Source organism: Equus caballus, chromosome X (assembly GCF_041296265.1).
Source record: "Equus caballus isolate H_3958 breed thoroughbred chromosome X, TB-T2T, whole genome shotgun sequence".
Taxonomy (NCBI): Eukaryota; Metazoa; Chordata; class Mammalia; order Perissodactyla; family Equidae; genus Equus; species Equus caballus.
The window spans coordinates 8,303,216-9,456,648 of NC_091715.1; the positions used below are offsets into that span (position 1 = coordinate 8,303,216).

General features: G+C 40.7%; 6 protein-coding genes, 1 long non-coding RNA gene and 1 other non-coding gene across 30 annotated transcripts; 6 read left to right on the plus strand and 2 right to left on the minus strand.

Annotated features, from left to right (window-relative positions):
- Positions 1-81,735: 81,735 nt before the first annotated feature.
- Positions 81,736-97,124, plus strand: MSL3 (MSL complex subunit 3). Of its 3 annotated transcripts, none has more exons than XM_023634415.2 (13): positions 81,736-82,115; positions 83,418-83,500; positions 83,889-83,984; positions 84,311-84,411; positions 84,980-85,065; positions 85,597-85,719; positions 86,307-86,467; positions 87,247-87,405; positions 89,242-89,504; positions 90,348-90,457; positions 93,747-93,846; positions 94,211-94,295; positions 96,316-97,124. In XM_023634415.2, exons 1-13 carry the CDS (start codon positions 82,014-82,016, stop codon positions 96,413-96,415), a joined length of 1,569 nt encoding a protein of 522 aa, XP_023490183.1. In that variant the 5' UTR covers positions 81,736-82,013; the 3' UTR covers positions 96,416-97,124. The 3 variants fall into 3 exon arrangements, with proteins under 3 accessions (XP_023490183.1, XP_023490185.1, XP_014584245.1); XM_023634417.2 differs by having other exon boundaries at positions 81,802-82,115; positions 89,242-89,321; XM_014728759.2 differs by lacking the exon at positions 81,736-82,115 and adding an exon at positions 82,279-82,501.
- A 4,809-nt stretch (positions 97,125-101,933) lies between these two features.
- Positions 101,934-900,255, plus strand: FRMPD4 (FERM and PDZ domain containing 4). Of its 10 annotated transcripts, none has more exons than XM_070257124.1 (19): positions 101,934-102,161; positions 162,318-162,440; positions 180,897-181,020; positions 714,955-715,071; positions 810,143-810,303; positions 814,569-814,671; positions 856,603-856,648; positions 864,033-864,137; positions 866,759-866,866; positions 870,861-870,992; positions 874,917-875,036; positions 880,929-881,065; positions 883,898-884,024; positions 886,324-886,413; positions 886,977-887,159; positions 889,187-889,325; positions 894,058-895,122; positions 895,480-896,766; positions 898,381-900,255. In XM_070257124.1, exons 2-19 carry the CDS (start codon positions 162,380-162,382, stop codon positions 898,383-898,385), a joined length of 4,110 nt encoding a protein of 1,369 aa, XP_070113225.1. In that variant the 5' UTR covers positions 101,934-102,161; positions 162,318-162,379; the 3' UTR covers positions 898,386-900,255. The 10 variants fall into 10 exon arrangements, with proteins under 10 accessions (XP_070113225.1, XP_070113222.1, XP_070113224.1 ...); XM_070257121.1 differs by having other exon boundaries at positions 101,962-102,161; positions 898,386-900,255; XM_070257123.1 differs by lacking the exon at positions 101,934-102,161 and adding an exon at positions 132,404-132,531.
- LOC111771679 (U6 spliceosomal RNA) lies at positions 366,642-366,746 on the minus strand. Its single transcript, XR_002805607.1, has one exon. It is a non-coding gene; the product is annotated as a U6 spliceosomal RNA (small nuclear RNA).
- A 15,498-nt stretch (positions 900,256-915,753) lies between the features above and the next one.
- Positions 915,754-930,640, minus strand: LOC138921775 (uncharacterized). Its single transcript, XR_011434661.1, has 2 exons — positions 922,166-930,640; positions 915,754-918,161 (listed from the first exon to the last, which is right to left on the minus strand). It is a non-coding gene; the product is annotated as an uncharacterized lncRNA (long non-coding RNA).
- Positions 930,641-967,395: 36,755 nt separating this feature from the next.
- PRPS2 (phosphoribosyl pyrophosphate synthetase 2) lies at positions 967,396-998,160 on the plus strand. The gene is made up of 7 exons (XM_023634465.2): positions 967,396-967,660; positions 973,934-974,117; positions 982,230-982,328; positions 983,025-983,149; positions 992,386-992,559; positions 993,717-993,876; positions 995,615-998,160. The coding sequence occupies exons 1-7, from the start codon at positions 967,539-967,541 to the stop codon at positions 995,705-995,707; spliced, it is 957 nt and encodes a 318-aa protein (XP_023490233.1). The 5' UTR covers positions 967,396-967,538; the 3' UTR covers positions 995,708-998,160.
- A 23,553-nt stretch (positions 998,161-1,021,713) lies between these two features.
- TLR7 (toll like receptor 7) lies at positions 1,021,714-1,046,073 on the plus strand. Of its 3 annotated transcripts, NM_001081771.2 has the most exon segments (3): positions 1,021,813-1,021,842; positions 1,022,173-1,022,273; positions 1,041,889-1,045,505. In NM_001081771.2, coding segments are annotated over 2 exon segments (3,153 nt in total). In that variant the 5' UTR covers positions 1,021,813-1,021,842; positions 1,022,173-1,022,270; the 3' UTR covers positions 1,045,039-1,045,505.
- Positions 1,046,074-1,064,972: 18,899 nt separating this feature from the next.
- On the plus strand, positions 1,064,973-1,087,184 carry TLR8 (toll like receptor 8). Of its 8 annotated transcripts, none has more exons than XM_070256627.1 (5): positions 1,064,973-1,065,091; positions 1,074,656-1,074,685; positions 1,075,401-1,075,467; positions 1,076,194-1,076,250; positions 1,082,094-1,087,184. In XM_070256627.1, exons 4-5 carry the CDS (start codon positions 1,076,227-1,076,229, stop codon positions 1,085,214-1,085,216), a joined length of 3,147 nt encoding a protein of 1,048 aa, XP_070112728.1. In that variant the 5' UTR covers positions 1,064,973-1,065,091; positions 1,074,656-1,074,685; positions 1,075,401-1,075,467; positions 1,076,194-1,076,226; the 3' UTR covers positions 1,085,217-1,087,184.
- A 14,968-nt stretch (positions 1,087,185-1,102,152) lies between these two features.
- Positions 1,102,153-1,119,690, plus strand: TMSB4X (thymosin beta 4 X-linked). Of its 3 annotated transcripts, XM_070256574.1 has the most exons (6): positions 1,102,153-1,102,270; positions 1,102,576-1,102,704; positions 1,109,467-1,109,587; positions 1,117,517-1,117,611; positions 1,118,693-1,118,806; positions 1,119,250-1,119,690. In XM_070256574.1, exons 3-6 carry the CDS (start codon positions 1,109,535-1,109,537, stop codon positions 1,119,282-1,119,284), a joined length of 297 nt encoding a protein of 98 aa, XP_070112675.1. In that variant the 5' UTR covers positions 1,102,153-1,102,270; positions 1,102,576-1,102,704; positions 1,109,467-1,109,534; the 3' UTR covers positions 1,119,285-1,119,690. The 3 variants fall into 3 exon arrangements, with proteins under 3 accessions (XP_070112675.1, XP_070112676.1, NP_001157420.1); XM_070256575.1 differs by lacking the exons at positions 1,102,153-1,102,270; positions 1,102,576-1,102,704; positions 1,109,467-1,109,587 and adding an exon at positions 1,116,832-1,117,346; NM_001163948.1 differs by lacking the exons at positions 1,102,153-1,102,270; positions 1,102,576-1,102,704; positions 1,109,467-1,109,587 and having other exon boundaries at positions 1,117,556-1,117,611.
- Positions 1,119,691-1,153,433: the final 33,743 nt, after the last annotated feature.

Below are 1,153,433 nucleotides of genomic sequence, written 5' to 3' on the forward strand. Positions count from 1 at the left end.
GCCAGAGGCTGCGGAGATTGGCGCTCACAAAGCGATCGGTCTCCGGGTTCGGCTCTGGGACGCCTCTGGGCGCATCGCGCTGCGGCCACATTCTTGGGAAACTGGAAAATGCTGGCGATGTCAATGTTCCCTGCTTGGAAACGAGTCTGGGAGCAGCTTCTCCGGCTACTGTCCTACCCCTGGAACCTATAAAGCGCAAAGCCTCGCCGCCGCGGAGGGCGTTTTGACGTAATGTTTAAGTTTTGCAAGGCATCTTACAACCGTCTCAGCAGGGGAGCAAAGAGAATGTTGGAAATGCCTGTGTACTTTATTTAATTGTGTTCGTGTGTCCTCTTTTACCACTTCAGGGTGAAGAGAATTTTATATGAATGTAAAGGTGACTTTCCTTTACTGTTTCTTTTATTAAAGAAAAAAAAACTTACAATGAACTTATAAATACAAATGTTTGACACAAACATTTGCCTTGTGTATATAGCAGAATTATCCAACTTTGATTTTGGAAGACTTCTTTTATTCCCTATAAAGTTTTCAGGAGAAAATTAATTTTTTTGTCTTTTTAAAAACTGTTCTGTGTTCCTAGATATTTGACTATCTAGGAGGAGGCACGTCATGGATTCTAATTAACAGAAGTATTCGATGTCTCCACAAGGGACTTCATTCGGACCCTAGGATCACTGATGTACAGTTTTTGTAAATGCAGTGGGACCGACTGCACCCAGGGAGCTCCTTCCGGTAACTTGATGACCTTTCTGCAGCCCGAAGACAGAATGAGATACAAATTTCCCAGCACTCTCACCGCTGTCATTCTCTTCCCACACTGAAACTTAAGATCTTATTTTCAGTGGCTGACGATTAGGTGTGCTGTGGAGAGGCACAGCATTTAAAATCGCTTCCTGCCGTGCTTCACTGCACGTGCCAAATAGCATTTGGGGGACTGTTGACATTTGCTTTCTTCCCTCCTCAAGCAAGTCATGTTAGAAGCAAAAGAGGGTGGGTCTTGCCTGCCTTTTCCTTGGTTAACAATACCTTGTAACTTGTCACTAGCAATGAAAACATTTAATGCCTACCATTTGGATACCATTGCATGGAACTGGTTATGCCTCATTGGATTTTGGCATTTGGAGTAGATGGTTAACCAAGTCACACTTCATTGGACCACTTATAACTCAAGGTGGTTGAGCAAATGTAATTCATGATTCATATCCGTTTTATCTCTGTAAGCCTATATGATGACCATGGGGTTGAAAATGCAACCCTGCCACTATTATGTAGGGCTAATAAGAATGCTTTCTAGGCAGGAAGTCATACATTCTTGGTCATGGATGTTGTAAAGCCAACGAGCAGAGGGACTCTTCTATTGGCACCTGGGGCTTGGAGCAGACACATCCAGCTAATTCATCATCTTATTTTCCAATGGGTCCTGATGCTCCATTAGCTGGAGCTTGCCTCACTTTTTGGGACAATGAATAAATTTTTTAATAATTCCTAAAATTAAGCACAAGCTCCCTTTCTAAAACCCAGTGTAAGTATGTATGCTTTTAAAACACAGAGGAAAAAATGTAATAGCTTGCCTGGAAAAAAAGACTTTTAAGAAAATTATTTGGATGTTTTAATGATATCTTTAAAACTCTTTTGATTTCCAGCCTGACTCCTATTAGGTTTATTTTACAGTCATTGGTGACTTATGGTGTATTCATTCATTCCTACTTAGGGCATCCTGTTTTACTCTTGCTTGTTATATAATCCCTTTGCTTATATAGACCAACTCACACTGGCCTTTCTGATTGCCATTTTATGCCAAATTTGGTTAAGGAAGATCTGGGTTTTGTTTACCAATTTCAAAAGCGGCTGGTTTTGTTACATTGATCTCCAGAATCTCTCTTACAATTCATCAGTCTGTTTCAGAAGCAATATAACTGGTAGTCTAGAAATAAATGATTTTGAATATATATACTTCAAAAATCAAGTCTCTAAGACTTTGCTCCTTTATTAGGGCATTTGCTATTGAAAAGTAGTGTTCATATTTAGGGTTTTTCCCCCTCAGAGCCAAAGTTAATCAAAGCCTTAGATACATTTTAATAAAGGACAGAACAGTCTGTTCACTATTCATTCCCCATTATAATTATCATAGAAATTTAGGATAAAAAATATATTTAGTCCATCTGGTCATGGCACAAGTATATTCTAATGAAAGTTCTAGAGTTCTTGGTCTGACATCAAGGTAGACTCTTATCAAAGATCCTAGAAAACTCATCAGTTTTCTTTCCATTCCCTTGAAATACCGTTCTCTAAACACATACGTCTAACTACCAAAGGATATATTCTGTTAAACCTAAATTTCCCTTTTCTTAACTTTATCCCTTGAAATTTTTCTTATCTCCAGCCAAAATTCCTCTTTCCCCTTGGTGTTTAGACCCTTGAGCTATTTGTAGATTTAATCATGCCCCTTGGGTCTGACTTTGTGGTTTGGCTACACTATAAAGTTCATATTTTGCTTTAAAACCATCATTGTAGATGATCTCCTCTGGATTCCCTCCAGTTGCTTACTTCTTTTCAGTCCTGAGGTCCAATATTCCAGGTTAGGGCATCCTATGTGCCCCTGCTTGTTATATAATCCCATTGCTTACATAGTCCCAAATCACATTGAACTTCCTGATTGGCTGCCATATAATATTTTAGACTTCTATCTGATTGGCTCCTAACTCTTAGCATCACTGATATTTGTTTCATCCTGCCAATGTCTCTCCAACTGATTATGATCCCTCTGATATCACTTCTACATTTTTAATGGTATCTGGGTTGAACAGTTCACAGCATCTCACTCTCCCATAGAAGAAGTCAAGGGTTCTGTCTCCAAGCTCCTGAAACATGAAAAGGGGGACATGATTTTAATCTTCGTGATGTGGAATATCTGCGAAATGTGTGGAGAACTTTTACAGGACATAAGAATGCTAATTACGTTAAATAGCCAGACTGTCCCATTCCAACTACTTCTCAGTTGTAAGCTAGGAATTTTTTGCAGCTGAACTAAGAATGTTTCTTTAGATTCCCATTCTAGGATCTCCCTGAATGGATACAATTGCTGAGGCATTTAAACTACAATTGATGGATGTCAGTGGAGGTAAATCTAGAGCCGCAGGCTAATTCCGTATGGGTAAGATTAGCAAAAACTCACCTTCTTAACCTCTAACCCAGCATTGAGGAACAGTGATCATTTTCCAAAGATGGAAATGTTGTCATAGCTATTCTCTAGAAGGTGAATATAACGATTTGCAAGATATAAGGGTATTTGCGAGCTTGAATCCTAACTGGTACTATGATGTGAGAAGACTAAGATATAAGTTCCACTGTCCACCTTAGAGAAAATTTAATATTATAATACCAAAAGAGATATTCAGAAAAAAATCTTTATGCCAACACTAAATGGAAAAAGTGCTGAATATGTCTATACCATTTGCTAACTTGAATTTAGTATTGTACTCAAGACCATCTACTCAAACAGCCAGTCCTGATCTCTTAATCATAACAATGTAATAACTAACAATTGTTGAAACTTCCTATACGGCAGGCACTGGGCTGAAATCATGCATGCACTATCCAGATCAACAGTCACACACACACAAAGCTAGAATATTTCACCCCTAATTTTATAGATGAAGACAACCCAGACCTAGAATAGTCCCACAGATCACTCCCTGGTTTAGTGGTAGAGTGAGTATTCAGATCCATATGATCTAACCTCAACCTCTAACTCTTGCAGGACTAGAATTGCAGGTTAAGAAGCTGTTCATTCCACAACTAGAAGAACCTGCAACTAAGATGTACAACTATGTACCGGGGAGGGTTTGGGGAGATAAAGCAGAAAAAAAGAAAAAAAAGAAGATGTTCAATTTGGGGGAGCTTTGGGGCCATTTCTGGATGGATTTCAACTTGTTGATTTCTTATCTAGCATGTGACCTTGGGCACATCATTTCACAACTCTCATTCTCAGTTGCCCATCTGCAAAATCATGTCCACGTCAGAAGGCTGTTGAGATGAGTCAAGGACCTAATGTATGTAGCACGCTTAGCACAGAGAATTCTGGAGAGAACAAGCACAGTGATGGGAGTTAATACTATAATTTATACAAAATCCATAATTTTTAAATTACCTTATGAGTCCAGATATATTGAATGACCATCCCTAATGAGAGTTCACCTGGTCTTACATCCAAAAGACCCTTTTAAATCTTTCTAATTTGCTAATGAATCATTTGTTTAAAATTATTTGAAAAAGACCCTTGGTCGACTCAGTGAATAGTCATAGTGGGGATTTTCACTAAAACTCTGCCAGTTTTAGTGAGGTGTTTGTCAATATCAACTAAATAGTACCAACACAGTCTTTCAAGACAGGGGGCCTTTTTGAGTTAAATGAAAGATAATTTGGGATTCTCTGCATTCAGAGCAGAGTGTAGGGAATTTTTTGCCTTCTATCACACTTATATACCGACAGGCTAGTTTTTTGGCTCAATATTTTGGATCAATTTCACATTGCCCAGAATGGGAACCATGAACCCTCTCTTTAAAACAGGCACACAGTCAAGGTTTTCACATCCATCTAGTTAGTATCAGGATCTATGACAATTTCTTCTGACATTATATTCAGAAATCTAAATGACTATTCTCATTTGTCTTTCTCATTTTTTCCCCACTCTGTGTATCTCATTTCACCATTCCTTACCAGTCATGACCTTAAAAAGAATCAAAATCAATGAAGAGAAAAAAATTCGTTTCTGTATCAGCATCCACATTGAACACAAAAAAGCCACGTGTAACACTGTCCATTCTCTCATTTCCTGTGTAAATATTAGCAACTTGTTCTTTGTTTTCTAGTGTTTCATCTTTATCTTCTCTTAGACTTTAAAAAGTGGTTTTGCATAGGCACATTGTTCGACCCTTTCACTTACATGTTTATTTCTCGAGTGTTTCTAAACATCAAGACTTCTGTTTTCAGAGTACTAATTAGTGAGGCAGGTGAAAAGCAAAGTTGTATAAAAATCTGGAGCCAAGTTGCAGTATGGATGTACTTAGCAGAGTCCCAGGGGTTACGCATGAAACAAACAATTGTTGTTTACCTGCAGCCAGCAGTTGAAAGAATCTTCCGATATCAAATCCTAAATGCATGACTGACCATCGGCACTTTTGTTTCTGGCTATGAAACTTGATCTTAAGAGACTTTCAATAATAATACAAGTTGGCTGACAACCAAATTCAATTTCAGTTTATAAACATTTTGAACATGCACTTTGCGCCAATGGCATTCCTTCTTTGTTAGTTTTACTTTCTTCCGTCTTTGTGGGTAAAGGTGTGCTTGGCCTCTCAAAGTAAATTAACTTTATGTGAACCTGGGATAAGGTTCAGCTGTACTTAGTTACTTAAAGTAGTTTTTAACATCTTCCCATAATATATGTTTTAAAACTACTTTTGAGGATGAGGAATTACATAATAATGTAAACAATTATGAATATTTTCTTAATTACTCTAAAATTTTCATAATCTAAGCATTTTTCAATATTTCTAATTTTTAAAAGTAACTAATGTGGAATTTTTTCCTCTGAAATTTTCATTTTTTTTCCCCAGAAACTTCATTTCTCTATATTGAATGGAAACAGGAGAACCTATTTGACCAACATGTTTTCTAGTGACAAGATAGGGTGGGGTATGGAAGGGAGAGGGGAAAAGAAAAACAACTGGTACTGTCCCTGGGGTATATATTCTTTTTTCTCATCCGCTTTACTGAGGAACAACCTACATACGATAAACTGTACCAATGAGTTTTGACAGCTGTACACCTATGAAACCACCAGCACAATCAAAGTTCAGCACATTCCCATCACCCCCTGAGCCTACTTTTATTCACGTTCCATGAACACTGACAACTACACTTTGCACCTTGTAAGGGTTGAATTGTGCCTTCAGTCAATATAGGGAGGGAGGGAGGACTAAAGAGAGAGCAGAGCTTTTTACTTCTTATAGTGGGTTAAATTGGGTCCCCCCAAAAGATATGTCCAAGTCCTAACCTCTGCTACCAGTGAATGTGACCTTATTTGGAAATAGGGTCCTTGCAGATGTAATCAAGTTATAGTTAGGTCAGACTGGATTAGGGTGGGTCCTAAATTCAGTGACTGGTGTCTTTATAAAAGAAGGGAGAGGGCAATTTGGATACAGACACACACACATACACAAGAAGGCCGTGTGAAGACGCAGGCAGAGATTGGGATGTCTACAAACCAGGGAACATCAAGGATTGCTGGCAAACACCAGAAGCTAGGACAGAGGCGTGAAACGGATTCTCCCTTAAAGCCTCCGGAAGGAACCAATCCTCCTGACTGATTCGGGACTTCCGGCCTCCTTAACTGTGAGAATAAATTTCTGTTGTTTCAAGCCCCCCAGTTTGTGGTAATTTGTTATACTTCTTAAGCGTAGCTTGGATCTCCTTTCTAACAATTTAATAAAACCCAGAGCCAAGGATTTCATTGAGCAAAAAGCAATCTCAAAGAATTTTAAAACAAGGTGAGAGAATGACTAATGAATGCTTGTCAGAGTTTCATTTTAAAAGAAAGGAGAACAATCAATGGGACACCCTGCCTAGGTGCTAAGCATGGTGACATCATTGTCATGGCAGCAGCCAAGCTGCAACTGGGTCCTACTTTGAGTTCACTTTTCCCCTTGGGAAACTTCTGCCCTTTCATACATTTGGTTCTCAAAAGGTGTTTGGGGCTTGGTTTTGAAAGTGATTAGCAACACACAGAAGTGTATCATTGGCTCAAGCCAGAAAGAGACACTCAAATTCAGAGGGCTGTGATACTTTCGCATACCTTTCCTGATGTTTAATTCACTGCATTGAAGCGGCTGAGTGTACACCTGATATGCAAATGAATTTAAGTACCAGAACAGGCCCCAGAGGAATGACTTTAAAAGGACAGATGGGATCTGATCAAACTCCTCAACAGGCGTGGAGAACCAAAGCCCGGCAAGATTTTCTCCAGAGAGAACCTCTGGGGAGCCAGTTGAAAAAGCAGAGCTGCTCAAGCTCATAGCTGCATGCCCTTCATTTGCCTCCTGTACGATTTATTGAGAATTCCTGGGGTATTTTTCACAGTTCACTGCTTTGTGGCGTGACACAGATTAGAGACATACCAAAGAACTCCCACCCGCCTTTAAAGATATAGGAATGAAAATAAGACACTCACAAGACTGTAATAAGCAGGTTGTGGATCAGGGAGCCAAACTTTTTTCTCCCTTTTTAAATAGAAATGGCTTCAAAAAGCAGTGTCACGGAGTTGGCAAATGCAAACTGTCGGAAGTTGTTGAAGGTTTACAGAGCAGTGGAGAAAACTGAGGAATGAGAATCACAGATCTAACTTTTAATACAGGCTCGGGTACTAACCTTGTGCAAAATAAATTCCTACTCACCTCTAGGTCTTGGCTTAAACGTCACTCTTCTGAGAAGATCTCCCGGACTTCTCCTTTTACCTTGGCTAAATTAGGTATATGTCATATGCTCTTATTTTCAGACCTTTCCTCCATCATAGCACTTATCAAAAGGGTAACTACATGGTATTCATTAGTGCAGTTACGTATGTTCAAGCTCTAATATCCTGAAGATCATAAGTTTCATGAAGCAAGAGCTATCACTAATTGGTTTCCTCTTGCATTCCTAGTGCCGGAACAATTCATATCACATAAGAATAAGGACCCAATCAATAATCATAAACCAACCTCCAAGCCCATCTCCTCATCTGGAATTTGGCTCTTCAGGTCCCTGCTGGTTCTCACCTTCTGTATCTCAGAAAACTTGGAATTATCCTCAGGCATCAGTGGAAAGGATCTTTGTTGATTTGACTTGTGGAAGAACTGAAATAAGCAATAATGATGTAGTCATCTGCTTATCAAAACTGTTGCTATTTCATTAAATGCGTCGCCCTTGAGTTGGACATCACCAAGTTTGAGTCCTAGACGTGTGAGTGTGTGTGTGTGTGTGAGAGAGACGGAGAGAGACAGAGACAGAGAGAGAAAGAGAGACAGATAAACAGACCAACCAATCTTGGGTCAAGTTGTTCTTCAAATTCTTCAATTCTCTAATCTCTGAGACATGAAGTTAATAGCTATAAGATATAAAGCATTAGTACATTTTCTGACATAGAATAAATACATAATAACATCTTAAGTTGTGAAGCCCCAAACTAGATACAGTGCTCTTATAGGGGACATTTATGCAAGCTGTGTTTAGTTTGATTCACGTGTATTGAATAAGAAGTTGACTAGAAGGCGTTTGTTTGCCTTTTATGATTTGCTTGATGTCCTTAGGCTGGTGGTAAGTACATCAAATTCTTGTTACCTGTAAAGTGAAGGGAGTCTAATCCTAACAAATTGGGTTTTAAGGTTATGAGAAGTTACTGTTACCAAATTCCCGTTTATTGCTTAGAACAGCTCCTTTTGCCTAAATGAGTTCCTCATCAATGGAAAGTCAGCGTACTTGAGCCAGATGATCCTTAGGGCATTTCCAAATTGCACGCTGGAGCAAACAGTGTCTTCCAAATTGGAGATTGATCTGATAAAGCAAGGGCCAAGAAAGGATTTATTTGGCTCAACCATGTGACACAATGTGGACCATTAAGATATCAAAAAGAATGTTTATACTGCTTGAGAGCCTCATTTGATGAAATGATCAACTTTTATTTGATTGCATACATCTTTTATTTAAAAGTCCTCATAGCACAACCAGAAGGACCTACAACTAGAATATACAAGTATGTACTGGGGGGGCTTTGGGAGAAGAAGAAGAAAAAAAGAAGATTGGCAACAGATGTCAGCTCAAGTGCGAGTCTTTAAAAAAAAAAAAGTCCTGAATTAAAAACAATATTCTTTATTGATAGTAAGCACTTATATCTCAGCAACTGCCGAGGTAATCTTCTATGCATTCAGTATGTCCTCGAATCTATGCCTCTCTGACCCAGCTGTTGGCACTTCCACCAGCAATGAGCCTCATCCAAGTAGGAGAAGCACAGCATCTAGTCCATTTGCTTTAGAAATGGAGAATCTGTGGCACAGAAATGGCAAGTGATGTGCCCTTCACGTGAAAGACTGTTCCATTCATTTTTTTATCCCAGAATATTCCACAATATCTGATACAAGATAGGCACTCATTAAAATGAAAAGAAATGAGTGAGTGAATGAATGAGAGATTACTGAAGCTGGAATTCTTGCTAGCTGACCCACTGAGGTTAACCCTCCATAACGTTATTCTAAATTGCATCTGTGATATTAATTCACTCAGCTCAGTTTATTTTCTTAAACATCTTTATTGAGATGTAAGTCACATAAAATTCTCTGATTTTCAGCTCAGTTCATTTTAACTCAATTTAGCCAAACAGTGCTAAGTTATATATATTTATTTAAAGTATGCGTCAAGATTTTTTGGGAGACGGGGTGAATATGCACAGTTTAAACTAGTTTTGGAATCCATCTCGACTTATTTGTTAAAGCATCCCTTGAGACAACCAACTGAGAAATTAGTATATTTTCCAAAATATATATTGGCTATAACTAAAAGAGGGATTTGTGTGCATTTTTAACTTAGTGGAGAAATCTCTACAATAATGAGGAGATTCCTTTTAGGAGTCAGAATCTTGCTAGAAAAAAGAGCTTCCAAAGAAGAGTCATGGGATTTTCAGATGATTGACCAGATCCATGAGGCTAAGACTTCTAAGGAGAAGCCAGATGGATTTACTATTACTGATTTCCAGCAAGATAAAGTATTTGTTTTCACAGATTGCTTCAGTGTCCTGGTTTGACATTTACTGTTGTTTTAAAAGGCAAATTAAAAACACTGGAAATGAGAGGGCCAGATAAAACATAATCCCAAACTACCCTGGAGGGACAGAGTAATTGATAAAGGTGACCTGAAGCCCCCTTCTGCAGTCCCTGAGAGCCCAGAGCCTGAAGGACTATTTGGTTGGTGCCTCTCTTTGTTTGAAAAGATTTAATCCATGACCAACCAGTTTCTTTTTCTTCGAAGAGCACAAATTATTAGTCAGTGCAGAACATCATCAACGTTTTAAAGGAAGGCATTGAACTCGATGAGATTTTCATTTGACGAGATTGAAAATCAAATGGAAGTAACCTGCTGGTGAGAAAGACTTTTTCTCTTCCTTTTCTTTTCCTTCTTTTTTTTGCCAGCTTTTATCTTCTGTTGCCAAAGGAAATGAAATGTCTCCCAATACGTAGCCCCTTTTGTGTGGCAACCACAGGACACCTTGGAAATACTGATTTTCACACATGACCCTCCTAGAGAAAGCGGCTTTGGCGCAGACCTCTTGACCCACATGACTCAAATTAGATACTTTTCAGTAGGTGGGTTTGAACCTCCAAAATCTAGTCAAAGCATCTCTCGAGATATCTCACCCCAAAAGGGTGATCATGGCTTTATACCCCTAGTCAGTCAACAAATATTTCTTGAGCAACCACTTATGCACCAGAAATTCTCCTTTTTGCTGGATATAGCAGTAAACAGGAAAGAAAGTGTCCCTGCCTTCAAAAAGCTTACCAAATTGTGAACGGAGACACATGCCGAATACACAAACAAGTTAATATATAATTTCAAGAACTAATATGTGCTATATAAAGAGAGGGAAACAGGGACTGGTGGGCTGCTTTAGCCACAGAGATGAAAAAAGACCTTTCTGCAGGGGTGGTAGCCAATTTGATTTCTATTTGCCTATAGAAAACTCAGACTAAGACAATAATCCAAAAGGCAAATGGTGGTGACCCTAAATACCCTGAACAACCAAGGCAAATGTAAAGAGTGAGCCTTAATGACCCTAAAGCTTTCCCAAAGGCTTCACTGTCCTTGTGAGAAAAGCAAAGTCTGGCTTCCCTTAAGAGACCTGTTACAGGTTTTAAATAACCACTTGCCTTGGGGTTAAGCCAGTGGCTGTTACCTTTAGAAGGCCAGGTGTTCCAGTTCAACCCACAGATCTATAATCTCTCGGAAAAGACAGTATTTCTGTGATTAAAAAAATTTTCTTTGTAAAAATACTTCACTTACACTCGAAATACAGTTTCTAGAACTAAATATAGTTTTGGCACGTATGCCATTGGCTGACTTCCCTGAATTGCATTTGCCTTTAAGGGTGTGTTCGCTTTCTAGTTCTCATGCCTTCAGACACTGCTGTCAGTTGGGTTCACAGCCCTGCAGGGGCAGTGTTTCAATGACCTCCCATGTTTTCATTAATTCTTAAAAAACTTTAGACAAACATTTCTGTTCATATTAGGTTTTGCAAACCTTTGCCCTTGTGCTCTTTTTCTTTCACAAAATCCTAAATTTGGTGCTTAGACTAATTTGACCTCAAAATATATCATCTTTTAAATAAATACAAGACTTGACAAGATCCAGAAACTGATGCTGAAATGGAAGTCAGGATCCTCTCCAGTTTTCTGAGACCAGGTCAATAGAGCCACAATTATCCCAATAACTCAAGGGGAAAATAAAACACTCTATTCTTGGGAAGAAAAATAAACATTCAAAGGGAGTATCTATTTTGCGGGGCAGCCATGACAGAGATCTCAAAAAGCGTTACCTGAATTCTTCATCTGCCCATATCTTTTGAGATATTTTCTAGAGTCTGTTTCACCTTGGGTTATGAAGATCAGCCCCAATGTCACGATTTCTTGGTCACAAACAGCCAAAAGAACTCAAATGATCAGCAGTAAATGAACTAATTAAACGTGACTCCAAGATTCAAGGAACTACTCCTGACTCCAAGAAAGCATGTTACTTTGGTCAAATCTCTAAACAACTGCAGCCCCTTTAACTTGCTAGTCTGATGGTGAGGATGGTGATCAAAGTCCACTCACATGTCAGGCACCTGTGTTCACTCACTCATCCACAATGAGTGAGCACTATGTAAATATCAAATGCCAATATTGAAGTAGTCGAATCAGTTTTTAAAAGAAAATAAACATAAGTCTTACAGAGCAAAGTTTAAACATATAACTTTCATTACTTGTTCGGCTTTGAAGGAAAATTTGGAGAACACAATTTCTAAGCTGTTTGCCTCATTATTTCCACAGAAACCACAAGGGGAATTAAATAGGAGAGCTGAGCAGTTATACGAATAACTCACATGGAAAAATAGCAGCTTTTTAATGAATTTCCTGAGTATTGCAGCACTGTAGAGATGATGGAAGAATGTTTTTTAAAAGTGAGGCTGAACCAAGCAAGATTAATTAAGATGCTGGCTCTTGGAACATATAAAGTTTATGTGTATCAGTGGATTCGTCCTAGGGCCAGGTTCTTTAGTCCAATTATCTATGAGACTCAGAGATAAATTCATAGTTCCTGGAATGATAATTGTTTAGAATAAAGGCTGGGAACTGAGAGGAGGGTGGGTGGGGGGAAGAAATTTCATCAGCCCAGATTGTTTCCTCTCTACCCAACAGGGCTTTTAGGAATAAAAACATGTGAAGGGAGAGAAATTAAAAGGGTAGTGGGTCAGAAATTACAGGCTGACAAGTTGCAAAGGGGTTTGCACCCTCTCAGGAAGGGTGTGAAGGGATGCAATGAGAGATGATAAATGAGAAAGCTCGCTTGGTTCCCCTGTTACAAGCATCATTGGCTGTCAAATACTGCAATGCTGCACAGTTTGCACTGTTCTCTTCTTCTAGGGCCACCATCCAGCAAATCATACAAATGGCAAAGGTATATCGAAGAGGCAATAGAGTAAAGGGTGAACAGCATGGATCCTGGAATCAGAGCTGGGTTTAAACTCCGGCTTTGCTCCCTACCAGCTCTGTGCCTCCATTTCCTCTACTGAAAAATGGGACAATAGCCCTCTTTGCTTCTAGGCTATTATGAGAATTCGATGAGTTAATACTTGTAAAATGCTTAGAACTGTGCCTGACACCAGTGAACACTCAATGAGCGTTTTTTAAATTAATAAGTACAATTATATCTAGCACTCTTTATTCTGTGTTTTGGTAAGTTTATCAGCTGATAGAAAACAGGAAGTATTTTTGATTGCTCGTAATTTATACTTCAATTTCTTTCCAAGTGTTTCTGTTTATAACGAGCAACTCGTTATAATATTTCCATTTATTTTTACAGTTTTTACAATCCTGGAAAACTTCTCTAATAAAAGTTTTCACCAAAATTTTTTTTTCTGAAATGAAACTGGTCTTCAGAGAGTTGATTAATCCCATGATGGCCACCCAATATTTTTTTCCTGCATAGCATGTACACACAATGTCTTATAGGTACTGAGGATTTTTTCTCCTCTGTGAACCGCCTTGACTTTCTTTCACACTGGGGCTTTCAAAGAATCCATTTGTGATTCTATGGAAACTCCTTTAATGAATAGTGCTGCTTTTGAAGTTGAATACATTCATACTGTGGAAAATATAAGTAACCCTTGGCATGGAGAAGAGCAGGAAAATTCTGAGAAATAAACCAAAATATTTATATATTGGTCCACAAAAGATGTGCACCAGTGATCTTAGGATATATAGGAAAATGAGCTTTGCCCTTGATGCTGAGACCTACATCCATTTGTAACAACAACATAAAAGATGCCATAAGCTTTTCCTTTGTTACTGGGTTGCCACAAAAATGCGAGTTGGGTGAACTGAGAGTTGTCTTAACACTATCTTTAGCTTCTAGTCTGGTGGTCCTTGTTGGAGCCAGACTTCTCTTATTAACTCAAAATTGTTTGGGCAATATGTAAAATAGTTACTTTATTATTCTTCATATTTTGGAAAAGATAATTTCAAGTTACTACTACTCTTTGAATTTATTCTGTTTCTTACACTACTTTGCTTCTGTCTAGTTGCCTGGCACTCTTGCACCTTCAATTTGAATATTCTGTAAATGATTTACATTTGATGAATTTTATTTCCTCAAACATATTTTAATGCCAGTTTTTCCCCAAAGAAAGTACTTTGAATGGAATCATGCTAAATTTCAGCAAAGGAACTGAACAAAATAATTGTTTCATTACAATAATTTCTTACAGATTTAATTTTAGGCTACTAGCTTAATTTAAAGGAAAAAATAAGAATAGATTTCTCTTCTAAATAATAATCTACAATATGTCCTAATTATTTTTCTGAATATATATACACATATATATGTATAGACACATACATGTCGACATGTAGACATATATACACACATGTATATACATAGATGTTATAAATATGCTTACCTAGCTTTCTTCTGTATGTAACGGTTTATAAGGTAAAGTAACTTCTCTTCAGTGAATGATGTCAGGGAACTTGAACATAAGCACTTTAAAAGTTCACCCTCAGCTCTCAACAAGAAAGGTAAATACCAGGTGATTACGTCCAAAGGCCATAAGACACTGTAGCAGGTTTCAAATAAAATTGCTCATTTAACTACAATTTCCCCATCAAGCAGGTCATGCCTTGGCATATTTAGTTACCAAAAAGATAAAGTCTGCTCGGAAAGCTGGTATAAATAGTGCCGAAGAAAAAAGCTAAGGTGTATCCACTAGCCAAATGCCCTTCCTCCAAAGTGCACATTTGTCCAGGCAATTATATTCCTATCTTGTGCCCATGGCCAAGAAGCTGATGCATGCAATGTAAGAAATAAGTCACATGGGCCCTTGACACCAAGCTCACCGGGAATGTTATTCCAAGGACGTGATGAGCAGCCTTCACTGGCTCACGGGAGCTCGCACTCACGCAGATCAACACCAACCTGCTCCTTACAGAGCTCACCATTCTCTTTACATTTTTCTTTGTAGATTTCATTCCAATAGTACTGTCTTAGTCAATTTGGGCTGCTATAACAAAGTACCACATACTGGGTAGCTTATAAACAACAGAAATTTATTTCTCACAGTTCTAGAGGCTGGAAATCCCACATCATGGTGCCAGCATGGTCGGGTTCTGGTGAGAGCCCTCTGCAGATTGGCCCTCTGGTGAGAGCCAATCGTCTGGATTGCTGCTGGCTGTCTTCTTGTTGTATCCTCACATGGCAGAAAGAGGGTGAGGGAGCATTCTGGGGTCTCTTTTATAAGGGCATTTATAATCCCATTCATGAAGGTCTTCCTAATACCATCACATTGGGAGCTAAGATTTCAACATATGAATTTGGGAGGAATGCAAACATTCAGTCCGTTGCAATTCCAAACTGCATGTTCAGGGTGCAAGTGGACCGATTTGGACCTTGAATTTTGACTGGCCATGTTCTATTGTTTCTATTTTCAGGAGGCCCTTTGAACATCCATCAGTGCATATAACCAGACTTGCATTCTAGGGAATTTAACTACTAATGGGAATTACAGATGTTAAATAAAAATATATTTTCTTTCTAGCACTGGCTAGAAAAGTACAAGCAAATACTTTTCCTCTACAATTATTTTTTTTAATTTTAGAAAATAAAAATAGTATCTATTTTGCCCATCTCACTTGTGGAACAGTGAAAAAAGAAAAGCTTCATAATAAAAGTTATTTTGAGGGCAACCTCAAGTACACAATTGTGAAAAAAGCAGTAGCCCCAAAGGACTGGAGGTGAAGTAAGGGGTCAGCCTAGAGAAGGTGCTTAGGAATTCCAGGATTGTCATAGAGGAATGCGAGTCATTTAAAATGGAACTGAGGGGGAGGTACGCTCTTTATTCTAGAACTTACAAGGCCCTGGTCAGAACAGGGAGACATGGCTCCGCTGGCACAAGGAGGACTAAATCCCCTCCAGCTATGGTGAAGTGAATAACTTAAACCAATTTGAAGTTTTAAAAAATGCAGTATTTCCTTTTTTGTGGTTGCACAAAACATTTGCACTGATTGAACATTTGCGGTGTTAAGCAGGCACATTCTCCCATTTAAGTGAAATAAAAGCATCAAAAAGGGAATGAGAAGGAAAACACCAAGAGAACACATTTGACACTAGTGTCAATATGGTGGACCAGAACAAAACTCTGAAAACCATTTGCAAGATTTATCATGTTAGCACTTAAAGCAGCCAAACAACCAGGTTAGTTTAGAATAACAATTTTAGAGCCAGAAGTTATTTTGGACCCAATATAACCCATCTTCCCTCAGTCACTGAGGAAACTGGGGGCACACAGAGTCACTCCGAGCTGGGTTTAGAGTCCTCATATCTAGGGTTCTGATCTAAAGTGTTTGGTTTCCTCTTACCTGGAGTGTCCAAGTCTTCTGAACTGGTGGGTTCCCTCGAGTATCCGGATGAAGTAGCTTGAGTCTAGGGTCTCTCCCACTTCACCACCCCCGATGCTGCTCCAGTACTTTTAAGGTTTTCCGGCTGTATCTATGTAGTGGTGGACACCTGTTACTCCTCACCTGAACTCCTCATCCCCACCATCCTCAGTTACCTCTCCAGGCTTCTTGCTACCTTTGTCCTCAAACTACTTTGCCCTAGGTTGGGTGTACAGAGTCCCCCCTTCTTCATTGCCAAGATGCAACTCAAAGAAATGCTGTGTTATATAGCAAAGTCTACCAAAGATCGAAGAAAGTGGAGAGGAATTGCCACATAGGCCCAGAAATCACTTAAAATTGGACATCAACACTCTTCTGGATTTCCCCAGCTATAACTGTTATGGAGAAAGCTCTCTTTTTTTTTTTTTAAGATTGACACCTGAGCTAACATCCGTTGCCAATCTTCTTCCTTTTTTTTTCCTCTTCTCCCCAAAGCCCCCAGTACATAGTTGTAAATTCTACTTGTAAGTGCCTCTGGTTGTGCTATGTGGGATGTCGCCTCAGCATGGCTTGATGAGCAGTGCCATGTCCACACCCAGGATCCGAACTGGCGAAATCCTAGGCCACTGAAGCGGAGCACACTAACTTAACCACTCGGCCACGGGGCCAGCCCCGAGAAACTTCTTATTGAGTCTCTTTCCACAGGCCTTAGCCTAGCTCCTCCGCCCCTAGTTCTAAGACCTCAAATCCATTTCTCCCAAAGCACAAAGCAGGTAGCTCCATCTTCCTCAAACTCCTGATCTGTGACTAGGTCCAGGGACAGACCTTTGCAGAGCCCAAAGGCCCATTAAGTGTTCTCCTAAACCAAAGAGCAGTTATTTTCTCAAGTTCTATCCCCTAGCATACATACATGACTGCAGTTTTAAAACACAGCACCATTTTTTCCCAGGTCATGGCCCTGTTAAACAAAATGAAAATCAGACCAATCAAAATCATCAATCCAGAGGCCTTCTAGTCAACTTTCAGATCCATTTGTGGTTTGCAAATTAATTTTGCTCTGTGGATACCTCTCCAACCCATCCCCTTCTCTGCATCATCACTGCTATTGCCGTGGGCTAGAGGCCCTCACCGTTTCACCCTTGACTCCTACCATCGCCTCCTAAACTTTTCTCCCTGACATCAGCCTCTTCCTCTCCCAGTTGCATTCACCTGGCCACCAAAGTTTTGTTTCAAAAATTCAAACTTTATCAGGACACTCTCCCAGTTAAGCACCACGATGACCACCACCAGCTCTCGGAAGCATGTGTTGTCTTAACCAGTCATAACCTACCCCTAACTTAGTCTTCCATCCTCACACCCTTCCATTTTCCTAAGGAGGTGGCCTGTCTGCTATTAAAACACAACTTCTCTTTTCACACCTTGGTATCTTAAAGAGGCCTTTCCCTCTTTGTGGAACGTGACCTATAACATCCTTAAAAATGTCTAGCACTTACACCTACTTTAAGAATCAAGGCCCAGCTTGAACATCACTCCCATGAAGTTCTCTTGGTTCTCATAACCTTCAGTACGTACCTTCGTTATTGCATTTTCACATTATGTTGTTCATGGAAGTGTCTCCCCTATGAGGCTATAAAGCAAAAAGGAACATTGGCTTTAACTCATCTTGGTTTCCTAGTACTCAGTGTGATACTTAGCTCTGAGTAGTTGCTCGAGACAAATTCATTTAATTGAATTGAATAGACTTAGTTTTGGTGAGCCATATCAAGAAATAAAGCAAGATATTTAAGGTACTGTGTTAAGCATTTTAAATTAATTTCAACTTAAACCTCTTTAAAATAAGGAAAGAGAAAAAACCCTGATGTATTTCCTTCAAAACCAATGACAATAATGTTTCTTGGATAATGTTGGGAAAATTGGCTCTATTTATGAAGAAAAATAATTTGTATTGATATCTCAAACCATAGTGCAAAAGTGACCTCAAAATGAATTAAAAGCCCCAAAATGAAAGCCACCCAATGATCAGAAGTAATGAACTAAAAGTACCTTAAAATGGATAGATCTTAAAAACACAGAGTTAAGTAAAATCATGAGAAACAGAATTAGATCTAGAATACAACAGCATTTATATAAATAAAAATCATAAATATAACAATACAAAACAATGAATATTTTCCCAGAATACATTCTTATCCAAAGACATATATTAACCATGTTAGGGTGCTTGCCTCAGGCAGGGTACAGAATGAAGAAGAAAATTGACAAAATAAAACAAGAAAGAAACATTGCCTGGACTGATGATAATAGTGGGCTATGAAAGAGGATTTTTCAAGGGTATACTTATACATAAAGACATATATTGAACCTGTTCGGGCGGTGTAGTGTGAGAGGAAAATAAAATTTTTTAAATGGGCAACATAGGGGATAGTATATTATGCACTGTCGAATATAAGTTACTCAGTTGTGGGTCTAAGGTCTAAATAATGAAATTAAAAGCTTAAACAAATGCAAGAGAATATTCAAAGTCTAGTCTTATAAAACGTTGAGTGTTTAAGGCAGCAGAGGGTCTGCCTTCATGATATGATGTTGCATTCTGATATCTGAAGATCAGCTGGTGGCACCTTTCTGAAGGCAGTGATGCAGAACAGGCTGGGAACGGAGAGGAGATTCAAGCTCCTGCTCTATCTGGGACTTGCTGGGTGATTCCAACAGGCCACTCCACTCCCCTGGGCCTGCTTCCTTATCGGAATGTCACAGATAACAATACCAATGTCTCACCACAGAGGGCTGTGAGAGAGCAAGCAGAAGGCACTGCACCTTAAGAATGCTTTCTTTCCCTCCATATATTAAATACACTAAACAAGCAGAGGGAACTCCAGCTCCAGGTGGACAGTGGTGCCCGCCACCCATTGTCAGAAGCCTACAGTCACTGTATTGGAATCAGGGAGGGAGAGAGAGTCCTAAGGAAGAGAAATGGCCCATCCATTGAGCCCACCTAACTGTTGTCTCTTAGCTTTTCTCTTTGGATCTGTTGAAGCTCACTTAGCTGTCTGTGTGTCTTTGGGGAATTATCCAGATTCTGGGGATCTATGGTCAATATAATGCAGACCCTCTCAATTACTGGACTCCCTTGGCCCCCGTTTCATCTCCAGAGAATGGAGTCAGATGGAGGTCATGTGATAACAGCCTGAGTCCTACATTTCAAGGGGCTAAGAAGACAGTCCTCATATGGAAGGGTCGCCCTCGAAACTTCCTTCCTGGTTTTTTAGTTTTTTCTGAGTAAGGTTAGCCCTGAGCTAACATCTGTGCCAATCTTCCTCTACTTTATATGTGGGTCGCTGCCACAGCATGGGTGTGAAGTAGTGTAGGTCCACGCCCTGGATCTGAACCCGTGAACCTGGGCAGCCAAAGCCGAGAACCCTGAACTTAATCACCCTGAACTTAATCACTAGGCCACCGGGCCGGCACCTCCTTCCTGTTTTGATGGAAGACAAATTGTTAACTGCTTTTGTGGGACCAAATGGAAGCTTCACCTGTTTTGCTCATCTGCCAACATAAATAAGGAAAATCCTCATTCTTTTATGTGGAACAGTGCATCTGGATTTATTAAATATTATTGCTATTTTGACATAATTTATAGTATGCCCTACAATTTAGACTGAAGGCAAATATTTATAAAATGTGGGAAATTAGTTTTTAAATGAACTCCAAAATTAGTTGTATTCAGCCAAAAAGGACAATAACTTTTTTAACCATTAGCAGTTTGACCTGCTGTGCTAAAAACCTGAACTCTTCCAGAAGTACACTGAAGAAGACTTACACTGATAACGCCTTAATCATTAGCTTTCTCTCTGGGAACTTGGCACTGTTTTCATGCCATTTTGTACACAGCTGTATAACATGCCCTGGGAACAGGTGAGTGACCAATGGAAAAAGTCATGAAGGAAAGAGAACATTGACTGTTGAAATTCCTTATAAGATTTATATTCTAAGAGCTGGGCCTAGAACTCAAGCCTCTGACTTGATCTTGGAAACCTGGGTTGATCTTGTTGCTTTATGATACCAGTTATTCTTTCTATGCAGGAACAAAAAAAGGCACATTTTTCTTGATGCAAAACTTCCTGACTTTGAGCTAAAAATGAAAAAGTAGTGCTCTCCATATTGGCAGATGGACGGACAGCTTGCAAAGGGCTCGCTCATATTTTGTCCTTGAGTGTGAGTGTTGTGATGCAGTTCTACACTGTCCACACAGAGGTAAAGCAAGCAAGGAACAGGAGGCCAGCAAGAGAAGAGAACTTTATCTGTGACCTATTGAGCATTTTTTTGAAACCTGAATTATCACTTTGGGGTTGGCGCATGGGAAAGGGCCAGGAAGTGACAAACAAAATAAATGATGGAATCCAAATGGAAAAGCACTGCTCTGTGAGCTACTGGCTGCATAAAGAGGAAGATGGATACAACTGTTTATCCTACCAATGTGCGTACAGTACTTGGACAAATCAACTTCTAGACTGAAGTACAGTCATGTGATGTTCTGTTCATTCTTTCTGTGCACGAGCCTCATGATGCCATAACCTTAAAGTGATTAATAAACCTGCTACTTTCCATTAAATTGACACAGCCACGTTCTGACAGCAGAAAAGATTTTTATACTGTAAAGCATCAGGAAAGAATAGCGGTGACATAAATTGAACTAGATAAATCTGGTGGCTCTAGTGCCACTGATGTTATTCCTTGCTTACAGCATAGGAAAACAAAACCCCTAGTTCCCAGCTAACTCAATTCAACTCATCAGCAAGATGTTACCCTAATCTTGGGAGACAAGCACAGAAATAAGCTTATAATAAAGAAGAGAGGGATCAATCATCTTATTGGATGTGAAGAATCTTCTATGACTATTACAGGTGTGCACAATTTCTTTAAATATCACTCAGATACTAAAGCTTAAATAATAAACTAAAGATAATAGTGTACACCCCAGTCTAGTGCTGTTTTTGTTTAATGGATCATCGAGAAATAGACTCTATAGAGTAGGAACCATATGTTTTCTTTAACACATAATATATATTAAAGATATTAAACATTGATAAAATAACTGCCACTTATTGAGCACCTATGAAATATTAAGTGGGTTTATTAATCTGTTTCCTGAATCCAACAAACATCAAATGAGCAATTATCATGAGTGAGGTAACTCAATTTTCTTTTTAAAAATCTGTCAGCTGAGTGCGTTCTCCAATATAACCACCAATGGAGGTAATGGATATTATGTTGTTATTGCTTAAAATATGTGAAAACCCTTTATACAAAGGACCTCCAATGTCAGTTTAGAATCAAATAATGCTTGTTTCTTTACTTTAAAATTACATATTACTTTGGTTCAAAATATATGTTTTTCACCTTCACTCATCTTTCTTATCAGGGTTGATCCAAAGTGGCTTTTATCTGAGTCAAAAAATTAAATACGTTCTCATACACTCACCACTATTGTGCTAAGCATGATTTCAAAAGAGGGGTTGCCCGAATGCTCTGGGCAAAGGCGTCATCGCCGCTAAGTTTAATGCCTCCCAAGTCTTCGTCAAGGAGAATGCCTGTACTTCTTTTACAGGAGCAAATTCTGATGAGAATGCACAAAAAAGATCGGTCACAGTGGTTTGCAGGATAGTTAAGGAGCTGTAGTCTCTATCTGCCCTCTTCATTCTCTTCTGAGGTCCCTGTCTCTTATTTCACTGAGAAAATCAGACTTCCTCCTTTTTGTCTCAGCATTAAATCTAGGCCATGTACTCTTCCTTCCAAACTCTCCTGCGGAAGAGCTGTCCACGCTCTAATCCAGGGGTTCTCCTTAGCTTTTAAATCTCTGTGGCAACTATAATCAGCCCTCTTTATATTTCTAATAGTGGGATTTTTAAATTTGCCTTCTCTATTTTATGAATTTTGTCAGTTGCTTGTCACTACTGTTAGTCTTTTAAAACAAACAACTTGGCTTCTATTTTAATCTACTTTATTACATCTTTCTTTTAATTTATGTTATCTTTATTATTCTAATTCTTCTACATTCCTTGATCGTATTCTGTGTTTCTTTTCTAACTTCTTAGTTTGGAGGTTTCATTTATTTTTAGTCTTTTTTTCTAATATAAACATCCCGGTCTATAAACTTCCCATTAAATATCACTTTCACTGCATCCCCCAAATTTTGTGTGTAGTATTTTTAATATCTTTAAATTATAAGTATTTTCAAATTTCCAATATGATTTCTTTTTTGAACTGTGTATATATTTTTAATGTTTCTTAATTTCTAAAAGTGTGGGGTATGTTTTTGTTTTGTTTGTTCTTGATTTCTAATGCAGTTGTGATCAGAAAAGATGAGATGTATGATAACGGTTTTTTGAAATTTGTTGGGATTATTTCATGTTCCAGTCTGCAGTTAGATTCTGTAAAGTTCCATGTGTGCTGGAAAAGAATATGTATTGTCCAGTCGTTTGTATAGTGTCTCTCTCTCTCTATATATATATATATGACCAAGCTTGCTTATGATAGCTTCCATATCATTACAGTTTTCTTCATCTATGAATTACTAAGAAAGAAAGGTGAAAATGATCCCTATGATTGTAAGTTTCCTATTTTTCCTTAAAATTCCACCAAAATCTGTCTTACAGATTTTGAAGCTATGTTATTAGATAATATATTTTAAATTGTCAAAATTTCTGATGCATTACACCTTTTATTAATATTTAATGGCCCTCAGTAATAAATTTTGCTGTAAAGTCTATTTTGTCTGATATTACCATGGATATACCAACTTTCTTTTGATTAATATTTGTCTGATATAATCTTTCCAATCATCTTACTTTCAACATTTCTGTGCTCTTTTGTTTTAGATATGTTTCTTGTAAACAATATAACTTAGAAAAAGATTTTAAAAAATTCAGGCTACTGATCATTGCATTTTAAATCGAGGATTACTTACAATTATTGTGATTACAAACTATTTGGGTTCATTTTCCCATCTTATTGTTTGCTTTACCTTTACCCCAATTTTTCTCTTTCTCTTTTCTCTATTCCTGCTATCCTTTGGATTAAGCTTTCTCTCTATTTTATTTTTGCCCTCTCCTAGGGTCTGATGTCTGGTCCTGCTAGATTGCTGTGCACTGCCCTAGAGACCTGCACACTGGCCACTGCTTCTCTTTCCTTGAGTTTTCACCCAGTAAACAGAGCTCCAGCAGGCCTGGGGTACGTCTGCTTGGACAGTTGCTCACGTTTGCATAACAGCAATTCCAGGTAGTTGGAGAAATATTTGACTTCATTTTCATTCACATGGATAAATAGACCCAATCTAATCTCTCTTTTGAGGATATTTCAACTGCCATGAATGGTATCAGCTAGAATATTCTCTAGACTTCTCAGCAGATGAAGCCTACTTGAGCTTAGTAGTTTACTAAGCTGATGAAGCAAAAGTATTTGCTAGTTATATTGCTTAGCAAATGTCAGTTGCTTTCTTGGGGTACAGAGTGTAAGTCCATACCCCCGCTCTTGGCAAATGGAAACTCCATTTGGGAAGAACATTCCATGCTGAAAACAACAGCAAACAAGAGAAAGGTCTATGATTAAGGACTAAGCTGGGTGGTAGAAGGCTGTACTACTAGAAAGCAGGCATTCAGAAAAAGGAATTGTGAGCTGGAGTGGGTGGGAATGGCTTCATGGAAGACGTAGCTGAGCCCAATGAGTAGCACTTGAATTGTACATTCATCTATTGCATAATGTACCATTCTTTGTCAGATATTTACCTGTCTATCATTGCTTACTCTGAAGTGCTTCTCAGAATACGAATCACCTGGGAGTCTTGTTAAAGGGCAAATTCTGATTCACTAAGTCTGGGGTGGGACCTGAGATTCTGCATTTCTATAAGGTGATGGGAATGTTGACACTGCTGGTCCAAAGATCACACTTTGAGTAGCAAGGTGATGGATTATTAGTTCTCTGAGGCAGAGACTATATTACATTCACCTTCACATTCCCAAAACCTAGCATACTGCCCAGCACATACTAGGCTCGATAAATGTTGAATGAACTCATGAACAAATGAGGATTAAAAAGAAGGAGCATCATTCCAGTGAAGGATTATTCAGAAGGGCAATGGGAAAGGGCAATGTTGATACAAGGAAGACAAAGTGTTAGTTTAACAGGTGTAGACAACTGGGTCAGTTAGGAGTAAATTATGACACTACATGAAAACAAAGCCTAGAATTTTATCTTTGAAAAGTCTTAAAAGGTGGAATCAGTAAGGACTTTGGACACAGGACAAGGATGATGAGAGGATTTTAAAGGTGAATCTTTCATTAAAGCATAAAACTGAGAAATTTCTTCTACCAATAACTGCCATAACTGCACATCAAATACTAACATATTCATGTTACTCAGTTACAGGATTTCTGTAAGATGGGTGCTGACCAACTCATATCTTTTTATACACAACCAAGTCTTCACCACCAGGGCTGGACTAAATATGCTCTCTTACTTTTGGAGTCTCCATTCTACATTATATAAAACATATTAAAACAAACCCACATCCCACAGGAAGCATAATTTATTGCTGTAAAAAAAGTTAAGGATTTTATAATTATGTTTTATGATATTTGGCTACAAGTAACTTTTGATTTATGAATTGGCTATAATTTCTCAGCAGTGATCATGCATACACACCAACTCTCACAGAGTGAGAAAATGTAACTTACAGATGGTTTTCAATGTAATGAAGTGTTTATGGATACTAAATTTATTAATTATTGAAGTTGACACAACGTTAGGTTTTGTGGATGTTTAATCAAACATTTATTCATTTCTATTTTACAGTTCTCACTTTGTATTTTTGAGCCCATAAATTTGATTTCTTGTCTTGAATATTTTTAAATCCCTGGAAAGCCCCAAAGCCTTAATCATATGCTCATAGGATATAATGAATAAATTGGCCCTACCTCTATCCCCTGCCAGCTTTAATCCTGCATCAAGAATATGATCAATCATTTTTATGACCTTAGAAACAATTGGCAATGCCAATCCCTGTATCATAAAAGAAGAAACCAGCCTATGTGATATTGCTATAATGGCGAATGGGCCAGTTTTTTTTTCTTTTTAAGATTGGCACCTGAGCTAACATCTGTTGCCAATCTTTCTTCTTCTCCTTCTCCTCCTTCTCCTCCTTCTCCTTCTCCTTCTTCTTCCTAAAGCCCCCCAGTACATACTTGTATATTCTAGTTGTAGGTCCTTCTGGTTCTGCTATGTGGGATGCCGCCTCAGCATGGCTTGATGAGCAGTGCTAGGTCTGCGCCCAGGATCCAAACTGGTGAAACCCTGGGCCACTGAAGCAGAGCACGTGAACTTAACCACTTGGCCACGGGGCTGGCCCCAGAATGTGCCAGTTTTACTTCAAAACATCAAGTAGGAAGTTACTTCTCATTTCTGCAGTGTTGGTACACTCACTTTCTTTAGACATGATCTTTGCTGCCCAAGTTCTCTCTGCTATAAGACTTCTTAAGTTCAGACATTAACTGACATGAATTTTTAAAAAGACGTTACTTAAAGTATGAAGCAAAAGAAGCTGTCCTTGAGCCTAATCTAGTCTATGGAATTCATCAGCTCTTAATTATGTACTGTATGGCAAAGTTTGCTAAAGGTTGAGACTTCCAAATGACGAAAGAGCAGAGAATTGTAAAATCATTTACATTTTCTTTTAGATGTTATTTTAGTCTTTATCTCAGATGTCCTAGGGACTTCCAATACTTTAAAATAATGGAATCATTGTAGTAGGATCTCATGGTCTTCCCTACTATGCTTCCCCCCAAAGCACCTTTCTGATATTCTAACAACAGAAAACCAAGCAACAGAAAGCAGAATGAGTGTTCTCTGAAAGGTACAGAGAAGGAAAGAAGAACGCTTTTGAGGGCCTACTGCATGCTTGTCACCTTACCTACATCCTCTCGTTTAACCCTGAGGACAATCCTATGTGGTCAACATTGGAAATAAGTGTGGAAATAGTCTGGGGTCAGCCAGCTGAAGAAGGTGGCAGATGCAGGTTTTAAACCCAAAGCTGGATCTAAAGCCAAAGCCATGTCTTTGCACATCATCTCTGGAAATGGACTTTTTTTGGGGGATTCATGCCACCCTAAGACACAGAGGTAATTATGTAGACTTAAACTTTTAGTTTCCAGCATCTACTAGACTATTTAATGATCCAATGTGTATTGACTGACTGATTCATTAAGTAAAGTTGGTGAAAATGTCAATATAGTCTTGAATAATTGAAATCTGATTTTATTGATATTTAATATTAAAATTAATTTAATATTGATGGGAATTTTGTTTCTGTCTCCCATTTCCAAAGAGTTTGTTCAACTTTCTTACAAAGTAAATCTGCTTGTCTTTTTCATGTTAAGAATTATTTTTTACGCAATTTTATTAGGCATCCACTAATTTATTTGCCACTAGTTAAATATATTACTGTAACATGTATTATTTCTTAAAATAGGACCTGGAGTTATTTTGACTAAAGTAATTCCTCCTTAGAAGTCCCATTTGCAGAGTCTATTTCAGACGTGCCTTTTGAACTTAGTTTTGATCTGTGTTTACCGTGTATCACTAGTCTTCTATTTATAGCTAGGGGATTAACATTCCCATGTTCCCTTTGACCTATTATTCCCAACATCTAATTCCTTCACTGAGACCTAATTAAATGTAAATTAAAGTATTTGAGAGTCCAAATTACTTAAGTGAAGTGATGTGGTCTGTGTTCAGGAAGAATTTGAACATTTTCTTAAAGAACTGAAAGCTGATTTTATTTACCCACAATTATATTTTGTGTAATATTGAAGATCATATTAGTCTCGTTTGATATAAGAACTGTAAAAAACAATTGATCCATTGGAGCAGCTAAGTAAATCTTTAGTGTTACAGGCTTAGAGCTTTTAGGCTCCTGTTACAGAATACCCTAGCCTGGGTGGCTTACAAACAACAGAAATTTATTTCTCACAGTTCTGAAACCTGGGAAGTCCAAGATCAAGACACCAGCACACTCTGCGTCCGGTGAGGGCTTGCTTTCTGGTCCACAAATGGCCATCTTCTTGTCATGTCCTCACATAGAACATGTGCAAGGAACAAGCAAGCTCTCTGGGGTTTCTTTTATAGGGGCACTAATCTAATTCATAAGGGCTCCTCCCTCATGATCTAATCACCTCCCAAAGGCCCCACTTCCAAATACTATCGCATTGGGGATTAGGTTTCAATTTACGAATTTTGGAGGGACACAAACATTCAGTCTATAGCAGTTCCTAAGTATCTTTTAAGTATATATTTAGAGGTTAGGTATCAGAGAAAAGCTACATAGAAGTTCTTTAACAAAAGTAGGATGAACCTAGATAGAACAGTTCCTGCTAGTTGCCTACTCAATACCCATTCTCTCCTTCTTCCCAGAAGACTCATTTTCCCAAACTGTCTCGGAGCAAGGGTTGGCCATGTGACACCAAGATGATATGTGTAACACAAGACAAAGCTTTCAGAGGGTTCTGAAAAAGCTTCTGCTCTTGTGATTAAAGAAAACAGCTGGCATGGGCCTTCTCTATTCTTACTGCCTTGAATGTGATTATCAAGTGTGAAATTGCAGCATTCATCTTGTGGTCATTCACCAACAAGCATGAGGGAAAAGCAAGAGAATCACAGCCATGCTGGACTTGATATCATGGAGCCACAAAACCAATGCTAGTAGCCATCTGCCACCTCTAGATTCCTTGATACGTGAGAATAAATCCTGATAAGACGCTTTCAGTTGTTGTGTTACGTGCAACTGAATGCATTCCTACCACTACACTTGTGAACTTTCCTTCTAAGACTTTGCCACTCAAAGCATGTAGTGCGTGAACCAGCAGCCTCACCGTCACCTGGGAGCTTGTTAGAAATGCAGAATCTCAGGCTCACCTGAGACTCTCTGAATCAGAAACTGCATTTTAACAAGATTCCTCAAGTGATTTGTATGCACATTAAAGTTGGAAAATCACAGTTCTAGGACCTTATGGAAACAGGGAAAAAATATACTCTGTATACACACATAGAATAACAGTAATTTTTCCAAACAAGGAATAATAAAGAAAAAAAGAGGATCAGAAGGTTTAGTTTCAACTATTTGTCTGGGTATTTGTCTGTATATCACCTTTTATGTATCAGGCATTTTATATGTATATATATACATATACACGTACATATATATACACATACATACATACTACAGTTTATATTCATTATATTATATAAACCTCAGCTATAGTAAGCATTTAGTCATTGATCCATGTGGTATAGATGAGAAAATGAGGCTTAAAAAGTGAAATAATCTCCTGAGCCATCAAGACAGAGCTGTTTTTTGAACCTGGGTCTTTCTGACTTCAAAGTCCACCTCTTTCTGCTATACTACACTGACTTTCTGGCTACAGGTTGAAAAGAGGTGGAAAATGAATAAAAACTTTTGAAGGGAGGGAAGATGTGCTTTAATGGTGAGGGCCCAATAGAACAGACTGCTAGGGTCTGCATCTCTGGGCATAATTTGGGAGATTAGGGAGATCAAAGGCTCCTGGAGGAAAAGAGAACAAGATGGGGAAATATAGGGGAGAAAGGAGTTGACATTGTGAATGGCAAATTACAGGCACACACAATTCAGACAAACTAAAGCTGTTAAGAATAAAGAAGCAACCAACGTTATGAAATGGACTTGTTTCAGAAATCCTCAGCCAGAATTCTAAACTCACGCAGTTGTTTTCTGGCATGATGTCCAGGAGATCACTTCTTATCTGAAACACTCATTTTTGCTCATATTCATAGGCAATTCTGCTGACTATGCTGTTGGCTTAGCATTGCACATCTGGTCAGGGGGCCTCATATGGCAAATCTGAACTGCCTAAAATGGTGTTGATTCACATAACCTGTGAAAACACAGACTGAAATCAACAAGCATTAGGACATATTTATTTTTCCTTAAGAACCATAATGTTCAGTGGAAATGACTATGAAGGAATGTGGACAGTCACTGACATTGTATGGATCAAGGGGAGGCCCATTTTCCAAAAAGTATTGGCTCCTTCAGCAACAATCATGAAGAAAAACCAAAAGAGAAACTTCCTGTTGACCAACACTGGGAGGGCGATAACTTGCCTTGACTTCTCACTTTTGTACTTGGATCAAAATCTCTATCATTAGAGATCCTCTTAATTAACTTAGAAAACAAAGGTGAAGAGTTGTCCCCAAAAAAGCTCCACTTAGTAAATGTTTTATAAAATGTTTTATAAAACTCAGAAGAGGAGAGGAGGCCAGGATACTCCTCTTTCCCATTGGTGTCTGACTATTTATTAAGCCAAGATAAATGGAACTTCCTAAGACATTGTTTTGATAGCGTTATTTCTTTGCTTTAAAAAAATATGATCCAGAGGCCGGCCCAGGGGAACAGTGGCTAAGTTCATGTACTCTGCTTCAGCAGCCCAGGGTTCACAGGTTCAGATCCCAGGCGCAGACCTGCAGACTGCTCATCAAGCCATGCTGAGGTGGCATCCCACATACAAAATACAGGAAGATTGGCAACAGATGTTAGCTCAGGGAGAATCTTCCTCAGCAAAAGTAAATAAATAAATAAATCCTCTTGCTTACACTAATGGAATACTATGCAACAGTAAATCCAAGGGTCAGAAAATTCTCTATGTTCTGATGTGGGAAGGTGCCCAGGTTACATTGTTGAGTGAAAAATGCAAGGCATACAACACTGTATATAGAACAATACCTTTTGCAAAGAAAAAGTGGGAAATAAGAATAAATATTTATAGGAGTAAAACTTCTCAAGAAATAGAGTTTCATGTATTTTGCCTTTTAAATCGAGTAAATCTATGAGCTATTCAAAAATAGCAATAAAATGAAATAAAACCTATTAAAAATCAAGTGAAACAGGTTTCTGATCTGGTTAACAAACCATAAAGTGACAATTAAACCGTGAGCTAAAACTACTATTCAAATATCTTTAAGTGTACAATTCAGTGGCTTTTAGTATATTTACAAATTGTGCGGCCATCATACTAATTCCAGAACACTTTCGTCGTTCCAAAAAGAAAGCTGGTGCATTAGCAGTCACTCCCCATTCCCCATTCCCCTAGTCCACTATTAAGTTTTTGAACTATAAAACATTTAAGCACAACATGAATTCCAAACAACACTCAAAGCTGGTTTTTAAATAGCACTCGTTATAGTGGCACTCGTGATCAATATCTACAACATGATTTCTAGCAGATTTAAGTGTACTATTGAGCTCAGTATCTCCATCATCATCTCCCCCTCCGCCTCCTCCTTCTTATTATTATTATCTTGAGGCCAATTTGCGTCCTGTAGAAGCACAATGCTCACACTCACACAGTGTTGCCAGACCTACCCCCCCCCCCCTTTAAGTCTTCATCACTAAATTCTCGTCATCTTGTCTTCTGCTATAGGCATACTTGGGAATTTACACATCATTATAATAAACACCTAAAACTTTGCTGTCTATTTGGTTTGGGGTTTTACATTTTAATTAGAATGTCAAAGTGAATTTCCAAAAAGGGAGAAAGAGGAAAGAAGAGGAAAATAAAAAGAATGCTTCCTATTCCTGACATATTATTTTCACGTGTTACAAATTGTCCATATCTACTATAGAAATTCAAATGTTATAAATAAAACCAAAGTTAAAAAACTTTTCTCTGTAAGATAGAGTTGTGAGAATGGCAACTGAAGAAGGTTAGCCTAATTAAGGAAGTCATTCAACAAATATTTATTGAGTACCTAACATGTGCAAGGCGTGGTAAGAAAGTGATAGGAAGAGTGTCACTGGCAGACAAGAGAGAAGGTGAAATTGCCCCCACCCACTATGTCTATATTTCTCATTTTGTAAAGGATCTTTTATTCGGTTGTCATTTCTTACTTCTCCCCAGCTTCTGGGTGTTCACTAAGCTTTTTTATTATAATGCTGAACCTCTTGGCATCTCCTTTTCTTTGCCTCCACAGCCATCACATTGGTTCATGGTCTTACCTTCTCCCACCTGGATAAAGAGATGGCTCCTCACGTGGGTCTCACACAGCCTCAAATGCCCTTCTCCTCCAATTCACCCTCTTCATGGCTACCAGAAGCATTTATCTAAAGCACAGACCTATTCATGTCAATTCCCTCATTAAAATCATCCAGTGGCTTCCCCTAGGCTGCAGGATAAATTCTACTCCTTAGCATGGCATATAAGGCCTCCAAACCTAGCCATAGCCCACGTCTCTAGCATGAGCAATCACCTAGATTGCCCTCCCGACTCTGGGGCTGCTCACACAACTAATTCCCTTCATAGCATTCCCCAAGACAGGTCATACAGTTCCCCACATCCAAACATCTAGTCTCCTCTTTACGCTGTTCCCCATGTCAACGGTTCCTCCCCATCGCTGCCCACTTAGAACACTTCCTCTCACCCCCTAAGATCCAACTCAAGTGACACCTTGTCTCTGATGCCTTCTTTGGTGGAAACGTACCACCATCACAGACGCAATCCTTTTAGAAGGATTCAAGACTCTCACAGGATTTATTTAGTACCTCCTTCCAAATTCTTGATGTTCAGGAGCAGAGTTGGGTTATACTCTGAGGATAATGAGTTTTCATTTTGTGTCTGGTTGCTCTAGATAATAGGGAAGAGTGGTTGGGCACCCAGTGATGTAAGCTAAAATAATTATGGCAGCCCATCCTTTATGAACCTTAGGGAGTGTTTGATAAGTCTGAAGGGAACTGGAGAATGTCACCAAAAACAGTCCAATGGTTTGGACTGTCCAAAGGAAGATTGTCCCAAGGTTTTCACAGGTGAAACAGAATGTAATTCCATATATTTGCCATTATTTTCAGTCAGCCTAAAGAAACCAGGTATAAAATAGCAGACTGTAAACAACAATACCTGTAGCTTCATCCGTTTTCTGGTAGTTTTTAAAAAAATAAAGTTTAAGCAGGGTTAAAAATTATGTTTTTCATACTTCTTCATATTTCAGATGAGGGTAAACATCTGTACTGTGGTAATCTTTTGTAAAAAGTTAACTTTTCAATCAGGGTCCAGTCAGGAAAAGGAAAATCACACCAGCTATTTTATCAGAAAGAATTTGACATAAGGAATTGGTTGAACAGGTATGGAAGTACTGAAGGGACATAAAGGGCCCACTGAGGTAAGATGTAGTAACTGCAAGAACCCTAGGGCTGAGGGAATGAAGGGAAGAGTTTGGGGTTATCAGAGCCTAGAAGATTAGAGGAGGAGCTGCATAGCACTGGGACCCAGGCCTTTGAAGAGGGGCACCGGTTGGCTGGTGCTGGTATCTCTGAGGCAGTGCAATGAGGCTGGTTCTGGGAATATGAAAAACAAACCTGGAAACTTAAAACAACTGCCACTGCCAGGTGAAGAGCCATTGCCAGGGTGGTACTGACAGGAACAAGAAGCAAATAGTAAAGAGCAAACCCCTCCAGCCTCATGATCTCCCTGCAGCCCCCAACTCTTTTGTCTAACCACAACAGGGAAGCAACTGGAAAAGAGAAATGAAGCTTGCAGACTCTCAGTCCCACCATCTGAGAGAAGAGTGTAGAAGACTGAGTTTGGGCTGAGAGACAATAGCTTAGTGATTGGTGCATTTCCTAATTTAGTAATGTTTAGGTCCATGTTTAAATATAAGAAAAATTCCCATGTAGGAGCAAATGTACGCAAATTTAAATTCTAAAAATCTATCAGCTTTATAATTATAAGTTAATTATAAGTTATGTGGGGGCCTGGAATTGGCCACCCCAAGATATGTCTCTTTGGCATGATTATTTGAGGCTGGTTACTTTGCAGACAGGAAAGTAACTTAAGAGTAGAATTTACTTACCCTTTGTAAGAGACATTTACATTGTAAAGGAACTCTCCATCTGTAAAGATATCTCCCTCTCTACCAGGAAGAAGCGGGGATGACCTTATCTCTAGAAACTCTTAATCAATGGGGAAGGCAAGGACTTAAATCTGCATTTGTTTATTGTGCTTGTCTGGTAACCTCCTGTAAGTGACTCCCCCCACCCCTAACATCCTCCTTTGTCTTTAGCTGGATATGATATTTAAGTGAGGACTTCAGCCATTTTGGTGAGTTGTTCAGCTTGCCTGAGCCTCTCCCATGTATACATGTTATAAAGCTTTGTTTAATTTTCTCCTGCTATTCTGTCTCACGTGAATTTAATTCATCCTCCGGCCAGATGAACCCACACTGTGTAGAGGAAATGTCTTCCTCCCCTACAGTTACATAGTTTGTGTGTTAATGTCTTGGATTCATGGTTTCAGGGCTCCCGTCAGCTCTCAGTAACAGATGCCTTAAAAGTTCTAAATCCGACTTGGAAATAGGATCAATGTCAATGAGATGTGTACCCAACTGAACACACATTTCAAGGTTAGCATCCCTGGCCGCTACCCACAAGATGCCAGTAGTGCCCTTACCCCTAAGTTGTGACAACCAAAAAACATCTCCAGGCATGGCCAAATGTCCCCTGGGGGCCAAAATCACCCTGATTGAGAACCACTGGTTTACCACCACATGAGTACAATGTTGGTTAAGTGTTTTTGATAATCATAAAGAGAAATGAGAAATAATCTTATTTTTACCATCCCTAACTGAAATAGCCTCTCTGCTAACTCAGTGTGAAATTTGTATCTGTTTTTCAAAATCCTGTCAGCTTTATTTTGGAAAAAATTATTTCTCATCTTTGGGGAGACCATTCCTATGTTTGGATCAGAGTCTTTTCATGAGTGCTTGTAACTGAACAGAGAAGATTCCTGAATCTGAGTGTGCTTTGTTGCATTCCCAAGGACAAAGCTCAAAATACTGAGTTATGTTTTTTAAATGCTGCATACTATTTATCCTAGGCTTTTGTGGTCGGAAGCCAGAGTTCTAAGATGTCTGAGTCGTGAAAACTCTCAAACTGGAATTTTTAAAAAAAAGAGGTGAAAGCAGAAAATAATTTCTCTCAACAATCAGTTTTTAGATTCATTAGTCAAGGAACCATTAAATACAAATAATAAAAATGGAAGAAATTTGTCTCTGTTTAGCCAAATACCTAAGAATGTTTGAAATAATTGTCACTGATATTTGAAATGTTTGTTTCTCTTTTTCATATACTTTCAAGAGAAAACCCAACAGAAATAAATACAACACAAAGAAAATGTAGGCTTCCAAAGCACATTTGGTTAGGTGCACTAATAACTAATTTTGCTTAAATTTCCTTAAATATGGAAAGAGGGTCATTTATCCCACCAGAGCTATTCCATACAATTAATGAATATTCCATACAATTAATTAATTCCATACAATTAATGAAGCCAATATTAATAGTCATAAATAGTTCAATCAAAAGCATGTCTCTCTATTCACTGATGTTATTAAAATAGTTTCTGTCCAAGGAGATTTGGTCTCTCCCTTTTCTTTTTCTCCCCTTCCTCTTTGTAATGCATAATACACACTCAATGTGGAAATTTACAAAACACCAAAATAAAGAAGAAACTACTCTCAAAAACCAGACAATATTTTAGTGTATTTCATTCATCATAGCATTTTTTTCTCTCCACTAATTTTGTCGATGCATTCATTTATCAAAAAGGCATAGCTGTTAATTGGGATCATACTTTCTTTAAGTTTTATAGCTGAATTTTTTATTGAAAATTATATCATGAACATTCTCATAAGGCTAAATATTCTTCAAAAAGATAAAGTATTTTCAACTTGTTCATGTTGGAGTAACATACTTAATTGTGTTTAGTTTTTTCTAAAAGTATTAGAACTCATGGAATTAAGCTTCTTTGATGATTTATTCAGTGTCTCTATGACTTTTAAATCAAGTTCTAAATTTACTGTAAAAAAAAATCTCTAATTTTCTGTTGCCTAGGTTCTCGTCTTTATTTTCTGCATCCAAAACAAAGCTGAGATTTGGGAATTTGTAAATCACTTCTTGCTATATATCACCGATGTAAATCACTCCTGCTTATGTACAGTAGTTATCACAGTGCTTGGCACATAGTCAGATTTCAATGAAAGTTAGTCAGTACTATTCTTAGAATTCTCATGATTATTCTACTTGAAACTTCAGCTTTGAGAATGAAGTAAACTCCATAAAAGGAGTACCTAAATACGAATTCACACATGTTAATCTAGGTCAGGGTTTCTCAGTCTCAGCATGACTGAAATTTAGAACTGGATAATACTTTGTTGGGGGATTGACCTGTACATTGTAGGCTATTTAGCCGTATCCCGGGTCTCTACCTACTAAATGCCAGTGGCACTCCCCCACACACAGTTGTCACAACCAAACATGTCCCCAGACATTGCCAACTCCCCCTTGGGAGGCAGAATTGCCCCAGGTGAAGAACCTCTGCTCTAGGTAAATCTGTCTGAAGCATAAAAATATCCCTTTATAAAGACCTTTTGCCATCTCCCAGCCTTTGGCATGAGTGTTTTATTCTAAAATCTCTATACAGGGTAAGGTTGCCTTTTTTCCTGAGACATCTCTTAAGCTTCCTCATGTTCTTCTTGAGATACCAAAATGTGGATGGTGCCAGAACTAGTCACCAGAGATGTCTGAGCCAATAGAATTGAACAAAGAGGCACACAATGAAGATATCTGGCTGAAAGTCTGTGCACTTGGAAACCAGAACATCCTTCCATTCTCCTCTAAAACCATACAGGACCGCATGATGTTGGAATGATGAATGAAAAGAAAATACCCATGAAGAACACACTGCCTCCTCCATATTCTTAATCTTCTCCTTATTTGTGCAGTATAAAGACTGCAAGTTACTTCACTGTTAATAGCAATGTAAAAGTAAGCAAAAAATTAGTTTTAAACTTAAATTACTAATATAACTAACATATCTGGAATACATAAGGCATTTTTACTTTGGAGGAAATACAGTATATAGTATCTATCCCTATAGTTTGCCCAAAGTTGGGATAATATATATATATTTTTGCTTTCTTTCCATCATTAGCTTAAAATCATATTGGAATTTAAAGGTTTATTTAGCAGAATATCAACTTCCATGAGAATATAAGGAAAGGAAAACCAATCATGACTTTTGAGCATATTAGAGTGATGCTAGCTGTTGTAACAAATAAACCACTTAAATTTAATGGCTAAACTAAACAGGACAGAACTTTAGTTCTCACTCATAGTAGACCAATTTGGATATTTCCAGTCCCTGGGCAGGTAGTTTTCCTCCATGGAGATCTGCCATTCCCTAAGGCCTCAGGTCCTCTGTCTCAGGAAAAGAGAATACTAGAGGTACCAGTGTTTTTGAAGACCCAATCTGAACGGAGAAACTCAATTTGATGCACATTTCATTGGTGAGAGCTAGTGGCATGGTCATATCTGAATCAAGAGCAGCTGGAAAACAGTGCCAGGCTGGGCAGCTGCCTTGCAGTAGTCACAACTCATGATGAAAGGGGAACACAATTGTTGGTGGACAGTGAGCATCCTGCCATAATGAATAAACTTCTTTAACTCAAAGCAATTTGAAAAAAAAAGATTTAGTAATTGCTATGGGTTGAATTTTGTCCCCCCAAAAGATATGCTAAAGTTCTAACCCCCAGTACCTCAGAATGTAACCTTATTTGGAAATAGAGTCATTGCAGATATAATTAGTTAAGATGAGTTCATACTGGGGTAGAGTGGACCCTTAATTCAATATAACTGGTGTCCTTATGAAAAAAGGGAGAGACATACAGGAAGAAGATAGTTACATGATGACAGAGGCAGAGATTGGAGTCATATGTCTACCAGCCAAGGAATGCCAAGGATTTCTGGCAAGCACCAGAAGCTAGAAGAGGCATGGAAGGACACTCACCTAGAAGCTTCAGAGGGAGCATGACCCTGATGATATCTTGATTTCAGACTTTTGGCCTCCAGAACTGTGAGAAAATTAATTTCTGTTGCTTCAAGCTATCCAGTTAGTGGAACTTTGTTACGGCCACGCTTGGAAAGTAATACAGCAATCAAACACCAACATGTAATATGAAACAGTCATGTGAACACTCCATGGGCCTGCATATTCTGTCTACCTTTGACTTTTAAGTATCTCTACTTTATTTTTGCTGAAGGAAATCTGGCTGATGGCGGAAGAAAGTGGAGGGGAGCTCGTTGGAGAAACAGAGCTCTTTGGTTATGATTTTATTGGCCTCATCCATACTCCCTCAGAGAGGCAGTTACATCTCAGTACACATCTTTCTCCATTGCTGTTCCTTGAATTTCTTGAAAATGATCCTCTGTATTTTGCCTCTTGGGGTTCTAAGAGGGCCTCCTTTGGAAAAGGAGTTATTATAAGAGGCAATAAACAATATTGGGACAGGAGCTGTTCATCCACGCAGATTCCCTTGGTGCTTTCAGAACGTGCTTCTGTCTCCCCATAACTCCTATGCCATCTCCCTCATGGCACCTCTGCTTCCTTCTGTCTGCTCTGTTTTTCTTCACGTCCTGCCCAGCCAATGCTCATTGTATTTTCCCATCCAGATTTCACCTGGAGCTAATCTCATTGGCTTAACTAGTTCCTCCTGCCTTATTAGGCAAAGCCTTTACACCAGGTCATCTCAGGGGACTCCCCACCCTGTAGAGACTCCGCCCTTTGTTCTTGGGCCACCTTGGCTCCAACCAGATGGCCTCTCCTGTGCTAAGAACAGGCCATCACCAATTCCCCATCAGGATGATGTGTATGAGGTGTGGTCAGCTAGGAGGAGACTGCACTTTGCTGGTTAGTACATCTGACATGTCCAACACAGACCCAATATATGCTGCTAGTCTCTCCACTATCTTAATTGCTTATTCTTGATGCATGTCATTTTATCTTTTGAGGTGATGCAGTTACTCAACACAAGTAAAGGCACAAAAGCAGAGCCCAGGCTAGTTCAGAGGCTAAGCGATGGGAGCAATAATGGCTCCTACTAATAGCTAACTCTTATAGAGAACTTTCTAAGAAGCAAAGAAGCAGGAAGTCTCCTAAACCCTTCACATGTATTAACTCATTTAATGTTCACAACAACCCTCCAATTGGGTACCATAGTACCCCCATTTTATAGGAAAGGAAACTGAGGTAAAGAGAGATCAAGTAACTTGCTCACACGTGTGCATTAATAAATAGCTAAGAAGGTATATATAAGGTAAAAAATGACAAAAGGCCTTGAAAAACCAAAGACATCTGAACTGAATTTGGTAAGACACAGACACTGAGGTTTTTGAAGCCAGAATGATCAACAAGGGTAGATGAAACAGAGACTTTTGAGGCTAGGGGCAGAGGGCTCAGTCAGGAAGCTCCTGCAGAAATCCAGCTTCTGGGCTGGCCCAGTGGCATAGTGGTTAAGTTTGTGTGCTCCACTCCAGTGGCACGGGGTTTGCAGGTTTGGATCCCGGGCCTGAACCTACATACCACTCATCAAGCCATGTTGTGGCAGTGTCCCACATACAAAATAGAGGAAGATTGACACAGATGTTAGCTCAGGGACAGTCTTCCTCACCACAAAAAAGAAATAAAGAAAAAGAGAAATCAGGTTCAGGGGACAGGTTCTGAACTGAGTGATGGCAAGGCAGTTGAGATAAGAAGCAGGTAGTCAGAATCTCAGTCCTGTAGGACTCCCAGAGTAATGAGAGCAGCTGTTAACAGTCAGGAATCAATAAGAGAAAGGGAAGTGCTAGGAGAACAATATGAATTGAGTTGTATCCATCCCCCCCCCGCAAATTCATATGTTGAAGCCCTAACCCCCAAGGTGGTGATATTTGGAGACAGGCATTTGGGAGATAATTGGGTTCAGATGAGGTCACAAGGGTGGGGTTCTCATGATGTGGTTAGAGCTCTTATCAGAAGAGACTCCAGAGAGCATACTTGCCCTCTTTCTGCCCATGTCTCTCTCTGTCTTTCTCTATCATATGAACACACAGCCAGAGGTGGCTGTCTGCAAGCCAAGAAGAGGGTCCTCACTAGAACCTGACCATGCCAGCACCTTGACCTTGGACTTCCAGCCTCTAGAACCGTGAGAAATAAATTTCTATTGTTTAAGCCACTCACTCTATGGTATTTTGTTATGGCAGCCCAATATGACGAAGAGAGAGAGACAGAGAGTAAGGGATGACTTACGGAGGATAAGCCTCATGCAGTCGTGGGAGCTGCTGGAGCAGTCCACACAGACCAGCTATGTGGAAAGAAAACTCACTGCTGTTGGTGAAGCCAATACCCTTCACAAGAGAGCCAGGTGTCTGCACACTTTGGCCCAGGCTTTGAGGAAGCTGAGAGGAGCAGTGGCAGGAACTGAAGGAGCTATGGTCTGAGTGCTGCCCCCATGCCAGCAGATTGGTGACCACGTGTTTGGGTTGCCCCAGGGCCTGTATCCTTGCAGAAATCTTCAGAGTGAAGCAAGATAAGACTCTTGCTTCAATTCCAATTTCCAAATTGCACACAAAACATCCTGCATGGCCAAGTCTACCCAGAAGCAAATGAGGAAGGGAATGCTGGGAAACCTGGTCCTATCTAAATTGACACAGTACGAAGCCAACATGGCACTGGATGACAAAGAGGGGAGAAGAGAAGCTTACTCCAAGTTTTTGTGTGTGATTGACTAGAAAAATGATGCTGATCCTAGGAGAATAGGATTTGGAGGAAGAAGATGGCGAGTTTAGTTTTGCTGACTTTAGTTCTTGGCATGTATGTGCAAACAGCCAGCAGGCAACTGGAGATTTAAAGAGAGGACAAGCCTGGAAATAAAGACATATGAATCATCAACGAAGAAGTGAGCAGTGAAGTCATACACACTTCTCTATTCCCTACGGTCTTGAAGGAAATGATGTGAAAAGAAAGAGGATGGAGACAAGAAAAAAATGGGATTTTATTCCTTTTAAAATCAAACTTTAGAGCCAGCACTGATGGCCTAGTGGTTAAAGTTTGGCATGCTCCACTTCGGTGATCCAGGTTCAGTTCCCAGGCTCAGAACCACACCACTCGTCTGTCAGTAGTCGTGCTGTGATGGCAGCTCATGTAGAAGAACTAGAAGGACTTACAACTAGAATGTACAACTATGTTCTGGGGCTTTGGGAAGGGAAAAAAAAGAGAGGGAGAGAGAGGAAGATTGGCAACAGATGTTAACTCAGGGTGAATCTTTCCCAGCAAAAAAAAAAATCAAACTTTATTTTTTCTTTTAATGACCATTTGTTGAGCACCTGTATGAGTTCCTCATAGTGGTTCTAAGGTAGAAAATCTAGGGTCCTGCAAACAAAAATCATTTTAAAATGTCTCAGATCAGGTGGTTAAAGGGTCTATCTATGTTTTGGAAGCTTCTTTGAAAATTACACTTGGAAAAGAAAGGAGAAGGCACTTTAGAGGATCGATATACATGAGATGTACAAATTTCTGCATTTATTCTTTATAACAAGATGTTACATAGTTTTTGGAATGGATGTATTGTTTTGAGTCAGTGAATTGAGAGAACAGACCCACTAGAATATCGCAAGAGAAAAATGCCTACCAGGAAGTTTCTTTCCTGCCTCTCACAACCCGAAGAGTTAAAGGAACTTTGACATTCAGGCTGTGGGCTCAGCCTGGCCCACTCCTACCTAGGCCAGTCCTAACTTAGTCTGGCATCATGTAGTTCAGGATGGCTCTTGATGCCCCTTCACACAGAGGTCATCAGTCCCTCTAGCTTCTCCCCAAGTTACGTCCCAGCCATACTTACCCCCTGGGAGCCCTGTCTAAGCACCACTCCATTTGGATGGGGACTTGGCAATCCTTTCAGTCCCTCTCTCTGGGCACTGAAACATGAGAGGACTCCTTCTCCACTCCTGCCCACTAAGTGGGCCCCAAGGTCCTTGCTCCCCATTGGACTTTGTAATTTTGACAATCATCCATTCTTCTAGCCAGGCCTTCTTAGAGATAAGACATCTGAAATCAATATCTTTAAATCTGTGGTCCTCAGACCACCTGCATCAGAATCAAATGTAGTGCTGGTAAAAAATACAGGGTCCTCAAATTGCTGAGGCAAACTCGCTAACAACGTGGCTTGGGGGTAAAAATACCTTTTAGCAAGTATTCTAGGTGATTCTTTGTACGTTACAGTTTGTGACCACTGCCTTAGATCAAGCATAGATTACTTACTCCTGAGGCGCTCTCACCTCCCCAAAAGCTAAGATTTAGGCCTCAGCCTGTTTTGCCACAGAGGCTATTCTGAGTTTGGCATGATTTACCTGATATCTAAATTCAGCCTGTTCACAAAGTGTTCTCTTTAAATAATGCATAAGGTATCTCTATAAGTAAATGTTGATGAATCTTTGAAGCATCATTGGAGTCGTCATCTGGTGGTCATAGTAGGGAATAGCATATTTTCCTGAGAGGAAGAGATAAGGGACTTTGTAAAACTGTGTGAGTTTTAAACATTTACTTGGTATCTTAAGGGGTTGGCAATCGCAGTCTTTGTTTTTTATCTTATGTGCTCTGAGTTTTTCTTTTTATTAGCAGAGAATTTTGACACAGAGCTGTGGAGTGTACTTTCACTTTCAAACAGGAATGATTTCAATTAGATGATCTAGCCCCACAAACTTTTTCTGTAAAGAGCCAGACAATACATATTTTAGGTTTTGTGGGCCATATGGTCTCTGCTGCAATTACTCAACTCTGTCTTTGTAGGATGAAAGCAGCCACAGACAATATGTACACAAAGGGGTGTGGTGGGTTCCAATAAATCTTTGTTTATGGACGCTGAAATTGAATTTCGTGTAATTTTCACATCATGAAGTGTTATTCGTATTTTGTTCACAGTTAATACCACAACCATTCTTAGCTCACAGGCCTTGCAAACACAGGCAGCAGGCAGGATTTGGCCCATGGGCCATAGTTTGCTGACTCCTGGTCTAGCCTACAAACTGCCCTATTGATTGCCTTACTTCAGGATTATTGTGAAGGATACCTACTGCACGTTTGCACTGGGGGGGTCTTTTGTTTGTGTCTCCACATATTAAAGAAATGTGGCCTGTGAGATTAATGTTCCATCTGCTCTAGAAACTTCGAACCCTGTAGAGCCCTGACAATGACAACCATGAAAAGCACATAATAGGCTAAGTAAAGGATCCCTATAGTTCATTTCTTCCAAAGATGAGCTCACAGAAAAATTTACAAAACATGTGAGGAAATCAAGTGCCACAAGAAATAACAAGGATAGATAGGTAACAGACGAATCTGATTTCATCATTAAAATAAAGGATTCAGAAAATTAGTTGAAGAGTAGGGTAGACACGGGTGAATAAAGACCTGTGAATTAGAAGAGAGATCTAAAGAGAAGACCAAATCACAGTGCAGAGGGTTAAAAACATGAAAATTGCTAAATAGGTGCTAAGAAACGAGACAAATGAAATGGTGAGCTCCTCCATACAATTAATAAGAGTTACAGCTAGAAGGATGGCGAGAAGGGGAGAGAGGCAATAAATTGAAGGGATAGTGGCTGAGATATTTCCAGGAAGCATTCTTGCAGGCATGTATAAATTTTAGTATAGTGGGGGGTTTGAAAATGTGGACTTTGAAACCAAACAGATTTTGGGTTGATTGTGGCACCGTCATTTGCAATCTGAGCTCTTGTGCAAAACACTTAAGCCTTGATTTTCTCATCTATCAATCTACCTTCCATAGGAAGATTATGACAACTAACGTAGGGGAGACTTACCAGGGGCTGGCTCTTGTTAGCCATTACTATTATTGTAACTGGGAAGCACATGAAAGATCTCAGTTAAAGGGTGGAATTGATTCTGGAACTAAGGTGGCACCTTGGATTTCCTCACTTCAATTCTTGAAGTGTTCTTCTCTCCCACAATGTTCCTGCATAAATCATTTTTATTTGTCTTAATTTCTCTCTCTCTCTCTTGAGGGAGAGTATTTTGTTTTCTTTTTACCCTCCCTGTCGTCTCACTCTGAGTCCTCATCATGGCCAAATGTCCTGGTGAGAACTGTCACGGTATCATTATTGAGGTATTCCATTTGGATCCTCCAGTGCCACTTGGATATCTGGTGGTTCATTTGTACACAGAGTTCTTTTTATTTGTTATCCTCTTGTCTCCAAGTTAGAGCCTCCTGGGGCCTTTAAGAAATGAGAAGTCCATGTCACTTAGCCATCTCTGGGACAGCAATTAAAAATTAATAGATTTCTTGGAACACCAAGTGGTTTCTGATTCTTAAGTGACTTTCCAGTTTCATTTATTTTCTTTTTATGGATCTTGAGGTAATACTACTCTATCTTGTTCTCACAGATTGCAGCAGGAAAGGATGCTTGACTCACAGGGAGGAACTGGCTGCCCTCACTGTGCCATTGTCCCAGGATTAGCACCTCTGCTTTGATTCTTTACATCCATCCCCACCCCACCCCCAATGTCTTCTATAAAACGAGGTTATTCTTTTGCAAAAAATAATCAACTAAAGTGTTGCAGAATAATTAGGAAAAAAAATCATGCCATAATACCCCAATTTTAGCTGATAATGGGGACATCAGTTTGGGTAAAATTGAAACTAGTAAAAACCTTTGTTCATTATTGAGAATCAAACTAACAATTAATGGCTTTGGTAAACTTGGGCCACAATTCTTGTCTTCACTTCTTTGGTACTTCACCTCATACAGAGTTAAAAGTGGAGAATACCTGAAAATCATACCATCCTTTGTTCTTGCTTTGAAAATCAAACAGTAGAAGCCCAGAGAGATAAACTGAGCAGCACCTCCCACCTCCTCCTCTCTGCACTTCTGCTGCTGTTCCTCTGCTCCTGTCTTCTCCAAAGGCAGCACATTCAATTTCATTAGTCAAGGGTATGATTTGGGATGACAAAATATTGATTTAATCTCACCTTCCCCCTTTGACAGCTGTGCATTTTGGGGTCCACTGAAATGAGGTAGATTATAATAGCAAGTGCATTTGCTTCCTATGGCTGGTGTAAAATATTACCAGAAACTCAGTGGCTTAAAACAACACAAGTTTATTATCCTACAATTGTGGAGGTCAGAAGTTCAAAATGGGTCAACAGGACTGCCTTCCTTCTGGCAGATCTAGGGCAGAATTTGTTTCTTTGCCTCTTCCAGGTTCTAGAGGCCGCCCTAGTTCCTTGGTTCATGGCTCTGCCTTACTCTGATTGGCTCCCCTCCTCACATCTCCTTCTCTGCATCTGAACCTCCTGCCTCCATCTTAGAAAAACACTTGTGATACCATTGGGCCCACACAGGTAACCAAAATAATCTCTCCATCTCAAGAGCCTTAATTTAATCACACCTGCCAAGTGTGATTTTCCATGCAGGGTACCATATTAACAGGTTCTGAGGACTAGGATGCAGACATCTTTGAGGGGGCATTATTCTACTTAGCACACAATTATTGGCTGTACTTGTCACTGATGACATGACTTCCGTTAATGTTTTGGTGCATAAGTAAAACATTGCCATCTTTTTCAAGTGTATGTCTTCTTGCCACCATTATTAATGTAGTTTCCTTAAGGGTAGAGACTCTTCCTTAGGTGCCTTTTGTCTCCTCCAAGGTCAGAACTTCACACATGGCAGTTGCTTGGTAATACTGATGCATCCAATTTGATTTTGTCTAAGAGTACACCACATTAGAGGATTATTCAGATGTAGGTCCCTGATCTTATCCTCCATAGAACATATGCATCAACTTCAAAAAAATTTATAAGGGTTAGTGGCAACAGCACATTTACAAAATGACTATTGTAGATAAAGAACAAGGCACAAAATAAGTATTTAATCTTCCTTATTAAGCTGCTTCAAATTTGTAATTCTTCATTCTTGTGTGTTTTCTCTACATTCATCTACATTTCCTTTGGCTGGTTGACTCTAAGTCATGAGTCAATCCCTCACATGTGAAAAGTTAATTATTGTCTTCACACACTGAAACTTAAGTGATGCTTTACGGAGATGGTGATGTATGACCAAAATGTAATATGACAGTCAACATATGCAAACTGAGCAGATTCTATTTGTGAAGTTTCCTCACTATCAATGCTACTCATTACCTCCTTAAACATTCTGAAGTAAATGGAAAAAATGGAGTCTTAGAGGTGATCAAAAATGTCTCCAAAGCTTGTACATATGAAAGTGGATTTCTAAACAGACCAGCAGTATTTGGAGAGTGAGTGAGGAACTGTCTCTATACATAGGACATCCTAATATCTCACTTCTACCATTTTGATAAAATTACATTCAGCATTTTCAAGACAGACTAGCACCTAGATAGATTCCTGGCTGCTAAGTGTCAGTGGCTGGTAGAAACTCACACTGACCATCTATCTCCTTTGAGAACCATTTTTTGTATATTAAATATATATAAGATGTCCTCCCCTTTGTGTACAGAGATGCTTTTACTGACCCCAGACACCAAGGGGTCAGTTGAGGATAAGTAGTGGTACTGATTCACCATTGTCTTCTTGCTCCTTCCCATTTGTAAACAAAGACATGGAGTTTTCAATGATGAGCTGGGATCCACAGGTAAAGAATAAAGGGGAGTGTACCTGACCCTACCTGATGTCAAATATGGACCTTTAAATTCACTAACACCCTAAGAAACTGTAAAATAGAATATGAACAAAGGGATGAAAATAATGCTCATATTCATCTGTTAAGGTATATAATGTGTACGTGCATGTGTGTGTTCACACACCTCACAAACCAATTCAAAAATAAATTGATTAATTTACAGAGTTCTATCAATTAATGTTTATGAATAATCCAACCAAGAATGATGACGATGGTGCTGAAACTCAACACATACCATCTGTGTGAATATCTGTGCTTATAAATGGCCTTAGTTGTAGAGTTCTCTTCAAGTTGCTTCAAGGGTCCTCAGTTCTGGCATGACATTATTCAAAAATAATTCACCCCTTTCCTGATGATCCCTTTCATTTTAGGACACAAGACAAGGTTCCTGGGTTGTATGTTACAATCTCCTAAGTGGACTCAGTCAGAGGTCAATAAGCATCATTTTTGCTAGCTAAGAACTTATCACAGGTATGTTTTGCTTTTCACTGAATTGAATTAGAGGGAATTCTGAATAATTCAGGGTTCTGCCTTCTTACAAATAAGTCTTAATTTAGAGGAAAATGCAAATTAAGGCAGCTTTCCCTGCTCTGTATTCTCAGCCATATTTCTTTTCTCCCACTTCTCTTCAACTCCCTAGCTGTGTTCCATTCTGGTTCATCTTCTATGTTAACTAATAAATAGCGTTAGCTGAGTAAGTTGCTTAAGGAGGAATCTCAAATAGAATGTTTGTGTCATGGTAGGAGGCAAAATTTCTGAAGAAGATGGATATTATTATGAAATTACAAGAGGTAGGGTGGACAACAGGGTCTGGGGTCCTCTCCAGAACCCCTGAAACCATACCATGTGCATGTCATGGTAGCTGCCTTCTCCACTGGTCCTAGAATGCAGTTATTGAAAGCTGGACTGTTTTTATTTTTAAGGTACCTCTAGGAAAATCCAGTTAGAAGAATTACTTTCTTCTCTAATATATTTCACAAAGTAAAGGAAAATAAACAATTTCATACATTTTTTAATGTTTTGGAATCTCTCTTTTTCCCAGCTATCTCCCTCATTCTCTCGTTGGACCTACTTTTTTCTCTAAAAGAAAATGATTGTAGGACTGACTAGCTGGCATATACAGACTAAAACATCTGGGTGCCAGACTGGAACAGATGCTTTTTATGGATCCTGTTCTGTAGCAAACTCCACAGCAATTCATTTGAAGTGAATTGAGCAGAAGACCTGCAAGAAAAGGGGGGTGAGGGACACGAAAGTTCAAAGTAGAGGTTAAATGTCTTTGTCCTCTGTTCTTGCCTGTTCTCTCTTGCTCTTCAAAGTTCTGTTGTTCTGCCTCTCCTCCTTGCTCCTGTTTCTAGTTTTAGATCACTGCATTACAGCTTAGTAATAATGAATAATGTGTATACAAATGAGCTATTTTTTCAGAGAAATTCTTTGTGTAGATCATTCTTATCCTATGAATTTTTCCCTCCTGTGCACTCTGAAGGTTTAGAACAGGTTTAGTACAAAGGTTTAGAACAGGTTTTCTCAACCTAGGCGCTGTTGACATTTGGGGCTGCAGTTGACATTTGGGGCTGCAAAACTCTGTTAGGGGGCTGTCCTGTGCACTGTAGAATGTTTAACAGCATCCTTGGCCTCTTATTAGATGCCAGTTGCACCTCCCCCCAAGATGTGACAACCAAAAATGTCTCCAGATATCACCAAATCTCCCCTGGGGTGCAAAATTTCCCCTAGTTGAGAACCACCGATTTAAAGGGACATGTATTTCTTATTTCCCCCGGGTTACAATAAATACAATTAATTAAAAATATAAATTTTCTACTAAAAGTCTTGTGCTGCAGCTGGATATTATTATTCTTAAAATCAGAAGTGGTTTTATATAATTCCAAGTGTCCTTAACAGTCTTTCTAGTCTAATACATAGCCCTTATAACGTCAATAGACTGTCAAATACAGTTCATGTTGCAAGTTTGACACTCCTGTGTGGTGAAGCCACAGTCCTAATCACCATTTCTCCTGTATGCTCACGCTTGCACACCAACCTATGTCTCAGTCACGGTGACAACATCTGGACTTCCTCCCCTGCCTTTTTAATGTAACTACATCTTCTATTTTCCATTCTGTCTCATTCTAAACTTTTTGTTTTGTTCTCTAGCCAGTTTCTCCTTTTTTCCCAGGGTTCCATCAAGAATTCCCGCTGTCTTGGGTTTAAGCAGCCCATTAGATGGAACAGTATCAAAGGCTTTCTGAAAATTGAGATTATCCATGTTGCATGCATTACTGTTTTCCAATGTGTCTGTAAGCTGCTCCAAAGTATACAAAAGAGCCAGTGAAGTTAGATAGATAAAATTTTTCTACATAAAACCTCCTCACTCTGTCTTCTTGAAGCCAAAACACCCATCTGAAAGGGAGAAAGATGCTTGTCTAATATCTTTTGAATGTAGTCCAAATATTTGGATGCTTGGCATCATGTTGACAGCCATCTGGAAGGCTGATAAAACTTTTCTTCTAGATACTTTGGTGGTACGTAGCCAGAGTTTCTGAGTCTTCTTGGAATACTAGTGCCTGTGGCTAGTTCAGAGTTAACTAACATTTATTGAGCCCTTACCAAATATCACACATCCAATAACTATTTGATCCTCATGAGCATTCTATAAGGTATGCGTTTTTGTTCCTATTTCACCAACTTGAGAAATGGGTCTCAAAGATCGAGGTTACAAAATAAGTGGCAGACTCAAATTTGAACTTGATTGTTCTGACTCCTACTCCAGTCTCTCTCCTCTACAACACAGAGGAAGAGCACAGAGTCCTGTGCCCAACAGATGAGTTTTAATTTTCATTAACTCTCCATTGCCACTACTCAAAATGTGATCCTTGGACCAACAATGTCAGCAACATCTATGAGCTTGTTAGAAATGCAGAATCAGGGGTCCACTGCAGATCTACCTACAGAACCAGAATCTGCATTTCAACAAGATCTCAAGCTAATTTCTATGTACATTAAATTTTGAGAAGTACTGCTCTTCAGCTCTAGGAATATGGAAAGATAATCACCTAGTTAGTCACTATGCTGTGTCCCTTTGCAATACCAGGTTGACCAGCTACTCAGACTCTTCCTGTTGCCCCTGCCTGCCTTCCTCCACTGTGGTACTCTTACATCCTCCTGGTCATGGCATTCTGTCTCACATTCTAGGCCAGAAAAGACCAAGAGGTTTCAACTCGTTTGCCAACACCAATGAATCTGCAGTGGTTTCCTAGAGCTTTGTGTTGAGGATTCTGAGGCTCTATCTGGTTTAGGCTGGCAAGAGTCTGATGTTTACCAAGGGTGTGGGAAGTGGAAGAGGAGAGCATGCATACGTTAGATTTGCCATTCTTGTTCCAGACATTCCTTTCCTTCTTCTCACTATCAATACTTATGCATTTATTACCTCATTGCCTCAATACAATTCTAAGTAACTGCATAGAAAATCTGATGAGCCAATTCTAGATAAAAATTGATCAGTGATAATAAATTACTTATAATTCTCAAATAACTATGTGCATTTTGAATAACTATGTGATTTTTTATATAAAAGCATAATTATGGCAGAATTGGGACTCATTGGGCTTTTCATCATCTTTCAATTCAAAAAACTTAGGATCACAATATGCTGGGCACCTCAGCTTCCCCATAGTCTTATAAATGGGCAGCAGTAGTGAGGAAGGGTAGCTTGTGAGGGAATAAGGACCAGTTCACATCCATCAACACCACTAAGGAGAATGAAGCAGGACCTGCTTGACAGGAACAGAATGAAAGGTTGTGTGGGACAACTGATTCAGCTACAGAGACTGGCCCTACCAAGGGCAGTTCAGGAACTCAGGCCCAGCGATGAAGAACACTAGCAAGTCATACGAAGCTGAATGATGGTAATTACAGGTCACATCTTCATAGACTGCCACCATGTCCAAAATACTTTCTCATTTTCTCTGATTGATCTTCTGACTTTTTTGCTAAACCTTACTTTGTAATAAATATATTTTTTAGATTTTCTATAAATGTTTTACTAGGGCTAGAGTCAGGATAACTGAATGTGATTCTTTTAAGGTGTATTTTCATGAGAGAAACAAAAGGATTCACTGAGAACCCTGATTCTACCCTAGGAAGTGAATGAACAAATAGTATGCAAATAATAGACATACAGGGGCCACAATGACTATAAAACCTCAAGCAGTATTTATACATCCCTTCTGTGTTAGTCAGGGTTCTCCAGAGAAACAGAACCAATAGGGGAGACATATTTTACATATTTATGTAATATATAAAATATATCTATATCTCATATACAATAAATCTCATTCTAGATAGATACATTTATATCTATACATAGAGAGAAAGAGAGAGATCTAGAATGAGACTTATTATAAGGCTGATGTGACAGTGGAGACTGAGAAGTCCCATGATCTGCCATCTGCAAGCTGGAGACCCAGGAAATCTAGGGTGTAAATTCCAGTCTGAGTCCAAAGGTCTGGGAAGCAGGAGTACCTATGGTGCAAGTCCTAGTCCAAGGGCAGGAGAAGACCAATGTCTCAGCTTAAGCAATCAGGTGGAGAAAGAAAATTCAACCTTCCTTCACCCTTTTGTTCTCTTCAGACCCTCAAGTGATTGTATGATGCACACCCATATTGAGGAGTGCAACCTGCTTTACTCAGCTCACCAATGGAAATACTAATCTCTTCCAGAAACCTCCTCAAAGACACACCTAGAAATAATGTTTTACCAGATATATGGGTATCCTGTGTCACAGTCAGGTTGTCACATAAAATTAACCATCACAAGCCCACTCCTTGTAAACTTGGTACTCATAAGCACTTCATTAAACCACATTTAATCTCCAAATATAATAACAAGGTCATAACTCCACCTAATGTGATACATCTGTCCTGTGGACAACCAAAAACGTACCAACCCCTTCCCCAAAAGAGGAGTCCTTGAGCGATGTTTACTCTTCTCCTTGATATCCAATAACTTAAATACCATGTTGTAAAACTAATAATATTTAAGTACAATGGTGTAGAGTCAATATATCATATGTTACATGAAAATGAAATGAGAGAAAATAAAACAAAGATATTTGCTCAATGTGGGTATGTGTGTGTGTGTGTGCGTGTGGGTGTGTGCCTGTGAGCATGCACCACTACAAGGAACTATGCTAGAACCAGAGGAACAAAGATGAATAACAGAGTGTCTTCTCTCTGAAAATTCATGATCTACCCTGATTCTGCTCCAGATTCTTCTTTCCTCATCTTGCTATTTAATGTTTCTCTTGCCCTTGCTAATCCACATCCAGGCTGATCATGTAGGCGTTTGCTTGTAAAGGCATTCGCTTCCTTTTATGTGGGTTGATTTATGAATATTCCCAGTTCTCAGTGTTTTGGTCTTCAGTTCATCAACATTCAGCTTTTGAAGTATAGACACTTTCTTTGAAAATTTATCTTTAATTACATGATGGCTACATTCTCATTTGTAAGATGGTCGACCATATGGCTCCATTCAAAGTCACCTTTGGTATTCCTGCCACCTGTGCCCAGAGTCTGAGACTCTTCCACAGAGGTGATGACTGTCCTCAGTCATTCCAGACTCTTCAACATCACTTTAGCAAGGTCCGTTCTTATTTGCATGTCACCAAATGCTAAAATACACCTGGCTTAGCTAATGTTGTCTGTCAATGCCTTCTACAAAAGGCTTTCCCTGACTGTGCTTAGAGAATGACAGAACTCTCTGCCTTGAAAGAGCAGAGGATTGGGGGTAAGGGGAGATATCTTCAAAACTAAGTGTTACCTGAAGTTTCCCCTTTCCTATAGCCTTTAAAGAGTTTTCATTTTCACCTCTGCAGATTCCCCTGAGCAGCTATAGGCTAGAGTTACAGCTGACCCTGGTTGCAGAGTTCTGCCTTGCTGGAGTCTGGCTGCCTGATCATATTGCCAAGGTAAGTATATTGTGTGTTTTCTTTCTTTTTTTACTTTATAAAACTTTATATAAATGTATCCCATTAAGATAGACTTGTATATTGTATTGTCTGGACCTGTGATACCAACGGTTATGACACCAGCAAATTTGTTAAATTCCCGGAGCTACGTTGTTGCTGCCTTCTCTATGGTATACTACGTATTAGTTTCCTATTGCTATTATAACAAATTACCAAAAACTTAGTGGCTTAAAATAAAGCAAATGTATTTTCCTAGAGTTCTGGAGGTCAAACGTCCTAAATGAGTCTTAAGGGGCTAAAATCAAAACCTCTTTGGTGAGGCTGATTCCTTCTGGAGGCTCCAGGGGAGAATCTATTTCCTTGCCTTTTCCAGTTTCTAGAGGAAGTCTGTATTCCTCGGCTCCTGGCCCCTTCCTCCATCTTCAAAGTGCATCACTCCAACCTCTGCTTCTGTCATTCCATCTCCTTCTTCTTTCACCTCTTGCCTCTCTCTTATAAGGACCCTTATGATTACATTGGGCCCATTCACTTTGGTATTCCCAAGTCTGGAGGTCAAGAGAGGGATCCAACTGGACACTCGGGAGTAATAAAGATACAGAAAGCAATGGAAGCCATAATGGGTGATGGGACATTGCGTGGAACAATAGTCCTTAATCTTTTTGGAGAATCTAATGGATCCTACAGATCTTTACTTCAGAAAAATAAAAATTCATACCCAACTTCACATGCAATTTAGGGGGTTTAAGTGCTTTCTAGGCATTCATGAAAGCCAAGTTAAGAACTCTTGATCTATAGTCATCTAGGATAACTATTCAGTTTGGATTCTCACCTCACACTTCTCACCAAAATACATTATGATGGGTCAAAGATTTGATCATCACAAAAGAAAGCATGAGGGAGTTTTTAAAATAATCTCAAGGTGATAAAGGTCTTTGTAAACATAAGACAAAAATCTCCAACCCATGAAAGAAAACAGTAGCAAATTCAACCACATAGGAATACATGCGTGTGTATTTGTGTGGAAATTAAACCATAAACAAAACCAAAAGGCAAATGACGAAATGGGGGAAATATTTGCAACTCATATCAAAGACAAAGGGCTAATTTTTGTAACATTAAATGCATTCTTCAGTTGATAAGACAAAGACCCATAATTCAATAGATGTGAAAAGTTCACAGATATTAACATAAAATCATTTTATCTAACAGCTGAAAAGATGTTCACTTTAATTCATAATAAAAGAAACGCTGTTTTCAAATACTAATTTGAAAAATATCAAGAAGATTGAGCACAGTCTTGGTGAAGGCACAGGGAAAATATCAAACATATATTGCTCCTGGGAATGCAATATGTACAACCTCTAGCCCAGTGCTTATCAAACTGAAAAGTGCACACAAATCACTTGAAGATCTTGTGAAAATGCAGATTCTGATTCAGCGGGTTGGGGGTGAGGCCTGAGATTTTACATTTCTAACCAGCTCCCAGATGAGGCCAACACTGCTGGTCCACAGACCACATTCTGTGTTATAAACTCTAGCAATTAGGCAATGCTTAATAAAAGTTCAATGCACATATCTCTTAAACCAACAATACAATTTCTAGGAATTTATCCTACTTTTATTCTTGCATATTTGGAAAATAGTGTGTGCACAAAGATATTCCTCAGGAGATTGGGTGTAATAACAAAAGATAGTTAGCAACATAAATGTCCATCATCAAAAGGGTGCTAGCACAGAATTTTCTCACCCTCTTCTTTGTTCCTACTTTGTATCTACAGGGGTTTAGAAGACTAAAAACTATATTTACCAGACTCTTATGCAGCTAGGATTTGTGACATAATTTAGATTTCATCAATGTGTATGTGTATTAAATTTAAAATAAAAATGAGACGTCTTCCTGATGCTTTGGAGTCTGAAAAGGAAAGTGAGGCAGACATGAGCATTTGCAGCATCTGGACTCTACATTCCAGGGTCTGCTCACTAGCTCCATGCGTAAGAGGCTCAACTGTGGTGACAATAGTGACAGTAGCAGTAGCAGCTTCCCGACTTTGTATTCACAGCGATTATAGTGTGAGCTTTGAAACTTTAGCCCCTGAATTCAGCTCCTGACTTGCTTCCAGTGAGTTTTCAAGCACTTAATTTTCTATAGTAAATCCCTTTCTACCTGAAATACCTAGAGTGATTTTGTTTTTTGTTTTCTGTATGTAACTCTGACTAAAACAGCATTTGGCACCAAGATGGAGAACTGGAATTAGATATCTAAACTGTTTTGTTTTCACGGCAGTGATAACTTCATCACCATACTGGCTTATATCATCCCACCATATAAGTAACCCTAACAAGCTGAAATATTATTCAAAGGCAAAAGGAACATGGAATGCTAAATGAAGAAAGAAATTTGTAAACACCAAGTACAACCTCATGAGTAGTTGTCAAATTGAGGAATATAATAGGTACATATTTTTTTCCTTGCCATTTTATGTATATACATTTATATATTAACCAAATTCCTTTTCTTCCTCCTCCTTTCTACTATTATTTTATGCCAAGATGTGTAAATAGGGGTTATTTGTATCATTTAGTCCTTGAGTTATAGGACATAAAAGTTCAATTGTGAATAATTTAAAAAGAGTGTTAAAATCACCCAGAGATGAATTCCACAACTGATAGAATTGGTTCTCTCTTTTATGGGGAAAGAGTGAATATATTTTCACTTACATAAGATATAATTACACTATATTAGGCATGATGACCATATTGCTGTTGCACTTTAAGGACAGGTGGAAGACTGGGTATTCACGCTGAATAGCCAAAGGGTTGGACAGTGTTGGGCAATCAGCCCTTAGTATTCATTTCAACTCCTCTTTCTATTTTATTTAAAGTCTGCCATGAGTTGCTCTAATACAACAAGAAAGTGAGTCCAAGCTGGAAAGTGTGCAAGCTGAAAGTGAGACAAGGGCCATCTCTCTGGCATTGCTCAGGCTGCAAACAGTTAGACAGGCACGTGTGTGTGGCTGCTGGCCTCCATCTTCCAGGGTCTATTCTCCAGCTTCATGGGTGTGAGACAGCAGTTGCACTTGTGTCTATGGCAACAGCAGCTTCTGGAACTCTGGATCATGGCTATGGCTGTGTAACTTTGAAATCATCAGTCCAGTGGCAACTCCATGACTTTCACTCTTTTGTCCCTTTTAATTACTTCATTGTCACCTAAATTCCTTCAATAAATCTTTTTATGCTAGAAATAGAGTGAATTTCTACTTCCTGCATTAAACTCTGACTGATACAAGAGGGCCAGTTAAATAAATTATGACACATCCATATGTAGGCATACTTTACATCCACCAAAAAAAAAAAAAGATGCAGCTTTGTATGTTCATATATGAAACAAGCTACATGATACATTATTAAACAATTGCTTTAGTCCATTCAGGCTGTATAACAAAACACCATAAACTGGGTAACTTAAAAACAACAGAAATTTGTTTCTTATAGTTCTGGAGGCTGGAAGTTGAGATCAGGACACCAGCATGGTTGGGTGAGGGCCCTCTTCTGAGTCAGAGACTTCTCATTGTAACCTCACATGGTAGAAGGCGAGAGGGATCTCTGTGGGATCTCTTTCAGAAAGGCATGCCTCCCATTCACGAGGGCTCTTATACCAAAAAAAAAGTTTATGGAAGAAAGAAATGATAAAGAACTTCTGGTGCAGGGTGAGAAGAAAAGAAGGCCTAGAACAAAACTCTAAGGAATATCAACAGATAAGGGAAGAGAAGCAGACAAAGGAAACTGAGAAAGAGTGCCAGAAAGCTTGGAGAAAGAATGATGAAACAGAAGAAAGAGAGCAGGGCATCTCAGAAAGGCAAGAGGCATTAACTGGGTCAAAGGCTGTGAGAAGGCCAATAAGATCAAGACTTATAACTGAACCGTCCCTTGGTGTAGCAACAAGCTCATTGGAGGTCTTGGTGAAAGAAATTTTAATAGAACGCACACTCCATCACTCTGAGAAATAAAAAGAGGTTGTTCAACTGAAAGAAGAGATACCAGTGTACTTTTTGCCAAGGTTGTATTGCTGGTTTAAATGCTCAGAGTCAGTTCAAATGGACTCCAAAGATTCAAATCATTTTGGAGACTCTTCTATACTATTAATACATACATACTAATAAACTGCTGTGGTTGAAATCCCTATATATTGCTTGCTAAATGAAATTAAGCCACTTAGGCAGAGCAGTCATTGAGTGAAATTTAGAACTAAATTTATGCTAACTTCCTAGGAAATAGCTTGGTTATCCAGTAGGATCTGGCCTTCCATCTCTAAATTATAATCCTAGCCCTTTACTACTGTCTATAAAGTCTTTATGAGGTTGGTGATTGCTAGTAATATCAAGGTAATATGCATGGCTACCTTCAGTTTGTATAATGAGATTCAAAGGATTAAAGTGTTCTTAAGGCTAAAGAACAGGTTGTTAGGAGGAAACAGTGATGTCATGGGTTCTAGATTTATTTTATTTTGATTTCTTCTGCTAAATTCATATTAAAGCCTGCCATCTCCATTTGTCTTACAGAATAATTAGATAACTCAGAGTAATTTATCAGCTACAAATTTTGCCCCTTGGAACTTAAAATATAGTATAAACAACATTGTTATGTATATTCAGTGATGCAAACAGCATAAAGTTTAAATTCTATGTAAGTTGAAAAAGTATATATATAATGTATGTAATAATATACTTATATGTATATATTTCATTCCATAAGCTTTATCATCCTCACTCATGAAAGAACTTAAAAATCAGAACACTATACATTTTGCTGTTTTCATGCTCCTTTTGGAAGGTCTATTCGTCTCAAGTCTGTAAGAGACCTATCTGCAAAATAACCAGTCCTCATTTTTGAATCGCCTGGAAAATGTTATTAAGCTAATAAAAGTGAATTAGTATTTAGGTCTACTTGAAATGACACAGTTTAAACAACGAGTAAAGAATGCATGACTTGTCCCAAGTGCTATTTTATAACATCAGTTTATTATAATCCTAAAAACTGTTTTTTAAACATGGTTGGATGAAAATTTTAAAAGATTTCCAAAAAAGGGAAGTTTGATAGCACAAATCTATCTGGCCAGAGACACTGTCTTTATAGGGAATCTAGGCACTTTCTGTTTATAAAATGAATCCAGTATTATTTGTATTTTTTTCCTTTGGGATATAAACAAGGAAAACTATGATAGAAAAGATTCAATACAGTAAACTATAAAGTTACCACGTTTAATCTATCGATCTCAGTGAGAAGACCCAAAGATGTTTATAAGATAGGTGACTTACGTCAGCTACAGTCCAATGTAAGGATTTAGGAAACAGCAAGCTGACGTGACATTCTTGACCACATTTTTCCATTGCTAACTGTGGTCAAAAAGGCCAACCTGGGCATTAAGCAACTCCTGAAGCTCTTTCTGATGTCTAGACTTCAGGAAAAGCAGGCTTTGCTCACATCTTCTAAATTTTTCACACACTTTTCCCGTTTAGCTCCACAACCAACGTTTCCTCTCCAATTCCTTCTTCTCTTTCAGCACAATTGTCTCCTCCAGAAAACCCTTCTGTGACCTCGGACTTGAAATTCCTTGCGCATCTATGTGCTCCTCTAGCACTCTGTACTTCCTTTATCCTTAACGTTTTTTTTCTTCACTGGGTTTGTAGATTCATCTGTTTATCCAACTAGTCTCTAGTTTCATGAGGTCAGGAACATGCACTTGTGCTGTCGTCTACTCAGGCTGTCCTCTAGTATCTAGTGCCTACTAAATACTTTTTGGATGAATTAATGATCAACATGACCACACTGCATAATCCTCTCCTTCCTATTTTCATCGTCTCTCAGTCACTGTGTTTCTCCTCCTAGGACACATATCTCTTTCAAAATGCAGAATCTACATTACAGATTCATTGCAACACCACCTTTTCTCCTTGGTATAAAAGTACTGCTAGGTAGAAAAGGTGTGCAGTTGTCTTGAGCACTCTCAAGTTCTAAATTGTACCCACCATAAACTTTTATGTGTTCATTTCAGTATTAGATCAGGAAAGTTTACACGAGCCTTGTTTTACACAGTTTTTGTGTTTGCTTGCCCATACATTCCTGCAGAAAAGGAAAGTCTTGAAAATAGTGTTCATGTCTATTTGTAGGGCTTACATTTGACAAAGCTCATAAGGGATCTAAGGAGTAGAATAAAGTGATAGATGATGATGATGATGACAACAGTGAACAATTACATGTGCCAGGCTCTGTACCAAGTACTTTACAGTATATCATCATTGAATCTTCCCAGCAATCCTATGAAGTAGATATGAATATCTTAATCAACAGATGAGGAAATTGAAGTATATGTACATGTACACAACTTACATGGAATATGGAGCCAAACAACCTGGGTTGGAATACAGACTCTACCACCTGCTCTTTGTGTGTGCCTCTTGGAACGGAACTTGGCATATCGGGGTTTTCCAGGTGCTGACAATGCTCTGTTTCTTGACCTCAGTTTCAATTACATAAGCATTCACTTCACGATAATTTGTTTAGCTATATGTTTAGGTTGTATGCAGTTTTTGTATGAATGTAGTATTTTACAATTAAAAAACTGTTGAAACAGAAAAAGAAGAGAGAGGGGGAGGGAGGAAAGAGAGGAGGAAGGGTAGGGAGAGGGAGAAAAAAAGAGCAATAGGGAGAGGGTGGGAAAGGAAGAGCCTGACATTAAGTAAGCATTATATAACCTTCAGCTATTATTGTCTGAAAACAATCCCCTGAGCTTTTGGATGCATTTCTGACTGTAAGAACGAGATATTGATCAGTAAGATATCTCAGGTGGAGTGTCATCGGCACACACACATAACTAGCTCTTTTTTTGAGGGAGGTTTACTTTTACTGCCAACAGCCCAGTGTTTCACCTCTTATTCCTGTTAACTCTTTGTTCTGAAATATGACAAACATACAGAAAGTTAGAAAGAATAATATAATAAACACCTGCATACTTACCACACAGCTTTATCAATTCTTTATATTGTCCTTTTTCAGTTATTTTTAAGTAAAAAATGATTAGTTATACAATTATGCAATTGGAAGCCCCCTCCCCAATATGTGCCCCTTCTCTTATCCTGTATATCTCCTTTCTTGGAGGCAACTGTCATTATGAATTTATTGTTTATTGTTGCCATGCATTTTTATACAAATATCATATGTCATATACATTATTGTTTTGCTTGTTTTTAAAATTGTGTTTTCCTCATTATTATGGTTTTGATACAATGGCTGTATGCTATTTATTTTATTTGCTGTACAGTATTCTATTGTACACACATATGATAAATATTTTATCCATTCTCCATTTATTTCTATTTAGATCATTTTCATAATAACAAACAATACTAGAAAGAACATTCCTGTACTTGTCTCCTGTTACATAAAGTTAAGAATTTTTCTAGATATCTCTCTAAAAATGGAATTGGTGAATCAAAGGATAGTGTGTCTTCAACTTTACCACCTATGGCCAAATTGTTTTCCAGAGTAGTTTTTCCTATTTGCACTCCCACTAGCAGCATATAAGAATTCTCATCTCTTAGTATCTTTACGAGAACTTTGTAATATCTAGGCTTTACATTTTTGCCAATTTGAGAATGCGAATTTAATATTGTTGTTTGAAGATGTATTTCCCTAAACGCTAACAAGTTTATACATATTTTCAAATTCTTCTGCCATTATAATTTTCTCCCATGTTAATTGCCTATTTATTGCTTTGCCTATTTTTCTTTTAGGTCATTAATCTTTTACTTATTGATTCCTAAGCATTCTCTAAAAATTCTTCTCTGACATCTTATTTTTCCTTTCTGGTAAGCAAATTCTCTAGGTAAATTTTTTAACTGATATATAACATACAGACAGAAAAGTACAAAAATCATAAGTGTACAGCTCAGTACATTACCAGAATATCCTCTTTTGTCTGCTTCCCAAGGGTAAACACTATCCCAACTCCTAACACTATGAATTATTTTTCTGTTTTTGAACTTCATATAAATGGAATTACCCGCTACATGCTGCCTAGTGTGTAGCTTCTTTCATTCAATAATATTCTTGAGAGATTCATCTATGTTGTTTGTTCTCTTAGATATATTGTATTCCATTGCACTAATATATTACAATTTATGTATCCAGTCTACAGCTGATGGATATTTAGATAGCTGACAGTCTAGGGGCTAGTACAAAGAGTACTACTATGAACATTCTTGTACATGTCTTTTGGTAAACTTATGTATGCATTTCTGCAGGAATACAATAGCTGGGTCATAGGGTATTATATGTTCAACTTTAGTAAAGCCTTCCAAACAATTTTCAAAAGTAGTTGTTTCAGGGGGCCAGTCCCAGTGGCCTTTACGTTAAGTTCAGCACAGTCTGCTCTGGCGGCCTGGGTTCGGTTCCCAGGTGCAGACCTACGCTGTTCTGTTAGCAGCCATGCTGTGCTGGTGGCCCACATACTAAAAAATAGAGGAAGATTGGAATGGATGTTAGCTCAGGGCAAATCTTCCTCAGCAAACAACAACAACAAAAAGACAGTATTTGTTTCAATTTATACTCCCACTTGCAAGATATGAGAGTTACACTTGCTCCACAGCCTAGCCCAAACTGGCATTATCTGTCTTTTCCATTTAAGGCATTCTGGTGGGCATGTAGCAATATCTTGGTAATATGCATCTCCCTGCTAACATTCATCACTTTTCAAATATCCTCTCCCACACTGTGACTTGCTTTTTCACTATTTTTATGCTGCCCTTTGATGAACAGAATTTCTTAATTTTAATAAAGTATACTTTTATTCTTTTTAATTAGTGTTTTTCTGTTAAAAAATATTATTTTGCTACCTCCAAGGTCACGAAAACACCTCCTATGCTTTCTTCTAAATGTTTTATTGTGGGGCCAGCCTGGTGGCACAGCAGTTAAGTTCGAATGTTCCGCTGTGGGGGCCCGGTGTTTGCTGGTTCAGATCCCAGGTGTGGATATGGCACTGCTTGTCAAGCCATCCTGTGGCAGGCATCCCACATATAAAGTAGAGGAGGGTGGGCACAGATGTTAGCTCAGGACCAGGCTTCCTCAGCAAAAAGAGGAGGATTGGCAGCAAATGTTAGCTCAGGGCTAATCTTCCTCAAAAGAAAAAGTGTTTTATTGTTTTTACCTTTTACATGTACATCTACAATCCATCTGAGATTGATTTTTGTGTATGGTTGAGTTAGGGGGTCAAGATCTCTTTTTCATACGGGCATGCAGTTGACTCAGCATCATTTATCACAAAGACTATTCTTGTCCCACTACACTGAAGCAACCCCTTTCTCATAATTCAAGTGACATGTGTGGGTCTATTTCTGGACTCTCTGTTCAATTTATCTGTTTATCTATTCTTATGTTAATACCACAGCATCTTAAATGTCACAGTATGTGATGACACCTTATAAGTTCTCTAGGTTTGTTCTTGTTCTTCGAATTATTCTTGACTATTTCTGGCCCTTTTCAGTTCCACACAAATTTTGGAATCTGCTTGTCAATTTTTTAAAAACTGCTAGGATTGCACTGTACTTATGAATCTATAAATCAAATTGGGGAGAACTGGCATCTTTACAATATTGAATCTCCCAATTCATAAACATGATACATCTCTCATATAGGTTTTTAAAATTTCCCTCAATAATGGTGTGTCTTCTGAATCTTTTATTAGATTTATTCCAGGTGTTTGATGTTTTTGATGCCATCATAAATGGTATTTTAAATTTCATTTTCTACTTGCTTATTGCTGGAATATAGAAATACAATTGACTTTGTATGCAGCAACCTTACTAAATGTATGTATTAATTTATTCTTATAGTTTATCTACAAATAGAACTTTTGGACTTTTTCTTTTTTGAGGGAGATTAGCCCTGTGCTAACATCTGCCACCAATTCTCCTCTTTTTGCTGAGGAAGACTGGTCCTGAGCTAATATCTGTGTCCATCCTACTCTACTTTATATGTGGGATGCCTGCCACAGCGTGGCTTGCCAAGCAGTGCGTAGATCTGCACCCAGGATCTGAACCAGCAAACCCCAGGTTGCTGAACATGTGAACTTAAACACCATGCCACTGGGCTGGCCTCTGGATTTTTTTTTTTTTTACATAGACAATGGTGTCATTTGAGAATAATGATAGTTTTATTTTTTCCTTTTCGATCTTTTGCCTTTCACTTCTTTACTTGCCTTATTGCTTTGGCTAGGACCTCAATATTGACTAGGATTGTGGTATAATGGGCATTATTGTCTCATTCCTCATCTCAGAGGAAAAGCTTTCCATAATTCACTGCTGAGTGCAATGTCCTTCAATGACTTTTTTCTGCAATGATTTTTTATCCTTAGATCTGTAATATTCATTACATGAGTAGTTTGCTTCATTTAAGAATCTCTCTTTTATAAAAGGGACCATTGAACTTTTTTATAGAGAATATTCAGTACTTGATAAATTTCTGGCAGGTGATTTCCATTTTGAACATCAATGTAACTTTTACTAAAATCTGTTTTGTTAAGGGGTTTATCTCTATTTGTTGTTTGGATCTTGCCTTTTTATTGCATTTTGAGAAATAAAAGGAAAACAAAAATACATAGATTTAAGTTTATATCAAAGCTATTCAGGTCACTTATCCATATTTTTAATTCAAACTAAAATGAGATCAAGATGACTTTTGAAGGCTAAAGATCCCTTGATTCATTCTTTTCATTCAACAAGCAATTCTGGAGCAATTACCATGTACCAAGAATGATTCTAGGCTCCGGGAACTTTGAAGGGTGAACATTCACTAATTAAGTAACTAATTCATATACTTAACAAGCATTTTTTGAGAAATTATGGTATGCCTGGAACTTTGCGAGGCCCTGGAGATACAGAGGCGTTCTCAAGGAGGTCCTATTGCACAAGGAGAGACTGACACACAGATACTCATCCTGCAGCATGGGAAGCTCACTGACAGACATATGCACATGATGATACTCAGAGGGGCAGCTGGCATCTGTGAAGACTTTGCACAAAAGGGGATGCCTGAATTGAAGCTTAAAAGATAAATATAAGTTAATTAGGCAAATGGGGAGTAGAGGTAGAAATATTACATCATGAGTAAAGGGTCAAAAGTAAGCAAACAAAACAGCATCATTAATTCATTCATCAAATACATATTGAGTGCTTCCTATGTCACAGACGTTGTATTAGGCACAAGGTACCTTATAAGTAAAAAGAGATATAGTCCCTGCTCTCCTGAGTAACTCTAACATGAAGGATAAGAGGCATTTATAAAATGATATATAAGACTTTTTGCCTAGGGGCCGGCCCAATAGCCGAGTGGTTAAGTTTGCATGCTCTGCTTGGGCGGCCCAGGATTTCTCTGGTTCGGATCCTGAGCGCGAACACGGCACTGCTCATCAGGCCACATTGAGGTGGCGTCCACATGCCACAACTAGGAGGACCCACAACTAGAGTGTACAACTATGTACTGGGGAGAAAAGCAAAAAAAAAAAAAAAAGATTGGCAATAGTTGTTAGCTCAGGTGTCAGTCTTAAAAGAAAAAAAAAAGAAAGAAAAAGACTTTTTGCCTAAACATTCATTAACCTCCAAACACGTACTCATAATATTGTAAGTGGTGGTTAGGTTTATCCACCAGCCCTCAAAGCCTATTTAATGCATAATACACATGATGTAAAGTATTAATAGTCCTATTTCAAACATACTGAATCACCATTATGTCACGTGTATGGAAAAACATAAGGTCCTGGGAATACATTGTAAAAAAAGACATAGACCTGGGTCTTATAGAAGTTACAATTTAGAAGAAGAGATAAATAACTTAACAACTACATAAGTGAATGTGTAATTACAATCTGAGATGAGTGCTCAGATAAAATGAAGGGACCAGTGGAGATATAACGAAGCACCTGACCCTACCCCTGAGGTCTGGGAAGACCAACCTGGCAACCAGGCTCGGTGTGGGTGGTATAGGAAAAGAGAGGAGGAAAGTAGCATGAGAAGGCCATGTCCAAACTACACAATGCCTTGTGAGCCATGTCATTTTTTTTCTAAGAGCAAAGGGAAGCCCCTGAGAGATTGAAAGCAATGGAATATCATGGCAGATTTACATATTAAACAACTCATCCTGTCTGCACTGTGGAGAAAAGATCATACAAAGTCCAGATTGGATGCAAGGCATCCAGTTAGGAGGTTACTGTGATGATCCAGGAGAGAGATGACAGTGGCTTAGACCAGTGTGGCAGCAGCAGAGATGGAATAAAGTAAAAACAGATATAGTCCCTGCTCTCCTGAGTAACTCTGAGTAAAATGCGTCTAAAATAACAAGGCTCACTGGACAGCTATTTAGGTGCTGGGCTTTAGTGCAGGATTACTGAGAGGGCTAAGAGAAAGGGAGTGTCGAGAATGACTCCAAATTTTAAGAGCTCCTTAGGAAGTAGAATTGATTGAATGCTAAGGGTGAGGAAGAAAAGCGAATGGGTGGTATCAAGATATATGGTTTGAATAATAGGGTGGATGGTGATTTAGCCACTAGATTCACTGAGCAGGAAGTTTAGGAAGAAAGGTGATGAGTTCCATTTTGGACATTTGAGATGCTTTGGGCATTCCATGGGTACAAGGCAAGCAGGCAGTTTAGAGACAGGAGTCTGATACTTGGGAATAGAGCATCTAGAGTAGAGACAAAAGTATAGGAGTCATGAGTTTGCAGGTTACAGTTGGCCCCATTGGTGGGGTTGAGATGGGACTCTGGGGAAGTACCACCATTAAGAACTAGGCTTGCAGGTCTGACCAACTCTTGCATTAACTAGAGTCCAACCTTTTTGCAGTCATATGTTTATATAGCCCCCAAATAATTCATATCTTGTCTGTGCCACCTCCCCAGATTTAATTACAGCCCTTCCTAGGTGGGCGCATAATGATTGAGAATCAGATTCACTAGTTATTACTTTCCTCCAATGGAAACCAAGTATTGAATAAAGAGGAAGAAAAGAATTATTTTCATATTTTAGCCTCTTTTGCAATCTTTCTCTTCCTATATGAGAACTGGTCTTCCACTATCTTTTCTAGTCTCCTACTGCAACATATCAACATTTATGGAATAATATGCACAAGCCAGGCTTGTGTGTACCACTCTCAGAAAACCATTTACAAACCCAGGATGGGAATAGAACACTCAATATAGCTAATACTTATTTTTCTTATTAAACTTTAATTGGATGTCAATAAAGTGGAAAAATTAAATTTGGTACAAGGCTTGTACAATAAACCCTTTATATTTCAAACCTCGTTAAAAATGTGTCTAAAATAACAAGGCTCACCTTCCTGCTTTTGCTATATACATAATAGTGGCCACATCAGCAGGTACTCAGTATTTGACTATTATATTCGTTAGGACTCTTGGTCACAAGCGACAAAAACCCATCTGAAAGCAACTTAAAGAAAAAAGAATTTATTGCTGTTGATAACTAGGCAGATCATTGAGTCTAAGAAAAAGCTGCAGAATCTGAGAATTCAGGGACCACCACCAACAGGACACTTTACCCACTGGGATTTCAGCTTGTTTCTGTTTCTTTTTATGAGTCAGTTTCATACCTTGTTATTACAGATCATCGTCTCCATGAGGTGGGGAAGATGTCAGCCCAATCCCAGTTTAGCTGCTTCCTTTCCTCTTGAGTAACTTTCTCCCCACGTCCAAGAAGCAAGAGCAGGGAATGATTCTGTTTGGCCCTGCACCCCACCAAGACGGCTGCCTTTTTGTTCAATCACCTTGGTGGGGAGATGAGATATTTCACTGGGTCAAGCCTGGGCCATGTGCCCATCCTGTGGCCAGAAGGAGAGATCTGCTACCAGAATAAGGAATATGGCAAATCTTGCAACTAAATACGATCACTACCATACACTCCGCACAACAGTGATGCCAAGAATCCAATCTTTCGGGTGGCAATGAAAAAAGATGTGGGGCCGGCCCCATGGCTGAGTGGTTAAGTTCGTGTGCTCTTCTTCGGCGGCCCAGGGTTTCACCAGTTCAGATCCTGGGCGCGGACATGGCACCACTCATTAGGCCATGCTGAGGCGGCATCCCACATGCCACAACTAGAAGGACCCACAACTAGAAAAATATACAACTATGTACTGAGGGGATTTGGGGAGAAAAAGTAGAAAAAAAAAAGAAAAAGAAAAAAGATGTGACAATACCTCAGAATCATCATTGTGAATGATAATTCTCATTGGGGAGTATTGTGTATGTAGACAGAATAACATTGGGGGCTGAATCCTATATGTCACTAAATAGCCTTAGAAGTTTGAATGTTTTTTAAAATATCATATTTGTAGCAAACTATTAATCATTGAAAGAAAGAATATGAAAATCATTTTCAGTTATTTTTGAGTTCACATTTGCTATTTTTAGTCCAGATTTTACTACATGAAATACACATATAATAAAAGATAACCTGGGTCAATAACTTTTAACTTGGTGATTGAGCTAATTTTTTTTTATGATCCATTAATCACATACTCATATGGTGTTCTCTTTATGAGATTCTGTTTTAAAAACAATGTCAACATGACATCTTATAAACATGAAGTATAGATTTGAGTAAAGAGGAAGCACACCTATAACCATGACTCCTGGGAGAGCTGAAAGCTAATAATAAACATTTACTGTAGCTCAATTATCTTTACCATTCCTTCTTCAAAAACTTAAAAAACAAATTAATTACAGGGACCAAAAAGCCACTTTTCAAACATGATAAAACCAAAGAACGCTGTTTGATTTCAAGATTCATTGACTGCAATGTGAACACTTAAATGATCAAGAAACTAATACATTTCAGAATATACTTAACAGCAAAATTTACAGTTTATGTGAATTTTGTTCCTCAGTCAAGGTTCACCAATAATTCACAATATACAATTAACAGAAGTAGTTTTATTATTCACAATACAAAGTCATTTTTACGTGAAATTAGCTGAGGATATAATCATTTTACTCAGAAACACCATCTGAGTCTTAAGTAAAGCAAATTTGACACAAATAAGACAGTTGACGCTCCCTTTAAAATTCTTACACTCAAACTTGAATTAGGCTTTAACATTTCAGAGGCCTTGGCATTTGGAGACTCTCACTATTATTTAAGTTAAATTTTTAAAATATTGATTTGCTGTTTTGGACCTTCTATAAAACTATTTTGTGGAAATCTAGCTGTAAGGAGACTCTTCTAATCTGGCTATTGTAGCTGATATGACTTCATATCATGAAGACTGAAATGATTCTCTGACTGTAAACTCAGTGTCCTTTTGTCATGCAAATGATATTCTCTGTGCTAGCACTAATGTGATATGTCACAGGTGCAGAGAGCATAGCAGTATAAAGACGTAGACATTTGAAACCTCTTTAGACTTTCGCATGCGTTTTTCAAAGCTTGTAAAACTCGTTAGGATGTTAACAAGTAAACTGAGAAAGTAGCAGGACATGGGAATGGGAATCGGAGTGGAAGATATATTTATTGACGCACCACCTGGGGCAAGTCCCTTAACGTCCCTGAGCCTTCGTTTTCTTGTTTTTAAGCAGAGACAATACCTACCTTGTAGGATTTTTTATGGGACTAAATAAAATGACAAATGAAAAACTTGGCATGTCGCCACTTCATAAATAGCTGCTATTGTTATTTAGTTCTATTACATGGAGTAAGCCTCCACTTTGAACATTTATTCTTAACTAAGAAGGTTGAGAACCAAAAGTTATTTTTTGGAACTGTCACTAGGGACAAATCTAATGCCAATAGTGGCTTTACTCAAAGTTGCCAATGGATGTAAATAATCACTCGCACCGTCTTCAAAAGCACCAACTGACCCTCATTAAGTATAACATCCAGAGAAAATGTCATATAGCCATGTCCCACAGCTCTGAATTCATCAGAACCCAATTGTATGCTCGGTGTTGGCCAGTAACATTCTTGATCATACAACAGGAAAGCCTGACAAGTACCCGCCTCAGTTTACCGCTCAAAACACTAGGCTCAGCCTGTATAATAAAAGTTCGAGTTCTTGGGTGCACAAATGCTGGAGTCTCACCGTCAATATTTTGTCTCAGTGCATCTAAACAAAGCTTCTCAGGTGAGCAGAAATACAAATTCTCTTTTGTAATGCTTTTTGTCATTACTATTTAACAGTTTTTCACGTCAATAATTATTTTCTACAATATAATTTTTAATGGCTTCATAACATAGGTGTGCTGCTATAATTTGTTTCAGACTTGTGATTGTCTTCTAGTTCAAGCTAGACGTCACCTATATTAATACCCTTGCTATTTATAAAGCGACTTTGACTTGAGTCTTACAGCCCAAGCACAGCCTTATGGTTTTTTGAGAGGAGTGGTTAAGATCATCCCGGGATCTGGTGTCAGCCTGAACTCACATCCCAATCTTGAGTAAATCGGTTAGCAATTCAGGTCCCAGTTTCTACATCTGTTAAATAAGGATGATCACAATACCACCTCATAAGGCTGTGGGGATGACTCAATCCAAATAAGTAAAGTGCTTAGCACAGTGCCTATCACAGTGTAAACACTCAATAAACCTTAACTATTGATAAAAAAAGAAGAAAAAAGCAGCCTCTAATATCCAGGAGCTGGCCGGGGCTTCACAGCTGGGCCTGGCTGTTCTCCTACTGACCATAAACAATGTCACCGAATATCAGACAAGATCACTTTAGTGACCATGGTCACTAGGTGACCCACTCTGTAATCATGCTTGAACACAGACAAAACACGAATACTGTCCAAACCTCAAAGCATGGAACAGTCTCTGCCCCAGAAAATGAGTGACAGCTGCTGCTTTGCCAATTACAGCTTCAGCCTGAGTCTACTCTCCTCCTAGGTAAGATGCACTCAAATACCCAATCATAGAATCCCCTCTTCCTGACACTGTGCAATCCAGAGCAAAACCCTTCTTTCTTAACCCCTCCCCAAATCACCTAACACAAGCCCAAGTTCTCTAATAAGTCCTTTCTGCCTCTATCACTGAGACTCCCCACAGCTCTCCATGGTACACCTTCTCCCTGGCTGCAGTGAGCAATAAACCCAACTTGCTCCCCTCAAGCTGAACAAGTGTGTTCCTGGTGGTCTTTGGCTGGAGGGCATTGACAATATTACTCTGAAACCTTTTCTTTGTAACGGAACCACAATGTAGAGAGCTTGGCTTCACCTTGGAACTACATTCCTGTATCATTTGAAAAACTAGGGGTGGAGACCAAGAAGGTCATCCCCACTTGACTTGAGAAGCACCAACACAGATTCAGGATTAAGAAGCATTGCAGGGGCCAGCCCTGTGGCCGAGTGATTAAGTTTACATGCTCCACTTCAGCAGCCCAGGATTTCACTGGTTTGGATCCTGGGCGCGGACCTAGCACTGCTCATCAAGCCATGCTGAGGTGGTACGCCACATAGCACAATTAGAAGGACCTACAACTAGAATATACATGTGGGGAGGAAGACATTTCCTCTACCCGCTCTGGGTCCTTCTGGCTGGACATCAAATTAAATTCACATGAGACAGAATAACAGGAGAAAATTAAACAAAGCTTTATAACATGTATACATGGGAGAGGCTCAGGCAAACTGAGCAAATCCCCAAAATGGTGGAAGTTCTCACCTTAAATACCACCCTCAGATAAAGACAAAGGAGGATGTTGGGCATGGGGGGAGTCAATCATGGGAGGTTAGCAAAAAAGCACAGTAAACAAGAGTAAGGTTATAATGCAGATTTAAGTCCTTGCCTTCTGCATTGATTAAGAGTTTCCAGGGGCCGGCCTGGTGGCTCAGCAGTTAAGTTTGCAAGTCCTGCTTCTGAGGCGTGGGGTTCACTGGTTCAGATCCTGGGCATGGACCTATGCACTGCTTGTCAAGCCATGCTGTGGCAGGCGTCCCACATATAAAAAAGTAGAGGAAGATGGGCAGGGATGTTAGCTCAGGGCCAGTCTTCCTCAGCAAAAAGAGGAGGATTGGCAGCAGATGTTAGCTCAGGGCTAATCTTCCTCAAAAAAACCAAAAGTTTCTAGAGATCAGATCATCCCTCCTTCTTCCTGGTACAGAGAGGGAGACACCTTTACAGATGGAGATTTCCTTTACAAATGTAAATGTCTCTTAACAAAGGGTAAGTAAATTCTACTTTTCAGAGTTTCTTTCCTGTCTGCAGTTTTTTAAAAGTAACCAGCCCAAAATAATCCTCATGCCAAAGAGACATATCTTGGGGTGGCCAATTCCAGTCCCCCACATACAACTATGTACTGGGGGGCTTTGGGGAAAAAGGAAAAAAAAGATTAGCAACAGATGTTAGCTCAGGTGCCAATCTTTAAAAAAAAAAAGCATTGCAACTTTTGTAAAAAGATCACTACAAGTTTTTTTATCAGAATATTCGTTAACCACAAGACACATTCTTAGAATGTAGATCTGTATATTACCCAAGACCAAAATAAGACAAAAAAAGTATGTAGTTATAAGGTCAAATTTGTAAGGCCATAGGTTGTTCCAATTTATAAATGGATTGCTCTAGAAATTCATTTAAAGTTTTTTTCTAACATAAAATAGAGATTCCAATTGAAACTGTATTATAAACAGTCGTTAGATTTACCCTTTATCCCTAAAGTCTATTTAATCCTGAATATATGTGAAGTGCTGTTTCAAATGCACCATCACTTACATCTTGATATCCAGGTAAAAGTGCATTCTCACTGTGGGAGATCCATCTCACCAATATCACCAAGATTAGCAGCACAGATCATGCCAGATGCCAGTAACTTTCTACAACTGCAGAAGAAGGGTGATGAGAGCATAGTTTTGGCTGCACCAAGGTTTATTATACTGCATAGCAAGAAGCCTGGAGTTAGCCAACAGGGATGGTTAATTCAGTGAGTCAGAGCCACAACAGTGCTTCAAGGACCCAGGTGAGTGAGCCCACCCTAACTTTTTGCCCTCGTCCTCAGAGCAGCAGGGATGGCTGGCTCCATGCTGCCAAGATGGCTGCAGCACTTACCCACATTCCCACACAGGAAATTAGGCCCAGTGAAGAAGAGGAGAGTTTATACCATATTGATCTCTTTTTTGTGGAGAGAGGGGAATGTTCTTTTCCAGAAGTGCCCTCCTCACCACTTTCCCTTACTATGGAAACTTCTCTCATTGGCAAGGAGTATATCACATGGTCATGCCAAAACCAATCACTGCAAAAGCAATGGTTTGCAGGCCTACCTGCACACTGGAATCACCTGGCAGCTTTGGAAACAAAATTCTAATACTCCACACCAGTAGGTTTTAAAAGTTCCCCAGCTGTTCCAAATGTATACTCAGAAGCTGGCCCTACTGCATCAGCCTAATCAAGTTTTACCCCTGCCTGAGCTCTGGTGGGAGGTCTACTCTGAGAACTTGGGAGGGCAAACACCTGAGCAAAACTGGGGCTCTGTCAGCTCTGATGGCCAGGAACAGCCCAAGGCCAACCGTGAGCAATTAACTCCATCTGCCACATGGACGCACCTTGCTATAGCTAAGAGAAGGGATCATTGCAGGTCCATCACCCACTAGATGACGAATAATGAGGAATAAAAAAAGATTTCTGTTAGAAGAGATTTCATTTCTATTTTAATCCTCTAATTCCCCGTAAAAACTGGAAAATACCTTATAAACTTCAGCTCGAGTGCTAAATTAGTTAAACAAGGAGACCATTAGACTGAGGTGGCTCTAACGTCATGGTGGCTTATGTAAGCAAACCAAAATCTAAGCCTTTAAATGCCTCAAAGTTATGAAACCAAAACACTAAGAACCACCAATCACAAACAGCCAACTAGGCTTGGAGCTATCACCAATCAATAATTTCCTTACCTTGCTCCCACCTTTTCTCTCTAAAACATCTCCCTGAGCTTCTGTCCGCGGAGCATGCCTTACCACTTCTGGTTCGGCGTTGCCCGATTGCAATCAATTTTTGCTCAAATAAACTCTTAAAATGTTTAATATGCCTCAATTATATCTTTTAACAGTTCTCCTGTCAGAAGAGGGAACCAAAGGAGACCCCCGACAGCCCCAGGAACAACAGCAATGGAGCATAGGTACCTGTTGAGCCCTTTGAGCTCACTGCTGTTTTGCTGCCTCTGGAGGTGGTGGGCAAGTCCCTCTCAGGTCCTGGATCCCAGCCCCGCAGCTTTTGTGTTATGAGCTTCTAGACTTGACTTGAGCATTTCTTTTTCCAGACTGGGTCCAGAAACTGGCCTGAGTTGGACTGGTTCCAACTTAGAAACCAGACTGGGTCCAGGGTCAGATTGGGCCCACTTGGAAACCAGACTGGGTCTGGGCATGGGACTGAGTCTGACTTAGAAACTGGATGGGTCCGGAGACAGACTGAGTGCGACTTAAAAACCTTACTGGTTCCAGGACAGACTGGGTCTGACTTAGAAACCAGACTGGGTCCAGTGTGAGGCCTCAGGTGAATAATATTTCAAGACTGAACAAGTAGGTTAACCTTACCAAAGATAATCTTGAATTACCGCCTATCTTTAATTATGTGACAGTGGCCACAGTGGAGAAATTGTAACCATCTTTGATAAACTTATCTGTTTATGAGGTGTCCTAGAGAAAAAGGGATCTCAGCCAGGCACTTACTAGAAAGGGTAGAGGGAAAATTATTTTTCCTCCTCTACAGTTCTTTTAAAAATTTTTATTCAAGTTATTTAAACTAAAAAAAGCCCACTTTACTCATTTCTCCCACCCCCTACCCCTGCCTCTTGCAACCACCAATCTGTTCTCTGCATCTATGAGCTTGGTGGTGGTGTTTGTGTTTCTTAGATTCCACATATAAGAGGGACCATATGGTATTTTTCTTTCTCTGTCTGACTTATTCCACTTAGTATAATGCCCTCAAGGTCCATCCATGTTGTCGCAAATGGCATGATTTCATATTTTTATGGCTTAATAACATCCCATTATATACCACAATTTCTTTATCCATTTGTCCATCGATGAACACTTAGGTTGCCTCCATATCTTCGCTATTGTAAATAATGCTGCAGTGAACATAGGGGTGTAAATATCTTTTCAAATTAGTCTTTATGTTTCCTTTGGATAAATACCCAGAAGTGGAATTAGTGGATCATATGATATTGCTGGATCTATTTTTAATTTTTTGAGGAAACTCCATACTGTTTTCCATAGTGGTTGCACCAATTTACATTCCCACCAACAGTGCATTAGGGTTCCCTCTTCTCCACATCCTTGCCAACACTTGTTATTCTTGGTTTTCTTTTTTGATTATAGCCATTCTAACAGGTGTGAGATGGTTTCTCATTGTGATTTTGGTTTGCATTTCCCTGATGATTAATGATGCTGAGCATCTTCTCATGAACCTGTTGGCCATCTGTATGTCTTCTTTGGAAAAAAGTTTATTCAGATCTTCTGCCCTTTTTCAATCAGAGTGGTTTTTTTTTTTTTTTGCTATTGAGTTCGAGTTCTTTGTGTATTTTGGATATTAGCCCTTTATCAGATATGTGATTTGCAATTATTTTCTCCCATTCAGTAGGTTGCCTTTTCTTTCTTTTTTTTTTTTTGAGGAAGATTAGCCCTGAGCTAACATCTGCTGCCAATCCTCCTCTTTTTGCTGAGGAAGACTGGCCCTGAGCTAACATCCATGCCCATCTTCCTCTACTTTTATATGTGGGATGCCTACCACAGCATGGCTTGCCAAGCGGTGCCATGTCTGTACCCGGGATCCAAACTACTGAACCCTGGGCCGCCGAAGCAGAATGTGTGCACTTAACCACTGTGCCACTGGGCTGGCCCCTGCCTTTTCATTTTGTTGATGGTTTCATTTGCTGTGCAGAAGATTTTTAGTTTGATGTAGTCCCACTTGTTTACTTTTGCCTTCACTGTTTTTGCTTTTGGTGTTAGATTACAAAATCATTGCCAAGACCTATGTCAAAGAGCTTACTGCCTATGTTTTCTTCCAGGAGTTTTATAGTTTCAGGTCTTAAGTTCAAGTGTTTGATCCATTTTGAGTTAATTTTTGTGTATGGTGTAAGATAGTGGCCCAGTTTCATTCTTTTGCATGTGGCTGTCCAATTTTCCCAACACCATTTATTGAAGAGACTGTCCTTTCCCCATTGTATATTCTTGGCTCCTTTGACATTAATTAATTGACCATATATACATGGGTTTATTTCTGGCCTCTCTATTCTGTTTCAGTGATCTCTGTGTCTGCCTTTATGCCAATACCATGCTGTTTTAATTACTATAGCTTTGTAATATCGTTTGAAATCAGGGAGGACGATGCCTCCAGCTTTGTTCTCCTTTCTCAAGATTGCTTTGGCTGTTCGGGGTCTTTTGCGGTTTCATACAAAATTTAGGACTGTTTGTTCTATTTCTCTGAAAAATGTCGTTGGAACTTTGATAGAGATTGCATTGAATCTGTATAATTGCTTTGGGTAGTATGGACATTTTAACAATATTAATTCTTCCAATCCACGAGCATGGAATATCTTTCCATTTATTTGTGTCTTCTTCAATTTCTTTCATTAATTTCTTGTAATTTTTAATATACAGGTCTCTGACCTCCTTGGTTAAATTTATTCTTAGGCATTTTATTCTTTTTGATGCAATTGTAAATGGGATTTTCTTAATTTCTGTTTCAGATAGTTCATTATTAATGTAACACAAAAGATTTTTGTGTATTGATTTTGTATCCTTCAACTTCACTGAATTTGCTTATTAGTTCTAACATTTTTTAATGGAGTCTTTAGTGTTTTCTATATATAGTATCATGTCATTTGAAGATAGTGACAGTTTTACATCTTCCTTTCCAGCTTGGATGCCTTTTATTTCTTTGTCTTGCCTAATTGCTCAGCTAGGACTTCCAATACTATGTTGAATAAAAGTGGCAAGGATGGACATCCTTGTCCTGTTCCTTATCTTAGAGGAAAAGCTTTCAGCTTTCCACCATTGAGTATGATGTTAGCTGTCCTTTGTTATATTGCGGTACATTCCCTCTATACCCACTTTATTGAAAGTTATCATAGGTGGATGTTTCTGGTGACCAGGATGAGACCTGCTGGGACACCCCACTCACTCCAGAGCCTGCAGACACCATCCTGGAAAAACTCGCAGAAGTCAGCAAAGGGTAAGAATTCTTACCAAAGCCAGTTCTCCCAGATCACTATCTGTGGTGCCTGGTCAAGACAGGAAGGTAAAATTTCATGTTGTCCTTTCCTCTCCAAATTAAATTGGCAGGAAAAAATATTAGTTGTTGATCCTTGCTCCCTCAAGTATAGCTATTGCCTTCTTATTTGTCTCATTTCGTGTCCCAAGAACTTGGTTTGGCAATTGTCAGGTTGGGGGATGCCAAAATATAACCAGAGAGAAATGTGGGTGGCATCTCATTTGTGGCCAGATATGGCTGGACAGAAATGTGGGTGCACTCCATTTGTGGCAGGGGTCCTACCGACTGTTGCCAGCTCTCAGGAGAATTGCCTAAGTCTTTCTTTTCGTTATCTTTGCGAGTGGCTCTGGATCTTGGGAGGGTAGTATCTTTTGCACCCTCTTTGAGGATGACCACTCTTGTATCCGTGGGATTGCTCAATACTGCCAGGAATATTTACTGTTTGTCCCGGCTGAAACCTGATAAGATATTCAAAAGGATAGGGCTTTTTTTCTTAAGTAGCTCTATGGTCAGAAGTTGGCCAGATTGGAAACTGATGTTCAAAGCGTGATAGAAACTCTTCTTTTAAGTCTTCTCCCCTAAGCTAAAATGAAACTACGGGCCCAAAGGGAAAGAAAAACATTCTGAAGCCACTGTGGAAGGACTTACTAAAACATTCCAAAGAAACACAGCTATAAATCTAGAATATAGGAATCTTTTGATTTCCATCTTAGCTGAAGATCTTCTCCCTGATGTGAAGAAGCAAATTGAGGATAATGTAGTTGGATGGCTGGGTCAGTGTGTAGATATCATTCAGATTGCAACCCAATTCTCTGAGGAATTAAAAACAATTGGGGGCCGGCCCTGTGGCCAAGTGGTTACGTTTGGGCACTCCGCTTCAGTGGCCTAGGGTTTTGCCGGTTTGGATCCTGGGTGCGGACATGGCACCACTCATCAGGCCATGCTGAGGTGGTATCCCCCCTGCCACAACTAGAAGGACCTACAACTAAAATATACAACTATGTACTGGGGGGACTTGGGGAGAAAAAGCAAAAAAAAACTGCTCTTGTCTTACAAATTGAGTCTTTACAAAAACAGAAATGCAGCTCTAGAAACAATTCAAAGCCCTTCTTTTTTTTGACCAATCTGAAACCTCTGCTCTTCATCTCAAAAGGCTTGCAGATATTGTAAAAGATCTGGATTTAGAAAGCAAACGCCCTTCTTGAAGAAACTTGCATCCTTTCTCTGTGCGTTTGAGATGTAAATGTTCTACCTGATCTTCTTTAGGAACCCAGAGCCATCTCTTGAAATGCAAATTTCAGGGAGGTAATTCTTAGCAGAAAAAAAGAAGCAGCAATTCGGAAATTGAGTGAATGAAAAATCTGAAAAGTTTTCCCACAAATATTAGTAAAATCTTTAGCCATCTGAGCAGGTAACCTTAACTTATCCTATCTGCCAGAAGCACAATTTGGATCCAACCATTCTTTTATAAACTAGTGAGTTTTGCATTGTCATACCTTTCTCATAGCTAAAATTTTAAAAGCTATAAGCTCTTTGTCTGTCTGTATGTTTATGTATAGCTATAGATGTATGTTATAGATGTGTGTGGGGGGGACTGGTCTTGGCCACACCAAGATATGTCTCTTTGGCATGAGGATTATTTGAGGCTGGTTTCTTTGCAGACAGGAAAGCAACTTAAAAGTAGAATTTACTTAACCTTTGTAAGAGACATTTACATTGTAAAGGAACTCTCCATCTGTAAAGATATCTCCCTCTCTACCAGGAAGAAGGGGAGATGACCTTATCTCTAGAAACTCTTAATCAATGGGGAAGGCAAGGACTTAAATCTGCATTTGTTTATTGTGCTTGTCTGGTAACCTCCTGTAACTGACTCCCCTCACCCCCAGCGTCCTCCTTAGTCTTTAGCTGGATGTGATGGTTGGGGGGATGGTTTCGGCCATTTTGGCGGGTTGCTCGGCTTACCTGGGCCTCTCCCATGTGTGCATTGACGGGTAAAGATGGCAAGCAGTGAGATATATTGGAGTACATGAGGAAGCCATTTGGTGTAAACCTAATTCCGCCTGACCTTGTCTTTCCAAAAGGGCCTGACCGAGGAGGCCGTTGAGCGTGCATTGTATATCTACTTTAGATATTCCCTATGGGAAGAACAAAGGCCCTTGAGATAAAGGTGCAACTTCCCTCCCCCTCCCAACTTTGGCATTTCTTTAAGGATTAAGCATCTTTCCTTAGGCTAGGAACTGATTGCTGGGCTCACCTGTGACCACCCAGCTCGAGACAATAGACTTGCCTCCTGCTACACCCTCCAAGACAGCAGACCCACTACCTGCTATGTCCATCAAGCGCTGTGCCGACAGGGCAATCTTGTGACTATTGTGGGAGGGACATTTCAATCACATGTGAAACATCCTGTTTGGGGGTATATAACCACTCTGTGCACCCCACTTCGGTGTCCTTTCTTCCTTTGGGAGGAAAGGCCCCGGGCCATGGTCCTTATAAAGCTTTGTTTAATTTTCTCCTGCTATTCTGTCTCCTGAATTTAATTCGTTCTCCAGCCAGACGAATCCAGAAAGGGTAGAGGAAATGTCTTCCTCCCCTACATGTGATATTTTTCTGCCTCCAGATGGTATTGCCAAAATGAATTTGTAAAGAGCTCTCTTTAATAGGCTTAAAGACAAACAAGCATTTATATAAATCAAGTATATGCTCAGAAATACAGAAAGTAACCCAAATGTTTTTCAAGTTCATGTGATCTAGGATAATCTTTGGTAAATAAAAGCTAGTTTAAGTTTGTTGGCTTAATTAAAACAGGCATGCCTTTAGAGTTGTCAGCATTAAATGTAATACTTCTATTCTACCTAGGTTTACTAAAAGTTGAATAAGCTCATGCTATCTCTGTTACAGAATTTGTCAGCAAGAAAGTTAACTTAAGATGATGGTTAGCCATTTAATGTCTCATGAAATTTTCATGGCTAACTCAACATAATTTTTAAGAACAAGTAAATTAAATAGATGTAAGTAAAAGTTTATATGAACTTTTCAACAATAATTATGCTTTATGATATGTCTACTTAAAAATAGTTTCCAAAATCTTTTTTGGTAACTTGAAGGCTTAAAGTTATACTGAGATAAGTTAAATGACAAAATATTGAAATATCAATTACTGAATATGAGTTTATTCACTTTTGGCTTTCATTTACAGAACTAAAGATATTTGGATCTATTAGTAAACATGTTTTTTGCCACATTGTAAAACTTACTGTGAGGAAGAACATAGGGCTAGAAGTTGTGAAACGTACTTACAAATTTGCCAATCCACAGAGTGCTGGTGCAACAGTCCACTTCACTTACTTCTTAGTTTTCACTGAAAATAAACGATTCTAAGGGTTAAGAATTTTAATTAATATATGTAATTAAATCTTCTTAGAAATAATAACCATGAAAGGAAACAACTGTGTATCTGTAAACTGAACTGGATCCTGAATTCTCCTGGTTTCCTCAAATATCTGTCTGCTAGTGTCCAAACCAATGTTTCCAATTTTCTCCCACTTTTCTGATGCAGAATCACTAAGGACGAAGACTGCTCTTGAACTTCCTTGGAAGGGACCACACAAGGTCCTCCTCACTACCCAGACGGCAGCCAACCTTCAGGGTCTTAAACCTTAGGTTCACATCCCTCAATTAAAAAGGGCTCCTCCAGACTCTTGGAAGCGCACACCAGCTGGAGACCTAAAATTAAAATTGACTAGAGAGGTTCCTCCCCAGAAGCAGACGGCGTCTTGAGGTGGACAGCTCTCCCAAGATCATGGATCAAGACCTTCATCTTCAATATGAAACCTTTATTCCTTTTGCCTTTCTGCTATTTGTTTTTTTCTGTTAACGCATGGGAAGACAGTGCTCCTTAACTCTGGCAACTATCACTGAATGTACTGCTAAAGGCCATAGTTACATAACAAAAGTCCCTCGACTTTCTTGCTAAGGTAGTTTTAGATAATAGAATTGCTTTAATTACTTCTAGCTGAACATGGAGTCTGTGCCATAGCAAATAGCTCCTGCTGTACCTGGATCAACACCTCTAGTATTGTAGCAAATACAGGAAATTAACAAAAAAGCCACTTGGCTAAAACAGGTTGATGCCTCTTCAGGTACATTCTTTGATTTATTTGATACCAATTGGCTTGGTTCCTGGGGGCCCTAAGTCTGTTGGTGTTATCCTCCTAATAGTTGTCATTGTAATCTCCCTTGTGCACTATGTTCTCTCAGAGATCTTAAATGCATGTTCACAGCCATCAGCAGTACATCAGGTGGGCTCATCGTGCCTGGACAAACAGAAACGAGATGAACGGCAAAAAACAATTCTTCCATGGCTCTGACATCATAACCTATGAGTTTCACAATGAGACAAGAGCAACTTAACTCTGATGGTGACTGAGATTGGCACTAACATCAAATTTTTGGTCAATCTCTCATGTATGAAATGATGACCAAAAGAGGGGAATTGTTAATTAAGCAAGGAGGCCATTAGACTGAGGTGGCTCTAATGCTGTGGTGGCCTATGTAAACAAACCAAAATCTAAGCCTCTAAATGCCTCGAGGTTACAAAATCAAAACTCTAAGGACCACCAATCACAAACAGCCAACCAGACTTGAAGCTATAGTCAATCAATAATTTCCTTACTTCTGCCTCTTCTCTATAAAAGTCTGCCTGAGCTCCTGACAGTGAAGCACTCCTAGCCACCTCGTTTGGCACTGCCAGATTCCAACAGATGTTTGCTCAAATAAACTCAAAAATTTTAATACACTTTAGTTTATTGTTTAACAAGTGACTTCCTCTCTGGAGCTTTTTATGACACTCTCCCTCCTCCTCGGGGGATGTAAGCACTTGTGTCTGCTCTCTTCTAAACCGGCTTTATCAGAGCACGTATGAGGCTTGCACTTGCTTGCATGCTCCTCTGCCCCTCCTGAAATGTGTCCTCTTTGAGGCCGGGGACAATATCTGTATTCTATTCTGTGTGTTTAGCATCTAGCACACAGGAGGCTCAATAAATATTTGTTGAATGAATGAATGGGGGAGGAGAAATGATCCAGAAATGCCTAATATTAATAACAAGCATTTACCCAGGACTAATTATACGGCAGGCATTACACAAAGGCATGTATGCTGAATGGACTGATTTATTCCTAAGACAGCCCTATGAAGTAGGAGCCACTATTATCTTCACTTTAAATTTAAGAAAAGTACATCACAGTGAGGCTAATCACTTGTCTAAGGTCACAAACTAGGAAGTGACAAGTGTGGCACTGGATCCCAGAGCCCATCATGTTCTTTGCCTTTACACAGAGAGGGAAAAGGATGCTCCACCCGCCTTAGAGGTGGAGACCTCTCTAGAGGGCCCTAATCCAGGGGAGAGCTGCAAGGGGTGCTGCCATTGGTGGGATTTGTAGCTTTTAGGATCCTGAAGGCTTTTGCATTCTTGGACATTTTACGGGGACAGGGAAAAAAGCATTTCTCAAGGACTTAAGAAGGGATGGCAATGGAGAGAAACAAAAGAAAGCATCTAAGGTTTTGCTCTAAAAGGTTAGAATCTGGAGAGAAAACCTCCATTCACTGGTAAGAAAAATAAAAACACTAACGCTGGGGCTGGCCCCCTGGCCGAGTGGTTAAGTTTGTGCTCTCTGCTTCACAGCCCAGGGTTGTTGGTTCGGATCCTGGGTGCAGACCTGCACACCACTCCTGAAGCCATGCTGTGACAGCATCCCACATAGAAGAACTAGAACGACTTACAACTAGTATATGCAACTATGTACTGGGGCTTTGGGGAGAAAAGAAAAAAGAGGAAGATTGGCAACAGATGTTAGCTCAGGGGCAATCTTCCTCACCAAAAAGCATTTTTAAAAAAACGCCACTTAAAAACCGCAAAAAACCCCACTAATGCTTCAGTTATGGTTTAGCCATGACATGCAATACTTGCGCCCCAGAGTTCCTCCTAGGAACCCAGTGAAGAAGGAGGCAAGTGCAAATTTCTGGAGGCAAGAACAGAGAACAGTGTGTGGAGAACTGGCAGTTAGTTCACTATGACCTCAGAGCCTCAAAGCTGGTCTCCAGCCCCGTCTTAATCCAGTAACTACGCTACCCAAAGACTTTCCATTTCTCAAGGAAAAAAAAAAAACGAGCACGTTTGCCCTTCAAGAAGTCTCCCAGCACTTGTCATTCGTTCGTCAAATATCTCCTGAGCACTCTCTCTGCGCAGGTACCTCCTGCCTTTAGGGAGTTTTCAATGCATTGGAGAAGAAAGACCTGGAGGGAGCAACTCTTGAGAGTACTGAGGCTGGGAAATGAGGCCGGAAGACGAGACTTAAGATGTTAACGGCCTGAGAAGGACCCAGCAGCCTCCCCGCCCACTGCTCACCCGCTGTCACCGGGGGAACTCCAAGCCTGCCACCTGCTTGTCCTTGCCCAGGGGTGCCCCGCTGCCTTATTCATGCCTCCGCCCAAGGCCACTGCCCATCTAGACCCGACTCCAGCCCGGGGTCCTCCCTGCTGAGCCACGCAGCACGGCCCCGGAGCTCCCCGCGAGCAGTCGCCCCAGCGCAGCCAGGCAGGCTCTCTGCTAAGCGCCTCCCACGTCCCGGCCGCACAGCGCACGCCCGGCGCGGAGCCCACGTCAGCCGCCTTTCCCACGAGGACGGGAGGCGCCGCTCTGCGGGAAGCCCGCCTTCCCCAAAACCTGGCGGGGACCCGCGGAGGCGCGCTCGAGCGGGAGTGCGCGCGCCCGGTGGCTCCCAGGTCCGGCAGCGGCGCGGGGCGGGCAGAGGCGGGACCGAGGGCGGGGCGGCCGCAGCCTCCGCCATTCCCGGCTCCCTCCCCCATCCCCGTCGCTGCGCGCCACCTACCCGCCCCCACCCCTCTGCCCCACCGCGCGCGCTCCGCCCGCCCCGGAGCCTCGCCCTCCGCCACGATGAGCAAATGAGCGCGAGCGAGGGCATGAAATTTAAATTCCACTCAGGGGAGAAAGTGCTGTGCTTCGAGCCTGACCCCACCAAGGCGCGAGTGCTGTACGATGCCAAGGTGCCGCCGCGGAGGGCCAGAGGGAGGCGCGGGCCGGGGGCCCCCGGGACGGAGGCGGATGCGGGTGCGCGGAGCTGGGGAAGCGGCGGGGCCCGGGCGCTCCCTGCCGGCGGCTCCTCGGCCTGCGCGGCGCCGCGCGCGCGGCAGGGGGCGCTCGCGGGGCAGTCGGGGCCAGGGCGCTTCCGCTTCCGCCCGGCGCGCGGGGCTATGCGTGCGGTGTCGCGAGGCTGGGGCCGCGGCGTCGGTTTGCGCGCGCGACGCCAGCGAGCGCCGCGCGTCGAGGAGGCTGCTCGCCGACGCCTCTGCCTTGGCGTTAAATCTCTCCTCATCCTGCGCGGTCCAGCGCCGTGTAGGCTCCCGTGCGACGCCCTGACCGACCGAGCCAGGTCCTAATCCATAGCGTCACAGCGCTGGCCGTCGATTCGCGATATCGTTGCCCTGGGGCCCTAGTCGTGTCTAGGGCCTACCCCTCCCGCAGGCCACGACTCCCCCTCCACCTCGAGGGCAAGGTTGACCCGGTGCCTCGTCCTTCGGGCCTTGCAGCATTTAGGTTTCCAATCCCCGAGTCGCGCCCCTTGCCTGTCCCCGTAAGTCTCGGGGGCGGCGGGGTCGCGGTATGAGTCACATCCGCAGCTCCTCAGGTCCGGATGGCGAGAGGGTGTGGGCATCGCGGTCCGGGGGTGGGGGCTGGCGCCGGTCCCCAGGGCCCCAGGTGCGTCTGGGCGGTGCTGCCCTTTGGGGGACTTCCCCAGGCCTCCGGGCTCTGCGGGTTCTACTCTCGGGCTCCGCCCCCGCAGCTCCTGTCTCTGTTTTCTGTCCCTCCTCCCTCCCTGCCTTTAGTCTCCCCAGGGGTGCCACGCCCCATCATTTGCCCCAGATGTTCCCTGAGGGGACACCGCTGGGAGGGATGGCGTAATCTCCTGCCAGCCTTCCCAGGCCCTGGACGCTGCGGAGCCGGGGAGACTACAACTCCCAGAGGTCTCAGGGCTGTGGCTCTCTTGTCTGGCATGGACTCTCTCATTAGTGACAAATCGGCCGGCCAGTGGCTTCAGACGCTGCATCCTCTTCTCACGATCAGAGACCAATCACGGGGTGGTTGGAGGGATGTTTCCTATTTTGAGGCATCCACTCAGGGGAAAAAAATGGAATTGAAAGGAAAAATGTTTCAACCCAGTTCTCGGTCTAAAAAAGGAGAGAATACTTTCTTTTCTTTTAGAAAAAGGTCTATGATCTAGTTTTTCTGATCTAGCTTCTAATATTCTGCATGTTCTGTCATTTGTGGGCAATATTTTCTGGTTTCAGATTGTCGATGTTATTGTTGGGAAAGACGAAAAGGGCAGAAAGATCCCAGAATATCTAATCCATTTTAATGGTTGGAACAGAAGGTGAGTGTATTTGTTAAACCAGACTGAAAATTGATAACCTCTGCAGCACAGGAACGTTGCAAACTTCTTTAAGTTTTACAGACACTTGTAGAAAAGCTTCATTTCCTGTTTTTGCTTTTTCATCAAACTTTGCTATTCTGAAGAATGATTACTTTTAAGTAGATTATATTTGGATTCTCTATGGGTAATTCTAGAAACGCCAGTCGCTTCTGTGTCTGAATGAGTTCCTTTTTCAGTTTGTTTGCATCTTTTTTGTATGATTTAAAAATATTTAGTTTTCTAAAATGTAATTATGGGACACTTCTGTTCCTCTGAGGTGCTTTTAGCATTTGTTTCATATCAAACTGAAATACTGAATTTACATCCTTTTCCTTTTTTGTTTGATTAGCTGGGATAGATGGGCAGCTGAAGATCATGTCCTTCGTGACACCGATGAAAATCGGAGATTACAGCGTAAATTGGCAAGAAAAGCTGTAGCTCGCCTGTAAGAATACAAAAATCATGATATAAATGTTATTCAATGTGTTTTCTCTTAGTGTTTAGAATTTTTATGATTTAAAGGTAAAAATATGGCAAACATGGTTTATTAATTTTACATATTTAAAGTGTGTTAGTGTTTCTATTGTAGTCTAAATAACTGCTGTGTTTTCAGAGAGGTTATTGTATAATATTCTGAAATGAAGAGTGCCGTTTATGTTCTAAAGTTTAGTTTTTAGGTACTTAAGAATCATGTTGTTATATGTGGTTTTTCCCTCCAGACCCATATCAGTCAAGGTGAAAATTTATTTCAGCCTTGTTGACGTTTTTCAGGAGAAGCACAGGAAGAAAGAGGAAGCGACGCAGATTGCCTGGCGTTGACTCTGTCTTAAAAAGCCTCCCCGTTGAAGAAAAAGATGAAAATGATGAAAACTGTGAGTGGCTTCACTTCATTTTCTCTGGCTAAAAGAAGTGTTACCTAGTTCTTTTATATCACAGGATTGAGGAGGAGGATTCATTGAAATTTTAGACAGGGAAACATTTGAAGCTCATTACATGTAACATTTACCCTTTTGTTTTTGACAATTAAAGTAGCAGTCAGTAAGTTCGTAATTTGACCTCATCAGTCATGCTCATGACCACTGCCTTCTTGGCCAGTGTGTTTATACTAACCCCTTAGGGTCAGTTAGTAGAACCCCTTGTGTTTTCTCCTTAGCACCTCCCGGGCCTCGGCCGCACTTAATGAATGCAACAGAGAACCATAGGATCCTAGGTGACTAAACACTTTTAGATCATTAATGTTGTGGTTTTTGCAGCCACTGAAATTGGTGTTATATTTCTCAAATTTTTATTCTGAAAGGTACAGTATTTTCAGCATTTAAAACACATGCAGGACTGTAGTTTATTATTGCCAGCAGTAGGACACACACTCCACCTTAAAGAAGTGTAAGGGTCAAGGAAGTATATAATGCAGGTTTGCCTGATATTTTCTGTTTTACCTAGCAATAAGCAGTTCCTCTGGTGACAGTAGTGAAGAAAAGGATGAAGAAATAAGTGAAGAAAGTGATATTGAAGAAAAGACTGAAGTGGTATGAAGTTTTTATTGTAAAAAAAACTTTGTCTCTGGTATTTTTGTAAAAATACTTTTTTTAACCAAATATTATAAAGCTATACTTGATGCTTCAGGGACCATACCCTTATTTATAGTCGCCATATGAACCTCTTCGTGGCTCATTATGCTCATAATGTGTTTTCATAAATCATAGTTACCTCTTTCCAATGAAATTGTGAACTTTACTTTTATAATGGTGATTAATTTTTAAATGTTGTGTATCAGAATTTGGCATCTTCTGCCTGCCTTTAGAGTTAATGTAAATCCCACTGGTAAACTTAAATGGGGAAGAAACAAAATAAGCATTTGCATTGTGGTTAGTGCCCTAAAACGAGTTAACTTTTGACCTTTAATGTACTTTTCATTAGAGCATGTGACATCATTACTGGTGTAAACATTGAGGATTAACTGAGTTTGTTTCATAGTAGGCTCTCATGTGTTAGTCTTTCTTTGGATATAAGCTCTCCTACTATTTTAAGTAGTTAAAAATGGAATTGTGATATTGCAGAAGGAGGAACCAGAGCTGCACAGAAAAAGGGAAATGGAAGAAAGAACAATAACTATAGAAATCCCTGAAGTTCTGAAGAAGAAGCTTGAGGACGATTGTTACTATATCAACAGGAGGAAACGGGTATACAGGGGGAACACACAAAACATGGATTTGTAATGGAGCTTTCATTTAGCCATATTTTGCAATCACAGACTCAAACAATTGAGAATCCTGGAGGAATGAAATTCATATTCTATGTTTTGTGTTGAGTTGGGTTTTAAAGTTCTCTGTCTGTAGTGATCTCCTGCTAATTAAATTAAGGCGTGCACAGTCTTTCCCACCCCTGGCTGTCCTTTAGAATTCTCTAGGGAGCTTTGCAAAATCCTGATGCCTGGGCAATTAAGAGGTTAAGGTGTAATTGATCTGTGGTTGAGGCCGGCTGTGGACGTATTCTTAGAGGCTTTCCAGGTGGCTCTAATGGGTCACTAAGATAAGAACCACTGCTTATGTTTATTTTAAAAATTAATACTATAATCCACATGGGGATATGATAAGTAGAAGAAAAAAATCAAAGAGCTTCAAAGCATATTTGTTTAAAAGATTCTCTTCAAACAGCATTGGCTTTAATTTTGACTTAAAAAAGTGATATAGACAAGATCACTGTTTCTTGGAATATATGGTTTATATAACGAGATGCATACATCAGATGTCTATATTTTTTATGACAGTTAGTGAAACTTCCGTGCCAGACCAACATCATAACTATTTTGGAATCCTACGTGAAGCACTTTGCTATCAATGCAGCCTTTTCAGCCAATGAGAGACCCCGTCACCATCATGCTATGCCACATGCTAACATGAATGTGCATTATGTTCCAGCAGAAAAGAAGTGAGTTGGGGAGGGGAAATTGCTGTCTCATGGTTTTTTGTGTATTAGAGAAGTGACTTCCATTTAGAACAGGTAGCACTGTCTCCGTTTTTATAATTTGGAGTTCATTTAATATATCACTTAATAATAATTCATTTAATAACCAATTTAATATCAAAATATTGTCCCTTTTTCAGAATGTTCAATAACTTCAGGTATCTGGTCGGGATGCATTGGGTGTATGTTCTGCTTCAACACCCAGACCAGTTGTTTTTCAGTGATGTAATTTAGGGAGAGAACTTTTCCTCGAGAAGCACCAGAGTGGGTGATAAGAATTGTATTAAAGCTTGTTTACAAGCAAGTCTTTATTCCAGTCAGAGTAATCGTCCTCATTGTCTGCCTTGTGCATGTGACCCAGCTGGAGTAGAGTCAGAGGTAGATTGGTTGAGTTGAAACAAGTGTTAGGAGTAGTTCATCAGGTCCACCCCCTTCACCTCCCAGTGATTGGGGTCTGTCCGCCTGCAGGACAGGCTGCTTGGGCTCCCTTTTGTGGCACTGACCATGTTCACTTGTGTTCAGTGTGGTTAGTTAACATTACTAGTGTACTTTCTGCACTTTATATTATAGATCTATTCTCACATTTAGTTCTTTATTGTTAGCATCTACAAATTCATTCTTTGGGTAGGTGTAACATATAGTGTTAAGTTTAAAACTCTGCCTTATTAAAAATGTGCAACTTCATTATGACACTTTGGAAAGTATTTATTGCATCTCTAATCTCTTCTTTTTAATCCTCGCAGCGTTGACCTTTGTAAGGAGATGGTGGATGGATTAAGAATAACCTTTGATTATACTCTCCCATTGGTTTTGCTCTATCCATATGAACAAGTTCAGTATAAAAAGGTGACATCATCCAAATTTTTTCTTCCAATTAAAGAAAGTGCCACAAATACTAATAGGTAAGTTAAACAGCTTGCAGGTTGACCATTAGATGTCAGCAGTCAAACAGTTGGATCTGTTTTTGAAGATTGCCATTTGATGCTGTGGGGCCAACATCTTTGGAGGAGAGAGAACATTGAAAACTACTTATACTGGTGGGTTTTATTCCTGGGTCAGCGAGGTCATCATTCGCTTTCAGATGGCTCTGGAAGATTTTACCAAGTGAAGATTCCAGTGTGAGAACTTGGTTAGATTTGAGCAGCTTTCCCCATCTTTCCAAAGACAGTGGGGTGAAGAGGGCACTGGGTGAGAACGGTAGAAGATGTGGGTTTGAATTTAGCTTCCTCACTTATTGGTTGTATGACTTGGGGACGTACCTTCTGAGTCTCTTGCTTCTGCCTCTGTCCAGTGGAAAGAAAATCTGCCTCCTTGGGTAGTTATTATTAAATGAGAAAGTTTGTGAAGGGCTGGCCACCTTTGGCCTTCAGGTAAAGGTTAGTTCCCTTCTCATTCTGCTGCATCACCACTTTATTCCCGCAGTGACCAAGCATGCCCAAATCTGTTCTTTGAGGGGAAAAAAAAAATCCCCTCACCTAACGTCTATACCTTTATCTGTATAAGCTACTTCCCTATCTCCCTCATGCCTCTCTTCCTGAGAGGGTGGTCTGTTTTTGTGAATTCCACTCATCCATCTCCTTTTTTTTTTTTTGAGGAAGATTAACCCTGAGCTAACTACTGCTAATCCTCCTCTCTTTGCTAAGGAGGACTGGCCCTGAGCTAACATCCATGCCCATCTTCCTTTGCTTTATACGTGGGACGCCTGCCACAGCATGGCTTTTGCCAAGTGGTGCTGTGTCCACACCCGGGATCCGAACCTGTGAACCCCGGGCTGCCGAGAAGCAGAACGTGCGAACTTAACCGCTGCACCACCGGTCTGGCCCTGTCATCAATCCCGTCTTGCCTCCTTATCACCTGCCTGTGTCTACTACCACCCATTCTCACTCTGCTCCCTGAGGGAGAGCACTAACAACTTGCCACTTGCCATATACCATGCTCTGTATCGGACACTTTTCCCCTCTGTCCCCTTCTCCCTTCCCTTTGTGGCTCCTGTCTCCTGGTTCTGTCTGCCTCATGATCATCTCTTCTCAGCCTGCCTTTTTTTTCTACATTGGTTTCACCCCAGGTGAGAGGCCTGTGCGACTCACTGGGGACCTGTGTCAGTGTCCCCATGCCCTACTCCAGACTTCAAGCTTCCCAGGGTCCGAGGTGGACTGTGTCCCACAAAGCTCAGCTGATGCTTCTGGCTTTTCTAGTCCTGTGAATCGTTACATTGTGATGAGATAATGTGCTATTCTTATTGTCTTGACCAGGGTTTCCTCAATCTTGGCCCTCTTGACTTTTTGAATGGTATCAGTCTCTGTGGTGGTGCTGTCCTGTGCACTGTAGGGTGTTGAGAAGTGTCCCTGGCCTCTACCCACTAGATGCTGGTAGTACTTTCCTAGTTGTGACCACCAAAACTGTCTTCAGACAATGCCAGTGTCCCCTGGCGGGACAAAATCACTCCCAATTGAGAAGCACTGCTCTAAGACAAATATAAGAGGGCCATCATGATCTGTAATCCCAGCATGCCTCATGGAGTTAGTGAGAGGATTAAAATGATTTCATATGTCTAGTTACTCTTTAAGAAAACATTTGTTTTGGCACATTTGGAAGTGAAAGCTTATAACCCTCCTGGAGTGGAGTTGAGAGTGTGTTGTCTGTTCTTTCTGAAGGAGGACATTTGTGAACCACTCCAGGTTTTGCAGAGATTATCTGCAGGCCAAGCGTGTGTGATGCTCTCCCCTCTTTCTTCACAGGAACCAGGAGGAGCTCTCTCCGAGCCCACCTTTGTTGAATCCATCCACACCACAGTCCACGGAGAGTCAGCCAGCTACAGGTGAGCCAGCCACCCCCAAAAGGCGCAAAGCCGAGCCGGAAGCCTTGCAGTCTCTGAGGCGGTCCACACGCCACTCTACCAACTGTGACAGGCTGTCTGAGAGCAGCGCCTCACCTCAGCCCAAGCGCCGGCAGCAGGACACATCCTCCAGCATGCCCAAGCTGTTCCTGCACCTGGAGAAGAGTAGGTCCATTCCTGGGTATGGGAAGGCCATTTCCTTTGTGTTTGGTCTGGGCTGGAAATTGAGCTCCTAAAAGAAGTCCAGCCGGCAGGTGGGCTGGGGAAAGAATGGAGGTGAGTGCACAGTCACACGCAGTTTTGTCCACTCGGCTGTGGGAATTCAAGTCAGGAGTTTACCCTCCACCGAGGCTCGTGAGGCATTTTCCCTAGCCTGCAAGCTGGAGCAACTGGCAGGAGAGAGGACCCACCACACCTTCAGCTCTGCAGTTGGATGCTTGGCGCCTGCTGGTTTAGCTCTTTTTTTTTTTTAAGATTTTAGTTTTCCTTTTTCTCCCCAAAGTCCCCCCCCCCCCCCCGGTACATAGTTGTATATTTTTAGTTGTGGGTCCTTCTGGTTGTGGCATGTAGGACCCCGCCTCAGCATGGCTTGATGAGTGGTGCTATGTCTGCACCCAGGATCCAAACTGGCGAAACCCTGGGCCACTGAAGCAGAGCACGCGAACTTAACCACTCAGCCACGGGGCCGGCTCCTAGCTCTGCCTTAAGAGTCCCTTAGCAGTTGCTCCCCACTTCCCCTCCCAGCCCTAATCTACCATACTAGGCAACCACTAATTTCTTCCTGTCCCTATGGACTTGCCTTTTCTGGGCATGAATTTGTATCAAGGGAATCATACAATAAGTGGTCTTTTTTTTGCCAAATAATATTCCTGGTACTGTCTTTTATAATAGAAAACTGTTATTGTTGAAGATGAATAACTTCTCTGATTTTGTAGCCGTCTTCCAGCAGTCTTTCATTCGGTACCTGTGTGATTTACAAGCGAACAGTTAACGTCTTTTTCTTTGAAGAGACACCTGTGCATAGCAGATCGTCCTCTCCTGCTCCTCTGACCCCCAGTAAGGAAGGGAGCACGGTGTTTGCCACCTTTGAAGGCAGAAGAACAAATGAAATAAACGAGGTAAAGCCTTAGTATTTGCTGTCATCCCCAGCGTGTCCTTCCTTCTGTGGTTGCTTAAGTCCTGTGGGAGGAAATTGGGTTTCCTTAGAAGCATTATGTTGCTCTTGCTGTGAATATTAACAAAATTGTTCATGTGATGATGTTTAACATTGTGTTTTTGATTTTTAAAATGAGAAAATTGTTAGCGTTCCAGCCCTACAATTAGTCATATTTTATCTTAAATAAGTGCAAGTATTGAAATATGAATATTTTCATTTTATAGAACAGGTGTCAGCACACTTTTCCGCAAAGGCCAGAGTGTAAATATTTTAGGCTTTATGGGCCACACAGTCTCTGTCAAGACTACGCAACTCCAAAAGCAGCTATAGACACTGTGTAAATGAATGGGCATGCTGTGTTCCAATAAAATTTTATGGACACTGAAATTTGAATATCAGATGGTTTTCGCATGTTATGAGATATTGTTCTTTTGGTGTTTTTCCAACCATTTAAAAATATAAAATCCATCCTTAACACTAATTAATAGCCATCCCTTTGAGGGCGTGCTGTATGCCCAGCATTGTGCCAGGCATTTGAGCTAAATTACCTCAAATTCCCAAGAACCACCTTGCCATCAAGTTTCCATTTTACAGACAAGGAAACTTCATTTAAAAACTCTATTTTTAAGGCCTGTTAACTGATGTTTAGGTAGTGAGTGTTTCAGGGGTTCAGGAGATGTCTTAGTCCCTGGGATATTTTGTTAATCTCACCTAGGAGGTGGGATTTCCTTGTTTCTGTGCACGTGGGAGATGGCTTTACTAGGCAGGGAGAACATTTGATGATGAAGGTTGGCAGACTTTCTGTAAAGGGTCAGATGGTAATTATTTTCAGGGCTGCGCACCATACAGCCTTCTTTCAAGACTACCCAACTCTGCTGTTACAGCATGAAAGTGGTGTGGACAGCTCATAAATGAATGGGGGTGGCTGTGTGCCCCCAGAATTCATTCGTGCACACTGGTAATTGAATTTCATATGATTTTCATGTCATGAAATATTATTCATTTGATTTTTTTAACCGTTTAAAAATATAACAACCATTTTTAGCACAAGGGGGTCAGACTGGATTTGGCCTAAGGGCTATAGCTGGCTGATCTCTGATAGAGAAACTAGAAAACCCAATTTGTTTTACAGTGATGTGTTGAGGGAAGGTTAGGACATTCCTAGTACTAGCAGTCCCTAATGTCCCGGTTTTTTTTCTTCAGAGAAGGAAGCCCTGCGGGTGTTATTGTTTAAGGGGAATCTCCTTTCTTTTAAAAATCTGGATGTTCAGGCGGGGGAGGGGGGGGGCATTCCCACTCTGGTCAGTGGTGCAAGCCCACCATCTAGTGGTTATAGGTACAGCTGCAAGCTCTGGTGAAAAGGCAGGGTTTCTGGTAAATGGTGGGGGAGTGCAGCCGGCTCTCGCGGTGACTCATGAGACCTTAGTGAATTCCCACCTTCGGAAGAATCTCTATAGCAGTGTGTTCTAACTGGGGCTGTGCACCCAAATCACCTGAGACTTTCTCCCAAGGCTGTTCGCTGACCCATGGCATCAGGGGAGGGTCTGGACGCACACATTTCTCCTTAAGATGCACAAGTGGTTTCTGTGCACACTCCAGTTGAAAATCCCTTCGGTGGAAACCTGTTGGTTTCCGCCATGAAATGTACCTTTGATAGATAGATGTTACACTACTTTGAAATGTAGAGTTGAGTGAGTGAGGTCAACTGGCTTGCTAACTGGCTAAATGACCTGCTTTTGCATGTGTGCTTCGTGCTTCCAATGATTGCAAATTCCCAAATGTTCACTTCGGGTATCACTGTCAAAATAGTTCCCGAGCTTCAGCTGTGTGCACCACAGGGTTAGGTGCTGGGGATGGCATAAAGATACTGAAACCATATCCCTGCCGTCAGTCTACAGCACAGAAGGGTGGGGTCAGCAAGGCAAGAGCTGAAGCCAGGGCCTTCAGCATGGAGTCATCAGAACCATGGTGGTACTTGTTAGCTTCTACAATTTCATTTTGTTAAATTGACTACTTCAGCTTCCGGGGTGGTTTTGGCATTCTTCTGCTTTGTCTTGTAGAGGGTTTCCTTCGGCCCTACTATTTCCAGATTAAACTTGACAGATCCCGGAAGGTGAAGCAGCAACTCAATAGAATAGGTCTGTAATTTGCTGAAGTGTTTCTACAGAAGCTCAGCAGAGAGTTTTGAAATATAACTTACTTTAACAAAAGTCCAAAATCCACCTGTTCTGAAATTCAGAGTGAAGGAAAAGAAATCAGTTACGAGAGTTGAAGTCTGTTTTCACTTGATTCAACGTGTCAAATTAGTTTCCAAAGTGAATCTAACATAGCAGGAAATTAGGGAATCTTGCAACAATGGTAATATTACTGAAAACATCTTTGGATTGTGTTTTACTGCTTCGTTCTCTAATACAGCAAGATTTCCAATAAAGGAGGAGGGACAAAGTGACCAAATCAATTATAGCTAATTTATAGGTAGTAGCTGTTGAGAATTAGGAAATCAAATATTTCCTTAATCTAATTTTGAGTCTTCCCCCCTCATTTTTATTTGCTTTCATAGGCTTTTGCTTATTTTGATGTAGTGGCATTTTTTTGCTTTACATACAATTTATTGTCATAGTTTTTAGGTGATTAGAAGTGTCTCCATGTTACCAAGGAAGATGGATCCTCCTGTGATTGATTTAAAAGGCAAAACATGTTTTGAAAATACTATAGTAAAAAGGATGTAATATACATGCTAATATGTAATCTATGTGGGAAAGACACACCTCTATCCCCCGTGCCCCATAAATCATAATTCCACCACTGAGAAATGAACACTTAACATCTTGGTATTTTTCCATGTATTTATATGATAATTATACACATTATAGTGTGTATTTACTTTTTTGCAAGTGTATTGAACTTAATTATTTTGTAGCTTCATCCTCTTCACCATAATACATTATACTCTCCTATATCCTGAGATCATACCCCGAACGAGCTTCATGGGAAGTCAGAGGGGCTGCTTTAGAAGTTCCACATCCGTTTATTGTCACCATTTACTCCCATTTTCTGGTCCAGCTTGGAAGCAACTCCTGAGGTGCCAGAGGGACAGGAAGCTTGGGGGTGAGAATGTGACGCTGACGTCTGTCTGTCTGCTGGCCTGATAATGTCAAAGTATGCGTAGTGCTGCCAGGATTCCAAATGTTAGTGTCTGTTGATAATGGAGTGTTAAGATAAATAAAGCGTTTAATTCATGCTTTTCCCAGGTCCTCTCTTGGAAACTGGTACCTGACAGTTACCCCCCAGGTGACCAGCCACCTCCACCCTCTTACATTTACGGGGCACAACACTTGCTGCGATTGTTTGGTAAGGAATCCTGGTCCCTGCTTTCTTCTCCTCCCCCCCTTTTTTTTTGCTTTGGTTTTAACACTCTTGTTAGCTTATGTACATCTTTTGGTAATTTGGGGGTCTAAGAAAAATCATTGAAAGGTAACCTCTTCCAAAAAAAGGACACTGAATAAATCTTAAATTTCATTAAAAGTGTGTTTGTAATATTTGTACTACTACTCCACCTTTATCTTCAGTAATAGTTTTTGGTTTTGTTTGATAAGATAGATGTTAATTTCAGGTCGAATAAGGATAAACAGGGACCCAGACAATCCCTGAGTGTGTCCTGCCCATTGCCAGATTCTGCCAATTATAAATGGTTTTGCTTTTATTTTTAATGCAGTGAAACTTCCAGAAATCCTTGGAAAGATGTCCTTTTCTGAGAAGAATCTGAAGGCTTTACTGAAGCACTTTGATCTCTTTCTGAGGTATTTTTATTCCTTTGTCAAAACTTAGCTCTGCCACCTTATATATGACTTCTCTGAACTCTTTAACAAATGTGAAAGCTAGCTCTGGTATTTTAAATAGTAGCAGTATTACCTAAGTATGGTTGGTTCTAACTGTAATTGTAACATAGGGGATTTTTTCCCTATTTCTTTTTTCCATAATTTATCTGGTTTCTGAGTCAAGGGTATTCATTGTACAGAGATAAAATTTTTTGTGTCACTAGAACAATCTAGTTGGATAACCATGTGAATAGAAAATTAATTCTTTACAGTAGGAATGGTTGATAATTTAGTTTTAGATTTTTTATTCAGGAGTATCTTAAATGTTAGACTTTCCTTCATTGTACATATTATAAACTAACTTAAATATTAGCAATTACAGGTTGGATTTTGGTGTTTCCTTTAGAGTTAAGATAAATGACCATTAGTCTTTGCTGACAGTTTGTGAATTCAGAGAAAGGTATTGTTTTCTGTACCTGACAGAGCCTGTCATTTTATTATATCATAGGATCATTTGCCCCGAGTCTCTTCGCCGCCCCCCCCCACTCGCCCCACCATGCTGTAGGCCCCAGCTTCATTTATGCCTGTGGCCCAGCTCTCTCCCACCCAGATATCTATTGACCAGTTCCTCTCCTTGGGTTTCAAGGCTGGTCATCACCCTGCCTCACCCGGCTCATCCTATCTTCCTGACCTTGTTTCTTCCTTCTCTTTAAAGGGGTCCCTTTTCCTTGTAGTCAGGCCCCAACCTACAAGCACTAATCAAGTAGGATTTACCACATAGTGGAGAGCATTCCAGTCAGAGAAATCGATCTTGGAGTTTTTTAAAGATGCTTTTATGCAGGCATTTTGAATAAAGTGTTTGTGAATGAAATTAGACTTTATAGCATTTTATTAGAAATAACTTTCAAAAAGACCTTTTTCCCTTTTAGCCTCCCCCTCAAACAAACCCACAACTCTGTTTAGCATAAAAATTTTATAAGCTGAAATCAAATATTGCCAATAAAATGTGAAGAGATAGCTTCAAGTTAGCATAAGAAAGCCTGCTAATTTTGAGGTATGCCCAATACAAAATAGAAACTAGGGTTTTAGGAAGTAACTTAGAAAGATTCACAAGTAAATATAGTAATTGGTTTTGAAAATGTATCCAAAGGTATCAGCTAGAGAATCAGTGGACTCAGTAATTGCCATAAAAAGGGTACAATCAAAGAAGAAAAAGAGTTAGCTCTTGAATGAATTTTGACTCAGTTTTTACTAAAGAAGGTATTGTAGAGGTTTATCCTTACATTTTTAGGAATTTGGACAGATGGGAGGAGGCTGGGGAAACAAACATGAAGCTAATTAGGTTACTAGTTAATATGGCTCATGTGAGAATGTTTTAGCCCTCTATGGTGAAATCTTTCACACTTCAGAGTCAAGACGGTATCTGTGTATTGCAGACTCTTGAATGACTGGCCACATTTTAACATTCAAATGTGTCAGACGTCAGTCAGTCTCGTTTACAAGTTTTGGTACTGCTGGACCTGTAACACCTTTTGGCATGGCAAATTAGGACACAAAACGCTCTTTATTAGTTATACCATTCAATTGTGGTTTAACTTAGCCCATATAAGCATTGCAGATTTCTCAAGTGACCTTTGTTGAGTTTATAATTTATTTTTTATAGTTTGTTTTTGAAGCAGGAAAATGTAAAAATAGTCACTGAAGCCTTTTTTGCACAGAAGTGTTTATATAATCAAGACTGCCACCTAGCGGAATTTGGGTTCTATTCTATTTCTATTGTACACTTCATAGTGAAAGGATTCTGATGAAATAGTAATTAACATAGAAGCTGGATGTGTGCAATGAAAGTAATCAGTATATAGACATCAGGATTATATTCATTTTTTCTCTTCCCAATACCAAATAAGAGTGAAAAGTTAGAGTGGTTGGAAGTTAAGATTTTGCATGCTGGTATTTAGTCCTTACTGTGATGATCATCAGGGCCATTTTTTTCTTTTTCCAGGTTTTTAGCAGAATACCATGATGACTTCTTCCCAGAGTCTGCCTATGTCGCTGCCTGTGAGGCACACTACAGCACCAAGAACCCCAGGGCTATTTATTAAGGCTTTTAATGGTTCTGGAAGAAGAGCTTCTCTGTCGAGCTTTGTGTTCTCGGTTCCCAGTGAAGAGCTAGGGAGATGGTGGGCCTTCAGACAGAGTACACGCAGTGCCCTCCCTGGGGAGCTCTGACAGGCAGGCCCATTAATTTGAGTTGCTTACCTACTGTAGTTATTTCTGTTAAGGATTACTTCTTAGGTACCTGAACGGCCTCCAACATCTGACCCTTGCCACTGTACACGTGATCTGTGATGGTGAGAAAAGAGCAGCTGTGTTCACAGTGAAACGTTGATGAAAGTGTGTCTAGGTTAGGCTGTTTCAGTAGACGTTGGAGTTATTTGTTGGCAATAACCACACTTTTTAGTTATTTGTTAGCATTAAGCGAAATTGTTTTCCAAACTGTTTTCATTCTATGATGAGGCCGAGCAACTCTGTCCAACAGATTTTAGTTTTGCTTGGAAACCGCAAGGTAGTCCCAGAATATTTTAGAGGAATTGATATTGATGGCAAAAGAAAATTTGCAGCTATACATTTGCTTGTTACAGTTCATTTTCTCTAAAACCTTATTTTTGGTGATCTAAATAAAGCATTTCCTGTCTTGTTTGAGATTTTACAGCTGTACTTTGTTGTGTAATGTTATGGTTCCCTTTCTGTAAAACCTTATTTTTGGTGATCTAAATAAAGAATTGCCCATCTCGTTGGAAAGAACCAGGAGAGAGTTTGCACTCTGGCTTTGTCTTCTTTCTTTGTTGCAGAGGAACAGTAAGGTGACCTTTTGACTCATAACTTTTTGTTTTGTTTTGCTTTTGTGCCTTTTTTGTTAAGGCTTTTTGTTTTCCTTTCCTTCTTTGATTTTGCCTCACTTGGCGGCTTGACTAGGAGGTGGTTACTAGAAGTTGGTGCAGCTCTTTGCTGTCTTGTTGCTGTACTCGTGGCTGGTCTGGGACCAACACATTTATCCTCCTCCATCGTTACCAGCTGTTGGTCTCCGAAGTCACCCTTCTACTCATCCTTGTTTCTTACATGCCTCCCCCAAGCTCGCTCTCCCGGGATGTTTTAGAAAGTTCTAACACAATTGAAGGGATACTAGTACCACACAAGCCTTGAATAGAGCCCCTGCCTTTTCTTATAGGTCAGTTCACTTGACCTTAACTTCCAAGATCACTGATCATGAATGACAAGGGCCACGGGAAGTTTTTTTTAAAGCTATAAATGGTTCCATCAGAGAGACTTATGCATGCACTGATCAGTGAGAATCATAACCTCTAAATCAGAGTAGACATCATCTCAGTGCACTTAGTTGCTAAGTAAGACTTGGGTTTTTGGTGTCTAATCTGGAGTAGCATTTGGATTCATCCTAGGTTTCATCTCCATTTGGTTTATGCAATGCATGTTTAAATCTGGTGCACTTGCAGCATGCTCTGAATTATTGAAAAAATTTAATCACTAATTATTCATGGCCCAGAAAAGAAGAAAAAAAAAATTCCCTTACAAGAATCTACTTGTTAAATGTCCCCAATGAAATGAACACAGACTGTCTCTTGGAGCATTCATATAGTTATATACCTTGAGTTTACAGTTAATTCAATTTTTTTTTGGTGAGGCAGATTGGCCCTGAGCTAACATTTTTTTTTTACCCAAGGAAGATTGTTGCTGAGCTAACATTTGTGCCAGTCTTCCTCTATTTTTTGTGTGTGGAACACCACCACAGCATGGCTTGATGAGTGCTGTTGTAGGTCCACGCCCAGGATCCAAACCCGCAAACCCCAGGCCACACAAGCGGAGTGCATGAACTTAACCACTATGCTACCAGGCTGACCCCCTCGTTTTAATAATGAAAAATTTTCTTCCCTCAAAGACGTTTCTTTTTTTTTTTTTTTTTAAGATTTTATTTTTTCCTTTTTCTCCCCAAAGCCCCCTGGTACATAGTTGTGTATTCTTCGTTGTGGGTTCTTCTAGTTGTGGCATGTGGGACGCCGCCTCAGCGTGGTCCGATGAGCAGTGCCATGTCCGCGCCCAGGATTCGAACTAACGAAACACTGGGCCGCCTGCAGCGGAGTGTGCGAACTTAACCACTGGGCCACGGGGCCAGCCCCTCAAAGACGTTTCTTAATAACAACTTCCTTTAAGCTGATTATTTGCAGCTTAGGTTGATTTAAATAACTTCAAAATATTATGCCTTTATTGTATATTACTAATAAGTTTTCAAATAATTCATCATTAAAAATATGATTTAAATGTCTAGATTATCCTTATAAAAGTTATACATTATTCTCCTTTTGTCAATTTTTAAATTGTTACTTTCCTAAACTGCCAAACCTTGCAGTTCAGTTATCACATTTATGGTGTTAATGTTTTAAGTCATTTAAAGGTGTATTCAAAATAATATTTCAATAACTCGTGTATCAGATCCTTGTATTAGGACTTTGAAAAAAACGTGAGGGCAAAACACTTCTGAACAGAAGTAGATTATAAATCCATAGTACAGTGTACACAAAAAAATTTATGAGTTGACATTTGTCATTAGATTATGTTATCAACTCTAAACGTGAGGAAGTACAATTACCCTGTTTTGCCATTATTTTTTTAATAACTCAGTGGCCTCTGCCCTTTAATATTTAGTTTATCAATGGTAAGTTTATCTGAACATTTATTGACAACCACCTACTGTGGTGCCAAAAACTGCTAGGTATCGGAAAGATGAGGAGGAGTAAGGCATGGTCCTTGGTGAGAGAATACACTGAAGAGAATTTCTACAGCCGTTGACCATCATATTTTTTTTTAATCAGGTTCTATATTAAGGAAATGTGTTACTTTAACCAGTTCTGAATTTTAAAAGGTATAATGTAACCTTAAATGGCAACATTTTCCAAAATTAGTCTTCCCATTGTCCAAGAAAGAATGGATAATTCTACTCTTTAACTGATGTGTGGATGTCAGTTTAGGTAGGTTTGATTATTAATTTTTCACCAGTTGTAAAATCTGGCAAGGTGGTGGTAAGGGATCTGATACCCATTGGGAAAGGAAGTTTCAACAGATTAAAATTAAAAGTAGTAACTTGGGGAAGTCATGTTTGCATCCCAGTGAGAGAAGATTCCTCAATAAACCAGTTAAATCTTTTTTTTTTTTTTTTTTTTTTAAGCAATGCAGTTGGAGAGACACCTTTTTATTCTAGCTTCTGCTTGTCTTATGCTTGAGCCAAATTCTTCCAGATGTTCACTTGGGACAAATCCTTAGATAGTGCATATTTAAGCTAATTGAATTGTATTTTCACCTACTTCCAATAAAAGGAGAATGCTATTCTCTGCCTCTCTCCTCCCTAGAATACATCTAAACTCAAAGTGAATTTGTAAATGGCCATTTCGTTGCTTCAGCTTTCTCTCTGATTGGTGTAAATAGTGGGACCAACGAGCAGAATGTTAAGTCCCCAGTGAATGTCTGCAAGGCCTGAGATGATGTGCTTAGCCAGCTTCGTGCTCTCAACTAGGAGGCCAGCCCAGATCATCTTATCAAGATTTTACACATTGCCAATGTATCTCACGCATTGAAAGCATATGTATTACATCTGTCCTCACACAGCAAGGAATACAATTACTATAAATGGGTGAATAAGCAAGTGTTCATGTGTTGTTGAAGTTGAGTTGTAAACTCAAGGGGATGGCACAGATTTCTGAGGACAAAAGGAAAAGAAAAGCAATGAAGGATCTGCTTCAGAAAAAGAAGGATTGGGGGCATTTTTGCTGGGTGACTTGCAGTGTAAGCCTTCCCTTCTTCTAAGAGACCTCTGCCAAAATGTCAAGCATTCCCTTAATGCTTCAGGAGATGGATTTGTACATTTGACCTTTTGTTGGATGGGTTGCCAGGCTGGGACTGACCTCCAGGGAGGCAGGGAAAGAGCAAGGGCACCCCAACAGTTGGTAACATCAGGTTCATAAGTTCTTTCGCTCATCAGATGGGTTCTAGGGAAAGGGTTCCCTCCACGAAAGGCTGTGTATTGTATGATTCCATTTATGTGAACTGTCCAGAATAGGCAAATCCATAGGGACAGAAAGTAGATTAGTGGTTGTCACAGCATGGGGAGAGGAGGGGATTGGAACTGACTGCTAATGGGTCTGAGGTCTCTTTTTGGGGTGATGGAAATTTCTGGAATTAGACAGTAGTGTTTGTTATACCACTCTGAATTTACTAAAAACCACTGAATTGTACACTTTTAAAAGGTGAATTTTATGGTATGTGAATTATATCTCAGTTAAAACAGGGAGATGTAGGGATTGGGTTATGCTTAAACTCAAGAGAAATACACCATGAAAATCAGTTTTTGAGAACTGAAAGATTATTTGATCCAATACTCTAGCATGGCTTCTTTCATGCATCATTGCCTAGGGCAGACCAAGGTTCATTTTCTCACTCCACTGAGTTCACACTTCACCTGAAGGTCAGAAAACCTAGGGCAAACCTCCAGGGCAACTGTTAATGACATTATGGAAAGGAGTTGATTGGTCACCCAAGGAATATTTCAAATATGGTGTTGAATGAGGCAAACACACTACACTAATTTCTCAGGGGCCTCGTGTTCATTATTCAGTGAGGCAAATTCCTTCTTTAGGTTTTCTCAACTGGGAGGTCAAGTTTAAAAACCTGCATTTTACTACGCCAAGACATGGCTTGGTAAACATGCCAGGGTATGATCAAGGTTAGGTCAAACAACATTCTCTCTGTCAACAGGAGAAAATCACTGTTGTTGCTGGAGCAGTAGGTAGCTAAGTGTTCTTGGATTTTATACATCCCCTATCAAAAGTGAATTAGTACACAAGAAGCCTGTCCTCATAATAAATGTTCTTCTCAACAAATTGTGTGTACCCTTTGGCCTTTGGGTTCTGTCCAGACCAGCTGGTCATGATAGGATGATGTCAACATCACCCTATTGCTTTCACATGTAAGCATATCCGTGTGCTGCCGGAGGTTTGTCGATTTATGTCAGGTTACATTATAGATGCTCTGTAATGCAGCTGCTCTTAGTTTAAAATTCTTACAACTGGTGAGAAGAATTGCTGGTTTGTAGACGTAATACTCTATTATGCATTTTGTATAGAAAAGTGAGGAGAAATAAAACTATTGGAAAACTACGTCCTTGTCCTCAAAACTTCCAAGCCAGACTGATCACAAAACCATGATTAAAATGAGTAGTAAAATAATAATGTTAACGAAATAAACTCTTGCTTGCTCCCAGAAATCACTCTCAAAGGAACGTCTGATGCTAGTTTTTTAGTTCTATCCTTTAAGATTTTTGGAATCGAGGCTCTGTTTTGGAAATGTCCAGTGTATTTTGTACACCTGAGGGAAGTATTCTAAAGGGGTTTCAGGTGTTGCCAGTTTTTCAGTGATTATCTGGCCGCTCCAAATCCACTACTCTCTGCTGTGCTCCGTTTTTCTGAAAACGGGAGTCTGCAAACCACGTTTTCCTATGCCCGCTTGCTTCCTGTTTCTGCCAGCAGAGGGCACTGGAGAGGGAAGACAGAGGGTGGGAGAAGGCTTCGTCCTGACCGGCCTAGCTTTTCCTGTCCCGGATGCAATGGCACCTCGCCCTGGCGGCGGCAGCTGGTTGCAGCCTACGCCTTCTATCAGCACTTCCAGAAGCAGCCTCCCGCGAGGCGCCCCTTTCCTCAAAGGCCACAGCCTTGGCTCTCAAAGCCCCTCCTCTAGAACCCTGGTCCTAGCAGCAGCCCGGTAGCAGCGCTCCCTCCTCCACAGGTACCAACTGTATAGACATTTTTAAAGTTCTTGATACATTTGCCAAATTGCTTTCCGGACGAATTACTGTGATTTACACTCTCATGGGTTATGTGTGAAAATGCTTCTAGAAAGCCCTCTTCCGTACAATTGTTAGTTAATTCGTCCTTGGCTTTTAGTGCTTTTTACATTTAACTCTCAAATTCAGCGGTTCGCAAATGCTAGTGGAGACCGAGCGGTTGCGACAGAGACTGTGTGACCCACAAAGCCTAAAGCATGTATCATCCAGTCCTTTACGGATAAAGTTCCAAAACTGATCTTGATTTTGAAACATATAACTATTATGCTTGCCTATTTTTTACATTTTCAGAGGGATTTTTCAGTAGCTGTTGTTAAGGTCTATTTTAACACTCATGATTTATTTAGGAGCCGTTTTCCTCCTTTTTTATTGATTATATTTGTCAAAGGTGATCACATTTATCATTTTTCCCAAGAAATTTACTCTTGGATTTATAAATAATGCTATATTTTTCTGTTTTCTAATATATTTATTTTTATGCTTTAACTATTTTCTTCAAACTACTTAAAAAATCATTTTCTAAAAATGTTAAGGTAATTATTATTAAGCCAACCAACCCCCATTTCTTTTAAAGTCACATAATACTAACATTTTCAGCCCCCCAAAATAAAACCAAGTTAAAAACTAAAAGGCACAGATGCATCAAAGCTCAATTATAAAGAATGGAAAAAAATCGTCCCTCCTCCCACCGCCACAGCTAGTTGCCATAATCATTTTGGAGTTTTTTCTTTTAGTCTCCTCTCTGAGGCACGTGTGTCTCAATGGTTAGCTGAAGTCTCTCTGTTCTTTGAGGTTTAAATTAAATTTGCCTGAGCCCTCTTTTCCAGGCGCCATCGAAAGGCGAATCCCCTGCTCCACGTTTCTGCGACGCCAAGGGAACTTTTATTCTCATGTCTGTATCAAATTTTTCTTTCATTGCCTTCCTCTCCTTAAGCGTTTTCTGTTTTTTTCTGGAAGTAGTTATCAACTCTGATCCTTTTATCACTAGTCAAATTGCAAGTTACCTCTCATCAGCAGATTTAAATTCAACTACTATGTTTTTGGTTTCCGTGAAGTCTTTTTTTCTTCTGACCTGTTTTCTGTTTAATAAGATAAGTTAGAATGGGAAAAAATGCTTTCTTCAAAGATGAGATTCGGAAACCCCTGACACTGAGACGGTGGATTTAAAAAAAATCTTTCTAGAGTTTAGAGTGTGCTTATATTTTGTGTCTTATTGCTGTTGCTAGATGATTCTGCTCTCTTAGTCTGATTCTCCACGTCTTGCCTGTAGTTTGAGAGGCATTTTTCATCCAACCTGCTCACACTGCCATCTGAACAGAATGATGTTTCTTGCTTTTAAGATATGAGAAGATGATGGAATTGGCTTGTTTTAGAACTACTTTTAAATATCTTAAGGAAAGTTTCGAAATACTAAATGAAATATCAAAAACCTTAAGTTGAGCTCATTTATTGCTATGTAATGACAAAGGTTGGTGGTTTAAAACAACAATGATTCCTTCTCACCGCCCTGTCAGTTGCCTAGACGGAGCTAGGCACTTCACCACGTGGTGTTGGCTGTGGCCACTCCTGTGGCTGCATTCAGCTGGGAGCTTAGCTGGGTCAGGGACGTCCAAGATGGCTTCACTCAAGACTGGCACCACAGCTGGAGTGCCTGCTATGTCTGGGGACTGGTGGGACCTCTCTCTCCAGCAGAGGAGACAGACTTGCCACCTGGTGACTCTGGGTGCCAAGAGCAAAGCAGAAGCCACCAGGCATCTTCTGCCATATTCTGCTGTCAGAACAGGTCACACGGCCACCCCAGATTCAGGGGAGAGAAAACAAACTCCATGTCTTTATGGAGAGAGCAGAATGCAACACAGCGAGGGGAGGACTCTTCGGCAGCCACATTTGTAGAGACAATCTACCCAAACTTAATGTAAATCCCATTAATTACATTCAGAAAAATAACACACTAGATGTTAAAATTTTACATATCTGGTATTTATTGTGCTATAGGGACAGTGAGGATAAATAATTAAATGTCTAGTGCATCGTTGGTAAAGGACCAGATAATAATTTAGGCTTTGTGGGCCATTCGGTCTCTGTGCAACTACTCACCTTCTGCTATTATAGGGTGAAAGCAGCCACAGACTATATGTAAATGAATAGATAGGGTTTGGTTCCAATACAACTTTTTTTACAAAAATGATTTGGTGGGCAGGATATGTCCTGTGGGCTGTATTTAGCTGTTCTCTGGTCAAGAGAAATAGTGCTTTCCCTGCATTCTAAAGGGATTTACAATTATGTAGGAAGGAGATTTTAGATTCTAATAATACCCTCGTAGACTATCTGAAACTAAACTTAGTATAATAATGATCACATAGTGAGCTTCTACTTCCTATTTTTGAATCATTAACATCGCCCCATGCTAATAGCATCAAGCAACATGTGTGGAATCTGTTTATTACTTGAGAGTGATGCATGGCAGCGCATCCTTTCTCTTTTCTTGATTTCCATTGCCTTTTAGAGTCTGTAAAATCACTTAATGACCTCAGAGAAGGGATATTTGATAATGTGAAATCCTATTTGGTAAGCAAAAGGCAAACAGTGGGATAGCTGCTATTTTCCAAATTCATTTACCAGCTTTTTGTTTGCATGATTCCAAATATTTAAGTTCTTGTGTTCTTAATAATGAAGCAAAAGCAAAGTTATGACTTCAAAACCCTCTTGACTACTTTTTGTAGTGACTGATTTTTTTTTTTGACCTCTGCGCTTTTCTATAAAGCCTCAACATCTCATATTTCATCCGTGATACATTAGTGCTTTGTGAAGTCAGTTTGTTGGATTTTTTTCACATCCACACATGTCCATATGGTGTGGAAATTGTGGAGAGTTTTTCATCAGTATGCATACCATTTAAAAATACAAGAGATCCCAGGGAAAATAATTTCCATCCTCAGCACCAAAGATACTTCTTTTCATCTATTTATGTATGTGCCTCATATAAATCAAATATGCCATTCTTCTCATTGCTATAATATGGCTTATATTAAACCCAAAGAGAAGTATTTCTTTTTAAATTAAAATAGGCAAGCTAAACAATATGCAATCTATTAAAAAGTAAATATTTTAAATGTTTTTCAAAATTGTATTCATATTATTGCCCTTTACAACTCTCAGATATTACACTGCAGTTTCATTCTTAATTAACATCCTTCGTTTTCTACCTGCAAATGACACACCAGAATAGAAAAGCTCTTGCTGCTAGCTGGGCTTCCTTTTCTCAGGTACTAACTGACAGGTACTACCAGTCTAGAAGAGCTAATGTCAAAATGCTGTCTTTTGTTGTCCTGTTGTCACATTTTCCGGCTTGTCACTTGATTCAGGCTGTCACCCCATTTCTACCCCCCCCCGCCACCAGCTGCAGAGGGAGGGGCTTCAGGCATAGTTCCAGGTTGCTGTCCCCTGGGAAGTACAGCAGAGGTTTGGAGAGAGGTGTGTGCCTAATGTGTGCACGGAGGGGGTTGAGAGACCCAGGCATCTCTGGAGAGTTGCTTTTCCTAAGTGCCTGTTTTGTAAGTGTGAAGGGGTTTGTTTAGCTTCTCTTGTGTATCCTTGTCTGTATAGCTCATGTTTGATTCAAATAGCATTGGGTATTCAGTGGCTTCACGCAGACAACGCGTGAAGTGCTTTAGATTGAAAATTTAGACATCACTAGAATAGCAGGTATTGCCTGAGCTCCTCCCACTCCTGCCACAGAAAGCGCCTCTTCTCAGCTTGTGTGTTCACCATAAGTCTCTCCAGGAACTGTCTCAAAAATAAAAATAAATGGAATCCATTTCTAACCTTTGTTTGGAAGTGGGTTTTGCCTTCCTCCTGAGACCTTTCAAATTGATGTTTCCTTTGTATTATCTTTTCATTTCATGATTTTTCTCTTCAACTCTGAGTACTCAGCCTGACGTTTGGCTCCTCTCCTCCAACTGGACAGGATCAGTCCTCTAGAACCCTGCACAGAGCCTGGGTCTCTGAGAAGGACTATTTTTCTTTTATGCTTCCTTGAGGAAAATCAATCCACAGCGACGCACAGACCTTATTCTATTTCATTCACCAGCCAGCTGACTGGCACTTTTTTTATACATACGAAATTACCATGCATTGGGTTAGTTTCTCTAAGCTTCCTTTCAGAGCTATCTCCTTTGATTCTTGTCTTATTTCCTTTTCTGCCATCTGTTGAAATATCTTCTTTAGAGATACTGAAATTGAGTCGTTAAATATGCTTGTGAGACTGATGGCTGATGTGGGTGACTCAAGGCTTGAGAGAACAGTCAAGGATCCACTATGAAACAAAATACAGTAGTCCCCCCTTATCTGCAGTTTTGCTTTCCAGGGTTTCAGTTACCCACGGTCAATCACGATCCAAAAATATTAAATGGAACATTCCAGAAATAATTCCTGAGTTTTCAATTGTGCGCCGTTCTGAGTAGCGTGATGAAATCTCGGGGCCATCCTACTCCGTCCTGCCTGAAACATAAACCATCCCTTTGTCCAGCAGATCCACACTGTACATACTACTCACCCCTTAGTCACTTAGTAGCCATCTCAGATATCAGATCAACTGTTGCAGTGTTGCCCGTGATTTTGTTCAAGTAACCCTTATTTTAGTTAATAATGGCCCCAAAGCACAAGAGTAGTGATGCTGGCAGTTGGGATATGCCAAAGAGAAGCCATAAAGTGCTTCCTTTAAGAGAAAAGGTGAAAGTTCTCCACTTAATGAGGAAAGAAAAAAAATCTTATCTGAGGCTGCTAAGATCTATGGTGACTTTTATTACATTATATTGTTATAATTCTATTTTATTATTAGTTATCATTGTTAATCTCTTCCTGTGCCTAATTTATAAATTAAACTTTATCATAGATCTGTATGTATACAAAAAAACATAGTGTATGTAGAGTTCAGGACTATCTGAGGTTTCAGGCATCCACTGGGGTCTTGGAACTTTTCCCCCATGGCTAAGGGGAGACTACTGTACCTCTTTTCTTCTATTTTCTAGAAGGCACAGAGTAGTTTGAAAGTGCCAGTAATGAGTTTTTTGAAGACGTAGCAATGGTAATTATTTCATTTCGATTTCCTAGATGACTGTGTAAATTGCTACCTCATAAGGATCTGGGCCTTGGCAGGTGGAAAATGAATACTGTACAACGTGCCATTCACTTTTCAGCCTAGTTTACTTCATAGAAACGTCTATATGCTTTCCGTGGACACGTCACAATATATATTTTTGAGAAATTATTCTTCCAATAGACCGTTCAATACTTGTAAACTGATTGTTTTATCTTTAATGTCTCATTGTAAACAATAATTTTAAGGATATTCTTTCCCCAAGGATACTTTCCTGTTTCCCTGATTTTCTATATTCAAGTGAACCAAATCTAATCTTTTCCTGTGAGGCACCACAAAATTACTGAAAGAGTTAAACACAGATTACCATATGACCCAGCAATTCCACTTCTAGGTATATCCCCAAGAGAATTAAAAATATGTGTCCATACAAAAACTTGGGCACAAATGTTCATAGCGTTATTCACAATAACCAAAAATTGGAAACAATGCAAATGTTCATCAATTGAAGAAGAGTGAACAAATGTGGTGTATCCATACAATGGACTATTACTCGGCCACAAAAAGGAATGAAGTACTGATATGTGCTACAACATGGATAAATCTTGAAAACGTTATTCTATATGAAAGAAGCCAGACACTAAAGAACATACAGATTATATGACTTCACTTATGTGAAGTATCCAGAATAGGCAAATCCATAGAAACAGAAAATAGGTTAATGGTTGCCTAGGGTGAGGAGAAGGCCATAGGTGGGGGGTGGGGCGGGTTGGGCTCTGGGGAGGGAGTGCTAATGGGGACAGGATTTCTTTATAGGGGTGATGAAATTGTTCTACAATTAGATAGTGGTGATAGTTGCACAACTTTGTGCATATACTAAAAACTGCTGAATTGTACACTTTAAACGGATGAATTTTATGATATGTGAATCATATCTCAGTCTAAAACATGCCATGGAAATAAGAATATCTAATCATACCAAAAGAAAGTAGATATATCTGCTTTGCCACTAAAAGCTTGAAGAGTTAGGGCAGGCATGTTGATCATTAAGGTAAAATGGTGAAATGTTTTAAAAACATCTGTTATAAAATTAAGCAATGAGGGGCTGGCCCTGTGGCCGAGTGATTAAATTCGCGCACTCTGCTTCAGCAGCCCAGGGTTTTGCAGGTTCGGATCCTGGGCGCAGAAATGGCACCGCTCATCAGGTCACGCTGAGGCGGCGTCGCACATAGCACAACCAGAGGCACTCACAACTAGAATATACAACTATGTACTGGGAGGGCTTTGGGGAGAAGAAGAAGAAAAAAAAAGATTGGCCACAGTTGTTAGTTCAGGTGCCAATCTTTTTTTAAAAATATTAAGCAATGAGAAGAAGATATGAGAATTTATTTGCTATCTTCTGCCCAAGTCAAATTTAAGATTATCAGGCTGAATCATTTTTATACCAGTTTTCAAAGATGCAGCTTGCATTTTGCTGCCTTGAACACCGGGTATCAAGCATAAGATAACCTTTTCTATTTTGGTCCAGGATAATTACTGCATGCCTTGGTCATATTAGGTATCAATAAGCATTTGTTAACTGCATGGATAAATCAATGTTTGTTCTTACTATAATGTTTTCTTAAGACGCTGGATGTGTAGGATTATCCTCCCCCTTAAAATGAATGATTTAAGAATATTGTATTTGTCTACTTTAAAGTTTCTCCTTTATTTATATGTATATGCTTAGTCTTCTTTTTCGCAATTTATCTTTTCAGATCAGGATTGAAATAATGTTCAAACATTGTAATTGTTGATTAGTCTCATTTTAATCTGTAGGTTTTCTCCCTCCCTCTCTTTTTTCACCCTCTTGCCATTTACTTTTTGAAGATATTAGTTCTTTGTCTTGTAAAATTGCTCACAGTCTGGATTTTGCCAAAGGCATTTCCGTGGTATTGTTTAACATGTTCTTTTGTACCCTCTAGTTCCTGTACATTAGTAGATAGAACTGGAGGCTTAATCAGATTCAAGTTCAAATTTTTTGACAAGACTATTTCATAGCTGCTGTTGTTACTTTAGTGGTATTTCATGTCTGGTTGTCTGTGTTGTTGTGATGTCAGCTGCTGTTGATGATTATAGAATAGATCTATTAATTCACTGGGGTTTGAAAAATGGTGTTCCTGGTAGCCAGTCTCTAAGATGGCCCCCAATGCTCCCTGCTGCCTCATATTCATGCCTTTGTGTGGTCCTTCTGCATTGTGTCTGGGTTGGTGTCCTGACCAATAGAATACGGGAGAAGTGATGGTATGTCACTTGAGAGTGTAGCTTCTGACTCTCTCTCTCTCAGGCCACTTGCTCTGAGCAAAGCCAGCAGCCATGTCATGAGGACCACTTGGAGAGGAACTAAGGTCATCGGCTAACAGTCCCATGAGGGAGCTTAGAAGTCAAGCCTTCAATGGCTGTAGCCCCAACTGGCATCTTGGTTGCACCTCCTGAAAGATCCTGAGCCCTAGCTCCACCACTCCTAAATTCTTGACCCGTAGAAACTGTTGTCTTAAGCCTCTATGTTCCAGGGTAATTTGTTACTCAGCAAAGATAACAAATTCAGTGTTATTCTTATCCTTTCATTCAACCTTCATTTATTAGCTGGAGTATTTCTATAAAGAGAAACTTTCCTTCAACAACAATTTGATTACTCGGTGGTACTGTTGGTCTAGTTACTCTTTTAATTCTTTTAATTCTGAATTATAATCATACCATATATATGTTTTTGTATAGATGTATATACATATTGTGTAGATGATGGGTGGATGGATAGATAAATAGATTGATAGATAAATTTAAAGAATTTAGAGCATTTTCTTATATTTTTATAGGTTGTCCTGAACATCATATGTTACCGGTGGTATGACATTCCACTGAGTTTATTTAACCATTCCTCTTTGTTTGAAATTTGATTCGTTTCCAGTGTTACTGCTAAAAGCCTATCAGTTAGAAATATTTTTGCGTGAGGCTTTTTATGACTTTAAGATTATTTTATTAGATCAGACTCCTGAAGATATAATTGCTGAATCCAAAATTATGGGCCTTTTTCAGGCCTGATACATTTTTCTAAATTACTTGCCAAAAAGAAAATACAGTTTCTACTGGCACCAACAAAATCTGTGTGGCCATTTCACTGCATTCCTGTCAGGCATCTGTGTTATTTATCCATTCAATATTCATACAACAAACATTTGTAAAGTGCCTACTATGTGCTGTTCATAAAAAAACTCAATTTCTTTACTTGTCTGGTCCAATAGTATCTCACAGATTTTGTTTGAAATATTTTATATATCCTTTTCAAATATCTCAGTACCTCTTCTTTTTTACCCTCTGAGTCAGGCAGGTATTTATTTGTGTCTGCTCACCGCCGCCAGCCTTGCAGTCTACTCCCCTGAACCTTTTCTCTCCATCTCTCTCCTACTTCATTTATTTTATTTCATACAGCCTGGGAAGCCAGATCACCATCCTTGTTAGGACAATGAATTAAAATGAGGTGACTTTGACTCATCTACTGCCACTATTCATTCTTGTAAATGGAAGTGTAAATCCTTTGTTAGGCCATATTTTATTTAGCTTGATTTATTATTTTTCACAAGAATAGCTTTCCCTGAAAGTCCTGAAGAGAGAGTAACTTTGTAAAGATGCAACAAGACATTTTCTAAGAAAGAATCTTTTGTAACATAGACTGTCATCCCCTAAGCTAAAGAGACATGGACTAGTTTCTCTTTTAGCAACATCTCGGGTGATAAATTGAGAGCAAAGATTAGATTCCTTTAAAATCAGTATCTCATCGATTACATCTTTAAAGGAACCAGCAGTTAATTCAAGACCAAATCACCAAGTAGATTTGTTTCTTTTGAGGGGCTGCCATTTGGGTGGTTTCAAGTTCATTTTAGATAATAACTATCCCCTCCTCCATTCTAAGGGAAAGGTAGAAAATTCGTAAAGTCAGAAGAGTAGAAAGAGGAAAATAGCCATTGCCTACAGCCCCACCACCCAAACATAATCACCACCAATATTACAACTTACATCTGTCATGCGGGTGGTTTCTCCGGCTGCCTACGAGTCATGTATCAAGATTTGGGATTAACCGTATGTTACACAGTATGGGATAAGGCATAGGTCCCATAGGGAAAGGGTAGACTTATATAAGACCAGGGTTGGCAAGAGACAAGAGGCATGGGCACCCCATCCTCCCAATATTCCACAGAAAGGAGTGCAGAAGTCAGGGTTTTTTGCTGTATATGCACTGGAGATCCATGTCCTAGTGGAGTCACTCTGTCCCTCGTGAATTTTCATTTTCATAGGAGAACATGACAGTGACCATGTCAAGGGTTGAATAATCCAAAAGTTGGCGCTGGGAAGTCTAGATTTGGGTGAAGCATGTTTGCAGGGCTTGTCTGGAAATGCCAGCAACCCAGGACCCAAGGCCTTTGGAGTCCATGGGAACTTATGGCCCCTTCTGTCTCAGCAAGGGAGCTGATGGGCCGATGGAAAGCTAAGTTCAGGTGAGGCCCCTCTCACTGGGAGAAGGGATGGAAGCATCTTTCTTTCATAAAGCATGATCCCAGCTGGGGGTGGGTGGTAGGCTCCTGGGTTACTCTTGTACCCTAATTTCCTTTTAACTGGTTGTGTGCGTTTGCCTATTTATCTGTCTCTCTATACACACACACAAATACACATACACACATATTCTGCACAGTTTCCAAAGTGAATTCTAGTTCACTTTCAGGCACAGAGTTCTTCAGACTACTTCCATAGTTGTAAGCATCCTATCAATTCTGCTTTTAGCATGCTCTTAACTTATAATAGTTTTTGCTAATGTTATAGTCTTATTTTTTAATTAAAATAGCAAATAATCATCTTTAGGTGTAAAAGTTTTTGTGTGTTTCTGAAAGGTAAGCACAATCCAATATATGAAAACTTGATTTATTCGTACCTTTCCAGGGACAGATCTTTTATGTCAATCAAGCCATACATTCTGTCAGTTTCTATTTCTATCATCATATCTGGCTACTTCTCAGCTCTTGGGGATAAAATGAGAAGGAGTGAGGTCCAGGCTGTGGCTTCTTCATTTACCTCAGTTTATTTCATTCAAAATTGGGATTTTTCCGTGGGGAAGCAGGAGGTAATTATAAGATCATTATATGATTTCTATTTAATCCCTCACACAGAGAGAACAAAGCATGGCTGAATTATCTGGCAGGAGATTTTAGAAATTTAGAGGCAAGGTCAAGGAGCAAACCTTGGCTAAGTGCCCCCTAAAATGTCTGCTCGTGCAATCTGGCTAGGGGCTTGTGCCAAGAGGAGGGGAAGAGAGGAGAACCACCATTAGTTTAGCACCTGCTGGGCCAGAGCTTCATACACGTGCTCATTTAAGCCCCCAACAGCTCCTGAAGGGGCCTGTGTCCCCGTTTAGCTGACAAAGAGACCAAGACACAGAAAGAACATGTAGCTAATAAGGGAAAAGCAGGAATCTGAACCCAGATCTGTCTCCCAAAGACCATGTATTTCCCACTCCCAGGGCCCGTGGTACCGAATCATGGGCTCCATCCTCCACAAAAAATTACTAAAAATTTTATTTCACTACTGTTTGGGCATAAAGACAAATATAATCCAGACTGGAGTCGTTGTTATATATATGTTTTTATTTTATTCTTTTTTTCTTCTGATTCTAAAAGAAATTAAAATGAAAATACTTTTTGTGGGCCTTTAAACATCTTGCAGGCTGTGGGCCCTGGGCTTATTGTGCCTAATGGAGAAGTTGGCCCTATCCACGCTAACACAATTCTTCTTACCATTTCTTTGTTTTATAGGAGAAGGGAAAGTAAAGGGAAGCTAGAGCTTTGAGGTCAAAAGAAGTGGAATGAGTCATAGAAACAGAATATCTAGTACTAAGCAGAGTTTTAAAGGCATTGTGATCAGTCGTTTTTCAAAATCTTTCTTTAGTGTTGGCACCCTTTATTGTATAAAGATGAAACCTTTTTACAATGCTATGTCAGTATATAAAATTGGTCAAAGTGGGCAGATGCTAGAGCTCTCATTCCCAGCCGCCCTCCCATTCTGAGGGGCTCTTGAGGGACCTTCGCTGACCCTTAAGGTGCAGTGGAACATAATCTGAAACCTCACCTCTTTCCCAGGGAGTTCAGTGAGATCCAGAGAAGCTGAGCTGCTCGCAGTTGCTCAGCGGTTCGGTAATAACACTTGGACCCAGGCCTGGGTATCCGGACCCTGGGCCGGGGCTATTTCCACTAGCCGCCTCCTCCGCTTACGCCTACCTGGGTCCAAAAGGTCACAGCCAAATCCAGTTGTGAATCCTCTAAACATGATTCAACTGAAAATATGTGAAAATAATGGTAAGTCGGCAACCTTCCCTTCATCTACAGATGACTTTTGAAACTTTAGTTTCCTGTTCACTTAACATGTTGCTTTGGGACCAGGCAGCTGTGCCGAGTCAGGCGCAGGAATCGCAACCGCCCCTGTCCGTACTGTGTGGAGGCTTTCTGAGGGCTCCCTACTGCCCGAGCCCTGACCATCTGATGTGGAGGAGGTCTCCAACACACTCTTGTGCAGTGGGGTCTCATAGACAGAAGCTAGTCCCAACTCTGCTGCCAACCCTCCCCTCTGATCTTTAGGTGCCACGGCCACCTGGCAGGTTTCCCTGAGGATAATGTATGTGGTGGCTCAGAAAGCAGTCCAAGCAGGGTGCTCTCTGGTTGTGATGTGGGAGTCGCAGATAGGGTCACAATCCCTTGAATGATAGGTTTTGCTTGACAAGTGTGCTACACATAGTAGCTGATTAATTAATATTGAAAATGAAGGAAAGAATGAAAGGTGAAGACATTCAAACACCAGGAGAGGTTTCGAGTTTTTTGGGAGGTCTCCTTTGGGCTTGAAGCTCAGGCCATCAGGTCTTCCTCATCCTCCCTGTGATGGTTCCAGCTGCCCCTGTAAGATTTGTTTCTGAAGATCTTGGGAATAACGAAAAGCTGGAGAGGAAGATACCTCATCTAGGGAAGGGCAGAAGATTCTAGAATGTGAGTACAGACTCACACAAGTTCCTCCATGTTACCCTTCTGTCAGTGCCAGTTCTGCTCTGGGCTTCATTGTCTTCTGCATCTGGAGGCTTCTAAGGAGTTAATGAGGTGTGAGCTTCAGAAAGTATAGACATTCAAATCCAACTCTGCTGGGTGACCTTGGGCAATTTCTGTGATCCCTTGAAGCTTCAGTTTCCCCTTCTCTACTATGGAAAACAATGATGCCTATCTCACATCATTGCTGTGAAGATCAGTTGTGATAATATGTAAAATAATACTGAGTAATCTTTCTCCTGGATATTTCTCAGGGAAATTCTCACACAGATACATAAGTTACATTTTTGAAGATGTTCATCATGACGTTTATAGTAGCAGAGTGTTGGAAACGCCACCACTGGTGGCAGTGGGGGAGGTTATTAGTAAACTGTGAAGAAAGCATACTCTGGGATCTCTCTTACCAATTAGAAGGAGCATACTGGATTTGCACACAGCAACATGGGTAGATCTTAAAAACGGTGCTGTGTGGGGAAAAAAGAAAGAGACTGATATGGGTTTAGAGCCCAATGCCATACATGTAACATAAAATACAGGTATCCAAACACACCCCTAAATGCTATACAATGTCATGTACAAATAAAGGGATACATATCAAATATATTAGAATGGTGGAGTAGGGGAATGAGGATGGAAAATAAATAAGTAAAACAAAATCAGATCTTGTAGAGTCTAATGATGAAAATGTACCGTAAACCAGGGAGTCTGATTGCTTCAACCCTCTGCATCTGAAACCCCAAAATAAAATTGCTTAGTAGTGAGCCAGTCACACAGTAGGCCTAGTTATATCTAACTAGTTATACCTGACTAGTTATACCTAACTCTGGAGCAGGATTTCTCAATCTCAGCACGATTCACATTTTAGACTGGATCGTTCTTTGTCATGGGGAGCTAGCCTAGGCATTGTAGCAAATTTAGCAGCATCCCTAGTCTCCAACAACTAGATGCCAGCAGCATCCCTTCTCCAGTTGTGTCAATCCAAAATATCTCCAGACATTGCCAAATGTCCCTAGCAGGGCAGAGTCACTGCTGTTTGAGAACCACTGACTTAGAGAGTGGTGATAGAGAAACTGAAGATGGGGTACCAGAAAAAGTCTTACTGCTATGTGCTGGGTGAAGGTGTAGCTCAAAAATCTGTATTTGTTATGAAAAAGGTATGTCCAGGCAGAGAAGCAAAGAAAGAAAGAAATAGGAAGAACAAAGTATCAAAAACAGTCAGAGCTCCGTACCACTGACAAACCAGTTTTCCTTTGAGGGTATTCGCCATTGGAAGACACAAGCATATTTCATTTGTAACAAAGTTAAGAAAAAGCACTTCCTCATTATTAAGGTGTGTGTACATACATGTGTATACACATACACATATATGATTCCTCCTTCACTTAGTCATTCATAAGAAGATAGTATCCTGAACGTTCTTGTTTCTTCCCCTGTTGGTTCTGGGTATGGTGAAATATTATACGTTTCTTCTTGAGTCATCTTCTGAACAGATAGTCCGTAATTTGGTAGAGTGAAAGATGATTAATTCTTCAGGAGAAATTTAGGAACTTTCTATCCTATAGTGAGTGTTCAATAGATACCAACTAGACAACATCTGTGACTTTGTCTGCTCTGTGGTATATATTTTAATGCATTCTTGTGTCCCTTGTAGTCTGTCAGTTGTAATTTATGTCCCTTTGGAAAGGTAAATCTTACATTTAAATATATTATTAGCATCTCTTGAAAACATCTGTTTTGTAAATATCCCATCAAGTCTGTTTCCACAACATGTTTACGATCAAATTGGAAGATGTTAGAAGAGGTAAGGAAAAGGGGAATAAGGACGTTACAGGTTTCTAAAACTCTGGCTTGTGTTAATTGAAAATGAAGGTGCTTTGATTCCCCTTGTCATTTTGATGTATCTCTGAATTTTTGTGAGCGGATTTTCTTTTAAGCTTCAGAGATTACAAGCTATGCAATATTCCACCTCAGCTGCTGTAATTGAGTAGCCACATCTTCCATTTTAACAGTGCAGTGACTAGGGTGAAAAATAATAGATTGAACTTCAGTCTGTTGCATTTCAGCCTGAGACAAAAGAGTTTCCTTTGAGTGTCTATGTTTCTCTTTGACATCAGTGTTTTCAAGTGTGATGCATACTTAATTTTGCAGAAACTATTCTTTTTGTTTCAGTCTATGAAGACGTGCTACTTGGGTTTTGCTGTAAACTAAGGTTAGGTCCTCCACTCAGATAGATGGGTAGAAGACCAAAACAAGACCTCTTTATTTTTAGACAATAAGTTAGCTCAGGGTCAATAAATGTATCTGAAAGAAAATACTTTTCTCAGTTAACAGAAAAACATGTCATTTTCCTGATCCAGTCCTTTATTTACGAAAATCCATTATTATCCCATGAGTATGTCTGTAGAACTACAACATTTTAAAGAAAATTTCCCTTCAGATATATACCTAAAAAAACACCAAATTGAGGAAAAAAGATTTCAATGTATCAAAATTCCAGTGTGAGCTGCCTGCCTAAAGTGTTGTATAAGGTGGGGATTTTCCTAACTACATTTACAAAATATGAAGAATTGATTTACAAATTTGGGATAATGTAAACCTGCTAATCTTTGACTTCTTTAAACTTTTCTCAGATATTAAGCTTTCTCATCAACATATTCCTACTTGTTAAACATCATTTCTCAACCTTCATCAGGAGCACATCCAGAGTGATCAGTGATAGTGGAGTGATGGCCCCGTACCTGGATGAGTGATGGCCCCGTACCTGGATTGGGGTTTGTAATCTGCAGGATGGAATGTGGGATGCTCAGAGCCAGGTGGTCTATTAAGGTCCAAGCCAAGGTGGCAGCTGAGGTTCAAACTCCTTGGCATTTCCTTCAAACAGCAGGGCCAAAGGGTTAGAGATGAAGTAGGCAGAGGTCAAGACTTCACAGTTCAGAACCCAGTAAGGATAAGATTAGAGGTTTGGGAGAATGAAGAAACCACTGTAAGCATCCCTCCTTGCATGTTCTCGAGTTGTCCTCCAATCCCGGTTCATGGATATATGCCACAGTCTAGGGAGAGGGGACTGAAATCTGTCTTTTTTCAACTGATGGAGAGCCCCCATGCGCTGCTGAAAATCCGGGAGGCCTGTTAGGATTGTCTGAGGGGGTTACTGTAGAGGCCTAGGGGGCCACAGCCGCCTGGACACACAGCCCCATAGCAGACTACTAAGAGCTGCACGGTTGTCATGATACAACGCAGGCATAAGCTGTCACGGTGTGTGAGGCCAGTGAAACTACATTGTTGAGTATAGGTGAGCTGCGAAGAATGCTGTTTGTTCTTTTTCACATGACCTCGCGCCTGCATGCTCTCCATGCTGTTACAGCCCACAGAAATGTGCAAAACATTAACTTATTTTCATTACATTCTGCCTCTTTTATAGAAGGCAAACATTAGTAAAACAGTGTTAGAACAGTTGCCATAATTTCTTAAGATGTTGCTCTATTTGGAGCCTTTGAAAGAAATCTAGCTTACATTCTAAAATCTAGACTGTCCTATAAAGATTCTGGAAAATTTCCTATGAATGGGGAAAACACAAACAATGTATGTTATCCATGAGGAAGAAATTTCTATTGAGGCATAATGTACAGGCAGTAAAATGCAAAGATCTTAAGTGCACAGTTGAGTGAATTTTGACAAAGGAAAATATCTGTGTACTCATCATCTCAATATGGAACATTTCTATCGTCCCAGAAAGTTCCTTCATGGCCCTTTCCAGTTAAATCTACCTCCAGTTTTTCCATCCCCAACCCCAGGCCACCACTAGTTGATTTCTTCAATATAGAAGTTTTGTTTGTTCTAGAAATTGATATAAATAAAACCATACAATATGTACTCTTTCACATCTGGCTTCGTTCACTCAACATACAGATTTTGAGATTCATTCATGTTGTTGCATGTATCAGTAGTTTGTTCCTTTTTATTGCTGAGTAATATAACATTGTATGAATATACCACAATTTGATTATCCACTTGCTGGTGGAAATCTGTTTCCAGTTTTTAGCCACCATGAATAAAATTCCTATGAACATCTACCTATAAGGAATACCTAGGAGTAAGAGTATGGAAACTTTATAAGGATGTGTCAAACTCTTCTCCAAATATGTTACATACCATTTTACACCTCCACCAACAATGACTGAGAATTCCTGTAGCTCCACACCCTAGCTACCACTTATTAATTCTAATCTTTTCATTTAAACCATCTTACTGGGTTTGTAGTAGTCTCTCCTTGTAATTTAATTTGCATTTCCTGATGACTAATAATGCTGAGTATCTTTGCATGTGCTCATTGGCCATCTATCATCTTCTCTTGTGAAGTGTGTTTTCGAGTCCCATTAAAAATATTAAGTTGTTTGTCTTTTTACTATTGATTTATAGTACTTCTTTTTATCACCTGGATTCATATACTTTGTCATGGATTATGTATTACAAATCTGATCATAGTCTGTGGCTTGCTTTTTCATTTTCTTAATGGTGTCTTTTGGTGAGCAGAAGTTTCTGATTTTGATGATGTGCAATTTATCACTTTTTATTTTATGGTTAATGCTTTTTGGGTCCTGTTCAAAGAAATCTGCTTACTACAAAGTCAGGAAGATATTTTTCTCAAAAAATTGTACATTTTTTGCTTTTACATTTAGGCCTATGGTCCTATGAAGGTATTTCTTATTTATATACAAATCTGTGTGGGACATGAAAAACAATTTATATGACAAAACAGCTCTTTGTGAAAATAATTGCATGCAAAACATATGTCCTAAAAATAAGTTATTCATAGTGGCCTATTAAATTGCAATCATGTATTAGTAAGCAAGTGATTTAGAAAATCAGCTGTCTTTCATTCTGCTGGGAGAGCTTGCTAATTAATGTAAAACTCGATTTGTAATAATATGGGAAAGATTATCTAGTTGAATTCGGTTTTGCTGACAAAAGAATGTGCAGGTTTCTACATGCATTTCTTTTACACAGATGCATTTCGCAATTTGAAATAATTTCTTATCAATGGCATATTGTCTCTAGAAATAGTTACGGTTTTGGAAAACCTCTTTCCTCAGCTTTCATGCAGAACTCATCAGCCCTTTTCTTCTATGAGAGGCGCGTGGTGAACCCTCCAAGAGGTGCTGAGGATGGTCTTTATCAGCAGCAAGGCCAGCTGTTATAGGTGACCTCCGTCTCTATTTCCAAGCAGAAACTCCGGAAAACTTCAGTTTGCAGATTCCTCCCTCCCTTCCTCCTTCCATTTATCAAAGATTTATGAAGCACCTCTGATGTACCAGGGTTAGTAGACATAATTAGAGGAACACCAAGGATGCTTCTTGATCATTAAATGCAATTTTCTTCTTATTTTTTACCTATATGAAATATTTGAATAAATGTCAGTCAAGGTTCTCTAGAAAAATAGAACTAGTAGGATATATGTGTATGTACATGTTTATGTGTATGTATGTCTGTGTGTGTGTGTATATATATGTACATACATTAAAGAGATTTATTTTTAGGAGTTGGCCCACATGATTCTTGGGCTTGGCAAGTTTGAAACCTGTAGGGCAGCCTGGAAGGCTGGAAGCTCAGACAGAAGTTGATGTTGTAGTCTTAAGTTCTAAATGTGTAGGGTCGGTCAGCAGCAGGCTAGAAACTCAGGCAAGACTTCTCTGTTATAGTCTTAAGGCAGGATTTCTTCTTCTCTGGGAAACCTAAGTTTTTGCTCTTAAGGCTTTCAACTGATTAAATAAGGCCCACCTGCATTATGGAGCGTGCTCTCCTTTACTTGAAGACAACTGATGGTAGATGTTAATCACATCTACAGAATACCTTCACTAAACTAGTGTTTGACCAACCAACCAACCGTTACCTAGACACATTGACATAAAATTTAACCATCATAATAATATTTAGCAGATTCTTGAATATGAGGTTATTTGGAACCAAAATATTTTATAATAAAGTCCAGTTTTTCAAAAAGCAATACAATTTATCACAAATCTTGTGATAGAGGACTGCATACATTCAAAGCTTTGTATAATAAAAATATCTATTTCTACTTACTTGAAGGTAAACAATGTCTGCCATAGGCATAAAGTTGTGGCTTAATTTCTATAGAAATGATAAAGGGGGGGTAGGGTTCTTTCTCTTAGATCCAGGCAGCAAATATACCTACCCGTGGATAACCCAAGCCTTATCTTTTCTTCTGGAAGTAAAGCTGAAGTGTTGACCTGTCTGATGAAAAACAAGACTCCTGAATTCCGTCTTGGTGCTTGAGCTCATTCTCCCTCACCTCTCTCCCCTAGCCCCAGGGATCATCAAACTCCATCTTGTCTGTGAAACCAATGCTTCATCTTAGAAAATTTTTTTCTCCAGAGATAATGCCACCCCATGGGCTAGCTGGAGATCACCAGGGCTCCCTCCTGGGCTCCTTTCTCTACTCTTAGTCCCTAGGGGACTTTATCCAATCTCATAGTTTCTGCTACTGATGATGATGTTGATGACTTGCAAATTTACAACTCTAGCCCAGACTTTTCTCCAGCCTCGCAGGCTCAAATTTGTAATGTGATACTGCCCTGTGATTGTCTAAAGAGCATCTAATGATTCTGGTACCCAATTCCAGTGTGTGTGTGGAGGGATTTTCCCCACACCACCAAGCAATTCTCTGACACCAGCTGGATGTCCTGTGATTCAACTCAATTCTGACACTACGTACCTGGAGATAGCATCAGACTCCACAGGTTAAGGGCTCAGTCCTACAAGACTGCCCCCTCCTCCCACTTCAGATGCCAGTCACAGTCCAAGTTGTCACCTGGGCTTCTGACCAACCCACTTGACTGACACGCTATCGACCAGAGGTTTCAACCACCCCCTCCTCGGACTCAATTAATTTGTTTGAGTGGCTAACAGAACTCAGATAAACATTTTACTTACTAGAGCACTGGTTTATTATAAAAGGATGTGAGTCAGGAACAGCCAGATGAAAGAGATGCACAGGGCAAGGTATGTGGGAAGGGGCTCGGAACTTCCATGCGCTCTTCCTGCATGCCATTCTCCCCGAATTTCCAAGTGTTCACCAACTTGGAAGCTCTCCAAACCTTGTCCCTTTGGGTTTTTATGGAGGCTTCGTGGCTTAGATATGATTGATTAAGTCATTGGCCATTGGCGATTGATTCAATCTCCAGCCCCTCTCCCCTCCCTGGAAGTCAGAGGTGGAACTGAAAGTTCCAACCCTCTAATCACATGGTTGATTCTCCTGGCAACCAGCCCCCATCCTTAGCTGTAGTCCAAAAGTTACCTTATTAACATAACAAAAGACATCTTTATTACTCTCATCTCTTAGGAAATTTCAAGGGTTTTAGGAGCTCTGTGCCAGAAACAGGTATGAAGACCAAATATACATATTTCTTATTATAAATCACAGTATCACAGCATCTCAACCTTCACATATCTAAGAGAAAATTACGGAAGTTTTTCTTCAAATATCCTCCCACTCAAGTTTTCCTTAGCTTGGTAAACAGTAACAAACCACCTGGTTGCTCAGGCAAATATCCAGGCATTATCCCTGATTCCTTTCTTCCCTTCCAAGAGTTACAATCCATCACTAAGTCCTGCCAGTGTTACTTTTGGAATATATCCTGATCTGTCTAGGTTTGTCCATCTCCACTAATATCACCCTGGTCCTGGCCACTATCATGTCTCGCCTAGACCACCAAATACTTTCCTAACTCTTCGTCCTGCTTCTGTTTGTGCCCCGACTCCATTCTCCAGTTGCCTGTTATTTTAATAACTATGGTACTGTGATTTTACTAGATAGTAAGGATATGAAAAGACTACAGGGTTCACTCAAATCTTTAGAAGTAGAGGAGAAGGTATTCAGTATCTTCATGAGCTGAATATATTGAAAACCTGATCATTTAGATTTGGGGAAGGGCTTTCAGTAGCAGACTCAAGAATCAGATTACATGGAGTCGAGCTGTGAGACCACCCGTGTAGAGAGCATTAACTTGTCAGCTATAAAGACAGTTCAGTGTGGCCCTTGAGGGTTGTGTGTGAGAATCTCATAGAGGCTGAGGGATGGGCCTCTTTTCAGGGAACTAGATAACAAGCCCAAACATCAGCTAGGGAGGTGACGCAGCATTCTCAGGGGATGCCACGCTGCTTGAATGAAAACATTAGGATGCTCAATGCTTAAGGAAACAGTTGCGTGTCCTTAGTGGATAAACATCTTTTAATCCTAGGAAAAGTTAAAATTTAGAAAAAAATTTAAGAGACTCAAAACTATAGCATTATTGTGTTTAAGAATAACCTATACATATTTGGTATTTTAGCTGTTTTTAATGTTTAAGAGGATTTGCCTATTAAAATAACCAGTCAGCTTTGTGATACCAATTCAAAAATGCATATTTGAGTTATTGATTTTAACTTGTGATTTTAACTTGAAATCTTATGAAGTTTATAAGCAATATTAGAAAAGTCAGGAAAACTTAAGTTTATCAACATATTCACAAATTTAATCTGTTAGATTTATAAATATTACTTTAGTACTTGGGAAGGTTTGTTACACAATTGAAGCATGTAAAAAAGGAATAGAATATATTAGAATTTTAAATGCTGTTTAATATTACTAAAGGAAGTCTAATCAACTATATTGGTAGTGGGAACAAACATTAATTAAAGATCCCCCAAGAGTGATTATTAAAATTTGGTAGATTTATAAATACAATAATATGATTAGTAAATTGAATGTAAAAGCTGAGAAGAACTAGTTTTTGAGTCGGAAACTTTACTAAATTGATTACTTTTTAATCTCAAAGGTAATTTTAAATACTATTTTTTGTGTGTGTAAAAACTGAAATGAGAAAAAGCCAAAAATATTTATTGACATTTAATAATTAACCTTACTGCTTTCGAGTAGTCAGGAGCTATCCAAGGATTATGACTCAGCTCTTAACATATGTATGTGAACCAGAAGGCTCGCTAAAATGGCCCCTCCTTCCAACAGAGTCATTTGGAAGGACAAATACCTGCAGTAATTAAGGAAGCAGATTTCTAGAAGTTTGCTTACTGCTTCTAATCAGCAAATAGTCAGAAATGTTGAGGTTGAGTCTTGGAGTGTCTTGCCATACTATTAACAAGTGTTTTTTTTTTTAATGATGAGAAAATAATAACTTGTTTAGCCCACCCAGTAATTTATAAAGTAAGCACTATTATTCTCCTCATTGTCCAAATGAGGATGGAGAGATGCATCCTCAAGTTTACGTGGCTTGCTAAAGTACACCGCAAAGAGTGGAACTGAGATTCACCCTCAGGGCTCCAGAGAATGAGATATTACCTGTCTGGCTTAAAATTTCTTATTGTATTGAGTACGAAGCAAAAATACAGAAGTAGCTGATTAATCATTGAACAACTGGAAACCCCACCTGTGCAGAGTTGTGGGGTCATTAAGTTCCAGTCCTCCTACTTCTCAGCTTAACCTTTCTGTGCCCTTTTTCCTAATTCTTTAGAATCTGTCATCATTTCCTTGCATGAGAAGGTTAAGTCTGTGATCTGAGTCCCCCCACCTATTGGCTGGTGAACTTTTCCATTTTGGGATGTATCAGTGTTTATTTCCATTGTCATTTTCATTTGTTGTCTCTTATCTCCAGTTGTGACTTTCGCCTCAATATTAAAATAATTCCAGCCTTCAGGATGCAGGTGGATAGATATTGGTGAAGCAAAATTGTTCGTAAAATCTCAGATAATCCCTTGTTTCCTGCCAGAGGCTCTTCTAGCCGGTTCCAAAGGCCTGTTTCTGGACCTCTTGGCAGTTGTCAAAGGGTGGAAGGTCTGTGTTACTTGTCAGCTTCTTACAGGAAATGGAGTTTGTCTTAGGTCTACCAGCAAGCCCGCTCTGGTCTTTGCCTCTTCTCTCTTGCTTTATGTGATGATTTAAAATATGTCCACAAATTCTTTGACACATTCTTCAAAAAGTAGAGCCTAATTTCTCTCCCCTTGAATGTGGCCTTGACTAAATGTCTTGCTTCTAATAAATAAGGTGGAAGTGATAATACATGACTTCTGAGACTGCATCATAGCAGGCATTGTGACTTCCTCCTTGCTCACTCTTGGATCATTCACTCTGGAGAAAGCAAGCCATCCTGCTGTAAGGGCACTCAAGTAGCCCTATGAAGAGGTCAATGTGGCAAGGAACTGAGGCCTCCTGCCAGTAGCCACCATCAACTTGTTCACCATATGAGCTATTTTGGAAACAAATGCTTCAATCTCAGTCAAGCCTTCAGATGACTGTAGCCCAACCAGTCCCATGACTGCAATCTCATAAGAGACCCTGAACCAGAACTGGTCTCCTAAGTTGCTCCCAAGTTCTTACCCACAGAAACTGTAAGATAATAAATGTTTGTTGTTTTAAACCACTGATGTTTAAGGTAATTTGTTATGTAGCAATAGGTACCTAATATACTTTCCTTGGTTGGACCCCAATCCAGGCATCTCCACATACTCACTCCTAAATTACTCCTCCTCACAGGGACTTACTCAAGGCTCCTAAGAACATATCTGTTCTTTCCCATCACCTTTGAACATCTCACATTTAAGATAGTATTTGTATCACAAACTCCCTTATGTTATTTCTTAGACTGATTCTTACATGATCAATGCTATATTTTCTTCTGGTATTAAAGCTTTAAACAATGTAGCATGTTGTTGGAAATCTTTCTCATTCTTCAGAGGGGAATTCCTATAATTTTTGGGTAGTTTTAATGTATTATGTCTATTCCATATTCTCCTTCTGCACGTTAAGAGTTGACGGACATGACTTCACTCTGATAAGGCCACTTGGACCTGAAGGAGACACATCCTCCTACTTTGTGGTCTGTGGTTAAGAAAGATGAGTAGATACGTCATATGCTGTATGCTACAATTTTAGATCAGTAGTATTCAACCCTGGGTATACATTAGAATCACCTGGAGAGCTTCATAAAAATTTAAATCAGCACCTCTGTTGGAGTGGGGGCCAGGAATTTATATGTTTTAAAAGGCTTCCATATGCCTCTATTAGGCAGCCGAGGTTGGGGACCACTGGTTTGGGTCATACCCAGTGTAGATTTCAGTCCTACAGTACTAGTTCTAAAGAAAGCACAGTGCTGGTGGTTCTGCTACTAGTTAACTATGCCATCTGAGGAAAGTCACTTTACCTCTCTGAACATCCATTTTCTGGAATAGAGTAGTGGTTCTAAACCTTCACTACAAAACAGGAGAGCTTTAAAAACACCGATTTCTTGAGTTCTACCCCCGGAGATTCTAATGCAACTGTTTTGGGGTGTGCTCTGGATATCAGAATTTTAAAAAGTTCCCCCTGGTGATTTCAAATGTGCAGTCAAGATTGAGAACTAATAAAGAGAGAATTGCTAAGATCCTTTCCAGGTCTGTTTTTATTCTCAATGCCTGTGATTTGGATTGACACAATCCATAATATTAAAATATTTTATACTCATGGTGAGAAGGAATTCTCAAGCTACATAGCTGACTCTTAACATATATGTAGCATTATTCATGAGCTATTTGAAGTTATTCAATAAACAGGTTGGAACTAGAGAGGGTTAATCTTGGCACACTTTCAGAGGAGTTGAGTTTTTAGCAAAAGTGGGAAATCAGGGAGAACTATGGAACAACTAAGAGGACTAGCTCTTCTGACACCACATTTCATGGATTGTGCATGAACACAGACAAAAGGCCAACTTACTCGATTTTTCTGAAATTAGACATTGACTATGATTTTTCCCTGGCTGTCCCCTTAACTACCTTATTGTCTTGATACTGCACCATGGCAACGAATAAAGTACACATCATCTTTTATTTTTTTCCTTAAATGGTATGACAAAGGAATCGTTGTTGTGCTTCCATTTCTAGAAGCAGGAATGGAAGCAGTTCTGTGGTCACTTCACAAAATTTCTAGTGCAAGCTGGCTTGAAATCAGTGATCTCAGTAAAATATGCTTGTGGTGTCTAAGATGGCCCCAAAGATCTCCACATCCTGGTATTCATGCTTTTGTGTAATCTCCTCTCCTTGAGTGTAGGCTTGGCCTAGTGATATGCTTCTAACCAACAGAATATATCAAGAGTGATTGGATGATGCTTTTGAGGTTAGGTTAGAAAAGACTGTTACTTACAAAATATTTAGACTCTCTCTCTCTCTGACTCATCTCATGCATTGGCTGTGATGAAGCAAACTGGAGAGGCCAACATGGCAAGGAACTGAGGATGGCCTCTGGTCAACTCCAAGCAAGGACCTGAGGCTCTCAGTCCAACAACTCTTGAGGAAGTGAATCTTGCCAATAACCACCTGAGTGAGTTTGGAAGTGGATTCTTCCCCGTCAAGCCTTCCAATGAGTCTTATATCTTGATTGCAGCCCTGTGAAAGACTCTGAAACCGAGGACTCAGTTAAGCTGTGCCCAGATCCCTCACCAATGAATGTGTGGTGTTTCAAGTTGCTAAGTTTTAGGGTAATTTGTTAGGCAGCAACAGATAACTAATACAAGGAAATCTGAAAATGTTCAGAAGGAAAAGCAAAAACAGTAGCAATGCAATAGACCTCAATGTGCTAGCCCAGTATTTATTAGGCTGAAATTTAGCAAATCTTCCTCATATTTTGCCCCTATCAGCCACCACTCTTTTGCCTACAAAAGATTGTAGAAATAATATGCCAACATAAAAGGTTTGGAAAATAGAATAGAAAATATTCACCCATTATTCACCCCTCTAACATTTTACATTTTAATATATTTTCTCCATCTGTTGAAAACCGTATGTGATAGGAAGAATAATGACCCCTCAAAGATGTCCATGTCCTCATCCCCTGAACCTGGTAATTTGGTTACATGAAAAATTGGAAATTAAAGTTGCAGATGGAATGAAGATTGCTTATCTCTGACCTTAAATAAAGAGATTAACCTGGATTATCTGGATGGGCCCAATGTAATCACAGGGTCCTTAAACATGGAAGAGGAAGGCAGAAGACTCAGGGGGAAATGTGACTATGCAAGGAAGTCAGTGATGCCATGTGAAAAGGACTCAACTGGCTGGCCTTTGCTGTCTTTGAGGATGGAGGAAGGGGCCGAGAGCCAAAGAATGTGGGTGCCCTCTAGACGTTGCAAAAGGCCACAAGACAGATTCTCTCCTAGAACCTCCAGAAAGGAATGCAGCTCTGCTGACACCTTAAAACCTGTGTCGAACTTCTAACTTCCAGAATTGTAAGATCATACATGTGCGTTATTTTAAGCAGCTAAGCTTGTGGTAACCTGTTAAACAGCAATAGAAAAGTAATGCACCATATTTTTCATAGTTATATCATGCCTAAATATTTTTTTAATGTTGCTATGGTTTTTATAATTATTTGAATGGCCACACATTATTCCATGGAGCTGAAGGACTGTCATTTCCTTAACCATACTCTTTAATGGAACATTAGATGTGTGAATAGCTTTCTGCATTTTTCTTTTTTCATAAGCTTCATTATTTCCTAGGATATTCTACCAGAAATTAAATTTGAGCTTTTTCTGGGCTACTGATTCTCATCTATTAGTTGGCTTCTGTCTGTTCTTGAGCCAGGATTGCCCTGTTGGAATTCTTGTTGCTTTGTAAGACATGTACCTTCTTGTGAGGACAGCTCTTCTCTCTTATCACATTTTAGTTTAATTTTTTAATTGATTTTTTTAGATGGATCTTAATTTATTGTTTCTAGCTCCTAGAAAAGTCCCACTGAGAGTGTCTGATGTCCATTGCCTGGGCAAACACTTTCAAAGACCTTAGGCTTGTGGTCAAAGCCCTCAATGATGTGACTCCACTTTTCCTATTTCTGTTTTCGCAAACTGCACTTATGGTTAGGCCATTTCTTTCGTGTCTTCCCTGTTGATTGTTTTCCATTTTATGAGTCTGTGTGTATTCTAGTCCCAGTCCTGATTGTATGCCTCACCGTGAGATGATCTGTGATTTGTCTCACAAGCTCTTCCTCAGCAGCTCAGTATATGAGGAGTGTGAACATTGCAATCAGACAGCCCTGGATTTGAATCCCACCTCTGTTTCTTACTAGCTCTATGGCCTTGAATGAGTCACTCATCCTCCTTGAGCACTGGTTTCCTCTTTAAAATAAGGTCAGCATGTTTTCTTTGCAGAGTTGTCAACTGGATTATAGCTAATCATTACAAAGATTCTAGCAAGATCCTTGGTACTTAGCAGACAACCAGTGAGTATCACTGTTCATCTCATGACCTTATTATCCACCCTCATTAAACATAAATTCTTTAAAAGTAAGGACAGTTTATTATTCTTACATGTATACCCCATGGAGCCTAGGATATAATAGATGCTTAATAAATATTTACTATTTAAGTTTTCTCTCCCTTCTCCCTGTCTTATTAAAATCCCATCCATTTTCCAAGGCTACCACTGCAGCCCCATCTCCTTTATGACTCATCCTTGTCACCTTCACCACATTTGACCTAGTGGGTGAGTGCAGCTGAAGGATGCAAAATAGAGTGTAAGGGAGAAAAATACAGATTCATGGAGAGGATATATTAGATCTCTTCTAGCTTTAACTTTTATATAATTTTGGGATTTTATGGGGAAAGAGTTATTACTGAGCTCTTGTTAATATGCCCAAATGTTCCACATATGCTAGGGCTTCTCATCAAGCCACTTAAAACTCATCCCAGAATGAGAAGACAAGCCATACACTGGGAGAAATTATTTGCAAAAGACATATCTGATGAAGAACTGTTACCCAAAATTTACAAAGAACTCTTAAAACTCAATGGTAAGAAAATAAAAAACCCAATTAAAAAATAGGCCAAAGACTTTAACAGACACCTTATCAAAGAAGATATGCAATGGCAAATAAGCATATGAAAAGATGCTCCACATCATATATCATCAGAAAAATACAAATTAAAACAACAGTGAGATGACACTACATACCTCTTAGAATGGCCAAAATCTGGAACACTGATAACACCAAATGCTGGCAAGGATGTGGAGCAACAGGAATTCTCATTCATTGCTGGTGGGAATGCAAAATGATACAGCCCCTTTGGAAGGCAGTTTGGCAGTTTCTTAAAAAATGAAACATTCTCTTACCATATTATCCAATAACTGCATCCCTTGGCATTTATCCAAAGGAGTTGTAAACTTATATCCACACAAAAACTTCACATGATGTTTACAGCAGCTTTATTCATAATTACTAAAACTTGGATGCAATTAAGGTGTCCTTTGGTAGGTGAATGGATAAATAAACAGTGGTGCATCCAGACAATGTAATGTTATTCAGCACTAAAAAATGAACTATCAAGCCAAAGAAGCCATGGAGGAAGCTTAAATACGTATTACTAAGTGATAGAAGCCAATCTGAAAAGGCTACATACTGTAGGATTCCAATGGTATGACATTCTGGAAAAGGCAAAGCTATGGAGACAGGAAAAAGGTCATCAGTTTCCAGGGATTAGGGAGGAGGGAGAGAGGAATAGGCAGAGCACAGAGGATTTTTAGGACAGTGAAAATGCTCTATATGATACTTTAATGGTGGGTATGTGTTATTATACATTTGTCAAAACCCATAGAACATACAACATCAAGAGTGAACCATAAGGTAAACTATGTACTGTGGATGATAATGATGTGTCAGTGTAGGTTCATCAGTTGTGACAAATGTCTCACTCTGGTAGGGGATATTGATAATGGGGGAGGCTATGCATGTGTCGGGGCAGAGGGTATATGGGAAATCTCTGTACTTTCCCCTTAGTTTTGCTGTCAACCTTAAACTGCTCTAAAAACATAAAGCCTTCAAAAAAAACTCAAACTCAGCCAAACCCTTACCATGTTATACTCATTTTTTAGAAAAGTAAGTGAAGAGACAGAGAAGTTAAGTAGGAGAGCCTGGACTTTTATCCCAACTTTTTTGCCTCCAAAGTCTATGGTTTTTCTACTCTATCACACTGGAGAGACACTGGCAGTGCTCTGCCCATGGCCTCTCAGTTCTTACTCTTTGCTTCCAGGCCTATATCTTCCTACCAGGGACTCCTGTGCTTCTTCACCTTCTTGGACTGCAGAAATGTACTTGGCCCATGTGCCAGGCCAGAAGGACCAGAGTCAATGTCCTGCGGAGCAGCCCTTGATAACGATGGACAGGTATCAGTGGATAACTGTCCCAGCCTCCTCACCTGGTGAGGGGGACAAGAGGGCAGTGAACTGTGGTCCGACCTGTCTGTGGCTGAGATTAAGGGCCCGACCTGTCTGTGATCAATTAGGTGAAGAGCTGCAGAGTAAGCATTTAGAAACTTTTATAGCAATTGAACACAGACATTGTGTGTCTTTTGATTCTAATAATTTTTAAAAAGACTTGCTTTTGTATGTCTTTTTTAAATTTCATTTTTCTAATGATTCATTTTTGTTGTATTTACAAAAGTCTTGTTTTGCAATGGGTTGGACATTTTTTTAAAATTGATTTTTCACCACAAGAGTTTGAGAAACCCTATTCTATAGCAGCAGACTGACAAACTATAGCCCTTATGCTGGCTGTCTGGTTTTGTAAATAATGTTTCATTGGAACACAGCTGTACCTATTAATTTACGTTCTATCTATGGCTGCTTTTTCTCTGTGATGGCGAATTGAGTCATTGTAACAGACATCGTGTCCCCCAAAGCCTAAAGTATTCACCATCTGACCCTTTACAGGAAAAGTTGGCTGACCCCTGTTCTACTCTGTCTCCCCCATTCCCCAGCTGGATTGAGCTCTGAGGCCCACAGTGCTAACTTGCTTGCTAACATACCTTTTATTGCCTTCTTTCCCTTCCCTGTCTCATTTTCTCATTCTTCACCAGGGTTTCCTAGATCTCCTCTGAAATATTATTCTCCCCCCCACCCTTTTTTGGGGTGAGGAAGATTGGCCCTGAGCCAACACCTGTTACCAATCTTCCTCTTTTTTTGTTTCCTTCCCAAAGCCCCAGTACCTAGTTGTATATCCTAGTTGTAAGTCATTCTAGGTCTTCTATGTGGGATGCCACCACAGCATGACTTGATGAGCAGTGTGTAGGTCTGCACCCAGGATCTGAACTGGTGAGCCCGGGTTGCTGAAGCAGAATGTGCGAACTTAACCACTTGGCCATGGGGCCGGCCCTCGTACTCACATTCTTGACTCAAGGTTGACTTCTGGGGGAACTCAACCAGTGCACCCAACATGTCCTTGTTTGTCCTAATCCTAGGCCAAACTTACTAGCGGAGTAGGGACAACTTACTAGCAGTGACAACCTCAGCACATCAATTAAGCTATCACACTGCCCCCACCTCCACCAGCCTGTCTCTTCTGAAGCACCATGTGAAAATTCAACTTTGTGGGCATGAATTTTTCTGATTCATTTACTCTATCTTATCAAGTGCCACCTCTGCACCAGGGATGGTGGAGGAGAGGGTAAAGAAGGGGAGGAGAAAAGAAAATCCCATCTTGCCCTACATAGGATGCTCCCTTTTTATAACAGCAGCCTGCTTAGAGCCGAGCCCAAGGTGTCCATGCACCTGAGTTGCAGCTAGTTGTTTTCAACCTCACAGGACATGGCCAAGTCATTACCCACCCCCACTTTATTGCTGCTGCTTTCATTTGTCTCTGTCTGCCCCTCCTAATTACTTAGGTCACTTCAGACTTTAATTCTGTCTTCTAAAGTGTAACACAGCCATAATTAGGCCATATGTTAATTAGCAAGATGACGTCTTGTCACTCGTGAGAAATGTGGATCATCCCAGAATGTACCATAGAAAGGGGAGTTCAGTGAGAAGGGGAAGTCTAAGGAGGCTGGAAGTGACTCTCTGCTCAGCCAAAACTGCCTTAGAGAGCAGGAGAAAATGGCGGGATGCAAGAGGGGGAAAGGATGGGGTCACACAAAGAAAAAGAGCTAGAGTTGACCATTTCTCCACTCCAGCAATGAGATGTAAGCCAGGAGGCAAACCTGAGGCCACAAAGCCACCAGGGATGGCAGAATCTCCTGAAGGACTGGAGGTGGCCAGGGCTGAGGTCAAGGCCCCGATGGAGGCAAGGTGAGTGTCAGGCATGTCCTCATCTCTTATCCCTAGAAGGCTGTAGGGATGCCGTTCAAAAATCAAGGCCAATCTCTGTCTCTATGGCCACTCTAAGTGCCCTCCAGGAAATCTGAAAGAGTGGGGTTCTGGGAACTTGGGGACTATTTCTACATGCTATTTTACTAACATAATGTTAGTTCCCCCATTTTCTGTTAACTTATTTTCTGACATTCTTGGGATAAGAAAATGGAAAGAGGATTGGGCAGGTCATGATGATTTCCTGTTTCAGATAGTGTCACCTTTATCACTCAGGAAACAATTTTCCAGGAAACTAATTACTCAGGGAATTCATGATTAGGTTCGATGACATGTGAATTATAGAGATGTTAACCTCCCTCCAGTTTGCTGTCAAAACATGACGTGATGGGAACTTGTTCTGTCATCACCCAACCTATAGGTGAAAGGGACTGGGACAGGATTCTAAGTTGTGTATTTGTCTGGATTTCAGAAAAAGGCATTTGACACAGGAACTCTCAAAGCATACCAAAGGGGAAATTTTGAGGGATAAAGCTTGTGCTAAAAATAATATTCATAAATATTATTATTGCTAATATTTGTTGAGTTCCTACTATATTCCAAACCTTTACAGATAAACTTCAAATACTCCTAACAATCCTTCAAGTAAAGTATTATTATCCCCATTTAATTAGAAGCTTACAGACATTGGATCTTACTCAAAGATCACACTGCCAGCTGAGACAAAGCTGAAATCCATGTTTTTTTAACTCTAAAATTTGAGCTCTTGTCAGTATACTGGAGTGAGCAAACTTTTTCTGTAAAGGGCCAGATAGTAAATATTTTCAGTTTTGCTGGCCGGACGGTATGTGTTGCAAATACTCGATTCTGTTGTTGTAGTACATAGGCAGCCATAGACAATACATAAATGAATGAGTGTGGCTATGTTCCAATAAATCTTTATTTGCAGACACAAACATTTATTTTTAATATAATTTTCACATCATGAATTATTGTTCTTTGGAATTTTTCCGAACTGTTCAAAAATGGTAAAGTCATTCTGCTCACGGGCCATACAAAAACAGGTGGTAGCCCAGGTTTGGCCCACAGACTGTAGTTTGCTGACCCCTGTGCTATACAGAGCTGCCTGTCTAACAATGACTTATGAAAATAATGAAGTGACAGCAACTGGGCTACATATTTTACCCAAGGGAGGCAAGTCAACTACAGAAAAGCTTATTGGACCTGAAGCTGTAGGAAACAAAAGTTCTCATTCTGGCTCTTCCATCACATTAAATGTGTAGATTTAGATACATCTCAAAAACGTCTGGTTCTTGGCTCCTCATCTCCCAAATGAGACGGATCCCTAACAGCTCCACAGTTCTTTGATTTAATCACAGTATGCCTCCACCAAATGATTTCCATAAAATTGGAATTTGAATCTAAGATGGTTACTTGGATGGTGCCATCATTGAAGACTAGGGGAGAAGCAGGTTTGTGGATGACAGCAAAAGCGTGGTTGTGAACAAGTTACATTTGAGGCATCTAGTAGACATAAGCGGAGACAGCTGCATATAAGAACCTGGAGTTGAGGGAGAAGGCAGGACTAGAGACTGAAATTTTCATCAGCATGCAGACTGAATCTGGGTATATCATGGCATTGAATAAGGTCTTTTAGGGCAAGATTTCATAGCCTTGGCACTATTGATGTTTCGGGTGGGATAATTCTTTGTTGTGGGGGCTGTCCTGTCCTACAATGTACATTGCAGGGTGTTTAGTAGCATCCCTGGCCCTACCCACTAGATGCCATTAGAACACCTCCCCCGCCACCCCCGCTGTGACAACCAAAATTGTCTCCAGACATTGCCAAATGTCCCCAAGGGTAAAAATCACCCTTGGTAGAGAATCACTGTTTTATGAAAAAGACTGAGGATGGTCCCCAAGAACTCCAACTTTGGTGATCAGAAAGAGGAGGAGGAAATGGGAGAAGAGACTGAGAAGGAGTGCCCAGTGAAGTAAGAGGAAATCTCATGTGTGAGGTCGCAACTGTTTAGTGTGAACTTGGTTTAATAGTTGGTGAAAGGCAGAGGTGGAGGAACAAGAAGTAATGGTCCATAGCTCAGGGCTGAGCCCCGGCGGGCTCCACCGTATTTCCTTTTTGAGACCCCCAGTGGTAGTAGAAGGGACAGAGGCACATGAAGCATTAAGGTCATTCATTTTCTAACTGCCTGGAGCCTGAAGATAGTGCAATGGATGGAGTGTTTTCTAGTAGGGAATTAAACTAAATAGGAGGTTAAGAGTAACATTTAGAAACCAAAGATAGAGACCTTTACATGTTTCTTCTTTCTCATTTTATTTTTAGAAATAATTCCCGAAGGATAAAAATGTTGTTGTCTGAGTGCAGGAGAAAAACAAGAGCAGAAATAGAGTTGCTATGGTTTTGAGGAAAAGCAAAAGGGACTTAAGACCTGGAAGTTTTGCCTTCCTGAGCTGCGGGATGGACCCTCTTTGTTTTGTGGTCTCTTCACTCACTTCATGCCTAATAGTAGTAAAAAAAAAAAAAAAAGTGAACAGATTGTGTGAACTTTATACGTTTGAAAATGGAACAGCTATGACTTAGTAAAGTCCCAATATAAAGATTTTAAAAAATCAGTCCCTCATATTGAAATTAATGTCATTAGACAAGTGTGCCTCTTAGCCGCAGGCTTGATATTAAAGGACCAAAAGAAGGAGAAATATCTGCTTTGTCATCTTTATGTAAGTCTTCTCACTCCAAAATGGACATAATAAATTTACCTCATAAGGTTATTATGTAAAAAATGCCTAAAAGTGTGTAGTGCATAGTTGGGCTTCCATAAATGTTTAAAAGTAATGGCAGTGTGTGTCCTGGTTGTGGTGGTGATTACGCATGTCTAAACATGCAATGAAATTCCATAGAACGAGACACTCCACCTCTACCCCCCAAAAAGTGCAGCAAAAGAGTGAAACCCAAATAAGATTATTAGTTGAGTTAATAGTATTGCATCAGTGTCAATTTCCTGACTTTGGCCATGTGCTGTGGTTATGTAAGATGTTCTCATTTGGGCAAGCTGGGCGTAGGGGACAGAGAACTCTATAGTAGTTTACAACTTCTTGTGAGTCTTAAACTATTTTAAATAAAATTATTGAAAAGAAGCAAATAATTAGATGTTGAAATAGACTGAAAAGACCTTCTGTTTATGATTATTGTATTCCTCAGGATCATTGTGTTTTATGGTCAACTTTACCTTGTAGATTCATTTTTATTTTAAAGAGACTTGTATCATGAGTAAGCCAAATTATCAGGTTTTACTTATAAATGACAAAATAGAATGTGATCAATATATGTTCAGGCTAATGCAATAGGTTATAATCCAGAGCACGAACCTAAATTGATCTTAATAAACATGCAGTGACAAAGCCCAGTGATAGGTGAAAGTCTGAAATTAAACAGGATTACCATTTAGTCTTTAGTTGTGGCATATTTTATTTTTGGATAGTCCAAGACTCATCTAAGTTTGCCAAAGATTGAAATTTTCACACTACACATCCTTAAATTCCTTGAGAAGTAGAAAGTAGAGGTGGCTTGCCTACTGTTTTAGGTGAGAATTTCTACTTCAGCAGACTTTGGGGAGGGCAAACCTCCTCTATCTTGCTGATATGCCCAAGATGTGATCTATTTATATTACAAACCATATGCAGAGCCTGGCAAGTCTTTCTGTAAATGAGCTCATCCGCTCTGCCCTAAAATAGAGGCTGGGAGAGGGGCGCCAAAGACATTAGGGACCTTTCACAACCATTACGCCTCTTGGTGCTGATTGAACAGGAAGCATGAACAAAATCTATGAGTTCTGATAGGAAGGATAAATAATAAATACCTGTCAAGGGGAACAAGATGTCCTTGGTCTTCTTTGCGGGTCGTCAAAGTCAAGTTCTTAAAGACTTGAGTACTTTTTAATGGGTTTTCTTTTTTTGTGTATTGTAAAAATTGCAAGTACAGATAATTTAAGATTTGTCTTACTGATGGGCCTCCTTCAAAGTGGGATGAGTTTTATCTAGAGCTTCATTCAAACCAGCCAGTATTTATAGAACATTTATCCAGTGTTAAGTAATTAGATTTATCTGTAAGGAAATAGAGAAGAGCAGTTGCTGACCTCAAAAGGCTCCTAGACAAGTAGGAAAGAGATGAGAAAACAAAGTCTCTTACAAAATGACAGGCACAGCAAGAGAGGCACGTGCAAGTTTCAGAGAAAGGTGTAAGGGAGAAGTGATTAACTGTTTAGGATAACGTGGCTTAAACTGGGCCTGCAAAAGGATGTGTTCTTGGCGTATGTCGAGTTTGCTACAGTAATTTCAAAATTTTGTGTTTTCATTTAGATGGAAATTATATGTTTACATATATATATATACCTACAAACATTTTTCCAGTTATCTGGATGAGTCTGTAACTTTTTAAAAATTTTTTTATTGTATTAAGAACAGTTAACATGAGATCTACCCTCTTAACAAATTCTTGTGTCCAATACAGTATTGTTAACTTATAGGCACAGAGCTGTACATCAGATCTCTAGAGCTTATTCATCTTGCATAATTGAAACTTTAAACCTGTTTTCCCCTCCACTCAGACCCTGACAGCCATTATTGTACCCTCTGCTTCTATGAGTTTGACTACTCTGAGTTCCTCATATAAGTGGAATCATAGTATTTGTCCTTCTGTGACTGGCTTATTTCACTTGGCATAATCCAGGTATATTCATGTTGTCAGATATTGCAGGATTTCCCTTTTTTTAAAGGCTGAATAATATTACATTGTATGTATATGCCAATTTTCTTTATCCATTCTTCCGTCTATGGACATTTAGGTTGTTTCCTCATCTTAGTTATTGTGAATTGGGTGAGCCTGTATCTTATTGAATACTCATGGCCACGTGGTTTTAGTGTATTTGCATCTACGTACTCTTGAAATGAGTATTTTGCTTTAGTTTGAGTAGAGGGAAGTGGATAAGAAAACTGAGTCATTCTGCAGCATGTCGTAGTTGGGAATGTGGGTTTCAAAGAACCTGGACTAGAGCATCGGTGGCATATTCCAAGTTCAGTGGATGGCTTACAGAGATGCCATCTTTATTTGTCCCAGCTAGCAAAACTTCCTTAAAAGGAAATGTAGTAGTACATATTCAATGAAGAATTTGTGTGCTCCTAATTATGACAACTAGTTAAGATATCTGTTTAGTGCCTGAATAATGCCCCACTGCTTACTCTGTCTTTAAGTGAACAAGAAAGCTGTGCCTGTGACAGACCCTTTCCCCCTTTCCCATATTCTTGTCATGAACAAGGCAGCAGCGGTTTTAATACTTTAGTGAAAAGACCAAGAGAGCTATAGATACATTGGCAATGTATCAATCAGAAGTTACATTCAGCTGCCAGTGATAAAAACTCAGGAAAGGGTGGCTTAAATTAAGGCTTCATTAAGTCCAGAATGGGTAGTCCAAGGCTGTTATGGTAGCTACATGATATAACCAGTGACCCATGCTCCTTTTGACTTTGTGCTTTGTCATCCTAATCCTCCTGTTCTCAAAATGGATGTCAGAGCTCTAGCCATCATATTTTCATTTTGGGCATAAAGAAGAGGCAGAGCGAAGAGAGAAGAAGGCATATGCTAACTGTGTTAAAATTCCCTTAAAATTGCCTTCCTGGAAGTCCCCTTCAGTGACTTTTACTTACATCATACTGACCAGGACTATCTCAAATACTCCTAGTTGTAAGGGAGACAGGAAATTTCATTTTTAGCTTGTCACATTGTCTCTTCAAATAATCTCAGGGTTCAAGTAATACAGAGAAAACAGATCTTTGGTAGACAGCTAGTAGCCTCTGCAACACTGGGATCTTATTATCATTGAGTTCTTGATCCAAATTCTGCAACTACCCAGTTATAGACATCTTGATATATGAGAGAAAGAAACCCCTGTTTATTAAAGGTACTGTTATTTAGGTGTTTATTATTTGCAGCTAAACATATTCCTAACTGAAACAAATATAAACACTGATTGTTGATGTTTAACTTTTAGAATTGACTCATTTATCTGGAATCACAAATTCAAATATATTCAGAACTAGATAGTGTGAGTGAGTGGCTTTCATACAGGATTGCCAGCCCACGGTTACAAGATAAAAATTTCAAGAGAACCAGAAAGCTGGATCTTTATGCATATTGCAAGGTCAGAAAATTTTTTTCATACCGCATTATAGATATGAAGAAAAGAACCTCATTTCTTTATTTAGCTTGTAATTGTGGCCTCTCCTAATCTCCCTTCTCCTGATTAGAGGAAAAACACAAGAAAACACCAACAGTGCCTAAAAGTCAATCTTGTTTAAGTGTTAGTCCACTCTGAAAATTTAGGAAATTTAAGATATAATTCAAATACCATAAAATTCGTCTTTGAAAGGTTTAAAATTCAGTAGTTTTTAGTATATTCACAATGTTGTGCAACAATTGCCACTATCTAATTCCAGAACATTGCATCACCCTAGAAAGAAAACTCATCCCCATTAGTAGTCAGTCCTCTCTCTGTCCATATGTGTTTGCCTACTCCAGACATTTCATATAATTGGAATCATATACTATGTGGCTCTTTGTGACTAGCTTCTTTCACTTAGTATAATGTTTTCACGGTTTATCCATGTATAACATGTATCACTACTTCAGTCCTTTTTATATATGAATAATATTCCGTTGTATGGATAACCCACATTTTGTTTATCCGTTAGTTTGATGGATGTTTGAGTTATTTCCACTTTTTGGCTATTACGAATAATGCTGCTATGAACATTTGTGCACAAGTCTTTGTGTGGACGTATGTTTTCACTTCTCTTAGGCATATACCTAGGAGTGAAATTGCTGGGTCACATGGGAAGTTTGTGCTGAACTTTTTGAGGAACTACCAAACTGTTTTCCAAAGTGGCTGCACCAATTTACATTCCTATCAGCAGTGTATGAGGGTTCCAATTTCTCTGCTTCCCTGCCAACTTTTGTTACTGTTTGTCTTTTTGGTTATAGCCATCCTACCAGGTATGAAGTAGTATCTCATTGGGTTTCAATTTTTATTTCCTTAATGAGTAATAATGTTGAGCATCTCTTTATGTGTTTATTGGCCATTTGTATACCTACTTTGGAGAAATGTCTATTTAAATCCTTTGCCTATTCTGAATATTGGGTTATTTGTCTTTTTATTACTGCATTGTATGCTTTTTATATAGTTTGAAATATGTTATTGTCACATTTTCAGGTCACAAATGGTTGAAAATTGGCAACTAATATGGTTCAAACTAATAAAAATACCCAGTCTCCTCTGCTTTTCTCTCTAGAAGAGCATTGAGATGTGTGGGCTAGGGTTATAGCTCTTGTAACCTCCTTATAGGAAGGCTCTTTGGATTGTCTTCGTGGCTCCTAAAGCAATGTTACTTGTCCACTTGGGTGCTGCTAGCTTGGCTGACATTTGTGGCTCACATCTTTGATGGGGGAACTGATAATCTGGCCACTCTTGGCTTTGTGAGGGTCTTGTGTTGTTCTGGCTGCTTTGGCCTCAGCTCTGCCTCTTTAATCATTTCAGACACCCCCCCCCCCCCCGAGTTCTGACCCTGACTTCCGTTTGATCCTGTCCTAGTCCATTCGGGCTCTTATAACAAAATATCACAGACTGGGTGACTTATAACAACAGAAATTTATTTCTCATAGTCCTTGATGCTGGAAGTCCAAAATCAGGGTGCCAGCATGGTCAGGTGAGGGCCCTCTTCTGGGTTACAGACTTCTTGTTGTACCTTCACATGGTGGAAGGGCCTGGGGAGCTCTGTGGGATCTCTTATAAGAGCACTAATCCCATTCATGAGGTCTCCACCTTCATGATATAATCAGCTCCCCAAGGCCCCCACCAACCAGTACCATCACCTTTGGGGGTTAGGATTTCAACATATGATTTTAGGGGGGAACACAAATATTCACACCATAGCAACCCTGACTCAAGTGGTCTTCCACAGAATCTTCAGTGGATGCCACCTTACCCCCACTATGGCCATTCCATTTAGCAAACTCCACCTCTAGAAACTCAGCTACTTTCCATAGTGGAACCCAGGGCAACTTGAGCAAGCTGAATTTCAGGGTCTCCTTTTGCATGACTTGCTTGCTGGGCAAAGTGATATGATTGCACTGCAGAGTGGTATATGGAAGCTCCATCACCGAGTCCCAGATCCTCTATATTCTCCTCAATTTGTCCATTTTGTCTCTCCTTTGCCAAGCACGGGCTAAAAAGAAAAAATCGGGAGACCCAACTGCCCACTTTGCTCTCCTGCTTTTTTCCTTCTCCTTCTCACAATTCCTCAGATCAGAAGTTAGGAGGGTATATTAGTCAGGGTTCTTCAAAGAAACAGAACCAATAGGATGTGTGTGTGTGTATGTATAAAGATATTTACTATAAGGAATTGGCTCACGCAATTATGGAGGCTGACAAATCCCAAGGTCTGTAGGTGAGTTGGCAAGCTGGAGACCCAGGAGAACCAGTGGTTTAGTTTCAGTCTGAGTCCAAAGCCCTGAGAACCAGGAGAGCTGATGGTGTAGTTCCGTTCTGAAGGCCAGCAGGCTCAAAAACCAGGAAGAGCCTATGTTTCAGTTCAAATCCTAAGGCAGGAAAAAGCCAACGTACCAATTTGAAAACCATCAGGTTGGAGGAGCTCTCTCTTACTCGAGATAACATTTTTGTTCTACTCAGTCCTTCAACTGATTGGATGAGGCCCAACCACATTTGGGAAGACAATCAGCTTTACTTGGACTACCAATTTAAATGTTATTCTCGCCCCAAAACACCCTCACAGAAACATGGAGAATGTTTGACCAAATATCTGGGTACCCTGTGGGCTAGTCAAGTTGACACACAAAATTAACCATCACAGAGGGCTGTCCCTTAACTTCCTTTATAACTAGGATGGCCCATAAAATGTATCATCTTATCTGGAACACATTTGTGTGAAAGAAGACATAACTGGGTGGGGTGCATCAACAAGTGTAAACTGGTATTGTACAAGTCAAAGCAGCTTGTATAGTGACTCGACTTATAACATGTCCTCTTCACTGCCAAAGGATGTGTCCAGCTGGCACATATGGAAGATTGCCTATTATCTATGAGGCTGGGTCCTCCAAAATTGTCCCTAGGAAAACTTAAGAGGGACAGAAAGTAAGCTAGAAAATCCTCTCTCAAGAAAAAAGCTAGTTTTGGAAGATTAGTGTCCTGCTTCATAAGCCTGTTTTTGAAGATCAGAAGATGAGCATTCCCTTGGACTTTCTCTTCAAATTTCCTCTGTAATGAATTCTGGTCTCTCTCCAGGCAGCTGAATGACTGAGCATTCTAGGGTGAAGGTCATGAAATTGATAAAGCAAAAGAGTAAAAAACAAAAGGAATATTAAGAAGATAGTACTTTGGTTACAGGTGAACTCTCTCAGTTTAAAATACTGGGAAACTAATTTAATTTATAAATTTCTGTTTAAACCAAACAAAACATCTATGTCATTTTTTACTCAGGGGCCAACAGTTTGTGACCCTTGCTGGACAAATCACAGATGAATTTTGTTAAAGAATTAGGTTGGTGGGAATGGGAAAGGAGCAGCGGAGGGAAAGGAGAGAACATTACTGCTTCCCCTTCCATAATTAATAGCCAAGAGACACTGCCTATGGTGGAGAGAACATGAAACAGAGAAGGAGAAGTGTACTTACTTACTAGCAGCATTGACCAATGGAGGTCTTGATCTGGAGATATAGCTAGAATATATGCCCAAATATAAGTCGACCCTGAATGTAAGTGAAACTGTCATTTCCCTAAATGAGAAACTTTAAAGCAACTTCTCTTTTATCAACTTGAATATACAATACTTAGGGACAGAGTTGAAATGGCCAGACGTCTATGTATATATTTTAAAACTCATGTTATATATTGTTAAACAAAATTGCTCTTTTTCACTCTCACATCTCATGATACAATTTTTTTAAAACTCTATACATGCACATTGACATTCATTTCTCCTTCATCTAGAGCCACTTGAAAATAGGGTCATATTCGCATCCACTAAGTTGTTGATTGCAGCACTTTTTGAATCTGAGCATATTGCTGCCATTAGGACTTTTATCATGATTCACATATGCCCATTAATTCATAGTGAGCTCCACATCATAAGCATTTAATGTATTGTAATAAACTGATTTTTTTAAAAAGGCTTGGACACAATGGCACCCAGAGCTACAGTTTGAAGTCATTTCTCCAGAAATGATGACTCAATCTGTGTTAAATTTATTTACCTTCCCCCATCGTGTCAAGTGACCTCTATAAGCATCCAAACTGAGTTTGATTGAGGTCGTTTCAGGTTAATGTATCTTCCCCAAATAGTACTTTGTTGTTCAAAATTAAGTAATTGAGAGACTGCCTGTAATATGAAAGTCTTAATAAGGACTTTAGTTTTGATGGGATAATTTTGAGGAAAAATCTTACCTTCTAGTTGGGTATATACAGAATCTTGGGAAGAAGGGCTACTTGAAATTTGTGTGAGAGAGAAGAAGGTTAAATCTTCAGCTATAGTAGCAGAAAATTAATAGAAATTTGATTTTAATAAACCAAGAAATTGTGACATAAAGCATACTATCTACAGATCTTGATGCAAATACTAGATAACCAAACACCAATAATAGTTTCAGTTAGTGGCTTGTGGGGAGCTAGACGGGGACAAGGTAAGACCAAGTCAAGAAACTTGGCGTTCATTATAAAGGCACCTAAACTATAATATATTATAATGAAAAATGTAAAAGTGAAAGCAGAATATTACAATAGTCCAAATGAGAGATGACGACCCGTGTCATTGATGATGAGGAGGGAAGAGGCAGATTTTAGAGCTGCTTGGAGGTAGAATTGATGGGACTTCATGCCTGGATTATGGGAATACATGGAGAGGTAAGAATGCAAGGTGCTTCTGGTTTCCCAGCTTTGGAGACTGGGTAAATATGGTACCAAGTTGGAAATCCATGAACAAGGGAGTGAACGACAGTGGGATCCATTGTGAGCACACATACTCTTAGTATCTGTGGCCTGTTCAGTAGAGATGAGTCAGGAGTGCAGGACAGAAGCTCTTGGAGAGATACACATTTGGGATTCATCAACGTATGAGTGTAGATAGAGCTTCCGGAGTGGCTAGATTGCCTGGCAAATGTTTTATGTAATATAACAAAGCTGGGGATGGGGCTTTGGAAAAACTATCACTATTAGAAGGCAGGGGAAAGAATCCAATGAAGGAAGCTGAGAGAAAATGGGCCAGAGATAGAGGTCAAGACAGAAAGGGGCAAGTGTCAACGAAAGAGTATTTAGTCGTGTTGGATTTCAAAGGAATATCAAATGAAATAAGGAATGAGAAGTATCTACTTGATTTGGAAAAATTCTTTTGTATTTTCTAAATAAGGAAGTGATCTCAGAAAATAGATCTTTCTGTCTGCAAACAGTTTAGAAGAACCTTTTGGGGAAGGTACGATTTAGGAATAGTTAGTTGTGAAATAAATTCAGTATTCGTCAAGAGGATGATGACACTGGTAAAAACAAATGAATGTGTCCTTTGCCCAAATTTGCCTGTGGCCTTGCACAGCAATAACCTCACAAACACCTAAACTGAGCCTCTGCCTTTGTCCTACAGGACCTCAAGGTCACTCTGAGTCTAGCTTGCTGTCTGTTTTGGTTCTGTCTGATTGCCCCAGATCCCTGCCTCACTTTCTTCCAATGTCTACTTCTATGGCAAGGGATTCACATTTGTTGGTGGAATTTCTGTTGAATAGATATCAGATTTGTCTCCAGATACCCACTACTGTCTTTCTGATTCCCATGGATATCTCTAAAGGGTGGAACGATGGGAGACAGATTGTCTCAATGCAAGGATGACTCTCAGACAAAGTGATTCAAGGAGGTATTGAAAGAGTTAATCAAAGAGGCACCAAATTTCCATTCTCTGAAGATCTTCCAGCACAGACTAGATGACCTTTCAGCAGTCATGCCGCAGAGAAAAGAATTCATCCATTGGATGACCTTTAAAATCCCTTCCTGTCCTAAGAATCAGTGTATCCCGACACCAAACAGAGCATAGAAATCAAGGAACCTCAGGGTTGGAAGGGACTTTAAGAGGTCATCTGATCCTTCTTACCAAATAAAAACATCCTTTCTACTGCCTTACTGAAGAGGAGCATTCCCAGCTTTTCTTTTAATTAATAAACTTTATTTTTTAGAGTCATTTTAGATTTACAGCAAGATCGAGCAGAAAGCACAGAGAATTCCTATATACCCCCGATCCCCACACAGGCACAGTTGATCTCCCCGCTATCAACATCCTGCACTAGAGTGACAGTACATTTGTGACAATCATCAACCTATGTTGACACCTCTTTACCACCCAAAGTCCATAGTTTTCATTAAAGTTCACTCTTGGCCTTGCACACTCCACAGGTTTTGACAAATAATGACATGTGTCTACATTATAGTATTTACAGAACACTTTCACTGCCCTAAAAATTCTCTGTCTTCTTCCTATTCATCCCTTCCTCCCCCCAACCCCCGGAAACCATAATCTTTTTATTGCCTCCATAGTTTTGCCTTTTCCATAATGTCATATAGTTTGAATCATACAGTATGTAACCATATCAGATTGGTTTCTTTCACTTAGTGATAAGCACTTAAGGTTCCTCCATGGCTTTGCATGGCTTGATAGCTCATTTCTTTTCAGTGCAAAATAATATTCCATTGTTTGGGTGTACCACTGTTTATTTATCCATTTACCTACTGAGGGACATCTTGGTTACTTCCAAGTTTTGGCAATTATAAATAAAGCTGCTATAAACATCTGTGTGTAGGTTTTTGGGTACACGTTAAGTTTTCAGCTCATTTGGGTAAATAACAAGGAGCATAATTGCTGGTTCATGTGGTAAGAGTGTCTTTACTTTTGTAAGAAACTGTCAAACTGTCTTCCAAAATGGTTGTATCATTTTGCCTTCCCACCAGCAATGAATGAGAGTTCCTGTTGCTCCATATCCTTGTCAGCATTTGGTATTGCCAGTGTTTTGGATTTTGGCCATTCCTTGGCTTTTCTTTGAATGCTCATACAATGATAATTCACCGTGTCAGAAATTCAGAATGTATTTAATGGCCAGGCAAGGAAGGCCTTATAGCAGAGTAAGCTGAGATAAAAAATGTGGCACCTCCACCTGGACACAGAGTTCTATCTGGGCTTGGAGCAGTGCACCTTTCTGCAACAGAGAGCTCACCAAATGTCCATTTTCTCCCCTACATTTCCTAGCCTCCCTTGTAGTTAGGTTGGGGCATGTGACTGAGCTTTGGCCAATGGGAATGTCTGAAGAGGTGAAGCCTCACTGTAGGTCTGAGTCACTTAAAAGTCTCTGTGTTCCTGCCTTTTCCTGTTTCTTATATTCAGAGACCTTGGAGCCTCTGTGATCTAGATGAAGCAGCTGTAAGGCACCAGACCTCTGTGAGCCTGGGCCCTAGAATGACTGTGTGGAACAGAGCTCCCTACCTACCTGCCTTGGAAAATGTATTTTGAGCAATAAACTTTGTTGTATTAAGCCACGGAGATTCCAGGGTTAAGTTGTTACCTCCACATAGTCTGACCTAACCTGACTAGTATACCTCTCTTTGCTGACCCTTAAGGTCTCTCTTGAATCCCAGTCCCTTTCTCTCTATTCAGCTGGAATTCCGTTCTATGTCTGTGCTAAACTTTAACTTCAGACCTCTTTAGTTATATTTGGCAATGTGACCCACTTCAACAAAGCTTTTGGAATCTGTCCCATGTCAATAAGGTTTCCCAGACTCTCAATTCACTCCTGGTAGCCCATCTTTGTCTTTGGACTCTGTGGGAATCCCTCTGTTCACTCTTCCATCCAGTCATTTCATAGGCTCTCCACCGATTCCTCAGAGTCTCACTAATACGAGGTCTCCAGTCATGAGCTCCCTCAGTGACAATGCCTCTCACTTGACAATTACCAAATAAGGCAGCCCATTCTATTTTTAGAATGGTCTAAGTGACATTAAGTTTTTCCTTTAGAGATTTTAATGTGCCTGATGAAAGTTGTCTTGTATTTGTTCAACCTGCATTGTCTGGAGTTGTGAAAATATCTTCCTCCTTCTTCTTTGTGTTAGACTTCTAGGTAACTGAAGATAGAAAGCTATCATGGTCCTCCTAATTTCTTCTCTCATCTAGGGTGTCTGTTTTTATCCAGGGGGATATATATGTATTTTTACAGAAGTGAAACCTTCCTGATAATAAGAAAAGGGAATGATAAAAGGATATATATTTCAGTACATAAATATAATAATAACTAATATTATACATTTAACACAAGAGAGATGAACTTGTTTAAAAAACCATAACACATGTGTAGGCTGTATGATTATACCTATAATCCATCTGCTTTTTATACATCTTTCAGTTTTCTTGTTAAGATTTCACTTGGGGTTGAGACTTGGCAAAGCCTCAGTCTGACAGCAATTTTTAAAATACAAAATGTGAGAAAAGGAGAAAAGGATCCATCATATTTTTCAATTACAAAAGCACTAAGGCAAGGAATAGTTCCTTTATCTTCTTTTTCTTTTTATGAACTCAGAAGTCAAAAAAGGGAGAGTTAGAAGAATAAAACCCTAGAACCTTTCAACTTTTCAAAAAAAAACTTGCTCTAGATATTTAAATGAAAGAAGTAACCAATGACCCATCAGAAGTCAAGGAGGCCACTGTAATTTAAAAGTATACTCAGAAGAGCTCATTCTGCCATGACGTTTTCCCAGTGTTTCTTGTCTTCTAAAGCCAGAAGGACTACATCTTTCTTTCAAGGTTCAGAGGGATTCTGGAACCCTATTATTGCCATCTTGTTCTATTTAGCTCAAATGCCTTTTCCTATTTAATCTCATCTCATCATTATTGGGCTTTCTCACCCTCATCCTTCTCGCTCCTTATCAGAGCAGCCAGATTATACCAAGGCAGCAGGACTAAGGGAACAGATGTGTATATAAACAGAGGGGATGAAAAGTGGGCATGTACGATGTGGCATCATAGAAAGTGGAGTGTGAGGTAGGGTGTTGGGAAGAGCAGCACTGAGCAAGGGTTCTAGAGGGTCAGGTGGCAGATATCAGAGGCCAGGTGGGGTCAGCCAGGTGAACACTTTCTTTTCCTTTCTCTTATCTTCTTTCCTTGCTTTCCTCCCCTTATTTCATTTTCTCTCTTCCTTTCAACCATTTTGTCCTTTCTCCGATTTCCCCAATTCTTATTACTTTTCTTCCCTGTAACTTTTGCCCTCTTCTCCCAGTTTATCACTTGCCATGTGTGCAGGGAAGAGTTAACATAGCAGGCCTGAGGCTGCTGTCTTTAAATGGCGTTCTTATGGCTGGCATCTGGGAACTGCGCCTTTGAAACATTCTCTGAGTGATAGATCGTTTTGCCCATCTGGTGCACTGGACACCTGCTTCCTTCTGGGAATCTGGAAATTTGGCAGTTGTGGAAGATCATTATTCCTAAGTGAGAAACCCCCAATAAAAACCCTGGACTCTGAGTCTCAAGCAGGCCTCACCAGGCAGAACACTGCATACATGTTGCTGCATCTCCTTGCTAGAGGAAAAAACGTATTCCTTCCTGGTGCTAGGGAGAGAACAGAGGAAATCTGGGCACGGATTCCTCTAGACTCCTCCTGATGGGTCTTTTCCCCTTGGTGATTACTGTAATGTGCTATAACCGTGAGTCCAACTGCTGCTGAATCCTGTGAGTCCTTCTAACAAGTCACTAAATGTATGAGAGGGCTTGGGACTCCTGAAACACATACCAAGACCTATGTTTTTCCTGGCCCATCTTTGCGACCTTCGAAGTGGCATTTAAAAGCCAGATAAAGGACTGCTGATTTTTTTTACCTTGTGAAAATTATTACTGTTTGCAATTGGAAAGAGACTTATTTTAAAAGAAGAGATGAGAGTGAATGGAGACTACTACATTCCAGGCACTGTGCTAAGTGGTTTATATACATTGTGTTATTTAATCAACCAATCTGTGAGGTAGTTATTATCACTCACTACTTTGAATGTAGAAAGCTGATTTATCAAAGATTACAAAGATGGGAGTTGGAGGAGGCAGAGCTTCAGTGGTTTAATTCAGTTTAATGAACATTTATTGAACAAATAATGTATATCAGGCAACGTACTATGCACAAGAGAAAAAATGATAAATAAGACCAAGAGCCAACTATAGAGTTGCTCACTATTTAGAGAGGAGAAAGATTAGCCTAATCATTATGCTCTGGTGAAAGTTTAAGACAAATATATGCCTGGGGTACTGTGAAATTTGAATCTAAATAATTTTGTTGGCAAAGTTTAGGCTTTTTCTTTTTAAATTCATTATTGCTAAAGCCCCTCCCCCTTTCTTTCAAGGGAAATGCATATGAGGAAGTGAAAAAGCTTTATTTTGTTCTTTGATAATTTTTATTAGGTTTTGAAATGTAAAGGAAGTAAATGTTCATGACAAAAATGTCTGACAGTTGAACAAAGTAAAGTGAAACACATCCATTTTTCAATAATTTCCTCCAGTCCATTCCCTAAAGAGAATCACTTCTCCATTTTCCCGTGTTCCACTCACTCCTTAATACCAGGAAATATCAAATAAAAAGATATGAGCCCAACAATACCTAAATTTAATCCTTAAAATAATAAATCACTTTCCTCACAGCCTTTCTGGGTAGAGTTTAAGCATCCAGACTGCCCATGGCCGTGTTTGACTGAATTTGTGTTTCTGACTACAAATTATATTTCTGACTATAAATTATATTATGGACTATGAATTATACTTTAGTTTACATTTCAGTTCCTTTTTAAACTGACAAAAGAGATTTGTATTTCAATACATTTCCTTTTCATTTTTCAAAAAATCCTACTGGTCAATCTTTAATTTAGCAATCTTTAATATTTATGTTGATGTTGGATTTTGAGGAAATTATTTTGAAATGTTCCTGGATTCAGTTTTTCTAAAAGCTGAGATTTTGTTTCTTCTATCCTGGGTCTGAAACAAATCTTACTTTCAGGGTATGGTAAAAGTGTGACAAAGATAGATTCATGCTTAACTACTTCAGAAATAGATAATAGTGAGCAGAGATAAATAATAGGAATAATCAGGGGTCGTGGTTTATGTGAGAACTGGAGGGAATCTCAGAGCTCACCCAGCGTGTCCCCTCATCTTACATATAGGACTCTCCATACTGCTAATGATGAAAAACAGAAATAAATATTAATTCACAATGAGAGTACAGTTTGTGGTTTGTTTTTTTGTTTTTAATCCTAGAGGCTATTTTCTGTTTGCCCTGGATATGAGTATTCTGTCTATGTTTGGGGAATTTGCAGCAGTACAAGCTGAGTAATTAAGGAGTGGAAAAGCCACTATGTTAGATCCGATTCAGGAGAATGGCTCAGTCTCACCAAGCTTATTCCTATGAATTTAAATCAAGCAAGTTCAGTTCAAATTAACTTATCAAGAATCCAGCACAAATTCTTGCCCTATATTCTATGGTGCTCTTAATCCCATGGGAAATAGAATCTTCAACATGAAAAATTAGGAAGTAATATCAGAATTCAAATATGAAACACAGACAAAAGGTACTGGAAGGGTATTCAAGGATATTTTTATGGGCTGAAGTAGGCAATTTTCTTATTTGTAAAATAAAGATTTTACATTAAATTGACCCAAAGTTTTTTTTAATTTTTAGTTACAGAGTATGTGTAACCATCATCACAATCTTGTTTTAGAGTTTTCACTTGAGCCCATTTCTAATCCATTCCCAGACCTGTACCCCGACCCCCACAGGGCTCAGGCAAACACTGATCTTCTTCCTATATCTGTGGATTTGCCTTTCTGAAACTTCATATACATGAAATTTCATGGTCTTTTGCATCTGACTTTTTAAATTTAGAATAATTTTTTGAGGTTCATCCATGTTGTAACATGTATCAGTAGTTTGTTTCTTTTTATTGCTGAGCAGTATTCCATTCCATGGATATACCACATCGTGTTTATAGAGTTACCAGCTGATGGACATTTAGGTTATTTTCACTTTTGGACTATTATGAATAATGCTGCTGTGAACATTCACATACAAATCTTTGTGTGGACATATGTTCTCATTTCTCTTGGGTAGATTCCCGGGAGTAGAATTGCTGGTTTGTATGATAAGTTTATTTTATATTATTTTTTATTTTTATTTTTTTTTACTGAGGAAGATTTGCCCTGAGCTAACATCCACAGCCAGTCTTCCTCTTTTGTTTGTATGTGAGCCACCACCACAGCATGGCCACTGATGCACGAGTGGTATAGGTCCACACCCAGGGACCAAACCTGGGCTACCAAAGTGGAGTGTGCTGAACTTAACCACTAGGCCACTGAGGCTGGCCCAATAAGTTTAATTTTTAAAGAAACTGCCAAACTGTTTTGCAGAGTGGCAGTACCATTTTACATCCCTACCAACAGTATATAAGGGTTCCAGTTTCTCTGAACAATGATATACACATCCTTTCATATGCTTATTATTTATTTGTGTCTGTTTTTTGGTGAAATATCTATTTAAATCTTTTATTCATTTTTAAGGTATTGAGTTACAAGAGTTCTTTATGTATTCTGAATACAAAGAATTAAGAAATGAACTTTTAATTTTTTTTTTAAAGATTGGCACCTGAGCTAAACATCTGTTGCCAGTCTTTTTTTTTCTTCTCCCCAAAGCCCCCCAGTACATAGCTATATATGCTAGTTATAGGTTCTTCTAGTTGTGCCATATGGGATGCTACCTCAGCATAGCTTGATGAGTGGTGCTAGGTCCGTGCTTAGGATCCAAACTGGGGAAACCCTGGGCTGCTGAAGCTGGAGTGCATGAACTTAACCACTCAGCCATGGGGCTGGCACCTGAACTTTTAGTTTTTGAACTCATCTTATGGATTTTGTTAATAAAGGGTTTTAGGAAGTATTTGACTTTAGCTTTTGTATGATGACAATAGAAATTTTCAGAATGGCTAAACTCACACTCTGGAATGTGAATTATATGCAGTTTACCTACAATGACTTAGGTATAAATATACAGGAAAAAAAACCTCTAACAGATATACAGTGAGGTTCTGTTATCTTCTAGTTCTTTTTTAAAAATTTATTTTACTGAGGTCACATTAGTTTATAACATTATGTAAATTTCAGATGTACATCATTATATTTCAGCTTCTGTATAGACTGCATTGTGTTCACCACCAAAAGCTGTCACCATACATATGTGCCCTTTTACCTGTTCTGCCCTCCCCCACCCCCTCTGGTAACCACCAATCTGTTCTCCTTATCTCTGTGTTTATTTTCCATATATGAGTGAAATCATATGGTGTTTGTCTTTCTCTGTCTGGCTTATTTCACTTAGCATAATACCCTCAAGGTCCATCCATGTTGTCACAAATGACATGATTTCATCTTTTTTTATGGCTGAGTAGTATTCCGTTGTATATATATATAGCACATCTTCTTTATCCACTCATCTGTTGATGGGGACTTAGGTAGCTTCCAAGTCTTGGCTATGGTGAATAATGCTGCAATGAACATAGGAGTGCATATGTTTTATTGAATTAGTGTTTTCCTGTTCATTGAATAAATACCCAGAAGTAGAATAGCTGGATCATATGATATTTCTATTTTTAATTTTTTGAGAAATCTCCATACTGTTTTCCATAGTGGTTACACCATTTTGCATTCCCACTAGCAGTGTGTGAGGGTTCCCTTCTCTCCACATCCACTCCATTTGTTATTTCTTGTCTTTTTAATAATAGCCATTCTGACAGGTGTGAGGTGATATCTCAGTGTAGTTTTGATTTGCATTTACCTAATGATTAATGACGTTGAACATCTTTTCGTGTGCCTGTTGGCCATCTGTATATCTTCTTTGGAAAAATATCTGTTTAGATCGTCTGCCCATTTTTTGATCATGTTGTTCATTTTTTTGTTGTTGAGTTGTATGAGTTCTTTATATATTTTGGATATTAACTCCTTATCAGATATATGATTTGCAAATATTTTCTCCTAGAAAACCTGGTGGATTGGCTTTTCATTTTGTTGATAGTTTCCTTTGCTGTGCATGTAGTCCATTTGTTTATTTTTTCTTTTGTTTTCCTTGCCTGAGGAGACATGATATTCAAAAAGATACTGCCAAGACTGATGTCAAAGAGTGCACTGTCTATATTTTCTTCTAGGAGTTGTATGGTTTCAGCTCTTACATTCAAATCTTTAATCCATTTTGAGTTAATTTTTGTGTGTGGTATAAGATAATGATCTACTTTGATTCTTTTGCACACTGCTGTCCAGTTTTCCCAGCACCGTTTATTGAAGAGACTTTCCTTTCTCCATTGTATGTTCTTGGCTCCCTTGTCAAATTAGCTGTCCATAGATGTGTGGGTTAATTTCTGGGCTCTCAATTCTGTTCCATTGATCTGTGTGTCTGTTTTTCTGCCAGTACCATGCTGTCTTGATTGCTATAGCTTTGTAGTATATTTTGAAGTCAGGGACTATGATACCTCCAGCTATGTCTTTTTCCTCAGGGGTGCTTTGGCTATTTGTGGTCTTGGTTGTTCCATATAAATTTTTAGGATTCTTTGTTCTACTTCTGTGAAAAATATCCTTGGGATTCTGATTGGGATTGCATTGAATCTGTAGATTGCTTTAGGTAGTATGGGCATTTTAGCTGTGTTTATTCTTCCAATCTGTGAGCATGGAATATCTTTCCATTTCTTTATGTCTTCTTCAATTTCTTTCAATAATGGTTTGTAGTTTTCAGCATATTGGTCTTTCACCTCCTTGCTTAAATTTATTCCTAGATATTTTATTCTTTTTGTTGTGATTGTAAATGGGATTGTATTCCTCATTTCTCTTTCTGCTAGTTTGTTGTTAGTCTATAGAAATGCAACTGATTTTTGTATGTTGACTTTGTACCCTACAATTTTACTGTATTTGTTAATTACTTCTGATAGTTTTTGGTGAATTCTGTAGGGTTTTCTGTATATGTAATCATGTCGTCAGCAAATAGTCACAGTTTTGCTTCTTCCTTTCCAATTTGGATACATTTTACTTCTTTTTCCTGTCTAAATGCTCTAGCTGGGACTTCTAATACTGTTTTGAATAGGAGTGGTGAGAGTGGGCACCCTTGTCTTGTTCCTGTTCTCAGAGGGATGACTTTCAGTTTTTCACTGTTGAGTATGATGTTGGCTGTGGGTTTGTTATATATGGCCTTTATTATGTTGAGGTACTTTCCTTCTATTCTCATTTTATTGAGCGTTTTTATCATATCCCTGCATCCCTGGAATAAATCCCAATGATTGTGGTGTATGATCCTTTTCATGTATTCTTGTATTCAATTTGTTAATATTTTGTTGAAGTTTTTACATCCGTGTTCATCAGTATTATTGTCCCGTAATTTTCCTTTTTTGAGTTGTCCTTGTCTTGTTTTAGTATCAGGTAATGTTGACCTTGTAAAACGGGTTGGGAAGTATCCTCTCCTCTTCAGTTTTTTGGAAAAGTTTAAGAAGGATAGGTATTAAATCTTTTTGAATGTCTGGTAGAATTCACCAGAGAAACTAGTCCTGGACTTTTGTTTTGGGGAGGTTTTTGATTACTGTTTCAATCTCTTTACTTGTGATTGATCTATTCAGATTCTGTTTCTTCTTGATTCAGTTTTGGGAGGTTGTATGAGTCTAAGCATTTATCCATTTCTTATAAGTTATCCAATTTGTTGGCATATAGCTTCTCATAGTATTCTCTTATAATCCTTTTATTTCTGTGATATCTGTTGTAATTTCTCTTCTTGCACTTCTCTTTTTATTTATTTGAGCCTTCTTTCTTTTTTTCTTAGTGAATGTGGCTAAGGGTTTGTCAATTTTGTTTATCTTCTCAAAAAACCAGCTCTTAGTTTCATTGATCTTTTCTATTGTCATATTAGTCTCTATTTCATTTATTTACACTCTGATTTTTATTATTTCCTTCATTCTATTGACTTTGGGCTTTGTTCTTTTTATAGTTCTTTTAGGTATTGTATTAGATTGTTTATTTGAGATTTTTCTTGTTTCTTAAGGTAGACCAGTATTACTATGTACTTCCCTCTTAGTATTGTTTTTGCTGCATCCCATAAGTTTTGATACGTTGTGTTTCATTCCCATTTATCTCCAGGTATTTTTTGATTTCTCCATTGATTTCTTCATTGATCCAATAGTTGTTCAGTAGCATGTTGTTTAGTCTCCATGTATTTGTGACTTTTCCAGCTTTCTTCTTGTAGCTGATTTCTAGTTTCATACCATTATGTTCAGAAAAGATGTGTGATATGATTTCGATCTTCTTAAATTTATTAAGGGTTGTTTTATTTCCCTGCACATGGTCTATCTTTGCAAATGTTCCATGTGCACTTCAGAAGAATGTGTATTCTGCTGCTTTTGGATGGAATGTTCTATATGTATCTATTAAGTCCATCTGGTCTGTTTTTTCATTTAGGGACAATATTTCATCGTTAACTTTCTGTCTAGGTGTTCTATCTAGTGATGTAAGTGGTGTGGTAAGGTCCCTTACTATTATTGTGTTGCTGTCAATTTCTCCCTTTAGGTCTGTGAATAGTTGCTATGTATACTTTGGTGCTCCTATGTTAAGTGTGTATATATATTAATAAGTGTTATGTTTTCTTAGTGGAATGTCCTTCTTATCATTATATAATGTCCATCTTTGTCTCTTGTTATCTTTTTTGGCTTGAAGTCTATTTTGTCTGATATAAGTATGGTTACACCCACTTTTTTTTGGTTGCCATTTGCTCAGAGTATCATCTTCCATACCTTCACTCTGAGCCTATGTTTATCTTCAGAACTGGGATGGGTCTCCTGGAGGCAGCATATTGTTGGATCTTGTTTTTCAATCCATCCAGCCACTCTGAGTCTTTTGATTGGTAAATTCAATCCATTTACATTTAGAGTGATTATTGATATATGAGGGCTTAATACTGCCATTTTATCTTTTGTTTTCTGGTTGTTCTATCTTTCCATTGTTTCTTTTTCCTTGTATTTCTGTCTGCCATTTCAGTTTGCTGTTTTTTTGTGATGGTTTTCTCAGTTGCCTCTTTGTTTATGTTTTGTGACTCTGCTCTGATTCTTTGTTTAGTGGTTACCCTGAGGTTTGTATAAAAGATCGCATAGATGAGATAGTCCTTTTTCTGTTGCTAGCATCTTATCTTCATTATCCTATGCAGGTTCTGTCTTTTTCTTTTTCCCCTTTATGTTTTTGTTGTCACAAATTATCCTTTTTTGTGTTATGAGTTTGTTACCCAGTTGAAGTTGTTGTAGTTATTTTTGATGCTTTCTTCCCTTTAGGCTTTACATTGTAATTGTTTACTAACCTGTTCTGATATACAGTTGCAATTTTCTGCTTCTGTCTCTCACCTTGCTCAAAGCTTTGTAAATCTTTGCCCTTTTGTTTTGGGTATGAGGGCTCCTTTCAGCATTTCTTGTAAGGCAGATCTAGTGGTGATGGACTCCCTCAGCTTTTGTTTGTCTAGGAAAGCTATTATTTCTCCTTCATATCAGAAGGATAACTTTGCCGGATAGGGTATTCATGGCTGGTAGTTGTTGTCTAACTTCTTAATTCTTTATCACCAGGAAGTTAATGAAATCCCTTCATCTAGTATGACTAACGTCCTTATTTTGATCCAGTGACAAAACTTCCCTCCTCATTGGATATTATCTGAAAATAAGAGTCCAGCCTATTGGGCTGAAAAGTGGATGATGGATGAGGAGGAGGTTGGGATATTCCCATTTAGCCATTTCATGCCATTTGAGCCACACAATCATTCTTTCTATTTAGGAATTACTTGTGTGTCAGTAGGAGGAAGCACCAGGCTTCATTAGTAAAGTGGGCCACACTCCACTTTCTCAGAGTCTATGGTGGGAACACACTTTATATGATTTCCACCTTTTCAAATTTATTGTGACTTGTTTTGTGGCCCAGTCTATACTCTATCCTGTAGGATGTTTCATCTGTACTTTAAAAGAATGCTTACTGTGAAAACTCTTATAGAAGAAAAGAAGTTGATTCTGACTATAAAGTATCCTGTGAAATGTACTTGGAATCAGTTTATGATACTCTTGTGTAAATGAGGCTTCTTCCTATTCTCCTAAGGTAAATTTACAAGAAGATACATATTTATGGTGCACGTTATTAAGAAAGCAAATATTATACTTGCAGAAATCCTTTAAAATGTAGCTGTCAAAATAATTTATTTTTTCCTATCCCTGGTTCTAATAAACAGTTGAAGGTGTGAAAATATTATTTCTTTCCTCACCATGCTCTTCAACACTTGTGTACATAATATAGGCTTATTAAGGCCATTCCTATACTTGAACTGAACTATTTGACATTTATTTAATTAAAAAATTATTCATTTGCTGCACATGGGAAGAACCTCGCTTTCAGACAAGGACAAAATTATCAAGGATATCAATTTTTATTCTCTGCAATATGAAGTTGATAATAGCTAAAAGCAGGAAGCACAAACCAGCAAAGCACAGCATTATGCAGTGTTTTGAGGTTTTGTCATGCAGTGTTAAAAAAGAATTTCAGGTTTTCACGTGATGAAATTTTGAAAAATATATTTACTTCTGTTCTTTCAAACTTGGAATTGATCATTTTGAGACAGATTCTTGAGATGAGGTGGACATTTTCTAAAGTAGTTAAAAAAAATAAAAACCATATTAGAATCGTAGATTTCCTCCATTTTGTGTAAAGTGAGGAAGGCCTCTTTCTAAGACTTTGAGTTTCTGCCTTTTCATGTTTTAGAAGCTAAGTAGTTAAGATTGCTTTGTTATTCAGTTTATCACTATTTTAGAAATAATTATGAGGTTCAAGGTCACAGGGGAATTACTGAAATTGCTTTTTCCACGTATTTTAAGAGTTTTGCTTTTGGGGTTATCTTTTCTACCACCCTGCCTCCGTCCCTTGTTACATTAAGTGGTTTCCCATAGAGTGTAGACGAGCTGCTGCTGCCACTTCAAATGAAAAGCTTTCTGTTTCCTGATGTTTTCACTTTGCCTATGTCCTTCTCCTTCTTTGGGGACATATTCATATTGTGAGGTATGCTTTTCCTGGTCTTTATACTTAAGCATTTGGACTGTCACAACTTTGCTTAACTTCTGCCTTTGTGTTGCAAACTTCCAAGAATTATTGTTGACTTCAATGAGTCAAATTAGCAATTAAATGCAGCAAGGATACTCTCAGGACAATATAAAATTAAGAACACATTTGCCAGACCACTTGAAATCTACAATAGGCATATATTTTGGAAAGAATAGTTTCTCAATTTGTTTTCTCTTTAAGAATGGGTTGCTGTGTTTCTTGGCTGTCTATTTTATTCTAAGGAAACATTACATGTGGTTACTATCTCTCAAGTTAATCAACTTTCTGAGATTGAGGTGTAAGGAGAAGAACTTGGTTGAGGCTTTTCTGAAGGTCAGCTTCCAGTGTATATCTAGACTGTGTGGTTGAAGCCACCCCATGACTCAGGTGGCATTGACAATCCTGATTCTTCCATTACCAAGCGGTATATTTATGCCAGAGAATGTCTCCTGATTATCATCAAGGGTCCCTCTGCTCAGATACACTTGGTTTTTCCAGGAAAGGGAGTTGGCAACTTAGAGCCAGTTGGCACCTGACTAGCTATTAGTAATGTGTTCTTCTGTCTCTGGGTGTCAGCTCCCCAAGGGTTCTGCGCCAATCACACTTTAATGATATTTAAAAGAGATTAATTGTCTTGGAGAGAATGTTTCTGCCTTGGAAGCATCTTATGAGGTTCTTGAAACCTGATTTTAAATGAACCTATGAAAGAGATAAAAGTTTTATAAGTCAGTTGGATTTTTCCTAAACCAAGTTAGGAATAGATTATCCCTTCGTTGCTTCAGGTGAGGTGGGAGGAGCTTTAAAGGTTTTCTATAAAGCTCAAATTCCTGGTTATCCTCAGAGATGAAGATTGATTAATCTTCATTTACTACTGATTGTTCTTTTACTGAAGAGTTTACAAGGTTCTCTGTTCACTAAGAGTAGAATCAACCTGGAGATTTTCTTTTTAGTCGAAGACTCTTGAATTCAATTGAAATTTTTCCCAAAGTATTTAATTTTTTTAATAAAGAAGAAGTTAAATCTCTGCTGTGGAACTCTTAAGCAACTTCAAGGCATTTAATGATTTTATTTCTTTATATTAATTGTGAATATATTTGGTACAAAAGTGATCAAGAGCCAAAAGCTCCGATAGGAGGTTGACACTGAGATCTGAGACAAGTGATATCTGATGAAAAGGAGATAGATAGCTGAAGAGGTATTATTAGGATTGTTAAAAGATAAACTGAGGCATATTAAAATTTTTAAGAGTTTATTTGAGCAAAAGTTTATTTGAATCAGGCAGTGCCAAACCAGAAGTGGTTAGGAACACTCCACCAACAGGAGCTTGGGGAAATATTTTGGAGAGAAATGGCAGAAGGATAGCGCTAAGCCTAGTTGGCTGTTTGTGATTGGTTGTCCTTCGTGTTTTGGTTTCATAACCTTGAGATATTTACAAGCTTAGATTTTGGTTTGCTTACTCATTAGAGCCGCCTCAGTCTAATAGCCTCCTTGTTTAACTTAATAGGATCTTATATTTAAATCTCTCACAAAATAGTCATTTATTGGGTTGATTTCTTATGTCAGCTAATTATACTGTGTGGATTTCTCCATGACTGAAGCAGTGATGATGTCCCGTCCCAGGCCTATGGGGGTTTTTGCCTTGAATGTTAGAATCAATATTACTTTGGGTTTGATAATTCCTGTTTATCTTATAAAATTTTTAAAAATCACAAACATGAAAATAAGAAATAAAGGTCTTTTAGCTTTATTTTTAGTCTGGGGTCAGTAGCTATACACCAGACCAGAATTTATCTTTCATTAATTCATTCATTTATTCAATTTACTGTTTGCACAATATTATAGGAATAGAAACTTGAAATGTGTACAATCCTTCCTGGGGTTTGCTATGGAGATAAAACTTATAACAACTAAAATGAGTAGAAAGTGCTTAATACTCTCAATGCCCATCTCCAAGTTGGTGAAGTCCCGTGGAAGTTCTGAGGCAGGAGAGAACCTTCGTACTAGGGTAAGGGTTGGTCAGATAGGGTAGGGGAAGAGTTTTGAGGACAGTCTCAGTGTTGCATTGGCATTGCAGATGGACCTTATAGAGTAGGTAGGATCTTGAAAAGAGGGTTTTAGGTGAGGAAAGTATTAGAGGGAGGAGACAGCATGCGAGAAAGATTTTTGATCATCTGTGGGGCTCATATGGGGACCAAGGGGGTACTTAGACTAGTGTAAAGGTGTCAAAAAAGGAAGTCCTAGCAATTAAGGTTTGCATGTAGGTTAGGTGGACATCAGAGAAATTTTGGATGCCAGGCTCAAGATTTATTGTACAGCTGTAAACTTTTGAATTTCTATTTATGAGTAGTGTGTTGGACCTGAGAATGCACCTCTCAGACCTCCTACATAGGGAGCAGTTGTCCCAGGGCCCCAGCTTTTGTACTCTGGAATCCGTTGTGGATCTTGCCTCCCATGGGCTGCTCCCCAACAATGACTGGGTGGAATGGGGATACTAAGGCATACTGTTCCAGGAGACAGACACTTTGTGATTTGGGCTCAAGAACTCCCAGACAGCTTTGCTGAACCTTCCTTAGACAGTAAAGGGGTCTAGGATGCTTCCACCCAAATGAAGGTGGATCTGTCAGCTCTCTTAACCTTGCCTGGCTCCATCCATATTTCCTTTCGCACAGGCATTTCTGCTAATAAAATCCTTGTACGTTTAATCTCATCTTGACTTCTGCATCTTAGAGGAAGGACCAGGAATAACTCACGGTGTTTAGAGGTAGTAACCTGGTTGGAGGTGTATGTCTGCAGAAATTGTCATGAAGATGTGTTTGTATGGCAAGCACACTGCTTTTATTTAGGTTGTGTGGATATTTGAGGAGATTTTGGTGGAACTAGTGGATATTGCGAAGGTCTGTAGCACCCTCTAGACTACCCTGGGTGTCGGTAGTGGGGAGTCACTTAAAGTTTTTGACTTATTACAATAATGATGACACAGATTATTTCATAGTTCACTCATAAGCTATGACTGAAGTCATATATATTGTGTATGACTAAAGAAAACATTATTTCAACTCTAGTTAATTCAATGTGAACTAAAAGTAATGAGTAATAATAATTTCTGCCTCTAGTTCAGTGCTTCTGACTTAGAAAGAACTGATATCGTGTTTGACAAAGACAGCTTAGAAATTCTTTTCTCAGTTATTTTTTTCCTCTCAGTATCCTTTTAATACATTTTATCAGGAATTTGGCATGGCCATACAATTTCTTAATTTACAGTGCTCCTACTTTGTATAATTTGTGAAAGAACTCTTATGACAGCCAGAAATTACTTTGACTCAATTTAATACTAATAAAGACATATATTAAAGCATCTGCCTTGTTCGCCTCTTACTTAGCTTTGTGTTACGCTTTGTCTTGCATTGAAATAATTCTATGTTTAGGACCATGCTCTTGGTTGCCTTGGATATCATGGTACTGTCACAACTTTAGGCTGTGAGTTTGCTGCAGGTGCTAATGGGAGGAGACAATAGGCTGCCAGGCAGAGACAGAGGAAGGGAAAACTGGTTTCCTACACATGCTGTGGCCTTGGCAAGTCACACATGTTGCATGACTATGTGAAAATAACTTCTACCGGGAATATGTGCCATAAATAAACAAAGACTGCTCAGAAAGTTAACAAGAGTGAAGGAATGAGGGAGGAAGCAGGAAGGAGCCTGGGTGCAGACTGAGGGCACTTGAAGGACATTGCGTTGGCAGTGCTGAAAGGGTGATCAGACACACCAGAGGGGAAAAAGATAGAGGAGGCCACTTAGGAGGTGCCAGAGCCCACGAGCGTAAGCCACGACTTGGAAAAGGGTAAGTAGAAAAGATGAGGAAAATGGCCAGTAGTTTGGATTTGCATGCACAATTGGAGAATAGATTTTGGTATCCTTTAGGGAAAGGTGTGCTTCCTCCTGAGTGACTGACGGGTTAGTCAGCAAACGCAAACGCAGTCAGGCCTCTTGTCTTTATATGCACAAATAAAACAGCCTCCTCTGTCATTCTTTTGTTGTTCTGGGAACATCCTAGAGAGCTGATGCCTCCTTTATCCATGAAGACTTCACCCATCTGCTAATCCCCTAAGAACAAAGATGCATTCCAGCATTGAAAGGAGTTTAGTGGACACTTTCCATTGACCTTATTGCTCTTTGATTTTATTGGCATTCTTGACTCCTGTTTATAGTAAAATGGGTTTCCCTCTATAGTAAAATGGGTTTTTCTCGAGTAAACGTTTTTTCTCGTGCAGAAAAATGTGAAAGAAGCCTTATAATTCATTGTTATCATAGTTTAATCATATTTAAATCATTTAATCATTATTTAAATTGAGGATGGTAGAGGTAGAAAAGTTAGAAGAACGTCCTTTTGTGACATTCCCAGGAGAATTCTTGCAGTGAGTAAAACTGAGTGAATTATGCTGTTCTTTAAAAATGCATAACACATTTTGTGCAAAGAAGGTAGTCAAAACCAGATATCATTTACCTTATAGGAGGATGGAAGAGAGACCAAGAGAACAAATGAGTGACTTAATAACCTCACTTTACCCAGAGAATGGAAAATAAAATGCAAGATTCCAAACCCTGCCGTTTCATTTCATCTATGAAAAATACAGGTGAGTGCTTATGTTCATTTTGAAAGTTGACCTAGTGGCTATGGAAACAGAAAGTGGCCAAGACAGCCGTGCCGATCTAACTTGAGGATTGTTTTAGTTTTCTTGCAAATATAAATAGGATGGTATTGTTTTCTTATTCATGAATTTAAAAATGTGTGACTTGATTTTTTTTTCTCTTGACAACAAAGAAGAATGGCTGGGGTGTGGAGAGGTGGGCCCAGGCTGCCAGGCCAGTCTGGATTTTGCCAACAATAAATGACTAATGCCTCCTGTATTTGAACACTTCTGGGAGTTTCTTCCCAGTCCTTGCACCTTCCCAGCCACCCACAGTGAACCTCTGGCCATCTGAAGGTTGCCTAGACTGGACACTGTATTAAACCACCTTAGCAAGCTATGATGTTCCCGCCCTCATGGTAAGTGGCATTGGGAACAAACTGTTTGCTGCATTATTCTGGAGGATGGGACACTGACAGTGTCCAAATTTGTGTGCTGGGGAGGGATGGGGCTACACCCCTAATCAGAGGTGACCAGTAAGCCCCTCTGGCTCTCTCTTACTACTCCACAAGCCTCTGGTAGAGAGTAGATGGGAGCTATGTATCCCAGCAATCGTCTCCTCTAACCTGCCACGTCTTCCCTTTCTCCTCTAGGCTTCTAGGCTGCCACACTTGTCTGGTCTTCCTCCCACCCTGCTCCTCTACTCACTGCTCCTTCTCTACCTCATTGCTGCTTTTCCCTGTACCAGAGTGCCAGAGGCTGAACTCTCCCAGGTGTCTGGGCTGAGTCACTCACTCTCAGGACTCAGGATTTTGAATTTTATGTGTATATGTGTGTGTGTGTATATTAATATTCAAAGCCATGTATATATAAACATAAACACATACATGTATTATTTAAATTCATGCATGTATGTATACATGTATATGAATGCATATATGTTTTTCCCTTTATAATTGTTTTCAATTTATTGCCCTTGGTCCATCCATATTATCATAAATAGCAAGATTTTTTCTTTTTATGGCTTAATAATATTCCATTGTATATGTATACCACATCCTCTTTATCCGTTCATCCATCAATGTATGCTTAGGTTGTTTCCATATCTTGGCTATTGTAAATAATGCTGTAATGACCATGGGGATGCAGATATCTTTTCAAGTTAGTGTTTCCATTTTCTTTGGATAAATACTCAGAAATGGAATTACTGGATCATATGGTAGTTCTATTTTTAGTTTTTTGAGGACCCTGCACACTGTTTTCCATAGTGGCTGCACCAATTTACATTTCTACCAGCAATGTACAAGGGTTACCATTTCTTCGTATTATCTCCAACACTTGTAATTTCTTGTCTTTTTGATTATAGCCATTCTAACAGGTGTGAGGTGATACCTCTTTGTGGTTTTGATTTGCATTTCCCTGATGATTGATGATGTTGAGCATCTTTTCATGTACCTATTGGCTATCTGTATGTTGTCTTTGGAAAAATGTCTATTCAGATCTTCTGCCTATGTTTTAATCAGATTGTTTGTTTTTTTGCTATTGAGTTATATGAGTTCTTTATATATTTTGGATATTAACCCCTTGTCAGATACATGATTTGCAATTATTTTCTCCCATTCAGTAGGTTGCCTTTTCATTTTGTTGGTGGTTTCCTTTGCTGTGTAGAAGTTTTTAGTTTGATGTAGTCCTGCTTTTTTATTTTTGTTTTTGGTCTTTGATTCAAAAAATCATCGCCGAGACCTATGTCAAGGAGATTACCACCTGTGTTTTCTTCTAGAAGTTTCATGGTTTCAGGTCTTACGTTCAAGTCTTTAATCCATTTTAAGTTAATTTTTGTGTATGGTGTAAGATAGTGGTCGAGTTTCCTTCTTCTGCATGTTGCTGTCCAGTTTTCCCAACATAATTTATTGAAGAGACACTGTATATTCTTGTCTCCTTTGTCATAAACTACTTGACCCCATATGCGTAGGTTTATTTTTGGGCTCTCTGTTTTGTTCCATTGATCTCTGTTTTTATGCCAATGCCATACTGTTTTGATTACTATAGCTTTGCAATATAGTTTGAAATCAGAAAGTATAATGCCTCCAGCTTTGTTCCTCTTTCTCAAGATTGCTTTTGCTTTTTGGGGTCTTTTGTGGTTCCATACAAATTTTAGGATTTTTTTTACTTCTGTGAAAAATGCCATTTGAATTTTGATAGAGATTTCATTGAATCTGTATATTGCTTTGAGTAGTATGGACATTTTAACAATATTAATTCTTCCAATCCATGAGCATGGACTATCTTTCCATTTATTTGTCTTCTTCAGTTTCTTTCATTAATGTCTTGTAGTTTTCAATATTCAAGTCTTTCACCTCCTTGGTTAAATTTATTCCTAAGTATTTTATTATTTTTGATACAATTATAAATGAGATCATTTTCTTAATTTCTCTTTCTGATATTTTGTTATTAGTTTATAGAAACACAACAGATTTTTGTGTATTGTTTTTGTATTCTGCAACTTTACTGAATTTGTTTATCCTAACAGTTTTTTTAATGGAGTCTTTAGGCTTTTCTCTACAGACGTACCTCATTTTGTCATGTTTTGCTTTGTTGCAGTTCACAGGTACTGCATTTTTTTTTTTTTTTACAAGATCCTCCACCAGCAAAATGATTACAACTTGCTGAAGGCTCAGATGATGGTTGGCACTTTTTTGGCAATAAAGTATTTTTTAATTAAGGTATGTGCATTGGTTTTTTTAGACATAATGCTATTGCACATTTAATAGATTACAGTATAGTGTAAAAATAACTTCAAAAAAAATTTTTATGACAATATTATTTTTTTAAAGATTGGCTCCTGAGCTAACATCTGTTGCCAATCTTCTCTTTCTTCTTCTCCCCCTCCCCCTCCCCCTAAAGCCCCCAAGTACATAGTTGTATATTCTAGTTGTGAGTGCCTCTGGCTGTGCTATGTGGGACTCTGCCTCAGCTTGGCTTGATGAGTCGTGCCGTGTCCATGCCCAGGATCTAAACCACTGAGACCCTGGGCTGCCAAAGCAGAGCGCATGAACTTAACTACTTGGCCATGGGGCTGGCTGCTAAACATGACTTTTATATGCACTAGGAAACCAAAAAATTTGTGTGACTCACTTTATTGTGTTATTCACTTTATTGCTGTGGTCTGGAACTGAACCCGAAATATCTCCAGGGTATGCCTGTATATTATATCACGTCATCTGCAAATAGTGACAGTTTTACTTCTTCCTTTCCAATTCTTTTTCTTGCCTAATTGCTCTGGCTAGGACTTTCAGTACTATGTTGAATAAAAGTGGTGAGAGTACGCATCCTTTTCTTGTTCCTGATCTTAGAGGAAAAGCTTTCAACTTTTTACCATTGAATATGATTTTTTAAAGCACATCTATGTGAATTATATACAGCATATGAAGATGTGCTACACAGAACTAAATCTCCACAGGAAAGACAGCTATGACAGCAGCCGCAACTAATGGAGTACTCATTCTATGCTGAGAAGTGTGCTAAAGTGCATCCCCTAGATTTTCTAATTAATCCCTATAATAGGATTACATATAAGTGTGTATTTTCAGCATTTTATGAATATGAAAACTGAGGTAAAGAGAGGCTAAGACATTGGCTGAGGTTCATGTATCTAATATGACTAGTCCAGGTTTGTTTATCTCTCTCTAAATCTCCAGTGCGGATTATCTAACTGGTAAACTGAGTAATGATTGAGACATACCAGATTCTTTCACATATTTGATTTTTCTAAAGAATAGCCAGATTGTGGAGTAAGTAGAATCAAAATGCACCGATTCGTACAAGGCTTGTGCATGGGAATAACTATGATGTGACCTGGTCTTATGATGTCTTATGTCCATCAATCATTTGCTTTGGGGAGAAGGACTTCACAAAGTAGGTACAGTTTCCAGGCTGGTCGTTCAGGTAATAAAGGACTGTGAACATTGAGTTTAGACAATAGCAGGAGAAACAAGGTGGAAAAGCACAGTAGTCAGTTCTAGGGTCCTGGAAATCCACTGACGGATAATGAAGGTACAGGGTAGACAAATTCTGTGAGCTATAATTGTGGTCTCCAAACTTATTTGTTCATACATCACCTCAGCAAAGAAATGGTAAGACTGTCCATATATGCCTGTGCCTGTGTATATATATATATGTTTACAGATTATATACATATACTACTGAATTAATAAGAGATCTTAAAAGAAACTTTTAAATATGCATCAAGTTTAGTAAAATTTTGTAAAGTAGTGAATTTAGTGTTGTCTATTGGTTTTTAATATTACTGAAAAATATGGTAGTGGTTTGTTTTCGTGGTCTGGATACTTAGTTTTTTAAATATTTTGCAAATTGTGATGACTTCATGCTACCATTAGCCAATTTCTAAGGGGAAAAATATGCTCTTGTGGTGAGATTGATGGTTAACAGTAATGGATGTTAATCTATATTTAGGTAGTCTTCTTAATTTTAATTTTGTGTGGCTGATTTCTCCTTGGATCTGATTGTATAGGTATTTTTCAAACTGCATATCACAACTTACTGATGAATTATAATATTAATAATTAATATCATTTTTAATAGAAGAGAAAATGTCAGAGTACATTGTTAATAAACATTGTTTTGAAAGACTTATTTCAATTTTATATGTTTATATCTGTATATATTTACATGTATATGTATACATATCTAAATACTGAATCACGATGTGGAACACTTTTTTCAAACACTTTTGAAAGTATTGAATTAGATCATTATTGTTTTTACCCAGGTCGTGTTGCTGTTCAAGAGCTTATACTAGGGGAAGAAGAAACATAAACTCTACTGTTTTCTTTCTTTTCTCTTGTGCTTGCATTATTTGCATTACTTTCAATCCTTGATTTGTTTGCATAGAGCTTTTTGAGCCATTCATGTGTTGTGTGAGAGTTCATTTAGTTACAACTAGAGAACATAATCTGTAAATTCACTTAACAAGGCACATATCAACTGCAACAGAACAAAAGTATTGCGGATGCCCTACAGACCCTTTGGTAACTCTTTTCCCTCAGTAAATTTCCAGTAAGATACTTGGTTCATGACCTCCAGACATCCTGACTAAGAGAGAGCACCAGTGGCAATCTTTATATAACCTATTAACACAGCTTAATTTTTCTATTGTTTTAGACAAAAAATACATTTAAATAAAAGTGCTGATATTTTTATCCTGCACCCCAGTTGGTCATCTAGGGTCATACCCTGTGGAGCACATATCCTGCTTTGTAGATATTGACCCATAGGCACAATGGCCAGGGGTTGCAGCCACCTCTGCTTTCCATTTTGACCTCATCTCACACCATTATTTTGCTTATATACCTGCACTAGTCTAACCACACTGAACACACCAAACAAATTCCTGTCTCAGGACATTTGAACCTGTGGTTCTTATTATCATGATCCCTACAAGGCTGGCTCTTTGTCATCATGCAGGACTTATCCCAAAAGACACCCTCTTGAAGAGGCCTTCCCTGATCACTGTATTTTACATAACCCCCTTCTCTCTCTACACAGCCCCAGTCACTCTCTATTCCATTACTCTCTTTTATTTATTTATTTTCACAGAACTTATCACTAATGCCTCCCCCAACTCTACTTTTAGCCCCTCTATAATGGGATCTTGTCTCTAGACTTCACCCATATATCCCCAGAATGTTCTTGGGGCTGGTAAATATTTGTGGAAAGATTCAATAAATGACTCAATGTTTCTCCTGTCCCTCTGCTTCACTTGAGCTGGTCTCTTTGGATCTAGTCTTCCCATTGGTCTCTGAAACCAGCTCCTCCCATGATATCATGTGGCAGAGACACTATATTAGAAAGGATTAAGTGGTTGTCGGGTGAGCCAAATGCTGTGAGAACTCCCTGAAAAAAACACTCATGACCCAGGGGTGGGGTAGGGATGCTGATCCTGGAAATCCTGATGACTCATTTCTGGTAATAAAATTATCAGGCCACCTATGCATTTGGGAACAGAGACCTACAACTGCAGATGTATAAAGGACCTCAAATTTGTGTGTCCCATAGACAATATCTATGATCAGAAATTTGATCTCCAATTAAAGATGTTTTCTTGAGGCATAACCAGTGGAGACTGCTAAATTTTATCCCTGTAGACAAAATATTACAGTCTGACCTTGGAGTTAATCAACTGTGCCAGAACGCCCTGCCATCCTGCCTCGTATCTGACACTCAGTAGACTCTTTTTTTTTTTTTTCAAAGATTGGCACCTGAGCTAACAACTGTTGCCAATCGTCTCTTTTGTTTTTTTTTCTGCTTTTTCTCCCCAAATTCCCCCAGTACATAGTTGTATATTTTTTAGTAGTGGGTCCTTCCAGTTGTGGCATGTGGGACGCCGCCTCAGCATGGCTTGATGAGCAGTGCCATGTCCACGCCCAGGATCCGAACCAGTGAAACCCTGGCCCGCCAAAGCAGAGCACTCGAACTGAACCACTCAGCCATGGGGCCGGCCCCCAAGTAGACTTTTTTTTTTTTTAAAGATTTTATTTTTTCCTTTTTCTCCCCAAAGCCCCCCGGGTACATAGTTGTGTCTTCTTCGTTGTGGGTTCTTCTAGTTGTGGCATGTGGGACGCCCGCCTCAGCGTGGTCTGATGAGCAGTGCCATGTCCGCGCCCAGGATTCGAACTAACGAAACACTGGGCCGCCTGCTGCGGAGTGCGCGAACTTAACCACTCGGCCACGGGGCCAGCCCCCCCAAGTAGACTCTTAATAGGTATTAGTTACATGAATAAATAAATGAACATAGCCAGTCATGGAAGCTGGGTCTGGCCTGGCTATGACAATATTCAGCTGTGCAATCTAGATCAGGGTTTGGCAAACTACGGACCACAGGCCAAGTCCAGGCCACCACCAGTTTTTGTAAATAAAGTTTTACTGTAACACAGCCACTCTTATTTGTTGAAGTATTGCCTTTCACACTATAGTGGCAGAGCTGTGTAGTTGTGACAGAGACTGTAGGGCCCTCAAAGCCTAAAATATTTACTATCTGACCCTTTACAAGAAAAGTTTGCTGACCCCTAGCCTAGAGAAAAGCACTTATCTTCTTCGGGCATTGATGTTGTCATTTGTAAAATGAGTTGAGTGGACTCAGTGGTGTCCAAGATCCTTTTCAAAGCTCATATCTGAATTGCCTGGACTCTAAGACACTATGTCAATAAAGAAACGCAAAGTGATATGGAGTTAAGGTTACATTCATTATCTTCCTATAAAACGTACGATTTCAAGAAGTTATGTTCTCACTAAATGACCTAAAGATTTTACCACATATATCTTGAAGACATATCGAATATTCCAGGTTGAGTTCATTTCTGTGGTTTAATGTTTAAGGGCTTGGAGCAATAGATTCATTATGCTGTTTAGAACTTATCCCCTGCTTTCCCCAAGGGCTTTACTAATTGTAAAGTAACTCTGATAAATGGGTTTGCTTACAATGTGTAATTCTTTAAGTGTGGGTCTGGCCTATTAAGAAGTGAAAAATAATGTTAAATATGACATTAAAATCCCAGTTGAATTTCTTTTCCTTATTGTGAGGTCATTTATGAGCCAGATAAGAAAAGTATTAGTTGCTACATATTGCAGAGAAAAAATTCTGATTTGGGAGGAAAAATTTGGCTTTATTAAGTTAGAATCAATTTCATTTCTTGATTGGTTTTCTTGTTTTGGTTTAAATTATAAATGCTTAAGTAAGTAAAAGCCTCATGGATACCTTTCAAAGATCATTAGATCAGCACAAATTTTTTTCACATCATAAAGTTTGCATTGGGTATTTCTTTCCATACTTCCAGTCCTCTTCCTTAGCCACTCCTATTACAGTTGACTGCACCCTATATCAGAGGCCACAGAATGTGAACATCACCGTCAAATCGTGTGGTCAAGTGTTTCTAACAAACTGAGCAAAAAGAAGTAGAATACATTGATTTTCATGTGAGGATAAGCAATAAGTTGCAATTTACGGACTCTGTTCCTCACTCGTTAAACATTATTGAGCATTTACTATGTGGTAGTTCTGTGCCAGGAGCTGGAATATCTTAGTTTTATTATATCTTTTTTTTTAAAAAAATTATTGAGGTCATATTAGCTTATAACATTGTGTAAATTTCAGGTGTACATTATCATATATCAGTTTCTGTATAAATTGCACTGTGTTCACAGCCAATAGTCCAGTTCTTATCTGTCATTGTACATGAGTACCCCTTTAGCCTTCCCCTCACCCCCTTCTCCTCTGGTAATCAATAATCTGTTCTCCTTATCTGTGTGTTTATTTTCCACATATGAGTGAAATCATATGGTGTTTGTCTTTCTCTGTCTGGCTTATTTCACTTAGCATAATACCCTCAAGGTCCATCTATGTTGTCACAAATGGCACAATTTTGTCTTTTTTGTGCCTGAGTAGTATTCCATTGTGTATATATATCTATATATACACCACATCTTTTTTATCCATTTATCCATTGATGAACACTTGGCTTGTTTCCGTGTCTTGGTTATTGTGAATAATGCTGCAATGAACATAGGGGTGCATAAATCTCTTTGAATTGTTGATTTCATGTTCTTTGGATTTATACCCAGTAGTGGGATAGCTGGATTCTATGGTATTTCTATTTTTAATTTTTTGAGAAATCTCCGTACTGTTTTCCATAATGGCTATGTCAGTTTGCATTCCCACCAGTAGTGCATGAAGGTTCCCTTTTCTCCACATCCTTTCCAACATTTGTTATTTCTTGTCTTGTTAATTATAGCCATTCTGATGTGTGTAAGGTGAAATCTTATTGTAGTTTTGATTTGCATTTCCCTAATGATTAGTGATGTTGAACATCTTTTCCTGTGTGTGTTGCCCATGTGTATATCTTCTTTGGAAAAATATCTGTTCATATCCTCTGCCCATTTTTTGATCAGGTTGTTTGTATTTTTGTTGTTGAGTTGTATGAGTTTTTCATATATTTTGGATATTAACTCCTTATCAGATATATGATTTGCAAATATTTTCTCCCAGTTGGTGGGTTGTCTTTTCATTTGGTTCATGGTTTCCTTTGCTGTGGAGAAGCTTTTTAGTCTGATGTAGTACCATTTGTTTATTTTTTCTTTTGTTTCCCTTGCCTGAGTAGACATGGTATTCAAAAAGATACTGCTAAGACCAATGTCAAAAAGTGTACTGACTATCTTTTCTTCTAGGAGTTTCATGGTTTCAGCTCTTACATTCAACTCTTTAATCCATTTTGAGTTGATTTTTGTGCATGGTGTAAGATAATGGTCTACTTTCATTCTTTTGCATGTGGCTGTCCAGTTTTCCCAGCACAATTTATTGAAGAGACTCTCCTTTCTCCATTGTATGTTCTTGGCTCCTTTGTCAAAGATTAGCTGTCCATAGATGTGTGGGTTAATTTCTGGACTCTCAGTTCTGTTGCATTGCTCTGTGTGTCTGTTTTTCTGCTAGTGCCGTGCTGTTTTGATTCCTATAGCTTTGTAGTACATTTTGAAGTCAGGGATTGTGATGCTCCAGCTTTGTTCTTTTTTCTCAGGATTGCTTTGGCTATTCAGGGTCTTTTGTTGTTCCTTATGTTATCTTTTATAGATTGTAAGTTTATAGAAATTTAGAGGTTTCACACCATGATCCCACTTGATTTTCACCCAAAATTTGGGAGGGAATCAGAGCAAGAATTCTGTCCACCTCTAAGGTTTGTGTGAGACCCCTCTGGAGGAATACCAGAGTGATAGAGTGGAAAGGTGAGGCAAGGGCTGGCACTGTCTGGAGAAGCTCCATCCTCCCCTAGGCAAATTTCTTTATATGAAATCTAACCATAGACTGTGGAAGGCGGGGCACCTTGATGACGTGAGGATGGGGAACAGAAAAAAGACAGAGACATGTCTCTGGGGCAGGGCGACCTCTGCATAGAAGAGGCCTGATTCCTAATTCACATCCTACTTTGCCTCCTTGACTCAAGCAGGAGGCCAAGTTTTCAGCTTATGGTGACAGGGGCCCTTCTGAGTCTGCATAATGCCCAGATAACTCTGGTTCTTGCCCAATACCCCACTCCTAACCAAACTCAAAGTGCTGCTTCTCCCTTGGGTGTGAAAATGTGAAAATTCTTTGCAAAGCATCCATCACTGTTTGATGGATGACCTGACAACAATAGAAACAGTATCTTGGACCTGCCAATAGGTAACTCTTTGCCTTTGGATAAGAAACTCTCTCTGAGACATAATGTCCTGATCTGTGAAATAAGGGAGTTGGATGAGATATCTTTGAGGTCTTTCCAAATTCTTACTTGCCATGATTTTTGGACTTACACTTGACTCCCAAATTAAGTCAGTTTATAGGGGCTCATGATGCAGAGAAATCACTGTAGCAGATGCTGTCACAGCAGTGCCTGTTCATATTTCCTCGGCACTCACCATTTCTGCTGGCTTTGCTGCAAGCACCTATCACTCTCTGCCAGAGGCTTTCCTCTGGCTGCTGAGACATGCTTGGCTGGAAATGCCAAAGACTTAAAATCCCCAGGAGTGATCCTCAACTGATGCCAAATGTGAATTGAAGGAAGATTTCGCAGCATTCTTGTCCCTTGGAGGAGACGTCTCTGAAGTGGGTTCTCACTTATCCACAGCAGTAACTTTTTGGTTAATGTACACCGTATTGGCTTCCTTCCCTTCCCTTTTTTGTGTCACTTCCCAAATAAACCACTTGCACTCATATTCTTATCTCAGGGTCTGCTTCTGGGGGAATTCAACCTAAGACCAGCCCCAAACAAATTCTGCTGTGATTCGCCTAGTATTTTCCCTGACTAGGGTTACCAGATTTAGCAAATAAAAATGTAAGGTTCCAAGTTATATCTGAATTTCAAATAATATCAAATAATTATTTAATATAAGTACGTCCCATCCCAAATATTGTGTGGAATATACTTATACTAAAAATTTATTGTTTATTTGAAATTCAGATGTAATGGGAGTCCTGAGTTTTTTTTTTTCCAAAGATTGGCACCTGAGTTAATAACTGTTGCCAATCTTCTTTTTTTCCCTGCTTTTTCTCCCCAAATCCCCCAAGTACATAGTTGTATATTTTAGTTGTGGGTCCTTCTAGTTGTGGCATGTGGGACGCCACCTCAGCGTGGCCTGGCGAGCAGTGCCATGTCCATGCCAGGATCCAAACCAGTGAAACCCTGGGCCACTGAAGCAGAGCGCAGGAACCCAACCACTGGGCCACAGGGCTGGCTGGGAGTCCTGTATTTTATCTGTCATCTTTAATCCCAACTCTCTTTGGGAGCATTGGTCATTGCAACTAGACCAAATTCCAGAGCTGAGGGATAGGGGTGGTGTGATTGGGACTGGTTTAGAAGATGTAGAGTGTGGAGGGAGTGAGGCAGACCTAAATAGCAATGCCCAGGGATAAAGCCAGGTCAGGAACCAAATAGTAAATGGGTGTGGGTTGGTGGATAAGGAATTATTAATTCAAAGGGCTTGGACAGGGAGGCAAAGACTGGATACAACAAAAGTGCAACCACCAGTCTCAAACATTGTGGGGAGGGAGATGCTGAATTCACTGAACTTGCACAGACATTATTCATTTCTCTAGCCCTACTGCCTAGCACAATGCCTGGGTCACTCTTGGTGCTCAGTAAACATTGAATGAATGGTAGGGAAGGAAGATTGATGGAAATATGAAATTCTACCTTTGTGAGTTTTACGGAAAATGGTACCCACGGGAAAATGCACAGGGCCTTTTTGAGCAATGACTTGCATGTGATTATAGATGCATGGGAAATATGAATTGCTATGTGAATTCTAAGTAATGAGCTTTTCTAATCCTTTTCTCATTTTTCATTGCAGGTAAAATTCAACTTAAATCTTTCATGGCTAGACAGGTTTTTTAAGTGCCACTTGTATGTTCAAAGCTAATTTACTTAATAGCCAACTTATCTGAACCTTGAACACTATTACTGGAGCATTTAAATTGAGAGAAAGAGTTTGGGAGGAAAAGTCCCCATTCCATTTCAAAAGACTGTAATCAATTTATGTTTTTAATGACATTTCCTTTTCTTTCTGCAGGAAGGGTAAAATCTCATTCTGTGTTTATTATTTCTTGCTATGAGTTCAAAGTTGAAAAAGATTGGTCTTATTCTCAGCAAGCCATGTGGTATTTTCCTTACTCTTTTACAGAGAAAACAAAGGAAAATAGAAAAATAAATGACAGCATGTAGATAACAGAAAAGTAGTGCCAACATTTCCTCAATTTTCATTAAAGTCAGCTTTTATTGTTAGTAGAGAAAAACATTTTTACAAAACACCAAGCAGGCTGCTCTCCAAGGAGTGATTTTAACTTAAAATAGTTCATTCTGCAGCTGATGTGTTTTTTTGGAGTTAACATGTTCATTCTGTTAACACTGTGTCAGCCATTTGAGAAGGGCAGAAATCTGTATATGGAGAAGTACTAAAAATGAACCTAGGAATTCAAAATAATATATATTTTGATGTAAATTTAAAGATGTACTTGTTCTGAGCATTCTCTCAAAAATAAAAGTTTCCCCGAATGCCGCAGAGTCACTGATACTACCTTGAGGCTTATTGTACCAACTCTGTGTGGTACTATCATGGAAATTTGTAAAAAAATAAATAAAAGGAAGTCCTGTTTCTGGGAGTGGCAGGGCTAGTTATTTAGATTAATTCTCTGGATAAAATATTTTTTAAGAAGCTTAAAATTACTGAAGAGCTGACAAAAGTACAAAAGTGAAGGAAAATGTTAAATAACTGTTGGCGAGGATATACAGAATTGGAACCCTTGTGCTCTGCTGGTGGGAATGAAAAATGGAGTAGCACTGCGGAAAATAGTTCGGCAGTTCCTCAAAAAGTTAAACATAGAAATACCATATGATCCAGCAATTCCACTCCTAGGTATATATTTGAAAGAATTGAAAGCAAGGACTCAAACAGTTGCTTGTACACCAATGTTCACAGCAGCATTAGTCACAATATCCAAAAGGCGGAAACAACCCAAGTGTCCATCAGCAGATGGATGGATAAACAAAATGTGGTATATCCATACAATGGGATACTATTCATCTGTAAAAAGGAATGAAATTCTCATACATCTTACAACATGGCTGAACTTTGAAAACATTGTGTTAAGTGAAATAAGCCAAACAGAAAAGAACGAATTATGTATGATTTCACTTATATGAGTACCTAGAATAGGCAAATTCATGGAGACAGAAAGTAGGATAGAGGTTTCCAGGGGCTGAGGGATAGGGTGATTGGGAGTTATTGTTTAATGGGTACGGAGTTTCTTTTTGGAATGATGAAAAAGTTCTGGAAATGGACAGTGGTGATGGTGGCACAACAACATTGTGAATGCACTTCATGCCACTGAATTGTATACTTAAAAATGGTTAAAATGGTAAATTTTGTTATGTATATTTTACCACAATAAAAAAAAGAAAAAAAAATGAAGGAAAAAATGAGAAACCTGACAGGAAAATGAGCACGGAAGCTGCTTTTGGCCCGAGGGAATGTACCATTTCTCAGAAAATTAGGACCTTTTCTTTACAGCCTCCGCAGCAAGAGAGACAGAAATGAAAGCCCAGTGTCTTTTTGTTGGCTTTTTAACATTCATCTTCATTAATTTTATCCTGAATGTGTCCATGAGGTTTTCTGAATCAGAGACAGACTATCATTAGTGTTATTTACATAATAATCACTGCCTTGGCCCCCTTGCCCCAGACTTTACCCTTGGGGCATCACAAAGAAAGCCAGATGGGAAAATCTCTTGTGTGAGGGCCCAGATAATCCGTAGATGAGGAATGGAGAAAAATGGATTTTCTCTGCCTGTATACAGGAGAAAGAGACAGCTGCCTCCCCATCTTCTCTCAAAAAGAGGGAATAAAACTTGTGCTCCTTGGAGATGGGATGAAAGGATCCTGGCTTCTTACTCTAACCTTTTGGAATGTAATTAAATCTTTTTAAAGACTAGATAAGCCTGAATGTCTCTGACTCTCCATGGCCCTGAGCCTCATTTTCTTGTGAAATATAAACACATACCTCCAGAGTTAGATAAATCTCTCTGGAGTTCTCTCAGTATCTATACAGCTATACACTCTATACAGCATAGAGACAGTATCTATACAGTTCTTCCCAGAGGTTGCTCTCAGCTCAGGATCCCAAGTTTTCAGCAAAATTTATTCAGAAATCCTCAACTCTGCAGAAATACAGAAATATTTTCTCTATATCACACACTGTTGAAGACTACACTTTTAGAATTTTGATCTGTATATGTTCAGTTTATCAACTCTTTGTACTACTTAAGGATGCTTTCCCCATGAGATCAGGAACGAGGCAAGGATTTCCATTCTTACCACTTCTGTTCAACATTGTACTGGAGGTTCTAACCAGTACGCTAAGGCAAGGGATGGGGCGTGGGAGGAGAGAGATTGGAAAGAGAGGAAGTAAAACTTATTTCATTTGCAGATTACATGATCATCTATGTAGAAAATCCTAAAGTATCTATCAAAAGCCTACTAGAATGATAAGTGAGTTTAGCAAAACTGAACACAAGTACGTGCAATGTAAGGCAGAGTGTGATAGCTGCTTTTACAGAGGTACCATGTCCTTTAGAAGTACTGAGGTGGGGAGATTAATTCTCTTGGAGAAAATGGAAGGCATCATAGGAGGTAGGCTGTGAACCAGGTGTTCGAAGAAGGATTGATTTGGGCCAGGAAGAAGGGAATTTGTGTTCTAATGGGAAGGAAGAGAAAAAAACCCAAATGTTTGGTGGTAGAAAATCATGGGGGAGCTCATTGCATTTTTTAATACACAGTCATCTCTCGGTATCCGCAAGAGATTGGTTCCAGGACACCCACAAATACCAAATCCATGGATGCTCAAGTCTGTTATGTAAAATGGCATAGTGTCCTATGCACATCCTCCCATATAGTTTAAATCATTTCTAGATTACTTATAATACCTAATACAAGGTAAATGCTATGTAAATAGTTGTTGTAGTATATTGTTTGGGGAATAATGATAAGAAAAAAGTCCATACATGTTCAGTACGGAAGCAACCATCATAGGCCTTTCCATCTGTGGTTGGTAGAATCTGCGGATGTAGAACCCGCAAATATGGAGGGCTGACTGTAATTGGCACTGGAAGTATGAGAGAAAGCAGAAGGAAAGGAGGGCCACAAAGGAAGGTTAGAAAGAGGTGGCAGAGGCCTCAAAAATCAGACCCCAAATTAAGTACTTTATCTGAACAACTTAATACTCAATACCTTCCGTAGAGGGGAATAAAATTATTTTCTCAACTATAAAAATAGTAGTCTTCTTTTTCTATTGGCTGGTCAAGAAAGATGATTATGTTCATAAGTAATTTTAAAGTCGCTCAATTAAACTGTACCTTTAGTTTTGTAAACTAGGCAAAACAATCCAGTTTTATGTGAAAATATAAAATGAAAACATGAAATGAAATCTTTCAAATCTGCCGCTCTTAGTTATCATCTCTCTATATAGTCCTAGACTATAAACTCTTGGAGGGTAGCAACCTGCGATCTAAGTCTTTCATATGCGCCATTGTGCAGGCCATTTTGTAGGTGTTTAATAAATCCTTGGTATCCAGCTATGATGTAAAAATGCAGTAATCCCATTGGTAGTTCTTGACATTATTAAGAAATGAGTGTATCTAAGTTAAAAGGAAAGAAAAGAAAAATCTACAGCATAGAGCCAAGGAATAAATGTGAGAAATAGGCTAGAAATAAAGAGATTTTATTTCTTGAAGACCCTGCCTCTGGGACCCAGCACTCAAGTGGAAGGTCCTTCCCCCATCCAGGCCACATTGAGCACCCTGGGCATTTCCCAAGCAGACAGCTCCCTCCTAGAATCCAGTCCATAGAAGGGATATAGTTTACTCCTCTCAGAACACCATTCTGCTTTATTAAAAACGCTTTTTCTCCTTACCCCAGAGGAAATGGGGCAGAGCCCCTCTCATTCCCTGCCCACTCAATACCCTTTCCCATAGGAACCTCGAAGCACAAACCTTAGCCCTTCAAAGACTGACCCCGCCACAGTAATTTCCAAAACAAGTCTTGCAGTAACAGACAGCCATGCTGACACAATTTACCACGTGAGGAATTCGCCTTCTTTTGATCACATCCGCTCGTACTCAAAAAGGAAATTCTGAGGCTTGGAAGGCTATTCCTTCTCCCAAGACAATTTCCCCTCTGCATGGTTTCTCCCTTAGGCACGCCATTCTTCGTAATGAAAAGATGTCCACTATCACCTGTGAACTTGCTGAATTGCGCTTTTGCTTTTGAAACCATCTGCCTAATTTTCTCAGTGTGGAATTTAAATAGACTGCTGTTATTGTATTTAATTGAATAATTTTTCACTAATTTAAGGCTCATAAGGAAACTTCCCAACTGGAGTTGTTTACACGACTAGGCAGGCAATCTATATCCCCATTATCTCTGCCTTGATTTGTTTTGCTGTCAAAGATCAGCTCAGAATAGTTTGCCAGAACAAACTCTACTTGCAATGGGGTGACAGAAACCAAGGTAAAATAAAAAAGATGTAACTAAGGAGAAATTAGCATATTCTGAACAGCAGGTTTCGGAGACTTGGAAACTATAGTAGTGTATTAATTAGGATTCTCCAGAGAAACAGAGCCAATAGAATATATATACACACATACACACATACATACAGAGATATATGTATGTATAAGTATAGAGAGAGAACAAGATTTCTTATAAAGAGTTGGCACACATTATTAATGGAGGTTGAGAAGTCCCATAATCTGCCTTCTGCAAGCTGGAGACCCAGGAGAGCCAGTGGTGTAGTTCCAGTCCTGAGAACCAGGAGAGCCAATGGGATAAGTCCCGGTCTGAGTGCAGAAGACACATGTCCCAGCTTGAAAATAGGCAGAGAGAGGGAATTCTCCCTTACACCACCTTTTGTTCTCTTCAGACTTCCAATGGATTGGGTGAGACCCACCCAAATTGGAGAGGGCAATTTGCTTTATTCAGTCTGCTGATTCAAATGTTGGTCTCATCCAGAAGCACCCTCACAGACACACCCAGAATAATGGTTAACTAAATATCTGGGCACCCCGTGGCCCAGTCAAGTTGTCACATAAAATTAACCATCACAGGTAATGAGCAGTTTGGCACATGTTATTGGAGAGTTGGTATTCCCCACTTTAAATGTCTCCACTTTTACAAATGGAATTGACCATTTGCGTATGAGTCCTATGGTTCACCCAAAGCCTTGACTACTTACCTACCACCTGTCTTTGGCATAAGCCTACCTCAGATGTAAATGACATTCCTCCTTTTTTGAAAAATTTCACTAAAGAAATGGATCTAGAGCGGTCATTTCAACCAAGTGTGATTCTGCCTCCCAGGAGAGATTTGGCAATGTCTGGAGAGATTTTTGGTGGTCAGAACTGGGGAGATGCTACTGGCATCTAGTGGGTAGAGGCCAGGGATGCTGTTCAACATCCCCCAGTGTACAGCCCAACGACGAAGAAATATCCAGCCCAAAATGTCAATAATGCTGAAGTTGAGGAATCCTGGTCTAGAGAAAAGGAGACATTCCATACCACTCAACACAGTGTGCCCCAAATGTCCCCTGTCTATGGCATAGGAAGCCAATGCTTTCTAAAAGCTTTCTGGATCAGCATTTTCCCACTGAGTTTAAATTACCGGGTAGGATCTAGCATTAAAACTGGCAACTTTGGAATAGCTTTAAGGGAGATGTGTTAAAACTCTAATTTAGATGAAACACAAGAAAGCCATGAGAGAAGTTAGCAGCACTCTGAAATCTAGGAGAGCTGTGAGAATCGCGTGCAGGTGGCTTTATTCCAGCTCACAGCACCAAATATCCCATAGTGAGTTCTCAGATGGGGAGGAGCAAATATTCATTTTTGTCAGAGGCAAATGCTGAAACTGCAGTAATGGCCTCTTCAGGCCTTCAGAAGGTGCCACTTCATTCCCGGTGTAATATCACTTCGATTCTAACTGTACTGGGTTGTCCTAATTCATAGGGGTCAGTGACGGAACATCAGAAATCTTGTTTCTTGACTTGTCAATTTATATGCTCCGTGACAAACCTGATTGCTGTTTTCTTAAATGAGTAACCTATGCATCTTTGCTTATGGTCAGGAAAAAAGTCCCTGTTAATAATTTACGAAAGACAGAGCTACTCCTCTTTTGCATCCTCAAATCTCTCAAAGCACGTGATTGTCTAAGCATATCTGGTTTCCAAGTAGCTGAGTGATGAAATATGATTGGCCCCTTAGCATCGATTCCTCCTCTCCTTCCTCTCTCACTCTTCTTGTCTGGCAGTTGTTTGTTATGTTGCAATCATTCTTATTATAAAAGAATAAAGAACAGAGTTCTTTCTTTCCATCCTTAGGAAAAGGTGGGCTGTTTTGGCTTCCTACCATGGATGAGGATCTTGAAGGAGAAACTTGGCAGAGCTTCTCTATTCCCTGGGGCTTCAGCAAGGCGGTAGAGGATGAAGAAGAGCATATATGCCAGTGAGTAACAGTCATTAAGTAAAAATAGCAGGGGTCTTCTCACTGCTTTCTGAGATTAGCTCATGTTTTTGGGTAGGATCAATCTGGACAAGGGTTGAAAGCCATGTCTCAGAATTATATAAGAATGATGCCTTTGCTAGGAAAGTGATGAGATCCTTCTGAGTTTTGTCCAGGTAATTCTAATATTTAAAAAGAATATTGGATGTGAGGCAAGAATATCCTGTAAAAGAAAAGTACAAAACCATACGCTACTTTGGTTGTTTATTTCCTTAAGACTAAATGTCCAGAGGTACTTTTGGGAAAAGAGAAAGTGATTCTAGCTGCTTGTCCTTATACATGGTATTAAAATAGGCTATCATTCACAGGAAACTTTTGACTGCACTTTTTGCAAGGGGAATTGGACTGTGCTGTGTCTATTTTCTTTGAAAAATGGTCTCTTCTCAGTGACAAATGTATCTTTCAGGATGAAAAGTTTTGATTTTTAAATAGAAAATGCTATGTTGGCTATGCAAGTTGGTTTGTGTTTAATTGCTTCTTTACGTTCAATGGTCTTGATAAATAAGTTTTTCTCCTTTGAGAAAAACCATAATTTTATAGAAAGCTCAGATTATTGCTGAGTGGCTTATGGTTTATATAAATATGTAATTCTTTCTTGTGGTTGTCTAAATTTCAAATATGAGAAATCTGTCAGTAATGCCTACATTTTGGTATGCTGATTGGGAAGTTTTCAGTCCTTCTGCTATTTAATGCTTTCTCATTAATCACTGACACTGTGTATTATAAGCCACTTACGAGTTTATTTAAATGCTATTCTTTCAGTGGATTCTGATTATTGAATGTTTAGGCATTGCAATAAGAGCATTATGTGGAGGCCCAAGTATAAAGGAGCTGCCACAGGTTAAGAGAAGCTCTTCAAATGGATAAAACTCATTACTCTTCACTTTGACTACTTGGGACTTTGAGCCAAATATTTTTTAGAGTTGCCATAATTTTTAATAACAGTAATCACTTGGTAGCACTATTTGTTTGAAAAGTTTTGAGAGTTTGCATGAGTGCAAATGAAACCTCTTTCTGTTATGTAGTTCACTGTAAGGAAAATTTAGGAGTTAATGTTGTCATTCTATGAAACCAAAACACACAGAACAGTCTGACATTTTGGAACTAGCAGCTATGATCTCCCAAAACTACTGTTTGCTTGTGACGTAACTTCACTGGATAACTTTTCTTTTTAGTGCACACATTTTCCTCTTGATTTCATACTTGAAGGATGAAATGATTGAATATTAGGGCTAAGGAAAGTGACCGCTGAAGACATACGATCCTGGGATTTGTGTCTCTTGCTTGCCTAGTCAATAACATGAGAAGAAATAGATTCAACTTCAAGCTCATTGAAGCATATTGTTTATGGGTTTAGGAGAAAGTAGGTAATAAAAGACATAAGAAATATTTTAAATCAAAATACTAAAGGCAAACCACTGAATTCCAGTTCAATAGTTTGTTGGTCATAGTTTTAACTTCATAGATCCAGTGAAAAGTTTAGTGTGTCTTGTTTGACTTGTATTAGTGCTAGATATGTCTCTAAAGATTGAAGTTCTATCTTATCCCTGGATGTGCTTTGTCATTATATGATTTAGGTTAGTATATTAATTTTATTCTTTATATATAAAATACTATTTTATTTTTATGACTCAACATAAAAAGTAACCATTATTGTAACTTCAGCTCATGTCTCCAGTGGAGGATGCTCTCAAGTATAGAACTCTGCAAATATGGTTCAAGATTCATTGGATGGGGATAATTTTCACAGAGCAACAAGTGATGCTGGTCCAGTTTGCTCAGCTGAGTCCCGCTCCTGCTGCTGGCTTCACAGCAACAAGATCTAAATTCCTTAGCCTGTCTTCCATTCAGGCAGTGCAGGCTCCCCAGACTGGGGGTCCTGCATCCCCCATACATATGCCTCATTGCTTATCTGAAGGAGCCATCATAAGACTGATGTGAAGAGGAGAATGGTTCCCTTTCCTGAAGTTTTATAACTCTTTGAAATTAAGGTGACTTGAGATTGTTTTGGTTATTTTTGTTTTTGATTGAAGAGCAACTGGTTCCTTTGCCCGACAGAGCAGCCACATGGAATGGTTAAAACTATGGTTTCCTGACCCAGCCTGACCTGGGTGTGCACCCTAGTGCCTTCACTAACTGGCTGTATGACTTTGGGCAAGTTTGTTAGCTTCGTTATACCTCAGTACCCACATCTGTAAAATGAGGATAATACCCACCTCATGGGGTTTCAGGGGCTAAGTGAGTTACTATGGGAACGGCTCCTAGCTCATCCAATTATCTAATTACTGATGGTGATTCTTGTTGTTAGTACTAGTAGCAGTGATACTAGAGCCTTTCAAAAGCAATTTCGTTTGCAAGCCTTCAAGTTCAGTTTGAGTGAATATATATTATGTTGCTATATCAATCTTCTAGTAGGAAGAATGATTCATGTAGGACTTGAGAGAAGTGAGTACAGGAAGGTAGGAGGGAGTTTAATACTTCTATGCAGTTTCTTTGATTTTTAAACACAAAGCTTGGTAGAAAGTATAATGAAAACATTAGTGAATTTTAAAACACGAATTAAAAAACAGGATTATTTTATTTCAGTTCAACAAATATTTATTGAGAACCTACCAATGTGCTAAGTGCTGGGGTACAAAGAGAAAAGTCAAGGCTACAATGAGATACTACACCACACCTACTAGAATGGTGAGAATGAAAGATGCTGGCAACGCCAACTGCCAGCAACTGGAACTTTCATACATTGCCAGTACCATGTACCAGCAAAATGGTATAGTTGCTTTGGAGACCATTTGGTAGTTTCTCATAAAGCTAAATATACATCTGCCATAAAACCCATATAATCCCATTCCTGGGTATTTACCCTAGAGAAATGAAAACTTGTGTTCACAGAAAAAGCCTTCACAAATGTTTATAGCAGCTGTATTCAAAATTGCCCCAAACTGGAAACAACCCAAATATCCTTTAATGGATGAATGGATAAACAAACTATGTTAAATCCTGACAATGAAATACTCCTCAGCAATAAAAAGGAACAAATTATTGATACACACAATTTGGATGAATGTCAAAGGCATTATACTGTGTGCAAGAAGCCGATTTTAAAAGGTTACGTGCTGTATGATTCCATTTATATGCCATTCTCAAAAAGACAAAGCTATAGTGACAGAGAACAGGTCAATGGGTGCCAGGGGTTGGGGTCGGGGGAGGGTGTGATAGCTCCTCATGTGATGGAACTATTCTGTATCCTGATTGCAATCATACTTACAGGGATCTATACATGTGATAGCATTTCTAAAACAATTCTAGAACAGTTTCTCACAATTCTAAAGTTGGCATTAAAAAAGTCAATTTTATTGTGTGATAATCTAAAACATGGAAAATAAGAATACAAGGTTCTTGCCCTTGGAGAGTTCACAGGTGCAATGAGGGACAAACACAAACACAAGTAATTATAATACACTGGGGTGAATATAGTGATTGTGACATGCTGAATGTAGTGACTGTGACATACTGGTATGCTATGACTGGGTTACAAGTGTACCCAGATGTTGTTGCACAAAGACTGTGGTGGCCTGAGACCCAGGCCACTTGCTTATGGCCATGCATAGCCTTGTCCATTTACCCTCAACCATTTTCTGTGTATACCATGGTGTGGAAGAGCTTGGGAAGTCCTGGCTTTGGATATTATGAAAGCGCAGAGGAAGGACACTTCGCCTGGTTGCCTGGGAGGTGGGGGTACCCGGAAAAGCATCCTAGGGGGTAACACCTGCAGTGGGGATTAAAGGAGAAGGATGAGATAGCTAGACAAAAGAGGGCTTCTCCAGGGGAGTGAGAGGCCGTTCCAAACAAGCCACCCCTCACTTAAGAAAGGCACCAGGAGAGAAAGAGTGAAGTGGGAGTTGGGAGCTCTAGGGTATTCCAGATTATAGGAATACGAAGTATGAGACACAGCTGGAGAAGCGAGACTGTGAATAGATTTATAGATAGTCTTGTACAATAAAGAAACATTTTGTTTTGATAGTAGATTTCGAGCAAATTTAGAGGCAGATGGGGATTAGGCAGCGGAGAGGGCGATTTGATAAAAGAGAGGAGACTGGAGAGATGAGATAATGGGAAAAGAAATAGGGTTCGATCTTAACTGTCACATGTTGGAGAACACTCTTGTAACGTGTAGCATCAATGGAAAACTCTCTCTCCTGATCTATTCATTTATTCATCATCAATTTATTCAACAAATCTTTATTGAATACCCACCTGCATGCTAAGCACTATTTTAGGTCTTGGGCATCCAACAGTGAACAAAACAAAGTCTGAGCTCTTAAGGAGCTGATATTTTAGGGGCTAAATGAGCTCAGCTTTGGACAATTTTGAAGTATGAAGGGTCTCTGAGGTAATAACACCTAGTAGATGGGAGCTGCAAAGAGCGGTCTGGACTGAAAATACAAATTGTGAGTCACTGGCACAAAGAAATTAGAGCCCTAGAAATTGGTTGAATAATCTATTTTTTTATACCTCTATAAAAACTAGGGGAAAAATCTAGTTTTTTCACCAAAATTCTCAATGATTTGCCATCAAGATTAGTCCTTCTGTGAGAAAAGGAGAGATGTATCTCGCTTATGCCATAATCTCAAGGGTGCTCATCCACCCATATTCCTTTTTTGTGACATCCTGATAAACCGTTCTCTAATCTTTTTGGAAGAGACGGTCTTAAAATTAACAAATTTCTCTGACATGCAGAGCATTATACTAAGCTTTGTGAGGGGGTGGGACAGGAAAGAAAGGATAGACATGGTCTCTATTGTAAAAACACTTAGAATCTACAAGGAGAGATAGTCTGTGTACTCTTTGTAAATGTTCCTGGTGCTTGAGAACAGCCATAAGCAAACAAGCAGAAATTCCAGGTTGCTAAGGGGACTGAATCTTCCAGTATGTACACACAAGCAGTGTTGTAAAGCAATCATAAGGACTCTTTCAAAAGGAGTAGGTGCTGAAGCCAATTATCAATGACCTGAATCTGCAGCAGCTTAGGATGACATAGGCCAAGTTCTTGGGCTTGACTTTGGATAATGTAGATGGGCACATGTGTTTTGAAGAGATTATTATTATTATTATTATTATTATTATTATTATTTGGTGATGAAGATTGGCCCTAAGCTAACATCTGTTGTCAGTCTTCCTCTTTTTGCTTGAGGAAGATTGTTCCTGAGTTAAACATCTGTGCCAGTCTTCCTCTGTTTTGTATATGGGATGCCACCACAGTGTGGCTTGACAGCGTGCGTAGGTCCACGCTTGGGATCTGTACCCACAAGCCCCAGGCCACCAAAGTGGAGCACGTGAACTTAAACACTATGCCACCAGGCCAGCCCCGGAAGAGATTATTTTAATGAAACAATTTTGACCCAGCTGTGTTGTTAGAGCTATTGTGACTCAGGTACCTATTGATGCCACCATGTTGACATGGCCCCAAAACCAAATCATTAAAATTCCAGCTGTTCTGATAACCAGGAAATAAACAAATGGTCGTCCTTTCTCCCTCCTAGGGCCTCGTCTCCCCTGTGGTGGCCTTAGGACAAGGTGGGAGTCGGAAGTGGGGAGTTGAAGGGGGAGGTTCAGACATCATCTGGCAGGCAAACTACCCATGACAGGGAGTCATGTGCTAACCATTGTCCTTGGCTCATAAAGGACTTTTCGTTATTCTAAGCTGAGTGACTGCTCATTCTTGGAACTCTCCTGGACATCTTGAATGGTCTACATCTCATGTTAATTCATTTCACCCTGGAAATTTCAATGGCTCTCCTTATTTATATTCAACAAAGAATTATACTTATTCAACTAAAAATTTAACTTATTTCATTTTCCATTTGATAATTCAGGGCATAGACACCTCTGGTATTTTGATGGCTTCTTGAGTACGTTCACTTTTATTGATCAGTTTTATTTGTTACTTCGATTCACTGAAATAACACTGTGCCAGGGCTGGCTTAGCGGTTAAGTTCAGCATGCTGTACTTCAGTGGCCAGGCTTCAGTTCCTGGGTGTGGACCTACACTGCTCTGTTAGTGGCCATGCTGTTCTGGCAGCCCACATACTAAAAGATAGAGGAAGATTTGCAGGGATGTTAACTCAGGAAGAATCTTCCTCAGCAAAAAAAAAAGAAAAAACAAAACAAACACTGTACTAAAAGCATGTTGCTATAGCTTGTTAGAAAAATCTATATATAAGTTGTTTTTGAACACTTCACTACAAGCATTTCAGAGTGTGTATCCTTTCCATTCACCGAAATAACACTGGCGTTATGTTGGGCACTAAGGGGAAAGAGGAGGAGGTATTTATGTGTCCTTATTCTCAGCTCCATACTGCACAGAAGGTCTTCAAATTTCTAACAGATCTTCTAATATATATATTCATTTACCAACATTCATGTTATAAATTTCCTTTGAATCAGTGGTCTTAAGAGATAGTCGAGACACTCTTACATATTTAGTTCTAACAGACTTTAAAAGAGCTTTATTGCCTTTTTATTATAAAATTAATGCATACTTGTAAAAATTCAAAAAAGACTGAAATGAATAAAGTAGAAAGTGAAATTCACATAATTGAGGAAGGGTTAAGTATAGAATAAGGGTTAGGGAAGTCTGTCACATGCATGACTTGGTAATGATACACCAATTTCATATTTTGGAGAGGACCTTTTGACAAGGGACCTGACTCAGGATTGCTGAGTTGTAGTGTTCCTTGCATCCAAAGGGCCCATCAAAATGGCTGCATCAAAACCATTGTGTCATTCCACTTTTGTGTACGTATCTAAAAGAATTGAAAGCAAGAGCTTGAAGAGATATCTATACACTCATGTTTTTAGCAAAATTATTCACAATAGCCAAGAGGTGGAAGCAACCCAGTTTTCCATTGACAGATGAATGGATAAGCAAATGTGTTCTATCCATACAATGGAATATTATTCAGCCTTTAAAATGAAGGAAAATCTAATTCATGTTATGACATGGATGGATCTTTAGGATATCATGCTAAGTGCAATAAGCCAGACACAAAAAGACAAATACTGTGTGATTCCACTTATATGAGGTACCTAGAATAGTCAAATTCATAGAAACAGAAAGTAGAATGGTAGTTGCCAAGGAGTGGGGGCTGAGGGAAATGGAGAGTTGTTGTTTAATGGATATAGAGTTTCAATTTTGCAAAATGAAAAGAGTTCTGGAGATTGATTGCACATCAATGTGAATAGACTTAACACGACTAAACTGTACACTAAAAAAATGGTTGAGGTGGTAAATTTTATGTTATTGTATTTTATCACAATTTAAAGAAATTTTTTTTTTGAGGAAGACTGGCCCTGAGCTAACATCCGTGCCCATCTTCCTGTACTTTCTATGTGGGATGCCTGCCACAGCATGGCTTACCAAGCGGTGCCATGTCCGCACCAGGGATCCGAACTGGCGAACCCTGGGCCCCCGAAGCAGAACATGCAAATTTAACCAGTGCACCACCAGGCCGGCCCCCTAAAGAAATTTTTTTAATGTTTCGAAAAAGGCTGTATGCCAACACAGCCTGCTTGAGTGTACACTTCACCTATGAAATTAAAACTCTTCTAGTGCCATGCAGATCTGAGATGTTACTATTGTCAGGTTCTTTGTCTTCCAGTGTCTCTAAGGCAGGGGCTGTAACAGTAGACCCAGGGGATCCATGAACTCCTCCATGCTTAATGCAAATTCTTACCTATTCAAACATTTGTCTGGGTAAGAGAGCCCATCACTTTCTTCAGTTTCTCGAAGAAGTGTATGTCTCCCTCCCCTCAAAAAAAGGCTTAGAAGTGCTGCCCAATAAGTTGCTCTATTCAATAAAGTTTATTAAATTAACTTTGCACAAAAGCTATTATTTCACAGCTTTGTGTTGAATATATACTCAAAGAAAAATCTTATTAAGGCTCATTTAAGCGATTGATTATTCCCTCTATGCTTTCAGTGGCTGGGCTGAATTTGTGGCCAAATACTTGTAAAACCAAGGTGCCCCTGTGAGATGCCCAGCTTAGAGAGTGCTTTATTCCGCAGGGATGCAGACGCTCTTGACGGATCGTATTTGTTATTTCTCAGCACTTCCCACACAAATCAAGGTGTATCCAGTAGTCATGCTTCAAACCCCACCAAATTGTCCTCCCCATTCATGATTTTCCTCTGATATGCACCCCTATTTTCTGAAGATTTTTAAGATGACAGGGAGTCTTTTACTGTCTCAATGAAGTGGATTTCTAGAAGGAAACATGTTGGAATTACAGAGAGAAGATTGACTTAGACAAACCATTTTTTTTCTGATAACAAAGCACAGACAAACTCAGTACTTTGAAAAGCAAATAGAGATGTCAGAAGGTCTTTCCCCAGGCAATTCAACGTGCGCTTGAAGGACCCTTCTCGGACAAGGACTGTGCTTTGCCCTTTCAAAGCCAACTCGCAGGTAAAGATGGTTATCCTGTATTACAGATAATTGCTGACGGGATTGAACACAATCCTCCCAGGGGAGTGTAGCTAATGGGTTGGAAGTTCTGTGTCTTTAATATATTTGCCAGGGGAATACCATCTTCCCTTCCCAATACAGAACTCACACCCCTAAAGCAGGGAATATGCACACACATTCACACAGAAGCCAGCTCCAGTAATCACATCTTTTATTTTTTGTTCTTTCTTTCTTTCTTTTGCTTATTCTGTTTCTCTATTTTTTAATAGTATTTTTGCTGTTATCTGATAACCATATCTCAATACCAACTCTCCTTTCTGACTCAGGATTTTTGTGCTAATTGTTCCCTTTCTCTGGAATGTTCTATCACTCATTTCTCTGCTCAAATATCTCCTCCTCGGAGAGACTTTTCCTGAATACTTTACCTAAAAATTGTTCCTGCTCACTCCTCTCCTCCTCTTGATGCAGTTTGAATTTTCTTCAGAGTACTTGCAGTCACCTAGCATTCTTATATGTTTAGTAGGTTGTTTATTGTCTGTTTTTCCCCACCAAAGTGCAGGTACTCAACAAATATCTCTTTACTCTGATTTTAAGTTACTGTAACTTTTTCAATACTGGCCTTTTAACTTCATCGTTAAATGGATAAGTGAAGGAATGTTCAAAGGAAGATTTAACTACAAGAGGTTGTCCAAAAAAGCCCTATACTTTCTTACTTTCTCTATCATTGACATTTGTTCATTTAACAACTCTATTTGACATTTAATGACTCTGTCAAGTGCTAGCTATGTACCTGGCTCTGGTCTATATGTTAGTGGGAGGGTAGCATTATACCGTTACTAAGCCAGTATTTTATCTCTTTGTGAATACTCGAACACTCTACTAGGATGTGGGGTTGGAACTTTCCTCTAAACTGGGTACTATTCTGAAGTCTCACGTTACTAGTATATCAGGATTGTATTCTTTCCCCTTGGGTTTCCATGGTGAAAGAAGTAGAAAAATGATATCATTGATAAATGGAGTTTTGAAAAGGTGCCTACAAGATTAATTTCCTTTTCTAAAAGAATGAATTGGTTTATTTTCCAGTACAGTTAAAACATGATTTATAAGTGCATAATTTCCTTACAGAAAATGCTCGTAAAGAATGTGATAAAAATAAGTATAATTTTATTTTTCGTACGTCTTATTCTTAAACACTGAACTCATTTTATTGGAAATTTTTAATTCTGAGGTTTCACATTACCAATAGCAAGCACTTGAAATAGAAAATGTTTTCCAAAATGAAGCACATTATAACTGGGATGTGGATGAGAGGGCTAAAGATGATCAATACATGCATTAAATCCTGTATATTTATTTCCCAATTCTATTTTGTGTACACTTTTCCCCTTCAAAGTTCTATGTCGTCATCTTTTGGCTTTCACACTAAACCTTCACAATTTTTACCTGCGTTACATCTCTGAAATTCTACTATTTCTATTTATGTAGCATATGCTCTATAATATTCTTGAATCCTCTCAATTTACTAATTCGGTGAAATTATGTGTACGATGTGCCATAGCAAATAATAATTTTAAAGGTCTATTTAAAGTTGTTGTTCCCTGTATAAAGGACTTTGAGAACTTTCTAGAATGTATTTGTCAATAGGTCTGACTTTTTAATTTTTGTATAGCAAATTTTAACACCATTACTCAATTGTTACACACTTCTTTTTCCTCCTTCATTTATCCAGGTTTAAGTTACACGTTTTCAAGTGAACTGTTCTCTGATAACTCCAGAATACACTGACTGAACTCCTTCTAGGTGACCATAGAATTTTATTGTTGATGTTAAAATATTTTGATTCTCAAATATATGTTCAGTGCACTATCATTAATTAATGCATGCTTTCTAATTGTTTTCTTTGTAACATACAGGCATACCTTGTTTTATTGCACCTCGCTTTATTGTGCTTCACAGATATTTGCATTTTTTATGAGACCTCCAACCAGGAAAAAGATTATGACTTGCTGAAGTCTCAGATGATGGTTAGCATCTTTTAGCAATAAACTATTTTCTTTTAATTAAGGTCTATGCATTGTTTTTAGACATAATGCTATTGCACACTTAATAGACTACCATATAGTAAAAACATAACTTTTACATGCATTGGGAAACCAAAGAATTCATGTGACTTGCTTTATTGCGATATTTGCTTTATTGTGGTGGTCTGAAACCAGACCCACAATATCTTTGAGCTCTGCCTGTACTAGTATTTCCAAATATATTGCAAGTTTCTTGGAATTATGTCTCCAACTTTTCTCACAGTAGCGCTCAATACTTATTAAATTGAATTGAATACAGAAGAGAGATCCTCATTAAGAACTCTCTAAGTGTAAAGGTCAGCTCTTGGCGTATATTCTGCCCTCCGGTTGGTAGGCATGTTTCTTTATGGTTCTTCAAGCATTCTGGCCTTGGGAATTCCTATTATTTTTGTTATCTCCTATGTGAGTAGAACATGTGTATCAGCTATTAATTGCTATGTAACAAGCCACCCCAAATCATAAGGGCTTAAAACAACAGAGATTTGTTATTTCTCATAATTCTGTGGATGGGGCTCAGCACAGTGGTTCATCTGCTGCATGAGATCTCAGCCGGGGTCACTTGTGTAGCTGCATAAAGCTAGGAGGTCACCTGGTGCTGGAATGTGTGGGACGGCTGTGCTCACGTGTCTGGCCCCTCGGCTGCTGTGCCTAGAGCTAGGCCTCCTTCTCATTCGGCAGTCTAGCCCGAGCCTCTTTACACGGCAGCTGGGTCCTAAGAAGGCAAAAAGGAAAGCTGCTAGGCTTCCTCAGGCCTAGACCTGGAAGTCACACAGCTTTACTTCTGCCACATTCTCCTGGTCCAAACAAGTCTCAGTACAAGGCAGATTCAGGAGAAGGTCTCCACCTCTCAACAGGAGGAACAGCAAAGTCATTGCAGAAGAGCAGGTGGGATGGGAGGGACTGTTGGCAGCCATTTTTGCAGATAATCTATCACAATGTGATAGCATGAAAGGAATGTGAAATTATCTAGATAAACTTAAAATTTTACATCTGAGAAAGCCGAAGCCTAAAGAAGTGAGATGGCTTGCCCAAGGTACCACGGCTGTTTTCCCAGACCCTCGCTACACAAAGTGTGGTCCCTGGACCAGCGACATCAACATCACTGGGAATTCATCAGAAATGCAGACTCTCAGGCCCCACTCCAGACCTGCTGAACCAGAATCTGTCTTTTCCCAAGATTCCCAGGGGCTCTGAATGCACATCAAAGTGTGGTGAGAAGCTCCGTTGCTCTTTTTACTTCCAAAACTGAGACGGAAGACCTACTACCTATGAAAGAAGAATGTTTTATAGTCAGAGACTTGACTCAGCATGGAAAAGCCTGTGTTTTACTTAATACCTGTTATTTTTTTAAAGCACTGCCCTTAGCTCCTAACAATTATTATTAAATTTCATCCTCACAACAACCTTGAGGGGTAATTATTATAATTTCCGTTTTACAAAAAAGGAAACTGATACTCAGAGACCCATACTTATACGTGGACAAAAATTCAAACCTAGGATTTTCTGACTCCGAACTCCATGCTCTTAATTACGGGACTGTATACACTGGCAACTGCCATGTGGCAGCAGTGAAGGAGTCTAAATGTTTAGAAGAAGAGCTTGTTAGAAGGGAGCCACGGCATGTGGCTGGCTTGGTGAGCTGTTGTTTCTCTCCTGACGCCTCCCACTCCCACCTTGCCTGAAATGAAGAGGCTGGCATGGGCGTGTGACAGATGGCTCAGCCCCGCTCTGCCGTATGTGTGCTGCTCCCTGTTCCTGGGCACACAGCTGCCTGACACAGGCCTTGCCAGTTGGGCAGCTGCCTCTTGAGGTATCTCCAAGGGCTGTTGCTCAGAGAGTGCAGTCCAGCATTTTCTCTGCTTTCCATTTTAGACATGTCTTCCCTCCGCTCCTCGGGTCTCCACCTGGAGCAGAGAGCACTATTTGGGCTCTGACTGGGAGCCATGCCAGACCTTGAACTGCACATAACAGGTGGCATGAGGATGAAGCTCGTCCAATAGTGGGCGAGCCAAGGCATGGAGCAGGGAACAGCTTCTCCTGGATTCCCGCTTCTGGGACAGCTCAGTGCTTGCCAGAGCTTCTCTCCAACAGCTGTGCGTGGGATGGAAAGGCAATTTCCTCCTTGCTGTTCCCTTTCCAGGAATGAGAGAGGAAGGAATGAGGAATGAGGAGCAAGTGCAAGCAAGGGCACTCCTCTTCCTAGCCCTAGAAGCCATGGGGAGATGGAGCCAAGAAAGAAAGCTCCAGAATCCTTCCATATTAGAGTAGAGAGAGCAAGATTTATGTTTGCTTTGGTCCCATCAGCACTTTATGCCACCCCCGGATAGGGTAGTAGTTCATATCTAACACTGAATGTGCAGTATTAGCTAGCTCAGGTGCTGCGATTATCCTCTCTGGATTAAAATCCATGGGCTATCACTTTCCTTGGGTAAGTTACTTGATCTTGATAAGCCTCAGGGTTCTCATCTGGAAACTGAGAGTAATAATTTTATTTCCTCATATGGTTGCTGTGAGGAATAAATGGGAAAATACATGTAAAGGGATTACATAGCCCAATAGCTGGCGTTTAATACGTATTTGATAAATGTTATTTAGCAATGTTAAAGTTTTTGTGAGGGTAAAATGTTTGTCTCGTCCACTGTTGTATTCCCAGCTCTCAAAACAGTTCTGGCACATAGTAGATACTCATTATGTGATGAATGAATGAATGATTTGGTGAATGAGTTAATGAACAAATTCTATAATACTCTAACCGTTATTTTTGTGTTTGATCAGAGGACTCAATAGCTTTAGGTATAGAGAGTTGAGCACTTATGTGTGTGTGTGTGTAGGTATGTATGGGAGGCATACAAATGTACGTATATATGGGGATAGACAGAGATTTTTCAGATGCTGCTCAGTTGGTCAGAAATGACACTACCTTTTCTTTTCCTGGAACTAGCTAGCTTCCCTCCTTCCTTTCTGCCTGCCCTCTTTCTTTCTTTGTTTCTTTTCTTTCTTTATATCTTTCTTCCTTTTCCTTTTCCTCTTCCTGTTTCTCTATTGTTCTCAGTTTGGCTTTGGTGTTAAAATTCTGCCTCGGACCATATCTAAATGGATTGCTTTCATGCTCACAGTAGAGCAGAAAAGAGTAACCTGGATAGAAGCCCAAGGTCTTTGCCCAGTGAAATAGTACAGTCTTTCTGCTCTAAAGATAGTCTTTCAACAATGCACTTGCTTTTGTTGTAGTTCAAACCAAGTGCCAGGAGAGTCATCCCACAGTCCTCCTTGGGTGAGTGAGAGGTTGGCGAGTGTGGAACTCCTTTTAGCCTATTGGAGGCCAAGAGGCTCTGACAACCAACCACCTGCTCCTTCACTCCCACATGTGTTGGAAGGAAGACAGGATGAACTAAAAGACATGTGCACTAGACTACAACCAGAGGCATAAGAATTAGCACATAAAAATCTGCTGCTCACAGAATGGAATTACTCTGTTCAATAATTAAGTTCTGAGATGGTGAGACTGAGGGGACTTTTCACAGTTAAAGAAGGGGCATAGAATGAAAGAAGATTCATCTTTCATTTCCTAGGATTTTGCTGCTTTTGGTCGGAGATTGAGGGAACCCAACAAGGATCCTGGGCATAGGTTGCTCTCTCATCCCTCAGGCATCCTGTGTTTCCTGAAGGGATGATTTTATAACAAGAATTGGGAATAGAATATGTTATTTTAGAAATGAAGCTTGGGATGGGTCCCAATCCTGGGGTTTACTTCAGAATCAATGAGAACCTTCTCAATATGCACACATCTGGACCTCAGAATTATTTATTTATTTATTTTTTGCTGAGGAAGATTCACCGTGAGCTAACATCTGTTGCCAGTCTTCCTCTATTTTATTTGTGGGTTACTGCCACAGCATGGCTGACGAGTGGTGTAGGTCCACGCCCAGGATCCAAACCCACAAACCTGGGCCACTGAAGCAGAGTGTGCCAAACTTAAAAGCTGTACATTGGGGCCAGCCCCTGGACCTCAGAATTTTGGTCAAAATTCATGGAGGTTCATCCAGGTTTGTTTTTTTATTTTATTAAATAACCCTTTTTATTTTAGATTTACAAAAAATTGCAGATAGCCCAGATAGTTCCCATGTAGCCCTCACCCAATTCCTCCCATTGTTAACAGCTTAGATTCCCATGGTACATTGGTGTATGTCTATTAATTAAACTCCAGACTTTATTTAGTGTTCACCAGTTTTTATACTACTCCTTTTTCTGTTCAAGGGTCCCATCTAGGATACCGCATTGCATTTAGTTGTCATATCCCCCCAGTCTTCTCTGGTCTATGACAGTTTCTCTGTCTTTCCTTGTTTCCCAGGACCTTGATAGCCTTGAGGAATCCTGGCCAGGAGTATGTTTACTTTTTAAAAGTTTCAACTTGATTCTGATTCTGAAGGGCACCTCTGTTAGGAATTCCTTCCTGTATAGGTGCTTGAGCTTGCATTTCATTTCTGTATATATTTTTTCCTGAATTCTTATAGATTTTATTAAGATTTCATACTGCCTGTCAAGTATCTATGATATTTTGGTGACAAATAACCTATTTTTGGTTAGGGGTGAAAATATATTTTGGCTATAATATAAGCCAACGTAGAGTTGAAATTGAGACTTGACTATTATATACATTATATGCACAAGCACTTTGGTATAAGAATCTGGCTAAATAAACTTTTACGTCTTTGATAAGGACAATAATCACTTACTGAGTGCTAACTATGAGTGAGGTACAGTCCTCAGTGAGTTAGGCATGGTAGGGCATTTAACTCGGTGATGGCTTGGATGTTTCGACTTGGCTAAGCTCAACTACATTCCAAGGGTTCCCTTCTAGGGAATTCCCTTTCTGGTTAGGGCAGGCTACAAGGGATATTCTCTAGAGAATCAGAGGAGGAAAGGGAGCCAGTAACTATTTTGTAACACACACACACACACACACACACACACACACACACACACACACACACACGTATACGTATACGTACACGTATCTTATCCCAGTTATTCAGTCAAACACTAATCTAGATGCTGCCATGAAGAGATTTTCCAGATGTGGTTGAGAACCATAATCAGTTGACTTTAAGTTAATCAAAAGGGCAATTATCCTGGGCGGGCCTGACCTAATCACCTGGAAGCCCTTTCAAAGAGAGCATAGGCCTCCCTGAGTTAAGAGACATTTATAGACAACAAGCTGAAACTTGTGCCTGTGGGGCTGCAGTCTGCTTGTGAGCTTCCCTTCTTGACTGCCTGCACTGTGGACATCAAACTTGATAAGCAGCCCCCCAATTACATAAGCCAATTCATTGTTATACACACATGTACACACACACACACAAAATCTACTGGTTCTGCTTCTCTGATTGAACCCTGACTGATGGAAGCACTCATCATATGAGGTAGTTATTCCTGTTTACATCTGGAGAAGTTAAAGCACAGAGAGATTAAATACCTTTCCCAAGATCATATGATTAGTAAGCGACAGTTAGAATTCAAACCCAGGGAGTTTAGTCCCAAAGCCAGGCTCTTCACTGCTATATATACTGGCTCTTCTGTAGGCATTAGAATGTACAAATGAAAGAAGCCAGTTTCAACCATAACGAGAATGATTATCCAGAGTAGTGGTTCTCAACCTCAGCCACACATTAAAATCTCGTGGGAAGCTGTAGAAATCCCAAGGCCCAGGGTGAACCCCAGACCAATTCCATCAGGCCCTCTGGGGGTGAAGCCCAGGCATTGGTGTTTTCAAAGCTCTCCATGAGATTCCACTGCACAGCCAAATTCAAGAATCACTGCTCTAGACTAGAACAACATGTCTCAGACTTTGATGTGTATGAGACTTACCTGGGCATGGTGTTAAAATGTGGATTCTAACTCAGTAGGCCTGGGGTGGGGCAGAGATTCTGCATCTGTAAGGAGTTCCTCCAAGGCAATGCTGATGCTGTCAGTGTAGGGACCACACTTGGGTAACAAGCCTCTTGAGTGTGCTTCAAAGTGAAGGATATCTTAGAGGAGGGGAGAGACTGAAAAAGAGGAAGGTATCCTTGGCTGTGAATAATAGGATATGGAGCAGTCTACATGCAGCCTGTGAGAGAAGGCATTGGGGACAGACCGAGCAAGTGGAGGCACCTACCTGATGGGTAGACTCAGGCTGGGTGCAGGAGCTGGGGGCTCAAGGAGAGTCATTGGTAAAAGGTCTTAGAGCCTGCTCTCAGAAAAGTGAACTCAAAGGACCAGAAAGATTCCCAAATGGTTGGTTTGTACAAGATGATTCTTGCTCTTGTACAACAGATTATAGTAGAGCATGGTTTCCTAACAGCAGCACTAATTGAAATTTAGGGTCAAATGATTCTTTGTTGTGGAGCTGGCCTGTGTATTGTAGGATGTTGAGCAGCGTCGTTGGCCTCCTCTCACTACGTGCCAACAGTACCCCCAAGTTGTAACAACCAAAAATGTCTCCAGACAGTGCCAAATATGCCCTGGAGGACAAAATCACGCCCAATTGAGATCCACTGGAACAGACTGAAGGTTAGCACAGGGCTATTGCACTAGGTTCCAAGACAAATATTTACAGCATTAATGAAAACTGTTAGCAAGAAAGAATGAATGACAGATCCAGTCACCACCCTGGGGGACAAGGAGCACCTGGTCCAGGGGGAGAAGGAAAGAAGGACAAAAGGCCTTGAGTTCATCTAGGCGATTTAAGGATACCAAAACAAGGGAGTAGCCTGCTGCTGCTGGTACCATTGCAGAGGCCAGTGGATGGGAAGATAAACTGTTGCAGTGTGTAGGTTCATTTTACTGTGTGTTAAGATAAGGAATGTCTTCTGCCTTTTAGTCTTCCGTTAATGCCTGTCCAGGAGCCGTGTGCCTTGTTGTTCTAGAAACCTCTCAACCATGTAATGGGGAGAGCTCTACCTCACACAGGTTGTTTTCTTCCTGCAGCTGGGTCAATGTTTATGGTTCTGACAGAGCTGTGTAAGCAACCCTGAGATTTGATAGCCATTTTAAAAGTCACTATTTATATTTGCTCCTGCGTTCTTTTTCCAATATTTTTTTATCCCCTCTAATCAAGCTACACTTCTGCTTTAGATGATTATGTAAGAGCTCAAGTGTTCTTTTCTTTAAAGGAACTGTCCCTTATCGATGCTCTTCAATGTGATTTCTCAATTTCAGGCTTCCAGTTATTGAGTTCTGAATGATTTCCCCTGTGTAATTGCATACAAACCCTTCTTGAGCTCTTTAGGCTATCATAGTTTAGATAATACAATTAGCTTTCCCAAATCTCAGAGGCATATGTATTTTTAAGAAAGAAATTCAAACTTAACTACATGCATTGCTTTCTCCTGCAGTTTTCCTTTCTTTTCTTTCCGCCCCCTAGAGCCAAACTGGGGTTTGTAAAGAGGCTGAGGTGATACTAGGAGTCTTTGCTTAGTTCATGTCAAGTGACCAGCAGTAGAGAAATGTGCTCCGGCTGAGCCTTGACACAACAGTCAGCATGTGGCATGAGGCCTGGGCTACTGAGCTGCTCCTCAAAGAGTATTTAAACAGGTGCTTCTTGAACCAGAAGGTGCCCCCCATATCGCCTGGGCATCTTGTTAAAATGCAGATGCTGATTCAGTAGGTCTGGGACAGGGCCTAGGATTCTGCATTTCTATCAAGCTCCTAGAGGATGTTGATGCTGCTGGTGCCCAGAACAGACCACAGTTTGTGATTGGAGGTTTGGAAGCTGCTAAATTCAGTATCTAAGTTAACCTGGGTGTAAGTTACTTATTCATTTCACCTTGCTTTCCTCAAAAACCTTGATAATTACCATTCCAGTTTTCTACTTTTTTTTGTTTTTGCTGAGGAAGATTGGCCCTGAGCCAACGTCTATGCCAGTCTTCCTCTACTTTTTCTATGTGGGATGCTGCCACAGCATGGCTTGATAAGCCATGTGTTGGTTCATCCCGAGATACGAACCCATGAACCCTGGGCCACTGAAGCAGAGCACACGAACTTAACCACTATGCCACTAGGCTGGCCCTCAGTTTTCTACTTTAAAATGTGGTATGAAACATGGATGAGTTTCGAAAGCATTATGCTGAGCAGAAGAAGCCAGACACAAAAGAGTACATACAGTATGATTCCATTTACGTGAAATTCAAGAACAGGCGAAACTAAAGTGAAAGAATTTAGATCAGCGGTTTCCTGGGACTTGGGCTGGTCATGATGGTGGAGTTGTCCAAATTTGTTAGGGGTGATAATGGTCCTTATATTTTAGAGCTAGTACTCATACATTTACAAATAAACGATACGATTCCTAGGAGTAGCTTCAAAATAATCTGCTGGGGGAAATGAGTGGAAGTATAGCTAAAACAAGAGTGGCCATGTGTTGATAGCTGTTGAAGCTGCGTGTTGGGTACATGGCCCTCATTGTACTATTTTCTACTTTTGTATATATATGAATATTACCAGGACACAAACTTAAAAAAGAAATGATTTTCTGTTGGGGTGTTACTTGTCATGATAAGCTTTTTATGAATGTACGACATGTTACCACCAAAGACTACGTACATTCATTTATCCAGCATACTTTCATTGTGCACCTTCTATGTACCATGCACTGTGCTAGGTAATGGGGATACATCAATGAATGAAGCTGAAAAAAAAAAGTGCCTATTGTCACAGCATTTGCATTCTGGTGCAGAAGACAGTCAGTAACTGATTAACATAATAAATAAGTAAATAGACTGTAGAGTATGTAAGACATACATGCCATGGGAAAACTAGAACAAGATAAGAGGCTCAGAAGTGGTAGAAAGATGAGAGGGTGAGAGGGACAGGTGAGGGCTCATTGAGGAGTTGGGTGCTCAGGGTAGGCCTTCCTGAGATGACATTTGCTTCAAGTCCTAAAGGAAGTGAAGGATTTAGCCCGTGCAAATAATGGGACAGAACATTCTAGGCAAAAACAGCCAGTGAGAAGGCCTCAGGCAGGAGCAACCTGAGGCTCTAGCAAAAAAGAAGAGGCCCTTGTGACTGTGTGTGGGACGGGAGGGGGCAGTGAGAGAGGGGTATCAGGGAGGTGACAGGTCCAGATCAGTCATTATAATGACCAGTTTTTACTCTGAGTTGGAGGCCACCCGAGTTTTGAGCAGAGGGTGGCATGATCTGACTTCTCTGTTGAGAACAGACTCTAGGGGGCAAGAGTGGAAGTAAGGGGGGGCAGGCAAGCAGGCAGGTGACTCCACTTGATTGGACTGTCCGCAGTGCCTTCTCTCACATGCCGCATCCTATTATTCTGTATCCTAGACTTCTCTGTATCCTATTCTTCACAGCCTCTTTTCCAGTCGTTCCCTTCCTCTCAAATATCCTTCAAATTGAAACACCTTCTAGAGCCTTGCTTCCCATGTGTGGTCCCTGCACCGGCAGCAACAGCCTCACCTGGGGGGAGTCCCAGAGATGCCCCATCACTAATCCAGGTAAGAGACAATGGGAGAGTCAGACAAGATGGAAGCTCTGGAGGAATAAAAAGTTGGATTCTGGAAATAATTTGAAAGTAGACCCGGGATTTCCTGAACAATTGGATGTGGGCTGTGAGACTCCCCGTGAGTGAAGGATGTCTCCAAGGTTGGAGCCTGAGTAAATGGGAAGATGAAGTTGCCTTTGAGACGGGAAAACTACTTTGGGTGTCTACGTAAGGGTTTAAAGTTTGTTTGACTAAACCTTCCACTCTGCAGTGAACGTGACATCTAACTTCCTTAAAGACAGACTAATGTTTGTGCAATAGCTTCATAAAAACTACAAAATGGCTTTTCCATCAAAGCAAATTTGAGAGGTATTGAGGAATGCAGGAAGTGTGAACTATAAATTTGTTGGGCATTTTGTGTGATGTAGCAGCTAATGGCAATATGCTCTACATTCTTCTCTGTGGCATCCTAATTTTTCATGCCTGAAATGCACCTGGGTGATTGAGCATGTATTTGCTTCCTTTCAGGAAGTGGCTAGTGACTGTAGCAAGAGGAATGTTGCAGAATAATTTGTTAGTACAGAAAAATGGCTGAAGAATTCATCGTAGACTAAAACCTGACATCAATCCTAATGTTATTTTCACTTGCTGTGACTCAGGAGTGATGTTGACTTTTTTTGTAGCTGACACTTTGTGCTGCCAACCTCTCCTTTTATTTCTTTGTTTTTGCTTTTTATTGTCACCCCATTGACATCTTTCTCATTCTTCTCATGAGAGCTAAGGATTAAGGTTTAAATGATAGATAATATAATATGTTAATGATTATTTCACCATGGTCACTGAATTACCCAATAATACTTCCATTTTTATAAGGAGTTTTGAATACAGGTACAGTTCACTTAAATGGAGTATTATGTGAAAGAATTTTTATGGGTCATTTTGTACCAACAATAGAGAGCACAATTCCAAATTGACAGTATTCCTACCTTTCCATCAATTTGTTATATGCTATCAGTAGAGCATAATACTTCCCTGAATCCTTTTTTGCTATTACAACTCCACAATAATACAAAAGCATTGGTTACCAAAGAATTATCCAAATACTTGGTCTTTGGAAAAATATTCTGTTAGTGATTTAGAGGTCCAGGCTTCTGAACAATTTTCTTTAGGTCAGTTTCTTTCAAGTCTGTCAGGAGACAAGTTCCTTGTTTCTCTTTTGCTTTTTCATACAATTGTAAGCAATCCTACATGAAAGATATAATAATTTGACAGGTTATTAAGTTGCCTTTCAGTGAGATTTCTTATATAACTCTCATCTCAGAAAAATTGAATTACTGGGAAGCTGCTCTGTGGCTGCTCACACTTGGCATAGGAGACCATCTCCTAGAATGGAATGGAAATGGCGATGGCCGCTTACCTCCCTCTCACACCCACTGTCGGGTAGAATACCCAGAAGGAAAATGAATGGCTGAGCAGAGAGCAAAGGGGAGGGCCAGGAGACTGGTTGAGAGGTTATTGCCACAGTCCAGGGGAGTGATGAGGGAGGCTGGCCCCACTGGGCTGGCTGTGGAGCTTGTGGGAGAGAGGTAGATTCTGGATATGTTTTAAATATAGGGCTAACAGGATTTGCTGATGGGATAAATAGATGATATAGTTAAAGATGCCTCTCAGGGCTTTGGGTCTGAGTAACTGGAAGAAGATAGGCAATAGGCAAGGTATTCTCGGAGGCAAAAAGAAGGGAAATCAAGGCAGGCAGGATTTGGAAGAATGAAGTGGCATTGAGCAGGAGACAGTTGCCATTTTTCATTTTGCTTACAGTCCTTAAGTGTGATTACTAGTCTAATTCACCACTGGACGTTTTCCAAAGCTTTCTAGTCAATGAAAAATGCTGGGAAAGATAAGAGAAATGGAATATATTGCCCTAGTTTTCTAAACTATATTTTCAATTTTAATATTTGTCATAATATAATAGTCCTATTGAAGAAAATTGAATCAAACTTTAGTTGAAGAGCGAATTAAATCAAATCACACTTAGATATAGTTTAAATTCTTTGAGCCAGAGCATCAAAACATTCAGTGTAGCTATCAAATAATGAGGCTGATTAATAAAACACACAGAAACCCATTTTTAATTCTTTATAGCCCTACTTCCTTTTTGCTTTAAACCCAAATCACAATTCCATTTTGTTCAAGTTCCACCTTTTAAATGCCATGCTTTCTTGTTTTGAGTCAAGACATTTTTAAATAGCAAATTTAAAAGTCATTAAATTATATCAGAAACCCAATACTTGAATCATAGTTGTAAATTTAGATTCTATGTTCTCCAGCGAAAATTCCATAGAAATTTCTCTTTGTAGCCCTCCTGCTTGTCTTTTTTTAATTATTGTTATTTTAAATCCTGTGCTGTTTGAGTTTTAATGTGTCCTGATGTTTTGAGTCTAATTTTGAGAATATTAAGTGAAACACCAGGATATTGCAGAAGCATTATCAATTTATTTTGAAATGGTCACATTTATCCCCTCTATCTTTCTCTTTCAAATAGGTAGGTACAAATAGTCATCATTTGGTTTAAAGCATTGTCATTTTTGTTTTTTACAATGTCTATTTCAAGAAAAAACAGCCAGAACCCTCTATCATGAAAGGTAGACTTCATAAAGTGCTGCCTTACTCACTGAATTCAAATAATTAAGGTGAGACTTTGCCACTAAACTCCAGGCTAAGGAGGGTATTCATCTCTTTCATCAAATCCTGTTGATTATTGACCTTTTTAGTTGAAGGGCAAGGGACGCTGTTAAAATGTTGGCTTCAAGGAAGGCAAGAGCTTGATTTGGGTTTTAAATTTAGCATTCAATTTTGTCCTACCAACATTGAGTCAAGTGGTTTCACACAATTAGCTGAAACCAATATCAAATTTCCTGTCTTGGCCCTCACTTTCACCCTTCTCAGGAAGCAAGTCGGAATTGACTGTGCATCAGCCTTGACCTCAAAGACCCATGGGAAGTCAATACTCCTCAGCCACCTTTTAGGAATACCAACAATGACCCTACTAGGACAGTCATCATTGATCCTTTGATTGCTGTTCTCACTTAATGTTAGGACTCCGAGTCTTGACCTTGTCCACATAGTTCTTGAGCTTTTATAACATGATTATTTTTAAAGATACAATAGAATTATTGACATGTAAAGAATACATCTATTTTTGGTGATAATGGAAGTAGATCCTCAAATAGCAAGACTGTGTTTTTTCTATTACCTTCTGTGGCAAACAAAGTTGGTTGTATCCCTGGTAACATTTCCCCTTTTCCTTGCCACCAGGATCTCAATTTTGTTTAGGTGGCAGTGTACGCAAGGGGATGAATCCGAACCAGTAGCCTTAACTGGTGGTCTAAATAAGTGCATGGTAATTCCACTTCCCTTGGACAAATACTCCCTTTTCCAGCCCCTCTTGCAAACTAGGTGGCCATGTGGCTTTTGGCCACTGAGACATAAGGGTAAGATTGCTGAGGGATATCCAGGAGAGATTTTACTGCCTGACAAAAGAGAGAGTTTGGAAGGACACCTCCTCTGTACTGCACTTTCCCCCTTCTTCCTGCCTTGAATGTGGTTATAAGATTTGATGCCTGGATTTACAGCATCTATCTTGCAACCATGAGGTTACAAACTAAAGTAAAATGCTGAGTATGGTAAAGTGGAAAGATAAAAGTGATCCAGGGATCTTGGTGATTTCGTTGATCTAAGGCATCAAACCAAGAACTCCCTACCTTCTTTTATTTTGAGGTAATAAAATATATTGATTATTCACATTGTTAATAATTCTATTCCTTAGTAAGACACACTCCTTATTTATTCAGCTTCTTTTGTATTCTTCAGGCGAATCATCCACATACTTCACTGTTTGGAAGCAAGCATAGTCTACTAGGAAGAGCTCTGAATTAACCCGGACTTGGACACTAGTCTTAGACCACTTATATTTGAATGCCTACTATTCATCAGATTCTGTGCTACATATTGGGGGTATTAAGACTGATAATATGTGCTCTTAACCCAAAGGATCTTAGAAAGAAGTGGAAGAGATTGGCTTTAAATAGGTAATTTTGATACAACAAGTCAAGCATAATAACAGATATGTTGACTAAAAGTTATGGAAGCAAAAACTGGGGTTATGGACGCATGTTGTGAGGCACAGAGAAAGCTTCTGAACAGAAGATAATCTTTTTTTTAGATGAGGAAGATTGCCCCTGACTGACGTCTGTTGCCAGTCTTCCTCTTTTTGCTTGAGGAAGATTATCCCTGAGCTAAAATCTCTGCCAATCTTCCTCCATTTTGTATGTGGGATGCCACCACAGCATGGCTTGATGTGTAGGTCCATGCCTGGGATCCAAACCCGTGGACCCAGGGCCACCAAAGCAGAGCACGGGAACTTGACCATTACACCACCAGGCCGGCCCCAATAATCTTTTTTTAATGTTTTATTGAGGTAAAATTTGTAAACAATAAAATTCACTAAATTTAAATTTAAATTTCATGTACAATTGTGAAACAGCCACCAAAATCAAGATATATTTACATCACTCCAAAAAGTTCCCTTTGCAGTTAGTCCTCTCTCCAAATCCCCTGATTCTGGCAAACACTGACTTTCATTCTGTCCCTTTAGTCCTGCCTTTTCTAGATTGTGAAATCAATATCTTTAGTTCTCCCTCATTTTCAAGATTAGTTTTGCTGGATTCTTGGTTGACAGTTTTCTTTTTGCACTTTGAATATATCGTCTCACTGCCTTCTGGCCTTCATTATTTCTGATAAGAAGTCAGCTTCTTTTTTTTTTTTTTTTGAGGAAGATTAGCCCTGAGCTAACATCTGCCGCCAATCCTCCTCTTTTTGCTGAGGAAGACTGGCCCTGAGCTAACATCCATGCCCATCTTCCTCTACTTTCTGTGTGGGACGCCTGCCACAGCATGGCTTGCCAAGCAGTGCCATGTCCACACCAGGGATCCGAACTGGCAAACCCCAGGCTGCCAAAGTGGAACGTGCGAACTTAACTGCTGTGCCACCTGGCTGGCCCCTAAGAAGTCAACTTTTTTTTTTTTCCTTTTTCTCCCCAAAGCCCCCCAGTACATAGTTGTATATTCTTCGTTGTGGGTCCTTCTAGTTGTGGCATGTGGGATGCTGCCTCAGCGTGGTTTGATGAGCAGTGCCATGTCTGCGCCCAGGATTCGAACCAACGAAACACTGGGCCGCTTGCAGCGGAGCGCGCGAACTTAACCACTCGGCCACGGGGCCAGCCCCAGAAGTCAACTTTTTATTATATATATTTTTATACTTTGTATAATGAGCTGTTTTTCTCTTGCTGCTTTCAAGATTTTTCTTTCTCTCTGACTTTTAACAGTTTGCCTATGCTGTGTCTAGGTACAGATCTCTTTGTGAGAATCCTACCTTGGGTTTGTTGGAGTCTGTAGATTAATGTGTATTATCAAATTTGGAAAGGTTGCAACAATTATTGCTTCAAATATTCTTTCTATTTCTCTCTTTCCTCTCCTTCTGGCACTCTAATTACATGTAGGTTGGTACACTTAATATTGTTCCACAAGTCTCCAAGTCTCTGCTAATTTTTCTTCCATTTTTTCCCTTTCTATGGTCAGATTGGATAATTCTGTTGATCTATTTTCAAGTTCACTGACGCTTTCTTCTGCCATCTCGAGTCTGCTGCTAAGCCCATCTAGTGAATTTATCATTTCAATTATTGTACTTTTCAACTCCAGAAGTTTTATTTGGTTATTTTTAATATAGTTTCTATTGCTATATTGTTATTTTCAGTTTCTTGAGTCGTTGTCATGACATTTTTCTTTAATTCTTAAATAAACATGCTTTGAAGTCTTTGTCAGCTGAATCCAACATCCATATCCACTCAGAGTCCTTTTTTTTTTAACTCCTTCCATTTTCCTGTGTGTGAGTTCCACTGTCCTATTTCTTGGTATGTCTCATTTTTGATGTTGTTGAAAATGGGGTTTGAAAGCTAGATGTTGTAGACAATACATTGTAGAAACTGTGAGTTCTACATATTTTTCTCTTACGGTTATTGTTTTCGCTGATTTTTCTCTTTTGTTTTTTGTTTGTTTGCTTAGTAACTTGCTTTGCTTTGATCTGTGGAATCTTTTCTACCTCTCCCTTACTCCCCATGTTTATGGCTGTGATGTCTCTGCTGTTTATTTTTTTTCTTCTTATTTAAAAAAATTTTTGACCTGGCTTCCTATGGGTCACTCTTTTGTCTGTATAGCTTAGTTTTCAGTCAGTGATTGAATAGAAGTTGTGGTTGAACATGTTATGCCAGTAAGGATTCTACTTTCTGCTGATGGATCTGTGTGTGTGTGTGTGTGTGTATGTGTGTATGTGTGTATGTGTATGTATAAGCACATTCAGAGTTTAAGCAGTTTCAGTCTTCCTTAATTTTTTTTGCTGGGTCCTCTTATAGAGTGTTTCTAGCCCCTATGTGGCTCTCTAACTTTTGGAATCTCCCTGTTAAATTTCTGGCTTTCCAGGTGGTCTGCCACTCACCCCCAGTGGGACTACAACCACAGGCTAACAGAACTGTGGACTTTCCTTTTTTGTTCCTTACTGAATTTGCAATTTTTACTGACAGTACCACTGGTCATGGGTTTTTCACCCTCTGCTCCAAATCAAGGCAGCTCCATCTAGCAGCAAATGTTCTGTTTTACACTACCAGCCCCACCTGACACTACTACAAAGTATCACTACTTTGCTGGTTAATCTGTGTGAATGGATGGGGATGTTTGTGATCAATTCCAGGCAAGAATGCCACAGACTCACACTATTTTACTCAAAGTTCACCAGTTTTTCATGAATAAATACATCTCAATTTGTTGTCTGCCTTTGGTCTATTTTGAGAGCCTTGAAATGGTTGTTTTTGGCAATTATCCAGTTTTATAATTGTGCTTTGGGAAGAGATTTGCTGACTGCTTTACTCTGCTGTCACTAAAAGCCTTGCTTTCACATTGATTAGTTTTTTTAATGTTAGATCTTGTGTTCTTAGAACAAACCCTACTTGATCATGACATATTATACTTTTTCTGTATGGCTATATTTGATTTACTAACATTTCACTAAGAATTTCCCTGTCTATGTTCATAAATGATATTTGTTTTTACTTTTGTCTGGTTTTGGTATCAAAGTAATGTTAGCTTTAAAAAATGAGTTGGAAATACTCCCCCATCTTCTAGTTTCTGGATAAGCTTGTGTATAATTGGCTTTATTTCTTCTTTAAATATTAGGTAGAATTCACCAATGAAGCCATCTGGGTCTGGAGTTTCTTTTGGGGGAAGGTTTTTAATTGCAAGTTCAATTACTTTAATAGATATGGGTTATTCTGTTTCTTCTTGAATGAGCTTTGGTAGTTTGTGTCTTTCAAGGAATTTGTCCATTTCACCTAAGTTTTGAAATTTATTGCCATAAATTAGTCATAATATTCCCTTAACACCCTTCAATGTCTGTAGGATCTATGGTGATGTCTCCTTTTTCGTTCCTGATATTGTTAATGTGTATATTCCCTTATTTTCTTGATCAGTCTGGCTAATTTTTTTCAACTTTATTTATGTTCTTCATAATGGTTTCATTGAATTTATTTATTGTCTTTCTATTGTGTGTTTCATTAACTTCTGCTCTTTATTCATTCTTTCCTTCTGCTTATTTTGGGCTTCATTGCTTTTCTTTTTCAGGTTTCCTTGTGGAAGATTATAACACTGATTTGAGATCCTTCTCTTTTTTATAACATATTCATTCAATGCTATAATTCTCCCTCTAATCACTGCTTTAGCTTCATTCCACAAATTTTGACATGTTGTGTCTTCATTTTCAAAATTCTGTTTAAAATATTTTCTAATATCCCTTGTGATTTTTTCTTCAACCTATGATTTATTTAGAATTGTGTTACCTAATTTCTAAATATGTGACATTTTCCCAGTATCTTTCTCTTATTGATTTCTGGTTTAGTTTTGTTATAGTCAGAGAACATACTTTTAATCAATCATCTGAAATGTATTGAGACTGATTTTATGTCCCAGAGTATGCTCTATCTTGGTGAATGTTCTATACATACTTTGAAAGTATGTGTATTCTTTTATTGTTGGATGGATTGTTCTGTTGAAGACAATGATATCAAGTTGGTTGATAATGTTTGTCAAGTCTTTTATGTCTCTACTGATTTTCTGCTTACCTGTTCTATCAACTTCTGAGAAAGGAATTTTGAAAGTTCCAACTATAATTTTTGATTTTTCACTTTAAGAAATCTTAATATTAAAGATGTGAAGCTTTTCTACTCACTAGCCACATGATTGTAAGCAAACCTCTTAAGCTTCTTCCTGGTTAAAATGCTGATAGTCTCTCTTCTCACCTCAGATTGTTGTTGTGTTCACCAAAATAGATAAATCAGGAAGAGGCATTATATTGGGGCTGGCCCGGTGGTGCAGTGGTTAAGTGCGCATGTTCCACTTTGGCGGCCTGGGGTCCACGGGTTCGGATCCCAGGTGCAGACATGGCACTGCTCATCAAGCCATGCTGTGGTAGGCATCCCACATATAAAGTAGAGGAAGAGGGGCACGGATGTTAGCTCGGGGCTAGTCTTCCTCGGCAAAAAGAGTAGGATTGGCAGATGTTAGCTCAGGGCTGATCTTCCTCAAAAAAAAAAAAAAAAAAGAGGCATTATAAACCATATGCCACTATGTAAATATATTATCTCATTAATGCCAACATTATACAACAATGCATAAACATAGACACAATAATTTATAGAAGTATAGGACTAGAATGTATGACTTTACATTTGTAATGTGGCACTCCTACCAAAGTATCAAGTCTTCTTCATAGGTCTGTGACATGTCAACACAGGATGATGCCTGGTAGGACTTAAACATTTGTCTTTTGTGATTAATATTAAGCATCCGTAATAAACCTTCAGAATCATCTTTTTCATCATTATTTCTCAAGACACGTAGTTGTTTTTGCTGTTACAAAGAATTGAAAATGTAAGCCACGAATAAAATCTGCCAAGAATCACTATAGAGGTACTGTCTATTCTACTTAAGTGTTGTAACAGCATATTTTTTGGCTTGCTGTTGTTAGTCTAGCACAAGGGTCAGCAAACATTTTCTGTAAAGAGACAGATAGTAAATGTGTTAGGCTTTACAGTCTCTATCTTAACTAGTCAGATCTGCTGTTATAGTGCAAAAGCAGCCATAGACAATATGTGAAGAACTAAGCATGGCTGTGTTCCAATAAAACTTTATTTATAAAAACAGATGGTAGGCCTGATTTAGCCTGTGGGCCGTAGTTTGCCAACCCCTGGCATAATAACCTCTGCTTTGCCCTCCTACAATTCAAATGCTGAATTTGTTTATCTCTATACATAGATTTGGTAACTGAGAGAGGTGTGAAGATATTCAGGGAGGGTGACAGATAGAAAGGACAGAAGGATGAAAGAGGTTATAATGGCCATTTGGATTAGTTTTGAACTTCCTACAGTAACAGAATCATTCAAGAACTTTAGGAGACCCTGGGCACAATTACAGAAGCTTTGGGAGACTGACTGCCAAAGAGTGGCACTGTGTTATGGCAAATGGCTGCTCTGTCCTTCTGGATAGATTCCAAATCCATTCTGGCACCTTGAAGAGCAGCCACAGAGAGGCTCTTGGCATAATTTTTGTGGGGCCTGGCTGCAGGGAGGCTTCTCCTGGAGACTGAGTGGACAGGGAATTGAGACCAGGTCAGCAAGAGCAAGAAGGGAGAACAGGGTAGACATCTTGGGTGGACTGCACCTGGCAGGTATTTTTGAGGACACATGGGAAACATCCTCTTGAGAACTGAGAGATACTGTGCTGATAACGATAGGAGAGAGTTGGGGGCTTCAGTCCAGTTGCTTCACAAGTGAATGATACTTATCCAGAAGATATTTAAGCAGCAAGAGGAAATAGCTGAGATGAGCCAAAGTGGTGCCACAGCCAGATTTGGCCAGAGCATAGAAGATGGGCAGGCAAGACCCATACACCTTCTTTCCAGGTGCTTTGATGGTAGCATCCTGGCTCTGTTTGTGGGTTTAACTGACTGGCTGGTTATCAGGAAGAGATTATAAGTGCAGAGAAAGGGGAAGGCTTTCATGGGCTACTTCAACTGCAGAGGCTGGCTCCATCTGCTCAGAAGCCACCAAAGAAGAGGAAGAAAATGCCCCTTGGTTCTCTCAATTGAAGCTGGCAGTTGAGGGGAAGAGTTTCTGTAAGCCACTCCCAGCCTTTTTTCTTACTCTTTGCCTCTTAGTTGGAAAGTTGTAGTATAACCAGGTTGGCCTCACATCATTATATTTAGCTCAGCCTTAGAATGTAACTCTTAGAAATGGAAACTCATGCTTAACACAGGAGAAATTGTATTTTCCTCTTCTCAAAGATCAAAAAGATCATTTACCAGGAAGATGTTTTCCTCCCAGTCTTCCATCTAAATGATTGACACAATGAACAGACAGTTTTAATTTACTACTGCTCTTGTAGGTTAGATAGCAAATGGCTTGTTGGGATAATAACACATAAAAGAAATATAAAGGCTTCAATTCCTCCAAGGACAAAAATGCCACTTGACAGATGAGTCCGCTGGCCTGACAGGCTAGTGAACTCATCTTGACCTATGGAGAAAAAAATATCCGAGGTATACATGATGACAAAACAAGATTGTGGGACTCTGCCTGTGGATTTCCCTTTGGTCATAAAGACATCTTTAAAAAGCACCATCAGTTCTTGTAATTTTTTTTTTACATATGGAAGCGTTCTGTTGTCCAATCACAATTGTAGGGCATGACAACAAATTGCTTGTTTTCCAATATTGATAGCAGAATAAATGAGATTACAAAAAAGGAGACTGCTTCTAGACAATAGCAAAATGGGGGAGGGAATTTCTGGATCACCAGCTCTGCCCCAGCGTGGGACTGGGTGCCGTAGTTTTATTACTTCATGTTATTTCATTTAATTCTGAGGTGGTTACCATTACCCTATTTTAGAGATAAAGAAACTAATGCTAAAAGAGCTTAAGAAACTGACCTTTAAATGGAGTCTTAGCTTAAGTGGCCCAGTTGAGATTCATACTCATATCTGCCTCCAAAGCCAATAGTCCTTGTAGTTTTCTACTTTTGTCTATCCTGTGCTTCACAGTCTTTATTGGGCCTACATATTTCAGAGAGAGTTGGGAATATGCAGATTCCTGGACCCTGGCCCCAGAGATCCTAATTCTGTTGCTTTTTTGTGAATGCAATCAGAAATTCCTATTTTTCCAGGCATGCCCTGTGATTGTGATGCTGACCGTCTGAAGACAATACTTGGAGGAATGCTAGTCCGGACCTGAGGTTCTCTATATTGTCTGCACGTTGAATCACCTAGAAGGTTTACAGAATAACAATGTTGCTGTCTCATCTTAGATTCTCCGGAGCGGGGCCCAGGCATCAATATGTAAAAGTAAAGTCCCATCCCCTCTGGGTCATGGTCATTCTGATGGACAGTGAAGGTTGTGAATCTCTGGTCCAGCTGGTTCTGGTTTCGCTTTCATCATTGAGTAACTGCATGATCACTGATAGTCCTTGCTCTTCCATAAGGTATTTGACTGTTATGGTTAATTTTGTGTGTCAACTTAACTGGGCTAAGGGATGCCCAGAAAGCTGGTAAAATTTTATTTCTGGGTGTGTCTGTGAGAGTGTTTATGGAAGAGATTAACATTTGAATCGGTAGACTGAATAGAGTGCCCTCACCAATGTGGGTGGGCATCACCCGGTCTAATTCTACTAGAATTCTGTGACTTGAAGAACACACAACTCTGTATTCCATAAATATTTATTGGATGAATTGATTCCTCCAGATTTATAGATGGTTCATAGATGCAGAAAGTGAATATGTCCTTTTTGTTTAAAGGATTAATACATCTAGCATGGTGAACTGATGGTGTGTTGCATCTGAACAGCGCATTTCACAGTGTCCTTCAATTATGATGTCATTTGAATAATAACTAAGTAGGGGTATGACTTTTTTGGAAAGCATGTAAGTGCTCTGAATAAGAAGCGGAGTACTGCCTGCCTAACCAGAGATTGCAAACTCAAATGCCTACAGGGGGCCAGGCAGGTAAACTAGGTAGGAGTACTGAGCAGATGTAAAACAAGAAGGGATGATGGGAACAATGGGAAGACTGAGCACGTAAGTCCTATCTGAAAGTGTTCAAATACACATTTCTAAAAAAATGCATAGGTGGAATAAAAGACATCTAAAGGACGCCACTTTGCAACGCCTGGTCCAAACAAAGCCAATTAGTATCCTGTTGCAGGCTTGTATTGGATAGCTTTAAAGCCATAATCCTTTGAATTATTTTTAAATTCTTTACAATTTTTGCCATGCCACTTTGTTGCCAGGCTCTTTTCTCTCCCTTAGAAAGAAAACAAAACTCAAAACACACAAATAACCCTGTGTGTTCTTTAAACTGTAGCAGCTGGTGGCTAAACATGGTAAAATTATTTCTATGGCTATTATTATTTGTGTACTGTGCTGAATGGGGGAGAAAAATTAACTTTTTTTCATGTATACGTTAAATAACATGGTGTAGACACAACATATGCTGCCTTTGTCACTTACATATTTTCACATTGAGTAGTGAATAATGTTCAGAAATTTAAATTAATGTAACTTCTTGATACAGATATCTGCCAAAGTTTCTAAGTATAAATATCCATCGGATGTATATTTTTTAGGGATAGAAGAAAAAAAGAGCTTTCTAGCAACACAAAACTAATAGCTTTCAAGATGTGCTTGTCTTTACTGTAGTTTACTTTTATTTCCTATTCCTTGGCACAATGTACTGACCTTATAAATGTTATTAGATGTTGATCCTGTAAATATAAATAAGAATCGTCAACAAGTGGAATTGTATTTCTGAACACAGGGGTCAGATTCTCCTCTAAGCTACGTAAGGTTGCTTCGTGAGCTTGTAGTATCAAAAAGTAATAAAACATGTTTTTGAGAAGCGTTTTCAATTAGAGTAGCTAACCAAATTTTCTAATAATAGAGATTATTCAGCATATGCTGCAAAATGGGAACTCAGCAAAATAGTCTTGTCCCTCAGTTGTAGGGGTAGAAAATCTGTCCTACATTTTTATGTCAGAAAAGGAAATAGGCCTATTTCAATCTAACAAACATCAAAGCTGGGTCCTGTGGTCATTTGGTAATGCACAAGCCATAGTCTCTGCTCTCACATGGAGAGGAATATGGTACAAAGCCATATTGTCCAATATGGTAGCCACTAGTCACATGTGGCTGTTTAAATTTTGCATTAAATTAATTAAAAGTAAGTTAAATTAAAAATCCAGGGGCCAGCCCCGTGGCCAAGCGGTTAAGTTTGCGTGCTCCGCTGCAGGCGGCCCAGTGTTCCGTCGGTTCGAATCCTGGGCGCGGACATGGCACCACTCATCGAGCCGCGCTGAGGTGGTATGCCACATGCTACAACTAGAAAGACCCACAACTAAGAGTATACAACTATGTACCGGGGGGCTTTGGGGAGAAAAAGGAAAGAAAAATCCAGTTCCTTAGTCACACTGGCCACATTACAAGTCTTCAGTAGCCACTTGTGATTAGTAGTTAGTGGCTACCATATTTGACAGCAGAGTTATAGAAGTGTCCATCATCACAGAAAGTTCCATTGGACAATGCTTGGTGTAGGGATCGTGAACTCATTTCTGAAGTCCGATTGACTGAGTTTGAAACCAAGAAGCGTTCCTTGAGATCACTGTGTGCAGGTTTCCCCATCTGTAAAATGAGGATGATACTAATAAGAGGGCTGCAGTGAGGATTAAATGAGTTTATCATATGAAATACTTTTATAAGTACCTGGCCCATAGAAAGTGTACACTAGATACAGTGGGGGCATTTCTCAGTAGAGGTTCAGCAGAACTTTCTGGACATTCAGAAAAGGCCACAAATTAATTCTGACACAGAGAGATTGAGGAAGCATCATGGAAATGATGACATTTAAGTTGGACCTAGAATGATGAATTTTAACAAGTAAAGAAGGGAAGTGGATGGGGAGGAAGGGTACTCAGCCTATGCAAAGGCCTGGAGCATGAAATTCTGTGGCACACAATTTGTGGAAAAGGGGAAAGGCGGAAGGTGAGGCTAGAAAGGCAGGTGAAGAAAGACTGTGCAGTGGCTTGCATGCCACACTAAGAAGGCCATATTTTCTTTTATAAAAAAGTAAGGAGCCAAGAAGGGATTTTGACATGACTACATCTAAGTTTTAGAAAGGTAGCTATGGTAATATTGTGGAAGTTGGATTGAAGTTGGGGTCCAGAAATCAGGAAGGGACAAGGGGAGAGATGAGGTCTTGAACTAAGTTTGTGATCTTGAGCTAAGGCTGAGAAAGTATGGAGGTAGAAGAGAAGAGGAGTGTTGATAAGTCTTGGAGGTGAATCACATGTGGAGAGATGGACAAAGGGGATTCAAAGACAATTCCTTGGGCTTCTGACTTGGGTAGAGATGCTCTTACTGAAACAGGGATTTCAAGAGAAGGATCAAGCATCACATATCCCATGAAGACTTCCTTAACCTCTCCAGACAGTGCTGACAGCTCCTGTTTTGGGCCATGCGTTCTAGCTCTGGATGGCAGCAGCTACCAGCCACCAGCAGTGCCTAGTGCTAATTTGATTCTCCCTGCTATAGGCTGTGAGTTCCAGTGAGGAGAGGACCAGGCAGTGTTTACACTATGGGGAGAGGACCAGACGGTGTCTACCCTGTCATGTGCCTTCTTGTGGAACCTCTCACATCCTCTTTCTTTCCAGCAGACACCCCCTTCCACTAAAATGCCTGATACCTGTGTTCCCAGCCTCCCTTGCAACTAAGGCACGGGCATGTGATTCAGTCCTGGCCAATGTGAACTGAGAGAACTATTGGGGCTGGGGCTAGGCAAAAACTTTCTTCCTTGAAAGAGAAGCAAGTTGAAATGGGAAGCTTCTCTCCTCTTCCTGCTTTAAGACATTGTTCTGTGAAAATGTAACAATTAGAGCTGTGGCTGCCATATTTTCATGCTGAGGCAAAGGTGAATACATCATAGAAGCTGACTCTGAACCCTGATATTTTTGAGGCCCTGGACCAAACATGGAACTGCCCTTCTCCTCACACTTCCCCCAACTCTTTATATCCCCTTTAAATAGGTGTCCTCTTACTCATGTCCCCTGGAAGGCAACCTCACTCCTAGTTGAGAGCTACTGTTTAAGGCAAATGCTTCAGTTATATGTCAAAATCCAAAGAGCAAACAATAGGAACTATACAAATGTCTGTTATGATCACTAGTGAGTCCATGAGGATCCATCGAACAGCCTACCAGATTGGATGGTGGGGAGGACAGGGTCCCTGGGGAATGGGAGGCTGTGCACAGGGGCCGGGGGGCCAGGTGAGACCATGGGTGCTGTGGAGGGAAGACTGGTCTGGCTGGAATGTTTCAGGGAACGCCTATGGAGTCAGAGTCAACAGCGGGCCCTAAGAAATGGAGCTTGCAATTATCATTGGAGGGGTACAATGACATCTCCTCCCTACTTCGAATTGAATTCAGAGATGAGAGTGGAAAATGCTGCCCAAATCAGGAGTTCCACCATGAAAACTAGTTTATGTTTCCAATTCAAGGCTATTAATTTTAGCAGGCTCATTATATTTAATTCTCTAGGTTTTAAAGCTTGAACAGAGTAGAGCATCTTTAAAAAAAAAAAAAAAGAAGCCTCCCCTCCTCCTTCTTGCTCTTCAGATATTGTCATTTTGTACATGGTACAGGGTTTAGCATCTGTGACAGCACTGCATGCTATCTGCTGGGTAACTATTAAGCTATTCTGGAATTAATACTGAATTACTGAAGGACAATATGGCAGTGAAGGATATGGAAATGGATATTTATTAGTCAGTAAATCTCTTTTTAGTTCTGTAATTCCTGAATTAAAAACAACACAGCTGGCATCCTTTTATGAAACGTTACACAAACGCCCCAAACTCTCCTCCCTCCCACCATCTAAATTCCTGATATGATTTCCAAAAAGCACCCCTCCTCGATTTTGTTTCTAATAAAAATAGAGAATTTTTCTTCTGGGCTTGATTGAGATTCTGCATTGCTAAGGCCAGAGGGAAAATAAGGGAGAAAAAGAAGCCAAGCCTGTTTTCAGCTTTTGCAGGAAGTGGGCTTTAATCACAATTGATGATGAATGCTACCATCTTTATTTAAATGGCAGCATTGCTCTGACAAGTAAAGTCCAGTCAGCTGCACAGCGGCCTGTTAAACACATGCCTGAACCTCTCTTCTCGCCTGCAGCTTGGCTCCAACTGCCTCCATTCTTCCTTTCCCATCTCCACACTCTCCAGTCCCCAAACGATTAATCACCCTATCTTCTATACAGTAATTAGTCCTGTAAGATGAGCTCTGATTTGAAATAGTGATTTACGGAACAAAGGAAAATGTCTCTTTTGGTAAGACTGGTACGTGCTAAACTTTAAATTCCCCTCAGGATGAATTTCTTTAGTTCCTAAGAAGAATTTAGGAAGAGAGCAAAATAACATTTGATGAAAACCCACTGTGTGCTAGGATTTTCTCTCATTTACTTCTCACAGCAACCCTGGGAAGCAGTTAGTGGTATTCTTATTTGACAGACAAACAAAGTAAAATTCAAAGAGTTAATGGAATTTGCCCAAGGCCACAGCACTAGTCAATGTTGAAATCAGGTTCCAGGGACAAAGTGCTATAGTTTTGACACTTGTCTCTTCCGCTGGGGCCAGCTGCTGCTCACTCTGTGAAGTCTAGGTACAGAGTCAGCCCTGGACAAATGGAGAAGTAAAGGACGTTCTCTCTTTGGTGTCCCCCAAACTGCCTTTGTGCATGTGTCTGGCTAGGCCCTCCTGATGCATCTGAAAAGTTAGGGTAATACTGGCCAATGACCAACTGCTTTAACAAACATCCCCCAACTTCAGTGGCATAATGTGGTAGATGGGTTAATAGTGGGACTGTTGTTTGGTGAATTGTTTAGTCTCCTACTATGTAAGAAGACTAGCATCCTCATCCATTGCTGTGTAACTTGAAATGCCTCTTTGTGGGAGTGGATTAGTCTGCTAGGGCAGCCATAACAAAATACCGCAGACCGGGTGGCTTAAACAGCACAAATTTATTTTCTCACAGTTCTGGAGGCTCGAAGTCCAAAGGTGCTGTCACATTTGGTTTCTCCCGAGGCATCTCTCCTTGGTTTATAGAAGGCCACCTTTTCATTGTGTCCTCAATGGCCTCCTCTCCCTGTCTCTTCCTCTTCTTATAAGGACACCAGTCTTGTTGGATTAGGTCCCTACCCTTATGACCTCATTTATCCTTAATTATCTCTTTAAAGGCCTTATCTCCAAATATAGTCACATTACTGGTTATGGCTTCAACCTATGAATTTTGGGGGGAGATAATTCAGTCCATAACAAGGGATAAGCAGAGTTTCCACCCTGCTAACTGAGGCTTGGCCATATGATAGGCTTTGGCCAATGGAATGAGCAAATGTGATAGATGCCACATCTGAGCAGAAGCTTTGAGAGCCTTGCATAGTGGCTCTGTTGTTGGTTCATTTTCCCCTTTGCCATGAAAACAGCATGTCCCAAATACCGGCTGATCCTCCAGCCTGGATGGAGTAAAGAAAACATAAGGAGCATAACCACAACCAACCAGAGTTATCATGAAATATGAACCATAAATAAACCTTTGTTGTCATAAGCTATCAAGGTTTTTGGAGTTGTTTGTTACCACAGCATAACCTAACAAAAACTGACTGATACATGTAACAACATAAAAATTTATTTCTTGCTCAGTTACAGTCTAATGCAGGTTGGATATCTCTCCTTTATGTTTCTCTTTCCAAACAGTGACTCAGGAACCTGAGCTCCTTGCATCATAGGGTTCTGTCATCTTGAAGTCCTCATTTCCATCCACACAAATGGAAACAAGAGAAAGCCAATGATCTCTTGGGAGATTTTAGTAAACAGACCTATAAATGGAGTATATCACTCTGCCTTCATTTCTTTGATGAGAATTAATCTCATGGTCTAAACTTAAATGCAAAGGAGGCTTAGAAATATAGTTTTCCAGAATGCCCACGAAAAGGAAATATTGATGAGCATTTTGTCACCCTCTGCTTGAACACCTATCCTCAGTGTTTAATTTCTGAATGGAGTCTTCTCCTCTAGCTGCTAATAACACCCCAAGGGTGTTAACTGGCTATGGCATAAAGTGTTGGATACGCATCTCTTTTAACAAAGGGTGTTTAAAGGTTAGAAAGCCTCATGAACGCCAAAGGGATAAAATGCCAGTAATGTATCTGATAGAGGGGGTTAGAACCTATATGCATCCATTCCTAAGCCAAGCTGGACCCAGACTGTTCAGCGAGTATTTATTAAGCACTTAGCTGTGAGTGAGACGCTGGACAATGTGCTGTGGGAAGTGGGAAGTGACTAATTTTGCCTGTGAGGTATTAAGAAGGCTGTATGGAAGAGGGGACATTTGAACTGGCCCCAAAGACTTTATTCCACCAGAGAAGGTAGCAAATGGCATTCTAGTGAGAAGGGCACTGTCATGTGATCACCATCATATAGAAACATGAAAGAGCAAAGTGTATCATGGGAAATGCAAGTGCAAAGAGTATCCAGATCACAACATGCATTGGGCCAGGAACAAAGAGGAGAAAGAGATGACATGGAGAAGTTAGGTGTAAGGGGTTGAATGCTGGCTCCTAAAAGATATGTCCACCTGAAACCTGTGGATATGACCTTATTTGGAAAAGGGGTCTTTGCAGATACAAATAAATTAAGGATTTCCAAATGAGATTATCTTGGATTACCCAGGTGGTCCTAAATCCAATAACAAGTGTCCTTATAAGACGAAGGGAACATGCACACACAGAGAAGGCCATGTGGAGACAGAGGCAGGGATTGGAATGATGCAGCCACAAGCCAAGGGATGCCTGGAACAACCAGAAACTGAAGGAAGCAAGGAAGGATTCTCCACTAGAGGCTTCAGCAGGAGTGCCGCCCTGCAGACACCTTGATTTCAGACTTCTGGCCTCCAAAACTGAGAGAGAATAAATTTCTGTTGTTTTCAGCCATAAAATTTATGGTAATTTGTTATGACAACCACAGGAAACTAATACATGAGGCTATGAAGAATCTGTTCTGTGTCTTACTGAGGAGTTTGGACATCATCCTGGGAGCAGGGTTTGGGCAGAGGTGGCGATATTGGTAATCTTTAAGTTGGAACTGATATGATCTGCTTTGTACATCAGAAAGGCAACCCTGGTTGGCTCTGAGAGGTATCGGACAATTATTATTAGTCTGCTTGTGCTTGGGGAGTGGGACCATGATGAGCTGTGGGTGAGCCCTCAAATACAGTGGAGCTGAAGCTGGGGCATCTGCCTCTGGAGACACTGGTTGTGCCTTGGCCGTGAGGTTCCATAGTCTCTTCCCAACCAGTGAATTAACCCAACACCCTTTCAGGGGATACTTAATGGGCTGCATTTACCTGGCTTCCAGAATAACCAGTTCATTACCAGAGGGAGGGGAATGATTCCCTTTCAGTGATTCCCTTCTGAAAAAGACAGAAATTTTGTAATCATCTGGCTATACATTGCCTCTTCTGGAATACGACCTCAGGAATATTCTGAACGCAACATATGTGTGGGAGTACGCCACTAGTGAGCCCCCAAATTCCATTGAGGCTTGTTTATTTATTTATTACTGTATGACAAACCATCCCAAAATATAGTGGCTTAAAACAATAGCCCTTTTATTCTCTCTCATAGTTCTGTGGGTGGCCCAGCCTCAGCTTTCTGCTGGCTTTCCTTGGGGCCTCTCATAGTTATAGTCAGATAATGGCTGGGTCTAGAGTCATCTAGAGGCCCACCTGGGACACGGGATGGCTGGGCCTCTCTCCCTCTCCACATATTCTCTCCAGAATGGAGTGGGACTTCTTACATGGTGGTTTGGGGTTCTAAATGTAAGAGTTCCCAGAGGGAGGAAATGGAAACTGTTAGTACTCTTAAAAGCAAGGTCTGAAATTGGGACAGCCTGACTTCTGCTGCGTGTTTTTGGTTAAAGCAGTCACAATAAAGCAGATTCAAGAAAGGAGAAATGACCTCCATTTCTTGATGGGAAAGACAAAGAATTGGCAGCCATCTTTAATCTATCTCAAGGCTATTTTCAAAAAGTTGCACTTTTGTCATTGTCTTTAAGCAGAACAAATGGGAGTGGAAGTGGCACAGTGTAGGTATTCAATGAGTATTTGATGAGTAGACCGAATGAATACGTGAATGCACACATGCAAACAGTCAGCTATGTTTTGGAATTTCTAAGTCACTTTAAAAAGAGGATTTGATAATAGCAAGGATGGTACTGAAATTACCCAGAGATATTGTATAAGCATTAGATTAGATAAAAGAGAAAATCTTATCTGGTTATGAGTATAATGTCGGTATGGAGTGGTGTTAGTAATTAAATCATGTTGTTAATTGCAGGGTGGATATATATCTACCACACTGCTGAGCCCAGAGAAGACACTGTGTTTGCCCCTTGCCATTTGGACAGGAGACTTGTTACAAAGAAATATTAATGAAATTTAGCTTCTTTTTTTTAATAAATTCTGATCCAACAGATAAAACTGCTGCACGCATGAATTAAGAAAGCTATTCACTTAAAAACTTCATAAAATTAAAAAGGTTTAAAATCAATATATGCATTTCATCTTTACTGAATAATTCTACATTCATAAATCATATTATTTCCTTTACTTAACTTTTTCTAATCTTTACCTTTCTCTCTTTCCTATAATAGGAATCTTGAAAGTCATAAATTTTCTAACTTAAGATACCACAATTGTTTTAATATTATAAATTAAATACTACCAGTTATATTAATGACTCAGGCAGCATATAAAAAGTATATCAAAATCCTGGGGGAAAATATCAATAACTATTTTGGAAAATGTTATTCAAATTAAGAGATTGGTTAACTGTCCAAATGGCCATGTCATTTTATTTTTTTTCATTTTCTTTTTTTTTTTTTTTTTTTAAGATTTTATTTTTTCCTTTCTCTCCCCAAAGCTCCCCGGTACATAGTTGTGTATTCTTCGTTGTGGGTTCTTCTAGTTGTGGCATGTGGGACGCCGCCTCAGCGTGGTCCGATGAGCAGTGCCATGTCCGCGCCCAGGATTCGAACTGACGAAACACTGGCCCGCCTGCAGCGGAGCGCACGAACTTAACCACTCGGCCACGGGGCCAGCCCCTGGCCATGTCATTTTAAAGCAGGAATCTCCAGCTGAATAATGTGTGGTAAAATTCTTCAACATTTACCCTTTGAGTTGGGTGTCTCTAACCATGTACCAGGTATTAAATACCCAAAGAAAGTACTGTTCTCCTGTTTGAACAAAGGTAGGTCTTCAAGAGGACCAAAGAATAAAACAGGAAACATTAAAAAATGCCTTGAACTCTACAAACATGTTCCTGGATGCCTTTGCCCAGCCTGCTCTTTTCCCATATCCTCTTCTGCCTGGAACTCACATCTTTGGCAGGACTTGCCCCCTGATTCCATTCAGAGGCCTGCTCAAATTCCTCCTCACTCACCAGAGTTGCCTTTCCTGACCACCCTTTCTAAAATAGCATCCTCGTTATTCTGTTTCTTCATGGCACGTATATTGAGTGGTTGGTTTCCTGTTTGTAATTTGTCTCTCTCCATTGAGAGCAGGGGCATTGCTTTCTCACTGCCACCATACAGTGCCTGACACATAGCAGTTGCTCAGTAAATACTTGTGTATTATTCATAAGACTAAGTCCCAAAATGATGGCTTAATGTAATGCACAGGAGTCGAGGTCTCAGACACTCCAAACTCAGGTACACGTTTCCACAAAAGAGAAAGATAAACACCGCCAATATAAGTTCCAACCCTAAATTCCAATGTGGAGATACCTGCACCAGTTGTGGGAAAAGCTGCAGTTCCAGATTGGCCTCATTATTCGTGGATCATAAAAAAGAATTGTTTCTTCCTCTTGGAGGATGGCTCATCATTAGTATTTATCATTTGGTACTAATCATGCCCTTGCAATGCTCTTCGGGAAGGCGGGCTTCCTTCCTTTCATGGCACTCCCCCTCTCCCACCACTGGCTGTTCCTTTTTGTATTTAAGCTATGAGCTATCTCAGCATCCTCAAATGATTGGTTGGAAATATCCTTCATTTGGATCATTGAAAGTTTTCCGGATTTGTGGAGTTGCAGTAAACCAGGAAAAAGTCAGCAGAAAATCAAACATTTTATTTTATTGCTGCAAATGATTTTCAATTCTTCCGACACCCAAATCAGTGCCCAGAAATTCCAAAGGATCAAAAACGTCGTTGTTTCTCAGTGGCTCCACCATCAATTCTATTTCAGGAACCAATTGAACCCACCCACTCTCAACTGGGGAGAATAATTCTATGCATTTGTAGGATTGAAACTGAGTTTCCAAAATATTTGGTGATGCTATTGAGGTTAGCTTTGTTTCTTTAGGGACGATCAATATCTCACTAGAATAAATGTAGCATCAAATTGCATTATTTCAGTGGCAGAGCTTCTAATTATGATTCAGTTGATAAGTCTGGTGCTAAGCGTGCAATAACCTCGCCCCTTCGTTTATGTTTGCCTCTGTGCTAATTTTCTTTTTAAATTAAACTCTTTAGAAGAGAGCTTAAGGTGTAGAATGTTTATTTCAGTTAAATAGTCCTGCCTCATTCATAGCATATACCTAGCTCTCCTGGCCCATTGCTTGTCATACTTAAAGAGTGGTTGAGCTTATTGAGATGGTTTGATAATGCCAGGAAACTACTCTATTACCTGATAATTCTCAATTTCAAAGAATTCAAGCAAGAGGTGTGGATTTAGTCTACTGTGCTGGCTAGGTGGGAGGACCACTGCATGCTTACTGGGTCACTGCATTGGGTCCTAAGACTTGAAGTTGTTGGGCTTTTGTCTGTTTGCTTGCCTTACTTGTATCTCCATAACTTTTGAAATAGGAGTGTGTCCTTTAGTTCTCACATAAGCATGGTTCTGCCAGCCAGCATGGCAGTCAGTCTACATAGAAACAGGAAGTTGAGAGCTGGAAGGAACATCTTGACTCCCAATCTTGACTTGTGTTCCCCAAGCACAAGACCCATACAAAGCTTATCAAGAAAGGGAGTGCATCCCTCTAGCTGCTTGGGACAGTGGTTTCCAGGCTATAGCCACTCCCAGGAAAGTCCTCGTAGTAAAGGTGGTTTACTTAACTCATATGAGAGACTGGCCTTCATTATAGCAGTTGGGGGAACATTTACTGTTCCTCCATGAAGAAGTAATGTGTTCTTGCCAACTATAATTGGGTGGTGTTTAGTATTTTGAGAAGATAACTTGATAAAGGAAGCCTTTGTCTTTTCTAAAACAATTACTTGTTTGTAATGACTTACATATCTGTATTCGTGCAAGATTGTAAACTCTTTGAAGTTATGAACAATGTCTATCTCTCTGACTGCTGTATCCCCAACCTAGAACAGGGTCTGATACATGGCAGAGTGTCAATAAATATTTATAGATTGAATGATGGAGGGATGAATGACATCTTTGAAGTTAATAACAATTTACTACCCAAGATCATTTTTGTTGTTGTTGTTTAAGTTAATTTGCAGAGGAAGACGAACCTGCACCATATTACATGAATGACAAAACATGGGCAAGACAAATTACGTGTAATTGGTCTTCCTTGTGAATGTTGAAGATCATATATACCAGTTTGCCAATAAACTTTGGCCTTTTGTGACACTAGATTTCTAGTAGTACAATAAACTATTGGTGATTTTTTTATAGCACTGCCAGGAGGTTTTAAGAGATGATTATTATGAGAAATGCCATATCTTTATCTGTAGGCCATTCTGGTATTTGCTGGTAACTGCATTCCGCACAGCCCCCAGCACTTAGTGAAATATAGAAGTATTCTTCCCTCCCACCCCCACAGTTAGCCATATGCCACTTCACATCCATAGGTAATTCTTACACATTACTCCCTCTTGGGAAAGAAAAAATAGCTCCCATATATGAGGGCTCACTCCAAAATGAGAAGGAGGTAGAGTGTTTAATTTGTTTAAGAAATACTTCAGCCTCAAGTATTTAGAAGCTTAAAGGGAGCAGTACCTTTGTTGGAATAAATCCAGTGTTCAAAGTTTGAAGAAATCCAGTCGACTTCGAGCAAGCCTCTAGATTTATCCCCTAGTTGAAAAGACTTAGGCAAGGGAGACAGAAGGCATGGAAGTTATTTTTAGCACTATTGAAGTCGTGGAGGGACACCTTTATCGCTCTGCAAGTTGAGAAGGTTTTTCTGCTCTGCTGAAAACATCAGGTCTTCTTCCTCCTTCCTCAGGCAGTGCTGGCTTCTAAGCCAGTGTGCATGAGGCTAATAGGAGCCCTGTTAGTCATCAGTCCTCAGTTGTCAGTTGTGACCAGGGGCTTCCAGGAAGGTCTTGTGCAGTGGAGAGGTGAAGAAAACACACCACCCAGAGGCATATGAATGCTAAAGCTTTGAAGATGGACAAAGGCTAACGATCATTGCAAACTGGCTTCTGGTTTTGATGTGTATAAAATAGCAAGGTAAAGGCCTCTACTGATCCCTCCCAGTGTAAAACCTATCTTTGAAAGAATTGTACTTTGGTGGAAAGGTATGATAGATTTTGCATTTTAGTAGTAACTTTACTTCAAACTCTTACCCTACGGAAATTTTCTGGGCAATTATGTTGATTATTATTATAATTGTAAGATGCATTTTTAAATTTATCATTTCTTAAATAAAAGCATTTAATTTAAAAAGTATTAAATAAAAATTAAGGCACAGAGGAAGCAGAAGTAGAATTCTGGCTGTAGTAGAATTAAGGGAAAAGTAGTAACCTCCTACCCCGTGAAATCAACTGGAAATGAGAAAGCGGAGGTTTCCCCAAATATAGTGGCATTTATTATCCATTTAGGACCAAATTTTGTGTCTGACAAAGCGGTGTTAAGGATTAGCTTGTCTTCCATAATACTGGTCTCTTATTTTTAGAATAAGTGAAAAGAAAGCACATGGGATCATTTTTTTTATTGTAGTAAAATACACATAAAATTCCATTTTAACCATTTTAAAGTGTAAAATTCAGGGGCATTTAGTATATTTACCATGCTGTGCAACCATCAGAACTAGCTAGTTCTGGAACATTTTCATCACCCGCTAAGGAAACCCTGTACCCGTTAAACAGTCACCTCCTTTGCCCTCTCCTCTCAGCCCCTGCAGCCAAGTACCGGACTTAGACAACCAGTGAAATATCCTGTCTCTTTGGAGTTACCTGTTCTGAATGTATCATATAAATGGAATCAATTTGTTCAAAGGGGAAAATCCAAACCAGCAATAACCATCATTTGATAAGTGGAGTTGAAGCAAATGGTTGGATTTTGCAATCTGGTACCCTCCCTTCTGCCAGCTGGGTACACAAGAAGTAAAGGACAAGCTGGAGAATCTTTATAATTGAGCAGAAACCAATGCTGGAATACCTAGGTACTGTGTAGATGAAAGTCTAGAATTTCAGGTGAATTCCTACATCCTAAAACCGGAAAATTGGGCAAAATTCCATAGTGGAACCTCAAATCATTATATTGACCTAAGTCTGGAACTTGAAATTACCCATGCTGAGCTGTGAGAATTCGACTTTCTCCAACTCTCCTACCCTTTCTTCCTTCTTATCTGTTTTTATTTTTTTTCTTCTTTTCCCGAAAGCCCCCCAGTACATAGTCGTATATTCTAGTTGTAGGTCCCTCTAGTTCTGCTGTGTGGGACGCCGCCTCGGCATGGCGAAACGCTGGGCCGCCGAAGCAGAGGGCGTGAACTTAACCACTCGGCCACAGGGCCGGCTGCTCTTTTCTTTTTTTTAAACAAGCTTTATTGAGTAGATAGTATGGTTAGCACTATGGAAACAGTGGTGTATAAAGCAGGCATTATCTCTGCCCTCACTGAGTCCTACACTTGTGTGGAGACAGACAATAAAATAAGTAGCAACACTTGTGCTATAAGTGTGGCGAAGGGAGAGAACACTGTACTGTGAGAGAGAATAATTGAAGTGGGAAGCTCCTTTAGACGAAGTGTTCAGGAACAGCCTTTCTGAGGATGTCCTATTCAAGCTAGGATCTGAAGGATGTAAAGGAGGCAGCCGTGTGAAAAGTGGTGTATGAGAGTTCCTTCTGAGTAGAAGAAACACCGCGTGCGCTGGCACCGTGGCAAGAAGGAGCATAGCACATTTTACCAAGACAAGACCAGAAACCTAGTGAGTGAGATGAAGCTGGAGAAGTAGCCAAGGGCCCAGTCATGCAGGACTTTATAGTCCATGGTACAGAATTTATTATAAAAGCAATGGCCAGTCATTGGATGGTATCAAGTAGGAGATTGACTTGATCTGATTTTTTAAAATAAATTCACTTGCTGTCGTGAGGAGATAGGATTAATGAGGCAAGAGTAGAGTCAGGGAGACCAGTTAGGAGGGTAATGAAAAGGTCCAGCTGAGAGATAATATATCTCACCTGATAGTGGTGGCCTGGACGAGTTGGAGATACATCTCTTCATACAATGGTCGTCTATGGAATCCTACAGCTGTGTTAGGCAAAATGGAATAAGCATGGGTATTCGTATTATTGGGATATTTTGTCCATATAACATCCCTGTGGGGGACTTGGAAACAAAGAAAATACGAATCAGGAATCAAATTGGTAATTTGTTGCAGTTTAATAAACATTTATTGAACACCTCTCTGTGCCAAGCAGAAGATGGCACCATTTTCCTTCAGAATTCTGAAGGCATTGCTCCCATGTATGTCTTCTGGGTCCCAGTACTGCTGTTAAGAAGACCTACACTGTTCTGATTCTTGGTCCCTTGCATTGACTTAGTTTTTCTCTCCAGAAGCTGGAAGGATCTTCTCTGTTCTGCTCTTTCATGATGATGGGCCTTAGTTTGGGTCTCTGGTCATCCATTTTACTGGGCACTCACTGGGCCAATTCAGTTTCAACATTCATGCTTTTTAGTACCTGAAATTTTAAAAATTATTTCATCAATGATTTGCTGTCTGCCATTTTCTTTTTGCTTTCTGGATATCTTATTACATTCAGATATTAGACTACTAAACTGATCCTTTGTCTTTTTTTTTTTCTACTTTTGGGACATTTACTCAATTTTATCGTCTAACTCATCTGTTGAGCTACTTATTTTTAATTTATACGAACCCCCTCCTTTTTTAATTTAATCTCTGGATGTTCCTTTTGTACAGGATCTTGGAAACTGGAAATCTAATTGCTTCTTAAACATACTTTTAACCAACCCTGCCCCCCACCTCTGTTTTATAACTTCGCCTTCTCCCCAATTCCCTGAGGTACTGGATACTGCCAGTACCTGAGCCTTTGGAATAATCTGTGGCAGGGATCAGCAAACTTCTTCTCTAAAGAACCAAATATAGTAAATATTTTAGGCTTTGCAGACCATACAACTGCTTGTAACTGCTCAACTCCATTGGTGTATCACAAAAGCAGCCATAGACAATACCTAAATGAATGGGCATGACTGTGTTCCAATCAAACTTCGTTTACTGACTCCTGGTCTGTGATGTAAACTGGACTGTGGCCTGGCTTTCCCCATTGCTATTTTAGGGTTCAGCTTCTTTTGATCTAACTTACCAGCTTCTTATCCATCTGCTTTCCAGCTTCCAAAATTTTGTTGCTGTCATTTGTCCCCTCTTCAATTCTTGTTATTTTGAGATTATATGTTTTTAATGCTTTTACAGTGATTTTACTGGAGTTTCAGGAGTGAAAGTAAATAAACATCTTGTCTCTTCCATCATCTTTACCTGGACACCCGTAGCTAGGCGTTAATAAAAGGTGGCGTGAGGTGTTTCCGTTACTTATTTCTGTAATTTGACCCAGACACTATAGGTCATTTTAATGATTTTACTTGTTTCACCCTTTTGTAGAGTCCACGAATTCAGGTCTTTTAATCTTTGTCTTCCTTCCTTGTGACACAAATTTTACTCTCATTTCAGCCTTTATCTAGAAATCTGTTTCCAGCAATTGGTGAGATCTTAGCATTTGTAATTTCATGTAAAATTAATAGAACATAGATTTTTTTCGGCAGTGCAGTCAATGTATGAGACCAACTTACAAATGGCAGGTGAGAAAAACAGCTCTTCCAAGGAGATGCCAGCACTAGCCACATAGGCTCAGAGAATGTGGAGGCTGTTGCTTCCATGACCACCCACCAGAGGTAGAATTAAGGCCACCAAGAGCAGTTTCTAGTCCTTGCACTCTGAACCTTGAGCCCTGGTGGCAAATAAGACAGGAAGCCACTCTCTGAATCAACACCTCCCAAGAAACTGGGAGTAGCAGCACGTATGTCCTCAAACCGTGATTACCCTCCAAAATTCCCTCCCTTCCTCTCCTAGAGCAAAACACAAAAGTTTTCAGTGTGCTATTGCTGAGGAAAGAGAGCTGAAAAATAAATTCACTGTTTTTCCAACTAGAGAATACTGGTTCAATGTTTCAGGAAATGCCATAGGAGCAGCGGCTTTCTAATATGACTGCACATTCGTATCACCTGGGGAACTTCGAAAACTCCTGATGCCCAGGCCCCACCCCAGATTATTTACATCAGACTCTCAGGGGGCAGGGCCCAAGTATTAGCATTTTAAAGCTCCCTGTGTGAGTTCCTTATATATTTTTTATATTAACCCTTTATCAGATATAGGGTTTGCTAATATTTTCTCCCATTCTGTAGGCTGTCTTTTCATTTTGTTGATAATTTTCTTTGCTGTGCAGAAAGCTTTTTGTTTGATGCAGTCCCACATGTCTACTTTGCTTTTGTTGCCTGAGCTTTTGGTGTAATATCCAAGAAATCATTACCAATGTCAAGAAGCTGTTCCCATAAGTTTTCTTCTAGAAGTTTTACAGTTTCAGGTCTTACATTTAAGTCTTTATTCAATTTTGAGTGGATTTTTGTGTATGGTACAAGATAAGGTCCACATTCTTTTGCATGTAGGTGTCCAGTTTTCCCACCACTATTCGTTGAAGAGACGATCCTTTCCCCATTGTGTATTTTTGGCTCCTTTGTCAAAAATCAGTTGACTGTATATGCTTGGGTTTATTTCTAGACTCTCTATTCTGTTCCGTGAGCCTATGTGTCTGCGTTTACACCAGTACCTTGCAGCCAGGCAAAGGATTTGAACGGATATTTCTCCAAAGGGGGCATACAAATGGCCACCAAGAATGGTATATGAAAAGGTGCTCCACATCACTAATCATCAGGGAAATGCAAATCAAACTACAATGAGATATCACCTCACACTTGTTAGGGTGGCTATTATCAAAAAAATAAAAGATAAGTGTTGGAAAAGATGTGGAGAAATCAGAACCCTTGTACACTGTTGGTGGGAATGTCAAATGGTGCAGCTACTGTGGAAAACAGTATGGAAGTTCCTCAAAAAATTAAAAATAGAACTACCATATGATTCAGCAATCCCAGTTTGGTATATATCCAAAGGAAATGAAATCAGGATCCCAAAGAGATGCTTGCACTTCCATGTTAATTGCAGCATTATTCATAATAGCCAAGATACAGAAACAATCTAAATATCCATCGATGGATGAATGTATAAAAAGCATATGAAATATACATACACAATGGAATCTTATTTAGCCCTTAAGAAAATCCTGCCATATGCAACAACATGGATGAACCTGGAGGACGCTAAGTGAAATCACGTAGTTACAGGACAGATACTGCATGATTCCGCTTATATGAGGAATCTAAAATAGTCAAACTCATAGAAGCAGAGAGTAGAATGGTTGTTGCTAGGGGTTGAGGGAAGGGGGAATAGGGAGACGTTCAATGGCTATAAAATTTCAGTTAGGCAAGACAAATAAGTTCTAGAGATCTGCTGTACAACATTGTGCCTATAGATAATGTATTGTACACTTAAAAATTTAAGAAGGTAGATCTCATGTTAAATGTTCTTAGCACAATAAAACAAAAACAAAGAAATAACAAGTGAAAAAGAAGATTCCCCAGGGTGATTCCAGTGTACAGCCAGGTTGAAACCTTGTGTTTTAAAGCACAACCTTATTTGGGAAGTCTTTCTGCTTGAGTTTGTCTCCCTATAAGGCTGCTGTTTTACCTGTAATCCCAAACATTCCTTTAGAGCAGTGGTTCTCAAAGTGTGACCACCTGGCCAGAAGCATCAATGTCACCTTGGAACATGTTAGGCAGAAGCTTAGACCCCACCCAGATCTGCTGAATCAGAAACAGGTGGGGCCCAGATCTTTGAGTTTTAATAAGCTCTCCAGGTAATTTGGATACAAACTCAAGTTTGAGAACCACTGCACCCTATTTAAAAGTGAAAATGTCATGGGGTATGGGTGGGGGGCATGGATTTGCTTATCAACTCACATTCCTCAGCAATAGTAAATTGACACTAGGATGTGACACAAAGCAAAAGGATGTTTTGACTTGGGAAAGGAAGTGAGGAAACTGTAGAGTATAATTTTGGATGATGTCTTTATGGAAAAGATTCAAATTAAAATAAATAGAAAACAGCAAAAATATAAATCTCTGAGCACAGCACATGTCCACAATCCTTTATTTTAATTATAAAATGCCCAAAGCTTAAAAAACAGTTTTATAAGTTTGGCCGCAACACTCATTTGTCTCCAAGACCTGAACCAATGTGAGGTCATGCATAATCTCTTTTTACTCCCATTAGTCTAAATATTCACATTTTTTGTGGCACAGTGACTGGGTTTTACTGCTCCTTGCTGTGGTAGACTCGGCTGGGGCTGTTACATAATATATGGCTGTGGGACTCCAAAGGGCTGTGTGCTAAATATTTCTGGCTCTCCACTCTCCTGGCACATTGTAGGGTTGCACTTCCTTTCCCCTTTGAAGTTATGTATGACCATGTGACTTGATTTGGCCAATGAAACGTGAGCAGATGTGATATATGTCACTTCTGAACAGAAGATTTAGGAGGCAGTTTGTAATTAGCTTTAGCTCTCTTACCCTCTGGAACTCAGACAAGCAATGCTCCTGACAATGCTTGCTCTGACAACCTGAGACCTGGGAGTGATGGAGAGCAGGGACCCCAGCAACTTGGATTTTGGAGATATTTGTTACTGAAGCATAATCTAGCTATCCTGACAGATACAATGGTATAAGTACCACCTTACCTTCTCAGATCTGAAAGACTCTGAATTATGAAACAGATCTGGCACCAAGGGCTTCAGATAAGAGGTTATGGATCTTTACTTGAATATTTGAAATCAGGATTTTTTCCCAAGAAAATTTGAACTGTGCCATTGCTTTGAGCACTGCTATTTCCTGAAAAGAGTAAACTAGCATCTGACTTGCATCTGAGCGATGTCCTCTGGACTGAGCTCTTGGAAATGAGGGATTGTCTCACTTATCCTGGTAGCCTCAATGCCTGATGTGGAGGGAACACTTGGTAAATAGGTGCTGAAAAAAATTGATGACACAAAGACAGATAATATGGAGCTTGAGGCTCCAGGGAAAAGAGCAAAAGAATATATAAGTGGTGAAAGCAAAAGTTATCTATTTCATCTAGTTCACAATTTTGCCTTGGACGATATAGTGACTCTGAGTAAATGCTCATGGCTAGATGTCAAGATTAACAGAGGGTTCGTGTCTACTCAGGGATGCCGCCGCTCCCCCCCCACCCCCTGCCAAAAAAAAAGATTAACTGAGGTAATTTGAATGAGTAAGGCTCTTAGCACAGAATTGATGTATAGTTAACTTGTAGTAATCTTAACTATTATTAATATTAATTTAAAAAATAGGTAGCAATTCTCATGAAACTCTGTATAAGAGAGGGGAATTTGGCTTACACTATGGTTTTCAAAATGTGTGTTACTGTGTTCTATGGATTCTGAAGCACCTCTTTAATACCCCGAGGATGGGAAATCTCAGAGCCCTGGGGAAGGCAAGGGGCATCTGAGTGGATAGGTCCTAAACCATCAATGCCTGCTCCAACCTCAACAGCTCTGCTTTGCAGCCATGGTGTATTAGCTTCCACATCAGATTTTCTTTGAAGAAAGAGTTCTGTGGGGGAAAAAAAATCTTGAAAGCCATTAAAATAATATATTTTAGAGAGACCTTTAGCAGCAAGTGTTGAAAACCAAGGTTTTTTTGATAAATTTCATTTATAAATAAATGAATTAATAAGTTATTCATAGTGTCCTGGTATTCTGGCTAATTAAGGTTTTGATGAAGCATCTTGACATAACATTTTAAAAAATATTTAATGCTCTAGCAATCATGAGCACATGGATCCTTACAACATTTTCTCTGCCTCTTCAAAAACCAAATGATAGATTTGGAAATTTGTAGGTTAATCACATGAGATCTTTGCTAAGCTAGAATTTAATAAGATGTTACTTAAAGCGACTAGAATCTCCCCCTGCCTCATGAATTAGTGGCTTTGAAGGGCATACTATTAGTTTTCTGATTTAAGGTAAAACTAGAGACTTCGAGAAAAGGCCATTGCGTGGGTTCCATTTTTGAGGTCCCATTAATGTGATAAATGTGATGTCACTGAGTAATACTAACTGAGTCTGGCTTTCGAATTGTGTGGGGTGTGGGGAGGGTGTGTGTACCAGATGGGGTCTCCTCATGAGCTGACTGACCCATAAGTTCTCACAAGAAGATGCTTTTTCTACTCACCCTTCTTCTGCATTCATGCTTCAGGGATTCCTGTCCTGGGAGCGCTTGTGGGGAAAACAAAAATGAGACTAAAAACCTTCAGAGTATTTGTTCAGAAGTGGAAGAGGAAGGGGAGGGCTGCTTAGCACGCCTACTCAAAGTTAGAGACTTTTAGGAGGTGGCAAGTTTCCCAAGACAAATCTGATGGTTTCAAAATTTTGTCTAGAGCAAACCCTGGAGGAGTATCTATGTATATGTTGGTGAGGGGTAGCTGGAGAGGGCATGGAATCTTGCCTTTTTCTTCTTTTCTCCTATCCAGAATGCCTCTGATTTCCAGGATTCTCAAGTGTGACCAATATCATTAGAAGTCTGCTCCAGGTCAAGTACAGGCTCAGCAAGGGCCGTGGTTGTCCTAGGACCATGGTCACCATGAGCAGCGTTATCATAGGATGGGGAAAAGTGCAACCTGAGCCCAACCTGGCTTAAAATGGACTTTTGGAACAAGCACTGAGTTCCATGAAGGAAGGAATCAGTGACAGGAATTTTCACATCTCATCTTAGTCTCTTTGGTGGTAATTATTAATATTTCCATTTAATATGAAGTTGAAGAAACACATTTTGAGAGTCTAAATGACAAAACTTAAGTTTAAACTCAAAATGTCTGATGCCAAGTTCTGCCATTTTCCTCTCACTTATGGGAAAACCATTCCTATGTTTCAAACACAACTGAAAATATTCCCTATTCAATTGTATTAATTCTGTTGGTGATGCGTACAGTGCCTGATAACACCGAAATCACGAAGCCTCAGAGTGTAGATCTAATAAAATCAAGCAGACTTTTCATAGGCTTGATTGGTTTTGGCACACCATTTTTGGCCACTACTTCTAGTGTGAGTTTTGTCTGCTATCCCACTTCAGTATTGACTGCTAAGAGAAGTGGGTTTTTAAGAGGCTTCCATCTGGTGCTCGTTTGAGAAGGAATAGGAACTAACTTTTAAGACATAAGTATAGCTACCAGTTAGGCTGTTTCTAAATGGCTGGAGACCGGTTGCTTGAAGAAGCATTCACACTCACACTGACCCAGAGGTCCGAGTGGGGCACGTGGGCTGTGGCTGGGCAGAATCTGCAGACTCTCCACTTGCCTATGAGTTTCTTGTTGGCTAAGACTGTGTCAGATTCAACCTTAAGACTTCCAGAAGGTGCTCGGTTGTTTTTGGTTTTGTTTTTTTAGATGAGTAACTATTATAGGCAATTCCATTTCTTTTTTCAAATTGAGATATAATTCACATACCATAAAATGTACCCCCTTTTTTTTTTTGAGGAAGATTAGCCCTGAGCTAACATCTGCCACCAATCCTCCTCTTTTTACTGAGGAAGACTGGCCCTGAGCTAACATCCATGCCCATCTTCCTCTACTTTATATGTGGGACGCTTACCACAGCATGGCGTGCCAAGCAGTGCCATGTCCGCACCCGGGGTCTGAACCAGCGAACCCCAGGCCGCAGAAGTGGAATGTGTGCACTTAACCGCTGCGCCACCGGGTCCGGCCCCCAAAATGTACCCTTTTAAAGTGTCCAATTCAGTGGTGCTTAGTATGTTCACAAGATTTTGCCCGAGGCACTAAGCCTCCTGTGCCTAGTGGGTGAGTCATCCTTCCTTTCATGAAGACTCTAGTCACTAGTCAGTGATATGGGTGGGCCCAGGGCCCATGGGAGCTTTATCTCTCTAAGGGGAGCTTTAAGGGAATAACAGGATGCAGGTCCCTTCCAAGTCCAGCTAAGCTTGGCACTTTCGTTTCTTGAAGGTCCAAAATCAACACTTCTTTGGACATCAGGATAGGAGTGTTAAATCACAGGGCAACCTCATCCTTAAGTTTATCTCACATGCTACAGTTTGCATCCCAGGGAAGCAAAACCTAATTTGCTTTCCCCAGAGCCCAATTATAATCTTTGAAAGGCAGTGGGAACTGGCAGCTGTCCAGCCAGTGCCTCCCTTCTCTTTCCATCACAGGAGGTGAATGCTTCAGATTGAAGCAGTTACTCAAAACTCAAAAAGTGCATTTGAAGGGCCCTGATTTCTTGCATTTCCTCCTGTCCTAGAGACTAGGAGGGGAAAAGCTAGCCCTAGGGACATATTTGCAGCCATTACCCTACCCACATCCTATAGCATCCTACCCTGAGACCAGTACCTTCCTTGGGGATGACTGCCCTGGCCATGGGACTGGGGACTCCTTGTTCAAGGATGGCAGAATAATGAATAGACCAGTGCCACTCAAGGTGGGGACCATCAGCAGTGTCAGCATTGCCCTGAAGCTCGTTAGAAATGCAAAATTTCAAGCTCCACCAAAGTCAGAAACTGAGGGTGATGTCCAGCAAGCTGTGTTTTAACAAGCCCTCCAGGAGATTCTTTTGCACGTTAAAATTTGAAATGCACTGAGAAGACCTTTGATCAGGTGGGACTCAGAGTGCTAGACATAACGAGATGGCTCTGAAAGCTAGTGCAAAACCAACAAAAAGAAATCAGCTGACCAACTCCAAACTTCTGAAGCTTGTATATACATGGCCACAAATACCCACACATTGTACCATTTTCATGTAGGCTAAAAATGGATGAGACTTCCCCTCTCCTATCTGTGTCTGTTGATTTATCATTTGGTCATATTCTTCTTCCTTCAAGAAGCTCTTTATTATTAACTTTATTGCAAATAGATTAAATTCAGAAAAGAAAGAAATATTGGGGAGGGACTGAAAAGAAGGGAAATTTTTTTTAACCCTGGGATTTAGGAGTCTAAGATTCCTAACCATGGTACTATTTAAAATAGGGGGAGAGGACTTGGCAGTACGAACAGTCTGGCCATAAGAACTGCAGGCATCTCGAAGGCCAGGCAGAAAGGAATTTCCTTTCATAAAGAGGAGTAAACAAGGCTAGAAAGGACCAGCTATGGTAGAGTGGGATGAGCGGGTGGGATGATCCAACAGTTGAGCAGGAAATGTCTTTCCTTGGGCTCAGCTGATTCTCACGAGGGGCCAGTAAAGAGGGATTGGTTGGTTGGTATTCTGATGCTGTTAGCAGGTATTTTGTCCAGACTTCTCAGGGGGTACAACCAGTTCAACTAATCATTTGTGGCAATGAACGGGAATGTGGAGAGTCTGTGTCTGGCCTTGTCCTAGGTAAATTCAGAAGTCTTATCTAAGTCATATGGGGAAGGTGGTTCTCTGTAATAAGTAAACTATTTCCCCAGAAGACAAAAGGATGGAGGGATTTCTTAACCTTTGCTATTTTCCAGGCCCCCAGGGCTCAGGTAAAGTTTAACATCGTTACTGTACTGTATATCATAGAAACATTTTAAAACACAAACCTCTTAGCATTTATCCAATAAAGCAAATTCTCTTTAATATAAAACACATTTGTTGACTTCATTTTGGTTAACTTACATTAACTCTTTAATTAAAATTTGCTTTATTGGATAAATGCTAACCTTCTCTTTTAGGAGAGGAACCAGTAACCAAACTTAGCATTAAACACATGCAAATACATAGCATAGATTTTTAAAAAGTACTTTGAAGATAGAATTGAGTGAATTATTTAAAGCTGCATTCAAGAGTTGCAACTGAGAAGGATACTACATATATTTTCCCCTGTCAGTAAATCTGGTATACACAATATGTGACTTTGGTGAACAAAGAAACGCCAAGAAGTCATTAATTACAGTAAAGACAGAACAATGAGACTGTGAGGGTTTTCACAGGTTGTCCCATTAGCAGCTCCTAAAAATAATCATCATGGCTGAAGTGCTTTTTTCATGTGGAAAACGTTAAAACAAAACAATTAAGAGCAGGGGAATCTTTAAGTAGAGGTGAGGGAGGAAAAAAGGTTAATTTTTTTAACATCACATTTTTTCAGTGTTGTGGCCCCCTATGACTATCAGCTGACTACAACTTCTATAAAATAATGTAATTTTTTTTCTAATATCGTCCTGGAGTCTTGCCATAGTGTTCTATAGTTTTGGTCTGTTGTTCTCTATCGTTCTATCTTCCATTGTAGGATAATAAATTGATTGTAAGAACTGTTAATTCCTCACTGAGGATTTGTTCTTGACCTTGTTGGTGACCTTGAGGGCTTCTTAGCAGAATAGGAAAGTCTTATCACAAGGGACAAGTCTAAAACTCCTCCAAAACAATGATAATAACAACAATAACAAGAAAACCATGTATTAAGAATCAGCCAGACACTGTCTTAGGCAGTGATAAGTTAATTAATTTATTGGAACCCACAAAATGGAGGCCGTCCTGTGGCCCAGCCCTTGTCACTAATGTAAACCTAATTCAGCCCACACTTACAGGAAACACCTGTTAAGGAAACCTAATACTGATCACAGTCCTCCAACTCAGCTTTAACTAGCTCACCTGACCCTAGACAACAGGACCTGCTGGCCTCATAAGGAAATCCCCGACCTCCCAGCCAATCGTGTCCTGTTTCCACATTGCCTGTTCTAACGCTCAATAAAACTCACCCTTTCCCCAAATCCCTCAGGAAGAGGGCTCCACAATCTATGGATTGTGTTCCCTTGAATAAAGAACATCAAATTCTTTACTAACTTGTTTTAATTTTGTCACTTGACAGCATTTTTTATTTTATTTTATTTAAACCTCACAACTTGTTAAGTGAGTGTTGTTTCACCTCAGGTATGGCAAAATTGAACTTCAAAAAGATTAGTCAGTCTTTATACTATAGGAAAGTTTTAAAATGCATGGCAAAGAAAGGGGTTCCACTTTGAGCCCAGATTTCTGAAGGACAAGTAAGGGGCCATGGAGGGAGTGGAGGTAAGACTGGTCTTTCCAGCTTCTTTCAGCTGTGGGCCTCAGTGGCTTCACATGTTAGGTTCATTTTTGCCAAGTTGCGGAATTAATTCTGACACAGGTAGGCAGTATGTTAATGGTTATGGGGTTCAGGATACACTACCCTGAAATATAGCACCTTGGCCTATTGAATATTTTAAGCTGAAGGAACTTGAGAAATGGCAGGTGCAGGAAAGACTCTCAGACCTTCCACTGAAGCAGGTCATAAGACCCTCGTGTGAGAGGTGCCCTCCCCATACCCAGAAGAAAGGAGTGTCCTTACCTCTGAGGATGGAGGGATGCCAAAAGGAATCTGAATGAACAGCCCTTGCTAAGTTTCTCCCAGTTTACTACCCTTAGCTCATACCCTTTTGTCCAGTCACATTTTCCCATGACTTTCCACTCTCAATCAAAACGAGTATAAAAACACTCAGGTATAATCACTTCTTCAGGTCTTCGTTTCCTTATGAAGGCTCCCGTGTCAAATAAAACTTGTAATAGATTTGGTTGCTTTTCTCTTGTTAATCTGTCTTGTTATAGGGGTCCCAGCTGAAAACCTGGAAGGGTAGAAGGAAAAGAGATTTTCCCTTCCTTACAAGGGCTCACACCCTTTGGAAGATGAGCTCTAGAGTTCTTACTGTCTGCTGTGTGCTTGATCACTGGTGGCTCCAGCAAACCAAGAGCCTTCCCCAACTCTACCCAGCTCTCCGTGGACGTAGAACTTATAGCCAAGTTCTGCTCATGTCATTTTCCCCACTGGGACTGGAGCTACCCTGACTCTAATCTATTTCTTGCATTCCAAAAAGTGGTATTATAACAAATTCAATTAAAGATGTATGTGAGGTTTGGAGAGAGGAGGACTGTTTTAGAGTACATTAGCTACTCAAATATAAGGTTAAGCCGTTACATTAGAAGACGCTGAATATAGTAACGAGGAGCTCACTTCACTGTTAGTATACAGTTATATTAACCCTTAGTGGAATTCAGGGATGCTGTGGTCCCATGATAAATGTAGGCACTTTTTAAATTATCCTCTAGTGTAACGAAGCTCTTCCTTGCTTGTGGACAATTCCTCTTTTATCAATATGCTTTCTTTTGCGTAGAAAACTCTCTGAAACATTCTTCTGTACCAGTTTTAAATAGCATCTTTGTTCTTTCTCTTTTTCATCCTTGGCCTTTCAGAAAATAAACTTAGAACGTTTCAAGAGCTTTAGAATATTTTTTTCTGTGTTGAAGTTAGAGCACTGAGATAGAATTGTCACCAAAGGAGGCAGGCTGCTACTAACATATGTTCCAGGATCTGGCCCACAGGTTTGGAGTTTCAGAAAAGGGAATTGTGTGATGCTCAGAGTCCATCAGTCTTAAACATAGGCTAATCATACTCACAAGAACCTGGTTCATCATCGGACTCACAGTTTATGTGCTTACACTGGGAAAAACACTTGTTGTATCTGGGCATCACATTTTCTCCCTTATAGAAAATCTGTTGTTTTTGGTAAACCAGAGAAATAGAACAAGGAGAAGCCAGATGAATTCACTGGTTGGTGTCATCTCTCTCTAGATCCCTTGAATATTAACAACTTCCTGGGAAGAATGTGTTAAAGGATCATTTTTAACAAAAGGCAAAATCATGACTCTCATACAAATATAAAGTGAACACACAAAATATTTTGTTACTTATTAATTAAATGAGGGCCCCAGCAAGATACTACAACCAATTTAAAGTAGAATTAATGAACCACTGATTCGTATGAAGTAAAGAAATGTTGAAATGAACTTACAAATGGACATAAAACTGGCTTTTTCCCCAGGGGTGTGGTTGAGGGAGTCAGTTGAATTGCCACCAGATAATTTATTTGCATGTCTATAAGCAAGAATTATTTTACATTTTTATTAGTTACCTATGACTTATAGAGTTGTAAAATAGCTCAAGGAAAATGAAAGGCTTGAATCAGATAGCCCAGAAGGTTGTGCTCTACACAATGCATAGTTTTCCCATTGGAGAAACCCAGTAATCTTTTTGCTTATTCCAAATTGTTATCAACTTGTCTGATCTCTTCTTTTGACTGACAGTCATTATCTTGAAGGTCAGTTGTAGAACTGATTTCTCCTGGCCTTAGGACACTTTTCTTGCCTCCCTTCTCATTCACTTGCCAACAACTAAGCTTCCTTAACAATATACCTTAAGGAAGTAGCTTATATATTTTAAAGGATCCCTCAATTGGTCCTTTGTGCACTTAAAATTAAGCACTTAATACATTGATTCCCAAACCTGGTTGATCAGAATTATCTAGCTAGGTTTTTAGAAATATAGACACCCGGGCCCATCTCTGGATTTTCTGATCCAGGCTCTTGAGGATTGGAGCCTTGAGACATATATGTCTTTAACAAAAATTCATGTTAGGAGTCCGTGGGTATACTCTGGGTTAGAAACAAAGGGACCTGAAAGGAGGAAATGTCAGTGTTGATGGAGAGGAGGGTTGGGCTAGAGGAATATATGAGGTGAAATTGGTGGGACCTAGTAACAAATTAAATAATATAATGGATGGTGGGGGAGGAGGAGTTTTCATGAATTGAGGATAACCTCCCTTCATTGAGCAACTTGTTGGATTGTGGTAAGGCCCATTATCTTCTTTATAATATTTGAGTCATTAAGACAGTCACATTAGTACAGCTTTTCCCTCCACCACCAATCTGGAATTAATTTCAATGTTTACCATCACTTTAGAAAGATGCATTTTGTGATAGAATGTAATCCTCTATATTGCCCATACAGTAGTTCCCCCTTATCACTGGTTTTACTTTCCGTGATTTCAGTTACCCTCAGTCAACCACAGTCTGAAAGCAGATGATCCTCATTCTGACATATCTCTTCATCTGGCTGTTAGAGTCCTTGGATATCCTTTGGAATAAGCCGGTCATCTAATAAAACTGGTTTCCTGTTCTGTGAGAGCACTGCTCTAGCAAATTAATTGAACCCAAGGAAGGAGTTGTGGAAACCTCCAATAAGCCAGAAGCACAGGTAGCAACGTGGACTTCCTATTCGTGTCTGAAGTGAGTGAGTGAGTGTGTTTTGCGGGGTTGGAAGCAAGGAGGGAGTGGTGATCTTGCAGGACTGAGGCCCTAACCTATGGGATCTGATGCTACCTCAAGGAAGATAGTGTCAGAATTGAGTTAAATTGTAGGACACCCAGCTGGTGTCATTGAATTATTGGATGTGTGGAAAATCCACACATCTGGTGTCAGAAGTGAAACAGTATTGTTGTAGAGTAGTGAGAGTAAAGGAGACACAGGAGTGTCAACACAAATAATAACCATTCTATAGATGAGAGATAAGGTGAATTTCACTTGAGCCAAGCTGAGGATTATAACCCAGGAGAGCCACCTTCAGAAAGGAAGAAAGTGCTCCAGGGAAGCATGGTTTTCAGTATAGTTTTATACCTTTTTAGGACAGAGAACATACATCAAACATGCCCGGGATACATATTCATCAAAGTTTCAAAGAGGTATTCAGTTGCAGACTAGCAGATCAACATGACCCTGATGTCTGGGGAAGGAAATTTATCTTCAAGGGAGTACTGACACTGGCATTGTACAAAAGAAAGTATGCATCCTTATCTTAAGATTGCATTCTTTTACTTTGAGATAATGTTTAATGCATTCTTTACTTTAATGGTTAAAGAAGATATACAATATAAATTTGATAGGCCATAAGTCAGGCTTCTTTAGGTCGAATCAGAATTGAACTTTGTTCAAGTGCTACCATCTCAAGAAATAAACCAGAATAGCTACCCCATAACCTCAATATGTAAACATTTCTTATTTTTCCCTTTTGATCAATAATCTTTTGATAGAAATCATTGAAGATCAAAATAGCGTCCCTTGGAGACAGGGTGGTTGCTGCCTGCCCTGGGTCCATCATGTCCTCAGTGCTAGGCTTTTATTTCATTGATTTGCCCAGTTATCCACACTAGAGGGAAGTAGTCAGATATAGTGGAAAAGCATAGAGGTATCTATTGACAGGGGAAGCATTTCATAGATTATGTAATTTGTCAATTATTTACATTGTCACAAAAACATTGTACATGTGCTTTTACCTGACTTCTTATGATTACATTATTTATAACAATTATAGAACAGATATAGTAATAATGGTAATAGATTTAATACTTGAAATGATTAGTTTAGAAGAATGAGTTTTAGGCATAGTGTTTATCAGGAAAAGAAATTTATCCAGAGATGTAAGATCAGTTGACCATCTTAAGTCATTGAGCAGTCATCACTCTAGCCTGCGTGCCAGTCTTACAACAAAGGTTTTAAGTGAGGAGATATAACCTTGGAAAGACAGGCCTGGTCCAGAGTCTTGGGACAGCTGTCTACAACAGATGCCATCTCCTTCTCAACCTGGTTTGGAGGTATTTGTCTTGGTCAGTTGAAGTCAGGTGTCAGAAACAGGAGTTGAAATCCATTCAGGCAGAGGGGCCATTTTAAAATGAGAAATGTGAATCCATGAGTCTATGCCCTTTAATTTTGCAGCACATGGATTGGTTAAAAGTACCTGATATAGTCCTTTCCAATGGGGTTGCAAAGAGTCTTTAATTTGCTGTCTCTTCCAATAAACAAAAATCTCCAAGTTATAGTCTATGATCCTTCAGGTCTTCATCTCCTAGGAGTTCACTGTGAAAGGAATCAGCTACCAACCTTTCATTTCTTTTAAGTGCCTCAATGGGACCCTGACAATAATGTAATATATCTCCCTTGAGCAAAGTTGGTTCATACACTCCCTCCTCTAATTGCATAGGCTGTGCTGTTGTTATTTCAAAAGGAGACACTCGATGTTTACCAAAAGGTGTAAATCTAAGATTGAGAAGTACTAGCAGAGGACCTTTTGGACATGAGAGATTAAATGTGTCTGAAAGTTTTGCCAATTGAGTTTTGATAGTGCCACAGGTTCCTTCCAGTAATCCCAAGGACTGAGGATGACAAGCATGGTGAAAATGCTGCATTATTAGCCAAATGTCACAGATAGATTTAATTACATGTCAAATGAAATGAGTTCCCTGGTCACTGTGTAACTTGGTAGGAATTCCCCAAACAGGAATTATCCTTTCCAAAAACAATTTACATACTGTTAAAGCCACTGCTTTTCTGCAAGGAAATGCCTCAACCCAATGTGAAAACATACAAATCATTAGTAAGATATATCTATTTCTTGAGATGGTAGCATTTGAACGAAGTCCAATTGCCATACCTCAAAGGGTCCCTTAGGAAGAGAAAGGTGACCTTGTGACCCATGAAGTATTTCCCCGGGCTTATATTTAGGACATATAGTACAATGAGCATGTGCTTTATGAGCTACAGAGGGAGGAAGGTTCCAAAAGTATTGTTTACCCCATAATCATCATTTCAGGTGCCCAGTGAGTTGAATGATGTGCATGCTGGAGTAATGGCAGTTGTGTTCCAACAGGTACTATAGGTTTTTTTTTTTTTTAAATCAGATCTAAACCACATTTGTGTGGCAGGGTCAAAAATTCTCCCTTTTTGGATTTATGCACCCCTATGTCTATTGCAGCATTATTCACAATAGCCAAGATGTGGAGGCAACCCAAGTGCCCATCCACAGATGAATGGATAAAGAAGATGTGGTATATATATACAAGTGAATACTGCTCAGCCATAAAAAAAAGACAAAATCATGCCATTTGCAATAATGTGGATAGACCTTGAGCATATTATGCTAAGCAAAATAAGTGAGACAGAGAAAGACAGCAACTGTATGAATTCACTCATGTGTGGAAGATAAACAAATACAGAAATAAAGAGAACAGATTGGTGGTTACCAGAGGGGAAGGGAGTGGGTGGGTGGGTGGGTGAAAGGGGTAAAGGGGCACATATGTATGGTGACAGATAAAAGCTAGAATATTGGTGGTGAACAAGATGCAGTCTATACAGAAATTGAAATATAATAATGTGCACCTGAAATTTATACAACGTCATAAGTCAATATGACCTCAATGAAATATTTTTTTTTAAAAATTCCCCCTTTTTGTTGCCATATTTGTTTCTCTTATTCCCTGGAAATTTATTAAGCCTGTAGGAGGAAATATTTCACTGGGTTAGCAGGGTTAACAGAGAGCAATGGGCATTCTTGAGGCTGGATGGGATAAGTATTTAAAGCTGCCTGCTTGGCAGCAATTTGATCAGATTTGGAATGTCCTGGTATTTTAATAATTGCTAATGGTTTTGGCATTTGTATAGCATTTAACAATTCTGCAACCTGTTTTTAATTTTTTTATAAGTTGTACTGAAGAGATTAAGAACACTCATTGTTTCCACAGCATTCCAAGTTGTGTGCAACTCCAGAGACATAACAATTATCAGTATAAACATTAAATATCTGATCCTTAGCTAGTTGACAAACTTGGGTTAAGGCAATTAATTTGGCCTGCTGTGCTGATTTTATTCCTGGTAAATAAGAGCTTTTAATATGTCTACTGTGGATGTTATTACATATCTAGCCCAGTAATGTCCCTGCTCATCTTTTAAATAGGACCCATCTGTAAACCAAATTTACAGCATTAACAGCATTATCAATAGGAGTCTCTTATATGTCATTCCTAGGAGTAAGAAGATAATCTATTAATAAAATGCAGTTATGGTCATTTTCCTCCTGTGGTGTTGGAAGTCAGGTCTATTCAATTAAATCAGACTGATCAGACTTAAGTAACATATATAAAGGTTGAACAATGAGTGAAAAGTTAGGTACCCAATTCCTGCAGTATCCAGTCAGTTCTGGAAATCCCCTCAATTGTTCTTTTGTTAGCAGTTTTATGAAACTATCAGTTTATCTGTTAGAAACGGTTTCTCTTACCCAGTTCAGTTTTAGGATCTGAAAGTTCATCAGAAACCTGTATTCTGGAGTAAATGTCAGAGTCCTTGCCATGAATCTCTCTGAAGAGGAAACATTTGTGAAAGCATGAGAGTAAAACAATAATTATCTGTAAATGACAAAAGACTTAACATCATGATGCAATTGACAAGGAAATTTGGTTATAACATTTTAAGATAATAACTAGAATTATACAAGGACATATCAGATTTTTAGGAATTTTATATAATTTTTAGAACATTTTTATCAATAACATTTACCTGCACAATATAACCTAAGAAGGTTTATCATCATTTATTTGACATTGCTTCCCATGCAGTGTAGTATATCAAGTTAACCTAACTGACAAATAAACCAACCTAATTTGTTTAATATCTCCCTCTTTATAGGAAGAGAACAAATTCTTCGAGGACCCCCAGGGAACTGCTGGAAATTCTCAAAGTTACTTTCAGGTCAAAAGAAAGGCTTTATATAGGATTTGAATTTGGGGGAAGGTTGTCAAAAATATTAAAAGGTTTTAAAACACTTGGCCAAACAGGATCATGGGTCACTGTGAAACAATGCTTACTTATCCATTTAACCATGGTGACAAAGATTTTCAGGCAGATACAGAAATTTAAATAGCTGTAAGAAAAACCTTCGCTCCTGTGATTAAAGACCTGATTAAAAACAAGACAGGAAATTTATTTTGATAGAACATGAAATCCCTGCCCTTCTGGTAGACTACTCAAAGGTACAGAAAAAAAGCTTTCATAATCTCTTTATCAAGAGCAGATTAAAAGCCAAGGAAAGTTATCCTTTTAAGAGAAAGAAAACCAAATTCTAATTTTTCTACCAGCTTACTTTTGATATTAAAGCTTATTTACTTAATTAAATTCATTTTACTCCTAGCCACTGACCATGCACAAGACTCTTTCCTCAGGGTTCTTCTTCCACAGACCTTCTATAACTTTCTTTTTATATTCAGAATTTATCCCATGTCTTCCCTCCTTCCTAATACTTTAGGACAAATTTACCTTTCTTAGCAAAACAAACAAAACATCTCCATTTCTTATACCTTCTTTACTAAAAACATACATTTCACTTTTCTTGCATACAGAGATGTTTCTCTTATTCTCTTACATTAGCATCCTGTGGATTGGCAAACCCACAAATACGGTCTAGAAACATGCTTCCTCATAGAAAATTTCTCAGCATGGCACGAAACATTTAATACTGAATATTTTCCTAGATCACATATTCTGAAATTCATTTGGGTTAATTTCTTAAATTATATTTATAAATAATTTATGTAAGTGCTTACTTTAAGCTGATTGAATAGAGCTCTCTTATAAACTAGTCTTAATACCATCCAGAGGTAGAAATATCACATATTTATAATATATGTATATAAACACACAGACAGATGCAAAGATTTTAAAGCCTCCATTTTAAAAATTTTCCTTAGATTTTTGGGCAAGGGTGCTTCTGTAGCCATCTACACCTCCAAAAGCCTCTTTCTCCCTTCTTTTCTTCAGTCTTAGGAATCTGGGATGGTCTAGATAATAGCTCCTGGAGAGGTTACAAGTTTTTGAGATAAACAAGGGAAGTTAGTTCCTTACCAAAGGACTGACATGCCCATCCAATTACCTTATCTTTTATTTGCTTCTTTCCCTCTGGGTACCTAGTTTTATCATAACTCAGGGAAGAAGGCCTAAAAACATTCCTATTAGGCTTTGAATATCAGCTTCCAATTTGGCAAATTTTTGTATCATAAGTTGCTAAATCCTTTCAAATATTTTGTCAGGTTTCATCTGGGAAAAACAATAACTATTCCTGGCAGCATTGAACAACTCCATTAATTTTTTATTTTAGTTTCCCCTTGACTGTTTAAGGGAATAACATAGGAGTTTCCCAGAAAATCTCTGAGAGTCTCATTAACTCTGGGAGGGGCTCATATTGGGCCCTCTTTCAAAAGTAGATTATGGGGTGTCTGTAAAGCCATAGCTTAATAGACTTTTCTTTTAGGTACCTCTTATAGGAATTATTTTATTAGCTTTTTGCAACAAAACTTTCAATAAAGCTATTTTGGAATTTCAAAGCCTTTGCTTTTAAGTGTACTTCTTAAATGATCTTATCTAATTGGGACATTCCTTCTAATGGCCAATGTAACTCCCTTGAGGCTGGTGGCAGTTTGGTAGGACCCTAGACACAAATGGAGTGCAACCCACACTTCTGTCCAACCATATCTGACCAAATGGAGTTCAAATGAATTTTTGCCCAACTGTATTTTGGGGCCCCCAACTTGAATATTATCAAGCCAAGCTCTCAGGACATGAAACAAGCTTAGTAAGATTTTGCTGTTCTTTGTAAATCTTTATAGCTTCTGGAAACTTTAGTTTTGAGCAGTTGTGCAGGAAAGTGGCTCACTTGACTTTTTGGGGATTAAAGATTGCATTTACTCTGTCCCACAGATCTTAAATCTAGTGTGCCAAAAGGCAAGTTTTGGAAACTCAAAGGAGCCCCAAAATAGCCACTGTAATTTTAAATTATCCCAGGTTATCTTGATCCAAAGATCCAGCCATTTACAGTTTTCCCCATTTTGTTAAGCTCTTGCAAGTGTCAACTCCATACGTATTGTACATGAAGCCAGCCAGATTCTAGGGGAGGCTGCCCATTTGGGTCTGGTCAGCTTTAGAAACATGATTTCCCATTTTCTTTTAGTTTCATTTTACTGTAAAGTCTAAACAATTTCTAAGGACATTGTAGTGGGTCAGAAGTGTGCTGCTTGCGAGTGCCACTTCCTAAAAGGCTGTGAACACTCTTACATGGTTTGGTTTCTCCCACTGATAGTCTAAAACTACTATGGGGGCTCAGAGCACTGGACAACAAATATTTATGTGTTCATCACCAGACAAGTTGTCAATTACTTCAAGTGAATGATCATGATACAATTCCCTATGGGACTGCTGCTCGTCATGAGGATCAACCTCAGACACTCCCAACTAGGTTCTCAGTTGCCTGAGAACGCCTTACAGCCAGAAAGAGCTAGTGTCTCTTCTCTTCAGAGCTGAATGAGTTCAGTCTCTCATTTTATTTATTTGTTTGTTTGTTTATTTATTTATTTTGAGGAAGATTAGCCCTGAGCTAACTGCTGCCAATCTTCCTCTTTTTGCTGAGGAAGGCTGGCCCTGAGCTCACATCCGTGCCCATCTTCCTCTACTTTATATGTGGGATACCTACCACAGCATGGCGTGCCAAGTGGTGCCATGTCTGCACCCGGGATCCGAACTGGCGAACCCTGGGCCGCCGAAGCAGAACATGCACACTTAACCACTGCACCATTGGGCCGGTCCCCAGTCTCTCATTTTACTATCGAACAATTTGTTCAGACTTTATAGACACAATTCTTTCCAATTTAAAGCCAAATTAAAAAGGCCAGTCTGCCTCATTCACTCCAAAGTTCCCCCTAGGCTCCCCTGGCCTAGGAAATTCCCCCTAGGCTCCCTTGGCCTAGGAAATTCTACCTAGGCCCCCTGGCCTAGGATATGTACCAGTACCCCCTTAAAACACTTAGCCTTAAGACTTGAAGCAGCTCAAGTAAAAGTCAGGACCTAAAACTTAAATAAGGAGGTCCAGATTTCAGGAGAACTCACCAAGGTACCTGAAGAGTACAGTGAAGCTGGAGGGGATCAATGGGCCTGTGCTGATAAAAAGCACCAATTCAAAGTAGATTCCAGGTAGTCTCAGATGGGTTTCTCTGAAATCCTGCCAATCCTACACCAAGAAATGTCAATGCAAACAACCAATAATGATTCTATAGGTAAGAGAGAGAAGGTGAATTTTATTTGAGCTAAGCTGAGGATTATAACCTGGGAGAACAGCCTTCACAAAAGAAGAAAGCTCTCTGGAGAAGCATGGTTCTCAGTATAGTTTTATACCTTTTAGAAAAAAGAACATACAGCAAACACGCCCAGGATACATACTCATCAAAGTTTCAAAGAGGTATTCAGTTGCAGATTAGCAGGTCAACATGAACGCGATGTCTGGGAAAAGAAACTTATCTTCAAGAGACTACTAATATTGGCATTACCATACTGGAAAGATACGTAGCAAAGAAAGTATGCGTCCTTATCTTAAGAGTGCATTCTTTTACTTTGAGATAATGTTTAATGCATTCTTTACTTTAGTAGTTAAAGCAGATGTACAATGTATATTTGATAGGCCCTAAGTCAGGCTTCTTTAGTTTAGGTCGAGTCAGATTTAAACCAGAATAGCTACCCTATAAACCTCAATATGTGAAAATTTCTTATCAGGAGTGTTCCTCTTTAGAGTATTTTTTAAAACAGTTTCCATAAATAAAGCATACATGCCTTGTTCCCTACAACTACTTTCTGTGAAGGATATAAAAGCCCTTAAGTGACATATGCTCTTATCTCATAGGGGGAAAAAAATAACCTCATCAAACTGTAATCAATGATGCCAAAGACAGCTCTGTTGGACGTTCAAGTTTCTCAAATAATGGGGCATCACTAAACAAATTCAAGAAACCGTAGTCCATCAGTGTTGAAAAGGAATAGCATGCACAGAAAGAAGCAGGTGTGTTAGCCTTTCCAGCAGATGGGGTATGCATCCCAGAAAAAGTCCAGCATATTGCATCACTGATTATTACATTGTTGGGAAATAACATGTCAATACCAAGCAGCTTCCTTGTGGAGCATTTAGGACTTCCTGTGTTTCCCCTCCTCTCTCCTCCCTTCACCTTTCCTCTCCAGCTCACATGCATGTTGCCAGGGACCATTTGGATTTTAAAGGCTTAAAAGTAAGTCAAGTTCTTTCTCACTTGGGGTTGACCAGTTACCAGCAGCTGCTTCCTTCTTCTGGGTGTCAATGCATTCAGTCTGTCATTGGGAAGGCCACATGTTGTCATCAAAGAGTACCTGAGAAGCAGTCTGAAACTCAGACACACTGATCCACATCAAGGGATTTTTTTTAAAAACAATTATCAGTATGTTTTCTGGCACAATGTTTTAGGGATTCTTTTGTCTTTAAACATGGTTAAGAGTTTTGATGTCCACATAGATATTTGAAGATTTAAATTCCTATAATACAGAGATGGATGTTCCTTATATGATTTCACTCTTATTTTGCCTTTATTCTCTAGTCTAATCCTGCAATTTACTCTTTATAAAACTCTGCCTTGTGCGTGTCATCTACTCGGCAATGGATGCACATCTTGACATAGCATTCATCACAGCGTATTGAGGCATATTGAATTTGTATATATATATATATACGTCTGCTACCTCTGTATAAGAGACTTCTTCTATTTATTTTTATATCCTCACTATCCAGGACTATGCTCAATACATTTGAATCAAATTTAATTTATTCCCTATTGCCTTAAGGAATGAAGTCCAAACTCCTTAGCCTGGTAATCAAAGCCTTATTTAGCTTCTCTTCCTTATTGTCTTTGATTACCTGATTATAACCAATATGTGGAACAAGAAAGACTTAGGGGATAGAATCATAAGGCAACTTTAGTTTTGCTTCCTTTCTACCTTTAAATCTGCTCTGCGGAGTTTTTACTCTTGTCCTTGGAGTTGTCTAGCCACTCTTTGATAATACAAATTCCTATAGTCACTTTGGGTTGCACAATACAGTCTCAATCCAGTAATTCAAATGTCTGGTGCCATCAGACTTCCTGCTAGAACTTAGGCCCACTGCAGGCAGGAAGTCTGTAGCTAGAGAATGTGCTTGATTAGCTTTTCCTCTTTCCTCCTCTGGCGTTTCTCCTCCCTGCTAACCATGGTTTATGATTCCTCCAGAGTGGAAAGGGAAAAAGAAAAGGGGTAAGCAAGACACTTTTTGTGTGGCAGCAACCTATTTATTAGGAGTGTAATACTGTCTACTTCCTTTTGTAAGACTTGAAAAAGATCAAAATGGGATAAATGTAAGGTTAATACTAAAGATGATTCAAATGCTTAGGCAGCATTTCCCTCTTAACTCTTTCACAGGTGTAAAAAAAGTCAAAATTGATGAATAGCATAAATTCAAAAGAAAGAATTTTTTTCTGCTGAAAAAGGAGGACACCCACCTCGCACAAATGATGGTCTGGTCTACAGCAAGGCATTCCTGGTCTTCGTCTAGACCTGGGGCAGATCATTAACTTCCCTAAATTACAACTGAGTTGCTATTTCTAGGTTTTTTGACACATCTTTAAGTGCCCCCACTAAGTCCTGTAATTGTTCCATGTTGCAACTAAAACTAATCTGAATGGGATTGGGAATCAGCGTTCTCTACATTTAAGGTCACCAAATACGCAGGTCTGTACCTCTTATGAAGTTGATTGGTCTTTATCTGATATTCTCAGTGCCAAGAAATATCAGTTATATGAGGGAGTGGTCTATCTATGCTGAAAGATATAATAATTTTGTACATAACATCTATAGAGAAACGTTCAGTATTTCATGAAAATTCTTACTTGACTGATGCTTCCAGAGAGGTCTAGCCTTGGTATCCTCACTTGGTGGGGATATCAAGTTGATTTTTTTATATCTTGGGCATTTTCATCTGTCCTTGTCATTGATTTATTTCTCAGCCCCAATGAATCTGGAAATACCTCCAGCTTTTCTCTGCTGTCTATTTGCCCCTCACAGTTGTCCTCTTATATAGGATTAAAGCAGTGCCATGCCAGCTCTCCCTCGTACCATACTTGACATCTAGTCCCTGGCCAGCACTTCTGCGTTATCCTTCCTAACAGATGCCAAGAGTTCGGGTCCACCCCAGTGATCCCCTCCACCATGCAGTGGCTTCAGAGAAATTAGCCAGCTCGCCTTTCACCCTTCAGATTTTTCAAGTGTGAGTCAAACGCTCCAGCTGTAGGGCATTCATCTTAATCTCCCTGAGTACTCCTTAGGTGATCTTTTCCCCAGGCATCCCTCCACATTCTACTCCTGATCAGCTTGGTCCAGTCAGGAGAAAGAAACCACACGAGCAATTTGAACAGGGTATTAATATGAAACATTTAACATAACTTTTTATCTACCTAACAATTTAACTACTGAAGAGATAAAAGGAGGACACTAGGAGGTGGCAGAGCTAGCCATTGCTAAAAGCTCCCACCATCTCTACAGCTGAGGGATAAAAGAGAAGAGGTTGGAATTATTAGAACTTAGAAACTAAGGGAAGGAACCTCATAAAGCTAGTGTCTCTGGGACTAATACTTCTGGGGAGGGGCACTGCTCAGCCACAGGAGCAAACTCCTGCTGCTGCAGTGATGAAACGCTACTGAGGTACCACTCACAGGAACTGCATGCCAACGGCTGGCCCTCAGGAGAGCAAACCTGTCTTCCTCCTCCAGGCTTCCGGTCTCCCTCTAGTGCCCCTATTGAAAAAGCCTATCAGGGAGAGGCTGTCAAAGCAGAAATATACACAGAGACCCTCATGACAGAGCAGAGTGTGGAAGGGTTGGTTTTCAGCTAAATGACAATAACTTCCCTGGCAGAGCAACTTTTGGGGCAGGGCTTGACTCACAGCCCGTCAACAGGATAATCTCTTCAACAATCCTTGAAGCCCCTCTCATGAGGCTTGTGGTCCCTCCACCATTCCCCCTTGATGGGCTGGGGCTCTCAGCAGAATTATAGTCAATGTGGGTGGGGGATTTAAGAGCCAGGTAACTGGTTTTTGGACACCGCTTTTATAAATTTCTCTTACGGTCGAACACTGCCTTTTTAAATGTGATCTTTATTGTCTCTTGTTGCCCTGTTACGTACCTTAACTACCTCCAGCTACCTCGATTTCTTCATTATCTCCCTCCTAGTAGGCCCTTCTGCCTAATAAGGACCACTAATAAGCAAAGTTTGTGCCATTGCTCCTTTTGGCAATATCTTTCTTATTTTTTATTTATCTAGTTTCTGTCAATACCCATGCTGGGGTGAGCAAGTGAGATACCACAAAGGATAGAATTGTCAAGTCAGACATGAATCAGAGATCTTAATTTCCAAGATACAAATAATCGTGAGGCACAGGTGACACACGGAGAGGGCTGGAGCAACTCACTCATCACATGTCTTCTTGTGCGGGATGCACTGTTAGAGACTCAATATGTGAGGCCCAAAATCATATATGCTGCCTCATTGATTGCACAGTAAGGAGCTGCTTTGGACACAGATCATTTCCATTTTATATTTAGTTACATGGCTTAGATGACATTTCCATGCCCTATAAATCAGTAGATTCCAGGCCTGTTTACCATAAGTAATCCTAGACAGATCAGATATAACTTGCTGAAAGATATATAGAGATATAAGATAAAGATATATATATAGATAAGGAATCTCACCAGCCACTAATTTGCCTGGAAATCTGTCATTAGCATGCTTTCAAAGGGATTTATCCAAGTAACCTTTGTTTTAAGAAAGACAATGGACTGCAGGCCTACTGGCTGACCATTTCTTTCTCAACAAGTGAGATGGACCTGACAAGAATTAATGCTAAACATGTTGATTGAAGACAAGTGGAGCAGAAAGCGGAGAGCCTAGATACATGGGCAAGCTAATTTGTGCTGGATCTGACAGGTATTTTCTTTAAGAAGGTAGGGAGAGTCTAGGCCAAAATTGGTAAACCTCAGGCAAGGAATTGGAGCAAAGCCAGTGACTCTCAACAAGAGTAAGCAGATAGGGGCCGGCCCGTGGCCGAGTGGTTAAGTTCGTGTGCTCCTCTTCAGTGGCCCAGGGTTTTGCCAGTTCGGATCCTGGGTGCAGACATGGCACCGCTCATCAGGCCATGTTGAGGTGGCATTGCACGTGCCACAACTAGAAGAACCCACAACTAAAAAAATACAACTATGTACCAGGGGTCTTTAGGAGAAAAAGGAAAAAATAAAATCTTAAAAAAGAAAAAGAGCAGATAGATTGTAAGGGAGGTTTGGAGGTGGGGTGGGGGATGATAGGAGCCAGAGCCAAGTTCAAACTCGGACTGCAGAGATTTAAAAAGTGTCCAGAGATCATATAGGCCAAGCACTTCGTTTTAAAGATGAATAAACTACATTGATTTGCTCCTGAGTTGCTCCAAGTTGGTTACATGTGCCACAAAAGGTCTCTTAGATGTCTCCCGAACTCGGCTGGTCCTAAGATTCACCTGGGAGGTGGGGCAAATTTTTTAAAAACGCAAAATCCTGGCTCCCACCTCACACCTACTTGGGTCAGAATCTGGGGGTGGGGCTGGAATTTAGTGTTTTTAAGATACTCCCCAAGAGTATCTTCTACTAAGATCTTTGTGGCTTTGGCACCTCGTCCCTCTACCGCAGATCAAACGTGATAGGACTTCCCATGTTGTCCTGACTGGGAACTGCAACATCCGGTCTGTAGGACTCCAGGCCCTTTGGGAGAGTAAACCTTTCCCTCAGAGTGCTAATACCTTGTGAAACATGCAGTCTGTACCTTTTGGTGCTAGGGAATTACTACTGCAAATAGTTATTTTTCTATTTACGATTATATCTGTGTTAGTTTTCCGTTGTTGCTGTGATAAATTACCATAAACTTAGCAATTTGCACAATACAAATTTGTCATCTTACAGTTCTGGAGATCAGAAGTCCGAAATGGTTCTCACTAGGGTAAAATCAAGGTGTTTTAGGGCTTCATTCCGTTCTAGAGGCTCTAGGAGAGAATCTACTTCCTTGTCCTTTCCAGCTTCTAATGGTGTCAACACAAATAATCCATAATCAATCTATAAATCAAAATTGGGGGGACTTTATTATGAGCCAGGTTTGAGGACAATAGCCCAAGGCCTTCCTTCCCAAAGAAGGAAGGGCGCCAGAGAAGTGGGGCGTAGAAAAACAAGTCCAGGCCAAATTAGTTTTAAACCTAACGGCTTCCTCATATACTCCACTATATCCTATTGCTTTTCATTTATTTGTCAATGGGCAACCATATTCCTTGGCTTGGGGCTGCCTTCCTCCATCTTCAAAGCCAGCAACAGCAGACTGAGTCCTTCTCACACTACCATTTCTTCAGTTCTTCTCTGCCTCGCTCTTCCAATTTTAAGGACTATTGTGATTATATTGGGCCCACTTGGGTAACCCAGGCTACTCTCCCTATTGTAAGGTAAACTAGGAAATTTAATCCATCTGCAACGTTAATTTCCTTTGCCAAGTAATGTAACATATTCACAGGTTCTGAGGATTAAGGCATGGACATCTTTGGGGGGCATTATTCTGCTTACTTCATGTCCTGTTTTCTAAATTAGATTCCCAAGAGGACAGGACCACATGTTATTCTTTTAAATAGAAGGTTGTTTTGCCAAAGTAATCATTTAGTAGTTAATTGTGGAATGGTTGGATGAATTTGAGCTAAATGCTGAATAAAAGTGCCTTCATTTTCGACTTTTATTCCTCTGAAAAGGATTTCTTCATGTTACTTAGTTCATACTCCAGAATAATTTTATTTATTAAGTACATTTAATCAGGAATAAGACTCATCAATTCTCTATAACTCATCTCTGTCCAAAAATTTATTATTTCTGCTTATTTAGATCAATACACATGCTACCAAAGCTGTTGTCATTTCTCCAGGACCATGCTCTTCTCATTGTCTGATTCTGTAAATGTTTCACTCCTTCACGAGTCCCTGGAATGTCTGGCAGGATAAGAGTCCAGCAAAATCATCTTCCTGTTTAATCGTTGTTGGGAAGAAAAATCAGTATTCTTTTGCCAGTAGTACATAGTTCCTGTCTGTTGCTTTCCACTCTCTCAGCACCTTAAATTTTAAAAAAATGAAACAACACATGAATACAAAAGAAAATGGTATTAGCTATTTTTTACCTCAGTATGTAACTTCAATAGTGTCTTGATTTGACTGTTATTTAGAAGCAACCTGATTATGTTCTGTAGTCTTGCAAGGCAAGAAGTTCTTTCCTCTCTAACAAGGCAGAGATAATAGTTTCCTTCTATTATCTCTCTCATACTTCCTGAACTCCATATTGTAATATTTAGTGAATCAGTTCAGGAATACTTTTTAAGCACTGTGCTTGATAAAAGACATCTAAGACACAGACCCCACCTAAAAGAGGCTTAAAATCTAGTATAAATATATACAAAGTTGGAAGGAAAGAAGCTTCTATACAAAGAGTAGAATTAATTAGACCTTTTCTATGCCATGGAAACATATTTGCATGTAATAATCATAATAATGTTATTATTTTAGCCTTAATTTGCCTCAATTTGCCATGGCAATGGGTTGAAAAGATAGCATAGATATGTAAAAATCACCTATGATATTGAAATGTTTCAAGAAAGACAATTTTCTCACAAATCTGGTATTTTTCTAAAGCAAAATCAATAATTAAAACCAACTAAGTTGAATTTCACTTTCTCCCATTTAGCCTTTCAGTAATGTTTTCGAGTAACTATTCCTTTGATTCACACAGACTGTTGCTTCCATCCCAAATCCTCCTGAATGCTTCATTCTTTAAATCTCCAGTTTCATTTATTTTTAAGAGACTAACTTGTATGAAGGCAGTTGATTTTCTTCAAATGGGATAGATTAAATATTATAGGTGGCCACACTTATTTGGATTACACTGGAGGATTCTCTGCTAATCATGCTCATTTCAGCCCCCACTTCCCCTGCCATCAGCAGGTAAGTGTCTTGGGTGTGAGTTTTAATCACTTATCTGGGATGCTTTTCATGCTTTTCATGGCAAGAGGTAACAGCAATTTAAAAAAATGCTATTGCCATCCTGGAGTTTGAACTGTACAAAGACTTTAGATGTAAATATATCTTATCCATGTTCAGGCTTTTTCCCATTTCATTATGTAGGGGAGGAAGAAATTTTACTCTACCCTTCTAGGTTCTTCTGGCTGGTCTAAGAGTTAAATTGACAGGAGGCATTAACAGGAGAAAAATCAAACAAAATTTAATAACATGTATACATGGGAGGGACCCAGGAAAACTGAGTAACTCCCCAAAATGGCCGAAGCCCTTACCTTAAATACCATCTTAAATACCAGCTAAAGACAAAAGAGGATGTTGGGGATAGTGGTTTGGGACATCAAATGGAAGGAAGGCAATTCAGATGGAGATGAAAAGCAAATGTTTGGTAAACAAAAATTTGTTGGGCCATCTAGAGACAATGGGACAAAGAGGACTTTGATCAAAGGGTCTTGCTAGCTTCCTCCCTTTCTACCACACTTAGTTCATATACTATGGTTATCTATGGTGATAGCTCCCTCCTGAAATAGACCTTCTATCTTAAATTCTTTTAGGCAGTTAAGGGGAGGGTCAAAGTTTCTTCCTGAGTCTTGTTTCTTGAAAATAATCAGCCCCAAATAATCCTCAAGCCAAAGAGACACATTTTGGGGCAAATTCTGCTCCCCTACAGTTGTCTTCAGAAATTGGAGATAACACCTTTCCTAACTGTAACTACTGAAAATGTATAAAGTAATGAACTATTTTTCCTGGATAGTGCTGTTATATGCTGGTGTGTTGTGAGCCCCTGACAGATGCATTTTTGTTGAGTTTAGCTTTAGAGTCACTATTTATGGATTCAATTTAGAACTGTGCCTCCCAAGTCCCTGAATGACTTTTATTTGCACAATACATTCATAGCAATAAGCTTTTGAATTTGTAAATTTCCAGTGCCTTGAGCTCTTACTGTAGGACCTGAGCATTTGCATTTTTACAATGAGTACCTGGTCTTGCAGTTCCTCAGCAAGGACCAGATCCTGGTCTTACAGACTCAGGAATGGACAGGAAGCTCACCAGCTTCCTTTAGCATAGACCTGGACTGACAGGAGGCTGGGATACACTGAGAAGTGAATGATTCCTCAGCAATTGCAGTTTTTTTAAAGAAGCTGACCAGCAGCAGCTGGAGTAGGTTTGTTCATTGCAGATGCTACTGTCACTGTCCTCTTGGTTTTTTCTGAGAAGCAGAAGTGGAAGATTGGCAGGAATCTTCAGGGAGTGATGTGGCCAACATCTAAAATTCTGTGTCCCCTTTTTTGTCTATTTGACCACATAGCTCCACCAAGTTTTCCATTCCATCTTCTCTTGCATTTCCTTTTCCTGTGATCAGTTGGGGTCCCCTTCGCCTCTTCCCTCTCCCCCCATTGTTTTAGCCTTGGGTCTAGTTCATGATAAAATCTGCTATTTTATGCCAGGCACTGTGCTAATATTTGCAACAGCCCAATGAGGAGATGCTAGTGTTTTCTCCTCTCCCCTCTTTTTTCTGAGATTTGGCAACTTAGGCACAGTAATTTACCCAAAGTTACACAAGGGTAATGGGTGGCAGAGAGAATTTAAATACATGCAAACTGGCTCCAGCACCCATGTTCTAAGCCAACAAGCTAGATTGTCACTCACTTATGCTACTACATGCCACCTCTGCCCCATCCTTCCCAGTTATGTGGGACAATAAAGCTATTTATTTCTCCCACTTGAAACCTCATGAAGCTTGATAAATAGACCAACCAAAATCCCATTTGCTTTCATTTCAACCCCTTTCTTATTCTCTTGTCAGAAAAAATAAGGAACCAGTGGGGGATTTACCTTCAAATATTTAGGCTGAATAAAGTTTCAGCCTTCTCTTTGGTCTATATAATATTCATTGCAATCGAGATGTTTTCAACTGATATATGCTACCTTCATAAGTATTACTATAAATGAGAGTTTCGTGGAGGTGCTATTAGCTATTGTTTAGTTGTTATAGGGAAATATTTTTTAAAGGTGACAGGTAGTCCTGAGGAAGACAAGACAACCATAAGTTTGTTGGAAGGGAGGAGAAGGATGCCTGTTGGGACATAGGAAGCTCATATATTGTTCCATGAAGAAATTTAGAACTGTTGAAATGAGTTTTCCCTGAAAATTTTGGTGATTACCTAAATCACCTGCTAGTTTTGAACTCACTGTGCTTTGGTCAAAGATGCCTATCATTTATCTCATACTACAACAATTGAAGCAGAGAAATATATCCCCAACCAAGAGTCCCCTAGAAGTTGGATCACATTTTGGGGCAATTCGTGGCCTTGGAGTTGTAAAGAAACTTAACAGGATGCTGGGGTGGGAAGACAGTGTATAAGACCACTTCAGGCAACTTTATTATCAAAACAAAGCTTACCACCAGGCAGGCCATCATTAGGTGTGAGAACAGTAAATGTTGTCTTGAACAGTCTGAATCATTGGATCTTATCTCCGGGTGTATTGTGTCAGTGGAGACTTGACTTAAAACAAGCTATTTCTGATCAACATTTCTTCTCTGCAACAAGACTTCTAAGAGGGAACCCTCGTAGATCTCTCGGTATGGCAAAGTGCCTTGAAAGTCTTCTTGTACCTCTAGCACAGCCCCTAATCCATTTACTGAAACCAGGCCGAGTTATGGAACTTTCTCATCAATATTGATGTATTCAGCTATGGAGAAACATGCCCCCAGAACCACCAGAAAACAAGTGATAAAATGGCAGCATTAAACCATCATATATCAATAATCACTCTAAGTATAAATGGATTGAATTCTCCAATCAAAATACACAGAGTGACTAGATGGATTAAAAAACAAGACCCAAAATACACTGCCTCCAGGAAACACATCTCAGCTCTAAAGACAAACATAGGCTCAGAGTGAAGGGATGGAAGACAATACTCCAAGCAAATGGCAAACAAAAAAAGCAGGTGTTGCCATACTTATATGAGACAAAGTAGACTTCAAGATAAAAAAGGCAATTAGAGACAAAGAGGGGCAGTGTATAATGATAAAAGGGACACTCCAAGAGGGCATAACACTTGTGAAAATATATGCATCCCACACAGGAGCACCAAATTACATAAGCAACTATTAACAGACCTAAAGGGAGGAATTAACAGCAACACAATAACAGTAGAGGACCTGAACACTCACTCACACCAGTGGGTAGATCATCCAGACAAAAATTCACCAATGAAATAGTGGAATTAAATGAAAAACAAGATCAGATGGACTTCATAAATATATATAGGACACTGCATCCAAAAACAGCAAAATACACGTTCTTCTCAAGTGCACTTGGAACATTCTCAAAGATAGACCATATGTTAGGAAACAAGGCAAGCCTCAATAAATTTAAGATTGAAATCATATCAGGCATCTTTTCTGACCATAATGCTATGAAACCAGAAATCAACTACAAGAAAAAAGCTGGGAAAGTGAAAAATACGTGGAGACTAAACAACATGCTGCTGAACAACCAATGGATCAAAGAAGAAATTAAAGGAGAAATCAAAAAATATCTGAAGACAAATGAACATGAGACTACATCATACCAACTCATATGGGATGCAGCAAGAGAGATCCTTAGAGGGAAATTCATAGCAATACAGGCCCACCTTAACAAGCTAGAAAAATCTTAAATAAGTAATCTTTTTTTCTTTTAAAGATTTTATTTTTCCTTTTCCTCCCAAAGCCTTCCAGGTACATAGTTGTGTATTTTTAGTTGTGGGTCCTTCTAGTTGTGGCATGTGGGATGCCACCTCAGTGTGGCTTGATGAGTGGTGCCATATCTGTGCCCAGGATTCGAACTGGCAAAACCCTGGGCCACCAAAGCAGAGCACATGAACTTAACCACTAAGTAAGTAATCTTAAACTACTCCTAACAGAACTAGAAAAAGAACAAAAAATGCCCAGAGTCAGCAGATGGAGGGAAATAATAAAAATTAGAGCAGAAATAAATGAAATAGACCAAAAAAAAAAAAAAAAAACCAGTAGAAAGGATCAATAAAACTAAAAGCTGGTTCTTTAAGAAGATTAACAAAATTGACAAACCCTTAGCCAGACGCACTAAGAAAAAAAGAAGGCTCAAATAAATAAAATTAGAAATTAAAGAGGAGAAATTATGATGGATACCACAGAAACACAAAGGATTATAAGAGAATGCTATGAAAAACTATATGCCAACAAATTGGACAATATAGAAGAAGTGGATAAATTCCTAGACTCATACAACCTCCCAAGTAAAGAAGTTGAAATAGCAATCAAAAACCTCCACAAGAATAGAAGTCCAGGGCCAGATGGCTTCTCTGGAGAATTCTACCAAACATTCAAGGAAGATTTAATACCTGTCCTTCCCAAACTGTTTCAAAAAATTGTGGAAGATGGAACTTTCCTAACTCGTTCTATGAGGCCAACATTACCTTGATACCAAAACCAGACAAGGACAACACAAAGAAGGAAAATTACAGGCCAGTATCACTGGTGAACATGGATGCAAAAAACCTCAATAAAATATTGGCAAACTGAATACAGCAATATATTAAAAGGATCATATAACATGATCAAGTGGGATTTATACCAGGGATGCAGGGATGGTTCAACATCCACAAATCAATCAGTGTGATACACCACATTAACAAAATGAGGAATGAAAACCACATGATGATCTCAATAGATGCAGAGAAAGCATTTGACAAGATCTAACATCCATTTATGATTAAAAACTCCCAATAAAATGGGTATAGAAGGAAAGTACCTCAACGTAATAAAGGCCATATATGACAAACACACAGCCAACATCATACTCAATGGTGAAAAACTGAAAGCCATCCCTCTGAGAACAGGAACAAGACAAGGGGGCCCACTCTCACCACTCTTATTCTGCAGAGTACTGGAGGTTTTGGCCTGAGCAGTCAGGCAAGAAAAAGAAATAAGAGGAATCCAAGTTGGCAAGGAAGAAGTGAAACTCTTGCTGTTTTCAGATAACATAATTCTATGTATAGAAAACTCTAAATAATCCACCAGAAAGCTTTAGAAATAACAACTACATCAAAGTTGCAGGGTACAAAATCAACTTACAAAAATCAGTTGCATTTCTATACGCTAATAATGAGCCAACGGAAAGAGAATTCAAGAATATACTCCCATTTACGATTGCAACAAAAAGAATAAAATATCTAGGAATAAATTTGACCAAGGAGGTGAGAGACCTCTACAATGAAAGCTATAAGACATTATTGAAAGAGATCGATGATGACATAAAGAAATGGAAAGATATTCCATGCACATGAATTGGAAAAATAAACATAGTTAAGATATCCATACTACCTAAAGCAATCTAGAGATTCAGTGCAATCCCAATCAGAATCCCAATGACTTTCTTCACAGAAATAGAACCAAGAATCCTAAAATTCATATGGGGCAACAAAAGACCCCATATAGCCAAAGCAATCCTGAGAAAAAAGAACAAAGTTGGAGGCATCACAATCCCTGACTTCAAAATATACTACAAAGCTATAGTAATCAAAAGAGCATGGTACTGGTACAAAAATAGACACACAGATCAATGGAACAGAACTGAAAGCCCAGAAATAAAACCACACATCTACGTACAGCTACTCTTTGACAAAGGAGCCAAGACCATACAATGGAGAAAGGAAAGTCTCTTCCATAAAATGTGCTGGGAAAACTGGACAGCCACATGCAAAAGAATGGAAGAAGACCATTACCTTACACTGTACACAAAAATTAACTCAAAATGGATTAAAGACTTGAAGGTAAGACCTGAAACCATAAAACTCCTAGAAGAAACTATAGGCAGTATACTCATTGACATTGGTCTTAGAAGCATTTTTTCAAATACCATATCTTCTCAGGCAAGGGAAACAAAAGAAAAAATTAACAAATGGGACTTGATCAGACTAAAAGGTTTCTGCAAGGCAAAGGAAACTAGAAACAAAATGAAAAGACAACACACCAACTGGGAGAAAATATTTGCAAATCATATATCTGACAAGAGGTTAATCTCCAAAATATGTGAAGAACTCATACAACTCAACAACAAAAAGAACCCAATCAAAAAACGGGCAGAGGATATGAACAGACATTTTTCCAGAGAAGACATACTGATGGCCAACAGGCACATGAAAAGATGTTCAACGTCACTAGTTACTAGGGAAATGCAAATCAAAACTACAATGAGATATCAACTTACACCTTGGAATGGCTATAATTATCAAGACAAAACATAATAAATGTTGGAGAGGATATGGAGAAAAGGGAACCCTCATACACTGCTGGTGGGAATGCAAATTTGTGCAGCCACTATGGAAAACAGTATGGAGATTTCTCAAAAAATTAAAAATAGAAATGCCATATGACCCAGCTATCCCACTACTGGATATTTATCCAAAGAACTTGAAATCAACAGTTCAAAGAGACTTATGCACCCCTATGTTCATTGCAGCATTATTTGCAATAGCCAGGACGTGGAAGCAACCCAAGTGCCCATCAGCTGATGAATGAATAAAGAAGATGTGGTATATATTTATATCTATACATATATATATAATGAAATACTACTCAGCCGTAAAAAAGACAAAATCATCCCATTTCAGCCAACATGGACGGACCTTGAGGGTATTATGCTAAGTGAAATATGCCAGACAAAGACAAACACCACATGATTTCACTCACATGTGGAAGATAAACAAACACATGGAGAAAGAGAACAGATTAGTGGTTACCAGAGAAGAAGGGGGTGGGGGAGTGGGCATAAGGGGTAAAGGGGCATGTGTGTAAAGTGACTGACAAATAATGATGCACAACTGAAATTTCACAATGTTACCAACTATTATGACCTCAATAACATTTTTTTAAAAAGTCAAAGTTCCCAGCCACCCCCAAAAATACCCAATTGTAGGGAGTTGTCCTGCAGCTTGGAAATTGGGTCCAAGTCTAATGTTGCCTTGATAAATGCTGGTGATTATCAGAATCAAACAGGAGCCCAAGGCCATCTTGATATAGACCTACTAATAAATTTAAGTGTGAAATGCTATGGTCTGTGAAAGGCTGGCTAAGTTTGGGATTAGGGAGATGCAGAAGATTGGAATCTATATGATGTAGTAAAGCATTATCTTTGTTATTTAAAAATAGGTAACAAACATGTCAATTCAGTCTTACTTATGTCTTTCAAAGTAATTAGTCTAATAGAATAAAAGGGTTACTTTACTTCCCTCCCAGTCCTGCCTCTCTCCCCTCCCACCAACCCTCATTGGAATATCCAAAATATAGGTTGTCTCATTATGGAGTTACAGTAATAAACTGTTACTGGTACATTCCTCCTCTATCGTCAGATCCAGTAGCTATGATACTTTGGAGGTTTCTAGGATACAGTAGCAAAATCAGAGACAGATATAGTTTAGTGTATTTTTGGAAACTTTACTAATTTTGCGATGCCTGATGGCACGAACAGAGTAGGGAATTTGGGTCTCCTGCCCAGACCAAAGAGATATAGTTTTCCTAAGGTCTCTATCGTTACAGCTCTTCTTCATTTCCCTTTTATCTCAGTAACCTTCACCCCTCCTGTGAGCATAACAACCTTTATCCAGTAATAAGCAGTGGTTATCAAGAGAGGGTAAAGAGGAAAGCTTTTCCCGGTATCTTTTGCTTCTCTTCCTGGGGTCCATCTGGTGATCTGATCTTCTTGCAGGCCCTTTGCACTTTGTAATAGATGATTGCAGCCATTAAGCTTGCGTTCCCAGATGGAGTCTGATGCTGCCACATTGTGTGCAAGCTTTTCGATCACTCTTTTGTCTCTCCATTGTCCAGAGACAACATATTATGGTCAGGGTAAATGCTTAATCACACCGACTACCTAGAAAATGGGGGAGAAGGTCTTGGTCCCAGCACTAACTATGTCCCAATCACAAAAATTAACTAATACTGTTCTAAGCAAATGAACTGCGGGATGTCACTGCTCTTCCTGGATCTGAGCTTTACAAAAACCACCAGGGGGACAGAAAGAGTAGATGTTCAAGCCATGTCAGGAGTAAAATTTCTGCTGACTGCAGATCTCTGCCACTTTAGCTGGGTGAAATGATTTTTCCCGGAAGGTTTCGGTGATTGCCTACAGCACTTGCTAGCTTTGCTAATGTGGTTTGACCTCACTGGGGCTCTCATCACAAATGCCTGTCATTTATCTCATACTACACATAGCTGAGGCAGAGAACTTATTCCCAACCAAGAATCTCATAGAAATTGGATACTCACCCTTTGGTTCAACCCAATTTCTTTCGATTGTCCTCTGGTTTAAACCTCCCCTACACGTAAATATAGTATTGATCTGGTGGCCAGTATGTGTAATTGGCAGGTGTTCTTCCCCTCTTCCAGATCATTTGTGTATCTTGCATGGTTTACAATGGCTGAATTTGTCCGGGGTTTTTTCACTGGGCTTCCTAAATTTCTGCGGGCCATGATCTGCTCCCCAGGGTTTCTTTATTTCCTGCCTTTCTGGAATCGATGAGTCACTGAATGTGTCTTAGCCATACGCTGGTCTGCCATTCTTACTCCAAAATTGGAATCTGAGTTGCTGCTTTACATGCACCAGATTTTGTTAGGGCCAAGGAAGTATGTTTCCTTTCACTTGCAGCAAAGCTTTTTTAGTATAACATTCCACATAACACATTATCTATGGCCTTGCCATTTCCTGTATTTGATTATTATTTGGTAATTATTCATAGAACATAACAGGAATTATTACAATATTATAATTTTATTGCTTATGAAGAAATATATATATATGATTTAACAATGTAAATAAGTAGTATAGAGTGTGAGCTGGTCAATGGCAGGGTCTGTATCTCATTAATCATTTCTATCCCAGCACCTTGGAGAGTACCAGCTCATAGTTAGAATTCAGTAAATGCTTTCATTTTAATGAATAAATGAGTGAGTGAATAAAAGAATGAATGACTTTGCACTATTAGATTTTTCCCTATTGGTATGTGGCTAGTAACTTAAAGAACATTTCAATTGTCTTCCCAACATTCCTTCCACCCTCCCCCATGGGAAATAGCAGTAATGTATTTGGTGCAGGGATTGGGGACTCTCCAGTTCTACGGATAATTCCTGACTGGTCTAGGCCTAATGTCCCAGTGTTAGATACCAAAAAGGGTTTTTAGGTACCATTAAGGAAAAATGAGGGAAAACCCTCGCATAACTATACATCAACTATAAGATGTATTTTATTTCAGAGATGTTACAATATGAAAAATATGCATCTTACAATGGATGAAATATGATGAGTTGGTTAAGAGTGAAGCTCAGGACTTTTGTTTGATGGTTTGGGGAAAAGATGCCCCTGTGCTCAAGTGCACAGGAGGAAGCAAGTAGCCCTGAAAGTCCCTGGCCATCAACATCCTATGACTCTGAAGGGGGCTGGCCCTAGATGTGGCCAAGAGTTTCTATGGCAATGTGGAATGCTGAAAAGAAAATGGATTCTTCACACTGTCCTGTCTCAGGAGTTCTTCGGTTATGTGGTTTAATACATGCCCTTTATCATTTAAGCCAGTTCCAGTTTTATTTTCTAAATTTAGAACCTAAAGCATCCTGAGTCAACTAGGATTTTTAATAAAGGATAGTGGGCTCAGAGAGAACAGGCCATACACTGAGCAGCAATTAGAACTGTAGGGAAAGAAATCTAAACAATAATTCAGTATAGAATGTGAATGAAAGAATGACATGTAAATGGAATAAAGTATCCCTTCTATGTTCTCACTTTAGCTGGATTCTCAGATCATGACTAGTTCCTGCTTTTGAATCCACTTGGAGGACTTTTCATTAGAATTCTGGAGGAATCTTCCAGAGAAGGTTTATAAGAAAATAAATTGGAATTGTCCAGTTTGGAAGAAAACAAAAGTAGTAATAGAGAGGCAGGATAGTCCAGCTTCAGGCTAGAGTCAGATGCCTGAGTTCACATCCTGGCTCTGTTGCCCACTGCTAAGACCTCAGGCACCTTGCTTACTTCTTCCTTTCCTCTTTCCTCATCTGCCAAATGGGTCTAATGGCGTGCCTACCCTTTTCTTCATTAAGAGAATTAAATGAGATTGATTCATGTAAAGCACATAATGAATGCCTTACAAATTCTGGTCATTAATATTGGGAAAAATTTAGAAATCATTTTCCATTATGCTGTATCCAGAAGAGATAGTAATCAGGCGCCTTAGCCTCATAAGTATGTAAGAATAAATTAGTTTATATTAAAGCTCAAAGATTTAGGTTGATAAAAACTGTAAAACTTTTCAGCCAGTAAAAGCTGCTAGACCTCAAGATAGATAATAGACAAGTAAGATTCTTATTCGTCTAGATTCAGTAAAGTCCTCTCTGGAGTTGGCACAGCACAACATTCTGCAGTAGAAGGCTTGACTTGCCTCCCTGTCCCATGGAGTCATGTCTTTTGGGCTCTTTCATTCTTTCAGCGGCAGAATTCAGTAACTTTAATTTTGCCTGGATGCCTAGTAACCTCTACTTCAATGCCTCTTTCTAATTCACACTTTCTTAGTCCTTTCTCCTCCTTTTGTTGAAAGAAAAACCTTCTGTGTTTATTAATTCAGGCTCCCGTCCATAGCTATGAATAAAGATTTGATTTTGCTTAAATGTATTATAAAATGTGATGTTTCAAGGAAAAGGGCTATGGTTTGAACTGGAGAGCAGGGCTAGCTAATCTTGTATGTACTGCTTAAGAAAGTATAAATCCATCTCCTGGTATTGGTAGATCTAGGACTTTGCTGCTCAAAGTGTGGGCCTTGATGTAGCCAGGGCATCACGTGGGAGCCTGTTAGAAATGCACCCTTCTTCCCATCTACTCAACCACAGTCTGCACTTTAACAGGTACGTCAAATGACTGTGAAAGTTAGAGAAGCACTGCTCTCGGGAGCATCTCTGTACAAAGGTGGGGAATTGGCTGTAAAGCTCGTCTTCAGATTGGAAGAAGGCCTTTGTATGATTTAGTGCTGACAGGTGTTCATTCTGTTTTCTCTGTCTTTTGTATTATTCTCCTTTGTCATTAAGAGAAAAAGCTAACCATTTATTAAGAAAGAAACTAGAATGGTAGAGACACCTGGTGCTAAGGAACGCTATATAACATGAGGGAATAGGCAGTAAAACATGTCTTCTGCCAAAGAAAGCTCAAAGGCTATAAGGATGGCAGTTAATTTGTTCTACTCAAGTCTTGAGGAGAATCAGGATTCAATCCAGCAGTGATTGGCAATGATTGAAGGTTCCTGTGCACCCTGAGATGAAAAGGAATCAGGCCCTTGGCACAGCTCAAAGGAGTGGCCATTGTCATGTCCCAGGAGGGGCTGGAAGCCAGGAGTCAGACTTGAACTAGAGATCTGGAGTGAGTGGTTTGGAATGGAACTCTGGACAGCACAGAGTTGAAGAATTTGCAGAGAGAAAATGTCAAAGTCAAGAGGCAGCGATATGCAAGTGGTGTAGGAAAGAGTAAAGAAAAAGGTTGAAAGTCCAAAGCAATAATCAGAAACCAGAAGATCCCTGGGAGTTGAAGAGGTAGGAAAAGTAAGGTAGGAGATCTGGGGCATCGGCACTCTGAAGAGCTTTGCTAATGAGAATCTCTCTCAGTCAGCAATATGCTGCTGATGAGTGCAGGACATTGAGCCTTGCTTGTGGTTCACCAGGAATCTAAAGTTATTATTAAATGCGAGCTCCAGGCTAGAACAAGGAGAAAGGGTCACAAAGAGAGGCTGCTACTGACCGGGAACTGTTGACCCATGAAGACCTCTGTGGTGTGGGTGGCAGTGGGGCAAGGCTGGGGCAGAAAAGATGAAGTCCACGAGGTCAAAGAAGCTGCAGTGAGAAAGGTTAATGGAGGAGCCCTGCTCTCCCCAGTGTGCCAGGTTGAGGAGCAAAGAGGGCCTGAAGGATTGTTGGGTGGCAGGAAAACAACAGAAGGAGGTCAGGTCAGGTCAAAAGGTGAGAGGAGTCAGGCAAATGAGGCTGTTGGACTGGGATGCTGAGATTTGACTGTTGGTTCTCTGTGCTCTTTCACAGAGCCTGATGGGCATAGATGACTCTGAGCACAAACCACACCACAAAGGAGGGCAGAGGCTTGCAGAGAAAGAAGAGCAAGATACCTCAAGTCAGTGAAGCCTGTACATCGGCTTAGTATTTTCAGTTAAGTCTTAATACAAAGAAGATGATGCCATTTTGAATATAGGACAAAGCATGCTATCAAGAAAATTTGCAAGCATTGCAATCAGACATACTGGGGCTTTGGAAAATTATCTTTGAGCTTTAGTTTCTGTTTCCATAAAATTGAGAAAACACTACCTTCTTTGTAGGGTTGTTGGAAAGGTTTAAAGCATGTAGGACATCTATCTTAGTAACACCAGCACATAGCAGGGGCTCAATAAGATCCAACAAAATAATTATGAGGAGGAGAAAGCATTCATACTTGCTGCCTGACACTCCTACCTACTATTGTCTCATTATGGACCTTTCATTAGTCTTTTTGCATTTGGGGATACTAAATTTTTTTTTTCATTTACTGCATGAAGAAGATGATAATTCTATTTCTGGTGGGTAATGGATGAGGATAAATGTAATTCCTGGTTAAAAATATAATTGATAGAGGGAAAGTTGAATTCCGCCTAGAAGCTGCACACAGCACAGCCCTTGGAACAACTCTCATTTACTGCCCGCTTCCCTGTTGGTGGGCAGAGATCCTCAAGAAAAATAACAGCTTCTTAAGTGCTAGTCCTGAGAAATCCACGTCTATAAAATGAGGGCCAAATCTCAGCTTACATCAGTCAGAGAGCTGCTATTTATTTGGTGAATTATGTGTAAGGCCAGCTGCTATTGAAGTTAGTGAGTAGGTATAGGAAAGTACCCTACCCCTTCCAGACAAGATATTTGCATTTTAACAGGGATCTCCAGAGAAAAATGCCACCATGCAAAGTGCAGTGACTCCTAAACTGGGAATTTTTGATGCTGTGACAGATCCATGGGAGAGCAGTTTGGGGACGGGGAAACTTGATGATATTCCTATCCTCAGCGCTCCTGAACGTTCCCTCTCTAGATGAGCCTCTCTTCTGCCAAGTTAATCCTAAACTTCCCTGATGTTGAGGAAGGGAATGGATTCTCCCCAGACTGTTTTTTGGCCTGAGATTTTAGGTTCTGCTGGAGAGGTATCTGAATAATCTGTAGCTTATCACACACAAAAATTTAAAGACAAATTCTCTATGAAAAAGTAAGGAACAAAAGAAGATGGGCCTACTGGCCTTTTGATAGTGAATACCACAGAAGATAAAAGAATTTCATCTAAAAGCTATTTTTTCTTTAAAAGAAATCATGCAGCTTTGATGCTCTGGTGCTGTCTTCCTTTAAGAGCAAAAAAACCTTTAAAACACAACACTTCTGACTACACGTCCATTTTCAGGTAAGCTGTGGCCTTGACCAATAAATCGATTTTTATTTAAATGGGAAGGAAAACCTACTTTTCTAAGAAGGGCATCAATCTGATTGACCCACTGAATGTGTTAATTACAATTGTCAAAGGAATTGGAAGCCATAGCTTTAAATATTAGATCAATTGATCAATTATAATGTGATTCCTCAGATCACACACTTCTGTTTTGTACCAAACAAGCCCGATGCTATTCAAGTTGTTGCCTTATGAGAGTTCATGCCAGACAAATTACCAATGATTAGCCAATTTAAGAGATTAACCTTGCTCTAAAAGAGCCCTTGAATGACTGTGATTCAGCAGTCTTCATTAGACCCAGTTCTTTCCTCCTTATTTACTATGACTCAGCTTTGATGGGACCGGTTCTGATTATTTTCACTTTATTTTGTCCTTTCTTTTGAATTGCGTCAGATTTTTATTTTAATTTTCCATTGCAAAGGATCATATTTATTGCAGATGGGCTTTTTCTTGTAAACAAACAAACATCAGTATAAATTCTGGCTCGTGGAAACAGGGACAAATTGTACTTGACTGCTATGCAAATAGTGTTTTTCTCGTGTATAATGAGTAAAAAAATGTAAAGACATTTAAGTTGATAAATTTTGCTGCTTCTTATTAAAAAGTAGCTGGAATAGTGGAAAAACAAACTGAGCCAATGGCTGCATTTGTGTAAATTTGCTTTTTACAATTTTTCCATTGTGGTCCTGGGTCTCAGAAATGGAATCTGTGTACAGAGTGGAATCAAGGGCATCTGTCAGCCCACGTGTTTTTATTCTCTGGTGCTCTGATGGATACTCAGGACAATCTGGTGTCATTGGGGCTTCCCACTGGTTCTTCCTTCCGGAAAACCTCTGCAAGGCTGAGGTCCTTCCCTATGATTCAAAAGGGGGTGGCTACCTCTTTCAAAAGGGTAAAATATGTTAAATGGTGTTAAGTGGAGATATGAGTAGAGAGCTATATCCAAGAAGACTGCTGCATATCTACCTTAGCAAGATTGAGATATCCAGGGCATTTTGTCTATTTAAAAAAAATAAAAGCAAAATACATTTGGAATTGAAAACCGATCCAAAGCATATATGCTGTCCATCTTAGAGAGGAAGGAAAAGAATTCCTTCTGGTAATTACTTCAGGAGAAATCTAAACTGAATCACTGAAGTAATGAAAAGGTTATTATGAGCACTATAAGTCAGGACTGCCAGAAAAAATGGAGTCTTAATGAGTAGAGTGTGTTTGTAGAGAATAAGTCACACCCCACAAACACAAACATTTATTCTGAAGCAATTAGAAAATTAAAGGACAAAAGAAAAGAACATCTAAGATTTTAAAATTATTATTCTTTACTTTTTTCCGCTTTATTGTGGTATAACTGACAAATAAAAATTGTATATATTTAAGGTGTACAACATGATGTTTTGATATACGTATACACTGTGAAAAGATTACCACAATCAAGCCAATTAATATATCCATTACCTCACACTACCTCACCATTTTGTGTGTGTGTCATGAGAACATTCAAGATTTACTCTCTTAGAAGATTTCAAGTGTACAATACGGTATTGTTAACTATAGTCAGCATGCTATATATTCGATCTCCAGAACTTACTCATCCTGCCTAACTGAAACTTTGTACCCTTTGACCAACATCTTCCCGTTTCCCCCACCCCCCAGCCTCTGGTAATTACCGTTCTCCTCGCTGCTTTTATGAGTTCAGCTTTTTTAGATTACACATGTAACTGAGATCATGCAGTATTTGTCTTTCTGTGTCTGGCTTATTTCACTTAGCATAATTTCCTCCAGGTTCATCTATGTTGTCACAAATGGCAGGATTTCTTTCTTTTTTAAGGCTGAATAATATTCCATTGCGTGTGTGTGTGTGTGTGTGTGTGTGTGTATCACATTTTCTTTATCCACTCATCCATTGACAAGTACTTAGATTGTTTCCATATCTTGGCATCTTAAAGGTTTTAATTCATGTTAGAGTCAGTGCTTTTTCTTGAAACTCAATGTATATAGAACTGTAATGTTTCCTGTCTTCTCCCCTCACCATACCAGCCGCCGCCAACAACTCACCCTAGAATAAGTCCCTCTTTATTCCCATAGTACCTTATTCTTTGCAGCCCAAAACACTTTTGTAGTTATTGCTATCTTTGAAAATTAATTATGGTGAAATATGTCAACACCAGGACTTGGCACTCACTGGGGGTCACCTTAGGCTCTATTTGCTACAGAGTCTAATCCTTATCAGCAGTCCAAAATGAGGTCCAATGTTTCAGGCATAAACACTTCCAAGTTATGACTCCATGAACTTACCATGCAAAACAAGGATCCAGCCTTTTATCCTTGCCTGTAAAGATCTCATACCTTTGAATCTATTTTATCTTTTTCTGGAAACACAGAAAAAAAATGATAAGATGCCTCAATAAAAGACCATGTAGGATCACACTGTTGCAGGATATCTCACTTGGTACCTCTCTTCCAACAACAGACAGGGATTTAAATTTAGACGCTAATTGTAGTTGAATAGACTTTTAAATTCAAGCTTAAGGATAGAGATTGCTTCTAAAAGTCCCACCCTTCTTACATCCTCTTAAATCTGAAGTATTTCTTCTGTGCTTTGAGCAATAGGAAAAATTATTTCCTTTAAATTTCAGTCATTTGCCTTCTAGTCACCTGAAAATATTTAGAAATTTGCTCCTCTAAACACAATAGGAGACACTACCCTTGATGTTGATAAGGTATGTATTTCAGTTGAAATGCCTTATAAGAACTCAGAAGAGTTGAGTTGATTTTAGGTTGCTTGCCCTAATTGCAAAGAGTGGCAATTGAAATCACATTGAAGTTTTATTGCAAGTGCACTCACATCCAGATCACAGGGAACCCTTGTATTTTTATATCTAGACTACTATCCAATGATTTGGAAGATAGATCTGCTCTATTTTTATTCAGTGTGTTCTTTCTGAGTGCTATAATAGGCTTTTGTTTGTACGCAGGCACCTAATTAAAAGAGGGAAAAAAATTCCCTTGTTAAAATCAGCTGGGAATAATCAGAATGATCATTCTGTGGTTCATAAATATCACATGAGCAATATGGGTGCATCAGTGATATTTAACTATTTTCCAGTTCCACTTAAAACTTTTTGTTCTAAAAGTCTCCAAGCCCAGGAGAAGATTGGTGCTTCAAATTCTTAATCACAAAGAAGAGCTCGCAGGATTTCTATTTGGAGTGATTTGGCTCATTTATACACTTTCAAGGATTATTACAAAAGCCAACATGTTATTGCTGTGGCCACGTGTTTAGTCTCTCAGGGAATCTAGTGTGGCTTACTCAGGGTCCCAAGGGTAAGATGCTACATTTCCTGGGCTATTTCACCACCACCCGTGTTTTGTACCTTAATATTTTGACTTTTATTTTAATAAAATTTTATTTTTATCTTAAATAAAATACTTAACGTCTTGAACTTTTTTGTTATTTGAATTCCACTGCATTTAGAGAACTTGGAGTAATGGGATATGGTTACATAAATCTTCAAAAGAAAATTAAGTCAAATCAGAGCTCTCGTTCAAAAATGTTACCTGGAATTCCAGAAAAGAGATACAAAGAGAAAATAAATAGATGGTGAAAAGATTTACTTAAAGGGGGAGGAAGATTCAAGCCCCACTGGAGTTCTCTTCATTGCCCACTGTTTGCTGTCACCCTCTAGCCTGGTGGCCTCTTTGTGCCCTCAGAAGGCCCTTCAGCATTATTGCCCCTCAGGTTGCTGCCTCCTGATGGAGGACAAGCTGGTAGAGGTAGCCATTGAGGGTGAGGAAAAGAGCCTCGAGCTCCCCCTGGAGGTTCCAATGCGTAACCAACAAATACTCGTCCAACATAATCAATGATTTATGACTTTCATGGTCCTTGTTTTTTGCAAAATGTTCTAATTCATTTAAAAGTAGGATTTTATTCTAACCATACTTTAATGTTTTTGTTTACCAAGAATTTTTTAACCAAAAAGAATAAAGTTATTTCTTTGTCTTCTCCTTCCAAAGAATCAGATTTTTCAGGTAGCAGTTACATGGGGTACCTGCAGTGGATATAGCCCTATACTTAGCATCATGGTCATCAAACAAGTGGAGAAGATGCGAGTACCATCCTTTTCCCATAGATTGTAACCAAATCAGGGGCTGTGAGTGGGAATTCTAATTATGTGTCCAGACAGGGATTTCTCGGCCTTGGCGCTATTGATTTTGGGGCCAGATAATTCTTTGTGGTGAGGGCTGTCCCGTGCATTGTAGGACGTTTAGCAACATATTAGTTGCATTCCTCCTCTCCCCCTCCCTCCCAGTTGTGACAACCAGAACTGTCTCCAAACATTGACAAATGCCCCCTGTTGGGGCAAAATTGACCCCAGTTGAGAACCACTGGTCTCAGGAAACCACAGGGGATAGAGAAGGGGAGTACAAAAAAAATAAGCAAAAATAAACATCCATTTTAAAATCAGTATGTTCTATAGATTGCTATATCTAACTTGAGCTAGAGACGTGCATTGTACAAGTCAGGGACCTAATGTTAGCATTTTTGTAAAAGCAAAGCTCTGACCCTTCAGGTGTTCTTAAAAGTTATTTTTCATTTGAACAGTTTTTGTGATGCAGTAAATTCAAAGGCTACAGTGAGTCCAGAGGAATATAGTCAGCTGTTTGCCCTTTAATGCATTTTCAAGTAGATATTTGTAAATAAGTCTGAGGGCAAAGAATGTGACAATGTATTGAGTCTTGGCTTAAAAATATTATTCCTGTGTAAATTTTTCTTCAGTGAAGCAAGAACAAAAGCTCTTGACTGGAGTCCCATTCTGCTAATTATTTTGTGACGAACAGGTTTCCTGTTTTGTTTTGTTTTTTCCAAAGACTGATTTAGGTACTAATAGCAACTGTATAAGAATAAAAAACAAAATCTGAGGCAATGAATTTCAGATTATTGGTGGGTGTTTGCAAGGAAGGCCCGTCTTCACATAGACCAGCAGTTCTCACTTGGGTGATTTTGCCCCCCAGGAGGCTTTTGGCAATGGCTGAGGGTTTTTGATTTTCACAACTCAGTAAAGCGATGCTATTGGCATCTAGTGAGTAGGGGCCAGGAATGCTACTATACATCCTACAATACACAGAACAGTCCTCCATGGCAAAGAATTCTCCAGCCCCAAACTTCAGTAACACCTTGGTTGAGAAACCCTGGTATAGAGATAATGGGAAAGGAGGGCTTCATCACACACGTGACTTGAGGGTCAGAAGAAAGTTATGTCTTCCAAAAAATTCCTCCCCTGTTGGCCTATAGGGGTTCATTCCTTTGAGTCTAGCATAGACTTCTCTCTTGTTTTAAAAGGCAGATAGTCTTGGGGGAGGTAAGATATTGAGTTACTAAAATACAGTCAGAACCTTCCAGATGATTTGCTCTTATGGTAAGAATCTGGTAGGATAGGGCAAGTATAACAACTCTGTTTGCAGAGTGCATTGGGAGTGGCAGAAGTCTTTGAAATGAGGGAGAAGCTACTGAAAGGGGCTATGTAGTCTGTAAGGTTGAACTCCATTATTTGCTTCATTTCCTTATGGTTGGTTGTTTTCTGGAGCATCCTTAAATTCATGAACATACAAAATGGCAAACTGTGTTCGGAGGCATGTGTGTGTATAGGATTTGCATCTTAGATTAAATTTAAAAGATTATTCCTGTAAATGAACTTTCCATGCTTTCTAATAATGGGTGATAATGGAGCCTATTCATCCCAATAACTCGAGCACCCCAAAGTCTATGTTTAGCTCATAGACTTCTAGAAGACATCAATTCTGTTGGAAGCTCTATGCTTAGTCCTTCATTCCAGCTCTGCTTCTATGTTCTTTCTGTTCATTGTTGCATATTTAATGACATACGTCTGCTCTGAAGTAGGCCCAGAATAATTTGAAATACTGGTATCACTTTAAAAGAAAATCCTTTTTCCCCAGTCACTTTTCCACTTGAGACTCTAAAATACTTGCAACAGCTCTTTCCTTTTTCTCTTAGAACATCTTGAATATGTGGTCTTTGGACCTTTGCTTTTCCCCCAGATTATATATTTTTTCTGTGTAGTGAAATGTTTCTCCTTGCTAAATTGTAGTTCTTTACAATGAAAGGCGGGTTTAACTAAGAGTTTGGTAGGAACTTTCAAAAGTGATTTGAAGATCAAAGACAATCATCAAGAATGTCACACTACAGTGTGCTACTTTGAGGCACAGCTTCCCCTAAAATTTGGGTTTCCTGACATCTGTTTCTTACAGTGGCATACTGTAGCACTTTAATTTTTTTTCAGTCACAGATCAGCCTGGAAGAGATCTCAGAGAAATTTAATTTTGTCATCTCAATCTTTCCCACTCTTACTTGGGTCCTGCTATCTTTATTTTTTTTAGGTTTCCCATTTTAGTTGCCAGTGAGCTGTAAATAGAGTTGAATCCTCAACATTTCAGACTTCTTTCCCCCACCAACAGGTGCAAGGGAAAACTCTACTGTCCTTGGAAAACACTCCGTAAAATTGAAAGATTGAGAATTGAGGATACTGAATTTTTTGATGCTCTTTCACCAGTTAGACTTTTAAACATGCAGTTATTTAAAGTATTAAGAAAACTTATTTAGGGGCCAGCCCCTTGACCGAATGGTTAAGTTCGCACGCTCCGCTGCAGCGGCCCAGGGTTTCACTGGTTCGGATCCTGGGCGCGGACATGGCACCGCTCATCAGGCCACGTTGAGGCAGCATCCCACATGCCACAACTAGAAGGACCTGCAACTAAGATATACACCTATGTACCAGGGGGGATTTCAGGAGATAAAGCAGAAAAAAAAAAAAGAAAACATTTAAATTGTTAAAATCTCACTGTGCTTGTCACTGTAATTGTTAATGTTGTTATCCTTCTTGGTCATTTGAAGGCTTTTACCCAATAGGGATATCAACTCCTCTTATTTGGCATACCTGAGGACCATGGTGGACTTGGACTAAAAGTGTGGGCAAAATTGTTCACTTACATAGTTAAACATCCATTCCCATAATTAGTATCAAATTGCATTTGAAATATACACCACACCAACTCTTATGTTCATTAATAGGTGGTTGCAATATTGGAGGCTGAAAGTGGTCTTCAATTAAATTTTACTTTTCATAAATGCATCAATGCTATTTTTCAGAATCTTTTGGCAATGTTACTTTAAAATTCTGTTATTGAGTTCTATTTCATAACCAACAATAGGACTTTAAATTTTCCCCAAAATGTACTGGTATGAAGATTCAGTTATTTAGATAGACTCTCCATTTATAAAGAGAAAAAAAAAAGCAGTCTACCTAGAAAATGCAATTCCATTAGTTAGTGCATTGATTTTGTAACATAATACACTGCCTCTTTGATAAATTATGGAAGTTGCTACATTTCTGTCAGATGACAAGGGGAAAATTAAGAAAACACATTTAAATATTTGTTTCTGGTAAACTGGAAAACTGCAGTGTGCTTTAGCAGAAGATCTCCCCAGATGCCCGTTTGGCCCTCCCTCACTGCCTTTGTAAAGAAAATAAATAAAGATTGACAATCATGTTCCCAGAGTGGTGGCAATTAGGTTAAGAAAATTCTTTGGGTAAGACATGATTGTGAGTTCAGGAAATGCATCTGTTGTGCTCCTCTTCCATCTTTTTAGTCTGGCAATAGATATAAACATTCAAAATATATGCAGCAAATAGAATGAAATTCCTTCAGAGGAAAACAATAATGTTTCCTTTTGTATATTTATTTGTTATTGCTGTAAATTGTAAAGCTCTTGAGGCCATAGGTGATGGTTGATTTCTTATTTTTCAGCCATTAATATCACATAGTCTGGCACATAGTAGGTGCTTAATCAATATGTATTGAACAAGTGAAAGTTTATTTTAGAGTATCAAATATCCATTGTCTCTTGTGTCCAGCCATTCTGCAAAGAACTTTTGGAGGAGGGGCAAGAGAATGTAGTAAAATTGGATGTAGTTTTAGCTTTCAAGGAGATTTCAAGGTAGTTGGGAAGATAAGATATATATATATATATATATATACACACTCATACATATATACAAAGTCAGTGCTTAACTAGATGCTCCTGGGATGTAAACTAAAAATGTCATAGGAATGTACTTGCAGCTCTAAGAAGTACAGGATGGGTGATTACTACATGAAAGAAAGGTGGCTTAAAATGAAACTTTGTAGATGGGGTAAAAAGAAGAAGTGATATTCTAAATGGGGTTCAGGGGGAGAGGTTCTTCTGTCTGAACAAAGATATGCCATAAATAAGTAGTCTGAGATGCAAACAGTGCAGACATTAACTATTTGGTGGTGTTTGGAAATAAGGCAGAATTTGAATCTGAAATGCTATATAATGGGATTGTGAGATGAGATAGGACATATCTCATATATATTAGTCAGCTATTGCTGCAGTAATGCTGTGTAACAAATCATTCCAAAACTTAGTAATTTATAATAGTAAGCATTTACTTGTCTTGTTCATAAGTCTTTGAGCTGGCTAAAGTGGCTCTTTTTCAGGTTGCAACTTGGTAAGGCTTGGATCCAAGTTTTGGAATCCATGGACCAGGCTTTGAACTCCAGGCTTCACATCTACAGCATGGATCTCATTATGGGGCCCAGGCTGAAGGGACAGAGGCTCCCTAGAACGTGTTCTTCTCATAGTCATCATAGGAGGGCAAAGTGTACATAATGCTTCTGTTAGAGTTATATTCCTTTGGTCAAAGTAAGTCACATGATAAAGCCCAGGTCAGTGAGGCAAGGATGTATATATTCCACCACAAGGAGAAAGAAGGTTAGGTGAATATTTTTTCGGCAGTAATCCAAACTTTCAAAACTGGTATAATTTTTTTAAAAATGCATCTAGACAAGTCATTCAAGTGGCTCCCTACTTGAGTAAAGGTCAGACTTAGTAAATAGAGTTCCTCGTGATCTGCTCACATTCCCATCCCTTTTCTGCTACATTCTCTCATCTATCTTTCACTCTGATTACACTGACCTATTTGCAATTCACATGAAATTTTATGCCTTCTCTTCACACACTGTTCCTTTCTGCCTAGAATGCTCCTCCTCTCCTTTCAACCCTTCAGGTCTCAACCTAAGTGTTGTCTTCTCTTAAAGGATTTTCTGACCCCTTTGGGAGGCTGTGATTGATCCCACTTATCTTTATTCCCAGATATTTTATGCATAACTCTGTCACAACACCTACCACATTTTAATGCTGTGCCCTGGAGGTTGGACATGTGGCTTGTCTATCTGTATCTCCCTTGCATGTATTGATTGAATGAGGCTAGGATAATAGTGGTACCTTTAGAAGGAATTAGGAACTTGGGAAGCAGAACCAAAGGTTTTCTTTGTTTTGTTTCTGTTGTTGCTGTTGTGTGAGTGGATCAGGGGTAGGAAAATTAAGAGCTTTCCCTTTGGGCCTTTTTAGGTTTGAGGTGAGGGCAAGACATCCAAGTGGCTCTCTATAGCTGAAAGTCTGGGACTTAAGCAAAGGTGAGAGGTCTGGGATAGAAAGCCCAGTTTGGCAACCATCTGCATTAAACCTCTACTGAAATCTTGATTGTGGTGATACAGTCTTTCCTGCCTAATTTTCACCTAAAATTCTGTTTTTGAAAGTTCTGCCATAAAAGAGGATTTTTTTAAAGACTTTATAGTCAATTCATAAATCATAGCTAAATCATAGGAAATGTGTGATTGCTCATACTCGGAGAAGAAACGATTGTTTTATCAACTTGACATAGCCTACCTCCAAAACTTTTATTTTTTAGTGTTGATGAAAAGTTATGGAAACTTCGAATGCTTCTTTAGGAAAGAACTTGTTCTTCCCAAACAGCTTGCATCAGAAACAGCTGCGCAGTCGCTTAAAAGAACTAGTTGACTAAGTGCTTTTCAGTTTGAATGGGAAGATGTTTTTCCTTTGCTTAATAAAAGAGAAGAAATCTGCTTTGGTTTTTTAAAGCGAGGATAGCTCAGGATCCCTATCTAAATGAGCTATTAGTCTTTGCATAATTTCGTATATCTAAGGGACACACAGTAAATAGCAGTTATCATCGGACTGCTGGTGTATAAGGATCTCATCTAGAAAGCCCTTCCACATGCTACTTCCTGGAGAGGGCTCCAGTGATAGATGGTCACCTGTGGAACTACCCCACCTACCACATCACTTTATCCTGGGTGCCAACATCCTGCCTCTACCCATGTCCACAGGGCCCCCTTGAGGTTTGCCATATTTGTCCATGACCTCCACTCAATCCAAACGCAATAAAGACCTTGCTAGCTATACCAGACGAAAACTGAATAGTTCAGCTTGCTACTTCTCTATGATAAGAGTTCTAAAGAAACTCAAGGAAGAAAGAGATCTAGAAATGGCCCAACTCCATAAATTAACATAGAGTTTTAATAAGGAAACAATAAAATTAACAATTGAATCAAAAAACTTTCAAGTTGAATAAACGTTTTTTTAGCAACTCTGACAAAAGAACATACACTAATACATACTACAAATAACATTGGGCATGTTGCAGCTGTTCTCTCAAGATGTCATTAAGACATATTTGAAACTTGATGAGGAAAGTTATAGACGTTACTGACAAATTCACCACGGCAAGATGAGTTAGCACATGCGAAGTGACACGTACACCTGTAACAATCACCGGGGAACTGGGCCTGCATCTCCTGCTGCTGAGCACATCAGAGACTCTCAAAAGGCAGACAGCAAGTGTGAATGGGAGATTACAGAGAAACAGGCAGAGGAAGCAATTAGCAAATGGAGCACAGCTCTCCCAACTAAAAACCTCTTCTTAAAATGATTATGAGCATCTGTGAATGCCATTGATGGCTATGTCTGTCTTTGGAGCCCATCAGTGATATTCAAAAAGTGGTAAAGATGAGTCTTTCCTTGTTAACACACTGAGCACATCCTGAGAAGATGTTCTATGCTTTGAATTCTCTTCCTCTTTTTGAGGAAAACAACTCTACTTACTGACATTTAAAAGGCCCATGTTTGAGAATTAAGCTCGAAGTGATAAAATGATATGCCTTCTCAGATTTATTATTTTTGAATTATACCAAATCGCGTGTTCCAATGATAGTTTTAAAAACCCACTTTACTGTATCTTACCTACTTGAGTTATTTTACCATCTCTGCTATACCCACTCTCTGCTCCTACCACATGAAATCTTTTCTGTGGGTTTTGATACAAGTTTGGATTATTTTTTCCCAATTAATTTGGCATAGAGTAGAGCTGTGAAATCTGTAAAGGTTTTGAGTTACATTGAGGTGAGGTGGTACGTAAGCCAAAGATTTGCTTATTTGAGTTTCAATTCTTATTTTACAGTATCCTCAGAACAGTGATTGGAATTATGCAGGAGAAACAAAGGTAAGGTCCGTTAAGGTGTAGTAAAAGGCCACTTTGACATAAATATGCAGCAATGTTTAACAGAAGAAGTGTAGTATCATAATAGAAAATAGGTGGTTTGCTTGTAGAGAAATTGTCGAACATGGTGCTGAGTTCAGCTTATTCTGAGCATCCTCTACTCAGTCCTTCCTGATCACAGTAGCTACCTTGGAAGATATTTTCCTTGCCTAGAACATTCTTCCCTCTCTCTTCCCTTCTTCAGATTACATTCAGACTATTCAAGGCTGAGCCCAGGCATCGCTCTCCCCTGGAAAGTCTTCCCAAACATCCAAACTAGATTTGGCATCTTTTCTCTCTGCAACTTTACCACCCTCTGGCTAGCTCCTTTATCACACACTTTACGCATTTGTGAGCTCCTTCCCTATAAAACTGTGTCTTTCCTTTCTTGAACCCCTGGCACCATAAAAGTTTGTTGGAAGAATGGTTCTTTTATCTGTAAATTTTACTTTCCTACTTGAAACAATTTGTAACTCATTGGATGCATTTAAAAAACAGACGTGAATCTATTTATAGTCTTTATTTATCTTGCCAAGTGTGAATATTGGTGCACTTATCTGCAGAAATATAAATGTGCTTAAGCATAACATGCTGTTCTGGACTCTACTGATGGCTTATGTGATAAATGGTATATGCACTGCTCACCTTTCTAAAATGAGAAGAAAAAGGATGAATTCAGGTATGCATATGACCTAAGAGTTTCAGATAGAGGCTGGTGGATCTCTCCACATACACACAGCTCCCTGGCACAGTACCTATACTTAGTGAGTGGGCATTTGTGTTAGTTGAGGTTAGTTGTGCTAGCTGCTGTAACAGAGACTGAGACAACCATATCCGTTATATGATGCCTCATATTCCTTTAAGGTGGACTACATGAAATTGAACTGAGCTGGAAGTGCAGGAGTTTCAGTTAGCTGCCTTTTCTGATGATTTACTTGACAATCACACAGAAGCGTAATTGAAAATGTAGGAACGTGATAGGTGATAGATAGTTTACATTAAGAAAGAAGGCAACCTGGAGAAAGAAGGGACTATATAAATGACCATATACTTCTCAGCTATTTTATGAGTGTGGACAAATATTGATTTAGGAAAACAATGTTGCTGAACCATCTCTTCCAACCCAGAGTGCCTGAATCACAAAGAAACCAACATTGTTAGAAAACAAACGAACACACAAAGCAATCAAGCTATTAAAGAGGAGGGGGGGAGTCATCCTATCTGGTACACTCAGAACACCAATTTTCAATTTTGAATTTTTCCTCTGAATTAGAGGCTTGCCGGAATGACTTGACTTGCAAAATTGATGCATTTTTATCTTTGTAATTAAACGAGACTTCTGGAATTCCTCCCTGTAAATGAATTCTTCAGAATGGCCATTGAATTAATCATCTCCCCATTGGCTTTTCCCAAAGATTATTGGTTTTGAATAAAGATTGACTTGCCATCATTAACAGACTAGACCCAATGCCTAGGCTTTCAGAAAATATGATCTAGAGTGGGCCATGAATGTAATGTCTGTGTGTAACCAGAATCTAGGAAGTAAATGATAATAATTGTGGCTCTCAGTCTTCCCAGGGACCAGCAGAGCATCCATTGACACACAAAGCTCTGTGTTAAACACAGGATTAGGCGGATCCTTGGAGGCCCATTATCATAATGCTGGAGAGGAAGATGCAAAATGTGACCACAGAGCATTGGACTGACTTCTCCGTGTATTCTGCAGAGCATTTATTACCCAAATTCTGGACATGAAGGATGTGTTTTAATTAACTTTCTCTCTCTCCAGTGAGTTCTGGGACCCCTCACTCCCTTTTATATGGCTCAAATGATATACAGGAGCAATAGCCTGCCTGCTTCTGCTCATGTGGGTCTGAGAATCCATTATTTTCCTAGGCTTGTTCATGGGCAGGCTTTGACTGTGTGTCAAGTCAGCAATCCCAAGAAACTCAATAGTATTACTTCTAGAATTGTATTTCTAATCACAGGACAATGCCATGGACTGATTTAAAGCAAGTATGTAACAGAAAAGCCAAGTAAAATTAAGTAATGTTCGAAGTTAAAAGCTGTCATACTACATTCTTATTCCTCTCTACCTTATGCCCAATTTTTAAGCCCTTAATCTGAGTGCAATAGTGTTCACAACTGAGAGCCTTTGTTTGTGTGCATTGCTATATCCCCACTTCCTGGAATTGTGCATGGTACATAGTAGGCGCTCAATAAATGTTTGTTGAATGAATGAAAAAAATCTCTTGGAAACTGGAGAAGGAATCCCCTGAGGGGTCAGCTCTGTATTTATTCATTCATTCATTTGTTCATTCATTCAACAGACCATTATTAAGAAGTTATTATGTGTCTTATAGTGTTAGGCATTGGGGACGCAAGGCTGAATCCTGCATGTTTGAGTTTCTCAAGCCTAGAGAGGTAGGATTCAGAACACGTAGACATGTTGACATAACATATTTACTAAAGTTGCTGCAGTAAACATGCATTCCAGTAGTCCCACTTACAGAGGACGGAATGGGAGTTTCTCTCCCAAAGACCCAGGCCCTGAGACTCCTACTGAGTGGAGTTTTAGTAAAAGAAGCAAGGACTCAGTAGGTATCTACCAACTATTCTAGAAGCTGCTTTGGCATTAAGCTACTCTTATCAAGTCCCCACCCATTCCAGGAACTCAAACTCAAAAACTGCAACAACCCAGGAGCAGCAGCAGCAGCACTGAGCTGGGTTTCCCCTGGTGTTCCTACCTGTAGCAACCCGAGATAGTGGAAGAAGGTCAGAGATCCGAGAGGGTTGATTTGGAATGCTAGCTCTGCAAATTGCTTTACCTTATGTAAGACTTGATTTCTTCATCTGTAAAATAGGGATATAATAGGATTCACAGGGACGGTCACAGGACTGAGGAAAGAGATCTATAGTACCTTACTTAGAGCGTGGTACATATACACCCATCAGTTTCATTCAGTTCAACAGCTGTTAGTCACCTTCCCCATTTGTCACCTGGTTCCTTTCACTGGTTCTTCTTACTGTGCCTTTTTTATCTGCCCACCATCACCCAAACACATCATTAATATTATGAAATACATATTTTTTTTCATTATACTTTATCTCAGATTGCAGACAACTGATTGAGTCTGGGTGTTTCAGGCACATGGGTTCCTAACATAACTGGCACAATTGAGGTTCCAGTTACGAATCTGTCCCCTCTCTCCCTCCAACTCCATTCCCTAAGGCGTGCTGGGCCAGGACTGGCTTTTACTCCCCTCCCTTCCCCTCCCCTTGGTTCTCAATGCTGGCTGCATAATAGAATGACTCGGTGAGCCTTCTAAAAATACTCCTGGGTCCCATCTTCAGCTACACAATTGAAATTTATCTGAGCCTGGACGTCATTATGTATTAAAAATTCCAGAGACTGAGAGCCACTGCTCTAAAGCAGAGCTCTATTTAGGTAAGATAGAGGACATCTACCTGGGCCAAGGTCTGCCAGTCTGATTCAGGTGAATCCTGCTTCCAACCTAAAGCAGTAGAATTCTGATTCAACTGGCACTTGTCATTGCTCATCTGTCATTGTGGAACACTTGAATGGCAGTTTCCTTGCTTTGGACACACAAACAGTATACTTAACAATTTTGAACATGATCTCTGATTTACATTGCCTTGTTTAATTGCCACACAGCCCACATAGTACTTGTCTGGTTATATTCACCATCAGGCCTGGCCCACACCACACTATGAGCCAGCACTTATTAAAGTTAGGCCCCCAGCCCTTATATTGTTTATCGCCTTGGTGTTGAGCCACTTAAAAATGGGAACAAATTGGAACAGGTTAGATTTTAAGCTTCTAATTGTGTGTTTCTGCTTGCTGTCCATGATCTTCGATTGTATCTATGTGAACTGTCTGGTCCTGCTGCCTCTCACTGCCAGGGGAACAGGTTCTGTCCAACCCAACCCAGCGTCTTGGCCTCTGTACTAGGGCCAGGCGCTCCGCCATCCCAGGAGTAGGAACCATGCTCTGCTGGCCCTTCCCAGGAGTAGGAACCAGCACTCTGCCTGACTTCTTCCTCACATTGTTTAGATCCTTAGCACCCCATGCATAATCTTTGTCACCATTTCCTGATGTGTGGAGTACACCATCAGTAATTTGGGGACAAATGATTTTTGTAACTGATCTGTGAACTTGTCAAGTTTCATTGATTAGCATTTATTCAGCTCCTGTCAAACTTTAGGCAATTTCCTAAATACCTAAATGACGATGAATTACACCTCACTTTATTATGCATTCTTTAGAGTTAAGCCAGAGTAAACCAAATGTCTCTTTTATTATTTTTCCTCTATCCACAGTCTGAATTGGGCTCCTCACACTGTAGCATGATTAAGAATCATATGGAGGGCTGGTAAAACACAGATTGCTGGACTCCACCCACAGAGATTCTAATTCAGTAGGTCTGGGGTGTGGCCCAAGAATTTGCATTTCTAACATGCCAGGTGATGCTGATGCTGCTGGTGCGCGGACCACACTTTGAGTAATACTCGCTTAAATCACAGCTATCCCATCCCAGGTTGACAGTTTATATTTGAACTTAAGCTTGACCATTATTGAGAATCCCCAGCATAAGGAACTTGTGGCAAGATAATCATTTGCTTGATTCTCTTAATTTTACTTCATTTTTATCATATTTTTTTCCAGTCTAGACAGAGTCTATTTTATTTCCGGTGTTTCCTTTAATCCCTAAGTACCTGGAGATACAGAACCATTCTATAGAAATTTATTGTCCTAGTTTTTACCTCGATGAATCATCCTTTAACAGATATGTGAGCCTTCACCAAATGCATTATGTCATCCTTCTGAGCTCTGCGAAGAGAACTGATATGCCTTTGGGTCTGATGTGAAATGATGGCTTCAGCGAGCCCATCATGATTTGGGAGGGTTCCCAAAGTATGACAGAAAACCCTGTGACTGGTGCCAAGTGGGGAAGGGGTGGCTTGTGACTCTGTTACTCAAGCATCCTAACTTCATGCTTATGTGAGCAGTTCTGTCTCCTCCCAGGCTGCCACATTCAAAAGTGGGATTTATTTTTAGAGAAGAAATCATTAGTCATTAGCCTCTGAAGCTTCTTTTTTTCCCTTTGGGTAAATTTTAAGATCCTGATCTTTATAAGAAAATTTTCAGGCTGTTAGAAGAAATGGTAAAATGATTATAGCCTTGGTACAATGAACCCATTTGCCTCTCTTCCAGACAAAGGCAGACTTCCCACAGGAGTCACTGCTTTCGGTCCCTACATCTAAATCAGCTTTATCTTTCACACATTATTAGAGAGTCCTCTGACTCTTTTGATTTTCTGGCCCACTCAAACCTACGATTTCAAAAACTAATTTTATCTCACACTGAACATTTGCTCTTTAAGCCCATTATAAAATCTCACAATGGAAGTTGATTGTTAGCAAAATAGCCCTCGGGCTTAGTTATGTACAAATTTTCACTTAAGAACAGAAGGATTTAATAGATATAATCTATACTGAAGCAGAAATAACTGAAAACAAGATTTCTCTGATATCTTTAAATTCAGGGTTGTGTTACAAGAATTTTTTACATGCCTCAATTGCCTTGGGCTAAATAAATGTAATGTTAATGGTTTTACTACCAGAAAAACCACCAAAATAGCCAATTTTTGTTTTTAGTTGAATTGTGTCTGTAAATGTGTAGTTGGGGAATGTCATCATTTTGAAGCATACCAAAAATTCATAATCACCTGGTGGCTGATAAAGTCCAGCCATCCCCTGGAAGAAAGAGACACAGCACATTTCTTTGCATCTCTCTCTCCCTCCCCACAGCTGTAACATTTTGGTTTTACAATTTAATCTTACTCAGAGAGACAGAGACCATCAATTTTAGGAAAGCAGGAGGTAGATTTTTCAAAGGGATACCAGAAACTCGAAGTGAAAGGATCCCAAAATATGACAACCTGAAGTCCAAAGGGTTTCTGTGGTCTTGAGGCTAGAGGAAGGGTTCCATCATTATGAGGTAGCCAATCGCAGCTCCCCTGCTTTGCTGAGGTGATGGAGAAGTAGGAGAGAGAGGTTATGAGTTCCAGTTAGTCTTCTCCTCTTCTACTTAAGACAATTGAGTGTGGCAAGCTAAGATGGCCACAAATTCTTTGGCATGCCTCTTGTTGGAAGAAGATTCTATGTCCCCTCTACTTGAATCTGAGTGGGCTTTGTGATGGCTTGAATAATAACACACAGTGGGATGTTGCTGTGCCAGTTTCTGGGCCTGGACCTTAAGAGACATGAAGTTTCTGTTTCCTGCCTCTTGGAACACCCATTCTTGGAACCTAGACTTCATGCTGTGAGGAAGCCTAAGAAGCTCTGTGGAACGGCCCACATGGAGAGAACTGAGGCCGGATTATAGCTAACACCAACTTGGTAGCCGTATGAGTAAGCCATGTTGGAACTGGATCCTCCAGCGTCAGTAGAACTGCCCCAGCTGCCACCATGTGGCACAGAGAGAAGCCTTCCTGCTAAGCCCTGCCCACCTTGCCGATTCAGGAGCAACATAAATTTTTGTTATTATTTTAAACTGCTGAGTTTTGAAGTCATTCTTTATATAGCAATAGATACCAGAACAGTTAGCATCCCCTTTTTCTACTCCTTCCCATAGCTGCCCCAAGAGGTACTGCCAAGATGAGGCAAATAGCTCTAATGCCAGAGCCTTTCAGACAGGGTTCTGCCGGAATTTCTAAAACCCAGGATGCCCTTGGATGTGTCCTCCAGGATCTTTTCCCTGGCAAATGCTGCAGTCCAAATGCATCCTGTACCTCCCCCTAGCTCCTCTAGCTGCATACTGGTGCCTTCTCCAATTCAGCGCCCACTGATTAACCAAGAAATGTGTGTGGGGTCAAGAGCAAGAAGTAGCCTGCGGGGGCCGGCCCCAGGGCCAAGCGGTTAAGTTTGCACGCTCAGCTTCGCTAGCCCAGGGTTTTGCCGGTTCGGATCCTGGGCGTGGACATGGCACCGCTCATCAGGCCATGTTGAGGTGGCATCCCACATGCCACAATTAGAAGGACCCACAACTAAAAATATACAGCTATGTACCAGGGGGCTTTGGGGAGAAAAAAGGAAAACGAAATCTTAAAAAAAAAAAAAAGAAAAAGAAAGTAGCCTGAAATTTCCAACCTGCTGCTAGTAATCATACCAACAGAAAGCTTTTATCAAGATTAAAAGCTTTTCAGTCTTCTGTATCTGTGTCACTTAGGTGACATAAATATGCTTTAAGGGTGTAGCTATAAAATGTATGATGTTAAATTCTGAGCAGGGATTGATGACAATCAGCTAAGAGTAAGGATTGGTCTGTTGGTAGCCACAGGATGGGACCTTCGCCCTGAAGAGTGCTAGGAGGGTAAGGACACTCACCATTAAGAGGAGGAAGGAGAGATACACTGAGAAGGAAACAGGAAATGGGGAGGGCATCAAAAACACACTTAGGTGGTTTACACTGACCAAGGGAGACTGTACTCCTGAGTCACTACTTGCCAGGCAGAAACATTACTATGATTAGTACTAATACCCCTTCTACTTGCTGATAGAGTGGGGCTTTCTTTGTGCCAGGTACCGTTCCAACACCTTGTGTGAATTAAGGTGGGTACATTTAATATCCCTGACTTATGCCTGAGGAAACTGAGGTGTTGAGAGGAGAGGACACTTGGCCAAGGTCACATGGCATGGTAGTGCATATTCAAATTCAGAACCAGGATTCGATCCCAGGGGATCTGGCTCTATCATCTGTCACCAGCTTTGCCTGACATCAGAACTCTAGGCACAGAGGCTGTGGGAGGACCAATTTGAGTTCACAATACACTTTTAGTCTTTGGCTCACATCACGCATCATGTCACAGTAATGTCATGTGGGCTAAGAGATGCTTCTTTTTTTTTAAATTTTAAGCTCATTTTAATCTCAAACGTATTATATGTGCCTTTGCATTGTTTGAAGTCATTCTCAGAAGGCAGAGTATAAATAAATACACCAAGATAGATTACAAAAGCAAATGTAAAAGACAACAGGGTAGCCCCATGTAATAAGAATTAAGATTTTGGGGTCCAGCCCATGGCCCCACTAGCCCAAAGGCCTTTACTGTGATGAACCAGGAAACTAGGTCACATCTGCATTAAGCATATGTTCCTGAGTTTATAGACATTCTAATAACCCTTATCACAGTGGCTTTAAAAAATATTAATTTTTGCTTTAAAAAAATAGACATAGTTTTTTCGTCTATAAACATTTATTGGTTGCCCACAGGGAGTTGAATGCATACTTCATGATATGTATTTTGCCAGTAGGATCGCCTCTAGCTCAGAGAACCACCTGCTTATAGTGAAACCTTTCATTTGTATTAAGTTGCGTGCATAATTTAAACTGACTGTAACACCTCAAAGAGGCTCAAAAATGAATCCATTCTTTCTCACTAGAGAGAAATAAGTAGACTTTCCATAACTGTAAAGAATGTGACCCATTTCAGAGAAAGGGGCATTTAAAAAAATCCTATTTGTGTATCAAAACCAATGTAGTTATCTAATATAAATGCAAAGACATTACAAATATTGTTTAAAAATTCATGAGTCTACTGTTTCATATATTTAGAATAAAGTCAGAAGGTTTTTACAGGAAGAAATAAAACAAATGTCCTGTATTCTTACCACTCTGCTTTTTCCCCATTTTTCATATAAGCTGTGTAAACAATCGATACTGAAGGGTAAAGGAGTGTTGCTGAACAGATAATGGACTTGAATTAGATAAACTTGGCCTGGGCAGACTGAACATACCATTGTGGCATATTATTCTTACTTATGGTTTAATCTGATAGCTACTAACTTGAAGTCAATAGCTTTAAGATGTTGAATGAAAGAGAGCACAGCTGCCTTTGTCAGGAGGACAAACGGGGCAGGGAGAATCAGTGTGACCAGCGTGGGAAATGTACATTTTCTGTATTTTTTGAAGTTTTGAAAAAAAATTCCCTCCATTTTTGAGGGGAAACTTAGTTTTTGCAAAGCTTTTTACATCTTAAATTTTTTAATTTTATTTTAAAATTATTTTTTAATCTAAAAACATAAAAATATTTTAAAATGACTAGTTCCCATAAAAATAGGTGCATTTCTATTAAAAATAAGCTTGGCTTATGTGGGCCATGATTATTAATTTACTAGCTAGATAAATATATACGTTTTTATTTTGGGTTTTGTCGGCATCTTAGTTCAATTTAAGGGAAAGCAGATAAGCACTGAGAGGCAGAATGAGGAAGGTCAGAACCAGAAATCAGAAGATCTGGATTTATGACCCAGTTTTCCAGCTCCTTACTAGCTCTGTGACCATAGGCAAGCCTCTCTTTGTGTCATAATTTCTCACGGTGTACAATACAGATAATGAGACCTACTTTCTCTGTGTCGGGAAGTTATCTTGAGTAAGTGGGAAATTGGTTGGGATAATGTTTGCAAATAGAAAATTGATATACATAAGCAGACATTACTATTAATTCCTTATAAACAAAAAATTCATTTAAAATATTTATGACTTTACTGCTATGTGTAGAGCAATACTCTAGATTTTGTGAAGATTAAAAAAATAAATCAGATATAATTCCAATAGCCCATTCCAGAAGCTTATAGTAATACAAGATCAGCAAACTTTCTGTGAAGAGCCAGATAAGAAATATACTAGGCTTTCAGGCCAGATTGTCTCTGTTGCAACTACTCAACTCTGCCAATGTAGGGCAAAAGCAGCTATAGACAATATGTAAAATAATATGTATGGCTGTGTTCCAATAAAACTTTATTTACAAAAACACGCAATGGGCAGATTTAGTTCATGAGTTGTAGTTTGCTTACCCTGGGTCTAATCAGAAATGTGATATGCACATAAAACTCTAATATGTGGTCAGAATACTAGATGTTACAAATGAGATTGATGAAGAAATGCCATCCAGCTTAGGCAAGAAAGCCTTCCCGGACATTGTAGATTGGAGTTAGGGCTTTAAAGATGTGGTCATGTTTGTATTTGTGGAAATGGAGGAAGACATTCTCAGAAGAAAAGACGGCCCAAGACAAAGTATAAAGGTGGAAACATGAAGGAAGTATTTAAAAAAGAGCAAGCAATTTGCCAAATCTGTAGGGGTAGAGTTAGAAGCAAGAATTCACTGAAGTAGCTTAAGAGAGGAAAAATATATATAGTCACTTTGGCTGTATTATTTCTGACCTCACTCCTTAATAAATGCTAAGCTATAGCTGTTAGGAAAGCATTTTTTATATGTTTGGTTGGTTAGAACACTCTTACATGTTTCTATGTTGCAGAATCATAGGTATTTCTAAGGATGTACTGCAACTTGTGATCATTCTCATGGGTGGGTTGTCTGTCTGTATGCTACTACACACATTACTCATCAATCAATGAAGCATCGCACATAGGTTTTCCACTCTGAGGATAGAACCCTGAGGAGGAATGTCTGATTCAGAGCAAGGACTAAGTCTCTAGAGCTACATTGTCCAACGTGGTGGCCACTAGCCTCATGTGGCTATTTAAATTTAATTTTAAATACAATTAAAAATTCAATTTTTCAGTTGTCCTAGTCAGATTTCAAGTATGCAGTAGCCATTCATGTCTAGTGGCCACTGTACTAAACAATGCAGATATAGAGCATTTTCACCATTGCAGGAACCTCTATTGGACCATGATGCTCTTAAGAGATAAGAAACCAAGCAACCATTAAGCACTGACTTAGAGTCCTAGGGCTGGAAATTTGGGTGATAGTTATAACATTTAGTAACTGGCTAACAAATACATCACTTTCTAAGTATTGATTTTGTCATCTGTGGTATGAGACAATAATAATACTTACCTTACAGATGGTTATGAAGATAAAATGATGCATAGCTCTTCGGAAGCTGTAAAACACTACATAAATATAAGACATTGCTGTTATTTCAGTGATATCATCTCTGTGCTTTGGGCAATTCCCATTATTTCCATGTTTGCTTCTATGTACAAAATCATGTCAATTACTAATAGAGATAGTTTTGCTTTTTCCTTTTCAATCTGGGTGCCTTTTATTTATTTTCTTGCCTAGTTGCTCTGGCTAGAATCTCCAGCACAATGTTGAATAGAAGTGGTTAGAGCAGACATTCATGTCTTGTTCCTGATCTTAAGAGGAAAGTTTTCTCTCACCATTAAGTATGATGCTATCTGTGGGTTATTTGTAAATGCCCTTTATCAGGTTGAGGAAATTCCCTTCTTTTCCAAATCTGTTGAGGTTTGTTTTGTTTTGTTTTATCATGAAGATGTGTTGGTCCTGGCTCCTTTCTGCTTGTTCAATTTGTGTATCACCTTTTCTTAGATCCTTCACTTATTCTTTTCCCTCTTAGCTCCTTCTGAAGCGAAGCAGCTATGTGACTGATTATATCTGCATCCCCTAGAGAATCTTCTTTCTTCTACAATCGGGAAGCCCAGATAAGAGTATATGGATGGACTAGACAAATCCATGGCATATATGTTAAGACTACTGCTAAAGAATCCATGCAGAATTCGTGTCCTACCACAGTGAGAAACATAATATCTTTTGGCAGAAGAACCATATACCATTAGTGTTTCTAATTTATTATTTTGAGATGAAAAACAATGGAGTTTGCTTATTTATGTGGTGGCCTGCTATAGGGGAGAAGAGGACAGAAGAGGAAGACAAAAGAAAATGAGATGAAGCATGGGAAAGGAAGGGACTCCAAGTTGGCAAAACTGCATGAGCAAAGACATGGAAGTGGAAATGATCATGGAATATTCAAGAACTAGTGAGTGATGAGACTGAACTGATGTATATGGGTTCAGGTGTTTTTGCAGCATAAGTAGGTAGTGTGTGAGTCCTAGAGGTCCTCCCATAAAACTTCAATTTGTGGATAGATCTAATGAACCCACATCTGGAATCCCATTGTTCACAGTGGCCTCGTGGTTGAGATGGAACCATTAAACAGTCTCTGCAATTCTAAGGAAATTGTCTCTCAATAGAACCAAAAGATAACTCTAGTTCTTGATAATCACCATTTGAGTAGTATATTCCAGTGTTTCAAAGCCTTCTCTTTCTCCAGGAAAGGTAAACAAGTTTTATTGTGCTTTCCTTCTTCCAATATATGACCAACCTTCCCTTATTTTCTGCATGTTAATCTGAGGAGTCATCAAGCCCTTTATATCCATGGTCAAGGACAGATTTTATAGTCTCCCAAAGATCTCACCATTGTGGAGTCATGGTAAGCATCATTTGCAGGGCCCTTATGTATTATATTCCTCTTTATCCAGCTCAGCATCAAACTTACTTTGTTTTAGTGGCAGTGCCAATTTACTGACTCATATTTAATTTATTTCACTCCAGACTATTTTCTTAAGCTCTGGTGATGTCTTAACTGCTGTATCAGTGGAAGGCTAGAATCAGATTCTTCATTGCTCATCTTCCCTGTCTGAGATATTTACCATTTTTACAACTCCCCTGCCATCCTGTGTATCCAGCCTTGACCTGCCTTCCTCTTGATTCCAAGAAACCTTATATGTTTACACTAAGGTATGAAGAGCTTCATATGTTATCTGACCCCCAAGTGAAAACATTTTAAAACAGGATATCAAGGAGTTATGGTATGGTAGGCAGCTTTTGACACGGCCCCTGATGAACTTTGTTTCCTGGTATTCACTGACTTGTGTGATTCCCTCTTCTTGAGTATAGGATGGATTTAGTGACTTGCTTCTAATGAATAGAATTCAACAAAAGTGATAGGATGTCACTTCTTTGATTAGGTTACAAATGATTGTAACTTCTGTCTTGGTGGACACTCTCTCTATTGCCTTTTTGACTTGAATGCTTTGGTGAAGCAGGCTGCTGTGTTGGGGAGACCCACATGGCAAGGAACTGAGGGCAGCCTCTGAACAAGAGCCAGTGAGTAAGCCAGGATCTTAATTTAACAGCATGCAAGGAACTGAATCGTGCCAACAACCACATGAGCTTGGAAGTGGATCCTTCCCCAGTTGAACCTTCAGATGAATCCCCAGACCCTGAGCTCATACCTTGATTTCAGCCTCATTAGAGACCAGGAAGCAGAGAACTCAGCCAGATCACATCCAGATCCATGACTCACAGAAACTGTGAGATAATAAATGTGTGTTGTTTTAAGCCACTACATTTGGGAGTAATTTGTTATGTAGCAATAGATAATTAATACAAGCAGATAATACCTAATTGAAAGTAATGACTTCTAAATGGTGAACATCCAGGCATCTAGAAGCAACAAGGGCAATATTTTCAAGCAAAGGCTGTCCCTGGCTCTGCCCCATGGAGACTACTGCTCATTCTTTTTAAACATAAGGTCATCTTTACTGGTAGTAGCTAAGAACCTTACAATCCTTAATAATCAACTCTTCAGGATTTACTTCACTTAATTTATGATTACCGTTAGTATGTATACCTGACATAGGCTAATTTCTGAGGTTGTTCATTTTTCTTCCTTTATAATTTAACTCAGACATGTTGTCATTGACCTACACCAGGTTTGTACTCATACAATTCTCCAACTTGTGAGAATTATTTCAACTGCTTCTCTTCAGCTGTCAGCCACATTCTCTAACATGGCATTGTTAGGAAAATATTATGTAAGTGTATTCTTTAAGCTCATTACCCAAATCACAAAGCAACTTTATGGAACCTACTTAATACAGATTATATGTTAGTACTTTGAAAGTGATCCTCAAATCAAGTATATTCTTTAAATGCATATTCTTAGTTCTTCTGAAAAGCATGAAATGTGCTTATCGAAAGCCTCACTGGACCTAGGTCTCATTTTCCTCTGACATGTCCAGCAAGTCAAGAATGAAAAGGTGTCTGCTCAGCTTTCCTCCACACCTTCATCCAGAGGACACCGTACTCAGCTTGGGTACTATGGCTGTCAACAATGCCTCAGTGTATCCCTGGTAGGAAACAGCTACAAGAAACAGGGGGCAGGAGCTTCTTAAGGTTTATCGCTCTGTCTCTGCTCAAACAAGAGAGAGCACAACTGCTGCCCATAAAGGACCAATCTGCTATCCCTCTAACTCATGGCATTCATCATTCTGTTACACGAGTGTATAGTAAATGACCTGTTTTTATGCTATTTAGCTTTTACAACGCCAAATGCGTGCCACCTGACTTAATAGTTATACGTTGTTATTTTTAAAGCTACATTCTTGTTTTGTGAGTCTGGAAGCTCACTTCTGAAAGCTTAAACATTTGACCGGGTCTGACTTGTTTGACTAGGTCTGACTTGCATGACAGGACATAGGCATCCCTGTCAGCTTGGTGCCTGTTTTGCAGAGAATTAAGTCCGGTATTGTGGGAAGTAGGAAAAAAAGCAAAACACAGTATTCTTCCATCAGACTTTTCAGTGCTTCGAAGAGGAAAGAACAGAACAAAAAAAGTCTATGGATACAAAAAAATAGAAATATATACATACTTGATTGTGTGCATGTGTGGTGTGTGTGGGGGTGTGTGTGTATGTTTAAGGAATTCTAGAGAGAGAGCTGTGCCTGAATAGCTGCTGAAAATATGCAGCATCGAGTGCTCTGTGGTTTTATTGAGTGGAAGCTTCAGTAGAAGCAATAACTGTATAAGGACTGCAGGCTGTGACAGAAAAGTGAGATGGAAGGATCTAAAGGTGCAGTTATGATGATTAAATTGCATATCTCCCTCCATTTCCCAATAGATAACAGTATAAAATAACATTCTAGATGGTAAAAGGACAAATAAGTCAGGTGGTTGGACCCAAAGATATATAAAGAAGAGCACGAGTGGGTGAGTTTTCTTTGCTGCATTTCTGTAACTGGCAACACTATGCTGGATTTTGAGAAAAGAAAAAAAATCTTGCATTTTTTTGTTCAATTCCAAGAGTGTGGTCAGACAAAGGGATTGATCTTCATGTAGATTAGCTTTGGTAAGATTGTGATCTCCAAGTTCAGAAAACTTAAAAATAGCACCCCTCACCATGTTGTAGTTCACTTCATAGTAAATTTTAAAAGCTTGAGTTCCCAATTGTGGCTGTTTGGCCATTTCCTCGGTTTGAAGGTAGCAAGGAGAGAACACAGTGCCCCCTCGTCTAGTTAATTCCTATTTATTTCTCAGGTTTCACTTATCAGTAATTTTTCTGTGATCATCTCATCTTCCCTATGTTTAGATCACATTGTGTCATTATTTGGTCTCATATCAACCTGTACTTTTTCATTTTACCATTTATCAAGGCTTGTCATCCTATATTTTTGTAATTATTTCCTTTATACCTATCACCAGATAGTTGATATTTATTGTGCCCCCTTTTTATTGAGATATAATTGATATATAACATTGTATAAGTTCAAGGTGTACAACGTGTTGATTTGATACATTTATGTATTGCAGTATGATTGCCACCCTAACCTTAGCTAACACCTCCATCACATCAGTATCATCTATTTTTTGTGGTGAGAACATTTAAGGTCTAGTCTCTTAGCAACTTTGAAGTATATAAAATAGTATTGTTAACCAGAATCACAACGCTGTGCGTTAGATCCCCAGAACTTATTCATCTACTAATTGCAAGTTTACACCTTTCACCAAGATTTCCCCATTTCCCCTACTCCCCAGCCCCTGATAACCACCATTCTACTCCCTGTTTTTACAAGTTTAGTTTTTTTAGATTCCACATATAAGTGAGATCATACATATTTATCGTTCTCTGTCTGACTTACCTCGCTTAATATAATGCCCTCAAGGTCCACCATGTTGTCACAAATAGCAGGATTTCCTTCTTTCTCATGGCTCAACAATGTTCCACTGTGTGTGTGTGTGCGTGTGTGTGTGTATCACACCTTCTTTATCCATTCATCCACTGATGGACACTTAGGCTGTTTCCATATCTTGTCTATTGTGAATAATGCTGCCATAAACGTGGGAGTGCAGATATCTTTTTGATATCCTATTTTCATTTCCTTTGGATATATACCCACAAGTGGGATAGCTAGATCATATGATAGTTCTAGTTTTAATTTTTTGAGGAACTGCCATACTGTTTTCCACAGTGGTTACACCAATTTACTTTCCCACCAAGTGGGAAGATTAAAAAAGATTAAAAAATGGGCAGAGGATCTGAATAGACGTTTTTCCAAAGAAGACACACAGATAGCCACAGGTACAAAGATGCTCAACATCGCTAATCATCAGGGAAATGCGAATCAAAACCACAATGAGATAGCACAAGATTAGCAGACATTTGGTCCATAAGACAAAAGCTCCTTGACATTTGGTCCTGTCCAAAGTGTCCATTAGACATTTGGTCCGTGCCAAAATGTCCTTGATATTTTCTCCTGTCCATAACCATTTGGCATGGACCGAATATGCTCATGGATGTTTTGGACAGGATCAAATGTCCTGCAAGGGTGCACAAGGGTTCCCTTTTCTCCACATCCTTACCAATACTTTTTCTCTCTTGTCTTTTTGATGATAGCCATTCTAACAGGTGTGAGGTGGTATCTCATTGTGGTTTTGATTCGCATTTCCCTGATGATTAGTGATGTTGAGCATCTTTGTACCCTGTGGCTATCTGTATGTCTTCTTTGGAAAAATGTCTATTCAGATCCTCTGCCCATTTGTTAATCAGATTGTTTGTTTTTTTGTTATTGAGTTGTATGAGTTCTTTATGTATTTTGGATATTAACCCCTTATCAACTATACGGTTTGCAATTTTTTTCTCTCATTCCATAGATTGCCATTTCATGTTGTTGATTGTTTCTTTTTGCTGTGCAGAAGCTTTTAAGTTTGATGTAGTCCCACTTGTTCATTTTTGCTTTTGTTGGTTATGTTATTGCCCCTTTATCTAAAAATAACTCTATTGTGTTTAGAGTGGAAATTTTCCTATCTAAAATCTACATTTCCTAGGCTCTTATGCATATATAGCTGGCCTTGTTACATAATGCAGACCACTAAGACGTGGGTAAAATTATACAGTGAAGCGTCAAGGAATGCTCTTTAAAATGGCACAGACCCGGGGCTGGCCCCGTGGCCGAGTGGTTAAGTCTGTGCGCTCCGCTGCAGGCGGCCCAGTGTTTCGTTGGTTTGAATCCTGGGCATGGACATGGCACTGCTCATCAAACCACGCTGAGGCAGCGTCCCACATGCTTCAACTAGAAGGACCCACAACGAAGAATATACAACTATGTACCAGGGGGCTTTGGGGAGAAAAAGGAAAAAATAAAATCTTTAAAAAAAAAAAATGGCACAGACCCAGCTAATTTGGGTGGCTTTTGCCTATAACACTCCCTCTTTTCCTGCTTAGTGCACAGTCACAATACTGGAAGAGAAGCAGCCACATTGCAACCATGAGGCAACAAGCATTAGATGAAAGTCACACACTATGAGGCTGAGTAAAAAGATTAATGCAGAATGGATTCTCCAATGGTGTCGTAGAGCCACCATACTCCTTGGGACTTAATTTTAACACAAGAAAAATAACCACTTTGCTGATTCTCATTGCTATTTTTTTTTTTTTTGCAGTTTCTTTTTCAGTAGTACAGGAGGATAAGCAAAGAAGCAATGATATTGACTATTTTGCCTAGAGAAGGTAGTTGAGTTTCATTAGACTGGGGAGTAGTATGAGGGAAAGTTATATCCCCTTCCTAGGAACTCATGACTGAAGAAGTCAGTAGAAGAGAAGAAAGTGGAGGCTGAGGCCAAGACAATACTAGAGAGAAATGGGAAAAGTACTCATTGAATGAGTTAAGTCAAAGGAAATAGAAAGGAAATTATGAGAGTCTGTGGGATATCTAATGTTTCTGTTATTAAGTGTGGTTGAGTTGGAGGAGAGAGGCTCAATGTGGTTAGTATACTTATAATGTGCATTAAGCAGACCAGAGTGCATTAAATGTGGAGTGAATTGATTTTACACAACTATCCTCTGCTATCTTTTTAGAAAAATAATGACTAATGCAACCCTGCAAATGTGTTTCTCCGGAAAAGCTTTTGGGGAAGGGAGATTTATTTTACCTAATCCCTTTTATCTATGTTATAGATTACTTAGTATTTTTATTTGACCTTGAGAATTATACTTCTGGCCATTAGGCAAAGGAACGCTAGCCTAAGAAGAAAAATTATATTGAGCACTATCCTTACAAAGTCAGCTATTTAGGTCAATTTTTTTCCCATATGTAAATATGTAGAGTACACTGCCAGTAAACAGAAAACTGCTTTTGGAAGGTAGGTTCTACAAGTCAAAGGCCATGTTAGGCAGCTCAGCACATGACTCTCTCTACTCCTCCCTGCCCCCCCATTCCTTCCTCCAGAGAGATTTTCCCAAATGACTCCTGCCATGGGCCTCAGACTGTCCGAAGTAGGGAAAGGCCCAGCCTTCCCACGAAGCAGGCCAAAGCCTCTCATTGGAGGCAGACTCTATTCTCACTTCTCCAGAGCTTGCATCTGACCTCCTGAGTTTTACACTGTTCCTCTATTTTCTCCATTCACTAGGCTATGGTTCGCCTTAGAATAGTGCTTGCCCCATATACCAGTACTATTTATATCCTCCTGCTTCTTGCTGATTGACCTAGCTTTGGAATCCTTACTTGCCCTGATCTTGGATAGTTGTGTGTGCTTCCTTACTGGCTTGCATTGTGTCTTCCGATCCATTTCCTGCTCTGACTTCCAGTGCTTGCTCAATCAGTAACATCCTGCCTCTGCTTCCTTGCTTCCTTGGCTTGGGCCTTGCAAATTGTTGAGTACTTTACAGGGTTAACTGCAGAGAAGCAGAAAGAGACAGACTGTTTGGTAGGAAATTTGTATGAACACATAACCTGCATATATCCCTGCCAGACTTCCTGCCTGTGGTTGTGTTTATAGCATCCCTTTCTCAGCCAGCTAGGAACAAGTTAATTCCTGGAATCTGATTTTATGAGTAGGCTTAATTTCAGATGTCCACATTTCAAGCCCTTAGCAATCAATTCCTTTCCTTTTTTTTTTTTTTTAACACTTTTATCTCAAAGGACCATCAAACTCAGCCCTTCATACATGAATTTGTTCAGGCCAAATAAATGGTCAACAAAGGATCAAGAGTCTATTGTCCAAAAATAAGGGAGAGGTTTATGGCACAAAACTATTACTTTTCCTATATGTTCTTTTATTAAGACTTTATTTTTTCTAGAGCAATTTTAGTTTCACAGCAAAACTGAGTGGAAAGTACAGAGGTTTCCCATATACCCCAACCCCACACATGCAGAACCTCCCCCATTATCAACATCCTTCCCCAGAGTGGTACATTTGTTACAATTGATGAACCTACATTGACACATCATTATCACCCCAAATCAATAACTAGTTTACATTACAGTTCTCTCTTGGTGTTGTACATTCTATGGGTTTGGATAAATGTATAATGGCATGTGCTTTGGCTATTCATTCCTTTCCTCCTAACCCCTAGCAACCACTCTTCTTTTTTTCTGTCTCCATAGTTTTGCCTTTTCCAGAATGTCATATACAGTCATGTGTCACTTAATGACAGGGATACGTGCTGAGACATGCATTGTTAGGCAATTTCGTTGTTGTGAAAACATCATAGAGCGTACTTTACAAACCTAAATGGTATAGCCCACTACGCACCTGGGCTATATGGTACTAATCTTATGGGACCACCATCGTGTATGTGGTTAGTTGTTGACCAAAACGTTGTTATGTGCTGCATGACTGTAGTTGGAATCATACAGTGTGTAGCCTTTTCAGATTGGCTTCTTTCACTTAGTAATATGCATTTAAAGTTCCTCCATGTCTTTTCATGGCTTCATAGTTCATTCCTTTTTAGTGCTGAATAACATTCCATTTTCTTGATGTACCACAATTTATTCATTCACCTGCTGAAGAACATCTTGGTGGATTTCACATTTTGGCACTTTATGAATAAAGCTGCTATAAACGTCTATCTACAGTTGTTCTGTGAACATAACTTTTTAACTCCTTTGGGTAAATACCAAGGAGTGTGATTATTGGATCATATGATAAGAGTATGTTTCATTTTATAAGAAACTGCCAAACTGTCTTCCAAAGTGGCTGTACTGTTTTACATTCTCACCAGCAATAAAGGAGAGTTCCTATCGCTCCACATCCTTGTCAGGATTTGGTGGTGTTACTGTCCTGGATTTTGGCCATTCTAATAGGTGTGTAGTGTCCTATACATTTTTTTGGTTTGTTTTGCAATTTATTTCCTGTTGACAATGCTTTTATTGTTTCTAGGGAACAGAAAGAGGATTATGTGGTTCTCTGTTTCTAGTTCAAATTCAGGTCTGTGGGTCCTAATCTTCTCTCAAGTGTTTCAATGAAAAAAATCAATGAATCAATACATGTGAAGCACTTTGGAAAGGGTCTGGTGTAATACAAGCACTGTGCCGTTTGTTGCTGTTATTTTAACTAAACATCCATCTGCATTCATGAGAACTGCTGGCAGCATGCACTCCATGAGCCCATTTGGTGGCACAGGAAAGTTGCTGAATTGAACCTTTGTTGGTAGGCAAACCTCACTCATTCCTTGCTGAAAGATACTCATCAAAGATTTTCAATACTGGGATTTCTCTCAGAAATGGACCTGAAGATGAAAGACTTCTAGATTTACTCAGCACCGTCTCTTCCCCCCTTACCAAGAGCAGCTCACTCATGGGTCATTTTATGTTACTGAATCAACATGGAGCTCGGCTGGGCCACAGTGCCCCGGGCCTTCTCAGTCATGGTCAAGACATCATCAGCATCATTATGTCTCTGAAAGCACAGGTCTGTATGTCTCCTTGGTAATCTCCCTTGAGACTCAGGCTCTCTCCTATGCTGATGCCTTTAATCACAGCATCCTTTATAGTTTTTCCCAACTCAGCAAGAGTCAGGCACTAACAACATATTTCTTCTTCTATCAGTTCAGTCTTAGCTTTCAGTAGGTTATTCAGCTCAAACTCCTTATAAGAACAAATCAGAGTCGAGAAGGAGCCCTTGGGCTTTGTGTGCAGCTGGCTGGGTCACTCTGCTTCCCTCCCATTTTCCCTCCCTCCCCACCCACACTCACAGCCTTGATGCCATTATCGATGTGCCTTGACACCATCAGATCAAATCTCGTCTTGTCCTTTATCCCTGTTTGAACTGGGAGTCACAAGAAATTCAGATGCCCCAAGGCATCCCTCATCTCCTGGACTCTCATCTCCACACACGTCACACGTCACCTTATCAGTGAGTGTGTCCCTGCTCACTGGATTTTTAACTTCCAACCCTTCCCCCTAGTGCTCATCTGCTTATTTTTCTAAATTACCACTGCTTATAGTGTTTTTCATTGTTACATGTCTCCTCCCACTGGAATATAACTTTCACGAAGGAATGGACTTTGTCTTGTTCGCCATGTCTCCCTAGTGCTAAGAACAGTGCCTTTCCACATGGTAGGAACTTGAAAGACAATTGTCCAGTGACTCTCTGCTGGTAATGGACGCATGGCACTTGGGAAAAGATTTGCAGGACTTTATGCTCCCTCATCTGCCTTCAAAAATTCTGCTCCATTCCTTCTTTTCAGGACCAACTCCCTTTGAAGGGAGGAATTTAAATTCCTCTTCAGGGTCTCTGAGCTTAGTTTCCTTTTCTCATCCTAGTCATAAGTATAATAAACGATCCTCTTTAGGCTCTGCCTCAGCCTGTCTTTTCTTGGTTAAGCAGTTACTGAAGAGATGCCCATTCTTTTTGTTTCCTTTATGCTTTTTGGGGGGAGGGCAGTGGTGGAAAGAGTGGAGCTGGAAGACTACTCTCTTTTGAAAGTCACATAACTACAATCAAGACACAAAGTTTGGCCAGCTTCTGAAGATCTTTTTTCTTTTAGTTTCTCTGTACTAAAAAGGAGATCTGAACACTATTTGGCAGTTTTCCCTGCCATTTTCTTTCCTCTTTCATTTTCATCTCTTTTTTTTTTTTTTTTTTTTGTAATCTACATGCTAGCTAAGCTCTGAAAGATTGTCCTTTTTCAGCCCTCACTGTACAGGATGAATTATAGTTATTTATTTATGGCCTGCAATACATTCATCTATGCCTGTATATGTGTGTGATCATATTGCTGCCCAATATACTAATGATTTCTCAAGAAATTAATATTGAGGATCATTCTTGATCAGAGATGCTTCCCAACTCATCTGTTTGAGAATTTTCCAGCATGGTGCAGAAATTATTGGTTGATTAAGTTATGCATGTGTCATTATATTCCATCATCTGACTAATTATTCTCTTTTCTTCTTTAATTACCCTCTTCATATGTGAATCTCTAGGGATGGGGCCTTAAATGCCAGAAACTCTGGCTCGGTATTCTTCCCCACTTCACCATCAAAGGGTTTTGGCAAATTGTCAAGATTGCATTATACTTAGCGGAAAAAGGCATAAAATTGTTCATGTAGTATATACTGAATGGTATATATATCATGTTATAAATCATGTCCCAATACAAGCATGTAATGATGTAGGATATCTCTTTAAATTATTACATCTATTTTTCTCTAGAATGATAAAAACTCTTAGAATCGAAATGGAGACTTTTACTGGTCACTGGGTTCATTCTCCCATGTAGTGTGGGGATTTGCCCTATAGCCTTCATAACCAGTGATCTTACAACCTCTGCATAATCGTTTCTAGTAATTAGCAACTCGTACCACAGAAGGCAGCTCATTTAATTGTTACAAAGATGAAATTGTTGTAACTTCTTATATTGATTAGAATTGTACTTCCTTTTGACTTATGTCTGTTGGGCCTGTTTACTTCTAGCAAAACCGATTAATTCTAACCTAAGGTCCACTGCTGCTCTGTAAATTCATATCAAAGGCTTAAATCCCTCATGACTAGGGATTTTTATTAGCACCACACTCTAACCAACAGAGCTAACTGGCCTTCTGAATAAAGCTTTTTAGGTAGCTTATTACTTTTATGTCCTCAACCTTTACTCAGTTTGTTCTCACATCAGTCCAATGGATTCTTTCTAGCAAGAGACAATCTTCAGATCTTAAATTGTGAGAAACTATAATTTCCTCAATCAGATAGATGTTTGATGCTATCATCTAATGTGAGCAAGCAATCCATGTGAGGACAACTAGAATCGGCCTGAAACAATTCCCTCCTGTTCCATGGAGTGTGACAGAGTGATCAGCAAAAACTGTTCATGGAAGTCAACACTCATTCCTCAGTCCTTGCTTTCTGAAAACACAGTTGCTGAGGTATAAATAAGACAAGCAGTAAATAAGTAAGAAAGAGAGTCGCAATGCCAAAAAAAGTCAAACAGAAACATCTCAGGCCTTGCTTCTTGTAAATTGGACTTTGTGATGCATTTATAGATATCTAATGTAATATTTTGAACTAAATTGTGCCTTCTTTTTCTAGTCAAATTAAATATTAGTAAAACTAATATCCCGGATGTTACCTGTGCAGATAAAATTATTCCTGATAAATGGTCAGTGTAGTCTTAAATGTATAGGAACCATTTGCTTATAAACTATATAGTCTTTTTCTCTTGTTGGTGTTTAAATATTACCCACTTCGTTGAGGTTCCTATAAGATGGAATAAGCAAGTTTATTAAATAGGTCACTGGTCTCCTTCTGTTGCCAACCATGGAATTTTTATATCAAAACATTAAGGATGCATTAGTTTTCAATTGCTGCATAATAAATTGCCACAAACTTAGTGGCTTAAAAAGCATACAGCTTATATGAGCCAGGAGTCCATGCATGGCTTAGCTGGGTTCTGTGCTCAATATCTCACAAGGTTGAAAGCATGATGTTGACTGGGCCGCATTCCTTTCTAGAGCTCAGGGTCCACTTCCAAGCTCATGTGTTTGTTGACAGAATTCAGTTCCTTGCAGTTGTATGACTGATATCCCCACTTTCTTCTTGGCTGTGAGGCAAGGGCTGCTCTCAGCTCCAAAGCCCCTGTGGTTCCTTGCGACTTGACTTTCTCCTAACATGTCAGCTTACATCTTCAAAGTCACCAGAAAAATCTCTCTGATCTCTAGACCCTCTTTTAAAGGGATTACCTCTTTAGGTCAGGCCCACCCAGGACAATCTCTTTTTTGATTAATTTAACACCAACTGATTAGGGGCCTTAATTATATCTGCAAAATCGTTTTATCCTTGACATATAATGTAACCTAATCATGGGAGTGACTCTCCCATCATATTCACAGTCCACATCTAAGAGGAGGGGATTGCATAGGGCATGTACACCAGGGCAGTGGGAATCTTGGGGAACATTTTAGAATTTAGCCTACTGCATTCCATTTGCTCATTTCTGGTCCTAACATCTTTGAGCCTCACTTTTACCATCTGTCAAATGAAAATTGTTGCAGATCAAATGAGAATTGTTATAGATATTAGGACCCCACTCCCAGCAGCAACTCTTTCTCTTTATGCTATTATGATAAGGATAGAAACCAATCTGGCTTATAGAATCATAAGAAATTTTCCAGACTTCTTGAGGCACGCTGGCATCCTAGAAGGAGAATATTATGTCTTCTAGATCATCTCAAAGGACCAGCCTTTCCAGAAAACTTAGTATCTACATTGTAGCATCTTTCACAGTCCTCTTCTGGTTCAGTGCCACTGCCATTAACACAATACTCCACAATAAATAGAAGGGACACCCACAGACAGGATGATGGAGTAAGCCTCTAAATGAAACCTTCTCCCCCAGGTAAATATGTTAGTGTTTGGGTTCCTTTGTAACTGTTTTGGGGTCTCTTGATTATGGCCATCAACATGGAAAGCCTCATCTTGAGCTATTCAGCGAGACCTTATTTCTTGGCAGTTGAAATGTCTTCAAATCCAGCATCAATTGATAAGACAGACAATGAAAACAGCATATATTCTCTATGGTAAATCTGGGAATGGCAACAAACAACAGGCATCTAACCATTCCTTAGTTACAAAAGGAATCTGAACCACTGTAAGACAAATGGGCAGGAAAGTTGTTAGAGAAGGCACTATCCGTTAGCACTAGTAAGGAGAAAAAAGAAAATGAAACCAAAAATGAAGTTGGAGCTAGCCATTGACTTACTGTAGATAAGGAAAGACAGAATGTTAGTTGAAACAAAGCAAAAGGGCGAGAAATGAAGGCTATGTTTTGATAGTAGACAATTTTCTCTTAAGCTAAGTGCCTAGTATTACTCACCCCAAATCCAAGTGAGCATCCCCTTTTCTAGGATACCCTAACAGATGCCAATCATGCCTCTATAAATGAGTTTGGGCAAGGAATACTGATAATGTTTGTAAAATGCCTACCATACTGCCTGGCAGATAACGAATGCACATTAAAAATGCTAATCTGTAGTAGTTGGAGACGAAATAATATGAGTGGTCTACAGTGCAACCTCCCTAGAGGGAAAAACTATAAAGTAACAACACCAATGTTCACAGTAATTTATGGAAGGACTGGGGAGAGGAGTGAATACAGAAAGCATGTTTCAACATACTTGGTCAATTTTCAGTATCAGGAGTGGTTGTGCTTTCCCCCAGGAGGTCAGTCTTCTGGTAGAAACTGTAGCGAATAGATGTCTGTATCATCTGTGTCCATATGAGGAAAGCCATTCAGAGCAAAGAATTATTTATAAAAATCTTCTGAAATTAAATCTGCAAGGGATATTTGTCAGGTTAAGAAGAAATATGGAGGGATAGAGGAATGTCAAGAACAAAAGCTTAAAATGTTGAAGGAGAAATGTCCACGGGCGTGAATTTCCCACAAGGCCAGTTGCAAGGTGGAAATGATCAGTGTAGATGATGACCTGGGAGGGTGAAAGCTGAGGAGTCATTTGCTTTCAATTACTCTAGGTCACTGGTTCTCAGACAGGGGTGAATTTGCCCTTCAGGTGGCATTTAGCAATGTTTGGAGATGTTTTCAGTTGTCACACCTTGGGGGAGGAAAGGCAGTACTACTAGTATCTAGTGGGTAGAGGTCAGGGATGCTGCTCAACATCCCACAATGCACAGGACAGCCCCTACAACAAAGAATTATCCAGCCCTAAAGGTCAATAGTGCCAAGGTGTGAAACCCTGCTCTAGGTATTTTAATTCTATTATTGGATCAAGTTGAACCAGCAAATGCTACATCCATGGACTGTGTTAGTTTGGCCCCCGTAGAATCACAGAGTTGCAGTTTGATGTTTTGCCTTTTACCTTTGGCAAAATCCACCACTACAAATAAACATACAAAATTTAACATGGCATTTTTAACTTTTAAAAAAAAGATATTGTTCATGCCCTACACGAAACATTTAACGTTAATTTCATTGCTGGTAAAAAAGAATACCCTTTGCTGAGGAATTTTCATGCATTTCCTGTTGAATAAGATCCATGTAATAGATCTTCTTTCCATTTTTGCCTTAGTAGCCAGGAAATTCAGGGTTAAACTTGAAGCTCAGTCATGATTTTTGAGCATTTGAACATGATAGCTAGAATAGTTTGCATCTTTCTTTTCTTCAGTTGTGATTTTTTTTCTTACATTTCCTTTGAATTAATATTCATAGAGATGAATGTTATATGAATATTCTATATTCATATATATGATTTTCTTATAATCAGACAGAACCTCCCCTTGCTTTATAGAGTTTCTAATCATTCTTAACATGAACTACCTGGATTATTTATACATAAGTTGTTATTGTGAGTCCCTTCTAAGCAGTGTACATTCAGCAATTTTATGCATTAAATACATTACTGGAATGTCAGACATAGCACTTACATCTGGCAATTGCTGTAGGAATTGGAAGAGAGGTATGATCAGAGAAATAGAAAGGATTACCAGTCAAAGGAGTTCTGAGGCCCAGTTAAGGCTGGTTACCTTCAAGGTGGTGCCAAAATCCATTCTGGTTTGGATTCCCTATAGCAGTTGTCAGCATCTTGGTGAAGCCGGTGTCAGTGTAGAGAGTTGGGTTTATTAGGGCTAAGGTTTGCCAAGTGGATTGGAGAGAAGGGGAGTAAAGGAGAAGTATTGTGGAATAAATTTCCATAAAACTAAATTAAATGGGGAAGGAAGTGAAGACAGAATGGAGGATGATGGATAAGGAGAAAATAGTAGAATCATCAAGGAAATAGAGGATCCCTCTGGGTCAAAGAATAGCTAACTGAAAGAACTGGAGGCAGAGGAAGTTGTACAAGAAGAGCTATTCGAGTTTAAGATGTCAAACATGGAGGCATTCTAGGTGAAGACTATATAAAAAGGTAGCCATGGGTGAAGGCAGAACTGAAGCAAAGGTAGAGGTAAGTGCAATTGCAGGTGAGGAAGCCAAGGACTTGAGAGACAACGTTGTTGAATGCAATGTTCAAATGAACGTGAACTAGAGAAGTAGTCATTGTGGACTATTAAAGAAGAAATACCTTCATGGAATAAGGAGAGAGATTTAAATAGCAAGGAGGACAGGAGAGGAAGGTGGTGCTGGGTGTCAACCACAGAGGAGGTATTTTAAACCAAGGGTGCAGGATTGACGGTCTACAGAAGTGGCCTTGCAGAGTGAGGAGGTCATAGATCTTTTTCTCAACCACACTATGAGATGTGGAGACTCCACAGATTTCACTTGTAAGACTTCAAGGGAACACATGGGAGAGAAGAAGAAAAAGTCAGCCATTATTTCACCGTCCTGAGCAATCACAGTTAACACATTTAATAAGATTGCACTAGAGACGGTGTAAGAATTGGTCAGAGTGGGGAGACGCAACTCGGACACAAAGACAATGAAGTCTTGTGTCTAGGGCTATGGTGGTGTGGCTAGAGATGGAAATGGATACAAGCAAGATCAGCATTCAGATGGTCAGTTAATTTTCCTACCTGCTAATACCAATTTCTGAACGTTATCTGTGTTCAGAAGGCCTGCAACTTCTTGCAGTATTCCTCTTCCTTATCCTTCATTCTGAGCCCCAGTCCATCTAGCTCTTGCCACCTGCTGCTTCCTTCCCTTGGGAGTTGATTTAGCTGGAAACATTTTCATCTGGTACCTAATCCTGTTTTACCTGGAGCTTCAGGTGAAGCCGCTAGTTTTACCAATGCTTATTTTAGCACTTGCGAATAGAGCACCAATTGCAATACAGCCGAACCATTTGCCTCCACTCTTTCTGGTTCTTTCACTGGGAAGGTACACTCAGCCACCATCCTGGTAGTCTAACTCTTCAAGAATTGCATTAGATGAACTCAAAAAACAGCACGTAGGCATTACTTGAAGGGAGCTACGCTTTGGTTTGTTCTGATTTGTTCCTTTTTCCCAGAACTATTGTGTGTATGCGTACACATGCATTTGTGGACGTGTATACACACGACTGATAAAAGCAGCCAGTGTTTGAGTGTTTCTTATAGTCCTGTGTATAGGCAGCTCCAGCATTAGTGGACTGACAACCCAAGTTAGCAGCTGTTCCTCCTAAAACGGTACTTCGCTCCGTGAAGTCAGCATGGAAAGCAGCCTGGTTCTTAGTATCATTAAAATTCTGTTCTATTCAGTTTCATTTGTACAATCAGGATGTTCCATTTTCAGACATTCAAAGCATTGAAAATTCTTTAATAAATAGATTTTTGTTTGGCATCCAATCCAAGTTGAATGATTTTTCATGTGGGAAATAACAATATAATTTTATTTTGGAGGGCATTTTCCTCTTTTTGGCTAACATTTCTAAGTGCCTTATGGCTGCCAAAGCTCTTTAATGCACGATATATTTTCTTGCTTATACAACCTCCCAGAGTTGGTACTGTGAGCTCCAATTTAAGGATGAGTAAATGAATTTTCAGAAAGGAAAAGTGAATTACAAAAGACTAGGTTTGAGTGATAGAGTTACAATAAAAACACTGGTTGTCTTAAACTCTAGGGTTCTTTCATTATTATAACACGCTAACTTTGAGCAAGTGGGGTTTCTAGTGTGTTACCGATATGTATTGTAATAAACTATGTTCAACTTGGTCTCAAACTGTATTTCAAGATTAACATTTTATGCATGGAACTAAGTCATTAGAGCTTAGGCCAGGGGCTAGGAGTTTATCGATCCAGTCTGGCCTCTTGGGTTTCTGGATATTTGGTGAGATGGTGCATTTGTCAGTACATTGGAAAAGCATTTTGTTTCCTCCCGAATGAAGAGGACTGCTTTTGAATTTTAAACAGAAGAAATGACGATCCAACAGAGCTCATGAGCACAGAGCATAAACAACAAGCCTCTTGCTGGTACAGGAAGAAGATAGGCAATTTCTGTAGAGCCCTTCTATCAACATCTACTTAAATCTATGCCTTAAAAATAATAGGAATATATGATAGCCTCTGAAAATCTGCATAGTAAGTAGCTTTATTACCGTAGCTTTATTACCAAAACTATATCTAATGAGGTTATTAGTGGTTAAATGTGTTTATTTTCAAAGATATACTTTACAATGTCATATTTTAATGTTAGAATATATGTAATGAAACTAAATTATGAACTGTCAAAGCATTTCTACATGGATTACTTATTATTACAAAGGGTAAAGGATCCCTTTACCATGGAGAAATCGGATGAACACCACCTGTACCAAATGATCCAAGATAACACCTCGAATACTAGGCGAATGAACATCCTGAACAGCATGAAGGACAAAACATCACGTCTGTGAGATACCTGCCTAAAATGCTTAACCACAATTGAATCAATAGAAACATCAGACAAATGCAGATTGAGGGACATTTTACAACAAAACTGGCCCATACTCTTCATAATGGAAATGTCATGAGAGACAGAAGAGCTGTTACAGATGGAAGGAGTCTGAAGAGACATGACAACTAGATGCAGTGAGTTACATCTGAATCAGAAAAAAGTGCTGTAAAGGGTATTATTAGGAAAATTTGCAAAATAAAAAGTTGAGCAAGACAAAAGTGATATCTTTACAAATAATTGAGAACATTTTGACATTTCTTTAGAAATAACGTGAATTGATTTGAATGTTATTTTGAAAACAGTCTAGAGCTCAGGAATGAACAGCTTGCGAGAAGCCTTTGAGTTCACTTCATTATTTCAAAATGCAATAAACATAAGAAATTCTGCCTATTTCAAGTGAAACAAACTTATTACAGAACCTTATTTCGGCTCCAGCATTACCTAACTTTCACAGATCAATTTTACTTGCATAGAATTTTAAGATTTGTGTAGAGTTTCTTTATTTTGATTTCTCTCTTTTAATCTTTAAGTGTGTCATTTGAAAGACATTTTGTTCTTTATACAAGGCCCCTTTTTAAAAGTGTTTATCTGTTTACTGATGTGACAGTACGATTATGTACAAGGATTATAAAATGGCCATCCCCGCACCATTGACACAGTAGTGTGAGGGATTAGGTTAATTTATAGACTCCTCTGTTTTCATATTTTACCATTTAATATTACACCTGGCAAAGTATCTGAGTTTGGCTAAGTATCTTTGTTAGAAACCTCCTCACACAGGCAATGCACTGACTTGTGGAACTTCTAGGTAGTTCTCCAATGTTCTCAGCTGGGTTATAGGTAAATAGGTAAAGTTTTTAGTGTGAGAGGATGAGGAGACCTACTTCTAAACCTGTTTTCTCATGAGGATTATATTTGTCAATAATCTTTTTTCCACTTTTGTGCCTATTTATTTATTTAAGATGAATTTTGACAAATGTATATAGTCACGTAACTACCATCACAATCAAGATATAGAGCATTTCCATCATGCCAAAAAGTTCCCTGGCACTCCACACGTATCTTGTCTCCCTCTCACCCCTGGCCCCTGATCTGATATCTGTCCTTAATATTTTGCATTTTCCAGTGTGTGATGTAAGTGGAATCATATAGTGTGTGACTATTTGGGGCTGGCTTAATTTAGCAAAGGACTTTTGAGATTCATCCATGTTTTTGTATGCATCAGTAGTTTGTTCCTCTTTATTGCTGAATAGTATCTCATTGTATGAATGTACTACAATTTTGTTGTCCATTTACCAATTTATCGTGTACTTGTGTTTCCAGTTTTTGACCAATTATAAGTTTATTATAACCATTAATATGCCAGTCTTTTTTGACATATTTCATCTTTCTTGGGTAATTATCTAAGAGTGGGATTTCTGGGATGCATACTAAATGTGTAAGTCTTTAATACATGTTAAATTGTTCTCCAAGGTGGTTGCACCACCTGGCATCCCCACTAACAATGTGTGAGATTTCCAGTTGTTCCATATCCACACTAGCTTTGATATTCTCAGTCTTTTTCATTTTAGCCATTCCAGGACATGTATAGAGGTGGAACATTGTGATCTTAATTTTCCATCCAAATGTCCTTTTGTTGGCTCATTTATTTGAGTTGTAGTAGGTCTTTATGCATTCTAGATATAAACTTTTTAATAGCTATGTGTTTTGGAAATATTTTCTCCCAGCTCTATGGAGTGCCTGTTCATTTTCTTAACAGTATCTTTTGTAGAGCACATATTTGACAAAGTCCACTTTACCAGTTTTTTTTATAGTCTGTGCTTTTTATGTCTACATTTAATAAATCATTGTGTAACTTCACAAAGGTACCCTCCTATGTTTTCTTCTAGAAGATTTAGTTTCAGTTCTTACATTTAGGTCTATCATCAAAATGTCTCCTTAAGAATTTGTCTATTTCAGCTAATTTACATAATATGTTAGTATAAATTTGTTCTTAATATTTTCTTGTAATCCATTTAACTTCCCTAGAGTTGGCAGTGATAGCCAATATTTCATTCCTGGATTTAGTTATTTGTTTCTTCTTTTTTTGGTCAGGCTGACTAGAAATTTATCAATTTTAATGATTTATTTTCTTTATTGTTTTTCTGTTTTCCATTTGATTGACTTCCCTTATGACCTTTATGACTTCTTTTCTGCTGGCTTTGGGTCTAATTTCTCCCTTTTTCTAATTTCTTTAAGTGGAAACAGATTATTGGTTTGAGACCTTTCTTTTTTTCTAATATAGGTCTCTAGAGCTATAAATTATCCCTAAGTACTAACTTAGCTACGTCTAATAAATTTTTAATGTATGTGATTTTGTCTTAATTTACTTCAAATACTTTCTAATTTTCTTTGTGATTTATTTACCTTTATAGTATTTAGAAAAGTATTGTTTAATTTCCAAATATTTGGTGATTTCCTAAATTTGTTATTGTCGTTTTCTAACTTAATTCCATTGTGGTTGGAGAACATACTTTAAATCGTTCAATACTTTTAAATGTATTGAGACTTCTTTTGTGGACAAGGATATGGTCTAGTCTGAGGAATGTTTCATGTATACTTGAAGAAAAATGTGTATTATGCTGCTTTTGAGTGGAGTGTTCTATAAATGTTAATTAGGTGTATGTGATTGCTCCCCTCTCTGCTCATTTTTTTTCCTAATTTTAATTTTTATCCTGGATATATAGATGCCACTGCTCTGTCTGCATAACTTAACACAGGCAGTGATTGGGCAGAGGTTGTACTCAGACACTTCAAGCTGTTTGCCTGCCACGGTCTGCCAATGAATTTGTGTGTGAATCAGGAGCACATTCAAAGTTCAGGCAATTTTAAAGTCTGTCTCACCTTTTACTTTCCACTGGGCCCTCTCGGCTCTCCCTGCGCAAACACATAATTTTCCCAGTCAGTCAGAGGTGTGTGGAGAGCTTTGCTTGCACTTCTAAGGCCATCTCACTTTCAGGACTACCTCCTTGTTAAATTTCTGCCTGCTTCCTGTTTGCCCTGGAACCTGAGGCTGGCAGGGCTGTGGGTTTTCCCCTTTTGTTTCCTACTGAGTTTGCTACTGTTTCTGACAACACTGCTGGGAATGAGTTTTGAGCTCTGCCCCAGATCAAGTCAACCCTCTCCTGCAAAGCTATTGGTTTTCAGTCTGGACCCAAACAACTACCATTCTTCTCTACTGAACCAGGCAGTGGCAGTGGGAGCAGCCCCAGGCAAGCAAGTGCACACAACCGTGGTTGGTGCCTGGGAGCTTTTCATGACTCGGTGCTTCTCTATTTGTTGTTAGCCTTGGTCAAATTTTGGAGCTCTGAAATGGTTGTTTGTGACCATTTTGTACGGCTTTATATGCGTTTCTTGAGGAGAGGATTTGTCAAAATCTTCGCTGTTGTAGATGGAAGTTCTGCCAATTATAAGAGTTTTAAAAGAAAAATGTATGACTTTGTTTTGGTGAGAGAAATGATGTATGGCCAATTTCGTGAGCTAATGATGAAAGCCTGTAAATCAAATAAGATAATTGAAATTGATAAAGATGTAAATTAGAAAGTAAATTCAATATCAAGTTTAAGAAAAAAGTTAAAAGCCTCTGAAAGAATAGTCTTTGGTGATCTGTTATGAGGCTTGCTATAAAGGGAAGAGGCATTTAATATATAATGTTTCAGAGAAATAATTTAATTATGGTAAAAAATCAGAGTTGAAAGAGACCTTGGATCCTCTCTAATCCAGCAGACCCCAAACAGTGGGCTATGGATTATCAGGGCCTTTGGGACCTGTGGAATTTTTTTCTCCAATCTGTAGCACAATGTTAAAACTAGTAACAATTTAACATGCTTTTCATAAAGCTAAATCTATTTAATTTAAAGGACTACATTTAACCAGCATAGCATTATTTTCCTACATTTCGGTATTAAAATGTCCTTTCTCTTCTGTGAAATGATAGCAATAGAGGAATATACCTATCATGTTCTTATTTATAAAAATTAAAAATTTTCCACCGCCTGTTGTTCTGTAGCATTGTGAAAATTTACTGCATGTCCTGAGAAGTTGAATGCTTTTCTCAATTTCACTCAGTTTTTTTAAGAGGAGAAAATATCATCTTATGATATTAGAATATAGTTTGTTCTTTATAAGAAAGGCTTTTTATATAACTGACAGGAAAAATGAATTACTACCTTCCTTTCTGTGTAATTTAGCTATTTTAGTTAATTTTTACCAATTTTCCGAATGATGAAATCTTATTTGGGCCTAGGGAAAAAAATCACCCATAGTTCTTAAATCTCTCTTTTAAAAATCAATTTGGCATTGATTAGATGACTTTATAATAGGCAATCCAGAATCATAGTCATATGATTTTGTTATGCTCTCATCACAATACTTGTATTTTAAAGATCCTGAGCTTTGTATGAGTATGCAAGGGATTTCTATATCATATCATTCTTCTTGTATTGTATGATAAGCGACCAGTTCATTCTTATTCTGTCAGTTGCTCCTGTCTGCTGGAAATACATGAGCTTGGGCTCTATGGAGGCCACATTCATTCATTTAATAATCTTTAAATGAGCCATTTCCAGATGTTGGCTTCATTGGTCTAGATATGAGAGATAGGAAGGTGAATAAGGAACACTCAAGTGAGAGAGAAAAGCAAAAATTTGCAGGGCACTGATAAGTGCTACAGGGAGTACATGCAAAGAATAAAGTGAGTTCAGATGACAGAAGCATTAATATTGGACAGTTCAGGGAAGGAGTCTGAGAGGAGGACCAATTTGAGCTGGACTTTGAATGATGAGTAAGGTTTTCTATGCCACTCTCCTAGTGTCAGACACTAATCAAGTCACTTAAACATTTCGGGTCTCAATGATATAAGTTCTAGTTCTAAAGTTCTGCTTTCCCAGATCAGTGAGGACCTAATCCTCTTATTAGATCAGTAAATAGGAAGCTGTGATCTCACATACTCTGAGCTCTCTGACTTTGCCCTAAGTGGTATAGTAAGAAGCTTTCCTTGGCCAGTTTGTCTGCTGGGAAAATTGCTATGGAAACAAAAGTATGCTTTTTAAATTAGTGATTATTAATGCTGCTTAGTCTGTTGATAATAGCAAAAACAGACATTGCTTTCTACATATTAGAAAATATTCTAAACCAGAGGTTGGCAAACTTTTGCCTGTGGGCCCAATCTGGCTCCCTGTTTTCAGCCTGAGAGCTAAGAATTTTTTGTTTTTACATTTTTAAATGTTGAGAAAGAAATAAGAATATTTATTGACATTTGGAAATTATACAAAATTCAGATCTCAGTGTCCAGTAATAAACTGTTATTGGAATGCAACCGTACTCATTCATTTATGAGTATGAGTCCATGATGCTTTCATGTTAAAATGGCAGAACTGAGTAGTTGCAATGGAGATCATATGACCTGCAAAGCCTAAATACTTAATACCTGATCCTTTATAGAAAAGTTTTGCCAGCCTCTATTCTAAACGTATAATAAGGAATCTTTTTGAGGCCTTAGCTGAAGATATTTCTCTCCAAATATATTTTGTGTTTATTCCCAGGATTACTATCCTTCAGAAACTATCTTTTAAAATTATTTCCTTCTTGGGTTGGGATTTCCAAGGATTTTTTTTCTTTACTTCTAGGGACATTATGAATAGGGAACCATTTTTAATTATTTATTCTTTCCCTCGCTTGGAGGGTCCTAGATCACATCAGTATTGAACATCTGAAGCCCAAACTCATGTGAGGGCTGGTCTGTGGTTTCAAATTCCAGAGGAAGACTTCTTTTTTCCCTGCAGGAGCCCATGTTGAGATGGACACATTTCCCTGTTTCCATTGACCAGTGTGGGAATTATTTTCTAGTCTATCTTTTTGCTCAGGTCTATAGACTTTCAAGGATCCTTGGCAAGACGGAAATTAAACTCAAAATAGAGATCCAAGAAGGAAAAATGAGAGAAAAATATCACTAAACAGGTGGGTAAATCGAAAATATTATGACTATATGAGACAATGTTAATGTCCAGATTTTAGGGACAAAAAAAGCAAAGAGACAATAAATTAATGGGTTACAGTGACATATTAAATGGATGGGGGTATTTTTTTAAAGATTTTGTTTTTCCTTTTTCTCCCAAAGCCCCCTGGTACATAGTTGTGTATTTTTAGTTGTGGGTCCTTCTGGTTGTGCTGTGTGGGATGCTGCCTCAGCATGGCTTGATGAGTGGTGCCATGTCCACGTCCAGGATTCGAACTGGCAAAACCCTGGGCCACCAAAACAGATCACGCGAACTTAAACACTTGGCCACAGAGCCGCCCCAAGATGGGGATATTTTGAGAGTCAGATTGCTCTAAGGTTTCTGTACACTTGGGAAGAGAGAGACGTGTTGATTGATTTGTGGCAAAATATGCTTTAAGTCAAAAATCACTATTAGGGATAAACAGAGTCATGACACAATGGAAAAAGAGTACATGTCAACCTAAAGATATACACATTCTAAACTTTGATAAAGTAAGAACATAATCTTAAATATATAAAAAGCAACTATTTATAGAATTATAAGGAGAAACTAACATTCATAGTGGGAGGTTTTAATACGCCATTCTCAGTAAGTGGAACATTTACAAAAATTGACCAAGAAATAAGCCTCAGCAAATTTCCAAATATTAGTGTCACGCAGACCTAATTTTTCAACAATGATGTAATAAAGTTAAAAATCAATAACAGAAATATAGCCAAAAAGTGCCTGTACACTTGGAAATTTAAAAGCACATTTTTAATTAACCCATGGATCAAAGAAGAAATCGTAATGGAATTAGAAAACATTTGTAATTAAACAATGATAAAATAATACTATATCCCAGAACTTGTGGGATGTAGCTAAAGTGGTTCTTAGAGGGGAAATTAATAAACCTAAATTCTTAGATCAATAAAAAGAAGAAACCTAAGAATTAAAGAGCTAAGCATTTCAGTTAAGATGTTAGAATAAACCCAAAGAAAGTAGAAAGAACTAATAAAGAGTTGAAATGCAATAGAAAACAAAAATAAAATAGAAAAAATCAACAAAGCCAAAATTTTTTTCTATGAAAAGGTTATATATATACACACGTGTATACATATGTGTGCGTGTGTGTATATACGTATATAAACACTTATGCAAGATTGTTCAAGAGAAAGCAAATATTATTTAGAATTAAATACTTTCTACAATGTGAAAAGCAAAAATTTTAAATTTTAAACTTCTATATTTTAAAGAAAATACAGGAGCCTAATTTGAGACTTTAGGGAAAGATTTCTTAAGACACAAAAAGCACAAACTATAAAGGAATAGATAGATACATTAGCTATATTAAATGTTAAAAGCCTCTATGCATCAAAATACATTGTAAAAAAGAGAAAAGATAAGCCACAAACTTGGAGAAGATGTTTATTATACAGGCAGACCTTGGAGATACTGCAGGTTCGGTTCCAGACCACCACAATAAAGCAAATCACATGAATTTTTTGGTTTCCTAGTGCATATAAAAGTTATGTTTACACTATATTGTAGTCTATTAAGTGTGCGATAGCATCATATCTAAAAAATATGTATACATACCTTAAATAAAAAACATTGTATTGCTAAAAAATGCTAAGCATCATCGGAGCCTTCAGTGAGTCCTAATCTTTTTGCAGCTGGAGGGTCTCGTAAAAAATGCAGTATCTGTGAAGCACAATAAAGCGAAGCACAAATGAGGTATGCCTGTGTATAACACTGACAATAAATTATTTAGAATATATTAATATAAATAGGAGAAAAAGCCACAAATAACCCAAATCAATATAACCAAAGAGTATAAACAGTAAGTTCACAAAAGAAGCCTAAAAAGGCAGCAGACATGCTTATCCTTATTAGTAATCAGATAACTGCAAATTAAAATAAGATACCAGTACATACCATTGAGATTAGCAAAAATTAAAAGTTGATAATGTTAAGTCTTGGTGAAGATGTGAAATGATCAGAACTTTCACATCTTGCTGGTGGGCATACGAATTGGTACAGTCACTTTGGAGAGCAGTGTGGCGATACCTAGTAAAGTCAAAGACACTCATATCCTATGACCTGATAGTTCCAACCCTACTTGAAAATGATTCACACTTGTGCAAAGTACAAGAAGACTTGTATAAGATGTTCATATTAACATTGTTAGAGCCAAATATTGTAAACAATATAAATATCCATCAAGAGGAGAATGGATAAATAAATTGTGGTATATTACTACAATGGAATACCACACAGCAGGAAATATGAATGAGCTAGAGCTGTATGTATTAACATGGATAAATCTCATGTTGACAGACAAAAAGCATGTTGCATAAAGATACACATGGTATAATACCATCTATATGAAGTTTAAAATCATGCAAAACAGTACTATCTATAGTTTCAGCATTCATGCCTATGTAGTAAAAAGTGTAAAACTGGGGATGAACAACACATTCAGAATAATGTGAACTTTGGGAGATGTAGGGAGAAGTGTACATGTAAAACTTTAAATATATTTGTAATATGTTATTCAGATGGGTGATGGGTACACAAGTAACTTTTATAATAGATGTCATACTTTTTTACGTAGACTGGGTAGCAAAGGAAACTTTACTATAGAAGGTGTGTGCTAATTTAGAAGGGAAGCTGTTGGATAAAACCTAACATGGTGTTGGTGGTGGTAGTGGTTAAATGTTATAGATATCACAACCATATAACCATCTATCCCTCCAGCCATGCATCCATCTGTCCATCATCCATCCATCTGTCTATGAATCCAATAAATGCCTAATATTGTCCCAATCACTGGGGTGGTTAAAGTGATGAAAATGAAATAAACCGTGCTCCCTTTCCTCCAAGTCTAGCAGAAAGGAATGTAGGAAAGTAAATAGTTACATCATCATGTAAGTAGAGATATATTCCAAATGCTCCAGAAGCGCAAAAGAGGGACGTTATAACTTGGTCAGTGGAGGCAGTTTTCAGCTGTGTTGAGTATAGAGAATATAAAACAATTCTTTTCATTAAATGGAGCCAGCGATTTTGTTCATTAATCATTTAGACATATTTTATGGTGTACCTCAAAGATATTTTTGATTTTTTGAACAATATAAGATTTGTCGAATAAACACAGCAACAAGGTCTAATGGCATTCGGCCATTTTGATGTCTTGTGCTAAATAAGGACATCAAAATTTTACCAGGCTCCGTATTCTTGAGATTATTTCTGCTAGTCGGAGGTAGATTCAAATGAGTCCTTTGTAAATCACTGTATCAGATTTATAGAGAAGAGAAGCTTGTAAAAGTGTTTCTTGTGGTCATTAAGTGCCCTTTGTCTCCTGCCTGGAGCTTGCTATATTGATGGTCTAACCAAGACATCAAAGAAATTTATGGAGTTATAGCTTTGATCTCACTCAGTGAGAGAATCAGAAGGGAGTGGGGAGAAGAGGACGTCTGAGTACTCAAATAATGTCTTTACAATATTTCTACAAATACAATGCTTTGTGTGTCTTTGGGTGGGTAAAGGAATGTATACTTTGACTCCCATAGTAAATGGGCATAGTAGAAAAGCCCTGAAATGAAAACCAAGGAACACGAATTCTCTCGTCTTGTTAGTTCTGTCACTCTGTGACTCTGGGCACATCAATCAGCCATTCCAAAGTAATCACTGAGTATCTAGGTCTCTTTATCTGCTTTATCCCACAACCGCTCAATTACCGTGGAGGCAGGATTTCCCCCAATATGTGGAGTTCTTTCCAAGTCTCTCACTTAGGCATTCTCTCAATTACTTTATTTTAAACAACCAACAACAAAAAGGCACCTATTATAAATTAACAATAATTTCCTAACATTAATATTAATACACCCTAAATCGCACTATTTAGGGCCAAGAACCAAGATATCAAGGAATGTAGAGGAGTGTTTATGGGAAATGAAAAGTTTAGTCTAAGAGAGTAGTCAACATAAAGATATTTTTAAACTTGAACCATGTTTTCTCTGGCTAAATGTGTGACATATTGCAGGATTCTGGATTCTTGTAAAACACTCTGTTAAGAATTGAACTTAAGCTGAAGATTCAGGTGGGAAACAGTTTCATATGGGGGCAAGCTCAATCAAGGCCTACACGTCACATATGTAAAAGGTGAGAAGAGAATGTTTAGGTGAACAACCTAACTGTGGTCAGTCCTTAATTGTAAGCCTCTCTAAACTCTCTCTTGATGATGATGACATTTGCGAAACAGAGACTAATTGCCACTCCATTCTAGTTATGGGCTCCGAGTGAGGGACCTGACTGTCTGCTCTTGCAGAGCCACAGACAATGGTTTAAAGGACAAGCAGGTAGGAATGGGGGGCAGAAAGACATTTCCCCTCCCACAGGCCAGTGTCCCCCCTCTGCAACTCGGACCTGTCCTCAGTATTATGGTTGGCCCTTGATTTGTTCTGGTTCCTCACAACTTTGTTTAGTTTCTTAAAAGTCTAATTGACACATGCACCCTTCCCCATTCTCATTACCCTGTTCTTCTCTTCCTATTCCCCCTCTGCACAATTTACTGATTTATTATGTCTGCTGCTTAAACGTTTGCCTTGTCTCCCTGGAGTATAATCTTCATGAGAGTACCCGTGTTCATCTGGTCACCATCTTCATTTTGGTCACCAACTGGTCGGGAAATATTTGTTGAATTAAGCTTAATTAACTCTGATCAGCTGAAAATGGAAAGGTTTTAAGTGGAACAGATCTTACTCCCAAGAAGCAAATGGAAAAAAAAGTATAAGTCAAAAAAAAGTTAACCTAACTAAAACATGATTGATACTAAAAAAAAGTATAGAAGTATTATGTGACAAATCATCATTGATTAATGTATAACTGTTTCCAGTCTCCCCGCCTGAGCTTATTCAAAGAAGAAAGGAATTTGCCTCCTTTGGCAGAGAGTTTCTTAGAGCTTTTTGGAGTGAACTGGAGAATGAGTAGAGAAGATGAGGCATAACGGCTTGAGGCATAGGGGCAGGGAAAGATGTAGAATAAACTACATCTGTCTCAGCCTGGTTGCCTTTAGTTCATAAAAGGCCACAGAGCAAGAAGGGTAGCGGACTAGGAGATGATGGGGGGGCGAATATGATTCATGTTTCTGGGGGTTCGGACTTGAATCTGATTTGACGTTTGCAAGATGTGTAATTAGACAGACTAGAAATGAGACGTTTTAAATAGTTATTATTCTGTTTGTATGGGCCTTGTAGGGTCAGAATACATAGGGGTTGTAGTGAATAAAAGAGAAATTTCCCAGGTTCCTCCTTCTCCTCATTCCTTATTTCCAAGTTTATCTTCTCTTAGCAGTTTGGTTTTTTGAATCTTTGCTGTTTTATTCTCACAAACCTTATATTTTAAACATTTTCCTGTGCACAAAATATAAATATGGACATAGTATTTTTTAAATAAAAATGTCATCAAACTATATCGTATTGCAACTTTTTTCATTCAATAAAATATTATGGATATGTCCATGTCAATACATTCTGACAAGCTTATTCTTTTTAATAGCCACATAACATTCCATGATATGAATATACCCAAATTTATTTGACAGTCCCTGTATTGATGAGTATATGGGGTGTTTCTGTTTTATTATAACAAATAATGTTGTAATGATCATCTTTATTTATTTTAGCAATTATGCAATTATATCTATTCGAATGACTCCTACAAAGTATGGTTTAAAATAGTAAAAAGCTTATTTGAGAATAAATTATGTTTTCTTCCTCTTTTTTTGCTACTATATGTTTAATTTTTTAAAAAAATATTTTGATACTATAAAATTCTTTGAAGCAAAGAATACAAACACCGTGCAGTAGTTGTATGACAAATTTAATGTGTACGTAATGAAGATAGGCATTTATTTTAATTACCCAAATTTTGGCAGATGTCCCTTCTGCTTTCATTTGTCGATTAGTTACATTACTTATAATGGTGTTTTTGAACAGTGCATAATTTAGTCTCATCAGGATCACTGAAAAGAGTCAAAATCAGAGTTACTATTTTTAGTTATTTCTCTTGTGTCATTTCTTATCTTTGTCATAAATGGAATATATTTAAATATTTAGATTTCGGTGTACTGCCCTATGTTATGTATTAATAATATATTGTAAGAGGTGGTAAAATACAGAAAACTGTCCCCTTCTCACCAAGCCTTGTTGGGGTCTGAGATATTAGAAGAAAATGAATTTCTAGATATAATAATTGAAGTTTCCTTTTTCAAGGGCTCAAAGAGTTTAACCATTTTAATGGAAGTTATCCTAAATCGATATTAGTCACCTCCTACCATATTAGTTTTCTATTGATACACTTACTATCTCATTAGTTTCTGTGGGTCAGGAGTCCAGGCGTGGCTTTGCTGCATCCTCTGCTCAGGGCCTCTCTGGGCTGCAGTGAAAAGGGTGGAGATCATGGAAGCCACTTTAGAATTCTGCTTTCTCAAACAGACCATATTGCATTTCATTTAACAATAGTATGAATATCCACTCCTGTACTTTGCTATTCCACAGATATTAGAGTTATGCAAGAGCATGATTCGATATTAGCTTTGAGTTAGGATGACAATCAGCTCTTCTGCCTCTGCCTTTGTATCTTTGCTTTAGGGTTTGTTTCCCAAGGCTTGAATTTACTGGACTATCACTAGATAAGTAAGAAATTCTTGTTCTGGGCTGGTAGGAAAGAATACCCACTTCTTCTCACAGTATTTCTATAAATCCTTTACGTTGTTTCCTCTCACCATTTCAAATTTTCCTAGCAATGGGTTCAGGACCAGTAAATTAAAATGACACAGGGAGCACAGAGGGTGTCACGTATCATTCACAAGTAGAAATTACTTCAAGAAATATTGTCATAAAACAGAAGGATTTTATGTCATATAAGACTCTGTCATCTAATAAAATGACTTTAAGTTCGTTGAAGGGTAAGTAGGAAAAGCTAATAAGTAAAAATGATACACCGTGATGTGGTATATCATTTTTCATGCATTGGTTTCGTAAATAGTTTTAGTAAAGTAAAATACACGGGGTTGCTTAGTATTGGTAGTGTTAAAACACACTTGCCCTACAAATGAGTGTGTCTTTTGCTTCAACATTTCTGGGGAGTGGGTCACAGATTCATTTAAAAAATATTCATGAGGCTGGCCTGGTGGTGCAGTGGTAAAGTTCACATGCTCCTTTTCGGCAGCCCAAGGTACACAGGTTTGAATCCCAGGCATGGACCTAAACACCGCTCATCAAGCCATGCTGTGGTGGTGTCCTACATACAAAATAGAGGAAGGCTGGCACAGATGTTAGCTCAGGGAGAATCTTCTTCAAGCAAAAAGAGGAAGACTGGCAACAGTGTTAACTCAGGGCCAATCTTCCTCCAAAAAAAAAAGAGAAAATGTTCATACCCTTTGATTGAATAATTCAACCTAGAAGTTCGTCCTAAGGAAATCATCAGTTTTCCAACCAAAGACTTTTGTACAAGTGTTTCTTATGTATCATGAAACAAATTAAAAGGTGATGAAACTAAAATGCCCTATTATATATAATGATTAAATTAAATTATTATATGTTGTACTATTTTAAAATCATTAAAAGATGCATTTGGAGAATTTCATGACAAAGGAGAATGTTCATCATTTTGCTAAGTCAGTGATTTTTCAAACTAGGGGGGCAATTTTGCACACACTCTCCCACGACCAGGAGGCATTTAGCAATGTCTGGAGACATTTTTGGTTCTCATAACTAGGGGACAGGGGTGATCCTGGCACCTAGTGTGTAGAGGCCAAGGACACTGCTAAACATCCTACAATGCACAGGACAGCCCCCCACAACAAAGAGTTATCCAGCCCAATAGTCAATAGTGCCAGTCAGTAGTGCTGAGGTTGAGAAACTTTGCACTAGGTGAAAGTAGTCCACAAACCTATATTAAGTGTGAGTCCAATACAGTGAAAAAAGTCCTAACTATATATTTCCCAGGCTATCGCTATAATATATCTTTAAAGGATGCAACTGTTTCCCCCACATCTATAAGTTTAAGCAGAGAACATTGTTTTACATAGAAGTTGGTGCTGAATGGATCGCTGGCCTGGAATGAAAGAGTAAATCCAAGAAGCTTCTCCTTCCTCACCCCCTTCACCTGCTGTGTGACTCCTTCTTCCCCTCTCCTGTTCATCTAAAATCTGTTTAACAATAGTATATTTTGTAGTCATGACTCTCCTATGGAGTTATGATATGTGTTTTGTATTTACATGTAATGAGTCAAAATTATCTATGTAATTTAATGTGCTGTCTATCCAAATTGGCTCCTGCACATTTTTCTCTGACTCCTTGCTGTTTGGGAATAATAGGCATTTACATATTTTGGTGCAAAATTTTTACTGTGTGCCTCACTTAATCTTCCTGTGTGGTGGGGAAGATTATTATACCCATTTTAGAGATGAGGAAAGTAAGACATAGAGAGATGAAGTTCACCAATTAGGAAGTAATGGAAACTGGAATGGCCAAATGGGGTCCTAAAATTAGGAGAAGGGACACAAAGAAGCAAACAAATAAAAACATAAAAATATTAAATCATGTTTAGTTTATGTTCACCACATGCCAAAAGCAGGTGGCATTTTTTTTTTGAAACTTGAAAATGAAGATTTCACATTTTTATAGTAACAATAAATGTGATGATAGGGATGTTTGCTTTGAAAATTCCATTTTAAAAAATAGTTTTCATCCACCTCTCTGTTCCATTGTATTGAGGAACATTTTTGTTCCCCCAAAAGCTCAAAGTCTAACATATATTTATTATAAGTCAAGGTGTGTTGATAGATTAGGGAGATTTCATTAAAATCTCTTTTGACCTAATTTGAGGACACTAATGTTCTTATACTCAGAAAGATGAGAAACACACAATTCGTATCTGAAAGCATTTAGAAGAAGCTAATAAACAATTCTTTATTAAGTCGTTAATATCCTTAAAGTTTTTAATTAGAAAAATAAAACTTGTTGTAAAAATACGAAGAGTGCGGTCATAGGAATGAAATACACTTCTACTTCCCTGCCCTCATCCTAGCCCTTGTGTTCTCCATGATATTACTGTTTACATACGGCCTCTGGGTCTATGCACAAACACACACGCTCCAAGTTTTTTCTTTTTTTTTTGGCATTAATGGAATCATTCTGAGAAACTTACTTTGTTCCACTGGACAATGTATCATGGTTGTTTGTCTTTGTCAGTACTTATAAATCTACTTCACTTTTTATAGCTTTATAGTACTCTAAAATATGTACATAACCAACAACCATTAAGATAGATTATCTTGATGAGAAATAACTATTCTTTTCAATATTGAGTCTTCTCTTCCAGGAATATGGTCAGTGTCCCCTTTAATTACGATCTTTTTGGAAGCACTTCAATGATATTTTGTACTTTTATTCATATAGGTCTTCCACATTTCTTAAGTTTATTCTTAGTTTTCTAGTATTCATTTCTTCACATAAGTGGCTGGATGAGTGGATGGATAGATGTGCAGAACAGAGGTTGTTTGTGCTATTGTGAGAAAGTCCTGCCTATTTTTCTTAATTATGTTTCCTAGTTGGTTATTGGTGGTATATAGGAGCACTTTGGTTTTGTAAGGTTTTCTATCTCACTATGTTACTGATATTTATTGTTAGTTTTACTGGTTTTTCTATTGAGCCAGTAAAATTTTCTAGGTAGAAAATTGTGTCAGAGGATGATGACAAAAATATTCATAATAGCTTTTTCTGTAATTTCTCAATATTTATGTTTCTTATATTCTTTATATATTGCATTAGATAGGACTTCCAGTCCAATGTTCATTAGTCCAGATGAAAAAGTTGATGAAAGATGAAAAGTACTGCCTTGCTCATAGCTTTATGAGAATGCTTCTAATATTTTACCACCGAGAATGAAGTTTACTGTAGTTTTTTGGTAGACATCTTTATTTAAATTACGAAGATTTCCCACCATTCCCATATTATTTAGTTTTTTTAAGGAAAGATATGGAAATTTATCAAATTATTTTTATTATCTATTGAAAAGATAGTATGCTTTTCTGCTTTAACAGAGTAATGTAGTGAAATTCATTCACACATTTCCTAATATTGATTGCATGGTATTGGGATAACCAAATCTACAGAATGAAATTGACTAATATTTTGCTTCATAACTTTGTATATGCAGTGACAAGTGACAGGGATCTGTAGTACTTCTTATTTTGTGCTGTCCATTTTCAGAGATGTTTGGCCTGGTAAAAAGAGAAAAGAAATTTTCATTTTTGTTTATATTCTGGACTACTTTAAATAATAGAAATATATGATCTTTGCATATTTGTTAGAGTTTGTCTATAAAACTATCTATGCCTTTGTGGGGGTTGATTTTTACTACATTTTCAAATTCTTCTGTGGTTATTAGGCAATTCCTGTTATCTGTATCTCCTTGACTTAATTTTAAAAATTTAGATTTTCATAGAAAACTATTCAATTCTTCTAGATTTTCTCATTTATCAGTGATGTGTATAATGAAAAGCTAAATGGATTTACTTTTGTTTTAATAAAGACATCTGAGGGGCCGACCCGGTGGTGCAGCGGTTAAGTGCACACGTTCTGCTTCGGTGGCCCGGGCTTTGCCAGTTCGGATCCCGTGTGTAGACATGGCACTGCTTGGCAAGCCATGCTGTGGCAGGTGTCCCACATATAAAGGGGAGGAAGATGGGTGCAGATGTTAGCTCAGGGCTAATCTTCCTCAAAATAAATAAATAAAGACATCTGAATTCCACCCAGACTGTTACCTATGGTGTTTTCGCTGTTGTTTTTGATGGTGACTGTTTATATCATAGTGCTATTTTAGGAAGCACAACAAGCTATTGAGTCTCATATATTTAGGTAGGGGCTGACTGAAGATCAAGATGAATGATTAGTTTAGCTCTCCCCTAATGTTATACCCATCTGGCAGACCATATTGGTATTCAAACATTCATTTATTCCAAGCATTTTTCTAGATGCTTTATGTGTATAATCTCATTTAATCCTCTAAACAACCTGATTAAGTAGATATTAACACTAACATTGTGCAGATGATTAAATGCAGACTTAAGAGAGTATTGTATTTATTCAACATTCCAGTGCTGTTTAATAAGGTTTGTTATGCAGATTTAAGTGGAGTCTTTTCCCTTGATAGAAGTTGTGAAGAGTCCTCTTCCTGGTAAGAGAGAGGGAAACATCTCTATAAATGGAAATTTCCTTTACAAAAAGAATACTTGTGCCCTGTTTTTGGAGCTTTGGCTGGTTCTCAGTGGCCTTTAGCTTGAAATAATCCATACATCAAAGAGGCATATTTTGAGGTAGCATAATCAGGTACCCCTCAGTACCATGTCCCCAGCACAGATTTGAATTCTGACTTTTCAGGGATCTAGATAAATCAGTATATTCCCAGAATATGTCTCCCTGGCCTATTTCAAGCCTGACAGAAACCTGGCCAAGAAATGTGTCTGAAATGTGAATTACTGGTCAGGTATCTTTTTCTAGAGTTGAATCAAGGTATGTTTTAAGTCTATCACAGAAAATACTTGAATGTGGAAGTTTGGAATTGTTGATAATCAAAGTGAGGTGCAGAAGAATGAAAAGTGAGGAACACTGAGGTTAATCTATGTAGGAATAAGAAATCCATCATCCACTTTATTAGGTGATTTCTCCAGAGCTTTTTTTTTTTCAATGTGTGTTTTATTTTATTTTCCCTTTTTCTCCTCAAATCCCCCCCAGGACATAGTTGTATATTTTAGTTGTGAGTCCCTCTAGTTGTCGCATGTGGGATGCCACCTCAGCATGTCCTGATGAGCAGTGCCATGTCCGTGCCCAGGATTCGAACCAGCGAAACCCTGGGCCGCCAATGTGGAGGGTGCAAACTTAACTACTCGGCCACGGGGCCGGCCCCTCTCCAGAGCTGTTTTAAAAAAATGGAAATATATCATAGGAATCCCTGACAATATATTCTAAGAGAAAACTTATTCTAGGGCTTGATATAGTAATTAAATGAGCCCTAAGAAAATTGAGAAAATGTTCATTTCAGTGGATTAATGTAAGTATTTTTAATATAGATTACTAAAAATTTTCTGTCTGGATTAACAAAAATAAGCTAATTTGTGGAGGAAGTTACATGATTTGAACACTTCAAGCTAGTAATAAGCACACAGAATTCATATGGTTTTAAATGTCAGTATGCATAATTAATAATCTTCATTTACTAAATGAAGAGGAGGCAGTTAACATGGAAATAGAGTAATTAGATTTCCGTAGATTGTAAAAGGACGTAAAGATTCCTATTTGCAAATACTATTGAATTTTAAATCATTCTCAATTGGCAAACTGAGTAAGTGTTGTGACTTTTAAGAAGCTAGTGAATACTAGAAGGAAATAAATCATTAAACCTTTAAAAGGATTTCTGTATGAGCTCCAGGTATTCTGGTTTATCCCTTTCAAACAGAGCTGTTCCTGGCCAGGCTCAGGTATGAGCCACTGTGAGGAAGCCGGAAATGCATAGCGACTCATGGTGGCAGAAGGCAAGAAAAGGAAAGTGTGTCTTCAGCCAACGCCAAACAGTGGTGACAATTTCCTATTGTCATCAAGGGAACCAAGGCTTATTCAAATGCGTATTTCAGAACCTAGGACAGTTCCATTCAAAAGGAGCAGGCAGGCAGGCAGGCTGGCAGGCTGGCTAGGTGGATCAGGTGTGGCTGCCTGATGGCTATATGCCTCCTTCCTTCCTCTCTACTTCCATATCAACCCTTGAGGCTGCATATTGAATGTGAGTATCTCTTCTCGCTTTGTACACATATTGCTGCAGCAATATACCTACTACGACTGCTCTCATTTCTGCTTTTGGCTTTGTGGTTCAAGGCTACCTTTTATGATTATTTTAAACAAAATATTCCCTGAATACTAATATTACTGCAGGAGATGGGGACATAGACACACCTTATCATTTGCTCTTGGTTCTTATACCTTGAGGGATGGCTCTCTTTGTATCAAAGTAATTTTAATGTTTATAAGTTTAGTAATCCAAATTTGTACGTTGGGGCTATATGGGAGATTATTCTTTTTTTCAGTCTATATAAATCTTATTTATGCTGTATTTCTAGTCTTATTCATTGTTAAGTTTCAGAAATTAGCCACAATGTTCAAATATATAAATCTAACTGTATTCCTCTCATGGGAGCTATATTATGTCACAGCCATTGGCTTAAACTATGAGATATTTCATGTGTTTCAGAAATTTAAATCGTTTGGTTGGGGCCCAAGATTAACCTGCTAGATAACAATATCCTGCAGTGAATTAAGTTTCAGCAGGTTTCCTAATTTTGTTTCTTTCTCCTGCTATTTTTATTAACTTAAATAAATTAAATTTCCTTTCAGAGAATAACATCCACCCCAGATCCTTCTTTCAGGATGTCTGCTCAAGTCATTTTCTGTCCCTGAAATTTACACTGAAATTTATGTAGTTTCAGGATCTTCATCCATGTGTAGGAGCAAAATGATGAGGCACGGATACCAGATTTGAAGGAGTGTTACCTAGGAAACAAATCAAATTCTAAACTGTGTTTTCTATAATCGTCCATGATTGGAGATGAACCCTTGAAATTTAACTTCCCAGGAATGAGTCTTTTTGTGAGCATGGTGTGCACAGAAACAATTGAAAGGATCAATTAAGCAAATATGTTTGATGAGATATTCAGCATTTCTTTTCTGCTGTTTGCCCTTTAAACAACTTGAGTTCTGTTTGCCCTTTACCAAATATAACTACATTGGGCTTGTTCATAGGGAAAGAAAAATTTAATTACTGGACGTTTAGGGTTTTGAATATTTGGGATGCTTGAAGAGCAATAAAAGCTATGGGATTCATATATTATACACCATCTTAATTCATGAAATAATGTTTTTTTATAATTTTTTTAAATTCTGGATAATTTTTTATAGAAACAGTATAAAGTAAGCATTATCTGAGGGGAAAGCACTATCGTAAAACTCAAACTCTAGTTCCTATATTTTATAACTCCAGCTACCTTAAAAACAGAGCAAAACAAAATGAAACACAAACATAGCATCAGCTCCAAGATTTTAAAGAAGCACTGAACTCCATGGCAAGTTTCTGGCACAGTGAACTTCTTTCTTATGAGAAGATGGCCCCTCACCCCTGGCCTCCCCTCCTCCACTGGCTTGCAGACACTGTCCAGGTCTCAGAAATGCCCATGGCCAGTCAGAGCCACCAGTGCTCACCGTTTCTGACCTTGGTCACTCAAAACCAAGCACCAAGTGGAGTATTTTTTCATGTAAATAATTTGTATATTCTCAAGTTCTGCTGCAGTTCTGACAAGCCTAAATTACTGATCTGATGACTCAAAATAGTGTTATCTTTTCCTCTCGTTCTCATAGTGAATGGCTATTGTAGGTAGCGTAATGCCATCCCCGCAAAGATGTCCATGTCCTAATCCTGAGTATGTTACCTCACATGCTGAAGGGACTCTGCAGATGTGATCAAGTTAAGGATCTGGATATAGGAAGATTATCCTGGATTATCTGGGTGGGCCCAGTGTAATCACAAGGGTCCTTACAAGAGGGAGGCCAGAAGATCAGAGTCAGAGGAAGAAATGTGATCACAGAAGCAAGAGAGAGAGAAAGGGATTTGAAGATGCTACTCTGCTGGCTTTGAAGATGGTAGAAGGGAGCATGAGCCAGGGGATGCAGGCAGCCTCTAGAAGCTGGAAGAGGTAAGGGAACAAAACCTCCCCTAGAGCTTCTAGAAGGAACACAACGCTGCTGACGTTTGATGGTAGCCCAGGGAGACCCATTTTGGACTCTGGCCTCCAGAACTGTAAGAGAATAAATTTGTGTTGCTTTAAGCCACTAAGTTTGTAGTACTTTGTTACACGAGCAAGAGGAAACTAATACAATGACAACTTTATGTGTTTCAAAATAGACAACTTTTTTTCTAATTATAATAACAAGCTCAGATTTTTCAAAAATATTTTCTCTTCAAAAAAGTATAAAGGGAGGAAGGAAACCATCACTTGGAGAACATAGCAGTCCTGGTGAAGAGGGATCTGTGAGCCTCAAGCCCCTCCTGCCACTTTCTTATATCTTGAAGTCTAATGAATACTATTTACATATGCCATAATATATATGCATTTTAGTTAAACCATGGAACTATACTGCTTATTTTTCTAACTTTCCCCTTGACTATGAGCTCTTGGAGCTCAGTTTCCTTTTGTTTCATTCCTGGCTTTTAGCAAAATTCCGAACACTCAGTAGGTCCACAACCAACAATTGCTGAGCTCATTGATTAGTTGATTAATTGATGGAATGCTATTAAAACATAGTACTCTATAAATATTCATTAAGCATCAAAGGAAATATTTAGTATTTGTTGATTATCTATTGTGTATCAGACACAATCCTAGGCACTGTATAAAAAAGAAGCCCCTTCCCCTCAGGTGCTTACATCTGGAGGGGATGCACAGACAAGAAAGAACAGGTAAAACCAAAAGAATAACGTATTTCCAGGGGCTGGCCCCGTGGCCGAGTGGTTAAGTTCGCGTGCTTCGCTGCAGGCGGCCCAGTGTTTCGTCAGTTCGAATCCTGGGCGCGGACATGGCACTGCTCATCAGACCACGCTGAGGCAGCGTCCCACATGCCACAACTAGAAGGACCCACAACGAAGAATATACAACTATGTACCGGGGGGCTTTGGGGAGAAAAAGGAAAAAATAAAATCTTAAAAAAAAAAAAAAAAGAATAACGTATTTCCAGCAGTGATCAGAGCTTTGAAGAAAAATAAATGGTATGTGGGATGGAGAGTGTTGGGTTGCTGCTATTTGTATAGGGAAGCAGGAAGGCCACTTCAATAAGGTGACATTTGAGTAGAACCTGAAGAAAATGAAGTGAGCAATGTCACCATCTCAGCTAAGAGCAAGGGCCCTGAGCCAGGAGGATGCTTCGCATATTCAATGAGATACAAAGAGATGCCTGTGGATAGAGCCCAGTGAACAAGGGCAGAGTGGTGGCAGCGAGATCAGAGAGGTAAATGGGGCCGGTCATGAAGGCCATGGTTAGGACTTTGCCTTTTACCCTGAGTGTGATGGGAAGCTTCAGGAGACATCATGATCTGGCAGTCTAAAAGTATCACTCTGGCTGCCATATGGAGATTAGACTGCAGGTAGCAAGGTCGGAAGCAGAGAGAACAGGAATCTAGGCAAGAGGTAGTGGTGGTTTAGATCACAGTTGCTGTGGCAAAGGTGATGAGAAGTCTCCATATTGTGGATATATTTCCAAGGAAGCATCAATAGGATTTTCTCATGGATTGGATGTAGGATGTGGGATATGAATCTGGAGTTCTGAGAAGTCCAGACTGAAGACATAAATTTTGGGAAGTTCCGTGGATAGATGGTGTTTCAATCCAGGTGGCTTGATGAGTGCACCTAAGGAGTCAGCGTGCAGCGTGAAGAGGTCTGGGCCCAGAGCATCTCAATGTTTAGAGGTAGAGGAAATGAGGAAACTGAGAGGGATTTGACAGTCAAGAAGGAAGAGAACCAAGAGTGGAGTCCAAATAGTTTTGAGGAGCAGGGAGGGATCTGCATGTCAAGTATGCAGATCAGATGACAGAGATGGGAGGAAAGTGTTGATTGTGGGCACTGACCTCAGGGAAGTTATTGATGACCTTGAATGAGCAGTCCAGGTATAGTAATGGAGACAAAAACTTGATTGCAGTGGGTCCAGAGAAAAGGGGTAGATAAGAAGTGGAGACAGTGAGTGTAGGCAAACCTTTCTAGGAATTTAGCTGCAAATGCAAACAAGGAATTTAGGCAGCAGTTGAAGGACAATGAGGGACCATGCAGAGGCTTTTTTATTTTTAATATTGGAGATATTACAGGCTGTTTGAGTACAGATAACAATGATCAAATAGAAAGGGGGGAACTGAAGAGGCAAGAGAGATGGGAGATGATTGCTAAAGTGATGCACTTGAGTGATCCAAAAGAAGGATGGAGTCCAAGGGTCCTGTGAAAAACTTGGCTTCACAAGTGGTAAATGGACAGGTCACATATTTTCTGAACAATTGTTTGGGACATATAGTTTAACAAAGGATTTTTGTGCCACTTTTTACTGTGAGAGGCATTTCAAAATATGTGGTTTTGATGCAAAAAAGATAAAGATAGAAAATTCTGGAAATTTTCATGGTTTAGAGGGGCCAACAGGACAGAACATTTTTTTAAACCCTGGCTTTCACAGAAAACCCATATATACAGACAACTATCAGACTGAGTGGTAGTTATTATATCTGGTTTGTTTAACTCGTTCTGTTAGGACGTTAAGTCAAGGCCATGGTTCAGGACTCCTACCCAACGTAGTTCTGCCGGCTTTAAACAGAAAAATAGTTGTTCTGTAGCTGTGGACTGCACCACTAAAGTGAGCCATATAAATAAAGCTTGGGGGGGCATGAGCACACAGGGCTGATTCATTGCAGGAGCCTCCTCACTACTGGAAAAAACCAGCTCCAACGACAGCATGTCAGCATCATTATCTCATATAAAAGATGACCCGTTGGGCCAAAAAATAGATAACGTATTGTGGAACTGATACTGTCAATGTAATGGAACAGCCTTTTCAAAGATGAGGTACAACTGAATTAAATCATTTAAAGTGCAATCCTTAGAGCTTCTTGAACATTTGTGTTGCACACGACTCTTTCCTCACAGCACTAGGCTGCTTTGGTCATTAAAACCTTCAGGGGAGTGTGTGCTCTGGATTTACTTTGGAGAGTCAACTTTTTGTCTTAGAAAATTACTTTGCAGTATTTTTGAGATACTGGTTAAATTATCTACACATTGCGCTGACAATAATAAGACAGTTGACTTACCTGCCCCGAGCCAATAAAGGGTCTCTGAGTATTGATGAGACCTGCTCAAAATTTTCCTCTGGGGTGGTAGACAGGCTTCACTTTTCCGTTCCTCCTCCCTCCTTCCCTCCTATCTTACCTCTCTCCCTCCCCCTTTCTCTCCCTTCCTTCAACCTCCTTCCCCCTCCATCCTCTATCCTCCCACCTCCATCCTCCCTCCTTATCCTCTCTCCTTCTTCCCTCCTGGCCTTTTTCTGCCTCCCTCCCTCTTTCCCCATTTTCCTCCGCTTTGTAAATCCCGGGAAGCGTGGCATATACCGCACAGATCAGTGGAAATGGTCTCACTAACTTGCACATTACACGAATCAAAGCATCTGGTAGAACAGCTAATATCTTTACAGAGCTTAACTTTTTAAAAGCATTTTTGGCAGAAGTGTTCCTTTAAAACATTCCACAATCCTGTCAGATAGATATTTACCCTTAGTAGCTTACAATTTCATTCATTTGGCCTTGGAGAGGACAAAATGCTTACCCAGGATTGCACAAACAGCAAGTGACAATGCTGATAAGGAAATCCAGGTTGCATGGCTGCAAGACTCTTGCGCTGATGCTGCATAATCTCTGCTCCTCCTTGCCTCCTGGTTAGTGAAGGCAAACAGGCACAATTGGGAGGCTGAGATAGCTTGACAAAACACCGTGTCTGCAGCTTTCCCTTTCTCCATAAATTTTTCCTTACAAGGTGGTGAAAACTTTCCCAGTGCTCCACCTCCACCCTTACCAGCAGAAGGAAGAACCCATCAGGCAGGGTTTGACCCAGCAACGAGTGATTATACAAGGACCCTAGTCTCCATGAACACTCTGGCCCCAGCGAAGAACCTCAAACTCCCCAGCATTAAGATAGACAGTGTAAGTTTCCCACCTCATCTGACATCATTCTCATTAGTATTTAATCGTGCCTCATAGCAATATCCCTCTCGACTTATAGCCGGGAACAGCACATTTCTATTTCTTTTCCTGACACTGCTGTCGGAAACGAAGCTGTTTTTCATTCAGCGTGTCTGGGAAATGCACACTCTTTATTAACAGAGGGGTGATTGAGAGATGGCTCATTCCTCATGAAATATATTGCTACTGAATTCTTTTCTATCTCTGTTCCAATATTCATAAAGCATTTGTCTGGGGTTACAGCAATTATTTTGTCACCTATACCCTATAGAGTCATGGTAATTAGGTGGGTAGTCAAAGAACACGGCTTTATGGACTATGTAATTAATCATGCCAGCTGGTGTGCATTTCTTAGCGCACAACAATGCAGGGCTGACACTAACCAAACCTCCTGCCTGACTTCTTTCCCCAAGTGTTATGTAATTCAAAGGGCATTTGCAGAAGAGGTTGTGGTCAGCTGAAAATGTGGACAATAGAAATAACAGCGAATGGAGTAGTTTTGTAATTCAGAAATAATATTTTAAATTATGACAACATTTCATACATTTCAAAGATATAGAGAACATTGCAATAAACACACATTATACCCATAGTAAGCACATTGTTTCTTTTTTATTTGCTACTGATATTTCTTCTTAAAGCAATAAAGCATTATAGATGCAGATGAAAGGCTCCATCTCATTTCCCTCTCTCCTCCTCTGCAGAATTTTCCTATCCATATTTTTATACTTTTATTCTCTTTCTTAATGTATATCTCCATATACTTCATATTGTATCATTTAGGGTATTTTTTAGAAAGTATATAAGTGATTTTATACTGTATCCTTTGCAACATTTTTTTTTTTCATTTAACATTCAGTATTTAAGGTTTATCCAAGTTGATACATGTCGGTCTACTTTTTAAAAACTATTAGAATTCATGGTGTAAATATACTAAGATTTATTTATGCAATCACTTCTTTTTTTTTTTTTTTTTTTTTGAGGCAGATTAGCCCTGAGTTAACTGCTGCCAATCCTCCTCTTTTTGCTGAGGAATACTGGCCCTGAGCTAATATCCATGCCTATCTTCCTCTACTTTATAAGTGGGACGCCTACCACAGCATAGCTTGCCAAGCGGTGCCATGTCTGCACCCAGGATCTGAACTGGCGAACCCCAGGCCGCCGAAGCGGAACGTGTGCGCTTAACTGCTGTGCTACCAAGCTGGCCCTCAATCACTTCCTAATGGGCGTTCATGTTGCTTCCAGTTTCTTTCTAATACAAACAACACTCCAGGGAACACTCTCACACATCCTCCTTGCACACATGTATGAGAGTTTCTCTAGGGCCAAGGTCTGCAAATTTTTTCTGTAAAGGACCAGATAGTAAATATTTTCAGCTTTGCAAGCCAGATGGCCTCTGTCACAACTACTGAATGGAAAGCAGCCATAGACAATACATAAACAAGCAGGCATGGCTGTGTGCCAATGAAACTGTATTTACAAACGCTGACGTGAATTTCACATCATTTCCACGTGTCATTATTATTCTTTTGATTTTTTTCCTCGACCATTTGTAAATGTTAAAACATATCTTGAGTTTGTGGGCCATACAAAAACAGACATTGGGCCTGATTTGACTGACATTATGATTTGATGTCCCTTGCTCTAGGAACTATACCTAGAAGTGGCATTACTGTACCAAATGGTATGTGCAACCCCATCTTGACAAGATAGGGCCAGATTACTCCTCAAAATGGATGTATTAATTTATCTTTATATTCCTGCCCACATTTTCCAATAGCCTCACCTACGCTTGGTATTATCAAACTTTTTATGTATTCCCAATCTGATGTTTCTGAAATGGCTTGCCATTTTTGTTTTAATAGGCATTTTTCTATGAACTGGCATTTTCATCTTTTCATTCATGCAGGATTAGTACATAATATTTCATATGTTCATCAGCTGCTTGGTTTCTCTTTTTGATTGATTTGCCTGTCTCCTTTTCAAGTTTTCTATTGGATTTTTTGCCTTTTTTCTTACTAATTTTTAGGATTCTTTATATATTCTGAATACTAATCCTTTGACAGATATAGACACTACATTGCAGATGTCTTAGGTTTGTGTCAAGTCTTTGTTGTACTAGAATAGTTAATGTAAAATTCATCAATATTTTATTGATGGGTAGTCTTTTTTGTAGAAGACATTTCCAGATTAATTTACTTGCTCTAAAATCATTGATAAATGTTAAAAAGACCACCACCACTACCACAGGTTCCACTCCAAAATTGAGAAGGAGCTGACGCTTGTCTTAGGTGAGCCCATTCTTTTGACTTTTCACCCGTGTCTTCCCTCCAGCTCCAGCTCCATCTCCCAGAACTGCTTGTTCCACTCATTCTTCTGTGCCCCTTCTCTGGTGTGTCCTATTAAATCCTGCTTCCAGGTCCCCATTTAGATACAAATTCCTGATACCTGCTTAGAGATTTTTCCAGACAGAGAGATCAATGTCTTAATCTAAAGGGATAATTGACTGATGTAAAACTTTAAGCATCAGTCAATAAAAAAAAGGATTTTCTTGACTCCCTGAAATCAAGCCAGTTAGACTGCAGTAGACCTGCCTTACCATTGCAAGATGAATTAGCTTATTCCTTTAACACAGCATATTATTGATTCAACATATGGTTCTTATATTCTATTAATGAAATTTGAGATAATAAGAATGTGAAAGTGTTCCAAAAATGTATTACATGTTTTGCTAGCTTTTCTCCAGTGATAAGAGATTGAAACTACATTTGCTCTGCATGGGTCTTGCACCATGTTGAGTGACATAATTAAGATAATCTCTTTTATCCTATAATTCTTATAACAATGTTCAGAGATATTCTTCCCCAAATGCTTTAAATTATGGTCTTTCAAAGGAGAAGTGCAGTGTTTGTAAAGGAAAGAAGGATCTTGCAGCCTGTGTGGGAAGAGAGTTGTAACCAGTTATAAAGACACTGAAGAGTGATAAGCTTGCAGGCAGCAGAAGACAATTTACTTAGCTAGATCATGTCAAACATTGGGGATTGAGTTTATCTGATGCCTCTGCAGTCTATGATTGGAATCCACCCTCCAGATCAGTGACAGAATGTCTGCAAGCTGGAGGCAGTCCATGGCTTTGCCTGGGCATAGAACGAACCAGTTGATGCTTTTCTTTGCTCTGTCTTTCATATTTTAAATTGAAAATTATTATTTTTATATGCCTGTGTTCATTGAGCATGTGAGAGGTAGTCAAAGATCAAAACATAGGGAATTCTAGAGAGGAGGAACTTTGGGCCAACTCTACTGTCAATGCTATTGAAGTTTGGGAGGGCATGGGCTGCCCTCAGAAGGCAACTCTGAGCCATCTCAGAGGCTGTGACCTGGAGGTTTCTAAAAAGAGAACAGGAATGGTGATGGTGAGATGTGGGAAGAAACCAAATGTACCTTGTAGAGAATCTGGAAATGACTTTCTTCCTGCCTACAAGGAAGGAACAATGGTACAACTCAGGACCACAGAGTGGAGAGAAGAAAGAACGGAAGTCTGAAAAAAACTGATCTAAACAGATTTCTCCTCTTCTTGTGAGTGAAGGATGTTCTGGATGCCACCAGGCAACCTCAGGGAATGAGTGCACCAAGACTCTCCAGCCTGAGTCCTAGAAGGAAAGGAGAGAAGCACAGTGGATGTTACAAGTCAGAGGGATGGAAATGGAAGCTCTTAGCCTTCTCTAGATTTAATGTCTAATCAGTATCACAGTGGTGGTGGTGGTGATGATGGTGATGGTGATGGTAAATGATGATTCCCAAGGGAGGATGGGCAAGACCTTACTGCTATACAGAAAATATATACTAGCAGTACTGAAAGTTAAATAAAGGGCAGTTGTGCTTCGAAAGATACAACCTGTGTCAGTGGCCTGGGAATTTCATAAAAGGGATGGTCAGCACAAGTGTTATTATTAGATGTGATTTTGAAATGGAGACTTGACACTTCTTCACCAAATTTATGCTTTCTTTCCATTCAATCCATCGAAGTAGCCATTGTTAAGAAACTAGGAGAGAAAGACAGAATACCTGCCCTCCCTGAGCTCACGGTCTAGAAGAGAAGATAGACGAGGAAACACATGGCAGTGCAGTGGGACAGGTGCTGTGACAGGAGCTTTCTGTTCGGCTTTATTCCTAGAATTTGCCTTGCCACTCTCTTCAAACTCTCCCCATCCCCACCATACACACCCAAATATAAAGTGGCTCTTTCCTCATATACCCTGCCATTGGCCCAAATACCCAGCCTAGGAAGATATATTCAAAGCTCTGGCGATCTTCTTTTTAAAAACTCAATCTCATTGTCAATATAAGCCATTAAGTCTGTAAGGAAATAGCAATATTAAAATATAATAAAGTACTTATAACCTGCCAAACACTGTGTTAAGCACTGTACTTAAAGTATGTCATTTACTCCTAAAAATGTTTTAAAGCAGGTGCAATGGTACCTTGTACTGTCTCTAAGAGCTAAGCTGTCATCTAACTGCACTAAACTGCAACAGTGCCTGTCATGTGTTTTGGGGGTCTTAAAAAATAATTCTTTGGGCCTTGCGACTAGGTGTGGGTTGTTGTAGGGACCTCACAACCTAGTCTGCAGCACTACAATCAGCACGATGGTGCTGCCGCAGGTGCCTGGGTCTCCTGCTGCCAGCCCACCGGTATTGTGGGAAAGTTAGCTTTCTTGGCCAGAATTAAATTATAATTACACAGCAGCAAGTTACTTTCCAGACTATTTAAAATAGCAAATTAGCAGCGAAACGGCGAATGACCGCAGTGGTTGCTGAATTAGTTTGCCTGGACTGCACTAGCTTTGCATGGATCTTGGTTGCAAAGAGCACTGAGAGAATGAATCTGGAATTGCAGAATAAGACATTTCTCATTTGGCAAGTCCTCTCCTTTCCCTACCCTGTTGTTAATAGTGCTTTAACTCAAAATTCTGGCCTCTGCTATAGTAAATATTTCAGAAAATGATTCTATGTATTCTTTTCGAAACTGTTGCTTGCCTTTTGCTTTTGTTTTTTGGGTTTTTTTTTTTTTTGAAACATAGCTGTAAGGAATGATTTTCATTGCTTTCTTCCCTGTACTATATTAGGAATAGACATGGGGTAGAGAATTAAGAACATTTCTTGGTTCTATAGGAGGTTGGCTAAAGCATGTCAAATGCATGAATAAAGCATTTGATCCCTCATCCTTGACTCTTACCCTCTACAGAGTAGCACCAACTAGTGTTCCATTGGCACGCTAGCAGTCCTGAAATTGAATAAGACTGGGGAAATCATCAACTGCAGCTTCAACCCTTTCCTGAAAAAGAGAGAGAGAATCCTGACCTGTCGCCAGGGTTCATAAGACAGCTTACTGTCTTGAGACAGAAATCTTATCTAAAAGACTCTAAAACTTACCTTCAAATCAAAGTCCATTTGTCAGAAGCAAGTATATTTGGGAAAGAACTCCTCTTAGCAATCTAAGAGTCCTATTTGAAAACTACAGATGATCAAATAGACACTTCCTATTCCCACTTTCATCTGGAAATTTCAGATTTCCCCTTGGCAGCTCATGGAGATCAAGAACCTTCGATGAACCACAATTGAAGGCTCTCTGATTGTCCTTCCTCTGAAGAGAGAAGGTTTACCCCCACTTTGTCTACTCATTGATGGTCTTTCCTTAGCACTTGCCCTTGACTGCCCTTGCTTCGAGAAACTCCTTGTTCGAATTCCACAAATTGACTCTATGTCCATTCTCTCCCTGCTTCTTTGAATAGATTTTTTCTGCATCCTCTCTTCTCTCCTTTTCTTCTGCACTCATCCTTTTCTATCCCTACTGCCTCCAGCCTTAGATAAGTTTATATCACCTCAAGTTTCTGCTATCCCTGACTCAAGTTCTTTCTTTTAGTCACACAATGCGTCGTATTTCTTCTTAATTTGTTTCCTTACCGCTGCCAGCACTCTTTTCTTCTAATACTTTTTTTTGTTAATTCACTTTTCCTTATGATCTTACAGAGCCTATGTTTTCTTTCGTTTCCATCAGAGTTTGAGTCACTTATGTGCTTTTGTTTACTTGAATAAATCTTCCCCTGATTATTCACATCATCTGTCTCCTCCATCCAAGATTTCTTCTTTCCATTAAAAGCATTTTTTACTTAGATCCCACATTTCCTTTTTGTTTGTTTTGTGTGCTTTGAATTGGGACAGTTCTGCTTGCACGCCCCCCCCCCCCCCCGCCCCGCCTCCCAACTTCGTTCCCCAGTAAGTAGCACCAACAGAGTTTCCTTGATTCATTTATATTTTTACATGAATTCTACTTGACTCTTCCTCTGGGAACCCTTGATGGAGGACAGGGCACTGCTGTTTGTTAATCTGTGTTCAGTCCCTCAGTTTCCTAAGGGCATGAGGAGGGAGTGCGGGGCTTTGCAGCTGGAAATGAGAATTCCATCTCCTTGAAATTTCCCTCCCCACCTGGTGAAACTCCTCTACCAGGCGGTTCCTAAGTCAGGAATTCTCTGGTCCTTTCTCATGGAAAAGCATCTCATGTTTCTACCCACTTAGGGATGATCTGGTCACTTTGGAGAGAAAATGGGTGAGGGTGAAATCTGGATGCTTTCCATGATTTTGTTTGGTGAAACAGTGTGGGATTTTCTGTATGTAGCTCCCTTTGATCCACTGATGCCAATTGGCCTCCAGATACCATTTTATAGTGATCCTAAAGCCAAGTATCACCCCCAGACCTTCTCTCTCTCTCAGTTAGGAAGTCAGATCAATGAAGAAGAGTAGCACATGGCTCCATACTTTTTCTTTAGCACCACAGATACTGCTCTTCCATCGTGAGTTCATCCTGTTTCTGCATAACAAATTACCACAATTTTAACAGCTTAAAACAACACACATTATTATCTCACAGTTTCCATGGGTCATGTTTGAGCACAGCTTAACTAGGTCCTCTGCTCAGGGCCTCACAAGCCTGCAATTCTGGAATCAGGCAGGGCTGCAGTGTCATCTGAAGCTTGACTGGAGAAAGATCATCTCCAAAGCTCCCTCAGGTTGTTGGCAGGTCACCTCCTTGAGGTTGTAGGACTGAGGTCCCTGGATTCTTACTGGCTGGTAGCTGGAGGCTGCCCTCAGGTCCTAGAAGCCTCCTACAGTTCCTAGATATGTGGCGCATGTCATAGACTATTCACAACACAGCAGCTTACTTCTTCAAGGCCAGCAGGAGAATTTCTCACTCCAATCTTCTAAGACAGAGTCTTATATCATGTAGCATAATCATGAGAATAACATCCCATCAACGTTTCCATATTCTATCAATTGGAAGCAAGTCACAGGTCCCAGCGACACTAAAGAGGATGGGATTCTACAAGGGTGTGACTCATTGGAGGTCACCTTAGGGTATGAAGAATGAGAGGTTGGCCATTTCTTTTTAGTAGGGCCCCTCAGAATTTCCTCTCTCCCTTCCTGTGCCAGAAACACCTTCTAAAGATCTTGCAACCCTTTGAATAGGGAACATCAAGTTCCAGATGCAGTACATTCCCACAATCAGGAAACTAATTGTAAAGGTATCTAATTTTACAGCCCATAGACATCAACATAAATTGGATTGGATGAGGAATTAAATGGTGGGTTCCATCCCAAGAAGTCACTTGGAAATATAGTGATAATGTCTAGGATGGGGTTTCTCAACTGCAACACCATTTGAGGCTGGATAATTCTGTGCATTGTAGGATGTTTAGCAGCATCCTTGGACTCTGCTCACTAGATACCAATAGCAAACTCCCCCTCCCAGGATTGTATCAACTAAAAATGTCTCCAGACATTGCCAAATGTCCCATGTGCGGGAGAGCATAATCAACCCCAGCTGAGATCCGCTAAGCTAGGGTCTTTCCCCACGTTTCCATTAAGGAGACAGTGGGCATCTCCTGATTGCAATAAAACCCATGCAGTGTAATTTCATGGAAACGTAATTAGGATGAAATTGGTATGAATACAGCTGTGAGTCTATCCAGCAGCATTACAACTGATGATATAAGGCAGTGGGAAATTTAGAGTTGCGCCTCAGGCAGCCTAGTAGGGTCTAAAGGGTTCCAGTCCTAGTCTAGACTGTAACTTCTCCGTGCTTAGGTCACTTCATCTGTAAGATAAGGTGTATTTTACACACTTCTGTAAAATAAGGGTATTGTAATCACAGAAACAGTACTTTGATTTGAAAAGTGCTGCTGCATCCATTGAAACCCCTACCCCGCCCCCCCCCCCCCCAACAATGTGCCTGGCAGTTGAACTATCTATATTTACCATTTACAGTCTCAGGATGTTTCTTTTAACTGAAGGAAGAATGAAATTTCACAACTTATGTAATTAAACAATAATAAAAACTCTTGTGAAAGATACAGTTTGCTTATTGAAACTCTACACGTGATCCATTTTCCGAACGTTTGCTTATGTCCCCATTTTTGCACTTTAATTTGACTCCGATTTTCTAGCCCTTCAAATGATAATAAAATGTACACAAGTGGAAATGAAAGTCCTCACACACATGTTTGGTAATCCATTAGAAATTGCCATTTGTATAGATGACCCCATAAATCTAAGTTATTGGCACTCGTGAAAGATTATTTCCATTTATTTTGTTTTATTGTGCAATATTTTTCATCCAAGCTGAGGTAGTATTGAGTCCTGCCGGTTCTACTGTCACAACCTGATGATTTCATTTGTTTTGTAAATACCTGCAGTCTTGGACCTACCTCTTCATGTCATTCTGCTATTGGCAGTGTTAAGTGAAATATATTCTGCAACAGGGTCTTAAAATAGAGAAGGCCGGCTACAATATAAATTGGCTAGAAACGTGAATATCTCTTTCCATTCCAGAGTTCAAATGCAGAGTAAAATCAAAGATATATTAAACCTTAATGTGCCATTTGGATTATTAACATATTTGTGTAGAAATGAAATTCTTACATTTTAAAAATTGTTGCTGAAGCAATTACTTTTGGAGCCTCTTGGAGATCAGGCATCATATCCTTTCAATCAGTAATGTGCTTTTTTCTCTGAGTACAGACAGAATGAGGACATCCTCCCCAATGAGGAGAGGATGGCAATATTATTTACCAACTCGATGACTCTCTCTGCTCTCCGCTTCACAAGTGAGCGAATTCTGTTTCTTGGTTCACTTCAGTTACTAGGGACAAATTCACTATTTCTAACTTTAATACCTAGAATGCCCATTCATCCCTGCCTGCCCAGAACAGTCCTGGTTTACACCTGTTTGCCAAGTGTCATTATTTGCAAAACCACCACTTGCTCTCAAAAGCCTTCTGGTTTGGACGATAACACATATGGTCCTCCTAACCATCACTACTTGACGGAGTCCGGAGAAAAAGCAATCCATGTTTCTATTTAGGTGGTATCACCGTAGATGTCCACCAGGGAGTGCTCTTGTTTCTGGCTTACATCCCTCAGCTAGAGAAGGTTTTTTCTCCTGGCAGATTTTAAGAAAAAGGGAAGAGGAGCTAACCCGTGGATATCTGTGAGAAGACATTATTTGGGCAAAAAGCTCTCAGGAGAACTTCTAAAACTTGGAAACAGAAAATAAAAGCACAGTCTACACTGAAAACGCCAGAAAAGATCAGAGCCTGAAGAAAGAATAGAAGACAGTCGTTGCTAAGAAAAAAAAAAAAAACAAAATAAGAGGAAGCATCTAGAATTCTAGAAATTATTTATGGTGGGATTATTTGGGCATTATAATCCAAAGAGAATTTATGAGCTTGTCCCTTCCAGTAGTGATTACAGCTGCCTTTCTAGGTAACTGTAGAAGGTGAGTGCAATGTCGTAATAGATTTCCTGAGTAACTCAGCTAAACAATGCAAAGCCGAATTGTTTGTTTATAAGGGCATGAATATTGCATTTCATTACCTTCTGAAAATGTGTCAGATTCAACTCTTTTGAATTATTTACCTACTTGCTTGCCTTTCCTCTCATTCAAATGGCTGCTTATTTAAAGCTACCCACGGGAAACTTCATCATGGCAAATCTTTCCTGGCTTTCTCCCATTGGTTCTTTTCATGAACTGAGTCACGTTATACAGAGCAGACTTGCACATGACCGAAAGATGAAATTGTTCTGGTCTACCATGGCCTGCAGCCCAGCACAAGACCCTGGTCCCCTCACACGCTAAGACCCCAGAGAATGAGAATAAGCTTTCATTTGTTGCATTTATTTTTCTCTTGCTTGTAGATACAACCTGTGTGTTGTAATTCAGTTGAGGTTAATGCTGACGGCAGTTTCTTCCACTCTAGGCTAATGGTATCTTTCTTTTTCAACTAAGATTTTCCCAGAAGCTACATGGTAGGAGGACTGAAAATATATTTACTTACAATTTAATAGGAGCAGAGTCGTCTTCGTCAGGCAGTCTTCAGATCGTGGTTTTATGAGTGGTGAACTTGTCATTACAGTACTTGTGATTTCTCTTTTCCCGGGCTTCTTTCTCTGCCATGAGTTTGACCATTGCCTTATATACTCTACATACTGAACAGAAAGGAAGGGAGCGTGCAGATCTAGTAACACGCTGAGAAAGAACAGCAAAGCTGCCCAAACCTTACTCATGCCTGAAGACACTTCGATTGCTGCTTTCTGAATACCGGTTTCTTCTATTTAATTCTTTCAGTATAATTTTAGATTCTAATGGGGAGGGAGAAATATATGACTGTGGACTCTTCTAGGAGTTGTGTTTTTCGTTTTTTATTACATTTGAAATCCCCTAATGTCACCAGAATTGACAGCTCCTACCTTCGAAAATTTCCTCAGTATTCTCTGCTATGGGATGGAACAAATTTCCTCGTTCCTATGAAATTTACAATGCTAGGAAGGAGCTACCATAAATATTCTTTCCTCTCGCTGTGACATTATTCAGAGAGTTGGTGAGTTACACTTTTGAAATTACCTGATAAAGCCCAACTCACAATATTTTTTAGTTTGTTTCTTCCAGGAATCGAGCACAAGTCATTTTCTATGGGAGACTAATTGTTAAAGCAAAATGAGATTTTAAGCAAGTGGGATGATAATATGAGATGCAGTGAATTCTTTATTATTTATCGTTTCTTTGAGAACATCTAATCATATTTATATGTGGTTTTGTGTCTGTATGTGCATTCTGAAGCAAACTTCTTTTTGCAAAAGGCTTGTATTTCACAATGAGTAAATGTATGAAATATTCAGACAGTTTTGGTGCTCTGAATGAGTGATGGGGAATTTCTGATGTTAATATTGAGTCTTATTTTTGATCATCAAAAGAAAGCTAAACATTTTGATGGTTTGTTATCTGAAACAATGAGCAATTTCCAACATAGCATAAAAACAAGCAATGGGTTTTAAAATTTCTTGCCTTGCCTCTGTGAATGAAAGTAGAATGGTATAATAGGTACTTAGAAGAATCTTCTGGCATAGGAAACTGCAGAAGAGAAGCCACATTGGGTGGAAGCTTTGGAAAGACCAACGACTTCAGTGTGGAGTCCTCTTGTTGTCCTCCATGGCATGTTGCATAGGGCAATATGCAGATTGTCAACATAAAAGCCTTGAGACAAACTCACATATGACATCTTGAATTTTGATAGAGCCAGAAAAATGTTGATGTTTGGATATCATCAGGGGATCATAAATAGTGGAAGAATAGAAAATTTAAAATAGCAGTATATTTAAAACTCAGTGCTGAGGATAAAAGAAATCATGAGATACTAATCTCAGTTAAATAATTAACTCTGATAATGCTATTTGCTAATATCCCATAATAGCAGATATACCACCAGATGGCAAATTTTTCCCAGTAAATGTAGCTTCAAAGAGTTCAATTAAATGAAGTCTTCTTGTGGATGTACCATACGGCTATTATTGCACTAAACATGTATATTTCAATTTTTAAAAATTGAAACATAATTTAGATGTATGAGAAGGTTCATGTTTTATAGAAGCCTGTGGGCATCTTTTAAATACTGAAAAAAATTAGTGGATCTGATTGTATTATGAATAATCACCCCTTAGTTTTTTTTTTCTGGGATTGGATGGTATTTGAAAAGAGAAGGCATCAGTTAGGTCACCAAGATGAAGACATCACAGCAGGACTGGCATCTTTATCTGTCCTTAGTCCTCATCTTCCCCTATCGCCATGCCTCCTCAACTATTACAACCAGTTTTTTTAATTGAGTTCATAATAGTTTACATCATTGTGAAATTTCAGGTGTACATTATTTCTTGTCTGTCACCACATAAGTGCTCCCCTTCACCCCCTGTGCCTATCCCCCACCCCCCTTCCCCTGGTGACCACTGAACTGTTTTCCACATATGAGTGAAATCATCTGGTGTTTGTCTTTCTCTGTCTGGCTTATTTCATTTAGCATAAGTCCCTCCAGGTCCATCCATGTTGTTGCAAATGGGATGATTTTGTCTTTTTTGATGGTTGAGTAGTATTCCATTGTATATGTACCACATCTTCTTTATCCATTTATCAGTTGATGGGCACTTGGATTATTTCCATGTCTTGGCTATTGTGAATAGTGCTGCAATAAACATAGGGGTGCATATGTTACTTTGGATTGTTGATTTCAAGTTGTTTGGGTAGATAATCAGTAGTGGGATAGCTGGGTCGTATGGGTCGTATGGCTCATATGGTATTTCTAGTTTTAGTTTTTTTGAGGAATCTGCATACTGTTTTCCATGGTGGCTGCACCAGTTTGCATTCCCACCAGCAGTGTATGAGGGTTCCTTTTTCTCCACACCCTCTCCAACATTTGTTATTTTTAGTCTTAGTGATTATAGCTATTTTAACAGGTGTAAGGTGGTATCTTAGTGTAGTTTTGATTTGCAATTCCCTGATGATTAGTAATGTTGAACATCTTTTCGTGTGTTTATTGGCCATCTGTATATCTTCTTTGGAAAAATGTCTGTTCATATCCTCTGCCCATTTTTTGATCAGATTGTTTTTTTGTTGTTCAGTTGTGTGAGTTCCTTATGTATTATTGATATTAACCCCTTATCAGATATATGATTTGCAAATATTTTCTCCCAATTGGTGGGTTGTCTTTTTGGTTTGATCCTAGTTTCTTTTGCCTTGCAGAAGCTCTTTAGTGTGATGAAGTCCCACTTGTTTATTTTTTCTTTTGTTTCCCTTGTCTGAGAAGACATGGTGTTCGAAAAGATCCTTTTATGTACCATGTCAAAGAGTGTACTACCTATATTATCTTCCAGGAGTTTTATGGTTTCAGGACTTATCTTCAAGTCTTTGATCCATTTTGAGTTTGTTTTTGTGTATGGAAAAAGATAATGGTCTACTTTCATTCTTTTGCATGTGGCTGTCCAGTTTTCCCAACACCATTTATTGAAGAGACTATCTTTTCTCCATTGTATGTTCTTGGCACCTTTGTCGAAGATTAGCTGTCCGTATATGTGCGGTTTTATTTCTGGGCTTTCAGTTCTGTTCCATTGATCTGTGTGTCTGTTTTTGTAGCAGTACCGTGCTGTTTTGGTCATTATGGCTTTGTAGTACATTTTGAAGTCAGGGATTGTGATGCCTCCAGCTTTGTTCTTTTTTCTCAGGATTGCTTTAGCAATTCGGGGCCTTTTGTTGCCTCATATGAATTTTAGGATTCTTTGTTCTATTTCCATGAAGAATGTCATTGGGATTCTGATTGGGATTGCATTGAATCTGGAGATTGCTTTGGGTAGTATGGACATTTTAAGTATGTTTATTCTTCCAATCTATGTGCAGGGAATCTCTTTCCATCTCTTTATGTCATTATCTATTTGTTTCAATAATGTCTTATAGTTTTCATTGTATAAGTCCTTCACCTCCTTGGTTAAGTTTATTCCTAGGTACTTTATTCTTTTTGTTGCAATTGTAAATAAAATTGTATTCTTGAGTTCTCTTTCTGTAAGTTCCTTATTAGAGTATAGATATGCAACTGAGTTTTGTAGGTTTATTTTATACCCCGCAACTTTACTGTAGTTGTTAACTATTTCTAATAATTTTCCGATGGATTCTTTAGGGTTTTCTATGTATAAGATCATGTCATCTGCAAACAGCGAGAGTTTGACTTCTTAACTCCTTATTTGGATTCCTTTTATTTCTTTCTCTTGCCTAATTGCTCTGGCAATCACCCCTTAATTTTTTAAAAATAATTTCTGGGTTGGGATGGATACATGCTAGCTATTCTCCCTAATTTTTTTGAACTTTTAAAAGTTGTTTGAAAACAATAAACATTAGAGAAAACACCCTTAAACCCATTATATAATAACTACTGATATAACTATCATTTATAGACATTCTACTTGAGTGTCTTCTAGTCATTTTCATATATGTACATATGTGTGTATGTGTGTGTGGGGGTGTCTGCTCTCTGGATTAATATCTTATGAGATTCTGCATGTACACAAAAGCATACACACTAAAAAAGGGAAGGATGGGGCCAACCCCATGGCCTGGTGGTTAAGTTCAGCATGCTCTGCTTCATTGGCCTGAGTTTGGTTCCTGGATGTGGAACTACACCACTCATTGGTGGCCATGCTGTGGTGGTGACCCACATACAAAATAGAGGAAGACTGGCACAAATGTGAGTTCAGGGTAAATCTTCCTCAAGCAAAAAGAGGAAGATTGGCAACAGATGTCAGCTCTGGGTGAATCTTCCTCTGCGAAAAAAAGGGGGAAGTGAGGAGGAAATGGCTCTGAAAGTAAATAAATTATAGAAATGCTGTGTGTTTATCTTCCTGTGTGGATGCACAGACTTCTTTAGGGTGCTAAAATCTCTAGAACTCTTGCAGTAAAGGAACTTGCTTAACTTTGCTTTACTTAGCATTTCCCAAACATATTTGACAACAGAACGGATTTTTTGTTTTGTTTTGTTTCTATAATTCAGGGAACACACCTGGAAAAATACTAAGGTTTTCTGTTAAAAAGTTTATATCCGGGGCTGGCCTGGTGGTGCAGTGGTTAAGTTCGCATGTTCCACTTCGGCAGCCCAGAGGTCGCCAGCTTGGATCCTGAGTGCAGACCTATGCACTGCTTGGCAAGCCATGCTGTGGTAGCATCCCACATATAAAGTAGAGGAAGATGGGCATGGGATGTTAGCTCAGGGCCAATCTTCCTCAGCAAAAAGAGGAGGACTGGCAGTAGTTAGCTCAGGGCTGATCTTCCTCAAAAAAAAAAAAAGTTTATATCCCTGGAATGGATAAATGACCAGGTCATCTTCAATAATATGTCATGTCTTCTTCGATTTCTTTCAATTGTATCTTATAGTTTTCAGTGTATCAGTCTTTCACCTCCTAGGTTAAATTTATTCCTAGATATTTTATTCTTTTTGTTGTGATTATAAATGAGACTGTATTCTTGGCTTCTCTTTCTGCTGGTTTGTTATTAGTATATAGAATGCAACTGATTTTTGTAAGTTGATTTTGTATCCTGCAATTTTGCTGTAATTGTTCATTATTTCTAATAGCTTTCTGGTGGATTCTTTAGGGTTTTATATATATACAATCATGTCATTTGCAAACAGAGTTTTACTTCCTTTCCAATTTGGATACCTTTCATTTCTTTTTCTTGCCTAATTGCTCAGGCCAAACCTCCAGTTCTATTTTGAATAGGAGTGTTGAGAGTGGGCACCATTGTCTTGTTCCTGTTCTCAGAGGAATGGCTTTCAGTTTTTCACCATATTGGCCTGTAATTTTCCTTCTTTGTGTTGTCCTTGTCTGGTTTTGGGATCAGGGTAGTGTTGGCCTGATAGAATGAGTTAGTAAGTATTCTGTCTTCTTCAGTTTTTTGGAATAGTTTGAGAAGGATAGGTATTAAATCTTTCTTAAATGTTTGGTAGAATTCTCCAGAGAAGCCATCTCATCCTGGACTTTTGGTTTTGGGAGGTTTTTGATTGATGTTTTGATCTCTTTCCTTGTCATTGATCTATTCAGATTCTCTATTTCTTCTTGAGAGTCTAAGAATTTATCCATTTCTTCTAGATTGTCCAATTGTTGGCATATAGTGTTTCATAGTATTCTCTTATAATCCTTTGTATTTCTGTGGTATCCGTTGTAATTTCTCCACTTTCATTTTTATTTGTTTGAGCCTTCTCTCTTTTTTCTTAGTTAGTCTGGCTAAGTATTTATCAATCTTGTTTATGTTCTCAAAGAATCAGCTCTTAGTTTCATTGATTCTTTCTGTTGTTTTTTTAGTCTCTATTTCATTTTTTTCTGTTCGAATTTTTATTATTTTTCTGACTTTGGACTTTGTCCCAGAACTTGTTAATCTTATAACTGAAAGTTTGTCCCCTTTGACCAGTATCTCCCCATGTCCCTCCCTGGCCCAACCCCTGGTAACCACCACTCTACTCTCTGTTTCTCTGAGTTTGGCTTTTTTAGATTTCACATATAAGTGCAATCATACTGTATTTGCCTTTCTCTGCCTGACTTATTTCATTTAGCATAATGCCCTCAAGTTTCATCCAAGTTGTTGCAAATGGCAGGATTTCCTTCTTTCTCACAGCTGAATAATATTCCATTGTATGTCTTCTTTATCTGTTCATCCATTGATGGACAGTTAGGTTGTTTCCATATCTTAGTGATTGTGAATAATGCTGAAGAACATGGGGGTGCAACTATCTTTTTGAGCTCCTGTTTTCATTTCCTTTGGATATATACCAGAAGTTGGATTGCTGGATCATATGGTAGTTCTATTTTTAACTTTTTGAGGAGCTTCCCTACTGTTTTCCGTAGTGGCTGCACCAATTTACATTCTCAGCAACAGTACACAAGGTTTCCCTTTCTCCACATCCTTTCTAACACTTGTTATCTCTTGTCTTTTTCATGATAGCCATTCTAACAGATGTGAGCTTATTGTGGTTTTGATTTGCATTTCCCTGATGGTTAGTGATGTCAAGTACCTTTTCATGTACCTGTTGGCTAGCTGTATATCTTCTTTGGAAAAATGTCTATTTAGATCCTTTGCCCAGTTTTTAGTTAGGTTGTTTGTTTTTTTGCTCTTCAGATGTATGAGTCCCTTTTATACAGTCATGTTTTGCTTAACAATGGGGAAACGTTCTGAGAGATACATCATTAGGCAACTTCATTGTGTGAACATCAGAGAGTGCACTTACACAAACCTACATGGTATAGCCTACTACACACCTGGGCTATATGGTACTAATCTTATGAGACCACTGTTGTATACATAGTCCATTGTTTACTGAAACACCATTATGTGAGCATGACTATATTTTGGATATTAACCTCTTATCAGATATATGATTTGTAAATATTTCTCCCATTCTGTAGGCTACCTTTTTATTTTGTTGATTGTTTCTTTTACGGTGCAGAAGCTTTTTAGTTTGATGTAGTCCCACTTATCCATTTTTGTTTTTGTTGCTGTGGTTTTGGTATCGTATCCAGGAAATCACTGCTAAGACTGATGTCAAGGAGATTTTTCCCTATGTTTTCTTCTAGGAGTTTTATAGTTTAAGGTCTTATGTTTAAGTCTTTAACCCATTTTGAGTTAATTTTTGTGAGTAGTGTAAGATAGGGATCCAGTTTCATTCTTCTGCATTTGGTTATCCAGTTTTTTCAACACCATTTATTGAAGAGACTATACTTTACCCACTGAGTATTCTTGGCTCCCTTGTTAAATATTAGTTAACCATATATGTGAGGGTTTATTTCTGGGCCTTTGATTCTGTTCCATTGGTCTGTGTGTCTATTTTTAAGCCAGTACCACACTGTTTTTATTACTATAGCTTTGTAGTATAGTTTAAAATCAGGAAGTGTGATGCCTCCCGCTTTGTTCTTCTTTCTCAAAATTGCTTTGGCTGTTTGGGGTCTTTTGTGGCTCCATACAAATTTTAGGATTGTTATTTCTATTTCTGTGAAAAATGTACTTAGAATTTTGATAGTGATTGCATTGAATCTATAAACGGCTTTGAGTAGTGTGGATATTTTAACAGCATTAATTCTTTCAATCTGTGAACACAGGCTATCTTTCCATTTGTTTGTGTCTCCTTCAATTCCTTTCACCAAAGTCTTGTAGTTTTCAGCATACAGATCTTTCACTTCCTTAAATTTATTTCTAAGTATTTATTGTTTTTGATGCTATTGCAATTGTTTTCTTTATTTCTTTTTCAGATGTTTTGTTGTTAGTTTATAAAAATGCAACTGTTTTCTGTATGTTGATTTTGTACCCTGCAACTTTACTGAGTTCGTTGATTAATTTTTGGTGGGGTCTTTAGGGTTTTCTGTATATAAGATCGTATCATCTGCAAACAAAGACTTTTACTTCTTCCTTTCCTATTTGGATGCCTTTTATATTTTTTTCTTGCCTAATTGCTCTGGATAGGACTTCCAGTACTGTGTTGAAAACAAGTGGTGAGAGTGGGCTTCTTTGTCTTGTTCTGGATCTTAGAGGGAAAGATTTCAACCTTTCACCATTAAATATGATGTTATCTGTGGGCTTGTCATATATGGTCTTTATTATGTTGGGGTATGTGCCTTCTATACCCAATTTGTTGAGAGATTTTATCATGAAAGATATTGAATTTTATGAAATTCTTTTTCTGCTTCTATTGAGATGATCACATGATTTTTATCCTTCATTCTATTAATGTGGTTTATCACATTTATTGATTTGTGTATGTTAAGCCATCCTTGCATCTCAGGGATAAATCTCACTTGATCATGGTGTGTGATCCTTTTAATGTGCTGTTGAATTCAGTTTGCTAATATTTTCTTGAGAATTTTTGTATCTGTATTCATCAGGGATATTGGTCTGTAATTTTCTGGTCTTCTTATCTGTCTTTGGTCTCAGGATAAATGCTGACCTCATAAAATCAGTTTGGGAGTATTCTCTTCTCTTCAATTTTTTGGAGGAGTTTCAGAAGGATTGACCTTAATTCTTCTTTAAGGGGACCGGCTCCGTGGCCGAGTGGTTAAGTTCACACGCTCTGCTGTGGCGGCCCAGGGTTTGGATCCTGGGCGCGGACATGGCACCGCTCGTCAGGCCACGTTGAGGCAGCATCCCACATCCCACAACTAGAAGGACCTGCAACTAGGATATACAACTATGTACCGGGGGGGGGGGGGGGGGGGTGGTTGGGAAATAAAGCAGAAAAAAAAATTCTTCTTTAAGTGTTTGGTAGAATTCACCAGTGAAACCATCTGGTTCTGGGCTTTTCTATGTTGGGAAGTTTTTGATTACTGACTCATTTTCCTTACTCACTATTGGTCTATTCAGGTTTTCTATTTCTTCATGATTCAGTCTTGATAAGTTGTATGTTTCTAGGAATTTATCTGTTTCTTCTTGGTTATCCAGTTTGTTGGTGTAGAATTATTCATAGTAGTCTCTCATGATCCTTTGTATTTCTGTGGTATCACTTGCAGTATCTCCTTTTTCATTTCTGATTTTGTTCATTTGAATCTTCTCTTTTTCTGATTTTGTCAGTTTTGTTTATCTTTGCAAAAAACAGCTCTTAGTTTTATTGATCTTTTCTCTTGTTTTTCTGGTCTCTATTTCATTTATTTCTGCTCGAATTTTTATTTCATTCCTTCTTCTACCTTTGGGTTTTTCTTCGTTTTCTAGTTCCTTGGGGTGTAAAGTTAATTTGAGATATTTTTCTTAATGTAGGCATTTACCACTATAAACTTTCCTCTTAGAACTGATTTTGCAGCATCCAAAAGATTTTAATAATTTGTGCTTCTGTTTTCATTTATTTCAAGATATTTCTTGATTTCCTTTTTGATTTATTCTTTGACCCATTTGTTGTTCAGGATCATCTTGTTTAATCTCCACATATTTGTGAATTTTCCAGCTTTCCTCCTATTATTGTGTATTGTTTTCTGTTGCTGTGTAATAAGTTATTACAAGCTTAGCAGGGAAAACAACACACATTTAGTATCTTACAGTTTCTGCAGGTCAGGAGTCCAGGCATGCAATCTCACAAGGCTGAAATCAAGGTGTCACTGGGGCTATGTTACTTTCCTGGGATCCTCTTTCAAACTCACCTGATTGTTGGCAGAATTGTTTGTTGGTACTGTAGAACTGTGATCCCAAAATTTCTTGCTGGCTGTCGGCTGGGACCCCTCTCACTCCTGGAGGCTACCTGCATTCCTTGCCATGAGGCTGTCTTACAACATGGCAGCTTACTCCTTTAAGGCCATCAAGGGAGAGTCTTTCATTCCAACCCACTAAGGTGGAGTCTTACATAACATCCCGTCACCTTTGCCATGTGACATAACTTTATCAAAGGAGTAACATCCTACCATCTTTACCATATTTTATTGGTTGGAAGCAATTAATAAGTTCTACTTGCATTCAAGAGGGGGGAATTATATAAGGTGGTGACTCTTTGGAGGTCACCTTAGGGTGTGTCCACCAAAAACACCAAGCATCTAAGCATGGGAGGTGGGGATAAGAGGCTGGGGGGAAATCAAAGAGAGGAGAGAAGTTCAGAATGTGACAACAACAGGCTTTCAAGCCAATTTCCCTTCTTTCATAACTGGGCTCAGTTCCATCCTGCTCTACAGCCTGTATTTGATGGACAAGTTTATGCACTCAGTGCTTTCCTCTTAGAACTCCTTGCTCATTGTTGATATCACCCAGGGTCAGCATCGAGATTCAGGAAGCCTCCCAGGTAGACGGATTTGTTTACCCAGGCTGGGTTATGTAATACTTTGGCCTCTTTTGTAGCTTCATCTCTTCTTGGCATCAGTATGCACTAAGCAGAGAAGAGATACAAAAGCCTTGTTCAAGGAGAAACAAAACATACTCGCATGGTTAATTTAAACATGTTTTCCTTGAATACAAAATATAATTTTTTTGCTTTCAAAATGACAAGGCAAAGAATTGCTTGTAAGATTTTTCTCTTCCTCCTAAAGCATGTAACAACGCTACAACACAATGTACCGTATAATTACTAACCAAGTACTGGGTTATGATTCTGCTGTTCAGCTACAGAAATTAGCACATATATATAGTCTGAAAGAAAAGTTGGCCCAAAAGAAAATTAATAAATGTGTCCTCTCCTATTAGATTCCTGTAAAGTTTTCATAGAAAAGTATGGTGATGGAGAATTCTTGGTGCCTTTGCTGCAGGCAGACATATTTTTTTGTGCTCCAAGGATGGTCAGCTGCCCCAGGAGGGTATAAACCATGGATCTGTCCCATGAAGCTTTGCTAATTCCTAGCAAACAGAAGAGGCAGGAGTGTAGCTGGAAGGCAGGGGTTCTGGGACCATGCTCCCACCTCAACTGTGAATTGACTGTGTGGTCTCAGACCAACAACTCGACTTTTAGAGTCTGTTTTGTTGCCTGTAAAACGAAGTCCTTTCAAATTCTCAAGTGCTGAGCTCTGCATAAAGAATGACATGTTCCAGTGTGCTTAGCAAAAAACTGGAGGTGGTGAACTGGTGGTAGGGAATGGAAGGGTTTTGTGACAGTGTGATCAGAACAACTGTTCTTTCACTATGGGTTGCTCTGTCCAGGGAATGGTGACTTTGTTGCCTACATACTATATACAAAACAGAAAGCTCTACCTGGAAATAAAGGAGAATATTGCTAATTTACTCCTATTTAAGTCAACCAAAATAATTTTAACCTTGTATTGAAGAATAGTGTACATATAGAAGACTGTCCATATTTTAATTGTACAGCTTAAAGAATTTTCACAAATTGAACACACCCATATAACCAACACTCGGATCAAAAAAATAGAACATTAGCAGTATTCTCAAAAAAGATCACTCAAACTCTTCTCTGCAAGGATAACCATTTTCTTAACTTCTAACAGCATAGGTTTGTTTCACTAGATTTTGTACTATATATAAATTGGATCATACAGTATATACCCTTTTCTGTCTAGCTTCTTTCACTCAACATTATGTTTGTGAAATTCATCCATATTGATGAGAGTATTGTATATTGTTCCTTTTCTTTGCTGTGTCATATTCCATTAGAAGAATATAAATGTTTCTTTCTTTCTTCTACTACTAATCAGCATTTAGGTGGTTTCTAGCTTTTGGCTATTATGAATGGTGTTACTGTGAATACTATAGTATTTACTTCTTAATGAACATATATATGCATTTCTCTGGAGAATAGACTGAGTAATGGAATTGCTAAGTCATGGGATCTGCTTATGTTGAGATTTGTAGATACTGCCTAACAGTTTTCCAAAATAGTTATATCAATTCGTGGTGCCATCAGTTGTGTGTGAGAGTTCCAGTTGCTCTACTCCTTCCTCCTGCATCTTTTTATTTTAGACACACTGGTGAGCGTATAATGATAGCAACACGAAGTTTTAATTCATGATAACTAACATAGTTGAGTATCTTTTCATATGTTTGTTGGCCATTTGGATAAGCTCCTTTGTGGAGTGTCTGTTCAAGTCTTTCACCTGTTTAACTATGATGTTGTTTGCTTTTTCATTGATTTGTAGGACTATATATATCTATATATCTGTATCTATATATCTGAGTCCTTTATTGAATATATGCATTGTGTCAACCAATATAATTTTTAATTAATTAATGTGTTTGGTTCCTACTAAGAGTTCCCCCTCTAAGCATAGTGCAACGGGAGATACACATGAGAAGCACAAGGTAAGATCTTTGCCACCAGTCATTTAAAATTTGGTTGGGAAACAAGGCAGCCACACGAGCAACAGTTGAGTAACAGCTGCAGTGAGTGTGGGATGAAGTGCTTTGTCAAGAGGTGAAGTTCTCTGAGTACTTCTAGAATTAAAGAAATAGTCTGGAGAGCATGCCAAGGGTCACGGGGCAAAAATAAGTATCTAAGCTGACACCTGGAGAATAAACAGGAACTGGAGAAGCAGAAACAACCCAAGCAAATGCTAGAGGACAGGCAAGAATTGAATTTGCTGGTATACAGTGAGGCTCCAGGTCTAGTCAGGGTGGGGGATTTGTGATGGGGATATATATGCATCCGGGCCCACATAAGTGCATATTATTAACTGAAAGCCCTTCCTTTATAGGAGTTTAAAAATAAGACAGGGGAGGAGAGAATGAAAAAAGAAAGCATAGCCTTTCTTAATCTGAAATGTCCAGAAAGTATGTAAAGCCCATATGAGTTTCACTACAAATTTGTGTTTCTCCTCTTGGGTTTTCCATCAGATACTTTAAACCCATGTTTTTCAAAGGCATTTGATTCTCCCCTTCTTTCTTTGAAATTAGCACATCAAATATTAGGGAGAGATGATTGAATGAGAGAGACTAACAAGTTTATTGGGCGTGAGAGATTTTATTCTTTTCTGGGCAGATTTTATAGATATAAATCAGTCCCTTAAAAGGTAAGATCACTGTGTTTTCTTTGTTTCCCTTTGAACTTGAAGAGTGTTATAATGGCAAACATGTATCGCGTGCCAACAACGTTCCCCAGACTGTTCTGAGCACATCACATGACTATTTATTTAATCCTCACAACAACCCTAAGAGTTTGGCACCATTATCATCAGCCCCATTGACAGATTAGGAAACTCACGCACCATGAGGTTCAAGGACTTTGCTGGAAAACATATTGGTGAGAAGCAGCTGAACTAGGATTTAAAAACAAGCAGCCTGCCTCCAGATTCTACCCATGCTATAAACCAAGGATCAACAACTTTGTCTGCAAAGGGCCAGAGAGTAAATGTTTTAGGCTTGGTGGGCCATACTGTCTCTGTTACAACTACTCAACTCTGCCTTTGTAGTGTGAAAGCTGCCATGGACAATATGTAAATAATGAGCATGTCTATGTTTCAATAACATTTTATTTACAAAAACAAGTGATGGGCAGAATTTGACCTGTGGACCATAGTTTGTCAACCTCTGCTGTAAACCATAAGGATAAACTGTCCCTTATGTATGCAAAAGTTTTAACTTAGATCTGTTTTTTCACTGCCTTCTGTTTCTGATTTCCTGGTCAGACATCAGTAGTTCTCAGCTTGAGGTGATTGTGCCTCCCAGGGGACATTTGGCAATGTCTAGAGACATTTTTGTTTGTCACAACTGGGGGTTGCTGCTGCATCTAGTGTATATAGGCCATGTATAATGTTAAACATCCTACAATGTACAGAATAGCCCCCCACAGCAAAGAATTTTGTGGCCCCAAATGTCAACAGTACCAAGTTTGAGAAACCTTCACCTAGTTGAATCAGATTCATCTTTCAGCCTATAGAATGTCCCCTCTTCTCAATTTCTCTCAGCATGATGACACTCTTCTCTTTTACTGCCTTATAGGTAGATCAACCCTTCCAAGTAACAATGATGATGATGGTGATGGTAGTGGAGGTGGTGGTGGCTGAAATCTATTGAGCACCCATGATGGATTGGATAATTGTATATACAATATCCCACTCTTAAAATATCCTCTTTCATTCTAAAATAAATTAAGTAGTTATTATAATTTTGTTTCTCCATGTGAAGAAATACAAGTGCCTATATCCAAAGCCTGAATCTTTCCATTCCACCCTGCTGCTCTTTCTTATTATTATAATGAATTATAGGACATAAGGACTTCAAGGTTTGGACAGCCTCCATAAACACCAGCTATGCCTAGGAAACAGCATTAGATTTGTGTATTAAAGTTCTATTAGTAAGTTGCTTTTCATCATTAGTTCATAAATAGCTTTTGTGAGAGTCTGGGATTGAAAAATTGATGTTTGCCTCCTTTTTCCACATCAGGAAATAAGGTCAGTGGTCAAGCTCACACCTTCCCTGTTGATAATAGCTTTTGCCTTCCATTAGTACATGCAGGCATTTTCTCTTTCTGTTGCTTTGCTTCCTGCTTAATTTGCCTGGGATGGAGCTCCCACTGTCCTGTAAGGGAGTAACATGTAGACAGAGGTTGTAAAGGGAAAGAGAACTGGAAGATCAGAGCAAATGTGGACTCTGGAGAAGGCCATGAACATGAGATTAGAGCAACAGCCCAAACACCAACCAGGAAAAGCAGTGGGGCTTGAGGCTCCTGAGCCGAGCCTCACTCCCATCTCATTGTGCTGCCTTAGTTGTGCTCATTCATCCAATAAACATTCATTGAGCCCATGCCACGTGCCTGGCAGACTTCTAGGTGCTGGGACACAGCAGTGATCAAGACAGATGAAAGTTCCAACTCCGAGAGCCTATAAAGTACAAGTAACTTTTATAGTATAATGGAAGATAACAAGCACTACAGAGAAAAATAAATCAGCAAAGAGGATGGTGAGTGCTTGTCAATAAGATGGTTAGAATAGGCCTATGAAAGTGACTTTTGGCAAATTTGAAGGAGGTAAGAGAGAAAGCCGTCCGGATATCTAAGGGGAAAACTTACAGAAGGAGGGAAACATAGGATATAGATCTTGAGGATAGAAGGTACATAGTGAATTGGAGGAGTGGTAAAGAGACTTGTGTGGCTGGACTGGAGTGAGCCAGGGATAGAGGTCAGAGAGGTGAGTGGGGAAAAGGCCAACTCGTACAGTGTCTGTAGGTCATGGGGAAGATTGTGGTTTTTACTCTGGGTAAGATGGGAATCATCTGGAGGGTTATAAGCAGAGGAATGTTAAGAGCTCCATTGTTTGAAAATGGATCCCTCTGGAAACCGAGCTGAGAAGAGAATGTCCATTCTATAGGGAGAGAAGGATCTGGTCACATAAATTGCCTTCTCCTTTGAGACTCTCTCCCCCTTTTGCCCCCAGGCTATAGAATAACCACCTGTGTGAGAGTCTGCTTGGGAGTCAGAAGAGTGGTATTTATCCAAATCTCAAGGTCGGAAGAGACATTAATAACCATCTCATCCTGTTCTCTCATTTTCCTGATGAGCAAACCAGGGACTGTTTATTACTTATTGTTGTTTGATGTTTATTGGGAGTCCACAATCTGCTCAGCTTTACAGTAGTGACGGGCAAGACCATGACAAAAACATCTTGTCCTCAAGGATTGTCCAGTCTACCAGATGAGCAAATCAACAATTTCAAAAGGGCACTTGTAGACTAATAGAGGCGTGCTTGTTGCTGCTGAAGTACAGAGGAGAGACACCCAACTCAGCCTGGAAATCAGGGAAGGCCTCCTGGACGAGGGAATGAAAAATCAGTGTCTACTTAAATTCTTGGCCGAGGCCTCAGCCCAACGAGCAATCCTGCCTCATCTGTCCGGTCCTGTCCTTTCTATAACATGGTACCTTCTAGGAGGCAGAAGACTACTTTCATGCAAAAAGAACTCCTAAATGCAGGGAGTTTATGCTCCAAGTACCTAGAAAAAAGGCAGCACAGAGGCAGAAAATGGTCCTGTCATTCCTGTGACAGAAGTGTCAGTTGACAGAAATAGGAAGGGGATTTCAAGATTGTAATTCTTGGGCTCGGCAAACCTTCTGTCACAGTGACCATCTTCTCTTGGCATTTAGACTTGATTTTCTCAGGGTGATATGAATAGTTCTGAGAATAATTAATACATTGTTGTTTATTCATAAAGCCTTGCAAAGACCAGGAGAGTGACAATTTAATAAATGCAACAATAAATACAAATCAACTGCCCTGTTGTACTTGTTCTTGACTTTTTTGTTCCCATCTAAAGACCTCAAGCGGTTTATTGGCCTTAATTAATTTACTCAACACCCTTGGGTGACACTGGTGAATATTAATATTATCCTTCAATTGACAGAAGAGAAATTGAAGCAGAGCTTTCCCCTAGGCCAAACTTTTGGATAGGCAGAGTTGATTTTCTTCACTTTTCTAGATCCTCTTTTTATTCTGTCTTGCTGCCTTTCCACATTCACCCGGTATCACTAATTCCAGAGGCTCAATGCTGTGCCCACAACCATTTCCCAGAGTTGCCAGTCAGTGAGCTGCCAATCTTCACTCTAACTGTGGCCATGCCCAGCTCATCTGTTACACTGACCTCACAGCATGCAGAGGGTGTGGTGAAGTGTGGCCTGTGGGTCAGATTGAACTCTGCTCCCAGCACTGGCCCCCTCATGAGTGTGGGCCAGTCACCTAACAGTTCTGCGCCTCAGTTTTCTCACTGATAGCACAGGCACGACCAGAGTGCTCACCTTCTAGATTTGCTGCAGACATGAACCAAAAGAACACACAGAAAAATGATTCTGGGGCCAGGCTGCCTGGGTTCAAATCCCAGTTCGCTATGTTGTTGCTGTGAAACATTCTCTATCCTTTGGTCCCAATTAACATTACCTATAGTTTTAATTATTGGCAAAGGGGTAATGAGTTTAAAAGGCCGTGCCGTGTCTTTCAGGTTTTACTCAAACTCAGAGTTGCAGAACTAGAAGCCAACTCCAACATCATCTAGTCCAGGGATTGACAAACTACAACCCGTGGGCTAACTCCAGCCCATTGCCTGTATTTTTACAGTCCACAAGCTAAGAATTGTTGGGGAAAAATCAGAATAATATTACATGACGTGTGAAGATTATATGAAGTACAAATTTCAGGGTCCATAAATGCAGTATTATTGGAACACAGCCCTGTTCATTTATTTACTTGTTATCTGTGGCTCTTTTCTTGATACAGTGGCAGACTCGAGTAGTTGCCACAGAGACTATATGGATCACAAAGCCTAAAATGTTTACTGTCTGCCCCTTACAGAAAATGTTTGCCGGCCCCTGATCTAGTCCAACAAAAAAGTCATCTGCTTGAATACCTTTTGTGTTGGCAAGCTCACTACTTTAACAAGCTATCTTCTCTGTTGTCCGAGGAAGTTCTCCCAAATATCCACACAGAAAGTCGGCTCCCTTGTAATTTCTCCATATTGGTGCTAATTCTTTGGAACAGCAAGTATAAGGCTGATTCTGTATCCACATAAGTACACTTCAACCACACCCCATCAATTCTTTCTTGCCTAGATTATCCACCCATAGACTTCTCAGCTATGCCTTACTGTTTGCAGACCCCTCACTACCCAAGTTACCTGCCTATGAAAGGACGACAAGGCTACGTCTACCCTACCTGCCTCTCATGAGCTCTGCCCTCTCCCTCTATAAGACTTGCCATGCTGGTAATCATGACTCAAGACCTGCCTTCTCTGAGAGCTCATAAGCATCACAAGGACAAGGACCTTGTTTTTTTGTGTTTTCCTATGTTCCCAGTACCAAGCATGGTCTGCCACAGATGGCTTAATTATTTGTTGAACATTGTTGAATGACTGATCTGTAATATACCTCTAAAAATATTACATTCAGAAATAGGCATAATACTCCAAATGTCATCTGAGTTCTGTACTTCTGTTACTGCTGCCATGACCATATTCTTTTTTTTTTTTTTTTAACTCAGGAACATTCGCCCTGAACTAAATCACTGCCAATCTTCCCCTTTTTTTTTGCTTGAGGAAGATTGTCCCTGAGCTAATGTCTGTGCCAGTCTTCCTCTATTTTGTATGTGGGTCGCTGCCACAGCATGGCTGACAAGTGAAGTAGGTCCATGCCCAGGATCTGAACCCCAGCCACAGAAGCAGAGCACACCAAACTTTAACCACTAGGCCACAGGGCTGGCCCCCATAATATTATTTTTACAAATAAATTATATATACAATTCATATGGAAATTGTTGGCATGTAAAATCCTCAGGCTTCTTTCAAATGAGTGGTTGTGAAACCTGGGTCTCCTTCATCTGTTCACGTGAGATGGATTTATTGAACTTTATTGAAAACTATTCTTATTTAATTTTATTTAGTTTGTTTCAGCACTTTGTTCCAGCTTGTTGAGATACTTTTTAATCTTCACTCTATTGTCTAATATATTTCCTGCCCCTCTTATCCTTCAATAACTAACAAATTGACTGAGGAGTCTATATCTTCAGCAGTGTTGATAACGACCATGGTCTTGTGGCAAGCCATGGGAATCTTCCCTCCAGCTTGATCAGAATCCATTAATCAAAGCACTTGTTTAGTATACATTTGACAGCAACTATTAGAATCAATGCCTAAGCCAAAAGAAGCAAAGGGAGCTGGGGACAGAACAGAAAGAACTCTGGGTGTGAGGACTTTAAGTGCTCCTGAATCCTCCAGAAAGTAGCTACCACTTACTCTACTAGAATGGGAGATTGCCTTCTAATTGATATACCCATATATGAATAAAGGAAATTGATCTGAGATTCCATTATATGTCACAGCAGCAATGGAATCAGAACCTGTAAAACTTAATATCATAGCTCAGTCTCATTAATTTTGAGGATACAGAGTTAGAATGGAAGGGGACATAGAGATATGGACAAATTTCTCATTGTTCAGACATGCATTTTCAGGCCTGATGAATGGGAAGACAATGAAAGCTTACTGACTGAGTTTCCAGCCTAGTAGGTGAACCTCAATTTTCATTCAGGAAGGGTTTTATCTAGACCTATGCAATATATATTAATTAATGTGATATAAATTATATATCATAAAATTTACCCAAATAAAGTGTACAATTCAATGGTTTTTAGTTTACTTACAGAATTGTACAACCATCACCATGATCTAAGTTTAGAACATTTTTATCACCCCCCAAAGAAACTCAATGTATGTTAGCAGTTATTCCCCACCCCTACCCCCCACATATACACCCAGCCCCAGCTAATCTACTTTCTGTCTCTATAGATTTGCCTATTCTGGACATTTCATATAAATGGAATAATGCAGCATGTGGTCTTTTCTTATTGAATATATTTGACATATAACATTGTGTAAATTTAAGGTATACAACATGTTATTTTGATGCATTTATATATTGTAATATGATTGCCATTGTGGCAAAAAAATATGGAAGCCTTCACAAATTTCTCCGTCATCCTTGCCCAGGGGTCATGCTAATCTCCGTATCATTCCAATTTTTAGTATATGCGCTGCCGAAGTGAGCGCAGTGTGTGGTCTTTTGTGGCTGGCTTCTTTCATACAGCATAAAGTTTTCGAAGTTTATCCATACTGAAGCATGTATCAGTACTTCATTCCTTTTTATTGCTGAATAGGATTCCATTGTATGACTATAACACATTTTGTTTATCCGTTCACCAGTTAATGAACGTTTGGGTTGTGTTCACTTTTTGGCTATTATGAATAATGCTGTTATTTGGGTACAAGTCTTTGTGTGGACATGTGTTTTCATTTTTCTTAGGCAGATACCTAAGAGTAGAATTGCTGGGTGTAATGATAAATTATGTTTAACTGTTTAAGAAACCGCCAACCTGTTTTCCAAAGTAGCTATACCATTTTACCATCCCACCAGCCATATATGACAGTTCCAATTTCTCTACATCTTGACTAACACTTGTTATTGTCTAGACCTAGGTAATATTTTAATTAACACTAGAATGACATTTATTTGAGGACTGGTTACTTTTTTATTGTGTTTTTCATGTAATTGAATTTTAGTTAGGGAAGGCAGAGGTGATAGAAGTTTTGAAATATTGATATGGCAAATTCCAAGATCATTTAAAATATGTAACAAACAGAATGAAAAAGAAAAAGAAGGCAGAGAAAACAATGTTGATCCACAGAGCATTAATATTGACATAAAACCTATTACAGTGAATGACAAATGATACTTGGTACTATAAAAAATATGTCAAGAGAGCGTGTTAGTGCATACTTAAAATTTCCAATGAGTTCAAAATAATGGCTACACTTCAATAAAAAGGTGGGGCTGATGGGCTCGTGGTCCTTAAATAGAGCAGAAGGAAAGTGCTCTGACTAGATCTCACACGGACTTATCTTCTTCATTCTTTTTTTTGGACTGGATGTTAAGAAAAACCCAGTATCAGATGGTTTATATTCTAACCCAGTGCTTTTCAATGAGGGCAGCTTTGCCCCAAGGGAACAGTTGGCAGTGTCTGGAGACATTTTTTATTGTCACGATTCGGGGCAGGATGTTACTGACATCTAGGCTGTCGAGGCCAGGGCTGCTGCTGTACATCCTACAATGCACAGGGCAGCTCCCACCGCAATGATTTACCCAGTTCAAAGTGTCAACAGTGCTGAAGAGGAGAATCCCTTCTTTAACCAGTACGTCTGAAAGTGGAGTAATTAGAATCCGTTGAAGTATTTATTTCTCCTTATTTTGTTTCCTAAGAGCAGATGCCAAGTCATTCCCTGACCCTACTAAGGGAGTCTTGAATCTTGGGGTGGTAGGGGTGAAGGCTGGGCTGTATATTTGTAATGAAGATCTCCAGTCGATTCTGTTACACTTTTTCTATTCCTTCTCTTTGCAATCCAGTTGAAAACTATTTCGTAAATGCCTGTGGACCCATCTTTAGAGGAAATGAGTGTTTGGCATAAATAATTGGAAGAATGGATATTTTCTTATTCCCATTTCTTGTTCTAGAAAGTATCAATATTTCCTTTGTCTATGAGGATGCATTGGATGATTGGGGCAAATCTCTAGGTTATTGAAGCTTGAATAAGAAAATATTTACTAGCGTTTTCCAGGAAATTCAGGTTAAAATTATTTTTTGACATTCATGTAATAATTCTTCAGTTGATTTTGGCAAGACCAACTTCTCACTGAAATAATACTGGCAAACCCTTTTGAGACTATAAATTTTACAACGAGCATGGGCCCTGGAATCTTGATGTGTTCTACTTCAGTTATTTGGGCACCGTTTGTGTTACAGAGAAATCGTGCATTTAGTTGAGCAGAATTTCTCCTCTGAGCCGTAAATTTTGCTTTATAATGGCTACAAAAGGTATGATGCCAATTAACACAACTCAGTATGGAGGAAAGAACATGAGCTCTGGGATATATGGTCCTAGGTTCAAACCTCAGGCCTGCTACTTATGAGCTGAGTGACCCAGGGCAAGTTGCTTGAGCACTTTGAGCAATAGTTTCTCAATTTGTAATTTGGGAATACTATCTAGCTCAGAGGTCGACAAAGTACTGCCCACAAGCCAAATCTGGCCTGCTTTTGTAAATAAAATTTTATTGGGACACAGCCATGCCCATTCGTTTACATACTGTCTAGCGTTGCTTTTGCACTACTGAGGCAGAGCTGAGTAGTTTAGACAGACTATCGGTCTGCAAAGCCTAAAATATTTACTATTTGGCCCTTACAGAAAAAGTTTGTTAACTGCTCGAAGATTCAATGGACTTAAATAGGGTTAGTATATGAAAATTTCAGATAGGATCTCAAAATATTAGTACCTCTTCCTTTCTAGTTTCAATAAGTTGTTTTTAACAACAATAACACTAAAGTTAGGATTCATTCAACATCTATGAGTATGTACCTACAAATAAGAAGATACTTAATTCTTACAACAGCCTATGTAGGCATAATTCTCATTTTATATATGAAAAAGTAGAGTTTCAGAGAGGTTAAGTAACTTCCTCTAGGTCATACAGCTAATTAGGAAAATTGGTGATGAAAATAAAAATATCACAGCTGTTTTGGTGTTTCTTTTTCTTCCTATTTAAACAACCCACTTATACCATCGAAGACCTTTTACAGGACAGTTTTTGAAGCATCTAAAAAAAGTAGCTGACTATTTAAGCAGGGGAATAAACCTCAAAGACCAGAGTGTAAATTTATTTTGAATGTTGCTATCAGTTGTTTTCTAAAAGCTTTTATTTCTATTAATTGGCTGCAATCTTCCTTGTTCTCCCTGCTTTATCATCCCTGATGCTCCGTTTTCCTTAATCTTGTGTTTCCTTCCTTCTCCTTTGAACCTCTCCCCATTTTTTCTTAATTGAGAGCATTTTGTAAGGGAGGGTAATGAGGATCCTGTGCGTCTGTGACGCCATAAAGCGGGTGGTTGAAAGGAGCAGCCGAACATTACCATGCAACTCTTCTGAAGCTAATTGTCATCAGTGCTGTTGATTTCAAGGCATTCTTCATATTCATGAAACACTGCCATCCCTAAAGACAGGCTATTGGCTTTGTGGCTTATTATTTTAGGACATATCTCACAGCTCTGAGGAGTATCTTTAAGGATGGAAAACTAACTTCATGGTCACTTCTTATGATGGATTCTTGGCAGGAAGGACATTCAGGATTGGGGTGTGTGTCTCTTTATATGTTCATTGGCATCTGGATATATATTTCCATGTATGGTCATTGGCATCTGAGAGTGTGTTTCCTTGTGTGGTCATCCAGCATCTGGGTGTGTCTCTATAGATGGTCCTGCAGCATGTAGAGGTGTGTTTCTATAGAAGGTCATCTGAAAGTGTGCCTCCACAGAGAGGGAGCCCTATCAAGGTTTTTAGCACACTTTCATCATGAGAATGTATTTCCTCCTCTACTGCTTGTCAGTGGACCTCCTTTTTCTTAGCTGTCTATTGATCCGAGTTCTTCTTGCTGAAGCTACCTGGAAAAAGTTCTCATCCCTCCTCTACATGGTTGCTCTTCAGAGTATTTGATGAGTCTTACCTCATCCTCCAAAACTTTCGGTTTTTTTCCGTGATAAAAATTGCGCAATCCTTCAAATGTTCCTCATAAGACAAGATTCTGACCCTTTGTTATCTGGGGATTGCTTATATTGATCCATTCTAGTACATCAATGCTTTTCTTTTCCAAGTATAACTTTTTTCTGATTTCAAAGATAATGAATATTCATTACAAAAAAACACGGACAATATATAACTCCAAAAGAAAGAAAGTAAAGGAAGAAAAGAAGAAAGGAGAAAGGAAGAAAATCCCATTACCTTACTACCCAGATAAACACTTTAAAAATGATCATCCTTATTTTGCAGTCTTTGTGTGTATGTGTATGTGTGAAGGAATAGTGTGTATTTACCATAATATTCATGAACATTGTTCTTAATGACTACATTGCATGCTATTATATGGATACATGAGAATCAGCTGTGCCTTTTTTGAAGCGTAACTAACAGAAGCCGCCACAATGTTCCAAGCTGAACTGACCATGGCAGAGGCACAGTGGGCTGGCCCCTGCCTTCTCCTGCTTAAACCTGTAAATGTGCATCTTGAAATTGACTTAATTTTCTTAGTTCTCAAGTCAAGCTCTTCCTTAGCATCTGAGCACATTTAACCTATAAATCTATAGTGGACAGGCCAATTTTCAAATGTGATGATGTATTTATATAGGCTATAAAACATACCAGAGACAGAATAAAATAATTTAAAATGAATGCCGTCACTATGTTTGATTTAAGTTGTCCCATGGTGTGTATGTGTGTGTATGTGCATTGTGTCCTTGTACAAGTAATAAAAAGTAATTCAAATAGGTCTTAACACACCATTTTCAATCATTTTATGCTTTGTTCCCCCTTAGTACCTATTCCTTTCAAGGTGATAAAATACATTTAGATATTAGCGTTTTCTGTTTTGTGCACATAAGTGTGAGCATTTTAGAAAACTAACAGCACAGTTTGTCTGCTGCATTACAACACGTTTCAGATTCCCAGTCATTCTGTGTGGTCAAAATAAGGAGGAAATACAGTTTGTGTGTGTGTTTTAATGCTCTAAAGCAAGAGTTCTTAACCTAGGGTTCGTGGATGCCTCAGAGTCAATGGATATTTGGGGGGGGGGGTGTTTATGAACCCCTGGAAGTTGAATGCAAATTTTTCCCCTGGAAATAGGGTCCTTACCAGATTTTCTCTGGTGCATGATGGTTATCCTAAAGAGTAACTTAGTAAAACCCTCCTGAAAGGCTTAGTTGGTATGCTCAGAGTGATGCTGTCATCGTGGTGAAACGATGGCGAAGATGAGGCTGTAATATGAGATTGCGTTACACTTTCAAGGTGATGGCTTTTTCCTTACATGACTTGTCTCATGGCATATCAGGTATCAATTTATATATGAGAATGTGCTTTCAGCATCCAGCAGTCTTTCCTCCCAATTATTTCTGAGATTTCCCCAGGAGGTGTGTTGAAAGTGTTGAGATATCCCCTACCCCCAACTCATGGCACCTGTCACCTTTTCCTCTCCTTTCTGTCTTTCCTTGATGCAGACAACTGAGGCCTTGACAAGGGAATGCTGTGAGCCCCCCAAATACCTTCTGGTCCCCATGGCAAGTGACCTCTCAGTGTGGCTCTCACGGCCCTAAGTCCATAGAGCTGGAGCCTTGGAAGCTGCTTGGGTCCCTTCAGAAGTGTGTGGGATGCCTTCTCTCCCTTCCCTTTCTTTGTATCACTTTGACACCAAAGAATCCTCTTTATTCCCTGCTGTTGTATAGCATTTTCAGTAAAAACAGCTACTTTCCATTTGGCCAAGAGGTCCTATTTCTATTTCCCTTTCCGTATCATCTTCTTTCTTTCTCTACTCTCTTCTTCTTCCTCCTCTTCCTCCTCCTCCTGCCTCTAGGTCTCCTTGCATCTCCGTCTTCTGCCTCCCGCTCTCTTTCTCCCCGTGGTTACCTCTTCCCCCTGCCTCCCCTCCTCTTCCCCCTGCCTCCTCCCCAGCTGCTTCCTCCTCTCCCACCCTTGCCATTCTTTCCCCTTCCTCCTCTCCCTTTCTTCCTGCCCCTCCTCCTCTCCCAGCTCTTCCCTCCTACCACCACCCCTCCCTCTCTGACCTCCTTCTTCCCCTCTCTGTTCTGTCCCTTTCTTCCCCTCCCTGCTTCCCCTACTCTCTTTTTCTCCTTCACTGGAGTCTCTGAGCTTGCCCAGAGGACCAAACTTTCAAACATTTGCTCTTCTCCCACCCCTGTCCCCTCCATGCCCCCTTTCATGTCCTCTCTCCAGGAATCAGAGAGTGACCTCTGCTTTGCTCAAGCCTGGAGCCCTGTCACAATAACAGCATACAACACAAGTACTCATCAACTAGTCTCCCTCTGCCAAAGTCTTAGGGGAGTCTCGTTTGCCTTCCTGGGCCAAGTGGAGAGGTAAAGGTGAGTGGCAGCTGGATGTGATAGCACAGGGAAGAGTCATCTGTGCTAGGGTGAGGAGAGCTTGCCCACTCACAGGAATTTAGTTTTTCTCAAGCACTATGTGGCCAAAAGAATAGCAATGGGAAGACATCCCAGGTGGGCCAGGAGTTGGTGACTTCCATCTTGAGGAAAACCAAGGCTTGACATATTTTTCAAGCAAAAAGTGCCACAACACAAAATCCTGCATTTTAGAAGACTACAGTGTCCTAGAGATCATGCAATGGGAAAACTTGTTCGACAGTCAGCTTCATGGTTAAGAGCACAGGTCTGGAGCTCAGATTTCCTGAGTTCTATTCCTGGCTCAAATCATATGAATGATGAGTTTCCTCGTCTATAACATAGCAATGATAATAAAATCTATGTTTTAGGGGTGTTATGAGGACTGAATTTAATATATGTAAGTTAATATGTGTGAAGCACTTAGACAAGTGCCTGGTGCACAGTAAATACTCAATAAAGATTAACTATATGTCTACAAATAAGGCAACTTAGGAGTTAAATGGCTTCCAAGCCATCACAGGTAGGGAGTGGCCCACTTGCAATAAGTTTTTCATAATAGGCAGGCCATGCTTGAGAATTTTCTTCAGATTGACTAACTCTGGGGTCAGCAAACTGTCTGTAAAGGGTCAAATAGTAAAGATTTTAGACTTTGTGAGCCATGACGTCTCTGTTGCTACATTCAACTCTGCCATTGTGATACCAAAGCAGTCGTGGATACTACATAAACAAAGGGGTGTGGCTGTGCTCCAATAAAACTATTTACCAAAACGGAGGACAGTCAGATTGTACTTTGCAGTTCTCTGCCGCTTTCTCCCTCTTACATAAAATAAGAAGACACTACTTAAGTATCTTCTGTTTCTTAATGCAAAAGTAAATATATTTATATATTAGAAAGTTTATAAATTATCTATAAACAAAAAAGTTGAAAAATAAAAATCACCTATATTCTACCATCCAGAGATAACCGGAGTTTATATTTTTATGAATATTCAATGAATATTCTTCCAGTAGAAGGATGTTGTTCCTAATCTCTTCTCTTTGTAGGTCTCTGGGAGCTTGGTTTATTTGTGACTTAAGGTTGAATTATGGTAATTAGTGGGTGAGGCTACTGGCTGGGTCTAGCACCTATGACACTAAAGGCCAGGGAAGAGGTGGTGAGATAATATATTATAGATTTACTCTTTTCAGAGTCATCTTCTCTCTTCATTGACTAGCAAACTTCCTTATGTCACTTCAAAACTGCTCAATATCTATGGGGCCTGGACGTGTATCAGTATGTAATGTATGTGCTAAACCCCCTTTTAATCCATATCCCATACGCTTTACATATGCACACATAACTAGCTAAATTTCTTAATGATTTTAAAAGTTAATGTGGGGGCACACGCATGCACTTATCTTTGTTTTTATCATACTTATATCTCTGAGAATCATTATTTATTGAGTACTTGCTATTTACTAGACATCATGCTAAATACATGTGTCATTTCACTGAATCCTTCCCAATACTTTATAATATAGACATACTGTTCTCATTTTACAACAAGTAAAGTAAGGCTTCTAGAGGTTGAATTACTTGTCCAAGACAACACAGAGAGTAAGTGGCGGACCTGGGATTTGAACTCAAGTCTGTGGGCTACTCTTTAGTCTGCATACTTGATGTAGTGTTGCCTGGTGCTAATTATCTCCCTTCATTTTTGTTTCAGATTGTGGCCTTGTTTAGTAGGGGAAGTTAAAATCCCAGCCTCGAATTACCTTCATCACTTTGCAGGCAGGGACCACATAAGACGGAGTTCGGTTATTTGCATAGTTATCAGTATCCTAGCGAAGTCCTCTCTCACACTGTGATTCCTTCCATCACATTTGCCGTTTGCTTTTGCACCTGAGAAAAGCCATCTCTCTCTCCTGGAGGATGCTGAGCTTTTCTCTCTGCTTTTGTTGATTGAGACATCCCAGCCCTGCTTTCCTTGGTACTTGCTCCTCCAGCTATGGTGTTGGCACAAACTCTACCTGCAGCATCATGTTACGCTCCTGTGCTAAAAATAACCAAGATCCTGGATGAGACTTCGTATATAATTCATGGTTTTGACTTATTAATCTCTCCATTAAGCCAGAAAATGACATTTTTGTTGGATGCATTCCAATCTGCATTATCTTAGACATTTAGAATTTGCATTAACTTGAATACCCTGTGTGTGTGTGTGTGTGTTTATTTGTGGTTTTAGTAATATCAGAATCTCGCTGTGTGTAACTCCCTTAATCTTTCACTTAACCCCTGACTTCAGACCCATAACACGAATGTAATATCTGAAAGAAGCAAACATCAAATGCATGTTGATGATAATAAACATACAGAACCAGAATGAAAAAGAATAGTTTTGCTTTTTTGTATAGCCTTAAAGTTAAATTTATGTTAAGCAAGTGAGGAAGGGCAACACTTTGAAACCAGTTTATTCATTATGTATTTATTGAGCGCCTCTTAAGTGCTAGGACATGTGGAGGATGATCAAGATGATTAGAGTGCTATAGATGATAGATCAACTTTCATGCTACCCTGTAAGTCTTTAAAGTAAATTAAAATCCTTTCCCACTCCCATACTTGTGTCAGTGTTGGTTCCATTCACCTGAGATTTTAAAAGCCACCTTAAAAAGAGTGAACACATTTGAATTGTTACAAGATACTTCTCTGAGAACTACACTCTGAGCGTCCCTTCAACTTCTTGGACTCCACCACCTTCCAGGAAACCTTCAGCACCACCACCATTTTTCCTTGGGCATAACCAGGGTCTTCAAAGCAGGAAGAGAGGACACTGTGATAACAGGTCAATCAATGTAGGAGGTGACCCACTCATCAGAGTCCTGATGATCTGCCATCAGACTCTACCAACCATTGACTCTTCGGAATTCTGACACTCTGGCGTCCCAAGCCCCCTTTGAACAGTGACCATGTCCTTATAGGGGCAGCTTTGCCTTGGGTTGAAAACAATGCCACTTAGATATTGCATTTTGTAATTGCCTTACCTGTTATTCATGTAATAATCGTCCTTCTTACTGCTGTTACCAAATTCGCTTATTAATATAGATTAGGTGGGTTTTTTACGAGCTGTATCCATAACGGGGATGGGGTGGATCAAGAGCATTTATGAAACCTAACGTGTCATCAAAATCTGGAGTATTGTTTTCATTTTATAACAATGTTTTAAAAATTATATAATCAATATTCAAAGGAAGTTGCAGTATCAATTTTGAAATTTTTGATCAAATATTGAATATGTACTTTTAAAATAGTATGTTGTGTTTTGTACCCAGTGATAGCTATGATTCTTCTTTACTTGATAGCCTTTCTTTTTCCCTCTTCTAGTCACAGCACCCATCTTTCTCGTGGGAACTTAAGTCCATGTGGTTTCCATGGGGCTGACCCTTTCCTACCCTACCCCAACCATAAGGGTGGGAGGACCAAGACTTGGCCAATTAAAGTACTGCTTACCCCTAGCTAAACTTTGATTCAAGGAAAGGGTGTGGCCTGTGCCAAGCCAATCAGACTACCCCGTCAGCTTTTCTGGAGTTTGTGGGGTGAAAAAAGCTCTTGCTTTTCTTCTGAGGTTGCTAGCTTTAAGCAGGGCCACCACCCAGTGTAGTTCAACGGATCCCCATTCGTTAAGGACAAGGAAAACCTTGAACTGCCTGTGTTTATCTTTCTAGATGGGGGGAGGAACTGCCTAAAAATGAGACCAGTGCAGAGGAAAGTCTTGCTTAGAGATTACTGTAATAGGTCCACAACATCAGCTGAACTGTCGGATTAAAATGGGCCAGAAGTTAGTTATACTCCTTGAACTTCCTGGTTACATGAGTGTATTAGTTTCCTATTGCTGCTGTAACAAATCATCATGAATGTAGTGTCTTCAAACAGCACATATTCATTATCTTGTAGTTTGCAGGTCAGAAGTCTAAAATGGGTCTGCAGGGCTATTTTCCTTCTGGAGGATCTAAGGGGAGAGTCCATTTTCTTGCCTTTTCCAGCTTCTAGGGGCCGCCTGGATTCCTTGGCTGGTGGCTCCTCATCACTCTAACCTCTGCTTCTGTCATGACATCTCTTTTTATGACTCTGGACTTTCTTGCCTGCTTCCCCCTTTTCCCTTTTGGGGCTCCTTGTGATTACATTGGGCCTACCCAGATAATCCAAGAGGATTGCTCCATCTCAAAACCCTTAACTTAATCACATCAGCAAGAGTCCCTTTTGCTGTGTAAGGAAGGATATTTTAAGAACCTAGAGATTAAGACATGGACATCTTTGGGGACTTAATGAGCAAATTCATTCCTTTTTGATTTAGGCTGGTTTGAGTTGGAATACCGTCGTTTGCAACCAAAAGTCTTGAAAAATACTATATTAAAGAAAATGAGATAGTGGGGCAATTTCAGGACATTTATATAGATATTTGGAGTTATAAGGCATTTTTTTTTCTTTTGGAAAGATGAAAGAATTGCACAAAGAACATTAAATTATACATATATCTTTAAATGGCTCCAATATTTTCCTGTCCTTTAATCTCTGTATCTTTTTTAAACACCTTTTCACTTCTGTTATGCTACCATCCGGGAATTTTCTTTCACATAGTCTTATTCTTACTCAAGTTCACCTTTAAAATATTTTGCTTCCCATAGCCTGTTGTGAGCTACAGAGCCTTTCTGCAATACTTTTCCTCTTATTATCCATTTTTCTTCTTTCCTCTCAACTGTCATCCTCCTCATTTTTCAGCATATTCATCTTTTCCTCTCTTAAATTTGAGCTGTTCTCCCCCGTTCATTGTTTCCGTGAATTTTTTTTTCTGTATGTCTTTGGGAGTGGGAAATAGGCTCAAAGCTTTTTTAAAAAATTTGTGTGCTTCTCTTATTCCAGAGAATGTTTTGTGATAATTCTCATGGCTGGTATCAAATAAACATGAATTCCCATTTCATACTTAATGACTAAATAAATCTCTTTCTTCCGGAGTTGTTCTTATCTGTGGCTGTTTCTATGTAAATAACATAGCCTTATATTGCTTTCCTGAAAAGCTTATAAAATCATATTTTTAGTCTTTGAGTACTCATGCATATTTCAATCTCATCTTTTTTTTAATTGAAATATAATTTTACCAGTCCAGTTTAACCTGCTGCTCATAAGAATACATTGTGCAAGCTCCTTATTTACTCAGTGGCTTTTAACTCTATTACTATATGGCAACTTAATCCAGTAAATGAAAATTCTTTTCCTTGTAATATCATGCCAGAAATAACTTTTATATTTTATTTTTATTCACTATTTAACCATCTTTAAAATAAACATATAAATAACTACGTAATTGAAAATAAAAATACAAAATAATATAAAATTTAATCTTATTTACCTGTAAGAGTCTATGACCTCTTTCCAATTCCTGTTCTAGTACATTCGGGGATTATTTTTTCTTTTTCCTTAATTCATGTCAGGTATCTTTTTGGGTTTTGTTCTGCTTTATTTGTTTATATGATGAGCACTACAGCTATAACCAGTCTTGAATACATTTTAAGTAACTCCTTGGGAGAGATTCCTAAAAGTAGTGGACCATGCCAAGCAATATGGTCATAACTATCACTAGTATACTTTTAGTGCTGTCAGAATAAATACCCTGGAGAGTAAATAAGATTTTGATGGAAGGAAGGTAACAGGAAGAAGCAAGGAGATGTGGTTATTCTATGTCATATGAACAAGATTAGAAGTGTTTGTTCTTTATTTAAATGAGACTAGGATCTGAGGGATTTAAGGGACAAAAAAATGAAATGTATCTCCTTGGGGTGGATGTTTCTGGTTGTTGTAACTACTTCCCCTTTCTTAAGTCAGGCTTGCATGTCACCCCCCACAACGTTGCACCCTTGACATTCTCTTCTTGCTCTTCTGTCTCCTCTGTTGGCTCCTTTCCTCACCGCATCCCCTAACTTTGAGTATCCCCCACTGCTGGCCTCTTCCTTCTTTTTCTCACTTACTGCAGACTGTCTTTATGTCACATATAGCCCGATAATTCTATAGATCTGTGAGAGTAACTCATGACCCTTCCTTTAGCCTTATTATCATTCCTACAATGTCTTTTCCCCGCTATTACTACCACCCCTTTTTGCAAAACCTTATCCTTTATCACCTGGATGATTTAAATTCATTCCTGGATGGTTTCCTTGCCTCCTGGTTTCAATCTTCACTCTTCCCTTGCAAGCTGTGCCTGTCTACACTAGTCACTGAGACATTTCTGAATCTTGATTTATATACATAAATCATGTATGAACAGCCTGTTGCCCCTGCTGTATTTTATATATATAAAGAGTTTCCTTACTCTTCTAGGCTTTCCTTCTTATAACTCATCCCCCATCAGTATTCCTATTGGGAAAAACAAGTCTGATCACGTCACTGTCAAACTTTACTAACTTCAGTGACTTTCCCCGGCCTAGAGGATAAAGTCTAAATTCTTAGTGAGGACATGTCAGGCCCTTCATGGCCTGTTCACATTTCCTACCTCATCTTCTGCCCTCAACCCCCAGTCTCACTATCCCCAGCCCCATCACCCTTCTCACCATTCCCAAACATGCCAAGCTATTTCAGTGTTCTGTCTTTGCACATGATGATCTCTTTTTTGCTGGACTTGCAAAAATCCCTGATTTTTTCAAGATCCATTTCAAAGCATCTCTTTTTAAAGCCTTCCCAGATACTTGTACCCTCCCCATGCTCCTGAGACTTTAAATCTTGAGCAAGTAAAGCAATAATTTTGGAACAAAGGCAGTGAGTAGTATGTGGCCAGGACCATCTTGTTGTGATGACTTCTGCTCAGCTCTCAGACAGCGTTTCTCAATTGGGGTACCTCATTTGAACTACAGAAACTAAAGATTATTTGAGTGACAATTTCCTCAATTCTGCCAAAGATGACGCATAACTAGTACCACGTTAGGTGCGAAGGAGAGGAGTTAAGTCCTTATATGTAATGTATGCTGTAGGGTGGTGGAGCTTAATTTTCTCATGGAGCTCAGGTTAGAAAGACTGCTCTTTTGGCTCTGTCATCTTTCTAGGTCTGATCCTTCAAGCTCTCACTGATGCTGTAAGCCCCTGATATTATGATAAATTTCCTTTGTGCCTAAAATAACTAGATTCAGTTTGGGTTGTTAACAAATAAGACCCTTCTTGGATATAACAACATCAGAGAATATATATTTGTTGCTGTATATGTTTGTTGAATAATTAATTGGTTGAATAACATTTGAAAATTTTCCTTTTTTTCTTTTCCCCATACCAAATCAGTCACCATACACATTAACCTTTATTTATAGTGTTGCTTAGACTCCATCCTTTCTTTTAATTTCTACTACCACCATCCTTGTCTAGGTTTTTATTATCTCAGCCCACATTCCTGCATTCACCTCCTAATGTGGCCATTTACCTCTTTCACTCTCTCCCTTCAAAAATACTGAACCCAGATCAATATTTCCCCTAAATAAAAGGACATATTATCATTTCATTCCCAAATATACCAACTGGCTTTCAGATTAAGTTAAAACTCATGAGCCTGGCTCTCAAGGCCTCCCATGATTTAGCCCCATATGCTCAGTCCAGCGTGCTTCCTTCACTCTATTCAGACAGGCATGTCATTCTTCTTTGAACACTCTTTTGCATATGCCGCACATGCCATCCCTTCCTCCCTGCAACCTATATTATAGACTTTAAAAAAATTTATTTATCAGATTTTGCCATATATTTCTCCCAATATCCACGTTCCAACCATTTTGTTTCCTGAGCATATTAAGCTGTATTCATTGCTTCTTCCTCTGCCTGATATGCTTCCCCCCCCCCCATTTCTCATACTTTGTTTCATCTGGGTAATTCTTTTTTTTTTCATGTTTAAAATATTTTTAACATAGCACACATACAATGGTCAGGAAAAATAAGCAAAGGGCGAATTACAGCGTTCAAATTCTTTTTTTAAATTATTACTGACTTCTAAAACCCCTTAGTACTACATCAAAATCTACCTCCTTTCAAAAGCCTACCTGACTCTCTTTGACCTAAACACTCACTCTTTCCTAATTTTACTTCTTACACTCCATTGTTGCCTTGTCTACGTACTAGTAAGTGGAATTATCCACTGGAACTCTCTTCATTAAGAACCATTAATTAACCTAAGTATGCACTTAAGTGGACGGCAAAGAAGACAGACTTTTCTAAAAGTGTTTAGAAGTATTCTTATCCCAGTTTCTTTTCTTTTTTATACTGAACTGCTAAATACTTTTTCTAAAAAAAAATGTGCAAGTCCACAGCAGGTTACTGCTGGCTATTAACAAACCTGGTAATGAGCAAAACCATTTCCATGTCACCATTAGGGCATTGGCATTGTCAATGGAAATAGAAAGGCCTCCTGTGTATGTCTGAGGGACTCACTGAGAACATCTTCTGCCAATGAGGAGTAGAGGTGGAGGCAGGGTTGTCTTGGATGTTCAGTGCTGTGTCAGACTTACAGCATCATGACTCTGGTGATGTCTGGTGGTGAAGTTGTTCTTAGCTGGGAATCATTTTGTTGCAAGAGTTAGAAATCTGCTCACGCTAGCTCATGGAAAGAAGGCAGTTGTAGTACATTTACACTATGTAATCACTTAGATGCAGGAATCAAAATGTGGCCAAGCTCCCCACGAATGGGAGAAGGGAAGACTCTGATGTGAAGCTCTCTCTTTGTCCCTCTTCAACTCTTTGTCTGTGAGCAACCACATGACCTCTCTGATTTCTGCTTCACTTCGTCTTTACTCTCCAACAATGTTGACCGCTTGTAAAAGACTCAAAATGGCCCCAGTTACATGACCTTACAGCTCTATCACCCACCATTGACTGACTGCATTTTCTGTGACTCTGAGTTCAAATTCTCAAGTAAAAGGATTTAGCTAATCTTTGGTTTGACAGTCGTGGTTGACCTCAGGTCAAGTGGTCATTCTTGGTCCACAGCACTGTGTCTGAGATTGGGGCCACATATTATAAAAATAAACATTTGATCCTGTCCTTTCAAGGGGGCTTTGAGTGGAGTCACACATGGGTCCCAAAGCTTCCACTATAAAAAGTTCAGTGTGGTATATGTATTTGAGATTTATCACTGAGTAATATAAGAGAAGAATAATTTATTTAACACCCTAGGGCTGTTTATTTGCCTTCTTTCAACTTTAGTAGCTAGTTCAATATGATATACAAGAAGAATTGTCAATTTAATCTTAAAATTAACATGCTACTGATAACTAATGTCATCAATATGAAATGAGGAAAAATTATGAATTAATTCTTATAATCAGATATGCCATATGTTACATGGTTAAAAATCAACCTTATTAGAGGCTGGGTGCAATTTGGCCCTGCAAATTTAAAGGAGCATATGGAAGAATTGAAGGGGGTCTATGGAGAGCTAAGGAAATGATAAAAGGGAAAGAAAATAAAATGTGAGTTTCAAATTAAAGAAGATGATAGGCTTATTTAGCCTGGAGAACACTAAGTAATGATGTGAGAATTTCCCCAAACATATGAAAGTGAAACAGGGATATATTGAGCGCATCTCTATTGCCTTGATGTAATATGCAACAGAATGTAGATTTTAATGACAGCATAAACTCAACCTTTCAGACTGCAATGCTAAGTGTGGAGAAATTCATGGACTCTTCCTTATATATAAAATGTATAAGTGTATCTGCAGGAGCAGAATGTAGTATCATAGTCACAGGAGTATAAATTAGAGGACTTCGTTGAGATTGCCTCAAGCTCTATGAGACTGGGTAGAAATGAAAGCCACTCTTCGCAGCTGTGACAACCAAAAAAGTTTCCAGACGTTGCCAGATGTCTTCTGAGGGGCACAATTGCCCACAGTTCAGAACCACTGGAGGCAAGTAGTGGCCCAGAGGATAGTTACTATCTCCTAAATTGGTTGGGTTAAAGCACTCATCTAATGGGCTGCTGTGCTTGTGCTTCTTGGGGTCAGTAGTGGAGTCTGTTCTTGGTTTGTACCTTTCTTCATTCTCTACTCCCCAACCCTGGCCACCCACCCTGGGAATCTCAGGAGTGGATATGTCGCTGGTGTTCTTCAAACAAATTCCTATGACTTCCATCACTCTTTAGAGGCCAGTATCACTCCAGTGGCCTGTGGGTCCTCTACCTCCTCTCTGACCTTACCAACTACCACTCTCCTCCATCTCATTTGTAGTCCAATCCTTTGTACAGCCCATAATCCTTCTCACCTTTGGGACTTTGCACATGCTGATCTCTCTTTCTGGAATGTTCTTCCTGACTTCATTCCTCTTTAATTTTCACTTATCCTTCAATGCTCAGAGCTTATCACTTTAGGAAAACTTGTCCTAACACCCTCCTCCTCCCAAGACAAGGTTAGATCCCGAGTTCAATCCTAGTAGAACATCTTATACATTCCACCCTAGCTCTTATCATAATTGAAAATGTATACACTATTGGATAATTCAGTAATTATGTTCTCTCCCACATTAGAAGGTAAATTCCACAACAGGAGGGCCCATTGGGGTTGCTGAATCTCTTACATGTCAGACCAAATACCAAGGGCTTTCAAGATTTTCAAGGTAGGTTTCATAATTTGAACCTGAGGGGGAAAAAAGGATATTGGCCTCCAATGTATGAAAATAATCTGCAAAATTAAAAATAATACATGAATAATTAAATGTCTACAAAAATTAATGATATGATATAGCAACCAGTTGGCTGAAACCTAATTCTTATACAGTATATGCAAACAGAATTTAAATCACAAGAACAAACTGAATTTTTTATTCTGAACAAAATTCAAAATTATAGAGCAAGCCCTGATGACCTAGTGGTTAAAATTTGGGGAGCTCCGCTTCGGCAGCCGGGGTTTAGTTCCCAGGCACAGAACAGCACCACTAGTCTGTCAGTGGCCATGCTGTGGCCGTGGCTCATATAGAGGAACTTGCAGCTATACACAGCTGTGTACTGGGAGTTTTGGGGGCATAAAAAGGGAGGAAGATTGGCAACAGATGTTAGCAAAGGGCGAATCTTCCCAAAATAAAAGAAGTTCAAAATTATAAATATTTTGAAATTTTTTTGAAAAATTGTATAGCAACATCTATTTAATGTGTGACAAGTGTGCATTGTAACATGCTTGATATAATGTGGGGTGGTGGTGGAGCTCCAATGTGGAACGCCCCCTGGAGTGTAATAGTACTAGAAGCTGCATCTGTTGGGCTCACAGTTGTAGCCACAACACCTTGTACAATGCCTTCCATGTAGTAAATGCTCAATAAATATTTCTTGAATGAAAGAATGAGTGAATCAATGAATCAATGAATGTTCTCTACTGCCAAGTCCCACTGCTCAGTTTCTGCTTTGCAAAGTATGTTTTCCAGCCTGCAAATCAGCTGGGAATCTTTTCACTCTCATTCCCCTTGAGACATAGTGACCTGCAGGGGCAGCCCTGCAACCTGGCTGGGTTCTTAAATCATTGTGCAAATAATGTGTTGGTGATCCTGAGAGCATACTTGGGGCCCCAGAGGCTTTATAAAAGCTATGTCAGCTCTTCCAATAAGTCCATATTGAGGGTCCAAAGCTCTCCTCCACTGTGTCAATACCTTCTGATATGGCCATAGCTTATATTTGTAACCAGTGTAGGTCGTGTTAGTTTTCTGGAAGATTCTCCTGGAGCCTGGTCATCTTGAGATATCAGTCATCTAGAGTTAGAAGGATATCCCTTAGATCTTACAACACTAGAAGGAAGGCTCTCCAGGGATGTTACCAGAAAGAAAGTAATCTTATTATTGGCTCATCTCAAATATACAGGAAGCCCAGAGGATGGTGCCCAACATTATTTTTCTCATTGAGAAATCTTTCCATCTTGACAGTCAGCTTCTGATGAGCAACTGGGAGGTTTTTAAAATTTTTTCTTCTTAATTTTAGTTCTCTATTAATTAATTTTCTCTTAATTCTCTTAATTTTTCTACCCCCGGTCCTTTCTGGAGCCTTCCTGGCAAGCACATTGGGCTGAGGTGGGTGGAGGCTGTCTTTCCCAGCTCTGTTCTGTAAGGGATCCCATGCATCCCTCCAGACAGGCGGAAGTCCTCTATAGGAATAGAGTCATTCATGTCTTTCAACCTCTTCAGAGTGGAACGATCACAAGACTAACTTTCCACTTGCGGACACTGATATCCCCTCATAACAAGAATTCACATGTTATTAAGCTTAAGCAAACAAACACAAAACGCCTCCAGGGTGAAGTGAGCAAGGATTGAATAGGGTGGGGGCAGAGAAAACTGCCTTGTCATGCTGAACAGCTCTGAGGAATCCAGCTTAATGGCCCTTCTCCATTCCCCATGCTTCTGTCCCCTCAGCTCCCCGCTCTTACCTAGTGTTTTACTTTGGCCCACTCAGCAGGATCCTGTCAGCTGACCCCTCCCCCGAGTCCAAGGGCGTTCCCAAGACCAAGGATGCATGGGAGAATTTACGTCTTTCCATATACCAATCCCCTAACAATTGTGATGACATTTTGCTAGGTTACTTCTGGGTGATGGCAGACAGGGCCTCAGTAATAATACCTTGGGAGTGTAACATGTCTGTAATTAGACTGTCCTGTAATTAGGGAGCTGACAACTTAGCCACAGCTTGTCACTAGCCAGTGACACAGCAGGACATAGGAAGAACCATAGAGAAGGACATCTGTCTGCCAATTGATGGCGAGGATCCTGAGGAAAGCCAGAATGAATAACATCATAATAATAATAACAAAAAGCCATAGAGAAGAGAAGATCACATTTCTTGATCAGAGACAAAGCTAGTGCCTCAGGAAGAAAGGGTTCATGGATCTCCCTCCATCCTGCTGCTTGGAAGGCTAATGTGTAAGAGGTAGGTTTTAGCATCTCACACAGCCAGGCCCACAGCTAAAGATGGATCTGAAATTTTGGGGGTGACTACAGGAAGGGTTATTGGTCCCACGTCACATGCAAACTGGACCAGTCGCTCAAAAACAAGCCCTCTGAGTGGTTCTCAGAGGAAAGTTTTATTTGATTAAATTAAAAGTTTCTTCCTAGGGTGATAAGGAGCAAGTGGACTATCATGTCTGTTATTGAAAGAGATCTGGTTAGTTTCTGTCTAGTCAGGGGCTAAGATGCCAGAGTGCTGTGTTAGAAAGACAGCGTAAAAGGGAATCCAGGTCTGAGAGGTTTAAAATGAGCCTGAAATATTAAAATATGTCTTCGATAGATATGAGCCTTTATGGTTTTCTTTTTATACAATATTGTTACAGGGCATATCACAGTAAGAATTCATATTCTGAAAATTATACACCAGCAGAATCTTTTAAATGACCTCCTCCCCCTTTTCCTTCCCTTCCTCATCAGACAAAGGGAGATTCAGTGGGAAAGCAGTAATTATAATCCTTCCTACACTGACAGACTTGTGGTATATGCCTGAGCAAAATGGGTGAGAGAGGGTTGGGATAAAGATATAAGGGAAATTAAATGACTGAATATGGCCTAGTGGAAGGTACACACAGCAAATGTGGTTCTTAACCTTGAACTGAAGTTCAGCTTATAAGAGGATGAGCTAATAAATTTCTATTTTATAGTTATATGATTGACTGGTAAAAGTCTCTGATCTTGAATTTGTTCCTATAGAACCTAGCCTTCTTTTTTTAAAATGTTTTTAAAATTTTTATTTTTTTAAATGAGATATAATTGATATATAACATTGCATTAGTTTTAGGTGTACAAATAATGATTTGATATATGTATATATTGTGAAATGATTACTATAATAAGCCTAGTTAACGTGCATCACCACACATAGTTACAAATTTTGTGTGTGTGTGACGAGGACTTTTAAGATCTACTCTCTTAGCAACTTTCAAATACGCAATACAGTATTGTTACCTCTTGTCACTGTGTTGTACTTTACGTCCCCAGGACTTATTTATCTTATAACTGGCAGTTTGTACCTTTTGACCACCTTCATCTATTTCACCCACCCCCTAACCCCCCCTTTGGCAACCACCAGTCTGTTCTTTGTATCTGAGTTTGTTTTATATATGTTTTTAGATATCATACAGTTGTCTTTCTCTGTTTAACTTATTTTACTTAACATAATACCCTCAAGGTCCATGCATGTCACAAATGGCAGGGTTTCTTTCTTTTTTATGACTGAATAATATTCCATTGGATATATATACACCATATCTTCTTTATCCATTCATCTGTCGGTGAACATTTAGGTTGTTTCCATGCCTCAACTATTGTAAATAATGCTGCAATGAATATGGGGGTACAGATATCTTTTCTTGATTACAGAATTACCAAAGTAGATGGGATCTCAAAATATCATACATCTCTTGGCCTTTAGGAAGATTCACTTGTGTATCTGCGTTGCATGGGGGCGAAGGGAATGGGAACATACAAACTTAGAGGTGGGGAAGCCAAAAACTAAGAAAGCTAAGGAATGCCTCAAGGATCATTTCTATTTACAGATTTTGGAATGGAACCGAGAGATCTTAGTGACTTGTCTGTTGCTCTTTCTGATGCCCCATATGGCATCTTTAATTTTTGAGTCTCCTTTAAAATAATCAAATATGGGAGAAAAAAATTGAATTATATTGATAGAACTTGAGAGATTTTTCCCCCCCAATCTTTATTTAAAATTCCCCTTGTCTGGACCAGCCCGGTAGTGTAGTGGTTAAGTTCGTGCACTCAGCTTCGGTGGCCCAGGGTTCGCAGGTTTGGATCCCAGGCTCAGACCTACACACCATTCATCAAGCCATGTTGTGGTGGTGTCCCACATGCAGAATAGAGAAGATTGGCACAGATGTTAGCTCAGGGCCACTCTTCCTCAAGCAAAAAGAGGGAGATTGGCACAGATGTTCACTCAGGGCCAATCTTCCTCACCAAAGAAAAAAAAGTTCCCCTTCTGATGCTAGACTTATCCCCAGGAACCAATGCTTCTCATAATATAATAATCCTCACATTTTGTAGTAATTATTATTATCATTTAGCTTTTCCTATCTCACCTTTGTCATCACCAAAATGCGATAATAACTTTATTGTCTAACTTTCAGGGCTATTTCAATGACTAGTGGAACAAAAGCATTTAGAAAAATGAAAATTTACAAATGTCCAGCATGATTCACCTGCTTATTTAATACTAATAAAAATAATAATCTTTAAAATCAGCTTGTCTTGCCTTCTAACCTCTAGTCCCACCCCCTATTCCTGTAGAATACTAAGACATACATGCAAGGTAAAGAGTAAAAAATGAAAGGAAAGAAGGAAGGTAGGAAGAAAGGGAGGGAGGGAGGGAGGGAGGGAGGAAGGAAGGAAGGGAATAAAAATAAATAATCGTTCCTTTATTACTCTTATTAGTTTTTTACCTCATTTCTCAAGAATCCCATTGTCCTTAGATGCCTAGTCCATTCATTCATTTATTCATTCAACAATATTTATTGATCCCCTTCCTCCTTTATGGAGCTTACATTCTAGTAGGAGAAATAGGAAATTGAAAATGATTTAAAATTATCCTATGGTATGAAGTGCTATGGGGAAAAATAAAACAACGAAAGAGGAGTAGGGAATGCTAGAGGGTGGGGTATTCCTGTTTGAAATGGAGTATTATAAAAGAAAGGCCTCTCTGATACCTGGGAGAAGAACCTTCCTGGCAGAGAAAAGTGCAAAGGCCCCACAGCCAATTAGTGGAGTAACCAAATGGTCTGTATGAGCAGGGGAGAGAGGGGCAGGAGATGAAGTCAGGAAGGAGCAAGGAACCTTGTGAGTGAGAGGGGAAACTGTTGGAGGCTGCAAGCAAAGACATGGCATGATCTGCCTGCTGTGTTAAAAGGAGCCTGCTAGTTATTGAGTGTAGGGGCAATGGGAGAGACAGGAGACCAGTTAGTTAACCATTGCAGTTATCCAGGAGAGAGATGGTGGCTTGAACATAGGTGGTCGTGGTGGCATTAGTGAGCTGTGTAAATAGTGTGGATCTATTTTGAAGGCAGAACTGACAGTTTTGATGACTGGCTTGAGGTGAGGTTTAAGAGAAAAAAAAGTCAAAAGTGATACCTAGGTTTTGGTGCTAAGTAACTAGAAGGATGGAACTGACATTAATTCAGATGGAAACGGCTGTAGGGAGGAGTCTTCTCTATGGGAATTAGTTTTAGGATATGTTAGGTTCAAGGTACCTATTAGACATCAGATAGAGATGTTAAGCAGGTGGTCTGGAGTTGAGGAATCCAGTCCAGATATAAATGTGGGAGTTGTCAGCATACGGATAGGGTTAAACATAAAACTCAATGAGGTCACCTAGGATGTAAGCATAGGCACTCCAAGAGAAGAAGGTATAGGACTGAATCCTGGGACATTTTAGTGTTTAGCATTTGGCAAGATGAGGCAGTGACAGAAGAATAACAAAGAAGATATAGAGAAGCAGCAAGGAAGGAAGAAAACCAGGGGAGAGTGATGTCCCCAAAGCCAAGTGAAGAAAATGTTTCAAGGAGGAGGGAATCGTCAGCTGAGTCAAGTACGATAAAGACTGAGTCGTTGGCCACTGGATTTAGCTACGCAGAGTCCCTGGTTACATTGACAAGAATAGTTTCACTGGAGTAGTGATTGTAAGTATGGTGAGAAACCGTGGATGGAGTGGATTCAAGACACAGTGAGAAATAGCAAATAGAGACCACTTTTTGGAGAAGTTTTGCTATAAAGACAAACAGAAGAATGGGACTTAGCTGAAGGGAGATGGGGGTAGGGGTTAAGAGATTTTTTTTAAAGGTGGGATAAAGAGCAGCATGTTTGAATGCACATAGGAATGATTCAGTAGTTCAGGAAAAAACACTGATGTAGGAGAAAGAGACCGTAAGTGCTCCAGTGAGCGTCTAGAGCATGCAAGAGAGGTGAGGATCACACATCAGCAGGTGGGCCTCCAGAGCATGAGAGTTCATTGAGAGGAACAGAATGCATGAGCGCAGAGGCAGGGAAAACCCTTCTGGTTTTTATATGTTCAATACCTGATGAAGGGAATCAGGGCATTTTTTTAAATAACATGAATTAGTGAGTCGTCCTTGACTCCTCTCTTTCCTTACCTCCCACATCCGATCCATCAACAGATCCTGTTCAAAATGTATCCGGGGCGTGGCTACTTTTCACCACATCCTTGTCATGTTCCTTTCTGAGCCACTGCTGTCTCCTCCTGGATTATTGCAACAGACTCCTGAATTGTCTCCCTGCCCCCATGCTCACTTCCCTCAAGAACAGTCATTCAAAATATAAATCCAATTTTGCCACATGCATGCTAAAAACCTTCCTATGGATTCCCATCCCACGATAAAAAGCAGGTGGCTTACCGTGGCCTACTGTGCCCCGCTAGATCGTGCCCCTGCCTACCCCTGTAAATTCTCCCACTCCCACTCCATTTAACACAATACCCCTCACACAGTGGCCGCCTTCTGATTCTTCAAACATACAATAGCTGTTCCTGACTCAAGGACTGCATTCTTATTTGTCCTTGCTGGTCCTTCTGTGTGGAATGCTCTTCCACGTGAATGTTGAGTGGCAGCCTCCATTTAAATGTCATCTCCTTAGAAAGGTCTCCCTTGACCACTGGTTCCTACATAGACACCTAGTCACTCCCTTTCAATCAGAGTGATCTTGATTCTCTGCACATGACCAACTGCTATTTTTCTTATGTTATTTTCTTATTTTGTTGTTTATCATCTATCTTCCTTATTAAAATGTAAAGTCTATGACAGCAGAAACTTGTCTTGTTGCCTGATGTATTCCCCAGTGCCTAGAACAGTGCCTGGTTCATAGGAGACATTTCTTAAATATTTGTTGAAGTAATGGGTACCTTACTTTTATTTACTCACTTCTGTTTTCAAGACCGTGACCAGATGGTCAAGATGCTACAGTCCAACTGAGAAATGCATGGAGCTCTCTCTACTATAATTTGTAGCAAAAGAACCCTCAGCTGCCATTCTGTATGAAACATCTGGCCCAACAGCAGATCCCTGACACCAGCTTGAGATAAGGCCTTAACAGTGATGGGGAAATGCCTCCCTCTTTCCCCTGAGAAGCCCCCAGAGCATAGAAGATACTACTGCTCAGGGCTTTGGTGACTGACCAGGCAACGATGAGATTGATTTTTAGGCAAAACACTCATCTCTGATCAATCAAAGCAAATGTTTTCACCTTCAAAGTAGTGATCATGGAAGCTGAAACTTTTCCTAAGAGTACTGCCCAAAGCTCAAGAGTGGAAATCCTTTTGGAGTTAATATCCATGTGCCTCAATCCGCGTGTACACCGCTCTGAATTGGTGTCCAACTTCAAGGGCTCGTTCTAGGTAAGGGAGGGATGTATTATCATTTCCATTTTACAGGTGGGGAAAGTGAGTCTCAGAGAAGTTAAATGACTTGCTCTGGATCTTATTTTTTTGAGTCTCTTATTCATGAATACATTCAATAGTGTTTGCAAGTGTGTTTGATTTTCAGAAATGACTAAACGTCACTTGGATCCAAGTAAAGCAAATGAAATATATTCTTAAGGCTGGGTAATACAGTTTCCAATGAGGAAATCTCTACAAGATCTAGAAGGGGCCTTAGAGATTAGCCAGGTTGAAGATAAAACTTCAGAAAATCACATATGTACTCAAATGCCACTCATTGGTTTTTGCTTGTTTTAGGCAGATCTATTTCATGCTAGACAAACCGATCCCAACCTCTGCCGCACACACCTGGCACAGAGAGGGAACAGAGTGAGAGACCAGCTACTCAAATCTTTGCCTCTGCCAAGAGGGCTTAAAAGGCTAAACTGGCTGTGTTAGCATGTTTCAAGGGAGCAGATTCTTCCATTTTTGCCTTAATGAAAAACAAAGGAGGAGGGGGAGAATCTCTTGGCTTTAGAAAAAGACATCAACATTAGAGAACATACTGGATAATCAATATATCAGAGGAGTATAAAGACCTGGAGAAGTGAGTTGTTTCCCTTGGTGTCTGGTAGGCTGTGGAGTGTGGGCATCTGCACCATTCATAACTGGAGTGCACAGATTGGCACAGATTGAAGCCCAACAGCAAGCTGTTCCAGGTAGACCAGGTGTCTTGAAGGGAGACTGTCTCTCTACAAGTAAACATAGTGCCTATTTCCCGTCACTTTCACTGTTGAGTAACTAGCTATTTGCTATCTGGAATAATTCTTGATTAATAGGGTTATCTTTTTAAGGGCATCCTGACTATTCTGTTCTCCGAAGCAAGCACTTTTTCAAAACACATTCTCCAAAGGCATTGCTTTATTTCCCTTTCCCAATCAAGAGCTGCTCTTGCGCTGCCAGATGTTGACTCAGAGATGAGGGAAAGTGTTGGTGGCCACTCTCTTCGGGAAAGGTAGAAAGGGCGAAGGGGGAAATAACTGGAGAATATGAGAGGGCCTTCATTGCCATCATTAGCAATCCAAAGGAGGATGAAGGATGCTGGGGATGGAGGAGTGGTGGGGAGGTAGAAACACATCAGCAATGAGGTCAGAGAGCAGTACCCACTGGGGATGCTTGGCCAGTGTTGGTTTGGCTGTGAATCTAATGAGCATAAAATTTATTCATTCAACAAATATTTATTAAGGTCCTCCTACATCCAGGGAACTGTTCTAGGCATTTGGGACCCATCAGTGAAAAACACCCGAAAAACAAACAATAAAGATCCCTGCCCTTGTGGAGCTTTTATTCTAGCAGGAGAATCAGATAAGAAACAACAAATAATAGACATAAAAATAAATTATGTAATGTACTAGTGAGTGATAAGCACTATGGAAACAAGGGAAAAAAAAACAGTTCATGGGGCCTCGGAGTCCAGGGTGTGGGGGCCTTGCAATTTTAAATAGGCTTTTCAGAAGTAGCTTTTTGGAAGTGATATTTGTGCAAAGACTGGATGGGGTGAAGGAGCTGGCCATGCAAATATCCGAGGGAAGAGCATTCCAGGCTGAAGGAACAGCCATTGCAAAGAGCCCAAAGTGGGAGGATATCTTCAGAGTTTGAAGAAAAGCAAGGAGGCCAGTGTTGCTGGGGCCCCTTACGTGTAGGGGTGGTGGCCAGGGGAGAGGGAGAGGGAGGTGGAGAGTAAGAGATGAGGTCAGAGAGATCAAAGGCAAACATCTAGGGCTTTGTTGGTCATTGTAGGAGTACAACTTTAGCTTGAAGGCGAATGGAGAGCTTTTGCGCAGTTTGGGTCAGACAAGTAAACTTATCTGACCTACGTTTACAACACATCTCTTTGTCTAGTACGTTGAGAATACATTGTGGCATAAAAAAGAAAAGATTTCTCTTTTTAAAACATGTTGACTTACTTATATGACAGGGTTGCTATGAGACTCAGATGCAAATGTGCTTTAAAAATCATCCAGCACAGTGCAGACCCGGGCTCTAAGTATTTTACACAAACAATGGGAGGGAGGTTCAACAGCCAAGGTCCCTCTTGCCTTCTCTGATCCAGGAGTAGTAACCCTGTTCATGAAATTAAACTCGTCTGTCTGTAAGAAGCTCAAGGAAAATTGATTCTATTTATGTTTTAAATAATGTAATTTTGTGCCTGTTTCAAATCATTTACATTTTTCAGATTGCTACTGATTTTATGTTTAATTTTTGAAAGAAATGCCTTTAAAAAAAAGTGGAAGTACTAGGCTTGAATACTGAAGACTTTAAATACAGCAACAGACCAGGATAGGAGCAGAAGTCTGGGAACTTTAAACCTATTTCCTTTTCCCTAATCCCCTTGGAGAGCTGGAAGCACGCTGGTCAGATCCTCCAACATTTCGGGGGTGGCATCTTTTCTTTGCGGTGGCCCTGCCTTCAGGTGAATGCTTCTGGGTGGGAGAACACACACTTTGTGCAGCCAGCTGACCTTCACAGAGTCTGGGGAGAAAATTTAAAGGATTTTGGAGAAGAGGCCTTGAGACTCCAAGAGAAAGAACAAGAAAAAGGGACCCGAAGAAGCCTGAGCCTCCGGGGAGATAGAATTGAGTTAATGAAGAGGGGTGATTATCCCAGATAATTATGTAAAAGAGAAGGCTAAGAGTTCTAAATGGCTGCAACTTGGAGTTTACTCTGCCTAAGGTGAGTGTTTATGTTTTCGTCGTTTTGTTTTTTGAGTAAGGTTTTTTGTTTTTCGTTTTTTGTTTCCTTCCCTTCTCGCTCTGCCTGCCAGACCCTCCTTCTCCTCCCTTCTCTTCCTTTAGATTCTGAACCTCATTCAAATTAGTCTCCGCGCCACTGGCTCCTGGACCCTCATCTCTATGCCCCTCTAGTAAGAAGCAGCTGTGTCCCCTCCCTCCCCCCCCAAGCCTCCTGTTCTTATTTTCTTATTTCTCTGAGGCTCCCCTGGTGCTGCTGTCCAAAGACACACCTTCCCAGCTAACCCGGCTGTCTAGTCTCTCTCCAGCGGTTCAGGGGAAGCAGAGGGAACCCTGCACTCTCCAAATCCAGCCAGCTGCATTGGGCATCTCCCTCCCCTTCCCCTTGACAAATGATCCAGCCTCGATCATCCTTGCTCCTTCCCGGTTGCTAGTTTTGTTTATGGAACAAACCAAGGCTTTGGGCAACCTGCGGTTGCACAGCTCTCCTTAGGTTTGCGGAGGGAGGGGGTAGTGTTCACGGTCCCCGTGTGCCCAAGACTGTTAGATCAGATCTTTTAGATCTGGAGGAACAGGCAGCGGGTGACACGAGAGCCCCCCCACCCTCGCGGGTGGGGGTGGGGAGAGGAGAAAGGACTGGGCTTGGGGAAGGAGGCAGAGAGGCAGCTGCAGTGCCGGGAGGGGTGCGTGCGAGTGTGCCAGGCTCGCCCGCCGCCTCCCGGCTCAGTCTGCGCTCCTCGGCACACGGGGCAGCCGGGCCGGCTGGCCGGGGAGCAGGAGCAGAGCAGCGCCCCTCGCCCGGGCCTCACTGCCCAGGGCGCCCGGCATTCCCCCGGGCGGGTGCACGGGGCGGAGCGAACAACCGGGGCTTCGCTCCCCGCCCCCGCCCCTGCACCCTGCCCGGCCCCCTCTCCATTGAGTTTTCCCCACACCGGCGCCCATCAATGGTCCTGCTCGGGGATGCACACGCAGCTCACGGCCGGAGGGGGGTAGCAGTCACCGCCGCCAGGTGCGGGCTCTCCCGAGCCGCCGCCGCCACTCGCCGCCGCCGCCACTCAAGCCCTGGGGTGCGCTGAGGTCCTGGCCGGCCATGGGGCTGTCTAGGCTGCAGTTGCTGGCTTGAGAAGGGGCAACGGAGCCACCGCGCTCGGGGTCCCCAGCTGCCTGCATGGATGTCTTCAGCTTTGTGAAGATTGCAAAGCTCTCGAGGTAGGGGCTGCGCCGGTTCATTTGCACCCAGGGCCACCGCCGCGGGCAACTTGGTGCTTTATTTTTCGGGAGGCTGGGGGAGAAGTAAAAGCTAGAGAGAGCAGCGGGGCTTAAGATAGGACTGCAACGAGGCGGCCAGGGGCTGCTGCATTCAACTTATTTCTCACTGGCTGGTGGAGCTTCTGTATCCACGGGTGTAGACCACACACACACAGATACACACGCCCTCACGCACACGCCAATGTTCACGACAGTTTGTTTTCCCTTAGGAAAAGCCCCAGTGGTACTTGGGGTCACATGTATAATTCAGGACTAAGAGAAGATGGTTGTAATTGTTACTGCTAGGCAAAGGCAGAAGTGCTTAGAGCTTGGCTACCTGCTTTCCAAGTAGTAGTGAGCAAAAGTGTCGGTTCCCCGCTACCCCGCGTCCCCTTGCATTAGACCTCCACACCCTGGAAAACTTAGCTTGTAGGTTGACCCAGGTAACCGGTCAGGTGTTCCCAGCAGTGACCTAGATGCTGAAGTCATGGAGACAGAACAGAAAGACCTTTAGCCTTTCTTTGGGTAACTATGTAGTCCTAAGCCTTGAAAGATTTAGAAATTTGCTTCCAAGTGGCCATGTTGTTGAAGCAGAAGAAAAGTCACCAATTCAGGCAGCTTTCTGGAGCAGTGCTGATAGAGGAAGAACATTTCCACTTTTTGGCCACCTAGGTATTACCTGGACAGAGCATTCGTCCTATATCTTCTGCCCTGCTTCCCTTTCCATAGTCTTCATCGAACCCAGAAAGTAGGTCTGTGCTTCTTGCAGTGTGGCATTACTGGGAAGAGCCTGGTATAAGAAGTCTTAGGAAATCTTGCCCCATCTTCTCTGCCCAAATCTCTGGAAGGACTGGCCTTCTGCCCCAGGAGCTCTTTACAGCACTTACCACCAGGACCTTGGGAGGTAGACAGTAGGTGTTTCCCAGGACACAGTGTGGACTTGCTTTCCAGACTGAGAGAATAATTCTAGGTTTTCCTTCATTCCTTAGTGTCACAGTGGGGCATGATTGCATCAGGCAAGAATGAGCAGCCTCAGATAGCCCGAGTCAGGAATGTATATTGACTTTGTTTTGCTGAATTACATTTGAGACATTTCAGAAGCAGTCACTTTGGATGTGGCCATTCAGATGTGCCTCTTTGCAACATCCACAGGTCTTTATTTGTTCTTCTTGCCATCTCCACCTTCCCTCTCTACTTACGTGGGTCGGTCTTAATGTCACAAGCCAATTGCCCAGGGAAAGGGCTCCAGTGTAACTTAGTTGGGGTAGACATGAGGTATACAGTTGAGGGATAAATATGTCTGTCACGGAGAAGAGGCGTTACCTGGCACTTCAGAAGACATATGTCAAGCAGTGGATGATTATAGTGTGGCAACTTGTTTGGTTTCACGCCGATATCACAGAGGGCCATGGCTTCACACCTCTATTCTCTTGACTTCCTACATGCTTCTGCCTGTGGCTGGTTTATCAGCAGCTGTCAAATCGTGGCCCGTGGATGGGAAGTGACTGTGAGCAACAGTTTAGCGATTGCCTGATGCCATATGTGTGATGGACAGTGAGATGGCCAAAGGGAAAGAAGTTCAACCAGTAGTGTAGTTTAAAATAACCAAGATAGATTTCAGTGGCCTCGAATGCTAAACAATAAGATTAATGAAACATCTAGAGCCTAGATTTAGTTCTTAAACTTTGGAGCTTGGGAGAGGACAGTGCTGTGTGTCAGTGAAAAGATGTTTTATACTCGTTTTACTAAATTCTAGAGTGTCTTCATGATATTCACAAATCTGAGTTTTTGCAAAACCCAAGCCAGGCTGTGGGGGATTAGTATCTTATTTTAAAAAGAGGTTAAAATTTAGTAAATGAGTGTGAATTTCACTTTCTATCCTTAACGTGATCCAAATAGAGTGTTTATTCTAAAGAGAGAAGCTGCACATGTTCTGAGCTTATGTGCCGATTAAGAAAGCTTCCATCCATAGGCAATCTACTCGTTTCTCAGCGTGAGCTCAGTGATGGTCCCCAAGCTGAAATAGAAGTACCTGTAGAGGGTCATCAGCATGCAGAAACATGTGTTTGCAGCTGCTTGTTTCTGCCCTTGAAGGAATAAAGTCCTGTGTGTGTGTTTTAAACACTGTTACAGAAATCAAGTTCTTTTCTCAAAGGTGAAATATAAAAGTGCTTACACTGCAGGATTTTCCTGATTTCAGAGTGGATAATCTTCCTAAAGGATTTAGCTTTGATCAACGTGGTTTCTTGAGTGCTTAAAATTCTCTTGGTTTAGAGATGAACACACATAGTTACCCCCGGCCTTAGGCTTGTCTTTGGTTCCCAAGAACTTGAGTTTCTCAATGTTAATTCAGAAAGCATTTGCTGTAGAAAGCATACCTGATATTTTCTAAATGTCCTATCTGTGAGTAGAGAGAGTGGTAATTACAGAGAATTACAAGAGAATACTAATCCACACTGGACTTAATAAACAGCACATTTTGACTTTTCAGAGTACCTACATTTAACTACTTGTTGCCGGAATCCATGCCCTTTTAATCATGTGAAGAATAAGAATTCAGATTGCCCCTCAAGAACCCAGTGCTGTCTTATGCACATCACTGAAAAAAAAATACTGCCAAGCATTGGCATAGCTGGCAAGTTTTGACCCTTTACATCTTCTTTTTTGAATTGTGACCCTTGGTTGCGTCCATCATGGGTGGCACAATGTGTCATGTTTCTATCTGGAGATTTTTTTCTTGCTCTTCTAATTTTCTGGTTATTAAACTGCTTGATAGTTTACATGCAATTTTATTTCACTGTTTCCTTGGTAACAGTTATATATCACTTTCCATCCTTGTAGATGAGAGCATTACAGATGATTGCCTTATAAACCAGGAATAGTATAAAAATAGGCGTATATTTTTATTGTTACTGTTCTTTGTATCGACTGTTTCATTTGTAAAGCAGATGCACTCTTTGAAGTGTTTATAGAAAAATGCAGTTCAGTAGGAAAACATATGATTATGCCCCCTTCACCCGAGGGAAGTGATTTGAAACCCAAAACTCATAGGGGTGTTATTAAACTGAGCGATATGTTCATGGATTGAATAGACTGACTTCACTTCTATTCTTTAAGCAAAATAGCACACTTTGAGATAATGATTGGGTCCCAATTATTAATATGAAGAGTATTTCTCATACTGGGAGGTAAATTTGGGGGCTGCTTTATTTTACATTGTCTCATAGTTTCATGGGTTATTTTGTGGCACATAGCAGTGATTAATATTTGTAATAATAAAGTGCGCTAATTTTGTTACAAATGTCATGCATTTGAGGAAGAATCAAAAAATCTGTATTTGTAGTTTCTTCAGGTTTTTATGCAAAACCTATTTAGAGGTTACTAAACTTCTATTTTTTACCTTTACCTTGTTCGGAATTAAACATTTCCTGGGGAAAAAGGGAAGTTAAAGAAGCAATGCAAGAGGTCAGATTTTTCCCATCTCTTTGTTGACCTGAGTAATTGCATGAATGTTGCTGATAATAGTGAGCTGTGGAGGCCAGCAGTGAAAAACTCCCAAAGACTCTGGATTTGAATTTTATTAAAAATGCTACTTGCTCATCGTCTGAGTCCTTTCTGAGTTCTGCTGATTTTCGTGGCTGTCAGGAGGTGAAATGATGAACAGTTTCATAACAGAACTAGATTCCTGTTTTAGGAATATTTAACTCTAGTTTCCCAGGGGTTGCTAGTTTGCAGCTGTGAAAGTCTAGTCGATAGCGGTTCTGTAGGCAGATGTCTACTTCAGGCGAGGCACCGGTTCAGGCATCTCTTTCTCTCTCTCTCTCTTTGGGGCAAGTGAATTTCACCTTCTTGCTATCAGAATTTGATATAGATTGTCAGCTTCAGTGAAACTTACTTGTAATTTAAAAGCATGCCCTGGAAATTCTCACTTTCTGCTTATGGACCTGTTAATTCTCTCTGTCCATACACACACACACACTGTTCATTATTCATTTGGAGTTTGCCATGGAAGTTTAGTTGTGAGAGAATATACATTATTGGTGAACTAGAAATTTATCTTTAAGGAGTGGACTTAACGTCACTGATTTCATACTTGGCTCAATGAGAAAAATTGAGGGCATTTTTTGAGTTTGCTTTCCATCAAATGATCTTGAACTTTGAAACCTTATTGTAGTAAGGAAAGAAAATTATGATTAGGGTAAACCAGGGATTGGTAAACTACGGCCTATGGGCCAAGTCTGGCTGGCTGACTGTTTTGGTATAGCCTATGAGCTAAGAAAGATTTTATTTTATTTTTTAACTTTTAAATGGTTCAAAAAAATCAAAAGAAGAATAATATGGAATTAAAATGTCAGTGTCCATAAATGAAGTTTTATTGGAACACAGCTATGCTCATGCATTTGAGTATTGTCTATGGCTGCATTTGCTCTACAACAGCACAGCTGAGGAGATGCTACAGAGACCTTAGAAGGCCTGCAAAGGCTGAAATATTAACTATCTGGCCCTTTACAGAAACAGTTTACTGACCCCTGGGTTAAACAATGCCTTTTCCTGTTTTCTCTTCTTTACTTTATCAGCACGTGTGCGCACAAGTATAACCAAATACACACTGTCAAAGATCAACAAAGCCAGACACTAGTTAAAGTGGTCATGACAGATTTTAATCAGTAATATACTACTGTAATAGGAAAAAGAGGCCAGTGTGAACTCAACACAACGTCCATTTATATGGAGGTGCCTGGGAATTTTAAAGGGAGAATGAGGGAATGGGATTAGGGAGGCTTGGCTCAGTAGAGGCAGGGAAGTGAAAAATTACAAAAATGCGAGAAGGGGGTGTTGCTCCCTGTGACACCCATCTGGGTTTGCTAACTGGCGCTTATCCAAGTTAAGCTCCTCCTCTCCCACAGAGGCTGGGAGACAGGGGCCCTATCTTCAGGTGTTGGCTAGAAGGAACAGTAAATTCTTCTGGCAGCCTTGAATTTTCTCAGGCAGGCATGTTAGAGGGACTAGAGTCATCCTAGGGATGTGGCCTTGAGCTGTTAGGAGCTAAGTCAGTGTTTGTTCAGGTCTTTATAGGCCAAGGTTGAGGCCTAGTGGAGAAAGAGCTCAGAGGAGCCTGGCTAGAGTTTGGTTAAGGAGAGAAACTTTGTCAACACATGTCAAATTTAGCACATTAAGTACATGAATTCACCAGTGTGCATTCCCAATTAATGTAGACCTTATTTTTATTTAAACTTATGATCTCTTATCTATTTAACTGTTGGAACACTGACCATTAGGAGTGAATATAACTGCCTTCTTGCTATCTGTTGCACTGGGGATAATTTTTGCATGCTTATTCTCTGGTCACTAAGTTAGCCTGCTTTCTCTGGGCTGGAGAGTTACCTGTTAGAGTGATGCTTGCCTTCCACAGGCTCTTACGCTTCTAGTTTAACATGGATGGAAAGAGAATGAACAATAATACTTGTATAGTCTCAACCGACATGTGCCGAAGAACTGATAAACAAGTCCACAGGAGAATGCCTGGTATTTCCTTACAGTACACTTGAGCCATCTGGTCCTAATGGCTGATGACCTTCATTAATCTTTTTCCAAATGGAAAGAAAACTAGATAAGTGGATTTCATTTTAGGCAGAGGACTGTATTAATTTGGGGTTGAGTATAACCCAACTTTCTTATGATTTGATTGAGAGCATTGTAATGAAAACTTCTAAACTACCTGTAGTTCTTCTTAGCAAAAACATATCAAAAGTACGCTGCCTTGCTCCTGAGCAATTTGGATCATTATGTACTTACGCCGTGAAAATTATCTTGAAGAAATCTAAGCCTTAGTTTTAGATAACAAAGTTAACTTTCCGATTTTTTCCTGGCAAAAAGATGACAAGGATTTCCTGCCTGAACTGTTCTTTTAGAAATATATTTTCAAGTATGGTTTATAGCATTTGGCATACGATAAATACTCTATACAAAATAATTAGTAAAGTCATATACAACCCTTTCTAATACTTCCTTCAAATAAATTACCATAATTTGTTCAGCCAAACAGTTATCATGATCAGTACCTAAGTTACAAATAAATGTCCTGCCCTTGGACTAGGTCTCTGAGAATAAACTTTTATTTCTGTTTTGACATTTGAAGCATTTTTTTTCTGTGATTGATGGTTAAAAATTCATCAACTTGGACTTCTAAGAAATCTGTGTTTTACTGCTATAAGCTCAACAAGCAAAATTATGATTATGCTAAAATGGGTTTTTATAGATGTCAGTAAGTTTTTATTTTAGGAAGTCCTTTTTGAATGATAGGAAAACACTATCATTTTTATGAAAGAAATGTTTCTCAAGTTTGAAAAGGAAAAGCAATTTCCCTACAATTACAATTTACTATAGGGTTTTAATTTTTATTTTGGTTGTTTTTCATATGTTCCATAAATTGTGGGAGATTTGCTTAATTGAAAATAAGAACATGATAATTATCTCACAAAGATGAGCTTTAAAGTAAACAATGAGCCAAAGTTCATAAAATTAATGTTAAAATTCGTTCAATGAATGTAGGAAGGAGCTTATTTATATATTTAATTGGAACGCTTATTGAACTGGTGGAAGACTGCTGTGGTGGAGAACATGAAGCCATCTGGCTGATTTGAGGCTGTTCAGCATTGGATCCTACGTCCAACCATGGTGACTTCACAGTGGCCTCTCCAACTGGGGTCCAGGGTTCTTGTCTCTTATGAAATTCACATTCCTGGTCACCAGTCTGGACCCTGGGGCAGGGGAAGTTAGCAATCCAGGTACACAGTGGGTGAAGTCTGGGATTAGTTTTGTCACATTGTGGCTCAGGGCAATGCCCCCCTCTCTGGCCTAGGGCACAGGTTAGCGCACTATAGCCACCTGATTTGTTTACTTTTATTTTTATTTACTTATAATAGCTGTCTACCAGTTTTATAAATAAAGTTTTATTGGAACACAGCCGTGCTCGTTTATTTATGTATTGTCTGTGGCTGCTTTTGGCAGAGTTGAATAGTTGTGACAGAGGCCACATGGCTTGCAAGGCCTAAAATGTTTACTCTCTGCCCTTGACAGGAGCATTTTACTGTTCTTCCTTGATCTCTCTGCCCAGTACTCAAATTCCCCTCTGGGGCTAGAGCTGCGCCCTGGGTGTCTGCCTGTTTTTCTGGGAGGGGGAAGGGTAGATGTGGTTGAGGGGCACTTGTACCCTACCAGGCCCCTCTGGGGCATTTACCTGTTAGGACTTACTATACCACTTGGAGGTTAATTTAGAAGCTTTCTAAAGTGAAAATCTGATCCTCTCTATCTTCTCTGTCTCCTTGCTCCTTAATGCCCATAGGGAAAAAATCCTCATTCTTTATCTCCACCCTTTTAGAGTTGGCCCCTGTTTCCTTTGGGTATCTTATTTGTGGACACTTGTTATTTCGCCGTCGCAGCCTTAACTTCCTATTCAACGCCCGAACACACACAAACACACACACACACACACCCCTACCTCTAACTATGTTGAACCTTTTACAAGTCCTAAATGGTGTCACACCTCTGAGCCTTTACATAGACTCTTCATTTCATCTGGAACAATCTTTATCTCGCCCCCTTTTCACCTAGAAAACTACTCTTTGTCTTTTATGTTTCAGTTTGTAATCTAAGATTGTTCTGTGCCGCCTTCTCCAACTCCCCTGTCCTGGGTGAAGTGGCTTGACCAGCATCTTTTGTTAGTTAAGATCATCTAACTGCTTTAGCAGATTAACCCCTCAATTTGTAGTGGCTTATTTCTTGCTCGCCTGGAGCCCCACACAGGTGTTCCTGAAGGAGTGAGGGAGCTCTGCTACACATGCTCAGTCAGAGAACTTGAAAGACAGAGGCTCTCTCTTTTTTGATATGAGATTCAAGGTTGCCCTGCCCTCTAAGGTTCAGCTGACAGATGAGGGGAGAGACATGGGGGAAGACTGGGTGGGAGGTTTTGGAGGGCCATGGCTGGAATTAAAGTACATCATTCTACCCACGCTCCATTAACCAGAACCATGGCCGTATATAACTGCGAGGGCAGCTGGGAAAGTTAGTCCAGCTGTGTGCCCTGTCTCTGCTGGGCATCTCGTGCTCTATCTTTATCATAGCATTTCTTCGTTATGTGGGAGATTGCACTTTTTTTGCCAATTTTTAAACCTTCCCTGAATCCAAGCCTTTACTATGTGACATTACAGTTCCTCTTGCTAGAGGTGGAGTGTCCTTCCCTGCCCCGTGGCTCTTGGGCTTGTGACATGCTTTGGCCAATAGAACACGGGCAGGAGTCAGTATCAGTTTTGATAGAAGGCCTTACAAGGCAGTGTGCATTTCTTTTTTGCTTCTAACATTGCTAATGGAGAACTGCCTGGGTTACCCTGTTGGTCCAGAAGCTAGATTCATGTGGCACAGCACCATCCTGCAAAGCTGTGAGCATGAAAACATGCTTATTGTTGGGTGACCCTGAGTTTTGGGGAAGTTTGTTATGCAGCATTATTGCAGCAATAGTTGACTGCTACGTATTGTGTTATAATCGAGTCCAGTTTGGGATTGTGTCTCATTTATGAGCTCTTTGAGGGCAAACCCCCTTTATGTGAAACCTCTTTGGTCCAAAGTAGATGTTAAGTATTTGGTGCATTAGGAATCAATCAGAGTGAAACCACACTGCATTCCGCATGAAGTCGTGTTAGCACAATGTGCCTGCTTCTGTACTTCATTCAGCAGATCGGAGTGCCCTGACTTTTAGGATGTGCTGCCAGTGCTCATGTATTGTGCCTGTTGGACACTCAGCAGTGAACTCCTGCTCATCCCTGGAGCTTGGGACCCAAGCCTGTATCTGGGCCCAGATCCTCTCACATTCGTTTTCTTTCCCTTCCTTCTAGTCCTGAAAATCCTAGTCTTCTCCAATTATACACATTATTTTTCTACTGCCAGGAGAGAATTGATGTTTGTAACATACTTAAAGATTCGATCATGAGAGTTTTGTGTAATTAAATGTGATATTAAAGACCCCATGATCAGGGTTTCTTTCCTACAGTATATTGGGAAAAGGAAATAAAGAAATAGGAAGTGAAATACTCACTATACTTAGTGAAAGGTATTGTCTTGCCAAAGTGCACATATTTAACCTAGAGCTAGTTTTTATATTGCTGTTTTGAAATATCATACCAAATGAGTAAATTTTAAGAAATGGGTCCATGAGAACTTTGCTTAAAAATTAATATGAAATGCAGTGCAGCTGTGGGGAAAAAAGAACAAGGAAATGCTCTATGCAGTGATCTAGAAAGATCTTTGGATATATTTATTGTTATGTGAAAATAGTAAGGTACAAAACTAAAAAGGACGGGGGATTGAATATATATATTTTTTGTGTTTGCATAAAATGATCCGAAGGATGCACAATAAACTAATAATAGTATTTAACTCTGTAAATCAGTCATACAAGAGATTATTTCTGAGAGGGCTGGATAGATAGGGGACATGGGTGGGTCCCCCACACTTTATATTTTTATTTTATTTTGATTTTTGAACCCTAGGAATATATTAACTTTTAAAAAGTAAATATGAATTTCAAAAAAGCGATAGGATACCCACATAAATCCAGAGGTCCAAATAATAATATCAACAAGTTTTTAACATGTTTTTTCTGATTGTAAAGGTAGATAAATTTATTGTAAAAAGTTTTGAAAATATAGAATATATAAAGGAAAATATGTAAATATTTGAAATTCCACCAGCCAGATATAATCACTATCAATTTTCTTTAACCTTTCCATCTATTTTACATAATTAATATATATACACAATTCTGTACTTAAATTTTTAAAAAATATTATGTGTCCATATCATTAAAAATTCTTCATATACCATAGTTTACTGAATGGCTTCCTATTTAATTAACATTTAGATCATTTCCAGTGTTTTGCTTTGGATAATAATGTGATGAATATCTTTGCAACGAAGCCTTTGGATTTCATGGGCATATCTTTTACGACATTAACAATAGCATACTGAGTATTTCAAAACTCATAAAAGTCAGAAGGTAGTTTGAGATGCCATTAAAATGATATTCAAATTTTATGCTAAAATTATGGGCATTCTAGTTTCTCAAAGGTATTGAAGTTGACAAGCAGCATTTGTCATGGAAGTTAACCTAATGACAAGACTTGAAGCAGTTGGTGATGGGAAAGTTTGAATAATGGTTGTTAGAGCATCAGCTGGATTTTTAGCAAGTCAAACTTTTGTTTTCTTGCATTTTTAAAATGGAAAATTATGCAATATTCCCTCTAAGTTTAATTCTGTTTCTAAACTTCCATCGTTTTACCATAGAATAAGCAAATTCTAAGAAATGCATCTGTGGGAACTTAGATTAAAATAGCATGAAACACTATGCTGCTGTCGAACAGAAAGAACAAGGGAACATTCGGTGCAGTGATAAAGAGTGATCTTCAGGATATATTTATGAAGTGAACATAGTAAATTATACAACAGTAAGTATGCTTGTATTTACATTAAAAATGCTGAAAAGATACATAAGAAACTAAAAAAAGGTGTTATTAGAATGGGGAGAGGTAGGAGGAGAAGAAAGTTTACTTAGACAAAAGAGAGAAAATTGGGTAAATATGATCCCCCAAAATGTGATAAAATGTTGAAAAATAAGTCCTAGATGAAAATATAAATTGCTAACTTAGTTCTAACCTATAATTTCTTAGTTTTTGCTATTTAGAATGAATAAAACATAGAGTTAGTTTATTATGTTAAGGATATATATCAAAAAAGTGTAATAGAAATTTCAGATCTATAAAATTTTAATGGTAGTTTTTATTAGCAAATTAAGATAAAGCCGGAAGATCATATATTCTAAAAATGATCTCATTTTGTATAGAATTGAGTACTCTGAAGCAAAATTCCTTCAGTTTTGATATCTAGATCAGGCTTTCTCTGATATGAATATAAGCAGAAAAAATACTTTTCTTTTGTTGCTCACCCCCCAACAAGGAATGTGTATGTGTTTTAAACTTAAGTTTTATTAATTTTTGACAACAATCCTAAAGATCTTATCCTCTGATAATATTTCATTCACCAACAGGGACCATTTGGTGTTTTTTGGAGAACCAATTTCTGGGGATATACTGATGGATGTTTCCTTTCGGACTGTAATTTGATTTGCTGCCATTAGTTCATAATTTGGCTTTCTGGTTGGGATCATGTTGACAAGCTGAAGAATAGAGTGCTATTTAGCTAAGTTGATGAAACACACATAGGAGGCAGTAAAGTGCCTAATCCTTCTCTACTGGTTAATCCTTTAGTTTATCTCACTTTAATACTTATGTGGTTGTGTATAACTCCATAAGCTTTCGTTATCTAGAATATAGTGATGTGTTTAATCAAATAATCCAGCGATTGTAGGTATATGTGTTAACATTTGTAAAAGATCATCTGGATGCAAGAAGATACGTGCATAAAACTATACTGGACTTCATTCATAGTTTTAATGCTAACCTAGAAGTCATTTCAAATTTTTTCCTGTGTCCTAGGTGAGGGATCAGGGTTTGGTAAAAACCTGTGTTTGTATAAAGCTGGTTTGTATAAAGAATGGTTTTTACATTTTTAAACGGTTCCCAAAAATCAAAAGAAGATTTCATGACACGTGAAAATTATATGAAATTCAAATTTGTGTCCATAAATAAAAGTTTATAGGCACACAGCCATGCCCGTCATGTATTGTCTATGGCTGCTTTCTCCATACAGTGGGAGAGCTGAGTGGTGCTACAGAGACCAGATGACCCATGAAGCCCAAAATATCTGCCCCTCTGCAGAAAGTTTGCTAACCCTGCCCTACGTCATCAAATATCAAGTGGTTCTTGATGGGAAGAAAATTACAAATGAGTATGTAGATACAGATTTAGATATATAAATATATTTATCTTTCTTGTTTTTTTTTGAAAGTCTGCATAAATGGGAGGTTAGACAATATCACTTTGCACTTACAGATGATTCTCTGTATAATTGTTCCTACTGTGAACAATCCTTCCTCTTCCCAAATAGATTTTAAACAACTTGAATAGGAATTGTGTTGTAAATGTTTATATTCTCCTGCCGGGCAGCAAGCCATGCTTGCTTTCTTTCCCACGAAGAGGAAAGACATAAAAACACAAGGAATCACCCACACATGCTATGTAGTAAAGGAGTCAAAGCGAAAGGCTGATCAGCTGTTTCTCGTTTGTCCACTGGTTGCTTTGCTGTGACAGGTGGATGCTTTGCGGGAAAGTGTGGCAACCACACTGGAAAAGTAGGTTTGCTTAAGAGGATGGAAGAAACAGAAGAGGATGTGGACCCTGGGCCACTCCTACTAGGTTATCCTACTATGTCTGCTTCCTAGGAAGTAGACTACAGTGTGGGTAGTTTATTTAGGAACACCTATACTTAGTAGTTCATGTATAACCTAAACGGCTTCTATGTTTTCAGGTTAAAAATGCCATCCTTATTTTGCTTTCTTATTACGAGTTTCTTATATGAGTTTATCAGTTAGGATATTTTAGCTGCAAGTCAAGGAATGCTTGACTAACTGTGGCTTAAACAGTATATTCTAGAGGTAGGTGGTTCCTGGATTGGGCTTCATTGAGTCATGCTCTTTCCTTCTCTCTGTTCCACCAGCTTCGTGCTTGTTATCTCATGGGTGTAAAGTGGTTGCCATAGCTCCAGGCATCATATGACTGGGTTCGGGGTGGCTGTTAGTATTTTCCTTGTGTGGCTCTTTTTTTTTTTTTTTTAATCATGGAGGAACATCTTTTGCAGAAGCTGAGACAAAGGGCAATGAGATGTTCATTTCTGGATTTCTGGCTCATACTTATTTTCTGGTAGAAATATATGACCCTTACTGCTTTATGATGAAATTGAAAGTGTATTCATTAGGATGCTGTCAGCAGCAAGTAATAGAATACACAACTACAGATAGCTTAAAGAGGAGGACAGTTGATTCTGTCACATGAGAAATCCAGAGGTAGGGTCATTTTAGGGTTGGTTAACTGGATTCAAGGGCTCAATTTTGTCATCTTTTTCATATGCCATCTCAGCATGTAGACTGCACTTCTTGTGGTCACAAAGTGACTACAGTAGCTCCAGCTATCATATCTTCACACAAAGAAGACAAACGTGAGGAGAAAGGAGCAGGGCATGTTCTTTCCATGCCTCCCTTTTTGAGAGTGTGGAAAACTTTCCCAGAAAGCTTATAGCAGAGTCCCTTGATCTTGCGTTGTTCACAATTATCACGGTGTCCCATGTCTTTCTTAACTCTGCCTGGTGAGGGGAATCACCATGGCTGGTTTAGGCTTGCGGACACTGGCAAACTATGCTCTCTGGACCGAATATAGCCCACAACCTGTTTTTGTAAATAAAATTTTATTAGAACATAGTCATGACCATTCATTTACATGTAATTTACAGCTGTTTTTGCACTACAATGGCTGAGTTGAGTAGTTGCAACAGAGATCATATGGCCCACAAAGCTTAAAATATTTACTGTCTTGCCCTTTATGGAGAAAGTTTGCCAACCCCTGGTTTAGAGAAACAGTGGTTCTCAATGGGAGATGGGAAGCGTGTGTTGGGCAATGCTGCCCCTGAGTGTTCTAGTTGTTTATAATGTTGGGGGCAGGGGTCTTAGGGGCACATAGTGGGAAGAGACAAGGGATACCAAGCATGCTAACATGAGCAAAACAGTTCTGTATAATGAAGAGTTCTCCTACTCAAAATAGCAGTGGTACCCCGACACTGACAAACACTGGCTTGTATTAATTCAGAGTCTGTTTCTAGTGTGGGAGAGGGCCTCAGCTCTCGCTACTCCCATCTCACCCCCAGCCCAGCATACGGCTATCTGATACCTCTGCAAAATTGAGACTCTGGGAGGAGAGAAGGAGAGGAAATGACTTTGGTTAGGCAACCAAATCACAAGCTCTGGAGAGCAGAGAGGATTTGCTAAATTGATCTCCAGAAAGGGATGGTTACATGGGTACCTGATAATTACGGACTGACTCATCGGCTGATGACAGTGGTTGCCCTGATGAGGAACAGCTCATGGTGCCGGAGTTTTACATGAGTGGGAAATGTACTTCCCTGCATTCCATATACTTCAGGATTTGAGTTTACGTGAACTGAAAAGGTCTTTTCTTTCATGCTGTTGTGTAATGAAGAAATTATTTCCAACAAGAATGTATTAATTGTGTGATTGAAAGTAAGTTTTTAAAGATAATTATAAACAAATTAAGTAATTTAAATTAATTTTCTTGGTGTTTCTAATAAGACCAATTTATTAGGCACTTTTGTTTGGGTGTTATTGAAAAGAAATTTACAAGTCTGCATTTCTTATTCCTAACCATTTTTTCATTGATTGAATAAGGTGTGATAGTTCATAATAAAAATGTCTCAGCTATACTTTTTTGTATGTCTGTAGCCTTAATCACATTAAATGAAGGCATGAGGATAGGTATGAAATATATACTAAGCATTCCTATGGATAGGTAGGTGTAGATGCTTATATGTTAAACAAATCTGGTGTTTGATGATTGCCTAGAGTATTGTAGCACTCTGATATTTTTTTAACCAAAACTCACAGTAAGAAATTTGTTTTCCATTGTTACTCAGTACACACATATACTGCGCGCGCGCACACACACACACACACACTGACGTAATTAAAACAGAAGTTTCACAAAATGGTATTGAGTTAGGTACAGTCTGATTCTGTTCTGTTTTATCCTTTTTCATTTTTTTAATTTTGCTGAGTGCAGCCCACTGAAGTAGTTTCACGATCTTTTCCCCTCTAATAAGTTGTAGTCCGTGTTTGAAAAACACTAGGGTCGTGGATGTGTGATTTTTCCCCTCCTGGGAAGTCTTCCCTCCTCTTGGAAAACCACTCCTCTTCCTTTGGGCACTTTTTCTTCCCCATGCCAACCATAGCATATGGGAGTGGCTGTTGAGCATCAGCCCTTGTGACTCAAAGTGAGCCAATGAGAGAGCTCTTGCCCAGAGTTTTTTGAACTTGAGCTTGCAAGGAAGGGCTTTGTTCCTCTATAGTGACAACTTGAAGAATGTAAGCCCAGAGTTCCCTGTAGCCATAGGTGCCCTCCCAGGGGACCTCCACCCAAGAGCCTGAGTCAGCATCTAGTGAGAGGCTGAGAGAAAGGACTCTGGTGGCATCTGAGCTCTGGATCCAGCTGTGTCAGAGGCTACTATACCTTGGTAGGTTTACTTGTACAAACCAATATTTTGTTTTTTCTTAATCTAGTCTAAGATGGTTTCTGTCCTGAAAGGGTTCTAAGTAACACACATCAACCAGTACAGAAATGGTGAGCCCTGGAGATGGCCATGTATTGATTTCATGACAGGACCTGAGCGGCAAAGAATCTTCTCTTGCATCTGAAGTGGCCTAAGCCTTTTGAACCATACAGCCATTGCTTGCCTCAGTGAGTCAAGATGTATGACTGTATTAGATTTTTGTAGAAGATAAACCTACTGTATACGTATGTGTGTGCATGTGCTTCTGTGTGTAGATAGAGAGTGAGAGGGCAAAAATGAAGAGAGGGGAAAGGAAAAAGGAGGGAGGGTAGACAGGGAGAGACTTATTGAAAAAAATTGATGTTATCATTAGCAGAGAAATCCATTTTCCCCGTAATTCTGCTTGTACTCTTTGTAGTATCTGGGTAGATGTGCCTCCTGAGGACTCAGAACCTAAGGCTTGAGGGTGTACTTAGGTTGTAAATAAAGAATTTGTTGTTTGAATTGAAGGTTATCAGACTGAGCTACAAGATGAGGAAGTAGGTAGAAGGTCCCAGTAATTGTAAACGTCCCACCAGAAAAAAATCTTTGCCTCTCACTTGCCTAAATCAGTGCAGTTGACACTGTGGACACATTGAATCTTTGAGTTTCTAATATACCTTCTTCAAACTGCTGTCCTAACGAAAGTAACACTTGTTATTTTTTAACAAACTGTGTATTGAAGGACAATAGTCATTTACAGTTAAATCATAAGTGAGTAGACTCAATAAATTTTCACAAACTGAGTATACCATGGGACAACCACCCAGTCCAAGAACTGGAACATAACTTGAACTCCAGTGGCCCTCCTTGGAAACCTTCCTGAAGTTAACCTCTATCATGACTTCTATCACCATCTGTTTGGCCTGTCTTTGAACGTAATACAAATGGAATCACATGAATGTGTCTGGCTTCTTTCGCTCAAGTAATGTTTACCAGACTCATGTATGTTTGTGTGCAGTTGTAGTTCATTTCTTCTCATTGTTGTATAGTATTCCATTGTATGTAGATCCCCAATTTATTTTTGGCAGAGTTTCCAGTTTTTACATTGAACAGAGCTGTCCTAATGATTCTTGGGCCTTCTTTTGATGATCATATGTATGTATTTCTGTTGTACATATTCCTAAGAGTAGAATTGCTGGCTCTGTAACTGTCTTTTGTAGTCACTCATGTCTTTGTTTCCCCTGCTAGACTAAATTCGTTGAAAGGAGCGACTGTCTTATTCACCATTATCTAACCCCTACACTTAGCAGAGAAGCTGTTGCATAGAAAGTGCACAGACTTCTTGAATACTCCTGAAAACGCTCCTGCATTACCTTTAACATTTAAGCTAGAACAGGATACAAGTGCTCAGGCAGCCTCTGTTGGCCAGCCCATCTGGATTTAATAAGTTAAGGTAAAGCTGCTGAAACAAAACAACTCAGAAATGTGTAATGTCTCCAGTACCAAAATCGTTCACGTCTTGCTCTTGTAAGATTTCCCCCAAGTGGTGATATAGGGACCTAAATTCCTTCTGTCTTGTGGATCCGTCACCTTCAGTATGCAGCCTCTAAGTCATCATGCTTGTCTGCATAAAGCAGGCGGAGTTTGAAAGGAGGAGAGAGCAGAGAAGGCACAAGTTTCACCTCTGCTCTCATCCGTTAGTGAGAACTTGTTCTGAGGCTGATCTAACGACATGAAATGCTGGGAATCGTAGTCTCGTGGGTATCGTGTGTAAGGGGAACTGGTCTAGTGACCAGAGTCCTTTCGGGAGTTCCAAGAGCTTTCTCATTGTTGTTGCCTCTTCATACTCCTGTAAGAGCTCGCTGCCCTCTCAGTGCCCTGTTCTCTGAGGGGTGAGAAAGTCTCCATCTCAGGGACTGTTGCAGGTCCCCTCGACAGTTGCACTAGGACACCAAAGTCTGTGTCCATGCTCTATGTTCCTCCTTTAGAGAAGTTCGGCAGTAACATCTCTCCCTTATACTGGGGAAGATTTGGAAGACACATACAGTCAGTTCTGCTATAATGCAACACATGCGTTCTTGAAATTATAGCACAACTGCAAAGGTGTGCAACAAAAACCACCAGGCTTATGGGGAAAATGGGTGAAGGGCATGGCATTTAAAATATTAAAAAATGTTGTCAGTGGCACAATAAAAAAAAGATAAGAACCTAATAAAAGTGATAGCACAGTTTTACACAAGTTAAATGATTAAGAAATACACAAATACTACAATGCATTTTGTTACTTTCCCTCGAAGATCCCTGAAGTTGGCTTGTGGAAGCGGGTGGAGGCAGGGTTGCTGCTTGTGTGGCACTGTGAAGGGCTGAAATCAGAGGGGAGGTTGTAACAGCAAGTGTAGATGGACGTGGCTCCTAACACATGCTGTGAACAGAGGGAGCTGTGGATGTTGGGGGTTGTGTATGCACACGTGTTGTGTATTCCTGTGCAGCTCTGTTCAGCTGGGTGCAGTTTTCTGAGTTCATAGTGCTTCTCCCAGAGGAAGCTGTGTATCAGCAAACAGGAAATTTGCGTTTACTCAAATTGTTCCCTGATGTATCAATCCCATTGAAACAAATTCACATTTATAAAGCAAATGCGGTCTGGGAACTGACCACACCAGGACAGTGCAGGTGGTTACCAGTAACACAAAGCGGCCTCCGTTCCTTGTAGTAAAGTTCCGATAGCACATGTGGATGTTTTTGCAGAGTGTTTTGACCAGCATCATTCTCAAACCAGATAGCTTGTTTCTAGGTAATCAAGAATTGACTGTAGTTTAGCAACTATTGTTGCTAGAGTAACATGCTCTTTTTTTTTCTGTTTCAGGTGTGTTCCTTTATTCTTTTCAGAGTAACGTTTTCTCCTCATTGGTAATCTACACAATTCATAAATAACCCTTACTTTAATGGTTCCTCTGTGGATTTCATTCTCTTTTACCTGCATGAAGATTGCTCTCTTTTTTCCTAATACTCTCCAAGATGCGATTTTCGTCTTTGAAAGGAAGGCAGATGGGTATCACACTCTTTAGAATACTCCTGTGGCTGAAAGAAATGATAATTTCCAGTACAAAATAGTTTAGTTTTCTATTGCATTATTTTTATTGACTGTGCAATGATTTTCAGGGCCTCGAATATTAGTATAATTATGGCTACTGGTAATAGTAATGCTCTTTGTATTGCTAATCACCAATGATATTATTAGAAATAGTATTAGTATTAATAAGAATATTAGTAATATCATTGCTAATATTAATATTGTTGCTTAGTTCTGTAATTTTATTACTAATACTACTTCTTACTATTTATATTAGTAATTATTTTACCTCTTTCAACACCTTTGGGTGATATTACTCCTAACTGCTACCTCCTCCCCCTCTTCCTCCTCCTGCTGCAATTGCTGCGTCTAACTACCATGATTACCTAAAATGTATTGAGGGCTTACTGTGTCCCCAGGCACTTTGATAAGCATTTTATCAACAATAGCACCGGTATTTATCTTCACAACAACCTAGAGAGAGAGGTTCTATTGTTATTCCTACTTGCAGAGGGAGACACTGAGCATCAGAGAGGATGAGTACTAACCTATCCAAGGCAGATGCAGGCTCGGGATGTGACCATTGCTCCAGAGTCCCTACTTGTAACCACTATGTGTACTGCAGAAATTAATACACTTTGAGGTGCTGTAGTCATTTGCCTCTTATGATCACATGGAGCTGCCTTTTTAAATAATAATACTATCTTATAGCAAAGAGAATATTTATATTCTTTGTTGTATTTTATATATTTCCAGGGTTATAGAATCAAACACTGGTGACCTCATTTCCAATAATGTGGATATTAAAGAAAGGGCTTTCTCCCTATCTTTTACAGCGGAATTATTTTTATTATCACCACCAAAGGAAATAGAGCAATTAGGCATTCCAAAAACCCTGAGTAACCTTCTTTCTAGATAACCGTCCTGTTACATATCCCCTTCATTCCTTTGAACTATACTGCCTTTGTACATTTTGTTTCTGAATTAAATGAATGCAGTCTACTCAAAAGAACAATAGCTGTCATGAGATGTCAGAGAATATCAAAAAGTCTGCATTGTGGAGGTAATCTGAAATTGCAGGTAAAACTAGTTATTTTCCTCCTGGAATAATTGGTAGAGGGTCTCATTAAGAATTCTCAGTGGCATGTATAATTACCTGTAGGGTGGGAAGAGGTTTCTCACATTTAACAATGTTTATCCAGTTGGGAACAATGTAGAACTCAGCATTGATTAGGTGGAATTGTCTGGTCCTTTTGGGCAACACCATATAAAGCCCAAGAAAGTTGCTGATGGTTTCCTAGAACAACATCAAGAGCCTTGTAGGAACAGAGGCTTGGAGATTCCTGCAGCGCCTTCTCCTTGGAACAGATGCGGTTGTGTGAGGACTGTTTGTTGGAAGACCAGATTCCCCACTCAGGGTGCAGTAGTAAATTGAATCCAGACTGCTCTATAAGCAGATGCTTTTTTTTTTTTTTTTGGTGACTTGCTTCCTGTTTATCGTTTTCAGTGACATTTACAATTAGTGCCCTTGAAACTGAGGACCACGAGTGCCAAGGAAAGTTAGTCTGTGCAGCAGTGAGTCACTAGTGGTGATAACATATGCTTTGGGATTCACTGCCCACCACAGACACCCTGACGGCAGCATCTGGGATCTAGTCCCAGGCAACCCTGGGAAGACTCCTCCACTTCCACCCCTAGCGGGTGGCATGTCCCCCTCCCTGTCGTGAACATGGCATTTTCAGGTCAGGGAGATTCCTTCTTGACCCAACACATGATCTGCTTATGTTGCAAAACAGTGAAATTTGGTAGATTTCTTTACCCTCTAGTTTCAAATGTTATGATGAGCCATAGACCTTATCCAGCTACAGTCTTCACCTTTGTGAATTTCTCCGGTGCTGAAATGTCCAGATTCATTGTGTTAAGTAAGAATTTCCTTCATCTTCTTGTGCATATCTCACTAGTAACATCTTTTTTTTTCCCCTTTTTTTTTGAGGAAGATTAGCCTTGACCTAACATCTGCTACCAATCCTCCTCTTTTTGCTGAGGAAGACTGGCCCTGAGCTAACACCTGTGCCCATCTTCCTCTACTTTATATGTGGGACGCCTGCCACAGCATGGCTTGCCAAGCGGTGCCATGTCCGCACCCGGGATCTGAACCAGCGAACCCTGGGCCACCGAAGTGGAATGTTAGAACTTAACCGCCGTGCCACCGGGCCAGCCCCACTAGTAACATCTTTTGATGCCTCCTCCTTAGGTCATATTGTGAAAGGAGGAGGAAGGAAGGAAGGAAGAGAGGACACATTTTTTGTGCTCAGGTGAAAATGAAATAGATGGTTGTTAGAAGATGATTTCCAAATGATAAATGGAGCCATTAGCTTCCAATTAGGGACTCTAACCTCCCCAGTGTGTGGGTGGCCTGCAACAGAGATATCCGGGATCTAATGATATTTGTTGGTGAGATTTCCCCAGGACTTTGAGCAAAATAAACTATTCCAATTATTCCTTCTCCTTCTCTGGAGTGGTGTTTCTCCCCATGTTTCCCACTCTTCCAGCCTAACATTATTATTGTTGATGTTTTTGCTTATATGCCCATCATTATTTGATCATTCTTGGTTGTCATAATTTTTCACAATTGGCTTTATTGGTTCCAGTGACCTTGTTGAAGAAGAAAGTGGTGCTTAAGACCTTGTGGTTTCCAAGTTTAATTGTGACAGCAGCCTTCATTTGAAGTCCCCTGACGCAGGTGAATTGGAGCTACCGGGTTTAGTGCAGTGCGGGGCAGTGTTTACACTTGCCAGTGCGCTATTCCTTTGCCTCTAAGATAGTACTCTCCAAAAAATGACTTCATTGGCTCCAGCATGTGCCGTTTGTAGGAAAAACATTATTGGTTGTAAATGTACTACTCTTTCCTAAGCAACCACTAAATGTTGATGGGACCGTACAGAAGACACAGGCCTGCCTTTGATTGCTTTTCAGCAGCTTTACATCAGCGAGAATGAGAGGTAGTACTGTTTTAAAGGAATTAAGATCATATAAGTAATTATCAGGGGTTCCAATGTTTGGCTTATAAGAGCCATTTTTACAGTCTCATGGGATTTGGTCTCACTTGCAGAAGTGGTTTTATGCATAGATTATTGCCTTCCATTGGAGAGAAGTTGAGAGGATAGTGGATTTTTAAAGGGAGAGGGTGTAAATATCAAGTGGTACCTACTGAGGTCTGGAAAAACTCCCAAGGGAACCCATTTTACTCAGGCTTTTAAAGAATTCTTATGCAATTCATGGATGGAAGTTGTTCCTATGGCCAATGAAATGGTTCTGAAATACTTATGAAATAATTCAAAGCAAGGCGACAGGGCACTTGTTAAATGAGATGATTAATGGACTTTCCAGCTGAAGCATCTTGTGTCCAACAGCTATTGGGATCATGTAGTACGTGTACTACATGAACAAAGATAACTTGATTTAATAATAAAAGAAACTTTTAAAGTAAATAAATTAGTCTCCCAGGAATAAATAGAACACGTAATCTCTGATGAGTGATAATAATGTTTTTAAATAAGTCAGTGGTTCTCAATGTGGGGAGGAAAGACTTTTGTGCCCCCAGGGGACATCTGGCAGTATCTGGAGATATCATTTTTGTTTGTCACAATGTGGGGAGGGCAGTGTTTGCTACTGGTATCTAGTGGATAGAGGCCAGGCATGTTGCTAAATATCCTACAATGCTGGGGACAGCTCCCTACAACAAAGAGTGATCTGGCCCCAAAAGTCAGCACTGCCAATATTGAGAAATCCTGGTTTAAAGGTTTAGAGGAGGCAGAGCCCGCAGAAGGAAGGTGCCTGGGACTCTGAACAACTGTGTAGAGCAAAAAACAACCACTCACCTCCCCCACCCCTCTATAATTTCACTGGACTGGAAAAACTAACTTTGACAAAGTTAAGCCACTGATACTTTGGGATTGTTTTGTTATGACAAATAGGCTCTCCTGCTAATAGAGATTCAAAGCTAGATTGAAAAACAATTCTCTCTAACCGGCAGTGTGATCAGAATGCCACATGGATATAACTTAAATGAATGGTACACGACCTTGTTGTGATGCTATCAAAGAAAAAACAGTCAGAATATATAACATTTTGAAAACTTCTTTTTCTTTTTTTAAAGATTGGCACCTGAGCTAACAACTGTTGCCAAAATTTTTTTCCCCCTGATTTATCTCCCCAAATCCCCCTGGTACATAGTTGTATGTCTTAGTTGCAGGTCCCTCTAGTTGTGGCATGTGGGACGCCACCTCAACATGGCCTGACGAGTGGTGCCATGTCCGTGCCCAGGATCCGAACTCGTGAAACCCTGGGCCACCGCAGCAGAGCTCGCGAACTTAACACGGGGCTGGCCCCTGAAAACTTTTTAAAGATTTTGTTTTTTTCCTTTTTCTCCTCAAAGCCCCCCAGTACATAGTTGTATATTCTTAGTTGTGGGTCCTTCTAGTTGTGGCATGTGGGATGCCGCCTCAGCATGGCCTGACGAGCGGTGCCATGTCCGCGCCCAGGATTCAAACCGACGAAACACTGGGCCGCCGCAGCAGAGCGCACGAACTTAACCACTCGGCCACCGGGCTGGCCCCTGAAAACTTTTTAAATGCTCATGTTGAAGCAGGGGAAACAGATTTTTATTAGAGAATAAGGAAATGTAACTTTCTGAAAGTTATTTCGCACCCTTTTGAAAATTTTGGAAGGTAAAGACAAGGATTCTTTATTACCTTATTTCACTTAAAAGTCTTTCTTTCATCTTTGACAAAGCACATCCCTAATACAACTATTAAACTTATTATTCATGATGAGGCATTTGACTCATGGGGAGGTAGCTTTCTAACACCAATAGACAAGAATATTAGAAGAGAGAGTAATAAAGAAAGAGGCTAGGAATATGGATATGTGAGAAGGAGATTGCTAAAGTAAGTAGTGATTAGTGAAATCAAGAAGAAAGGGGAAACACTTTATATATATGATCTCCCTCAATAGGAAGGAAAGAGGTGGTGGGAAACAAAAGATGTTAGGTTTTTTCTTTGACTGGGCAACAATTGGTGTCATTGGCATATATATCAAATTTCATAGAATCTAAGAGCTCACCAATTGCTAGACATCTTTTTGTGTGTACCACTAGGAAATTAAGACATAGTATTTTATCACTTTGATCATAGGTTGGCAAATTGGCCTGTAGGCCAAATTTGGCCTACTGCCTGTTTTTATAAATAAAGCTTTATGGGCACACAGCCACATCCATTCATTTACATATTGTCTATGGCTGCTTTTCTGCTACAGTGACAGAGTCGAGCAGTTGCAAAAGAGATTGTATGGCCTACAAAGCCTAAACTATTTACTATACGGTCCTTTACTGAAAAAGTTTGGCAAGCCTTTCTACTTTTATATTTCTTGAGCTAACTTTTAGGCTTAGGCATAGATTTTAATCATGTAATACTTTTGTGCAAACAAAAAAAGTGAGATATAAGCAAACAACTTAAGGTATTCCTCCAACTTTTGTACATAGAACATACAGAGCTTGACTTTTGTGAATCACTTTTCAATGTAGTAAGTGATGTCCATGATTTTCCACAAAATATTTTCCTTGGTGCCATGGCAAGCCTTGGTGATGCAGCATTTCTTGAATGAGTACTCCATCATTGGCTCTAAGATTTTCTTCCAAGTTGCTGAAGCCCATTCTGCATGCTTTGAGGCAGGCACTTTCTTGATCTTACCAGAAGTTTGCAACAGAAATTTTTTTTCAGGGACAACCTGGTCTCCTATTCCTTCCTCAAGTGGTCATTAGATAGTTTGTTGGCTGAAATGGGGAGGAATTGTGGTTGTCCAGTCACGACTTCACGAATAAATAAACAATTTTCCTTGCTCCAGGAAGGCAGGGATTCAAAAATTCATTATAAGTTGAACCTGGAGACTTTAAAATCTGAAAGGCACGTGCTTCTTAGACTCGTGAAATATGTTAGCTTGTTTGTTTGCCAGCAGGTAGGGAATGGTTTGCTTTCTGGTTAATTGAGGGGAGGGAAGGAAAAATGAATGGATCTAGTCACATGTTTCTGCAGGTCTTTGTAAGCCAGGCAGTACTTGTATACTTGAAATGTTCTGTTCATTCTTTGCTTTACTTTATCAAGCTAAATAGACTTCCTACCAAGGCTCAAAGTGAAATCTCATGGAAACGTTCTTCATGAGTCTCTGAATTTTAAGCTGCCCCACTCTTCCGGGGGCCGTGATAATTCGGATTGATTACAGCGGGGCGTGGTGCTGACAGGGAAGCTCGACTCCCCCGGCTCAGGCAGCGTGGCCCTGGAGCCTAAATCAGGCTTCTGCCTCAGCAGCCACAGCATCCGATGTGAACTTTACAGCTTGACTAATCCCTCTCCTCTTTCCTGTGTGTAACATCAATGTCCTATGAAAGTCTAGAAGCCCCTTGTTGGGTTAACAGGATGAGATCATTCTCTGAGTGGCTTTCCATTCACTGGTGTGGTTTAGAAGAGTTGTGCCTAATGAGCAGGTGTTTCCACTCATTCTCGGATTTCTAGCTGCTGGTGCTGCACTGCAGAGAAGTTTCCCACAGTGAATGATTGTTAGCGTGTGAGGGTCTGTTAAATAAAGCTGTTCTCCTCCGTCTCAAGGCCCCCCAACATTTGGGGTTTAGAAACCCCTTTTTAATTTCCCTGGCAGTTGGAGTTATAATACGACGTAACCGCAAGTACAGTGGAGGAAGGGCTGCTAATTTCCAGAACTCTCCTTGTGGATGAGACCCTGCAAACTGAAAAGGCAAATGATTCAAGCCAATAGGGGGCCTGGCCAGATCAGTCAGCTTTGGAATGTGCCATGTAAGGACCAGGGGCCCATGTTAGGGCCTTTCTACTGATTGTACATCCCAGTTTGGGCTGCAAGTTCTGTTTTGTTTTTTTTTCTTTATACCAGATATGGTTATATAAGCAGCTTTCAAAATGAGAAATAGAGCTTTTGATTTTCCTGTGCTTTGCTTTTGTGGGATCCTGGAGGCCTTTTAAAGAAGCGAGGCTATTTCCCACAGCAAAAACACAAGAGAGAAATCGTTTGCACTTTAGACTGAGCTTGGTGTGGGTGCTTCTAACTTGTTCAAGTTGAAGAGCTACCTTACAACTTGGCAAGATACCAGAGATGAAAGGCAGGGTTGCAGGATTGCAGTGGTTACAGATTTGATTTTTCAGAGCCCAACAAAACCCAGCAAAAGCCATCGTAGACTCGGAAGCCAAAACCTGGTTGAGCTGTTCTCCATGTAAGCCGATGAGCGTGAGACTTCATACTACCCAGTCACCACGACTTAAGGGTAACCCAGAGACTTCTTGGGTCTGTTAACTTGTGGAAACAAAGAAGGTCATACCAGCAGTTACCAGAGATGTAGGGATGAAAGAAGGGACTAACAATAGCGAAACCTAACCTGGCTATTCTCAGATCTCAAGAGGCTGGCCTCAGAGGTTCCCTTTCTGCTTGGCTCCTGGTCGTACCACTAATCCCAATTGCCATGGGGGTAGCCCTCCAACACCCCAAACACAGACGTACACTGGCTATGCCCTTTGGTGCAGCTCTCTTCCCTTGAATTCCTGGTGGCATACAGAGCTGCCGTGTCAAGTCATCATTGCCTGATATGGGTACCTGGTTGATGCTTGGGGTTAGTCATGTCTTAACAAATGCACAGGCTGTCTGTAGAATAGTCTAGATTGGTGCTGAACCAGCAGGCTCTAGTTCCTCTGTTAAGGTCTTTTCTCTAGCGTAAAGTGACGTTTAGATCTCAAGTCTTTCCCCAAATACCTTGACCCCTGCTCTGTCCTTGGACACTGCTTCAACAAGACCTTCTCCTGTGTACCAAAGTCACCTTGAAAGGCTTGTTAAAATGCGGGCTGCTAGGCTCACCCTCAGGGTTTCTGATTCAGTAGGTGTGGAGTGGGGCCTGGGAATTTGTCATCTCAAATGAGTTCCAGAAAATGCAATGCTGCTGTTCGAAGGACCACACTTTCAGAATCAAAAACAGGAAGAGAACAAGAACAGAAGAACAAGGAGGAGTTGGAAAGAGAAGAGTCAGAAATCTGAGGGTGAGAGAGACCCATCATGGCTGGTTGTGAAAGAACGGGCTGTGAGCTAGGGAATACAGACGGCCTCTAGAAGCTGAATCCAGAAGCTATGGGCAAAGGGGAGCTAAGTCCATCATCGACAGGCAACCTTTCTTTAAGGCAAATATTGTCTATCTGCGAGGATTCGACTGTGCCTACAACCACTTTCTCTTTTGCCACTATTGCAGTTTTAGCATTTCAGACCACTCCTTTACTAATTATAGTCTCCGCTTTACATTTGCATAACTAAATGGTCCATTCAAGCAGCTTTTGCCAAATGATGTAATCCTCTGTCCAAAGTGTGTGTGCACTTTCTACCCAGAAGATCCCAAACTGCTGCAGCTCTTGATTCCAGAGATATAAAATCCAAACTTTGAACTGAGTCCAAGCTCAAGGTCTCTATGACTTTTTCTCTGACCAGAAGTTTCTGGAAATGGGAAGGTTTTCTATGATGAGGAAGCCTTAAGTGACTTCTGCTTAAAATAGCTGTGGTTGTATGAGGCAGGTAATTGGAAGATATTAACAGATCCTGCACCCAGAGTGTAGTAGTAAATTAAATCTGGGCTGTTCTCCAGCAGATATATTTGGAGCAAGGCATCGCCTCCTTGCAACCAACCTCAGTGGGGTTGCAAGTGCTGAGACGGAGGCCACAGGTGTGCTTATCCATCTTGCTCCAGGGATCACCAGCTTTTCCCTCTAGCTGTATGTCACTGAGGCCAGAAAGAAAAATGGCTTTAATATTCAAATTCAAGGAGAGCCAACCAAAGAGAAGGTCATCTGAAGTATGAGCAGAGTGTTGGGAAGCCAAGGTCTACCAGGAAATGCCAGATTTCTCTCCTTTCCTAAATCAAATTCAACCTGGCTTAGCCACCGCCTGCCTGACTGGAGGAGTGTGCGGGGCACAGGGTCCCTGCTCCTACACTTAGGCTCATTTAGGAATTCTAGGGATTAAGCAGGCCAGGACCATTATCTGGTCTTCGTTTCATTGTGACTGCTACTGTGATGCTTAGGGCCCAAGATGGCGTCTGCAGGTAGATGCCTTTGCTGATGGCCTGTTCTCCCTCCTGAGAAGCTTAGCCTCTCTACCTTCCTTGCAGCACACAAGGCTACATATCTTGGGGGCCTTTTTCTAAGCCATTGCCCAGATGGTTCTAGAAGACACCTGCTACCTCCAGGGCACAGGCTAGGGCTGAGACCAGGTCTCTGGGTCACCAGCTCTCCATTGTACATAGAAGCCAACAGTTGGCTGGCCCAGGCTGGGGTATCTCTAACTTTTCCTGGGCCTGGGTCACTCCTTTCTCCCTCACCCTTTAAAGTCTTCTCCAGCTCTAGGCCTTCACAGGCTTAGCCTTTAGAATAGGGGTCAGCAAACCTTTCTGTAAAGGGTCAGCTCTGCTGCCATGTAAGTCTCTGATGCAGCTACTCAAGTCTGCCTTTGTCGCAGGAAAGCAGCCACAGACAATTCGTAAATGAATGTGTTCAGCTGCGTTCCAGTAAAACTTTTTTATGAACACTGAAATTTGAATTTCCTGTAACTTTCACGTGTCACAAAATATTATTATTGTATTTTTTTCAACCATTTAAAAATGTAAAAGCCATTCTTACCTTGTGCATGGTACAAAAGCAGGTCGTGGGCCTGATTTGGCCACTGGACTGCAGTTTGCAGACCCCTGCTTTAGAAAACCAAGGCTTTTTGACTCTCCTGAGGAACAGTGGACATCCAGATGGTCAGGAGAAGATATAAACAATTCCTCAGTTGTTTTTTTTTTAAACTTAATTTCAAATCATTCTTTGTGGGCTGGCCCCAGCCTTCTTTCAAATCCAGCTCCTCCTTCCCTCAGGGGCCCTTGGTGCTACCCTAGCACACCACATCTGGTCATGATTCCCTGAGTGAGTGGTCCTCCAAGCTTGGTGTAGACCAGAACCACCTGGAGAGCCAACAAAGAACACAGAGGCCCCCAGAGAGGGCCTGAGCATTTGTATTTTTACCAAGTTCCCCAAGTGACTCTGATGCCCACCTGATTCTGAGACTCACTGGCATCAGTGTGTTGCTTTGTGCCATCCTGCCCTTAAACCAGCTATTTGCTTTGCCTGAAGTGGTTTGTCTCCTTCCTTCCTCTGGTCTACTTAACTTGGCTCTTAATTATCTTGTAAAAACACAAGTCAACTGATAGTGCTTTTGGGCAGACTCCCTGATTCCTATCTTATTTTGAACTCTTGAAGCAAGCTGCATATACCTTTATGATGGCACAATTACCAGACCTTACTTTGATTGAATGTTTAGTTGCTTGTCTTACCAACTAGGATGTAAGCTTCTAGACTGGACCTTGTCTCCTTTGATCTTTTATTTCTAACCTCATATCATACCAGACATATAATATAGACTCAAGGAAAAAGAGTGGTAGGAATGAATGAATGAATACACCCAGGGAAGGGAGGACAGTGATTAGGAAATGTCAGGAGATGAAAAGTGTGAACAAATAGAGATGTCTAGTATTTAAGTTTTGTTACTCAGCTTTTATTGTGAGCAGTCATCTATTTGGGTTTATTTTGCTTCATCTCAATGTCTAGGACCAAGCGGTCCACTTAGTTCACACTCATTAAATGACCTGGACCAGTGATTTTCAAGATGTGGTCCCTGGACCAGTTTCACCAGCCTCACCTGTTAGAAATGCAGCTTCTGATGCTCCATCTCTGATCCACTGAGTTAGAAACTCAGTCAGTGTTTTAACAAGTCCTCCAAGTGATTCTGATGGCCTGCGAGTTTAAGGACCACCACATCGAGATCACTGGTTCTCAGACGTGGCTGCACATTGAAATAATTTGAGGAGCTTTAAAAAATACTGATGCCTGTGTCCCTGCCTCTGCTCTAGTGATGTGCAGGTAAATGTTTAACAGTTGACCCCCTGGAAGATACAGAGCCCTGATTTATAGTGTCTGCCCATTTCTGTGGTGTAAATACTCCCGCCATTGCCAACTTCACGTTACTAACATTAATGTCACTGAACGTGGACTTGGGAAGACGTGTGCGCTGTTGGCTCTTGAGAACTACTGGGAGCCAAGCTGGCTTCAGCACACATTGCTGCCACCCCCAGAGATCCAGATTAAAAGGTCCAGATTGTGACCCGGGCATGAGGAGGTTTTAAAAATGCTCCAGGTGATTTCAATGTGGAGCAAAATTGAGAGCCACAGCAGTAGAGTACTTGTGAAATATATTTGTTAGTGAATATAATTCCTCTCGCTCAGCAATGAGCAAAATACTTACTGTTCCTTTGATTTCATTCCTTCTATATGACAAAGCAGCTTCTATAAGGAAGTCGCTGATTTTCAAACCAAGAAAAAAAGTTGTGTAAGAATTTTATGCATTTCCTCAAATTTTCTTCTCAAAAAAAGTTTGTGTAAATATAAGACTAAATGTGATGTAAAAAATCTGTATAATTAAAATCAAATTTAGTTTACATTCAATAATTTAAATCAAAGTTTTAGATCATAAAATATATTTTAGACAAGATAATTTTTTCCTCATTATCCAAGTGTATTTCAAGATAATGATTGATGTTATGTCTGTTTTAAAATTGGTTTTAAATAATTAAACATTTAATTAATGTGATATCTAAACTTCAGCAAAACAACTATATTTTGTATTCTAAACATTAGAATAAACTACAATTGTGATTTATAGTTTGACTAAAAGGCACAAAAAATATAGACATGTGGCATTTTGAAAAATCTAGCACTACTGAAAAAGATAAACCATAAGGTGATTTTCTTTTATGTGCTTGCCATAGTCATGTTTGAAAAATGCGATTCCTCAGAGCCTTGGGAAGAAAAATGGCTTAATAAGAGCAACAAATAAAAAATTGATTAAAACAAAAATGAATCATTTATTCTAGTGTGACATTTGATTTTCTGTGGGTGAGTAAAAACAAAAAGCCATTACGAGTGATTCTTCATATACTTAGATAAAATCATCCCTAATAAAAGGATGCTATTAATTAGTTTCCATTAAGTGCAAATAAATCTGGAAAATTTGCATTATAGGTGATAGTGACTAACTGGATCTTAAACCAATTATTCATTCCAAAATTTTCATATAGTGTGGGAGGAGGGAAAGTAGATGTGGTTTTCCTGAAACAAGATTGAACAAGAGTGGATAATTATTGAAGCAGAGTGATAGTCACATAGAAATCCATTAAATTATTCTCTACTTCTATATATGTTTGAAATTTTCCATAATAAAAGGTTTAAAATATTCATTACAATTTTATTGTTTATACCTGGTGTGCTAGGCAGAGTGTAAAACATAGGAAAATGCAAGAGACAGTTCTAGCTCTCAAGATGCGAGGAAAAATAAAGACCCGTTCCAGCTTACTCATCTGGCAGTCCATGTTCATACATTTTTTAGATGAATGAAGATTAAGATGTATGTGTCCAAACTTTGAAAAATAATTTTAGTGGATTTTTCCCCAAAATGTTACCTCCTGCCTTGTGTTCTTAAACTTAGTATACTGAGTGTATTTTAACCTTTATGGATAACTCAGATCCATTCTCACTTTCATCATCGGTCTTTTCTGTGCCATCTGTGGTAATTGCCTTGAAGGTTGTTAACTCAATCAGCAAACGTTTACTGAGCGCTGAGGGTGGGCTAGAAACTGGGGCTGTAGAAGTAAACAAGGGAGACAGCAATCCCAGCTTTTGTGGTGCTTATATTCTGCTGGCTGTTGAGATGTTTAGGGTGGCTTAGGTGAGGACTTTGAGTGAAAAGAAACAGCGTCCTGTACTTTTTCTGCTCTCTTGTCTGTTCTTTGTAGTTAATTTCATTCATCTCCTTTCTCTTTCTGAGTTGTCATTTTTGTTACCTCTCAGTTTGTCTACTGTGAGGGATTTGTTTTTTTAAAAGTGTTGATTTAGGGGGCTGGCCCCGTGGCCGAGTGGTTGGGTTCGCGCGCTCCGCTGCAGGCGGCCCAGTGTTTCGTCGGTTCGAATCCTGGGCGCGGACATGGCACTGCTCATCAAACCACGCTGAGGCAGCATCCCACGTGCCACAACTAGAAGGACCCACAACTAAGAATATGCAACTATGTACCTGGGGGCTTTGGGGAGAAAAAGGAAAAAAATAAAATCTTAAAAAAAAAAAAAAAAGTGTTGATTTGGGCTTTCTTGCTCAGCATTCAGATCATTGCTACTGTAATCTGCATGATATGATCACTAGATTTGTTATGAATGTGTATAAAATAAGATACACTAGGCTTTGAGTAAATTCCAGAGTTGTGGTTGGGTGGCTCTTGCCTTGCCGTCTTCTGTATCGCCCCCCCCCATTATTTTTGTGTTTCTGTGTTTCTAGATAGCTGAGGTCTCTAGATGCGTGATTCATTCATTTGGCATTTAACAAATAGTCACTAAGCGCCTACTATGTGCCAAATACTATTCTAGGAGCTGAGGATACAGAGTATGAAACATAAATACAGTGTATGCCCTGAGAGCCAGGAAAAGGTACAAGAGTTTGTAATACCCTGTGCTAGACAGAGAAGCGTTTTCAAGGGACCTCACAAGGCTGGGGCATCAAGGAAGGATGTGGAATCTGGAAGGGGATGGGGATGCGTTTAATTGTGATCTTGTAAAGTGTGATGAGCCTCTGAGACATGCAAGTGGAGACATCCTGGAGACAGTTGGAATTTCTGTTATCTATTGTTGCATCACAAACCACCCTAAAACTTAATGGCTTAAAATAACAACAATTTATTATTTCTCACAATTCAGTGGGTTTTCTGGACCGTTCCACTGCTGGTTTTGCTTGAGCTCACTCATATGGCTGCGTTCATCCAGGACGGCAGCTAGGCTAGAAGGTCCAAGAGAGCCTCACACGGTTGTTTGGCAGTGGCTCTCAGCTGTTGGCTGGGGCACCTCGGCTTTTCTCCATGTGGTCTCTGATCCTGCACGACACTAGATTGGCTTCCTTCTTTTCATGGTCTCTGGGCAGCATTCCAAGGCTGTGGAAGCAGAAGCGGCAAGGCCTCTTTAGGCCCAGCTTTGGAAGACACGTAATGTCATTTCAGCTACAATCTTTTGACCGAACAATTCCCAAGACCAGCCCAGATTGAGATTGGGAAATAGACTCTTTCTCTTAAAGGGAGGAGCAACAAAGCACACAGGATGGGAAGAATCCATGGCCACGTTTTGTAATCTACCACAGTTGCATAGATGCTTCTGAATTTCAAGAGAGTAATTTGGATGGAAAATAACAGGGGCGGTTTTCCATATGTTCCACATGCAATAATGGCGATTCTTATGCAAGAAAGATATGCCCCAAAATTTTGGGCTGAAGAACTCAGGGCTTCATAGAGAAATGAGACTTACTAGAAACTAAGGAGTGAAGAATCCAACTTTACTTCCTGCAGTGATTCCATGAAAACTAGGTCAAGAAATTGGCTTTCATCCCTAGTCCTAACCATGAAGTTCAGTGCCCACACAGGGATTTATTGTGTTCAATAAAGAATTTGTAATAAAATTAAAACTTAATGAATTTCCTAAATAGCTTCTGTAGTGTTCTAGTTTGCACGCTGTCTTGCTAACCTAGCCTTTTTTACTGGTATATTTGTTTCTTTGCTAGAATCCTTTCAAACATGAGTTGGATTCAAAGCCCTCATTTGCCGTTAACTCCCATGGACAAGATGGACTTGAGCCTGCCAGTCATCTGTTGGTGTTGGATACCAGAGAAATGAGGGAATTCTCCCAAGGCAGTTATAGCAGAGCCCCAGAAGAGCCTTGAACAGGAAAATGTTCCTTAGGGAGCACAGAACTTTACGATTTCTTAGTGTTCTTAACTTTCTAATGCTGTCCTTTCTAATACAGTAGCCACTAGCCACATGTGCATATTGATATTAATTTTAAGTCCATTGAGTTACATAAAATTAAAAGTGGAGTTCTCAGTTGAACTAGTCATATTTCAAGTGCTCAAGAGCTACATGTGGCCAGTGGCTACCATCTTGGACAGTGCAGATGTGGAATATTTCCATCAGTGTGGGAAGTTCTGTCAGACAGCACTGCTCTGACATTTCTTGTCCAGTTAAGAATAAAACTGGTAATGCCAATGTTGGATCCCCATGTCATGGATTAAAATTAAGGGTGAAGCGTAGTTAGAACTTTCTGTCTCGGTCAGTCCTGCCATGGAACCAGCACTTTGTTTAATAGGCTCTGCTCAAAACTTGACATTTTTAGTGAGATCATGGGTCCAATGCCTGGAAAGGCAGAGAGAACCAGGTAGCAATAGGACCATGTAGAGTTGTAGTTGTAATGGATTCACCCCCTATGCAAATCAGTTCAGCCAAGATACTCATTCTAATCCAGTGGTATGTGACCTTATTTTTCCTGTCACATTTGACATCTTTGGGGATCTGAATTAACTAACAATTTTATCCCAGTCGGTTTATCAGGGGAGGCAGGGGACGACTGATTACAGTCTGCCCCTGCCATAGTTCCATGCCGCTCACGGAGAACCTTCTCTGAAGTTGGCTGTACCGAGGCAGAAGTTAAACACAAAGTATCTGGAGCCAGACTTCTGGGATTTGACGCCTGGTCCTGCCATTCAAGAGCTGTGTTTCCTTGGGCCAATTTACTTCTCTGAGCTTCCTTTTGCTCATCTGTGGAAATGTCATTGTTGCTATCTATGTATAAGCCCACACCGTGAAAACAATAGAAAGTGCTTGCTTCCCCAGCTCTACCACACCTGCTGAGATTCACAGGGTACGTTTTTCTGGGTCATTCAACTAGGATGCTACTATAGCAAATGAGATGAGAATGCCTTGACCTCCTCTTACTATAAATAAGCATACATTTACACTGGTTGACTTCCACCCCAAATCTGTCCTTAACCAGCATGGCTCATCCCCCCCCAGATCCACAAGGCATACATATACATTGGTTGACTTCTGTCCAAAACCTGTCCTTAACTAGCATGGCTCGTCCCACACAAATCCACGAGGCATAAATTTACATTTATCGAAAGCCCAAGATGATAATCATTTTGCCTCATTTCCCCTCTCTCAAACAAAGGTCCTCACTGGAATAAACAAGTCCTAAAGCTTTTGGAAAAAGAAGAACTATTTCAAGGAAGACTCTTAGTTTTCTAATGTTTCACCTAGAGTTTGAAACCTGGTCTAATAAGTACATCAAAGAATTTTTCCCCCACAGTATCTGGATTTTTCCAGTTTACATGTTTGGGCTCAGCGTTGCTTGGCCTTGAAGATTTTGAGTATAAATTACAGACTATAAGGGCTTGATCCCCTCCTGCTATCCTCCACGGAGGTGACTTGAACATGTCTTCCCGCTGAGAGGCAGTGACAGTCCATGGCTTTTTAAGACATGCACACCAGTCTAGTGTTCTTCAGAATATAAATAGAAGCATTGAAAATAGTCTTGGAGCTTTCTAAATTGACTTCCCTGAACGAAGTTAGAAATTAAAGTTGGGCCGAGGTGCTTGTTTTTGGCTCATTAAGTCTTGCAACATTTTCTCTTGAAATGGCAGGTCTCCTCGGAGAAATCAAGGAAATTTCTCTCTAAATTCCCTGAAAATCATAAGGGCACAATTTTCCAATAATTTTTAATTATTCTTTACTAGGACTGCATATTGAAAATGGAACATATCTGAGTAGATAAAGGAACTAGATGAAAGAAAAAAAGGGAAGAAAACATATTTATATTTGTGTTAACTAGTAAGGTAGTCTGCAGCGCAGTTGGATTTTTTAAGTCCCAAGTCCCAAGCTACTTTCTCGTCTTTGCTAACAGAACTACCCTGATTTAAAACATACCGCAGCGTTAGGGAGCAGGAATAAAAATCCTGAACATCAAACAAATACACATTTGGAGGAAGCCTTTTGAGAAATATTTGCCTGCCTAGATATAGAGAGATGGCACTGAGCTTCCTGTAAATTACTAGACATACCTACAATGCATGGTTTGATTTCAAAGTTCAAGTCATTGTCTCTGGTGGCCACTCACATGCTGAAAGGGATAAATATCCCTACTATGTACTCAGCCTTGAAACAAATTGTAGTAAAAGCCATCACCCAGAGATAAAAAGTTACAATAAGAATTCTACCAGTATGCTTTCCTTCCATGAGCCAGAGAGTGCACCAACGTTGCACGTTTACCCCACTAAGTGCTCATTTCAAACTAAGGTCCGCGTTATATAAGAATATTTCATGGCCAAACCAATGAATGAGGCAACACACAACTCTTTAGCTCCTACTTAAAAGGATTCATTCATTTCTTAGATAAAGTGTGTGCATATTCAGCAGAGAAGTGGTTATTGACCACAGGTGAGCAAAGAAGTCACATGTGGAGACTTTAGAGAGTACAAGTGTCCAGGCCCCATCCCACCCCCACTAAATCAGAATTCTAGGATTGGTGTTCTGGCATGGATACAGAGTTAACGCCCCCAAGTGAATCACCTTAAGAGTTACCGGAGCAAGATGAAACCAAGAACCTTCTCTTCCACCATTAGACCTTAGGCCAGGGCTAACTCTTCCAATACTCCTTCTATACCCATAATCACTCGTCCTTCCCACCCCCATCTTTTTTTCCCCTTGGCTTACTCACTCTCACGATTCCTGGAATGGAAAACACCTCAAAGGGGGGAACTGTTCACCAAGTCATTTTTAAAATGTCTTTGCAAATGTAAGCAGTTCTGGCCTCACATAAGTAACAATGGGAAAAAATGGAGTGCTAATGGTAGAGAGAGTTTAAGGAACTCAGTTTATTCCCAGGGGCTCCATTCATCAAATATCACTATAACTTTATTGCATATTCACCAGAAATCATTACATTTTGGTAGTTTTTGAATTCCATTACCTGGGGTCATAAAATCCCCTCTAATAAGAAATCACGGCTGTCAAGTCCAGTCTGAATAAAGAGAATGACAGGTGATCTGCAGCCTTAGAGGTGGTGTTTTTGGCTGCCCATTACTTCACATGTGAAAGATGATTAAGTGATTATAAAAGGAAATCCATAGGTACAATTACAGGGTCCCACCTCATAAATAATTTTAAAGGCAAGTAATCTGCGTTTTTTCATGTCTTTTATTGTTTGCATACAGTTCCTTGAATTGCCTCTACCCCAAAGCCTTTCAACTCTCTACTTCATGTAAAATACCTTTTAAAAATCTCATGAACCATACACAATACCTTAACCATAAAACTTATGAGTTAGATTCCTCCCTGCTAATAAGCTAGAATGCCTGTGTGTCATGAAGCATAGCATACTTACCAAACAAGAAACCAGTGACAGTTCACTCTTCCTTCCCACCGTCTTACATTCATAGTTCCTGAGAGTGAGTGGGGTCATTTGGTTTAAAAAATGGCTCCATGTAATTAGTTTTTAAATGGAACCTCTCAAAGTGCTTTTTGATGCTGTTTTCTATTTTACTTATTATATGTCATGTAATAATACAATAGTATCCCAAAGAAAGGACTTAAATAATTTCTGATGATGATAGCATTAAGATATTTTGATACCTTGGCTGTTCAAAATTGGTAATGGTGATTTCTTAACACGAAAATATTAAAGCTAAGGCTCAAATGTGTCTTTGGCATGTGACATGATGATAAAAAGAGAATCTCATTAAGAAGAAAATAACGCTTTTGTTCATAGAGTGAGCACCGGGGTTGTGAATTCTGGAAAGGAAATAAAATGATCTTATGACTGTCTTTTTATGTGGTTTCCCCTCTCTCTCCACTTGCACCATTGTACAATATTTTTTTTCTCCAACTTTTGAGAGAAAAGTGTATCCACAGATGTGTCAATACTTCTTCATATTTTCCCTGTAACCTTTCCTTTATATCTCAGCAAAGGCCATCCACAGTGGGGGTGTAGGGAGCTAAATTGATTATTTTGGGGGCATCTGGAAAACCTGAATTTATCTTCCCTGTATATGGAAATACAACATCATCTTCTCTCCTCTGATTGTTGAAAGAAAATATCAAGTGGAAAAGGAGGCAATGTGTAAGTAAATAGGATTTTTCGAGGGACTGTTTTAGAAGACACTGACCAGCAGATAATAAACAAGAAGTATACCCACATCCTTATGCCATGAATGCACTTGCCCATCTGCCCCCATTCCTATAGATCCTTCTCAACTGGATTCCAGTGTCACTTTGTTTTTGATGTGGCTTTCCCTAACTGCTCCTTACTCCCATGTATTTTCCACTAGCCCTTCATAAATGTTTTGTCTTATCAACCATGTTGTAATATATTTTAGTTGTTTCCAAGTCAGTCCTGTCTAAACAAATATGTGTTTCGTTCAGGCAGAACTGGATTAAATTTACTTTTGCTTTCACAACAAAACCAAAATCTGGTTCCTTGAAAAAAAATCAATAAAATCAATATGCCTCTCGCTAGGCTAACTAAGAAAAAAAGAGAGAAGGCACAAGTTACTAATATCAGAAATGAAAGAGGGCACATCACTACAGATCCCATGGACAGTAAAAGGATAGTAAAGAAATATTATGAAAAACTCTGTGCTCACAAATTTGATAACCTGGATGAAATGGATCAATTCCTTGAAGGACACAATCTGCCAAATCTCACACAAGAAGAAATAGACAATCTGAAGAGGTCTATAACTATTAAAGACATTGAATCAATAATTAACAACCTTCCCAAACAGAAAGCACCAGGTCCAGATAGGTTCACTGGTGAATTCTACCAAACGTGTAAGGAAGACATTATACCAATTCTCTGCAATCTCTTCCAGAAGATAGAAGCAAAGGGAATACTTCTAACTCATTTTAGAGGCCAGCATTATCCTCATACAAAACCAGACAAAGACATTACAAGAAAAGAAAACTACAGACTTATATCTCTCATGAACATAGATGCAAAAATCCTCCACAAAATGTTAGCAAATCGAATCCAAAATGTATAAAAAGAATTATACACCACGACCAAGCGGGATTTATCCTGCGTAAGCAAGGCTGGCTCAACATTTGAAAATCAATTAATGTAATCAATCACGTCCACAGGCTAACAAAGAAAAATAACATGATCATATCAAAGAAAAAGCGTTTAACAAAAACATTGTCCATTCATATGGGAACTCTGTGTACTTTCTGTCCAATTTCGCTGTGAACTGAAAACTGCTCTAAAAAAGTCTATTAAAAATTAATTAAACCAAAAAACGCTTAACTCTTTCCTTACTAGGGAAGTTTCCCCTCATGGCATTAGTCTGCTTTGGGTTTGGCTTGAATGAGCTGTCTCTTCTTTGCTGGTTGAATCAACTTTATCATATTTTGAAACACAACCAAAATTTCTGGGCACATTTCTCAAACTGGGGCACAGAGCATTGTAGTGGCACTGCTGTGACATGGAAACCCGTGACAATTTAGTTAACTTGCCTTTCTAGTTTTTGTAGTGGTATTGAGGAGAGGTGGTATTCTTTAGTCACCAACAGGTGTTTTGAAACTTTGCCTATAGCAAGCTGTGGAGATGGTGGCTGATAACTGGAGAGCATGTGCGAAGATGGCAGCTGCATTGACACTGGAATGAGGTCTGTTGCACTGGTGGGAAGGATTTTGTGAACTTTGCATGATCCCTTCTCCTTCACCTTGCCATTCAAGCATGACAGAAGGATGAACCTCCTTGCCATCTGCTTTCCCTCCCTCTAAAGACGACAACTTGGGTACATCTATAGTCAGTGTTTCCAAGTTTAACTAAGTGTGTGCCAAATGTTGAACAGTGATTCCCAACTTTAGTGTACATCAGAATCAACTAGAGGGCTTGTTATAATCAGATGGCTGGATCCCACCCCCAGAGCTTCTGATTCGTTAGGTCTTGGGTTGGGCCTGAGAACTGCATTTTTCGTTATCATGTGGTGCTAATGCTGCCGGTCTAGGGACTACGCTTTAAGAAGCTCTGCTCTAGAAGAAGGCCCACTGAGACAACAGAGGAAGAACTTAGTGGAAGGTGTTAAGACGCCAGAAAGTAGCACATGTGTTTATCTGACTTTGTTTTTCTAATGGATAGATAGCTCAGAACATTTTGTCTTGAAAGAAAATATAATGAGTGTTCCAGATTTAAAAAAATAGTGTGCAGCTTCCGTTTAAGGCATTGGCAAAAATGCTATGAAATGAGAACAAAGAGCTGGCAGGAGGTGGAGAGCATTGTCAAATATGAAAAATAGGACCTTTTGCTACCTGATTCCAAAGCAGTTCCTAGGTTTTTACACCTATTTGTCCATCTCAGGATTGCTAGGTGGTTTTCCCGATTATTCTACCTGCCTAGTTTATATGCAACACGTAATAAGCTTCTAAAATAAATCTATTGACTTTGATAGCTTTGTCATTTTTTGCATGTGACTTGATGGCCCTCTCGAATCGTTGGTAACTAACTCCTCTCTTTCCTCCAAAATATTATCAAACATTCCTTTAATGTCAAAAATATCTAGGTGCCGTGCATTCGGTTATTAAAACAGGCATATATGCCTTTTGGACAAAATAGGGCCCCAGGTCTGTGTGAAATAACGGATGAAAGAATAATTGTAAGGGGGTTTATGCTAATTGGATAATTTAAAAATTGTCTATTTGTCTGATAAAAGTCTGACAAATAGAGGTAGGGGAGATCTATATCTCTTTTTTCCATGACCTTGGTAGTAGGTGGTATGTTACAATGTTATAATGAAAGCAAGTCTCAGATCAGAGTTTGTCTAGATATTAGCTAGTGAGCTGGCAAAAAGAAAGAAAGAAAATGACAAAAAAGAACAGATTTACTACAGATACTTTAGTGAAGTCCCTGCCTGAAGAGTTGTCTTGGAAACAGACGTGGTGTCAGATGTTTAGCTGGACCAGACACAGAGTCCTCTGTCAAGTGGGTGGTGGGTGAGGGTGAGGGCTTGGACACAAGACCAGATGGCATGGCAGAATTCAGAGTATTTCTCTTGGGCGTTCAGCTCCTGGTTTTGCCCAATTCTTACTCTTTTCTCAAGTAAGGACAATGGGGCCTGTGTAGTCTTCCAGGCTACTACATTTCTGGAACACCACCCATTTCTTCAATTAAAAATGACTTCTGACACCGCTTATGCTGCTTAACAAACCCTGTGGTGCAGATTTAGGTAACACCTTTGAAGTGCTTGCGTTGGCTGCCTTTGAAGTGTGGATTCCTGATTAGGGGCCTTCAAATGTGACCTAATTGTTCTTAGGTTATGGGTTAAAATAACTTATGTACCCACATACACATCACTGTTTTATTCCAGTTATAAAAAGAAGCTAGCAGAGGTGAGGTGTAAAGTTCTACAGGTTAATCACTGAGGGGCTTAAAAAATTCGGAAGTGCTGCCCCATTATCAAGTGAACATGTTACAGGTATTGGAAATAAAGAAAGAAATTTGGGGGCTGTTAATGTTTACTGAAGTATCATTATATAAAATTTGGACTTTTTGTATGATTTAAGCTAGTATTTAAGAAACGTTATAAAAATGATTGTAGCATCTTCTAATTCCATCTCAAAGACCCAGGATTTTAGATTCTCTAAAGCAGAAAAGCTAACAAGAGCAAAGGCATGCTGAAAAAGCCGGATGGCTCTTTCTCAGAGGGAATACTGTTTCTTTTCACACTTTTCTATTCCTAGCACAACACTTGGGTAATGCTGATAGCAAGCCCTGTATTTAATTATTGAAAACAATGCCGACGTGAAATGGAAGTTCCCAATGCCGGCTTTCCCCTTTTATCCAAGATCATTCAATTTGCCAAATAACTTGAATGAAAGATTGAGGCTTAAAGGTTAATAGAAGCCATGTTGCCCTTGGCTTAAGTCCATCTTTTCTCTTTACGTCATTTGATGTTCAACTCAAACTTTTAAATTCAAAGACATGACAACATATATGTGTATGTGTGTGTACATGCATATGTGTGTGTTAAATATTGTATAGATTTTCTGTTTTTTAAAAACACTGGCTATACAAGCAGATGAGTCAAAGTTAAAATGAACTTGGCAAAGTAATTTATTTCACCTGCTTTTAAATTTTATTTTACCCCCCAAACTCTCAAATTCACTGACTAGTTGTATGGAAGGGCACTAATGTATAAATACCAATCCAAATAGTAGACTCTTCACACAATGGGATCGTTTTGGTGTCTGAAAGACCACCCACACATTTAGTGATTTTCTAGAAGAACTCTTGGGGCCTCGGCATATAGTCCTGCTTATGGTTTTATTTATTTATTTATTACAGCTACGCAACAAGGATATACGTTCAGATAGTGAGGGAAAAAGGCACAGGCAGGGTCTGGAGGAAGCCATGTGCAGGCGCCTGATGCTGCCCCTGAATGAAGCCCCACAGAGCCCTCTCTGCCCCAGCAGGAAAGCGCACTGAGTTCAGTGTTTCCTGAACTTCTTAGGGAAGCCCGTCTGAGACTCCGTGCCCAGCGTTCGTGTTGGTGTTTGGTCACATCATCACAACGACCAGCCACGACTACTGAAATTCAGAACTCCCCTGAAGAAAGCAGCCATTTTGTGCCCCAGGTGGGCAAAACGACCTGCTGGTTTAGGGAACTTCTCAGAAGCTGAGTTCCCAGAAGCCAGCCAAGGGCCAGCCCTGCAAGCTGACCTTTCTCACGATAATAGCTCAGGTCTGCTAGGTTAACCCTTTCCTGCAGAGGTGTATACTTTTTTAGTGCTGTTGCAGTATCTTGCATGCAATAGTCTATAGGTGTATGTTTGAATAAATATATCAGACTGTCAGCTCCTTGACGGCAGAAGTCACAGCCTGTTTATCTGTGTTTCTCTGGCACCTGGGATGACAGGTGGACCCGAGGGGAAACCCAAAGAATATTTCTGGAAACATTCTAGAAATGTTCTGAAAACATGAATGAATGCATCAATATAAAGTGGGATTTTAGTCTTGTGTGTAAATTAAAAGTTGGATATTTCTCAGATTATAATTTAACTGTGGGTATACTTTATAGAGGATAAAATTCTCATTTTCTGAACAGAATTCTGGCAGCCTGGCCACAATAATCTTAAAATGACCTCACTTCTGGACTCTCCAAGCTAACTACTAAATACCTACTGTATTGTAAAATTTCCAACTTCTAAGTCAGTTGTAAAACAATGATCAGAAACATCTCCAAGGACGAGAATGGTTGTGGTGGCTCAGCACGGAGCTGCCTCGCGTTGCCCCAGTCCCCACTGCCATTGCATTCATCTTCCGGCTTAGGGTGGAGCAAATGACTATCACCAGGAAGAGCTTATATTTAGGGCAGAATATCACAGTAATTACTTCGGGGGTGAAAAAGGCAAATAAAAGAAGAGGATATGGCTGTTTACCCACCACATCTAGGCCAGCTGAAGTTCTGGACTGTTTGCAGAAACCTGAATCAGATTTATTTATTTTTTATTTATTTATGTTTCTTTTTTTTCCTGCTTTTTCTTCCCAAATCTCCCCAGTACATAGTTGTATATTTCAGTTGTGGGTCCTTCTAGTTGTGGCGTGTGGGATGCCGCCTCAGCATGGCTTGATGAGCAGTGCCATGTCCGCGCCCAGGATTCGAAGCGGGGAAACCCTGGGCCGCCAAAGCGGAGCACATGAACTTAACCACTTGGCCACAGGGCCGGGCCCTGAATCAGATTTAGTACAGACTTCCCATCCAGAATGTTTGTTATTTATATATTTTTTCTTTGAGGAAGATTAGCCCTGAGCTAACATCTGCCACCACTCCTCCTCTTTTTGCTGAAGAAGACTGGCCCTGAGCTAACATCTGTGCCCATCTTCCTCTACTTTATATGTGGGACGCCTACCACAGCATGGCTTTTGCCAAGCAGTGCCATGTCCGCACCCTGGATCCGAACCGGCCAACCCCGGGCCGCTGAATCGGAATGTGCGCACTTAACCTCTGCGCCACCAGTCCGACCTCCAGAATGTTTGTTATTGTGAAAAGAAATTGTGTGTGTGTGTACACGTACGTACATATTAAGAGGAGCATGAAACTGTGTATGGCCATGTAAGTATGGAGTAATTGTTTACGAAACAGAGCCTCTGAACAGAAAATCAGCAGACATTTTAATGTGTTTCTTTCTTTCACTTTTTAAATTTAATTACCTAGAATGCTAATAAAAACACACAGTTGAATTGAATTATTATGAAAATTAGGAGCCTCTTTAACTTTCTAGAAACTGTCTTTACAAATGTGTAGGAAACTGTGTTATCCCCTTCACAAAATGGAATGTTCTAGTGTTAAAAAGTAAACTGAAGCATATCAAAAATTGTAAGAGTTTATTTGAGCAAAAATCAATTCAAATTGGGCAGTGCCAAGCTAGAAGTGGTTAGGAGTGCTCCACCAACAAGAGCCGGGGAAAAGAATTATATAGAGAAACTGTGGAAGCAAAGAAAGGAGGTGACTGATTGGTGATAGCTTCAAGCCTAGTTGCCTATTTGTGATTGGTGGTCCTTAGGTATAGGTTTCGTAACCTAGAGGCATTTACAGGCTTAGAGTTTGGTTCGCTTTCATGGGAAACCATGGCAGTAGAGCCATCTCGGCATAATGGCCTCTTTGTTTCATTAATGTAACACTAGTTTATAACATATTACGGTTTAACAAAAGTTAGCATGTATGTGTCATTTGTATCATTTGTCAAATACATATATTTAATTGTATATTTTTTAATTAAAAATCACTATTATGGTTTTCTCTGAATGTGGGGAGCATATCCGTACTACTTTGCCCAGATGGGTCTTGGGAAACAGCAAAGTGACTGCGTAGGGACTCTGGAAGTCCGGGCTGACCCCAACATGAGCTTAGTCATGATGCTTTAAACCTTCATTTCCTCATCCATGAAATAGGGCTGTACAGACCCAATGACACAGAGACTCATTTACCAACTGCAAAATACTAATATAATGTAAGAGGTTATTGCTATTGTCAGAGCAGCAGCAATTAGACATTTGAAACCCTCAGGAGTATGCTTGCTTTTGGTCTTTTGCTCAGTTTCCTTTGATTGCTTGCTGAATAGAACCAGGAAATTTGGGAGAAGGAGGAAAAGAGAAGTGGGTGCATGGGTGGACTGGGAGCTGAAATAAGGCACCAACAAGGGTACACTTGATGGTGGCGCTTTAAGTTCTCTCAAAAACCTTGCTGTGCTCTCTGGCTATAAATGTGATTTTCTTGTGTATATTTTGAGGGTAACTTTTGTACACAGAAAAGATTATTTAAGGACAAGTTTTTGGACTAACTTAATATCCAGTATATTCAAGTTTCATATTCAAAATCCTGTTTCTTCCTTATTTTTCTTTAATTTTTAAATCTAGCAAAATTTCACAGTCACTTTTAGGAGGACTTATAATTAAATTCCCTTCAATGTTTAAAATGTCATTTCTATATTTCTTTTAAAGTCCTTCAATTATCTAACAAACCCTTCCAAGTATTTAACTTACTCTTATAAAGCTAATGTTTTAAGCTTGTAGATAGAAGTGGTTCGTTCTCTTAAATGTTCCAGGCCCATTTACAAACTGTCTTTTAATATATAAGCCCAAATCTAAACCAGTTACTCAAGTACACATTTTACATTAGAATTCCAAGGCTAAATTAGATATTCTCTATGTCAAATTCTCTTAAATAGTGTAAGGTACTTGTAATATCAAATATATACAGATTAACTCTAAACGTAAGACAAAAATATTAATACTGTGGGATTGATTTATTCAATCATTTCTATACTTGATTCTAAACCTTTCTCGGGTTAAAAGATATCCAACAAGGAAAAAAATCGTTCTTACCAAGGCAAGCTGGGGTTCCTATCTCAATTCACTCAGTTTTTAATTCAGCCAGGGAGGCACAGGCCTGGTCTTTATTCTTACTTGTGACACTGATGAGAAATCCGCATCACTGTTGATAGCCCTGTCCCTATTTCTCGAGCAGTGCTTCTCGGTCTTTAATGTGTGCTCAGACCCCCTGAGGGTCTTGTTGAAATGAAGGTTTTGATTCGGTAGGTCTGGGTGGGGCCTGTGACTCTGCATTTCTCACAAGCTCCCAGGTGATGCCTAAACTGCTGGTGCAGAGACCATACTCAAGTAGTGAGGTCTTAGATTCAAGGGGCATCTTACATAATTCTCCCTTCTGTTCGCAGATGACTACCTCCCCCATTGAGTTATCTAACTTCCTTCACAGTTTGATTGGTTTTGCATTTCTTTGACCCTCAAGACATTCAAATGTCATCCCCATTAGACTCTGCAGACTTCTCCAGGCTTTGTGTCACTGTGGTCATAAAATTAAAAGAACCCTTGAAGATTAAAATTACTCTGAATTATTTAAAGAGAACAAAATGATTGTTTTGAAATAAATGCATAGAAATATTTCACCAGAAAAAACAATTAGGAAGAACAGAGATAAGGTTGCCAGAGTGATAACTATCTCTCTTGAGTTTTATTAATATAAGGTACAGCATTTTAAAACAGTTGGTTCCTGTATCTAAATGGTCTTTTAGATTGTTTCTAGATGCTTTGTATTGATTGAAGATACTAATTCAGATGCAAGTGTTTTGGGTTTGGTTTTGTTTTAACATAATGGCTGCGCCTCCTCCTTTCCCTTCCCGGGGAGTCCTTACTTGGTCGTCAGGGAATAAGTTTGCTGCTGCACGACCTTTTCTCCCAATTATCTGAGAAGCAAGGAATCTCATAGACTGAGCTTTTTAGTTAAACTAGCTAAAGCCAGACCAAATTTCTCACTAACATTTCTTTACTCAATAAAGTAGACAATTTAAATTTTAGGAAAACGTGTGTGTGCGCATGTATGTATTTTTTCTTCTTTGAATGCCTTTGGTGTTGAGCGCTTGGGAGCAGGCAGTGAGCGCTCTTCAGGTCCTGACATACATCATTGCTCTGTGGTCTTGCAGAAGGCCTGAGTAACACATCTCTGTTACCTGCCTGGCCTCGTAGGCAGTTCAGTTTGCTACCCTACTAGAAATGAGTCCTTTCATAGAGTGTTCATCGGTGTGAACTTGTGTACAGCCTACCAACAATAGGTTTCTGTATTTAGATTTGCAGGTGTTTTGACCCAGCAATTCCACTTCTAGAAATCTGCCCAAAGAATTAATTGGACAGGTGTGCAATTTTGTTCAAGGATGTTCACTGTGGTATTGTTCACCATAACAAAATATTAGAAACCACCTAAATACTCATCAGTATGGAACATTCACGCAGTTGCAATAGTATGCATTCGTTACAAATCTATATTAATCATCATGGAAAAGAGGCTATGATGTATTGTTAAAAGAATAAAGCAGGCAACAAAGAAGTACTTGTAGTGGGATCACATTATTGTAAAAAAATAAATAAGGTGTGTTAAAGTATAATTTTCAAAACAAAGTAATCATGACTCTCATACAGATATAAAATGAACACGTTAAATATTTTATTTATCTTGTTATTAGTGAGGGAACTGGTGAGATGTTAGATCAGTTCAAAGGAGAATCCAACGAACCGACCTATTTATGGATCAGGAATATTGAAATGAATTTGCAAATGGTTGCGGAAGTGGCTTCCTCAGCATTGGGAGAGGGAGGCAATTGCACCTCCACTTTGCAGACTTTCTTTACTTGTCTATAGAAAAGTGTCATTTTGCATTGCTGTCCGTCTTCTACAACTTACAGAGTTGCAAAAAAGAGTTCAAAGGCAATGAAAGGTGCAGAGCCACCAGACAGTCAGAATCAGATAACTTGGAAAGGTGTGTTCTAAAGTTTAGAGCCTAAACAATGCATAATTTTCCATTAAAACACAAATTTTGCCTGCATGTGTGTATATATCAAAGTCTGGAAGGAGAACAGAAAAATGATTAGTTGTTATCTATGGCTGGTATGATTTTGTTATTTTTGTATTTTTTCTATTTTTCTGTATTTTCACAGTATTTCTGAAAGAGTGCATAATATTTTTTACAGTCAGAAGAAAAGCCTACTTCTATATTGAAAAATAATTACAAATCATGCTTTCTTGTCTTCAGTAAATCCTTCAACAACAGCAACAAAGCAATGAGTATGCTACGCATCTGCTGCCTGTAGGGCACTGTGGTTAAGGTTAAGATGGTAGATGAGAGTGGGGCCAGGGAATGTGGGGTGGTCCACAAACCTGCTTGCTAACCTGCTATTTCTGGTTGGTCTGCCAATTGATTGCTTTGTGTTCAGGCCTAAAATATTCCCACTTACAAGAGCTGGTTATGAAACCAAGGTGCACTGGCGTGTAAGAGGTGCTTTTAGCTTTAACACTCAACAAATGAAGTGCCAAGAAGTTACTAATGTTTTCTGTGCCTTTGTAAGTTAAGGCAGGAAAAACCCTGTTTACTATTGAGCAACTTCCAGGTGGAGGAGGGGAGAAGGACAATGGCTCAGCGTGATGTGTCCCAAGGGAAGATGCTTCCCATAACTGTGTGCAATAATAGTTATTAATGAATAAATTGTTCTGAGTTCATGCAACCCTCCTCGGGTTAATGTGCTTATTTATAGAACTGATTTGAAAATTAAACAGAGCTGTTTCTTTCCCCAATTTTACACTTGTAAAGAGAAAATAAACATGCTGACGGCTTGTATTATTCCATAAGTATTTGCCTGGGTATTGATTATTGCCTAGAGATTTGTTGTCTTTCACTGCTCCGGGTGTTTTTTCTTTTTTCTTTTTTTTTTCTCCTCTCATGCCATTGTGTTTCTGGCTATAATCCTCATTTCCTTACAGCCTGCCAAACTGCAGCTCTTTTTGGGTGCCAGGTTTTTCTTATAATCCTCATCCTGACTGATGAGATTTGCAGAGAAGTTGGCCCACACACAGAATACAGTGTGTATCTTATTGACGGTGCACATGGAACATTTGGGATAACGGTAGAAGGTTATATTCATCGCCCGTTGAATATGAAAATGATTAAGATTACCTCAATAATTAAACAACAGTCTCTTGCTCGTCTTTGGTTTATCTCGGAGTTGTGTGCATGTTGGTGCCAGAATGTTTTTATTAAATGAGTGAACTGAACAATGTTTCTTTACATCAAGCTATGTATCACCTTTCTGGAGTAGCAGTGTGTGGCTATGTAAGCATCCTGCCCTCAGAAGGAATAACTTCACTATAAGAAACATTTGGGGGGACAGTGCTCATATTTCATTTGGAGGTTTAGTTCTAAGGACACTACATCTCCTGCAATGCTGGTCATACTTCCCGTGATGCTCAGGGCACCAGCCTTTAGGGCAAGTCTAGCCTTGGGAGAGAGGAAACAAGAAATTTAGCCTTTGATGCCTGTACTGAGTGGAATAATGTCCCTCTAAACTTCATGGCCTGGTACCCATGAATGTCACCTTATTTGGAAATAGCGTCTTTGCAGGTGTAATAAAGTTAAGATGAGGTCATACGGACAGGTGAAGACACATGCACACAGACACAGAGGGAAGAATGCCATCTAACAATGGAGACAGAGATTGAAGTAATGCAGCTACAAGCCAAGGAATGCCAAAGATTGCCGGCAACTACCAGAAGATAGGAGAGGGCAAGGAAGGATGATTAATCTAGGATTCTTCCCTAGTGCCTTCAGAGGGAACATGGCCCTATTGACACCTTGATTTCAGACTTCTAGTTTCCAGACTGTAAGAGAACCAATTTCTGTTGTTTTAGGCCACCCAGTTTTTGGTCATTTGTTATGACACCTTAGGAAACTAATACAATGTCCCCTACTTCATGGGGGTATTCCCCTTTCTTCCTTAGTGTCTGCTACTCCCCTGGTATCCTGTGCCCTGATCTTGTAGCTTTATCCATGTATTAGTCAAGGTTGAGCAAGGTAAGCAGAAACTGCTCTAGGTATATTGAGCAGGAAGGGATTGAATATAAAGAGTTACCTGCTGACATACTGTTGGAGGAATTAGGTAGTGAAGGTCAGGGAAACCTTGCTAGTATAAAGAGCTTAGGAAGTGCAGGGAAGGCAAGAAACCACTACCCAATATCTTAGCAGCTTTCAGCACTTAACGGGGTGATTTTCAGGAAGCTGCTTGGAAGATCCCAAAAAAACTCTGCACATGTCATCTGTTGATGTCCACACATCTACTCCTGCTGCTGCCAGTGAATAATATCTTCTCTCTCTTCCCTTACCAGGTCTCTGTGAATGCCTTTCATTGACAGAATGTAAATTGAGCCTTACTGCTAAGGGATGCTGGAAAATGTAGTTTCCAGGCTTTCAGCCCCAGTGACACTGGAGAGAGTGTTGAAGGGTGGGGGCAGAACTAAATAAAGGAGATGATATCTTGCTTACTTATCTTAATTCCTTTCTCTCAAAACAAGAACAAAAGTACTTGCTTCTCTGAAAGATTCTGGTAATCTATTCATTTACACCAAGGTATTAAGGGCCGATAATACCTTAGCATGTTTTTTCTCCCAGGACTACTCGCACTTTTACAAGATCAAACACTTAATTCAAAGAAGTGAATCCATTTATTTGATACATAGTTGGAAGAGGACTGACTTACAATGGTGTAAGGGGTAGGGGTCCTCAGAAGTACAAAGAAATTTTAGGTGGAAATCTTTGCTCTTGAGGATTTTAATCCAATTTGGCTTTTTCTTTGTGCATGCGATGAAATTTGGTTTTGTTGATCTTCTTTTGTTTTTATACAAATATGTAAATGAGACAGGTTCATTCTGGTTAAATGCTTCTTAATAGTCTCTTACTAGTGGTTTTTGATAGGGCACTGGGGCAATTTTACCCTCCCACCGTACCCTCAATGGGTTGAGGCCAGGGATGCTGCTAAACATCCAACAGTGCACAGGACAGCCCCCACGATAAAGAATGATCCAGCCCCAAATGTCACTAGGTCTATTCTCTTCTCTTCCCTTTAATGCTCTCCCCATCACCCCTGTCCTTTGCCAAATGGTCTGTGACTTGACATTTTAAACGTTCTCATCTTCTCTACATCAGCTGGAGAAAAGCTGATGCCATGGAAATCTGCTCTTCTCCCCAAATCCCACCCCGCTCATTTCCATCCACTTGCTCCCTATGCCCACAGTACTTATCCTGAATTTGCACAGGTTGTAAATTGCCACATTTGTGAATTGGGCTAATTGTATTTATTTGTTCATTTGCTTAATTCTGGAAGAGTCACTTCCTTGGAGTACTAAAGACTGTAAATTCTTAGAGGGCAAAAACAAGGTCCCTTTAGTGCTCTTCGACCAACCTGGACACAAAATCAGGGTGAATTAGATTAAACTAAAGCAAGGCTTTTTGATGATAAAGATGTTGATAACCCATGCTGGAAAGGACTTTGGAAACCCACTAACCTTGTTCCTGGTGCACCTCGGCAGACAAAATCATCCGAGATAGATGAGGATCCAACCAATTTTCAACGATTTCCAGAGAGGAGAATTTCACAAGCTGTTCCAGCTCTTAACTACCCAGTTATGAAATACTTTCCTTTATCTAACCTAAATCTTCTGCCTCTTAAGGAATTAACATTGTGTAAAAATATATAGTAATAAATTTTGAAATAGTTAAGATTTTCTTTATATATAATAAATTTATATAGTACAATTTCCCTTCAAGTTAAGAGGATTTTTATTTTTATCTGAAAAAATTGCTAAGGTAGGGCTTTTGGCAAGGGGATGGGAATTCAGAATGAATGAGTAGCTTGAAAAGACCATAGATTGTATGAGGTAAGAAAAATAGTTTAGTTCTTTTTCTATACTCTCAGGGTATGACTGCACAGCTGACTTAGAATGCCTAAAGCTCTTTTAAGATGACTCATATATTGGGGTGTTTATTTCTTTAAAGGCATCATCTCTCCTGTATTAAAGTGGTTCATTGTATTGTTTCTTTCGTAACTTCCTACAGGGCAGCTGTTAAATTATGCAACTTCACAGGGCAGTTCTGTCTCCCTCAGCATTCCCCCTTTCATTGCAGAAATGAATTTTCAAGGTTTGTGCAATTTATTCAGCAAACAAGGATTGAGCTTCTCTTGTGTGCTCAGGCACCATGCGGGCTAATTATAGATTTAGAGAAGAAGACGCTGTCTTGACCTGCAAGGGGCTTTAGAGTCAAGCAGGGAATTTAGACATGTAAATAAGGAAGTTCGGGAAAGGGCTATGAGCTCTGTGAGAGCAGTATATGTAAAGTACAACGGGAAACATTTGGTGCAGAACGTTCTAATAAGTATGCTTTCCGTGGTCTTCAAGAACATCTGACTTTGAACCAAGATAAACCTGGTGACCAATCTGGTCTTTATCACTGTGTGATCTTTCTGAACCTCAGAATCTACCCTTGCAAATGGAGAGAAATCATATCTGCCTTAAAAATCACTGTGGTGATTAAATCAAAGCAAATTAAGTTAAATGAGATAATGTGCTTTAAAAATGCTAAGCAAAGGACCTAATACTGGGTAGGTATTTAATAAATGTTGTTTTTGTTTTCTCTCTTTGATGATTCAAGGATATTTTAAAGGACTTTTATTCTTTTCTTTAGGGGGGCTCACCTCCTAGTAACAAAATTACCTTCCTGCCTTTGGGGACTCTCCTAAGTCATGAGGTAGAGCCAATCCTACCACGGTGTCTGAAGATGCCACAGACCCCTCTTTCCATCCTTCCTTGCAGCTAGCAACGGGGCATATGGCCATTCAGACACCCCAACACCTGTCCTTGAATTAGTAGCTCATGTTTGGAGAAGCAGGATCCACACAGAACACAGTCTGATGAGTTGCGTTGGCAGTAGCCACTGTACCTGGTTTTTCCAGATCTCAGTTGCTGCAGTTATAGCAGAGGCAGCTCAAGTCCACATTGGTGGTATCCATGGTGGCAGCAGTGGTGTCCTGATCTGTGATATGACTTTTAATGTTGGCCCTGGGGGCGTTGCCTCTAACCCTGGTTCTCATGACCTTCATGAACAGTCTTCATGAACAACCACATTTCCTTTTATTAATCCCTTTTGAACTCGTGTATCCACATTCTGTTTCTCTTGCTCACAACTCGAACTTTTCACTGATAAAAATATTGTTATAAATATCATAATGAGTTTGATTGTACAGTGATGTCTTACGTGCTATCAAAGAAAGAAAGACTGTTCCCTTCTGCATTAAATAGACCCTTATTTTGATCTCTTTTCAATTAGTTTGCATTTTTTGTTTTTAAACCTTTCTACATCTTCCTTTGCTGCCACATGTCATTTCTTATTAGAAAAATAACAGTGTCCCAAAGTTTCCATTCTTGTGATGCTAGATCTACATGACAAGGAGATATACCTTGTAGAACTGCCAGAACCTATAATGCCATATGCAGAGAGTAAACAACTCCAACTTTCTGTTTTTGGCATGAGAAAAAATGCCTCACGATTCTTCATTAATATTCTATTTTAAAACTTGGCTATTAAGCCTCAGAGCTCTTTGTCAGAGATAGAAACTTCATAATATTTTAAGCAAGGCTATGTTAGAAAAAAGGGTACTTCTTTAATTAAAGAACAACAAACAACAAACAATCAGTTAATCAAAAAGAAATCACTGAGGTTGTCATTCCAATATTGGCAGTGTAGTTTATGTTATACTAATCATCACTGGACTAACCATTTTACTGATAATAGTTATAAGTTTAGAATTAGAAACTGTAAAAACAATTGTTTGAAAGTCGTTTGGAGAACAACAAAAGCAAGCAGAAACTGCAGGAGTTATGATCCTTGAAAGAGGAGGATCACGTTAGGTGAGATCCAGTCTTAACTGGCTTTTCTGCAGAGGGTGCTTCCCAGGTCAAGTGGCATGCAGAAATAACAGTGTAGCCGAAAGTAACAATCTAATTAAGTGGAGGAGTCAGAGGTTAGAGTTCAAGGCTGCTGAAACACCTGGAAATTGAGAGGGAATCTCGGAAATGGGGAACCTCCAAAGCTACTTACGAATCCTTGGTTGACTCCTACACTGTGCATGTGCAGGTGTGACTCCAAGGAACACAACAGAAAGCAGTAGTTGAGAAGTTAAAGACCTGAGCAGAGATTTTACCAGCTGCCTAGTGCTGGGAAAACAGAAATTGGAGTGCAAATTCTGCCAGATAATTGGGGCTTGGTAAATACTTCAGGGTTTTCATTGGAGCCCCAAAGTAGCCACACTTTAGGAGTAGAGACTGTGTCTCATGAATGAGGACTATGCCCTTGAAATAAGGACAAAACTGAAATAGAGCCATGCTAAGAAGACCTAAAAACGAAGCCTCCACAGAGTTAAAGTTATCCTCTGGTAATATAATTGCCTGCTACAACAAAAATCAACACTCTTCAGAGGAAGATAACAGAATCCATACTATATACAATATATTATCAATGATGTCAGTATATAATTACAGATTATTAGACATGTAAGAGGTAGGAAAATGTAGCCCATAATCAAGAAAGAAAATAATCAATAGCTGAAGATCCACACGTCACTCAGATGTTGGAATTAGCAAAGACTTTAAAGTAATTATTATAATGTGTTTAAAAATTTGGGTAAAAAGATGAGGAATTTCAGGAGAGTGAAGGAAACTCTAAAAAAAGAACCAAATAAAAACCCTAGAACAGAAAAATCAAAATTATATCTTCATTATTCTTTCTGATGCCTTTATGCCAAATAGAATTGTTTTTGCATAGCTGATTATTAATTACATTTAAAAGATAAATTTTTTAAATCCATAAATTTGGATTTCCTCCTTTAACTCATATAAGAATCTACAGATAATACCTTACTATACTATAATAAAAGTTTATGGTAAATTAAAGTAATAATATGTCTGAGTAATTTTTGAGTACAGTTGAACAAATTATTTCAATTAAGCCACTCTACCAAATTAAATACAATCATCTATTGCATTTACTACCTATATCTAAAATGTAAAGAGTAAAATTATGGAAAAATTCTATTTAGGAAATCTTTGGCAAAATTATGAAATAATTGGAAGAAACTACAACAGTGGTCATGAATCCTTCTGGTAGGGTTGTTTTGCCTATTTAGAATCAGCTAACTGAAGTAAGCTGGCTTTCAATAAAATGTTTAATTTGCCAATTTTAATTACTGAACTTAAAAACCATTTGTGAGATTAAGCGTCACAAAATCCAACACAATTAAATTCTAATGGACTTTTGACTTTTTAAATTGGTGGAGTTGCTAAAGTATCTTTTTTTCAGCCCTCTTATGAATTAGTCCAGTATATCTTGAATCAATATATAAATTAAGTATTTACAATCATAAAATATTTCTTTAAATATCTATAATGTAGTACAGGGAGGTTTTTTCTTTTTCTGCTTTATCTCCCCAGATACCCCCGTACATAGTTGTATATCTTAGTTGCAGGTCTTTCCAGTTGTGGCATGTGGGACGCCGTCTCAACGTGGCCTGACAAGCGGTGCCATGTCCGCGCCCAGGGGAAACCCGCGAACCGGGGAAACCCTGGGCAGCCGCAGTGGAGCGCGTGAACTTAACCACTCAGCCATGGGGGCTGGCCCCCGTACAGGGAGTTTTAATCTGGAGTTCATAAAGCTGAGAACAGACATCCCCATTTTTTTTTATTTTACAAAATAATATATCAAAAAGTATGTTTTTTGAGATCAACTCTAATTTTATTTTATCAATTTTATGTTGGATATTTGAAAGAGCAAATCAAAAACCAATATCAGGGGCCGGCCCCGTGGCCGAGTGGTTAAGTTCGCATGCTCGCTGCAGGCAGCCCAGTGTTTCCTAGGTTTGAATCCTGGGCGCGGACATGGCACCGCTCACTGAGCCATGCTGAGGTGGCATCCCACATGCCACAACTAGAAGGACCCACAACTAAGAATATACAGCTATGTACCGGGGGGCTTTGGGGAGAAAAAGGAAAAAAATAAAAATCTTTAAAAAAAACCCACCAATATCATGTATTGTCTTCACGTTGTAAGAGAAATAACTGTACAGAACCAAAAATTAATTTAGGAAACCATAATGCTAAGAGAGACTGAAATCCTCTGTAAGCAAGGACTGTAGATATTTTGTAGCCACATCTATTTATATATAGAACACGTAAACCTCATTTTTCTTTTTCTGCTGCAAAATATTGGACACGTTCTCGCTCAACACAAACCTACAGATTACCATTTGCAAACCCCTGCTGTAGTGTCATGGGCTTCAGTGTTGCAGATAGGTGTGGTGGGTGGGGGTGGGTGGGAGCGGGTGGGTCCGTGAGTCCCTTGAAAGTGTTTGCAAAATTTATCTATCGGTGCACACTGGTCCTTTCCTGGGAAGAGGGTTTGTAGCTTTCAAATGATTATCACTTGTGTCCTTGATTACAAAAAGGACAGAATCTCTACTAATAGTCTTTTCCAGTTATTGATAGAGGTGAATCTCTTCCATTTCCTCATTGCTTCTAACTTTTAATAATTGACAAGAGAACTCAGTTTAAAGGGATATTCATTTGGTCATTTCTTAGAATCATTTCACGTATAATAAATGAGATGAATCTTTTCAGGATCAGACGTAGCTATTACAAAATATGAAAGCCTCTGCCATGTTTTCATGGGTTCCACTTAAGTGACAGTTGCTTGGTTTTCTTTGTATGGCAATGTCTTTATGAATAATTGTTGGCCTTGTGACTTTGAGCATATCAATGTATTTATGCCCCACCTTATTCAAGAAAAGACTTAAAACTGTTCCTAAAAACGTTCACAAAACAATAAGACAAAACGTAAAGTAGGGGGCCAGTCCGGTGGCGCAGCACTTAAGTTCACACATTCTGCTTCAGCAGCCCGGGGTTTGCCCGTTCAGATCCCAGGTGCGGACCTACGTGCTGCTTGTCAAGCCATGCTGTGGCGTCCCACATATGAAGTAGAGGAAGATGGGCACAGATGTTAGCTCAGGGCTAATCTTCCTCAAAAAAAAAAACAATCTTTAAAAAAAGTAAAGTAAGTCATAAAAGCAAGTGAACAAGAAACTCAGATCAAAAGAAAAGATGATATGAAGCCAAGTGTTTGTACATAAAACATGTGCCTTAAACAGCTTCACTTTTGCTAGACACGCGCTTCAAAATTGGACCAATCTTCCTAGTGGTCAGTACAAGGGGGAAAATTTGTTGAGTGGGAAAGAATGCAGGTCAGCAAAACTAACTCAAACCAGCAGAAGCCAGTGTGGGCTAGCACAAGCCAGTATGAACTAGTTAGAAATGGCATGAGTTACGCATCCTTCCCCCAGCGGTAGAGTGCTTCTGGCTTCTGTTCTCATGGAGAGCTCCTGGGACAGAGAGCAAGGGAGCGCGGAAACCTGCTCCTTCTGAAGCCCCAGGAGTCTGTCGCCGGGCTCTCCTGCCGCTTCACTCCACCATCTCATCAATGGCTGTCTCCCTCCCTCCTTTCCATTCTTCCTTCTGTAAATATTTCCTGAACCTCTTTTTGGTGCCAGGTTCTCCGCTGGATACTGGGGATATAGCATCATGGCATCGTGAGAAAGCTCCTGAGGAAGCTGACCGTCTTCTTGAGAAGTCAGCAGTAACGTGCAGCAGTGGAAAGTGATCTAAGGGAAGCAAAGGGTACTGTGGGAACCTGCCTTCACACTGTTGTGTGTTTCTCTGTAAATGATTGGAATATTTGGCAAAGGGAAATCCACATATTTGAGGGACTTTAGGTTTGCACCGACTGGTACTACTGGAGCCTGAAATAACCCCAAGTTTAAATATGCGCCAAGAATCTGATTGGGAGTGTGGGGTATAGACTTGCGAAGAAGGCTTTCTGAAGGGGCTAGCCAGGCAGAAAGGGTAGACCAGGTGTCCTCATCTTTCCTAAAAGACAAGGAGGTGTAGATTCTTAACAAACGTTTACAAAGAGCTTGGCCATATTCCCAGTGAGCACAGTCTGATGTTCTGGAGACTCTGCAGGCAGTCGTTGTGTGTCAGTGCTGGAACTCTCACCTCATACACACACGGTCAAAGTAGGGGGAAATGAAACCAGACAACCCGCAGCTTGAATTTAGATGTATGAGAGAAAGTGACAGCCTTAACAGTCACCAAATTTAAAGAGACAGCATTCAATGGTTGCATTTCAAATTCAAGTTGTATTTTAAAATATCAAACACTGAAATCTTAGACTTTCAGAAATATGAAGGTTTTCAAATGTCAAAACTAGGCATTAAACTTCTGCAGATATAATTTCAAAATGACAAAATGAGATAGAATCTCTCTCTGAAAGGTACTTTTGTAAAAATAAAAGTGTTTGCTTTCAATGGGTGATTGTTTCATTGCTCTGGTGTTTATTTTACATTCTCAGCAAGGACCTGGGAGAGAACAGCTTCATGTCCTGTGATAGAGTGGGATTGACTGGCGTTTTTATAGTTCTCATTAACAGGATTGAATCCTCTGAGACACAAAGGGCTGGTTGCTTGAGCCTCTGGCGATACCCAAATTTTCTTTGAGAAGCCACTCTGTGAGGAGCTCTGGCAAGAAATGGTGGGACGTAGGACCGGGCAGAGCAGCGCTCGTCTTCTCTAGACCTGGAGTATGTCTCCTGCTTTCTCTTGCTCCACTTGCCAGATCCTCCCCTCCGTGTGCTCCACTTGGCTTATAGGTCTGTTTAGCAGTCCGTGAGCTCTTTGATGTCTCAGGGAAACCTCTGCATATGGAAAGGATTATTTACAGTAACTTTGCTTTTAACTTCAGATTGAGTTTATTACAGTTACGCTTGCGAAAATCCTAGTTTTTCTTGTGTTTTGAAGTTCAGTGAATAAATCTTATTATTCTGTTTTTAAATCTAGTAAAATAAGGTCAATCACCTTCACGTTTTCTTTGCCTAATATTTAATTAATTCATGTCAAACAAATGATATTTATAATCAGACCCGCTTTCAAAGGTAATTAAATTTTCTTAAATATTTTACACTGCAATTATACATTTAATATATTTTCCTTTGAAATGTTTCCAGTGACTGACAGGACAACGTGATGTGCAATCAATCAAAAGAGTACTCTTATAAATATAATAAATTAAACTTACAAAGCAAACAAGCTCTATGAAATGTTCTAATTCTGTTTAAAAATATGATCAATTTTCTTATTCTTTTCAGCTTAAAATAGAAAGCCTCATACATTAGAATTTCTTAAATCACTTATATAACACATAGATTGTTCATAAAGTTTACTAAAAAGTACTAATTCTATGAGCTTGTGTGATTTCACTTGTTTACTTAATTCTAAATATTCCCAATATTGGAAAGACATTTACCACTGCAGCAGAAACTTCCGGTATCTCCCCTATATCCATTCTTCTCTTCCTCTATAATAAGCGTTGGCAAACTTTTTCTGTAAAAGGCCAGATAATAAATATTCTAGATTTTGCAGACCATATAGGGTCTCCATCACATCTTTGTCTGTCTTTTTAACCATCATTTAAAAACGTAAAAACGATTCTTAATTCTCTGGCTATAAAAAAGCAGTCAGTGGGCTGATTTTGGTCTGTAAGCTGTAGTTTGTTGACTGTCGTTCTATAACTTAAAATTCTTGTGTTGTTCTATAATTTAAAGTTCTCGTACTCTTTTTAGTGGAGCACGTTTCCCAGACTCCCTGTAGCTGGGTGGCCATGAGACTCATTTCTTTCCTCTTTCTCTTGGGAAGGAATGCAGACCTAGTCGTGCACCATCCCGGACCTGTGGCCAAGGACAGCACCGTGGGGATGGCAGAGCATAAGACAGGAGGAGGCTGGGTTACACGGCCCTGTGGGATGCCGTAACACTCCGACAACTTCGGGAAGCAATGTTGACATACCAGCCTAGACTTTTATGAGAGAGAAAAATAAATTTCTATCTTGTTTCAGTCACTGTAACCTGAAGCCAAATCTGTTTCTTAAATAACCCACTTTCTAAGGGGACAGATTTCATAACTCAGGGGATCTCAGGTTAGTGAGTCAAAAATTCGTAACCACCTTATAGTTGTCATTAAAATTAACTAATTCTTTAGTAATTGCTAGTTGCTTTCATCTTTTCCTCATTTTCATGATAAAATCGTGCACGCTTCACCCACATGTATAGAAATTTTAATGCTATTCCATTGGATTTTTAAATTCACTTCATAGTTTGTTAGAAAGCCCAGTGACATTGTTTTGGTGCCTTGTGTGTTGGGTTGGTTGGCTGGTTTCTCCTAAGAAGGCAGGGCTACTTGTGTGTGAGGACATGAGGACCCTGGATGCCTCTGTTGTAAATTGTGGCCTGAGGCACGGAGGACGTTGGGGTTCTACTCCTAAGCCTCCCTTGCTGCCTTCTTCTGAGACCCAGTGCCTGACTAATAAGGCCATGGCAGTAGCTGCATTTTTTTCCTGGTTCCTGTGTTTCTGAGCCTCAGTTGTGATAACGTGTTCTGACTTCTCAGCTTCTAGAGCTCTGGCTTATGTTTGCTGGTCTCCTTCCAGAATGGAGTTTATTCTATCCCCAAGTCTTTGTTCTGTGGTATGGTTCTCTTTAGAACGAAGTCCCTGGCTTATAGCAGAGACAATAAAAGTTAGTTCTCTTATCCCTAATGCTTTTGAAAACTAGAATAAAGGCCTAGCTTTTGGTGCCACTTCTCATTGCTGGCTTTAAAAATAAAATTATACAATATAAATGCATTTTGCCAGAATTAATTAGTCTCTTCACACGTAAAAGTTGAAGGATGCGTAGAAAGCATCTAGAATTTATGGAAAATATTTTGTCATAAAGAAGCTGGGACATATTTCCTCAAAAGACGCATTGACCTCCTGAGAGTGCTTTACCTGAGTGGCTCGATTTTCGCTATGAGTTCTAAATGACGGACAGGAATTTAATCATTTTGTCTGATAGATGTTTTTCAGTTGAGGTTCTTGTTGGACGAGTATTGACCTACAGAATTCCTTGAAAAATGGCTTGCATCTCAATTTTAAGAGTGTGGACTTTACATGTTTAGAGAAGCTTTCATGTATTGCTTTTTACCTGCAATCTTAGGATGCTTTACTTTCACTGCATAAAATGAGAAAGGGTAAAAATGTATGGCTTAACCAAATTCTGCTAAGGTGACTTCTTGAATTATTTATAAAACTGGAAATGGCTTAGGTGTTGGTCCTCAGTTATTTATTTCATCTATTATCCTTAAAAACTCTCTGTTACTCAGGTATATATATCAAAGTGCATTTCTCTTAGTACATTTACTGACTTACCTTTGGACCACATCTTTTTAAAATTTAGTCAAAAGTGGAGTTAGAAATATTTATTGAGAATCTGTAGCTATTTTATTTTGGAATATTGAAATTTAAGGGAATATTAAAAGACATGTTTAAATTTTCCTGTGTTGCCATATAATAGTAGCTTAATAATAATGGTTTATTAAGTTCTTTATCATCAAGTTAGAAGTAACTTGATGTTATATATATATAAAATCAAAGCTCTTTAGCAGTATGAATGGTTGAAGTTTTTCTCTGTATAGTTTTTTCTTGGCAGCTTGCATCTTGTGTGTGTGTGTGTGTGTGTGTGTGTGAGGAAGGTTGGCCCTGAGCTAACATCTGTTGGCAATCTTCCTCTTCTTGCTTGAGGAAGATTCTCCCTGAGCTAACATCTGTGCCAATCTCCCTCTATTTTATATGTGGGATGCTGCCACAGCGTGGCTCTGTGAGCATTTCATAGGTCCACATCCAGGATCTGAACCTGCAAACCCTGGGCTGCTGAAGTGGAGCACGTGAACCCAACCACTATACCACTGGGCTGGCCCTGTAACTGGCATTTTTGAAATAGCTCACACCTGATTATTGACATTTATTTATTTATTTATTTTGCTGAGGAAGATTTCCCCTGTGCTAACATCCAGTGTAAATCTTTCTCTTGTTTTTGTATGTGAGCCACCACCACAGCATGGCCACTGACAGACAAGTGGTCTAGGTCCACATCTGGGAAACAAACCCAGGCTGCCAAAGCGGAGCATGCCAAACTTAATCACTAGGCCACCGGGGCTGGCCCTGATTATTGACTTTAAAAAATACCAGATAAACTTGCTGAAGAAGTGCAAGGTTAATGCAGTAAGAGATTCTCTTGCCATTGAGTAAACATAATATTGTTTTGTTTTGTTTCGTTTTGTTTTTTGAGGAAGATTAGCCCTGAGCTAACATCTACACCCATCCTCCTCTTTTTGCTGATGAAGACTGGCCCTGAGCTAACATCTGTGTCCATCTTCCTCTACTTTATATGTGGGACGCCTGCCACAGCATGGCTTGCCAAGTAGTGCATAGGTCCACACCCGGGATCTGAACCAGCAAACCCTGGGCCGCTGAAGTGGAACCTGCGAACTTAACTGCTCCACCACCGGGCAGGCCCCAATATTTTCTTTTTAAAATCTTGTGTGCTTAGCTTTACCAGATCCCAAGTTCCAGACTGGGGGAAAGTTAGAACTTAGTTTGTACTCAAACTCGACTTATGCATGTTTTTTTATCTGTTATGATTTATACCCTGTTGTAGATCAACTTACTACTGACCAATGAATCACAGATAGAGACAGAATATAAAATTTATTGTTTATGAGAAATCAAAGTAAAGAGTCAAAAGAGACCTCAGGGCAAAGAGTAATTTTGGAAAAATAGGGCTCTATAAAACAAATGTCACAGAATTTTTTTTGCCACCTTTTAAATAGAGCATCAAGTTGTCCCCAGTTCCTGAAATCCCTGCAGAGCCGTAAAGGTAAAATGGGTGTCTTGTTATTCATAACAAGCCCTTTCCACCACAACTGGGTTTATGTTAATGAGGTGACTTTTGGAAAGCACCTAAGGATGGGGGCCACTTGCCAGGGAAACCAAACTTGATTAGAGGTTGGAACTTTCAGTTCCACCCCCTGATTTCCAGGGAGTGGAGAGGGACCGGAGGTTGAATCATTCACCAGTGGCCAATGATTTAATCAATCATGTCTGTGTAATGAAGTCTCCATAAAAACCCAAAAGGATGGGTTTTGGAGAGCTTCTGGGTTGGTGAACATGTGGAGATGTGGGGAAAGTGGGGCACCTGGAGAGGACAAGGAAGCTCCGTGCCCTTTTCCCACATACCCTGCCTTCTACGTCTCTTCCGTCTGGCTGTTCCTGAACTACATCCTTTTATAATAAACCGGCAATCTAGTAAGTAAAATCTTTCTCTGAGTTCTGTAAGCTGCTCTAGCAAATTAATTGAACCCAAGGAGAGGGTTGTCGGAATCTCTGATTTATAGCTGGTTAGTCAGAAGCACAGGTGACAATCTGGGCTTGCAACTGGTGTCTGAAGTGGCTGGGGCGAGTGAGGAGAGGGGAGCTGCAGCATTCTTAGGGGACTGAGCCCTTCACCTATGGGATCCAATGCTATTTCCAGGTGGATAGTGTCAGAATTGAGTTGAATTGTAGGACACCCAGTTGGTGTCCAAGAATTGCTTGTTGGTGTTGGGAAACTTCTCCTCTCCGCATGTTGAAATTGGGTCCCAGAACCCAAAGAGCATCAAATTCTTCATGCAAGCCCTGAGGATTACTCCCAGCCTCTAACTATGCTCCTTTTATGTGTGTTGTAATAAATGTATGTGTTTGTTTGTTTTTCTGAGTCCCAATCAAACCTTAAAATCTGCAAGTGGCTGCCTTTCCTCCCAGAGCCTAAGCAAGGCCTCTGCTCTGCCATAGGTTTAAAATCTTCATTATTCCTTTCTGAGGCCTGCAGAAATTCTATGTAAAAGGGATGCAGGTGGCAGTCTTGGATGACATGAAATGTATGTATGATAGGAGGAGACCAGGGGACTTGTCTTAAATCTCAGTTTATTGCAATACTTCACACACAACTAAAAAATGCCTATGGACGTTATTTTAAAAATTGTAATTGGTGGGGCTGGCCCCGTGGCCGAGTGGTTGGGTTCGCGCGCTCTGCTGCAGGCGGCCCAGTGTTTCGTTAGTTCGAATCCTGGGCGTGGACATGGCACTGCTCGTCGGATCACACTGAGGCAGCGTCCCACATGCCACAACTAGAAGAACCCACAACGAAGAATACACAACTATGCACCGGGGGGCTTTGGGGAGAAAAAGGAAAAAATAAAATCTTTAAAAAAAAAAAAATTGTAATTGGTGGGATTGGTGTCTTTATGCCATCCTTTGGCTCTGCCACTGACTTCCTCATTTTTGGACTAACCTCTTTGTCAGGTGCAATTTTTCATTGTCATGGAAAGTAAGCTTTTGCAGGATTCCTTTGAGATTTACCAAAAAAAAAAGGGAAGAGTAAAAGAAAGTTAGAAAAGTTGATCATAAACACCTCCTGTTGGTCTGCAAACTAAACCTGTCAGTAATAGTGGGGAGTAGAAAAAGAAACTTTCCTTTAATATTTTAATGAATTCATTTCTTTACAGAAAAGTATAAGAGCAGGAAATACATTTTTGATGTTCTACCACATAGGTTCTTGGGATAATAAGCTTGATATTCTTAATTGGCAAACTGGATATTCATTATAGTTCATCTCAGGAAATAACATTTTTGTTATTTATGTGTTTTCCTCCCTTATAAAATTTTCCATCCACGTCAGGGGCCTGCAGGCCAAATCCAGGCCTCCACCTGTTTTTGTGAATAAAGTTTTTTGGGCCTCAGCCATGCCCATTCATTTCCGTGTCAGCTCTGGCTTTTCACACTGCAGTGACAGATTGACTAGTTGGGAGAAAGATCATATGGTCTGCAAAACGAAATATTTGCTTTGGACTTTTACAGAAAAAGTTTGCTGGCGCAAAGCATATGTTGCTACTTAAACTAATTTTTAGATTTCTTTTTCCATTTAGAGGTCAGATAATACAGTGAATCAATCACATGGCAAATTTTAGTAGGCATATATTTAACTCTCCACTGAATAATGTAATTAGTCAATACAAGGTGTCAGGAGAAACCAAGATACCTCTTCATTTTGGTACTTATCTGATTGGACCTGAGAGATAAACTCTCTAAAAAAGGATTTTAGTCATAAGTTTTCATTAACATCCTTAATTTTTTAAACATCTCAAAAGAATTGATGAGAAAAAATAAGAGGTCAAGACAAGAATTTATGAATCTATGAGGTGAACTCTTTAGAAGAAGCAATTAAGATTCATATCATCCTATTAATGTACAATGATATTTGATTAAAAGAAGTGTGTGAAAAGATTCCCAATGACTTTCAAAAATGGTTGCAATAGTGAAACTCCTTGACTCTAATAGCAGCATATTAAGTAGTGTAGAGATCTGCAGACTGTGATGATAGGAGTCCCGTGTAGGCCCAAGGTGGTGGGAAGGAGGGGCCGTCACCTGTGAATGGCTGTGCAAAATCGGGGTGAACTGTACTCAGAGAAGGATAGAAATCCATCTAGTCAAAGAATACAAAACTGTCTGAGGACTTAGATATGGTGGTTTATAAAATCCATAATCAGAGTTAATAGATTTTTATTGAATTTGTTTTTCTCTGCTTCTAGCATAACCCACCCTTTTCCCCAAATGGGAGTAGAGGAAATAAATGAGCTCTAAAAATGGCAAAATGGTAGAGTTGACATTAATTAGAGGATTTTGAGGATGATAATCGGGACTGTCAAAATTTCAAGAGATGAGCTAGACCAGGGTTTTTGGACTCTGCTCCGGGTTCCTTGGTTCTGTGTGTTCTGTGGGGCACCCTCGGGGGCTGTTGGAGTAGAGTGTATCAGTGTATGCTCCCTCTCTTCTCCAGCCTGAACAGCTATGCTTTTGTTTTCTATGTACTGCCTTACACGTAAGATATGCTTTATGATGAGTGCTTAGTAAAATGTTTTGAAACCATAGATCCTAGGCCAACTCTTCAAATTTTGCAGATGAGGAAACTGAAGCTACAATAATTTGGGTGACCTGGCTTGGGTTATACATTGAATTACAGGAGAACTACAGTTAGAATCTAGCCTTCCTGTGCTCAGTCAAGAGGTTTTTTCTATGACTCTGTAATAAGGAGAAGCAGACTCCCATGCTTTAATCCACTGAGACAAAGGCTAAACCTTTGAATGTATTTTTAATACCCTTAGGTAAGGGTATTACCTTTAATACCTAAGGGTATTAAAACAAGAGTTTAGTATTTGTCAGCTATTGTGACTTTTGTTATCACACTATAATAATAGTTCTCAAATTTTAATATGCAAAAGAATCACCTGGAGAATTCATTTAAAAAAAATTTGGGTTCCCGTTTATCTTCCTAGAAATTCTGGTGTGGAATATCTGTATTTTAATCAAACATCCCAGGTGCTTCTGATACAATGGTCCATGCACCATAGTTTAAAAAATACTGTCTTAAAGCTTTATAGTTGGATCTTGAAGGCTACTAGTACAAACATTATTAGTTGTTCCTTGGTACTGTGCCTTCTATTTAGGTGAGCTATTACAAAGGAGATGATATTAGCCTATTGGGCTATGCCGCAGTAACAAATCAACCCCATGATTGGCTTTCTACAGAGACTGCTTCTGTCTCACAACTCTCGTCAGAAATGTGTGGTGTTCGAAGTGACCATAGAAGGGGAAGAGGCTTGTAAAATCATTCTTGATACACTTGTGATTGAAGTATAACAGGCATACAGAGATATGCACAGTCATAGTGAGCAGCTCAATGAGTTTTTACAACTGAGCACACTCTCATAACCAGCATCCAGATCAAGAAACCGAACAGTAAAGAAACCTTTTGTGTCCCTTCACAGTCTTTACCCATCCCCATCCCCAGTAAGTGTAACTAACATGCAGGATGTTTTTGAGTTCAGGTTTAGAAGTGCCTTATATCTCTTCCCACCACATTCCATTGGCCAAAACACTGACAAATGGACCCCAACCTGACTGAAAGGGGCACTGAGAAATGTTTTCTTCCTTTGTTCCCAGGAAGTGAGTCAGTGTGGCTAACATATAGTATTTTCTCCATTACAGTTAAGATTGTAACCTAGAATAATCTTATGATCTAAATAATGATACCTTCTATGCTTCGCTATGGGTGTGGCAGATTAAATAAAAATTTGTATGCTTTGTAGCTTAATTATTCTTTTTCTTTATAAACTAACTTCATTTCCAAATAGCTACATATTTATATTAATAATTTCTTGAATGCTATTATATGGAGTTGTGAATGGCTAGTAATTTGGAGCAAGATGGAAAGAATGTGAACTTCTAGGGAAAATTTGCATTTCAAACATACCCTGAACACTGTATCAGTTTCGTGGGAATGAGCATTTATCCCTGGGCTTCTGAAGAATGTCCAGGTATGCACTGGGTGTGTCTTTCTTTAGATCACAAGATTAATTTCTCTGCTTTACTTTCTTCTTAACCATAGCTCTGACATTTGAGAGTGGTAGTTGTCTACTTTTTGTGAAACACTTAAGCTTATTCATTAAACACTTGATGTTCAGCTATGTTGTTTCACATATAAGTAGTTTTGTTCCTTTTTATTGTGTAGTAGTATTCCATTGTAGGTATATACTACATTTTATTTATCCGTTCACCAGATATTGGGCATTTGGATTGTTTCCAGTGATTAGCTATTATGAATAAAGTTGCTAATATACGATATTTAGCACCATCCCTGGCTTCTATCTTGTAGATACCAGTAGCACACCCTCTGTCATGACAACCAAAAATGTCTCTAGATATTGCCAAGTGTTACCTGTGGGACACAATTGCCCCTAGTTGAGAACTAATGGTTAGGAAATTGATATGGAGTCAAAGGAAGTAAAGATCAAAGGTATGTCATAAATGTGGAACTGAACTTAGGTATTTTAATCTAAAAGAATTTGGAAAGGTAGAAAGAAGAGGGAGAATTTTGGTAAGATATTTCCTTTTTTTATAACAAACTTTTCTGCTAAAGCAGTTTTGCGATGATAGAGATTTAAGAGGGGAATTACATCCTCCTATCCTGACAGCAGTGTAGTTTCCTTCTGATCTTTATCTAGAAGTCTCTCTTGGTAAGCAAGGGACTGCACATGCCTTTTGGGAGACATTTAGTTTGGCTCTGATTTTGTGCTCTTATGTCCAGTCTTTCAGTGTTGCTCCTCTGTTCAGATAGTTTTTATTTTCTTTGCTTGGAATTATTTTCCTGGAATGAATATCTGTGAATACTATTCCTGGGATAAAGGACGTAACTTTTTTTTATGGATTTGATTATGTACCACCTCTTTGTTTTCTAAATTTGTACCTGTTAAGAAATGTCCATTTCCAATTTGTGTAGGCCCTGTTGTACCAAAGATAGTCTCTGAATAAGCCATTCTTTCTCTACGTCTTGAGAAGCAGCTGTGCCAGTTTCTAAGCGTCTAACACTAATAGTCTAACACTTCTCCTTTCTTAAAGATCCTATGCATGAAATAAACAATATGCTAAGTCAAGATTTGTGCGCTAAATAAAATCCCCATGACAGACGAAGATTTGGAGTATGGGAAAATAGGAAATAAGTTTAAAAAGATAAATCTACTTGTGTAAGTAAGAATAGTACTTTATGCAATAAAACCTCCTTAAGTAAACATTTGATGGAAGGAATAAAATCTCACCTGCACATAAATCTTTTTTATTAACAGTAGGGATGTGTGAATAGATGAGTGCTAATGTACCCAAGGGAAGAGGAAATAGAAGGAGCGATTATAGCAAATAAGATGAGGGCAGAACTGTTTCTCCGTTCGTCATAAATTGGTCCAAAGTTGTTTAACCAAACTAAGGGAAGATAGATGGTCACCCTGATGGCACTTTACATAACAGAGTGAAGCTAATACTTAGTCAGTTACAACTTTCTCTAAGGGCTATGAGTGCTCTAAAAACCTAATGTAATCCAGGCACAAATGGAAAGTCCTTCTTGCCCTTCTCATTTTCGATGTCCCTATCTTAACTGAAAATGGAACAATAGCAAAAAATACACACCTCACGTGAGTATTGTGATTGCAGCTCTGCTTCTTTTATACAGAGCTAGCAACCTTTCAGTGGGTGGAATTTTCTGGAGTAGTATGACCTGAAGGCACTTGGACAAGGAAGAGCCTCACTCTCCCTTGGAATGAGTTTTCTAGCAATTCATGGCATTTCTCAAACAAGTTCCGTTTTAGAGGTGTGAACAATGAGGGATAGTATAATTAAGTAAGTGAGAGAAATGAAAAAAAATGAAGATTAAAACTTCTTGGGCCTTAGTGGTGTGCCCTCCTGGGTTTCAGTCCGTATCAGCCTGCCCGTGTTGGAATGATGGTAACTACCTCCTCGGGTTGTTGTAAGCATTAAATAAAAAAATTGGTGCCTGGCACAGGAACTCAGGAAGTTTCAGCCATTTGTTGTTGTTGTGTTTACTATTTTTTTAGTCGTAGGAAACTTAGAACATCCAGGGGATTGGGGGAAGATTCATCCTAATGACAAACTTGACTCAATGTCAAAGTCTCAGTCCTCCTGAGGGGCACTTAAGAGTAAAATGATGAATATCACTTGGAGTTTTTTCTAGTTTAGTTCCATAATCTGCACTGAGATCTTAATTTCAGACAACAGCTCCCTAAATGTAAATGTCAGGGTCTGTGAAGGGTCTGAGATCTTTTTTTCCCTCAATTGCAAGCTAACAAGGTAGCCTGCCACAGTTTCATGGATGCTGACAGGAGATATGATACCTGTGTCAGAGACAAAAGACAGTTTATTACTCACAGCAAAGCAGTACCCACAGTATCAGCGTTTGTGTCAATTCCCTGAGCCCCAGTTTCCACAGGGCAACGTGAAGAGGACCAGATGGATGCCAGGCATGCAGTGATTTCCATTACAGGAGAGGAACCCTGAGCCTAGGGAACCCAAATCTCTTCTAATGGGAGGTAATCACATATACTGTTTACTTCAAAGGGTGGCACTATCTCTATCTTCCCAGGCTGCAAGCAAATCTGCCCTCTGCTTGGGAGGGAGGGAGATACTATATCTTACAAATCTACTCCCTATACAAACATCTTTGAAAAATTAGTCCAGAGCAAAGGCAATCAGGGCCTCTGCTGGAAGGATACATAGAAATGGGAGAAATCCATGGAGAGTTGACTTCTGATAGTAAAATCTGAAAGCTATGTTTATATTGAAAGATAGGGAAGGATGCAAAGAAACATTGCTTCGATGTCCTGTGTGACAAAATGTAACATAAAGGGAAAGAGAGTGGTCATGACACATTGAAGACCCCCAAGTACACATGGCATCTCAAGGACAGCATGTACAGGTATTTGATGGCACTGGTCTCATGGTGATTCTGGAGGTGGCGGTACCTGGTGGTGGCATCAGGGGTGCCTGGTGGTTCATCATTGGAACTCCGTGGGAAGCAGCTCCTTCATGACCCCTGGAGGCACTGAGGAGGGACCTCCATACAGATGTGCAGGCAAGAGAGGGATACATGGTGGATACTGCGTAGAGGCTAACGGGATTTATTGAAGGCGCTTGCTGAGGGCTACTAGAAGCAATTGAAGTCCGCTCTCTAAGGAACTGTGGGCTCTCCGATAGTTGGAGGAGAGTGAGATCCAACAGAACATGGGTTAGATTTGAGAATGGCTCCTGCTACTCCTGATTTAAAATACTATTTCTACTGTGTGTAGGTGTAGAAATGGAAATTTGGTAAGAAAAAATAAACAATGATGAAGTAGTGAGACACAATCAAATTGATTTACCACTGTTCACTAATTTTCTGTTTCTGATCCAGATTTTATCACTGATATGTAGTATCAATTGCACATTTCAATGTGCCCAAAGTATGTTTTGGGAACCCCAGGATGCCCCTTCAGATACCCTGCAAAAGAGAAAACCTTTGGCCAAATACATTTAGAAAATGCTGAATATCATAACCCCCCTTTAGGGAGTCATACTTCATGATAACATATTGAAGACTCTTAGTTGTCCTGCCTTATAGAATGCTCTTGAACTTTGTTTAAACCAATCTTTGATCAACTCACATGATCACAGCATCCTATTTTTACATAATATTCATGAAATTCTCATGGAACTAATGTTTGGGAGAGCACGTTGTGGAAAATATTTTGTGGTGATATTATGACATCACTGTCACAATTCAAGTACTAATAAATCATAAGGGAAGATTTCAGATTCTTTAAGAGCTGTTCAGTGATACCTGCTGTTTCACTTGTGCCTGTATTTCAGGTCGGTTACAGACTCAGAATCTTTCAATCCTGGTGCTTCATTGTATTCATCACTAATAAGAAGGTCTCTTTCACCAGACATGGTCTGGAGTTTCTGATATGGACGTTAGTAGTTAATCCAAGCTTTTAATAAGCCACAGTTACATATTGAATTGATATGACTCTGGTGAAAGGCATACATGCTTGGCATTTCATTGAGCTTGAGAAACCTTATTAAGGATAGATTCCCAATTTTCAACAAGTTTATGGAATATTAAAACCTGCTTACAAATAGCCGTTTGTGAATTTCTTGATGGTATGGGACACAAGGTTGATGACTGTTGGATAAGAATGTCTTTTTTTGGGATCCATGGGGGTTTTTAAAACTTTGTCTTTTTTGCCAGGTAAAATATTAAGAATGAAGTTGAGAATTGGAGAGCAGCCTTGGTTTTCATCTTTAGAAGGCTGAGTCAATTGGAGGATTTATTCAGTGTTTTTCATTATGTGAAGTGGAAGATAAGTTAGTTTTTTATCTCTGGTTTGCATAAATCATGTATCAAATTTTATACATGACAGCTCCTTTTGTAGTTATCTCTTTTAAAAAAACAAGAAGTGAGATAAGACCAAGTTGGTGGAATTGGTAGGAGGTATTCTGGCAGGAATTATCACATAGTCACAGTGAATATTGTGATAAATTTCACAGTGGCTGAAATTGTGATGTGGACAATTTTTTCCCCCAGTAACACCTTTCCTTTTTCTGTTTCATCATGCATTCAAGTCAGGGAGACTAGGAAGGTGTGTCTTGCAATCCTGGATCCATCATGGAAATTCACTTGATGTTTGTGAGCCTCAGTTTTCTCTTTTGCAAAGAGCAATATACTTATGTCATAGGATGTTAGGTGCATTAAATAAAATGTCAACAATGAAGGACCCAGTATAGTTCCTGGCATATAATGTATGGTCTTGATGTGCTCATTAATTGCCCTTCATCCCTTCCCTTCTCCACATTTCAAATCCTTCCCATGCTACCTCTTGGCTGAGCTCCATATGGGTCTCCCCACATCCTCTATCCCTACACATTTCTTTTTTCTCTCATCCTTATTTGAATGGTTTTTATCTTCCTTTGCATTGCCCTGTTCCTCAGCTTTATCTTTATTCTCTCTCTCTCCGTTGGCCTTTCTCCCAGTTTTCAATCATACATTGATCTCACGCCTCTTAAAAAGGTCTTGGTTCTGCTTTGTTCCTCCCTCGAGCTACACATATTCTCTCCTTCACTTCTTTACTGAAACCCCGCGAGGCCAGCTGTTTCCATTTCTCTACTGTTATTCCTTCATAATTCTTAGCATTTGCCCTATATCCTGCTATTTTTCCATAGCATCTCTCTTGAAGGTCACAAGAAACCATTTTGCAAAAGTCAGTAACATCCTTCTTCCCTCACCTTTCTGCTGCATTTGTTTCTCTTGACTCCCCTTAAATGTGTCCTTTCCCTTCCACTGAAAATTTAGCGTCCAAATCCTTTTTCTCCCTTTCTAACTACTGTTGTTTTGTGGGCTTTCCGTGCCTTCTTCCTCCTGCTGCTGCCTGTTTACCCAGAGGTTATCCCTGGCCCGTTGGCTCTGCCCCATATACTGCAATTCAGTAGGATTAAATTGTGTCTGCAGATGAATATGAACAGCTGTTTTCCTCTCTTGTTCATGTTGTTATCACTTGAGAAGTGGCCCATGGGGAAGCGATCCTTTCCAGCCTGACTGGCTGTGAGTAAAATTTTGGTGTTGCCATTACCTTCCTGGCATTCAAGTCTCCAAAAATGACTATGCCATCATGCCCATAAAATGTATAAGGGGCTGAACCCTGGCAAACTGAGACCAAAATTATTCAGACTACCTTTGGGCATATAAGCAGGAGGCATATCACTATTGTCACAGGATCTCCATCTTGTTTTTGAGCTAAATCAACAGTAAGCTTTGGAAGTCGGATCTAGCCCTTCCCCCACCCATCCATTGTATTCTACATAGTAAATTGAACCTTTTTGAATCAAGATACGGAGAGCAACAAAGTCTTTATAAGGAAGACTAACAAGTTGGTGAGACTGGCTGGTAGGAAGGTATGGTTTCAAATGGGCTGCTCTGCCCCAGAGAAAGGCCTGCATGATGAATAGATAAATTCAAGACTTAAACCAAGACATAAACAAATCTTTCCTGTTTGCACCCTGTTGTTTACCTACAATTTCTAGTTTCTTCTATTCTGCATAGAACTACTGATTCAATGAGTTTTCTCAACACTTCACCCTTACCTCTGTTTCTGTTTTTTATTTTTTTTCTAGGCCTAACTACAAAGCACCATTAAAAATGTTTCTAATTGAAATAAATATTTTGTACATAGAGAGTATAGTAGATATATTCAAGCTCTGGAGTTAGCTCGAATCTAGATCTGAGTGCCTCTGTTGGATATCTAACTTCGAGCAAGTTAATTAATTTAGTATCAGCCTCCTCATTGTAAAAGGATTCAGTGACGCAGTGCTTGTACAGCAGCTAGCACGTGGCTTGGCTGGTCCCCCAATAGTGTGTTTCCTCTTAGCTTAATAGTTCTTTTCTTCCTGTGCTCCAAAGAAGCACTGGTGAGCAACCCGCTGGGTTCAGGGTTACACAAAAGACTCCTGTGTAGCTCAGCTTCTAAACCTCTAGCCCCTTACAGCCAGAGCTTAGGCGATTAGATGAGATTAGTAGTTGCCAGCTACTCACTTGCACACAAGGCTCAGTTGGGTGAAGTTTAAAAAAATGCAGATTTCGGGGCCGGCCCGGTGGCACAGTGGTTAAGTTTGCACGTTCTGCTTCTCGGCGGCCCGGGGTTCACAGGTTCGGATCCCGGGTGCGGACATGGCACCGCTTGGCATGCCATGCTGTCGTAGGCGTCCCACATATAAAGTAGAGGAAGATGGGCACGATGTTAGCTCAGGGCCAGGCTTCCTCAGCAAAAGGAGGAGGACTGGCAGTAGTTAGCTCAGGGCTAATCTTGCTCAAAAAAAAAAAAAGAAAGAAAAAAATTTTTAAAAAATACAGATTTCTTAGCCCTACCCAGATTTGCTAGATAAGAGCCTCCTATGGAGGGGAAATACTGTTGATTCTGTGTGTTTTTGAAACCTCTTGGAGCCTAGGTGAGTCTGATGTGCAGTTAGCCTTTTTCCCATGATTGGCAACCGACAGATGAGATTAAAAATCCACCACTTTCCACCTTATGAGTCTATTTTTCTAGTTTCTCATTCTTGAGTAGAGCAGAAGAGAAGCCTTGATTAGCTGGGGTATCTTTATCATGAATATTCTGAGGACAAATGTTTGTGTACTCTATTTGGGTACTTCCATACTACCTCCCTATTTAAAATGAGTTCTAGAGTGTTCTGAGTAGGTAGCATGACCATCAAAGCAGGGTGTTCTGAGAGTGAAAGGGGGGACTATTAAAAATTATTCTGGGACAACAGACTTAAGGCAGAACTGTCCCAAGCAAACAGATGTATGGTCACCCATAAGAACCTGGCCTAGGGGCCAGCCCCACGGCCGAGTGGTTGAGTCCATGTGCTCTGCTTCAGTGGCCCAGGGTTTTGCCTGTTCGGATCCTGGGCATGGACCTAGCAACTCTCATCAAGCCATGCTGAGGTGGCATCCCACATGCCACAGCTAGAAGGACCCACAACTAAAATATACAACTATGTACTGGGGGGCTTTGGGGAGAAGAAGGAAAAATAAAATGTTAGAAAAAAAAGAACCTGGCCTGAGTCAAAGAAGGAGAGAGAAAAGTGAGAGGAGAACCCATTGGGAAAGGTCACACAGGAGTAGATCTGCCATGTTTTGTCTTCTCTCTGCTTCTCTTTTATTCTTCTCCCTGATGCTTTATTTGATACCTAGTGTAACATACTGGGCTTGCCTAGAGAGGTTAGATTGGCAAACGCCAGTGTTAGGTATGGTTGGGTCAGTGAGGGAACAATGTTGGAATATCTATGAACTAGGCTATGCTGAGCTGTGCAGCCTTTCAATTAAATCCAGACATACCAACTCAGTCGACCACAAGAGGGAGCAAATATTTATGCTTATCTACCATATAATCAGGGATGAGCTGGGCTCTGGGAAATAAGGATAAATGAGAGATTCCTTGCCTTTCGGGAGCTAACGTAGTAGGAAGTATAAGCAAGTGCCATTCAAATGCCTTGTGAGGTTAAGTACAAGCTTCCTTCAGAAAGAAGTAATGCAGTAACTCATGCTGCAGTCAATGTAAACCCAGAAATCACGTTCAACAGGACCCCAGCCACTACCAGGAACGCCGTCAAAAGTCCCCCTTGTTTCCTGGCCTCTCCTATTTCTTTTCTTTACTTTTGGTGGCCCATTTTTACTTTCTGAATGTGTTTTATAATCTTAAATTCTATGTAGCCTTACCCAATGCTAAAGATATAAATGCTTCAAGCTCTAACTTCTCCCACTCTACGTTCTTGTTCCCTATTTGCAAATACAGTTTTCTGAGGCCATTAATGCTGGGTGAGGACTGTTTAGAATAATTGACATGAGGATGTGACCCTCCTAGGGACTATTTTTAATTAAAAAGTGAGATACCTTAACCCAAAGGAATCTCAAAATGGTTTATTTATTTGTAGGGTTGCCAGATTTAACAAATAAAAATACAGGATGTCCAGTTAAATTTGAATTTCAAGTAAACAATGAATAATTTTTTTTAGTAGAAATATGTCCCATGCAGTATTTGGAGCATACTTCTACTAAAAAAATTCATTGTTTATCTGAAATTCAAATTTAACTGGGTGCCCTGTATTTTATCTGGCGACTCTACATATTTGGGGAGCGGAGTTTGAAGCAAGAACTTTCTGGAACTCCTTTTTGGTCTTCTTTTTTATAACCTCAGCCGTAACTGTGCCTCACCATGAAATTATTTTCTTTCGTTCTTTCAAAACCGTTAATTAAACCTACTGTGATTCAGGACTCAGAGATACAGAGGTCACTGTGATGAGTCGGAGGGAACAGGGAAATTGCCGAATGGGAAGTGCAGGTGCCACATGTGTGCAGTTGGTGACATGCAGCGTGAGCGGTTACTGAAGCTTCCGTGGAAGGCAGGCAGTGGTTGGAGCTGGATGGAGATGACCAGAATGAGTGGTAGATTTGTAAATGGAGCCAGACAACCATGGGCCGTGTAAACAAGGCAGAGATACTTCTTGAAGGCAGAACTTGTGCTTTATTCGTTTTGTATTGCCACATGGCTTAAACAGTCTTTGTACATAGCAACTGTTCAAATATTTGGTGAATTAAATTTCCTCTTCCAAGGGGGTATCTTCTGTCTTTTCTTTCTGTATAATCCACTGGGAAAAATACTAATTTCTTTCTTTCTTTCTTAAAGATTGGCACCTGAGCTAACAACTGTTGCCGATCTTTTCTTTTTCCTGCTTTTTCTCCCCAAATCCCCCCAGTACATAGTTGTATATTTCAGTTGTGGGTCCTTCTAGTTGTGGCATGTGGGATGCCACCTCAGCATGACTTGATGAGCAGTGCCATCTCCGCACCCAGGATCTGAACCAGCGAAACCCTGGGCCGCCCCGAAGTAGCGTGTGTGGACTTAGCCACTCGGCCACGGGGCCGGCCCCTACTAATTTATTTCTTAGCTGGCTGCTGCATGGGATGTACTTCCCTTCTTTAAGTTTGTAAATGGCCCCATGGGGTTCAGCAAAAGAATTAGCGTGCATAAGAATGGATTGATAGACTATGTGGCCAGCCAAGCTAGACAGAGGGCTTCCTTTTAACGCAGGGCCAAGTATGAGGGGGTGTGTGTGAGTGTATATGTGTGTGTTGAAAGTGATAGAGAGTGTGTGAGAGCTGTGCTAAGGATAGATAGCTATGTTGACATTTTACAATATAAAACTTTCATTAGAACCTCTGAAGTACAGATTAATTACAAGATGAGCTAAAGTCACTCCTGAAGGCGAGAAATGACCTGGCGTTAAAGACGAGTTATGCAGCAGGTCGCTGAGCATTTGCTCTGGCTTGAGCAGAGAGGCACATAAATACCACCGAGAGATGATTCTACAGAGCAGCACTCCACGTCGTCTCCTACTCCACTTTCTGGCAGCTCTGATTTGCAGCCTCCTGGAACATTGTCACCCAGGTCCAGGGGTGTTAGGAAATAGCGACAACAAAGTTAAAAGAAAATAAATCCACTTTCATTTAAAATGCAATTATATCTATATCACTTTTAGGAGCAGTGGGATTGGGTGTTGGAAAACCAGACAAAGCAATGGGCAGCAATGTTATGAATTGCAAAGCTGGAAAAAAAGAAAACATGCTAACAGCTTGTTAAGGGATTAAACACTGCTGGGGAGGAGATGGAAACCGAGATTAGAACCAGCCTCTACATTTAGTTTTCATCAAACTCCTGGGAATTCACCTCTGTTCTTGAACTGTCATCTGCAAAATGACTTGCCTACTACTATTTGATTTTTGATCACTTGTTTGTTTGTGATTCATTGATTCATTCATTCCTCATTTGTGTGCTAAGTCTGTGCTAAACACCAGGCTTAATAACACATAGGATGGTTTTAGAAGGGTTCTTTTAGCACCCCCATATTGCCATCCCATCTACAGATGCTGTCCTGGCCTGCACTGGGAGCTGGGGAGAGGGTGCAGCATCAGAGGGTGGAATTCAGTGAGCTCATCAGTGGTACCCACTGAGGGCCTGAGTGTGCAGGGGCGCTGCACATCTCTCCTGGGGAAGATATGGGTGCTAATGGCTTTGAGCATGAAATGATATGTGCTGACCTCAAGGACAAGTTAGGGTAAAGCAAGGAGAAGGGAGAGGATGAAATGTTCTCTCCTTTTACAAACCTAAATTTAACTGTAGCTAATAGCAGTTGGCTTTCCACGTGCCCTTCTGTGGGGAGAGACGCCAGAGGGGTTGAAGATTTGGGGTAATTTGATTTTCAACTGACCATCAGATAACTAACATGTTTTTTAGGTATCAAATCATGCTTTCTCAAAGTCAGAAAAAATTAGTTTTTTGGGCATACATATACATAACTAATGAGGTATATACATACTAATGAGGTAATTAGTACCATTAAGCTTCTTTAGAAGATTAACCATCAGTAATTATGAAAGTAAGTGTAAATTAAAGGGCAATGCTTAGATTTCAGTATAGTATTTTATATCTAGTACTCAGGAATGTACTTTTTATCCAGTATTGTGTTTTATGTAGAACAATTTCTCATTATATGTGTTTGAAAGTCAGAGTAGAATCATAGAAAGAACATGGCTTTTTACCAGAAAAAAGACAAACAAGGAGAAAAAATTTGGCGTAGAAAAGCACTGAGTAAGAGTAGATGTGTACATACTTTTCAAAAGTTATTTTATTTAGGGGCTGGCCTGGTGGCTGAGTGGTTAAGTTTGTGCACTCCGCTTTGGAGGCCCAGGGTTTCACCGGTTCGGATCCTGGGCACGGACATGGCACCGCTCATCAGGCCATGCTGAGGCGGCATCCCACATGCCACAACTAGAAGGATCCACAACTAAAAATACACAACCATGTACCGGGGGCCTTTGGGGAGAAAAAGGAAAAATAAAATCTTTAAAAATTATTTCATTTAAATATTCAGTAAAGATATTTTAAAAATATGGTTAAAGTCTAAAGAATGATACAACACACAACCATGTATTCACAATCCAAATGTCTATATACTTTTATAGTCCTGATACAAAAGTGTCATTGTGAAGTCAAGAAAAAAATTTTTTTTTTTTTTGCTATGGAAGATTTGCCCTGATCTAACATCTGTGCTAATCTTGCTCTATTTTTTTGTAAGTGGGACACCTCCACAGTGTGGTTGGTGAGTGGAGTAGGTCTGCACCTGGGATCCGAACCTGTGGACTTGGGCTGCCAAAGTGGAGCGTGCAGAACTTTAATCACTCAGCCATGGGGCTGGGCCCAAAGCTAAGTTTTTTAAAAAAAGAAATCAGAGGCAAGTAGAAATGAAAGAGGAGAGGTAATATAAAAATAATTTCTACATTTGGAAATTAGTCAAAAACCCTCATAAATTATTTCATTGGAAAAGTAGAAGTAAGTGGTTTATATTTAAATCGTGAATCCTGGGCAAATATTTTTCAAGAAATGAAAAAAAAAGGAAAAGAAAAGGAGCAGTTTTAGTCACCTTCTTGGGCAGTTTATGAAGATTTTTTTTTTCCTGAGATGCATTAGAGATGCTGTGCCCCTGTCTTGCTGTCATGTGTTTCTCTGTAAATGATTAGAATATTTGGCAAAGAGAAGGCCACATATTTGAGGGACTTTTGGTTTTCACTGAATGGTACTGCTGGAGCCTGAAATAACCCCCACATTAAATATGCACCAAGAATCTGATCAGAAAGAATGCTTAACAACATGCTTAGGTATAAATTAGAAATCTAAAGACTAATATCTCGTCATATTCAGGACTTACGAGATAACATTGGTTTCTGTAAGCCTGCAGGTCTTAGCATATTGCAGTGTTGATGGATATTAATTTCCCTTGGATATTAGAACATGAAATGATCTACACCAGTCATTCTCAACTGTGGGTGATTTTGCCCCCGGGGGACACTTGGCTGTTTCTGGAGACATTTTTGGGTTGTCACAACTGGCAGCAAGGGTGTTGCTACTGGCAACTAGAGAAAGTAAGGACCAGGGATGTTGTTAAACATCCTATAATACACAGGACAGCCCCCACAGCAAAGAATTATCTGGCCTTAAATGTCAATAATGCTGAGGACTTTGATGTACACAAGAGAAGAACAAAGGTTTAAATTTATTTCCTAAAATTGGTATATATGAGGATGTTTCTTGTTTTTTTTTTTTTAAAGATTTTATTTTTTTCCTTTTTCTCCCCAAAGCCCCCCGGTACATAGTTGTATATTCTTCATTGTGGGTCCTTCTAGTTGTGGCATGTGGGACGCTGCCTCAGCATGGTCTGATGAGCAGTGCCATGTCCGCGCCCAGGATTCGAACCAACGAAACACTGGGCCGCCTGCCGCGGAGCGCGTGAACTTAACCACTTGGCCACAGGGCCAGCCCCATGAGGATGTTTCTTATGCATAGTTTTTCTTCTCGTACTAATAGACTGTGTTTGATAGAATAAAAATTATTTTTGCAGGTTTGTCTTTACCTCTAAGAAATATATTTTTGCATCATTGTTACAATGTATACATCTAAGTTTTATTGCAAGTGTTCTTTTTTTCATATTTCTTTTGTGCTGTATCAGAAAATAGATGATTTACTATGTTCAGATATGCTCTGTTCATCCTGATCATGAATGAAATGTCTGCCAGAAAAGGGTTATTTCATCCCATATTTCATGTTGGCAATCAGGCGTGGTCTCTTTTAGTACTGTTCTTAACATTTGCACAAATATCTTTCATATTCATGAGGAGGAAGATTTATTAAAACATTGCCAATTAAATTCGATTTTGACAACATATTTTATTTACTTTTGTATTATAAGACTTTCATAATTGACCATAAATTTAGAAAGGGAGGCTATATTTAGTTATTAACCCTGAGAACTTCTGGAAAATTCTTCACCAAAATATTTCCTATTACCCCTTTCTCCTTGCTATTTGCTCCAAAGGTTTTTATTTACCCAGATCTAGTTAATTCTCAACAATCCTCATGTTTTTTTTTAAATTGCACTTAAATATTAACGATTATTTAATATCAGCTATGCATTTAGTGTGCAAATCTCCAATTGTCTCAAAGTTTTTTTTGTAATTTATTTTTATTAGAATCCAAATAAGGTCTTCACATTACAGGTGGGTGATGGGGCTCTTAAGTTTCTTTTAATCTATAGGTTCCCCCTTATCTCTCTCTCTCTTTTTCTTATAGTGTGTTTTTTTCAAGAAACCAGGTCATTTATCCTGTAGAATTTCTACTCAGTCTGGATTTTGCTGATTTCTTTTCCATGGTAGGGCTTAACAGCTTTCTTTGTTCTTTGTATTTTCTGTAAATCGATAGTTGAATCGACATCATTTAATCTTAAAATCGAGAAAGAAAAACCATTCTCATGTTTTTAAAAAATCTTTTTAAAAGTCTATTTTTGGACAGGGGTAAGGACTTGACACAAAAGTTCTAGAAACTGATAAGGAGATTAAAGTATATCATTATATATTTTCTAAAAATTATAGTCCTTAGAATTTTATTCCTAAATACCAGTGGTTTAAGAGGTGATGCTATTGCTTTTTTAATGTACTCTTTTAGGTTGCCACTGGGAAGCAGTTCAATAGGAGTTGACAAATATACAGCCAGGGCAGGGACCTGCTTTGTCAATAAAGTTTTATTGGATCACAGCCACAGGCGCACTGATTTCCACATTGCCTGGGGCTGCTTTTGCACTACCACAGCAGAGGTGAATAGTGGCCACAGAGGCAGAATGGCCCACAAAGCCAAAAATATTCACTGTCTGGCCCTTTACAAAAAGAAAAACAGCTTTCTATCCCTGGCAGTACAAGATTAGATCTTTGGAAAAGTGATCTATAGTCTCTTATAAACTGTTGATAAAATTTTTCTGCAAAAGCTTGTGTCACTATTATCTGTTATAATATACAATTAAAAAGTGTAATCATTATTCAGTCATGACAAATTTGTACTTTATCATCCTAAAGTTAGTTTCATATCTCTTTACATCTCAAATGTAACATGTGTACATATTTAAAACTTCAATAAAGTAAAAAGTCATTAAAATTTCTCAGAAAGGAATTCTTCTTGAAAAACTATGTATGCTGTGAGGTAATATGGTCTGATAACCTTCAAACTGACTATAAATATTTTTATTAATTAGTCTCTTCTGTACACTCCTACTGTCCTTAAATACTCCCTTTAAAATTAGCAATACAGATATAAAATCTGTAAAATGAGGAATGTTAGAGGGCTTAATTACAGTATCTGTTTGGAGTATTCTTTAGATAGTGGAATAATAATGCTTTAGGAACAGTATTTTCTGAATTACATGAAATGGTAATTTTGTCGTTCCATCTGAAGATAAGAAAATGACTTCTTTGTGTATGTCATTGTCTATGAATTATTATGTGCTATCAATTCATCACATTAAGTTGAAATCAACAGCATTGCCAAGAATGAAATTCTATCTTCTTTCTTTAAGACAAATACCGCTTGTGTTCTCAGGTATCCATTTGGAAATTGGTCTCTGGAGGGATCTGTCTCAAAAACACTTGAGGAGTTAGCCCCTCAGATTATCTTTGACAAATGTTCAAAAGGGTGAGAGGAGGAGGCAGGGGAAGAGAAAAAGAAACTCCTGCTTAAAAATTATAAGTAAGTCTTCAACTTCGGGGCAATCTGGATGCTAAAGCTTGTCACAGGACCCAGATGGGAGCATGAGTGTTTCTCGCAGGAAACCCTTTATTCATTTCTGAGATGGTTTGTATGATATCTGTTCTTTTCAGCATGGTCAAGATTCTGCCATTACTTATGTATTAGTCAGGGTATTCTAACTGGTGTAACAAACTGAGACTTAACACAATAAAACTTATTTCTTACTCATGTCATTGTCCGGGGAGGGGAGGGGGTGGGGGAAGAGGTTCTTCTCCACACAGTCATACAGGGACCCAGGATCTTTCGGTCTAGTGGGGACAAACTATGGCCTGTGGGCTAAGCATGGCATTTACATTGATCCAATGTTTAAATGGTTTAAAAATAAAAAGAATAATATTTTGCGACACGTGAAAATTGTATGCAATTCAAGTTTCTGTGTCTACTGTGGGTTGATTGGCACACAGCCATGCTCATTTGTTTACTTATGATCTATGTCTGCTTTCGTGCTACAAGGGCAGGGCTGAGTGGTTGTGACAGAGACCGAGTGGCCTGCAGAGTCTAAATATTTTCTATCTGCCCTTTACAGAAAAAGTTTGCCAACCCCTGATCTAGGGGCTTGACCACCTTCTAGAGTGTCACAGTACCCCACAGTTCCCACTGGAGAGGGAAGAGAGTCAACCTGGTGTTTCACACAAGAGCTTTGAGGAAAAGGCTAATATGTGACTCTGCCTACACAGTTGGCCAGAACGCAAACCTGTGTCCCTAATACCTGCAAGGGAGGTGGTAAATGCAGTTTAGCAATGTGCTGTGGATGAGAGAGCACAGATGCTCGTGGACAATAGTCAATGTCTGCCGTTTTATATGAGAAATTTATTTTTGTGGACTCACCCTTGAGGCCTGGCCTCAACTCTGACTTCAAGTGATTTTAAGTTCTATAAATGCATGAGCTCTTTTATTCCCCTCTCCATCCTGTCATTATTTCAGCTCATCACACTTTATTTCCTCAGTGTGCATAGTCACACAGTGAAAGACAGGTTGTTTGCTTTTTGTTTTTAGATTTTGTTTTTTTTAGATCAAGATGAGCAATGTGATGAAAACTGCAGGGGTGTCCAATAATTGAGTTGGGTTTGACAGGCTCATTTGTGTATTTACTGAACTAGTCATGCAATAGGTGTTTGAAATATCGATCAAAGCAATGTTTTATTTTTCTGGATCCTGTCATCTTTCTTTTTGGTCTGATTGCACCTGCTGATGTTTGTGAGTTACTGTCAAATGGGCACCTTCCCAAAGGGTAATGTTTCATTGGAGTATAAATTTCATGTGAGAGATAGAAGCTCCGATAAATTCAAAGATTGCGATCAGCCAGATTTTTCTTTCAGGACAGAAGAAAACATGAATACAGCAGTCAGAGATTTTTATATTTCTAAAGGGAGGACTTTCATAATAAAACCCAGTGGAATTCTTGGTTTTCTTTGGGTTCCTGGGAATTTTCTGACAATTCCAGCAACAAGAGGAGTTATAAACATTTATCAGTACACCAAAGGCAGTGTATAGAATTGGTGTTTGACTCAATACATTCGGGAGATTTACCTGTTTTGGACTCAAATTGGAACAGGACTGACTCAGCCCTTGTCCAAGTGGGTCACTTTTGTGCCATCAACACTGGGTCTATGAGAGTGCTTGGAGGGCCTTGGAAAAGTCACAATTGCAGGGAAAGTGGGAGGTGGAGGTGCATTTGGACTAGCAACTCAATCTTGCCTAGAGAGAGGCCTTTGCACGTGTCATGTTACTCCTTCAACCTTCAGTTCCTTTGTGTAATTTGTATTGTTTCAGGCCATTCCAGCCTGGACTGTCTTTGCTCCACATGTGCTACTGCAAGTCTTTCAGCCTCTGGCAAACGCCTCGACCAAATTCCCCAACAGGGCCCAAGTCTGCAGAGCGCTCCATGCATATTCATAAAAAAGTCCTTACAGCTACAGGCAGGGCCTCCCTTTTCTGATTCCTGCTTCTGAGGCTTCTGGGGGCTGAAACTAAGGGATCCTATGCTGTATGTGCCTTCCATCTAGTTCAAAGGTTCTCACCTAGGGGTAATTTTGTCCCTGGAGACATTTGGAGTATCATGACCGGGGGCTGGAGGGTTGGGGGAGGTTGAAGCTACTGGCATCTAGGGATGCTACTAAACATCCTACAGTGCACAGGATACCTTCCCACCACAAAGAATGATCTGGCCTAAAATTGTAGTCTAGCGCCCAGGTTGAGAATCCCTGAGTTAGGCAATTCCTCTAGGCCGAGTGACTCCAGACCACGCTCAATTCTCCAGTTATGAGCAAAGCTTATGCCCCCTAAGTAGCCGAACCTAGTGACTGAGTTCCTGGCTCCTTCCCTTTGGGCAGACTGTGTCCTGTCAAGGAGTCGGGCTGTGCATTGAAAGGTTGTCATGATATTCACGATTGATTGCCTCTTCTTCCTTGAATAGTATCCCCGCAGTGCTGCACGTTGGAATCACCTGGGGAGCTTTAAAATAATTCCAGTGCCCAGGCTGCACCCCAGACCAATTATACTGGACTCTCTGAGGATGGGCCCCAGCTGGGGTATTTTTTTTTAAAGGTCCCCAGATGAATCCAGTGCACAAGCCAGGGTTGAGAGCCACTGCTCAAGCCCGGCCCTCCCACTGCCCAGCAGAGTTCTGTCATCCTTATTTCTGGAATGACTGTGGACCCCTAAAAGCACCAGGTGCCAGGGCAGCCTCTGTCCTACACAGAAGCAGCAAATGTACCTTGTTTGTCATTTATAGCTTTGTAAGTTAAAGCATATCAAAGCGATGCTGCCAAACCCCAATATGTGAGATTTTGCGGTGAAAGCACACTTCCAACTTTTGAGTAGAGCTCTCTGTATACTGTCATCATAGGGAATCTGACCCCTGATGGGGGCTGCTACTCTACTGAGTGTAAGACATCTTGAGGTGGACTCAGAATTGCTCCTCAGGGGCCCGCAGGTAGAGGGAAAGAAGAAAAGGAAATTTCCTGGACTCTTCTGGCGCTCGAAGGCCTCCTCTCACAGACTTCATTGCCTCTAACCTTTTGGTAGGTACTCCATCCAATTTAAGGCTGTTACCTGACACAGACATTGTGACTGAAGATCAATGTGAACATATCTATATTTTAAAGCAATTACTATTTTCCAGCTTGTAATTAAGAAGATTTAATGTATCGGACCACATGGCTAACCCACTATTCTCCAAATAACTATACATTTCTAATAAAATAAATGATCTTCTCATTTCTAATGAAATTAATGGCTATCTCTGCTCACCAAAGCTGTTATCTTATTGATTTCATCCCTTTCAAACTGACCTGTTCTGAAAAATGTGTTGGCTGGTGGGTTTAGATACAGGAAGTCTGTCTTATTTTATTTTAAAAAGGAAAAATAATAATGTATTTCCAACTCATCCAAAAACTCCAAATGATTTTCCCCAAATATCACTAAAATATTCTGTAACATTCCACAATGGATTTCTGCATATCACAAAGCATATACAACAAAAATTACCAAATTATTTAACATTTGACCAATGCATTAGTGAGTATATGTGCATATATATGCAAATTAATTATGGCAGCTTTTCGGCTAGGTGAATTGGAGTACTTGCAAGTTTATAGCAGATATTTCGGAGGAAGAATCAGAGACACTTCTAGATGGCTGTTTTTATTCACAAAATGGGAGATTTTCTTTTCACTATATAGCATACTAAAGCTTCTGCAGATGGAGGAAATATATCTAGGTTGTTTTGTTGAGGGACACTTTTCTCTAAGACTGAGTGGGAAGATGAGGCAAGATAATCGTTTATTCCAGTAGCTGTGTGGCCATCTTGGACCCACATTCCCAATACCGGAGCGAGCAGCAGGCAGAAACAGTTGTCCATTTCTTCAGGGACTTTTTCCTTTTTTTTTTTTTTTTGCATTGTACATTTATTCTTCCAAATAAAGGAAATGTACCCTGAAGCTGCTTGTGGTTGGGCCGGCTGGCTGTCAGTCAGAATCTGGCCCGGCCTGGAGGATTGTACTGTCTAGTTGGGTAAGTATCCCTTGCTTAATCCCTGTGGCTGAGGGAGGGGTGGTTCCACCTCCCTTCAGGGCCCCAAGGGATAAGCATATGCTCCTTCAGACCAGGTCACTCCACCATTTAGTGGATGTGAGTAGGGTTTGCTTTTTTCCAGTTGAGGTTTCTCTTCTCTTTAGACAGTGAAAGAAATTTTCATTTTGCCAGTTAAGGAAGGAATCCACTGTGGACAGCTAAGTTAACTGGTGCCCCAATTCTGATTTGTTGGAGCCCCTGTGTATTGTTACACGTTTTGTTGTCAGATGAGGGCAGAGCAGGGAGTGTAAGAGTGGGGCTGAAATCCAGTCTAGCTGCGCCTTCTTGCTCTGGACACGGCAGCAGTGTAGTCTTTAGACCAGCAAGAAAGCAGGGGCCCCACACCCTGGAACAGCACTGTCCAGTAGAAATATATTGCCATCCACCAGTGTGAGCCACATATGTAAGTTGAAGTTTTTCTGTAGCAACATTGAAAAAGTAAAAAGAATAGATGGAATTAATTTTTTCTATCTTTTTGTTTTTGAAGATTGTCTCCTGAGCTAACAACTGTTGCCAATCTTCTTTTTTTTTCACCTGCTTTTTCTCCCCAAATCCCCCCAGTACATTGTTGTATATTTTAGTTGTGGAGGAATTAATAACATTTTATTTTACTCAGTGTATTCCAAATATCATTTTATTATGTAATCAATACAAAATTATTGAGATATTTTGCATTTTTTTGTACTAAGTCTCTGAAATCTTGTGAGTATTTTGTGCATATCGCAATCTCCATTTGGACCAGCTGCCACATTTCAAGTGCTCACTTGCCACATATGGCTGGTGGCACCCATATTGGACAGTTCTAGGGGCCCCACTTGGGTTTTCCTCCAGGCATGCCCCTTCCAATGGTTCAGGGAATTTGCTGGACCAAGGGGATGTGTCTTCCTGAGCCCACACCCTCCCACGTTTTAGACCTAGCACCAGCAAACAATGGCCTATTTATTGTAAATAAAGGGTTCTTTGGAACACAGCCACACTCATTCATTTATACATTATCTATGACTGTTTCCCTGCAATAATGGCAGAGTCGAGTAGCTGTGGCAGAGATAGTATAGCCTGTAAAGCCTAAAATCTTTACTCAGAAATTTGGCTCTTTACAGGAAAAATTTATAAGCTCTTGTTCTAGACCGTGTGCTGGGTGCCTGGGACCCTGGAATTCCTTGTCCCAATTTTCCTAAGTCTGCCCTCAGGCTCCTAAGGGTGGGACCCATCAAAGATGGCCAAGGGGGGCTGTTTGCAAAGGGAAGGCAGACAGAGCTGGGGTGCATGGGCTGTAGCGTGGACCTGAGCATGAGTGGAGAAGAGGGGTGGGCTGTGGCGCCCCTGGGCTCTGTGTCCTCAATGCCGCATGGTGAGGTGGAACTCTGATGCAGACTGTGCCGAAAGGGAAGGAGAGAAATTCTCGCCCGGGAGGGGTTTTGCTCCTGTCCCCCAGGGCATATTTGAAAGTGCCTTGCATGTTGTTATGAGAGTATATTTGTCAAGTTAGGAGGAGAAGACATATTTAACAGATTATTAGCTCGATTTGCAACTTTTACATATTTAGACGTATAGTATGTGAGCCTCCATTCATGTTCTTGCCCAGGCCCATAAATGTTGAGGGAGGGCCTGCCTGGAAGAGGTATAAAGGCACTTGTGTGCAGAGGGAGGTAGTTCCTGGCTGAACCGCCCTTTCATCTGGCCCTGTCTTCCTTTTAAAGCACCCCTGCCCAAGAGATGCTAAGGAAGGCAGGGAAGCAGTGGATTGGCATTCTTTGCTCACAAACCAACTGTCTGTGGCCTGCCCTGGGTTCATTCAGCCCAGAAACTTCTCATCAAGAGGAAGAAAACCAAAGGGTTGAGAAGTACCAGCAAGTCCTTTGTCAACCCCCAAATATTTACCATATTCTCCCCCAGAGCAGTAATGGTAATTGATGTAACCCCCTCAGTCTTTTTTCTCAGTCTCTTCTTCTCGCTCACGTACTCCTTTTTCCTTTCCCCGGGGCCTTGGCTCAGTCTCATAGAGGATGTCCAAATGCAATCACCATGGATGGATTGCCATGGAGTTGCCTGCGCTGAAATTCGGTTTCTGTACCTTCTAATCCAGCCAGACATGCCAGTAGTGTCCTGCCCCCCTTGGGCTTTGCAAACAGATGTTTTGACAGCTCACCACTGCTTCTGGTGATTCATTTCCTCGGAATTACTGAACCCCGGACCCGATAGGGGTTCTGAAAAGAAGGCTTCACAGTCTGATTGCTGCTCTGTTAAAAGCCGAAGAAGTCTTGGTTCACATTGCATCAGAATGAGATGATCTCTCCTCCTGTTTCTAAAAGCTGACTGTGCCTTCACTTGACTGAAATGAAGAGTTTCAATTTCCCACCATCTTCTCCTATGTAAAGGTCTTAGCAGACATTTCTGTGCTCTTAGCAGACAAAACGCTAAAATGGTAAAAAAAAAAAAAAAAAATACAGGATTATTCAGCCCTCAGCATCATTTCTTCATTGATGGTCCAGGGTACAGTGACCTGCTCTGTGAATTCAGGGTGAGTCTGTTAATTTCCCTGGGCTTTTTGGTGTTCAATTCCTTGAAATTTGAATGAGACTAACGGTGAGGTTATTTTTAAGGATGTAGTTGTCACGTTCTCTGATAATGCTGTTAAACCGCCTAGAGTCATAGGAAAAAAGCCATATTTTTTCTTTGCATAATTCTTATGGTAATTTTTTTTTTTACTGAGGAGAAATAGTGCAGACAAAAGGAGATACATATTGCATGAGATTCCTGAACCAGTTTAGCATTTTTTTTAGCACGTTTTAGTATAATCTTTCCTGGACTCCTTAAAGTTAAGGTCTCACTTTCCATTAATGTGATGGCCATAGATGGGGTTCTTGTAATTTAAAAAGGAGGGGATGGAAAATTCAGAAACAAGATTTCTATCAACCTCAGTATATGATTTCAAACTAGAAGCGTTGGCAACTAATAAGCCTAGGAGAAGAGTTTTTGGTCTAATGGACCAGCACTTCGTGCCAACTGCACTCTGAAGGGGGTTCACAGAGTAGGTGAGATTTGTCCTGGATTTTCTCACCTCACTCTTCCCCCCCGCTTTCTGATCTCTGGATCAGGGAGTCTCAACCTCAGTGCTATTGACATCTAGGGCAGGAGAGCTCTTTGTGGTGGGGCTCTCTTGTGCATTGGAGGGTATTTGGCAGCACCCCTGGCTTCTGCCTACTAGATGTCAGTAGCATCCTCTCCCCGGTTATGACAACTAGAAATGTCTCCAGACATTGTCAGATGTCCCCTGGGGGAGAGAAGCAAAATGCCTCCCGGTTGAGAACTTCTGCTCTAGCGGCTTCCAGTCGCTGGGTACTCCATGCTACTTTCTGGAGTTCTGAACTTGTCACGCAGGTAACCCGTCCCCAAGTGCCCTCCTCTGTGGCACCCTTGCTCCAAAATCATTGTTCTCTCCCCCTAAGGTGTGACCCCCATTGAGGAAGGGTGTGATTTCTCACCTGTTTAAAGAGGTTCACACTGCAAGAATGTCTCATGAGCTGAACTCAGACACATCTGCCTTTTAAAAGAGGAGTTTGTTAAACTAAATGTCTAATACATAAGAAACCATCTATAGCTTTCCTATTTGTCACTTGGTCTTTTTTGAGACTGACAGCAATTTTAGCTTATCTTCTAGTAAGGTTATGGAAGAGGGAATTGAGAGTCAGGGCATTTATATAATTTGAACAGGGCCAGACAGCTTGGTATAACAAACAGGAATGCCATTCAAGTCTCTTGGATCTTAGCCTAGTGTTCAAGGTATTTTGAAGTGTCAGGAAAGTCCTAGGTGCTCCCCAGTTGACCCAAGCGATCACCAATACTCTTCCTTCTCTGCCTCCCACCTGGCATAGAAAACCATCTTCTTTTATACCAAATATTGTTCCTTGTAAGTCACAAAAAGAGTGTATGAGAGGTGAAACAAATTCCAAGAAACTGATACATACCGTTTTGAGCTTTATTGTAGTTTGAGGGAGAGGGTTATGCAAAGAAGAATAATTCCAGCTGCTGACACTCAGTAATTTGCTATATAGGCATCTCTTTCCAGTTTCAAGCCTCACTTACTGCAAACACAAGCAAGAACAAGCTCTTCTTCTTACTCCTCTTTTGGAGATGACGACATACTTGTTCTCAGATATGCTCTTGCCTAAGCCATTTTCATGAGAGGTGCTCTGATAGTCCTTACAGAGTCCAATTGACTATCCTGGTAATTGATTTCTTGGTTTCCGAGGAAGACGTTAAGGGATTCTGTAACATGTTAGCAAACTTCCAAATCCTGGGAAAAGCTGTTAAGAGTCACGTGTGTTAAGAGAAAAGGGAAAAATCATTAAAAGTCATGTTAACTGTGATGAAATTATTTTTAAAGATTTACTTTTTATAATTGTATTGTAGCAAATTTGGAAACAATGTAAAACAGCAAATTACCCATAATTCCACTGCTCAGTCATAGCCACTGGTGACATTTCAGTATCTGTCCTTTTAGTCTTTTATTTTCTGGTCATATATATGTATTAAGAAAACAAACACATTGGAATCATAGTAGTCATAGTATTTTTATGCGTGCAAGATTGCAGGCATGTTGTAGAATCATTATGTATTGGATTTTGATGACTGCATGCACTCTGTTTTATGTCATATCATACGATGCTGTCTGTATTTGAATATATTCTTCTGTTCAAATCTTGAACATAATAAGCATGAAAGGCATAAATGGCATTTTGGGGGGCGTACTGTAGACCCTACGTGGCATTAAGTTTTGTTGGGGAAATATAGAGAAGGTAGAGGGAAGCATGGATGCATGGACTTGGGTTTTTGTGGAAGTCACAGGTCTGACGAGGATCCATAGAGGAAAGGTGGTGTTAATTTCAGCAGTCATATTTAGTAGGGCAGCATAGATTGACTGGAGAAGTTTGGGTAGGGCTAGCTGATGGTGAAGAGAAGGAAGGATAGCCCAAGAGGATGAGCTCCTGTTTCCTGGGGCCATTGCAGGGCATTGGTGTGTTGGCACAGTTGGATGGAGGGGAAAAGGGAGAGAGGCTACTTCCTATATAATCATGCTTTCTGGGGCAAGAAACACCACCATCATCATTCCCAACATACAAAATATTGACTGTTTTCTCTGTTCAGTGGTCCTCTACGGAAAGTGGTATGCATTTGAAAGTGTCTGCTTAGTAACCAGAAATAGATGCAGAGAGAAAGAAGACCATTTGGGCACTTTTTACAGAGACTTGAGCCATCCAAATCATTCCCTCAAAAACTTTTATGAATTATCAGAAGACAAAAAAAGTTATTTAATGAGTTGTTTAATGTTGGTTAAAATGGATATGTTAGTTTTAGGACAAAAAACACCAACCTTGGCAGGTTGCGTTTTGCAGTGATGGGTGTAATGGGTCATGATAGCCAGAGCCCCTTGTGCAATCATTCTGCTCCTTTTGTAGGACTTAGTTTAGAATATAATTTTTATTGAATGGAGTATACATATTTGAACTTATTTTGTGTTGGTTTTAATGATTCATTATTATATGTATGACTAGATCCTTCTCAAAAATTTGAATGTAGTACACACAAAAGGCATAAAAGGATTTTTTTCAGTGTGCTGAAGGTCTTTTGTGATATTATTCTGCGAGGGAGGTTTGCTTAGTGACTTAATTTCCAGGATCACACTGTGATACCAACTGGAAACTGCTGGTCCGTGGAGTGAGTTCTAACGGGGCATTTAACCATGCTCTCCGCCATCCCCAAATGAAGTTCAAGAGTTGTTTTTCTTAACAGTTTCATTTGGCAATGATGATTTTCCACGCAAAGTAGACTAATGCAGTCACCAAACATGTCTAAACTTCTATTGCGTAGGTTGTAACATCTTATGAATTTTTAAGGTACTTTTCTTCAGAGTATCATATTTAACTATTTCACTATAAAATCATAATTTCCAGGTTTGACCAGGTATTTCTTTGGGAAAATTCACTGCTGATGCACCCGGGAAAGGTAAAAGAGCTTTGGGGAGATTGGTGCATATTATAGAATTAATTTCTTAGGATAAAACATAACATAGAAATCTCTTAAATGGATAGTTTCTGTATCTCAGTCAAATTGACTACCCTAGGGAAAGAAAATAAAGATTTCACTAAAGTACAATGAAAATTAAAATCATTTAAATTAATTTAGTGACTTTACGTTGTCAAATCTTTAATTTAGCTTAGAACTGCTATTAAAATGAGAAATCAATTGAGGCCGGCCTGGTGGTGCAGTGGTTAAGTTCGCACGTTCGGCTTTGGCAGCCCAGGGTTCGCCGGTTCAGATCCCGGGTGCAGACGTGGCACCGCTTAGCAAGCCATGCTGTAGTAGGCGTCCCACATATAAAGTAGAGGAAGATGGGCATGGGTGTTAGCTCAGGGCCAATCTTCCTCAGCAAAAGGACGAGGATTGGCGGCAAATGTTAGCTCAGGGCTAATCTTCCTCCAAAAAGATAGATAAATAAATAAATTAAAAAATGAGAAATCAATCCTAAAAAAATACAAGCATCTGTTCGCCTAATCCTCAACCAAATGGTCATAAATGCCAGGTTGGATGCGAGCAGCACCCCTTGTGTGGGGGTTGTAGAATTGCAAATGGAGAACCCAGAAAGTGCCTGCTGTATTTAGTTGATGGCTGAGGTCAGATACCTTGTTAGAAAAGCCCCTTGACCTCCACCCTTCTGTTCCCTTGCTCCTGTTGGCCCCTGCTGGAGGGGAGACCTTTCCTCCTGGAAAGTCCAGCCAGGCTCAGGGCCTACCCTCCCATTATCCTCTGGCCAGGACACCAAAGCACGCAGCTGGAGTTCTGTTGTTCGCCTGTGTGAAACTAGCCTCACTGTGAGCACTGTTCTGCCATGGAAAGAATAACAATTTCAAACATTGCAAATAGAATTTAAGGTTGACTAACATTTCCTGATGTTCAGAAATGCCCATTAATGAGTTGCAGTCTCAGCCAGTTCCCTTGAAGACTTAGGAGACCAAGTTGATCAAAGAGCAAGGAGCAGGTGTCACCCACAGGGAAGCTGTGCAAATGGTCTGCGGTTCCCACGTAGGGCAGATGATGTCAGGGTCTGGCCTGGATCCCTTCATATCATTTTTCCTGTTTTTGTGCCCTCTTTTAACCCTTTCTTGTTGATTCCCCTTGACTACTAGAACCCACTTTGAACCCACTTTGCTTGATTGAATAGAAAGCTGGAAGTCCCTGGGAGTTTATGCCCCTGCCCTTGCCCCCTACACACCAACACATAGCTCTTGACCAATGATTGGCTGGTGCTGGAACTCAAAAGCCCAAGTCCTTTGGTTCAGGTCAACACAACTCTGAGGTAGAACTCACACTCCAGAGCCCCCTGTGGGAATCAGGCTGAAGTTATCCTGTAGGAGACATTTCCTGGGAGTCCTGCCTCCTCGCCTCCTCCGATCCAGCTGCTGCTTCCTCTCCCCCCTCACTAAGTATTCCCAGCAGGTGCTGCCTTTGTGGTCACTTGCCTGCAAACCCTCATTTCAGTGTTTGCTTCTGGAGAACCTGGACTAAGACAACAGGTCAGCACATATATTTTGAGCGTTGACATTAACACTGCCAAGTTGCATACGGCCATTCAGGCTAATGGTTAAGAGCAGAAGCTCTAGACTCAGAAACCTTGGTTCCACTCCCTGCTCTTCCTTTGGTAGCTTTGGAATATTAGGCAAAATGGCTGACCTGTGAAGCTTAAAAGAAATAATGGTCAAAAACATCTGTCCTTGGCACATAATAAAACCTCAATAAATGTTAGCTTTATAGAAAATTCTGCTCCTAAGATTCAAAGGCATCCATATGTCTAGGTAATTCTCTATATCACAACTCAGAGAAGCTTTATGAGATAGAGCAACAATACGTGCCTCCATTTTGTAGGGAAGGAGATGGGCTCAGAAAAGTTAAGCGACTGTGTATTAATTTGTGCAGTTTGCTGTGGTCTGTGACCAGGACCCAGGGCTCTGGACTGGTAGGGCACTGCTTTATCCAGGGCACACAAAGCCTCTAGGCATCTAGTGGTCAGACATTTTGGGAATATGTTTGCTTGAACCAGTAAGCACGTTGAATTCCAAGTGTAAAAATGGCCATGAGATTTTTAAAGATCAGAAGTAATCTATGATTAAGGAAAGAGGCGTAAGATAAAGGAAGAAGGAAGAAGGCAGTAAGAGTGTGTCCTCCCACCATTCTTTGAATGCCATAAACAATAATATTTATTAAATGAGATTCCTTCTTCATTTTAAATTATTCCAATCTCTGGTATTGATTCTTCTGTCTTATCTAGAATAAATGAAAGAGATTTTTTACGATGGTGTTCTCAGAAGCTCTTGAATCTGTGAATTTGAAAATGTCACATGAAAAATGTGAAGGTCATGTGCATAAATCTACATATGATTGTATTTATATATGTGTTAATTACTTCCAAAGAAATTCGGATCAAACATATGGAAAACCATATGTACCGGGAGGGAAAAAACTCAGGTGTGTTCAATATATCAAAGCACAGAAAGTTCACCTGGTCAGACTGACGTTGGAGGACCTGTGTGAGTCAAGTCTTTAATGTATAACAGAGCGAAAGTGACTGCATTTCACTAGTTTAGGTGGGAAGGTCAAAGGTAGGAAATCTGTTTAGAAGTAGGACTTTGAATAATATATAAAGGGCTTCAAATTATATTTGAGGTTCCTGAAGAGTGTGGTTTGCCGTGTCTGAGAGACTTCAGCTATCTGTGAGAACATCCAGAGGACAGCACAGTAGCGGGGGCAGGGGGTGGGGGGGGTGGGTCACAAAATAATGTCATGTAAGTAAGGAGTCTTTACTTTTTGTTTGTTGGTTTGAGGCAAGGTGCAAATACAAGCAAGAAATACAGGAATGTGGGAATATTCTTCAAGTACTGGGAGGGTTGTGATCCCTGGGAGGGTTGAAATCTGGTTGAAGGTGTAGGATTCTTGCTGGGGCTTCTGAAAGGTAGAACGAAAATTGGAGGAGGAAAGCTTCAGTGAGTTAACCGTAGGATGCACTTTCTTACAGCTCAGCTGTCAACAGTGGTGAGTTGCCCATCTCTACAGGTGTTTTCCACTTATCAACGATGTTCTAGAAAGCTTCGGATAAGATCTGACTCTCTCCAACTTCTATGAATATTTTATTTTAATTTTCATAATCATTTATAGTACTTATAGTTGAAACATAATCAATGTTCTTAATAAGATATTTTTTAAGAGTCATGAATTTTATACCCTTGTGATTTCTGTGAGTCTAGTTAAGAAGCTGTCTCTTGAAGTCAAATATACCATGCATAATGTCATTACCCTCTACTAAAAGCAATGGATATTAATTACTGATGCTACTTCTCATATAAAAATAAAGATTATATTTTCTTCAAATGGACAATATTATTCCAAGCATATTTTTAGGTAAAGTAATTAGAATATGTGTGTGTATAGTGTAATAATATCTTCGAAGTGCTGAGAGAGAGAGAGAGAAGGAGGGGAGGGAATGAAGGGTGGCCTCCACACCAATAATTATGTATCCAGAAAAACGATTTCTCAAGGATGGGTTGAAAGAAAAGATATTTCCCAATAAACAAAACATGAGATTTTCTACTTAGAGATGACAACTAAGGAACATGCTCCAGGAACCAAGGAATATTATCAGGAGAGCCTGTAAATAAGTTTTATTTTTTTTCTTTTTCCTTTCTCCAGAAAGGGAGGGTAACCATGAAGGAATTAGTCCAGATTCCCCATCAGTTCTGTGGTGTGGAGCCCAGAGTCAGAATATAATTTGTTTTCCTAGAAAATATGGTGGCGCAGTATTTCTTGGTAAAAATTAGATTGGACAGAGGCAAGAGTGGCTACAGAGAGCCAGTTTGTAGGCTACTGCAGTGATTTGGGCGTTGGAGGACAAAAGTAGAGAAAGTAGAGGAAGAAAGTGTTAGACTCGACAGGACTTGGTGACGAACAAGGTGTGCGTGGTAAAAGGCTAGCCTGGAGGTCAGGACGAGGGCCTAGGTAGATGTTGGTGCCTTTAAGCAAGATAGGAAATGGACCAACTTGGGGACAAGACCATTAGTTTAGTTCTCAGACTGATTACAAGATATTTGTGAGACAGCAAGTAAAGATATCAAATGGGCAGATGAATACATTGGTATAACCTGGAAGGCAGCTGAGGCAACTTGCTTTGGAATTCAAATGAAATTGTGTGGAACCCTAATCAACACAGGGTGGAAGGCCCACAGGCTTCCCAGGCTCTGGGCTTCTTGATGGCAGGACTGGCGGTAGGGAGGCAGGCGTGCAAATTCTTTTCTGCTCATCTCAGTCTGAATTTCTGCTTCCGCTCAATTTGTTCAATAGATTGATTGTCTCCTTGTTCTCATGTACTGTCTTTCTCTTCTTTTACGTTGTCCCAAGTATGGAACACAGCCCCGTTTTATTGATAGCATCAACAACGGTCATTTACACAAGGCATTTATTTAGCAAACTTGAAGTTCTGGGGAATTGGAGGGTTGACATTAGATCAATTGTCATCGAACTTCCTTGTTTTTCTGCCTGTCCACCAGACTGTTCAGCCATCTTCTTTCTTCTTCAAGACCTTTTCTTTCACCATTTTATGGATCCCTCTTGCAGGCTCTTCTGGGAAAGTCTCTTCTCACTCCCCACAGCACAGGACTTCATCTCCTCATAGTTCTCACTCTTACCTTTCCCAGGTCTCATTAGTATTTTTTCCTACACTGAGATCCAGGCCCTGCCCTTGTATAGCCCAGAACTGCCCGAGTCATTGAGATTCAGCCTTTTCCCTCTGGGATGGGAGCAGAAAAGCACTTAATTTCTCCCTTAAATAAAATATGGCAGAAGTAGCAACAATTTTGATCTTAAGTAACTTTTATTCCATGTACCATTGAGTCTTGAGCTCAGAAAAGAAATCAGGACTAGGAATACAATTTTGGATTATCAGCACACAGATTGCAAAAAGGGGAGGGTCTGGGATGGGTGATGACACTCCTAGCACAAGGTAGCAGGACGAAGGAGAATTGTCAGAATTTTCTGCTCAACTTGCAAAAGGGAAAAGATTGAGCTTTTCTGGGCCCAAGCCATATTTTCCAAGAGAACCCTGTGTGGTGGTGGTACAAGAAAGGGTAGAAGGCAATTTCATGGTCAGAATCTTGAGGAATAAATGTTGTCAAATTACAGCCCTTGATTGATCAACTGCTGTATTATCTCTGTCATTAGAGTGGGAAAAATATTTTATGAAGCCCTGTGCTTCTGGAATATCAATTCAGTTCAATTGAGTTTCTGTTATATGCAGGCCTTTCTTTAAAGAATCCAAATATTCAACAAATACACAATTATTCCAGCTCTGCTTATTTTTAAGTACTTTGTAAGTTTAAAAAAAATCCAATATTTAGGTATTCAACATGAACTATTATTCTCTAGTGTAGTTAAAGGGAAAATTTGACCATGTAATTCAGTGCTTGTTCATCAAGGTAACAGGTTTGGAGATGGAGGAAAGAAGCACCTCTCTTTCTTTGGTGTCTGTCAAAGTGGCCATGCTGCAAATGGGTGTCGTACTGTTAACTTTATTCTGTGAAGATGCAGAGAGCTGGAAACAGCAAAGTCAGGCATAGTGGTACTGGTCTGGGCATTTCTTGTGTTTTGGGTACTTGATTCCTGAAGTTGAAAGCCAAGTTCTATCTTCCGTGGCTAGATCAGCAACCTGACCTCGCCAGGTGCACAGGCTAGATCAAGAGATTGGATACCAACGTCAAGGGCAGGTAGCCAGTTACAATCACTTGTGCTTGACCATTCCTCTGTTGGGAGACCCTCATAGGGTGGAATGTAGGCATGCAATAAAAGTGAGATTTCTTAGGTGGTTGGCCTTTATGGATTTCTAACCCAAATCTCTGGGGTGCTCTTGACAGACTCCCTGGGGATGTTGGCAACATAAATCTCAGACACTTTCATGTTTCATCCAGTGATGTCCCTTCCCCAGCCAGTCCCCTTTCCCACAAACAGGAGAAGAGAGTAGAACATAAGATGATAGACTGGAGCTACATGTCACCAAGTAGACCCCGCTAGAGCCTATGCCTCGGGAAGCTAGCTAGGACTTCCTTAAACTAGTTTGGTCCATGAGCAGATAACTAAGACCTGTGCTAACCATCCCCTAGGGGGCGAGGCCAAGGTTTGAACCTAGTCAAGTGTGACTGAATGACTATAATCCTTGGGCCCTCATGGCAGAGCGTTCTTGATTAACCTTGTAGATGGGATGATCTCAAAGGCCTACGATCAGGAAACAGTCATAAGCAGACCCTATAAAAGTGGCCTATTCATAAAGTCTATTCATGATGGCAACAGCTCTATTTGTGTGTATGTCAGTGCTTGTCAGCCTTTTCATATCACGACAAATGCGGAATCCAGTAAATGGGTGAGGTTATTTGTGGCAGAAGGTACAGACCCAGAGGCTGCCCTAGTCTCCTTCCTCTGGTTAAATATCTCTGCACACTTATGACCCATTCATAGCGCACCAGTATACTTAGGCATTGTACGTTATTCCACAATTCTTCCTCATCCTCTAAATGTTTGTTCCACCACCGTTGATGAAATCAAATTGTTATCTGTGTTCTCATTTATTTGATGACCAGGGTGTGGTAACTCTTTAAAAGTATTTCCCAGGAAAGATGTTCACTGCCACGTGTTAATAATGCCATCAGCTTCTTCTTTAAATTTTAATTACCGTGCTAGTTGAAATTTCTTCAGAGTTGATGTTTCTTACTTGGTTTTACTGGTGTAGTGTCTCTTGCCAACATTTTCACTTTCTTTATGCTATAATTGTTTGGTGCTTACAAGTCATTCTATTTCACCAATATTTGGCTTTATAACCTTTACTTGCAAACTCTCAAGGCCCGCATGCCTGGATGAGGACAATCTCTTGATTGAAAATGTTATCTTAGGTTTTATTACACTTGTGGTCCCTTGGTTTTTTGTTCCTTTCTCACCATCTAACAAATTCTAGGTATGTGATTTACTTGTTCCTCTGCCTTCTAACACCAAAAAAAAAAAAAAAAAAGTCATGCTTTGATTCTTGACTCATTTTCCATGTAATGATGCCTGGGGCTGAAGACTTTTTTTGTTATTTTATTATCTTGCCATTTCCAGCTTCATGGAAGTCAGAATAAATCTTCCATTTGCTTTCACTTCTTCCTGTTCTTATTTTGCCTGTTGGACCATGAGAAGTGTTGTGGTAAACAAGATTAAGTGAGAGACCTCTCTAATCTGCCAGATGTATTGAAAAGAACATGGTTTTGTTTTGTTTTGTTGGTTAAATGTGCCTGGATTCCGGTCTTGACTCTATTATTTATTAAGTGTATGACGTTGGAAAAGAACTTATGCTCTGAGTCATTTCATCACCTGAAAAAGAGAAAATCCTAATGCTTGCTTTATGTACCTTGAAGAACTATTTTAAGGAATATGTGAGAAAACAATTATCTCGCATTGTGCCGGGGACATAGTAGATGTCAATAATTATTGCTTATATTCTTGTGACATTTTCTACTTACAAAGACCTCCATACATGCTTCCCTCCAGTTTCAGAGGATAATGTGTCTCTTCATTTTTTGAAGTTACCCCTCCATCTGTATTCCTGATCCCATTCCCTCTCACCTTCTCCAGGGTCTTAACGTTGATGAGGAAGTGAAAGATGGTGGCTACCAGGTACCAAATACCTGCTACTTGCCAGGCACTAGGCAAGGTGCTTGATGCTTATTATCTCAAACTTTCCCAACAACCCTGCAAAGTAAGGATTATTATCTCTTCTCAGATGACACTCTCCTTGCAACTCAATTCATTTTATTTCCATGACCCCACCTAACTCTCTTGGGTTTCTGTGAAATAGTAGAAAATATATATATTGGTCTCTTCCCTGAGTTCCTGACACCAAGCTCCTAAATCCCTTGGAATTTCGTAGGTGATAGGAATTTCTTTTTGTTCTACCGAAGTGACTCTTGGTGGGCTCCTGAATGGGGGCTGGTCACCAGAAAGACTATGCCGTGATGAGAAGATTGGAACTTTCAGCCCCACCCCTTGTTCTCCAGAGAGGGGCCGGAAATTGAGTTAATGATAGATCATGCCTACATGACGAAGCTTCCGTAAAAATCTCAAAAGTAAGAGGCGTGGGGAGCTTCGGAGTTGGTGAACATGTGGAGGTGCAGGGAGAGTGGTGATCCTGGAGAGCGTGTGGAAGCTCCACACCCCTTCCCACGTACCTTGCCCTGTGCATCTCTTCTATCTGGCTGTTCCTGAGTTGTATCCTTTTATAAAAAACTGGTAGTCCAGTAAGTAAACTGTTATGCTGAATTCTGTGAGCCACTCTAGCAAATTAATTGAACCCAAGGAGGGAGTTACGGGAACCTCCAATTTATAGCCAGTCGGTCAGAAGCACAGGTGACAATTTTGGGTTTGGATTGGTGTTCGAAGTGGGAGGAGCTTGTGGGACTGAGGCCTTAACCTGTGGAAATGATGCTATCCTCAGATAGATAGTGTCAGAATTGAGTTAAGTTGTAGGACACCCAGCTGATGTTGCAGAGAACTGGTTGGTGGGGCAAAAACCTCCACACATCTGGTGTCAGAAGTGTTGTGCGTGTGGTAGTAGTATGAGAGTAAAGAAGGAATACACAGGAGAAGTGAGTTTTTCCTATTCAGTTTCCATCTCTTTGAGTATTGCTTCATTGTCACTCTTGTGGTCTCTTCTCATATCAGCATCTTGGACTTGGCTGTTCCCTGGTTGTGATCTTGGCCTTATGTTCTTCTTAGTCAACATGCATTCCCTCTGTGACCTCATCCTTTAGTGGTTTTATCTGCACCTGTATGGTGATGACTCCAAAATCTATATCTACATGTCTTTTACCTGAACTTCAGAATGATGTGTCCAAACACCTACTGCGAATATCCCGAATACTTAAACCTCAACCTCTCCCAAAAGGTACTTCTCCAATTTCATCCTAAGAATTTTCTTCCTTCTATATTCTCACAGTGCATGACACTACCCAGTCACCCAAAACAAAAAACTAGTGATAACCATCAATTCTTCTGACTCTTTACCCATGTTACTTCCTCTGTAAAGCTTTGAACTAGCTCCCTCAGCTTCAAACTATCCACTGCCTAGTTCTGTCTTATTATTCCTCGCTGGATTTTATTTCAGTAGCTCTTGGTGGTCTCACTTATTAATCTTGCCTCCTTCAAATCCATTATCCACAGTACTTTTCTGGTACCAGAATGTTCTATCTGAAATGCTAACTGTATACAATTGTTCCCTGTTCACTCATCACTGATTCCCTTTAATATACCAGTCCAAGCTCCTTAGCCTGGCTGTGAATGACCTCTCTCTTCTTGACTCTTCTTCAGCCTCATATTTTATCCTCTTCACTGTATTTTATGCTCTCGTAATAAAAAATGTTCTAGTTCTTCCAATATGCCATGCTGTTTCATGCTCATCTATGCTTTTGCTGAAAGCAGTGTCTCTCCCTAGATGCCCTTTTTTTCTGCATGTAGCAAACTCTTTTTATCCTTCAAGGTGACTCAAGTATCTCTTCTTAAGATGCCTTTAGGTTGGCCCAAATCGTCTTCCTCTGGGCTCTACTCACACCCCGTGGTTTTCTCTATCTTTGCACTTACAATGGTAAACAGAATCTCTATGTGTCTCCTCCCAAGAGCGGGTTCCCTGAGGGCTAGGAAGCATGTCCATAGTACCCGAAAGAGTAGTTCCTAGATTATAGTAGATACTGAATAAACATTTACTGAACAGATCTGAGCTTCCTGCAGAGGACAGGATCACCTGGTTAGATTTTCAGCCTGGATGTGACCACAGATGATTGCTCATCACTCTCACACCCCCAAAGGAGAAAAAAGATGCCTTACTTAAAAATGCATTTCAGAATCATTAAAGCTGACATGAATAGAATGCAAAATAAAAAGCTCTCAGTTCTGTCTGATTCTCTGGGTTTTATTGATTTATGAAAAAATAAAAAGGCAACCATGTTTTGATGCTTCCTAGAACCTCTGACTTCAAAAGCTGGTGATTTGCATTTATCCTCTTAAAATGCCATCAGTGCATCTTTCCTGCCCAAAGCACATACCACCAGGACTTGACATTTAGGGAAGAGGCTATTGGATGCCAAAGGGCTGGCAGACATTATTTTGGAGATAAAAAAACTACAAACAGCTTAGCCCAGCAAGAAGTCAGGAGGAAAACAGAGCTAGAGCCCTCCAAGGAACTTAGGGTACCATGCACATTGTAGTCAACAATAAGTAAGGCTTTCATGTTTTTAACTCTTTGTTTTGAAAAATTTGAACATACATAAAGTAAGCAGGATAGTGAAGCAACTCCTCATGTCATCCAGCTTCAACAGTATCAGCATCCTGCCATTTCTGGGTTGTCTCTACACCGAGACAATCCACATTCCAAGTTCTTTTTTCTTTTGTGGTAAAATTGAGACTTTCATTATATGTATTTAAAAACACAAGAGCAATATACCTATGTTAAAAATATTTCCATTATGAAATTAATAACATTATAAATATGAAACGTTAACTATTTATTGCTTTCAATTATAGGAGTATAACTTATTTTTTAGTTTACTTGATAAAATATGTGGCAAAAAACCCTCACAATAATAATCAGTCACTGCTCATGTGAATGACATTATTTGCACTTCTAAATTGTTTCTGGAAGCATTTGAGTATAGTGAGTTACAGTAGGAGCCAGTATACTCCAACCCACTGGCCAAATCCAGCCCCTGCCTGTTTTTGAAAATAAAGTTTTATTGGAACACAGCCATGCCCATTCATTTGTGTAATGTCTATGAGCTCTTGGGCTCATTTGTATAATGTCCATTGTAGCTCTTGGGCTACAATGGCAGAGTGGCTATCTGTGACGGACTGTGGGGTCCACAAAGCCTAAACCATTTTCTCTCTGGCTCTTTACAAAGTTTGCCAACCCCTGGTTAAGAGTATGAGCTTCCTCTTACCATCTGTGTGGCCTTAGACAAATCACTTCACCTCTTTGAGATTGTTTAATCATCTGGAAATAGGAGTGAAAGTCAAATCAAACTCATAGGATTGTTTTGAGGATCAAAAGAGTTAATAGATGTGAACACTTAGAAGGGTGTTTGGCACATGAGCAATAAATGTTAGCTTTATCACCATTATTATCATTATCAATATTATTGGTGATGGTAATGGTAGTATTGGAGTCAGATAAACCATTGGGCTTCAAATTGCAGCTATGACATTTAGGGTTTGAGGAAGTAAGTTATTCTGACCGAGCTTATTTCTGTATCTGTAAAAGGGAGATAATAGCCCCTCCCTGTGAGACCATAGTAAGGAATGAAGATGACAATGCCTTGGGACATGGCGAAGGTTTGTGAAATGGGGCTGTGGTTATTAGTGTGTTTCTGGAGGTATTCTCCATTTGGACAGAGGTTAGGGCATGTGGATCCTTGTAGAGATCTGTCTGACAAGGACTCAAGAGACCTCATGGGATAATACTCTAAAACTTGGTTAAATTGCTATAGTCTGGACTCTAGGCCTCAGCTTTGAAAGTCTAGGAACCTTATTTTGTTATTTCTTTAAGAGCAAATTTCTCTCTCTTGAACATACTTTACATCATGAGACTGATATATTAACCTATAAAGTCTGGTTATACATTTCATTTAAAAACTACAACTGCTAAAATGTTTGGGCGCTTGCATCCCCAGACCACATATTATCATCCATCCAATGCATATTCCTCCATGGAAGGTTTCCAGTAGATCCGGAACAAGGGCCGTTTCTTAAATCATTTGCTTCTTTAGTGGATACTGCCTAACAGAACTTCGTCTGCACCTCCCACCAGGGGCTGTGCCTTTGCATGGGCTCAGACAGGGCTGGGATGGGAAGTGCTAACCTTCAATTGTTTGAGCCTCCACTTCAAGCACAATGGGGAGTTGACTGGTACTCTTTCTCTCGCTATGTGTATACAGTGAGTCAGGTTATGGTTCGCTCTGCAGAACTGTGGGCAAGTCCAGGGAGCCCCGAGGTAGGGGAACTGGTTGGCCCTGGGTAGAAAGTAGTCATGCGCTGATGTGGAAGGAGTTTGATATTTTACACTGGGATTTGGTGTACTGGTTGACGAGCAGCTTATGCCCTGAATTTTATAAGCCTCAAACTCTGGATGGCAAAATATATCCAGAAAGTGAAATCAAAGCCAATATTCATAAGAGGGGGAAAAAAGAAAGCTGTTAGGAATTTTACCATTTATCTTCATGAAATAAACATTGGCCTCTTAAAATTAGATATTTATTTGGGAGGAAAACAAAGAGTCCTCCAGCATATCCTTGCAATAATATAAATTTGTTTATGAAACCCGTTGTGGGTGAAATGAGGTGATTGTGGTTTCTGATGTGCATTGTACCTGATATACTGCCGGTCTTTAATGACAAGAAAATGTATTAAACATCTTCCCCCCGCTCAGATGAGTTGTTCATGTCATTAGGATGTTGTTGGTGGGTGCATTATAATAATTAACTTATATTGTGCTTGGAAAAAAATCTCAATGTGCTTTTCAGAATTGTAAATGGATTTTAATGCATATGAATTTAAGGACAAATAGCAAAATGCATTTTATGTCACGCGAACTGCCCATTTTCGGTCCATCTTTCCTAGGTAGACTTTGGCTCAAATTTCAAGTTTCTTTTCTCTCACAATCACTAAATTTTGTATGTGCCATGGATTTTTCTAATCTTATTGATTATAGTTCCTAAGATCATTAAGGAATAGCATCAATCTCGTATTGTCATCTTGAAAAAACATTGTCATCTTTGAATCATAAATATTCCCTGGAACATTATTATATAATATAAATAATTATTTCATTTAGCAAATATTTACTGAGCATCTACTGTGTGCCAGACACTGTTCTAGATTCTGGGAATATAGCAGTAAATAAAAGAGCTCTCATGGGCTTACCTTCTAGTGGAGGAAATAGGAAATGAAACCAAATAAATAACTAGATATAGAGCATGTTAGATGGTGATAGGGCTCAGAGAAAAAGAAGGCAATAAGATGGGATAGGGACAGATGGGAGGGGAAAGGAGTCAATTTTAAATGTAGGTATTGAGCTAAGACCCAATGTAAGGGAAGAAGAATGCCAGTGAAGGTGCCGATGAAGGTATCTGGGAGCAGGAGAGGGAGGGTGACCAACATGTCTTGGTTTGCTCAGCACTTACTGGTGTTTAGCACCGAAGGTCCCGCATCCTAGAAAACTTCTCAGTCCCTGGTAAGCCAGGATGGTTGGTGACCTTAGGAGAGCTGAGAGTGTGTCTGGCATGGATTAACAAGCAGACAAATGTGGCTGGAGTAGAGTGAGTGTTGGGGGAAATGACAGACAATGAGATCAAGGTGCGGTGGGGCATCAGATGTATAGACCTTGTCAGGCATTTTAAGGACTAGCTTTGACTTTGAAGGGAGTGCAAAGCCAATGGAAAGTTGTCATTGGAGTGACATGGGTTGATGTCTCTTGCTGAAGGTCCATGGTGGCTTTGGTTTTGAAAATAGAGAAGGCAGCAAGGGCAGCAGCAGGGGGACAAATTGGGAAGCTCCCACACTACCTAGACTCAAGATGATAGCGACTCAAGGTGATGGTGCCTCGGGCCAAAGCTCGAAGTAGCTGAGAGGAGCTACCATAGTGACCCAGGAGCAAAATAGTGTTGCCTCAGGCCAAAACCAGGTAGCCATGGAAGTGAGAAGTGATGTGATTCCAGGTGTACGTTGAGGGTGGGACCAACAATTCCCTGGCAGTGTGGATGTGGAGGGAAAGAGTGACAGGAGGGAGGAGTGACTCTGGAGCTTTTGTCCTGAGTCACTGAAAGGAGAAAATTGCCATTTCTTGAGACTGAGAAGAACAGCTTTTTAAAGGGGAAGATCAGGAGTTAAGTTTGAGATACCTGTTAAGTATGCAAGTGGGAGTGTTACATAGGCAGTTGGATTTAGAAACCTGAGGTTTAGAGAAGAGCAGAGGGTTGAGTGTTGTCATGGAGGCTCAAGACATTCTCCATGCCCTCAGTTCATGATGGGGGCTGGTATTTCACACTGCAGCTGCTTTCCACAAATGTTACAATTCTGCCCCACATTAATACATCTAAAAATACAATGATATAATAAACCCATCTCTCCACAGCAAGTGTTGATTGGAATTAAGTGAGATGTAAGTGTAGGCTAGTGTATGTTTGTTTTCCCACAAGGCTTTAATGAGTTCCTCTGTTAGTTTAACATAAATTTTTGAATACCAAGGAGACATTTGATTCTGCCATAGTATGTTCTTGAGGAATGCCTAAAGCTTTTGTTTGGTTGATTTAAAAGCGTTCTACTAATTTTCAAGAGACACAATTATTTTGAATTATTCTGAATTGGGGAAATTAAGATGGGAAAATATGGAGCTGGGTTGTGTTAAGCCTAGTATCTACTGTGAAATCTATTAGTGAAATCTACTAGTGGGGTCAGCTCTTCTCCTCCTTTCATCTCCTAAATAGGCCCAGGGTGAAGTGCTCTGTGCAAAGTAAGGCAGTTTTCAGTAGAGGAGAATTGAGGCCTAATGCTGTACATCACCATGCTAATATATTGCAGTAGAAGAAAAAGTTGCCTTGTTGACTTTGCATTAATAGAAAAGCAAGGGTCAGCTGTGTTTTGGTTTCAGCCTGTAGAAGTAATCAAAGACAGAATAGTTCTCAACCTTGGTTGCGCTTTGCAATCACCTGAGGAGCTTTGAAAATACCTAGATCCCACTCCTGAAGATTCTGATGTAATTGATCTGGAGTGTGACCTGGGCATCAGAATTTTTAAAATCTCCTCAGATGATTTTTAATGTGCAGCCAAATATGAGAACCTCTGGTATAGAACAGACTGTGATACTGTGATTTACTAGTTCATTCGACAGTGAAGATTTTTATAGTAAATTGATCAACTTCTAAGAAGGAAAAAGAAGAAGCCCAGCAAGTGTAATGAGTCTTCTGTGTTTGTATGGATTCTAATTCCATAGAAGTCTTCCGTGGGTGTATGTAAAACTTTGCAATAAGGTGGGTATGGTCCATGCATGTTTTTGTGTTTTTATCCATTCCTCAGAAAATAATGTAGGAGATACATCTCCTATGATTGTATGTTCAGAATGGCCTACAGCAGATTTGGGAGACTGAATTAGATGTCCATATAATCAACCTTGCCCTCTTTCTTTTTGTAGATCTATCCATTTAGATGAAAAAATATGTATTTTAAGTATGACTTTAAAAATGTCTCCAAATTTTTTCTAGAATACTAAGTACTGGAAATTTTACTAAGCTTGGTTATAATGACAGCCCATTTTCCCCCTTTTGTAATGTAAAAAAAATTATGTAGTGCTCCAAATAGCTACTTCTTTTTTCTAAGACAGATGGGATGCTGGGAAGTGAAATCTTGAAGCATGGTTATTAGTGTAACTCTTGGTAAATTCAGTAACAAATTATTGGTTCACTTTTGGGTTACTGGCTGTTGGCAGAGTGATGATAAGCTGTTATTTGTCTTGTTGGTTTACACATATTCTGTACGGAAAATGTTTGGGAGGAGGGGTTCACTGGGATAGTATGGGGTCTCCCATAGTTATGTGAAGAGAAGCTAGTGTTCCTTTTTTCAAAGGCAGCTCTCACTAGGAGTGTTGCTGAAGAGCAGGCTAGTGGGAAAGTTGCTGGGAAGTGAAATTCTTTAGCAGAGGTGGAGAGAGCTTTACAACAATGCATACCAGCCTGCTGGGCTTCCCCACACAGGTGGACGCTCTACTTGGGACTCTGCGGAGAACGTCTGTAGCTCCATTCTATAGGCCGAGCCCCTAGAAGTTCCCTGACAATTTGCTCCACATTCCTCTCCCCAAATGTGTTGCTGTCCTAGTTGCTTTTGACAAAAGCAGTGGTAGTAGTTAAGGTAATTATACCCCAAATCTCAGTGGTTTAATATGATAAAGGTTTATTTCTTGCTCACATCCCTGGCCAATGCAGTTTGGATCAGAATGGCCCAGCTCCACATGGTCATTCAGGAATCCAGGCTTCTTCTATCTGGTGGATCAACCTTTCTCTAGATTTGTGGCGTCATCTCCATTGAGCTAGCAGGTTGGGGAAAAGAGTGAAGACCTCAAGTGGGAGATTTTCACTTGATCAGGCTTAGAAATAGCTCATTCACTTCTTCTCACATTGCATTGGCCAGAGTTAATCACATAACCATGGCCAATATAAGGGGAGGCTAAAAAACCCTAGCCTTCCTCTTTGCCTAGGAGGAGGAGGAGAATGGGAATACTCATGAGTGGTAGCAGGCTCTGCCATAGCAACGGACAGGAAAATTTCGGGAGTACAAGTATTGCAAACACCCAAAGGGCAGGAGCCGCCTGCTCTACCTCTCGAGGCAGCCGAGGCATAGAGCAAAGAGCAGTGAACTTTGCAGCAGGGAATCTGGGCTCCAGTCTCTGCTCTGCACTCACGAATGGTTGGAGGTTCATCCCTCATTTCTTCACTTATAAAAATGAGGGTCTTAACCTCTTAGGATGATCTTGAGGGTCAGAAAATTACTTTGGAAGTATCATCTTTCTGTTGTAGTTTACCGTCTCTTGCACAGTGCTAGGCATAGCCTATAATTGCCTTTCTGTGACTCTTTTTTTCCAAATAGAAGTTTTCCATTTCATTGACAAGTGCAGCACATCATTAGTTCCTTAGAGTGCACAGCCTTCTGCAAGGAGTTATGTTTCTAATTTGAGGGGCCCGAACTGCAATACTGAGGGAGTTTTGATATAAATGTCACTTTGAGTTTTACCTTCTTACTGAGAATAGTCCTAAAGATTCCTCCCTTTTCTTTAAAAAAAATATCTGTAGTTCTTTCCGTCCACTGGCAATTTGACCATAACCTGCCCTAGGGTGAAATATGACTGTTCTTTTTGGTTCTCTTGCCATTTCCATTTTTTTTCCTCCTATTGCTCACCGGTGTGGAAGACTGGGGCTGTGGCCTTATATCACTTAACTAGGTAACCTATCAGTAAAGTGATAACCTATTGAATTACGTGAATAAGAGTTTAGGAGAAGCCAGGGAGGCCACCCGGGGTAACTGGACTAGAAACCACACAGCTTGGCTCCTTGGGTGATTGTGGAAAAGTGCTTACCTCTTCAGAGGCCTCAGTTTCTTCATTAATCAAATTAAAAGGAGTCTTCTCTGAAGCTCTTTTAAACCTTCCAGCTGTAGGCTCTATTCTATTGGTAGACTGACAAGGTGGGGAAACAGTTTTTTAAAGCTGGAATGGAAAACGTATGACATATTTGGGGTCCACTCACATCATTTATAGATACTGTTTCTAATCACTTCACACTATTTCTAGTTTATTGTTAAAAGGACTGAGTTTTTGTTTGAAAGTCCGTCTAAGCAATATCACTATAGCAGTGGTGGTTTTCTCCCCTCCCCTCAGCAAACATTTGCAATGTCTGGAGACATTTTTGGTTGTCACAACTGAGGGGGATGTTACTGGCATCTGGTGGGTGGAGGCCAGGGAGGCTGCTAAGCACCCTGCATTGCACAGGATAGCCCCACCCTTACCTCCGGCAAAGAGTTATCAGACTCCAAATGTCACTACTGCTAAGGCTGAGAAACTCTGAATTAGAGACAGAATGTGGACGCTCAGGTTCTCCGGCTTTGTGCTATTGGGATGGGGGATACATTTTCATGAGGAAATGGGTATTTGAACTATGTGTAAACTAAGTTTGGCATAGATAGGTAAGGGGAGTAAGAAATATAGAGAATACAGAGAAGATGGCCTTAAATCACGTACTTGGATTTGGTAAGAGTTAATTCTCAACCTTGTAACAGACTAGTAGAAAGTTCTCTCTGGTGAAATTACTGATTCCTGGATCCTTCAGAAAGAACTTCTGGATGCAAAAATACCCGTGTGCTTCCTATACCTAATATCAGCTACCGGCTATGGTCCACATGTAGAATTTTTTATTTACATTAGTTTTATCAGTTGATGATTTTTCCAGAGCAATTCTTTATTATGTCATTCTGATGAGGAATATTACTTAGCATGCCAAATGCCGTTGTCTTTTTCCAAAAAATGCTGTTAAAAATACCTTCTTTGGTTTGTCTTGGGTGAACTGCTTAATTGAGCCATGTGTCAAATAATTTTCTATTCTCTTAAAACTTTATGACCATCTGGTTGAGTCATAGCTCCTGAAAACTGAAAACAGTTTATTAATTTCACTTAAGGAATTGCAAGAGGGGAGAAGATACAGAGCAGTTCCGATACTGCAGTTAGGGTGCTGGTAAGACTAAAGGATTATGATCAGGTTATGTGACAATGTTGTGAATAGGGAAAGTTAATTTGCAAGTTTACCTAATGATTATTTTACTCTTCAACTTCAGATAAACATATAGAGATATAGATATGTACGCATATATATGCGTGTGTACCTAAATACAGATTTATATGTATATGTGTATATATAGATTTATATGTATATGCCTATATATCCACATATGTTTATGTATAATATAGAGAGAGTAATGTCTAACAGTCAAAAACTAAACAATACATTCTTTTAAAGATTTTTATTTTTCCTTTTTACTCCCCAAAGCCCTCTGGTACATAGTTGTGTATTTTTAGTTGTGGGTCCTTCTAGTTGTGGCGTGTGGGATGCTGCCTGAGCATGACCTGATGAGCAGTGCCATGTCCGCACTCAGGATCCGAACTGGTGAAACCCTGGGCCGCCGAAGCGGAGCGCGCGAACTTAACCACTTGGCCATGGGGCCAGCCCCAGCAATACGTTCTTATTGCATTTGCTTATACATAGTTTCTTTTGTTAGTCTATGAAGAGGGCCACAAAGTATGATATTGGCAGCTAGGACAGAATATTCTTGCTGTTGAAATCTCGGTAGAGTCTATAGTCTAGTTAATAGTATTGTGCCGATGTTAATTTCCTGGTTTTGACAATATACTATGGTTATGGAAGATCGAGTTTGGATCTTGGAGCATTTGGAGAAGCTGGGTGAAGGGTACATGGGAACTCTGTATTATTTTTGCAATTTCTTGTGAGTCTAAAATAAAATGTTTTTTAAAAATCAAAACAACTAAAGTGGTCTTCCTGCTTCCAACAATAAATGTTAAATAATTTTCTTAAAAAGAGAGCATCTCCTGGGGCTGGCCCCGTGGCTGAGTGGTTGAGTTCGCGCGCTCCGCTGCAGGCGGCCCAGTGTTTCGTTGGTTCGGATCCTGGGCGCCGACATGGCACTGCTCATCAAACCACGCTGAGGCAGCGTCCCACATGCCACAACTAGAGGGACCCACAACGAAGAATGTACAACTATGTACTGGGGGGATTTGGGGAGAAAAAGGAAAAAAAAAATAAAAATAAATAAAATAAAAAAAAATAAAGAGAGCATCTCCTGCTTTTTTGTTAGAAAATGTAATAATGCTCCCATATGTACTATGTCATTTGTACCACTCAGTTATAAAAATTATGTTGTGTATCTGTTAGTGACACTATTTTATAGAAATAGTAATTTTTTAATGTAAACTTTTATCCAAATATAACATGCATGCAGAAGTCCCAAGTCTACAGCTAGTGAATTTTCACAAATTGAACACACTTATGTAACTAGCACCCAGATCAGGAACTGGAATATAACCAACCCCCAGAGCTGCCACCACCATCACCACTCCTTCACCGGTGCCCCTTCCAATCCCTAACTGGGCCCCACCCCTGCCAAGGGTAACAATATCCTGATATCTGGTACCATACGATAGTTTTGACTGTTTCTAACTTTGGCCTAGTGGAATTTCAAGTACCTCACATTTTCTGCCTAGAGAAAGGTGGGCGAAACTAAAGCAGGGCTGGGAACCCCAGACTTCCTTTAATTTTGTAACTTAAATTTTAGACTTCAGCTTGTCATTTCAAGATAAAAGTAGGAGCTTGTATTCAGATGAAAGTGAGAGCTTTTGCCTGGTGGTCAAAAAGTCAGTAGTGTATCTTTTGTCATTAATAAGTTACTTAGACAAGTGCATATCCAACTTTGTGAGCATCAGACTCCCTTGGGGGTCTCTTTAAAATTCAGATTCTCACACAGTAGGTCTCCAGTTGATTCAAGGATTCTGCATTTCTTTCTCTTTTTTTTTTTTGGAGGAAAATTAGCCCTGAACTAACATCTGCCGCCAATCCTCCTCTCTTTTTGCTGAGGAAGACTGACCTTGAGCTAACATCTGTGCCCATCTTCCTCTACTTTTTTGTATGTGGGACGCCTGCCACAGCATGGCTTGAGAAGAGGTGCCTAGGTCTACACCTGGGATCCGAACCAGCGAACCCTGGGCTGCCAAAGCAGAACGTGTGAACTTAACTGCTGCACCACTGGGCCAGCCCCAAGGATTCTGCATTTCTACCAAGCTCCCCCTGATACTGGCACTGTGGGTACAAGGACCACAGTGATGTAGACGTTTTCTTATAACCAGGGGCAGCACTGTGCAGTGGTTGACAACAGGGACCCTGGGGCCAGATTGCCCAGATTTTCATTCTTGTTCTGCCATATACCTTTGGACTTTGAATAAGTTTCCTAATCTTTCTCTGCCTCAGTTTATACGTCTGTGAAGTGGGGAAAATAATAACAGGGTTTTGTGAGGATTAAATGATATCATACACATAAAGTGCTTCGAGCAGGGCCTGGCACATAGTAAGCACTCAATGAATGTCATCATTACTATTCAGTGATTGGGTATCTGGGAATATTGTCTGTCAATCGCTGACGTTGAACTTGCAGCCACTTGGCCTTCTAGGTAGGTGTGTATTTATTTTGAGGAGAAGTGTTGAGGATAGAGTTCAGTCTTGGCATTTGGATTCAGATGGGCATCATGAAGGCATTGACAGTGCTGCAGAACCTGGAGTCAAATAAATGACAGGGGAATGACTGGAATCATTTAAGCAGTGAGAGTACAGGCTCTTGATACCTGAGCATTACCTGATGAAATAAGTGATGATGGAGGGGGGGTCTAGGATGACTTGTAGAAGGGGCAGTTTGTAGGACTTTTTATTAATTCATCTTCTCTGTAGATCATCTCATCTCAAAGTTTAAAGGTTGAACCTTGACCTACTTGAAATCTGTAACAATTCTTAGCTAGTAATGATTAGCTAGCTTGTGGGGAAATAAGTCAAGGTGGAAAATAAATGTCACATCCAAGATATTTTTAAAAGACAATGCAATTCTTGTGTGAAGCCCCAGCTTCACAAAAGAAGAATGACTGTCATGTTAGTCGCCAGTGCTACTGACATACCCACTTGGTCTTTTAAGGAAATTCAGCTCCTGCCCTCTACCAATTGTGTTCTTGTTCTTCTAGATAAAGATGACTTTATGGAAGAGTAGGTACTTTTTGTTTGTTTTTGTTTTACAAAATGAACTTGGTTAAAAAGCATTCAGAAAGTGCCAATGAACGTGGAATTTTGAAAGTATTAACAAGTGTATATCTAAAATTCTTAAAAAAGAAGGTTGCTGTCCATTTTACTCATTTTGTTTATATTTTCTGCCAAAGTATAGTATGACTTTTTTTTTTTTTAGCACTTATGGTAATTTGGCTTTCAAATCAGACACATTCAGAGACACTAGAAATTTTACAGCATAAAAGTTGACATAGATTTATTTTCCAAATACAGATTGTTCTGGGGATAAAAAAATTGAAAATGATATAAATAATATTTTATATAAATGCAGTGTTTAATCATATGATATGCTAAGATGATAGCACCCTCTTGGTTTATAGAAGCTTCTGGTTCCTTGCCGTGCCAGTCTCATTAGTGGGGTGGCATTTTAGTAGAAATACGCTAGAGTACATAATGCCAGTTATTAAGCATATTTTTCATGTTTTGCTCTTTAAGTGTGTGCCCTGCTGAGAGCATGAATGTCTGTATGTAGCTCTTTTATGCTTCATGTACATGGAATTTGGGGAGGCTTTCCTGTTTGTACTTCATTTGCATTTCTGGGTATCAAAAATATGTGTGATTTAATTTGTCTCCTTGACCGAAATGTTTCTTTACTGGGTTGTCACTGTCACTTTGCTTTCTTCCACAGAGGTGACAGTATTTCCATGCTACTACGTCATTTTTGTAAAAGCACCTATTTCCTCTTTATAGAATAGTACGACATCATGAAATTTCATTTATATATTCGTTTATTTAGTCATTTATTGGTTGATTCATTCAATAAGTGTTATGGGTCTTCCATGTGTGGAAGGGGGGACCTACTAAGAGTGCAGAATGTGGAGTCCACACATACATACCCATGGGTTTGGAGGCCCCTAAATGGCCTCTAGGATGCATTTTTTTTAAGAATGGGAAAAATAGTCTTAGGTGTCTGCTCTTTCCAATTAAAAATTAAAAGAGAACTAAAATTAGGCAAAGATCCAGGTTTTGTTGAGCCAGAAGCTGTTACATTATGAGGAAGAATAATACAAAATTATGAATACAAATTGCCGGAACCCCACCCAGAGCCTCCAAAAGAGCCTTGCGATTAGGGCCCTTAAAACAGAGACGTCATTACCCTCACAGGCCATTCGCTTGGGAATAAAAGACCACTTCACTCTGAACAAATGCATGTTGATTCTTAACTTACAAAAAGATAGTGCTGATAGAACAATAAAGCAAAGAAACAATATGATTGAGTTTCATAGCTTATGTCAGCAACCAAGTCATCCATTGGATGAGGCCCTCTTTTGTGGCATCTGTTGCTTCTGTAGGATTTGTTTCTGGGCAGATGTTAGAAGGAGGAAGCAAGGCTGGGCCCAGTCTGTGGCGTTCCTGCCTTCAGTGTGGAGCACTGTGCTAGTTCCACGTGGGATACAAAGATGGGCCCTGCTTTTCAGGAGTGAGTTCCAGAGATGAGACATACACAGAAATAACCATTGCCCAAGATAGGATGCATTCCTTTTTATAAGGCAGCGAGACAGGGTGTTAAAGAAACCCAGAGGAACTAAAATTACTGCCAGCTGAGGAAATTCGAGCTCTCACAGGAAAGGTAACATTTCAGCGTGACTTTGATTGATGGGTGACATTTGAAGGTGCAAAGATGCGACAAAACGGGATTTCAAGACTTGATGCAAACCACGGAAGAGGGAAAGACAGGAGATGAGCTCCTTGTGACAGAAATGCAGGGAACGGAGGGCAGAAATGGGAAAAGAGGCCCCACCGTGGAGGGCCGGGAGGGCTAGGTGGAATTTTCCTTTTTGTTGAGTGGGTAATGGGAAGCCCGTGAAGAATTTTGAGTTGGGAGTGACAAGGACCTTTGGGGAAGATTAATTGATAGTATTAGGTGATTTGGAGCTAGTTTAGCTCAACCTCTCTCTTTATAGATGAATAAACTCAGGCCCAGAAGGGGCAGCAACTTGTCAAGATCACAGTGTGAGTTAGAGAGTCAACTTAGGTTTCCAGATGGACAATTTTCCCTTCTTCCCACCAAGACGTTATGGGTAGGGTCAATCTCCAGCCCTATAACTTGGTTCACAAAAGCCTTGTCCCTTCCTGTATCAAGGGAGTGGAAAGGGGCAAGATAAAACTGTTTGATGGTTAGCTAAAATATCAGATATTTATTTGACCATAAATGTTAATTTTCAAGTCCTTTTTTTTGTTTGTTTTTATTGAGGTAACAGTTTATAACATTCTATAAGTTTCTAGTGTGCATCATTATATTTCGATTTCTGTGTAGATTACATTGTTCACCACCCAAAGACTAATTACCATCCGTCACCATACACATGTGCCTAATCGCCCCCTTCGCCCTCCTCCCTCCGCACGTCCCCTCTGCTAACCACCAATCCAATCTCTGTCTCTGTGTGTGTTTGTCGTTTGTATCTTTTATTTATGAGTGAGATCGTATGGTATTTGACTTTCTCCCTCTGTCGTCCTTTTTTTATATAAAACAGCACTGTCTGGTAGAAATGAGACATAAGAAATTTAAAAACTTTTGGTAGCCATATCAAAAAAGTTATAAAATAGTAAAGTTAATTTTTTTTTAAAGATTGGCACCTGAGCTAACAACTGTTGCCAGTCTTTTTTTTTTTTCCTGCTTTTTCTCTCCAAATCCCCCCAGCGCATAGTTGTGTATTTTTTTTAGTTGTGGGTCCTTTTAGTTGTAGTATGTGGGACGCCGCCTCAAAGTGGCCTGATGAGCGGTGCCATGTCCGCGCCCAGGATCCAAACCAGCGAAACCCTGGGCCACCGAAGCAGAGTGCTCAAACTTAACCACTTGGCCACAGAGCCGGCCCCTAAAATAGTAAAATTAATTTTAATAACATATTTTACTTAACCCAATCGATCCAAAGCATAACCATTTAAACACATAATCAAAATTTAAAAAGTCATTAAAACATTTTACTTTTTTTTTTTAAAGCAGTCTTTGTAATTTTACACTCATGGCACCTCATTACTCGAACTCACCACGTTGTATGAGTTCAGTAGCCACATGGGGCTGATGCTACCATATTGAACAACACTGGTATAAAGCTTTAGACTAAGCCTTACAGGAGGGCGATTTCTGAATTTCTAGTAAGGCATTTTCATATTCCAATTGGTCTCACTTATGTCTGATCTTGCCAGTCTTAGGAATTGCAAGCAATAACTGAATAAATGTCCCCAAAGTCAGACCTCTGCATGAAACATGGAATCTCACTTTTTATTCTCTAATTAGAAATCTGGGTGAGGGCCCTGCATAGATCTCAAGTCTATGGCCAGTCTTTCCCTTGGCTCACTGGTCTCAAAAGGGTCCATTCTTGCAGGAAGGTGTTGAGTACCTTTTCTTAATCAATTTTTTTTCCAACCTAAAATTCAGGGTTCAATATTAACAAAAACTCCAAAGAAGTACCAAGCCTGTTTTTTGACAGGAAACACCAGGGGAATGATTGTTTTTTTCCAGCCTCTATTTGATTTTCGGCCATTTCAGCTGCTTCTTCTGGTCACAGATGCTCCCAGCCACCTGTTCTCTGAATATATTCTTTCCCCAACTGGCTTCCCCATTTGTTTTGATATTGGGCAAAGCAGATTCCAGCCGTCACTCGTTTATTAAGCCCATTCAATCTGAAAAGCTTTGTCCACATGCAGCCAGGAAGACAAAGTCACAGGCATCATTTCCAAATCTAATTCTAAAACTTCAAAAAAACTCATCAGTGGGATGTAGCCAGCAACTTAACTCCTAATGGGAAAATAAGGAGGAAGGAAAGGTGTTTGTCTCTGACTGGAGCAGAGGTATAGAGGCAAGGCTATGAAGGGCTTTACAATGCCTTAATTTTTATGTCACCCATGACTTGGTGTAGTAAATGCTTTCAGGCCCTGCACAGAAACTCTGGACACTCACTGTAGCTGGACATGCCGAGGGTTACTGGTTGCAAGCACCTGGGATTCACTGTGTTGAGAGCTTTCTTTGTTCTGCTCTTCCATGGGGCGGGCCGAAAGTGCTGGGAAGTTGATGTTCCTGGCAACTGCCCTCAGCTAATGACAGAAGGGAGTTGGAGGGTAAATACCCCAGCTCCCTCCCTCCTCAGGTGGAACAACTCTGAGGCTTGTTCTACAGAGTCTCGCAGGAGTCCCCAAGCAAGGCTGTGCTCCAGTTGCCCGCAGCAGTCATTTGATTATCAACACGCCTTTTGCTGCCTTCCCTTCCCTGTCCCATTTCCCCACTCTCTCTATTAGAGTTTCCTGGAATCATCTCCCAAATAAAGTGTTTCCACCCAAATGTTTGTCTCAGAGTCTGCTTCTGAGGAACCCAGCCTAAGACATCTGCCCTTGCCAGCATTGCTCTGTAGTCACTTGTGTTTGTTGCTGATGCAAACGCATTGGTCTTGGACTCTTGAGTGCCCCCAGTGTAACATTGAGAATCCCAAGTCTTTTCTCTCAAAATTCCTTCTCTTCCCAGCTGTACCCAGGGATGGGTCCAGCATTCTTCTTGGTGGACTCAACCTTCTCTTCTGCCGTTACTTGTGCACCCTCCACTCTGCAGCCATGTCTGCCACCTCGCATTCATGGCAGTGCAACATTTGCTGCCTTCCCATTGACCTGGGCACTCTTGCACTGCCTGTGCTTCCTCTTTCAAGCATAGAAGGCTGGCTGCTTTCAGGTATTACAGTGAATTTTAAGCTTCCGAAGAGGGTGACCTTGGTCTCTGTTTCTTAAAGACCACCTTGTATGGGCTCGTCTTAGCCACTCCTGACAGGTTCCTTTCAAACCAGTTGAGGTAGGTTCCCTGGGGATGAAACAAGGCACACCTTGCCTTGCATCTCCTCTGACAAATGTGTTTCATTTCCTGGCACTCTTTTCTTCCATGGGAGGTCCCAGCTCACCCCTGGCCTGGTCCAACATACCAGGGGATTTCATTGCTCCACATCTCAGTGTCCTAGGGAGTCAAACATTCTTACCCCCCTTTGCTCCAAGAGGTTCCCAGTGCAGAGATGGCCTGCTTCTCTGTGCAAGCTGGAAGAAGGGTACGATGACTGAGAGCACAGACTCTGAACAGAACCAGACCCCCTGGGCTCAAATCCCGATATCGTCTCTTCTCTTCCTAGCACGTGACCTGGGACCTCTCTATGCCTCAGTCTCCTCATTTATGAAATGAGTATAATAACGTGCCTTACCCCATAGAGTTGTTGAGAAGATTAACAGAGTTTACAAATGTAAAGTATGCAGAACACAGGGCACAGTGTTGGCTTGTCATTTAGCATGCATGCACATGCATACACATCTACCCTCGAATCTCAGACACACTAGCACACGGCCTTGCAGTACAAACTAGTCTTAATTGGTTAAGTTTCTAGGAAGCTTTTGCTACCAGTGCTTCCACTTAGTAAAGCTGCTTTGAAAACAGATAATAAAACCAAGTTTATGAGAGAAAAGCAAAGCTGTCTAAGGGAACACATCTCTAGTATAAATGTTGACTCAGAGGTGGCTCCGATCTGGAGACCCAGGTTATTTTTTGACAGGAGTGGTCAGGGAAGGGGGGAGTTGGGGTCCAGTTCCTTGGTCTTGAATCTCCTCCTAGAACCTGAAAGAACCTCTATGCCATTCCCGAGCAGCCAGGCCTCTGGCCTCTTTATTAGAGTGTGAATCCACAGAAAAAGTCGACTTACTTCATTGTAGCCATAATAGGCATGAGGGTGGTGTTCACATACCTTGAAGCCCCCAATATCTTAGGGGAAACAGTACCGCCAGGCCACTGAGAGGGGAAATCTTCCCATGCTGTCGTGTAGGGGTTTTGGCGCCCTCATCTAGGGTCTTCTCTTCCCCAGGCCCTAGCTTTCCCACTTACTACCCATCACTGCAGACAAGCTACACATCTCTCAATGTTTCAGCCTGGCCACCTGCAAATGGAGGTACAGGTATCAAACGTACAGAGCTGCTTGACACCATCATCACCAGAGTCACTGGCCACATTGCCATCCTCTCATTCTCGTTGGCCTGCTCCTTCCCTGATGGTGAGTCCATCTGCTTTCCGGCCTCTGGCTCCTTTCTGTAGTCACATAAGACCCTGATACTGCTCCCCAAGGGTCTTCTCTCTCAGCTTGTGCCAATATTTTCCTAGACTTCTGTCTTCCATTACTTGGGAGCAACAACAACAACAAAGAAGCCCCAAGCATTATTAGGAAAAAAGTAAACAAAACGAAGCAAATCAAAAAGCCAGCAGCTGCCTCTCCTTTGTTTTTAGTTGTGAGTGCTGATTCCCCATCCCAGGGGGCAGGGAAGTTTGGGTGATGGGAGGCCGACTTCCCATTCTCTATAGAAAGTTCCACATAAAGTTAGGGTGAAACGCAGCTTTCTTTCTTCTTGAATTTCATTTCCCAAACGAAGGCACTATACAAAAGGATAGAGAACCTGCCGTGATCATCATGAATTACATTTTCAAAGCTAAGGGTTCCAAGCCAGTTGAATCTTTACTTAAAAAAAAGTCCCTTCCAGACCAGTGACCTTTTGTCATTTTTGTTAATTTTAATATTAGTAATGAGATTTATTGTGTGAAAGGCATTGTGCTTCACAGACATTATCTTATTTAATTGGGGTCACAATCTGGTGAGTTAGATATTATTGTATTTCAGTGAGTTATTTGAAAATTGGGGTTCAAAGGTGTTACGTAACATTTCTAAGGTCACAGAGTTAGCAGTAGACCCAGGATTGGAATCCTAGTTAATGAGATTCCAAAACCCAGGTTCTTGACCTGAGTTTCTCTCTATACCCACCCTGTATGTAGCCACAAATTCTGTGGTTTGATTAATATACATCATGTTACCTGGGAAGCAGGGAATAATGGACTATCACCACAGATAAGATCATAAGTTAAGAAGCTTGAGGGATCTCTCTAGCTATCATTTAATTGTGATTCTAAGTATTTTTAAAACAAATGAACTCAGAAGTTGCCAATTTGAAATTTATGCCTGGGCTGAATGTATCCGTTTCCCTCATTGGGAAGCCCTCACCCCTCTCTGACCCACAGACCTTCCATGCCGCCTGCCAAAGGGCCCACAGGAAGTCACAGATCTTAGAAAACTGGCTGAGGGACTGCAGTACCTTTATTTCTTTTAAGCAGTGAAGAAAAACTAAACCTTGAGGTCAAATAAAGTGTTTTAATATAAAACACTAATATATTTGATGTCTTCTACCAAATGCAGTTATAAAATATAATTCTTAGTATTTTTTTTATGAATGAAGGATGCACAGAGGCAAAAGTGCCTTGGGGCCCATAAAAAGTGTCATGTGGCACATGGCAACTCAAACCAAAGCCTGAAGCAAAAACTAGCTTCAGGAAAATCCACTTGTATCATTTTCAATGCGTATAGGCATTTGAGGTGTCCTGTGGCTGGGCTTGGAGAAGCTCAGGAGAGCACCCATGTAGTGATAGAGTAACAGCAGCAACTTGCCATCTGCAAAACCAAAGGAAATTAGAATCACCTATTATGAAGGGAGAGAGTAAATTGTGTTAGAACTACCTCTAGGGCCCGCATTAGCTTGCTCTGGGCTTGACCAGTTGGCCACACAAACTCTATGCTTCAGTACTACAAACAAATGGGTGCCCATCATCAGGACAAGTCTACAATGGGGAGGCCCAGAAATCAACAAATAGGTCAATGTGTGTACCTGCACTGTCATATACATGACCATTAGCCACAAATGGCCACTGAAATTTAAATTTAACTAATTAAACTGAATAAAATTAAAAACTCAGTTCCTCAGCTACACTAGCCACATTTCAATAGCCACGTGTGGCCAGGGGCTACCCCATTGGACAGTGCAGATATAGAACATTTCCATCACTGCAGAAAGTTCCATTGGACGGTGCTGGTCTATACTGTATTGAAAACTTGTTTAGGATCATTGGCTTTGTGGTTTCGCAAGAGCAAAACCTTACGTTACAGACTTCGCAGAGAAGAATCCTCAGGCTACCAAGTCTTGTTTCTGCTTGTGTCAGTGCTGCTCTTTCAAAGTTCCATCTGTTGCCATGAAGATGCAGTGGTGTTTAGGGAGAAGGCCAAGTGGAGAACCAAGTGGGTGCGCCTGCTTTAGTGAAAAGATTAGAATGATTTGCAGTCAATTCCGTCATTATTTCTAAGTGAGTGTTTTTCAAGTCCTTGAGATCAGTTTGTTCTCGTGGGCAAATTAAGCATGTCTTAGAAATCTCGTTTGTGCCATTAAATTGATGAACACACTCTTCATATTGAAGAGATAAATTTCAGCTTTGACAGGGTCAACCGATGACACGCTAAATTGGTGGGTTCTTAATTAATGAGGTTTTAGTAGAACTATCATTTTCTCTAGTAAACATTTCATTTCAGTCGCGTTTTCAGAGTTTGAGTTGCCTAGGTGACTAACATATAAGAGACATTGGATTCCTCTGTAACTATGTGAATGATTTTCTTTTTTTCCTTTGCTAACATTTGTTCATTTACTAGACTGGCACAAAAAAATGATGAATAACACCCTAGGAAGGCCCATATTAATATTAATACGTATAATATGTGTGTTTTTAGGACTCTTGTTCTTGGTATTCTCTTAATATAAACTTAAGAAGTTCTGAAAAATCTATTTGAATGGAAACAAATTATTAATAACTTTTATCATCTAGATGCCTTAGGAACTCTCTCTTATAGTTCATTATACCACCACAGATTTTCCCAAACTATGTTTTGAGCTACCCTACAGTTCCATAAACTGTGATAATAGGTTTTCAGAAAAAATAAAAAAGCCCATGGACAATTAGTATGGTAAACAATGCACATGAATCTAACAAAGTTTCTGATAAATACTTCAGTAAATAAGTCTATTGAAGATGTTCTTATTCAGCATTTCGTACATTTATTTGGTTTCAGATCACTCCATGTGAAAGTCATTGAGCAGTATGTTAATGTTATTTCTTGAAACTTAGGAAATATAATATGGGCCTCGATACAAAGTAATGAACTCTCCCCTCCTTCTGTTTACTAGCTCCCTCTGAAGTAGGAGCCTCGAATTTGGAATCTTTGTTTTATACAGAACATTCCTTCTGCAAGGTACTCTGCATGCCAGACAGATTAACCTTATTGCCCCTTCACCACACTCCTTCTGTCCCCTCAAAGTCCCTGTGTTCCCCGAGTAGTGACCAGTTCAGTTGCCCTTTGGGATAAGAGGAGTTCTTTCTGTAAATCGACCAGAGCAGGGGAAAATGTGTTTGCAGCAGTTAAGACCTGGATTGCAGACAAGAATATGCTCTCCTGAAGTGTTTTAGGCAGGGGTTAGGAAAGCTGAAATAGCCACATATTCCATTACATAGAATGGTGAAACTTGCCAGGTGGGGCCCAAATTTACAGCAGTATTACCCTGTCAGTTCACGTTCACCTTAGAGTCCATCTGAGTGCCTAAGTATGTTCAACATGCATGGTAGTCAAAACACGTATCCTATCTCCCTCCCCACTAAATGCATATAAAGATGTATTCCTGCACTTGCCTGCAGAACACTGCATCTGTCGACGTTACATTTTGTCTTGCTAGATTTGGCCTATCCTTCCCAGCTGTCAAAATCCTTGAAGGCAGTTTAGGGAAGAGGTTAAAAACACAGACCTCTCTAGACAGCTTGTTTTCTAATTCTGGCTCTGCTCCTCATGAGCTGCATGAACTTGGCAAAGTTTAACATTTCTGTAGGCCTTAGTTTTCTTATCTGTAAGATGGAGAAAATAAAATGACCTATATCGTAGGATTGTTGGGAGAACTGTATAAAGCGTCTAGAAGTATAGCTGGCATAGGAGAAGTGATCAGTCAAGTCACCAGCTATTAGAATTTCAAGCCTGACCTTTCACGAATGTATTACTCAACTCTCCTACCTTTTCACCCTCTGTAAATTTGATCAAGTTTCTATCTACATCCACATCCAAATCATCAATAGAAACATTGATTGGGGAGAAGTATTTGGCGTACCACTTGAGAGTGCTTCCCAGGTGGTAGAGATCTAATCATTGTTCGCCCCTTTTGAGCATGGCCATTCATTCAGTTGGAAGTCATCTTACAGCACTTCTTCACACACACATGGCTTCATCTTGTTCCCAAGAACAAAGAAGATTTCGTCAAATGTAACATTTGTTAACAAAGATCAATATTAACTCAAGTAATTTTAGATCAGTGGTTGTTCTGGTGGGCCAAGGATAGGGATCAGAATCATCTGGGGAGGTCTTGGGACTGTTATTTTATTTTACCATTTTATGTTTTGAGACATAGTGGAGGAGTTTTTAAGAGCAGAAAGAATGAGATGAGCAAACACATAGTAATGTGCATGATATGTTGAGAAAACTCAGGCAGGTGACTTGATGTGTGTCTTTGTGTGTGCAGCTTAGGTGTCTCATATAGGAAAGGAGAGGAGAGAAGGGGTGGGCAAATTGGAGAGTGTAGAATGAGATAAGCCTGGACATAAAGGGCAGGTCTGGAGGAGAGATTAAGTAGGTTCTTTAGGCTGTCGGTGACCCAAATATTTTAAGCAAGGAATCCTCTAATCAAATTCCGGAGAAAGATTGTGGAAAAGCATTTGAATACTGACTTGCTTTTTATTTCTCTTCTCAGAAGAATTTTCATCTGATATCTTTCTTATAGGAGCCCAGCATTCAGTGGCTGAAATGCCAGGTGTATCTGAGGACTAAATGTGCACGGATTACACTCCTCAAATGATAATCCTCATGCAAAGCATCACATGTACTTGCATTTAGGACAATTCTGTGGACAAACAAGTCTGATGTAGGAAATTTCCGGGTTTGGGCTTTAGACCCAATAGTGGTGTAAATGGATAAGCACACATGAAATTTCCCTCTTAGCCAAGTATTTTGTGACACATCCCGCTTTTGCTAACCCCAGCACCAGGAGAGAACAATAGCCTACTCATCGTTGGTGGTTCTTTTCATTTAAATGATCAAAGTACATTTTATATACATGTAAGTGCCTACTAAAGAAGACAAAGTAGGTAAAGGTAAAATTTTGCTATATTCCTTCCACCTGTATTCAGACATATAACTGTACTTGACAGATGAATTTTGGGGTGATTATTTGCATTCTAGAAGGATTTTGATTTCTGTGAAAAAATCTTGCTATCATTTTCCTCTTAATCATGGACTCTCCCGTATACATAACAATATACATTGTAAATGCAGCCCAATTTTGTCATCATAGTGTTATAGCTTTGATAAAAATGGGTCATAGACTGGACACAGAATTCTATCTTGTGATAGACTTTAGGGGCCTCATTTGTCACTGTGTAGACAACAGTGAGTTGATCAGAAAGCTAAAGAATGTGGGGATTTAAGAAAGTCAAGTGCATGACATTTTGATATCCTTTAAGGATTAAACAAAATGGTCCATTGATTTTTTTTTCATTATAGCAAATGCAGAAATGAAGGAGATAGGGTCATTTGGCACATTTCACAGCTGGAGTATAGCTGGCCTTCAGGTCCTTTGAGCCTGCATGGCAGAACACCCTCTCTGGAGGTATCAGTCCTGACTTGGCCTAAGTCAAGAACACCTGGGAGAATGGGTCAGTTCCATATGGCATCTTTATTGATTTACAGTTGAGGCAGGATGTGAAAGAAGGTCCATCTGTTCGTGTATTTATTCAACATTGTTCATATATTGAATGTCTAATGTGTTCTTAGTGCTATCTAGGTGCTGGAGATACAGTGATAAATAAAACAAGGCCAAAAGTTTGTCCTTAGGGAGATGATTGCATTGGGCACTGAAAGATTGGGGGAAGACAAGTAAATAGGCAATTATAAAGTTAAAGGAAGAACTGTGTGAAGTGGGAGGCCTTTAGAGGGGCAGCTAGATGAGGTCCTGGTGAGTTGGGAAGGTTTGCACCCTAGTGGAACTAGTGAGAAAGGTGAGTTCCAAGCCCAAGAAGCAGTTATGTGCAATGAGGGCTGCGGGGTGGGGTGAGCCTTCCAGGTGAAGATTGTATGCCAGGAATTGGCAACAAAGGTGACCACTGCACATTTGGGAGCCTTGTCAGAATGCAGAGATTGACTGCAGCAATGGGCGTGGCTGGAAGCCATCAAGGGCCAGCTCACAGAGGATTTTATAAGCATGTCACGGAGTTTGGGTATTACCTGGTTGGCAGTGGGGAATCACAGGGAAGCTCTAAGACAGAAAATTCCATTATTGGATTAGGAATCAAGGCTTGGAAGCAGTGGACCAAGTACTGAGCTTGTTGAGTTGTTGCAGTCATCTAGGACAGATGTGTTAGTGACCTTAGTTTTGTTGGAGATCATATAGAAAGATAGATTCAGGAACTGAATTGGATTTGGGTGAAGACTTAAAAATAATATTTTACTGCTAAATAGTAAGTATTGCATCATTTAGGATAGTTTGGCTGCTAGTGAAGAGTACCCAATTAACAGTGGCTAAATGTTCCAGGCCTTTACAATTCACATATTAAGAAATTTGGATGTTGATAGTGGAGTTTCTCAGTGACATCAGGGCTCTGGCTTCCCCAAAGTCCATTTGGCTTCTGTCTCAGAAGTGCAAGGTAGCTGCCACCCATCCAAAGAGCATGCATGCCCCCTTGTGACAACATCCAAAGGCAAGCAGATGGAGTGGGTTTCTCCTCACTCATCTCTCTCTTCTCATGGAATATGATCTCCCCCTCAATTCTGTTAGGACTTCTAGCATCTCATCAGCTACCATGAAGTCACGTAATCATGGCAGGAAGGACAGGATAACTGTGACTGCCTTAGACCAACTATGATACGTGCCTTGAGTATAATGCCATCCAAATCATAAACAAAATCCAAGTCTTATTAACAGGGAAGAAGGGGAACCTGGCTATGGCTAGGAAATCCAACAGAATATTCGAAAACTATTAACAACTCGCAACCAGAGAAGTGGAGTGGATTAAAATGGAGTTGCCACTAAAAACCAAGAGAGAAAATCTCCCCAATTCCTCTCTAAAGCAACAAATATCTCCATTCAAATTGTTTTTTAGTATAACACTAGTGCTTAGGCATCATGACCAGCGGTTTGGTGCATCTATCTTAGGTGACTGTGATATCATAAAGATGTATGTTTTAAGTTCCCAGTGATACCTAAAGGAAGAAATGAGAAAGCTCCACTGCCCTGGAAAAATTATACTTCCTACTTTCCAAATTCATCCTGTCACTTCAATTTTGTAATTTTGCACTGAATTTTCCTGCCTTATCCTTTTAGAATTTTTCTCTGCTGAGACATAACATCTCCAGTTCATTCCAGACCTGCCGTCTCTTGTTGATAAATGAGCTATAACCCTAGGTTGAATATGTTATACTTTATCGTTTGACCTGGAAAAGTAAAAGTGTTAGTCTCTAACAGAATTGAGTAGTAAACACTATTTGTTCCTCCTTTTAGAAAGAGGGCTTTGATAATTTGTTTTATTATTTATTAAAAATTTTTATTCACACATATTCAAATTTTGCTCTGAATCTTTGGGAAGGCATGCGCACATGGATGTTGACCAGTATGGCACACGGTTTTCAACTTCGATGTCAGGAAAACAGTCTCTCTGGCTGTGTGTAAAATGGAGCTAATATTAGGAGAGGAGTTGACACAGCACAGTGCTAGGATGAGCTCAAAAAATGATGAATATTTTTATATTCTTACCCGTTTGCTTCCCTAGTTTTCTGAGTAAATTTGACGGAAGAGAATTAGTGCTTTATACCTCATTGTCTTTCTTCTTCCTTTTCTTCTGAGACTTGCTTCCTCTCCGGGCCTCACAGCCATGGAATTTCTCTTCCTTGGATTTGTCTTCCCACCTCACTTCCTCTCTTTCTTCCTCTTATTTAGTCTGGGTTTGAAATGCCAGCTGCATTAGAAAGGGTTTAAAATGTTAGTGTTCTTATTTTCCCTCTGACTTTTTTCAGAGTTTTTAAAGTTTTCTGACTTTCTTTCTCATTTGTTTTGCATTTCTTCTCCTATATATCATTGGAATTGAGCCTTCTTATGGTTACATTGTATTCTAATTTCTAGATCTATCTAGTCCAATACAATAGTTACCAGCCCACGTGTAGTTATTGAAATATTTTAATTAATAACACAGAATAAGTAAAAGAAAAAATTGAGTTTTCCTGTTGCACTAGCCACATCTCAGTGTTTAAGATCCACAGGTAGCTAGTGACCACCATGCTGGACAATACAGTTAGAACATTTCTATCCTCTCTGAAATTTCTATTGGAATGTGCTTCTCTCTAGATGCTTGCCAGCCATCCCTGGTGATCTAGTGGATAAGATTCAGTGCTTTCACTGCCGCGACCCGGTTTCATTTCCCAGTCAGGGAACCACACCACCTGTCTGTTGGTTGTCATACTGTGGTGGCTGCGTGTTGCTGTGATGCTGAAAGCTATGCCTCTGGGATTTGAAATACCGGCAGGGTCACTCATGGTCAGCGGAGCTTCCAGTCTAAGACAGACTAGGAAGAAGGATCTCGCTCCCCACTTTCAAAAAATTGGCCATGAAAACCCTATGAAAAGCAGCAGAGCATTGTCTGATAGTGCACCGGAAGGTGAGAGGATGGCATAAAAAGACCCGGCGAGGTTCTGCTCTGCTGTGCACAGGGTCGCTAGGAATTGGAATCCACTTGACAGCACTAACAACAATAATACTCTTTTACTGAGACACTCCATGGTTCTCCATGATGTACATTCTCCTCGTTGCAATGAGCAATAAAGCTAACTTGTTCAACTCCAGGTGTGTTCCTACTGGTCACTGTCTGGAAAGCATCTTTTTGCCATGCGCAGATCTATGAATTTTTATTCCCTAGGCAACAGAGAGCAAAAAGAGGTTTTCAAGCAAAGAAGTGAGATAACAAGTGTTGTTTGGGAAAGTAGCTCTTTTTTAAAAAAAAATTTGAATTTTTCCTTCTTCTCCCCAAAGCCCCCTAGTACATAGTTGTATATTTTAGTTGTGGGTCATTCTAGTTGTGGGTCATTCTAGTTGTGGCATGTGGGACGCCGCCTCAGCATGGCTTGATGAGTGGAGCGCGGTCCGCGCCCAGGATCCGAACCAGCAAAACCCTGGGCCGCCGAAGCAGAGCGCACAAACTTAACCTCTCAGGCACGGGGCCGGCCCCGGGAAAGTAACTCTTAAGTAATGTGACAATGAACTGAACTGGGAAGAAGCTGGTGGTATTAAGACAGAGTAGGAAGCAACAACCCTTAGTAGAGAAGATGAGGCTAAGACTAAGGCAGTCAGTGCCATTAGGAGGAAAGAAGACTAGACTTGAGACACATGTCCAAGGTAGAACTAAGAAGGGACTGGTGACTGAGATAGAGATGGAGAGACCCGGCAATGAGAATGACTGTGATGTCTGTTGAGGAAACTTATGAGTGAATTTTGCTACCACTGACTGAGTTCAGCAATGCAAGAAGCAGAAGCAATTTGAGAGAATAGGTCAATAATAAAGTTTGGCAATTATAAAGTTGATATTGCTGTAGGATATCCATGTAGAAAACATCTTGTATTTGGAAGTACAGATCTGGAGACTGGGAGAGAATCCAATGCCAAAGATTCAAGAGTAATTAGCATATAAATGACATTTGAAGCCATGAGGATGGATAAGATCATCCTTGGATAGAATGTACTATGAGGCCCTAAAGGGAGCCAAGAACAATCCTTGGGGTATCATAATATTTGATGGAAATGGAACAGCCAGCAAAGAATGATAAGAGTCAAAGAAGTATAAGGAAAATTAAGATAAAGCAAAGAACTTGAAATCAAAGAGAGAGAAAGGTTCAAGAAGTAAAAATGATACTGATAAGTGTTACAAAGTGGTTCAAGGAAAATGAAGATCAAAAACTAGCCTTTGGGCTTGAAATGAAGGCTCCTAGGGGAACCATTTGGAAGAGAGACAAGGGTAGCAAGGGAGATAGGGGAGTAAAAGACACTTTCATTTGTTTTTTTTAACCCAAATGGAATTTGACCATGCTAATTGATCTTGGTGGTACAGCTAGGGAGCTGGAAAGATTGAATATTTTGGAAGAGAAGTGATAACTAAAGTCATAAGGTAGACGGGAGGGAATCCAGGGCTTTGGAAGGGATAGCATTGTAATAAAGAAGGTCCCTTTTCTTCCAAGACAAGCCATGACAAAGTAAGGAGTCCATCCTGATGTGTTTAGGGAACATTTTGCCTATTACTTCTATTTCTCTGTGAGATATAAGGTCATCTATTTGTATGTATATGTGTAAGAGGTGGTAGAAATTGGAATGAGGAGTATCAAGAAAGATTACGTTAAACAAAGCAATGTACGGGTACATATACATCTTTCTGCTTGTACCATGTAAATATGTTTTCAAATAAGTTTGATCAATAAAAATAACTAATAGACATATAGTATGTGGGAACTACCGAACCTTGAGGAAAATATTATGCTGTGCATCTCATTCTTGCCTTTTCCAAAAGTGCCAAATATGTGTGAAATGTTTTACTGCTTCTAAAATGGAAACTCTTCAATATGTGGAAGTGGCTTTCCTGTTAATTTGAAAAGCAATGACAAAATAATATACTACCAGCACTGTACTAAGTGATTTACATATTTAGCCAAGTTTAAAAGAGTTTTAAGTTTCATTTCCAAGTTATAGAGGAGAAAACTGAGGCTCAGTGAGTTTAATCAATGGTAATACTGGTGAAGGGGCAGAGCCAGAAAATGAACATATGGGTTTTGATTTCAAAACCTCGTCTTTTTCTTCTACCTTTGGGCGCCATAAACAAAATTAGGTCAAGCTACCACAAGACTCCTTTTTGGAGTGAGAATCGGAATAAGTTAGTGAGTAAATTCTTCATCATCTGTGCTCCCATACAGCATGAAGCAAGCATTTGATAGCTTTGTCTTGCTGATGCTAACGCAGAAATCCACTTGATTTCTCTGAGGGAGGAACTACTGTTTGCAGGCTTCAATAGGCAGCCTCTGTGACTGGGCGTTTCCCAGGCTGGTATGGGGGAGTGGAACCCTGAACTTGCAGGGCCACAGTTACAAAAGATGGGTGGCTCTGGGTAAAATTCCTTCTCTCTTTAAAAACAGAATGGCTCCAAAACATATCCCAGTGTTTACTCTGTCCTCCCACTCTACACTACGCCAACCAACGGCAGGGCTTCTTTACCAAGATCCTGGTGTGCAGATTGCTTTGAGACCCCTCTCAGGAAATACTGTATTTATCTGGATGTAATGGCTGGGTCTTGGCCTAAGGCTCCCACACCTGCAAGAAGGCATTGGGCTTGCTCAGTATCCACTTGTGCCTTCTCGTGTGCTGAAGAGTTTCTTCTCTTCTGCACCTGCACCAACGTTCAATCCTGTGAACTGTGGGCTTGGACACTGTTGAGAGCCAGGTCAGAAACAGCCCCTCGCTTCTGTAAGTCCTCACCTAGAGACTCATCTCACTGCCTGAACCCTGTACAGCCCACACATTCCGAAAGAATTAAAAAGGCAAGACTGGCAGGCATCTTTGTTGTTGTTGTTAGTGCCATTGAGTTGATTCTGACTCCTAGAGACCCCGTGGACAGCAGAACAGAGCCCTGCCTGGTCTTTTTGTGCCATCCTTTCCCCTTCTGGCACTGTATCATACAATGCTCCACTGCTATTCATAGGGTCTTCATGGCCAATTTTTTCAGAAATGGGTGGCCAGGTCCTTCTTCCTAGTCTATCTTAGTTTGGCAGCTCTGCTGAAACCTGTCCACCATGGGTGACCCTGCTAGTATTTGAAATCCCCATGGGATAGCTTTCAGTGTCACAGCAACACACAGCCACCACAGTATGACAGCCAACAGACAGGTGGTGTGGTTCCCTGACTGGGAAATGAACCTGGGCTGCAGCTGTGAGAGCACGGAATCCTAATTCTTTTGCCAGCCCTGGTGGTCTAGTGATATTAGAAAGGACTTACGATAGGATTTGAGCTCGTGTTAGGTGATTTAGGGGAGTGCTCAAAGAGGCAGGACTTTGCCCTGCATTGGATGCCTCGGAAGTAGCGGCAATTAACAAATTGGATCTATGAATCGTGTCTATAAGGAGGAAGAATGAATTGAGGCTAAAGTTAATTAGTAAAGAAGCAGCAGGCACTCACATTAGTCAAGCTAGAGTGATGTTTGGCCGATTTTATGGTTTGGACAGTGTTCTTGTTTTGTCTGTATGTAGACATCATTACAGAGTCGTCTTTTTGTCTTGATCTGCTGTGGTCACAGAGTGGCTTTGTCTCATTCGGGTGTTCTGTGAAATTGTTCCTGTTCAGCCACAGATCACCCAGGCCCAGCTGTGAGTATCCACCAGCCCTCAGGTGTCAGGGCTACTTTCCTCTTTTCATGTTTAGTCCATTGCTTCCTGTGGCTCCCTCTAGCCTTCTGCTCCATCCTTGGCCCACAATCCCACTTGCTTCTACTGGTTTTCCTGCTTTGCATCCTATATTTTTGCCACACTGAAGGTCTCAGTTTTCTTAACCATGCTGTGACATTTTTTGCCTTTCTGCCTTTGGCTCTTTCTGAAAACTGACCCTCATAATCACTCCTATATTTCTGGCTGGAAAATGCAAAGTAATCAAGTGTCTCCTTCTCAGCAGAGGTACATTATGGTACTTTCTACCTTGCATTGTAGGATATTTGTTTCACTCACTGTATTATTACCTTTCCCAGTGAATAACTTGCCAGCTGTACAACGTTGAGCCAGTTACTTAACCTTTAACTTCGTCAGTTTGCTTATTTGTAAAATGGGAATAATAGTAGTAACCAACCCAGAAGTGTTGTTGTGGGGTTAATATGTACTAAGTGCTTAGAACATTGCCTGGGTCATAGTAAACAACAAATAAGTATCTATTATTATTCATGGCATTGAGGGCTTAGGGCAGTGCTGTGTTTTTTTTTTTATCATTGCTTTGACAATCTTGCAACAGGGAATTCAGTGCCTAACCCACAAAATAGTGGTAGAATAAATGTTTTGTATTTATATATTTCTTTTTTTTTTTTTTTTTGAGGAAGATCAGCCCTGAGCTAACATCTGCTACCAATCCTCCTCTTTTTGCTGAGGAGGACTGGCCCTGAGCTAACATCCATGCCCATCTTCCTCTACTTTATATGTGGGACGCCTAACACAGCATGGCTTGCCAAGCGGTGCCATGTCTGCACCCGGGATCCGAACCAGTGAACCCCGGGGCCACCAAAGCGGAACATGCACACTTAACCGCTTCGCCACTGGGCTGGCCCCTATATATTTCTTTTCAATGTAAAGTACTTGTGTGTGCATTATTTGACTTAGATTTAGGACAACAATGTAAGGGAATTCTTTTCATCCCCAGTTAGTAGTTGAGGAAACAAGTGTGGAGTTGTTAACTGGCCTGCTCATGATCAGCCTCAAAAAATCGAGGTGTGAGGCTTGAGCCGGAGTCTTCTCGTACCTGATTCAGTGTTTTTCAAACTGAATATGCCAGTTTAAATGACAACTTTTCCGTGTGCATCATTGTATTCAAACTCTACTTCCCGGGTTATGAAGTCTCTTGACATACATTAGGGAAGTATTGAATGGTCTCAGTCATTTTAGTGTATTGGAGTGTAATTGAGAAAACTAAGACAAATGTTGCATCTCTCCGATGAACCCAGTCCAAGTATAAAGGAGTTTGGTGTATGGGTACATACACACAGGCACACGTACACATTTCAATATTCTGCTATGGAATAGAGAATATGGATTTTTGAAATGAAAGTTTGATACTGTGACTGCATTTTTGTTCTTCCCATCACCTAGGAGGTGGTTAATGCTAAGTGACTGGTGTGTTGTTATGAAAATTTCAACTGTATTTTTGGCTGACTCAAATATGTACTTCCAGAACTTTGCAGCTAGAGAACTAAGCTAGCAACTTACAATAATAAGAATATAGGGGTGTGGAAAGCAGGGCTGGGGAAAAGAATACTAAGAATTAGGTAGCAGAAATGGATCAGATCTGGCAAATAGATTTATTTCAAGGGAGTCCATTTGCAACATTGCAATTGGTATGCAATGTAAATTATTGCCTGGAGAAGGGGAACAATTCGAAATCTAACGGTAGAGAATAAATATGCAAATTGCTTCATTCTTTGAAGTATCAAGAAAGAATTATACCTTAATTCACTTGTGGTGTCACTGTCCATTTTAATAGTCACAGAAACACTGGATTCTTTCTACATTAAATTTGTTCATTGTCTTTCCTGAAATTATTCTTGTTGTAGTGGATGGCCACTGCCGTACAGCAAGAAAGACTAATAAATTAAGAATGACAGCCTTGTATTGCATAAGCCAAGGCCACTGACTTTAGAATTAATATTAGATAATTTTGCTTGAATTTAGTGCAAGTGAACTGTTGTGATTTTTAAGTATTTTCAGTTTTAGAATTCATGTGGCATTTTTTTTAAAATTTTGTGTAATGTTTTAGTATTAATTGTGCTATGAATTAAATATTTCTACTTTTGTCTTTCAGTTGCATGCTATTGTATTATATATTACTAAACATAGGAATTGTTTTAGAAACCTAGTTTTTTCTGCATACATAAAGTTGATTAAATGTTTTCTGTTTTTGCCAATAAATTTCTTTTTCATTAAATGTCTCTTTGACTAAGAATAGTAGAGAAGCCTTTAGAGCAATGCATTATGCTTGTAGAAAGACTAGACTACGTAGTCAGGAAGTGTTTATTGGGTACTCCTTGGTCTATGGTGGTGATTAGGTGCTGAAACAGAGCATAAGAAATAGTCCTTTGACTCTTGAAGTTAACACTCTGCATTAGTGTTTTGTAAATCCCTTTCCTTTCTTTCTTCTTTCCTTCAGGCTCCAGAATATGTTGTTCGAACAAATTATTACCAAATTGCTTTGTTGCCAGAAGGCATGATGGTGGGGTTGAGGATGGCGCATGGCTTGCCCAGGTAGCCCTGAAGGGTGTCCGCAGAACTCTGAGGTCCCTTACAATAAGGTGTGAAGACTGTTGTCCACATGATGAAATAAGATGCCTTTTGAAAAGCTAATGACAGTTCATGGCAGCAAAAGATGTACACCAATGAGGGTCGTAGATATGAAGCCCAACAGGTGGTAGAAAATGAACCCTGAGACCTAAGTAATTAAATTTGTTAATCAAAAGAAGTAATTGAAACATTGTATGAATACTAAACACTTTAGAAAAACATGATCATAAACCCCCAGCTATAAACACACACATACACATAGCTTTGTAATGGGTTTTTCTTATGCTTGGTATGTAACAGTTAGATAAAATGTATTTGACCATGATGTTACCCTACATGTGATGTGTATATACCACAGGGATTTCACTAGATGGTGTATAATCTTTCTAGAGATGTCTTTTTTTTTTTTAAAGATTTTATTTTTTCCCTTTTTCTCCCCAAAGCCCCCCGGTACATAGTTGTATATTCTTCGTTGTGGGTCCTTCCAGTTGTGGCATGTGGGACGCCGCCTCAGCGTGGCCTATGAGCAGTGCCATGTCCGCGCCCAGGATTCGAACCAACAAAACACTGGGCCGCCTGCAGCGGAGCGTGCAAACTTAACCACTCGGCCACGGGGCCAGCCCCTCTAGAGATGTCTTTAATCTAATTTCCAAAAGGTTAGTGATAATATTGAGGCTTCCCCCACTAGAGAGGGTACCTCCATCAGAGCAGGGGCCATGTCACCTAGTTATGCCTGTATTCTCACTCCTCACTGCTGTCCCTGGTAAATATCTGTTGAATGAATACATGAATTCAGAAGGCCAGGTGATAGCCGTGATCAGGAACTGGTCTTCAAATGCATAGTCTGGGAATCAGGTTTTGTTTTCATACTGAGCATAAATTGGCCTGTCAAGGATGGAATCCTGTTAATCAAATTCATAGAACTGAAGTATAAATTTATTTTATTTATGTAAACATAGAGACTATATAGAGAGAGGTTTCTATTGAAATGTCAATGTATGAATCTACTATGAGAAAGAAATACTGTTCTCAAACAGACTAGAATATTAACTTTCTCATATCAATACCTTCTTTCCCTGTAGGCAAGCTATGTAATAAGTTAACTTATAATCAGACTTTCAGTTTATAGAAATGTATTGAGAACTCTTGAGTCAACTGGAGGTTCATGTCAGCTTAACCTGCTCACTGTTGCCTTGCAGAGAATCTGCAGCAGAAACCAAATTATCAAAAAGCTACTTTGCTGAGACTGAAATCAGAAGAAGCGTTGTGAGTGATATCAGTGGACTGTGTAATTGCAGCAGGTTTTTATAGTTCTGGACATACCTATCAGGAAAGGTGTATTTTGTTTGTCTGAGGGAAGCCTGTCCCTTTTAGCCAGTGCGTGCGTGGTCTCTGCTGTAGTCTGCCTTTGAGAAAGAGCTGTTTCTTATACTAGTAACAACCTCATAGAATTTTTGTGAGCATCACATGACACAGCCTTTGTAAGGTACTTACTGGGAATTTAATAAGTATTTATTATTTAAATCATGTGGATTTGTTATTCCTTCTCTGTACCTTCCTCGTTTTGCCCCTTTCCTTGTTCGTCACCCTTCTTCTGAAGTCTGTCCTCTTTCTCTGCAGGTGTTGATCTCTTCTCACTCTTCCCTTCAGTCTAGGAGACTTTTTCCACTTTAAGGAGTGTTTGCACATCTCTGATCTAATTTGGTGTCTCCATGTTTTCAAGTTTAATTCTCAAATGTCAACATTACTCATTTCTAAGTTTTTAAGGATTGTGAGTAACTCCACTTTAGCATCTGCATGAAAAGAAATTTCTGTCATTTAGTGGGGAGGGCTGGCAGTGTCCAATGCCTGATGTGCTGCCTGGCATGTAGTAGAAATTAAATAAACATAGATTGAATTAGTTGTGGCCTTTAAAAACCCTTTCCTTTAGAGCAGGCCCTAGTGACATTTGGGGTAGAATTTGGAACTGGATAATTTTTTGTTGTGGGGGCTGTCCTGTGCATTGTAGGATGTTGAGCAGCAATCCTGGCCTCTACCCACTAGATGCCAGTAATATGTCCCCCTCCCTCCAGTGTGACAACCAGAAATATTTCCAGACATTGCCAAAAGTCCCCTGTGGGTCATGATCATCTCTGGTTGAGAATTAATGCTTTAGAGCAAAGATTGCCCATTAGTGGTTTTCACATCTTTATTATCTCCTCATATTTCTCAAATTCTCCCAGCAAAAAGACGTGAGAGGAAAGGGTACTTACACTAGTATTGATGAGTTGCCACTAACCTTAAGGGCAATAGCATTTAATGCTGAATGCCACAAAGAATCACAGCCCCCAACAATATTTCTAATTTTGAGGTACAGTGTGATGAGCTGCTGGTCTGAGATAGGAAACCAAAACAGTGTTCTTTGAGCCAGAAACTTTTGCTATGAAAAATATGTCATCTAGGGGCTGGCCCCGTGGCCACGTTGTTAAGTTCATGCGCTCCACTTGGGCGGCCCAAGGTTTCGCCGGTTCGGATCCCGGGCACGGACATGGCACTGCTCGTCAGGCCATGCTGAGGAAGCATCCCACATGCCACAACTAGAAGGACCCACAACTAAAAATATACAACTATGTACCAGAGGGCTTTGAGGAGAAAAAGGAAAAAGAAAATCTTTAAAAGAAAAAAGTCATCTCAAACACTGTGCTTACTGATATAGTAGTTTTACATTCTAGTGTAAGCTTCTTATCTCATCGGACCTGTGTCACTGCCCACTGTCACTTAGTTCCTGATGTATAAATGGATAGTCACTGAATCCGTCAATAAGCAGGCATTGAAAAAATAAAGAAATCAATGAATTATCCAAGAGTGAGCAGTGAGGTTTGCAAATCCAGGAAAATGCTCGGGTCAGTGCGACCACGAGGTAGAGCACAGTCTGTGAACTGAGCACTGCTGTTAGGACATATTTTGATTAACACTGATATATAGGATAAATGATTAATAAGTATTTTAAACTTCAGAAAACTCATAGACAAGAGAAATACACACTTAAAGACATAATTTTGAGGGGAAATGGCAAACCGAGGGAGAGAATAGAATTGTGGGAGAGAGGTAATTGTGGGAGAGACAAGGAGTTGTGGGCAAGAATCGACAATTGTGGGAGATGGAAGATTTGAGGAAAGATGGGGAATTGAGGAGAGACAGGGAATTTTGGGAGAGAATGGACAATTGTGGGACAGTGCATAGAAGTGGATAACAAGGAATTGTGGTAAAGAACTGAGGATTGTGGAAGAGATGAGGAATTGTGGGAGAGAATGGAGAATTGTAGGACTGTAGGGGAAATTGTGGGAGACACAGGGAATTGTTGGAGAGAAATGGAATTGTGGGAGAGAATGGAGAGCTGTGGGACAGTAGAGGGGATTGTGGAGTGAGATGGAATTATGGGGAGAGAATGGAGAATTGTGGGACAGTATGGGGAATTGTGGCTGACACAGTGGATTGTGGGAGAGAGGTAGAATTATGGTAGAGAATGGAGAATTGTGGGACAGTACAGGGAATTATGGGAGGGAAATGGAATTGTGGGAGAGAATGGAGAATTGTGGGGCAGTTTGGGGAATTATAGGAGACAAGGGATTGTGGGAGACACAAGGATTGTGTGAAAGAAATGGGATTGTGGGAGAGACAAGGAATTGGGGAGAATGGAATTAGGTGAGAGAATGGAGAATTGTAGAACAGTATGGGGAATTGTGGCTGACACAAGGGATTGTGGGAGAGAAATGGAATTATGAGAGAGAATGGAGAATTGTGGGAAAGTACGAGAAATTGTGGGAGGAAAATGGAATTGTGGGAGAGAATGGAGAATTGCAGGACAGTACAAGGAATTGTAGGAGGGAAATGGAATTATAGGAGAGAATGAAGAATTGTGGGACAGTATGGGGAATTATGGGAGACACAGGATTGTGGGAGAGAAATGGAATTATGGGAGAGAATGGAGAATTGTGGGACAGTATGAAGAATTGTGGGAGAGAATGGAGAATTGTGAGATAGTACAGGGAATTGTGGGAGAGAATGGAGAATTGTGGGAAAGAACAGGAAATTTGGAGAGAAAATAGGTAATTTTGTGAATATAAGGGTAATTGTGGGAGTGAAGGGAGAGTGATGGAAGAGACAGGAATTGTGGGAGAGAATAGAGGAGTGTTGGATAGAGCAGGAATTGTGGGAGAGAATGGAGGAGTGTTGGATAGAGCAGGAATTGTGGAAGAAATGAAGGACTCTGGGAGAGAACAGAGAATTGTGTGAAAGAATTGTGGGACAATACCAGGAATTTTGGGATACACAAAGCATTGTGGGGTAGAACTGAGAATTGTGGGAGACAATAGAGGATTGTAAGAGAGAAATGGAATTGTGGGAAAGAATGGAGAATTGTGGGACAGTTCAGGGAATTGTGGGAGACATGGGGGATTGTGGGAAAGAACTAAGAATTGTGGGAGAAATGGGGAGTTCTGGGAGAGAACAGAATTATGGGAAAGAATGGAAATTTGTGGAAGAAAATGGAGATTGTGGGAGACATGGAGTAGTGGGAAAGAACTGAGAATTGTGGGAGAGAAAGGAGAATTGTAGGGTAGATTGGAAGATCTTGAGATGGAACAGAGAATACTGGGAAGGAACTGAGGAGTGTGGTAGAGAAGAGTGGGTTAAAGGAAAGAACAGGGACTTTTGGGATACAATGGAGCATTGTGGGAAAAAGCAGAGTATTGTGGGTCAAAAGAAAGCATGGTGGGAGAGATGAGATACTGTGGAAGAGTAAAAGAATTGGCCCTCTGGGCTCCATCCTTTCTGCAGGGCTTCGCCCCTCAGTTCTAGCCTTGCCACCTGTGCTCAGTCCTAACCACTCCCCTCCTGCTTCCCCTACCCAGGTTCTCCCACCAGGGCCACTCCTCTCCTACTCCCCACATGCCTACATGGCCACGCCCCTGTGCTCGGCTAGGCCTTGTTCATGATAGATTTGGAAAGTTGTTTTTCTCTAGCTAGGAATGACAAAAAATGTAATGTACCTCAAGGCGCTTCTCTATCGCAACACTCTCAACCTTCTTAGTGCTCCAATTTATGATTAAGATTAATCATTTCAGTTTGATTCAACAATCATATGTTGATGGGCCATGAGATATGCAAAAACGAACAAAATATAGTCCTTGCCCTCCAGGAAGTTTCAATTTTGTAGGACACAAAAGTAAATCGTGTTGGCAGTAGATACATGTAAGAATGTGAATTAAAATGCCATGAGAACACAGACCAAGGCAAAATCAAAAGTAAGTGGATTCGACAAGTCAATTATAAAACTCTGCAACAAAGGCAAAAGAAAGGAAAAGTTTCTCAAAGGTGGTCGTTGAGATAGACTTGGAACAATAGCAGAGATGTTTAAATATTAAAAATGAATGCTCACGGTATTGAAGTTAAGGAAATAGGGTGAAAACACACACAGAGGACAGGTAGCACGTGGCCCACTGCAGGAATAGCTGATAAAATGGCTCAGTGGAGGATGGGGAGGGCACATCCATGTAGATGCATCTGAAAAGCCAAGTTGGGTTCAGATCTTAGAGGCCAAAGAGTTTGGATTCTCTGACATAGGTCCTGGGGTTCTGATGAAGATTTCACTGTGACTGACTTCAATGGAAATGACAAGGAGGAGGACAATGGAAGGTAGGAACCGTATTTCTGTGACGGAGAGTTTTCAATGTGCTTGTTGGACTGGCAGCCCATAGTGCTCGGGCATCCAGGGGAGTGCTGGTGAGACTGCAGGCAGGGCGGCGAGGGGACAAGGATTTTAGAAGGAAGAGTGAAGGGGGATGCAGGAGAAGGGGAGTTTGGCAATAATAGGCAACAGGGATTTATGCCAATCTTTCTGGATCTCAACTATTGTTTACACTTATAAAGTGACACTCAAGACTAAAGGATATATTAGATTTCGTTCAGGTTTACTAATTCTACACTGTTCCGTAGCATTTCAAATTATGAACAGATGTGAGACAAGAGCAAGGAGGGCTGAGGTGGGTGCTGGGTAATCTGAAGAACAGATCCTGAACTAACAGAGTTGGGAGAGAAAATAAAACCTCAAGAGTGAGGTGACCGAAAAAGCACTGAGAAGGAAAGCTTTCTTCGGATGGTGGTGGGGAGGGGGTAGTGGAACTGGTAGAAGATCAGATCCACAGAGTCTTAATCCAGTCTGGACCTGGCTTGGAACTGACTTGGAACAGATGGATGGATTTCAGGGCCACAAGGAAGAGGTGAGCATTTCAGCTGTCTCCATCCACCTCACTATCCTGGGGGTCTCTCAACCTTAACGTGTCTCCAACTGGCATCATTGCATTCCTTTCGCTCCTGCCCCTTCTTCTGTATTCCATGAACAGGGTGGTAGTGTTTCCATCCGCTCAGTTTTCCCAGGCTAGTAATCTCTGTGGTACTGACTGCTTTCTCTTCCTCACTCTCCATAATCAATGTCTAGGAAGCCCTGTAGATTCTGCCTTCTAAAGGTCTCTTGACTCTGTCCTCACTTCTCCACGCCAACTGCCACTGTCATCACTGATGCACCACCATCTCCTCCCTGGCTCATTACAACTGGCTTATGGCTGCTGGCATCTTGGCACCAGTCTCTCCCATACCCGTGCACTGTGCCGGTCCTACGGGCAGATCTGGGCGTGTCTCTACTAACTTAAAACATTAACTGGCCTTTCGCTGGCCACCAGATGAAGTCCAGACTCCTTGGCAGAGTCTGTAGAAGCACTTATTGCCTGGTCCCAACCTGCCTTTCCCGTTCCTCATGACCCCTCGCCACCATCCCATGCTGCACCCATCCCCAGACCATATACGGACATTCTGCTCTGTGTCTCGACACAGGGTCTTTGGGTTGTCTTTCTTCTCCTTCTCCCACAATGGTCTATCCTGCAAGACTCAGCCTGAACATCACCTCCTCCAGAAACTCTCACCGATGCTCTCCCAAAGCAATATAATAGCTGCAATTTCTTTGTTCTTTTACCATTTCACAGACTTTTTAAAAATAAAAAATAGTATTGTACTTACTTATTTGTTAGTTTCATACGTTATACTTGTCAAGGACACTTGCCTCTCTGGCTAAAATGGTGCTTACCATATAGTGGATGCTCAATGAATATTTATTTAAGATCAGTTTCAGCTACCTTGTGAGCTATCCCCAGTAAGTGCCAGACCTCATGTCAGTTAATAATGGAAGCTCAATGTGAGCCTTTTGGCTTTGGCAGGAAACCTAGTTGTAGACACTTAAGGATATGATAAACAAGTCAAGCTTCATAATGGCAGTTTAAATATGGAGAAGCCTATCTGTGTTACTGTAGGTAGTTTGTATCTCTGGGCTTTCCCCCCACATATTGCAAAGTATTTCTTGCATTATAGATACACTCCCTGCCTTTACAGAAAAGACCAAAATTGGAGCAGCTGAAAAGAAGGAAAAAGGAGATAGACCAAGACTAACCCATGTCTCAGTCCCAAGATGACCACTTTAGGAGAGAAGGCTGCCCGTTCCTTTGGATTCTGGCGGCAGCACACTGCCTGTAGTAAAATAACAGGAGTTGGCTGGGTGGGATCAGTGCCCTGGGCTGATTTGCTTACCTGTATCCGGATCTCTAGCCCAGCTTGCTCTGCCTTGATATTTTAGATGCAGATTGGAAAACTTCACTCTGCTGTTTTGCTTGTGAATTCTACTCGCCAACATTGTTTCATTTTCTTTCTCGAACCAGATGATTTATTAGAGAAATGTTAGACATTAGATAGCATTATTATTGTTAGTATTTATTGACTGCCTACTATGTGTCAGGCAGTCACTATTTAAGCACGTAATGTACTGTATTTCACTTAATACTCATGAAATCTTATGAGAAATTATTGTCATTAGCACCCTGTTAGAAGTAAAGAAATACTAAGTAGGGGCCGGCCCCCTGGCCTAGTGGTTGAGCTTGGCGCACTCCGCTTCGGTGGCCTGGTTCACAAGTTCAGATCCCAGGCATGGGCCTACACCACTTGTCAACCATGCTGTGACAGTGACCCACATATGAAACAGAGGAAGATTGGCACAGATGTTAGCTCAAGGCTAATCTTCCTCAGTTAAAAAAAAAAAGAAAAGAAATACTAAGAAAGATTTGTAAGAAGGGCTAGTCCTTCGCTTGTTTGAATAAGTCTGAGATGAACAGGCCTGGGCCCAGATGCCACTAACCCTTTTTTGAGTTTATCATGACAGCTCTTGCATAGAAAATCTATTCCTTATACTTAGATCCTATGTCACCTAGCTTCTGATAAGCTTAATAAATATTGCTACTACTCAAAGAGTTTACTCATAAAATTTTAGTTAAAATAAAAAGTATTTCAGAAGACCCTAACTCTCATATTGTTAAGAAATTTTTTAAAACTTAGAATCAATTATTCTTATTTTCCAGCTATGCCTTTTGGAGCCATGCAGTACATCCAAAGCTACACAAAATCAAATTTCCCATCAGGAATTGTAACTTAATAATATTATTACATACAGCTGTTGGACATTCATCATGTGCGAGGGCCAAGCATTAGGTACTAGTGCAAGATGGTGAATGGAATGCTCAGTGATACTGGCAGTGTTTGTGCATTTTGGTTAAAGCTTTCAAATAGCCCCAGTGTAATAAACTGGTGGATGTTAGGGAAAAGGAGGGTCTGTAGGCCCCAGTGGGGACACAGGAGGGGAGTGGCACCCTTCTCCCCAGAGGGCATTTGTCAGAATCACCTCACTGTTCCCAAGAAGAAGGTGCTGCCAACATGGAGACTCTTTTTCTAAAAAATTTCAATTTTGTTACTCAATGTTAACAGTAAAATGTTCATTCAAGGAGAACCTTTCAAGGAGATAAAATCTGAATACATAATTTATCTTAAAAATTAAAGCAAGATCTTTTCCCACAAGCCTTAAGTAAAGAAAGAAAATGAAATTTTGATTTCAGGCAGGTCAGATAAAGCAGATGAAGGAGAGTAGAATTAATCGGTTCTGAAAACAATGACATTAATTGAGATTTAATTGGAAATAGAGATCATAGGTTTGTTTTATTCTTTCTCATTAACCATGTTAATTAGAAGATAAATGAACTTATTGTAATAGTAAATTCAAAGTATAGAACAAATGGTAGATTATAAGCTTAGAGCATGTTTGATGACTATGAATATATATACGTATATATTTATGTATATATACTTAGATATACGTAAGATTGATTTCTCATTTTAACCAGTATCCCATAGGTGTATTAAATTACAACCTTTAGAGAAGTATTTCGGCCTTTAACTGATATTTTCTCCCTCTTGGTTAGTTGGATTAATGGAAATAACCGAAATAAGAAGAAAAGGAGTTTAAAAAGGGGAACAGAGAGGAATTTATAAATTGATAAGTTAAGCTGATGGTGACAATATTGGGGGGAACTCTCATAAAAACAGAGCTTTGAACAGCCAAAATGCTATGGCCACCATAGAGGAAGATAGATTTTAGAAAGACAGAAACTCAAGTCAAAGCAAAACCTCATTGGCACCAGCAGTGTAAAAGGTTAAAAGCAAACTACATTGTTTTCAGTATAAGGCTGACGTGTCCAAGCTGAGAACTCTTCACGGTAGACTGTACATTCCCAAGAAAAGCTTCTTTGCAGTGGTCGAGACCAAACCCGATCATTGGTACCTAAGCAGGTATTGAGAAAACTCGCTACTCCTACAGCTGGGAGGTTTTCCTCAGAATGTGACATATGGCTTGTTTATTTATATGTGTGACCAATAAAAGTAATGATGCCAATTTACAAGGTCTCAGTGCCAAATACCATCTCCTATATACTAGGTCCTAAGTTGCTAATTCTGATAATGGGAAACTAAGAAGGACTTTGGGGTCCATTACCCCAAAGCCTTGCACTATGAAAGTGGTAACCTTAGGTTAAAATAGGATCTCTCAGCCTTTGCCCTCTTGACATTTGAGGCCTGATAACTCCTTGCTGTGGGGGCTTTGTTGTTTGTCCTGTACACTGTAGCATGTTCAGCAGCATCGCCGACCTCTGCCCACTAGATGCCAGTACCCTCCCTCCACCACACTGTGACAACCAGTAACGTCTCCAGACATTGCCTAATGTCTCTCAGGGAGCAAAATCACCCGTGGTCGAGAACCACTGCTTTATAATAAGCCTGTAATAATACAACCTATATTTTCCTTTTTGTCCCAAGATATTATAAGTAAGAAAATAAGTCAGTGATGGGGCCATGGAGGTGTAGATTCCTGTCACTGTTCATTATCAACGGAGACAGGGCAGACCCATTGTCTGCCTTTGCCCAGTGGCGCTGTTTTAAGGCAGCCCCTCCCATTACTCATTCACTCCCTTGAGGAAGAAGCCACCCTGGGAAAATTTTTGTTTTACAATCACATATAAAATATAGATGGCCAGTACATGATTTTGAATTTTGACTTGATATGTGTCATATGAAATGAATTATTCATGATGAAGATATCACACAATCTATTGTAGAACGATATACTGCAGAGAACCTTCTTAATTGGGTGACTGTCAATAAAATATGAACATTGTAGGTCAGCTCTTACTCTGCCATTTTACCGATAGTTACAGCCCACTGTAAAATTATGGGTGGAGATGATTAGAAACTAGAGATTAGGAAGCATGATTGATGGGAAAAACTTCTTTGTGCACCCTGACTTAAATATGACTCTTCAATAGGAAAATAGTTGTTTTAAGGATTTCCCCCTGACTTTATGCACTGAAAGTAGCATCATATGCACACTTAACTCCCTCAAATTCAGCTCTATTTAGTGAGGGGTCTGGTAGGTGGAGGAGGGGAGGATAGGTGATGACTCACATGGTCCCACGGTTCCCTCTGCCCGGCTTTCCATTAACGAACCTTGCCCACAGGCGGGGAGGGAGGGGAACTCGAAACGTTCCCGCAAGTTGGCAAAGTCTCTGGAAAGAATATTTGCAGGACATTCGAGATTCTTCCACCATTGACAGAGAGGTGAGGCGTGGTCTCAGGTGACAGGCAAGTGGCCCCAGAGACACGCTGGCCAGGGAAGAGTTAGAGGGAATCTTAAAATTGTCCCCAGAGGACAACGGTGATGACAGCCAATGGTCAGATGTAGGATCTTCGTAAATGTGCTGAAGTGTTCTAGGCAGCAAAATACTTAAGTGATTTAATGATTGAAATCTCTCCATAGTTCTTTTTAGATTAATGTATGCAAATTCCTGCACAGCGTTATGCTATAAACTGGTCATGATTGTATCTTATGGGCAATTTTAAGAGGTCCCAAAAGTGACCAGATGCAAACTTAAGACCCTAATGGCCACCTCAGCTGGGTCTCCACTTTGTACTTGTGCATGAGATTTTGGTCGTTAATTTTACAAACCTTCTCTGTGCTTCAAAAAATCCCCCAGAGACTGACCTCATAGAAGTTAGCTAATAGTGTGTCACCGTGGGTTCTAAATGGACCACAGCTCTTTTTACAGAAATTCTTTTCAGAACCGGAAATACTGATTGCATTTCTTGTTTTTTTTTCAAAAAGTATTCCTTATGTGCTTTCTTCTTCCTCCAAGCTTTTCTCAAACCAGTAATTCCAGTGCTTATTCTGTTCTTATCTTTTTATTTTCTCCAATGGACTGTGAGATCCTCGAGGGCAGAGTTTACAGTCTCTGGTCCCTACCCCTACAAAGCCCCCAGCACAGCTCCTTGCGGTGATCAATGTTTAGGAAAAGAGCAAGGAATGAATATTTATTATGAGAATGCAGGCTGGATATAACCAGCCATCCTTTCCTGTTAATTCTTCTCTTTCTTTTATTGTGTCCACAGATATCAATGTCTTTTAAAGCCCCATTTTATTAAAATTAACCAAGAACTGAACATCATCAGCTAATTTATTTCTTCTTGATTTGCCAAACACTCCCCACTGCTTAAGTGATTAAATGATTAAGTGAACATTTGCTTGCCGAATGGAATTGCAGTAACCCAAAAAAAGGATGTCCTTAGGAACCTGGTGTAAGTAGCATCAGAAATTTGATTGAGAATAGCAGACAACCCTTTGTTCCATCCAGTTCTCCAGGTAATTATTATGAAGAAGTCACCCTGGTCAGTACTACCATGCCACAGGAAGTAGTTGCAGAATCTGTAAATGTCATGGGCATCTAAGATGGGAAATAGGATGTTTTCTCATGACTTTCTGGAGGAGCTTGCATTTTTATATGAGCCTAGAAGGTTGTGGACATTTTCCATGGGCATAAATGAATGTAGTATGGAGGTGGCATCCAGGGCCCAAGCCACTGTAAAAACAAAGGCCTTTGAGTGGGAAAGTGAGTGAGATGTGCTTGAGCAGTGATGAGAGATTGAATTTGGCTGAAAGAATGCAAACATGGACGGCAGAGATGAGCCATAAAGGCTGGACCATGAATCGAAATCAGTAGCAGAAACTTCTGAATGTTAGAACAAGGAGACTAGTTTCATTTAGAAAGCCAGCAAGAAGCCATTGGTGCTCTATGTCCTGTGGAGTCATATAATGGGAGCTTTGCTGTGATGATATCAATTTGGCAGCTTGCATAAGAAGCGATGGGGTAGAGATTGGAAGTCAGAGACCAATAGAAGGCCACTGCAGGCTTTCTCCATCATAGCCCTGAACTGCAAACAATTTAAACGTCCATCAACATTAAAATAAATACATTGTCATATAGCAGTCTGCTGTATGCATATACCACAATGAAAAAAGAATGCATCATCGCTACATGCAACAACGTAGATGAGTCTCACAGACCAATGTTGAGTGAGAGTCCAACATGAATTGTATGAAGTTCAAAAACAGGCAAAAGTACTCTACAGTGTTAGTCATCAGAATACAGTCATGCGCCACGTAATGTCTTTTAGGCCAACAGCAGATCAAATATTTGACAATGGGCCCATAAAATTAGTACTATATAGCCTAGGTATGTAGTAGGCTTTACCATCTAGGCTTGTGTAAGTACGCCCTATGATGTTTGTACAACGATCAAATTGCCTAACGATGTATTTTTCAGAACATGACCCCATCGTTAAGCAACACGTGCTGTAGTATTTACCTTTGGGAGGAGTATTGACTGAGAAGGGGCATGAGGCGTCTTCTAAGGTACTGGAAGTAGTGTATCCGTATGTAAAAATTCATCGAAGTGCGTACTTAAGATCGGGGCACTTCCCTGCATGTATGTTGTATTGCAAGAAAAAAGCCTAGGAGTGAAAAAAATAAAGCTAAAAAAAGCTAGTATAATAGTTTTGTGGAAGGGAAGAGGGCCTGAACTAGAGGCCAATGAGAATAAGCAAGAGCTCAACGTGACGGCATTTGTGAGATAGACTGAGCCGGGGGCTTGGCAAATGACTGCATGAGGACTCAGAGGAGAGGAGTTAAAAAGGGCTCCATGGTTTTCAAGCACAAGTAAGTGTAAGGCTGTATGTGTGTGTGTGTGTGTTGCTATCATAACTAAAGGGGAGATGATCACACTGTGTTGGGTAGTATATAGTTAGGATGACGTGATTTTCAGCGATATCACAAGGCTTGCAGAATTTACCTGGCTCTGAGGTCCTAGCGTCTTCTGGCGCGCTCCTGCTTCCTTTGTTCACACCTGTGGAAATCCAAGGACTCCCTGGCGGTACTTCACACTCCGTGCTCCTCTATATCTCATTAACATCCACCTTGTATTCTATAAAGATCCACTCTTCACTCTGAGAAAGTTAAATAAATACAGTTTCACCAAGGGCATTGCAGAGCTTACACAGAAACCACTCTGTATCCAGAAGATTCTGCAGTCTGCAGTTATAGGAAGCTTTGTCTTTTCAGGGTCATTATGACCAAAAATTTTGATTCTTGGTAGCTAATTTTCAAAGGATGCTTGGATTCTGTTAACGGTGACCGCAGAAGGAGAGCGTGAATATGTGCTGCCCGTTCCTGTCTCCATTTCCGTGTGTACTGCTGTGCCCTGGAGAAACGGGTTTGGGGCTTCACACATGGCTTATTTGCCATGTTTGGGGCCTATGCATTTGAGTTGAACAGTAAGTTCTTGAAGGAGTGACTGCCCTGGCAGTAGTTTGGGGCTTCCTGATGAACCAGCTGAGAGTGCCATGACAGACACCATAGGGGGGTGGATGACAAAGGGACCAGGTTTTCACAGGAAGGCAGCAAACTCTCCAAGAAATAGTTGGGAACAACCTGTGCTCTTCAGAGCAGTGCCCTGATCCTGGCTCGCCAAAGCAGTGAAGGTGGCCCAGCAGCCACGTTGGCATTTGATAAGGGAGAAAGGTGGGGATGGTTTAATTATATGAAGATAAATGTTTTGTTTTAATAAAAGTCTTTATCACATAACTACCTAGCCAACTCCAGGGAGCCAGCTTCACCTGCACCAGCTGCTGAAAGGGCCTTTTTCCCCATAGCTATTCAACATTTGCCCCTGCGTGGAGGCTAAAACCATTTTACATATGGCTGAGAAACTGCCTCCCTGGATTCCCTCTAGAGCAGCTTTTCCTGTAAACCACCACATAGTAAGTATGTTTGGCTTTGTGGGCCGTATGATCCCTTTTGCAGATACTCAACGCTGTCGTTCTAGCATGAATAAATATCGTCATTAAATGAAATCAATAGTTTTTCTTGAGGTATATCCAGCATGAAATAGCATTTATCTCGAGCAAAGAAGAAGTCACTGTTTATAAAGCTATATTATCCCTAAGCCAATGCAGCTAGGTTGACTTAATTTGAGAAGTTGATCATAATGGGTAACTACTTTCAACTTGAGTAGCTGCATCCCCCAATATAACCAGAAATCTTTATCTGCCCAGCAGGGAAGATCAATAATTAGTTTAAGTTTTCTACTCTATTTCTGCTGGTAGATAGATGTTCCTCTTTAAATTTCCTTGTTTTATTTCTGTTAACATTTTTCTATAGCCTTAAATTTTATGTCTCTTATAAGCAGCATAAAGTTGAAGTTTTTAAATATTTAATCTAATTTTGTCTTTTCACTTGCATTTAAATCTACCATCTTATTCTGTGCTTATATTTCTCTCAATGACCATGTCCCTTGTCTATCTTTTGTTGCCTTTTTTTATTTTTGATGGAGGATAATCCGGGCCTGCGAAGACAGGGATCTTTGTGCCCCCCATCTATCTGTGCGTCTACTGCCTTGATGGCTGGGTATGGGTGTGATGCTCCAGTGCCATCCTTTGTCACAGCTCGTTGATTTGGCAGGTTTCTATCCTTTTAGTAGTTACCATAGAAAACAAAACATGAATTGTTAGCTATTGAAGTCTAAAGTTAATTAATGCTTTCGTTCTCCTCCAGTGGAATAAAAATAATATTTAAACTCCATTTGCTTTCTCCCTCATTTATACAGACATACCTCATTTTATTCTGCTTCACTTTATTGTGCTTTGCAGATATTACCTTTTTACAAGACCCTACACCACTAAAAAGATTATGACTTGCTGAAGGTTCAGATGATGGTTAGCGTGTTTTAGCAATAAAGTATTTTTTAACTAAGGTATGCACATTGTTTTTTCAGACGTGATGCTATTGCACGCTTAATAGACTACAGTATAGTGTAAACATAACTTTTGTATGTGCTAGGAAATCAACAAATTCTGTGCCTTGCTTTATTGCAATATTTGCTTTATCACAGTGGTCTGGAACCGAAGTCACAACATCTCTGAGATATGCCTGTGCACTTATATGCTGATGTTATTATTGTACATTCTAGCTTATCCCACAATATCACATGAATTTTGCTTTATTACTTGACAGTCATTGTTTGTTTAGTTATCCAAATATTTACCACTTTCTTTGTTCTTTTTTTCTTCCTGCATCTTAGAAATTTCTTCTGGCATCTTCTCCCCATTTTTTTTACCTAATTCATGCACATGCTTTAGAACTTCATTTAGAGTGACGCTGTTGGTGGTGAACTTTTTTCATTTGTCTAAAAATGTATTTATTTTGCTTTTGTTCTTGAAAGGTATTCTTTTTGATTATATTATTCTAGGTTGATGATTATTTTCTCTCAGCTCATTCTGTGTTATTCTATTGTTTTGAACTTTCATTGTTGAAAAGTCAGCTTACAGTCTAATGTAATTCTTTTGAAAACAATCTCTCTTTAAGTCTGGTTACTTTTAAGAATATATGTATTCCTAGGCATGCATTTATTTTATTCTCTTTGATGATTTTTTGGGACTTCTTGAAAGTGTGGAATATTGTCTTTTATCAGAGTAAATATTCTCAGATATTATCTCTTCAAATACTGCTTCTGCTCAGTACTCTTTAGTAAACATAGGTTAGGTCTTTTAACTGGATCCTGTATATCTTTTACTCTCTCTTCTTTATTTACCAACATGTTGTGTGTCTGTAGTATATTCTGGATAATTTCTTCTAATTTATCTTCCAGTTCACTAAGTCTTTCTTCAGCTCTGTCTGATCTTCTGTTAAACTTGTCCATTGAGGTTTTAAACTTAGTTTTTATATTTTTATTTATATATTTTCTATCCATTTCTTTTTCAAATCTGCTCCATCAATTCTTATAATTTTTCCTTGTAGATTTAAGTTGATGTTTTTGTTTGTTTTCACTTTTTCAGTTGTTTTCATCCAGAAGACTGACACAATAATTAGATTTCTCATTATTAGAAACTAGATGCCCTTGTTTTAAGCATTCTTTCCCCTTTTTTGGAAAACAGCATCCTGGGATCCTTGATTTCGTCATCCTAATCACAGATGCCCTGAAATTATAAATTACCTCTTTTGAGACACCAAGTATATTCTTAAGGTGGGCTTCCCCTGCAAACTGACATAATTTCTGCCCCCACTACAGAGTAGAATAGCAGGCCAAGAAACCATCAGTGATAATTCAGGATGTACCCACTGTGCAATGGGAGCACAAAAAGAAGAACCCCAGAGCCTTGGCAAGAGGTGTCAGAGAAGACTCTCTGGGAGAGTGATGGTTGGAGAAAGGATGAAATCAACCAGTAGAACATGTCCCAGAAGAAGAGAGAGAGACTAAGTCTGGAAAACCCTTATATCTCATGGGTGAGGTGGAGAAAGAGGGGCTAGAAAGGAGGATGAGAAGTAATATTTAAAAATCAGATGGACAGTGGAACTTGGCATTCTGGAAAGTTTGAAACTTGAAGACTGGAACAGGTAATATGACCAGGCTGTTTGGTGGTCATTGAAGATCTCTGAGAGAATTTCGGAAGTGGTAGGCACAAGTCAGGACTCCTGGGGTCAGTGGTAGTAACATAAAGGAGGGTTTATAGATAAGGGATGAAGCAGTGAGATAGTGCCTTCAGGAGATTACATCAGAAGTTGGCAAACTATGGCCCGAAGGCTAAATCTAGCCCACTGCCTGTTTTGTAAATAAAGTTTTATTGGAATGTAGTCATGCCAATTTTTTTAACCTAGTGTCTGCAAAAAAGTTGAGTAGTTGGCACACAGACTGTATGACACATAAAGCTGAAAATACTTACTATCTGGCCCTTCACAGAAAATGTTTGCTGACCTCTGAACTACACAGATAAGTAATTTTGCCTGTTTCTTTTCAATAGGACAGAGGAGCGTGTTTTAGGCCAATTCGAAGGGAAAAGTAGAAGGGAAAGGATGAAGGTTGTAGTTGGAGAGTGGTTAATTGACGGGGACGGTTCTCAAGGAAATGCGATCCAAAGGCTGGCGGGAAGATCAGCTTTCAAGGAGTTGGGATTTGCTCTGAGTCACTATACAGGTGAGAGAGAAGAGAGAATGACTGTATCTACTAGAACTTTGAATTGAGAAGAAGGAATTTTGAGAGAGCTCATGACCAAAGTTTCAAAGATCTCTTTCTCTTTTTTTTTTACCAAGGTATAATTGACATATAACATTATATTAGTTTCAAGTGTACAACATAATGACTTGATATTTGTATATATTGTGAAATGATCACCACAATAAGTCTAGTTACCATCAGTCACCTCGCATAGTTAAAAAAATTTTTTTTCTTGTGATGAGAACTTTTAAGATTTACTCTCTTAGCAACTCTCAAATATGCGTTTTTCTCTTTGTAATGTAAGATATCCAGGAAGTTGAAAAACCCCAACCTTTGAAAGGGTAATGCTTCCTAAGTTCTTTTCCTCATTTCTTTCATCTTCATCACCAACTCCTTTTAATTTCGTGATTGGTGGATAGTTTCATTTTTATTGTGTAAATCTGGTTCCTGACTTGCACCTTCCACTATTTTTAATTTCTGTTTTTTCCCCTCAATGGAGCTGACTCCCTCATCCTCCATGAATTTTTCAATATTTCTCAACCTTGGAGAGTTAAAATGGAGCTTCTCCAAAATCTAATATAATATCTGTAGTGTAATGTAATGTACATAATTTAAATATATTAAACTACAAAATGGAAATCAGGCCCAAGGAATGAAGGGTGGCTATAAATATTGTATCTGTAAGTGATGCTAAAGCTGCTTTAAGGTTCAAATTTGGCAAATATTTCTGGAATTCAGGGTAAAACCCAACACATTAAAACTTAACTCTCAGTATCAGAAATCTCAAAGCGTTTATTCAATCAACTGATTACTGATTACCTTCTATCAATTAGGCATGGAGAAATGTGTAAACCTAAGACACCCTCTTTAAGTAGTTTAGAGTGAAGAGCGAGGAAATAAGTGAATCAGTTCCACCACAGACAGTAAGGGCAGTGATATAAGAGAACTCAGGGTACCTTGGAAGTACAAAAGATGCGCATTTAAGCTAGCTTTGAGTTAACAAGCAGGCTTCCTTGAGAAGGTGGGCCTAATTTATCTTAAAGCTGTGGTTTGCAAACTTTAGGGCACCTGAGAATCACCTGGAGATCTTGACAAAAGTGCTCGTTTCCAGACTTCTCCTCCCCGAGCTTCTAAACCAGTCTAGGAGTGAGGCTGAGGGTTCTGCGAGGTGGCCCAGTGGTCTGTGGACCCTACAGTGAGCAACTGGGCTGTAAAGCATGCACAGAAGTTATCCAGTGTTGCTCTACATACCATCCCACTGAGATGCTCAGAACATAAAAATCTCAATTTCAAATGAGATTATAGCTGCTTTGGGAAAATCTGAGGTTATGAACATTGAGTGCTTATGGTTTATGTATGTTTTATGACTTTTTTTTTTTTACTTGGTAATAGACTTGTGAGGCCTGTGTGTCTCTCTCCCTCCTTAATGTGGCGGTGGTCCACTTAAGAGACAAGTGACTCTAGGACAGCGTGATTGGAGAAGGAGTCTAATTAGTGACACAACTAACACCGCGAAAGCAGAGGCATCTGCTATAGTTGCTAAATATAATTGCTAGAGAAAAGTTTATAAATATTCATTTAAATGTATTTCTCAAAGGCTCATGTTTGGAACCACAGCTGCTGAGTTGCCTAAAGAAACACAAATGCACCACAATTAGTGTGTTCTTAAAGGAAGAAAAAAAGCTTTATCTTTAATGTGCAGGCATTTGAGTAAATACCATGGATCAGCGATTTCTATATCTAACATTTTCATGTCATATTTATTAGACGGTGTTACTACTTATACTTTAGATATTCAGTAGTTTCTCTGATTATGGCTTTCTCAATTTAACAGTTATAAATTTAACTTGTGCCGAGTGACTAATATACTATTTAATGTCTTGTGTGATTAAGTTTTGAGTTTGCTTGCCAGAAAGTTTGGCTAAAGACTGTTAAAATGAATTTCATTTTCTTTTAAAACAGAAATCTACGAAACTCATTTCATTTTAAAACTCCAAACAAATGGGGTTTTTTTGGTAAATAGTTTTTGATGGTAATCTTCCATTTTGTTGTCTTTAGATGAGTGTAGTAATGATTATTTATTGACCACTTATGCCTCAGTGTGTCTCCAAATATGAATTAAATGACAGCATTCCCGTGACAGTGTCATATTGTAGGGGAGGGAAAAATGCTTTTTTCTACTATTCTCCTAGGTTCTCTTGCTGGGACCCTGTAAATGGGACTGACAAAAGACAAAGTAATAAGAGAAAAGCATACAAATTTGTTTAATAGAAGTTTTACATGACATGAAAGCCTTTGTAAGGAAATAAAGACCCAAAGACACAGTTAAACCTGGGCATTTTTATGCTAGGTTTGACGAAAAGTGGAAAGTCCTGTAAAAACAGCATAGGAGAAAAGGGTGTGAGCTAAGGGGAGTAAAGTGGAGGAAACTTAGCAAGGCTTATTTGTCCTGAGTCCTCTCCTAGTTCCCCATCTGCGGCGATAACCATGCTCCTTTCCTCCAGTAGGGGGAGGGCACCTCTCACTTGAGGGTCTCATGACTTGCCCCTGAGTAGAAGGGGGAGGTCGGAGAGTCCTTCCGGCACCTACCATTTCTCAAATTTCTTCTGCTTAAAATATTCAATATGCCAAGGCACCAGAGTTTGGGTAGCATGTTCTGAACCCTATCAATATCATGTCATATATTGAATTTGGTAGATTTCTGGGAGGGAACATAGTAAAGAGCACGAGGCAGTGACAAGCCTGGGAAAGCCAGCTGGTGATAGTTAGGGGCTATATAGGTGCCTGAGAATAAGATGGAAAGGCATGGATTAAAAAAATGCAGATTCTCAAAGGTAACGTAGGCAAGACACATCAATGGCATCCTTACCTGAGGCCAGAGCAAGGCAAAAGGCAGAATTCACGATGGCCAGATGAGAATGAGAACTAGGCACCAACAAACAAAATGTTGTCATGTGAGCTTGATACTGATGCAAGATTTGGCCAAAGAAGATTTGTGCCTGTGGAGGCTGTCAAGCTAAAGTAGTAGTTCTCAACTGGGATACTTTTGTCTTTTGGGGAAGATTTGACACTGTCTGGAGACATTTTTGGTTGTCACTAATTCGGGAGAGGTGGAGGTGCAGCTGGCATCTAGTGCGAGAGACCAGCGATGCTGCTAATAAACAGCCTACACTGCACAGAACGCCCCCCCCCCCCACACACAAAGAATTATCTGACCCAAAATATCAATTGTTCTGAGGGTTAAAAATCATTCTCCTTAGCCAAGGGGCTGACATGAGACAAAGCTGGGATTGAAGGTAAACACAAACCTCAAATGACATGTTAGGTTTACTAAACTGGATAAATTGTTACAATATGTGTTCATTTCCAGATTTCTTAAAGAACAACATCTTAGGTGGTAATTGCATGATCTGCATTCTGGAGAGAAAGATCAAATTAAAAATATTCTCAATCATTATGTGTTTGAAGAGGATGTAACCATAACAGCTCTTATTAAACTCAACTGAAAACTTGATTATATTACTTGTTTTTTATCAAGCATAATGAGTTTTGTTGATGCCTTTCACGTTTCCCTTTTCTTCCCATCATTTTAGATCCACTTCTGAAATGTATTCCTTCCCAAAGGTATGCAGGTAAATCCACCCTGTGGTGTGCTTGCTTTCAGCATTACAAAGAGTACCGTAAAAATCCTCAAGGGTTCTATGGCATTCTCTTTTACATTACAAAGGTTAGTTTAAATTCAGACATATAGCTGCTAGGATGCACTGATCATACTGTCTGGTTTGGAAGTAAAAATCTTTTATAGTTACGAGGATCATCATGGAAAATGGCATGCACAGTTTAGCATTTTTTAATGTTACTAAAATGGATAAAATTTATATTCAACGAAGAATGTTTAGTTCTGATTTAATGAACTTCCTATTGCCATTTTAAGATCTGAATATAGAAGCCATTTGAATTTTAAGGTCTTTGACGACTGCATAAATTCGATTTCAAGTAAATGGTGAAGACTTATATGCTATCTTGTCACTAATAAGAAACATATTTCTTTTATTCTGTTTTGTTCTTATAAGAACATAGGGGAAAGTGTCAAAATGTTTAGGTGAAATGACAGACAACTTGAAAATTGTAATTTTGGGGGTCTCATTTTACTTTCTTTTCTGGCAAAGTCTGAGTTGTTTTGGATGAGAATGTGATGACTCTGTTTTAGCTTACCAGGTATTGAGGTAAGTTTCCCCAAAGCATGAACTGTGCCTAGTTAGAGCAGAGGCGAAATGAGAAATGGATTTCATCTCAGTGCCCTGACTGACTAATTGGTAGTAGGTGCCTTAGAGTCCTAGAGGCTGAGAAGCATTCCGATTGATTTGCAGTGTCTGCCAGTGGCACAGAAAGGGGGTGTCAGTGCCTGTTCCATGTATTGACCATCCTTACTAGGCCCTTGAACTTCTCCTTCTAGATCAGTGGGCTCCAAAGCTGAGCATGCAACCGGTTGATTCAGTGTGGGGCTTTATGTTTGCTTTCTATCTTAAAAACTTTAAGTAACATATAACATACAAATTGATGTGGAAATGCTCATTTTGGCCTGTGTCATGTGTGATCATGTATCCGCAGGGATATGTGAAAGTTTTATAACATGGAGGGGTTGTCAACCGTATTGGCACTCCCTTTTTTTTTTTATTTGGCATTCAGTGTTTTTGCAACATGTTGAAATTGACACCCTGTAGGATATCAATACTGTGCCTCGTTTAATTAAAATATACTTTAAGTAGTAGAATCCTTATTGAACTTTGTAATGAGATGGGACATGGCCATGAAAATCTTTTGATTTATGCTGAGGCTTGCTCCTTATCTCATGGCAAAGTATTTCTTTAAAGTGTTGTCAAAATTAAAAATGTTACTTTTTAGTTTACAAAAATTATTTTCAGATATAACAAGAGGGTGTTAATACTATACTAATAGATCTTTTTGAGACATAAACATATTTTCTTTGTTATTTCAAGATAAAGTTTTAAACAGTGAACAAGCAATTAGCTCCTTTTCAAGAGAAACAAGTTTTAAAATTCTGAACAATTTTGCAAATGGATATTTGTCAATGTTTCTATTGTTATATATTCTGGAATAAATATATTGTTGCTGAAAATGATGAGTGTTACCTATCAACATTCTCATAGCTGCATTCTTAAAATCCTTGGAAACAGAATTTTCTAACCTGTTTAAAAAGCTTCCAGATTTAAGGTTTCAGTGGGTTCAGAACTCGTGTATTAAAAATTTGAAAATTAATACATTCCAATTAGTTTCCAGAACAACTGATTGTTGCCAGGGAAGATGGACATTTGCTGTCAGAGGTTCAACAAAAATGATTGCCTGGTTGGTGGGCATGGGTTAACAGCTGAGATTCGTGAGTTAGAAAATTCAGCCAGTCAACATTTGGGTCAACATATCTCTGTCAAATTTTCCTTACAGTCTGAGAGCCACTGATCCAGGTTTTACAATGAACTTCGTGCCAAACATTCAGATTGCTGTATCATAGACTATGAAACCAAGATTTTCAAAACTAATTAAGCATATTAAAACAAATTGCTCTCCCTAAAAAATATTAATAGGAATGGTTCCGTCGGAGCACATTCTGTGCTATTAATAGTAAAACACACAGGCATACATTTATTTTGTCTATTTAAAATTTCCATTTGTGTGTGTACGTAATATACAGACACATAATATAATGCACATAACACATTAATACAGTGAGACTTGGAAATAGTTTAGCATAGTCTAGGTCAGGGGTTAGCAAAGTAGGATTCCAGGCCAAATCTGGCCCCACTGCCCCTTCATTTACATATTGCCTCTGGCTGCTTTTGTGTTGTAAATGAAGGCTTGAGTAGTTGCTAAGGAGATTGTATGGCCTGCAAAGTGGAAAGTATTTACTGTCTGGCCTTTTACAGACAAAGTTTGCTGACCCTTGGTCTAGGTTAATAAGGCCACAATGGAAAAGCGATGTCCCGCCCTTTCTTTCATTCAGGTAATATTTTTCAGAATGCTTTATAGTACTGGTTCTCATATGTGGCTGCGCATTGCAATAGTCTTGACAGGTTTAAAAAATATTGATGCCTGGACCCACCCTTAGGGATTCTGTGGCCTGGACACTAGGATGTTGAAAAGCTCCCCAGGGGAATCTCATGTGCAGCCAGGTTTGAGAACCCCTGCTGCCTTGTGCTGCTGGATACTCCTGATGGGAGGTGAGTTTCTCTCTGCAGGCTCCAGCTGCCCCCGAGTAGCATTACAGGAACCATTCTTGCTGCATGTTCTGGCTAAGTAATGTCTGAGGCGAGCTGTCCCCACATTAGTGGAAAGAGGACAGGCTTGGGAATAGCAGCTCATTGTCAACCGTCAACTTCTCAGGGCTATGGCAAGAAGAAATGAGATGGGCAATGCAAAAATACAGTGATTCTCCAGACTTTGGTGAAATGTAAAACCCAAGGGCTTCTATTGTCTGTTTTCAGTGCTTTCTTTGGTTCTCTGGTGCCTATTTTTATCACTGAACAAAGAAAATCTATTGGCAGAGCTCCTGGTAGTTATCTTCCATTCAAATGTCAATGGAAGATGATCTGAAGTTCTAGAAGTTTGGCCATGGTGCATTTCTTTTCCTGCATGGTTTACGAACTAAGGATTATTTCAGTAATAATCCTATTTCTGAAGGCCTGCCACATAATGTTATTTTCCAGCTCTGTTCATGGCTGTGGTTGTAAACACTGTTTATAGAACCTTTATCAGCATTTGCCTCTAGAATTTATAAAGCACTTAGCATAATTTGCTGTGAAACCACTGGTGTTTTTTTTAGCTTAATAGAGTCGCACATATGGAGTATTCAGAAGATAGCAGTTTACATCCTATAAAATGGCTTGCGAATCTAAAGCACTTTTATCTTAGCCATTTAAAATGATTGATTAGTTAATTCACACAGCCAGGTACTGTTCTAATTTTACAAATGAGGGAAATGAGGCAAAAAGAGGACAGGGGACTTCTTCAAGGCCACGCAGCAAGGCAGGGGCAGTTGAGAACTGGAACTCAAGGTTCTAGCTCCTCAGGCTGAACTTTCCCATCCACTGCTTTCCTCCACCATAAGGCAGTGATGATGCTCCATTGGCCTACATCCTCTCTGAACACAAAGTGCCCCCAGCAGATGCTTGTGGTTAAAACACAGGACCAAATCACAGCTCCTGCCTTGAGGAAAACTACTTCAAACTTTATTATTATATTTTGCTTGGAATGGCATAAATGCAAATGGATCCATTGAGAAACAGACGTTTTGCTTTTAAAATTAAACCAGGACTCCAGGGAGGTAGCATCATCCACACAGCAGTTAGGAATTAATTCCATCAATGTTCTATAGGGAAAGGTGATAACCAGCAGTGTGTTTCTTAAGTGGTATGGTTTAGCGTGTGGTTATGCTGTTTATTTCATTTAGAAGGCTTTTAAAAGAGGTACTGTGAAACCTTGATTAGCCAGAAGATAAGGAAAATAGAAATGTACCCAGCTTAACGGTACCTGGAAAGAATAAAACCATTGAAAAAAAGTCCTGTTAGGAGTTTATTAAAAATTTTAATTTCCAGACTAAGTACTCTTTCTGTACAAGGTAATCATGTTGAATATTCATGGCAATGACCCTGAGGGGAAGCAAGACACTCAATTATCAAACAAGATTCACTTCTCTTTGTACGCTTTCTAAGGCAGCAGGATAAATTTTTTAAATTGTGGAAATATTCCGTCACCATGGCTAAGCCATGCTTATTCACGAAGAACTCCAGTTAATTGAGTTTATTGTTTTGATGCTTCAACTATAAGCATCTTTTAACTGTAAGCATTTATTGTCTCAAGCAAAGCCTTGAGACAATAAATTTGTCAAGCAACATATTTTCTGGAGAACGCATTTTTGTAAAATACGACTTTTTTGCACACCCTATAAAATGGCTAAGGGTTTCCATAGCAGGGTGCAGGGGCCTGGAATTGGCCACCCCAAGATATGTCTCTTTGGCATGATGATTATTTGGGGCTGGTTACTTTGCAGACAGGAAAGCAACTGAAAAATAGAACTTGCTTGCCCTTTGTTAGGAGACATTTACATTGTAAAGGAAATCTCCATCTGTAAAGGTGCCTCCCTCTCTGTACCAGGAAGAAGAGGGGGATGACCTTATCTCTAGAAACTCTTAATCAATGCCAAAGGCAAGGACTTAAATCTGCATTTGTTTACTGTACTTGTGTGGTAATCTCCCATGATTGACTCCCCCTCCACCCTCAACATCCTGCATTGTCGTTAGCTGAAGATGATATTTAAGGGGGGGGGGGCGCTTCAGCCATTTTGGCGAGTTGCTCAGCTTGCCTGAGCCTCTCCCATGTATACATGTTATAAAGCTTTGTTTAATTTTCTCCTACTCTTCTGTCTCATGTGAATTTAATTCGTTCTCTGGCCAGAAGAACCCACACTGGGTAGAGGGAATATCTTTCTCCCCTACAAGGGGCATATCTGGATAAAGAAGAGAAGCGCAATTTGTAAATTACAAACCTAGTGGATAGAAGTATACATTTATATTAGTTATGATTGTATTATTACCTGCTCTCTGTCCTTATGAGACTTACAGTCTAGTTGGGGGAGACTGGCAGTAAGCAGAGAATCAGGAAGTCCGGATGGGGTTAATGTTATGAACGAGCATCAGGCAGCCCCTAAGCAGCAGCGTAGCTGTTGCTGACTTTCCACACTTGCATAAATTCAATCGTAGGGAAACAATGAACCCAAATAGAGTTTGACAGTTATTACTTGTGGCACAGCATGTTTGCCTTGGTTCCCTTGCCCCCTAAGTTGCACAGGGTGATGTGGAGGGGGCCCAGGTAGATGCTGGGAACACAGTGGGATTGTGTCACCGCTTGGAAACGCCCAGTTTAGGAACCTCCCAATTCTATAAGGGAACACTGGCTAACCTGCCCATCCTCCTTCCAAGAGAGAGTCTCTTTGTCAGCCTGGAGTGAATGTAAGCAGATCTCTGGGGAGAGAGGGAGACTTTCCAATCCTTTAATGTCTCAGAGTGCAGGGAAGATGGGGAGGGAGCTCTACCTTTACCCTCCTGGTCAGGAAACAAATCTGTGACTCAGGGCTACACCATCTCTAGCTTCCAAGGGTGGTTGCTGTTCAAATATCCTTGGGCAAGGCTCTCAGTGCCCTTGACCCAGAAGATGTGCAGAAACACATGAATTGTCTCCTAAAATCGAAACGAGGCTGATAACATTTAAGGTGACTGAAGAGAATTGAGAATGGGGGCCAAACTTAGAGCTGATACATGACAAGAGAGAAAATTAGGGCATAACTCAGGAAGGGTATTTCAAGAGAGGACAGCATGAGATGGGCAAGGTGCTTGGTGTGTTCAGGAGACTTCAAGAAGAAGAGCATGACAGGAACCTTGTGGGCAAGAAAGAAGATAGTGAGGCAGGTTTGGGAGGTGCAGGACAGAGGTCATTCAGGGCCTTCTAGGCTGTGATGTGAGTTGGGAGTCCATCAAAAGTGTGATGGGAAGCCAGCCTGCCTATAGGCATTTAAGGGACCTTCTGTATTTTCAAATTACAGTTTCAAACCATGCAGTGGGTAAATAAATAAATCAATTTATCTCATCACAGGTAGAATTTTTAAATAAAGAAATAGAACAGGACAGAAAATATCAAAGTGTCTTATATGTAGTGGAGTATTGTTTCATGAAACTTTTGTTTTCATATTCTTTAATATTAGGTTGCACATTTTTCCTATTTTGACATATCTTCCAAAATCAAGGTGGTCTCACAAATCAATGGGAATCTAAGATTTGTTGAAATATGGTATAAATGTTTTACATATACATGTGTGAAATTGGTATGCAATATTTATTTCTGACTGTTTTCACAGTCAATATATTACTTCCAGAGCCCTAGTTAATGGTAGCAAGTTTGGGGCAGCCTAGGGGAGGTAGAATACCATGTAGAATTGGACACCACCATTCTGAGTGGGATGATTCAGAGGAGATAGAAGTTGCCTTGGGCTCTGGAAGCAGATACAGTTGTTACTCAGGCCAACTATATCAGACAAGTGTGATCAAGCCAACAAACTCAGGCATTGACAACCGAATGTAACAGGATGGGGAGGCTGCCCAGTGCACAGAGGGAGTCTGGAAGCTCACAAAGCTTGGGGCTCCTCATAGCACTGCACCCTGGTTGGGAAACCAGCAGGAGTAAAGTCTCAGCCTTTAGTGGCTCATAGGTACAAGGATGGTTACTAAAATAAGGTCTGTGATGGAAAGAACCAGGCCCCAGCCCCCTTATAAAGCATCAGACAGTCAGGCTGTGACACTGGGGAGCCAGCCTCAGGAGAAGGAGGCTGCTCTTTACTGGGGTCACCTCTTAGACCACTTCTCAACCAGATCCAACATTTGACTTTCTCACTCTTCCTCTTTACATTGTAGTCTTAATTGTCTCTACAGAGGGATTACTTATGGGAAATATGTTTGGAGAGACCCCACCTGACTCTGCTTTGGGAGTCTAAGGTTTGGGGACTGGGCATCTGGGACTAAATGGAAGCTAGGCCAAGTTCCTTCTAGCTACGAGGGCAACTGGAGACCCATGGTATTATGTAAATCTTATCTGTATACATCAGAGTTCATTTCCTTTAAGAGCAAGGTTGACCCTCTGGGGGAGATCAGTTGGTTTAAGGAAAAAGAGGAATGACTTGGCTGGAATTCTAGTGTGGTTTCCATCCTCTCGTGTCTTGATGAGTGATGGGTGTGCTGATGACTACAGGTGGGTTGAACCAACAACTATAAGGAAGACATAAGACTCTGCATGTCATGACTTCCCAGTAAAGCCCTATACTTCTTTTCCTGTCCAAGTTCTCTCTGCAAAACCCTATCTTCATTTCTCCAAGGTAAACAGGAAGACGGAACAAAGAACTATCTTTTCAGTATTGAGGCTGGGTGGCAGCCCCACTTTCGCTAACTTCCTCTTTGCAGCCTAATAATGTGTAGTTCAAATTGTGTAACCTTTCCCAATGAACTAAATTTAGTCATCACATATCATTCTCCAACTTGTACTCCAAAATATGCCCTTTATTAATTGTCAGCAGATTATGACTAAAATTAATCAAATCGCTGAAGGCTGTCCAGGAGCAGTAAATTAGCATGTGATAATTTCTTCTTCACCTAATTCTTCATTCAGACCATGGCTTCTGCCCTTATGTGTGGGCTGTGCAACATCCAAAGGCATTTCTTGAGCTTGACAAAGTGACACATTTTGCTTGTGTTTATTAATTGTCCTCAAGGATAACTGTTAGAATTTTTTAACATAGTCTTAATGTATTATGACGAGAAGGCCATTTTAATGCATTATGAAACACAAACTGCCGATTAACTGAAAAGCAGTTTGAAAATAAACATGTTACAGGGAAATTTTCCTAATTTTCTTGTTATTTTGGCTTATCTATAACAGATTGAGTGCTTTTATGTTCTCAAATATTAAGTTCCCAGACTATTTCACTTCTCTTTTTACTGACATGAGACTATATTCATAAATAGATATGTTGATGACTGCAAATTAATTACCTTCTTCTTAGTCAATATATTTAGAAAGCAATTGCTATTACTAATAAGTTTTCTAATTAAGTAAGATAATGGATGTGGATTTTTTTCTGTAATAGCCTTTTGCCAAGCACAAGATGGCGTTTCACAGTCAGTTAATATTTGAATGACAAGAAAAGTTATACAGATTCAATAAATTCTGTGAGGAGAGAAAACAGTTTTGTTTGATGCTTTCTCAAAGCTGTAAGCTCTTTAATGAAATCTCCATTGGGTTTGTTTTTATTTCTATGATGCTTCCCTCACCCAAAGCACAAATTCAAATATGTCAGAAGAGGAAAGTATTTTAAATGTATCTAATGTTTTCCTTTTTCTATTCTGGAAAAATATTTGTTGTGAAATATTATGTAAAAGTTTCATATACTATTGTATCTTTTTTGTATTGGGCTGATGTGTAATATACCTTTTTTTTTTTTTTTTTTTTTTTTCCTTTTTCTCCCCAAAGCCCCCCAGTACATAGTTGTCTATTCTTCGTTGTGGGTCCTTCTGGTTGTGGCATGTGGGACGCTGCCTCAGCGTGGTCTGACGAGCAGTGCCATGTCCGCACCCAGGATTCGAACCAACGAAACACTGGGCCGCCTGCAGCGGAGCGCGCGAACTTAACCACTCGGCCACGGGGCCAGCCCCCTGTGTAATATACCTTTTTAAAAAATGTTGAATGAATACTGAAGAGGTATACAGTTGTCCCTCCTTATCTGAGGTTTCAGTTACCCGAGGTCAACTGCAGTCCAAAAATATTAAATGAGTGAGAGAGAGAGACCACATTCACATAAATTTTATTATAGTATATTGTTATAATTGTTCTATTTTATTATTAGTTATTGTTACTCTCATACTGTGCCTAATTTACAAATTAAACTTTATCATAGATATGTATGTATAGGAAAAAAACCAGTGTATACCGCGTAGGGTTCGGTACTATGGGTGGTGTCAGGCATCCACCTGAGGTCTTAGAACATATCCCCCATGGATAAGGGGGAGCTACGGTAGTCTAAATTTTCTAATTCTTGAGCATTGGGACCTATCTAAGCTGATTAACTCAGTTTCACTTAGAGGCAGTTTTACCTTTGAAGGGAATGGTAGCAGAGACCATGAGGCATGGAAAGCCAAAAATATTTGCTATCGAGCCTTTCACAGAAATTGTAATCCAGAGGCATTGTTAGAATTCTTTCAGTATTTAATTGGATTCATGGAAAGTAGTCCTTAATATTGAAAGTTTAGCATTACTGCTCTGGAATTGTAACACTTAGAATGACCATGCTTGCGGGCCACAAGGTCTCTGTTGCAGCCACTAAACTCTGCCTTGTATCACAAAAGCAGCCATAGATAACATGTCAACAAATGGATGTAGCTCTGTTCCAATAAAACTGTTTTCAAAAACAGGCTTCAGGCAGGGTTTGGCCCACCAGCTGTTTGCCAACATCTTCAAATGCTTGTTATTCAAAGAAAAACCCCCACACTGGGAACATCAGCCTTCGCTGGGGCTCCTTAGAAAGAATAGCAGGCTCCACCTCAGACCTACTGAATCAGAATCTATGTTGTAACAAGATCCTCAGGAGATTCCTTAACCTTGGAGGAGCACTGGCCTAAGCTGCTCTTCAAAGAAAAGTAACAAGTAGCTACTAAAGAAGCTCTGCAATGTGTAGATATTTTGACTGACTTAACTTTGGGCTGAGTGGGTAGGGCACAAGCTGTTTCACTGTGGACTTCTAAATGCTAGAATATGGAGACCTTGATGTGGGAAACCAATAACCCCCACTTTCTGACCTGGATCTTCTCAGATGGTTTATTCCATTTCTTTAGGGAAGAATCTCCCAATTTCTTGCCCTGGAAAATATTGGCTGTGGGCACTTCTGCATGAGGGAATGGATGGGGTGAATTATTTCATACATAGATGTTTAACTCTTCCTTCCATTTTCTGTCCAGGGCTTGTGCCACCCAATTCTGTACCTGGCATTTGTGAGTCCCAACCTTTTTGTTGTTTTTCCAGTCGGATTAATTTTTCCCCCCATTGTAGGTCCCTCTGACTATATCCTAGCCTCTGTGCTGAGACTCAGTGATGGGCTTCAGAGGGAGTACTATGGGATTTCTCAGCCTCGGCATTATTAGCATTTGGCGCAAGATCATTCTTTTTTGTGGGGGCTGTCCTGTGGATTGTAAGGTGTTTAGTGGCATCCGTGGCTCTCATCATTCAATGCCAAGAGGCCCCCCCTTGCCCCCCTGCAGTTGTGATGGCCAAAAATGTCTCCAGACATTGCTAAATGTGTTTTGGGGGACAAAATTTCCCCAGACTGAGAGCCACTGAGTCACAGAGATGCTGAGAAGTCAATGCCTTTCCGGGCGATCTCAGGGCAGCTAGAGGCCCAGGACATTGGCCTTCAGCCTCAAGCATTCTCTCTGTTCATCCGGTGAGGCATAATAATGTTATTTTCCATGTGAGTCATGAGATTGAAAGTTTGGGAAGCACAGTAAAAGCCACAGCATCCGCACTCTGCTTTTTCAGGCCCTGCCCCTCCATGAGCTCTTCATCCTCCCAACCCTTGTTGCCCTCTCTCAGCTGCTGATCCATCCTCTTTGCTTTTCTCTCTCGGTATCAGTTCTTATTCCTTGTTCTTCTTTAAATTCACTTTAAATAATCTCACGTGGATGAAGAGATAAATATGTATTAGCTGTCTGGCATTTTGAACTGAAATCTCCATCATACTGTCCTCTAAAGTAATTTACTGGAGACTGGGAAACACATTAACTTTGATAGTTAGAATTAGAATTTTGCTATTGCTTAGTTTTCATTATGTGGTCCATGGTATATTTTTAAAAAATCATCACCAGATGACTTAATTTCTGTGGCTGATTCCTCTGTCTGGCTCATCACAATCAGGCTGGTAATATGCCTGTCCTCTGTGAGGAAGCAAGCTGGCATTTTTTCAGTTTTGTGATTGTAACGATGGCCCTCAGAAATCTTCCCAATCTGATCAAACCTAATTCATTTACTCTTATAAAAAAATCACTTTATCTTATACAGTGATTAAAATATTGAGTTTTCAAATATTGAACTTCTTTCCCATTTGGTTATTTCCTGAACTTGTGGTATGCAAATTTGCAGTTGATTCAATTGGCTGTAATAAGGGTTGCCAGAGGGAGTAAGTCTGGGTGAGCCAGAGACCCAACTCTAATCTACCTCCTGAGATGAAAGTACTGCATAGCAGATCTAATTTACAGTTTCATTTGGGTATTTCATCATTTTCCAAAGAGAAAAACAAGATTGCCTCTAAACCAGTGCTCATGCTACGACATACCATGCCTTTGTGAATATCGTAGATTGATTACAAAATTGGTTCCATTTCTCTATCTTTGCCTTTGTCCACATTGGTTGCACTGTGACTTTTCAGCTCCTTCCATCAATAGTTGGAGTCTGTTCCTCCTCCCTTTGAATTTGGGGTGGCCTTGTGTCTTGCTTTGGCCAATGGAATGCAGGTGCAATGATGGTGTGCCTGTTCTGAGCCTAGTCTTTAAGAGGTCCTGTTCACTTCTGCTCTCTTTATCTTGGAACACTGCCCAGCTCTCATGAGAACAAGCCAGGGCCAGACTGCTGGAAGATGGTAGACCACATGGGATAGACAAGAGCCATCTCAACTGCAGCGACATTAAACCACCAGTCCTAGCCAACCCGATATTTGACTGCAGATGTTTGAATGAGCCCAGCTGAGACTAGAAGAACTGCCCAGCTGAGCCAGTCCACTTGCCAATCTGCAGTGTTGTGAGCTAAGTAAGGAGATGTAATACATAGTTGTTGTTTTAAGCCACTAAATTTTGGGATGGTATGTTATTACAGCAAAGCTAACTAAAATGGTGAGAATTGGAAGATTTGGGTGGATGAGTTAGATAAGGAATGGCACCCTTATTCTGGCACAGGACTTTCCAGAGTGCACACTTTTAGTCCCTCCCTCTGGTTTCTTTATACAAGACCACAGCATTCACAATTGGAAGAGGTAGCCATGAAATTGAGAGTCAGGTTGCTGCATTCCACCCTAGGCACAGCCATACAGAAGCTATGTGATCTCGAGGAGGGGACCTCATCTCCATAAGCCTCTGTACTGCTTTTGCAAGTTTGGGTGTCTGAAAGTACTCAAGGACTACCCAGAATGTACTCACCTGAGGCTTTTGTTTAAAGGCAAAGGCTATGGTACAGCAAGAGAAAGCAAATGTGGGTAAGCATCAGAGTCTGAGAGACATTCCAACAACCCACACTCTCCAGGGTCTTTTCCTTTGAGCACGCAGGGCAGCACTGTCACTGGCTTGAATGCCAAGATCTGCGTGAGGGATGTTGGCCAGGGGAGAGTTCAGAGTCACTCTCAGTGCAGGGTACTCCTAAATCCTCTTGGTCTTAATACAGCAAGGGCTGTCAAGCCATTTAGGGCAGTTGCAAACCATCAGTAAAGAAACTGGCCATAAAAAAAAAAATCAGAAATCCTATTGCCCTTATCTTGGCCAAGAGTCAAACAGCAGACGTTCAGCATCCACAGAGATAAAGACAGAACTTTTTCCCATCCAGCTGTAAATCAGTTCCATCTGCACAGCCTCAGTTTCCTTTTTTGTAAAATGGAGTTAATTATAAACCTTTTCATAGGATTACGTGACTTAATTCATGCAGAATAGGTACTTGCTACAAGTGCCTGAAACTTAATAAACACTAAAAAATACTGTTACTCTTATTAATTAAATGAAGAACACTCAACTAGGAGTTAGGAACTGAATTCGAGCTGTGTGAGCTGAGAGACAGCACCGCAGCTCTGCAGGCCTGTTTCCTCATGTGAAATGAGGGGAGTAGCGATCAGGTTGGTCCTGTCCTGTGACTATGTCATGAACACTTCCAATTGCACTGATGTTCCAAAACCCAGGTAAGAGAGCGCTTTGATTATCAAAAGTTCATGTGGGTTAGCATCTAGTAGGTGGAAAAACTAGAGAAATGACTTATTTTTTCCTAATTCTAAGGGGTGGTGCATAATTATGTGGTTAATCTAGTAAGCAAACTTCAGAGAGCAGGTGAAGTGAAGAAGGCTTGCAGATTAGAAAAAGCTGTTGAGAAGAGGGTTGAGAAACTTTTGACAGTGAAAGTCTGGGTATCACAGAAAATACAGTAGTCCCCCCTTATCCTCGGGGGACAAGTTCCAAGACCTCCAGTGGATGCCTGAAACCGTGCATAGTACTGAACCGTGTATAGACTCTGTTTTTTCCTATAGATACAGACCTATGATAAAGTTTAATTTAAAAATTGGGCACAGTAAGAGATTAACAATAATAACTAATAATAAAATAGAACAATTATAACAATATACTGTAATGAGTTACCGTAGATCTCAGCAACCTCAGCATCCGATTTTTTTCCTTTCCTTATTAAGTCGAGAACTTTCACCTTTTCAGTTAAAGGAGGCACTTTACAGCTTCTCTTTGGCATATCTGAATTGCCAGCATCACTACTCTTGCCCTTTGGGGAGCCACTGTTAAGTAAAATAAGTGTGACTTGAACACAAGTACCGCTATACTGTGACAGTCACTCTGATAACCAAGATGGCTACTAAGTGACTCACGGGCGTATGGTGTCTACAACGTGGATCCCCTGGACAAAGGGATGACTCACGTCTCAGACTGGACACTGAGAGATTTCATCACACTACTCAAAATGGCGTGTAATTTAAAACTTATGAATTAGTTTATTTCTGGAATTTTCCATTTAATATTTTTGGACCATGGTTGACTGCGGCTAACTAAAAGCATGGAAAGTGAAACCCTGGGTAAAGGGAGACTGTTGTGATCTTTTTAGGGTCACTTTGGTGGTGGGGCGCCATTGTGGTCCATGAACCATTGGTGATCAGTGAGTTTTCACCAGCGGTCAGTGGACTGATGGAGACCTTAAGTTGGGATGTCACTTTCTAAACCCCCATGAGTACCTGAAAGGAGAATAAAGCCATAAGGAAAAGCTTGCTTCACCACAGGGCCCTTCTTAACTAACACTTGATTTCACCTCTGAAACAATGTCATATATCTGTATACATTTTATATATATATTCTGCTTTAATATACATTTTATATATATTTCATTTTAATATTATATATATTTTTTAAAAGCCCTGAAAAGACCTTGAAAGGTTGGCATTTTGGTATGTAACATAAAACTTTTATTGGGGAAAACGTTTAAATGCTTTATGCTAAAATTTGTTTTCCTGGTTTTGAAAGCATCAAATATATTGAATCAGTAGCCTCACTGAATCTAAAGAAATAAGTGAGTTGATCAAGCATGCTCCTTGGGTACACAATAAATAGATGAAATGCAAATACTTTCTGAAAAATATGATTAAATGCATGATGTTTTCCAGGTCACTTTAATATTTATATTGGAATTAATTTTCTTTTAGGAAATGGATGGATAAATTGTAATTTACTTATTTTCACCCTGCCTTGGATTGAAACTAATACTAAAACTTAGGATCTTGGGTTCATAGGTTAATTGAGAACCCGGGAAATAGTTTTTCTTTTTTTCTGGCACTTTTTAAAAATAGAATTTTTAAATTGCTTAGCATAATTTAACATTATAATTTAACATTTATAAAGTAAAAATGAAATCCGCTAGTAAGCCGACTATATTGTTTATTCTTTCTTCTTGAAAAGTTCACCCTTAAAATACCGCATCCGTAAGCAAGGTGCCCTTGTAGTGTGAAAGCAACATATGGGTAGAGTGAATATAAACTTGATTAAGCTCCCTATTTTATATAGAATGGCAATATAGCCAGACATTTTAAATACCTGCAACTTGTCAACCCCTAATTTGTGGTTTCCCACAGGACTAAGGCAGTATGGTATACTTTTCCTAGCTACAGATGTTTGCCATTTTTAACCATAATACATGTACCCAAAGTTTTTAAAGCATTATATTTTTCTACCCCATTTAAAGATAAACATCTGTTTGCTTTAAAATTGGAATAAAGTCTATGAATCATAGAAAAAGTGACACATTTTATGGGCCATATGCACAAACTCTCGAAATGGGCTAATTTTCAAAAATTATTATGGACAGGCAATTATGTGCTCAAAATTTTGCAAGCACGTATGATTCATTACCTAAGCCACGTTGAGTACTTTTTGCATTTAGAATGTTTTGGTAAGAAGGCAGCCACTAGAGGACATTTCTTTTTTGGACTCATATTTATAGAGGCAGGGCCAAAGGTAACTGAAATTAGCCTGTGTTTATGAAAAAGGAGTTACGATCTTCAGCAAAGGTAGCTTTAGACATAATAGTGCCAACAAAATGAATCCTTATGATGCGGGGTCGGTGAGCCGAGGAGTCGAAAGAAAGATTTCTTAGACTCTTAAGATCTGGAAGTAGTGCTCTTTTATTTAGAGAATAGAATAGCATGGGGACAGGACCCATGGGCAATCAGAGCTTCTGCTGCTGCCGGCATGGGGACAGGACCCATGGGCAGTCAGGCTGCTGCGTGGAGACAGGGCCCACAGGCAGTCAGAGATGCTGCTGGCATGGGGAGCTGCTGCTGCTGCCACTGGCATGGGGACAGGACCCATGGGCAGGCAGAACTGCTGCCAGCATGTTGCTGTTGCTGCTGCCGCTGCTGCTGCCGCTTCTGCTGCCAAGTTGGGTGGAGAGTTAGGCTAAATTTAAGGCATAGGTATGTGAGTTATCTCTTTACAAGACAAAGGGATATGCAAAAAAGTTAAAACGGTATCAGTGCCCATAGGGTCCGGCCGTTTGGCAGTCCCACAACTTTTAGATAAGAATCAAACCGGAATGAGTAAATGGCAGAAGTCACTGCTTGAATATTATCCTCAGCTAAAGACAAAGGAGGATTTGGGGGGGTTGGTCAGTTACATGAGGTTGCCAGACAGTAAACAACTTAAGTTCTGGCCTCTGGCATTGATTAAGAGTTTCTAGAGATAAGGCCATCCCCCTTCTTCCTGGCACAGAGAGGGAGGCATCTTCACAGATAGAGGTTTCCCTTAGAAATGTAAATCTTTCCCAACAAAGGGGCGAGCAAAGTCCACTCCTCAGAGCCTGCCTCTCATCTGTAGTTTTAAAATTAACCAGCCTAAAACTCCTCATCATAAACCATTTTAAAATTAACCAGCCTAAAAATCCTCATCACTTATTCCTCAGGTTAACTAGAAAAAGAGATGTGTAAGAGGATACTGTGTAACCTGAGTTGTATTTTCTCTCGTGAAAATTAAATTCAAGGCTACAAATGGGTCCAGTTATACTTTATAATTTATGCAAAATTTGGATTTACCTTTCACGACCCTGTGTGGCCTATGATGGCAAGCAGAATAAACTTGTGAACATAACTTTTTCAATGAAAAATTAGAATCCTGATCCTCCCTTTCTATACTTGAACAAGCCACCTGACTGCAGTGTGTTTGGGGGTGAGATTTAATTAAAATTTGGGGGTCTTTCTGGCCTTCCACATAACTGATGTAGAAGGCACGGATGCGCCTGACTGGAAGAAATATATTCGAGTCTGTAACTTTTTATTGTTGTAGTCATCTCCAAATTGTTTTAGTTTGGGGCAGAAAACCATAGTAATGTCCACTTTCCAAACATATGCACGTTAGGTATAGATGATGAAGAGGTTTCCCTTGGTCCTTAGATACTGGGTAGACTTTTCTGATGTGTGTAAGGGACAAGCCAAATCTACAGTTCTTCATTATCCTTTTCCTTTAAAAGATTCCTTTTGTCTACTGTGCCATCATAGACTTTTCTCAGGGAATCGTGGGAAGAGCATTTACTTCTCTCGCCCTTTAAATTGCAAAATGTTACTGAAGTATCATTAGTATCTGCCTTACACTGGAAAGTAAACTTGCCAGTAGGCTTTATCCTGCACTTTGGTCTTATTTCGGGGAGAGAACAAGTCCCGCATTAAAGTGGTTTAAATGTCTGAGTTAACTACTGGAGTGTCAACTTGGTTACTCAATTTGAATGCAAATTGAATTGCCTCCAGTCCTTCCTCCCGTCCTAGCTTCCTCCCTCCCTTTCTCCCTCCTTCCCTCCCTCCCTCCCTCCCTCCCTTCCTTCCTTCCTTCCTTCCTCCTTTCCTGCTTTCCTCCTTTCTTTCTCCTCTCTTCCCTTTTCTTTTTCTTTCTCAGATTTATGTCACGGCCGAGGTGCTGGAAATCATCTCCCCCTCACGGGTCTGCCTCAGTGGCTGTGTAGTGTTTCCTGCACAGACAAGTCAGTGAGTCTAACAGGTCAGGGGCAAGAGCAAGACTTGAATGCTATGCAAACTCATTCTGAATGTGTACTTTGTATAAAGGCATACATTCTTGGGAAATGAGACAAGTTTCTGCATCGTCTAAGTTATTAGGCCTCTTTGCACTCCTCTGTGTATATAGGTATGGTATTTGCAAACCACAATACATTGGTAAATAAGCCAATTTATATTTAGGTAGGTTGCTAGAAGAGGTATTTTGGCCATTGTGGACTCACAGTTCTAATTCCTTAAGTTCAATTCAACAAACATTCATTGAGCACTGGTATGTGCCAGCTGTACTGTGAGGATGGATGATACATAGCACCTACCCCCAAGGAGCTCACAGGTTCAAGGGGGAAGAGACACAAAGGCAGCTCTAGTACATTTTGTACAGTTACTATTACTTAATTTGCTAAAATGATTGTTTTAATAAATGCTAGAGATTGTTTTGAGCCCTTGACATACATTATCTCATTTAATCCTCCAAATAATACTATAACGATTATTATCCCATTTTACAGATGATACAACTGAGGTTAAATAACTTTTTGAAAGTCGCTCACTCCCATGCCTGCTTCACCTGTAACTAACTCTGAGGAGTTGTTGGTTCTGCATTTTTGTGCAGAAGGCCCTACATTTGGATTCTTTGCTCTGTGTTAGTTTGTGCACCCTCCTTAACTTCTTGACATTTTTATAAAGCTTTTCTGATTTTAACTAATAATTTATTTGAAAATAATACATCTCCTCTCCTCCAACACAAGGACTTTATTATGGGCCTCTTTCCCCTCAGACTCTGAGTCTAGCCTACTCTCATTTTCTGGGGCCATCCCTCTTCCCACTGAGATGCTTTCACCATCAAATCTCTTCTCCAAATTCCTGGACGCCCAAACTTCAGTTTCTATCGGGAGGATGAGCGTACTTGTTACCTGCTCCAGCAGAACACATTTTGCCACCTGTTTCTCTCAGCCTCTCATAGCATTAGCCTTGAAGCTAAGCTTTGCATAATCTCAAATTCCATTAAGGTGTTTTCCCAAACTAAGGAGTGGCTCTCTCCCAGGGAAGAACTTGGCTATCCTCTTGGAGCATTTAGCTTCCAATGCAGTCAGCTTTGACAATGTCATATTTTTTTCCTCAGTCACCTCACTTGTAACTCTAATTTGCACAAAGGCATTGGCTGCATCTTTTCAAAAGAAACAATGGACTCATTTTAATGTTCATTCTTGGTAACTGAGTCTGCCTTGTTGGGGTTCTAAATGCAAAGGCTTTTATCTCAGTTTATAATGTTTTTTTTCCTATGAGTGATCTAGTTTAAGGAAATTAATTTCCTCATCGCCAAGATTGTTTTCGTTGTTGTCATAAAAGAGAAAAATATGGCGGAGACCAAGATGAGTGGCCCATTTTAATCTCAGTCAGAGTTGAGAGATTGTCTCCAAATTCGAAGATTGATATAATAAGGACTCCCTTTGTTTGTATGTCGTTTTGCTCCTTCTAAGGTGACGATGACGAAGTTTAAAGTTTAGAAGTCACTTGCTAAGATGTGTATAAACTGTTTCACTGTCTGATATCAACTGGACAATTATTAGAGCTTTGTAAATTCTTTGTGTCCAGCGGCTGGCATAACTGTATATGGAGACCTGAATGTCAGCATTAGCAATGGCCTTGCCAAAGCTCAACCTGAGAGCCCTGGGCCTGGGAGGATTATTTCTCTGTGGGTCACTCCTCCAGGCATAATAAGGGATAGGATTTGGAGGTTGAATGTTGTCTTTGCTGTCCTAGGCACCTCGTCTCAAGAAGAGGAGGTGTTTTCTGAGTAGGGCGAGACAAATACATCTTTTCTTAAATAGGGGCCTAGAGGGGTGCCTGGCACATGGCTGATTCATGTGTGGAGCCACATCAGTGAACATCACGGATGCCGTGTGGGGAACTGGAACATTGCACACAGGAAACCTTAGCTTGGGAGAAATGCCAAAAGACTCTTTCGCCATAACATCTCTTATGGACTTTTTAAAACTATGTTTTGGATTCAGTTGAACAAACTCATCCCATGCTGAGCCTGAAAGGTCACACAGCTGGTCCAGGAAAAAGGTCCAACTGCAAAATCAAGCTTTCTCTCATGCTGCGAGGATAGGAAAACAGGATCCAAGAAGGTGAGCCGCATGCTTGACAGCCCAGAGCTTTTGATGGGGAATAGCAGTGGAATGAAGTGAGAAGATAAATAATCTGGTCGAGGAGCAGGTCTGGGCTGTGGGGTAGTGGGAAGTGTGCTGGCAGGGCTTGAGTGAAACTAAATGCTGAAAAGTGGTGCATGGTGTGTGTGTTAGGAGGGGGCAGATGGCTAATGCAGAGAAAGTCGAGCTTCAAGAGGTCAGGCTGTGCAGAACAGATTGAAGGGGTGAAAATCTGGAGACACTTTGACTAATAAGGAAGGAATTATAACAATTCACAAACAAACAACCAAAAATTATCGTTAAATCCATGCAGTATACATTCTGTGGCTTATGATTAATCCTAAAATAAAAGGTGATCTTTCTGGAGGCAAGTATTCATTAAGAGAATTTTCTGTTAGGTTTTTTTATTAGCTCAATATCTTTTTAATAGCAAAAGCGAGATAAAAAATTATCATTACTGCCATTGTTCAAGGACATGGGACTATTTAGAATTGTTAATTGGGCAGCCAGACAGAAATTGTATGTACCTGACTAGAAAAATACAGTTAGGATTTACAAGGAATGCACACATATTCTAGCAGTATGCTGGGTAATATTTTTAAGTGTCCAGTTTATGATACTTGTTTCGAATTTGGATTTGAGATAATGAAGTACACTGTTATGATTATGTAAGGTAAGGAAACTGTCAAGGGCTGTTGTTTTCCGTAATAGGTGATCTGATAACCAACGCCCCCTTTAAGACTAATGAGAGCGTAGATGCTTTGCAATAGTGATTTATACTCTCTAGTCAGAGTAGGTGATGAGGTCAACAGTGGCTTTGCAGAATGACCTTGAGGAAGATTGACAATTAGAATAAAGGTAATTGGTGAAAATATTTCTTTATTTGTTTATGTTGCTTTACTGATAATTTCTGCTATTGGGTCCTACCTTCATGATAATAAAGTCTGTATAAAGAACAATATTATTTCATTCTGCATTTGGTTTGGTTTGACTTAGAAACATAAAGAAAAGGAGATATGTGTGCCCATGGGCAGAAGTGGGTCTAGTCATAGATGTGTGTTCTGGATGGCACATAGTCCTATGGGAAAGGAAGATGAAAAGCAGCTTCGAAGGGGGATTAAAAATCCTTCTACAGGGGCCAACCCGGTTGCATAGCAGTTAAGTTCGTGTGCTCAGCTTTGGTGGCCCAGGGTTCACCAGTTCGGATCCCTAACGCGGACCTATGCACTGCTTATCAAGCCTTGCTGTGGCAGGTGTCCCACATATAAAATAGAGAAAGACAAGCACAGATGTTAGCTCAGGACTAATCTTCCTCAAAAACAAAGAAAAAGAAAAAATCCACCTACATTATTCATTCTACCATCCGTTCAATAAACATTTATTGAGCACCCATTGTAGGCACTGATTGAACACCTACTACATACCACTCAGTGTGTTTGGTGTAATGCAAATACAAGGATGGATAAAGCTGTCTCTTGTCTGGAAGAATTCACACACTATTGGGGGATACAGGCATGATTTTAAAAGCTACAAGTTAAGTTAGGTATTAGAAATGTATTTAAGATATTTTAGAAAATCAAGAATGGTTGCTTAATGTTCCCCAAGGAAATGAAGCCGTTAGAGGGGAAGACACAGATGTGGAATGTATGCTGCCTGGCTGACCTCTGCCAGGCGCTCGGTGGAGTATTTAAGTTTCACAAGGACGATAAGGTAGCATTTTTGTGCCTTTTTACAAATAAAGAAAGAGAGACTTCCAGAGGTGAAGCAGCCTGCACCAGGGCAAAGGCCTAACCAGGACTAGAGCCAACATTTCAACTCAGTCCACTTCATTCTGGAGCCCGTCTTGCCAGTGCTCCCTGTTGATCTTGAAGGATAAGTAGGAGTTCAGCAATTAGTGAGTAGAGAAAAGGAAATTTTGACTTGCAAACAGAGCCTGTGGAAAGGTCTTTAAATGTCAAAAAGTTGTAGAAGCCTTTTGGGGGAAGGGCAGCAGGAAGGAAGGAACTGGGGACGGGAGAGGGGGGATTACAGGATTATCAGAATTAGGGGTTACGGGTTACAGTCCAGGAGGGAGAAGGAAGAGAAGGGCAGGAAGAAGGCTGAGCATCCATCTGTGACCAGAGAATTGTTCATTTATTTTAGGCTCTCTCCTATGGATTTTAAAAGAATTTAGCATGATTTCAACTTAGATAAAAATTATTTTATTGAACCCTAAATCTTGGGTTTTTGGAAGTTCCAAGGCACTTTTCTCATATTTGACCATGATGCATATAAACGCCAGACTTCTATTTATGGACCATAGCTTGCATGAAATTTGGTTTTGTCTGTTTCTTTCTTTGTTCTTGCCTTTATGCCTCATTGTTTGATGTCACTGTGTCATCTTTGCTTTTTACGCCTTTAGCTCCACCGATGACATTCTCACTAGGCCTGCTAACTTGTGTCTGTGTGCATGTCCACAATTTGCTCAGTAATTTCTGGCATATTTCACTCTCAGCATTTCTAGGAACATATGAAGTGGGAGATCAGGCATAGCCTGACCAACTTCTTGCTGACATAGCACAGTAGTACTGGAAAAAGTTTAATTATATTACTTAACAAACAAATTTGAGTAGCAGTCAAGTCACTCAATGGCAAATGGGATTTCCCTCCACCTGCTCTAAGACTTAGTCCCAACTTTCCTTCGAGTTGTTCTTCCCGATGGACTGCAGTTTTACAGCACTTCCTGTGCTGCAGTAGGCTTCCTATTAGTGGCACTCAAGGACTGGGTTCTCAGATTGCCAAATATTGCTTAGGTTGATTACAACCATCTTACCCCAATCCAGTGTTGATTATACAATAAAAGTTGTTAACCATCCCGTAAATGTCTTTTTTTCCAATGAAAGTGAGTACATTTCAATACTGCACACTTTTCAGACACACTTAAGTATTTGCATGCACATTTAGTTATGAGGAAAATGGTCTATAGAGGGTTGTCAAAGAATAAAGGCGATAAAGACTGGATTTCTCTGAGAGAGGAGAGAGGGAAAAAATCAGTCTAGGAACAGTGAATGTCGGTTGAAGTTTTTGCAGGAAAATGATAAGCTGGCTGACAAAGAGGTCAAAGTGAACATTTTGTCCTTTAGTAGGCCAGCTAGGGTTTTTAAAGAAAATCATCTCGATTCTTACAGATGCTCCAGAAAACCTTGAGATTTTAGCTGAGAAGGACACATAGCTAGTTGTCTCTGTGTTAAGGCATGTGTAGTTTGTGGGCCTTGATTTTAGCTTATCTTATGCATGTAAGGGATATGATTTTGACATCGACAGTGGGCTCCAAACCTTCCTTGCCGGTGTCAGTTGCTCTACCTTTTAAAGATGTACGTCTGTGTAACCAGGGGTCTGCCTAAATGACCTGCTTCTCAGAGGTGACTTTTTGATCCTTTACTTTCCCATTACTGCACTGAAAGGTAAATGACATTCACATCATATGAGGTGAGCTGACCGGCGTTTTCTGCTGTCAGCGTGCTGGCTTGAGAATTGGAATCTCTTAACTTACTCTTTACATCAGGAAAATTGCAAACTTCATTTTATTTATAAACTTCACGCCTCCAGCCCTCAGCTTAGTTTAGTTTTGTGGGGGTTTTTGTGTTTGTTTGGTTTTTGTTTTCAAGTCAGTTTCTTTATTTGTAAAATGTCGAGGCTTGAGGCTATGATATTTCAAGTTCTCTCGGTCTTAAATTCTGTGGCTAGGACTATCCTTCATGAAGACTTGCCTCCCAAAGCGTCCCCCTTTATCTTCAAGGCATTTGAAATAATCTCTCAGAATTGCATTCTTTTAGGAAATGAATCTAAAACATTGATCAGGAAGTAGTGATGCATAGAAGGGAAGCGTGCTGAACTATCACCCGATTCTGAACCGCTTGTATTTTTTCTTTATGGCTAAGTTACTGATTCTACGAGAACCCAAGCTGTGATGGCTCTCTAATTCATAGGGATTTTTGTATCTCAATTACTGACTCAAAAGGAAAGACACAGTTTGCTTTCCCAAATTATTATGATTGTGTCATTGTTATTGTTATTAACATACATTGTTTACCGTTTGTTACTTTTCAGGCCCTCTGCTGTTTTAGAAGACAGGCATTAGTGTCTTTGCTTGCAGTTAAGGAAACTGAGGCACAGAGCAGTTCAGTCTCATGAGCTCACACAGCTGGCAAGTGGCAAATTTTAAAACTCCAGGAACACCATAATTTACCAGAACTTACCAGAACCAATTCATATAGAATTGCTTTCTGCCCTAGTCATATATGGACTATTTAAGAAGGCTAATTGAAAGAAGATAATTCATTAACAAAATACTGATTTTTGCCTCTGAATTTTGCTGAATCTCCTATATCTTTAAGAATTGATGTTCAGTAGAATAGAATGGAATTCAGATTTGTGTACCTGAGCCACACGTTTGCTTTGTTCCAACTATTGACGCAGGTGAGTTGACTGATATTCATTCAACAAACACTTGGTTTTTGGTAGTGCCTTCTTCAAGCCAGATACAGTACAAGACAGTGTAAAAGGAATAAAATAGCATTTGTCTCCAGGGTTCCACAATCTAAAAAGGGAGACATATCTGAAAGCAAACAAGTATATTTCTATATGCAATTGCTAGTATAGTCATGTGCTGCATAATGACGTTTCAGTCAACGATGGACCGCTTATATGACGGTGGTCCCATAAGATTAGTACCCTATAGTCTAGATGTGTAGTATGCTGTACCATCTAGGTTTGTGTAAATCCACTCTGTGATCACCTAACAATGCATTTCTCAGACCATATCCCTGTCACTAAGCAACATATGACTGTACTTACTAAGTGTTTCTCTAAGCCAGGTACTGTTCTATGCTCTGTACGTACACAACAAGTCTCACTTGGTGGACAAGCCCTTTAAAGAAGGTGCTATTTTAATCCCCATTCTATATTTGAGGAAGAAATTGAGGTATGGGGAAGTTAAGTGACTTGCCCAGGGTTGTAGAACTATTGGTGAAAGAGCAGGAAATTCAAATCTAGACAGCATGACCCGGAACCAGTGCCCTCAATGGGGTCGTCGGTGGACGTGGTCAACTCTAGCTGACATACCTTATGGAGGAGAGGAGATTGGAGTTTGGTTATGACTGACAAATTCACACTTGCCATCTAGACCCCAGAAATGGGGCTGAGAAGGCCACTCCAAGCTGAGGAAATATTTGGAAAAATAACAGAGGTGGAAAAGTATGAAGAAAAGATTTTGGGGCAGCGAAGGGTCAATGTGGTAGGAGTGGGTTGTGTGTGAAGTGAGGTGGCTAAAAGGTGGGTGATGGTCAGCTTTTAGAGGGCCACGCAGACCAAACTGGGCAAACTACCTCACAACCTCTTTAGCAGAGCTTTACGGTGCACTAACCTTGTGTCCACCTTACATGTGTTAATTCATTTCTGCCTCATAATGAGGTTATGTGTCATTATCGCCATTCCTGTTTCACAGATTGAGAAACTAAGGATACTGAGAGATTAACTTGCCCAACATCACATATCTAGTACGAGGTCGAGCTGGGATTCCAGCTGCAGAATTGTGGTTTCAGAGGCCATGATTTTAACGACTGTGTTGTTGTAGATATTATTTGGAAGAGGAGAGATGTAATCAGTGCTCAGGACCTATGAGTGAGAACCTCTGAATAGGAAAGGAAGAAGAAAGACAAGCGACAGGAGAAGGAGAGGCCAGCTGAGGTTACTGTCGCACTCCGAAGGAGCGTGAGATGAGGGAGATTAATGAGATAGAGTTGGGACTTGGAAGTAGGAGCCCTGGGTTCGAATTTTGGCCCTGTCCTTCAGTGGTTGCTGTGTGACCTTGGGCCAATGGATGAACCTCTGGGCTTTGATTTCCTTATTCACAAAGCAGGGAGATATGGCAGAGCCAGGGGGAATTAATTCTATTTTGGCCCTGCTGATTTCGAGGTACCAGCAGGCCATCCATCTGGCCATGCCCAGCAGGTCAGTTAGAAATCTGGGTCTGGAGCTCAGGAAAGAGGTCAGGGCTATAAATGGACTTAGGAGTCACCTCCAGGGACGTGAGAGTTGAACTTGTTAAGACGGGAAGCCTAGCGGCGAAGAGAGGCAAAGAGAGGAGGGAGGGCTGATGGAGAACTCCTGAGAACTGGTCAGCACTGATAATGAGATTACTGGGAGCATATTACATTTTTCTAGCTCCATTGTTCTGCAGTTAATATCTCTTTCGGTACATGAAGCTGTGGCTGAGCTATTTCCTCACGTCAGCGTTTTTCACCCGTGCACCATTCATCATGAGATTGAGGTTGTGAGTGCTAATGACACCTCTTTATTGGTCTCCACATTTGCTGTTTCTTTGGATAAAATCACTTCAGCAGCATGACCTCAACATAACCTCATAGTTACTAAATCCATACAGAAAACCTGAAAGCAGGTTTTCCAGTCACTCGTCGTGTCCCAAGGTCATTTTCTTCTTTATGGGGCATCATATGTTGCCGGTGCAGTGACGATGGTGTTATATGGGGTTTTATTAATGCATTCACTCCCTTAATTTAATTTGGAATTCGAAATATAGCATGCGATGAAAGTTGTTTGGCGGAGCGATTGCCCAAAAGAGCACATTTCAGCAGTGGACTTTGAATTGTCTCTGTTAGTGCCTTTTTGGTTTTTACTCCAAAGGCCCTTATTCCACATCACCCATGTCTATATCGGCTGCCTACTCCGGCCTTAAGGCTCACCTCAACAGGCTGTAGCACTCAAAAGAAACATAAACAAGACCTCAAGAAGCCTTGCAAAACAGTGGAGGTCCTTGTTGAAGGTCTTGAGGACATGTATGTGGGCGGGATGTGGGGGACATCACATCTCACTGCAAAACTGCCCCCAAATCCTCATTAAACTCCTTCTCTTTCCTCAAATCCCACTCCTGTCAGAACCTGATCAAATGTCCCCTTTTCTTCTCCCTTCTCCCTTCTTTCTGTCCCCCAGCCAGCACGGCCTCCCCCACTTTTTAAATCTTGGGATATTACACCTTACTTCTTCTGTCTCCTCACTTGCATCCCCGCTTGTCATCCTTGTCAAAACCAGCACATTTTCCTTATTATTCATCAAAATTAGTAGGTGGCAGGAGGAAGAATTGTAATGCTTTGTCCCTGTCACACAAATATTAATTTCATCATGCTAATTGTTGAAATAGAACTGAGCCACATGCAGTAAATCATGTACTGTGGATTCATAGCCAAAGAGCATTTGCGATTTCACTGCTCTTTGCAGGCTGGTGGTGCTGACTTCCTTTGGAGTCTGTTTCTGCCTTTTAATTTGTTTTGCAGGCTTCAGTAGATGGCCAGTGCCAAATGTACCCAAGTGTTTGTAGACCTCCCCAGACCCACCACATTGTGGTGTAAGGGGGGGTAAGTCTAACTCTGAAATTCTCCTTTGCCCCCTCCTCTGATCCCCCTCCTCAGCACACACAAAGCAGGAAAAAATAACCATAGAAATGCCTTCAAAGTTTTTTGTTTGTTTAAAGATAAAGTTAAACCCACTTAGAAATGAATACAAGAAATTCCAGGTATCATCCCAGTGGGCATTTTGTGGGCAGGTGGATTACAAATGGATGGGGGGAATGGACCTGTGGATGGGGGGATGGATGGATGGATGGATAGATGATGGATGGATGGATGGATGGATAGGTGGATGGACTGTGTGAAAGAAGGTGATCCTCCTCCCTGTTTAATGTGTAATGGTGAGAGATGGGTTGGTGCTTATGGCCTGGTTATGAATGTATGTGAGCTTGCACCTCAGATCTGTTTAGCATCAATTCAAGAAGACACTTTCTTTTCTTCTAGCTGTTGCACTTCTGGGCCCTTTCCCCACAAAATTTAGGGAGGTTAAGTAGATCTCCCAATGACCCAGGCCCAGTTAGTGGTGGACCTGGGCTTCCTATCCAGAGAATCATGAGCTATTACCCAGGGCTAATGAATACTTGGAGAATTCCAGAACCTTTGTAATTCCTCATGTTGCTGATTTTTCTTGCTCGCTGCCAGTTTCCCAGTGGATAAGCCTACATTTTGTGGTTTGGATGCATGATTTGTGGCATATTGGGAGGCTGGGAGGCATGGTGGCAAAATCTAATCTGTCACTAATTTAGCCAATTTAGTTCAATCCTGTTAATTTTGTACTTTATTGAACACTAAATCTACTCACATCTTATAAAACATTATTAATCTCTCCAGCTCTTTAAAATACAATATACGATGTGCTTAAGGCATAGAAACTTGACAAAGAGCCCAAGCATTTTTTTTCTCTGAAATTATAAAAACCATTAGTTAAGCTACTTTATGAACAAGAAATCTATAAGGAAAAAGGAAAGGAAGCATCTTCACTATTTCTCTTAAGCTTCAGAATATAATTTTGCCTTTGAAATACATTTTGCATGAGAATCTTTTAAATATCTAAATTTTTAAAAATTTTATACTGTAAAGGAAAATACTTAATAAAGATAGTGGATTGACTTGGACTACTCAAAATTATGAAGCCAATGTAGAAAAATCAGTAAGCAATGTTGTTGGGATGGCAAATTGATGGTTAATTGAAAGTTATCGTTTATAAAATAGCATTATGATTCACCACGGAATAAGTGGAAGGTGTTTCTTGGGGAGATAAAGTTTTATAAGAAAAAAATTAGGTTGCATTGGGATTATGTAAATAAAGGACAGAAAGGCAGAGCTCAGTCTGAAATGTCATATTTGAGGGCTGCTGAATAGACAGGGCTTGAGTATGATGGCCTTAGAGAGAGCCCCGGGTCTGAATTCACTATCTTCCACTCACTCTTGCTGAAACCTTGGCAAAATTATACAATTTCTTCCCTTAGATTGACATATCTGTAAAATTGGCAAAATAATACCTCCTTCAGAGAATTGCTGTGTGGATTATTAATTCTATAACAATTCCTTCCAGCTTAACTCTTGAACATACTCAGCTGCTTTTAGTACCCCCTACAAATAATTTGGAGTCTGCCTCTTAGTTTTGGCAAAAATGTAGTATGCATTTTTTATTCTCCATTCACCTTCTTGTTTTGTCCCTTTATTTGTTGAGAGAGGATACTAATTCCTTGATATTTTCTTTCTTTTCTTTTTTTTTTTTTTTTTTTTTTTTTTAAAGATTTTATTTTTTCCTTTTTTCTCCCCAAAGCCCCCCGGTACATAGCTGTGTATTCTTCGTTGTGGGTTCTTCTAGTTGTGGCATGTGGGACGCTGCCTCAGCGTGGTCTGATGAGCAGTGCCATGCCCGCGCCCAGGATTCGAACTAACGAAACACTGGGCCGCCTGCTGCGGAGTGCGCGAACTTAACCACTCGGCCACGGGGCCAGCCCCTCTTTCTTTTCTTTAGATTAAAAAAATAATAATTTTAGTGATTTCGATGAATGCTTTCATTATCTTCCTGAATAACACAATAATGATACCCCTTTCCCTTAAAAAAGGGATCATTTTATCAACTTAAATCTTAAAAGACTTTTTCATTAATTCATACTAGTAGAATTGGCATTTACAACTTAGATATGAAATGTGGGATCTATTATCTAATATTCTGAGACAAGTAGTTAACATAAGTAATATTTTTCACTGTCACGAAAGTGGTTGTATAATTTTCTTTTCATGTAGTTAATTGGGAGTCGTTGTGATAATATAGTGATTCAGCCTAGTTAGGAATATTCTGTTTAATGATACAATTTGATTGAAGAAAAGCTACTTTCTCTGGATTTGGGCATAGGAATGCAGGCTGGATCAATTTGACATTCCTTCTGGAACATACTTCCTCTCTCGAAAATATATCTTTAATATTTTATATATTTAACCTTTTCCATGACCATCTGTTATAAAACTTCTGGCAGTATTTATCTTTTTTTAAAATCTAGGATTAAAAAACAATTTTATGAAATTAATACAAAATTTTCACCCATGATTAGTTTAATTATATCTATGAAAATATAGATGATTATTTTTTAAAAGAAATATAAATAAATAGTAGATAATAGTAAGTTAAATTCTTACTCTTCCTAATTATTTTATAGGTTTCAAAATATTCAATTTGACTTTGTAATCTAAGGTGGTATCAATTTATTTAAATTATTATTATTTAAATAGTTCATCAAAGTAGAGATAGTTATTTTAGAATATTATACTGAAATGTGACTAGTATTACTTTTGGATTTTCCATGTAATTTAAATTAATACCGTCAATTTTCCTTTCTTGAAGAAATGTATGCACATTTGACTCTTTTCTTTCCTGCTGGGGTAATCTGTGAACAGTTGTTTAGAGGGAACATTCTTAAAGTATTAAATGGAGTTTTCACTAGATTAAATTCATGAGAGCTGGTAACATAAACTATTCCTTTGTAGTCACTTAAAAGTATTTACAAACTCTTACATTGCATGGGCTGCAACTTATTTTAACAAGGAACCAAGGTTCAAAATGAAATTGTAGATTTTATATTGATGAAGTGTTCCTTTTAATCAGCTGATGACACTCTTTAGATGGTCAACACTCGCCACTAAGTTGACCTCTGACATTTCTTAGGCCATAAGTAAGTAAAGGAAAATATAAGAGCTGTGTCCATTATCTGTCATATTTCCATGAGTGAGAGAGAAGCAGAGAATGAGGATGCTTCATGATTCTGTTTCTCAAGTTGGGAGGCATAGATGAAATCGGAGCTCCCCAGGAATTCCAGACCATACCCAAAGGGAGAGTGGAGAGGAGGAACCAGGTGGTTTCATTACTTCCTAGAGTGAGAACTGAAGACACTTGCCCTGGGTCTCCCCTTTAAAATGAGCAAATGCTGAAGGCAATTCTTCCAGGAAAAACAGTGGACCTTGAATGAGTGTTTGCCCAGAAGCCCTCCAAAAAAGCATGTCAAAAACAAGCTTTGATCGTAAATGAAACTAAAGAATCAGTGCTCCCTAGGCTGAGCCTGGGTACTGCTTTACTGAATCCAACACTTTTCTAAGTGGAATAGTGGAGAAATTTGCTTAAAGATGTCAGAGTTAGGGTGTTCTGACCCCATTCTCCTCTCATAAACTAATGGAAAAAACACCAAAAAGAATTCTACACTGAGAAGAAAACTCTGTCTATGATGAAACCAAGGAATCGAGCTGTGAAAGTTTGTTAAACAAACAAATCCCAAACTACCAACCACGACATGGAATTGCCACAGCGCAAATTAGCCTAAACTGAGGGGGCCCTGGAGGGATGACAAACATCTCAAGGAAGGGAGCTCTCCTTAAATGCGGTCACAGGTGTGAAAGGGCCAGTGCGTGTCCCTAAGAGAGCAGGACCCAAGTGTGGCTGTCTCTTGTCTCTGCCAGAGAGCAAAGAGCGAGGTGGGCTTGAAGGAGAAGTCACTCAGGCGTGCCATATTTACAGAAGGCCAGGCCAGCTGGCAGAATGGCCTGGCGGAGGAGAGACAGTGGGTGGCAGTCAGCTATGCAGCAGCTAATCTCAGCCAAAGATAAATAAATAATTTAAAAAACATGAAATCACCACAAATACATGCAAACCTTGTGACATACAAGGCTTCCCCACAAGCCATATGCACACCTTCTGTTTGCACCGAAAATGGCAAGGAGGATAAAGATTCCTGTAAGCCCTCTGCAATCAGAAGCGAGTCACCTAGGAGGAGGTTGGTGTCAGGGTCAAGCAGTAAGGCTGCTTCCAGAATTCTCCATAGCTAAGCTCAGTCCTGAAGTAGCCTACTCTCTGCAGCACCATGGGAAGAGAGAGCGAAAGCCAAGACTCTTGTGTTGAGCCAAGTTGTCATTCAGGTATAAAGGCAAAAGAGACATTTTTGAACGTGTGAGTGTGACATCTGTGAGCTCTTCTTGGAAGCAAAGACTTGATTTTGAGATTTATTTAATCAAGAATTTATAGAGAAGCTGAAATGAGTACTACGTCCATTTCAGTATAAAAATCTAGACATTTGTGGGAATTAAAGTTACAGAAGAGTATGCAAATATTTTATGTCTTCCTAATGGATCATTAATCATATAATTTATATAATGTGAGAATGTGGGAGAAGTTTAGGAGTGCATATTTCCACATATTTCATAGCCAAGAGTAAAAAGATAATGCCTGAAATGAATACATTAAGCAATAGAGACTTAAATTATAAGTGTATTGTTTAAAAGTACAAAGATAACCAGTAGAAGAACCTAAAACATACTATAATAAGTCAAAATTTTCAAGTGGAGCAAGGAGGGAACTTAGGAGGAAGCATATGTGCATTTATTTCTTAGAGTTGGTAGTTAATAGACTTTGTCTGAAATTACTAATGCATGAAACAGATGTTTGGATATATAGGACACTTAGAAAGGTAACCACTAGAACATCTAAAAATTGACTATAATATGTCCAAATTGTGCGGAGCAGAGCTCAAAGAAAACAGACCATATTGTAAGATAGTGTTGACGCTGTATGAATGAGGTCTGGGGTGGGAGGGAGGGACAGTATTTTTTCTTTTGTTCTTGATCCCCTTTGTTCTGGAGGATTTGATTTTTCGTTCTGCTTTTTAATTTCATGGGCCTGTTTTGTTTTCATAATTTGAAGACATGAGTAGAGAATATTTTTTCCAATCTTGGAATTCCAGATTTGCTTTAATGGTTGTATTGTTCTTTAAGTGCAAAGCTTCTGACATGTCCTCTGCCAGATTTCAGAAGATGAGTCACCAGATTCCTATGTGAGAATTGTTTATAGAGCCCAGCATCTGCCTTGGTCTTTGTGACCTCATCTTTATTGAAAAGGAAAGTTGTTTTGGAACTACAATAGTGGGCAGAGATAAACTGTCTCATATTTAATTAAATTTTCAAACTGCTTTTCATTAAAACTACCCTGATAAGAACTGTACATTGAAACAGGTGAGACATCTCAGATTAACTTTGTAATAAGTTAAAAACAGGACAAGAAACAGGAAATGAAAACTGAAGGTGAGCAAGGAAAATCTCAGAGTAGCAAACGGTTCCTGGAAAGTTCGTCCAGAATGAGTGTTCTTAAAGCTCTTGATTAAACCTTTGAGAGAGGGTACACCATGACAGAGCAAGAGGTGCCCAAAGTAGAAGATGGCAGGAAATGAGAAAGAACATTTGGATTAAAGGTGTTTGCCTATAATGTGTGAATTTGCTACAGTTCTTTCCAGAGAGCACTGTATATGGAGACTTCTCAGAAATTTGTAGATGCTACTATTTCTAAAGTCTGCCATTTCTGGTGACTTATTTCATAGCGCCACTGGTATAGGTCTCTCCTAAAAATAGAGGACAGCAGCCTGGGGTTCACCGGTTCGGATCCTAGTTGCAGACATGGCACTGCTTGGCAAACACCATGCTGTGGTAGGCATCCCATGTATAAAGTAGAGGAAAATGGGCATGGATGCTAGCTCAGGGCCAGTCTTCCTCAGCAAAAAGAGGAGGATTGGCAGTAGTTAGCTCAGGGCTAATCTTCCTCAAAAGTAAAATAAAATAAAATTAGAGGAACATGTAACTTAGTGCTTTATGCTTGAGTTTCTCAGCAGCCTGTAAATAAGCAGTTCCCAGATGGGGATTTCACAGTCTTAGACATTTTCTTTTAATTGGGGGACTACCATAGTGACAATCTCCATCATTTCAAAAAAGAAGGAACATTTTAAAGAAAACTTTTTGTTAAAGTGTAATGTACAGACAGAAAAATGTACAAGTCACGAATGGACAACTCAAACAATTTTGACAGAGTAAGCACACATGTGCAGCCAGCACCCAGAACAAGAAAGAGAACTGTGCTAGCCACCTGAAGCCCCTCGTGCCTCCTTGGAGCCACTCCCCAGCCCAGGTGTAACTTCTATCCTGACTTCAAACACCACACATTAGTGTGGTGCCTGTTTTTAACTTTATGTTAATAGAATTATACAGCGTGTGTTCTTTTGTATCTAGTTTCTTTCACTCAACATTATGTTTGTGAATTTCCTTCATGTGGTGGTGTGTAGTTGTAGTTCATTCATTCTCAATGTTATTGAATTCCATTGAATGAATATACCACAAATGACTTAGCCATTCAATGGTTGATGGACATTCAAGTAGTTTCCAGTTATGAGCGATTACAGATAGCATTGATAGGTACATTCTACCATGTGTCATTTGGTGAATGTATCTGTCTCTTTATGTTGAGTTCATATCTAGGAGTGTAATTGTTGGCCCACAAGGTATTTTTTATATGCTCAGCTTTAATGCTGACTTCCAATTTTCCAAAGTGTTTGCACTAATTTATACTCCCACCAGTAGTATATGAGAGTTCCAGTTGCTTTCCACCTCTGCCCAACACTTCTCATTGTGTATCTTTTTCTGATACACAATGAATAGCCATTTCAGAATAGCCATTCTGATGGGTGCGTAGTGGTATCCCATTGTGGGTTTCAGTTGCGTTTCCAAAGAAAGTACATTTTCACAGCAAAATTAGAGAGTATAAATCCAGAAAAAGATAAAATCCTTTCCCAAAGAGAACAGTTGGCAATTTTTGTTGACCTGTGAATTTTCAAACATACGTACTGAAAATATGAATGCTGAAAAATGACAACATAAAATTTCCATTTTACCATTTGACATGGATCTTGGTGGTTTTCTTGACATGACTGTGTTAAATTGGAGATTTTTATTAGCTAGTTCAGTATAAACCCAGGTAGTGGAAGCTGGGTATTCAATTTGTTCTGGTGTTTCCATTGTTATTACATTCATAATTGAAAATGGAAAGAATATCTATATACTGGCTCTCTTAATCTAGAATATTCTGACCAGACCGCGAGAAGCTGTGGAATAACAGCCTATATGCCTGAGGTTCTCTGCAGGGCCAAGAAGAAAGTGTGGGTTGGCTGGCTAGTCAAGAGAAAGGGACCTCTACTATGCACGTTCCTCCTTGTGTGGGCTTAAAGAGTAGATGCTGGTCTGACCTGGACCCATCCAGCTTAGACAGAAATGTGTCTCTGTCTGGATGCTGCCACCAGGAAAGGGCTTGCCATTGACCAGCACAAGCCCACAGACTGGCTTTTAGAAACAATGGCCCTAGCTGATTCTAGAGGCTGCTTTTCATCACACAAGTGCTTTTCTTTCTCTGCGTGGGGTTGCTCCCTTTTAGCTCATCACTTAACAACTGGTTTGGTGTCCTATTTTTATCTATCCACTAGACATTCTTCCCAGCAGAGTGACTTCTGGAAACCAATCATGCTGGACTCAGCAGCTGAAGTTCAGAATATTTGGGTTGCTCATCAGAAAGTTGTGTAGAGACAAATTTGCCATGAAGTTAAAGACCCTTAAGCTTTAGAGCTTTTCACTTGCACAGGCCCCTTATAAGACCCTGTATATAATTTTGTGTTCATAATTTTGTATTCTTGCTCTTGAAGCAGTCCTACTCCAAACCGTATTAACTTTAGGTCCCAGAAAACCTGAATAAGTGCCTGACTTCAGATGTCTAGCGTCTGGTTTGATTTTTTTGCTTAATGAGAAGAGTGGCCACAATTCACTGAGTGGTTATTTTGTGCTAAGTACTGGTCTCAACAGGATTTCATTTAACGCTCACGACGCTCATAGGACAAAGACACTATTATTATCCTCACTTTTGAAAGGAGGGAACTGAACCTCTGAGAGGTTAAAGTAACTTGCCAAAGTCATGTTTCTAGAAAGTGGTATTGCCAGAGCACTTTGCTTTTACTAATAAACTACTAAAATGTTTAAATGATTTTGTATCTCAAACCCACTTAAAACATGACTTAGCACAAATTCAAAGTATCCCTAATATTGTTTTCACTTGCCTAACAGGTATGTCCTCTGTTGGGAAACAGCTGTGTCTTATCCAGGCCGTGTTCTCTGATGAGTCCTCCAAAAAAGGCAGTATGTTCCTATGTGGACGTCAGCCATTTTCCTGTGGAGGACAAAACTTAAGAACAGCTAAGCTGGAATACCTACCTGCCACAGTTTCAGAGGGGATAGGCATGGCTACCCCCTGAGGAGCGGGAGATTGACTCGTGGCTTGATGCAGTGTCAATTGCGTACTCTGCCTCCAACTCAGCTGAGCTCAGGGGCAACCTACAAATCTTAACAAGCATGGAGAAAATGACTACACAAAAGCCTGAACCAAGCTGAAGTCATTTCCATGGTCTCAATTGTCTTTCCCACTTTGTTCAATTCTCCCAAGATTTTACATCATCGGACACTATAGAGTTAATCTTGAGCTTCGGGTTTGGGCCAAGATCTTATTTGTTTGCTACCTAATGAAAAGGTTTCCTGGCTCTTTAGACCCAAATCAGACACTGCTCCTGATAGTTTAGGCCTTTAGAAAATTTAATACACTGTGATTTTTTTTCAGGTGGCTGTATGATCACTATTATAAATCTTTCTGCTGAAGATCACATCAAGTGGTGCAAAAGAATTCTGACCAAAACTATAAAATCTATCCGCGGATGTCGAGTGACAGATTCGGATGTCATTGCCTTTTTTCTTCTTAGTGAAGGAACAGGGATTAAAATGTAGTGAGATTAAAGATGATTGGGGAGAATATTACCAAATCTCACTTTATTGTGTGCAATTTCTACGTATTATGGACTCCTAAGCTTTGCTTTTCCTTGATATAATACACCTGGATTTAATGTACATGAACGAAAAAGCCATTTGGAAAACTTATAGTATGGATAGTATGGTATTTTTCCTCTAAAGAAGAGGTAATGGAATAATTTTTCCTTCTTGAAAATTGATTATCGACTTAGCACATTATGGATACATTTTCTGCACTGAGGTTTGCGTCTGCAATGTTCTAACACTAGTGAGACACTACTTTAAATATACCTACACATACTTCCATACATGTTTAAAGCATATTTTACAGCTCTCAAAGTAGCTGCAAAATTTTAATGAAAGTGTGATAAACGGCACGCTTTATCATATTAGGAACATGAGGAAAGTGGTATAAATGAATGAATGATTTTCCTCCAGAATGGAAGACATTTTCAAGATGAATGTGGGTAGGTGAACTATTTGATGCTTCCTATAAAGTTTTCTTTTGGGATAGGACTATAGTTTCCCTCAGGAAGGAAGGAATTTGTGACTTTCATATTGTTCTGTGCTTTCAGTGTATTAGGCAGCTAAATCAATGCCAGTATTAAAAAAAAGTGGCTTAGGGGAAAGATTCTGGGCTCAGGAGTCATCACATTTAAGTATGGGCTACATGTGTGTTGTGTGACACTGAATAAGTCACTCGTTCCTTTTGCACATCCTCAAGCAAAATGAAGCTAGGAATATCTGCCTTATATGAAAACCGTTAGGCCTTAACAAACTCTTAATTGCTATACAAATAAAAGGTGGTATTACTTATTTTTATGACGAGTAATTTTCTTTTAATTTCAAAGGAAAAAATAATTCAATTTTCTTAACCTAAAAAAAAGATTGACAGGCAACAAAAGGAAAAACATATAAGTTGAAATAAAATCAAAATAAATATAAAAATAAAAAACGTTTTTTGCATCAAAAGACGCTATCAACAGAGTGAACAGCAACCCTTGGCATGGAAGAAAATATTTGTGTATCATATCTGATGAGAGATTGAAATCCAGAATATATAAAGAACTCCTATAACTCAACAAAAACCCAAACATCCTGATTAAAACATGAGCAAAGGACTTGAGTAGCTATTTCCCCATGAAGATATACAAATGGCCAATAAGCACATGAAAAGATGTTCACCATCACTAGCCTTGGGGAAGTGCAAATCGAAAGCACAATGAAATGCCACTTCTACCCGTTAGGATAGGTATTATTAAAAATAAATAAATAAATAACAACTATTGGTGAGGATGCGGAGAAATTGGAGCCCTTGTGTATTGCTGGTGGGAATGTAAAATGACGCAGCTGCTATGGAAAATAGTATGGCGATTCCTCAAAAAATTAAAAGTCGGATTGCCGTATGATCCAGTAATTCCACTTCTGGGTATATACCTGAAAGAAATGAGAGCAGGGGCTTGCACGTATTTTTGTACGCTGATGTTCATAACAGCGTTATTCACAATAACCAAATAGCAGGAGCTAGCCAACTGTTCATTGACAGATAAATGGATAAAGAAAATGTGGTATATACATATATATACACACACACACAATGGAATATTAGTCAGGCTTAAAAGGAAGGAAAGTCTGACACATGATACAACATGGATGCTCCTTGAAGACATTATGCTACGTGAAATAAGCCAATCACAGATGAACAAATATTGTATGGTTCTACTAATATGAAGTACCCAGTGTAGTCAAATTTTTAGAGACAGAAAATAGAATGGGGGTTGCCAGGGGCTGGGGGCAGGGGGAATGGGGAGTTAGTGTTTAATGGGTACAGAGTTTCAGTTTGGGAAGATGAGAATGGTGATGATTGTTGCACAACAATGTGAACATGCTTAATGCCACAGAACTGTACATTTAAAAATAGTTAAAATGGTAAATTTTATTTTGTATACATTTTACAACAATATAAGAAAAGAGAGATTGATATGTTCAGCTTAATATTCATTCCTAACTACTTTTGCCTTGAGAGGTTTCAGAGAAATACCACCAAGATTTTAACTCACTTTCCTTGAAGAGCCCAACAGTCAGGGGAGTTCAGGAGCAGCTCTGTCTTTAATGCTTGGCTTAGGTGTCTCTGTGCTCCTGGGGCCTCCTGGGCACCTCAGGGCAAATATGATGAAAAAGTTCAGATTCTGAAGAAACAGCGAAGCATATGGGGAGGTTGTGTACCATGGGAGTGGGACTCCGTGTACCAGTGATCAAGAGAGATTTTGAAGCCACTCTTGATGCGTAAGAACTACACTGTCCAAGGCAGTAGCCACTAGGCACATGGGCTATTTAAATTTAAATTAGTTAAAATGAAACAAAATTTTAAAATCCAGTTATTCAGTTGTACTAGGCATGTTTCAAGTTATCATTAACCATACATTTCATCAGCTGACTAATGGATTAAAAAAAAATTTTGGTCTATTCAAACAATGGAATATTATTCAGCCATAAAAACGAATGGAGTATTGATACATGAATGACTGGATGAATCTTGAAAACATTATACTAAGTGAAAGAAGCCAGCCGCAAAATGCCACATATTATATGATTCCATTTATATGAAATGCCCATTATAGGCAAGTCCTAGAGATAGTAAGTAGATTTGTAATTTCCTGGGGCTGGAGGGGAGGAGAGAATGGGGAGTGACTGTTAGTGCATATGGGGTTTCTTTGGGGGTGATGAAAATGTTCTGGAATTAGTGGTGATTGTTTCACGACCTTATGAATATAATAAACACCACTGAATTATACACTTTAAAAAGGTGAGTTTTATAGTATGTGAATTGTATCTCAATAAAACCATTATTTAAAAAGTACGTATAGGGGCCGGCCTGGTGGTGCAGCGGTTAAGTTCACGTGTTCCGGCCTGGGGTTCGCTGGGTCAGATCCCGGGTGCAGACATGGCACCGCTTGGCAAGCCATGCTGTGGTAGGCACCCCGCATATAAAGTAGAGGAAGATGGGCAAGGATGTTAGCTCAGGGCCGGTCTTCCTCAGCAAAAAGAGGAGGATTGGCAGTAGTTAGCTCAGGGCTAATCTTCCTCAAAAAAAAAAAAATTTAAAAAACTCAAAAAAAAAGTATGTATAGCTTTGTAAAAATATGCAATTATTTTGTGTGCAAATGTCCTTTTAATTTAAATAAATACCATTCCGCTGTTTATAAAAAAAGAAACATAGCCCCAAGTGGCTAGTGGCTAGTGTATTGGACAGCTCAGATAGGACCATTTCCATCATCTCAGTAGGTTCTATCAGGCTGCACTTCTCAAGAGAGAAAATGCTCTGCTTTACAGATAGTAGGTTCTCAGAATATTACCCCCTCTTCTCTCTACAGTTCATTCTTGACCTCACTGCCAAGTACACACATTTGTTGAAATGGCTGATTTGAAATCATCTATAAGGCTTGTTTCAGCTCTAATAAAATTCTACCAGAAATCTTTAGGGGATGGATATTTCTTTGTCCCACGATCCATTTCTCCAACTCTATTCTTATTTTTAAAACTTCCCTTGGCAACGTTCGATATTTCATGCTTGGGGTATTGATGTTGTAGGCAACTAATTTCATCCCAGTAGGTGACACAGGCACCGTATTTAAATTTGACGAGTGAACATTCTAATGATTTGAATGCTGCCTCTTGTGCAAACGTAGGTTTATGTGACTGCTTCTGAGGCTTTGGCCATATTCTGGTTCTTTCAAGCCATGGCTGGACAGGCAGTCACTTACGTTAAAATGAAGTCCTGATGGTCTGCAGCCAGCTCTGGCAGGATAAAGAGAACACTGAGTTACTGCTCATTAGCTCTCAGTACTTCACTGAATTAAAAATATCTCTGAGTTAATATTGATTCCTTCATTGTGATTTATTAATTTTTGAAGATACGCAATGTTTTACTATCTTTAAGGACTAATTTTATAAATAACCCTATTACAGCATAATTAAACTACATAATTAAACAAGAAACATAATTAAAATACTTTTAAAAACTCACTCTTAGCTACAAAAAGACATGGAGGAACCTTGAATGCATTTTGCTGAGCAAAAGACACCAGCCTGAAAGGCTACATACTGTATGATTCCAGCTTCATTACATTCTGGAAAAGACAAAACTATGGAGAGAGTAAAAAGGTCAATGGTTGCCAGTGGAATGGGGGAGGGAGAGATGACTAGGTGGAGCGCAGGGGATTTTTCGGGCAGTGAAACTGTTCTGTATGATACTGTAATGGTGGATATATGCCAATATACACTTGTCAAAACCCACAGAATGTGCAACACCAAGAGTGAGCCCTACTGTTAATTTGAACGTTGTTTGATCATGATGTGTCAATGTTGGTTCATCGATTCTAACAAATATACCACTCTGGTCCAGGATGTTGATGATAGGGGCGGCTGTTCGTGATGGGAGGAGAGGGTATGTGGGAACTCTATTTTTCATTCAGTTTTGCTGTGAACTTAAAACTGCCTTAAAAAATAAAGACTATCAATTTAAAAAGCTCATTCATATAATTAAGAAGTTCTGGGGCTGGCCAGGTGGCGCAGCAGTTAGGTTCACACGTTCCGCTTCGGTGGCCTGGGGTTCGCGGGTTCGGATCCCGGGTTCGTATGTGGCACCGCTTGGCAAGCCATGCTGTGGTAGGCATCCACATATAAAGTAGAGGAAGATGAGCATGGATGATAGCTCAGGGCCAGCCTTCCTCAGCAAAAAGAGGAGGATTGGCAGCAGTTAGCTCAGGGCTAATCTTCCTCAAAAACAAACAAAAAATACCCCAAAAACCCAGAAAAAATTAAGTTCTAATGCATCGTAACTGAATATGCAATTATTTGTTCCTATTCAATTTGGTAGCATACCAGGTGCTGTACAGATACTGAATTTTATTTTCCTACTCTTTCTCTAATTTTTTTCACATTGAATAATACTAAGAAATTCCAGTGTTATCAAAGAAATCAGTAGATACCTTTTCTAGTAATAGATTTTGTAAAACTGCATGTTATGTCATTGGCAAAAATCGTTAATGTTTTCATTGGAAAATTAGCTCTAAAATATTTAAAATTCCTTAACTATATTCAAAGGGCAAGAAAAGCAGCAAGTAACATATTTTGAATGTGGTCTATGTGCCAGGCCTTGCTAAGAACTCTATATGTAGTAACTCATTTAATCCTGGCAACTCTGTGAGGTAGGTACTATTATCCTTATCTTAAGTGGAGCATAATCTTTAGCATCTGTGGTCTGAATTCCAACTGTGTTCAAATCAGCTGTCGATCTAGGTAACCCACATCCAGGACAACAGGACCTGACATTGAATGGCGTCCATCCTTAGCCACAGGAAATGAAACCTAATGAAATTGTAGATGATGCAGCTTCCTGTGTGGTCACATGTCCTCACAATTTACTCATGTCTTTAAACCATCTCTCAGAATTGGGAGCATAGAATGAAGTCAAATGTGCTTCAGCACCAGATGTGAGCAACCTGAACCCAAAAGCCCAGCTCTGTGGGAGACGACCTACAGAGGCACACTTAGCCTGTCTTATGCCTTTGGGGACTTGCTCCTTTCTTTATTTTTAGAACGACTTTATTGAGGTATAATTTACATTTCATACAGTTCACCCATGTTAAGTGTATAAGTCAGTGATTTTTAGTAAGTTATTGAGTTATGCAAGCATCACCATAATCCACATTAAGATCTCTTGTGCTCATGTCCAGTTCATCCCCGTTTGCACTTTTAGCCCCCAGCAATCACTACTCTACTTTCTGTCTATACATTTGCCTTTTCTGAACATTTCATATAAATGGAACCATACGAGATGTGGTCTTTTGTGACTGCCTTCTTTCACTTAGCGTGTATCAGTACTTGGTTCCTTTTTGTTGCTGAATGTGTTCCGTTGAATGGATAGACCACAGTTTGTTGATCCATTCTCTTGTTTATGAATGTATGTGTTGTTTATACTTTTTTGGCTATTAGTAATGCTGCTATGATGATTTTTTTAACTTAACTAATGTTTTCCCAGATTATGCAATCTACACACAACCTATTTCTCTCACAAGCCTCTCCCTGTCCCCACATCTTCTATGTATAGACAAGGAATAAGTTGAGACCCCAAGGCCAGCAGAAATATCTCCTGCCTGGAGAAAATGACTAGCAAGTCTAGTCCAGGGCTCTTGGATGCTAAGGTCAAAGGGTTTGTGCATTTGGAACAGTGACTATCTTATGCTGTATATTGTTCTGTGTGTTTGGTGACAGAGACAATATGGTGGGTCCCACGTTGGTGGCTGTATGTCTCCATTTTACAGAATTGCACAGTAAAGGCGCTCACATTGTCAGCCCTTGAGACTCGTCATTTACTTGGACTTTATAATTCTGCCTGAAGACCCCAAAATCTTAGTTCTTAAGGTGATTTTACTCATCTTTCCTAAATCCCTTCCCTTGATAATTAATTTTAGAGTACAGTTACTGGGAGCCTCTGAGAGAAGTCTTTACTTACCATAATTTAAATTTAAGGAGACATAGTTGTGAAATATAGAGAAAGAAAATTCAGTTATAGTTCTCAAAGCAGAAAAGGGATGGCTTCAAAAATTCACTGCTGGATGTCCATAAGAACAAGTGGAGAAAACGTCTACTGAAAATCTTCAGAACGTAGGTATCCCTTGCTTTCTCTGTTTTTTATAATTTGATTTTTGCCTCCCTCAATGTGTCATTCCTAATGACTTTTAACTGAATTTCCAGATAAACATTACTTCTCTAACTTCACCAAAATTGTAAAATATGCTGCAAAGCTTGACCTGAAGGGAACCATTGCCTTTTGGTTTTTTTAAACAAGGGTACAAAATGCTGGAAGCTATCATCAATGCTAGATGGAGAGAATGTGATGTCTGTTTCCATGATGCTGCAAATGTGATTGTTGGTAGATCTATTAATAGCCCAGACTTGATTTTTGACCTTGGATTTGTTAAATTAAAGAGGCTATAGAAATAGAGATGAATAAAATGAACTGAAGCGGAAGCCCAGGGCATATTCCCCACTTAACAATTTTTTCTTAAGAATATTTAGCATATTGTGTGTGAGTGGGTAGCCATATATATATATATAATTAGTGTTTTCTTTGTACACCATTTCAGAATGTAAGTATTCCTTTCAAGTTAATCTGATTGAAAATAAGACCTTGTAGATCTCATTCCTCTCATCTTTCCACTATTATGTTTGTTTGTTCACAGAGAACCATTGCTGTGTTTTCATCAAAGGGCCACCATCCTGTGGGAGGGTGGGAAGTGGAGGGGGGCAGTTTCCTTCTTTCCCGTCTCATGCTAATGCAATTGGTTATGGTTCATCTGTTGTGGGGCAAGGCTGGAGACCTCAGTGTCTCTTTTTTGACATCCAAGTCTCCACTTCATCTGGTGATGACCACAATAGCTATTTCGAGCCAGAGCCTTAATGAAGCCTGTTGAAGCTGCCCCTTCTGAGATTTAAGTTTAGACTTCATTCTACTTTTCTGTATTTCAATAATGTACTTGGATTTTTTAAGGTTTGCTTTTGCTTTTATTTTTATTTTTCTGGCGGGCTTATCAAATCAAATATTGTAAAAATAGCAGTCCAATTACGTACCATTCCACTAGCTCTTGATCTTTAAAAGAATTGGATATTTTAGATATGTACCCAATTACATTGCTATCAGCCCTTTAGTCCTCAAGTGGGAATAAGTTCATGTATGTCTATTCTGAATCCGATTGAGATTGAGGGAGATTGAGACCAAATTCCTGTAATTGCAGAATTTTGCAAAAGATTGGCCTACTCAGTGAGTTACACTGAAAAAAATAATGTGTGTGTGTGTGTGTGTGTGTGTGTGTGTAGTTCATTGGGACCTATGAGGATGGTTTAGTGGGAAATTGTCCTTGTATGTACATTGGCAAGCCTGATATTTTTACCTTCATTTTCTGTATCAAAACTAAACATGTAGGAAAAAAATGAAGAAAGAAACGGTTCCTGTGTCATTTCCTATTTACACAAATTCCAATTCTGAACAAGTCTGAGTCACTATTGGTCAACAATATTCTGAGTTGTTAAGAGTAATCACATTTGTTGATTATGTCTCAGTAAAGCTGGGGGTAGGGTACAGTAGTTATGCAGGCCAACTGATGAAAGTTCCTTTCACTCCTCCCCAAAACTAAACAGGTCCTATCTTCTCATAATGCTCTGGTTAATTCCTGACATTTTCTTACTAGTTAAAAACTGGTTGGTTACCAAACAGTTTATGTTGCCCCATAAAGAGGGTGACCACATCTTTGAAAAACTATTTCAAGAGATAAGTGTATTTAAGAATGAGTTTATGCTCAGACAATATAGTGGTTTTTTCCTGATAGTTCTACTTTATATGTTCATTTGTCTTCTAACTATTTGGAGGAAACAGAGATGTCTGTGGCTTTTTTGTGTTTTGTGGCTGCTTTGCTAAAGTCTCCAGTCATGTAAAGGAGGAACCAGTAAGCATTTTGAACTCTGCAGGCCTGAATGGAGCTCTGAGGCTTTGGGGAATGATCACAGAAGTCCCTCAAAATTACTCTTGTTTTGTCAGCTCAGGGTGATTAAAGGAAGATGGAGTTTCTCTGACAAAAGTAAGAGTCAATGTAATGGAATAGTTGAGTTTAATGGCCTTGTCTTACAAAATAATGCAAATCAGCTCTTTCTTGAACTCTGTCAGACTGTGCAATCCTGATGTTGCATTTTTCTGAATCTAACGCATAAGGTACGTTTTGAAGAATATTTATGTATTGGGTAAGAGATGGCTTTTACAAATAGCCGGAGCAATGAAAGTTCAGTTGGAATATTAAGGAACTCTTCTCTGTAGAATGCATAAGCAATAAAATATAATTATCAAGGGGAGTATTGGGTTTTCCAGCTCTGGAAAGGGTCCAGGCTGATCTGACGTCCCCTCTCTGTGATAATTTAGGAACCACAGGAGCAGGCAGAGGAGCAGGCAGATGAAGCCCCCAGCTTTGCTCGGAACACTGATCCTGTCCTTCTATTTGATGTCACTTAAGATTTGATCATTTAGCGTTTTTGCTTGCAGGGGAAAGAGCTAGATGCAATAGTGCACAGTGATTTTTCAAATATCTTCAGACAAGGACACATTTTTCATCATTATTTGTGCCCTTTGGACTTTGAATGTACATATGACTGCATGGTAGTTTCCTACGGTTGCTGTAACAAACTGGGCAGCTTATAACAACAGAAAGGTATTCTCTCACAGTTGTGGAGGTTGGAAGTCCAAAATGAAGGCGTTGGCAGGACCACACTCCTGAAGGCTCTAGGGGTGAATCTTTCCATGGCTCGTCCAACTTCTGGTGGCTCCCGGCATTTTTTTGCTTAGGGCAGCGTGACCCCAATCTCTGCCTCTGTCTTCCCATGGCCTTCTCCTGTGGGCTTTTTCCTGTCTGTGTCCACTCCTCTTTATGTAAGAACACTAGTCATTGAACTTAGGGCCCAGACAGTTAATCCAGCATGATCTCATCTTGAGATCCTTAATTTAATTATGTCTGCGAATACTGCTCTTCCAAATAGGACTTGGACACATCTTGTTGGGGATCACAATTCAACTCACTACAGACGGTAAAGGAGCCTCAGTTAAGTTAGTATTTAGTATAAATCTGTCCATTTATTTTCTTCCAGCTCATGTCGGCAATCTTAATCTTCTCTGTGTCTCTGAAAATATTAAGAGGGAAAGCCCATTATCCAGAAACTTTCTTTACCCTATCCCATAGTAACTTACAATTCTAAATGACGTTCCTATTAGTAGAATATTTTATTCCTTCAAAATACTTGCCTTGTTGGAATGATACAGTTCCACAGGCAGTGTGTCAAGTATTCGCTAAATGTTTGTATTTTCCTTTGAGTCCTGGGACTCGTAGGGCTCCGAGGGCATAGAAATCAGTAGTGACTACACCTCAGACAGTGTAAGGCCCAATAGCTCAGGCACTGGGCTCAGCTCCTTAGGTAGGTAGCGTTCCACCAGCTGGAGTGCCAACCAAATGTAATTGTGGGCATCTGTCATTGCTGTCATTTGGCACATGAAACAACTTTGACACCTGAAGTTTGAGTCACTGTACAGCGGATCATTCCATTGTTGTGGCATGTATGTTTTTTGAGGAAGAATTTGACAGCCTCTTTGGGAGTGCAGTGACAAGTTGTCAGCGTGACGGCCCAGAAAGTGGCATCCTGCAAATGGAGAGGAAGGTGATGCCCCTGGCATTAGATCCTCTTGGTTAGAAGCAGGAGAGCACATTAGGTGACAGCACTCTGGAATGAGGTCGGAAGACTCCTAAATCCCATTCAGACATCTCTGCAAGTTCTTTACAAGCCAGAGGAACTTTCACTTGTTTATGTTTGGAATCTATTAGGCATTGGGAGCTTGTAGTTTCCATATCAAGAGAAAAATGAAACTTCCATTTTCTCTGAAGATAACTGGAGTATCAGATCCTCAACCCACACCCACACCTCTGCCACCACACACACACATACACACACACAGAGCTCTAAAATATAGTGCATTAATAGAAAATTTGAGATATGGCAAGGCTAACAGGTCAGGAGATGATTGGTCTTGAAAAGATGCTTTATTACAGGTCCTAAGAAGAGGGGGCACATCATGCCATTGGGGGCTACATGGGGGAGCACCAGGGTCGGTCAGGAGGCAGAAGGAGCAGGCGAGCTATAGCAAGAGCCCTTATTCTTGTTGTCATGGGAAGGAACAGGTGAGGCGGAGCATGCAGGCTTAGGATTGGCTGATTTGATTAATTTCCGCAGGCTCTGTGTGTAGGGTTGTCTCTAGTTGTCTGGTATTTGGCCCTGGGGTGATTAGGGCAGGGGAATAGTGGCCTGGACATGACAGCCCAATAAAGGAGGTGGCTAGGGGTATGGACCCTGGGTTGGTTGGTTTGTATTTGAAAAGTGTGCTCCCCGGAAGAGGACTACCTCTTAGGAGGGATGTGAAAGATGAGGGAGGCAGGAGGCCAAGGCAGGGTGGCTCAGGCATATCATTATGTTGTCCAGACAAGGAGTGTCTGGCATGTGTATGTAGGGCACTTGTTAAATAAAGCACCAAGTTTACAGAAGCTAAAAACATGGTTAATAAACACATACACAAACACACACTTGTGCTGTTATTAGAAGGGCTTTTCCAAAAGCAAGAAGCCAGTTTGGAATCTTGCTGCCATGGTCACAAAGCCGCAGAGACTGGCTTAGTGAGTTCATATAGCTTTCCTTGGTTGAAGACTACTTGAAATAGTGGGAATACCCATTGATTGGCTGATTCTTTTCTTTCTTTATTCACCAAAGTATATCAAACTACACACCAGGTGGGGAAGCTGTACATGGTGGCAGGTTTTCAGCTCCTGCCCTCACCTCTGCGTGTCCTGGACTAGAGGTCTGGTGCATCCAGCTGGTGTTCTTCTGAGATATGGCCTTTATTGTGATTCCATGTCTTTGTAAACAGCCCAAGTGAGAACAGATCTGGGGCTTGCTTCCCTGAGACCCAGATCAAGAGGGTAGATAGGAAAGAGAAAGCTGAAGATACTGGTAAACTTGAATCTCCTTCTCAGTGTGAAGGGTCCTCTGCCTTTCTCTGCAGCTTCTTGATGCTGAGACATTTTGTGGGAGTGAAGGGGGTGAAAAGAAGCCTGACATTTGAGACAGAAGACCTAGATTCAAATCAGAGTCCTGTGATTCCCTTCTATGGGGTCTTGGGCAAGACACGCCTCTCGGCCTTGGTCTCACAGCTCTGAAATATGGGTAACAGTGACTCCTGTTGGAGGGGTTGATGAGATGGCTTGGGAAATGGCTTTGCAAACAAGACAGAGCTCTATCCATGTCTTTCTTGGTTGTGGCTCTTGGTCCCGTGATTGTAGGGACAGGTAGTTGGCAAGTAGCTAGTTTGTCTTTAGTACACCTGGCTTCCATCTTGCTGTTCCTCTTCCCCGTCCCATAGCTCTGTTTACCTGGTTCTAGAGCCTTCCTGCTGTCCTCCAGTCATCTGGGCCTGTCTCTTTGGGGACAGATCTCGTTCTTTACTCCCATAATTTCATGGCCTATATGTGTCCTCTTCTCCTCCATCCCTCATAATTGACCTGGCTTGGCCCCATTCCATGAAGCCATTCCAGACGGCAGGATAGCTGCCCCTACCACCCAGGGGAAGGGGCAGGTAGCAATGAGAGCTGGTGGAATCAAGGGAGGAAGTGCTAGGAGTTCTTGTTTTTGTGTCTTTTCTTAAGCTTTCCACCTTATTCCTCTTGCCCTCTCCCCTTATTTTCTGCCACATTTTCTCCTCCTTATAAGTCATTCCTAGGTTCTTTCATTTGTTCATTCATTCATTCATTCAATAACTTTGTGCATCAGGCTCTGTGCCCAGCACTGGAGATAGACAGATAAATATGGACCGTACTGTCCTCAAAAGCTCAGATTTGCAACAAACAACTAAATAAGTAATGATCTTCCAATGCGTTTTGCCTTATGGTAGGGGTTGCGATAGAGAGTTGTAGAAATTTAGGGCAGGAAGCTACTAACTCAGATTCAGGGTTCAGGGAAACGTCAATATGAGTAACTTTTGACCTGGGTCTGCTCAACACGAAGGGGTTTGCCAGGCCTGGAAGGGGCGAGGACATTTTAATCCAGACAAAGAGTGCAGCCAGCCTTAGAAGGAATGAAGCAGAAGTTTAGCGTAGGTGGACTTTGGGTGGGACCGAGAGGCCATGTGAATTTTAGCAAGGTGAAGCTGGATGATGAAGAATTTCATACACCATAATCAGGGACGTGAAATGTATCCTGTGAGTCGTGGGCATCCGGTGGGATTGAGCAAGGGAGTGAGAAGACTGGACAGGATGACATTAGCAAAACCCAAACCCGCTGGCCATGCACAGGGTGGACTCGAGTGCTCAGAGACTAGTTTCAGAGTCCAGGTAGGAGGTTGTGCAGTTGTCCAGAATAGGGATGAAAATGACATAAATTAACCACAGCATTAGCAATCTTCATGCATTTTTTTCATTTATAGGAAGTGATGTAGGCACTAGATAGGAATACACTCACCCAGTGTCCCCATGGGCCAGACTCTGTGTCAGCTCAAAGAATATAACACCAAGCAAAAGTGACATGGTCCCAGCTCTGATGGACACACAATCTTGTAGGAGAGGGGCATTGGATCCAATGGGCACATGGCTAAGTGGAGTGTACCAGTGGCCTTGACTGCATTGAAGGAAACCTGCAAGGGCAATGGGGACACATCCCAGGGCACTGGACCGAGACTGGCATTCAGGGATGGCTTTAAGCCAGTGCCACTTGGTCTGAGAGCTAAAGAGGACTGAGTGTGCGTTAGCCAGGTGAGAGGAGAGCCGTGCATCCAGGCTCAGGGAAGCCCTGCTGCAGAAGCCCCTCGGTGGCCACAGTGCCAAACACCAGGGGAGAGGGGTGCCAACCCAGGTGGAAAAGGCAGCGGGAGCTACCTAATGCTGGCCTTTAGCCGGTGGGGGTGGTCCCTCTTCTGCTCTTTCTCCCTCTCTGTAGGCTGCCATCTAGGGGGATGACAAGGGTGGGAGCATAATTAAAGACCAGGCATCTGGACTCTGCCCACCGGCCAGCTCCCTGGGGCATCAGGAAACAGTGTTTGCTTTTCCTAGTCCATGGCTTGTCCTTGTGCAGGAGCAGGTGAAACAATACGGAAATACATGAGCTTGCTTTTTGATTCACTTACCTACCCAGAGTCAGTGGGAGAAGAACAGAAAGTCTAGAAGTTCTCAAATGCTTTCTACAAACTCCTAAATTCCCACTGCCCTTTTTTTGTTTTGCCCTCTTTCAATGCAGATAACGTTTCTAGCTCGTTGTCCCACCTCTGTGCAGGTGGTGCTGCCCAATCTGCTGTCCCAGTTCGGCTTGCACATCCAGCACGCAGCTTTGCATTTCTCCAGGAGTACCTCCACATTTTATTCTAATGAATGGTGCCTCCCCGAGCATGACATGGATGCGTTGCACATAGTGCCCCCTGGAGTTGTGTAGTGAATCACGGGCAGCGACTGCCCTGAGGCGGGTTTTCCACTTTGACAAGGTCTTGGTGGCTGCAGGGTGGAGAATAGGGATTGGAGGGCTCGGGGGGAGGAGAGGCACAGGGGGCAGGGGGTGGTGAAAGGAGTCCAGCTGTGGGGAGGGTTGATGGTACTTGGGGCAGCAGTAATATCAGATGCTGTTGATAGCAATGGGGAAAGGGGACAATTAAAGATACTTTCAGGAGGTAAAATTGACAGACTTAGTCAGGGATTGGATGTGGAAGGTGAAGAAGATGGTGTCAAGGACCAACCTTAAGCCAGGTGATATAACGGGCTGGTGAGAGTTTTGTAGAAGGGATTTATTATGTTAATTAAGAAGGAACTAAAACGGAATAAGTAGGATGAATGTTCCTCCATCTTCATTAAAAAGAAGCAAAACAAAAAAAATTCCTCCCGGGAGGTTCAGACCCCTGACTATACCTGCTTACCCTTCTCATCACTGAGGCCCCCAGATCTTCAGACAACTCCCCAGGCTAGGGTCCCGGCTCTCATTCTTTCTCACCCATCCTGCTGGCTGACTGCGGCATCCACAGAGACGCTGCTGCATCTAATGCAGTACCTTAAATTACCATCCATGCCAGAAGGCTTCTCCTTGGTCAGCCCAGAGCTTGGCCTTTCACCTGGGAGACAGAGAGTGGTAGTTAGGAGCTGGCCCCTGGGGCAGACTGCCTGGCTAGAGCAAGCAGCTCCATCTCTGTGCCTCAGTTTCCTCCCCACAACCCTGGGGAGAAGAGATCTCGTAACCCAGTGCTCTGGCCTTTCCCGTTTTGGGTAGCTGGAGATGAGAATGTATACAAGAAGTGACATTACGAGGGAGAAAGAAAGAGGCTGAATACAAGGTACCACTGAAGTGAGCAAAATCAGCTAGTATAAATTATTCACACCATATTCTTTTCAATAAAGTGAAGGCCAGCGCTAAACTGAGAAAGGAATAAAAACATAAAAGAATGGTTTGTACATTGCTACCCAGCAAGGGAACATGTTTTACATTTTCTGCTATTTGCTATTTTTTTGCAAGTCAATTGATTAAAACATTTAACAGAACCTGTTATCTAAAAACATTGTATGTAATAAAAGCTATAAATTAACACCAAATTTACAAAAAAGTATATGATAGATTCTGGCCTAATTTAAATGCTTTCTGCCTCTCTTTCCCTTTGTCTCCATCTCTGTCTCTGTCTCTCTTTAGAAAATAGCTCCAGAACATAGAACTTAGTGGCATTGTCTCGAGTTTTCATTCTCTGATTTTGCAACACCTCCCCGTGTCAAGGAGCATTCTGGTCTATGTAAGGGCATTTTTAAATTAAACTCAAATTTATTTTCATTTTGAGACTTCTTCAATAATTTATGAAACCGTGCAAGTATTTGGAATCACACTGGTCCATCTCCAAACCAGAATTAAGAAATACTATTTTTTAGCATGGGCTCTATCATGTAATTAACTCAGGCCTCCTTTTTGTCTGAATTGATTTCTAATTCAATTCAATACATATTTACTTGGGCTAGATATTGTCTCAAGACTGGAGACACAAAGACAAATAAAGCAGAATGGGAACTGTGTAGTCTAGAACGGGAAACAGATTCAAATGCATAACTACCCAATGTGAGAAGTGGCATAGGTCTGTATGAAATGCCATGGTGGCTAATTGCCATGCCTAGGCCTTTCTAGGGAGGCCTCATGGAGGAGGTGGTGTTTAATCTGGGTCTTGAAAGATACGTAGGAGTTCAATAGTTGGAGAGAAATGGTGACAGTCTCATAGTCAGTGGAAACTGCTGTTATAAAGAAGGACCCTGAAGTATAATAGACACGATGGGTTCAAGGAACTTAATTTGATATCGTACAACTGGAGAACAGTGAGGGAGGGTGAGGCCACATTCCAACAGGCCTTGTCCCTATGCTATCGAGTTTGGACTTAGTTATAGTTGGTAAACTAAATCATCAATTCAGAGTACTGATTCCTGTGCTCTATTTTATATATGTACAGTCATGGGTCGCTTAACGACAGGGACGTGTTCTGAGAAATGTGTCGTTAGGTGATTTCAGCATTGTGCGAACATCGTGGAGTGCACTTACACAAACCTAGATGGTGTAACCTACTACACACCTAGGCTGTATGGGACTAATCTTATGGGACCACCGTCGTACATGCGGTCTGTCATTGACTGAAATGTTGTTTTGAGGAGCATGACTGTATGTATTTTATATGTGACTGAATTTCCTCTTCCGTTATATATAAATATGTGTAATATATGTTTCATCTATGTGTGTGTATATTATATATGTAATTTTTGCCTTCTCTGTAGGATTTAGTGGCTCTATGTTTATTGGCCTGAATTTTTGTAGTGTGAAAAAGTTTTCTAGCATTGAGCAAATGCTCTTTCACTCCTTGTAATGTTCCTTTTTTTTTTAAAAGAAAATCTATGCTGTTCAATAACTAACATAATTCACAAAGAGAATGTCCACAGGGAATTTGCTTCAAATTGATCGCTTCATTCAAAGGTTTCAAACTGGGAAAGCAGCAGCAGAAAAGTAACAAAAAGCAAAAGCCAAATGGGTTGGGAGTTCCTCTAGCTATTTCTCCCAGGAGGCTCACATCAAAACTCTGAGGGAAGACAGTGACCCTCTGTCCTTGGGCTCGGCCATCTGGTGCCAGGAACCCTTGTGGAGCAGGAGAACCTTCTGCTGGAAAGGCGATGGAGTGAGAGCCGCGTCAGCCCCAGGGCAGCCTCCCTCCAGGAACCATCCGGCGTGCTATGAAAATCTAGTCATGCCAGAAGGCAAGGATTTGGGAAGGTGCTTGCAAAACGTTACAAGTGTGCTAAAGAAAAATGTATTAGGTGAGAATAAGGAAAAGCTCTGGTGAACCATGGACTGTAATTATAATTTTTCATTTCAATCAGCCAGACCCCTGGTCTTTTCCGAAATCACTAGAACCTTCTTCCTTAAACAGGTTTTTAATATTTTTTCTTGATTGCTTTGTGTTCAGGAATTTTATCCTTAAGGATACTTGGGGGGCCAGCCCCGTGGCTGAGCAGTTAAGTTCATGTGCTCCGCTTCAGCGGCCCAGGGTTTCGCTGGTTCGGATCCTGGGTGCAGACATAGCACTGCTCGTCAGGCCACGTTGAGGTGGCATCCCACATGCCACAATTAGAAGGACCCACGACTAAAATACACAGCTGTGTACTGGGGAGATTTGGGGAGAAAAAGCAGGGAAATAAAAAAGAATACTTGGAATTCAGGATGCTTCTGTATCTTTAGTAAAATATAAATATAGACTCAGTCTACTAGTATGTCATCTGGGGAGCCAGGCGATATATTAATCTTCTTGCCAGGGGGAAATTTCTCTCTCCTGATAGAGTGTGTTTCCTGTTATTAGACAGGGAACCCAGTAATAGACTGTGTTTCCTTTTTAATAGATTGTGTTTCCCTTTTTGCCTTGACTGCTGGGAAACACGTAGTTATGTTTTACATTAAATTGCCATAGCTATCTTCAGTCCAGGTTTTCTTACAAAACTATCCCATCCCCTATGCTACTTGAATTTTGTACTTTTATACCTGTTTTAGTGGTTTTGTAGTATCTGTGTTTCTTAGTATGTCATCCAAATAACATGTAGATTTCTCCCCAAAATTACACGATAAGGAATTAGCTACCCATATTTTATACTCTAATGACTATCTCCTGCCCCCACCATGTCACAGCCAGATCATCTGGTCACAATCACATCTGAGAATTATGGTGGGCCACGATGTTTGAGAGGCCCACCATAGTGTGACAAGAAAAGGAAAAAAAATGCATGAAAGTTGAGGGAGAAACGTCCCGAATTAAATGTTATTTTCTAAACTAATTTACTTGTAACTTAAAGAACTGAGGCTGGAATTCCTGTATGAAGGGTTTCTTTTGGTTTTGTTTTAATATGAGTATTTCAGAGACCCACCGAAATCAACTTGTTAGAAAGTCATGGCAGTAATGATCGCCACCATTTTAGGAGTCCGTCACATGCCAGGCACCGGGCTTCGTGCTCTGTAGACTCTTAATTAATTCTCATTACATCCCCTAAGAAGCCTCCTATTGCCTAGAGAGGAAATGAGGCCAAGAAAGACTAAATTATTTGCTGCAAGGCCCACTGAAAATGGTTGGGTTGGCATGCATACCTAGGTCTGCATCCCGACATTTACCCACACTTACTCAACAGGAGGCAGGAGAGCTATTGGTCTCTCAGGAAAAGAGCTCTTCAAGGCTCAGTCTTCGCATCTGCACAGTGGTAGTTTCTTTGAAGATTAAATGTGCTATAGTATGCTAAATGCTGAGCCCAGTGGCTGGTACATGAGATCAATAAATATGCCTGTGATAACAATGAAGACTAAATATGAGTAGTGTGCCCAGATGTAGCAAATAAAAACACAGGATGCATAGTTGAATTGCAGATAAAGAACAAATAGTTTTAGTATAAGTATAGCCCGTGCAATATTTGGGACATACTTATTCTAAAAATTATGATCCCTTACAATATTTGAGATATCTCTATACTAAAAAATTATTTATTGTTTATCTGAAATTCATGTTTAGGTGGGTATTCTGTGTTTTAGCATGCAACCTCAAATAAGAATAGATGTGGAATGATGGCCTATGATAAATACTGGGCTACTTCCAGAAACCAGCCTTCCTCCACTGTGGGGAAGACTGTCCCACTTGGCATCTCGGCTGCTGACCCAGGACAAGCCCAGGCTCCATCACAGTTTCTTAGCTTGATTTGGATTTACTGTCTCTACAGTCAGATTAACTTCAGTCTTGTGCAGCCTCCCAGTGTTTGACATGTGCTAACTTCTGGAAGCTGCCGGAAACCTGTCAGCCTTACTTTGGTGCTTCCCAACCTTAGCTGAATGTTAGCACCTCCTCAAGATCTTTTAAAAGTCCTGATGCCCAGGTCACAGCCTAGACCAATTACGTTAGAATTTCTGGGGTGGAACCAGCCGTGAGTATTTTTAATGCTTCCCACCTGATTCCAATGCACCGCCTCAACTCACAGGCCCTCTGAAGCCTTGGCTGAAGCACAGCGAGGTCAGCCCCTCCTAGCCCCTGATGGAGTGTTTTTTCTCTCATTCTAGCCCGCCTATGGCCATCAGCATCTCCTCTCCAACATGGTCGAGTTGGATCAAGCTGCAAAGACCAGAAGTGTTGGGTTGCCACAGCAGTTTGTCTAGGCTAAGCCATTGCCTTTTGCTTTAGGTCTGTAACTTGGGCCTGGAAATGGTTAATTAAATTCTAAAAGACTGCTAGGAAGGTGACGTGGCCTTTTTTGTCATATGCTGACAGAGCTGGTCTCCCTTTCAAGAGGGTTTGAGGCACTTCCTCAGAGAAGGAGAGTGAACTCTGAGTTATGGAAGTGTCTGTATCTGATTAAATAAAGACATCAGTCCTGAAGCGCCACAGGGCCTGACACCATCTGGGACGGTCCCCAGGAGAGGCTGAGGAGTCAAAGGACTGAGCCCTGGCCTCATGGTGCCATGCAGTAGCGAGAAGTCCTCCGAACTTTGGGAAGCAGCCCTGCTGCTCCAGTTCTCTTTTTCTGCTGCCTCACCAGGTGCCTCTACACCTAGACAGTTCAATGACATTTTGGTGTTTGTCAGGTACGAAACTTTAGAAACCTTGCATATCTTACCCTGGATTGGTAAGGTCAAGTGCGTAATCGCACATGCAGGACTTAATATTTTCCCAGGGCAGTTTGCCTCACGCACTTTGCTTTGTGTATTCTGTTGGATTACATATTGGAGTTCTAGCTGATTGCTTCATGGAAAGGAAATAATTCATTTTGCAGAGAGAATATTACATTCCCCATGCTTTAACCTGGGTGTTTAAAAATTCAAATTCTCATATGACATTGTGTTGCCTTTTTTGTATTTTAATTATTATGGAGCCTTTAAAAGAGTTCCATCATTAAGTACAAATCAGATGCTGATTGCTTAAACTCCACAATGTGTTTGCCTTTAAAAACCTCAATCTCAGATAATAAATGGTGGGAGTTTATCAAAGCAAGTGGCATATACTTTTCCTCTCTATTTTGATTCAGATGTGTAACAATTTCTACCTGCTGCTTTAAATTGGCCCTGAGAACACCTTTTGTGTTGAGCCCACTCACAGCTAGAAGGAACCAGCATCAACCTGACAATAGAATAATATTATCTCCCAACTAAACAAAGCCAAAAAGCCAATGGGGACAAATTGTTCTGCCAATAATCCAAAGCTCAAACTATGTGGTCTCCTGCTGTTTTTGGAACTTGAGGGGAAAAGAATCCTCCTTATGTAAAAGTGATCCAATGGAATATGAAGTCTGCTATTGGCAAGCTCAGCGTTTCCTTTGAGCACCGTTTTGGGAACCAGTGTTCCTTTCTTGGAGCAGAAATGAAGCCCACGAAGGTGGCAGTCCTCGAAGGAAGAGCAGAGGGTCCTGTGTTCATTGGGTAGCCTGCACCACACAGGTCATTCGGTGGGTCTGCCGAGCTGCATCACCACCTTCAGGAAACTGCAGAAGTCATTTGACCTCATTATCCCGAGAAGACAGAAACACTTCTAACTCGGACTTAGCTCTCCCTGAATTTTGCCCAAATCTTCATTTCAGTTCGCCTTTATAGATGTGTTGATGTCCAGAATAGGAACTCTGTAGATTTTCTGAACTGAAATTATTCTAGTTGAGCAGTAGATTAATACTTTGAACAGATTTAAAGAAAATAAAGCTGAGCATTTATAAATCTTTATGCAACTTAGGAACCGTTGATAACTTTTGGAGTCAGGCTGCCCTTTCATAAAGATGCAGCCTTATCTATAGAATCTTAGACTCTGAATTTTAAGACTAGAAAGAAGTGAGAGAGATTTTTGTCTTGTGCCCGAATTAGAAAGCAGAAGTTAAAATGGCAAACAGTTTTGCTGATGATCCGTGCTGAGCTTGGACTAACTCCTGCCCTTCCTGGCCCCCACTGCCTGGTCCCCTCTGCGCCGTCTTCACCATCATAAGGCACGTGAGGCACTCCCCTGGGGAGCAAAGTTTAAGAGGATGCCAAAACATGCTGTAATCAAGGTAAATAATATTTTAACGCAATATTTAAAAAAAATCAAAATGACAGCAAAAAAAAATCCAAGATGAACAAAATATCAACATCTTAAATAAAGACAGAATACAACATGGATGAGACTAGGGTGAGGTGAGCGAGGCAGGGTTATGCAAGTGCAGGATGGGAGCCGGTCTTTATATGAAACATTGATATTTTGGTAATTAATAGTTTTTCTCGGGGCATGGTACACACACAGCTGGCAGCTTGGGAATTCACACCACCTGTGGCTCCAACGGCCCCCTGTGCCTCCAAATGGAAAGAATGGCTTTATCCTCTGCTCCTGGCTTCTTGCTTAGCTCTGCGTTGCCTTCTAGTTAGTTGCCCTGTCTCCTCCATTCTATTATAACGCCCTTGAAGACAAGGATCTTCCTTTACTTGCCTCTAAATCCCCAGAACGCTGCACAGTGTCTGGGAGGTATTTGTAATATGCTTCCCCCTCTGCCCCATCAGTCTTGGAATCATCTTCCCAACCTCCGGGTGTTGGTATCCTGACCTAGTGTGTTTTGGGCTTGGCTTGTCCATTCGGTGACATCTGTGGCACTGGTAGGGGTTACCCTCCCCATGGGTGAGCCAAATGAATGGAGACAGTTTGCAAAGCAGGATGATTAGTTTGTAGAAGATCACCTACCTTGGCGATAGGCATAGCTGGCTTATTAGTTATCTGTTGCTCTGTAACAAATTACCACTAACTTAGTGATTTAAACAACCCCTATTTATTATCTCACAGTTTTTTTGAGTCAGAAGTCCAGCACGGCATGGCTGGATTCTCTGCTTAGGGTCTTACCAGGTATCAGCCAGGGCTGTGGCTCTCAGCTTCTAGAGCCTGGGTGATCCTCCAAGCTCGCTGTTTATTGGCAGATTTCAGTTCCTTGCAGTTGTAGGACTGAGGTCTCCATTTTCCTGACACGTGCCCCCTTCATCTCCAAGCCAGCAAGGCTTTGAGGCTCTCTGACTTCATCTTCCACCTTCCTCTTCCACCTTTAAGTGCTCAGCTCATTCCATTGACCCACTCACGTAATCCAGGATAATCTCATTTTAAGGTCTGCTGATTAATAACCCTTGTTACATCTGCAAAGTCTCTTTTGCCATCTAACAAAACCACAGGCTGACACTAGAAGGTGAAGGTCATGGAGACAGCCAATCATCTGCAGTTCCTCCTGGTACTTCAGGGGCCAACTGTCCTTGGTGTCTTCTCAGCTTCTCTCCCCCAAGGTATTTGGGAAAATTAGGTTCAGCTGTTTAGAACTGTAGCCCTATTACTGATGGGTCTGAAATGCCTCTTGTGGAATCCTATATTGTCATATTCTAGGACTTTGGCCAAAGTATTTCTTTGAGAAATGAGGAAAGGCATCCCGAGGCCTAAGACCATGAACCCTATCTGGTCAGGAGGCCTGATCTGTTGTTCATTTCTGTGTCCTCCGATGGGCAGCCTGGAGCATGGCCCATGGGAGGCACTCCAGAAATGCTCATTTGAAGAAATGTATGGATAAATTAGTTGATCCATCCTGAGCATCTTTTATTAGGAGTTTTTGAACTGATATTTATAGTCAACACTTCCAACCAGCTCTTTCCATATTCCCCCAAATGCTGGAAGGCATCCTCTAATTGTCCAGGCTATCTGTGAGCAATCATAATCATAAATACCTTCTGAGAGGACAGGATGGAATGTTGGTCTAAAAGTTTTCTTTCCAAATCATTGATGCTAACATACACATCTGTTTCTCCTTCCCATCACCGCTCATGCTTCCCAGTCTTACACTAATGGCTTCAAATGTCTGTGCTAGGATTAGAAATTGAATTTGTGTACGTAGGTTTGTTGTTGAGTCAAAGAATGTATTATGTTTTATTTTAACTTATTGATTTATCAACTCTTTGTAAAGCATCTTAATATTCTTTATTTCCCATTGACTCCTAGGGTGAGATTTACGTAACTTCATATTTATTCTCGTGCTATCAATGCATACACATACACACACTCACTCTCAGCTCACCTGCACACACAGTTTCTTGGTCCATGGAGAACAAATTGGCTACAGTTTCAAAGAGAAGCTCATAGAAGGTAATGTAGCCCAACAATATTATGCTTGGTTTTGTACTAGATTTATTTTTTCTTTCTGTTTTTTAAATGTCCTTCTGTGCACCTGAAATCCAAAATGAGAGTAATAGGAAGCGACCCCCTGAGTACCTGAATCTGGGGGAAAAAGTGGAGCGTGTGTCAAGCTCTCTTGGTGGATTTGAAAATTCTGGTCATTTGAAAGACATTTCCTTTATCAAACGTTATTTATTGTATGAGTTATAATTTACAAATTATAATTTGGTTTATACATCATTCTCTTATGAGTGTGGTGAGCGTGACTTTCCAGAGATCTGCATAATCCCTGCTGCAGTGACCAGAGTTGCTTGACCTGCAGATTAAATCAGAATTCCTTGCATCCCAGTGACAACACTCTGCATTTCCCAAAGAAATACTGCCAGCGTTCCAGGGTACTCCCTCCCAATGGCATGCTCGCTGCCCACGTGGAGTCTCTGACAACCTCAGTCATCACACTCCTTGTAACAAAAGTCTTGGAAAAATCTCTCTGCTACATCCAGATGCATGTTACCAAACCCACGGGTGGTAAAAGAAAGATAAGAAAAGTCCCTGCCAGGCCACACCAAGGTTCTGTCCTCAGTGCCTGGACACAAAAGCACATGGTGAAACACAGCCATGTAAATTTAATTCGTAAACCATGCTAGACAGTTGAAGCAGTTTTAAGGAAGAAAAATAAGCACTGTAACAACCTTGTCTTTGCAACTCAATCAGCTATGAACTGCCTGCGAGGGGGAAATGTAAAATTAAATGTAGCAAAAGACGTGCTTTCACTCACTGCTGGTAGCAGGTCATTTTAATCAGATGACATATTGGCAGTGGCGGTAGCCACATGTTATGTTACGTAACATCACCCACTTTTTTAACAGAGTTTTTATTGAGCTTGTATTCAATGTTATATATCAAGATGAATTAAAGCTATGGTGGCCCGTTCTCATGAATCCATTTCTAATAAAGGCCCCCAGAGCAGTTACTTCTCAGCAGAAAGCTGACACACCGCAATACATCTGGTGCTCATTTTCCCCGGTCTTGCAAGTTGCTGATTGAAAGAGAACAGAGAAGCGTGGCAGAGTCAGCGCACTCACCATCACTGTCGCCCGGCGTATCCCTGGGTGCAAGATGGGAGTTTGCAAAAGGTGCTTCTCTTTGCACAAACATCACAGTGTTTCATGTGTGTGTGAATGTGTGGATGGGATGTTGGCTTGAAGTCACAGTGCTCGCAGAAGTGCAGCGGGTGCTGGCAGTGGTTCAGGCAGTGAAATGTAAGCTAGCCCTGTAATAAAATCTCCTGGGAATGCAGAGGATGCCTTGGCATTAAGCATTCTCCTCGTGTTTCACATAAATGCATCCTGTTCTCAGGAGCGGACGAGCAGTGCGTTTGCACTGGCTCATTCAAATTGAATGTTGGTAAAAGGAGAGTCCTGAGCAAACAGAACACGCTGGCATCTCCGAAGGCAAGAGCAAGGTTAAGCTGTCGGCTGCGTTCTCTGTTGTTTATTGGATGTTTATTTGCTGGCCTCATGCACACCCAGGGCATGTTGCAAAGAGGCGTCACTGGGGTGACCGATGCCTGCATGGCACAGGCACCCATGCAATTTTTCCCAGGCTCTGCTGGGCAGTAAAGTTCAAGGCTTCATACGTGGCTTCACCTGTTGTCCCCAAGCCTGCTGTGGATAATGTTTTGCGGGAAGAGAAAGCTCCTCTGGAGAGGCAGTCTATATTGTATGTTTCTTTTGTTCTTTATCAGTGCTGCAGCTTTTCCTTTGTCACAGCAAGGGTGAGAGCGAGCCTGTAGAGAGCTTTTTGCAACATGCTTTCTCCATTAGTTTTAACAGGAGAGGAGCATCCCCAGCAGCAGTGCTCGCTTGGTCTCTAGTCATGTGCTATGAGGAATAAAGACACTGTAGGGCAGTGAACCTGAACTTGGCCCGTTCATCCATACTGCATTGAGTGATTGCATGGAGTGGAGTCAAATGCCACTTGAGGGTGAAGAGCAAGCATCATCTTGCATTCCTGCTGGATATAGTAGGAAGGACACTTGACAGAATCCAGTAATTAAAAGGTAAACCTTGAAGTGCATGCTGTGCATAGGAACATGTGGGCCGAGGGGCGATTGCTCTGAGAAAGGGGGAGTTACATTTCATTTTATTTGGAATGATACATTCCTTAGATTTTCCTGGCCAATGGATGAGAAGAAGGGAAGAGATTTCCACTTGCTACTAACTTATATAGTATAATCCAGAATTCACTGTTACACATCACGATGACTTGTCTTGTCCCCAAGTACTCGGAACTGTATTGGACTTCTATCCCAGAAGCAGTAGTGTTCTCAGTGGAAATCCTGATGAAAAGAAAAGTTTTGACCACAGAACTGAATGAGCATACTCTTTGTCTGTATTCTCTTGGGTGAAATTTCCTCTTGAGAATTCATTTGGTTTTGTTAGTTTGTTTTTCCAAAATCTAATAAGAAATGGCTTTTAGTGACACAAAAAGACTGGGAAGTGTGCCATTTCCCTTAGGTTCCTTTCTAAAGGCATATATACTTACCATCACGCCTTTAGGGAGAATCTTGACGAGAGGGTGAAGTTCTAAGTTAAAACATGTCATCTGCTTAATGAAGTTTAGTACTGTCTTTTGTAAATCGTTGTTGCATGTGTTGACTTTCTCTTAAGAATTTCTGAAGTAAGCAATGTCTCTTGGCAATGTGTGTTCTATGCAAGTTATTGATGAATTTTGCAAGTGTAAACTTAGGTTATGCCTAGTAAATCTCCTGACTAGCTCTTTTACAAGCTGCATTAAAAATAGAAAGATAGATTTTTAATTAAATTAGGTAATGTATTTGCCCTCAGGGAGATAAAATGCTGTTATGTGGGCATGTGGACAATGTGAGTCTGTTGTTTCTAACAGACTGTTCATATAGGTTGCAATTTTAAAATAAATCTGCTGCTCTTTAGATCTGTGGGGTATTTTCTTTTATTACCCTATACAACTGAATATCTTTTTCAATTAATACTCAAATTGAATAAACACAAATGTTAATTTCTGATATATATGTATACCCATTATATATCCATTATACATCTGTATTATTTATTGATATGCTCATATATGTGTGTATATATATATATATATATATACATATATTTGTACACACATATGTATACATATCTTCCAGAAGATTTTGTTTACAAGGTTAGGTTGAGAGCAGTGCAATTTGTCAGCAGCAGAGTTAACAAGACTTAGAGTAAAGCATTCTTGGCATATAAATGTGGATTCTCAAAAAGGAGAGAGATGCTCGAGTATGCATCATCCAGTGGTATTTCACTCGAGAAGCAATGCTGGTGATTACCCAGGAATTCATCATGGCATGACATGTAGATCGTTATTTCTGTGCCAGAAACTGTGCATCTGATCTGAGGATGACAGGACGGGAATGGGGACAGAGATTTAGAGGAGGGGGTGCAAAGTCTTTAGGGAAAATTGGTATCGGAAGTAGTAGCTTCCAGTGGAGTCCATGCCGGCACAGGGATCAACTCTATGGCAACTTGACAGGAAAGACGATTTTGATTGATGGCAGAATCTTCATCATTTCTAGCTTATAGAAGTATGTTTACCACTCTTTTTGGTTTATCTGTTTAATTTCTTATTTAAGGTACCAGTTAGCTTTTTCTAAGGAATTCCTTTTTAGTGAGTTTTTAAAGGTATAAACATACAGTTTTATGGAATATTTCATAGTAAAATGTTAAAGTAAAAAGCAAATATGTTATAAAAGATAAGTTACTAAATTTTCAAAAATCGACTTCTGAGTAATGAGTACTGTGTTTATAAAAGGGCAGCTGTAAGGGCAGACTATAAGAGGATTCCAACTAGTTATCCTTAATTTTCAATTGAAATTTAAATTTTATCATCTTAATACCTTTAATTAGAGTCTATATAGCTGTGTAAAGTTGAAAGTAAGGAAAATAAGCTGGCCCTATATTCCAGAATGTTTCAGTTAATTTGGATGAGCAATTGAGTTTTTGTTGTGTGGACTATTTTGCTTGAACTAAAGCAAGTGTCTGGTGCCTTGAGGAAAGGTGTCCCAAATTCCCCTGGCATGGAAGGTTGCTGCAGTAATCATTTCTTTTAGGGTCCAGCCTGGCCTGGCTCGTTAAAGCAGACAAGGAGAGTTCCGTGACACTGGAAGTCAAGAATGTCTGTGCTTGATTTATTTCCTAGACTGATTTATCAAAGCAATTGTGATATCTTGTCTTTACAGAGCAGCCTTTTGTGAAGAGGTCAGAGTGTTTTTTGGACATTGTGTAATTATCAGAAAGCCACAGGGAAATAGAGCTCATGCTCTCTCCACTCTACAGTTGAGATGACAGAGGGGGAGACCTGTAAAGCCATTTATCCAAGATGATTCAGAAAAACACTGACTCATAGCTAGGAAATGAGGCAAGGTGAGCTCTGTGGATGAGTCTGGGGGCTTTTTGCCTCTAAGACCACCTTACCTTACCAGCCAGCTCTCACTGTGCCCCTTGGGGTCCTCAGCCCAAGAGGAACTTTTTCTAGCTGAACTTCGTGGACCCCATCCCCACAATTTGCGGTTATAGGATTCCGGTGACCAGCCCAACATCTGCAATGACCAACTGGAGTGAAAGCAATGAAGGACATGTCTGGGGGCTGCAAAACTGGGGTCGCAGAATTAGCAAATGTCACTAGAGGTCTTTACAACCAATGCGAGAAGCAACAGTCTTCCATTGTGTTTAGACTTGAAAGACATTTGAACCCTCTCTAGAATCCCATCAACTGTCAAGTAAAGACATGGGATGCCTTCTCTCTCTTGGTATAGGAGTCAGGAAACTGATCATTGTGATACACACTTCCTTTACTATTTCAGTTTTTAGGCATCAAGACAGACTAAGCTTGCTCAAAGTTGAATTAAAATTATTGAGGAATTATAAAAAAGCTTTCTCATATACTCATGAGGACTTATTCTCTTTATTCTATTAAATGGTTATTTTGGAAGAAATTTTGTCCCAGTTACAAGATAAGAAAATGATTTCACACTCATAGAAGTTATGTATATCCTATGTTTTTTTGTACAATTTCAACTTTGAAATAGACACCAAAGAATATTATTTAGATTCACAACAGTTGGATGACAAGGTAAGACTGAGGCTGTTCTGGCTATGGCCAGATTGAAAATGCACTACTAGTAGAGATAGATAAGAAGTAGAATCCAGAGGTAGATAGAGTCTGGGCAGATGGATCCTTGGAGGAAAGTCTGCAAAATGGAGTAACTATACCAGGGGATTAGATAAAATAATCCATAAGAAGGTCTTACCCCATAGCCTGGAACCCAGTGGTGCTCTCACATGCTAGATCTGAATCTGGATGGGTGGGGGAACCAAGCTGAGAGGGAGGTGGCTTGGAAACAGCCACTGGGGAGAGTGAACAAGTCCTGGAGACTTTTAGAGAAGGAGGAGAGACCAAAGACCTGGAGACAAACAAGATCTGGTGGAAATTGAACGAGCCCAAAGCATCCAGAGAGATATGTGTGCTCATATATAGGGAGAGAAGCACGAAGGCTGGCAGGGAGGGGGGCTCTTTGCACTCTCAGTGAAAAACCTTGGTCCGTTGCAAGAGGATTTCTGAAAGCAGAACATAAAGGCCCCTAACAAGGTGGTTTTAAAGGCTGCAAGCAAAACTACAAGAGGCACATGGGGAAAATGGGAGAGAGAGAAAGGACTCGTCTCCTGTGATTGTGGGTACTGAGTAAAGCAGCTTAGACCTAAACAGGGGTAAGGAAGATGAGGTGACCCAGAAGTAGAGGACAGAGATCCAAAGGACCAGCCCAGCAGAGACATGTGAAGCTGTGAGCGTTGAGAAGTGGGGAAGGCTCGGAGGGGCCTGTTGAAGGCTTAAGTCTTGAGCACCAGTGTGGATTAGGCACTTGGGGAAGCTGTGACCCAGGGAAGCTGGGGCTTTTCTCCCCTGCACTTGGTGACTCACCTCGCATAGGGTAGCATGCAGTAATTGTTTGCTGAATGAAAGCCAGACTTTGTGCTTGGTGCTGCTTACTTATGATGGCCGCTGGTCCTCTGGAGGACTGTCCTCAGGCTTACTGGGGCACGTGGGGAATGACTTGCGCCTCGTCCCTGATTATAAAATTGTGTCCAGCGCCCAGCCCCAGCACTCCCTAGCCCTCCCTCTTGCTTTCTCTTAATCAGGGGCACTCTGCACCATCTGACGTTCTGTATGTTTTTGCTATTTGTTAAACGTTAGAATGGAGGCTCCTCCTGGTGGCAATGATCTGTCTTGTTTACTGCCTTCTCCCCAGAGCCCAGAATGGTGCCGTTCGTTCGCATAATAGGAAATGTTTGTTGAATGAATGACTTGCTCCTAACTCATTTGTTTATAGCTGTCTTCTGGAACTTGTATTCTGTGCTCCACCCCTTCCAAAAAAGATTGTAAACCTCAGAGGGCAGTGAATTATGTCATACTAATTTTTTTAAACCCTCAGAGAATAGTATAGCACCTTAAACTTGTGCAGGTAACTTAATAAATATTTACAAAATTGAGATTATACCAAAAAATAGGACATAATTGCTATCTTTAAAATTTTATAGTCGGATTTATTTAGGGCATAGCACATAGAAAATTCTCTAAAAGTAAAAGAATATATTTAAATCATTGGTCCTCAAACAAGGGTCATTTTTACCACCCCATCTTGGGAAGATACTTGGAAATGTCTGGGGACATGTTTTTTCCCCATCCCGTGGGGTGGAGGTGCTACTGGCATCTAGCGAGTAGAGGCCGGGGATGTTGGTGAACATCCTACAATGCCCAGGACAGCCCCCCATCAGAATCATCCAGCCCCCAATGTCAGTAGTGCTGAGGTTGCAAAACCCTGATTCAAAATAAAACCTTTATCACATTGGTTTAGAATGATTTTTATTATTTGTCTATATTTTCCATTACACTCGGCTTCTGCGTGGCAGTGGTTTGTCTTACTCACGTTCATGTTCCCCAGGTTCAGCATAACACCAGGCATGTTTTAGCCTTTTAATAAATGACGGCTGCATTGATGAATGGATGAATATTAATGATGCCCAAAAAGGTGCTCCAGTATCCTCTTTGAAACGACATTATAATTAGAAACTGCATTTCTAATCAAGGCCTTCACATGAAATGATCAATAAAGTCAATGTCAGGTTGTAAAAGCAGAGACACAGCAGCCACCCATTCTTGTCTTTATTTAAGGCCCCACGTCATAGAATATTAGCTCTGAAGGGGACCCGACAAGTCATTCACTTAAATTACACGTGAAGCAATTGAAACCTCAGAAGGTTAAATGACTCGCTTAAGGTCTCACAGGTAAGTGGCAGAATCAGGAGTAGAACTATTTCTACCTCTTGATCTTGGCGTGTTTTCATCATGCTCAGCCGTCTCCATTATATCAGCCCAACGAAAGTGGGCTCAACAGGTTGCTCGTAATGATTACATGAGGCACCACCCTCAACGTAGTACTGTACGTAACGCATAAAAACGATATCTTTACAGTCTTCCAGAATTTGACCTTAAACTAATATGCTAGGCATTGCTATCATTAACAGAGCCTAAAATAATGGAATGTTAGGCTGGAAGAAATCTTGGTAACCAGCTGCTCACCCCCTGGATTCTGGAAAGGAGTAAAGCAAGGGGTGCAGAGGAGAGCTTTATGTAGACTCATACAAAGGGGGCGCTGCAACTCTCTGCTCTGTGCTCTTCTTTGCTACAGGAGTGTTTTCTAAAATGGAATATTGGTTGTAAAGGATATTAGAGGAAAACAGTTATACAGATAAATTCAGCAAATGCGAGGGTAAACCAAAATCAGCAGGTGTGTTTGCGAGGGGCCATCTTAGAGTTTTTCATAGGTGGTGTACCTCTCCCGGAGGGAGCTCTAATACATGGTTCCTCTAAAACTTAGTACCTAGGCGATCACTTGTATTACCCACCAGTGTTCCTCAGAATATAGTTTGAAAAATGCTGTACACTTCTTCCAGTCTATTTAATTGATAGGAAAGTGCCAGGTCTGCTTAGGTTTCAGAGGGACTTTTAGGTAGACTTTTGGGTGGCCATGTTTTCGCCCCCACACACCACCCCCGTGTCTTTTTGAAAAAGCTGTCAAAATTTCTCACAGTAAGTTTCTCCATTGTAAGCCAAGGTTTCAGAGAGAATTGTTCCTGTGACCAGTCTTGCAGAAAAGGTATTGAAGCATCGTAAAGCAGAAAGACACTGGGCTCGAAATCAGAGGACATTGCCTTCGCAGTCAGCTAACATCTATTGGTTATCAATGAACTCAGACATGAACGGTCTTACATACAGAATTTCAATGTGATCAAGGCAGACAATAGGGCTAGTTAGTTTAAAGAATGTACTAAGAAATTCCGTGTTTTCCATCCTGTCTGTACGATGAAACTTGTCTGTACAATGAGCCCCTTGGTATAGAGAGCCCAAGTTTACTTTGTGACCTGCTGCCTGATGATTCCACGTTGCTAAGATTACAGACCTTGTTCTATAATACCAAGGACCTCAGTGAGTCCTCAGTTACTTTCTGTAAATGTCACGAGGTCAATATTTAAATTGACTTGAATTTCTCATAAAACTATTCCCTTCTGGGAAAGCACACGAACAAAACACTGCCCTTTATGCATCAAATCTTAGGGAACTGGATTATGCCAAAAAGTGCAGGGCCAGCCCTGGTGGCCTAGTGGTTAAGTTCTGAGTGCTCTACTTTGGTGGCCCGGGTTCAGTTCCCCAGTGTAGACCTACATCACTCATCTGTCAGTAGCCATGCTGTGGTGGCAGCTCACATACAATAAAAGAGGAAGATTGGCAACAGCTGTTAGCTCAGGGCGACTCCTTCTCAGCAAAAAAACAAAAAAAGTGCATATTTCACATGCATGTTTACCACAAGAGCCTTTGGTGAATTTTAAGGAAAGTATATTAACGTGTAACGAACAACAGTGAAAAAGAAGGAGAATCTAAGAGCTTCTAATAATAATCCCGATTGGCATTAAGCCAAGTGATAGGTAAAAATCTGCACCTTAATCTATAAGAAAAGCAGTCCAGAGAGAAAGAGGAAGTATTGTCTGAAAAAGCTATCCCAATGGTGCCTTGTTTTTCTCTCAGTATATTTCCTCTTAATTATAACCCAAGCCTTTAAAATCATTTGATTGACAATTCTTTCAGAAATTTGGAAAGTATACAGACACAGATACGAAGGACTTTGCTCTCAGGTGAGCTTTGAGTGGACTCACCTCTTGCTTCTCTTTACTGAACTTGCTGACTTTCAAGTTCACCAGGATCAAAACCTTACTTAGGAAATCACGTGAAGAACACGAGTGTCTCCTCATGATTGGAAACAAATCCCAGTCCTTCAGAGTGAAAGCAGATTTTCGATGTTGAATTTCATCACATCTGGAAGGAGCTCAGTGCAGCTTAAATTGCCACCAAATGAAATAACCCTCTCAAATGATGAAGTATGAAGCAACAACCCATTTCTGTGGAAGATTACATGAGGGAGAAAAGCTTGGGAGAGTTGGTACCCAAATATAGACTAAGTGGTTCATGCAGTGAGCGAACAGAGGAAAATTTATGGACAGCCAAGGACGAAAGTGTGCGGATGGATTGATCAGGAGGGACTTTTTCTAATTCTTGTGGCTCAGCCTTGAGCTTGATAGATGGGCTCCTCAAAGCATTGTGGGTTCTACCTAACCTTCTCAGAGCTTTGTGCATCATGGCTGATTGCTTGTTCAATAGGTACACCCTTTACCTCTTCAGTTTGCTTCGAGGAAATAAAAAGAACCTGAGTGAATTATCTGCTTCTCTGCTTGTTTTACTGTAGCCGACTCATCATCATCTTTGCATGGAAATGCCTCAGCAGTTCTTGTCTGTTTACCTAATATGTCACAGGCTACAAAGGGGCTGAGAGCGTAGAAGCGAAGAAAGAGGTGCAGCTCAAAGGACAAAGGCTTTTCATCATGAATAGTAAATGGAGATAGTGATAAATAAATGAAAAGACAAGAAATTTGTCATTAAAAAAGGAAGTTGAAATAAAGAGATAAGCTATTCTCGTGGAGGGGGTACAGTTCACCCTAAAGAATCATTGTGGCCAATTTGTTTTTTTGTGCTAATTATCCGTATCAGGAGAAAAATACTTAGCTAACATTTAGCAGTTATACTAGAAAGGAATCAAAACATGCAATTATTGGCAAACAAGACATAAAGCAAAGCTTTTTAAATTTTATTGAAGGCTATTTTTCTGTACTGAATTTAGTTTTAACTATGTGTTCATGGGGTTGTGCTATTCTTTTAATTACCGAGTTAAGAACATCATAAAACAATAGAGAAGTCATCCTTTCTTTGTCTCCATGTGCGACAAATGTCTAACGATATCAGCAAGCATTTTTGTAACAAAATGTGCAAACGAAACCTTGATAAATATTTTTCACTGTTTTGGATCCCACAAACATCCACGGGGGCTCAGGTACATTACACTTAGGTTAACACCATTTCGGGCAAACCTGGTAATTAAAGGCTGTTCATTTCCCTCTTATGGCATTAAATCTAAGCCTCTAGGAAATTCTAAGACGGAGTAAATCATGTGAAAGCAGCTGGCTGAAAGATGCACAAAGGAACACGAGGCTTATTGATTATAAAGTGAAGCGAATCTCTCTCAGAGGCAGGACAATTGCGGAAGGAAAGTAATGTCTACGAAGAAACCTTTTTAATAAGCTGTCAGGATTCAAGAGAGAAGTTTAAATCAGGTAAATAAGAAAAACATAATTAAAACAAATTAATCATGCATCAACATCTTGCTGGAAATCCCTCTTGTTTATGAGATTCAACAAAAATTATATTAATAATGTTACTGTTCCTAATTTGATGTACTTTTATCATTTCAGGAACTTCTGTTTTTTCTTATAATATACATGTCTCTGGGAACTAGATGAGCAGTGTGGTATGATATAAAACAAATGCTGAGATCATCCAGTATTTTCCACCCTTCTCTCCCCTTCTCTTCTTCCTCATGCGTATGATAGGTTTGTCTTGGTTGTGGTCTTAGTTCATCTGGTAGCCAGTGTCTGTGTCCATCAGTGGTATAGCCGTCTATTGACCACCTCCACTGCCATTGCGACAACTCTTCCTTTGCTAGCTTTACATTACCTGTGGAGTATGGGAATCCTCCCCCCTCACACACACACACACACACACACGCACACACACACACAAAGTAGTATAGTCATACAATGAAACACTATACCACAATGCAAAGAATGATCTACTGTTGTACAGGCATAATGTTTGAGTGAAAGAAGCCAGATAAAAATGTGTATAGTGCATGATTCCATTTACATGAAGATTAAGAACAGGCACACCTAATCTACATGATAGAAGTCAGAATAATGATGACTTCTCGGGGCCAGTTGGATATTGCTCGGGGGAAGGTGTATGAGGGAGCCTTCTGGGTGCTGGATATAGTCTATATCTTGGCATGGGTGTTAGGTACATGGTGTATACATACGTAAAAACTCACTGAGCTGTACACTTAAGATTAATATACTCTATTGTATATATGAGACTTCAATAAAAAAAGTAAAAAACTATTCACACGTTTAGACACAAGATGCGTTGTAGTGAATGTATAGAAGAGTGTACTTTTTAAGCAAGAAAGGATCTCTGAATTGTGAATATACTATTATTTCGTTCAGTCCTGCATTGCTTAATGATGGGGATGCATTCTGAGAAACGCGTCATTAGGCAATTTCATCGTTATGTGAGCATCATTGGGTGCACTTCCACAAACCTAGGTGGTATAGCCTACTACGCACCTAGGCGATATGGTACTAATCTTACAGGACCACTGTCTTGGGTGCAGTCCTTCATTGAGCAAAACATCATTATGCGGTACGTGACTATATAATTAATAATGGTAGCAGAGACCCTTGCTAAACACTTAGCGTATATCTCCGCATTTCTCCTGAAGCCTTGCAGGGTAAGCAGTCTCATTCCCATTTTATGGATTGCCACCAAGAGCAGCTCATCGCTTGCTGTCCTGCAGCTACTAAGCGTGACTGTGCCCGGATTTAACCCCAGATTCCTCTGACTCCAAGTCCATTGGAGGAGTTAATGAAATTGTGACTGTAGTAAAAGTCAAATTGCCAATTGAGTCTGATAAATTACTAGCTTTGATTGGTAGTTTCTAGTCTTTCGAGAGTATTTCTAATGCAGCTAACATAAGTAGCAGGCTACAATATGAAACTTCAGCTTTCTGAAGGTCATGCAGGAATCAGAGGTAGGTTATCAAAACTCAGGGCCATCATGGTTTTATTTTTTTGGTCTAAGGATAGAACCTGTCAATGGCATGAAAGAGAGAGTGTGAATAAAAAAATAAAAAGAAAGAAAAACCCTATGAAATATAAATTAAATTGTAAATATTCAAGAGATGAAGTTTTTCTCTTTACTTGGTTATGACCCCTTGTTAGCTTATGTGGGTTTCTCAAAAGCTCCGGTTTATACCAAATCTTCATTTGTGAGATGATTACTTTTGCTTTCAATTCTTTGGCCTTTAACAAAACTGTAGATTTCTGCTCAGTGTTTAATCTGTATTACTTGTGCTCTCTAGAATGTTTGATATACCTGGACAATGCAACGGAATGTGTCAACTTCACTTTAAGAGTCGTTTTGTCCATCACCCTAGAATGGCAGAAGAGTGGAATGGGACTGGGTCCTTAGCGATCACATTTGGGACCACCTCATTTCAGAGAAGAATGGAAATTGGTGTCCCCAAAGGCACAGTACGTTGTTTACATCTGTATTGCTCAGGCTTGATGAAGGCAGGTCTGAAATGAATTCCTTAGGATGTTTATCACTTTTTTCTGGATCTGCGATGAGTTGCTCCAACTTATGGCAAATTTCTAGAGGCCAATAACTAAGTCTTATGTATCTTTCAGAAATCCTTTCCTATTTGCTTTCTTCTCACATATTTCTGATTTCAGCGTAATGGCTCAAGAGGTACTTTAAAATGTAATCAAGAAAGTGTTGATGGAAATCATCCAGCAAATTCATTCCCTCTTATGTCTCAAAGACTTCACTGTGATTCAGTAATCACTGAGGTTTCCAGATCAGCATGGAAAGAACTATCAGTACCTCATGGAGTCAGTCCTTTAGAACAGAAGGCCTATAAGAGATGCTTAATGCAAACCCCTTATCTTACAGTGAGACTCTTTGAGACATATAATCATAAACTTCTCACAGACTACTTCTTAAGGGAACACTCTTGAATTCTGTTAATAAGGAAAATTCTCGAAAGAGAATGATATCCTTACTGTAGAGTCATTGCTTCCCATCTACCCCTACCTCCTTATTCACGTGATTGAAATGGGGAAGGGGAGAGGAGAATAACACAAATCAGACTCCTGACGTGTAAAGTCTCTGTCAAAAAAGAGAAATAGCTTCTCCAGGGGCAACGTCCTGGATGGGAGTTATTGCTACCCACAGACATCTATGAGTAATGAGTCCACGGCATGATGCACTGCCCTTTCAGAACTCATCGGGTGTCCATGATGATGGGAAGTTAATTAGGAAAGGAGCACTTCTGGTTATTCTCTGGATTTGCTCATGCTCCCTGGGACTCTAGTCCCTCAGTGCTGCTCACCCATACAATCATAGCGTTTGAGAGCCAGAGGAGCCTTTGGAAATCATCCAGTATCTCATCCTTATTTTAGAAATGAGGAAACTGAGGTACAAAGAGGTGAAGTAACTTGCTAACTGGTGGAGAGCTTACCAGGAGGCCAGGTTCTCTGACTCCTGCACCAGGGCTCTGTCCTTGATATCACCTTGCCACATGCTAAACATCTCTAGCTGGAGCCACCTAGATGAAGTCCTCAGGGATAAGGAGCTTCTGGAGAGAGAAGGGGTACAGGGGCCCCACCTACTACAGAACTGCAAAAACAACAATTCTGACTAAGAGGAATATTACCTTGAGGCTCGGCGAGTCCTGAGCACTGCCTTTTATGCCACTGTCCCAGCTACACGGAATGGCACGGCTCTGTGCCAGGTAGAGTTTTAGTAGACTCTAGGCCAACCCTGTCCAGTGAAACTCTGCAATGGCGAAAATCTGTGCTAATAGCCACGTGTGTCCACTGAGTGCTTAAAATCAGTAGAGCTGTGCAACTGAGGAACTAAACTTTTAATTTTATTTGATTCTAATCAATCTAAATTTAAGAAGCCACATGTGATGAACAGGTGCCTTCTTGGACACGGTCTCTTTCTTCCTTCCTCTGTCTGTTTCAACTCAGATCTAAGTGTCTGCTTTATTTTCCTTCTGCTTCCCATATTCTGAAGATAAGAGCAGTCCAGTTAATCTAAACTAAGTCTAAATACAGTGGAAAGATTTTAAATAATTACTTTTGGTTCCACTTCAGTGTACACTTACATCATTTTTGAAGGTAAGAAACTTAAAAGTTCATAGATAAGATGTGAACAGGTTGCGTCAGTGGTCTAGAGAACAAAGAATGCAAATGCAATTTGGAAGCTTTGGAACTGTCTTCTCTGTGTCTTCTGTGTCTATCAGTCTGTGCCTTGATTTCCCCAGTTCTTAAGGAGAAACAAAGGACCACTAGTAGAATGGCCAGATTTAGCAAATAAAAGTCCAGGATGGCTTGCATGTTTATCTGAAGTTCGAATTTAACTAGATGTTATGTATTTTATCTTGCAACCCTATTGATCTCTGTTTTTAAAACATCTGTTCTCTCTTTCTTTCTTTCTGTTGCTTCAAAGAGAAAGAAAGAAAAACTGGAAAAAATTCTTAGACAAATTTTTATCATTTTTTCATTCATATTTCCTTAATAGGATTATCTTGACCAAACAGGTAATTTTTTTAAAAGACACATGATTAATCTAAATTAAGATAGGCTTGGCCTATCTTGCCCTCTGGGCTGGAAAACAATTAGTGAGCTGAAATGTAAAGAACTGTGAATTTCTAAAGAGTCATTATATTCCATTAATGTCCATTCTAAATTGCTCATGTGTACAGAGGCCCCATTTTTAAATAACTAAACCATTGATCTATTTTTCTTTTTAAAGCAAAAGCATTTCTTTTGTTGTTGCTGATTTTAAAACAAATATACCTGGCTTTTCAGTAAAATTATAGAAGATGACATTGCCTTTTGACTAATGTCTGTCTCCAAGAAGATTAAGAATTTGCACATACTTTATCTCAAATAATCCTTTTTTCAAGAGAGCATTTTCATCCCTGAGGGAGTACAGGGCAGTAAAATATTTCCCTATGGATCTACCAGATGCATTTTTAAAAACCAGAGCTTTGAAAGAAAATCTTAGATACTTGACTACTTAGGAAAAATAGGAACTATAGCCCTTCGGTAAAACTTTAAGAGAAATCACTGTATGTGCATGATAATAAGAATGGGCAATATTGTTGACATCAATATGGAAATGTCATGACTTGTTCATTTTGCCGTCATTGAGTGAGAGCTGTCACAACTAGAAGTGACAACCATTTAAAGAGGACAGAATCACAGTGCAACCCTAGAATTTCAAGGTGAGAAAGTTGCTGAAGCTGAGAGATGGTGAAATGAGAGAATTTTAAATAAGTATTTAGGACGATGAAACAGAGTGGTGGCACCATTTTAAGGCCAAATGACAAATGAAATTTGTTTAGGACTTCACCCTGTAACCCTTTTTCCCCTCTCATGAACTTTTCCCTTCTTATTGAGGTATTCTCTTAATTGCATTTCAAAACAAAATAAAAAAATATAGTTCCTAACAAATGTTTTTGAAAAGTTGGTAGTGGTTGTTCCTTGACCTTTTTAAAGGAATGATTTAGCTTTCTTGTTGACCTACTTACAATTGAAGAATTACACTGTGGACAAACTCTGGATGTCAGCAGTATTCTTTTCTCTCTCTCTCTCTCTCTCTCTCCATTCCTCCCTCCCTCCTTTCTCTGGCATGGCAGTCAAAGAGTCATTTGTTTTATTCATCAAGTATAACATGGAACAGCCTGGAAAGAGTTGCAGTGCATTTGTTGTTTTCATCCCCACGTTTGGATTTATTTGTGTTCTGACTCAGAATACTTATCTGTGGCAGATATACAGTGCAGAATACCCCTATATAAAGATTCTGGGGGGTAATGTTGCACACAGGGTTTGCATTTGTTTCACAACTGCTGAGGTAGAGATGACTGAGATGCCCAGGCACCTCGTATGCTTCCGGCATATTGTAGGTTGGCACTTCCAGGATTCAGAGGAGCCTGGATCCAGCTTGCCACATCTGAAGCATGAAATTCTACTTATCTGGCTGTGTTGACAAATTTAACTAACAGACATTTGTTGGTGTAGGTGTTGGGCACTGACCAATAACAATTATAGTCTCCAACTGCTAGTGTGTGGCCTAATGTAGAATTAGTTAAGCTCTATCGACAAGCGTACATTAGATTAATTAGTCCCTGGAGGCTTCTCTGGGAAACTGAGGGATTGTGGACTGTAAGGCAGGTAGGCCTCCAACCTAATCTTTTCATAGGGCTGGCTTGACTTGGAGAATGAGCAGAAGTTCTTTTGAAGATATAAGAGCCAGTAAATTTGCCCCTTACGTGTTTGAGTTTTTTTCCTGCAAAGATGATGATATGAACTATGTTGTAATTACAAAGTTTTCACAAAATTAATGGGCAAATTTATTTCCAGTTACTCTTCCAAACAAGGATGAATTTGATCAATTTGAAAATGATTATATGGATGTCATTAATAGGCATTTCATTTGTATTACCTGGAAAATAACGTATTTTCATCTATCTTCTCTTCTTTGACATAATTTCCCTTGAGAGTTTGTTTGAGGATCTAGAGCCCTTTCTTTGCCTCAGCTGTAATTGTGGCTGCATATTTTACTAAATGTCTACATACAACTTAATATTGGTTTAAACCGGAAGCAGTGATGACTATGCTTTTGTAAGAATACAAAACTGCAGAGATTAGACAAAGGTGGAGAATTTGACAGCTGCCTAAAATTAAGCAATGTTTTCAATTTTCGTCTATTTCATGTATGTTAGGATGTTCACATGTTAGAATAGTATTCAATTCAATATTCATAGTATAATGTCCTACTATATAAACAGCAGAATTAAATGGCAGCTTTTTGTATGGATTACTGGGATATTATTTAGGATAATGTCAGTGGCTGTGACAAATATACTCCAAAATCTTAGTGGCTTAAAACAATATAAGTCTGTGTCTCACAAACATAATGTCCAACCAGTGGCAGGGGCTGTGTGGTGGTAAGTCTTTGCTCCATTCAGTCATTGAAGCCCCAAGGCTGATGGAGGCCCTGCTGTCTTCAAATTGTGTGGGTTCTGGGGTTGCCCTGGGCATTGATATTCAGCAGACAGAGGGAGAAAGAGAAAGCATGGAGACCTGCGTGGTTTTTGGGCCAGGCCTGGAAGTGGCAGACGTTTTGCCCATATTCCATTGCCCAGAATTCAGTCACATGCCTTCCCTAGATACAGGGGAAGCTGGGAAATGTAGCCCCTGGCTGTACAGCTATGTTCCAACAACTCTGCAGTATGGAAGGGGGGCATGAGCTTTTGGTAGACAGCTTGCCGTCTTTGATACAAATGGTTAAAGAAAACCTGTTTATGCTAGTAGAAGCTGGCATATGATTGCCATTATGTTCTGGCTAATGACTTCCTAATGACTATGTTTTCTTGTTGAGTAGTGTGGTCTGTACTATTTACAGGTCTTCTTAGGAATCTGCTCTAAGATTGCTCTTGACAGCATGGTCTGGCCAATGGTCTGAAGAATCTTCAAAAAATAAATGTTTATGATTAATCTTGAAAATAATTTGTGTTCATCAAAGATGTTAGAAAAACATAGAAAAGTAGAGAGCAGGAGTGAAGGGAACATTAATGCACAAGTCCCATCATCCAAGCGTAATCACTGTTATTAATGGTTGGTAGGTTTCTTGCCTTTCTTATTCTACATAGGTTTGTAGATTTTTCCAGAAAAAATTACCCTCAAACCATAAATACAATTTTGTTTTTTGCTTTTTTAACCTTTTATTATAAGCATTTTCATGTTACTATATTCTTTTTAAAAGCACATTTTGATGTGATTGTTGCTTATTCCATTAATGAATGCTCTATATTTTGTTTAATCATGAACCTATAATTAGATATTTAGATTGACTCTAATTTTTTACTGTTATTTAAAATACTTCAATGAGCTATATCTGTGTGTACAATTAAATGTTTTGGAGGATGAGAGATAAATTCCTTGAAATGGCTCTAGATCAAAAAGCTATAAACATTTTTAGGATATTCATACATATATATGTGTACGTACATAGACACATACACATAATATGTATATCTGTGCATGTATATATACACATGTACACATGCTATGTGTATGGGTGTGCCTGTGTCTTCAAGTTACTTTGTAAAGAGTTTCCATACTTTCTCTCCTCAAATTGATTTGTAACAGTTTTTTACCACCATTTTGCCAATTTTGGATTTTTTCTCTCTTTACTAATTTAAAAAGAAAATCATCTCATTACCATCCATATTTCTTTCACTACCAATATAAGCACAGTCCTTACATTTGCTGATTTACCTTCTTTCTTACATAGCCCTCAGTGGGACTTGTGATGACGTTCGTAAGTTTACCAAGAGTTATTCCCCAGAGTCTGAGGAGGCCAGCACAACGCTGGCTCTACAGAGTTCACAGGCATATATGGCTGAAATAGCTCTAGTAGGAGAGCCCTACTAAGCATTCCCCTGACGCGCCTTGATTTGAGGGATGGATTGTCCTTGGTCCTTCACCCTCACACAACGAAACTTTTCATCCTGAAGAAGGGGCAGGACCTGAAGAGTGTGCAGGACCCCCAGGCTTGTGTAACAGCTCTCCAAACCTGTAACACCAAGAGTGAAGGATGAGCGGTATTTTTCAGAACTTTTTTATTAAAAAAACCACAAATTTATAAACAAATTTACATCCCTCAGAACTAGCATTTTGTGGAACATGTTTTGGGAAACAGCCTCTGTGTTACAACAATCAACTCAGGCATGAGTGGTGCTAGAGCAGTGTGAGCAAAGAAAGAAAATAAAACGCAGATCTCAGGTGGTGAGCATGCCAAATTGATTTCAAATTACAACACAAGAGTAATTGTTGTTTAAATTACACAATTTTGGAAAATGGATACAGAGGTCATGTTTGTATTGTAACAAGGATATTAAAAAAACTTGTCTTGGTAAGATGGATGATTTTATTGGTTTCTTTGAATGTCTTAAATACCTAAGTATTCTAGTCATGTGTTGTCAGGCTATGACTTCGGTGGCCATAGGCAAATAGGAAAGACATTAGGGACCTCAGCCTCTCTCCTCTCTCTTCTCTGCCCCTGGTTGGCTCCATGGTATTCTGCAGTGAGGACTGGAGTAATGTGAATGCTTCTAGGAAAGTGCCAAGCCGTATATAAATGTCTGGAAGCACAGTTGCTTTGCACAATAATTACATAATGTAATAAGAAATGTAAACTACAAAAGGGCAAGGGATTTTTGTCTCTTATCTACTGTAACCCCAGCAACTAAAGCAACACCGAGCTTGATAGCTATTTGGTAAATGAATTAACATACTGCGTGCATGCATTGGTCTGCAGAACTGGTTACCCCATAAAAGAAGACAGCAGTAGGAGTCCATAGCCTGTGGAGGCATCATTTGTTGACAATTCTCCAGTCTTTGGGGTTCCTTTCTCCCTACCAGTTAGATAACCCTGGGTATCACGCCCTTGGTTTGACTATTTTTGAAAACTGTTTTATTTTTAATTAACACACCAAATCGGTACAATTTGGTACATCAGTTCTAACTGAACTTTCTCAAAATTAAAATCTGAGAGAAGCTACTCAGTCATGGTTTAGTAACCAAGAAGATGGAGTGAATGTGAGATTTTTCTGATTACTTTGTGCGGCAAAATTAGAATTTAAAACATATTCTTGAAATATTGGCAGTTCCTACAGAGAGGCTTAGCTATATCTAGTGTATAAAATGTGAGCCTAGAAGAATTCCATGTGAACTAAGAAAGTCATGCCTTCCCCTCCCTTCAATTCCAGGGGAGTAGGGTAATGGGTGTGTGTGGGCGTAGGTATGCTGCAATGATAATAATTGACTTCTATGGTGTGTATGGTTCTAGGCTCTGGGTTAGGAGTTTCACGTACTAAGATTATTATCTTTGTCCTTCCTGGACTTAGAGGTTAGTCAGAAAGATGTGGTGAGTGTTAAAATTCCAGTGCCATGTGGTCGCCGCTTTAGAGTTCTAGGTATTTTTGCTGGAAACATCTTTGCTGCAAGCATTTTCGCCATAACTAATTGGCCATTAAGCAATTTTGCCATAAAAGACCAGATTCTGTTGGCACAAATACCAAATACCAAAATTCTATCTACATCATGTTCTCCACTAAAATAGAAAAAATTTTCACCATTTTCAAGAAAATTAATCACATCAGGAATCATGAAAACATTTCTTTTGGGGGGGGGATAGGAGGAGCTTGACTCTTCATTTTGCCTGCAACTTCTAATATTGAATGATAAATTTGGTAAAGACAGCATTAGAAAACAAGCTGTTGTATCTAAATTAGCTAAAGAATGAATAGTTATGCTCTCAAAGACTGTTGTGAATAACTAGTGGCTTCTTTTATATTTGCCGTAGCTTGGTAAACTTTTGGTTTTGATGGGTGCAAAGGATGACTGCACGGAAGGGTCTGCACATTGATACATTATCATTTTCTAGTATAGTGTGCAGTCTAGCTTTACACTCTCTCATTTCACACTTACAGTAATTTTATCACCGTATCTTCTATCAAGTTGATATATGTAGTTATCATCCATTTTAAGAGTGCCAGTCTACTCGGGCCTGTATAGACCATTATGAGGGCTAAGATTTATATAGTATAAAAATGAGAATACTGTCAATGGAGAAATGAAACCAAACTGTCAAACCAAACTATCAACCAGTTATTTTTTATCTTTTACGGCAAAATTGCCTTATAGCCAAAATGCTTGCAGCGAAAGTACCAGACACGATTTGGAACAACTACTTTGCGAGAAAATCTGCAGGTATGTTTTAGGCTGTAATTATCTTCCACGGGATAACGATGACATGCTTTTCATGTTTCATGACGTGAATGTTCTGTGTGTTCCAGTCCTTTCTTTAAGAGGCTGACAGTCAGTTCAAACATATATGTGCACCTGCCTCAAAGTTGTATTGTAAATGGCTCATGCTTCCTGTTCCATATGCAGGGCAGTAAAATGAGCACTGAACCAGCAGTCCTGTGGGGACTGAGGCCCAGCCTCCCCAGGCCATCCCATTTCTTCTAGCTCCCTTCACCTGGCTAGCTGCTTTTCAGCCTCCGTATCTCAGTACAGACGGCATCCCTGCCTGGACTATGTCTTTCCTTAGCCCCCAAGCCTGACTTAGCTGTTCCTCGGATGTGAGCCTCCAGCGTCCTGTCCATGCCTCCATCTGAGTGCATAGGTACTCTGTTCTGGTTGTATATCACCCTCTGGGCAGTAAGTGCCGGGAAGAAAGAAAAGTTCGCGTCCACCTGGTTCACTGGTGTATGATTAGTGCTTAAGACTGTTCCCAGCACTTAGTAGGTTCTATGTAGATGTAGATATATATGTAAAGGAAGGTGTGGGTGGGGAGAAAGAGATAGAGATGTGGAAATAGTTGTAGATAGTCAATATTTAGATTTTTTGAAAAGCATCTTCTACATTCCTCAAGGCCACAAAATGTGACAACAGTGTGGACATTGAAGCTCTATCCCAAATATTTATGCTGCAGCATCCCACTTGAATGGAAAGAGGTGATGTTTGGTCAGAGGGCATTGGCTTTTCCTTTGTGCTTGACCACATGCTTTCCTGGGTATTCCTTAGTTGTAACAATGTTTTCCCACATCAGTTTCTCAAGTCTTCATCTGAAAGGTATTCTTTGGAAAAATAGCCTTAGAGGGAACTCAATGCAACTATTTGCACTTGCTTGTCATTCCTCAGACGGGGAAGGTGATGCCCATACTTCATTGGTTAATAAACCCATTTTCTTGAGAGGGCTGCATAGCAGTGCCCTGCCCCCATATTGAGGTGAAGTGAAGTCCATGTAAAAGAATTAGTAACATTAACCTTCAATGAGACTTTTACAAAGTAAGTTGAACCATCTGCTTCTTCATATTTGTCATATTTAATTTTCCAGGATGGCTTTTTGATTAGAAAATGGGCAATCACTGTATCCTTTTGGGAAATCTGCCTAAAGCAGAGAGACAACGCCAACTGGCAGAGTGCAAAGTCTAAAATTATTGGAGGAGTTATTAATTCTAATGGGTCCCCCCTTGGATGTCACTACATGTTTGAATGTCGCAAGCACTGTGACATTGGTGAATCAAGTTCATTTGGTTTAAAGGAAAGTGACATTAACAACAGTCATCTCACAACTAGAACGTGTGGTCTTGAGAGCATTACTTCCTTGCATTCTCTACCCTTACTCTTGAGATTATTAGTGCCCTTTTTGACCTAGGATGGATGCCAAACGGCCACTTTAATTTATATGACTTTTATGCCCTTTCAAGTTGTTTTGCAGTTTGGCTTTCAATCAAGTTCAAGCCAAATACCAAGATCATGAAAGTCTCATTTTGTTTAATTAGAGTTTGTTTTATTCCTGTTTCTGTTTTAATAGTTTAAGGTCATTAAAGATTTTGTGATGACACTGATTTGAAGAGAACTTGGAACTGATGTTATGACCAACAATTAAAAAACACACACAGAATCCTGAAATTAAAAATCTCGTAATTCCATTTTTAGCAAGCCTCATAGAAAGGGCTAATTCTCATATTTTGTTGAAGGAATAGAAGAAGAAAAATATAATTAAACTGCATGTCCCTTAGCTTAAGCCAGATCTTAGCTGAAGAAAATCTGTCACTAGAAGAAAATCTAATGTTCAAGTTATATGTTCATTTAATTTTTTTCTAGGGAAAATGGACAACTTAAATATAGTCGAAATCAATTCATCGGTTGATCTTATGTGTTTCAATCTTGATGAGACTTGAAAAGTGAGTTAATCTCAGTCTGTCTCTCTCTCTTTCTCCCTCTCTGGAGAATATAATTTTCCATCTATGCAAATAAAAATGTTCATGAGGATACTGGCTTATTTCAGCAGCTCATGGCAGGTTGAGTGAGGACAGTTGCTTCTAAGAGTTCTTGGCTTATGTTGCTCCCCATTTCTGGTCTTCATCATGTTCCAGCTTTTCCTGGTTATTCTTATCCCCCAGCACTCTCCCTGTCTTTGGGAGGACCAAATGTGCCAGAGATAAATTTGGAAACAAGAAAAGAGGAGTAAATATCTAACATAAGTTGGATATGTCGGTTAATTTTGGACAGACTATGATTAAAGCATATTGGTTTTATACAGACAGTCAATTAGCCTTTAGATATGTTATCATATGGCTATTTCTTAGATGTAAGAATGATTTATGTGATATTATGGTAAATCTGAGGGCTGATGGCTCCAGTATTTACAGATTTATCCATTCCTCAAGGAGTCCATTTGCAAAGTACTGCAAAGTGGTGTTTGTTTAGTTATTTATAAAGTAGTGTACTAGATACTGTGGGAGATAAAAGTGAGTAAATCAGTGACTCCCAAGGTGGCCAAAAGGAAGAAGAGGAAGAAAAGGAAGAGGAAGAAGAGGAGGAGGAGGAGACTGGCTGGGCTAAGGACAATCAGCATTTTTCCCAATTCCATACCCACCCTTGGCAAGAAGGGCCCCAATGCTACCTCTCAAGTCTGCAGTGGAGCAATTTTCTGAGATGAGATCCCCTTGATCTTACAAGCAGGGTGTTTCGTTTCTGCAACACATGAAACTTTTTCCTGCCTCAGAGACCTTGGACTTCTATTCCCTCTTTCAGGAATATGTCTTCCCTCGTCTCATTAGTCAGGTCTATTCTGAAATGCTACTTTCAGAGAGAATTTTGTCCTGACAACTCTGTCTGCTTTCTTGGGCTGGAGCAGCGGCGGAGAGTGGGGAGTAATACCTGGCTTTGTTAGAGACAGCCAGGATCACAAAGGACCACCACCAGCAGTGAATGAGAGTTCCTGTCGCTTCCTTGGTGTTTTTAAAAGCTCTCCAAGTGATTCTGATGCGCAGCTACAGTTGAGAAGCACTGGTTTAAAGGGAGTTACCTTACCAGAGACAAGGAGTTGCAAGGTGAAGTAGACAGGCTCGTGAACCACTCAAGCTAATAAAAGACAGAGTGAAATAATTGTCGTGAGAGAACAAGAGGGAGCCCGTAGAAAGAAGGATAGGGAGCATCAGAAATGTTTCCTTAGAGAGTGACAATGGAGCCATCTTTGACTTCCCAACAGATTTTGATTGGTGCAAAGGCGCTATCCATCTCTGGTCAAATGTCTGCAAAGTCCTGTCTCCCTAATTAATGTGAAATCAGGAATATAATGAAGAATTAAAACCAGTACCCAGGAGCCCTTGTTTATTTGCACGTTGTCATTATCTTATTCTTCTGGAATTAGTATATCAGTGACTAATGGCAAATGAATAATTAAATTATATTTGTTTCGGTTTTTTTTAAGGAACTGAAAAAAATCTGAGATCTAAGGAACAATGCAGAGACAGCGGGGTGCGTTCGACATGCTTGCCCAGAATCCATTCTCTCAATATTATTTCCCAATGCCACTGGTTGTTACGTTTATTTATTTTTGATGGGAGGGGTATTCTGGGGAGTGATGAGGGGAATAGAAATACATAACAACGTGATGGAAGTAAACTAAAAAAATAAGATTTGTTTTCGATTATGCTGGTGGTTCTCAACCAGGGGAAATTTTGCCCCTCAGGGGATATTTTTGTTTGTCACAGCTAGGGCAGAGGGTCATACTGTCATGTAGTGGGTAGGGGTCAGAGATGTTCCTAAGTATCATACAATACACTGGACAGCCTCCACAACAAAGAATTATTTGCTCCCAAATGTCAATAGTGCCAAGATTGAGAAACTCTGGATTATGCTAATGTATTCAGACACACACAGCTTTTCAGGAAAATTTCTGCCTGGTATTTCAAAGAGTACTTATATAATTATCCTTATAGGTCAAATTTTTAATGATCTCTAAAGTCACAATAATATCTTTTAACAAAGTAGAGGGTAACGATAATAACATCTGGAAATCTAAAAGTTAGATTTTGGATGCTAGAGGGAAAAAATCAGATTGGAGGAAGCTCTGCTATTACTAAAAAAAAAAAAAAATCCTCATTACACTCTCTTGCCTTTGGGGGCAATACAGTATGCGTGAGCTGGCACTTGCTCATGCTCACTCGCTCTCTCCCTCCCTCTCTTTCTCTCTCTCTCACCAATATGCTGAACCTAGTGCAGTCAATATGGGCAATCAATCTCAGAATTCCTCCTCGCTAGTTTCCAGGTAGTTACTTAGACCAGAGGCTATTTCTCAGCGCAAACCCCACCTAACTGTGCCTTCCCATGCTCTGTAAAGCTTCACCCATTAGCTTGAATTAGAATAAATCCCTCTGTTGCTGCCATTTTGTGTGTACTAAAGTGTGGCTCAAGTAAGTAAAATATGGCCTGTGTATGAGTTTCCTCTGGCTGCTGTAACAAATTACCACAAACTGATTGGTTTAAAACAACACAAACTTATTATCTTACATTTCTGGAGTTCCGAAGTCCAAAGTGGATTTTACTGGGCTAAAATCAAGGTGTTGGCAGGGCTGGTTCCTTCTGTATTCTCTAGAGGAGAATCCATTTTCTTGACTTTTCCAGATCCTACAGGCTGCCCACATTCCTTGCATTGTGGCTCCAAATCACTCCGACCTCTGCTTTCATCATCACATCTCTTTCTCTGGCTCTGTCTCCCGCCTTCCTCTTTCACTTATCAGGATCTTCTGATTACATTGGGCCCACCTGGATGACTTAGGATTATTTCCCCATCTGAAGATCCTTAACATAATTACATCTGCAAAGTTCCTTTTGCCATGTAAGGTAACATATTTACAAGCTTAGCGATTAGGACTTGGACATCTTTGGGGGCTATTATTCTGCCTACCATAGCTTGAAAGTGATCAAATATGGTGTCAATTGGTCACAAATTTTAATTCTATTTCACAGAAAAGCATGCAGCTTGCCACATAGCTTGCGCTCCGGAGGCAAGGATCTGAATTCCCGTACTGGCTCCACCAACAATGAGCTATGTGGATATGGGAAAGTTACTTCACCTTGCCTCAGTTTCCCTGTCTCTAAAATGGACATTCCAATAATACCTTCCTGGTAGGGTGATTGTTGAGGGCAGTCAATGAAATAATGTACTTAAGGCAGTAAACATAACACCTGGCACTTAATAATTGCTTGATGTGCATTAACTATTAATATTGTCACTCATGAGGCTGTTGGGAGAATTAAACAAGATAATTCAGGGGTCAGTAGACTTTCTATAAAGGGCTACATGGTAAATATTTTTGGCTTTGTAGACCATATAGTCTCTGTTACAACTACTCAACTTTTGCAATAGGACAAAAGTATCTATAGACAATATGTAGATGAATGCATGTAGCTGCTTTCCAAAAACACTTTCCTTTTCAATGCAGGCAGCAGAGGGGATTTTGCATGCACAGGTCCTAGTTGGCCAGTCTCTACTCAAGAATAGTGGTACTCAACCCTGGCAACATATTGGTATCCACTACAGAGCTTTTCAAAAATGGTAATGGTATCACATCTAATTTTCAGTTGTCTTTTAATAAAAAGATGATTCCTCTTATTTTTCCACTTCTGATTTCAGATTAAGTGCCCAAGGACACTGTCTTTTATATATTAAGTGTTCAATAGCAGTTTGTTGAAAAAAATTATGATGATACGCAGGCCCCAACTCAGCCCAATTGAATCCAAATCTTTGGGGGTGGGACCTAGGTATTTGTTTTTTGAAAAAGCTCTCCAGGTGATGCTCATGGCAGCCTGAATGAAAAATGTGTGCTCCACAACCTGGATTCTGTTTCCTATAACAAGAAGAAGAGTATGTTTCCCATACTGGGCACCATATAAGTATCTACTGAATGTGAGTGAGGAGACACATGATATGCCATCAGCACAGAGCCCAGTCCATACTCAAACCCAGTCAGTGAGAGTTGATCATCTGTGGTCCTTTGATTGCAAACAACAAAAACCCATGCTGACCAATTTAGCCAAAAGAGGACATTATTGAAAAGATATGGAGGCTCTCAAAGAATTCAAAGAAGATAAGTATCAGAAAGGACAAGAAGGAGGGCAGCTTGCAAGGTCTGAGAAGCAGCAATCAGGAGGGCTTTTCAAGGATTCTTTAGGAGGATGAGTACCTCTCTTTCTTCTTTCTTTCTTTTGCTCAGGCAAAGAGAGATTATCTACCCCTTGGCTAGGAGAGCATGAGACACCTTGACTCTGAAGCCTCACCCTCATTCTGACCGATGGGAGTTTGTCTCCCAGGCAAAAAATTAGGAGGCTTTTACTAGAGGAAAGCGTAGGAGGCAATGCAGTAAGCTACTGACAGCTGATTGTTGCTGTTGCTGTTTGTATTATTCTTCTTATTAAACACCTTCGTAATGAGATAGCATCAAAAGTACTCCCCATGGTACCAGGCACACAGTGGATGTTCAGGTCGTTTATCATCAGTGAACTTTTACTGAACACTGGTAAAACCAGTGAGTCACGGTCCTTGCTCTCCAGTGGATTTCACTGTATCTCTTTCATTTCTATACGGCAGTGGTTCTCAGCAGGGTGATATTGCCCTCTCCCCTGAAGGCGTTGTGGGGGCCGATTGTTACTGGCATCTAAGGGATCCAGGCCAAGGATGCTGCTAAACATCCAACAATGCACATGACAGCCCCATCAACAAAGTATCATCCAGCCCAAAATGTCCACAGGGCCAAGGTTGAGAAACTCTGATGTATAGTAAAGTAGATGTGTATTTGTTGTGTTGATGCAGTTTCACTTTTTCCAAGTAAAAGGAATGTGCTTTTTTCCAGTTGATAAACTATTTCTCTTTGTGTGCCCCAGACCCTTACTTTAGAGATTGAGTTTGATGGAAATGAGGAGTATTTGAATCTATCCATTTATTGAAGACCACAGAACTCTGAAGGAGTTCTGAAGTTGAAATTAGAACAGTGGTGCAGGGAAATAGGAAATGTACGACAGGTTTCCAAAATTTACCTCATGAGGTTACCCCAGAATCTAACTTGCTGAAAATTAATTAGCAGAAGAAATGAAATTTGAGTAAGTATGTGTTAATGAAATGCAGAAGAATATTTTAGTGGTCAAATAGAAAAGATTTAAAAATAAATTCAATTAGGGGCTGGTCCCGTGGCCGAGTGGTTAAGTTTGCGCGCTCCGCTGCAGGCGGCCCAGTGTTTCGTTGGTTCGAATCCTGGGCGTGGACATGGCACTGCTCATCAAACCACGCTGAGGCAGCGTCCCACATGCCACAACTAGAAGGACCCACAACGAAGAATATACAACTATGTACCGGGGGGCTTTGGGGAGAAAAAGGAAAAAATAAAATGTTAAACAATTTAAAAAAATAAATAAATTCAATTAAAACTAATCGGTGTTATGTTTTTCAGTCTTACTGAAGGAATTGTTTCATGAAATGAAAACCATATTTAGCAAAATTCACACAATATAATGATATTTCAGTTACTATTTTGGGGTGGGGAGGTGCTGAGCAGTATCCCCTTTGAATAGCAGTGAATTTTCATTAATCCTAAAAGGTGCTTTTTAAGTTCATTGGTCTTCGCTAAACATTTGACCTCCTTTTTTTTATATATATGTAATAGTTCTACAATGTGAATAGCACCTTTTTTTTCTCTCCTGAATTTTACAAAAACAGGGCTTCAAAATATCTTATTGAGGCTTTATGTCAGTGCCAATTTGAACTTCCAATTTAAGCTGAAACTTTTTTCATGGGTGGACATCAGGTTGAGTAAATTGTTTTATCACTTCCTGACATATTCTCATCACTGATAATTAGACTTTTTCCTGTGGTTGGATGAATAACTCATTCATTTCCTTTTATCCCTTATGCCACTCCCATTTACATATTCGGGTGATTATGCTGCTAAGTTTAGTGTGGATCTTTTTGTATGCATTTGTTTTTGCAAATGAGTCTTATTGTTTTACATACATTCATTTCAGATTGCACAACTTTTATTGAGTGATATGTATCATTGTGTGCTTTTTCTGAGCCCTGGGATTTTAAGAACCATCCATGTTGCTGTGAGTACTTCTAACCTGTATTTTTCTAACTGCTACATAATGCTCCTTGGTGTGCAGCAAACTTGGTTTTCGAGATATAACCTCTTTACACAGTAACTTGCAGTTCTGCCTTTGCCCCTTTTCTGATGGAGTCATAAAAGTATAATGAAAGAAAAAGCTCCTGGCTGTGAATAGCAGCTAAAATGTCAATTTCAGGTCCTGCAAAACTGATCCTGCACACAATCCCCTAAAATGCTTACTTTTAATCCCAGTGAAAGAAAAATCTCTTAACTCTCAACTTCCTCTAAAGGCTATTTAGTTTATAATTTTGCCAAGGCAGTTACCTCTACCAAATACCACTTAAATACAGAGGTTTAAGGAGTTCCCTTTCCTTCCTTATCACCTTTATCAGGCCCTTTTCATCTTTTTACTGACTTACAGAAAGGGTCTCTGAATTGTCCTCTCTGTCTCCTTGTCTCCATTAGAGTTTTTATCATGCATCACTGTCAAACACATATAAAAAGGAACATATACACAAAATAAATTGGTTAAGATATTCCTACAACTTCTTCACATTCAAAGCCCCTTCTGAATGCCTTTGTGACTCAGAATCACTAATTTCCACACTTGTTCATACAGTATTGCCTTTTCTGCCATCAGTGGTGTTGGTGATGTGGCATTTCTTAGGAATCTCCACTATTGTCTGAGATTTTCTTCCAAACTCCTGACACCCACTCTGAAAATTTTGATGCTTGGGTCTTTCTTGCTTGGCCTAGGATAGACAATCCTTTTGTAAATATCTTAGTAGCACACTATAACACAGTTTCATCTACTTGTGTGAATATTTTCCTGGCTTAGATCCTGAAAGCATTTGCCACTTTAGTAGAAAATGTGAAAATGTGTTCGCTTCTTCAACAATGAAGATTTGCTTTCCTTATATCAAATGCATGGCCTGCTGCTCCATTTCCGTGCCTTTCTATGTACCAGTAAATTTCCATTTCAGTATTGAATCAGTGTAATCTTTTGGAAGACATTTTATTTTTTTTAATTTTATTTATCTTCAGGGAAGGATTCACCTTGAGCTAACATCTATTGCCAATCTTCCTCTTTTTTTTTCTTCCCAAAGCCCCCCAGTGCATGGTTGCATATCTACTTAAAAGTCCTTCTAGTTCTTCTATGTGAGCCGCCAAAACAGCATGGCAGCTGACAGGTGAGTGGTGTGGTTCCTCAACCGGGAAATGAACCAGGGTCACTGAAGTAGTTGAGAGTGCTGAACTTTAACCACTAGACCATCAGGGAAGACATTTTAAATGGGATTTAAGCTTAACATGTGTGGTATCAACAGTAGACATAATTCAATTGAAGACCATATAAATAGCAATGAGTACATTGTTCACACATGTGCTGGGCAAACAACTGTTGCTTGGTGGAGAGTAATTTAAAACACCATCAACTGTAAGACTCATCCAAATTTTAAAGATGTTTAAGTGTGGAAAAGGTGCATTTTGTATAAGACAAGTCCAGAGGTTGGTACTCAAGATTCAATATGTTGGCTCCATAGTCCATCAGAAGCCTGAGCTCCTTCTCCTCTCTGCTGTTGCGTCCTTAGCACATGGCTTCCATTGTCCAGGTCACTGCAGGGTCCAAATGACCTAGTAAGCTCCAGACATCATGTCCAACCAGAAAGGGAGGAAGTCAAAAAGGACAAAAAGCTGAAGGATCTACAACTCATTGGACACCTCTAACTTGAAGGGAGGCTGCCTGGGAACTATAGCCTTCTACTTGGGCAGGTTTGTCCCCTGGGAAAAAATTGGGGTGTTGATATTAGGGAAGAAGGAGCGCATGGATGCTGAGTAATCAACTGGAAGGAGGCTTTTCACCATATTCTTTCGAAAGGCTCAATTCCCATGCAACATGACTCAGCCCACTTCAGCTTCGTTTCAATCATATGACAATTCAATGTGTAATGCTTTGTGACAAATCTTAACCTTTTGTTCTTATCATTATATGTGATTCAGAAGTAAGCACAAGTCTGTAATAATTGGTATATAATGTGACTAAGCCACTTTTTCCTGAATCTACAGATTCCTTGGGGCAGATCTGTCTGGTACATCTCAGTCACTTCACCCATCCCATTGTCTGAATTAGCTTACACACAATAAATGCTCCACACATAGAGTTGAGATCATCTGGCTTCTGTGACCTCCATATGTGATGATTGCTGCTTCCATCTGATTTGGTGTCAGAAGTTCCCTCTTCGAGTCCTTGAGGAATTTCTTAAGTTCAGCAGCTTGAGAAGAGGGAATTTTTAAGAGTTTGCTTATCTCCCTTGGGAAATTTTTAATTCATGTTCTGGTTGGCATCAGGACACTTCTCAGGGGATGTCTGATACTTCTTAGCTGACTTGCTAAGATTGTTACTTCTGGATGAGGCATTTCTATGGCATTCAGATTAAATAAACTCAGCTGCAAACTGATGTGAGATCCTCAGGGTCATGCCTGATAATGGCAGGAAAGTGGGCGGCAGTGGATTTTATGGGAGTCAAGATTCAGTGGTTCCTCGAGGAGGAATTTGTCTTTGGGGTTGGTGGTGGTTTGCACTTCATCTCATAGGCACACAGCGTACAAAGGCAAATAATCCCAGATTTCTCAGTCTGAGCGTTTCTGGTTGAATCTGAATCATCATAATGATGATCATCAAATGTTATGGATGCTGGGAGCATCAACAAGGGTCCTGGTAGCAGGACATAGGCATAAATACCTGGTAGCATTGGTCATTGCCTCCATGGGTAGTGATAGTAATAATACTGATAGTAAAAGTAAATAACATTTATGAAACTCTTTCCATGCGCGGCTCTATGCACTTTATGTACGTTAATTCATTCAGCCCCACTCACATCCCTTGGATCATACCACTTCATTGTGTACTAGAAGATTTCCAGCAGCCAGTCTCTGCATCTCTGTGGCTGAGAGATTTTTCTGGAATTGTTGGTGCTGCTGTACTTTTGTCTGGGAGCACTTTAAAAATGACTGACAAGAGTTGGTGTATAAATGCCCCAGCTCCCTTGCTCCTCAGATGGGATATTTCAGAGATATGAGTTTTATCCCATTCCCAGAGTTTCCTGGCAGAATTAATCTCCACTCACTCACTGTGGTAGCTGGCTGGATAATACATTCTTTATTGACTGCTTTCTCTTCCCAGTGCAGTTTCCCCACACTTGTGCTAGAATCCTTGTCTTGGGGTCTGCTTCAGGGAAAACCCAAATTGAGACAAATAGTAATATGAACCCTGTGAATTACATATTATTATTACATTTGTTTTACAGACAAGTAAATTGAAACAAAGAAAGGTAAAGGAAGGGGCAGAGGTGGGGTTCAAACCAACATAGGACATCTGGTTTCTGAGCCCATGTTCTAGCTGTACTGCATAAACGCTACATGAGCTAAGCAGAGAAGTGTAGAGAATTTTCGTTTCAAGTGGAGACTGATCTGGGAGAGCAAAGGTTGCCTGATGGTCTGTAGATTCAGTTACTTTTCCAAAACAAAAATGTCTGGTCAAGTGTGGAGGGTGTGTTATACAGACTATTGCATTTATGACTTGGTCCCTGGAACATTTCATGCCAGCCTTTAAATGGGCAAACTCTTATTTTGAGGACATGGCGTGCCCACCAATTAAACCACTTGGAGGGTTGTTATAAAATCTGGCGCTATTTTGTGGATGTTCAGCTCTCCCAGCCAACAACCCTTCATCGTCAGCAATCTATAAGGTGATATTTTTGTCATCTACTTCCTTCAACTTAATTTAGTGTCTGGATGATAAATGTCTTTTAATTAAAGCCTATAGGGCTATGGATTTACTGTTTGTGAGATGGTGGCCTTTGCTGTTAAACCAGCCTTGGTCTGTGTGACTATAAATAAGGGTTTCAGTAGTTTTATATGAGTATATCTTGGCTAAGTGAAAAGGAATTAAAAACTTATTGCTGCAAAAACTTCTTTCAAAAACACTTAGTGATAATTTAGTATCCATTACTTCTACCTTCCACCTTCGTATCCCCATGTGGTAAATCAAATGGGTCCTCACCAATCCTATGCATACAACACATCATGATTCGTTAACAGAGTCCTATCAATGTAACTTTTATCTTCCCATTTTCAATTTTTGGGCTGTCTACGTTTTGGCAGATCATAGTTCGAAAGGTCCATCATTGATTCAGGATGAAATTTGATTTTGAGACAAAGATTTATTTGAATTACTTAAAAAATTTTTATGAAGTGAAAACGTTGTTTCTTAGCCTCAGTTGATTCATTTTGTTGTTATTTTATCCCTCTCAATTTAATAATGATATCATCCTGAAAATACTTGTGTCAGCATGGAGATCTGTGGGATATATATTTATGCTTTCCTGTTACAGAAAGGTCTAGGGAATTCTGAAACCCAGGGTTGTGCTTATCTCAGGGATTGGAGAGCCACCAGTATTTGGAGGCCCTGAAAGCTTTCATTGCAGGGTGGGATTTTAGAGAAGGAGAGCCCAAAAATAATGAAAGAGAAACTCCAATACAGAGAGAAGACCCAACATTTATTGAGAGCTCATTCTGTTCTGAGCCTTGCCATGTTGCTTTACATATCACTACATCTTCCCCCAAACCACAAAGATATTAAGGTGTTTTCCCAAGTTCGTGACAACTCTAGAGAGATTTTCGAGTTCATCAAACACAGGTCTGCCTGACTCCGTATTGTTCTGTTTCCATTCATGAGTACCAGGTTATATTGAAAGCCTCAATGCTAAATGGTAAAGCTTTTCTTTATTAGAAGGATGGGAGTGTACAGTTTTTCTGCTGGTCCCTGAAATGACATCATGAAGGAATTTGTCTAAATTTCAGGATGCTGCTAGACACTTTAGGTGGTGAGCACTACAAAGGTATGGAGGATGTCAAAGGCCTGGGAAAAGCATTCTGAATGCATTGGTGGTCCTATTTTCTATAAGCCTTTCTAAATGACACATTTGACCCTGGGTTTACCCATGTTCTATTTTAGCAGCAGACTGATGCTCAGGTGGTATGTCTCCCATTGGAATTATTGTGGACAGGCACAAATCCTGAGATAAGAGGGTCTTCATTATAAGTACAGCCCTATTGAACATCTCTGGGCATGGCCAAAGTTGCACTGGTTAAATAATATTGCTGGACAATATATGTTGGTTTCGTAGAGATAGTCCTGATCCCTGAAACTGTCACCTTCTCCTTCCAGTCTCTCCTCCCCAACTGAATATTCTCATTCCTTTAGTTCTTAGTGTGAACAAAAATATCTGATTACAGTAATATATTTGGAGAAAATCTTACTAAAGGATTTTGTACCAGAATCCCTCTCCCAACACCTTTTTGACCCCTACCAGCTCCATTTTCTATTTAACCTGACTTACATTTTTATATGATATTTTCAGGTGATATTTTTGACAAGAGGCTTTTTCTCTTAATCATCCCCACTCAGCACACACTGTCAACACTGGAAGTTGGACACAAGAGGAATATGTATGGTGCCCTCAGAGGGATAATTGGCTACCAGACAACAGTGGCTAAAGAGTTTCCCCTTGGGAGCTGAATAAAATCAAATTAGCTGGGCTATTCAAGAGCAAAATTATTATAAAGCACGTGAAATGTGACTTTAGACCTTTCTATTTCCTTTCCCGTTTTAAGTTTTGACGACAGTTATAAGGGAGATGAGATTGATTGCTAAGGCTCCCACCATTGCTACAATTTTATGACTAGCACCTGATTGCCATTTACATATTATGATTATAAATAGTATTATATATTTGAGACGAGCTCCTTCTTACTTTGTGTTTGATTATAACGCCTGGGGTTGTATAGGGCTGTGTCCAAAGTCTTCCTGGTTTATCGCTCGTGTAGCCAAGCCTGCTGTTTACAATGGTCAGGATTTAGAGGAATGTTGGCCATTATCTCTGGGCAATATTTTTGTCTTTGACTTTGAAGTATGTTGTCTAACATACATGCTGTTTACCCGTGATTCTGATCATTTCAAGGTCATGGTACATTAGGATTGTTCACAATTGTCTGCAGAAGCTGAGCTTTCAGGAATATTTGATGATTGTTTAGAATTCTTCACAAAAAATGAGAAAATTTCTAGAGCTTTGGGCAGCATATATAATTGTAAAGGGAAAGAACTAGTCCATCTTCTGCAACATGTTAAAGTACCAGGAGCAGGCTCTTAGAAAGAGAAAATATTTACTGAGAATCTATTCTATTCAGAATGTTTTCCTCCCTCTCTCCTTCTCTTCTCTTCTCCTCACTCTCCTTTTCTGTCTCCTTTCTATCTCTTCCTCTCTCCCTTTCTCTTTCTGCCTCTCCCTCTTTCCTCCTTCTTTTCCCCTATCTCTGTCCCTCCTTTCTTTCTTTTCTGGATATAAATGGTGATTGAGTGAGGACAGCAAAACAACTCTCCTCCTTCACTCCTTGGGAGACAATTCTGTTCTTGGAGGGGGTGATGGTGCATTCTTCAACGTGTATATCTTTGCCTGGTCTCCCTTCCGGGCCATCGATTTCCGCTTCCAGTCCAGTTGTGGGAAGGCATCGCTGCCACGTCCCTGAACAGCTTGTGTGACGTAGCCTTTGGAGGTAGGGAGCTACTTCTTGAACTCAGCCTTATGAGTCTGTAATTTGCAGTATTGGTAATCAGTACCTTGTAGATTTACATAAGATTTCTTTACCTTAATGATCTTGACATTCTCTCAAGGTAAATTTTCATTGGACTCAATCCTATGTTCTGATTTTCAAAAAAAAGGATTCACGTGCATGGAGGATATTTTAATTGGTGTCTTATGGCTCTCCTTTTTGCCCTTTTTGCCTCTTAGGAGATGGGACATATGATAAAAGTTATTTTGTCTCCCTTGTGGGCAAAGAAAAAATAAAGTTATCTGGCTTGTTATAAATGAAAGATATTTGTTCTATGTTCTTGTTATGTTAGACTTTCCTTTAGCCACTTTACAAAGGAAGTGGATAACACCATAAATTTTACCTATCTTTCTTTAAAAACCTTTGTTTGAAGAACACCAGAAAATGGTTTTTTGGAAGATTTTCTCTCATTTGTGTACAATCTCTTTCCTTTGTTATCCAGAGACTGTCGCTACTCAATTGAAAAAAATTTGCTAATTTAAAGAGAAGGATAACATCTTCTAGACTTGACGGCTCAGCTCAGATAACATCTCCTCCAGGAAGCTGTTTCTATGCTAAGAGAGCCTCCTCCGTACCCCGTAGCATGAATCCATACTCTTCAGTCTGTTCAATTTCTCTCTTTATAGCTCTGCCTTCCCATTAGGCTGTAAACTACTTTTTATATTGCCAGCAGTCACCACCATACTGGACATATGTAACACTAGTAGGACTTCAAAATAGTGCTAGTGTGTGAACTATGAAGCAGGCATATTTTTATAAGTTTGGTTTTTAAAATACGTTGGCAACTATATTATAGTGTAGTTGGTTTCCTTTGTACTTTTGTGTATTTTATTTTATGCATTTAAAATATTGTTCTGAGGAGTCCATAGGCTTCAGCAGACTGCCAAAGGGGCTCATGGCATGGAAAAGGCTAAGAGCCTCTAGTGGGATAACATGTTCCACAATTCAGAGACACTTCAAAGAGGTTTGAGAGGGTGGTTTCACAGCCCCTTGCCGCTGCTGCCCTCTTAGTCATTGACTAATTCCTATGTCGTCACCATGGAGAAAGTTTGTGGACTTTTGCCTGATGCATGGAAGAGCAGAGATTGGGTAACTGTGGGCCATTCCAGGTTCAGCTGATGACTCATGGATTGGCACATCCATCAGTACTTCTATTTTTAAACAATATTTTATTTCTATGTGACAGAGTTGAGATATGCAGAGAAAAAAACTGCTGCTGAGACAGACATAATCATGTTACTCTCGGCTGCCTCCTATGATAATACCGTTATTGGTAGTTTACAAATAGCTGAAAATAGCCACCACTTCTTTGAGTTTTCTCTAGAAAGGCCAATGATGTTGCATTTCTTTTGTTGTTTCTTTTAAAACCTTTCAGCATGAGATTCAGTTTCCCAGAAGGCCTCACAATCTCGCTAACACCACAGATACCTTTCTTGATATTTCATATTTATTTATCAGAGGAGACTTCATGCCGTGGATTTCTTAATAAGAAAGGGTAGTTGATTATTTTGGCTCAAATATTCCCCATGCTGTTTAAATTTCTGACTCCTCCCTCCTCCTGCCGTGTGATCCTATTTTGCAGGGAAAGTAGAACCTACTGAATGAAAAGCCCCTCAACCTCCTGCCTCCAAACCTATTCATTTTATCATCTTCACTCCCAGCATCACCTCCTTACTCTTGTTACAATGGAAGTGAAGTTCCCTTTCCTATCTCAGGTGAAGGCAGACTATCTACATTGCATCCTGTCGCGTGTAATATTGCCACAGATTGCATCCAGGAGCAGAGAGGAGAGACCCACTGTCTTCTGTTAAGCTCTATATTAAAGAGATCTATCTGCAAACTTGTAAAAAGATGCTATTCTTCTCACCAAATGCTTTTGTTTTGGAAAATATAGTTATGTTTATAAAAATATCCTATTTGTATAATGGAGTTATTGTTGTTTTTAAATGAATTAATAAATATTTGGATAATTTCTCAGTTTTAATTTCCAGCACATTAGATATCAATAGATATAACCAACATAGACCAGAGTTTCTGGGGTCCTCAATAATGTTTGAGAGTATAAAGGAGTCCTAAAGCCAAAAAGTTTGAGAAGTCCTGGTCTACACTTACTGAATCCTCTTGTTCACCTCCTTTCCACTCTTTGATCCAATCAAATTTGGCTTCTGCCCTCCTCAATATACTGAACCTGGTTGTGCCAAAGTCACCAAAGTCAATGGGCAAGTCCTTCCTAGACCTCTGGAAATCGTTCATACTGCTCTTGACCATCCTGGAAATGCTCCTCTGTCAACTTAAGGATGTCTAGGGAAGAGCACCATGCACACTCCTGGGGTTCCTCCTCCCTCACTGCTTCTTCCTCCTCCATCTCCTTCAGGGGCTTTCTTCCTCTGCCCACCCTTGAAGGCTTGTGACCCTTGGGGACCTCACCTCCTCCCACCCTCCCTAAGCCATCTTGCTGCTCCGTTGTTTGCATTTACCATCTCTAGGCTGATGAAAGCTGTGTCTTCGGCCCAGATCTTCCCCCTAAGCTTTGAACCTGAATATCGAGCAGCTTGCTGGGACACCTCCACTTGGATATTCCATCAGCACCTACAATTTAACAGGTCCTGAACTGAACTTACCATGTCACCACCCCACCTGCTCCTTCATCTGTATTCTCTTGGCCCATCTTCTATCTAGTTGCTCAAACCAGAAGTTTGGAAATGATTCCTGATTCTTTCCTTTTTCTTAGCCCTTACCATCCCTCACAATATCCAAGCAATCTCCAAGCCCTGTATCACTCATCTCCTAAATCTTCAAAATAATCCATTCTTCTCTAACTTCTAACACTGCCCTACCCGAGTCCCCATTGTCTCTTCTGTGGGTGACTGCAGCCGTCTCCTAATGCCCTAATCTAGTCTCCACAATGCCACCAGAGTCACCCTTCCAAGCTGCAAATCTCATCATTTTATTATTTCTTCAAGGTCTTCCATCACCTGGCCCCCACTCACCTCACCCACTGCATCTCTCATCCCTCCTGTCACTCGTGTGCCTGCCGTAAGAGCTTCCATGCTCTCCCTGCTCATCCCTCACATGTGCTGACCTTTCATCCTGGGCCGCCATCCCTGCCCCTCCCCGTGTGCATCTCCCACCTCAAACACAGGCTGTGCTGGCTAACTCACACGACTTGTTTGTATTCCAGATTAGACTTCGCTTCCCCAGGGAAGTCTTTTCTAACCACCTGCTCCCAGCTCACCGACCTCCTGCCCCATTTTGTGCTTCTGTAGCACCCCACGTGTGCTCTGTGATGGCATTTGTCAATCCACACGTGTAATTGCTTCTTTGACGTGACCTTCAGGAGGACAGCAGCCTCATCTTTCTTATTTGTCTTGGAATCCTCACAGCATCTGCTAGTTCTGTCACTCATCAGAATCTCTCAGTACCTATTTGTTGAATGAGGAAGTTCGTATTTTTTAATTTATCTTTTAATTTAAAGGGGAAGAGATTTCACTGATTTTCCTTTGTCAAGCAATCATAGAGTGGCTTGAGCACAGAAAAGCAGTGGTTTCAGTATTTACAAAATAAAGCATTTGTGGTATAGTATCCTAAGACTTCACTTACTATCCACAAGAAAGACCTAAGAAAGAACACCTGTGTGTGGGGGTGGCAGTGGGAGCTGATGACATGTTGACCAGGTTAAAAACTTCTGTCTGAATAGAAGGAGGGTGGGGTGTGGGGAATGGAGATCTGATAAAAACATTATCCTAAGATGAGTGTGTCGCCAAAAATAATTCCATCGTTTTTTCTTTCTGAAAGTGGCCTTTGATTATAGAAACCCTAACTATGCTAATAATCCTTTTATTTAGTTGTTTTGTCACAGAAGTGAAAAACTAAAACTACAGAATTTATCATGGGACATGAGTTCCAACCGAATAGTATCTGGTAGATTAGGCAATATGAGGCACAAAGGCTTCCATGCTAACTTCGGATTTCTCAAAAAGTAAAAGATTTGCGATTGAGGTAAAAGGGTTTTTTTTCTTTCTCTTTTTCATACAAGGGTGGAAGTTCAAGTCCATCACGTAAGGAGAGACTCCTGGGATGTAAACACAGACTGTGTACCAAGGGATTTGGGTTCCTGCTTTGCACAGCTCCGCACCATCTGTTTCTGCTCCCTTTGCATTCTTCTCTGTTTCCAGTGTCCCTGCCCCTACTCGGGGCGCCTCACCAGATCTTCGTTTCCTTAAAATCATAAACACTTAGGAAGTTCAGGTCTGACGTTTTTGAATCCTTGAAATCAGGGTGTGTATGTAAAGCCTTTCCTTCCCAGTATTGTCTTTTAAGGTGGTTAGTCATGGAATTTATGGTGATTATGGCTTTGGGGTTTGCTTCTTTTGACAAGAAACAGGCACGTGACCACTAGCTCCTGTGTGTCTTGTCTGGGGCATTTCCCTCAAAGGACATGGCTCGTTAACTGGCCAAAGAAAACCTTGGTCTACAAGTCAGTTCAACAAATATTTATTGGCCATCTTCTAGAAAGAGACATTGTGTACGATGCTAGGGGTAGACTACAGGCTTTGACATTTGGGGTATAAAACCTGAAGAGGGAGCCTTTTCTTCTACTTACCTTCACTTCCCTCAACCCCAGTTTCTTCATCTGAAAAGTAGGAAAAATAATCCTTGCTTTTCAGAACTGTTTTAAGAATTAAATGAGATGATGCAAATAAAAGGGCTCCCTCAGTGCCTGTTGCTCAGGAGAAACTCAGTAAATAATGGCTGTAAGAACTAAAGAGCAAGATTACAAAAGATGGGGAAAGATTCCCCAGGATTCCAAAGTGAGCTAGAAAGAGGTCTTGCGTTTTTGTAAGAAGTGAAATAGAAGGATAACTGAGAAACAAATGAGGAGCTACATTTTTTTATTAAGATTATGATAGTTAACAACCTTGTGAAATTACAGTTGTACATTATTATTAGTCATGTTGTGGGTGCACCACTTCACCCCTAGTGCCCTCCCCCCACCCCCCTTTCCCCTGGTAACCACCGATCAGTTCTCTTTGTCCATATGTTAACTACCACCTATGAGTGGAGTCATACAGAGTTCGTCTTTCTCTGTCTGGCTTATTTCACTCACCATAATACCCGAGGAGGTACATTTTTATAAACATGGGGAAAAGTTACGCCAGTCTCGCTCTAAAAGCATTCTTGCTATCCCGTTTGCTGTATTATGGATGAAGGTGGCCGAATGCCCAGAGACTTGACCATCAACTTTGACGGAGTTTTTTTGTTGTTTCTTTGGCTCTTCATTCTTGCACCTCTTAAAAGGCAGAATAGGTCCAGAAATGGGAAAGATGTGACTTTTTTGTTGGAGCTGATGTTTACTGGAGGGAGGGAAGGGCAACAGACCTATGTGTATTGTGTTTGTTCAAATGGAGCTGAGCTTTTGAGGGAGAAAGGTTTTCTTGACAGCTGGGTGTTTCATATCCTGCCTGTGGAAACCCAGTAGGTTTACAAAAGCAAAGTCTAGAGGCAATAACCTTGCGTTCCTGGCATTCTTGTGTGAAAGGATTATTTTCTGGCTTTAGGAGAGCAAAACACCTCTTCAAAAATTCCTCCTCCTGAAATCTGTTGGTACATGATTCCATTCTGAATAAGGCCATGGGGTCCAGTTGCCAGTAATCTAACATTGTTCAAAAGTTGACCCCAAATTGTCGTTCCTCCCCGAGGTCTTGAAAAAAATATGAGATTAGGGTTTGAAGGGAAGGGAAACTTAAATGAGTGTTTTTCCTTAATTATGTTTTTGGCTGCTGCCACAGGGATTATGGGCTTTAAGTTTCTAATCTTCCACTTTTTTGATATATTTCCTGTTACTGTATTACTGTTGCCTGAGTAGAGGGGAAAAAAGGACTGCAGAGGAAAAACACCATCAATGTAACTGAAATATCTTTCTCTGCAATTCAGTGACTGGCTTTATTTTTATTATATATTTATTTAAAGATTTTTACAATTGTCTTTTAATTACGTGATGTTGTTTTTCATTTATAGAGCTAATTGCCTGCTAATTATTGATGCTCTTTAACTTTGTGCATTGAACTTTGACTCATCATTTTAAAATTAGAGAAGTCTCAACCGATGGTGTTGGTGTCTAGGGACTGCTGACAAGGCCCGACAAAGCTTCATGTCCCAATTGTCTCAAATCACAAACTATGGGACCATGTGGGCTCCTCAGCAGATTCTCACAAATACCACCATGTTGTCTTAAACTCTCAAGCAGAAAAGAAAGAAAGAAAGAAGGAAGGGAGGAGGGAGAGAGGGAGTGAGGAGAGAGAAAGAAAAAGAAACTTTCAAAATGAAAAGTGTCATGCCCTTTTGGTTGAAGGAGCCATCTTAGGGTTTTAATTACTTGTTAATTACTTGTTTAATTACCTGTTAATGCTAACCTAGCATTTTGTATGTTTGTGTGGAATAACTGAAACAGCTCACCATGAAGAAATGATGGGCAGTACCTACCTTGGGTACAGTAATTGATCAGAGAGCAATTTTACTTTGAGCTTGTGCTATGGCCCTTGTCATTTGTTTTCAGGTTGATTTCTCCTGCCCCGTGTTAAATGTCTGACCATAAATACCTTCCTTTGAAGAACATCTACAGTAAAGACTTAACTTAGTCATTGTTATACTAGTTCTATTTATTTCGTTTTGTGTTGTCACTTTTTGTATGTAATATGCTATTCCTGAAATATCAGAGGTTGATTTTTAAAGATATTCTTTCATGTTTTCCAAGAAGCATGGAAAAGAATGTTTTCAAAAGCTATTTCTCATAAAATCTTTAAAAAAAAAAAAGTGGGGGGGGGGGGCTGGCCCCGTGGCCAAGTGGTTAAGTTTGCGCGCTCCGCTGCAGGCGGCCCAGTGTTTCGTTGGTTCGGATCCCGGGCGCGGACATGGCACTGCTCATCAAACCACGCTGAGGCAGCGTCCCACATGCCACAACTAGAAGGACCCACAACGAAGAATATACAACTATGTACCGGGGGGCTTTGGGGAGGAAAAGGACAAAATAAAATCTTTCAAAAAAAAAAAAGGGAGGGCACGGCCCCGTGGCGGAGTGGTTAAGTTCGCGCACTCTGCTTCGGCGTCCCAGGATTTCACTGGTTCGAGTCCTGGGCACAGAAATGGCACTGCTTGTCAAGCCATGCTGAGGCAGCATCCCACATGCCACAACTGGAAGGACCCACAACTAAAAAAATACGCAACTATGTACCGGGGGGCTTTGGGAGAAAAAGGAAAAATAAAATCTTTTTTTAAAAAAAATATTTCTCTTGGTTACAACAAAAGATTCTATACAATATAGTCTTAAATGATAAAATTGGACTCTCCAGAGCAGTACTTCTCAAACTTCAATGAGCATAATTATTACCTGAGGCTCTTGTTAAAATGCACATTCTGATTCAATGGGTCTGGGGCCCGGCCTGAGCTTCTGTATTTCTCTTGGGCTCCCAGGTGGTGTGGATGCTGCCCGTCCACAGTCCACCTCTGAGTAGGAGGGTTCAAGGCCTGTGCTGAGGTGCGGACTCCAAGTCAGACTTAACTGCATATAGAAGAGCTCACTGTGCATCCTCCGGGTGGCCCAGCCTCTCCATCTGCGAAATAATTATGGTCTTTGTCACATCATGAAGGAAAACATATGAAAGCTCCCAACAGGTTTTTATTTACCTGAAAGGTTTCTGAGCATCTCTGATTACAAATGCTGCATGATTACAAATAACGATTAGAACTTGAGATGTTTCTGTACTGGGGTCGAGGCAGTGCGACTTCTCTAATGCTTTTGTTTTCTCAAAGACAAGCCCTGCTCTAAAAGCAAATCCCTCAGTAACTCGGTGTTTAATCTTTCCCAAATGTTATGGACTGAGTGTTTTGGAGTGGCCCTGCAAAATTTGTATGTTGAAGCCCTAAACCCCGATGTGATGGTATTTGGGGGTGGGACTTTGGGGAGGTAATTGGGATTAGATGAGATATGAAAGTGGAGTCTCCATAATGAGTTCAGTGTCCTTATAAGAAGAGTAAGAGAGAGCAGGAGGTCTCTCTCCCCTGCCGTGTAAGGACACCATGAGAAGGTGGCTGTCTGAAAGCCAGCAAGACACTTCTCACCAGGAATCGAATCTGCCGACATCTTGTTCGTTGATTTCCAGCCTCCAGAACTGCAAGAAAGAAATGTCTGTTGTTTAAGCCCCCCAGTCTGTGGTATTTCGTTATGGCAGCCCGAGCTGACTGACACCAAAGGATGTTTTTTATAGGTTGAATATGTGAAGTGTCTCTTTTTAAAAAAGTTCCTGAGCAGCTTTAATGAGGTCCTCCCTTTGTAGCTAATTAATCACTTGTTCTGTCGTGATTCAGGAAGACAAAATAAATAAGAACCAACTAGAGCCTTACTTTCTTTGCTAGACAGACATATCTACTGAGCTAGTATTTATGCTTAGGTTTTTTTTCCTATGCCTTTATTTGGTTGGACAGACCACATTCCTCAAAGAAATGCCACCTTCCTCCTGTGTAGTCTGTTTGCTTTGTGTTTGCTGATCGTCTCTCTACTTGTCAGAGCAATTCTGAAAGGAATAAGAAATTGCCAGCCGACCAGAGTTGTATTTCCTGTTTCTTCTCTTCATCGTCAGTGAAAACGAAACAATAAAAATTACATGTAAAAAGGTACTCTTTCTGAGGTTTTCTCAGACCCCTGGGCCCCCTAAACCCTGTTCCCTGTTCACTACTGAGTGAGTCTGTGATCTTTACATTATAGATACAAAATAAATTTGTTCTATAAAAATTTCTTGGAATTTCTGAATTTCCTGATAAGATAACAGCTGATATATTCTTCATGTCTCCTCTTCTCAGTTACGGGTGATTTTGCCTCCAAGGGGCACTTGGCCGTGCCTGAAGACCTTTTGACTGTCATGACTGAGGGAGGGTGGGGGCTACTGGCATCCTGTGGCTCAAGGTCAGAGATGTTGCTAAACATTCTACAATGCATAGCAAAGCTCCCCACAAGGCTGCAGTCAAGGTATTGACCAGGACCACAAACATCTCAAGGTTACATTGGAGCAGGTTCTGCCTGTAGTTCTTTGCTACGTCAGCGTCTCTGCAGGGTAGCCTAAAATATGGCAGCTGGCTTCATTAAAGTGAATAAACAAGATACTGTGAGAGACTGCCCACAAGATGGAAGCCACAGTCTTGTGTAAACCTAATCTCAGAAGTGAAATCTCATCACTTTTGTTGAATTCTGTCATTAGAAGCAGTTCACTGAGTCCAGCCCACATTCAGGGGTCGTGGATTACACAAGGACAAGAGTCATTATCCTGTTGGAGGGGAAGATCATTGGGAGCCATTTTTGAAGGCTGCCTACTAAATGCCATATATTTATTAGTTTACTTTCCATCTTTTCCTCCACAAACTGAAATATGAACTCAAGGAAAGCTGGGATTTTGCCTGTTTTGTTCACTGCTGAATCTTCATGGTGCCTCAAATGTAGTAAATATCCAATAGATATTTGTTGAATATTCATATTTCATAAGACAAAGGAGCTTTTGAAATAAACATTAATATAATTTTTCTTGGTGTCCACACTAGAAAATTGCATCCCTCTTTCTTCACATATGGATACTAATTAGTAACCTCTTAGACCTCTTTTTTTTCCTCATAATATCCTCTTTTGCATTCCAGGCTTTAGTCATTTGGAACTTAATTCACTTCCTCCATCATGCCACCATTTCATTCCTGAGCCTTCACACGTGCAAGTCCCACTTCCAAAATTCTCTTCTTTCCACTTAGTTAGAGGCCCATCCTTGATTCTTCTATTGCTTATCTTTGAAGCTTTAAATAATATGCTTAGTCTTTTGTTTCCTGTTTCACAAATGAGTATCTCTTGATGCTCAACTTGATAATACAAGAATATTAACTCAACTAGCCTTTCCTGGATACTGTCTTACTGGAGTCTTCCTTCTCTTGTTTCCATCTAATATCTCTTGTTCCCTTATTTTATCATAAGTAGTAGCATAATTGCTTTAGCTGACTTTTTAAAATATATTAATAGTTTTCAATTGTCTGTTATAAATATCAATTATTAAAAGTCTTTACCTTATCTTTGGTCATTCTTTCATAACAGGTTCTTTGAAATGACACTTGAGTGAAAAGCTTTGCATATTTTTAAAGTTCTTAAGATCTATTGGCAAACTGCTATGCAGAAAAATTATATCTAATTGATCTCCTGCCACCTATCTTATTTATGATTCCCTAGCCAGCATTAAGGAATATCATCTTTATGAGTTTTCCATTTTGATCAATGAAAAACAGTATCATGCTTATAGCTATTTGATTCCTAGTAAGGTTGACTGGTTTTAATATGTTTATCAGCTATTTGTATTGCCTTGTTTTGTGAATCAACTTTTCATTCCATCATCATTCTTTTTAGTTTATGGTGTTCATTTTTCTCATATCGATTTGTAAGCACTCTTTGTATATTATGGAATCAATTCAATATTGTCAACATTTGTCACAAATAGGTTATCCCAGTTGGTCATATGTCTTTCAATGTTTTTTTATTATGTTAAGATACAGTGACTACTTTCAACTTCCATACAGACAAATGTATCAATCTTTCCATTTTGATATCTTCTCCTGCTTATATACTTAGCTCTTGACCTTGAATATATATTGAAACGTAAGTGCTTTACATTAGGTGCGATTTTCTTTAGTCTTAGGTGCCAAATAAGGTTTCTCATCCTTGGCACTACTGACGTTTAGACTGGGTAGGTCTTCATTGTGTGTGTGACGGGATCGGGGGGCCTATCCTGTTCATTGTAGAATGTTTAGCAGCATTCCTGGCCTCTACCAAATAGATGCCAGTTAGCAGACCCTTCTTCCCATCATGACAATCAAAAATGTCTCCAGAGATTGACACATGTTCCTGAGTGGGACAAAATATCCCCCAGCTGAGAACCACTGTGCTAGAGCAGTGGATTGTGTAAATAGGGGCCAATTGAGGGAAGGATGGGATGGGATGGATGTAGAAAGGAATTCTCTTTAGTATCAATGAAGGGAGACAGAACTAATTTTAAATCTGTTTCTAATGGATATTCTCTCTCTAAACAAGAGCTCTTTCCTTTTTGAAATATAAGGCCTCGTGTTCATTACTTTTGCTCCCTTTAATAGAAAGGTTGTGAAGCTGACAAAAATATAGCCCAATACCTACTTACTCAGTAAAGCACGTTTTAATATGTGATAGAGAAATTTTGTGAATGAAGCTTTAAAATAATCTTTTAAATCATTTAATCACACCTTGAATTTCTTGGTTGTTGACGAGCACATTGTGACTAAGCAGGATTTTTTAAATCTATCTTTTAGTCTTTTTAAGCTCTGGTTTTAGTTAACTCCTAACTACTGGTAACTACAGTTTTATATGGAGAAAATGAACTGCATTTTTCTGCTATGTAATATGAGAAGTACCCACAGAGGGCAGTGAAAACAATATTTCCAAAAGTGAGATTTCAAGGTAAGCAGCTGAGTTATTAATATACTTTGGTATCCTAAACAGTCTCTTCCAGTTTGATGGGTTAACTTTTGAGCTATGACAGTTGTCCGTATTAAAGCCAGTGCTGAGCAGCTAGCTAAGGTTTCAGGAGCAAGGAAGGGGTTTATTATCTTGGAGCTTTTTTTTGTAAACGAAGTCATGGGCAGAACAGAACAGTGCAGAGCAAAAAGCAATCTGTTTCTGCTGACATGGAAAGGAGATAAATAGGATTAAACTATAAATACAGCCTGGAGATTGGCATCTCCTCTCCTCCATGGACACAACAGTGCCCCAGGGTACAAATGATTTCCTAAGATCTAAAAACGTGGAGATTGAATTGGCCTCTTGCTGCTGGGGAGATATTACTCTCCAGAGACTGGCCAAATTCACAGTTCCATCTTCTGAATTAACTGATCAAAGGGGAGTGAGCAGATTATACAATTTGGAGACAAGTTAAAGTTAGCCAGGGTGAAATTGGGGCTAAAGATATTAATGGCAAGAAAAATCTGCTCAGAATGCAGATGGTTCAAACCTCTGCTCCTTGTGGAGCATGATCCCAGAAATCCAATTCAATCAACGATATTTTCTGAGAGCTTACTGTGTTCAAAGTATGAGGGACCATAAAGGTATAACTTACTTCCTGTCCTCTAATAGCTTCCAGTCTATTTGGAACGAAGACAAATATTTGAAAAGTTAAGCAACCATAAAAGGTCTCAGCAACAGGAGAAGGGAGATCACCTGGCAATACGTCTTCAATTGCCAGCTTTGTGATGTCAGCCTTAAAGAGCAGTTCAGAGGAAGCAAAGAGATGGGTAGCCTGGAGAAAGGAGGGAAATATTTGTAAACAAGGCAAAATTTCATCTGGGTTTTCAAAATGAGGATGACTTTATGGGTGGAGAGAAGGAGGGGTGGGCGCCCTCCTCTTCAGTAGAATAGTATAGATTTGTTAAAAAGCTTGGAGGTGAGAAAATGCAGTGTGTTCAGGAGCAGAGAAGCTTCAGATGTTGTTATCCAGCCCTTCTCTATACCACTATTACTTCTTCTACACGTGGCTGTGTTCCTTCAACACATGTGCTTTAATTTATATAAACTGAAGGGTGTTTCAAAGGTCCCATGAGAAATTACTGTTTAGGGAAACACTGTGGTGAATACTTAACTCTCATTGTATCCATCAAGACAATTTTGTCAAATTACAAATTTCAGAAATTCTTATAAAGTCATAGGGTTGGCTTAATCCAATGGTTGTGAAACTGTTTCCTTGTGATGGTCTCAGTCCTCTCAGTGTAAGCTTTATCCTCACTCTGATATCAAGATGGTGGCCCAGTTCTGTCCACATGTCCGTTACAGAAAATATCAAAAGAAGAGAAAGCAGCTCTGCCTGTAACTCTCCAGCTACTGAGATCTTTTTGGATGCACCCAGGAAACTTCCCCTCCAGTCTACATCATATACCCTCTCCTGAGCTTGCCTCTGTAGACTTGGGAATGCCATACTCTGATTGGCTGAGGCCTGGTTTCTGAAACCACATACCTGAAGGAGTGATGGGACTTGACTGATCTAGACCAATCAGGCCACTCCTGGTGCTAGGATGAATCCCCAAAGCACATGGGAGCTACAGTGGAAGAAGGACTGAATGGATGTTGGGGAAGACCACAAGGTCCAGGCATTCATGCTTTAATGTGGGACAAGTATGGAATTTTACATACAGAGTTTGCTTTTAAAAAACTGCCACTGCTAATTCTTGCACATTTACTCACCCATGTTAATTTTGAGGTCTTTTAGCCAGGTGCCAGCAAAAATCTTTTTTGGATTTTGAATGGAATTTTAGTGAAAATAACAGAATTGACTCCTTTACAGAGCCGATCCTTCTCATTCTTGAACATAGTATGTTGCTAGTTGTTCAGGCCTTTTATTTCTGTTAACATTTTATGCTCTTCTTCATATATGATTCTTCATCAATGTTTTCTTCATAACATACTTTTGTTATTAGATTCATCCCAAGGTATTTTTAGTTTTTCTTATTATTGAAAATGGGGTCTATTTTCTATTAGGTATTCTAACTGGTTAAAATGTGGCATTTGGGGTCCTATTGATTGTTATATGTTAAGCTTGTCACTAGCCATGTGGTGAATTCTCATATAAATTCTAATTATGCATTGATTACCCTGACTAGTATGTTGTCCCTTCATTTATCATCCTAAAATCTTTTGTTAATTTTTAAAATCACTCTGTTAGCTGGAATCTCTAGTACAATGTTGCATATCTGTTGAATATATGCAGATATTTTTCATTGTTTCTGATTTTCCACTGGAATATATCTTTTTAAAAAAATTTTTTTATTATGGCGTAAATGGTTTATAACATTGTGAAATTTCAGTTTTACGTTAATATTCGTCAAACACCGTATAAATGTACCCCTGCACCTCTTGTGCCCACCCTCCCCCTGAAATCATATGGTGTTTGTCTTTCTCTGTCTGGCTTATTTCACTTAACATGATGCCCTCAAGGTCCATCCGTGTGGCTGCGAATGGGACGATTATATCTTTTTTATGGCTGAGTAGTGTCCCACTGTATATATATATATATATATATACCACATTTTCTTTATCCATTCATCAGTTGATGGGCACTTGGGTTGCTTCCACATCTTGGCTATTGTGAAAAATGCTGCAGTGAACATAGGGGTGCATAAGTCTCTTTGTATTGTTGATTTCAAGTTCTTTGGATAAATACCCAGTAGTGAGAAAGCTGGGTCATATGGTATTTCTATTTTTAATTTTTTGAGAAATCTCCATACTGTTTTCCAAAGTAGCTGCACCAGTTTGCATTCCCACCAGCAGTGGATGAGGGTTCCCTTTTCTCTACATCCTCTCCAACATTTGTTATGGAATGTATCTTAAATTTAATTACTATATAGCTTATTTTCTGTACATTTTTAGTAGGCACCCCTCTATTGACTTAAGAATTTCCCTTTTTCCTTAGTATGCTATAAATTTTTATTATGAATAAGTGTTAAATTGTAGTAAATGCTTTCTCTGCCTTGATTAGAATTATTTTTGTATCTGAATTCATAAATAAGTTTGGTCCTTTTTTTAATGTTATTTTTCTTTGGTTTTGGTTTTCAGGTTATGCTAGCCTCTTGAAACAAGTTGGTGTGCTCGACATCTTTTGACAGCATATAAAAGTTATTGTAAGATAGGTATCATTTTAGTACAAATTTAGTTAAAGTCTCCAGTAAAATCACTAGACCTAGTGGGGGTTTTTGTAAGGACTTGGACTAGTGGTTCAATTGGTATTATGGTCATTGGTCTATTAAAGCTTCCAGTTATTCATTTCTTTGTAGAAATTTGTTTCATAGGTTTTACGTTTATTGGCTTAAAATTATGCACAATGTTCTCTTATGATATCTGAAATCGCTATAGCATCTATAGTTATGCTCTTCATTTTTAGTATTCTTATTTTTGCTTTCGCTCTCTTTTTTTCCTCTTTCTAGAGGTGTATTAATTTCATTAGACTTTGATAGAACCAACATTAACTTTATTTAGCAACCCTTGGGGGGATTTGTTTGGTTGTTTTTTTCCATTTTAACTTCTTTTGTCTTTCATTTTCTTCCTCTTGCTTTTTGGTATTTCGAGCTTTGATCACTTAATTTATTTTTAGTTCCTTTTTCTTTTTTAATAAAAATATTTAAGTACTACTTTAGTTCATCCGACTAATTTTGATATGGACTGACTTTTGTTATAATTCAGTTCTAAATATTGTATGATAATTTTTCTTTCTTCTTATCCATGAATTATTTAGAATATATTTTAGTTTTTAGGTATTTGGGACTTGAAGTCTTTTTGTTTATTTCTGTTTGAATTGTGTTGTGATGATTGATTATAATGGGTAAGAAATCAGATCTTTAAAATTGAGAGAATTATTTTGCCCTAATATATAGATGAATTTACAAAATGTGAATATCTGTCTTTTAAGTAGGTGAGTTTAACTGATTCATGCTTATTAGTACTATTGAAACATTTGGACTTATTTTTTGTATCTTCTTTCTCTATAATTTTTATGTTTTTTATTTTCTGATTTCTGTTGGGTTCGTTGAATTTTATTTGTTCCTTTTTTACTGCTTGGAAGTTACACATTTCATTTTCATTATTTTGTGCTTATCCTTTTTATAATTAACAAGTGCACTTTAATATTTTTCTAGCAAATCTAAAATTAATCAGTATTTTCCCTCCCCAACAAGACACTTTAGCTTCCCTACACGTTGCCAGCCTGGAACCTACCCCCACCTCCCAAGATGGTATTACTTGGAATCTGGAATTTTAATTCCTACTTATTATTACACACACCAGTGCTTATTTAGATTTAATAATTTACTTTCTCTTGTTGTTTCTTCTCCCTGTACCTCTCAGCCACTTCTTTGCTTCTTTTATTCATTTCAGTTATGCTGGGATCAGTCCTAACTCCCCACCCCCGACTTGTGGTCTATCAGTGGCAAACCTTCTGAGTTCTAATGTGTCCGAAAATGTCTTTATTTCATTCTTACTTTTGAATGATGGTTTTAGGTTCTAGGTCTTTTCCCCTCAGAACTTTCTCAGTTTTACTCAACCCTTCAAAGGTCATATTCCGTTGCCTTATGGAAGTTACTGCTGTGATGAGAAGTCTGGTACTGGTCTCTCTCCGTCTGGGTCTCACAGGTAACCTGCCTTTGCCTCTTGTCCTTTCATGATGCTCCCATTACACTTGATGTGATGAAGTTTTCTGTGAAGTATCTGAGACTCAGGTGAATCTCTCCTGCGAGTTTACAAACTTCAGTCTTCTCTGCGGGTTCACTGAGAAACCTGTCATGTTACACATTCAAAGTCCTTTGTTTACTTAGAATTTCAAAATAGAATCAAATTTTGTTTTGTGAGTTCTGTTCAGGATCAAAGATCAAAGTTTCTTCATGAAAAGCAATGTGGGGATACTTGCATGCATCTTTTACCTAAACCTAGAAAATATGAGAGGGATATTAAATCAACGCTACCTCTGGCCTTTAGAGATATATTATTTTGTGATTTACCAGCCCTACAAAGAATTAAAAGCTCTTTGCATTATATCCAACTATATTATTTAACAACTGAGAGTATCAGTAAACCAATCCACAAAAGATTTTCGGATGACCTTATGAGGGAAACTATTCCTACTGTTTTAATAAAATTATGAAAAGTCAGTTGGGGCACACACAGCACACAAAGACTTAGTGGAATTAGAAATCTAAGAGCAGGATATCAAGGAAGTGACCTTACTTTCTCCATCATCCTTTGTGCGCTTGGGATTGGATATGAAATTGTTCTCCCTCCTTGGTCATTAAAGTATGCTGGTCCCTTAATAACATTTGGGCAGCATTAGATTCATAGGGCTGTATGCCAGGCTCTTGCTGAATAGATAGTGTTGGTGAAAAAGTAAATGTATATATCACTTTATAATTTTAAAAGTAGTTTCTCATTTGTCATTTCATCAGTCCTAATAACAATATGGAGAAAGTATAGCTTTCTTATTTAGAGAGAAGAAAGCCTCAAGGAGATTCAGGATGTATCTCAAGTGAGAGACGTTAGATTAAGCCAGACAGTATGGGCTTGACCCAGCACATTGCACAGAGCCTTGTAGGTGGTAGGTGTTCAATACATATTTGCTTAATGAGTAGGTGACAAAACCTGCAATTCTGAGGCCCCACCCAAGGCTCTTTCTACTTCCACAGCTGCATTTAGTCATATGGAATTATACAACTTTTGTGGAGGAGGCAAGAAACAGAACTGGTCAGCATAAAGGAAATTTTCTAAACAGAAGGTAAAGAGGAACTCTGTGGGGTAGAAACTCTTTTTCCTATTTTATAGATGCGGAAACCAAGATTTATGGTTGGGAGACAATTCTCCATGGGTCTCATCTTTCCGCATTGTCTTTCGAGCAAAGGCGCTGACTGCCTTTCTACTGAACTGTCTTTACAAGGATTTTTGTCTAGTGAACAAACTTGCATGCCAGAGATAGGGACTCCATCCAGAGAAAAGGCGGCTTTGTTTATTGTCTAGTATAGTAAAGATGATGGCTCCCTCTAGAACATGGTCAGGCAGGCTTTACTGTCCTTTATGAAAGATTCAGATTCCCTAAGTTCTGGCTCTCGGACCTGTAACCGAGTTTGTGTGCGTGTATCACCTGACCCTCTTTGTGTCCCCCAATGGGAATCAGGGCTCTGGAACTGGCACAAATGCTGATACTCTGGCTATTGTTGTTGCTCTAAGTAACAAATTCTTTTTTCTCTGACCTAGGAGTCTCTTGTCTTCTGCAAGCAAACATGACCCTGTAGCAGACTAATGTGTTAGCTCGCAAATAGAGTAAAATCTCAGATCGTTCACAGTTCTTGAAATTTAGCAAAGCTCAAAACTGTCTAGCTAAGAAGTAGTGGGGTCTGAACCCAGGTGTGATGGACCTCAGAACCAGAGCTCTCAATCTCCACTCTACTGTTTCCCATGGAAACAGGCATGAAGAATCTCAGCACGAGCCCATGGTGTAACCAGAACTGTTTTATTATTACGTTCTGAAATGCTGAAGTGCAGAGCTCATTTCATTTTCTTATCTATTATAACCCTTGAAATTCTATCTGACCTAATTCAGAGGCAAAGGAAATGGGTCACTTGTACTGTATGAAGGTCACCCGTCCGCAGATGAGATGTTTCCACGGTGAACAATTCGCATTTTTCTGTTAAGGCATTGTTTGTTAAAATGCCATGTTCTGAGTTGGTTCAGCACACCAAATGGTCATTGGAACCTTAGTTTGAATGAGTTTGGTAACTTTAGTTTTCCAACAGGGAGGTTGAAAAATACAGAATTTGAAGAAAATGAGCCAAAAAAAGAAACAAAGCAGTAAAAAGGTCCCATGTATGAGTCAGAAAACTGCCAACTCCTGTATGACCTTTGAAAAGTCACTAGATTTCTCCAAACTGCTATTTTAACCTGTAAAATGGGAATAAATCTCAGTGGGTTGCTGTGAGTGTCCACTTGATGAGGTTGGCAGATTTAGAAAATAAAAATATAGGATTCCCAGTTGTATTTGAATTTAAGATAATTGTTTAGTATAAATATGTCCCAAATATTGCCTGTGACATATGAAATAATTTGTTGTATATCTGAAATTCACATTTAACTGGATATCTTATATTTTATATGCAACCATCTACAGAGCTAATATATATAAAAGTGACCCTGACTTAAAGATTGCTGTTCAAGTCATTTATTAAGGAATTGCTCCTAGGGTTGACTGTGGCTGTTAGGGGAGTAGGGAGAGCAGAAGAGGAGAGGGGAGGAGAAGCTAGGCATATGTGTCGTTGCAGGTCAAGTTCTGCAGAGACCTCCAGCCTGATCCTGCAGGAGGCTCGAGAATATGAGGAACACCACAGTTCTGTCTCAACCAGCGGTAGGGAAGCTGGACTTTGAGATGCCCTGTACCTTTCAGTTATTGGTTAAGGGTACTTCTGGCTCTCTGCACTAATGGGCAAACCAGGTCCAAGGGCCCGAGGGCAGCCTTCCAGAGATCTGTAGCTTCAGATTACTGCAAAGGAAAGCACATAGTGGGAGGAGGAAGTCAACAGAATCCACAAGTGAGGGATCTAGGACATCTGGGAAGAGTGCCAACAACAGTGGCCACTACACTGCTCTATAAACTATAGAATATTATGAATGGTTGATAACAACAGATTGAGGGGTAATGGGAGACAAGACTCTCAGTTAGGAAACTGTCTTGGTTTATTCAGGCCGCTATAACAGAATACTATAGACTGGGTGGCTTATAAATAATAGAAATTTACTTCTCACCGTTCTGGAGTCAGGGAAGTCCAAGATCAAGGCGCCAGCAGTTGGTAACTGGTGAGGGCCCACTGCCTGGTTCATAGATGGCCATCTTTTCATTGTGTACTCACATGGAGGAAGGGCTAGATAGTTCTCTGGGATCTCTTTTATAAAGACACTAATCCCATTCATGAGGGCTCCACTCTCATGGCTTAAATCACCTCCCAAAGGCTCCACCTCTTAATACCATCACATTAGGGGTTATGAATTGGGAGGTGGCGGGTACGAACATTCAGTGTACAGCAAAAACCAAAGAGACAGAGGACCCTACTCCCTCAAGAGATAAGTGTCATAATTCTCTTAAGAGTTCTTGACTAGATCCCACCACTCATTTAGGACATTGGGTATTACCTCCTCTCCATTTTATTTGCATGTATCTGTGAAAAAATTAAGCTTTCCAAAAATCCAGAGAGAAAACAGCCCCTACAGAACAGCCTCCTGCTTACTGTGCTGTTGGAAGCCCAGCTGGAGCCAACCATAAACATACACTCGCCAATCCTTGAAGGGCATCTCAGAGGGAACTACAGGGCATAATTTGGAAATCCATGAAGTGCTACGTCTCTTTGTCTAAAACATCGTGGAGAGAATTAGAATGGCCTTAAACTGATGCCAAAATTGCATATTAAAAAACCTGTAATTTAGAGAAAGTCTCCCCAGGAGGCTGTATGCTCTGCTTGGCCTATAAAACTCTAAATATTAAAATTAAAAATAGCTAAATACACAACTGGAAAAGAACGTGTCTATTGAAATCATCATTTATTTTGGGTTTTTTTTTTTGCTTTTTACCCCTTCTCCTCCTTGAGATAATACCTCCACAACAAAAGGATCCTCTAGTATCGTACTCACTCACCCTCATCTGTGCAAGAGACTCCCAGGATGCGAAACGATAGGCTGACAGGACAGGGCATTTTGCCACTCCTTGTGCATTATTTAGAGGCAAAAAGGAGCAAACTGAGAAGCTAGGAGAAGGGGAAAAGAGTCTTTCACAAGACACAAGGGAAGATTTATTTTTGAGAACTGAGTGTTTGGGAAAAAATGAACCCTTTATGGATAAACTATAGGACAAGGTCTCTCAACTCAATGGAGAACGACTTCTGTCAGCTGTCAGCCGCTAAGGCTGTCCCAGTGATGATGACATGCCTTTAACTGTTGATTGTTGAGACTCTTCTTCCAAGAAGTTCCATCTAAGAAGATGATAATTTTAATGAAACCACGGATTTTGAGACTGACTAACAGGCATCATTTCTTATCAGAATTGTGTGGGAACACATAGCCCCTTCATGCCTTTGGCGGTAACAATTTGGACAGTACACGTTTCCAAGCACGGTGCAATGAGCTCCTTCCAGAGAGGCACTGCTTTCTAGAGCAGAGCTTCCCAACCAGTGTGCCATAGGTGAGATATAGGCAGGGAGAGCATATGTCGCAGTTTGCTGGGACACTCCTGGTTTATGCCTATAGTCCCAGCATAATTACTAATATTTGCCTATTTGTCATAGGACCTCTGCTCCTGGGGCACAGCATGATTATGAACACTGTGGAGACAAGTGGGTCTTTAGGTGGGAGGGGAAGCCAGGGGAGAGAAATTTAACATTAAGGTTGCAAATAGCAAATCCACATTGGCCCTGCAGATTTGACAAATTGAAGTATTTGTTGCTCCTCTGTAAAGACCATCTAACCCAGAACTGTCCAATAAAAATAGAATGCAGTGAAAGCCACAATAAGCTACTATGTCATATCCCTTAGGATTCATAGCATGAAAAAGTCAGACAATAACAAGCATTGGTGATGATATAGAGAAATTGGAACCCTCATACACTGCTGGTGGAAATATAAAATGGTGCAGCCAATTTGAAAAACAATTTGGCAGTCCCTTGAAATGTTAAACATAGGGTTACCACGTGACCCAGTAATTCCACTCCTAGGTATGTACCCAAGTGAAATTAAAACATACATCCACACAAAAGCTTGTACATTAATGTTCATGGCAACATTTTTATAAGTGCCAAAAAGTGGAAACAATGCAGATGTTCATCAGCTGATGAATAGATAAACAAAGTGTGGTCTATCCATATAATGGAATATTATTCAGCCATAACAAAGAATGAAGTACTGGTACATGCTACAACATGGATGAACCTAAAAAACATTATGAGTAAAAGAAGCCAGTTGCAAAAGACCACAAATTGTATGATTTTATCAGAAATTTCCAGACTAGGCAAATCCATAGAGACAGAAAGTAGATTAGTGGTGTCCATGGACTGCAGAGAGGGGAGAATGGAGAATGACTGTTCTTGGGTACAGGGTTATTTTTGGGGGTGATGAAAATGTTCTAAAAATAGAAAGTGGTGATTGCATGACTCTTTTAATATACTAAAAACCCCTAAGTTGTACACTTTAAAAGGGGAATTGTATGGTATGTAAATGATATCTCAACAGTCTGTAATAAAAAATATATATATATAATGTAAGCCGCATATAATTATAAATTTTCTAGTAGACACATTAAGAAAGGCAAAAAGAAACAAGTGTAAATAATTTTAATTAAACATTTTATTTAACCTAATATATCCAAAATGTCATCTTAACCCCTATCAACATTCTTTAAATTATTGAGATATTTTACATTTTTTTATTGAACTAAGGTCTTTAAAACCCAGCATGTATTTTACACTCACAACACATCTCAATTCAGACTGGCCACATTTCAAAGACTCAAATGCCGCATGGGACTAGTAGCTACCATAGTAGACAGCGTGTGTCTAATGGTTATTAACAGCTGTTAGCTTCTGGGTTTTGTGTGTTTAATATAATAAGATTACATCAGAAGCCTAAAAAAGCCTAAGCTTTTGAGTGAGCTTAGTTGAAGTGGAAGTGAATGAAAGCATGATTTAATTGGATTTTGCTAATTCTTAGGGCTAGATTTTTGTACCTTTCAGCACTATTAGTTGTGCCTCCAAAGTAAATGTGGGACGCAGATGTTTTTGCTTTTTGAGGAAAAGAGCAAACCCATAGCTACTAACTGAACCCATTCACCATTCATATTTTGGTCTCCCAGATATATGCGTCCCAGCCATATGGTGAGTTAGCTTTCTTTGAAGAACTTCAACTTAAATATCATTTGTACCATTTCTCCATTTTCTTAAAAATTGGCCTATTGCTCATCTTGGCACTTCTAACTTAACTTGAAAACCCCTGATTTTTCAAATTGTGATTTCCTGTCCACCTGGTGGGTTTGGTGCCCTCACATCTCAACAGCATGGTGTAGAATACACCCGAACTCCCTCTGCATTATTCTGCCCATCCCCTAATTTCAGAGAGACACAGGATTTTCATTATCTTGTGGGTGGACTTGGGGCTTATTCGTGAAGCAGAGAATGGGAAAATAATAACCTCTGGGTAATATGCTCATCTTTTTCCTCAAGCTGAGGTTTTCTAAGGACAGGGAAAATAAGAAGCTTCTGAAAGGAAATTTCCTGCCCCACCAAAAGCAGAGTTATGTCACTCATTAATTTTGGTGAGTCTGTGTTCATTGACAACTGGGAATGAAGGGGGTGGCAAGCTCTGTGTAGCGAGGCTCATAAACAATGGCTGTGAGGACATTTTCTTATGAGTTTGAGAAGAGACCGACCTTTGCTACTAACTCCAAAAATGGAGACACAATGTTTGTTTGTTTTTGTTTTCCTGCTAGACAATGACGTTCTTGGGACTTGAGGAAAGGGGTTGAATCTTATTCCTCTCTTTCTCCAGTACATTTTTCACTCCTTCCAGGGGCAACTGTCCTGACCTGAGTTTGACTCGGGTGAGTTATGATCATAGGGTTCCTGTTTTCTATCCTTCAGAAGCTTCTGTTTATCCATCTTAGACCCTGGGTCAGCTGGTTCCAGTGCTTTCATGGTGGATGCGGTGTGGTTGGCTAGTTCCTCTTGCAATGGCCGCTGTACGAGTTCTAACAAAAGTCCGTGTAGAGCAGTGGTTCTCAAACACTGACAGGCATCAGCAGCATCACCTGGGAATGTAGTAGAAATGAAAATATTGGGGCCCCTCTCCAGATCTATAGGAAAATGTGTTTTAACAAGCCCTCCATGTGATTATAATGCATGCTAGAGTTTGTGAATGCTGATGTAGAGCATTTGATACTATGGAGGTATTATCTCCTGCTCCACTTGAGGGACTTTAAAAATAAATAGGAATGGAAAAAATGGAAAAGCTCCAGTTGAAAAACGTTCCAATGGCAGAAGTAGAGAAAAGCCATGCAAACATAGATTTGGGAATAATAAATCATTTGTTGAATGTCTATGGTGTACAAGACACTCTTCTAGCACCTTTGACATACATTCTCTCTAGTCTTAACATTGAATCTGAAAGATTGGTTGGATGTATCCATTTATATCCCTATTTCATAGCTGATGGAATTCTTGTTCAAAGAGGTTAAGTAATGTGCCCAGCATCAACAGCTGATAATGGGAGTTGAGTCCAGGTCTGTTTGCTTAGAGAGCCTAGAGAGGTATAGAGTTGTGAATATTCGCTGCTGGTGAGAGTGGGGTGATAGTGTTGTTGTTATCTATTCTTTTCTATTGTAAAAAGTGTTTGGTGGCTGTCATATCATTTCCTGCTCTCTTTTTCAATAGTATACACAGGGTTTCCCTAAAGGATTTTCAAATTGTAGCACAGAGAGCAAGCGTATACAGAACACATGCGTTCTTGTGTTTGATGGCATCTGTTGTTTGAAAAATGAAAATGAGAAATGCTGTATTACAAGAATTCTTCAATGAAATGGGCTTCTTATTGCCAATGTCACTTGAGTCTGTGAGGTCAAGGATGAGAGTGTGAGAGAAAGCGAGGTAAATCAAAAGCCCTGTTACTCTCAGGGACTGGGTAGAGAACAGAGATGTCTGTCTAGACCAGTGGCTTTAATCTTTTTTGATCAAAACCCACAATTAAAAGTACATTGTACAATACGTTTCAGGACATACGTAAATGTATGTACATCTTTATAAAAACGGTCAAAATTGAACAAAACAATATTTATAGTTAGTATGTGTCATAAACTCTATTTGCAATTTTATTTATTTTTTTAATGCTAGCCACCACCCACTATAGTGATTTTGCATTCCACTAATCAGTAGCAATTTGCAATGCTGAAAATATTGAAATGTTGAAAAACATTGTCTAGTGCACATGTTTTGGGGGAATCTGAGGTGCTTTGAGTGCCTGGAATAGGGAATAAATGTTCCTCGATTGGGCAGAAGATAATCAACAAGGCTGAAACTGAAAGAGTGGGTTTCGGCTTCCAAAACCCTTAGTTGGGGCTTCTGAACCTCACAATGGTAGGTAGTAAGGAGATGTCTGGGTGGTTCGTCACCGGGGTTGGTTCTGCCCCATTTGGGGTCATTTGGAAGAGCCTGTGGACATCGTGTGGCTGCCACCATGACAGGGAACACTACTGGCATTTGGTGGTTGGAGGGCAGGAATACTAACTGTGGGGAGGGGCATGGGGCACTCTTGCGCTGCAAAGTTTTTCCTGCCCAAGATGCCCATAGCACTCGAACAGAGAAATGTGATGGGTAGCTCTTTGCCACCAAGCCAGCCTGGTCCTTGGGGAATGGAACACTGGGAAAGCAGCCAAAAACTATATCTGAGAGAAGGCTAAGCTAGGCTCCTGTGGTGCAAAATGACTAAATTAATACCCTAGTCCTAAATCAGCGATGAAAGGGAAACTAAGAGGGGAGCAGCATGGGCGACTGAGGCAGGATTTCTCAGCCTTGGCACCATTGACATCTAGGGCCAGATAATTCTTTGTTCTCAGGAGCTGCCCTGTATGTTGTAGGAGGTTTAGCAGCATCCCTGGCCTTGAATCTAGATATCATTAGCACTGCCCTCCACTCAGTTGTGACAACCAAAAATGTTTCTGGATATTACCAAGTGTCATATAAGGGGGAGAGTCACCCCAGTTGAGAATCACTGGTCTAAGGTAATGAAGAGAGCCCCAGACAACTTTAAAAATCAATTTTAGGTAACAATAGGAAGTTCACAGGCAGCATGCCCAGGACAAGCCTGTCCCTTCCTGCAACTTTTCGGAGTCACTCACGGTACCATGATAAGATGCAAACTGTGGAAAATGTTTTTTTCTCCTTCACCAAGAATCACATTTCCTATACCTTCTGTGTTGAACTGCTTTAGTCAACAAAATTTGAAATGATATGTAAAAGGGAAAGAAAGTCAAATCTATCTCTTCTGTATGGGGAAATCAAGTTCAGATGGAACCAATGCATCAGGGTTTTATGGTCTTTTATAGTGTGATGGGGTAATGCTTCTTAGACTTCTCATATTTCTCTGGGTCTCGAGTGATTAGTTCGTCATTTTACAGCCTAACTCCATCATGGATCCAGGGCTCTGTTCTGTTTACTTACATGTGGAATAAATATGTAAATTGTGGTCTGCACAGGTTCCTGGTAAAATCCTATTTGGAGGAACAAAGACAGTGCATGACATGTGAGGCTATTGCATATTTGCAGTTATTATCAAAACAACATACTTATAAAAACAAGCATCATCCCTCTGCTAAGTTCCCTTAATTTTCACTGTTTCCTTCCTATTTTATCTAACTAAATGTATTATTACCTTCAAATGTCTCCTTTCACAATATACAGATGTTGATTCTTAGCTGAAATACCACTTTTAACTTTCTAGGAAGCTTGATTTGGATTTAGGTGTCATGGGTGGTAGCTGTCTGTTTCGTAAAGGCCGTATTTATAGAATGGTAATTAACTGCATGCGGCAAATATTGCTTGACTCTCTATAGGATCTGTTGACTGTGCCCGTCTAGGGAATGATAAAGTGTTTGTGTACTCAGTTAATCACAGTGGAAGTGTCTTGTTGTTTCCAAATTACACAAGCTTCTCTTAAAATTTATTAATTGAGAGTTACTGCTCCTGAAAAATGAAATGATGTACGCGTTTATGAGAACTTTGTTCTCTCTTTTAAGAATAGCTACATTTAGAGCCGAGAAGACTAGAAATGTATTCTTTAGAATTCATACTGTTGGCCAATGAGAAGATCACAGGATTTGTATGAAAAAAAAAAAACTGCCTAATTCTTGGCCCAGAGAAACACTTCAATAAATAAAATGAGCTCCTTTCCTTTAAATAAACATTGCTAAAATGTGCCATGTGAATTAGGCAAATTTAACCAATAAGTTCAGTTTTGGTCCTTGTGAATTTTATTATTTCTGCCATTGATTGAGTTAAGAAATCTTTGTCTGGAAAGAAAATAATATTCTTGGCATATGCCTAGAAAATATTAAATTACCCAATCAAATGGGTTTGCTTGTTATTCGTGCAAGAATGACTAATAGGAATTATTGCTGTCTTTGTGGAAATACAGGGATCAAATGAAGGTGCTTCCATTTTGTGCACTCGACATTTATATATTTGATTTCAAGTTAAGTGATATGTCGAAGATTAAACATCTGATAAAATGAGTGTGGGAAGACCGATGTGATCTCTCGCCCATCTTTTCCCATTGAGAAATTCCCCGCTGGCCCAATATACACCCCACCAATCTCTCCATGTTGAGCAAGTTTAGAATTAGTGTCTCCTCTGGGTGCCTAAGACCCTGATTGAACATCCCACCTCTGCTCAGAAAACTGTCTCTCTGATGGCCAGGCACCCTGACTACAAGACTTACAGGAATTAATTCTCTATTTCATAGCTGGCTGATCTATTCATACGTGCGGAGATCCATGGGTGGACCATGCCATTTGAAATTCTGAGTTAAGGAATTTTCACAATACCTCTTTTAGGCAAACTGATTGTGGTCATCCATCTGCTCTCTGAGAAACTGTTTAGAGAGAAAAACCATGGGATAAAACAAATACTGGATTTAATGATCAGAAGAATCACATCCAAAACTTCCCTCCTTACTTCCCAGCCAAGTAACTTTGGACAAGTTGCTCAAACTTTTTGATCCTCACTGATCTCAAGTGTTAAGTGAGAGTAACCATTTAAACTGTTCTATGTTTCAATATTGTTGTATTTGAGACAGTAATATACCTCAAATTGCTTTAAAAGCCGTTGAAGTGCTTTCAAAATAAAATATAATATTGTCATTTTTTATTAATTTAAATTGTATTATGAGAATGGCCAGACCCAGAGAATGAACATAAATACTTTTCTTAAAATAATGCAACAATATATAATACTGATACAAATCATGCAATTACTAATAAAAATGCTTTTCATTTATTTAGAGGGCTTCATACCTGTTATTTGCTCTGATTCTCATAGTTCTGTGAAAATATTAGGAGATTTTATTTGATCTATTTTGACAAATGAGATAAAAGAAGTGTAGATGACATAAATTGGGGCTATAAAGTTGAAATGTCAAATGAACACTTATTAAGCACCTACTGTGTGTCATGCCTGAACTAAAGATTTGTCATTTTTATTATATCAAACTTAGTCCTTGCCACATTAATATGAGATACTTATTATTATTCTCTATAGTTCTAAAATTTGATCCCATTTGCATATGTTCTAAGAGGAGGGAAAATGAACAGAACTTTACATTGAGTAATTCTCCCTTAACTTGGCGAAATACGTAGTGTATTTGTCCCATGGGAGTTTCTGATTCTGCTTAGTGCATTAACTTGAGCCAGCCATTTTTTATTGAGTTTGTAATAGTTTACATCAATGTGAAATTTCAGTTGTACATTATTTCTTGACTGTCACCACATAAGTGCTCTCCTTCACTCCCTGTGCACCCCCACCCCTTCCCCTGGGAACCAGTGAACTGTTTTCTTTGTCCCAGCACTTGTTTATATTCCACATATGACTGAAATCATCTGGTGTTTGTCTTTCTCAGACTGAGCCAGCCATTTTTATAGCCATCCTGCAGGCATCCTGTGTACAGGATAAAGATTACCACGCTCTGTCTGTGATCAGTTCAGCTAATTAGTCTCTAGTCTTTGTCTTGGATTCTACTTCCATGGTCAACTACTCGAGGTATCTTTAATTATAGGCAGTGCTGTTTGTTTGAACTGGTTTGCTTCTTCCCTGTGAAGAGATTTTCTAAATTTGTGGTGCTTATTTTAGGGGAGTGGGATGTATTATTTAAAAGTCAAAGCAATGATTTTTGTTAATGTAAAAGAAAAGCTAAAGGAGGAAAAGATATGAGACTGAAACATCCTAACTCTCTCTGTTAGGATTAGGTTCCATTACATATAATAGAAAATAATATGATAATAATAAAATAGTAGGGTGAAAAGATAGAAGTTTATTCCAATCTCAAATTCACTTTGTGTTCTGAGATGGCCTGTGAACCCACAACATGGACCTCTACTTTTCAGAGAGTAGTAAAAGAAGGATGGAGAGAGGAGTAAGGAAGTGCAAAAGAGATGCATTTCTCAGTTTTAAGCAAATTTCCTAGAAGTCCCACTCAACACTTTCTCCGCAGTCTGGCCAGAACTTAATCTGCAAATGTCATCTTCTAAAGCTATACATGCTAACCCTGCATGAAAGAGGGATTGTTTTACTAAGGATGAAGGGAAGGTGCCTCTTGGGGAGCAGCTAGCAGAATCTGCCGCTTTCCCACATTTGGGAACACTCTATGAAGTAACACTCTATGAAATTGAGAGAGAAATTCGGGGAGAGCTTTCTTTGCCCTGCATAATTAGCACCAAATCAATGAAAATATCTATCTTTAGTTTGGGCTCAATGCTGTGAAATTTATCCAAGTAAAGGAGAAATGTAAAGTCAAGAGAGTACCTTAAGCCCATGGCTCTCCACCTCACTGAGTTAAAGCCAAAGTCCTTGCGATGAATAATCAACAGAGCAGTCCAGAAACGGGCCTGTCACGTCACCTCCTCCTCATCCTAGTTCAGACACACTAACCTTGGACTTGTCAAGCAGGCCTCTCTCTGCCTTAGTATCTATGCACTGGCTGCTCCGCTGGGCCTGAACTGTTTCCCCTGATATCTGCACGGCTCATTCCTTCTCCTCCTGCACCTCCTTCAGATCTTTGCTCAAATTTATTCCTTTCAGTGAAACCTACTGTGATATTGTGATTTATAATAAGAAGTACATATTTGGCCTTCATCTCCATTTCAGGCACAGAGCTCCTAAAACTGATGATGAGAGCCTTAGAGGTGTCTCTTGTTATGTTAATGAGGTGACTTTTGGAAAGCCCCCAAGAGTGGGGGCTACTTGCCAGTGGAGCCAACCATGTGATTAGAGGGTTGGAACTTTCAGGCCCCCACACCCCACACCACCAGGGAAGGGAGAGGGACTGGAGATTGAATCAATTACCATAGCCAATGAGTTAATCAATCATGTCTACGTAATGAAGTCTCCATAAAATCCCAAAAGGACGGGCTTTGGAGAGCTTCCAGGTTGGTGAACACGTGGAGATGTGGGAGTGTGGCGAACCTGGAGAGAGCATGGACGCTCCAGGCCCTTTCCCCGTGCCTTGCCCTGTGCATCTCTTCCATCTGGCTGTTCCTGAGTTATATGTTTTTATAATAAACTGGTAATCTAGTAAGTAAAATATTTCTCTGAGTTCTGTGAGCCGCTCTAGCAAATTAATCAAACCCAAGGAAGGGGTCATTGTGACCTCTGATCTATAGCCAGTGGTCAGAAACACAGGTGACAACCTGGACTTGAGACTGGCATCTGAAATAGGGGTGTGGTGGGACAGTCTTATAGGACTGAGCCCTTAATCTGTGGGATCGGATGCTATCTCTGGGTAAATAGTGTCAGAATTGAGTTGAATTGTAGGACACCCAGCTGGTGTCAGAGAATTGCTTGCTGGAGGGGACCCCTCCCTTATGTTGGAACTAGGTCTCGAATCCTTGATCTACCCTGATCCAGAGAGACCAGAAACTTTGCCTTCTTTTCTTCATAATGTTTAGAATTGTAGAACCCTGACCCCTCAAAAAATAAACAAATAAATAATGGCACTTTACTTTTTTTCAGCTTATGTTTGTAAAATGGTTGAAGAACCTCTTTTGGTTTTTCATGAGTTCTCTAATTTTCTCTTTCCACAAGATACTTTTTCCACCTGTTTATTTGCAAAGGGAGGAGAAGGGGATTTTCACAGAGGGTGTGGCCTTGAAGGAAAAGGACAAAGATGGCTTACATATCATAAATTTTGGCTGATATCTATTTCTACTTATGTAAAAGTACACTCAAAGGACTAAAACAAGGAAAACGTCTATTTCAACGTGCAATATCTTTATTTGTTTCAGACTGTTCTCACAGTCAGTTCTTAGTTTACGTTGTAAAAATCTTTCTTTCAGATTCTGTATTTCTTGTAGTTTTCTACTATTGACACCTTCAGCGATCTGTGTATGTGTGTGTCTGTGTGTGTGAATTTTCTTTACTTTCCTCTTTTCCAGTCTTATCTGTGTAACAAGCCCTGACATGTTGAATACATTCTCCCTCTTTTTCTCAGTGTTTAGGCTCACTAGTTACTTTCTTATTTTTTTCTGGATCTGTTTTGCATATTCTCCTTGAACTTTTGTCACTGGCAGCTCTGTTCTTTCTCTTTCGTCTTCTTTTCCCACTAGCCTTTTATCATCCTCCAACAATTATACCATGAGACACTACAGATTCTATCAGAACTGATGTCATATAATTCTCTCCATAGAATATTCTTTCCTCTGCTGAGTCCTTTTGCCTTGTGTACAGGGATAATTATGTCAACCAAAACCAGCACCCAAATTTCAAAACCCAGACCAGCAAGGGCTGCTGTATCAGAAAAGAGGCCACGAACCAGACAAGGTCTTTATCTTTACAGAACAAACACAAATAGCTTAGTTAAACCTCTCATTTAAATTGTTATTCCTCAATAAGTGGGAATTTTAAGTTTTTCGAAAATAATTCCATATAACATAATCAAAATGTGATGTTCAGATGGAGTTAGATATATATCTACTTTGTCATGCATTGCATTACAATTTATGAAATAACTTTTCTTGAATATCTGCAATATACTCATGGCCATAAGTACTATCTTGACATCTGTTTTTTTAAACAACTGGATGAGGAGAGCAAGGACAAGGGGTTATGAAACTTTGCCGTAATCAGCAGAAAAGAACTGTTATGACTCGAAAATGCCAGTTTCCCAACCTGGCAGTGGTCTTCATTGTCAGTGCCTTGAACCATATCTCCCTCTGTTCTATGTCAGCCATTCTCTTCTCTCTCCCTCAGGGCCTGCAGTTTAAGGAAGTATGAAAAAAATACCCCAAACATTTCAGAAATGGAATATCAGTTAAAAGCCAAGCCTATTTTTAATATTAATATTCATTTTGCACTGTGAAATTGTCATAACTTTTTATGTCCGCTCATAAATGTTGAAGCAGGCCTATGATTCAGCACCATTAAATCACTTGTAAATTACCACTGATGAGACTAAAATTGCAAGTTCTAAAAACGGACTGCTGTGAGGGCTTCCTGTAGTTAGGTGAATTACCACCTCAGAACTGCCCTACAAGTTGTCCCGACTGTCTGGTCAGACATGATGAATGCTTGATGGCCATTGTCCTGGAGCTCTCAGTGGCAAGGCCAGGCTTCCAGCCCAGCATGGTGGTAATTGTGGCTCCTTCTGATTTTGACTGCAGAAGGTAGAGTAGAATGTTCAAAAAGTATATTTGTATAATGTGACTCTCATTATTCAAAAGAACCCCAAACACATGCTGTTGCTTAGAGTCGTGTAGTAGCAAAACAGGTCAATGGTTATGTTGAGTTTTGTTGCCCATTGTAAGATCTCGTGTTTATCTCCTGTGCTTTTTCAAAACTCCCTACAGTGGATAGAACAAGTTGAGCAAATAAAGGAGAGAATTAGCATTGGCAACCATCCAAACAGTAACGTGTTCTACTTCTTGAAAAGTAGATATACTTGTAAAACAAAGTAGTTACAGAAGGTCTGTGTTCATACTAGAATGGCAAGGTTGCTTTTTTGTTTGGGTTTTGGATTTGTTGTTTTTATTTACTTTTGAAGTTAGTAATTTACTTAAAGTATTTAATGAAAAAAAATTGCCCTTTTTGATGTCTTCTTCAAAGCAGCAAAATCTTACCTAGTAATTCTGAGGAAATATTGATTTTGTTAGTGGGAGCAAAAAGGTGAAATAGGGCCATGACTTCTTTGCTTAGAGAGTCATCCTTCAGAATCAGTTCTGAGTGGATTTGATATCAAGGACCATGGGGCAGGTTGTAGGAAGTCTGGGTTTCCCACTTGGCAAAGTTCAGCACCATATCCTATCATTCATTCATTCATTTAAAACCACATTCTTCGGACCTTTATGTGACAGAATAAAGTAAAAGTAGAAAATTACTTTTGAAGCTTGGGATAAGAGCATCTGAAAGTTCAACAGATTTTGATTTCTGGTATAGAAGGAGCTCTTTAATGATCTACGTGGGTTACGATTTGATTGTACAACAGTGAAGCTCTGACTTTGACTTTAATGTCGCACAGCTCCTCAAGGTAACGTATTAACATACTACCCCAACAGACTGCTATTCAAATTTTATTCCTCTGTATTACCGTGAAGGACTAATTGTTATTTATGTATGTTCTACTTTGAAAATACAGATGAAATACATATGGCATATGAATGCTTTGGTTATGAACAGATTTGCTACTTGTTCAGAGAAGTTTCTTTTAAAAAGCAGATGAAAGGAATCTTTCTTATGTCTTAGAATATTTGAAATATACACTAGTATTGGCTTAGCTAAAAAGTCAGTCTTTAGATGCATAAGTTTCTATGTGAATATTAACATTCTAAAGAAGTTGTGCTTCCAAATATGACTCACGTCAACACCTTCTCTTTTCTCTAAAATTTCAGTGATGGAGCTGTAAGCTTTGATTTCTCAGAATATAGTGATGCTTTAAGGATTTGAGAAGATAAAATATTTTTAAAAGGAGGTACTTAGGAAACATCTGCACAACCAATTCCTATTTTCTAAGCTGAGAAGACTTTTCTTGCTCTCTAGTCTCTTCTAAAAGCCATGTGTGGATTGAAAACAATGAGATTTCTGGAAGAATTCCACAGTACTGTGATTCCACAATGCAATTAAGAAAGATCACATGATCATGGACTGCAGAGAATATTAAATGTCAAAGAATGGCTGGAGGGAGATTTTGCAAAGGAAAATGACCTTTTGATGATCAAGACCAGTTCTGCCAACATAGGTTTGCAACAAAAAGGGAGAAGCAAGCCCGTGTGAGGAGTTGTTTTCTAGACATATCAGCGATGGGCTCTAAAAGAACTGAGATGTTGAGCTTTGCTGTACATTATTGGGGATATATTCTTATTTATCACTCTGAGTCGATCCATCCAGTTCAATGGGAAACCTCTTTTTTTCAGAGACAGTGAGGTTCAATGGCATGAAAGAAAGCAAAACATTTGGAGTTAAGAAGCCACAGCTTCCTCATGTTTTCAGGGAAGTATCACTAACCTAGAATCTCACAGAGTTGATGTGAGACCAGAGGAGAAGTTTATGAAGTGAACACTATTTACAAACTCTATGACGTTATACACCATGTCTTATTATTTGATTAACAATTACTACAAGGTCATTAGTGAAAATAAGTGGTAAAATTTATCTCTTGGAAGTATACAAGGCCATCAGTGTAATGGTGGGTTCCCTTAAATAGCATTGAATTATTCATAATTTGGATGGAGCACTTCCTCTATGCAGACTATTGTGTTGTGTACCGTACATATGGTGATATTATCTCAGCTATTCCTCCCACCAACCCAGCAAGTTAAAAACTATATTTGTAAGGCTGAGAGAGGTTAAATAACTTGTGTAAGTTAGCCCAAATTAAATGAGAGAGGGAATTTCCAAACCGGGCTTTCTGACTCCAAAACTTGTGCCCTTAACCACTACTCAGACTATCAACTCACACCACATACAGGAGATCTTGTTATTGTATAACTTATACTAAAGCTTTTTGCATGCAAGATCCATGTCTGTTTCATTTTCAAACCTCTGTAACTGTCGTCTTTGGCAAAATTATGCCATGGTAACAAATAACCCTCAGAATCTCACTGACTTACAGTAAGAAAGGTTGTTTCTCACTCTCATCAAGGCCATTGTGGATCATCTATGGCTTTCTACCATGCTATCTTCACTTTTGGACTCAGCTAAAAGAAAACAGAAGGAAGGTAGAACCATTTGATGATGCTAACAAATCTTTACTATGAAGTTTTTTGTCACTTCTGCTCATAGATCGTTGACCAAAGCAAATCATTTGTCCAAGCTTGGCTCCAATGGGGTGAAGAGATTAATCTGCCCATAGAGAGAGATAATGAAGACGGTGTTCCAACCCTCCCCCCCCCCAATGTTTTGTAGATAATAGATATTCTATTTATTTTGTGAATGAATGAATAGAATGCAAGGAAAAAACATGAGAAGAAGTAGAAGAAAATACAAAACAGTATAACCCCATCAGTCATTAAATTTGAACCAAGTGATTGTTTTCATAGGAAAAAAACCAGAATAGATATCAAGTATTTATTTTATTGTTTCATGTGGAAACTTAAATACTGAACCTTTTGGGAATTTATATACTCTGCTCTCATTGAGATCCTTATATTTGACCATAGGATTAGTAACTCATCATTACCAACTTTATACGGTTACAGAACCTTTAATGCCCTCAGGGAAAATAGTCAAATATTTGCCTACCTTCCATATTCCCATCATTCAATAAACTTAAATAGATGAAGGCACTCGTTTAAAATGGAGTTTGCCCAGTTCACTGTCATATTTAGGCTTCTATGAGTGAAACATTTTATTTGAGTATACATCTATTAGAAAGTGAAATTGCTGTTAAGATCACATCTAACAGTTAGCATAGGAAGAAGAGTTTTCTGTTGCTAATTTTGTAAACTAAGAGAGGCTGGGGAGGGCCAAACCCCAAAGCATCCTCCATCCATGAAGAACAGACAAGAAAAGGAATTCTCTCTAAGAATTTGATGAACTGAGAGAAAGATTAGAGAAGCCATTAAGAGGCCTCCGCTGAGACTGCCATCTCATGGTTCCCTTGTTTTGAGCAAGGATGTCCCCTGTTGTCACTGTTCACTAAATCCTGAAAGTGTATGTATAGACTGGTTCTTAGGGGATCTTCTAGAAGGACTGCTTGAAAGGCACGTGGCTTGCAAACAGCTCAGGGACCATTTCACCAACACTGATGTGCCTGCCAGCACTCTACTTCCTAGTCTGTATCCCTTCATCAGCCAAATATGATCCTTTGAAATACTTTTTTCACTTAAATAAATGATAATTATGAGACACAGAATATAAAGGTGATGCAATTTATTCTAATTTATTCTAGAATAAACCCAGGTCTTGAAGTTGCTGCTGTATCTTTAGTATCATCTTCTAGTAAGCATCCATTTCGACCAGGGCACCAAAGCCACTGTACAATCACCACATTTTGTCACGTGTGCTTCCTTCATTCCTTCTGTCAACAGACACTGAGTGGGTGTCTGTGCCTGCTACATGAGTTAAGAATGTGAGTAGCCTATTTGGGAGGTGATTCTAGGAAGCAGAAGGGAGGAAGTGGGACAAATGAGAGAGAGAAGGAAGAAAAGCAAAACAAAAAAAGAATATATAGATCAGCAGAATGGACATTTGGGGCTTAAGCCCACTGCAGGATTTCTAAGAAATCATGTAGAACTGAGGCCAACAAACTATATCCTGAGGACAAAACCTGGCCTGTTCTTTGTAAATAAAGTTTTATTGACACACAGCCCATTTGTTTACATATTGACTATGGCTGCTTTCGTGCTACAATGGCAGATTTATGTAGTTGTGACAGAGACTATATGGCCTAAAATATCTAAAAGTGCCTAAAAATATCTGGCTCACTGCTGAAAAAGTTTGCCCACCCATAGTGTAGGACTTACCTTAGACTTGTCCTTCTGAAGGATGAGAGCTGGAGTATTTATTCACTGACCCCTTCCCATTGGTCAAGTGTTTTCCCCAGGGCACCTGGACTGCATCTAAGCAACTTAAAGGAAAACTCTGAGACAGAAAAGTGGGGATACCACTCAACTAAGACCCTCGAGGCGAAACTACCAGTGGACACAGAACTGTCCACCCTATCTACACAACAGGCACAGATCAGCCAACGAGGAGGCATCAAAAGCAGCTTCTATAGTACTGTTACCCTGCAAGGGTTAGCTGCTTCTCACCCGCCAACGTTTGTTTTCCTTTGATCAACAAGAAAGCTTTACTGTTGTCCCTTTACCATCATCCAGAAAGTTCTGGTTATTCCCAAAATCCCAGTTTCAAAAGTTTGTGGGGTTTGTGTGTGCACTTGTGTGCCCCAGGAGGTTTTCTTTGAAGTTAATTTTGCAAAATAAGCTTGACAGACAATTTGACCAAATAAGAGCTTCTATTCGTAGCCCCAGACAAGGGACAGAGCTGATGGGGGCCCCACTCCAACCAATGTCTTCTAAATAACATATGTGCCTGCCAGCAAAGGCAAGCTCTGTGGAGCTGAATGTCTCCTGGAGGAACAACTTGCCTTTTTTTTTTTTTTTTTGAGGAAGACTAGCCCTGAGCTAACATCGGCCAATCCTCTTCTTTTTGCTGAGGAAGACTGGCCCTGAGCTAACATCTGTGCCCATCTTCCTGACTGGCCCTGAGCTAACATCTGTGCCCATCTTCCTCTACTTTATATGTGGGACGCCTACCACAGCATGGCTTGCCAAGCAGTGCCGTGTCCGCACCCAGGATTCGAACCAGTGAACCCCCAGCTGCTGAAGTGGAACATGCACACTTAACTGCTGCGCCACCAGGCTGGCCCCACAACTTGCCATTTGATGTTGCTTTAAATGCTCATTATTCAGCAATTATGTGCAAAATTGTAACTATTTCCATAATCCAATTTAGAGATCATTTGGAATTGGATAATGTAAAAAGGACAGGTGGGGTAGGTACTACAATGCTGCATTGGGACTAAAAATAGAGGTGGTCCTTTCGAGTGGGCAAAGCAGTCGAGCGAAAATGAAAAGAGAAGATGAAGTTCAGGACGTGGAGCTCTCCCCTTTAACATTACCCCCGGTGAGAGTTAATGGCCAATGATCTGTTCACCACATCCTCTGCTGTAGGTAATAACCACTTATTTCATTAAGTGTACCATGTATTTCCCAGTAGTTAGAAAGTATTTGGGGCTTATATGGACAACATTTCTTTTAATCAATTGCCTCTGAAAGATAGAAGATAGAACCTGAGGAATCTAGGGTTATAAGGACTCTGTCACATACTCTAACTTTTCTTCTAAGGCAGGAAGCCTGTCTACACAAGCTCTGATGGATGAGCGTGGCCCAGGAGGGTTAAGGTGCTTATTTCTTTGTCAGTGTCCCCATGATCTACTGCACAGGAGTAACACAATGTCATTGATTTGGAAAAATTACATAATACCAAGCCAGGAATCAATGATTGAAGGGAAGGATATGGTAAGATGGTCCCTGGTTGTGTTTTGCTTGATGGGTTAGTGTCCCGATGGCCACGTGGCTCCTAGCTCAGCAGTACCAAGGCTGAATGTCTTGGTGACACACAACATAAGTAAGACTGGATTTCATTATAAAACAGTCTAGAAACTAAGAAGCCTTCCTAAATCATAAAATGAGTGTCCCATTCCATTGCTTGGGAAACACCCAGCTTTGCACTGTCCTCTGTTCCTCAAGACAAATGCTTTGTTGGATTTCAGTTAGGTTTTATAAATTCGATTGAATCGTCTTTGATGCTGTGCTTTTGAAATTTGAAGACCTAGGTTTTAATAGGAATTTGGTTGGGAGAGTTGTGTGCTTTTAAGATTAGATGAAGGGATAGATTGAGGGATAAGTGCAGTGCCTAGAATGCATGATTATTGCAGGTTGTTATCATTATTGAGAACATGCCAAAATAAGGAAAGTAATGTTTAATGTAAAGAATAACTTCTGACAACGAAATCATTCTTGCCCCGCCTGTTTGGAAATACAGACAGGATGCAGAGTATGGATACCTTTTGCTGTTAGACTGGAACCCTGGGCTCCATGCCTGCGTTCAGCCATCGACTTCCCTGCCCCATGCCCTCATTCTTTCTCTGGAGAAAGACCAATATACAGTAGTGTTTTCTTCCTAAAAGGTTTTCAGTGTCTATAAAACAGTTTCAAATTAGATTCTACATGGGACTTCTTGACTTCTCATTCCTGAAAGAGATGGTGGCCCCAGTTGGAAGAGGTGGGAAGTGAGGGAAGCAAGAATGGTGAAAGCATATTTCCAGTCTGAATATTTTTGGATTTATCAATATAAATCTCATTAATACAAATGGAACATTAGGAATGAGACTATAACCCTTTTACTGAGAATAAGCCTTTTTGGTTTGTGTTCTCAGAAATGCCTGTGAGACTAAACAGGCAAACAAAATGCTTTGTCAGGAAAAAAGAGAGCTAATATATTTCCCAGTGTTGCTTTTGTTCCCCTTAAAAGTGCCTGCAAGGAAAAGCAAAAAGTGGTAAGGATCATACTTTCATACCATGTGATCAAGAGACTCTTTCGTCTCCCCAAATGCAGCTGTGGTCTTCACTCAGCAGGCCTAACTGAGATCTTCCTGTTTTTCTTTTTGATTTCCATCTCTCCCAGAAGTTTTTTTCCTATGGTCTGTTCTTACTCTTTTCTGTGATCTCAGAAAACACATTGGTTTCTTTAGAACTTAACAAGTCAAAAGAACTTCTAGTTTCAAATGCCTTCAGTCTTCAAATCACAGAAGAAGAAAGCAAGAAAAGAGAGCAAGAACCCCTGTTAGTGAGGGACCCAGAAAATAGTCCTCTGCAACCGCCTGAACATGATGCTTAAGGAAACATACACTGAACGCTAAATCAATGTGCAGAGCAGTTTCCTTCTTCCTAAAGGAATAGCCAGGCAAGGAATAGCGAGAGTTGAACAAGAGGTAACTCAGTTGGCGTGTTGGGAAAGGTAGAATCCACTTAAGGAGCATCAAACTGTTTTTTTGTAAGTGTTGATATATTTGAACCAACTCATTTTTGGAGAGTTCCAGTTAGCTCCACCTCCTTTCTGTTCCTGCGCTTACAATTGTATTTGTCTCCAAAAATGGGGAGAATTATGTGCGTGCATATATGTGTGTTGCTATAGAAACTTTTATGTGTGCCTGCTGCATGGGTGCATGCTTGATTGCTTGCTCAGAAATACTAATTATGCACCTCTAAGGCAGTTGTTGGAAATATCAGTGAGCAGACTCCTAGGCTCCCCATCGGTATGTTCTTTAAAAGAAGCAGTGTGCATGCACAGAGCTTGGCCAGTTTAAGTAACTACAGGAGAGCTTTACCTCCAATGCATGGTCCATTGCACCAGGCCAACTTGTGCTGTGCAATCTAGCTTGTTAATCAAATTTCCAACATGGTTTCCCTTTACAGCTGAAGACTGCATTTCACCTCAGGCTAAAAGGCTCAAAGAATGAAACTCACGGTCCTTTGATAAAGTACAGCATTATGTGCTGTCTACTAAAAAAGTGTTCGTTTCCTGACAATTGTTCCTTCACATTTTAGTAGCAGAAGAGCCCTCTGACCGACATTTTAACTGCTTTTCCCTATTGGACTAGCTTCAGTGTTGGGAAATTGTCAGAATGTTATGGCTTCATTCTCACATGATGAGTAGCTGGTCCACAGCACAAACGTGCCCGGTCCAACATATCAAAATAGATTAAGGTAAAATTCTAGTTTATGAGCCATCAGGAAAAATTATCTGTTTTACTCTTAAGAAATGGAAAGTGCTTGTTGAGTTTCAGCCAAATGATATAGCACTGCTGACTTTTAATTAAGATGACACTTCTTTTCGTGCAACATGAAGTTAATCTGTTCCAATTTAATGCAAACAAGAGAGAAGGAAAACTTGCATGCTATTCTACATAAGATCCTTTCCATGGGTGTGTCTCACAGAGGGATTTGATTTTACAGTGAGTGAAGGGTTGCACTGACACTAAATCAGAACTACCGAAAAAACGAGATAAAAGTGGGGCAGATAAGTCCTTTCTTTTCATCACAGTCGCATGATGCCAATTTCTCATTTACTTTTGTTCTAATGTAGCAAAAAGTGCTAATATGCTTTTCCCATTTCTTCATGAAAAGGTCCATTTTGTGCAGAGCACAGAGCGACAAATGACAATCAAATCTGAAAATTGAATGGTCAAAATAAAATGAGTGGAGATGTGAATCAGTGAATTTGTAAGAATTAGTGAATTTTGGTGAATTAGTCCGAAATCCATTTATTAGAGTCACCTTCACATGTCATATTTGCCTTTGGGGGATGTGTATGAATTTTATCTCAGTGTATTGGGTGAATTCAAGAAGCATCTGCCTCACTTTATTTTCCTCAAACTTGTGTAAATTTTTTGTCAGAATAAATAAGTGGTTTGGATCCAGCTGTATCTACTTGAGATGATATCAAAGCGCTAGAACAAATTATACTTTTAAAAAAGAAGTATTTTTGAACAGAACACAAAAGAGATATCATTCACAGGCAGCAGAAACTAACAGCAAGATTGCATAAAGTGGAGATTTAACAAAGGAACGTGTAGGGAGGTGTCATATTCCAAGTTGATGTTCCCATCAGTGTGACTGCACTAAAGGGAGGATCAAGTCACCTGACACTCAAAGCTTATCGTGTGTCTGTAGTCAGACCCCATGTAGAATCAGGGTGATGAGAGTTCTTGTAGAGAGGAAATTCTTCATTTAGGTGAAGTTATTTAACTTTCAGGAACACCTTGTCTGTTGTAGTGCATGCATGACTTGAGGTTCACAAGTAACAGATGTACCCAAAATGAGACCAAAGTGAAGAGAATATTCTAGCCACATTATCACTCTCTTACCATGGGCTCTCAAGCATGAGTCACCTTGATACCCTGCACCAGGCAGATATCTACTCTTTTATTCCCCTGACAGTCATACAGAAGTTTCTGGAGAGAAGTTCATAAAGAATGAAATGTCCTAAAAGCACTCGTTGACCTTACGAGGAAAGGCACAGTATGAATATGTCTTTTACTCTGCCAGTTTCACACTGTCTCTATGGAACACATTGGACATGAGCATATCAAATAGAAATCCTCTAATATTTGGTACATCCTGATGAAAAACTGCAACCAAAATTGGGGGACAGAAACAGAGTGCTTTGATTCCTTCAGAAAATGTCAATTTTGAAAGTGATTTTTTAAAAGTACGGTTCTTTTCCACATTAAAATTAAATTGAGTCATGTCATTTGCTTAGAATGACCTGGACATTGGATACAGTGTTCCAGACCTAAAATTTTGATGATCTCTGGGGAATTAGAAAGTAGAGCTTAATAGTTTCGATATTGGGGACTAAGATTTATTTTTCCTTCCTTCCTTCCTTTTTTTTTTCTTTTTTCTTAATTATCTTGGCGAACTGTATCTCTCTAGGAAAAAAATCTTATTTCCAGAAGGTCTTGATTTTTCAGGTTGAGGTAGACTAGCTTTTATAATTGCCTTGTTGAAGCTCAGCACTGGCAAATACTCAAGATGAATTAAGGTGGTGAGTATTTCAAAGGCAATCTTAAAATAGGGCTAATGAGAAGAAGAAGAAAATCTTTGAAGTTATTTCAAATAAAGTATCCATAGTTGGCTTATAATTGGGTACCCTATGTAGATAAATTTGAAATCATTTATTAGGTAAAAATATCCAAAATGTCCCAACTATTATTGAGTGTCTGTTCTCTTGGAAAGTTGACATGGAATAATGGGAACACTTCTGCACTGAGAGGCATAAACTAACAGCCATTTAACCTGGGACGAGTCAGTTCATCATCTCTGAATGGAAAATAGTAATTTACCCTCCTTGGTCTGATGGTTAGGATCAGATGAAATGACAAGTGACAAACTTTTCAAATAGAAAGCTGCGATCCAAGATACCAATATTACAAGTATCTGTACTATACTTATACTGTGTACAAAGATACCATTATTGTGAAATCAAACAAGGAGCCAATCAGAATGGAGCCACAATTAAAATCCCTGTGTAAGTGAGAAGAAAGCCCTCCCTTCAGAGTCGCTTAATGACTAGTAAAAATCATTATCTCTGCCAAGGTGAGATTCTTAGGCTGTCTTTCTGTTTAAACACAATTGGAAATTGTGGTAACATCTATATATTCTTTATTTGTTTTCCTCTCATATAATAACCATCTAACTAACGATCAAAACTTTTTTCATAATGAATAAATGCAGTTATAGTCATTGACGGGCCCAGGTTCAGGAGTACTTAAGACCCAATTCTTACCACTGTGTTACCCCATCCATTAAATCGCACTTGCATAGGGAAAAAAATGAATTGTTCATTAACATTGTTGATTGAGTACAATAACAGTGATGTTTTCTTCCAGAAAAATGGGTAGAATGGCCTGAAGTCTTTGTGGGTAGGCTGACACATACTAAACATGAATTATATGTGTGAATAAACATAAACATGTCTTATTTTAATTCTAGTATTGTTATAATAGTTTGTGTTTATTTCAAATATAATAAAAACCACCAAGATAGAAAATTGTTTCCAAAATTCCTTTGTGAAAGTATAATTATATTTTCCTGTGACCCAGTACAAGATCAAGCTGATTAATAGGGTCTCCCATAGAGATATGCCTCCCCGAAGCTGTTAAATATGTCTTCTGCATTACATAGGTATTCCTTGTCAAAATCTTTCAGTAGCCCCCTGTTACTACTGAAAACATATTCAGAAGCCTACCTTTAGGCTTCTATGCCCTTCCCTGGTTACCCCTCTCATATGTGTGTTCATCCATCCATTAAAGCAACAAATGTTTATTGTGCATCTAACGTCTTCTGCTAGATACTTCCAACGATGCTGGTTCAAGGCCTCCTTCTCCTGTTGATATTGTCTTCATGGAAACTTTTCTCCTGTGCTCCCCATTAAAGACTCTGCCATTCTCCCATATTTATAGCACTCAAATCAGCACATGGACCTTCGTAAACCTTCTCCTCAACTTACCTTTCCATGTTTCTGTGGGTGGCCAGATATTTCAAGTGGAGAAGCTAACCTTCCTGACTAAGGGACGAGGAGCTCGGCAAAAGCAGCCTCGTCAGTGCCTGAGTAGGAGCCACACTCTGTAACAAACCACATTCCACCCTAAGGGAAGATGCTCAAGAAGTGAGGAACACAAAGCCTGTTTTTAAGGCACTTAGAATTAATGGAGCAAGAATAAATACTGTGAAAAACTCGTAAAATACACCCATAGAAGACTTCTGAAGTGAAACTAATACAGCTTTAAAGAACTTTAATAAAGCACACAGGATGAGTTCTATCATGAAGTTAGGTGACTGGATATACAGGACTAATCAGAAAAGACTTAGCAGAGGAGGGGTGATGCAAGCAGGGTTTGGCATGGGAAGGGAAAGGGCCGATTTGATCTGGCAGTTCCTAAAGGACAGATGAGAATTTAGGCAAAGTCAGAAGCTCAGATGAGCAGCAGATTTGCTTGGCTAGTATTCAGGCCAGGGAATTAAGAGATCTGAGCATGGTGAGTTTGTGGTGCTTGCTGTTGTACATTCATTGAGGAGAACAGCATTCATCCTTTATTTGTCAGAACGTTGGGAGACTGTAGATGGCAATGCTCGTAGTTGGGGACTCACTGCTGTGGTTTCATTGACTACCAAGGCTGTTTGCCCTGTACGTGAGTGGAAGGACACTGATCTCTGTACTTGGCATTCATTATCTTATTGAATTCACCTGCAACCAAAGGAGAAGGTATTTTTCATTTTGGAAAAAGAAACTGAAGCTTAATTACATGCCAAAGGCAGAGCCCAGACTCAACCGCAGGTCTTTCTGACTCCCAACTTTTCTCTGTCCACTTTTTCATGCCCTCTCTCAAGAGCAGGATTTCTCAGTCTTGGCACTCTTGGCGTTAGTGACTAGATCATTCTTTGGTGGGGGGCTGTCCTGTGCACTGTAGGACGTTGAGCAGCATCTCTGGCCTCTACCCACTAGATGCCAGTCGCAGCGCCCCCCTGCCCTTTGTGACAACCAAAAATGTCTCCAGAAATTGCCAAATGTCCCCCAGGGAAGGCTGAGGATAGGAACAAGAAAACCATCCCTAGTTAAAAACAACTGCTCTCGACTATTATGAGTTCTGAAAATTTTTATGTAAACTTTTATTTTCTTCCAGTTTTAGCCCCACTCAAAAGTGCAAAAGAGAACCTGGAAACCAGTGTGAAACCCACGTTTACACAATTCAAAATTTTTAAGACAATCACCCACTTTTTTTCCGCAGACCTAAAGATTATAACTTGGAAGTGCTCTTAAAAGAAGACTTGTTGCAGTTCAGATATTGTTTTGAGATCAGTATAGAGCCTGAGAACTCAAGTCATGAAGCAAAGCCATCCACAGGCTTATCCTGGGGTCTTCCTTCATAGAATTTAAGAAGCTGCAGCTTGAGCCATAAATTATATTCGAAAGCTTCTTCATGCTGGGAGTGTGAGAACTGCTGGGCAGACATCAGTCTTTTTAGCTGGGTTGTTTCCAGCTGCCTCATTGAATACAGAGGTGAATTATGACTATTGAAAGCTCCTTGAGATTAGGGGCCATGTGTTAGACACAGTGGAGTTATTTAGAAGCATAACTCATAATTAGCAATAAATGAGTTGGTATTGCTGCCATTTGTTGACAAATAATTATTCAGTGCTTGGTATATACAAGTATAATATTACAATGGCTGTATATACCTATTCAACATTATGATTACTTGATTAGTTATCCACAAAACATTTTGATCTTGCTTTCGTGGTAAGAGAGAAAAAAGCTTATAAAGTATTTTAAGTGTAAAACAAATTAACTAGGAAATTAGTTGCCCCAACTCTAGAACGTTGCACCAATCAAATCCAACCCAAGTCCCACTACATGAAATTTGTCACATGTGATGACAAAAGTGGCCAGAAATCTAAGAGTCTGGCACAGTCGTTCTGATCACACTTGAAACGTGCACACCATAAGAGAGTCATGTATTTCAACCCTTGGTAATGGATACAATCTGTGGCTGGAACCATGAACTTTATAAGCTGTTAGAAGCAAGTTTTTAATATGGAACAACCTCATTAAACTTGTCCCTTAAATGTGTTTCCACACATTAGCAAGGGGTAGTTAGAAAGTGATGGTTTTGCTGCTGTAGAACATGGACCGCAAAAACATAACTTATATCTCTTAGGTTTGAGTCTACTTTTGGTCATATCTGAGAGTGCCCGTTTTCAAACTAGAAAATAATACTAGTTGTGTGTTAGGATTAGTTTCATCCACTTAGCTACAAAGTTCACTAAAGTATTGGGCTCGGGCTCCCTTTGGCAATGTCATCAACACACAGACTTAGCATAGTGGCAGAGGACATGTGGTTAAAAGGACTTCATTTTATGCAGGTCTCTCTTCCAGATAACCTGTCTCTATCTAATTATTGAGCTATTACATCTTTCAGGGAATATTGCCCTTGCAGATAATTCCAGGGGAGGCTGGATGACAAGATAATTACATCAGTAGGGAAGCAAAATTTCTTCTTTCTTCTTCTCTCTTAAAAATTATATAAAATCTTTACATATTTACATGTTTCCCTTTTGACTGCTTTGCTAATAATTATTGCCCATCGCTTCTTTAGAGCAGCACAATGTATAATCTTTATACCAATTAATGTGTGTGCATACAGGAGCATTTGTTTATCCATTAAAAGGGCCAAAAAGGATCTTGAGGGACTTATATTTGTTTTGTTTTTCCTATCTCCAAGCAGAAATGTAAAGAACTACACATTTGCATTCCCAGTAGAATGCTGAAATAGTTTCAAAGTTCCTGCCCTAGGGAACCCCCTGAAAGATTGAAACGCTCAACAGCCTGTGGCAAAGTAGGGACAGGTGGCACGGGAAAGTGTCCCTAGGCTTTTGGCTTCCCCTTGCCCTTGGCAACACTTGGCCCAGAGAGAACGTGCTAGCAACACTGTCATGCCTCTTGGGGACATGCATTTCAAGTTTAAAACAAAATGATGTGCATGGTGTGTCCCTTGGCGGGCATTTCCTACTCACAGGAAGAAGGAAGTCTCCAGTAGGGCAAGCTGTTGGTTCCCATGGAGGGAGCGTTCTGAGGTCAGGTGCTCGCAAGGGAGGACAGACTAAGATACACAGGTGAAGGGGGGCGGGGAATCCTTTTCTTTAGTATGTCAAGACAGAAGCCGTTCAAAAAGTAAAGTGCAGACCAATGATTTGATTTAGACAACCCTGGGTTGAAATAGTGGCTCCATCAACTGAGTAGCTAGATTACTTTGGGGAAGCGGTCTAGCAGTCTCCTCATCTGTGAAATGGGGATAGGAATAATGACTTGACAGGGTGGTTTAGATCATTAAATGTGAAAATTGTTAGGAAGTGCTTTTGAAAAAAATGAAAATTCAGACTGAGACGTCTGAAGACCGAGCTTATAAATCTACTTTGGACACTCATCTAGCTTGGTCGTGTCTTTAAATTTTTCAACATCTCTTGCCCCATCTGTCGCCATGGGGTGGGCGTGGAGATGTTATGAAGTTATCAAATGCCTTCAACGAAATCTAAGTAAAACAATAACGTAGGAGTGGAAAAAGTGAACCGGTTGTGGAGCTCCCCAAGGAACCCAAGAAAGCATGTGAAACAGAGAGTAAAATTGAAAAGAAAGCATAAACTAAATTTATGTTTCTTCTCCTTTGTGCCTCTACAACATGGGGCAGCAGCAGATTTTACACTATATATGTAAGAAGGAATTAGTCTCAAGAGAGGAGTCACCCTTTTGTGTTGGGTAAAAATTTAGGATGAGGCTCAGAAGGAAAGAATGGGAGAAGGAAAATCTAAGAGGCTGGACCTAATGCGAGGCAAATGAGCGACTGTGTGTTCCTGCTTCTTTAAGGCTCAGAATGCAGCTGTCTTTACCCTCTCCCTTCTCTTCTGGCAAATGGGTCCCTCATTTGCAGAGTTTAGGGGAGATTGATGAGATAATGTCTGCAGAGTAGCTTAGTCTCCTTGGGTGAGGCCTCCTTTGCAAGTGCACATTTTGATCATCATGACTGTTTGTCCCTCTGTGAAATACTGCCAAAGAGAGCAAGGGGAGCTGGCCAGAAAGAGAGAGAAATTTCCTAGGGCAAGAGATGAAAAAGAAATGGAACAAAGGGTGAGATTTAAAATTAACAAAAAGAAAAGGGAAAAAAAAGTAATTGCAAGAAAGAAATTAGAACAATTATATAAACAGAGATTGGCTTCAAGGACACATGACCAAAATCCCAGAATCAGAGGACCGCAGGCAGTTGGTAAGAAGAAAAACACAACACAAACCTTTGAGAGTTAGAATGTCGAATCCTCCAGGGGTGATCAGAGAGGTTCCAGAATAGAAGCTTCAGGCAGGCTACTTTAAAAAAGGAAAAAGAAATGAAAAAGGAAAAGCAAAATTTCCAGTAAGTCTTTGCATCTTTGACTCCTCTATCTCCCAGAAAAAAAATTTCCAGTCATAAGATATTGAATATCACTGGGAGAAATACACATGGAATATAAATAGTAATTATGGATTTTGCCACCTACTAAAAAAGTTTATTATATCTTCCATATGCAGTGCCTCTTCCTTTTCAACTCATTCCCCTGTGCTCTAGACAAAGCTACTTTCAACTCGCTCCTTCTTTTCAATAAAATGAGATTGGCCTGGATCAGGTTGTCTTGTGCGTCACGATTGATGGCCGGCATCCTTTCTGGCAATAAAGGAAATGATCTTAATGACTTCAAGAGTCTACATCGGAAACGTTTATCATAGCAGTGGAGCTAACATAGACTGCGAGCCTGCAAATGATGACGAATTGGACAACCAGTTTCCAGTTAAGTTAAAAAAAAGTCTAAGAACAAACATATGTTTTGGTGTGGATGTTTTCCTCAAATAAACTTAGCAGTTGATCGCTTGTGCACTTGCTTGTTGTAGGTATAAAGTAAGATTGTGTTTTTCTATAGGAAGCATCTTGAGATGCACAGAAGAGATGATTTGGGGTCATGAGACACCATTATGGAGCTAGATGGTCAGCTTAGGGAGTAATACCCAATACTTTGGGGGCAGCCCTTCCTACTTGCTCCTTACTGTCTGAAAAAGGAAAGAGAAGAGTGGATGTGTCCCTGGAAACAGACATTCTTGGATAGTGGCTTCTTTGGCAGCTTCTCAGTGGTGTGGCATGTGGGGAATTTACCCAACTGCCTTAGGGAGCTTGCCAGCCCTGCTGCAGCCAGCTCTTCTACTTCCTCCCGCTCTCCACCTGTGCCCTTAGCCTCTCCCCTCCGAGGAAAGAGGCTCCACATTTGTACCTGATTTAAGAAGAGTCCGAGTAAATCAAGTGCTTAGTGTCTCACATCAGGCCCACTCTGTAAAACTTGTAAGCAAGTATTTTTAGTTGACTACTTGGTGAATCGATAATTACTTTAAAAGTATTTAATAGCATTTACTGAGTCCTGCAGAAGATCACAAGGAAAATATAAGACTTTTTTCAAAAGAACTGAAAGTCTGATAAGGAAGAAGAGACTCACTTAAACATCCATGTTAGATATTTGCAGTCAGTGAAACTAGAAGGGCTGGTGGAGACAACCTAGTTTAAGTCTCACATTAAGCATGGCCCAGGGAGGTAAGGTGACTGCAGCTCCTGTCTCTTGATTCTTACTATAGTTCTCGTTTTCATTCAGCAAACGTGTTGTGAGTGCCTTCTATGCATCAGTTATGGGCACAATCCTGAATAAGACCACAGGATCCCTACTTTAAGCAGCTAACAGAGCCTAGAACTGATAGACAAGTCACCAGACAAATTAGCAGAAAGCATGAGGGATGTAAAGAAATCTATGGGAGGAGCACCTGACCCTGTCCCAAGGGTCTAGAACAGCGCAGTCCAAAAGGGTTACAATGTGAGCTATGTATGTTAATTCTCCTAGTGGCCACATTTTAAAAATAAAAAGAAACTGGTGAGATTAACTTCAATATTAGGTTTGGCTTAACCAAGTATATCCAAAATAATATACTTTCAGTATGTAATCAGTTTATAAAAAATTAATGCTGTAACATTTTATATTCTTTTTTTCCTATTAAGTCTTTGAAATCTGGCATGTATTTTACACGTATAGCACATCTCTGTTCAGACTTGCTACATTTCCAGTGCTCAAAAGCTACATGTGGTGAGTAGCTACCATATTGGACAGAGCAGGTGGATAGCAGGTTTCCTGGAAGATCAACCATTAAACCAGAAGGAGAAGAAGCCAGTTGGGAGGATGAGTGGGGATTGGGAAGGCTAGAGAAGGCTTCCAGGCTTGAGGGACCTGCAAGCGTAAACACTCAAAGGCGAGAGAAGGCAAATATCTTCTAGGAACGGCACAGAATTCATCGTAGCCTCTCTTGGAGAACAAGGGTTGCCATTCGTAGGGATGGGGGAGTTAAGCAGAGGAGTAGATTTGAGGGAATGAACATGAGTTCAGTTTTGGATGTGTTCAATTTGAGTTGCCTGTGGATGACCAAGGAGAAGTGTGAGATCGTAAGAACTGCAGAAATTCAGAGACCTCAGTGTGGACCGGACCAGAGTGCAGAAGCTTCAGGAAGGAGGGGAGAAGTTAACTAGTATTTTAAAGGATGGGTATAGTCAATGCCATTTAGCCTGCAGGAAGTATGGCTTGTATTGGGTTGGAGTTCTCGGTTTTTGCCATTCCATCAGAGGAACAGAGACAGCAAATTACTGGAACCATCAAAAGTTTATGTATACCAATTTAGCTTGTATGTATCCTTCATACCTCATTGTCTTCTATAAACAAAGTGGGGTTTCTTGTTATGCTAGAATGACGTTTGGATGTAGGATGCCAGACTTTTTATTGGAATATTTATATTCTAATCCTTCATGAAATTAAGGCTCATTTTGTGTGCTTTAGGGGAATTTTATGAATTTTAGGTTGTTATTAGGAAAGATCGTTCATTGAAATGCATAATTTTTACTGTGTAATTTTGTGGTCCATGCCTAAGTCGAGTAAATTAAAGTATCACACTTATTAGTCTTTCTTAATTCAAATTGTTTCTAAGTTTTTTAAAAAAAATCCTCTAAGTTTATACATAAACTTTAGATATAGAATTTGGGTAGGGACAAGATTAAAAATTTTAGATTTTTTAGTGGGGAAAAGCAAATTAAATAGCATGCTATCTCCATAAACATTAACTTTAAATAAATTTATTTTAATAGACCAAAAGTTCACCAGCGTCTTGGGAACACCTTTCTTTTATGATCCTACGGTCCTATGATACCAGTAGACTTATATGGGCTTCCAGGACTCACAATCGCAAAAGGATGGAATTTGTTGGACTGGTGGAATGATAGTAAATGAATGAAAAGCTGAACATTAGAACATAGAAGGGAAGAATACGATAATTCGGAGAGGATTTGACTTAGTTTCCTTTCCAGAGGCAATGACAGAAAGTGTATATTTTTATTCCATTCTTAAAAATTGATGAACATAAAAAGAAAGAAAAAAGTTAATTGCTTACAAAATGCAATTATTGCCTCTTCTTCCTGCTGGATCCTTGGAGCCCAGCTAAGACTATAAAATACCAGATGAATGGGGCTGCTGGAGCAGAAGGAGAAAGACATAGCCCATAAACCAGCTTAGCAATGGCTGTGTCTCTGGGTTGTTTGCATTGGAAAGAGCAGGAACTGTGCTCTTTATCTCTGCTAAGGCTTGAAAGTAAAGATTCACCAAGGATACCCTAGTGCTAATATCAAGTATTTTATGGCTGCAATTCATTATGGAGCCTCGTGTAAAATCCCTGTCAAATAAAATGGCTGTAAGAGCCACTTTCGTTTTGCTGCCAAAAGGACCATTTGGTTTCTGCTAATTTAGTTAAAGGTACAATCAGATGTTTGCTTATTGCTCTCGGTAATTTCACCGTCCTAAATATCACGGCTTTGATTGTGCCCTAGAAAAACTCCGGAGTTCAGTTTCATTCAGCTGTATTCATTGAACTTTAAGTTTAGGCAAATCCATACGCTAGTGGGCCACAACTTGGATATGAGGAGCTTTGAAACCTGTAAGAGAACCGTATCCCTGTGGGATTCAAGGCCACTTATAAAGTGAATGATGGCACCTGGACTTGTGCAACTGGGTGACCCTGGAGATCTTTCTCGCTCCCTGTCTACAGTGGACTGTAATACAAGATGGAAGAGAAGAGATGTCAGGCAGGTACTCATTACTCTAGAGCAGGGCTTGGCAAACTTCTTCTGTGAAGATCTAGACAGTAAATAGTTTAGGCTTTGCAGGCTATATAGTCTCTGTCACACTGCTCAACTCTGCCATTTTCTTGCAAAAGCAGCCATAGAAACAGTTAAATCAGTGGGTATGGCCATATTCCAATAAAATTTTATTTACAATGACAGACAGTGGGCCAAGCCCGTGGGCTGTACTTTGCTGACGACTGATGGGGGGAAGAGAGGGAGGAGACACCATTGCTAGATGTGAGAGTCAAGCCTTTGTGAAGGAGGTAGCACGAGAAATGGTTCTAACCAGATGCGTCATATTTCTGTAGGGATCCCTGTCTTCAATCTAGTTCGTTCTTGGTTGCTCTCAAATTATTTTACGTATAATAGTTTCCCGTCTTCAGCTTTTGTACGTGTTCCTTGAGAACTGAGGCCAGGTGGTCATTTTGTGTTCTTACAGAGCTTAGACAGTTCTAAGATACAATATGTGCTCAATAACTCCTTTTGTCAAGGAGTAGGGTAGGGGCTTCAAGGAAAGCTTCCAAGAACGTTTAAACTCTGCTCTGCTAAAGAACCAAAGCTACAGCCAAAAATTAGGGCCAAGTTGTGTCTTGGGTACCTTGTCTGGAGTTGTGGATGTGGATAGGGCTTCTGAGAGAGACACCTCAGGATCCTGCCCAGGGAAGGGAGCCCTTTGGTTCCAGACCATAAGGGAGGCTCTCTGCTAATGTTGAAAGGAAATGAGTTAGAGCTCCATTTAATGGGTGGTCACTCTGCTTATATATTAGAAATCTGAGAGGCCCATGAATGTGAAGTACCACTGTTGTTCAGGAGACATACTTTGTTTAGTTTTGTTTTCCTTGTTCACACCAGTTCTCATGGACTCTTTTGCCTTTACCTGGGTCTCCCAAGGTCAGTGTCAGGTAAGGAGTGTGTGCTGATTTCTTTCCTGGCACATCCCTGCCAGGCCGACCTCAATAGCCTTGCAGACACCTGTTGACTGCCATCCTTCTGGGAACCCCAAGTTGAAACCTTCAGCAGCAGTCTACTTCCTGTTTCAGAAACATGTTTATGCTTGCTACTCAAAGTAGTCTCCTTGGACTAACAGCATCAACACCACCTGGGACCTTATTAAAAACAAGGAATTTGGGCCCCACCCCGGTCCTCCTGCATCAGAACCAGAATTTTAACAAGGTGATCAGCTAATTCGTAGGCATATTAAAGTTGGCGAAGCCATGCTGTAATGGGCACTTTTCATTATGAAAGGCTTTTCAGCACTATTCTAATAAATGCATCATTTAGTTGCTAAAATCTCTTTCCTGGAAATATTCACATTTATAGTATATATTATCATTGTCGGTTAGAGGAGCAGATTTTTATAACTTGTTTAATAAAAACTTAGCATGTCATACATGGTCACAATATAGCTCTTTGCCACAATTTCTAAGTCTGCACACTTTGTAAATAAATGTCTTCCTTGCTGTGGAAACAATTGCTCCTTGATGTAGAAATATTGAGAGCTCATTGTCTCTCCAGTGTTTTCAGCTCATTTCTTCTCCATGACACATCTTGGGGAAATACATGATAGTTTTTGTCCAGATGAATAAATTGATCATGTTTAGACATAAAAAGATAGCTGAGCTTACTTGTGACCTTTATTTGAGCTAGGACGAGGAGTTTCTGGATCTTTCTCTGTGTTCAGTGGATAACATGCCTATCTTTGGAGCAGATGCAGTGAAAAAGATGAATGAACTCCAAATGGAAGCTGAGGAAAATGGACAAAAACTAAGCAACCCTAATATTGTTACTAATGGCACTCTTTATCTTGCTATAGTTTTTATTATAATCGTCATGATAAATATAATTATCAAAATTGTTATGGAAATGTGAGAGCAGAATGGGAAACGATGAAAATTATCAAAGAATGTGGGCCTTCTCGTTCACCTGCCGAGTTTGGGGTGGACTCCAGCTCTTAGAGATTTTCTAAAGACACAAACCGTGAGTCTGTTTTCCTGATGTGGACTAACGAGGCCCAGTGCTCGGGTTTTCACCCCACCCTCGCATCTCCTCCTCCCCTCTCTTTTTCTTCTTAGATTGTTCATTCTTTGAGGACAGGGGCTTGTCGTCTTTGTCTGTCACAGTTCTCCCCATAAAATGGTGCCTAATAAAAGGGCTTTTGAATGAACAAAAATAAATAAATAAGAGAAGGGTAATATTGGGTGGGAAGCATCTGCAAATTACCTTCCATTACTACTAGAAAGTTCCCACATTAACTTTAGAATATGTTTTCTCTTTATATTCTTCACAGTTATTTAAAGAACAGCAACAACAACAAAAGAACAGAAAGGTCCTGAGAGAGGTCCTGAATGACATATCTGTTTTCAATTGTATATGTTTCTGTCTTCTATGAGCCTTTTTGTACTCTCTATTCTTATACATTTTTGATGACCTTGGGGATGTGCAGATATTGAGAAATCTAGTGAAATAATATATTCCCATTTGATATCCAGGCAGAGAGTATTAAAAAAATTTTTAATTTCTGCACTTAGCATCATGTACACATTTGTTGCTTCTATTTTAATAGTTGAGGAAAATGAGAGAAGCCGTGGATCTGTATGATGAATTCAGGGTTGTGATGGGGAGAGGTGACAATCATGTAAATGCAGGAACAAAGCCATGAATCTCTGTATTGAACAACTCAAAATGAAAAGCCACCAGAAATCTTCCTATAATTAGATAAAAATCAAGTACACTAGGTTAATATGTTTTGTTTATATTATAAATAACCCTTTAAAAGTATCACAAATGCAGTCTAACTCTGGGGAAGGAAGCCAGACAGCATATTTTCGCATGCCAGTGTGTTTAGGTATACCTGAGTGTGCTATGACTCTGACTTACCTTGTTAAGGATGTCAGCAGGTGTACTATAAATACCTGTTCTTTAAGGATTATAATTCAGCAAAGACATGAAGTCTCCAGCAGACACTGAGATAACAAACCAAACTCAAGCATGTTTTCGATTGAAAATAGACACATTTCAGCTTGGAAAATTAATGATCTTTGGTAGTTTAAAAAGTGAATAAGGCTAAAACAGTAGTGGATGTTATTAGACATCATGCTTGATATTAAAAGCATTTTATAACATCACATTTGAAAACTCTAAAAAATCAGCTTGTAATACTATTTCTACATGCCGAAAAGAATCTTGATTTGAACTTTGGAAAGTAGCAATTAGAGTGAGTTTTTCCATTATGGTTTTGGACTGCGTACATACTGCATATTTGAAACACCATTCATACAGATAGTGGCCCTATTTACAAGACAGGATCAATGATTTGGAGATTTAAAATTCCCCATAAATATTCAGGTATGTGATAGGTTGAGCTATAATGTTCTATCTTTGGGTCAAATGCTGTGGAAAATAGGAATCTTCTTCACTTTCCTTGAGTGGTAAACTGTTAACTCAGTGGGAAAACGGTTTTTGTGGAATCTGTGTATCTGGGTCTTCCAAGCCTGTTAAAGATTGTGGTCTTTGAGAAAGAGACCTGTTTGGTTGATGGAGGTGAACATTTTGGAGCTTGAAGGGCCCTCAGAAATCATATAGTCTAGCACCTTCATTCTATGAATAAGAAATTCGAGGGACAGAAATATAAATGACTTTTCCAAGGTGCCACTATAAATCAGGGGTCAGCAAACTATGGTCCGTGAGCCAAATACAGACTTTTTTTGTAAATAAAGTTTGACCGGGACACAGCCATGCCCATTAGTTTACATACTGTATATGGGTGCTTTAGATACAACGGTAGAGTTGAGTAGATGCAACAGAGATGATGTGACCCTCAAAATTGAAAATATTTATTATCTGGCTCTCTACGGGAAAAGTTTTCTGACCCCTGCTGTAAATGGCAGACTTAGAACTTAGTCTCCTACCTTCCAGGCCAGTGTTCTTCCATCCATATCCATATTTAGTCCACAAAAGGGGCATATATATATAGTCATATCAGTTCCTTTCTCTCTCTCTCTCTACTTTCTTCTTTTTAATAATATCTTCCCTTTTATTCCTGCTAGTGCCTAATTGAGGATAATTTTTAAGTAATATTTTATTATCTTAGAAATTATTTTTAAAACTAACGAAATGGGAGATATCTATTAGGTATACTTTTGACACAGGATTCTAAAAGTCATTAAGCAAGGCTAAGAAAGCTAAGAAAACTACAGTTCAGACAAGCAAATACTTTATATATTAATTCCTAAAAATTCAAAAATGATCAAAATATATGTGCATGTCCCCAACAGTGAAAATATAATTTTCACAATGGATAGCTAACTCAGAAAATGTTTGAATTTTTCATATGCAGTTTATGAAGATGTTCAATGGGAAGCCAATTGGATTTGGCTAAGCTTGGTGAATAGCAATATTAGCTTATGAGTCATCTATAAATAAGTCAAATGTGAACATGAACGCTGCCTCTCAAAATGATGAGTGTTTGCAAAAGTGTTTTAACAACACATTTGAAAATTGGATTTGGCCATTTGGCAGGTTCAGCTAAGGCTGGGTTTCATTAATCCTATAATCACTGTCAAGTTCTATGACATGATGCATTTGGTGGGTCCTGAGAGCATCTTCAGGTTCCATATTACAGCGAAGAGCAAAAGACTGGGCCCTAGATGAAGTAGAAAAAAGCATTTAATGGTTAGTATGGGTGAAGTAGTCCATGTGGGCTAATTGGAAGGGGGTAAGGAAGAGGTCCCTGTCTCCTGATGCCTGATTTTTGCAGCATGGGACTCCTACCTGAGGAGTTTCAGTGAAAGCTCAGGGTCCAGGTAACAACCGAGACCCAGGACATTGTTCAGGTAGGCTGAGCCATGATGCCTGCCTTCCTCAACAATGTTATCAATTCCAAGAGGGCAAGCACCCTATCTGTTTGTCACAGCTCTAGTCCCGCACAATGACTAGCACAAAAGTCCTCAATAACATGTTTTGAATGAATGAATGTAGTGTCATGAGGGCACTAGGTGCTTGGAAGAGAGAAAACAGGTTCTCACACTACTTTAGAGCCCAGAGAGTAGGAAGTGTGTATTATAGAGTTGCTGTATCATACACAGGGCCAACCACAGAAGCTTGCAAAGAGGAGTCAACGCTAAATAAATGCTTGTTGATTGACCAGAAAGGCCTCTCTGTGTAGAGACTTGGCTCATATAATGCCTTGTGTGTCCGCTAGGAATCTTCCCTTAATCCAGATTGGCCAATCTTCCCTCCGGTCATCAGCTAAACCAAATTATACTGTCTTTTCAAGAGGTTCATTTGCCACCCCAGATCCTTTCTGGGAAGAAGACGGACAAAGGAAATAGATAGGGGTCCCCCAGCAAATGTGAGCAACCTAGTCTGGCTGTGCCCTGGGCTCCTGACACTTCAACACATCTGTGAGGGGCTTTCCAGCTGGAGTAGAATGTTCTTTGATGTCAAAACCCTTGTTCTGGTGCCTGTTGTATGCCATTGCTGCTCTCTTGTCTGTCCTGCTACCTTGCCCTAACAACCAGCATGTGGGGGCCTCTGATTCCTGACTGGCCTGTTTCCTCATCAAAAATTCTAGAGCCCTTTTTGTTCTGTCTTCTGATTGCTGAGAAGTTATTAATTTATGTTCCCTTCTTGAACTTTACCCTTTGAAAAATCCCAGGAGTCTTTGGGGCCCTTTTCTGTCATGTCCCAACTGCCCACAATTGTGGTCCTCACATAAAAGATTCCAACAACTTGTCTGTCAGCCCAGTTAACAAACAGTATCTGTTGCACAGTTACCATTGCCGGGCACTGTGTGAACTCCAGGAGTCGAGCTGGAGTAGACTTTCTGGTGTGATTTACAAACATTGGTCATTATTGCTGAGTTTTGAAGGAAAAGGTTGCATCATCTTTTCTCAAGTCCTGTTTTTTTTGTCAACATATAATGGGGTTTTTATTGAGGTAGAATTGACATACAATATCCTATTAGTTTCATGTGTACATCATAGTGATTCAGTATTTATATACATTATGAAATGATCACCATAAGTCTAGTTACCCTGTCACCATACAAAGTTATTACAATATTATTGACTATATTCCCTATGCTGTACGTGACATCCCCATGATATTAATTTTATAACTAGGAGTTTGCACCTCTTAATCCCCTTCACCTGTTTGGCCCACTCCCCCGAACCCCTCCTCCCTCTGGTAACCATCAGTTTGTTTCCTGTATCTATGAGTCTATTTCTGTTTTGTTTTGTTTTATTTTTTAGATTCCACATATAAATGAAATGACACAGTATTTGTCACTCTCTGTCTGACTTATTTCTCTCAGCATAATACCCTCTAGGTCTCTCCACATTGTCTCAAATGACAAGATTTCATCCAAGTCTTAAATTTATGATATTTTGCATCCTTAAAATGTGATTGAATAAAGAGACAGGATAACTAAATGCAAAGCATAAAGCTTGATTGGATACTGAATCAAACAAAAAAAACTATAAAAGAACATTATTAGGATAATTGGGAAAATTTGAATATGGACTATATATTAGATAATACTGTATCAATATTCAATTTGGTTGCAATATGGTATTGTGGTTTTAAAGCAGAATGTCCTTTTTTTAAAGAGATGGATGCTGCAAAATTTTGGGGTGAAGTGTCCTGATATCTGTTACTATCAAATGGTTCAAGTAAACATTTTACAGCATAAACAGAGGGAGAGAGGATAAAAGAGCAAAGGGAAAGAGGATATAACAAATGTTGCAAGATATTAATAATTGATAAACTTAGGTCAGTGTTTCTCCACCTCCACACTATTGACATTTGGGGCGTAATCATTCTTTGTTGTGGGGCTGTCCTGTGCACTGTAGGAAGTTGAGCAGCATCCCTGGCCTCTACCCACTAGATGCCAGTAGCACTCCACCACCCCCAGTTTGTGAGAACCAAAAATGTCTCCAGACATTGCCAAATGTCCACTGGGGGGCAAAATCGCCCCTGGTTGAGAACCACTGCTCTAGGTGAAGAGTACAAGGATGGTGGTTGTACTCTTTTTTCAACTTTTCTCTATGATTGAAATTTCACGAAATGAGAAGTCAGAGAATCAAGCAATCGTGGTTGGAACTGTGAGCTCGCCGTCGGTGAAGAGCCATTTCCTGCTAAGGGGACCTTCAACTGGAAAAATAAAAATGACCTTATGTCAAGGAAACTAATCAAGGCTTAAAAATTTTGCTTCAGTAAGGTTTAGGTCTAAACCCTTTGATTTTGACCTGGGGCCTCTCAATTGCAATTTCGTCGTCAAAAACAGGAAGCTTTCAGGAAGGCCGATGCAGCAAGTTCCTGTCGATTGCAGTCTTGCCTTATGGGCCGTAGTGTCTGTCTCTTGAAATCCTGGACCTGCCTGGTCACTGTCATATTGCTCCTCTTGGAGGATGCTCTGAAGTTGACTGCTACTTATTCATTCATTCATTCGTTTGTTCAAACAAATACTATTATAAAACAGTTTCCACAAGCCAAATCCTGCATTCTATGCTGATGTAAAAAGTGGCTGTGGTTTGGGATCCAGTTGTGCAGAGCATGGGCTTGTTGGCCATTGCTGAACGCAAAGGTGAGGGTTCGAGGCGTGGGAGTCCCATGTCTGTACCTTTTCATCGTGCAGAGATATAGATCCACCCAGCCATTCAACAACAGAAGGTAATATTAAGAGGTTATGTTATTGCTTCTATGTATTTAGGTTCCCCCTCCAAAAGCAATAGTAAAATTCCTATTCATGTACAATTTTGTAGCCCATAATAAACCAAATGTAACAGGACAACTTATGTGTCAGCTCAGTTAACAAATGGTATGTGATGTAGACCTACCAATGCCAAGACTTGTGTGAATTCCAAGAATCTAAAGATGAAGGAGACTCACCCCGTCCTTAAGGAAATCACAATTGGCTGGGGGATATAACAGACAAATAAGAGCTAATGCCAATTCACGGTGGGAATACTAATGAGGAGTTCAAGTTGCAATGACTATATTAACAAGTAAGTTTTCACTGAGCATCAACTAAGTGCAGCATGTAGATTTTTTTCCTAATGTTATTAACTCTCAGGAGCTTATAAACTAGGAAGACATGCATTCACACAGTTATTGGTAACTAAACAAGGTAGATGCTACCTCAGTTGTGCAAACAATAGCTTCCCACGAGTGTAGGAAAGCAAGGTAATCATTTTAGGGCGAGGCTATTCAGGGACTGCTTTCTGCGGGTGGTAGCATTTGACGTGAGTTTTGGAGGATGGATCGATTTTGGCCAGGTACGGAGAAGGGATAGCATGAAGGAATTCGTGGAGATAGGAATGTGGAAAACACATGTTCAGGGAATGATGAGTGAGTTAGTTTAGAAGTAGCAGAATATTCTTAAACAAAATTAGTGGTATGCTAGGCTAGCAAAGAAGATCTGGGCCAGATGATTGGGGGTGTTGATTTTCTGTGTCGATGAGCATGGTTTTCATTGTCTATTTTGTTCACTGAGGTATTCCAAGCCCCTAGACCCGCATGTGGTACATACTAGGTACTCAGTATTTGCTCTGGCCACCCGTGTGTGCAATGTTTGAGGACTCTAGATATGTGCCTCAGACTCTTAGGATGTCTTCAGTCTGTCCCAGGATTGTTTCCAGAGTAAAGCTCGAGTTTTACGTGCAAATTTTTGGGAGAACCAGTTAGCCTGATTTAATTCCCCTGATAATTCTCCCAGGTACCCAATTAGGAAACAAGTAATTCAACAGGCTGGTGAGAGGTTTGTATTGCAACTCATCGATATATAATCACACAATTAGTTTTCTTGTGTGGGTTGGTAAGTCATGCAAGGAAGCAGATGAAAATAATCAGAAAAATGGTCACATTTGGTTATTAAAATATACATACAAATGTTTTTCACCATAAACTCTTGATTAATAATACATTTCTGCTTGACTAAAGTGATTTTGTAATGAATATATTTTTGAGTTTCTGCTTTTATGAGGCTTGGCATTAATATTTAAAGTAGTTTTTAACTGCTTACTTTTCCCCCTTATTGTATTTTCCCGTCCTCCTTGTCATAACAGAAGTGAAATCTTAAAAATAGTTGGTAGGATGATTCTTGCTTCTGTCTGCATGGCTTTGATGTTGTTATCACCCTATCAACGAAGCTTTCTTCACTGCACTAGAAGCTGCTAATAAGGGGCAGTAGGATGGAAAGCTGTTACCTCTTGTATGAGATTGAAATACTGTGACTATTGTTCTAAAGGCTGATTGAATGAGGAGAGTTACGTTCTGAGATAGAAGAAAACGCAGCCTAATTTAGAACGCGTCTGTGTGTCAACAGCATGATTAACTGGAACCAAAAGACTTAGTGAGTTGCTCACTGACCCATGTGGACAAGAAACTTTGCAGGACAGGACCTCCTCCAGTCCCAATGGGGCATCCCAAGTTGGTCACAAAAGGAACAAGGCTGCCACCAAACTTGGAGCTTTTTAAATTCATCTAGAACCATGTTTTGTTCATTTTTCTCACTCCCTCTCTGCTTCCTTCACCTTAACCCACATTGCATATCAATCTAGAAGGTCTTTGAATATCACCTGCTTGCAAATTATGTGAAGATAGGAGTTCTGTAGGTTTTCGGGTACTGTAACCCAACAAGCACTTAAAGAAAATAAATGAAAAAGTGCTGTATATTTTGTAACACCATCTGTAGCACTATATAACCTTGGGTTATTCTGAAAATCTTTGTGAGTTCAAAGAGATAAGGATGATCAAATGCTGGGTCACGTTTTATTTCGGTGGATTTGTATAGAGTCATTCCATGTCAAGGATGAGTAACTGAGTAGATGTGGCTTAGGTTTCCCCGTATCTGAAATAGACATGATAATTAATTTCTCAACACCAAGATCAAAGGATGCAGCTTAATCCTGGCTATGGGTCCTAAATAATACCTGGTATATAAGGAAGCCCGTAAGTGGAAGTCACACTTAATCATGGCACAGTGTAAGTAATATGGCATTTGGAGTAGGAAGCCTCGGGGTTCAGTCCTGGACACTCTTCTAACTAGTTGTATGGTGCCAGCAGGAGCTTAACATAAGGTGCGTTTGGGTGGCTCTACCCTTCTCCCGCACATTTCCATTCCTAGTACAATCTACGTAAAGGACGGTGCTTGCCACACATGCAGTGTTCCTTCCAACTAGATCGCTGTGCCGCTTTCTGTGCACTGAAGAACATCTGATGCCTCCACTGGACATTGGACAAGTTATGCATTCTCTCTGAGCCTCAGTTTCTTCATCTTTAAAATAGAAATATTAATGCTTTAGCAGGTCTTCTGTTGCCTGCTGAGGCAGGCTTGTGAGTATCAGAGGAATGATGTCCGTAGAAGTGCTGTTTAAACGATGAGGTCAAATACAGAAGTTGCTCTCTTTACTGTTACAACGACTTATGACATGACAGCACCGTTTCATGAGACTATTCTAAATGAGTCAACCACTATAGGACTTTACGTTTCTCATTTATCTGCATAATATCGCTGTGAGCTAGATGTTATTATTTCCATTTTATACATAAAGCTAAAATCCACAAAGGCCAAGTAATTCACCCAAAGCCATGAAGCTATCAAGTGGCAAATCTAGGATTTGCACTCCTCTCTGATGTAAAGGTACATTCTACGTATCACAATTAGACTTTAAGTGGAAACATTGAGAAGGTTGGTTTTTTTTCAACTAAAGTGTATTGGGCACCAACTATATGTCAAGTGCGCTAAGAATTGTACATTCATTATTTTGTTTACTTTTCACAACAACTCTAAGAGCTAAGCAGGGGCACTGTTGTCATTTTGGCTGGATCATTCTTTGTGGTGGGGGCTGTCGTGTACATTGTAGGATGTTTATCAGCATCCAGGACTTCTACCCGTTAGATGCCAGAAAGACCCCCTCCCCAGTTGTGACCACCAAAAATGTCTCCAGATGTTGCCAAGTGTCTCCTGGGGGCAAAACCGCCCCCTGGTGAGAACCATTGAGTGAGACTAATTCTATTTTACAGAGAAAAATAAGGTACAGAGAACGGACAGAGAGACAATGAGGTACAGAGAGTTTATAAAACAGGGTCACGAAGCTAGTAAGTCGGAGAATTTGAATCTGTCTGACTTGGGACTTTGGAACCAGACCTCACATTCCTTCGCCCCTACAGCATCCCCTCTTCTGATACTGAGGTTTGTTTCTAAGGAAACTCAGGTCACCGAGGCAGCCTGCATGTGGTCTCTATGTGCCTGCCTTCTAGGGTAGATTCGCTGTCAACGTTTGGTCTAGGGCTTGAGGCATGCACACAGAAAGAGACCACGGGTTGCTTCCACCAATGGTCTAAACGCAAATAGTTCTGCAACTTTGCCTGTACCCTTCATAGCTGCTCTCACTTCACATAAAGCGTGAAGATCTTTTTTTGTCCAGGACAGTTTCAGTCTGTTGCAAACAATAGATGGGTGAAGCACAAAGTTGCAAACCAGTTTAGCCTGTCGGGAGTCTCTGGAAGGACTTAAATAGGCCTGCCAATGTAGGTCGCTATTTTTAAGGCTGAGCTAAGTGTTTGAAAGTGGTTCACACAGCCAGGATCTCAGGTTGAAGTCACAGAACCTCGGAGTTGCAAGCGATCTCAAGGCCTGGCCTGAGACAAGTGGAAATTGACCCTCCGTACCAAGGATCACAAGCACAGCTGGGCTTCCTGGTTCCTGGTAAAAACTTCCTGATATTTCCTTCTCCTTTGAGAAGGGCTGAACTCATCAACTTCTGACCTGATAGGAAAAGTATAACTGGCTTGCTTCCGCCCCTTGTTGCCCTGCTCTTGCCAGACTGGAAAACAATAGATGACTGAGCTTTTCACCCTTTTCCTATTTTGAGAATGGATAAAGACGTTTATACTTGCATAACCACCCAAAGCCCTATATTCTCTCGCGGGGTAGGTAGAGATTTATTTGGTAGAGACTTTATAGCACGTACCATACTGCATGCCAGGCAGCATACTAGACATTTTACAAAACTCATTTAATATTTTCCCAAACACGAGGTCCTATTACCGCCGTTTTACAGAGGAGTAGCTGGGACTGAGGGAGTTAGAGAGGCTGAGTAACGCTCAAGATTATGGAAAATCCGTGGCAGAGCCTGGATTGAAGAGAGTCTGATTCTAATCCAGTGCTTCTCAAACTTGAGTGGTACCAGCATTGCCTGGAGGCGTGTTAAACACAGATTGCTGGGTCAGCCCCATCACCTCAGAGTTTGGGATTCAATAAGTCTCGGGTGGTGCTCAAGTATTTACATTTCTGACAAATTCCCAGATGCTGCTGCTGCTGCTGCTGGACCTAAAACCATACTTGGCGAACCCACTGCTCCAGCGCACACATTCTTGACCGCCTTGCCCTGCTACCCCTATCTAGTCAACTAAAAAAAAGGGCAGAGTTACTTTGAGCAGTGGGCAGCCATCTTGGGGTGTAAAATACTGATGCCTGGGCCTCATCCCCAGATATTCTGACTCAGATGGCTTGGCCTTGCTCCCAGGCGTGTGTCCTTTACAAGTTCCCCCAGGTGGTTCCAATGTACAGTGAGGCTTCGCATTGGAAACCACTGGTTTGGGCAGCGTGTAGCAAACTTTAATGGGTATATGAATCAACTAGTGATCTTGATAAAATGCAGATTCGCATTTCGCACAAACACCCAGGAGATACCCAGGCTGCTGGACTTCAGCCCAAACTTTGAGTAGCGAGGACTAGGATTTTCCAAACGCTAGGGTTGCCAGATAAAATACAGTTCAATTTGAATTTTTGATAAACAGCGAATAACTATTTTTTTAGTATGAGTATGCCCCCAAATATTGCTTGGGACATACTTATACTACAAATTATTCATTGCTTATTTGAAATTCACTTGAAGTGGACATTCTTGTTTTGGTTTTTGCTAAATCTAGCAACCCTACCTGAAGATAAGAATCATCTCAATTGCTTGTTTCAACACACACACATAGTCACACACACACTCATGGATTCCTGGTCCTAATCCAGTCCTGCTGAATCATAATTTCTAGGGCCTGGTAATCTCCATAGTTAACAAGCACTGCCAGGTAATCCTTATCAGCTCGGTTTGGGAAGTACATAAAACCCTGGATTATGACTGCTTGTAATCCTCACGTCACTCCCACGGACACATTAGGAGTTTGTAGTTTGTCCTGAGTCTCGCCAGCAAGTCGAGGGTGCTTCTTTTCACATTTTACACTCAGTGGTAGTAGTATTCAGTCCTGCTACTAAGATGAAGGCAAATCTTGAAGTTTCTGGGCTATGATGTTTTAGCCCCAGGGAGAAGCTGTTCTCTTTGATACTCTCAGCGAATCTGGGTGTTCATTTATTTGAGGGACTGGAATAGGGTTTGCAGAAAAAATACAGGATGCCCAGCTAAATTTGAATTTCAGATAAATGATGCATAAAATTTTTAGTATAAGTATTCACCAAATGTTATTTGTGATATACTTATGCTTAAAAAAATGTTGTTTATGTGAAATTCACATTTAACTGGGTGTCCTGTGTTTGTAGTTGCTAAATCTGGCCATCCTAGGCTGGAGGACGTCCTTCCACATGATCTCAGCGGGCCCACCTGCATACCGTCCTCGGCCATGCTGGCCCCTGAGCAGAACTGCAGGGCTCCTCCTTCTAGGGGAGTCTTTGGGCTCCACACAAGTGGTCAAGAGGAGCTTTGAGGCTAATGGGTCCTTGGACAAGAAAAGTAAGACCTCATTCAAAGAGGCGGAATTTAAAAAGCCCTCAGCCCCTGGGAAGGGTGCCCAGGAACTCAGAGGAGACTCTTTCTGAATTGGGGGAAAATAAAGGGCATGCCTCTCACCCTGGGACACAAGATCAGCATTACTGCCAAAGCTGAGGAGTTCTGCACAGAACTGTGTCCTCGTAACAGCACCTGGTCTGTCCTGAGGAGCCGGGTATAGTTTCTGCGTCAGACAGGGCTCTGAAGCGCAGCAGCCAGAGAACTCTCCTTTTATCTGCACAGCCCTGCTGCTGCTCCACAAGGGGCCATCTCTTTGCACCAAGGGTAGAAGAAACTGTGTCTTTCAGCTGTGATGGGGTGAGGGGCCTTTGGGAGTCGTGGAGAGTTTGGTGCAGCCACAGAAATGGGAGCCAGGAAAGGAGGTCCCTGCGGCATCTTCCCAGTACACAGACGTAAACCAGCTTCCGAGGCTGGATATTGTCGGGGCTGGTCTTCTAGTCATCACACTGTGTAGAAGCGGGAGCCAAATCCCTCCAGAATTATGACTTTCATCCTTGATTTTCCTCAAGATGGTTATGGTTAGATATTTACAAAGGCTATTATTTTTTTTTTCTACTTGCACTTTTAATTTCCAAGTTCTACTGATGCCTTTGTGACCCATGTATTTTATGTCAACACATTAACAGACAGACATATAGTCATGTCTGATTTTAATTACTCAATTATTTGTTTTATTTCAGCTGGTGTCCCTTGACCTGAATTAACGCATTTGGTGTTTGTGGATTTTTCCCATATTAGCTGTTCATTTGGTGTTTTATGACAAAAGGCTTTGCTTGAAAACATCTTGCTGAACTGATGTTTGCTGCTTCCTGAACATACTGTACAGGACTGAATGTCCTTTATAATAAAATTGAAGCTTCCTCCAGCTCACTATTATAATATAGTATTTTACATATAAGTTATATTAGGAAGCCTCTGTCTTTCTTTGAGTGATTTAGACTTCGGGGCGGGGGGGGGGGGGGAAGAAGGAAAGAAAAGAGAAGAGAAAAGAAAGACGGTTTATTTGTTTTTAATAAATGAGCACCTCTGGGAAAGGTTAACATTCTGATACAGGATATAATTTAGCAATCCAGATTAAATTGTTGCCTTCTGTACATGGACTCCCTTTCACTTACAAGAATATTCTTTGTGGCACCTCTTACTGTACTGTTGCTTTTGCAAAACTTTTTCACAGCAGGGCATACTGTCTTCGTACCTCCAAGGGCCTGTGTTCCTGCACGCACCTTAGAAAGCATTTCAAATGCCTTCTCTGCGAGTGGAGTGAAATGGCCCGTCTTTCTGTAATACCTCAGGGTGGCAAATTCATGTGTTTTCGCACTGCAGGGAAGCAGCACATTTTTAAAAAACCGCCACAGGAAATTGCCACTGCTGACTTTTGCACGAAGAAGAGGAACAAAAACTGGTGCATGTCTTTTCTTTTAATAGTCGCCGGGCAAGAAATAATCCTGCGGCGGCATTCTAAATTTGCAAGACCTGTGTTAAGTTTGTGAACTCTTTTGCTCTCCACACTTTATGAAGGATGTGGGAAAACTGAAAGGAAGTTAAAGAAAAGTAACGGAGGTGGTTAAAATTATGCAAAATCGTTCCTCTCCAGAAAATTTGCAGGAAATGGGCTTATTTCACTGGGTTATGGTTAGATGTATGAGTTGGGTGAGGGGTGAGTTACCCAGCGTCCTGCGGAATTAAAAGTCTCTCCTCTTCCAGAAAGGTCTACACCCCTGATTTGGATGTTTTCTGCGGGAGGGCAACAGTTCTGCGTGAGAGCTGCCACATGTGGTTGTGCGAGTTGGGCATGTTATGCTTGGTGCAAGGAGTGGGGGGGCGGAGGGGGGTGGGCTTCTTTCTAATTATAAAGGGCTCCCAGGTACACTATTGAGACACTGATTGTGAGGCCCTGGAAGTGTCACCACTGCTTTTCCCACGCACTTTGGTACCAGTCTGCAATTTGGAACCACTGAGAGGATCTTACAGATTATCCAGATTGAGTAACCTCACCTGGAGTAAAAGGACCAAATGACAAGGGATATTGGTTGGTCCTAAAACGGCATTGCTTATCACCTTTCCTTTCATGGTTAAGCTGTGAAAGAGTCTGCAGCATTCATGAGAGATCGGTGGGATTTCTGTGGGTCCTGAGAGGAGTGGCCAGGACTCAGTGATGCTCCAGAGAGTGGGCTCAGGCCTCTGGTTAGGGATTGTGACTGTGCAGTGCTGCCCATCGCAACTGCTTGTCACATGGACTCACTTCCTCTTTCCTCTTGCTCTCAGAAGGGCACGCTTCTAGAAGAGTCTCCTTCACCTATCCTTGCATTTTGCTGATAAGTGGACTTTAAGTTGTGGACTGGAAATTGTAAAAGTTAATGTGTGGATTTTCACTGCAAATTAAATTGAGAGTTTGTCTAAGGTCTTATGACTCATCTCGACTGGAGTATGGTTAATATGAGTGGAAACTTTGTGTTTTGATCAAAAGGAGTCCAGGAAACTGAGGCTTGGGGTTATTTGTTTAAGAGCCATAAAAACTATTAATTTATTTTCACATGTATTTATATTGTGGTGTGATATCTATGTACGTGCAAAACTATCCTAATGTCTGATCTCAAGAATACCTAGTGTAATCGAAAGTATACAAAACTTTTGTTCAAAATTGGCTTGTGTGTCCTCAGGAAAGTTACTTAGTCTTTCTGAGCCATTCGTTGTTTCTCATCTGTAAGATAGAATAAGTACACTTACCTCATAGGGCGTCTGTGGAAATGTAAGCAAGATACTATAAAGAAATGCCTAGCATGATACTTGACACAAAAATATTCTTTCGAGGGGCCGGCCTGGTGGCGTAGTGGTTAAATTTGGTGCTCTGCTTCAGCAGCCCAGGGTTTGCAGGTTCGGATCCCAGGCATGGACCTACACACTTCATCAAGGCGCATTTTGGCAGCATCCCACATAAAGTAGAGGAAGATTGGCACAGATGTTAGCTCAGTGACAATCTTACTCAAGCAAAAAGAGGAAGATTGGCAATGTATGTTAGCTCAGGACTAATCTTCCTCATACAAAAAAATCCAAAAAACAACCAAAAAAACCAGAATTCTTTCCAATTGTTCATTTGATCAGCTGAGGATACAACTCACAATTGAGAGGAGCAAGTCCCATGACCCCCTGGAGTTTGTCTCTGAAGAAACGTCCAGGTATCAGGTGTGATGATGCTTTTCTCTTGTTTTTTTCCAGCCACAGGGCAAAGTCTTCAGGCTGGCCGCCTCCCTCGGGAACCTGGGGCTTGAACCAGGTGCCGCCCTATGGATGGGAGATGACTGCAAACCGGGATGGCCGAGATTGCTTCATCAAGTAGGTTGAACAGACGGCATGAACAGTGAAAGCTTTGGTTTTTTGGGCATCTCTGTTTTGACCCTTGACTCGGGAGAATTAACATACTTAAATTAGGAAGTCAGAGGCATTTAGAGGCCATATCTCAAGTAGCTTGATCTCATGTGCTTTCTATATCTTGTGACATGAAGGTGCTTTGTGCTTGGGCACGTGCCATTTTAGAGTGACGCTTCACTACGTAGCATGATAATCCCAGCCCAGAGCAAAAGTTTTCATTATTAAGTCCAAGGCCAGTTGTACTCATTATCTGAGGCTAGTAACTAAAGTTTGACATGGAGGAGTATCATTTAGAAAACTTTCTAGAAGTGGTTAAGACAGGAATGTTCCTGGCTCATCTCTTACTAGAAAAATCAGCTAAAAGGATTATGCATTATGGGTCGTATCATAAATTTCTCCCACTGACATTGGCTAAGGTTTTGGATTTTTGTGGTGCTCTCTTCTTTTGTTAAATTGTAGTAAAATATATATTATATCATGGTTATGTTAAATACGTTCTATACATATAATGGTTATGTTATTGATAACATAATGGTAAATTTTACTTACCATTTTAACCATTTTTAGGTATATGATTTGGTGACATTAAGTACATTCAAAATCACACTATCCATTTCTAGAACTTTTTCATCATCCCAAATTGAAACTCTGTACTCATTAAACAATAACTCCCCATTCCCTCTTCCCCAACCCCTAGAAACCTCTATTCTACTTTCTCTATGAATCTGCCTATTCTAGATACCACACATAAGTGAAATTATATAGTATTTGTCCTTTTCTATCTGGCTTATTTCACTTAGCATAATGTCCTCAAGGTTCATCCATGTTGCAGCATATCTGAGAATTTCATTCCTTTTAAGGCTGGATAATATTCCATTGTTCGACTAGACCACATTTGTTTATCTGTTCATCTGTCAATGGACGTTTGGCTTGTTTCCAGCTTATGGCTCTTGTAAATAATGCTGCCGTGAGCATTGGTGCACAAATATCTGAGTTCCTACTTGCAATTCGTTTGGGTATATACCTAGGAGTGGAATTGCTGGATCACGTGGTAATTCTGTGTTTACCTTTTTCACGGAGGCTACAGTGCTCTGGTTTTTGCAGTTGTATGAGAAAAGTCTCTACATTGCACTTCTCAAAACAGCAAAGATCCACCCTGCTTTCTTCTTCAACCTAAGTGAAATATTCTTAATTATGAGAAATTAGTGAAATAGATCTGAGATCAGGAGTCATGGTTGGCCCTAGCCTAATACAATTGAGCAGAGACTGAAGACCAAGAGGAGGAAATCTTTCATACCACAGGCTGCATTCTTTGTTCCAGCCAAGCTGACTGTGGACTGGTTAGCAAGTATAGGATCACCACGAGGTGGCGGATCATTTTTACAAAAACAAAAATATCTGCCAAGATTGGATTTGAGGGATTTGGTCTTTGGATAGCCCGGCACCTCCAAGTTAAGATTATTGGGAAGTAGCCAGGGGAAAACTCACATGAGTGTTGTGGTCAGTTTTGCAGTCCCTGCAGCCCAAATCTTTCACCTTCCTAGAATTATTGCCGAGGGGAGGGGCCCCTCTTCAGAGTACAGCTTGTTGCTGAGGAGCTTGCCTCCTGGGTCCATCTTGGGAAGATTCAAGTTGCCCTTGAACATGACCCAGTCCGGGGAGCCTGTGGGCAGTGGCCCTCTGGCTCATAAAGGCTTTCCTGAGGATGTTCTCACAGAGAAACTAGTAGAAACGGCAGTGGGAACAGAATCTCCGGAAAGCTCAAAGACTGGAAGAAAGGTCAACAGTTTTGCTTATACTCTAGATTCTGAACCTTTAATTTCATACAGTTTGCTCATCTCTTATACTGCTAGAAAGATGATATTTTTTGATATCGTGCCATCTATTTTCTAACACGGTTATGACTTTATGTAATTGGCTCAATTGAGGTGGCCTAGATGCTTTGACTCAAAACAATAAACCTTTCTGCCAAAGAAATGTAATTTTTAAAAGACATGGATTGTGAATTTATGAAGGTCTATCTCAGACTTCTTTGATTAAAATGGATTTTTCTTTTTCCCTGGTTAGATTTGCGTTCCTATACCTTCCAGGTCATTTGATCAATAGATAGAATCCCAAACCGAGGCCTATTGGTTGGAGATTCTGGGAACCCCAGCTAGCTGTACCTACATGCATTCCCATTGGTGTCATTGACATTTTTGAGGGCCAGCCCAGGTGTCAATTTAACATTTACATTGGCCTAATGCCAGCTGTTAAAACATGTAAGAGCCAATCAGCAACTTAATAGAGAAACCTGGACTGACTGCTAAATAGCAAGTTTTAAAACCAAAGTCTCCGGTGTCACTTTTCCAAATCTACGGGGATTTTTTACTTGAAAAATAAGTTTCCACAGTCCTCTCAGAGACACTGTTTTAAGATGTCAAGAACTGTACTTTGAAAAGTGTTTGTTCTTCCTTTGTCACTAATGAGTTTTATAAGTAATGAGAATCATTGTGATTTTTTTTTTTCTTTCCTGCTGAGTAATGTCCATTACAAAGCGATACTCTAATTACCAGTTTCCCGGAGCCCGTGTTTGCAGTATGGAGTATAACTGTACTCATTACTTTTAGAAGTTAAAAGAACAATTTGAAAATTAATGTGTAGTTAGTAATTAGCACCTTTGCATTTAATTTTTTACTCTTTGACATATTCTCTTTGAAACAGATTAGATATCTTCTTTTTTTAAATCTTGTCTTAGGATCTAAAGGATAACCCACATCAGGCAATTGTGATGAAAGTGCAACTACTTCCGAGCGAGGGACAAACTATGGGAGGAACCAGGCTTCACGTATTCAAAGTTAGAGTCTAATAGCTAAATGATGAGATAACTCTATCATTATGAGTCTTTCAGAACACGGCCCAGGGTAATTCAAAATGTGTTCAAATTTCATCTTCCCTCTCCCATCCCCAATTATTTAGGGTGGGACTGGATAACCTGTTTTCTATAAAGAGTTACTAATCCTTAGGGTTAAAAAAAATTGAAAATGCCATTACACACATGTTAATGTACATTTGTATAATATCGTATACTCTGCAGACTAATGGGTCCAACTTTGGCTGTGCATTGGAATCGTCTGAAGAGCAGTAAAAAATCCTGATGCCTGGGTGTCGTAGTCTGTTTGGGCTGCTATAATAAAATACCATAAACTGGGTGGCTTAAACATAGAAAATTATTTCTCATCGTTCTAGAGGCTGAGAATTCCAAGATCAAGGTGCTAGTATAGCCAGGTTCTTGGTGAGGACCTTCTTCCTGACTTGCAGACAGCTGCCTTCTTGCTGTGTCCTCACATGACACAGACAGAGAGATCATCTCTCTCTGTCTCTTCTTATAAGGGCACTAATCTCATCATGGGGGCTCCACCGTCATGACCTGATTACCTCCCAAAGGCCCCACCCTCCAAATACGGCCACCTTGGGGCTAGGGCTTCAACATATGAATTTTGGAGGAACACAGACATTCAGACCCTAGCATTGGATCTGGGGTAAAGCCTAGGAGGTGGGAGTTTCAAAGCTCCTCTGGTGATTCTGATGAACAGCTATGGCTGCTGCTCTAAAGCACCGTTCTACACATGACCTCTTTTAATAAGGAATAATCATCCCATTTTCCAGATGATAAATAAAACTGAGACTCAGACTAATCAAATGGCTTTCCCAAAGTTTACACAGACGTACCAAGTCACAAGCCATTGCTTGCTCAAATGTACCAGATTCCCCATTAAGGAAGGACAACTTTTGTTGGTATTCTTAGAAAAATATGAAATACATTTTTTTGAGGAACAGAAAACATTGTTTAAGAAACATAACAGATGCAAAATTAAAATTTCTCAGTTCCTTATTGTTACCAGTTAAGAGAGAGAGTAGAGTAGGGGAAGTAAGAGAGAAATATGGGAAGAGAGAAACTATGAGGAATGGAAAGACTCTTAGGAGAGAGAGTGTTTGGTGAGAAATGGATAAGAGAGGACAAGATGGATGGAAAGGGAAATGAAGAGAAAGTGAGGTACTCTGAGATGATTGTTATAATAACAGAGTCAGTAACTAATAGGTGTAGGTGTGGATACAGGTGGATATTGATATAGTTGTAGATATGAATATATGTATGTGTAGATGTAGCTGTAGATAGATATAGGTATACAGATATCATTGTAGATATAGATATAAATGGATATAGGATATAGAAATAGATATAGACATAGATGAGTGACCATATCATAATTCTGACATAATTACTGATAGTACCTCCTTTTGCTCTCAAAGTGTTGTAATTTGGTAATAGAAGATAGCTCTGTTTATGTATCACACTACCAAAGTTTAGAAAATTCTTGCAAGAAATAAGATTATATTTAATCTTAACAAGTGTCCTCTGACATAGTTCAGGCACATAGAAGAACCTCCTTTTTACAGAACAAGCTGAATATTCCAGGGATTGGTATCTCCACATCCTATGGCTAGTCATACCAGTGTAGACTCTAAGGCCTCGGTTCCTTGGGCTCTGTCATGGAATTTAATCCACACTAAGCCCGTTATATTCTATAGCTTTGTCCCCTAGCCCTAGGATTACCTAGCCTTATCAATGTATGCTCAGCTCAGCTCACCTCCATCTGTTCTTGCCATACCCTCCCCACTCAGCATGCTTAGATCTGGGCCTGATCAACCTGGGTATCTAGGTCCTTCCTTCAGAACCTCTCCTTGGCCACACTCAAGATCCATCCACCCAACATTTATTGAGCGCCACTAAATGCTGAAAATACCAAGATGAATAAGACAAGTTCTTACCTTCAAGGATCTTAGAATGTGCTGGAAATGATAAATAAAATAATGGAATATGTTTTAGATACAGTGGAGGCCCCCAAGGAGGAATTAATCTAATCTGCTGGAAGTAGGGGTGAGGGCTGGACAAGGAGGCAGGCCGTTGCCATGGGCCTCATGCTACAGAGAGGCCAGCCATCACTCTCAACCGAGCAATGTCTCGTTTAGTCTCTTTAGAGACATATAATAATTTTAATAGTCAGAGAGTAGGGAGTACCATGTATTGCTTATTTTCTGTTTTTGACTAAATGGAGTAAGAACATGCTTATTTGACTCTAGGGGTGGGAGAGTTAATGCAAAAATAATGTGCTTTCATAAATCTGGAATTTTGGTTTTTGTAGCTTGAAGGAAAAATTAAAACATGAGCAAAATAAATATTAAAACACTTGCTGGCAAGATATATGATTATAATGAGCCAAGTTGGAGTCTGGGGAGAGTGATGGGGGGTGGAGAAAGAGACCGGAGGGTCATTTCTAAACCACGTGCCCTGAGTTTTCAAGTTCCAAATTTAAGAGGCTCTTGTTTTTCTTTTTTGGTCTGCTGGCTTTCTGGCCACCTTCATCCTGAGTCCACAAAAAGTAGCCCTGCATGCGTATTGGACAAGACACGCTGTTCTCTTATTCTACCAGCAATTCCCATGGTAGGCAATTAAACCGAGTCACTATCTTCTTAATGCAGAATTCAGTTCTGAAAGCTGAATAGTGGAGATTAGTAATGAGATATGGAAACTTCCACTTAGTTCTCCACTATGGACTTGGCCCAACTTGAGAGAAGTTTAGCCATTCTTATCTGCCAGTCATTTCAGTGGTCAATGTGAAATGTCAATGTGAAATTTTTAGCTCATCTATCTCCAAGAAAGAATAATCTAGAGAGACAAGCAATTTGCATACACCACTCCCCTTTTTTTATCAATCACAACAGAAGACAGTCAAGTTAATGTGATAGGATTCTGTCTTCGTGGAAATTAGAAGTGGCAAAATCTTACCTCATCCTTATGTGTGAGCCCCCAGGTATTTCCTCTAGACTTTACTTCATCTAATTCAAATGTCCCAAAGAGGGAAGAAGCAATTGATTGTCTTCAAGCATGTTTGGAAGTTCTAGGGCTATTCTTTAAGTATTTTTTCTTGATTTTTACCCCAAGATTTCATAAGAAAGTTTGACTGTTATTCTGTGGATGAATCCCTTAATCTGTTACTCTGTGATGCGTGCCCTTGAACTTTTCCTTCTCTAAAAATTTTTAAACGTCAAGAAGAGTCAAGTTGTAAAGTTGGACGTGGATATTGTGGTTGCACTCACCGTCCCCTGTAACATTTTCATCTTTGAAGCAGACGTCAATTTCCTACTTTAACAAGCCTACATTTTTCATGCACGACCAAAAAGGAGAAATAGGGCTGGGAGATTACCCACGTTGTTACCCTGTGTTTCTGGTAATAAAATGCAGAAGGTCTTTGTGGAAATTAACAGTCGTGCCCATAAAGGAGATAAGAAAGAGCTATTTGAAGTGTTTGCTCTGTTATTTTGTGAGGTTTTAAACATCCAAAGAGTTAAGAACTGGCATTATGTTAGAGAAGAGGCAGTTTCCATCATCTTTTGTGTTTTTTGATGAAGAATTCGTAAATAAAATATATCACTTCTAAGTGCACACAGTGAATTCTGTGTAAAATGCAAATAATTGCCTCATGACAAGAGCAAATGCCATTTCATTAACCAAGTTCCTTAGGATCCCGAGCATCTAGTCAAGGGGAGGGAGATATGTTGTAATTTTGGAATTGGAAAAACAAAGTAAAAGTGATAGTATCATTACATGAAATGAAAGGTAATTATGTCGTGTCAATGCAAGAGCTTCCCAGGCTGAACATTAGGGGCTGTTTATTCCCTTCATTGGAGCAGCTTTGTTTTCTTTCGAATCTGACAAAGCACCTATCTGCTAAGTTAATAATGACAGCTCCCAGCTGGAAGGTGAGTTTGCAGAGTTGATGGAAATGCTTTTAACAGGAAGGCTCTGAAACAGCACTATCATTCCAGATCTAACCTGGCATATGGCGCAAAGAGCTGTGCTAGGCAGACTCCTCCTGTATCATTTTCCCTGTACATTTGTTTTTGAAACTTTGCTGGGTTACTCAATCTGGCCATCATTCTAGGACAGGTCCCTGAACTATTTGGCTTATTTGTCCAGCAGGCCAAAGTATCTGACGGGTTTGTAATTATCTGAACTTCCTTGGGCCACTTGACTACAACAGAGTTGGGACATGCGCATTCGGGCGGAGCTGTAGACAGCAGGTTAGTTGGTGCACGGTGCACGGGGTGAGTTCTTTCATCTGAGCTTTTATGTAGCCCCTAGGGATGTACATGAGGTGGGTCACCAAGTCCATTTGGAATCACAGGGACAGCCAGCCTGTAAAGAGGAGAAGCACCTGGATGGCCAGGTTTCCATCACAGCCTGTAATTGAAATACTAGCTTGGGGCTGCCTACCACCTCTTGATTCTTTTGAGGCGCCTTTGGATCTCTTCTTTCTGGATTGAGCCAACCTTTGCAGAGTAATTTTGATGTCATCGCCTAGGGCTGGGGCACAGGCAGGAGATGGTGGCCTGTGCCAAATGCCAAGTGGGGGGTATGGATGTTGCTGCCAAGTAAATTGGCTGAACTTAAGAGGACATGGAATCACCTTTGTGGCAGGTGTCTTTTCATTATTGTCTGCACTCATGCGTAAGAGGAGAAGAGGAGGGCTGGTGACAGAGCGCCTTACTGTGGTCCACCAGTGGGTAGGAAACAGCAGTTCCCTACCAAGCCCTTGTCCTGTAGCTCCTCTCAAAGCTTGATGAAAACTTTGTTATCAATGGTCAATTTCTGGGGCAGAGCATCTTCAATTGCATTATAATGAGAGATGGTAGTACTTTTTGTGCCAGTGGACACTATGATCAGTCTGAGTGAAGAGGAACTGTGTCACATAGTTGTTGCATGGAATGTGCCACACCGCTGTTCAAGAGCACAGGTTTGGCAGCAGATGTCCAGATTTATAAGGCCGGGAGAGACTCTCAAAGAAGACTAGTTGATCTTAAAGGATGCTGCTGAGTATGCAGGACTGGCTACATAATTTTGGGGGCCCATTGCAAAGTGAAAATGCAGTCCCCTTTTTCAAAAAGCTGGATAAAAGTGCTGTTAAAGGTACTAAAATGTAAAGGTTTTCTCCTTTTTTGTGGTCTCTTTGTCAACATACTTTCTTATTTACTATTTAATACCATTCTAAGTAAAGAAATTAAAATTTTAAATTATTAGCATGAATTTTGCCACTCATCATTATATTGTGCAATGCAAGCTTTAGATGCAAGTATAGGAGCATTTAACTTGTATGCAGAATCACTGAAATTACACAATTTGTGTTTCATAGCTCTTACATGTGTATGTATTTCATTCTAATCAGAAAAGTAGAAATGCTTTGCAAAACCAACTAATAGTTTTTATTTTATTTCTTGATATGAACACACTCTACCAACGCCCCAACCTTTGGCTTGCTAATGGGTAAAGAGCTAAAAGGAAAGGAACTATGCATTGCCCTGTCTTTCCCTTTTCTTCTGGGTCATCACTTTCAGTGTGAGTGGATGGCCAATACAGGAAAGTAACACAAGTAAGAAAGAATATGACAGGATTCCTTGGTCATTCATGTTTTTCAGAAGGCCACATCTGTTAAAAACTAATTAGCCCTCAGCCCTTACCTCCCAACTTCACCTCTTGAGTCTTTTTTTATCATTTCTTATGTGGCTTTCTCAATAAAGGCCTAGAAAAAGGGAAGATTGCCTCTAACTATGGACTCCCTCAGAAAGCAATTTCCATGCCTTGCCAAAGATGGGTTTTCTCACCAAAACATAAATGCCTTTTTCCCCTTGCCTCCAGCCCTGAATTCTCTAGGCCAAGTCAGCAAAACCTTTCTGCAAAAGTTCACATAGTAAAAGTTTTAGGCTACGGAGGCAATGTGGTCTCTGTTGTGACTCAACACAATGCAACTCTGCCATTGTAATTTGAAAGCAGCCATAGGAAATATGTAAACAAATGGACATGGTTGTGTTCCAATAAAACTTTATTCACAAAAACAAACTGAGGCTGGATTTGGCCCATGGGCTATAATAATTTGCCAAACCTTGCTCTAGAGCATCATGCATTTGACCCCATTCTCATATTTTTAATTCACTAATTGATAAATTTTCAAAACCCTCCCATGAAATGGGGAGCTGCCATTTATTTTATATATGAAAGAAACTAGGGCAGTCATTGGTATAGTGACTTTTCTGAGATTGCACTCTGAGTCATGCAGGAAGCTAAAAATGGACCCCAGAGCCCCATTTTTTTTCCTACTTGTTGCCAGAAAGCTCTATAATGTGTCTGGTGTCAGCACACAGTTCTTGCACAGCTCTGACATTCGTGACCTACCTCTAAAGGGTGTTCTAGGAATAACGTTGTCAGAATCACCAGAGAAGTAGACCTTTTGATATGAGAGTGTCATGACTCCCTTCCTTGTGGTGGGTGCTGAGAGAGAGGAGGCCTGCCGATCACAGGGTTTGCAGCCTCTCCCTACCTCCAACCAGTATCTTCGTAGGAGGGAGATGAAGGGACAGGAAATGATAGCAACTCGAAGCCCAGTCACAATGGAATGCCAAATGCAAGTGCAAATAATTATTAGGGAAGTGAAAATTACATAGCAACTTGTTCTTACTAATGGTCTATAGAGAAACAGCTCCATTGTGCTTTCAAAAAGTTAATTGTCCATAGCGTTTTGAAGAAATTCTGCTCATTATCCTTGTGGAATTTTATAAAGCTCCCACATAAAGGTCCCCAATTCATTTTTCGTGATGTTCTGTTTTAGGCTGTTGTCTTGGCTTCCATGACACCATCCCTCTTTTTTTTTGCTCCAAACTCACTAGAGGTTCTTTCTCATGTCTCCTCAACTGGTTCTTCTTTTTTAGCTCAACATTTAAACTTTAGTTTCCTACATTATCAAGCCTTCATTTTTACTTAAAATCTATAAGAAAGAAAAAGGCTTCATGAATTTAAATATGTTGATGCCATTTGGTGTTGGTCCAAAAATTGCTGGCGATTCATGACTGTTCCACTACAGAAGATAAAAGAGATCAAGGGGAGTTGGTTTGCACTGCCCAGAATATTGTCTAGGCAATAACAAGTGGTCAATAAATGTTTGTTGAATAAATATTTAGATGTATGAGTAGATGGATGGATGGATGAATAGACCTTTTTCTGAAGCATTGTATTAAGTAGCTTGTTGGAAAAGATGCTGATACATAAGTCTGTGAGTGGAAATTATCTCTCCTTAAGTTACTGATGTAGAAATTTCACTATCAGAATTTGGGCACATAGATAAAGCCTATATTTCCTAATTAGACCTTGAAAGTTCATCAAGGCCTTGTCACTCATTCATATCATAGTGTGGCTGTTTATAAGATCTTCAAAATTCAGGATGTAATGAAAGTGTCTTTCTGGGGTAGTGTGAATGCAGTGTATCCCAGCAACAAGTGGCCTAGAATCATAAATCACAGAAATTAGAGAGTATAAACACTTGGACTAGGATTCCAGCTCTTCTCAGTACTAGATGTGTGATGGTGGGTAATCATTTGGACATGGTAGGCCCCACTTTTCTTACTATAAAATAATGTGTTCAGACTCAAAAACTGTGTCAGTTGGGAAACTTGCAAGTGACAAGCAACAGAAAATTCTTAACCAATTTGGCTTAAACAATAAAAAGAATTTCTTGGTTTATTTACCTAAAAAGTAAGTAGTAAAACTGTCGTAGACAAGAGGAGCCTAAGAAGACGTGACAGCTAAATATGAGGGATATCCTGGGTGGCATTCTGGAACAGACAAAGGACATTAGGTAAAACCTAAGAAAATCTGGGTAATGTGTAGACTTCAGTTACTAATAATGTATCAATATTGGTTCATTAATTATTGAAAGTATACTACATTAACATAAGATATTAACAATAAGGGAATCTGGGTGCCAGATATACAGGAACTCTCTGTTCTCTTTATAATTTTCTGTAACTTTAAAAGTGTTCTAAAGTAAGTTTATGTATCAAAAAATATACAAAGCGGGGTGACATCAGCAAGATAGTGGTCTAGGAAGCTTCAAACCCTCTTCCACAGAGAAACTGAGTTAATATATTGACCAATATACCTTTGTGAGAATTCTAGAGACCAACTGAGAAGTTATAACACCCAAACCAATGTAAAATCAAAAAGGAATTCCAGAAAAAAGGGTAGGAAAATTTGTGGTGTTTTACATATCTGTCTGTGCTCCTCCAATTATCTGATCTAGTATGGCACAACCAGGAGAAAATCTCCCACACTAGGAATTCTTCCTCAGGACAGAAGCAAAAGAGTGGATTGTGCATCCAATGTTCTGGCTAGTCTAGGGGCTGCCTGAGGAACTGGTATCTGTCTCACCTGAGACAGGGATGACATGATTGATGGCTTTGATGGGAAGCTGCTGAAAACAGATGAGATCATCATGGCATGTTAGAGCTGCAATTCCACAGACAGATGCTAGGGTGAGCAAGAGATTGTGGGCTTCTGAAAAGAAGTAGGATCAAGTCATTTAGTGAATTTAAAATGAGTAAAAGGACTCACACACAAGCCCAGGGAAGATGGATCCTTATAAAAGGTTTAGTGGTCCTAGAATCTTTACCTGAGCTGATCAATGAAAGTTTTCCCTCAACAAAGCCAATCTATAAAAACTTGGAAGAGATTTTTTCTTTTTTCAAATGCCCAAGTCTCAACAACAACAAAATCACATGGCATACAAAGAAACATGGAAACATGGCCCAATCAAAAGAACAAACTAAAACTCCAGAAACTGACTCTAAAGAAATACAGATCTATAAGCATGCCTTTATATTTCACATGTCAAAATAACAATCATAAAGATGCTCAATGAGCTAATAGAAAACACAGATAGACAACTAAACAAAATCAGGAAAGCAATGCATGAACAAAATGAGAATATCAATAAACAGATGGAAACTATAAAAAAGAACCAAACAGAAATTCTGGAGCTGAAAAACTTAATAAGTTAACTGAAATATTTACTAGAGGAGTTCAACAACAGACTTGATGAGGGAGAAGAAAGAATCAGCAAACTTGAAGACAGGTAGTTTGAAATCATGGAGTCAAAGAGCAAAAAGAAAAAAAGAAGAAAGAAAAATTGAGAGAGCCTAAGGGATCATGGGATGCTAATAAGTGATAATATATGCATTATAGGAGCCCTAGAAGGAGAAGAGGAAGAGAAAGGGGCAGAGAGTTTATTTGAAAAAATAATGGGTGAAAAATTCCCAAATTTGAGGAAAGAAATGGACGTAATAATTCAAGAAGCTCAAATAACTCCAACCAGGATATATCCAAAAAGCCCCACACTGAGACACATTATAATAAAACTATCAAATTCAAAGTCAAAGAGAAAATCTTGAAATCAGCAAGAGAAAAACAACTAATCACCTACACAGGAGCTTCCATAAGATTATGAGCACATTTCTCAGCAAAAACATTGTAAGCTAGAAGAATGGGATGACATATTAGAAGTGCTAAATGAAAAAAAAAAAATCTGCCAACCAAGAATACTGTATACAACAAAACTGCCCTTCCAACATGAAGGTGAAATTAAGACTTTCTAAGATAAACAAAAGTTGAGGGAATTCATTACCACTAGACCTGCTCTGCAAGAAATACTAAAAGAAGTCCTTCAAGGTGAAAGGAAAGGATGCTAGAGTGTCACAAAGCCAACTGAAATTATAAAGTTCTCCAGTAGAGGTAAATACATGCAATAGCAGCCTGTATTAATGTAATTTTGGCGCATAAATTCACTTTTAATTTCTGTATAGAATTTAAATGATAAAAACATAAAAAATAACTATAAGTCTATGTTAATGGGTATACAATATATAAAGATGTAATTTGTGACATCAATAACATAAGGTGAGGGGGCTGAGCTGCATAAGAGTAATTTTGTATGCAGTTGTAATTAAGTTGTCAGTTTAAAATAGAATATGATAATTTTAAGATATTTTATGTAATTGCAATGGTAACCACAAAAAAAATCTATAAGATATAAACAAAAGGAAATGAGAAGAGAACCAAGGGATGTCACTACGAAAATCAATGAAATACGAAGGAAGGCAGTAAGAGAGGAAAGGAGGGACAAAAAAGCTACAATTTAAATAGCAATACTATGTCCCTCCATATCAGTAATTACTTCAAGTGCAAAGAGATTAAACTCCTCAATCAAAAGACATAGATAGCCTAAATTAACTTAAAAAAAACCACAGAATCCAACTATGTGCTATTTACAAGAAGCTCACTTTCATTCCAAGGACAAACAGGCTGCAAATGAATGGATAGGAAAAAATTCAAAGTAAATGGTAACCAAAATAGAGAAGAGGTGGCTATACAGTTGGCCCTTTGTATGTACAGATTCCATATCCACAGATTTAACCAACTATGGATCAAAAGGCCTATGATGGTTGCATCTATACCAAACACTGTACACAAAAAACAGGTGGGTTTTTTGGATCATTATTCCCTCAACAATACAGTATAACAACTATTTACATAGCACTTACACTGTATTAGGTATTATAAGCTATCTAGAGATGATTTAAAGTATATAGGAGGATGTGTGTAGTTTATATGCAAATACTATGCCATTTTATATGAAGGACTTGAGCATCCATGGATTTTTGGTATCTGCAAGGGATCCTGGAATCAATCCCCCACGAATACTGAGGGAGATCTGTACTAATATCAGACAAAATAGTTTTTAAGTCAAAAACTGTTACAAGAGACAAAGAAGACATTGTGTAAGGTTAAAAGGGACGATTCACCAAGAAGGCATAATAATTATAAATATTTATACTCCAAACATAAAAGCTCCTAAATATATGAAGCAAACATTGACAGAATTGAAGGGAGAAATAGCAACACAATAATAGTAGGAGACTTCAATAGCTCATTTCACTGATGGAGAAAACAATTGTAAAGAAGATAAATAAGGAAATAGAGGATGTGAACAACACTACAGACCAATTGGACCCAGCAGACATATGCAGAATTCTCCACACAACAACAGCACAATATGCATTCTTCTCAAGTGCGTGTGGAACATTCTCCAAGATAGACAACATGTTAGGCCATAAGACAAGTCACAACAAATTTTAAAAGATTGAAATTATACAAAATATCTTTTCTTGTTACAGTGGAATAAAACTAGAAATCAATAACAGAAGAAAAACTGGCAGATGCATAAATATGTAGAAATTAAACAATGCACTCTTAAACAACCAATACATCAAAGAAAATGTCACAGGGGAAACTAGCAAATACCTTGAGAAAAATGAAAACCCAACATACCAAAACTTATGAGATGCAATGAAAGCAGAGCTAAGAAGGAAGTTTATAGCTATAAACATGTACATTAAAAAAAAAAAAAGAATGATCTCAAATTAACAACCTAATTTTACACTTCAAAGAACTCCAAAACAAGAACAAACTAAACCTAAGGCTAGCAGAAGGAAGGAAATAATAAAGGTTAGAGCAAAGATTATTGAAATAGAGAATAGAAAGATAATAGAAAAAATTCAACAAAACTAATGTTTGGTTTTTTTGTTTTTGTTTTTAAAGATTTTATTTTTTCCTTTTTCTCCCCAAAGCCCCCCCGGTACATAGTTGTATATTCTTCGTTGTGGGTCCTTCTAGTTGTGGCATGTGGGACGCTGCCTTAGCGTGGTTTGATGAGCAGTGTCATGTCCGCGCCCAGGATTCGAACCAACGAAACACTGGGCCGCCTACAGCGGAGCGTGCGAACTTAACCGCTCGGCCACGGGGCCAGCCTCGCTAATGTTTGGTTTTTCGAGCTCAACAAAATTGGAAAACCCTTATCTAGATTCACTAAGAAAAAAGAGGAAAGATCCAAATAACTAAAATCAGAAATGAAAGAAGGGACGTTACAATCAATGCCACAGAAATTAAAGATTATAAGAGAATACTTTGAACAAACGTATGTCAACAAATTGGATAACCTGGAAGAAATGGATAAATTCTTCAAAACACACAGCCTTACCAAGACTGAATCATGAAGAAGTAGAAAATCTGAACAGACCAATAATTAGTAAGGAAATTGAATCTGTAATTGAAAACCTCCCAACAATGAAAAGCCCAGCAATAGATGGCTTCACTGGAGAGGGCTACCAACCATTGAAAGAAGAATTAACACCAATCCTCCTCAAACTCTTCCAAAAAATTGAAGAGAAGGTAACACTTCCAAACTCATTTTATGAGGCTAGCATTTCCCTGATACCAAAGCCAGACAAAGACATCACAAGAAAACTACAGAGAAATATCCCTGATGAATACTGATGCAAAAATCCTCAACAAAATCCTAGCAAACTAAATTTGACAGCATATTAAAAGTGTTATACACCATGACCAAGTGGGATTTATTCCTGGAATGCAAGAATGGTTCAACATACAGAAATCAATAAATGTAATACACCACATTAAGAGAATAAAGGGCAAAAACCACATGATCATCTCAATTAATGCAGAAAAAGCATTTGACACCATTCAGTAACCTCTCATGAAAAAAATACTGAACAAACTTGGAATAGAAGGAAACTACTTCAACATAATAAAGGCCACATATAAAAAGCCCACAACTAACATCATACTCAGTGGTGAAAGACTGAAAGCTTTTCCTCTAAGATCAGGAACAAGACAAGGATGCCTGCTCTCACCACTTCTATTCAACATAGTATTGGAAATCCTAGCAAGAGCAATTAGGTGAGGAAAAGACATAAAAGGCATTCACATTGGAAAGGAAGAAATGAAATTATCTCTGTTCACAGATGACAGGATTTCATATGGAGAAAACACTAAAGATTCCACACCAAAAAAATCTATTAGAACTAATAAACAAATTCAGCAAAGTTGCATGATACTAAATCAACATAGAAAAGTCAGTTGTGTTTTTATAAACTAGCAATGAACAATTGAAAAAGGAAGTTAAAACAACTCCATTTACAGTAGCATCAAAAAGAATAAAATATTTAGGAATGAATCTAACTAGGAAGCTGAACAACTTTTACACTGAAAACTGCAAAACATTGCTGAAAGAAATTAAAGAAGACACAAATAAATGCAAAGGTATTTTGTGTTCATGGATTGGAAGATATTAATATTAAGATTGGAAGACATTAATATTAAGTAATATTCCTTGGATGTCAATACTACCCAAAGTGACCTACAGATTCACTGCAATTACTATTAAAATCACTATGGCATTTTTTTGCCAAAAGAGAGAAAACCACCCTAAAATTAATATGGAATCTCAAGAGACCCTGAATGACCAAAACAATTTTGAGAAAGAACAAAGTTGTAGGACTCATACTTCCTGATTTCAAAACATATTATGAAGCTACTGTAATCAAAACAATATGGTACTGGCATAAAGACAGACATATAAACCAATGGAATAGAGTAGAGTCCAGAAATAAACCCTTGTGTTTATGGTCAAATGATCTCTGACAAGGATGCCAAGAGCACTCAGTGGGGAAAGGACAGACTGCAATAAATGGTGCTGGGAAAACTGGATATCCATATGCATAAGAATGAACTTGGACCCTTATCTTACATCATATATAAAAATTAACTCAAAATCGATTAAAGACCCAAAGTTATAAAACTCCTCGAATAAAACATAGAGGAAAAGCTTAATAACATTGGATTTGGCAATGGTTTCTTGGCTATGAGATCAAAAGCACAGGTCACAAAAGCAAGAATAGACAAATGGGACTATGTAAAACTTAAAAACTTCTGTCCATCAAAAAAATCAAACAACCCGATCAAAAAATGGGCAGGAGACATGAACAGACATTTCTCCAAAGAAGATATACAGATGGCCAATAGGCGCATGAAAAGATGTTCATCATCACTGATCATCAGGGAAATGCTAATCAAAACTACCCTAAGATATCACCTTACACCCATGAGAATGACAAAAATATCTAAAACTAATAGTAACAAATGTTGGAGAGGTTGTGGAGAAAAAGGAACCCTCGTACACTGCTGGTGGGAATGCAAACTGATGCAGCCACTATGGAAAACAGTATGGAGATTCCTCAAAAAATTAAAAATAGAACTACCATACGACCCAGCTATCCCACTACTTGGTATCTATCCAAAGAGCTTGAAGTCAGCAATTCCAAAAGTCCTATGCACTCCACTGTTTATTGCAGCATTATTTACAATAGCCAAGATGTCGAAGCAGCCTAAGTGCCCATCAACAGATGATTGGATAAAGAAGATGTGGTATATATCTACAATGGAATACTACTCAGCCATAAAAAAGAATAAAATCGTCCCATTTGCAATAACATGGATGGACCTTGAGGGAATTATGTTACGTGAAATAAGCCAGATAGAGAAGGACAATCTCTGTATGACTCCACTCATATGAGGAATTTAAAAATGTAGACAAAGAGAACAGATTAGTGGCTACCAGGGGAAAGGTGGGGTGGGGGTTGGGCACAAAGGGTGAAGGGGTGCACCTACAACACGACTGACAAACAATAATGTACAACTGAAATTTCACAAGATTGTAACCTATCATTAACTCAATAAAATTTTTTAAAAAAATTTCTGTGCATCAAAAGACACAATCAACAGCGTGAAATGGCAACATAAGGAATGGTAGAAAATATTTGTAAATCATTTTTTTGATAAGGGGTTAATATCCAGAATATGTAAAGAATTACTACAACTCAACAACAAAAAAATCAAATAACTCAGTTAAAAAATGGGTAAAGGACTTACAGTTCTCACCGATGATATACAAATGGTCAACAAGCATATGAAAAGATGCTCAACATCACTAATTATCAGGGAAATGCAAATCAAAACCACAATGAGATATGACACTCATTAGGAGGGCTGCTCTCAAAAAAGTAAGAAATAACAAGCGTTGGTGAGGATGAGGAGAAAAGGGAACCCTTGTGTATTGTTGGCATATTGTAAAATGGTGCAACGACTACAGTAAACAGTTTGATGATTCCTCAAAAAATTAAAAATAGAACTACCATATAATCCAGCAATCCCAATTTCTGGGTATATATCCAAAGTAATTGAAAGCAGAGTCTCAAAGAGATATTTGCATACCCATATTCATAGCAGCAGTATTCACAATAGCCAAGAGATGGAAACATCCCAAATGTCCTTTGACCAATGGATAGATAAACAAAATATGGTAAATACATACAGTGGAATACTATGCAGCCTTAAAAAGGAAGGAAATCCTGTGACATGCTACAACTCAGATGAACCTTGAGGAAATTATGCTATGTGAAATGAACCAGTCACAAAAGCACAGATACTGTATGATTTCGTTTATATGATTTATCTAAAGTAGTCAAATTCATAGATGTAGAAAGTAGAATAGTGCTCTGAGGGGAGGGGACAGAGGGGAGTTGTTTAATGAGTACAGTTTTAGTTCTACAAGTTAAAAAAGTTCTGGAGATCTGTTTCACAACAATGTAAGTATATGTAACACTAGTAAACCGTACACTTTAAAATGGGTAAGATGGTAAATTTTATGATATGTGTTTTTTGCCACAATAAGAAAAATACTCAAATACCAAGGCCAGCTTCAGAAGAGGTTTGAAGGGCATTCCAGAGTCATCAGAGCTCTGCTCCACCTCTCTGGGCTCTCTCTGTTCTGCCTGCCTCCTCAAGTTTCATTCCTTATGGCTTTCAGCCCTTCCCATCCTCGCATTGGCCATCCATGCTGGAGAGGAGCTGTGTCCCAGCATTCTCAGAATCAGCCCCAGGGTTCTCACTGATTGGACTGGTGGATGCCACACACGCACACCTGAACCAGTCACAGTGCCGGGGCGGGGCGGGGCGGGGAGAGGGGAGGTGCTAATTGGCTTACACCAAACAGAGCCTACCCCTAGAGTGGGAGTGGAATCAATCCTACCTAAACCACTTGGGAGAGAGGTGGTTTCCCAATGGGACCAGGGGTCAGCAAACTTCCTATAAAAGGCCATATAGTAAATATTTTAGGCTTTGGTTTCCATTGCAACTATTGTAGCATGAAATCAGCTATCAACCTTAAACGAATGAGCATGGCTGTGTTCCAATAAAACTTTACAGACACTGAAACTTGGATTTCGTATAATGTTCATGTATCATGAAATATTAGACATATTTTTGTTTTTTTAGCCATTTAAAAATGTGAAACCCTCTGAGCTCAGAGATGGCTGGTGGGATTTGGCCCATAGGCTGTAGTTTGCAGATCCCTGTTCAAGATAATCTCTCCAAATGCCTTTTAGCTAAGTGATTATTTTTCTTCATAATTTTACCTGGCTACCTTCATTCCTCCTTTCTGTAATGCCTGGAATGAGATGACCCTCAGCTCAAAATCCTCAACCTGTCTTACATCAAGGCATTTGGAAGAACATGTGATCTCTTTTGCTCTTCCCTTGTGCACTGAATTGTCATAATACCTTAGTTGCCATAGAACACTTGGGAAATACAGGACAAAATACTGTTAAATGTTAAATATAATGACTCTTCCTCTCTACCGTTGCTGGAAATTAAAGATGTGCCTTCAAATCTGCAGGTACCATTTATAGTTTGGTTAAAACTCTGTCTTGTTGCTAAGCAATTGTTCTCCTATTTTTGTTCACCTTTAGCAGTACCCTTTTTTTCTAGCTTAAATGTTTAATAGACTAGAACTGTCTTCAGAATGATATATTTCTTAACGGTTTTATTTTCCAGTCATTGATCAGAGTGCCATTATGTAAATGATCAAAGTAAGTGTTCAAAATGTGGGTTTAAAGATCTTTAGGGTCAGAGGGTGACCCTGGGGAGAGGGGGATGGGAGATAGAGCTGAACAAAGGAGCAGAGGAGGTATAAAGTCAAGGAAGCTTGTAAATTCCCACAAGGAGAGGGTTTGGCTGGATCTCTGGAGGAAGATGAAAAGAAAACAGGCTTGGGAGAAAGTCAAATTCATTGGAATAGCACAGGGCTTTAGGAGGGCGATGATCTGTTTTAAAACTAAAGTGGGCAACTGTGGAATGATTTGGTCAAATGTATTTTGGCAGCCTTTGGATTGTAGTCCAAATACCTTTGGCACATATAATGACCTTTTTTATTTGCTCACTGTTTGTTTATAACCCACCTACTTCTAAAAGAAACCATCTGAGCCTCAACTAGCCTGTGGAGCTCTTATGTGAATTACAAAGGACACCACCTTTGGGCTATTGTGTCCCAGCTGGTAGCATCTTTGTGCTGCATTTCAAGGCTTTCAGGGCTCTCTGAGAGGGCTGGATTTCAACCCCCATTTGGCTCTTCAGCCAGGCCCCCTGCACAGCCATTTGCAGTGGCCTGAGCCTGAGGTGATTCATGATAAAAGACATCTGATTGGGTGGCAGTGCATTTGAATAGTTGTTCCCCAGGTGAAATTTCCAGACAGAGTCAAAGGACCATGTAGGGGACAGGAAGGACCAGGTGGAATTCACCTACACTGACACCAATACGGGTATCAAATAGAGGATTCACTTGTCTAGCTCTTCACAAAATTAAATTGTCCTAATACTGACAGATTGAAATTATAAACTCCAGAATTTTATTATAGCCATTGCTTTAATGGCAAGATTTCCGAATGCCTAGTGTACAGTTCCTCCTTTTATGCTCTCTTGAGCCACCATTATGAAGCACAGTCAAGGTTAAGCAGGAAGGGTTAGGAAGGTCCTCCTGAGTGTTTCCGTGATGCTTTTGCTGTTTATCTGTTGTCTCTAGGAACTTTGTTGTTGTTTTTGTTTTCTTTTCCTTTCTTTTGTGGACCGGGTAGACTTGACAGACATATGCAGAGTGCTCTGTCCAGTAGTATCAGAGTACGTGTTCTTCTCGGGCACACATGGAGCATTCTCTGGGATGGATCATACGTTGCACTTGGAACAGGTCTTGACAAATTTGGGAAGATTAAAATCATATCAAGTGTCTTTTCCAACCACAATGGTATGAAATCAATAGCAGTAGGAAAATAGGAAAATTCACAAATGTGTGTAAATTGGATGGCGTGCTCCTGGACAGCCAGTGAGTAGGCGAGGAAATCAAGAGAGAGATTGGGGAATATCTTGACACTGGTGGAAATGGAGACACAACATGCCAGAATTTGTGAGATGCAGCAAGGGTAGTTCTAAGGTATGTTTATAGTGATAAATGCCTATATTAAGAAAAAAGAAAGGTCTCAAATAGACAACCTAACTTTGCACCGCAAGAAACTAGAAGAAGAACAGGTTGGGCCCAGAGTTGGCAGAGGAAGGGAAATAATAAAGATCAGAGCAAAAAAAAAAATTGAAATAGAGACTAGGGAGACAATAGGAGGATCGGCGAAGCCAGGAGTTGGTTTTGTGAAAGGATGGACAGAATTGACAAACCTATAGCTGGACTAACCAGAGAAAAAGAAGACTCAAATGAGCAAAATTATAAATGGAAGAGGGGACACTACAGCTGATGCCATAGAGGTGCAGAGGATTATAAGAAACTACTGTGAACATTTGTATGCCAATGAATTGGATGACCTAGAAGATATAGATGATTTCCTGGAAACATAGAACCTGCCAAGACAATCAAGAAATGGAATATCTGAACAGACCAATAATGAATAAGGAGATTAAAGTAGTAAAAAAAAAAGCCCAGGACCAGATGGCTTCATGGGAGAATTCTACCATACATTTAAAGGATTGATGCCAGTCCTTCTCAAACTCTTCCAAAAAATTGAAGAGAAGGTAACACTTTGAGACTCATTTTATGAAGCTAGCATTACTCTCATACCAGGCGCTTTCACATCAGTATTTAAACATGGATAAGTGGTTACTACATTACAAAATAAAAAAATATAAAGTACAACCCTTGCTCTCACACCCCGCTTTGTAGCTGTAACTTTACTTTCTTCTTCTCTATGAATGCAAAATCATTGGAATCATGGCCTTCCTTAGCTGTCTCCTCCTCCGCACTGCCCTTCACTACTAAACTCTAGATCCTGGCCTGCCGCACCTCCCCTATGAACTGCCTTCACCAAGGTGTGAAATATAATGGACACTTTTAAATCAATTAATTAATTTTTACTGGAAAAGTAAGCCATGATATAGAAATGGTGATAACAGTGGATTCAATCCAGCAGTGACAGAGGGTATGCTAGAGGGTGTTCAACATTCCAACATTTATACTCAGAAATATGTTGAATGGAAAAAGAGGCTACTAAAGAATGTCTATGATATGATGTCATCTTATAAAGTTTAAAAACATGCAAAATATATAATGAGTATGGATATACACACCTACGATAGATGTCTTTATTTTACTTTATTGAGGTATAACTTACATTCCATAAAATTCACTTGTTTTGACTGTGCAATTCAATGCCCTTTAGTAAATTTACAGCTGTGCAACTGTCACCACAATGTAATTTTAGAAACTTTTTATCACTCCCAAAATAATTTTATGCCTATTTGCTGTCGCTTCCTGTTCTCACTCCCAACCCTGGGCATCCACTAATCTGCTTTCTGTCTCTGTGGATTTGCTTATTCTAGACATTTCATGTTCATGAAATCATATATGTGGTCTTCTGTGACTGGCTTCTTTTACTAGGCATAATGTTTTCAAGTTTCATCCATATTGTAGCATGAATCACTACTTCATTCCTTTTTCTTAATATAAAGGTAGGTTTTTTGTTTCTTTTTTAAAGATTTTTTTTTCCTTTTTCTCCCCAAAGCCCTCCAGTACGTAGCTGTGTATTTTTACTTGTGAGTCCTTCTAGTTGTGGCATGTGGGATGCCACCTCAGCGTGGCTTGATGAGCGGTGCCATGTCAGCACCCAGGATTCGAACCAGCAAAACCCTGGGCCGCCGAAGTGGAGTGCGAGAACTTAACCACTCGGCCATGGGGCCCACACCAACTTCATTCCTTTTTGTGGCTTAATACCATTGCATTGTATGGATATGTCACATTTTGTATATCTGTTCCTCACATGATGGACATTTGGGTTGTTTCCACTACTTGCACATTTATGTACAAGTCTTTGTGTGTGAACATGATTTTATTTCTCTTGGGTGGATACCTAGGGATGGGATTGCTAAATTATATGATAACTCTTTGTTTAACTTTTAAAGAAACTGCCATCTGTTTTCTGTTTTACATTCCCACCAGCAATTTCTGAGTGTTCATTTCTCCACATCCTCCCCAATACTTGTGATTATCTGTCTTTTTGATTATAGCCATCCTTGTGAGTGTGAAGTGCTATCTCATTGTGGTTTTGATTTGCATTTCCCTGATAGCTGCTGATAATCAGGGTCTTTCCACATGCTTATTGGCCATTTGTATGTCTTCTCTGGAGAAATATCTATTCAAATCTTTTGCCCATTTTTAAATAGGGTCATTTATCTTCTTATTAATAAGTTGTAAGAGTTCTTTATATATTCTGGATAAAACATCTCTTTTATTTCCTGAAACATTTTGTGAGAAATTTTTTCACAGTCTGAGAGTGCCACAGAGGAGGTAATTTAAAGTTTGAGGACCTTCAAAATGCCTCCTCACCAGAGCTGCACTGATTAGCAATTCCCACAGGCACATAGCCCTCTGCAAGCTCCCTTGGTGGGTTAGTTCCCTTGCTGTGACCAATTCATCAAAGTGCGGTTTGTCTGTGTCAGTCTCCCAACAGCAAGAGCTGGGTGCACAGCAGGAGCTGGGTCTGACGTTAGCCATCATCTGCCCTGAATTTTAATTTTAAGCACCCTCAGTCCTGATGTTTGCTCCTTAATTCTAGAGCAGCCAGAATGAGTGACAGGATCCTGTAATGAGATCCTTTCTTGGCGTATTATTCTTAATACGTGCACAAGTTTGCCTCTTGGTTCACAAAGAGCCCCTTGGGGCAGGAAGCGTTGTTAGCAGTTGAGTTGAGGAGTGCAGAAACTGCTGACTTGAGTGAAGTCCATTTCTAAAGGCCTTGAGAGTAATCCTGATGTTAGTTCCACTCATCACACGTCTTTCTCTGGATCCTTTTCCCTTTGCCCTCCAGCACCAACTTTCCTTACACATTCTCTAAATCTTCCTCTTTTGTGAGCGGCAGCAGCTATCTGGTGCTCAGGTGAGCATTGAAAGTGCCTTTGACAGCTTTGCAGAAATTGTAACTCAAGAAGCACCTTGTGTTTCCAAGCAAGATGATTGATGGATGACAACAGAAAGGTTTTAAATTTTCGGAAGAAGCTATGACATGAGAAAGTGTCTGATTTTCCACTGAGCCAAAAAGATTCTTATGCTTTAAAATAATATTGTTGTCTTGTACATCAGAGTACGTACCATCAAGAGGAATTACTCACAGGTGGCGCTTGTTAAATTCTTCATCTTTCACAACACATTTGATTGTAAATGCTGCTCCTGAGATTCCCAGGAGTGTCAGTCCTAGAATTAGAAATCAAAAAATAAGGAAGAATGTGTTTTCTTACCTACAGTCTCTCTTCATCTGCTGCATCCAGTCAGCTTCACGGGTTATCCTATAACCAAGATCAAATTTTGGAAAGCTGGAAAAAAATGGTCAAGCAATCCCTGAAGAAAATAATGGCCTTAGATGATCATTTTGTCTTTTAAATTGTAAGCTCATAATCAGTACATCTCTTGAGGCGTAAATATTGGTTGAGTAGCTACAATGGTCCCACATACCTCATGATGCTTAATTAAAGCTGCTACTGATTTTTAATTTGTTGGAAAATGACATACTAGTGGCATTTTTCTGGCTGAGTCCTCGCCTAGAGAACTCACTACAGGTGTTTCCACTTATGTCGCCTGGTATTTAGCCTCATTTCTTCCTCTGTTAATTTACATTTCTGTTTATTTTATTGGCACTGCTTCTGTTACTGTAAATGATCCTTGTTAATCCTTTGGGCTTAGGGCTTGCAATATTAATTGACCTTACCCAACATCAGACATCTGAGTGAGTCAGTTTTCTGTCTTCCTTCTTTGTGAAGCCATCAAGTCACCATGTTCTTTGAATCTTTTTTTTGTTGGTTGGTTGGTTGGTTGATTTTGCTTTGCATTTCTGAGAACTCCTCTACTTAAGAAAAATATCCTGCTCTCATTTTCACCATCTTCTATATGGCAATCAGATGTAGACAAAATCTAATTTGCGTTGGATCCATGTACCTGAAATACCTATGCAAAGTTAGTTTCTGAATATCTGGAACTCAACCACCACAATGTATGTGCTATGTTCGTTTGTTCTATTAGTAAAACTTCCTTACAGAGCTGAGATGTCACAGTTGGAATTTTTCCTAAGGCGTTAGATGAGGCTTCTCAAATTTTTATTCCAACGAAATTTTAAAGTGTAAAAAATCTCTTTGGCTTAGTGGGGAAATTGAAATGTTTTCTCAGGTTATAACTTCTGGCATTTTAAAGCCTTTGTGTTGTTACCCATCAGCCTATCAATCAACAGGAATTTATGGGCAATTACCATATGCCAAATGATGTGTTAGGTACCTTGAGAAATAGGAAAAAATACAAAATGTGGCCCTTGTTTCAAGGAACCTATCTATTCATTTATTCATTCATTTAACTAAAGTTTACTAAACATCCAATGTGTACAAGACACAATCTATATGAGGCAAAATGAGCATAATAAGTATGTCTAAGAGCTGTGTGGTAGGAGATCAGAGATAAGACAAAGGCTCCAGGAGGAAGTAGCTGGCAGAGCTGACATATCTCGTCTCCCTCACTGTAGTCAATCTTCTGGTGGCTTCTTTCACTTCTGATGTGATTGCAAAGCCTCCATGACTGACCCAGCCTGCACTGGGCTCCTCTCATTAGAAACACTTGCCAGGGTGGGAAGAAAGAGAGCAGCATTGCTAAGTGGAAGACTCCTCTTTGAAGTGTCTTAGCTTTTGTTTCAGGGAGTATTCTTTACAGCATAGATCCACTGTGTGTAAAAATCCAGCATCAGGAGTCCTTAAATAAATCTCACCTTAAAAAGACTCTTTTTTATACTCACGTTTAACCCACAGTCCAGGATCATCCATAACTATCCTTGAGTCATTATTGTTTATCAAGCCACTGAAATTGGTTCTTTCATTGTATTAGTTATCTATTACTGCAGTAACAAATTACCCCAAAATTTAGTGGCTTAAAACAACACACATTTATTCTCTCCGTTTCTGTGGGTCAGGAATTCAGACATGACTAAGGTGGGTGCTCTGCCCCAGAGTCTCTCACAAGACTGCAATCCAAGGATTGGCTGAGGCTGAGGGGTCTCATTTGACAGTGAGACTGGGAAAGGATGCACTTCCAAGCTTACTCGGTGGCTATTGGCAGGATTCAGTTCCCCCAGGTTTGATAGACTGAGGGTCTCAGTTCCTCATTGGCTGTTGGCCTGAGGGTGCCCTCAGCTCCTTGCCATGTGGGCCTCCTTAGCAGAGCTGCTCACTTCATCAAAACGTGCAATCCAAGAAGGTCATAGAGATAGTCTGCCAGCAAGATGGAAATCATAATTTTTGCAAGCCAATCACAAAAGTGATATGTCCTCAGTGTTGCCATATTCTATTAGTTAGAAGTAAGTTGCTCAAAGGGAGATAACACAAAGTAGTGAATTCCAGGAGGTGCAAGGATCATTGTGGGCCATCTTAGAAGCTGGATGCATAATTATTTTATTCGGCAAACTTTTATCAATCATCCACATGTTGTCACTAGAGTGCAACTGTGATAATAAGTGACCCTTGTCCTCAAGGTATTCACAGTGGGCTTGGGAACATGAGCACATCAACCTCTAACTCTAATTCAGCATGAAAAATCTTAGAGTCGGATTCAAAATCCAATGAGAATATGGAGAAGAGGGATGTCTTTGTTCATGATGGATCCCGCAACAAGAAAGCCATTTTCTCTCAGTTAAAAGTAAACATAATGTCACTTCTGTGGAACCTTCTCTGATACTCCTCTTTTTCCCCAACTAAATTCCCAGAAAAGGTGACATTGAGATGGTTCTTAAGAAATGGGCTAAGTAGGAATGGCTTTCCAAATATAAAACACAGCATAATGAAAGGCATAGAGATATGATGCAGTGTGATACATTCCAGGAGCAATGGAACTACAATATGGCTAGAACGTTGGGGTTGGGGTCAGGGATGGGGAATTGTTATGGCAGGAAACAAGTCTAGAAAGATGCATTGGGTTCATATTAGGAAAATGAATTTGAATGCTATACCATGGTGCTTGGACTTTACCGTATAGGAAGTAGAGGGCCACTGAAGGTCTCTAATTAGTAGATTAATGTGGTGAAATGCATGCCTTAGAAAGGAACTGTGGAAGCAGGTTAAAGAATTTGTGGAGATACTAGATAAGAGGCAAAGATAATATTCCAAAGAGAGTTGACAATAATATGAAATACGATATAGAAAAAAGAAGCCATGGGAGCTGGCCCCATGGTCGAGTGGTTAAGTTCATGCTCCACCTTGGCGGCCCAGGGCTTCGGCGGTTTGGATCCTGGGCGTGGACAGGGCACCACTCATCAGGCCATGCTGAGACAGCATCCCACATAGCAGAACTAGAAGGACCTGCAACTAGTATATATAACTATGTACTGGAGGGCTTTGGGGAGAAGAAGAAGAGGAAAAAAAAAAAGAAGCCTTGGAGATGGAAAGTTCAAAATCAGGAGTTGTTTTAGGTCTAGAATTGACAGGATTATCAGATCCAGGCAAGAGTTATAAGAAATGAGAGAGGGATATAGAAGAGCCAAGGCTTTCTCTGGAATTTCTGTCTCAAGAGAGTAAAAGCCTCCCAAAAGAGGGATTATGTCTTATTTGACTTCAGAATCTCAATATTTAAATGATGCCTGGTACTTGATGATTGGCACTCAAGTTGACAGGTGAGTGGATAGATGGGTGGATGGATGGGGGGGTGGGTGGATGGGTGGATGGATGGATGGATGGGTGGTATTAAACATTCAAGGGAATACAGGAGGGAAATCAGTTTGGGGAACAGAAGAGAGAATGGGTAGAAGGAAGTAGTAAGGCCCTCAGATGGCTAAGGTGACAGAGAGTAAGTGGAAAATTAACCCAGGTTTCTTCTTTATGGTAATCCATGACTTTGATAGTTTTCATTGACAATTTGTTATTCCATCTGCTTCAACAAGTTTTAAGAAAGAGTAGTTTCTTTAGAGAACAAAACTCTGTGCATATCATATCAACATTTTGGAAACCTATTAGATTTCTCAATACTTTATCCTAAAACGTTATACAAAGCAACTACCAGTCTGGCCACTGAAGCCGTTTAGCATCCCTTCAATTTTAGTAAGAGACAAGAGAATATTGAAAAAATGTTCCCAGAAACAAATCAAAAAGTTCCTTCCTTTCATATTCTGCGCTAATCTTACCTTTAACTTTCTATCAGTGGTGCAACCATACTTCTTGGCAATTTTCAGGTTTCTAGGACATCAGATTTTCTGAAGCAGTGCTTCTCAAACTTCAAAGTGCACCATTTGTAGATCTGGCTAAAACGTGGATTCTGATTTTGAGGTCTAGGGTGGGGCTTGAGCGTCCTTATTTCTCAGAAGCTTCCAGGCAATTCTGATGCTGCTGATCCATGGACCACACTTTGAATGGCAAGGATTTTAAGGTATCATTCAACATTGGTGACTTGGCTGACATCTCTATTGTTGTTGACACAGTCAGCTTGTCAGCTGCCTTTCTGAAAAATTTCATTTACCTCCTGCCCTTGTTCCTAGCCTCCCTGGGTGCTTTTTTATCATCTATCCCTTCCCTGATGCTTCCAGCTCCTCCGACTTAATAATATGCGAGGATAGCTCCGGCATGCTGTCTTTCCCCTCCTCCAGATCCCTAATGAGGCTCTCAAAACTGACCTTCTAACCACTCCCTTCTACTTTCCCTCAGCATTTCTTAGCTTAATGCTTCGTTCACATCCTTAGATTTAGTCTTTAGTCCCTTGTCCCTTAAAGTCTTCAAACATCCACAATCAATTAAGGTTCAGTGGTCAGGGATCAAGTCCATCTTCTGAGGAAGAATTTGGGATCTGATAACTTGCAGCACTGGGGAGGTCAGCAATGTGTGTAACAAAAACAATTGAGAAAGTAGCCAACATGGGTCACTGGGGAATGGGGAATGATGGCTTAGCTGGAAACAAGGCAGCCCAAGTCTCAACTCTTCTGCTAAACAATTGCATGACCTTAAGGAACTCGCTTACCCTACCTCAGCCAGTGTCTTGTCAGCTGTAAAATAGTACATTAAATTTCAATGATCTCTATGGTCTGTTAAAATTAATTATATAGAGACTGACTTTGCCTCAGATCTTTATTATATGTCTAAACTAGAAGAGAGGTTCCTAACATGAGGTTCATGGCTCTCCAAGAACTATGGATAGAACTCAGAGAATACATGAGCCATGATTGGGTGGTGGGGTGTGGAATTACTTTTTTATGCTCACTGACCTCTAACTGTCAGTGAGCGTTTTCTTCAATCAGGAATATAAACAACAGACTAGAGTAGTATTTGCAATGCCTGTGACTTGGTCACCAGTAGAAACCACAAATCTATTTTATGTCACATTACTGCTTTTGTAGATATGAAAATATAATGTTCACCACTACTTCAAAGTTTTGGTGATTCTTAGACCCTCCACTACATCTCCTCATGGAACATGCTGATGAAGAAGTACATCTATTATAATGGGCCAGTGGTTGTCAATAGGAATAGGTTTTTCCCCACAGGGCACATTTGATAATGTATGGAGACGTCTTTGGTTGTTACAACTGGAGAAAGGAGTGTTGTTGGTATCTGATTAGTAGAGACCAGAGATGCTGCTACAGTGCACAGGATACTCCCCGCCCCCACCAAGAAAGAATTATCCAGTCCAAAATTTCAATAGAGCTGAGATTGAGAAGCCTGCTATAGCCTTTTTAAAAATATTATTTTGATAACCATATTTTAGTAGAATCAATTTCCTTTGTCATCCTGTATATTTTATTTTATGCATTTACAAACTTTGTTCTTAGAAGAGGTCCCATGGCCTTGCTGGGCTGTCAAAGGGGCTCATGGCACAAAACCCCTGTACGAGATGGAAGTAGTAAAGCCCATCTGAATTCAAATCTTTTGGTTTGTAGACCAGGAAACTAAAGCTCAACTACCTGACTTCCCAAGGCAGCATGATACAATGGGATCAGACCAGGTTCAAATGCCAACTCCACCCTTACTGCTTATAGGACTTTGGCCAAATCATTTGCCTTTTCTTTGTCTTAGTCCATTTGGGCTGCTATAACAAAGTACCATAGACTGGGTGGCTTGAACAACAGGAATTTATTTCTTACAGTTCCGGAGACTGGGAAGTCCAAGATCAAGGTACTGGCAGATTCAATGTCTGGTGAGGTCCTGTTTTCTGGTTCTTAGATGGCACCTTCTCGCTATATCCTCACATGGCAGAAGGAAGGAGTCAGCCCTCTGGGATCTCCTTTATGAGGGCACTAATCCCAATCATAAGGATTCTACCCTCATGACTTAATCACCTCTCAAAGACCCCCACCTCCTAATACCATCGTCTTGGGGGTTATTATTTCAACATATGAAATGTGGAGGGACACATTCAGCCCACAGCATCTTGGAATCAGTTTTCTCATTTGCTAGATGGGTAAAGTTATCCTTCCCATAGAGCAGGAGTTAGCAAACTACAACTACGGCCCAAGGGCCAAATCCAGGCTGTAGCCTGTTTTTGTCAATAAAGTATTATTGCAACACAGCCACACCCGTTTGCTTACATATTGTCCATGTCTGCTTTTGCACTGTACTGGCAGACTTTGCTTACGACATAGAGCACACAGCCCACAATGCCCCGAACATTTACTATCTGGCCTTTCACAGAAAAAGTTTTCTGACCCCTGACTTCGAGTATAGCTGTGAGGATAATGGGACACAAAGTGTGTAAAGATTTAGCTCACTGCCTGGTCCAGGCTGAACCATTTAATAGATTGTTGTCACCTTCCGCTTGTTGATATAAGGTCTTTGTGCGTCTAAGGGCAGCTTTTATTCACAGAAAAGACTCTTCAGGAGATTGTTTTGTTTAAGTAATTATCATTCAATGCTTTGAAGTTTAAACTCCAAACTAATTCCTCTCTGGCTTTTAAGTTCAGTTTCTAAGTTAAGTACAGCCTATTTTAGCAATCAGTGTTAAGCGCCTTTAAACAGTATTGATCCAGTTTATACGCTTCATTATTTAAATACCTTCAAAAATTTAAAGAAATTTAATTACATGTATATTCAATTTACTCTTTACGTCCATCCACTGTCTGAATTAATTAACAAAACCTTCCCAGGTTCTAAATAAATCTTACAAAGCTAATAAACCAAAACTATAAATACAGTGAAACAAAGGGGTTTTTTTTAATTTCTAATATGCACATACATTTATTTAGATTTCAACTTAAAATGAAAAGACTAAATCAATTGCTCAGTTATATACTTCATCTGGGAGTCACAACTATCATCTTAATAAGCCAAATTCTCTTAGCTATTGCAAGACCATGCAACACCAGATTTGTGCAGATGCCTTAACCAAGAAATGTGAATATAGTGATTTTGAGTCTCTTGGTTGTTTCTGTTCTCAGTTCTAAAGCTTCCAAGGGTTGAAGGATACTCAGGCACTCAGGAAGTCAAATACAGTCTCAGTTACTGAGATGACTTCTGACCAAAGATTTCAACTGGGTGTTGAAATTTGGAGTAGATATCCAAGGTGATTACACCAACTAACTGTCATTTTATGCCATGAAGTCTGGGGGCTGCCTCCTCAGCATGGTGGAGATTTTAAACAACCAGCGATTTCATCCAGGAACTCACCAGGGTCTTCTCAGGAACTTTTAATGTGTTGTGCTAACCCTATTCCTAACTGCTGTTGGTAAGCCCACAGTTTTACAGGGGCTGCACGTGCAGCCCAGCTCCCTGGAGTTGAATCTCTTGTATACAATGCCTAATCCTTTCTTCTCCTAAAAGACTGAAAACCCCACCCAGATTAATCACTTGATTGGATTTTGCATAGTTTTAGCTCTGTATAAGTGTAAATGCCCTTTCTGTGTAATATTAAGATTTCTGAACTTGGTAAAATATTGTTTCTTTCATATTCTCAGGACCCACCCTGTTCTTGGATATTTAAATCTGATCATGTTGAATTCTCTACCTGGCTGTCTAGCCTGTCACCACAACTCATAAGGCTCTTTTATTAGCGCATCGAATCACAGAATTTTGTTGATTCTAGTGATGTTCTCCACAGCTCCTTCAAACTCAGCCATTCCCCTGGATCAGCTGTAGAATAAGCGCTTTTCTCATTTATGTCTTCCTGTCATCAGGACCAAAGTGTAAGATACATCAAAGTCTCCCTGGATGGTGTGTGCCCTAGGGCAGTGGCAGTGAATGACATACAAAAAGGATAAACCCCCGAGGTTTCTAAAATTAATTCAAATGGGCATAACTCCCTTGGAAAGTAGCACACATTGCCAGGCGGGGGGCTGGGCTCTGTGTGCTATTTTAATGAGCCCACAGGGCTGGTCTAAGCTATAGCCTCTCATAATGCAGCTTAGTTTGGAAAGAGTGAGATAATGATGTTCAATTGTGAACTGCAAGGAGACAGGCAGGGAGGAGAGGAAGACAGCATGGAGTAATCTTTCTGCACTTCAGCGCATGGGCCAGCCCTTTATTAAAGTATTCTTTCCAGTTTAAGGCTCTGCAGCTTCAGGGAAATTTGAAAAACTAAACACGAGTCCCAGCCAGCGGCACATCTTGAAAGCAAGAGCAAAAGCTCCCTAATTATCAGTTAGCCACTTGACTTATCTTTATTGTGCAACAGTTAGCTCTTCTGCTTGAAACTACTCCTAGTAACAGCTGGAGAAAGGTACCCTTTAAATTCATTATTTTGAGCTGCATTTTCAATATGTTGATGAAAGAGTTGTCCAAATTTTGGCGTATCATTTACTAATGAATTTTAGTTTTACGGTAGCCATCATTTAGTGAAATATATTGTTTCCCAAATTGTGAGAGTTTTATTTTTTGCCAACTGCCCCTATTCCTGTTCTCTCAGTAGCCCAGAAGCAGCTTTATTACAGTCTGTCCTTGTGACCAGAATGTTTTCCAATTATTGGTTTGTAAGCCAGAAATTGAAACCTAGAATGTACTTTTCCGTAGAAATAATGTTCAAAGTAGTAGCAAAATTCCAGACTAGCTCACAAAAGGTACTTGGTTAACTTATAATTTAGCTGTAGTTGGGAATATGGAGTTTTTTTCCCCAGAATTTTCTGGTGCAACAATATATTATGATCCATTAATTTCAACTCTGCTACCCCAGTAGCAGAAGTGGCAGATGAGTCCACCCAACAAACGCCGTGGAGCTGGTCCAGCTGAGTCTTTACCCGCCACTGACCATGTCCTCCACTAAAACACTCGTACCTGACTTGTATGATCGTGGTGGCGTTTCCATGCAAATATGACAACAAGACCAATAATAAAAACAGTTAATATTTATTAAATGTTTATTATATGTCCTTCACTGATCAAGTCACCCTCACAGCAAGCCTACAGAGTGGTGCTACCTCCCCTTTCACAGGTGAGGAACTGAGGCACGGAGATGTCAAGTAACTTGCCCAAGGTCATGTAGCCTGAAATGACAGAACCAATTCAAACCCAAGTGGTCTGGCTCCAGAAGCCATGCTCTTGGTCACTATAGCAAAGGGGTCAGTGAACTACAGCCCAACTCCTATTACTGTATGGGGTGCAAGCTAAGAATAGTTTGACCATTTTTAAACAGTTGGGAGGGGGTCAAGAAGAATATTTTGTGACTTGTGAAAATGATATGAAATTTAAATTCCAGTTCCCATAAATAAAGTCTTATTGGAACACAGTCACACCTATTGGTGTGCGTATTATCTGTGGCTGCTTTGGGGCCGGAATGGCAGAACTGAATAATTGTGACCCTATATCCTGCAAAGCTTAAAATACTTACCATCCGGCCCTTTTCAGGAAGTTTACCCACCTCTGCTATCGTGCATGAAAAGCTGTCAGGCCCAATGTCTATCTCATTGTAAATCTTCAGTAAATGTTGGCATTGGGAAGAACCAATTTGTCTCCCTCTCAGTGCTGGGGCTGGTGCTTTAACTCTTTGCAGAGTTCCTGCTGCAAAGTCAAGGTTCTCCCATTCCAAAGATGCCAGACAGCCCAGTCCCCAATTTCAGGACCCCTGTGACAGCACCTGCTTGCAAGCCCCCACTGGCTAGTAAGGTCAGGACTCTATCAAAGGCTTTGTCCTGGAGACATTACTTGTACATGTGGAGGCCAGAGTGGCAGCAATTCCCAAGGCATTCACTCATGGCACATCAGGAATGAGGGCTCCAGGTAGACCAGCAGCATCTTCTAAGGGGCTGGAGGGACTCTAAATCCAGCCACCGTGGAGGGGCTGAAGGTATTGACAGCAAGAGACACTTGGGACCCATTCCTAACCAGAGTCTTCCTCCTCAGCTTTTGGGGATCAGGTCTCTAGAACTGGGGAACTTAACATCTAGCAGAAGTACGTACGAGTGAGAAGCTCTTGCACATGTGTCCTAAGAGATTGCACAGAAATATTCAGAGCAGCATTTCCATATCAAAAACCTGGCACAGCCCAAATGTTGATGGGCAAGAGAATAAATAAATAAACGTGGCTCACTCCAGTCTTCAAATCTTTACTCAACTGATACATTATCAAAGAGACCTACCCTGACACACGCATGTGCTCTCTCACACACACACACACACACACACACAGAGGGAAAGGAGCCAGCAAATGGTGCATTATCAGATATATGCCTCCTGTGGGCTCAGTTCCTCTGGGGCCCTCTGGAGCCAGTGTAGCACAAGCCTCACAGTTATCCCAACTGAGGGACAGGCAGGCAGTGTTTTTATCATTGATCAGAGGATGACTCCTTGGAAGCATTAACACTTGACACCTTTTTGTGCTGTTCTCAGGCTGAGGTGCCACTGTTGCCAGAATAAATGCCCTCATGCAGAAAGTCTTAGGCATATAGAATGAATGCCCAGGTACTGTGGGTGGATCGTCAACAGCAATTGCTACCTTTCAGCTGGAGGTCACGTTGACATTTCCCTTCACCTCAGCTCAGCTGTGATGGAGAGCGTGCCAAAAAGTACGCTGAGACACTGCTCTAACACACAGATGAATGGATTCCCTAAGCCCCAAGCCTCTATATGCTGGCATGCTTACTAAAATTTAGCACAATAAGATTTCATGTCAGATCTAACTTGACTCCTGCCTCAATCAAAAATATATCAATGAAATAACAGTAAATGCCTAGAGCTCTGTGTGTTCCCACTCTCTGGCATGCCCCCCCGCTGATAAACTTTTTTAAAAATGCAAATCAAAGTAAATGAATGAATGAACTTATATAATTATTATTTATAAGCCAATTATCAAGAGTTTTGAAAAACTTGTGGCCTAAAATTACTCCTTTAATACTATATGAATAAAATATATAAAATGCTACAACTAAAAAAAAAAGTAATTCATCCCCTTTGGTCCAGCAGTAATACTTCAAGGAATATATCCTTTGGATATAATCATGAATGTAAAGATGATTTATGTATAAAAATAATTATTGTGTTGGGGCCGGCCCGGTGGTGCAGCAGTTAAGTGCGCACGTTCCACTTCGGCGGCCCAGGGTTCACCGGTTCGAACCACGGGTGCGGACATGGCACTGCTTGGCAAGCCATGCTGTGGCAGGTGTCCCACATATAAAGTAGAGGAAGATGGGCATGGATGTGAGCTCAGGGCCAGTCTTACTCAGCAAAAAGAGGAGGATTGGCAGCAGATGTTAGCTCAAGGCTAATCTTCCTCAAAAAAGAAAAATTAAAAAAAAATTATTGTGGTAGTTTTGATAATAGAAACAGTTGAAAGCAATTTTGACACTCAACTTTATAATAAACATTAAATAAATTGTGTAAGAGACATTACAAGCTGTTTTTCAACCATTGAATTATTCATATAAAGAATTTTAAATACGACAAAATGTTTGTGACATATTGGTGAGGGGATAAAAAAGTATATAAGAAGTATGATTCCACTAATTTATACAAAATGTTTAAACAGAGAGAATACTGGAAAAAGTACTCTAAAAAGTTCACAGTAGGCTGTAGGAAAATGAGTGATTTAAAAAAAAAATCTGTACTTTCTACCTTCTCTGCAATCATCAAGTTTCACTTTTGCAATAACAAAGTCAACTTTAAAAATTAAGTAAGTTGGCACAGGATAGGTTAACTTGTCAAAAAATAAAAAGGATTCTAAATGTCAAAAAATAGACCTTTAATGAAAGACTATAGGATCAGAGGTTCTAACTGTGCCATGTCCATTTTAATGACCTCTGGATTTAAATCACTGTTGAGTACTTAAAAATTGTCAAAGGTACATTACAAGAAATTCAAAAGGCATACTCATAAGTATGATCGCATGTTTCTAAGCATCTTTATTTTCCATATACGTCCTTATTAATTCTAAAATAGAGGGAAATGTTGACCTTAAGATTCTGTTTGTCACATCATTAATTAGTTTCTTAATGTGGATATCCTGAAAGAAAATTTTGCCCCATGGGTTATACTGCCCTACCATGTTATTATTATTGCAATGAAAGATGTCTGAAAAGTATGGCTTCACTAAATTGTTACCTAAAGAAGAAGGGATCTCATTGATATCTGGGCATTGTAGGATGGGAAAAAATGTGAGTTTAAATGAAAAGGATTTTATAACTCTTAAAAGGGTTATAAAGAGGGCCTTCTTTTACTAGTGTACAAATTCACCTCTCTACATTATGGTTTCACACCTTATGCCATTCAGTCCTTATAAGATGGTAGTTTAATGCTTTCTGAAATCTGAGGCTCAGAAAAGTTTACTTGCCCAAAGTCACATAGCTACTCCATGCTGGAGTCTGGCATCATATCTAGTTCTATGGAAAATGTGTTGCTCAACTGTTTGGCAACATACCAACATGATGCTATCCAGTGTAACTCCAACAGGCCAGACAGAATTCTACCCTCTACTATCCCTTGGTTCTCATTAAAGGGTGTTATTAAGTCATGGCATACCTTTCAGATGTTTTTTTAACCTCTCTGTAGGCTGCATGAATGAGAAGTAATCTACTGGGAACTAGTAGGGAACTGAGCAGCTAGTCTAGAGCATGGCAGACAGTGAACAATTGAAGGGACAGTAGACAAGCTTAGGTTTTGTCTGGTCAGGCCAGGCGGAAGATGTAGGTTTTAATCATGTCAGGCCAGGCATGGGTTGGAGAAGTGGCTAGCTCTCACTAAGCCTGTATTGGGAGGCAAAAATAAGGCTGACAAAGAAAGCAAATAAGGCCTAGACAGCTAGGGGGCTTGACCCTTCATCATGATTTTCTCACAGAGGCCACTCAGAACCATGGACAGTTCCCAGGAGAACAATGTTTTTGAAGGAGACTTTGTTCTCTCAGAGTCCCAGGTCGACTTTTTTTTGCACAACTTGTACTTCTTTGAAAAACTTCCTGTTCTCTCCTATGTCCTCAGGGATCTCATGAGCAGCATTGGGAGAATGGAGCTGCAACTAGCAAAATAAGCTTTCTCCTGAAGGTGTCCACACAGATAAGATTTCCCAGATTATTAGATAGAAAAGCTATCACTTCTAGACAGCATAACTCCGTATTCCATGAAATTGGTTTATGTATGTGTATGGGGCTAGTTATGGTACCCCTCAGAGCTTTCCTCTCCTGGGTCAGCTCAGAGGTTCTAACAACCAGCCTCTTCTTTGTAAGTTTTTGAAAGGAAAAAATGTCATTTATTTCACAAATTTCATTCCTACAATGTGCACATTCCAAAACTCTCTATTTATTATATCAATATTGACTGTTCTTTATATCCCATAAAATTAGATTACTCAAATTGTAGATCCTTTTGATTTATCTTCTCTAGCTGAAATTAAATGTACCTTTCTTGATTAATTCTTAAAATGAGTTCATATTTTGTATAAGGTCTCTTTAATACAAAAGACCAGAATCTATCTTTATAGATGGACTTAATTTTTTTCTCTAAATAGTCCAGCCTCTGCATCTGGTTCAGAAAATGGAAGTTCTGAATCAGAGCTACAAAAAGATTTAATGGGCTCCATGCTGTTGGGTCTAATTACCTGTTGTTGGCAGTATTCAGGCGCCAATGTACCAGCATTTCCCAAACTGTTTTACTGATCAGTAGTCCAACAAAAACCTCTGTGAAAGGACATGGTTCCATTGAAGAGAAGTTTGGAAAACTCTGCCTTTTTTGGAAAATCACAACGCTCATTAGCATCACATGTTCTGAGTAAGTAAAGAAAGGATTTTCAGGCTCTTCGGCCTGGCATTTTCCAAATCCTGTGAACCACAGAACTCTTTTCTTTATTAGTAGTACCCATTAATGTCTCCCTAATCTACTAGTCACTAAAAATACTTCTAGGTGCAGTCAATTTATAGGGACACCACTGAGAAGACTAATGCATCATAAAGTTAGTGAAATTTATATCTCCTAACCTAAGAATCTATGATTTGTTGTTATCCTAGCTTAAATATTTACATTTATGACAGGGTCAATTTTAATTAGAGTCAAAAGAAATTGCATTTATGTCTTTCTTAAATAGAGCACTTTGGAACTTGGAGAAATACTTTTCTAACGGGAAAGTAATTAGGTGTAACTACACATTGGAAAGTGGCAGATGTGTAGTAGAGGCTTCAGACACATGGGTTTTTCAAACGATAATTAAAATCTATAAAATTGATAGACAGTAAGTTCTATTAATATTCTAGAGCAGAGTTCTATGTTAGGTGTGGAAAATAACCAAGTCAAAATGATAAAAAACATTTCTGGACTGAACTGACACATAATGACCTTAAAGAGGTTAGCATCTTCTTTGAAAAATAAAACTCTTACAAATATTAAAAAATAAACAAGAGCATTATATCTGATATTTTCCACAGGAAAGAGTGGAATTATTTATTCTGGATTCACTGAAGTGTACTATTGAATATTTCAGAATAGCTTGCCAAGTGCAAGAACCATAGTACTGTGTTTGCAGCTTCAACTTTGAAAGCAGTTTCCAACCCATTTATTAAAGAGTATTCATTTTCTGAGCCAAATGATGTAGGAAAGAAAATTGTTCTCTGCATATACACAGCTTTTTTTTTCTTTTGGGTCTCGGATGTGGAAGATTGATTTAATATTACTCCTCAATTAGTAGAAACTTATTTTTGATCCGCATAAGGTCCCCTCCTGAAACGCATGCACATATATACTTCTATGTGTATATATTCTTTCTTTTAGAGTGTATATAAGTATATATGGAATATATATATTCCAATATATTCTTATATATTAATATATTCCCTTCTACATTATATATAAATATACATGAATATATATAGTACATGTGTGTATATATCATATACATATATATTTATGTGAATATATGTATATATATATTTCATTTTACTCTCTCCTAGGGAAACATTAGAGATGTTTAGTCAAATTTCTGTGCTTTAAATTTACTTGAAATGGTTCCTTTCTTTACACTTATGTCACCAACTCAATTCACAGTTAAGTTCTTTTGTTTCACTTTGCTTTTATTTATAAAAGTTCCTTTTACAATTTAATCTTGTTCTATAACTGTTTAAAATATTTATCTAGTTTCAAAGTGACATCTACAAAATGAGATGTATTCAGAGAAGATGAAATTTTATCCCTGTCCTCTCTACCTTGTTCAGTCTCTTCCTCTTAGGTAATGTTTTATTTTATTTTTTCTACTTTTTATTCTATCTTCTGTTAAAAGATGAACTGAGGCGTATTAAAAATTTTGAGAGTTTTTTTGGGCAGAATTCAATTCGAATTGGGCAGCACCCAACTGGAAGTATTTAGGAATGCTCCACCGACAAGTGCCAGGGGAGAGAACTATATAGCAAAAAGGTGGAAGCAATGTAAGGAAATCACTGATTGACTAGCGTTTCAAGCCTAGTTGACTATTTGTGATCAGTGGTCCTTAGCATTTTGATTTTCTAACCTACAGGCATTTATAGGCTTAGATTTTGGTTTGCTTATATAGGCCACCACAGCATTAGAGGCACCTCAGTGTAATGGTCTCCTTGTTTAATTAATTTAACACCTCCCGTTATTTTTAAACATAAGCATGTGTACGTAGTTTATGTGTATATGTCTGTATATATGTCCTGTTTTGAAAATAAACAGTAAGGTACAAAATACGCTTTTCTCCACCATGTCTTTCACTTCACAATATATGCTGGAGCTCACTCCCCAGAGATATATAGACGCAGTCCTCACTCCGTGGTGCAGCTGTAGAAAATAGTGGTGAATATCTGGGTAGTTTCTAGTCTTGTATTACTACAAATGGTAACGTGCAGCATTAACTTTGTGAGATCCGTCCATATTCCAAAAGATACATCTAGTCCACTACTTTTAATTGCAGCAACCTATTCCGTGTGGTGTAGCCCCCACATTTTGCATCTCCTCCAGTACTCCCCCAACACCATAGCCGTCAAATCCCTGCCACTTGCCCAGGGCCCCAGGTCTTCAGCCAACCCTCCAAAGCTGTAGCTTGCATTGTCCCTACAGACCCAATTCCTGTTAGATTGCATAAAAGACCAGGTCCAAGAAAGCTGAAGACTTAGTTGTGTCCCTTATCTTGCTCAGCCTACTCATGAAGAAGCATTTCAGGAGAAACTTCTATGTGATTTCACTATTAAAAATAGTTGTGCTTCTCCTAAATGGCCTGAGTTTATCTTATAGACAACATGAGTTGTGTGCATGGCTAGATTTCCCTCTGTATTTGCTTCAAGAAAGTTTGGGACTTAATTTATACCCCACTCATAGCAAGTATATAAAACTACATGGTTGTATTTTTCCTTCTTTTCTTAAACTAATTTTTTTTAAAAAATCAACATTATGGTGGACATGGTTTTTTAAAAGATCTGATCATTCTAGTTCTACAAAGCTCACGTCTTGCTGGAACACACCCATTTTGTGTCCAGGCTATGTCAGAATTCTAGAAAGACATAGGCAAACATACCCTGTTATTCCATTTAAGAGGATGTTTATAAACATCAGTGCCCTTGAAAACTATTTCTGACTGCAGCCTTCCAACAATCTGTAAAGCACATTTCTCTATAGTGATGACATTTTAAGGGGATTCCAGAAAGAAATAGTGACCTGACCCAAGAAGCTGTGGGGTCAGGGGTTTGATATAGGAAAACATGCGTCATGGAACACAGAACCCTGCTTCATAATTTCACATCTCAGCCAAAAAAAACCCAGAAGTGGTTATCTTTGGGTTTTTTTCTTTATTGTGAGTGTGTGCTTGTTTTTGCACATTTATAAATCAAAAGACATATTAAGAGACATATAAACAGATTTCATAATTTGGCAAGTAGTCAACTCTGCTTTAAAGAATGTATTGCCTGTAAGAGAGAAACTTATTTATATGTACATGTATGTATGTTTATATTTAGTATTATGCTTTAGTTTGTGTTTCTTTTCATATCTAGGAAAATCTATGTGTAATGTAGTGTTTCATACAAACTTTTGGCATACACAAACATCATTTCATTATCCAGCATCATTGCCAAATTAGGTATGCTATGGAAGGGAGTTTTTGGGGTACCTGGAGGAGTTAATCCCCAATGCAGGGCCCACCAATACATTCAGGAGCTACTGAAATGCAGACAATGGTGGATCATATGCAAAGAGGAGATTTCCAAAGCTGTCTGTGTCACCATTTTTCAAATGGTAGCCATGACCTGTTAGTGACTCATAAAGTCAGTAAGTCACAACCAGCATTTTAAAATACGACCTAGGCGAAGATAGAGAATAGCGTGCATTGTGCTGACTGTAAATATTGTTTTGGAAAACTTTTGTTTTACTACAAATAAATATCTGTGTATATTTGCATACTAGCTCAGAAACGAAAATATATTTCCTCTTGTGTTCTTGTGGGTTGGTACTCAAGAAAGTCGGAAAGCCCCTGCTCTGGGTGGCTTGGGTCACAGCCCACCCCACTCTCTGACACGGGCCCTCTCTTCAGCTCCCTGTGGGCTACCTTCTCTCCTGTCATCGCTGGAGCTACAGCCAAAATAGCCACCATCCTCTTTCCTCTTCTTCTCATTACTTTTCCTCTTTCTTTAAAAAACCGTGTCTCGTGATTCTTCTTGATTTTAGAGAAAATAGGATAGAATTTTATCCTATTCTCATCCTGTCAATGAGCCTCCACCTCTACTTTCAGCTCCCATGTAACTGATGAATCGTAACGTCAGGCTGGATTTTAGGCCCTTTGTGTCCTTTTCCACTTTGTCAGTCCACACAACTTAAAAGCTCTTTCTTGTTTAAATTGGGTTTTATGCTATTATGGATGTCAGAAGACTTCATTATAATTCTATATATATTTTGAGATTGAATATATAAATTATATATCACTCCTTCTTTTACTAATCTTAAAAATCAAATTGAAATATATTGGGAAAATATATTGTGTATGGCTTAAGATAATCTGATGGATTCAGAAGCGTTCCTCTAGGACGGGAGGAAAAATAATTTTCCTCCACCCTCCTTAGTGCTTGGCTGAGACCCCCCACCATAATCCAAGACAGATCAACAGGAGGAAAACAAACAGAAGATTAATTAATAACATGATACCTCCTGTACACATGGGAGAGACCCAGGAAAACTGAGTGACTCCCCAAAGTGGCCCAAGCCACCACCTTAAATACCATTTTCAGCTGAAGACAAAAGTAAGATGCTGGGGAGAGTCAGTTATGGGAGGTGACCAGGAAAAGCACAGTAAACAAGGGTAAGGGTGTTGTGCATATTTAAGCCCTGCCTTCTCTATTGATGAGAGTTTCTAGAGATTTAGAGTCACTCTCCGCTTCCTGGTGGAACAGGAGACACCCTTACAGATGTATATTTCCCTTATAAATGTAAATTTCCTGTAAGAGAGAAACTTATTTATATGTACATGTATGTATGTTTATATTTAATATTATGCTTTAGTTTGTGTTTTGTGGGTCGCTTCTGCTGTGTTTTCAGAGCTTCTCTGGTGTCTGCTTTTTCTCAAAAATAATCGGCTCAAAATAATCCCTTTGCCAAAGAGGCATATTTGGGAGTGGCACACTCTGCTCCTCTTTGTTAAAAGATAAACTGAAGCATATTAAACATTTCTAGAGTTTATTTGAGCAAAAATGGATTTGAATCAGGCAGCACCAAACTGGAAATGGTTATGAGCACTCTGCTGACCGGGAGCCGGGGGCAAGACTCCTATAGAGAAAGTGTGGAAGCAAAGAAAGGGAATTATTTGATTGGCTACAGCTTAAAGCCTACTTGACTGTTTGTGATTGGTGGTCCTTAGTGTTTTGATTTTTGTAACCTAGAGACATTTATAGACTTAGATTTTGTTTTGCTTACTTCGGCCACCAGGGCATTAGAGCCACATCAGGTTAATGGCTTCTTGTTTAATTAATTTAACACCTTCAATTTCATGAACCAGGGATTTTACTTGTTCAGAAGGAGGCTAGTCTTGGAAGGAGAAGACAATAAATAGTATTGTAAGCCTTCCATGGATCCAGTTCTGTAATATGCAGTGAACTCATTTAATTTTAACAGCACCTTCTGGGTTAGGCATCCTTTGCTCCTTCTTTAGGAATGAGTTAATAGACTCAGAGATGAAGTCACTGAAGTCATATAGTTACTATATGGTAAAAGCAAGATTTGAGGGGCCAGCCCCATGGCCTAGTGGTTAAGTTTGCACACTCTGCTTTGGGGCCCAGGGTTTCACCGGTTCGAATCCTGGGCGCGGACCTAGCACTGCTCATCAGGCCACGCTGAGGCAGCGTCCCACGTAGCACAACTAGAAGGACCTACAACTAGAATATACAAATATGTACTGGGGAATTTAGGGGAAAAGAAAAAGAAAAAAAAAAAAGATTAGCAACAGATGTTAGCTCAGGTGCCAATCTTGGAAAAAGAAAATAAATAAAAGCAGGATTTGATGCTAAGTCTGAAGGAGTCCAAAAAGCCAATTTCTTGCTACCACATCATGTGCAATTAGAGGTGAACAACATCACAGCATCTCAGGCTTTCACATTCTTCCCTAAGGTCACCAAATAAACCATTCGTGTGTGATAATAATGGCTGCCATTTGGACATCCCTTCATGGGCTGCAATGCCTGTATGTATTTCATTAGATCCTCACAAGTTTGATTGCTCATGCAAAACTCACATGCTTTCCCCTTCAAAAAAAAGTTGAAGGTACATTATCTGGAAAACGAATAGGGTCATGCCTAACAAGTCATTGATAAAAAGAAAGAGAAAAGAAAATGGCCTACAGACATTTAGATGACAAAGTTGTCATTTTGTAAACAAAACAATAGCAATGCATATGATCTGTCTGTGCAACTGCAAGGTTACAGTGAAAACCAGACATTTTGTGTTTTTCATTCAAGACATAGCCTCAGGAAGTGATCTGCCTTTAAAATATAAACTGTATTTGCTAAATGATGTCTGTTATAGCATGATAGATGTCAACATTTTTCAAAAGTCATCTTGTTTTAAATGGGAGATAGCAGAGAAAAAGAACAGAAATTTTTTTCCTTACACATAAGAAGGCTAAGCAAAAGCAATGTCTTTCAGGAAACAGCAGCCTTAGTTACTAAATGGATTTATTCAAACAAGGAAAGCATTAAAATAACTAAGAATGAAAAGGGCAAGTTCAGGGCATGGTATTATTTCATAGGTGTTATGCTTGCATTTTATACTGGCATCCAGATTTGAACCAGAAAGAATCAGTTAAATGTCAGAATTTTCCATTTTGAAACTGCCAAATTTGCCTATCCATTACCCAAGAAAATTCTTAAGCACAGAAAAATTATTTGGGCTGCTCATCCTATATCCTGCCAGATTTAGGTCGAGAAATGTTTTATTGGTTCATTGACTCAGTAATAAACATAGCTCCTAGCAAATCAGTATTGCATTTGACAAAGGAAAAGTAAAAAAGAGTATTGGAGGAGTGGAAAGAATTACTTATAGAAAAGATTGAGTAAAATGGAAATAGTTAACAAGAATATGGGAGCTTTGGAAAAGTGGCAAAAGAACTTTCTAGCTAGGGCCTGACTGTACACTATGTTAAGTCTTCATTTAACTCTTATTTGAGAAAAAAATCTACCTTCCTCAAATAAACATTTAGTTATAGGAACTTGTGTAGTGTGGGGGACTTGTGACTTGCTTGGTTGAGCAATTATTTTAAATTCTAAATTTAGGGAAGAGAAAGTTGATGTCTTCAAATTAGATTTTGTTCTCTGAAGAATAAAAATGTCTGCTCTGTTTTCAGTATGTCCTCCCTATTTTCAGTCTAGGAAACGCAAAAATTTGTTCAGAGAGAAAATAACAGCTTTCGTTTACAAATTCTTTGCAATTACTGAGTGCATTCAATTATGTGGCTTATTGAGTTTAGGAAGTGACAGAATTTATTTAGTAATAATTCATGATACTTTTTTCAAAATCCACTGAAGAAAATATTGATTTAACTCTCACAGTAAAATATCAGGCAGTCTACATCTAGTTGGGAACTGTTCCCCTTTAAATATAAAGGTCTGTGATTTCATAATTAATATTTGGTTCCCTTGTCAAAACCTATATTCAAATACTATATGCTTCTGTTTTCTTATCTGAAGTTCATCTATCTTAGAATTGCCAAAACCACATTCAACAGAGTTTAGAACCCAGGGATATGCAAAGATGAAGTGCCTGGATTGATGGAACAAAAGAGAATCAGCAAGAGAGAATTTAGTAGGCACCCAAAAAACCCAGAGTCACCTGAGGGATCTCAACGGAGGGGTATTAACCAGACTTTATGGTAATTTGACTTCATAAAAACTCAATTTTAAGAAAAAATGTAAATAGTGCATGCTTTCTTTGAAAAAGCAACAGTGTACCTTTTGGAAAATACTACTAGCAAAACAGGAAAATAAAATTTTGGAGCTAAAATATTGTTTCATTAGCTGCAAATGTTTATGATGTCCAATAATTCTCAATAAATTATTGCTACATCTTTATAAATCTGGCGTGACATGTGTCTGGACAATAATTGGTGTGTATATATTTTTTGCCACTTCGCAGCATCTGAGAGTAGGAGTTCTCCCCACTGCTTGCATCTTCACTCATCTTTTTTGACAGCTCCAATGTTAATTTCTCTGTCAAATGGAAATTGTGAATATTACTCACCTACTTTTACTTTTCACAGGCCTTGAGGAAATCAGTAAGTCCAAATGTCTAAAAATCTCTTCAGATGTTTCTACTTTTTTGATCGAAGACGTTACCAAACCTCTTAATCTCAAATTCATGTGTCCGTTGCATGGTAAGCCAAACACTGAGACATCAGTGCTTGGAGATGGAGAGATGTTTATTCAAATTGGCCATGATGAGAAGGCAGGAGTGTGGGTTCTCTCAAATCTGCCTTAACAAGAGAAGTAAATGGGGTTTTATAGGGCTAAGGGGTGTGGCAAGAGGAGTTTCAGAGAAACAGAGGGGTAATGTGTTTCTTTCACTCCTGGTAAGCCCCTGGGCAATCTGACTTCTGGGCGTCAATGGCAGCTGTGGGCAGGTTATCTGGTGATCCTTGAAGGCATTCTCTTTATTCTGTAAAACAAGCTCATAAATCCTTGTGACCCTTGAGTTACTCCTCAGGTTAAACAGGATAACAGCAAATTACAAGGTTAACTTCTTTTCATAACAAGGTGGAAAGGTAGGTAATCTTATTGAATATTTACAGTAACCTTTAGATACCCGGCTTCCAAGACTGAAAAAATTCAATATATCATTCACATTTAAAACAATTTTTTAAAATTGTATAAATAGGTTAAAACATCTTTTCTCTGTTCCCCTTGGATGTATATTCCATAGGAATTCCATGTTCCCCTTGGATGTATATTCCATAGAAAAGTTCTTTAGCTACAAGTCATAACAAATTACAAACTTCAAAAATCTTGCTTTTCACCTCAGAGAATTTTCTGCCTCTGTCAAGTGATATTTTATACTGTAAGCACACTTATCTATATTTAATTTTCCTGCAGGGTGCTCTATGAGCAATCAATTCACATGGTACTTTTAACGCAATCATATTGACATATTTATGAATATATGTATCCTATGCAAGGCACTATTGTAGGTCCTATAGAATACTTTTTTAAAAAACTTTTGTCCTCAACAAGCTTAAAATCTAGTTGTTATAAGCATAAACTAACAATATAATGTAGTATATGATTCATACTAAGTATAGAAGATTGGCAAAGTGTTGTAGGAGTTTGAAGAAAGGATCATTATAATAGTTACTATTTATTTGTTCCAGGCACCATGTTAATTCCATCCTCCCAACAACCCTGAAACGTAGTTTTGTTAGTCAAGACTCTTCTGATTGCAAGTGACAGAAACTCCAACTCCAACTGGTCTAGGAACAAAGAGGGCTTTGTTGCCTCATATCCATGGGTAGAGCTGGGTCCAGGGGCTCCAACAGTGTTATCAGGACTCAGTAACTTCTGTTATTTCTCATAGCCGTGTTTTGCTCTAGGCTGGCTTCATTTTCAGGCAGATCAGTCTCAGGCTCCCATCTTGCAACTTTGGGACTGGGAGCAAGAGTGCTTCTCTTTCCCAATAGTCCCTCCCACTCAAAGTATAAGTCTAACATTCATCTGGATTGCTTATGTGTCCATTCCCAAGCCGTTCACTGAGGCTGGAACTATAGGCTGCAGGGCCAGCTTCATGGGTGTGCAATCTCTGCAGTCACACAGGAATCTGCACTTAGAAGAGTCTCATGCTTGTTTTAATCCTCTGCTGTCACCATGTTGAAATTCTTAATAATTTTTGAACAAAGGGTTCTGCACTGTCATTTTGTACAGCATCCCACAAATTATGTAGCCAGTCCTGATGGGATGTGATCATTGGCCAGACCTAAGTCGTATGTTTACCATAGAAACCCAGTTATTGGGGTCACCACGGGGTGGGGGGCGAGTCGAGTGATTCCTGAAAAGAAAACTAAGAAGGAGAAATGTGCTTAGCAAAATCAATAGATGTCTACTGCATAAGCATTATTGTTATCACCATTACTCAGAATCGGATCTTTAATAATGGTGGGGTCAAGACAAACTTAACCATCTACTCCAAAGCATGAACTTTGAAAAGTTATGCTATGCTACTACTATGTATTTGCCTGAACCATGTCATGGAAGCAAAGGAGAGTTCCTTGAAGAAAAGACAACCAAGCCAAAGCTGCTGATGATATGAACAAGTTGCTGAGATAGAAATGCCTTAAGATATTTTGAGCAACAGCGAGTAAAAGAGTCTAATATGATCTCCATGGAGTTGCTGGACCAGCAGAAGATATGTTTGCAGGTGAATTTGAGGCCAGAATGTTGGGTGATTGTCCCTGAGAAATTGCCAGCTTGGTGAGGGTTAGAGCTGGAGTGAGCGGAAGCTGCAGGCGGTGAACCAGGCAGAGGAATTTGGTTGTGCCCCAGTAGACCATGCATTCTCAGTGGAGGCTGATACTACCCCCAAGTGGGCAAAAATTTCTTCTTAGAGGACAAAATTTTTTACTCTTTTTATGTATAAAGCACAGGTATAAATATATTACATAAACAGATATAGAGTAAAGATATAGAGTATAGATATAGAGTGGGAGACGGTCTATTAGGAAAAAATGTTTAACAGGGATCCTTTAATAATAAATAAAGGGACAATTATAAAATAAAGGTTCAAAAATTCTGCTTTAGAGCAAGAGTTATTAATTTTGGTCCCGGGCCCTTTTGGAGAAGCTGGTTCCACTGATGACTATGCATACACAGAATTTTGTGTATTATCTTGCAGGTTCATACACTGCACCAGGTTGGCTTCAGGCTAAGAATGGTGAACCTGAAAATCTTTGATCAGGAGAGTGACTCTTTCATGACTCTCAGAACATTCTTTTGCAACACGTTTGTGAGCCAGAGGAAGTGGAGTTTGAAAGATTAACATTGGGGTGGTAGACAGTAAAGATCAGAAGTAAGGGGAAACTGGACGAACTTGCTAAATGGCACATTATTTTTGGAAAAAAGAAAAATCAATGAAGAAAGCCATGGATCTGTGAATATCTCTTTCACTCAAAGCTCTCACTGACTCAATGACAATTAGATGTTAAGCAGCCAATTAAGATGAAGAGTGAGTCGACATCCCTAATTGTAGTAGGGATGTGGAAACTGGCGAGATATGTTTTTTCTCTGATAACGTCAGCCGCTCCAAGTCTGCAGATGCCCAGCCTGCATTCACTTATCAGATGCTGCCTATGACCAGTTCAGTCTCTTTAAGTCAGCAAAACAAATTTGTTCAAGGGATTCTGCTTCCTTTTCTGTTCGTTTAATATACATGATTAGGCGTACAAACCTACCTCCTCCTTAGATGAACCTGGGGAGGGGAGAGCAGGGGCTGTTTTCTTTCTCAGGGAGGTTTGAAAATAAATTATAATCTTTCTGTAACTTGAAAACATTGTTTTCTTAAGGTGCTGTTTTCTTATAGAGATTTTCTCTTACTGTTTTACAAAGAAGGCTAGTGCATAACTCAAATGATACAGTTAACCCTTTCGAATATTCTCCACTGTGATATCCAGGAAGTGGACACATGTTGCTGCTTTCTGGTACTGGCCATATGCAGACATATCTCTGGCCCCATTTCTCTTATCCGGACAATTCTGAAACTATGCAGTCTACCTACCTCAGAGACTTCTTGCTCAATTTCTGAGGAACTCAGTGTCAAGTCATTTTAGCTCCTTGGGAGGAAACAATGTGCAAAAGAAGTACAAAGTGTTATGATTAATTCCTTCATTCTTTTCAGATGGTATTAGTAGAAAGAGGAAACAAAATGAAATGCAGGAAACTGAGTTGACAATCCACATAAACACTCACTCTGTGAACTGCCCTCGCCTGCTGAAACCCAGAGTGAATCACCATGGAAAGAACAGATTTGGCTAAAATTTGTCACGAGGCTTGTCAGGGCAGAAGTCAATCTTGGTTTGTTTTCTTTTTGCCTTCAATAAGGTAAAGACTTTTTTCCCAGATGAAATCTTAGAGCTTAGTATGTTTGGTGCTTCTCATCAGGGGTGATATTCAAAATATTTTAACAACATTTATAGTATGGGCACAGACAAATCGAGGAGATGGCTGACAAAAACAACAGGTGTCACCAAGCCTATGGGAACACAGCCCTGGTTTCCTTGGGGTGTTGGGGCTCAATGTTGAGTCTGAAACTATGAAGGGTTGGAAATGTTACTCTCAAGCTAACAAATCAGTCTGTCACAATTATACGTATGTAACGTGTCTGCACACACACACCCCAGACCTCTAGATCAGAGACAGACTGCTCACAGAGAAGCTTTTCCCAAAGCCCCAATTCCTTCCAGGGCAGTTCAGTGAAAGCCAGATGTCCTACCTGTGTAGAGAGGCTGTGCACCACAGGAGGGGAACTCCAGAATTATGAAATGCAGAGCTTATCTAGGAAGTGCTGACACGTTTTTCCATCCTCCCCTCTGCAGAAAGCGAGGATTTCAGTGCTACGAAACAAATCCTCTCTGGGGAGCAGAGAGGAAGATCTCTACCTCACCACCCTGGAATGTAGACACAGGGCTCCAGGAAGGCGTAAGACTCTGTATCACTACCAAGGGTTCAGGCTTTCGGGTTGCTAGTCAGTCATCCTTTAACCCAGGTGCCAGTGCTGTTTTCTTAGGAAGGCCTGACCATGCAGAACCATGAAAATAGTCATGGAGCATTATTTCTTGACACACAACTTCAGTTGCCCAATGGAAATCCTGGGGAAGTTCGCTTCCCCCTAAATGCCGATTGGTCTGGAATGCTTCCCAAGTAATTCTGACCCCATCATGGTCTGGCAATGGGGTTGAGAACCACAGTCGTAAACAATATTTTTTTAAGTATTAGGTATGGTTAGGAACTGAGTTGTAATAATGGCATATCTTCAAGATGATTGTCGGACAACACTCTGTTATCTGAGCATCGCCCTTGTTCTACGTGGGATTTACTTTCCAGATTGGATGAAGGGTGCTTCTTTAAACATTTGCATAACAAGAGATTAATTGGATGATAGTTTTTTGAAATCTAAATGGCTCAGATTTCTATTTTATGGTAAAATAATGACAAATCTTGGAACATGGGCTTGTAGAATTCCATGTGGCAAAAAGGAATTCTTTCAGCCATGTGTTACTGCATGAAGACACTATTTAGTTCCAAGTATTGATGCTATATAGGGGCAACATATTCCCCCAATGACTCTTATCTCAGAACCTACAGTTTCACAATTTAATATTTCATTTCACTAAGCAGGTACTTACGGAGTATAAGTGAGTTTTGTACTCAATAAGTCATTGTACTTGGAGTCAATAAGTAGGATCAACGTTCAGGTTAAGGCACATGATTCCTATTAAGGCCCCTATTACATTGAAAGAGTTATATCATTCTCCAATAAAAGGAAGCAGGGTTCCTTGGAGAAATGGCTGATTTGGGGACCTGAACAGGGAAAATGCAAGATGAACATTTTGTAGTACTAGAAAGTAAGGAAATGTTTAAAAAAAACCATGAGGACACATCAGAGGGGCACAGAAGAGACACCAACTTGGAAAGAGCACCCCATGGCCAAACCTGGAAAATCTGAGCAACAAAATAATACTGAGGGGTTGCATTACAACACATTGTAAACATTAAATATACATGAGTCCATATGATATAAATGAACGATTTAATAAATTAATGGAAGAGACAAGATAAACCTTCCTTACAGAAGAACTCCAAATAATTTATGCAAATACTTCTCCTTTCCAGAAAGTGGAACTTAGTCTGCACCCCCCCACACACACACACACGTCCTTGAGTGTAAGCTGCAGTTTGTGACTTGCTTCCAAAGAGTAGAGTATGTAAAGTGGTAAAAAGAGTAATAATAATAACTTCATAATGGAGAAAGTTGGCAAGCACTACCTCGGCCAGGTGACCAAGGATAATATTACCAGTGATAAGTCATGTTGAGAGCGTGTACCGCTGACATATGTAATAAGAAAGGCACATCACCTCAGTGATATTCTTTCCAAAAATCCATAACCTAGTCTAATCATGAAGAAAATGTCAGAGCAACCCAATTTGAGAGACATTCTATCAAATACCCGACCAGTATTCCTCAAAACTGTCAAGGTCATGAAAAATAAGGAAAGACTGAGAAACTGTCACAGACCAGAGGAGACTAAAGAAACATGACACCTGAATGCGATATGACACCCTGAAATGCATCCTGGAGCAGGAAAAGGACATTAATGGAAAAACTGATGAAACCCAAATAAAGTCTGGAGTTTAGCGATAGTAATGTATCAGTGTTGGTTTCTTAGTTGTGACAATGGGGGAAACAGCGTGAGGGGTAAATGGGAACTCTCTGTGCTATCTTTCTAACTTTTCTACAAATCTAAAATTTTTCCAAAATAAAAATGTATTAAAATGACGAAGTGAAGCTTTAACCCACTAATTCTGAAACACAATTTCCTTCTTTATGTTGGTCATCCCAGAGGCAAGGCACTGAGTAATTGGAGGCATTGATGATGTATGAATTGGGGGGTCTAGAGAACAGCTCTGAATGTAGCGGACCTCAGAGAGTAAGAGCTCCTAGACACCTAGAAGGCCAGGACTGAAAACCGTCTCCTGTGGTACAACCCAGTGTCTTACAAAGAAGGTGGGCGCCTAGACAATCAAATTATAATTGAAGAATAATGTGAATACAATGGGCCCTTGAAAACTGAAGGAAATGGAATGTAGCAAAAGCAGAAAAAGGTTTGCAGCCAGGTTCACCTCCTCCATGATGTTGTTCAGGTGTGAGTCTGTGCTTGCCCCAGAACACCCCCAACCTCCAGCAAACCCTGGGGATGACTCAGGTCTTCTAAACAATTTTTAAATTCGTGATGCCATCCTTTTTGTTTTCTGTATATGATTTCTGATCTTGCCACCATGACTGCCCCCTGAATATTCAATATTAACATGCTTACCTTGTTCTTACAAAAAGACTTTGCAATATCACAAGTAACACACTATCATATTATAAATATATGGATTTTCTAGTGTGTGATTATTTTCATCAAGCTGACAGAAATGAAATGAAGGAAAAATAAATACCTTCCCCATGGAATTTAAAGGAAAAAAAAGGAGCATTAAAATGAACTGTCTTAAATTTCTATAACTTGAAGGAGATTAAAGTGGATAAGAATTATTTACCAAAAGTCTTTATTTCACCTTTCTCTTGAGGTGGGAGTGTAGGATTTTTCACATAGCATATTGGAGTACTAACTCCCCACTGTTCTTTGGGTTTAGGAACTGTGACTCGTTGGGGAATGCTTTTGTTTGAGGAGCATTTGGGGATCATTTAGAAAGTAGCAGAAAATATTGTTTCCCCAAGATCACACACCAAATTTGCTCTCACGGATCAGCTCTTAGTGATGAGAAGGCCATCTTTCTTTTTTCACTTGCAGTGTATGCATACTTTATTCTTATCTTGGTTATAACCCAAAGTTCAGTGGTAGAAAATAGGATGCTCACATTGTTACCGAGCCCTAAGGAACCAATGACCCACAAGTGGCTCCTTTTGCCTGGAGCCATTCGCACCCATAGAACGAAACTCGGTTCAGAATAGCAGAGCAGAAACATTATTCATTGATGGATGAATGGAGGAGGCAGGGCTTGTGCTCTAAAACACCTTCTCCCTGATGGGAAGGTGAGCAGGGTTCTTCTGGCATGTGAAGGGGGAGGAGTCTCTGTGTCATTTGTCAGCTGGGGGCCTGTGGGACATGCACAGATCTTCCCTTTTTGCACACGGCACCCCATAGCCATCTTAGACCTTTCTGGTTTGGACTGGTTCTCCCACTTGGCCATCTGGCAATGTTCTACCTTGGTTGCTATAAGCAAACACAGCTTAAAAACAAAGCATCAGACATGGAAAATGTTTTAGGGACTTCACCAGGTGACAAAATGTTCACTCTCTGTAGATACAGCAAGGACGGTCAGGCCTCTGATAGGACTTACGTGTCCCCTGTGCTGGGGTAAGTGGCCCTGGATCACAGCAAGGGGCCCTGCGAGATGATCGTGGAGAGGATAGTTTGGGGCACATTCTGAAGAGCCTCGTTTGCCCGTAGTAGACCCTGGACTATTTCCTCCATGGCTTATAAACCAACAGAGGTTTTTAACCAGGAATGTTACATAGATAGTCTTGGTTTATAATAATGTCTGCATTATTATTGACCCTTGACTATTTCAAGAATGATCCAATTATTTGTATTTAAGGAGTTATCAACATTTCTAGAAAGGCTACTTGTCTATAAAAGAACTCTAATGAGGACAGCCGCAAAATGGAGATGCCTCTCTGCTGCCCTCCAGAGGCTGCCCGGGCTCAGTGCTTGCAAAACAATATCTGCCTTGAATCTTTGCAGGAACTTCATTTTGTTTAGCAAGAAAATAGGAGGAGGAGGAAATGTATAGCAAGTAGGATGAAAGATCCATACAGCAAGGTACTATGTGCTATTGGTAATTCCTTGCATTTCAAAGTCTTAACTTTTAGTTTTATAGTTCAAATAGTTTTCTAGCATGCTTTATTTATCTAAGAGACTCGTCATGCTTTATAAACCTTTAAACTGGCGAGAATTATTGCCATTAATGATAATTATTTCAAAATTTAAATAGATTAAGGCACAAATACCAAAATGAATTTAAAGACCAACTGGGAAAATATTTGTAATACATGTAACTAATAAAAGGCTCAATTTCTTGCTTTATTCAGTTAATAAATCTTGAAGGGTTTTCCATATCCTTCTCTCATTCTTTTTAAATGCTACATAGAATTCCATTGTATGTGATTTTTAAATGATTTTAGAATGATAGATAAATATGAACTTTGTATATCATTAAAATATTTCTTTAAGGATATACTAGAAACGCTTAACACTGATATCTTCTGGACAATGGGCCAGGATTTGGGGAACTGGGGCAAGATCCTTGTTTTTCCATTTGATCGTCTTCTGTACTATTTCAATTTTTTTCCTAAGGCATGTCTTACTTCCATTATTTTAGAAAGCTGGCCTGGGATTGTGAATTAGCAATGTAAAGTCTAAAATTACTTGATTTCTAGTCTGTGACTCAGACTATTCAGTATGGTTCATCTACAAGGAAGATGGACATTTCAGAGTTACATAGTCTACAAAATCACATCTCAATTTCAAATACCAAAGAAGTTAGCAGAAAGTGAAATTTTGGAATATTTCAAGTGAAAATTTAGGTAAACTAAATTATGGTAAAGAAAACTACTTATGCTGGTGCAAGGTTGTATTAAAACGCTTTTAAGCTGGAAGTCAGGAGACACAGTTTAAAATTTTTCTCTTGATTCTGGGCATTAAGATATTCTCTTTATGGCTCAGTTGATCAGTCAGCAAAATGGGAATGATTCTGTTCACTTATATCACCAGGAGAGCAATATTTTTTACCCACTATTTGAAGTCTGTAAGAAATTTAGCTAAAAAGTTGAAAAAAGATTTAAAAAAACACATCCCTAATTTTCTGTTTGCTACTGTTAGCTTTTGCTCAGAGTTTGTGTTTGTAGAATAACATATCATTTCATTCAGATATTTTTTTCTCTTGGTCTGGTGACATAGGAATTTAGTTTAAAAACTAAAGGGTATTAATGGAAAGAATTGAGCACTAGTAAATGAGCTTAAACCAGAGAAATTTTAGAAATTACTTTGGCTGGCTCACTCTAGAGGTGAATGCCTTAAGTTCAGGAGCTAACGTAACATAGTCGTGTATCTACAGCACTACCAGGTACAGCACTAGGCACATAGTAGGTACTTAATAAATACCTGTTAAAAGATAACTTTCCAAACAAGGTAAAATCATGACTCCCCCACAGATATTAAAATGAACCTGTGTCCAAGATTTTATTTAACTCATTAATGAGGAAACTGCTACGATGTTATGACCAGTCCAAAGGAGAATCCAAAGAATAGGCGCAAGTATAGATCGGGAATATTGAAGGAATGTACAAATGGAGGCAAAATTAGCTTCAGCCATAGTGGGGGAGGAAAATCAATAGAACCTCCGCTGGACTGGACAGGATAGAATTTGCTCATCTGTCTATCAACAAGACAGGTTTTGCATTGCTGTCGGTTATCCACAGTTTACGACATTATAAAATAGCTCGCATAGAACCAGAATCACATAACTAGGAAGGGTGTGTTCTGGACAATGCATAGTATTCCACTGAAGCAGTTTCTCACTGGGAGTGATCCAGAATTTATGAATGTACTCCAGTGCTGCTGCATCCTTGCTGTCTCCTAAAGAACACTGCATTTTCCTGTTGAGAGGAGTAGGACTGAGAAAGACCAGTGACTTGTCCATAGTCACTCTGCCCAATGGCAGAGTGTGGGAGAACCTATGTGTCATCTCTGGGCCCTGTGTCCAGCCCTCACTGCTGGGATTCGTTTATTGCCTTTGGTTGACTGAGGATCAGAGGGCAGTTAATGTGACGACTACATGTGATACTATCCCAATAAATGGGGGAGGTAAATGCCATTTCCCGAATGCCTGCTCTGCCCCAAGCACCTGCTTGGCATTTTATAGCCCTAGACTCATTCACACCTCCCCGTGATGCTCAGCTGAGAAATCAAAGACATGAGCAAAGTCAAGTAAGTACCCAAGTCCACAACAAGGGGGGATCCAGAGCGCAGTGGGAATCTGCCTGCCTGACCCCAAACCCCCGCTCTTTCTCCTTATAGGAACAATATTCCAATCATTGTGTCTCTGAGAGACTTTGGGAAAGGAGAAATGAAAGTAATTCAATTTTTAATGCCTTGGAAAGGGAGAATATTTCAGGAGGGAAAAAAATTAAGTAAAATTTGTTGTTTTATCGCACTACCAGTACTGCCTAAACTCAACTCCCTGCCATTTATTGAGCACCTACTGTGTGTTAGGGCCTGTCCAAGGAGCTTCCCATTAACTTGCGTGAGTTGACTATTCATTACAGCCCCATGAGGTAGGTATTATCTCCATTATATGGGTGAGAAACCGAGGTGCCCAAATGTTAAGGAACCTCATAGCCAGTTGGTGGGATTGCAATCCAGGTTGGGCTGATTTCAAAGTTGATTGCTTTTCCCTGCAGGAGTCTCCTTCCTAGCCCATCTCTAGGTACTGTCCTGATCCTCAAATGGCTGCAAGTGTTCTCCAGCTCTTGTAATGTGGCATTTCCAGTTCCTCCAACCTTGTCTCTCTCCGGGCCTTGTTTTCTCTCCTGGCCTTGGCCTTGACAGCCTCCATCCTTGCACAGGCCTCCCTCTCTGTCTGCAGGGCCCTTCAGGAGCGCTTTCGCTTTTGCTTCACTGGCCCACCCTGTGAGAGACCCTGGGCCTCCTGGGACCTCTTCTTGCCCTCCCTGGGACTCCTCTTTGCAACTGATTAACTCTCTTCCCTGTCTCCGGTGGAAAAGACAGTGAAGGAGTGCACAGAAGTTCCTGTCCCTCTGCTGGGGAGGGCAGCTGACTCAGTCTTAGAGGCACCTCCACTCCCGCCAGCCCCACCCCCCTGAAGGAGAGGGAAGGTGTTCTCACACTACCTCCAGTGTTTGCATGCAAAAGAATTCCTCCTACCCAGTGGCCTAAAATAAGCTCTCTCCCTTCCCCACACCCTTGCCTTTCCTGTTCAAACTCCAGCAACTCCTGTGTAGTTCTGTGGGTCTGCTCCCCACTCCGAGCTGCCTTAGGGTAAAATCAGTTGTCTTTAAAGAAGAGCTCACATGTGGACCACAATAGGCACTAAATAAATTTAAATTGCTTCAGGTACCCTCTGGTTATGTGTTTGCCTTATATTGTTGGGGTTTTTTTTAAGTATGCTTTTTGGTGAGGAAGATTGGCCCTGAGCTAACATCTGTTGCCAATCTTCCTTTTTTTTTTTCCTCCCCAAAGCCCCAGTACATAGCTGTGTATCCTAGTTGTAGGTCATTCTAGTTCTTCTATGTGGGATGCTGCCACAGCATGGCCTGAGGAGCAGTGTGTACGTTCGGGCCGAGGATTCGAACCAGTGGACTCCAGGCTACTGAAGCAGAGCACAAACTTAACCACTTGGGCACGGGGCTGGCCCCTGCTTTATATTCTTAATTTATGCTCATATCCTGTGTAACTTTTATAAATCAAATAGCACTTTGCAGTTGGCCAAGCACTTTTACATTGTTATCTTGTTCAGGTACATGTAAATTTCCCAAGAGTTGCCCGGAAGTGAAGCCGCTTGCCCTAGGCAAAGCTAGGATTTTAGCCCAGGGCATCTTCTGGTAAGTCCACTGCCCTTTCCACCAGGGCCTTAGGGCAGCGCCTGGTTTGTAATCTCCTTGAAAAGGCAGAACTTCACTCTCTCTGAGCTTTCCGTACTAAACAGGTGTCTATCTTCGGCTCTTTTCCCCCAGTACCACAGTATAAAACACAGAAGTACTCTTATCTCAATAAATAAAAATAAATACTATTTTTGTTTTAAATGTCTCCAAGTAGTCTGCATCCAAACCTCAACTTTGAGGCCAAGATTCTCTACCAATCGTTAAGACTGACCTTAATTTATTCAACTATTGAGCTCTCTTCTCCCACAGTGAATAATTCACTCTTCAGTCAGGCATGCCTGTGAAATATTAAATTAAAACTACACAAATGATCACAAGAAGAAAATCCTTATTAGCTTGCTCTTAAAACATATTTATGTTATTTGCAGATAGATGTTGCTATGGCAGCAATTTTTTTTTTTTAATTTTTAAACACAACACACTAAGTGACGTATGGGCTGTGTGTATTTTTTTTTTTTTTTTTTTTTGAGGAAGATTAGCCCTGAGCTAGCATCTGCCAATCCTCCTCTTTTTTTGCTGAGGAAGCCTGGCCCTGAGCTAACATCCATGTCCATCTTCCTCTACTTTATATGTGGGACACCTGCCACAGCATGGCTTGATAAGCAGTGCATAGGTCTGCACCTGGGATCCGAACCGGTGAACCCCAGGCCGCCCAAGTGGAGTGTGCAAACTTAGCCACTGCGCCACTGGGCCAGCCCTGTATGTAATTTTTTTAAGTGTGCATTTGCATGATGTTCAACATGACAGTGGCTCCGTGGGACTAAGCAAGGGTGGGTTTTCCCCTCTCCTTTCCTGCCCGTTTCTCCTTCCTCGTACGAGCCGTTTCGGGCTTCTGTCTTGATGAACCGTGCCTTCGTGATTGGAGATTACAGCTCAGAACACGAATTCTGTCCCATAATTGTAGGTGATCAGTTTTATTTCCACTCTTTAATTGCCAATAATCAAGCCATGTTCTGGCTTTTCTGGAATGCTCCATCAGAGGCCCCCGACCTTCTTTCTTGCCCTTCCAGCAAAGCATCTATTCCTGACTTGTCACCATCTGAGCAATTGTGTCTATAGTTACATGATATGATACACATTCTTAGATTTGGAGGACTTTGAAAAGGGCTTGCCTAATTACTCTTGTTCACTTGATTGAAAATTCCCCAGCTCCAAAGCTATGGTCTGTTAATCGTGAGGTCACTGAAGCTTTAATTTGCTTCAGAAAGGGTTATTTTGTGTGGTCGGTGGTGAACGTTGGTATAAAATAATATTAATAATATTTCTATTTCTTTTAAACAAAGGGAATATTTTCTAAATTGAAGAAAATAGCAAGAAAAATTTAAGAGATTCATTGGGTTTTCACTTCACATGTATAGAATTCTGAAACGATTTGCCTTGTCTTAAAAAGACAGAGTTTCTCCCCGTGTGTTCCTCAGAGACTCTTGCCCAAAGGCTCCCTCCAGAAAGGAGTCCCTGTTCCCAAAATGCCATGTGTTATATACCATTTTCAGAGGTTTGCAGTGTATTCTAGACTTTTAAAACCTCTGATGATTCCTGCAACAACAACAAAAACTCCTGTTTGGTTTACTTTTACTTTTTTGAAGCTTAGATTAATCCATTGTCTCCCAGATGTTAAACTGAGCTTACAATTCACTCAACCATTTTTAAATCTTACTATAAACATATTAAGGTAATCATGTTAGGGTTCTAAAAACTCCTTAAAAGACGTGATTGAAGAGAAGTGATTACGGTCAGTTTCAGAAAGCAGAATGGATGCTGCCGTTAGAAAAAGGACACACCTGGGGCCGGCCAGATGGCGCAGCGGTTAAGCTCGCAAGTTCCCCTTCTCGGCGGCCCAGGGTTAGCCAGTTTGGATCCCCGGTGCAGACATGGTGCCGCTTGTCAAGCCATGATGTGGCAGGCGTCCCATGTATAAAGTAGAGGAAGATGGGCACGGATGTTAGCTCAGGGCCAGTCTTCCTCAAAAACAAAAAAGAAAAAGAAAAAGGACACGCCTATGTTCTAAAATGAAAGCTAAAGTCATTCTTGAGAGCAGGGCTTCTCAACAGTGCCACTGTTGACATCTGAGGCCAGAAGCTTCTCTGTCGTGGGCACTGTCCTGCCCACTGTAGGATGTTGAGCAGCATCCCTGGTCTCCACCCACTAGATGCCAGGAGCAACCCCGATCCCCAGTTGTGACAACCAGCTATGTCACCAGACTCTGCCAAAAGTACCCCAGGAGGCAAAATTGCCCCCCTTTGAGAGCCACTGCTTTGGAGCTTCCTAACAGTGAGGAGCTAACAATTCATTTTCTGCATGAAATAGCGAAAGTCGTTCAAAATTTGACTCACTCCAAGCACTATCTAAAATTTAAGGTGGAAGCAAATAAAATATTTGAAGTTCGTTGCTTAATATAATTGAGAGGCACAGCCAGGACCTTTTCAAAGAGAACCCTCGTCAAGTGCGTTTGCTTTTGTGCCGTTAAAGCGTAAGAATGCCCTACCTGTTTTATGCTTTCAAAGGGACTTTAAAGGAAATTTGATTTTATTCCTAGGTCACTGGTTAATCACGGCTTAAAAACTCTTCTAGTTTGAAAACTCTCAGAACAAACCGAAGGATCAAAAGTAGACGAGACCCACGTGGAAGGCATCTTAGAGAAAAGAGGGTGGAAGAGGCCCAGACTGCCTGGGAGACCAGACCCCCCCAAACTCTTCCTGCTTCTCACAGCTTTCAAGCCTAAATTCACTTACAGTCGGAAGATGGAAGCATAGAAGAAAACTGCGCTTTTTAAGACACTTTGTCTCTGACTTCAGCCCATCACATACTCTCTGGAGTCAATAAGTTTGTCCTTTATCCTGGGACCATCATAGCACGAACTCCGGGATGAAAACACATTAGAACAGCGGTTCTCAGAATGTGATCTAGGCACCCTGGGGAATACCGGAGACCCATGGGGGACCATCACGTCAAAACTATTTGCATAATAATGCTGAGATGTTAGTTGCCCTTTTCACTCTCATTGAATGCCACTCTTCTCACTAATTTTGCTTATTTGGAAAAATAGTTTTATTTTATAAATGTGTTGCTTATGTTACCACGTAATGGGTTTATTATTATTTTAATGAATTAATAAGTATTTAAAATGTTTTCTCAGTTTTTATGTCCAACCTGGTAAATATCAATAGATATAACCCATAGAAACAAAAGCTCTTGGAGATCCCCAACAATTCTTAAGCGTGTAGAGGGGTTCTGAGAGCAAGAGTTTAAGAGGTACTGTGCTAGAGAATGCGAATATTCTGTTGGGTGTGTGTGGACAGGGAAAGATCAGACTAAACTCAATGGAGCCTGTAGCTGGAAGAGCATTTTAAATACACATTGAAAGGTAAATAGAAGTCTCAGAGCTGAGATTCATTAACATCTTTAACCCAATAAAATGCCATATTAAAAATTAGGCTTCTCTTCTGACACTCTCCTATCTCCTGAGGGTTCTCATTAAACAGGAAAATCTGTGAAGACCACTCTCCCTGCCTGACAGCTTTTGTGTCAGTCTTCAGCTTCATAAAGAGCAGCTCTGATCTCACGAGAGGGACCACGGGTCCCTCGGCTAGCTGGCTGTCCTCCCCACCAGATCCATCGTTCCCTGCTGAAAATGACAGATCAAGGAGGTCCCCCAGGTGATGCTGTTCATAACTAATTAATGTGCATGATTCTTTGAATGCTAAAAGAAATGGAAAGCGTGCTTTAGCCAGGACCATCAGAATTTACTATCAGTCATCCCATGAGACTGGCAGGTCAACTAACTTCTCATTTTCCTCATTTGTTGAGTAGCTTGTAAAAACCATCAAAAAATTTTCTTTCTTAATGGGCTAAAGGAAAAGCAGTAAATTCATTTTTACGAGTAAAGACCTATTTTTTCAGGACCATATCTCAACTCTCTTATGACCCTCTCTATTACTCAGTCCTGATAAAGTTGAGGCCCAGGTGGATGAACTTAAATCCTTTGCCCTGGAGCACATAGCGGGTCGATAACATTTGTAGAATCACGCTGTGTTAGAGCTTCAAGAAATCTTTTAGCATCAAATCCAGTGGTTCTTAAATTCCCCTTTGGGAACCTGTGGACAGCTAATAACATCTTCCCCAAGCAAGATGAGTTTGATAAACAGAATAATGGCCCTCCAAAGATGTCCATGCGCTAATCCCCTGGAACCTATAAATATGTTATATAAAATGGCAAAGGGGAATTCAGGTTGCGCATGGAATTGAGGTTGCTAATCAGCTGACCTCAAGATAGGGAGATTAGTCTGGATCATCTAGGTGGTTCCAATGTAATCAAAAGACCTTTTAAATTTGCAAGAGGGAAGCAGAAGGGTCAGTGTCAGAGTGATGCAATGTTTAGACATCTTCACTGTCTGTTGGCTGGCAGTGAAGTTGGAATGAGGCCACAAGCCAAGGAATGCAGGTAGCCTCTAGAAGTTGGAAAAGACAAGGAAACAGATTCTCCTCTGGAACCTCCAGAAACGAACCAGCTCTGCACACACTTTGATGTTAGCCCAGTGAAACACATTTCAGACTTCTGACCTCCAGAACTATAAAATAATGAATGTGTTTTGTTTTAAGCCACTAAATTTGTGGCAATTTGTCACAACAACGGTAGGAAACTAAATAGCACACATTCATGGAGACGTAGCCAACTTTGTGTACAATTCCGGGGGGACTAACCCCAGAAGAAGGACTCCATGATATGTTCCCAAATCTCATTTCGTGGATGGCAGTAGAACCCAAACCCCGGACTTATGGTCACCAATGCGCTTTGTTTCTAAAAGTAAAACATTTACTTTCGCACTCACAGCCAAGTTCAGAGTGAAAATGGGCTACGGTTATATTCTCTTCTCATAAAAATAAGGCTTTGACTTCAAGTTGGATGGATTTTTTAAAAAATGAAACCAAAATAAGAAAAAGAGGTTCAATCTAGACTTCTAATTAATCATGCTGAAGTTGGCGAGGAAAAATAAGAAAGATTCTTGCTCCGAACAGAGCCCACATTAATGCAGATACTTGACATATGTCTGGGTCTGTGAGGACACAGGAGGCAGTCCGTCTGTCTAGAGAAATTTCTGTTTATACCATACCACATCCTCAGCTGCTTAAGGCCTGCAGGCTAAATTTGTCAAACTAGAGACCTGTCAGTCCCTTCCCTTACAACAGCACCTCAGGCACTCTTTTGTGGAATTCAAGCAAGAAGAACAAATCTGTTGTCAGGGTTGCAGGAGGCAGGCTAAGAGACACAGCAAGAGGAAGTGAATAGAGGGCGCCTTCTAGATGGTATCCTGGGGTGCTGCCGCCCAGCTCTTTGCATACTGCCTGGCAACCCACTGCTATAGGTGTTGTGTCTAGAAGCTTCAAAATCGTCTTTAGCACATTGTTTAGAAACTGAAAAAGGAACTAAGATCATTTAATTTGGCGGATCCATCACTTTTTAGCCACTTTCTATCTGTAGTAAGAAAATGTATAGGAATGGGCATTCACTCTGAGGCTGGTTTAATGAGCTGTGCCTGTCACCTGGGCTGGCCAGAGGTCTTTGAGGGACCTGAGACTCCTGAATTTCTTGAGAGCTGTCACTTTAAGCCTGAGATTCCTGTTAAATTGTCAAGCCATGGACCTGACTTGACACCCACTAAATTCTAAGCCCCTTGTGGAAAGGAATCACATCTTACTCATCATCCTTGTATTCCCACAGAAGCCAACGCCTCATACATAGTGTGTGCTCAGTAGATGTTTCTTAGTTATTGGGGAGAGAGATTATTAGTTATTTAGGGAGTTTTAATCCACAGCTGTTTATTCATTCCAAGCATTGTGTTAGTTGCTCTGGATTTCTAAAAGAAATCACCAAAAAACAGCCTTCTTTCCTGGAGAGGGTTACACTTCAATAGAAGAGAGAAGACCCGTATGCAGACAGATGTCACATGAGCAAACTATGACACGTGCAGTGTGGGAAGCAGAAACAAAGTGAGGGGCTTGCAGAGCGGGGAGCTGTGATTTCTAGAGTGCGGCTCAGAGAGGCCTTGGAGAAGAGGCTCTGCTGGTATTGGTGTTGGTGGTCTGTAGGATGTTTTTCAGATGAAGATGGTAGAAGAGACATTCCACGACAAGAGGGCTGTGTGGGCAAAGAGATGAGAGAGTGTGGGGAGCCTGAAGCCATCATGTTTGGCCAAAGCTGAAGTGCTCGAATGGGCGAGAAAGAGGGAGTTGTTAGTCATTTAAACTGAGTACAACATAGGAGAGCTGCTTGGATGGGAGCGGGGCCTGCCTACGCTCTGGCATTGCTGGTGAGATGCGACTGCCTTGAGATCTGCCCAGGAGGTGCCTTAGTGACTAGTCTTGTGTGGTTTTGATCCACTGTGTGAAGTGGGTGATTATCAGATCTAGGTTGGGGCGTAGCTTTTTGAGGTGATCATCCTATTGAACCGACAGACTCACACAAAACCCCAAACTGATATATAGTTATAGATATAAAATATCTATCTATGGTATAATTGTAAATATGTCTATGCCTATTGTGTATTCTGAGATATATATACACACATATATGGTGTGTGTGTTTATATCAGTGTTTTGCAATCTTTTTTCTCATTATTCTCCCGCAACAAAAAAGAGCCTTTTTAGACATTTTTTTCCTAATTGCCTTTCCATGAAATTTTAAAACCACAGATACTTATACTGTATATAAGTTTATGGGGGCCAGCTCCGTGGCCGAGTGGTTAAGTTCGCGTGCTCCGCTGCGGCGGCGCAGGGTTCGGATCCTGGGCGCAGACATGGCACCGCTCCACAGGCCACATTGAGGCGGCGTCCCACATCCCACAACTATAAGGACCTGCAACTAAGATATACAACTGTGTACAGGGAGGAGGGGGTTGGGGAGATAAAGCAGGAAAAAAAAAAAAAAAGATTGGCAACAGTTGTTAGCCCAGGTGCCAATGCTTAAAAAAAAAAGGGAAGATTGGCAACAGTTGTTAGCCCAGGTGCCAATCTTTAAAATACATAAATAAATAAATAAATAAACGTTTATGTACTATATGTATATCTGTGATTCATATATAAAAAGAGTAAGATTTTTGCCCCCCAAAAACCAATTTTCACCCTCTTGGAGGCAATATCACCCTCACTGAGAATGCATGAGATATATATATCTGTGTGTGTGTGTGTGTCTATGTAGGTGTGTGTGTATCACCTGACTGCACAAAAGTATAAAGATGCCAAATCAGATGTTATTTATTCATTCACAATGGAAAGTGTAACTTTCCAAAGGAATGACTATTCCTGTCTTCCATCCAGGTACCAGGGAAAATTGAAGTCGTAGACAAGAAAAAAAAAATCTGCTTAAAGAGCATTGAGTCAAAAGAAAATAAATTGGATAGTCATAGAAGTATTTCATTCAAGGTATAGAAACGCCTGATGAACTATCCCTCACCCTAACACATAAAACCTTATTTTATTGAAAAAATATATCTAACTCTATGAGAGAGAAAATATTGCCTTCTCTTTGACAATGCTGAATGAAGTCTCAAAATCTGTTCTTTCCATCCTGCTTTTTCTAGACACCCTTCAGACCACCCTTCCAATTTTGATAACACAACAGTTGTCTCGTACTTGTTACAATGCAGTTGAGTAGTTGATAGCCCTTGAGAATCATCTCAGTTTTCTTAATTGGATTAGACTGCAGACTCTGGTCTCATCAGGGACACATTTCAAAGCCATCTACTGAGGAGAGTTACTTCAGCTGATCCATTAGGTATTGTTGTGAGTCATTTCAGCTTCAGGGGCCACCTCTTTCTGACCTTGTCTCCAAATCCTTGTGATCTCCCAGTGGACCGCACTTGCAGTGATCATGAGTCGGGAACCGGCCTGGGCATGCTCTGTTCAACCTGGCAGCTGCTGTTAGTGCTGCATCTTCATCATTATATAATCCTGCTTTTGATATTTTATTTTTAAAAATCTATGGAGGGGCTTGCCCTGTGGCCGAGTGGTTAAGTTCACGCGCTCCGCTGCAGGTGGCCCAGTGTTTCGTTGGTTCGAATCCTGGGCGCAGACATGGCGCTGCTCATCAAACCACGCTGAGGCAGCGTCCCACATACCACAACTAGAAGAACCCACAACGAAGAATATACAACTATGTACTGGGGGCTTTGGGGAGAAAAAGGAAAAAATAAAATCTTTAAAAAAAAAATCTATGGATATTGCAGACAAAAATCAGTTTTTAATCCACCAGGAGCTGACTGTTGAGTTAGTGTCTTCTCTAAATTCTTATTGGACAGAGAAGTTGTATCTAGTTTCCTTCATGAATGCTTCATTACAGTTCAAAAATATCCACATTAAACAAAAGAAAAGAAAACTCAAAACGCTTTCTTGTTATAGCTTCAGAAAAAGATGAGGTTCAAAAAAAAGAAGATGTTGAAACTAGGAGATAAAATGTCTTTGGAAAATAAACCGAAACTTTATTCCATTAGAAGGAAAGCTACTGGAATAGGTAAAAAGTTCAGACTATAGATTTGTTTAAAAATACAAATGGGTTTCCATTTCCCGTATGGCCAAAGAAACTCCTACCACACTGATCCTCTTCTATATAATAACTATAAACTCTAGACAAAATAAAAAAATTTTAAACACCAACACAAGGCATTGGAAAATGAAAAAAAGCAGGCAGATTGTTGACAGGAGTTGACACTGGAAGAAAGGAATGGCAAGGGATAAGTTGACGAGTTTTTATGGCTTTTAATCTAAAGGTATGTCACAGTTGGTCCCATGTCAAGTGGCTAAAACTCAAATAGAAAACCTATAGTCTTTCTGACCTGAAGAACAAGAGAGCAGAGTTAGGGGCAACCAGTGCTGCTGGAAAGTAAAGAGAGGAATCTCAGAAAAGAGAAAGCGAAAGAAGGTATGTCCTTGATTTTCTGTATAAACTCTTCCCAGATATCTGGCTGACTCCTGAATCACACATGTGCAAGCAAACTATATGCAGTCCAGCTAAGGATAAGAGAACCAAACTGAAATTTTAGCTGATGCCTAACAGCCAGAGCATGCAGTCTGAGTCCAGTGAAGTTAATTGATTGAAATAAACACTTTTTAGAGAGACATAACAGAATGCAGAGTCTCTGCAATATAATATCAGAATGTCCAGGATATAATCCAAATTTCTTGACATATGAAGAAACAGGAAAATGTGAACCATTCTTAAGAGAAAAAACAATCAATAGAGACCAATATTGATGACACAGATGAGCAAAACCATGCTGAATGACCTAAAAGAAAATATGCATGTAATAAATGAGAAGATAGGAAATCTCAGCAGAAAATGAAAAATTATTAAAAATCAAAATTCTGAAACAAAAAAATGTGATATCTGAAAATCAGTATAGCATGATTGCTTTAAGATTTATATATCAATATACACTAGTGCCTGATAAATTGTCAAGAACTCTCACTTTAAGTAGTAGCCAAAAATCTTTTCTAATCTTTTTAGTAATGGTAGGTAAATGAATTCTACCAATGTAGTGTCTAAAGTTTTAAGAAAGGGTGAAAGGATCCCATGCAATCTTTTTTTGTTTATTAAGTTGTTTTTCAAATCTCTTTTTTTTCCATAGAGAGTACAGTGATAAGTTAGGTCTAGCCTATGTCCAGGTTATTACAATTTCTAAGTAGGACAAAAACTGGTTAATGTAAGTGTATCTATGAATTCTTATTGTCCCACAATGGATTATTTTCTCCCTGTCTTCCATTAGCATGGAAAATAAGACTTGATATAATAATGACTCTTTTTTTTTTTAAGCCAATTACTTCATTGGCATTGACTAAAGAGCAATATAGTAATTCTCCTTTGCCTCTAGAGATGGGATACATGAAGGATGTTTGCTTATTGACTCTGGATACCTGGCTCTAGTTTGGGAAGAGACTATGTTTCCCCGTTTCTGTTGCCAGGAGAGATACTGATTAGCCCAGCTCATCTTTTGGTGCTAAGCCGTATCACAGGTCCAGTGGTCAGCCTATGAATTGGGTTTCCTCACATCAGGTGTCCACCCCGGTCCAATTAGATATGGCACAGAGGTAAGGTAGGAGTAACATGTTTCAGGGAATTTAGGCACAGTGGTTTATCTTAGAAAGAGCTGTACATGGGATAGATGCTAAGACCAACATTTCCAGGTCTGAATCCCTATCCTGACCTAGACTTAAAGTAAATTCCTATTTCCCATAAGGCAGTGATCTAGCAAATTGTCATGGACTTACTTGCAAGATTAAGATTTGGGTGCAAAACCCAAAATGAGAAGAGCAGGTGGTAACAATTCCTTTTAAATCTGAGTTTGTCAAATAAGTGGGCATAGAAAATGCTCTCTTGGCATTTATTCATTTATTCCAGAAATATTTATTGAGCACCTACTATGTGTTAGGAACTGTAACACATCCTATAGCTTCTGAGATCAAACCTATAGCCCCTGCCCTCATGTATCTCAAAGTCTTGTGGGGGACAATGCCTATAGACTAAGCAGGTCAATGCAGTGTCATACAAACTTCATAGGAAGTAAACTCAGGATGTAACAGGAGCTCAAAAGGATGGTGGTTGCCTAATTCAGCCTGGGAGATAGAAAGTCAAAGAAGATTTCTTAACAAAAGTTATAACTGAACTGAGAGCTGAAAGAGAAGGAAGAGTTAGCCAAGTGGATGAGGCTGGAAAGGCCTTCCAGAGCAAGGTAGGGAAGCATGAAAAAGCAGTGTGCATGCAGGCACTGGAGCTCCTGGGCATGTAAGGGTGCCCCCATTGCTGAGCATGATGCCTGGCACCTAGTAGGTACTTGGTGAATGTTTGAAGAAACGGAATGCCTTACCAGGCCCTGTGTCATCTGCCTGTTGCCCCTCTCTCTGACTATCTCCCAGTACTCTCCCCAAGCTCATCCCCTTCCAGCCCGTTGCCTGCTTGTGATCCTTTGAACATGTCAGGCACCCTCCTCAATCAAGCTTTTCCTGGGTCCCAGAACCCCAGGGCACCCTCATTTCTCTGAACCTCATTATGTCCTTGGCCCTGGGATCTGTCCTCACCTCTATCACTAATTTTCTGTTTGTCTTTGGACAAGTCACTGTGATCATATACTCATCTGACAAGGGTTTGCAATCTGACCACTCAAATCCCTTCTAGGGCAAGAGTTCTCTAATTCCATGACTTACAATTTTCCAGTGGATTAAAATGAATATATTTATCAGCCTTCACCAGACTGTACACTTCTAAGGATAAGAATAATATTTTGTTCTCTGAACTACAGCTGTATCTTCTATAAATTGGGAATAACAACATCTCTAAACCGAGGTCAGGAGATTAGGAATGATATATGTTTAGTGCCTGGTACATAGAAAACTCTTGAAATAGATGATCAATATTTTGGCATATCATTGTACTTCAGAAAGAGCCTATTACAGTGCCTTGTACATTAGAGCTGTTCAAGAAATATTTGCTGCATTATGGAAGGAGAAACTAAAGGCCAGACACTAGTTAGTGGCAAAGTCAGTCCCTCACACTGCATGCTGTGACCTTCCTATTCTTCCATATTGCCAGAGCCAAGAGTTGATTAAATACCGGAGACCTGGCTTTGGCCATATATTAAAAGAGCTAAAAGCCCACATGGCAGCTATGTCCAATTACTTAGAACTCTGCCAACCAGCTGGTTCCAGGACAGTCAACTTTTAGTCTCAACCACTTTTAAAGCTTGTTCTTTGCTATTGTTAAACACAGGAAGTAGGCACCCAATGCCAAGGAGATCATATCCTGTTGTTCCTCAAAAAAGTGACATCTTTAGTATCTGATGTTTGCATCCTGGTCTGTCTTAGCATGCTGTTATTATTTATTGCAGAGTTTAACATTCCTCAGCTCTGGTTGCTAACTGCAAGGTTTGATCTGGATCAGTGGTCCCTCTTTTTAAATTTAGCTATTGAAGTTATTAACCAGACCTTACAGACATAAAGCTTTAGCTGTCATTTGTGCACTCATTGATACACAGAAGTATGAGGACCAAAAGCTAATTTCAGAGCAATGAGTCTCCTGCTCAGAATCACAAACACAATTTATCAAACCAAGAGCTCACCCGAACATTATGCCAAAAGCTTCCACTGCCCGGTAGGATGCATTGTATCTTCCTTTGTTTCAGATTCTTCTGTCATGGATCTCCCTTCTCTCCCTTCTTCTCCCCACTCTCTTCCTTGGAAAAGATCATGTGAATAATGGTTCAGGAAATTTAATTCTTGGACTTTGCAAGGGGGCTTGCCTTTCTTTTTAATATTATCCTTACTCCCAGGCAGTGCCCCATAGGAGCATAGGAGGGGATGAGGGAGATTCAGGGAGGAAATTAGCCCCTCAAAAGAAAATATTTTAATGCATTTTTTTATTGTGGTAAAATACACATAACCTAAAATTTACCATTAGTGACATTTAGTGCATTCATAATGTTTACAACTATGATTCTGTACCTAGTTCCACGGTGTGGGAGTTTTTCCCCAAGCCACCAAGCAATTCTCTGACACCAGCTGGGTGTCCTACAGTTCAACTGAATTCTGACACTATCTATCTGGAGATAGCATCAGATCCCACAGGTTAAGAGCTCAGTCCTATGAGGTGCCCTGCCCCCGGGGCCCCCGCCCCCTGTACTTCAGACACCAATCACATGTCCGGGTTGTTATCTGTGCTATAGATGGGAGGTTCCAATGACCCTTCCTTGGGTTTGATTAATTTGCTAAAGCGACTCACAGAACTCAGAGAAACATCTTATTTACTAGATCACCAGTTTATTATGAAAGGATGTAACTTAGGAACAGCCAGACAGAAGAGATGCAGAGGGCAAGGTATGGGGAAAGGACGTTGAGCTTCCATGCTTTCTCCAAGAGCGCCACTCTCCCCACATCTCCACATGTTCACCAACCCGGAAACTCTGTGAACCTGGAAGCTCTCTGAACCCAGTCCTTTTGCGGTTTTATAGAGGCTCTGTTACATAGGCATGATAAACCATTGGCTATTGGTGATTGATTCAACCTACCTCCAGCCCCTCTCCCCTCTCTGGAGGTTGGAGGGTGGGACTGAAAATTCCAACCCTCTAATCACATGGTTGGGTGCCCGACAACCAGCCCTCATCCTTCATCACCCCAAAAGGAAACTCTGTCATCGTTATGCAGTCACTCCCCAGCCCCCTCCCCCTGCCTCTGGCAGCCACAAATCTACTTTCTGTCCTTGTGGATTTGTCTCTTCTGGATGTTTCATATAAATGGAATCATACAATATGTGACCTTTTGTGTCTGTCTTCTTTCATTTAGCGTAATGTTTTCGAGGTTCATCCGTGTTGTAGCATCTATCAGTACTTCATTTTTATGGCTGAATAATATTCCATTATATATATGCATGTGTGTATATGTGTATGTGTATGTGTGTCTCTCTGTGTATATATATAGCAGCACTATTCATGATAGCCTAAAAGTGGAACCAACCCAAATGTCCATTAATGGATGAATGGATTTATCATGAATAGTGCTGCTATAAACAATGGTATACAATTTTTCGTTTGAACACCTATTTTCAATTCTTTTTGATATATACCTAGGATGAGTCGTGTGGTAACTCTATGTTTAACTTACTGAGGAACCACCAAACTTAATGCTTTTTTTTTTTTTTTTTTTGAGGAAGATTAGCCCTGAGCTAACTACTGCCAGTCCTCCTCTTTTTGCTGAGGAAGACTGGCCCTGAGCTAACATCGTGCCCATCTTCCTCTACTTTATATGTGGGACACCTACCACAGCATGGCTTGCCAAGCGGTGCCATTTTCTCACCCGGGATCCGAACTGGCGAACCCCAGGCCGCCGAGAAGCGAAACATGCAAACTTAACCGCTGCGCCACCAGGCCAGCCCCTTAATGCATTTTTAAAACCATGCTGGCCTGGTCTGTAGAATTCTTATGTCTTTAATTTGATTTCAGTGATAGATAAAAGACAGTGATTAAGAGAATTGTTAACTGAAATGAAGGAATCTTCATGAAGTGCAAAATGCCAGGGCCCAGGATTTCCTCCCTCTGGGTATAAAGTAAGCATCTAGCAAGTGCCACATAACAACCCCACTCCATTGTTAATGATCAGAATGGGTGGTCCATGTCTGTGGGTATCTGAATTGAAAATCAGAGTATCTCTATGTTCACCGCATAAATCGGTAAAGGTGACACCACTGGCAAGGAACTGGAGAACAGGATATATAAAAGATTTTAGAGTATTTTGTAACCATACCATAAGTTTGAGCTTAGCAACAGAGATCATGAGCTTTCTCAGCTATATTTTACATTTCAATTTGCTTTGTCTCCCGCCTAAAAATAAGCCAATAATTTCCAATTCAGTATACCCATTTTGTAAAAAAATCCCCCACCCCACAACTAATGTCAATTTGCTCAGAATATTCAGTTGCTTACCAATGTGTTTTAAATGCATCATAGCTTAAAATATTTTTCTGCCTGTTTCAAATGTATGTATACATATTATATATAGATATATATTTTATGGGGAATCATCAACACTTTTAAAACACTCTGGCCTCAATTCTCTTATGAATTCTCTAAGGATTTTTGGGAATCATTATTTATCTTCAGCTTTTATAGGATAAAAGCTTTTCCTAAGTCAATATTATCCAAATATTTGGTTGAAGACACATTGAAACTAGAAATTAGATTATTTTCTGAGTGTTGTCAGATTATTTTCATAATGTAGACATGGGCATTTTAGGGTCACTAGTATTTGATAGATTTGAATCTTAGAATCTTTGGGAAAATGTCATCCACTTTGTTTGAAATCAAGCTTGTACCTAATGTGATTTTTTTCCTTTTGGCCAAAACCAAGTGTTTCATTTGAAACTTTTATTTTCTAATGATAATATTCATTAAAGCGGTAATGAAGTTACCTTTCCAGAGGATCAAGCCACTGTTCATTCAGCCACTCCTTAACAAATTCTCAGAACTCATGGCAAACACTGTGGAGAGAGAACCCCAGGCTCACAGGTGTGAACAATCTCCAATTTTAATATATCTGAAACTGGATGCAGAAAGTGTTACATTCTGCTTTGTAATAATAGTCACATATGGAAAATATTTATCTTTTCATGTAGCATAGGTAAGATAAGAAGTACTAGCAATTATTTTATTATTATCTATAAAACCCTAAATTTGGTATAAGTAAAGAACAAGTGCTTAAACTCTTTTGTCTCCTCAACCTCCATTCTCGTACACCGTGAACATGTCAGCCACTTCTGAGGCACGCCTGTGACAAGGAAATTGTGGCCTTTCCATGCTTAATTTGCTTCTTAATTGTGCATGATTTTATAATGCCCATAAAATAATACTATAGGCATAACATTTCAAAGGCAGCACTTTTCAGAAAAGGAAAGTTAGATTTATTTCCAGATGTTTCTACCCAACATTTTCACATTTTCTTTTTTCTTTCCCTCACCCTCCACTCAGATTTCATGGTTATGATTAACAGCACAAAGCTCCATAGCAAAACTTCATCAGCTGATTCCTCCCACCTACCGAATCCACAGTTTTCAGGGCTCAATTTGAGACATAATGAAAGTCTACTTTACATAATTATCATGTGAGACTATCTATAATTAAATGATGAAATGTGGTTATGCTCCAGTGTGTAGACAAGGCTTTATGTGAACTGAAACCACAAAGGTTTATTTCCTTGCCTTAACTTTCGTCCAGTGTTTGTTGCAGGGGGGAATACAAACAAGCAATTCATTTCCAACAGAGTTTAAATTCCCATGGGAATCCTTTTTTTTTTTTTAAACTTTCAGAAGAGAAGGCAATTTCTTGAATTGAAGAATAACTAGAAACTTTAATATGATTGCCTCTTCAATGTTAGTAGTTATTGTTCACAAACTTTAAAAAGTGCTAATTATCAACATTACATTTTGAATTCTGCCTTAAAAATATTTTTAAAAGCTTTTATGATGGCTTTTCAAATAGCTGTACAAAAAGACCTGTTATCATCTTGCAATTCTAAAGCCTGAAATAAGCCTTGCAAAAGTTTCTAACCTTGATTCATAATCTTGACTCATAATCTTTATCTATAAATCAAGATAAAGCAAAGTTGACTATACCAAGTATAAAACTAAAACAATGCTTCTAAAATTTCAAGTGGGGAAGAACATCTCTTGGATTCTTTATGAAACCCTATGAAATATTGTTAAATTAAACTTAAAATAACTGACTAGGTAAGTTTGGCTAAATTATATCTGTATTTTCCGAGTGTTCTTTACACACCAACTCTATACCATACATTGTGGCAGAGAATGAAAATAAAGAGATATTACACAACCTTCAAGGAGTTCAGAATCTAGTAGTAGTCCATTCTAAAATTGCCAAGGGCATGCAGTGATTTCCCAGGACAAATATTAGAGAAAAGCTCAAGTTTAAGTACATTTTATCCATTGACCTTTCCTGTCCTGAATATCAGGAAAAGCCCACCATCGTTTAGTCTTAGTGGAGCATTTGTGCTCTTGACATAACTTTGACAGTCAAGAGAGAGGAAATTTAAGTGTTCATCTTTAATGTCTCCCTAATGATAATTTGAAAAATCATGCTCTATGGTTATTGTAAATGTGATGATTTTCCATATATTTCTAGATCTGGGCTCAGCAAACTATGGCCCATAGGCCAAATCTGGCCCTCTGCCTGTTATTGTAAATAAAGTTTTATTGGAACACAGTCATAGTCATATTCTTTATACATTTGTTTATGGCTGCTTTTGTGCTACAACAGTAGTGTTGAATAGTTGTGATAGAGACCATATGACCTGCAAAGTCTAGAATATTTACTGTCTGGCCCTTTACAGAAAATTCTTCCAGCTCTTGATCTAAATAATATGCTTAAACTGGTATTTCTAGGATTACCAACTTTAGACCTCATCTCCATTGCTTACTCTGCCAGATAAGGGCTAGTCTGACTGCATCATTGCCCATGACCTTCTTGCCCTCCTCTTCCCAGTGTAGTACTGTAACTATAGAACGATCGAGTCACTTTGTGATTTTAAATGATAGATTATACTTTTATTTCTTCTTCCTTCTACTGTAAACAGCATGTCCTGATACCAGTAATTTCCACTTAGTAAGATGAATTCAGGCACCCTTCTGGCTTTCTGCTCCTTACCCTCTCCTTTCTCACCTTTGGTCTTCCATATTTTGTCTTGAATAATACAAAGGTTGAAAATATTTACAATTGTCCTGTAACCATTACTGAGTCTTTTGGGCCTTATCTATAGGTTGATTCTAAATTTTGAAACTCACTGAAGAGTTTTTATTTTTGTTCCTAAGAAAATATTACTCATTGTGTAGCTCATTAGTGCTGGCTATACTGCCACTATTTTAAAGTTTTTTTGTTATCCTAGCAGTCTCTGACTGTTTTTCATTTCCCCCCTTGCTTGTCCTGTCTTAAACACTTTGTCCTTCTCAAGAGTAGTGTCAAATCTCCAGAAACACTTTCTTTCCCAGGCACCCTCCTCCTCATCTCCTCCTCCTAGTCTAATCTGGACTGATGATTTCCTAGGTCACTATGACAATGTGTTCCGATGACTTTGCTTCCTTCTCCTCTCTTGGAGCCATGGTTTTCTTGATCCCTTGCCTTTTGCTCTCCTGATTTTGTTGGAGCACATCCTCAGATAACTTGCTTAGAAAAGATGTGTGGGAAGTAAACTTTCTCAATCTTTGCATGTCTGGACATGTCTTTATTCTGCCTCTCACGTGTCGTAGAAATCTAGGTTGAAAATTATTTCCCCACAGAAGTTTGAAGTCATGCTACATTGCCTTCAGGCCTCTAGTCCTGCAGTCAGCTAATGGTCTGAGTCTCATTCCTTTATCCTCAATGTATCTTTTCTCTCTATAGCTTTAAAGATAATTTCTTTATCCTTGCTGTATTAAAACTTCATTGTGAATCATTGGGGTATGAAGGTGCTTTTATTGTCAAGCTAAAGGCTCTCAGGCCAGTTTCTCAGGTCATTCAACTCAGGGATGATTCAGACTCATTTATTTGGTAATTCCTTTCTCCCTGTTCTTTTCTCTTTCATATTTTAGAAATTTTTATCAATCGTATATTGGATCTTCTGAATTGATCATGTGTAATTTTTTTCTTCTATTTTCAATGTTTTGACTTTTTATTCAATTTTGTGGAAGATTTTTAAAAAATTTAACCTTCAAGCTTTCTGTTGAACTGAATATGAAATTATATATTTAATTTCCAAGATTACTCCCTCATTCTCATTTTTCTTTCTGTTTTTTTTTTTTTTTTTTTTCCAGTAAAGTGCTGCAGTGCACGTCCTTGGGCATATAGCTCTGCCCAGTTATCTTCTAGGACACAGGCCTAGAAATGCAATTGCTGGGATACGTAATATTTGCATTTAAATTTTCAAAGCTTATGATGGCCCTTCAGAAACTGGTTGTGTTACCAGACAAGAAGGCCCAGATGCCTGATACACATAAAAAGCCAATAATTATTACACTGGCTTTTGAGAAAAGAAAAGGCTTTATTGCAAGTTCGACCTACAAGGAGACAGGAGGCAAGGCTCTTAAATCTGTCTTGCCCATCTAAGGTTTGGAGTAAAGTTTAAGGGAGTAGGGAGGGCCGGCTGATATGCAGAAGCACTGGCACGATGAGTTTCCATTGGCAAGTTGAAATTTTCTCTTCTGCACATGCCCTGGCTACGTGACTTGCAAGTTTTGGCTCCTTGCTCTTGAAAAACAGCTTTAGCATTCTGTTATGATGGAGTCAATTACCAGGAAAGGCACAGTAAACAACAGTAAAGTTGTTATGCAGATTTAAGTCCTGCCTTCTCCATTGATGAGTTTCTAGAGATTTAGAATCATCATTCTCTTCCTGGCACAGAGAGGGAGAAACTCTTACAAATGGAGATTTCTTTTATAAATGTAAATTTCCTTTACAAAAGGATAATTTCTACTCAATTTTCAGAGCTTTTCCTGTGTCTGCTGTTTCTTAATAATCCTCAGTTCAAAATAATCCTGCCAAAGAGGCATATTTTGGGGTGGCAAATTCTGTTCCTGGTCCTGTGGTTACAGTTGCACTGCCTTACTCTTCTACTTAATGGAAACAAAGTGGTATATCAGTATTTTACTTTGCATTTATTAAGGAGAATGAGTGTCTTTCAGAACTTTAATGGCCACTTATATTATTTTCCTCTATGTGCCTGATCATATACTTCACCATTCTTTTTATTGGGTTACCTTTTCTTTTTGAATTGTACAAGCTCTTTATCTATTATGTATATCATTTATTTGTCTGTTATGTATGTTGCAAATGTTTTCTTCCAGTGTGTTGTCTTATCACTTTTGCTTTGCTCTTATCACTTTGCTTATGCTTTTGCCCTTTGAAATTACTATGGAGTTGAACCTGTTTTTCTTTTCCTTTGTAGCTTCTGGATTGCACATTATATTTAGAAATGCCCTTTCTACCTCAAGATACTAAATGTGATCTTTAGTATTTTCTTCTAGTACTTTCATACCTTAAATATTACTGCTCTGTTCCTCAGTGCCCTCAACTATAAGTGATAGGAATACTACCCACTGAGTAGGTTTGTTGTGAAGATAAATGTGGTAACACATATATACAAAATCTAGAACAGTGCTTGGGAAGCTGAGCACATGTAGTAGCACCTGCTGCTGTTATGTAATGGTTCTTTACTTCAAGGCCTCGCACAGTGCCTGATTAAAAAAATAGGACTTAAGGGTTACATAAATGAAGGCAAATCATTGAAGAAAATTGAAACTACTTGTGAGAAACAAAGAACAACATGCGGTTTTAATGTCCCTTTTTTTCCCTTTTTTTTGAGGAAGATTAGCCCTGAGCTAACATCTGCCACTAATCCTCCTCTTTTTGCTGAGGAAGACTGGCCCTGAGCTAATGTCTGTGCCTGTCTTCCTCTATTTTATATGTGGGACGCCTGCCACAGCATGGCTTGACAAGCAGTTCATAGGTCTACACCCAGGATCCTCACCAGCAAACCCCTGGCCACCAAAGCAGAAAGTGTGAAATTAACCGCTGTGCCACCAGGCTGGCCTCTTAATGCCCTTTTTTAAAACTGGAGAGGGATTGGGGCAAAATCTTCAAGAGTTTTATCCTGAGTTTTTTATTTGTTTCCCCCATGGCTTGTGTGGCCCAGAGGATAATTGTCCAACTAATAAACTTGAAAGTAGTTTTAAGCCCTTGAATTGAATTAAATGAATACTATTGTGACAAGTTAATTAGACATCCGTAAAATTGCTAAATATATGTCATTGAAAATGCCTATGTTCCATATTTTGTTAAACATCAATTATGATCATAAGAAATCTGCATCTAGTAAAATGGATACTGCTGACACATGTTAATTATTCTGGAAAATAATTGAACTCTTTAAAAATTTCAATATGCTGTTAAGCATGCATGGCCTCTGAAAGCTTGAGCTATTTTGAGCTTATCCAAATGAATCTAACAATATAAAATGAAGTAAAATTTTCCCTGTAGTTCTCTTAGTAAGACAAAAGGCAAACACAAATTGCTATAACGAAGGGTCTATACAATAAATTTGGTTTGGACTCCAGATGTTCTGGTGGGGGTGTTCTTAAGTCTCAGCAGCTCCAGTCTGTGTTGGAGCAGCCACAGGAAAATAAAACAATGAAGAGCTATTTCCTTTGTCCACCAGACGATGGGACGTCAGTTCTCAACAGTGCAACCTAAGTGTTTTGAAATGCATGCCTCTATTCTATATGTTTTCCAATCCTTGACAGTGGTCTGAATTCATGCAAACGTAATGACACACGTTAATTCAAGCCATCAAATTGTTGATCTTCAAGAATTGCTATTGCTTCCCATAAATGCTTCTCCACCTGGGAACTCAGATTCTCAAGAAAGTCACAGGGAATTAAGAGGATGTAACAGAGGCCAGCACTCCTGCCAGCTGTGTAGTGAGGTGGCTGCCAAGTACAAGATGTATGGAGGTTGGCTGGCTGTTTTATCTCTTGAGCTCGTTCCTTAGATGTTTCCCACTAAGCCAGCTTTTCAAAGTGTGGTCCCGAACCCTGCATCATAATCACCTGGAAGGCCTTTTAAGAACACAGATTCCTGGGTAATCCTGGATGAACTGATGGGGAGAACTGCAGTATTATTTAGGTTACCAATTAAGTTGGATCTGGAAAATGAATTATTTCTAAGCAAATAGCATCAAAGAAGATAACATGGAAAATATCAGAACACTGTTGTGCTTTCTTTCATTATTTTAAGTTTAATATTTTTATTTTGAAATGGAGACAGGTGGTGGTGAATTCATAGTCTTGGAAGATACTGACCATTCTACTCTCAGTGACTATTCTCTTCTCCCTATTGAACTAGAAGGCTTCCCTGCTTGACTGGGATCTGAACACCAAATCCTCTGGTTTCCTCCTAGCCCACTTTCCTCTGAGGTTGACCTTGCTCACCAGCACCTCTAGCTTTTAGTTGGAGTGCACCCTCGAAACCACAGGACTGCCCACCGAGTGTAACAGAAGGACCATTAACATGATCTGAAGACCCCTGCTCCTGAGTCAGAGGTCAGGGTTGAGAACACAAGCTTAGGCTTACTGCTAAATCGTTTTCTAATGTAGTTATACTAATGTATTGTCCAGGAATAGATTTCCCTAGTGGTATTTGAAGTGTTCTATAGCCTCCTCTCCATTTCAATTCACATCAACTTACGCTTACCCAGATATCACACTGTTTATACTGATGATTGCCAAACAGAGCATATGATTCCGAGCATTTATTATGTGGCTACCTGCCTATATGACCTGTCTTTTTAATTTTTAAGCACCAATAAATCTCAACTAAGATTGAGTGTTTCTTGAGAGTAACGCATATCTGGGATTGGTAGTGTGAATTGAGGTTGAGAGCTACCAGCTCTGTCAGCATCTCAATCAATCCAAGGATGTGACTTGATTATTATTGCCTGTGACACATTAGAGTGTCTTTAACATAAAAGTCATCTCTTAAACACATTGAACTGAACTCATTTAATATAATTGATTACCAGCTTAGCTGTAGGGATTTTGTAGCTTTAGGGAAACTGACAAATATTTTGCCCTTTTAGATCCTACAATTAGATTCACAAGGCACAGTCAATAAGCATTTCACAGGCGCTAAATTCATCGTCTTTAACAATGACAAAATTCTCTCTGGGTAGATGAACTGACTGTTGATAAAAGACTAATTGTTGAAATGCTTTTCAGTAGTGATATTGACAAATAGAACTGAATCTTTAAAGGATAAATTTGATCATGAATTAGTGGAGCCTATTTTGAACGTTAGTTTATACAAGCCCTAATAGATCCTTGATTTATTGCATCTCATTTGCTAAAGTTGAAAGCATGACTGGAAAAATATATCAGTCTGGGTTCTGTTTAAAACCTATGGTCCTTTGAACTGTAACCCTCAAAATAAATAATGCCATGATTCATAAATAAAATTAATAACATGTGCATTCAACTTTATTTAAGAGCTATGTTAATCTTATTTTCTAAGATATTCCACTTTTGTCTCCTAGAATATGGAGAGAGAATTTCAGGATTTTTTATTTCCTCAACCCGTTGCACACCAGATCCTAATCAAGTGATAGATTTTGGAGCCTCTGACCTTTCCAGGGAGGACGTGCTCTTGCTTACATAAAGGGCATATGGCTGATATTGGACAGCATTCTAACATGACTTGTAGTTTTCCTCTCCAACCTCACTTCTCCACCATACTGCTCCCTCTCCTAAACACTGCCCCACTACCCAACAAGCAATACTTATAGCTGTCCTGAACACCAGTTTCTTTTATGTCTCTGCTTGCTATTCCCTTGGATTGGAATGTCCTTCCTTCCTTATCTGCATGATAGTTACTGCCTCACATCTCCAGACTCATCTCATGGGCATCTTCTCTGTGAAGTCTTTCCTTGTCCCCATTCACTGCCCTTAGTTTAGATTGACCACCCCCATGGGTTTGATCCCTCATCCTATGGGGTATATACTTTCATCACACTTGCCTCTAGCAAGCTATCATCGTCATATGTTTATATCTCTGCCTCCCACTACTGAATTGGAATTTCTTTGAGGAAACAGAACCAAGGAGAGCTTCACAATAAATGGACACTTACTGAAACTTTCTTGAATAAAGTAATGAATGCATGAGTAAAACAATGGCCTGGAGACTGTTTTCTCAAGGCCGTTATACATTTGTTCCCTCTACCTGGGATATTTTTCCCCTGGATATCCTCCTAGCACAATCTCTCCATTCAGGTCTCAAAGGTAACCTCTTTAGAGAGACCTCTACTCCACTCCTCTACCTCTTTCTTTCACTCTCTACCCTGCTATATTTTTCTTCATAAAAACCATCACCCCCTACAGGATGTGGTATAGTTTGTGTTTATTCGATTTTTGTTGTCTTATTCCTTCCAGTAGAAGAGAGGTTGGTAAACTTTTTTCTGTAAAGGACCAGATCATAAATATTTTAGGCTTTGTGGGACAGACAGTCTCTGTCACAACTGCTGAACTCTGTCATTGTAACATGAAAGCAGCTACAATGCATAAATAAATGGGCTTGGCTGTGTTGCAATAAAAGTTTATCTGCAAAAGCAGATGGAGGTCAGATTTGGCCCGTGGGCTATAGTTTGCTGATTCCTGTACTAGAATATAAGCTTGTTGGTCTGAATCACAGCCATTTCCGGGGCACCAGACACATAGAAATCTTCTATTAAATAGCTGTTGAATAAATGGTAGATAAATTTGATTCACCATAAATAACAAAAGAGGCTGATTGTGATTGAATCTGAAAAGTCAATTTCTGCCAACTTGAAAGAAAATGGTAGACAAAAATCTTCAAATGAGCATGTCAACTCTTCTAAGACATGAAAGCATTAGCCACAGTCTTATCTAGCCCTCCACTTCAGTGATGTTCTCTCTCTTGTAAATTTTACTGTGTGTCTGTTTCATTTGCTCTGTGGGTAATTTTGACTGAAGATAAAAGTTTACTGAGAATTCTTTGGCAGAGACAAACAAAGAGAAAATGCCTCAGTTAAGATAAAAAGAGATCGCATTTCATTTAAAGTAGGCAAATAGAAATGGATTCCACAGTGGTCAACATACGAACCCAAAGTCTTCATTGTATTTAATGGTTTATATGTGAAAAATGTGTTTCATTTAGAAGGAAATGTTTATTTAATAGGTGTTTATTTTGGGGTTTTTTGTTTGTTTTTTGAGAACCATTGGTATATATAAGTATAGTTGATATATTATAAATAAATATTAGAAAATTGATCTCAGGCCAAAATGTTCGTTGCTCTTGGCGAAGAGTCAGAAAAAAGCTAGAATTACATTTTTCACTGGAAGCCAGAATGAGGAGACTCCCCTTCAGTGTCATCCAAGGGGCAGGGTGTGTTTCATGGGACTTAACAAAGTTGTTCCCTGCAAGAGAGGCGTGGTGCAGGATTCAGAGTCCTGGTGGGAAATGGGTGGATGTGGGCATAGATTAGGAAATCCCTGAGTCCCACTCACGAACCCAGGAACTAGCAACAGCTGGGACCCAATAGCACCACTGGGCCTCAAGAGGTCTAGTATGAAGCACGGTGAGCCTTGAAGCCAAGAAGAAGTGCTGACAAGAGCAGTAATCAGAGTGGGTAAAGGCACCTCAGAACGGCATCAAAGCAAGGGGGGGCAGGAGAAATAAATACCCTACCAGCAACTTCTGTTGGTTGAAGGCAAGAGGGCAAGGGGTCCACGTGATGCTGCCCATAGAATCGAAGCTCCCAGGGCACTGTGCAGGCAGAAAGGGGGCCAGGCACAGACCTGGGGGCTGGGGGTAGTGAGGTTCAGTTCACGTGTACAGGGCTTAGAACAGGAAAAATACAAGAAAACAAAGAAAACCCCAAACAGAAAAGATGTGGAACCTTGGGCAGTAATGGAGTTTTATGACTAAGGAAACTGAATTCTCTAGGTAGGAACAAACAATAATTTTTTTTAAAAGGTTTTATTTTTCCTTTTCCTCCCCAAAGTGCCCCCCAGTACATAGTTGTATATTTTTAGTTGTGGGTCCTTCTAGTTGTGGCATGTGGGATGCCACCTCAGCATGGCTTGATGAGTGGTCCCATGTTCGTGCCCAGGATCCGAACCGGCAAAACCCTGGGCTGCCGAAGCGGATGGTGTGAACTTAACCACTCAGCCACAGGGCCGGCCCCAAGAATAATTATTTTAATACAGAAAAGGTTAAGAGATCGCAAGTTCTTGATTACAACAAAACTGTTAGCTCAAAACTTTGATTCTGTGATTTCCTTACTAGCCCCTTTTAACTTCAATCAGAAGTTTTTAGTCATCAAAGTGAGCCCTCACCACTTAATCACTTTTTGAAATCTGCGTGTAAATATTATAAAATTATGAAATTTACAAAGTGTGGCTAATCGTCTGTCCAAGAATATCTCTCTTATAAAAATCATGTTTTTCAATATTGTCTTAGATCAGGGTTTCTGTAACATACACTCTTATAGTTTGAATTTACTAAAACCATGCAATGTTTTCACTTTCCAAGTATAAAAGTAGAATATAAATTTTCAAAGAGTATGTGTAGATCACAGGGATATACAACAGAGTCTCTGGATGGGGAGGGGACCTCTTATGTCTTCAAACCAGCCCCCACCCCCTGCCAAGTACCCAAGTACTGCCCTAAAATCTGGATAGAATACAATTTGATGGAGATGCAGGGAAAGAAGAACTCTTCCTCTACCCTCTGGGTTCTGGCTGGTCTAAGAATTAAATTGACACGAGACAGAATAACAGGAGAAAATCAAAGTTTAATAATGTATATACATGGGAGGAACCCAGGAAAACTGAGTAACTCGCCAAAATGGCTGAAGCCACCACCTTAAATACCATCTTTTGTTAAAGACAAAGGAGGATGTTGGGGGTAGTGGTTTGGAAACTTCAAAGGGGAGGGAGGTAATTTACATGGAGGTGGAAAGGCAGATGTTTGGGAAACAAATGTTTGCTGAGCCATCTAACTAAGGCCTTGCCAGGTACCTTTCTGTCTGCCACGCCTAGAGTTATCTATGGTGATAGTTCCTTCCTGGGACAGCCCTTCTATCTCAAATTCTTTTAGGCAGTTAGGGGAAAAGTCACACTTTCTTTCTGAGTGTTTTGTCCTTAAAAATAATCAAGCCAAAGACACACATTTTGGGGTGACTATTTCTGATCTACCACAGAGACAGACTCTCAGACCTAAAGTTATGATTTTAACATGTTTGAGAAAGTCTCATTGTTATCAAGTCTTTTGTTCAAAAATATTTTTTCCTGCAGGTACAAAAAAAAGGGTAATCCATCAAGAAGAAAGTCTGCCCAGCCATGCAACACTTCATGCTCTGTAAGCAACAGATGTCATTGATAGCTTAGAAAGATTTGGGGTAGTTGGATTTCCATCCCCTAAAGGGTTCAATCTATTGGAGCCCAAAGCAAGAGCACATGTCAGAACCATCAATTTGTCTGTCCTATAGTCACTCAAACCTGGGGCCACTCTGTTTCACCTCACTTGCTGGGGTAGGATTAGACAAGCAGGATGGAAATGCACCATTTCCCATCAGCACTCTAACTGCATTTTTAGGTTTCTAAAAATGCCACTGAATATTTCTGAATGTGAGAGCTGAACTTTTCAAGAGCTATGGTGAGCTTTGTAATATAAATAAGATATTAAAATAAGATGAAATGGGGGCCGGCCCTGTGGCTGAGTGGTTAAGTTCGTGTGATCTGCTTCGGTGGTGTCCTAGGGTTTCGCTGGTTGGTATCCTGGGCGCGGACATGGCACCGCTCATTAGGCAATGTTGAGGTGGTGTCCCACGTACCACAACTAGAAGGACTCACAACTAAAATATACAATTATGTACTGGGGGGATTTGGGGAGAAAAAGCAGAGAAAGAGATTAAATGAAGGTGAAATATACCTTTTAATCAGTTGCAAACATTTTATCACGGCTGCATTAAAAATTATTTAACATTTTAAATGACAGCAATGTGATTGAGGATGCTTATTTATTTTTGAGCATATTGGTTTCCCACTTCATTGAATAAAATTTTGAAGGTCTGATTGCAAGTTCAGCTTATTCCTTTACTTGGTTTTAATCGTTGTCGTTGGAGAAAAAAAGGAACCACAGAAACATATGAAGAGGCACATGGACAGTGTTTCACCAGCTTGCTCACTAGATCATGAAATACTATTTTTCCATCCCATCTATGCAAGGGATTTTGTTGAAATTGAGCTGGAAAGTTTCCATATTCCTTAATGTCCCTCAATTGTTCCCACAAACCAAATGGAAGATGTTGCATTTTATTATATTTAACAAATGAGTTCACAAGCCACTGAAATGCTTCATTTTGGAGGATTTTTAAACAGGTTAGAAAAATTCATTTCCAAGTTTTCAAAGGCTGCTGTTTTTATAGATACATATTTGCATAATTTTCAATAAAACAAGCATGTAACAGTAGAATCATTTCCAAACATCTGCTTCCCTCATTCTTACCACAATCCAAGTTTCTTTTAAAAAATAAATTGCTCTCTCACTCATTATTATACTATCTCCTTTACTCTGAAGGGCCAACTCGTTTAGGTCATTGTAATCAGGTAGCCAACAACCCCTGCGCAGACAAACGATTTTCATCGCCACTCTATTGTACTTTAACAGTTTTGTTTCAAAGCAACCACGTTGTTGACATGCTAAAGCACTTCGGTTTCTTTGGTGCCATAGTTTGCATGGAATTCTTTCAAGAGGGTAGCCATCTCTAGATTTACCCTGGGACCCTCGTTTTGTTCTAGTCAAAGCTGCTACGCCATTGTTTTATACTTTTCTATATTTGTGCCAGCATCACAGCATCCTAAGAATCGCCATTTTAGAATGGGTTCTGGTATCTTGTAGGGCTAAACTACCAGAGTAGTTTTTTTGTTCATTGTGTTCTTTTAGATTATTACATAAAATTTAGAATTCTGTTTGTTGAATTCTTTAAAAAGGACCATTGAGATGTCTTTATTGGATGGCATTAAATCTACAAATTAATTTGAAAAGAACTGAAATTTTGATATTTAGTCTGCCTATTAAGGAGAAGCCCCATTTATTTCAAACCTTCCTAAAATGCCCCCATCAAGATTCCTTCAAACATTTTGTGATTTCTAAGTTTAAGCATTCTGGATTCTCTCAGCTTTTCAAGTACTATGTAAGTCTCCAAGCTTGACTAAACAGTTCTAAATCCATAAATGCTCCTGACGTGTTATGGGAATTGACTGACAGTGGCCTGTGGAATTGATTAGTGAAGGTTGAGTTCTTCTGATCCCACAATATCCATATTCATGGAGGCAAAAAGCGTGAGACTGTTATGTGAGCTGGAAACACATTATGTGCAGTTATTTATGTTTATATTAAATTTAACACATCTCCAGTGGTGGGATTTGGCTAGGCTCTTTTGATCCTATAGGACAGAGGCTTGCCCAGATATGCTGAAAAAAATGCGAGCTGAATATACAAATACGTATATCATAAGAGAGATGGAATCGCAGGGACATGTGAGAATGGAACTGTAGCATGGCTGAGCCTCCTAGCCTCATGGGAAGTAGAACTAGAAGATAGTTCCAGATAACAGGGAAGCTTTAGAATCCTTATTAACAGGAGTTTCTGAATCTCCTAGCATGATGTCACGCCACAGTGTGGTTTCTCTCCAATTTAGTCACTTCCTTTCCAACTCTCCTTTCCCTCCAAAATTCTGTTTACTCATAGTTTCTGTTTTCTCACATAGCACATATAAATCTTACCCCTAAACTTGTGTGTGAGTATTGTCATATTACATTCCTGCTGGATGGCAATTCAAATATAACTGTGTTGAATATTCAGAAGTCCTGGGAATCATGTGCAGAGTATAGTCTTCACTCCATATTACCTGCTCCTAAAATACCCCAGTCCCAGCCTGTGTGGTCCCCTGAAGTTCACTGACTGCCATTTCTTTAGGCTCAGTCTGTGGATCTTGGTGCCTTGCGAGACATACCACCAAGCTCTCGCTCCTGAAATTTCTGCCACCTCACGGAAGTCTTCTACTGTTTGCCTCCTAAGCCAAGTTGCTCTGAATTTCAGGAAACAAAAGTCAAGAGAGAGGGTTATCTGCAGTCAGCTTTTGCTCGGGGCCCTGGTAAACGCAGCTCCCCAAAGCAAGGGACTCCAAAAGACCTATCTCCCTTATTTGACCTGAGAGAGGGAAAAACTCAGTGAGAACAAGGCAACATTGTTTTCAATATGTTGCTTTGCCGCCCACATCATCATAATTTTGACTTGCTGGAAACCTACCATTTAGTCGAATCTGCCTCATGACCTCTGTCAGTTGTAACTTATCAACTTTAACAATCTATACCGTATGCTGTCTCCTTTTTCCTGCCCACTTACGTTCTTGTTCTGGGGAACTCTCCTTTGCCTAGCTTAGCACTTTTGCTCAGGGCTGTTCTTATTAGGCCCCCTCACAGGGCACAGTAGGGATTATGAATTGTTGACCTTGCTTTGGAAGTAACCACCACCCAAGTCCAGTCAGAGATGTGAGCAAGCCGTGAAGGATAGACCGTGGGTTTCTTGTGAATGCCATGTCAACAGGGATAATGAGAGGAGAAGTTTCCTTTGGAAATGTCTTTGGTATTTGTCCAATATAACATATTTAGTCATAAATGGTGTTGGGAATAAGGTTGCTGGAGAGAATCCTTTTGGGACATGAAATTTAAGGGTTTTTAAATAATACTGAAAGCACTATTTACAGATCGTATGAGTGAGCTTTTGGTGCATAACAAACATCCCCAAAATTCAGTGTCGTAAAACAATCATTCCTCATTATCCCTCATTCAGCTGGCTGACCCAGGCTGGGGGCGTGGGCAGCTCTGCTACACTTGGCTCCTCACTGAGGTGCTGGCTCTGGTCTGTTCCACATGTGTCCATTCTGGAGCCCAAGCTGAAGGGGCAGCAGCTACTTGAGAATGTCTTCTCATGGTGCTGATAGAGAAGAAAGAGCACATGCTCAGCTACACAAGTGTTTTTTCCTTGTCACATCTGGGCTCAGGTGTGTGACATGCTTTGGGCAATGAGTGAGATGTTAGCAGAGTCAAGGGGTGGAGAAACATGTACTGTGTACAGTGGGAAGGCACTGAAAAGCAATGTGGCATCCAGTGGTGAATCATGTCCAGGGAAACAAATGAAGAATAATTCAGTCTACCACGTAGACTAGGGCTACAAGAGAAGAATATAATCTATTGATCCTTGATGCTCTCATGTAATCACAGCTGGCCATCCCTGAAAGGTAGCACCACCAATGACCTTCTCCAGCAGGACTCAGACGCTCCAGAGTGTATGTTCATTTATACTCCTCTTCATTCTGGTCTTAACTACCTAGGTGTCCCACCTGCCACCATCTTCCTAGATTCTTTAACTCCACACCGAAGGTAATGGGTTCTAAATTTGATTCTCCCTTCCAGAATCTTTCCACTCAGCACATATTCCAAAAAAGGATCTCGCTGGCTGTAATGAGTGCAGGGAAAACTGGAATTACTTTAGGTTTTCTTACAGGGCGCTTTCGACTAGTCCAAGTAATTCTTTGTGATACGTTGGATGTATCAGTCTTTTATTTTTGCCGAGGAAGAAAGGCTCCAAGAGTTCAAGGAAAGTTCTTTCCTTTTGTTATGGGGAGTTAGGCAGCAGGATTACCATCTTTCCTTTTGAAATGAATCTGTCAGAAACAAGAAGATTGCTCATTCAATCCTGATGGACACATTTTCCGTCTCAATTAATATACCCTGGATTTTCAGGTCATAGATTCCTGGCCTATCTGTGTGTGTCTGTTGGAGAAGGTTGGGGGCAGGGGTCGGTGGTTTGTGTAGCTCATCAGTTGTATTCTTCTAGTCTCAGCATCAGAATTCACTGAAGCATGTTCAGCAGGTAAAAAGATGTTGCTTTTTCAGCTCATTATAAAAGGACTCAAGCATCCTTTTAAGAAATAATGCAAGGAGAGAGCCAAAAAGTGCTTGCCTTAATACAAAGAACAAAATGATGTTTCACAGGGGAACATTTTAGTGTGGAGCCATTCTCACTGGAAAAGAGACAGAGGGTGATTATTTTTAGATAATTTATTCTGAAAATACAACCTATTGAGCAAGAAAGTGATGATGCCAATGAAGTGATATGGACCAACGTCAGCTTCTCCGTTGACCAGGATGGCGGCATCTGAGATGGAAGAGCCTGCTCCTCTCTCCACCCCTTAGAACATAATTAGTGCTTCTCGTTTTCCCCATGACTCAGGCTCACTCCCCAGCCCTGGACTCAGCCGTCACTTAGGGGGTCTCGAAACTCAACTGAGGAAAACTTGCTGACAGTGACTGAGTCGCTAGAGAGCCTGGATTTTATTCTTCCTTCTTTTGTTCTTCGGTATTCTGGTACAGTATTGCCTCGTGTATATCAATCTCTATTTGTGTTTACTGTGTGATTGCATTTGATACGATTTTTTGAATTGAAGGCCTCTGAGCTTACCTGGGATTTGTGAGGCATTTCACTGAGAGTTGGGCCATAGATGTTTGAAATGTTATTGAGTTTTTTTTCATATTTTAAGATTGAATGAGTTCATAATGTCTGAAACCTATTCCTTCCTGCTCATTGAGCTCAAGAGATGAAAATAACAGGTAATGCTTTTTGAGTGCTTACTACGTGCCAGACATTCTGCCAAGTGCTTCCATGTATTCATTCATTTAATTTTCACAATTATCTTGTGAGATTGTTGTGATTATTACCACCATTTTTCAGATGAGGAAACTGAGGCACAGAGTGATGAAGTAATATGTACAGGTCACACTGCTAGGAAGTAGTGGGGCCAGAACTGGAATCCAGACATTCTGGCTCCAAAGTCTCACCCCAGACTACCATATCAGTCCTCACGTTCACCCTCTATCCGGGCATTTGTCTGTTTCTTGGGCAAACCGGAAAGTGTTAGTTCCTTGAAGAGAACATGTCTCCTGTGGTTTGGATGCATGAGGACACAGGACTTGCATTAGACAACAAGCTCATAGGTTCGTCCTCACTGGGAACAGCGGGTGTGTGCAGGAAGAAGGTTCCAGAGTAGAAGTCCCACCCCTGCTCTGTGGGGTGGCCTCCAAATATGTTAAAAAAAAAAAAAAAAACAGCAATTTCTTGCCATCTCTGCCACCCTCACCCTGGTCCAAACCACCGTGATATTTTTGTCAGAGTTGATGTAATGGGCCCTGAATGGCTTTCCTTGCTCCTCCCAGGGCCCCCTCCTTCTGTTCTCTGTACTGCTGCTGTCACATGACTTGTCCACTCAGAACCTTCCAATGGCTTCCTGTTTCACGCAGAACAAAACACAAAGCCCTTCCGAGAGCCTATGTGGTCTCTGACCCCCCCATCACTTCTTTTCCACTCCCTTCACTGCCTCCGTCTTCCTCGCCCCCCTGCCTCCAGGCTGCCCCTTAGGCACACTCTCAGCAGGCATGTCATACCTCAGGACCTTTGCACTTGCTGGTCCCTGTGCTCGAAATGCTCCTCTCCAGACGTTTCCTCAAGCCTGATATTGCACTGCAGCACCTCACCCAGCAGCACTCTATCTTTCCTCCCTGCATTATTTTCCCCTTAGTGCTTATAATAACCTGATATGCTGTAAATTTTACTAATTTATTAGTTTGTCTCTGAACACTAGAGTGAACATTTTATTTTTTTATTCTGCTTTTGTTCCTATTATATCCCCAGAACTGAGACGCCGGTGGGCGTTCAATAAATATTTGTTGACTAAATTAATAAATGAATTCATTATGGAGTTGTTTTGGAGAATTAAATGAACTAACATATGGAAAGCATTTCAAAAAATGCTTCGCATGAAATTAGTGTTTAATAAATGTCAAGTATTAATCAAACAATAATAGAATAGTCATTGAATGAATGATGAATTAAAAATTGGAGACTATCATGTAGTGGAAAGAGGATAATCAAGTAAAGATACTTTCAATATTTTAAGTTACATTTGCAATGGATGCTAGAGGAGGTAGTCAGGGACATCATTTGTGTCCCCTTTTCCTATCATCTCAAAGGCATACTAGAACCCACCCTTCTCTGGGCAGGTAAGGGTCCCCAAACGTTGCTGCACTTTGGAATCACCTGGGGAATCTTGTTAAAAATTGATCCTGGCTTGCACCCCCAGATATTCTGATGTGCTTGGTCTGGGGTGAAACCTGGGCATCAGGACTTTGCAATCTCCCCAGGTGATTCTAATGTGCAGCGAAGTTTGGGACCTACTGCCGGAAGCTTTTCTCAGAACCGGCGGCAGCAGGGGGAAAAGTCTTTCCCAGACCCTCTCTACGCTTGGAACTGAGAGTTATGCCAACTCCAGGTCCATTTCCTGTTCTGCAACCCGTGTGACTATTAGCAAGTCACTTCATTTCTACAGCCTTCCTCATTTAGAATATGTCTTCTCTGGATTAGGGTGCAAACTCAGAGCTCAGGGGCAGGTGCTAAAAAGGTGGATTTCCCCTCCCTTTTTCCTTTGTTCCATCTGGGAATAAAAGGAGAGGCTCATCTCCAAAGGCAGCTCGAGAACAGCATGCTCTGAGATGGAGCTCTCTTATGGAGGAGGCAAGAGAACAGAACAGTGTCCATCACACCCAGGTGGCCCCATTCCCCCCTCGGGTACACGCAGCCATGCCTGTTTCAGGCCTGTGAGGGATCAGTATTAGAGGGTCAAGATCTTGCCTAGTGGGGCCCGCTGTAGGAGCATCAGAGGTCCTCCTGGTGTCCTGGTTCCCAGCCCTGACTTCCCTGCCTGTTCCCTGTGTCACAGTCCCTCGCAGCCCAGGGCCCTGTGTGAGGCTTATGCCCTGGACACTGGGGCTCACCCTGCATCGGTTTTCCTGGTGTAACCAGGGTCTTGAATTTTGTCCTTTGGACTGACTGCCAGGCCTCTGTTTGTGACCTTCTGCCCACCTGAGGTTGGCCCACCTCCCTTCATCCCAAGTGTGTGTCCCACCATGATAGCCACGTCTAATCTCTGGGTCCAGACACACACCGGCACTTTCACATAAGACAGCCCTTCCCCTTTGACCCTATAACAGCACCACTCAGAGCCTGGACATTTCTAGAATGGTGGTGGGACGTTAGGGATAGCAGGCTACCAGGGCCCGCTTTATGGTGTGTGACCCATGTAGTGACACAGGGCCCTGGGCTGGGTTTCATGTTCTGCTGTCTTGAAGTTCTTAATCGTGTTTGAACCACGGGGCCCCGCATTTTCATTTTGCACTCTCCTTGCAAATTGTGTAGCTGGTCGAGCACATGACACTTCGAATCAGAAGACCCAGTGTGACTAGCACCTGGCTTACACCTGAGAGGAGTGTGACCTTGGCCCAGTTCTTCTTCCTGTCTCGGCATTTGCAAAGAGGAGGTGGTGGGTCAAACTGCCTCCATCATAGGGGGTTCTGAAGATGAAAGAAGATGACAGATGAGTGTCAGCACGGAGCGCACAACATGTTAGTTCTCAACTGACACTTCTTTGGTGTTCCAGATCACAAGCCGCTAAATCGAAAAGACATTTCCTTTCTGTTTCAAAGGGATTTTAAACTTTTATTTTCCTAGTCCGTGATATATGCGTAAAGGACAGATCCTGGAGAGTTTTCATTGATTTTTCTTAACTCCTATTAATTACACAGAAGGACAACAGGATTCCTCCTTCTCTCCGTCTTTCTTTATTACATTTGAACAATATGTTGTCCAGATGGCATCTAGAGTAGCATCTTTCAAGGTATTTAAAAATGATCTATTTTTACTTATTGAAGAAGATTAGAGAGACAAAAAATTGAATTAAGCCCGTGTCATTGAAATAATCTTGCTTATATTACTTTAAGGAGATTCTTAGTGTTCAAACTAATAACTCTTCCCCATTATCTTGGATAATGGGCATGTGAAGGCTTCACTAAGCATCATGGGAGTTGGTGTCCTACCCAACGCTCTGGCGTACCAGCCGTGGGCCACGAGCAACAATAAGCTGCTGTTTTGATCTCAGTTTCCTCATTGGGAAAAAGCAGACAGTAATATCTGCTCTTCTCCCACATTCTCAAGGTTGTTTTGTGGATCAAATATATGTGGAAGGGGGCTGGCCCCGTGGCCGAGTGGTTAAGTTTGCGCGCTCCGCTGCAGGCGGCCCAGTGTTTCGTCGGTTCGAATCCTGGGCGCGGACATGGCACTGCTCGTCAGACCACGCTGAGGCAGCGTCCCACATGCCACAACTAGAGGAACCCACAATGAAGAATACACAACTATGTACCGGGGGGCTTTGGGGAGAAAAAGGAAAAAATAAAATCTTAAAAAAAAAAAAAAACAAAAACAAATATATGTGGAAGCATTTTGAAAATTTCTGAATGCTGTACACATTTCAAGTTTGGATTATTGATAAGACTTCTGAAGTTTAGGTGTTAGCAAAAAGATTCATTTAAATCATTTGAAAATCTTTCCAGAAAATAAATGCCAAGAGTTAATTTCTCAACTTCTTTGGAAAGGGGGAATGTATTTGACACCAGGATAACCTATTGCCGCCAAAATGATCCCCATCACTTCAATTTCACTGGGGCCAGAAGCCGTAGACATTCCTTACTAAATGCCCATAACCCTCTGAGGCTCTTTCTCAGCATATCAGTTATAATTGGATCGTTTTCCACAAAGAAATATCTTTGTCTTTACCTATTAATTCAGTGATTTATTGAGAATCCACTATGTGCCAGGCACTGTTCTAGGTATCTGGGCTAAATCAGTGGATGAAACGACGTTCCTTGCCCTCTTGGAGCTTACATTCGAGTGTGGAAAGCAAAACAAATAGAATAGGTATACTCCACAGCATGTTAGCAAGTGATCAGTGGTATGGGAAAAAAAAGAGAAATAAGAGAGGATAAAGTGATCTGGGTATGGGGGATCAGGGTTGCAATGTTAAAGTGTGTGGTCTGGGTAGGCCTCTTTAAGAAGGTCACATTGGGCTAGCCCCAGTGGCCTAATGGTTAAGTTTGGTGCGCTCCACTTTGGCAGCCCGGGTTTGGTTCCTGGGCACGGACCTATACTACTCGTCAGTGGCCATGCTGTGGTGACAGCTCACATACAAAAAGAGGAAGGTTGGCAACAGATGTTAGCTCAGAGCAAATCTTCCTCAGCAAAAAAAAAAAAAAAAAAAAGCAGGTCATGTTTGAACAAAGACTTGAGAGGGTGAGCCATATGCACATCTGCAGGACAAGCATTCTAGGTTGGGGGAACAGCTAATGCAAAAGCCTAAACCAGAAATGGGCCTAGAGTTTTCAAGGAACAAGGAGGCCAAGCTAGAAGCAGGACTGTGGTCTCCTCACATCTTTTCCACTCCACCAAACACAAAATAGAAGGTTTTGAAACTTGGGAGAATGCAATTGTGGGGCCATTGCCGAACACCTGCACTGATGCCTTGTTTCTCTTCTGTGTGCTTTTCCCACAGTCACATGACACAGGCAATCCCATTTGATGACCCTCGGTTGGAGAGCTGCCAAATCATCCCTCCGGCCCCTCGGAAGGTGGAAATGAGGAGGGACCCCGTGCTGGGATTTGGTTTCGTGGCAGGGAGTGAAAAGCCAGTGGTCGTTCGCTCAGTAACACCAGGTAAGCACCCAACCCCACTCCTCGGTCTCCCGGGACCATCCGACATACCCTGCCAGAAGGATGACTTTTCAGTTTCATGAGTTTTATACGGTTCTGTTTCAGGCTGTGAAGGCTAGTTGAGTTTTTCCAACACCTGGATAGAGTCAGACCACCAGAGGGACAGAAATGGCTCTGTAAAATAGGTTTTAAACTGGCAAATCCACCGTATCTCTTGACTTGGGAAAACACTGATCCATCATTTGTAACCATGGAAATGACCCCCTTCTTAATGTACGAATGCAAATAAGGAGAGGCGGGCACTGTACTGTATTTCCCTAAGCTCAGGACGAACTCCTTAGTGACAAAAAGCAGAAAGTGGCGTTGAAGTTACTGTAGGATTTAGTCATTTGGGTGGTCGGATTATTCTACAAAGATGCACTCCCCTCCCTTCCCACTAGAGGCAGAATATGTTTCCCTATCCCATTGCTGTTGGGCTGGACCAGGTCACCAACTTGGCCAATGGCATATTAGCAACGATGACATAAGCAAAGGCTTCAAATACACTTGTGCAATGAGCTTGTTTCTTGGGTTTCTGCCATGGCCATAAGAAGAATTTCCCTCAAGTGGCTGCTACCCCTTCTGCCTGAGCTGTAAAATGAACGCATGGGGCAGGCAGCCTGCAGCCTAGAGCTAAGTACGGCCTGGTCTACAGTGTGAAGCAGAACTTCCCAGCTGAGCCTGGCCTACATCAACCACTCTATGGTCATCCTAAAGACCCATAAGCAGGAGAAGAAATTATTTTTGGACTCCCCACCGGGTTTTGGGGTGGTTTGTCATACAGTAAGCGCTGGCTGACAACAGTGCACGGCAAAGCTCTTAAATTCTACAATATGATCAGATAATTAATGTACTTTGCCTCAGGCATTCTCGCTAAAGTATACAGATGTTCCCCATCAATGCGGCTGAATATAATGGACCATGATGCAACTGTCTGAAGTGGGCTGCCTTTGCCTTTCCAGAAACATTGTTCTTTCTCTTATTTAGGTATTTATGTGCTTATTTTAATGGACTTGTGTTGGCTTTATCTTCAGACAAAAGCATCTTCTCTTCTATGCCGTTTCTCTCCAGGATTTTGCAAACCAGTGACAGAGTTCAGTAGTAATGTGCTGCCCCCAGGAGCACAGCCTCTGGCATCAGCCCGCCAGGGTTTGATCCCGCTTCTGCCCCTCAGTAGATGCGTTTGCTTCTGTGTTAACTCGCCTGCATCTCAGCTTGATGTAACTTCTCTACATCACCTGGATAAGGAGGACCATAGTAGTATCTACTTTCTAGGGCTGGGGAGAGAAGGAAACACTCTAGAAGAGTGCCAGCTAGACACTTATTCCATAGATGTTTATTATTATCAATATTATTATTAAACTGTAAAATATTTGGCCATTAGAGTGTATCACTTAAGGGAAATGAAAGCCAACTAGTGAGCTAGTATAGATTTTTTAAGTTGATTTCATTTTTCATTATTTTGACATAATATGCCCCAGGCCTAGCAACGCAAAGACAGTCAGCCACTTTAGACTTGTGGAGAGAAGAATAAGTTTCCTTTTCCCTCCCGCTGTTGCCTCCCCACACAACTTCTTACTCTGTCTGCCGAGCTTTTTGTTTCATTAGCTATCAATCATATTTTGGTTCTGTGTGTGGGATTGTTGAGCTTGACGCAATTGCGAATTTTATCCTCAAAATAAAAGAGGTTTGTTGCTTTTTATGATAATAAAATAATACATATGCTTTGTAAAAAAAAAAATACAGTGTAAATAGTGTAGAGGAGAAGGTTAAAAAAACAAATCAGCTGAGCTCCTGCTACCGAGAGCTAGCTTAAGCATTGTTAATGTACCCATAGAGAGCGTGTGGATAGGAGACAAGTCTGTGCGTACATACGCATATGTCACGTGTCACCTATATAACGTATTATATGTTGTTTCCTAAATGGGATCACATTTGGCATGCTGGTTCGTAATGCTGGGACATTTTAACATCTCTGGTTATGAGATTCTCCAGTGTGTGTCCTCCCTGGAGTGGCTGGAGATCCAAGTCTCCTTCTGCAGTTTCTTGTTTGCCTCCCTGTTCCTTCACCTGCTTCCTTCCTTGCCCTCAACTCTCCTTAGCTTCAGACTCTAACACCCACCATTAGACAATTTTGAGAAGAGTAGAAAAATCCGAAAACAGAGGTCAAAAGTACTGTTTCCAGTCATTTGTATGAGTGAAAATGCTGGTCAAATACACTGTCCCTCATAAAATGACTCTACTGAAGTCCCAAGTGATTCCAGTGGTGTGAGCATATCTTCTGTCCTAGACAACCCAGCCTTCAGAGTGAAGGGCACGTAACAATTCTCTAAAGTGTGCCACCGCTTCATATTTGGGAGGAATGGTGTGTTGCTTCCTCCAGAATTCTTGATTAAACAAGAATATTTCCATTTGATCAAAAGGCATAGGTCAAATGTAAGGGTGTGTCCTGTGAATGTGCGAGTGGTTTTCTCGTCAAAGTAGGTAACATCCATCATCTAAACAGTTATTTTGAAAATTTGTCTGTATTTGACCAGCATTTGATTTCCAACCATTTGTTCAAATTTGAGTGATTGCATTATTATCCAATAGTTACCAAGAGTCTCTCAAGTGATTTTTCAGAATTCCTCATGTGTGCAAACACTGAATTTCAGTTCCCACATCTTGAAATGAAGATTATCACCAAGAGATGGGGACATGCTAAGGTTTCCCCACTCTCTTGCTCTCCAGAAAGGATACAAGTTTATGCTCCAGCTTGAGTGACACACATGCCAAGTGTCTGGGGGGGTGAAGAACAACTGAATTACTTTGATTTCCATTTTCTGGGTGTGAAGTGTTCATTTCAATTACGAAATAAAAGTGGTAATATTTGAAAGATAATTATCCAGATAATTTAAGTATTTGTTTATAGGTTTTATTTAACACAGATGTGTGCTTCACACAGTGTGGCTCTATGTGTCAAGAGACCAGGCAGTGACCAGTTTTTTAATTTTAGGAGCAAGTTTAAAAGAGATGTTGGCCTCTCTGAACTTGGAGGAGCCCACAGACCTAAGCTGAGATCTAGTCCTGGCCTTGCAGCCAGTTCTTTACCCTGTGTGAGCCTCAGTTATCTCGTTCTATGGAAGGGATTACAGTATTCACTGAGGTTACTAGACAAAGCATTTAGCCCATTGCCTGGTGCATATTAGATGCTCGACAAATATTAGCTCCCTACCTCCTCCTTGGAAGAACAGCTGAAAGAGAGAAAAGCAGCCCCTGACATCCTGGAGCTGGCAGACACTCACCGCTGGGTCTGGTGCTCTCCTGTTGACCATGAACAATCTCACCGAACATCCATATCAGACAAGGCCAGTCTGTGACCGTGATGGATCAGGACAAAGACAAGAGTCCTCTGTAATCATATGCGAGCACAGACACAAACATCCAAGCACGGTCCAAACCACAAAATTGACCGAACACCCTCCTCTCTCAGGTGATAGGAGTTTATCAATCCCAACTTTAGTCCCAGGTCCAGCTTTAGCCCTGCTTCTTTCCCCCACCTTTAGACAAGAATTACTAAGATGCTCACAAGAGAATTACCCCCGCTTCCTGAGAGCAATCCCCCGCTTCCTTGAACCCTCCCCCAAAGCACATAACACAAGGCCAAATCCCATAATTCCTTCCTAAGACCCTCTTATTGACCTGCCATAAGATTCCCCAGAGGGTGCCATCTCCCTGGTTGTAACAAGAAAATACATGCAACTTTGTTCATGTCCAGGAGTGCCCAGGTTGTTGCAGCTTTGGCTGCAGGGCATCGACACAACTGATTGACCACCTGTGGGGGAAATACCTTCTTCTAGGGGCCTCCATACTCAAAGTGTGGTCAGTTGACCAGCAGCATCAGCAGCCCCTGGGAGCTTGTGAGAAATGCCTCAGCGCTGCGGAGCTGCTGAGACTCAACCTTGCCTGGGGAGTTTTAGAGAAATGTTGATTCCTGAGTCCTACCTCCGAAGATTCTGATTTAATTGGCCAGGGTGTAGCCTGGGCCTCAGGCTGGTCCAAAGCTCCCCAGTTCTCTCTACTGTGCAGCCAAGGTTGAGAAGCTCTGATGTAGAGAACATGCAGGTGTGGTTGGGTTTTGTTTTTGCTGGTAGCACGCGTTGCTCCTAGTGAATCATGACGGGGAGAGGAGGCTACCAATGGATTAGCAATGGTCTTCTCACCTGCACTTCACTCTTGTTTCTCTCCAGGTGGACCCTCAGAAGGCAAGCTGATCCCAGGGGATCAGATTGTAATGATTAATGATGAGCCTGTCAGCGCTGCACCAAGGGAGCGGGTCATAGACCTGGTCAGGTGGGTGACTCACTCTTCTGTGCCCCCTCCTGCGGAGAAGGCTGCTGCACAGCTCTGAGACCTCCTCTGGCAGAGGAAGAGCTTCCTGTGGGCCAGTTGATGGCAGACACACAAGCCCATACATTCACCTTGAAGATGCTGGTGACGCTGACCTCTAATATAAAAACACATGCTCCATAATCACAAAACACTTAACTGCCCACTCCATGTTGACATTCAGGGTGCATATGTTTCTGCCTGAAAATTTTCTGACTCCTGTTTCTATTGCTATATCCAAAGGTTGCATTTTTTTCCTTCCCAAATTACTAACAAATTGATATTCCATAATCAAGGAGATCAAAATGCAATACCTGAATTCAGTTTAAGTAATGAGTAATTTTAGATACATAATCCCATGGATACACAAACATACAGTTCACTGATTTTTCATACTTGACTGAGTGACTCATTACTGAAATTTGAAATCATCTACTGAGGCAAAATGTTAATTAGGTCGAAGCTAGGACAGTTTAAAAATGTGCTTGGTTGATTGGTTTAGTTTTATCATAGATGTAAATAATTTGTTATGTTATATTCTTAATGGGACACCGGAAAATATCTTTTATGAGATGTTAAAATATTGGCCAAGAATTCCTTAGAAGTGCACTGGAGTTATACTCCCACAGTGCATTTAGGGCAAAAGGGGTCTTTAGAAGTTTTCCAGACAAAGTTGTGCCTGTTATATGAATGGACCCACTCATGCTGTGAGGGTGTTGAGGGATAATGGATGTGCAATGTTTGTCTTTTTTAAACCCATCTTTTCCGGCAAGGTTGAAGCAGAAGCTAACACTCTCAGAACCCTTTACACTGAGAAGGGGATCTTCTCACATTTATGCTCTCTCGTAACAAAAGGTACATCTGTACCTTGGGAAGGGCATGAAGTGGAGTATTTCTGAGGTTTTCCACACAAAGTTTCTTTCCCAAGCCTAGTGCAGCTTCTGCTTCACAGAGAAGCACTGGATGGTCATGCATCCTTGGAAGAACTGGGAGAAGGGGAAGACGACAGGGAAATAGAAATAGAGGGGGTTCATTTTTAGGGTGACCAACTGTCCCAATTTTAGCATGGAAAGGCCTCTGTCCTGGGAAACAGTGCCAGAACAGTTGGTCACTCTGCTCTAGTCTAGGCCTAATGTATGGAGCCTCTGCAGCTGGATGGCAAAGTCGTGCCTGTCCTCATGGGCCGTCCAAGTCTCGAAGGAGCAGGCGCTAAGGCTCGTGTTAGATTTACCCTGCATCAGGAGCAAGACCTGGGAACACCTCCGATCTTCCTGTTCACCAGGAATGCAAGAATCAGGAGTGACTCTGTGTTTTACAGTCCTGGGGAGGGGACTGCAACGTTACCATTTGGAAGCACTTCTCTCTTGAGATTCATGTGGATATCAGCAGGAACATGCTTCATCCAGGCCGGCTCTGAGCCTTATATAGGCTTGCATCCTGGAGTGCCATGTTTGGGCTGATGCTAGGTCACACGATCATTTTGTTTTCCCTAAGCACACACTTCTGTGATCAGTAGTATTGATTTCTGTGCCTGGGTGATGATAGAAGAAATAAAATATCTGTGTTTGGGTTCGCTGGGACTGAATTACCTCCTGCAGGACAGAGATGGAGAAAAAGCTATCTAAAAGTGTGCTCAATTCCTAGCAATCCTTCCAGGGGCATTTAGAATGATTTTTTTCCCAAAAAGATATTTTCCTTCTGGTTTAATGAGTTATGGAAGAAAATGGCATCTCTGTATACAAAAGCCTATATAGGATTTTGTATGTAATGGAGCTCAATGAACCAGTTAAAAGAGGGCATAGCAAACGACAGCTCGCGGTCCACATCCACCCTGCCACCTGTTTGTGGACAGCCCATGAGTTGAGGATGATTTTTACCATTTTTAAAGGGTTGGAAAAAATAAAAGAAGAATATTTTGTGACACATGAAAATCATATTCAATTCAAATTTCAGAGTCCATAAATAAAGTTTTATTGGAAAATAGCCACACCTAGTCATTTACATACTGTACTATCTAAGAATGCTTTCTCTCTAAATAGCAGAGTTGAGTACTTGCAACAAAGACCTGTGGCCCACAAAGACTATTTACTATCTGGGCCTTCATAGAAAGTCTGCCAGTCTCTGCTTTAAGAGAGATTAAGGTAACCAATCACATTTTCCTTGCTTAAGTCAAATTTAGATTAAAACCCCAAATAATATGCACAGAGGATTTCTCTCAAAATGAGTTTGTGATTACTGCAAGATTCCCACATACTTGATAAAGAAATTGTGGTGTTTGCACTGGGTTAAAATGGTAGACACACATGCTTTTTAAACATCCTGAAACTCTCCAGGTCTGTAATACTCTTGCCCTCCTCAAGGCCCGGCCCCTCTGGTGTGGAGGTCGGGAGTGGGCAGAAGAGAGAGAGCTGCGATCTCATTGTGTCCTCTCTTGGGGAACTGGGGCTGCTCCTCTAACTAGCATTGGCTGCCCACTCCCTTCCTGTCCCTGATCCCTACATGCTGGCTCTCCTTTGAAGTTCATGTGCAAGTTCTTTGGTGGCAGGAAAGGAGGCAGCACAGAGGAGCCACCCCATGGCTCAGTACCGTACATGGGAGGTCCGGCTCTGGCTCTTTCACCCCTCTTGCCGCTAGTTTTCCTGCCAAGAACTCTTGGACAAGGCAGCAGCAAGACCAGCTACTCTTCAAGATGTCCGTGTGACCTCATCACAGAGAGGAGGAGGTACACTCTCACCAGATCGCAGTCCTTCTGACAACTACACGCTTCTCTCTCCCACCCTGTGCAGTCTTCTTCCGTAGACTGGGGAAGGAGAGGAAGAGGAGGAAGTGCTGGCTGGCAGTAGCAGATCACATTGTGCCTCCTCTTAGAAAGTTCTCGGGGATCCCACTTGTTTGCAGCTCGCTTTACAAGGTGATCTGAGTGTCCCTTTGCCGATGTCTCACCGATATGTGACAAAGACACAGTTTGAAACAGGAGTGTAGCTTGATGCTATAGAATCAGGTGATCTGGATCCTAAGTTCCACGAGAAAAGAGACCTTGTCTGTGTTGCCCCCTGCCACGTCCTCATGACCTAGCACACTGCCTGACTCCTAGGAGGTGCTCAATGGCAATGCGTTAGTGAGTGAGTGGGCTCTGAAGAGCACGCTTTGAAAACTAGCTATGTAGATGGTTTCCTCCCAGCCCTCCTTCAGCTCTAAGCTCTGTAAGTTTGAATGCCAGCTAATGAATCCAAGCCTCAGAAAACATTCATTTTATTCACTTATTTATCAAACATGTTCAGGCACCTACTGTATGCAGGACATGGAGCTAGGCACCCGATACCCCAGATGAGGCAAAGCCCAGCCTTCAGGGTGCTTACTGCCTAGGCTACTATGAATAGTGACATCTATTCGAGTTGGACCTCTTCCAGACAGAGGGGCCCCCACGTTGAACACTTGGGGGCATTGTCAGATTTGAAGGAATTTTGCTAGTGACAAAAACACATAGGCCCTGGGTACTACTGAGATGGTGAACAAGAAATCCTAAAACTTACTCCTTTTAATCTCAGGGCAATAAATATATCTTTATCAAAGTAACAAGGGACTTCAGTTTATCCAAATAAATCTAAGTTCAATGACACGGTGGAATTCACAGAGATGAAAGGCAGCGGGCGTTGGGCTTCTTAGTGCAGCCGATACCTTCAAACTCATTAAACCGGAATTTGAAATACTGTATTTCTCACTAATGAAAAAGTTCATGCATTGGAAAATTTTCCTGTGCCTTCCCATCAGTTTAGTCATCTGGCTGCCGCATGTGTACTAACCTAAAACTTTAGGTCTTGTAAAATAATCTCTTTTTTATTGGGCTTCTCAGCCGATATGTGTTTTAATGTCTATATCTTACACAAGACGAATTCCCTTTCCATTTAATAAAATATCTCATTTCCTTAGCCACGAAGGAAAGTCGGAAAAACACTCATCATTTTAATAACACTGTAAAAGTCTCTCTTTAAAAATTGGCACCCATTTCCTTGCCTAAGTGGTTAGTCTTGTTTTGTTCTTTTCTCTCCCATTGAGGCATTTGCTAATAGATCAGTTTTTGTTTCCAGATTCATTTGTGTTTCTTTGTGGATTATTTTTCTCATCATTTGGTTGCTCTATTATAGAATTTTTTTTCTTGAGAAAATGAAAGAGTTTCTTGGAGACCAATTTACTGCTATAGTAACCACATTTGGGTTTTTCGTGTATCCACAAAAAGAGCTATAATTGCTGCACTGAAATTAGACCAGTTCCGTTCATTTCATAGTTTTCTAAGTTGTTAACTCTAACTCGTACTTCATAGTGGCTGAGGAACAAAATCTTTGAAGAATTCATGCCTTGCAAATTACCGCATCTTTCTTCTTTAGGAGTATCCAAGGATAATTGCCCTTGGCTTTTCACAATTAGACAAATTAACTCAAAACAATCTCCAAAATTTTATTTTTAAAAACTATGGACGTTATGAATCCTGCCCTACCCTCCAAGGCTAGCCGACCCAATTAAATTCATTTGACTTCAACAAACAATTATTGAGCATTAACTAGGTATCAAATGTCATGTAAGGCGCTGGGGATGTATAAATACCTGAAACACGATTCCTGCCCTCGAGGAGGAGACTTGTAATTAATTGCACTATATTTGTGACAATGCGAGGCTGAGGGGGGCGGTGGTGTTTGGTAGGAATGTTTGGTGGGGATGGATGAGGATGTGAGGGGACGTAGTGATGGTGGTAAAGGGTAACTGTTGATCCTGAGAAGAAGGACGGGTTTATGCATAGAGAGAGGGCTGTAAAATACATCTTCCCTTTGGCCCTGGAAACCCCAAACCCTCCTCACTTTCCAACCTGCAGATATAGGACTATCCATCGCCCAGGTGGCTCTCCTGAACCGCAACCTCAAAAGTTGCTTCTGCCCTCCCTCAATTGAGCGAGGCAGTAACAGGAATCTCCTGGCTCATGTTAGACTAGAAGCGCTAGTCTTTTGGGGATTAGAGATCCATTTGAGAATCTGATAGATACCAAGGACTTATCCCTCCACCCAGAAAAATCCACATGTATACACAGTTTTGCATATAATATCAGGACGTTCCTTGACCCCCTGGTGCCAATCCCAATTTTAGAACTCTGTCAGCAGACTCTGAGAATGCTGGCTCCCTTCCTCTCCATCAGAAGGTGACATTGAAGAGCCAAGTGTGTGAGCAACTCAGTCTTATCCCTTCCCATCATAGCCGTGGAAGCCGAGTGCTGCCCACCCCATAATAAAAAGGCCCACGGGCCGAAGTGAACCTACTCCTCCTTCTCCCGTCCTCTCCCAGAGGGCAGCTAATGATCTCTCCATCGTTCTTCTCTCGCTACATAAATTGATTATTCCTGCTGATCTAATTAACAAGCAGCGCTATAGCTATGGCCACATCTAAAGAAGGTTGCCCATATCCGCCACTCCTTCTATGCTGATATCCTGGGATTAGAGAGCTTTTCTGGGGAGCAGTAGGATTCTTCCAATAAGAAACTAACTGCAATAAGAAATAAGAAAACACGATAAATTACTAATCGTTACTTTAATTCATAAAGGACAAAAACACTAATGTCTAGTGACAGTCCTTTTACCTAAGTAACTAATAGATATAAATGCATGCCGAGCAATGTACAAATTTCATCGTAAGACCAGGAAGATTGTTCTAACCATTCTAACAAGAATGCTCCAAAGAGGGACTCATATCTTCCTGGAATGCATACATCCCTGCAAAAGAAATGAGCCAACTCGCTCCCACAGGGAAGGGCAAAGCTTTGTGTATAACTTTGAAGGGTAACTTTTTTACACACTTAAGCAAAAAAAAAAAAAAAAAGAATATTATTGCTAGCATATGATGATGACAATAGTTACCATGTATTAAGCCCTTATCATATGCTAAACACTTTCATTCCTTAATATTAAGACCAGCTAACACTTATATGATACTAAGCCCTGTCCTGAGTACTTTTTGTATATTAACTCATTCGAATCCTCACAACGATGAATGGGTCCAATGGTTACCTCTGATTTACAGATGGGAAATTGAGGTACCGAAAGTGTAAGGGATGTGCCCAAGATGCCATAGCTAGCTAGTAAGTGGTGGAGTGAAACCCAGTCTGGCTCCCGAGTGAATGCTCTTAACCTGCTCGTCATGTATATTCTTCACAACAGCTCTGTGGGCAAGTACGGTTTCTTGCACCTACATTACAGAGTAGAAACTGAGGCTTAGAGAGGTTGAAGCGCTTGCTCTGGGCAAGGAGGGAAGCGTGCATTGGGAGTGGAAGAAAGCCAGTACAAATTACTGGGACCTGGTGGCCCAAAAGGGACCAAGCCTGGCTATCTAGCATATCAAGTCTTTTCTTGGTGGGCCCAGCAAACTACAGGCCTCTACTCGGGCTCTAGCACCTGGCTCTCAGCGCCTACACCCCATAAACACCTCTGCTTTTGGATTATACACAAAGAGCTTATCTCCTATCCCAAATTTGCCAAGCCATTGCCTTGATATTTTAGTGGGAAGTGCTCAGGAGTTCCTGCTTGTTGTAGTCAGTAGAAGATTGGCAAGCAAAATAAACCGTTTAGAAGAGACCCATCTAAAAATTAGATCTCAGCACGTCTGTCATTTTATCAGTCCCTCCTCATTAGAATGATAATGGAAAGTCAATTCAGATCATGTTCCAGGGGCGCTGTGTCTGCACAAGAATATATTAGGAAAGTCACCTTCCTGTCTAATTTCAGCTGGGCTTAGATGCATCACGGTGCTGCTTAGTCAAATAACAAAGCTAAGAACAACTACTGAGCATCCGGCACATAAAATATGCATGATGAGGTATGATATAATAAGGCCTTATTAGAGTAAGAGCAGCAAGCAGTTTTAGTGAAAACACAAAAGAACGGCCCCTTGGTATGCTGACACTACAAATCATGGTCTCACCTAATACACTCTTGCAGTGTGCACGTTTTCTGACAATTGTAAATTACAGAGCCTGGGGAGAAAGAGGTCAGTGATTCTAGAAAATGGGACGTGTGGGAAAACATTCTAATAAGGATAAAGTAGAAAAAGAGATTTGAGTCCATAGTTCATAAAGGTTATGATGACATATAATGGTGAAAATTAACAAGAAAAATGGCTTCACCCAGATTATTTTAATGTCCCTTAGATTTTGTTAATGACTATCTCCCACTCTCTCATTAAATCTCTCCTTTACTGCAGATGCTTTTATGCAACTCATGTATGGAAAATGAATGTTGAAGATTGAAGAACCAGAAAAAATTTTAAACTAGGACGTGTTTTCAATGATCTCATATTGTTGACACCACTAAGTATCTTAACATCTTACTTGTATTTTAACAAAAGAAGTGAAGAAGATAATTATTGGTCCTATGCCATGTTCTGCTAATCCTTTAGAACTACAAATTTATAAATCATTCCATGCCTTTTCTATAAGTAGCTGAAAAGACCAAAAAAAAAGTCATCTTGGTGAGCCTGTGGTCAGAACATGCCCAGGACTAAAGTATAAGCCCCATTCCCTGGAGATTTTAGTAGAAGGGTCTTAGGAGCTCAAAGTCAGAGCCTATTTTTACAGGCAACGTGGGGGGTGCATGTGGTGGACAAGAATCTAAGGCCACACACTCAGATGTGCAAGAAGTGTATCGTTATTAGTCTATTATTGTGATAATTCAAGTTTTGTTTCAAATCCCTATCCTAGTTTGTAGTCAGTTCATCCCATTTTCCACAGTGCTATCTCCCTTTAGTGGGGTTGGTTTAATGGGAGGAGGTGCTAGGAGACATGAAGTGTATCCACTCTTTGGCTGCATCATCTGTCTTGCTGAATTCACTGAGATCTGTGTGTCCATCAAGTCTGCTTTTGGCCACTCAGGCAGAGAGGTGCTGTGTCATCCCTCATTCACCACTGTCAACCCTTCCTTAGCCACTGCTCTGTCATCTTGGGTGCACTTGCCCCTTTTGATCCTACCGGGACATAGAATAATCTCTAAAGCTAATTCCCTCCGGAAACTTGTCACCTTCCCAGAGCTCTGACTAGGAAAGAAGGAACAGGTTGCTGTACTTTTTAAATCCATGAGGCTATCTGGGGGTTCCCAATTAATTCTTCCTGGAGGATCAGTTCTGAAAAGAGGGGGAGCATGCTTGCTCTTCCACAGGCACCCATTAGTCGGTACTCTTCTACTTGCCCTAAGATTCGCTCCATCTCCCCCATCCTCTGACTAGTCCCCATTCTGGAAAGGAGAAAGCTTTACTCTGATTTATTGAGTGTCCTTCCTAGCTTATCATGTTTACCCTTAGTTTCTGGAACCTAGATATTTCTCTGCTTCTTTAACAACCCTGTCCTGGGGCAATGAGTTTTGTCTGGTCAGTCTGGCTGACCAAATGGCCAAAGGAATAGAGCTGATCAAGCAGAATAACAAGATGGGGGCATGGGGATGGGAGGAGAACATTGGTGAATAGTTCAAAATATTATCCTGCTACCCAATGAAAAGACATGTGGCATAGAAATCAGAACAATCTGAATTCAAATCCTACCTGTGCATTGGATTAGTTTGTGTGACCTTGAGCGGGAACTTAATTTATATCATCCTCAGTTTCTTGACCTATAAAATGAAGACCTACCTTATAGAGTTGTCTTAAGAATTAGATAAACCATAGTGAATAACACTCTTAGCAGAGTTAGAGCACATGATAAGGTCATAATAATTTTGAGTTATTGTCTTCATCAAGATTTTCACTAGCAGCATCACCATAGCTGAATGGTTGTGAACAAATTGCTTAAGTCACAGGGTCCTGGTCTCCTAGTCTGTAAATGTAGCTAAGAATTTGTACATCTAAGCCTTTGTCTAAGGATTGAATGAGATAATGTAGGTGAGAGCACTTCGTGATTTGTCATCAGTTAGGTCTTTGTGTTAGATGCTGTCATTACTGCTCTTGAAATTGCAGAGTAGGGGATTGGAGCACAGACCTGGGTATTCAATCAAAACCAGAGAGGAACCTGGGCAGAAATCTAGTCTTTTAGGATGAAGATCACATGGGGAACAGTTAAGAAACCTTGAAACTCAGGGTTTGCAAAGACAGCCAGGACTCACCCTTGCGGTGCTAGAACCCAGCATTGAACTTGACTTGAGGGACCACACAGGTGTGCAGCAGTGTGATGAGGCTGAAACAAGAGTGATTTCAGCGTTGGGTCATATGGGTGAAGTGGGTTTGGAAAGATCCAGGGGGTCAGCACACTTTTTCTGCAAAGGACCGGATAGTAAATATTTTAGGTTTTGCAGGCCATATGGTCTCTGTCACAACAACTCAATTCTGCTATTGTAGCATATAAGCAGCCATAAATAACGTGTAAACAAGTAGGTATGGCTGTGTTCCAATAAAACTTTATGTACAGAAACAGAGGGTGGACTGGATTTAGCCCACAGGCTATTGTGTGCTGACCCTTGACCTAAACCAGTGAAACTTAAAGAGACCTGATCTGGAGATAAGAGAACATAGAGGCAGAGAAATGAAGCAGAGTGCTGGGCCTTGTTTTGCTAGCAAGAATAATAAAGATAAAACAAATATTATGAACTCTCTGGCCACCTAAAATCCTTTTTGGAAAGTGGAGAGATGAAAAAAAAGTAAGAAAGCAAACAAATAGGTAAAAAACACAGACTTTTGTGATGTTTTCCTTGATCCTCCCTAATCACCCCGAAAGTTAGTTACTCCCATATCTCGATCCACTGAAATATACATATATCTTTATTATAATCTATACCACACAATGTTATCATTATTTGAGAATTTGTCTTTCTTTGTCACAAGTCTGTGTGTTTCTTTTTTTTTTTTCTGATTTATCTCCCCAAATCCCCCTGGTACATAGTTGTATATCTTAGTTGCAGGTCCTTCTAGTTGTTGTGTGTTTCTTAATGACAGGGACCAGGATTAGGATAATACTCGCTGCTCTGACAAACCCAAAACTATACAAAGGTTCAGTCACAATAGGAGTTTGTCAATCGTATAAGGTTCATAAGGGTGCTCCTGATTGGTGGATGGCTCCTTCAGGGGGTAATCCATGGATCCAACCCAAAGCTTCGCTATTTTGTGGCTCTGCCATCTTCAACACACAGCTTCCAGTTTGTCCCTGTGAAACTGGAGAAGGGGAAGAGGGTGGAAGGGCACATGGAAGTTTCTCAGGGCCAGGCCCCAAAGGGATGTACAGCACTTCCACTCCCCTTCCTTTGGCAAGAAGCCAGCCACGTGGGTCAATCAGCCTGCATAGGAAGCTAAGCATAGTCCAGCTGTGTGCCCAGGCAGTGGAGGGAGCAGGTTTGCAGAGCACGTAGCCAGTCTCTGTGCAGATCCTGTTTTATTCATCATGCTAGCCTTTGTGCCTAGTGCGGTGCTGAGCATGAAATTGAAAAGAAATAAATGCTTGCAGAAATAACCCTAAAAGTGAGTTTAATACTACCCACCTTTCAAAAGATTACCTAGAATTCATTTTATTATTCTTTTAATTAAATCTAAGTGAGTTGATAACCTTTTCAGCCATTGTGCCAGAAGCTGGTCCGTTGCTTGGCTCAAGCTTTGCATCAGTGTTGATTTTAGCCTTGACACATCATCTGTTCCAAGCATCTCCATCACTCCGTCGGTATCATTCACTGTGTTATCTCTACCTGCCTCACTCTTACTGACTTCACTGTTTTCAATCTCTTTACGTTACCAAAGACTCCATTCATAGATTTGAAATGAGGTATTTGGTAAGTGGTTTAAATTACTCTCTGGAATTCACCTGCTCTGATGCCTTAATGCTGTGTCAGATTGTATACTCAGCATAACCAGCATCACATTTATGCCCCCACTTAAGATGACCTCTAGTTTTACGTTCAACTTAATAACTTGCCTTTGCTCTGGGAAAATGCAGTGTTTACTGCCCTTTTGTGTGGGGTTTTAAGGGCTATATTTATTGCCTTATGTGCATCATTTACATGTGAACTTGCAGATAAACATCCTTCTCCTCTCCTAACTGACTCAGTGTCCAAGCTATATAATCTCCCTGTGCTCCCTCTTTGTCGTTAAGAGGGAGAGCATGTGGTAGTGTGAAATAGACCTACTTCTGGGAGAGAGAAGATCATGGTTCTACACCAAGCATCTCCAAACCAGCTCTGTCAATTTGGGCATGGAACAGCTTTAGTGTCCTCATCCCCTGAGAGGTTGAGTTGGAGGACCATAGGCATTCTGTGTGAGACCAATCTTCATTGCACAGGTCTGTCCTCTCTGTACAGGATGTTGAATGGAAGGGTGTTTAGCATCTGTGACCCCATCCATTAAGTCCTGGTGGTGCTCCCCAGTCATTGGGGATGCCCTCACCCCATTGAGGACCACTGGAGATGATTGCTATGAAATCTTTCCAGCTTAAGTGTTTGATCAGTAGTAGATGAATCTCATCTTTTTCTCAAGAGGGTGCAGTTTTCAAATTCATACAGATGAATGGTTCCCCAGGGGGTGGGAATGTTCCAAGATGGGTGAATATCCATGACATGGTTGAGAAGAGAGGAGGGAGGTAATGAGGCAAGTCCTGTCCTGGTTCCCAAGCAACAGAGCAAGGAGCAGGGAGGTAGCAATTATCAAGATCCACCCTCTCCCTGCTGGGAACCCAGATGGTGTGGTAGCAGAGACCCCCATGTTCATAAACTGATCATAAACTAAATGGTAAGACAGTGGATTTTAGTTATGAATAGAATCTATAAAAATGAATTGGTTTATAAATCTGTAGGATGAGGCAGAAAAGGATTCTTTGAACAAGTAAGATGCAAAGAGGGGTTTTGTACTCCCTTGCCACTCTTTTGCTACCTTGTTTTTTCATGGAAACAGAAGCTGCTGGAAGAGGCACTTGAACCAAATGAAAAAAAAAAAAAGGAAAAGGGAAGCAACCACCACTTATAAGTCTTCCTTTGGGCCACGTACACCAAATCCTAGCACATCTCTGCGATTGGGGGTAATAATTGGACTCATTTACAATTAAGGACACAGGATTAGACAAGTGCTAACTGTATGTAAGTCTCTATACTATGCTGGTAAGTTCCATAATTTGTTCAAGGTCAGTTATGCGATACTTGATGAAGCCAGGAAGTCAACCCAATGTCCATCTGTGATATGCACTTTCTCTTACTGCATGCTGCCACTTGGTGCCTAAGGGACCTTTAGACATTGAGCGGGCCTCTCTGCAGTGGCTGGTGTGAATTAGCCACCAGAGGCCCCTTCCTGAATGGTGGGAGCTGAGTAACATCCCAAAGATCCTTGCATGACGTAGGCAAGAAGGGAACTCTCCCAAGACAAAGCTGAGAATGTGTTTGCCACCAGCCAACAGAGCAGGAGTTCAGAGAAGAGATATGTTTTTTAGGAATATAAAGAAATGGGATATTCCTTACAAATAGTGTTATGGAGTAAAAATTTTGTACATACTACATAGTCTTTTTTTTAGTGTTCACAAAACACAGAAGCAAGGAAAGTGGGGATTTTCTTTAGTGCCATTTGTCTACTCTGAAACACTTTTTGATTCCACATATAAACATATCAGTCAAATCAGTCTCATTCCAAATAAGATTTCACTTTTATTTCAACATCTCTGCTTATTAGTATTTGGATATCTTAAATCAGTCTTTATTAAGTGTACCAAGTTGTATATCACCATGTAGTAGACATTAAAAAGCAATTAACAAGCCATTTGATAACAACTTAAAAGATAAAATGTAGACTCATTTCCTCCACGTGGTGCATATGTTTGGACAGAAAAGTACAAAAAAATTGTAGATCTTGCCATTTAGACAGAAGCGATTGTAATATATTATTATTCCAAATAAGATTTCACTTTTATTTGGGCATCTTCGCTTTTTTGTGTTCTAAGTATTTCTAACTTAAACAACTGAGGCAAAAGTCATTACCGATACTAGGTCAAATAATAATGGGCCCAGAAAACAAAAGATTTGTTGCTCTTCCCCCATGTGAGAACTGATCACTGTTAAACATCCATCTTTCCCCTTTAGCTCCTCGCTGCTGTTCTATTTATATCTTTATGCACAAAATAGTCTACATCTCTGTGTCTAATAAATGGGATTGCTCTGTGGGCTGAGCATTCTTCGATTTTTACAAGAAGCATGTCACAGCTGAATTTTCCCCACACGCTCTGAAACTCTACCCCAGGGTGTTTTCATTTATATTTAATGTTAAATGAAGAATATTAGAGGTGGAACAGACTGTTCTTCATTGAACTCAATCAACAGGATCAGCTCACTTTGAGTTCTGGAAATAACATTTGGAACATTCTTTCTGAAAGAGCACTTCAGGGTATCCGGGTAACTTGGAGCTTGGTCATTTCAAAACTGAATAGCCAAACACAGTAACAAAGGAAACCTCTCTCGAGATTTATAATAAAAAATATCCAGTTTGGAGAAAGCTTCTAAAAGTGCAAAGATCTAAAAACACACACACACACATATTTCTCACCCTTTAATTTCCTGCATGTATTTTTTTTTCTTAAGCACAGTGAAGTACTGGTTTCCATTATTTGATAAAGTAATACAATATGTGGGAGGCCCTTAAAGGTAACCTTCCCCTGTAATTTGTCTTCTTTTCTCCATGAAGCCCTCTCCTTGGGCCCTCAAATACACAGTATATCTTAAAAGTGGCATAGCTGCGATTACTAAGAGCCTTTCAGGCAGAAGTGAAACGTAATTCAAACTGGTTTAAGCAAAAAGAGAATCTTCTGGTTTGTGGAACTCAAAAGGGTGTGCGGTGGAGCTGGTCAGGCACAAGGAGAGTCGAGTGTTGAGATCTGTTGGCATCAGGAATCCTTCATCCTCCGTCTCTTGGCTTGGACCACTTTCCCATGTTGGCTTCTTTCTCAGGAGAGCTCTCTCCAAGTAATGGTAAGACTAAACTAGAACTCTAGGCTTACCTGCCACGAGCTTAACAACCCAAGGGGTGAAAGACCACTATTTCCCACTAAATACAGCCAGACTTCCCAGACAGGGCTTTCACTGGCCTAGTATCATGATGCTCCACCCCTAAACAAATCACTGCCACCCAGAGGGTAGACTGTGCTGGGGAGCCAGGTCTGGGTCATGTGGTGGAGATGAGATCAGCCCCTCCTGGATAAGAGGTAAGAGTAGAGGAGGTTGGTTCTGCAAAGGAAATCTGGTGGCCACTACTAAGAATGGTCAAGCAGAGGAAGCCACTGCCACTACAACTGGTCACTCATGGCTGCAGGTTGTTTGGAAACATGTTATTATGGAAAATTTTGAACAGGATCATAAGTATAGAGAATAGCATAGTCAACCCATATCCCAATCACCCAGCTTCAAGAGTCATCAACTCATGGTCAGTCATCCATACCCCAAGATGCTTCCCCACCCTTCGAAGCAAACCCCAGACGTTGCATCATTTCATCTATAATAATACAGTATGTATCTCTAAGGGATAAATATTCTTTATAAAAAATAAAAACCCACAATAGCATTATCACACCTTACAAATTAACAGTATTTCTGAACATTATCGAATTTCCATCAGTATTCAAATCTCTTCCATGGTATCATAAAATATTTTCTTGTTGCGGTATATTTGAATCAGGATCCATAGAAAGTCCATATATGTGGTTTGTTGATATGTCTCTTAAGATTCTTTTAATTTGTAGTTTCTCCTTCCATCTCTTTTTTTATTGTCTTTCAAAACAATGTATTTATAGTTTAAAAAACAAGTTGTTTGTCCTGTAGAGATTCCCAGAGCCTCAATTTTGCTGGCTGCATGCCTAGGTATCTTGTCAATGGTCTTCTGTCCTCCTGTATTTCCTGTAAGAGTCTGATCTGCTCTGTAATGGAGGATGCTGGGTACGTTCATCCTCCAGGGGTGCGTGATATCTGGTGGTCTCTCTTTTTGCGATGTAAGCAGCTATTGATAATCTTTGCTATGATCTATCAATTCATTAGTGATTGCAAAGAGGAGATACTCTAATTCCGTCGTTTCTTCTTCAATTATTAGCTGAATAACTCTATCAAGAGAAACTATTTGGTTACCCTGAGGATCACTTCCTATGAAAGGCAGGACAAATATTTCATTCTGTCCCTTTATTTACCACTTTTAAAACAATGAGTTCTTTCACTGGCATTCCCCCCAAAATGTTTTTTGTTTGTTTGTTTTGTTTTATTGAGTTCATACTAGTTTATAACATTGTGAAATTTCAGTTCTACATTATTACTTGTCAGTCACCATATAACTGTGCCCCTTCACCCCTTGTGCCTACCCCTCAACCCTCTCGCCCTCTGGTAACCACTAAACTGTTCTCTTTCTGCATGTGTTAGTTTATCTTCCACATATGAGTGAAATCATATGGGGTTTGTCTTTCTCTGTCTGGCTTATTTCGCTTAACATAATACCCTCAACGTCCATCCATATTGTTGCAAATGGGACAATTTTGTCTTTTTATGGCTGAGTAGTATTCCATTGTATATACATATATACCACATCTTCTTTATCCATTCTTCACTCGATGGGCACTTGGGTTGCTTCCACATCTTGGCTATTGTGAACAGTGCTGCAATGAACCTAGGGGTACGTGTCTCTTTTAATTGTTGATTTCAAGTTCTTTGGATAAGTACCCAGTAGTGGGATAGCTGGGTCATATGGTATTTCTATTTTTAATTTTTTGAGGAATCTCCGTAGTATTTTCCATAGTGGCTGCATCCGTTTGCATTCCCACCAGCAGTGTAGGAGGGTTCCCTTTTTTCCACACCCTCTCCAACATTTGTTAGTTTTTGTCTTGGTGATTATAGCCATTCTAACAGGTGTAAGGTGGTATCTTAGTGTAGTTTTTATTTGTGTTTCCCTGAGGATTAGTGATGTTGAACATCTTTTCGTGTGCCTATTGGCCATCTGTATATCTTCTTTGGAATAATGTCTGTTCATATCCTCTGCCCATTTTTTGATCAGGTTGTTTGTTTTTTTGTTGTTGAATTGTGTGAGGTGGTTTTTCTTAAGTATCATCATGGACTCATGGATTTAAGTATAGTCGATGAATTTAAATTTATTGATGGTATAATTCCTGTTGAAGCTCAACTTGTCTCCTTTTGGTAAGTGGGAGCCTCCTCCAGTGGGCTCTTGAGTTCTTTCAACATGACCCTACAGTCTCTGTTAGTGTCTTGACTTTCTGATGAGACAAGATACCCAAGGTTCGGCTTAGATCTGGATCTGGAATCAATCATTTCTCCAAGGAGCCATGATTCCTTCTAGTGAGAAATGGTATTTAGTAATCTGAATGCTAGTGTGCTCGTTGATAAAGACAGGACTAAGACACTTATATACTTTTTTAAAGATAAAATACATGGTGAGCTCATAGTAACATGTCTGATTCAAAGCCAGGACAAAAAGTTGTCATATAAGCTCACCTATCTTAAATCTTTATCTCCTTTTTCTGTAAATCCCAGTTCTCAGTGACCCCATCGTAATTTCTCAACTTTATCCCATGCTACATACATGCCAGCCTCAGAAAAACAACATTACCACAAAGAACCTGATTACTGAACACATTGTAAGATATTTTTATTGCAGTTCTGTTTGTCTTTATGGCATATCCCACCAGGATGTGCAAAATAGTGTTTCAAAATCACTTGGGATAGTGCTCTCTGTGTCACTCTGCCTCTAACTGGATTCACAGGTGCAATTATTTTATTTTACTTACAATTGTTAGGCATGGCTCTTTTGTTTAGTTTTCTTTTAAAATTATGTATAACTATAACCATGGCTCTAACTGGATACACAGGTTATTTATTTCATTTACATGCCATTTTTAGGGATTTTATTTAACTGTGTGTTATAATTACATATATTTACATGATTCCCAAGTCAGATCTACAAAGTGGATATTCAAAGAAGTATAAATTCTGTCCCTTTCCTCCCTATTTTCCTCTAATATATGTAGCATTTATTTTATGGTTCATTCTTCCATTGTTTAATATGAGCACATACTCCAACCCCTCTCCATTCGTAAGAATAGTAAACTAAACACACTTTTATTTGCTTCACTTTTCTCACTTAACTGTATATCCTGTTGACCACTATGTCATATCATCATGTTTTTACACACACACATGTGTGTGTGTGACTTTTAGTAATGAGAAAGTTGCATGTTTTTGTTGTAGTCCCCTCTGTGCCTGCCCAACTTTTAAAAATTTCGGTCCATTGTCTATCGGTTTCCTACTATGACATTGAAATTAGCTAAGTAACCTCTTCTCTGACTTTTTTGCTCTCTTCTTGAACAATTGACTTGAACTAATGTCTTTATACCCTCAATTCTTATTACTAACTATAAGGCAAGCAGACCTACCTCTGCTCTCTGAAAACTTTCCTCTTTCTCCCGCCATTTTTGGACAGATGTGCTATGTCCAGCTTGTCAGAATAGAGCCAATAAGGATGCCACCTGTCATGCTTATAGCATCAGAGAGGTAGTTATACGAGGAAATACTTGCTTGAGTGTCACCTCTCTGCTTATTATGGGTGTCTGCAGCTTGTTCTCCCTGCATGGGAATCTCCCACCTTTTGTGAGGACCTGTAGGCCATTCCTGGGTTTTTCTGGGCTCTGACTCATCAGAGGCCCCTTTCCCTTCCCTCCGTTTCCTCGCACCCAGATGCTGCTGGCAGTTTCTCTCCACCAGCTCTGATTTGGGTGTTCATGGGGAGATCTCACCTCTTGGTTTTGCTGGGGATGTTGTCTGTTTTTTGGCTTTGCTGTCCTAGTTGCTTTCTCTCTTTTTATGAGAGAACTCAAGGAGAGTCAGAAACTGTTTCACCAACTTCACATAATCCTCCAATGGCTGCAGATCTTATCAAAAAGTTTTAAATTGAAGAACTATTCATAAATATTCAGTATCTCTTAGGGTCATGTAGCACTTTAATTTGGGTAATTCTCTAGCAGTCCTGGCAGACAAATATAGACAAATGGTAGTTTTCACAGGCTCAGGTAGAAATTTGCTTTTTTAGTAAAGAAATAATCATACATTATGGAAAAATAAAACTTAGTTGTTCTGTTGAAAACAAAATGTTTCTTCTTTTCCTTGGAAGTGAATAGCAGACCGCTTTTCATGATGCACATGTAATTTGCTATATGAAGTTTAAATGTTGAGAATTTGATACTTGTGGACATCAAAGCCTAGATTTAAAAAATTGACTTCCTGCAGTGTGAAATATCTATTTATAAAGTAGCATGGGAAATCTTTGATCTCCTGAAGGCATTGCCTCTACCGCTATGATTCTCATGCTCTACGTTCTTCCATGTTTAAATAGGTGAGTAAAAGGTACTGTTCACCTTCACAAAAGAGTAGACTGGCAGAAAAAGTTTTCTTTATTCTGTAAATGAGGATGTAAAGGCTCAAAGAAGTGTAATATTTTCCCAGAGTTATGCAGACAGCAAATAGCAGAGCCCAGAGTCAAATGCGAGTGCCACGTGGAACAACGATCGAGAAGCATTGTGCCAGACCACGCAGCACCATTTTCAATACAAGAAGGGATTCTAACCATTACCATTGAGGAAGAAAACTTAGACTTTTAATTTGCTTAAAGGATAGTGAGAAGAGGAGGGGGGAGGAGAAGATAGTTGAAAGTCTTAAATAGTCTAAACATTGCAATTCAATAGATCTAATTTTTTTTACTTCTAAGTTTTATAAGCTATAATTCAGAGAGGCACCAAGGTGGGATCTGCCCACCTCTGGATTGAAAAAGAAACACAGAATCACGGCTATTTTAGGTATCTGTCAGGCTGTAATTACCTCTTTGCTCAGAGAAATCTTTATGTAAGATTAATGTAGATTGGCATTTCTTTGGTTTAAAGGAACATTTTCAGTCATCCTTTTAAAAGAATGATACTTACTAGTGATGGTTCTTTCAATGTTTTGATAGAGGGAAAATGTTCCCAGCATGGCCTTGACATGGGCGATTTGACTTTTAATTTGCTCTGTTTCTTATTAACTTGCAAGCTCCCAATACCTCGAGTTTTCTTCTCCCACTCCTTCTTGTTTAGAACTTGTAGAATGACGTTTATTTAAACTTTGCAAGTTTGTATACCTTTCACAAAAAGTTTACCCAAATTATGACCACTAAGACATGGGATTGAACTGACAATTTATAGAGAGAATACCAATTTTTCATCATTAAGCACTTGTTCGCCATCTTAGGTTGGGCTCCCAGAAGGTGACCCTGAGATGAGGATCCATGTGCAAGTGACTTAATGGGAAGAGCTCCCAGGAAAAATGACTAGGGGAGTGAGGAAGTGGGACCTGGAAGAAAAGGAGACCAAGCAAAGATGCCGTATCAGGCAAAATCCCAGGTGGATAACTTTGGCTCAATACCCAGGAGAGTTCTGGATATCTTCTAGATCACACCTGATAGTCGTCCCATCAAAGTCAGGGAGATGGAGCATTTGCAGTCCTCCTCCACTGCCGGACAGTCACTGGAGAATGTAAATTCCCTGACACTTCTACCTCACCGTGTCCCCTCCATGTTCTCAGGCAATGGCCGACTCAGTAGCCTAAGGGTATTTCTTGGACAAAGAGTCAAGTTCAGGTGCTAGATGATGGGAGTGAAAGCCCTTGAGATCAGCCTCTGTGCTGTGTACCGATGACCTCTGGTGCTTTCACTCTGCTCCTGACACTTGCTTTATTCCTGCTGCTTCCATCAACACATCCTGGAGTCCCCAAGGACATCCTAAGTAGATAAAAATGCATATGAAGTGCAAGTTTTGTTGTGTTTTCTAGAAACACATCAAATCATGTATTGGAGACCACTTGTACCTAATCCACCATGTGTTTCTAGCCCAACATTCCACATTCACTGACAATTATCTTAGAAAGAGGACTTGAGATGAATTAATTTAACTAGAAAAAAAATCTCCTATAAAAAGAAAGCCATGCTTTTCTGATCTTTACCTCAGATCATAAATATGCAACCCAAATAGCCTGAGTGTTATGACTAAGGTGATAGATCACCAACCACTTGAATGCCATTTGAAAGAATGAGTGTTTTTTTAAAGAAATGATCCTTTCCCTTAAGACTATATCTATGCAGAAGAGAGCCAAATGCAAGGAAGATGTCTGAGTCCAGGCACTTTCCTGGGTGCTTGACATATTTAATCAGCATAGCATTTCTCTGAGGCGAGCATTGTTACTGCCATTTTAGAGGTGAGGAAACCAAGATTCAGAGAGATTAAATGTATTCATTCAGTAAATACTAGGCACCCAAGGTGTGCTAGGCATGGTGGTAGGTGCTGGTTATGGAGTGGCAAACAACATGGACCTGGTCCCTTCCCTCCTTGAGCGTATGATCTAGTGAGGAAGATGGACAGCGAGAGGTGAAACAAGCAAATACATAGATAGTTACAAATTATGGTAAGTGCCATGAAGGAAAAGACCAGGCTCTGTAAGGGAGAATGATGGCGTAGGAGTAGGAGACACAGGGAAATCCTCAGTGAGGAGGTGACATTTAAGTTGTGACTGAGAGGATGGGAAAAGTCAACCAGGCAAAGGGTAAAGTGAGAGAAAGAGCTTAGAGTGTTTGGGGAAGAGAAATAGGGGAAGTGTGGGAATGTCCTTGGCCGGCAAAGGGGATAGTGGTGTGAAAAGACCAGAGAGAGACAAGAACTGGGTGATGGAGGGTCTTCTAGAATAGCAGTTGGCACATTGTGGGCCGCGGGCCAAATCTGGCCCATTGCCTGTTTTTGTAAATCAAGTTTTACTGGAACACAGCCATGCTCATGCATTTACATATTGTCTGTGGCTACTTTTGTATCACAACTGCAGAGCCGAGTAGTAGCAAGAGACCACCTGACCCACAAAGCCTAGAGTATTTACTGTCTGGCCCTTTACAGAAAAAATACGCTGACCCCTGGGCATGAAAAGAAGTCTGGATTTCATTCTAGGAAAGAGAGGGAACCGTTGGCGGGTGTTAAGCAGTTGAATAAAATAATTCACCTTGGATTTTAAAAACATCACCCTGGCTGCATTGCATGGAAAATGGAATACGGGAGACAAGTGGAAACGGAAGCCATTAGAAGTTCTTAAAAGAGTCCAGGTAAGAAACAGCAGCTAGAGGACTGGACCGGAGTAGTCCTGGGGATAGAGAAAAGTGTGTCATGGAGAATCGGTAGGACTTGGTGGTGTATTTGATATGGAGATTGAGAGACAGTGAGGAATGGAGGGTAACTCCCACATTTCTAGCTTGAGCTCTGGATGGATGATGATGCCAGTCAATGACGTGAGCCAACTGGCCCTGGCAGAAATAACTTAGGTGAGTGAATAAGTTGGAGTCGCTCAGAGTTCTTTGTTATGAAGTCATGGAGCCTGTGTTGGAGGCCAGTCGTCATGCTTTCCCAGTACACGATGTGGCCTCCCATAGGAATCAGCACATGGGGTTAACTCTCAATTGAATTAGGGCCTTTGACACAAAACCACCAACAAGAGGTTTCTTCACTGCCAATGTTTGGGGCAGTTGTATAATCAAGCCACAAAGAAATGGTCAAAGTGATCTGTTTTAGGCAGATATGCCTGTAATTGTGTAGCCTTCTCTTTACATTTGACAAGGTTTGTATATAATTGATATTATGCGTAAGCATGAGCTAATTTTGAACTTCATCTTTTTAAAAAAACCATTCCAGACAATTGATTAAAAGTTTTCAAATGTGAATTAAATAAATATCCACATACATTATGCAAAGAGCATCTTTGGGGACATACAGGATAGGGTTCAAAATAGTTGTGGAGCTCTTCCTGTCACTATAACATATATTTTGTCTCTGGCAGCTGTGGGGGACCCACTCACCAACATTTCTCGAGTCCTGGTTTGAAATCAGGAGATTCTAGGACTGTGCTTAGCCGTAGACTGGATGCGAGTGGCTCTGAGGGCACAAGCCTGAACAAGACCTCCCACATCTGGTTCCTCTTCCCATCTCGGTAGCTGAGAGGGCAGCAAGGGGCTTCTCCTGGCGGCCTCACTACTCCACTCAGGCAAAATGGAATCTCAAGCCCCAGACACCCCAACCCAAGTCTTCTTAAGGAGAAGACCTGGCCCAGGGTGGAATCTGGTACAACATGGAAGCAGGAGGACGACCCAGCTAGCCACTCCAAATCCAAGCTCAGAGTACTACTTGCATTTAATCATTTTCTGGGGATCTGTATGGAGGGCTTTTATTTCCCCTTCTTTAAATGAATAGCAATTCGTCTACATGGAGAAACTGCACTGAATAAGAGCAAAGCACGTGAAGAGTGAGTTATTAACTATGCAAATTGACTGCTTCACCTGTTCTGTTCGGACTTCCCCTAACAGTTTTATCGGGCATTTGTTTAAAGACATATTTATATAATACATTACATGAGTTTCAGTGGAGCCATTAATATCTCATTTGGGCAAAGAAAATGCATTTTTTAAATGAACCCCCAATGTGTGTTTGTATAATTGTGTCTCATGGTAATTTTAATGTTGCGCCTTTGCATCAAATATGAAAAATAAGACTTTACAATATTATTAAAATCATATTCACACAGTAATAGTCTCCTACCATATTCGTATATTTCCTGCTAATCCCTTACCATTGTTTCCAACATATTATGATCCTTTCAGACCTTGTTCTGTTTTATTTCATACTGTTTTGCTATGCATAGTATTTTGTATTATGCATCGGGTGATTTTGAAAACTCTCACTCTTTAACTCAGTTTTTGTATTTGCCTTTTCTTATCCCCTCACCACCCTACAGGACTTTTTTTCTGTTTTACCTAGATGAATATTCGTCCTTCTTAGACATTAATGAAACTCAAGGAAACAAATACTCAGTGTAAGAGACAAAAATGCGTTCGCATTTTGAAAAGATTTTTGCATATATTTTTATTTGCATCCTTTTTAATTCACTCCGGTTCTGGACGTGAGGTTAAGCTTCCGTTTGGTGGCAGGAGTGAAAAATATAGGGTGATTAAAAATGGAAATCACCAACCTCCACCCTCTCTGTTCTTCATAGCCTTGAAAGTAGAAAGAATAAAAGGCAGTGATAGTACGAAAACAATATCCTGTTATTATTTTAGGGGGTGTACAGAGAAACGATCTAGGCTACGCTCTTGGGCTCTGTAGGAAGGAAGCTATTCCACAACTTCTATCTGTTTGCTTGTTTTTAACCCCGAAGGATATCTGCTTTTGAAAAGTAATCTTTATATGATTCTTCATGTCATAACTCAATAGCTTTTGTGACTGAGACGCTTTCTTTTTTCATCTAGTCAGCCCAATTTCAGACTATGAACCCTATTTCCGCAAAGCAGAAGGGTCTCGGAATTCAGTTGCAGTTAGTGTGGTCCGAGTTCATCTTGAAAGCAGTATTTCCCAATAGACAGGAAAAGAGAATGTCTCTCCGCCTTGCCATGGATAAATTATAGCCATTGATTAATTTATAAATGGTTTTCTGAGGTTGAGGCTAAATTCAAACATGGAAGGCACACTTCAAAAATTTAGTATAAATCCTACATCCTCTTTCCTTCAATGAAAATATTATCATGGTTGACTGAAAACCTGTCAACTCTCAGAGAGGATTAGGGCATTGCTAGGTTTTCTGAGATTTGGACGTTGTTTCAGGGTAGCTGTGTTTGAGCTATGTGCCTATTCTTCCTTACCCTGCTTTTTCCTCTTGGTAGGAAGTACGGTCTGTCCTGGAGCTGTTTACACACAGTCTCTGTATGTGCCGTCTTTGAATTACAGCTTCTTCAACAGCATCATTTTTTTCCTTGCCAACATTAAAAATGGTATTTCTCTATTTTACATTTGCCCCCTTCCCCCTAATATATATATGAAAGTTGTCAACTGGAATGAGAGTTCAGAGACTTTACCATTGCCTTACTGTAAATATTCAATTACAAGTTCAATCCCAGTAGAGCTACGCATAGTTCCAGTTTGGATATACGTTAATTGGGAGGCATGGTTAACCCCCAGGAACACCAGGGAGCCCCAGCTACTTCTGGCACCAGAACAACATTGTATGTAGGTTCCGTTTCGCTAATTCCATCTGTGCCTTTTACCTTTTCATTCTTGGACACCATTCGTAATGTGAGGCCTCTGGACACAAGTTTCCTCTAAATCATTCTTATATCTCCCTTCCTCTTCATCACCATTTCTACATCTTTAGTTTAAGCCATCATTCCATCTCACCTAGGATATGGCAATAGCTTTGTCACTGAGTCACCTTCTGTCCACACCCCTGACACTTGCCTGTACTGTTGGCTGGATGAAGTTTTTAAATAAAACTAATTGTATCAGTCCCCAGCTTAAAGAAGCCGCCTCAGGGTCACTGTCATCTGAGACAATAGGCACATTCCTTACATAGATTCCAGACCCTCTGTGATCAGGCCCACACTCCTGGTCAGCCTTATACCCTGCCTGTCCTCTGATATGGCATTGCCAAATGACCAGCAGCCCCCAAGTGTGCCATGTTCTCTCCTACCTTGTTATTCCCACTGCTTGAAATTTCCTTCATTTCCTTGCCCACCTGGTAAACTCTTCCTCTATCCCTCAAGACTAGTTGAAGCATCTCCTACTTGGCAAATGCTTCCCTGAGTGTAACTTTCCTCACATATACCCTAGGAAGAGATGACTCCTTCATGCCACCGTGTACCTATATGTGCTTCTCCATGGCACCTTCATTGTGATTATGTTTATCTGTAGGCCTAGACCGTGGGCTTCTTGAGGACAGGAAACCTGTTATGTTCTTCACATCCCTGTAGCCTAGCATGGTCCCGGGTACCTAATGTTTATTGAATGAAAAGAAAAAGTGAATGAATGAATGAGATCCAAACTAGGCTGGGTGGTTTTGAACATATTTATTCTTGTGTTTGACTTCATTCTTAAAAAATTAATGGGTTTCTTTATAAATTCTAATAGTGACAACAGGCATTCTAGAGCTTTCCTTGCTCTATGACACCCACTAAAAACACAAATTCCACTCCTACGTTTAAATTTTCACCTGTAACTCCACTGGATTTCCCATGCACGGGATAATTCCTGCCAGGGACTACCCATTGACAGCATCCTCTCCCTCTGTAGTAACTCCATTACTGAAGAGTGGTTCTCACCAGGATTCTCTGCATCAGCAAGGTCTCCGTCAGCTCTCCCCAGTCTTCCTTTCCAGCCTTCTCTCTCTCAAGGGCCACCCACCCATCTTGTGTCCTAGTTATGCTTGGAAATGCACCGTTCCCTAACAGAACCCAAAGCATTGCTGCCTGTAGAACTGTTTTCACCTTACTGCTCCTGGAAACCACTTGTCTTGTCAAGCTCTTACCCATCCATCAAGATGCAACCCAAAAGGTGCCTTCTCTGTGGTTCTCCACCAATTGCCCTCCTATGTCCCACAAGTCAAAGGTGCTCTTTTTCCATTCTGTGTTTCCAAGACATCTGCAGTAGCTCTGCTTTACAGCTGTCAAATCCTGTCCTGCCAGGTGAGGCGGACAAACTGCTTAGCCTCTCTGCGCCACAGTTTAGTGAACTGCCAAATGGAGTAAGTGATGCCTACCTGTCAGGGGCATTAGGGAGATTAAAAGAAACAAGATGGGACCATGCTTTGGAGCTTGTAAAGACAAACACACAACCGAGGCCTAGTGCAGTCAGTGATGAATAATAAATGCAAGCTGACATAGCTCTGATGACTTGAACTTGAATGGTTTCTGATGCTCCCTTATCATCTCCCACATGGACCATACTGGTTGGGACACACACCCCGGACAAGAGACTGTGTCATGTGGTTTGACAAGGTCTGAGAGAGAGTGATTGTCAGACCCGTGAGACTGAATTCCAGCCTGGAAAGCTGCCGACCTGGATAAGTGTCAAGATGCTGCTTTAGAAACCTGCTTTGCAAACTGGCGCCCTCCCAGGCTTCTCCCAGTCACAGCTGAGAGCAATCTAGAGCGTTGTATCAGCTCTGGCAGGAGTTATTCTCAGGCCCTCGGGGATGGTGAGCTCAGACAATAGCTCTGAGAACTTGCAGCATGCGTGATGGGGGCAGAGAAATTCTTCATGTGTCAGTGAAATGAGCCAACACCATCATCACTGGGCTAGACTCTCCTCCATATCTTCTGGAATATTCTCCCTCAGGGCTCTGGGGACAGGAATTAATAATAAGAAAAACAGTTTAACAGCAACAGCAGGCACCACCATTTATGAAGCTGTATGGGTCAGGGCAGTGTGCGATGCATCTCTCATACCTCATACCTTATCCTACTTAATCCTGCCACTCGTGACCCAGATTCCGCCCCAGAGTTGAGCCTGCGACTGGGTCTGTAGCAGGAGTGGATGCTTTGGTAAATGAAGATTTTTTTTTTTTTTTTTTTTACTTCTGGCGCCTGGGCTCAAAGTATTTTAATTCCTAGAGCCTCTGTATCTTTATCTCTAAGTGGGAATAATAACAACTAATTCCTAACACACTTGAAGGAGTACATGAGAGATATTGGATGTGAAGTGCTTTACACAGTCCCTAGCATACAGTGGGTGTAATATAAATGGTCACTTATACGGGTAGTTTCTCTGAGAATGTCGCTGGTTGGCCCCACGTAGATCCTGACCATCCTTTACTCCTATCTGGGTTGAAACCTTGTGCAGAGTAGCCTTCTGATAAAAAATGGTCCAGGCCACGTGACTCCAAGCGACCTGTTTCTCTCTTTTCCCAATTTGTTCCCTCTTTTCTTTAAGGAGAGGGAGTCTTTCCTCCCACCTGCCCCTGCAGAGCTGTCCCTGGATGTTGCAAGGTTGCCGTGGACTCCAGTAGGCCTTCAGGTGATGGAGTCATCTGGGAAGACTTCAGAGGCCTGATTCCTGGGGAGTGTTCTGAAGAAAGAGGGTGGGGTATCATTTGTTGTCGAAGAAAAGGTCGCAGGAAGCTTTAGGTGAAGGACATTGAACAGAACAGTTTGATTAATGTAGGGGACCCATCAACTGAAAGGGTGAGCAGCTTTGGGTCTCTAGAAGAAACCAGTGTACTTTGAGGTGCAGTCCAGTTTCTCCATGTTCTGGATGGAAGACAGACAGCCAGCAGTGTAAGGGGCTCACCCAGGTCCACTGCCAGCCAGCTGGGGCATCCTCTGCTCAAATGCCCAAGTCCCAGGTGATCCCATGGAATAGCAACCCCAGATGGGCAGGGATTCTTTTCTGCTTTGTTCACTGGTGTATCCATATAGCCTAGAATAGTCTTTGCCACATAGTAGGGGCTTGTCAAACACAGGTTGAATGAATTCCAGTGGTCTTTAAAGTTGAAATGTAAGTGAAGTTAAGTGGAGAGCTACTAGGGGTGTGTCCTACGGGGGGAAAAAGATTAGGACTCTTGAATCTGAGATGCAGTTGGAAATCATCATAGTATTTTGAGAAGGGAAGTGGTGTGTTCAACCTAATACCTCAGTAAGATGGTTCAGATTGCTTCCAAATAGACCCGAGAGAAAGGAGACAAGAGGTATTCCACTTCTTGATAAAGTTATTTTCCCCAAATATGGTTATTGAATGCATTAATTTGAAAAACGGTTCATGTATTGGTTGTCGTGAAAGCCACAGCTTCTCATCATCATCTCACCTGACAAAGTCAAACATATCCACGGAGCGCAAGATAGGACTTTAACTTCTCTCACCGTAAACTGCAGCAAGCTGATGTTCAGCCCTGCCTTCGGAAACGTCCAGTTTAAAACAAGAGCTGCAAGCACTGGCCTTTGCACACTAACTCTCCTAGAGCGAGTAGTATCACTGTCTGCCCCTGGGACCAGGCATTTACAGTTGCCTGGGGAGAATATTCTCAGCGGGTGTTAAAAACACAGAGCACACTGATGGAAGTGAAGGCAGTAGCCATGTCAACAAGATGGAGAGGATGCTTTTAGCAAAATGGATGTAAAATCTAGAAATTTCCTGGACAAGAGCAAGAGGGGGGAAAACATCTGGCAGTCACTCTACCTCCTACAGAGCTGTGTAGCTAGGTAGATGAAGTTCATTAAACACCATGGCCAAGAAGTACTTCTCTGTAACACTTGCTTCTTTGAATTATTTTCTCTCCCTTCCCTCCCTCAGTCCCTGCTCTCATCCACCCACTGGGATCCTTTTTTTTTTTTTTTTTTTTTGGCAGTCTTCAAGGAAAAATAATGAAAAGAAAAAGAACTAGAATTTACATAATACCTTTCTTGCAAGATACTAAAAGCAGTTCACCCATCTATAATTTGTCCTCTCACAATCCTCTGAACAGGCCTGTTATTATTATTATTATCACCATCATCATTATTTCCATTTTGCAGTTATATCGCTTGCTGCTGGGACTTTTAGCTAACACCTCATTTCTTGAACAATTTTAGCCCCTCAGCGTGTGTGTAAAAAAGGCTTCAACTGCCACCTCCCATTTGTGATTGTGCCACATAGTCCGTTGCAGTCTCTGGGCTCCTGTTTCATTTTATCGTTTAAAAGTATATTAAATCCCTGTTTAAATTGTGAGAGCACTGCAGGACTGGTGAAAGGAAGGTGAACTATGTGCTGAAAGGGAGCAGAATCAAACATAAATACCTTCTGAACTAAGAGGGAAATGGAAAGCAACTGTCAAGGCAAATTGATTTGAATTGCATAAGAATGTGATGTTTTTTTTTAAAGAATTGACTCGGGATATGAACTATTCTTTCCAACAGCTTCAATTTGGCAGATGACACTGCCTGTCTCTTTCTAATCTCTTCCAGTCTTTCAGTCTCCAAATTTGTATTGGCTTCAAATTTTTTAATGTTTCAAAAATGTTTCCAGCTCACTGAATTCCTCTAGTCATCTCACATACGCCATGGCAGCAGTGTGTCCATGGGAATGACCCTGAAATGGCATAAGCCACTGGAAAATGGTCTCTTGTAATTGCCCCAACAATCAATTTCTTCCTTGGCCCACTACCTAATTTATGTTCGACTTGGAGAAATTTCGTTCATTAGACCAGATGTTGAATCTGACATTTTCCCCCTCATTCTTCTCTTACTCATATCCAGTGTTAAACCAAATTCTCATTCTTCTCTCTGTATGCTACCTGCCCTACTATTAGATAAGAGCTGTATCAGTCAGCTATTGCTTCATAACAAATAACCACAAGATCTCAGTGGCTTATAACAACAAGCATTTTTTTTATTATTGTGGTAAAATGTATTTAACATAAAATTTGCCATTTTGACCACTTTTAAGTGTACTATTCAGAGGTGTTAATTACACTCACAACGTTGTACAACCATCACCACCCCTGTTTCCAAACCTTTTTCATCACCCCCAACAGAAACTCTGTCCCTACTGAGCAAAAACTCTCCATTCGCCCCCTCCCAGCTCCTGGTAACCTCTAATCTACTTTCTGTCTCTATGAATCTGCCTATTCCAGATATTTCGTATAAGTGGAATCATACAATATTTGTCCTTTTGTGTCTGGGAACAAGTGTTTCTTCCTCAAGCATCTGAAAACTGGTTGAGGTGGCTCTGCTGATCTTAGTTGGGCTTGCCTGGAAGCTGCAGGTGAAGTTCAGGTCTACTCCACAGGTCTCTCATCTTCTTTGGACAAGGGGGCTAGCTAGGATATGATATGCACATGGTGATACAAAGCATGAAAGGGCAAGCAGGAGCATACAGGGCCTCTGAAAGAGTAGGCTCTGATCTGGCACACTGTCACTTCTGTACCTCTTCCATTGACCAAAGCAAGTCATTGGCCAAGCCCAAAGTCTAGGGTCAGGTAAGTGAACACCACCACTTTCTAACCATACGACGTTATTAAAAGTGCTGTCACCTTTCTGAGCCTCATTTCCTTCTGAGCCTTGTCTCCTAAGTGGAGACAGTAATATTACCTGTCTCCTAGGGTGTTGTGATCATTACTGAAATGCTCTACATTTACAGTATAAACTAGCAAGCAATATTATTGTCATTCTTAAAATGTAAAGACTAGAAAAGCAACGAAATCCATTAAAACTTTATCTTTGCTTTTCACTGAGGAAAGGAAGTTTAAGTTAGAAGAGGATGCTGGACACCTTCGTGGAAATTCAGAATGGGATTTAGAATTGCAGACTAAGGCCTCTTGGAATTTGATGGACTGGTAGCAGTCATTTTGTCCGTTGGTGTTTCTATTTGCTTTTAGCAATAGAACCCTTTCTTCAACAGAAACCTGAGCCATGATCCCAGTGCATAAAGCAGTGGAGGGTTTCTGGTTGGAAAGACACCGGGGTATCCAGGGCTCTTCCCGCTGGCAAGTGTCCCTATCTCAGATGGGTTGCGTGGAGCACAGTTTGAAAACCACTAATTTAGTCCAAGCTCCCTCCTCTTCCAGATGAAAAAAGCGAAACCCAGTGGGGTGATGTGATTTGTCCCAAATCTATATGAGAAACAGAAGCCCCTTTTAAGTACTAATAGTGCTCCTCACACTTAGAAGTGTTACCAGGGCAGCCAGAATGCCACTCTGGTGCCTTCTGAGTTCTGTGCTTCTAGACTCATATCTGAGTTTCTAGAGAACAACTTAGCAATTAGGGACACAGCCTTTGGAGTCAGAAAGCACAGATCCATGCTCTGGTTCTGCCAGTTGCTGAACGAACGAACTGGGACCATTTAATTGATCTCTCTGGACCTCAGTTTCCTCGCCTCCAAAATGGGCATGACAATACCTTCTTTACAGAATTATTGCGAGGCTTGAATTAGGCAACACAAGTAATGTATGTAGTACAATGTTTGGCACGTGGTAATCGTTCAGACAATATTAGCCATTAATCTAGTTCACATTTTGTGATTGTTACTGTTGTTCAAAGTTTTTTCCAGTTTTGTATGTACTCAGGCCCTGGGGAATCCATTTGGGGAAATATTGGAAACAGCATTACATAAAATCTTTAGAAATCATCATATTATTTTAGAAAACTATAGTATGTCTTAATTTTAGGGATAAACTATTAAAAAAATTTTTCAAGAGAATGGGCTGCTCCAAAGTTTATATAGTGTAATTTCTTGTCCCTGAACACCATTTCTGTCTCTGTGTGCCTTCCAACAATCAGATCCAGCTGGCCAAAGTGCCCACCTCCTTTTGAATAAGATAGAGATCACGCTGAAATTTTAGAGGAGGATCATCTTCGTGTTCCTTGGGAAAATGTCTCTAGATGAGCATCTAGAACAGCATTGTCCAACAGATCACTCTTTGATGATGGACTATGGCAGCCTGTACTTACTTGTGGCTGTTGAGCACTTAAAATGTAGCTAGTGCAACATAGGAACAGGATTTTAGTTTTATTTTATTTAGTGAATTTAAATTTAAATAGCCCCAGGTCTAGAAACTTCTTTGGATATTCTGAGCCAACAAGAATGCTCTTGGAAATTTTGACATTTGACCCTTTCAAATAACACATCCTTGACAACATAGACAGGCAAAAAGAGGACGGAAAGAATGCTTTCCTACTGGAAGTAGATCAAAGCAGCTGGAAATGAATGAGATGATGTGAATTAATCCTCTCCTTTCCCAACTCATCATGATGAGCTTGGACTGTGACCAACTGCTCACCAGGACGATGGGGCTCCCAATAATTTTGATACAGTTTTGTACTATTTAGTTTGGGCGAGTTGAATGTTACATGCTCATACCTTCTTGCACCCCTCACTCAGCTGACAAAGCTTTAAGTGCTTAAGTAACTTTAAAACATTCTTCTCTAACCCCTCCTTTGTGAGACATAAATTGATTGCTTATTCAACATAAAGTCTTTCAGTCATAATAGCACTTGTCTCCATATGTACTCAAGAAAATGTGTTTAGATGACAGCATGTATTCAAGGACTGCAAGTTGTTCCAATAGCCAGCAGAACAGAAGGAGCTCAGTCAGACACTAAGGGGAGTAAAAGAATAAAGTAAAGGAAGGCTATTGGAGTTCATAGAATTAAAGAGATACACACATCACAAGATTGGGATGGAGGGATAGAGCCCATTTAAACAGTCTTCACCTGAACACATGCGTACCCTATGACCTAGCAGTTCCACTCCTAAGTATACACCAAACAGAAATGAATACATATATTCACCAGAAGACATATACAAAACTATTAGTAGCAATACTATTCTTTACAGCCCCAAATTGAAAACCGCCCAAATGGCCATCAATGGTACATGGATAATGAACGTACCACCCACCGTTGGGTGGTACCTTCACACAAGGGCACATGATAATTTGGATGAATCTCAAACACAATGCTGAGTTAAAGAAGAAAGAAAAGTAAATAGTTCATGCTATGTCATTATATTGATATAATGTTCCAAATGGGCTCAAACTATTCTGTGGTGTTAGATGTCAGGATAATGGTTTTCCTTGAGGGGGTATATCTGACATAGCCCAGGGTTTCTCACTCTTGGCACTACTGACATGTTGAGCTGAAAATTATTTGTTTTATGGGGCTGTACTATGCATTGTAGGATGTTTAGCAGCATCCCTCTCTTCTACCCTCTAGGTGCTAGTAGCATCTCCCTCGTTGTGACATCCATAAATATCTCCAGACATTGCCAAATGCCCCCTGCAGGGCAAAATCATTCCCCATTGAGAATCTCTGATGTATCCCAAATGCCTGACATCTGCTGACACTCAGTAAACACCTACTGAAGGAAGGAATGAGGCGAGAGCTATTTAGTATCATACGTGTATATAGAATAATTTAATTTTTATCTTGAGAGACCCTGCTGCCCTTTATAAATCTTAAATATAAGTACCAGTTTCATCCATCAGTTAAAGGTAAGTAGTTCAAAGACCAAAGACAACATTCATTCAGCAAAAAGTGAATCAAATGGACAAAAAATTTAGGTCAAACCAAAACCAAATATCATACAAATAAAACTCTCTTAGCAGCAGTTTCCAAATTCAGAGTGCCTGACTTGAAATTTTACTGCAGAAGTTAAAAAAATACAGTAAAATAAAGGGCTTGAAATCAGACAATTTCATTAAAATGTTAATTTTGATAATCACTGCATCATTTATATGGACTTTAAGCTAGTAACCCAGTATTCTTCACAAAGAAAAGCACAGCCTAAGCCTTAAATACATTCAGTAAAATGTGAATTAGACTTTGTAAAGAATTCTAGCTTGTCCATAGGTTTATGTTCAAATCATTGGTTGTATGTAAGCTATTTAATTCTAAACCTAAAATTACAGTGTACTTTAATCCTTTCTCTGCAAAGTTCAAATATATACCCCACAATGGACTGCCAATTGTGCCCTCGAAATTCTTTGTAGCAAAGTATTTTTAGTCCTAGACTCTGATTGGGTCTTTTCTGCTCCCCTAAATTTATTAGTTCTTTTTCCCTTCCACCTCATCTCCAAAAGTCCCTACTTTGTGTTACAGTTGTGCTAACCTCACTTCCAGCAATTAGAGCACCCTTTTTCATGCTTTCACATGTGTTTGTATGGCACATTTTTTTTAAGCATGGTCCCCATTACAGTATTCTGGGGAGCCATTAGATCGGACACTTTCCCTTCCTTGATAAGAGAGACATGTTCAATATCAAAACCATTTGGCCCCTTTGATTGCCTCTTTTTTAAAAACAGTTTTCAAACCCTTCATGGACAGATGATGTTCCAGTTTTCTGTTGCCGCCCAAAAACTATAATGGCTTAATAAAATAATTTCTCATCTCTCATGATTCTGTGGGTTGACTGGGCTCATCCAGATGGTTCTCACTGGTATCTCTCATGTGGCTACAGTTAAATGACAGCTGGAGCTAGAACCTTATAAAGGCTTGTTTGGGCTGGGCGTCCAAGGTGGCTTCTTTACTCATGTGTTGTTGCCTGGACTTGCACAGCTGACACAGCCGTGGCTGGCCAGGCAAGTCTCCCTCTCTCCACACTGCTTCTCCGCATGGCAAGCTTCCTCACAACCTGGTGGTCACAAGGTTGTTGGACTTCTTACAGGGTAACTGGCTTCTCTCAGAGTGAACCCTCCAAGATACCCATGTAGACCTTGCAAGGCTTCTCAGATTCTTCTAACCAAGGTCTGGAAGTCATGAAATGTCACTTCCACAATATTCTATTTGTCAAAAGTAAGTTCAGACTCGAGGGAAGGAGACTACACAAAAGTCTGAACAACAAAATGTGGTTCATTGAGGGCCATCTTTGGAGCCTCCATAGCACAGATGGAAAAGGATGAACAATGCAATCATCCAGTTTTTTAGGGTGAAATCTTTAACATATTGCTTAATAAGGATCTTTCCTTAAATTCTCTTCATTTTCCCTTTGGCTACCAAACTGGTGGTCTTTTTTTTTTTTTTTTTTTTTTGCTCAGCAGTGTAACTGCTCACTAAAGGGTAAAATGGTAGTGGAGTGGCAGAGACGTTGTAGACTTGGTAGAAGCTAAGCCAATGCTACTGGACAGCTCTTTGATCCATCTCCTCTCTGGCTTTGTTGCCCTGATGAGTATAGTGGCTTCATTATGCCCATTTTCTTCCTCAGCATCCTCTGAACATAACTGAGAAATGACAAGTAATGCCATTCCTCTTCTTTGTAGTTATCAAAGTTAAAGGCGAGGTTCAACAAAAATGGGTAGAGTTTTAATGTTTCATAAAGTCCATGACAGTTCACACAGCCTAAATGTGTTGACCTTGTTTGAACGCTTGCTCGTTTGCTGTCCGTTTCTATTCTCTCTAGCTGATGACTTCAGTACCTGTTAGGAATTGACACAGTGGATAATTACAATCTGTATTCAGAGTGTTGGAAAGGTCAACTATATAAAGCATTAAACCTCCATTCCAAGTAGTCCTGTGGCGACTTTCCAAAAAATGAAAAGCAACGTTATTTCCTCCAGCGTTGCCAGCAATTGACTAGGCTGACTCTGTGTTATGACTGGTTATCAGATCACAAAAATCTTAGTGTTCTTTTCACATCTCCAGGTTCAGGTAAGAAGAGAAAATAGAAGGCCTGCCAGTGGCTTCATAATACCCTAGGATTGCAGAAAGACTCTTCTGAGCAGAGTCGTTGGAGAAATGCTGTTAATCGGTTCTTATTTCCATCACAGTGGCTGTCCACCAGCAGAGAGTTTAAGGGCTGAGATGCACTAGCTTGCAGAAAAGGATTTTTTCTAATCTCTTTGAAGAACTCTGAAGTGCAAGAAGAAGAAAGAATCTTATGTGTGCATGTATTTACCTTAGAAGTGAGAGTTCAAATGCCCTTTCCCTGTGCCTTACCGTTTTTCTTTCCAAATAAAAATGCTGTACATCCATCTTTTGAGTTATGTTAGAATGTCATTTTACAGTTTACAAAATCCTTTCATATATAGGTCTAGATTACCTCTTTATTTTGCCTTTTAAAAGCCTGACCTTTCAGCCTTCGTAGATTGATTCCTTACGTCCACTTTTGAAGTTTAAAATCTTATAGTTAACTTATTTGGACTTTTTTTTTTAAACAAGACTCTTAAATTTTGACGTAAAATATCTTCCTATATATTTTACTTATTTTGTTTTGTTTTGTTTTGTTTTCCCAATATCTGAGGAAATCTCAATGCTGTTTGCAACTCTGTTAGATTCCTATCAATCTCTGAGTTGATCAAGGGTTCTATTTAGTTGGTCTAGAAGGGAAATATATGATAGTGCATGCCCATATGATTATATATTGCAATATTAAAATCGTGCAAATATAAAGTGGGAAAGTCAGTTAAAGAAAGGTGCCTGCTCTAGGAAAAAGAGAACACCAGCTTTAGTTTTATTATTGAAAGAGATTTTAATATCAAAAGCCTCATTCGAATCTGAGCTTCTTCCTGGCATCGCTTTGCTTGCTGCAACAGGGTCACATCCAGTGAAATTAAAAATGGGATGTGATGCCACAGTGTGACCTGCAACCACTGATGCTAGTTGTCCCCAACATGTTTCAAGAGACTCTCCATCGAAAAAGGCTAAGAGAAGACTTTTGTTAAAGAATTGAAGAGAGAGGACTTGAAGACAAATTAGATAGCAGTGGTTTAGGGTGGGTTAGACTCTATTTTCCTCTGCAGGTCGGCACTGTGATTCAGAGATTCAAATGATGTTTTTAACAAACTCAACCACTTAGAAAATATCGGCACTGCAATTTGAAATTATTCTTCAAAAGTAGAAAATTCACTTGGAATTTATTGTGAAATAATACTTCCCTAAATGTGCTTCTAACTGGATTTTTAAACGTGTGTAGCTGTTTTAGGCCTTCCTAAAAGAAGTCATCTGATTACTTGAATGTGGCATCTTCCATTCTCAATTCTGATCTTCCTGTTGAGGCTATTTTAAAATGGCTTAGGTTTTTTTTCCCTCCTAGGACCTTAGGTTTAGAACTCTTATGGATGTAAAACATTATGATGTTACTTCGTTTTGTCTGGCAGATTATAATTAAATAATTATAGATGAGAGAAAACAGAAGGAAAGCATATGCCCAGTCCAGATGATCAATAACATATTGGAATATTTTATTTCAATTCAAATAACTTCATTTATTCATTAAATGGTAAAATCAAAATCAATCTAGGTTATGTTTCAGGCAATTTATAGAGAATTAAGATAAACACAAAGACTTTAAATGCCATAAATATAATAGACATATTTTGAAAAATGGTTCCCATTTTCAAATTAACAATGTGTACTGAGCAATGCTTCTTCCTGATGTTCTTGACAAAAAAAATATTCTGTGTGGAGTGAATTCATGGGTGGAAACTACTTTTGAAACACTTACAGTTTACTTGGTTACAAATCTTTCTTTGTTAGTGTGGCAGACAGAATCTGAGATGGCCCCAAATACTCCTTGCCTCCTAATATTCTTAGCTTTGTGTATTCCCCTCTCTTTTAGTATGAGTGGGACCTATGACTTTCCTCTAACCAATGGAATATGCCAAAGGTAATTGGATGTCACTTCCATGATTGTGTTACATACGATTGTAATATCCATCTTGCCAGCAGATTCGCTCCTTTGCTGGTTTTGGTGAAGCAAGTTGCCATGTTGGGGAGGCCCATGTGGCAAGGAACTAAGGGTGACCTCTAGCCAACTTCCAGCAAGGAACTGAGGCCCTTGGTCCAACAGCCTAAAAAGGAATTTAATGCTGCCAAAAACCATGAAAGTGTGCTTGGAAGTGGATCCTTCCCAATCGAGCTTTTAGATGAGACCTCAGCCCTAGGCAACACTTTGCAGTCTCATGAGAGAACTCGAAAAAGATAACCAAGTTAAGCCATACTTATATTTCTGACTTGTAGAAACTATGAGATAACAAATGTATGTTGTTTTAAGCCACTAAGTTTGTGGTAATTTTTTATGCAACACCAGATAACTAATAAAGCTAGCATCTGTGGTAGGGCAGAATAATGATCCCCCAAAGATGTCCACATCCTAATCCCCGGAGCTTATGACTTTGCAGATGTGATTCAGTTAAGGATGGGGCAATTATCCTGGATTATCCAAGCGGACCCAGTGTAGTCACAAGGGTCCTTATAAGTGAAAGAGGAAGGCTGGAGAGCCAGGGAGAGATTTGAAGATGCTACATTGCTGGTCTTGAAGATGGAGGAAGGGGCCATGAACAGGAAGCCTCTAGAAGCTGGAACAGGTTCCAGAATGAACATAGCCCTGATGACACCTTGATTTTAGCCTAGTGAGGCCAATTGCAGACTTTTGACCTCCAGACTTGTAGGATAATAAGTATGTGTTGTTTTAAGCCGCTCAGTTTGCGGTAATTCATTACAGCAGCAACAGGAAGCCAATACAGTGTCTGTGTTTATTTCCTTAGCATCTAAGATGAATAGCAAGAGTCCTTCTCCAGGGGCTAGTCTGCTTCTAACAGACTGCACTGGAGCTGTGAATATCTGCTTCCCTTTCCAGAAATGAACAAATAAATATGGTGCTGTTGAGCATTGCTCAAGAGAAAATTAGCATTTTTCCCACAGTCTTGTGTGCCTATCCATTCTCCTGTCCACCCCACCCCGCACCTCATATCCTTCATTCTTGTGTTTACCTTTTTATTGTTTCTTCTTAGTGTCCTTTTTAAGCACTCACTGTCTTAGTCTAGGATTGTCTGGACACAAAGAATATGATTTATTCAAGTCAGTTTAAGTAAAGAGAAATTGGGGATAAGTGCAGCAAGTCACAGAGGGTAGACTCATAAAGCAACGGTGTTCTTCTCCCCCATTGCCCATTCATAACAGCCTTCCAAGGCCGGTTCTTCCTTAGCCCTCAGCAAAATCTCAGGCAGCCCCATAAATGTATTGAGCAGGTTCAGAAAAATTCTCTAGTCACTTGTATGCTTGTAAGTAGACAATTTGTAATCTGTGATTAAAACGTTCAATTGTCATGTAATAGTCAAAACTCCCAACTCCACAAAACTTCTCCCTTGCCCCATTGCTGGCCTGAGAAGCCTGCAGTGGGTTAAGGGGCATTCCCTGACATTCTTCTCTAGCTTTGGCTCCTTCCACATTGAAATGGGACCAGGACAGTGAGGTAAAAGGCAGGAAAGTTCTCACTTGATTGGCACCAATGTAAATCCGGCGTGGAAGATATGAAGGTTGACTCTTTCCCTTGTGGGCACCTTTGTGGATTCCTGGAAGATTTCTCTGTTGGGTTGCTCCAACTGCAGCTCCCTTGAGTCAGACAGAACCCCATGGCTGGCTGTGTCCAACGCTTCTGAGCTTCTACATCTTTCTACTAAGGCCCTCTCGCCCCGGGAAGAAGCTCAGTTGAGCAAGATGCCTGCATTAAATGACCCCAGGCCACCATTTGTATTGCATCTTCTATATATCGTCCGCGGGAATTGCACGCTGTGAGCCTGTGTCAGTGGAAGGACAGTCACTTTGTAAATATAGCCTCTGCTCTTTGGGCATGTGCCACTCCACCAGCCTCTCCCTGTTGCCTTTGTTTTTTTTTTTAAATTAAGTCATGAGTCAGGCCCTGAGTTGAATGAGGGGTTTTCAGCACCTCCTTTGAAAGTCCCGCAGCACCCTGCTTTGGCATGTAAGGGTGATTGGCAGCTGTTGGCATGAGGCCTCAGCTGAATCTGCCTCAATCGTCTAGCATCCTTTAACAGATGAACACGTATGCCTCCGATCTTTTTTTCCTCCTAGGAGTGAGTTAGGAATCCTAAGGGACTCAAAGCACTATGGTGTTAATTCTTCTTGTCTGGCAGGTGATAATTAAGTACTTACAGATGAAAGAAAACAGAAATAAAAGCCCATTCCCAGAACTGATGACAGATATCATGAGATTTTTTTGCATAAATTATTTTATTTCTAACAGAATGGTGAACAACTAGCCCTCAAGAATGGTGGGAACCAGGACTACTCAGGGGGCCTCTGGCATCTGTAACTTTTACTCTTAGCCGTGAATGTGATTCGGCTTCCAACTCTCACCATCTGTGTCTTTTAGTTCTGATTCTGGAGAGAGGAAATCTGATTGGTTCACTCCAACATTCAGGTCCTATCAGCTGTGCCCAGACGATGAGGTCCGGGGTGCACTGCCTACAAAGGAGGGCTCTGGGAGCACATTTGGGCAGAACAGGCCAGGCAGGACAAACAGGCTCACTCCCAGGGCTGCCACACTCACAAATTCTTCAGTCAACGGGGCCATATCCCGTTTCTCATCTGCTGAATGTTTCTTGTTTCCTATAAACTAGGGGCACTTGAGTGCGAGCTAAGAAGCAGCCCTTTCCTTCTGTTTGTGTTGCTTTCTTTGTATTTGTTCCTCTTATGAAGAGACCTGCATGGGAAACAGTGGGAGCCTAGGGGTTACGTTAAATCCACCAGGAGAGGGGTGGTTTGGTGCAGAGGGACGGGCCCCCAGAGATGGGAGGCTGGTTCTCCATTGTGTTGGTGAGCAAATTAGGGATTACTTTAGAAGTCTCCAAGAGCCATCTCCCCTTACATAGTTTATGAGTTTGCTGACATATGACTACCCCAAATTTCTTCATCCTCCTTCAAATTGTTTTTATATCACAGGTGCAGTGAGTTGAATTAATCAAATTCATAAATTTATGGTATAAATGATAATCATCAGAGACTCATGCAAGGCTCCTCTCTGACTTTATTTATTTATCCTCACACTCCCATCTCCTCCAAGAGAAACCCCTTCTAATATGTTTAGTGTGTATCCTGTCATGCATTCTTCCAAATGTGTGTTGCGGTTTTGTGCACATGTATTTTGAGCTTTTGTAAATGGTATCATGTTATATATCTCATCCTGTTTCTTACACTATGTTTTTAAGGTTCATCCAAGTAGTTAGTATGCACATCTAAACCTCTGCTTCTTCCTGCTGCATCATTCCATGATGCGTGTCCACACATTCACTTATCTACTCTCCTAGAGATGGACGCCCAACTTGCCTCCAATGCTTCACCTCCACACATTCCACTGTAGGGAACATCCTCATCCACGTTCCCTTAAAGGCTAGTGGCAGAATTTCTTTGTGATATAAACCACAATGGCTGGGTCATAGTGCTTGTGACACTGAAGTTTGTCTAGTGATACCAGAACTGCTCCACGTGTCTACACGCCCACCAGCAATGCACGATCCTTCATCTTACCCACTGAATTCTCGTTAGATTACACTGTTTCTCTGTGACTCCATCTAATGAGAATATTGGCTGTCTACTCCCGTTATTGGGGCCCTCTGCCAACCCTTGGCAACTGGGAACTTGTGGCAGCAGACAGGCCACTGTCAACAGTGTGCTGCCCTCCCCACCACCACCATCATTCTAAATGTTCTGATTCTTCCTTAAGTTCCTTGAGTTCTGGTCCTCCCTTCCCTCCTCCCTAGATTTCTCTCCTCCGCCTCCCCACTCCCTCCCTCAGGGCCCACACCCACCACTTGCTGTAGCAAGTCCGTAGAACATGGTCCAGCCCAGCCAGACATGAGTGATCCAAGCCACAGAGCAGCTAGTGCTAGAAATGCGATTTGCAGTGGCTTCTCCAAAGGAACAGCCCTGCAACAGATCCCCTTTGCTTTATTCATTCGGACAATAAATCACAAAAACAGGTAACTAGTTACCACCTAAAGTAGAAAAGGTCAGTTCCTCCTCCACAAAGTGGCAACTGACCTTTCTCCTAGTCATGATGAAAAAGGAACAAAGGAAGGAAGGAAGAAAAACTATTACAACCCATAATATGATTTTTCCCCCAGGGGTGGAGTTATTTGAAAGGTTTGGGTTACGTGGAGGAAATTAAATAAACTGTTCTATCACATTTTTCCGCTTTTAGTTACAAAGTGTTCCCTATTGTGAACAATATTACAATGAGTGCCTGTCTGAAATATTTATTGGCCCAAGGTCCTAGGCATTGTTACTACAGACTTAGTAAGCCACACAGTATGGGAAATGATGTCTGCTGGGATGCTGTTTTTACATAAGAAACCTACAGTGACATTTTTCTTTCATGAGGCTGACCCTGGGAAGATAATGGTGTCCAATGAATTGATAGAATTTTTTCAAATGTATTGCCCTTACAGAAAATCACACAGAAATTTTTAAGCCGCTGAAGGAAAATCATAAGGGGAGAATGAATTTTGAGAGCAGCAAAAAAGTGTAAAGAGAGTGAGTTGATGCTTCTAAAACCAATCTTCCGTCGACAGGTTTTATTGTAGGGCCCCGCTGTTCGGCATCGCAGATAATATCGCCCGGCATAAACCGCATAGGAAGCTTTCCATCAGGCTTTGTTACGCTGGGCAAACACTTGATTCTATTTTTCTCTGTGGTCTGAAAGCCCACGTCTGAGCTTTTTTGATTCTCTGCCCTGGAAGCCCAGGCAACATCCGCCAATGCATCACACATTTCGTTTCAAAAGAACACTGTCACTGTTAAGAGTCCGGGCTCTGTGCATTTCATAAATGTGTTTGTTTTTCTCTCTTACAGAAGCTGCAAAGAATCGATACTCCTCACTGTCATCCAGCCTTACCCTGTAAGTGTCCTGCGAGGAAACATGCCACTGTATGACCTCAGGTTTCTAGTCTCCTCCCACTGCAGTAAAACCGGGATGATGAATACAGCAGAGAAAAAATAGCATGCATTCACAATACAAGTTCAAAAATCTTGATTATTTGTATTTTGTTCTCCATGATAGCAAACCCGTTCATTGGAGAGAAAAGAAAGTTAACTATCTTGAAAATCACCTATTCAGTCCTATGTGACTCTCACATCTGGAAATGACGCAAAACTCAAGACTTTCTTGTAGTTTCCAGTTTAAGAATCACAAGTGTAATGAGAGTATTTAGTTGTAGGAGGTTGAAGCATGATTGTTTTTCTTATCCCCATCTAAACAGTTTGGTAGACAACTGGATATTTCAGCGAGACCTGCTTTAAAGGCGGGTATTAGAGGAAATACGGTTGTCAAAATTTGATTCCACAGCCTTGGTCAGAAGGGTGGAGAGTGATTAAAATTGTACTGCCTTCAGTTTCTATGCTTTTTACAAATTATTATTATTATTTTTTTTCTTTTTCTCCCCAAAGTCCCCTGGTACATAGTTGTATATTTTTAGTTGTGGGTCCTTCTAGTTGTGGCATGTGGGATGCCGCCTCAGCATGGCTTGATGAGCAGTGCCATGTCCGTACCCAGGAAACCCTGGGCCACTGAAGTGGAGTGTGCGAACTTAACCACTCGGCCACAGGGCTGGCCCCTCTACGCTTTTTTTTTAAACAACTTTATCATGGTGTAATTTGCATATTATAAAATTCACCCTTTTGTGTGTGTGTGTGAGGAAGATTGGCCCTGAGCTAACATCTATTGCCAATCCTCCTCTTTTTGCTTGAGGAAGATTGTCCCTGAGCTAACATCTGTGCCAATCTTCCTCTATTTTATGTGGGATGCCGCCACAGTGTGGCTTGACTAGAGGTGCTAGGTCTGCGCCTGGGATCCGACCCTGCGAACCTGAGGCTGCTGAAGTGGAGCACACGAACTTAACCACTATGCCACTGGGCCAGCCCCATTTTAAAATTCACCCATTTTAAGTGTACAATTCAATGATCTTTATAAAATTTACTGAGATACGCAGCCATCACCGCAGTCCAGTTCGACAACACTTCCATCACCCCAATCAGATCCCTTGTTCCTATTTCCGATGAATCCTCCCTTGCCACCTCAATCCTGGGCAACCACTAATTTACTTTCTATTTCTGCAGATTTGCCGTTCCTTGTGAATTTCATACATTGTCAGTTGACCTAAAAATTACCAAGGCAAATCCCTTCAGATCTTTCCCAAAATGTTTACTGTCAGTATCCTGTGTGGCTTTTGTATGGAGTGGCAGGGATTCCAACCTGCTTACACTTCTGTTTTCTTCCCCATAGCGTTGGAGTGTTTCTGTATCAGTTAAAAGGCTCTGGTATCGGCCAATCTGCATCTTCTGACCAAACTCTTCATCTGCCCCATCCCAGAATTTTCCTCCTAAGCGCTATGGGGTAGGCATTCACTAGGCAGGAAAAAAAATACGTATTCAAGATCCTGATAAGATCACAAATGGAATTATTCAAGACAACAAATTATGCCATGCAGGACATAGCTATGTATATTAGAAGCTCAATTTAATATTGACTGTTACTTTTAGTCCCACCTCTTTGACACAAATACACACACACACGTTTGGATTTGAAAACTAAGGAGACAGCAGGATGTAAGAGAACCAAGATCTGAGACCTAGTTCCCAACAGAATAATGGGTGACTCCCACACCTGCTCAGAACCCTGGTTTCCTCATCTGTATGAGTAGAAGATCAGATCACATGCCATCCAAGGGCCTCCCTGCCCCACCATCTCCTGATTCCATGATTCCTTCCATATAAAGTACAACTGGTCTGTTTTTAGATTGTTTCAGTTAAGCAAATTGTCACTCACACTTACTTCAAATCTATCTACACTTCTTCATTTCTTTGCAGTGGACAAATACATTTTGGTAAAGCCAGTATAAATGTCTATAATAAGCAAGTGATTGACTTACTATAAATTCCTGGTGGAACTTCAAGTTTACATTGCCTTCCTGAATTCTTTCTCCCCACTTTATAACCTATTAGCAATGCGAGATCAGAACCATTTTACTCCAAACCAGGTTTTCTTGCAATGTGCAGTAGTGTTTTACCCGATGCAGTAAACAGAGAAAGAGAGAGGAGTTTTACATTTAAGTTAAGGATTGTATGTTGTGGCTTTGCTTGCTGTTTTTGCCGTTTGAATCTGTGTGACTTGTTATTCATATGAATACTCGTTATTATTGGTGAATCATGGAACTTCCTTTTAATAGGTAATCTGGAATTTTCTAGGAATTCACGTGGCTCTTGCTGTTGTGCTATATTGAAGGTTAACATTTAGCCACAACATTTAGGAGCAATGTTGCATGTTCTTATGGCCAACAGCTGCACCTCTGCTCCTCAGACTTACTCTCCCCCGGCCAGTCATTGTAGATGAATTCTCATCTTTGACTTGCCTTTGACCAGCCCTCCTTCCTCAAATGCCCACCACATACTCCACTACCACCTTCTCGGCCCAGCCAAATCCTTCTCATCTTTCAAGTCTCAGCGCAAAGTCTCAATGCTACCTCAGAGTTTCTCAACAGTGGCACTCTTGACATTTGGGCTGGACAATTCTCTGTGTGTGGTGCCATCCTGTGCACTGTAGGATGTTGAACAGCATCCCTGGCCTCTACCCACTAGATGCCAGGAGCATCTCCCCAAGTGGTGACAATGAAAAATGTCTCCAGACACTGCCAGTTGTTCCCTGGGGAGAAAAATCATCCCTACTTGGGAACCACTGTCCCACCTAGGGTCTTCCCTTACTGATCTAACTCAAAGTGGCTTTTTCCTCCTCTGAATTGTAGGAGTTGAAATAAAGGAGTTGAAACCCCAAAGTTACTTGAATAGATACATTAACTGTAGAGAGGAGAGCAGATGGGAGAAGAGACTGCAAAGTTTTACTTATATTTTTGTTTGGATGTTCCTACAAGCAAATTGCTTTAAAAAAATTATTGGGCTTCATTTATTTGCTAGACATTCTCTTGGCTACCAGGATTGACATATAGAAAAAGATGACCCACCAGACCAAAAGAAAGTCCCTAAATTCTACTTTATTACAGACAATAAAAATTAGCATTTTAATTTCTTAGCAACTTACTGGCCAGCATTTTTTATGTTGCAGTTCTCCTGGATAATAAGATCCAGTCGAGACAAAGAGCCAGTGCGTACCCCTTGCCACACTCCACATGTGCCCAGGACACCCCAACATGACCCAGCCACAGAAATCAACCTCCAGTGAGGCCCAGGGCAAGGGGGCCTGGGAGAAGAGTCTTAGGTCAGGATCCCTGAAATGCTTTGATAAGAAGTGATTCATGGGACCCACCCGGTGGCGCAGCGGTTAAGTGCGCACATTGTGCTTCGGCGGCCCGGGGTTCGCAGATTCAGATCCCGGGTGCGGACATGGCACCACTTGGCAAGCCATGCTGTGGCAGGTGTGCCACAGACAAAGTAGAGGAAGATGGGCACAGATGTTAGCTCAGGGCTAATCTTCCTCAAAAAAAGTGATTCTTAACAGGTTCTTGCCTTATTTTGTAAATATTATGCAGGGCTCTCTCTCCACCATTTTTACTGCATTTCTCAGAGAAAAGTTGTGGAAATACAGAAGTAGAAAAATGTGTGTCGGCAAACCTTTTCCTCAGAGACAACCAGTTTAAACATTTTGGCCCATTTCCTTCCAGTCTTCTGTTCCATGCCTCATCAGTAGTTGAGATCATATTGTATGTACAATTTTATTCTGCTTTTTTCACTTAGTATATCAAGCATTTTTCCATGTCATCAAGAATTCTGTATAAGCATCATATACATGGCTGTAAAACGTTGCATTGAACCAAGATGTACTTAACCAACCCCCTGTTGCATTTAGATTCTCTTAGAATCTTCATACTATCTTTAATGTTTTTCTATTATAAATAATTCTGCAAGGAACATCTTTGTGTATAAATCTTTATCCATATTTAGTAGTATCTCCTCAGGATGGAATTTGAGAAGAGAAATTTCAGGGTCACCTGTGGATTTTATTTGTTTTGTTCTGACATACCATTTTCTTTCCTTGTACTGTTACCATTTTTTATTACATATCTTTCTTGGCCAGCTCCTTCCTTCTTTCCTTTGACTCTGCCTTCTACAGTTCCCAAGTCTAGAACTTCCAGAACTTTCCCAGTTCACTCTTTCCTGAGACAGAGAGTATTTAGAGAGTCTCTATAACCTCCCCTCACACAACGCCAGCTCACTGAGACTTGGGCTGAGTCAGTCTCAGTTCTGGTGCCCCTGAAATACCCTTACTCATGTTCCCTCAGGTTTCTTCTAGACCGAAGGGCAAAGGGACCTGCTGGCCTGCCTCTCACGTGCTGCCTGCCTTCCACTGTGTTCCGCACACCTGAGGGAGGCTACACACCTCCTCTTGGAAGCCCCAGTGTAGCAGATGCTATCAGCACCTGGACCGTATCCCCTTGGCATGTGTCGTGCGGAGCATGCCAGCCCAATTTCCAACTGACAGCACCAGTGATTCTTTGCTTGTGGGCTTTTTATGGCCACAAGAGCAGGCCAGAAGTGCTGAGGAACTATCACTCCTGGAAGAACAGCCCCTCCATCACTGACTGATGGGAGCTGGTGGATAAATACCCCAGCTCTTCCTCTCCTCAGACAGTGTAACTCTGAGGCGTGTGGTCTGCCTTGTTTCTCAGATGTTCCTAGCAGAGTTAAGTTCCAGTTGCTTACAGTAGTGCCTGACTTAACAAGGAACGTTTCATCGGCTTACTCCCTCTCCCTCCTTCCGTTCCCCTGCTCACCTATCCGTGCTTCCTGGGAGCCCCTCCCAAATCAGCTACTTGCTTGTGAATCCTTGTCTTCGGGTCTGCTTTGGGGGGACTCCAAGCTAAGTCACCCAGTGATAGCTGTGGGCTAGTTCGTCCTCACCAAGTGTTTACTCGCTGCCTACTCTCTAAGTAGTCCTCTGGAGCTACAGGGATTGTAAGTTCAAGACTTTTCTCTTCTGTTTCAGAAATTAATCTAATTATGTAACTGTTTTCAAACTATGTTCTAGTGACTTCTAAGAGAATCTAAAAGCATCAGGAGCATGCCATATGTCTATCGTGGCCACCTTACCAACAGTAAATTTGAAAAGAGGTGCAAGGGTTGATTGGAGGCCTTCTAATCTTAAAATTAATCCACAGCAGGAGAATCTGATTATTCTAAATGGTAATTACTTCTCATTTCCACCACAGGATATGGAGTGCTTGTGATCAGCACCTGCAGGTCTGCAGGTTGCTAAGAATTAATTCATCACGTTTTTGAGTTGTATATTTGTTGAGCCACAAAGAAAGATCTAAGTTAAAACTGCAGTCCTGGCTCGTTGACCTACTCCATGTACCACAAGTAATTCCGGCCAGTGGAAGAAACCATTCCTTTGTTGATTCTAATTCAGTAACCTTCAGACTTGAAGAGCTTATGTTTTTATTAACAAAACATTATTTTTAAAATGCATGTTGATTATATGAAATATCCACAAATCCAGAACAAGAAAAATGCACTTGTATGGAGTCTTAGTTAGACTTTTATCCCCAGTCTGTTGACTTCAAAATATGTATAAAATAATATTTACTTAACTATCTTGGCTATCTGGTTTTCTTCCGGGTTTTCCTGGATTAGCAGGTTTGTCATTAGGACGTAGTAAATAAATATGGGAATGAGGCTGTAAGAGGCGGGCATGCCGTAGCTACAGAGAGAAGAGAGAAGCATCCTCAGCTTGACGAGTTCTGCTCTATGGGGCCACTGACTTTAGGGGCAAATAACCCTATATGCTTCATGGGAACATCACTGCGTTCTAAGATTATGCATCAAATGATAAGCATAAAAGACTAAGGTCTGTTAAATAGACTTTTTTATTGAGGCAAGGGATTATGTAGAACATTTTAGAAAAATATGGTAAAATATTACATTGAAAAATTCAGATGCATAGAGGCATCAACCTCAGTATCTGGTAATTGAACACGTGTGAAATACTTCATTCGCAAACAATGCTGGAGAAGTGGGGTGTTGCTGCATTCAAACATCTCGTCTAATTAGCAGTGTCTGTTCTGGGGAGCTTTATTACAGCCACTTCACTTGTGCTAAACTCATTGTGCCCATGTAAATATCACCTGCTTAAAATCATTAAAGGAGAATAATGTTTTCCTTTCAGCTAAAAAATGACATATCAAAAGCAAATGAACTCTACTGGATGATTTGTTCGTTAATTATTACTAGACTTGGCCTATAATTACCAAGATGCCAATGAGAACACTGCTGTCACACCACTTCAGCTCTGCAGTAGGACTTTTAAAAGTCATGTTGAGCGTGTTCAAAGCTGTTCTTTTTTGAGGAGCAGCCATTCAGAGTTTTTTTGGTGTTTGTGTTTTTTTAAGAGGACAGTCATTCTCCTAAAACATCTTGCATAAATGGAGGAATTGAAGCTCTAGAGGTCAAATCATCCATCTGTCCAGTCCTCTAAGACACTGCTTAGAGCAAAGGGTAGGATGGGTGTGGAGAGGAACTTTAGAAATAACAGGAGAGGGCTGGCCCAGTGACGTGGTGGTGAAGTTTGCACGCTCTGCTTTGGCAGCCCAGGGTTCACCAATTCAGGTCCTGGGCATGGACCTACACACTGCTCATCAAGCCATGCTGTGGTGGAACCCCCCGTACATAGTTGTAGATTCTAGTTGTGAGTGCTCTGGTTGTGGCATGTGGGACGCCACCTCAGCGTGGCCTGATGAGCAGTGCCATGTCGGTTCCCAGGATCCGAACCGGTGAAACCTCGGGTCACTGAAGCAGAGTGTGCAAACTTAACCACTCGGCTATGGGGCCGGCCCCTCGCGGTCATTTTAGATCTATCAGTGGCTCTCCTCTACCTCATTAAAAATAGATCACTAATGGTCCACTTGTCATAAACCCAACATTACATCTGGCCACCACCTTGCCTTCCACATTATTCTCAAAGTTCTATATTAAAAGCAGGGTTTGTGTACTTTCGCAGCCATCTTTTAAAAAGATCCTTGGAAATGTGCTCAATAAGAACATGGAACATGCTGTTTGCAGTTCTTTTCTGGTGACTAAATCAAACTTATTACTTTATGAGCATGACAGGGTTTCCAGTGCATCCATAATTTGTATTTCATCCTTGGATTGGGCATGCACTGAACAGTTGACTTTTTAGCAAAAATATTGTATATCTGGGAGGATAAAGATAGAAAACAACTGTTATAAGGTTTGTATAATGTCACCAATAATCAGATAAAATGTTTTCTTTTTTTTAGTCTCCCAAATCAGCATTTATTAGTGCTGCAAAAAAGGCCAGATTAAAGTCCAATCCAGTCAAAGTGCGATTCTCCGAGGAGGTCATCATCAATGGCCAAGTGTCGGTGAGTTGCCAGTCACCTGCTTGTGATTCAGAGATAGTCATTGAGGTAGGGGCTTTGCATTAAGCGAAGCCAGTAGTTCCACTGGAATGAGCAATTTAGAACTGGTTGTTGGATTTCACAACAGTGTCAAGTCTCAGGATTGTAACGTCTTTGAGAGATCACCAGGCTGTGCCTGATGTGTTCCCTCTAACATGGCCAGAATATGTAGGAGTCTAGTATTTCGTTGAACGCTTCCAGTGTTGGGAGACCTCACTACCTTTGCAAAGGAGTTCGTTTGATTTGAACTCACTGACATTGCCTCGTATTGAGTAATATAGGCCTCTTTGAAACGTCCACCTATTTCTTCCCATTCTGCCCACTAAGCATTCTTCCATGTGATAGCCCTGTATATATTTTGAGAAAAGTTTCCCTTAGTTTTTCCTTATCCAAAATGAAACATCTCTATTCTTTCAACTAATCAAAATGGAAAGAAGTTAAAATACTGGAAAAGTTTTAATATGCAACCAGAGTGAAGAAATGCTGCCCAGCTCTCCATCACTAGGTCTTGGTGGAATTCATGATTGCTCAGGCACGTGGTTGATCTTCACAACGAATAATGCACACATCAATAGGATGCTTTATTTTCACTTTTTCCTTAAAAAAAAATATACAGCACAGTGTTTTTGGTGTTTAGATTGCTGTCATCTAGAGCACTCGTATTTTTTGGACCTTTGAAATGCCAGCTTTTGTTGTTGAGGTTTTGTTGTTGCTGTTGGTGTTGTTTAAATAAACTCAAAGGATAAAATCTCCTTCATGACAAGCTCGTTATGGGTGACAAACTCCTCCCTGAGGGTGGTCCTGGATCAGATTTGAAGATGTAGGCCTGCATATCCTGGGCGAAGAACTCACGGTCTCAGCGTCTTGTAGCCCAAACTTGCTGATCTGTGTTTGCCCCACTTGGAGTCCAGGGGGTTAGCTGGCCAATCTGCCTAACAATTGTGATGCTTGTGGGAGGGGACCTAATGCTGTCACTGTGCTGCCCTGTGAGCATTTTAGCTGTGGCCTTATCCTCCCACTTACCATCTTCCACCGCATCCCCTCTGCCCGTTTCACACCACAGTCTGTTCTGCTCACCTCAATGGATCCCCCACCACTCTGGATGCAGAGTTACCGTACATCACCATTTCACAAGACTGTCCCTGTTTAAGGCTGGAAGGTTCCAGTCACAGAGGAATCACTGTATCACAGACGGTCATCTGAAACTTACCTCATCTTTTCTCAAGCTCTGAGCATGAGATTGGGCAATCAGGCAGTTTATGCATCTTTAGAGGGGCTATGATTCTAGAAGCTGCTGTGGCAGTTTCACTTTGTCCCTGGCTATAACAGGGCTCGGTTGAGGCAGCTGGTGTGTGAGAGCAGCCCTAGGGGTCGATCATCTCCTGCAGCCTCCTCCGCCTCACCACAGGCCTGGGAATGGCAGGGACATTCAGTCACGTGTCTGCTCCTCAGCCTGTGTGACCATCTTCATTTCCAGTCTACTCTTGCTCTTCTGAGTCATTGTGTGTCATTTCCTCTAGACTTGGAGCCAAACTTACTCAGTGAATTGGGTAGCAGGAAAGTCACATGTGAGGTCCACAGAAATAGAAAGGAGGGGGAGGCAATTCAGAGAAAGAAATAGGAAGTGAAAGGCATGGAGCCTGTTGTGGAAATCCTTAGGGATTGAATTCTCATGGACTAACTGTAGGACATCAGCAAATCTCTGGACAGCTCGTCTTCAGTTTCCTCATCTGTAAAACAAGGAACATATGCTTTCATGATTGCTGAGTTCCCCCCAACTCCGGTGACTTCATGACCAACTACATGTGAGTAACGCAGTTCACTCCAAGAATTCACGGGACTCATCCAACATGCCTTCTTTCTCCCCATTCCATCTCTCCCTACTTCCAGTTAAAGAGAAAATTCAAAGGAAAACGTTTCTATTGTTTACTTTTGGTTGTGTTTCAAGCATCTCTTTTTGAGTTATTGCTAGATTATGATCTGTTTGTTATAGACATAGTGTTTTACTCTTTTAACACACTAACCCATTCCTTGTATGTCCCCTTTGAGTTTGAGGAACATTCCTAAATGGGTTAAAAATCATTTCACAAAATAACTTTACACTTGAAGCTTGTTAATGCTTGTGACTCACTGCCATGACCTCTGCCAGGGGCCAACAGGCATCACATCAAACATCATCATTGCTGGTCCTCGTTCTGCTCAAGACATGCTGTTCTGCTAAAGTCTGGGCTTGCAGTCCCCAACATTGTAGCTTAATTACAAAGGAATTATTTCTGTAATTGTGTTTTCCAATGGGAAACCTTGATTTAAAAAAAAAAAAAAAAAAACCTCATCTGATTGATTTTCTGATGGGAAAAGATCTTTTATTTGAATCAACCGAGTTTTTTGTAGCTAGAAAAGAATTTTGCTCTGAACAACTGAACTCAGGTATCACCAAAGGGACACCTTGGTTGACCTTATAGAGTTCGATTGTTTTTTACATTGTGATCAGAATAAATTGTACATGTGCCGCTGCTGTTGCTGCGAAAAGCAGAATTGTAATTCGACTGACTTACACCCCCCCTTCTTTTTTTTTTGCTAAACAGGAAACTGTTAAGGATAATTCACTTCTTTTTATGCCAAATGTTTTGAAAGTCTATCTGGAAAATGGGCAGACCAAATCATTTCGCTTTGACTGCAGCACCTCCATAAAGGTAAGAGGACCCACCTAAGCCCTGTAGCTGGACACGGCAGGTTTGGCGTGAAAGTCGCACTGCGAGTCTTGTGTGGCAGCGCCTTCTGTCAGAACTATCCGTTTATTTCTAAGACTTTGCTGGTTGCGTCAAAAGGTATTGTGTGAATACTTAAAAACAAGCCAAAACACAAAGCTTAGACTAAGAAGGTTCTGCTCTGTGTATGTGTGTGTGTGTTGCAAAACAGTGTAATATGCTCTCCACGCAGAACCACTAGGGCTAGTCATTTCAATGCAACCGCAGATTAATTAAAATAGCGTGACTGTCACCAAGAAGGCCTGGCGCCCTGCCCAAAGCCAGCATGATTCCTCAGCAATGTCAGCCGCCAAGAAGATTAAGATGTTAACTGTTAATTGAACACTGCTACTTTGGTGTCCAGCAGAAACAAGGGGTAGAATAATGTAAAGCTAACATTTACTTTTAATTGCTCTAACCAATTTCATGGAAATGCTGCATGAAAAGGCAGAAACGAGGCCGACTTCTTAGGAGAAGGGGTGGAAGGGAAGAGTCATAGAGCAGTCCTGTGATTTCAGAGGCACACGTGAGTTCTACACAATGGGTATTATAACAAAGCATATGGGCTCTTTCCCCCATGCTTCCTTCCTGGGGGAAAAAAGGGCATATTCTCTTTTTTATTGGACAAAAATGTGCTCAGAAATTGATTGCTCCCTAATGTTCCATCAGCCTAAAATAGGCTTTCTTCAAATGGCACAGTAAAAAAGACTTTATTGAGGTAAAAAAAAAGGTACCTAGTGATGATCTGTACAATAGCGTATCAAGAGACTATCAACTCGGTGTTAAAAATGTCCATCAATAGTCAACCCCTAATTCTTGGTTTTTAAAAATTAATCAGCACAGACCTTATGAGTGGAAGTATTTCTGCAAAGGCCCACTCACTGTGCATTCTTATTGCCATGATACCAGCAAGCAGCTTGTTTTGAATTGCCTTAAATAGGTAATAATTTAGCAGGTAATAGAGCAGACAATATTAGTAGATTGATGATGGAGCATTTAAATCATTCTTAAATCATTCCAGATGAGATATTAACTTCCTTCATACAAGACTGCTAATTCTAAATGGTGGTGACTGAAAAAGTCCTTTTCCTTTTTTCCTACTCAAAACCAATTTATGGTGAGATATTACTCTAATTATTGATCAGCTAACCTAGGGGTCAGCAAACTTTTTCTGGAAAGGGCTTGAGAGTAACTATTTTAGGCTTTGTAGGCCATTTGAGCGCTGTGGCAACTACTCAACTCTGTTGTTGTATCATGAAAGCAGCCATACAGGTGGGCTCGGGAGGTCCTTAAGACCACCCGCAGGGTCAGTAATTCACCTGAAGGACTCACAGAACTCAGCAAGTTGTTACACTCACAGTCACGGTTTATTACAGCGAAAGGATACAAATTAAAATCAACAACAGGAAAAGGCGCATAGGGCAGCAGAGACCAGGCATGGAGCTTCCCCTTGGCCTCTCCCAGTGGAGCCGTGCAGACAGGGCTTATTTCTCCCAGCAATGATGTGTGACAATGTGCATGGAGTATTGCCAACCAGGGAAGCTCCCCCAAGCCTTGGTATTCAGAGCTGTTACTGGAGGTTGGCCACATAGACGCAGCTGACCACCTGCATGGCTGCCCTTAGTATCCTGCCCCTCCAGAAGCCAAGCTGATACCACATAGCCTAACAGCCCACCACAAACAGCATTGTTAGCATAGACGATGAGGTGTGGCCCAAGGCCCCCAGGTAAACAAAGACACTCCTCCTCTCAGGCAGGACATCCCAAGGGCCTAGCAGTGACCTCCCAGGAGCCGGGAGCAAAGAGGCAAACCTTTCTGTAGGCGAGACTAATCTGTTACTACACAGACAATCTGTCAATGAATGGGCGTGGCCGGATTTGACCCCTGGGCCAGGCAGCAGTTTGAAGACCCCTGACCTAACCCAGAGGGCTACATTATTCCAACTCCGTCTGATACGGGGGCTTGTTCTGTGATACCAGCTGGCCAGAAAAACTCCTTGTTATCGGACTCCCTACCTCACCTGAAGATATAGGTAAAGACTTAAATGCATTTCTTAACAGAAATAAATCTAAATTTAAGAGAGCCCTGTAGTTAACTCTCTCTGGCCTCCTGATTCTAGGAACCCACCGTAGACTGTTTGATCTCCCTGAAGATGGCAGGTGGCAATGGGAAAACAGGGAGCAATGCAGAGTTCATATCCAATTTCAATCATCTTACCTCTTACCTAAGAGCCTTATTATCACAACAGACCCAGGCTGCTAGGCAGACAATAGAAATAGTATAGTTATGAAAGAGATATGACACTGTTTAATAAAAATCGCCCAAATTCTCGCTACAGGGTCGCAGTAGGGAAAAACTATTGTTATCGATTTTCTAGTGTCCTCCCGGGTGAATCAGGAGAATGTTTTATAAAGTACGTGTTGCCACACAAGGGCTGGTTTTGTTTTCCCTTTTCTGGGCCTTGAGCAAATATTATGAAACAGAGAATCTTTTTATGAAATTCAACGTAGTCGAGGCATTTCTGTTGAATGAGTTTTTTGGTAGTGGGTGGGTGTGCAGATCTTTGTTTTGAAGGGGCCTGAAGAAATTGAAAAAGGTCCACAGAGAAGAATCAAAATCTCAGAAAGAGCAGTAAAAAAAATTGTCTGGCAGGCTTTCGTATCTTGGCATTGTTGATACGTTGGACTAGATCATTCTTTGCTGTGGGGGCAGTCCTGTGCATCGGAAGATGCTTAGCAGCTCCCCTCCATGCCAATAGCATCCCCAACCCCATTGTGACAACCAAAAATATCTCCAGTAATTGCCAAATGTCGCTGTGGGGCGAAATTGCCCCAGGTTGAAAACCATTGCTCTGTGGGATTTTCAGCATCTGAGTATAAATTAACTTGAAGAGAGATCATTGACGAGTTTTCAAATACATGAAAAAAGTGGTTAAAGACATTAGTTTGGCGTTGCAACAAACGTGTGCTTGGGTATGGAACACCTTTCCGATCATAAATGTTTAATCCTGTAAAGGATTGCTGACTCACTCTACCTTCCCCAGAGATTTCAAATAAAAGCTCCTCTCTGTACATTGTTAGAGCGCCCTATCTCGGTGCCTGGCAGTGCTGTCATAAGTGCTTTCTCTCTGTGAGCTCGTTTAGTCCTTATATCTGTTCTGAGGCAGGGATTGCATCCGCAGTTTACAGATAAGGACGCTAAGATACTTAGAGGCTGAATAACTTGCCCTAAGGTGCACAGCTAATATGAAGTAGAGACGGGAGTACAAACCAGACTGTTTCTAGAGCCCACATTCCTTTCCACTACCACATGCTCTTACAGAAAGGTAGGCGAGGGGTCGGCAACCTTTTTTCTGTCAAGAGCCGGAGAGCAAAGACTTTAGGTTTCACAGGCCCCGCAGTCTCTGTTGCAACTGCTCAAGTCGGCCAATGCAGAGCGTGAGAGCAGCCACAGACAATACCTAAAGAGATGAGCGTGACTGTGTCCCAATAAAACTTTAGTTCCCAAAACAGGCGGTGGCTGGGTTTGGCATGCAGGCGGTACTTTGCTAATCCCTGGGGGAGAGCACTTTCAGAGGCTGTTTAAGTCCCACCCATTTAGAAGAAAGGGGAACTGAACTGATTACACCGCACAATCTATCAAAAAGCTTTCTAAGACCCTCCGGGATAGGTAAGCGCCTCCTCCAGCTGTTCACCTTGTTGCCTGTCTGTTTCTGAACGCCATAAAGATTTGGGTGGTGGGGAGGCCAGGAAAAGGCTAAGAGAAGGAAGGCCTCATTTCTGTATCTTTTAGGATCTTCGAGCATCAAGCTTCAGAATCAACCAAGATATAAAATTTAAAGATCTGAAGCCTATGTGTGCAATATTTTGTGGTCACGGTAAACTCCATGAGGAGGGCTACCTCAATTTTGATTGCATCTTGTCCGTATTTCCTCTCTCAGGATGTCATCTTAACTCTTCAAGAGAAGCTCTCCATCAAAGGCATCGAACACTTCTCCCTCATGCTGGAGCAGAGGACGGAAGGGGCGGGAACCAAGCTGCTCTTGCTTCATGAACAGGAGACTCTAACTCAGGTGTGTGAAATTACCCCTCAGGTATGCTGCTCTGGGAGCAGAGGCTGCCCAGCCCCAGAATTCCCCCGTCTTCGAATTCTTTAAATGTATTAACTGCAGCCCTGGGTATCCCCACTAGAGGAAACGCTGGCATTCATAATGGATTTTACACCTCAAGGTGATGCTTCCCTTTTGTCAATTTTTCATAGACTGCCAGTTGGTCCCCCAAACAGATTTGTCATCCAAAGACTCGGCAGCTACTCCCTGGGAATATGGCTCTGTAGAATTATACTTTATGTTATAGGAATGACTTGTGCACCTGTTTTAGTCATTGATCTCTGGAAACTATGAAAAAGAAGTGGTTTCTGAGATTATATAAATTAAGCTGAAACCATAGTTAGTGGTTTTAAGTTCCGGGTGCACGCTTGAATCTATTTTTGGAAACCTGAAATCCCTGCCCCAGTGCTGCCCACTGTAAGTCTGTGATCCAGCACTGTGTCCCAGTTCCTGCTTACCAAGATGCCACCCCCATCTGTTCTCTGGGGAGACGGGCAGGCTGCTTGGCTGCTGAATTCAATGAGGCTCCCTGACTTTTCCCGTGATTCCGCACAAGCAGAGTCTTTGTTGGATGTATAAGAGATTTCAACAAATTCCTCTTATTTAGGAGAGTTCGATGATGAGGGAACTTGAGGGAGGGTGGCATGAGGGGAGACTAGGTGGAGAAGCAGGGAGTCGAAACATCCCCAGAATGATGAAGTAGCAGAAAGTGATGTCACGCTAATGTGCTTCTTGGTTGTTGCATAATTAAAAGCTGGTGTCCCACCGTCTCTGTCCCACAGAGAGCCCTGATTCTCTAGATTCAGTAAAACTCGATGAATGAATTAGTTACAAAGTTATCATTTGTGTTCATTTATATTCCTCTATCTAAACTTGACCTATTATTTTTATCAGGTTTAAAGCTACCTATAGATATTTTAAATCACTTCTAATGTTTGTTATTTTAACCTGTGCCAAAACACTCTTGGAAACAGATGACTTTATTTCATGCTTCGTTATAGGGGAACAACCTGTGATATACAGAATCCCACATGTGAAAAGTTAGTGTTTGGCTCTGAGTTCCTCCAGAAGCTGAACTTAAGACAACGATTTGGATGCAAGTGGTTTATTTTGGAGAAGGTATCAGGAAATACTGGGAGAGGAATGGGAGGAAGATGGGAAAAATTGGAATGCTGGTAAAGAGTGTGTTAGCAAAGCCAGTTTCCACTGTGGGCAGGTAGAGCTCAATCATACTGGGGAACACTGGGAGCCAGTGAAGGACACACCTCAGAACTCTCCCACCCGAAGGGGGAGGGGGCTCTGGCATTTGTCCGCTAACATGCTGCCCGTTATTGGTGACGGGCTACTCCCAAGAACAGTTGCTCCCTGGCTATGCAGGTCCGCCTTGTGCTGGTGATGGTCACGGGTGTTTGCAGTAAATAGCCTTCAGCTTTATCAGTAAATGCCAAGGGGATATGGCGCACAGCCAATTACTGTGAGTCTAAGGAAACCTCCCACAATTTATTGAGATTTCTAGTTACACTTCCCCTCTGAACTTCTCTCTACCGCAGAGCCTTTCTGGGAAAGCTTCATGCTGATTTCGCTGGACAAAGATTCTTGCAAAGTCTCTTCTGGTGCCGGCTAACCATAACTTCCCATTCCAGATTGATTTCCAATTTTTAAATTCCTTTTAAAATGTTGCAAGGAAACAAAAAGGCTCTAAAAATGATTCTACCCTTATCTTTCTAGAAGAGGCTTTGTTTTGTTTTTAATCAGAATGAAAAGCAAAGTGCTAAAACTCAAGTATTATCTCTAGAAAAGAAAATTGATTGATTGAAGTATCTTGAAACAAACCAGCTATATGCCTTTGAAATCAATGCATATGAAAAACTCTTTTTTTTTCCTTCTCCCCAAAGCCCCCCAGTACATAGTTATATCTTCTAGTTGTTGGTTCTTCTGGCTCTGCTGTGTCGGACGCTGCCTCAGTATGGCCTGATGAAAGGCCTATGTCCACGCCCAGGATACGAACCAGCGAAACCCTGTGCAGCTGAAGCAGAGCGCGTGAACCTAACCACTCGGCCACGGAGCCAGCCCCTTCTTGTTTGTTTTAGAGACTGTTATTTTTATAGACTGTCATTTATAATGAGTCTAAAGCACTGTTTTGCATTTCATTAATTTATTTCCCAAAACTAGTGTAAACTACTGATGATAAAAATAGACCCAAGGTCGCTTATAGGAAATTCAGGGAAGATAGATTCCAAACCAGTAATTAAAGGAGCTGGAGATATGATGATACCTGACTTTCTAACATCAGCACAGATCTTCCAACAAAATCCTCTGTGATGTCACGGTGAGACATGGCAGCCCTGACCAGCACCACAGGTCTCCTAGGTTCCCGTGTTTCCTTCTTCCTGGTTCACTTTACCATCAGCCAGTGATTGGCAGCCCATAGCCCATGGCCTCATGAGTCCACTCAGGTTTGCCATCCTGCCCACAGCCAGAAAGCTGGTTCAGCGTTCCTACTTGGGCATTCCAGGATGTCCAGTATACCTTTAAAAGTCGGCTGTGTTTTCCCATTGAAATTCTTCTGCTCAAGAAAGTTAGCAATGTAAACTGTAAGAATACGTATATAAATACATACACATACATGCCATAGGACTCAAAAAGCTATTGCTATTTTTATTTTGAATTTGTAAATCGTAGTTCATGAACCTTTTTATTTTTCCAGGTTTGTCCCCTGCGTAAAAGTAGTTACAGGTACATGAAACTACATACAAGTGCATAAAAAAATACATCCAAGTGCACAAAACTACAAGTAGAACAGCTGTGTTGGCTCAGGCTGTGTGGTTTTCATTTCCTCTTTAAGGGAAATTGTGCTGACCTCTTTAAGGGAAATTGAAGAGCTTTTACCTTCTTTCTTGGAGTCCAGTGTCTTCCCATGCATTCAGCTGTGTATTAAGCGCCTACTATTCATTGATTGATTCCCTTTGGTTGCCAAAGGAATTAAAAAATTAACACCTAGTAGTTGGCACATACTTTGCTGGAAGAGGGGAAAACAAGTCAAAATGATCCATGGTCCTTGACTCTAAAGAACCTGTGGTATATTCTAAGCTCCTTTGAACAATTTCAACAATATCATGATATCATAAGTTTGGGGTAGTTTGGAAACTTGTGGACTCCAGATTTAGTGCATGGGCCAAAACATCTGCCTTCCCACTTTCCAATGCGATGTCATCCTAGGTTGACCCAGTTATGCTTTCACTGTTACAGTCAGTCTGGAGTCTAGTTTAGAAAGAACCCACAGCAGTATTATGCAGTAATAAACTGTAGTGAACAATCTCTGTGCTCTCCCTCTGGATCCCCTTCTGTACCCTCCCACCCTTGCACCCCCGCCCTAGATTTGGAGTGCTATCACTTACAACAGCCAGCACCTGCAGGTCTTCAGAGACCTGCCCTCAGACTACTGGCGCCCATTCCACACCTGGAAATTCACATCCCCCTGGGACAGCCCGGAATCAATGAGTTCTCAGTGCTCTTTGGCCCAGGTCCCAGCGGCTCTGTGGTGTAAGTTACCCTACAGAGTCCCCCACAGGTCAGGCAGAAGCTATGCCCTGCTGGATACTGGGCCCTCCTAGGCTTCCTCTCCTGCCTGACCTGCTTTCCTCACTCCCTTACTGGCCTCTCCCGGGAGCACTAACTTGGTAAGTCCCTCATCATAGGGTCTGCTTCTGGGGAACCCGACCTAAGTCACAGGTATGTACAGTTTTCAGGGAATGAGTATCTATGACAAATACTAAAAGAATTTCAGCCATTTCCTTCCTCGGTGTCCAAACTTGCCTGTGCTTCTGTGTCCCTCAGCCATTCCTCAGTCAGCACTGAAGGATTCTTGTGATTGGTCTGCTCTTCTAGGTGACACAGCGGCCCAGCTCCCATAAGATGAGGTGTCTTTTCCGAATTAGCTTTGTCCCAAAGGATCCAATTGACCTTTTAAGGAGAGATCCAGTTGCTTTCGAGTATCTCTATGTTCAGGTATGTGAGAATTTGGGCATGTTTTATATTAACATTGGGGGGTAAATTAACTGTGGGGTTTTTCCCTAACTTCTGAAAGAAGTTTGGGATTTTATTTCTTTTTGTCCCCCACCCCAAGCTCAATGCATTATAAAATGATTCCATGGTGCTTTCTTAATTTTTACTTTTGATTTTGAAATAATTTCATACTTAGGAAAAAGTTTTGAGTAGTAAAAGAACTCTTTGGTATCCTTCATCGAGATTCACCAATTGTTAACATTTTACCACATTTACTTTATCTTTGGCGTGCACATGATCCCCCGTTCCCCGCCACACACAATTTTTTTTCTAACTTTATGATTATCAGTTACCAAAATCACGCTCATTTACTACTAAGTACTTCGGTGTGTATTTTCTAGTACCAAAGACATTTTCTTATATAATCACTGTGTAGTTAACAAAATCAAGAAATTTAACAGTGATACATTTCTATTATCTGATCTACAGTACATATCCAGATTTTGCCTATTGTCACAAATATGTCCTTTATATCATTTTTTTCCCCTAGAAAACAAGATCCACTCCAGGATCCCATTTTGCAAGTAGTTGTCATGTCACTTTAGTTTCCTTAAAACTGGAACATTCTTCAGACTTTCTTTGACTTTCAAGGACTTGACAAGTTTGAGGAGTACTGATCAGTTATCTTGTAAAATTCTCTCAAATTGGGTTTCTCTGATGTTTTCTCATGATTACATTGAAGGTGTGCATTTTGGGCAGAACACCAACATGAGTGATTTTGTGTCCTCCTTAGTGCGTCACATCAGGAGGCCCATGATGTCAGTTTGTCCGCTCAATGGCAAGTTTGACTTTGACTCTTGCTTAAGGCAATATTCTCCAAATGTATCCATCCAGAAGTTATCACTTTTCCTTTTGTAATTAAGAAGTAATTTGTGGAGAGTCATTTTGCAACTCTCTTATTATCCTTCTACCCACTAGTTTTAGTATTTATTGATGATTCTTGCCTGAATCTATTATTGCACTGGTTAAAAATGGTGATTTTTCTAATGCCATTATTTCTTCTTCATTTATTGGCATTCTACTGTAAGATAGAGTTTCCCTTCTCCTTTATTCACTTATTAACTCATTCATTTATTTGGTGCTTAGATTGTTCTGAAATATCATGATATACTTTATACTGGAATTATTGATTTTAAGGCAATAAAACTTTAAGAAGGTAGTATTCTTTGCAGTATCCTTTGATTCTGGGATACAATTGTCAGAAAAAAAAAAAAAAGGCTTCAAGAAATGAGAATCTTTGCTAGTTTGTCCCAAAGGGAATTTCCCCATTTGATATTTAGGAGATGTTCCTATATTTCTCTATCACTGCTTCCTATTCTTCTCACTTAAATGCCTAATATAATCACATTAAACAGTAAGAAGCCACTTACCTCATGCTTAAGCATCCAGCATTAAGCTACTCGAAGAGGTTGTAAACCTAATGTAACCTTCCTCCACAAAAAAGGAAGAAAAGACGAGAAAAACAACCGACATGCTCTCTTTGGCTGGGGATACCTGTATAGGGCAAAGATTGCTGGAGCCCTACATAAGAAATAAAAAGCAACGAAGCTGCAAAAAGAAAATAAAAGAAATATTTGTTAACTATGGGTAGTTGGTACACTGGTATTTGTTTTACTATTCTCAGTATTTTCTTGTATATTTAAAGCTTTTGTAATCTTTAAAAAGTTGATTGGGAAAAGAAAGTAAGTAGAAGATGGCAGAGAGACATAGACAAGATAAATGGCAGAGGTTAGGAATAGTGACATAAATTAAAATGGTAATAAGCCCTGGAGAACAGAAATGAAGTCAGGGGCCAGCCCTGTGGCAGAGTAGTTAAGTTCTCGTGCTCTGCTTTGTCGGCCCAGGGTTTCACCAGTTCGAATCGTGGGAGCAGACATGGCATGGCTCCTCAAGCCATGCTGAGGCAGCGTCCCACATGCCACAACTAGAAGGACCCACAACTAAAAATACACAACTATGTACCGGGGGGCTTTGGGGAGAAAAAGGAAAAATAAAATCTTAAAAAAAAAAAAAAGAAATGAAGTCAGAGAAGAAAGAATCGGAATGTACTAGAACATTCCAGCAGATGGAGGCACTCAGGGAAAGGCTGGTTAAACATTCCCCATCAGTGGTCTTTGGAAGAGACTGTGGTATTTACAGCTCAGTAGGATGATTAATGTTCTTGAGGATAACCCTGAGTCATCAGGAAAAGGCAAGTCCTGTTCGGTATACCCTGTTTGTCGTGTAAAGAAATGTGCCGTGCACTTTACACATTTTCTACCCAAAACAGTGAAATTGTCATGACTTGGGTTTTTTAAATGTTAAACTTTGGTCACCTGGACCCCCTCAACAAATGCCCCTGTTCTACAAAAGGCCAGGCAACCCAGATGTGACTGCATGAAACAAACAGCCTGATTCTCAGCTGATCTGTTACTGCGTCTTCCCCGTATTCCTGCTGAGCACTGACCCACGGCTTTGCCACTGCAGCTCAGATCACGTGCTATGATTTTTAGCTTGTTAGTTGCAAATAAATAGTTACAGGTGCCAGTCAGTGTGTGGCTGTAGACAGTGAGATGCATTCAGTTGTCCTTCTCTATAATTATATACTCACCCCATTAACAAGATGATGCTTTAAAACCATTTACTCTGCTTCTCTTTTAAACATCACAAGCTCATTGCATTTTTATAAGAGAAGAGCGTGGTGGTGTTTGCCTTGGGGAGGGGAGACCTCTTAAGTAGACCAGGAGTACTGCTAAGCACAGTTCTGCATAAGGTGTGTTTGCTCAAATCTAAGGCAGTGTGTGGAGCTCTTTCTTATTCACAAGACATAGCGTTTATACCTGTGGCACTGGCCTGAGAACAGGAAAACCTCTCCTGGGATCTTGCCCGGGGCCCAGCAGAAGACTGACGCCATTCCTGCTTTTCCATCTTGGGTGTCGCATGAGTGGTGGATTAGCCACCCCTTCAGGGAGTAGTCAGGGGGGGAGGTGGAAAGCCATGGATGGTGAGTGATAGAGACCAAAATAAAGCTACCATCATCTTGTAGATCTTCCACTGAGGATAGGAAATGAGAATTTCTTGACCTCAGACCCTCTGCTTCAAAATGCCTTGTATCACAGAATGTGTGGTACATCTAAAATAACGTATCTGTCTAACATAAGTCAGTGTATCTGCTAATGGTGCTGCGTGCCCATGTTGATTTTAAGGTACTAAAAAGATGCAATAAAATTAGCCTAGAGAACAAAAGAGTAAGCAGAAGCAACATATATGACATTACAAAGACAAAAATCAATTCAACTCAGTGGACTCCTAAGGAGGACAGTAGCTATTGACTAGATGAACCATAGGGATGAAAACAGAGGTTTCAATAATGATAATATCGATTAATCTCCTGGTCATTAATGGACCATGAGGTATTTTACAGATTTTACCATCTATAATACCAGTAAACTTTAATAATCCAGACTGTTCTAATTCATAATTATAATGAGCTATGCTGAAATTTACCTGTCCACTATCTATTAAGAAAAAGCTCATTACACCAATTGGCAAGTACTTAAGAGGCTACAAAATGTTTTCAAACACTTTAGCAGTATCGATTTCCTTTTTAATATCTAACATGTTCTTTATAAATAAACTTTTTTAGGCTTGGAGTCTGTCGGGACCTCTATTTAGCAACACAATAACCACCATTTGCTTGTGTAATGTACTCTCATGTAATAAAAGCATGATTAGTACCAAAAATATGTATATACGTAAGTCAGACGTCACACTAATTCTCCAGGACCAGTCTGAACTAATTATGTAATGTAATTAAGTGACTAATGACCTTGACAAAAAATTCACCCGGAAGTCTGGTTAAATACTGGCTATGACAGGCATGGGAGAAACAGTCCCAGTCCCAACTCTGGGCAGTTGTACTGATGACTCACCTTTATAAAGCACATTCCATTTTATCAAACCTCCTCAGTTATGCTAACAACCTTGAGAGTTGGCTGTTGTTAACCCATTTTTCAGATAAGAAAACGGAGACTCGAGAGATGAAATGCCATGTCCAAGGTCATTCAATTAGCAGTTGACAGACCCGAGGATCAAACCTGGAGCTTTTGTCTCTAAATTCTATGCTAAAATCCTGTTTCAAATCTGTGATACAATAGCAGTCAGAGAAGAAAGCAGTTTATCAAAACGATTTGTCAAAAAACTAATTCTTCAGGTGCCTGTTATGGACTGGCACTGTGCCAAGTGGCTTCCTCACCCTCATCTTTCATGAGGCTCTATAAAATAACCCTGTCTAGGCTGTCAACCTCATTATGGACAACCCTGGGCTCTTGGAAATAACTGGGAATCCCAAGACTAGCAAGACAAAATGGCAGCCGGGAATTGCTCTCAGAGGCTGCCTTCACTCACATCACCCTATCTCCCGCCTCAAGTCAGACTCACTTCCAACAAGGCGTGCTGTGCAGTCCCGAGAGGTGTCACTGAAGGAGAAGCAAAGGTGCAAGACCACATTAAGGATGGAGGGGGAGAGACTGTGACTTCACTCTGAGCAGTGAAGGGATGAACTGGGACGTGCACGCGGCTCGTGCGGCGTGTGCATGGCAGGGCGCCAGAACGGCGTGGGTAAGTATCCGAAGAGTAGATATTGTGTGCAGAAACCAGACTGAGGTGCATGTTCCCATTGAGCAGAAGCGATATATGAAGTGATCATCAATGTTCTCCTCTTGGAAGGGAGGCAAACAAATCTTGATACCATTTTCCATTTGAAGTCTTCTTGGGACAAGATGAAGAATAAAGGGGAAAAAGAGGCTAAATATCATATTTTCTAGCCCAAGAGCCTAATTTCCCAGAACAAAAGTAGGTAAACACGCACGCAGAAGATGCGTAAGCAATGCTGTGCTTCTCATCAACGTCTAGCTCAGTGCTTTGCTCCTAATGAGTGAAAATTCTCCCCTGAACCCCTTGCTTGGGGGCATATGGGATTTACATGTCCCAGCACACTCTCCGCCACTCTTCAACTTGAGGCTCACCTCAAACCCATGAGATAGGTGCCTCCCTTTTACGGATGAACAAATCCCCATTTCACAGATGAGTAAACTGAGGCTGCAAGAGTGAAAGTAAACTGGTCGAAGGTTATGTACATGGGTAGCCATCGGCAAAGCCAGGACTCCAAAGCAGGTGGGTATAAGTCCAGAGCTGCTGATACCCGTCGCCTTGCTAATTCTCCCTCCCCGAAGCTGCTCTGGATGATAATGAAGAGGAAGATAATGACGTTGATGATGACAGCTGTTAACATGTATGAGCACTTAAATTTACCAGGTAGAGTTCTAAGGGCTTTACATGGTTAACTCATTTAATCCTCACCAAAACCCTGTGGATAGGGAGCAGTATTATCCCCAATTTACAGAAGAGGAAACTGAGGCACAAAACAATTAAGGAAGTTGCTTGTCACACCCTTATGAAGTGGAAGAACAGGATTCCAACCCTGGCAGCCCAGCTACAGAAGCTGCATCAAGCTATCAGTGTTTCACATGTTCAGTTCTGGCACCTGTGTTTGGAAATTTCATACCTAAATTCCTAATTATTTTTACAAAAAGCTAAATATTTAAGTAGCAGCTCACTTGTCGATGAATGGTAAATGTTTTGTGTGGTCTGTGTTTGTGCGTGCAGTTAAATACTGACGCCGTTCCAAGCAGCGTGGTGGGAATGTTTCCACATTTAGCCTCCTTGCCTGGGAAGTGAGGGTGGAACGCTGGGGAAATGCGTGTCACCTGTTCCTCTAAGGCAAACCCCCCCCCCCACCCCGCCCCTTGCAGCCCATTCTTTAACAAGCTGCGCCCTCTGTTGGTCTCTTCGCAGAGTTGTAACGATGTCGTTCAGGAGCGATTTGGGCCAGAGCTGAAATACGACATAGCCCTGCGGCTGGCGGCGCTGCAAATGTACATCGCAACAGTGACCACCAAGCAAACGCAGAAAATCTCCCTCAAATACATCGAGTAAGTGTTGGCTCCCAGAGCCATTTCACAGACAAAGATACTGCCTCCTTAATGCCCGAGTGTATTTTTGATGTGTCTCTATTTCCAAAATGGATCTTGTTTGTGGCAGAGCGTTTGTTAACCAGAGGCAAAATAGATGTTTCATGTTCACTTTTGGTGGAAGAGATCCATTTCTTACATAATCCACCGTTGGAGAATTGTGGTTAAAATGAGAGTCATATTTAAAATGAAGCATACATTTTTAAATTCCTAAATGAACTTGGTTCCAAGCCAAGCTTTGGTCTCAGCGCTTTTCAGACATTAATCTGTTTAATTCTCACACATCCCTATGAGATCAGTAGAATTTTAGCTCCTTTTTACAGATGAGCAAATCAAGGCACAGAACGATGAGGTCACTTGCCCAAGTCACACTGGCTGTTAACTGCAGGGGGCAGGATTTGAACCCAGGCAGCGGGGCTGGGCACTGCACTGTAGTTTGTCTGACCAGTTGAAGCATCGTGTTTAGAAAGCGGTCTGTATTACTCCAGATTACTTTAGATGATCAAAATGCAGTATGAAAAGTAATGTTCTTAGTCACAATCAGCAAGGATGGTATTCGTAGTAGAGGACGGTGACAGAGTGGGAAAGGATGCCACACAATCAAACTTTGCTTCATGACTTGAATGTTGTTTGGAAAGTGTGAATACCTTCTCTGGCTGAGTACGACGTTTACGGCATCACTATACTACCTCTCTGGCCGGAGAAGACCCCTCTTCTTAGAAAAAAGTTCGTGTAGCCTTCAGCTGATGAGTCTATTTAAGGGTTATCCTTTCAAAGAGAACCTTCTGTCACCTAGTCTGTATGCTTCCCATTGGCAGGTGATTCAGTAGCCTAAAGCAGCCACCACTTTCTTAACCCTGGCAGCTCTAATGCTAAGAGAAAGGAACACTCCCGTTTCAAACTTCATGGCAGGGCTGAAGCCACATCTCACATAACTCTAAAAGCCTTGGAGTCCTCTCCCCCAACACCTCCACGAGATGTACAACCTAACGGCAATCCCACCGTCCAGAGAAGCTTCCCATGGGCTGCCTCTAGAGCCCTTCTGATTCCACAGTACCAGCTTTGCCCACCAGGGGGCAAAATGGCTTTTTCTCAGCAGGTTCGTGAGCCTGTGCTGGCTCCTGAGGATTAGCACTCCAACGTGCCGACTCCACTGCCACTATTCTCCTAACTCTCAGTTCTCCTGTCGGTGCCTAAGGACAAAGACTTGTGTGCAGCTTGAGAACCTCAGGCCTTCCAGGCTGGGCCCACTCCTTCTTGCAGGTGCATTGTCTCTCTCTCTCTCGCCGCACATGCAGTGACTGGAGCCTGAGACAGATTCGGCTCACAGAGAGGCCTGGCATTCAGGTGGATACATTCACACCCGCATCTGCTCCCCTTTCGGAAGTTCTTGGAGACGGATGCAACTGGCTCCCATTTGAAACGGTGGAAACGTGGCCTGCACAACTTGAGATGGTTTTCAGACAATTGAAATGCATTTTTGTTCCTACTCTCTGCCCACATTTACCAGGTTGAACATGGTATAGTCAAAAACCTCCAGAGATAACTAGCTTGAATAAGAATCTTGCAGAGTTAACAATAATGTTCTCATTAATTCGTTCATTCACCCAACAAATGTTGATTGAGCCTTTTACATGGTATTGACTCTAGGACAGTAGAAAGTACTACTAAGTATAAAGTATAATCTTAACCATCGAAGAACCTGTGATCTGATTATAAAGGCAAGACAAAAAGATATGAAAAAATAATGATTTAAAATAATGATACAAGTAGAATGACACAGTAGCTCATAAGGAGTGCCAAATGATGGGTAAAGATAATAAGTACAAGTTGAGGAAGAAAACAGTGATCGTGAAAAACCCTATCCTAACTAACTGGTGATGAAGAGCTTGAATGGTCAAGTGGGGGAAGGCTGTCTTCTTACCCTTGTTTGGATCTGGAGCAGAAGAAATAACCAGAACCTTCTCAAAGGTCTTCACATAATTTAGAAGACACTGATTGGGCACATGACCAATCAGGATAGAATTCCTTGAATTCCAAATGTGGTACCTTCTTAGGGTAGGGTTGTAGTCATTGCTGGGGAAGTGCGCTCTTGCCGAAATATGTTAACCCAGTCCCATTTGTTTGTTTGTTTTCTTGTATATCCACACCTATGAGTGGTGTTTGCACCTCCCTGTCCGTATGGACATACTTAAGTTTCATGAACCCCACCCTGACTCCTTATTAGCAGCACTCCCCACTCCCCTAGCAAGAAATGTTGACGGAGGGAGTTAGATCGATGTGATCTGGCTGGGAGAAAAGAGAACTATGTGTTTCTAGAGAAATAACCATTGATGAGGGAGATGGGAGAGAAGAATGGTTTGAGGGCGTGAAGGAGTTGCATCAAGAGAAGAAAGGGTGTGGGCAGACGAGAAGAAGTGACAGTGGAAATAACCAAAGGGATGGGGAGAAATGGATGTTGGAAATACACACTCAGATATGTGAATGAATTCTACAAGATCAGAGGTGGGTTGAGTTAAGTGTGTCCTCCATTTCCACTGGCCCCCAATGTCTTGTTCGCATTCTCTCTGGAGGGTGAGGAATATGTTTCTTTTAAAATGCAAACATATGTATTAATGATCAAATAGTATGTTTCCTGAGTGTAAATTAAAAGTTGCTGCCCTAATTGGGGACTTGTCTCCATTCCCTGCCTTTCCAAGAGCTCATTTGTTCCAGCAAACATCAGAGCGCCATTTTGTCTTAGAGAACTAATCATCACAAGAATGTGAAATAAAGATATGCTCTTTATTGCAGAAAAGAATGGGGATTAGAGACTTTTCTTCCCTCTGCTGTGCTGCAAAGCATGAAAGAGAAGAACATAAAGAAAGCACTTTCACACCTTGTCAAAGCAAATCAAAACTTGGTACCACCGGGTAAAAAGGTATCACATTTGCATCTTAATAGAAAATGGATTTTAAAGAGAGAGACTTGCATGCGTTTTTCAAAATGTTTAAAATTAGCCCATGAATAAAATACTTAGCACCATATTTTCAGAAGCAGTAACACTGTATAACCTTTGTGTTTTTTTTAACTATTAACATGTTTCTAAGACTATTGAGAAATAACTATTCTTATGGAAACCTACTTATTTCTTGCAAGCTATAGACTCCATGTAGAGAGTATATGTGTGTTCACATGTGCATGCAGGAGAACCTTGCATGGCTCTGGAGACCTTGTAATTAGAGGATAGAATTGCAAGATAATTTCACATCTCCATCATACTCTTGCTTATCACTCACACCAGCTTAAATGCACAGCAGTCAGCAAGGGTGCCTGCAGACAGGATGCTACATTAATTAAACCGGGGGTTCTCTCCCTCAGCATATTGACATCTGGGACCAGATCATGCTTTGTTCTGGGAGGGGCCTGTCCCGTGCATTGTGTGATGTTTAGCAGCATCCCTGGTCTCTGCCCACGAGATACTGGTAGCACCCCACCCCCCTCAATCGTCACAAACAAAAATGTCTCCAGACATTGCCACATGTGCCCAGGGGAACAAAGTCACCCTGAGCTGACAACCATTGAATTAAATCTTACTTTGGGAAGAAAGATAAAATTGTCATTCATCATCATTGGTGTTAAAATCTTTTTTTTTTAAGTAGAAGAAACACAAAGGACATTTTAAAATATACTGTTGGTCAGAATAGAGAGTTATGTTTATAGGTAGTAAAAATAAAGGGTTTCAGGAACCAGAAAAAAGGGAGCCTTAAAATACTGGACCTATAAAATTGGAAGCAGTCTAACAACCCAAGAACACTTTGCAATTGATGTTGGCCGTAGAAACTTGTGTGACTCCAATACAAATCACTGTTTACCTGGGTAATTCTTTGGTCTTAGTATCAGATTTTAAGTCCTTTTTACTGGCTAAGACATGCTTATTTCTATTCTCTCCTCACCTCATGGCTCTTTTAAAATGTATAATCAAGTTCACCACACGATCAGCCACCCTTGACTTACTTCTCAGTTTCTGTAAGCGTTCAGCTCACAGAAATACAGCAGGACGTCATGGATCAAGATTTTTAAAATTTCAGTCCTGATTTGCCCAAAGCTAATTTCTTTTAATAGACTTGATATGATTTTTTTCAAGCCTGGCTCACTAGTTTTGTAATGATTTGGATAACTGCTCCAAGATGTGTCCATCAATCACTGTCCTATAAAGGTCAGTTTTTCTAGCAAGGGTCTTTCCTAGCAAACAGTTTTTTCTAGCCAAGAGTGAGTGGTTTGCTCTCAAATGAATTTGCAAAGTGCTTTGGGTTTTTGGAACCAGTAGGATGGACGAATAGTGCAAAATAATTACCTAAAGGGCAGTGCATTTAGGTATAGTTAACAAATGAGTTGGCAAGTCATCTGCAGTTGAAAACAGAATTTTACAGTCATTGCAACTTGGTGGTCTACACCTTGATGGAAAATTTCGCCCCCAACAAACATTCCTGGCACATTCAGTATGAAACCTGGACTTCTTTTTTTAATCAAGTACTTTTTTTATGATGTGAGAATCTACATTTTTAAGTCTTTATAAAGGTAAATTTTATCTGGATAAAATTTCATTTGTAAATCATCATGAAACTCAGTAGATTCTTGGAGTTGAATCAATAAAACAGGGACTTAAGTTCAAACATTTCCACAATGACTGGAGGTCAGACAGTTCACTTCCCCTAAAAACTTGCAGAGACTGGAAGAAACTTGAGAAGGGAGCGTAGAGCCTGTTTAAAAGGCTTTATATAAATTGCAGGTGTGTGTTCAAAACAGCCCGCCCCAACTCTGCAGGCAGGTGAGTCTCCTGTGCTCTGGGAGAATTCGTATGCAACCCACCTTTGTCCCTAATTGGAAAGCACCACTCGCCTCTTGCAGTCTCCCCATGTGCGGAGGTTTCAGTGAAGTATTTCCTGATCTTGTTCTCACTTGTCGAGGGCCCTGGCCCAGCATATCCGTACTGATCAGCCCCCCATACATTTCCTCCCAAATAAAAAGATTTTAATCTTGATATCTCGTTGCAGCCCTTTATCAGGAAACCAGATAGAGAGCAATTGACTTCCATTCCTCCCGAAGAGTCCTTGTCACACCCCATCTGTCAGCAGGAAAAGGATCCTTCTAGTTTGCCCTTGTTTTCAGCTGGTCTCCAGCAGAAACAGAATTACACCCAATGGAGTTAACACCTGAGGTTTCTTTTCTCTCCTCAGCTTTCTGCACTGCAAGCCAAGGTCCATTATCTCAAGTTCCTCAGTGACCTTCGACTGTATGGGGGTCGTGTGTTCAAGGCGACCTTAGTGGTAATTTCTTTTTCTTGCTTTTTCTTGGAAGCCACAGAGGCCTGCAAAATGTCACTGCATAGGCTGTCTGGAATGAGCTGCTTCTGATGACAAAAGCAAGTCAGCTGTGAATCTTTTCCAGCCTCATTTCTAATCGACTGCACCCTAGCCTGAAAATATCAAAAGCAATGTTAAGCTGGATAACGTCACTGCAGAATGCCCTAGAAAAAGAAAAGTGAAGAACCCAGAGAATTGATGCATTCTAACAATGGCCTTCTTTTAAATCATTGGGCCAGAAGTTGCTTTCACATTAAAAAAGGAAAAATAATCCTCATTTCTAAAAGCCTCTCATGATTCTGAATATCTGTGCTATGATAACATTTACTGTCTACATTATTCATGATTTATCAGCGCCTCGAGGCGGTCATATATCTGGTTCTTCTAATTGGACGATTTGGTACAATATAACCCAGAAATACTTTCTAAAGAAAATGTAGTCCTATAAAAACAAACTCTCAGGTTCAACTTTGTGTGGCTTTTCAGAGGTCTAGTATTTTTACATTTTGTCAACATCTCTTTCTCAGCAGGCAGAAAAGCGCTCAGAGGTGACTCTCCTGGTTGGGCCCCGGTATGGCATAAGCCACGTCATAAACACCAAAACCAATCTGGTGGCTCTTTTAGCTGACTTCAGCCATGTCAACAGGATCGAGATGTTTACTGAAGACGAAAGCTTGGTGAGGGTGGAGCTCCACGTGCTAGATGTGACGGTAAGTCTCTCAGATGTTGACACGTGGCCTTGATTTGAACAGCTCGTTTCTGATAACGCTGCTGCTTTACAAAGCAGGCAAAATTTCAGTGTGTGCAGAGCATCAAAGGCGAGGTGTGGTGCAGAAAAAACCTACCCAACTCAGGCCTGAGGTCCTCCCTAAATAGTTGTGTGATTTGGGGACAAGTTGCTTACTTCTCTGGACTCAATTCCTTCATCTATACGTGAGAAAGCAAGCTAATTAATCTCTAAGGTCCCTTCTGGCTCCAGAATACGTGAACCATAGATAGAGAGTGGGGAGGTTTTCCCTGCTAACTTTTTAGAATACATGACTCTTGTATAGACAGGCAGGGAGAGTTTTCCCAACTTTGTTTACAACTCCCGTTCTCTTGTTAAATTGGGTCTGTATGTGCTTGTTCTTTTGGAAAAGCTGAGTGTTATAGTCAGTCTGTCTTTTTGTACTATAGCAGTGCGTACTGAGAAAATCTGGCCCCTAAGAACATCGTGGCCATTCCATTTCAAACAACAATCTGAGACTGTCCTCAAAGGGCAAAACTTTACTCTCAAAACAGAAGTTGACAGGAAATAATCCAGGTCCCCTGTCCCCACCTTCTTGTCCCAGGAATAGATGAGTCATTGGATTTGGATGGTGTTAATGTAGCTGATGTTTCCTTAGAGAAAAGGCACTGGACCTGAAGCGAGAGAGTGAGTCCAAAAAGAAAACAGTGTCAACCAGGGGGGTGCTCTGAGAACAGGCAAGGAGGCCCCCCTTCCACTCCCACTAGCGTCATGTGGAAGAAGTAGATTAAGAGTAAGTGAGGATGTGGGAAAAAAGGTTTCTACAGAGCAAATCAGAACCTGTCAGTGTGCTCTGCAGCCGGAAGAGATGACCATGAAAGGGAGAAGGTGGAGCTCGGACATGTTGGCCGTAGCAATGAAACGTGCAAGGATAGACTTGGAATGCCTGGCCCCCAGTCCATAACCAAAGATTCTGAGGACAACAGCCCATCCTGAAAAAGGGGCAGAAGAAAGGGTGAATTAGATGCAGTCATCAGCCTGATAACAGGGGTAATCTGTCCCAAACAGAACTGGGGGGCAAGACCCTATTGATGGTTTCCTGCCTATATCACAGAACTCTGGGGTGTCTTAAGAGGAGACTTCCATTGAAAAGGGAGGAAAAGGCAGTTCATGAAGTAGTCCAGGGGCTTTGGATGGCAAGTTGGGTTCCACGAGCAGGGCCATCAGTCCTGGCCAGTGTCCTACGCCTGGGAGTGAAAGCGACAGGCCTGTCATCTCTCTATTTCTGTGCCTCTCCGGCTGTCCGCTTTTTTTGTTGCTCCCTTACTTCTCTCTCACTTTCTCTGTCTTTCAACAAGAACACACCACGCAGTCCGCCCTTCCTACCTCAATGAGAACAATTGCGTCAATTGAACACATCCTTCCCCATGTGCCCAGATCCACGTCCAATGGTATGAGAACCTCATTGTTTCCGGAAAGTTTTAGCAAGGCCTTTTCTTGACTCCCATCTCTGTTTTGCCCTCCTGTGAATTTACGATTTCCTTTAGAAGCATCCTTTTCCTGCATCTCTTTGACACTTTGCATTCAGTCTTAGCAGTAATTTCCACTTGATTTTTACTTCTCTTCAACACTAATTTTCACCATGAACCCAAACTTAACCTTCCTGTCATTTTTCAGATTGTGGGTTCACATCTGGTAACAGACTCCTTAACTATCACTTTTTAAAATGTTAACTATTTGGGAACAAAACCGATGTTATTTTGTTTTCCTTCCAATATGACCTGGAAAAGATTCAAAATATCTAGGCTTTCAAAATGTCGTCACCTAAATGTTTTGCAGTAAGGCTGTTTGGGTTATGCCTGACTTTTCCCCCCGTTTGTGCTTCTCTAGTGAAATGGTTGGTCAGTAACTTCTTTTGTTTACATTTCATAAGCACAAATGCAGCTGTTGTCACCTAAGGGAGGTTATTAAGAAGGGATGGCTTTAACCAAAACATTCTCTTTTGTGTAGCCCATCACACTCCTAATGGAATCGTCAGATGCCATGAACCTGGCCTGCTTAACAGCTGGATACTACAGGCTGCTTGTGGATTCCAGGAGGTCGATATTTAACATGGCCAACAAGAAAAATGCAGGCACCCAGGAAACAGGTATTCTCTTCCTGATCTCATGAAGCACTAACCCACCCCCATCCCCCACCTCACCTGACAACAATAATAAAGATGTTTTTTGAAAAGTTAAAATTGTACCCATAAAAAAATCTAATGTCCAAATTTAACACAAAAGCTTTCAAATGCTTCTGATATGGTCTAATGTTTTTAATGAAAATGTTGATTTTTCCATCACATTTTCCACGTCGCTTGGAAATGCCGGGGTGCGTGCTTCAAAGACAGTGATGTAATTATTGCGAAGGGAGTGAGCATCAGTCTTTGTGGCGTGGTTTCTACTGCCTCACTCTCACAGAGGTCAGGATGCAGAGAACTAACGGTAGAATGTCCAAGAGGAGTTGGGAGCCCCCAGCTTTAGGGCTGGCCTCTCCTTAAGCCCTAGGCCCGGACACCTGGACACGTCCTCCTGCATCAGACTTACCTCCAGGATTCTGGGAGCCTACCAACAGGAGGACTTGGGGCTCTAGAAGGGACCCCAGGAGCCATCTTAGCTCTGTAGTGGGACCATCAAGATGGTAAAGACATGGAATAAGTCAATTCAGCCATTTGCCAGGATGACTAGCTCCCACTCGAGGACAGGGGACTGTGGAAGTGATAGTTTCTTTAAGGGTGGGTGTTTTGATTTATTTTAGAACTTTTTTCTTCCATGTTTGAACATTTTCCTCCATCTTCAGTGGACACTCTGTAGCTGTGGCTGATGGACAGACACTAGCGTTCAAACCAGCGCTACTGACCCATGCAAAAAGGATAGCCAGGGTAACATAATCAGGGTTTCTTTAAAAAGAAAGGGAAATTCTTAAGAACAAATTCCATTGTCACTGTTTCTGAGAGAAGAGGGGGGAAGAGAAAAGAAGGGAAGGAAAATTCTCTCACTTTAACTTAGCAGAAAACAGAAATGATTATTCCATAAGTATATTGTAATATGTAGATAGACACACACACAGACAGACTCAAGCACACTTTATCATGATGGCTGGTTACATGGAGGCAATTGCAGTCATAGGAAAAAGGGAAAGCAGAGAGAAAGAGTGAGAGAGGGACCAGGCATGCCAGAAGGCAACTTTGACTTGTGACTAGATTTAATCCAACCCCACCTTGAAGTGTCCAGGTTTTTAAAAAATTTCTCTAAGTTTGGGATTTTTCATTTCGCAAAGTTGGGATTAAAATCCTAGCTTGCAAGGTAAAGATTAGAGAAAAATCTATGTACAACTCCTAAAACAATGCCCAGTACTTCTATTAATAATCAGCAGGGAAGAAACCGGGAGTGAAAATATCGAGAATGAAAGGGACAGAAACACAGAGAGGAAAGGAAGACAGACAGACCCTGAGAGGCACAAATGATTAAAAAGGAAACAGGGAAGGAACAATGAGGAGGTAGTGAGTGTGTGCTGGCTTTGGGGGTGAACATTTTTATGACCACACGTAGTCATTGAGCTAGGGGATTTAGAGCAATGTAACGCTGACCTTTGAAATTCCGAAGTGCAGTTCAGCAATTTAACACAATCCTTTCACATTGGAAGACCACATTTTGGCTTTTTGTTTTCAAATCTTAAAGTTTATCTTGAAAATAAAACCTTTTCCCTGTAGACTGTTAAGATTGTACAGGTGCATGAAGAAAACCAAACCTACCATTTGAAAAGTGGTTACAGGAATAAGGGCTCTGTCCAATTTATAGTGACTCACAAATGTAATGTTTAATCAGATTTATAGAGACAAAAACTTAGTTCCAAAAACTATTCTTACCTTGGGGAAAGAATGGAACTTCAAACTTTCAGTAATTTCTCCCAGTTCTACAGTGAGAATGACGGTGAGGGCACGTGTTGCAAATGTCTCTCTCCACTCTCAGAGAGAGAGTGTGTGTGTAAGAAGCGGGGACGAGGGAGAGAGATGGCATGCTCCAAAAAGCAGGAGGTTGACCCACACTGAGCAGCAGCCCAGGGCTTAGCATCCTCTGAGAGTTGAAAGTTCTTCTCTTCTCTTCAGAAACTCCCAAAAGATCTCCTGAGACTCAAGAAATGTAGAGAGTGAAGTTCGTTTCAGCCAGTTCATCCCTAGTCCATTCTCTCCTCCCATTCTGTGGGAGACTGGGCCACAGCATAGATCCCAATTCCCAATCCACATCCTTCTGTGTCTTCAAAATCATTCTAGAAACCAAATCAGTACACCCTTCTGGAAGGAAGCCAAGATTGAGTGTATATTTTCTTCTTCTCTCAAAGTGATCAAAGACCTTAGTCAAGATCTCTAATAAGGAACAGTAAGCTCCCATTTCTTCTCTATCTTGAAAACTAACCTTTAATTACTTTCAAAATCCCTGAACCCACATATTTATGCATCTCTGGGCCTTACAAGAGTCTGAATAAGTGTCTGTTAACTTGCTTTTAGCCTGCTGACCTATTCAGTTTTCTTATTGATCTAAACCAGGAATTGGCAAACTATGGCCCATGAATCAAATCTTGTTCTTACAAACAAAGTTTTATTGGAAGCCAGTCATGCACATTCTATTAGTTTCCTAGGGCTGCCATAACAAATTATCACAAACCCTGCAGCTTAACATAACAGAAACTTAGTGTCTCACAGTTTTGGAGGCTAGAGGTCTAGGCACTGGCAGGGCCCTACTCCCTAATCTTTTCTTGCCTCTTGCCACTTCTAGTGGCCGTCAGCATCCCTTGTGGCTACATAACTCCAATCTCTCTGCTTCCATCTTCCCCTCTTCTCTGGGTGACCCAAACCTCTCTCTCCTTTTCTCTCATGAGGACTCTTGCCATTGGTTTTAGGGCCCACATGGATAATTCAGGATGCTCTCATCTTGAGATCCTTAACTTAATTATGTGCGTAAAGACTCTTTTTCCAAATAAGGTCATATTCACAGAGTGGACATATTTTGGGGGAGGTCGACGTTCAACCCACTACATCCGTTTATTTGTGTATGGTCTATGCCTACTTTTATGTTAACAACAACTGAGTTGAGTAGCTGCTCAACGGAGCAGTTGGCCCTCAAAACCTAAAATATTTACTATCTGGCCCTCTCTTTACAGAAAAAGTTCACCAACCCCTGGTTTAAACCCAGAGCTCCATCACGACTTTGCTCAACTGCTCTCCCTCCCCCAGTGATGCACACTCCTGACGTGCATGTGCACGCAGCCAGTCAGAATTGAAATTGTTGTTGTTAGTAAAATAATGCTGAACCCCCACAGGTATATTTATTATAAGGTAACATGCAAATATGGCTGGTGTGTAACTCAATGTCTTCAAAATTATATCTTTACTTGCTATTCTTGAAAATATATGTAAAATGATTTGGAACATTGTTCAGCATTCAGTCCATTGTATAATTGATGGGGAGCAAACACCTCTTCAGTAAAACTGGTTTTTTTCCCCAAGTATTTTGTACACCTGATATCAGTGTTATCCAAACTAGGGCCAGGGGGCACTTTGAGGGGACAAATGGGAGAATATGTGGCCCTAACATTTCCTCAAAATATTGCCTCTGGAATCTACAAATCGACATTGACAGAATGACACGCTGCACTGTTTTGTTAAATATCAGAGTAAAATCTCCGCATCAAAATTTCTTTTTGAGGGACCAGCCCCGTGGCCAAGTAGTTAAGTTCGCGCACTCTGCTTTGGCAGAGCACTGCTCATCAGGCCATGCTGAGGCGGCATCCCACATGCCACAATTAGGACCCACAACTAAAATATACAACTATGTACTGGGGGGGTTTGGGGAGAAAAAGGAAAAAAAAAGAAGCAGATTGGCAACAGATGTTAGCTCAGGTGCCAATCTTTAAAAAAAAAATTTCCTTTTGAAAGACCTTTGAACAAAGAAAACAACATATTTTAAATTAGGGTTTTGCAATTCTAATTCATGAGGAGCATCAAACAAATCTTCAGGAGTTCTCATGATACAAAGAAAAATTGAAATTTGTCAAAGTATTAACTGTGCTTAGAAACAGCAGAGAGAATTATATTACCTGTGACTGCTCTACCTTATGCACCATACATATGTGTGCGTGTGTGTGTGTGTGCATACAGGCATGCATACTGACATTTATACATGAATATATTAACACCCACAAGGGTATAAAATGGCTGAAGATAGAGGTTTTTGTGCTATCATTACAATATTTATTATTACATTATATTTTTATTTATATATTATACATACTTATTATTACATTCTTACATTATCATTACAGTATTTCCTAAAATATGTGGTAGGAGTATGAGGATCCTTGGCCTTCTCTTAACTTAATGAAGAAAAAGTCCAATATCTTCCTCTACAAAGTGAGGAATGTTAGATCTCGCTTTATAAAGAAAAGGGCGATCTATTTTCCAGAATAACAGCCTGTTGGACTATCACCTGTAAGGATTTTTAAAGGCATGTTGTACACCCACATTCATAGATGTAAATGAGGTCTTTTAATAATAGAATGAAGGGCCGGATGGAATTAAGCTGGAGTTCCCTACTCTCAAATGGTGTTATGTTTTATCGAATAGCAGTTATATTTTATGCAGTATCTGTTTTGTTAAGGTCAATTCTCCTAACCAAGAAAGCCTTGCACCTGAAGCCTAAGTCAACCAGTACCATATTTAGAAAGCTGAATAACCGTAGTTACAAAAGTGATGCTACAAGCCATTAAATTAAGGACAGAGACGAGGCCCTCCAGAAACCAGACAGCACAGTAATATTCTTTGCATAATTCTTTCTCTTTAGGAGCTGAAAATAAAGGAAAGCATAACCTCCTTGGCCCAGAATGGAACTGTATACCCCAAATGACCACCTTTATTGGCGAAGGGGAACAAGAAGCCCAGATAACATACATAGATTCAAAACAGAAGCCAGTTGAGATTACAGATGGCACCTTGTGTCCAAAGGACCACCGGCACTTATATATAGACAACACCTATAATTCAGATGAACTCAACCAGCAGCTGACCCAGCCGGAAGATGCTCCATGTGAGGCAGACTACAGAAGTCTAGCTCAGCGGTCCCTGTTGACCCTCTCAGGGCCAGAAACTCTAAAGAAAGCACAGGAGTCTCCAAGAGGAGCTAAAGTGTCCTTTATTTTTGGAGATCTCGCCTTGGATGATGGTATTAATCCCCCGACTCTTGGTTATGAAAGACTATTGGATGAGAGTCCAGAACTGCTGGAGAAACAGAGGAATCTCTACATCAGCAGTGCCAATGACATGAAGAGCCTGGATCTCACTCCAGACACAGAGAGCATCCAGTATGTGGCAAACTCTGTTTATGCAAACATAGGTGATGTGAAGAACTTTGAGGCCGCTGAGGGGATAGAGGAGCCCCTCTTGCACGACATCTGTTACGCAGAAAACACTGATGATGCAGAGGACGAGGATGAGGTGAGCTGTGAGGAGGACCTCATGGTGGGAGAGATGAACCAACCACCCATCCTCAACCTTTCTGGGTCAAGCGATGACATCATCGACCTCACATCCCTGCCCCCTCCGGAAGGGGATGACAATGAGGATGACTTTCTGTTGCGTTCCTTGAACATGGCTATCGCCGCACCCCCACCTGGCTTTAGAGATAGTTCAGATGAGGAGGACTCTCAGAGCCAGGCAGCTTCCTTCCTCGAGGACAAGGAACCAGGCAGTAGCCTGCAAAATGATGAGATCCCCGTGTCCCTCATTGACGCTGTGCCCACCAGCGCCGAGGGGAAGTGTGAGAAGGGACTGGATAACACCGTTGTTTCCACGCTGGAAGCTCTAGAAGCTCTGTCCGTGTCAGAAGAACAGCAGACCAGTGACAATTCAGGTTCTTTCACGATTGTTACATTTATTCACTGATAACCATATCATTTCATCCTTTCAAGCCATTTGCCCTTGGAGTCCTGTTATGTGGTGTTCTCCATTTCACGCATGTCCCATTTCATAAATGTGCTGAAACTACCATCATGGGTTTTTGTGTATGTGGTTTCCTTTGTTGTTATTTTTTTAAATATGTAGCACGTTTTTTCCCCCATTTCTGGAACAACTGTGCAATAAACTCAGAGTCCTTACTGAAAAGGGAAAAACTTGGTATTTTTTTTTAATAATAATGAGTCCCATTTTCTTACATGTCTCCTAGTGCCTCTGCATCCATTAATCGGTTCTTGTTTTTTACGGCATGCAGGTGTAGCCATCTTGCGGGCTTATAGCCCCGAGTCTTCAGACTCGGGCAATGAAACTAACTCTTCTGAAATGACTGAGAGTTCTGAACTGGCCACAGCACAGAAGCAGTCAGAAAACCTCTCCCGCATGTTCTTGGCCACTCATGAAGGCTACCACCCCCTTGCAGAAGAGCAGACAGAGTTCCCCACCTCCAAAACTCCTGCTGGGGGCTTGCCTCCGAAGTCTTCCCATGCCCTGGCTGCCCGTCCGGTGACTGACGTCCCTCCCAAAGTTGTGCCTTCCAAGCAGATACTTCACTCAGACCACATGGAGATGGAGCCTGAAACCATGGAGACCAAGTCAGTCACTGACTATTTTAGCAAACTGCACATGGGGTCGGTGGCGTATTCCTGCACCAGCAAAAGGAAAAGCAAGCTGGCCGATGGGGAAGGGAAAGTACCCCCTAATGGGAACATGCCAGGGAAAAAGCAGCAGGGGTCCAAAACAGCTGAGGTGGAGGAGGACACCAAAGGTAAATTTGGTACTGTGTCTTCAAGGGACAGTCAACACCTAAGCACTTTTAATCTGGAAAGAACTGCTTTTCGCAAGGACAGTCAAAGATGGTATGTGGCCACTGATGGGGGGGTGGCTGAAAAGAGTGGGTTGGAAGCAGCAACAGGGATAACCTTTCCAAGAGCTTCCGGTCTGGGGACAAGGGAGGCTGAAGGGAAGGATGAAGGGGCTCCCGATGGAGAAGCCAGTGAGGTTTCAGGACTTGGCCAACAGGACCACTTCTTAACTGACGTCACCTGTGTAGCTTCAGCCAAAGACTTAGATAACCCAGAGGATGTTGACCCGTCTACCTGTGACCATCCTTCCAAGCTTCCTGAGGCAGAAGAGAGTGTGGCCCACCTTTGTGACTACCACTTGGCCAAGCGGATGTCATCGTTACAAAGCGAGGGCCATTTTTCTCTACAGAGCTCTCAAGGCTCTTCAGTGGATGCAGGCTGTGGCACAGGCAGCAGCAGCAGCACCTGTGCCACACCTGTGGAGTCCCCACTCTGCCCCTCCATGGGGAAGCACCTGATTCCTGAGACTTCGGGGAAAGGCATGAGTTATGTTTCTTCAGAGGAGAGAGCCACTGGGCTTCCCAACCACGGAGCCACCTTTAAGGAATTACACCCACAGACAGAAGGGATGTGTCCGCGGATGACAGTGCCTGCTCTGCACACAGCCATTAATGCTGAACCCCTGTTTGGCACTTTGAGAGACGGATGTCATCGACTCCCCAAGATTAAGGAAACCACAGGTACAGCAATGATGGATTTAGCACTTTGTATTACATGCCAGGAGCATGTAAACCAAGCTTACAACAAACCTGAAAATATAAAGTCTGGAATTAAAGTAAAAGTTAGAATTTTTAAAAAGGCTGCAAAACTGTGGCCAGATTAAGTATCAATCGTTCATCCCCCAGTGTTTAATACTGAGGTTTCTAGAACTGGAACCGTAGTTAAATGGCACTTGCTGTTTAGAATCTTGCTCTGTTCCTGCTGTTAGAATTTGATGGAGCAATATTTTTTTCTAAATTCTAGATGTAGACTTGGTAGTGCCCAGTGTGACTTTTAGTTACAAGATAGTTTTGCTTAGAGTCACAAGAGTTTGATTTCCTTCTCAAGACATCAAATTTCGAATCTTGCCGTTTCATGATTGAGAGCAAGGAAGGATAATAGAGCAGGCTATCAGGAAGATCAGTGGGATTTGGGAAGATCATTTGCCTTCCAGCAATATGTACAGATTCCTCCCTCCTCTGTAAGACTCTCCTAGAGGAATATTCTGAAATGTCTGGCATACCTGGGTGTCAGGAAGGTTTTGGGGGTATGCATGATAAGCTGCTATATTTTCCCCAAAATAATAAAATATAGACACAGGTAGCAACAACAGCACAGCTACTTTCTGTGCCTGCCTCCACCGTTCTACCACCCAGTGGGCGCATATCCCTCTCACCGATCCACTTGGACAGCAATCATGTGGCAAAAGCAGATGCTCTTTCATACTTTCAAATTTCAAATTGTATCATCAATAGTGTCTTTTTTCATATAGGTCAATAGATGTTAGTGAGATCTTATAGTGGTTAATTTCCATTCCTGCCCTTTGTCTACTTTCTCAAAACCCACCGCTGGCTTCACCTGCCTTGGGAAACCCGTCGGGTGAATGTTACTTGACTCATCACCCAAATAGCATCTTTACCTCTAAACTAATTAAAGCATGTTGTTTAATCCTTTGCAGTTTACAAAGAGCTTTCACCTAATTTACCTCTTGCTTCTCACAAAAATTCTGTGAGATGGAGGTTAGTTTCTTCACATGACAACTTTTCTGAGTAAAGTTGAACAACTTGCCCAGAGTCTCAACTTCAAACCCTGCACCAGGCAAACCTCATGGGGCCCTCTTAAAAAGGTTAGCTTATTTAATTTGCATTAATTAAATTAGGCCACTTCTTTAAAAAAAAGGTAACCAATGCCAGGATTAACCTAACTCCCATGAAATGAAACTTAAATATCATAAATATGCTTGAATACTCTGTATGTAGGATGTGTGTTTTCTAATTATGTGTCTAAGCTTTGATAGATAAATATTGGGAGCAAGGCAAGTCATGAAATTCCATTGTCTCCCTGAAAATGTTTGTGATTTCTAGACAATTCCAAATGAATCAGTAGTTTAAGAAATAATAGATTCTATTATTTCTTGAAATGGAAATCTCTTACGAGATCGCGGGAAGCAGTCTTTGGAAAGCAGGATGACCCTGACAAATGGCAGTCCTTCCAGAATACATCCTCGGGAAATGACAGGCATCACGTAGAAATTTAGTGAAAATAACCACCCATGAGATGCTTAATGATTCTCTCTGTTTTTCTACTACCCCTAGTGTAGCTTTGACAGAGCCTGGGAAGGAGAGACGAGGAGGCATGCCTTCAGCTTGGTCTCAACATCCTGAAGCTGATCCCATCCTGCTACCATCAAACATTCACTCAGAATCAAAGGTGCCAATTCCAAATCAAGACCCTAATGATTTCTCCCAAGCAAACCAGGCATACAGAGAGGCTGTGAGCTGGCGGCCACTGGATCTGAACGGGGGAAGCCTCAGGACACCCCCCAGCCAGAGAGCTCTGAGACGTAGCAGCAGTATCCTCTCCGGATCTGTAGGTTTGGAGATCTTCCGAGAGAGAACCAAGGGTGCAGTCAGCTTAAAGTGTCAAGGTATCACAGAAGCACAGGAGGCCAGTTCAGAAAGGCAAGCAGAACTCCCCCTGGGGAAGAAGCTCACCAAAAGTTTTTCCCAAAGCTCGATGCACTTTAGCTCTGAAGGGAGGGTTCACAAAAGGTCCCCAGTGGCTCACAAAGACTCAAAGCTGTATAGGACATTACCCTTGCGGAAGCTAGAAGGCAGCAATTGGAGATGCCGGGGCCCTTTCAGCTACTGCTTCCTGAGCCGAGGGCAGGATGAAGACGGTGATGACGATGAAGAGGGGGGAGAGGCCACCCGCCGGGTCCCTTGCCTCTATCGACCACAGATGACTCAAGCCATGCCAGAACCACCCAGCCCACTCCTGGCTGTTGGGATTCAGAAGCAAGGAGGGGAGCTGTCCAGAGGTTTAGTGCTGAAGGTCTGGGCAGAAGATCTGAGTGGCCCAGATGACATAGACTTCAGCAACCTGGCTTTTGATGCCCGGATTGCAAGAATAAATGCCCTAAAGGAGAGCACATATGCAATGCCCGATGGGTTCCTCGCAGCCCAAAATGATGCCAATGAGCTGCTCTGCCTTGTCAGGGCAACCAAGGAGAAGAGAGAGGAGTCACGCCCTGAAGCGTATGACCTTACACTTTCTCAGTACAAGCAACTGTTATCCATCGAGTCCAGACAGTTGGGAAGTGCCTGTAGGAAAATGGCGATGGCGGAGAAAAGCCCAGAGGAGATGCTCCTAGCTATGACTTCCAGCTTTCAAGTGCTCTGTTGCCTAACAGAAGCTTGCATGCGATTAGTTAAAGTCGTGAACTCAGAAACACAGCGGCAGGAAATTGTAGCAAAGATTGATGAAGTGGTCATAAACTATATTTGTCTCCTGAAAGCTGCAGAGGCAGCCACTGGAAAGACCACTGGGGATCCTAATGTTGGACTCTCGACGCGACATTCAACCACCATGGCCGCTCTCGTAAGCACACTAACCCGTTCTCTCAAGATGCTTTTAAATAAATAAAGTATGAAAGTCACATCATAGTCTACCTTTGCAAAGCCATACATGAACTTTTATTTACTTTATGTGTACGATGAACAGATGTCTCCTTTCTTCTCTCTGTATATTTTGTTATTTTATATAAAATAGGAGATAGAAGTCACACTGATGAAATGTTGAAATGTACTTATTGGATGTATTCTGTTTATATTATACATATATATACATGTAAAAGAAATATACAAGAAAGTGATGACATTTGGCTATTTTTCTTATAGTTAAAACTCCAGGTATATGATGTGAAATTTTAAATTCTACCATGTTAGAACAAAACAATGAAACCTATCCCCTTTCCCTCCAAGCAGATACTTGGAGACCATGTCATTCGTATTTAGAAGTAAAAAAAAGAAAGAAAGAAAGAAAGAAGGAAATCACAATGTATATAAAACAGTACCTATGTTTTAAAATTATGATTTTTAAGCATTGGAAATAGCAAAACATTTAAAATTCAAGAAGCTACTATGAATTATTAGAGAATATATATATATAATAAATTAATTTTTTGCTCATAGTCTTTGGTTATCTGATGCTTTCTTCCAAGAATCCTACATATTTAATTTTGGCTTATGCCATTTGGGCTAGAAATGTGGTGGGGGCGGATTCTATTGTGTCAGCACAAATGCTCTTCACAATGTTTCTAGAATTAAAATACTTCCCAAATAGAAAAACAGAGGGAATGATGGGCAGGTTCCCGGGTAATACCTAGAGTTATAGATTATCTAATTATATAAAATGAAAAGAATTAATATCAAATTTAAATTATTTGATGAAAAGAGAGATCCGCTTTGACTAAACGTCAAAATATATAAACCAAAGACATCATCTTGCCCCCCACCCAGCCCAACCATGAAACTTAGAATGCCCTTAAGAGTGACAGAACATTTAGTGAAGTATTTGCAAACTTACAAAAAGGAGCGTGCAATGATCATCAAAAGTAAGCGCAGATCCAGTAACATAAAGCAAACCACACACCAGCCTGTGAGTCATCTCACATCACAGCTCTCAGCATAGAGCCCCAGGCATCATCTTTTCTACAGGAGCCAAGGCTTCCAACCAAATTTGGAATTACAGCCTAACACTGGGACAAACTTTCAAATCTGGAATGTTCCAGAAAATCAAGGAGAGACAACTACTTTAATATAGAAGCTGTGATTAAATAAATAATAAAGTATTTATTAAGTGTTCTAATCTGGATTGGCTGATAGAAATATGAATGCTGGAAAAAAGAGACAGAAGTGGTAAATTTGACCACTTTAGGTGAAACTGATGGAATGCAAATAAGTTGTCAGGACTCTCTAAAAATCTATCTTTAGGTCGAAGCAAAAGGATGCAAACTCTCCAGTTGTAAAATAAAGTTGATATGTACATATGTCCTTCATGGGTCATTTAGTGCTCAAGCTACACACACTCCTATTTATGTAGGTGGCTCCTTAAAGTATGACAGGAGTATGCCAGGTGCAAATATTTACATTTTTGTAGCCTGCTGGGCAGGATGCGTAACAAAGTCATAGTTGCGCTCTCTCTCTTGTCCCTTGTTCCATAGAGACTCAATAACAAAAGCCACACATATTTATAGATGGTAGCAAACAAAAGAAGTTTAGATGTGTGTTATTATAAATAGTGTTTAAATAATAAAACATTTTATTATAAATATTGGTGTTTGATATTGAGAAATATTAATGGTGTTTACTGTGGACATTTTTGGTAAATATTCTGTGTACTGAAATTCTAACATTAATAGGATGTGTGTTCTATGTCAGACAATGTGCTAACATATCACATATATTATCTCATTTAATCATCACAACAATCTTATTGTTTGGACACTCTCGTTAATTCCCTATGGAGGCAACATGGTTTAGTAGTTAAAGACATGGGGTTTGGGTTCAGAAACTTCTTGATTTAAATTTGGACTCTGCCATTTTCTAGCTCTTTCATCTTGGGAAAGATGATCAGTTTTTTCTAAGTCTCAATTTCCTCATAGTAAAATGAAGTTTAACAATAAGATCTATTTCCACAGGGTTGTCGTGAGTTTTAAGTAAAATTATGTATGTAAAGTTCTTACCACAATACCTGGCAGAATAAATACTCAATGTTAGATATTATTATCATCATAATCATTACATTAAATATATTGTCCAAGATAATATGTGGGGGATGTTTGTTTTATACGCATATTGATCCTGACTCTGTGCAGAATACATTATGTGTATTGCATATGTATAAAAGAAGTATACAAGGAAGTGATGATCCTGGTTCACATCACATATCCAGTTAAAACAACTTCCCAGTCCGATTCCTTGAGAGGCCTCAGTGAAACAGCTCTGGGTCTTTCTAATCAATCTCCCATTACCTATGGGTGCTCCAATAAGTTTTTGTTTCTTATAAACAAACTCTTTACTACTTAGAAAACCTGAAGGGCCCCCATTCAGTAAACATGGGGCTCCTAAGTGGGGCCCAGGTCCACTAGAGTGTAGGAAGAATATATTAGAATGATACATGTGTTTATTTTTATCTAGCCTTTTTTATGTTTGTGTATGTTTTATAATGGCATAATAGTACAGTGGTATATGTACATTATTTTAAATAAATCAATCAATTAATAAGCATATGCCTGGTGCATGTATGCAAAGATATTGTCACAGGTAGGGTTGCATTTACTAAAGTTTGGAGACCACTGAACTAGAAAATAAATAAAACTTCCTTGCATTTGAGGTCCTTTATATTTAGTTCTCGGCCTATTTTTCCAAGTGTATCACCTATCATTTTTATTAATCTTTTATTATAAAACTTTCAAACATTATACAAAAGTAGATACAATCATATAATGAATCAATGTCCTTGTCACATGAACTCATGTCCAATCTTACTTTCTCTATTTCTACGCATCTCCTTCCACACTGTATGTAGAAGCAAATCTCAGACATCATAGCATTTAATCCATGAATATTTCAGTAAGAACTTCCTATAGATAAAATCTTTTAAACATAATCACAATGCCATTTTCACACTTAAAAAAATAATATCCTAATATTATCATGTAAATGTTACAGAAATAAATGACAAAGAAAGTGAAAATTCCTATAAACTCAACCCCCAAAAACAGTCATTGTCAACAATTTAGGGCATCTTCTTTCAACCTTCTCTATATATATATACTAATGTTGTTATTATTGTGTTTATGCGTTGAACTTTTGACTCAGAGAGTTGGTCTGACCACATTTGCCCTTCTGCCTGAGTCTCAGTTCCACCATATTTCATGTAAGTGGATTGGCCAGAAGAGAGATGATTGATGTGGAAAGAAAGTGCTCAGATGAACAACCACCACAGCATTAGGCTTATAGTAAAATCCAACAACTGATGCAATTGTGTCGGACATTAAAATTAATACAGACCCCTAGGCTCAGCTGGAATGAGTCTAATCACAAAAGAAATTATTTTCCAGAAAAGAAAGACTGACAATAAATATTGAAATGACCAGCTGCAGCAACGCTACAATGGATCAATTCCTTCTGCTATGAATTTTCGTCCTTCATTATGACTTGTCTTAGGAAAGACAATCTTCGTTGGTTTATGTTCCTCTTTCATACATTTCTAAATGCCAGTTATTAATTCTCTGACTGATACTTCCAAGCCTCTCAGGATGTCACTCTAATTTATTCCTCCTGGATCACTCTTGATTTGGCAGTGGGAGAAGTTTGCTCTCTGATTATCACCACTCATAATTGTCTTAACTGCTTTTGAAATTGAAAGAAAAACCAAATCAGCTAAGTTTGGGTGATTCTTTATCTCTTCCAAACATTTAGAAATCTTCATATAGGGATCACAAGACATGGATATTACATTCTCTATAACCTGATTTTGTCTCTGCATTGAAAGTGGTGGATTTGGGGTGGCAGGGGGGTGTGTTTAGGTGTATAAAGGTTTGGGTGTATAGAGATGTGGTGGGGGGGGGGAGGGGATGTTTGATTAGATAGGCCTGTGTGTCTGTGTGTAAGACCAGTTTTCAGTTTGGCTCTATGGATTTCAGTGCTAGTTTCCCTTGGGGCAGTCCAAAAACTATAATAAAACTTTCACTATATAACATCCCAAATCTTCCTTTAAAGTCAGATTGCAGAAATGGCTTCTCAGCTTTGAAAGATCAAAGAGTTGGAATCTTACCTCTTGAACTGAATTTTTATTCATAACAAGTTGAACATCACTAAGTTGGATACTTTTTAGTTATTCTGCCTATTCCCTGGCCTACCCCTCTCACTTTTTAATTTCAAAGGTTATACACAGGAAATCCATGGAAGAACAATCTAGGTCTTTATCAAATGTTTCTGCTGCACAAAATAACAGAATGAATTAAATCCTGCATTGCTGAAAGAAGTAGATAACCAATTATCCCAAGTGGCTTATTTTACCATTCAACTTGAAATTAACCTGCTGCCTTCAGCTAAACTTTCACTAATCTTTCCTCCATATTTATGATTGCATCTCAATTTTCTGTTACACATTAATTTCAAAGCATTAAGGGTTTTTTCATTCTACCTGTTAATTTTCATTTTCCGCTCTACAGTCCAGACCAAAATTCTGTGCCATTTGTGGCATCATCATTCATAGCTTTAGGCAGAATTAGTGTTGGCAGTGGATGTTTCTGAAATTCGGGAGCTGAACCTGCTTGGTAGCCTCCAACCAAGTGATATTTCTTTTGTTTTCATTTTGATTGATTCTCTTCGTACATCTTGTCCTTTCACTAAATGATCCATGGCTCCTTTCTGTCACCCACTCACAGAGGCAGGATGAGCCCATTCATTCCTTCAAATAGCTATTAACAACCTCCTAATCTGGGCAAACATTGTGCTAGATGCTGAAGGTGGGCTACAATGGTCAAGACGATTGACACGGTCCCTGCCAAAAGTGGAGTGTGCCTTCTAGAATGGGTAATCCGTTGTCATCCCCCAAGAAAGGAAGGGCTCAGAGTGAGTCAGCGTAACAGGCCATCTTCACTTTACAAGGTAGTGCAGGACTGTAAAGATGACCATGCAAGCCAAAAATGGTCTTAATAACCAATGAGAAAAAATTCCAATTGTTCCATGACCTATGAAGATTTTGTCAAAATGTTACTCTTACTGTCAGTTATAAATGTATAGGGACATGAAAAAATACAGTAAAACTGATATTTATTTAACACACAGTAATTTAAAACATTAGAAACTTTGAGAATTAAGTGGGCCTTTTTTGTAAAACCTTATAAAGAGAAGCTTGAACAGTGCTCACCTTCTTTTGTTCATCATATAACTTGCAATATGGAGTAAGCATCTTTTCTATGCTTTGGCAAATTGTCATACTCCTTTCTAAATTTGGATCAGCTTCTAACATTTTATCATTGGTGTGTTCAATGTTTTGAAGTGTCTCCAAGACTTCCTTTAATGTGAGTGGGGTTTTTTCCAGTGTCACTTCCTCTGGGACAGCTTCATCCTTTTCATCACAACCGCTTTTCTTATTGATGTCAATAAGTTCGCCTTCACTGCATCCCTCTGGCTGCATATCTACAGTCTCAAATGAGGGCAGTGTCAACATTCCCACAGTCAGCTACTTCTTCTATTACGCCATCTAAATTTGATTTTAATTTCACTTCCAGTGTTATCACTTTTTGTTTCTTTGCTGCACTTTCATCTTTGTGGACCAGTTCCCTCTTCCAATCATCCATTTTTCTAAAATGTTATGTAGCTTTGTCACTTAGAAAAAAAGGAGGCAGCACAACTATGTGCTTTGCTGTCTGTGCATGAACTGAATAGCAGATGCTCAGTGACCAATCGCCAGCAGACTTTGAAAGAAGTGCTGTGACTGGTCACTGATCATCATGCACATCTTTTATTTACGTAGCGATTTTTGGGTTGAAGAGCTAGTAGCAAAGTTTGTACTTTATGCAATTAATTCATGGTTAACATACCACGGTAACTGAAGTTTAAACCATGTTTTTGGGGGGACTGGTGTTTAGCTAAACCCTGGTAACTGGAATTCATGCATATCAGACCCATGCAGAATGAGGACTACCTGTATGCAGACAGTTAAAAGGTTTGAAGCTAGTGGTGAAAATGGCTGAATGGGTAGCATTCAGCACTGTCCGATAGAATTTTCTGCAATAATGGAAGTTTTCTAAATCTGTGATGCACAATATGGGAGCAAATAGCCATAGATGGCAATTAAGTACTTTTAATGTGGCAACTGAATTTTTACCTTTTTATAATTTAATTAATTTAAATTTAAACACCCACCTGTGTCTAGGAGCTACTATATTGCATAGTGCAGATCTAGTAGACAAACAGACAAAGAGTCAAAAATAAACAGAATAATGACAGATTGCAGTAAATTCTAAGAGGGAAATTGGCAGGCTGCTGAGGAAGAGACTATAGAGAAGTCAGGGCTTTGTCTAGATTTGAGAGGAAGGAGCTAATCTGATCAGGTAGTCCCCAGGACACCCATTTCACACAGGCCCAGCTCGAGACATTTAACTGGTATATGCAATGGAGACAGTGGCAGAGACTCTTCCTCATTAGACCATGAGTTCTGACTTATCCAAATTCTGTCCTCGGCCCTCGGTAAGTCTGAGGTCAAAAGACAACTGGGTACCCCCCGAACAATGCAAACACACACACACAGACTCAAACACGTTCACTTGTTCTTAGACTTCGGATGCCTTAGACCATGTCTGATTTGCATGGATAACTATTTCTTCCCAAAGACCTGAAAATCTGCTGTAGAATTTTGACTACACCTTAGTTTGTGAATGACTGACAAATGCCCTGGGGTATGGGAAGTGTTGTGGCAAATACTGACCTAACAGCCAGTATAAGCAATATGCTCCCTAAAATATGTCCTTCCCAACACAGTCTGATCCCACACCAGCCCTCAACCCAGAGCTGGAACTTTCGTCTGCTTTTCCCCACCTTTCCACCAGTTCTTGGGCCCAACATTCTTCTTGGTTGGGTTCCCAGCTGGCTCCCAAGTCCACTCAGATGTGACCCAATACGTTCTGCCTTCTAAAATATAGAGAGAGCAAAAGAAATAAAGGAAGATGTGAGCTGAGTTTCATGAAAGCCAATTTAAATTTAATCTCCACTATCCACTATTTCCTCCCTTTGTCTTCTTTCCACTCCTTCTATCCCCTGACACTCCCCCACCCCACCCTTCTATGTTAGTTTTCTATTGCTGTGTAACAAATTAACACAAACTTAGTGGCTTACAACAACACACGTTTATTATCTCCCAGTTTCTGGAGGTCAGCCCTCTCTAGGCACAGCCTAACTGGCCCTCTGCTCAGGGTCTCAAAAGGTTGCAATCAAGGTTTCAGCTGGGCTGTATTCTCATCTGAAGGCCTGGCTGGGGATGAATCTGCTTCCAAGTTCATTCAGATTGTTAGAATAATTCATTTTCTTGCAGCTATATGACTGGCTGTTAGTCCTGTTGTTTTGCTGGCTGGAGACCAGAGGCTGCCATCAGGTCATAGGGGCCTCCCACAGTTCCTTGCTGCAGGGGCATCTCCAAAGTAGCTGTTCACTTTATCAAGCCCACAAGGAGAATCTATGACTTCAGGGAGGGCCCAGTCCCTCTTTTATGGGACCCTGTTTTATCACCTGATTACGTCAGGCCCACCCAGGATAATCTCCCTTTTGAGTCACTCAAAATTAATTGATTTGGGACCTTAAGTACATCTCCAAAGTTATTTCACTGTTGCCATGTGCTATTGGTTAGAAGCATGTCACAGGTCCTCCCCATGGTCAAGGAGAGAGGGCTGTAGAGGTCATGAACAGCAGGGACAGGACTCATGGTGACCACCTTAGGGTCTGGCTGCCATGCCCTCTAAGGCTCTTCCCTCAGCTACAAACTCGACAGATCACATCTTCCCCTAGACAGAAGAAATAATACGGACACTTAAAATACAAACTTGAAAGGCTTTCAGGACCCGCTGTCCTGACACGAGTCATCAAAGGCCACATGGATGGCCTTCAGCCTTCTCTGCCCTGGCCCAGGCCCATTCTCTGGATATATTTCTGTGTTAATATGCCAAGTTGCTCTGGGGCTGGAAACTCCAATAATTATGATGTACTGACCTGTGCAGGTCAGGATTTTATTAATGCTAAGTCCATAGGTAAGCTTTCTGTGGCGAGATGACTTTTTTCATTGCACTCATTTTAGAGTCAAGTTATGACTTCGACATCAGGTGAGATTGAATAATTCAACTGGCAGGTGAATTATTAAAGATGCTAAACTTTAACCAGGGTAACCGTGCCTTTCTCAAGTATTTATGGGAAGGGGGATGAGCTGGCTCAGGTTGCCTGCTCCTAAGTTATTCACCTGGAAGTGGAGCCTACACATTCAAGTTCAGCTGCCCACTGTGCCAACTTGGAACTCCCGGCCAGAGGACCCTGAAGGAACGATGCTTCCTCCACGTGGGCTCCAGCAGAGATGAATATGGAACAGGGTTCATTTCTTTCTAGATTGTGTGACCCTTTATTCTCTCCCCTTATTTTCCAAAGCTATATTATTGAATCAGACTTTACTGGAGCACTCCTTCAGTACTCCCTGGATTTCTGAGAAAGGTGCAACAAAGCCAACACACACACACATACACGAGCATGTGATGCAAATAAATGTAGTGTCACATCACCCAGAAATACATGCATGGACCAGATTTGGCTTTCCTGCCTCCAGTCCACCTCTGCCCCCCACTACCATGAATTCAGTCTTCAATCTGTTGCCAGTATGATTATAATGACATTAATAATAATATACCTAATATTTATTTAGGCAAATATGCCAGGCACTGTGCCAAATGACCTTCATGCATCATTATCCCATTTATTTCCTGGAACAACCTATGAGAAATTATCATCCCTTTTTGAAGAAAGGAAATTCAGGTTAGAGACTTTAAATTACTTGCCCGAAATCCTGGATGCCAGTCAGAATCCAGATTTGAACTGAGGAATTGTAATTTTGTTCATCTGTCTTTGGCCAAGTAGATAGCTTGATTATGTTTAATCAAAGAAATGCCAGCATGTATTTCTTAAAAACTTAAATTCCACCAAAGAATTTACAACAAAAAGCAACCATCTCCCATCCCATAACTCCCCACCCTCAGTCCCAGTTCCAAGCGACAACTCATTTCGCCAACTTCTGTTTTTAGTTTTTTAGTGGTTTTATCCTTAGTTCTAAATAATATAATTTCTTGATTTACCGCCTTTGGATGTTTTCTACTGACTACGTCTTGAAAAACAAGGAATTCACTTATATGTTACCCCTCACCTTTCCTTCTCCCCTAACCAACGTCTGATAGGGATGCTATTATTACGTTCTATTCTTCGCTACCTATTTACCTTTAAATATCATAATTGCATCTCTGCTTCTTGTTTAATCATCTTTAGACACCCTCTCTTGACTCCTCATCTATGTGGACTAAAGCGATTTGTTCCCCGAGCTCGTCTTGCCCTCCACCTCACCACTTCTTCACTTCTTCCTCCTGACTTAGGCCATCAGAACCTTCACATTTACATTATTTACATTGTTATTAAAAGCAATGTTCTCGACACTGTTTAGGGATCAAACTTTTGTAAACCACTGCAGCCTGGAAAACCAGTGTAGTCAACTGCTTTCTCAAAATCCGTTGAGTCATCCAGAGCTCTTCTGGAGGGTGAGACACAAAGAATCCTACATGTGGAAAGAAAGACGAAAGAGAAAACCGAGTTTTCTGTGAATTCATTGTTTCTTAAATTGGTAGTTCTCAAGGTGTGGCACCTGAACCAGCAGCATCAGCATCACCTGGGAGCTTGTTAGAAATGCAAATTCCTGCGCCCGGGTCTCAGACCGGCTGAATCAGACACTCTGAGGATGGGGCCCAGCAACCTGTGATTTAACAAGCCCTCTAGATGATTCTAATGCATGCATGCTCAAGTCTGAGAATTACTGTGTTAAATGATTAACAACAGATATAATTTAAGGAGCCTGACTCTTTCCTGCACTAAACATTGTCTTGTGACTGAAATTAGTTAAAATGTGTTTAAATATTGAAATACACACAGAAAGCCTATGATTAATATTTCCAAAGGAGATGACTACAGGCTGCATACAAATTGAAGTGAGGTTTTACCCGATTGGACTTTCAACCTCGTGAAACATCAAGGGAAGAAGTCTCATAAGACAAAAGAAAGTAAATGGAACACAACTTGTATTGCATTAACCAGAAGTTCTGTAGTAGACAGAATATTCATAAATATGCCAGAGCAAGGCAATTTTCTGCCCTACGTTAGCCTGACAAAAGTTCAATGTGATTGCTTTATAGGGTCCCTTTAACCAAAGCTGAGCCCTCATTCTTAAAGGGCAAGTTCATCTTACTGTCTTTTGCTTGTCAAGGTTGGTAACATTTTCATTTCTCTAACTGAAATGAAGCCATTCTTGCTTTGACTTAGGTTGGATTTACAATTTGCAAGCCAATAATCAGCATTTGCATTATGATTATTATTGTGCTGAGATGATTCCTTTTCTACGCACCCAATGTCATTGTTACCGAACAAACTCTCACTACCCAATGCGCGCAGAAGCCATTACCATGGCACATCAGTCTTTGAGAGAGGAGGCAGTTTATTGCCAGGTCAACTGGCTAGGAGACAGAAGAAGAGGCCTTCAACTCTGTCTCCCCAATCCAGGGTGTGGGGCTAGGTTTAAGGACTCAGGGAGGGCAGGCTGGTGTGCTGAAGCACTGGCAGGACGAGTTTCGATTGGCAGATCAAAGTTTTCTCTTCTGCGCATGCTCCTGACTGGCTCACTGCCCCTGTTAACATCCTGTTGTTAAGATGAGGTCAGTGATGGGAGGTGACCAGGAAAAGTACAGTACACAAAGGTCAAGTTGTTATGCAGATTGAAGTCATCTGCCTTCTCCATTGATAAGTTTCTAGAGATTTAGAGTCATCTTCCTCTTTCTGGCGCAGAAAAAGGGGCACCCTTACAAATGGAGATTTCTCTTATACATGTAAATGTCCCTTACAAATGGGTAACTTCTACCAGGTTTCCCGAGCTTTTCCTATGTCTGCTGTTTTTTTAATAGTCATCAGCTCAAAAGAGCCCTTATGCCAAAGAGGCATATTTTGGGGTGGCAAATTCTGTTCCTGGTCCTGTGGTTACAGCATGGCTCCCAAGTCATTTGAAAGAATCAAATAAAATAGATTCTCTTTCCTTAAATAGCATCGATTTCTCAACAGCATGCCGCATTTAGATTCCTTTGTATTTACTTACCAGGTTTTTGGTTTTTAAAAATGTTCCTGGGGTTTCTAAAGGATTACGTTTTTTCCTACTGATAAAATGAAATGTGCTCTTCTGAATATCTATTGCTGCATTAAAAACCACCCCAAAATGTAGGCGCTTAGAGAACAATTTATTATTATCTCTCTGGGGTCTGGGAATTGGCTCAGCTGCGTGGTTCTCAGTTGCGATCTCTCAGGCAGCTGCAATCAGGTGGTGATGAGGCCAGCGTCATCTGAGGCTTGACAGGTGCAATATTGTGATTTGAAAAAAATGTACATATTTGGCCATTCAGATGACCAAAATATATTTCTCAGATACATTTCGTCTTCATCCAAAGTTCCTGGCTCACAGCTCCCAAGACCTTTGGAATTTCCTAAGTGATAAGAGCAATGGGAGCATCTTTTGTTACAATATTTGGTCTCCTGTCCTCAGTTCCTGAAATCCCTGCAGAGCCATAAAGGTGAAATGGGTGTTTTGTTATTCATAACAAGCCCTTTCCCCACAGCTGGGTTTATGTTAATGAGTGGCTTTTGCAAAGCGCCTAAAGATGGGGGCTGGTTGCCTGGGGAACCAATCATGATTAGAGGCGTGGACTTCCAGGGAGGGGAGAGGGGCTGGAGGTTGAATCAATCACCAGTGGCCAATGATTTAATCAATCATGGCTACATAATGAAGCCTCCATAAAAACCCAAAAAGGAGGGGGTTCGGAGAGCTTCCATGCTGGGGAACCAGAAAGCTTCCACATGTCACCGTGCTGGGCCCCAAGCTCCACAGGGACAGAAGCTCCTTTATTCGGGACCTTGTCCTATGTATCTCTTCATCTGGCTGTTGGTTCGTATCCTTTAATATCCTTTATAATATATTGGTAATCTAGTGAGTGGGTTTTCTTGAGTTCTGTGAACCGTTCTAGCAAATTAGTCGAACCCAAGGAGGGAGTCATGGAAACCTCTGACTTACAGCTAGTCAATCAGAAGTACAGGTAACAACCTAGACTTGCAATTGGCATCCTGAGTTGGGGGGGTCGTTGGAACCTCCAATTTGTAGCCACTTGGTAAGAAGCACAGGTAACAACCTAGGCTTGTGATTGGCGTCTGAAGTGGAGCGCCGTCTTGTGGAACTGGGACCTTTACCTGCGGAATCTGATGCTATCTCTGGGTGGATAGCGTCAGAATTGAGTCGAGTTCTCGGACACCCTACTGGTGCCTGAGAACTGCTTAGTGGTGTGAGGAAGCCTCCACACATACGTATGTTGCAGTTGGGTCCAGGAATCCTTTTAACGGGGCTTTGAGATGACTCCTCATTGGCTAGCAGTTAGCCTCAGCTGGGAACTCAGCTGAGGCTGTCAAGCAGAGTCTTACAAGTGAGTTCTCTCCGAGGCTTGGGCTTCTTATAGCATAGCATTCTCAAGATAACAGCACTTCTTACAAGGCGGCTGACTTCCAAGATGGAGCCTCTCAAGTGCAAGCATCCCAAGAAAACCAGGCAGAAGCTGCAATTCTTATGGGATAGTCTAGAAAGTTACTCAGCAATTTTCTGTTGGTCAACTGAGCCACCAGAACAGACCAAATTCGAGAAGAGAACTAGGCTTCGCCTCTCAATTGGAGGAATGACAAAGAATCTATAACCATCTTTAATCTGTCGCATGTGCTTCTCCCAAACACGGTCTGGCATCTCAATCGTATTATCTGTTCCATGGAATCGGAATTTCCTGGAGACATCCCTCCCTGCCAGAGCCTTTTGACTTCCTTTTCCAGTAGCAATCTGTTATTATCTGAGTAAATATCATCTTAGCACTTCCCTTCCCAGTTTTCTTAGAATGGACCGCACAGTTTCCTGTATCCAATATCGCCTAGAGGAATTTTCCCATAAGGCTGATGTGGAATGTAACCTTTTTGAATCTTGTATGTCTGAAAATACCTTTACTTTGCTCTTATGCTTAACTGATTATCTGGCTACATGTGAGATTCTAGGTTCAAAATTACATTCCTTGAGAACATGGATGTTATTGCCCCACCTTCTTTTTGTATCAGTTTGCTAACTGTCAGTCTTGTTGCTTTAGAGGGTCCCCACCACACACACCTAGAAGATCTATTTCTTCTGTTTACTTGCAGTCTGAATTTCACAAGGTTGTGTCTAGGTCTGGAATTTTCTTTCATTCATTCTGCCTAGAATTTAGTGCATCTTTTCCATCTGGCAGCGCATGCCTTTCTTCAATTCTAGATTGTTTTCCTTCTGTTTGTTTTTTCCTCTCAGTTTTCTCTATGGCCATTATCTAGTGTTCACTGAAGAGAGCAAACCACTCACATATTTGTTCAGAGATATGAGCTATATTGTTTTCATAAAACTCTTTTTGATGCACTACAGAGCCCTGCTTTGCCGTTTTTATGGTTTGGGTTATAAGGTGGGCAATGGAGTATGTGGAGGTCGAGGGTGACGAGTACAACCCCTGCCCTGGCCATGATCTAGGTGAGCACAACTAGATGTGTGGGTGACTTTGTTTATATTGCTACTTACCACCTATTGATTTGCATTCTGATTTTTGTATGACACACTTAAAGCGAACATTATTCTCTGTAATTTTCTGCAGTCAATTCCTGTGTATCTATCACCCAGATCTGTCATATCCTGGCAACTTGCATGTTGCTTTGGATCCTTCTCTTAAAGAAGGAAACATCAGACAGTTGGAAAACTTTGAGGAAACTCCCCTGGTCCCACATTTCTCTCTTCCTCCTCAGATAAGAGGCCTGACAGCTTTTGTATCAGCCTCATGCAGTTCTTGGTATATTTACCACATAGTTACGTGTCCTTTACAATGTGTAATATCATTTGGCATGTTTTTAAACTTTATGTAAATGATGGTGTACTGTACATATCCTTCTACACTTTGTTATTCAACATTAGTTTTGCAAGATCTGTAGCTTTTCATAGATACAGCTTTCATTCATTTATCTTCATTGCTTTGCAGTAGTCTATTGCATATTAGAATTTACATTCAGCTGTTAATAGACATTTAGGTTGTGCACATTTTTTTGCTATTAAAAACACTGCTGCCATGAACATTCTTGTACCTGTCTCTTTGTGCATATGTGCTGTGATTTTTCTCTAGGATATATGCCCAGGTGTGGAATTTGAGAAATATCTTGATATTCTTCAACTGTACTAGATATTGATTCCTCTCCACTAGGCAGGCCCAATGATCCATGGTGATTGCAAGAACAAGGAAAGCAATTCAAGCAACAGGCTAGGTTGCTCTGAATATTCTTTCTCCAGTGGTTGGTTCCTGAGTATCTGAGGTTTCCTTCCATGTAGGCTGGCTGATTTTTATAGGGAGAGAGAGATCAATTGCTCTCTCTGCAATAAATCATATATTCCCCAACACCAACCCAAACCCAAGGACCCAGCAGCATTCTCAAGTATCTAAGCTCATGTTAAGCCCTTGTAGAATAAGTTGTTTTTGTTTCTCCTCATGGCATGACTACAGTGTAGAAAAATGTTGGTAGTGGGTTTATACTGACACTTATGGACAAAACCTGGATAAATTAAACAAAGAGATGAAAGAGGAAAGGGGAGGGGAGAAGTAGGGGAAAGGAAAGAGAATGGAAGAAATCAAATGATCAGTTTGGGAGGCTCACCATCTGGATAACTCATCTCCTGGAGAGTTCAAAGAAAAATGTAGTGTTATTTTGTTTGCATGTATCATGACTTAATATAATTGGTACTGTCCTATAGATGTCATTTTAACTATTATATTTATCTTAATTTTCATGTTGTTATTATTGAAAGATCTGTCCCATGCTGCTATGTGTACTCTTTTGTTAGCTCCTGGTTTCTAATTGGTGTATAATATTCCACAGTGTACATCAACCACCTTTACTTAGCTATTTCCCTAGTGATGGACACCTAGATAACCTTCAACTTCCTTCTACAAACCAAGCTGAGATAAATGCCCTCATATGTCACGCTATGTAACAACAATGCACACATACATGCTGGGTGACAGGTATATGTATACTTAACCTGACCAGACCAAGATGGCAGCACCTGCCTACACACCCCTAGGGCATTGATTCATGCATCCCACCAACAATGCACACTATCCAACTTATGTCTTTTGCCCAATTTTCAATTGAGTTTTCTATTTTTCAATATTGATTTGTAGATGTTTCTTATGTATTTAGATATAAGGTCCTCATTGATTTGGGACATTGCAAATATCTTATAGTCCATCATTTGTGATCTTTTCCTGTAATTTCCTTTATAAAACACAAAGCCTTAGCATGGAAATGATAAAGTCCATCCATCTTTAATCTTTATGATGTCTTACCTGAGGGTTTTGCTTAAAAGTCCTTCCTCAATTTTGTTTTTTTTTTTTTTTTTTTTGCTGGGAAAGATTCACTCTGAGCTAACATCTGTAGCTAGTCTTCTTTTTATTTTCCCTCCCCAAAGCCCTAGTACATAGTTGTATATTCTAGTTTACATCCTTCCAGTTCTTCTATGTAAGCCACCACCACAGGACAGCTACTGACAGACTAATGGTGTGGTTCCTTGCCTGGGAACCAAACTGGGCCACTGAAGCAGAGCATGCCAAACTTTAACGGCTAGGCCATCAGGGCTGGCTCTCTCAATTCTTTATGAGAAATGTGTTCTTCTACCTTCTCTGTATAGTTTTGATTCGGGATTGGCGAGCCAAGGAGTTGAAAGAAAGATTTCTTGGACTCTCAAGGTGTGGTAGTAGTGCTCCTTTATTCAGAGAATAGCATGGGGACAGGACCCATGAGCAGTGAAGAGCTACAGTGTGCAGAGGGTAGGGCTAAATTTATAAGGCATAGGTATGTGGGTTATTTTTTTACCAGACAAAGGAAAGATCATGTAAAAAAGTTGTTAAAATGGTATCAGTGCAGGTGGAGTCTGGTTATCATGTGGTTGTATAGCCTTAGATATGAATCAGGTCAGGACATCCTATGCTTCCCAGAGGATGATATAGATCAGCATGTAGGCCAGGATGCCTTGGGCTTCTCTCCCTGGGGCAGCCTTGATCGACGTCATAAAATCCCCCCCTCAACCCATTTGGCCTCGAAATCCTTTGGGGATATGATGATGGTCAATCTTTAACTACTTCCAGCCATACAAGGAAGTAGAGCTGTCCTTAAATGGTGACATAGAGGTACAGGCAGGAAGTTCAGTGGACTGGAAGGTTGTGCTTATGGAGTCCAAGGCTGACCAGGTATACAGATCCTCTGGAGATGAGAGAGTCATTTGATGAAAAGCGGTCCACGAGGCAAAACTGTGTTGACATGTGGAAGACAAACAATGAGATATACAACAAATTATAATAAGAAGTACAAGCAATATGATTAACCCAATGAATAAAGCTTTGATAGTAGTCCAGAGACCTGGACCTGACCAGGAGTCCAACCAATTTAGGGATAGGGTAGGGTCAGACAAGGATTTAATTTGGTGACTCATATCAGAGAGGTGGCCAGAGATATTTTGATGATAGTCAAGAATATTGACACAACATTTGGTTTTTATAATGGCACAAGTGCCCCCCTGTGCTGCCGTGAAGACATCCAGTGCCATTCGGTTTTGGAGGACTGCCTTACACATTTGGGATACTTCTAAATTGAGCAGCAAAAGGCTATGTTGTGTATCGTGTAATGCCTTCATGGTAAATTTGTTTAGGGCTTCCATGTGCCAGATGACACTTTCAATTCCTAATTGGGGAAGGAAAAATTGAGGCAAGGTGATCATACCAGTGGAAGACGGAACAGGTCCAGCGTTGTTGTAGGTTGGGTAGGTTAGCAGGAGGAGATATATTAAATGTAGTTCTACCTTGCATCCAGACGAAGCCTAGGGTGCATCTTCCAATCCATCCAGGTGGCAGCCAAGGCCATAAGTTGCAGCCACATAACCACTGATTGTCATTAGGGGCTAACCAACGTATGCTGGGCCATCTATCCCAGTCAGTCCCAAACCAATCAGTATTTTTAAGGCTATGATATGAGAACACATAAACAGGGAATTTGTCCCATAGGTCAGGTGCTATTAGGCCACATATCACAAGTGTGATTGGTTTGTTCCCAACATAGAGTGGCCTTTTGACTGAGTTGACCACTAGTAGGAGTGAGGCAAATATATTCGTCCCAAATTTGATATAGTCCATCCTGTGTGTATTAATAGGCTGGGAACTTTATCTTAGGAACTCGTTGTTTGTAATCCACCTGTGACAAGGCGAATCTAGTTAGTATTTGGGCAATAGTGTTGAAGGAAAAGGTTTAATTGTGGCCAGGGAGCTCCCAGGTATCAGAGATGGATGGCCACAAGGAGACATTATGATTCGTAATAGATGAATCTTGAAGAGAAGAGCTAGAATCTAATATCCATGAATATGTACTATAACTTCTACTGAAAAATAATTTTTCTAAAATCACCCTCATTTTTTACAAAAGATAGCCAAATTAAGATTAACTGGTTTGTAAAATAAGTGTAGTTTTGATAACACTTGGTCCAAGCATTTTCATAACTGCAGCAAGAATAGCAATTGATCATATAGGCTCTTTTAAACCTGCTTTGCTGGAATTTTTATGAGGAATCTCAGATTGAACTTTAAAGGCCTCTTGAGGCCAGAAAAGCCAAGCTGAGGACTTGCCATCAGATTTTGCCTGCAATACCTACACATTTGGGTGGATTACTCTCTTCTCGAGGTCCCCCAAAATATTTCAAGGTTCCAGGCACCTGCCAGATAAGTGACCTTCCTTATTTACCAGGTAAGATTGCTGGAATCTCTGTAGACAAGGTACCAGGCCAATATATCCAAGTGGCTTTATTCCAGGAAGTCAACCTTTACTCCTCAAAAGATGTCTTGTCATATCTGAGTCTGTTTGTTTCTTTCGAATATGACATTCCACTCAAAGCCTCAGTAATGTAACCAATGTTTCCAAATGTTTTCTGTTATAAGGAGAACAGATTCTTATTGAACTTATACAAATAACTATACTCCCATGAAAACAATACTCACAAAGAGTTTCCAAATTCTGGAGGGATCAGGTAGAGAGAAAAGATAAATGTTTCATTTCTGCTCACAAAGGTATAATTTCACCAAATAGCATAAGAGAAAAAGATTTCCTTAAATCTGAGAAAACAAAACAGACCATCAAAAGTCAACAATATTTCAAACAAAAGTCGTAAAAAATTATAATCATCCTCATCAGTTCATACAGTCCTGCATAATTGGTTCTTGATCTTAATCTTCTGTTAGCAGTTTTATGAGGTCAGTTTCTCTGTTAGAATTCTGTAATTTCTTACCCAGTTCAGTTTTACCATCTGAAAGTTTATCAGAAACCTGTATCCTAGAATCCTGTGTCAGAATCCTTTCCATGAATTTCTCTGAAGATGAAACATATTTGCAAAAGTAAAAAGCATCAGAATAAAACAGCAGCTATCTGCAAATGACAAAAGACTCAAAAGGGCAATTGAGAAAGAAACTTGGCTACTTCTGTGACATACAACACTTCAAGATAATAACTAGAATTATGGCAGACAACTAGGACAGATCAGAATTTTAGGAATGTTATATATAATTTTAAAACATTTAGGGGCCAGCCCCGTGGCCGAGTGGTTAAGTTTGCGTGCTCCACTTCGGTGGCCCATGGTTTTGCCGGTTCGGATTCTGGGCACGGACATGGCACCTTTCATCAGGCCATGCTGAGGCGGCATCCCACATGCCACAACTAGAAGGACCCAGAACTAAAAATACACAACTATGTACTGGGGACTTTGGGGAGAAAAAGGGAAAAAAAAGTAAAATCTTAAAAAAAAAAAATTTATATCAATAGCATTCACCCACATAATACCACCTAAGAAAGTTTATCATCACTTATTTGACAATGCTTCCCATGTAATTTAATAGACCAAATAAGCCTAATTGGTTTAGTATGTTCCTCCTTATAGGAAGAGAGAACAAATTTCTTTGAGAAGTCTTAGGGGCCCTCTGAAAATCCTCAGAGAAATTTTCTTCCTTCTACCAGGTCAAAAGAAAGCCTTCATTCAGGATTTGAATATTCTTTTGAGGGAGAAAACCAAATTTTAATTTTTTGCACCAGCTTATTTTTGACGTTAAAACTCATTTACTTAATTGGATTTACTTTAATCATAGGTAACTTGACCAGGCATAAAACTCCCTTCAGAATTTCTCCTTCACAACCTTCTACAACTTTCTTTTTACATTCAGAATTTGTCCCATGTTTTCATTGTTCCCTTCTAGTACATTAAGACGAATTTATCTTTCTTAACCCAACAAACAAAAATACTTCCATTCTTTATACCTTCTTTACTGAAAACATACACTTTACAAACCTTGAGTACAGAGCTGTTTTCCTTACTAATTTTTAGTAGCTTTAATTGCATGTATTAATTAGAATTTTTAACCCTTATCAGACCCTAGTAAAAACTAAAAAGGTAAGCAATTATGAACTATTATATCAGCATTCTAAACACTTTTCAAAATTTCCAGAAACATGTTACTTGATAGTAATAAAACACAAAGCTTGTTTACTAATAGACCCAAACATCCTTTAGCCTCTCTGCAATAAGAAGCCAAAAGTAAATAACTTAGACATTTTCAACAAAAATGTTTCAGTGTCCCATCCTATCCAAAAATGACTCAGATACTCAACAGATTTTTATCATTTACTCAACTTGGCAAAACCCTCAAGTTTTAAGTTACCAATTAGGAAGCTGTTCTTTTTTCAAGCATACAGACCATAAAACAATTATTGTACCCACAAACTCTCACCCATTTTCATCTATTGAAATCATTTGTTTCCAACAATTATGTTCAGATTACCCATGAAAACCTCATGAGACATTAGACAAAATTAGCTATCATTTAAAGCTATTATTTTTCTGACAAGTTTGTAACAGACAACATGAGCTTATTTGACTATTAAACCCAGGCTGCATGCCTGCATCATATTCAAATACTGACAACTCTAAGGACATGTCTATTTCAATCAAACCAACAAACTTAAGCTTTCATTTACCGAAGATTAATCTATATCATGTTAACTTTAAAAGACATTGGGTTAATTTCTATTACATTTAGAATTTATGTAAGTGCTTACTATAAACCAATTAAACAGAGCTCTTAATTTTGGCCATACCATCCAGAGGTAAAATATCATGCATATGTAATGTACATATAGACACACATACACAGAGTCTCCACAGCTATTGTTTTAAAATTACTGCCATGAATCAGGTGCAGTAATAGAAAGCTCACCAGTTATGAATCCAAATTTTGTTTTGAGCCTCTTTGCTAATATTTGTGGAGAAGACACTCAAGATGCTAAGTTTTTGGTGAGGGTACTCTTGTGGCCGTTTTTTGGCCTTTCCCCCTTTTTTCCCTTCAGTCTTAGGAATTAGTGATGGGCTAGACAGTCCCCACAGGATTTTCAAGCTCTTTGAGGTATGGGAAATGGGTTGAATCTGAACTGCCTCTAGAGCTGCATTTCTAGTCTTACAAGGATTTTCCAAGGACAGTTGCTCTTGATTTCTTAGAAATTGGGTTGTAACTCAAGTGACATTATAGGTTGATCTACCTGTCCAACTACATCATAAAGGCAGAGAGAAACCCCTCAATTTTTCTCCAAGATGGAGTTTCTGGGGCATAACCCATCCAATTGAAAGTGTTTCCAATTAGAATGCACCCAAGGGGTGGGGTCTCCGGGGATGCTTGAAGTATTGTCCATGGTGGTAAAGCTGATGTCCAACTGACAGCAGCTGGAGAAAGGTGCAGAGCCCGACTACAGGCATCAATGTAGTTATAAGATTTGGTCAAGTCTCACTCAGCCCAGGCACTTAATCCCTGAGCCAGCACAAGGGGAGCCAGGGAAGCAAGAGGCAAAGGCATGGAACTGGCTGGAGGCTGGGGCTCCCAATTCTGGTGTTGAGAGTTAGGTCCCTGGCAGAAAGTTTCCAAGTTTTCGATTTTACAGAAGGTCCAGGTTCTGCTCAGGTCAAGCCTGAACTTAACCTCGACTTGGTGACAACAGAGGAGGTGACAAATAAGACAGACAAAGAACGGAAAAGAGTAAATCAGGCCTTGTGCTCAGACCTCTTCCCAAGCGTTATCAGGATAAAGGTCACACAACAGGTCCCGTACCAGGCACACAACCCCGACAGGACAGTTCACAGAATAAATCACAGGTCTCCTATCCTCATAACCATTTCAGTAGGCACCTAAAGCACTCAACAGGTTAACCTCCAAGAGAGGGCACCCCACTTGGGGTTGCTGGGGTGATCAGACCTGGAAACCAGTGTGGGGGCCCCCAGGGGTGGAGCCTTTAAAGGGGTGACTCTTCTTTAAAGATTTCTCTGTTTCTCGATTGCAAAGCTCAAAAGGAGCCCAAAATGGCCATTGTAACTTTAAGAGAGATGAAAGAAAAGGGTCTATTACCTTGAAACTTCCCCCTGAACCTAGGGCATAATCCTACCCGTTGTTCTGCCTTTGGGGTTCCTATAGCAAGGGGTGATGGGGGTGTCACCTGGCATTGCATCTCTTGTATATCTTCCCTATTATGCCTGGCAGTAATAGGTGCCTGGTGAATGGTCCCAGAGATAAAAGAGAAAAACAGTGAAGAATTTTCCGCCGGTCTCAGGGACGTTCTACCCAATTGTGTCCTGGAGCCATTCTCCCAAGAAGGGGTTCCCATACCCAACCAATGGTTAGAGTTTGGTACTTTCCTTGAACTGGAGTCCTGATTGGGACTTTCTCGCAGTTCAGAGTGTGGTCAGGAGCCATAGGAAGGGATGCCAATCCAGCCTTAAGAAGAGAAACCTGCCATGGGAGTCTTAGTGATTGGTGACTCTCCTAATGACTTAAGGGGTCGACCCGTGCCCATGTAAAATTTATATATTAGAGACAGGATTAGGAAGGAGTGGATTAATTCATGCTTCGTCACCCTCAGGCTTAAGGTACTGATTCTCTTTGGGCTGAATGCCATGGTTTGCCCCGTAGAGTAGCCATGGGCAGCAAATGTGGATTCATACAGCTGTCTGAGAAGGTTCCCGATGGAGAAGTGAATTTAGATCCATCCTTGAGAAAGAAGAAGGCACAAGGAAGAAAAGGGCACTTACCAGAACTTCAGCTCACAAGCTGGTGAAGCAAGATCCCCATATGGGCCACCAGAAGAAATGATGTGGGCTTGGCAGTTGAAAGAAAGATTTCTTGGATTCTCAAGGTTTGGTAGTAATGCTCTTTTATTCAGAGAATAGCATGAGGACAGGACCCATGGGCAGTGAAAAGCTGTAAGCATGAGGACAGGACCCATGGGCAGTGAAAAGCTGTAAGCATGAGGACAGGACCCATGGGCAGTGAAAAGCTGTAAGCATGAGGACAGGACCCATGGGCAGTGAAGAGCTGCAGTGTGTTGAAGGTAGAGCTAAATTTATAATATAAATTTATATTATAAGTATGTGAGTTATTTTTTACTAGACAAAAGAAAGATCATGTAAAAAAGTTGTTAAAATGGTATGAGTGCAGGTGGGGTCTGGTTACCATGTGGTTGTATAGCTTTAGATATGAATCAGGTCAGGATGTCCTATGCTTCCTGGAGGGTGATATAGATCAGCATGCAGGCCAGAACACCTTGGGCTTCTCTCCCTGGGGCAGCCTTGATCCACATCAGTTTCAACATTGAATCCATCTGCAATCCACTTTTTTATATGAAGGCAAGTAGGAACCCACTTTTTTCTTTCTCCATAGATGTAGACAATTTCCTCAACAGCAAATCTCTGATCAGATGCTGTGGGACAAGCAGCATATGTTGAGGCTTAGATGGCAAAGGGTGGACAGATTGGGAATGGTGATTTGCATCATTTCTAAGTCTGCCTCTGGTTCACTTGGGACTCCAGAGCGAACACCCCTGGCTATGACACAGATTCCGTTGTGGTGATGTGCCATGGGGAAAGGCCGGGAGCAGATCCCAGCAAGGATGAACTGAGGCTGAAGATCATGGCAGACGTCACATGTTCTGGGCAGAACTGTTGGTGGACGCATGTGAGATGCCATCAAGAACTCCCAGGAAAAACTGGGTGAGACATTAACAGGAAAGAAAAGTCCTGCATTACTAAGTGGGTACAAGAGCAGACGAGCCATGCTTAATTTCTATTAAGTTGATCCCTTCTGTAACCACACAGCTGATGGCGTCAGGGGAAGTAGAACAGTATATGTAAATTGCATTCTCTACTGTGTGATGGGGTGAAAATACCATTTCATTTTCAGGTTCATTAAATAAGAATTACATTCCTGGGAGTAAATTGCAGTTTGAAAAGAAAGAAATTTATTCTTGAAACCAAGCCTGTATATGTCACCCATTCCTGTTGTTATGAGTGAAGAATTACTCTATATTTCAGAATTATTTTTCTATTACACAATATTCATACTGTTAAAGGCGAATGGCTATGAAAAGACATTATAATTATAACATTTAATCATAAAAATATCACTAAATTACACCTGAATGCATCTTAAATAAAATAGCATAATGGAAAGAATGACTAAGTCCAGGAAGACGTTTTTGTCTGTCTTGGAGAATATAGAGTAGAAGCTGGAGTGGAGGTCGCAAGTGCCTGAGGCAGCACAAGAATAGGTACAGATTCAAAGCATAATAATGATTGATTTCTGATAAAAACTTCTTGATTTGTAGTTACAATTTTAAGTGACCTTTTTCAAGGAGAACAGCTCCCCCTCTTGAAGTCCTTCCTCTGCTTTGTCCAACTAATGAAGTCCTAGTTGTTTTTCAAATCACACCTCAGAGGTCACCTCCCCAGGCAGCCCTCCATGATTGCTCCTCAAACCCTACTCAAGAGTAATCTCTTCTGAGCTCCCTGTGTCTTAACGCTTCTATTACTGCATTCCTCACACAGTATTAGTTTTTGGGGTTTTTTAAATCTGTTCTGCTTAGGGACATACCTGCATCTTATTCACATTTGTATTCTGGTGCTTAGAACAATACCTGGCACACAGCAACACCAAATAAATATCTTTTTAAAAAATTGAACTGAGAAATATTTTATTGGACAGAGTTACCAAGATGGCGGCGAGAGTAGTCTTCTTTGTGTCTCCCCCTTCGAATCTACAACTAATTGGACATTCATCGCTTAACAAAGGATATCCATATAGCATCTCAGGACACCTGAGAGACCCACGCTGCTATACATCGGAAGGCGGACGGACTTCCCTCCAGGAGGAGGTGGAGATAGGTGAAAACTCTTCTACCCGGACCCACGAACAGCCTAGTACCTGCAAGTTGCTTTCTTCCAGCGGACGCCCCCAGAACATTGCCACACACCAAGGGCAGGAGGGAGCGCACACCAGAGGAGCGATGGTGGAAACAGGTGACCAGAGCCCTACCTAAGCCCCCCGCAATTACACCTAAGCCCAGAGGGAAGCTCCAGAGTTACACACCTGAGGTGGCGGGGAAAACCCGTAGCCATTAGAGGAGAGGCCCCGCCTAGCATCCACAACACCGGGAGGGTCCTGGAGAGAATCCCAAATGGTGCGGCGGCCTGCCAGCTGCCGCCACCAGCTCCACTGACCGGGCTTTCACCCGGGAGGGCCTCAGGACTACCGGAGATCTCCTGGGAGAGGACTGGGGCTGGGTGGAGCTCCAGTGGCCGGCTTCGCAGCCCGGGGGGGGGAACTCTAGAGTTCCATCCAGGCAGCAGGCAAAGTCTCTACCTGCCATTAGAGGAGAGGCCCCTCCCAGCATCCACAACGCTAGGAAGCTCCCGGAGAGAATCCCAAACAGCGCGGTGGCCCGCCGGCTGCCACCGACGGCTCCACTGACCGGGCTTTCGCCCGGGAGGGGCTCGGGACTACCAGAGATCTCCTGGGAGAGGACTGGGGCTGGGTGGAGCTCCAGCGGCTGGCTCCACGGCCCGGCAGAGAAACTCCAGTGTTCCGTCCAGGCAGCAGGCAAAGTCTCTACCTGCCATTAGCGGAGAGGCCCCACCCAGCATCCACAATGCTGGGAGGGTCCTGAAGAGGAGAATCCCAGGCAGGGCAGCAGCCAGCCAGCTGCCACTGAACTCAAGGTCTCCAGCTATCCCCCAGACAGAGCAAGGGGCTCCCCGAGATCCTAGGCGAGAGGACTGGGGCTGGGTGGAGTTCCAGCGACCTGGCTCTGTGGCCCAGGGGGAAACTGTACAGTCTCACAGCACCCTCAGCGATAGCCTCTGCACAGCACTAGTAGAGAGCACCAACCCGGCAACCACAAGGCTGGAAGACCCTGGGACAAAAGTAGCATAGCTAGGTGAGCTAACCACAGACTGCAGAAGATGCCCATAGCTCTGCTGTGACCCATAGTGGACAAGTGAGATTTTGTGGGCGCCGACAGTGACAGAGCTGCAAATATAAGTGATCCTGCCCCTGGCCACTGGGAAAGCCCATAACACTGCTGCAGACCCTAAGGAGGGAGCACATCACGGTGGTCTGCAACAGTAGGCACCAGCAGCATTAAGCCCCCTTGTGATGGCCCCCACAGCTGAAGAGGGAACCCACAGGATCACTGTGACTGCGAGGAGGGGCCCAGGCCCAGTTAGCAACAGCTGATAGGGTTCGTGGTTGGTGCAGTATAAACAGCTGTCCCCCCACCACACCAGTAGAAACAAGTGGAAGCAGTAACTAAACTCTATCTCTATGCAGAGGCACAAATCTACACCATCAAACAATATGAAAAAACATATTAAATCTCCAGAACAGAAGGAAAATGACAAACACACAGAAAATAACCCCAAAGACAATGAAATATGTAACCTAAATGATGATGACTTCAAAACAGCCATCATTAAAAAACTCAATGAGTTAAAAGAGAATTCAGATAGACAACTCAACGAGTTCAGGAGCTATGTCACGAAAGAGTTCAATACTATAAAGAAGAACCAAACAGAAATACTGGAAATGAAGAACACAATAGAGGAGATTAAGAAAAATCTATACACACTGAACAGTAGGGCCAATAATATGGAGGAAAGAATTAGCAATTTGGAAGATAGGAATATAGAAATGCTGCAGGCAGAGGAGGAGAGAGAACCAAGACTAAAAAGAAATGAAGAAACTCTCTGAGAATTATCTGACACAATTAGGAGATGCAACCTAACGATTATAGGTATACCAGAGGGAGAAGAGAGGGAGAAGGGGGCAGAAAGCCTATTCAAAGAAATAATGGCTGAGAACTTCCCAAACCTGGGGAGAGAGATGGAACTTCATGTGACAGAAGCCAATAGATCTCCAAACTTTATCAATGCAAGTAGACCAACCCCAAGGCATATAGTAGTGAAGCTAGCAAAAGTCAACGACAAGGAGAGAATACTAAGGGCAGCCAGGCAGAAGAAATTAACCTACAAAGGAACCCCCATCAGGCTATCAGCAGATTTCTCAGCAGAAACTTTACAGGCTAGAAGAGAGTGGAATGATATATTCAAAAATCTGAAGGACAAAAACCTGCAGCCAAGAATTCTCTACCCAGCGAAAATATCCTTCAAATACAATGGAGAAATAAAAACTTTCCCAGATAAACAAAAATTAAGGGAGTTCATTGCCACAAAACCTCCTCTTCAAGAAATGCTCAGGAAAACCCTCATTCCTGAAAAATCAAAAAAAGGAAAGGGGCTATGAAACCAAGAGCAAAGGAAATAAGTAGAAGGACAACAACAGAGAGTAGCAGCTCTCCATTAGAACAGACTAAACCATGGGACTAGAAACAAAGGAAATTGAAGAGAACTGGAAAACAAGATATAAAATGGCAGCGGTAGGCCCCCACATTTCAATAATCACTCTAAATGTAAATGGATTGAACTCCCCAATCAAAAGACACAGAGTGGCAGGATGGATCAAAGAACAAGACCTAACAATATGCTGCCTCCAGGAAACACACTTCAGCCCCAAAGACAAACACAGACTCAGAGTGAAGGGATGGAAGACAATACTCCAAGCTAATAATGAACAAAAGAAAGCAGGTGTCGCTATACTAATATCAAACAAAGTGGACTTCAAAGCAAAACAGATAAAGAAAGACAAAGAGGGACACTATATCATGATAAAAGGGACTCTCCACCAAGAAGACATAACACTTATAAATATATATGCGCCCAACACAGGAGCACCAAAATTTGTAAAGCAACTCTTAACAGAACTAAAAGAAGACATCAACAACAATACAATAATAGTAGGGGACCTCAACACCCCATTAACACCAATGGATAGAACATCCAGACAGAAAATCAACAAGGAAATTATAGAATTAAATGAAAAATTAGACCAGATGGACTTAATAGATATATAGAGAACACTTCATCCAAAAACAGCAGGCTACACATTCTTCTCAAGTGCGCATGGAACATTCTCAAGAATAGACCATATTTTGGGAAACAAAGCAAGCATCAATAAATACAAGAGAGTTGAAATAATATCAAGCATCTTTTCTGATCATAATGCTATGAAACTAGAAATCAACTACAAGAATAAAGCAGAGAAAGGTGCAAAAATGTGGAGACTAAACAACACACTACTGAACAAACAATGGATTATTGAAGAAATTAAAGAAGAAATCAAATATTATCTGGAGACAAATGAAAATGAGAACACGTCATACCAAATCATTTGGGATACAGCAAAAGCAGTCCTAAGAGGGAAATTCATTGCAATACAGGCTCACCTCACTAAACAAGAAAAAGCTCACATAAGCAACCTCAAACGACACCTAACAGAATTAGAAAAAGAAGAACAAACAAAGCCCAGAGTCAGTAGAAGGAGAGAAATAATAAAAATAAGAGCCGAAATAAACGATATTGAAACAAAAAAGACAGTAGAAAGGATCAATGAAACAAAGAGTTGGTTCTTCGAAAAAATTAACAAAATCGACAAACCCTTAGCCAGACTCACTAAGAAAAGAAGAGAGAAATCTCAGATAAATAAAATTAGGAATGAGAGAGGAGAAATCACAACAGATACCAATGAAATACAAGGGATCATAAGAGAATACTATGAAAAACTATATGCCAACAAATTGAACAACCTAGAAGAAATGGACAAATTCCTGGACTCTTACAACCTCCCCAAACTGAACCAGGAAGAAATGGAGAATCTGAATAGGCCAATCACAAGTAAAGAAATAGAAACAGTAATCAAAAACCTCCCCAAAAATAAGAGTCCAGGACCAGATGGCTTCTCTGGAGAATTCTACCAAACATTCAAAGAAGATTTAATACCTATCCTTCCCAAACTATTCCAGAAAATTGAGGAAGATGGCGTACTCCCTAACACATTCTATGAAGCCAACATCACTCTGATCCCCAAACCTGACAAGGACAACACAAAGAAGGAGAACTACAGGCCGATATCACTGATGAACATAGATGCAAAAATCCTCAACAAAATTCTGGCAAACTGAATACAGCAATACATCAAAAAGATTATACACCATGATCAAGTGGGATTTACACCAGGGACACAGGGATGGTTCAACATCCGCAAGTCAATCAACGTGATACACTACATTAACAAAATGAGAAACAAAAACCACATGATGATCTCAATAGATGCAGAGAAAACATTCGACAAGATCCAACACCCATTTATGATAAAAACCCTCAATAAAATGGGTATAGAAGGAAAGTACCTCAACATAATAAAGGCCATATATGACAAACCCACAGCCAACATCATACTCAATGGACAAAAACTGAAAGCCATCCCTCTGAGGACAGGAACAAGACAAGGGTGCCCACTTTCACCACTCCTATTCAACATAGTACTGGGGGTGTTGGCCAGAGCAATTCAGCAGGAAAAAGAAATAAAAGGAATCCAAATAGGCAATGAAGAAGTAAAACTCTCGCTGTTTGCAGATGACATGATCTTATATATAGAAAACCCCAAAGAATCCATAGGAAAACTATTAGAAACAATCAACAGCTACAGCAATTTGCAGGGTATAAAATCAACATACATAAATCAGTAGCATTTCTATACACTAACAATGAAACAACAGAAGAAGAACTCAAGAACTCAATCCCATTCACAATTGCAACGAAAAGAATAAAATACCTTGGGATAAATTTAACCGAGAAAGTGAAAGATTTATACAATGAAAACTACAAGACTTTGTTGAAAGAAATTGATGACGACATAAAGAGATGGAAAGACATTCCATGCACGTGGATTGGAAGAATAAACATAGTTAAAATGTCCATACTACCTAAAGCAATCTACAGATTCAACGCTATCCCAGTCAGAATCCCAAGGACATTCTTTACAGAAATTGAACAAAGAATCCTAAAATTCATATGAGGCAGCAAAAGACCACGAATTGCTAAAGCAATCCTGAGAAAAAAGAACAAAGCCGGAGGCATCGCAATCCCCGACTTCAAAACATACTACAAAGCTACAGTGATCGAAACAGCATGGTACTGGTACAAAAACAGGTGCACAGATCAATGGAACGGAATTGAAGGCCCAGAGATAAAAGCACACATCTATGGACAGTTAATCTTTGACAAAGGAGCTGAGGGCCTACAATGGAGAAAAGAAAGTCTCTTCAACAAATGGTGCTGGGAAAACTGGACAGCCACATGTAAAAAGAATGAAAATTGACCATTCTTTTTCACCATTCACAAAAATAAACTCAAAATGGATCAAAGACCTAAAGATTAGGCCTGAAACAATAAGTCTTCTAGAAGAGAATATAGGCAGTACACTCTTTGACATCAGTTTCAAAAGAATCTTTTCGGACACTATAACTCCTCAGATGAGGGAAACAATAGAAAGAATAAACAAATGGGACTTCATCAGACTAAAGAGTTTCTTCAAGGCAAGGGAAAACAGGATTGAAACAAAAAAACAGCCCACTAACTGGGAAAAAATATTTGCAAGCTACGTATCTGACAAAGGATTAATCTCCATAATATACAAAGAACTCACACAGCTTAACAACAAAAAAACAAAAAATCCGATCAAAAAATGGGCAGGGGACATGAACAGACATTTCTCCAAAGAAGATATAAGTATGGCCAATAGACACATGAAAAGATGTTCATCATCGCTAATCATCAGGGAAATGCAAATCAAAACTACACTAAGATATCACCTTACACCTGTTAGAATGGCAAAAATATCCAAAACCAAGAATGACAAATGTTGGAGAGGTTGTGGAGAAAAAGGAACCCTCATACACTGTTGGTGGGAATGCAAACTAGTGCAGCCACTATGGAAAACAGTATGGAGATTTCTCAAAAAGTTAAAAATAGAAATGCCCTGTGACCCAGCCATCCCACTACTGGGTATCTATCCTAAGAACCTGAAATCAGCAATCCCAAGAGTCCCATGCACCCCTATGTTCATGACAGCATTATTTACAATAGCCAAGACGTGGAACCAACCTAAATGCCCAGAAACTGATGACTGGATAAAGAAGATATGGTATATATACACAATGGAATACTACTCAGCCATAAAAAAGGACCAAATTGTTCCATTTGCATCAACTTGGATGGACCTTGAGGGTATTATGTAAAGTGAAATAAGCCAGACAGAGAAAGACGAACTCTGTATGACTCCACTTATAGGTGGAAGTTAACATATAGACAAGGAGAACCGATCGGTGGTTACCAGGGAAAAGGGGGGGTGGCGGGAGGGCACAAAGGGTGAAGTGGTGTACTCACAACATTACTAACAATAATGTACAACTGAAATCTCACAAGGTTGTAATCTATCATAATCTCAATAAAAAAAATATTGAACTGAAATGCCGAGAGCTTTACGTATTGACATTGTGATGAAAAAATTGCAGGGGGTGGGTGAGTTGTATTTTTTAAAACTTTAATACAATCTGATCTTTGGTCACAGAAACTCATAGACTTATACAGCCTGAACTTTGGAATTGGATGTTATCTAACTTGGCACCTCTCCAACTTTAAGGTGCATATAAATCACCTGGGCATTTGTTAAAATACAGATTCTGCTGTAGGCGGTCTGGGGCAAGCCTGAGATTCTGCATCTAACAAGCTCCCAGGTGATGCGGTGTTTCTGATCCACCAACCACACGTGAAGTAGCATGACCGTAGTCCCCCCACTAATCAGATGTGTGAATTCTATCTACAACATTTGGACAACTCGTCAACAAGTAAACAAATGTGAAAGTAAGCTTTTCCAGACTTCTCTAAGACCTCGGTTCTCAAACTTGAGCTCCATCAGTATTGCCTGGAGGGCTTGTTAAAGCACAGATGCCTGGGCCCAATACCCAGTGTTCCTGATTTAGTAGGTCTGGAGTGGGGTAGGGAATCTGCTTTGCTAACAAGTTCCCAAGTGAGAGTGAGGCTGATGCTGATGGTCCAGGGACCACACTTTGGGAACCATTACTCTAAGAGTCACCTTGAAACCATTATAGTCAATGACCAATTCATCCATAATTGTCAGAATCTGAACAGATGCTTTCAGAGGAACAAATTGGAGCACCTCGGAACCATCTGCCACATGACAGTGAGTCAGTGGCCCATGATATTAGAGATTCGTCCCCACATTGGTAAGGAGGAAAGAGCACTGGATCAGGATGAAGACCCGGCTTGCAATTCTGGGTCTCAAAGCTGTGATTTACATCCCCTTGGGAAATTCCTGAACCTCACCAAGCCTCAACCTCTCTATATTTCAAGACTCGGCTCTGCCAACCCACCAGAGCTCCCCAGGAAATTCTGACCTCCCACCTCGACCTTTGCCCTTTAGTCTTGAACAACGCGATGGTGTGTATTTATCTCTCGCTTGGCAAAAAGACTCCTAGTTCCTTGAGGACAGACATGAGTTTTATTTATATTCTCAAACAACTAGAGATACCCCTGGTAAAGAGCAGGTGCTCATTAAATGTTTACTGTTGAATGAATAAAAGTAATAAACCCTGGGCTCCAAATAGCCCTTTAGGACCTGGCTGTATGCTAATTCTCTAATTTTAGCTGCTTTGGAGTAGCACTGGAATCGAACACCCCACCAAGTAGTGCTGGGAATGAGAGAGATGTAATTCAATGCTTAATACAACTCTCCAGGGATGAGCCCACGGCTAGGCCGCTGAGCTACAAATGATCTTTTTTAATTTTCAGATTTAGTGATACATAGAATTATTTTTGCAGGTAAGAACTTCTACTGCTGTTCTCTATCACAAGCTTTATTAAGGAAAGTTTTCCTATAGGCCCTTGTTTTTATAAATAAGTCAGCTCTTTTATCACTGTGAAAGTTTTTATCAATAAAAGAACTCTTTTTGCACTTAGGTATTTGTTTTTTAGATTGTATTTTTTAGTTAGAAACACTTTTCTGGTTAATAGAATAATCCACATTTCTATTTTTCCCAGCTTTGCCATGTCCCAGCCATGACTTTGGGTGAGGCACCTATGATGGTCGTGTGCCTCAGTTTCCCTATCTGTAAGATAGGGATAAAACAGCTCCTACCATAAAGTTTTTGTAAGAAATATGTGAGCTAATAGATGTCTTTAGAAGGGTGTCTGACATATAATAAGCCCTAATAAATGTTAGCTCTTATTATCTTAAGACTGAGTAAAATGAACACATTGGCAAGAAGGTGCAGGCTTTCCAACCATAGCCAGAGGCGACGTTTGCCCCCACCCAGATCATGAGCCAGGAGGAGGTCTCGTTTGGGTGTTCTCAGGAGCACAGACAAGGACAGCCCATCAGTGGGTAGAGTCTCCGTTGTGTTCATGGCTTCAGAGGACTGAGTGCTGCTCCAGGCTGCTTTCTTTGTCCTAACTCTACATCTCACTGAGTCATAAATCCGCGCCCTCACATTCACTGCAGCATTGTTCACAAGAGCCGAGACAGGAGAAGAACTAAATGCCTGTTAATGGATAAAGTCAATGTGGTATGTGTATATACAGTGGAATGTTATTCAGCCCTAAAAAAGAAGGAAATCCTCCCATTTGCAACATGGATGAACCCAGAGGACATTATACTAAGTGAAATAAGCCAGTCACCGGAGGATAAATATTGCTTGATTCTACTTTTTGAGACATCAAAAATAGTCAAAACTCATGGAAGCAGAGAGTAGAATGGTGGTTGCCAGGGGCTAGGGGGAGGGGGAAATGGGGAGTTCAAAAATATGAAGTTGCAGTTATGCAAGATGAATAAGTTATAGAGATCTGTACGAGATTGTGCCTATAGTTAACAATACTGTACAGTTAAAGACTTGTTAGGAGGGTGGATTTTGTGTGAAGCGCTCTTACCACAGTTTAGGCTTACACAGTGCTTTTATTACAAAAGATGTTCTCAATTGTCCTCCTCGAGTCCCCCAAACAATTCTGTCGTCCCCGTTTCCCACCAAGGAAATGATCTCTAAAGAGTCAGAGAGGTTGGAGGACTGGCTCAGGGGCCTAGGAAGAGGGCGATAGGGGAGGCAGGAACATAGTTCCGATCTTTGAGTCGGAGTCCCGAGCTTGCATCCTGAAACCACCCCATCTTATATTGCAAGTCATAACATATGGACACATGAAGGATGTAAATTCATCTGTTTTCCAACATAAAAATTCAAGTATTCACTAATATCCCTCATTTGAATCCACCAAAAATTCCTCTGCTATTCTCTTAGCTCAGTGCATAGCAGAGGCCGCCAGCCACGGGAACTGTCTCGGGAGTAGGGAAAGTGCAGAGATGGGGAGGAAGGTCATGAGGCCAGGCTGGGCGGAATGGAATTAAGGACTAAAGGGGGTGGCTTCACTTACCCTAATGGTCTGAGCCCCACAAATTAAGGGGAAGTAGGTGGCCTTCATAGCCCGCAGGTTGGGGCTTTGGCTACACATTTATGCTTGGGGTGGGAGGAGTTAGCTTCTGTCGTTATGAACACTGCCTTCTGTGCTTGCATGGCTTAAGTCCTGGAGCAGTTACCAAAAAGTACACAGGCAGACAAAGGAAGGAAAACCAGCTGGAAGCATAGATTGCCTGAAAATGCTATATCCAGCAGCCAGATCTGTTTTCCAGATTCAAGGGTTGCCATAGTGGGTAACTGAGGCAATGAGGAAGAAATGAAGCTGATGGAAAAATAGGGACAATAGAGAAGGCTGGCCCAAAGGCTAAACAGTGAGGACATGGGAAATCTCAGACAAGCCTGCCAGGTGAGGAGAGACACGGGGCCCAGTTGCCCCAAACACCCCAGCTGACAGCCAGGCAGCCTCCAGAAACAGAATGGCCCACTGCCCTATCACTGACTAGCTAAGTGAGAGAACCCAACTGAAGCCAGAATCGCCCAGCCCAGCCCAGCCCAGCCTAACAAATCATAAGCTAGGTGATTGGCTGGTGTATTAAGTCACTAAGTTTTGGGTGTTTGTTACACAGCAATCAATAACTGATACATGGAGCAATTATGGTAATTCAAATATGGACTAGATATTAGGACATCATTAATTTTATTAAGTGTGTTAATGCTATTGTGATTACATAAAAATATGTCCTTATTTCAAGGAGATAAAGGAATGGTATAATATCTGCAACTTTCAAGAGATTCAGCAAAAATAGGTAGCCTGATAAATAAAGCAAATATGGCAAAATGTTGTCAATTGTTGAATCTAAGTGGTGTGTATATGGTGATCATTGCACTATTTTTTTCAACTTGCCTATATATTTGAAAATTTTCATAGTAAAATGTTGGAAAATTTTTAAAAATTACCCATGTCTCACACTAAATATATGTATTTAAACTCGCTTTTGAAATTATTTCGTTATGAATAATCATTTATTAGCCTTTGGCTATAATTTCTTAGTTCTTCTCATGAACACGCAAGAATTTCATGAAGAATAAAATCCAATTTATAACTTGTTTTGAAATATACAGAAATTTTTATAAAACTCAAACTTTTTGAAATTTTGAGCACCAAATTTATGTTTACCCAATTTAACAATATGTAAAGTTGGCATACAAATCTCACAGCCATTTAATAGAACACAATTAATTTTGACTTGGCAGTTTTCTTTTTCCATTTAGGAGCCAGTGATTTCCCCTCAGTCCTCAAATGCTTTCATAGGCTGTGGGTGAATAGCGGCTAAAGGCTAAATTAAGCAGTTCTACTCCTTAATCAACTGTGAGAAGAAACCAAAGACTTCAGTTAACAGAGCCCATAGAGGGAGGCATTCCTTGTCAGGGACCAATGAACCCTGGTATTGCAGTCATGGGAGCCAGAGAGCCCTGGGTTCAAATCCCAGTTATGCCATTTTTCAAGAAGCCATTTAACCACTCTGAGATTTAAAATGGAGGTAATAATGACTACGTGACTAGATTGTCATGATGGCAAAAAGAAGGAATCACGTGTAAGATGCCTGGGGCCGCTATTACTGGGCCTCATGGTTTTATTTCCTTGAAATCAGATGACGGCAGAGAAGAAAGGCATCTGGTGCGGTTTTCAGCTCGGCCCTTTGGGAGTCTCCGTCACTTGCTACAGAGCCCTGCGGGATGATGTGCAGCTTTGCCTTCCAGACCACTACAAGCCCAACCCGCGGGGTGGCCCCATGGGAGAGGCGCAATAAATGGTGGTCAAATAAATGAATGGGACTTGTCACTACACTTTACACTCCTTCGAGGGAATATTGTGTTTGGGGGATGTTCCAGAGGCAAGAACCAGGAAGTTGATAGAAGTAGGTAGAGAAAAACCCACTTAATTAACCTGCTCACCACTGGGACTACAATTAGTCCATGTGACATCTTTGTGCAAATTAGAAAGAGGTACCCCTACCTAGGGTTGGGAAATTGCTGAAATATATTAAATTTTTTCTTGGGCCAAGACAATTTATTGTCTGCTGGGAAATTGTCATAAATATACAAATTTGTTGTATCTCCCTTGTGAATTATAGCTAGAAATGTTGCTTACGTTTTTGTGGCAATGCCTGGATATTCAAAGTTGGAACACATGCTGCCATGCTCAAGAGTGAAAATGAAATTGAATTCATGTTCAGCTCTTCCCTGAGCAGCTGGGAAAGTATAAAAAGCTCAGTCTCAGGAAAACTCCAGAGATTTGTAGTGCTAAACCCAGAAGAAAGAAAAAGCAAACTCAATGTAAAAAAGAAATATCCTGTATATGTCATGAAATGATTTCTTCTCGGACCTTTTTGGGGCGCAGACCAGCATTCCTGGTTTTATTTTTAAACTTCCTGAAAAAATACATTTTAGTTTTCATTTCTATTAAGCTGTGGTCATTCACATAAGACAGCAGAAAGCAGCCCAGTCCAGTAGTTTTCCAAAGCGGCTAAACATCAGAATTACCTGGAAAACTATAGAAAAACCACAATGACACCAAAGAAAGAAAGACACAGGCCCAAGCTGCTCACCTCAGCTAGGTTTGGGACCCATTGGTCTAATCAAATAACAGAATAGGAAGAGATGAGATGGTGAGGTCAACTGGAGACCCTGCATTCCTTCTCTCCAACTCCCATTCAACGTCCTCTCTAGAGCCAGCTGGTGTGCTGACATCCTGGGGGGTAGGGGGGAGTGGATCCCAAGCCTCACACTTGGCAGGGATCTCTAAGTTAGTGGTCTGCAAGTGGGGTGCAAACTCCCAGGAGTCATGCAAGATAATTCACTGGAGTGAAAGAAGAAAACTGGATAGTTTTTCATCTCTGTATAGTGTGTAATGCATTTACTATATTAATGAATTGGTCCCTTTATAAGTAAATGTATGTAATATATTAATGGAGTAGTACACATATATAATTTATAGCTAAATTTATTTATTTATGGTGATGCTCAAGCTTTTTTTACAAAGGGAGGTAATATCTACTGTCCTAAGGAAATAGTAGGCACAGGACTTTGTTCTCCAGGGATCCAAGAGACAAAACATGGAGCTACCTGGCCAAAGATCAGAACTCCAGGTCTCCAGAGAGGGAGTATATTAGGGTTCTCCAGAGAAACTGAATCAATAGAATGCACATACACAGAGAGATGATTTATAAGAAATTGGCTCACAGGATTATAGAAGCTGGCAAGTCCACAATCTGCAAGGGCCAATTGGTAAGAGGCAATGTCCCAGTTCAAATCCAAAGGCCAGCAGGCTGCTATAGAACCATGAAGAGCCAAGTCCCAGCTCAAAGGCCAGGAGGCAGGAAGAGCCCATGTTCTCATCTGAAGACCGTCAGGCAGGAGAATTCTCTTACTCTGAGACAGTCAGCCTTTCATTCTATTCAGACCTTCAACTGATGTGTATGAGGCCCACCCACATTAGGGAGGGCAGTCTGCTCTACTCAGCCTACCCAAAACACCCTCACAGAAACACCCAGAATAATATTTGACCAAATGTCTGGGCACCTGATGGCACAGTCAAGTTGACACGTAAAATGAACCATCATAGGATGCTGCAGGTATCTATCAATGCCTTCTAGTGAAGTCACCTCCAGTTATGCCACTTCCATTCCCAGGCACCAAATTGAAACTTTTGTGCTAGCCATTCTTAACTGTTGCTCCTGCCATTGTTAGTTCTCCTCCGTTCTCCACCCAACAACTGGCCACTGTTCAAGGCCTGCCCTCTCACTGAAAAGTGAGACTAGAGAGAAGTTATCCATAAACAATGAGTTAAATTTTCAAATCACCAAAAGTTCTCGGCTTTGGAGCAAGCTTTGTGAACATTTCACACAACTTTATCAGGAACAGAATACATGCAGTATGTTCTAACAAAGAATGTAGAAGTAGTAAAAGGAACTAAATCTTCTGAAGTTGCTGATGCGCGAATCCCCCCCAGCAAGTGTGTTATCTGCCTCTGTGTGGATTAGCCTAGGAGGGCCAGCTGGCTCTTTCCTCTCCCAAAGGAGTAGTGAGTGCTCGCTGCATAGGTGGGCCTGCTTATTCCATCCCTGAGATGAGGAAAACAAACAGACTTTAAGAGCTAGAAAGAGCAGGGAGCAGAAAGGCTTTCTCTCCCAATCATTTACCTGAGGGCCAACCTTACCCCGTAGCAGTGGACACTGAGTCTTGCCATTCCTGGAGGGACGCCAACAACATCACCTAAAGGTGAACTCTTAGCAAATGGAGCCCAGTTACCCAAGAGAGGGAAACCAAAGAGACGCCCTAGAACAGGTAGCTTCTAGTGAACAATAATAGAAGGAAGAGACATATCACCTCTAACTGGAAAAGAAAATGAAAGAGAAGACAAATTCAATTTCAGCATTAGAAAAAGACTTTCTGGAACTAAAATGAAACAAATGATTTCCAACTTTTAAAAAGGAACATGGATTTTGGTCAATGCTCTCTGTCCCTGTTCATTACACGTTTACACAAATATTCAATAAATAAAATTCAATAGATAAAATAGACGAGGCAATGGGAACCCATGAGAATAGAATTAGTGGCCTCAAAGTGGACTAAAGATGCCAAAAAATTAAGGAAATGAAAATCAAAACCACAATGAGATACTACTTCACACCCATTAGGATGATGGCTATTATTATTTTTTTTTGGTAAGGAAGATTCTCTCTGAGCTAGCATCTGTTGCCAATCTTCTTTTTTTTGGCTTGGGGAAGATTAGCCCTGAGCTAACATCTTTGCCAATCTTCCTCTATTTTGTGTGTGGGTCACCGTCACAACATGGCTTGACAAGTGGTGTAGGTCCACAGCCAAGATCCAAACCCATGAACCTGGGCTGCCAAAGCGGAGCATGCCAGACTTAACCACTATGCCACAGGCCAGCCCCAGATGATGGCTATTATAAAAAAGAGAGAGAGAGAAAATAACAAGTGTTGGTGAGAATGTGAACAAATTGGAATCCTTCTGTATTGCTGGTGGGAATGTAAAATGGTGCAGCCGCTGTGGAAAACAGTATGGTGGTTACTTGAAAAATTAAACAGAATTACCACATGACCCAGCAATTCCACTTCTGGGTATATACCCAAAACAAATGAAGGCAGGGACTTGAGCAGATATATGTATACCAATGTTCATAGCAGTATTATTCACGATAGCCTAGAGGTAGAAACAGCCCAAATGTCAGTCAACACATGAATGGATAACCAAAGTGTGGTCTATCCATATAATGGAACATTATTCAGCCTAAAAACAGGAAGGAAATGTGATATATGCTACAACCTGGATGAACCTTGAGTATATTATGCTAAGTGAAATAAGCTAGTCACAAAAGGACAAATATAGTATGATTTTACTTAATAGGAAGTATCTAGAGTAGTCAGATTCATAGAGACAGAATGGGGCTGGGGATAGAGGGGAATTGTTTAATGGGCACAGTGTTTCTGTTTGGGAAGATGAAAAAGTTCTGGAGAAAAGATACCAAAGCAGAATTCATGAGGAACACGATAAGATACATGAAGACAAGAGATTGGGGAAACCTAATATATAAGTAACAGGAGTTCTAGAAAAAGAAAAAGAACAAACGAGAGAGGAATAATTAAAGAGATAACAGAAGGCTGATTTTCCTGGTCTGAAGAAGGAAGTCTGCAGATTGAAAGGGCCCACTGAGGTCCAGAAGGAGTAATGAAAATCAATGGCCCTTGCCTAGCAACATCCTGATAATATTCCAGAGAATTCCAGAGGTACCGAGAAAATCTTATAAGCATTGTTCAGACTGAAATAATACATTACTTACAAAGGCAGAAGAATCAGACAAGCATCAGACTTCTCATAAATAACACTAAAAATTAGAAGGAAGTAAAATAATATCTATAAACGCTAAGAGATAAGAACTACAGTTGAAGAATCCAATAGTCAACTGAGATGGCACTGACCTTTCAGGGTGAAATATACATAGCAAGCATACTGATCACTTCCTGTTTCCCAGGTAGTCTTCCAACAGCAGTCTAGATAATACTCATTGCAGCCTCAGAAGAATCCTATGAGGTAAATACTTTTATTATGATCCCAGTATTACAGATGAGGAAACCAAGACACAGAAGAATGAAGTAAGTTGCCAGAGATCACACAGCCCAGAAGCAGCAGAGCCGAAATTCAAATTCTGGCATTCACACATTTACATCATTCTCCCATTCCTAAAATGAATTGTCTTTATGATAGGAAGGGAAAGGGCAGGAGAAGGAAGGTTTGCAGAGTGGGGCCTGGGGGCAGAAGACCTGCAGATGGAAGACAAGGCATAGTGTAATGTGCATAGTACATATCGAACATAGAAAGCTGTAAAAGATTTTATTGCAAATATATAGAAGTTGAATGTACATGTTGAGAAGAACCAGAAGGTGGTAGGACATATGGAAACATGGATTTGATCTTAACCAGTCTGTGAGTCATTTTATTCTTGGATTTCTATTATTTCAATATAGCATCTGTAATTGAGAGTTCAAAAAGAACAGAGTTCTGACTTGGGAGACAGGCTCCCTGGGTTCCAGTTCTCATTCTAGTTACTTAGTAGCTGTGTGATCTTCGGGGAGCTCTGGGTGCAAATTTCACCTTGGGAGTTTGTTCCGCTATGAGGGAAAGGAGCTGGCCTCTCCGACTCCTGCCGGCATCAGTCATCAGCTCCGGCTGCCCAAGAAGGATGTATGTTGTGACTTCTTTCCTTGTCAAGCTGCTGTGGTTCTATTAGCCAGTTGGCAGACTACAAAAAAACAGTCACACATGTCAACAGTTAGAAGCAACATGCACCAAAAGTGAAGAAGTAGCCCTTAGAACGAGAAAAGTGTGCGCAAGGGAATTTGCGCAGAACACAGAGGTGTCCATATGTGGTTTCCTTTTCTCCCATAATAACAGAGGGAAGCAGGTGGAAGAGTGAGATCATGGGGGTGATGATGCTATCAAGAAACAAAGCGCTTTTACCTTACAGCTCCTCCATCCTTAGCATGGTGGCTTTTTGCTTTAGGGGTTTAGATGCCATTCAACCTCTAGACATAACATGCATGTTTCAAGCAGGAAGAAGTGGGAACGAATGACAGCCAAAAGGTGTGCCCTGCCAAGGCTTTTACATTTTTGTAATTTCTGTATATGGGATGGGAAACTCCCAAGCAAACTTCCCCTTTCAGCTCATTAGCCAGAACTGGAAGAAATGCTCACCCCTGAACCAATCAATGGCCAAAGGGAATGAGATCTCCGTGTTGATTTAGACTAATCTTGGTTCATCCCCTGGTGCTAGGGTAGGAGCCCACCTTGAGATCCAAGGTTGCCACCAGAGACCTGAACCTGTCCCTGTTCCATCAGCACTGATGGCTGTGAGTTGGCTCTCAGCAGTCCCTGCCAGCACCCTGTACCCTAATCGAGATTTTGGTAGTAATGGGAATTATGTAAGCAAAGGAAAGGGCAAAGAAGGAAAAGAGAAGAGGATGGGAGCTTGAGGAAGCAAGGTATCTGAGGACTGGCAGAGGAAGAAGAGCCCATGAAGGAATCTGGAAGAGAAGCTACAGAGCAGGAAGAAAACCTGGAGAGTGCTATATCACAGAAGCCGAGGGACAAAAAATGTCCAGCTCATGTTGCAGTTAGCTATTGCTGCAACTATTAGCTATTGGGGTGACAAACCACCCCAAACTTTGTGCCGTCAGTCAGTACTCATTTATTATTACCATCTCTCTGGCTGGGGGGAGTGACTAGGCTTGGCTGGGTGGTTCCGGCTCAGGGTTTCTCATGTGACTGCAGTCAGCTGGTGGCTGCAGCTGGAGTGTCTCAAAGACTTCCTCATTCCCAAGTCTGGTGCTTGGGCTAGGAAGATGCAAACAGCTGGAGCCTGGGGCAGCTGAGCATCCGCAAGCATTCCTCTCCATCTCGTTGTGCTCTTTCTATAATATCTCTTCCCTGTGACTGCTTCAGAATAACTTGACCTCTTATACCTTCTAAAGGTGTGTGAGCCAAAGAAAGAGCCAGATGGAAGTCATGTCACCTTTTGTGACCTAGCCTCAGAAGTCATGAAGCACCGCCTCCTGCTGTATTCTCTTCAGAAGTGAATGATGAAGGCCCACTCATATTCAGTGGCTCTTGATGGGAGTCAAGGCAAAGAATTCCCAGGCATATTTTAAAACCACCACAGGACAAGGATACGATTGCTGGCAAGATCTCAGGTCAAGGATACAAGTTCCTTCAACGTAGCTACAGGATAGAAAGGATCCATGCATGATCTGTCCACAGAAGGAGTCCAGCAGCACCCCCAACAGAAGGGACAAGCTTCACTAAGCTTTGCTGTCCAAGTTTCCCAGCTCATCAAAGAGAGGGGCTCCTCACGGCCTTCCAGAAGTTCATGTTTGCCATTCCCTCAGGGTTTTTCATACCCTCTGGCTTGCATCCCCATCTCACCAAATGTTCTGGAGTCCTGCCCAGGCTGACCTGCTCTCAGGTGCAAGCTACTGATACCTCCCACCTCCCATGCCGCCCGCTCTCCATCCCCTCACCCCCCCCAACCCCAGTATTGCATTTTCCTCAGGGTTTACTGCAAGCCCGAGGGATCAAAGGTCACTTTTCCAGCCTAGCTTCTGCTGGCTGGCCTAGGCCTCAGGGCTGCCTCCCACCCTTCAGGCATCTTCTTATCTAACATCTATACCCTGCCTATTTCCAAAGGCTTTGAGGCTACTCCAGGATCACACAAAAGGCACAATGGGGTAATTAGAGAGAAAAGAGAGCCAGGCGAAGAGGACAAAGGGGCCAAAGAATTGTTGTGCAGCTCTAAGTTTTCTGACCACAAAGCCAAAAAGGCAAATCTTGGGTTGCGGATTTTTTTTATTCCTCCTCAGAGACAAACATTTTCCTAAAGCAAGCTCATTTATCACAACAGAGTATTGAATAAAGGACACTTGGTCACAAAGTTGACACAACACCTTTAACTACAGTTATGCCAGAGTCATTGCTGTCTGCATGATGGATTTTTCTATTGCTCCTTTATAAAGATTATAGATATACTACAGCCGTTAGGCTGTCTCTTCCAATATTATGTAGCTTGAAAGAGTCTTTCTTAGGTTCCTTCTCTGAAAAATTTATTGAGTATCTTCAGTATGTCAGACACTGTGCCCAGTGCTAAAATAGCAATCAACTACTCCTGGTGTCCTCTGAGATGGTGCTTCTTAAACGGAGTGTGCAGCAATCCCCTGGGGAGCTTGTTAAAAATCTGGGCCGCAGCCCCAGCGTTTGTGATTCACTAGGCCTGGGTGGGGCCCAAGAATGTGCATCTCTGACACGTTCCTGGGTTATGCCGCTGGGCCAGGGCCCACACTTTGAGAACCACCACTCTAAGAGTCACCTGTGAAGTTAGGTATTCCAAAATATGGTTTTCAGTTTGTTACCTGCTTTGGATGTGAGGTTTGAGAGAGAAGGAGTGGTAGCATACAAGTGCATCTGAGAAAGATTGAGAGTCAGCCTTTATTTCCAGATATGCAGACTATCAATTCACTTCATGAACAGTATGGGAAAGGGGGAGGCCTGTAATAGGAGGAGCGGTAATTTTTCTCAGCCAAGAACTTGGGATCTTTTTGGAAAATATATAAGGCCCTAAAGTTACTGCCAAACAGCATGGAAGAGAAGATATTTGGGCTCAAAATCATTTGAAACATCTGTTTCCTTTTCATAGCTTAGTCTATACAAGAACGCTAGTGTTGCCTCTAAGGATATTCTAGGTTTATGAAGAACATCATCTTGATGGACTTGTGAGAATGAATTAAATGCAAAATGCACTTCTGTGGGTTAAATGAATTTGTCATTTAAATGGAGGTTTCTTGCCACATGTTCTCCAGATAATTATCACAAATCCATCATTTGCTATGTAGACCTCAAAGAACTACATTCAAATACAGAGATTTGGTGCTAATTCAAAAATCTTCTAGTATAGTTATTAAAATGCTTAAAATGGAATACTATAGCTGATCTGACTTATTTTTAAAGGACTCTATAAGTTTTGAAAAATAAGATTTTTAAATTTTCAATTTCCTTTGGTCCCTGCTGAAACACACTACTATCAATTTAATGACCAGGATGTCCAGTTACAGATGGCCCATTAAAATTAAGCACTTATCTCTGTTCTATTCCAAAGCCCCCTTAAGCAAAGAATAGGGATTTTTTTTTTCAGTTTTATTGAGATATAATTGGCATATAACATTGTATTAGTTTGAGGTGTACAACATAATGATTTATGTTGCCAGCGTTCTTTGGCTCATGGCCCCACATCACCTCCACCTCTGCTTCCATCGTCACATCTCCTTCTCTGACTCCACTCTCCTACCTCCCTCTTTCGCCTATAAGGACCCTTGTGAATGAATTGGGCCCACCTGGGTAACTCAGGATCGTCTCCCCATCTCAAGACCCTTAATTTAATCACATGGGCAAAGTCCTCCTTTGCCATATAAAGTAACATATTCTCAGGTTCCAGAGATAGGGCGAGGACACCTTTGGGGGCCATCATCCTGCCTACCACAGGTGGCTCCATCACTCTGAATGAGACCCGTGGTTGACAAGCCCCACTCACTGGCACAGAGCTTCTGTTCCTCTCTTTGGTGCCATGTCTTAAACATTAGCAGACAGTTTAGACATCCGAGCGTGAGTTTCCTCATCTCTAACAGCCCCTACTGCTTAGGACTATTGTTAAGCTTAAGTGAGTTAATATGCATAAAGCACTTAAAAGAGTTTCTGTCAGACAGTCAATGCTATGAAAACGTCTGCTTTTATTATGTGCTGTTATTATCATCGAAGGAAAACATCTAATGTGAAAATTAGAAAACAAAATGATTAGGCAGAAAGAAGTAGCTAGAAAGAAAGACTACACAGGGAGATGAAAACACCCACACAAAATCTACCATTCAGGTATCCTCAGAGAGCTAAGAGAAGATACCGCATCCAGGAAATGAGAGCTGGACACTAGCAAAATCAAGGGAAACAATCAGAAAACAAGGTCCTGTTTTGGAAATTAAAAATATTGGTCTGAAACATATGAAGCTGCCCCTTTTGTAAGATTGCAAGTCATCAAATATTGGCATTTCATATGGTTCCATCTAATATGAACACAGAAATGGAAAATCAGTAGAAGAAAACATTGAGGAAATCTCTCAGATTGTAGAGCAAATAGGTAAAGAAATGGAAAGAGAAAAGACATGAAAAGTATCTCTCCAGAAAGTCCAACAACTAAATCAGAGAAACTCCAGAAAGAGAGAACAGAAAAAATCGAGGGAAGGAAATCATCATTGAAGTAATTCAAGAAACTACCCAGAATTGAAGGACATGAATGTGTCCACTGAGAAACTGATAAGATGGTGGAAAATAGAATCACACTAAGACCCATGGTAGGTCAAAGAGAATCTCATAGAAGCTTCTAGAGAGGGAAAGCAGGGAAGAAGCAACCACACACAAAAGATCAGGAATTGAAATGCTTTGAAGTTCTCAATAGAAACAATGGAAGCTAGAAGTATGTAGAACAAAGCCTTTAAAATGTTGAGAGAAAACGATTTCTAATCAAGAATTCTGCAGCCAGCCAAGTTTGAAGTTAAGTGTGAATGTATGCTAAAGACATTTTTCAGACTTGCAGAACTGCAAAAATGTATTTCCTGTGTCCTAATTCTCAGGAAGCTACTGGAAGACAGATTCCCCCTAAATGAGACAGTGAGTCCAAAAGAAAAAGATATGGTTCCAAGAAAATTCTGGAACTGGTGATAAAGGTAGGGCTAGTAACAGGAGGACTGAGCTTAAGAGAAAAGCAAGCATATTTCTAAACAGTATTTTACATATATTTAAGATAACATAGAGAAAATCCTCTGGAGCGGGTTGGGGGGGGGGGGTGTCTCCAATTATAATGTGAATCATCTGGAGGGCTTGTGAACCAGTGCAATCTTCCTCGGCAGAAAATGTTCTGGATACATATTATTGAGAGAGATGGAGGTTAATTAGGGGGAAAAAAAGGAAGAGTTGAAAGTGGTTGTATCCAAGGAAGAAAAGCTGGACCTGCAGGAGGTGGAGGTTGGGGGTGAAGGGGGTGTGTGTTGTGCAGGAAACTGTGGAGAATAACTATTGGAGGCCCTAGCAGAAAAATATTTGGCCCTTTAATTGGATCAGCAATTATGGCCAGCGAGCCAGCTGCCTATTCTTGTAAATAAAGTTTTATTGGCATGTATTGCTCTAGCCACTTTCCCACAACAAAGGCAGAGTTAAGTAATTGGGCCAGAGTCCCTGTGGCCTGCAAAGCCTAAAATATATCCTATCTGGCTCTTTATACAAAGTTTGCCAACCCCTGCTTTAAACCATCAGTATTTGAGAAAAAAGCTAAATTGAAAAAAAAGCAAAACCAAAAAATTAATCACTAGACAATCATTAAATGTTAGCACTGGGAGAGATCACCTATACCTGCATTGTTTTACAAATACGACTTAGGTTCAGGAAGGTGAAGTAGCCTGTGGGAGGCCCAGGGCTAGTGGCAGTCTGGGAGTATTCTCCAGGCCACTGGTTCCCACAGCCACACTGCTATCCTCCCCCGAATCCATTGCTGTATTTAAATGACTTTCCATCCAGGTGAGTCATAAAAAGTTACTAAAGTAAAGTATTCATGAATTAAAATTCACATGTGACTAGGGTTCACTGAGAGTTCTAATTCAGCATTGTACAACGAAAGCTGTGAACCATAAAGCTCACGTGGAGCTGAAATTCCCCAGCTTTTCAAGAAGAACACTCATTTGAGTGCACAAGGGTGCCTCAGTGTGATTTTCAATTGCTTTTTATTGTAAAGTGCGACTCTAGCTTGTTGTCAGTTATTTCATTGACCTATGCATGTATTTGCCCATTGGGGACCTATAATTTTCCCACAGCAAGATTTAAGGTGCCTAAGATTGAGAGTTCCAATATGTGTCATCCACACGCTTTGTTACAAGCTAAACTGCTGGAACAAGGAGATCCAAAAATGTCATGGCTCACATTCAAAGAAGTTTCTGATTCACACAATGCTTTGAAGGGGTAGGAGTTGAGGGGAGCGCAGTGTAGAGGGTTAATGAGGAGAGGGGAGGGGGGACTCTGCTCCACACAGTCATTCAGGGACCCAGGCTGATGGCAGCACCGCCGTCCTCAACACTGGGCTTCAGGTACACTCTATCATCGTCATTCCAGCCCACAGGAAGCAAGGAAGGCCGTGGAGGAGCATGTGAGGTGTAATGTCGCTTCTGCTCAAGTTCCACTGGCTAGAACCTAGCCACATGCCCAGACCTAACTGCAAAGGCTGCTGGGAAATTGACGAGTATCTTAAGAATCAGGAAACATATGATGAACTTCTTTTAAAACAGTATTTTATACACATTTTCAAATAACGTGCTCAAACTGTTTTTTCGATCTTCAAACACTTTTTCACATGTGTGGCCATGGGCTCAGGAAGGAGTAGGTAGGTTTTGGTGGCCGTCACCATTCCTATTGCTAAAGAGGAGAGTTATAGCCAGAAACGCTTAAAAGCATTGTTATCACTTAATCTTTTCCCCATTGGAATGTGAGAGTGAGTCAGACAGGTGTCCTACAGGCATCTTTTGTCCCACTTAACTATCAAAAATGCTTTGAGTTCATTGCTATAAAGAGCAGTTTCAATATATAACTTGGTGGCTAAAAGTTAGGGGGTGGGGATTTTAGTTGAGGCGTAAAAAGGACATCGTCTCCCCAAAGACTCAGGCTTAGCGAGAGGGCCTACCTCGCCTGAGGCTAAAAAAACTGAAGCAGAAACGCCACGTTCACTTGCAAGCACTGACAGGTAATAGTTTAGGATGGCTTGAAATACCTTGACCTTACATAGCTGCCATAGTGTAAATCTGGAGACAGTCCTAATCCCAGCTAAAGCAGCGTGTCCCCCAAGCCAGCGCACCTAATTGACGAGGGTCCCACAGGCCTGTGGCTTCCTCCACTGAGAGGGTCACCTAAATCCTGCAGCAGCATACCCACGTTTCCTTCCTCATTCTACAGCTGCATTGTTGCCTGGAAGAAACTATGAAGTGGGAAAACGTAAAAACTCACTGTTCCAGGTCTTGCAGAAATTTGCCTGGAATTGGCGTAATCCACATGATCTGCCATTTAGTTGGCTCTTCCAGCCCTTCCTGATCACCAGGGGAGAGGGAGCTCCCAGCAAGAGGAGCGGAACAGGGAGGCCCGCACCAAGGTGGCGTCAGGCCGTACCTGATGGGAGGAGAGCCACCCAGATGTATGGAGGAAAAAGAACACTAGAGGCGTCGGAGATAAACTGTGCTTCCCTTAAAATCCAACTGCAGCCTGTCCCATCCTCACCTAGGGGCCATTTCTTTGTTTTCGTACTAAGAATGCTTTGGTTTATTATGAGCTCTGGGTTTATGTTCATTTTAATTTACAAATTCTTGCCATCTAGTGGCCAAATTAATAATACATCTTCTCTTTTGAACAAACCAATATTTGCCCAAGACTCAGCGATCTGATCCTTGAAATGTGAGTTTTTTAAAGTGCCTCATGCAGAGCAGATGTTCAAAAACATTTGATGCAAAAGTGAAATAGAGTTCAATCAAAAGTTTCAAGATATGGTCTATGACACACACAAGGAAATGAAAGAAGACAGTCATCAGACAAAATTGACAGCTAAGCTCTTTTGTCAGCATGTTATAATCCAGTGAGGGTCTCTCCTAAGAGATCCGTGGGAGGGCAAGTCTCGTGGATTATTCTATGCACCTTCATCGTTGTCATCATCATCATCTGTGCAAAAGGGACCAATGACACAACAGGTTTGCCTCGAGAAAGGGGGTGACATGGACTACGGTAGTGGCTTTGACAATTGTCTGCACCATTTGTTAGCATCATCTGGGAATCTTTTAAAAATTCCAAAGCCCAGGCCACATACCAGACTAATGCAATCTCCCTCTCTGGGAGGGGCCCAGGCATCAGAATGTCCGAAGCCCCCAGGGTGTTCTAATGTGCAGGCACATGTGGGACCACCAGCCCATGGGTATTTAGCACTTACCTCCATGCAATAGTGTCTTACATGAGCATGGCACCTCACAGTTTGGAAGAGCATTTTGGCATAGATGATCTCATGTAATCTGTGCACGAGAACTACAAACCTTGTGCAATAAGCGCAATCATTTCCTTGGCTGCTCTTAAGTTTCTGCATAGAAGGGCAGAGCCATGGCAAGGCAGATGGTGGGGACCTTGGGGCATGTCAGGAAGCTAAGTTTGAGGGGCAAGCCTGCTGCTCTTCCCTATATTACATGGCTATGCAGAGTGGCTGGGGCTGGAGAAGCCGATGGAGGCCGTGGGGGCCTAGGGCCGCCTCCCCCACTCCCTGCCCCACTGAGTAATCACCTCTACTTTCTCCAGCAAACCGAAGCTTTTGTTTCCTTAAAGCAGCACAAGCTGCTGCAGAGGTGGCTCTGCGATGGAGAGCACAAGGGTCTGAGTGGGATCCTGTGAGTGGAAAGAGCACAAGGTACCACATGCACTTTCCACTCAGGGCTGGATCCACAGATTTCAATGTCCTTCATTTTAAGCAGATTAAATGCAGGAAAATCTGAATTTTTCTAACTATATGAGATGGTTATCTACTTTGTGAAAGGCTTTCTCTCTTTATGAAAAAAGTTGCCACAGAATTTCTTAAGATAACAGACTCCTTTTCTCTATTTTAAATTATTCCATTTAAAGACAATTCTATATTCACTTTTTTTGGCAATCGGTTTTGGGTTAAAGCTAAGCACACTGAAATACTGTCCAAGTCATTGGCTCTTTATTTTTATATTTGTCCATCCAGCAGGCAATAAAGAGAAACAGAAACTTTCCAAAGCCCAGAGAGATTCCCCTCTTTCAGGATCGCTATGCATGGGTGCACAGGTTGTGCGCTGCACAACTCCAGGAGGCACATGCCACGTGGACAGTGATGTGAATCACAGCCCCTCCTGGTTTATGCATCAGGGTCGGGCTGCTCTGATGCCAGGTATTGCAGAAGCAATAGAGATGCCTGCTTTGACTTGTGTTTCTAACACAAGAGCTGGTGACCCACCAGCTCCGTCTTGGAAGACCCATAGCCAAACCTAATGGTTGTCACTTCAAAGCCCAGTGCTCTTTCTCCTGGGATGGCTTCGTGCTGCCTCTAGGTCATTTCTCCAGGCATATGAGGAACATCTCCTTTTTTTTCTTTTTAAAAATACTTTCTCTGAGAGCATTTTTTAAAAGGCTTGTTCCAGCTCATCCATGTTCAAGAGAACTTCATGCTTTGTACTCTAAATGTGAAAAACTCAGCTAATAGAAGGCTCTTGTTTACTCCCCTGAACATATACCGCGACCTTTTATCCACCTTCGGTGTCATTCTTGCCTTTATTCTTCTGAGCAAATAAGGATTCCCCTTGTAGTCAAATACCAGTTTGACCTCTTCTCAAATATATTATCAGTTTTGTGTTTCAAATGGCCTTTGAAGTGTGTTTACTGTGAGTGTCAGCCTCCCTCGGCTGGGAGTCACAAAGCAGTTCCTGGGAGGGAAGAGCGTGAACCTTGCTTGCTGGCTTGGATTGCCTGACCTCGTGGGTAATAGAGAACTCCTAAAATCGATGTGTTAAGAATAGAGGAGCTCCAGCTTCCGGCCAGTGTTCCCGGTGTTTCTTCCCGCACCAGATCTTCAGGAAACGTCAAAAGCCGTCTTTCAAAGTCCTGAGTCAGGGGCTCTCCCGTTGCCCCCACCACCGTGCCTCCTGGGCTCATACACGCTGCTTTGCCTTCTCTGCCTCCCTTGCATTTCTGGAAGCTCAGAGCTGTTTGGGGTTTCAAATGTTCTCTTTTAACTTGCCTTTCCACTGTAATTCTTCCAAATCCACTTTATCTTTTTAATCTTGTGTTAGTATGTTCGGTTTTATTATTTCTGTGCTTTTTCTCTTCAAGCCGCCCCAAATCCCTTTAGAAAGGGAACTAGAATAAACAAACACATGATTTGGAAATACGCATTTCCAACGCCGAGCCTTTGAGATCTGGTCTCTTTGAGGCCCCTGAACCCCGCTTCCTGCTCGTGCATATAGCATGGGTGGCTGGGGACAGAAATACACTTCTGCTCTCCTTTTTCTAAACACATAGGAATCGGGAGACATAGAGGCACAGTAACAAGCAGGGACAGTGACAGGCTCAGGAGATCAGACACACTTGAGTTCAAATCCCAGCTCTGCCAGTTGTCCATCAAGTGACTTATTCCCTCTGCCCTTCAGTTTATTCATCTTTATAATGGGAATAGTAATTCACACCTCTTCAGCTTTTATGAGGATTAATTGAAATAATAAATGCAAACACTTAGCACAGTGCTTGGAGAATGCATAACATGGGCTTAATATATATTATAGCCCAAAACAGTAAGTATAGTTTTCTAATTTTCTTTCCGGTAGAAGGCTGGATAACAACATGTGACTGGCTACTTTATTATTCATCCTTCTAAATAACAGGCACAATTCAAATTGTCCTCCTTTATATAAGGTGGAGGGGCTGTGGAAGAAAAAATTTCTAGATAAAAACCCTTATTTCTCTCATCAGAAGTTTACCGTCTTTTTTTTTGAATTTTTGTATCTTTGTGATGTAACTCTTCCCAAACATTAGTTTATTAAGACAGTTAAAGGTTTGATTTACATGCAGTAATCTTTAATTCAAGACAACAAAACACTATTCCTTTGGAGTTTTATCCCAAATGTATGTATTAGAAATATATGATCTCAGCACACATTCAATAAAATAACCAAGAAGTGAAATATTCTTAAATTTCCTTCACTTTTAGAAAAACAAAAGCAAAGTGGAAGCTGCTCTATTTCAGGAAGGTAAATAGTAAATTCTAGCTCCTTCCTTTCTACGTGCTTCGCCATGAGACCTCTATACTTTCCATATTTTAATTCTTCCAAGTTGTACAGAAAAGGCACAGCAAAAAATTTAGAGCATTACCAAAACGATGATGATACAATAAAAGCCTTTGCCTGGAAGAAAAGTAAAATGTAAACATATTTCTAAAATAAGGACTCTTTGGGGAGTTAAGCTAAACCTGCACATCTCAAGCTACATACGCACACAATTCAAACGGAAAGGAAAATCGCCAACCGACAGTATCTGAAGCAAAAATCTAAATTTAGCCAATTCCACTGTTACCTGTTTTCTTAGGGCTGCATTATTCATTTTAAAATTGAGTTTTTGTTTAATTCTCTAGGAGTTGAAGGCAGGGGCAGGTCCTTTGCCATGAGGAGCACAGATCCTCTGACAGTCCAGGTCTCTAGTCCCCTGGCCCCACTGTCAGTGGCAAGGCTCCCTTGAGACTAGCGCAGAATCACCTGCTCACGAATAGCCTTCGTATTAACATTTATATACCCCTATTCGATATGCTCTTTGTTTTATTTCTTCACCAGCAAAAGCACACTCCCTCTCCAGGAGGATAATTAAATTTCTCCAGATGCATGCACGTCCTGAGCTGCAGGCCCAGGATAATTGGAGCCAGGCAGCTATTTGCCCTCTAATTTAAATGGCTTAGACGTAGACAAGCAAAATCAGTGCCTGTGAGAGCCAAGACAGCACTGGAAATGTGTGACTAGGGCCTGGCATCACACAACCAGAAGCACGATCGTGATGAAAAATGACAGTCGACGTTTGGCCTCCATGGGGATAAAATAGAGATCACCGGGGCAGACGGCCGAGGGGAGATTACTGCCCCCAAAAAGGGGACAGCCATGACATAGGAGACAAACTGTTGTGGCTCGCAGTGAAAGCAAGACCGGTGCTGCTAGAACCTCCAATTTTTCAAGACAAGTCAAAGATCTGGCTTTTATATGAAATTTTCTATATTTTGAAAGTTAGCAGCTTGTTCGACTTAAAGACAACAGCACAGCAGCATCACTACGCAGACCAAAGGAAACAGAGCTGCAAGACGCTCGTTTCCTAATTGTGGCCTTGAGTATGAAGTTGTGTCCAGGATTGCATTTCTCCTTGAAATACAAATTGAGACAAATGCCATTCTTTCAAAAGTTCTTCTCTAAAAGAAATATGACTAAAAACCCTGACGATATACTAAACGCAAGGTGGTGTCCTGGATTGGATCCTGGAACAGAAAAAAACCCAAAAACATAATGGAAAATTACTGAAGTCAGATAGTCTGGAGTTGCGTTAATGACACTGAACCAGTGTTAATTTCTTAGCTTTGACAAATGGGCCGTGGTGGTTCTGTAAAGACCTCAACGCACCGAGTAATGGATGGAAGGGTATATGGGAACTCTCTATACTAACTCTGCAACTTTTCTGTATATCTAAAATTATTCCACAATATAGAGTTTATTTAAAAATAAACTATATAAAATAACAATATGTGTGAAATGTGTCCAATCAATTAAATCATAAAACATATTGAACAAGCAACTTGGCCATGAACATCACTGTAGCAATATAGCAGATAAGTAGGAGGTAAAGATGAATACTCAACTGGGTTCAGGTATGGGGGTGGGGAAGGCAAAAGTAAAAAAGCTGGAAAGAACAAGATATCTTAAGACAATTGGGTAAATCAACGTGGGTGGGTTCAGAGGGTCTGTTGGGGGGGAGGGGTTTAAGGTGAAAAGCCCAAAAGAAAATGAGAGCAAACTGTTAGACACCTGAATTCCATGTAGACACAGTAGACAACAGCATTACTCATTTAGTTTCTCTTTCCTTAAATACTGTTTTATAATCACAGTAAGGCTGCTTTATTTATGTGATCTACCAATTTCCTAGCTTCTGATTTTCAATTGCTTTTCTTCACCGAGTTAACGAAATATAAGGTGTTTACAAGCGAAGATTAAACACATATAAGGGGCCAGAAGAAAATGAAGGATATATAGATCTAAGTCACAACAACAGGGGCAGGCCCTGTGGCTGAGTGGTTAAGTTCATGCACTCCGCTTCGGCGGTCCAGGGTTTTGCTGATTCGGATCCTGGGTGCAGACATGGCACTGCTCATCAGGCCGTGCTGAGGCGGTGTCCCACATGCCACAACTAGAAGGACCCACAACTAAAAATATACAACTATGTACCTGGGGGCTTTGGGGAGAAAAAGGAAAAATAAAATCTTTAAGTCACGACAACAGATTCACATACATGGCCATCTAGTCTGTAAATTCGCCTATAGCAGGGTTTCTCAGCCTTGGTACTATTGACATTTTGGGCTGGATCATTCTTTGTGGTGGGGCTGTCCTGTGCATTGTAGGATGTTTAGTAACCTCCCTGGTCTCTTCTCACTAGATGCCAGTAACAGCCCCCAAGTTGTGACAAGCAGAAATGTCTCTAGACGTTGTCACATGTCCCCTGAGGGGCAAAATTGCCCCTGATTGAGAACCACTGGCCAAGAGAAAGCCTATTTATCTAAATCAGGGAGTATATTCAATAGGTATACCCCAGTACTGGCATTCAAATTGCTAGAATTATCAAGGTGGAACCATACGAAATAGCTGTTTTTGTACATCAAAAATGGTTGAGTATCAGTAATTTCATAAGTTTCAACCTGAAATTGATATACTTCTATGCTAATTGGTAAATAGCAAAATAGCAACTACTATTAGTGGTAAAAGTAATTAATAATTTTCATTCTAATACTAACTTGTTAGTGCAAGGTCATTGCCATGTCATTGAATGTCATGGTAACCAATCATCAGTGTGACTATGAGATTCAGTAGACTATAGAGATATTAAATATATTAACACCCCAGCTAGAAAAAGTGGCTGGAAAATGTTTTTATTAATTTGCTGTTAGTTCATCAGAAGCTGAAAATGAATTCAGCGTCAAGAATAATATTGTTGCTGATAACATATATTCTCTGCTGATTAGATAAGAAGTCACCAGACAAAATGGCCTTCTAGCAGCTTCGAAGGCAGGCAACGGGAGGTGGGGCAGTGCCAGCGTAGGTGCTCAGCAGGCTGGAGCAGGAGGCTTTGGTGTCCCCATGGGCTTCAGAGCTATAGTTCTCATGGTCCACGCCATGCGGAAAGCTCTAGTCTCCAAACTCTCAGCCGGCTGAGATCTGGGGCACCCAGCCTGGTGGGGCCCCTGGGCTGCAACAAATCTAAGAGCTGGCATTGGGGCCCTAATGACATCCGTTTACGGGGAACATTATTGGATGAGTTGGATGTCAAATCATGGCTCACATAGGGGTATCATTTAGCTGGACAGAGCTGCGTCAAACAAAAGATCTCATCAACAGTTTCTAAAAATCAGGAAATAATTTGGAAATAACTAGAATATTCAATGAGCAATATGCTACCACTTAGATTACTTAGTCAAATGGTTTTGGATTGATAGAACTTAGTTTATTTGGATAATGAAATGGAGTACATTGATAGTTTTCTATATGTATTGATTTTTGTATTATTTCCAATGCTGTTGTGAAATATATTTATTTCACTGGTGGATTATCATCAGATATCTAGAAGCCCACTGGCTCCCAAAGGACAGCTCAGCCCATCCAATACTGAAGAGTGAGCCATTATCTTCTGTGGTTCAACATAAAAATATCAAATGTATAAATAGAAAACAAAAAGTTCCAATCCTTGCTCACCACTCCCCTTGGACCCCTTCCTAACTCTCTCAGAGCCTCGGTTTTCTCATCTGTGCTAGTGGAGCCACAGCCAACGGGGTTGCTGTGAGAAGTGAACGCGACTCTGTGAGAAAGGGTGGGACCCATAACAGGGAGCCCTGTTCCCTCCCGGGGTTCCCATTAATGAACGAATGTACGAGCAACCATTTTCAAAATTAGACTGATGTGATTTGTACTTAATACTTCGAATTTCACACAAGATGGGTGTTTATTAAATGTGTTTTATTGACTTAATTTAAAGTACCTGGAATGTAAGGGTCTGAATATTCCAGAGGAGTGGGTTTGAGCCAACATTCCTGGTCGTGGCAGTACTCCTCTTACTGTGTAAGCGTAACCTTGAGGGAATGCCAGTGGAGTTAATAATTCACTAAGAGTAGCTTTTTTCCCAAAGACTCTTGAGCTGAGGCTTTTTCAAGCCTGAATAAGGTCACATTATTCTTCTTTTAAAAGATCAAGAAAATCACATCATGCTTTGGAGAACTGATATGTAGATAGTTGTTATCATAAGTTGGCATTCAGGGAAATGAACATGTTTTGTTAAAAAGCTGTGCCTGTAAATCAGATTTTTATATACGATAAACTTTCAGAAAGAACAGGCTGAGCTCTTTTACCTCCTTTAGAGTTCTATTTTGGAGAAAAAAGTTTTCAACAATTATTCATTTTATCTTTTTGAAAAATAAACACTATTTTTTAAAATAGGTTTTTTAAAAATAAACACTAAGAGAACATTGTTTTAAACATTTCCCTACTACCTTTGCTAAATTAATTGAGTGGGATAAACAGTTTGCATCTTTTTAACTGATACCACTGAGCCCAAGGAACAGAAGATCTTTAACGTGGGAGAATAAAGAGAAATCATGTTACTGTCACAGCCCTAATGACTTGAAGGATAGTGGGAGAAGAGGACAGCGGTCCAAAGAACTAAGTCAAGAATCAAACGAGCCAGCCCCGATGGCCTAGTGGTTAAAGTTTGGCTCTCTCACCAATTTGGCGGCCCAGGTTCATTTCCCAGTGGCAGAACCACACCACCTGTCTGTCAGTAGCCATGCTGTGGTGGCATGCCACATAGAAGCACTAGAAGGACTTACAGCTAGGATTTACAACCATACACTGGGGCTTTGGGAAGAAAAAAAAAGTGGAAGATTGGCAACAGACGTTAGCTCAGGGAGAATCCTTCCCTGCCAAAAAAAAAAGAATCAAACGATCACAGGTAAAAGCACACGCGTTGCTAAACTGGGTGCTATTCTCTGGCTCACTACCAGTTCCTCCAAGGAAAAATGCTCCTGCAAGGAAAAGTGTCATTTTGGAAGAGAAGAGAAGAATGAGACAACTCAGAATCCAGAGGGACAAAAGCCAATGATAGAAGTGGGAAGATCGGGGCGGGGGGTGGGGGGGCGGGTGTGTGCATTCATGTGTGGGTCAGTGGTCCTTATTACACAATGATCAGAAAGACATGTTTTGTTGGAATTAATACTTATTGCTCTAAGAAGTTTCTGGGGGGTCACTCGATACTAATTTCTATTTTATTGCTGGAGTATTTATGAGAATGGCTGTGTCTGTACAGCATAAAGAGAAGTGGATCTTTAGGAAGATGCCAAATGATGAAGGGACTTTTGGTTGCTGTCTACATTGACCACATCAATTGCAAAAGAATCACATTTTCATTTAACCATGTGTTGTGCCCTCTCTGCGTACAAATTTAAGGAGCATTGGTTGGGGCACATTTCTCATTTTTAAGTTCTTCTCTGCATATTTTCTTTATTTCCAAAAGAAAAAAAATGAAAGAAAAGAAAAAAACCTGAGAATCTGCCAAGAAATGCACTAGAAGAGGAATTGGCAAACTACTCATGGCCTATGGGCCGAATCTCATCCCTCCCGCCGCCCCCCCCCCCCCCACTGCCCTGTTTCTGTACAGCCTTCAAGCTAAGAATAGTATTTACATTTATAAATGGTTGGGGAGAAAAAAACAAAAGAATGATGTTTCATGACACATGAAAATTAATTTGCACTGTCCATACATAAAGTTTTGTTGAAACACATTCATTTACATGTAAGGCTGCTTTTGTGCTACAACTGCGGGCTTGAGTAGCTGTAACAGAGAGCCTATAGCCCACAAAGCTGAAAATACTTACTATCTGGCCAACCCCTCTGCTAGACCCTGAGAATAAAGCTGTGATCAAGACTGCCCCAATTCCCGACTTTACGTTACCTATAGTCTAGTCAGTAACAGGAAAGAGAGGCGATATGCAAATAAAAGCAATAAGATGATAATTCCAGATTAAGATAAATGCTATGAAGGCAGTCAACTCAGGGAGCAATGAAATAAAGAGAAACTGGAGTGGGAGTGGGGGGGGGGGGAGAAAGAGAATTGTGGTTTGTGAGGACGTAAAGAAGTGACATTTATAAACTGAGACCACGAGATCAAAGGAGCCAAGCCTGTGATGGAGGAGCCAGTGGCAAGAACTTCCTGAGAGAGGAAGGCACGTGTGCAAAGGTGCTGTGGCCAGAAGGGTTTTATGTGTTTTAGAAAGGAGGCTAGAGAAGCTGAAGGTCAGTGAGGGCAGGGCACCTGAAGTTGGAGGGTTAAGCAGGACCAAATTCTAAGTACAATGGAAGCCACTGACAGGTTTTAAGCGAGAGGGTGACGTGATATAATTAGCTTTGATTTTTAAAAATCATTCTGATTTGTGCGGAAAGGGACTAGGGCAGGCAAAGATCTTAGGAGGAATACTGTGGAGGAGGCCAGTGCTGTGGCTGGCTGGTGGCCATGGAGATGGAGAGAAGTGAACAGACCTGAGATGGAGACTTCGCAAACATAGCCAACAGCCTCAGCATATGAAAAACAATGGAAAGGTCAGAATCAAGGATGACTCACATATTTTTGACTTGAGCAACGGGATAATTGGTGGCACCGTGTATAGCAGAAAGAACGGGTTGTTGGGAGGAGAAGCATCGACACTTCTGTCAAGGGATGAATGGAAACAGAAGGTGTGTGTATATATATATATATACAATAGAATATTATTCAGCCACGAGAAAGAAGGAAATCCTACCATTTGCGACAACTTGGATGGAACTTGAGTGCATTATGCTAAGCGAAATAAGGCAGACAGAGAAAGACAAATACTGTACAATCTCACTTATATGTGGTATCTAAAAAAGCCGAACTCAGAGAAACAGAGAGCAGAATGGTGATTGCCAGGGGCTGAGGGGTGGGGGAACTAGGGAGATGTTGGTCCAAGGGTACCAACTTTCAGTTACATGATGAATAAGTTCTGGGGATCTAATGTACAGCGTGGTGATTATAGCTAATAATACTGTGTTATATACTTGAAAGTTGCTAAGAGAGTAGATGTTAAATGTTCTCACCACAAAAAAGAAATGGTAATTATGTGACAGGATGGAGGTCTTAGCTAAAGCTATGGTGGTAATCATTTTGTAATCTGTAAGTATCAAATCAGTGCGTTGTACACCTTAAACTTACGCAGTGTTATATGGCAGTTATATCTCAGTAAACTGGGGAGGGGGGAAGACTTCTCATTGGAGAGGCCCAGCTTTTTCTGTAAAGGACCAAATAGTACATTTTTAGGCTTTGAAGGATTTCTGCCACAACACCTCAACTCTGTCCTTGTGGCACAGAGCAGCCATGACAATATGTAAATGAATGAGTGTGTCAATGTGTAAAACGTTATTTACAAAACCGGCTGGGAGCAGGGTTTGGCCTCAGTTTGCCAACTCCTGTTGTAGAGTTGGATGTTCAAGTCTAGTCCTCGGGTGAGAGGTCTGCGCTGGAGATATAAACATGTAAATCACCAGGATTTGGTTCCGGGCTTGGATGACGCCAAGGAGAGCTTGTAAAAAAGAACAAAGAAGACAAGAAAGCCCAGGATCATGCTCGGATTCTAACAACATTCCAAGAAATGTTGGGCAGGCAGGGATAATCTTTATCAAAATTCTGTTACTGGGAATCTTTAGAAGAAGGAAACATTATTGAAAGAAAGGAGAAGTACTCTTTTTATACACCACATTGATCTAAAATGGAAAGCCTTCTTCAACTGCTCCCACTTACATGGTGGAGGGAAGTAAGAGGCAGTAGGCGCAGTAGTGAAAGCTGCCTGTCTCCACTACATAGCTGTGTGACTTTGGGCAAGTTACCTAACCTCTCTTTTCTTCATTTCTCTACCTGTGAAATGGGGATGAGATTAATAAGACTGATCTCATAGGGTTGTGAAGGCCTGCCATGTAGTAAGTGCTCTATCCGTGCACAATATTATTGTTCCTTCTCTTGATTGCTACCTCATTCTAGAAGAGATTTGTGACAACTTGGTCCTTTCTTGATTTAGACCCTCCACTTCTCTGTCAGTTTGGCTCACACTAAAGTGAAGCTCAGTTTGACCTAAATGACTTTATGATGCTCCTCTCATCAGAACATTACCCCACCTCCTCACGGCGATGCAAATCCTTTAGCCCCTTTAAGAACCTTCTAGCTCCAGGGTTCTAAGACTTCCTCAGGCTCCCATCTATCCCCTGGTGGTGAATTCCTCTGCCGCTTATCTTGCTTTGACTCCCGCTGTTTGAATTATGTATGCTGTATCCAGCTCTCTTAAACTCACTGAGGGCACCAGAGTCTGTATCTCTGATCTAATTTCCAGAAGTGACTGATCCGACCCACATGAAAAGGACATTCCCCTGGGCAGCATCAGATTACACATGATTACCCAAGAAATCGGTTAATTCCACCTTCTCCTTGCCTCTCAAAAAAGCTTACTCTTTAATGACCAATTTCCATGGAAAGGAGTTAGCTTAATATTCGTCCTCATTGAGTTCAAGTGAGGTTTACTTTTGTTCCTATTTTGTTCTGGTTTTCATTTTATTGAGTATCATTATGAACTCACTGATTTTTACATATTCGGTACGTTTTAGGCAACTGACATTCCACGAATTTTTGCTGTTCACACTGTCCTTCCTTTAATCAATAGTGACCGCCTTAAGCCGGCTCCTTTATCCTTGGGACATACTCCTCCTTGTCTTTGATAATAGCCGAGGCAAGATGTCCTGACTCACATGGTCCGTTCGCTGTCCCAGACCTTGGAGCTGCCAACTCCCCAAGGATCCCTGGTTCCTTTCAGTGGGAGGCAGCATTTAGACACCAAACTCCCAACTCTGAAAACCGGTAATTAAAGGGAAGAAAATGAAACTTTTGTCTTGCTTTTCCAGTACAATATGGGTAACCAAGCAGCCCCAGAAGATGAAGGGAAGCTCTTCTTTACTGAAGAATTCCAGCTAAGATTTGTAGACAGGAAGAGATGCTAGAACTAGAATATTAGCATTTTGCAAGAGTGGAAAGCCTTATAGTGGAGGAATCGGTCTGTCACCACCTTACACTAGTGATTATCTCAACACTGCTAATAGCAGGACAACCTGACACGTTAACATGCTGGATGTGATCGTGGTATTGGAATCATAAAGAAAAATGTCCTTATCTTTTTTAACAGCTCTTAAGCTCTTATTGAGATATAATTCACACACCACTCAATTCACCCATTTAAAGTGTAAAATTAAATGGCTCTTAGTATATTCACAGAGTTGGATATCCATCTCCACAATCAATCTTAGAAAATTTTTGTTACCCCCAGAAGAAACTCCACGCCCCTTAGTGCTCCACTCCCTAGTCCTTCCACACCCCCCCTCCTGCCCCAGCCCTACGCAACACCTAATTAACTTTCTGTCTGTAGATTTGCCTATTCTGAACATGGAATCATGCAATATGTGGTCCTTTGTGACTGGCTTCTTTGACCTAGCATACTGTTTTCAAGGTTTATTCATGTCATAGCAGGTATCAGAACTTCGTTCCTTTTTATGGCTGAATAATATTCCAGTGTGTGGATAGACCACATTTTGCTTATCCATTCACCAGTTGATAGACATCTAGGTCATTTTTATCTTTTGGCTGTTGTGAATAGTGACGCTGTGAACATTCATGTAAACTATTTATTTCAGTACTGTTTTCAAATCTTTCAGCTGTACACCTAGGGGTGGAATTGCTGGATGATATGGTAATTCTATGTTTAACTGTTTGGGGAACTGCCAGACTATTTCCAAAGCAGCTGCATCATTTTAAATTCCCACCTGCAGTGTATGAGGTTTCCAATTTCTCCACATTCTCGCCAGCATTTGTCATTATCTGTCTTTTTGATTCCAGCCATCCTAGAGAGTGTGAAGTGGTGTCTTATTGTGGTTTTCATTTGCCTTTCCCTGACGGCTAACAATGCTGATCATCTTTTCCTGTGTTTATTTGCCATTTGTATATCTTCTTTGGAGAAATATCTGTTCAGATCCTTCGGCTATGTTTTTCCTTTTTTAATGGACTCTATTTTTTTAGAGGAGTTTTGAGTTCACAGCAAAATCAAGTGGAAAATACAGAGCATTCCCGTATACTCCCGCCTTGGCCCACGCACAGCCGCTCCACGATCAACATCCTGTACCGCAGTTGTACGTTTGTTACAACTGACGAACCAACATGGACGCATCATTATCAACCACAGTCCATAGTTTACATCAAAGTTCACTCTTTGTGTTGTCCATTCTATGGGTTTGGACAAATGTATAATGACACATATCCACCATTATAGTATCAAACAGAACAGTTTCACTGCCCTAAAAATCCTCTGGGCTCCACCCCGTCATTCCTTCCTCCCCACTAACTTCTGGCAACCACTGAGCTTTTTGCTGTCTCCGTAGTGTCGCCTTTTCCAGAATATCACAGAGTTGGAATCACACACTATGTAGCCTTTTCACATTGACTTCTTTCACTTAGTAACATGCATTTGAGGTTCCTGTGTCTTTTCATGGCTTGATAGCGTGTTTCTTTTCAGCACCAAATAATAGTCCATTGTCTGGATGTAACAGTTTGTTTATCCATTCACCTACTGAAGGACATCTTGGTTGCTTCCAAGTTTGGGCAATAAAGCTGCTATTCATGTGCAGGTTCCTTTGCCTATTTTTAAATTGAGTTATTTGTCTTTTTTTATTGAGCTGTGGTTGTTTTTCATACATTCTAGATGCAAGTCCCTAGTCGGATATATGAGTTGCAAACATTTTCTCCCTTGCTTTGAGTTGTCTTTTCACTTTCTTTCTTTTGTTTTTAAAGATTTTATTTTTCCTTTTTCTGCCCAAAGCCCCCTGGTACATAGTTGTGTATTTTCAGTTGTGGGTGCTTCTAGTTGTGGCACGTCGGACGCCGCCTCAGCAAGGCCTGATGAGCGGTGCCATGTCTGTGCCCAGGATTCGAACTGGCGAAACCCTGGGCCGCCGAAGCAGAGCACACGAACTTAACTACTCAGCCATGGGGGCGGCCCCTCTTTTCACTTTCTTGATGGTATCCTTGGAAGCACAAAAGTTTTTAATTTTGATGTCCAATTTATCTATTTTTGTTGTTGCTGTTGCTTGTGCTTTTGATGTTATATTAAAGAAATCATTGCCTAATCCGAGGTCGTGAAGACTCGTACCCATGTTTTCTTCTGAGAATTGTATAGTTTTAGCTCTTGCATTTAGGTCTTTGACCCATTTTGAGTTAATTTTTGTATATGGTGTGATATCTTTTTATAGATGCGGACTAAAGAATTTAGAGATGAATATATGGTGACTGTAATTTAAAATACTTCAGAAGACATAAATGAAGCAAATCTGGCAAAATTTTGACAGCTGCTAAATCTAGGTGGTAGGTTTATGGGTGTTCATTATACTCTCCTCTCGATTTAAAAACTTTTTTTCTCTAAATACTAGAAAGTAAAAGGAAAAGACATAGAAATAAAAATCAGAAAAAAATACTTGATTATGAATGAAAATGTCACTAATAGAGGAATAAACTTGCATTCATTTTAATTTATGTTTTAAAGTAAATTATTTATAAACTTTAGCATTTTATAATTAGTTGTAAATTATTTGCCATACTCCTAATAAAAACGCACAATAAAATGGATGCCTCAGGGTGTCTTGGCATTGCTCTTAGAATCAGTGTTCTAGAGCTTCTTGCTCTAATAAGGCAAGGACTAGCCACGTACAGCTGTTGAGCACTGGAAATATGGCGAGCCCAAATTGAGATGTGCTGTAGGTGTGAAATATACGTCAGATTTCTAAGACTTGGTTTGAAAAAAAAGAATGCGAAATATCTCATTAATAGTTATTTTTATATTGATCACATGTAGGAGTGATAATATTTTGGGATATATTGGTTTAAATAAAGTGTACTATTGAAATAATTTCACTGGTTTCTTTTTACTCGTTTTAAATATGACTACTAAAAAGTGTAAATTACATATGTGGCTTACACTGTATTGCTTTTGGACAGCACTGTTCCAGAGAGAAAAGGACTGAACTAGAAGGCCTGAATTCTAGTTTCCTTGCTGCCTTTTACTAGCCATGTGACTTCGGGCGATCTCTTCTATTTCTCAGACCAAGAATAGTTGGGAATGAATTCATTCAGCAAATAGTTAGAGCTCTTACAATACACAAAGAACTCGGCTTAATGATGTGGGGAATACAGGATGTGAAACTGTTTACAAACTCAAATCAGTGTTTTCTCATCTCAGGCCTATCCACGAGTCAATGAAGATAGAACCATCTCATCATTTTTATTGTCCCCACTGACATTTTTCTTAAAATCATGAATATTTTACAATATGTCCAAGCTCAGAGATCACATCTACACATAGTGGATGTACTTTTCACCCTCTGAGTCTTGAGTCTATGAAGGTGTATTCCACTTTCCTGGAGGCACCCTCAACTCCACATTGTGTGCAGCAGTAAGCGCATTGCGGTAGACTGTCGGGGGACTGGAGGACTTAGTGTTCACATCCTTATAGTGCCCATACCACAAGAAGGCTGTTCTTGGCCATGTGACTTGCTTTGGCCAAACGCACATTAGCAAACGTGATAAGAGCAGAGGCTTGATAAACACTTGCTCATTGAGGCTTATCTTCTTGGAACCCTGAAGCCATGTTGTGAAGAAGCCTGAGCAGCCCCGAGGAAAGGCCCACAGGAAGGAGGAAAGGGACAGGGCTTCATTCAGACAAGTAGCTCTCAACTTGGGGTGATTTTACTCCTCAGGGGACATTTGGCAATGTCTGGAGACAGTTTTGGTTGTCACAACTGGTGGGGAGGTGCTACTGGCATCTAGCAGGTAGAGGCCAGGAATGCTGCTAAGCATCCTGGACAGGAGAGCCCCACAAGAGGACAGGACAGGCCCCCACATGAACAGGACAGCCCCACAACAAAGAATTACCCAGCCCAAATGTCAGTAGTGCCAAGGTTGAGAAACCCTGTTCTAGGCCAAGGTTTCCCCACAAGCTGGGTCCTATGGGTTCAGGATAAAGGGGCTTGGGGGGCCGGCCCAGTGGTGCAGCGGTTAAGTGTGCACGTTCTGCGTCATAGCCCCGGGTTCGCCGGTTGGGATCCCAGATGCGGACATGGCACCGCTTGGCAAGCCATGCTGTGGTAGGCATCCCACATATAAAGTAGAGGAAGATGGATGTTAGCTCAGGGCCAGTCTTCCTCAGCACAAAGAGGAGGATTGGCAGCAGTTAGCTCAGGGCTGATCTTCCTCAAAAAAAAAGGATAAAGGGGCTTGGGAGAGAAGGTATTCAGACTTAAAGAAAATCACCTATAGCTGTTTTTTTAAGCTGATAGATTTACCAGTGACAGCTGTCTGGGCAGTCTGCTACTCATGATGATTTTAGAGGCCTCTCATCCCTCCCAATGGTACATTTCCCCTTGTTACTCTCAGCATTTCAGCATAGTAACTCACCAAAGTGTTGAGTCAACAACCATTTTATTAGTTGCCCAAATATTGCTTCTCCCTGTAGTATCGAATTCACGGTTTGTGACAATTCAATTCTAGCTTCCAAATCCCCGACAATTAATTAGCTACTTGGAGGTCCAGCAGGGGCTTTAACTTCTGCTCTTTTACAGAAGAGTCCGTTAGTTTTGTTTTCAAAGAACTGCAGCCCCACCATGCCAGCAAGAAGTCACTTTCCCCCTGAGAAGATCACGTATATATGTTGTGTGTGAGAAAAAATTTTAAGGACATAAAAATTACAGTAATATTGTTGGTAGTAAATTTTATTAGGAGAGTTTAAAAATAATTACATTAGCAGACTCAACAACAATTTTAGACATATGTTTGAGTATGAGTATAAATCTCATTGCTATGGTAATTAAAATACATAGAGAATAAATCATTGCAAGTAGGGTTTTGTTTTGATTTTTAATAATAGAGCACACACACATCTCCTGGCAGAATGAAAAAAGGGGCAGAAACGCTGCGAGAATTGGTGTTTTGGACAACTTTTTGGTAAGTAGGCAGATACTGGAGTTTAAAAGAAACACTGTGTGCTAGGTAGTCTAATTTGCAAAATACACAAACACAGATGCAAAAGTCCAGTGGTATGAATACTCCCAGTAATCTCTCAAATCCGAATAATATGAAGTCAGGTGAGAGCAGGCTTACAACCCACCTGCAAGTGGCCTTCTCTGTTGACGGAGAGCCAATTCTTGGCAGTGTTAGGTCAAACCCAACCATTTATCCAGCCCCTGGAATCCGTCTCCAGTGAGGAGCGGTAAACCGTGGTGACCAACATCGCCACCACCGGGCCCCCATGTAACACAGTGTCTTCCTCTACATTTGCTTTGTGCTCAGAGGTTGGCCCTGGGGCTGCGTTTGCTTCTTGAGAAAACCTTTTTGCTTGTGTCTGCAGGGAGGGAGGGCTCCGACTCCATGGGTGTGGAGGGCTGGGCTGGGGGCCGCCTGGGGCAGTTTGTGTTCCTGGGGTCAGGCCTTTGAGAAAGCGACAGACAGGAGGTTGTGAAGCTGGCCCAGGACCACCACCACCACATCTATCTAAAAATGAGGAATCTGGAGGGGCCTTGGTTTGATCCAACTTACTCTGCCCCCCTACTTGTGGTCAGGGCTCAGATAGTCACTGGCATTGTAGCTTTTTCAAGGACACTGGGCAATCCTGTAGTTAAGTCATCAGCAAATTTTGACTAAGGACTGGATGGTAAATAATTGAGGCTTTGTGTGCCAAGAGGCAAAATGGAGAGGATATTATGTAGGTACTTACATAATGAGAGAAAACAAATTTTCCCTATGTATTTATTGACGAGATCCAAAATATAATAACAATCAAGTACAAGTTTGCAGGACACACCTATTAATGAGAGGAAAGTTCTTTTGGAGGGGGATATTTCCCTTAATTGGGGTTCAAAGGTAGTGTAGCTATTATCGCGTAGATTGCAAACGTTCACTTATAAAAACAATGCTTAGCTCTCTGGTACAAACAGCTGCGCTATGGATCTGGCCCACGGGCCACAGTTTGCAGACCTTTGTAGTTGGACACTAGTCATCTGCAATGGGTTTAGGGGTATTCAGGGTTGCGGGTGAGGGTCGCTCCTGTTTGCGAGGCACCTCCATCGCCCCTTCCTTCCCCCTCCCTCGGTGTCCAGTTAACTTGGTTCATTGGCCCTCCCCCGCCAGGCAGGATAGAAAAGTCAAGATTGGGACCTACAAATGGCCCTCGGAGCAAGGGCAACTCTGTACTTCAGGACCACCCAGGGCCTTTCATCGGACCGCGGTCGGTGTGTGGACAGGCCCTCCAGCTCTCCTCCACTCCTGCGCCCCCTCCCTCTCTCGCTCCTCCAGCTTCTCCTCCCCCATCCCCAGCCTCTCCAATGCCTCTTCTCCTCCCCCCACCCCCGCGCCTCCTGCTCCTCCCTCCCCCACTAGCTCCTCCCTCCTCCACTAGCTCCTCCTCTGGGTCCCGCCGGGACGCTTTCCCGCTCCTCCACGCCACAGCTCCGCCCCCGAGCTCCGCCCCCTACAGCCCGCCTCCACGGCCCCGCCCCCAACCCCGCCTCCCAGGCTCCGCCCCCTGCAGCTCCTCCGGCTCCGCTCCTCCCTCAGTCCGGCCGCCGCGCTTTCCCGCTCCCGCCGCCGCTGCTCGTGCCGCCGCCGCCTCGCGCCCAGCCATGCCCAACATCGTGCTGTTCAGCGGCAGCTCGCACCAGGACCTGTCCCAGCGCGTGGCCGACCGGCTGGGCCTGGAGCTGGGCAAGGTGGTCACCAAGAAGTTCAGCAACCAGGAGACCAGGTGGGCGTCGCGCCGCCGGCCGGCCGGCCGGGCCGGGAAGGGCGCAGGGCGCGCGGCGGCGGGGCCGGGGTCGCCGCGCGCCCCCCCGGGACCCCCTCCGCGGCGCCCGCTCCCCCTTCCGGGGCGGGACGGCCACGGCGCGGCCTCCGCGCCACCGCCGCGGCGCCCGGGAGAAGCCCAGGAGGGCGGCCCCGGCCCGGAAGGGCGACCTCGGCGCGGTCACGGGGCGTCGGGGAGAGGTGGGCGCCGCGGGAGGGAGCCGCATCGGTGCCGGGCATGAGGGCAGGGACGTTTCCGCGTCGCTGCCGGCTGCTCCCGGACCCGGAGCGTGCGAGGGAAGGTTCCGCCCACGGCCCCGGCCGGGGCTGCGCACTAGATTCACCTGGGGCCATTTAAAACGCCGCTCCCCGCCCCGCCGCAGACGTTCGGATCCAGCGGGCTGGGCATCAGCGTGGTAGAAGCTCCCGGGTGACGTTCTTGAGCAGCCAGGCTGAAGACCGCTGGGTTAACCAGAGCGCATGGTTGGGCAGAGGGTTTAAAGAGCTTGAAAACTCCAGGGCGCACGTGCTGGGTTCCCTTGTGCTGCCTCCAGTTTTTCTGCCTCCAGCATGATGGAGTTGTAGCTTCTTCGTAGTTCTGGGATTCTGCTGTGTCCAGCAGCAAGGCTGTGGCTTGAGTGTAACTGCCACCCATGTCTCAGGTCCACCCGAAGTGGTTGCCTCTGCCAGTGAGGTCAAGCGGGTGGCCCCGTCAAGCTGGGTCGGGGGCTCCTTTTTCCACCTGCCTGAGTCCGCAAAGCTCTTTGACTAATTTCACGTTGGTCTCATTTTTCCCCCTCCCTTAAATGTTTGGCACTGTACACGGTTACTGATCATTTTATATCTTTGGCAAAGGTCCAATTCAACCGACGTTTTCAACAAGTGGTGCTGGAACAATTGGTGCGAGCTGCCAAGAAAATGAACCTCCATCCATACTCCCACCATTTCAAGAATTAACTTGAAATGGATCGTAGACCTGAAGTAAAACATAGAACTGAAAATTTCTGGAAGGAAACATGGGAGAAACTCTTGGTGACCTTGAGTTAGGCAAAAATTTCTTAGATAACCAAGGAATAATAATAATACATATGGAAAAGATGGAATTTGTTGTTGAGTCAGCTTTTTAGGATATGTGGATCCCTTCTTCCAGGTGGGCAATCACCATTACACGGCCCTGATAATAACCAAAGTGAGGAAACGTTTGTGGATGAGTGCTAGATGGTATAAATGCCGGGAGTCCTTCAGCCAAAGAATTCTGCTTTTCAGTTTAATACAGAAGTCTAGGAGAATGGGCAAGGGCTTTGGAGAAGGAGAGTATAGCTAGATGTGAATGCTGTGATATTTTGCCAGTCCTGTTCAAGTTTCAGTAGCTTAAAGAGGAATGGGATAAGCACAACCAGAGGCGCTGGCAACTAGAATATACAACTATGTGGGCGGGGGGGGGGGGGGGGGGGGGGGGCGCGGGGGGGGGCAGGCGGTTTGGGGAGAAGAAAAAAAGATTGGCAACAGATGTTAGCTCAGGTGCCAATCTTTAAAAAAGAAGAATAGGATAATAGTTTTTGTTCAGGAGGTGATGTCATGTAAGTAAAGGACCAATTTCTGGATGAAGTGGGTTTTGAAAGCAAATATGTTGCCCTTCCATGTTATCTTAGCACAGCCCAATCCTTTGCTGTTAAAGAGCATGGTTAATCTAGACCAGAAGTCCATTGCGGAGTCGCTGTTGGATTTCTGCTCAAAATGATTATACTGTTGGGTGAAACTCAGACATTGAAGTATGATTGTTTATATGCTTGTTTGAAATGTAAAGCAGACCCCATTTTATTTGATTTTGAACGTTTTATAACCATCAACTGATAATTAGAAATCATGAGGTCTCGAAAACCACTCAAGATGAAGTCTGGGAATTGCTCCTGTAGTTACATTTTATGTTTTTGATATCTCGAGTGTAAAAGGTTAACTTCCTGACTTTTCTCTTTCCCATGAGCCATCTAGGTCCGGAGTTGAGTTTTACAAACAGTCCTCTCCATACTAGTACGCTGCTAGTGATCCGGTTTTTAATGTGTGGTCTTAGAGATGAGAAACAAAAGGAAGAGAAAATTGATTGAACTCATGTCAGGGGCCCCTTCCTGAATCTGTTGCTGAGCCAGGACCAGAAGTCTGGTGTGCTGTCCCCTGGTCATCACTCCTTCCATTCCCCATTTTTAAAACACTACCTAATCAGACACAGAGCCTCCTGGTTTTCCCTTCTCATCTCTAAATCATTTCAGATATGCAGGGAGGTGTCTGCCCAGCTTTACTATAGGCTGCTGAAATCCCACGATGTCTCCTAGGACAGCACTGATGGTGGTGTCTAAGATTAGCCTGTTGTAGCATTTTATCCTGGTCGGTTGACCTGCCCCCAGAGTCCTTAGCTGTATTGAAAGACCCGAAGTTCTGGTTATCAATGTTGTGTAACAAATCATCCCAGAACTTAACTGCTTAAAACAGCAATTGGTTATTTGACTTACAGACCCGCAATTGGGGCAGGGCTCAGCAGGGAAGGCTTGTTTCTGCCCCAAGTGGTGGCATTTAGGACAGTTAAGTGGGGCTAGAGGAGTCACTCCTAAGATGGCTCACTCATATGGCTAGTAAGTTGGTACTAGCTTTTGCCTGGGAGCTTGATTAACAACCTCAGTACCTCTCCACAGGGCTGCTTGGGCTTCCTTATGGCATGGAAGACAGGAAGTGGAAGCTACCAGTCTGTTAAGGCCTGGACCCTGAAGTTGGTGCATCATCACTTCTGTGACATTCTATTGTCAAGCACAGAGTCCTCCCAAATCCAAGGGGAGGGGACATAGACCTCACTTCTTCATGGGAAAAGTGTTAAAGTGTCTGTGGCCATCTTTTAATTATCACACCCATTCATTGTTGAGTCAGATAAACTCATCTGCTTTCCTATTTCAGAATCAGTAAAGATCCTGTGTCTGAACGGCGAATGGATGCTACCTTCTGGCCATAGTTTTTAAAAGACCTAGAATAAAGATCAGTCGTGATCATCTTTATGAGTAGAAGCAGGAATAGCTTTGGAAAAAATGTTGCCATGGTGATGGTATTTTCCGTCTTCCTCTGGACTGCTAGTCATATGGGGATTGAGGTTCCTTAGGAATAATAGGCCAGTGAGGCTGATCTTTTGGGATAAACAGTCATAACACCAGGAGTTGGCAAACGTGTTCTGTAATGGGCAAGATAGTAAATATTTTAGGCCTTGCGAGCCCATGTTGTCTCTGTTGCTGCTGATTCTTACAGTTGTGTAGGTTAGGAGTCCATCATGGGTCACTGTGTTCCTTTCTGGAGGCTCTGGGGGAATCGCTTCCCTGGTGTTTCCCAGGTTTTAGAGGCTGCCTGCATTCCTTGGCTCTTGGCCCCTTCCGTCTTCAAAGCCAGCAGTATAGCACCTTTCTGACCCTGCTTCAGTCCTCATATCTTTTTCTGATTCTGACCTCTTCTGTCTCCCTCTTCCATTTTTAAGGACCCTTGTGATTACATTGGGCCTGCTCGAATAATCCAGGATAATCTCCATATTTTAAGATCAGCTGATTAGTAATTTTAATTCCATCTGCCAACATGTTTCCCCTTTGCCATGTAAACTAACATAGTCCAAGGTTCCAGGAATTAGGACATAGACATCTTTGAGGGGCCCTTATTCTGCCCACCACGCCATTCTGAGCTCGTGGACTGTAGATTGTCGACCCCTGAGCTATGTAAGAAAGTGATTTCCAAATTGACGTCATCTCACAGTTGATAACAATATTCACAAAGGAATTACATTTAGCTCCTTAGGACTCAAAATAGGAGGGCGAACATAGAATTGTGTCTGTCCCTGTCGTCCTGAGGTTGGCATTGTACTATTCCCACCCATAGCAGAGAACTTGCAAGAATGACCCACTGCTACCAAAACTCATTTTCAGATCATGTCAACTTGAGAAACTTCATTTTTCTCTTCTGATTATGCTATTTGAAGTTGGGTAGAAGCTTCTGTTGATTCAGATAGACTACTACCTGGTATCCCAAATGTCAACTTATTTTTAAATTTTGTTTGGGAATAATTGACTCTTTTAATAAAATAATATCATTGGGTATAATTGGCTTCTGATAGGAGGAGAGATAAGAGTATTTACATGCCTTACTTATTGTATTTTTTTAATTTATTTTTTTGTGAGGAAGATTGGCCCTGAGCTAACGTCTGTTGCCAATCCTCGTCTTGTTTTTTGCTTAAGGAAGATTGTCGCTGAGCCAACATCTGTGCCAGTCTTCCTCCATTTTATGTGGGATGCTGCCACAGCATGGCCGATGAACAGTGCTCTGTCTGTGCCTGGGATCTGAACCTGCAAACCCTGGGCCACCGAGGCGGAGTGTGCGAACTTAACCACTAAGCCACCAGGCCTACCCTCTCTCACTTATAATTTAAAAATAAGATTCATTAAATTTCTTTTCTGGGTGAGCCTTCAATTTACAGTCAGTTCTGCTGTAATGTGACATATGTGTTCCTAAAAATCACCATGCTATGCAAAATCATACAATAAAAACCATAAGGTTTTTGGGAAAAATGGGGTTGAGATGCAACAGTCAAAACTTCCTCAGTGTCATATTAAAAAAAGATGGGAACATACAAAAAATGGTAAAACACTGTTCCATATATTACGTGTTTGAAAAATACATAAATGCGACAATAAATGTGGCACTTGGCATTGAAAAACACCTGCAGCTTGCTTGTTGAAGCGTGTGTGTGTGTAGTTTTTCTAAGTGGCTCCATTCAGCTGGATGCAGTGCAGTCTTCTGCATTCCCATCTTAGGATGTGAGGTCGTGCGTAGGCCAACGCAAAATTCATGTTATGCTCAAATTGTTCCTAGGATATCAGTTGTTGGAACAAATTTCCCTTTTGAAAACAAGCGTTGTAGCAGAGCTGACGGTCTCTTTGGTTCTTAGGAAGTGTTCTGTGAAGGGCCTGCCTGAGCACAGGGCACGATTTTGCTTTTCTTCCCATGGAAGGCACATGCCAGTGAGGGGTGGCTCGCTCTCATGTTGAATGCTCAGAATTCTATGCCTGAAATACAGAAATTTTCCAATAGGCAATTTTCAAAGACTTTCAAAGCTCCCATCCACACTTTCTCAAGAAGCTACTGGAGGATGCCAACCAGAAAAACAAGGAAGTACATCAAGAAAGAGGATACAGAAAGTGGGAAATCGAGTGTGAGAGAGGGGTGTGGGGACTCCCCAGGGGGCAGCTGTGCACAGGGAGAAAGAGAACCCAGGCCAGCCAGCTCTGGGAGAAACCTGGGTAGGACAATGGAACGGAGATCGCACTGGAGGCCTCTGACATCACGGGATTTGGATCGTTAGCCAAGTGTTGAACATGGAATTTATATTCAGTACTTAGAAAACTTGGATGAAAAGGTAGGATAATTTCCTCCAGGGTAAAACAAACCAAAAACAATGTGCATAAAAGGGCAGTATTGCTTCCAGTGTACTCTGTGGCTCACCTCTGAAGAGCATGTCCACGGTGAAAATGCAGACCTCATATTTGGTTAGGATATTGGTCTGTGTTGGGATGATGGAGCGATGAGACAGGAAGGCTGCACAGCATGCAGGGGATGGGACGGGGAGGAAAGAGGGTTGAGTCCTCATCTTCATAGTGAGAAGTCAACCCATGATGCCTGAAATGAAAAAGCAAGATGAAACAATACAACCCTATTAGCTCGAGACTTGAAGATAGATATCTAAAACCACATCAAGAGTTGAAATTGGTTGCCTCTGGGCTATTTATTTGTTATGAGCCTTACAGGATGATTTGAATTTTTTAAGCAGTGTGTATCTGTAACTTGAATAACAGTAAAAAACAAACTAATCATAATATTTAGCAGAAAAGAGTTAACAGAATCAAGACGAATTTCTAAAGAGCGTATAAGATCCCCTTTGCACGTGTTGTCACAGCATGTTGTTGGGGGCAGTGAGGTCAACCCGTGTGACTCCACCAGGGGAGGACCCTGGAGGCTTGCGCCTGGTTTCCCCGGGACTTCATCCTGTGCGTCTTCCCTTTGCTGATTTTGCCCTGTGTCCTTCCACTGTGATGAATCATAGTTGTGAGTACAACTGTATGCTGGGTCCTGGCGACTCATCACACCCTGGGGGGGTCTTGGGGACTCCCAAGACGGAAGTATACTTTAATATTAACAGATGGCGTTGTCCTTTTCCTAGCGTGGAGATTGGTGAAAGCGTGAGAGGGGAAGATGTCTACATCATCCAGAGTGGCTGTGGCGAAATCAACGACAACCTGATGGAGCTCCTCATCATGATCAACGCCTGCAAGATCGCCTCCTCGTCCAGGGTGACCGCGGTGATCCCGTGTTTTCCATACGCCCGACAAGATAAAAAGGACAAGGTATGGGGGTTGTGTCCTCTTGGAGGAGCCTGCTCTGGGTCAACGTCTGTGTTTTATTCCTCACATGTTATCTCAGAATCTGCAAAATGTTTGCTTTCTGTTTTAATGGTCGAGTAAATATGCCTTCTCATCTTGGCTTTTTCAAAGGTTGCTCTTTGAACCAGCCCTCATGTTAACGTTTATAGATACAGAAACAGATAAAGCATATTTTTGCGGGTATTAAAATACCATTATAGACCTTGTGATGAAATTGTTGTGTATCTTCGGTAGTGGATAGAACGAAATAGACACACACGCCCAGTGAGTGCAGAAAACTGGGGCAGTCGGAATCAGAATCAGATCAGTGGATTGTATCCATGTCGGTATCCTGGTTGGGATATTGTACGGTGAAGTTTAATTTTAAAACTATACCGTTGCCTCTTTTTAGCCTTTCAAGAAGAATGAAGTTAATGTTGTTTATTCTTTTAGCAACACTAGCACTATCGGAGGTCTGAGTTTCTAGAAGAAATTGAAGAGGATATGGTCTCTGCCTTCAAGGAAAATCAGAGAAGTCGGAGTTTGAGGGGAACGATAAAGGGGGTTGTGTGAGTTTCCCAGGGCTGCTGTAATGGAGTACTACAGACTGGGTGGCTCAGAACAACAGAAATGTATTCTCTCAGAGTTCTGGGGGCCAGACGTCAGAAAGCAGGCTGTCAGCAGGACTGGACTCCCTCTGAAGACTCTAGCGGGGAAGGCTTCTTTGCCCCTTCCGGTTTCTGGTGCCTCCTGGCATGCCTTGGCTTCTGGTGGCATCACTCCTATCTCTACCTGTGTCTTCACAGGGCCTTCTTCCCTGTGTCTCTGGTATCCTTTCCTCTTTTATAAAAGGACAGTCATTGGCTTTAGGGCCCATCCTAACCCAGAATGACCTCATCTTGACCTTTACCTTAGTTATATTTGCAAAGACCCTCTTTCCAAATGAGGTCCTATTCTAAGGTTCTGGGTGGATGAGTTTTTGGGGATCCCGTTCAGCCCCCTGCGGGGATCAACTCTTGAGCCGTTTTCTGCTCTGTATCTTAGGAAGAGATGTTCAGTCGGGTTCTGCGTGCATCCTTCCCAGTTTACAAGGCACACTGCTGTTCTGTGATGTGGTAACTCATTAGGAGACAGGTTTCCCCCAATACACCTCCGTTTACCTCCATAGTTCATTTTCTGAAACAGCGTAAATTTCCAAACAGCACACACAATCCCCTCATATATGAGAAAATTTCTTTATAAATTTGAATTCATATACCAAGGTTCCCCTAAATTTTAATGCCAAACTCTTCAGGTGTGGTTTCCAGACCTCTTGCTGAACACAGCTTAGTTAATGTTTCACTAAAAATTTGATCTCCAGAACTCCATTCCACACTGGAGATGTGATTTACCATATATGTTAGAAGGTGTCAGCAACCTTTTTCCATAAAGGCTGTATGGCCTCTGTGGTAATTACTGAGCTCTGGTTGTCCCTCAAAGACAGACAGACAATACATAAATGAATGGCAGTATGATAAAACTTATTTGTGGACACTGAAATGTGAATCTCATATCATTGTTGCCTGCCAGGAAATGCTCTTTTGATTTTTTTTCAACTAGTTAGTCACGTGAAAACCATTATTGGATCACAAGCAGTGCAGAAACAAGTGGCTGGTTGGACTTGACCCGCGGGCCACAGTTTGCTGAGCCCTGGAGTAGAGCATTGATTGGTCGATGTGTGTGTGTGGCTGTCACTTTGTGACTCAGCTTTAGCTTATGAGCCGCTGAAACCTCAGGTCACACGTGCTGCTGTGAAGCATTGGCCCTCTCACTTGTTATTTATGGAGCTTCTTTCATTCTAAACTTGATTTGAAAGTTTTATGTGCATTTTTAGGTGCTAAATTTCAGTTTATTCATTTTGTCCCATCGAAATGGTCTTTTGTCTTAGTTATCCCTCCTATCTGTGTGTTCCCATGGGATTGTTGAGCATCTTCATCTTTGTCCATGCCATAAAGGGCTAATATTCTGCCACTGTTTCTCTTCCGCTTGACAGGAGGTTTAGTAAATTCTATATTCTCTAATTCGGAATCAGGTTCTCCTTTGTTTCTAGTAGCTTTTGCATTTGGTGCTAAGATACTTGATACATTTTTATCTTCAGTAAATGATTTCTTTTATCATTACATGGCCCTTTCCCACCCTGTGGTGAGTTGTAATCCTAACTCCTTTGATACAAATATTGAGCCGCCTGCATTTTTTGCTTGCAAATATCTGATTTGCAGTTACTTCTGTAAGATTGTATTTTCAAACTTTGTTTCTTATGTTTATTCATAATGAAGTCTTTGTTGTAAAGAGAAACTAGCACTATCTGGGAAGGGCCGACTCCTGCCTTACAGGGGAGGGGCCGGCCGTCCTGGCCTCTGGCCTCTGGCCTCTGCTTGCCAGCAGTGCCTCCTACTGCTGTGCTGACAAAAAGAGCCCTCAGAATTCTCACACTCGGATGGGTTTAACTCTCCTGTGGAACTGCATTGCCTTCCGACCAGCTCTTTATCCGTTTTCCTATTGTGGGGCATGTAGATGAGTTTTCCATTTGGGGCCATTTCAGGCATGTTTCTTTCCTTCCTTTTGCTCTTTCTTAATCACTTTGCTGTAAGTGTGTTTCTTAAAAACGACATGGGAGCTGCTTTTCGTTTTTAACCCAATCAGACAATTCCATGACTTTCCGAACTTAACTGCCGATGGAAGAGAGAAGACGCTCCCCATCAACGCCACAAGCAAGGATGTGATAACAATTGAGAAACGGCATGAATGGCGACCGAGGGAATCCTGAGTTCAGAAATTGTGAGGCTTGTTGTTAGAGAAACTGATAGAAAAGAAGGAATCAGAGAAGGCTATATTAGTTTCCTAGGGCTGCTGTAAGAAATGACTGTAAACTGAGTGACCTAAAACAACAGAAATGCCTTCTCTCACAGTTCTGGAGGCCACAAGGCACAAAGCCAGGTGCGGCAGAGCCACGCCCCTTCCCAAGGCTCTGGGGGAGGGTCCTTCCTGGTCTCTTCCAACTTCTGGTAGCTGCCGCATTCCTTGGCTTGAGGCTGGGTTACTCCAACCTCTGCTTCCACCTTCACGTGGCCTTCTCTTGTCTCTGTCAAACCTCCCTGTTTAAGAATACATGCGATAGCATCTAGGGCCCTCCAGGATAGTCTCCCGCTCTCACAATCCTTGATTTAATCACATCTGCCAAGACCCTTTTTCCAAATAAGGTGACTGTTACACAGGTTCCCGGGATTGGGACCTGGTGTCTTTGGGGCCACCATTCAGCCCACTCCACGGGACCTTGAAGGAAGTCACTGATGTGTTAATAAGTGGGTATTTTCAGGACAGTTCAAGCTGTGAGGCAGTCAGTTATCATCTAAGCCAGAATACCTGAGAGCTTGAAAGGGGACTCTGAATAATTATGCCCAGAAACAAGTGTCCATCCCAAATGTCCCGGGCTAGTGTGACACATGGCCACCCTTTGTGTAGGCCTGTAGCTTTGGGCCTGACCTCGGAGATGGCCAAGACGTGTAGATTATCCGGGCCCTCTCGTTTCTCACACGTCTCTGTAGTGAGTGTGACTTGTAAGGAGAGAGTTTCATTCTTTCACCAAACTGGTCGAAAGGGAAATTCTTAATTTTGTCTATCATTTGAGGTATGCCTTTGTATTTTTAAAATTGCTGCTAATAGTTTTTCTACCCATTTCTTTCCTTCGGGCAAATGGATTGGCTTTGTATCGGGGAAACTGTGTTGAAGTGAGGGTAATGAGGGGTTTGGTAAGCGCTTAAGAGAAATGGCCTGAGCCCATCAGCATCCTTCATTTACCAGGCAGGGTGAGCCATGAGGGGGCAGGGTGATGGGCAAAGATGCTTCCTTCCCCTTTTGCTTCCCTCAGGTAGGCTAAAGGCCACGTAGTGTTTGAATGGGATGAGAGGTCATAGCCACACTTGCTCTCTGGGCTCGGAAAGAAGATTCTCCTCCTTGGCCACAGGAGGAGCCCTGGGCACCCCCCTCCTCCCAACTTTCTCTTGTCCTTTTCCTTCCCATGGGACTGTATTGCCTGTGACATCTAAGACACAGTGAAATTCCATGTCATTGATCTACTTAGAGTTATCTGCAAAGAACCCCAGAAAAAGCTACAGCCTTTTAACTGTATTTAAAGCTTCTGTCATTATTTTTAATTTCACTGCTTTTTTTTTTTTTAAATTCTCCCCAAAGCCCCAGCATAGATGTATATCCTCCTTGTAAGTCCCTCTAGTTCTTGTATGTGGGATGCTGCCACCACATGGCTTGATGAGCAGTGTGTAGGTCCACATCCAGGATCTGAACTAATGAACCCCGGGCTGCCAAAGCAGACCACGTGAACTTGACCGCTACACCACCAGGCCAGCCTCTCACTGCTTCTTTTTGAGCAAGGCCTGTACATCTGTAAAATTTAATTTTTGGTTTTATTTGTATGTGCAGGAAACCAGAGGATAAGTTCTGATAGCGAAGGAATGGTTTCATAATTTAAGACACATTAGCACAGTATAAATACTAACATGGAAAAATGAGGATGATAGAGTATTCATTGTAAAAGGCGTGGTGCAGAGTGGTCTGAGCTCCGGGGTTACAACTGTCGAATCAAGTGGATTCAGGTTTGAATTTCAGTGCCATTATTTACGCAGTTTATCCTTTGTAAAAATAGCCTAAACTCTGCACGTTCTTTAGTTTCCTCATCTGTAAATTAAGGATAGTATTTGCTACCATTTATAAAGTGCTTAGCATAGAATACACAAGTGGGTAGACTTTCCAAAAAGAGCCAAGCGTCAAATCTTTTAGGCTTTCTGGCCCACCGGGGTCCATCTTGCACTAGCTCAACTCCACCATTTTGGCATGAGAGCAGCCATATATAGCATGTAAATGAAGGCTGTGTTCTAATAAAAACTTATTTATGGACATTCAAATGTGAATTTCACATACTTTTCAAATGTCACAAAATATTGATCTTTTGATTGTTTTCAACTACTTAAAAATGTAAAAACCATCTTAGCTCACAGGTTGTACGAAAACAGACCACAGGCTGGGTTTGGCCCATGGGCTGCAGTCTGCTGACACCTACTATAATGGACACACAGTGATTGCTGGTTTCCTTCCCTGGTGAAAACAGTATGACGTGGGCAAGGCTGGAAATAATTACTTTGGAGGGGATAGAGGACTTGTAGCTTTTTTCAAAATCGTTTTCAAAGTTATGTTCTCTTTTTAGTGATAAAATTGTTACTTTTTGTTTCTTAGCCAGAAAAATGGAGGACACTTGTCCTGACACAAATTTCTACAATCTTGTAAATGTTTAAAGCTTATCATATTTACGCTTTTAGCAGGGCGGCATCTGATGCATTGAATAAGATCTGGAATGATCGGAGAGTCTTTGTCATCATTGGAGTGGTGCACGAAATGTTGGACCTTTCTCCGTTTCTCATTCATGGAGTCAAATGTTTTATTTTGGGTTACCGTATCTTGACTCCACCTTCGTTGAAATGCCATACTAATTTTTCTCTTAATTGGCTGTAAAGTCAGTTAACTGGTAAATCCTTTTTCCTGAAAGATGGAATTGGGTATTGATCCACATCATGAAGCCGGCACAATAACCAAATTTGTAAACAAGAACTGAGAAAGGAAATCAGAAAATAAGAATTTAGAAGTTAGCCCTGTGGTTTGGATCTCAGAAGTAGGAAATGCTCGATGCTGCTGGGAGAGAAGAACGGAGGAATCTTTTTGCCGGTTATAAAATTATAGGAAGAGCCCCAAATTGATTAGTGTTGCGAGTCAGATTCTATTACAAAGAAGTCCCAGTGATCACTTTGTTCCCTTTAATTATCCTGGAACTATCGTAGACTAAATAATTCTCACAATCAGTGAGGCTAATGACTAAGCCTTGGAAACTGGTGTTATAGAGATTCTGTTATTAAATATGTATTGAACTGTCATATGCAGGGTACAGAGCTGTGTGCTGTAGCTGATGTGAAACTCTCCAAAGCTGATTTTTGCCCTTGAGGGACGCATAGTCTAGCTGTGCACTATGACATCCGTACATATAATATCTTCTAATGTCAGTCTTTCAGCAGGCACATAAGGTGGTCCCAAATGGTGGGGCCAAGCGCTTCGCCGATGCTGTGCCCCTTTAGAGGGGACAGATCGTTTCTCTCTGGAGTTCTTGGAGTGCCTTAAAGTTTGGAGATTTGAACCAGATCTCGAGGATCAAATGCATTGACTCAGCAGAGATGGGGGTGGAGTGGGGACAAGGCAGGTGTGTGGGTGTAGCTGGGGTAAGGCTTGAAGTGTTCTCCAGAGAAGGGAGAGCGGGCCTACAGACCCGAGGGAGGACCCGTGGAGCTGGGGCCTGGAGGAGGACCAGCTCTCGGTAGCTGGAGCCAGACTGGCCGGGGGGCTTTTTACCCCAAAGGCAACGTGGAACAGAACTGGGGAGTTAAAGGATGGATACATGAGTTAGAATATGTAGTTAGCTGAGAAGGTTGAAAATTTTTTTAAAAATTAGAAAAACATTTTCCCCTAATCTCACTTTCTAGAAACATCTACCATTAACATTTTGGTGTGTTTACTCTCATTCTTTGTGTGTTGAAAGAAATGTGTGTGTGTCTAAATATGTGCGTATGTATATTATTATAAAGTAATAGATTTCTTTTTTTAAAAAAGAATGGTGTATTAGAGAAAATACAAATAATCTGTTAATATTGTGATGTAATTCCTTCCTGTGTGTGTTTTTACATGAGTGTACTCTGTGTGTGTGTGTGTGTGTGTGTGTATTTAACAGGGATCGTTTATTACTATTTTTTTCCAAAGATTTTATTTTTTCCTTTTTCTCCCCAAAGCCCCCAGTACATAGTTGTATATTCTTCGTTGTGGGTCCTTCTAGTTGTGGCATGTGGGACGCTGCCTCAGCGTGGTTTGATGAGCAGTGCCATGTCTGCACCCAGGATTCGAACCAACGAAACACTGGGCTCGCTGCAGCCGAGCGCGCGAACTTAACCACTCGGCCACGGGGCCAGCCCCCATTTGTTACTATTTTGAATGAAATCTTCTTTTAAGCTTGTATTTTCTTTTTTGTGGCTGGTGTATGGGAATACTGTTGTTTACAGCACAGTGTTGAACTCTTTTCCTAGGTCTAGTCATATGTCTGTATAGTCCCTTGGATTGTTTTGATGTGGACAGTTATTGTCCATAATTTCTGATGTGGAAGCTAAGGCTGTGGAGAACTTAGGTAACTTTAAAGGGAATACAGTATCAGTGTCACGATGCCTCCTTCTCTAAATATTAAATCGTCCGTCACCTTAAGCTGTTCTTCCTTTGATCTGGTTTTTGTTTAATTTGTGACAGCATTAGCTTCCAGCCGCAGCATGTAAACTCTTCTTTAAGAGCTGGCCTTGGCCTTCAGGGCTCGCAGGACGTGGCCCCGCCTCCCCTTCCCGCATTCCCTTCCTCTCTCCCCTGGACCACTGCCTGTAGCCGTGCTGGACTTTATTCAGTCCCTGCAGGTAACCTGTCAGCCTCAGTGATGTCACACATGCCACTCTTTCTGGAACACTGGTCTCCCTGCTTCTGCCAGCCTTGCCTTGAAAGCAGTTTCCTCCGAGGGGCCTCTGACAGCCGGCCTCTTTGAACTTGATACCCGTCGTGCTGTCGTTTCTCTCAGGACCTCTTATTCTACACACTTGTCACGATTTGAATTACACCAATTGTGATGTTACATGTCTATGTGTTTAATTGTTTCCTGGTTTGATATTTATTCTCTATGCCCAGTGTCAAGTATTTGCCTCACAACAGTATATGTAAATAGTAAATATTTGGTGAATAAAATGGAATGAATATCTTTTGTTGTTATAACGTGTAATTTTCTTCATTGTTATGAATAATTAAACAAGTATTAACTAGTTTAATAATTTTAAATTATTGATGTTAATTTTATTAATGTGTAATAAATCATCTGTGGTTTATCTTTCTCCTGTAAGTCTTAGTGGGAGGCATCTAAATGTATGCGTCTCGTCCCTTCCCTTTTCCTGTTGTAAGACCCGTGTCTGTCTCTTTTAGAGTCGTGCTCCGATTTCTGCGAAGCTTGTGGCCAACATGCTGTCGGTGGCTGGGGCAGATCACATCATCACCATGGACCTGCATGCCTCTCAGATCCAGGTTCCGGCATTTTCTTTCTCGCCCTTCGTTGTGATCAGGGGCTTAATGCGAGTGGTTAAATCCTAAGTCTCTGTTAAGTTAAATAATTCTCTTAGGAGGTCATGGTACTCGTGTTTGAGTGTGCGAAGGCGACTCAGATTTCTGTCTTTGCTGAACTTGGCAATAGAATTTAATGTTGAGATCGCCTGTCTCCACCACCACCTTACTTCCGGTCAGTTTTGGAGGAGTGAGAATGGCTTCTTGGTGGTAAACCCTATAATTTCATCTCACCTTCTGGAAAATAATTAGAATGGCAGGGGTTGTAATGTATGTTTTTTAACCTCTTCATAAGCTAGTTCCTTCGTCTGTAAACCAGGCCAAGTTATACTGTCCTACTCTGTGCTATAGTGAAGGTGAGGTGTTTGGCTTATAAGAAGGTGCCTAAGAAACAACAGACTTCTTACCACTGCCCTGCAGAGCCATTCTCCTGTGCCTTAGAACATAGGGTCGTAAGACAGTAGAACGTGTCCCCAAAGATAACAGATTAGACTGAGCTGTGCTCCTGGAACGTATCTGGCTTTTGGTTTAATTCTGTTTAAATTCAGAAAACGGAGGCTGTTGAAGAGCTGACTTTTGAATAAAAAATTCAAATTTTACTTAATGAAAGAGAGTATCTTTTCAAAAACCCTGCAGTGTGACACTCACTTCTCCCCATAGGGATTCTTTGACATTCCCGTGGATAATTTGTACGCGGAGCCCGCAGTCCTGCAGTGGATCCGGGAGAACATCGCCCAGTGGAAGAACTGTATCATTGTTTCACCTGACGCAGGTGGAGCCAAAAGGTACTGCACAGGCCACGCGACGCCGATTTCTGCATTTGCCACTAGGTTTTTCGCCCTTCCTATGTACTAGATAAGGAAGCGTGTTTTAAATTGCTTAACACTTTATTTTGCAAATGACCAAGTACGTAGCCTACCAGCTTCACCTCCAGAGCAGAGAGCTGTCATCTTGTTAATATTTCATCATTTGTGAAAGAAAACACACACACACACACACACACATTTGTCTTCAGCAAAGAATGTGTTTTATTTGAGGTTTTTTTAAGTTATCTTTTTGTGATTATAAAAGTAATGAGCCTAATTGGAAAATTAGGCTTTTAATTAGCAACGCAGTTGACTAAGCTAGCCCTTCTTACTGTAAACACTTGGAAATAGTAGCCAAAATAGAACAGAATGTTTAAAAAGAAATCTGTGTCTGCAGAGCACCAAGAAAGAAAGGAAGCTTTCTAGGGCCAAGAAATAAAGAAGGGCTGAAAGGGGTGCTTGGGTGGCCTGGGGGCCAGGTGTCAGATCCAGGCAGGTGGGACTTGGGTGTTAACACCCACATAGGAGCCTCAAGAGAGAAGGGAGATGAAAGTTAGATCTCTCGCCTGCGGCCCGGAGGAAAGCTAGTCTTTGCCTGGGCATTTGAATGGAGGAGAAAATAGCCACCCATGAGAAATCAAACTGAAAGTCTGCGCCACAGGCAGATGTGCAGTGTGATATGCACTGCCCCCGTGGTGTAGGAATCCCTACACTAAGGAAATTCACATTGAAATTGGTCCCAGGGGGCTGACCCCGTGGTGTAGTGGTTAAATTCACATGCTCCGCTTCGGCGGCCCAGGGTTCGCCGGTTTGGATCCTGGGTGCAGATACACACTACTTATCAAGCCATGCTGAGGCGGTGTCCCACATATAAAATAGAGGATGATGGGCACGGGATGTTAGCTCAGGGCCAATCTTCCTCAGCAAGGAGAGGAGGATTGGTGGTGGATGTTAGCTCAAGGCTAATCTTCCTCAAGAAAAAAATTGGTCCCAGGCTGTAAAGCCACTGCAGAGGGAGAATTTCACTGGCCTGGCTGCTCAGTAAGCACTCCCCGCTGAAGACGACCTCGTGCCTGATGATCCAAGTTAGAGAACTGAGTGGGCCCAGCCCACCTGGAGCCAGCGCCTGTAGATAACAGGGCGGCGGGCAGCCAACACCATGGCGGGGTAGAAAATTGCTAGACTATAAAATGAGTAAGTTGACAGAGACTGACATGTCACTAGAAGCATCAGAGTGCAGGCCCACTGACTGGTGTAAGAAAATGGTGCTGAGCAGCCGATCTGGAGGGCTCTGCAGAGACTCAGGGCGTGGAGGAGCAGTCAGTCCAGGGAGCTCAGGGTCGGGGGTGCCGGTGGTAGAATGCTGAGGTGACGCAGAGTGCTACACTGTGGCCTGAGATGTGATGGCTGAAAGTGACCTGGGAGAACCGTGCAGCTGCTAGCTGGGAAGGGAAAAGGATGGAATGGAGTGGCAATGCTCAGCTAGGGGCCTCCATCAGGAAGGGAGAGATAAAGGAGACCTCTGTCCACCAGTCCAGTGAGAAAGCAAGGAAGGAAGCTGGTAAATGTGCGCTAGTAAGTGTGCGGTGAGAGTGAGCAGTGAGCAGCAGGCTTTGGAATAGCTTTAAAATGCAAGTGTCCATCCCTCATTTGCCTCCCTCATCTACCAGTGGCCCAGCTAAGACCTAGAATTGAGCTTAAAAGTTTGGGAGTAGCCCAGAAAACGAAGATCCTGATTCTTAGAAGAGCTCTGTCATGTGCTAAACTGCTGTTGCGACAGCTTTGGTTCCCAGCACGGAAGAGGAGGAAGAACGGGGGACAGCTGCAGATGGGCCTCTGACAGCAGCAGGTAGTGGCCGTTGATAGGAAGGAGACACGACGTATAAAAGACAGAAGCAGAAAGTTAACTTGCAAAGACCCCAGGCAGGCGGCCGACATGGTGGGGCACAGGGTGGGGAGCAGCCGTGTGTCCTAGCCCTCAGCCAGGCCTCCAGGGCGGAGCACACTCAGTGTGGTCTGCTTGAGAAGTCAGGGGACTGTGAGCAACATTTCGGAGTAATTTCTACTGGAAATGCTTGCAGTTTGCTTGGAAACTTAAGTCACACAGTGGAATCTGCATTCAAATGTGGCAAACCACTGGCCTGCTGGAAGGTTAGAGGTGAACAAGGGGGACGCGAGCGTCAGATGTAACTTGTTTTTAGTAACAGCTTTATTGAGATATAATTCACATATCTACAGTTCACTCATTCAAAGTGCCCAGGTCAGTGGTTTTTAGTATATTCACAGGTTTGTGCATCTATCACCACTGTCTAATTCCAGAACATTTCGTCAGTCCAGAAAGAAACCGCTACCCACTAGCAGGCACCCCCCGTTCCCTCTTCCTCCGGCCCCTGACCACCACTTAGCTACTTGCTGTCTATGGATTTGCCCCTCTGGGTGTTTTACATGTGGATGGATCATACGATATGTGGCTTTTGTGTCCGGCGTATTTCTTTTTTTAACCAGAAAAAATTACTTTGGTTAATAAGCCAAAAGAATAATAGATGCCACAAACTTATGTGGCCTTTTCTTTTCCTATGCCAACCCTATTTTTTATATATAGTCCAAAAATATACATGCACTTAGCAAACTTCAAACGGGAATGTCCCCATTTCACACAAATAAAAGGCTGTACACACTTCATCATTGTGTGTTTTAAAAACTTGCAGGGTCTTAGCAGTGATTGCACAGCTCTGCAGGAGGTCTGCTCTCTTCTTTCTTCCAGCTGGGTCACACTCCATTGTTTGCATGTCAGGATGCCTTTAAGGGGTCCCCGTCCATCCCTTGTAGGCACTGTTGTTTGCACTGTTGACACAGTCCTGCAGCACACACTGGCTTTCCCATTTTGTGTACCTGTGGAAGTAGGATTTGTTCTAGAACTGCAGTCACCGAGTCAAAGGGCACAGGCCATTTTGGTTTTGATGGACAATGCCAAAATTTGGTCTTTCACAGAAGAGGGACCAGTTGATATCCCCAAGTATGGATGCCAGTGAGTTTCCACACAGGCTCGCTCACACAGCGGATTACCAGGCTTTTCTCACTTCACAGATCAGATGAGTGATATACGCCATCTCTTCCTGTGGAGGCCGCTTGCTGTGGATAAGGTCAAGTGGCCCTTCTGTGTGTTTATTTTCTGTGAGGGTCTGTTGAGACCTCTTGCCTATTGTTCTATTGGCCCGAGGCCTTTTCCTCTGGATTGTTAGGAATGCTGCGCTGTGGGCAGGAGGTCACACCTCTGTTTCTTGTGTGTGTGTGTGTGTGTGTTGCAAATATTTCCCCAAGTTTTTCGTTTCTTCCCTTTTTGTATTTTTATTCTCTGCGGGACTTTTAAAACATACTTATGTAGTCATATTTATCTCTTTTTCACATTATGGCCTCTGGGTTTATGAAGGATTCACCCTTCTTGTAACATTTTTCTTCTCCTATGATTTCATATAGTTTAAGGATTGCCTTTTTTCATTTTAGTGTTCCACTTTTTCTTCCATCTGAAATTCATTTTAGAATAAAGAGTAAAATAAGAATCCAACTCTTTTTTTCCCTCCTAGCTATCTAGTTGTTCCAGGACTATTTTTTGAGCAATCCATCTTTTCCTATTGATTTGAAGCCCCAACTTTCATTGTATACCCCATCTACTTGCCAACCCCTGCTTTAAAAAAATGCACAATCAACTCACCAGAGTAAATGGCCGGGTTGAGATGCTGTTTTGTTCCGAGGCCCTTCAAAGCAGTCCCACTCCGCAATCCCCGCTCCCTCTGCCAGGAAAGTCAGGCTTTTTTGGGGTATACATTTCGGATTTTTTGCCACCTCCTTTCCTCTTTCCCAGAGTTTCTGCTACATGTCATTGTCATCCTCATATTCTACAGTAAGCTGTTTCCCAACTGACAGAACAGCCCAGCAAGTAACGCATGATATGTGCAGTTGACATTATCTGTGGTTTCTTTGCTTGATGCAACGAGTCATATTTCACCAAAGAAAACAGATACCTATCTGACAAATTGGAACTGCTCGCCTTAGAAAAAGCTTTGAGGCTTGACTCGTTCTGGGTAAAACTTAATATCACCACAAGAGGTCGCTCTTGGGTAGTCTGAAGCTTGATTGGGTTGACAGCAAAGGAAAAATAAACCTTAGAAGAAAATACACCTAGCACTGTTGAGATAATCAATATTAACATAAAACTAGTATGAGAAGTTGGTGAAACTAAATAATTCAGATTTAACTTTTATTGTTTTCCTTTTGGAAAGAAAGTAAATGTGTCTAAGAAATGGAAATCGCAGTATACATTATTTTTGTTCTAGCCTTTTCTACCTAAGATTTCTATGTGATACTTTGTCTCAACATCATTTGTTACGAATATATATTAAATCTCATGTATATACCTGGAAAATAAGAGTTGTAGCCTATTGAGGAATAGGAATGTTCTGGCAACCTAGGGGGCTTTTTGCATGGATATTTTCCTTTATTTCCTGCTTCTGACATGACCATTTGGTACCTGAAGTGGCTGGGGCTCCCCATTCATGTCCCATGCCTGGCTCCCCCAAAACCACATAGCTCAGCTTCTTGCCCTCACAGGCCTCCACCGCCCGCGCTGGGCTGTCTGTACCAGATCACCTGGCGGAAGCGTGAACACAGGTTATGCCTAAGTTTCAGAGGCAAGGAACTTCAGCCACAAATGGTGGTGTTTCCCAGCGTGGGGCTGCGGACTGGGTCCCTGCTGTGCTGAGATCTTCCTGGTCCTTACAAATAAACACAAAATTTAATGTGTATGCACATTGTATGCAAGCTATTCAAAGGATCTTTTCTTGGGAAAACCTGTCTGTGTTCTGAGAAACTGGCTTTCCTTAGTTGGAGTTTAAATGGCTTATCTTTTATGAAATTGGCCTATGGATAGTAGTGTAGGCTTTGAGGTGATGATGGGGCAAAATTTTTGTCAGCATTCAAATTAACTTTTTTTCTCAATTAAATCCTAGAGTTAGGAAACCAGTGGTAAATGGAGAGCTTTAGAAACAAAGGGTATTGACTAGAGCAACGTGGGTTGGGTTCCAGGCAGAAGGATGATTTTTCTAAGGATAGGAAGAACATGAGCCTCGTCATAGTAACGCTTCCTTTTGCTTCCAGGGACTTCGGAGATCAGAATTGACGTCTTACTGTCTTATGTAATCCAACAGTCTTTGTCTTTAACTGGGAAGTTTGACCCCTCTTCCGTTATGATTACTGACGTATTTGGATTCATGACCACCATCTTTTGTGCTTTAAAGCTGTTGTCCAGTGTAGTTTTTTCTTCTCTAAAAATTAGATATTGTTATTATTATTATTATACAATCAAGATAGTTTTAGATTTGTCCACATATTGACCAGTATTTTTGCTCCACATCCCCGCACTCCCCCACCAGTTAGATCTCAGTGTTTCTCTTATCATTTCCCTTTTGCTTCCATTGCCCTCTTTAGAATTTTCCCTAACTGATTGTATGTTGGAAGTGAATTCTCAGGTTGTATAATTTAGTGGAAAATATCTTTATTTTGCCCTTGTTCTTGAAAGATGGCTTTGCTGGATAGAGACTCCTAGGCTGACAGTTATTTCCTCTCGTCACGTGGAAGATACTGCTTCCCCAACTTCTGGTTCCGTGGTTGGCTTTGAGAGTTTGGCCATCGGTTTGATGGCTGCTCCTTTCTAGGTGACCTGTCTTCATCCTTTGCCTCTTTTAAGGTTTCCGCATCGTCTCTGGTTTTGTTACAGCTTGGGGATTCATTTGCTGGGCTCATTGGGTCAGAGGATTGGTGTCTTCCAATAGTCCTGGAAAATTCTCAGTCATTGTTCTTTGAATGTTGCCTCTTTCTTGTTCTTTTATCTCTTTCTAAACCTCCAGTTTTTCCTGTCACCTTCTCACTCTGTTCTTCCTGTCCCTTAGCTACTTTTTCATATTTTCTCTCTTTTGTCTCTTGGGCTGCTTTCTAGACAGTGTCTTCATCTCTGCTAATTTACTCATCCTCTCTTCAGGTGTATTTAAGCTCTTTACGTACCAAGTTTTTAATTTCAGATATAATATTTTTTCATTTCTGGAAATTGTCTTCTTTCTCAAGTCATGATTGCTCATTCTTTGTATAGTCCTTTCATCCTTATCCAAGCTTCTATTTTCTTTCTCTCAAACATAGAAAGCAATCATTTCTTGTTCTTTCTTGGCTAATTCCAGTGTCTGATGTTTTGCTGTTGTGACTGTCCCCAGTTGTTTCTGGTGGCCCTCACTGTGCGGGCCTTGCTTCCTTGGATGTTTTGTGACTCTCCTGTGAATCCTTCATCTTCCTTGGAATTTTATCATCATAATCCTTCAGAGAGGATTTGCACTTGTTGCCAAACCCCTGGGGTACTACCCCAAGGTGTCACTTAGGATTGAATTCTCCACTTGGGAGTTTTTGTCATACATGTCATAGGAGTTTGGACGAACAACCCTCAGGAGAGCTGACTTGTGGTTTGGAACTGTCTCTCTCTCGAGAGAGAACTCACCCCCTCCGCTTAGCGTGGAGTGTGAGACAGACAAGTGTCCTCGCTGTCCCCACCTGGGCAGCAGGTTTATTTTTCCCTCATTATTCTGAAGGGATAAACTTTGGCCGGTGTCCCCTTGGTACGCAGGGTCTCCTGTTAGACTCCAGCTCAGCTGAGCCCTAGGCACCCCCCTCCCCCCATGTCTCCGCCATCAAAACAGAAGCTCAGGATCATTCAGGGTTCCTCAGTGCCCTCAGGGCAGGAACTTAGCTGCGTGCTAGCTCTTTGGGATAACCTACCTTTATATTCTCTGCCTCTGAAGATTCCTGCTACCATTCCAGCTCAGTGATGCCCTTAGAAAGAGCCTTCCCTTTGTAATCTAGCCTCGTAGTTGTTTCCCTCGGGAAGGGTAACCAGGGGGCCTAGGCAGCCACACTCCCAAAATGCAACTCTAAAACGTCATCTGGGAATGGCAATATTTCTACATGGAATGCAGGCAGCCTTGCTTTAGGTCTCATTTTCACTTATGTCCCTTGCTTGAGGTACCGAATGTCCCTGCTAACTTCAATGTAGAAAAAACATTAACGTGTGAAAAAAGTGGTTGTATTCTTTGATCAGATTGAAGAGGGTAGTTGGAAGCTGGGAAAATACTGGTCAAATAAGTAACACACAGTTACCATATGACCTGGGAGCTCTAGCAATTCTGCCTGTGGCTGTATACCTAAAGGACTTGAAAGCAGGGCCTCAAACAGACACTTGTGTGCCAGTGTTCATAGCAGCACTAATCAAAATAGCCAAGAGGTGGAAATAACCCAAGTGTCCGTCAGTGGATGAATGGGTAAACAAAATGTGCTATATCCTTAACTGTGGAATATTATTCATCCATAAAAAGGAATAGAATACTGATAGATGCTACAACATGGATGAACCATGTAAACATCATGCCAATTGAAAAATACCAGATACAAAAGGCCACATATTGTATGATTCCATTTATATGAAAAGTCCAGAATAGGTAAATCCATAGAGACAAAGTGAGTGGATTCATGGTTGCTGGGGCCTGGGGATTGGGGGAAATGGTGAGTGACTGTTTAATGGGTACAAGGCTTCCTTTTGGGGTGATGGAAATTAGAGGTGGTGCTTGCACAATGTGATGAATACTTAATACCACTGAATGGTACACTTACAGTGGTTAAAATGATATATGCTATTATATATCTATTTTATCACAATTGAAAAAAAAACAACTGGTCCTTGAACATTCTCAGAAACAGGCAGGGGTGACCGTGACCTGGGGTACTTAGTCCCTTCACGCTGCCCTCTTGGCCCAGAAAGTATGTTCCTCCTAGAGACTTGCCTGCTCTCTCCTTGACCAGAACTCCCATGGAGCCCCATTCCTGGTCGCCATCTAAGGATGGTGCAGTGAATGGGACCAGGACTAAAAGCGTATGGAGGGGGCCAGCTCCGTAGCCAAGTGGTTAAGTTCGTGCGCTCCGCTTTGGTGCACCAAGATTTTGCTGGTTCGGATCCTGGGCGTGGATATGGCACCGCTCATCAAGCCATGCTGAGGCGGCCTCCCCCATGCCACAACTAGAAGGACCACAACTGAAATATACAACTATGTACTGGGGGGCTTTGGGGAGAAGAAGGAGGGAAAAAAAAAGCGTATGGAGGTTGTACCTTGCACTGGGGTGTGAGTGTGTGTGTATCAGTTCCTCAATAAATATTTTTTTAGCTGAATTGCATAACAACTGACTGTTGTTTTAGAAACTGAAATAGGAAAATCTTGCTTCATGTCACATTATGTCCATGGTGTTATCTTGTGGTAAGTTTCATCATTTAAGTCCATTCTTCATGGGAAGAGTCCAAAATGCCCCCGACTTAGCGACAAGCCTGGCCTGCCATCTTCTCGTCCTGTTACCAGCTCAGCCCTTTCTGAGCACGTGCCACAGATGAGCAGAGGCCTGGAGTTGGGAACAGTCTCCTGAGGGCTCGAGTGCAGTAAAGTCCATTTTCATAAGCCCACAGATTACATAGATGCGTTAACCAGGACTTTTGTCCCCACTGGCGGCTCCACAGACTGAGCAAATGGCAGTTTCTAAATAACTTGCTTTAAGTTGCGTCCATGATTTTTAAAAAGTGCCCATAAACTCTAATGAATATCAGTTTCTTTTTTTTTTTAAAGATTGGCACCTGAGCTAACATCTGTTGCCAGTCGTTTTTTTTTGTTCTTCTCCCCAAAGCCCCCCAGTACATAGTTGTATATTCTAGTTGTGAGTGCCTCTGGTTGTGCTATGTGGGACACCACCTCAGCATGGCCTGATGAGTGGTGCCATGTCTGCACCTAGGATATGAACTGGCGAAATCCTGGGCCAACGAAGCGGAGTGCGCGAACTTAACTACTCAGCCATGGGGCCGGCCCCCTGAATATCAGTTTCTTATCCAGTTTTTTCATCCAGTGGTCAAGGTGCCCCGACATGCTTCACCAGCTGCCACGGGGCAAGGCTACATCACTGGCACATTTCTCCCCGTGGGTTGCTGAATGCATATCCCAGAGCAGGCCTGGCTTTACAAGTGAGACCTGATTCTCTCATTATCTTGAGTGTGGTTGGTTAGCACGTTCCTAAAATACAACTTGAAAGAACACGATTTTCTTGTATTGACCATATTCAACATGTCCGTTTGTGTCTTTGTTCAGGGTCACATCAATTGCGGACAGGTTGAATGTGGACTTTGCCTTGATTCACAAAGAGAGAAAGAAGGCGAATGAAGTGGACCGGATGGTTCTGGTGGGCGATGTGAAGGACCGTGTGGCTATCCTTGTGGACGACATGGCCGACACATGTGGCACGATCTGCCACGCTGCAGACAAGTATGAGGGATGGTTTGGGAAAGTGTTAGGACATCTGATTAAGAAAGGAAAAATGTCAGCTTTTAAAAACTGTGCCTGTTTTTCCTAATTATTACTGGTTGCTAGGCAGTGGCATCACACCAAAGGGAATTCTGAGCCCATTTGTTTTTTTGGTAGAAAAAAACCCCACAGGCCTTTATGGCCTGGTTTTCATTTTCAGGGTTGAGCTTTCAGTATGTTTTAAAAAGGGTCAGAGGGGCCAGCCTGGTGGTGTAGTGGTTAAATTCGCGTGCACCACTTCGGCGGCCCAGGATACACAGGTTCAGATCCCGGGTGCGGACCTAGCACCACTTGACAAGCCATGTGGTGGTGGCACCCACGTAAAATACAGGAAGATAGGCATAGATGTTAGCTCAGCAACAGTCTTCCTCAAGGAAAAAGAGGAAGATTGGCAACAGATGTCAGCTCAGGGCCAGTCTTCCTCACCAAGTAAAAGAGTCAGAGAATGTGCTTCCCCTAAAACCAAGCAGAAGGAAAGAGACAGTCTCACGGGCTCTTGCTTCCTTCTGTTTGACCTTCACTCCAGCCTTTGGCTTCTGGAGGATTTAGAGCTGGGCTGTCTAGAGTGGGAGCCACCACCCAGCCACACATGGCTGTGGAGCATTCCGAATGTGGTCAGTCTGACTTAAGATGCACTGAGAGCGTCGAGTACACACCAAGTTTCAAAGACAGTACGAAACGAAGACTATCTCATTAATGATACTTTATATTGATTATATGTCAAAATGATGCTATCTGGCTTTATTGGTTTAAACCAGCCGTTCTCACCCAAGGGCAATCTTGTTCCCTGGAGGACATTCGACTGTGTCCGGAGACGATTTGGGTTGTCACAACTGAGGGGAGGTGGGTGTTGTTAGTGGGTAGAGACCAAGGATGCTGCACAGCAAAGCATTATCCAGGCCCAGTGCCATGGTCGATAATCCCAGATTTAAGGGGTCACAAAGTGTTTTGCCAGCATGTACCTTATAAGATCCTGTTTGGGGCTAATAAATGTGAGTGAGATTGGTTTCATGTTTTCCTTTATGGAACACACTCTTTGCTTTTAAATTCATGCTAAGGGGAGAATGTTTCAAGAATATTTGTATGTACACTTAAGTTTTTTGTCTTCTATTTTACAGGCTACTGTCAGCTGGAGCCACCAAAGTTTATGCTATCCTTACCCATGGAATCTTCTCCGGGCCTGCTATTTCCAGAATAAATAATGCCGCCTTTGAGGCTGTTGTTGTCACCAACACGATTCCTCAGGAGGACAAGATGAGACACTGCTCCAAGATTCAGGTACTGTCTACGCTGCAGGCAGAACCAGGCAGCGAGGCCTCTGCCTCAGATCCTGGAAAATAGCATTGCGTCTTCTGCCTGTGACTGCTTGCTAAGCAGATGTTGGCAGAGGTTGCAGCTTCTTGTAACAGTGAGGGTGTGGTTCACGTCAGATCTCCGAGAAAGGCGGGGGCTGGCAGAGGTCAAAGTTAGACATAGTAAGTGAATGAAACCACAAGAGAAAAACAGTAAGAAACAGGCTGTGCTAAAGCTAAACAGAATTACCATGTGACCCAGCAAGTCCACTTGAGGTGTAGGCCAGAATTTGAAAACAGATGTTCAAACAAAAGCTTGTGCGCGAATGTTCATAGCAGCCATAGTCATTGTAGCGGAAAGGTAGAAACAACCCAGTGTCTCTGAGCAGATGAATGAAGAAGTAAAGCATGGTGTGTTCATAGGACAGAACAGTATCCGCCGTTCAAAGGAAGGAAAGTCTGACTCATGACAGCGTGGGTGAACCTTGAAAACTACACTAAAGGAAAGAAGACAGACGCGAAGGGACAAATACTGCCTGGTTCCTCTTATCTGAGGGACCTGGAGTAATCAAATTCATAGAGCCAGAAAGTAGACTAGCGGGGACCGGAGCTGGGGAGTTAGTGTTGAATGGGGACAGTTTCTGTTTGGTATGATTAAAAAGTTTTCAAAACAGATAGTAGTGATGGTTACACAACATTGGGAACGTAATTAATGCCACTGAATTGTATACTTAAAAATCGTTAAAATGGCAAATTTTATGTTACATATATTTTATCACAATTTAAAAATATGAGGGAGAAAAAAGCAGCAGGCTGTGTGGAGGATCTTCAGAGCTTTACTCCATCCTGCCCCTCCTGACTTGGGAGGCCACCAGAGCGTGGGGATAATTACTTTACACCAGCCTGCCTGAAATAAGTTGAAAGGGTTCGAATACCCGTTTTGCCTCTGTGTCACAGTGAACCTTGGCAAGTTACTTCATCGCTAGAAGCCTCCATTCCCGTCATTAGAATGTGAAGATGGGTCAAAGTGATCCACTTCACGGTTTCTAATCCATCAGAGAGCACCGCAGTTCATTTGGCAGAAGGAGATAACATTTGAACTTGGTCAAAATAGCTCTACCTTAGATTTTCGTGCATGATTAGCAGTAGTTGAGCCTCAGCCAATCCGGCCCACCATCTTTTTTTGTAAATAAAGTTTTATTGGAATACAGCCGTGCCCATTCATTCATGTATTGTCTATGGCTGTTCTCATGCTATGACTGAGTTGAGTCTGGCCTACAAAGCTGAAAATATTTACTATCGGGCCCTTTAAAGAAAAAGTAGTTTGCTGGCCCCTGAGTTAGATGATCACAGCTGTGCCCTTAAACGACCCAGTCACTGCATTTTCGGAAAAGCAAGAGAGAGGAAAACCTTCCATATGATGATTGAGTAAAATTAATTTTAAAGTAGCAAATGCCCCAAGGAAAGGATGTCTGTGGTTGACGGCAGCCCTGAAAAGCTTTTGAGTATCTGCACTGAAAATCTTGCTTCCAGGGTCCCATATGAGTTCATAATTTGAAGATAGACCCCAAACTGTCTGTCCTCGCCAAAGAAATGGGCGGGGAGGTTTCGATAGTAGCGCATCTCATGTGCTGGCAAAATCGTTTCTAGACTTTCTGGCCTTTATGTTTTCAATTAAACATGACTGAGATGTCCCACTTCCCTGTTTTTCTGTTGGCATTTAGGTGATTGACATTTCGATGATCTTGGCCGAGGCGATCCGAAGGACACACAATGGTGAATCTGTGTCTTACCTGTTCAGCCACGTCCCGCTGTAAATGCAGGCGTGAAGTGTGCATCAAGCCTGCGCTGGCTTCTGTTTCTCTGATTTGTTAGCTTTAGGGCTCAGCAATTGTAGGGTAATGCAAAAGCATCAGATCTTTGTATACTCCAAGATCTCTTGTTCCCCCTTCTAAAGCTCAAGACCATTTATTTCCAGTTTTGGGGGGAGAGAGGTGGTTATTTGATCTTTAAGTGAACTGTCTTAAATGAGAACTGTTTTTGTCATCTTGACTTGTTCTGATAGGTGACCTTTTTCTTTGTTTTGTCAGTACTTTGAGGCCACAACTTTCAAGTGTGTAATTCCATTGTGGAAGTTCGTATTTTATATTTTTCCAGTTGCCAAAAGTGACTTTAGATTAAAGCCTTCTGTGTAAATATATAATGATAATGCCTATGGACATTTGGGTAAAACCCTGTATAGAATTAGCCTTTCACTTCTGAGTGAACCTTAGAAAATTTATAATACCCCGAATTTTGAATATTTTTTTTTTCTAGTAACCAGGTTTCAAATAAACCGTTTTGATTATTGTGCTTAATTTGACCAAATTTTATGTAGCTTAAGATAGCCACTGACATTTATTTTTTGGTAAATATTAGACATCTCAGAGGCAATGTAGTTCAGTATTTTTTTCTTTTTGGGCCACTTCTGAAAAACATGTTACAACTCTCACTTACCTGAAATGTCATATCCTAAAATTCCAAAATTATGTTCAACAGATCTGATCTAGAAACTCACCGTCACATCCCTGTTCCCCTCTGCCCATCCAGGAGGCACAGTTCTTTGAGCCTCACGTCCTGCCATCCTGTTCTTTTACACCCTGTTTTTAGCTCTAGATTTTACTTGGCCTTTCTCCCGATAATTTCATGTTGTGGATTTCCACCAAAACAAAGACCCCCCCCCCGCCCCACAAGTCCCCTCAAATTTACTGGTCTAGTTATTATTTTGCTTTTGACGCAATAAAAAGGTAAGTTTTTTTGAGTGCTGCCAAGTGCAAATTTAAACATTATTTCTGTAGTTTTGATTTCACGTTCTTTTGCCTTTTGTTATTAGAAGTAGTCAGTCTCCTGGGCAACTGATTATTTTAACTAAAGCTGTTACATGAAAATGGGGTAAGAAAGGCCCACGACAAAAGTCCAGATAAGCAAACGTCAGTTGCTCCATTGGGATAGTGCTCAAATGGTGGCCCAAGAGTGGTCGTGGAGGGTGATTGCTTTATCCCTAAGATGGCCTTGACGACATCCTCCTAAGTGAGGCAGAAGGCAAGGACTTGGTGAATTTTATTATATGCACCTTGGTGGGTAACCAACTGAATTCTTAGCCCCAGAAGAAGAGAATTTACCTACATAGACAAAGCCTAGGAATAATAAACAACCACCTCCCTTCTGCTAGATCTTAAAACTTGAAGAGAATGCAGTCTCTGATCTAAATTCTGCGGGTGGAAAAATCCAATCTATTTAATCCATTAACAAACTTGAACAGCAATCTTTAAAGTTTCAAACTTCATTACAGCAGAGGTTGAATCGAAGTTAGAAAGTATCATTTTAGCCATTGTAGAAACTAGCATTTTGTTGTACCTTAAAATGGTTTTTGAGAAAAAATGATACTGTAGCCTGGTAAAGTCAGCTATGCAATACAGATTGACTATGTCTAGAGTTGACTTGATATATGTAAAGAACCTATTTAGATGCTATATAATTTTTAGTTTTGATAAATGAGTGATATCTATATTTCTTGGAATTTCTATGCATAGAGAAATGAAACTGTAGTTATGAACACGCATAGGTTGACCGCTTGGCATACAAGTGTAGACATGTTGATATGACTAAAACCATTTGATTTCAAGGTAGTCATTTCATTTGAGATTTAGAGTCTAAGATATAGAGGTAGTTTTAAAATAATGATCTTCAGATAAACATCTGTATTGTCCTTCTCTGAGTTAAGAACTGATTGTTTCTATCATTATTTAGCCCCACTTTTGTTTTTTAAAGTACTTCTAATACTTTTATCAACTGATTAGACTTAGCCGTACAAGTAGCAGTGTCGACCTTAACTCTTCGAAGGTTTCAGTTCAACAAAGATGATGAAGATGGGCTTGAACGCAGTTGAATCCTAGAACCTATGTATCCCTCCCTGCTTGTCTGGAAACAAATTTAAGTGAAACCACCAAATATATTGGTCTTGTCCAACTCTGCTGAATGAGGGTACTCGGTGTCTATCTAGCCAAAAGCGAGAGCCAGAGAAATATGAATATACCAAAGTTGCTCAGCCTCCAACTTAAATTATATTAACTAACTTATAGATATTCATATTATAACTTTCCTTTGTTAGACATGATGTCAGCTAGATTCAAGAATGTAACATTTGCAGTGCTTGTATTGGTTTAGAATATAGGATTTTAAGATCTTGGAACACTGTACTAAAACTATTTCAATAAAATCGTGCTACTTACTTCTTTCATAGTTTGTATCATCATTTGTGGAATAATATGCTTGGATGGAATGATGTATTTTGCTGGGGGACCTGAAAATATTTGCTACTTCACAATTACAGCCCAACATATGAAATTACAGAAAAGCCAGAAGTTAATTGAAGTCAGCTCTTCTCCATTTTGAAGGTGTTTCTATTTGAAGGACTGATTAGCAGTCTCCTTGCCCCAGAGTGTAAGAGCTGTGCCACATAAGCCATCTAAGTTGATGATTGTAGATGTTTTCTGTAAAACTGAAGATTGTCCCATGTGTTTACACGTCCAAGTAGTAATATTCTATGTCCCTAGATTGGAGCAGGCCCAACTAAAATGTCAGCCCCGCGCAAGTTGTTTATGTGCTTCCATTTCACAGGCACCGAGAAGAGTTTCCTGCTCCAATGAAACAACTCCCTATTCAGTGATGCTCTCCGTCGCTCTCGTGGGGACAAAGCAAATTTATAATTCTCCCAGTAAAGCTCAGCTTTGAAGTGGATAACGCAGGCAACGTTTTGTCTTAAAAATCCCTGTGAACTAAAACCAAGTCTGCTGGAGAAGATCACAGTTTAAGACAGAACACGATAGAACGTACTAGAAGGGAGGAAGAAAATGGAGAGTTGGGAACACCAAAAACATTTCACCGACTTTACAATTCCACCTCATAATGCTGTCACGCCTCTTTGGAAGTGTTCCATTTCATGTAGCAGGTCCTACCAAATCCACCAGCTGAGCTGTGGGGTGGACAGGCTACGTGTCAAGGGAAAGAAAGATCCACCAGGGTTCAGAGGCTTTTATCAGGCTGGGGAGATCAGAAAGGGCTTTGTGAAGCGGCTGCCGGTACAGATGATACTTTGTGGCAGAATTTTCCAGAACCGGCTGCTTCTATTCCAGCATGGAGTGAAGCAGGGCAGCATAGGGTGTTTGGTACGTAATAAGTTTGCACGAGGATATCCAATGAAGGTGGAAGTTAGGGGCTGAGACACACTATGTGTCCTTCATGTACATTGCATGGAGAGGTCAACAGTCCCTCCTTTTTGCTACAGATCTGTGCCCGATTGGTCTCCCTGGACCCCAGCAACACGTCCTCTGCTTTGCCCTGCCTTTGCTTTCAAAGACCACGTTCTGCTTTGGTGTGCTTCACTGTGGTCCCCGAAATCTGTTTTCTCTTCTGAAAGACCATCATGCTCAGGAACACAGACTGACCACTTTTACTAGAGTTAAAAAGCAACAAAACCTCTTTGGCCTAGTTGCTTAACCCCTCTGTGCCTCAGTTTCCTTATATGTGAAATGGGATAGTAGTACCTCCCTCAGGGGTATGATGAGGATTAAGTGAGGTGGTATCTGTAAAGTGCTTAGATTTGATTGTTTTGTACATTATCTTCAATTTTTAGAGCAGGCACCTTAAATCTTCCCTTTGAAAGAATCTAAGTAAGAATGAAGAAGCAAGATTTTCATGCATTTTTAGATGTTAAGCCATGTGCCTGTGAGCAAGTCACAAACATCCCGTCACCCAGGGGTACCTTGTCCTGGCATGTGATCATCTCTGTCAAGGGTAGCATTCAGTGGTAACAAATAGTTGCATGTTGGAAATACTCCCAGTGGGCCGTAGAAATGACAGGGAGGAATGAATGCCGTGCAGTAATAGAGATGGTGATCAACTGAGGCCATTTACAACAACCCGATTTGATTCACCATTCCAACATCAGTACCACCGAAAGTGGTGCCCAACGTAGTAAGAGCAGTTTTCACTGTTCTGGCAGCCGAGTCCGGTGGTCAAAAGAAAAACCAGCTGAACTCATTTTACACTTCGAAAGAGCAATAAAAAGAGAACGGGAAAGCAAAATGAAATGCAGTGGAAAGTGCCCTAAGTTGGGAGGGTGGCCATCTATAGTTTGGTTCCTGATATGCTACTAGCAAGCTGTGTGACCTGGGAAAATGTCTACACCACTCTGAGTCTGCATGTCACTGCCAAAATGAGAGGGTAGATGATTGCTGACATCCCAAGCAGTTTTAATTGGCTATGACATCTAGGTTTAGTTGGAATATTTCCACTAACTAAAGATGTTCCAATGAGGCCAAGATGATTACTTCCCCATCAGGTGAACAACTTGTTTTGGCTTGCAGGAGACTCAATTTTAGCACTGCAAGTCCTGCATCCCAGGAAACCCCTCAGTCCTGGGCCAAACGGGTTGCTTGATCACCCTAGTTCCCTCTCTCCTGAGGTGGATGGTTCTGGATCTCCAGTACTGCCTTGGCTAAGGAACCCCATGAGCATGGCGCTGATGTGCCAGATGCAACAAAAAGCAGGCTGTATGACAAGCCCAGCAATGTGCCAAGGGCCTGTGCCGTTATAGTTCTTTTTAAAGCTGTTGTCAATTAACTGTAGAAGCTGAAGAGCTATAGTCACACATAAAAGACGTAAAAGGGAGACACTTTTAGAAAATGCAGTCAAGACCTGGCTTGACGGCCAGTACTCTGGCCCAGCTGCCATTATTGCCATAAGTGGTCTCAGAGACCCCAGGGGACAGTCCCGGCAGAGGCAGAGTGCCCCGAACGTTCACTGATGGACATTGCCCTTCTCTGCATCGAGGGATTCTCACATCTGTGAGCTCCTGGCCGTCTGTGTCTGAGGATGTTTAATTCTCTCATTTTCCCTAGACAGGAAGTGTTAAATTTGGTATCTTCTTGCCTCGAAGCCAAGACTGACCATGAATCAGAAAAATTGTGAGGACTAAAACTGAATTTGTGTCACTCTTTGAAATCATCAGAGTGATTCTTTAGGGGCACATTTTGATGTATATTTGCTACAGAAGGAACTCAGGAAGTGCCACTGCCATGTTCTCAATCAAAGGAACTGAGGAAGAACCCTAATTTCTTGAAGGCTCAGAATGCCCCTATTTGGGACCAGGGCTATGGAGCAGTCTCCTAAGGTATTGAAAGAGGGACAGACTCTTCTCCGCAGCAGTGGTGCTGGTAGTAGTGTCCTCGTTGTGTCTTGTGTCCCCCCCCACACACACATTTGTGACAACCAAAAAATGTCTCCAGACATTGCCAGATATCCCCTGGGGGCAAAATTGTCCCTGACTGATAACCGCTGAATTATTTTATTTTTGGGGGGGAAATTTCTCTTTTTTATTAATATTATTTTATTGAGGTCATAATGGTTTATAACATTATGTAAATTTCAGGTGTACATTATTATATATCAGTTTCTGTATAGACTGCATCGTGCTCACCACCAATAGTTTAATTTTTATCTGTCACCATATATACTTGCCCCTTTAGTCCTTTTGCCACTGAATTATTTTAACCAGGACCACTTTCTTTAATCCTCTCTCCTGATATTCAGGTCAGAATTCCAGAGGAGATCCATCCTGACCCCTGGACCAATCTCAAGTAGAAAAGCATTTTAGTACAAAGTGGGTAAGACAATGGCAATCAGAAGTCACTTAAAAAATATAAACGCCAGCCTCCTGGTGCGACATGAAATTTATACCCAAATAATCGCATTATCCTTTTGCTGCTGGGCTACAAACACCCATCCCTACATCTGTCACGAAATGGGGTGAGATCTGAGTAAGTGACTAAGTTATTTGTTCCCTCAGTTTCCTCTAAGAACGGTTCCAGCCTTAGAATGGGTCATGAGGTGCATTTTTTTGTTTTGCTTTTAATCAAGAAGCTCATCAAAATAGAGCATGCTTCCAAGAGGTGACTGAATTTCAGTCTGACTTTGACAGTGACCTCCAGAGAGTGGAGTTTTTCATGCACCCTGCAGGTCGCGGATTTCCTGGTCCCTCAGTGGGTTTTCATCCTGCGGTGAGAGGTCAGAATGGAGACGAATCGTGATGCCAAAGGTAACTGAACTGTTACGTGCTAAAATGGCCAGCGTCTTCCGTGATCAAATTTAGAGCCCATCACCTCTCCTGTCAAATGTCAAGGAGTTGATAAGAGTTTGGAGTGTGACAGAACATTCGAGACTGAATAATTCCCATCTCATTTTACAGATGAGGAAACTAAGGCTCCAAGAGGTGAAGTGACTGGCATAGGAAGGTCCCACTTTTTAGAAGAAACGCTGCGGTTAGTAAACGAGGCCTCTTGCTTCTTCACCCGGGGGATATTTGCTGTAACCTCCGCAACCTCTGATGATTCTAATCGCTAGCTCTCACTAGCTCTGGAAGGTGAAGTAGTTTATCGTGAAGCCTCAGGGCAGTGAGGCAAAGCACAAAATAGAACTTCCAGCAACCTGGAATGCTTGCTTCTGCAGATTTGGTTGTTCCATTTCCTTCTGCCAAAAAAGTCTTAATTGCACTCACTGCATTTGCCTAGTCCTTTATCAGAGAGCCATGCTAACGTGGGGAGATTCAAAATAACCAGACGGGTCGTGGACGCTGTAACGGATAATGGTCATTCTGTAAGACAGTGCTTCTCAAAGTGTGGTTCTGGACTGGTGGCATCTGTATTCAGCTGAAAAGTCATGCCTACTTTTGGGGACATCTGGAGAGAAATAGCAGCTTTCAATTTATCTGAAGATTCAAATGTATGTAGAGCAGAAGTTTCTGATCCTCGCGTTCACTTGCCCAACAAGTGTATGGCCAGGCACTTAGTTACTTGGGATAGTTGAGTTGTTTCTAATGCTCTGGTTTTATGCAAAGAAGAAGACAGTACTGGTTTTCTAGAAACACAAAGTATAAGGTAATGCTCCTGTATTATTCCATTGGTGAAAATAGTTATTACCAAAAAATATTGTTAAAATTAACAGTACTTAATCATTTTTAATAAGGGGTTCAACACACACTCCTTAATATCTAAGTAATTTCCAATGATTTTATTAATATGAGAATCTCCTTTTAAAAGTAGCATCTTGGGGCCTGCCTCGTGGCGTAGTGGTTATGTTTGGTGCACTCTGCTTCAATGGCCCGGGTTCACAGGTTTAGATCCTGGGCACGGTCCTACACCACTCGCCAGCCATGTTGTGACAGCAACCCACATATAAAGTGGATTGCTCAGATGTTAGCTCAGGGTTAATCCTCCTCAAGCAAAACAAGAGGAAGCCTGGCAACAGATGGTGGCTCAGGGCTAATCTTCCTCAGCAAAAAATAATAATTAAAAAAAAGATTCAGCACTCTCACCACTGCAGCCTGGGTTTCCTTCCTAGTCAGGGAACCACACCACCCTTCTCTCAGTTGTCATACTGTGGTGGCTGTGAGTTGCTGTGGTGCTGAAAGCTATTCCACCAATATTTCAAATACCAGCAGGGTCACCCATGGTGGACAAGTTTCAGCAGAGCTTCCAGATTAAGCCACCCACTTCCGAAAAAATTGGCCACAAGACCCCTGTGAATAGCAGTGGAGCACTGTCTGATAGGGCGCCAGAAGGGGAGAGGATGGCGCGAACTGACCGGGCAGGTTCCGCTCTGCTGTGCACGGGGGCGCTAGGAGTCGAAATCAACTCGAGGGCACTAATAACACCACCCACGTTATCAAGGGCAATCTCTTTTACTTAAAGTCAACTGATTGTAAAGGTTAATCCTATCTATAAAATAGCTTCGCAGCTACCTCGGGATTAGTGTTTGACCAAACAACTGAGCACTGTAGCCTAGCCAAGTTGACATAACATTAACCATCACAATAGCCTTTTTCTTTTTTAAGCAGTTTCCTTTGGCTGTCTTTCCAAAACATTCAACTCTGTTTCTTTTTATACTCATATTTAATTGAGCTACAATATTACAATTAAAAAACATGTAACTGGCATAAAAAAGTTTAGAAACAAATACAACTGAATCTGGGAAATCAACTCAACAGGTGGATGCAAAAACGACATAAACGTACTAGTAGCCTACCAATTTGAGATGTTAAATCGATCCTGGAGATCCAGCAACACGTTTTTTTTACAGAAGGCAAGGAGAGTGCAGGTTAACCAATCTGATTTTAAATAGAGGTGAGTCAAGAGACCTTCTGCTACGGCTGTTGGTCTCAAGCTCCTCTGTCAATTGGAATCAATTGGGCAGTGTTGAAAGCTCGCAGTACCCAAGCCTCACCCCAGAGTAGTTAAGTCAGTCAGAATCTTCGGGTGTCAGGCATCAGTAACTTTGTAATGATCCCTTTCCAATGTGCAGGCAAGACTGAGAACCTCTGGTTTAAGGTCATGGCCATGAAGCTCTCAAGGTCTGTTGCCTCCTCCCAACATGTAAGTGTATTAACTTTGGGACACGACATTTAGAAAGTGTAAAAAGCAGAGGAAAGTATAGGCAAGGGCAAAATGCCACCATTAATTCCACAAATCAGTACAAGTCAGCTCCTACATTTTGGAGAATTTAAAAAGGTTTTCTTCTTAGTTAGAATTCCTATAAGTGGAATTGCTCCGGCAAAGCATGGCCTGGTTTAAGTTCTGATGTATTTCAGTTGCTCACCAGAAAGGTCCTATCAGTTTGCATTCCCACCCAAAGTCCCTCAGTCCTGGCCGACACTGTGACTTGATCATCTTTTTCCTTTTTTCCAATCTGATAATTTAAAAATAGTGAGTTGTTTCATTTGCATTTCTGTAAGAATCTTATTGACTGTAAGTATTTTACTTTATAGGATCTATAAAGTAATACAGTAATAATAAATATGATATGGATATACTCAAACCTTGTTAATCTATCACCTATTACTACAATAGTGTCTTTACCTTTTTCTTCAGTTATAAAAGCCCTTTTGGGGCCGGCCCGGTGGCGCAGCAATTAAGTGCACACGTTCCACTTTGGCGGCCCTTGGTTCGCCAGTTCGGATCCCGGATGTGGACATGGCACCACTTGGCAAGCCATGCTGTGGTAGGTGTCCCACATATAAAGCAGAGGAAGATGGGCACGGATGTGCACTCAGGGCCAGTCTTCCTCAGCAAAAAAAGAGGAGGATTGGCAGCAGATGTTAGCTCAGGGCTAATCTTCCTCAAAAAAAAAAAAGCCCTTTATTACTGATTATAAAACAATACATATATCAATTGAAGAAATTTTGGTAAATGGACAAGAAATGAAAAAAAATTGTTCGTAATTACTTGGCAATGACAATGGCTAAAAGTGTAGCATATAGTCAAACAAGGATTTGTTTTAAGATTTTTTTTTATTGAGGTCATATTGGTTTGTAACATTGTGAAATTTCAGGTGTACATTATTATTCATCAGTTTCTGTACAGATGGCATTGTGCTCACCACCAGTAGTCTAATTTTTATCTGTCACCGTATATATATGTCCCTTTACCCCTTTTGCCCATCCCACGACCCCCTTCCCCTCTGGTAACCACTAATCTGTTCTTTTTGTCCCTGTCTTTGTTTATCTTCCACATATGAATGAAATCATGCGGTGTTTGTCTTTCTCTGTCTGCCTTATTTTGCTTAACATAATACCCTCAAGGTCCATCCATGTTGTTGCAAATGGGACGATTTTGTCTTTTTTATGGCAGAGTCGTATTCCATTGTAAATGTATACCACATCTTCTTTATCCATTTGTCAGTTGATGGGCACTTGGGTTGCTTCCACATGTTGGCTATTGTGAATAATGCTGCAATGAACATAGGGTGCATAAGTCTCTTTGAATTGTTGATTTCAAGTTCTTTGGATAAATACCCAGTAGTGGGATAGCTGGATCATATGGTATTTCTATTTTTAATTTTTTGAGAAGTCTCCATACTGTTCTCCATAGTGGCTGTACCAGTTTGCATTCCCACCAGCAGTGTGTGAGGGTTCCCTTTTCTCCACATCTTGTGCAACATTCGTTATTGTTTGTCTTGATAATTATAGTCATTCCAAGGTGTAAGGTGATATCTCATTGTAGTTTTGATTTGCATTTCCCTAATAGTTAGTGACGTTGAACATCTTTTCATGTGCCTGTTGGCCATCTGTATATCTTTGGGAAAATGTCTGTTCATATCCTCTACTCATTTTTTGATTGGGTTTTTTGTTTTTTTGTTGTTGAGTTGTATGAGTTCTTTATATTTTTGGAGATTAACGCCTTGTTGGATATATGATTTGTAAATATTTTCTCCCAGTTGGTGGGTGGTCTTTTCATTTTGTTCCTGGTTTCCTTTGCCTTGCAGAACCTCTTTAGTCTGATGCAGTCCCATTTGTTTATTTTTTCTTTTGTTTCCCATGCTTGTAGACATGGTATTTGAAAAGATGCTGGTAAGACCACGTCAAAGGGTGTACTGCCTATATTTTCTTCTAGGAGTTTTATGGTTTCACATCTTACCTTCAAGTCTTTAATCCATTTTGAGTTAGTTTTTGTGTAGGGCGAAAGATAATGGTCTACTTTCATTCTTTTGCATCTGGCTGTCCAGTTTTCCCAGCACCATTTTATTGAAGAGACTTTCCTTTCTCCACTGTATGCTCTTGGCTCCTTTGTTGAAGATTAGCTGTCCATAGATGTGTAGTTTTATTCCTAAGCTTCAGTTCTGTTCCATTGATCTGTGTGTCTGTTTTTGTGCCAGTACCATGCTGTTTTGATCACTATGACTTTGTAGTACGTTTTGAAGTCAGGGATGGTGATGCTTCCAGCTTTGTTCTTTTTTTCTCAGAATTGCTTTAGCAATTCAGGGTCTTTTGTTGCCCCATATGAATTTTAGGATTCTTTGTTCTATTTCCATGAAGAATGTCATTGGGATTCTGATTGGGATTGCATTGAACCTGTAGATTGCTTCAGGTAGTATGGACATTTTAACTATATTTATTCTTCCAATCCATATGCATGGAATATCTTTCCATTTCTTTATGTCATCTTCGATTTCTTTCAATAATGTCTTATAGTTTTCAGTGTATAGGTCTTTCATCTCCTTGGTTAAATTTATTCCTAGATATTTTACTCTTTTTGTTGCGATTGTAAATGGGATTGTATTCTTGAGTTCTCTTTCTGTTAGTTTGTTATTAGGGTATAGAAATGTAGCTGATTTTTTAAGTTAATTTTGTACCCTGCAACTTTGCTGTAGTTGTTGATTATTTCTTATAGTTTTCTGATGAATTCTTTAGGGTTTTCTATATATAGAAATATGTCATCAGCAAATGGTGAGAGTTTCACTTCTTCCTTGCCAATTTGGATTCCTTTTATTTCTTTTTCTTGCCTAACTGCTCTGGCCAAACCTCCAGTACTATGTTGAATAAGAGTGGTGAGAGTAGGCACCCTTGTCTTGTTCCTGTTCTCAGAGGGATGGCTTTCAGTTTTTTCCCATTGAGTATGATTTTGGCTGTGGGTTTGTCATATGTGGCCTTTATTATATTGAGGTACTTTCCTTCTATCCCCATTTTATTTAGAGTTTTTATCATAAATGGATGTTGTATCCTGTCAAATGCTTTCTCTGCATCTGTTGAGATGATCATGTGATTTTATTCATTTTGTTAATGTGGTGTAGCACATCAATTGATTTGCAGGTATTGAACCATCCCTGCGTCCTTGGTATGAATCCCACTTGATCATGGTATATGATCCTTTTAATGTATTGCTGTATTCGGTTTGCCAATATTTTGTTGAGGATTTTCGCATCTATGTTCATCAGCAATATTGTCCTGTAATTTTCCTTCTTTGTGTTGTCCTTGTCTGGCTTTGAGATCAGGGTGATTTTGGCCTCATAGAATGAGTTAGGAAGTGTTCCATCTTCTTCAACTTTTTGGAATAGTTTGAAAAGGATAGATATTAAGTCTTCTGTGAATGTTTGGTAGAATTCTCCAGAGAAGCCATCTGATCCTGGACTTTTATTTTTTGAGAGGTTTTTGATTACTGTTTCAATCTCTTTACTTGTGATTGGTCTATTCAGATTCTCTATTTCTTCTTGATTCACCTTTGGGAGGTTGTATGAATCTAAGAATTTATTCATTTCTTCTAGGTTGTCAAATTTGTTGGCATATATTTTTTCATAGTATTTTGATAATCCTTTGTATTTTTGTGGTATTTGTTGTAATTTCTCCTCTTTCATTTCTAATTTTATTTATTTGAGCCTTCTCTTTTTTTCTTATGGAGTCTGGGTTTGTTGATTTTGTTTATCTTCTCAGTGAACCAGCTCTTAGTTTCACTGATCCCTTTCACTGTTTTTTTGGTTTCTATTTCATTTATTTATGCTCTAATTTTTACTATTTCCTCCTTCTGCTGACCTTAGGATTTGTTCTTCTTTTTCTAGTTCTGTTAGGTGTAGTTTAAGATTTCTTATTTGAGATTTTTCTTGTTTGTTGAGGTGGGCCTGTATTGCTATGACTTTCCCTCTTAGGGCCACTTTTGCTGCATCCCATAAGAGTTGGTATGATGTATTTACATTTTCATTTGTCTCCAGATATTTTTTTATTTCTCCTTTAATTTCTTCATTGATCCATTGGTTGTTCAGTAGCATGTTGTTTAGTCTCCACATATTTTTTTTTAAAGATTGGCACCTGAGCTAACATCTGTTGCCAGTCTTTTTTCTTTCTTTCTTCTTCTCCTCCCCAAAGTCCCCCAGTGCAAAGTTGTGTATACTAATTGCAGGTTCTTCTAGTTGTGCTATGTGGGATGCCACCTCAGCATGGCCTGATGAGCAGTGCTAGGTCCACGCCCAGGATCCAAACTGGCAAAACCCTGGGCCGCTGAAGTGGAATGTGCAAGCTTAACCACTTGGCCACAGGGCCAGCCCCCAACATATTTTTTACTTTACTAGTTTTTTTCTTGTAGTTGATTTCTAGTTTCCTAGCTTTATGGTCAGAAAAGATGCTTGATAGGATTTAAGTCTTCTTGAATTTATTGAGGCTTGCCTTGTTTCCCAACATATGGTCTATCTTTGACAATGTTTCATGTACACTTGAGAAGAATGTGTATTCTACTGTTTTTGGATGGAGTGTTCTATATATATCTATTAAGTCCATCTGGTTTAGTTTTTCATTTAATTCCACTGTTTCCTTGTTGACTTTCTGTCTGGATGATCTATCCATTGATGTAAGTGGGGTGTTGAGGTCCCCTACTATTATTGTGTTGCTGTTAATTTCTCCCTTTAGATCTTTTAATAGTTGCTTTTTGTACTTGGGTGTTCCTGTGTCAGGTGCATATATATATATTACTGTTATGTCCTTTTGGTGGAATGCCCCATTTATCATTATATACTGCCCCTCTTTGTCTCTCATTGCCTATTTTATCTTGAAGTCTACTTTGTCTGATATAAGTATGGCAACACCTGCTTTCTTTTGTTTGCCATTAGCTTGGGGTATTGTCTTCCATCCCTTCACTCTGAGTCTGTGTTTGTCTTTGGGGCTGAGATGTGTTTCCTGGAGGCAGCATATTGTTGGTCTTGTTTTTTAATCCATCCAGCCACTCTGTGTCTTTTGATTGGAGAATTCAATCAATTTACATTTAGAGTGATTATTGTTATATGAGGGCTTAATACTGCCATTTTATCTCTTGTTTTCCAGTTGTTCTGTATTTCCTTTGTTTCTTGTCCTGTATATTTCTGACAGCCATTTCAGTTTGGTGATTTTCTATGATGCTTTTCTCAGTTTTCTCTTCATCATTTGTGTCTCTGTTCTGATTTTTTGTTTAGTTGTTACCATGACGTTTGTATAAAAGATCTCATAGATGAAATAGTCCATTTTCTGATAGCTTCTTATCTCTTTAGCCGAAGCAGATTTCATCCGTTTATACTTCCCCATCTAAGTTGTTGTTACAACTTCCTCTGTTTTCTATTGTGAACTTGTGATTAAAATGAAGTGTTTATGGTTATTTTTTATGCTTTCCTTCCCTTTATCTTTAATATTATAATTAAGTGTTTGCTAACCTGTTCTGATAGAGAGCTGCAATTTTATGATTTTGTCTGCCTGTTTATCTCCTTTCTCAAGACTGTGTAAACCTTTTCCTTTTTGTTTCAGGTATGAGGGCCTCCTTGATCATTTCTTGTAGGAGATGTTTTATGGCGATGAACTCCCTCAGCTTTTGTTTATCTGGGAAAGTTTTTATTTCTCCATTGTATCTGAAGGATATTTTCACTTCAGAAGATAGAGTATTCTTGGCTGGAACTTTTTGTCTTTCAGTATTTCAAATGTATCATTCCACTCTCTCCTAGCCTGTAAGGTTTCTGCTGAGAAATCTGCTGAAAGCCTGAGAGAGGTTCCTTTGTAGGTTGTTTTCTTCTGTCTTGCTGCCCTTAATATTTTTTCTCTGTCATTGACTTTTGCCAGTTTTACTAATATATGCCTTGGGGAAGGTCTTTTTGCATTGGTGTAATTAGGAGTTCTATTGGCTTCATTTACTTCTAATTCCAGTTCTTTCCCCAGGTTTGGGAAGTTCTCAGCTATTATTTCTTTGAACAAGCTCTCTGCTCCTTTCTCCCTCCCTTCTCCCTCTTGAATACCTATAATCCTTATGTTGCACTTCCTAATTGAGTCAGATATTTCTCAGGGAATTTCTTCATTTCTTTTGAGTCTTAGTTCTCTCTCCTCCTCCACCTGAAACATTTCTATATTTCTGCCCTCTAAATTACTAATTCTCTCCTCCATAATGTCAGCTCTGATTTTGTTGTTTGTTTTTTTGGCTGAGGAGGATTCACCCTGAGCTAACATCTGTTGCCAATCCTCCTCTATTTCGTATGTGAGCTGCCACCACAGCATGGCCACTGGCGAATGGTGTAGGGCTGCACCTGGGAACCAAACCCAGGCTGCCGAGGCAGAGCATGCTGAACTTAACCACTAGGCCACTGGGGCTGGCCCTTAGCTCTGGTTTTTATGGATTCTAGATTGTTTTTATCTCATTCATTGTGTTCTTCATCTCCAGCATTTCTGTTTGGATTCTTTTTGAGTTTCAATCTCTTTTGTGAAGAATTCTTTATACTCATTAATTTTATTCCTGAGTTCATTGAACTGTCTTTCTGAATTTTCTTGAAACTCGTTGAGTTTCTTTATGATAACTATTTTGAATTCTCTATCATTTAGATTGTAAATTTCTGTGACTTCAGGATTGGTTTCTTGAGGCTCATCATTTGCTTCCTGCTCTGGAGTGTTGATGTATTTCTTCACAGTGTTTGATGGAGTGGACCTTTGCCAGCACATAGTGGTAGTACCTGGTTGCAGATTCCACCTACCACCCCCAGGGGCAGGGGTAGGAGCTGTGTTTTCTGAACCCACTGCATCCACAGGAAGTTGTGCCTGTCCACTTAAAGTTGTGCTGATATGGCTGTCTGCATTTGCCCTCTGGCTGCTGCTGCTTCACACATGCAGATGCAGGTGCAGGTGCTCTGGCAGGGAGCCCCTGCCCTGGCTGACTGGCCGGGCTGGTGCACCAGGTGGGGCAGAGGGGCACTTTCTTTTTCTCACATGATTCCATGTGATCTCGCTCTGCAGTCACTGGCAGCCTTCCTGGGCTGCTTGGCTTGGTGGGGTGCCCATGTGGTGTCTGAGCCACCTCGGTGTGGGGCATTCCTGTGGGCTGGGAAGCAACTCCAAGAGTGAAAGCATTCCTGTGGAGGGCTGCCTGTTCCCCTGTCTCCTCTCAGAGTTGTGCAATGACCACTGTGTGAGGTCTCATGCCCTAGATTGCTTCCACAGGGGAGGGGGAGGATGTCCCCTTACCTCCTTCCACTGCTTCCTGGGGATCGAGCATCCCCACCTTCAGATGTATGGCTGCATCAATCTCTCAGATGTCCTATTGTGCTGTGTGGATGTCCTTTGTTGGTTAATGAATGTCCTTTTTGTTGTATCTTAGCAGGGAGAGACTAAGGGAACAGCTCACTCTACCACGATGCTGACATCCAATCTGTTTTAAGACATTTTTTTGCTGAGGAAGATATGCCGTGAGCTAACATCTGTGCCAGTCTTCCTCTATTTTTCAGTATGTGGGCCACCAACACAGCGTGACTGCTAACAGAGTGGTGTAGGTCCACACCCAGGAACCGAACCTGGGCTGCCAAAATGGAGCATGCTGAACTTAACCACTAGGCTACCGGGGCTGGCTCCAGACTTTTTGTTTGTACTTAGCATGTTATCTTTTTCCACGTCATTCAGTAATCTAATATGTGAATTAGATGCTGCATAGTCTTCTAAAGTAATATGTTTTATATCCAGTATCCTTCAAAGAATCTGAAACAACAGATCTTGGCTTAAATACGAATCCCTTTACCTTTATCTTGTATATATCACAAGTGGTATACTGTTAATTTGGTGGTTCCCAATGAACTATGGCTCCTAATATTCATACTCTTGTGGAGTGCCCTCCGTTATTGACTCTGGACTTGGCCAATAAATGGGACATTAGCAAGGATGATGCAAGCATGGACTTATTAGTGCTCTCACATTGGGCTTATTTCTAGTAAAATGCTCACTCTTAGAGTCTAACCACCATGAAAAGAAACCCAAGTAAGCTATGTGGAAAGGAAAAAAGCAAAAGGTCACAGCCTCCCAACCTTCCCCACTGGGGCACCAGACATGTGAAAAAAGCCATCTGATTGCAACCTCAGGGGAGACCCCAATTGAAACCGACAGAAGAACAGCCCAGCAGAGCCCCAGCCAACCCACAGAAAGATGAGCAAATAAAATGGTTGCTGTTTTAAGCCAACAAGTTGTGGAGTGGTTTATTACATAGCAATAGATAATTTAAACATGATTGTATCTAATATGAATAGTTGCATCAAATATGGAAAATAAATCTTAAGAATCACAAGCTCAAAAAAGACTTTTTGTTACTATCTAGTTAAATTACTGAGGTCCTGGCTGATTAGATGAGTTGCAGAAATAACATGAGTGGTGGAGTCAAAAAAACATGAATTGTAACTCAGTTTTGCATATTACTAGATATATAACTTCTTGGAATGTCAGCTTTCTTGTGGGCAAATGAGATTTTAATAATAGCTACCAAGGCCGGCCCAGTGGCACAGCAGTTAAGTTTGCATGTTCCACTTCTCAGCGGCCCGAGGTTCACTGGTTCAGATCCCAGGTGTGGACATGGCACTGCTTGGCATGCCATGCTGTGGCAGGCATCCCACATATAAAGTAGAGGAAGATGGGCATGGATGTTATCTCAGGGCCAGGCTTCCTCAGCAAAAAGAGGAGGATTGGCAGTAGTTAGCTCATGGCTAATCTTCCTCAAAAAAAAAAAAAATAATAATAATAGCTACTTCGCAGGAGTTTTATTCTAAGATTTGTGAGTGATGGTGCTTCTAACTCAATGGAATCAGAAAGAGGAAGAAGGAATGTGTGAGTGTGAGTTAACATTTTTATTAGAAAGCATGTCTCTGAATCCCAAGTGAGTGTTCTTTCCACTATACCTCACTACTAATGAATCCACTTATGGGTCTATGAAAACCAGATGGTAAGTTAGATATCTGCAATGTCTACCTGGCAAAACTCCTTCTGATTTTCCAAAGCAGCAGGCAGAACTGCATTTATTTACATCCATAAATAGCCTTTCTTCTTTTTAAACAATTCTTCTACTCCATTATTTGCATCAGTGACCTTTGTTTTCAAAGCATCTGACCTTTTGGACTCATCTGGTGAACTCTAATACTTCCACGGGACCAACCCTTACCACGAAAGGTTTTTATTATATGAATTTGCATATCCTGTCAAGAACATTTTCATTTCAAGGTAAAATGAAACTTACAGGACTAAGCAGAGAGGTGATTCACATCTCAATTTAAAGAGGGGATGAGAAACAAAAGACAAGGTTAATTATGACACTGGGGCTTTACAATGCTAAAAATATACTATTGGCAAGGGAACTACATAGGCTCTGTTCTATTTCCACGTTTCATTTACAAAGAGCAGGCTCATGGTATCTGAAAATTTCTAGTAAAGAATATTATTTGAAAAACATTTATGGTTGTATCTAACTGAAAGGGTTAAAACTTCAGACTTGGTATAAAAATACCATGATGCTTGTCATTAAAGTCCTCTCTCCTTTTTATCAAGCACATCCTGACTTGCAGCATCCAAGAGTGGTAGAAGCCAGCAGAAATTAGGGAAGGAGTGCAGTTAATATCTACCTCTCACGCACATGCTCATCCAAATCAAGCAATTTGCATGGAGAAAGTATAGCATTACGATGTTATGCTTCCCCATGCTGGGAACACAGCATTAGGTGGACTAGTTTAAGGGGTTTATTTAAGGGACTTACTTAGGTTCCCATCAGCTTTGGGAGAGTACATATGATGCTAAGTGTCTATTGAACTACTTTGATGTCTATGGTGGAGTCAAATGGCAGAGCTGGGACTCAAACCTGGGGCTTCTGTCCTCCGCTGTTTCCTTGTTCAACCACCACTCTGGATGCTGGCTCAAGTCTGGCCTTCCTTTTAATTTCAGAAACTTAATCTCAGGAGACCTTTAATGTTTACATCTCCAGATTAAAATATGACACTAAACTAGGGCTGCCAGATAAAATATAGAATACCCAATTAAATTTGAATTCCAGATAAACAACAAATAATTTTTTAGTATAAGCATATCTCAATTTGCTTTGGATATTTATAAATTTAGCAACCCTACACTAAACCTTAACTAGCTAACAAGGGCTGTTCAAATCCTCTTTATTTCCAGCTAAAAGGAAAAAAGAAACACAATGAGACTTAGAAAACTAAGTATGTGGCATCCCCACGAATGAGAGGCCTGTTCTCACAAGCTAAATAGAAGAACTCTATCCTCTTTATCCAATAATTTCTCTTGGGCTAACTAACCTGCAGGGGACTGGGTGGACAACGTGGCCATCTTCTACGTCATCTCTCAGACTCGGATAGTTCATTGGGGCCGCAACTATCTCTTCAGCGGAAGGTCTTTCATGGGTTCAAGCCTAGTCATCGCACTACTGCATGTTATAACAAAGATCTCAAACAACACAGATGCCCACCAATAGAGATGGCTAAGGAAATGGTGGAATATCCAGACAGTGGAATGCTTTCTAGCTGTGAGAAAAAAAGAATGAGGATGCTTCCTGTATGAAGGTGTAGAAGGAACTCCAAATGAAAAAGGCAAGTGAGGAACAAAGTGTATGCTAACAAAGTATACTTGTGGGTAAAAAAGGAGAGAGATAAGAGTATAAAGAAACTCTGGAAAGATAAATAAGGAAATAATAACAATGGTTTCTTGTGCGGATGGGGATGGGGGTGGAATCTGGTGGGTGGTGCATAAGGAGAGAGGATGTTTTTTTTTACTCTGGCTCCATCTGTGTATGCATGTATGTATCTGTGCAGAAAAGAGATGACATGGCAGGCTTGAGACTGCTATTATTAGAAAGGCCTGCTTCCAAAGCTGGCCTTCGGCGTCGGGAACTGGGATTTCTAGTGGGTTCCCACCATTCCCAGAAGTGGTAAGAGTGGCTCACTGTGCCTAAACTGTTTTTGTAAGCAGTATGATTTATGCTGAACACCTGCTTTCCTTCTGGCAGTCTGGAATTTTGGTACGTGCTGGGCAGAGGGTGCCTATGTGACCAGCCCCAAATAAAACCCCTGGGTGCTGAGTCTCTAATAAGCTTTCCTGGTAGACAACATTTTGCATGTGTTTTCTCAACTGGTTGCTGAGGGAGCTAAGTGCCTCCTGTGGGAGTCCACTGGGGGAGGATTCTGGAAGCTTGTGCCTGGTTTCCCGTGGTCGTAGCCCCGTGTATCTTTTGCCTTTGGTGATTTTGTCCTGTATCTTTTCATTGTAATGAATCAAAGCTGTGATATGCTGAGGCCTGTGAGTCACTAAACCTGGGGGTGCTCTTGGGGGCCCTTGACACAGTGTCTCTTTCTCTCTATATATACATATATATCATCATGCGCCACTTAACGATGGGGAGACGGTCTGAGAAATGTCTCATTAGGTGATTTTGTGGTTATGTGAACATCATACATGTACTTACACAAACCCAGGTGGTACAGCCTACTACACGCCTAGGCTGTATAGTACTAATCTTATGGGACCACCATTGTGTATGCAGTCATTGATCGGGACGTCGTTATGCAGAGCAATCATGTAGAGCAATCATGCAGAGCATGATTGTATGTTTAAAAGTTCTGTACCACATGAATATAAATTATCTATTAGAGTAAAAGAAAAATGAAAGTCCTTTACTTTATATTTGCCTAACTAAAAGTCTTATTCAGTCTGTCTCCCTTCCCTTCTTTTTCTATTTACTATACATAAGAGTTCTTACCGCCTATGTATTTTCTATTAAAATTAAAGAAAAAGTAAAAAGTGATTGCATTGCCTTAGATTTGCCTAACTAAAAGCCCCATTCAAAATGTTTTCAGAGAGACAAAGAGAAACAGAAAGAAGAAAAACGAAAGGAACAAAGAATACAACAAATTTCACTGCCTTGATCTCTAAGGAGACAGAAAATTCTTGTAACTTTTAAATGGCAGTTACCTTTTTGTGTGTTTTTTTGTTTTTAAACGTTTTTCAGCTTTTATACATTAATGTTTCAAAATCTTAGGGCTTTGTTCTAGAAGAATATGTCCCTCTTTGAACATATAAAACAGTCTAGCCATTTAGGAGAACGTTTTTGTCACAGAGTTTAAAGTCACTTTTGAGGGTAATGTCATACATTAAAAAAGTTTTATACAAAGAAAGATTGTAAAGAGATTACTGAGACATAACCAAATTTACTGTGTGAATACTGAATGGCTCCTGAATCCAAACAAAAATGCTATAAAGGATGGTTTGGGGACAAATTGGGGAAATTTGAATATAAAATTGATATAAGATGATATTATGGGATTATTGTTAATTCTATGTTTGATTTTAGGAGATATAGGCTTAAGTGTTTGGGGTCATGTTGTCTGCAACTTTCAAATGATTAGGAAAAAAATATATATCTATATCCACATACAAAGAGGTGAAACCAATATGGCTCACTATTAACAACTGTCGCACTTAGGTGGCGGGTCTAACAGGTTGCATTGTACAATTCTTTCAACTTTTCTATATATCTGAAATTTTTCAAAATAAAAATGTTGGATATTAACCCCTTTATCTGATATATGGTTTGCAAATATCTTCTCCTAATTGTTAGGTTGTCTTTTCGTTTTGTTGATGGTTTCCTTTGCTGTGGAGAAGCTTTTTAGTTTGATGTAGTCCCATTTGTTCATTTTTTCTTTTGTTTCCCTTGCCCGGTCAGACACGGGACTTGAAAATTTGCTGCTAAGACCGATGTCAAAGAGCGTTCTGCCTGTTTTCTTCTAGAAGTTTCATGGTTTCGGGTCTTACATTCACGTCTTTAATCCATTTTGAGTTGATTTTTGTGAATGGTGTAAGGGAATGGTCTACTTTCATTCTTTTGCATGTGGCTGTCCAGTTTTTCCCAACACCATTTATTGAAGAGACTCTCCTTTCTCCATCATATGCTCTTGGCTCCCTTGTTGAATATTAGCTGTCCATAAATGTGTGGGTTTATTTCTTGGCTCTCAATTCTGTTCCATTGATCTGTGTGTCTATTTTTGTGCCACTACCATGCTGTTTTGGTTACTATGGCTTTGTAGTATATTTTGAAATCAGAGAGTGTGATACCTCCAGCTTTGTTCTTTTTTCTCAGGAATCCTTTGGCTATTCGGGGTCTTTTGTTGTTCCACATAAATTTTAGGATTCTTTGTTCTATTTCTGTGAAAAATGTTGTTGGAGCTTTGATAGGGATTGTGTTGAATCTATAGATTGCTTTAGGAAGTGTGGACATTTTAACGATGTTTATTCTTCCAATCTAAGAGCACGGAATATCTTTCCATTTCTTTGTGTCTTCTTCGATTTCTTCCAACAGTGTTTTCTAGTTTTCAGTGTGCAGATCTTTCACCTCTTTGGTTAAGTTTATTCCTAGGCATTTTATTCTTTTTGTTACAATTGTAAATGGGATTGTATTCTTAATTTCTCTTTCTGCTACTTCATTGTTAGTGTATAGAAACACAACCGATTTTTGTATGTTGATTTTGTATCCTGTGACTTGCCTGTATTCATTTATTGTTTCTAAAAGTTTTTTAGTGGATTCTTTAGGGTTTTCTATATATAGAATCATGTCATCTGCAAAGAGTGACAGTTTCACTTCTTCTTTTCCAATATGGATCCCTTTTATTTCTTTTTCTTGCCTGATTGCTCTGGCTAGGACTTCCAATACTATGGTAAATAAGAGCGGTGATAGTGGGCATCCTTGTCTGGTTCCTCTTCTTAGAGGGATAGCTTTCAGTTTTTCTCTGTTGAGAATGATGTTTGCTGTGGGTTTGTCATATATGGCCTTTATTATTACATCTCAACAACCCAATTAAAAAATGGGCAAAAGATATGAACAGAGATTTCTCCAAAGAAGATATATGGATGGCCAACAGGCATATGAAAAGATGCTCAACATCATTAGCTATCAGGGAAATGCAAATCAAAACTACAATGAGGTATCACCTCACTCCATTCAGAATGGCTATAATTAACAAGACAGGAAACAGAAAATGTTGGAGAGGATGTGGAGAGAAGGGAACCCTTGTACACTGCTGATGGGAGCCACTATGGAAAGCAGTATGGACTATACTTGGAAAATTAAGAATAGATCTACCATATGATCCAGCTATCCCACTGCTGGGTATTTATCCAAAGAACTTGAAAACGCAAAGGCATAAAGATACTTGCACCCCTATGTTCATTGCAGCATTATACCCAATAGCCAAGACTTGGAAGCAACCTAGGTGCCCATCAAGGGATGAATGGATAAAGAAGATGTGGTATTTATACGCAATGGAATACTACTCAGCCATAAGAAATGATGAAATCCGGCCATTTGTGGAAACATGGATGGTCCTTGAGGGTATTATGCTGAGTGAAATTAGTCAGAGGGACAAAGTCAAATACCATATGATCTCACTCATAAGTAGAAGATAAAAACGATGACAAACAAACACATAGCAATGGAGATTGGATTGGTGGTTACCATAGTGGAAAGGGTGGGGGAGAGGGCAAAAGGGGTTATTAGGCTCACATGTGAGGGGATGCACTATAATCAGTTTTTGGGTGGTGAACATGATGTAATCTACACAGAATTTGAAATATATTACAATGTACATCTGAAAGTTATATAATGTTATAATCCAATGTTACTGCAATTAAATGAATAAATAAATAAAATAAAAAAGATTAAAATGTTGGGAAGAAAAGATAAAACAAACAGGCTGTTAATATAATTGAAGTTAAAGTAGAATGATATAATATCAGTGATCAGAAAATCAGTAACCACTCTGCTATTGAATTCAGCACATGGATTGAAGAAGGACTTAGTATCTTTTGCATAGGAAAACACAGGCTGTATTTATGCTCGACTGCTGGGTAAGTTGCACTTGACTAAATTCCTGGTTAATTCAAATAGCTTGTGGAACTAATCAGGTGACTGGTCACTTCAATTGATTAATCTGTTTAACGATCTTCCTCTCAAAATTGATTTAATTGAATTATTCTTATTTTCATGATCACTTTCATCATCATAAAGAACAATTTCTTAAGTATCTACTATGGACAAGCTGTTGGGGACAATGCATTCTTAACTCAAGGGGTCTGTAATATCATTGGGGAGCTAGGAGATATGAATCAACGATAAATAACAACACAAGAAAGCATAATCAATAAGTTAGATGCATAGTATCATAATCTCTCAGGATCCTACCATATAAAACGTGGATGTGTCTTTAGTGACCATACAGCCTCATCTTTCACTTTACAGATGAGTAAGCAGATTTATTTTTATGCAGTCAAATTTTTTAATGCTTTCTTTCAGACTCCAGGGTTGTTGCTGTTGGTTTTTTGTTTATTGTTGTCATCATACTTAGAACAACTTTCCCACTTCAAGATTATAAAAATATTTATCTATGGTTTCTTCTAGTACTTTTAATGTTCAATGTCTTACATTTAAATTTTTGAACCATCTGAAATTAATTTTGATATAAGAAATGAGGTAACATTTTACCTTTGCATCATTTTCTCTTCATTCACTCTTTGCATCCTCAAGGGTCCTGGCAGGAAACAGGTAGCAAATTCAAAGTAAGGAATTGATGAATGTAGCAAAGTGACTATTAATGACAATTTGGACAGGATTTACAGAAATCAGAAAGGATGGTGCGGCACTTCCAGGGGAGGTCTAAAATGTCAAGGAGGAGGAACAATTACTGGAATTCAGGAAGAATGGCCATGAGGAGAGCATCACCTGACAAGAGCTTCATTAGAGGGGTGCAAGCTCTTAGTATTAACTAGTACAATTGACTTCTAATCACAGCCAACCCACAGCCTTGCAAAGGGAGGGAGCCAGGGGGATAAATACCCTGACCTCTCTCTCCATTGGCCAAGCCCAACAAGAAGCCTGCCAGCTGTTGATGAAATTAATACAGCTCAGCCTCCTAGACACAGAGCTGGGGGAAAAGTGTGGATGGTTGGTCTGGAGGGGCAAAGAGAAAGCCTGCAGCCTGCTAGGTAAAGCATTGTAGTCCTGCCCTCCTACCACCTCCTTCATTCCTAGTGTTTCCTGTCAACTTTCTTCCCAAGCATTTCATATTTTTGTTACTATTTTGAATGGGATCTCTCCTTCCATTGCCAGTCTGGATCAGTTATTGTTTATATGTGAGGAAGCTGTTGATTTTAATCTGTTTGCACAGCAGAGTGGTTTGATAAGAAGGCATTTGATTTTTACTGCCTCTGTGAATATCACGTACATGGTATGTGACCTGGGGAAAGTCCAATATCTTTTCTGCATTAATTCCATGATTTGTTTAAAAAAAAGGATAATAAGATATTTACCTCATTTTTTTTAGCATTTAATGAGATAATACCTATAAAGCAGTTAAAACAGTAGCTGGCTCATAACAAACCCTCAGGAAAGATCACCTATCATTATTGTACCTAATAGTTTTTCAGCTGATCTGGGGCACCATTGATTTGTCAATCCACTATATTAACCTTGATCATTATCAGCTGATTTCCCCATGCCAAACTTGGCGTTTTGCAAATTCTCTCCAGGTCAACTAGGTGGACGAAAGGACTTTAAACATGAAATACTGATATTTTGACTCTACCTACAAAAGACCCCAATAACCAGTTAAGATGGGAACAGTTCTCTTGGGGACCCCACTTTGAGGTGACGCTAGTCTGCAAAAGCAGCTGACGTTTTTTAACCGAGCAAGTGAACCAACTGGAAGCTTTGCCACTGCTTAAAAACCAGAGTCCCTTTCAGCTGGGCCTAAGACAGAAGAGGGGAAATTTAGACATGTCTCTAAGATGTCTGTAGAACAGTGGTTCTCAACCTGGGGCACTTTTGCCCCCAGGGAGCATGTTGCAATGTCTGGAGACATCTGTGATTGTCATAATTGGACATAATTGGAAGGGATAGTACTACTAGCATCTAGTGGGTAGAGGCCAGGGATGCTGCTCAACATCTTACAATGCAACAAAGAATTATCTCAGCAAAAATATCAGTGGTGCTGAGATTGAGAAACTCGCCTAAAAAAGAGGAAGACCCATCTCCAAGGTTGTTTGCATTTAGACAACACATTGCCCCAATTATGGTGGTAAAAATAAGAGGAACCTGGTGCTTCTGCAAACCTCATGTCTGAGGTGGCCTAAATAGTCATGCTCCTCCCCCTACCCACCAATCTTGTCTTTGCACTTGTGAACTCCAGGACTGGCAGCCTGGAGGTTCTGTGACTCCGTGCTTCCTGCAGCCCATATCTTTATCTCAGCAGACTCCAGACATAGAATCGCTCCATGCAACCAAGAAAGGTATTTTACACCTTGGGACAAATTTGGATAATTTAAGTAACTAGATGTATGAGCTGTTCTTAGGGAGCAGGGAGGGGAGGAGAGAGAACTGAAATCCTATGCATAAAAATCTTAGAATCTAAAGAAGAATTTTGGTAGTCTAAAATGTCAGTTCTTCGAAGAAAAAGTCAGACTTTTAATAATATTAGAAATGGTTTTCTAGAGTATGTCTCTAGCCTGTATAACTTTGAGGAAGTAAATACTATTAATAGGTGTTTTCAACAGCACATGTTCGAGCAATGTTCTCAGCCAGTTTTGAAGCTGAAGTTTGATGTTTTCTCTTTATCTTAGTTGATGCTATTGGGCCCATCTCAGGCTGATCTTGACGCCTCTCATGCTCTGTTCTCTTCAACTAGACCTCTATATTTCATTTTGGAAGAAGAATAAAAATGGTAAGAACAGCTAAAAGATCCCTAAAAAGTATTATCTGTAATCTTTGTGGGAAGAACCAAAACCAGCTGGCAAGAGAGATGTTTAAGAATCTGTACTTTGGTTATTTGCTGGGGAAAACTTCTTTGTGATATTTCATAATCAAGATTAATCACGGTATTTTGTAATTTCAGATTAATTAGCACTTTCTCTGTCCAGCTTCCTATAAGAGTTAATGTGTGCTGTAGTGAGGAGGAACAGAGATTGAATTGGGAAAATAGCTTCTATGGGTCTAACTTTTTCATCCTACATTTTTGGCTTTAAAGCCATACAAATCACTGAAGTTACTTTGTGCTTTTTCCAGCATATGGTGTCCTCTGAACGAGTATGTATATGGGGAACACATAATTGTAGGACTGCAGGGAACCTGGGCTCGCATGCTGTCAAAGAAAACCAGAGCTGGACAGTGGTTAAAGCTATAAAAGCAGATTTTGTTCAGGAACTATTGCAATAGGGGAAAAGAGACCTCGGTGTAGCACTCGGTTCAGTTCCAAATACAGCAGGGACAAGTGGGGATTCATAGCCAAGGAGCAGAGTGGGGTCACTGGATGGAAAATTACTAAGAGGAAACATCAGGGCTGTGGGGGGGGATTCTAGATAAACCGACTTGACAGGATTCTTGCTACAAACAGGCCAGGGAGATCAGATATCACCTGGGCGAGGCGGGGGAGGATTTGATCAGATAGCAAGGGCAAGGGATTCCTGCTAAAACTGGGCAGATGAACACAGAAGCCCAAAGATCAAGGCCTAGTGGCTTAGAGGAGCCTGACTAAAGTTTAGTCAAGGAGAGAGTCTTTGTCAGTGCTGGCTCGCTTAGTCACTAGCTGGGGGACCTTGGGACCATCACCCAAGCTCTCTTAAATTCAATTTCTCTAACTAGAAAATGAGCATTATAATACCTCTCCGGTTGCCTTGCAGGGCCCTCGTGAGGCTCAACTAACAGAATACATGTTCAAGTCCTTTGCAAATGGTGTAATTAGGTGTGCCAAAAATTAATCAGAAAAAGACACCCGTAGCCTTTTTCTGAAGTATTTTGTCACCCAAATTAGACATGATGGAGCTCATTCACCAGGAACCCACTCTGCCTTCTAGACCTGAATGCGGGTGCCAGGGCTCATTTTGTGTCTAAGGTCTAATGAAGAGTTAACCATGGGGTACTCTCTTACAAAGGAAACAACTGCTTATAGTTTCATTTCCTAGAAACTCAGAGGTCTATTTTTATGCAAACCAGTGCCCACATCTGTCTTTGCCCCTGAGGATGGCATGATAGGATTGATACAAATAAAGAAAGCTCGCATTTACTGACCACTTACTCTAAGTCAAGCATCATGCTAAGGACTTAATGTCTAGGGATTCTGTTTCTGCCTGAAAGCAGCCCTGTGAGGCACAGAGGAGGGAGCTGGGGCTTCGAGAGATTAAGGAGCTTGAGTAGTCTTGGCTAGGCCGTCTGACTCCAGAAGCTGTGCTGAAGATCCTCTGCTCTACAGAGACCAAGCCCAGCACACACCGTTCCCCAGGAGACTCAGCAAATGCGGGCTTTGATTATGATATCTTACTACTTAAGAAAAGAAGGAGAAATTGATATATCTTCTATAAGAGGAGACCTGAAAACAATTTTCAGAAGAAATACAAAAGGCGAAAAAGCACCAGGAATTTATTCACCCTTATTAATAGTTACATGTCAGATCCTTTGTTATGGAAACTCCACTTCCAGAAACTCTTCTTTAAGAAATGATTAAGGATGTGGCAAACTAGTTTCAAAGATGGTCTATGCAGCATGGCAAAGAGAATATCTCATGTGCACTGCTGGGGGAGGGTTAATCAACTGTGGAACACCCATTAAACAGAAGAGTATGTCACCATCAAATCATGGTTTCTAAAAGAATACTGAATGACATAAGAAAATACTCATGATGTGATGGTAAGTTAGAACAGCAAGCTAGAAATTGTAAGTATTGTGTATTCCTGATGTTCTTAATGCACATGCTAGATGCTTACTAAATGTTGGTTAATCTATGATAATGGTTTACATGAGTAAACGCATTACCTATTTTTCTTAATAGTTCCACAAAAGAGCCCCATATTCTAACCATTTTAGAGCTGAGAAATCAGAGGCTCATGAGGTTAAGTGATTCACCAAGAATTTACGATCGAATCTTCCCGCTGACAAAGCCCCAGCTAGTACTACAAGGCTCCTCGCTGCGCGAAACCGATGCAGGGAAGCTCAGATTAGTGTTAGAAGGAAACGTGTCCAAATGTAACAGTAGTTTAAATTACTTATAATTTAAAAAATAAAAACATTATTCTGCTCTTAACTATAACAAATTTCTTCACGGCTAAAGAGAGGGATAATACGAATCCACTTATTGAATTAATCGCATCTGATTCTTTAAAAATTTGGAAGATCATGCTGTAGTTAAAAATGATCATTACACATTGACCAACCAGTGTCTTTGGACGCCAAGAATCTCTGCTGTCTCAGAAGCGCACCAACGTATAAGGCTGGGGTGGCAAATTATGGCTGTGAGCCAAATCCAGCGTGCCACCTGGTCGTGTATGGCCCACAAGCTAAGAATGTTTTTTGTCTTTAGATTATTGAAAAAGTCAAAGGAAGAATGCTTTTTCTTGACACATAAAAGTTATATTAAAATCAAATTTTAGTGTCCACGAGTAGTTTTATTGCTTGTGTTTTTGTTTACGCATTGTCTATAACTGCCTTTGTGCTACAGAGGCAAACTACTCAAAGGGTTGAGTAGTTGTGACAGATTGGCCTCCAAAATTTAAAATATTTACAGGAAAAGTGTGCCGATCGTGATTTATGGAAAATGAGGATAGGCTGTAAGGTCAAATAAGATTTAATAGCTATGGTCCTTGGTGCCTGTTGTGATGCATAGTAGCTGTTGAGTTCCTAATTTATATAAGACTACTTTATATCATCTTATTCATTTATTTTGAAAACTGAGTCTGTTGGGCTAAGATGGTAGAAAGTAAATGATAAAGTCTCTCTCTCTTTTCTTAAAGTAAGTAAGTTATGTCTGTGTACTTAAATTTTTTTCTGTTATATAATGAGACTTTGACATTGGTGGTAATTACATTTTGCAGAGATTAGCCTATAATTAGAAATATTTCAAAATTTGCAAAAAGGGGATGTTTGGTTGTAAATCTATTAGAGAAATTCCCAGTGGAGGCTCAGCCTATAAAACAAACAGCACTTAAGTAACTTCCCTTATTATTCACAATGCTTGGTTAGCCCTGAGAGTGATGAACACAATACGTATCTCGTCATTAAACATTCAGTGCCATATCACCTTGGCAAAAGATTAGTGAATTCAAATTCAAGGTTTTCCTATAATTGCTCCCCCACTCCTTGCCTCTTCTCTGTTCCCTTCTCATTGTTCTCTAGCCAGCCAGCACCTCTGGTTCAACCCAGCCCATTTGCAGCCTCCCACAGCTTGACTCAACAACTCCCTCCACCAGAAATGCATAGTCCAACACTTCCCTTTCGACTTAGGCAACTTGGCTTTTTTCTGCTTTGTGATCTTGAAAATAAATCAGAGGAGCAGCTGAGTGCACGGAGAAGTTGTCCTCGAAGCCTGGCACGTGGTAGCCCACAGGGAGTGCCCAGTATGTTTGCCTTCTGACTGGTTGGTTGGGTAAACGAGTGGAGGAAGGAGAGGAGCAAGTTCTCTCTTAACTGAGGATAACAAGAAGTGTTCCCAGGCCTCAAATGTTCTCATCTCAACATGAATTTCCTTTTGTGAAGAATTTTGCTGAAAGTAGTTTAATCTAACCAGGTAATAGCTATTCAAAGAATATATGATAAACACAGGAAGGGGAATGCAAATTAAACACAGAAAGGTGAGGGGGTTTTTTTTGGGGGGGGGGTCCTTCTTGCCATCAGGTGATCACACTCGACTTCCTCATCCAGGTGCTCTCTGACCGTCCTAGAGGACTCTCTCCCCCTTCTTCTCTCTGAATCCCCAGCATCTCCTGCTGTCTCCTCACTCTTAGCTGATAGCCTTGCTTCCTACTTCACTGGGAACATTACAGCAATTGGAAGAGAGCTTCCACATGCTCCCCTCTCCTTATGTACATACCTAGAGCTTCTACACCCATATGTCCTGGCTGACCTCCTATCCAGTTACCTATCGCTGTGTAACAGATCACCTCAGAATGCATTGGCTTGAAACAACAATCATATACTGTTATGTGTTGTGGGTCCGGGGGTTGACTGGGCTTAGTTAGGTGGCTCTGGAGCTGGGTCTCTTAGTTGCCTGGGGATGGACTCACTTGAAGACTTACTCTCGCAGGTCTGCTGCCTGGGCTGGGAGACTCGAGAGCTGCAGGCTGTCAGGTGTCTCCGTCTCCATGTGGTCTCTCCAATATGGCGGCTGTGGTGTAGCCAGACTTCTTACAAGGTTGGGGGCTCAGGAATCCGAAACAAATAGAGAGAGAGACAGAGAGAGATTGAGAGAGAAGGAGTGCTAGGTGAGGTGGAAACTCTATCACCTTTTCTATCCTACCCTTGGAAGTCCTGCAGCATCGCTTCTGCTGCTGCTCTCCATCAAAATACTTGCAGAAGCCTGCCTGGGTTCAAAGGAGGATGGGTGATGGGTCAACAAATTTGTGGACTCATAGTAAGGATGAAATGTTTCTACTCGTAGCTAGCGCCAATTTCTCCACTAGTGTACGGGGTCTTCTTCCTGATCACGTACTCAGGGTCAATGCTCTAGCATCTCCCCTTTCTCTCCTACGTTATCATCATCATCATTATTAATGTTTTTGGGGGAGGTTTTTGCTCTCATGACCTGAAGTGTGTCATTCTCACCAGCATTATAACATGCTGCTGTTTTTCTCATCCTAAAATAAATTCCCTTGACCCTCCTGGCCCTGTGAACTGCTGCCAGTGTCTTTGTTCCCCTTTGCAGGAAACTTCCCAGAAATGTTTGCCATCTCCAATCCCTTTCTTTACATTCTTGCAAGAACTTTGAAGTCATATTTTATTTGGCTTCACCTTCAAAATATATCCAGTATCTGGCAAGTTCTCACTCCCTCCAGCCCTGCCAGCGGGCTCTTTGCCTGACTTACTGTAAAAGTGTCTTGACTGGTCTCTGTGCTTCCTCTTGCCTCTTGTTGTCTCTTCTCAACACAGCAACCAGCATGATCTCCTAAAATTTAAGTCAGAGCATGTCACTCTTCAGCTCAAAGACTTGCAGTGGATCCATATGCCACTCAGAGTAAAAACCACCCTTCTTGGAATGGCCAACAAGGCCCTACATGCTGGTGGGGGACTGGGGGTGTCCCTCTTTGACTTCATCTCTGATTATTCTTCTCTTCCCCCTGCTCCAGGCATACCAGCCTTGTTGCCATTTTTGTGAATATTCCAGCATGTTTTCACCTTGGGACCTTTGCATTAGGCTCTTCCTTCTTCCTGACCAACTCCCTCCTTTCCTTGAGATCTTTGCTCAGATGTCAACTTCTCAATGGTGCCCACCCAAACCACCCTATTTGTAGTCATAACCCCATCTCCCATTCCTAGTTCCCTTCACCCTGCCCTACGTTTTCATTTTCTATAACATTTTATCACCTAACATCAGACATAATTATTACAGTTATATATTTTTGATTTTATGACTTAGAGAACGTGAGCTCCAGAAGAGCAGGAATCTTTTCTGTTCAGTCCACTGATGTGACCCAACTTCTAGAAGCAGGTACCTGGCACATAGAAGGTATCAATAAATACTTGGTGAATTGCTTATTTTTCACAGTTTCCTTCCACATGGTTATGATGAAGTTTTATTACTTCCTCTGTAATTTTTTAATGTTTTAATAAAAGCAATACATATTCTTCGTAAAACACTTAGAGCAGAGGAGGATCTAACATGGAATTAGAAGTCCTTCTTTCCTACCCAGCAAAGGCCTCCTTCTTACCACTGCCCAGAAGAAATCACTGTTAGGAGTTTCTAATGTGTTCTTCCCTACTTTTCTCTGCAAATACACATCAGATATATGTGTATATATTCATCATAAAGGGATCATATGCTATGATATTTTGATGCTACTCTAAAGATTCATTTTATTTTTTATAACTTAACAGGATGTCTTGCACAGTTTTTCCTGTCAATACCCATTGCTCTACCACATTCTTTTTAAAGGGACAATTGGTATTCCGCTATTGAGGGTTTTCGGTTTTTAACCATTCCCCCAAATTGATGGGTTGTCATCCAGTTCTTCCTATTCTTACTATTTCAGAGAGCTGAAAAAAACTAATGAAATGGTTTCATCTGAGGACATATAAAGTTTCTTATAAAAAGATGTACTAGTTGGTTTTTGTTTCCCCTCTCTGCAGAATCCTTAGAAGGTTCCTGGTGGTTGGAAGCTTTGCTTAGACCATTTTGAAACAATAGCAGCTGCAGGTTCTCGGGGACGAGGAAGACTCCTAGCTGAGGTCAGGCCCTGGTGGATAAGTTTCAGAGGGCTCCGGGCCAAGCCTCAGAATCATAGAATAACCACAATAGAAAAGGAGCATTGAGGTTAGTTAGCTCGACTCCCACAGTTTGTAGACGAGAAAGTCAAGGTTTAGGGAATTCAGTCAGCAGCCCTGCATCAGACAGAGTGGCTGGCTCCTGATCTGACTTTCAGTTCACAGGATGCTAACCTCTGAACGAATAAGCATGAGAAGTCAGACTAATCCTGGTCTTCCTCTAACTTGTTGCAAGACGCAAACCACTTAACCTCCCTTCCTCACTCTTGCCATCTGTCCTGCCAACTCCTCAGATTGCATCCGTATGTCTATCATAAGCTTGCAAAGTCTTGAAGGTAAAAACACTGTCTGCAAAGCACAAAGTTTGAAACATCTCGGTAAATGTGTTTTCCTATTAATCATAGCTCTACAACCATAGAACCATTCTGGTGGGAATCTGAAATGGATGTAAAATCAGGAGAATTCAGCTAAATATGGGCTTAAGTCCTGCCACAAAAATGATGCATCCAGGGATACGATTTGCCACTTCAAAGGGTTGTGTATTCAAGTTTTTGTTAGAAGGGTGGACAGGCAGCATTACCTTTAGGCCTGACTAGCTCTTGTCTCACAACCTCTTTTTTCTTCCCGCCATGGATTTCCCCGACAGCAAAAAGTTCTGTGCTCAGGAGATATGCACAGCTTCTGAGAGATAGCAGTAGAGGAATTTGGTTCCTAATTGGATAAGAATGGTGTCTGACATGGTGCCTTACATAGAGTCGAGTCCCAATAATGTTTGTTTAATGACTGCATAAGCATATAATTCTTTATTATGAAGGTAAAGCTCCGCATGCCTTTAAATTGATAAATTCATAAACTACCCTAATATAGCATTGCTGGACGTCAGGTGCAATTCATAAGAAATGTACTATCTGAAAAGTCTCTTTCTTTTTTTTCCCTCAAGCTGGTCCCACTAAAAAGGTAAATATCTTTTTTAGTGTTTGGAAATTTTTCTTGTGAAAATTCTAAATAGCACAATATTGAAACAATACAATGCCAAGAAGGCTTTAAGTGAAAAGGAAATTAAACAAGATGCAGACACACTTTACACCAAGTGCATTTGCTGTGACTGTATGAGAGAACTCGAAGATGATTGGTCAAAGTGAAGTTTGAATCTTGGTTTGCAATTGCCTCTCTGATCTCTGCTTTTTCCTTATGAAATGGGAATATTTATATGTCCTTTCAGCTTCGTTGTCAGGGCGCGGTGATGTAATGTGAACAGTGTGTCCACCTCAGCATCTGGCACATCAGTACGTGATAAAAGGCAGCTCATATAAAAAACAAACCCACAAATGGTTGTCTGATGACTGTTCAACACGAGTTCTACAGTTTTCATTTTAACAAAAAGAGGTGATTTACTGACAGAATAGAATACCTGTGCATACAAAATCAAACGTTCTCATTTTTTACCATAATTAACTCGCTAATTGAACATCCAAATTTACCCAGTGTATTTGTGTGTGTAATTAGCTATGATTCATTACCAAAGCTGGGCCTATTTCATGGTATATTATGCTATTTTACAAATCGAATTAGTGAAAGACACATCTTTAGGCAATCATTGCCAAAAAAGTAAGCGAAACAAAATAACACAGATTCTTTGTGTCAAATGGAGAAAGAGACCGGGCTCAACGTTGAATGAACTTACATTTAAAAATAATACTAGTTGAAGCTAAGACCTCAGGTTTAGTCTGAAGCAGGTAGTTGCCAATGGTTTGAAAGGGGAAATTTCCACACTTAAGGAAATTTCCATTGGAATAAAGGAATATTTCACATTTTTAAATCATCTTCTCAAGAATATCTTCTAAGTTTGGAAGCCTCAAAGGTATTATTTCTCTTTAAATAACAAACTTAGAAAGGCTTGGTTCACTGAGTCATCTTTTTTCCGCACCTGCTTGATCAGAGCCCAGTTTCTCAGTACAGTTCATCTTCCCTCTGGCATGGATCTTGGAACACAAACTTGCTGGTATCTCTGAGTTCCAGGCTTCTGCCGCAGCTGGCATGGAGAGCCAAGAGAAGTCTTGTGTGGCACATAGCATTCCAAGAGCCAGTTGGGCTGGAGCTCAATCCTTGAGCATAGGACAGGGACAGTCTCATCCTGGCTGTGCCTCTTCCCAGGAGAGACAAATGAGCTTTGTGTTCTCACTGGGGTTTCAGATTCAAGGGGGCAGAACTTCTGAGAAAACAGATTGTGTAGGAGTCTTTCTGCAGCTCCACTCCCATGGCCTTTCTCTGACACCATTCCCTTCCTTCTGGTACACTTTTCCCACTTCAACCCTTTATTTTAGAGGCCCCAAGTCCTCCTGGTCTCCCCTCGTCCCCTTGTCAAAAATCTGATCTTTGGAAAAACTACTATTTATAATCTTTTATTATTTTCTTATTATTTTTCTTGGTGAGGAAGATTGGCTCTGAGCTAACATCTGTTGCCAGTCTTCCTCTTTTTGCTTGAGGAAGAGTTTCCCTGAGCTAACATCTGTATCCATCTTCCTCTATTTTGTACGTGGGACGCCATCACAGCATGGCTTGATGAGCGGTGTGTAGGTTCATGCCTGGGATCCAAACCCACAAACCCCAGGCTGCTGAAGCAGAGTGCACAAACTTAACCACTACTCCCCCGGGCTGGCCTCAATTTATAATTTTTTTTTGAGGAAGATTAGCCCTGAGCTAACTACTGCCAGTCCTCCTCTTTTTGCTGAGGAAGCCTGGCCCTGAGCTAACATCGTGCCCATCCTCCTCTACTTTATATGTGGGACGCCTACCACAGCATGGTAGGCTACCATCCGCACCCGGGATCCGAACTGGCAAACCCTGGGTCGCTGAGAATGGAACATGCGCACTTAACTGCTGTGCCACCGGGCTGGCCCCAATTTATAATCTTTTAATGTGAGTCTTCAATGGGATTTTAAGAAAGTTCAGAGCCTTGATTTATTCAGCAAATATTTATCTCACACTCACTATGTGGCAGGCATCATAACGATGTAGTAAATGTAAAGATGAACAAGGCTCTGGATGTGTTCACCACCTAGAGGGAGAGATGGGTGAGTTGACGTGGAGACTTCTGGAAAGGCAGTATAGCAGTCCAGCTAAGAGAGCAAGCTCTGTACTTAGAATTGGGATGAGGATGAAGTGAGTTGCTAAATGTCATTGGTTGAAATTAGCAGCATGTGTATGGACTTACAGGCTTTGCTTACAGGTAATATATCACTTACAGGTAATATAATTTCTTCTAATATTTGGTAGTCTTGGGACTGAATTTGCTTAGAGTTCATTTCATGCATGAATTTAACATAGCCTAAGATTTTGCCTAGACCAGAGGTTTGCAAACTACAGCCCATGGGCCAAATCTGTCTGGCCACCTGTTTTTGTAAGGCTTGTGAGCTAAGAATGGGTCTTATAACTTTAATTCGTTACATTCTGAATGGTTATTTAAGTACTCACATAATATCCTCAATTTTGCCTAAAATATTTACTATCTGGCCCTTTACAGAAAAAGTTTGCCAACCCCTGGTTCTAGCCCAATACTGTCTAATAGAACTTTCTACAATGATGAAAAATGTTCCATATCTTCCTGCTCAAAAACAGTAGCCATGAGTCTGATGCAACTTTCGAACACTTGAAATATGGTTAGTGTGACTGAGAAACTGAATTTTAAATTGCATTTAGTTTTAATTAATTTAAATTGAAATATCCATATGTGACCGGTGGCCATCATATCAGACAGAGCAGCTCTAGACAATTTTAAGTCTAAAGATCCTGTATTCTGTCAGTGTTGCTCTCTCTCAATTTAATCAACTCCCCAGAGGCTGTCTGAGTCATGGGGAAGCGGCACTCCTAATCAGATTCTTTGCCCTGGACTAGCTTTCATTGTCTGCTAGAATATGCTTAATGGAAAGTGCTTGAAAAATACATGTGAGCATACGCTTCTGTCCTCTTAAGGCTGCTACTTTGACTCTATCTATTGTATCTGCTTTAATTTGGGGTAAAGCAGTTGACTTTTTCAACTCTGCAAGGCCCCAAATTAAGGAAGTCTTAATCACATTCAGGCTGCAGGCGGAGAAAACCTCACTTAGTGACAGTATATTTCCTCCCATCCCTGCTTGCAGACTGGCTAACTTAAGCTCTCATTCATTTCTCTCATAAGACTGCTAAAAACAGTGAGAAGCCATCAACAAACATCATCATTCTGATATTGCCAAACCATTTCCCCTAAGAGTCAAGTCACAGTTGGCATTCTGGGGTTCTAACGCACAGTGTGGTGACTGTAATTAACAATACTGTATTGTATATTTGAAAATTGCTAAGAGAGTAAATCTTAAAAGTTCTCATCACAACAAAAACAATTGTAGCTATGTGAGGTGATGGATATTAACTAGACTTATTGTAATCATTTCACAATATATACATATATCAAATCATTATGTTGTACACCTTAAATTAATACAATGTTACATGTCAGTTATATCTCATTAAAACTAGAAAAACAAAAGTCACAGCTGGCAGGTGTTCTGCCTTTCAGGATGGCACAGGTGATAGTTGTATCAAGTGTTTTGTGATGGCATTACATGTCACCAGCTTTCCAGCCTCCAGTATCTGAGTCTTTCTTGCCCATAGCCTGATGACATCAACGTCACATATTTTAGGTTCTCTCATGGGCAGCAATTTATTTCCAAGTTCTAAGTTCTACACTGGCTAAAATTAGGTTTGCATTTGTGCAGTAGAAAATCGAATTAACACTGACTTAGCATAACAATTTTATAATTTCTCATAAATTCCTGGAAGTCAGCAGTCCACAGCCATTATTTATGCTCTGTTCTATGAGGTCATGCAAGGATCTGGATAGCCTGCATCATCTACCTTGTTGCTCCACCATCCCTAGCATGTTTTCCTCATTTGCATCATCCAAGATGGCTTGCTACAATATTCATATTAAAATAAGCCAGATGGAAGTAGACAGGAGGAAGAGGAACAGCACCACCATTCAAGGACATGTCCCAGAAATTACACATCTCATTTCCTCTTACATCACATTGGTTTTAACTTGGTCACATGGCCATGCTTAGCTGCAAGGGAGTCTGGGAAATAGAATCTGTTTTTAGACTGGCATATGCCCACCTATAAATGGAGATTCTATCACTATGAGAGGAGAGAAAGGGGAAAAAGATATTGGGAAATATGTAACAATCTCTGGACTCTGTGAGGAATTAGTTGGGAGTATCAGAAAATACCCTATGGAATAAGAACAACATATAGTTAAGCTACACATATACAAGTGTCAGCATCTTGTCTGGAAAGAACGAATGGTCTTTCCACATTGTGTCTTAAATCTGTTTATATTTTTTCTCCTCCACTATGTTTTGAGCTCTTTAAGGGCAGAGACTGTGTGTCTGCTGCCCCTAGTAGATATTCAATAAATATTTGTCATGTGAAAGAATGGAATTCTGATATTTTTTCTAAATTCTTCCTCACCAGATACTTGGTACAAATCCTAGCTAAGGAATCATTGGGGAATTTTCTGGTCCAGTCCGATTGTCTTGGTTCAGAAGGGTTGTCTGTGTCCTTGGTGATTGTTGTTTCCGTGTCTGTCATCCTCTTGTAGAGGGGTCTTTTCCTAAGCACAGCACCTGCCTCAGAAGAGTACACAGCTAGTGAACTACTATGCCAGGACTAGGACCCAATTCTTCCAACCCTCAATCTAGAATTCTTTCCACAACCTCATGTGTAACCAGTGCTATAGGAGATGAGAGGAGGGAGTGATACTTCTATCTGGATTGATCCCAGAAGCTTCTTGAAGAGGATGAATTTGAACTGGGCACTATAAAAGCAGAGCTTCTTAAACTCTCCCCACCCCCAAGGAATCCTCGGGCAAATAGAAGAGACGGAATGTGACCCCTGGGGAATCTAGGGGTATAGCCTGAAGGAACCTACTCTAAGAAGAAATTTTTTAAGTATTTTGCTTTATCTCATTCATTCCATTCTTTCATTGAAGTATTTAGCAAACATAATGAAACACTAATTAATTGCCAGGCATTGTTTTACATGAGGACACACAAAGCCCTGCTATCTTGAAGCTTACATTCTCATGCAGAATAGATAGTAAACAAATAAACACATAAATCATAAGCACATAAATTATCAGCAAAATAATTTCTGCTTGTGCTAAGGACTATGAAAGAAATAAAGCAGGTAGTCTAATACAGAGTACATATACCTTTCTGTGCCTCAGTTGACTCATCTGTAAAATGGAGATAATAGTAGAGGTCTGCAATTCCAAAATCCCCAAACTGAAAGCTATGTTCTAACTCAGTTGATGGCAAGCATGACACGATCTTGTTTGTTAAGGTGGGCCTGTATTGTTATGACTTTCCCTCTTAGGACTGCTTTTGCCACCTCCCATATGAGTTGGTATGGTGGATTTTCACTTTCATTTGTCTCCAGACACTTTTTGATTTCTCCTTTAATTTATTCAATGATCCATTGATTGTTCAGTAGCATGTTGTTTAGTCTCCACATATTTGTCACTTTCCCAGCTTTTTTCTTCTAGTTGATTTCTAGTTTCATCCCATTATGGTCGGAAAAGATGCTTGTTATGATTTCAATCTTCTTGAATTTATTGAGGCTTGCCTTGTTTCCCAATATATGGTCTATCTTTGAGAATGTTCCACATACACTTGAGAAGAATGTGTATTCTGCTGCTTTTGGATGGAGTATTCTTTATAAATGTATTAAGTCCGTCTGGTCTAGTTTTTCATTTAATTCCACTATTTCCTTGTTGACTTTCTGTCTGGATGATCTATCCATTGATGTAAGTGGGGTGTTGAGGTCCCCTACTATTATTATGTTGCTGTTAATATCTCCTTTTAAGTCAAATAATAGTTGCTTTATGTACTTTGGTGTTCCTATGTCAGGTGCATATATATTTATAAGTGTTATGTCCTCTTGGTGGAATGTCCTATTTATCATTATATACTGCCCCTCTTGTCTCTCATTGCCTGTTTTATCTTGAAGTCTACGTTGTCTGATATAAGTATGGCAACACCTGCTTTCTTTTGTTTGCCAGTAGCTTGGAGTATCATCTTCCATCCCTTCACTCTGAGTCTATGTTTGTCTTTACTGCTGAGATATGTTTCCTAGAGGCAGTATATTGTTGGGTCTTGTTTTTCAGCCCACCCTGCCACTCTGTGTCTTTTTAATGGAGAATTCAATCCATTTACATTTAGAGTGATTATTGATATATGAGGACTCAATGCTGCCGTTTTATCACTCTTTTTCTGGTTGTTCTGTATTTCCCTTGTTTCTTGTCCTATGTATTTCGGACTACCAATTCAGTTTGGTACTTCTCTATGATGGTTTTCTCATTATTGTCATGTGTGTCTCTGTTCTGATTATTTGTTTAGTGGTTACTGTGAGATTTGTATTAAAAATCTCATTGATGAGATAGTCCATTTTCTGATAGCCTCTTATTTCCTTAGCCTAAGCCAATTCCATCCCTTTTTTCTTCCCCTTCTAAGTTATTGTTGTCACAACTTATTCCATCTTGTGTTGTGAATTTGTGGTTAAAATGATGAGATTATATTTATTTTTGATGTTTTCCTTCCCTTGATCTTTAATATTATAATTGTTTGCTAACCTGTTCTGATAGAGAGCTGCAATTTTCCGATTTTGTCTGCCTATTTATCTCCTTGCTCAAGTCTTTGTAAATGCTTTCTTTTTTTCAGGTATGAGGGCCTTCTTGATCATTTCCTGTGGGAGAGGTCTTGTGGTGATCAACTCCCTCAGCTTTTGTTTATCTGGGAAAGTTTTTATTTCTCCATCATTATCTCCATCATTATCTGAAGGATATTATCTGGATAGATATTCTTGGCTGAAAGTTTTTGTCTTTCAGAATTTTGAAGCTACCATTATTCCCCTCTCCTAGCCTGTAAGGTTTCTGTTGAGAAATCTGCTGAAAGACTGGGAGGAGTTCCTTTGTAAGTTATTTTCTTCTGCCTTGCTGCCCTTAGTATGTTTTCTTTGTCATTGACTTACACCAGTTTTACTACTATATGCCTTGGAGAAGGTCTTTTTACTTTGATATAATTAGGAATCCTATTAGCTTCTTTTACTTGTATTTCCAGCTTCTTCCCCAGGTTTGGAAAGTTCTCAGCTATTATTTCTTTGAACAAGCTTTCTGCTCCATTCTCCCTATCTTCTCCCTCTGTATTATCTATAATCCTTATGTTGCATTTCCTAATTGAGTCAGTATTTCTCAGGGAATTTCTGCATTTCTTTTTAGTCTTAGTTCTCTCTCCTCTTCCATCTGAAGCATTTCTATATTTCTGTCCTCCAGACTGCTAATTCTGTCCTCCGTAATATCAGCTCTGTTATTCAGGGAGTCCAGATTTTTCTTTATCTTACCCATTGTGTTTTCCTTTCCAGCATTTCTGATTGGTTTTTCTTTATAGTTTCAATATCTTTTGTGAAGAATTCCTTCTGTTCATTAATTTTGTTCCTGATTGCATTAAGCTGCCTATTTGTATTTTCTTGTAAGTCATTGAGGTTTTGTATGATGGCTATTTTGAATTCTCTGTCATTTAGATTGTAAATTTCTGTGCCTTCAGGATTGACTTCTGAGTGCTTGTCATTTTCCTTCTGGTCTGGAGTATTAGTATATTTCTTCATCCCATTTGATGGCATGGATTTGTGCCTTCACATGGTGATAGTATCTGTTTGAAGATTCCACCTGCCAGCACTAGGGGGGAGGGGTTCAAGAGCTGTGTATTCTGAGCCCACCACGATCCCTGGTGTCTTTGCCTGTCCTTAGAATCTATGCTGACAGGACCTGTCTGTGATTTCTGGCTTGCTGACTCACAGCTGCTGCTTTTCTTATGTATGCAGGGGTGCTCTGGCCAACAAGCAGAGCTGGAGCACTGGGTGGGGGGAGGGGCGCTTTCTTCCATGCATGATCCCAGGGGCATTCTTGCACTGCCCTCACTATCTGCTCTCCTGGGGTGCTGGCTTGATGAAGACACCCCTGCAGTAGCTTAGCCACCTCTGTGTGGGGCTTTCCCATCGGCTCTGAGGGAACTTGGAAAGTAAAGGTGTTCCCATGGAGAGCCACCCCGTCCCCCTCTTTTTTCAGAGCCACTCATGGTCTCGTGCCCTGGGTTGCTGCTGGGGAGGGAGAGGAGCTCCCCTTACCTTCTTCCACTTCCTCCCAGGGGGTTCAGCACCTCTGCCTTCAGACATATGACTCAGAGGTCTTTTGTGTTGTGTGACTGTCCTCTGTCAGTTTATGAGTGTCCTTTTCACTGTATCTTAGGGGGGAGAGTCTAAGGAAAGAGTTCATTCTGCCATTACGCTGACATGACCTTCAAGCATGACATGATCTGAACTCATTTGGAGGCAAATCTTGACCTGAGCTGAGTAAGCCAGTTCCTCCTTTATTTTTTTAATCCCACTTAGAGTGGACAACCCTGTGCTTCACTGCACAAATATTTGTAAGGTTGATTATGGGATGCTTCCCCAGGCCCCAGTAGGAGTATTACATAATATGGGTACATGCATCATATTACCTTCTGAAATTTGAAAAATTCTGAATTACAAAACACATCTAGCCCCAAAGATTTTGGACAAGGGATTGAGGATCTGTAGTACCCTGCTCATGTGGTCGTTTTGAGGATTAAATGAGTCAATATGCGTGAAAAGCAAAAGCACTGAAAATGATCCCTCGCATATGATAAGTGCTACCTAAGTTAACTACTGTGACTGTCATTATCACTATGGTTACATGGGAAGGTATTTAGATAAGTTGGTCAGAGAAGGCCTTTCGGAGGATGTGTCACTTAAGCAGACAGCTAAAGGATGGGAATGACCTGGCTGTGGGAAGAAGAAGAAAAATAACTTCAGGGAGAGGGAACAGCAAGTGCCAAGACTGGCTCAAATGGAGAACAGAAAACAGACTAGATGTTTGGTGTGTGGTCAAAGAAGGGGAAAGATGGTTCAAGGTCAGAGAGGTAGGCTGGAGTCAAAACATGCATGATACAGCAATGGTAAAGACTTGATTTCATTCAAAATGTAATAGGAAGTCCTTGTAATTGATCTGATTCGTATTTATAAAGAATGCTCTGATGCTGTTTGATGAATGAATTGTAGAGGGGAAGGGCATCAGGGAGACCAGTTTGGAGTCTATTGCAGTCTTCCAAATGAGACCTAATAGCTATTGGAGAAGGGAGGTGGTAGTAGACAAAAGAAAATTGGACAGGTGCAAGAAAAAGTTTAGAAATAAGGGAGAAGGAAGGCTTTCTGATTAACTTTTAATTCTAATTTATAATATGTCCATGTGCAGAGGCTGAAAATTTTGCAGTCATTGTCTCAGGTGTGTTAAGGTCTGTGGTTTTCTGGACCCAGCCATGCAGGCTTGCTAGAGCAATTCTGCACATCTCTCCCCAACTCTGCATTCAGTGACATCACACTGGCAGCTCAAAATCGGCCATGGCAAACCAATTTACACCATGGGAATTGGCAAATCAAGATTTAAATCAGAGATTTGTGGGGGCAGGAGAGAGTCAATTGTTAAACATTTACCAGCACGTCACTGTTATTTTTTGTCTATAACTAAACTTCCTTCATCTTAGAGCCTCCGTTTCCTCTGATCACAAAAATACTTAAACCAGGCATATCCTGGAAAACTCAGTGTGATGATTGCTGTCTCAACCACTTCATGTTTTTAACTCAGTTAATTTAGGAATCCTACCACCTCTTCCCAGGTCTCATCTAGGTTCATGGGGATGGGCTCGGAAGAGGGCCCTTGGTTAATGATTTGTCCTTTATCCATTTTGGCCCCCTCTGGAATGTAACTCACCTCTCTGATCCACTAAAAATATCACTCTTGGCAGCCCTACTTATTGCCTTTTGATAGTGGCATTCATGAACGCTTTATGTCTTCTGGTAGCAGCATAGCTGGGAACGGGGTCCAGGATCTAGGATCCTATTATCAGGGACCATACAAAGAGCTCACTCTACTTCTCTCCTTTCCCTCTTCTAAAGCCCTTCCCCCCATCTTGACTTAACCTCTCCTCCCTAAGTGGTGAACATTTTTCCTAAATCTTTGAGTAAGACTGATGCTCAAGGAAGATATACCATATTTATCTAAGGGCTTCCCATACTCCTTGGCCTATTGCCATATCTTCCCAGGGATCTGAGTGCTCCAGACTGAGAAGTGTAGCCTCAGAGGGCAATTCGAATTCTGGTGGGTGGAAATTGTAGGGAAGAGTACTCCAGTGGGGGGACTTGCAGGTCAGGAAACTGCATGCTGGGCTTGGGTTTAGTGATTAGAGACGCCAGTAGGGGGTTTGTATGGGTAAGCCTAGACAAGTAGATGGGGGACCAATTATGGAAGACTTTGGATGCCATGATAGAAAGTTAGGGCTCCTTCCAGAAAAAAGAGAAAGAAAACCATGTTAAAGATTTAAGAGCAATATAATCTGATTAATGTTTTGGGAAGCTTGATGGATAGGGTGGATTGGAAAAGCGAAAGCCTGGGACAAGTATGAAGCCTTGGAGCGGACCAAGTGTGGAATAATCTTGACTGAGACTGTGTCAGCTAAAACAGTAAAGCAAGGAGGATATCATGAGGGACAATGAGGGAGGTCAGCTGGGCTCAGTGAATGGTTTTAATGATGGGGAAGAGGAGACAGGGTGGTGAAGAGAAAAAAAAAGACAGTCTTATACCTCTAACTCTAACAAATTTAGGTAAAGATGTGTGACAAAGCTCTCTGAGATCCTTCTGAATCATCTTGCATCAGAGAAAAAGAAAGCTGATGGAAAACTTGCTTATTTACCTCCTATTGAAGGAATTAAGAGAAATAGGTATTTGGTTTATTACATTATCAGTGTTATTGGTTTTTTCAGTCAATTGGGAGGACAAAAGCATTAGTTGAGCTAGAAGCCTGTTGTCGAGACACAGGCTGGATCATTCCATGGATAAGCACCAGTGAAACTAAAACCAGTGTTCTGGAGTAAAATATTAATAGAAATCCTGAAACTTGAGTGCAAGTCCATGGTTAAACTACCCTCTAAGGCAGGGCAAGTTCAAGTTAATATGGCGATTAATAAAGCTCTTCAGTAGTTCCCATATTCCCTTTTAAGGTCTTCCTCCCCAAGGTCCAGGTGTCTCTCATGCTAAACCTGGATGCTCAAGAATCAGCATTCAAGGGGAGGTTCCCATATGTCCCACGTTGCTTTAGAGAGTCTTGGGTTATGCCTATAGTCTAGGCATAATTATTCTAAATTATATTATAAATTATAAATATATCCCCTCTTCTTTCACTCCCATAAGTATCCTGTTTGATCGGTGCGAGATCACCTTGGCAGTGCCCTGACTCTCTACTCTCTCCTTTCCACATTTATGTAATGTAAGCACAATATGTAGGGAAAATGTTTACCCCCAAATCATCTTGGAGATGATTTTCAAAACCAATCCAAGAGGAAAGCCAGCTTATAGAATGGCAGTGCCAAAATGGCAGGAGTTGGGTGACCTCGGGCAAATCAGCTAATATTGCTGAGCTATGTCTTAATCTGTAAAATGGGGATAATGGATCTCCTTTGTTTCTCTACATAGAATATTAAGAGGTTCAAATGTTGTGAAAGACTTTTGTAATGTGTGCCAGAGCAGACTTAGCAGGCAAACATTAATTGCACTAAAGTCTTAACGTGTTTTCTTCCCAGATGTATTTGCATACACATTCATCCCCCAAAATTTCAGGCCTTGGCAACTAATTGATGGCTCTTCCATTGTGGCATTCTAAATAATGGTGAATAAGACAATACTGCTCCTACAACCTTAAAGCCAAGTGCCTGAAAAGCTAAGATGCTAAAAGCTAAATATGTAACTAAATAATTATGAACCTTGGTAACTAACAGATACAGTCATGGGGTGGGGGTTGCTGTTTAGACAGTTGAGAATAAGACTTGAATTGTTTATTTTAAAATGTAGCAAAACAGAGGCAGTAAATGGAATTTTCAATTCTGATTCTTGGGTATATTTTAGATTGATGATTTGTTCTTATATTTATTTTTAGATGTTTCCTATGTGGACATTGAAGAGAGAATTTCTTATCCTTTTTAACATGATCCTAATTTCCAAACTCCTTGGAGCTAGATGGTTTCCTAAAACTCTGCCCTGTGATGTCTTTTTGGATGCCCCAAAGGCCCAGGTGATTGTGGACTGCACAGACAAGCATTTGACGGACATTCCTGGAGGTATTCCCACCAACGCTACCAACCTCACCCTCACCATTAACCACATACCAGGCATCTCTCCAGCCTCCTTCCACCAGCTAGAAAATCTGGTAGAGATTGATTTCAGATGCAACTGTGTACCTGTTCGGCTGGGGCCAAAGGACAATGTATGTAAGAATAGGCTGCAGATTAAACCCAGAAGCTTTAGTAGACTCACTAATTTAAAATCCCTTTACCTGGATGGAAACCAGCTTCTAGAAATACCTCAGGATCTTCCTCCCAGCTTACAGCTGCTGAGCCTTGAGGCCAACAATATCTTTTTGATCATGAAAAAGAATCTAACAGAATTGGCCAACATAGAAATGCTCTACTTGGGCCAAAACTGTTATTATCGCAATCCTTGTAATGTTTCATTTTTCATTGAAAAAGATGCTTTCCTAAATCTGAAAAATTTAAAATTGCTCTCCCTAAAAGATAACAATATCACAGCTGTCCCCACTATTTTGCCATCTTCTTTAACAGAACTCTATCTTTACAACAACATCATTGCAAAAATCCAAGAAGATGATTTTAAGATGCTCAATCAGCTGCAAATTCTTGACCTAAGTGGAAATTGTCCTCGTTGTTATAATGTGCCATATCCTTGTACACCCTGTGAAAATAATTCTCCCCTACAGATCCATGCAAATGCTTTTGATGCCTTGACGGAGTTACAAGTTTTACGTCTGCATAGTAACTCTCTTCAGTATGTGCCCCAAAGATGGTTTAAAAACATTAACAAACTTAAAGAACTAGATCTCTCCCAAAACTTCTTGGCCAAAGAAATTGGGGATGCCAAATTTTTGCATCTTCTTCACAACCTTGTCCAATTGGATCTGTCTTTCAATTACGAACTTCAGGTCTATCATGCGTCTATGAATCTGTCAGAGGCATTTTCTTCATTGAAAAACCTCAGAGTTTTGCGGATCAAAGGATACGTCTTTAAGGAGCTGAAAGACCTTAATCTCTCCCCATTACGTAATCTTTCCAATCTTGAAGTCCTTGATCTTGGCACTAACTTTATAAAAATTGCTGACCTCAGCATATTCAAACAATTTAAAACATTGAAAGTCATAGACCTTTCAATGAATAAAATATCACCTTCAGGAGAGTCAAGTGAAGTTGGCTTCTGCTCTAACACCAGAACTTCTGTAGCAGGTCACGGGCCCCAGGTCCTTGAAACATTACATTATTTCAGGTATGATGAGTATGCAAGGAGTTGCAGGTTCAAAAACAGAGAGACTTCTTCTTTCTTGCCTTTTAATGAAGGTTGTTACATGTATGGGCAGACCTTGGACCTAAGTAAGAATAATATATTTTTTATCAAATCCTCTGATTTTCGGCATCTTTCTTTCCTCAAATGCCTAAATTTGTCAGGAAATAGCATTAGCCAAACTCTTAATGGCAGTGAATTTCAGCCTTTAGTGGAGTTGAAATACTTGGATTTCTCTAACAACCGGCTTGATTTACTCTACTCGACGGCTTTTGAGGAGCTACGCAACCTAGAAGTTCTAGATATAAGTAGTAACAGCCATTATTTTCAATCAGAGGGAATTACTCACATGCTAAACTTTACCAAGAACCTGAAGGTTCTGAGGAAACTGATGATGAACAACAATGACATCTCTACCTCCACCAGCAGGACAATGGAGAGCGAATCTCTTACAATTCTAGAATTCAGAGGAAATCATTTGGATGTTTTATGGAAAGATGGTGATAACAGATACTTAAAATTCTTCAAGAATCTGCTAAACCTAAAGGAATTAGACATCTCTGAAAATTCCCTGAGTTTCTTGCCTCCTGGAGTTTTTGAAAGTATGCCTCCAAATCTAAAGACTCTCTACTTGGTCAACAATAAGTTTAAGTCTTTCAATTGGGGAAAACTCCAGCTTCTGAAGAATCTAGAAACTTTGGACCTCAGCTACAACCAGCTGAGGACTGTCCCTGAAAGATTATCCAACTGTTCCAGGAGCCTCAAGAAACTAATCCTTAAGAATAATCAAATCAGGCGTCTGACAAAGTATTTTCTACAAGATGCTTTCCAGTTACGATATCTGGACCTCAGCTCAAATAAAATCCAGATTATCCAAAAGTCTAGCTTTCCAGAAAATGTCCTCAACAATCTGGACATGTTGCTTTTGCATCGTAATAGGTTTCTGTGCACCTGTGATGCTGTGTGGTTTGTCTGGTGGGTTAACCATACAGAGGTGACTATTCCTTACTTGGCCACAGATGTGACTTGTACGGGGCCAGGAGCACACAAGGGCCAGAGTGTGGTCTCTCTGGATCTGTATACCTGTGAGTTAGATCTGACTAACTTGATTCTGTTCTCACTTTCCATGTCGATGGCTCTCTTTCTGATGGTGGTTACCACAGCGAATCACCTCTATTTCTGGGATGTGTGGTATAGTTACCATTTCTGCAAGGCCAAAATAAAGGGCTATCAACGTCTGACACTAACAGATTCTTGCTATGATGCTTTTATTGTGTATGATACTAAAGACCCAGCGGTTACAGAGTGGGTTTTGGATGAGCTGGTGGCCAAATTGGAAGATCCAAGAGAGAAACATTTTAATTTATGCCTTGAGGAAAGGGACTGGTTACCAGGGCAGCCGGTTCTGGAAAACCTTTCCCAGAGCATACAGCTTAGCAAAAAGACGGTGTTTGTGATGACAGACAAGTATGCAAAGACTGAGAATTTTAAGATAGCATTTTACTTGTCCCATCAGAGGCTCATAGATGAAAAAGTGGACGTAATTATCTTGATATTCCTTGAGAAACCACTTCAGAAGTCCAAATTCCTCCAGCTCCGGAAGAGGCTCTGTGGGAGTTCTGTCCTTGAGTGGCCAAGAAACCCACAGGCTCACCCATACTTCTGGCAGTGTCTGAAAAATGCCCTGGCCACAGACAATCACGTGACCTATAGTCAGGTGTTCAAAGAGACGGTCTAGCCCTTCTTTGCAAAACGTGACTGCCTTACTTAGCAAGGAGAAGCTTGGCTGCCTAGATTTTCTCATAAATGTCTCATCAAAAGAGTGTTTTTAAATTCTCCAAGAGAGGAATTTCCCATATCAGAAAGGAGTCACCGTTGTATGACAAAGGAATTGGAAAAATGGGATTTATATAATGCATTGAGTTGTCTTTCTTATCTCTCTGTCTCCAGTTGCACTTCCGTCTCTCCCTTCTGCTCCTTATAAAATGCTATTGGGAGAAGGGTAGCAAGTAGAGGACACAGGGCTCTCATACTCCTGTAATTGTGATTATTAAATATATACACAATTACAAAATTGAGAGGAACTGCATTTCTACCCAGGTGCTGGTATGTATAGAAATAGGGGAAAAAATGCTCAAGGTCTGTCAATATGACATCAAAATGACCAGAGTTAATTAGTGAAATAAAAACGCAGTTAATTCCTCAACTAATTGCTTCTGTGTCATCTCGCACCCACTTCTGTGCAGACCGAGTGTTAGCACCCAACAGGTGCTTGCTGTTTAGGTGCTGCTTACTCTTTTCCCTTGGGTCTGTTGCTGGGTTCCATGCAGAAGCAGTGAGAAACATCTTTACCATCGATGGACATAGTCTACTTACAAATGGGAAAAAATTAAAGTGATCTGCCTTTATATAAAATGATGTTCTTTACTTTTGATGATAATTTACCTGCTTAAATATTGTTATGGATTAAGTGTTTCTTTCCCCAAAGTTCATATGTTGAAATTCTAACCCCCAATGTAATGGTATTAGGAGGTGGGGCCTTTGGGAGGTGATCAGGTCATGAAGGTGGAGCTTTCACGAATGTGATTAGTGCCCTTGTAAGAAGAGGCCAGAGAGCTAGCTCGCTCTCTTCCCACCATGTGAGGATGCAAAGAGAAGTCAACAATCTGCAACCCAGAAGAGGGTTCTCACCAGAACCCGACCGTACCAGCTCTCTGATCTCGGACTTCCAGCCCCCAGAACTGTGAGAAATAAATGTTTGTTGTTTAAGCCACCCAGTTTATGGTTTTTTATTATAGCAGCCTGAGCTGACTAAGACAAATATTTTTATCTGCATTGCAAAATACTGTATCCCAAGTAAAATTGCCTCATCCAATGATCTTTCAGACTGCTTTGTTAATTTATACTGTATATTTGTAATTATCTGCAGCCTTGATCCACCAATATTAGATAGTTTTGGTAGTAAATGCTAAAGGAGGACCCCAAGAGCATGTATTTATTTATGGTTATGAGGCAGGGATGACAATTATATGGATTCCTTTAAATTTTGAGAGGCTGAGGGAGAAACATATTTATAGACCTTAACACTGAGAAAGGTTCAGTCTTGAACTTCTGCTTTACTACTCAAAAAAAGCAACAAAGGGGCTGGCCCCGTGGCCAAGCAGTTAAGTTCTCACGCTCCACTGCAGGTGGCCAGGTGTTTCGTTGGTTCCAATCCTGGGTGTGGACATGGCACTGCTCATCGGGCCATGCTGAGGCAGTGTCCCACATGCCACAACTAGAAGGACCCACAGCGAAGAATATACAACTATGTACCCGGGGGCTTTGGGGAGAAAAAGGAAAAGAATAAAATCTTTAAAAAAAAAAAAAAGTAACAGAAAGGACCAAGACATTCTGAAAACACACATACGGGGGCTGGCCGGGTGGCGTAGTGGTTAAGTTCACATGTTCCACTTCTTGGCGGCCGGGGGGTTCACTGGTTCAGATCCCGGGTGTGGACATGGCACCGCTTGGCAAAAGCCATGCTGTGGTAGGCGTCCCATGTATAAAGTAGAGGAAGATGGGCACGGATGTTAGCTCAGGGCCAGGCTTCCTCAGCAAAAAGAGGAGGATTGGCAGTAGATGTTAGCTCAGGGCTAATCTTTCTCAAAAATAACCCCAAAAAACAAAACAAAAAAACACACATACGTTCAACTGAGTATAAATTCACATGAGTTGAAAGTTTGAAACCTGACCAATTTACTTTATTTCGTGAAAGAAATTATCTACAGAGATATCTGTGCCTCTGGAAAATAGTGTGCACGGGTTCAAATCACAGAGCATTAGCTGTGAGATACTGTATTTTTCTCATATGGAAATGCCAAAGGTTTTACTTTAAATATAGTTTTTGTATTTAAATATATGTATTTAAATTTAAATATAAATACATAGTATATGCATTATTTCCAAAGGAGCCTGTAATCAATGACTAAAGGTCACAAATTCCTAAATTAACCTCTGGAATGAACAGAGAGATAACTAAGTTGTTATAGCCAATAATAGATCCTTTTCTTCTTCAGTGAAAACAAAAATAATGTCATAGAAAATCGGCTTTCGGCCATCATAAATTTTATATTAAACACATAAATACATAAAACTTAAGTTATTTTGGTGATTTGTAAACCATAAAGCTCTTGAAGACCACTTAAACATCTTATGAAATGGATCAAGAGGAAGGGAAACTGAAAATAACACAGCTCAGAAACACAGTGTATCTCAACATGAGGTTACATGTGGTGGTTTGTCGTAGGAAACAACCAGAAAGCACACCAACAGATGGTTTTAGTTTTAATTCCTTTGTAATCTTGACAAGTCACTCTTTCAGCCTTCTGCAGGCCCTCTGTAGAGTTCTGTACGACTGAAGCCATTCACAGATGGGTCAGATCAGAAGCCACCAACTCAGGCTACCAGGCGAGCATGACCACCAGGTCCCCTGCGAAGCTCTGAATGCCCTGCTTCTCTGCTGACTCCCTTCTGGTTGGTTCTGCTCTGAAAGAAACTCCCAATTCTCCATAAATCCCACTCCACCATCAAGGGTTGGCCCCCAGCCCCTTTCAACCCTGAACCTGGTGAGGGTGTGTCCTTCCTCCTCAGATAGATACTGTACCTCAGCAAGACTTGGTTGGGCATTTGTAGGATCCAAACCAAGGGAGGCATTCAGTGGGGCAAATGTTAAGGCTGAGAAGAAGGCAAAGCAAGTGTCTGCTGTCTGTAGAGGGGAGAGAGGATGAGACTGATCATAGCCCCGTTCCTGAATCAGGTTTTCTCGGCTCCATCTGTCTGAACACTCTAAAGTCCAGATGGTCTCTTAAATGTAGTCAGGGAATATAGAGTACTTGAGGGAGGGTAGTGACTTGACAACCTGGGCATCTTGTTCCCCAATCTCTGAGGAAACTGTAATGGGGATAGCAAGGAACGCTCTCTTGTTTTTTAGAAGGCTGTCCCCCCACCGCATAAAATATGCTTTTTATTTACTTCTTCCTTCTCATCCTAACCGCGGAGAGCCAGGTTGCATATCCTGCGAGGTATTTATAGTGCAATTTTAAAACAGGGGTGGGGAGAAGTTTTGATATTTGCTCCGCCTCTTCCACACATATTAAAGTGAGCAGAGAACACTGGTTATGGGACAGATTTACTAGACAGGTGGTGGGAGTGCATCTCTCCTTGGAGCTTTAGGGTGCCAGGCCCCAGGCGCAGTTAGTAATGGGACATGCTGCCAGTCGTATCTGCTGAAAGATTGAGCCCTTGACCCTAAGGAACACTGGGGGCTGTTTGTGTCTTCTAAAGCACAAATAGCAATGTAGGAGGGAAACAACCAGAGAACATGATAAAGAGGGACTCAAAAGATGTGCTTTGGAGAACACCAGGACAGAAGATAATCCATTTCACTGAGTTACCCTAATGAAGGAGAGCATGAGACCAGCCAACCAACCGTAGTGAAGGGGAAAGATTGAAAAGAGAGAGAAGTCTCAAACTCATGATGAAACTGTGTGGGAAAGGGCCTGGTGACACAGGGGCCATCCATGCTGGTGACAATGAAATTACAATAGGACAGTTTCACACTGTTTTACGTTTTATATCTTTCCCATCTTTCTTCTTTTGCCTCCTCTCTCTCTGTTTCCTTTTTGTCTTTACACACCCATGGCGAGCCTCATGTGATGCAGAGAATGAGGAGAAAGCAGCCACAGTTGCAGGTGGATTCTTCTGTTTGGAAGGGGTGGTTTTGTGTGTACTTTTGATTTAAAACTGATCTCTTTCCCTCACACAGATAGTAAATCCCCGCCTGCCTCAGTGAGCATGACCTTCTATAATCGGCTCGGTGAAACCCTCCCTGGGTGACACTGGCTGGACTCTCTGCCACATTCAAATTCATATTCTTTCTACTTCCCTCAACTTTTAAGCATGTGAGTTAGGAAACTGGATAAGACCTGGTGTTCTGCCTTTAAGATTACCCTAATCTCCGTTGTAATTAATTTCTAGTGTATTTGTCATGACATTTCAGTGGTTGTGTTTCTTTATGTGTACATATATATATCTCCCGTCTCCCTCTTGGTGATTTATACTAATTAAATGTTTTGCAAGAGCCCAGATTTAAACTGACTGGGAAGGTTTGAGTCCCAGTGTCTTACAAGGTCACCCTCCAGATTCTAGTGGATTCTAGTGCAATCTGGAGGGAGAGAGGAAATCCTGGTTGCTTCATGGCAGTTTTCAGACATCCCTAGAGCCCACTAGGGTGCAGGGTGAGGAGGTGAGTCGCTTCCACAAGCAGGAAATGGCTCTCAGTGTTCTTCTGGCCAGTGGCAACTCCTGAGGCTAAGGCCAGACAGACACAGCCAACTAGGACACCACGTTTGTCTTGCGTGATACCCATGACCGCTTCACTTCCCACTGGCCGAGGCGATGCAGTGGGTCATAGATTCCAGGGGCTTTCGTAAGAGGGAATGGCATGAGTTGACATCTTGAGCAAGATCGTGGTAACATCTCTGTGAACCCATATCTGAGCCCCACTGTCCAGGGCGACCACACTTCTAAGAAGAGTACCTGGGCTGTTTTGAGAGTAAGAACTAGTCTGCTGTCCTGCAGTCCCCCCCGGAACTGTAGGGAACACTCCCAGGCAGGTCCACATGGAGGCCCAGCAAGCAGGACTTGGTTATCAGATGATGTGCATTAAATAAAATGGTTTATAGCACCCATCTCGTCTCCTAGGTCTGCATTTCCCACCGTTCAGTTGCCTTTCCACTGAAGCATCGTAACTAAATACCCAGCTAATTTAGACCCTGCCAGGGATTATTTTAACACATTACTCTTGTCCATTAACACATCATGATGGATTAATTTGTGAGATGATCAACTCTCCAGAAAAGCCCACCTAACTAAACAGAGCGCAGAAGCATGTTCTAAACGGGGAGGATGAATTTGAAAATAATCACAAGTTTGGCTCCTATTCATGAGGGCAAGCCCGCAAAGGGAATGACAGGGCAAGGAGAGAGTGAGGAGGATCTTAGGAAGAAGGATGTAAGGTGAAGTCACTGGTACCCGGACAATGTTATCGAGTGGGGTGTGGAGGATGAGGAGGAGGGAAGGAAGTTACATTCGTTAATCAGCAAATGCAGATCAAATGCTTCATTTATTCCATTAAATCCTCACATCCCATCTATGAGGCTGGTATTAGGAGCTCCATCTTAAAGATGATGGGTTAAGTCCACTGCCCAAGGTCACAGACGAAGTGGCCCTGCTCAAAACTGACCCAGCTCTGTCCAACCAGTCCAATTGGTTCTCCAGCTTTACTGGGGACTGGAATCAACTAAGGATCCTGGAAACCGTGTGATTCCCTTCCCCCACCCCAGAGATCCTGATCTCTGCATTTCTGAAACTAGCCGAGGTGCCCCTGAAGCAGCTGGTCTTCAGAGCCCAGTTTGGGGAGCGCCATGTCTTCCTTTGGGATATTGAGGACTGTTGATACAGGGGTTACTGCACCAAGGAAAGCCTGAGCCCCCCAGGTATGCTCGATTTCTCTTTCTCTTTCTGTATATAACCCTCGGTGCTCTTCACCCACTGCTGTGGAGTGGAGCTGCGCTTAAACTCAAATTGCTTCCCGCTAAGCACTTGTTTTGCAGGGCTGTAATTTAATCATATAGGATTGGCAGCTCTGTTCAGAGCTAAAATGTGAAGATGATTTGGACAAGTGCAGTGGATGGATTTAGGTACAGACAGGGGCAGGTGGCTAACTTATTCGCAGTCCCGTAAATCCTGACAAATAGAGCTGCTGCAGATATTCACAATCGAAAGGGCGTCTTTACTGTACTTTTCCCAGTATCTGACCGAATTTGCCGCAGTGGGTCTACGTATATGGTGCAGAGTGCCACCTAGTGGAACCTCGTGGGTATTGATGTTCAGCTACAGACACCCTTGGCTTGGTTTCCAACGTGAGGTGTGGGAAGAAAATATATGAGTAGATATAATCGTCTTTTTAAAAGTGTGTTTGTCAAAACACTGAGGAACAGAGTTGTTAAATTATTTGCCAAGTACTGTTCTTAGTGTTTTATTTAATGTGGAACAAACAGTGTTATGTGTCAACTAAACCATTTTTCTCTTCCCGGGCCCTCTGGACTACTCATTTCCCAGCATCCTTTGAAGTCACTTTGCGTGCCATTCACTGAACAATCTCCATGGGACAGTGATGCCCATAGGAAATAAACATTTGCTTTCTTAAAAAAAAAGTGTGTTTGTGGCTATGTTATCCTATACCCAGTGTATTAATACAGAAATATGCAGGGCTGGATGCTAAATGTTGTTTATTGATGCAAGGGCAATACAAAGAAATGGTGAAGACCACAGACTATCAAATGTTTGTTTCAACCACTTATTGCCATTGCTTTTGCTTCATGTCCCAAGATGGGGCTGGCCATGGATTTCCCTTTGCACCTGCAGCTGTAGACGACAACCCCGAGTTCACTGGGTGGGCAGCCATCTTTTCCCTTTGACGCATTTGCTCTTTTCATAGAACATGGCCCCCAATACGTAGCAATGGAATCCCTTAGTATCTCTCTCATGCTCTCTCTGTCGCTCTCTCACTCAGCTCTCTCTCATATTTCGGAATAATCTAACCACTAACCATTCTCTCCCGCTGCCAACTCCCCAACCTGTAAATGGCATCTTTTTTTTTTTTTTTTTTGGTGAGGAAGATTGGCAACAGATGTTAGCTAAGATTGTCCCTGAGCTAATGTCTATGCCAATCTTCCTCTTTTGTATGTGGGACGCCACCACAGTGTGGCTTAAAGAGTGGTGTGTAGGTCTGTTTTCAGCATCTGAACCTGTGAACCCTGGGCCACAGAAGTGGAGCGCACGAACTTAACCACTATGCCACTGGGCCAGCCCCTTAAACGTCATCTTTGAAGCCTTCTGTAACTTGATAGTTAGAGGGTTAGCCGTCTTTTTCATCCTACTTAACTGTGAGTTCATGAAAACTGTTGCTGGGTGGATATGATGCGTGAGTGTTTTATACCTGCTTCCTACAGACAAAGTTAACCAAGTCAAAGATGATGGAATGCTCACTTGCTTATGTGTGTGTGTGTGTGTGCATGCATATGTATATGTGTATATGTATGCATACGTATATATGCATGAGTGTATGTATTTGTGTTTATGTGTATGTCTGTGCGTGTACTAGAATTGCTGATGCCTACGTAGATTAGTTGTAAAACTAAGTGATATAATCTACGGAAAGTACTCTGCATGAGGTCTGACATCTACCAAGTGCTCCATAAATATTAGCTTATATTATTTTATTTTATCACTTTAGATATAGAATCAATTTTATCACCTCAAGAGACTAATTCTATATTCCTCATACAGTGAATATTTTTAATCCTTTTAGCACACAGTATCTGGGAATTTTCTTCTACTAACCATTTCTGCTGTGTATAAAATTTATACTCAACATTTCATGTACTATATTCATATAGTATTTTAAAGATTTTTTTATGTAAAGAGTGACACAATTTCTTAGCTCTTCCATTTGTAACACATTCTCAATCACTGCTTGGTCTACTCTTGTTTTCTTTGGATTTAAGTCCATCAAACTTTCCAGAAATGTCTCAGATACCCAGAGCTTGTTTCTGGAGTCTTTTTTTAAAATATAATTTTTCATTTTCCATACTCTTCTTTCTAACCATGAGAACGCTGACCACTTCCTGCTTAAAACTTATCAGAGGAAAGTCCCTTTTTGTTCATCCAAGTTCCTATATTTCCTCTGTTCTGCTTTTTCCCATGATCCCACGAGAAGAAGAAGAAAATCCAAAAGTATGAAGTCGTGCCAATGTTGATTTGCATAAGACCCTGTGATGGTTCTTTACCCCTAAGAATCAGAAGTGCATTCTTCCTGTTCTTGCCCCTCCCTCTTCTCCTGATATGTCCCCTCACTCCAGGTATAATTGGTCTTCTCTGTTGTCACATGTGAGTTTAAATTTTTCCTGATATAGCCTGTTTTCATAAAACTTCATTTAAAAAGTCTTGCTGGGAGAGTACACCAAGATTTATACACAAAAGTATAGAGTGCTTTCATGTGCGGCTGGGATGGGCAGGGTGCATCGCTCCCTAAGAGGCACTGGACGCTAAAGTTGTTGCGCCAAACCCAGCCTTGGTGAGGCTCACTTGGGAATTTAGAATTCCACTTAGAAAATCTGAAGCTTTCAGATTTGTTGGGGTCTGAGGGAGCCGGTTACTTACTTCTCTCTCCAGCTGAGCAACACACCATGGCGTCACGTGGGGTTAACATCTAGCATTTGCCAAATTTGATGCCCATAGCTTGGACTTGTCATCTTGCAACTCTCCAATTCCCCTACTCAGTTGAGTTGACCCGCCCAGTCACAGGTGGAAAAGAAGAAGAAATGCAAGCCTGCAATGCTGAGCGAGGGCTCCCTGTCACACAGGGCTTACCGTAGGGCAGCAGAAGCAAAGAGAGGATGCACTATGCTTATGGGCAGGCTGTCCCAAGAGAACAAGAGCCAGGAGATTGGAGCAAACGGGAGCAGTGACCTTTCCTCCACTGCCGCCGATCTGCCAAGTCACCCTGTCTCCTGTGAGAAGCATAGGAAGGGGTTAAGGGAAAAAAGGACAAGTCCTCAACCTTCCCCATTTCAGGTGTTGATGTCAAAATGTAAGGAGAAGAGAAAATTCCCTCCATAGTACCATTCTGATTCAACAATAAATGAATAAAATCTCAATTAAATGATCTATACTAATATATTAGCATGTAAAACATCATGCCACCCTTGGATTCAAGAAATGAGGAAGGCTCTTTGATTTAGAGCCGAAGACCAAAACCTATAGGTTTGTATTTATATGTATCTATTTTACAGAAGATAGAGTCCTTACCTTCAGGGGCGCTAAAGATATCATTTCTAAGACTCACTATGATTGATTGGGTTCCATAACTTCCTTCAAGCATTTATGAGATAGTGTAGAATGTAGTTATGAAATTTGTATTCTGCATTATGTAGATGTATTTAATGGTTGTCAATTGTATTCATTCATTCATTCACTCACTCGTTTTATTCAGTCGGTCGATAAATATTTATTGTGTGCCCACCATGGTCCAGGCATGGTGCTAGAGGCTGGAAAGATACTGATGAACAAAAATAGAAATATACCCTGTCTCCTAGAGCTTATTCAGAAACCCATTAGTCAGATAATCACAATGAGGGAGATTGAAGTGCTTTGAAGGAAAGGAAGAGTGTTCATTAAGATTATATGATTCTCATGTTGCGATTCAGAGAACTGAGTCACATTGGGGAGCGGAGGGGCAGGTCTCCTAAGGAAGGCCACCCAAGCCGAGATGTGAAAAATGAGTGAAGTAAGCAAGACAACAGTGAAAGAGGACCATATTTGGGGGTGAGAGATCATGAGTGTGGCTTAGTCATGTTGAATTTGGGAGGCTTCCAATACCCAAATTGGAGACGCTGAGTCAGTAGTTGGCCACAGTCTTTGGAGCTCAAGGAAGAGAGCTAAACTAGAGATATGTAGTTGAACTGTCCTGTGGCAATGGCAGTAATGGACACCTTGGGCAGGGATGTGGTAGTCTAGGGCCTTGCTACTCAAACTGTGATCCCTGGACCAACAACATCGGCATCTCCTGGGTGTTCATTAGAAACGCGGAATCTCCAGCCCCACTTCATACCTGCTAAATTAGAATCTGAATTTTAACAAGAGACCTAGGTTGTTCCTAGGCATGTTACAGTTTGAGAAGCACTGCCCTAGGGTACAATTTCTCAACCTCAGCACTATTGCTTGTTGGGAGCAGAAAATTCTTTGTTGGGACGGGGGAGTGGGATTTTGGGGGAGAGTTATCCTGTGCATTGCAGGATGTTTAGTAGCATCCCTAGCCTCTACCCACTAGGTGCCATGAGTACCCTCTCTCCAAGGTGTGACAACCAAAATACATTGCAAATGTCCCTTGGGAGACATTTGATATTTAACATTCCCAGTTGCAAACCATTGACCTAGGGGCAGTGTATGGAGAAAAAGGAAAGAGGAGGGGAATTGATCTTTAAATGATTCTAATCTTTCGCAGCTGGTAGGAGAAGAACCTGAAAAGGAAAATGAAAAGGGGAAGATAGAAGAAAAATAAGCAGACTAGTGTCTAAGAAATCAAGGAAGAAAGGATGATGAGGGCAGTGTCACATGCCACTGAGATGAAGATGAAGATGAGGATTGCAAAGCGCTCATTTAGTTTAGAGAAGTGGAAGTGACTGGTGACCTGAGAATGAGCTCTGTCGGCAGAGGGGAAAGGCCACATTCAGAATGGAGAAGGTTGGGAGGTGTGGAAACCAAGACAGCGTGTAGAGTTCTTGTTACTCAATGTGGCCCCCAGACCGGCAAAATCAACCCCCTCTGGGAGCTTGTCAAAAATGCAGAATCTCAGGTCCCACCTCAGGCCCCGTGAATCAGAAGCTATATTTGAATAAGAGCCCCAGGTTCCCAGGTGATTCCTACACACATTAACGTTTGAGAAATGCTGCTAATAGGCAATTCTTTAAACGAGTTTGGTAGTGAAGGCCAGGAAGGAAACAGACATTGTGTTACTGTATATACAACTGTAGCTACGTGTGAGTGCCTTCAGCAGACTTGCCTTCTATAAATAGATTTAAAAGAACCACATAAAGGTGAACACTGTAGATATTTAAAAAGGAAAATGTGTAGTTTACAAACTCATAAATCAGAACTCTGGTTGCTCTCCTATTTTGAAGATACTGGCTGGATTGAAAATTTCATGGTTGTATTAAAGACTCAAGTATACTTGTTTCTTTATACTTTTATCCAGGCCGTTAGTGCCCATGAACAAGTGACGATGTGTTTGCAACTAATTGGATTTCATGAAAGAAGAATATCTAGTACAGTTTAAACAATCTTAATTAGTGTTTTTATTAATTGCAGTGGACATGTATTACTCTAGACTAGTAGTTTTCATTTTTTCTTTTTTCCCGAGCTTTATTGAGATACAATTGATAAATAAAAATTATATATATTTAAGGTGTACAACATAATAGTTTTATACACATAGACATTGTGAAATTACCACAATTAATCAATGTACTAATTAATACATCCATCACCTGACATAGTTACCATCGTGTGTGTATGTGTGTGTGTGTGTGTGTGAGTGTGGTGAGAACACTTAAGAAACACTGAGATCTACTCTCAACAAATTTCAAGTATACAGTACTGTATTATTAACTATATCACCAAGTGGTACATCAGATCCTCTGAACTTATTCATCTTATAACTTTCAGTTTGTACCTTTTTTATTTTTTTGAGGAAGATTAGCCCTGAGCTAACATCCACTGCCAAGCCTCCTCTTTTTGCTGAGGAAGACCGGCCCTGAGCTAACATCTGTGCCCATCTTCCTCTACTTTATATGTGGGACGCCTGCCACAGCATGGCTTGACAAGCAGTGCGTAGGTCTGCACCTGGGATCCGAACCGGCGAACCCTGGGCCACCAAAGCGGAAGGTGCAAACTTAACCAGTGCACCACCGGGCCAGCCCCCAGTTTGTGCCTTTTGACCCACATCTCCCCATTTTCCTCAGTGCCTCCCCACCCCAACACGCAGGCCCTAGTAACCAGTGTTCTAGTCTCTGGTTCTATGAGTTTAACTTTTTTAGATTCCACGTGTAAAGTGAGCTCATGCAGTATTTGTCTTTCTCTGTCTGCCTCATTTCACTTAGCATAATGTCCTCCAGGTCCATCCATGTTGTCACTAATGTCAGGATTCCTTCTTTTTTATGGCTGAATAATATTCTATTATATATATCTTCCATTTTCTTTATGCATTCATCCGTCAATGGACACTTACGTTGTTTCCATATCTTGGCTATTGTGAATAATGTTTCAATGAACCTGGAAGTGTATATATCACTACAAGATCCTGATTTCATTTCCTTCAGGTATATACCCAGAAGCACGAGTGCTGGATCACATGGTAGCTCTATTTTTTATTTTTTGAGGAACCTCCAAACAGTTTTTCATAGCAGCTGCACCAATTTACATTCCCACCAACAGTGCACAAGGATTCCGTTTTCTCCACAACACTTATTTCTTATCTTTTTGATAATAGCCATTCTAACAGGTGTGGGGGGACAGCTCATTTTGGTTTTGATTTGCATTTCTCTGATCACCAGTGATGTTGAGCACCTTTTCTTATATTTGTTGGCTGTCTGCATGTCTTCTTTGGAAAAATGTCTGTACAGTTCCTCTGCCTCTTTTTTAATTGGTTTTTTGTTGTTGTTTTGGGTTTTTTTTTTCTTTTTGCTATTGAGCTGTACGAGTTCTTTATATATTTTGGATATCAACCCCTAATCAGATATATGGTTTGCAAATGTTTTCTCAGTAGGTTGCCTTTTCGTTTTGTTGATGGCTTCCTTTGTTGTGCAGAAGCTTTTTAGTTTGGCGTAGTCCCACTGGTTGATTCTTGCTTTTGTTGCCTGTGCTTTTGGTATCTTATCCAAAAAAGTCATTCCCAAGACCAATGTCAAGGAGCTTTTTCCCTATGTTTTCTTCAAGGAGTTTTATAGTTTCAGGTCCTACAATTAAGTTTTTAATCCTTGCAAACACAAAGGTGGAAGATGACCCTGCCCATCAATGACAAGGGTTGCAACCACAGAGATGCTCAGGCTGTGGGTAACACCAGGACATCCCAGCAGGGGCTATGTAGTTATGTGAGACAGTCCCACGGATTCAGATATCAACTCCCCCACCTGTTACAGTGGTTCTTAACCTTGGTTGCACCTTCAAATTACCTGGGGAGCTTTACAAATCCCCATGCCTGGGTCTCACCCATGCAGATTCTGATTTAACTGGTCTGGGGTATAGCCTGGGCTTTAGGAGTTTAAAGCTCACAGGTGATTCCAACATGCAGGCAAAGTTGAGAACCACTGCTTTGCAATAATTGCCCTGTTGCAACTGCTTCTCAGACTTGAGTATGTATTCCCCTTGTTAAAGCTCAGATTGCTGGATCCCACATCAGTTTTGACGCAGTAGGTCTGGAGTTGGAGCCGGAGAATTTGCATCCCTAACCAGCTGGGCCCAGGGGATGCTGAAGCTGCTGGCCCAGGAAGCACACTTTGAGAACCTGTGCTCTACTGAGCGGTTCTCAAACTTCGTTGGTTTCATTGGCCCAGCCCTGGAGCTCCTGGGTCAATATGTTTGAGTCCTGACATCTGCATTTTAAATAAGAGCCAGATGATCCCCAAGCAAGTGATCTAAATACAAACCTTTGCAAACCCTGCCCTAGACACGATTTATATTTATAATGTTAGGTGCTGAGCTAACACTGGGAGGCGGAGTCATCTTTGAGAATGTCATCTCTTCTCTTTCCCTTTTCCCTTCCTTCATTGCTGACCTTAAGCTCCATGCACATTGCCTCGAGGGACATGTGTGGGGTAAGTCATTTGGATTTTGTCTTCTAAAGGCTTAACGGTCTTTGGGGATCATAAGGGGGTTTGTGGAGGCAAAGCTGCTCAAGGACATCTGGGTCTCCAGGAAGGGCAAAGAGAAAAGCGAAGAGGGAAGAGAGGGAGGGTAATAGGAGGGTTGGGGAGGTCTGTTGGCTCTGAAAACAGAGGTAGCCTGCCAACTTTATGTGGAAAATGCTTAAGAAATGGATTGTGCGTGCACGTGCACACACGCACACTACCCTCGTGTGTCACTACATCAGACCCAGAAACTGCACACAACCCCTGGGAGGCAAGGAACCCCCAGTCCCCTGAAGGTCTGAGAAGCTTCCCGAGAGTCAGATAGGATGAAAGCTCAGAGACGGAAACTGAGTCATAGAAAACAAAGCCGACTTTCTGCACATTGCAGTCGGTAGACTGAGAGTCACACCGGATACAAGTTGGACTATTTGAACATTTTTCCACCCGGATAGATTTCTCATATAACCTGGTTTGGTTTTGTTTTCTCAAAACTTTACTCAGTAAATAGATTTAGAATATGCATTGGGAAGTCTAAGCTTTATTTCATGTCATTCATAACTTATGAAGTCAACCCTTCTCTAGCTCATGACTCAGCCAAAACTCTCTATTCCCAAATAGGGGAGCAAAAGCTTATTGTTTCACGGTGTTTGCTTTTCTTAAATCTGAAACACCTTGAGACCCACAGGGCAAATTATGAATAAAAATTGTTTTTATTTGGCAACCTGGGTTGCCTTAAGTGAAGCTGCCCCCAAACCAGGAATAAAGCTTTTATACACGTGTAGATCTTATTAAATTCTACAGCAATTTAAAATTTTATACTCATTTTATCCTATACCTGATCACACAATGGCCCTTCTGCTGTTTCAGGAAGTCCGAAATATTGGGCGGGGAGTGCCACCTGGTGGTAGGATGGTTATTAACTCCTTGCCCATTGGCTGGCTCTCCCAGAAGTAATTTCTGACTCTGAAGGTGTTTCTGAAGTCCCTTGGGGTGCAGATGCAGAAAGAAAGAAACAAAAATGGTTTGTTCCGACCCTAAAAGCACCCCTCTGAGAGAGGCGGAGGTTGGAAAAAGAGAATTAGAAGGGAAGAGGACAGAAACATGTTGGAGGGGGAGGGGCTGTGAGGTCCTCGTGCTTTCAGAGTGCCCTCGTGTATTTGAATTGAGTGGCTCTCCCCCAAGTCTTCCCACACGGTTTCGGCCTCTAGTATTGACCCCCGACCAAACACTCTCCCCGAGCACACAACCTCACCTCCTACATCGCAAATTAATCTGAGGCTCGCCAACGCGCCCTTCCTCCAATCCCCTCCCTCGACGTCAAACTATGTTTTATGTCAATCTCCTCTACACCATCTCACGAAAACAAGATTCTTCCCCCAAAGAGCCTGTCCACGAAAGAGCCTCTCCTATTCTACAGGGAGAGGTGGCCCTCCCTTAGCTGTCCCTTCCGCCCCCGCCCCCGCCCCTGGTTCACTGCCCTTTGCCTACTTGGGAAACTTCCCTCATCGGATATACTCCACCTGTTGCATAATCACTCGCTTCCATTCTGCTGGCTTTTCTCCACATCTGAACGTGGTTCTTTTAAAATTATTTTCCCTCCAAAGATGCTTGTGGCAGCATTGTTTGTAATTTACAAAAATTAGGACAAACCCAAATGTCAATCAATAGGAGATTCATTAAACGAAGTGTTACATCCATACCATGTGTACAGCACAGCCATTGACAACAACAAAAAAGAGAATAAGACAGATCTACATACCCAAAATAGAGCGCTAGGTGGAAAAAAACGGTGCAGAGCAGTACATATCGTATGATCCCATTTTTGTAAAAGAATTCTGTTTGTAACGATAAGTCAGAATATACATAGGAAAAATCTTGAAGAACATACACCAAACTGTTAATAATGGTTATCTCCGAGGAGTGAAATTTGGAGAGCTTTCATCTTATGTGTTATACATTCTTGAATTTGAATGTTTAGAACTATGTAATAATATTATAATCAGAAAAGATTTATATAAAAAACTTCCCTTAATTCTACCACTATAGTCCTCTGAGTCTCCCTTTCCGTTTTCACCAACATTTATCAACTGATAAGTGTACAGAGCTGAGCTGGATGAATAAAACTTGGACTCAAAAGGTTTACAGTCTGGTAGAGAATGTAAGATGAACCCGCCAAAATATAACCCAGGGCAGAATGTGACAAGGGCAGCAGAGTTTTTGGTTCATTTGGGCAAATTACTGAACCTTTGCAAGCCTGCTTCCTCCTCTAAAAATAAAGATTATAATAACCAAGGCTCCATGTGAAATGTAACTGGGTAGAACCTTAGATGGGGGCCTGGCCAAGAGGAGATGGAAAGCCACGAGAGGCATGCTGGGGCCTGAGGGCTGAGAACATGGCGAGCACATGTCTGCTGGGTGGCTGGGCAAAGTGGGTGCCTGTTGAGATGGGCAGGACGCCAGACACTGCCAGCTGTGTCCCCAAGACTCATGGCCGAAAGGCACCCACAAGGGCACAGAATGCAAGCTCCCGTGATTGCCAAAGGTGGGGTGAAGTGGGGGCCAGCAGAGACCTCTCAGGAAGCATGAAGCAGGCCGCAGCATCTGGAAAGGCTTAGGGCATTCTCAAGGAGCAAGGGCAACCACGTCAACTGAAGAGCAGGACTGAGATCCGAGAACGTGGAGAGGAAACGTTGGGAAAAGATTGGATTCCGCTTGCAGAGAAACTTGCACGCCGGCTCCCGGGGCCGTGCTTATGGCGGCGATTTGAGCCCAGAGAACGGTCACTGGCGCCCTCCTTCAGGAGAGTTAATCCAGGGGACTGGCGTGTGTGCTGAGCGGGAGCGATGGTGTCTGGTCTCATCCCTCCCCACCCAACTGTTTAACCCCTTAGAACCTGACTTTTGATTCTACCACACTCAAAACTACTTTCTTGAATGGCACCAGTGATCTTCTTTTTGCCAAATTTGGTGAGTTTTTATAGATCCCTGTGATCCTTTCCATTGTTGGAATATTGGATAGTGGTCAAGAGCACAGCTCTGGGGCCAGGGTAACCTGACTTTTTTAACCTCTTTGTGCTTCAGTTTTCTCCTATGAAAAATGAGACTAACCATGGTCCCTCCATCATAGGGTTCCTGGGAGAGGAAATAAGTTAATAAAGGAACATGCTGGGCACATAGTAAGCTCTACTTAAGGGTCAACTACAACTATGAAACACTGCTTTTCTTCTCCTCCCACTCTCCTCCCTTCTCTCCCCATCCCTCCCTCCCTTTATTCCAAAAGCAATTACTGAGCTTCTGCTATGCCCCAGTCACTGGGCTGTGTGCGCGGGGATAAAATGATAAAAAGTGCCTGCCCTCAGGGAGCCCTCAGTCCAGAATGGGGCACACACTAGTCAAATAATAAATGATAAGAGTTTTGAAAGAGGGAAGGAGAAGATGGCTTAACCCTTTGAGAGTGTAGAGCAGGAGGCCCAACCCATTCCTTGTTGAATGAAGGTGATGGAAGTAAGCGTGGCTGGTTCAGACATGTCATCTCAGAGTTGAAGTCCAAACTGAGTCCCACAGAAATCACGGAAGGTAGCCAAATTTTGGTGGAGGGGTCAGATGGGGACAATGTGAGCATGTGTCCAGAGGTGTGCATGAGTGGGACTTGGAAGGGGAAATGCAAGCGACTCTTAAAGACTGGAGAGCTGGGTCAGAAGGGGAGCTTGGCTCTTGAAGAGCTGGGAAGGCAGACAGAGCTCATCAGAAAGGGTCTTGCTTGTGATCCTAACAAAGTTAGACTTTATCCAGAAGGCAATGTGAAATTCTCTGAAGAACTTTTGTAAACAGATGTGTGGGGGGGCGGCATGGAGGGGGGCGTTGAGAGCTGCATTCTAGAAAAACCAGCCTCTTTCCCCTTATCTTCGCTGTACTGCTCAGTCCTGGCTTGCCCCTTCCTTAGGTTACTCTTCGTCTGGCTCCTTTGACAGCTCTACTTCCATCACCTTCATTCAACAAGGAATTTTGGGGGAGTCCTTCCTGTAGGCCATGTCCTGTCCACCACACTAGGACTGTGATGATGACCAAGATGGCCCTCCCGATTGTGTTCACTGCTCTCGGAACGCATCGTGAGTGTCACACTGCATTTGCTCCTCTTGGGACAAAGCTTTGTTTGTTCCCCTCTATTTTGGTTTTAAGCAAGAACACTCATATTTTATTTTACATATATTTGCATATATATACATATATAAAGAATCTTGACCTTCCTAAGTTTACAGTCATTTATTTTAATATTTAAATAAACTTTTTATTTTAGAATAGTCTTAGATTTACAGAAAAGTTGCAAAGATAGTACAGAATTCCTGTATACCCCACACCCAGTTTCCCCTATTGTTAGCATCTTATGTTACTATGGGACGTTTGTCACAATTAATGAACCAACATTGATACATTATTATGAATTAAATCCCATACTTTATTCTGTTTTCATTAGTTTCCCCTAATGTTCAGAATATCACATTACATTTAGTCATCCTGTCTCCTTAGGCCCCTATGAGCTGTGACAGTTTTGATGACGTTGACAATTCTGAAGAGTACTGGTCAGGTATTTTGTAGAGCGCCCCTCAATTTGGGTTTTTCTGATGTTTTCTCATGATTAGACTGGGGTTATGGGTTTTGAGGAGGAAGACCACAGATGTGAAGTACCACTCTTGACACATCATATCAGGGGGACCTGTTATCAACAAAATTATTTTCCTATTTATCCATCAGTTTCTATATTAAGCTAAATATGGATGCATGTGGTTCATTCTAGCATTCCCTTTCGTATAAGCTCTATTTTTGACCAAGCCTTGTTGTATCTTAACTTTACAAAGACTTTCTCTTCCACCCTGGTCTTTACCTACATAAGGATGGCTAATGTTTAAAGCTTTACAAGCCATGAAAACATTTCCATCTGACCGCAGGCCCAATGGAACATTCACACAGGATGGTCTGTCTTCATCAAGCAACTCACTCAGCTGTGGCCCATTAGCCCACACTGCCATCCACTGGTCCCCTCAGCCTGACCTTGAAACCCTCCCCGTCTCTCAGCCAGCTTTCGCCCTCTTCTCGGCAGCATTTCTGTCCACGGGACTCTGGGGGTTTGAGAAAACTGGGGCATTGTCTCAGGCGCTCTTTGCCTCAATGTTCCACACTGCTTGTGTGCGTATGGTAGTGAGGAAAATTCCAGATACTGCCTCTTTCTCTGATTCCAGATGGGGTCTGAGGGAGGTTCTCTCTACTCCTGATTCTCGAAACTTCTCTGGGGCTTCTAAGCGTCCTGTGCCCCTGAGTTGACCACAGTCCAACCACTGAGACCCAACTAGCATCTTTCTCTGTCACTCTCCTCTCTGCCCGTCTCATCCTGTCCAGGCTGGACACATTTCATCTTATCCAGGGAAAGGAGATGCTGTTTTCTGCGTTGCTTCGTATCTTTCATACATTTAGGATGGGGCCACAGCTTTTGAACCTGCTCCCTTTTCTCCAGGGCTGCGGAGCCAACCCTTCTCTGAAGCGGTGACCGTGTCAGAGCCTGCATGCCAGGGGGCAGGGAGCAGCACGCGTGCATCTCGAGTCGGGGGGCGCCCGTTGGTAAAGGCCTTACGATACTTTTCTGCTTCACTGATCCCTTTGGGTCTGGGAACACCTGTCACCTAAATTTGCTTTGGTGACCTGGAGCGGCAGGAATTAACGTCAGCATATACGCAGTCCATCACGGAAGAGAGAAACTGGATGGTTACGATGGGATTTTAACAAAACAGGTGGGGAGTAAGCACGAAGTGTTGACGGGAGCCAGAAAACCCAGGTTCTGCCCAAACCGTGGCTTGAGGGCTCTGTCCTGTTTGGCTCTTCTCAGAGGGTGCTCGAGAAGGGAGAAGTTGAAGACACCAGAGCAGAAGTGCAGCGGTGAGAGTTCCAGACTCCTCTCCACCACTGCCGCACTCTTGACCTTTGCCTTCACTTTCCTCCTCCCTCAAATAAGGGGGCCCTTCTAGCTCTAAAGCGGTAGTTTTCTTGCAGTGTCTTGGCCCATTATTTGGGAGACATTGACTTCAAGAAACACAGGAATGGGTTGCAACTGATGGAAAGACCCAGGTTTTCAGATAACTGCTCTGCAGACTGGGACCGACTCAAGAAGGGAATTTGCAGAGGACAGTGGGGACCTTGCCTTGTCCCTGTACCTGTGCAGTCAGACACGTCATTGGAAAGAGACAGTCATCATGAAGAAGGGAGCTTCAGTTTGGTTTAGCTGGATCACCAGGTACAGTTGTACAGGTTGTCTGCTGCTCAAGGGTAGTTGGCCATATGGCCAAGTGAGGCTGAAATCCAGCCCTCCCTCCTCTTACCTAGCTCTGTGCCCTGATTTGGGGCTACATCAGCCCATGGGTAGAGGGCCTTTAGCTCACTTTTTCATCCAGAGGGTTGCCATTTTCTAATGGGCACCGTGGCAGCGTATAGACTGGCACTTTAAGCTTTTGTTTGAAAGGAGAAATAATAGTACGAATGGAGAAGAGCTGCTGTGGTTGGGAATGAGCACAATGGGGTAGGTGCAAGTCAGGGCAGGGGGAGGCTAAGAGTGGGAGGGCTCTGAAAGAGTGGGTTAGGGCACCCAGGAGTTAGGGGGAAGGGGAAGGAGGGAGGGGCAGTGGAACTGTGGGACCCGGTGCAGGAGGACCATGAGCTCAACAATACCTGCTACCTGTGGCTGAGTCCTGTGGCCCATCTCACCTTGTCTGCGCTGTCCCTCAGGAGCCCTGCACCTCAATTTCAGCCCAGGATGGGCTCTCCTCAGATGTGGCCTTGTATAGAGGAATCCTCTTGTGCATTTCTTTTTCCAAATTCTTTGCTTAGAAAGTGTTTCTTTTACATGACTCCTTCCACTTTAGTCTTTTCCATATTTTGTATTGATTTTTTTTTTTTTTTTTGGTGAGGAAGACTGGCCCTGAGCTAACATCTGTGCCAATCTTCCTCTATTTTGTATGTGGGACACCACCACAGCATGCCTTGATGAGCAGTGTGTAGGTCCATGCCCAGGATCTGAACCCATGAACCCCAGACTGCCAAAGCAGAGCATGTGAACTTAACCACTATGCCACTGGGCTGGCCCCACATGTCGTTTTTTTTTTTTTTTGGACAAACAACTGATTCCAGGCACCTGGCGTTGTGCTAGGTGGTGCCTTCTCCAGGGCTCCGCAGTATTTCCACATGTGGCACCTCGCCACAGCCTTGATGCAGAGAAGACACCTGATGCCCTATGAGCGCTCTGGGGCTCATCAACTCCAGAGGACACGGGTGTGGCCAGTGCCCTGAGAGTGGTCCTCCTGGCCTACAGTGGGCACAGCTCAGAGATGAGCGAAGTCCACGACAGCAAGAGGAGTGATAATAAGACTAGCTCTGCTCGATGAGTGCTTAATCCGTGCCGGGTACTGTGCTAAGGGTTCCACAAGCATGATTTAATCCTCGAAGCTGCCATATGAGGAAGATACTGTTCCTCTTATCCTTGTTTGAGAGATGAGAACACTGAGGCTCAGAGGGGCTTGTTGGGGACGTGCATGTTGCCTGGTGGGCTCGCCTGACCAGAGTGCTGGTCTCCACTTCAAAATAAAGATCTGTGTCAGCACAGATGGCAAGGGAGAGAACGAGGAAGGAGATGCCCAGGAGCTTTGTGCTCTCCCAGGGCGGGGCAGGGGGAGCAGACATGGCCACTGAGGGCCAGCTTCTGGGCTCAGGCAGAGGGCCAGATCCTCTGGCCACCTTCCACGTGGGACTAAATTCTGGTTGCCAGTGAGTGTCCTGCCCTGGTGTCAATTCCATTTTCATTTTCATCTTTTATGGTTACTGGTTGTGTGGAAAATCCTGTGAAGGCTCATGTGATTTGAACGAGTAGCTCATTTTTGTGAGTTTGCCCAGCATGAGCCCTAGACTGTATGCAAGTATAAGCCAGTGTGCTCCAGGCTTTATAAGACCTCAATCGACTGGTCTCTAATCGGCCAACACTTTGTCACCTGGAAGCCAGGGCATGTGCGTCTGGCTTTTCTAGAAAGGCTGACCAACTCTCCAGCCCAAAGGAGCCTTTCTCAGTCCACTACTGGCAGTCCTTCTTACTTACTTTTTTAAACTCTATTTCTGAGCAAATGTTTTCAAAGGAAACCAAGAGCCTGTGTGGCAAAAGATGAGGTCCTTGAGCTTCCGGTCATGAAGGGTTTTGGTGAGACCATGAAGCCATGGGCTGTGTTCTCTGATGTCACAGGAACCCCTTCTCAAACTGTGCACCAGGCCTTGAATCGCCTGAGGGAACCAGCCATTAGGTCACTTTAGGAATGGCCACCCAAGCCTCTGTGTGTGTGTGTGAAAATGTCACCCCCTCCCCACCCAGTCCCCAATGTAGTTTCCTCCAATTCAAGGGGTGGAAGGCAAGATGAAGCACGTCATATCTCATTCTAAACTATTCCTTTGGCCAGGGGTCAGCAGATGTTCCCTACAAAGTAAATATTTTAGGCTTTGCGAGCCAAGAGGTAAATTGAGGACATAATGTAGATACTTACACAATAAGAGAAAAACAAAGTACACAATTATTTAATTGACAAAATTGTAAATATAATAATGAGTGCAGTTTTTTGTAATATTGTTCTAATAATGGGAAGAATGGAATTCTTTGGGGGGATGATAACATTTTGCCTAACTGGAGTTTAAAGTTGGTCTTCTTTATCATCAGATCGATTGTAAACGTTCATCTGGGAAAGTTATTCTTCAGCCCCCAGGCCGGGCTGGGCCCACACGCTGTGGTTTGCCAAGCCCTGCTCTTGATTACCCCCTTCTGGGGCCCTTTATCCAAGAGTTTAAAATCTGATTCACTTATCAGACCAGACAGTAAATTAAATTTTCCTGCCTCATGAATGCTCATCCATTCACTCACTCATTCATTCAACAAACATTTATTGAGCTTATTCTATGCACCAGCTGCTCGCTGAGGCAGGACACCCAAGAGCAAGAGGCCCTCTCTGCAGCCACAGCCTGGTGGGGGCCCACACCCACCTTGCTACGTGCTATCTTGGATATGTGTGGAACCAAGATGGAGCGATGCGAATGTTATTTAACCCCGTCTGTGAATTACATATCAAAAGATGGGTTTGGGCAGTCTTAAATTGGGTACAAATTTGTGGTCAAATTTAAAAAACAAACACTAAAGTTTTCTAAGGAAAAGGAAAAATCTCCCCATTTCTCTCTCATTTTCCCCAATCCTGCTCTTCAGAACTAACTGCTGTTGACATTTCCATGAGGATCCCTATAGTCACCCCCCCAACCCACCCACGCATACACGCAAATACACAGAAAATCACAAAAATACGCCATATATGTCTGGCTTGGGTTATATTTAAATCATTCCATAAATGACTTTCCTCTGTCCAATTTCAGTTTTGAAATTTTAAAGCACAGTCAATAAATGATTTGGCAATGGTTAAGAAATCACAAGTTCCCGTCTTCCCACATAAACTTCTGCAAACAGTACGCTAGGTTCTGCTGATGATAAAGCAACCCATTTCAGGAAGTTAGTCAGTTTCTTTTTCCGTGTGCACCTGCTGCACAGGGTACCACGGCACAGCGCTGCAGGTCATGGCATGAGAAATAAGCAGAGGCGACAACAGAAAAGCGGTAAGCTGCTTCTATCCTTTTAACAAAGCTTTCCCACCAAGTCGGTGATTTCTGACTCCAGAATACAGTTTGGAGGCAAATGGTGTGAACAAAGAAAGTGACAAACGGCCAAGTAAGTATGGAAGGTTAAGTATTGAGACAGCTTTAACGGTAGGCAGAGTGGTCTGGTAGGCAGTAAATTTTGAAAATCAAAGACAGTGGTCGTATTAATTTGAACAGGAAAACAAGAAAATTCCAAGTTAAGACTTGAACTGGAATATTACTTTCTGGTCCTGCCAGAAGCAGTATTCTCTTCTCGAACCAAAGGGTGGGAGGTGAAGCGGATGGGGAAGTGTTTTTACTTTGCTCTTTCTAAAGAAAAGGACAAACTCTGCCCTCACGTCCATAGGTCACTCACTAGCGGGTAGGCAAAGCCTGCTACTTTTCTTGTTCAGAGTTTTTAAGAAAACATGTTACTATTTCTGTGATGATATTCTACAGCGTTTAGACTTAGAAGATGGTCAGTCTTTCCAAGAACTGTCAGATTGAAAAACAAACTTTATAACTTTTTTAAATGATATATTTTCTAGAAAATTCAATGAGCTCTAAGAACAACTGAAAAGCCTGATTTCACGAGAATCTCATCCAAAATTTACCTTATGTTTTTTCCACACTCATTTAGTGCTTATTAAAGTTCTTGTAATCATTTTTTTGCAACCATTTAATGTATATTTAAGTTTTTAAGTTAATTTTTACATCAATTTAATGCCTGTTATACATCTTGAAAGTAAAGTAATTCTGCACTGAAACTATGATGCTTTATAAAACGGCTACGATGACTCATAAGGAATTGACTCAACAGGGCCAATGACGTATATGGAATTGCAATTGAAGTTATCCAACTTCTACTTGATGTTTGTTAACTGCTGTGATAGCCAATATAATTATATTGCAAGAAGGTAAAAAGTGGAATAATAATAAAATCAAACCAAACTGGGAAAAATGCCCCCCCCCCCTCATTGGTGGTGGGTGGAGGTCAAGGACCTAGCTGACTCGTGGCCTCAGAGCAGAGGTTCCTAGCCTTGACTACGTATTAGAATCTCAGGGGAGCTTTAAAAAGTCCTACTGCCCAGGCTGAACCCCAGAGCAATGAAATCAGAATCCCTAGAGGCGGGCCTGGGCATTTGCAACTTTTCAGCTTCCCAGGCATCTCCACGTGCAGCCAAGAGTGAGAACCACCGCCCTAGAGGCACACCGGAACAGCTCCTTTGGTCCTTTCACTAAAGAGCACAGTCCTTTTTTAGGGGGTGACAAGGCTCCGGGAAGACCTGAAACGTATTCATTAGCCCCTTGGTTTGATTTCAGAAAACAAAAGAAAAGTTTCCAGTATGGCTTATCTGAAAAGCCGAGGCTGTGGATGACAGTGAGGGCAGTCAATGAAGTTCATTCTCCTCCTTTGACCATTGCTCCTCATCCCTTCATGGAACAATCCTGAAAATGGCACGGGGGTTTAGGAGAGAGAAGGCAGTCTCATGGAAACCCCAGACTTATGGGGTATCAGGGCGTGTCTGGTAGGGGACGATGTCCTTACCCAGGGTCAGTCTTTGAAACTCAGTTGGATATTATTTGTAAGTGCGTCTTAGTGTCCCCTCCAGGGTCTGTTGAAGGGAATGTCATTCCAATGGAATGTCTTTTGAGTTCAGCTGAGTTATTAATCATAGTTGAGGGACTTGTTATTTTTTAAACTATTATCTCCAATTTATGACTATTCAGGACTATAAAGACACAGTAAATTTAAGCGCATAACCCATGGTTCTGGTTTGTCATTAGCAAGTACAGGCTGTGTCGACTTTTCAGGTGGTTACAAAGAGCTGCTAGTTGGTGCATATGTCTAAAATCCGTGGATTTCCACTTGTTCTATGGAATGACAGAGAATCTGGAAGTGCTCTGTGGTAGACTGGTCAGTGCAGAAAGGTAAAGTGGATAATCCACCCCCGGCATTTGAATCCCGAAGGTCCCAGGTATGGCTATGGTGTCTCTGCCGATAATCAAAACCAGATTATTGCTGACCAGCCCCTTGGTTCCAGCCCTACCAATTTGTTAACTACTCAGGTACACGTAGGCTCAGTTTCAGCTCTACCACCTACCATCTGGGTGACCGTGAGTAAATTAGCCTCTCTGAGCCTCAGGTTGCACATCTATAAAATGGGGGCTTATGACAGCACCCACCTCACTGATTTTTATGAGGATTAAACGAGAAAACGCATGACTTGCACTCACCCCAATGTTGCCTCATGCTGAAGCACTCAACAGATGCTCCCTGCCATATTTCCCAGAATTCAAATAGCATAATTTTTCATATTTTTGTGTATACGAAATCAGGATCCATCTCTTTGTTGACAGGTGCGTTTAATGTGGTAGTGGATTCTTTATTTTTTTTAATTTTTTTTTTAAGATTTTTAATTTTTTCCTTTTTCTCCCCAGAGCCCCCCGGTACATAGTTGTATATTATTCGTTGTGGGTCCTTCTAGTTGTGGCATGTGGGACGCTGCCTCAGCGTGGTCTGATGAGCAGTGCGTGTCCGCGCCCAGGATTCGAACCAACGAAACACTGGGCCGCCTGCAGCGGAGCGCGCGAACTTAACCACTCGGCCACAGGGCCAGCCCCGGTAGTGGATTCTTTTGTTTTCTAAAGCGGTTAGTGAATCCATCGAATTTGGAATGCATAAAATAAAGTATCTATTATTGATCGTAAATTTCACCTAAGGTGACAAATCCTATCCGCACCACCATTTCTTTATTAATTTACTTTTGTAACTTATCAGTGGTCAACACAGTCAACTGCAAAAGAATTAGAAACCATTAAAAATCATAAATCTTTCCAGTTTGGCAAAAACTTCAGTTCTATTTGAACCCCACATCATGCCCAAACTGCTCGGTATTCAACTGGGGGGATTAATGCCATCCTATATCAATAGGTTCTCTTGCCACTTTCCGCTGAGGGGCACCAGCAGCACTCGCTCGGAGAAAGGGGCAGGCTAGGGCGACGGTCTGAGGCAAATCCCGCGTCAGTGAAAGAAGGCTTTGAAGAGGAGAAGGAAGGAGGCATCATTGCAAAATCACTCTTTGCAGCCTAGGAGAGGGCTGTGAAAAGATCCAAAGCTGTTGATTCCAGGAAGGCAGGTTTAGGCACCTCACAGACCACCTTCACCCTAGATTGTGTGGGGAAACCTGCGCCATTTATTTGAGCATCGCCTGGCGCCCGTCCAGTCGCTGTCCTGCCTGCAGCCCTCACCCTGCGGCTGGGTTCTGGGAGGCTCACTCTGACTCCCAGTGTTCCTCAGCTAAGGCAGGCTTTTCTGAGCTGTTCTTCCAACTGCACTGGGCTTTTAAAATTGTGTTTTTGGGGTCCACTGGGGTCCAGGTTGAGAAGGAAGCTTTGGGCAAGGACTGAGATAGGTTGTTTTCATTGTGTTGTTTGGTTCCTTCAGAACCCAAAGGAGAGAAGTGGCTTATCGTGGACCCAACCAAAGAAGTGATTATGCCTGGAAAATAGGAAAACAGTTGTGAAATCACTTCCCCAGTAGCTAGCGACGGTTGTATTTGTCAGGGAGACGCAAGTTAAACAGACTTCTTTTGTGTGTGTGATTCATATGCTTTCTTTAAAATGGGTCCTGATTTTTTTTTTCTGAGTCTTACAAGGCAACACCCAGTGACAGATCCAGACCACACAGACCCTGTCATCCCCATCAGCGCGTTCTATGCCGTGAGCTCACTGGCATGTCCAGACAAAGGGAATTTTCTGGCAGCTGGAATTTGTCTCAGCAGTGGGGTCCACCGAACAACTCTTAATCTTCCTGCTCTCTGCCCTTACTCTCTCTATTCGTTTCCCGTGGCTGCCATAACAGAGTGCCACAAACTCGATGGCTCGAAACAATAGAAATTCATCCTCTCACAGTTCTGGAGGCCAGAAGTCCAAAGTCAAGTTGTTATCAACAGGGCTGGCTCCTTCTTGGGGGCTCAGAGGGAAAATCTGTCCCATGCTTCTCTCCTAGCTTCTGATAGTGGCTGGCAATCGTTGGCTTGTCTGCGTCACTCCAATCTCTGCCTCCATCTTCACATGGTCTTCTTTCCTGTGTGTATCTGTCTCCAAACTTCCCACTTCTTAGAAGGTTATCAGTCATTGGATCAGGACCCACCCTAATCCAGTATGACCTCGTCTTAACTTGATTCCATTTGCAAAGACCGTATTTCCAAATAAGGTCAAATTCACATGTACAAAGGTTAGAACTTCAACACCTGTTTTGGGGGACACAGTTCAAACTGTGACACTCTCCTTTAGTGATCCTCTTTTCTACCACTTCCACTCAATCCTAGTCCTTCACTTCATTAGCTCCCAATCTAATACTTATCTTACTTCCAGTAGGTATCTCCTACTTACCTTAACTAGTCTCCGAGGGCCTGCTCTGAGCCCCAATATACCATCACTGACAACCAGGGCCACTTCCTTTAGGACCAGAAGGTACAGGGCCTAGGGCCCATGATACTTTAAGCAAATGTTTTATTTTCTTTAAAATCAGGAAAATAATGAATATAATCCAGCCTGGATTATATTTGTTTTTATGCCAATGCAGTCATAAAATATAATTTTTACTATTTTTTTAATGGAGGAAGGGGCCCATGAAAGCCAAGGTGCCTGGGGCCCATGAAAGTCCTTGCTTGGCCCTGTTGACAGCCACATTCTATTTTCTGATTTAGCAGATATGCCAAGGAAAATTCTGGAATTGCTAATGTGTCCCCAAGGAAAGAGATTTAAGTATTGATCCACAGTCCTTCATCTGAAACCTGTGGGCCAGAATTGTGTCAAAGTTAAGAATTCAAATTTCATAAGAAAGTACGGCAAGACAATATCACATATATGATATATTATAAAACACTTCTGGTGGGTCTGGGGTAGCGCCTGTTATCAAGCACATGGCTGTTTCTGATGAGGATTTTTAGGCTGCTTAATTTTAAAACGGTTTATGATGAGGATTTTTAGGCTGGTTAATTTTAAAACTACAGATGAGAAGCAGGCTCCGAGGAGTGGAATTTGCTTGCCCCTTTGTTGGGAAAGATTTACATTTCTAAGGGAAAACTCTATCTGTAAAGATGCCTCCCTCTCTGTGCCAGGAAGAAGGGGGATGGCCTTATCTCTAGAAACTCTTAATGCCAGAGGCAAGAACTTAAGTTGGTTGCTGTCTGGCAATCTCACGTAACTGATTTAGGGTGGTGGCTTCTGACCTTTACTTAATCCGATTTGATTCTTGTCTAAAAGTCATGGGATCACCCAATGACCAGACCCCACCTGCACTGAAACCATTTTAACTTTTTTCATGTTCTTTCCTTTGTCTTGTAAAGAGATGACTCACATACCCATGCCTTAAATTTAGCTCTAACCCTCAACTCAGGGCAGCAGCAGCGGCTCCTCCTGGCCGTGGGCCCTGTCCCCACGCAGCAGCCCGACTGCCCATGGGCCCTGTCCCCATGCTATTCCACACTATTCTCTAAATAAAAGAGCACTACTACCAGATCTTGAGAGTCCAAGAAATCTTTCTTTCGACTCCTCGGCTCACCGACCCCGCATCATTTCCACCGTGAAACAAGACTGCTCACGCTAAATGGATAAATGAGGATTATCACAGCCTTAGGGTGGTTCAGATCAGGTTTTGCTGCCACATAAATTACAAAAGACAAAACGAAATCTTCTGGTGTTCAAATCTTTTAGGATTTCAGAATTGCAGAGAGGGGATTGAGAATCTGTGCGAGACAGGAGCTGTATCAAGAAAAGAAACTATTGGGGGCCGGCCCTGTTGCCAAGTGGTTAAGTTCGCGCGCTCCACTTCGGTGGCCCAGGGTTTTGCCGGTTCAGATCCTGGGCGCGGACATGGCACCACTCATCAGGCCATGCTGAGGCGGCGTCCCACATGCCACAACTAGAAGGACCCACAACTAATAATATACAACTATGTACTGGGGGTATTTGGGGAGAAAGAGCAGAAAAAAAAAAAGATTGGCAACAGTTGTTAGCTCAGGCGCCAATCTTTAAAAAAAAAACAAAACAAAAAACCATAAACCACTGTCCTGGGTGCCAGAAGGCCTGATTCTACCAATTGCTGTGTCTCTGATTTTGTTTTTTTCTTTTGTTTGTGTAGATCTCTCCTTCACGCCGAGTGAATTCCCAGGTGACTGGTGCTGGCTGTTAATTCATACTCGAGAGTGGGCCAGCAAAGAGCTGAATAGAATTAATCCAATTGCAAGGACAGGACTTCCCAACGAATGAGTCTCAGCCCAGGAGGAGTGGGTGTGAGTGGCTTTTGGGTAGGGTGGGCCACTGTAATCGTAGATTTTTTCTATGGTTCAGGACCAAGGCTAGGGTGAGGAATGTGAAGCACTCGCTTTAGGTGCAAAATTTAAGGGAGGGAGGGTACCGAAAAGTTCAGTAATCAAGAGAAATAATACTTTAATGTTATGTTTTAAAAAATCAAATTGGCGAACTCCGTCCTGCAGGCTGGTTGCCTGTTTCAGTAAACCAAATTTTATCGGAACCCACAGAGGCGGGATGAGGGCCAAGCAGGTAAAGCAGGGCCTCGCAAGTGCAGGGCCAGATTCTGCCTTCATTGAAAATGTTGATATTTTAAAATCAAAGATTTTAATTTCTTTTAAATAGTATTCATCTCGATGACTACGTTTTTGGGTGTCCCCTTAAATTTTGTACTCGTGGCCTTGCTACCGTGCCTGTTTTCCCAGCGAAGCCCTCCAACCTCCTGCCTGGGGCGCTGGAGTGGGAGGTCCACAAGCCAGCAGCTGTCAGCATCCCCAGAGCTGGGGGAGAGAAGAGCCTTGGGCTCCCTGCTCCGGATCCAGACTTCTGTAACCCTCATGTTTTCTCTTTGGCAGTTCGCCCTGCCTTCACGTGTGCCTGGAGGCCGGAAGCCAAGGCTCTCGGATTCAACCTTTCGAGATTGTAAGTCTCAGGGAGGGGATCAGGAGGGGTCTAACTTCTCACGCAGACTCTCAACCAACCCACCGTGCAGCCCTGCCCGGCAAGCCCTGTGCCACGACTGCTGCCTGCAGGTCCTGCGTCTTTCCGGGCTACTGTGATGGGCATTGACTTCGCCCGGGCCGGCCCTTAGGCTTCAGCCTCTGCGCTCTGCTCTGCCACTTACTGTGTATCCACCTGCTCGCCATCTTCCTCAACTTCCTACACATTCCTTGTCTGCAGTGGTCTCTTCTTATCCCTTCTCTGACCTTGTGGGGTCCCAGTCCTTTACTATCACTTTAATGAGGGCCTTCAATTGTCAAGCTCAAACAGAAGTGTCCTTTGCTCTCTCTCGCTCTCACTCTCTCAGGTTCTCTGTTTTATTTGCATAGTTGCACTTTCTGTCTTATTTGCATGACTGCCCTTTTTTTCCTCTATTTTATTTGCAAAGTTGCCATTTCTCTCTCTCTATTTTTTGGGCATGGTTGCCATTTCTTGTCTGCCAGGCTGGATGGTTTTCATCTATTGGTTAGCCCTTAAGGAGGGTGAATTCTCCCTGGTGCCCCTCTCACTTGTCTTGGGTCTGGGTCTCATTGATATCCTCTTGGGGGACACCTTTTGGGAGCCAGAGGCACGGGTGCAGCCTAGAGGAAGAAGTCGGCAGGGAGCTGCAGCTGTTGCTGGCCCTTAGGCTCTGCTCTCTCTCCTCAGATCCAGCTGGACCCGTGAGCAAGGAGTCACTCGATGAATGACGAGCCTTCACATTCGGTGAGGCCCTGAGGTGGGTACAGAGGCTTGAACAGGGTTTCTCCTCAACTTCTTTGCTAGCTGCCTGCTCACCACACCCACTCTTCCCGCCTGTGTACTTGTCTTCTAATTGAGGCTTTTTGGAACCTGTCAACTCCTGTTCTTACCTCAGGACTCTTTTGGAGAGTGGAGTTAGGAACCTCAGGCTCTTCACTCACAAACCCTCTCCAGAATATTCTGATTATTTCCATGACCCAACGTTTACTTTAAGTTGTCCCAGACTCTGGGAGGCCATTTTATCCTGTAAAAATGGAGGATTTCAAAAGCTTCCTCTCCTGGTCTCTAGCTCCCCCTAGAGGCTTTCTCCTCAATTGGCCAGCCTTGTAGGAGAGAGACTTGCATCTGAAACTAGGCGTTGAGGCCTTAACTTGAGGCTGGTGAGGCCACACAGGACAGTCTGGCCTTCTGGACCCGCCCAAGTAACCACCTGAAAATGTCTCACTGACCAACAGTGCTCTGTTTACTGCTCAAAGGGAAGAGCCTGCAATCCGGCCTCGCCCTGCCATCCGTTCCCCATGGGCCCTTTCAAAATTAATTTTTTATTAATCTATAATTAAAAATTATAATAGGCAGCTGACAAGTGCTACCTTAGCCAGGTGATCAAGGTCCAATCAACAGTGAAAGTCACATTGCTAGTATGTGCCCTTGGTGTGATGTGACTAGAATGGCACTTTTCCACTTTAGAATGGCCTTTCTCCCCCAAACCATTACCCCAGTCTGATCACGACATCAGACAATCCCAACAGAGGGACAGTCTGCACAACCACCTCTTTCCCGTCTTTCTTTTTCTCCAGAGTACTTTCCACCATCTAACGTACGACCTTGTAATATAAGCTCCAAATGGGCAGATATTTTAATCTATTTTGTTCATTATTATATCTCCAGCTTGAAAACAGTCCCTGAAATAAAGTATATGCTTAATAAATATTTTTTCAATGAATGAATAAATGAATATAGAGCTGCCACCTCCTTTTTAATTGCTGCATAGTATTCCATTATATGAATATGACACAATTTATTTAACCAGACCACTGCTCATAGGCTTTAGCTTTTTTCCAATCTTTTGCTTTTGCTAACAGCCCTTCATTGAACATCCTTGCCTATAGTCATTTACATGCATAAGGGTCAATTGTTAGGATCTACTAGAATTGAAATTGCTGAGTCTAAGTTTATGCTTCCAATTTTGATAGATATTAAAAATTGCTGTCTTAGAGGTGGCACTAATTTAGACTCCTCCCAGCAAAATATGAGAGCATCTGCTTTGCTACATCCTCACCTACACAATAGAATCAGTGAAAAATGATATCTCAGTGTAATTGTTTGAGTAAAGTTGAGTATCTTCCCATGTTTAAGAACTATTTGTGTTTCTTTTTTCTGTGAACTGTCTGTTAATATATTTTTGTCTATTTTTCTATTGGGTTATTTATCTTCTCACTTATGCTTACAAAGCCTTTACATATCAAATATATTACTCCCTTATCTGTGATACGAACTATAAGCATCTTCTCTTAATTTATCATTTCACTTTTGGCATTGTTTACCATATTTTTTGTGAGGCAGAATTTTTATTTGTGTGTAGTTTAATTGGTCAGTCTTTGCCTTTTTTGACCTCTGCTCTGTTATTTTTTCATTGTTCTAGAGTAACTAGACAATGTAATCAGACAATAAAAAGAAATTTGACTGCATAAAGGGTGATAGGAAGATCATCATTATTTGTAGATGGCTTAACTGCTTACCCAAGAAAGTCACATGGAAAAACAACTATTCTAAATAATCAGAGAATTTAGTATATTGGTTTGGTATAAAATGAATATATAGAAATCGTAGTCTTTGTGTGCACCAGCAAGGAAGTGTACACCAGAAGGTAAGATAGAAGTGACCCATTCACAAAAAAAGGATAATGATCAGAACTTACCTTATCAGATACTAACATACCTGAAAGCTGTACTTGTTAAAACTTGTGGTAGCAGCACATGAATGATGAATAGATTGGTGAAGCAGAATAGAGAGCCTAGAAATACATCCAAACAGGAAAGTTAGTATATGATAAAGGAAGCATATCAAATTGGTGAGAAAAGCAATATTCAAATAAATGGTGTTGGGGAAACTGGGTCTCCATTTAGAAAAAAATTATGTGGGTCTACACCTCACATTTTATGCCAAAACAATTTCAGCGGGATAAGATCTTTCAATGTAAGAAAATGAAATCATAAAATTACTAGAAAAAAAGATGTGAAAATTGTTGTTGATAGAACTGAGTGTGGAAGATCCTTTATGGCTTACACTGCCCCAGATGATCTCATTCACACCCATGGCTGTACTAGCCCTGACTCTCAAATTCATCCCTCTATCAGAACTCTCCTCCGAGCCTAAGATGCACACATGTAACTGCTTACTGGACATCTCCACTGGAAGATGACAAACTCAACTCAAGTGCAACATGTCAAATTTAATTAATCATATTCTCTTCCTCCTCCTCCTCTGGCCCCAAATGATCTTCTTCCTCAGTGAATGGCACTATTATCCATCCAGTTGCACAGACCAGGAACCTGGAAGTCACCTTGAATTTTTCCCTCTCTCTCACAATCCCCTCCATTATACTTCTATTGCTGTGTCTCCCAATTTTACCTCCTTAGTATCTCTTGAATTCATTTCTTTCTATCTCCATTGCCACCAACTTAGTTCAAGCTACCATTATCTTGCTCCTGAAGTTCTGTGCCCTCTTGCCAGTGACTACTATGGAATCAGTGAGCGTGGTACCACTCTGCTTAAAACTTTCAAAGGCTTGCATTGCTCCTCAGATAGAGATCAAAATCCACACTCGTCTTTTCTCTGGCTTTCCTTTAGTTCCTTACATTTACATGCTCATTAAGATGAGGACTGAAAAATGCCCATTGAATGTGGTGCTGTGGAGATACTGAGGACCTCAGCAACATTTCTGTTCTTCATCTCGTATGTGCCATTCCATTCCTCTTGGCCCTGCCTCTTATTCTGGGTCCTACCATTGCAAGCAGTTCTCTGCAGGTTTCAACCAGCTTTGAGGACTTGAAACCTGATGTGCTTTGTCTCAGGCCCACACTATGCCCTTCTTGATTCCTATCCAGGGCTCCTCTGAAAGCACAGCATGGGAAATTAGAAGGAATACACTTAAGACCATTGCATATGCTGGACCATTCTTTTGACCTCTTTGTGCCTTATACATGCCCACTCAACCTTAGCTCAATCACAGCTCAAATTTCACTTCTTTAGGGAAATCTTTCCCAGCCTCCATGAATAGGTCAAGTCCTCCTCTTTTTGGCTCTTATAATTCACATGCTTCTTTGTGTCACAGTGGAAATTTTATCATGTTGTTGTGTTTAACTCACCAGACTGTGCACCAACTAATAAGCTGTGCGCATAGTCAGATCGACTCCTCAGTCCACCCACTGGCTAGGAAAGGGCAGGGAAGATTCAGGAAGTGACTTCTAGATCTAACAATGTTCACACTTGGGAATTACACGGGTTTTGATCTGCTTAGGTGCTGAGCAAATATAACATTGTCTGGGTCATCTCCCAAAGTTCCTTGTGTCCCCAAGCTTCATTAACCCCTTGGTGCACCTGTATCTCCAGCGGAGATGGTGAGCCTGGAGACCTGCGGTGGCCTCTGCAAGAGCTGCATGTTTTCAGGCCATGAAGCATCTTTTCACACACATTTTCTAGACATATTAGTTTTCTACTGCTGCATAACAAATAACCCCCAAAGTTAGAGGCTTCAAACAATACACGTTTACTGGATTAAATTTCTGTAGCTTAGCATCTGGATGGGCTTGCCTGGATTCTCTGCTCTAGGTCTCATAAGGCTGAAATCAATGTGTTGGCCAAGCTGGACTCTTACATCAAGTTTCTGGCTAAGGACCCATTTCCAAGTTCCTTCAGATTGTGAGTTAATTTTAGTTCTCTGTGGCTGTAGGATCAGGGCCTCCATTTCCTTGCTAGCTGTCAGCAGGGAGCCACTCTCAGCTTCTAAAGGCTGCCTGCATTCCTCGTCAGAGGCCCCCTCCATATTCGTCTGCAATAGTGCATCAAATTCTTGTCCTGCTTCCAATCTCTCTGACTCTCCCTTCTGCAACAGCCAGAGAAAACTCTCTGCTTTTTAAGGCACATATGTTAGATTAGGCCCATCTAGATAATCTCCCTTTTGCCACATAATGTAACATAATTGCAGGAGTAATACCAGGGGGCAATGGTCATAAGGGCCATCTTAAATTTCTGCCTACCACACCAGGTAAAGCAGGGCTTTCTTTCAGCAAAAGTCAAACATTAAGCAGCAGCTCCTAGATAGTGTTGTATTTCAAAACAACTAAAAGTAACTGAAAATGCCTAGGAGTTCTGCTCCGTTTTAATTTTCATCTCAGAAGGATCTGGCTTTTCCTTGGCTTTTGTAAATGGGCAATAATTATTGATCCTCAGAATAATCAACATCTATATAAAAATATTTTCTAATATAGTAAGGGTATGAGAGTGACGGTTAGTTCATTAACCCTAAATTTTAGGAGAATGTAAGAAGGCACTTAACCTGGTTCAACTCACAATAAGGACATGAGTTGGGCTTTAGTGAAAAATCTAGTTTAGTAAAGGCTGGTCTGCATACCCAGCGAAATAAGATTTTGAGAGCTCTTTTGACCACAACCCTTGATCAAACCAATGACATTAATCTGTTTATTTCATTGTATAATTATGAAAAGCAATATATTCAGCCTTCTATTAAGAAAGAGTCAAAGAAAGTGAGGCACTCTGCTAAGTGTTGCAGAGAATGCATAGAAATATAAAACATCATGTCTTCCCTACAGAAGTTGACAGGACGAGCCAGTCTTTGGAATAGCTGTTACTGCCAATGTTTGTATGGTAAGAGGCATATGAATAGTAGCCATTCCATACAAAAACTTTTGAGTGCCGTCCACTTTTGAGGCACTGTTCAGGCATGAAGATTTCAAATGAGAGTGTGTAGCATGATGGTAGCGGTTAAAAACATGGTATTGGAATCAGATTGACTCAAGTCCCAGCTCTACAACATATCATTCTTCTGAAAGTTACTTAAGTCTCTGAGTTTGTTTCTTTACTTACAAAATATGGATAATAATGAGAACCTATCTCATTGTGCTGCTGTGAGCATTACCAGGGGTGAGAAAATATTTATATTTGGCACAATGCCCGACACTTTGTTTGTTTTGATTACCAACAGAAGATGTCCATTTTCCTGTCATGCAAGGAGATAAGAGAACTTGATACATACTACCATAGAGGTATAGAAAAATTGTGGTAAATGCCAATAAGAGATATGGTTATGTAGATGAGGTAGAGATGACTCTGGCTTGGAGATCTTGGATGACACCACAATAGAAGCTGGGTCTGAACTCTCCTTGGGACTGGCCAAAGTTTCATCAAGAGTTATGCTAATAAGTTGAAGCTACAGATGTACAGCTTGCGGTGCTATAGATCTAAGTGTGAACCACAGCCATGATCCAGTATCACACCCATTATGGGGTGGGGCATCTTGATTAATGCCTCTGCAAAAGCTTCCCAGGTTTTCTCATCATCATGATCTCAGACAGCTTCATCTTCAACTTCTTTTAGCACTGTGAAGCTGAACACAGTGAAAAACTAAAATTGTTCTGAACCTAATTTAATGCAATCTATTTAATTGTTAAGAGAATTAACACTTCAAAACTCATAAAAAGTATGGTGAAGCACTGTTAATTTCATCATGAAATGCCTGGCAAATATTGTTACTCTAATACTGTGCCTCCACTTTTGATTTTCCTTAGGAAAACATGATCCTTCAGCCTTTGCTTCTGACCTGCCTTTTCCTGATAATCTCTGATTCCTGTGAGTTCTTCACTGAAACAAATTATTCTAGAAGCTATCCTTGTGATGAGAAAAGGGAAAATGTTTCTGTCATTGCAGAGTGCAACGATCGCCGACTGGAAGAAGTTCCCCAAACAGTGGGCAAGTACGTGACAGAACTAGACCTATCTGATAATTTCATCATCCACATAACAAATGAATCATTTCAAGGGCTGCAAAATCTTACTAAAATAAATCTAAACCACAATGGCAAGGCACGGTCCCAGAATGAAAATCCTGACGTAAATAAAAATGGCATGAATATTACAGATGGGGCATTCCTCAACCTACAAAACCTAAGAGAGTTACTGCTTGAAGACAACCAGTTAGACAAAATACCCACTGGTTTGCCAGGGTCTTTAAGAGAACTTAGTCTAATTCAAAACAGAATAACTTCTGTAACTAAAAAGAATACTTCTGGACTTATGAATTTGGAATATCTCTATTTGGGCTGGAACTGCTATTTTGGCAACATTTGCAATAAAACTTTTGACATAGAAGACGGAACATTTGAAAGGCTTACAAACTTGAAGGTGCTATCATTATCTTTTAACAACCTTTCTCATGTGCCACCCAAACTGCCAAACTCCTTGAGAGAGCTTTATCTTAGCAACACCAAGATCAAAAACATCACTCAAGAAGACTTCAAGGAATTGAGAAATTTGACAGTACTGGATCTAAGCGGGAACTGTCCAAGGTGCTTCAATGCACCATTTCCCTGTACACCTTGTGAAAGAGACTCTTCGATTCAGATACATCCTCTTGCTTTTCAAGACCTGACCGAACTTCGCTACCTAAACCTCTCTAGCACTTCCCTCAGGAAGGTTCCTGCAATCTGGTTTGACAATATGCACCATCTGAAGGTGCTGCATCTTGAATTCAATTATTTAGTGCAGGAAATAGCGTCTGGGGAATTTTTAACGAAACTGCCCTCCTTAGAAATACTTGACTTATCTTTTAACTATATAGTGACGAAATATCCAAAATATATTGAAATTTCCCCGAACTTCTCTAATCTTACGTCTCTCCAGATATTGCACTTAAGAGGTTATGTGTTTCAGGAAGTTAGAAAAGAACATTTCCGGCCCTTGATGAGTCTCTCAAATTTAAAGACTATCAACTTGGGCGTTAACTTTATTAAGCAAATTGATTTTACCTTTTTCCAACATTTCCCCAATCTGACAGTCATTTACTTGTCAGAAAACAGAATATCGCCCTTGGTAAACGATAGCCTGCAAAATTATACAAATGGCTCCGCTTTCCAAAGTCATATCCTTAAGCGACGTTCAGCAGATTTTGAGTTTAACCCACATTCAAATTTTTATCATAACACCAATCCTTTAATAAAGCCACAGTGTACAGCTTATGGCAAAGCCTTAGATTTAAGCTTGAATAGTATTTTCTTTATTGGGCAAAAGCAGTTTAAAGCTTTTCATGACATTGCCTGCTTAAATCTGTCTTCCAATGGCATTGGTCAACCGTTGCATGGAACTGAATTTTCAGCTGTACCGCATATCAAATATTTGGATTTGACAAACAATAGAATAGACTTTGATGATGATAATGCTCTCAGAGAATTGCCTGAGTTAGAAGTTCTAGATTTCAGCTACAATGCACACTATTTCCGAATAGCAGGGGTAACGCATCGTCTAGGATTTATTCAAAATTTAACACAGCTAAGAGTTTTGAACTTGAGCCACAACAGCATTTACACTTTAACAGAGTACAATATGAATAGTATGTCTCTGGAAGAATTAGTTTTCAGTGGAAACCGCCTTGACCTTTTGTGGAATGCTGAAGACAGAAGGTACAGGAAAATTTTTAAATGTCTCAGGAATCTGACACGGCTTGATTTATCCTTTAATAACCTCCAGCATATCCCAGATGAAGCATTCCTTAACTTGCCCCAGAATCTCACCGAACTGTATATAAATGACAATAGATTACATTTCTTTAACTGGACATTACTCCAACATTTTCCTCATCTCCACTTGCTTGACCTAAGTAGAAACAAACTCTCCTCTTTAACTAATAACCTATCTAAATTCTCACCTTCTCTTCGGACACTGCTACTGAGTCAAAACAAGATTTCCCACCTGCCTTCTGGCTTCTTCTCCGAAGCTAGCGGTCTGATACACCTCGATTTACGTTTCAACAGGCTAAAGATGATCAACAAAACCACGCTTCAAACTAAGACCACCATCAATTTAGCCGTTTTGGAACTTGGTGGAAACCCTTTTGACTGTACCTGTGACATTGGAGATTTTCGGAGATGGATGGATGAAAATCTGAATATCGCAATTCCTAGATTGGCAGATGTCATCTGTGCCAGTCCTGGGGATCAAAGGGGGAAGAGTATTGTGAGTTTAGAGCTAACGACGTGTGTTTCAGATGCCATTGCCGCAATATTGTGCTTCTTCACGTTCTTCATCACTGTCACAGTTATGTTGGCTGCCCTAGCTCACCATTGGTTTTACTGGGATGTTTGGTTTATCTATCACATGTGTTTAGCTAAGATAAAAGGCTACAGGTCTCTTTCCACATCCCAAACTTTCTACGATGCTTACGTTTCTTATGACACCAAAGACGCCTCTGTTACGGACTGGGTGATAAATGAGCTGCGCTTCCACCTAGAAGAGAGTGAAGAAAAAAACGTGCTCCTCTGTTTAGAGGAGAGGGACTGGGACCCGGGATTAGCCATCATCGATAACCTCATGCAGAGCATAAACCAAAGCAAGAAGACAATATTTGTTTTAACCAAAAAATATGCAAAGAACTGGAACTTTAAAACAGCATTCTACTTGGCCTTGCAGAGGCTAATGGATGAGAATATGGATGTGATTGTATTTATTCTGCTGGAGCCAGTGTTACAGCATTCCCAGTATTTGCGGCTGCGGCAGAGGATCTGCAAGAGCTCCATCCTCCAGTGGCCTGACAACCCCAAGGCAGAAGGCTTGTTTTGGCAAAGTCTGAAAAATGTGGTCTTAACTGAAAATAATTCACGGTATAACAATTTGTATGTTGATTCCATTAAGCAATACTAACTGATGTTAAGTCATGGTTCACCAACATAAAAATGCAAAGCAATTAAATTACCCTTCTGTCTTAGTTATCTATTGCTGTGTAACAAGTTACCCCAAAACTTAGCTGCTTAAAACAACACAATTTGTGACCTCACAGTCTCTGTGAGTCAGGAGTCCAGGCATGGCTGAGCTGGGTCCTCTGCTCAGGGTCTCTGAAAGGCTGTGATCAAGGTGCCAGCCACAGGCATCTCCTGGGGTTAGGATCTATTTCCCAGCTCACACTCATGTGGTTGTTTTCAGGAGTCTGTTCCTCCTGGGCTGTTGGCCAAAGGCTGCCCTCAGTTCCCAGCCACATGGATCTCTCCCACATGGCAGCTTGCTTCGTCAAAGCCAGCAAGAGAAAGAGGTTGCTAGCAAGACGGAAGTCATCATCTTTTGTAATCTAATCAGGGAAGTGATATCCCATCGCTTTGGCCATATTCTATTTATTAGAAGTAAATCACAGGTTCCTATAGCTCCATGGGAGTGACCACCTCAGTCCAGGGAAACTAGTCTATGACGAGTTGGGTAGTTGTGATGGCCTCAGTTGGCTTGCCATCTGTGTCACAGATTGTGAATACCAGGAGGCAGGGATCGTTGGGGACCATCTTAGCACTTGGCCTACTACACCTTCTTTTCAATCTCTAAGAACTTTTGCAACTGTAAGTGATAGCTCTGATGTTGAGTTCTGTTTAGACTTACCATGTAACCGTGGCTACATGGTTATAATAGGCTGTGGTTGCATTAATCTTTCTTTTACAATTACTTTTATACATATGGGCTGTAACATTTGACTTCTACAGTTTAGATGCCATTTAAAGGCTAAGATGGATAGTTTTTTTAAGCTTTTTTTTTTACTTCTTAACCATTCTTTAAAAGTATGCAGCTAAATTAGGAGCACTTGGAGTATCTGTCAATTACCATTGCTGTAAATCTTGAAAATGCTTCATTTCACATGACGAACATACGATACATATACAGTAGGGAAATAGATCTATAATATAAAAGAAATTGCCATCAACACTGGGTTTTTTGAGAATACTTTAAAAAAAAACCTTTGGTAGAAACCAAAGGGGAAACAGTTTTCATGAGGTTTGTACATTAAGATAATTATTAATAGAGAAATTAATTCTATCTTTACTACCTACTCAGAAGACGTAAAGTCAGAATGCCTACCTGCTGGTACCCTTTATGCGATTCTCCCAGATGAAACAGCTCTGGGACTCCCTACCACATCTATCATCCCCTTGGTTCCTCTGCATCAGTCCGTAGCATCCTTTCTCCAGTATAGGTATGACTCTTGAAGAGGTGCCTTATGAAATTAACCTAGAATAACGGGAGATAATCCAAGCCTAAGAAAGTAAAGTCCCTTCAGAATGAAAGGAAGAAAACTCTCCAATGCACCATCCTTCCTTAAGTACAGCTTCTTTGGTAATCTTGCAGGTTGAGTTATCCTTAAACACGTGTTTCTAAGGAACTGAACAAAATGGTGTGTCGTTGTGTTATTTGATATGGACAAAGTGGAAGCAGCACAAGTGTGCTAAGGAGAATTGTGGGTTTGTCGCATTGAACCTTGTTTTGTGACCATGACTTTTAGAGGAAGATGCTTGTGTTCAGTGAGGCATAGGGACAGATATCTAAAAGCAGGATCATTCCAGGAAGGGAGACCCTGGAAAGGACGGTGTGGGGCAGTTACGGCTTAGCCCTGTTGATGCCACATCAATTTGTTGTCTAGTAGAAGTTCATTCCTACGTTCCTTGACTTTTTTAATAAAATAAAGCTGTTACAATTTTCAGTAGCATTAGTAATTACAGATCTATGTTAAGCTCGCACACTTTGGCAGTTCTGTCGACAGAATCAAAAGTCACAGTTTCACTCTCTCACTAGCAAATATCTTCATAAAGTAAAGATAGTGAAAGTAGTTGTTAATAAAAACATTTGCTTCTGAAACTCCCTTGTTCTTCATTTGAGATATTGGTATGGGAAAATCAGACCTATAATTTGTTAAAGAGGAAGTCAGTATTGTTCTGTTTTCTACTATTTTTAAATGAATATATGCTAATACTTGCATATAGGTTTTTAAAAACTCAATTACAGAAGGATGTACAGTGAGATTTAAATCTCCCTCCCAACACAACTTCGCTTGCTAGGGACAATCACTATTAAAGGTTCTTGTGTGTTCTTTTGTATTGTAAGTGTAAAGTCTCAGCTGCTGTAACAAAGAGACCCAGCAATACAGAAGTTTATTCCTCCATCCCATAGGCCATGGCCTGAATGTTTGTGTCCTCTCAAATTCATGTGTTGAAACCTAACCCCCAAGGTGATGGTGTCAGGAGGTGGGGACTTTGGGAGGTGACTGTGTCCTAAGATCAAAGCCCTCATGAACAGGATTAGTGCCCTTATAAAAGTAGCCCAAGGGGCCAGCCCCATGGCCGAGTGGTTAAGTTCACGCACTCCGCTTTGGCGGCCTAGGGTTTCACCGGTTCAGATCCTGGGTGCGGACATGGCACTGCTCGTCAGGCCACGCTGAGGTGGCATCCCACATGCCACAACTAGAAGGACCCACAACTAAAAATACACAACTATGTACTGGGGGGGCTTTGGGGAGAAAAAGGAAAAATAAAATAAAAAAAAAGGTAGCCCAAGAAAGCTCCCCTGCCCCTTCCATCATGTGACATTACAGCAAAAAGATGGCTGTCTAGGGAGCCAGCCCTGATGGCCTAGTGGTTAAAGTTCAGCACACTCCGCTTCGGCAGCCCGGGTTCAGTTCCCAGGCGTGGAACCACACTGCTTGTCTGTGAGTAGCCATGCTGTGGCACTGGCAGCTCACATAGAACAACCAGAAGAACTTACAACTATATACAACCGCCTACTGGGGTTTTGGGGGGCGAAGAAGAAAAAAGGAGGAAGATTGGCAACAGATGTTAGCTTAGGGTGAATCTTCCCCTGGGGGGAAAGAAAAATTAACATCAGGAAATTTGGATCATCTTTAAAAAAAAAAGATGGCTCTTTAGGAAGCAGACTTTCACCAGACACCAAATCTACCAGCGCCATGTTGAACTTCCCAGCCTCTAGAATTGTGAGAAATAAGTATTTGTTGGTTATAAGCTACCCAGTCCCTGGTATTCTGTGATAGCAGCCTGAACGGACTAAGACATCCATAACAGTTCCAATGGGAATAGTTTGGTTTGGCAGAGCAGCTCTACCCTACATGGCCATTCAAGATCCCATGTTCCTCTCTCTTGTTGCTCTGCTGTCCCCTGGGGAATTGGTATCACCTGCATGGTCCAGGCTGGGTCACCCCTACACCTGGGTTCCCACTGGAGGTAAGAGGACAAATAACAAGGAAGAGCACTCAAACCAGTGTCTTAAGGCCTCCACTCAGTGCTGGCCCTTCTAGTTCTGCTCACCTTCCATTGGTGAGGACCTATTTGACTGCAAATAACCGCAAAGTATGCTGGGGAATATGCCCAGTGAAAAATCTATAACTGGAAGACAAGGAGAAGAGGTTTGGTGGACAGTTAGCAGTGTCTGCCACAACTTTTAGAAGTTTTCAGTGTGTACATCTAAGCCTTTAATTGCTCTTTTTTTTCTTTTTTTTTTTTCCGAGGAAGAGTAGCCCTGAGCTAACATCTGCTGCCAATCCTGCTCTTTTTGCTGGGGAAGACTGGCCCTGAGCTAACATCCATGCCCATCTTCCTGTAGTTACATGTGAGATGCCTGCCACAGCATGGCTTGCCAAGCAGTGCGTATGTCCACACCTGGGATCCAAACTGGCGAACCCCAGGCCACCAAAGTGGAATGTGCACACTTAACCGCTGCGCCACTGGGCCGGCCCCAGCTTTTAATTGCTCTTATACTCTAAAGGAGAAAACTTTAGAATACTGCTCTACATTTTGCTCTTTTCACTTAATATTCCTCAGAGTATATTTTTCTTTCTAATGGCTGCGTAGTAGCGCCTTGTATGCTTGTACCATAATGTATCCCCCAGCCCGCTATTGCTGAACATTTACATTACTTCCAATCTTTTGGTATTACAAATAATTCTATAATGCTTATGTCTTTGTGCTCAGATATACATATCTTTATAGAATAAAATGTTTAGTACAGTGATGCTCAAAGTGGTCTGTAGACTGATGCTGATCTGGACATTACTGGTTTGTGATAAGATAAATACAGAATTTGAGAGTTTTCGATTTGACATGGCCATGACATCCACTATCAGTGATTTGTGACAGGCTGGGAATTTTAAAAATCTGATCTTTCACCACAGATGGTTCGAGAGGTACTGGTCTGGAAGTGGAATTACTGGGTCAAAGGGCTAATGTATTTTACGTGTTTATAGATGCGTCCCAATTGTCCTGCAAAGTGCTTGCTCAAATGTACACTCCCACCAAGAGCCCTGGCAGAAAGATTTGAAGAACTGCAGAATCAAAGGAGAGTTGATGGTTGTCCTTTCCCAAAATAAAAGAGACCGTGCTCAGAGTCCATCTTGAGGAATTAGTAGAAGTGATCGATTTGGCATGGATTTGGCCCACCAATCAAAACATGCTCTAAGCGTGGTGCGTTGTAAAAGTCCCTAGCCCTCCTGGCAGTGTGGGGGCTGTTGGGAGGGAGGAGGGGGGATTAGGAAAGCATATTTAGCATATATAGCGCTTTCATAATCCAAACTACACAATGCAAAATTTCATACAGTGTTCTTGACTGATGGTCATCCATGGAAGGATGAGTGAGAAACCCCACGGGGAGGCACTGGTTGACAATCACCGAGATAAGCTTTACTCAGCTTGATGTGATGAATCCACTGAGTAATGACAGGGAAGAGAGTGTTACATGCTGGCAGGAGCGGAGAAGCCTAGAACAACAAAGATCTGATGTGTGGCCCTTGACAGATATTCATTTCATTGATTCTTCACATATTTGCTTTTTTACCTTATCTCTGGCCTGGAAAAAGAATGGATGCAGGACCTGGTTCCACAGAGCTTGAGAAGTATGCCTCCCTAATGCTGTCAGAAATCTATCTAACGTCTTCTTGGGGAAATGCTAGGATTCCTTTGCCCTGAAATCTACCTCGATATTAGAACTAACAGCTGAAGAACTTTGAAAACATTCTGCTCAGTGAAAGAAGCCAGAAACAAGAGACCACATGTTATATGATTCCCTTTATATGAAATGAACAGAACAGGAAAATCCACAGACAGAAAATAGATAAGTGGTTGCCTAGGGCTGGGGGGTTAGGAGAAAATGGGAAGTGACTGCTAATGGGCATAGAATTTCTTGGAGTGAGGCAAATCCTCTCAAGTTGATTGTAGTGATGGTTGCACAACCCCGTGAATCTACTGGCAGCCTTATTTCTCTCCTTTGCCCTTTTTTGGTGGCTTTTCAAGCATGGTCCCACCATGTCTGAAGCTCCTGGCATTTCCACCCTATACTCTTGAAGTCCTGTCTATCAGCTCACTTTGGTCCTCTGCTTTTTTCTCGGAGGTGGTCGAGATTTCCCAGATTTCTGTTTGGCACTGATCTCTGATTGTTGGCCTCTGTAAAGAACCCTAAACGACAGAAATTGGGATGCCCAGTTCTGGTCATAGCAAAGGAACTGGGTGACTCTGGGCATATCACTCCACCTTTCTGAGCATGACTTCTCATTTGTAGAATAAACTAAATGGTCTCCAAGCTATTTTCACATATTATAACCATATTAGTTTCTTAGCACCACCACAAAAAAGTACCACAAACTCAGTGGCTTAAAACAATAGAAGTTTATTTTCTCCCAGTTCTGGAGGCCTGAAGTCTGAACTCAGGGACTGAAATCTGCAGGGCCTCGCTGCCTCTGAAACCTGTAGGGGAGGGTCCTTCTTTGCCTCTTCTAGCTTCCGGTGTTCGATGGCAATCCTTGGTGTTCCTTGGCTTGTAGCTGCCTCACTCCAATCTCTGCCTCTATTGTCACATGGCCTTCTTCCCTCTACATCTCTCTCCTCTTCTTATAAGGACACCAGTCGCATTGGATTAAGAGTCCATTCCTCCTCCAAGATGGCTTCATCTTAACTAATTACATCTGCAACAACCCTAGTTCCAAATGAGGTCACATTCTGAGGTACTGGGGGTCAGGACTTCAACATTAAATTTTGGGGAGACACATTTCAACCCACTACAACAACCATGGCTTTTCCTCTTTAGAAATTACTCAGAACTCCATCAAAGTTGAAAATACCCTTGTGAATGGGAAAGCCATTTATGATAGTTGGAAGAATAAAAGCAATTTTCCTCTCAGCTATTAATAAAGCTATTACAGTGAGGTGGCCAGGTTTCCACCGTCATTATCCTTGACCTTAAAGCCATAGTAGTAGCCCTTAGTTCCAATGAGTAACAAAAGGAGGTCGCACAATTGTGTTCTCTTCCTGTCCGCCCTTGAGTGCTTTGAGGGAGTGGGGAATTGGTGAAGCCCGTGTCTTGCTCAGCAATCATGTTGTAGTCTTGGAGGAACGAGGCAAGGGATCACTGTGTTTTGAACCTGAAGGGCGTATCTCCGGACTTCCTACGCCAATGGCCCAAAATGGAAAATGGTCTTTACAAATGTCCCTCCAGTATGCAAAGGGAAGAGACTAGATTTAACATTCATACGCTATTAACAGAAAAACAAAAACAAATGAAAAGCCCACTTATGATGCAGAATATTGCCACTGGGGAGCTGTTTATTATCAGAGCCTTTTTATTTCTTTTCTAGTGAGAAATGCCTTTCTAGGAGTGGAGAGAAAAGACCCCTCTATCTTATCGCCCAAGTCTTCCTCTCCGTTGATGTTATGCCTGGACTATTTTAGGGATAACTCCCTCGTTACCTCAGTAATGATGACACCAGAAGTTCAGAGATGATCAAGAGTAATGTGTGGGTTTACAAGAAAAGCTCCAAACGCAGTTGCCCAAGCCAGAAGCCTGAGGCTCATTGCTGACTCTTCCATCTCACTCCCACACCCAACAATTTATCAAGCACTCTTAATTTGACCTCCTAAATTTCTCTCCCATCTATCCTCCATCTCCACCTCCATCATCAATACCCCTTGTCCAAGCTACCAGCATCTCTCATTGGCTTCCTGGTATTCACTCTGGTCCCTCCAATTCAGTTCCAGCAGCCAGAGTGATTCTCGTAAAAAATGTGACTTTTGAATTAAGTTTAAAGTCTTAACTCCTGAACAAGGCACACAAAGCCTGTGACCTCCCGTTTGCCTGCCCCTCCGGCCTCCACTCCAAGTACCCACATCACTAGCCTTTGGTTCACACTGGGAACACAGCAAACTCTTGCCTCAGCGCCTACACACGTTACTGCCCTGAGGCACCTCTTCCTCCTGACTTCACTTAGCTAATGCCTGCTCATCCTACTAGGAGAGGTTAAATGTCCCTTAGAGAGGCTTTCCCCTAACCCCCAAATCTCCCTTAGGTGCCCCCTTATACTATCATCTTAGCATTTATCACAAGCTTTGTTGAGTAGATGATAAAGAAATGGATAGAATGGTATTAACACATGGGTCTTCCATTAGACTCAAGGTTCCAGAGATGAGGGAAGGTGCCTTTCTGTCCATCACTGTCCCCAATATGCATTACCATGCCTGATACACAATAAAGAGTCTCAATAAATACTTCTCAAGTGAACGAACGAATGAATGAATGAATGAAGGATCAGATAGACTTGTCCAGTTGCATGCTAGGACAGATGTGTATGAGCAGGAGGTCCCCCTGTCAAATGTCCACTGCAGCACCTATGCACAGGGGCAGGGCTTCTTTACCATCCATTTGCCCCTTTCCCACTCCCAGTAGCCAGCATGCTGGTTGTCTCTTGGCTGCGACACCGAGCCAACACTCTCGGATGCTGTGATGCTGATTCCGTGAGGCTCTGAGCCTGGGCAAGAATCATTTGCATTCTTATCTGAACATTGGGCTGTGGTTCAGAGCGAGTGTAGCACAGCCAAAGAAGAAGGCAAGGGAAGATGTCATGAAGTAGAAGAAGTGAGGACGTTGAGTGCAAATGTGTAGAGATCATGTGATGGTCCACGAACAAATACATAGTCACAGTGAGTCTGAATCCAGGCTCACGGGAGGCGCTCCCTGGCGGTGTCAGCTTGGGGTGGTTTGCAGCTTCTACAGCACCATTCAATGCAAAATTTCCCTGGGTTAATTCCATACCGTGTTAGTAAGAACTCCATCAAAAATGCTCCTTACATCAAACAGGTTTGGGAACTGCTTGGTTATTACAGTGTTTCTAATATGCACTGTGATCCCCAAGAGGGAGCTATAGTACATGTCTCAAACTTATTTGGCCACAAATTCCGTTTTTTTGCAAGACATCTCCTGGAACTAATGTTCTCTCTCTCTTTGGAAATGCTGATTTGAAGGCCTGATAGAGATTCACCCGGCCTGGTGAGCCCCTGGAAATGTTCCCAGGTGTATGGTGACAGTCACTATTCTGACATGGATTGTTCTGTTTTAAAAGCAGAAACAATAATAATCCAGGCCATGTGACTTGAGGCCTTCATAGCTAGCCTGATTGGCTCCTTGAACTGGCCCTGCTAGGTCTCCAGAGGGGACATTATTGCTTCTAAAGAGAGAAGTGACAACAAAGCGGACTGTAATTCAAAAGCAGGAAATAACAAAATTGTAAAAATGAGAAATCCTTCTTCGGAATAGGATCAAGAGGTTAATATTGATTTCTAAAGCATCGTTAGCCATAAAAAGGATAATTTTAGTACTTGACATAAACTGAAAATGGACATGATACTTCCACTGATTGGGCCAAACTTTGCTGGGCTGAATGAGCTCTGTAGTGACTGATTAAGGAATATTGTGCTTTCAAAGATGTTAAATCCAGTGGGAATGACTAAAGCAGCTAGTCTCTAATCTTGAAAGCATTTCCCTCCTTTGAATCAGCAAACCAGATTCAGCCAAGGTCGGATACTCTAGCGATATTGCTTACATTGGAAACCTATATGAAATGTGCCCATGTATGTATAATGTACACATATAGATACAAGTGGAGAAGGATCTCTAGAAAGATAAAGATGGACATTTTTGTGTGCGTGTGTGAGGAAGATTCACCCTGAGCTAACATCCATTGCCAATCCTCCTCTCTTTTCTTCTCTTTTTTTTTTTTTTTTTTTTGTTGCTTGAGGAAGATTTGCCCTGAGCTAATATCTGTGCGAATCTTCCTCTACTTTGTACGTGGGATGCCTCCACAGCATGGCTGATGAGTGGAGTAAGTCACACCCAGGATCCGATCCCATGAGCCTGGACCACTGAAGTGGTGCGTGTGGAAGTTTAATCACTCAGCCACGGGGCCAGCTCCAAAGATGGTCATTATTGACTGATTAGTAGATATTAAGAAATTAAGTGAATAAAATTTCAAGTAAAGAGATTATGAGGAAAATGAAAGCATGTCACAGAAACTCCTCTATTTCTGTTTAAATGTTTTTTCTACCTTCCATTTTGTAATGGCAGAGTCACCAAGAAGCATCACCTCATCAAAAAAACACAAAATCCTGAAGATTCCCTCAGAGGTATTTCTTCTCCTGATTCAGCACATAGGCTAAAAAGTGGCTAAAGGTGAGCTGGTATTAGCTGCGTGAGGTGGTGGGAAAGAGAAGAGAAGAAAGAACTGAAAGGATGTGGATGAGTGTGCAGATGAGAGAAGTAACGAGGCTGAGGTAGTGGGAGAAGCCCCAGTTCCGAGGCAGTTGAGGGAAGAAAGAGAAAAGAAACTGTGCTTCACAGGCTGTGATAAGCCACCAATGACCTATGATCTCAGGGGGACTTACTGTTTGACAAAAGTAACATAAGCGAATTAAGAGCTAAAATGTACACAACAGGGGGCCAGCTCGGTGGCGCAGCAGTGAAGTTCACACGTTCTACTTTGGCAGCCCAGGGTTCACAGGTTCAGACCCCGGGTGTGGACCTATGCACCCCTTGGCAAGCCATGCTGTGGCAGGCGTCCCACATATAAAGTAGAGGAAGATGGGCACAGATGTTAGCTCAGGGCCAGTCTTCATCAGCAAATAAAAAAGAGGAGGATTGGCAGCAGATGTTAGCTAAGGGCTAATCTTCGCCAAAAAAAAGAAAAAAGTACAAAGCAAAGATGACTGAGTAGGACTTCCAAAAGAAAGTTTAAAGTTGATGTCAGCATATTGATCCTTCCTTTATGAAGCATATTTAATTAGAATAAAATTTGTCATTGTAACACATACATTAAAAGATCCATTTAAATTTTGTGTATACATTTTTGTTGAATTGTTAGAAATTTGTGTTTTCCTTGAACCAGAAATCTTTCTCCCTATCTATTCCTATATATTTCTCCTTAAATATTTCACCTTCTGGGCACTGCACTGGACACAGAGGACTCGAAGAGGAAGATGCAGGATTCCTGAGCTCCAGGAGTACAAATCCAGCAGACAGGATCCTGGACAAAGTCTAATGGAGAGTAATACTTGACTAGACTGGTGGGAATGGGAAGACACGAGTCAGAAACATGTCACAGGGCAAAACACACCACGGAGACTGAACGCGTTCATGGAGCAAAGCTCAGCAAGGTTTCAAGGGAGCACTAAAGGCTTGAGCCAGACAGAGTCGGGAGGACAATGAGGAATCAAGTAGAAACAGTCAAACTTGGGGAGAGCCTGTTTTGAGTTTTGACACGTTGACTCTGGGGTCATGGTGAGATCATTTAGGGCAGCCTTGGCACCACTGGCATTTTGGAGGACATTCTTCTTCATAGGTGTCGGAGGCTGTCCTGTGCCCTGTAGGACATTTGACAGCATCCCTGGCCTCAACCTGCTACACGCCAGTAGCACCCCCTCCCACAGTTTATATGCTACATATATATAGACAAAACATACTAAATTCTTAGAGTTCAAATCTCTATCCAATGGCGACAGGTTATAAAAAGGCGCCCACTTTTGTCCTTAAACTTGGGAAAAACAGGAGAGGGTTTGTGTATATCTGTTCCCCCAAAAGGGGCTCGTTTGACTGGGGGAGAAGGTGAGACGTTCATGGGTGTTTTAAGCGCAACTCAGCCTCATCGACATTTCTCAATATTCAATTACTCCTGTTCCAGCTCTGCCTCCACAGCCGCCTTTTTCCACACTGAACCAGTGGAGCCCTCTGTAATGCCACATATGGTAAACCCAGAAATGCTGACAAATCTATCAACAGCGAGAAGGCCTCTGTGGAGGCCTCATCCGTGGCGAAAACTATGGGGTAAGGAAACCAGCCCAGGGCCAGTCCTCGTGGCCTAGTGGTTAAGTTTGGCGCACTCCACTTCAGTGGCCCAGGTTCCGTTCCCAGGCGTGGACCTACACCACTCATCTGTCAGGGGCCATGCTGTGGCAGCAGACCACATACAAAAAGAGGACGGTTGGCAACGGATGTTAGGAAACCAGCCCGGGACTGAGAGTCAGGAACCCGAGCGGCAGCATCACATCCGCAGACAAACTTGAGTTTTCTCACGGGCAATAGGGGTTTATACAAATAATATACAGAAATAACGGCCATTTTGTGAGCAACAACTCTCTGAATTAGATGTATTATATCTAATCCTTACCAAAAAGCCCCACAGTGAATATTACTATTTCTGTTTACAGGTGAGAAGGCAGGTTCCGAAAGGCTGAAGGACTGGCCCCAGCTGACACAGCTTTGTGTCAGTGAGGATGTGTTCCCAATTCTTATTTGCTTCCAAACCTAAACTTTTCCTGCTTCCTCCTCTGTCTCAGGTCCTGTTATTGTAAAGGTCAAATCAGATAATAGGGTATAAATGACAATACAAATGTAAGGGATGAGTAGGATAAAAGCCCTCCCATCATCCCTTCATTATGAAAGTCCGGTGTGCCTTTTGAGGCCTCTTTCTATCCCACGTCATCTTCTCTCTGAGGCAGTGGTCCTCAAACTTTGGTGTGCCTCACCCGGAGGGCTTGTTAAAGCACAATCTGGGGCAAGCCTGAGCATCTGCATCTCGAACAAGTGCCCAGGTGATGCTGATGCTGCAGGTGGGGACCACACTTTGAGAACCACTGGTCTAAGCATCACCCAAGTACCACGCTCAAAATCAACGATTTGTACCTCCAGACTTGACAGCACTTTGCTCCCATATCGTGGCACTTCTTTGTTCTGTCTTGGTCACAGTTAGTAACTTCATCTCCTCTCCAACACGATGGTAAATTCCTTGAAGGCAGGGACTACAATTGACTCAGATCTGAATCCCTCGGAGCACTCAGCTCAGTGCGTCTTAGTTAGCAGTTGTTTAATAAATATGCAATAAAATTCTGGTAAGTGAGCTGATAAATATGCTTATTATATAAAGGATGCACACATTAACCTTTCCAGAGATTTCCATGGTTCGTTTACTCGTGGCAGTATCTTGAAACCAAATAAACGCGTTTCTAATGATGTCTGCTTGAGCAATGTTGAGGGGCTGTAGTTTGGGCAAACACCTGTTGGATGACCCTTAAGCAGCCACAGGTTGGGTTCTTCTGGTCTTCCTGCTCCTCCAAGTCCTCAGGACGGCTTTGCACACCTTCCCAGCCTTCAGTGGCCGGAAGTTTTAAGTTTGATTATCTGAACACGTGATCAAAATTTTCTGGTCACAGAATATGAAACATTACAAAAGGCAGGCTCATTTAAGAGTCACGTGAACATGGTCCAGAGATGATGTAAACTGCTAGATGAGTGCATCTCCCTCTTCTCGTTACCCCATCTGATATACTGAAGGGGAAAGTCCTTCAGGCCTACAGCATTGCTGCTGGAGCATGGAGCAACAGCATGAGGAGGGTCCAGCTGGGACTGGCCACCACCAGGGGGCTCGCGACTCTTTCTCACGAGTCAACACCAATCACTGCCGGCAGGGGGCAGCAACAGTCTGCCCAAAGCTTTGTTTTTAGCTTCACCAGGCGTTAAGGGTGTGGAATCCTCGTTGTTTACTCTGAGACCTTCCTTCTCACCTGCCTGTGGACTCAAATCTTCCTCCTCCCAATACTACAACATCCCCGGAACAAATGTGTTGAAACTAAGAGAGCTGACCAAAGGCCGGATCAAGTGCGACTTCAGAATGGGCGTGTTCTTATAAAAAGAGCAGTTGTTTGGGGACCTAACCGTACAGGGTTTGTCCAGCCATTTCTAGGTTTAATCAATTTAGACACTAACCAGTAAACTCAAATGGAAGTTTTTATTGGCCCCCGGTGATGTCACACGAGGCTGAGAGAACTGGTTTTCTAGGTGTGGGGCTTCTGTATTCCCTGAAACATTTTCTAGAAAACACTCTGAGGCCTTTCACCTCCTCCTGAGCCAGGGCCTCAAGCTGTAACTGGATACTAAGCTTTTCCCAAACAGATTCTTTATAAACAACAGAAAATCCAAGAAATAGAAACGTAAGGTGGGAGTAAGGAAAATAAACCCTGCAGTGATGGGTCTCACCTTGGCTGTGGTGGTGAGGGGGCGTTTTGAGAGCTCCCCAGCTGATTCCATGCGCAGCCAAGACTGGAAACCACGGTTGGACGCGCAACCTTGGCTCCTCGTTCATTAAATCCTCACACCACTGACTAGTTTAGATTCCTTATGCCTTGAGCACAACTCAAATAAAACCCAAAACTCAGTAAGGAAAATTTAGCGCAGGATCGGAGGAATAGGAACCTGATTAAAATGGAGCATAAAGCAAAGTCGGGTTTTTTTCTCTCTCCATTTGGCACCATTAACTGCTCCCAAAGAACACCAGCCTACTATTTACTTTATCCGTTTCTGAATCAAGTGCTTGTATTTGCTGACCTTCAAATACTTCCAGGTTGTCTAAAAGGAAGCCACGTGGCGCTTTGACTTTTGAGTAACCTGGCAATTCGCTCGCATCAAATCCCTTTAAACCTCTGCAGCTGACCATGAGGATTTCCTTGCTTTCACATGCTGCCTCGACTCCAGAGCGAAAGGCTTCATACGCAGCTTAGGTCAAGTGTGTTTAAAGGTCACACACAGGGACCACCACTGTAGGCAATGACCTGGGTGAGCCCCATGAAATCTCATTTCCACAGCCAGAAAATGACCATCTACCACCTTAGAATGATGGTTACATCTCCGAACATGCTGTAAAGTCCCATAATTCTCTTGGACAGTTAGACTAACCGTACTCTCAAGGGGAGGCAGAGTCGGAGGGTGTGGCCTGGCTGGGAGGGTGAGGTGGAAGGGCAGAGCCTTGGAGCATCCGACAAGCTGGCCTCGCCTGTCTCCCTAGCAGTGTGACCTTCTGCAGGTCTATCACTGTCCCTGAGCTTTACTTTGCTCATCTCTACTATAAAGGAATAACCCCCATTTCAGGTGTTTTTTCTTAGATAAATGTGATAAACCTATGATGTGCTGGTAAATGTTTAACAACTGGTTCTTGGGGCAGGGGTAGGGGGGCAGGGTGTTGAGGGAAGCACCGTGATTTGTAGTGTTTGCCAATTTCCATGGTGTAAATACTCCCACTGTGGCTGATTTCAAGATACCAATGTGACGTCACTGAATGTGGAATTGAGAAGAGACGTGCGCCATCTGGGATAAGCCATTCCAACAGACGATTACATCCCCTTCGTGCCTTTCCCCTAAAAGGAACGTTTACATGGATGTAGGACATTATCATTTTTAAAGCATTTTTACATACACTATCGCATAATATTCTCAGGGCAACATAGTGAGATGGGCAGGGTGAGTGTTATTTCTGTGTTTTACAGAGGAGAAGCTTCAGGCTCAGAGAGACTAGAACAAATTGCTCAAGGCACGTAGTAAGTAATCTATAAAATGGGTGTAGGAGGCAGAATAATGGCCCCCCAAAGATGTCCGTATCCGAACTCTGGAACCTGTGAATGTGTAAGTTACACAGACAAAGGGAATTTAGGTTGTGGCTGGAATTAAGGTTGCTAGTCAACTGACCTTAAAATAGGGACAAGCCTGTATTATCCAGGCAGGGCCAATGTAATCACAAGGGTCCTCACCAGAGGAAGAGAGAGGCAGAACAGGAGAACCAGAGGGAAAGGAAACTACAGGGGAAGGGTCCAAGACATGCAACAGCGCTGGCTTTGAAAGTGGAGGAAGGGGCTACAAGTCAAGGAACGGGGATAGCCTCCAGAAGCAGCAAAAGGCAAGAAGGCAGATTGTCCTCTAGAGCCTCCAGGAAGGGACACAGCCCTCCAGTGCCTTGATTTTGGCCCCGTGAGTCCTGTGTGGGGACTTCTGACCTCCAGAACTGTGAGATAATATATTTGTGTTGCTTAAGCTGCTAAATGTGTGGTAATTGTTACAGCAGCAATAGAAAGTAATGCAATGGAATGGGAAGTTAGGCCTCCTCAGCCCTCCACTCTCAGCTCAGATTCCACCTCCTGGGGGAGCCTTTTTTTTCTTGCCTTTTCTAGGCCTTTGCCTTCTCCCCTGAGGTGCCCGTGATACTTGGCTTTTAGCACTCACCATGTGGCTGTCATTCTTGGCATACCGGTCAGTCTTCTCCCTAACCCCTGAGGGCAAGTTGGTGTTCTCATCACTCTGCATCACTTTCCACCGGTGTAATTCCTTCCCCAAGCACAGAGCATGATAACGAGACTCGGAACGTGTGGATGTGTGAATAAACAAATGAATGCTCCACTCGTACGTTAGCAATAATACCGCACCGCATCACCACCGTCACCACCAGAACTCACGGTGCTGAGCTGTCAGTGCTACAGGATAATTAAAAGCATCCCTTGGTAGTGTCTGGAGCTCCCTTCCTCCCTTCGGCAGTGCAATATCGGAGCTGCAGGAAAGCTCAAGATTGCCTGTCCTCCCATAGCCCCCAGAAGTAGCTTTCCCCTGAGGCCAGCAAGTACGCGTTAGGCTCTTTTGCAGAGGAAGGAGGGTACTGGCTCAAGACTGAAGAGAAACAGGCATGATGAATGGGTTCCAGGAGCCCCAGACTGACGCTGCCATCTTTGTCTCAGCAAAGCTCGTAATTGGATTTGGCCCTTTAGGCCAGTCACTTATTTACTCTGTCCTCATTTATCAAATGTGAGAAGCACCAGCTCTCTGCTCTGCTTACTTTCAAAGCTTATGAAAAAGGAATAAAGGAGATATGGACAGGCCTTGAATACTGTCACTTAGTTAAAAGACTGAGAGCAGACGTGACCACGTGTTAGGAAGAGCCAGGGCTACGTAGGAAAGTTCACATTCACATGGGAAGTGAAAGTGAACCGTGTCATTTTATGTCACGTGACAGCTGTGGGGCGTGATCAACTCACTGAGCCTCTGTTTCCTCCTGTGTGAGAGAGGAAATGATAGGTCCCGCTGATGGATTCTTCCAACGCGTCCCACCCCGTTCTAAGCCCTTCTCCATTCTCCTTATTTTACAGTTGTCAGTGCCAGAATCGGGACCAGCTGCATAATTTGCGAGCCCAGTGCCCTCCTTGAAAAATGACCAGGAATTTCAAGATGGGAGCAGCAGAATATTAAACCAAACACAAGGCCCTCCTAAGCATGGGCCACTATGCGACTACACGGGTTGCACACCCAAGAAGATGGCCTTGGGCAGTCTGACTCCAGAGTCTTCTATCTTAACATCTGTGCTCTGATGGCTGTCTCCTAAGGTTGTTGTGAGGTTGGAAGTGAGACATGCATTCTTAGCAGAGGGAACAGCACGAATAATGGTCTGGAAGTGGAGGCATGGCGAGGAATATGCGTAAGGAATGATAAACCCTTGTGGCTACAGCTTTGGTTACTGGCAGGAAACAGAAGTGTGCTGGTAGATAGTCCTGGTCCCAAACTGTGGCTCTCTGGAGGCCAACCAGAGGTCCTTGCACTTGACGCTGCTGGCGGCGTGGAGTGCCGGTAGGTTTAGAAGCAGGAGGTGATGTGGACACAGGTCAGGGAACCAACCCTAGGGGGTGGTGTGGAGCAGGGCAGACTCGGACAAGAGCACCCCATTGAGGAGGCTGTTTCAACACCACCCCAGGAGCACAATGATGAGGGGCACTTGGTGCAGAGGCAGGGGACATGGGGGGGAGGGGGACAACTTCCAGGTAAGTTGAAACGGTGAGTTTTGTTTACAATCTGGATCTAGGGGATGGGGCAAAAGGAAAAGCTTCTGACGCCTGATGGCCTGGCCTTTTGCCCGGGGGACATCAGGCCTGTCTTGGGGTGTCATCACATATATAAACGTTGCCTTTGAGCACACAGCAACCGGGGTACATTTCTTCAGGAAGTAGAAACACTGTGAGAAGAAAAAATCCATTTAACTTCCTAAAAAGAAAAGCTGTTGCTGGCTATAAACTCAGTCATTTCTCAATTCGGGTTTGCCCCCTAAATATTCCCGTCCAATTTTCAGCCGCAGTGGAGAGGGGAAGCGGACCCAAATCTGTAGCTGTCTTGGAAGAAGAGCTCTCCGGATTAGCAACCGTCTCCTTGCTTTCCAGGATCCAGGGTTGGAATCCTGCTGCCCCAGTATAGTTCTTGGGTAAGCATTCAGCAAGCATTATTGCCATTCATTCCGTTGCTATGTGCTGGAGCTACACAGAGAAGTAAAACCTAGGCCTACCATTGAGGAGACCCAGCCTGAAGGGGGGAGAAGGCAGGGAACAAACAAATGGCAACAATGGGGACAAACAGAACAAGAGAAGACTTTCTGAAGCAAGTGGGGATGAGGACTGCGTTCTGCCTCAGGAAGTCAAAGAAATTTTCACACGGTAGGCTGCCGTTTAAGCACAACCTCTACAATGGCTGAGAGACAAGGAACTTTCTGGGGTGATGGAAATGTGCTGTATCTCAATAGGGATGGTGGTTACAGTGGTGTACGTGGCGGTTAATTTAAAATGAAGGCATTTTACTTTACGTAAATTAAACATCCATCAAGTTGATTGTAAAAGAGTCTGCAAGGGCAGGCGCCATGTTGTCATGTCAGCACACTGCCTGGCACTCTGTGGACTCAGTAATTCTCTGCTGAATGACACCATGAAGGGGACAGAGGGGTAAGAGTGCTAAAGTTTCTGTGTCCCCAGGAGCTGGCTCTCCCATGGCTCCTGGTTGGGAACTCTGCCTTTCTGTGGCCACAAGAAGCTTCTGCTGAAGCCAGCCTCTGTGGGGGAGGGGCCTCTGCTGACCAGGAGGTCGCCAGGCCTAGCCAGGCCTTCGGGAGTTCTGGGACGTCTTCGTTTTGCTCATTTGTCCTGACACAGTTCTCTGGGTCTGAACACAGGCTTGATAGGCAGACCAGTTCCCAGCCTCGCAGGCCTGTTGATCACGTTGGTAGCTGCCACCTGCTCTTGGAGTTCCTTGTCTACAGTCTCTGCCGGGCTGAGCTCCCAGCCCCTTCCCCTGATACTGCTCCCTTCTGAACCTCTCTCTCCTTGCCCCTCCCACCTCCTCCCCTCCCCTCTTCCTCTCCCTTCTCTCCACACTCCCCACCCAACCACAGGCCAGAGGACCCCACTGGGACAGGGCTGGCAGGAGCCCTAAGGCCTGTGTGTGTGTGTGTGTGTCTGTCTGTGTTGCATGGATCTGGATGGACAGACAGATGAAGTAGTGATCAATCTGTGAAAGGGTCTAAGTTTCCTCCCTCAAGACAGGGTTGCCAGATAAAACACAGGATGAAATTGCAGATAAATAACGAATAATTTTTTAACATAAGTATGGCTTAAATATTGCATGGGATAACTTCGACTTGAAAGCTATTTGTTATTTATCTGAAATTCCAATTTAACTGGGCATTCCGCACTTTTGTTGGCTAAGTCTAGCCACCCCACTGGGGTGTGACCAGAATGGCAGAAGAGGAGAGAAGCCCACACAGAGTACTCTCGGGAGATGCTGTGGCCAGGCCGCACGATTCTTCAGCAGGGGTGTAGGAGTCAACAGCAACAACGGCAGGAACACTGGGGACTGTAGGGTAGGCGTGTGGGGCTTCTCTGCTCTGCTTCCATGGAGGTGAGTATCCAATAGTTCACATGGGAAGCCGGCAGTTGGCAGACAGGAGAAGGGAACAGGGCTGTGAATATGCTCCATTTCCTCTCCCGTCTCTTCTGTGAGACTCCTTGTCATGTCCCATGCTGTGAAGCCGCACAAGGTAGCCATGCGGGCGTAACTGGGGACCGTGGGCGTGGATGAAGGCCGAGAGGGGAGCAAGATGCCACTCCTGCCCCCTCCAGCCTTATGCGTTTTTCCAGGCTTACCCCATCCACCACCCACGTGGATCCCGCCCTTGTCAGAATCCCCACTTCAGCGCTCCATTGGCACTCCACTCTCAAGATAGGCATAGGAGAAGTCAGTAGAAAATTACTTCCACATAAACGGACAGACGGATGATGAAACTCCAGGAAACCACAGCTCCTCCCCTGCTGGGGCACCAGGCCAGAGCCAACCTGCTAGGCTTGAGATCCACCTCTGGCCTCACTACATGCCCAGAGACCTCAGGCAAGCCACTTACCACGTGTCTCATCTCTTCACTTTTAGATGGGATGCCAGCTGCCTATCACACCCTACAGGGCTGTCAGGAGGCAAGAATGAGCTAGCAGATGCAAAATGATGGCACCATTTTAAAATGAAGCATCTGTACAAATGGATACTTTTTAGTGGTCAACCTGGCCACGGGCACTTCTACTTAAAGAAACCCAATATATTAATATTCAGACACACACACATCGTTCTATGATTCCAGGAGCAGCTTCCCTACCTCACTGAAAATATAATTCAATTCACCAAAATGTAATGTCGTGCTCACATTTTACAAGAAAATTTCCAAGGCACAGCTGCTCTGATTAAAGATGATTCTTAACTGGCCTGCGGTGGGCTGCCTGACTAAACTCAGTGGGCTTCGGTTGCATTCTAGAACAAAGGCCTGCTGTGGACCTGTCTACAGACAACTTGATTTAGGATTATAAGAGCCACACGTAGTCTTGACAATAACTGTCCTCCTGCCCCTTTAAGAAGAGAAGTTCCTTCAATTGCAAAGAAGCAGGAAGCACCCCCACTCTGCCTCGCCTGTGTTTCACTTCCTTTCAGAGGTGTTTTCTTACTAAAGCAACTCCAAGTCCAAGGTCACAATTCCTTTCTTTCAAAGGCATACTCAACTGCCCTTGTGTTGGTTTTATGAAGTTTCTTGGGCAGGAAAATATACTAAAATTCCCTTCTGTAAATCGTCTCTATACACCTTACTTTTTTATTGCACAGAGATGATATAATATTTATGAGGTTCTCTTTTTTCCACTTAAGAGTATACTTCGGACATCCTGCCGCGGCATCATGAATAAATCTGCCTCAATCTTTTTCTAACGGCTGCATAATTTTCCATTGTTTGGGTTTCTGTCATGTTTTTAACTCATCTCCTAGTTAATATGCACTTAGATTGATTCTAGCTTTCCCCCTTAGCTACAACGTTATGGGGGAAAAGATATATATGTACGTGTATGTGTATGTATATGTAGATACACATCTTTCTGTCAGTGTCCAAATAGGGCCATAGAAAACAATTCTAGCAGTGGAACCGCTGGATCAAAGCGGAAATGCTGCTTTTATTGTGAGAACCACTGGTACCTGATGCGGCGTCGGTGAGGCGAGGAGTCGAAAGAAAGATTTCTTAGACTCTTAAGATCTGGCAGTAGTGCTTTTTTATTTAGAGAATAGAATAGCATGGGGACAGGACCCATGGGCAGTCAGAGCTTCTGCTGCCCCAAGTTGAGGGTTAGAGCTAAATTTAAGGCATAGGTATGTGAGTTATCTCTTTGCAAGACAAAGAATATGTAAAAAGGTTAAAACGGTATCAGTGCCGGTAGGGTCCGGCCATTTGGCGGTCCCACAAATTTTAGATAAGAATCAAACCGGATTGAGTAAATGGCAGAAATCACCGCTTGAAAATTATCATCAGCTAAAGACAAAGGAGGATTGGGGGGGGGGGGCTCAGTTACATGAGGTTGCCAGACAGTAACCAATTTAAGTTCCTGCCTCTGGCATTAAGAGTTTCTAGAGATAAGGCCATCCCCCTTCTTCCTGGCACAGAGAGGGAGGCATCTTCACAGACAGAGGTTTCCCTTAGAAATGTAAATCTTTCCCAACAAAGGGACAAGCAAATTCCACTCCTTGGAGCCTGCTTCTCATCTGTAGTTTTAAAAGTAACCAGCCTAAAAATCCTCATCATAAACTGTTTTAAAATTAAGCAGCCTAAAAATCCTCATCAGTACCTCTGAAAAGTCTACACTAATTCACACTTAGAAGGGCGCGTGAGAGCCGCCTTCACTCTTCCTTCCCCGAATTCTAACCAACCTCGGCCGTTACTCAACCTTTTGATTTTGGTCAGTCTGACAAGGGCGGAGAGGGCCTCCTTGTTTGATTTGCGTTTGAAAGCTTGCTATCCGGGAGCATCTTCCTGTGTAAATCCTGGCTCAGTGAGGAGGGGCTTAGGGGTCAGACTTTGAAACCAGATAGAGCTGGATACAATCCCAGATCAGCCACTTGCCAACTGTGAGATCCGGAGCCTCAATTTAGCCATCTGTAAAATGAGCATCCTAACATCAAATTCCTAGGGTTATTGAGAGGATCCAACAAAGGGATATCAAGTGGCTAGTAATACAAATGTTAGTGTGGTTCTCATCAAAGCAAAAGAAAGAAACAAACAAAAAACAACTGATTTCAGCCAACCTCGTCAAAGGCTGATTAACAGTTTCTGCAGTGTCTGAGATTTCACCTCCTTGGTTGCCGCTCCTGCTTGTGGGAGGAAAATGCAAATAAAATGTGGAAAAATAAAACTTACACTGTCACATTAAATGGTCGGTCTCACTAGCTGAGCGACCTTGGGCATGTTACATCTCTTAGCCTATCTCTTCCTCTGCAAGATGGGGTGTTCGCTATACCTCCCCAACCAGGTCTTCGGGGTAATTAAGAAGCCCACAGGACAGTACCTGGCTCTGGCAAGCACCACATAGGTGGTCCTTGTTGTATTACTCTTAGCCACGGAGCCCCCCAACCGCTCAGAATATGTCCCCCAGCAGGATAGCTGGAGAGTAGAGTCTCAACTACAGATGATTCTCAAACCCCTACTGGGTGCCTGGCTAGTTGAATTCCCTTTGGGACTACAAACCCTGCGGTAGGGTGCTCGTGAAAGGGCATCCTCCTACTTTCTGGTCTGCCCTTTGACGTAGAATTATATCCTGTGGTGCTGAGCAAGCAGACTGAACGAATAGCCCTCATTACTCCATTCTCTGACATTGAATAAGAAAAGGCCCTCATAGGTCTACTTTGTGAAAACATATTTGCCATGTTTTATCTTTTTAAATTTTCTCCTTTGGAAACGAGATGCACTCTGAATCCTGTGGTGTTGCTCAAGTGACAGCTAAGTTACTCGTAAGTGGGGATGGCACTGATATGGTTTCTCTGCGTCCTTCAGTGCCACACAGAATCTCACTTGGGTCTGTGCATGGTGGGGAGAGTAATCCACCTAAATTGAGGTGACAAATAATCCCACCAGTGCTGAGGACCGTGGTCTGAACGTTTGTATCTCCCCAAAATTCATATGTTGAAATCCTAACCCCCATGGTGATGATATTAGGAGGTGAAGCCTTTGGGAGGTGATTAGGTTGTGAGAGTGGAACCTTCATGAAAGAGATTAGGGTCCTTATAAAAGAGACCCCACAGAACTCCCTAGCCCTTCTGCCATGTGAGGATCCAATGAGAAATCTGTGACTCAGAAAAGGGCCCCTCCCCGACCATGCTGGTACTCAGATCTCAGCCTTCCAGCCTCCAGAAGTGTGAGAAATAAATTTCCGTTGCTTACAAGCCACCCAATCTGCGGTATCACTGAGCTGGGAGCTCTTTGTGAAGACAGCTGAAATAGCCACATCACATAGGGAATAGAGATACGTTAAGGAGCACCTCTCAGAAATTAATAGCTTCACAGTGGAGAAACCTGGCAGATAACACCTTAATCAAGTGATCAAAGCTAACACCCCCAAAAGTGGAACAAACTAACATCATGTGCCTCCTGATGTGGGACGCCGAGAAGGTCACAGCATCCCCTGTGTAGTATTCCTGCCAAAAAGGCAAGGCCCAAATCTAATCATGAGGAAACATCAGTCAAACCTAAATTGAGGGAAATTCCACAAACCAACTGGCCTGTCATCTTTAAAAATCTTAGTGTCATGGAGACCAAGAGAGGCTGAGAAAGTTCTCCATTAAAAGACACTAATGGGACATAAGAACCAAATGTGATGATGAGTGCTTCTGGATTGGAACTTAGACCAGAAAAAATTGTTATAAGGACATTATCAGGCTAATAGGCAACATTTGAATAAGGCCTGTAGATTAGATAACAGTAGTGTAGCACTGTGAAATTTCCTGGTACTGATAATTGGCCTGTGGCTGTGCTGGAGAATGTCCTTGTTCTCAGTAAATGCACACTGAGTATTTGGCGGTGAAGAGGTGTCATATTCTCAACTAATTCTCAAAGGGTATGGAAGAGAGATGGTGAGAGAGTGAGAGAATGATAAAGCAAATGTGGCAAAATATTAACAATTGATGCATCTGGGCAAACGGTCCACGGGCAATCTTCATCGTATTTCTGCAGCTTTGCTGTGAGCCACCTGGTTATCCTAACAGTCAGGCATGGCGCAAGGGGCCCACCAGGAATAACAAAGACACTCCAGCCACTCGGGAAATTCCAAGGGTTTGGAGGCCACCTCCCAGGGACCGGGGACCGAGGCCAGCCACATCCTTTATTACGCAAAACCAGATCCAGTATTCTAGCTATAAAAGTAAGGCATGCACACAAACATAGCCATAGAGTCCAAAATATACAATTCAGACATTAAAATACCTTCCCCTGGCCCAAACTGAAATTATGTCCCTGTATGAATGTAGATAGAAAAATAGAAAGATTTAAGTTCAAATGTATGGTCACTCTTTATGCCAAGGACTATAAGTAGTAAATAAATAAATAAATAAATAAAGCAGGGAGGGAACATGTCAGGGAAGCCTTTTCCATGCATGAGTAATTGTAGGTTTCTGAAAGCCAAGCATGCACGTTCAGATCTGAGAAATGGATTCTTGAACGACAAAAACTAACAAAACGCACCGCCATGGCCGCTGCTGCTATGAGCACAACAAACCAAGTGTGCTATTGTTTGCTGAGAGTTGGGAACAATTCCAGTACCAGTAAATCATCCTATAGCTAGTTATAATACTGCCCGCAGATGACTGAGTTTCATAAATGACTGGATTTGGTTCCTTCTCATCCTAGATACACAATCTTCCTCCCGAAGTGTGGATCATCAGAGCTCTAGTGCCTAAAACCATGCTGAAAGGATTATGGGAGTTTTGGTTTGTGGTCTCGGCTCTACCAATCAGCTGAATACCCTTAGGTAAGTCACTTAATCTCTCCGTGCTGAGTTTCATCCTCTGCAAAACATTGATACCAATACTTAGCCCCTTTATCTGCATAAGGGTACTTTAAGGATAAAATGACACAAAGGTGAAAAAATGCATTGGCAAAGTTCACAAACACCATCTAAATACAAGTTGTATTACGTAAGGAATTACTACAGCCCAAAATGTAAGGTGACACCTATAAGCTGTTTTTGTTTTTTTCCTCAACCGTTGTCCAATTTACCGGTTCCTCTGAGCTGCTGCCTAAACCCTTTTAGGTAAGCTGCTGGTATAGACTGTGGAACTTAGGCCATGCAGAGAACATGCGGAAATGGTAAATTAAATTTCAAGAGCAGAGATATCTGTGGTTTATCCAGTTCTTGAGAGCCAGGCCATCGCTTCCATTCTCTCTCAGAAACCCTGTTGGTGACTTTCTCTAGTTCGAGATATCCCTCCCTTAGATGGACTGGGCTGCACAGACAACCAAGAGATCTTTGGAGAAAATGGAGGGAGTCCATGAACTTAGAACGGGAAAAAAATCACATCTTTATTTTCATTCGCCTCTAACTGGGCTGGGCGTTAGCACTTCCTCCAAGTTTGCATGTAGGCAAGTCTCTTAGCTCGGCTTGCTGTAACAAAATACCATAGACTGGGCGCCTTAAACAGCAGACATTTATTTCTCACACTTCTGGAGGCTGGAAAGTCCAAGATCAAGGTGCAATTCAGTTCCTGGCGAGGCCCGGCTTCCTGGCTTATAGACAGCTGCCTTCATTCAGACAAGCGTTCAGTCCATAAAGAATGTTGGGACTCTGTACGGTTAGCAGTTCCTGTGATTGTATCAACAACAGAAATCACAGAGATTTTTATGTCTGTTCCTGTTTTGCAGCTATCTACACACTGATCACCATTTTGAATTTATGCTGGATATGAGGCCTACTGCTTGCTTGTGTTATTTAATGCATAAAGATGCACATATAGGACTATCTCACAATGTCTAAAACTCTTTCGGTAACTGTATGAAGTATAATTGCTTTAATTCATAATCCAGGCTTTTTATTTTCTGCATTCACATAATTCTAAGAAAGGATCTGTAGGCTTCATCAAATTGCCATGGCAGAAAAGAGTTAAAAACCCAGAAACTCACTCCACTCCTGACTCCTCTCCTGTCTCCTCATAACAAGACACTAGGGTGTGAGGAAATGGGACTATGATTTACTTTTCTTTCTTTTTTCCTTTTTTGCATTTTTTTATTGTGGTAAAATTCACGTAACATAAAATTAACCATTTGAAAGTGACCAATTCAGGGCATCTAGTACATTTACAATGTTGTGCACCCACCACCTCTATCCAGTTCCCAAACATTTTCATCACCCTAAAATGAAACCTTGTACCTATTAAGTAATCACTCCCCTTTCCTCCCTCCCCTCAGCCCCTGGCAACCCCTAATCTCCTTTCTCTCTCCATGGATTTGCCTATTCTGGATGTTTCACGTAAATAGAATCATACAACATGCGGTCTTTTGTGTCTGGCTTCTTTCACACAGCATGTTTTCAAGGTTCCTCCATGTAGAAGCATGCATCAGGACTTCCGTCTTTTTTATGGCTGAATAATGTTCCATCACGTGGCTAGACCACATTTTGTTTATCCAGTCATCTATTGATGGACACAGGCTATTGAAATAGTACTGCTATGACCAAGAGTACAAGTATTTGTTTGAATACATGCTTTTGATTCTTTTGGATATATACCTAGGAGTGGAATTGCTGGGTCATATGGTAATTCAATGCTTAACTTTTTGAAGAATATGATTAACTTTGAAATCTTTAGTTGAATCTATTCGTTAAAGTGAGATTTGGAAATTGTAGCATTGATGGATCTCGACTGTCTATTTCATCTTTACCAACTCAGACAATTGAGTCCTGGCTGCACAGTGTAAACTTGGAACGCAAGTGTCCTTTTGCTGGTGCTTTCATTTGCCCTGTGTTTGGCCTTTGTGTGAGAGGCTGACATCCTCCTTTTCTTGCTTTGATGGAAATTATGTCTCTGGCATTCTTCCTCTGAGAAGGTCCCAGTGAGTGCAGGCATCAGAGAGAACTGGGGAAGTGGGCGGAGATGCTGGAAGGGCTTGCTCCTTCATTGGCTTTGATACATGCCAGTCAATTCTGATGATCGCTGACCGCTGCAGGCAGCCCTCAGGCAGGAAAAAATAACCTGGCAGAAAGGAAGGGATGAGAACTGGTATGTGCGCCTGGCACCAGCCCTAGGAAAAGGTGGTGACCACCCCAGGTCCAAGGGCAACCAGGCTCAGACTGAAGCTTAGCAGAGGGCAAAGAAGCTGAACCATCCTTGCATACACTCAGAGACCTTTCCACGCTTGGGCAACGTAGGTGGGAATGATCAGAGAGGCATTACAGGCAGAAGAAGGGGCACATTCCTGAGTGGATGGGCCATTCCTGGGTCCTAGGAAAACCTAGAGGCATTGGGGGCACAGAGGGAATGAGAATGAGAGGGCCAAGGCTGGCTTCATAACTTGGGGGCACAGTGTGAAATGAATATGTGGGGCCCTTTGTTCAAAATTATTAAGAATTTCAAGATGGCGGCAGCAGAGCAATAAGCCAAGTACAGGGCCTTTGTGAGTGTGGGGCCTTGTGCAACCACACAGGTTGCACACCCATGAAACCAGCCTCGGAGAGGGGAAATCGTCAGGGTCAGTTGAGTAGGTTGATTTGGGCCTATGTGAGGTATCCCCTCGAATTTGGGCCAGTTGTCTACTGCCCACCTGCTCTTCATTTTCCTCAGTTTAAAGCCATTAGCCACCTTCTGCTGATGATCTGGGAACTATACAGTAGTCCCCCTTATCCACGGTCAACTGGAGTCTGAAAATATTAGATGGAAAATGCCAGAAATAAAAATTCATAAGTTTTAAGTTGTGTACCATTCTGAGTAGTGTGACGAAATCTTGCACCATCCGGCTCTGTCCTGCCCAGGACACGAATCATCCCTTTGTCCACCGGATCCACGCTGTAAACGCCACCCACTCTTAGCCCATTAGTTACGGAAAAAACATAGTCTATACAGGGTTAGGCACCATCCGAGGTTTTGGGCATCCACCGGGGGTCTTGGAACGTATCCCCCATGGATAAGGGGGGACTACCCTATTCTATGAAAAAGCTTTGATGTCTCCAGAAGAAGCGTATTAAAATATATAAACAATTACTTGCTAATGGTAATTCTGCTTCACAATGGAGTAAAAAATTTATCATTTTAACACAGAAGGTTGTTAGAAGTATGTAATGCCTTCCTTTTCAATTTGTTATTCGACCTACGAATTTTTTCAAACTGTTCTAATACAACTGACTGCTGGGAAAAATATTAAAGCAGTGAAAAGCTGTGTGAAACTACCGGTGTTCAAAAAGAGCAGGGTGAGTTTCTGTAATGAAATAATTTGAAAATTGGAGGAGGCAAATTTTTGATGTATATGACATATGAGTACGATATCTACATTTAAAAGTTTTAATGATGGAAAAGTTGATGGTTTATCGAGATGGAATAAATTTTACCTTATCTGGCCGATAGAACAAAGTCTAAAGGCCTTAGCTTAGGATTCTAGAAAAGTGTAGTGTTGCAAGGAGGCAGCTTCTGGGCCAGCTGGTCTGAGTTCAAACCCTGCGTCTGGCTTTCGCTGTGTGGTTTTAGGTGAGTTATTTAATCTCTCCAGGCTCCCTCGTCTGCCTCTGTCATAGGCTGAGCAAGGACCTAGGGAGATTCTGCATGGAAAACTCCCCTGTAAGGGGTAAGCGTTCAAAAATTGTTTGCTACTATTACGGTCATGATTGGTGCTGCTGCTGCTGTTATTATAATACAACCTGGGCCCGGCCTGCCTCTCACCATTATTTCCTGTCACTTTCTCTCACTCTGTGCGAGCCCCAGCCAAACTGAGCTACTCACTGTCCCCTGCGTATACTGGAAGATTCTCTGCCTCCTTATTGTTGCCCTTGCTGTGTGTGGGCTGAGTAACCACTTGGAGGAGATGTTGCAGAGGCGAATTCAAGCCACAGAAGGGAACTGGGTTGAATGAGATCCCCTTTAAAGTTCCTTTTGGCTCTATGATTCCGTCAGATCAACAGAGTGGCAGGGAAAATTAGCAGCACAACGTTCAGCATTCTCGAGAGTGCTCTTTGACTCCTCTGCTTCCTTGGTATCCTCATTTTGAGCACACTAGCTGAGGGAGCCTTCTGTTCCATCACACGGAGCACAACGTGGAGCCACCATAGGTGGGACTCCTGGAGAAAGACTCCAGCAAGGTAGAGATAGATGAGCCTCAGTGGAAGGACGTGGACTTGCTAGATAGACCTGGGTGTTTGATCTCGAGAAAGCTGCTTAAATTCTCTGAGCCTCAGTTTCTTCAACAGTAAAATGGAGGTATGGTATACCAACCACACAGGGAGAGAACTGAATCAGATATTCTATACAAAGAGCTTTAAGAGAGGTCCAACATACGGGTAGCCCACTAACCATCCTCTCCCTGTGATTAAGGGGGGACTCGGGCTGTGCCTTTAAGGGGATTGAGATGAAGAGATGGAGATTGCAGGGGCTCAGAGGCAAGCGGGTTGCAGGCAGGTGAGGGCAGAGGGTAGGAGGCCCTGAAACCCAGACAAAGGGGCCTGGGCTTGAGAAAACGAAGAGCTGGGAGCCTTGCTGTCGTCACTGTCCCTCTGTTCCTCCTCTTCTTCCTTCTCTTCTTTTTCTCAGTGCTCTGCACACAATTTAATGGGTATAAAATAATAGGACTACTGTTCATGCGCTCAGACTTCAATGGCTATTTCCCCAGCTTTGGAAACAGCTACAACCCTCTCTCAGGCTCACCCTGGAAAGCAAAATAAAACACAGCGTGCCCTGACACCTCTTCCTGCTTCCACTGGGCGCGGGCTTGGAGGGGCCACCCTCCAGTGCAGGCTCTCCTGGCCCATTTTTCCCGGGGCGCTGTAGCCCACGAGAGGAGGACGGCAGGGGGGGCTCGTGGCTCCTCTTTCCTGCAGAGCCCTGAACTCAGACTGCACCCTGCAGTTCCTCTGCCCCTCGAAGCTTCCGTCTTTTCAGTTGGGATGGAAAACTCCCATCTCCACGCTTGTGGTGCCCAGCACATGCTAACCACGATAAATGGTAGCTTCCATGAGGCAGGAAGGATGGCTGACATCTGAAACGTTGACTGAAAGGATTTAATTATCTGGAGAAGAAAGCACGGGGGCTAGAGTCACAAGTTCAGAGTGGGGCAGAGCCAAGTGGCAGGCTGCTCCTCACTGAAGCACAGCCCTTCAATGCAACGCCATAACTGTTTAGCGAGCAACTACTCTCCACCAGGCATTGTGGGAAACAAAGCAGCCGGCCTCCCACTCTTCCTGGTGCTTCTCAGGCCCAGACTGGGGCCACAGGGTGAAGACTTTCAGGTGCCCCTTGCATAATAATAGAGAGTGTCTACTGGCTGAGTTATCACAAAGAGAGAGCTCTAAGCCTCAGTTTCCCCATCTGCAAACCTCCCTCAAGGGACAGGCAGTGGGCATGAAAGGTGAAAATAAACGTAAAGCACCTATTGCAATGCCTGACTCTCAGAAGGCGTCGACGAACGGGAGTTGTTATTTTTTATTTGCTGAAAGACGACCAAAAGATCTCATTTTTACTGATAGTTTAGAAGAGAAATAACGAGTAGAAAAACACCCCAAATTTTAAATTAATTCCAAACACAAAAAGTTATTTTTTTCTCAACCTTCCATCCTAAATAACAGTAACAGCCCTTACTAATTGTCATGCACTGCCGGAAGCATTTAGGCCTCCTGACAACCCAGTGAGGTAGGCACTGCAATGATCCCATTTTACAGATGAGAAAACTCTGGCACAGAAAAATTAATGAACATGGCCAGGGCCACACGCTCTTGGGAATATTCCTTCTGTGTGCATTTCCTCACATTTGCCTCACTCTCCCCTCTCCATTCTCTCTCGGTCCCGGATAAGTTGGCAAGTCCAGCCCAATATGGTGGCTCTCCTCCTTTCAGCCAGCTGCTTCCTTCTCTTTCTCTTCCTCTCTTTCTGTTAATAGCTAAACATAGTGGAAGGCTGCTTATCACCAAACTAGAAAAATTCTCTAGGTTTACAAATTTCTGCTCCTCCATCTCCTTTGCAGACATTGCTCTGCAAGGCCCAGCACTTTCGAAAGAAAAGGCCTCGGGGAGAAGCGGCAACTGAGCTGGTAGTGGGTCCTCCGTAATCAGCAGACGCTGGGGAGGAAAGGAGTGATGTTTGACAGCAGCTGGGTGAGGGGAAATGGAATCACAGAACCCACAGAAGTGGTGTTGAGACAACGTACCTGCCCGCTGAAGACGGCCCCGAATTCACCCTGTGCCATCCTTCCTGAGTTTCCACAACGAAGTGGACTCTCAGGCCAGTCAACTAGGGTGGGGTCAGGGGGACGTGTAACCAGAGAGGTGACAGCCTGTGCCTGCACGAAAAGGTCCAGTGCCCCCACTGGGAGAGCAGAATGGCAGCCACCCACCAGAGCATGAACCGGGGAACCAGTCATCTGCCCCTGGCCAGCTCCCCCTCCCCCCCAGGAAGAAGGAAGTCAAGTGGATGAAGAAATGGGGAAGTCCAAGCTGCTCCTGCAGTGGCTTCTAAGGGTCTATGTGACACTTGACTCTAATCCCCAGGGAGACAAAAGCCTCTGTCATAAACACGATTAGCAAGGGGTTTCTGGAAACATTTCCTCAGGATGCAGAAAGGATAAGGAGAATTGGGCATACCCCTTCGCGTCTCAAAATAATCTCAAGTAGGCCTTTTGCAAGCTGTGGGCCTTTTTCCCTTCACCTGCCATTTGCAGGCGCAGGCTTGCTATTTGTACTCTTTTCAGCAACAGGGGGGTAATTTGTAACGAATTTCAGCTGCAGGGGAGCGGTGCGCACAGAGTCAGATGCCATTTGGAAAACTGCTCCTCTCCACGTAAATCTCCCCGGTTTCCGGACATGCATTGAGAAGCGCGCTTCGAAAATGGCTTGCGCTGGAAAGGCTCCCTTCAAAATAGGGAGTTCGATTTTTAAATTTAATCTTAAGATTTTAGAGATAATGGGATTGCAGTCTTGGGCATTCAACACTGGCCTCCTTAGCAATCACTTTTGTAATTTAGGAAAATAAGGAACAGAAAAGTAAAAGAACTTCCTCATTGTCAGGCAGCAAGTCAACAGTAGAGCTTGAACTTGACTTTTCTTCTAAGGGGAAGGCGTTGTACTCTATAAACTCCGGATAAATTACCCTCCACCCAGCAAATATTACGGTTGTTCTATTTGGGTGCTCACAAAAATTAGAGCGATGAAAAAAATATGGATGTTACAGTGATGAAACATTTTTGTTTTTAATGACTTAAAGGTGCTTTACCTTCCCCCCAAGTCTGGGAGAACGCAAGCGAGGAGACAAAAAGGCCTGGGGTGGGGCGAAGGCCCTCCACTGGCCTGAAAGCTGAGTCACAGGAATCTACCCCTGCAGAGGGGAGGCCCTCCAGCGAGAGACAGCGCACCCTTGCTTGGGGATGCCTGCATCAGACAAAGCCAGCTTCGCAGTAAAGGAATGCCTGTCCCCTTAGGTCCTGCCCAGGCCCTTAGTCGTCATGCTCCGGTCCCCAAGAGCAGCTTTGTGCGGCTGTTGCAAAAATCCATTATGATAATATAGACATAAAAGGGGGAGAATGCATTATGGAGGAAGGCTTGGAAGGTGGGCTTTTGCTCGTCTTATTTTTTCCGCCATCGCTGCGGTGAGGGTGCATTGGTGGACGTTGGGGGGAGGGGGGCGCCAAACGCCAGGCAGGCCCCCGGACGCCGTTCCGGAGCCGCGGCGCGAAGGAGTTAAGCGAGCCCGCGGGTGACATCACCTCATTTACATAGGAGCGGCCATATAGCGGCGCCCGCCGCGCCCTGCTCGGCATTCGGCGGCGGCTACTTCGCGGATCCGTCTCCACTCGCTCGCGCACCTCGCTCCGGTGAGCCCCAGGGCCCCTGCCTCTTGCCCTCCGGTCCCCTTCCCGCCCGGCGCCCGCATCCCCCTTAAGGCATCCCTAAAGCTGAGCCTCAGTGGTCCTGCCCGGAAAGGCTGCCTTGGGATGCTAAACCCTTCCAGATGCTGGGTAACGGGGTCGAGAATTTGGTGATTTAAAAGACAATACTGGGGCGGTTTGCTACGCAGCCTCGAGGGAACATATTTTCTTTTTTTTTTTTTTTTTGCCCCCGAAAGGCATTCTGCATTGCCTCTTAGGCGGTGATTAATGAGGAACAGAAAGATCCTTTGTTCCAACTCACACCCACCCAAGCCCAGAGCTGCAAAATTTCATTTTTTCCTCTAGCTTCTGATGGCCTCGTGGGCTATTAGCTGTCCAGGTTTAAGGCGGCTGAGCTATACTGGGAAGTTAAGAAAAAAACCCTTCTTGCAGGAGAAGCTGTGCAGAGGCTGCCGAATTGCGCCTAAATGCAGATCAAGATTGATTTATGGGGTGTGGGGGCAGCTTTATGTGCGGCTGGCTGCATTGTTGAGCGCGAAGGAGGAAGCGGATAGGGCGGTGGTCGGAGGCGCCCGGCAGCAGCTGCCGCCTTTGTGAAAAGAGAAGAAAGCCAGAGGAGCCCGCGTTTTGGGGGGAGAGATCACGTATAAAAAACGGAGACGCTGTGTGCAACCTTGGCTTCATTTTAAGAATTTTTACTTGATTCCCCCCTTAAACTTGAAAGGGCTTCATTATTTATTCTCTACTCCTTCTAGCCAAATTTTACTGTTTAAACGCTGTGATTAACCCACAGTGGTCAATTTCATTTTTTCCAAAAGATTCGGCCTGCTAACGTGAGAGCGATCTTCCATTTGGGTCCTCCGCGTTTTGAAATCTTAAAGCGGGGGTGTTTTGGGTTTTTTTTTCTTTCTGTAGAAGGAGGAAGAGCTTTAGCCCTGAAGGAAAGCGGAAGGAGGCAGAGCGGGGTTTCAGGCAGGAGATGCGAGGGGAGAGGCTCGCTTCTGAGCCCGGAGAGACGAGAGTGGGTGGCTCGCTCTCACCCTCGCTCTCGGCTTTGTACTTACAGCTTCCTCTGCAACCATGTCTGACAAACCCGATATGGCTGAGATTGAGAAATTCGATAAGTCCAAATTGAAGAAGACGGAAACGCAAGAGAAAAATCCACTGCCTTCAAAAGAAAGTAAGTCTCCCCCCCTTCGCCCCGCCACTTCTTGAGAAAAGGCTGGGCGGGAGTGGCGGGGTGGGTAGGAGAGGATGGGAGGGGCTGGGAGAAGAATTCGGAGCGGGGGCGGGGGGGCGAGGGAGTGCGGGGGAGGAGCCGACGGTTTTATGATGAATGTGGTCTGGAAAGGTTAGTTAAAAATTGTTTCGCAGTCAACATAGGGCTTTAATAATTTAATAATAGCTGAATAATATACCATTAATATGCGAATGCTTTTTATCTGTTAAACTGTTCTATTGTAAATACTTCATAATGGAATGCCTATTGATACTTGTAGAATTTTTACGATATAGAAAGATCTTTTAAACGGAAGTACCATAATCCTATACTAGGCTATACTGAATCTGCATAATCGGCCTCCTCCATCTTTTTTCTTTTTGTCTTTTTCTTTCCGGTCACAGCGATTGAACAGGAGAAGCAAGCAGGCGAATCGTAATGAGGCGTGCGCCGCCAATATGCACTGTACATTCCACAAGCATTGCCTTCTTATTTTACTTCTTTTAGCTGTTTAACTTTGTAAGATGCAGAGAGGTTGGATCGAGTTTAAATGACTGTGCTGCCCCTTTTCACATCGAAGAATTGAGAACTACTGACAACGAAGGCGCGCCTGCCTCTCCATCTGCCTGTCTGGCTGGCAGGGAAGGAAAAGAACTTGCATGTTGGTGAAGGAAGAAGCTGGGTGGGTGTCGACAGTGAAATCTAGAGTAAAAACCAAGCTGGTCCAAGGTGTCCTGCAGGCTGTAAAATGCAGTTTAATCAGAGTGCCATTTTTTTGTTCAAATGATTTTAATTATTGGAATGCACAATTTTTTTAATATGCAAATAAAATGTTTTAAAACCTGGCTGGTGTGACTGTTTGGTGTTTGGAAGGAGCGGCTTATTGGAAGATGAAACCTTTGCAAAGGGGCCTGCCTCTTGGTCTCACTGGGGAGCAAGAGATGACAAACATCTGGTAATTTAAGTAAATTCTTGAACGACATAGACATGGGTTTCATCCAGGTATGTGTCGTAGCTCGTCTGTTATAGGTGATTGCGAGATCATTTTCTTAAGCTGATTGAATTCCTAGTATGAGTTGTATGAAAACTGATAACATGTTTGCAGTTCTTAACTTTTATAGCGTTTGCTAAGCCAACACTGAATTTATTGCATCCAATCGAGAGATGAAGGTGGTGATAAGTCAGCACAGTATTTGTTTCAGGTGTCAAACCAAACTCGGGTTATTTAGCCAGTGACCAGCACTGACACAAAGAATTTAAGCAGTCTTGTCAAATAAGGAAAAACTTAGATTTTTAGCAGCTATTTTATAAAAAAAATCGAGATGTCGTCTTCCTCCTCTAATGGTTGGTTCCAATTAGAATTAAAGATTTAAAATTGCTTTTATAAAGTAAGTGCGTGTGCGATTAATGATAAGTCATTGAAAATGATTGAATCCTCTTGATTTGAATAATGAAAAAATCCTTGGATTTAAAGGACACCAGCAGGACAAGGATAAAAGTTGCTCAGTTTAAATCCTGGAGGAAGTAATTGGCTCAGGTCCAGAGCTTGCCTGTCGAGTCCTTACTACCTTCTCCATCATTTGAAGCACCTATTTTAACTGGCGGGTAGAGGCCAAGCTTTTGTTTTGAGGTGTTTAATGTGCAGGAAGGAAAAGAAGGTAGCAGAAGTATAAGAGATGTCCTTAACAAAAGTCCTTAATGGATTCCTCCTTTCTGTAAGAAAGGGTACAAGTATTTTTTCAAAAATAAGAGCAGTTGGATTTAGTGAAAAAATTTAAGAACACTGGTGCACCCGCTATCTCAGCAAAGCTAAGATTTACAATGCAAATGTCCAAAAAGTTAAACTTTTTTCCCCAAAACTGACTTGTGAAAATATGCTTTTTAAAGGAGAGGGAGTGGAGGGCACCTTGTTCATCACTATTAAACCGGTTGATTTCATTTCCTTTGCTCAACGCTTATTTTGAGAAATGCACAGGAAACCCTTCACCTGTGGTTTACACAATCAACCAGCCCATCAGCTAGAAGCCTGTATCTGCATCATAAGGCAAGGGATGTGGACTGGCGGCTGCAAAACCTGAAGTGCCACCTGCTCGAGATGAGAGCGGTGAGCACAAAGGTGTCTGGGAGCCTTCTCAAGATGGAGCCTCCAGCCCTGCATTTTCTTTTCCTGCTTACAAGGAAAGGTGTGGGCAAAATGAAAATGCCCAAGGCCCAAGATCAACCAAGCCCCCAGGAGGTTTAGGTTTTTGCCGTGTGCATTTTTCAAACAACTCAAAGATGAAATCAGATTTTAAGAAATGAACACAACTCCAGTGTCCCTCCATTTAAAAATAAAAATGAGCATTAAGGGGGAAGGGATGATTCATGAAATCAAGTGATGGCAGGGAAGACCTTTTTCTCTTGGGAAGACAAAGCTAAAACATAGCAAAAAGGATAAGTAAGATACAAAATTGGGTAATGATTGAATTTTGGGCTGCTCAGTGTGTGGGATGGGGAAATTCAGAAGGTTCTGCACAGATCACAGTGTGCGCTTAATTGCTGCGCAGGGGGATGGGGTGGTGGGAAAGGCTGCTTTTTGTTTTTTGATGGGGAAAGAGAATTCTTTTTTTCTTCCCAGGAGAATCTTCCCAGAAGGGCTGGGGGTATAGATGATTCAGTATGGGAACTTTCACTCCTATTTAGGAGCTTAGAGTGGACAGGCGTTTTCACAGACGCGAAGGGGACCTGTGGTTACCATTAGAATGAGGGATCGTTCCAACTGAAGGCGACCCTAGCCATTGCATCTACTGCACCTCTGACCACCCCCCACCCCGCCAGGAGGAAACAGGCCAAGGGAGCTTACATAAGAGCCGAAGGTCACACAGTCCTGTCTGAGACTTCTGCAAATTTTGAATTGATCAGGACGAATAAAGCAAAAGTAGAGGAAGTAAAAAGAGGCCCACCAAAGGACTCTCAAGACAGAGTCTTAGTCATTTCTAGATCTCACAAACTCCTCTACCTGCGAGGATTGAGTGTGTGTGTGTATGTGGGGTGGGGCGGGGGAGGCGTGCAAAGTCTTAGCAAACCTGCAGCCTGTCCCCTGTACAGGCCTCTTCCGTCCCTCATGATCATCGCGTCCTCCCCACACCCTTGTGACTTAGATACTGTCTTTTTTAAAGGCACCAGAAAGATCTATTTATTTCCCTAAAGAAGCATCTAACGCCTCAAGACACAGAAATAAAATAATTTTCTATTCTTTCTAAACATATGGGGCCAATTTTGTGCTTACTAGAAAGAACAGTGCATTTTGGAAACAACATTATGGCCAAAAAATAAAAGTAAAAAATCTTGAGCCTTTCTTAGTTCGAGAATGTAAATTGAAAACATTGTTTCCTAACATTGAAAGCACTTAACACTTGATTTCCCTGGTGGCCTTTGCTGGCCCCAGCACCCCCTCCCCAACTCTCTCTCTTTTAAGAGTGGTTTACTCTGCAATCTAAGAGAATTAAACACACCAATTTGAAGTTCAACTCTATTTTATTTGCATGAAATGAGAAGGGGCTAAATTACAAATTTAGGACACAGACGTCAATGAAGTAAGCTCGGAAGAAAATCTGTTTCTAAGACCTATATTTCCAGCTTGTTTTTTCCTTGCACACTTGTGTAGACTTTTGTCTCTCTGGTCACATTGTCGTGTTAGCATCATCGCTACTCGGCTTCTGAGACCTTTGTGGGCGGGTCCAAGCACCCTACGTTTGTACTGGTCTATTCTTCCTTCCGTGTCCAGTCATGCCTGCCAGAGTAATGGGCTTCCACATACACTTTTCCCCTCTTAATTGATGGAGACTTCATTTAACATGCTTGTTTTGGCATATCTTTGAATACGTGAATGTGATGTTAGCATGATTTTAAGTATATTTTTACAAATATATTTAAAGAGCCATGAACACTACTTTGCCACTGTCCTTGATTGTGTTTTGAACCAATGCTTATAGCCAATTACATATTATTAAGCTAGGGCGCTGGGTCGTTAGTTCACCCCCCCAATGTTGATTGACTGCCCGGTCCTGCCCGGTATTTTCTTTGCCACAGACATACAGTCATAAATAAGAACATGTAGTCCCTGTCCTCATGTGTCTTTCCTCGGTTACGGGTGCCTTTTTCATCTAAATCTGAGTGGAAAATGCTAAGAAATTATTCTTTTCCATTTTTAGGGTGAATGCTGAACCTAAGGGCTTTGAATTTTTAAATGAGTGTTAAGATCTATTCTTTGCGATAGTGTGGACATTTTTCCAAATGCATCTATAATGATTGCATTCCAATTCCTCCAATAGCTCGATGGAGAATGAAATTTGATGGAAACCAACTGATTCTTTGCATCACAATCAAATATTTTATCAGCATAGAAAGATTGGGCATAATAACTCTTGCCTGTTATCTTTTGATAATCCTTTATGAGGAATGTGCAAGATTTAGGAAGGCACTGAATGGATATTATTTTAAAAATCTATCTTTTTCTAGGATTTTATGATTTAGATGCTGAATTTCCAGAGAAATACCTCTTATTGCTAAATCCTCACTCTTCTGTCAGCCTTCTTTCTCCAATTCGACTGTAAGATTGTTGGGTGCAGAAAGGGTCACTCACATTTTAAAATCCTTCTGCGAACGTAGGAAGATGCTGACCACATGATGATATCCGTAGGTATAGTGCCTGGCTGAGTGACAGCCGGGTCACACTTGTCTAGTAGGATTCCACGGCTTCGAGCGCCAACAGAGAGGGATAAGTTATGTTCATGATCTAGTCAAAGCAGATGGAGCTATTCCTGTCTCATTCTTGTCAAACCAGAGGAAATCATGCCCTTTCTCATTACCACACTGAGCTCTGTAAGTGGCTGATACCATTCAGTTACACGGAGACTTTGTGAGAGTGTTTGCCCAATCTAGAAACAAAAATATTTCATCAGATTGTATATATATATGTATAGACCTCTAGTGCCACTTAGTTATTTCAACCTAAAGTAATGGCCTGTGAGGAGGGTGGAAAGAATCATTCTTTATTTACTCAGCAAACATTTATTGAGTGCCTTCTGTGTGCCCAGCTCTTTCCTGGTTGCTGGGAATAGGAAGATGAATCGGACCCGGGCCTGACAGGAGAGGCAGGCCCAGGAGGGTGAATCGCCATATACAGCGTGAACCACAGATCTGTTCACTTACCCACCAACTAGTCCCTGAGCTGCCGTTTTTGCCAGGTCATAGCTTGAGCTGGGAGATAAACTGGAAGCAGATTGTGCAGGGGCCCTAGGCCGGGCTAAGGAGTTTGAAAACGGCCCTTAGGCAATTAGGAGCTATCAGAAGCAAAATCGTTTCGCCCACATGAGCCAGCTTGTAGACTATTTCTGTTCAGAATGTAGCTAATATGAGGGGTAGGGCAAAGAAGCTGTCCATACTTGTCGTTGAAAAAGCACATGATCAGTGTGACATTAACCTAGTATGAGAAGGAAATAAATCATACTTTTATTGGTATTTCTTAGTCTGCATTTCAGCAAGACAGGCTGTAACACTCCCATGTTGTAAACACTTTCGTGTCCATTTGCTACCAATTTTTATACTGGTGTGGACAGAGAGTTCATCTATTTGAAATGGTTAAGATTACATTTTTTTGTGGACTCTGAGGTTTATAGTGCCTTATACTAGGATTTGCACATTAAAAGCTGGTCTTCAGTCACCTATTAGTTTCCTGAGGCTGCTGTAACAAATTACCACAAACTCAGTGGCTTAAAACAACAGGAATTCATTCTCTCACGGTTCCAGAGGCCAGAAGTCCAGCGTCAAGGTGTCGGCAGGCCACGCTCCCTCTGAAAGGCCATAGGGGAGAATCTTTCCTTGCCTCCAGCTTCTGGTGGCTACAGGTGTTCCTTGGCGGGTGGTTGCATCAATCCAATGTCTGCCTTCATCTTCACGTGGATTTCCTCTGTCTCTCTGTCTGTCACCTTCTGTCTAAGGACACTTTTTTTTTTCAGGAAGATTAGCCCTGAGCTAACTGCTGCCAATCCCCCTCTTTTTGCTGAGGAAGCCTGGCCCTGAGCTAACATCCATCTTCCTCTACTTTATATGTGGGACGCCTACCCCAGCATGGCTTGCCAAGCGGTGCCATGTCCGCACCTGGGATCCGAACTGGTGAACCCCGGGCCGCCAAAGCAGAACGTGCGAACTTAACTGCTACACCACTGGGCTGGCCCTAAGGACACTTGTTATTGGATGTAGGGCCCACCTGAGTAGTCCAGGATGCTCTCATCTCAAGATCCTTAACTACATCTGCAAACACTTCTCTTCCAAATAAGTTAACACTCACGAGCTCCAGGGGTTTCACGTGGCTAGAGCTTTTGGGGGCCACCATTCAACCCACTAGGAATTGTGACCAGTAAATCTTCTAGAAAAGGCGTGGTACTTCGATGGTTGAAATGGTAAACTGTGGGCAAGGACATCGTACTGAGCAAGTGGGTTTGTGAGAAGAGAGCATAATTGCAGTTTTTTGTATTAATCAGAAAGTTACTCCATGATATAAGGATTAATATGGAAAAACTTGTAGGAGCCGTTGAGCGAGTGTAGCCAAAGGGACATGGAATGGAAGGAACATCAAAGGTTTGGGCTGGGTTATATGTTTACTGTGATTACAGAGATGAATAACATGGGTGGTCATAGAAGAAAACAGTTGGGCTGGGACAGTAATTTGAAATGTCCTCAAGGCATGTGAAAAATGCCATCTGGGAAAATAAGTATATACACTATTATAAGTAGTTGGAGAGGCCAGTCCCGAAAATTAAAAAGAAAATAATAAGTAAGAAGAATATAAACTGGATTATTTGAAGAAAGGATTGTACTATATAACCCTGAACTTGTTGTTTCAAAAATTGTTGTTAACTGGAGCTAGGAAGATGAGAGCACCATGAGTTCATATATCCGAACACAAATTCTCCAAGCCGTATAGAAACGCCTAGGGTATTCCTTTAAGATTCCACTGACCTCCTCTTTAAAAGCTCCGTGTCATGGCAGACATACATGAATATACGCACACGCACCAAGAACAAACATATTAGCAACTAATGTCTTGAACCCTCATTCAATCAGGGCTGCTTTTCTGAAATAGGTCATGAAGTTTCCCCATAGGAGGGATGAATACCAAAAAATAAATCTATTTAGTTCTCACTCCAAGTTTCAAAGAACGAATTCTTCAGACTAGAAAGAGGTGAGGTCAATGGATTCTAACTCGGACCTTAAAAACCATCTGCCCCAAGGAAGGCTACTCCACACTGTGGACTCGATTCCTTTGAAACAGCTTTGATTTATTTTCTCTCTCCTTCTCTCCTGGAAGCTGATGCCTATGTGTGTTGATGTCTACATGTGTTCAGAATTTTTTAGGCATTGGGCTTGACCAAGGCCACCTGTCACTTGGCCCCTTGTCACCACTCTGTACCACAGATATTTCCACTTAGGGCCTCAGTAGGGTGTGAGGGTAGTTAGGGCTTTAGGTCACAGGACCAGGTGAACAAAACGGTGAGGGACCCAGGCTTAGTTAAGGAAAGGAGGCGGAGGGAGATGTCTCCAAACCACACAACCCCCTGCTATTCTCACCACTGGGCACCACCCCGGCCTGCTGCACTGGGGCCACACCCTGCAGTGGGGTTTTTCAAACCACAGGCCGGGAGACTTACAGTTTCAGGACATCAATTTAGTTGATTCTTGTCAGCATTAAAAACGAAAAAAAAATGCCGGACAAGCCAAAACAGATCACTAAAGAGAAACCAAACAGGGCTGACCAGACTCTCCTGCATGGTCAGGGTGGGTACTGTTTAATCGCACTTCTGGGTCAGTTATCTATGTGGGAGATTGTGTCTTTACTGGCCTGTGATGTCAAATGTTTTTCTTAGTGTGAGTCAGTCACACTTATCAAGACATCCATTCCCTGACCTCCTGCCTCCTCATGGCCTCATTTCCTTTCTCTTCTCCATCTAGCTTCCGCTCCTAATCTATCACTTCACATCGATTTTAAACTCCATCCTCCTTATGCCCTGCTGAAGTCACCCTGCACACCCCAGTCCTGAATCTGCTCCAAGGGCCTATGTTTTCCATTTTCATCCCCTGGAGCATGTCATCCAGGCTCCCAAGTGCTAACAGACAAAATGATACACGTTTCCATGCTGTCACCACTAAACTTGTCACTTATTCCTGGTCAGCTCCCTGTTAGCTGTGCAACCTTGCATATGCTTTATAACTTCTCTGAGCTTTGCTTTTCTCATCTGCGAAGCAGGGGAGGGGATGGTCCTGAAGCATGGGCTTGCTGTGAGGGTTGAAGGAAATCTGTGCACCCCGTACATGATAGGTGCTCAACAGATGGTCGTTTTTATAATAAGGACATTCTCTTACATAACCGCGGGCGCATGATCGAATTCAGGAAATTTAACATCAATACAATGAGATCATTGTCTAATAGAAAGTCCATATTTAAATCTTGCCAGTTGTTCCATTAATGTCTTCTACAGCAGTTTTCTTCCGGCATGTCGCTGTCATGTTTCTTGAATCTGAAACAATCCTTCAGCTGTTCTTTGTCTTTCAAGACATTCACATTTCTGAAGAATACAGACCAGCTGGTTTGTAGAATTTCTGTCAATATGGGTTTGCCTGACGTTTTTTCATGATTAGACTCAGATACTTTTTGGTAGGAATATCCTAGGAGGGATGTTGGGTCCCTCTCGGTGCCCCACATAGGAAGCCCCACATCGTCAATTCATTGACGATGACTTGGATCACTTGCCTACGTGGTTGCCACCGGTTTCTGCGCTGTAAAACGACCATTTTCCCCTTTGTAATTAATCAGTAACCTGTGGAGAGACGCTCTGAGGCTCAAGTCTCCCCTTGCTCATGAAATTTTCACCACATAGTTTTGGCATTTATTGATGATTCTTGCCTGAATCAATTGTTTCCATGATGTCAGCAAACAGGTGACTTTCTAACTCTATCATTCCTTCAAATATGACCTATCACTGTTGTGCAGCCCACCTTATACGTAGAAACCAATGAATGCAGTTTCAAAATGTATATACTAACGATATGAAAAATAACAGCAGCTTATATATTTAGGCCTGGGGGCTTGTTCTGCTTGGCTAGACTCACATTATAGAGGTGCCTTGTTATAAGGAAAATTTTCCAAGGCCCTTTCAAGATAGGGCTGATAACGGGCCTGTGCCGTCACCATTGCATCTTTAAGAGTCAGCTTAGGGCTCGTCTGCAACCGACATTGTCACACGTGATTGTGATTGTGTGATTATGGCTGTGATTTTGAAGAATACAGATGCAGATGGGTAACTCACATTCACATTCAGTTCGAACTAGATCTTTAATGCTGATTTTGATCAACCACAAATATTATTCAGTTCCCGAGATCTGGCGGAGAAATTTCTCGTCTTTAGTTGTTCAAGGCTATAGCAAAGGCTTGAAGTGCTGAGGGACGGTGGGGGCAGATCCTTTTCGGGTTCCCGATAGACCATGGATGTTTGCATTATGAAGGAACACCGACCCCTCGGGAAATAACAGAGTGCACCTTCAGCACCCTCGCTTTGCACTGGCACCGCACGCAGAAGGCATCTGCTCTTTCTCTGACAGCCCAGAAGTGGCTTCAGAATTGCGAGCTTGACTTCGATCAGGTGCCTGCGTTTCAGCAAGCCTTAAACAAACATCCCCTGTTCTGCTGGTCAAACACACCTCCCCAGCACTAGCACAAGAGGACCGAAAGGTAGAGCTCCAAGGTCCTCTGGCCCTCTTCCATTTTCTACCTGGGAAAAAATGTCTTCACCAAATACTGCTGTTTGCTTCTGACCAGAACTGGCCCCATCCTATCTGAGGCTGGAGGCCAGTGCTAATGCAGCTTCATGCCCGAGCAGTGGCTCACTCCCAGAGTCCTTTTAAAGATAACCTGACCACGTATTTGTTAGGGAAATCAAGACAGTCTGATTTGAATGGGGGCATAACCTCAATAGAGGCAGAGTCTCCAACACCTATTTATAAATAATAAAATTTTTCTCCTGTTTTTTGGGGGCGGTTGGGGGATAGCAGTTAACTTTCTAAAAGTATTTTTAATTCCCTTGCTTTAATTAATTCCCTTGCTCCCTTTGGGTGACGCTTTTTATTAGTTTCTTGTTTAGCTTCACTATATATGCAAAAGCAAATATGTATTTTTATCTGCCCTCTCCTTCCACGATTGGTGTTTAAATCATCTTTCTAATATAGTATGCTTAAACTTTTAAAATTATTATAAGAATAATATATATCTGTTTATTTAAATAAATCAAACAATATAGAATGGACTGAATGAAAAAGGGAAAGTTCCCCTAGCCTCCAACTCATTTTCCAGAGGTAGCCACCGTTAACAGTTTTATGTGAACCATTCCAGATGTTTCCTTAACAGTAGTATTAGTGGCCCTAGCCGTTTGTTAAATTTTCCAGAAAATGAAAGCTGATTGTTAAACACGGCCACTTTTAAAAATTAGATTTCATAAACATACAATGAAATAAATTATATTGTAAGTAAAGGTAAAAGTACTCATAGCTCATCACTGCCTGAGTATTTTACTACGATCTATGCTCTTGGGGATAATTATGTCTATTGTATGTATCTGATGCTGGAAATGCTACAAAATGGTGGCTACTGGTCATCTCTTCTCAAGGCCTCTTGAGGACTTTACACCTCTATTGACATAGAAGGTAAAAGATATTCCATCAAAATGAATCAAAAATATAAATTAGGAAATGTAAAGATGCAACTAAAATGTCAATGCAATTATTTTTAAATTTAAAGAAAATCGGATTACAACGAATGACATTGCTTAGTTAGGAAAGAAAATCGGCTAACTCTCACGGATGTACAAATATCCTTTCCCTTTTTTTATCCAAATGCCCAAGTAGATAAGGTCTGTACTCCCTCTCCTGGAAAGTCTCCTCTCTCATCCACCGGTCACTTTTTCGGTTGTCATTACAGTGTCTCCCCTTGTCCCGAAATTTCCTGCTGTCCCGAAATTTCCTGCTCCCCTTCATTCTCAGCTTTTTCTCTGGCTCTGCTTCTTCTACTTGTCCCTTAAATACTGCTTTCTCCAGGGCACTAACCTTGACCTTATACTTTCGTAGTTAGTTAGTTTCTCTAACCTGGTGACTTTACGACTCGCTTGGACTCCATCTGACTCTCTCCTAGGCTCCATCTGGCCAGACATCTCCACACGATTGTTGCTTAGTCCTTGTGTCTACCAAACTTATCCTCCCAACTTGGTCAGTGGCATCATTGTTCAAGTCACACGACAATTCAACTGTATCCTGTTGGTCATCACTCACATCCATTACTCACCAGCACCGGGAATCTAATCCAAACGCTCTGCTCTTCGAACCTCCAGCTCCGTCCCTGGGTTCAGGTTTCTCGTTCTTTCTGTCTACCTCTCTCTCCCTACATGCCCCATCCTCATCCCAATCACCTTCCAATGCCCAAGTCATTTCGCATCCTCCAAGAAGTCTCCCTAGATCCTCACTCAGATTAATTTTGCCCTGCCCATGCCTCTACTGCATTCTGCTGGTACTTTCTCTGAAGACCTAGAGTGCATGCCTCATTGGAGTAGCATAAGTAACGGACCCTCTATTTCCCTCACCAGGTTGGAGGCTCCTGGGCTGGAGGGACAGAACAGATGCTAGCTCTGTGGAGCATGTGCTTAAGAAATATCAGTTGAATTGTTTTTGATAGAATACGTGCTACATATAGGAAACTTGCCAATGAAAGGTGTAGGAAAGAGTGAGTTTTCTCCGCCTCTGGCGTCACAAATACATGTCTCTACAGGTGCCCAGCAGGTCACATAAATAACTGGACAGCCCAAGCTCTATCAAGAGGGGATGCAGCCCCTTCTCACTGCAGCCAATTACTGTAAGGAAACCTGGACCTGGCGTTGCCAAATTTTCTGATTTTTCAAGAGAAGGCAGGATTTTTAAATGTGCAATCTCCCAAGTTTTATTACTCGTTACTAATTAAAAATATTTTAACCCTATTATTGTAAAATGAAAAAGAAGTAAACTACAAAAAATGTATAGTTTAATGTGTTATTATAAGGTGAACATCCAACTCTTCTAACCATAACCCAGGCCAAGAAATAAAACTTTGCCACCTGCCCCAGGAGCCTACGTGGGCTCCGTTCCAGTCTCAACACCCCCAAATTAACCACTGCCCTACTTTTAAACTAAGAATTTGCTTTTCTTTCCTTATGTTTTTATCATCTGGGTGTGCACCCCTAAGTGCTATATTCTTACTAAACACAAGTTTAGTCTTACTCGTTTTTTTAAACTTGTGTCTTTTCATCTGCAACTTGCCTCTCCAACCCTTCCCTTTCCTTATAGCTTTTCTGCTGAAGTACCTGGGGTGTTTGACTTGTAAAGTTTCCCACCGTGTGGCTTTTGCTGATGATTATTGGACGGTGTGGCTCAACACGAGGTCTGCGTTTCCTACTTTTTGGCGACTAGATCCGGAACTCATGTTGGTTAATTAAAACGTTGTTTTAAATTGTGACTACGGTGGCCGGCTCCATAGCCGAGGGGTTAAGTTCACGCGCTCTGCTATGGTGGCCCAGGGTTTCACTGGTTCGGATCCTGGGTACAGACCTAGCACTGCACGTCAGGCCACCCTGAGGCAGCGTCCCACATAGCACAACCAGAAGGACCCACAACTTAAAATATACAACTATGTACTGGGGGGCTTTGGGGAGAATAATAATAAATAAATAAATAAATAAATAAATAAATAAATAAATAAATAAATTCTGACTATCATTAGTTGGCAGCTCATCTCCACATCCTCTATCTACTTTGTTTCTCTATCTACTTACTTTACACTTACTATGAATAATAAATCAACTTCTTTCCCACTTTCCATGTTTACAGCATGAAGCTGTATTCTGATCTAACAGAATCAGAGTAATCATAATTATCACATTGTTGACCATGAACCTTAAGTGTAGTGGCTCTGTTGATCCTATAACATGGGCCACATGGGGATGCTTTAAAGGGAGAAACCAAGGCCCATCCCCAGATGATTTGTTTTCTTTCAGCCAGATGGTTCTTCAGGTGGAATTCGGCCAAGACACCAGTCTTTCCTTCACCGGATGACAAGGTTTCCTCCAAGCATGGGCCATATTGGTTTAAAAGAGAACTCTAGAACCACTTCCCACACATGGGGGTAACTCTACTGCAGGTGCCAAAAGTCAGAAAGTTCTAAAGGCAGGAGGTGGAAGGGGTGGAGGTGAGTGAGAATGCAACAGAAGGGAAATGGAGCATTTCAAGTAGACCCAATCATCCCTAGGGACCTATGTCTTCTACGGGGGTAAAAGGAAACAGGATTTGCAAAGAGAGCCTCAGGATAGCAAAGCTCTGGTGAAAAATCTATCAAGAAATCTATAATATCCCCTGAAAGAACACATAAGAAATAGAGAGGAAAGCAACATCAACAAAATGAGGAAAAAAAGGAATCCAGACAATAGAACCAAGACACTGACCTAACTGTTGGAGATGAGAAAACATTTTCCCCATTCACGAAAGGCCTGGTGAACAAAGCTAACATCGTGCATCCGTGGTATGTTTGTGATTGTCATTATTTGAACCACTGAATTGTTTCAGGTAAAGCTTATCCATAGTGTTAGATTGCTGCCCCAAAGTCTTCTTCTTACAAGTCAGAGATGAAGAACTCAAATGCATAAAACATAATGACCGTTGATTAGTAGACTAATAACCAGGTGACAACCTGTCTCCGGGGAAGTGGCCCTGTGCAGCTACTGCCCTGGGGGGAGTTCTCTCCCGTTGAGTGGACATCCTGTCTCCAGGCAGGTGATGACCAATTATTCCAGCAGATAGGCACCTCCCCTGGCCTGACCCTTTTTCTTCTCCTTTCCACCATCTTCACTTCTTTTTGCCTTGACTCCTGCATTTCTTATCCTATCTCAAGTTCACTGTCCATCAGACATGGCTAGGTGAAGTTTTCCTAAAAGAACATGGAGTTCAGTGTCTGGAAATAATTGACTTTCATTAAAATGGCTCTGATAGACCACTGACTTTCAAAAGAAGTTTCCTCTGGGTGAAAATCTGCCGGGTCACCATGCTTTGGTCATAACAAAATCTCACCCTGAGGGGGAAGAGATGCGTCTTCCTTACAGAAGAACTCCAAATGATGTGTGTGGCTTCTCCTCCCTCTAGGAGGGGAGGCTAATCCCGCTCACATGTACTTGAGGGTGGGCTAGATTGAGTGACTTCCTTCCAAAGAATAAGGTATGCACAGGGAGGGAAAAGCAGTAACGTTATAGTGGAGAAACCTGGCAGGCAGCCCCTTAACTAAGAGACGAAGGGTCACAGAGCCAGTGATGTCATGTAGATATCAGGTCCCCTCCCATATGTTGTGACCAGAAGGGCACTTCACCTCTTTCCAAAAAAAGCATAACCTCAGTCTCATGAGAAAAACCTCAGGCAAACCCAAATTGAGGGACATTCTACAAAATCCCTGACCAGTACTACTGAAAAGTGTCAAGGTCATAAAAAAATATGGAAAAACGAAGAAACTGTCACAGCCCAGAGGAGACTGAGGAGACATGATGACTAGATGCAATGTGGTCTCCTGGATTGAATCTGGAACGTAAAGGGGCATTTAATGGAAAAACCGGTGAAATTGGAATAAAGTCTCAAGTTTAGTTAAAAGTAATGTACTATTGTTGATTTCTTAGTTGTGACAAATGTACTGTGCTGATATAAGATGTTAACCACAGGGAAATTGAGTGAGGGATAAATGGGACCTTTGTCCTATTTTTGAAACTTTTCTGGAAATATAAAATTATTCCAATATAAAGGTTTTTTAAAGAAATTAAACAAAAACAACAAAAGATATCTTTTTTTTTTTTATTTTTTAGCAAGATTAGCCCTGAGCTAACATCTGCTGCCAATCCTCCTCTTTTTGCTGAGGATGACTGGCCCTGAGCTAACATCTGTATCCATCCTCCTCTACTTTATATGTGGGATGCCTACCACAGCATGGCTTGCCAAGCGGTGCCATGTCCGCACCCGGGATTCGAATCGGCGAACCGCAGGCCGCCAAGAAGTGAAACGTGCGAACATAACCACTGCGCCACTGGGCCGGCCCCAAAAGATATCTTTTAATTACCCATGAAGTATTCAACATAGATATTTTAGTAATTCCATACTCCTCATATCCTGCTATTGCACAGACCAACTGTTAACACAGTTAAGACCTGGCTCCCATTTGCAATAACTCATGGCAAGCTGTTCAGTGTAAAAAGCAGCTGAAGTCAAGACTATAGATTTGACACCAGCTTATTAATTCTGTGTGATTCTATAGCTGTAGTCTCAGTCCTAGCTTTGTCTAGAGAGATCTTGTGCAAATGTACACTGAGTCAGAGTGGGCAAATACTCACTGTGGTTCCTGCTGCCCCCCAGAAAAATAAGTGAAACCACATCTTCTCTTAAAGTTGAGCCAGCAGTGCTGTCTTGCCATGTGAAGACCGGCTTGATTATAATTAAAACTTTCATTTGACTATTAAAATTAAGGAACAGCTATAAATTAAGGTAACAATATTAAAACCTCTGGAGGTAAGTCTAAAAAATCCTCTCTGTAATTAGAGATCTACAAACTTAAGGAACACTAATTCTTTTTGGCATCAAGCTCTCATTTTATAAGGAAGCCGGTATTTTGAAAATCACAGCTCTTCCAGGGCTGAGGACAAATTTTGGTTCTTGCCTAGGGTTCTTGCCTGAAATATTTTGCCCTTTTTGAACTAGAAGACTGATTTCTTATCCTGATTGGACATGTGAGAATCCGGGTGGTCTTGGTCTTGTCGTGACCTTTCTAGATTTGACTTTCCATAGCTCTTTAGTTAGATGTTAGGTTATCAACCTTATTTGACTCTTCTAGCTCAAAAAAGTTGGAGTTTTTATTGTAATAATGAAAATAATACCCCCTAACACTAGCTCTCCTTAAAAACAGAAGCCATTAGTTATAGGTAGTAGATTTGGTTATTAATTGTTTGTATATTCTTCTTTGCACTTGTCTATATTTTCCAAATGTGTGTGTGTGTGTGTGTCTCTATATATAGTCATGTAAATAGAAAGCTGTATCTGGAAGCACAATAAGGACATATGCCAATAGCTTTTTCATTGACTTGCTGAGTTAAACTAAGGCATGTGCTCAGGTGGGGCTTCATCTTTCACTTTAATGAGAATTTTGCCAGGACAATCTGAAAGTTGAACTTGGCCTACAGTCCATCTTCCAACTGTATTTTTCCACTTGCCGATCTTAATATTTGTACTTTCTCTTTATAGATCTTATTCCTCAGTTTTTATCTCTCTTTTTTCCATTGGTTTAAAACAAACAATGAGCTTTAAAAAGAACATTCCTCGTGGTAGATAGCTCCAGAGAGCTTATATTTACTTTAAACTGAATTCTTGCCAGACCACCCAAGTGGAAACTCCTGATTTTGCATTATCCATCAACATATTACACTGTAGTGGATACAATGGCATAAAACAGTGTAGTCGAGCAGAGCTCTGATGGCCCAACGGGAAAACATAAAACCATGAGAACCTTTTTCTATCTAGTTCTAGAAAAATAATTCATATTTTTCCTTCCTTCCTTCCTTTCCCCTTCCTGTTGAGGTTTGTAAAAGGCAAAATCATATAGTAATTTGGTGCCTAAGAGTTTGGACTCTGGAAAATGGGATTCCCACTTGCCGTGTTTCCCATTGGCTAAGGAGATACCTTTCCTTAGAATATGCAAATGCTGTAATCCAGTCTTATGTCTTTTAAAGTTATACTTGTTTGTTTTATAACATAATGCCAGCACGACGCTACAGTCAGCTGTATCTGAGACTGAAGCTGTATATTTTGTATTCAAAGAGATGAATGAGGACATGGAAAAATTGGGCATTTGAGTTTGCCCACGATTATGTTTTTTTTTAAGGTTTTATTTTTCCTTTTTCTCCCCAAAGCCCCCCCGGTACATAGTTGTATATTTTTTTTAGTTGTGGGTCCTTCTGGTTGTGCTATGTGGGATGCCACCTCAGCATGGCTTGATGAGTGGTGCCATGTCCACACCCAGGATCCAAACCAGTGAAACCCTGGGTTGCAGAAGCGGAGTGCATGAACTTAACCACTCGGCCATGGCGCCGGCCCCTGCCCATGATTATCTTAAGTTGACAGAGATCTGGATATGGCTAAGTCACTTCTGGTTTGATTATCTTGGCTGATTGCCACCAATCACATTTAAGGATTCTGCCATCACAATGCCCATTTTTCATACATACTGACATGTGTATGTCAAATAGTATGAAGGACTCTATGGTAATTTTAACCTACGACCTAAGTCTTCAGTTATAAGAACCACAAAGTGCAACCCAGTTTGGTGAGTTTCTTATTTGGAATGAAATGCACATATGGAACAGGTTCCATTAGCAAAAGTAAAATCAGGCTCCTCTTTGGAAATCTGGCATGATTTGTGAACCTGACCACCATAAGGACAACTTTGCTAATTTAATACATATCTATCTACTTACTGCTACTTTTTCATCTTTCAAATTTTCATTCCAAAAAGAGAAAAATCTTTTACAATGATAATATCTCTCTATATACTGGGAGTTAGCAAACTCTGGCCCGAGGGCCAAATACGGCCAACTACTATTTTTTCTACAGGCTGAGAGCTAAGGATGATATTTACATTTGTAAATAACCAGAAAACAAATCAAAAGAAGAATACTATTTCTTGGCATGTAAAAATTATATGAAATTAAAATTTCAGTGTGCATAATGAAAAGTTGATTGGCACGCTTATTCATTTGTGGCTTGTCTATGGCTGCTTGCGTGGTCAATGGCAGAGTTGGGTAGGTGTGACAGAGACTATATGGGCTGTGAGACAGAAAATATTTACTATGTGGCCCATTCCAGAAAAAATTGGCTGTCCCATGGTATAGACAAAGCTATTTTCAGAAAGAGAACTGAGGCACAGCACGAAATGTGTAGACACATAAAAATGACCACAATGAACTGGCGCAGAATATAAACTGAACTTCTCATGTGGCATAATTTCTAACGAAGCATCTTACATAAGCAGGGAAAGTAAAAATCTGGAGATTAAAGTAAAAACCAAAAATCAGGGGCCGGCCCAGTAGTGCAGCGGTTAAGTTCGCACGTTCCGATTCTCAGCGGCCTGGGGTTCACTGGTTCAGATCCCGGGTGCGGACATGGCACCGCTTGGCAAAAAGCCATGCTGTGGTAGGCGTCCCATGTATAAAGTAGAGGAAGATGGGCATGGATGTTAGCTCAGGGCCAGTTTTCCTCAGCAAAAAGAGGAGGACTGGCAGCAGTTAGCTCAGGGCTGATCATCCTCAAAAAAAAAAAAAAAAAAAAATCAAAAACCCGAACTTTGCATAGTGGGAAAGTATGGAGAATAGAGCACAAATCTTGAAGGCATTTTTATCGATCGCCCAAATGTGCCCTTTTTGCTCCCTTCCTGCAAGCAGGGCTGTGCAGCCCTAGGCAATGACTGACCCTTGCTGATTGACTGCTGGTTGAGGGACAGCCAGCTTTGACTGTGGTCGAGTATGCAGGGATAAAGGTGACCTTTGACTGTCTGGGTCTCAAAGCAAACATGCTTTGGAGGGTCCTATGAAAAGGCTAAGTATATGTCCTTCCATTAACGCCCCCAGAAGTGCTACGGTCAGGTGCACAAAAAGCTTGCCTATTCCTTTTATTTTGGACATATTTTAGTCTATTTGGGTGGCATAACTTGAATTAGAGCTTCAACACTTGTTCTAACTTCTACAGCAGAGAAGAGAATTGTCAGCGGTAGAGAGGGATGTGGCTGAGAACATTGGTTATCCTTCGTCATTTCCAGTTTGTGTGTGTATGCGTGTGTCTAACATTTTATTTTGAGATCATCTCTTGGCATAGTAGCTCATGTATATAATTTACAAATCGGTAATACATTTTTTTTTTAAAGATTTTATTTTATTTTTTTTTCCTTTTTCTCCCCAAAGCCCCCAGGTACATAGTTGTATATTCTTCATTGTGGGTCCTTCTAGTTGTGGCATGTGGGACGCTTCCTCAGCGTGGTTTGATGAGCAGTGCCATGTCCACACCCAGGATTCGAACCAACGAAACACTGGGCCGCCTGCAGCGGAGCGCACGAACTTAACCACTCGGCCACGGGGCCAGCCCCCATAATACATTTTTTGTATATTTGTGTGCTCTAACTTTTTATTGATAGTTTTATTCGTGCTATCAGTTTGTACACTTGTTGGCTTAATTTTCTTAATTTCTTAATTGCTGCACTTAACAAATTACCACAAAGTTAGTGGCTTAAAGCAGCATGTTTATTATCTCACAGTTTTCATCCATGAGGAGTCTGGGAATGGCTTAACTAGACCCTTGGCTCAAGGTCTCACAGGCTGCCACCAAGGCGTCGGCCTGGGCTGTGTTCTCATCTGGAAGCTCAGGCCCCCTTCCAAGCTCAGGTGGTTGTTGGCAGAATTCTTTTCCTTGAAGCTGTAAAACACATGGCAACTTGCTTCTTCAAGGTCATCAGATCAGGAGAGAGTCTCTGACTCAGAGAAGACCTAAGCCTCTTTGAAAGGATGCCCAGCTGATTAGGTCAGGCCCACTCCAGATAATCTCCCTTTTGATTACTTAAAGTCAACTGATTTGGGACCTTAATTACATTTGCAAAATCCTTCTTACCTTGCCATATGATGTAACACAGTCAAGGGAGTGACACCCATCATCTTTGTCAAATAACATAACTTCATCATGGCATAACACCAAGGGGCTGAGATCATCAGTGCCATCTTAGAATTTTGGCTATCACACTGGGCAAGAAAAATATGGCTCCAAGAGTCAGAGGGAGTCAACCTGGAGTCCTAGCTCTCCCACTTCTTACCTGTGTGACTGCACAAGTCATCTCACTTCTCCATGCCTCAGTGCTTTCCACTGTAAACTGGAGATCATTCTAGAACATTTTAGCATTCTAGCACCTGCCACTTTGGGTTATATATAAGGTTATACTTATAAATGGTCTAGCACAGTGACTGGCAAATAGCAAGTGGTGAATAAATGTCTGATATTTCCATCAGATATTCATTTTCATACCTACAGACATTTTACTCATACAACAGGAAAATAATATTGGATGCCACCAGAATGTGTATCACTGGATCTCCAAGAAAGTAAGACGAGAGGAGGGAAATTGGGAATGCAAATTGATCATGGTTTTATAATAGAAAGGGCTTACTCTGGTGGTGATTAAAAACAAGCTGGTCCAGTAAATGGTACCTTAACACAAAATGAGGTAGCATATGTGAAAGTGCCTGCACCCAATAAATATTATTTGCATTTAAATCTGGACAAAAGAACATGCTTAATAATTGTTAGTGGATCAATTGATGCGATGATTATTTTTTTAAGTCAAATCACTTGCTTACCCTAATTCTTTCTTTCCCTTTACTGTTACCCACAGAACTATTTGAACATGACATTTAATGTGCCCAGGCGGCCCGTCTCTTCTTCCCCGATCTAAGGTGAGGTCTGTTAATATGAAACCAATAGAGGAAGTCAAAGTATAAGAGCATTTGCCAAAGATCTTAATAAAGTCTTGTGCAGCAAATGGAGAAATACAGATCTCACACCCAGGACCCGAAGCTTCTGTACTGAAAAGTTCTTGTCCACCTCCTAGTCTCAAGTTAAAAGCCTGCACTGAGATCTTCCTCTATGAAGGGGAGGAGGAAAAAACAAAAATGAAACCCCCAAAACAAGAAAGCCCCCCAAAACACACCACTCTCCCTTTGCTCGGGTCCTTGGAAAGAAAAAGAAACAGTTTCCCCTGATCACAGACTTCCTGGCATGCAGAGAATGCACAACCCCACATTGCCTCCTGCTCACAATGGGCAGATAGAAATGCGCACAGTGCTCGCTTTTGTCCTCTCACTATATTGGCATCTGATTCCCCAGAATGGCTTCTGGCCTGGAACTGGGGAGAGGGCCTGCTTGCTGAGGAACCCTCTTCAGAGTGCCTGGTGTGGCTGTGGGCGGTGTCTTGGGCGACTCAGAAAGGAAAATTCCTGGGAGTAGGGGCTGTGCCATAGCTCAGTAACTCAGCCACCCTGGAATTTCTGACAAGACTGGTGCTTTGGGCTCCTGAATTTCCTATCAGAGTGAAGCAAAGAGCTAACTCTTCTAAAGTTTTATTGGAAAAGAGTGGGGAGAGAGAGAAAGAGAATATGACATCAACATACAGCGACATTCTGAGTCTTATTGTCAAACCATCCTGAGTGGCAGATCCAGATCTTGCTGGATTTCTCATAAAACAGGAATTTTTTTAGAGGGCAGGAGGAACAAAAGGACTATAGGGTTGGTAGATCATTTCTTGCCTTCCTTCAGAATCTCTGTATACAATCTATTTTTATCATTAACTAATTGGAGGAGAACAGAATAATGGACACAATCATCCAGAAGTTTCCAAACACCCAGGTGTTTGACAGTGTGGAAATATATATAGACACAAATTGTCTGGGCGTTCCACGGACTCATTATCTCTCTTTTTTATTTATTTGTTTATTTATATGTATTTATTTGGAGGAGAGAGGATGAGTGGGCCATGAGCAGACTTCGTTCATTCAACACACACTTATGAAGCATCTGCTGGGTGTAAGACACTGGGAAAGACACACAATGATACACAGAGGGGCTTTGGCCTCAAAAGATTTGCAGTCCTACCCCAGAGACTATAAATCTTCTAACAAGCATTGTTCAGAGCTGTGCTGATATCCACACACCTCACTTGCGTTCCAGACAAGTTGGTCAAAAACATTCAATGGGTTGCCCAACTCTAGAAGAGAATAATAGTGCCATTGAATTGACCGGTAATTCAGCAAACCCGGTTAACTCAAACTCCAGTTTACCAACAGCCAAACCAAAGGCTTCTAAAAGGAGTCAGTCAGCTCGCTGACCTATGTCGATCCTTTCCGTGTCTACTAGAGGAAAAAACAACCAGTCCCGCTGCCACCAGGAATGCAAAATTGCAACCAGCCAGTCAGATGCAGCTTTCACCTCTGCCCCAAGTGTTTGGTTTCACCTGCACTCTTCCTCCAGGGTACTCTGCTCATTTGACGGTCCACGGTGGTGCTGTTCCTCATTCAACTCATCTCACTTTCTTTTTAGTCATCAGTGGCAGAACAGGATAAAATATCTTTATTAATATCCGAGGCTCAGCATTATGCCTAAGATTTATCTTTTGAAAAACTAGGAAGCCATTGCATTTATCAAAAGGAGAGCAGTGGTGGATATAACAAGGAGTTCATATTGCCAACGGGTATTGCAAATTACGATAAGAAAATCTGAGAGCGAATATCTTGTGTTATCAGCTTCTCAAATTTGCTCACTACTCCTTTATGAGCGCCTTTTTCTCCTTCCAAATATTTGTGGCGTTTTTCTTAAAGTAACAACCAACCTAATATATATGTGACTTGCTCCACCTGCAGCATTATTGCTAAGAATAATCCACGTGGGTGCTGATGCCATTTTAGTCTCGTATTTCTGAACTGTTGGAGCCATTTAAGCAGCTGGGCCATGAGTGGGCTCCTTAGAATGAGCACCTTTGAATGCCTCACAGAAAGGTACATTTTGACCAAGGCTGCATGGTCTTTTTGGCTAGGAGAGTCCCTGGAATGTTGTGGAAAGGATGATCAAACAAAACTCCACTTTATTTACATGTTTGTTTCCATGAAAGGAATAATAAACTGTGCCTGCCTTTCTGTACTATTTGGAGAGGTATCACGCGGCAAAGGCAGCCAGGAAGTGACTCTGCTCCCAACGACAGCATTTTCAAACTGCCCTTTTCTGCACAATAAAGGTTAAAAAGGAAGCAAAACCTTTCATACTCTTCAGCACTGCTGTTTATCCAGACAGAGCAGAAATGGCCTGCCCGTACATTCTTCTAAGGACTTGCTAAGAAAGGGTTGAGAGTAGCGGGCAAGCAGTGTGTTTGTTTTGCTGCCTGTTCTTTGGCTATGAAATGAAAACAAAAAAATGACATTGAATTTGGCGTTTGAAACTGTGGTGCCGTTGTTGCCTTGACAGGCCCACAATATTCTAGAAGCTCGAGCCCGTCCGAGGAGCCAACTCAGCTATTTCTCGAGAATGAAAGGACCGGGCCATGTGGTCGTGTTTCCTCTTCCTGACCTTTACAGCAGCCAGCTGGGCAGAAACCCATGCAAATAAAAAGCAAGACGCCCAGACAGTAACCAAAGCATTTCCAGACAGACTGATAATGAACTTCAAGCCTTCAGCTCAAACATCACCGATTTAAATCCATTTGTTCTAGCTCTTTAATAGAATGTGAGGTTAAATACACAAACTTACATGATTAGAATTCTCTCTGTCCTAATACCCGCATGTGATTTTTCCTTTTAAGACAACATAAATAGAGTGATTTAAAAAATCTAGCATTTATAAAACTCAAAGCTGGGAAAAAACTCTAGCATAGAATGAGAAATCATAGAATGCTTTTGGATTTCCTTTCCCTGATCTGGTATGGTTTTTGAAATTCCTTTTCCTTTATCACGCTACCTTAGAGATTTTAAAATTTAAGCCAGGTGTGAGCTCTGGGGGAGAAGGAAGCTGCGTTTTATTTACTTTTGTGTCCCAGACAACCAGAAATGGTGGCGGTAGCGTTTGTAGAATTCGAGAATCTTCGGCAGGCCCACTTATTCTTAGGTTCCTCTCATCTGTCTAATCTACGCTTCTAATTCTTCTACTTAGGAGAATGTTTGATTTCAATCAGGAGCTCCTGGGTCAGTAGGACTGCTCGGCCTGCTGGGATTGTATTCAGGGGTTGGGAAGGCCTTACATCTCTAGAGTCTGCCTCTTCCTTTTTCCCATGTGCCAGGAGATTTATTGAGAAACTCCGCCCTCGGCTACGGCGGTGACTTGGCATCCTAGTTCTCTCTTACTTCCTGTTAATCATTTGCATTTCTATGGCCTATTATAGCTAAACATTTCAAAGAACCTCGTAAAAAGTGAGGATTAATTTAATTGAACTGTACTTCTCTGTCTCTGGGATGAATACGACAATGTTTTGCTCATTTCAGAACTGGAAAATTAAGGCCTAAAAGTTGCACAAATATTTCTCTTTCCTAATTCTGTGTATATATGCAGTATATGAAGAAATCATTCAGTACAGTAAAAAAAAAATCAGATTTTTTTTCCTTCGGGTTGGAAACAAAAACTCTTTTCAGAGATTTTAATGGCTCTTCTTCCAAACCTTAGCTTTATTCACACGTTGTGCTAACTAAACCCCCCGTTATAAAACCTATAGAGCCATCTGGGGAGGCCATGAAGAATTAGCTGAAGAATTACAATCCTCCTTTTCAAGGACTTTCATATCTTTCTCCTCTGCGAAAATCCCTTGATCTCTCCTGGTCTGAATTTTCCATTTATATTGCTATATCAATGACTCTGAACTTGTAAAAACAGCGACCCCTTTTTTACACCCTACATTTTTTGTGGCCTCCCACAAGATATTATAATTATTTTTAGAATTTTGAAATTTATTAGAAAGAGAAGAATCTTCTAGCCAAGGGACTGCATTCACTCGATTGGGAAAAGACGAGTTCGGCGTTGAACGTCTTGCTGCCGGGGATAACTCAGAGCCCGCAGGAGGCCGAGGCCCACAGTGAAGTATCTCTGTTTGTCTTCACGCAGCCATTCGGGTGCTTCCTTGCCCGTTTTCTAATTGCTTCTCAGTGTTTAGTTTTAGAGGCTGGGATTCAGGCCGTCCTTCGCTGTCTCATGGGGCTGGCCACAGAGCCCTGCTTCAGACGCTAGCTGTTCCTTGCCTGGTCCGCCCTCTAGATTCTCTTTCGCCTAGGAAGAGACACTGCACTAACCTTTAAAACAAAACTTTGGTTGGTGCAGTTCTTTTCATATTTTAGTATAAAGCGAAGGGCCTCTGACCTCCATCTAGTAAGAACCTGACCAAATATTCGTGGATTAACCGTTTCTGTTTCTGCAGACTTTGTCCTTTGAAGCTCCTTGTGCTCTTTTTTCTCACTATTGCAGGGTCTTTCAGTTTTCTGATGAACATAGAGCTTCCAAAGACCTATTCCCTCCAGAAAGGAACACTGGGGCCGCTTGGCTGGATGGATAAAGTGTCCAGGCCTGACCCATTGGCTGCTGGAAGAGCCAAGTGAAAAAAAAAATGGCCCCATTAACCACTTTTTCTATCTGTACTTTAGTCTTGCTTGCGAATGGTTTGTTTCTAATGTCTTTTCATCATGATCTTTACAACCATCTTGTCAACAAGTTCTCCTAAAAATTGTTGAAAAGGCTTCATTAATTCTCAGCACAGAAGCTATCCTTTGGATTCCTTTGTGATTATTACGGCTGGAATGAACTTGTTTTGAAAATCCTGGCACTGGGACACATCTTCACCCAGTAGAGTCACTGACACTTTCCTCACGGGCTGGGGTTTTTTTTTTGGTGAGGAAGATTAGTCCTGAGCCAATCTTCCCGTTTTGTATATGGGATACTGCCACAGCGTGGCTTGACAAGTGGTGTGTAGGTTGGCGCCCAGGATCCGAATCCAGGAACCAGGGGCCACCAAAGCAGAGCATGCAAACTTAACCTCTATGTCACCCATGGGCTGGTTTTAAGGGGCTTCTTCATCTAACTGACAACGACCTTAGAACCTTACCTCCACGTGAACATTCCCCAGTTAACTCAGCTTCCACACCTCATCATCACTTCAGTTCTCTCGGTTGCTGGGTGTTGATCATAAATCATCTTCTCTGTGGTTGCATAGAACTGGTTGGGAATCACATGAGTCTCTCCATAAAAGGACGACTAAGAAGTCTCATTGGGTCTAGATGCTGGCTTATGTTGCCTTCTCCAAAAATAAGTGGAGATGCTTTTTCACTTTAAATAATGTGCAGCGACTTGCCATTAGCCCCAGGTTTTTTTAATTGTGTGGTTCTCTGACGTTGTTGGAGCAGTAGACCAAAGAGATCCAAATTCAGGCATATAATGGTAACTGCACCCAATTGCAGCCAAGATGTATGAGTCGGCTCTTGGCTTCTAATTAGCTATGTGACTTTGGGCAGGTCACTCTCTCTGGCTTTGATTTTCTCATTTGGAGAATGATGTAATTGGATCAGGTTCTTTCCAGGCCTCTTTCTGGTCCTTTCCATCTCTAAAGGTCTATGATAAATAAGCGAGCCACGTCATCATGGGTTCTAGCACAACGCCCTAGAGTCTTGCTCCCCATTCCTGGCACGCACACACATCTCCATATAGGGCTTGTTGGTTTTTAAAGAAGGGCAAATGGAAAAGGAGACCTGAAACTCACAGAGTTTCAGTTCTGACTTAGTGAGCTTTGAATTTAAATGCTTTCGCATATGAAACAGTGAGTGGGCAGAAGAATCCTACAAAAAGAGAGCCCCAAGGTTGGATGAGCAATGCATGATCCCTTTCTATTAGTGATTCTATTTTGGAACAAAACACACCGCTGCTCAAAGCCAAAACAGAAAAAATAAGAGGGGCCGGCCCCGTGGCCGAGTGGTTAAGTTCGTGTGCTCCACTTTGGCGGCCCAGGGTTTCACCAGTTCGGATTCTGGGTGCCGACCAACACCACTCATCAAGCCATGCTGAGGTGACATCCCACATAGCAGAACCAGAAGGACCTACAACTAGAATATACAACTGTGTCCTGAGAGGCTTTGGGGAGAAGAAGAAGAAGAAAAAAGAAAAAAGAAGACTGGCAACAGATGTTAGCTCAGATGCCAATCTAAAAGATAAAAAAATAAATAAGAATAAGCAGAAGAAAAAAGAGAATCCACCATCCAATGTGAGAGGCATTGTTGAACAAAGAGAAATAAGACATGGCAGTATGTGTATCCACGTAGGCCCTTGGCCAACTCACCTGCGCCTAGTGCTGCCACACCTGCATGCATTGGGACAATTTCTGGGATGGAGCTTTTTACTGAGCCTTTGAAGGCAGAGGAGTTTGCTCCCAGTCTCAAGACTTCCCAAACAAACAAAACAGCGCTAAGAGGGAAAACTGTCGGGACTGATGCTACAAGCAGCAGCATCTTCCGAGTAGCTCTGTGGGATGAGTAACACTTGAGTTGGGATGTGTGACAATGCTGGGACCAAGAATGGTGGACGCTGGTGCATCACCCTTGCTGCCTACGGCCTCCTGCCGGGCAGAGATCCCTGTTATTAAGGGGTCTGAGCGCACCGCCTGCAAATAATCTGTTTGCGACTTTGAAAGTCGTTCGAGTCCTGGTTGACAAATATATTCCAGGCAAATGATGATCTACACGATGTCTCACAGGCTTTTGTCGCACCGGACCTTAAATGAAACACAAAAACCAATCAGGGAATGAGGGAAGTGTGCAGTGTTGCTCGGGAGAGTACAGAGAAGATGGAGAGAAATGCTGAGGATTTAAATGGGAAGAGCTAATGAGGAAAAGCATATGACACTATTACACTGGAATTTTTCCTTTTTTGGCCATTCCTGAATTTCCATAGTTGTAGCATTCTGTCTTGAGCTATTCTTCTGTTATTTTTATATCTTATAAAAGAGAAGAGTCTATAAAAGACAGCATCTTGTAGGCCTGGAGCATTTGTAACCGGCTTTGTTTTTTTTAAAGATTGGCACCTGAGCTAACATTTGTTGCCAATCTTGGTTTGGTTTTTTTCCCTTCTTCTTCTTCTCCCCAAAGCCCCCCAGTACATAGTGGTATATTCTGGTTGTGAGTGCCCCTGGTTGCGCTATGTGGGACGCCGCCTCAGCATGGCCTGACAAGTGGTGCCATGTCCATGCCCAGGATCTGAACCGGCGAAACCCTGGGCCGCCCAAGCAAAGCATGAGAACTTAACCACTCAGCCACAGGGCCGGCCCCTGTAACTGGTTTTTTGAAAGATGTTGCTATTTATCTGCACATGAGTGCCTTTGCAAGCTTTCCTCGGATTTTTGGTGGGGAGGGAAAATTAGTTTTCCTATTTAAATACTGGACCTCCTGGAGAACATCTGTTTCTCAGATTGATAAATAAGGAAAGAGGATATGGTGCATACAACAAATTTAAAAAACATCATCAGCTGTGCGAAGATACCTAAAGAAAACACAACAGACAGATTTGTGGGGAAGGGTTCAAGAGAAGTCAGACCTCATGGAGAAAGTCGCATAATGTGACAGTGTGTAGAGATGACTAAAGAGATGCAGCTAGAGAATCATAAAATAAATAAGAATTAAAAGTAGTGTTGATTTTTTTCTTGGGCTTAGAAAATTTTGAGAGCCATTTAAAAATAAATATTCAATGCTTCTCCCATGGAGTGTTAGAGATGGGAAAAATTGATTCCTACATGACAGCTGCTGTATGCCTGGGACTATTCTAAATCTGGGAGATACACAGTGACTAAAATACAGAATTCCAGCCCCCAAGCAGCTTGCATTCTAGGGAGGGGACACTGACCAAAAAAACAAAGGCATATATAACATGCCAGGCATATCGATAACGCTTTGGAAAAAAAGTAAAATAGGATAAAAAGCTAGAGAGAGCATGGGGGGTGAGGATCGCTATTTTATATAGGTTATGATCGTAAAGATCACTAAGTCTAGTCACCGTTCTTCCTCTGCACAGATAAAGAAACTGAGGGACCCAGAGATAGCCCAAGGTCCCCCAGCTGCTTAGTGGCCCATTGGGAATAAAACCCAGTTCTTGCGACCCAAGACCAATGCTCTTGCCTCCACCGTAGACTAGCCCACAGTTGGAAATGAATTTCTGTCGTCAGATTTTGAAGTCCATCCTTTCTTCCCTTCGTAATCAATTTATATTGATTCTCTAATGAGTATAAAATAAATTGTCCAATCTACTCCCATACTAACTTAGGGCAGCAGTAACAGTACCTTAGATTTAGAAAGGGTTAATTTAGAAAGGGAGTTGCCTAGAGTTGACCGGACCAACTGTGCGGTCACTAAGTGTTCGTGAGCATACTCAGCACTCTTCACGGTGATGTGACACAGTCAGGAATAGAGCACTGCGTCTCCAGCTTTAATGTGCACGGGAGTCAGCTGGGAATCCGGTGAAAATGCAGATTCTGATTCAAGAAGTCTAGGTGGGGCCTGAGGTTCAGCATTTCCAACAAGCTCCCAGCTGATGCTGATGTTGCTGCTCCACAGACCCCACTTTGAATAGCAAGGGTCCAGGCACCTCTGCTCCAGTTTGCGCAACACAACTGAAAAAACCCCTGCGAGAGAAGCTTGCATTTTTCTTCACTTCCCCATTGCCCTATTCCCCTCCCTTGGAAGAATCCAGCTTAAAAAAAGAAAACATTATGAAACACCAGTGCCAAGCCTGAATTACAATGTGAGGCACGTAATTATCTGGGCAAAAAACAGATGTCTCAGACTGGGGCTTAGCTCAGCCGGCTGCCGCTGCCGGGGCCACATGATACAGTTGCTTGATTGAAGAGATGGCTGAGGCCACATGGCATATGCAAGAGAAAATGTGCCTGAAACTCGGGGAGGTGAGAAGTGAGCAAGGGTTACCATTGCATAAATAATGTTGGGAGCTCCTCATTCCCCACCAGATTGCAAGCGGAGACTCCTGCATGCCAGTCTTGGCTGCAAGGGTGACTCAGTCTGTGTCTGCAAATGAAAGCTTTCATCCTTGGCTGTGAAATAAAAATAGCAAAGAGTGTGTGCCATGCGAGGGCTTTTCCTCTACAAGGGGCTGCCACTGTCCACTGTCAAGAGCCTCTGCCTGAGCCATCCTGAAGGAAAGAGTGAGCGTGAACGATGACCTAGTTTGGGACAGATGGCAAAACCAGTCTGTAGAGAGCAGGCTTCGTGCAAAACCTGCCTTCTGTTGCTCCCTACATTTGAGCATATTTGCTAGCTTGCTGCAACATCTCTTGCTGTCAGCAATCTTGACTGACCCTGCATATGTGAGTGCATGTCCTGGGGCCACAGAGGGCAACTCAGGAGAGAAAAGCCAGGCTCCCTCACGATGAGCTGGCTGCGCTTGGGAGAATTGGGCTCCCCAAGTCTTTTTGCAAGCTCAGTTTCTTCTCAGAGGAAAATGGTAACAATGATAATAAGAAAACATTCTGCTGAAATCTCTACGTGGGCAAAGGTGGAACAGTTCCCCTTATCCTCATGGAGGCAAATCTAGTTCTGGCCAGTCTAGGCTTTCACAGCTGGGTGGGACTTCATTTCAGTTTGAGACTTCGGACCATTTGGTCTGTATTCAGTAAGACCTGGTGGGTGATGGGAGGATGGGGTGGTGAGTAGGTGGTACATATCTGACTTTGGATTTCTAGGCATTTGTCAAAATCTTTTAGGCTGCCTTACTCCTTCTACAGTCAAGACTTGTCACCGTTGGGAAAAATGGTCATTCATCTTGGAACAGCTGGAATCTCCCTCAACGCTTTCAGTAAAGACAAACAGAACACCCTGGACCACCAACCAATGGCCTGGAAGGTTGGACTTCACTCTGGGAATTTTTGCTGGTCTCTTTTGTTCAAAGTTGAACTAGAGAGGTGGACCTCTCTTATCAGTTACTAGAATGTTTTTTCATGACCCAGATAAGCCATCCAGGGAAACAAAGACTAGTTCCCTGGCCAATATCAGCTTCCCACACTTGGGGGAGGGAATAGTGAAGGCAAACCCTCTTCTCCTTTACCAAATCTCAATCTATTGCAGAGTCTCAAGGATGAGGCTCTGGGGCAACTCAGCTCTCGCAGGCCTGGAGTTTCTGTGTGAGACTGCGTTCTCTGCTTGGCCAACACCAACTGTTGCCAGAGGGAGATTCTGAGGAAACAAAAAAATAATAACTCTTTTCATTCAAGTGGCCCTTCTCACTGTCACTTAAGTGACTTAATCATTTGTACTTTTAATGTCCACACTTCCAGATGTGATGTGTATAAGTGGGCACCCACTGATAGGACCCCTGTATAGCTCTATGGAGTAAGCCAGGCTCCAGGGTGGAGGTGGAACAGAAAGAGGGAGAGAAAAGTGCAATCCATTTTCTTATTGTACCACTAATCTTAAAAGGTTGCAATTTGCAGAAAAGTTGCAAAGATAGTACAGAGAGTTGCCATATGCTCCTCATCCAGCTTCCCCTAATGCTAACATCTTACATTTCCACCTTTCGTTTGTCACAACTAAGAAACTGACATGGGAGCAGTACTGTTAACTGAACTGCAGACTTTATTTGGGTTTCATCAGTTTTTCCATTAATGTTCTGTTTCTATTCCAGGAGCCAATCCAGGGTACCATATTGCATTTAGTAGCATGCTCTTTTCTAGCAAACCTCCAATTGAGCGAATCCAGCTGATCTTTTCACCAGCCTTACTGAACACCTGTTCTGCGCAGGGCCCTGGCTAGACCAACTCTGAGAGACAAAGACGAATGAGTCCTCAGGCAGTTCCCTGTCTAGTTGTTGAGGATGATGCACAAATGCCACCATGGGATGTGCACAATCAGAGTGGTTTGCAAACAGTGCCTCCACACTGCAAAGCATGGGTATAGCTGTGCCCCAGGCCTCAGTGAGGATACATTTGCTATGAGCCCAGGAAAATCAGAAATTGTTCCTAGGTAGAGAGTGGGCTGGGGAGGGAAGTCTGGGAAGGATAAACAGGGCTCTACCCAATTTGACTTCAATAGGAAAGGGAAAATGCTGCATGGTGCTGAGCAGAACACTCGAGATGCAGGTGCTTAGAGCTGGGCAATGTCCTGCTCTCCAAAAACGATGGAGGGAAGTACCCTAATTCTGGGAAAAGTGTGCCTGTGTGTGTGTGTGTGTGTGATTTTTCAGTCGGGGCTCATTAGGAAGAAACTCCACCAATCTTTCTTTTCTTTTACTACACGGTAGCTGGTTGAACTATTTGATTTTACAGCAAAGAACTCACAAATAGAGTGCCTTTGTTCCCAGACTGAAAGCACGAGAAAACACCAAAAAACCTGTCCCATGCCGGTGCCCATATGGAACATCATTTAATTTATTGGCGGCGATCATCTCTGCTCTTTCCTCACTCTAGTAGTGCTGACTGTCTAGCGGAGGCCCGAGCAGTGGAGTGAGTACCCACTTCCCCCACTGAAACTGAATGGCTGCAGGGACATGGGCCGTCTTACTAACACACAGCCTCAGCTCCATCCCCAGAGAAGATCACGAGGTGTTCCAGGCAGAGACTAAACAGAGAGTTGAAAGCGGTGCTCTCCAAAAGCAGGGTGTCCAGTGATGTCAGAAAAAATTGTAATGTTGACCTATGGGATTTCAGAGAGGGTTCAACCAAAGTGGTCCCAAGTTCTGCTTTCCACATTCAAAGCTTAACTTCTGTTCTCCCATGAGAATTTGCTCTCTTGATGCAAAGAAGGCCAAGATGTAGCCTTGATGCTCTTCTAGTCTGGTCTTCCACAAAATTCTCAACGTGCACATGTTCACTGGCAAACCCATACTTTGGTAGTGGAGGTAGGCGTGAGGGTGGGGTGCTGCTGAGCCAGATCCGGGAGGGCTGTCATCATTCCAGCTTTTTAGCTCAAGGACTCACCAGGCAGGTGGGTTTAACTTAAAGGCAAGAGAAGAGGGCAGACTGTGGGGGGCAGCCCTCCACGGGTGAGGGCCTGCAGGTTAATAAGGCAAGAAAAAGTGTGTCTTTCATGGCTGAATGGAAGCCAGTGTGACTTCAATGGCTGAGTGGGCCTTCATCTTTCTGAAACTCAGATTTTTTTCATTTGTAAATGAGAATATTATCATCTGTACTGTCTATTTTGCATGGCTCTTGAAAGAATTCAAAAAACAAATGAATGTAGAGTACATTGCCTGGTATAAGAGTACTCAATAAAGGCTGGCTATTGTTCATATTGCTTCAAGTATCATAAAAGAGTACTTTCTTGCATTTGAATTCCTAGTAAATATGAGAGTCTCGTTGCAGTAAAAAGAGAACAAACCTTATGCTACTAAAATATATATATATAGGTGTTTGCCTGTTGTGGTGGAAAGAATACGGCTTTGCAAAGATGTCTGTGTCCTAACCCTCGGAACCTGTCAACATGTTATGTCACAAGGAAAAGGAGAATTTAGGTTGCTAATGGAATTAAGGTTGCTAATCAGATGAACTTAAAATAGGGTGGCTGTGCTGGAGTATTTGGATGGGCCCAATGTAATCACAAGTGTCCTTAAAAGTGAACAAGAAAGAAGTGACTAAGGAAGAGAGAAGCAGAGGGATGGCAGCATGAAAGACTTGGCTTGGCATTGTCAGCTTTGAAGACGGAGGAAGGGAGCCATGAGCCCAGGAGTGCAGGCAGCTTCTAGAAGCTGGAAGAGACAAAGGAATGGATTCCCCTCAAGAGCCACCAGAAGGAAGGCAGCTCTGCCACCACCTTGACCTCAGCCCGGCGAGATCCATGTCTGACTTCTGATCCATAGAACTGTGAGATAAAAAATTTGTGTTGTTTTCAGCCACAGAGTTTGTGGTAATTTGTTACAGCAGCAATAGAAAACAAATACGCCTGTCAATGGGAATTCTGGAGTAACGGCACATTCTTCAATTTAGGAATGAAATGTTTATTAGCTGCACAGTTTTTCAGGTACCTCCTTCATTCTTCTTCTCGTGTACCATCACAGATGAGTTAGTATTTTTTCCCCATTTGCCTGGCACGAATTGTAGTTGCTGCACTTGAGCAGCTATTTACAGAGCTCTTTTTACACTTTCTATTATATTTGCAAAGATTTATATGCAAAATGCTCTTGCCTGATTCAGTCAGGCTCCCTGGGCTGGTTTTGAACAGGGCGGGCCGGGGAAATTAAAAGGGAAATTCCAGCTCAAGGACAAAGTGATGTTGATAAGTTCCAACTCAAAATATTTACAGGAGAAAGACGGGTATGGTCAAGTGGGCCTTTTCCCTGTGGTTTCAAGGTTTCCCTGGGAACAGTGCAGATAACACCGCTTTCCCCTTTGTTGATCTTTAACATAAAATGAGAGGTAAATGACAGAAGCCCGATTCACACTGTTTGACCCCCTAGAGGGGCTCAGAGAGAAAGAGGAAAATCCAAACTCCTAAGTAAACATCTGTAGAAGGATTTGGAACTAAGGAGAAGGAACTTCAGAGGCTGCTAAAAGGGAAGGAAGGGCTTTTGTTACTGGCCATGGATTGTACTTCCTGTTGTGAAGCCCGCCGCTGTTTCATAACAGCCGGGAGCCGCAGTGTCTTGTGCTATAATGAGGAAGCAGCACTCTTGGTTCCTCCATCTTACTCAAGTCAGTGACCTCCACCACACAGTGAAACAGACGGGGGGAGAAGAATGGGACGCTCGCCCTTGCTCTCAGACACGATAAAGCCTGTTTTTTAAATTGCAGAAATATCTTTTCATATGCATTGAATATGCAGCATATCCTTTATTCTTGTCTATGCTCTTTGCTCGTCCGGAGATTAAAATAGCTGAAAGGGATAAAGACCCAGCAGGGCGGCCCCATAGCATGTATTAG

Excerpts from the sequence above, each read along its gene's own strand:
- TLR8 (XM_070256627.1), top strand. The coding sequence starts at position 1,076,227 with ATGAATGACGAGCCTTCACATTCG. Across the intron at positions 1,076,251-1,082,093 it reads ATGACGAGCCTTCACATTCG|GAAAACATGATCCTTCAGCC; the intron begins GTGAGGCCCTGA and ends GATTTTCCTTAG.
- PRPS2 (XM_023634465.2), top strand. The coding sequence starts at position 967,539 with ATGCCCAACATCGTGCTGTTCAGCGGCAGCTCGCACCAGGACCTGTCC. Across the intron at positions 982,329-983,024 it reads TGCATGCCTCTCAGATCCAG|GGATTCTTTGACATTCCCGT; the intron begins GTTCCGGCATTT and ends TTCTCCCCATAG. Across the intron at positions 983,150-992,385 it reads GACGCAGGTGGAGCCAAAAG|GGTCACATCAATTGCGGACA; the intron begins GTACTGCACAGG and ends GTCTTTGTTCAG.
- MSL3 (XM_023634415.2), top strand. The coding sequence starts at position 82,014 with ATGAGCGCGAGCGAGGGCATGAAATTTAAATTCCACTCAGGGGAGAAA. Across the intron at positions 83,501-83,888 it reads TTTAATGGTTGGAACAGAAG|CTGGGATAGATGGGCAGCTG; the intron begins GTGAGTGTATTT and ends TTGTTTGATTAG. Across the intron at positions 84,412-84,979 it reads AGATGAAAATGATGAAAACT|CAATAAGCAGTTCCTCTGGT; the intron begins GTGAGTGGCTTC and ends TGTTTTACCTAG.
- TMSB4X (XM_070256574.1), top strand. The coding sequence starts at position 1,109,535 with ATGGGAGTTTTGGTTTGTGGTCTCGGCTCTACCAATCAGCTGAATACC. Across the intron at positions 1,109,588-1,117,516 it reads AATCAGCTGAATACCCTTAG|GAGCGGCCATATAGCGGCGC; the intron begins GTAAGTCACTTA and ends TCATTTACATAG. Across the intron at positions 1,118,807-1,119,249 it reads TCCACTGCCTTCAAAAGAAA|CGATTGAACAGGAGAAGCAA; the intron begins GTAAGTCTCCCC and ends TTCCGGTCACAG.
- FRMPD4 (XM_070257121.1), top strand. The coding sequence starts at position 162,380 with ATGGAAAATAAAATGCAAGATTCCAAACCCTGCCGTTTCATTTCATCT. Across the intron at positions 810,304-814,568 it reads CGTTCGCTCAGTAACACCAG|GTGGACCCTCAGAAGGCAAG; the intron begins GTAAGCACCCAA and ends GTTTCTCTCCAG. Across the intron at positions 864,138-866,758 it reads TCATCAATGGCCAAGTGTCG|GAAACTGTTAAGGATAATTC; the intron begins GTGAGTTGCCAG and ends TTTGCTAAACAG.